At 39.9% G+C, this 1,066,823-nt stretch overlaps 10 protein-coding genes, 1 long non-coding RNA gene and 3 pseudogenes across 28 annotated transcripts in view; 6 read left to right on the plus strand and 8 right to left on the minus strand.

The window, feature by feature from the left end:
• The window catches only part of USP32 (ubiquitin specific peptidase 32), a 205,505-nt gene extending 187,022 nt beyond the window's left edge, over positions 1-18,483 (minus strand). For both annotated transcript variants that reach the window (XM_032871855.1, XM_032871854.1), the window contains exon 1: positions 18,221-18,483. In XM_032871855.1, the coding sequence (XP_032727746.1) occupies positions 18,221-18,278 (58 nt within the window). In that variant the 5' untranslated portion in view covers positions 18,279-18,483. The remainder of the gene's footprint in view (positions 1-18,220) is intronic.
• Positions 18,484-39,056: 20,573 nt separating this feature from the next.
• Positions 39,057-47,292, plus strand: CUNH17orf64 (chromosome unknown C17orf64 homolog). 2 transcript variants are annotated; one of them, XM_032871760.1, is made up of 6 exons: positions 39,057-39,229; positions 40,410-40,511; positions 40,775-40,950; positions 41,388-41,535; positions 44,286-44,481; positions 47,007-47,292. In XM_032871760.1, exons 1-6 carry the CDS (start codon positions 39,179-39,181, stop codon positions 47,090-47,092), a joined length of 759 nt encoding a protein of 252 aa, XP_032727651.1. In that variant the 5' UTR covers positions 39,057-39,178; the 3' UTR covers positions 47,093-47,292. The 2 variants fall into 2 exon arrangements, with proteins under 2 accessions (XP_032727651.1, XP_032727652.1); XM_032871761.1 differs by having other exon boundaries at positions 39,060-39,229; positions 41,388-41,487.
• A 15,030-nt stretch (positions 47,293-62,322) lies between these two features.
• Positions 62,323-120,109, minus strand: APPBP2 (amyloid beta precursor protein binding protein 2). The gene is made up of 13 exons (XM_032871856.1): positions 119,664-120,109; positions 91,548-91,636; positions 88,972-89,123; positions 85,966-86,089; positions 77,163-77,331; positions 72,911-73,000; positions 71,471-71,538; positions 71,285-71,390; positions 70,456-70,580; positions 67,625-67,710; positions 65,834-66,024; positions 64,173-64,338; positions 62,323-63,134 (listed from the first exon to the last, which is right to left on the minus strand). Exons 1-13 carry the CDS (start codon positions 119,799-119,801, stop codon positions 62,881-62,883), a joined length of 1,758 nt encoding a protein of 585 aa, XP_032727747.1. The 5' UTR covers positions 119,802-120,109; the 3' UTR covers positions 62,323-62,880.
• Positions 120,110-145,171: 25,062 nt separating this feature from the next.
• LOC116875917 (ATP synthase subunit g, mitochondrial-like) lies at positions 145,172-145,610 on the minus strand. Its single transcript, XM_032871762.1, has one exon. The coding sequence runs from the start codon at positions 145,593-145,595 to the stop codon at positions 145,284-145,286; it is 312 nt and encodes a 103-aa protein (XP_032727653.1). The 5' UTR covers positions 145,596-145,610; the 3' UTR covers positions 145,172-145,283.
• A 9,588-nt stretch (positions 145,611-155,198) lies between these two features.
• On the plus strand, positions 155,199-156,167 carry LOC116875918 (annotated as a pseudogene).
• A 17,204-nt stretch (positions 156,168-173,371) lies between these two features.
• On the minus strand, positions 173,372-195,363 carry LOC116875998. Its single transcript, XR_004384301.1, has 3 exons — positions 195,353-195,363; positions 178,865-178,872; positions 173,372-173,484 (listed from the first exon to the last, which is right to left on the minus strand). It is a non-coding gene; the product is annotated as an uncharacterized LOC116875998 (long non-coding RNA).
• PPM1D (protein phosphatase, Mg2+/Mn2+ dependent 1D) lies at positions 182,043-222,642 on the plus strand. Of its 2 annotated transcripts, none has more exons than XM_032871857.1 (6): positions 182,043-182,731; positions 199,199-199,427; positions 207,324-207,448; positions 214,810-215,000; positions 216,949-217,191; positions 221,156-222,642. In XM_032871857.1, the coding sequence occupies exons 1-6, from the start codon at positions 182,260-182,262 to the stop codon at positions 221,711-221,713; spliced, it is 1,818 nt and encodes a 605-aa protein (XP_032727748.1). In that variant the 5' UTR covers positions 182,043-182,259; the 3' UTR covers positions 221,714-222,642. The 2 variants fall into 2 exon arrangements, with proteins under 2 accessions (XP_032727748.1, XP_032727749.1); XM_032871858.1 differs by having other exon boundaries at positions 199,202-199,427.
• A 16,995-nt stretch (positions 222,643-239,637) lies between these two features.
• On the minus strand, positions 239,638-241,308 carry LOC116875960 (transcription initiation factor TFIID subunit 4-like). Its single transcript, XM_032871800.1, has 4 exons — positions 241,266-241,308; positions 240,296-240,414; positions 240,058-240,195; positions 239,638-239,969 (listed from the first exon to the last, which is right to left on the minus strand). The coding sequence occupies exons 1-4, from the start codon at positions 241,306-241,308 to the stop codon at positions 239,676-239,678; spliced, it is 594 nt and encodes a 197-aa protein (XP_032727691.1). The 3' UTR covers positions 239,638-239,675.
• Positions 240,217-824,478, plus strand: BCAS3 (BCAS3 microtubule associated cell migration factor). Of its 11 annotated transcripts, XM_032871860.1 has the most exons (27): positions 240,217-240,309; positions 241,707-241,794; positions 244,327-244,381; positions 250,384-250,459; positions 267,781-267,887; positions 294,015-294,096; positions 330,499-330,571; positions 373,767-373,874; positions 377,000-377,076; positions 392,579-392,655; positions 399,453-399,536; positions 411,446-411,616; positions 420,767-420,860; positions 449,416-449,549; positions 474,648-474,912; positions 503,172-503,322; positions 514,957-515,001; positions 522,921-523,045; positions 525,442-525,607; positions 527,541-527,641; positions 555,867-555,967; positions 558,450-558,646; positions 563,551-563,648; positions 800,785-800,952; positions 811,382-811,447; positions 820,153-820,243; positions 823,672-823,817. In XM_032871860.1, the coding sequence occupies exons 2-27, from the start codon at positions 241,724-241,726 to the stop codon at positions 823,706-823,708; spliced, it is 2,820 nt and encodes a 939-aa protein (XP_032727751.1). In that variant the 5' UTR covers positions 240,217-240,309; positions 241,707-241,723; the 3' UTR covers positions 823,709-823,817. The 11 variants fall into 11 exon arrangements, with proteins under 11 accessions (XP_032727751.1, XP_032727750.1, XP_032727754.1 ...); XM_032871859.1 differs by lacking the exon at positions 820,153-820,243 and having other exon boundaries at positions 823,672-824,478; XM_032871863.1 differs by lacking the exon at positions 811,382-811,447.
• Positions 334,308-334,518, minus strand: LOC116875915 (annotated as a pseudogene).
• A 673-nt stretch (positions 824,479-825,151) lies between the features above and the next one.
• Positions 825,152-831,637, minus strand: LOC116875961 (putative cuticle collagen 145). The gene is made up of 3 exons (XM_032871801.1): positions 831,603-831,637; positions 831,012-831,421; positions 825,152-825,447 (listed from the first exon to the last, which is right to left on the minus strand). Exons 1-3 carry the CDS (start codon positions 831,635-831,637, stop codon positions 825,152-825,154), a joined length of 741 nt encoding a protein of 246 aa, XP_032727692.1.
• Positions 831,585-841,048, plus strand: TBX2 (T-box transcription factor 2). Of its 2 annotated transcripts, XM_032871871.1 has the most exons (8): positions 831,585-832,317; positions 833,434-833,701; positions 834,664-834,810; positions 836,002-836,078; positions 836,177-836,340; positions 836,810-837,447; positions 839,619-839,672; positions 839,724-841,048. In XM_032871871.1, the coding sequence occupies exons 1-8, from the start codon at positions 831,923-831,925 to the stop codon at positions 840,069-840,071; spliced, it is 2,091 nt and encodes a 696-aa protein (XP_032727762.1). In that variant the 5' UTR covers positions 831,585-831,922; the 3' UTR covers positions 840,072-841,048. The 2 variants fall into 2 exon arrangements, with proteins under 2 accessions (XP_032727762.1, XP_032727761.1); XM_032871870.1 differs by having other exon boundaries at positions 831,586-832,317; positions 839,619-841,048.
• A 53,822-nt stretch (positions 841,049-894,870) lies between these two features.
• Positions 894,871-900,145, minus strand: LOC116875962 (annotated as a pseudogene).
• Positions 900,146-904,574: 4,429 nt separating this feature from the next.
• Positions 904,575-934,970, plus strand: TBX4 (T-box transcription factor 4). Of its 4 annotated transcripts, none has more exons than XM_032871873.1 (9): positions 904,575-904,588; positions 909,245-909,448; positions 910,233-910,327; positions 918,394-918,513; positions 919,805-919,952; positions 930,523-930,675; positions 931,635-931,723; positions 931,862-932,097; positions 933,546-934,970. In XM_032871873.1, the coding sequence occupies exons 2-9, from the start codon at positions 909,248-909,250 to the stop codon at positions 934,163-934,165; spliced, it is 1,662 nt and encodes a 553-aa protein (XP_032727764.1). In that variant the 5' UTR covers positions 904,575-904,588; positions 909,245-909,247; the 3' UTR covers positions 934,166-934,970. The 4 variants fall into 4 exon arrangements, with proteins under 4 accessions (XP_032727764.1, XP_032727763.1, XP_032727765.1 ...); XM_032871872.1 differs by lacking the exon at positions 904,575-904,588 and adding an exon at positions 905,194-905,365; XM_032871874.1 differs by lacking the exon at positions 904,575-904,588 and adding an exon at positions 905,194-905,365 and having other exon boundaries at positions 933,549-934,970.
• The last annotated feature ends 131,853 nt before the right edge of the window (positions 934,971-1,066,823 follow it).

Here is a 1,066,823-nt window from a genome sequence, read left to right on the forward strand (position 1 = left end):
GGGGTTTAAACTCAGGACCCCTGAGTTTAAACCCCATGCTGGAGGCATAGTTTACTTTATTTTTTTTAAATTATTTATTTATTTACTTGACAGACAGAGATCACAAGTAGGCAGAGAGGCAGGCAGGGGGCGGGGGGCGGGGGGAGAAGCAGGTTCACCACTGAGCAGAGAGCCTGACATAGGGCTTGATCCCAGGACCCCGGGACCATGACCTGAGCTGAAGGCAGAGGCTTTAACCCCCTGAGCCACCCAGGCGCCCCCAGAGTTTACTTTAAAAAATTAAAAACAGGGGTGCCTAGGTGGCTCAGTTGGTTTAGCATCTGACTCTTAACTTTGACTCAGGTCACGTTCTCGGACTCATGAGATCAAGTCCTATGTCAGGCTCTGCATGCAAGGCATGAGGCCTGCTTAAGATTCTCTCTCTCCCTCTGCCCCTCCCTCGCTCATGCTCTCGCTCTAAAAAATGAAATAAAGAAAAAAGAAAAGAAAAAAAAATACATTTTGTAAGACTATAGCTCCCATAGAAAGTGATTTCTCTGATGGATCTGGGCAGAGTAAATTAAAAGCCTTCTGGAAAGGATTCATCATTCTGGATGCTCTTAAGAACATTTGAGATTCATGGGAATGGGTCAAAATATCAACATTAACAGGAGTTAGGAAAAAGTTGATTCCAACCCTCATGGATGACTCTGAGGGGTTCAACAGTTTAGTGGAGAAAGTACAGATGTGGTGGAAACAGCAAGAGAACTATAATCAGAAAAAAACCTGAAGATGTAACTGAATTGCTGCAATCTCATGATAAAAGTTTAACCGGTGAGAAGTTAATTTTTACTAATGAGCAAAGAAAGTGGTCTCTTGAGATGGAATCTACTCCTTGTAAAGATGCTGTGAAGGCCATTGACGGGTGCTTGGCTAGCTCAGTCAGAAGAACATGCAACTCTTGACTTTGGGGTCATGAATTCAAGTCCCACACTGGCTGTAGAGATTATTAAAAAATAATAATAAACTATTAAAAAAAAGATTGTTGAGGGTGGCTCAGTGGGTTAAAGCCTCTGCCTTCGGCTCAGGTCATAGTCCCAGGGTCCTGGGATAGAGTCCCGCATCGGGCTCTCTGCTCAGCGAGGAGCCTGCTTCCCCCTCTCTCTGCCTGCCTCTCTGCCTACTTGTGATCTCTGTCTGTCAAATAAATAAATAAAATCTACAAAAAAAAAAAAAAAAAGATTGTTGAAATGACAACACAGGATTTAGAATATAAACTTAGTTGATAAAGCAGCAGCAGGGTTTAAGAAGACTGACTTCTAATTTTGAAAGTTCTACGGCAAATAAAATGCTATCAAACAGCATCACATGCCACAGAGAAACTGTTTTGTGAAAGGAAGACTCAATGAGGCAAACTTCACTGTAGTCTTATTTTAAGAAATTGCCACACCCACCCAAACCTTTAGCAACCACCAACCTGAAAAATCACCAACAATCAATACCAAGGCGAGACCCTCCACCAGCAAAAAGATTCAGACTCACTGAAAGTTCGGATGATAGTTAGCATTTTTTAAAAATAAAGTGTTTGGGGAGCACGTGGATGGCTCAATCAGTCTGACTCCTGGTTTCAGCTCAGGTCATCATTTCATGGGTCATGGGACTGAGCCCCATGTCAGGCTCCACTCTCAGCAGGGAGTCTGCTTTAAGATTCTCTCCCCTGCCCTCCCCCACTCGCTCTCTCCAAAATAAAGAAATAAATCTTTTTTAAAAAATGAGTATTTTTTAAATTAAGGTACATATACTGCTTATTTAGACCTAATGCTCTTTCACACTTTTAAAAGACTACAGTATAGTTGAAACATAACTTTTATATAATCGAGCACAGCACATTACTAGCCATTAAGGAAACACAAATCAAAACTACAATGAGATACTATTTCACAACCACTAGGGTGGCTTAAATAAGAAAGAGAACAACAAGTGCAGTCAAGGATGTGGAAAAATCATAACCCTCATATATGACTGGTAGTAGCATAAAAGAGTACAGCCACTTTGGAAAACAGCTTGGTAGTTCCTCAAACTGTGAAACATCAAGTTTCCATATGACCCAGCAATTCTACTCCTAGGTATACATTCAAAAGAACTGAAAGCAGAGACTCAGATCTTTGTACTTCAATATCCATAGCAGCATTACTCACAACAGCAAAAAGGTGAAAACAATCCAAATGTCCATTAACAGATGAATGAATAAACAAAATATGGTATGTGCACATTATTCAGTATAGAAGGAATGAAATTCTGCTACATTCTATAACATGGATGAACCCTGAAAACATTATGCTAAATGGAAAAAGACATGAAAGGATAAATACTACATAATTCTACTGATATGAGGTACCTAAAATAGGCAAATTCAGAGACAAAAAGTAGAATGGAGGTTACCAGGGACTGGGGGGAAGGGAAAACAGGGAGTTATTTATGGGCTACACAACAATTGGGATGATGAACAAGTTCTGGAAATGAATATTGGTGATGATTGCACAATGTTATGAATGTACTTAATGACACTGTATTATACAATTTAAAACGGTTCGGGGCTCAGTCAGTATAGCATGAGACTCATGATCTCAGGGTTGTGAGTTCAAGCCCCACACTGGGTACAGAGATTACTTAAAAGTAAAATCTTGGGGCGCCTGGGTGGCTCAGTGGGTTAAAGCCTCTGCCTTCAGCTCAGATCATGATCCCAGGATCCTGGGATTGAGCCCCACATCAGGCTCTCTGCTCAGCAGGGAGCCTGCTTCCCCCTCTCTCTGTCTCTGCCTGCCTCCTTGCCCACTTGTGAGCTCTATCAAATAAATAAATAAAATCTAAAAAAAAAAAAAGGAAAATCTTAAGGAAACTAAATTAAAATAAAATGGTTCAAAGAATAAATTTCATCTTATGTATAATTAACCACAATAATAAATTGCTAAGGCCAGAAAATAAAACAAAACTATGTATGTACCTGAGCTTGTAAAGATCAAAAATTCACATGAAATATTTCATAAATCCCTGACAATTCTAACACATATGGTTGATAATACAATACTGATCATAAGGCGATATTCCTATCACATCAGAAATCATAATTTAGTGCAATTTTTGTTTTCTCTCTCATATATATGAGAAAAAACATGTTAATATTAGAATCACAAGAGATACTGATAAATAGTCGTCATCTTGGGTGCATTCTCTAATAGTCAAAATGACACAGATACGTAAGATGAGCAAAAGTCTCCTAAATTCCATTGCAACTGACAATTGTCTAACTTCTAATAAATTCTTCTAGGACATACAGAACTGCCATGCTGTGCAGTTCTCTTGGACCTATTATTATAACTTTCAGTCACATTCATATAAACTTGCAAATTGGGAGTTTGAGATATGAGCCACATGTTAAATGTTCAGAAGAAAACATGAAAATGAAAGTTAAAGGATGTATTTTTTTTTTAAGATTTTATTTATTTGACAGAGAGATCACAATTAGGCAGATAGGCAGGCAGAGAGAGAGGAGGAAGCAGGCTCCCCACTGAGCAGAGAGCCCAATGTGGGGCTTGATCCCAGGACCCTGGGACCATGACCTGAGCCGAAGGCAGAGGCTTTAACCCACTGAGCCACCCAGGCACCCCTAAAGGATGTATTTTAAAAGAAAACTAAATAAGATAACTTGATTTTACAAAGCAACACATCACAATTATATAAAGTCACCAATGACTATAACCATCTGGTTCTCTCCATCATCAAGCATATGCTGAATACCTATTTGAACTTAAAACAATGCAAAGTAGCATTAAAAAAAAAACCAGCATTTAAAAAAAAAACAGCATTTAAAAAAAAATGCAAAGTGATTAAAAAAAAAAAAAGAGATTCCTCCTCAAGAAACTTAAAATCAGGGGCGCCTGGGTGGCTCAGAGGGTTGATCCTCTATCTTTGGCTCAGGTCATGGGGATCTCAGAGTCCTGGGATAGAGCCCTGCATCGGGCTCTCTGCTCAGCGGGGAGCCTGCTTCCCCGGCTCTCTCTCTCTCTCTCTGCCTGCCTCTCTGCCTACTTATGATCTCTGTCTGTCAAATAAATCCATAAAAATCTTAAAAAACAAAACCAACTTTAAATCAAGTGGGGAGATTAAATTAATACACATTTTAAAAATTAACACATAAAACAATACCATATATATGCAAAAATATTCAAATACCAAGGATACAAATTAAGAGTCATAGGAATTCAAAGGAGATAAGTGCTCTATAGTCCAGGAATGCTCCAGAGAAGATCTAGGCAAAATCTAGAAGTCCAGAAAGATGAGTGAAATCAAATGAAAATGAACCCCTTATAATCTAGCTTCATATTGCCCGCTCAACACCTTGTACAATATAAAATTATTAGAATAGATGAAGGTAGAGAAAAAGTCACTCCACATAAGAGAAATCACAGAAATACGAAATGAAGCAAACCATCTGGCCCAAATTTAAGAGATTAAAAAATTTTAAGTAGAGGGGCACCTAGGTGGCTTAGTCAGTTAAGCACCGGACTCTTGATTTTGGCTCAGGCCATGATCTCAGGGTTGTGAGATCGAGCCCCACATCAGGCTCTGTGCTGGGCATGGGCTTGCTTGGGATTCTCTCTCTCTCTCCCTCTCCTCCTTCCCCACTCACACCCCCCTCACGCACCTATGTGCACTCTTTCTCTGAAAAAAAATAAGTAGAAGTACATATTAAATTACGTATATTATTTGAAAAAAGTTCCAAAATTGCATGGAATTCTGCCATGATTTTATCATGTCTTCCAATTCACACCAATAAGTATCTGCTATTTATGAAAAATTTGAGTGTCTCAAAACCAATCAAATCAAGACTCACTTGCAAAATGTCAGCACTAAATTTAATCAAAGCTCCTAACTATAACAAATTACAAATCTACAAGTCATTGCCTATAAGACTGTGTTTCCTTTTTCCTTCATATTTTCTACTCAGTGCTTCATGGATTCAGGTAATTTTAGTTTAGGGCCAGCAGGTATTCTTTTTACCCAAATTTTAAAAGTTTATATTCCTGGAACATTTGAAATATTATATAAGTGTCATGAAACAATGATAATTTATCCTGTAAAGATACAATTTACCAGATTATTACTATTAATTCTATTCTGTCAGCTTTCTATCTATTCAAAGGGCACTAAGTTGTCCCATTCATTCAATCAACATTTTAATAAGCCCTCCTAATTACCTTCTAGGCCCCAGAGTTATTCTCAAGGATTTCAGAACTCACATAAAGTAGACAGTCAATTAAACTAGCAGCTATAATGCAGCAGGATAACCACTATGATAAAAGTGTGTGACAGCAGAAAGGGAGAGGCAAAGTAGGAGTGCTATCAGGGAAGACTACTTAGAGGACCTGATGCCTGGGCTTAGTTTTGATGGATGAGGATCCAGTGAGGCAGACAGTTCAGGGACCAGGACACATGTGAATTCATCAATAAGCATGTATTTCATGCCAGCCACTACACCAGCTTCTGAAAACAAAATTAATACACTTGGGGCGCCTGGGTGGCTCAGTCATTAAACATCTGCCTTCAGCTCGGGTCATGATCCCAGGATCCGGGGATCAAGCCCTGCATTAGGCTCCCTCAGCAGGGAGCCTGCTTCTCGCTCTCCTACTCCCCCTGCTTGTGTTCCCTCTCTCACTGTGTCTCTCTCTGTCAAATAAATAAAATCTTTTTAAAAAATAAAAAAAATAAGGGACACCTGGGTGGCTCAGTGGGTTGAACCTTCTGTCTTTGGCTCGGGTCATGATCCTGGGATCGAGCCCCGGATCGGGCTCTCTGCTCAGCGGGGGGCCTGCTTTCCCATCTCTCTCTCTGCCTGCCTCTCTGCCTACTTGTGATCTGTCAAATAAATAAATAAAGTCTTTAAAAAAATAATAATAGGGGCACCTGGGTGGCTCAGTGGGTTAAAGCCTCTGCCTTCGGCTCGGGTCATGATCCCAGGGTCCTGGGATCGAGCCCTGCCTTGGCCTCTCTGCTTGGCAGGGAGCGTGCTTCCTCCCCTCTCTCTGCCCACTTGTGATCTCTGTCTGTCAAATAAATAAATTTTAAAAAAATAAAAAATTAGGGCGCCTGGGTGGCTCAGTGGGTTAAGCCGCTGCCTTCGGCTCAGGTCATGATCTCAGGGTCCTGGGATCGAGTCCCGCATCGGGCTCTCTGCTCAGCAGGGAGCCTGCTTCCCTCTCTCTCTCTGCCTGCCTCTCTGTCTACTTATGATCTCTCTCTGTCAAATAAATAAATAAAATCTTTAAAAAAAAAAAATTAAAAAATAATAACATTTAAGAATTAAAAAAATAAAACACTTGCCCTAATTTCAAGACACCAGTAATCTTTTCAGGACCTTACTTGATAAAGAAAAGGCTTAAAATTTGGTCTTAAAAATGATTTCACCATGCACACACAAAGTAAATATTCTACGATTTTATTTATACAGGATTTATTATTTATATTACTAGGTGAAACTAATCTATAAGGACAGAAGTCCAAACAGTGGTTACCTCTGAGGGGCAGTATCAACCTGGAAAGGGTAAGAGAAAGCCTACTGGAGTGATGGAAATGTTCTCTATCTTGGTTTTGCATGGTGGTTGCTTGGGTATATAGCTAAAATTTCATCAAGCTATATAGCAACATTTGTGCACTTTAGTGAATGTAAGTAATAAAGGAAGACATTTCAAGGATCTGGGAAGCAGCATTTCAAAGGCACAGAGTGTTCAGGCAGAAGCCAAATCAGAGAAACTACCAGGGCTTCCCAATACTAAAGACTGATTTCAAACCACAGGGTGTTGGGTACTTTCCACTGATGAGCATTTGAATAAAATGAAGACATGTATTTCAGAAAGGTTATTCTGGTGGATATACAAAGAATGGATTGAGAAGGCAGGAGACTAGTAATAGTCCAAAGAACAAATGAAGGCCTTTTCTAAGGCAATGACTTTAAAGATGGAGAAGAAACAAAAGATAATAAGGTAGCATCAAAGGGACACCGTGATAGATTAAATGTGAACGGGGAAAAAAAAAAAAAAAGAGCCTCAAATGATAACCAAGTTTCTGGCTTAGGCCTGTGGGTAAATCACATATAAGCAAATCATATTGCTTATACAATATATAAGCAGATGTGTAGAAAAAGAAGTTACATTTCGTTTGGGACTCTATTGAAACATTAAAAAATATGCTCCACTCAAAGTGAAACATTTTTCTAGAACATGTTATTTATTGCCAAGTGTTCACTCAGTTGATATCCTATTTCTTTCATTATTTAAATATATTTGCTTGGCAGGCACCTGGGTGGTTCAGTCAGTTAAATATATTTGCTTGGCAATCTTCTGTCAACTTCAATTTATATTTACGTGGTACCAGTGATGTGACAATAAAAAAATGCTTCCACCATTGATTACTCCTTACTACCTCTAAACCTATAAAGAAGCAGCAATTTCTTGTCCTTCCATAATTAGCTATAAAGAGGTATTCTTACCTCAGCATCTCTCACAAAGAATAACTTCTGATCTATAAAACTCCACACAGTGAAAGATTTCATTTATGGATGCTTGCATAAACTAAAGAATCTCTAAACCAAATTTATTAATCAACAACTGTTCTAATCCCACCACAGCTTCCTACCACAGCTGCTCACCAATGGATTCCAAAACCAACTTTAAAACAGAGCCAAAGATAACACAGTAACATTTTAATACAACTAACAATTTTTAAAGGCAAAAGATGCATTTAAATATATGTACATACATAGAAAAATATGAGTTTTAAGCTTCAAGGCATATACCCATGAGCATACGAACATTTATCGTAAACAAAGTTTTCTCTAAAAGTTTAAGCTGTATTGAGTATTGTATTGAGTAGCTAACATAAGGCAAACAACATGCAGTTGCTAGAAATACAGCCGTGAACAAAACAGACATGTCCCCACCCTCATGGAATTTTATAGCCTAGTGGTACATGATCAAGAAAACTGCATTCTAAAGCAAGGTTTCTGACCGACCATGCGAGGAATAAATTTAGTTTCTACCTCAGTTTCTAACCGACCATGCAAGGAATCTGCCCTAAGGCTTAAATTAAGACCCACATGACCAGAGATCAAGTATAAGAATTACTAAAAAGGAACTTTCAAATAACTTGGTAAAAAACATGGAGAGCCTCTTGGAAACTGAGTAGAAAAACAGAGATATAAGAATTAAAGTAAGAAAGTACCACCTCAAGAATAAAGGTCTTAAAGCTTTACCTCCCATGCACCCCTCTTCAGGAAGCTACCAGAGGATGAGTTCCATCAAAATAACACCGTAAGTCAAGAAAGGAAACAAGGAATAGAGAAAACAGGAGATCCAACACAGAACAGTGAAGGAAATCTTCAGGATAATGGTGAAATAAGGACAATAGGTACAGCCTGGAGCAGGCCAAAAGGCTCTAAGATAATTTTCCAATATAATGAACTGAATGAACATCTGATGTATATTAACATATGGACAGATTTGGGGTGCATGAGTGGCTCAGTCAGTTAAGCAGCTGCCTTCAGCTCAGGTCATGATCCCAGGATCCTGGGACTGAACCCCATGCTGGGCTTCCTGCCTAGTAGGGAGCTTGCTTCTCCCCTCTCCTCCCTACTCATGCTCTCTCACACTACCTCTATCTTTCCCTCAAATAAAATCTCTCTTAAAAAAACAAACAAACAAACAAACAAAACCACACATAGGGATAGATTTAACAACTGGACTGGAACTTTTGGGGTTGAATTATGGTAAATAGAAACCTAAGCAAATAAAATAGGAGGCAATTATTGCAGGAAATATTGAGGAGGAAATCAAGTATACAGGAAAGGAAAAGTAATCCTAGTAACTGCTTAGCTGTGAAAAGCATTTAAAAAGACCTAATTATGTAAACACTGAAAAATGATTTAACCAAAATTTTAAAATACATATACCAGGGCACCTGGGTGGCTCAGCCAGTTCAGTATCTGCCTTTGGCTCAGGTCATGATCCCAGAGTCCTAGGAAGGAGTCCTCCATTGGGCTCCTTATTCAGCAGGGATCCTGCTTCTCCCTCTGCCTGCTGCTTCCCCTGTTTGTGTTTGTGTTCTCTCTCTGACAAATAAGTAAATAAAATCTTAAAAAGCACACACACGCATGCATACACACACCAAGATGAGGAAATGGGACTATAGAAAGAGCACGTGTGTCTATCTGGAGGACAGGCAGCAGTGAAATTAAGAGCTAAATCCTAATCTTTAATAGTGGGATGCAGTTAAATAGTCCTTAAATGGGAAAAAAAAAAGTATCACCATAAATATATTATTTGGAGATATAATGTAAAGACCAAATTAATAAATTTAAAATATTAAAGTACTGGACAGTTAAGCAGAGGAAAACTGGCAAGGGAGAGAGGAAAACAGTACTACTGTTTTCATAACAAACCCTGTAGAACCATTTGATTCTGAAGTATGCACATATATCACTGTCATAAAAGTCTTTTAAAACTAAAAGACTAAGAAAAGAAGGTGGGAGGGAGGAACACTAGCCATGGAATATAAGACAAAAAGAACCTTGGCCCCCCCCAAAAAAAGTAAAATTTTATTTATTTATTCTTTAGTGGGCTCTATGCCCAATGTGGGGCTCGAGCTCGGGACCTCAAGTTCAAAAGTCACATGTTCTACCCATTATCCAGGCACCCCTAAAATTCATTTTTAAATCACCTGGACTACTTAGAACCAATGAGAGCACTCTATGTTGATATGAATTTTATTCTCAGCTTCCAAAGTAACACTGTACAACATTCTAAGCAAAAAAGTTTGTAACTCTAACCTTGCATTTGTCAGAAGACACTACTTGTCATCACAGATGAAAAGCACATGAAAGTCACTGTATAAAAATAAATCATTTCATGGGCAAAATTATTAAATATTATATTGTACCAAAAGACATTCTCAAGTGTTCATGAACATAATACTTAATGCCATACTAGTCTCTTAATGTCTACTCAGGAATTTAATTAGCTTTCTAAACTTCAATATCTGAACAGACAAAATTACATACTATACTTAAGACTCTTACATTTTTAACTATCATTCAGAACGTTTAGTACCTTTTTTTTAAGTTGATTAAAGGAAAAGAAATCTTGGGATCAATACACGGCTTAGTTTACTCAATCCCAATCAGTACTTGATCCTTCACCTCCAACCTTACAAACATTATGCAAGTTCTCCAAATCTTCTAACATTTATATATTTATGCCTTCACACAGCCATCCAATATTTACTTAGCACTTAAAATATACCCAGCACTGCACCGATCCTGGCAGTGGAGATTCACCATCATGTGTGACAATAAACATGTTAATTACATATTATGATAAAGGCTTTGAATGAACCACACAGAAGAGTGCAATACTGACAGCCCACTACTGACAGCCCACTTCGTATAAGATAGTAAGAGAAGGCCTCACTGTGGCCATCAGAGCTCATACTTTAGGTATGACGAATGAGCCAGACCTGTGAAAATCTGAAGGCAGCCTTTCCAGGCTGAGAGGAAAGGAGTAACAGGATCTGATTTTAATTTCAGGACTATACTGGCTGCTGTGAAACCAGAAAAGCACGGCAAAGTAGCTTAGCAAGAGATGATGGCAGCTGGGACTAGAGTAGTTGCAGGGAAGATGAAGAGAAGTAAAAAGACTGGACTGGATACCAAACTAACAGAACTAGATGACAGACTCAAACTGGGGATAAGAAGATAGGTCAGATGGTGAAAGAAGAGGAAGAATTGAGGATGTCCAGAGACTCTTGGTTTTAGCAACTGTTACAATAATGGTACCATTTACTATGGTGGAAAAAAGACAAGGGGAGGACTTTGACAGAAGGGTCCTTTTCCTAACAGATCTCTTTAGAGTCTTTCATGAGTCATTAGAAAAACCTTAAATAAAAGCCTTTTCCCTCAAGGGCTACAATGCCGAAACAATCTAACTTCTCTATGGAAATGAAAGAGAAGCTGGAGAATTACTCTGTAAAACTTCATTTTTTTTTTAATTTTATTTATTTATTTGACAGAGAGAGAGTTCAAGCAGAGGGAGCAACAGGCAGAGGAAGAGGGAGAAGCAGGTCCCTTGATAAGCAGAGAGCCCACACAGGGCTCCAACCCAGGACCCTAGGATAAGGAGCTGAGCCCAAGGCAGACATGTAACTGACTGAGGCACCCATGTGCCCCTGTAAAACTTCACTTTAGCACAGTTTTCTTTTAATGCAGTCCAGTATCAAGGACTCCAAGAACCATATATAGCAAGGTCTTGATGTATCAATTTTTCTGAATCTTGTTTACAAGATAGTGATAAACTTGAGATTTCCCTGAGATCAAAAGAGCCTTATGTTGGGGCGCCTGGGTGGCTCATTGGGGTAAACCTCTGCCTTCGATGCAGGTCATCTCAGGGTCCTCGGATTGAGCCCGGGATTGGGGCTCTCTGCCTGCCTCTCGCCTACTTGTGATCTCGCTGTCAAATAAACAAATTAAAAAAAAAAAAAAAAGAGCCTCATGTTAACACTAAATCCATAATAAAGAAGGGTATTAAAAGAAGGCCTTCATCTTTGAATAGACAGGTCTTCTAAAAGCCTTTTATCAGGCTTTTGTCAGTAATTAACTATGCACCTTTGACTTCCAAGAGATCTTTATTATTAGATAATAGCAACAAGAATTTATCAGCATACAAAAAGAGGTGGCACGGCTCAATTTATTTATTTTTTTAAAAGTAGATTTTGGGGTGCCTGAGTGGCTCAGTTGGTTAAGCAATTTTCTTCAGCTCAGGTCATGATCCCAAGATCCTAGGATCAAGCTGTGCATGACTCCCTGATCAGTGGGGAGCCTGCTTCTCCCTCTCCCTCTGCTGCTCTGCCTGCTTGTGCTCTCTCGCTCTGTCAAATAAATAAATAAAATCTTAAAAAAAAAAAAAAAAAGATTTTGAGGACACGTGGGTGGCTCAATCCTTGGGCATCTGCCGTCAGCTTGTGTCATGATCCCAGGGTCCTGGGATCAAGGCCCACACCGGCTCCCTGCTCAGCAAGAAGCCTGCTTCTCCCTCTCCCTCTCCCCTTGCTCTCGCTGTCTCTGTCAAATAAATAAATAAAATCTTAAAAGTAAATAAAATAAAAGCAGATATCGAGGGACACCTGGGAGGCTCAGTTGGCTAAGCATCTGCCTTTGGCACAGGTCATGATCCCAGGGTCCTGGGATCAAGTCCTGCATCGGGCTCCTTGCTCTGTGGGGAGCCTGCTTCTCCTTTGGCCAGCTTCTCCCCTTGCTTGTGCTCTTTTTCTCTGTCAAATAAATAAATAAAATCTTTAAAAGCAGATTCTGCTTATTTATTTATTTAAATAATCTACACCCAACGTGGGCTTCAAACTCACAACCCCAAGATCAAGAGGCACTGCTCTTAGGACTGAGCTAGCCAGGTACCCTTAGATTGGCTCAATTTAAACACATTTATCATGAAGCCCAAAGGGTAAAAGCTGAAGCATAAACAAACCCTGATTAGAGAAGCCATGCTTTCTGGATATGGTATGAACATTACCCAGTTCTACTGAAGTCTTCTCAGTACCATTACCAGACCATCAACCATTTAATTGGAGTATAGGTGACATGCAATATATTAAGTTTTATGTGTTTTGACAACTATATACGTGACAAAATACTCACCATGATTGGGATAGTTAGCATCTGCCACCATACAAAGCTATTACAATATTATTGACTATATTCTCTGTGCTGTACTTTCCATCCCCATGACTTAATTATTTTATAACTGGAGTTTGTACCTCTTAATCTCCTTCACCTATTTCACCCATTCCCCCACCCTTCTCCTCTCTGGCCACCACTAATTTATTCTCTATATTTATGAGCCTGTTGCTCTTTGTTGCTGTTGGTTTATTCATTTGTTTTGTTTTTTAGGTTCCATGTAAATGAAATCATACGGTATTTACTTTTGTCTGACTTGTTTCATTTAGCATAATTCCCTCTAGTCTCCGTGTTGTCCCAAATCAAACCACAAACTTTTAATTCATAAATAAAATCCCTCCACCTCTGCAGCTACTTAACATCAAAGCTTCTAATCCAGCTCTCAGCATTAACCTCTAGTACTTCAAATCCAAAAACGGATTTCCTACAGTCACAAAAAGAATAATAATCACTTCTCTGACTTTTCCGGGGACCCACCATATAATCAAGTGCCAAAAATCTTCTCCTTCTCCTGAGAAAACACCTAACAATTGGTTGGTCACCACATTCCCAACTCTCCGTACTTAATACGTCTTTCTGGAAGCAACCCTGAATGCTGTCACTGTGAGGTCTCCCTAACCACGCACAAAGACAAACAATGAACAAGAAAACACAAACAACAGCTGTTCAGTTTGGTAAATGGGGAGGCCATTAACCATGAAGTGATGTCACCTCATTCTGCTCATCCTCCCCAAATCCACGGTTCATTGGTGTATTTATCTCCTCTTTGTCATGGACACTTTACATGGAGTGTTGAACTGAGGATTCTGAAGAACAGCGCCTATGTAATTACTTAGGTGACTACATATAAGTAGACTAACTTAAAGCTGTCCCATTTTTCTCCTTTACATATAATAACAGCTCATTAGGTATACTTGCAAATGGCTTAACATAAACCTGTAATTCCACCCTAATGCAAGAGAGCTCACTGGTAAATTTAATAAATTCAGACAAAGGCAAATAAGTGCTTTAATAAGAGAGAACAGTGCATCCCAGAAGGTAACAAGTGTGAAATTAAATTTTCAGTTATACAATGATATATTATGCTAAGCCAACTAACATCACATCATAGGCAGTATAATATCAGGGAAATTTTAATATTAATACTATGAAACTTGGTGAATAAAATCTTGGTTAGGGAGTTAATGTTTTAGAGCATATGAGGGCTGGTGAACAATAAGCAAAATGCAAAGTACTGGAATCTTAAACTATTACAAAATTATTCCACTAGCAAAGACAACAACCTTTAAGTGATGGAAGAAATTAAATTCTTTAACATACAATTATTGAGCACATACTACGAAATGCATAGTGTTAGGTACTCTCAGGCCAATACACCAGCACACACTCTACATCCCTATAGCACTTTCTTCTAAAGCACTGTAGCATTTAGCATACTATATGTTAATCATTCATAAGTAATATATATACTACTTTTTGAAAATACTGTCCATATCAAATATACACAAAATAGAACTTTAAAAAGACGTTTTACTATTTTATTCCCACTGACCAGACTATATGCTCCTAGAGAGGGTCTTAGTTGTCTTTGTTTCTTCAGTGCCTAAGTCACAGGCGGCGCTCAGTAAAAATTTGCTGAATGAATGAGCAATGGAGCTCTCAAAAAACGTGAAACCACAGCATACTTTCTGACATGCTGTATTTCATCACCCAACCACTTAGTCTAATATAAGTGCCAAATTCCTCTTAAAGGGATTAGAAAAAATTCACCCACTTTATTAACACAGTTTAAAAGCTAAGGACAATTTTAATTCAGCCAATTCTTGGGGCGGAGAGGGGGAAGCCTTATAATTCTGTTTCCAGAATGATGAAAAGGAGAGAGGAACAGGAAGAAAGAATAAAGAACTGGAGATTTTTTTAAGGTTTCTTGGAGTTCCGAAATACTCTAAAATGCAATTCATCTTTCATTCAATGTTTTTTCTAATGCTATGTTCCAAACATTTAGAATATATTTTTAGGAATACACTAGCCACAAACTCAGATGCAAGAGGAAGTGAAGAGAAGAACACAGCTACTAAATTCTCAGTACCCATGAAATATAGTAGATACACTTCAGAACATACAAGCATTCTAAACAAGGGTCAAGCCTTCAAGGAACAGCCTATTTGTGTTCTATTCAAGACTAGATAGAAAGAGGCCAAAAATAAAAGCTACCACTAATACATCTACCTTAAAAAAATTTTTAAGTAAAATTTAAAAAAAAATTTTAAGGTATGCTTTCAGAAAACTATGAATGTTTATGTAACTGACATACAGTCTAGCTAAAACAGCAGGCAAAACCAATCTTCCTAATTTCTAGAGCTTCTGTAATGTAAATGAGAAGTCAGGGCCTTCACTTAGGTCCAGTGAGCATTATCTGTCATTAACATAACACTCCATTCCCAAGGCCCCATTTTAGAAGATAAACTGCCTGCAATTCATGTTTGTTTGCAGCAATATACAGCTGGCTATTTTTTTTAATACTACCTAACTACGGTTAGGCATTATTTAATGCTCAATAATTTTAACTAAAGCCAAGCAGGTAGGTATTTCAGTAGCTTATCAAGCTTGCTTTTTATGTGTATTGTGATTCATGAAACCTATAGTATATTGTCCAATCCTCCCCCTACCTCCACCCCCAATCACCTTACAAGGAAGACTTTAGGGACAGAAGTTTCCACACCTATTTAGATTCTTCACGTGCCCCTCAAAGTTCCCAAACCATTTTTTAGCTCTATCAAAAGCTTTATAAATTCCTACTATAATCTTAGTAAAAGAAATTCTGTAGTAGGAGCACTTGGGTGGCTCAGTTGGCTAAGCCTCTGCCTTTTTGGCTCAGGCCATGATCCCAAGGTCCAAGTGATGGAGCCCCAAGTCGGACTCCCTGCTCCCAGGGAAGTCTACTTCTCCCTCTCTCTCTGCCCCTTCCCCATCTCATGCTCTCTCGAGGTGTAATAAATAAAATCTTAAAAAAAAAAAAAAAAAAAAAAGAAAGGAAAGAAGTTCTACAGTAAAACCTAACACTTGGGGCACCTGGGTGGCTTAGTCGGTTAAGCGTCTGTCTTCAGCTTGGGTCATGATTTGAGTCCTACTCAATGGGGAGTCTGCTTCTCCCTTCTCCCTTCTTCCCTTCTCCCTTCTCCCTCTCCCTCTCTGCTTCTCCCTTCTCCCTCTCCCTCTCCTAACCCCCCCAACCCCACTCATGTGCATGTTCTCTCAAATAAATAAATAAATATATTTTAAAATAAAATCAAACATTCCCTAGAGTAAACAGTATGTTCAAAAGAATTATCACTTTTTTAAAAAGCTCCTGGTTTACATTTAGAAATACTATTTATCAACATGCTTCTCTCTTTTGCTTTTCTTTTCCTCTGAAGCAAAACTAATAAAACATAAATTTATACAAAGGATAGTTTTAAAAGGTTTTAACAAATACCTTTGCTACCTTTTCAAATATTCATTTTAAAATTCAACAAACACTTCATAATAAATTGAACAATGACCTTCAATCCAATCAGTTTAAAATGCACCAACTATTAACATAACTTATATTTACAAAGGTACTAAAATCTTAAGTTTTTTCTTTTTTTTAAAGATTTATTTATTTATTTGACAGACAGAGATCACAAGTAGGCAGAGAGGCAAGCAGAGAGAGAGGAGAAAGCGGGCTCCCCTTGGAGCAGAGAGCCCAATGTGGGGCTCGATCCCAGGACCCTGAGATCATGACCTGAGCCGAAGGCAGAGGCCCAACCCACTGAGCCACCCAGGCGCCCCTAAAATCTTAAGTTTGATGAGAGTAAGCAAGGTAGAGTTTAATACAAGTTAAATTTTAGAATCCCTTTAATGTCAGCTACATCACCCTCAAAGTTAAGAAACTGAACACTTCTGAACCATGAACCTATAAACCAATTTGACTGATGTCCTCTTTCATGCCATGTAAGCCATTGCCTAACTGAGGCCAGACCTGTCAGGCTCGACAGCATCCTGGAAATGACTAGCCTACTAGAGCTGGAAACACATCAAGAATTTGGAATATTTCTCATATTGAGAAAAAAGTTCAAGGGAGATTGTCCATAAGAACAATCATTACACTGTTCCGTAGAAAAAAGAAAGAAAAAGCGTATCTTTGTTATTCTGGCCAGGTCATAATGAATACATCTAAATTCTCTATTTTCTGGTGATGTCCCTCTGCGTTTATCTTTTTTCCCACATATGGACAGAGTTAACTACTAAATCCTCACTTTGAATGCCTGTCTTTTAATCCAATTTGTATTTTGTATTCTTAGCTACTGACACCATCACCTGAAGCATGGCTGGTTTCTTGATTTAGAAACCTGTTAACAATAATGCCAAGCATCCAACCTGCTTAAATGTTTCACCTCTTACCAAGAATAGCCATTAAATGTCGAAAAGATACAAGCATACATACATAAACACACACACACACTCAATTCCCAGTCATGAAAAATTAAGTCACATTCCGGCCATAAAGTGTGCAATAGACACTTCCAGTTAGCGTGTGCTTTAGTGATCACGGACAGCGGTATCAGAGTAAGTGGTAGGGGGTTGGGGCTGTTAACACACTGCATCAGAGCCAATAAGCAGCAGGCTAGGACTGGCAGCAAGGCCGGTCTCTAAAGGGAGCTATAACACAATATCAGAATGCTGGATTTCCGAATGCCATTTTGCGGGGAGGAGGGGGTGAGAACTGGGGATCAAGTGCAATGTAAGGCTCTGGCCAACGTCTAAGGAGATGAAACCTAAGACAAGGTCTTGTGGCAACACCAGCTGCCCAGTCTCATCTCACCTCAAATACAACTTAATTTCAGGTCCTTCTCATCCAAGTCAGTCGCTCAAAGGGTAAGGGGGTGGCAGGAGTGGGTGATGATAGCCCCCTAGAGACTGGCAAAGGCCCCTCGGAAAAGGCGGAGACTCCACAATTGGAAGGGGCTTCCAGCAGCAGAAAGAGGCGGCTTTGCAGCTGCCTCCCCTCTCCCTTCCAACCACGAGCTTAGGATGTTGTCGGGTTTTATGAAGGAGTGATATGAGAAAATGGCAGTAAAGGATGAGAGGGGCTGGAAGGGCTGGTGCCACCCAAGAAAGGGGGGAGAGGACTTCCCTGGACACATCCAGGGTAACAACGCCACCAAACAGCATGGGCATTTCCCTACCAGCACCAGATACCCCTCTCTCTGGGAAAGCTGCTCCCCCTTCCATACGGTCCCAATTCCCAAACACTGCTCCCACCCGACCCTTCTCCCCAATAATATTCCCCATCGCAGGCCTCCTTTCCCTTCCGCCTCTGGCGCCCCACGCCCTCAACCTCTCCTTCCCTTCCCCGGTCACCCACCCCCGGGACAGCCAGTCGTTGGCCTCCCCCGCAGCTCGCCCAGACCCCTCCCCCCTCACCTCTCCTCAGCGCCTCCTCGTAGCTGAGGAATCCGATCCGTGACTCCTTGGCGCCCATGCTCCCCTCATCCCCTCGGCCGGGGGTCGGAGCCTGATCTCGCCCCCACCCCCCTCCCGCCCACGACTCGGCGTCCCTGGGTGACGGTGTTGGCGTCCCCCAGCCCCCTCCTCCCCCCACACTAACAAGTGCGGCTTCTGCCCCGGCAGCTCCTCCCGGCCGCCGCCACCGCCTCCATGCCGAATCACGTGACCCGCTCCCACCCCGCCCCCTTCCCCTCCCTCCTACTCCGCCCTTCTCCTCTCTCCTCCCTTCCCTTTCCTCCTCACGCCCTCTTCCCTCCCCCCTCCCCCCTCCCACCGGCCCCGCCGAGGGTCACCTGACCCGAGGCCGGGGATTGTTCCGGGTAATGGCCGCCAGGGGCCACAGACACCGCCCCGCCCCACGCTCTCCGCGCGCAGGAGCGTAAGGGAGGGGCTGGATCCCTCCCGTAACGCATCATCCCGCAGCTTCCCGCCAATCCCAAGGCTCAAGGCCCGGGAGCCTCCGCCCACCTGAGCAGGCGACTTCCGGGGCGCTCGTGGCCGTCTCTCCCGCCCACCCGTTCTGGAGTCTGAGGGGTGGGGCCGGAGCAACTGGCGGTTGGTCTGTTCTTGGACTGGCCCCATCTTGGGTAGAATCTTAGGAAACAGGGGTGTGAGGGGTGCAGTGAGAGAAAGGGGAGGGCAGGGGAGAAACTCCTAACGGTATGGGAATTCTTGGCTAGGAGGTAGTTGTGAAAGCAAAGAGACTCTCAAGGATTTCCTGTGACGAAAGCATTCTCAATCCTGGTGGGGAGATCCCTAAGGAGAAATGAACCTTGTGAAAAGTTTAGAATATCTTCCTTTTCACGTTATCCCGTTTGCCCCCTATTCCCCAGTTGACTCTAGATTTCCTTTCACGTCTGCAAGCCCACCTCCCACTCAGCCTGGCTCTTGTATAGAATCTCTGGGAGCTGATGTGCAAAAGGTTTAGCTAGTTTCTCTCCAGGAGTTGCTCCCCACCAGAGATGTGAGGCTTACAAGACTTCCTACAACAGAGCCCCTTGCTTTTCAAAAACCTGTTTTTTATTGTGGTGAAATACAGAATTAACCATTTTTAAATACCTCATGGGCGGAATCATAACAGTATTTCTCATTTCCTGTCTGGCTTATTTTGACTTACCATAATGTCCTCAAGGTATGTCTCTCGTAGGTTGTGTCAGAATTTCCCAGGTTTACTATATGATCCAGGATTCTTGTAACTATATAACCAAAAGAAATGAATGAGGGACACATATTTATACACCCATATTTATGGAATATTATTCCCGGGGCGCCTGGGTGGCCCAGTGGGTTAAATCCTCTGCCTTCAGCTCAGGTCATGATCTCAGGGTCCTGGGATCCAGCCCTGAGTCAGGCTCTCTGCTCAGCAGGGAGCCTGCTTCCCTCTCTCTCTGCCTGCCTCTCTGCCTACTTGGGATCTCTGTCAAATCAATAAATAAAATCTTTAAAAAATATATATTATTCTCAATAGCCAAAACGTAGAAATAACCCAAGTGTCCATCAATGGACAGATCAATAGATGTGGTATAGTTGGCCCTTGAACTCAGATGAACTCAAATTTGAACTCCAGGAGTCCTCTTGTATGTGGATTTTCCCCCATCAATATCATGTAGTACTGTAAATGTATTTTCCTTATGTTTCTTTCCTCTAGCTTATTTTATTTTATTTTTTTAATATTTTATTTATTTATTTGACAGAGATCACAAGTAGGCAGAGAGGCAGGCAGAGAGAGAGGAGAAAGCAGGCTCCCCGCTGAGCAGAGAGCCCGATGCAGGGCTCAATCCCAGAATCCTGGGATCATGAGCTGAGCCAAAGGCAGAGGCTTTAACCCACTGAGCCACCCAGGCGCCCCACCTCTAGCTTATTTTATAAGAATACAGTATATAGGAGTGCCTGGGTGGCTCAGTCGTTAAGTGTCTACCTTGGGCTCAGGACCAAACTCCGCATCAGGCTCTCTGCTCAGCCAGAAGCCTGCTTCTCTCTCTCCCACTCCCCTTGCTTGTGTTTCCTCTCTCACTGTCTCTCTCTCTGTGCCAAATAAATAAATAATCTTTTAAAAAATACAGTACAGGGGCCCCTGGGTGGCTCAGTTGGTTAAGCAACCGCCTTCACTCAGGTCATGATCCCAGAGCCCCGGGATCAAGTCCCACATTGGGCTCCCAGCTCCATGGGGAGTCTGCTTCTCCCTCTGACCTTCTCCCCTCTCATGCTCTCTCTCTCTCTCTCTCAAATAAATAAAATCTTAAAGACCCAAATGGCTTGGATTAGCCACTCAAAAAAAAAAAAAAACAACAGTATATAATACATATAGCATGCAATATATGTGTTAACTGTTTACATTATTGGCAAGGCTCTGGTTAATCAACAGTAGTAAAGTTTTGGGGGAGTGATACAAGGATTTTTGCCTATGCAAGGAGGGTTGGTGCCCCTGACCCTCTCGTTGAAAAGTCAACTGTGTGTGTGTGTGTCCACGTGCGCGTGTGTATAAATATATATAGTTGTGTATATATACACTATGTGTATATATATATATATATACACATACATACAGCACATAATATGCACTTGTATTCTATATACAGTTGTATATTATTCAGTTCCTCGCTTTTTAAGCCCTATTCAATTTGTTTCTGTTAGTCTTCACTCTCAAAGTCACAGTGTAAAGCTTTTAGATAAGGAAATAACTTTGAAAAATAACCATTTGGATTAGATTAGACAGGAGGTGCCAGTCAGGTAATTCAGAGCCAGCAAAAGGATTTTAATTCCTAAAGCCAACAGATTATGATACACCCTGGTAGAGAAAGAAGGCAATACTCTTGTTTCTCTACTCGCCTTTCCTGGCAGACCAGATCAGCAGCGTGGCATTAGTCACTGTGCCGCCCTTTCCAGTTCACCGTGAGGCAGTTAATTTTAAGACCTCAGATTAGTTTCATTACTAAAAGGCCATGAATGAGGGGGTTGGGAACCCACTTCAAAGCCTTTCATTTCTAGATCATTAGTTTGGTATAGACAGAAGGCTCCAGACAAAACAACTCTGTCATTTTCAGCCTGCAGTTAGATTATCATAATTACTGGGAAATGAATCTTAAGGGCTCACCTGCAGGAGAAAAGACCCTCAAGAGTTCAACTGCAACATACCTAAGCATCATTACTGTCTCAAATAATCAATACCTAAAGACAACCTTGGTCTACCAAAGATAGCCCTGAGTAATTATCTACCCATTTGATTTACAGTGAAATTAGAAGCAAATTGTAGCTCTTTGTAGTACTTGCCCCACTTGAAAGGTGGGGCTAGGATTGGACTTAATCACATGAAATAGTAAATTATTATAAAATAGGAAAGAGTAGAATATAAACTTTATAATGAAAGATTTAGAGCAGTACTAACACACAGGAACCTTTAAAATTTCCTCCTTGGTTTCAGACCTGCATTCAGGGCCATAAAAATGTTCATCCCATCATAGAGTTTACCATGGATTAAACACTTCTCGAAATTGTGAGTTGAAATAGCAAACTAAGAAATAGTATTTCTCCTTTGTCTGAGTTAAATTAAGCATATTATTGAAAGCAGTGAAGCAGATAGTTATGTCTGATGGGAATTTTAAATGTTAAGCTGGGATTAAGGCCTGCCTTTTGGTTTGTATTACACAGTATCCGGCAGTCAAATGTTAAACATCCCTCTATAACTTAAAATTGACACAGTACTAAAGTTTGATGATGTAGAAAATCTAAAGCCCACTTGTCATGCTGAAAGGAATCCTATTAATCATTTAGTTTGTTCACTTTCATTATATTTCACTTAATCCAGTGAAGAGTTGGCCAGCCACCTGACTTCAAGCATTAGGTTGCACTTGGAGAACCATTGTTTTAACTATAATTACATGCCCGTGAAAGAGCTGTCCATATGAAGATTTAAAGCATGGGAGACCAGCATGTAATTTCTACTTCCAGTTGAGCAACCTAAATGACAGTGTTCCTCAGTTTGTACTCCCAGAGAAATAACACAGGAATAGGGCAGAGTCATTTTAATACTTGCCAAAGAAGCTTAGGTCATAGACAGGGACATCAATACAGTAAAGAAGGTATGCAACAGCACCTCATTTATGTTTAACTTGATTGCCACAAAATGAAGCCAACAGTGTATGAAGTATGACTACAGAATTGGGGTTTTTTTCTAGTATTTTGTACCTGTCTCTTTATAATGACAAAATAGGAGGATGTGGTCACCGTTATATTTTAAAAATATATGTATTTTGGGGTGCCTGGGTAGCTCAGTTGGTTAAGCGACTGCCTTTGGCTTAGGTCATAATCCTGGAGTCCCTGGATTGAGTCCCACATCAGGCTCCCTGTTCAGCAGGGAGTCTGCTTCTCCCTCTGACCCTTCACCTTCTCATCCTCTCTCTCTCTCTCTCATTCTCTCTCTCTCTCAAGTAATAAACTAAATAAAATCTTTTAAAAAATGTATTTTAGAGTAAATGAAAATATAACTTTAAACAAGTTACTTTTAATGAAAATAATATATATTCTATGTTAAAAAAAAGTTTTTCCACCAATTAAAAAAAGTGTATATAAAATATACAAGTATATAAAGTATACTTCACCCTATCTCATTCCCCAGGGGTATGTATCCTTCCAGTTTTCTGTAACTATACCCACTACACACCTTTTTCATAGTCTACATACTGATCTGCAATTTCTCTTTCACTCAATAGTATAGTTCAAACTGCTTTTTGTGTCAGCTTATAGATCTACCTTATTTTTTAACATACATAATATGCCAATTTTATGTAGTTAATGTATAATTAACCAATCATCTGTTGATAAACATTATTTTCAAGGGTTTCAATATTACAAACATTGTTGCAATTGACATCCCAGTACATATATCCCCTTTACAAATGTGAGAATCTCTGTAGATGGAATTTCCAGAAGCTGAATTCCAGAGTCTAAGACTATGCACCTTTAGTTTTAATAGTAGATGTTGCCAAATTGCTAGAAAGATTTGGATCAATTTACATTCTAATGAAGAGTGTCCGAGAAAGCCAATTTCCTCTTACCTTGCTAACATTAATATCAATTTAAACTGATTTTTGTCATTACCTATCACAAATCCTAACAACACAGAACTGAATCCCTGCTTTTCTAGACATGAAATTCATTTTCATTTAAAACCTGGACAAAGGGGCACATGGGTGGCTCAGTTGTTAAGTGTCAGCCTTCAGCTCAGGTCATGATGCCAGGGTCCTGGGATTGAACCCCTGGATTGATCTCCCTGCTCAGCGGGGTGTCTGCTTCTCCCTCTCCCTCTGCTGATCCCCCTCCACTCGTGCTGTCTCTCACTTTCTCTCAAATAAATAAAATCTTTTAAATAAATAAATAAACCTGGACAAAATATTTTAAGAATGACTAAAGAGATGTCAGTCATTCTCTCATTTACATCTAAAGGTGTTTCTCCTTTCTGTTTATCATTCTTTAAAAGGTGCGTAACTCTGGCAAAATTTCCACAGGGCCCATTCCCTAAGAGCTTCTGACTCACAAGATACGTAAACTAAAATGAAGAATGGGAGAGAAGTAAAACATTCAAAGTGAGGGCCTTTAACTTAGACCTACTTTAGAAGGTGTCTTAACCACAATCCATGTTTGGCAAACAATTTACACTACCCACTGAACCTGAGTAATGTTTACTCTTTTATAGTAACTCCACACTGCCCTCCCCCACCACAGCAGCAATGAGGTTTTATGTGTATCTCTTTCTTTCTTTTTTTAAAGATTTTATTTATTTATTTGACAGAGAGAGATCACAAGTAGACATAGAGGTAGGCAGTGTGGGGGGGCGGGGGGGTGAGAAGCAGGCACCCCGCTGAGCAGAGAGCCCGATATGGCTCAATCCCAGGACCCTGAGATCATGACCTGAGCCGAAGGCAGAGGCTTTAACCCATTGAGCCACCAAGGCGCCCCTATATTTCTTTCAAATTAACAGTTCACAAAGGTTAGGGAAGGGGTATTGTGGTCGGTTTCGCCCGCAGCTGTTGCTGTGGCTCTTGTTGTTGTTGTTGTTAGCTCCTGAAAAATCAAGCAGCTTCTTAGTCCTCCTCTGACCTTATTCCTTCTAATAGGACAACTTTACTCAGGCCAGTCTTTTCCAACAAAATAGAAAGTATAAGTTTAAGAATAAGTACATTAATTGGATTCTAATCAGCATTAGAACATAGAATAATCAGAATCTAGTTCCAAACAATCTAAGACATGCCTTACTTCAGTTTCTAGGTTCTAAATCCCTTTGTCAAGTCATCTGAAGTTCAGCTGATCATACTAATAGTTTTTGTTAGATATTTGAGAAATGGTAACTCTAGCTGGATACTTAGACTTTGATTTCTTTGTCTACTAGATGAAGGGTTTATACTCAATCAGGCTTTTTCCAATTCTTAAGTTCTACGATCTTATTATCTTTTGTATGTACATTATGTACATTCTCTTGCCACCTCAAATCTTATGTACATTCTCTTGCCACCTTAAATCTTTTTTTTTTTTTTTTTTAAGGTCAGGCTGAGTTTTTCTCACCTGGCTATTAATACAATGCTTCTATTCTGTTTTCCACCTTTTACTGAACTACCAATGTGCTATTTGTCTTTCTTCACTCTCGGCTTCCTTTTGATTAATAGCTATTATTTTGATGGCAAAGGTTATACGCGCATGGGGACAGGGGTTATATGGGAAATCTCTGTACTCTGGTCAATTTTGCTGTGAACATAAAACTCTAAAAAATCAAGTGTGTTAATAAAAAATTCTGATACAGAGACGTACCTGCCTAATGTAGGTATTTAATAACTAGTAATTATGGTATAATTCAAAAAGTCTGACATTCACAGTGGATGAGGATGGGGTAAATCATTAGTCTTCAAAAGAGTTAGTAGGTGGGGACACCTGGGTGGCTCACTTGTTAGGCGTCTGCCTTCAGCTCGGGTCGTGATCCCAGAGTCCTGGGATCGGGTCCCACATCGGGCTCCCTGCTCGGCGGGAAGCCTGCTTCTTCCTCTCCCACTCGCCCTGCTTGTGTTCCCTCTCTCACTCACTGTATCTCTCTCTGTCAAATAATAAATAAAATCTTAAAAAAAAAAAAAAGAGTTAGTAAGTGAAGCTAGATATGCAGTATGTGAGTTAGGATCTAGATTTAGGTAAAACTTTTTGCTTGGTGGTCCTGACCCAACAAGTAGTATTTTTAAAAATCCCAAAATTTTCTTCCAAAAGGATTTGAAAGCTATAAAATAGCGGTTGGCCAAAAGTTTTTTGGCGATTATATTCATTTACTGGCATTCTGGGGGTGGGGGTGGAATCCAATCTGGGTTTCTTTGAAAAAGGAAGGAAATTCATATAAAAACAGAGGAAGTTCAGAAGTTTCTCACTCAGGGTCTAACATCTTCCCACTGCCCCCAAATTTGGTATGAATGCAAATAGTTTATTTTAAAATTTATTAAGCATTTTTCTGTGTGCAAAAGATGGTGCACAACCCTAGGGAATATAAAGATGAATTCTTTCTAAAGGCTCTAAGAAGTACTATGATCAAGACAAATATAGTATGTTATGGGAAGTGAGAATACGGAGAGTCCAAAATAAAGGAGTTGGGGAGGGAGGGAAGCCTTGGGGGATGGGAGTCTTGAAGGACCCAGTAAGAAATCAGCCATTCATTCACTCCTTAAACAAGTCCAAAATGCCTAGGGTGTAACAGGTATCATCCTAGGTCCTGAAGATATCGAATTGACCGGGCGCCTGGGTGGCTCAGTGGGTTAAGCCGCTGCCTTCGGCTCAGGTCATGATCTCAGGGTCCTGGGATCGAGTCCCACATCGGGCTCCCTGCTCAGCAGGGAGTCTGCTTCCCTCTCTCTCTCTGCCTGCTTCTCTGTCTACTTGTGATCTCTCTCTGTCAAATAAATAAATAAAATCTTTAAAAAAAAAAAAAAAAGATATCGAATTGACCAAAGAAAAATTCCTGGTCTTATGAAATCAACAGTTTAGTGGAAAAAGAAAGACAAAATAAGTAAAACAGGGGCGCCTGGGTGGCTCCGTGGGTGAAAGCCTCTGCCTTCGGCTCAGGTCATGATCCCAGGGTCCTGGGATCAAGCCCCACATTGGGCTCTCTGCTCAGCAGGGAGCCTGCTTTCTCCTCTCTCTCTGCCTGCCTCTCTGCCTACTTGTGATCTCTCTCTGTCAAATAAATAAATAAAATCTTAAAAAAATAAGTAAAATAATATTAAGTCCATTGGTAACAAGTTCTGTGGAGAAAAACTGCAGAGAAAGGAGACAGGAAGTGCTGAGATGAAGGTTGTAATTTAAAATAGAATAGTCCGAGAGGAGCAAAAAGGTGATATTTAAGCCAAAATCTGAAGGAGATGAAGGAGTGAACCTTGCGGATATCCTAGGCACTGAGGCAAGGGCATCCTGGCCAGTATAAGAATCAACAAGGAGCAAGTCTGACTGAATACTGACAGAAGTGGTTAGAGGTAGATTGTCCCTGAAGAGTTTGGTTCTTACTATTTAGAAAATGGGATGCCATTGTGGGATTTTACAAAGAGAAGAGATCTGTATACACTTTAAATGGATTTCTTTGATGTGTTGAAAATGAACCGGAGTGAGAGAAGAGATGAAAGGATGCAAAGACAGAGGGGCGCCTGGCTGGCTCAGTTGGGAGAGCATATGACTCTTGTTCATCTCCGAGTCGTGAGTCTGAGCCCCACGTTGGGTGTGGAGTTTACTTAAAAAAGAAAGAAAAAGATAAAAGGAAAGAAGAAAGAAAGAAAGGGTAAAGATGGGGAGACCAGTTGGAAGGCTACTGCAGATATCCAGGCAGGGAGAGCTAAGGGGGACCAGTTGGGTCCAAGATAATATTTTGAAGGAAAAGCCAACAAGATTTATTGATAGACTGAATTGGGATGTGTCAGAGAATAACTACTTCAAACTTGGTGGCCAAAGGAACTAGGAAGCTAGAATTAATATTCACTGAGATGTAGAATAGAAGACAATAGAGGGGCAGGTTTGTGGAACAAGTTCAGGAGCTCAGCTTTGGACCTGTTACTTTTGAAATGTCTATTCAATATCCAAGCAGAGGTGTTGAATAGAGAGTTAAAGTTTTGTCTGACATGAGAAATGGTTCTGGCTGGAGATATAAATTGAGAGGTCATTAGAGAGTCATGATACTTGAGGTCATGAAACTGGATGAGATCTCCCAGGACATGATTCACTCCCAAGGTAACTGCGGCTTCCAACATTAAAAAATCAGAGATGGGAAACTAGCAAGAAGACTGAGAAGGGGAAGCCAGTGAGGTAGGAAAGCAAAGAAGAGGGGAGAGAGAGGGGCACATGTGTTTGGCTCAGTCAGTTGAATGGCCAACTCTTGATTTTGGCTGGGGTCATGATCTCAGGGTCGTGGGATTGAGCCCCAGTAGCCTTGGAGTCCTCGGGTGTAGCCTCAGCACTCAGCAGGGAGTCTGCTTGAGGATTCCTTCTCCCTCTCTCTCTTTGCCCCTCCCCCCATGCTACAGGGGAGGGGGAGCATTCCAGGAAAGAAGAAAAGTATAAATAAAGGCACAGAGGTATAAAGAAGAACTCAAAAGATAAGAAGCTCTGCCTCATCAGAAATGCCCTTTATGTGAACAAAAATGCTAGCTACTAACACAACTGAAAAATCAAAATGCATTATTAACTAGCAAGGTAATAATTCTCACTTCTAACAGTTGGTAAGAATTGTAAGCATTTGAGGAATGCTTTCAGGTAGATTTTAAGAGCTTAGTTGATTTTCATCAGATTTCTATTTTGCTGTGATTTATTTGATCTATCAATGGACAAATACTTGACAGAAGGTTCTGGGGACAATAGGCACCCTTAAAATTTGTTCTACAAGAATGAATTGAATTAGGCTAAAGTATGATGATTAATGGTTGAAGGTAGCTTTCTATCTGTGCATGAACTTCAACCTGGATGTCACTCAACAGAGATTGTTTAGGCCCACATATTTTTGTGTACATTAGTAAATAATACCAACATCCTAATTAATTCATACTAAAGTGTGAGGGAGTACTCAGTAGATACTAAGACTGTCCCCAGAAATTCCATAGGAAAGGGCTCGATTTCCCCCCACTCAGAAAAACTCTCTTCATTAGTAGCTCAGACCACGTACTAGATTCAATAGCAAGCTTTCCCAGGAACAGTGCTAAATGAACCCAAATTTTCTAGTTTCTATGTACTAGAAAAATGGATCTATGGAACAAAAACAGAGAAGGGCAGACTTAAGTTCTAGTTACAGATCTCTATGTGCATTTATTAGCTACACCCCATCTTGCATTATGCAAACATTAATATAAGGAGTTTCTCTACCCTCGATACTCCATCCCTCCTTGACCTCAAACATTTTCATTCTTCTGAAGTCTTAGAGCACTAAATGCAATTACATGCCAGTACGTATATATTTGTCTCTACCTGTGAGCTTGCCCGTGCCATTGCATGTGATTGTGATTCTGGTTATTACTGCTGCTCAAGACATTACCCCCAAAACTTAGTAGCATAAAACAATGACAATTTTTATTTTGCTTATGAATCTGTGATTTGGGCAAGATTCAGTGGAGATAGCTAACCTCTCCTCCATCTAGCCAGCCCACAGCAGGCACCAGCCATCTGGTGTGTGAGTGAGTAAGGCTTCAGAGGATTCCATTCCTTAGCTTTCAAGCTTTTGCCACTGAGACAATGTGCTACGTCTTCCCCCACAAGGCTCACCCAAAGGTGAGCAGTGTGTGCCTGTGCGTGTGGAGTGGAGGGCGGGAGTAATCAGCTTAAGTTTTATCACCTTTTATGACCTAGCCTTACATGTAACACGATGGCACTTCTGCTGCATTCATTGAAGTGGTCACAGAGTTCTGCCTGGGTTTAAGGGGAGGGGAAATGGGCTCCAGCAACACTGCTGCACCACAGCCTGCCCTCTGATCACAACTGACATTTCTTCTGTCTGCAATATACATTCATTCACCCCTTTCTCCAAAATCCGCATTATGATCTCAGGCTCGAGCCTGGATTGTAGGATCTCATCATTGAGATCAGGTCCAGGTGTGAATGAGGCTCCTTGGGTGTGTTTCCTCAAATATAGTTTCTCTCTCTCTCTCTCTCTCTCTTTTTAATATTTTATTTTTAAGTAATCTCTATATCCAGTGATCTCTATATCAAACTCAGAACCCTGAAATCAAGAGTTGCACACTCCACTAGCTGAACCAGTCAGGTGCCCTCAAATAGAGTAGCTTTTGACTTGAATTCCTGTCCTTAGTAAATACACACTGGGGTTATTTAGGGGAAATGGACAATGATGTATAGAACTTACTTTTAAAGCATCCAGGAAAAAACAAAGTTTTTAATGCACATAACACACACATTCCCAGAATATATATATTGTATGTACTCATGTGCTTGTATGTATGGAGAGAGAGAATGGGAAAGAGGGAGAATCTATAATAAAGCAAATTGATTAAAGTGTTAACAAATAAATCTAAATAAAGGGTATACAAGTATTTTGTTTGTTTGTTTGTTTTTTTCTTACAGCTTTTCTATAAGCTTGGAATTATTTCCAAGTTAAAAGTGTTTTTAAGGTGACGCACACAGCATAGATCCTGAGCATTAATCTTTTGATATTTTTAATTCCTGGGAAAAGTCCTAACTTGATGTTTGTACTTCTTTCTGAGGGTTGAGAGAAGACCCTTTAGTTCTCCCTTTGCCCAGATATCTATGAGAAGGCACTTCCCAGTTTAGCCTGTATTCCTCCACATCTCATTTCCTTAAAGAGCTGGTCTGGGAAAGATCCCTTTTCAAGAGGGAGTTTTGGCCGTGCTGAAACACAGCTTTTCAATGGTCTTTGTGTTACGTACCACACCAAAGGCTTCTGGAAGTGTGGCTTGGTTTATTTAGAGAAATTGTAGAAGGATGCCCATCAGTTTCCTTGTAACAAAAGAGACTGGGATTAGCTCCCTGAAGCACCATCATTGTGCTCCCAGAGCACACACTCTAAAAATAGTGGCTGCCCAGAAACAATCTTCTCATGTTTCCAGTTTGAAAAGGACACTTAAATAGAAAGCTGGTCTTTTTAGCCAGTGTCACAATCCCCAAACAAACAGAATAATCACTGGTAGGGGTCCCAGTTTAGAATGCGCAAGCCGGTCATTTAACGCATTTATTCACGGCTGTCATAAGCTTGTTGGCTGCCCAGAAAAGGCTTCCCAGGTTGGCAATAATCTTAGGGCAGTCACCTTAGTTGTATCTGTTGGCCTTTCTTATGCAAGTACTCAGGATAGAGTTGTGCACAGAGGTGCACTTAATCTCAATATGTTACTGTTGCCCAAATAAAGCATCTGCAGGTAATTATCCCAGAGTGCAGTCCTGGAAAGGAAGCCAGGTTTGATTCTTAACAGGGAATGTCTTTCTTGGGACCAGGTTCCCGGGATGTGAATGTATCTCTTTTTTTGTGTGTGGTAGTAGAACCTAGAAAAAAGGTGTTATTGTATCTTTGTCCATGGGAATGAATGAAGATTTCTTGAAACGTACTCTGTCGGGTGACACAAATAAACCATATAATTATATTCCCCAAAACAAAAAAGCTCAAAACATAAGAATATGTGGGTTTCCTGGGTCAGACCAAAGGCCATGTAATTCCGTTTTTTTTTTAAGTAAACTTTTTACTTGGAAATACTTTCAGAATTACATAAGAGACTGTATAGAAAGTTCCTTAATGCTCCTTACTCAATGTCCACCATTGCTAACATATTACCATGTTACTTCTGTCAAAACTAAAAAATTGACATTGGTATATTATTATCTAAATTCCAAGCTTGCTTTGGATTTCACCAGTTTTTCCATTTAAGTTCATTTTTGTTCCAGGATCAAACACAGACTATCCCATTACCTTTAGTCATCATGTATCCCCCAGTCTTCTCTAGTTTGTGACAGTTTCTTAGTCTTTCCTCATTTTTCAAATGACCTTATCAATCTTGAGGAGTTCTAGCCAGATATCCTGTAGAATGTCTCCCAATCTGGGTTTGTCTGATTTTTTTCTTTTGGTTAGTTTGGGTTAATGGGTTTTTTTGGGAAATATCGCAGAGATGGGGGCTCATGGCTGGCTCAGTAGGTAGGACATGTGACTCTTGATCCCAGGGTTGTGAGTTCAAGCACGATGTTGGGTGCAGAGATGACTTAAAATAAAAATCTTAAACAACAACAATGCTGTGGAGGTAAAGTCCTCTTCTCGTAACACATCATATCTGGGAGTACATGATACTCACACGACATCACTGGTAATGTTAACCTTCATCACTAGGTTAATGTAGTGTCCAGCAGGCTTCTCCACTGTAAAGCTACCACCATTCCCTTTTCCTACTCCATTCTTCAGATGGCTTAGATTTTGTTGGACATCAAAAAACATTGTGTAAGAGAGTAGGGCATTTAGACATTATAATGGCCTTAGGTTTTACGGATTTACCCAGAACATTCCTAATTCTAACAAGAGTCCAAAAAAGACAAAGAATCTTCTCAAAATCTATAGAAACTATAGGAATATAGTCTTTGAGCTATAGGAACAAGTCAAAATGTATTATCTTACTGTCCACTGATCGACCAATGGAACATTACACAAATACACAAAAGTTATACAAATTCCAACATAATTGAATGTAGTCCATTGGCAGCTAGGATCTCCTAGCTCTCTAAAATCTAGAGAAAATCGATTCAGCTCTGCAACCTATAAACCATGAAAGTCTAAAGTGCTTCTCCAATTTCTCCACAAATTCCCAGGAATTTATGTCATCGTGGTGGTCTCTTCTGATCACATTTTTTGCCTCTGCCACATTTTTTGCTCTCTACCATATCTTGTTGCTGCTCCTTATCTTTCACTGGCAGCCTGCACCCAAAATAGGATAGCCCAGCTTTTTTTTACTTCATCTTATTCTAAAACAGACATACATCTAAAGATGAATAGGGTAGACATGGAGGTTTGTTTTTTGTTTTTTGTTTTTTAAAAGATTTTATCTATTTGAGAGAGAGAGAACACAAGCAGGGGGAGCAGGGAACAGCAGGCAGAGGGAGAAGCAGGCTCCCCTGCTTCTCTGAGCAAGGAGTCAGATGTGGGACTCAATCCCTGGACCCTGGGATCATGACCTGAGTCAAAGGCAGACTCTTGCTTGACCAACTGAGCCACCCAGGATCTTGACACAGAGGGTTCTAATGAAATGTTACATCTCACACCTTACAGCAAACGAATACAACCTATATTCATCCCATGGGTCACCCTTCCCCAGGCATGCCTTACTGGAAGTGCTGGAGTGTCACACCCAGGCTTCCCAGCCTCCAAGTCATCCCAGGGTGACCCAGGCTCACATCATCTCTTTTGCGGGTTTCTATCTCTGTAATGTCCCCTCTTTCTTCCTCTCTCTTCTGACAACCTTTTCTACATCAAAAACAAAACCAAAGGCCAAATTCTTCTCATTTTCTCTTTCAAAGCGGCTTAGCTCTCTCTTTTTGGTGACAAGGCTCCTGCCTTGGCCTCAGATCTCACCTTGTGCCTCCAGCTATGAAGTTGTTTCTTTCCTAAAAGTGATTCCGGTGCTTGCTGTTAGGACAACAACATTTTTCTCCATTCGTCTTGGGAACAGCCATCCATTTGTTCATGCATTCAATTCAACAAACATTGATCGAGCTCCTACAATAGAGATCTGGAGGACCGAAAGCTAATTTGAGCGGGATTCTGCCTTCAAGGAGCTCATGGTCTCCAGAGAAAGGTGAAAGTTAACCAAACACTTCTATGTGGCAGGCACACTGTTGGGCCCTTTCCCCTGAAAAATCTTTTTTTAAAAAAATATTTTATTTATTTATTTGACAGAGAGAGATCACAGGTAGACAGATAGACAGGCAGAGAGAGAGAGAGGAGGAAGCAGGCTCCCTGTTGAGAAGAGAGCCTGATGTGAGGTTTGATCCCAGAACCCAGAGATCATGACCTGAGCTGAAGGCAGAGGCTTAACCCACTGAGCCACCCAAGTTCCCCTCCCCTGAAAAATCTTTAAAAAAATTTTAAATTCTTAATTGACATATAACATTGTATTTATTTAAGGTGTGCAACATAATGATTATATATATATATATAATATGTATATTATATATATGAATATATATGATGAAATCATTGCCACAATCAGTTATCAGTTTAAGTCAACCTCCATCCACTCACACAATGAACTATCTTCCATCCTCAGAGAAACTCTGTGTGATAAGTTTTGTTATTTCCTTTTTGCCATTGAGGAAATTATGGTTTGTAAAGAGTGGTGTGCTGGCAAATGCTTAATGAACAGTTTGGCGGGGAGAAGAAGACACTGATTTGTAGTGGTTTTGATTTCTGTTGTATAAATACTGCCTCTACACTGACGTCCAGCCACCAATGTATCACAACTCCATGTGAAGCTGGGAAGAAATGCTTGGCAGTGCACGGTTACACAGTGTTTCTACATCACCTGTGCAACAGACAGAAATAACCGCCAGGGCAAAGATAACCATGAAATGTGGAAAAATAACCAGGAAGGGCTGACTGTTGAATATTATTTTGTCTTCAATGTGATTTCTTTAATTTTAAGTTGATATTTAACTTTATTTTTACAGAATTAATTTTTAATTGTGGCAAAAGATACATAACATTAAGTTTACCATTTTAACCTTTTATGAGTGTGCAAGTTTGTGGCATTAAATACACTCACAATGTTGTAGAGCTACCATCATTATCTATTTCCAGAACTTTTTTTTATCACCCCAAACAGAAACTCTGTAATTATCCTTCCTTCTTCCCAGATACCGGTAACTTCTATTCTACTTCTATCTCTCTGAATTTTCCTGTTCCAGATATTTAATATAAGTAGAATCATATAATATTCTGTTTTTTTGGTATCTGGCTTATTTCATTTAGCACAATGTTTGCAAGGATTATCCACATTGCAGCACATATAAAAATTTCATTCTTTTTTATGGCCGAATAAAATTCTACTGTATGGATATACCACATTTTGTTTATCCACTCATCTGTTGATGGACATTTGGGCTGGTTCCACCTTTTGGCTGTTGTGAATAATGTTGCTATGAATACTAATGTACAAGTATGTATTTGAGTCCCTGCTTTCAATATCATGCAGTAATGTCTGTGTTTAACAAACAGCTGGCAAAAGTCCTAAAAATTTAATAATTGTCTTTCATGAGTCTGTTAGAGCTGGCTCTCACACAACACTGGAGAGTCCATAATTTACCCAATTCTATCTAAACAAGGGCCAATTTGGGATTCATATCACCACACAGCATCTTCCAAATTTTCTGATGAGTGGCTGGGACATATCAAAGTATTGATTCCCAGGCCCTCCTGGGAAATTCTGAATCTGAAAGTCTGAGGTGAGGTGATTTTTCTCATCAGAATTTTTCTCAGCCTGGAACACCTGATATCAGCCCCCCATCCCCCCCAGTATCACCAAACCTAGGCCAAAGGCAGGGGGTACAACTCTGGTGCCCTAAAGGAGAGGTGATAAGAATAAGTCCTCTGGGGAGAACTTGAAGGACTTGTAGCAAATTTAGGGGTGGCATTTTTTTTTTCTCTCCAAAATCCTTCCCAGCTCCAATATTTGTTGGCCATACAATTCTCTCCTGCGCATCTCCCTGCCTCCCATCTTAGGAAAGAACACTTTCCAGAGAGAGGCGAGTGGAAATCATTAGGCCCAGCAATTTAACACCATCTCAGAAGTTTGCATATCATTAAATTGTTTAGAAACATGCTCTGAAGTTACAAGTTTGCCATTCTGTGGTGTTATTTTGATATCCTGACAAGATATTTTTAGAGCACATAAAGCCCAAATTAAAACATTGCTACAAAAAAGAAGAAAAAAACCCAAAGTGAAATTAAACCAGGGCTCCATAAATGGAAAACTACAGTAAATAGCAGATAGGAGTGAAGAAAAAAGTGCCAAATATTTTTGAGAACTATTCTGAGAGGAGAGGAGATGAACAGATGCTGCTGATTGGCATGCAGAGATGGGCCTGTGTCCTGCCAGGGTGAGAGGGAAAGGGGTCATGCCTGTAGGCTCTGTCCTGACAGGCTCTTGCCCCCAGATTAGTGCAGGGGGAACTTCCTTCCTGCTGGTGAGGCACGGGCTCAGGCCGCTGGCAGGGCGTGCACTACGTCACCTTTACTGGACATAGTCAGGGGTCCCACTGGCCTTCTCCTTAGTCATTGGTTTCTTGGGCCAGGTCTGGAATATGGTTAGTTAGACCTAAAACCCCCTTGCCTTCTTCCTTTATCCTTTTTCTCAGATGACTTCCATTTGTGTGCTTCCATGCGCTCAGATTTAAAGACCCATCTTACAAACCACCCATAACGAGAAGGTCTACACCCTTAGATTAAATCTCTTAGATCTTTGGTTCTTAACTTCTTTACGGCTACAAATCTCTCTGATTACCTGATGGAGGCAATAAATCCTTAATGTGCTAGTAAGAGTTTCAAAGGGTTTGTTGACTCCCCCAGGCCTATCAGTGGACCCCATGGCAAGAGACTCTGCCTTAGGTAGTGATAGAGTCACTCATGGCCTTGGGTTATGCCAAGGGATGCCTTGACCTTCATCTGGAAACTGTCACATTTCCTCCAGATCCAGCACTCCAGCTGTGGTGTGAATCTAGCACTCCAACTACGGTGTGAATTTGAATGCCCTCCCCCATTTTCTTGGAGACTTGATACAATTCTAATTGGATAGTTCAGAACAAGGTCAAGGGGTTTCTTTGGCAATGTTAAGATACCCTTGGGTTTCTTATTAAAGAAAAAGAGAGAGAGAGTCCTTTAGGGGAATACAATGTCTCTGAGTCACTGTCTAACCCAGAGAGAGAGATATGGAAAGATCTTCAAGTTTATGAGAGGAAGTATGGGCAGTAGATGCCAAGAGTCATTTTCCTTATCCCCTGAATTTAGGGCATACAACAAGATTTTTGTCCCTAGAGCGTAGGCTTGAGACATAATGATTGTGAAACCAGCCCATTACCATCAAGGAATATGCCATCCTGCATAGAGTAGAGGGTGAACAGATTAACATCCTCATTTTTCCAGCCCACCTGCCTGAAGTACCTGGCACATAGAATTTTTTAAATTAAAGATTGGAGGAATGACTCTGTTCAGTGAGATGACTTGCTCTAGAGTGTCATTTTATGCTAACCAATTGGATTTTGGAGAATGTCTCCCAAAGACAATGGATTTTTGTTTTATTTATTTATTTATTTATTTTTTTTTTAAAGATTTTTTATTTCTTTATTTGACAGACAGAGATCACAAGTAGGCAGAGAGGCAGGCAGAGAGAGAGAGAGGGAGAAGCAGGCTTCCTGCTGAGCAGAGAGCCCGATGTGGGGCTCGATCCCAGAACCCTGGGATCATGACCTGAGCCGAAGGCAGAGGCTTTAACCCACTGAGCCACCCAGGCGCCCCTGGATTTTTGTTTTAATGTTGAATATTGAGTCATTATGCCTAGCTGCTGGTAGGCTCAATTGCCTCTTCAGGCTCCCCCCTACGCTGATAATAAAACCATTTTGGGAACAGGACAGGCACCGAGAGTCTAGGACTTGGTGGAGGCTCTGGGAGGGAAAAGGAGAAGTGGAGTGGGATGAGGGAGAAGGCAAGGACGGGTTAATTTTGAGGTTCTGACTTACTTCCCCCTTCTGAATTGTAAACATTATTTCGGGCGGGGGAGGAATAGATTATATAATATCTATAATCAATTCCTTGTTTCTTTTTTTTACTGTTTTCTTCCAGTCTTGGTCCATATTCACGTCGACTTATCTGAGTTACAATGTAATACTCTTTTGTGTTGTGTGTTTTAACTTAGCATTATATGACATTTTTAATGATGTTATTTATTCCTTATGAGTAACTTTTAAAAACAGACTCAGCTCTCCTTTTTTTTTCCCTGACTGTACATGTAAAGCATATTATTCTTAGAAATGCAGACAATATGCAAAAAAGGTGAAAAATACCCTTTATATTTTGAAGTGTATCCTTCCAGACTTTTTTCCTATGCATATATAAATACATACTTCCAAAAACAGAATCGTATCAGACACACATTTTTAGTTCTTTCCACATCATTAAATATAAAGTAGTAACTTTAAAAATTTTTAATTAGTATTATGTAGATATAGAGTAATATTTTAATAATTAGTAGTATTTCAGTAGTATTTTTAAAATTAATTTTATTTACTATTTAATAAGAGTACTATTTTTAAGTATTGGTGTTCCACAGCTTATTTGCCCTTTCCTACTGACGACACTTCATTGTTTCCAAATTGTCACCACTGTAACAGTCCTCATTGCACACGTCGTCTTTCCCTAGGACCAACTCCTAGCAGTAGATTTGTGGGCCAAAGGGAATGTACATTTAACATTCTGAGTTGTTCCCAGCTGAAGTGTATAAGAGAGCCCCCTTTCCCTTACTCTTGCCAATACAATTTTCTTCTTAATAGCCGCAAAAGAGTCCTGGATTAATAATGCTCAGCACAACAGGCTTTCCAGTTTGGAGGAGAGCCACATTCCCCGAGGCCTGTCCCGAGCCACAGTGTCCTTGTCGTGTGCGGGTACCGCCGCCAGATGGCAAGAGAGAGAGAGAGAGAGAGGCAGGCCGGCCTGGGAGGACTTCGCAGGGCGGGGTGGGGATCCCAGCCCGGCTCTGTTGGCCACCGCGGTGCGACCGGGTGCCGGCGAAGGCAGGGGAGGAGTGGGAAGTATGGACTTGGAGGGGGAACGAGACGGGACGTGGAGCTCAGCGCCCCTGGGAAGAACAAAGAGGCTGTGTAAGCAGAGGCTGCAACAGTCTCATCAGCGCCGAACCCCCCCGTGCGCCTATAGACGCGGCGATCCGACGCGGGGGCAGCGTTAGGGGCGAGGTCGCGTCTGGGACTGCGCCCCTCCCAGCGCCTCCGGGCTCAGCCGGCCAGCCGGAAGCCCGAGCTCAGGCGGCTGCAATGCCTCCCGCGGCCCTGGATCCCCGGAGGGCGGTGTCGGGGGCGGGGGGAGGGGGTGGGAAGGCTAGAGCAGTCCGGATCCGACCCCTCGCCCCGCGCCCCACTGAGTGGCCTTGGACCTGAGGCAAGTCATCGGACTTCTCTGCGTCTCGGCTCCTCTCTATGAAATGGGATCACTGCTGGTACCCACATCAGAGAAGACTGTTGGGAGGCTCCATTGTATTTTTTTTTGCAACCTCCCTAAAAATGCTACCACCGTTCAACCAACGCCCAACACAACTGGCTTATTAACCTCCCGGAGGCTACGGAGGAATAGAAGAGAAGATCGGTCTTCGTAGAGGCTTACTGTATTCCATTCTCTCCGAGCACCCTCTAGACCTTCATCCCCAAACCAGAAAGAAACGTTAGAAACCATGGCCCTCACCTCGGGGAACCCACGGTGTAACTGAGGAGTCATGAGTGAAACACACGCAGGAAAATCACTTCAGAGGTCTTACCAGGGGTCACAATCGCCGGCATCTGACAGCTCTCCCGAGAGAAGGGGTTACAGCCCCGCCTGGCCCGTGGGGAGCTCTGACAAAGTCCTGGGTCTACCCAGCACATCTTGCTCGCTTCCCGAATTCCATTCCCAGTTGAAGGAGGTGGCTGGTGGCCACCCCCAAGAACGAGGGCATGGGAGGGGGAGGGGAGCTATGTTGGCGGTTGCCATGGTTTTGCTCTGAGTTCTGGAGCCAACCTGCCCACTCCCTGAGACACTCAGGTCACAGAAGCAGTAGGTCAGAAGCTTGAGGGGACAGAAGGAGCGTCACTCTGGAGGCCACCAGTGCACCTGTTGAGATGGAGGCCTCAGATGGGCAAGGGGCTGAAGGAGACAAGCCACCAAAGAAGGTGAAATGGGGCTAGGGAGGTAAGGGAAGGAAGGAAGGAGGGTCTTTGAGAGGCTGGTCTTGGAAAGCAGAGAACATGAAATTCAGGGAAGAAAAGAAGAAGAAAAAATGGTGATGTATGAGCTAGCAGGAGACCGAAGGAACAAGAGGTTAATTCATTCAATGAATTAAGATGTTTATCAAAGACATATATTCAGGGCAAGATGACTGTTGGTTGTGGAGATACAAGTGCTTGTATGTGTGTGTGCATGTATGTGTGTGTGCATGTGTGTGTGTGTACACCTGCATTATGGTCTGCGTGCTTGGTTGTGTGCTGTGAGTGGTATGTTTACGGAGTCGATCTGCCTGAGTCCCCTCGCTCTGGGGCCCAGAGAAGCCCAAGTTCCATACTCCCTCTGTTTGCCTTCCTCTCTTTCCCTGGTCTCTGCCTTCAGAGTGGTCTGGGCCTGGGTCTTCCTTATTCTCCCTGAACACAGGCAGGAATTAATCCTCACTTTTCTGAGGGGATTTTGCAAAGTCAGGTGCAAACTCTACTGTGTCAGTCTAATCCTGTGCTCTGACTTCAAGTATTATTTCACGGCCACTTTGTCTTAATTAATTTTCAGGATTTTGGGGTTTTTTTTGGTTTTTGGCCCCACATTTCTTGTCAGAAAGCTCCTCCTCATTACCATCACCATCACATGCTTTTCCAAGTACCCATTACTGTGGCTTGATGCTAAAGTTTAGAGACAGGCCTAGGACTTAGGTGTTCAGTAAATGTTTGCAGAATGAATGAGTGAATGACTCCCTGCTCATTCCCCCAAGGTGTCCCTTCAATCTCTTGGTGCCTCAAAGTGTTCTCGTCTATAACCAGGAATAATGATATCTCACCTCACAGAATTTGTGTGAGAATAAAATGAGTTCATGTTTATCAAGTGCTTTGCAAAAGTAGCTACAATACTGTGCTCTAAAGATTATAAAAGAAATGGGTAGGGCATTCTAGGTTTTCTAAGCAGGGATCTTCACAGATGGGTTTCTTTGTTGAGGGCTTCCTTGCCTCCAGGCTGGGCCAAGAAAGAGGTCCTAGGGAAAACGGAGAAGAGCTTTGGCTGGAATTTGGACCACTGGTTGTCTCACACTGGCCCCCTGAGAAGCACACACCTAAACCCCCCAGCTGACTGCTGCCCCCTGCCTCCTCCCAGGTGACAGATGTACCCTGCTTAGAGAAGAGCTCTGGCACCACCTCCACTGGGGACTCACTTATACGCCATGCCAAGGGCCTGGGCCAGGACACCTTCAAAATAGTGAGTAAGGGACTCTGTCCCTCCTACAGGCTGGGAGACCTGGGTCAGAAATTGGCAGGCCTCAGACCCATACTTACTCAGACCCATACTTACTGTCCCACTTGTCACGGTCTTGGCAAGGAAGTGGGGTAAGGCCTTGAAAGAGCCTCCTTACTTAACCCACTTAACACTTCCTGGCCCATAATGGTTGCTGGTTACTTGGGGCTGCCTTTCTGCCTCTTCTTTTCTTCTATGGTCCCTCACATCACATGTTGCCTCCACAGTGTAAAGAATATCTAAGGCCACTGAAGAAGTTTCTGCGAAAGTTGCACCTGCCCAGGGACCTTCCCCAGAAGAAGAAGCTAAAGTACATGAAGCAGAGCCTGCTGGTCCTAGGGGACCACATCAACACCTTTCTACAGCACTACTGCCGAACCTGGGAGATCAAGCACTGGAGGAAGTAGGGCAGCCTCCTTGTCCTTCCCACTATACCCATTCCTGGGCCCCGTCAATTCAAGGACACACCTCAGTCAAGATCCCAGAGTACTTCATCTTAATGTGAAAGAGTGAGGATTCTGGAGCGAGCTTGGTGAAGATGGGGTGGAGAGAACAGGGTCCTCTAGTTATTCAGGGCAGAGCTGATTCACACAGCTTGCCCACACAGTGGACAAAGAACTCTCTTGACCCTGTGATTGAACAACTGCTGTGTGGTGGGGGTGTCCAGCACCAGGATGGGGAGTTCAAGGTTTAGCAAATCTCCAGCTCTCCACGTCCCCGACCAAACCCAAGGAGCAGCACATGGTCCGTTTCTCCCTGGGTGGGTCCTGGACACAAGACAGACACTGAAGGGAGAGGGCCTGTGCTCTACCTCCCTCAGACTTGGTTTCTCCCCCGCAGGATGCTCTGGCGATTTGTTTCTCTATTCTCAGAATTGGAGGCGAAACAACTTCGCAGGCTCTACAAGTACACCAAGAGCAACCAGACAGCCAAGTTCCTGGTGAGGCGTTCAGGAAAGCTCCTCCCGGGCCCAGCTGAGGGTTGGCTGGTGTGTTCTTGGATTGTGGGGGGAGGCCTGGGGCTGAGGGGGCCCTCTCATACCGCCAGCATCCCTTTACTGGTTTCCACACTCACTGCCTCAGGAAGACCCCCACAGGGGGCAAAGGCGCTGAAGAGGGCAGAAGCTTGGCTTCAAGTTCTTGGTAGCTCTTCCCGCTCCACACCCACACTCTGATGTGGACAGGTACAGGGACATTCCTGAGGAGTTTTGGGTGGGGATGGTAGAGGCCAGACAGAGAGGCTCAGCCAGCTTGGGGAAGGCTCAAAGCACTATCGATCGACAGAAGCTGGCTTGGCTTTGCTCCGAAACAGTGACTCTCAAACATTTTTGACTCAAGTCATGTTCACCCTCTTAAAAACCTAGTGAGAAGCCCAAAAAGCATTTGTTTATGTAGGTTATAGCTATTGATATTTGCCCTATTAGAAATTAAAACTAAAGAAAAAAATTCAAAATATGTACCCACTACTCCATTTAAAAAGAAAAACAAGGAGCCTGTTACATTTTAACATAGTTTTTACAAGAAATATCTATATTTTCCAAAACAAAACAAAACAAAAATGTAGTGAGAAGAGTAGCATTGTCTGACGTTTTTGCAAATCTCTTTAGTGTCTGTCTTAACAGAAAACAGATGCTTCCCTCCATCCTTTCCTCCAAACCCCTAGCAACCATTGATTTTCTTTTTTTTTTTTTTTTACTGTCTCAATGGTTTTGCCTTTTCCAGCATGTCATACAGTTGGAATCGTACAGTATGTGGCTTCCTCAGATTTGCATCGATGACCTTTTCACACTGGGTTCATTAGAATCCATTGGTTTCTCTCCTGCACTTTGAGTAGGCCCCACTTTTCAGGGGGTCAGCGAGTTTAAAATATTTTGTGTCCCCAGGGGTTCACAGAGCACCGTTTGAGAATCACGAGTTCAAAATAAGAATCATAGGTAACAGTTTCTACGTGCCAGGCACTTTATTTTCCCTCCTGTCATCTTCAAAAGCAACCCTACCTGGTAATTACAAGTAGTGTCCACAGTGTGTAAATGAAGAGGCCAAGTACAGAGCTGTAAAGTAACATGATCCAGACCACACAGCAAATGAGGGGAAAAGCTGGGTTCAAACGTACTCTGGCTCAGAGGAAAGCCCTGCTCTAACTGCGGCTCCCCAACCCATCCCCCCGGCTTTAACCAAATCCCCTCTCCCTTCAGGACTCTGTTTCTTCCTCTGAACATGAATGGGTGGATCCTTTCAGGGACTCTGAATATGAGGTGTTGACATTTTAGTGATTTCTGGGTTTCACTGGCCAGGAAAATTTCAAAAGATATTTTTAGGCTTTCAATTTTAATTTTGCCAAGGGCTTTAAAACAAATACCATAGATTCATTAAAAACAAATACATAAGACACTGTAACTCTATGCTAAGGGACACATGAAAAGATGCTCCACATCACTCACCTCAGGGAAGTAGGAAAACGACAACGAGGAAACGACAACGAGGTGCACCTCAGACCCGTCAGAATGGCTAAAATTAACAGCACAAGAAACAACACGTGCTGGTGAGGATCCGGAGAAAAAGGAACCATTGTGCACAGTTGGGAAGGGAAAATGGTGCAGCCACTGTGGAAAAGAGTATGGAGGGTCCTCTAAAAGTTAAACACACTACCTTGTGACCCAGCAATTGCACGACTAGGTATTTGCCCAAAGGAAACAAAATGATTTGAAGGGGCAGGTGCACCCCGATGTTTACAGCAGCATTATCAACAATAGCCGAATTATGCAAAAAGCCCAAATGTCCATTGACTGATGAATGGATAAAGATGTGATATATATATATATATATATATATATATATATATATATATATATGATAAGATCAGCCATCAAAAAGAAGGAAATCTTGCCATTTGCCATGACATGGATGGAGCTAGAGTGCATTATGCTAAGCAAAGTAAGTCAGTCACAGAAAGACAAACACCGTCTGATTTCACTCATGTGCAATTTAAGGAACAAAACAGATAAACACAGGGAAAGGGGAAAAAAGAGGGAAGCAAACCGTAAGAGACTCTTAACTATGGAGAACTCTTAAATACAGAGATATAGAGAACTATAGCAGCCGAGGGGTGCTGGAGGGGAGAAAGGTGGGGCACAGGCCATATGGGTGATCGGGATTAAGGAGGACACTTGTGATGAGCACCGGGTGCTATACAGAAGTGACGAATCACTAAATCCTACCAGGGAAACCATTATTATTTTTTTTAAGATTTTATTTATTGATTTGATAGAGATCATAAGTAGGCAGAGAGGCAGGCAGAGCGAGAGGGGAAAGCAGGCTCCCTGCTGAGCAGAGAGCCCTATGCGGGGCTCGATCCCAGGACCCTGAGATCACCACCTGAGCGGAAGGCAGAGGCTTTAACCCACTGAGCCACCCAGACACCCCGAAACCATTATTTTTTATGCTATATTAACTAGAACTTAAATAAAAACTTGAAGCAAATAAAGACACTATATATCACTCTAAAAAGAGGAGGAGGACTTATATTAAAGAACCACCCAGGAAGGAACTGTTGGCAGCCAGGCCTCAGTGTCCGCAGGGTCCTGCCTTCTCCCCCATCTGTGACTCATTCCTCCAGCTGGCAAGTAAGGGTGAGGGGCGGCCAGACCGCAGTAGTTTCCTCTCACGGGCAGGGCTGGGGCTCTGGAAGGTGGGGCCCGCTCTCCTCCACACCCTCCTCAACGTTACGCGCCCATTGCAGGTGGCGTTCTGCCCCTTGGACGCGCCGGAGAGCTCCTTGCTGGCCGACCAGGAAGACAGTCTGCCCAAACTCTGCAGTGCCTGGGGCCTGCACAGCAACATCAGCGGCATGAAGGAGAGGCTGTCCAAGATGCAGGCCCCCGACCCAGAGGCCTCCTTGCTGTGGGAGCCCACATCCGGGGCCCAGGGCGGGCCAGGTAATGCCCGCAGCGGTGGGGGCCTGCCTGGGGGAGGGGCCTCCGAGGCGGGGCTGCAACAGGGGATGCTTATCCTAGGAAGTTTGAAGTGTAGAGATAAGTGTAAAACGGGAGAGAGGAAAATCACCCATCCCCCAAGGCCCTGACTGGTCAAGAGTTTGGTGTGTTTGCCTCAGCGTTCTGCAGGACTTCCCTCTGGGGGTCTCATGATACATACTGTTTTGGATCCTGCATGTTTCAGGGAACAGTCTGAACGAAGCCACTCGCCCATAGGACTAGAAGCAGACAGCTTGCTAGCAGTCAGGGCTGGGGACTCCCAGGAAGGGTCCAAGCAGAGGCAGGAAGCCTGCTCTCGGTGTCGGGTGGGGTATGGTCTAAGGGACAGGTTCATTCCCACAGTGGGGAGAAAGTCGAGTCAGATGGCCTGAGAATGGCATTGCCAGCAGCCTTGGTCTCTGCCACGACTGCCCTGCTTGGCCCTCTGGACAGGGGCTCTTCAGTGAGGTGTCCCAGCCAAGGTTGGAACCTATGAAGGTCCCTCCTTGTGCACAGAGGAACAAAGCCACTTACCCTTCCCGCTTCTGTATCCGGTGTCTGGGACCACAGTTAGCTGTTCTTTCTTTGCTACTGGGGGAGAAAGTGAAGGCAAACAGGGTGTTGTAGGAGCTCATGGTGTGGTCCTAAATTGACCCCAGGTGCTGCTCTGAGGGTCAGGCTGGCTGGGAGTGATGTAGGCCCGCGCTGCTCAAGGGGCCTCATCCACGAGTCACAGCTGCCCTGAGTGGGAGAGCAGGAGGGAAAACGGGGCAGGGGCACTGGGCGTGAGTCAAGAAATTACCGAGGCTCTAAATAAAATCTTAAAAAAAAAAAAAAACAAAAGAAATTACCGAGGCTCAGAACCCTGTCTGGGCTCCATGAAGGCCCTTGGTCCTGGTGCCTAGAGTTTAAAATGAGGAAGCAAAATACACAATAAATTGTCTATTTTTCATTGTGAAATGAAGGCCAGCCCATCATGAAGATGATGTAGGCCACAGCAGTTCATGAATCACATAAGGAAAGTGAGCTCTGGGCTTTGGGGCTAACCTTTTCCCAAACCAGTGCTTGGTATCTCTTCATTTCACCTAACCCTAACCCCTGCAACAACCTCAGGAGATGGGTATTATCCCCCTTTCACAATGAGCCATTTACAAATTTACAATTTACAGATGAGCCATCCGAGGCCATAGGGCAAAGGTTAGGACAAGGCTGGTTGGAGGAGGTAACTCTGGGACAGGCTTTAAAGAAAGGCAAGAGGAGGAGAGGAAGAGGGATAAGGGAGGGAAAGAGAGGGAGGAAAGGTGAGGGGCGATGAGCAGATAGTCTGGGCCTGGATGTGAATGAAAGAGCAGGTTGGAGAAGTGCAGGACAGGGGCGTAATAGGAAAAAGCCTCGGATGGTGGGTTAAGAACAACTGGCTTTCATGTAATTCTTAAAATAACATTTTGTTCTTACAAACATAAGCAGAGCATGGAAAGTAAGTAATACCAATAGTCAAAAATAAGAAAATGTAGACATATATTGTCCTCACTACTGCTAGCACTTTCCAGATGTTTTTTATACACACAAATTCATGTATTTTAGCCAAATGAGACCTCACTGCATATAGGATTTTGACTGGAACTTGCTTTTATCAGTTAGTTAGATCAGCATTCCATGTCAATGTTTTCATCTAATGGTTGGATTAAGTATTTCTTATTCACATTTTCCCAGTAGCCCAAGACATTTTTGCAACGATTTCCCACTCCTGCATTTGCACCTGGTCACATCTCTTCCATCTCTTTGAACCCAACAAAATCCCCCTTTTCACAACCTGACTTGTTGAAGAGATCAGGCCATTGTTCTGCAGAATGTTCCACTTTTGACTCTTGTTACTTCCTTTTGGCGTTTTTTTTAAAGCTTGTTCCTCTGTGCATAAACAGGACTTTAGATCGAAAGTCCTGATGAAGTCCCGTTCACCATTTGTTTTCCTGGGATACAGACAAGGTTGTGTTCCTCACGTTGTGTTACATGACAAAGCCCATGCTGTCTGGAGGGCCCGCCATGAACGGGCTTTGATCAATCACTCAGTCCATCTGTGATATTAAAGGTAACCTTCATGGTGTTTCTTTGGCACCATGTTCAAAAGTCAGTTTTTAAGTAAAAAGCTGGCAGTGGGTTTCACAAATAGTCCGGCAGCCAAGTCGTGGGAACTGGGGCCTGAAAGCCGAGACAGGTGTGGGGAGGACTGAGAGTCAAGCAACATAGTCTAGTCCTGACTCTGCCCCTCACTTGCCTAGGGCTTTGGGCAGGGTGGGCTCTGCGCTTGGGTGAGATCCCTCATCTGTAAATCGGGGTGACACCATCTTCCCCTGCCACAGGATTTCTGTGAGAAAAGAGGAAGGGGCAGAGGTTGCAAGTGAAGATAAGATTTTGTCGTTCTTTCCCTCCATGTTACAATCTGAGATTCTCTGTGATATTATCAGGACTGTGTCACCTTCCCTTTTCAGGTTCTCTAAGGAAACTTCCTCAAAAAACGAAACTCAGAAGGAAGAGGATTAAGGAAGCCCCCGAGACTCCAGAGACCTGCGCGTGAGAAGAGCCAGCCAGGCGGGGATGCAGGGCCAGCTTGTCCTGGCTCCCAGAGCACTTTTTCTTGTCTTCAACACCTCTGCACCCTGGGGGCTGGGGGCCAAGGAGGGGAAAGACGAAAACTGTCTGTCAAAAGGATGTTCAGATCTTAGTTATGTCTAAATGGGGTGGGGAAATAAACATCCTTAAGACAGTTCCACCGTACTTGATTAACAGTCATCATTCATTCATTTTTTAATTTATTAAAAGAATATTTGCCAGATACCTTCTGGGTGGCAGGTGCCCCACGCAAGCACAGATGAATAAGAGGTGATCGCTTGCATCGTGGCTGTCCATCACCATCTAGTGTGGGAGACATACAAGGAGAGCGGTTACAGTGGGTTGAGGCTGGTAACAAAGGAGTGATGCGTGGAGGGAGGGCGCAGTAGGAAGGGGAGCGGGCCTGGAGTGAGAGAGGGAGAAGTCAGGCAGCCTGCCCCGATCTTCCGCCCTTGGTCTCCTGGGTAAACTGGGGGGGGGGCATGGAGTGGGGAGGCGACTGGCAGTGGAATGAGCTGGTGTGACCTGGCGCCTGGGGAGAGACTCTGCCGCCCAACACCCCCCCCCCCCCCCGCAAAGTGCACGGGAGAGAGAGGCCAGAGAGCCAAGGAGAAACCACATCAGTAGTTGCAGCTAGAATGATGGTTCCAACTCGTGGTCAAAAATGGGCCGCTGCCTGCGAAATTCGGACCCCTGGTGTGTTGTTTGCCCTCTTGTGGTGTTCTACTTATTGTTTAAAACAGAAAAACGAAACAACAAAAAACAGTTGCCAATATTAACTCAGTACATTCCACATTAAAAACAACAAACTGCAACAGATTTCTGGCTTTTCATGACTTGCCACGTGTGGGTGTGCCTCCCCATGAAGGGCATGGGGCTGGGGCTGAGCCGCAGTGGCTCAGGTTTCCCAGATGCTCTCTCTGGTTCACCACAGTCCCCACCTCTCCCTATTGCCTCACGCACTGGCCTTCTTCCTCCAATTATATCACCCCTTTGACTCGTTTTGCTTTTCATTTTTACTACCCTGGGGATATACAAAGACAGTGAAGATGTGTGTAGAGCAGGGAGGTGTGAATCTGTGACATTATGTAGGGTAAAACAGACAGTTTTTGGTGACAGAGGTGAGAGATAAAAGAGGAGGAGGAAGTGAAAATGGTACCTTGCTTCTGGCTGGAAAGACTGTGTAGATGGTGGTCAGCTCCAAGGAGGGGAAGCAGTGCAATCATTTTCCACAAGCACAGGAGAGTCGAAACGCTGCCTGAGGCAACAGCGTATGGTGTCCATATGTGCGTGACCCTTTCTCCTCCCCTCAATTCATATTCGGGAGTATCATCACAGTGTCTACGTGTCAAAATGAATATCAATCTCGACTTGAAGAACAAGTACTCAGAAGCAAAAAGAGGGAAAGAAGGTCCCTGCTCTCTCCTTGGTAACTTCACACTCATTGCTTCCCAGAAGTGGCGAGGTGCGAATACAGGCTTGGGGGTCGGCCTCGTTCCAGGGCCCCTGACGGTTCTGACAAAGCAAGGATTTGCCGGAGAAGGGTGAGCAGGCTGGAGGGTGTCCTGATGAGGAGGGCCTCTCCAATTCTTTCCACTCCTGAGCGGTTTCACTGACAAGTTCCCAGGGAAGGGCCGGTCGTTCTGGGAACACAAAACAGGGAACATGTCCCTGTGTGTGAGGCAGCACCGCCACCTAGAGGAAGGACGGGATTCTACAGCCTTACTCTTCGACCGAGGCCGGACGTGTGCGGAGGCTCAGACCGGGGAAGGAGGGGAACTTTATACCACCTGGCGACAGCAGGCGGCCTGAAGGCAAAATAGGCAAGTCTTGGTCTTAACTCTTTCCTCAAATTTAGTAGGATCTCAGGATTCCAAAGAACAAGATCACAGGACATTGCTTCACTCAAAACCCTCCAATAGAACAAAAGTGTTTTGTTTTGTTTTTTAAAGATTTCATTTATTTATTTGACAGAGAGAGGGGACAAGCAGGCGGAGCAACAGGAAGAGGGAGAAACAGGCTCCCTGCTGAGCATGCAGTCCATGGGGCTCAATCCCCCAAGCCTGGGATCATGACCTGAACTGAAGGCAGATGCTTGGTCAACTGAGCCATCCAGGTGCCCCAATCACAAAGGATTTTTGGGGCAGTGGAAATACTCAGTGTGATACTACAATGGTGGATACATGTCATTATACATGTGTCCAAATCCATAAAATGCGCAACATCAAGAGCGAGCCCTAGTGTAAACAGTGGACTCTGGGTGATGGTGTGTCCTTGCACACTTTGGTAGAGGGTGTGGATAATAAGGGAGGCTGTGCATGTGTGGGGATGGTGGTGTACGGGAAATCTCGAGTCTTCTGCTCAAATTTGCTGTGAACCTAAAACTGCTCTAAAAAATATTAAGGGGTGCCCGGGTGGCTCAGTCAGGTAAGTGTCGGACTCTTAGTTTTGGCTCAGGGCATGATCTCAGGGGTGAGGGATTGAGCCAGTATAGGGCTCCGCCCTCAGTGGAGAGTCTGCCTGAGATTCTTTCCCTCTTCCATCCCCTCACCCTCAAATAAATAAATAATAAAATACTAAAACAAAGAAATAAAACCCTCCAAGAGTTCTTCATCTCATGTAGACTAAAAGCCAAAGATTTTGCAAGGACCTACAAGACCTACTATGATCTATCCCCCATAGTCCATTCTGTTACCTGTCTGACCTCAGTCTTGATTTTCTTATACTTGGCAATTACACTCCTGCTTTAGGACCTTTTCACTGGCTGTTTCCCATCTGGAATGTTCTTTCCCAAGATACCCAGTTGGCTATTGCCTTCAAATCTCTGTTCAAATGTCACCTTCTGGGGTGCCTCGGTGGCTCAGTTGGTTAATGTGTCTGCCTTTGGCTCAGGTCATGATCTCTAGGTCCTGGGATCGACCCTCACATCTGGCTTCCTGATCATTGGGGAGTCTGCTTCTCTCTCCCCCTCTGCCCCTCCTCTTCACTTAGAGTCTCTCTCTAATAAATCAATCTTTTAAAAAAAATGTCACCTTCTTGGTGTAGCCAGCATGTACCCTCATTTTAAATCCAACACCCACACACACCCTGAATATCCCTTATTTTGTTTTCCTAAGGCACTTATGTTTTTCAAATATTATATAATTCAATGATTGTATTTCATGTTTATTGATGCCATCCAACTAACATGTAAGTTCCACAGGGGCGGAGCTTTCCATCTGTTTTGTTCATCACTGTGTCCCAAGCAATTACAACAGTTACCCAGCCTGTAGTAGGTACCTAATAAACATTTGTAGAATGAATGAATGAACAAATGGACCAACCTAGAGTATTTAGTCCAACCACTCTGGTTCAGAGGGAAAAATAGAGGCCCAAGAAGAAAAGCTGACTTCTCTGAGGTTGGGCAGGAAGTCAATGCCAGAACCAGGACTAGAACTCAAACTCAATGCCTCCTGGCTGGCATACTTCCCATATAACCGTGACACATGCTCCACCCACCCTTGGCCAAAATGCTCATGCCCCATAAATAACCCACAAGACTCAATGTATTAGTTCTAGGATAGTTTGCATTGTCTTAGCTAAGGTATCTCCTACCCAAAGCATGACTCTCTAAGCTGGACTTGGGGACACCAGGAGCAGGTAGTTGGGGAAGGCTATTTGGAGGTGGAGTGTCCACGTGGGAACCCCCAATCATGCCTTGACCTGTGGTGCCTTAGGGGGTGGTCCCACTGTAGGGACTCCCACTGTAGGGAGTGTAGGGTATAGGGCTCTTCACCAAGAGCCAGTCTAGGCAGCCCTCAAGGAAGGCCCCCTCCCTTAGAGAACATGGATATTTTCCCTGAAGTCTTCCTTAAAGCAACTTAGAGCTGGTACAGCTGAATTGAAAATACTGACTTTCCAGATCTCCTGGCTGCAGTGCTTCTGTGTTTTGACTTTATGATTTTTCCTTTGTGCATGCAGACATTTTCTATTTTTATTTAGTTATCAGTCTTTCCTTTAATAGTTTCTTTATGACTTGGAAAGGTTTCCCCCACTCAGAGAATATTTAAAATTCTGTCTTTCCTTCTAGCACTAGGGTTTCAATTTTTACACTTAAATCTTTGGTCTATCTGAAATGTATTTTGGTATAAGTTGTATAATAAGAATCCAACATATTTTTTTTCAGATGGCTGAACAGTTGTCCTTGCACGTGTGGGAGTGTATTTATAGTATATACCATATAGGAAAGAAAAAAACAACCATCTTTCTTACACTGATTTGAAATGTCACTCTTACGATACATTAAATTCCCGACTTATTTGTGCCTATTTCTGAACATTCTGTTCTGGTCCTTTGATCTGTGTCCATGTAGAATTTTTAAAGATTATTTATTTATTTATTTATTTATTTGACAGAGAGATCACAAGCAGGCAGAGACAGAGGGGTGGGAAGCAGGTTCCCCGCTGAGCAGAGAACCCGATGTGGGGCTCAATCCCAGGACCCTGAGATCATGACCTGAGCCAAAGGCAGAGGCTTTAACCCAGTGAGCCACCCAGGTGCCCCTCCATGTAGAATCTTAATGAAAAAGGAGAAAAATATACTACCATAACAAAATAGTACATGGTAAGGGGCTCCTGGTTGGCTCAGTTGGTAGAGTATGTGACTCTTGATTTTTAAAAAATACTCATTCATTCAATCTCTACAGCCAACTTGAACTCACAAGCCCAAGATCAAGAGTTCCACACTGTACAGACTGAGCCAGTCAGGTGCCCCTAATCCATTTTGAATTTATTTTTGTGTCTGGTGAAAGGAAGTGGTCCAGTTTCACTCTTTTGCATGTGGCTGTCCAGTTTTCCCAACACCCTTTGTTGAAGATATGTCTTTTTCCCATTGGATATTCATTTCTCCTTTGTCGAAGATTAACTGACCATATAATTGTGGGTTTATTTCTGGGTTTTCTATTCTATTCCACTGATCTGTGTCTTTTTTTTATGCCAGTACCATACTTTTCACTACCACTTTGTCATATAACGTGGAATCTGGAATTGTGATGCCTCCAGTTTTGTTTTTCAAGATTGCTTTAGTAAAAGCAGTCGAGGTCTTTTGTGGTTCCATACAAATTTTAGGATTCTTTGTTTTAGCTCTGTGAAAAATACTGTATTTTCATAGAGATTGCATTAAGTCTGTAGATTCCTTTGGGTAGTACAGACATTTTAATAGTATTTGTTCTTCCAACCTAAGAGTATGGAATGTTTTTTCCATTTTTAATTAACGAATTAATTTTATGTTTTTCCATGTCTTTGCATCATCTTCAATTCCTTTCATTAGTGTTCTACAGTTTTCACAATACAGGTCTTTCACTTCTTTGGTTAAATTTATTTCTAGATATTTCATTCGTTTTGGTGCAATTGTAAATGGGACTGTTTTCTTAGTTTCTCTTTCTGCTGCTTCATTATTAGTGTATAGAAATGCAATAGATTTTTGTACATTGATTTTCTATCCTACAACTTCACTGAATTCATTTATCAGTTCTAGCAGGGTTTTTTTGTTTTGTTTTTGTTTTTGTTTTTTTTTTTGGTAGGGTCTTTAGGGTTTTCTATATATAGTATCATGTCATCTGCAAATAGAGTTTTACTTCTTCTTCACTAATTTGGATGCCTTTTCTTTCTTCTTGTTGTCTGACTGCTATGACTAGGACTTCTAGTACGATGTTAAATAAAAGTGGTGAGGGTGGATGGCCTTGTCTTGTTCTTTACCTCAAGGGAAAAAAAAACTGAGAGCTTTTCACCATTGGGCTTAATGTTGGCTCTGGGTTTTTTCCTAAGTGGCCTTTATTGAGATATGCTCCCTGTAGACCTACTCACTTTGCAGAGGGTTTTTGTTGTTGTTGTTGTAGTCAGGAATGGAAGCTGTACTTTATCAAATGCTTTTTCTGCATCTACTGAAATAATCATATGGTTTTTATCCTTTCTCTTATTGATGTGATGTATCATGTTGTTTTGCAAATATTAAGCTACCCTTGCCAGCTACCCTGGGAATAAATCCCACTTGATTGCAGCAATTGATTTTAGATTTTTATTTATTTTTTAAATTTTTCAGTGTACCAGAATTCATTGTTTATGTACCACATCCAGTGTTCCATGCAATACGAGCAATTGATTTTTTAAATATATTGTTGGATTTGGCTTTTTGCACCTACATACATGAGAGATATTGGCCTGTAGTTCTTTTTTTGTGATGTCTCTATCTGGTTGGTATCGGGGTGATACTGGGCTCATAGAATGAATTTGGAAGTTTTCCTTCCTCTTATATTGTCTGGAATAGTTCGAGAAGAAGGTGTATCACCTCTCCTTTAAATGTTTGGTAGAATTCACCTGTAAGGCCATCTGGTCCTGGACTTTCGTTCTTTGATTACTGATTCAGTTTCATTGCTGGTGATTGGCCTGCTCAAGTTTTCTATTTCTTCCTGCTTTAGTTTTGGTAGGTTATAAGTTTTTATGAATTTATTCATTTCTTCTAATTGTCCAATCTGTTAGCATATAGGTTTTCGTAATATCCTGTTACAATTTATTTCTGTGGTGGTGGTGGTGACCTCTTCTCTTCCATTAGTAATTTTATTTGGGTCCTCTTTTTTTTTAATGAGTCTGGCTAGAGGTTTATCCATTTTGTTGAACTTTCCAAAGAATTAGCTTCTAGTTTCACTGAACTAGAAAACACTGTTGTGTTTTGTTTGTTTTAGTTTCTGTATCATTATTTCTGTTCTAATCTTTATTATTTCCTTCCTTTTGCAGGGCTTGAGTTTTGTTTGTTGTTGTTCTTCTAGCTCCTTTAGGTATATTGTTAGGTTGTTTTGAGATTTTTCTTCTTTCTTGAGGTAGGCCTGTATTGTTATAAGCTTCCCTTTTAGAACCACTTTGGTTGCATCCCAAAGATTTTGGACTGTTGTATTTTCATTTTAAGTTTTGATTTCTTAAGGTTGTAAGTGTTTTGTTTTTTTAAAAAGACTTTTTAGCATTTTCCAATAGTTAATATATATCACCTGTAAGAAAAGAAAAAAAAATGTTTGGTTTTCAATGTCAGTTTATCAATCCCATTCCACCTCATGGGGCTCCCTCCCCTCCTTTCACTATTGCTCTGTGTAAGTATGGCTAGAAACAGGATCTCATAGTCTCCTCTTGGGATTTTCCCTAAAGTTTGTGTGAACTCATTTAACACTCTCCCACACTCCTCCCTACCCCTTCCCCCTTGTGGTATAGGCTTCTCCTGGTGTAGGAGTAGTTTCCTAAATTCTCAAGTTGGCCCTGGGGGTCTGCAGCCAGAGAGCCTGGTGCTATCTATGGCTTTGAGATGACCAGAGGCAAGGACACTGCTGTACTGCTTGCATTTTTTGCTAGTAAATGGCAGATGTAGGATTCTGGTGCAGCTCCAGAGTCTGTATCCTAAAGCACACTAGAGATGTCTCTAGGACATGATAAGCCATCAGGGAGACAGTAAGAAAGAGCTATGGGATGTCCATAGGGGCAGAGATCCCTGAGGACCCAGGGCAATCTTAGGCCTGAGTGAATCTTTCCGTACTACCATTCTGTCCTGGGTTGTACTAGTGAACTGTGACCTTCCTGGAAATGTTGGTTGGCTTTGATAGACTCCCTCCCCCAACTTCTCTGAGACTCCTCCCTTTCTTACCTATAGTGACTTCTCTGTCACCGAAACCATCCTTCAAAAGGACAGAATCTACCTTAACACTCTTCTTCCACAAACCTGACCTGAAGCCAAAGAGCTTAGCTTAAACCTACTTACTCTCAAAATCCTAAGTAACTGCTCTGGTGCTAGGTACCAGCTGAGTCTTACAAGGTGTCATCCTGGCAGATGGAATCCCCTGGCTAGGCATGCTGCATCATCACGTTATTTAGTAAAAGGGAAGTTTCCAGGCTCCTCTTCCTTTGCCTCCACAATCCTCTAGTGAGGGAGAAAGGACTAACATTTCCACAATGTCTATAACGGGCGTAGTACTGACTCAGGCACTGCATTCATTTTTGGTTAATCTTCATAATAATCCAAGAGACAATTAGTGTCCTTTTCACTTGAAAGGTGAGGAGCCAAGGTCAGAAATTTGCCTACATCCTCCCAGCTAGTAAAAAGGCATCCTCCAGACTCTTAAGTCCTTGTTCTCATTGTAAGCACCCTGCCTCTCTAGAATTCTCACCTTCAGATAAAACTTGACTTTATAAAATATTTTATTTGAGAGAGGGTGAGCTTGCACAGAAGCGGGGGTGGGAGGCAGAGGGACGAGCAAATGCCCTGCTGAGCAGGGATCCTGAGATCATGACCTGAGCCAAAGCAGATGCTTAACGAACTTAACCATCTATGCCCCTGCTGGTTTTTAAAGTAATCTATTACCCAAAGTGGAGCTCCAATTCATGACTCTGAGATTGGGGTCGCATGCTCTACTATATGATTCAGCCAGGCACCCCTAAGGGTGGCTTTTATTTTTATTTATTTATTTTAAAAAAGATTTTATTTATTTGACAGACAGAGATCACAAGTAGGCAGAGAGGCAGGCAGAGAGAGAGAGGGAAGCAGGCTCCCCACTGAGCAGAGAGCCTGATGTGGGGCTCGATCCCAGGACCCTGAGATCATGACCCAAGCCGAAGGCAGAGGCTTAACCCACTGAGCCACCCAGGCGCCCCTAAGGTTGGTTTTTAAATGACTCTTTTGTTTGTTTGGTCTTGTGTAATTTAGTTACTCTGACACCAACATACCAAATACAGAATGTGTGCTGTGAAGACAGCCAATAACAGGAAAGAAAAATACTCTTTAGCAGCTCTTGCTTGTATGCTGAACAGGAATTTATTTATTTATTTATTTATTTGAACAGAAATTTTTTTTTTTTTAAAGATTTTATTTATTGATCTGACAGAGAGAAATCACAAGTAGACAGAGAGGCAGGCAGAGAGAGAGAGAGAGAGAGAGAAGCAGGCTCCCCGCCGAGCAGAGAGCCCGATGCGGGACTCGATCCCAGGACCCCGAGATCATGACCCGAGCCGAAGGCAGCGGCTTAACCCACTGAGCCACCCAGGCGCCCCTGAACAGGAATTTAAATACAACTCAAGTTTGGCATGTTCTATCAACGTTCTAATCCAGTAAATAAATTGCACTTAAGTTTTATCAAGGCACTGAATGGAAGTGATCATTCAGATTTTTTCAAACTTTATCATACTTTATCATGTCTTATATAACTGCTTATGCAATTGGAAAGTTTGTCTTGTGATTTTAACATTTTAAAAATTATTTGCCCCAAGGGTATAGGTCTGTGAATCATCAGGCTTACATATTTCACAGCACTCACCATAGCACATACCCTCCCCAATGTCCAATGATTTTTTTTTTTAAGGATTCTATTTATTTGACAGACGGAGATCACAAGTAGGCAGGGAGGCAGGCAGAGAGAGAGAGGGAAGCAGGCTCCCCACTGAGCAGAGAGCCCCATGCAGGGCTCGATCCCAGGACTCTGGGATCATGACCTGAGCCGAAGGCAGAGGCTTTAACCCACTGAGCCACCCAGGCGCCCCATCCAATGATCTTTAATTGTGGTAACTCACAAAATGTATCATCTTAATGTACAGTTCAGTAGTATTATATTCATTGTTGTGTAACGAATCTCCAGGAACTGTTTCATTTTGCAAACCTGAAACTCTATATCCATTAAGTGACCACTCATTTTCAGCTCTTCCCAGCTTTGACAACTACCATTCTTTTTCTGAGTTTGACCACATAAGTCATGTAAGTAGAATCATACTTAGAGTAGATACAGTATACTCTCCCCTCCCTTTTTTGTCTGGCTTGCATCACCTTAGCATAATGCCCTCAAGTTTCAATGTTGTAGCATATGTTAGAAATTCCTTCCTTTTGGGGCACCTGGGTGGCTTAGTTGGTTCAGTGTCTGCCTTTGGCTGGGGTTGTGATCCTGGGGTCCTGAGAGTCCCATATCCGGCTCCCAGCTCTATGGGGGCCCTGCTTCTCCCTCTGCCTCTCCCTCTCTGATGAATAAATAAGATCTTAGAAAAAATTTTTTAAAAAATTCCCTTTTAAGGAGTAACAATTTCTTAATTATTATTTTGAATGTTACTTAGGATAGATAATATTGCATTGTATGGATGTATCACATTTTGTTTATCCATTCATCCACTGATGGACATTTGGGTTGCTTCCACATTTTGGTTATCATTAATAATGCTATGAACATGGTGTACAAATCAAAGATCCTTTCAATTCTTTTGAACATCCACCCCTAAGAAGAATTGCTAGATCACATGGTAATTCCATTTTTAATTTTTTGAGGAACCACTTTACTGTTGTTCCTAGCAGGTGCACCTTTTTATAATCCTACCAATAATGCATGAGGTTTCCAACTTTTCTACATCCTTGCCAACACTTTATTTTTTTGGTAATAACCATCCTGAGGAGTTTGAGTTTGCTTTGAATTTTCGAACTGTAGAAACGAATATGTATAAAATAAGTGGGTGTGGTTGGCTAACATTTAGAACAGTATCTGCTACGGAGTAAATTCTACGTAAAATTTGTTAAATGCACAAATCAGCAACACTTATAAGCTGGAAAGTGTTAATTCTTTAAGTTATATGATTATAGGGTAATGACTAAGTTTTAAATAAAATGCCGCTGAAGTACCAAGAAGAGGCTACTCAAACTTTCAGGGAAGGCTTCCTTGTCCTCCGAGCTTGACAGATAAATAAAAGTTTAAGCAGGAAATGGCATTCCATATTAAAGAGAGAACAGCATGTTCAAAGTCATGGGAATGTAAAAAGAAAAATGTAAAAAAAGTCAGTTATCACTGCAGGTGGCAGGCGAGATCAAACCAGTGCTGACTATTCAAAGTGAAGGTGGGATATTGTCGAAATGTTAATTTTCTTTATAGTAATTTAAACTGTGGTTTCATTTCCGGCACTAGCTGTTCTGTGTGCTTACGATTCAACGCTGTTCCATGGCAGATTTTCTTAAAGACCTAATATGACCCCACCATTCATACAAGGAAATGAAACACAAAGAGGCTTACTTATAATGACGTACCTCAAATTCCTACTGCCCAGAGGCTGAGCTGGAAGTGAAACAGACGCAGGGTTTCTCCACTATCGCCGGCACAACTTCCTCAGGTCTCTGCACCGGCCTCCTGCCCTTCAGAGATGGAAGACCAGGGAAAAGAATGGGGTAGTTACTTTTGTAAAGATTAAAACCCCCCGCATTAATTAATGTACTGCTGTTTTTTCCAAAGTAGTTTCATAAGCACCATCTCCAGATGCTGGTACCATGTGTCTCCTCTGCCACGCATCTTATTTTTCTCAAACAAGAACACTTTTGTTCTAGTTTCAACAGTTTCTCTTGCACTGTTCTCTAATAAAAACAGGTTGCAGCAATAATCCCAAGTCCCGACCAAAAGTGATCAAACTGAAATGGAAACAGATACACTACGAAGGCAGGAACACTATATTTATTAGGTCAATAATTAATTTTTAGCAATACAAGTACAGAATATATCACAATGCTGGTTACAAACATACTTAGTATGGTTCCAATGGTTACAAATAATGGTGGGCACTACAAGTTTTTGTTAAGGATGATATGAAAGATCATTCTGACACAATGAAGAATTGTCTTAAAAAATCTATCAATGACCCTAGATATTTCTATAGAAATTACTGTGGCACTATTAGTGGGGATTTTCATGTAAAGAATTGTTAGTAATTTGTTTAAGAGCTCTTGAGCCTATTAAACTAAAATCCCCTGTTGCTTAGTAAAGTATAAAAATAGTACTGACTTGGTAATATTTAATAAAATGTAGCATTCATTCACATCATAAAAGTAGAACTAAATTGAAAAGTTTTTAGTTACCATGGCAACATATCTTTCCATAAAAGGAATATACAGAAATGAGTAATGTTACACAAATGGTACCTGCAACGATTATTTAGTGATCCAACACTTAACTTGTGCACCACAAACCAGGTTTTCTAGATATCTATATATAGCATATATTTTTAATCTTAAATTTTACTTTTGAAAAAAAATGTGCACTTCAACAAACTCACTAAGGCCACTCATGCTATAGATACCTAGGATTGCAATTAAAGAATAGTATTACTTAATAAGCACACTCCTTCAGATCACCGACAGGGTAAAACCAGTTTTCTGCCTAACACATTCCTGAGATTTGTGGACAATACAACTACTAGTGTTCAAGCTGGAGAAAAATCCAAATGTCCGATTAAAAAAATTTTTTCTTTCCTAGCAAGAACTGAGGTCCTCCAAAGCCAAGAGGTGAAATATATACATTAATTTTTAAAGCAAAAATAAAACTCTTAAAAAAGTTCGTACTTATATAAATAAGTATTTTTCCAGTAGTAACTTTGTCATCCAGAAAGGGAACAGTTTTGCCAGCAGCAAGGCTATGAATTCTAGGGAAAAGATAAAGACCAAGTGGCAGTTAAGAATACCTGCTACTTAAGCAAACCATCGTTCTCAATTTGTAAAGTATGGCCAAAAGCTTCAGTCGTGTTTTAGATGTTGACTGCTCAGCACTGTTTGCATGTAAGGAGCCACCAAATGGCACTCTTGTTTATTTATAAGGTAGCAGCCTCTGTACTTAATTTTCACAACATTACGAACTCTTCCCAAGCAGGCTAGGAACAAAGGCCTTTGTCAAATCTTTTATTTTCACAAATGAGTGCATACCTGCACACAGATTACTACAGAGCAACAGTGAGTTTGTTTTTAACCAAGGAGACAGAGCTTCGATGACAAGAATGGTCCTAAAGCTTTGAGAAAGTCAGCTTTGGGGACCCATAAAAACTGTGGTCTGAAGAGCCCCATCAGTTCTATTACACTGGATGCAGGAGGGACTGACCATCTGTGTGGCACAGGAGGATCACAGAGCCCCCTGATGCACCCAATCTGAGTAGCACCAACTTTAGGAAAAAGACTGGGTAAAAGAGAAGAAATCAAAGTCAGGAAGGATGAGACCAAAGGCCCCTTATTTAACATGACTTTGCTGTACTTCCAGAAAAATCTTATAGTTGGTCTAGGCTTCCTTACACACAAACCCACCATATGTGAAAAATCTGTGCAGCCTATTGGTTATTGTGAGGTACATTTCATTCTTTTCTTTGTATTCTTTTTAACCCCATAAAGCAAGGTAACATTCACCTCTCTAACCTACCTTAAACATCCCCAGGAAAAGGATAAATCCCACACTTAGAATCATTAGGGTATTATTCTTCATTACAACCTGAATTAATAGCATACTATTTGTTGTATCACTAACAAGCTGTCAATCTCTTTTTTCAGCCTACAGTTTTTGCATTAAATCAAAGTGTACAGATTTATAGAAAACTACATGAAAGCAGTGGTAATAAAGGGAAACTAGCGATTTTTTTTTTAGAAAAACTGGCTGCCACATAACATTATCACCCTGTGATCTTAGGCTTCTAAGTATCATGTTGCTTTATCACTGTGAGCTAAGTAGAGCTCAAACTGAATCAAGAGAGGATGAGGCCTTAAGTTATTTGCTTTATTTTATCCTAGGAAATGCTACATGTGCACAAAACCAAAAGATACACATTGATTAAAAAAAAAAAAACAACTTCATATGGAAACGTTAAGTTTCAAAATATTTATTGAAAAACAATTTACCATGACATTCCTATACCACAAACATACCACAGGACTCTAAATAACCAACAAAAGTATACAAAGCCTATCCTGGAAATATCTTTGGAGGTATTAAATATATAGGCCCATGAGGATAGAGCTGAGTAACTTGATAAATGTTAGTCCTTGGTCACACAGACTATTTGGTAATTAATAAAGAGGTGCCTCTTGGCATTAGACTGCATTAACTGTGAGGGGAGGGGCAGGTGTGCCAATGTACTCTTTAAAATGAAAAAGAAATAATTCAATTTGAGGAATAAACCCAGGTTTTGAAATCATAGTTACAGTCTTAGTGTCTGGGCTTGCTTCATCTCTTTATGTACCTTCCCAGTCAATCCCCTACTTAAAAACAAGCCAGTGTTTTTAAGTAACTAACAAGACTGCAATTAACAGTTTTAAACAAGATTAGGTTTGGGAAGCCCAAAAAAGTGTTTAAAATCAAATTTACCCGAAATCTCCAATTAATTTTTCTGTACTCAATGTGGCAGTTTACATTTCTTCCCCCCTCCAACCCTAATGTGCATGTTAAAAGAAAACCAAAATTCAACACACATCCACTCACCTACAGACTACTCCAAGCATTAGCCAAGAGCAACATCTGACAGCCAAGTCATGAACCCCTGAAAATAGGGGGGGGAAACCCTGATTCTTAACTATAGAGACACCACATAGGCCACTATAGTAAGAACTGAGGTAACAGCAAAAGACTTTGTTTCTTAATTGCTGCATGTCACAACTTTCCAAATTTGAATATTAATTACCTCAACATTAAATAACCTGACTGGCATAAGATTAAGAAAAAATCAAAACCCAATAAACAGGAAGACAAGTTAGTGAAACATATATAATTAGGGGATCTCTGCATTTGACTCTTGAATTTCAAAGAAAATGACATAGTTGTACTATTATTTACCATAAAAACGAAGAATTTCTAAGAATTGCTTCTTTTGGGCACTCGTTTTTCCATTAATCCCCACAAGCCATATAGTAACCTGAAATTCCCACCCATGAGCTATTTCATGACTCTTAGCCAATATACTTGTTAATTGCATTGATTATTAGGATAACATTTAAAATGAGGGGGATGGTTGCAGCAGATATTTATAGACTTGCTTATGGTATTGCCATCTGTGCACATAGACTAAAGATATGCCACTGTAATTGCCAAATTTCCCTGGTTTGGTGTCTAATTACATGAATATAATTTTTGCATTATCACTTTTCGTTATACCTCTAAATGAAACACTCTACTGATAAAAGTATATGCAGGGGCTAAAATAGTAACCTAAAGCCTCTGGTCCAAATAACCCCTTTCTACATTAGGCTGGTCCTTTTTAGGTCCTCCTGGTCCTGTAAGCAAACGCTATCAGAGCATCTTGTATTGTTGTACCAAAAAACCCTGAAACAACCAAAGGGTTAATAAAACTGCTGGTCTGTCAGCTTTTCTATTACTTACAGATCAACACTGGTCCAGTTCAGATGAATCTGACAGTCCTCCCCTTGTAACAGAGCTCTGGAGTGGTTGCATCCACTTCTCTGGGTAAGGTAGCCAAACCTAAGTCAGGATGTCCCTCTTCTACTAGCACTGTGTTAACTTTTCTATACTGCATATAAAGATTTTCCCCATAAAATATCTTTACAATACAGTATTGAATACCTCCACAAGGAAGAATATGTTAAAAAGTTGTTAAAATCATCCTTACGTAATAAGAATGCAACTCTTTTAAACTCTTAAATAGTTTTATTTAGGGGTTCTTTTCAGGCTTTCTGCAAAATGAATTATTTAAAAAAAAAAAAAAAGATTTCCTGTTGTTTGTTCTACTAGGTTGAAAATATGGGCCAGACTACTTATACATGCGGTACATGCTGAATATAACTGAATATATGCTTATTCCTACAGACACTCTGCAAGATAGGGATCACCCAAATAGGGTCAATGGACTGGACCAGTGTTTCAATGCAAATTCCAGCCCCAAAAAACAACATGGTTTTGATTTCACAGTATGAATTCCCTGGAATCTGGGAAAAGGTAAATTAGTTAACTGAGGTCCTCCCTCAGCAGCTCGGTCCCTCAACATTCTGAGAAATCAAGAAGGACTGCACCACTTCTTCAGTGGACTGGGGGCTGGTGTTGACATCTTCAAGAGCATCGGTCACTGAATACTGACGATCTCGCAACCGGTTCCAGTTAGAAAGAACATTGTGATATTCAAACACTTTCTCATAATTTCCAATGGAGTTGTAAAGTTTAATGAGACCTCGGTAATCATATTCTAGTCCACTGTAGCCTTCACCAAACAGTTTCTTCCCTGAAAGTAAAACACGCATACACACACGCACAAAAGAAAGAAAGAAAGAAAGCTCAAGTAATGAAACAATAAGAGGTTCTTAAAAGACAACACAAGTTCAATTCTTTAAATAAGGTGGTTTCATCTTATTCCCTAGGCTGAGGAACTAATGAGATTGGGTACCCAGAGACAAGATTAATATTAGAATTGAGAACTTCTGTTCTATGAAAGGTACCATTTAGAAACAAGCAGCAGAGTTATCTATTTGCAAAATATATAACCAACAAAGGGCTTGCTGCATCCATAGTATATAAAGACATTCTGTAAATCAATAAGGAATGACAGACAATCCAATATAAAAATAGGGAAGAATTTTTTTTTCTTAAGTAAACTCTAAAACTTTTAACACAGGGCTCAAAGCCATTTCCCTGAGATCAAGAGTCACATGCTCTTCCAACTGAGCCAGCCAGGTGTTCCCAAAACAGGGAAAAATTTTAACAGGCACATTAGATGATAATTACAGTATCTTATTTTGTAACAGGCCCAAAATGTAAACAATCCAAATGTTCTGAATACCCATTAACAGTAGAATGGATAAATAATGATATACTAATCCAATAAAATATTATATAACCCTGGAAATTAATAAGCGATAGTGTTACAGAACAACACAGATGTATTTCACAATTCATGTTCACCAAAATGTAAAAATATACATCGTATGATTCCACTGATATTATATTCAAAAACTGGTAAACCTGATCTATGTTACAGTCAGAAGAAGGGAGATGAAGGGAGTACTAATTACGTAACTAGTTTAGAATAACTGCTTTTGCCTATACCTGACACTCCGCCTCAACGGTCATTACTTCTTATCACTGGCTTCAAGATCAGTAAATCCCCTTTAGCAAAATGTTTGAGATGATTTTTGGGTGGCTTCTGGATATCCTTAGCGGCTCTAAGCTCATTTAAATCTTCATAATTACACTTCCCTTACACAACATACAAGATATGTTACATGTTATTTCTAATCAACTAAGAAATTTTAAAAAAACATACCAATTGCTATAGATCGCAAATAAAGTTTCTCAGCATTTTCATACTGATTCATGTCATAATTGTATAGAGAAGCCAGATGTCCCACTGAAAGGGCTACTTCATAATCTTCTTGACCAAGAAGTTGCTCTTTTATCTGAATTGCTTTGATATGCATTTCTTCAGCTTCCTGAAAAATAATTGAGCTGTTTTAGCCATTAGATTATACTCTCATAGTAACAATTCGTCCCAAGTAAAACTCTTCTAAGTGCTAAGGAGATCAGAGGACATACTATGTTAATCCAAAAGTTGCTTATGGGAAGCATTACTGGTTTGGGCAGCTATGCACATAAGCTGAGGACAGTAAGTGTTCTACGCCAAAAATGATGAGAAAATCTGTCCTGGTAATGAAAAATTGTTAGAAGAAATTAACATAAAAAGTTTCCAAAATGAAAATTATTTCTTTCTTAACATGCTCCAAAATTTAACTGAACCTTGTTAAGAAACTCCATACTATAGTACATTCAGTTACATAGATACACACTTTATTTTGGAATTCTGATAATTTTTATTCCAACAAACAAAACTCAGGTTGAGTGAGGGATATGTAATGGATTTTCAGGTAAAAAATAGTATCTTAGGCAGTGACTCTCATCCTGTCCTTATTGTGACCCTAAAATGAACAATATTAAAAACTTATAATCCAAAATTTTTAGAGAGAATTCAGTAAATTTTTATCACAATTAATAATACTTGCAGTATTTGACATTTCTTGCGTACCTACCACGTGCCGAACATTATGCTAAGGGCCATACTTTTTTTTCTTTTTAAAGATTTTATTTCTTTATTTGAGAGAGAGAGAGGGAGAAAGAGAGAACATGAGCTGGGGGAGAAGCAGAGGGAGAAGCAGACTCCCCATTGAGCAAGGAGCCGGATGATGCCAGAATGATCCCAGGACGATCTCAGGACCCCCAGGATTATGATCTGAGCCAAAGGCAGACACTTAACCTACTGTGACAACCAGGAGCCCCTGGTAAGGGCTACACTTAACAAAGTTAACGCTATGTTGTTGTTGTTTAAAGATTTTATTTATTTTCAGAGACAGCAAGTGAAGAGAGACTGTGTGTGTGCACAGAAGCTGGTGGAGGAACAGAGGGAGATAATCTTCAAGCAGACTTCCCGTTGACTGGGGAGCCCAACGGAGGCTCATTTCTCACAACGCATAAGATCATGACCGGAGCTGAAACCAAGAGCTGGATGCCCAATTGACTGAGCCACCCAGGGGTCCCTGTTTTTGTTTTTTTCCTGAAGTTTTTATTTATTTAAGTAATCTCTACACCCAACGTGGGGCTTGAACTCACAACCCTGAGATCAAGAGTCACATTCTCTTTTGACTGAGCCAGACAGGTGCCCTGCTAATAGCTATGTTTTAAGTCTAACTATAATAACCATATTAACCTTCATGGTTTGATATGCCTTATTTTTCCATGGTTTAGATTTTGAATTTTATTTCTATTTTGACTCTGCTGTTTTATGTTATTTTCTCAATTATTTTGTGGAACAAGGTAGACGTATAGTAAGTGTACATTTATTAGTGAAGATTACTGAAGATATATTATTTAAGATTATAATTTATTACCTAAAATTATTTACTGAGAGAAAAAGATAGTAAAACATGCTTCTACCTTAAATTTTCTCATTGACTGGTAAAGTCTTCCAAGGTTTCCATAGTGTTTTGCAGTCTGTACATTAAATTCCCCAAAAGCTTTCTTAGCTAGTTGGAGTGAAGACAGGTGCAAATCATGAGCCTCTTGAAGCAGCCTCTGTTCAGTTTCTTTATTATGACAGTCAATTGCAATCTCCTCTAAAATAAGAGCTGATTAAGAAAGCAATAAAATTAGCACACTTCCAAACCATCTATCAAAGCTAATCAGAGCATATAATTTAAAATTAAATTCTATAAATGTTTGTGTTTATGGTTTAGAAATGGTAAAGATGAGTTCGATGTTAATGAAAAAATGAACTTTTGGGGGCCATTCTAGTTTGCACAATATAATGAACTTAAAAACAATGGTATACATCAAGTATTTCGCAGAATTTCTGCTTTACTAGACTATTATATTTTGCTGATATGAGTTTCTTATTTAAAGCAATGTAAGACAAGGCAAAGGCAAAATTTCAAAGTTATGAAACTGTGTCAAGGAGTCCCCAAGCACTGTTGAACATTTTGAAACCACACTCCTAAAATATAACCTCTAACCAAACACAACTGAAAGAACTGGTTTCCTCCTACTCACTTGACTAACCAAATCAGGCAAGAAGACAGTGCAATTTCAAAGTCTTTGAAAAAAAAAATTATCTTTTCAAAGTCTTTCAAATTCCATTTAAAGTCTTAAAAAAATACATATTTTTTTATGATAATTTTATTTCTAGGTAAATTGTCCATATGTGCAAAAGTAAAAGAGGTTTAGTCCGTTACAGCATTTTTAAAGAACAAAAGGATATATAACCACAGGTACTACAATGAAAAAATATTCATAAGGTATTAAGTGAAAAAAGCAGAATATAAAACTAAAGAAATTCATTCATTTCATTATTTGGAGGGAAAAATGTCTAAAAAATATTCACCAAAATGCTGAATCTGGATTGGTGGGATTTCAGGTGACTTTATTTATTATTTTCTCTTTTCTAACTTTTAATTTTTATAACAATTATGTATTATTTGTAAGTTAAAAATGCAAACCTAAAGGGAGGAAAAAGAACTAGTTCCAGAATTAAGGTAAAATTTCTCCAGCATGCACAGAATTACCACACGGTGACCCAATCATGTTGGCAAAAAAAATGCTTTTTAAATGAAAGGGCTTTGGTAGTGATTAGAAGAAAGGTTAAAATAAGTAAAGAAGAAAGTGGTATTTGGTAAGAGCCTTGCAACATTAAGGGTAACCTGATACACAGCTGAGCTTCAAAATCCTACACTGTAAGGCTGAAGGTATGTGAAAAACCCATGCTACTGTGCAATAATCATGTTATTCTTTCTTTTATCCTCCCCTCAAAAGAAATGAACGAATGAAGGCATGACAGAGAGGAAAAGGGAGTGGCGGGGGGAGGGAGGGTGGGAGGAAGGAAGGAAAAAAGCAACAAAAGATATTCTGGCTTATTAACAATGCTGTATGAGAGAAGCGAACCTTTTATTATGAACCACTGGAAATTCCTAGGTAGAGCTATAGGCAGATACTTTAAATCAGTGACTTGGTTATCTTAGTAATATGCAGATATAGTCTAATCCTACGCTACCATCCAAAGAAATAAATAGCCTGATTTTAAACTATGTATCTTCAAAATATATGACACCAGACATCTATTACAACTGACAGCAAAAGAAATCTAAAAAAAAAAAAAAAATACACACACACACACACACACACACACACACACACACACACACACGTATACTGGAGACTAATTGCAAAGGGTACCTTTCACCCTCTTTGAAGAAGCCAAAAGAAGATGATCTTCAGGTAGGATGTGGGTAATGATACCAATAGCTCTTTCAGCATGAAATCTGTAATACAGACAAATATATATTCTGGTATTTCTTTTTAGGTACAAATAATTATAGCATTTTCTAAAAAAAAATCACAACTTATAATACTGATGGAATTTCTAAAACTATCTGTGGTAAAGGTACTGGTTTTTGTTTCTTAAATTTCTTTTTTTTTTTTTTTAAGATTTTATTTATTTATTTGACAGAGAGATCACAAGTAGAGAGGCAGGCGGAGAGAGGAGGGAGCAGGCTCCCTGCTGAGCAGAGAGCCTGACGCGGGACTCGATCCCAGGGCCTTGAGATCATGACCCCAGCCGAAGGCAGCGGCTTAACCCACTGAGCCACCCAGGCGCCCTGTTTCTTAAATTTCTAATCTGTTGTGGACTGAACTTTTAAAATATCCACTGGATTGGGGCACCTGGGTGGCTCAGTGGGTTAAAGCCTCTGCCTTCGGCTCAGGTCATGATCCCGGGTTCCTAAGATCGAGCCCCACATCGGGCTCTCTGCTCAGCAGGGAGCCTGCTTCCCCTGTCTCTCTCTGCCTGCCTCTCCGCCTACTTGTGATTTCTGTCAAATAAATAAATAAAATCTTAAAAAAAAAATATCCACTAGATTTCCATCTCCCACAGAATGAACTGTGAAGTTGTTATCACAGCCTACAAGGCTCACCATATTCTTTCCCTGGGCTACCTGTCCGACCTCATCTACCATTCTCAGAAACAGCCCTCTCCTTCTCCTCCAGCCATACAGGCTTTTGCAGCTTTCTGAACATGCAAAGCATACTCTCACCTAAGACTCTTGCACCTGGTTTACTGTCCCCTATAGAATACTATCCCCCTGACTATCTACCCACATGGCTCGCTCTTCAATGAATACCCTTCTCAGACCAGCTTGTACAAAAGTACCTAAAAGGGGTGCCTGGGTGGCTCAGTTGGTTAAGCGACTGCCTTTGGCTCAGATCATGATCCTGGAGTCCCCGGATTGAGTCCTGCATCAGGCTTCCTGCTCAGTGGGGAGTCTGCTTCTCCCTCTTACACTCCCCCTACTTATGCTCTCCCTCTCAAATAAATAAAATCTTAAAAAAAAAAAAAAACTAAAAAAATTTACCATAGCTCTTTAATTTACTTTATTCTTCTTCACACAGAAGAATTTATCTTAAAAAATAAAAAATGTACAATTCAATGGTTTTTAGTATATTCAGAGCTGTGCACCCATGACCACGAGCAATTTCAGAGTATTTTCATGACCCTAAAAAGAAAGACTGGCCCATTAGTAGTCTCTCTCCATTTTCCTCCAACCCTATCAGCCCATGGCAACCACAAACTTATTTTCTGTCTCATAGATTTGCCTATTCTGGACATCTCATATAAATGGAATCATACAATATGTGGTCCTTTTTGACTAGCTTCTTTCAATTAGCAGAATATTTTCAAGATTCATCCAGGTTGTAGCAGGTATCAGTTGTTTTATTTTTAAATCTGCCCTTTCCCCCCTTTATTTTCCCCTCCAAAATATTACTGATTCCTTCTCTTATATCAGGGTCAGCAATTTCTTTCTGTAAAGGGCAAGACAGCAAATACTTTAGGTTGTGTGTGCCACACACTCTGTCTCCACTACTCAACTCTCCTAATATAGCAGGAAAGCAGCCACAGACAATACATGAGCGAATGAGTATTGCCATGTTCCAATAAAATTTTATTTTCCCTGCAGACCATAGTTTGCTAACTCATTTTATATATTTAATCATTTAAGGATACTTTATAGTATCAACCAAGAAGTTCTGTTAGTCAGTATTCTCTGGGTTCTAATCCTGTTATATCTGCTGATTCTCACTCATAGAGGAAATATTTCTGTATTTCATTTCAAAATTTTTTAATGGTGAGTTCATCTTAGGTGGAACTAGATCTATGGAAACTCTGGTTTGGACTGAGAAGTTCCAAGAGTTTTACACTTTCTCCTAAAAGGCATCTCAGGAGAACTAGCAGTCCCGAACTGCTTTTTAATGTTTTCCTCAGTTTGGGGGTTCCTGAATATATGATGCAGTTATAAATTCCACTGTGAGATTCCGTTTTTGTTTAACTGAGAGCCCAACCTGAAACGAATTAGTTTCTTTGTCCTTTCTTGTCAGTGGGAACATTTTTTTCCCTCCTAGTCTCCCCTTTCCCTGATGGTGCAGGCTTGATCTTGGCTTCAGGTTGAGGGTTTCAGTTGTAACTCAGTTTCCTGCGGACTAAATGCCTTAACTCATAAACTCAGGATTATTGTCCAGCCAAGGTTTATAGAAACTTCTAAGCTTTCCCATCATCCCAAGGTGGTTATACCATAGTTCATGCTACCCTACTGGATTTTTGTCCATGAGTAGCCCTTGGGGATTTTATCTCCTGCAAGCTCAGTTACACACTTACAAAGACAACGGTTATATTTTATTCAGTATTTCTGCATACTTTGAGCAAAATGTTTTTAGGTTATGTCTGTCATTTAGCCAGAGGCTACTGTATTACTCAAAGAAAAATTACTGAAGTATTCAGAAGATAAGCCCTATTCCTTATGAAGATATATAACTCTCACTATCAAACCATGTATAACCATTAAACTATGCTTATAAATTGGTATGATTTTAAATGAGTTCAAGAACATTTCAGGCATCTTGTTAAAGCTCCAGAAGACATATTTAACCCATAAATATATTAAATATTATTGCATTAGGAAAAAAACAACAGCAATAGCATTTAATCGCTCACTGAAAAAGAACACGGAACTTACAGTGCGTTGTCAAATTTCCCAGAGCTATACTGATGAACATAAGAAGAATAAGCCAAGTCTTCATGGGCTGTTGCTACATGGATATTTTTGCCACCAAACACTGACTGCCGAATGTCAAGGGCTGCCTGAAAGTATAATGAAAATAATTATTACTATAAATCCTTAGAAAACACTACCCAGTAATATTAAGCATCCTAGTAATTTAAATGTATGTTCTACATATCAATACCATCAGTTTGGAAGCAAAAATCCTGCTGTATTTAAATCGTAAGAGAATATTAAAGTCATGAAAAGGCCTGATTTTCTGAAGACTGAATCTAACTTAAAAGACAATGATTTCACAATAAAAATTATTCATATGTCTGAGAATTACAGCAGTGTTTTTCTCTCTATGTTCTTCTTCATAAGTGAAACATAAAATCAAGGATACTTTGTCTGGAGTGATGGTGCAACACATTTACCTAAGAATGACTAATACAAGGCCTAAAGTAATTGTTATCAACCCTCCTTGCTATTACGAAGACAGCTATAAGGACTCATGCTAAATCAACAATGAAGACAAATCTTCATTTGGGCAAATGAAAAATGGAAAAGTACTCTTGTATATGAGCCCACAAGCCAAAAATTGTTTTCCTCGATGGTTCTCTGTAATTCCTAAAACATTTACTTCTAATGCTTCTACATATTATTTAGTAAAAGAATGATGTCCCATATATGAGGAGGGACTCAGAAAGAGTTATTTTTAGAGAGTGGGTTATACACCGCAAACAAAAACACGTCAGCAAGTCAATTCAGGTTGAAAGAAAAAAAGCATTAACTGTTAACATACCTGATAAATTGCAACAGACTGACAGATATTATCTACATTGAGTAAGTAGAACCCATAATCTAGCAGTGTATCAGAATATTTTGGGTGTTTGGATCCAAAATGATCCCTATAAAAAGATATAAAACTATTAGGATATAAAGTAGAGAGAGACAATCTAAAATGGTATTTTTAGTAACAATCACCTACCGTGCCAAATACACTGCATGTTTAATTAACTGTTCTGCTTTCTTAAATTCACGTTTTACAACACAAGCCTAAGGATAAAGTGAAAAATGATTAAATAACTCTCAAACAGTTAATTAGTGTGCTAAAGTAAGTAGATTAGACAGTCAGACTATGATGGTCCAAAAAAAAAAAAAAAAAAAAGCAAGCATCCTCTATCCTCTAACATAAATAGAAGGACTCTATTTGTAATTTCTTCCCTTCCAAGTACTCGAAAATTCTATTATAAACAGACCTGTACATATCCTGGGGAAATTATACAGTTTAAAATTTTGACATTCATGCCCAATACAAACCTGTTATAACAAAGTTACCTTACAAAGATGGTGTACTCCCATCCTTCCAGATTATACAGTAAATAAGTGGGGAAAGGGCTCAACACAGAATTTTCTAAGCTATTAGTTCTAGAGTGGCTTAAATATCTTGTAATTTTCATCTTTCAGTTTTAAAATGCACAGAATTTCAAGTTTTTCTAGTCTTAAAATATTCCGATTCATGAAAATGGCCAGTTTTCAAATCCTAAATATTATCTGCATATAGAAATATAAATCTTGCACATAATTAAACTGTCGTCTTTACATTAACTGCATTTCTAATGTTTTAAATTAATTAAAATGTATTAATATCTCTCTTCTGGCTCTGATAATAATCTGAATACTTATGCTATATACTTCTCTAATAAATTTACCTAGTAAGTTTCACAGAAATCTTAGACTCTTCTAAATCTTTAATTTTAGAATCTTTCTTCTAAGTGAAATTTCCATAATTAAAACCAACCAAAATGAAATATTCAAAATAAGAAAAACTCTAGGTAGAAAGAATACATCTGAAAAGCACATCAATGCTTTAAAACCTTAGTACACCAAACCAGCAATTTAAAAATAAATGGCTTCAAAGAGTGAATGCATTTATCTATAGAATAAGAAGAAACTAAGGAGAAAGATCAAGTAAGTACCACTCAGCAGCTCAAGTATAGGGAGCTGTGACACTATAAGGCTGCACACTATCACTCCCAGACTTAATACTAGGCCACCCTTTAGGAGAAAAATGACTAAGTCCATACAATTGTGGCATGAGGAATTCAGGTCGCTGGAAAAGGTTAAGAAAAACAAAAGCAAACTCAAGCTAGAGTAGCACCAAAATACTGCCTCAATCTATAGTTCAGTGAGCTGAATTATCAAAATGATTTTTTTCATGGGTTTTCTAGGTATAGGAAAATTAGCTCAATTCTATATGCAGATTTCTACATCTGGTTTCTAAAACTAAGCACAGAAACTCAGAAAATAGACCTTGTTAGTCCATGGAGTATGCAATATCTAACTTGTTAAATAACAGGTTAATTAAAACAAATTTAAAGCTGGCTAAATCCTTTAATTCATTAATAAATTTTAACATTATATTCACCTTAGAAGCTTGTCTTAAAACATCCACCACAACTTTGACTGGTAAGCCCACTGTGATTTCTTTCATTGCCTCAATGCACCATTTGTAAGCCTAAAAAATATTTACACAAGAGCAAAAACTGATCAATCAAATTGACAATAATGAAATGACTGTGTATCTTTCTACCCAACTTTCAAGTACTTGAATAAGAATACATACAAAGTATTTCCACTTACAATTTTCTGAGAGTAAGTTTTCTTGAAAGTTTCAAGTTTGTTACACTTTTCCGTGAATAAGTGACACACAGGAAGTCAGGGGCATGCTCTCTCATGCCCATAAGCCTTTGCACTGGTCCCTCTGCCTTACATACACTTGTCTTTCCTGAACTAAACCCACATAACTTATTTTCCAGGTTTCAGCCCTAGATTAAGCTTACTGTACTTTCTTCCCCTACTGTCATATTATTTTGTATCTTAACTGCCTGTTTAGTTGAGTGCTTAGTTTATGAGAGTTATTGTTCTAAGTACTTTATGTGCATTAATACATTTAACTGACACACCAGTCCTACCAGATGCATACTATTATGGAAAACTGAGGTGCAGAGAGGTTAAGTACCAGGCAATGTGCTAGCACCTAGGTATCTACTGGGCAGCGATAAAGTATGTCCTTCCTCTCCTAGTGGTTAGTGGGGTAAAAAAAAAAGGGCAAAACAAATTACTTAGGATAGTAAGAACTGTTTCAAAGAAACAAAACATTGTAGGGATCCCTGGGAGGCTCAGTTGGTTAAGTGTCTGCCTTCAGCTCAGGTCACGATCCCAGGGTCCTGGGACTGAGTTCCGCATCAGGCTCCCTGCTCAGCCTGCTTCTCCTTCTCCCTCTTCCGTTCTCCCTACTTGTGCTCTCTCGCTCTCTCTGTCAAATAAATAAATCTTAATAAAATAACATAAAAGGGGGTGCCTCAGTGGCTTAGTCGTTAAGTGTCTGCGTTCAGCTCAGGTCATGAACCCAGGGTCCTGGGATTGATTGAGCCCCACAGCGGGCTCCCTGCTCTGTGGGAAGCCTGCTCCTCCTTCTCTCACTCCCGGTGCTTGTGTTTCCTCTCTCTCTCTCTCTGTGTCAAATAAATAAAATCTTAAAAAAAAAAAAAAAAAAAAAAAAAGAATTATAAGGAATGGGGGAGGGAGAGGAAAAATTGGAAAATATTAAAAAAAAAAAAAATTTGTTACCCCCTGCAAGCTTCCTTCTCTTCATTCCACCTAAAAGATTCCAAAGTAATTTTGATGTAAAAATGAAATGTATGTGATTTAGGCCCAAAAACCTGGTTGTTTTTAAGATGTTAAATAAGCACTGGGGCATATGGGTGGCTCAGTTGGTTAAGCAACTGCCTTTGGCTCAGGTCATGATCCTGGAGTCCTGCATCATCCAGCATCAGGCTCCCTGCTCAGTGGGGAGCCTGCTTCTCCCTCTGACCCTCCCCCCTCTTGTGCTCTCTCCCTCTCATTCTCGCTTTCTCAAATAAAAAAAATCTTAAAAAAATGTTAAATAAGCAGATTTTGTTTCAGAGTAGTAAGTTAAAATCTTCAAAACTGTAGACTGTAATACTTCTTTAAAATATTTACTTCCGGGGCCCCTGGGTGGCTCAGTGGGTTAAAGCCTCTGCCTTTAGCTCGGGTCATGGTCTCAGGGTCCTGGGATCGAGCCCCATATTGGGCTCTCTGCTCAGCGGGGAGCCTGCTTCCTCCTCTCTCTGTCTCTGCCTGCCTCTCTGCCTACTTGTGATCTGTCTGTCAAATGAATGGGTAAAATCTTTAAAAAAAAAAAAAAAATATTTACTTCCTTGGGGAAGGATATACTTCCCTTCCACATTAAAGATGATAGTGGCCACATGATTTCTTTTGGCCAATTAAAAACTTAATTAAAATATGAAAGTGAAATGAGCAATTTCTATTGGGAAAAAGCTTCAAGAGCAAGTAGTACTTCCTCAAGATGCTTTTGCCTCTGCTCTAAGGCTGTTAATGTTTTAGACAGAGGATGCTCCATCACATGGGGTTTTGATGATCAAATGTGAACAGAACGTTAAGCAGAACCATAGGCATCCCAAGACAGGATGCAGCATGAACAAGAAATAAATTTATCTCTCCACGTCACTGCTAGTTTGTCAGCATAGCCTAGCCATGTTAGTATCAAAATACAGTGATAATTCATCAAACTGTATCCTCAATATTGTGTACTTTTCTGTAGCTATCAATGACAAACTGGTCTATACATATTTTTAAAGATTTTATTTATTTGTCAGAGACAGAGAGCGAGCACAAGCAGGGGGAGCGTCAGGCAGAGGGAGAAGCAGGCTCCCCACTGAGCAGTAAGCCTGATGCGGGGCTCAGTCCTAGGACCCTGAGATCATGACCTGAGTCCGAAGGCACACACTTAACTGACTGAGCGACCCAGGTGGCCCAAAACTTACCTATATTTAAAATAAACTATTTGGGGTGCGTGGCTGGCTCAGTCAGTAGAGAATGTGACTACTGATCTTGGGGTCATGAGTTCAAGCCCCACACTGGCCACAGAGCTTTTTTTTTAAAAAAAAAAAAAAAAAAAAAAAAAGTGAGTTCCTATGCATAGATATATAAAAATGGTGGGAAACAAGATAGGAACGGGAAGGAGACAAACCATTAAGAGAATCTTAATCTCACAAAACAAACTGATGGTTGGTGGCAGTGGGGGGGTAGGGATAGGGTGGCTGGGTTATGGACATTGGGGAGGGTATGTGCTACGGTGAGTGCTGTGAAATGTGTAAGCCTGATGATTCACAGACCTATACCCCTAGGGCAAATACATTATATGTTAATAAAAATAATTTTAAAAATTATTTTAAAAAAAGATGGTGAGGCACCTGAATAACTTTTAAAGTAGACATTTCTAATACTCAAACTGTTGTATATCGTACTCTCATTTCCAGTAAAGTCAGCTATCCACACAAAGGCCTTCTGTGAATGGGGTTTTTTGCTCTTGGTGTGCGAAAAATAAAAGAAAGAGGCTGAGTTTTATATTTGGATAAGCTATAGAACAATTACTGCACAGAGGGAGCAGCAAAACAGAACTAATTCATCATTAAAAATAACCAGAAGAACATACATAACACCCCTCTAAGAAATTGTAGGCTTGTTGATAAGGGTTTTAGATTTCTACACGCAGGTTTGATGCCTTCTTATATGGATATTAAGGATAATCCTAGCATCAGGGCTGCACAACCTCACTTTATAATCATTCTAGAATTTTCTAGCTTTACCTCTGATTATAATTTTCCTTTAAATATGGAATATTAACGGAGCAAAAATCAAGACAGGCATAATTGTAAAATATGAAAGCTAAATGACTGCTATGTGGCAACATAAATAATTACTCTTCCATACAGAAAACAACCAAGTAAAGGAGTTAAAAAGACATAGGTTACTTCTCAACTATGTATTCATTAGCACTGAAGCATGAAATTAATAGCATAAAGACAGGAGTGAAACTATCTTTATTGTAAGGCAGAGGAAGGAGCAAAACAATGCGAAAAAGTATAAATAAAATCTAGCTTCCCATTAGAATGAATGCCTTCAACTTCTCAGAGTTCACCCAGAGCTACACATCCAAAAAAAAAGGATCTATTAAGGGTTGATTTGACAGAGCATGCCCATCAAAATAATTTAGATAGAGATTTATTTGGTCAAATTAAAAACAAAAATAGGCCATAAACCAAACATGTGTATGTTTAAAATACATCTCATAGTATACTCTTTCTGCCTCATTTCAAATATTCCATTACAAATGTGTAGTGCTTTAAGTAAACCTGATATGTGAGAATAAAATCTATTAAGACTAATACAAGATTATATGATTTTTCCTTTTTCTAAAATTGAGGTACAGTTGACACACAATGTTATAGTAGTTTCAGGTGTACAACACAATGACTGGACAATTTTATACATTATGCTATGCTCACCACAGTAAGTGTAGTTACCATCTGTCACCATATAACATTATTACAGTATTATTGACTATATTTCCTATGATGTACTTTTCATCCCTATGACTTATTTATTTTGTAACTGGACATTACCTCTTAAATACCCTTTACCTATTGTGTCCATCACCCCCTGCTCAGGTTCCTCTGTTTTTGTTTTCTTTCTTTTTTTTTTTTTTTTTTTGGCTTATCTGTTTGTTTTGATTTTACCATCTGTTTATAGCTACTTGCTGGTCACAAAGAAATGCACTTCAAAACACTCACCTCATCATAGTGACTCTTTGCAAAGAGTAGTGCACACAGTTCTCCATACAGTGCAGCTTTGTTTGCTTGCTGGCCATGTTTTGAGAGTTTATCCATATATGTCTGAGCTAACTTAAATGTTTCTTCACCCAAGTGATATTTGCAGTTTCCATTTCGCACATGAAGCAACCTGCAAAGGCAGAAATAACATTCCTCTATTTTTGATATTTCCAGCGTGGTCCTCTTACAGGTCACCACTTAGTACCCAAATGAGTTAAGGAAACTAGATGCAAAAAGTGAGGCAGCACTGGAAAGTAACAGTCTGGGCCAAACCAAGATTGACTAAAACACATAAGAGTATACGCTCTTTCCAGAAAACTACCCATGATTAATTCTCACCCAACTCTGCTTCTTTTTCTTCTTTTAATATTTCGTGTACTTTGTGCACTCAGTATGTGCTATATCTAATACTTAACTCTTTCTGTTCCAAAGCCAAAAGTAATACATTTCATTATAAAAATTTAAGAAAACAATGAAAAAAATAAAATCAACATGAAATACTATTACGTACCATTACTTTCTGTTCTCTTTTCAAAACATCTTTTTTTTTTTTTAAGATTTTATTTATTTATTTGACAGAGAGAGATTACAAGTAAGCAGAGAGGCAGGCAGAGAGAGAGGAAGGGAAGCAGGCTCCCTGCTGAGCAGAGAACCCGATGCGGGACTCGATCCCAGGACCCTGAGATCATGACCTGAGCCGAAGGCAGCGGCTTAACCCACTGAGCCACCCAGGTGCCCCTTCTGTTCTCTTTTCTAGTATATTTGTGGAACACCTGATCAGTAACCTTATCTCATGTTGCTTCTTAAGTGCTCTTTTTTGTTATCTTTCCAATAAGGTAAGTTCATTGAAAATAGTGGTATTGTCACCTATTTCTTTTAAAACCTTTATCTTCTATGGTGGAAAAATACAAAGTTCTTCACACAGAGTAACTGTAAAACCATGTTAGACTATCTAATGATATGTAAGAAGAGTAGGTCAGACTGTGATACCAAAAGACTATATATCTGTACAGACTATGGAAAACAGAACAGTGAAGACTAGACATGTATTTGTATATATATTATAAAGCTGGCTAACAACATTATGTGCATGTATCACTGCCAATACAATTTTCTGAAAATGCTCAGTCCTGAGCGGGAGGAGGGTACCCAATGAACTAAGCCACCCAGGTGCCCCAATGATCAGGAACTTCTTAAAAAAAAAAAAAAAAAAAAGATTTGAGAGAGAGTGTGTGAGCTCCTGCAGGAACTTCTTAAAGGTACTTCTCAGGGTAGACAGGGAAGAATTTTCGTTGACACCTAAATGATGAAGCAGTCATGTAAAGGTCTGGAAGGAAGCATGTTTCAAACAGAAGGAATAACTGGGGTGCCTAGGTGGCTCAGTCAGTTGAGCATCAGACCCTTGATTTCAGCTCAGGTCATGACCTCAAGGTACAGAGATCAAGCCCCATGTCTGCCTCCAAGCTCAGAGGGGTAGCTGTTTGGGGTTTTCTCTATCCTCCATCTGCCCTGCCCCCCACTCTCTAAAATAAATAAATAAATCTTTTAAAAAAATTCCTTCAAACATAAGGAATAACCAGTGCAAAGCCCTGAGAAAGGGGAAAAAAATTCTGGCATAATCAAAGAACAGACAAGTCCAACCTGTGTAAGATATTATGAATAAAGGATAATAACAAAGAGGTGAAAAAGCAGAGATTAAAAAGATTTTATAGGGCCTTGCCAGTCAGGGTAAGAAATTTTGGTTGTAATGGTGAGATATGATTTGATTTATCCTCTAGTACAATGCTAACAGAATTTCCTGAAATGCTGTGGATCTGCTCTGCTCAATCTAGTAGCCATTAGCCACAAGTGGCTACTGAGTATCTCAAATGTGCCTACTGTGACTAGGGACTGATTTTTAATTTTTAACTTGAATTAATTTAAATAGTCATACACCAGGTTGATGGTTATCATACTGGACAGTGCAACTCTCGAAGGATTACTCTGGCTATGCTGTGGAAAATGGATTACAGGGGCACCTGGGTGGCTCAGCTGGTTAAGCGGCTGCCTTCAGCTCAGGTCATGAGCCCAGGGTCCTGGGATGAATTACTGAATCAGGTTCCCTGATCTGCAGGGAGACTGCTTCTCCCTCTACCCCTCCCCCTGCTCTTACTACTTACTGCTCAGGCTCATGCTCCCCCTCTCTTAAATAAATATCTTTTTTTTAAAAAAGGGAGAAAAAAAAAAAAAGAAAAAGAAAATGGATTACAATAAAGCCAAGAGTGGAAGTAAGGCAATCAGGACAGAGGTATTACAACAATCCAGAAGATAAAAAGACCTTGAGAAAAAAGGATAGGTACTGGAGATAGACTTGACAGTTATCCAAACAGTTCAATAGGAAAAGGTTAAACTCAAGCATAGGTTGTAAATTCACAGAATGTAAAGAACAGTATTAACCTCTTATTTCTACTATTGCATTTCCAACAACATTCACTGTAGATATTCCTCCTAAAAATAATTTCTAGAAATTATTTAATAATTGGCATATGATGGGGTAGCAAATTAAATATGTTAAGACAGAAAAGCACAGCTTGATTTCTTCTCCAGTCCCTGCTGGTTGTCTCTTGAAACAAAAGGGCAAATTAAACATATGGAGTCTCTTCGGGGTCTGTACATCCATCTGGGCTGACACAAAGCAGGATAAAGGATCCAAGAAACTTTTGGTCAACTAAAGATCTAATTTTGCCTAATACTCAGCCTAACAAAAAGGCAGGTTCTCAAGGTTCTCCAAATGTGGTTCTCCAAAGTAAGCATAGTATTTTATTATTTTTAAAAACGATTTAATTTTTAAGAGCAGTTTTAGGGATGCCTGGGAGGCTCAGTCAGTTAAGTGTCTTAACTTTGGCTCAGGTCATGATCTCAGTCAGGGTCTTGGGATCAAGCCCTTCGTGGGACTCACCATTCAACAGACAGTCTGCTTGTCCCTCTACTGCCATAACCCTGCTTGAGCTTTCTCTCTCAAATAAATAAATAAATAAATAGATAAATAAATAAAACAAATTTTTTTAAAAAGGGCAATTTTAGGTTCACAGTAAAACTGAGCAGAAGGTACAGAGATTTCTCATATACCCTCCTTCCTGCAGTATTAGTTTTATGAAAAAATACAATTACATCTACCTGATCAAGAGCTATTGTCAAAAACAATTACATTTAATTGGTTAAATAATTCACTGTTTGAATGGCAAATATACAAGTTTTTGTTTTTTAAAATTTTAAGTAATCTCTACACCCAATGTGGGGCTCAAACTTAAAATCCTGAGATCAAGAGTTGCATGCTCTACTGACTGAGGCAGCCCAACACCCCTATAAGTTTAGAAGTCATTAATTTATGAATATATTCACTGTGAGACTAAGCAAGATGACTAGGCTGAACCTCATAAGACACAACAAAAATAAATACATTAAAAGTAAATGTGAAAAAAAATCATCTCTCTCCTCCTTACAAGAGTATGTCTCCAAGAACTATTTAACAATTTTGGAAATAAATGATAGACTAAAATTCTTTTCTATTGTGGTAAAATATGCAACAAAAAATCTGCCATACTAACTATTTTAAGCATATACTTCAGTGCCATTACCGTCACCATATTGTGTGACCATCACCACCATCTATTTCCAAGACTTTTCATCACTCCAAAAAGAAACTCTATAACAAGCAATCGATTCCCATATACCCTTTACCCCACCTGCACCATTTACACTCCCATTAAGGATTCCAATTTCTTCACATTCTTGGTAACACTTAACTTTTATTTTTAATTACAGCCATCCTGGGTATGTGTAAAGTGGTATCTCATGTTTGATTTTCATTTCCCTAATGAAAAATTATGCTGAGCATCTTTTGGCTATTTTATCTTCTTTTTTGGACAAATGTGTCCTTGAAGCCTTTACCCATTTTTTAATCAGGTTGTTGTTGTTGAGCGGTAGCTCTTGATATATTCTGGATACTACACCCTTATCTGATATATGATCTGCAAATATTTTCTCCAATTCCACTTTCTTGATAACATCCTTTGATGTACATAGTTTTTTATTTTGATGAAATCCAACTAATCTGTGAACAGAAATGGTTTCACTTCTTTCTTTCCAATATGGATGCCATTTTTTCTTTTTCTTGTTTAATTCCTTTAGTTAGAACTTTCAGGGCAATGTTTAATAATAGTAGTGAAAGCAAGCATCCTTGATCTTGTTCTTGATCTTAGGGACAAAGCTTTTCAGTGTTTCACCAGTGAGTATGATGTCAGCTGTGGGTTCTTCAAAAATACTATCATGTTGAGGAACTCTTCTGCTCCTGGTTTTTTGAATGTTTGATTATGAAAAGGTGTCAGATTTTGTCAAATGTCTTTTGTGTCTATTGAGAAGATCGTTTCTTTCCTTCTTTTTAAAATTTTTATTACTTTTTGGGGCGCCTGGGTGGCTCAGTGGGTTAAAGCCTCTGCCTTCGGCTCAGGTCATGATCCCAGGTTCCTGGGATTGAGCCCCGCATCGGGCTCTCTGCTTGGCAGGGAGCCTGCTTCCTCCTCTCTCTGCCTGCCTCTCTGCCTGCTTATGATCTGTCTGTCAAATAAATAAATAAAATCTTAAAAAAAAAAATTTTATTACTTCTTAAAGATTTTATTTTTGCAAGAGAGCTAGTGAGCGTGTGCGCATAAGCAGGGATAGAGGCAGGCCGAGGCAGAAGCAGGCTCCCCACTGAGCAAACAGCCCAAGAGGGATACAAAGACCTGAGCCAAAGGCAGATGCTTAACCGACTGAGCCACCCAGGCATCCCTCCCTCCTTTCCTTTTTTTTTTTTTTTTAACGATTTTAATTAATGATCTGACAGAGAGATACAGTGAGAGACACATTGAGAGAGGAAACACAAGCAGGGGAAGTGGGAAAGGCAGAACAGGCTTCCTGTGGAGCAGGGAGTCTGATGCTGGACTCCATCCCAGGACCCTGGGATCATGACCTGAGCCAAAGGCAGTTGCTTAACCAACTGAGCCACCCAGCACCCCCCATTGACTTTCTTATGTCAATCATTGTTGCATTCCTGGAATAAATCCCAATTACTATAGTATACAATCCTTTTACATGCCATTAGTTTGATGTGTTATTACTCTGTTGAGGATTTTTTTTTTTAATTAAAAAAAATTTTTTTTATTAACATATAATGTATTATTAGCCCCAGGGGTACAGGTCTGTGAATCGCCAGGTTTATACACTTCACTGCACTCACCATAGCACATACCTTCCCCAATGTCCATAACCCCATCGCCCTCTCCCTACCCCCTCGCCCCGGCAATCTGTTGAGAATTTTTACATCTGTATTCACAGAGGATATTATCCTGTAATTTTCTTCTCTTGTGATGTCTTTTTTCTGACTTTGGTATCAGGGTAATGCTGGCCTCAAAGCATGAGTTAGGAAGTGTTCCTTCCTCCTTAATTTTTTTTGAAACGCTGAGAAGGTCTGGTGTCATTTCTTTAAATGTTTGGTAGCACTCATTTCATGAGAAATTCTGGTCCTGGAGTTTTCTTTTTGGAAGGTTTTTTGGTTTTATTTAGGTTCCATGCACACTGTGGAGCTCAATGTGGGGCTCGAACTGGAAATCGAGACCTTGAGCTAAAATCAAGAGTTGGATGCTTAATCAACTGAGCCACCCAGGTGACCCACGTTTGAAGGTTTTTTTTTTAAGATTTTATTTATTTATTTATTTGACAGACAGAGATCACAAGTAGGCAGAGAGGCAGGCAAAGAGAGAGAGGAGGAAGCAGGCTCCCCGCTGAGCAGAGAGCCTGATGCGGGGCTCGATCCCAGGACCCTGGGATCATGACCTGAGCCGAAGGCAGAGGCTTTAACCCACTGAGCCACCCAGGCGCCCCCGGAAGGTTTTTGATTACTGATTCAATCTCTACTTGCTATGGCTTTGTTGAGATTTTCTTGGGCCAATTTAGGTAATTTTGTTCATTTCTAGGGATTTGTTCATTTCAGCTACAATATCTATTCTGTTGGCATACAACTGTTCATAGGATTCTCTTATGTTTCCATTTCTGGAAGGCTGGTAGTGAAACCTTGATTTGTATTTCTGATTTTAGCCATTTGCATCTTTTTTGGGGGGGGTCAGGCTAGTGTGGTTTTAATTTTACGTGTGGGAGCAAAGCACTGTGAGATGTTGCAGACACTGCTAGCTCTGTAACTAAAAGCCATTTTTCCACCTCATGCTTTGTTGGCAGGAGCCTGATTTTGTTTAGGCATTGATATCTTTCTCATAGGACTCAAGAATAAATCATCAGTAGTTTAAGCCAATCACAATGTAGTGGTCCTACTCTGCTTGTCAGTGATTGATTCAGAGGTCACCAAATGACCTAGCTCTGGCCAATGAGATTCCAAGATAGGTGGCTGGGTGGTTCCTGAGAAAGTTTCCCTATCATTAAAGATAAAATGCAGAGCTTGGAAAGGAAATCTTTCTTCTGCCAGGCAATATGAAATGAGTATGTCATATTTCAAACTGTGGCAGCATTCTTAACAAATACTTGGGAGCTGGTCAACGTCAAAACCAGCACTGAGGACAGAGAAGCAGACATAAGGATAAAATTTAGTTCCTTGATAACCTATAGAATTATGAATTAACCTATCCCGGGGCACTCAATATTGTATTAATTATCTTTTTATCAAATTCTGGGTATTTTGGGGGTACCTGGGTGGCTCAGTGGGTTAAAGCCTCTGCCTTTGGCTCAGGTCATGATCTCAGGGTCCTGGGATCGAGCCCCGCATCAGGCTCTCTGCTCAGCGGAGAGCCTGCTTCCCTCCCTCCCTCTCTGCTTCGCTCTCTGCCTGCTTGTGATCTCTGTTTGTCAAATAAATAAATAAATAGTATTCAAATTCTGGGTATTTTTAGGGTATGCTGCTTATATAGGTAGCTGCTATCTTATTTGCTACACATGGCATTTTTAACCTTTTTAGTGGATTTATTTTATTAGCAATATCCTTTTTGTATCAACTAATGGTTTTTATCCTGAATTTTGCTTTATTGTTAATACTGTTAATACTTTTTTTTAAAAAAATCTTATTTATTTATTTGACTGAGAGAGATCACAAGTAGGCAGAGAGGCAGGCAGAGAGAGAGGAGGAAGCAGGCTCCCTGCTAACCCCTGTTTATACTATTTTAACAATATATAGCTGGATTTCACTTTTTAAACCTCTTTGTAGATACCACATTTACACAGAGGAATTGAGCCCATTTACATATACTGTGATGATAATCAAATTTGGTTTTAAGCTTATCATATTATTGTTCATCTTTCATTAGTAAGCTTTTTTTCATTTATCATACTTAATTATTTCCTCTCTTCTGTTTTTATCTCATTTGGACAGTTTTCCTATCATTCTTACCCCCACTACCACTACCCTAATTTAAAATGTCTATCACAGGGGCGCCTGGGTGGCTCAGTGGGTTGGGCCTCTGCCTTCGGCTCAGGTTATGGTATCGGGGTCCTGGGATCGAGCCCCGCATTGGGCTCTCTGCTCGGCAGGGAGCCTGCTTCCCTTCCTCTCTCTCTCTCTGCCTACTTGTGATCTCTGTCTGTCAAATAAATAAATAAAATCTTAAAAAAAAAATGTCTATCACACTTTTCCATTATATAAATTATAATATCCAACCCTAGCACTGATAAGGTTTGAACATGACAGCCATTCCTACTCTACTGAGCTTTTATTTGTTTAGAGAAATTCCATAAGTATTTTCCTCAGCTCAAGTACATTAAGTATACTGTACCCTATATATTTGAAAAATTTATTTTACCCTAAAAGTTGGTGAGGTATAGCATTTTCTCTCAATAATGGAGATATTTCTATCTTATAGCTTCCAATTTCTATGTATTCTTTGATTTCAGGAACTCCCAATTGTGTGGGGCTCAGGGTTCTTTTTAAATCTAGATTCAAGTCTTTCTCCCACCAGTTCAGAAAGTTCCTTTCCATACTTAAAATTTAAAAATACACTAATACAATAATTGTGGTTATTTCTGGACAACAGGATTGTAGATAATATTTATTCTCTTCCTAATTTTCTGTTACGTACATAGAAAAAATAAAGATAGTAAGAAGAAAGCATTACCTCGAAACTACCTTGCCTTTCCTTTCAGTACATCTGTTAAAAAATGTATTTTTAAAGAAAACGGTTATTTATAAGTAAAATACTAATCTTATACATAATTCTAGAAATGCATCAAGAGTAAAAAATAAGGGGCGCCTGGGTGGCTCGGTGGGTTAAAGCCTCTGCCTTCAGCTCAGGTCATGATCCCAGGGTCCTGAAATCGAGCACCACATTGAGCTCTCTACTCAGCGGGGAGCCTGCTCCCCCCAGCCCTCTCTGCCTGCCTCTCTGCATACTGTGATCTCTGTCAAATAAAATAAAATCTTTAGGGAAAAAAAAGAGTAAAAAATAATACTCAAGAAAAACACATATTTATTTTACCAGCAACCAGTGCATAGCACAGTTCTGAGTACACTGAGGCATTCAATAAATACTTGGTGAGTGAACAGAACACACAAGCTCTATGACAAAGTAAAAAATATTAAGCTAAGGTGATTATAGCAAGCTAACTATATTCTGGAGATGAGAGACAGGAGGCCAGACTAATGAAACATACAAATTATCACCTCAGAGATAACTGTTGGAGCACGCTTGAAGAGCTACAACTATAAAAGCCACTAAAGACCATTAGAGTAGGATCTGTTCCAACTTACCTCACACAACATTCTACTGCACGAAACCAATGAAGCATCTCATCATGTAGAGTACACAACTGAAGACAGGATAGAAAAACTTTCTCAGCATCACTGTACCAGCCTGCATCTGAAAGAAAGCCACCTAAAGGACAAGAAAACTAGTAACTTTAAATAATTTAATAGTAAATCACTTAAAAGCTAAAGTGACATGCTTAAAATGAATATCATCTAAAATGAAAACAACCATAGTATTCAAGTTCTGTGTCTGGCCCAAAACAAAGATCCTATAAAACAAAACCAAACAGAATAAAAACTTATAAACTAGGGGAATCAGAACAAAGTTGAGACCTTGAATAAGGAGTCAAGAGTTTTAACCCTCTAAAAATACTCCACAGCCTACGAATTGACATTTTCTGGTTAATTAGCCATATATTCTAATGATCCCAACATTTTCAACTTGCAGGCCAAACATAACTTTTTAATCTCTCCATACCCAATTTCAAGGAACATCTCAATAAAGCTATCATTAAAAAAAACATCTCCATCACTGCATACTTTTGGTATGAAGTTTTTTTCACTGTTTTGGTAATTTTAGGATCCAGATCAATAATGTAACTATGAGTTTGTTAGAATTTCATTCTATCTCCAAGATGTTTCTTCAACCTGGCTCAGTATAATGGCCAGATACTGGTATAAATGTTTATGGAGATGACAGAGGACCTCAATGAACACAAACCTTGCTGCCTTTCACTTTTGTTGATTCTGAAGTTGTTCTCCCACAGATTTTTACATGACCCTCTAGGACTAAAGGGATGTCAACCTTAACATTCACTGAGATCACACACTCTTACTATAGACATTCTCTGGTCATAATTCTTAGTTGCAATTTATATTCCATGGGACTACCAAAGGATAAATGCTGTTTTTGTTTTGTTTTGTTTTGTTTTTTTAAGGACATTATTTATTTATTTGACACAGAGAGAGAGATCACAAGCAGGCAGAGAGGCAGAGAGAGAAGGGGAAGTAGGCTCCCTGCTGAGCAGAGAGCCCAATGCGGGGCTCAATCCCAGGACCCTGAAATCATGACCTGAGCGGAAGGCAGAGGCTCAACCCACTGAGCCACCCAGGCGCCCCATGTTTTTTTTAAGAAAAAAAAAAAGTTCTGAAGTTCCTCCAGCAAACTGTCTATAACCAATACAAAGAATTATTCTAAGACTAAAGGAAATGATCATGAAAATGTGTTGGCAAAGAATATGTGCATGTATGTGTAAGACAGCTAAAACACATACATGCAAGTGAGAAGTTAAACATGAGAGTTTGTACTGATGGATTAGTTCTGTGTCCTGATGGTAATGACAGTTGTACAAGTCTTTACATGGAATTAACCTCATAGAATACCATTATGTGGAAATAACCTCAGACACTAGGGACGCCTGGGTGGCTCATTCGGTTAAGCATCTACCTTCAGCTCAGGTCATGATCCCAGGGTCCTGGGATTGAGCCCTGCCGGGACTCCCTGCAGAGCAGGGAGCCTCCTTCTCCCTCTCCCGCTGCTTGTGCTTGCTCACTCTTTCATCCTCTCTCTGACAAATAAATAAAATATTAAAAAAAAAAAAAGAAAAAGAAACACACAGACACACATATATGAAAGTACATGCAAAAACTTGAAAATTAAATAAGGTCTATAGTCTAGTTAACAGTATTAAACCAGTGTCAATTCCTGGTTTTGATACTATGAATCTACAATCATTTAAAAAAAATTTTTTTTTAAATTTTTTATTTATTTGAGAGAGAGAGCGAGCAAGCGAGCGTTGAGAGGGGAGAAGGTCAGAGGGAGAAGCAGACTCCCCACAGAGCCGGGAACCCGACGTGGGACTTGATCCTAGGACTCTAGGATCATGACCTGAGCCAAAGGCAGTGGCCCAACCGACCAAGCCATCCAGGCGCCCCTAAAAAAATTTTTTTTTAAGGACTGTATTTATTTGAGAGAGAGAGAGAGAGAAAGCATGCAAGCATGCGCCCACAAGTAGGGGGAGTGGCAGAGGAAGAATGGGGGAGTAGCAGAATTGGAGAAGTAGGCAGGGAGACCAATGAGGGGCTCAATCTCAGGGTCCTGGGGTCATGACATGAGCCTCGGGCAGATGCCCAACCAACTGACCCACCCAGGCACCCCATCAAAAAAATTTTTAAAAAGAAAGCAAGAAGAGCAACAACAACTTTAATAAGTAGTTGCCTGAAACATACTTATCTATGTAGATTTGTAAGCAGCATATTAAATATTATATAAACCTTAACTATTTTTCTCTATGTAACATATAAAAACTTTACAGATCCCTTTCCCATGTATGTTTTCAGTATTTTCTTAACATCCTCATGAGGAAATAAAAAATTATCTTTATTTTACAGCCTGAAAACTCCAAAAGGATTAAGTCCCATGTCACAGCATATGGTAAGCTGGTGAAATAGGCTGCTGGCAGCATGACATGTAGCAAAATATATGGTATGGATCTACATACAGGGGATTCTAAACTTTTAGTACACTACCAGCTATGTGACTAGAGCAAGTTACTTAAATTTTCTGAATCTTTCCGCATTTGTAAAGTGCTATTAATATAATCACGATACTGAAATGTTGTGAGGATTTAGAAACATAACATTTAGGGGGCACCTGTGTGGCTGAGTCTGTTAAGCATCTGCCTTTGGCTCAGGTCATAATCCCAGGGTCCTGGAATCAAGCCCCACATCAGGCTCCCTACAGGGAGCCTGCTTCTCTCTCCCACTTGTGTTCTCTTGCTCACTCTCTCAAAAAAATAAATAAAATCTTTTTTTGTTTTTAAATAAATGCCTCCTGTAGTGTTTGGCTTAAAGTTACATTCAATAAATCACATTTAGTTTTTCTGATGTTTTTCTCACAACCTCCTTATGTAGACTTTTGGAATGTCCTCATTGAATCCTTTATTGTTAGTAAGTTCAATATGAGTCATATTATAGGACAAAATACTCCTCTATTTTACTATTACTTACCTAAAACAAAGCCAACTTGAATGGCTTTTTCTTTTACCGCAGCATCTGATTCTGCTATGTAAGAGCACCGCCTACTGAATGAGTAGGCCAAGACCGAAGCAACTTTCACACCATGATCCATCAAAGCCTGGAAACAATGATGAAGCAAATGTCTGCAAGGTAAGAAAAGGTTATTTTATAAAGGTAACGTATCTTATAGTTTTAGAAACTGCTAGCTTTCTTTTAAAAAAATAACAGCACCATTATTTTAAAAGATGGAACAAGATAAAAAACCTTTTCTGCCTTACGAATTATGAGGCTACAATAATCCACAATTTAGCCTAGTATCTTTATTCGGAGGATCACTGAGTGATCCTTTATGTGTAAACTAAGAGCAGTAAAAAGTAAAACTAACTTTTAAAAACCAAATAATCTTATAATTCAATAATAACCCAATTTAAAAATGGGCAACGGATATGAAACAGAGTTCTCCAAAGAAAATAAACAAATTACCAATAAGCACATGAAAAGATGATCAACACTATTAATCATCAGGGACATGCAAACCAAAATCACAATGAGATACCACTTCACACCCTGTAGGTGATTACTATTCTCAAAAAGTGATGGCAAAAATATGTAAACACTGGAACTCTCATACATTGATGGTAGGAATGTTAAAATGCTATAGCACCTATGGAAAATAGTTTTGAGGTTACTAAAAAAGTTAAACATAGGGTGATCATATTTATATACCCTAGTTATATATACAAGAGAACTGAAAACATATGTCCACACAAAATCTTGTCCATAAATGTTCATAGCAGCATTATCAGAATAGCCAAATAGGCAAAATGTTTATCAACAGATGACTAAACAAAACACAGTATGTTCATACAATAGAAAACTATTCAGCCATAAAAGTTAAGAAGTACTGATACAAGCAACAACATGAATAAACCTTCAAAACATTATAAGAAGCCAATTACAAAAGACCATATATTTTATGATTGTCTTTATATGATGTGTCTAGAATAGGTAAATTCAGAGACAGAAAGTTGATTAATGGTAGGCCAGGGTAAGAGGAAATAAGAAGTGACTGTTAATGGGTACAGGATTTCTTTTTGAGGTGATGAAAATGTTCTAGAATTAGAAAGTGGTGATGGTTGCAAAACCTTGTGAATACACTAAAAGCCACTGAACTGTACAATTTAAAATGGTGAATGTGGTGGTATGTGAATTATATCTCAATAAAAAATTGTAAATAACAACTGTAAATAACAGAATCACTGCTTTGAATAAAGGGGAAAAAAGTCAAACTACATGCTTTTAGTTTTACAAATATATTAAACACTTACCAAGGGATTTGGACTTGGTGAAAGATAACCTGAGAGATGAAAGAGAGGTATTCCACTAAATCTTTACAATGGCCATATTTAGAATTGTACAGAGAAATTCAAATCCCAGAAAGCTAACCTGTTCTTAAAGAATTTTTTTTTTTTAAAGGTTATTATTTATTTATTTATTTCACAGACAGAGATCACAAGTAGGCTGAGAGGCAGGCAGAGAGCACCGGGGAAGCAGGCTTCCCGCTGAGCAGAGAGCCCGATGCGGGACTCGATCCCAGGACCCTGAGATCATGACCTGAGCCAAAGGCAGAGGCTTAACCCACTGAGCCACCCAGGCACCCCTTAAAGAATGTTTTTGAAAAAAGTTTTTCTGTAGCCTTCTTTATCAAAATGAAGTTCTCATTTATGTTTTTTTTTTTAAAAAACAGATTTAATTATTCAACCAGCAGTTTCTCTATAATACAAAGGCCACATTTCAAAGTTACCCCTGAATACTGAAATTATGCTTATTATTTACCTGTTTATTATTACTATTATTTTTTTTAAGATTTTATTTATTTATTTGACCCAGAGAGAGAGATCACAAGTAGGCAGAGAGGCAGGCAGAGAGAGAGAGAGAGAGAAGCAGGCTCCCTGCTGAGCAGAGAGCCCGATGTGGGCTCCATCCCAGGACCCTGGGATCATGACCTGAGCCAAAGACAGAGGCTTTAACCCACTGAGCCACACAGGCGCTCCACCTGTTTATTATTTTATCATTCTTCTCTAAAATATAAAATCCACCAAAAAGAGACACAGATTTTATTCACTGCTGTAATCCCAAATCTTCAACAGTACCTAACAAAGACTAGGCATTCAACAAGTATATACTTAGTTAATTTGTTGAACAAATGGAACTTGATAATGTTCTTATTAGAGACAGCAGTATTTCGTAAAAACTACATTCTTATTTTCCTAGAGTTAGGAAAAAGAAATGGCTTTTAAAGCAAATTCTGGGAAGAATGCTAAAGAAAATAGCAAGTATAATCAAAGGCTGTGTCACTATACATGTATATGGCTCTTACTACATGGTAACAGCTACCATGGGAAAGATGAATTCAATCTCATTTTCTTGAACACAAAAAGCAAGGTGGTACTGATGGTTTCACAATGGGAATTGCACTTAATGCCAGTGAAGTACACCTAAGAAGTTACAATGGTAAAATTCAGACATTTATAGTTTACTATAATTTTTTTAAAAAGTGATTTTACCTTTTATCCAAAGCTCTCAATACTTTAGCAAAAACTTCCAATTCACAAAATTCACTGCCCAGTTGACATAAGCGTCCCTGTTGGTAAAGCTGAAATGAAAATGAAAAAGGTAATTTAAAAATGTTAATTTAAATTTATACTTTAGTTATACTTACGGATATAACTTAATTGACTTAATAATTGATTATTTAATGAATACTACCCCAAGTCGGTATGATCACACAGCAGTATCAGGAAACATACGTCTGCTGTCTGAGAGATATATAGCAGTAAATTAACAACTTTTTTTAAGAGGGGAGAAGGGGCAGAGGGAGAGAGACAATCTGGGGCAAACTCTGTGCCCAGAGGCTCAATCTCACAACCCTGAGACCATGACCTGAGTCAAAACCAAGAGTCAAATGCTTAACTGACGGAGCCCCTCAGGAGCCCCAAATTAACAAATTTCTACAATTCATAAAAAACATTTTAATAGTTGTATATAAAGTTAAAAGTTAGTATTTATAAAATAGTATCTGGTACATGTTAAATACTACAAAGTGCTATATAATTATTTATTATATAAACTTAAAAAGTTATGGGGTGCCTAGGTGGCTCAGTCAGTTAAGCATCTGCCTTTGGCTCAGGTCATGATCTTGGGGTCCTGGGATCTAGACCCATGTCAGGTTCCCCATTCAGTGGGGAGTCTGCTTCACCCTTTCTCTCAAATAAAACCTTTAAATAAACATAAAAAATTATATACAAGAAACTTCTAAAATTAACTTTTCTTTAAACAAAACTAGATAGTTAATGTAAAATTATCAAAATCATAGCACAGATAATGTCCAAAAGCCAGAATGCTCAATATGCCCCACTAAAGGGCTCCTCAGACTACCCAAGAATCTCAGTTCAGTTCTGGGCGTGGCACTTTACAAGCACACCAAAAGACATCTAAAGTAATCTAGGGGGGCACCTAGGTGGCTCAGTAGGTTAAGTGTCTGCCTTCAGCTCAGGTCACCCCAGGTTAGGCTCCCTGCTCAGTGGGGAATCTGTTCCTTCCTCTCCTGTTGCCCCCTCCCTCTGTGCTCTCTCCCAAACTCTTTCTCACTCTCTCAAATAAATAAAGTCTTAAAAAATAATAATAATAATAATAAATAAAGTATTCCAGGATGAAAAAAGAACTAAAAACAAAAAGTAATCCAAGATGGCAAGATTTCTAATGATGTCACAATCATTTATTCATTTTGCATTTTTAGAACTTTTGTTTTAAACATTTATTCATTTGAGAGAGAGACAGAGAGTACAAGTGAGCCTGTGGGAGAGGGGGCAGAGGGAGAGGAAGAGGATCTCAAGCCAACTCCACACTGGGCGAGGAACATGATCTCATGACCTGGATGGAGATCATGACCCGATCTGAAAGCAAGAGTTAAGCACTAAACTGACTGAGCCACCTAGGCACCCCTAGAACATCTTTTAAAAAAATGTCATTTGTCTGTGAGTTCAAGCCCCACATTGTGTGTAGGGATTACTTAAAATAAAAATCTTAAAAAAAAAAAAAAGGAAAAAGAAAAATAAAATTTTAACAAATGTGTTAAATGTTTATCATTAATAATACATGCACACAGTTAAAAAGAGACAAATAAATACCTCTGCCCCACTCCAGCTTCACCAGCTTTTGAATTTATATGTATTTTATAAATACTGTGCCTTAGAAGGCTTGAATTTTGCTTTATTAATTCACTTTATAGGCACTTAACTCTTAGCTCAGTTGATAGAACATGGGTTTCAGAAAGAGGAAAGATCTAGAACTCATTTGTCAAATGGGCCATTAACTTTGTGCTAGGAAAATATACCACAAGCTCAGTCAGCTAGTTCTTGGGCCTAAATCACTAGTCTCAATGGAAGCCAGGTCAAATTAGGTAGATACTTTAATGCAAATCAATAAGGACAACTCTAGGGGGTATAGCTCAGTGGTAGAGCATTTGACTGCAATAAGGACAACTCTGAAAAATCCCTAACTCCTGAAGGGGAGAACAGATAAGGGACCACCACATGCTCAGGAAGGGAAGGGAGAAATGTTATTTTCACATAAAATGGTCAGATAGTCATATTAACAGTAAAACTTTAAAATGGATGCATTCCTAGAGATGTATAAACTACCAAAACTGGGAGCGCTGGGTGGCTCAGTGGGTTAAAGCCTCTGCCTTTGGCTCAGGTCATGATCTCAGGCTCCTGGGATCGAGTCCCGCATCGGGCTCTCTGCTCAGCAGGGAGCCTGCTGCCCACCCCCCTCTCTGCCTGACTCTCTGCCTACTTGTGATCTCCCTCTCTGTGTCAAATAAATAAATAATCTTAAAAACAAAACAAAACAAAAAACAACTACCAAAACTGAACAAGGAAGAAAAAGAAGACCTAAACAGACCCATAACCAGTAAGGAGATTGAAGCAGTTATCAAAAATCTCCCAACAAACAAGAGCCCAGGGCCAAAGGGCTTCCCAGGGGAATTCTACCAAACATTTAAAGAAAAATTAATATCTGTTCTCCTGAAACTGTTCCAAAAAAATAGAAATGGAAGGAAAACTGCCAAACCCATTTTATGAGGCCAGCATTACCTTGATCCCCAAACCAGACAAAGACCCCATCAAAAAATTACAGACCAATATCCTTGATGAACGCAGATGCAAAAATTCTCACCAAAATACTAGTCAATAGGATCCAACAGTACATTAAAAGGCTATTCACCACAACCAAGTGGGATTAGTTCCAGGGCTACAAGGTTGGTTCAACACCCACAAATCAATCAATGTGATACAATACATTAATAAAAGAAAGAACAAGAACCATATGATACTCTCAACAGATGCTGAAAAAGCATTTGACAAAGTAGAGCATCCTTTCTTGATCAAAACTCTTCACAGTGTAGGGGTAGAGGGTACCTACCTCAATATCATCAAAGCCATCCATGAAAAACCCACAGCAAATACCATTCTCAATGGAGAAAAACAGAGCTTTTCTGCTAAGGTCAGGAACACAGCAGGGATGTCCATTATCACCACTGCTATTTAACATAGTACTAGAAGTCCTAGCCTCAGCAATCAGACAACAAAAAGAAATTAAAGGTGTCCAAATTGGCAAAGAAGAAGTTAAACTGTCGCTCTTTGCAGATGATATGATACTTTCTATGGAAAAGCCAAAGACTCCACTCCAGATTTGCTAGAATTTGTACAAGAATTCAGTAAAGTGTCAGGATATAATATCAGTGCACAGAAATCAGTTGCATTTCTATACACCAACAACAAGACAGAAGAAAGAGAAATTAAGGAGTCGATCCCATTTACAATTGCGCCCAATACCAAAAGATACCTAGGAATAAACCTAACCAAAGAGGTAAAGAATCCGTACTCAGAAAACTATAAAGTATTCATGAAAGAAACTGAGAAAGACACACAAAGAAATGGAAAAATGTTCCATGCTCATGGATTGGAAGAACAGATATTGTGAAAATATCTATGCTACCTAAAGCAATCTACATGTTTAATGCAATCCCCATCAAGGTACCATCAATTTTTTTCGAAGAAATGGAACAAATAATCCTAAAATTTATATGGAACCAGAAAAGACCTCGACTAGCCAGAGGAATGTTGAAAAAGAAAGCCAAAGTTGGTGGCATCACAATTCCAGACTTCAAGCTTTATTAAAAAGCTGTCATCATCAAGACAGTATGGTACTAGCACAAAAACAGACACACAGATCAATGGAACAGAACAGAGCCCAGAAATAGACCCTCAACTCTATGGTCAACTAATATTCAACAAAGCAGGAAAGAATGTCCAATGGAAAAAAGACAGTCTCCAAAAAACGGTGTTGGGAAAATTGAACAGCCACATGCAGAAAAATGAAACTGGACCATTTCCTTACACCACACACAAAAATAGACTCCAAATGGATGAAAGACCTCAATGTGAGACAGGAATCCATCAAAATCTTTGAGGAGAACACAGGCAGCAACCTCTTCGATACAGCAACAGCAACTTCTTCATCGAAACATTGCCAAAGGCAAGGGAAGCAAGGGCAAAAATGAACTATTAGAACTTGATCAAGATCAAAAGCTTTTGCACAACAAAGGAAACAGCCAATAAAACCAAAAGACAACTGAAAGAATGGGAGAAGATATTTGCAAAGGATGTATCAGATAAAGGGCTAGTGTCCAAAATATATGAAGAACTTATCAAACTCAACACCCAAAGAACAAATAATCCAATCAAGAAATGGGCAGAGGACATGAACAGACATTTCTGCAAAGAAGACATCCAGATAGCCAACAGACACATGAAAAAGTGCTCCACATCACTCGGCATCAGGGAAATACAAATCAAAACCACAATGAGATAACACCTCACACCAGTCAGAATGGCTAAAATTAACAAGTCAGGAAATGACAGATGCTGACGAGGATGCAGAGAAAGGGGAACCCTCCTACACTGTTGGTGGGAATGAAAGCTGGTGCAGCCACTCCGAAAAACAGCATGGAAGTTCCTCAAAAAGTTGAAAATAGAGCTACCCTATGACCCAGCAATTACACTACTGGGTATTTACCCTAAAGATACAAATGCAGTGATCCGAAGGGGCAGGAGCACCCGAATGTTTATAGCAGCAATGTCCACAATAGCCAAACTATGGAAAGAACCTAGATGTCCATCAAGAGATGAACGGATAAAGAAGATGTGGTATATATATATACAATGGAATACTATGCAGCCACCAAAAGAAATGAAATCTTGCCATTTGTGATGACGTGGATGGAACTAGAGGGTATTATGCTGAGTGAAATAAGTTAGAGAAAGACAATTATCATATGATCTCCCTGATATGAGGAACTTGAGAGGCAAAGTGGGGGGTTTGAGGGGTAGGGAAGGAAAAAAATGAAAGATGGGATCAGGAGGGAAACAAACCGTAAGAGAAAACTATAATCTCACAGAACAAACTGAGGGTTGCAGGGGAGAAAGACAGGGTGGTTGGGTTATGGACACTGGGGAGGGTATGTGCTAGGGTGAGTGCTGTGAAGTGTGTAAACCTGATGAGTCACAGACCTGTACCCCTGGGGCAAATAATACATTATATGTTAATTAAGAAAAACTGAAAAAACAAAAACAAAAAACAAAAAACAGTAAAACTTTTTAAGGAAAGATTTGTTAATTTTGGAGGTGATTATGTTTTCTGCTATAGTAAGAGCTTCTAGGAATGTACACAGTAAAATTCAGTGTTACTAACCACTGTCATACCTTGACTATTAATCAACAGAGAGTAACTCAGGGAAAATAAATCTGAGTATTTATAACATAAGCCCTATTCGAGGGCTTAACAATGTGAAAAATTTCTGATCTGGGGCAGAAAAACAAATGTACTTAACAAAATAAATATATACACACTCCAAAAACAGTATAGAACAAAAAAATGTTTGCTTACCAAAATAACTCATCATTAGCAAACTTAAGGCTTAGCATTTCTTTTAAGACAGGAGAAATGAAAACAAGTTGTATAACTTTTTTGCCTATACTTACTAGGTCAAAAAGAGACAACCTTGTATGTTCTACAACTCAAAATATCCTTTTAATGACTAAAAATGTATAACCTACTAAATGGGGTTCATAACTAAAATTTAAGATTATTTATTTATTTATTTATTTGACAGACAGAGATCACAAGTAGACTGAGGCAGGCAGAGAGAGAGGGAAACAGGCTCCCCGCTGAGCAGAGAGCCCGATGCGGGGCTCGATCCCAGGACCCTGGGATCATGACCTGAGCAGAAGGCAGAGGCTTAACTCACCGAGCCACCCAGGCGCCCCTTGAAACTAAAATTTAGAGAAGTTACTTCCTTAGTTAAAATTATAAATATATCATAAACATGCCCTTATTAACATGCCCCTTACTCAACTATTCAAATTTTCTAGCTAAAAATGGGTTCATATTTAAATTCTGGGAAGAGTTTAATGATTTGTTTCAAATTATCCTTATCAGGTTTATACAAAAAAAAAAAAACAAACCCAAATTTACACATTCTATGAACAGGATTTTTGGACACTGATTCAGATTAAAAATAGCATTTAATGCTTACAAAGATCTAGTACGTGCCAGGCACTGTTCTAAGTGCTTTTCGTAAGTACTCCTTCTATCCTTTCACAGTTAAAGAAATTGAGGCATGTAAAGTTAAATAACCTGATCAAAACCACACAATTAAGAAGTGGTAAAACACAAATCTGGCCCCAGGCAGTCTGTCTTTACATCCATGTTCTTAATAACTTACACTAGACTGCCTCTTGAAGATAATCTATCAGGAACTAAGAGTACACATAAGAGGATAATGTTTAACAATTTATAGAATAGAATTTTTTTTTTAAGATTTTATTTATTTATTTGACAGAGAGAGATCACAAGTAGGCAGAAAGGCAGGCAGAGAGAGAGAGAGGAGGAAGCAGGCTCCCTGATGAGCAGAGAGCCCCATGCGGGGCTCGATCCCAGGACCCTGGGATCACGACCTGAGCCAAAGGCAGAGGCTTTAACCCACTGAGCCACCCAGGTGCCCCAGAATAGAATATTTAAAGAGTAATTCCTTCATAGATTCATATGGCTTATAGAGTAGAGTTCTTGGTAATGATTCTGTTAGATTTTTAAAATGTGACTTATTTCAGTTCATTCTTATAGTGTTCCATTTTTTTTTAAAGATTTTATTTATCTGCCAGAGACAGAGTGCAACAGCAAGTGTGAGTGCACACAAGCAGGGGAGAGTGGCAGGCAGAGGGAAAAACAGGCTCCCCACTGAACAAGAGGTCCCATGCCAGACCTCATGAGATCATGACCTGAACCCAAGACAGACACTTAACCAACGAAGCCACCCAGGCACCCCAGCAGTGTTTCATATTCTGCATGCAATGAATAATGAGCTTATTAAAGGACTCTTATCAACTACTTCTAGTATTGGTTCTTTAAGGAAAATAAAGAAAAATAGCTTATTTTTAGAAGTAGGTAAATTACCTCCCAATAGATACAAAAACAGACAATAAAATACAACTAGAACAGGGGTGCCTGGATGGCTCAGTCAATACAACTCTTGATTTCAGCTCAGGTCATGATCTCAGGGTTATGAGATCAAGCCCCACAGCCAGCTCATGCTGGGCATGGAGTCTGCTTAAAATTCTCTGTCGGGGCAGCTGGGTGGCTGGCTCAGTGGGTTAAAGCCTATGCCTTCGGCTCAGGTCATGATCCCAGGGTCTTGGGATTGAGCCCTGCATTGGGCTCTCTATTCAGCGGGGAGCCTGCTTGTTTCCCTCTCTCTCTGTCTCTGCCTGCTTCTCTGCCTACTTGTAATCTGTCAAATAAATAAATAAAATCTTGAAAAAAAAAAAAGATTCTCTGTCTCTGCCCCTCTCCCCCACTTAAAAAAATAAAAAAACAAAAAAACAACAACAAAAACCCACCTACAACAATACTATACAGGTATGAAGACAGACCAATCAATGTACCAAAATGCAAAAATCAACATATGATGAAAGAAAAAATTTTTAAATCACTGAAGTAGCTAATAAAGAGTACATTAAAATGGGGAAGCAAAGTAAGATACCTCCTGATTAAATATAGCAAAAAAAAAAATTTTTTTTTTCAACTTATATCACAGTAGTGATAAAAGTCACCTGGTAACATTGCCTTTCAAAACATAACACAAGCAAAAATCATAAAGTAAGAGATAAGTGATTATACAAAACCTTAAAATGCCCTAAATATAGAATATTATAAACAATTTTAAATATAACAAAACTGAGTAAAATTGATAATACATATTTAAGAGTTAATATCTTTAAGACACAAAGGGATGAAACTCCTGGTGATGTTTTAGAAGCAAAGGCTTCCAAAGATGAGAGTAAAAATCTTGTAACATACCAAAGGGAAAAACTACTGCAAGGGCAATGCAAAACAGCCCCAAACCCAGAAAACTCTTTGGGAGGTCAAGATGGGGATGAAAGCCTTCCTTAACCCAAGGGATTTTTAATTAGCCCGGGTGCTTTCCCAGCCAATTCAAGATCACCACAGGCTAAGAACGAACAGCTTAGTTTAGACATCAAATTCGCATACAAAATAATCTAGGTTAATTCCCAACAACAAAAACTTGGAAAGGTTTAGAAAAAAAAAATAAATAAAAGAAACTGAGTTCAAACTATTGTCTAAAAGTAACTATGAAAAGTCACACACAGACACAATCTATGAAACTTGTGTACCGCACTCATATTTGAACTGTTAACCCCTCTTTAAGAGTCATTAAGGAGCAAAAATCTTCAGAAATAAAAAGGAGTTATCAAGGAAAATTACCATGACACATAAAATGAACAAGTTTCAGCAAAGTCTGAATACTATACCTCCACTTTTTTTTTTTTTTTAAGATTTTATTTATTTATTTGACAGAGAGAGATCACAAGAAGGCAGAGAGGCAGGCAGAGAGAGAGAGGAGGAGGCAGGTTCCCCGCTGAGCAGAGAGCCCGATGTGGGGCTCGATCCCAGGACACTGGGACCATGACCTGAGCCGAAGGCAGAGGCTTTAACCCACTGAGCCACCCAGGCGCCCCCACTTTTGCTTTTAAATTATATATCTACCATTATATATACGTACGTTTTTTAGAAATCTGGACTATAGTCAATAAACTGTACCCACGAGACAGGGTTTCTATTTCAAATCTTTCACCTGGATTACTGCAAAGGTTTGATAAGAACTGGCTTCTCCATTTGCACTCTTGTCCACTTCTAGTCAACTGTCCAAACAGTAGCAAGAATGATCTTTTTATTTATTTATTTTTAAAGATTTTATTTATTTATTTGACAGATAGAGAGATCACAAGTAGGCAGAGAAACAGGCAGAGAGATAGGGAGGAAGCAGGCTCTCTGCGGAGCAAAGAGCCCGATGCGGGGCTCGATCCCAGGATCCTGAGATCATGACCTGAGCCGAAGGCAGAGGCTTAACCCACTGAGCCACCCAGGCGCCCCAAGAACGATCTTTTTAAAATGTAAATTATTTCATACCATTCCTGTTTAAAAATTTTAAATGGTGGTGTCAATGTGAATGTAATTCAAAATCTTTAATGTGGTCTTAAGAGTCTCTGAAAGTCCTCTGACTCCTGCCTATTTTTCAAACCTCATCTTCTACCACCATTCTTTCTCCCTGTCCCTCACATTCTGCCACATTAGTTTTCTTTTAGCTCTATCTTACCTCATGACTTTTGCACACACACAACTGAGGCCACATGAAGTACTAGTACCACGATTCTTTGCCTGGTTAATCTGTAACTCTTCCTAATGGCCTCAACTAGTATGTCGCTTCCTCACAGAGACCTTCCCTTGACTCCCCAATCTAAATTCTGTTGTTCCCTGTTAATACTGTCTCATGACATATTTTATTTTTCCCCCATAGTAGCATCAAGACATGCATCATACATTCACTCAACTTGTTAAACATGTCAGTCCATTACGCTCTACACTTTATGAGGTGACCACTGTTACCACTATATCCCCAAGACCTAGCACAAGAGCCTAGTATGAGATACACATTCAGTGCTTTCTGAATCCATAATCCAAACTGGTAGTGATCTATTGTGGATGAAACCCAACCTTAGAAGAAACAAAGTGCCCAAATTCCTCTAAAGAAACGGACACTGGGGTGCCTGGGTGGCTCAGGTGATTAAGCAGCTGCCTTCAGCTCAGGTCATAATCCCAGGGTCCTGGGACTGGACCCCACATCTGGCTTCCTGCTCTGTGGGAAGCCTGCTTCTTCCCTGCCTGCCGTTCTCCCTGCTTGTGCTTGCTCTCTCTCTCCCTTGCTCTCTGTCAAATAAATAAATAAAATCTTAAAAAAAAAAAAAAAAGAAGTTGACACCTAGGGAAAAGCCCCAGCTTCGTACATAGTTACTTCTGCCTCCCAACTACACTGTAAGCACCTTGTCAGGCATAAATCTCATGTTCTGTCTCTATGGTGCTCCGAATAGAACAGTGCTCACGGAATAAACTCTGAGAACAAACGTGAATGCAAACTTAACATGCTAGTGATGAAGAACATAAACTGCCAGGACCTAAATGGAAAAATCAAGAACAAAGTCTAAATAACAGCTGCTTAAATTTATATACAAAAATAGGTGGTTTCCTATTTTAACACTTGATGTTTTATGAAGCACCCTGGCATATTCATGAAACTTTTAGCTTACTGAACCTGTTTTGTCTTTGTGATTTTTCACATCAAAGGCAAGAAAACTATAGCCAGGAATATTCTATTTATTATTTGTTTTCATCAAGATAATAAATATTAGGAACATTTGTGTAAGACACTGTGCTAGGTATCAGAGATACAGTGGTGACTATCACTACAGGAATAAAAAGTCAGTAATTGTCCTCTCATCTCAAAAAAAACCCCATAAAATCTGTTAGAGCAAAAACATAATGTTCACAGATTATACAACAGAGGTAAGCAAAATATTTTAGTAGCACCAATAAAATATCTGTATCTACTCTAAGAAAAATTTCAGCTGAGTTTTGAAGAGGAATAGCAGTAAAGCTTGTGGCAACAGGGCCGATAGCAGAGATACCTTACGAAAAATTTCCAGCTTCTTTTCAAACAAAGGGAAATGCTGAATAAAGTATCAGAAAATAACTTTTGGATAAATAGCTGAGTTTGAAACCAAGAACGAAAACTTCACAGCTGTCAAAAATTAAGAAGACACACTCTAAAACAGCCAGGAAGGAAGAAAAACAGAACAGGTTATACCTCGGAATGGCTGTGTAGGGTGCAAACACCAGATAGGAAGGAGTCCAGGAAGCAGATCCTATTTAAGCAAAGGGACCTGGAGCTGAACCACCTACCTAAGCCAGGAATAAAAAAGTCAAAAACATTCACAGCCTTAAAAGTCTGTTATGAAAAACTGAGACCTCCAACCTAAGACACTTAATGAATAATCAGCCCAAATTCATGCTACCTAAAGGATTTACAGACCCCAAACCCAGAACCTGGTATTAAAAACTGGTCTGAAACCGGTAAAACCCATGAAGTCCCCACAGAGACAAAGGTTAAAACACCCAGAAGGGATGATAAAAATGTTTTATATCATGATCACTGAACTCTAGACCACAGGAAACTCTGTAGTGCCTACAAGACAAAGGATCATGTTTCTTCAACAAATAAATCGCAAAGATAAGAAAACAGATGGAAAGGGAACCTACAGATAAGAGAGACTTGAGAGATCAACCAACAGCCAAGGTAGAGAACTTATCTGGATCCTGATCCAAAAAAGCAAACTGTAAAAATGCATACATACTTAACATTTGAAAGTGCAAACTGCAACAATGACTAGATATTTAATAACAGTGAGTTGAATTATTAATTTTTTTAGGTGTTATAATAGTATGGTAGCTACTAAAACATTTACAAATGAAATTACACGAAGCTTAGATTTGCTTCCTAATACTATAGGAAAGGGGCATGTGGTAGAATAGATTTACCAACAGGACTGGCCAAAAATGGTTAACTGTTAAAGCTGGGTGAGGGACACATGGAGATCCATTATTATATCTACCTTTTTTTTAAAGATTTTATTTATTTATTTGACAGACCGAGATCACAAGTGGGCAGAGAGGCAGGCAGAGAGAGAGAGAGGAGGAAGCTGGCTCCCTGAGGAACAGAGAGCACGATGTGGAGCTTGATCCCAGGACCCTGGGATCATGACCTGAGCCAAAGGCAGAGGCTTTAACCCACTGAGCCACCCAGATGCTCCCATATCTACCTTAAAAAAAAAAAAAAAAAGATTTTATTTATTTATTTGAGAAAGAGCAAGTGAGAGAGAGCAGGAACAAGGGGAGGGGAGGAGGGAGACTGAGAGACAGACTCCATGCCAAGCAGGGAGCCTGACATGGGACTCCATCCCTGGACCATGACCTGCGCTGAAGGCAGATGCTTAACTGAATGAGTTACCCAGGCACCCCATTCTATACACCTTAATGTTTCATTTTTTTCACTGAGGTTTTTGTTTTTTGTTTTTTTTAAAGATTTTATTTATTTATTTGAGAGAGAGAGAGAGAGGGAGGGAGAGGTAAAGCACAGAGGCAGAGTGAGAGAGAAAGAAGCAGACACTCTTGCCGAGCAGAGAGCCCGATGTGGGACCTGATTCCAGGACCCAGAGCTCATGAACTGAGCTGAAGGCAGACACTTAATCGACTAAGCCACCCAGGCGCCGCTGTGTTTAATTTTTTTCAATAAAAAGTTTTAAAAAAGTATGTATCCTTTATCTCCAAATATATCCTTTACCTCTAAAATAAGTAAAATCAGCAATATTTTGTATCATTAAATACACATGTACTGGGGGTGCCTGGGTGAAGCCTCTGCCTTTGGCTCGGGTCATGATCTTAGGGTCCTGGGATCGAGCCCGGCATCAGGCTCTCTGCTCGGCAGGGAGCCTGCTTCCCTCCCTCTCTCTGCCTGCCTCTCTGCCTACTTGTGATCTTTCTCTGTCAAATAAATAAATAAAATCTTAAAAAAAAAATACATATGTACTATCTTCACTTATAAGATACAATTATTCTTGTTCTCTAATTTCAAAATTCATCTGAAATGTAGCTTGGAAAAAACTCACATTGGAATATAACTTAATATTCATTTCCTTTGGTCCTTTTTAAAAGAGATTTTATTTAAATTTAAGTTAGTTAACATATAGTGTAGAATTCATTTCAGGGGCAGAATGCAGTGATTCATCAGTTGCATATAACACCCAGGGCTCGTTATATCAACTGCCTGCCTTCATGCCCATCACACAATTACCCCATTCTCCCCACCAACCTCCCCTCCAGCAGTCGTTAGTTTGTTACTGTGGTTAAGGGTCTCTTGGTTTGCCTCCCTCTCTTTTTATCTTTAGTTTTCCTTTCCTTCCTCTATGTTGCTCTGTTTTGTTTTTTAAGTCCCACATTTAAGTGAAATAATTTGATATTTATCTTTCTCTGATTTATTTTGCTTAGCATAATATACTCTAGTTCCTCCTTTGGTCTTATGTTGTATATTATACGTAAAGTTCTGTAACTGATTACATTGTAATCTTGGATTATAAATTCCTGGATTAAAGCAAGTACCATAGAAGTATTTCAACAGAACATACATGTAATTAAAAGGTAAATGCCTTCTTCTGAAGGTAAGCTAACACTTAAATGTCTTGCTTCTTATTAACATTTTAATTTCTTAGTTGCTCTACACTCACTGGTTCTATGGCATACTTTTTTTTTTTTTTTAATACAACTGACCAACATATTTGTATCTTGCAGGGCAAATGCTTTGCTTATTGCTAAGTAAGCCAAAAGATTAAGTGAACAAGTTCTTATTATTAAAAAGTAAAAGCAGTTAACACTCAAATTTTAAGAGGGCAAACCTTTACTAAAGCTTAATAATGCTGTCCACATACGAAGATGTTATTAGATCTACATCCATTAAACAAGAAATTAAGAGATTTTCCCTATCATTGGGAGGGTGAACTTAAGTCTAATATCCAGAATCTGTAACTCTATCCCACATTTGAAGGGTCAGTCACATAATTTGCATGATTATGTTAATGGTGGTAGAAGCTACCATGATACAAATAGAAAACCATTTGTCTTCCATTGTCTAATTTAGTTAATAGTAATATCTAACAACAGTAACATCGATAACCACCAGCCATCTATAACTCAGTATGTGACCATGATCTCTATATTTGGTTAGAAGTTACTTAGCTTCTCTTCTTAAAAGATTCATTACCAATCTGTGATGAAAATTAGCTAGACCCATGAGGCAGTAGAAAAACAGTAGTATAGTTCTAAGAAATATGTTTTGTCTTTATGAAAAAACCCATTCTGTATTCTAGATAACCAACTTTAAACAGTTTGTTTCCTCTGATTGCAGAATTACTTATTTTTAGAAAAATTAGAAAATACGGAAAAGAATTTATAAAAAAGAAAACTCAACAATTTTACCACCTAGGAAAAAAATCACTGTTAACATAATGGCACATTTCTTTTTAGTCTTCTTTTTCTTACTGATTTGTAGGAGTTTTGAGTGTTTCATAATCTTCAATACTCCATTATGTAAGTTAAAACTTTTACTTCAATTTCACATTTTTAAGTTCTTAAAGTTGGTTCCAAAATACATTCTGGGGATTTTAAGTCTACACTGAATATACACCCTTAGAGAGAAATCTTATCTTTAAAATCCTGAATCTTTCAAACTAGAAACACAGTACATCTCTTCTACATTTACTGAAAACTTGTGATTTCTGTACACTCCCTTTTAGATTTACTCCACAGCATTCTTCCTTTTGTTATTTTTAGTAAACTCTTTCCCATACTGCATATAGAAAAATTATAGAATTTTAATGGGCACCTGGGTAGCTCAGTTGGTTAAGTGTCTGCCTTCAGCTCAGGTCATGATCCCAGGGTCCTGGGATTGAGCCCCCAATCAGGCTTCCCCTGCTCAGTGGGCAGTCTGCTTCTCCTTCATGCTCTCTCAAATAAAATCTTTTTTAAAAATTAGAATTTTAAATCACAAATGTGTAATGATCCCCCTCACTGAATTATCTTTTCTCTTTAAAGATTTATTTATTTTAAAATATTTTATTTATTTATTTGAGAGAGACAGCACAAAAGGGGGAAGGCAGAAGAAGAGAGAGAAGCAGGCTCCCAGCTGAGCAGGGAGCCCCACATGGGGCTCAATCCTAGGATACTGGGATCATGACCTGAGCTGAAGGCAGATACTTAAGCGACTGAGGCACCCAGGCACCCCAAGATTTATTTACTTGAGAGAAAGACAGACAGACAGACAGACACACACACACACACACACACACACACACACACAGAGCCAAGTGCAAGCAGGGGAAGAGGTAGAGGGAGAGAATCCCAAGCTGACTTTGCACTGAGCTGGGAGCCCAAGGTCAGCCTATCTAACAACCCTGAGATCTTGACCTGAGCCAAAATCAAGAGCTGGACACTTAACCAACTGAGCCACCCAGGTGTCCCTGAATTATCTTATTGCTCTAGTTTTTCAGTTGATTTTGTTAGCTATTTATTCTTTTCTTTAAATTTCTTAATTGCACTAATCAGCACTTGAGGAATACTGACTACTCAGTATACAGCTCCAGAAATAAGTCTGAAAGTCTTCACTTAAAAAAAAAAATCTAATGACACTCAACTATATTTCAATTGAGGAAAGAAAAAAATCAGTCTGGGGGCACCTGGCTGGCTCACTTGGTAGAGCCTTCAACTTTTGGTTGTAAGTTCGAGCCCCAAAGTAGGTACAGAGATTACTTAAAAATAAAATCTTAAGGGGCACCTGGGTGGCTTGGTGGGTTAGGACTCTGCCTTCAGCTTGGGTCAGGATCTCAGGGTCCTGGGATCGAGCCCCTCACTGGGCTCTCTGCTCAGCGGGGAGCCTGCTTCCCCACCCCCCCGCCTGCCTCTATGCCTACTTGTGATCTCTGTCAAATAAATAACATTTAAACTAACTAAATAAATAAATAAAATCTTAAGGGGCCCCTGGGTGGCTCAGTTGGTTAAGGAACTATCTGCCTTTGGCTCAGATCAGGATCCCAGGGTCCTGGGATCAAGCCCTACATCGGGGTCCTTGCTCAGTGGGGAGCCTGATTCTCCTTCTCCCTCTGCCTGCAGCTCCCCCTGCTTGTGCGCTCCCTCTATCTCCCTCTCTGTCAAATAAATTTTAAAAATCTTAAGGAAGGAAGTTAGGCTTATAGTTGTTCTGTTCTATTAATATGGTAAATATTAAGATATGATCTGCATTTATTATTTTATCTAGAATTTCTGCCTCACGATTCACAAGTGAGGCTTTCTAGATACTATTTGTTCCTATTTTAGGTTTAGGTATCAATGTTATGTTGACCTCTTTCTACTTTTTTAATTGGAAAGAATTAGGCTGGTTTGGAACAAATTAAGTATCAGCATCAACTCTTCTTTGAATATACTCAAGAAAGTGCCTGAAGTCGGTGGGAGCTCTTGTTTGTTTGCTGAGATGGGAGGCAGATGGACAAAGGATGAAGTATAATCTCTCAATTTCTTTCATGGCTTTTAGTCTATTAACTTCTCGTTTGGTCGTTTGTATTTTCCTAAAAACACACTTTCAGGAAGGTTTTCAGACAGATTAGCATCGAATTATACAAGCTCTTCTAAAGAAGCCATTCTACAATTTAAAAAGCTACTTTCTGGGACACCTGGGCTCCTCAGTTGGTTAAGTGTCTGCCATTGGCTCAGGTCATGATCTCTGGGTCCTCTCATCAAGCCCTGCATCAGGCTTCGTGCTCAGCAGGGAGTATGCTTCTCTCTGTCAAATAAATAAAATCTTAAAAAAAAAAAAAATTACTTTCTAGGTCACTTGGTTGGCTCAGTGGGTTGAGCAGCCTACTCTTGATTTCTGCTCTGATCGTGATCTCAGGGTTGTAAGGTCAAGCCCCACATGGAACCCACCACTGGGCCGTGCTCAGTGGAGAGTCTGCTTGAGATTCTCTCCCCCTCCCCCTTCTTGTGTGCTCATGCTCTCTTTAAAATAAATAAATCTTTTTTAAAAAGCTACTTTCCCCTTTCCACTGTATGTTTTTTAATTCTTTTTCTTTCTTTTTTAAATTGTGTTTTTGTTTTTTTAAGATTTTATTTATTTATTTGACAGAGAGAGAGAGAGATATCACAAGCAGGCAGAGAGAGAGGGGAAGCAGACTCCCCACCAAGCAGAGAGCCTGATGTGGGACTCGATCCTAGGACTATGAGATCATGACCTGAGCCAAAGGCAGAGGCTTAACACACTGACCCACCCAGGTGTCCCTTAATTCTTTTTCTTAATTTTGAGAATGAGTGCTTTTTCTCATGTTTCTTCATCTGGCCAGCTACTGAATCAACTATTTAATTAAATGAATTTTTAATTTTTTAAATTAAGCCACATGGACATCTCGTTCACACTGACAAATATTTGAGTATCAGGTTTGTTTTTTGTTTTTTTTTTAAGATTTTTATTTATTTATTTGACACAGAGAGAGAGATCACAAGTAGGCAGAGAGTCCAATGCAGGGCTCAATTCCAGGACCCTGAGATCACGAGCTGGACCAAAGGCAGAAGCTTAACCCACTGAGACATCCAGGTGCCCCGAGAGTATCAGTTTTTAGGCTATTCTCCTCTTAGCACAATTTTGTGTCCAGATACCTTAAAAATTCTATTTTACTTCTTTTATATATAAAAATAATATATGTTTATAAAAATCCAAGTATTAAAATAAAACAGAAAGGATATATGTACAAAGTATAAAGCAACTGCAGTCCCACCCCTTGAATAAATACCATTAAAATTCTGTGATCCTCTAGATTCTTTTTTTTCAATGCACACAGAAACATACACATATAGGGGCACCTGGGTGGCTCAGTCGGTGGAGCATCTCACTCTTGATCTTAAGTCCTGAATTCAGGGTCAGGATTTCAAGCTCTGCACTAGGCATATAAACTACTTAAAAAACAACAACAACAATATACATATATATTTTTCTAATAAAAACAAAACAAAAACAAAAACAAAGAGGATTATGTTATACTACTTTGAGCAAGCTTTTTATTCTAACTTGATGTGCTCTGGCATCTCTACCCTAGGTATACAGCATCCTCATTCTTTGCAACTGCAGTGCAATAGTCCATTCTTGTTTGATTAGCATATAGTTTGTACCCAATTTTTGCCATCATAAACAATATTGTTTGGATGTTTGATGTAGTGAACATCCTAGTGAACATGGATGTTCACTACATCAAACATCCTCATTGAGTGAACTTTCTCCACACTCAACAAACATTTCTGTAGGGGGGAAAAAAACACTTCTAAACGGTATCGTGGTTAAAAGGTATGAGTGATTTAAATCTATAAACCTTGACAATAAGTGAGGATGAATATTATATTTGTAAAACCTTTTAATTAAAATATACAGAGTACAACTCACATATTTAAAATTTAACAGTGAATTTTCCCAAAGTGAACACATACATAACCCACATCCAGATCAGGAAAAAGAATATTATCAGAAATTCAGACACCTCCCTTTGTGCCCCTATGTAATCACTATCCTCCAAGGGTAACCTCTCCTGACTTCCAACACTTTTGATTAGTTTTGCTAGTTTTTGCACATTTTTAAAAAAAAGATTTGAGAAAAAGAGCATGCATGCACGGGATTGGGAGGGTAGAGGGAGATGGAGAGAATCAATCTCAAGCAGACTCCGTGAAGAGCATGGAGCCCAAAGTGGGCTTGATCCCACCACGACTCTTGAGATCACGACCTGAGCTGGAATCAAGAGTCAGATGCTTAAATGACTGAGCCACCCAGGCATCCTGTGTTTTTGTACATTATATAAATGGAATCATACACAATATACCCACAGCTTCCAAACTGCACCAATGGTGCCTCGGGAACTGCAAGGAATTTTAAATTTGAGAGAAATGATACCCCATATCTGTGTTACACCATACCAACTATTAGATTGCTGTATTCTTTTCAGTGACATCTAATCTTGATTAATAAGCTGCATTTTCAGTGTTACTTACAGTAATAAGTAACATTTAAAACTCAACATAGAACTGGGCACCTGGGTGGCTCAGTTGGTTAAGTGTCTGACTTCAGCTCAGGTCATTATCTCAGGGTTCTGGGATCAAGCCCCATGTTGGGCTCCACACCCAGAGGGGAGTCTGATTGTTGCTCTGCCCTGCTCCCCACCCCCATACTCTCTCTCTTAGATAAATAAAATCTTTAAAAAAAAAAAAACTCATCGTGGAATAGAAAATGAGGTGGTGGGTGTCCAACAAGATACCAAGATTTCAGAAGTTGTACAGTGCTGAACATACACATCCCAGTGATATTGTGTTATGGCGCACCTGGGTGGCTCAGTTAGTTAAGCATCTACCCTCCGTTAGGCAGGTCATGATCCAGGAGTCCTGGGATCCAGCTGGACAGCCAGCTCCCTGCTCAGCAAACAGTCTGCTTCTCCTTCTCCCTTTGCCCCCTCCCTACTGCTCATGCTCTCAATCTCTAATAAATAAAATCTTTAAAAAAAAGTAATTATGTTTAACAATAAAGTAAAAATAATATTTTTTCTTTCAACTTATGTGCATTTTTTTTAAGATTATTTATTTATTTGACAGAGAGAGAGAGAGAGGCAGAGAGCGGGAAGCAGACTCCCCGCCGAGCGGAGAGCCCGATGCAGGGCTCGATCCCAGGACCTTGAGACCATGACTTGAGCTGAAGGCAGAGGCTTAAACCACTGAGCCACCCAGGTGTCCCTATGTGCATTATTTTTTTAAATGGCTCTTGTTAGGGCACAAGTATTATTAGGTTGTTTCTACTACTTAATAAATAGAACTGTTAGGTATTTCTTTTGGCCTAGGAATGCCATGAACCAGCTGCTGGGAAGGGAGAAAGTCGGGGAGCCTCTTGTGTATATTCCTGTCACTGGCTTCTTATACTCAGTATCACTTGTGAGATTCATTCATATGGTGTCAAACAGCTGCAGTTCATGCATTTTCTTCTTTTCTTTCTTTCTTCCTTTCTTTTTTTGCCGGGGGGCTCTACACCCAATCTGGTGCTTGAACTCACAACCCTGAGATCAAGAATCACATGCTCTACCAACTGAGCCAGCCAGACAATCCCATTCATTTTCACTGCATCATATTCAACTACGTAACTATTCCACAATTTATTTATTAATTCTATTGATGGACATTTAGACAGTTTGTACTTTTTGGTTTTTATGAATAGTGTTGTTATAAACATTCTTTGTGTGTGTGAATTTTTAAAATTTTCATCCCAGTTTAGTTTACATATATATTAGTATCAAGTGTATAATACAGTGACTCAACATTTCTATACATTACTTAGTGCTCATCACAATGTGTATTCCTGATTCCCTTCACCTATTTTAACCACCTACCACACTCATCTCCCTTCTGGTAATCATCAGTTTTTTGTTTTTTGTTTTTTTTTTTATTTTAATTTATTTATTTACTTGAGAGAGAGAGAGAGAAAGAACTCGTGCTTGGGGGCTGGAGCAGAAGGAAAGAAACTTCAGATTCCCTGATCAGCGCAGAGACTGACATGGTGCTTGATTTCACAACCCTGAGATCATGAGCTGAGTCAAAATCAAGAGTCAGGATGCTTAACCAACAGAGCCACCTAGGAGCTCCCAGTTTGCTTTCTATATTTAAGAATATTTTCTCCATTTGTTTAGAACTTTTAAAGATTTTATGTAGGTATCTATGTATTTATTGGAGAGAAGGAGAGAAAGTGGGGAGAAGAGGGACAAGCAGACTTTGCACTGAGCCCAAGATAGGGCTGATCTCAGGACCCTTAGTTCATGATCTGAGCCAAAATCAAAGTCAGACGCTCACCTGAAGAGCCACCCAGGCACCCCCATTTTGAACAATCTTTTTTTTTTTTTTTAAAGATTTCATTTATCTATTTGACAGAGAGAGAGATCACAAGTAGGCAGAGAGGCAGTCAGAGAGAGAGGGAAGCAGGCTCCCTGCTGAGCAGAGAGCCTGATACCAGGCTTGATCCCAGGACCCCGAGATCATGACCTGAGCCAAAAGCAGAGGCTTTAACCCACTGAGCCACCCAGGTGCCCCCATTTTGAATTTTTTTTTTTTTAAAGATTTTATTTATTTATTTGACAGAGATCACAAGTAAGCAGAGAGGCAGGCAGAGAGAGAGGAGGAAGCAGGTTCTCGGCTGACCACAGAGCCGGATGTGGGGCTCAGTCCCAGGACCCTGGGATCATGACCTGAGCCGAAGGCAGAGGCTTTAACCCACTGAGCCACCCAGGTGCCCCTGAACGTTAAACGTACACTTCTTGAAATGGAATTACTGTGTTACAGGGTATGTATATGCTCAGTTTTAGTAGACAATGCTAGTTTTCCTAAACAGTACATCAATTTACATTCCCACTAACAAGGTATATGAGTTCTGATTCCTCCATGTACTTCCTAACATTTTTTTTCATTTAGTCATTCTGAGGAATTGTACAGTAAGACAATTTCCCTGATAACAAAAGTCATTTTTCATTTCCTTAGTATTAGTTCTTCAGATGCAGGATGAGTCCTTGATTAGACATATGTCCTACAAGTATCTTTTCTCACTTTCCCTACTCTGTGCTTGGCTTTTCATTTTCTTAATAGTATCTTTTCAAGAACAGATGTTATTTATCTTAAAACATTTTTTTTTATTTTTTATTTTTTTTTTAAGATTTTATTTATTTATTTGACAGAGAGATCACAAGCAGGCAGAGAGGCAGGCAGAGAGAGAGGAGGAAGCAGGCTCCCTGCTGAGCAGAGAGCCCGATGCGGGGCTCGATCCCAGGATTCTGAGATCATGACCTGAGCCGAAGGCAGCGGCTTAACCCACTGAGCCACCCAGGCGCCCCCAGATGTTATTTATCTTAATAAAGTCCAATTTATCAAATTATCTTTATATTTAGGTCATTTTTTTTTTAGATTTTATTTATTTATATATTGACAGAGATCACAAGTAGACAGAGAGTCAGGCAGGGAGAGAGAGGAGGAAGCAGGCTCTCCTCGGAGCAGAGAGCCTGACGTGGGGCTCGATCCCAGGATCCTGGGAATCATGACCTGAGCTGAAGGCAGAGGCTTTAACCCACTGAGCCACCCAGGCGCCCCATATTTAGGTCATTTTCTATACTATTAAATAATTCTTTGCTGACACAGTGAAAACTGTCTTCCTAAAAAATCTTTTCACATTTAGGTCAGCAAACCATTCAAAAATGATTACTGTGTATGGTGTAAGGTAAGGTCATATACTTTTCCCCCAAATGGATACCTAATTGACCAATACCATTAATTTCCTTTCCCTACTGTACCAGTGTAACTCTTATAGTAAGCCAGGTGACAATTTATGCATCAGTCTGTTTCTGGAATGTTTTGTTTCACTGGTCTATTTGTCTATCCATGTGTCAATACCGTATTAATCTTAATTGCTATGGCTTGATACTTGGTAGTGTGAGTTCTCCAGATTTTGTCTTTTTTTTCCTCATGATTGCCTTGGCTTGATTCTGCATTGCAGCTGGGCATCTTTTGATGTTTACTGGCTATTCATATCTACCCCTCTATGAGCTGTCCAAGTCTTCTGGAAATGAGTTGGTTATTTTTTACATATTGATTAGTATTTGATCTCTCTGTATTAGAAAATACACCCCTTATCTGTCAAATATTGTCATTTCCATAGTCTTTAAAAAATGCTTACAATTTTTCCATTTTTTAAATGTACTTACAAGTATCAATTTCTCTTTTTCTTTCTAGGTTCTGGTTTCATGCTTAGAAAAGCTTTCCCCATGCCAACATGGCATTACAATGCTGGCCACTGTAACAGAGGACTCTGCCTGTTACATGACTTATTTTTATAATGTTTGACATTTTTAAAATCTGTAAAGTAACTTAATAATTTTTTAAAGATTTTATTTATTTGAGAGAGAGAAAGAGCACACGCAAGCAGGGGAAGGGGCAGAGGGAGAAGCAGACTCCCCACTTAGCAGGGAGCCAGATGCAGGACTCAATCCCAGGACTCCAGGATCATGACCTAACTGAAAGGCAACCTCTTAACAGACTTAAGCCATGCAGGCACCCTTAATAATTTCTTTAAAAAAGAAATTTCAGTCATTTTCCACTATAAGACATTGACCCAATAATTTATTGGTACTTTAAAAAAAGTTTTTATTTTTTTATTTGTTTATTTGAGAGGTGATAGGGAGGAACAGAGGGAGAGGGACAAGCAGACTCTGTGAGCTAAGCTTGGAACTCCACACGGGGCTTGATCTCATGACCCTGAGATCATGACCTGAGCCGAAATCAAGAGTCAGATGCTTAACTGACTAAGCCACCCATGCACCCCATTCTGAAACTTTTATGATTTCATTTGCCATATTTAAATCTTTTTTTTTTTAAAGATTTTATCCATTTATTTGAGAGAGAGAGCTAGAGAGCAAGGGTGGAGAGGGGCAAAGGGAAAGGGAGAGAGGGAATCTTAATCAGACTCCATACCAAGCACAGAGCCCAGTACAAGGCTTGATCCCACAAATATCATGACCTGTACCAAAACAAAGAGCTGAACACTAAACAGACAGCCATCCAGATGTCCCAGCAATATTTAAATCTTTAATTGACCTGAAAGTCATTTTACTATACGGTGTGACATGGGGTCTAACTTTTCTCTAAACCAAGAGATTCCCAAAATATTTTTATATATTTCCCCATTTAAAATATAGCATTGTCCCATAACTTTCTCATTTAACAAATTTTTTAAAAAAGATTTTATTTATTTATTTGCCAGAGAGAGAGAGCGCATACATGCACACACAAGCAGGCAGAGTGGCAGGCAGAGGCGGAGAGAGAAGCAGGCTCCCCGGCGAGCAAGGAGCCCCATGCGGGACTTGATCCCAGGATCTTGGGATCATGACCTAAGCTAAAGACAGCGGCTTAACTGACTGAACCACCCAGGCGCCCCTCATTTAACTATTCTTAAATATGCTCTGATTTCTATCTAGACTGCTTCCTATGTTCTATAATCTCTCTCCTGTTCTTGTGCCAACGCTACTTTCTTTTTTTTTTTTAAGATTTTATTTATTTATTTGACACAGAGAGAGATAGGGAGAGAGGGAACTCAAGCAGGGGGAGTGGGACAGGGAGAAGCAGACTTCCGGTGGAGCAAGGAGCCTGACACAGGGCTCAATCCCAGTACCCTGGGATCATGACCTAAGCCGAAGGCAGAAGCTTAACAACAGCCATCCAGGCACCCCAATGCTACAATGTTTTAAAATATGTGGCTTTCTAATATAATTTACTATCTTATAACGCACATCTCTCCTAAGTATTGTGCATCTTCAAAATTTCTTCGACTCATTTATTCTCATATAATCAATTCCCCCAGACAAACTTCAATATTTAATCACTTTCCTATACCAATAAAGTTCTGAGTGTCTGATTCATATATCAGATATATTCACAGCTTAAACTGAGATGAGCTGGTATTATTTATAACATATTACCTTACCATCCAGAGATACATGGTATGGAGGGCTATTTATGGTCTTTTATGCCCCTACCCCATAGTTTAAGTTCTCAATTTATTAAGCCCAAGAGCTCTTTATATGAAAAGATTATTAACTCTCTGGCTGTCATATATGTTGCAAGAATTTTTTTTTCAATTTGTTAACAAAGGTTTATCAGAAAATTAGTTGAAGCATTATATAGGTATACAACAGAAATATATGTAGAAAAAGAAAAAATTAACTCTAAAGTTATTAATGGTTTTCAGCATAAGACTTACAATTATAATAAAAACCAAAGTTGTTAAGACTGAAAATAGTAAGTAGAACATATTATGGAAACATTTTACCTAACCAAAACTTAACTCTATGGACAATTTTGTAATTGGAATAGGATACAAAATAGACCGTTCAGCAGTTTAAAAGATCATAAACTTCATTCTTTAAAAAACCCAGCCCTTCAGGGACCCCTGGGTGGCTCAGCTGGTTGGGCATCTGCCTTCAGCTTGGGTCATGGTCCTGGGGTCCCATGATTGAGTCCTGTGTCAGGTTGCTTGCTCAGCGGTGTGTGTGTGTGTGTGTGTGTGTGTGTGTGCGCGCGCGTGCGCTTTTCCCTCTATGCCTCCCCCTGCTTTTGCTCTCTCTCTGACAAGTAAATAAGTAAAATCTTAAAAAAAAAAAACAAACAAAACAAAAAAAAAACCAGCCCTTCACTGTTTGCTTTCACTTGGTATATAATTTTACAATTCCTTCTATTTATCTTTCCATTTCTTTTTTTTTTTCCCCCATTTCTATACCTAAATGAGCACCCCTGGTTAAAAGCTATTCAGGTTCAATAACATTATTTTGTAAAATATGCATTTTTACTGAGCCATCTATACCACCTGTCATTTTTAAAAATTTCATTTTTTCCCACCTGTCATTAAAAAAAAAAAAAAAAAGATTTGAGAGAGAGAGAGAAGGAGAGACAGCACATGAGGGTGGCAACCACAGAGCCGGATGCCAGCTGGATCTCACCACCCTGAGACCATGACCTGAGTGGAAATCAAGGGCTGGCCACTTAACCAACTGAGCCACCCAGATGCTCCCACTTGATATTTTTTAAAACACATTTTTTTGGTGAACTTCCCTTCCCATAAACATCAGCAGCCATTTTCAACTTCAGTTTGGCCTCCAAAACAGAAACCACCACTCTTATCCCTTCCTCTAAGCTGATGATCTTCCCATTCATGACAACAATTCTTCGCAAACGTCACTATGCTGATACTTTATGTCCCCAACACCTTCCATCCGATCTCAGGCAAGTATTCTTGCTTCTTCCTTAGATACATACTTCAATTTAAGACCAATACCTTAATTTATGCATGGTGAAGGAAGAGGTAAGGCTCGTTAATTAATCTCCTGTCCAGGGATTCTGCTTCATTCATTTCCCACCTTACTTGTACAACTGGACTCTCATTCCATTTTGGTTTCTGCCATTCAGCCAATAAATATATTCTAATGTCTTCCATTCTTTTAAAAAAAAAAATCCCTTTACATTTTACCCTTTCTATATATCAACACCTCTCTCCTTTCCCTTCCTTAGGGAGCAGTCAGCATGCCTACCTCATCTATTCATTCCACAACCCCATCTCCTAATAGTCCAAAGACTATGCCTTTGCCTGAAGCTACTCACAAAAAAATTAACACAGTTACATTGAAGTACAACAATCAAGAGGACTGGGGTATTTTTTGGTTCCACAAATATTCTAATTTTGTATGTGACTATGCCTATTGCTGGAAGTTGGGACTGCTGAAGGAATCTGATAATGCCTTTCTCCTTGGTTCTAAATTGGATAAAATTGCAAACTTGTAAATAGCCTTAAAATGTTCACAAATTGGGAAGGGGATGAGGATCTTATATTCATATGCATTCAAATGTTTAAAAAGTATTTATATTTATGTATTGATACCACGTTTTAAAGTAAGAGAAGCTCCTTCTTCTATTTCCATCAAAGATTCAAGTCCAGGAATTTGTTCTATAAATGTCTTTCATCAATTACCTCAAAATGCAAAATCTTTTCAAGCAAGAAAGCAAGAACACAGAAACTAAATACTAAGTATTAGACCTTGACTAAATTACTTAACTTTATCACCTTTAACAAAGGGTTTTACCTTACTCCATGGTTTACTTTTGAGAATTAAACAAGACAATATGTGTAAAAGCACTTATCACAGTTCCAGGCACATGTTAAATACCTTCCTGCACTTTAGCACACTGCCACACTTTCATCAGACATAGAACAATTCAGAAGTGTACCAAAAAGAAGCGATATTAAAACTCTGAATTTACGTGAATCAGAAGACGTGGCAAAAGCACCATCTGTTCATACTAATAATAATCTTCAAATGAAAAGCTTCAATCAGGAGCAAAAGTTATTAGAAGATGGTCAAGTATACTCTGAGGGAATTCAAGCAGTAACCGTATTTTGCTTGAATTTCCAATTATGTCCTCTTAGGAGTGTAAAAGATTACTTAAGATTTAATATAATGGACAGAGTAAGCATACACACAAAGCAGTAGTTCCCCAGGCAGGGAAAGACAAATTTCAAATTCATCCTACCTTGGGAGGAATGAATCTTAAATATACAAAATTTCCTTACATACATATAAAAGTAAGTCAATTTATCAAAGGGATTTAGGATGAAGGGAGGTTTTCTCTACCCCAGGGCCAAATAATAAAATAAATAACCAAAATAAATCTTCTCCAAATATTTATGGGGGGAAAAAAGCCATCTGAATTGTTAGAACTGGTGTAATGCAGCTGGATTTAGTAAAATGTAGCAAGTCAGCTGCTTTCTGAAAAATTATTCTGGGGTGGAGAAAGTGGGCAATCTTCCCAATAAAACAACTGCCACAAAACACCATACATATATAAGAACATACACATCTGTTAAATATCAGTTTACACTGTGTTCTAGCCAAATTACTAATCAAGAAGTATTTAAGATCTAAAAAATAAGTCATACTCCACTTCTGGTCACATTTTGCACGGGTGGCTACTGGAGACTACTGGAGAGCTATCCACGCTGATTCAAGGCAATGAGGACTGAATAATAAGTCCACTGTTCACATTCAAATGTTGGGGCGGGGGAGAGGAAAGGGAGGCTCCGAGTTCATAAAGTTCTCCTCCCTCTCCAAACATTGCAAAAACTGTCCACGTCTAAGACACTTACCCTTGAAACTCCTTGGAGAGTGACTTGGGAGACTTTTTGTTCAGATTTCTGAGGGGGAGCTATTCAGGAATGCTGCAAGATTGCAACTTTCAAATACATGAACATAATTTAAATTCTAAAGCATTTTTTTTTCTTTCAGGAAAGATTTCCCCCTTTCCTTTCAAACAGTTTATCGCCACTCACATATTAACAAAATCCCCAATTCGACCTCAAGTATGAACAAAAACCAAAGCTTTAAAGGATATGCGAATAAAGCACACAACTATCTCCAGTAAATCCTCAACTCCCTCTCGATTAGGATGAGAAAGGAGAAACGAAGAACACGAAAGAGAAAAGATTCTTGGGATGAGGGGCGGCAAGAGGAGAAAGTAGGAAAGGGGAATAAGAGCAGAGCAAAAAGTTCAGCTAATGCTGACACTTCATCTGGGTAAAGGGCAGAAAATATCCTGAAGGCACAGGCTGGAAGTGAAGGACTGAGTGGGACAGGGGCGCAATAGAGGAAGTCCACGCAAAAGGCCTACCCAAACTGGGGGGAGGGGGCGGGGGAGCGGGCACAGTGTAGGAGGGAACACCAAAAAACGGGGAGTCTCATTAGGAAGAGATACCAATCAAGGCCCAAGAGCTTCAGACAGAGGACATGGAGACAGGGTATTCCTACTGGCAACCTAGAGACCGCAGATGTCTCGGGAGGCGATCCTGCTACGAGGGGTGAGGGGTTAACTGCGAGGGTTCGCAGACGTGGAAGGGGGTGCGGCCCCCGGGGTTGCCGCAGGGGAGCGGAGAGCAGGCCCACCGCCCGTACCTTGTAGTAAACATCGAACTGGATGTTCTCGGGCAAGGAGCGGATGTCTCGGCGGGAGCGGATGTAGTTGTCCACGACAGCGGAGATGGCGGTGTTATACAGAGTCTCTGGGATCCACTCTAGTTCCACGGCCGCCATCTTCCTTCCCTCCTCCTCCGCCTCCTCCGCCTCCTCCTCCCGAAGGCCCCCGCCTCCCTCCGTAGCGAACTCCTCTGCGGCCCCGGAGGATTCGGACGGGCGGCGGCAGCCACGCGGGCACAGGGCAGAAGCGCACGGCCGCCCTGGCTCCTCCGGGGCGAGCTATAGGGCAGCAGCGGCACACGCAGGCCCGGATAAACAGCGGGGCACGGAGCCAGAGAGCGCCAAGCCCAGGCCTCACATTCCGGGTTTGAGAGAAACCCGGGTTCTGTCCCAGCGCGGAGCTCTGCAGGGGCGGGGTTGCGTGTGCGGCGTCATGACGTCAGTGCACGCCGACGCGCCTGAGGGAAGGAATGCGGCAGGCGGAAAACTTGGGGAGAAAAGAGCCTTGATTGTTTCCACAGAGAACGTACTTTCTGAGGGGGCCGGACTTGGTGGACGGGAGTGGGCTTTTTTACACTGGGACGAGTAACTCTCTCCCGTGCCGAACTCCGCAGGCGCGTCAGTCCTTTCAGCAAATCGTGCCTCGAGAGTTCTTAGGCATGGAACTTTCTGAGGCTCATGGAAAAGTTTGGATCCTTTCATCACAAAAATGCACATTATCAGAACATTGAAAATCATGCATTCAGGGAACTGACGGGTCTAGACCCCCTCTCTTCCTTAGACTGCGGTCCCTAAGTCAAGTTAGGAACCTTCGGTCCGGGGACTAAGGGTCATTATGGGTCATTGTATAACCATTTGCCTTGTTTGAACTTTTTTTTAAAAGCCGTATTTCTTTTTTCCAAAGAAAATTTACAGACAAACCCCAAAAATGAGAAAAAGAACAACTTCTGTAGAAGAATTTGGTAGGAAGGTTAGCCTGATTATGGAATTAGAGATAGTGGTGAGAAGAAAGGTGTTCATTGCTGGCTGTGTCAGGACTTAATGGGAAGACAGAAATGATTTCCATTTTCTCTGATAGCTCTAGTCCCAATCTCAGGGGATTATTGAATAAGTGAGAGTACTTGTTTGAGCTCCCTTCCTCAGTCAGCCTGAACAGCTGCTATTTATGTAATTTAACTTTCCAAGTGGGCCATCTCAAGAACTTTGTGCAGTATCTTTCTGCTCTGGGAATTCAACAAGGAAGTTACTGGCCATAATTGATGACACTGTCTCATCACTGTCTCATAGTCACTCTGTAACAATGTAAAACCCAAAGACGATAATACGTCCTAATATTTAGAGCTAAAGGAATTGGAATTGGTTCTTCCAGTTCACCCTGGTATTCCTATGTTAAATGGATACATAATTTGGTAAAAAAGAAATACACTTAGGGGTGCCTGGGTGGCTCAGTCAGTTAAGCGCCTGCCTTCAGCTCAGGTCATGATCCCAGAGTACTGGGATCGAGTCCCACATTGGACTCCCTACTGAGAGGAGCTTCTCCCTCTCCCTCTCCCCCCTGCTTGTGCTCTCTCTGTCAAATAAGTAAATAAAAAAAAAATATATATATATATATAAAAAGACGTACACTTAGTTCTTTTCTCAGTCTATACCAGTCCTATAATCCATGAACCTAAGACAGATATGGTTGGCCTTAAGGGTTGCAGACTTATAAGTAAAAAAAAAACCAAAAAAACAAACAAGAAGACCCCACAAATGCCCAGTTACATTTTAATTTCAGATAAACAATGAACAGTTTTTCATATAAGTATGTTGCATGCAGTAATTTTACATACCCATTTCAAGTTACTCAAGCACATCAGTTCCTTCAGCAAATTCTGTATCAGTAATTCTTAGATCTTTTGAAGCTGTTTGGACCTTTCCACAAATATGTATAATTATCCATACATTATCCATGCAAATATTGCATGGGACATACTTATACTAAAAAATTATTCATTGTTTATCTGAAATTCACATTTAACTGGGCATTGTGTTTTATCCAGCAACCCTACCTCAAGGGATCCATGAATAACCTGATATTGAATGCAGATGTTCTAGGACATTTTGGCTGAATCAGGACCTGGGCTCAGTTCCTATATGGGTTAAGCTGTGTCAGACACACTTATTGATTGCTCTATGGACCTTAGATGCTGCTGGGCAGAGTTAGACATCCAAAAATGTATATAGAGGGATCTCTATGGACAAAAAGGCCTTTTGATCCTTTCTTGTTTTGAGACTGAAAGTTAATAAAATGTGTGTGATGGTGTGGGAGGCCCTGACTAAGGGCAGATAGATTACTTGGAAGGACAGGTCCCCTGAGAATGAAATGTTGGAAGAGTCAGGACCAATAGCTGGCATCAGTACAAAGGACTAAGCATCTAAGGGGAGAATTAACTTCAGAACAAGAACCCATCAAGGACTGGCTTACCAAAGAAACCAGTGGAAACTAGACCATTTTTGTTGTACACTACCATCAACTGAGGGAAGAAAGGTTCTCCCTTGAGCTCTAGGACATCGATGAGTCCCAACACAACTGGGATTTGAACTCACTAATCATATAAACACCGTCTTTCCATATTTTGTACAACAGCATAGCATCTGAGTTTTCAGTGGACCGGGTCAGATCATAAAGGGGCTTATAGGTGATGCTAATGGCCTTGGACTTTATCTTGGAGATGATAGGAAATCCTTGAAGGATTATAAACAAGGAAGTAAAAAGATCAGATTTGTGTGTCAGAAAAAAAGCAGCAATCATAAGTAACGGAAGAGTCAGAAGCAGGTCCAGAATCATGCACTCTTAGCTATAGGAAGGGAGAATACAGGGAAGGCCAGCTAACTGTCTTGACCACCTATACATTTCGATGGACAGAGGTTCTTTGTATTGCAAAGTAAATCCCCTTTAAGCTTTGGTAGCCTCAGATCTGGTAGTAGACCTTCTAGCATACAGAGCTGTATAAGGCCTGAACCTGGTCCAAAAATATTCCTCAGAGGTGATATACATTGTGATCATTTTTAAGTTGCAATTACTCCCTTAGTCAAGATGTGGAGTCTAAGTACCTTCCTTTTGTTTTTTTGGTTTGTTTTTTGTTTTTGTTTTTAAAGATTTTATTTATTTATTTGAAAGAGAGAGTGAGAGAGAAAGAGCATGAGCAGGGTGAGGGGCAGAGGGAGAAGCAGACTCCCTGCCGAGGAGGGAGCCTGACCTGGAGCTCAATGCCAGGACTCCAGGATCATGACCTGAGCCAAAGGCAGACGCTTAACCAACTGAGCCACCCAGGCGCCCCTGTTTTGTTTTGTTTTTGAAAGATGTATTTATTTGAGAGAAAGTGCACTCGTAAGTGCAGGAGTTGGGGGGCAATTTCACTCTTATAGCAGAGCCATCATCATATGGCTCTCCCATATAGGAGAGGGATAGAATCCTCAGGCAGACTCCCAGCTAAGCACAGAGCCTAACATTGGGCTCTGTCTCAGGACCCTGAGATCATGACCTGAGCTGAAATCAAAAGTCAGACACTTAACTGACTGAGCCACCCAGGTGCCCCATACGTACCTTTCCTTTGAATCTGGTTAGATTATGTCCGCTTCCAGAAGTAGAGTCCAGCAGAAGTGATGCTAGGTCAGGAAAGGCCATACAGAGCCCATTTTGTTCTCTGGAATTCTCATCCTTGGATTCCTGAGCCACCATGTTAAAAAGAGGAACCACTGTGAGGCAACCATGTTTTCAGAAAGTTCAAGCCACATGCAAAGTCTATGTGTAAGCACTCCAGTCAAGAGTTCCAGCTAAGTACTGCCTTTGAGTCATACCAGCTCAAGTGCCAGTTATTTCAGTGAAGAAACTTCCGGATGATTCCAAATCCAAGTCATTTGAGTCACCCTCAGCCACTCCAGTGTTCCCAGATAAGGGCTCAAACGTCACAGAGCTGAGACAAACATCCCTATTCTCTGTCCAAATTCCTGACCCACAAGAGCAAAATAAAATGGTTGTAATGTATCACTAAGGTTGGGTGGCTTATTATACCTCGGTAGACCACTTAAGTTCCCAGGGGAACCCAACCCCTTAGACTGCATATTGAACCTATTCCCTTTCAGGGCTTCATATTGCTAAGCATTTAAATGCATTCATGAAAATGATAAAATTCATAACCTGTATTGGACAATCTTTCTAGCTTTCTGATGATGGCTCTGCTATAAGAGTGAAGTTGCCTAACTGTAGAGTATTAGTGTAGAGACAATGATTTTTGTCCTACAACTGAAGAATCTTTTCCAGAGCTCTCCAAGTAAAAAATCCACATATTCAACACCCATTAGCCACAGACCAAAAATCACATGGGCCTCATAAATAAGACTGTTGAGGCACACATATGGTACCACATGTCACAGAGGCAAAATGACTAGGTCCTGTAACTTGTCACAAGGGTTTGTCACCAAGTTCTTGTTGCTTGGAGAAGTAATGCAGATGAGAGATTCGATCCAATTCTCATTCCTCTGTACTATTACCCATGTCAGTAGAAAACTTGTGCTGATTCCATTGTATATAATAAAGGCTAAGGGTTATTCTTGGAAAGACAGACACGTAATAATAATAATACAGTGTGAGAACATTGTGATAATTTGCACAGGACATTGTGGGAGTGCTAAGGAGGAGATAATGAGTTGGTTTGGGATGTAGTAATGCTATAACGATTCCAATGTAGGTCAGTCCTCAAAGTATTTTTAGTTGCGATGAAATTCATAGGAAAAGAACACTTGAACAGATTTACTTGAACAATTCTAAATAGGTTTATTTTGCCATGACACTACACCTCTAATTTCTGGGAAATTTTCTAATTATCAGAATGTAAAAAATACAGGAAAATATATGAAACAAACTAGTAGTTCTTTAATTTTGACAGTGAAAATTTTGACTTTTTCAATGAGATAGAAATAAGAACAAGGTAAGCTCTATGCAAAGTGATATGATAATAACCCTTGAGCCAATCCGAGAGAAATACTATTATCCTGCCTGAGTGGGATCCAACGCCCCACCAAACATTTTAGTTAAAATATACAAATGAGGGGCACTTAGGTGGCTCTGTCGGTTAAGCGTCTGCCTTTGGCTCAGGTCATGATCCCAGGGTCCCCAGTGCTGGGCTCCCTGCATGTCTCTCTCTTTCTGCCCCTCCCTCTGCTCATGCTCTCTCTCTCAAACAAAATCTTTTTCTAAAAACTTGTATTAAAATAAATTTTAAAAATAACAAAATACACAAATGACACAGATATTTAACTTAGATGACAAAATCTGTAGTGAACCCATTTACTGAGGTTAACAGTATACTGAAGAGTTTGGGTTCAGTTTTGGATTTTGTTTGTTTGTTTAAGGGAGCATGGGGCAGGGAGGGGTAGAGAGAGAGGGAGAGAGAGAATCCTGAGGTTACCACCTGGGCTAAAATCAAGTCAGATAGGGGCACCTGGGTGTCTCAGTTGTTAAGCGTCTACCTTCAGCTCAGGTCATGATCCCAGGGTCTTGGGATGGAGTTCCACAGGGGGCTCCCTGCTCAGCAGGAAGCCTGCTTCTCCCTCTCCCACTGCCCCCGCTTGTGTTCCCTCTCTTGCTGGGTCTCCCTCTGTCAAATAAATAAATAAGATCTTTTAAAAAGAAAATCTAGTTGGATACTTAACCAACTAAGGTACCCAGGCATCCCTCAGTTTTGGATTTTTTATGTATGATATATCTATAAGATACACAGACCGACTTGGGAAAGGTTTCAAGTGTGGAAAAAAAAACCTTGATAATTGTCTATGATAGTTTAAGACAAGAGACTATATCAAAAGAGAGAAAGAATGTGTATTCCAGAGAAAAAGAACTAAGAGATCTCGTTGTAATCTACCCTGTAACATCTCTTATAATGATGTCATATGTCACTTATATCACATGTGGATGCCTTAACTCCCCAATGGCCCATAAACATCTTGAAGACTGGATAACAAATATGTATTACAGATACCAAGCCTAGAGCAGACATAAGGTGAGCATTTAGTAATTAGATTAATAAATGAATAGGCCTTCCTACCTCTCTTTGGGGGAAAAAAACCACACAGTTGGTTGCATTGCAAAATATCTACTTCCTTCACACTCAAATTTTCAAAAACATTCACTTTGTTCCTTTTTTTTTTTTTAAGATTTATTTATTTATTTGGGAGAGACAGAGAGACGACAAGCAGGGGGATGGGGCAGAGGGAGAGAGAGAAGCAGACTCCTCGCTGAACGGGGAGCCTGATGTGGAGCTCTATCCCAGGACTCTGGGCCTGAGCCGAAGGCAGATGCTTAACTGACTGAGCCACCCAGGCACCCCTGTTTTCCACAGCAGCTGTACCATTTTATATTCCCACCAGCAATTCACAAAGGTTTCAGTTTCTGCATGTATTCACTAACTCTTGTTATTTTACTTTTTTTTTTTTCATTTTTTGGGATAATAGCCACCCAAATAGCTGTGAAGGGTATTAAAATATTTTTGTGTTCCACCAAAATTCACATTAGAATGATGAGCTAGCCCAATAAGAGGAGAAAGTACAGGTGCGCCTGGGTGGCTCAGTCGGTTAAGTGCCTGCCTTTGGCTCAGGTCACAATCTTGACGTCCTGGGATTGAGCCCTGCATCTGGCTCCCAGCTCGGTGGGAGTCTGTTTCTTCCTCTCCCTTTGCCCACCCCTGACTCATGCATGCTCTTTCTCACTTTCAAATAAATAAATAAAATCTCAAAAAGATAAGAAGAGAAAGTATATTAAATACGTAGTTGAAGAGGCTAAAGTTATGCTGGAGAAAATGTTTAGATAATACACATCAAGAGCCTTAAAAAATATGCAAATTTCAACTTAATTCATAGATGGTTCCTCACACGTTCAAATAGACATATGTATAAGGATGTTCATAAAACTTGTTTATGTGCTTATCAGTTTTAAAATATGAAGAGCAGCCCTTCCCCTGCACTGAGACAGCAGCTAGAATGGTTCTGTGCCTTTTGTTTTTGGTGAGAGGACACAGAAAAGGGAAACAAGGAGCCTTTTCTTTTACTTTTGCATTTTAAAAGTCTAGGCCCTGCAGGGAAACAGAGAGAACTTACATGCATAGACAACACAGATTTGATGAATAGAGTTTCATCCTCCCTTCCAGTTTCCCAGGAAAAGAGAAAGAAGAGGGAAAACCTGAAGTAAAAAAGTATAGGAATCTGATAATGGACCAAGTGTCCTACACCCTGCCCCCTGACCACAGATACCACTCACCTCCACACCTCCATATGGATCCCAGAAGAGGTATAAAAAAGATTTATGGTGATCTGAGTGCAGATAATTATACTTTCGTAAGCAGAGTCCAGAAAGGCAGTAAGAATGCATAGTGGGAATGGTTGGCAGATAGGCCCAGGCAGGTGAGCCTAAGACAATGTCACAGGGACCCCCAGCATGATACGGGAGTAGTAGAATGACTCACTTTAATTACCCAGGAGTAACCAGCATCTATGAAGGGCTTTGAGCAGCCCGAGAATTGTTCAGAATGATTTCTGTGCCCAAGAGCTTTACATGGTCACTGGCAACCTGTCACAGGGGCTGACAATTCCAAAGTAGCGAAGAGTGCCCATGAGGAAGGAGAAAGAACTTTGTCTTTTAAGAACCTCTGAGATCCAGGGGTGCCTGGGTGGCTCAGTTGGTTAAGTGGCTGACTCTTAATTTCGGCTCCGGTCATCAGGGTTGTGTGAGATCAAGCCCCAAGTAGGGCTCTGCGCTGCTTAACATTCTCTCTCCCCTTCTCCCTCTGCCCTTCACCCTTGCCCAGATCCAGGCTCACGTGTGTGCGTGCGCACGCCCGCACACTCTCTCTCTTTCTCTGAAAAAGTTAAAAAAAAAAAAAAGGGAACCTCTGAGATCCAAAAGGAGAAAAGTACAGTAGCTGAAGTATCTGCCTTCAGCTCAGCAGTGATGAGCATGGACTATGGCAAAGATTAAACAGGACACTGATCATCTTCAAGATGCTGATCATTAGGCAGATAAAACAGCTCCAACCCTTTTTAGTTCTTAGATCACATGACTCAAGATTTAAGTTCAAGATTTAAGTTAAGACTTAAGACAGAGAGTCTGATTGGGTAGCTTGTTTTACGTGTCTAACTTTCACCAAGGGAGTAGAAGGTGATATAACTGACTCTTCGCCAAGGCTAAGAGTGCTTGGGGTGGTTACCTAAAAAAGATAAATCAGGTGATATTACCAAAAGATGAGGTAAGGGATGTCTGGCAAGCAAAAACTACGGATATGTACCATAGCTGAATTTACAGAGCATATTTCCTGGGTCAAAGATACAATACTTTTTTAAATCAACTTTTTAAAAGGTTTTATATATATTTTTATTACATATTATTATATACATTATATATATATATTTGTTAAAAGCTGCGCATTTTTTTAAAAAGATTTTTATTTATTTATCCGACAGACAGAGATCACAAGTAGGCAGAGAGGTAGGCAGAGAGAAAGGGAGAAGCAGGCTCTCTGCTGAGCAGAGAGCCCGATACGGGGCTCGATCCTAGGACCCTGGGATCACTACCTGAGCCGAAGGCAGAGGCTTAACCCACTGAACCACCCAGGCGCTCCAAAGCTGCACATTTTAAGGGAACAAATGGATGACTTTTGATAAATGTCCAAATGTATGTAACCACCATACCAATCAAGGTGCACATTTCCATCTCCCCAGAAGTTACCTGTGGCCCTCTGCAGTCAGTCTCCCCAGCTTCCCTACTGAAGGCAACTACTGATGTGATTTCTAGGATTATTGATTAGTTTTATCTGTTTGGGAATTTCATATAAATGGAATAGTAATCTGTTATTTTTTAAATATTTCATTTTATTTCCTATTAACTTCTTAGCTGTACATCTCTCTTATTTTTTCAGTGTTTTTTTTATAAGGCTAATAACATATATTCTCAACTTATTAGAGTCTATTTAAAGGCAATACTGTATCTTTTCCCACTTCCCACTTTCTACTTAACCCTTACCGCTACTTAAGTGATACTTCCTGCTTCACAATGAAATAACTTGAAAACAAAATTTGCAAATAAATTTACCTGCCCTCTTGTATTTTGTATGATTGTTCTCATATATTTTCTTTCTACATTTCTTATAAACCCATTTTTATGTTTTTTTTTTGTTTTAAACATTGTCTTTTAAGTAAATTACAAGAAGAAAGAAGAGTCTTTTCCATTTTCCTGATTATTTACAACTCCTCATGCTCTTTCCTTTCTTCCTGTAGATCCAGCTGTTTGGAAAGATATAATCATTTTCGAAGACCAAACTCCTTCTAAGTACTTTATACTCTACTAATTTACATTCCTGGGCACCTGGATGGTTTACTCGTTAAGTATCTGCCTTCAGCTCAGGTCATGATCTCAGAATCCTCGGATCGAGCCCCACATCGGGCTCCCTGCTCAGTGGAAAGCCTGCTTCTCCCTCTCCCACTCCTTCTGCTTGTGTTCCCTCTGTCACAGTGTCTCTCTTTCTGTCAAATAAATAAATAAAATCTTTAAAGTAATAATAATTTACATTCCTGCCAGTAGTGGTAATGATTTTCCTACATAACAATCATAGCAAGTCAGACAATATAACCGAGGGGTGCCTGGGTGGCTCAGTCAGTTAAGCATCTGACTCTTGATTTTGGCTCAAGTCAAATGATCTCAGAGTTGTGAGATTGAGCTCTGGGTCAGGCTCCAAGCAGGGTATGGGGCCTGCTTAGGATTCTCCCTCTCCCTCTGCCCGTAGACCCTGCTTTAAAAAAAAAAAAGGTATATACATATATATATATAGGTATATATATATATATATATGTATAATGGAAGGAAAGATTGTAAGAACAATAAAAACATAAACAACTGAAGAATAGAGTCAATAAGAAAGATTATGTCAGAAAAGACACAAAACAACCAAGGGATGTAAAAAATATTACTTTTACATTTTAAAGATTTTTTTTTAAGGTAAGGAGGGGATGCGGTTTGTTCCCAGAAAGACAATATTGTAAAGATGTGATCTCTACTTTAATTCTCAACAATTCCATGTCATTTAAAAAAAATTATTTTGAGAGAGAGAGAGAGCACATGTTCCCGTACAAGCAGGATGAGGGAGTAGGGGGTGGGGGGGGGGGGGGAGGAGCAGAGGGAGAAGCAGACTCCCCACTGAGCTTGAGCTCAATCCCAGGACCCTGAGACTATGACCCAAGCTGAAGTCAGATGCTTAACCAACTGAGCCATCCACATGCCCCAACAATCCCGTGTCAGTTTTATGGTCAATGCAGCATATAGTTGGACTTTACCTTAAAAAGAAAAAAATACACACACACACACATTTGGATATTAATAACTGGTATATATGATTGTGACCAGCCATCATGCTTTACATTTTCTACCATTGTATATTCTTTTTTTTTTTTTTTACAATATTTTTCTTATTTATTTATTTATTAGAGAGAGAGAGAGCATGAGAGGAGAGAGGTCAGCAGGAGAAGCTGACTCCCTGCCAGGCAGGAAGCCCAATGTGGGATTCGATCCCGGAACTCCAGGATCATGACCTGAGCTGAAGGCAGTCGCCCAACCAACTGAGTCACCCAGGTGCCCGGTCTACCATTGTATATTCTTGTTTCCTTTTCTTTTTCCTGTCCCTGACTTTGGCTAAATACATTTTAAAAGAATCTGTTGTTTTGGCGGCACCTGGGTGGCTCAGTGGGTTAAAGCCTCTGCCTTCAGCTCAGGTCATGATCCCAGAGTCCTGGAATAGAGCCCCGCATCGGGCTCTCTGTTCCCTGGAGAGCCTGCTTCCTCCTCTCTCTCTGCCTGCCTCTCTGCCTACTTGTGATCTCTGTCTGTCAAATAAATAAAAAAAAAAATCTTAAAAAAAAATCTGTTGTTTTCGAAGTACTGCACCCTATTTCTATTCTTAGAGTGGTGAATTTTACCTTTTATAAAATAATAGTTATTGTTATTTTCTAACTATAAAAAGTAATACACATGTATGAAAGGAAGTTTAGAATACATAGAAAAGTAGGAAAAAATTTGCTGTAATCTCACCATGCAGAGATAACCGCTGTTAATATCTTTAAACCTTTTGCATTTTAAACATTTTTAATGAAGTAATGCACATCTCCTGTAACAATTTCAATTAATACATGGGCACTATAGTGGACATCTTTTATTTTTGCGTGTCCAGTATCTATTTCTTCTTTTTCTGGTAATAGTACCCTGATTTTCCTTTGGAGAATTCTCTCTCACTCACTTTAAGTTCATGTGTTTCAGATGGAACTGACCCAACCACCCCTCAGCTCCAAGGACTAGCACGAGACTTGGGTTTGGTCAGTGATGATGATGCAGGTAAGGCTCATGGAAAACAACTTTGGAACTTTGGTTAAAACTATCGGGAAAGAGGAATTCTTTTTCTCTGCTGTGACTCAAATCTAACAAAAAGAATACGGTGGAAATGATGCTATGTGACTTCCAAGGACGTAGTTTCCACTTGGCATTCTCCTTGAATTATTCATTCTGGGGTAAGCCAGTCACCATGTTGTGAAGATAGTCATACAGCCTTGTGAGAAGGAGTGAGTGAGCCACCTTGAAAGGGGATCCTTCTAGTCTCAGTTGAGCTTACAGAAGACTGCATCTCCACCTGACACCTTGACTGAATCTTCATGAAAAATCCCAAGCCAGCAAGTGCTCAGGTAAGGTGATCTTGACCCACAGAAACCTTGAGAATTAACAAATGTTTGTTGTGGTTTTAATCCATGAAGTTTTAGGGTAATTTGTTATGTGGCAATAGATAACTAATACAAGATTGGTTTAGGAATCCAGACTTAACCGAATGAGAACATGCCATTCCCAGGTAAACTCTGTTAGTTTAGGAATAGGCATGTTACTAAATTGTCCCAAATCAACCATAGGGACACGCTTCCTTTTCTTTTCTTTCCTATTTTTTTTTAAATCTGGAAATCTTCCACTTACCCATAAGCATGAGAACCTAATTCAGATTGTAACTGGCAACCATCTTGTTATCATAAAGAAAGCCAATTTTAGGATGACTATAATATTGCAGGGAGCAAATTACTTACACCAAATAAAGTGGGTCTTTGATAAAATTATTGAGCTATTTAGAAACAGCCAGAAACCCCACCTTAACTTTAGTCTTCCAGTTATATGAGCCCATCATTTTAGTCACAAAAGCTTTCTTTTGTTAGCATATATTTTGATATAAAACATTTCTCTTTATTTTCAAATTTTTAAATTGTATTATTTTAGGTATACCTTTGGCTCAGTTTTTTTCTTTTCTCGCCATGATGGCCTATGAATGAGAAAATGTACTATATTTACTTTTATGTGCTTAATCATACAGTTATTCTTATTCTTGCTGTTTGGGCTCATTCAGTCTATGTATTTTACTTTCTTGCTTCAGTAATTCTGAAGTCCTATATCAATGGTTGCAAATCGATAACTTATATTCAGGGGTGCCTGGGTGGCTCAGTGGGTTAAAGCCTCTGCCTTAGGCTCAGGTCGTGATCTCAGAGCCCTGGGATCGAGTCCCGAATCAGGCTCTCTGCTCATCGGGGAGATTGCTCCTCCTCTCTCTCTGCCTGCCTCTCTGCCTACTTGTGATCTCTCTCTCTGTCAAATAAGTAAATAAAATCTTTTTTTAAAACTTTTTTTGTTTTTTAAGATTTTTTTATTTATTCATTTGACAGAGATCACAAGCAGGCAGAGAGGCAGGCAGAGGGAGAGGGGGAAGCAGGCTCCCCACCGAGCAGAGAGCCCGATGTGGGGCTCGATCCCAGGACCCTGAGATCATGACCTGAGCTGAAAGCAGACGCTTTAACCCACTAAGCCACCCAGGCGCCCCAGTAAATGAAATCTTTAAAAAAGAAAAAAGATAACTTATATTCAGCCCCCAGATACAGTTGTGGTTTTTGTTTTGTTTTTGTTTCTGTTTTGACCTCATGGAGTATTTAAAATTTTTTGAGCTAATGTTGAAAATTGTGGTTATTTCACACAGAAATTCAGATATCTATCTAGCCACACTGGAAAAACCAGAAGATATATATAATAAGAGGCTCCTACTCTCACATGGCAACAATCATCTAGAACTAAATAGTGGCTGGCCCCCCTAGAGGAGGTATGTGCTCTCTAGTTCACTATAGTCCCCACCATAAGTGTGTGTGTGTGTGTGTGTGTGTGTGTGTGTGTGTTTCAAAGTGGAAAGTAAATTTCAATTTATATTTATAATCTTTGTTTGCACTATTGTTTTCTCATGGTAGAACATGCCTCTGTTCCCATGGTGTGATCATTTTTATTAAAGACCTAAGATGGCCATTGCCATGGATTGAATTGTGTTCCCTGCCCCCCACACATATGTTGAAATTCTAACCCCCAAAGTAATGGTATTTGGAGATGGGGCCTTTGGGCAATAATTAGGTTTAGAGGAAGTCATGGGCGGGGGGGTGGGGGGACTCTCATGATAGGATTAGTGCCTTTCTTTATAAGAAAAGTTACCAGAGAGTTTGTTTTCTCTCTGCTTTATATGAGGACACATCAAGAAGGCGGCTATCTGTACACCAGGAAGAGAGCTATCACAAGAACCAGATTATGCCAGGACCCTGTATCAGACTTCTAGCCTCTGCAACTATGAGAAAATAAATTTGTTATCTGAGCCAACTAGTCTATGGTATTGTTATGGTGGCCTAAGCTGAATAATATAGCCATGTTTCAAGAAAAAAAAGTAAGACAGCCCACTTCTATGTTACCTCTCTGAGGTAACATTTCTGAGCTAAGATTTTATTCTTTTTTTATGGCCAAGTAATATTCCATTATAGATACTGCCTCCTCTTTATCCATACATAAATGGACACTTGGGCTGCCTTCATAATTTGGCTATTGTAAATAACGTTGCAATAAATGTAGGGGTGCATATACCTTTTCAAATTAGTGTTTTTGTATTCTTTGGGTAAATACCCAGTAGAAGAATTACTGGGTCATATGGTATTTCTATTTTTATTTTTATTATTATTTTTTAAAGATTTTATTTATTTATTTGACAGAGAAAGAGAGAGAGAGATCACAAGTAGGAAGAGGCAGGCAGAGGGGAAGGGGGAAGCAGACTCCCTGCTAAGCAGAGAGCCCAACATGGGGCTCAATACCAGGATCCTGGGATCATGACCTGAGCCGAAGGCAGAGGCTTAACCCACTGAGCCACCCAGGTGCCCCCATATGGTATTTCTAATTTTAATTTTTTGAGGAACCTCTATACTGTTTTCCACAGTGGCTGCACCACTTTGCATTCCTACCAACTGTGCATGACGGTTCCTTTTTCTCCGTATCTTCACCAACATTTGTTGTTTTTGTGTTTTTGATTTTAGCCATTCTGACAGGTGTGAGATGATATCTCATCATAGTTTTGATTTGCATTTCCCTGATGATAAGTTATGTTGGGCATCTTTTCATGTGTTTGTTGCCATCTGGATGTCTTTGGAGAAATGTCTGTTCATGTTTTCTGCCCATTTTTTAATTGGAGTATTTGGGGTTTTTTGGTATTGAATCGTATAAGTTCTTTGTATATTTTGGATACTAACCCTTTATCAGATATGTCATTTGCAAATATCTTCTCCCATTCAGTAGGTTGTCTTTTAGTTTTGTTTATTTTATTTTATTTTTTTTACTGTGCACGTTTTATTTTGATAAAGTCCCAGTAGTTTGTTTTTGCTTTCATTTCCCTTGCCTCAGGAGACGTATCTAGAAAAAAGTTGCTATAGCTGATGTCAAAGAAGTTATTGCCTGTACTTTCTTCTAGGATTTTTATAGTTTCAGGTCTCACATTTAGGTCTTTAATCTATATGAGTTTATTTTTATGTGTGGTGTAAGACAGTGGTCCAGTTTCATTCTTCTGCATGTTGCTGTCCAATTTTCCCAACACCATTTGTTGAAGAGACTGTCTTTTGCCTATCGCATATAATAGAGGATACTTTTAGCAAGATTTTAATTCTCCCCTGTCTTATACCCCACTTCCAGTTTATTGTGATTCAGTTCAAGATTGCTGTTAATTTTTCTTATTTTATCTCTTCTATTTTAAGAATCTTTTCTGAGAAATTGCATTAAACTTCAAAATCACTCTGTCAACAGCTATTTATACTCAGCTGGAAGCTTGCCAATTTCTTTGCTTATCACTGTTTCTTATATATCATGCTTTTTTTTTTAAGATTTTATTTATTGATTTGACAGAGATCACAAGTAGACAGAGAGGCAGGCAGAGAGAGAGAGAGAGAGAGAGAGAGAGAGAAGCAGGCTCCCTGCTGAGCAGAGAGCCCGATGCGGGACTCGATCCCAGGACCCTGAGATCATGACCTGAGCTGAAGGCAGCGGCTTAACCCACTGAGCCACCCAGGCGCCCCTATCATGCTTTTTTTTTGAGGTTTTGTTGTGATTCTTTTTTCTTAAGGAAAAAAAAATTCTGTGTTGATAGATGGTTTCCACTGCCTCAGAACTTGTGCCAGTCCCTGAGCTGTTTGGTTTCCCCTGAGCTAGGCCTCCCACTCCAAGGCTGCAGCATTCTCTGGCAGGCTTTACCCCCAGTGTGATTCATGGGCCGGGAACAGATCTGCAAGAGAAATCCCTCCCAGACAAGAAAGCAAAGGAGGCGGAGGCTTAAGGTATTTCATTGATGTCATTTGACTATTGCGCTGAGCATTTTTTTTAAACTAATTTTCTCTTTCTCTGTTGTGGTTACCTAAATTAGTTGGATCTCAGCCAGCTAATCTCTGACTGCCAAAGTAATTTGCCACTTCAGGGAGAGGTAGGTATAGCCGTCCAGAATGATGATTTTTCCCCCCTTAAAACGGCTAACACTGCTCCATTGTCATTTTGTATCTACTGCTGCACACGAGAATGCATGGAAAGTTACAAGTTTCTTATTATCTTTGGAATATAGACAAGCCACCAAGATTCACTTGGAATCGTCTTTGATTCCCTTCTTTCTCACATTCCACATCCTACCCACCAGGAAATCCAGTTGGTTCTACCTTCAAAATATATGTAGAATCTGATGACTTCTCACCGTATCTATTTCTACCAGCCTGGTCTATGCCACCGTCATCTCTCCTCTGGACGCTGAGACAGTTTCCTAAAACAATCTTACTGCATTCACTCCAGTCATTTCTCTGCTCAAAACCCTGCAATGCCTCCCCATTCCATTCAAAGTAAAAACAAAAGTCTTTACAATAGACAACAAGACGCCATAGGATTTGAAGTGCCCCCCCCACCACTCTACCTCATCTCTCTGACCTGATCTCCTACTGTTTTCTTCTTCATTCTGTTCCAACCACAGTGGTCATTTTGCTCCTCCATTTTCTCAGCCTGGAATGCTCTTCACACAGATAACTTTACTATTAGCTTTCTCACCTTCTTCAAGTCTTTGCTCAAATGATACCTTTCAAATGAGGCCCTGATTTCACTGATCACCATAAATAATGTTGTAACTAGCCCTCCAACCCAGTTACTCCTGATCCTCTCCTTTCTCTGCTTTATTTTTTCCCATAACATTTACAGTCTTCTAACATGTTAGATACATTAGTAATTATTTTGTGAGTTGTTCATTGTCTCCTCTCCTGCTGGAATGAAGTTCCATAAGGGTAGGAATTTTTGTCTGTTTTGTTCATTGTCCTATTTCCAGTGACTAGAACAATACTCAGTACATAGCAGTTTCTCAATAAATACATTGAATTGGATGAATAGGATATATCTAGATGGGGTTTATTTTATAGTAGCCTAAAATAAAGACAACACCAGCTTATATATTTGTTTCCCAAATAGAGGTAATCTTTGGGGAATTCTCAATGCACAAGCCTTCTTTTTCATCTCCAAATGAGATAGTTCCAATCTTTAAAAAATCGTCTATATAGTTGCTTCTGTGCTCCAGACCTTTTATCTGATTCAGCTCCATGGAAATTACTTCAAGACTAAGGTGGGAAAGGGGTTCCTCTTTAGTTTCTAGAAGCAAAACAAAAATTTTCTTTTTACAATTCCTGAATCATTTCATCAGGAAATTGGGAGAGATAGGAAATAGAATGTGTGTGATTTGTTCACCACCTTGGCCAATTCAACATGCATTTTTAAATTAATTTTTTTACTGAACAATATTTTAAATATTCCTGATTTCTAGTTTGAAAGGTACTTTGGACAACTGTGGTTTTTTAAAAATTTTATTTATTTATTTTAAGTACTCTCTGCACCCAGTGTGGAGTTTGAACCCACAACCCTGAGATCAAGAGTCATATGCTCTTCCAACTGAGCCAGCCAGGCGTCCCTGGACAACTATGTTCTGTTTTTTGTTTGTTTGTTTGTTTGTTTTTGCTAAAGAGTTCCTTCTTGCCAAAACTCCATTATAGAAACAATGCCGGTATTTAAAAAATAAAATAAAAAGGGGTACAAACCAGCACAAATAAAGAAAACAAAAATAAAGACAACAGCAATAATATTTTGGCAACTGGAATATAGATGGATAGGTATTAACCAACTTGGTAGATCTTAAGCCAGCAATGGAAAAAACATAGAGTCAATCTGATTTATATTATAGAACTCATAAAAGGCTCAGTAGTTGGTGGTGCCAGATACTTGAACTGGGGGGAAATGAGAGGCTAAAACCAGAAAAATTGAAAACCTGAGTAGGAAATGTTAGGCTCAGGATGTCCGGGTGGCTCAGTCAGTTAAGTGTCTGCCTTCAGCTCAGGTCATGATCCCAGAGTGCTGGGACTGAATGCTCTTTTGGGAATCCTCGCTCAGCGGGGAGTCTGGTTCTTCCTCTGCCTGCTCTGCCTGCCCCTCCCCCTGCTTGTGGACGCCCGCAGTCTCTCTCTTCAACTCTGTCAAATAAATAAGTAATACCTTGGGGCACCTGGGTGGCTCAGTGGGTTACAGCCTCTGCCTTCAGCTCAGGTCATGATCCCAAGGTCCTGGGATAGAGCCCAGAGTCAGGCTCTCTGCTCAGCAGGAAGCCTGCCTCCCCCTCTCTCTCTGCTTGCCTCTTGGCCTACATATGATCTCTGTCTGTCAAATAAATAAATTATTTTTTAAAATAAATAAATAAATAAAATCTTAAAAAAAAAAGGAAACCTTAGGCTCTCAGGGGTCCACCCACACAAATGCTGACAAACAACTTTTGCTTCTTCCATCCTGGCAGAAGAATGGAAACTTTTTTTTTTTTAAGATTTTATTTATTTTTCAGACAGAGATCACAAGTAGGCAGAGAGGCAGGCAGAGAGAGGAAGGGAAGTAGGCTCCCTGCTGAGCAAAGACATCACCCCCCACTCCTCCCTACCCCCACCCCCATATAGGACTCAATCCCAGGAACCTGGGACCACAACCCCAGCTGAAGCCAGAGGCTTTAACCCACTGAGCCACCCAGATGCCCCGGAAGCTTATTCTTTAGAGAGGGTAAAATGCAGGGTCTGGACTGGGTGATACCAGGTTCAGTTGAAGGTACGGGTTTCACATTAAAAACAAGGACCCGGGGCTGCCTGGGTGGCTCAGTCATTAAGCATCTGCCTTCAGCTCAGGTCATGATCCCAGGGTCCTGAGATTGAGCCCCGTATCCAGCTCCCTGCTCAGCGGGAAGGCTGCTTCTCCCTCTCTGACTCCCCCTGCTTGTGTTCCCTCTCTCGCTGTGTTTCTCTATCAAATAAATAAATAAAATCTTAAAAAAAAAACAACCTTAAAATCTTAAAAAAAAATAAAAAATAAAAACAAGGACCCTAAGCAAAAATTTTTTATAATAAATGTTAAGATGCTTCCCCTACTCCCTGTCCTTCCTGCCTCAGGTCCCAGAATGCTGACATCTAGGTCCATACCACCTGTAATTCAAGAGAAGAGGCTTCTCTATCCCCAGCTCAGCCCAAACCAGCTGAAGAAAGTTGCCATCATGGGCGCCTGGGTGGCTCAGTGGGTTAAGCCTCTGCCTTTGGCTCAGGGCGTGATCTCAGGGTCCTGGGATCGAAGCCCACATCGGGCTCTCTGCTCAGCAAGGAGCCTGCTTCCCCCTCTCTCTCTGCCTGCCTCTCTGCCCACTTGTGATCTCTCTTTCTGTCAAATAAATAAATAAAATCTTTAAAAAAAAAAAAGAAAGAAAGAAAGTTGCCATCAGTGACTCCTTGATTGAAGGCCCCAGTGAACAAGCTCCACCCACATGCAGAGCCTAGAGGAAGCTCACTATGAAATATGAGCACTTAGCCACACACCATCAGGCATTAGATGAAGGCATGTAACATAATTCATAGTAACTAGGAGCTCGGGGGCTGTGGAGTCGGTTAAGCGTCCCACTCTTGGTTTTGGCCCAGGCTGAGATGCAGCCTCATGCTGGGCTCTGCGTTCAGTGTGGCCTCTGCTTGAGTTTCTCTCTCCATCTGCCTTCCCCCACCCCCACCCCTCCACCTGGCTACCATTCTCAACGCGCTCTCTCCCCCACCCACCCCCCGCCAAATTTCAATAGTAGTTTTGGAATTCAAAGTTGTGGCGATTTCCCAGAAAGCTGAAGATAAACTAAAAAAGAGGCTAGAAGAATAAAGCAATGTAGGATCAGACTGAGAGGAATAACATTTCAAATAGAAAGAGGATTTTTTGGTTTGTTTTTTGTTTTTAAAGGGGAGACTTGAGAAAAATAGACGGGAGAATAAAATAATCCGGAAATAATTTAGGATTTTTTTTTTTCCTGAACCATAGGACAAGAATTTCCAGACAGAAAAGGCCTAACAAGTGCCTAGCAAACATGGATGAAAATGGACCTACCACGAAGGTTTCTCATAGTGAAATTTCAAAACAGCAAGGATAAAGGATAAATCCTTCAGCAGGACTTTAAAACACAATCAAAATGAAATCAAACCTATCAGTATGAACACTATAATGAAAGTACTTATAGGGGCATCTGGGTGGCTCTGTTGGTTGAGCGTCCTACTCTGGATTTTGGCTCAGATCGTGATCTCAGGATCTGGCTCCGTGCTGGGCGTGGAGTCTCTCTGAGATTCCCTCTCTGCCCCACCCTCTGCCCCTTCCTCTGTCTGCAAGCACACTTAAAAAAAAGAAAAGAAAATATTTATTACTGTACAGTCTCAGGAATCTTCTTTAAGAGAAAATTATTTCCAACCTAAAATCCCTCCTCACCCAAATTATCAATTAAGTATGAAAGTAAAGTAAAAATATTTTCAGACATAGAACATTTAAAAAAAGAAAAATTGTTCTCCATATACCCTTTCTCAAAAACAACTAGGAAATACCCTCCACCAAAATTAAGGAGTAAACCAAGAAGGAGGAAAAATAGGATAGAAAATTGAGGGTCCAATCAAAACAGAGAAATAGCTGAAATAAATCCGTAGGATGACAGTAAATGCAGAGACCAGTGAAACAGTGGTCCAGGTCTAGAGAGAAACCAATGTAGACTGCAGCCAAACTGAGAGCTCTGAAAGAGAGGTCTAAAAGAAGATTAAATTGATTAAATATGATTGTTGGAATAACAATGTTTTTGAATGTATCCAGAACAGATGTATATACAACTAGAGAAAGTGTAGGGTTAGTTAATAAGTGAAAAACCAAGATAATCCCACCATAGACAAAATGTAAAAGAAAGGAAAAGTAACCATAGTATAATACTAACTTCTGTAAGAATAACATTTATTTATTCAGTTTTTAAATTTTTAAATTTTAATTCCAGTATAGTTAACATAAGTGTTAATATTAGTTTCAGATGCATAATACTGTGATTCAGTAATTCTACACATTAGTCAGTGTTCATCATGATGAGTGTACAAGAACAGCATTTACTCATTTAATAAAGCATTATGCTGTATAGTATGCTATTGAAATTCTATTTCAGTGTAGGAGAAGGATAAGGAAACGGGAAGGGCACATATGTGACATGGTAGCAAAAAGCAAAAGAATCAAATCCTCATCTTCCATGAAAGGAAAACAATAGATAATACCTGAATTTGAAAAAACAAGGAGTAGCAATGCATGTTATTTTAGAGACAGGGAGATGAGTTCCAAAATAATTATCTAAGAAGTCGAAAACTGGTTGTCTTTTGGAAAAATATTTCGTAAGAAGGGTAAACAAGTAACAAAGATATTAAGCTTTTCTTTTCTTTCTTTTTATATTTTTTAAAGATTTTATTTATTTATTTGACACAAAGAGAGACAGTGAGAGAGGGAATACAAGCAGGGGTAGTGGGAGAGGGAGAAGCAGGCTCCCCACTGAACAGGGAGCCTGATGTGAGGCTCGATCCCAGGACCCTGGGTTCATGACCTGAGCTGAAGACAGAAACTTAATGACGGAGTCACCCAGGTGCTCCATTATTAAGTTTTTCAAAAGAGACACTGTTGTTGAGAAACTGTTGATTAATGTATAGACTCGGTGAATAACTTTGAAGGAAAAATTATTTTCAATCTAAAATAATCTGAGAACAGAAAATGGAAAGGACTGCTGTTTTAAATAATAAAACTTGTAGAGTTACTTGACTCTTTCAACTATGTCAATGCATAATTTTGGAAAAAATAATTATAAAATATTTTATGTACTTCTCTTTAGGATGCTATGTCAAAATTATAATGACTAACGATGACTGAATCAGCTGGTTCATTATTATTCCTAAATGGAAATTAAAAGATAATTTTTCTACTTGATAACATAACTAGCTAGTGATTAAGTTAGAATGTTGTGAAAATATTTACTAGGGTCTGCATTCAATAAATTCCTTTGAGGGTCACCTGGGTGGCTCAGTTGGAAGAACATGTGACACTTGACCTCAGGGTTGTGAATTTGAGCCCCACATTGAGTACAGAGATTAAAAAATAAAAAATTATTTAATTAATGGAGATAAAAAATATTTTAAAAATTCCTTTGGCCCACATTAAAAAAAAACCAATGTGACATTCATGAAGTGGTGACTTAAAGACCTTTAAAACAGGTATCCTGGGGCACCTGGGTGGCTCAGTGAGTTAAGCCTCTGCCTTCGGCTCAGGTCATGATCTCAGGATCCTGGGATCGAGCCCCACATCGGGCTCTCTTCTCCGCAGGGGGCCTGCTTCTCCCTTCTCTCTGCCTGCCTCTCTGTCTACTTGTGATCTCTCTCTCTGTCAAATAAATAAATAAAAATAAAAAAAAAACAGGTATCCTGTAGTTCAGCATTAATAGGGTCTTTCTTTTTTAAAATGCCGACATTATGAGAAAAAACTTCTGTTAAACCTGAGAAAAGGGAATGAATTCTTTTGCCTGCCGGTCCTGTCCCTCCTGTGCTGAAGCCACGTAAGTTGCTGGAGCCCAGTGGAAGTCAAAAAGGGTTGAGAAGTTCTGCCCAACAAAAGGTGTCTCCCCCACAGGGCTGTCAAGATGTCCGAAAATTCCTCCTATTAATTACTATTTTGTATATGGACAGCAGGTTGAAATAAGTTTTAACTGGAACAAATTTACTAAGTCACGTATTAACAACTTAACAATTAACAATATAAACAATTCAGTTTATCAGATCTAGTCTCTCAGCAAAATCCTGGTGTTCAAGACCAGAAATAGTAAGCATTGAAGAGAACAAGAATTATCTGAATCCACACTGTCCTCTAGAAATGTAATACCAGCCATATACGTTAACTGAAATTGTCCAGTAACTAACAGATAGTAAGAAACATATGGAATTATTTGTAATTTTTTAACCCAACATATCTGAGATATTATCATTTCAACATAGAATTAATGAAGAAAATTACTAAGGAGATAGTTTACATTCTTTTGCCAAGACTTTCAATTCCAGCGTGTACTTATCACGCAAATTAGTTTGGGCTACACACATTTGAAGTGCTTAATAGGCATATGCGGTTAGAGTTCAATCATATTGGACAGAGTGGGTCTTAATCAGTGCTTCTCAAAGTGTGCTCCCTGGACGAGCAGTATCGATGAGGGACAGAAGCAGAAAACATTCACCTGGGGGTACCTGGGTGGCTCTGTCCGTTGAGCATCTGCCTTCGGCTCAGGTCATGATCCCAGGGTCCTGGGATCGAGCCCCAGTTCAGGAGGCTTAGGGCAGGGAGTTTGCTTCTCCCTCTCCCTCTTCCTTTGTGCATTCTCTGTCTCTCTCTCAAATAAATAAATAAAATCTTTTAAAAAAGAGAGAGAAGAAAACATTCACCTTTGGCTCAGAAGGCTGACCTATATAGCCCTCATAGTTTCGATAAGGATCAAATACGTGCTGGTTGCTACATTCTTAAGGGGTCTCATGACTGCCTGTAAATCTCACTGATAGTTAATACTGAACTGAATGATAAACACCAGAGAAATCTTGTGAAAGTAGTTTTATGAGTAGAAATGTGAAGAAACATTTATGATCTAATACTCCATGTGATGTGGTTTTAGAATAGAAGTGAGATTTGGTGTGGGGAGGTCCAGAGCCACCTACCAAGGAAAAATTCTTGAGATGTCTTTGGTGCAAAAGGGTGGTTTTATTAAAGCACAGGGACAGGACCTGCGGGCAGAAAGAGCTGTGGCACCAGGGTTGTGAGGGGTGGCTGATTATATACTTGGGAGTTGGGGGACATAAGGAAAAGGGAGGTTTCAAAAGAACTTTCATATGCTACGGATGACCGACCTACAAGATACTGAAGGCCTCCCAACTGTCCAGTTAAGGTTGTTTTCCCCTCTAGCAAGGTAGTAACATTAAGATAGTTGGGAGATTCCTGAAGAAAGCACACAAGTCCCACCCAGGAGTGGAGGGTGGGGGGAGGTTGCCGAGTGTCAGCCTGCAGTTTGTTTTCAGCTAGCCTTCTGCTCCCTTATCACTTGCACATCCCCTCCCCCTTGAGCACTAAAGCGTACAGCCACCAGCTTCATACGGCAAAGTGCCGCTCTTTCTGCCAAAGATTCTGTCCCCGTACTAGGATGTGGCACACTTAAACCCCACAGGGACAGAAGTTCCTGCACTTGGGAGCCTTTCAGACCTGCCCTATGTATCTCTTTGTCTGGCTGTCATCCGTATCCTTCGTCATATCCTTTATTACATAATAAAATGGTGAGCGTAAGTATTTCCTTGAGTTCTGTGAGCTAGTCTAGCAAATTATCAAACCTAAGGATGGGGTTATGGGAACCCCAATTTATAGCTTCAGTCATCAGAAGTATGAGTGATAAGCTGGGTCTTGGAATTGACATCTGAAGTCTTGAAGATGGTCTTGTAGGACTGAGCTCCTAATTTATGGGATCTGTTGCTAACTCCAAGTAGATAGTGTCAGAACTGAGTTGAATTGTAGGATACCCAGCTGATGTTGGAGTATTTGTCAGTGTGTGGAACTGCCCCCATCCCCACACATGTGGTCACCAGAAGTAGAAGAGAAACAGTGTATCTTCCCTTGACAAGGCCTACGTAATTCCCTCTCACACTGTACCAGCGGTAGTCTATATGACCAGCGGTATACTGCAGAGAAAATGGTATGCCCATTCTTTTTTCTTTTTTTCTTAAAGATTTTTTTTTTTTTTAATTTGAGAGCAAGAGAGAGTGATGGGGAGAGGGACAGAAGGAGATGATCTTCAAGCAGACTTCTCACTGGGTGTAGAGCCCTCCATGAGGCAGCCAAAACCAAGAGTCAGACGCTTAACCAACTGAGCTATCCAGTGGCCCTGGGATGTCCATTCTGAGGCTTGGATAGAACGGCTTTAGCCTAGCACTGTCTTGGATCACTCGCTGGGAGTGTGGTGAGGGGCCGCTGCTACATTGTGAAGATCCTCAGGCAGCCCTCCACAGAAGGTCCATGTAATGAGGATCTGGGGGCCCCCAGCCAGGACTCAAAAAGAAGCTGAGGCTTCCTGCTAAAAGCCTTATGAGGGAATCATCCTGGCGGTGGATTCCCCATGCCCAGTAAGTCTGAAATAACTGCAGCCCCGAATGACATCTGAATTGCAGTCTGATAACACTCCTTAAGTCAGAACCACCCCCCTAAGACCCTTCTGAATTTTCGACCCACTGAAACTGTACACAAGAAATGTTTGTTATTTGAAGCCACCAAATGTGGAGCTAATATTCTATGCAGCAGTAGGTGACTCATATCCCATGGCCAGGAGAATTTTGAAAGAGTTAACTCAAGGTTTATGCATATAGGAAAACTAGACCAAATGAATGTAAACTGTTGCCCTAAGAATGTGTGACTCATGCTAGGTTTTGCAAAGACAAAAATAAAAAAATGACAATTCTTTCTTAAAGCTTCTTCTTGTAACGCAGACACACACGTTACAAAATTATGTGACGTAAAAAGGACAACTCCCTGATTCTCTGAAACCGCCCTGATTCTATACATTCCTGAGTATTAATTCTTCAACTTTTCCTTCCTTTTCATGAAATACAAGATTTTTTCTAGTATATTCTCATTTCCCCCCATTCCCAAACTACCTAGAATCTGGTTTTTTTTTTTTGACACATTATCTTCTTTTATTCAAGTACCAATCTGATCACACATGGTCCAAGAACCCTCAAATAATAAGCCACATATAAACAGATGTTAAAGATTGGTCTTCAAACATTATAGCCAATGATGCCATGCTTGCCTATGATCTCGCCGACATAAAACCACATCCACACCTCAGTGGCCACCAAACCATTCAGCAGAGTTTCCTTAACTGTGAGCTGTTTGAAGCTACCAGTTTGAGCACTCTTGACTATTTTTTTCAAGCTCTGAATAGCTGTAGGGATCTCAGCAGGGGTTGGAGGAACCAGCTCAACTTTGGCATACTGCCAAAATGTGGCCAGTCGAGGCTTTGAGTAAGTCACAACAGCGTTCACCAGCGCCAGGGCCTTCTCTGCCAGGTTACGGACAAACTGGGCCATAGTTCCAACCTGGAAGGTCCGTCGCCCCCGAATCTGTTTCTTTTTAATGCTTTCAGAAGAATAGGAACAGTATAAAATGGAGGTACCATATTTCACCTGTTCTGTCCTTGGACATTTAAATTATTTCAAATTTTTAATATTATTAATAAACAAGAAACATCCCTTATATCTTTACATACCTGTACATTATCTTTAAAGTAAATTCTTAGAAATGAAATTTCTGGGGCGCCTGGGTGGCTTAGTGTGTTAAGCCTCTGCCTTCGGCTCAGGTCGTGATCTCGGGGTCCTGGGATCCAGCCCTGCATCGGGCTCTCTGCTCGGCGGGGAGCCTGCTTCCCCCTCTCTCTCTGCTTGCCTTTCTGCCTACTTGTGATCTCTGTCAAATAAATAAATAATAATAAAATCTAAAAAAAAAAAAAAGAAATGAAATTGCTGAGTGAAAGAGTGTGTACATTTAAACTTCTGATAAATAGTGCCAGCTTTTCTTTAAAAATAAAAACACTGTACACCTTTAGGAACTGTATCTTTGGAGATTATGGATGTTCCTTTCCCCATCTCTACTCAAATTCTGATTAATGAAGAATATGTATCCCCCCCCAAAATTGGTCAAATGGTGATTGAAATACAATTCCATTAATATGGTCAAGGTCCTACTACTCCAATGCTAAGCTATAATTTAGCTTTGGTCCGATGCCAAAATACAGATTCTTACTGCTGGCCTGAATTCAGATCTTGTGACCCACACGCTCAGGCATTCTTGCAGAGAAATCAATCAAAAACCAAAATTCTCTTCCTTTTATATGTTAAAGCCCCAAATTGTATTCTCCCCGATTAATTGGGCCTGATGAGTGTGGTTTCCAACAGCAGTAGCTAAATCTCAAATCCTCCCCCCACCCCCAATGGTGAAGTCCCATTTAGAAATACCTCTAAAGTGGAATCAGTCCTCCCTGTCGAGTAGCTCCCAGATGAAAGAGCTATTCTATTGATTCTTTTTTTCCCTTTTATTTATTTATTTATTTGACAGAGAGAGAGAGAGCGCTCGAGAGCACAAGCAGTAAGGGCAGCCGAGGGAGAGGGAGAAGCAGGCTCACCACAGAGCAGGGAGCCGGATGTGGGGCTCCATATGGGGCTCGATCTCAGGACCCTGGGATCATGACCTGAGCCAAAGGCAGATGCTTAACAGACTAAGCCACCCAGGCGCCCCTATTCTATTGAATCAAGATGAAAAAGGGCATGTGGAGAGGCAGTCCCGAAGAATTCTTTTTTTTCTTTTTTTTAAGATTTTATTTATTTATTTGACAGTGAGAGACACAGTGAGAGAGGGAACACAAGCAGGGGGAGTGGGAGAGGGAAAAGCAGGCTTCCCACCGAGCAGGGAGCCTGATGTGGGGCATGATCCCAGGACCCTGGGACCGTGACCTGAGCCGAAGGCAGACGCCTAAAGACTGAGCTACCCAGGCGCCCCAAAGGATTCTTTTTGTTGAGGAAGAGAACTCAGGTCTGTTTCTCAGACTTGATTTGAAAAATAATTGACTGGGTACTGGAGGGGCTCATTTCTGCTTCACCATTGTTCTGTTGTTCCACTGGATGGATGGAGAAGTAGAGACTTGATTCCTGGTGCCAATGGTTATAGTAAGCTATATTATTCAAGGCAAGTAGTTAGAAAGGTGGGCTTTTGGCTTACTGTTACATAGTTACTGATAGCAGGATATATTTCTTAAGTATAATTATATTGTTTCACTTCCCTGATTAAAGACCTCTGGTGGGGCACCTGGGTGACTTGGTGGGTTAGCCTCTGCTTTCAGCTCATGTCATGATCTCAGGGTCTTGGGATCAAGCCCCATATCAGGCTCTCTACTCAGTGGGGAGCCTGCTTCCCCCTCTCTCTCTGCCTGCCTCTCTGCCTACTTGTGATCTCTGTCTGTCAAATAAATAAGTAAAATCTTAAAAAAAAAAAAAAGACCTCTGATAATTCATCAATGCCCAAATCTTAAAGTCTACATTTTCCTAATTTTGGCTTTTAAAACCGTTCACAATCTAATCCAAACCTACATTTCCACTTCTTTCATTATTCCTACCCTACCTTCTACCCCACTTTCCTATTTTTTTGAAATCCAGTTTTCAACTATGCCAAAAAACTGGCCATTGTCTCGTTAGGCAACGCATGATGAATCATGTTTTTGACATACCTTATCAATATTGAGAACACCTATTTACCCTGAATTATTCAGAATGTATCCTGCCTGAACTATCAGCAGCTCGAAGTTAAATCTGATGTCTACTCACTGAACTATTATTACTAACTCTTATTAATTAGCCTGATTATCTTTTCCATTTCTTTGAACCAGATCTCTGTCCTTATATTTAAGATTTGGCTTTTTAAAATTATAAAATCAATGGAATATAGAAAAGAAGATAATATTACAAATTATTTTTTTTTTAAAGAAATAATGCTGGGTGGGGGAGTGCCTGGGTGGCTCAGTCAGGTAAGCATCTGACTCTTGGTTTTGGCTCAGGTCATGAGTTCAGGGTCATGGAATGGAGCCCCATATCTGACTCCTCAATCAGCAGGGTCTCTGCTTAAGATTCTCTTCCTCTCCCTTTGCCCCACCTTGCTCATGTTCTCTCTCTCTCTAAAATAAAGAAATAAGGGGCACCTGGGTGGTTCAGTGAGTTGAAGCCTCTGCCTTTAGCTCAGGTCATGATCCTAGGGTCCTGGGATCCAGCCCCGCATTGGGCTCTCTGTTCAGCGGGGAGCCTGCTTCTTGCTCTCTCTCTGCCTGCCTCTCTGCCTACTTGTGATCTCTGTCTGTCCAATAAATAAATAAAATCTTAAAAAAAAAAAACAAACAACACTTTGGGCACCTGGGTGGCTCAGTGGGTTAAGCCTCTGCCTTCGGCTCAGGTCATGATCTCAGGGTCCTGGGATCGAGCCCCGCATCGGGCTCTCTGCTTGGCAGGGAGTCTGCTTTCTCCTGTCTCTTTCTGCCTGATCTCTGCCCACTTGTGATCTCTCTCTCTGTAAAAAAAAAAAAAAAAAAAAAAAACCAAATAACAACACTTTAAAATAAAGAAATAAATCTTGAAAAAAAGAAAGAAGGAAAGAAAGAATTCTGTTATTTTTTTTTTAAAGGACTTAGGGGCTCCTGGATGGCTCAGTTGGCTTAACATCTGCCTACCACTCAGGTCACGATCCCAGGGTCCTGGAATCAAGCCCCACATGGGGTGCCACATCTGGCTCCCTGCTCAGCAGGGAGCCTGCTTCTCCCTCTCCTCCCCGCTTGTGCTCTTTCTTGCTATTTCTGTTACTATCTGTCTCTCTCTCAAATAAATAAATAAAATCTTAAAAAAATAAATAAAGGACTTAAATGTATACAGTTTTACTCCTAGGTCCATACCTAACAGATATGTAGATATATGTGAACTAAAAATATATATAAGAGAAACAACCACAGATTATTCATGATAAATAAAAACTAGAGACAACCCACTGTAGACTGCACAAATAAATTTTGGTATATTCAATAAAATGCCATGAAAAAACAGAAATTAACAGACTATAGCAAGAGTGAGTGTGACTACATCTTACAGTGATGACGAAAGTAGCCAGACATACACACAAAAATATTCTGTAGGATTATACTTATAATTTCAAAACAGGCAAAATGAATCTGTAGTGATAGTAATCAGGAAGTGATTACCTCTGGAGAGGATGCCTGTGACTAGGAAGGTATATGAAGGCCATCATTTGGCCTGTTTGTGGGTGTTTTGCAATAATTTATTGAGCTGAACATTGATGCAGTGAAAAGATATTGATCTCATTATTTTTAACGGATTCATTAAAGTCTTCCATTAGGTGGAGATTTATTAATGTATTTAACTATTTCCCCTTTGTTGAATATTTACCTTGAATTTAGGGTTTTTTTTTTTTTAGGTTTTTTTATTCTTATTGTAATGCCGCAGTGAACAACCTTGTATATATATCTCTTTCCATTTGTATGAATATGCCTGTAAGATACATTTCTAGTAAAGGAACTGCTTTAAAAGAAATACATATTAAAAAAATAAAAGGAATACGTGTTGTAAAGGTTGATGAGCATTGTCATATAACCTTGCAAAAAAGCTGTACCACTTTGCATTTTCACTAACAGGCACAATTGCTTGATTTCCATAATCTGGAAAGTCACTGGGTAGTATTGGTCTTTTACAATGCTGCCTCTCACTTCTGCATTCTTTTTTTTTAATTTGTATTTTTAAATTATTGGTAACATTGAAAAACTGTTCATGTTATTATTTTTTATCAGATTCCTATTTATGTTTTTCTCCTTTTCTCCCTCTAGGGAGTGGTTTACCTTTTATATATTAAGAACATGAACCCTTTATCAAGTAATGCAAGTATTTCTCCTGGTTTGACCTTCATTTATGGTGATTTTTGGCCTTGGAAGAAGTTTAAATTTCTGTGTGTTCTGTTTTGTGTTTTTAATGGTTTCTAGTATCTTGTCAGACTTGAAGTCCAGTAGGCAAGCTTTTCAGAATTTTTCATATGCTGACCATTTTGTATCAGTTTTTCCTGGAACACAGTGTATCCTGTGGATGTTCTCGGGGTGGGGATCAAGGTAGTATCAGACAAGTCCTGCCCACACATCCTGGGCTGGCCTCCCAGACACTGGTCTGGAGCAAATGAGACAAGCAGTCTAGCTCCTCAAGGCCTTTATGAATGCCTCTTTGATACTGGCCTCTGAAGCCTTTGAAATTGGTCAAGGCAGAACATCCACTTTTTATCCAACAGCCCCATTATATACTATTCAAGAAGTCACACATTATTTCCTGCTCAGTTATATTTTCAAGCCTAGTTTATTGATGATACCACCCAAATAATATGATGCCAGCTATTTTTTAAAAATCATAACATTTGGAATGTAACCTAATGGTCCATTTTCCTTGCATTTTTAAAAAAAAGATTTTGTTTATTTATTTGACAGAGAGAGAGAGAGAGATCACAAGGAGGCAGAGAGGCCGGCAGAGAGAGAGAAGCAGGCTCCCTGCTGAGCAGAGATTCCCAATGTGGGGCTTGATCCCAGGACCCTGAGATCATGACCTGAGCCAAAGACAGAGGCTTTAACCCACTGAGCTACCCAGGCACCCCAGGATTCTTCCTTGACAACCATCACTCTATCCATCTTTCATTAGACCCACTGTTGTTCTTCCAGCTCCTCCCAGAACATTCCAATCCAATTGTGTACTTTTCCTGAGTTTTAGAAGGACACGTGAAAATGTTCCAGCATAATCCCCTTGTCCACAAAACTCCGTTTCCTAAGCAATAGTGTTTTTGATGATCTAGTAGCAATCTAAATCCACAGGCTTGGTACCAATCTGCAGAGTTTGCGTTGCTGGAGCCAAAAGGTAGAGACAACAAGAAAGGGCTTCCTCATTTTAGACTTGCCGTAAGTCTTATCAGTCCCCTGTAGATATTCAGAACACACCGCCTATGAAATTATAATTCAAGTGGGAGGAGATCCACCATAAGTTGTGACACTAAGCTTCCCATGGACTGAGAAGAAAAATTTACCTCACATATAAAATTTCCCTTCCAAAACCACAGCATGTGAATACTTTTGTCTCTGCAAAAAGAAAAAGGAAAAAGAACCTTATAATAGTTACTCCTAAGACCCAGACTAATGCAAGTTTTTTTTTTTTCCCTGTTTGTCTTCCAACCTCTTTCATGGTGAGCAGTAACAGTTCACCTCCCACAACAGAAACCAAAGAGGCATATTTTCCCTTCCTCTTTCTTCCTAGCAGCCAGAACAGGGAACCAAACAGATGCAGCTACCCAGGAATCTGAGCCTTGATCGAGAGATGAAAAGATGGAGCAAAGGTCAATTTCTTCACAAGGGGAGCTGCTGTTTAAAGACACCCAGTTTGTAGCAACTGGCTTCGGTAGCCTTACGAAAGGAATACGGGCACTTAGAGTTCTTTCCATAGTAAGACTCTTCTATTGGGGCACCTGGGTGGCTTAGTGGGTTAAGGCCTCTGCCTTTGGCTTGGGTCATGATCCCAGAATCCTGGGATCGAGCCCCGACCCCGAATCGGGCTCTCTGCTCAGTGGGGAGCTTGCTTTCCCCTCTCTCTCTCTGCCTGCCTCTCTGCTGCCTACTTGTGATCTCTGTCTGTCAAATAAATAAATAAAATCTTAAAAAAAAGAGACTCTTCTATTACGTGTTGTGGTGAGCTTCTAGAGTGAGATACAAGTCGTGGTGAGCTTCTAGAATTCCAAATGAACAACGAATGGGAAAGTGGTGGTGGTGTATCAGTTAAAATCCTTTGGATATAAACAGAAAGTGACTGCTACATGCTAAGGGAAAGAAAATAAATTTAATGTTGAAGCAGCTCACAGGTCTTGGAAAAAATAGTAGGTTTTGTTTTGGTTTGTTTTTTGCCATTTTGACCATTTTGAAGTGTACAATTCAGTGGCACTAATTACAATCACAATATCGTGCAATGTCACTATTGTTTATTTCCAAAAACTTTTTTCATCACCCCAAATGGAAACTCCTTACTCATTAAGCAATAACTCCACTTTTTCCCATCCTCCCAGCCCTTGGTAACCTCTATTCTCCTTTCTATTCCTATGAACTTGGCTACACTAGGTACCTCATAGAAGTGGACTCATACAATATTTTTCCTCTTGTTTGGCTTATTTCACTTGGCATAATGTTTTCAACAAAAAAACCAAAATATCTGTTTGAGTCCCTGTGTTCAGTTCTTGTGGTCATAGACGTAAAAGCAGACCCTATTACTAATAGGGTAATTCTATGTTTAGTTTTTTGAGGAACCTTCATACTGTTTTCATAATTTAATCTTTTAGTAACATTTATTTTTTACTGATTCCTTATGTGATTTAGAAAGTATTTCTCTTTTTTTTTTTAAGATTTTATTTCTTGGGGCGTCTGGGTGGCTCAGTGGGTTAAGCCTCTGCTTCGGCTCGGGTCATGATCTCAGGGTCCTGGGATCGAGACCTGAATCAGACTCTCTGCTCTGCGGGGAGCCTGCTTCCCCCTCTCTCTCTCTGCCTGCCTCTCTGGCTACTTGTGATCTCTCTCTCTGTCAAATAAAGAAATAAAATCTTAAAAAAAAAAAGAAATGTATCTTAAAAAAAAGGAAGCATTAGGATTTCTGTGAGGCAATAAGAAAATTCCCTGTTTTGGGAGCACCGGAATGGCTCAGTCAGTTAAGTGTTTGCCTTCAGCCCAGGTCATGATCCCAGTGTACTGGGATAGAACCCCACATCTGGCTCCCTGCTTAGCCTGGAGCCTGCTTCTCCCTTACCCTCTTCCCCTCCCCCACCCCACTCGACTAGTGCTCTCTCTCTCCATCTCTCTCTTTGATCTCAAATAAGTAAATAAAATCTTAAAAAAAAAAAGAAAAGAAAAGAAAAGAAAATTCCCTGTTTTGGATCAAAGCATTAGACCTAATGTTTAATGTCCTCCCAATAGAAAAACAGGGATTTCTGGTACTTCTAACCAAACAGAACCTGCCTATTGATCCTGTGAAACATCAGGATCTTTAAGCCCATCCTGTACTAAGATCTGGAACCCAGGTGACATCTGAGTCTATCGCTTACTGTGGATCAGCAACAGAAATCTCTCTTCCGTCCTGATGATATGTAATATCTTTCTTTACTGCTAACAAGTATCCTCAAAGGACCTGGCTTCTTCAGAAGAGGCACACTCTCTCTGAAACTGATGTCCAATTTAGAACTTTGGAACATTCCCCAGTTAGGTAAGAGCAAATCTTGCTACATAATTTTATCCCTTCTATTTTGAAAATGCCCCCTGGTGGACAGAACTGGTATAGTTGTCATTATAAAAACCCGTTACTACAGTCACTGGGGATAGTAAGAGTGGGCACAGGATATAAACAAACCCTCCACCTGGGTCTACTCACCATATAATCCAGTCAATATGGCCTTTGATGACCACTACCTTTTCTCTTGTCTTTTCTGCTTCCCTCTAAATTAATCACAATACAATCATTAAGAGGAAAATATTTGTTTTTCTAATTTGTGTTATCATGCTGTCAAGTAGGCAGCTCTTGCTATAGCAAGATATTTTGGGAAAGTATATGCAGTAAAGGTTCAGGTTCTAGGCAATTACACGAAGTTAGTAATTAGTATGCCCACTCTCCAACAGTATAGAATACTCACACTCAACAGGAAAACCACTAAACCAAAAATCCTATATATCATGTAAGAATTCAATAGATGCCTTACTGTTTGCAAAAAATATAAATTATGACTGTTCCTTCCCACCCATTAGAGTAGCAACTAAAAGTTCTGGAAGTCTTGGAGCGCCTGGGTGGCTCAGTGGGTTAAAGCCTCTGCCTTTAGCTCAGGTCATGATCCCAGAGTCCTGGGATCGAGCCCCACATCGGGCTCTCTGCTCCATGGGGAGCCTGCTTTCTCCTCTCTCTCTGCCTACTTGTGATATCTGTCTGTCAAATAAATAAATAAAATCTTTAAAAAAAATAAAATAAAAGTTCTGGAAGTCTTTTAAGTAAAGGTAAGAAGCATTCTTTGACCTCAGACATTGAACAGTTATAGACAAGATACTTGAAATCTTCTCTTGAGAAATGTCAGAGTAAAACTAAAATCCAATCTGGGTTTAAACAGAAAAGCTCTCTGAAACTTATGCAAGTACTTGAAATGTCAAATTATCAGTGGCTGCACTTCTGCTGAGTCATATGGAAACCCTTCTGTGTTTCTTCGATTTTGTTGATCTATCCTAGTTGAGCGGAATAGTAAATTTCTCCCTCTCTCCCAACCAGGAATTTCATATTTGAATATATGTCAGTTAGAAGAAGTGACAGAAATAAACACCCATTAGAAGTTATGTCATCAACAATAGTTTTTTTTTTATTTTTTTAAGATTTTTTATTTTATTTATTTGACAGACAGAGATCTCAAGTTGGCAGAGAGGCAGGCAGAGAGAGAGAGAGGAGGAAGCAGGCTCCCCTCGGAGCAAAGAGTCCGATGTGGGACTCAATCCCAGGACCCGGGAAAATGACCCGAGCCGAAGGCAGAGGATTTAACCCACTGAGCCACCCAGTCACCCCCAACAATAGTTTCTGATGAGAAAGTTTTAAAACTCAGGGCAAGGGTCTACGGCAGACCTCCTGGCTTCTGCATTATATCTCCTTGACCCAGCTCTGCTTTCAGTCAACACCTGGGATGAGCTCAGACGTGCTTAACACAGGCCGTGCCCGTGACTATATACTGTGCATCTTGCATAGTCTTTTTATTTATTTATTTATTTACTTACTTATTTATTTTTTTAAGATTTTATTTATTTATTTGACAGAGAGAGGTCACAGGCAGGCAGAGAGAGGGGGAAAAGCAGGCTCCCCGCTGAGCAGACAGCACGACGCGGGGCTCGATCCCACGATCCTGAGATCATGACCTGAGCCGAAGGCAAAGACTTAACCCACTGAGCCACCCAGGCGCCCCTTGCATAGTCTTTAAATTTTTTTTTTAATTTATTTATTTGACTTTCTGCCTGTGGGCGCCGCTGAGTAAGCATCTGTTAAAGTATCCCCTTCTACCGCCTCATGTCTAAGTCAGAATCTCCCAAAGGGCCTGAACAACTGCAGAAGCTCTTCATGGGAGGTCTGAGCTTTGAAACAACCGACGAGAGGCTGAGGAGCCATTTTGAGCAGAGGGGTACACTTAGGGACTGTGTGGTAATGAGTGATCCAAACACCAAGCGCTCCAGGGGCTTTGGGTTTGTCACAGAGGCCACCATGGAGGAAGAGGATGCAGCCATGAACGCAAGGCCACACAAGGTGGATGGAAGAGTTGTGGAACCAAAGAGGGCGTCTCATGAGAAGATTCTCAAAGACCTGGTGCCTACTTAACTGTGTAAAAGATTTTTGTTGGTGGCACTAAAGAAGACACTGAAGAACATTATCTAAGGGATTATTTTGAACCGTATGGGAAAATCGAAGTGATTGAGATCATGACTGACTGAAGCAGTGGCAAAAAGAGGGGTTTTGCTTTTGTAACATTTGATGACCATGACTCTGTAGGCAAGACTGTCATTCAAATATACCGTACTGTGAGTGGCCACAACTGTGAAGTAAGAAAAGCGCCATCTCAGCAAGAGATGGCTAGTGCTTTGTCCAGCCAAAGAGGTCGAGGTGGTTCTGCAAACATTGATGGTAGTCGTGGAGGTGGTTTTGGTGGGAATGACAACTTTGGTCATGGAGGAGACTTCAGTGATAGAGGTAGCTTTGGTGGCAATTGAGGTGGTGGTGGATATGTTGGCAGTAGGGATGGCTATAACGGATTTGGTAATAATGGAAGCAACTTTGGAGGTGGCGGAAGCTATAATGATTTTGGCAATTACAACAATCAATCCTCAAATTCTGGACCCGTGAAAGGAGGAAATTTTGGAGTCAGAAACTCTGGCCCTTGTGGTGGTGGAGGCCAATACTTCGCCAAACCACAAAACCAAGGTGGCTATGGTGGTTCCAGCAGCAGCAGCTATGGCAGTGGCAGATTTTAATTACTGCCAGGAAACAAAGCTTAGCAGGAGAGAAGAGCCAGAGAAGTGACAGGGAAGCTACAGGTTACAACGGATTTGTGAACTCACCCAAGCACAGTGGTGGCAGGGCTTAGCTGCTACAAAGAAGACATGTTTTAGACAATTCTCATGTGTATGGGCAAAACACTCGAGGACTGTATTTGTGACTAATTGTATAACAGGTTATTTTAGTTTCTGTTCCGTGGAAAGTGTAAAGCGTTCCAACAAAGGGTTTTAATGTAGATTTTTTTTTTTGCACCCATGCTGTTGATTGCTAAATGTAACAGTCTGATCATGACACTGAATAAATGTGTCTTTTTAAAAAATATATTATTTGAGTGAGAACATGCATATGTGAGAGAGAGAGAGAGAGCGAGAGAGAGCAAGTGCACAAGCATGGGGAAGGGCAGAGGGAGACACAGACTCTCCAACGAGCAGGGAGCCCAATGCAGGACTTGAGCCCAGGATCCTGGGATCAGGACCTGAGCCAAAAGCAGCCGCTTAACTGACTGAGCCACCCAGGCACCCTGTGTCTTGCATATTCTGCCACAGGACATTCTCCAATGCCACAGGAGTCTGCTGGACCCAGTGCAGTCTGGGGCAAACTCATCCAAAGGGGATTGAGAAGGGATGATGATCCACCCTCCTGTCCTTCAGATGGACCATTCTGGGATCCATCCTGTAGTTTCTCAGGAGGCCCTAATTAACTGGAGCCCCTGTCCCCCAGAAATAACCTAGGTAATGGCCCTTACGTGATCTTTTCCTTCTCTATTTTATTCTCCTCCATCCCTCCTATGATTATCTTCCAAATAAACTACATTCACTCAATTCTTTGTTGAAGGCTCTGCTTTCAGGTGAACCCAACAGTCATCATGGGTATTTGAGTTCTCTCTACAGCAACCTGGATATCTTGGCACCTTGTACCTCTAGGGAACTATGGCTGGGGGCATGTGGGAACAAACTGATGGTTTTGCATATGGGATAATATCACACCAGAGAGGTGAGGGAAGAGAGAAAAGAATTCAGACATGGACAAGGCAGAAGAGGAAGGGTTTTGATGGAATGGGGAAGAGGGAGAGTGGGGATGCTGGACAATCTGAAAATGTGTATACACCCTCACTCTAGAAAGAAGACTAGCTCAAGACTGTACTGAGACTACATTGACATATTATTCCCCCTTTCTGTTCTTCCCCAATTCTTATTTTGATAGCTTCAGGGATTCTGTGAGCCCCAGACACACGCAGGAGCATGCAGTAATGTCTATTATCTCTATTCCAGAGACAATAAATGACAAGTACGAAAAATCTAAGGAGAGAAGGCAGTGCATGGTTCAAGCCCTATGTTCAAGGATCCCTAGGTCATTCTGACCTTCCTTAGTCCCTTATCTCCCCGCTTTTCTTGATATCCCCAGCTGGTCATCAGGCAGACTTCCATGATAGGTTAGAGGAAGGCAAAGGTCACTGAGCTCTTCACTTTCACCCTGTATATTTGATTCTCAAGTTCAGGAGTTGTGGTCCAGCCTCAGTGCCAGGTCACTTTTGTACACTTACAGGATCACATTATCATATCCCTTTCTCCATTTCCCCCTCTAATATGTCCAGAAGAGTAATTCCCCTCTTCTTGCACTCCTTGGGAATGAGGTCCTTGATCCTGTAATTCATTCCTTAAACTTATGAGAAAAATTAAAATCCATAAGGAACAGGGGTTATTCTTTTTTGCATGTCTTCAAACCTCAGGCAGTCTACAAGACAGCCTCAGCTTTCACTTTTGGCTTGCAAAGCCTTAAATTAGTGACTAGGACCTTTTCCATTCCCATGTCTCTCCTGAGCATGTGCACACTCTTGTGCATTTACATAGCCTTTTATGCTTATTTATTTATTTTTAAAGATTCTATTTTTAAGTAATTTCTACACCCAAGATGGGGCTTGAACTCACAACCCTGAGATCAAGAGTCACATGCTCTACTGACTGAGCCAGACAGGTGTCCCTACACAGCCTTTTTTTTTTTTTTAAAGATTTTTTTATTTATTTGAGAGAGAGCTCATGAGCAGGGGGAGGGGCAGAGAGAGGGACAAGCAGACTCCCCACTGAGCAGGAAGCTCTACATGGGCCTCTATCCCAGGACCCTGAGATCACGACCTGAGCCAAAGGCAGATACTTAACTGACTGAGCCACCCAGGTGCCCCTACACAGCCTTTTAGAGTCCCCTGGAATATGATGTAGCTTTTCGTAGTTCCTAAAAGCATAACCTTATGCAGCCACAAGGTTGCCAGTAGATGGCTATTGTTTTGAAAAGGCCCTGTGAATAGGACTTTTTTTTTTTTCTATTGAGCTGAATTCTGAGTCAAATCAAATAGCCAGAACAACCTAAAGATAGAGATTTTCCAGGGAGCTGCAAATTCAGACAAAATATTCACTGTGCTCTGGGGACGTTGCTTTTAACTGAGTGAGCTCCACAAGAGGTCAGTCCTCTCCATTGGCTTCAAGACTCCTCAGAGCTGGAGAGGGAGCGTGGATGGGAATAGCATCCCATCCACAAGTTAAAATACCACAGATCCTCCTTTCTTTCTTTCTTTCTCCCTTTCTTTTTCTTTCTTTCTTCCTTCCTTTTTTCCTTTCTTTCTTTTTATTTTTTAAAGATTTTATTTATTTATTTGACAGAGAGAGAAAAAGATCACAAATAGGCAGAGAGGCAGACAGACAGAGAGGGAGAAGCAGACTCCCTGCTGAGCAGAGAGCCTGATGCGGGGCTCGATCCCAGGACCCTGAGATCATGACCCAAGCAGAGGGCAGTGGCTTAACCCACTGAGCCACCCAGGCACGCCACCTTCCTTCCTTTCTTCCTTTCTTTCTTTCTTAAGATTATCTACTTATCTGACAGAGAGAGAGCAAGGGCACAAGCAGGGGGAGGGACAGGCAGAAACAGAGGGATAAGGAGAAACAGACTTCCTGCTGGTCAGGAACTGATGCAGGGCTCTATCCCAGGGTCCTGGGATCATGACCTAAGCAGAAGGCAGACACTCAATTGACTGAGCCACCCAGGCACCCTTAGGTCCCACTTTACAAGCAAAGCTCAGTAATTTCTCTTGGATAGATGACTTCCAGTTTGTTCTAGGGCTCTGGTTAATTTCCAGAGTTCTAAAATGGTTCATCTTAGTTGTTTTGCCAGTATTTTTATTGTTTTTGTGGAGAAGCAAGTTCACTGAGGTCCTCCTTCTGCCATTCTGGAAGTTGATCTCTAGGCAAGCTCATTCCTAAACATGGTTCTTTGCATGTAACCTACATCTCTGCAGCCAAGCTTTTATTTAAAGTTTGTGCCTCTTCCACCAGACTCAAGGTCAGACTGAGTCTTCATCACAGTGTGATTTAAACTTATTCTGATGTGAACTACCCCAGTTATCTTTAAATTGTATGGTTCTCTTAAATGGAACTTTGAGAGGTTGCTGGAACGTATTTCATTGAGAGCATCCCACTCACCGATTGCTTACTGATAGACCCTGGACAGAAGGCAGTAGCTTGAGTACTCTCAAGTTCTCTGTACAACTGCCCTGGCTAGGGGAGCCTGGGTGGCTCAGTCAGTTAAAGCATCTGCCTTCGGTTGTGGTCATGATCCCAAGGTCCTGGCATCATGCCCCATGTCATGCTTCTTGCTTAGCGGGGAACCTTCTTCTCTCTTTCCCTCTGCTGCTCTCCCTGCTTATGTTCTCTCTCTTTCAAATAAATAAATAAAATCTTAAAAAAAGACAAAAACAAAAAATCCTGCCCTGACTGAAACAAATCCCAGGAGATTCTTCTGGTTCTGTTATTTATTTATTTATTTATTTATTTATTAAAGATTTTATTTATTTGACAGACGGATATCACAAGTAGGCAGAGAAAGAGGAGGAAGCAGACTCCCTGCTGAACAGAGAGCCCAATGTGGGGCTCGATCCCAGGACTCGGGGATCATGACCTGAGCTGAAGGCAGAGGCTTTAACCCACTGGTTCTGTTTTTTATCCATCCTGTCATCCAGGAAGTGTTCTTGATCCATCATTGCTAACTTGGGGGAAGGGAAAAACATCATGGGCTAGTCGGAATGAGGTAAAATTCTTTCCTACTTATCTCTGGACCTTTCACCTGGCACTCGTGGAGCCGATCCAACTAGTGGAGCCAACCTCTCAGTCCCTTCTCTAAGAATCAGTTCATATCATCTCCATGTCATTCATGACTTTACTGCTGGGACATGAACTGTGCCTTTTTGGGCTCTTAGGTGCTAGTCTGACAAAAGCTTTCTGTCTTTAATGAGTTTTTGTTATCCTCCAGTGACGGAGACATGTATATCTACTCCCCTATCTCTATGGAACTGATTGAAATAATCAAAGGAAAATAACATCAATGATGAAATGATGGAAGGGAGACATAGATTTATACCATAATCACAGAAGAATTTCTGCTAGCTAATGGTGTCCGAGGATTCAATGAGAGGCAAAACCCCACAGATACCATTTTTTAAAAAAGATTTTATTTATTTGTAAATAAAGAGAGAGAGAGAGACAGAGATAGTCAGAGAGAGGAGCAGGGAGCCTGATGTGGGACACGATCCCAGGACCCTGGGATCATGACCTGTGCCGAAAGCAGATGTTAACTGACTGAGCCACCCAGGTGCCCCCCTTTTATATTGTTTCCAAAAAGAATAGTGCAGTATCATGAAAGCCAAGCAGAGGAAATCCTGGCAGATCCACATGAGTACCTACTAATCAAAGAAATAAATTCTCCTAGAAAAAGAGGGATGGGGGCCATTATTTCTTGGAAACTCTTTTATACTACAGATCAATAGCACGTGAAGGCAGGTGTAGACTTTAGAAAAGGAGGCTGTGAAAACAGAAAAACCTGTGGAGAGGTCTTTCCCTGACTGTATGTCTCATTAGAGCAGGTAATTACAACACTGGGAGAAGTTTCCTTATTTTGAGGGAGCAAATGACCTCGTGAAGCAGTTACTCTCAAAACAGCCAAGAAGGAAGCCATACACCTGAACCAAAAGGAGAAGGCAGGCCAAACAGAAAACTGATACCAAGAACTGTTACATGGGGCAGCAGTTTGAACAAACAATGAGAAAAGTTTCACCAAGACAAACTTCTGGATAAGATGACCCATGACCCTGACTTCCTCTCAGTCCTGTGCAGGATGCCAAAATGCTGAACTGATGATTTAAACCCACATAATGAAGAATTCCCACAGCAGCCATGTAAATAGTGAGGGACCCAAGAAAAATAAATGCACAATATTTTTAGTCAATTATCACATCTATCTAAATCAGGGTTCAGCAAGTTTTTTTTCTTTAAGGGCCAGATAGGTCAAGATTTTAAGCTTTGTGGGCCAAAAGACACAACCAAGGCTATTATACAGATACTTATAAAACCACTTAAAATGTAATCATTAGAGGTGCCTGGGTGGCTCAGTGGATTAGGCCTCTGCTTTCCACTCAGGTCATGATTCCAGGGTCCTGAGATCTAGCCCTGTATCAGGCTGTCTGCTGGGCGGGGAGCCTGCCCACCCCCCCCACCGCCTCTCTGCCTACTTGTGATCTCTCTCTGTCAAATAAATAAATAAAATCTTTTAAAAAACACGTAATCATTAGAAAATATAAAAAACATTCTTAGCTTGTGGACTGTAAAAACAAAATTAGAAGGCTGGCCAGATGGCCCATGGGCTACAGTTTGCTGATCTAGACTTAACCTCACTCAAACATGAATAATGAGGAAAAACACTGGGTCTGTGTCTCTCGAGAAACATAGAAGAAAAAGAGAAACAGCATACCCAAGAGATAGATATACTAGTTAAGATACTTTCGGTCATGACAGAAATCCAATTCAAACTAGCGTAAGTAAGAAAAGGTTATTAGCTCAGACAACTGAGGACGGGTGAATCAAAAGGAGGAACAACATGATCTTTATATCCCATCTCCTTTCTCAGCTTTTCTATGATTCAGTCACTTTCCTTCTGTAGATGTAAGTTCAAAGAAATAAGTGTTGTGTCAGAAATCTGGATTAAATGAAAGACTTGAGGAAAATAAAAATGACCAAAACCTCGTCTCTTTACTATGCTGCAGTACAGAAGGTGCTGAATAGAATGATCACAAATTACCCAGAACCAGATGTAAATAACCCCTTATAAATGGAAGGTAAAGCCCTGTTGGAGAGATCGACAGACTCTGAAGTTGTGAGAGATCAATATACACTACTTTTTTGAAAATAATTATTTTCATTCTACAGAATGGGAAATGGGGAAACTTTCCTGACTGCCAGCAAATTTTTAAAAAAGATTTTATTTATTTATTTCAGAGAGCTCACATGTGTGGGCGAGCAGCCAAGGAGCTTTGGGTGGGTGGGGGGGGGAATCTCCAGCAGACTCCCCATTGAGCACAAAGCCCCATGAGATGCAGAACTCGATCTCACAACTCTGAGATCATGACCTGAGCTGAAACCAAGAGTCGATTGCTTCACTGAGGGAACCACCCAGGCGCCCCTCCCAGCAAATTTTGATCTTCAGATTCTTATCTGTTAAATGGTGGAGAGCTGTTATATTAACACTAGAGCGCAAATAGTGATCATTATTATAATTTTCATTTCACATAAACTAGACTTCTTATCATATGACTATTTGATACTTCATCTGAACTGAATGTACACTGTGAAGCCCTGGCAAGTCTACACTGTGAGGTAATTGGGGGATATAGGCCTGGAGTTAGACTCTGTGGGATCAAACTCTACCACTTATTTTCTGTGTGACTTTGAGTAAAGTATTTTCTTCAGGTGTCAGTTTCTTCACCTATATAATGGGGATAATAATAGAACCATCTCACGGAGCCATGGCAAGGGTCACCTGAATTCATACGTGTGAAGGGCTTAAAACAATGCCAAGTGCACCAAAAGAGTCTCAATAAATGTTAGCTGTTAAAATAACAGTGGCATGTACATTTTTCACGACTGCATATGAATGGTCACCTGGAGTTGTGGATGAAGATGGGTGTGGCTCTAGATTCAATTTAATTCAATCCCCTCGCAAAATAGATTCAAATGAGGAAACGACCGGAAGCATTTCCTGTGACAGACACTGTGCCAAGTACTTACTACATCATCTTGTTTCATTTTCCCCAAAACTCTGTGAGATAGGTACCATTCCCATGCTTATCCCCATTTTACAGGTGAGAAACGGAAGCCAAGAGAAGTTAACATGCTTGCTTAAGGTTTCACACTGGTATGTGGTGAAGGCTGGATTAGAAACCAGAGCCTGAGGGTGCCTGGGTGGCTCAGTTGGTGTAGTGTCCATCTCTTGGTTTCTGCTGAGGTTATTACCTCAGGGTCCTGAGATCGAGCCCAGTGTTGGGCCCCACACTGAGTGCAGGGGCTGCTTGTCCCTCTATCTCTGCTCCTTTCACATGTGTGTGCACTCTAAGAAAGAAAGAAAGAGCAGGAGGGGGAGAAAAAGAAAAAGAAACCAGAGCCTCAGGGCACCTGCATGGTTCAGTCAGTTGAGTATCTGACTCTTGATCTCTGCTCAGATCTTTATCTCAGGGTCCTGAGTTCAAGTCTGTATTAGGATCTGTACTGGGCATGATGCCTACTTAAAAAAAACAATAAAAATTTAAAAAAGAGAAAAGAAACCAGAGCCTTTCATTGTAGAGTCTGCCCCTTCATAAATTCCATGTCATTCTGCCTTTTAAAACCAATTGAATTTCTACATTTCTACATCAAAACACATTGTCAACCAGAGTTGAGCTTGGAAATTTCCAAAGCAGGAGTTTCTAGTTACTGGCCAAAGGAAAATCTTGCTAATTCTTCCCCAGCACTACATAACTTCCTGGTCAACTTGTCTGGGTGAATTAATTGCAAAACATTCCTTTAATAAGTAACAAAGCAAATAGACTTTTTGTATGGTGTTATGACAAGAGCTAATTGGAGGGCAATAAGCTTTACCTAGTATTTATAGTTCCTTATCCCTTCACCCTCGCTCTTTGCTCTCAGCTGGCCATTTTACTCCTATTTCACAGAGAAGATACAGGGCAATAAGCAGTACATTCTTTAGCATCCTACCTCCCCCTAAACCTACCAGCTTATCTCTGGTACCTTGTCAATTTTTGCCTTTTTCTTATTTTCTTAGTGGTGAAGCGATCTTTCTTCAAAGGTGATATTCTCCACATATACATGAAATCAATGATTCTGAGCCGGATCCTTGTACTAGCAGCATTAGAAGCACCTTGGAGCTTGTTACAAAATCAAATTCTTGGGGTGCCTGAGTGGCTCAGTTGATGAAGCATTTGCCTTTGGCTCAGGTCATGACCCCAGGGTCCTGGGATCGAGCCCCACATGGGGCTCCCTGCTCAGTGGAGAGCCTGCTTCTTCCTCCCCCTCTGCTACTTCCCCTGCTTGTGCTCTCTCCCTCTCTCTCTATCTGTGTCAAATAAGTGAATACAATCTTTATAAAAAAGAAGAGAAAGAAATGCAAATTCTTGTGCCCAATCCCAGATGTACTGAATCAGAAATGCTAGGAATGGGGCCCAGCATCCTCATGGAGCAACAGCCTGGTTATCCCCTGGGAGCTTGTTAGAACTACAGAATCGTAGGCCCTACATCAGACTTACTGAATCAGAATATGCCACTAATAGACTCCCACAGGTGATTCCAAGATCCCCGGGTGACTCATATACATATTAAAGTTTGAGAAACACTGCTGTAGATGGCAGTCTCCTTTTCCCCTCTCTTTTACCTTCCACTCTCTTGGATCTTTCCTGTTAGCATTTTTTTTTAAAGATTTTATTTATTTATTTGACAGAGGGAGAGATCACAAGTAGGCGGAGCAGCAGGCAGAGAGAGAGAGGGGGAAGCAGGCTCCCCGCTGAGCAGAGAGCCTGATGCAGGGCTCGATCCCAGAACCCTGAGATCATGACCTGAGCCAAAGGCAGAGGCCCAACCCACTGAGCCTCCCAGGTGCCCCTCCTGTCAGCATTTTAAAAATGATCTTGTCTCTTCATGATTTAAAAAACAAATCAATAATAATAATAATAATAATAATAGTAATAATAAATTAATATACTACTACTACTACTATTATTATTCCTTGACTCTTCTGCTATTTCTCCTTCCATTCACAGACAGACTTCTTGAATGATTTGCCTAAACCATAGTTAAGATCTCTCGGTCACCACCTCTCACTCACTCCTTATCAGCCTAAATTTGGTCTTTATCACCCTCCTGGAACTTCTTGGTCAAAGGTAACAAGTAACCCCTTTATGGACAAATCTATTGGATTGTTTTCAGTCATAAACTTAACTTGACCTCTCTACAGCATTTGATATTAGTGCCATAGCTTCCTTAAAATTTTCCTTTGGCTTTTGAACAGGACATTTTTTTCCATCTTCTCTGACTTCTCTGGCCTCTTGTTATCAGTCTTTCTCTGGTACGTACCCTCCACCCCCCACACACACCCAGTCTGGGTGCTTCAGAAGAGCGGGCCTACTTGGTCTAAAGCAGGCTTTCCCAGTCTCAACACTCTTGACATTTGGGGCTGGATAATTTCTTGCGGCGGCTGTCCCGTGCATCGCAGAATGTTTGGTAGCGTCCCTGACCTCTATCCCACTAGATGCTAGTAGCAGCCCCCCTTCCCAGGTGTGACAAACAAAAATGTCTCCAGAGATTGCTAAATATCTTCTCAGGAGAAAAGCTGCCCATGGTTGAGAACCACTAGTCTAAAGGTAATCCCGTGTGCCCTAGTTCTAATAAGCACTAAGAGAGGCTTCCTAAAGGTTTCTAGGAAAATTCCATACTTGAGAAAGAGCTCTGGAAAGCCATTCTTTTTCTCCCACTATATGGGGGAAGTGTGTAAATTGATCGCTACAGGCAGCCAGCCTATAACTCTGGGTGAAGAATGAGATGAGTCTCATGACATCACCGAATCACTGGATCAACCAGTCCTAATGTCTGCTCTTCCTCTGGATTTAATCTTCAATAATATGCCTCCCAAACTTACTTATTCATCTTACTGCCTCCTGTTGTCTCATTTCCTCGGACCTGTTTTTCCTCTCTCAGCTCGTTCCTTTAGTCTGACATTTTGTTTGCACTGTTTGGTTTTCTACTTTAGTTTTCCAGTGGACACTAATTTTTCTCTCGTTTTCCATGTTTTGCATGGAGGCCAGCCATCTCACCACTGTCATGATGACTCCCAGCTTCTAGGGCTCAACTGAAACCTCAGAAACAACTCTCTCTGAACAGTAGAAGGGGTAGCTGGAACAGAGAAGTCAGAAAAGAGGTCTGGCTAGGCTCAGAACCCCCTTTCACTGTACCTGAGGCTCATTGGTATCCTCTGCTGATACTAGGTCAGGAGGCTGAACTATTCTTTTTTTTTTTTTTAAGATTTTATTTGTTTATTTGACAGAGAGATTTATTTATTTGCCGAGCAGAGAGCCCGATGTGGGGCTCAATCCCAGGACCCTGAGATCATGACCTGAGCCGAAGGCAGAGGTTTAACCCACTGAGCCGCCCAGGCACCCTGAGGCTGAACTATTTAAACTTGAAACCAATTTTCTTTGGAGTTCTAAGATCTCCCACTTAGTCCTGTGGGAGAATTGTGATTGAGAAATAGAAACAGGGAGTCCAAAAATTACAGGTCTTTGAGATTAGAAAGACAGACAGACTAGAGGAGCATGGGTGAACATTTTGGAAATACATATTTTTTGTCTGTTTGATTCCTTTCTCTATCCCCAGTGTCTGGAACAGTCCTAGTCCAGAGTAATGCTCAGTCAGTATTTGCTGAGTGAATGTGCTGATGAGCAGTTAAAGGGCTGGTCTGCTGAGAAAGGCATAGTTGAGACCCTATATGCCCCTAGAAAGAAAGAGAACAAGTGTCTTGGTTCAGTTTCTGACAAGTCCCCATTCAAAGTCCTAATTAGGCCTTGTAGGCTCTCCGCCCTTTGGTTCTGCAAGATACCCCTACATTTATACAATAAATTCTCTTTTTTAAAAAAGATTTATTGGGTGGAGGGTGGCTCGGTTGTTAAGTGTCAGCCTTCGGCTCAGGTCATGATCCCAGGGTCCTGGGATTGAGCCCCCCATCCGGCTCCCTGCTCAGTGGGGAGACTGGTTCTCCCTCTCCCATTCCCCCTGCTTGTGTTCCCTGTCTCACTGTGTCTCTCTCTGTCAAATAAAATCTTAAAAAAAAAAAAAATTGTTTGAGAGAGTGAGAGGGAACGAGTAGGACGGCCAGAGGGAGAGAATCCTCAAGCCGACTCCACTCCACAGTGAGTGTGAAGCCCTAATTGGGGCTGGATCTCACCATCCTGAGATCACGACCCGAGCTGAAACCAGGAGTCAGATGCTTAACTGACTGCTCCACCCTCGTGCCCCCCTCCTTTTTTAAACAGGTTATTTTTAATTATGCAAGATTGCCGTAGAATTTTTAATTTGGGCTCATGGCCCATTCAGAAAGAGGAATTCATTTCCCAGCCTTCTGTAAGTTCATGGAACCATGTGAATCAAATCTGGCCAATAGGATACAAGCAGAATGTTCTGGGACAGTTCCACATGACACACATGCCTGGGACCACAGTTAGGATACCTATGCTTAGCTCAAGGACTGACCTGGGAAGCCCTGGTTCCCAAAGATTGAATAGATTGGTAACCAAACGTTTCTAGGATACCCTGGATTTTCTTTAGGAGATTACACTTTTTATAGATCTGACATGCTCTCATAATGGCACATTTTTTATTTCCTGACTCAATCCGCACTATACTACTCATTGCCAATCAATTTTCAGTGGGACCTGCCTGCATGAATGGCTCATTCCCTTCTAATCATTGCCTTTAAATTAAATCCCAGACTTCGGAGTAAGAAGAGACAAACCTTTTATCTACTGGACTGCGAAGGTAATCCCCTCTACCCTGGAGTAGCCTAGCAAAGACCTGGCTGAGCTGAAATGAGGTGGCTCAGTAGGAAGGGCCGCAATACTACTAGCAGATACCAGCATTGGCATTTGAACTCCTTTGGACAACTGTCCCACAGAATGTCCCTATTGTATTCATGGCTATTCCTCCAACTAAAAAACTCTGGTTGATTACTGTTCTCTACTCCTCCCATTTCCCTGTGAATACATAGAGCAGCTTGGGGCAGGGGGTGTGTGTGTGTGTGTGTGTGTGTGTGTGTGTGTGTGTGTGTGTGTGTGTGTATTTTCCTGGAGCACCATTTCTAGAATGTTCAGCAATGCCTGACCCAAGCTTACCTCTCCACGGCATAATGAGACTGTATGGGACTGCGGGCACTCTGCTGACCCTCTATATAAACTTCTTCCACAATAGATTTTGTTTTGTACCTGCATCACGTGTCTCTAGTATGTTTCTCACAATCCTGGGCCTGAAAGAATCTTAGAGATTCTTTAAAAAAAAAAAAAATTTTTAGGGTGTGTGGGTGGCTCAGTGGGTTAAGCCTCTGCCTTCGGCTCAGGTCATGATCTCAGGGTCCTGGGATCGAGCCCTGCATTGGGCTCTCTGCTCAGTAGGGAGTCTGCTTCCTCCTCTTTCTCTGCCTGCCTCTCCGCCTACTTGTGACCTCTCTCTCTCTCTGTGTCAAAGAAATAAATAAAATCTTAAAAAAAAATATTTTATTTATTTCTTTGACAGACAGAGATCACAAGCACGCAGAGAGGCAAGCAGAGGCCAAAGGCGGGGCTGGGGGCGGGGGAAGCAGGCTCCCCAATGAGCAGAGAACCCAATGCAGGGCTCCATCCCAGGACCCTGGGATCAGTGACCTGAGCTGAAGGCAGAGGCTTTAACCCACTGAGCCACCCAGGCGCCCCGAATCTTAGAAATTCTTGAAGAATCTCTAAGGTCACTTCTCACCAATCACAGAGATGGATGGCCATGCCAATAATTTCAAATGGATTTTCAAGGAATACCCACATTTCTATATTTCTTGCTGACAGTATAACAGATTCACTAATATTGCCACTACAGAATTTATGTTTAGCAAATTACTACACTCCTCTAGGCAGAATATCTTGTTTCATCATAATTATGGTTTTCAGTCCTGTTTACATCTCTACATCCTTAGGATCTTTTAAATCCCTAGAAGTCCTACTTAGAACTTGGATAAACTATAGACCACCTATGACAACTACCTTTAAGACTTTCCAGCAAGACAAGGTACAAGGAAAGGATATCTGAATAGGAGGTAGTGCTTAGCTGCTCTCTTTCTCTCCCTTTTCCTTTGTATGTGTGTACTATCCCCACTATGAGTTCACAAAAGTGTTCAAAATTTCTTGGCCTTCTGTTCAGGTAGTGATTTCTAAAAAGGGTTTTAAAGATTCATTCCCAATTGCATCAGAAGAAAGACACTTATTTATTAAAGGAAATGTAAAAATCAAGCAGAGAATGCTTAAAATGGCAAAAAAAAAAAAAAAAGGAAAAGAAAAAGAAAACAAGAATCTATAGAGTGCATCACACAGCCTTACCTACTTTACAAAATGTCTTGGAGAAAATCAAAGACATCTAGATAGAGTGATTAAACAAACTCAGGTCTGGGAGGAATGTAAACTTTTTTTTTTTAAGATTTTATTTATTTATTTGACAGAGATCACAGGTAGGCAGAGAGGCAGGCAGAGAGAGAGGAGAAAGCAGGCTCCGGGCTAAGCAGGGAGCCTGATTCGGGGCTTGATCCCAGGACTGGGGATCATGACCTGAGCCGAAGGCAGAGGCTTTAACCCACTGAGCCACCCAGGTGCCCCATTAACTTATTTTCTATAATTATGTTTATATTAAATAGCCCCACTTCCCCAAGTTAATGAAAAACTAGTCTAATAAATTGAATTTTCTTTCTTTTTTTTTTTTTTTTACAAGTTTTTATTTAAATTCCAGTTAGTTAATATACAATGTTGTATTACTTTCAGGTATATAATTTAACAATTCCATATATCACCTGGTGTTCACCATAAGTGCACTCCTTAATCCCCATCACCTTTTTTACCCATCCCCTCATCCACCTCTCCTCTGGTAACCATCAGTTTGTTCTCTATAGTTAAGAGTTTATTTCTTGGTTTGCCCCCCTTTCTCTTTTTTTCCCTTTGCTCATTTGATTTGTTTCTTAAATTCCACATGAGTGAAATCATATGGTATTTGTCTTTCTCTGACTGACTTATTTCACTTAGCATAATAGTCTCTAGGTCTATACACGTGGTTGCAAATGATAAGATTTCATTCTTTTTTATGCCTGAGTAATAGTCCATTACACACACACACACACACCAGATCTTCCTTATCCATTTATCAGTAGATGGATACTTGGCTATTGCGCTATTTTCATAATTTGGCCATTGTAGATAATGCTGTAAACATTGGGGTGCATGTATCTCTTTGAATTAGTAAATTAGTATTTTTGCATTCTTTGGGTAAATCCCTAGTAGTGTGGTTGCTGATTGTAGGGTAGTTCTATTTTTAACTTTTTGAGGAAATTGCATACTGTTTCCAGAGTGGCTGCACCAGTTTACATTCCCACCTACAGTGCAAGAGGATTCCCCTTTCCTCATACCCTCACCAACATCTGTTGTTTCTTGTGTTGTTGACTTTAGGAAATTGGGTATTCTTTCAAATAATTCAGATGGGCTGATTCCTTTAAGAGTCTCCCATATGTGAGGCTGTACTTAACTTGAGTGGTGAAAGGGGCCTTGGATACGCCTTCCCAAATCCCAAGGCAGCCATTTCTACTCCTCTGATGCCCTACCATGGTGGACAGAGTGGAGAGGTAAGGCTGACTGCCTTCCCGAGAAAATGAGGTAAACACTCCGGAGCATCTGATCCTCAAACCATGTGGAGGAATTCAATTGACTTCCTCCAGGCTTAGTTCAGAGAGAGGACCAGGCACAGGATAACATTCTCTTGGACATACCAGTCTAAGTCTAAAGTCTAAATCTTAAAGTCTAAGATCTTTAGTTTCTCCTTTAGTTTTCCTCCTCATATACCCTATAGAATCATTTGCTTTTTCTCTTTGAGAACTTTTTTCTTTTTTTAAGATTTTATTTATTTACTTGAGAGAGAGACAGAGGGAGCACAAGCAGGGGGAGTGGTAGGGGGAGAAGCAGACTCCCTACTGAGCAGGGGGCCCAACGCGGGGCTCCATCCCAGAACCCAGAGATCATGACCTAAACCAAGGGCATACACTTAATCATCTGAGGCACCCAGGCATCCTGAGAACTTTTTTTTAAAAGATTTTATTTATTTATTTGACAGACAGAGTAGGCAGAGAGATAGGCAGATAGAGAGAGGAGGAAGCAGGCTCCCCACTGAGCAGAGAGCCTGATATGGGGCTGGATTACAGGACCCTGGGATCATGACCTGAGCTGAAGGCAGAGGCTTTAACCCACTGAGCCCCTCAGGCACCCCGATAACTCTTTTTTAATATAGAAAATATAGAGAACACTAAAATGAACACCTTTGTCCTCACTACCAAGGATTGAAGATTGTTAATATTTTCCTCGCACTTTTTTTGACCTATTTAAATAAAATAAAAAATCACAGAAATTTTGACACCCTTTTGGGGCTCAACTTTAATCCTCTGTTACATCTATGCTCCACTGCTCCCACATGGTGAGTCAATGCTGGTTCACAAACCTGTTTATTCCAGTTGTTCTTGTTTAATTAAATATTGTGCAACGTGATGAAATATGAATGGGAGGAAAAATAATTTATCTCCATGAAAATTAAATTCAGTGCTTTAGGAAGATTTAATAAAGGCAAATCAATAAAAGAAACTGCTGTGAATTAGGTATATGTATGACAACTGTAAAAGATTGATGGTGTTTTGTGTAAATTATAAAACCCAGAAGGATTCTGCATTGCAAGCACTTTGCATATGTTTTTAAGTTCTTGTTCCACTTTAAAGAAGTCAAAACTGAAAGCCTTAGGTGATATACTATTGCTGTGGTTTATGAAAAAAGAAGGGATGCTGAATTCCAAACAGTGGATTCATATGCAAAGTAAAGGTCTTGGTCCTACTTTGAAAGATTGTCAAATGAATATATGTTCATGCAAATTAAAATGAATATTTGAGGTATGCATGTATGTGTGTGGCAAAAGGTATAAATTAAACAGAGAGGTCCATGAGTAAGAGAATTGGAATTGAAATTGGTAAGTAGAAGGTAAGAAGTCATTCAGGAAGGTAAAGAGGATGAAGGCCAGATTTCAGGAGAATAAGGTGAAAAATAAAACTACTGTATGGAGAAAAATTAATCAAGAAGCTTAATAGAAATAAATCATTAATAACAAATGGTAAGAGGGATGCCTGTGTGGCTCAGTTGGTTAGGGATCAGACTCTTGATTTCAGCTCAGGTCATGATCTCAGGGTTGTGGAATTGAGCCCCACATCAGGCTACCTGCTCAGTGGGGAGTCTGCTGGAGATTGTCTCCTCTCCCTCTGCTCTTCCACTGCTCATGTGTGCGTGCCTGCACTCTCTTTTTTTCTCTCTAAAAAATATATATATAGGGATGCCTGGGTGGCTCAGTTGGTTAAGCAGCTGCCTTCGGCTTGGTCATGATCCCAGGGTCCTGGGATCGAGTCCCATATCGGGCTCCCTGCTCGGTGGGGAGCCTGCTTCTCCCTCTCCCTTTGCCTGCTGCTCCCTAAGGCTGCTTGTGCTAGCCTATCTTTCTCTGTCAAATAAATAAATAAATAAAAATCTTAAAAATATATATATATATAAATAAGTCTTTAAAAAAACAAATCTTAAATAAAACAAATGGTAAGAGATAACATTTATTGAATACTTATTGCATGTGGGCATGATCTCAGATGTTTTCCATGCACTGTTTTTTTCACAAACAACTTAGGAGGTAAGTACAACATTGTCTGTACCAAGTTAGACAGCTAGAAAGCGAAATAGATTTTTCTGTCAAAGCACATTCTGAGGAGGGGAAACCTCAAGATGTTTCTGATGAGAGAATATCCTAGGGAAAAAAATTATAAAAGGTTTAAATCTACAGCAAACTAGGCGCCCCTGGGTTAAGTGACTGACTCGGTTTCAGCTCAGGTCATGATCTCATGGGTCTTAGAATCAAGCCCTGCGTTGGGCTCCACATTCTGTAGGGAGTCTGGTTGAAAGACTCTCTCCCTCTGCCCTTCCTCCTGCTCTCTCTTTCTCTCTCTCTCTCAAATAAACAAATAAATCTTTTAAAAAACAAACTGTAAGTTATTAAGTGTTCTTACCAATATTCACTTAAATGTGCAAGTTTTTCCCTCTTTACATAGGTGATTTAAAAATTCATCTTTAACAGTTCTGAAGTCCCTTCTAAGTTCACTCAAGTCCCACAGACCAGATGGAGGAAGAAAATGAGAAAAAAAAAAAAATTAATGTTATGCCTTATAGCTCAGCATAGGGAATTAATTCAGTGAGTGTTCTAAATAATCTGGTCCTACCCTACGTCAGAAACCAAGTGATTTTATTAGCATCTAAAAACAAATAGGGGCACCTGGATGGCTCAGTTGGTTAAGCATCTAATTCTTGATTTCGGCTCAGTCATGATCTCAGGGTTGTGAGATTGAGCCTTGTGTTGGGCTCCATGCTGAGTCTGGAGCCTGCTTAAGATTCTCTCTCTCTCTCTCTCCCTCTGCCCCTCCCCCACTCAAAAAAAATTTTTTTAAAATGTAATGTAAACCAGTAAACCATTTTAAACCATTTTAAAATGTAAAATGTAATGTAAACCAGTAAATTTTACTGGTTTCTATCTTAAAGGTGGTCTCTGATTTTGTCTCTAATTCTGAAGGGCATGCTATTGGGAGCTTAGAATTTTCTCCAACATAAACACAATAAACAGTGCTGCTGAATAAAACTAACTGAGTAATTACTTCAAGCAGAAAAAAAAGATTTTTCCAAATGACTTAAGTAACTTTTGTGTGGCTTATTCAAAAATTTTTAAAAAATGGAACTTTCATCAAAGAAAAACAATAAATTCAAGAGTAGTTCTCTTCAGAAGAAAAAGCTAAGCTAATTGTATAAGTAAAACTATCTGAAGAGAAATAGTATGAATATTCTTTTCACATCAATGACTCTGAAACCAGTTATCTGCAGAAAACATAACAGATTGAATTTCCATGGCTAATTAAGAACAGATACAGGTTTGATACCTTTGGGATTCTGGCAGCAATGATTCTAATTTTGTGTCCCCTACCAATTTACATTTGCACACAGTGAATGTGACAGTGATAGCCAGATTAGACTGATTATTTTGTCAAATACAGAGTTGCAAAACAACAGAGGCAGAGTAAAGTCAGAGTCACAGAATTTAACCTCTTGAGACATTAATTATCTCACAGTTTTAAACACTGTGGCTCTAATAAATGAACAACAGACTAATATTTAGTAGATGTTAACTGATTTTTCTAGCTATGGGAAGAAACAATAGCAAATTAATTAGATTCTTATTTTGCTTTTCAAATTAATTCTTACAGTCTACATTTGAAGACTCTGAACCCAATAAAAGTAAGATATGACTCTTGAATCTACAAATCAGTGCATAGGAACAGTTAACCCTGAAATAGATCCAAGAGTGGATAAAAACCTACCTACTATCTAATAACGGGAGTATCACTAACCAATAGACACAAAATGGATTATTTCACGAAAGACATTGGGAAACACAGTTATTTGAAAGAAATTCAAATTCACTTTGTGCCAAAATAATTCTGGAGAAATTTGAACGGCAATACACATTTTAACCATTAAAAATACTAGAAGAAAATATGAAATTTTAGTCGTATTTAACTGATCTCAAAAGTTAAAAGGACATTTTAAACATAATATCCCTGGAAATATAAGAAAGGAAATCTCAAGAGGTTTTTTAGTATATTCTATCCCATGGTTTGTTCCAGTACTTTAAAAAAAATTCCCTTGTTATTATAAGCACTGCTTCTGTAAAGTCCTTACATATGTACCTTTTGCAAAGATGGTAAATTCCTAACATTTTTAAAAAAGATTTTATTTATTTATCAACAGAGAGAGCGCTCGAGAGTACAAGCAGGGGGAGTAGCAGACTCCCTGTGGAACAAGGAACCTGATGAGGGGCTCAATCCCAGAACCCTGGGATCTTGACCTGAGCCAAAGACAGACACTTAACCAACTGAGCCACCCAGGTGTCCCTTCCATTAATGGTTAATGAGAGTGCTTGTCTCCACTTCTTTCCCAGCCCTACATATTATCAAATTTAGAAGGTTTTTGCCAATCTGATAAGTATCTTATCGTTGCTTCTCGCACTTTTACATTTTTTTTTCTTAATTTAGCTCTTTAATCCACTTGCCATTTTATTTTAAGGCTTGTCCAAGTTAAGGACTTCACCATTTTTCCCCTTTAAGATATTGAGGGTTCCACCAGAGAGACAGCCAGGTGTCCTAACATCAGTGAATTATCAGTCAGTCCTTTCCTCAATTGTTTGAAATGTCACACCCATCATATACTCGTGTGCACGTATATATTGATCCTTTTTTGTACTTTTGGTTCCATTTTGTAGGTCCTTTTGGACATTTATCTGCCAGTGCCAACTTATGAAATATTCTGGTAACTGCAGGGCACCTAGCTATCTTAATATTCCTCTTTCTCAATAATATATTTTTTTAAGTGTGGTAAGTTAGTTCTTTTAGTTTTTTCTTTTTTTAAAAGATTTTATTTATTTATGTGACAGAGAGAGAGAGAGAGAGGGCACAAGCAGGGGGAGCTGCAGACAGGAGAGCAGGCTGAGCAGGGAACCTGATACGGGGCCTGATCCCAGGACCCTGGGATCAGGACCTGAGCCGAAGGCAGACGCTTAACCAACTGAACCACCCAGTTGCCTCCATCCTAACTCTTCTTATCCATTTTCTCTTCTGGATAAATTTTAGAACCAACTTGTCCAGTTAAATCAAGTTGTGGTGAGGGGGTGCTCATTGTCTCAGCTGGTAAAGCATGTGACTCTTTATCTCAGGATCCTGAGTTCAAGCCCCACATTGGGTGTAGAGCTTACTTAAAAGAAAATCCAGTTGAAATTTTGATTAAAATGAGAGTGAATTTGTAGATTCATTTGGAACAAATTAAGTTTCTCACCCAGGAATTATGCATGTTTTCCCACTTATTCAGAGATTTATTTTTTCCTTTAGAAAATTTCATGGTTTTCTTCATATGAAGAACATTTTACATATTTTTACACATTTCTTGCTGAATGAATGAACGAATGAATCAGTGAATTCACAAAATAACTTTTTGTGGTAGATTCAGGGGGTGTAGCAATGAACAAGACAAGTTCCCTGTTCTCACAGAGCTTACGTTCTATTTGAGAAAGATGGTCAATAATCAATAAATTAAAAAGGATCAGATAGTAAGAAGTCCTCTGTAGAGATTTAAAGTAGGATTATTGCAGAGGCTACGTTTAGACAACAGGCTTGTGCCATGGAAACTTGATTACAGCAAAAGGGCCGCAGCAACCACCTGGCTGAACACAGGCAGACCCATCAGTTCACCCAGCTCAAAATGTCCATAAGCCCTAGCTGACCAATGGGCTATTTACATCCAGGCACAGTTACCAAAAAAGGGAAAATTCCATATGTCCCCATACCTCTTTGCTTCCCACTTTAAATATAGTCCCCACCTATTGCCTCGTGGCAGACAGTCATCGCTCCTTTGCTGTCCTGCTCACTATTCCCTTGCAGTGTATTCAATAAACTTCTTTCTTCTTTGTTCTGCCTGAGGTAAATTCTTTCATTGACTGCACCACTGGCTTTCACCCAATCGTCACCCCACATTTGTTTCCTACATCCAATCAGGTGGAGATATTATGTGATAGAGATATTGGGTGGCTATTTTAGACTGGCTGACTAGGAAAGTCTCTCAATATTTAGACCAAGGTCTGAATAGCAAGAGTCCATCTTCATTAAGCTGCTCAGCATTCTAAGGAGAGGGAACAGCTAATGCAAAAAGTCCTAAGGCCATTAAATAGCTTAGTTGTTTCAAAGAACAGGAAACAGGCCATTGAGGCTGGAGTGTAGTGGGGAGGGGGGAAACTGTTAAATAATGTTAGACAAACATTTAGGGACCAAATAGATCATGTAGGGTTTTTTTGTTTGTTTGTTTGTTTTTAAAGATTTTATTTCTTTGTCAGAGGGAGAGAGCACAAGCAGGGGGAGCGGCAGGTAGAGGGAGAAGAAGCAGGCACCCCACTGAGCAGGCGGCCTGAAACATGGTTGGATCCCAGGAGCCTGGGATCATGACCTGAGCCAAAGGCAGACACTTAATCAACTGAGCCACCCAGGCGTCCCTCATGTAGGTTTTCATAAGGAGTTTGCATATTATTTTATTTTATTATTTTTATTAAAGAATAATTAACATACAATATTGTATTAGTTTCAGGTGATATTTATATACATCATGAAATGGTCACCACAAAAATATAGCTACATCTGTGACCATACAAAGTTGTTACAATATTATAGACTATATTCCCTATGCTGTACATTGCATCCCTATGTCTTATACATTTTATTTTTTATTTCATTTATTTTTTTAAAGAAATTTTATTTATTTATTGGACAGAGGGAGAGAGATCACAAGTAGGCAGAGCAGCAGGCAGAGAGAGAGGGGGAAGCAGACTCCCCACCAAGCAGGGAGCCTGATGTGGGGTTTGATCCCAGGACCCTGAGATCACGACCTGAGCCGAAGGCAGGGGCTTAACCCACTGAGCCACCCAGGCGCCCCTGTCTTATATATTTTAGAACTGGAATATTGTACCTCTTAATTCCCTTCACTTATTTTATCTATCTCCCCACCCCCATCCATATTGTTTTAAATGTGATGGGAAGTCATAGAGTGTAGTGAGTAGCAAAATGACTTGATCTGATTTATGATTTTGAAAGCTCATGACAGTAGCCAGTGGAAAAAGCACTGCAGGGGAACAGAGTGAAAGAAAAGAGACTTGTGGGGAGATTAATGTAGTGGTTCAAGTAGGGGGTAATAGTGGCTTGGACTGGGCTGACAGTGGTGGGGGCAGTGAGAAGTGGTAGGCAGGTTCAGTATTCATACTGGAGATTTAGTCAAAAGGATTTGCTGATAGAGTAGAAGGATTGGAAACTGGTGGGAGGATGGAATGGGGAGGAGAATGGAGGAAAGAGAAGAACAAAGAAATTCTTAGGTTTTATTTTTTTTTTAATATTTTATTTATTTATTTGAGCGAGGGGAGGAGCAGAGGGAGAAGAAGCAGACTCCCTGCTGAGCACAGAGCCTGCCATAGGCCTCAATCCAGGATGCTGAGATCATGATCTGAGCCAAAGTCAGATGCTTAACCGACTTACCAGGCACCCGAACCCCTAGGGTTTTTTTTTTTGTTTGTTTGTTTTTTAAGATTTCATTTATTTGACAGAGAGAGATCACAAGTAGGCAGAGAGGCAGGCGGGGGCGGGGGAGCAGGCTCCCCACTGAGCAGAGAACCTGACTCCGGCCTGGATCCCAGGACCCTGAGATCATGACCTGAGTGGAAGGCAGAGGCATAACTACTGAACCACCCTGGCACCCCTCAACTCCTAGTCTTTTTTGGGGGTTGAATGGCATAGTGGATGGTGATGCTTACTGATGTGTGTAAGACCGTGGAAGGTGAGCCATGGTCCTGGATGGTATTACTAAGGGAGAGCATATAGGAAAAGCAAAGAGCTAAGGACCAAACCCTGGTCTCTCCCAACAATTTAAGGTCTGGCTAGGGAGAAATCAGCAACTGAAAATGAGAAGGGGTGGTTTGTCAATGGGGTAGGAAGAAAACCAGGATCGTGTGGTTTCTTTTAAGCCAAGAGAAGAAGTTTTTAAAAAGAAGTGATGATTCTCCTTGTTACGAAGTTTCAAGAAGGAAACTGGTTCTATTTGCTTTTTCATTTGGAGCAGAGTCAGAACAGAAAAGTCATCACTAGCTTTGGGAATAAAGTCTGATTATGTTACAAAAACAGTGCCAAAAGAATGATGGGGATGGTTGCTTGTTTGGAATAGGTTTAGGAGAAATTATAAGGTAGGAATTAGAAGTAGAATTTAGATAGAGACAACTCTTAGAAAAAATCTTCCCGTGAAGAGAAACAGAGAAATGGGATAGTGTAAGGGGTCGGAAGTTTTTGTTGTTGTTAATTAAAACAGAAATCAGAACATGTCTGTGTGCAGATGGAAATGACCATGTAAAAAAGGAAAAATTGATGAGGTAGGAGCAAGAAAAGATAAATGATGAAGTAAAGTTCTGGAAGAGAGAAAAGAAAGGATCTGGAATACAAATGGAGGGTTTAATAGTAGCAAGCCCACTTCATGAAGAGGAAAATGAGGAACTGAGAGGCCACAGTATTGGATGGAAAATGTGGATAATATTTTGAAAAAGTGGCTGAGATGTGCCAAAAGTAGTGGAAGAAAGGAAGACAGTGAACCAGGAACAAATGAAGGAGTTCCTAGGGATCAGTAGGTGATGACATCTTGGTGTAGAATCGGCTGGCAGTACCTTTAAAAGAGCCTGGGTTTTTGAAGAAGAAAGAAAAATGATTTGGAGGCAACATGAAGAGCAGTTTTGAAGATAAGAGTGAAGTAAAATAATCTCCACTTGGAAAGTTGCAAGAGAGGTAGTTTTGCCAGGTGATAAACCAGTTTTCAGTTGGAACAGGAAGTTGATGGGAACATTTAGAGAAGAGGTGAAGAATAAAGGGGAAATGGCTGTTAACAGATGTTGAAATCTTAAGTGTGGAGTGAAATGGTTAGAATGGTTAGTGAAAAGTAGACACTGAATGAGATTGATGAAAATGGAGGGTAGCATGGAGATGCTAATCAGGCTAATCGTATATGACCTGGAGGCTACTGGTTGTGATTGAATGAAAAGGATTATAAAGCGTGGTGGAATTATCTTTTTTGTAATCTCTAGGGAGGGAGGAAAGGTGGGCAAACTGTTAAAGATGAGTAATATGGAGCTACACAAACTGTTCTTTCTTGCAGGTCTCATGGTTTGGAGGCCACTGGATTAGAACTGCGAATTTTTCATTTAGAATTTTTGCATTTACAGTTATATAGTCTATAGATTTCCTCCTACTCTTTTTTTTTTTTAAAGATTTTATTTATTTTTTTATTTTTATTTATCAGAGAAAGAGAGAGAGTGGGAGAGTACAAGCAGGCAGAGTGGCAGGCAGAGGCAGAGAGAGAAGCAGGCTCCCTGCCCAGCAAGGAGCCAGATGGGGGACTCGATTCCAGGACCCCCGCATCATGACCTGAGCTGAAGGTGACTGAGCCACCCGGGTGTCCAGATTTCCTCCTACTCTTTTTTTTTTTTTTTTTTAAGATTTTATTTATTTCTTTGACAGAGATCACAAGTAGGCAGAGAGGCAGGCAGAGAGGGGGGCGGGGAAGCAGGGTCCCCGCTGAGCAGAGAGCCTGATGCGCCGCTGGATTGCAGGACCCGGGGATCATGACCTGAGCTGAAGGCAGAGGCTTTAACCCACCGAGCCATCCAGGCGCCCCATCCTCCTACTCTTAATAATTGTTAGGTTTTGGTAACTGGATTGTGATCTTTCAAAACAAGCTGGGACTTTATCCAAGTATTTTCACCTTGAAACTATGTGGTCTAATGTATTTTGATACAGGGGCTTATCTCTTGACTACATTTATTTTCTACGTAACTGTAATTTTATGTAATTCGTATTCTCTACATTTTGAGCTGATTTGGTTAGTCTTATTTTTATTGGTTCAAAGAGTTTTCCTATTTGTACTTCTCGTGACTTTTTGTGTGTGTGTGCCAATTGTTGGATGAACATTTTCCTCACTCCCATTTCTGTATTAGTGTCACTCCATTTGAGACTCTCAAAAAACTGTACAGGAAAGGACACACCGGAGTATTGATGAAGTGGCTAAAATCGGGAAAAAAAAACTTTTTCTTTTTTAAAGTGAACTTTAAATTGATTCTCTGCGATAAAATTTGCTGCCGAGAACATACTAACCTCCCGACTCTTGAGGCTTCATTTGTGGAAATCGCTGCAAAGGTTTCAGATCTTACAATACGGCGTACTGGGTGAAGAGGTGGGAACGTAACCAAATTGTTACAGCACAGGTGCGCTTGGCAGTTTCCACAAGCTATTTTCAAGTGGTAACTTCAAGTGATACACCAAAGGCATAAAATACTTAACCCAGGGCTCTTTGGAAAAAGTACTAGGCTTAATAAAAGCTGAAAAGATGTTTAAAATTAGCTAAAATATAACCCTTCTAAGTCTCTGACATACCTAGTTAGGTGAGACAGGACTGTTCAGCGGATGGTGGAAATTTTCCCAAGCTTCCTTAACAACACAAACTGGACAGCCTGCTTCAACTCCCGGTCGGATACATCCCACCCAAATCCAGTAAGAGTGCCACACTTTTGTGCAGCGTGCCCACAAACGACCTTCCAAAGTGAGGTTTCCCGCCATTTCACTTCAAGGAATGGAAGGTTTACCCCCCGCCGCCCAGCTTCTCTACACTCCTGGGAGGCCCGAGCCTACGGGGCTATCCCCGCAAGGCAAGCTGTGAAACGCCAAGGGCTGTAGACTGCATTACGATCCCGGCGACTGAGCCCAAAAGGTGACAGCCCAGGCTCCTCGGTAAGTACTCAGCGTACGACGAAAACCCGGAGAGCGAAAACACCCAAAGCAAAAGAGAAAGCCAAGCCCGCCACAGGCGGGCCCAGGGCCCGCGCAGGAGCACGGTGCGCGGCCGTTGCTGGGAGGAGCGAGGGTTGGGGGGTGGAGGGCGGGCTTGGTCCAACTCGACTCCTGATTGGCCCGGTCCAGAGAGCCGAGTGACGACAACCGGGGAGAACGTCTGATTTGTGTAGTGGACGCGGGCAGGCGGGGAAGCGCATTGCGCAGGCGCAGATGCTCGGCTCCTCTCGTCTTAGAGCTCCGGCCCAGCTCTCGCGGACAAGTCCCGACATCGCGCGCCCCCCCCACCGGGACCGCCCCCTCCCCCCTCTCGGCGTCGTCGAAGATAAACAATAGTTGGCGGGCGGGCGCGGAGTGTGTCTCCCGCCGCCGGATTCGGCGGGCTGCGTGGGACCGGCGGGATCCCAGCCAGCCGGCCATGGCGGGGCTGTACTCGCTGGGAGTGAGCGTCTTCTCCGACCAGGGCGGGAGGAAGTACATGGAGGACGTTACTCAAATCGTGGTGGAGCCCGAGCCGACGGCTGAAGAAAAACCCTGGTCGCGGCGGTCACTCTCTCAGCCGTCGCCTCCGCAGCCGTCACCGCCAGCTCTTGCTGGCAGCGAAGTCTTGGGGAAAGGCCCAGTGGTGGCAACCCGAGAGGCTCGCGACCCTCCCCCGGACGCCGCGGCCTCTCCAGCTCCCGGTCGCTGCTGTCGCCGCCGTTCCTCAGTGGCATTTTTCGCCGTGTGCGACGGGCACGGCGGGCGGGAGGCGGCACAGTTTGCCCGGGAGCATTTGTGGGGTTTCATCAAGAAGCAGAAGGGATTTACGTCGTCCGAGCCGGCGAAGGTTTGCGCTGCCATCCGCAAAGGCTTCCTCGCTTGTCACCTCGCCATGTGGAAGAAACTGGGTAAGTTCGCTGCTTGTTTGCCGCCCGCCTCTTTTTCGGGCAGTTGAGGGCTCCTCTCAGAGCGCCAGCACCGCGTGGTCCCCGGCTCCGAGAGCGCTACAAAGTGCACATTGGTGAGAGTGAAGTCTCTCCTCGGTCGGGTCGCGCTTTCCAGGGGGGTGGAGGGCCGGCCAAAGTGGCCCCGGGAGAGATCGGATCGCTCTATTCCGCCGCCGCCCAGCGCCTTATTTCCACCCTCTCAGAAGCCAGGAAAGCGGTCCTCTCCCGGCATCACTTTTTTGGTGGCAGGCTGCGAATAGTGTTTGAAACCTGGCGCCAGATTTTGGCCAAAAGATGAATTCAGAACACTTGGTACCTGAGCCCCACGCAAAGGAAGCCGGAGACGGCAGAAATGAGACTGCTGCCTTAGAATCTGTCATAATTTTTGCTCTTGAAGGACTTGTCCCTGTCGGGTTGCCTCCTACCGGTGGTGTCAGTTCACCAAATTGACCCTAGGTGGCTGGCAGTTGAAGTATACTGTAGACTAATTAAGAAGGCCAAATGTAATCATCCAGCGACTTAAATAAAGTCTTGGGAGGAATTCGGTTGTGTTGATCATAAAATGGGTTTAGTATCTTTATGGTTGTACTGCTTATGAAAAACAAAAGCGAAGAATGCGTTGTTAGGTCTTAAACTGGCCCCACGTTAGGGGTGTGTGTTAAATTCTACTAGGGCTTTTTAAATGTATACTTTTTTTTTAAGTTGCCTTCGCGAATTGCTGTCAGATAGTTCTCACCAGTTACCAGTTAAAAGTTGTAACTGCCCGTCAAAGTTATAAGAGATAGGAAATTACTGATCAGCTAAAAGGAAATAGCTTACTTTCTAAAAATTCGGGGGAATTGTAGTTTCATCTAAACTTTAAATTAGTTTTCTAAAGTATCCAGTGTTTCTGTACCCGACATGTGTTATCATACAGACTTAGAGCTGGTTTTGCATTGCGTTGTATGAATGGCGTGAGTCTTTTTTAGAGAAAAGATCGTAACTTCTGTCATTAAAAAAAATCCTCTTGTTTAATGGTAGCATAATGTTGCTTTATTTATAGCAGAGGGATAGAGAGAGAAGAGTGTAAAGATTGGTCAAACAGAGAACATTTTTTACAAAGGTATTGTCATAGAGTTGTAGACTAGCTTCTTCTGAAGTCTGTTTTCTGTTTGTCTGGCTTTCTGCCAAAAATTGTTTGATTGACTCATAGAACAACCAGTCCTCCTGTCAGAGGCGTTTCCCATCCAATCCCAGAGGCCCCTATTATTTGTTTTGTTTTTGTGTAGGCAGAGCAGAACTGCAGTGTATTCCAGAAATATGTCATTTCATGGCTTGCAGGCCAACCAGGAGTGGACACCGAGATAACTAGATAGAGGAAGATTAGACACAAAGAACTATGAAGAGTACTATGTTTATTTTGCAGTACACTTGGAGCAGCATGAATTTGCCATATATTTGAGCTAAAAGAATAAAGCATAAACCCTGTTACTTGGGCTTCTTTTTTTTTTTTTTTTTAATAAGGCATGGACCATGCCGTCAAATGCGAATGTGTATTTTTTTTGACATACACGTGCTTTTTGAGTCAAACTTTGACTCCTATGAGGCGTGGTTTAGAGCTTTGTATACCAAATACTCAAGTTTGCTTTGTTCCACAGCCAAGCCTTGTACTCCATCCTTGAAACTTGAATTACAAAAAAGAAAATGCTTGAGTATATGAAAGTCTTGACACAGGAGATGCAGGTTTTTAAGAAAAATTGTACTTCAGTCCCAAATTCATGGGTGGCTCCTCAATTTCTATAAAATAAACAAACTGCAGGTTGTAATCTGCAGGCCAAGCCCTTTCCACTCCATCTTTAGACTCCCTATTCAATTTTATCTGTTACTCACATTTCCAACACAGTAGTCTACTCACCTTTTCCCCATGGCACACTGAAACGTTTTCTTAATTCTCCCCCAAAAAAGAAAACTGAAAAATAAAATCCTCAAATCTCTAAGTCAGTTTGTTTTCTTCTGTGAAGACTTGTTTCTTTTGGAATTAAGCATTCTTTGTTTCTACTTTTGTAGTGCTCATTAGGTTATAGCAGTGCTTCCCAAACTTTTTGTTCTTAGAACGCTTTTTATTCTTAAATGATTGAGGATCCCAAAGACCTTTTGTTTATGTGGGGTACATTTGTCATATTTACTCTGTGAGAAATTAAAACAGAAAATTTATATTTATTCTATTAAAAACAAACTAAATATGTTAATATATTTAAGTGAATATACTATTCATAATTCATTATCTCTTTAGTAAATATTCATTATTAATATATAATTTAAATGAAAAGTCACTTTTTAAAAATTAATACTGAAATAAATATTCTCATAACTGCTTCTGCATTCTCTCTGTTGTGCTGTGTTGTCTGGTTGAAGTACATAAACAAGGCAGCCTCACGTGTATAGTAGGAAAAGGGAGGAATAGTTTAGTAGTGTTTTCAGATAATTCTGGATATTCTACACCAAAGTGATTGTTTCTTAAGGTTAATAAAAATGGAATCTGAAACCTAATCAAAGGACTTTTTGTAGTTTTACATTGAAATCCCATTGGTCTGTCTTGCACTTTTTAAAAAGATTTATTTATTTATTTATCTGAGAGTGAGAGAGAGAGAGAGCACAAGCTGGGGCAGGGGGCAAAGCGAGAAGCAGACTCCCCGCTTGAGCCCCATGAAGGGCTAGATCCCAGCACCCTGGAATCATGACCTGAGCTGACCGCAGGTGCTTTACCGACTGAACCACCCAGGTGCCCTTGTCTTGTACTTTGAATAAATCTTTTACCTGTGTGTTATTTATGACATGGTACATTAGTTGCTTGGAAAATAGTATTTCACTGAATTATGCAGATCTAAATACTGATGTATTTATGTAATTTATGTAATATGAAAATATCACATCTGTAAATATTTCTGATCTCATCAGAAAAGTTTTAAGATTTGGAAGCTATCAAGTTCACTGTAGTGGATACACATTTTCCAAATGTAAGTTTTTTAAGCAGCAATTAGAAATTTATCACTGGTAACAAATACTCTCAGTTGTTTTTTCTTTCTTTCTTTCTTTTTTTTTAAGAGTTTATTTATTTATTTGACAGACACAGCAAGATAAAGAATACAAGCAGGAACAGTGGGAGAGGGAGAAGCAGGCTCCCCGCTGAGCAGGGAGCCTGATGTGGGTCTCAATCCCAGGACCCTGGGATCATGACCTGAGCCCAAGGCAGACACTTAACAACTGAGCCACCCAGGCACCCCTGTCAGTTGTTTTTCTTGAAAGGGAGATGCTCACTTTGTTTAGTTTGAAAAAAATGTATGTCAGATGTATGTATATATGTCTTACTAACATGGTTTATCAGTCTTCCAAGTAAAAAATGATGACCCATGAAAAATGGGGTTATTTCATTCCATAATTCACAGAGTCAGAAGTATTCATGGGTGGAGCTTTAATAAAATTTTTATTGTGTTTTATTGTTTTAAATTTTATTGTGATATCAAGGACATTCTTAAATAAAACTGGTTTGCCTTTTTTTTAAAACTGCAAGTGGGTGGCTATGGAGAATACAGTGACTGCTAGCTCATTTTGGTGTCACTGCCTCGATTCCTAATAAAACCAGCAGTTTTACCACTGTTTTTGAACCATCAGTGCAAATGTCAACACAGTGAAAAGGGCAAATAAACTCTTAGAATTATTATGAAAATAATTTTGGCTTTGTGAAATTCCTGTAAAGATCACACAGACCACTGTGAGATAACCAATATATTTTATCTGCCTCTCAGATAAACCTTAAGGTCTTTGGTAGGGGGGTGTCTTATATACTTTATCATTAATCTGTAAGAGCTGATTCCTTGCTCAAAGTAGCTGTTTAGTTGAATTTCTGTGGGTGAAATGATTAAATTGGCTTTGTTACTTTTATTTTTTTAATTTAAAAAATTTCCCCCCCCCCTTTTTTTTTAAAGATTTTTTATTTATTTATTTGACAGACAGAGAACACAAGTAGGCAGAGAAGCAGGCAGAGAGAGAGAGAGAAGCAGGCTCTGCACTGAGCAGAGAGCCCGATGCGGGGCTCGATCCCAGGACTCTGGGATCATGACCTGAGCTGAAGGCAGAGGCTTTAACCACTGAGCCACCCAGGCGCCCCAAATTTTCCCCTTTTAAAAGTTGTAAAATACACATAAGATTTACCATTTTAGCCAGTTTTATGTGTACAACTCAGTGGTATTAAGTACACTCACGGTATTGTGCACCCATCACCACCGTCCATTTTCAGAATTTGTTCATCATCCCACAGAAACTCTAATCATTAAATGGTAGATCCCCATTACCCTCTTTTCCACCCTCTGGTAACCTCTGTTTTACTTTGTGTCACTATGAATTGCCTATTCTAGGTACCTCATGTAAGTGGAATCATATAGTATTTGTCCTTTTGTCTTATTTTACTTTGCATACTGTCGTTAAGGTTCATCCAAATTATAGTATGTATCAGAATTTTTTCCTTTTTAATGGTGAATAATATTCTATCCTATGTGTATACGACATTTTGTTTATCCATTCATCTGTTGATGGACATTTGGGTTGTTTCCTTTTGGCTGGTGTGAATAATGCTATTGTGAATAAAGGTATGTAAGTGTTTGGTTCTGTTTTCAGTTCTTTTGGGTAGAAACCCTGGAAGTGGAATTAAAGTCCTTTTTTTTTGTTCATTTATTTTCTTATTTTTATTATTTCTTGATCTCAAGTTACAGTATGTGCTTAATTTATGTATATTCACATGTATGGATTTACTGTTCTTATGTTTGACTTCTAAGAAATAATGTTTTAAAGTTTGTGCTTTTTGTAGGTTTGTTCATTTGAAATAATGTTCGTTTTGCCTCTTTTGATAGTTCAAAGAAAGTAGTGAAACAAATTGCAGTTTTAGTTCCTATGTGTCTGGAACTATGGTTTACTTAGGTTATCAAGAGAGCCCCTGGAAAGATAATAGTACATTGTTGAAATAAATGTGATCTCTGATGTGATTGTGGGAAATTTACCACTGTACTTGTAGAGAAAGATGAAATATGGAAATATTTTTGAAGGACTGTTACTTCCTTCCCCTTCCTTCCCCTTTTTGATTTTCAGTATTATTAGACAGTATAAATATTTCAGAAATTGCTAGAGAGAGGGTGTGTGTGTGTGTGTGTGTGTGTGTGTGTGTGGCATGCATGCATTACTTTTGCTGGTATGAAATGATTCCAAAATAATAAAATGTAGGTGATGAATATGTCTAAAAAGATTTTTTTAATTTCTTTTTCTTTTTTTAATATTGTTTTAAATTTTAGGGACGCCTGGGTGGTTCAGTGGGTTAAAGCCTCTGCGTTCAGCTAAGGTCATGATCCCAGGGTCCTGGGATTGAGCCCCGCATGGGGCTCTCTGCTCAGCAGGGAGCCTGCTTCCTCCTCTCTCTGACTGCCTCTCTGCCTACTTGTAATCTCTGTCAAATAAATAAAATCTTTAAAAAAAATAATGTTTTAAATTTTAGTTCCATTATAGCTAAAATAAAGTGGAAGTTTTGCTACCTTACTGTGACTGAGGTTCAGAGCATTTACTCTAAAGAGTATGACCAAGGGAGGGGTGCCTGGGTGGCTCAGTTGTTAAATGTCTGCCTTTGGCTTAGGTCAGGATCCCAGGGTCCTGGATGGAGCCCTGCATTGGGATCCCTGTGCAACAAGAAGCCTGCTTCTTCCTCTACCACTCCCCTGCTTGTGTTCCCTCTCTCTCTGTCAAATAAATAAAGAAAATCTTAAAAAAAAAAAAAAAGAATATGACCAAAGGAATTATGAAGGAGCTCATCTTAACCTAAATTGTTGGTTATAGATTTGGCAGGTAGTTTTTGTTACCTCAAATTTAGAGAGACTGAAACAAAAAGAAAATGGGAGGGATAGAGGGAAAGACAAGGGAGAGTGAGATAGAGCTAAATTTGAAGAAGGGTTCTCTTAAATCCAAGAATTTAAACCCATTTGGTATTTCTCAGTTTTTATTTTCAAGGACCTTCACCCTCTCACACATCACATGTTTGGAAGAGTTTGCCATATTTTTCAAGTACTAATTTTTTTCTATTTTTGTTAAATCATTTTTTACTTTTGATCAGTATTAGATAACCTGTTACCACTTGTTCATATATCAATAATTCATTCCTTTTTACTACTGAGTAGTATTCCATTGTATAGATACACCACAATTTGTTTATATATTCACCTGTTGATGGGCATCTGGGTTGTCTGCAGTTTTGGCTATTACAGATAAAGCTGATGTAAAGTTTTTCTTTACAGTAGAAGGCCACTAATAAATGTAGAAGGAATGATAGACTTTTAGAAAATCATATTTTTTAAAAAAGTTTTTATTTATTATTTGACAGAGAGAGACACAGCGAGAGAGGGAACACAAGCAGGGGGAGTGGGAGAGGGAGAAGCAGGCTTCCTGCTAAGTAGGGAGCCCGATGTAGGGCTCGATTCCAAGGACCCTGGGATCATGACCTGAGCCGAAGGCAGACGCTTAATGACTGAGCCACCCAGGTGCCCCAGAAAATCATATTTAGTAATAATGATTTCAGTCAAGAAACATCAGTGAATGCTAAAAGTAGTGGGTGAAAATTAGAGGAACAGAATTATATGTTAGTTTCTTATTGGGTAGCTTAGAGTAATAGAAATTTATTCTCTCATGGTTCGGGAGGCCAGAAGTCTGACATCAAGGGACATCAAGGTGTTAGCCTCTGTTTTGGAGGCTCTGAGGGAGAATCTGATACATGTTCTCTCCTAGCTTCTGGTGGCTGCCCTCAATTTTGGCACTTCTTGGCTTGTAGATATATTACCTAGTCTCCACCTTCTTTATATCACCTCCTTTATGTCTTCTTCCCTTCTCTTTTAAGGACACCTGTTTTAGGATTTAGGGCCCACTCTAATCCAGGATGATCTCTTCTTAAGATCTTTAACCTAATTACATCTGTGAAGACCCTTTTCCCAAGTAAGGTCACATTCACAGGTTCTGGGGGGGTCTAACTTTCATGTGGGAGGAGGGACCATTCAACCCACTACAAGGAGTTTTTTATTTTCTCAGATTATTTTCCCACAAATACTTATTAATTACAAGGGGGAAAAGGTTATAGTGGAGAAACCTGGTAGATACCATCTTAATCAAGTGACCAAAGGTAGCATCATTTTTAATGGATAAATTGAAACTGTATACCACTTGCAATAAAAAGATCGTATTTAACACTTCTGTGATATTCCTGCCAAAATGCATAATCTGAATACAAACATGAGGAAACATGAAACAAATCCAAACGGAGAGACAGTCTTGAAATGATTGGTCTAGTACTTTTAAAAAGCATCAAGGAAACAGAGGAATTGTTCCAGATTGAAAGACTAAAAGAGACATGATGAGTAAATATAATAAAGTGGTCCTCAGTATTATCCTTTCATTATAAAGCATAGTAATAGGATAATTGATAAAAATTTGATTAAGATCTCTAGAATAGATGTAGATTTCTGATTTTGTTGGTTGATTGTGGACATGTAGAATGCCCTTGTTTGTAGGAATTAGATAATGCAGTTGTATTTGGGAGTGTAGTCTATCTTGTTGGCCATTTAGTCTCTATCAGTTCAAGAAAAAGAAATTCTTTGGGGGCGCCTGGGTGGCTCAGTGCGTTAAGCCTCTGCCTTCAGCTCAGGTCATGATCTCAGGGTCCTGGGATCGAGCCCTGCATCGGGCTCTCTGAGCAGCAGGGAGCCTGCTTCCCTATCTCTCTCTTTCCCTCTGCCTACTTGTGATCCCTCTCTGTCAAATAAATAAATAAAATCTTTAAAGAAAAAGAAAAAAGAAATTTTTTGAATTATTCATGCAAAAAAGAAAAGGCAAACCTTAAGTAACAGGTCTCAGAAAGATGAGACATCTGAATATCTCCAGGAATTCAGGTAGCAGTTTCATCAGGGCCCTACTGCTACATGCATACCAGATAGCCAGGGTTATGTTTATTTGTTTCACTAAAGAGGATAAATCAGAAAGAGCAGCTGCATTTAGGGTCACCATTTGAATATAATCCATTGTCATTTTCCAAGAGCAATCAGACTTTCTACCCCCTGCTTTCTTGTTTTAATGGTGACAGCTAATCTTTGTGATTCTCTGAGAGATGAAGTAATGCTTTTAGTTTACTATTTTGGAGGAGAGTATCATTAGTGGGATGCTCCAAAATCTTACACTTGGCCTTTTCTACTACAATAGACTTACTCATCTATCAATTAAGAGCTATGAGGGGAAACTGTTCACTGCTGCAGTTATTTGGGGACTAAACTACCTGTGGGATAGGTTTGGGGTTCCACAGAATTTGAGGTGGACTGGATTCATTGTCTTATTTAGTACTTGACCTCCATGAGTCTTAGCTCCTGACCAGTGGATTGTGGTTTTGTTCTGCAGCTCCAGATTTATCTTAGAGCCATCCTTCAGTGATTACTCAGTGATGTATTTCTCTTTCCTCTGCATAAGCTACACGGGAAAATGGCCACATACCATTTTGAAGAAGATTAACAGTACTCCTTTAACTAAATATGGAAGATTTTTTTGGTTTTTGTTTTGTTTCTTGCTTTGTTTTGGTCCTTTGAATCAAATAAGGCCTTGTGAGTGACCATTCTGGAGTTCCATTTTTTCTTCTGCCTTGTTGTCAGATAGGTAAGGTAACCCTACCAACTTTGCTTTGGGTTGTTAACTGCTCCTGTCTGATCTGTCACCTCAGGGTTCTCCCATCCTCACACAGATCAAAGAACCAATTTTAGTTTCAGCCTCTTTTGTTCGTATTCCTTGCCTAGAGAGGAGTCAATAAAAAATGTTTAAAAGATTTTGGTGTTTACATGATTACTTCCATAAGCATTTAAGTTGAAGAAGGTCATCTGAATCTTTCTTGGGAATGGAAATATGGGATTCATATGCATGTAATAGAGTAATTATTTCCTCTCTTTCACTGTGTTTGTTTTCTGGAGCTGCTGTAACAAAGTTCCAAAAATTGGTTGTCTTTAAACAAAAGAAATTTATTGTTTCAGTTTTGGAGGCCTAAAGTTCAAAATCTAGGTGTTGGCAGGGCCATGCTCTCTCTGTACTCAACTCTGAAAGCTTTAAGGGAGACTCTTATCTTGCCTCTTCTAGCTTCTGATGTATACTGGCAATCCCTGGCATTCCCTGACTTGTAGATATGTCATTACTCTTGTACTTTGCATCTTCTCCCTATGTGTCTTTACATCATCTTCCTTCCGTGTGTTTGTCTTTGTGTTAAAGTTTTCCCTTTTTATAAGAGCATTAGTCATATTGGGTCAGGGCCCACCCAAATGACCTTATTTTAATTTAATTACCTCTGCAAAGTCCCTCTTTCCAAATAAGGTCACATTCTGAGGTACTGGGTATTAGGATTTCAAATATCTTTTTTAGAGGAACACAATTGAATCCATAATCCATCATCCCAAATCATATCAGTCAGTCATAACAAATTTGTTGTTTTTCAGAGTCATATGGCCTTTTAAAAAGGCCAGGTCTGAGTCTAGGTTTGCATTATATGACCCAGAAAAGTTTTATAACCACAGTTCTAAGCTAGTATGCTGACTACAGACTGTCTGCTTATTTGCCCACTATTTCTTTATTGATAAGGTTAGCCTTATCTTACCACTGTATAACATGGGCTGTTTGTTACCATCTGGACTGTTCCATAACTAATTGACATTTTTCTGAGGGATAGTGCCCTACAAGCTATTTGTGATACAAGTTATATATTACAATTCTTTGAAAGTAACACTAACTTGGTCTGCATTAAGGAAGGAAAAGAACAGGGGAATTATTGGAAGGACATTCAGTAGGTCACAGAATTAATTGGAAGACTAAACCAGGTCTCAGAGTGGACAGAACCAGGGTACCTCTGGGGCTCTAGGTGATAGGAACTAGTGGACACTCATTGAAAGGTTTTAGTCTGTGGGATGGATCAGCTCCACAATTTTCTGGGATTATGCCTTTCTAAGATGCAGATATCTGAAAGAGTCTCACCTAGTTTAGGTCATTTGCCCTCTAGGCTAGAACAAGCAAGTTTTTCAGTTGCATTAGAGAAAGACTGCTTGCAGTGGAGGCTGTGTACTCCAGAACAGAATTGGGTTGCTAGTACTAGGAGGAGGGATGGGGGGCTGGACAGGTGCACACTATATTTAGTACTATTAATAAGGGCTCAAGTGAAAGCCATATAGCTTTATGCTTCATTTGGATTATTCCCTCAGGGAAAAAAAATACTCAAAGCTGAATCATTTGTTTAAAGGATGTAGATCTTTTGATGGTTGTGGTACTTGTTTTCAAATTGCTTTCCTGAAAGCTTTTACATCTCCATACCACTTTGGCATTAGAATTCTGTAACAGCTCTTAGCATAGTGATTTAGGAGTATGTTACACTGCCTGGGTTTGAATCCCAGATTTTCCAGTTACTATCTATATGACCTTGGGTGAAGCTTCTTTGATCTGGAGCATCCTCATCTCTAAAATAGAGATGATGATAGTACTTCCCTCCTGAGAGTTACATAACTTGGTACGTATTATTTGGTACATGGTAATAAGTACATAAGTACTTCAAGTTTTAAATTTATCACAAAAACATACACATTCTGTACTTATTTATAGTAGTTTTATTTAGAAGTTTCATCTTTTTTTTTTTTGAAAGATTTTATTTGACAGAGCATGCACAAGTAGGCAGAGGGAGAGGGAAAAGCACACCCCCACCCCCACTGAGGAGCGAGCCTGATGCAGGACTTGATCCCAGGACCCCAACACCAGAATCACGACACGATCATGACGCTTAACCGACTGAGCTGTCCAGTCGCCCCTAGAAGTTTTGTACTTTTGTTACAAAATTTATTTTTCTTTGTTTTAATGGCTCATACATATTTCTTACTAAAAATACTTTCTGTAAGTTAGAATTCATGTACTGTCTCATATGCTTCTCAGTTTTTTGTTGTTGTTGTTTTTAAGATTATTTGACAGAGCGAGCACAAGCAGGGGGAATAGGAGAGGGGAAGCAGACTCACCACTGAACAGTGACAGGATTCCCTGGATCCCAGGATCCCAAGATCATGACCTGAGTGGAACGCAGATGTTTAACTGACTGAGCCACTCAGGCACCCAATATGCTCCCGGTTTTAAGAGATTTATTTGTAAGTCATTTTTTAAAAATTAAAAATTTAAAATGTAAAGTGGAAAACAAAAATTATAAAGATGTCTATTCCTTAATATATAAATTTATTGCAGTTTTAATCAGATATTCAACAAGGTTTGTTTTTTTAAAGATTTATTTGAGAGAGAGAACACGAGTGCGAGAGGCAGAGGAAGAGAGAATCTCAAGCAGATTGCACAGTGAGCACAGAGTCAGATGTAGGACTTGATCTCACTCACGACCCTGAGATCACAACCCGACCTGAAACCGAGTCAGGCAGTTAAATGACTGCACTGCCCAGGCACCCCAGGGTTGGTTGGTTGGCTGGTTTGTTTTTTAATTTCCAAGTTGCTTCTAAAGTTTATTTGGAAAAATTCTTGAGTATTGAGAAAGAAGAATAATTGGGGGATACTTAAACTCCCAATTATTGAAAAGAACCGTAAATAGAATAGTAGGATGAGTCTAGAAATAGATCTGAGGCAAAATGTAGCATATGATGAAAGGTGACTTTTCAAATGAAGAAAGCATGGATTTTTTTCAGTATTTTAAGATCATTGCAGAAAATCTCTTTGTACATGTTAGGGCTTTTGACCAAAAAATGTGATTTAAATATTAATATTGTATCTTTGAATATCTCCCCTCCCTTTTTTAAGCTCTTTTTCTTCTTTTCCATCTTGTAGGTGCTTTTTGCATACAGTTGGTTAGTTTTAGGTAAATTTTATTTTTTGAATGTGCCTAAAACCCTTTCTTTCTGGGAGTTCACCTCCTTAATTTATTGTGATAATAGATTTTTATCTTTTTGGGTTCTTAGCTGCAGAAAAAAAAAAATTCTGTTTTAGCTTGCTTGAAAAGAAAAGGTTTTAGCAAGATCTGTAATTAACCCACAAGATAACTGAAAGGGCTGAAGAAACATTCAGCATACTCTAGGCTAAGCTTTCTAGGAATAATAATATCTGTAACCATACTGGGAAATTAGATGGGCTTGGGAGCTGTGTGCTGTGATCTATGCCTGTATAATTGATGCCTTCTTCCTGCTTCCTTTTTTTCTAACTTTAAACAAATTGTGAAATATAGCATACATATAGAAAAGGCCATAGAACGTAAATGTACACTTCAATGAAGAGTTGTAAAATGAACACCATCTGGTTAAGAAAGAGAGCATTGCCTGTACTATAGAAGCTCCCATATGTCTTTTCTCATCTCATATTTTTAATCTTCTCTCGGGGTAACTGTCATCCTGACTTGTGGTGATAGTTCTGTAGGGGTTTACTTGTTTTCTTTTCTTTTAAAAGGTTTTATTGATTGATAGCCTGTGGGGTGGGGCAGAGGGAGAGGGAGACAGAACGTTAAGAGAGAGAATCTTAAGCAACCCAGACGTGGGACTGGATCTCAGGGCCCTGAGATCATGACCTGAGCCCATATGAACCATGCAGCTCCGAACATTCTTATATTATGTGTGTACATGTACATTAATTCATGATCTATGTCTAGGGATAGTGAGTAATCGAAGTGTACACATATCTTCATTTTTGATAATGCCTAGATGTTTTCTGCAGTGGTTAAGTCAGTTTATACTCCCAAGAGTAGTTGATAGAACATGTTCCACATTCTTAATCACAGTTTCTATTGTCAGACTTTAATTTATGCAGTCTGATAATTATATAGTGGTATCTCATTGTGGTTTTTAATTTCTATTTCCCTGCTGATTAAAGAAGCCGGACACCTTTGCGTGTTTTTTTTTCCTCTTTGGATTTCCTGTTTTGCAAAAGGCCTGTTCGAGCATTTTGTCCATTTTTCTGTTGCATAGTTTGTCTTGTTGGTTTGTTTTGTAGGAGCATTTTTATATTCTGGATACCATCTTTGTGGTGTGTTATTATAAACTACATTCTGTGACTGTCTTTTCACTCTAGTAATAGTATCTTCTGATGAACAGAAATTCTTTTTTTTTTTTCCTTAAGATTTTATTTATTTATTTGACAGCGATCACAAGCAGGTAGAGAGGCAGGCAGAGAGAAAGATGGGGAAGCAGGCTCCCTGCTGAGCATAGAGCCGGATGTGGAGCTTGATCCCAGGACGGTGAGATCATGACCCAAGCTGAAGGCAGAAGCTTAACCCACTGAGCCACCCAGGTGCCCCTGATGAACAGAAATTCTTAATTTTAATGGTAGTATAGCTTCTTAATCATTTTCTTTATATGGCTAGTCCATCCTTTGTCTTTAGGACGTCCCTTCCTATTCTGAGGTCGTGAGTATACCTTCCTGTATTTTCTAAGCTATTTTAGCTTTGCTTTTCATATTGTCATTTAATGTATCTGGAATTTTTTTGTTTGTTTTGTTTTTTTGCTTGGCATCAGAGACCCAGAATGTTTAGTTTATTATTTTGTTTTGTTTTGTGTAATCTTGTTGCAATTCCATATACCAAAGTCAATCTTTTTTTTTAAAAAGATTTTATTTATCTATTTGACAGATGGAGATCACAAGTAGGCAGAGAAGCAGGCAGAGAGAGAGGAGGAAGCAGGCTCCCCGCTGAGCAGAGAGCCCGATGCAGGGCTTGATTCCAGGACCCTGGGATCATGACCTGAGCTGAAGGCAGAGGCTTTAACCCACTGAGCCAGCCACTCAGGCGCCCCCCCCCCCCTTTTTTTTTCCTTTTTGAGATTTTATTTATTTGAACGGGAGGGAAGGGGCAGAAGGAGAGGGAGAAGCTGACTCCCTGCTGAGTAGTGAGCCTGACCCTGAGGTTCAATCCCATAACTGCTTGAGCCACCCAGGTACCCCCGAAAGTCTTTTCTCTACTAATCATATATCAAGTGTTTAAAAATGCATGGGTCTGTTTCTGTGCTCACTGTTCTGTTCTTTTGGTCCACTAGTTTACAACTTTTCTATAAAGGTCTTGTTAGAGATTTGTTAGCACTATTCCCAGATACAGTATACCTTTTGCTGCTATTGTGAATGGTATCTTTTTTAAAAGTTACATTTTGTAATTTTTTGTGGCGGGCTTATGGAAATAACATTGTTTGTTTGTTTTTAAATATAACAATGTCTATATTCAGTAACCTTACTGAACCTTATCAGAGCCAGTAATCTATAAATGCTTTTGATTCTTCCGCAGATGTTTTCTTGGGGGCCATTTTCTCTTTGTATAATCTTGACGCCTCTTAGGCTATTTGCTTTTCTTAAATAATGATCATAACAATAAAAACTAACATTTATTGAGCACTTACTATGTGTCTGGTACTGTTGCAGGTCGTTTACATGCGTAAATTTATGAATTTCTGGCTTCATTAATATTGGTAGCCATTCTTTTTCCCTCAGCAATTGTGAGGGTCATTATTTCATTACTGCAGGCAGCCCTCTGCTGTGGTGACAGGGCATTCTGTAGGGTGGATTCCATCTGCAGGATGAGATGAGATGCGCTTTAGGATTCAAGAAATGTCTTTTCAGCTATGTAATGTTGTAAAGAAAAGAAGTCTAGGGGCGCCTGGGTGGCTCAGTGGGTTAGGCCTCTGCCTTTGGCTCAGGTCATGATCTCAGGGTCCTGGATCGAGCCCCAAATTGGGCTCTCTGCTCAGCAGGGAGTCAGCTCCCCCCGCCTTTGCCTGCCACTCTGTCTACTTGTCATCTCTGTCTGTCAAATGAATAAATAAAATCTTATTATTATTTTTTTTTAAAGGAAAAGAAAAGAACTCCAATTAGTCTGACTATGCTAGAGTTGCCTTGTGGCTTTGAAAGTTGTGTGGTACCCCATCCAGTTTTTTAGGCCCTTTTTCTTCTGCCTCATCTTGGTTGAGACCCTCTTGTCTCTATCAACAGATGCATCACTTCCCTTAAGAGAGGTTATTCTAGGGACACCTGGGTGGCTCAGTTGGTTAAGCCGCTGCCTTCGGCTCAGGTCATGATCCCAGGGTCCTGGGATCGAGTCCACCATCAGTCTCCTTGCTCGGCAGGGAGCCTGCTTCTCTCTCTGCCTCTGCTTGCCACTCTGCCTGCTGGTGTTTGCACTTGCTCGCTATCTCTCTCTCTCTCTCTCACAAATAAAAAAATAAATAAAATCTTAGAGAGAGAGAGAGAGGTTATTATAGGAACTGGTCACTTAGGAACTAAAATATTGTACTTTTTACTGTACAGGAACTAAAATATTGTACTTTTTACTGTACAGAGTTTAGGCATTGACCTAGCTCCTGCAGTTTTAAATAAATCTGCCAAGCTTCTACTGTCCATTCCTATCTCAGCCTTTGCCACTGTCTCTGAATTAGAGCTTTTCAGGGACTGTTAAGAGGGAAAACTGATGTATTGCCTTTACAATTGTGCTTTTCACTTATATTGGACTACAAGTTTTGTATTCTGATTTTTCCCTTAGTATAATTCCATTTCTTTAAGATTCCAGGGTTTCCTCAGATTTGTGTATGACTTTCCTCCGTGTTTCATGACTGCTGTGGACTTTTTCTAATATTTATATTCTGTTCTTTCAGTGGGATTTTGGTGAGGAGCCTTTGTCAGTTGTTTGGATTCAGTTGGCTATCTTAAGCTGTAAATTGTAGTTTAATATTACAGAATATTTTAGAATTATTAAATGATGAATGTGATTAGTCAATATAAGATTTTGGAATTAAATATTTCAGATCTCTGCCACTTAATATTTGAGTTATCTTAAACAACTTTAACTATTCAAACTACTGATTCCTCATCTGTAAAAGGAAAATAATGGGACTAATTTTACCAATCTTATAGGTTTAATGCAAGTATTATTTGAGATAATACATGTAAAGCTCTTAGCATGGAACCATAGATTTTGAATGTCTAAAATAGCTATTTCAAAAACAAATCAAGTAGCTTTTCCTAAAAATCTTTTAAAAGAGAGATTAATAAATAGATGCTAAGCTACAGAAAAAAAAACAACAAACAGCTCTGAACACATACCTGCCACTAAATGTAGTTGGGACTAAGAGATGTGGAACTAGTAAATCTGTCCTGTAATATTTTTCCCCTAGGATTGGTTTGATGGTTGTAATAAAATTATATTATTTATAAAATTAACTCATTAATATATTGATGAAGAAATGAACACAAGTTCTTTTTTAATAGCTTTCAAAATGTTCTTAAAATTTATCCTATGCTAACTCAAGTTTTAACATGCTAATTCAGCACACATTGCTATTTTTATTATGATACCATAGTAATGTTTATGTCTGGAAGAGTAAAATATTTTATTTTTTATTACAGCAGAATGGCCAAAGACTATGACAGGTCTTCCCAGCACGTCAGGGACAACTGCCAGTGTGGTCATCATACGGGGCATGAAGATGTATGTAGCTCACGTGGGTGACTCAGGGGTGGTTCTTGGAATTCAGGATGACCCGAAGGATGATTTTGTCAGAGCCGTGGAGGTGACACAGGACCATAAGCCAGAACTTCCCAAGGAAAGAGAACGAATCGAAGGACTTGGTGGGAGGTAATCATTGTGCTGTTTTGTCTTTCCTCTCTTGGTTCTATTTTGTTCTTTTCTGCTTTACTAACTAGATTGACCTATTACTAATCCCTTTTAGTGAAGTTACTTTTTCAGTATTACAAGTTTTTAGTTTTCCTGATAAAGTACTGATCTGTATTCATATTTATGTCATTATTTTGAGCTGACTGTTTTATTTCTGATAATGGCTCCAGAGGGAAATCATATTTTAATGGGAATCAAATAATACATACAAAGATTTATTGATCACCTTTTACATAAATACTGAAGCATGACTTTCAGGATCTGGACAGAGCAGCCTTTAGGATTGCAGAGTAGAACAATTTGAATCTGACTTTGCCCCAGACATTTTTTTTTTTTTTAAGATTTTATTTACTTATTTGACAGAGATCACAAGTAGGCAGAGAGGCAGGCAGAGAGAGAGAGGGGGGAAGTAGGCTCTCTGCTGAGTAGAGAGCCTGATGTGGGACTCCATCCCAGGACCCTGAGGTCATGACCTGAACCGAAGGCAGAGGCTTAACCCACTGAGCCATCTAGGTACCCCTAATGCTTACAGATTTTTAAAAATCATGGTGTTATGAAAATTTTCAAACATAGGTGAGGGTGGAAAGAGTAGTATAATGATCTCCCACATCTATGGGGAATTTTTTGTAATACGGGTTAATGCTTATTGGTCACAAAATAAACAGGATATAAAACTATATTTGTAGTGTGATTTCAACTATCCAGAAAAATAGGAGTAGTACAGAAATATACCAAATTTTAAAATTTTCTCTATGGGGGCACCTGGTTGGCTCAGTGGGTTAAAGCCTCTGCCTTCAGCTCAGGTTATGATTCCAGGGTCCTGGGATCGAGCCCCGCATCAGGCTCCCTGCTTGCAGGAAGCCTGCCTCCCCATCTCTCTCTGCCTGCCTCTCTGCCTGCTTGGGATCTCTGTCTGTCAAATAAATAAATAAAATCTTCAAATAAAATAAAATAAAATCTTCTGTATGATGATATGTACATACACATTTTTTTTTTAATGGTAGCATTCATTTGGTTAGAATTTAGGTAACATAAAAAAAAAAAAGAATTTAGGTAACATAAAATGATATACTTTAGAAGGTCTCTCCACTGCTACTGTCCCACAGGCCACCCAGTTCCCCTCCCCCTCCAGAAACCAGTATTACTGTGTATCCTTTGATAGAGATTCATACATAATCAGATATGAAGCTGTACTGTATGTGGATGTATCATCATTTATTTAACTGTTCTCCTGTTGAAGAGTATTTCTATTTTTTTTGTTATTACAAACATTACTGTAAAATGAAAAATCCTGTACGTGTATCTTTTTGTACATATGTATTTGTGGGATCATTTCCTAGAAGGAATTGCTGGGCCAAAGAGGAGTATGTTTTGAATATTGATAACCATTAGTCTCCGTGGAGGTTGTACCAGTTTATATTAACGTCAGCATTGTATGTGGATGCCCTTGACAATATACTTCTAGAACTTTTTGATCATATTGATGTTTAGGTTAAAAAGGAGGGGACACTTGGTGATATTTTAATTTTAATTTGTCTTACAAGAAAAGTTAAATATCTTTTGTTTAGCAGGTATGTATATTTCCTTTTCTTTGTATTTCTGTTTATACTCTGTTCATTTTAGGGGGAAAATTGTTAGCCTTTTTTGTATTAATGTGTAAGAGCTGCTTATACAATTAGAGAAATTAGTCTAATGTGTGCGATGTGCTTCAGTTGTTGTTTTCACAATCTGACTTTCACTTATGGCCCTGAAATTTCTTTTTACATGGAAGTTCGTTTTAATGTTGTTCAGTCTCTTATGTTATGACTTTTGTTTTTTTGTGCTGTACATACAGTTCTCTCATTCTGGGGTTATTAAAAAGTCTTCTATATTCTAGTACAGTAGTTACAAATATTTTTACTAATACAGTAGTTTTGAATATATTACGAGTATTTGTGAATCTATTACAGTAGTTACAAATATTTCCTACTTACAGGAGGAATGCTTTTTATTCTTAAAAATTGAGGACCTCAAAAAAAAAAATTGAGGATCTCAAGGAGCTTTTTGTTTATATGGGTTATATATGATGATTTTTAGAAACTAAATATAGAGACCTTTCCAAATATTTGTTCATTGAAAAATAACTATCTTTTTAAAGATTTATTTATCTGAGAGAGAAAGCGTGAGTGTGCATGTGTGAGTAGGGGAGACGCAGAGGGAGAGGGAGACAAGGAGACTCCCTGCTTAGTGGAAAGCCTGGTGGTGGGCTGGATCCCAGGACCTTAAGATTATGACCTGAGCTGAAATCAAGAGTCAGATGCTCAACTGACTAGGCCACCCATACACTCTGAAAAATAACAATATTAAACCCACTGTGTTGGGCACCTGGGTGGCTCAGTCAGTTAAGTATCTGTCTTCGACTCAGGTCATGATCTTAGGGTCCTGGGATTGAGTTCCGACTGCTTCTCTCTCTCTCTCTCTCTCTCTCTCTCTCGGTCTCTCATGAATAAATAAAAATCTTCAAAAAAAAAAAGTAAACCCATTGTGTTAACATAAAGAACATTTTTTTAATGAAAAAATAGCTGTTTCCCAAAACAGGTATTTAGGGAGAGACTTGGAGTTGTTTTACACAAAGTCTGCTTAATGTCTGGCTAAAACTCAAAAAGAGGTAGTTTCTTAAAAGTTAATAATAGTGTGGTATCTGAAATTATTATTTTTTTTAAAGATTATTTATTTATGTATTTATTTGTCAGAAAGAGATCACAAGTAGGCAGGCAGAGGGGGAGGGGGGAAGCAGGCTCCCTGGCAAGCAAAGAGCCTGATGTGGGGCTCAATCCCAGGACCCTGGGATCATGACCCGAGCCTAAGGAGAGGCTTTATCCACTGAGCCACCTAGGCGCCCCTGAAATTATTTTTTTTAAAGATTTTACTTACTTATGTAAGAGAGAGAATGAGAGAGAGAGAGAGAGAGAGCATGAGAGGGGAGAAGGTCAGAGGGAGACGCAGAGTCCCTGCTGAGCAGGGAGCTGGATGCAGTACTTGATCCGGGACTCCAGGATCCTGACCTGAGCTGAAGGCAGTTGCTTAACCAACTGAGCCACAGTTGCCCTGGTAACTGAAATTACATCAATGACCTTTTTATATGCTTACATTCCAGATCCATAGGTGTATCAATTAAGAGCCATTTGGTTAAATGACTTTTTTAATTAATAGACTTTATTTTTTGGAGCAGTTTTAGTTCACTGCAAAAGTAAATGGGAAGTACAGAGAGTTCCTATATATTCCCTGCCTCCTCTTAAATGCACAGCTCCCACTATCAACATCCTCTAACAGAGTGATATATTTATTACAATTGATGACCCTAAATTGACGTACCATTATCACCTAAAGCCTGTAGTTTACATTAGGGATGTTTTAGGGTTTTGACAGATATATAATGACATGTATCTACCATTATAGTTTCACTGTCCTAAAAATTCTGTGTGCTCTGCCTGTTTATCCCTTCCTCCTCCCTTACTCATGGGAACCACCTGTCTCTGTGTATCTCCTTAGTTTTGCTTTTTCCAGAAGATCATATAGTTGGAAACATGTAGTGTATAGCCCCTATGTGTGGTTTTGTAACATAGGCATTGGTATTTTGTGAAATACTGCTGAGTAAGACAGATCCAAATATTGACACATTTTATTATATAATATTATATCAAATCTTATAGCCTCTCAGAAACCCTACTGTATACACATGGTCTTATGAAAATAATTTTGACCTAGTAGACTCCCTGAAAAGGTCTGGGGGACTCCCAGGAGCCTCTGAACCATATTTTGAGAACCACTTTTCTAGTACTTGTTTGGTTGTTATCGTATACATTTTAACCTTTAGACTCTCTGGAATTTTAAAATCTGAGCTGTGTAGTAGGGCTACAAGTTAATATTTTTTTCTCAATGGCCATTAGTAGCTACTAGAACAATTATGTATCTTTTTCTTACTGATTGGAAGGGTAACCAGGCATAAAACCCCTCTTTAATGGGAAAATGACCTTGAGTTTACCCTCTTCTAGCACCATTTCTCTGGTTAAGATGGAATGTCAGTTCCGTTATAAGGTAACATTGCTTTATGGTAGAATGATCCTTGAATTAGAACTGTATTTGGATAGAGAAGATTTTGAGTGGACTATACAGTGTACATGCAGTTTGACTTATGCAGGGACCGGTAAGTCAAAGGCTATTATAGGACACTGATTCATGGGGCATATGAAGTTTATGTGGGTCATATGAAGCTTGTTTATGGGTGCTAGAAAATGGCTCTTAGATTTCTCTTAAGGATGATTGCTGAAGACAGCATAACTGAAGCTGCTGTGCTGGCATACTGTTTCTTGTTCTATATCCTACAAAGTTATCTGTTTGATCCTATAGTGTGAAGGTCAGTCTGTATCTGAGAGCACAGCTCATAGTCATGCAAAGTGAGCTTTGCAATTATAAACTGGATTCCTGGGGCACCTGGGTGGCTCAGTGGGTTAAGCCTCTGCCTTTGGCTCAGGTCATGATCTCAGGGTCATGGGATCGAGCCCCGCATGGGGCTCTCTGCTCAGCAGGGAGCCTGCTTCCCCCCTCTCTCTCTGCCTGCCTCTCTGCTTACTTGTGATCTCTCTCTCTCTCTCTGTCAAATAAATAAATAAAATATTTAAAAAAAAAAAAAATAAACTGGATTCCTGTATATGTTTGGGTCTTTTTCTGGGCTATTTTTATACTGTATGTTCTTGTATGAGTAGCATGCTTTTTAAAAAGAAATTGTGGCTCATTATAATTTTTAATATTGGTAGTACTGATCCCTTTTCATTAATCTTTTAAAAAATACTTGCTGGACTATTCTTTATTTTTCTATATGAATTGTTAAATTGTATATTCTTTGATTTTTAATAACTTTTTTTAGAGTTTATGTTTTTTGTCTTGTCACTTAAAATACCATCTGCATGGTTGGACAGATGCTCTTTGCCATTTGGGAGCAGGTGTCTTTTTGCACAAATTGAGCTGTTTTATTATAAGTTATTTCCTCCTTTCCCTCTGTCTCACCCTAGGCAACTGGCCAGTACTCTGTTTTTCCAGCCTTCTGTTGCTGCTCAGTCAGCTCTCTGCATATCAGGCTGTGCCTTTGTGTATGCCTTTTAATCATACAGAACAGCAGTAGGGAGTGCAATAAAAGCAGCATCTTTTATAAGATTGCTTTGTCTTTTTGATTCTGGATTTAAAACTTGTTTTAACCAGTACCATTGGTTTTTTGTTCCTCAGAAGCATAGAGACAATAATATCTTTGACTATTAAATATCAAGAAGGTTCCTACTTAAGATTTATAATGGAAACAATTTGGGTAGCTACCATAATTAAGTATTAAGCCTTACATTTTAGGGAGCAGGTTTAGGAAAGAACAATAGGACTTAAGGTGGTATGAAGGCAAAATTATTGTGTCTCTTCTTGTGAATGGTAGATTTAATCTTTACTCTCCTGTTTGTTTTTTGAGGGTAAGTATTAAAGAAAACATAAAATAACAAAATGACCACCTTTGGTTTTCTAACTTGCTATGATGTAGAACAATGTTGCTTTGAGGACTCTGAATTGAACTAAATGGGTTCTCAAAAGGTATAGTAAACAAACAACTCTTGACTTTCTCTTCTGTGTTATTAATGATTGACAACGTTTAGTGACCATTCTGTACTTGCTTTATTCCTCCTCTCTGCTATCTAACATGGTTGCTGCTAGCCACATATGGCTGTTTAAATTTCAGTATAATTTAATTACAATGAAAATAAAAAATTCAGTTCCTCATTAGCACTAGCCACAGTTAGAGTGCTCAGTAGCCACACAGGACAGAGTGAACATTTCGATCTTTGCAGAGTTTCATGAGACAGAGCTGCTTAAATCTCCTGGCTTCCCCTTGTGAGATAATTTTGTTTTCTATTTCAGAAAGAAGGTTGAGGCTCTTCTGCCATATTCATGTTTTTCTTGGCTCACAGAGTGGTTATTTCTCATTTATAAGGCTTATGCCTTTATTTTGCTTCTCTTAGGATTTTTATTCCATTTGTTATCTCTTTTATCTCTAGTATTTTCATTCTTTTGAAGTTGGAGTAGAGATAGAAAAGCTGTAGTTGGGGCTTAACTGGCTGGCAGCTGCTGAGGTGTATGGTATTTTATAGTGACATTCCTTTGAGAGTGGTCACCATTATTTGTCCTGTCTTCAGCTTTCAGCGTCTTGAAGCCAGTGTCATTTCAGTGTTCATCAAGTTTAGAAGGATAGAGTCATGCTACTCAAGGTCAACATAATAAACTAATAAAGACTCATGTATATATCAGGATGTCTTAGTACTCATTAATCACGAGAAAAATAACCAACAAGGAAACCACATATTATTGTCAGCTGGCCTGCCGTAGATGAATGAAATTTCAGATTGTAATCAAAGGGTTTCTGGATGTATAGGGGCGCTAAGTGAGAAGACTTAGGTAGGTTATTTTAGTGTCCTCTATCTTTGAAAGTCTTGGGGATCAACCTCATCTTATGCATGCATCTTTTTTTTTTTCTTATGCATGTATCTTGTCAGGTGGACTTAATATCAATTTAGGCTAATAGTGTTTCTTGAAAATTCTCTTTGCTGCTCTTTCTGCCAACTTTTCTAGCCTTCCAGAGGAACATCTTTCTTTCATTGATTTTTTTTTTTTAAGTTCAGGCAGATCATGATTAGTTAAGGGTCAGTTTACTGTTTCAGTCATGCCAGGCACCTGCTGAGAGACCATCTCTAGTGTATGTGTTTTTTTTTTTAATTTATGAGAGAGACCGAGAGTGAGCGAGTACACATGCACACGAGCAGAGGGTAGGGCCAGAGGAAGAGAGAGAAGCAGACTCTCCATTCAACAGGGAGCCCGTTCCAGGACTCGATCCCAGGACCCAAGGATCATGACCCGAACCAAAGGCAGATGCTTAACAGATTGGGCCACCCAAGTGCCCCTCTGTTGTGGTTTCATTACTACTTTTTTTGCTTGAAGATTTGACCATATTTCCATGTTTTAGGCAACCTAGCATGTATTATTCTGTGTATTAATTATAGATTTCTGTTGCTGCTATGCCAGATTTCTTTCTAAGAGTTTTCTTTTTTTTTTTTAAGATTTTATTTATTTATTTAACAGAGATCTCAAGTAGGCAGAGAGAGAGAGAGGAGGAAGCAAGCTCCCTGCTGAGCAGAGGGCCTGATACGGGGCTTGATCTCAGGACCCTGGGATCACGACCTGAGCTGAAGGCAGAGGCTTTAACCCAGTGAGCCACCCAGGCCCCCCTCTAAGAGTTTTCTTATTCTGTGATTCCCACATCTATATCTCTGCAGCTGATCCATTTCCAAAGTCTACTCTCATACTTGTAATTACAGAAATATCTAAATACATGATATTTCTGTTGAGTTATATCATCAAATTAAAAATACTAAAACTGAAGTTGTACTGTTTTCAGCACCCTCAAATCCATCAAAAATTATATTACATCTCCTTTTCAGGTTTTTAATCACTATTTATTTATAACCTCTTCTTCCTCCCTTCAGTTTTCTTAGTTATCACATTATCTTGCTTTTTTCTCTGACATGCTGTCTACTCATTTTTCTTCTCATTACTTCTACTCTGTTCTTTCTAAACTACCTCAGCAATCTCAGTTCTCCTCATGTTAATCTTACCTATTCTGTGTTTCCTCTCTGAACAGGAATTATGGTTTAAGCATCTTTGTGTCTGAAACGGATAAGTCATTATTTCATGATCATATAATCTGATTATATTAGTTATTTACCACATTAAGCTACCTTAGTTGTTATATTTTATTCATTTGGAATATTTTTTTGAACTCTTTTTCAGTGTGATGAACAAGTCTGGCGTGAATCGTGTAGTTTGGAAACGACCTCGGCTCACTCACAATGGACCTGTTAGAAGGAGCACAGTTATTGACCAGATTCCTTTTCTGGCAGTAGCAAGAGCACTTGGTAAGTAGGACTTATATTTGGTAAATCGTACTAGATTTTCTACAGTGTATGGTGGTAACATAAAAGAGGAGACTAAGAACTAAATCCTCATTTGACTGATAATGGGGGTAGAAATACGCTGTTGTTATAGTAAATGCTTTAAAATTTAATGGAGGGGAAGGTTAAAATGGATTTCATTGCCAGTTGCTCTTTAACCATGAGTCATGTTCAACATTTTGGTGATTCACACCAGTACTTAGGGAAGTAAATACATGTCTAGGCTTGGTGTTATCCTTAAAATTATTTTTAAATGTGCTTCCCTACTTCAGCCTTTTATATTTCTCTTAAGAGCCTTCAAAGGTCTCTTTCTCATTAGCTAGCTAAATAAATTGTTCATACAAAATAAAAATACTTATTTTCTAATCTACCTGGTTTTGGACGCAAAAAGGGAGGGCATGCAGGTTAAGATAAGGAGTTTGGTGCAGACATTATGGGTGGTAGGCAAGAAATAAACCTTGCAAGGGTTTATAGCTAGACCATGATAAGGAATTTTATTTTTTTCATTTTTTTTCCTAAAGATTTTATTTATTTATTTGATATACAGAGAAAGATCACAAGTAGGCAGAGAGGCAGGCAGAGAGAGAGGGGGAAGCAGGCTCCCTGCTGAGCAGAGAGCCTGACTTGGAACTTGATCCCAGGACCCTGAGATCATGACCTGAGCCGAAGGCAGAGGCTTTAACCCACTGAGCCACCTAGGCGCCCGGGAATTTTATTTTAAATACTTTCAGGATGTAATTGAGTGGAGGAAGTATACCAGTGGTGAAGAGATAGACTTTGGAGCCAAAATTCCTAGGTTCCAATGCCAATGTTGTTATTTACTGCACAAACAGGGCAAATCACTTAATATATGTAAATTACTTAATATATGTGACAGTTTTTTCAGCTGTAAATGGGGCTAATAATGGTACCTGCCTTATTCGGTTGTGAGTATTGGATGACTTAATATATGTAAAGTGGTTAAAATAGTGCCTGGCACATAATAAGTGTTCTGTAAATGTTATTGTTGCTGTTTATTGAAATAGGGCAGTGACCATTATCCATGTTTTTAAAAAATTAATTTGTCAGGGAAAGTGTAAGCAGGGGGAACAGCAGGCAGAGGGAAAAGCAGGCTTCCCACTGAGCAAGGAGCCTGATGTGGGACTGGATCCTAGAACCCTGGGATCATGACCTGAGCTAAAGGCAAAATGCTTAACTGAGCCACCCAGGTGTCCCCAGTTCTGTTCCTTCTTTCTTTCTTTCTTTCTTTCTTTCTTTCTTTCTTTCTTTCTTTCTTTCTTTCTTTTTAAGGGTCATTTTGGTGCTGTAGTGGTTAAAATTATAGGGTGATAAAATTGGAGGCAAAGGTACTATTGGGGGCCTGTAGCAGTATTCTACATATTTTGTAGATTTTTGGAGAACTCAAAGGCTATCTGTTTCCCAGGTTATTCATTAATAGTATAACCATGTGATATAATAGATCTTTCAGTTGTTAGCAAGGATAAAGAGGGAGGAATGTGATAATTGGCAAGTAATTAATATTACTAAAGAACAGCGTTTTTTGTTTGTTTTGTTTTGTTTTTAAAGATTATTTATTTTAGAGGACAGGAGCCGGAAGGGCAGAGGGAGAGAGAAGGAGAATTAATCTCAAGCTAAATCTGTGCTCAGTGTGGAGCCCAACAGGGGGCTTGATCCTAGGACCTTGATATCACGGATCTGAGCTAAAATCAAGAGTCAGACACTTAACCTGACTGAGCCTCCCAGGGACCTCAAGAACAGAGGGTTTTTTTATGGGGAACCCAACTAATTATACTGAGGGCAAGGTCTTACTTCAGATTCAAACAGTAAATTGAGGGGTGGCTGGGTGGCTCAGTGGGTTAAAGCCTCTGCCTTCAGCTCAGGTCATGATCCCAGGGTCCTCGGATAGAGCCCCACATCGGGTTCTCTGCTCAGCAGGGAGCCTGTTTCCCCCTCCCCACAACTCTGCCTGCCTACTTGTGATCTCTCTCTGTCAAATAAATATAAATAAAATCTTAAAAAAAAAAAAATTGAACCTTCAATTTAGAAAAATAGATGCCAAGTTATTTTGTATATATGAAGTGTGTATGCCAAGCATTTTAAGCCTTGAAACTCATAAGAGATTGTGTAGTGGAAAAGTAGGAACAGATGAAGGACTGGCAGAAAGAGCAGGAAAACCAACTGGTTTTTCTGTTTCAGACTTTCTACTTTCTACTTTTCTTTCTGACTTCCGTATCTCTACAGTAATTCAGACAAGAAGTAATCCAACACCTACTTGAATATCTTCAGTAAATCTTAATATTTCAAAGTACAAACTCTTGCATAATTGTCAGTTAAAATCTGCCACCATGAATCTTTCAGATATTGGCTCTAGTTTTGTGTGCTGAAACAAAAACAGGGCAGTGTATTTATTTTTCCTTTTGCATAATGACCATCATTTACCTATTCAAAATTAGCTAGCATGTTTTTCTAGTCTTTCCTCTAGGCTGACTTCAGACCCTTCATTATTCTTGTCATATTGCTTTATTTCTTCATTAAATGTTCCAGAATTGAGGATATTCTGCAAGATGTAGTCTGAACAGTTTGAAGTATGATGGAAATATTTTGTTCCTGGTACCTGAGCATTGTACTTCTGCTAGTAGAGTCCTGGAATCTGTCATTAGCTTTTAGTAATCATACCACATTTGTTGGTTTATTGAAATAGCTCCAGTCATTAGATGTTTTTCTTATGAACTGCTACCAGTCAGATTTCTCTATTACATACACTTTGGTTTTTATTGGGGGTAGTGTGAGGGTGGGGAGACAGAGACAGAATTAATAGCAGCATTGAATGAGCTTCTTATAGAATATATAGTCAGTCCAAAAGGTATCGATTACTGTATTTGGAGAGAGATATTGATGTGATTTTTTAAAAAAGATTTTATTTATTTTCTAGAGCACAAGCACAAGCAGGGAGAGGGGCAAAAGGTGGGAGACAGGGAGATAATCCCAAGCAGACTCTGTGGTGATGTGGAGCTCCACTGGGGCTCAGTCTGATAACCCTGAGATCATGACCTGAGCTGAAACCAAGAATCGGGCACTTAACTGACTGAGCCTCCCAGGCACCCCATCTGTGTCTTTTCCTTAGCTTGATTCAACATTTGTTAACTATGTAGAGAGAAAGAAATATAGTCCTCAATGTTTATTTTACACAGATACTCAAAAGTTCTTAAGCGGTGGTATATCAGCATTGTTTTAAAATATCTCCCCATAGACTGCTTTTAGTTGCAAAAGAGAAAAAGTAGTAATTAGGGGTGCCTGGCTGGCTCAGTTGGAAGAATATGCAACTCTTAATCTCCAGGTGGTGAGTTATAACCCCTATTGGGTGTAGAGATACTAAAAATTAATAAACTTTGAAAAAAGAAAAAAACTAGTAATTAGAGAACAGAGAAATCAGGCAGTACCTTGACTAAATAATCAAAATTATCATCACTAATGAGGAATAGTGCTGAGATACAATATTCCCTATGTAGTATTCTGGCCAAGATGTTATAATCTAAAGAAATGTTGTAAGTGCATGCTATTCCTGATCCTAGGCCAAAGCCTATAAAAGACCAGGAGCCTGGGATCATGACCTGAGCCAAACGCAGACTCTTAACTGACTGAGTCACCCAGGTGTCCACAAATAAATAAAATCTTAAAAAAAAAAAAGTTTAACTTGTTGCATGGTAATACTTACTGGATTATAGTAAGTTATAGTATTTAGCACCATTCTTATGGTTTATGACCATTTTTAATCTAGCTTTTTGGGAAAGAAAAGTTTGCTTAACAGAAATTGGTACCATTTTTAGATACTCATGAGGATTAGAATTACTTGCATACAGATGTAGCAAAGGTGCCTTCTAGTGGCTGCCTGATAGAATTGTATGTGAATCTTGCAAATCATTTATTCCTTGAACAGATACTTACTGAGTGCAATATGTGCTAAGCATGTGGTCTTTGTCCTCTTGGAAGCTTACAGTATAGAGAAGGGGAGAAGCATTCATCGGATCCAAAACGAGCTGAAAAATTACATCTCTATAAATACTTCGATATGTGCTAATGAGAACTTAAAATAAGGGTATTATACCTAGCTGGAGAGGCAAGAGATATTTGATACTGAGCTGAAGTTTGAAGAATTACTAGTTGTTAAGAGAGGAAGAATGTGTGTTCTAAGCATAGGAGCTGCATCTGCAAGCAGCTCTGATAAGAGGAAGGAAGGTGAGTATAATAAGGAACTCTGACGAAGGCCAGTGTAGCTGGAACAGAGATATGAGAATAAGAGGCATAGATAAAATGACTTTTTTTTAGATTGTAGTTAAGAGTTGTATCTTAGGAATAAGACTAAGCTATTGCAGAGTGGGAGTGGAAACAACTAAATTTGGGTGTATGTATGTTTTTAATTATGGCAAAGATACATAATTTTACTATCTTAACCATTTTAAGTTTACAAGTCAGTGGTGGTATTAACTTCATTTACACAGTGTTTTGCAGCCATCACCATCCATCTTAAATATGTTTTATTTTTTATTTAAAGATTGTATTTATGTATTTGAGAGAGAGAGAGAGAGAGAGATAGCAAGAGAGAGCATGAGCAAGGAAGAGAGGGAGAAGAGTTTCCTTGCAAGCAGGGAGCCTGATCTGGGGATTGATCCAAGGACTCTGAGATCATGACCTGAGCTGAAGGCAGGTGCTTAACCGACTGAGCCACCCAGGCACCCCTTAAATTTATGTTTTCAAGGGATGATTTTGGTCGCAGTTTAAAGATATTATTTATTTATTTGACAGAGAGACAGTGACAGAGGGAACTCAAGCAAGGGGAGGGGTAGAGGGAAAGGGAGAAGCAGGCTCCCCACTGAGCAAGGAGCCTGCCGCAGGGCTCGATCCCGGGACGCTGGGATCATGACCTGAGCCGAAGGTCGACATTTAATAACTGAGTCACCCAGGTGCCCATTGGTTGCAGTTTAAAGAGTAGATGAATTGAGGTTCTTTGGAAGTGCTTTGTGGGAAGCCACCCACGGAGTGGGGGGAAAATGTTAAAACTCACTAGAGGTAAAGACTACTGGGTATCCTGTGCACTGTGGGCTGCCATGTGTCACAGAAACCAGCAGAGAACATACTGAAACCAGAAGAAAGGCCTTTTTTTCCTCTGGTGTCCTTCCAGTGCTCCTACTAAGGACAAAAGGGAAATGGTCATCAAGGAGACAACTAACATTTGCCGCAATGTCCAAAGGCTCTCCCTTTACTGCAGGAATGATATTCTTTGATCCTATTTTGGTGTACAAACAATAGACCAATGATAGAAACACTTAATTCAAGGCCCAGTTCTGATCGTTGCTCATTTTATCTCGGGTAAAGCCAGGATTCTCTAAACTGATTAAATAAGGGAACTGTGCCTATGTCATATGTTCTTAAATCTGACTATGAATACAACTCACCTAGTGAGTTTGTTAAAAATTCACATTCCAGGAAATTTCACTGGCAAATTTAAAGCCACTTGAGCACTAAAACAATAATAAAAGGGGCACCGGGGTGGCTTAGTCAGTTGTGTCCAACTCTTGGTTTCAGCTCAGGTCATGATCTCAGAGTCGTGAGAATCCATAAGCTTATAAAGAAAGATACTGAAAAGATTATAAATAAAACTTCAAAAAAAAAAAAAGGGAAAAAGAAGTAAATGCATCTTTGTGAGTTTACTTGGATTATAATTAGCTTTTAGTGGTTGCATGTTTTGTTTTTGTTTTTTTTAAGATATTAATTTTACGTAATCTGTATGCCCAGTGTGGGGGCTTGAACCTGCAACACCAAGATCAAGAGTGGCACACTCCAGTAACTGAGCCAGCCAGGTGCCCCATGTGTGTTTTTTTTTTGCTACTCTGAGAGATGAATTGCCACTTTACCTTTCAAGGGGCTCATTTGACAATGAATTTTGCTGTTTTAAAGTAGAGCAATTGATTTGAATTACTTGTCCCTTAGACTGTGAATGTGTTTTAATTGGACAATACTTTTGATAGGACCTAATGAAGGGAAGTTTAAGTAAGGCAGAGAAAGGACAAAGAGATTTCCTCTTGGTTAGCAGCAAGTCAGACCTGCTGAAAGAGTGCTAAAACCACTCTCTTGTCTGAAAACCTTTTGCTTTTATTTGGTTTAAAATATTTTCTTTCTGTCTTTATTTGAGAGAGAGAGCAGAGGGGAAAGGGAGAAGCATGCTCCCCATTGAGCAGGGAGCCTGACTTGGGGCTCAATCCCAGGACCCTGGGATCATGACCTGAGGCAGACAGATGCTTAACTAACTGAGCCACCCAGGTGCCCTAAACCTTTTGCTTGTAATTTAGGTCTTTACCCAGAGTGTTCACAACAAACAAAAGAGACAGAGATTAATGTTTTCTTCTTTTTGTCTATTCTTTTCCCAGTTTGGGGGAGTAAAAAAAAAGTTAGATTGCTCCACTTAACTTTGTCTTATGTATCGCAGAAAAGTAAGAGTTCCCTTCCTCACTTCCTCCCTCCCTCCCCCAACTTTTTAAAAAAGATTTTATTTATTTATTTGACAGAGAGAGAGATCACAAATAGGCAGAGAGGCATGCAGAGAAAAGGGGGAAGCATGCTCCCCGCCAAGCAGAGAGCCCGATGTGGGGCTCGATCCCAGGACCCTTAGATCATAACCTGAGCTGAAGGCAGAGGCTTAACCCATTGAGCCACCCAAGCACCCCACTTTCCCCCTTTTTTAAAGATTTCTTTATTTGAGAGAGAGAGAGAAAGAGAGAGCATAAGCTAGGAGGTGTGTAGAGGGAGACGGAGAAGGGATAAAGAATCTCTAGCAGACTCCCCATGGAGTGGGAATCCTGTCGCAGGGCTTGATCCCACGACCCTGAGATCAAGACCTGGACCTAAAGCAAGAGTCAGACACTCAACTGACTGTGCCACCAGGTGCCCCAAGTAGTTCTTATTTTATTTTATTTTATTTTTAAGATCTTATTTATTTATTTGACAGAGAGAGAGAGATTACAAGTAGGCAGAGAGGCAGGCAGAGAGAGAGGGGGAAGCAGGCTCCCCACCGACCAAAGAGCCTGATGTGGGGCTAGATCCCAAGACCCTGAGATCATGACCTGAGCTGAAGGCAGAGGCTCAACCCATTGAGTCACCCGGCGCCCCAGTTTGGTTTTTTTCCTTAAATCGGGTATGTATTTTGAATGTTATCAATTGCTTTCCTGCATCTATTTTGATGAATGTGTAGATTCTCTCCTTTAATCTGTTGACAAAATATTACTAGCCTGGAAATAACACTTCTTGCTTCTTATTTCTGCCCCCCCCAGGTGATTTGTGGAGCTATGATTTCTTCAGTGGTGAGTTTGTGGTGTCACCTGAACCAGACACAAGTGTCCACACTCTTGACCCCCAGAAGCACAAGTATATTATCTTGGGGAGTGATGGACTTTGGAATATGATTCCACCGCAAGATGCCATCTCAATGTGCCAGGACCAAGAGGAGAAGAAATACTTGATGGTGAGAAGTAACTCAATAATTTGATATTGTTGTCTATACATTGTTCTGCTACTTTGTCATAGGTCTAAGGACGTTCACTTTGAGTAGGTATTCCATTTGCCTGGCTCTAGAATTACGTAAAACAAACTTTGCAGCTCATAAGGGGAATGAGACAGGATATAAATTAGATAAACACACAACCACAGACTTTGTTATGAATAGCCCTTAATGACCTATGAAACCTCGTTAATCCTTTTTAAAAAATTGAGATATAATTCATATACCACAAATTTTACCTTTTTTATTTTTTATTTTATTTTATTTTAAGATTTTATTTATTTGACAGAGAGAGAGACCACACAAGCAGGGGGTAGTGGCAGGCAGAGGGAGACAGAGAGAAGCAGGATCCGTGGGATCATGACCTGAGCCAAAGGCAGTTGCTTAACCAACTGAGCCACCGAGGTGCCCAAAATTTTACCTTTTTAAAATGTATAACTCAGGGGCGCCTGGGTGGCTCAGTTGTTAAGTGTCTGCCTTTGGCTTGGGTCCTGATCCCAGAGTCCTGGGATCGAGCCCCGCATTGGGCTCCCTGCTCAGTGGGAAGCCCGTTTCTCCCTCTCCCACTCCCCCTGCTTGTGTTCCCTCTCTTGCTGTATCTTCTATCAAATAAATAAATAAAACCTTAAAAAAAAATCCTCTTAAAAAAAAATGTATAACTAACTCAGTGGTTCTTACTATATTCTCTAAGTTGTGCAGCCGTTACCACTATCTCATTCCAGAACATTTTTATCACTGCCTCCAAAACCCATAATTGTCAGTAGTCATTCACTGTCTCCTGTTATCCCCACCCACTGGCAACCACTGATCTTTCTGTCTCTCTTTATATTGGCCTGTTTTGGATATTTCATGTAAAGAGATCATATAATATGTGACCTCCGTATTTGACTTCTTTCACTTAAGCATAATATTTTCAAGGTTCATCCATGTTGCTTGTAAATAAAAGTACTTTATTCCTTGTTAGGGCTGAATAATTTTCCATCAACGGATATACAACATTTAATTATCCATCCATTTACCAGTTGATGGATATTTGGGTTGTTTGCACTTTGGGGCTCTTATGAATGACTTTTGTGAACATTCACATACAAATTTTTGTATGGATATGTTTTCATTTCTCTTAGGTATATACAGCACCGTACAGGTATTTTCTCTTCTTTATAATTTTTTTCCCTAGCTTTATTGTAAGAATACAGTATATAATACAGATAATATACAAAATATATGCTAATCAACTTAATTTTATTGGTAAGACTTGTGGTCAACAGTAGGCTATTAGTAGTTAAGTTTGAGGGGAATCAAAAGTTATACATGGACTTTCATTTGTATGGGGGAGTTGGCACCTCCAACACCCCCTATTGTTCAAGGGTCAATTGTATATATTTAACAGTTGTTTATATTTTCTTGTCTCTGAATTTTGTTCATATTCTTTGACAAAATTTTATTGACATTGATTTGTAGAAGCTCTTATTTGAGGAGAAGATTGGCCCTTTGCAATGATGGTTTTTTTGGTTGCTTTTTGTTTTTTGTTTTTGCCATGCCTGATTATCTCGTTTGCAAATTGTTAATCTGTAATAACTTGATGTTTACTTTCCATTTTAGATAACTTCTGTATAACTTTTCCTATTACAGTGAAGACTGAGTTTCTTGCTACTAAAAAGATAAAAACACAGGTGGAACTTAACCACAGGATAAGGCCTTGTCTTATTATTTAAAAAAAATTAGAGCAATACTCTTAACATAGTTATGGGGTCTATGGATAATGTTTGAAATTTAGGAAATTTTATTTATGTGAGCCATATTGAGTACTTTGTTTTTAATTTGATACAGATGTAGTGGGAACTAAATCTGAGTTGTTAACCTTCTCTCTCTTTGTTCTTTTTTTTTTTTCTCTTTGTTCTTTTAAATACAGGGTGAACATGGACAATCTTGTGCCAAAATGCTTGTGAATCGAGCACTAGGCCGCTGGAGGCAGCGTATGCTTCGAGCAGATAATACTAGTGCTATAGTGATCTGCATTTCTCCAGGAGTGGACAGCCAGGGAAATTTCACCAGTGAAGATGAGCTCTATCTGAACCTGACTGATAGTCCTTCGTATAATAGTCAAGAAACCTGCGTGATGACTCCTTCTCCATGTTCTACACCGCCAGTCAAGGTATACAGTTCTCTATAGTATTCGAGGTTTTTTAATAGAATTTCTTTAGTTAGAATTGCCTGAAAAGTTTTTCAGATTCTTTGTATCATAGGATTTTGGATTTGAACTAGGTTCAAGAAAGTGATGGATCTTTGTCATGTAACTTACTATCATTGATTCATCTTCCCATCAGTACTGTTCTGCATGCCAGGTGTGTGCACAGTGCTTAATAGAAAGGAATGTACATAACAATATTTTAACAATCCCCTTCTAATACTATGAACATTTATAAACATTTAAGTTTGTGAAGTACTTTCGTATATATTTCATTTGAACCTCATAAATGGAATGGGTAACTAGTGCAGATATTATTCCATCTTACAGATAAGACTGAGAGATTAAGCAATTTGGATAAGATCATGCAGACATACAGATTGAAGTGGACCTTAGGATACCAGATCTTAGAACTGGTTGTCTAATAACATGGACAAGAAACATTATTCCTCTTCTTAGATAATTTTGAATGAGTTTAAGATATGCTGTGAAGTAAATTTAAATGGTACTCTATTTCCCTTTTTATGATTTCATCCCAGTATTTTCCTACTAAAAATTAGTAATACTGATAACTGCTTTGTTATACGTGGGACTTCTGAGAATGTGCTTTTATTTTTGTATTTTTGAGAGAGAACATGTGTGAGTGAGGGGCAGAGGGGAATAGGGAGCGAGAGAATCTTCAGCAGGCTCCACGCCCAATGCGGAGCCCAATGCCAGGCTCAATCTCACAACCTGAGCTAAAACCAAGAGTCAATCACCCAATCCACTGAGCCACCCAGAGGCCCCTATATAAAATGTTTTTTAAATTATTTCTGAAAATCTGGAGACATAATGATCTAATAATAATAAAGATAAGGAGATTTATGTATACACTAACTTATATTTAGGCATTGGTAGTTAACCAGTTGGCCCCACCAAAATATAGGAAAATATTTGGAGCCATTCAGAATAATTAGTGATGTTAGCTCTGACCTAACAAGTAAATAAAGACAAATCTCTGCCCAAGAAATTGTTTTATCTTAATTGACAACCACAACTACACATGTAATCTCTTGATTTATTTTCTTGGTAAAATAATCCCATATTTAGTAACATCTAGATAAATAGAATGACATTTTGGTCAGCTTAGCTTTTAATACTTTCCCACATTTAGAGAAGGCATTTGAGACTAGGTTTATCTATTTATAGACATGTCAGCTTCTGTATGGATCCCAAGGTATACAAGTAGTCAGATCTTTGTTTTGGGATGAATATGGTAGAAATACCTCTGTTTAAGTGATATATTACTCTGGCACACATTTTTCTCTGTCCTTTCTTTAGGGCGAAACTAAATTTAGCTTTTTGTTATTTTAGATTTTATTTGTTTAAATGACAGAGAGTGAGAGAGATTGCACAAGCAGGGGGAGCAGCAGGGAGAGGGAAAAGCAGGTTCCCTGCTGAGCAGGGAGCCCGATGAGGGGCTGGATCATGACCTGAGCCGAAGGCAGACATTTAACTGACTGAGCCACCCAGACACCCCAATATAGCTCTTTTTTTAATAAGCCAAGAGTTATTGGAAGGAGGAATGAGGAAGGGAGTTCTTTCAGAAAATTAACATTTAGTTTCAGTTGTGTTCTAGGCACAATTTTCAGTTAGATTTAATGTTGGATTATAAAATTGGTGGAGCAAGGAAGTTGATCTCTGAAGTAGTAAAACTTTTAAAGTTTGTGTTTTTAGGAGGTAATTTCTCAATATTACATTTTATGTACATGTAAAAAGATTTAGCAATACAGGTAATTCATCTGGGATGAGTCTGAGAAGTCTGAGCAATTGCCTGTGCTAACAGATGCAGTGTATTCCCGCAGAATGCCAATAAAAAGAGCAGGAAAAGGGAAAGTTCAAGAAGGAAGTGGGGGAAGAAAAGTCAGCACACATGTAGTGTCAGAATAACAATCTTGTGAATTTAAAAAGACAGAACAGGAGCACCTGGGTGGTTTAGTTGGTTATGTGGGTGTTTTTGACTCAGATCATGATCTCTGGGTCCTGGAATAGAGTCCTGCATCGAGCCCTGTATTGGTCTTCCTGCTCAGTGGGGTGTCTGCTCCCCTCTCTCCTTCTTCCCTTCTGAGCCTCCCCATTTCTTTTTCTCTCTCTCTCTCAAATAAATAAAGTCTTTAAAAAAATAAAATAAAAAGAACACAACAGAAATTAAAATAAATCGTATTAACTCTGAAATTGTTCCATTGGTTTTCTTTTATAAAGGAATTCCATCTAATATCTAACCTTGTTTTACAAGCTAGAGCAGCATGTTCTATTCCTAACAGTGGCTTGGTTTATTACTTTCTTTTGCCTAATTTAGTGATGTGACTGGTAGTAGGGGGCCTTCTCTGTCTGCCTGATCTTACTGTAAATCCTTTTTTCTTTATTAAAGCAGGACAAACTCTGGCTCAACAATTTCTTATGAGTAGGTATAGTTTTCTGTGATTATCCAGAACATGCTTGTGACCAGGGTAGGTATTGGAATCAACCTATTGCAAAAGGATGAACTCACATACATCTCTTGCTGATATTTTTGAAAGCCATATGTAAATATTCTGGAATGAAGACTATCTTGTTACCCTTTCTCAACACTGATACTTTGAAACAAGGTTGCTACCTAACACCTAGTCAGTGTTAAAACAGATAAGAAAAGGGGCTGGGTGGCTCAGTTGGTTAAGTGTCTGCCCTTGGCTCAGGTCATGATCCCAGGGTCCTGAGATGGAGCCCTGCATTTGGGGGGGTGGGTTCCCTTCTCATCAGGGAGCTTTCTTCTCTTTTTCCCTCTGCCATTCCCTCCCGCTTGTGCTCTTTGGCTCTCTCTTACTTCTCTGTCAAATAAAAAAAATCTTTAAAATATAAAATAAAACAGATAAGAAGAATTGTGGTTTCAGTAAACTATGCAATGTAAAAGAAATAAATGAATCAATGACTGCAGAAAGAAAGAGTATTTTCCTAGTAAAAAAAGAAAAAAACCCACAAAAAACAGCAGCAGCAGCAGCAATCTTTCTGAGGCAGTCCCAAATTAGGAACTGGGGTTTCTCATCTCCAGCTTCTAGTTGACCTAAAGTCAATACATTTTTTTCCACTAAAGCATGTTCATGTTTATGGTGAGATTGAAATGCTTTTGGGTGGCTTAAATTTCCCTTTTCTTCTCAATTCTAGAACCATTAAAGGAAACATTCTTTTATAAGTATACTTTTCTATAGCGTTTTTTTGAAAGGCGTTTATTTCTAAGGGATTTTTATATCAGAGGAAGACCAGATAATATGCTTTCATTTATCCTTCTACAAAAGGGTTTACTTCAGAATATATTAATATTTTAATAAATGATTTGATTAAAGGAGAAAAAGATTTGAGGGAAATGTTATGTACTTGAGGAAGACAGTATTTATGCTTAAACTCTGTTCTTGAGGAACTATTAATGATTTTATAAAGTATTAGTACTATGAGAGATTTGGGTTTGATAGGAAAAATATTCTGAGTATATGTAGATCTAGGACACTGTATCTAAACGAGTGGTGCATATCTAAATGACCCGTCAAGCTTTTAAAAAAAGAATACCTGAAAGTTTCCATATAATTTTCATTTATTTCTTTGAGAGTTGCCCCAGCCATGTTCTCTAGTTTCTCAGACATCCTGCTTTTCTCAAGTTCTAGAACAGTCTCTAGTGTTTGGGAGATAGGTACAAAGCAACAATATGAGTTTGCAGTATGACATTATTGCTTTAATGTTGCAGTTTACATTTTCTCTACTACTGAATATTCAGAAATGAGAATATAGAAAAAAATAAGTAGGAAATCAACCAACCAACCAAATTTTTCACTTATTCTATTGAAACTTCATCTTGTCTCCTAATGATTAAGCTGAATTCTATGATAAATTATTTATTTGGCTTACCTTTCTTGTTTTTTAGTCGCTGGAGGAGGACCCATGGCCACGGCTGAACTCTAAGGACCATGTACCTGCCCTTATTCGTAGTAATGCCTTCTCAGAGAATTATGTAGAAGTCCCAGCGGAGGTAGCTCGAGGGAATGTCCAGCCGACAGTCATACTCTCAAAAGATCCAGAGCCACTTGAAGAAAATTGCACTAAAGCCCTGACTTTAAGGATACATGATTCTTTGAATAATAGCCTGTCAGTTGGCCTTGTGCCTACCAATTCAACAAATGCCATCATGGACCAAAAAAATGTAAAGATGTCAACTCCAGGTCAAATGAAAGCCCAAGAAGTTGAAAGAACCCCTCCAGCAAACTTTAAAAGGACATTGGAAGAATCCAATTCTGGCCCTCTCATGAAGAAGCACAGACGAAATGGTTTAAGTCGAAGTAGTGGTGCTCAGCCTGCAAGCCTCCCCACCAGCTCACAGCGAAAGAACTCTGTTAAACTTAGCATGCGACGCAGACTTCGGGGCCAGAAGAAAATTGGAAATCCTTTACTTCATCAGCACAGAAAAACTGTTTGTGTCTGCTGAAATGTATCTGAAAAAATGTTTTTTTTCCAAACTTGGGATTTAAGAGGGCTTTTTGAAGTTGGTGCGGAACTTGAACTTTTTTTAAAGGGACAAAATAAAAATAGTATACAGTTTGACTTTTTGGAATTCAACAGTTTTATCTTGGCCTTGTACTTGCTTGTATTATAAATGTGAATTTTGTAGATGTTAGGGTGTAAGTTGCTGTAAAATGTGTGTAAATTTGTATACTTCACACAAACTCAGTCTCTTACTCTGATACACAGTAAATGTAACAACAGGGCTAAAGGTTAAAAAAAATCAAAAGAATCTATTAGATTTTAGAAATACATTTAAACTTTTAAAAATGCTTCTTAAGAAATTTGTATAAGTAACTTGTGATGAAAACTACACAACTTTTTAAAGTAAATTATTAAGCAAACTGGAAAAGTGAGGTATTTTCATAGTGATCTGTGTTCCACTTAATGTTTCTTAGAGACAGCTAGTGTCTTTTAAAAATTATTTTTTATTTCTAATTTCATAATTCAGAACTAAATTTTTCATAGCAAAAGTGTTGAGCCATGCTCAAAGTAGCTTGGTGTTAGTCTCCCTGTTCTAATTAAAATTCTATGCAGTATCTCTTAATTCAGTAGCATTTTCTGAAACCTTAATCATCAGATATACTCCCCAAATCTTTGGAGAAAAAGGCGGTGTGTTTGCCTAAAAAGGTCTCCTTCTCAATCATCCCAGACACTCAGTGGCATTATTAGGTCTTAAAGTAGTTATTCTTTTCTCGTGTTTGCATAAAATATGTGAGGTTTTTCTTGCTATTTCAATAACGGATGGTGCTGCTAATTCCCAACATTTCTTAAATTATTTTATATATCATACAGTTTTCATTGATTATATGGATATATGTTTGTTCATCTAATAAATCAGTGAACTGTTCCTGATGTTGCTGGATTTTTGTTGGTTTGTTTTAATGATACAAACTTTGTGTTTTGCCTTGATCATGCTTTAGAGTAACAACTTAAAAATATATGTAATGTTTATTTTTGCACTCTTCACTTTTTAATTTTAATTTAGAATACATTGAAACAGGCTAAATATCCAACAATAGAATATGGTTAAGAATATGGTGAAGCTAGTTATGGCTTATAAACATTTGATGAGATACTATGTTGCACTTAATAATACAGGAAAAAACCAAGACACGTAGTGTCATTTTGGTGTGATGAATTGTTCTACAATAAGAAAAAATTTAAATTTATTAATTTAGAAGACCTTTTACTAAGAGATTGAAGAGTTAATTCATGCATTCAATATCCACAGTATGCTGGGAACTGCGCAACTCGAGCATACCAGTTTTCAGTAACAAGATTGAGAACCAGGGGTCCAGGTAAAACAACTGTGGCTAGTTCCTTAAGAAGGATTTATAGTTACCTAAGAGGGATTTTTTTTTTTTTTAGGGTTTTATTTATTAGAGAACGTATGAATGGGGGGATAAGGAGAAGCAGACTCCCCACTGAGCAGGGAGCCTGGTGTGGGGCTCAATCCCAGGACGCCGAGATCATGACTTGAGTAGAAGGCAGACGCTTTACCGACTGAGCCACCCAGGCACACTGAAGAGTTTGTTTTCCAGATCTTTCCAAGACAGCGATACAGCCACTAATAGATACTTTTTTTTTTTTTTTTAAGATTTTATTTATTTATTTGACAGAGACACAGCCAGGGAGGGAACACAAGCAAGGGGTGTGGGAGAGGGAGAAGCAGGCTTTCTGTGGATCATGCCCTGAGCCAAACAAAGGCAGATGCTTAACTACTGAGCCACCCAGGCGCCCCCTAGTAGACACTTTAGAAGTTGATTTATTGTGAAGGGTTTTTCCATCCTTTATTATTTTTTAATTTTTTGTTTCTTTCCCATCTTTTAGACCTGTGTTACCATCTTAGGTGCACCAACTAGAAATTCAACAAATCTGAATGTATATTAAAATTCATTTAGCCATTTTTACTTTTTCTGCCAGTTATTGTAAATCCTGTGTCTACATGAAATTAAAATTTCCACTTGATTAGAATAATGGATTATGTAATCTTTATTTTTCTGATACTTTTTTAAAAAGATTTATCAGTACAAGCAAGGTGAGCAGCAGGCAGAAGGAGAAGCAGGCTTCCTGCTGAGGAAGGAGCTTCGTGCAGGACTCATCCCAGTACTCTGGGATCATGACCCGAGCCCAATGCAGACGCTTAACCAGCTGAGCCACCCAAGCATGCCAATGTAATCTTTTTTTTCAAATCAGTTTTTAATGTGAAAATGTTACTCTTTCCTAGATCACATTTTTAGTGCAATGGAGCCCCAATTCCAGATAGTAGTAGCTATTAATACTAGAAACATTTTTGGTTGAAGACATAACTGCAAATGCTAATATTAGCCCTTTTCTGTATCTGTTCCTAGGATTGTGTTTAGGCCTATTCTTTAAGGAGCTGAAGATATTATGCAATCAAAAGTAATGTTTTAATGTTTGTCTTTTCTAATTTTATTTGCCTATGTGATGTAGATCAGTAGTATAATACATTATGGGAAATTTATGATTATGAAATGATAATGAAATACATTATGGGAAATTCCCTCCTCAGTTCTGGAGGCAGCCAGCATTTCCCTCATCTTGTGATAATCTATGCACAGACATGCAAGAGGTGTTTACTTCTTAATTATGAAGATTTTTCTCTCAGTATTTCGCAGAGCCTCCTCAATCTTTAGTATTCCGATCTATGGATATAAGTTATTTAACTGCATTATTTAACCATGTCCGCTGAAAGGAAAACATTTCTTCTTTACTCACATACATCAGATATGTAAGATTTCCTACACCAAGCGATTCTCCAATTTTCTGTAGACATTAGCAGGGTGTCCTACAATTCAATTCAGTTCTGACACTTAGAGTTATCACCAGATCCCACAAGTTAAGGCCTCAGTGTCACAAGACTGCCCTCACTTCAGAAACCAATTCCAAGTCCTAGGTTGTCATACATTTCTGATCGACTGGCTGTAAATCGGTTTGCACAACCCCCTCAAGTCTGGTAATTTTTTGCTAGAACAGCTCACAGGAATTCAGGGAAACATTTACTGGTTTATTATATACAAAAGTTACAAAAGATCTTTCTAGAAAAAAAAAAAAAAGATAACACCAGGTAAGGTCCAGAACAGCTCCAAGCAGAGGAGCCTCCGATCCCATTGGCTTGGGGTGAACCACCCTCACTGCATGTGTGTTCACCAACCTGGAAGCTCTGAATCCCATACTTAAGGGATTTTTATAGAGGCTTTATCATTTAGGTGTGATCAGTTATTAATCTGAAACTCCTCCCTCCCAGGAAAAAGGGTGTATGTTAGTGAGCCCACTGAGAAAGTTATCTCATTAAAACAAAAGATGTTTGTACTGGAGAAATTCCAGGGGATTTAGGACCTTTGTAAGGAATAAGAGTCAGTGACCAAAGATAAAAGTTGTTCCTAGCGGGGCGCCTGGGTGGCTCAGTGGGTTAAAGCCGCTGCCTTCGGCTCAGGTCATGATCTCAGGATTCTGGGATCGAGCCCCACATGGGGCTCTCTGCTCAGCGGGGAGCCTGCTTCCTCCTCTCTCTCTCTCTCTCTGCCTACCTCTCTGCCTACTTGTGATCTCTGTCAAATAAATAAATAAAATCTTTAAAAAAAAAAAAAAGTTGTTCCTAGCGCCTTTATCACCTAAGAAATCACAAAGGTTTTAGATGTTCTAGCCAGGATCCTGGGACAAAGGTCAAAATACGTGTTTCCTATTATATCACAATATCACATCCACACACTGGTTCTTCTCAGTATTTTGTAAAACAGTTCTCTACCATGTGCCTCAAAGATTAAAATATGTGTTAGTTACATACTGCTGTGTAATACCTCAGAATTTAGTAGCCTTAAACAACAAACATCTTCAAGTTTCTGAGTGTTCAGAATCTGGGAACCACTAAGCTCGGTTACAGAATCATGTAGGGCCCAAGCAGGGCCACAGTCATCTAAAGGTGTCACTAGGGCCTGGAGGATATGTGTTGGTAGGAGGCCTCAGTTACTTGTCACGTGTGCCCTGTAGGGCTTCTCACAATATATTAGTTAATGTTGGGGTCCGTGATCAAAGGAATGAGACTGATACAAAGCGAAGGTCAAGCAAAGCTTTATTTCACACCAAGCATCAAGAATCAAACTGACCGGTCAGGGCTGTCTCTTACGAAAAGGTGGCGACGACCCCGGCAAGGCCGCTCCCAACGTGGCCGCTCTGGACGAGGCTGCTCCCCAGACAGGGCTGCTCCCTGGACAGGGGCTGCTCCAGCGAGGCCACGGCTTGGGGCGGTGGGGCTGCTGGCAGCTCACGGCTCTGACAGCTCTGACAAGAGCTCTGACAACTCTGACGGCTCTTATAAGAGCTCTGACGGCTCTTACGGCTCTTACAAGAACTCTGTCGGCTCTGACAGCTCTTATAAGAGCTCTGACGGTTCTGACAGCTCTGACAAGAGCTCTGACGGCTCTGACAAGAGCTCTGATGGCTCTGACGGCTCTTACAAGAGCTCTGACAGCTCTCCTGGCTCTGAGGACTCTTCTACTCCTCCCCCAGCCTCAGCCTCGCAGACTAACCTTTATAGGGGTGGTTGAGCCCCACCCACACACAGGTGGCCAATGGGATCTCACCTCAGTAAATATATGCATGCCCCTCTGATTGGATGTCTTCACCTGGCCTGACTCTCCCTTGTATCTAGGCTTTGCAAGTTAAGTTCCTCTGGGGGGGTCAGGGTCAATCTAAGTTCACTGCAACAAAATGGCTCCCTCTGGCCAACCAGGCCCTTACATTCCCCCCTTTTCTTTGGAGATTAGTCAAATCCTTGACTTTTCAGCCAGTTCTATGTTATATTGAACATGTAAGACTAACATTTTATCGCTCTAATTTTCTTTGGTACAAATGATATTAGGGCATTTATAATACAGGGGCCAAAAAGTAACAGTAGTACACAGTCAACTGATAAGTTAGCCATTCAACGCTTTGTATAACCTTTTCCATTTTTCCTAATTCCGTTCATCTAATTTCCCACCTATACTTTACATAAACAGGTAACAATAGGAGCAACAATAAACTCACAGTTTTTCAGTCTTAGCTTTAGTCCATGGTCAGCGGGGTCTATCGGCTGCAGCTTCCATCTCTGGGGGGGCATCCTTACTCTCGGCTTGTTTGATGTGACCCACATGAACCCAGGCCCTAATGCCTTCTACTTTTACTGCCATGGGGGTGGTCAGGATAACAGTAAATGGTCCCTTCCAGTGAGGCTCCAAGTTCCCCCACTTGATAGTGACGTATCCAAACCAAGTCCCCGGGTTGGTAAGGATGTGGTTCCACCACCGTCTCCATCCCACTATGGGCAGTTCGGATCCCTGCGTGGGCTTTTTTTAAGACAGACTGTAATGCCTGCAGTGACTGGAGTACAGACTGATCAGTCATTTCTGCTAGGGCAACCTCCTGTAGCCGAGGACAGAGCGGGGGGGGGGTCTCCCAAACATTATTTCAAGTGGGGTCACCTTGTTTAAATAGGGTGTACATTGTGCCCTAAGGAGGGCAAAAGGAAGGAGATCCACCCATCCACCGCCAGTCTCCAGAATTAGTTTTGTCAAGGTCTCTTTAAGAGTCCGGTTCATTCTCTCTACTTGCCCAGAACTCTGGGGCTGATAGGCACAATGTAGTTTCCAATTAGTGCCCACGGCCTTGGCCAATGCCTGTGAGACTGAACTCACAAACGCAGGGCCATTGTTTGACCCAATCGCAAGAGGCAGCCCAAACCTAGGAATTATTTCTTCTAGTAGCTTTTGGGCCACCACTCCTGCCATCTCATGTTTGGCGGAAAAAGCCTCTACCTAGCCTGAAAGGGTATCCACAAAAACCAACATATACTTGTGCCCATATTTTCCGGGTTTCATTTCTGTAAAATCTATTTCCCAATAAATTCCTGGTTCCTTACCTCTTTCTCTTTTCCCTCTTCCCATTTTAGTTCTTCCCACATTAACTGCCTGGCATTGAGCACATCTATCAACTACATCCTGAACCATATGCCTTAATTTAGAAACCTGGAATTGCTTGCCTATAAGGTCCTTGAGTTTGCGTATCCCCAAATGAGTACCCTGATGTATTTGGTCTACTAACTTCTTACCTAGTTTTCGAGGAAGAATTATTTTTCCTGCTTTAGTCTTAGCCCAGTCCCCTTCATAGTCCAATTTAACCCATTTCTGTAAACACTTTAAATCTTCTTCTGAATAGTTCGGTTTTTCTGGTAGGGCTGGAGCTGGGAGTGTAATCAGTTCTTGCACTGTTTCTCGGGCTGCTTGCTTTGTGGCTTGATCTGCTAAGTGGTTTCCTTTTGAAATCAGATCGGTCCCCTTTTGGTGTCCCAGGCAATGCATAACAGCTACCTCTTTTGGGTCCCAAATAGCCTGGAGGAGAGCCAATATTTCTCCTCTGTTTTTAATTCCTTTTCCTTCTGTTGTTAATAGGCCCCTTTCTTTATAAATAGCCCCATGTATATGGAGAGTAGCAAAGGCATACCTGCTGTCCGTATAGATGTTGGCGGTTTTACCTTTGGCCATCTGCAGTGCCTTAGTGAGTGCAATCAGTTCCGCTTTTTGTGCCAAAGTTCCATGTGGCAGGGCTGCTTTCTAGAGTTTCTGCTCAGGAGAAACCACCGCAGCCCCTGCATACCTCTTTCCATTGACCATGTAGCTACTCCCATCTGTGAACAGAGTCATCTTGGCATCAGGGAGAGGAATGTCTCTGAGATCCGGCCTTATTCCTGTGACTTGGGTTAGGACCTCCCCACAGTCATGTGGATGGTCAGCTAGCTCCTCTGGCAGCAGTGTGGCTGGATTTAGCACCGCCGGGGGCTGGAAGGTCACTCTTGCTTCGTTGAGGAGAAGGGCTTTATACCCCGTCACTCGGGCATTCGTCATCCATCAGTCTGGTGGAGTCCAGAGAAGGCCCTCAATAGCGTGTGTGGTGGTTACGATAAGATTTTGACCCAAAGTCAATTTACTTGCATCCTTGACCAGGAGGGCCGTTGCGGCAATTATGCGGAGGCAAGGGGGAAACACAGCTGCCACTGGATCTAGCTTCTTGCTAAGATAGGCTACTGGCCTTCGCCAAGGCCCCAGAGTCTGAGTTAAAACTCCTTTTGGCCACCGCTGCTTTTTCATCCACATATAATTGGAAGGGCTTGGTAACATCTGGGATGGCCAATTCTGGGGCACTCAGTAAGGCTGTTTGTAATTCCCAAAATGCTCCTTCTGCCTCAGCTGTCCACTCTATCATAGTGAGCCCTCCTTTTGCCAGTTCGTAGAGAGGTCAGGCAATCTCTGCAAACCGCGGTATCCACAGCCTACAGTAGCCCACCGTCCCAAGAAACTCCCTTACTTGTTGGGACGTGGTGGGGCGGGGTTATCGGGTGATCACCTGTTTCCTGGACTCAGACAGTGAACGCACTCCCTCGTGGAGATCAAAGTCTAGATAAGTGGCGTGGCTCTGACAGAGCTGTGCTTTCTTCGCTGACACCCGATACCCTTTTTCCTGCAGAGTCTGTAAGAGAGCTCTTGTCCCCCCAGACATGACTCATAGTCCTCAGAGGCTACTAACAAGTCATCAACGTACTGTAACAGAGTGACTCCTGGGTTGGAGGTTCTGTACTCATGCAAATCCTCATGTAGGGCCTCGTTGAAGATAGTGGGCGCATTCTTGAATACTTGGGGAAGTCTTGTCCAGGTGAGCTGGCCTTGAAACCCTTTCTGTGGGTCGGACCACTCAAAAGCAAAAAGGGGCTGAGATTCCCTTGCTAAAGATATACAGAAAAATGCATCCTTGAGATCTAAGATGGTATATACAGTTCTTTTGGGGCCCAGGAGGGAGAGTAGGGTATAGGGGTTAGGCACTGTCGGGTGGATATCTTCAACCCGTTTATTAACTTCCCGCAAGTCCTGGACAGGTCGGTACTCCCCAGTCTCGGCCTTTTTGATGGGCAGCAAAGGTGTGTTCCATGGAGATTTGCAAGGAACTAGGATCCCGTTTCCTCCGAGGCGGTTAATATGTTTTCTGATCCCTTCTTTTGCTTCCCGGGGAAGGGGGTACTGCCGAATGCAAACAGCCGTAGCTGTCGCCTTTAATTGTACCACCACTGGAGGTTGTTCCATGGCCAAGCCAGGGGGCTTCCCTTCTGCTCAGATCTGGGGAAACTCGTCCTGTAGGATTTGGAGAAGGCTCCCCCCCTTTGCCTCCTCTGGTTTTGAGACTGGCTCCTAAAGGAGGTATTCATCTACTGCTACCATAAGCACTTGTACAATGGGTTGTCTCAAGGTTACAGTCATGTCTCCTTCCAAGAACTGAATGCCAGCTCTTAACTTGTGGAGGAGATCTCTTCCCATCAAGTTATATGGGGCATTAGGGAGGACCAAAAATCGATGTTTAACTACTCCCAAGGCCAAATTTAAAGTCCTTTCTGTTGTCCATTTATGTCTCTCTGTGCCATTTGCTCCTTGTACCCAAACTTCCTCTCCAGATAGTTTTCCCATAGGTTTAAGTAATGATGAAAATTGGGCTCCCCTGTCCACCAAAAAATCAACTGATTTCCCCTCAACTTTAATTTTTACCCAAGGTTTGGGGGGGTGGGCTCCGAACCATGGCCCCTTCAGTCTCTGGTGGCAAGCATTGCTGTCTTCCTTTTAGGGAACTTCCTGGCCCAATGTCCTTTTTCCTTACAGTAAGCGCAATGATCTGAATCTAAGTCTTCCCACCTGCCTTCTCTATGCTTAGGCTTTTCCTTCCATTTACTATCCCCTACCCGTCTCCTCCCTGCCTCATGTAATGCCAAAACCTTAACCAGTTTTTTCATCCTCTTGTGCTTCCCTGTTGTTAAATACCTTTTCTGCTATTCCCACTAACTCAGTCAGATTCTTCCCTTCAAATTCCTCAATTTTCTGAAGTTTCCTCCTTATATCTGAGGCTGACTGACTGGCAAAAGCAAGATTCATTGCCCTCTGATTTTCGGGTGCCTCAGGATCGATTGGGCTATACATTTCATAGGCTTCAATTAGCCTTTCTAGGAAAGCTCCTGGAGACTCATTCTTACCTTGAGTCACCATACTAATTTTAGATAAATTTATGGGTCTCCTTACAGCTGCACGGAGGCCTCCCAGTAGAGCCTGGCGGTAGAAACATAAGCTCTCCTTACCTTCATCAGAGTTTGGATCCCAGTCGGGGGGTTCCCTTGGGCAGTAGTCCTCCATTCGGCGGGGATCGAGGTCCCTGCCAAGTCTCTCGCTTATCACCTTATGGGTTTCTTGCATGATGCAACCCCGCTCTTCCCCGTTAAAGAGAGCCATAAGGAGCTGTTGAACATCCACCTAGGTAGGTTGATGAGTAAGAAAGACAGTCTCCAAGAGGCTAATTAAATCCTGAGGTTGGTCAGAAAAGGATTTGTGTTGGGTCTTCCAATTATAGATGTCAGAAGAGGAGAAAGGGATATAGCTTAGGTAGGGCCGCCCTCTCCCATCTGGTAGAGCAACCTCACGAAGAGGCAGCATTGGTGCAGACAGTATCAGTGAGGTAAAAGGAGGCTGAGGGGGCTGGGAGGAAAGGGGAAGGATCAGGGCGGTCTCTCTGCTTGGTGGTCCCATAGGTGGACCCCGACCATGTATGCGGTGGACTGGTAAAGGCATTTTGGGACCGAGAGTAAGATTTAGAGGACAAACGGGGGGGGGGGGAATTCCACATCCTCCATATCCGATGGAGGTAGAACAGTCTTCTTCCCTGGTTCCCCCTCATCTGTCTGTTCTGGTTTTGGTGCTCTGACCTGCCTTAGAGGGAGAGAAATGGTTTCATTAGCAGGGGGAAGGTGGGACTTGAGCCACGACGGTGGCTCTTCTATCAGATATCGCCAAACCACAATGTACGGTATTTGGTCTCGATGTAGATCAAAGACCTCACTCAGGGTAGAATAGATCTGCATCAAGGCAAACGTTCCTTCCGGCAGCCACCCTGTGGAGAAAGTGGGCCACTCTAATTGGCAGAGTGTTTTTAGTTTTCCCGGGTAAACCTTGTCACCTTACTGAGTGGCTTTACCTTGAAAATCTTTGAAATGTTCAAGAACAAGACCTAGGGGTGTCACAGGCCCCTTACTCCCCGTTTGTCCCATTTCCCCAAATACAACAAACAGCACAACAGACAACAAAAAAAAACAAGGCAAAGACAACTGCAGACCCAGTGATCCCCATCCAGAGCCTGCTGCTGGTGGTGACTTTCTTGGTCCCCTGCAAACACAACAAACCACGCAACAGACAACAAAAGAACCAGGCAAAGACAACCGCAGATCCAATGATTCTTACCCAGAACCTGCCACTGGTGGGGGCTTTCTTTATCCCCCAACCTCCTAGGGGGACTCGAACCCCTCAACTGTCTAGGGAGACTCGAACCCCCTGATTCTAGGGGGACCCGAACCCCCCCGACCACCCAGGGGGACTCAAACCCCCCGACCGCCCAGGGGGACTCGAACCCCCCAGTGACCGCTGACTGCCCAGGGGGACTCGAATCCCCCGTTGATCTACCAGCAGAGGGATGGGGCATCCCCGCATCCACTCCAGCCCTGGGGAGCATGGCTGCGTCCAGCTTCTCCCCGGTGGGCTATACCCTGGAGCTCCAACCAGACAGACAGATAGGATCCCAATACCCAAGATCCCAATACCTCTGGAGGCTTTTCCCAAAAATTCCGATGCTGGCTCAAGTCTCGTCGTTTGATCCCGGACGAGCCCCCAAATGTTGGGGTCTGTTATCAAAGGAACGAGACTGATACAAAGCGAAGGTCAAGCAAAGCTTTATTTCACGCCAAGCATCAAGAATCAAACTGACCGGTCAGGGCTGTCTCTTACGAAAAGGTGACGACGATCCCGGCAAGGCCGCTCCCAACGTGGCCACTCTGGATGAGGCTGCTCCCCAGACAGGGCTGCTCAACGGACAGGGGCTGCTCCACCGAGGCCGCTCCCTGAGGCCATGGCTTGGGGCGGCGGGGCCGCTGGCGGCTCTCATGGCTCTGACGGCTCTGACGGCTCTGACAAGAACTCTGACGGCTCTTACAGCTCTTACAAGAGCTCTGACAGCTCTGACAGCTCTTACAAGAGCTCTGAAGGCTCTGACAGCTCTGACAAGAGCTCTGACGGCTCTTACAAGAGCTCTGATAGCTCTCCCAGCTCTGACGACTCTCCTACTCTTCCAGCGACTCTTCTATTCCTCCGACGACTCTTCTACTCCTCCAACGACTCTTCTACTCCTCCCCCAGCCTCAGCCTCACAGACTAACCTTTATAGGGGTGGTTGAGCCCCGCCCACACACAGGTGGCCAATGGGATCTCACCTCAGTAAATATATGTGCGCCCCTCTGATTGGATGTCTTTACCTGGCCTGACTCGCCCTTGTATCTAGGCTTTGCAAGTAAGTTCCTCTGGGAGGGGCAGGGTCAATCTAAGTTCACTGCAACAAAATGGCTCCCTCTGGCCAACCAGGCCCTTACATTAACTTCCCCTATTAGTTAAATATTAGTTATATTTAACTACTATTAGTTAAATTAATTAAATTTCTCCTAATGATGGGAGAAAGAACAAGGCAGAAGGCTCACTGTCTTTTGTAACCTAACCTCAAAAATAGTTCTGTGTTTTGTTAGTTGTATAAACCATACTGAGACGATATAGGAGGCAGCTACAGAGGGCATGAGTATTAGGAGCTGGGCATCATTGAGGGCCATCTTGGAGGCAGTCTATCAGAATCTAGAAGTTAGAAGCATTAATCATATAAAATACAGGTTTTGTTGTTATTGTTGTTGTTTTGTGTGTGTGTGTGTGTGTGTGTGTTTTTTAGCACTGCCTTCATAAGCTGTGCATTAGATTTGTTTTGGTAACATTAATGAATGATGTTATTTTCATCTTCCAAATATCTGGGAGAAAGTTCTGTAATGGAGAGAAGTGTTTTAGTGTGTTCTTTCTCCTAAATATACTCTGTCATGAGAAAAGTTGAAAACTTAAATTTTAGTCTTTTTTTAAAAAAAATTTTTGAAAAATTTATTAGAGTATGTGTGAGTATGAGCAGGGTCGGGGAGAGGGAGAAGCAGACCCCCATTGAGTAAGGACTCCCATGGGGGACTTGATACCAGCACCCGGGGGTCATGACCTGTGCTGAAGGCAGAGTCTTAACTGACTGAGCCAACCAGGCACCCCAAATATTAATCTTTAAGGCAAAATATTTTGACTGTATGAATGGTTCTATTAGGGATGACAATATACAAACTTTGATAGTCTACTTGAATCTATTTTACCACTTAAAGTGCAATGTAGAGGGGTGCCTGGGTGGCTCTGATGGTTAAGTGTCTACCTTTGGCTCAGGTCATGATCTTGGGTTCCTGGGATCGAGCCCCACATCAAGCTCCTTGCTCAATTGGGAGTCTGTTTTTCCCTCTCCCTCTGTTGCTCCCCCTGCTTGTGTTCTCTCTTAAATAAATAAATAAAATCTTAAAACAAATAAAGTGGAATGTAGAAAACTTACCACTGTTTTATCCTCTCATCTTTATGTTTGTATATATTGAAAACCCCACCAGACAATGTTATAATTTTTATATCAAAAAGCACACATTTTAAAGAACTCAAGAGAACAGTCTGTGATATTCATCCAGATATTTACTATTGCTATTGCTCTTTTTTCATTCCTGATATTCTAGGCTTCCTTTTAGTATTGTTGTCTGGTTTCTGATGAAAAATCTGTAGTCATTCAAATTGTGTCTTTGTCAGTAATGCATAGTTGTTCTCTGGCTGCTTTCAAGATTTTTTTCTTTGTCTTTTGTCTTCAACAGTATGATTATGAAGTCCCTATATGTGGATTCCTTTGAGGTTTTCTGCTTGGGGCTTGCTGAGCATTTTGAATCTGTAGGTTTTTATCTTTCACCAAACTTAGGAGGTTTTCAGCCATTTTTCCCTCAAAATTTTTTTCAGCATCACATTCTTTTTCTTCTCCCCCCCACCTTTTTAAAAAGATTTTATTTATTTATTTATTTATTTGAGACAGAGAAAGAACACAGAGGGAGGGTGGGGAGAAGCAGACTCACTGCTGAGCAGAGAGGCTTCATCCCAGGACCCTGGGATCATGACCTGAGCTGAAGACAGACACTTAACCAACTGAGCCACCCAGGCGCCCCCTTTTTTTCTTTCTTTGTAACTCTTTGTTTTTCCTTTTGTTAGAACATTTGATGTTATATTTCTGAGTTCTATAATTTCCATTTGGTTCTTTATTTTTTTTCCCATTTGGTTCTTCTTTATATCTTTGTTAAAATGTTCTGTGTTTTCATGCATGTCAAGAGAGTTCACAATTGTTTGCAGGAACATTTTTACAGTACTGCTTTAAAGTGTGTCAGATAATCTTTGTCATTTAGGTATTCCTTTCCCTTGATTGAAAACTAAAATATTAATGTTTATCACAGTTCTACGTGAAACCAGATTATTTCACTACTGCTTAAATCATGTGATGTTTGTGAGCATCTGTTGATTGTTTTTTCTGGGAGTTAGATTTTCCTGGTTCTTTCAAAATTCTCTAAGTCTTTGATATGCAAATTAGGATCTGATCCTTGCTAGATATACTCTGTGAGGTCACTCTCCTGAGCTCTTCCCTCTCTATAGTCTCCATGGTACTTTCTCCTTCTCTGGGGCTCCCCTTTTCAATTCTCTGGGCAGAAAGCTTGGGCTTTAGGAACCATGCACTTCCACTACTGTGCCTACATTTGGTTCTCATCTATAAAATGTAGATAAGTAATACTACAGGCATATAGAGGTAAATAAATGTTACCCAATATTATTTTTATTAAATTTTTAGCTTCTCAAAACTGTTAATACAGACTAATAGTTAATTCAGGTTTCTGAGATTTTAAAGTAGTTTTTATCTAGGGTTAGGCATGTTTGAGGGAGGTAAACTATGCCCTGGGCATCATTAAAACAGATGATGAAACTAATTTTTGGTCTTTGTCAAGAGTTTTACTTTTTGGTACATTTAATTATAAGTACAAACTCCAGATTGCAGGGTAAATTGTTGGGGTTCTGAAATGTAGTTTTTCCTGTTAATGAAGAGAGTTTTATGGAGAATAGAAATGAAACAAACAATCCCTAAAGAGCTTACATGTTAGCTAAATAGATAATAGATTTATACATTAATCTACTAGAAAAGTTACAAAGTAGTACTAATATGTCAGAGATAAAGGGAGGCCATACTTCACGTATTGCCTGAAACAGACCTACTTTACTGTTTTGCCCTGGGGCAGGGAGGGGGCAAGAAAGTATAACTGTTAATAGAGCCTCTGGTTAGGATGATAAATTACATGGCTACTTTATAAATGCTAGTTAGTTTCAAGATAATGAAAGGAAAGCAATCACCATTGTTTGCTGGGCCTGAGTATGAACTGGGTGGAGGTTGAAGGGCTCCAATACAATTAACAAACACTTAGAACTTTGAAGAAATGTGGGAATATGCTGTTTTCGAAGCCAGTTATATCATAACATGCAGGACAGACAAATGGCAGGTACTACTGTAATTAGAGATGAGGTGATACAGTCTTTGTTGGTTTTGCTATTCTACACAGTTTAGATTCTACTTTTTAGGAGATTACTACAAAAGGTAGTGTTCAAAAGTTGCAACCTAAAAATGCACCAAAGAAAGTCTGTATAGTGAGTGATTAGTATAGTTTTACCTCACAATTGGAGGATTTTAGAGAAATGTGGTTTTTAAAAATAGATTATTTTTTTTAGAGCAGTTATAGGTCCACGGCAAAATTGAGCAGAAAGTACAGATATTCCATATACACCCTTTCCTAACTAGTTTCCTATCACTTTCTACTGCTATAACACATTTATAGTCTCCCCTGTTATAAAAATCCCCAATCAGAGGGATACAATTGATGAACCTATGCTTGATGATGGTTATTTTTTTTAACCTCTTTGGGTTTTTTTTTTTTCCATTTCAATTGACTAGAAACTAAAATATTAATGTTTATCATGGTTCTGTGAAATCAGGTTTTTTCACCACGGTTTGAATCATGTGATTATTGTTCATGTGTTTTTGGTGGCCAGGATAAGTGAGGCAATGGCTTGCTTGAAGCTAAAAAGGAATCTTAATCCTATTGAAATGAAAATTCACAATAAAGTACAAACCGATCTTGAAACTGGTTTTCATATGAATAATTCCTTGACTTTATGGAGATTTTTGGTTTTGATTCACAGGGCCATAGGAGAGGCAATTTTAGTCCTTAGTGATTTATTATAATGTTATTATTATAATTGTAGCAGCTGGAATAAGACAGAATTCTGGCTCAAAGTCACTCTTTTACACTGAAAATCAGTTTCCTCGCCGGTATTGCTCAGCCATAAGAACAGATGTTGAAAAGTTTCCCCACATCCCAATGCTTTGAAATGACTCATAAGCGGGTAATGTGTGCTAAGTACTGTCAAGTTATTTCTACTCAAAAAAATGATCCCCACAAATTTTGTTTGCTCTCTGTGTGAAGTCTCATGAGAGAATCTCACCCATTTTTGTGGAGAAAAAAATGGAGTTATTAATTAGACATGGTTGGTTAATTCATAACTAGAACTAGTTAATTTGGAGAAATTTCTAACTGGTTTTAAGAATTTGAAATTTATTTACTCCTCATAAAAATTCTAGGAGGCTCGGGGTGCCTGGGTGGCTTGGTGGGTTAGGGCATCTGCCTTTGGCTCGGGTCATGATCTCAGGGTCCTGGATCGGGCCCCGTGTCTGGCTCTCTGCTTGGCGGGGAGCCTGCTTCCCTATTTCTCTCTCTGCCTGCTTGTGATCTCTGTCTGTCAAGTGAATAAATGGAATCTTTAAAAAAAATTATAGGAGGCTCATAATAGTCTTTTTACAATTTATAAAGGAAGCAACAAAAGCACAGAAATTCACTCCCCCAAAAATGTATAACGTCACCAGTGTTTATCCTACCCATAAATGTCATCGCTTAGTTGTTCAAGTCCAAAACACAACATCATCCTTGATTCTCTTTTTCCCTTCTATCCTAAAACCAACCCAATAGCAAGATCTTTCAATTTTCTCTTCCAAAATATTTTGAAGTTGGTTTCTTTTCACTTCTACTGCTTCACTTTGACCCCTAGTTCTGGACTGCATCTATGACCTTGTCTACTGAAATAGCTTCTCTACTTGCCCCACTGCTTTCACTCTTGTCCCCTCCCTGACAACAGTTTATTCTATGTACAGTTGCTAGATTGATCTTTTAGAAATGTAAATACGGTTATGATACTTTCTGGTTGAAAGTCATCCAAAAGATTCCCACACTCGAATAAAAATTGAAACTCCTTATAATTCTGTACAAGACCATTCTCCATCTGGCCACTGCTTAACTCTCCTAACTAGTTGGCTATTGATTTCTACTTATTTCACTTTGCTTAAACCATACTGTTTTTCTCATTCCTCATCAAAATTCATTCCCTTCTTAGGGCCTTGGTACTTGTTCCTTTTATCTGAACTGCTTTTCTCTCAGAGTAGTTTTCTCACATACTTCAGTAAAGTCTTTGTTCAAATGTCATCTCCTGAGAGGCCTTCCCCGGATGAATTAAGCTATCTATTTTTCTGGCTTATTATGTTTTTTTTCTATAGCATTTTACACTACTTGAATTTCTCTTTTTATTTCTGTCTTCCCATCAGAATGTAAATTCTCTGGCTGAGGTAAGCACATTGATTTATTGCTGTACCTCTGGAGCTTAGACACCTCTGACACTTAACAGGTATTCAAATATTTGTTGAATGAATGAATGCATGAACTTGTGTACAAGGATATTCTTTATGATTGTTTGTTTCTTTGTTTTTTTCCATAGCTTTGTAGAGGAATAGTCAGAGAGCTATGAAGTTTAACAATGCATATGAAATAGCTATGTAAACTGAATAAACTTATATAAATGCTGGTTATCCCACTTGTGATTATTACCCTCTGGATTTCCTCTTTATTCCTGCTCTGGGTCTGGACAACATGAAAACAGTAATAATTTTATTCAAAAAAGTCTGAATTTTGAAATACCTGTTGTATTCAGGGTGGTTAAGTGTTAAAAGAGATTCAACAATGTGAAAACTTCAGTCTTCTAATGCCTAGGAAGAATTTAACTTTCTAGTTGGGGAAATTGAGATATGCACAAGGGAAACTCCAGGAGATTTCAAATACAACAAAGAAGTAATAGTGGTAGAGAGCAGTAAGAGCAAAAGGAATTTAGAGTGTTGGAAAGATTCTTCCATTAGTGGGTTTAATGTAGGAAGCAAATCTTAAAAGGCCGAAGGTGCTCGGAATTTGTGTGTGTAGTGGAAGATAAATGTTCAGAATCTTTTATTAGCCAATATGTTCAAACATTAGCCGGAAAGATAGCACTTTGGATGTGCTCTATATTGGCACTGATAGAGCGTCAAGAGCAAATGGGTGGTTTCTTGGCTATATCTACAGCTACATCCATATCTCTCTCTATTCTCTCTCTCTAATACCCGATTAACTGCATATATTCGTTGAGGTAGTTTCTCTACTACATTCTCCATTGTGCTTAAAACCTCCTTAGAATTTTTAAAGCCGTTTCAGCCAATTTTTTACAAACCTCATGCCTATTAAAAAGTCATATCCTCATGGGACTGCCGTATTACTTTTGATAAAACTTATGAAGTGCTTGAGACTTGCTGAGCGTTTGTTCAATAAATCAATAAATGTTATCATTATTATAAAAGAATGTAGCTGACGCAATATCTCTAGTGAAATCGCGATCTCTTCCATAGGAGAGATGGAAACAAATAAATAAAGAGTCAGGTGGGCTCCACAAACCTCGTTCAAATTCACAGGATCACCGGCCACACCCCTCATTTAGATCAATACCTCCTTGGCTCTAGAGCTGCCCACCTTGCAAGCCGGCCTAGGCTCCCGGAAGATAAACACATCGAAAAGGGCGGGGCAGGAGGCGGGTTCGGAATGGGTGAGTGGCCAGCAGAAAGTGATTGCCAGCTGCCATGTCCACGTGCTTTGAGCTTCGAACTAGCTGTCGCGAGAATTCGATGTAAACAGACCGGTCCCCCGACCTCAGGCTCCCAGCCTGAGACGCTCAGCTGAAGTGCACAGGAGCCTGCGGCATGATTCTTTTTGACAAAGCCACGTAGGTGTGCTGTCTGCAAAGAAAAACAGACGTGTTTGTAACTCTCCCTACCTGCCTGCGTTCGCAACCGAACCTGACCCCTCGGCATCACCCGAACTTACATACTGTTTTGTTGTCCCTGGAGCCCCAGCGGATTGGATAAATTCAGGAGGCGGGTCCGCCTCTTTTCTACTTGCTGGTTGGCGAAGCTGACCTCCAAGGGCGGTGCCCGGCGGTAGACAGTTTCCTTCTGGGATTGGCTAGAAAAGTAGTTCCGCTGAGGCGTGGTAGGAAGTGGTAGCCGTCAATCACAAGGGGAGACTCCAAACAGTGAGCCTGGAGCTGGAGAACAGCGTTTACCGGCGGGTCGGCCGGTGAGAGGGCTGGTGGGGCTGTGGCTTTCGGGAGGCTTGGAGAGGACGAGGGGCAAGCAGCGTGAGCGGAGACGGCTTGGCTGGCAGGGATTCGATGAGGGAGAGCTAGCGAGAATGGAGGGGGAGGGGAGGAAGGGCAAGGGGCCAGAGGGCGGCCGGGGGCAGCGGTGGCTCCGCGTTGGAGGTTAAGTGGGTAGAGCTGTGTTAGTGTGTGTCAGGAGAGTGGGGCCTGAGGGGCTGGCGAGGGTCGTCCTCAGGACACAGGCCCATAAAGGACATTTCTTGGGAGGCTGTGCTTCGGGAAATAAAGGGTGGAATGGAAATGGGAGGGCTGAGGAGCTGGTGGTGAAGATACCTGGGCCAGGTGGGGCAAAGGGTGTTTTTGTAGTAGCAGATGAGACTCCTCAGTTTGGGAATTTTCAAATACAGTGACAGAATCCTCCCTCCTTAGAAGTGATGGTTTTAGGGGCTTTCAGGATTAGTTCCAGGCTGTGGACTTTCCTGAGCCCTGAAAGAGATGGTTAATATTGCTGTCAGTCCTCTTTTAACCTTAACCAAGTACACTCCATACTCTTAAAACCTCCCAAGTGATTCAGATGCTTATTGGACATCCAAGGGTTAGGATTCAGTGATGTGACAGGAAAGGATAAGGGGCTTCTAATGTCATATAAGTTTTTATTACTTATTTAGGCTCTGGTGTTTAGGTTACAGTAGCAGGGGGCTGACAAATATGGTTTAAAAACTCGTTAGATTATGACCATGCAATCCTTTTTTTTTTTTGTAGCTATAATTGGCATATAACATTATATTAGTTCTAGGTGTAAAACATAATGTTTTGATATTTGTACATATTGTGAAATGATCACCAGAATAAGTCTAGTTAACATCTATCACTATACATAGTTAGAGTATGCAGTCTTGCTCTTAGTTTTCCAACAGTCTTAGTTAGAAGGTACCAATTATTTCACTGTTCCATTTGGTCTCGAAGTATTGTGCCATGTGTGTTTTCACTATTTCAGGATTTTAGTACATTCTCTAATTTTGGCTCACAGAGATAGCACATTTGTTTTTATTAAGAGATCTTGTGCTAGACTCTCCATCCCTTACCTTTCTAGATTATGTTAGCAGAGGATCAGATGGTCCAGAAAGAGTCTTAACTTCTTCTGTGGTTCTAAGGCTTAGTCCAAATAAAAAAAATTCATGATAATTAGAGAACTTCTTTATCTACTTCCTCTCCTAATATCCCCCCTTTCTCGTGTAATGGGGCTTGCTGGGAAGGTTTCCTACATTTTAGGCATTTTCCATAAGGGATCTCAAGTGGGCAACCATAAACCGTCACTCCTACCCACAACAATAATAATCCATTTTTTTTTTCTGTCTCTTTGTGCTGGAAACAGGTTTAGCGAATGAAGCTATGGCTACAGATTCTCCCCGAAGACCCAGTCGTTGTACTGGTGGAGTTGTGGTCCGCCCCCAGGCTGTCACGTAAGCAAATTTCAGATAAGCCTAAAAGCTAAAGAAACTTTGCTCAGAATAGTAACTAATATTCAGGTTTCCTTTTTGAACATCTATTTAATTTTACCTTTACAGCATGATAAATATTGCCAAGACCAAATAAAAGGAGTAATTGGAGGATCAAGTTAATGTTATTCACATTTATAGGGTACATCAAAAGCACTATGCTAAATCCTAAGGAGTAATGTTTTTTTAAACTCCAGTTTCAAAAATTCATGGCTCATTAATTAGATCAATTCAGTGGATCAGGACCATTATTTAAAAAACAAAATGGCATATTATAGAAAATATAGTTGGGAGTATTCTTTTGTGACACACACTATTCATATGAAGATATGTTGACCAGATGCTGATGTAAAATGTACTCTTATCTAGGTCTTAGTCAGAAGGTTTCAAAGTCAGTGTCATAAATAACATTCTATATTTTAAGCATTTTTTGCCAAAGCCTGCTTATATTTTCTAGGAGCATATGATCTAATGTGGTTTTAAGAGATGTATACTTGAAATCACTGTAATCAATAAAAAAGGTATCAGCAAACCGTGAGAATTGGGAGGAACTATTTTAGTGGGAGTATTTAGTGGGGATATTTTAGTATTTTAGATCCTAAAGGGTTTTATTAAGAAGCTAACATAATGTGCTTTAAAGGCTGAGTAGAGTTTGGGCAATTAGAATCAAAGGAACATTTTAGACAAAGGGAATAAGGTGAGCAGATGTAGTAGAACAAGCTCTTTTCATAAATGAAATATAGGGAGGTTGACCTATATAAAGTGGGTTAGGGTGGACAGTGAAGATCCTTCAGTATCTATGTAAGGAGGTGAAACTTGTTTTCTACCCTTTAAAATGTTCATAAGGGAATTGTAGCATTTTATATTATTCCCTTGGGCAATTTGGCATGTTACATAAAGCTTGCCCTCTCTCAGACTATGAAAGGTATATGTATAATACAGTATTTTACTATAATACTTCTTTTTTTTTTTCCTCCTGCATTTCCCTGGGCCATACTTCTTTGCTAACTGTGGACCATGGCAACAAGTTAAAAATTTTACTAGCTATGAGTTAGGTACTCTTTCAGTCTTTATTTTACAGGTGAAGAAACCAAAGCAGGGAGAAATTAAGTAAATTATCTTCAGGAAAAGCCAAGAAGGGGAACCTGGATCAAACCCAGGCAGTTTGTCCCCAGAGTCTATGCATTTAGGTGGTATTCTATGTTGCCTCACCATATGGTATCCAACTTACATTGCTTCTTATTATTCAATACATAATTTTAGTGTTTTAAAAAAATCTTTTATATATTTGTATTCTTTTAACAAATAATGCTCGAGCATCTACTCCATGCCCAAAGTACTAGCTTGTAGATTCTGGAGGTAGAAGGTAAACATGAGAGTTGGAGTCCTTTCTGTAGGACAGTTTGTATTCTAGTGGGGGAAACAGTATATAAGGAACGTGATTACAGACTCTGATCAGTGCCTGGTGTGCTATGATACAGAATGATAGGGGGAGTCTGACTTCAGGCTGTTAGGAAAGTCCTTTCTGAGGAGGTAATGCTTAAGCTGGAGAAATGAAAGGGATGGAAAAGCATGGAAAGGAATCTAGGCAGAAAGAAAGCTGGCGTAAAGGTCTTGACTGAAAGAGCTTGGTGTATTCTAGGAATGGAATTGTAGATGACAGAAGCAGAGTGAGGAGAGTGGCAAAAAAATGAGCGGGGAAAGGCAGGCCTAATCAAATTATTGTGTGTGTGTTTTTTGTTTTTATTCGGCCTAATCAGGTTTTGTAGCTATTTGAGGCATATTGCTTTTTTATCGGATTTAGAATAACTCATAGGAGTTTCTTCAAATGTAATTTTTCACATGAAATGAAATGAATTGATTTGGTATTTTGAAGAATTTTTTTTCCACTTGCTGACATCCATATACTTCCATTTAAAATCTCTCAGTGACCTTCACAGTATCATTTTTCTTCACTTTTATGTGTTTTAATATTTTCCCATGTCTTGTCTATGGCAAAAATTCTTTTTTTTGGACTTCTTAGTATCTCCTAATACCTGCCCTGCACCTGCAGCAAAATGCAGATTGATTTTGCTATATACAGGTAAGGGACTAGGTGCATAACCAATTTAAAGAGAAGGTCACTAAGTACTGAGTCATCAGCCACAGTTCTTCTTGCTCTGACTGGGGAATTCTTTTGCTTTGACTCAAAAGGAAGATCCTGTCTTAGCCTTGTGTCATCACTCCTTCAAATACAAGTTAGAATCTGTATGTCAAATTAAGAGAGCATGACTTTTAAGAAGAGATGATGTTTAAAAAGATTAATATCTCATTTGCATTTCATTTAATAACATTATACAAAGAAACTGGAAAGCAAGTTAACAGAATTATTGGTTGATGAGAGTCTTTTCTCTTTTTTAATATTGTGAGTAACTTTCTTAAGGCTTAGAGAAAGAGCTTTTCCATGTTTTGTTTTAAGATGTCAGGATCAATTTTATCCATTTCACCTTTTTTCAGGGAGCAGTCCTACATGGAAAGTGTTGTGACTTTTCTACAGGACGTTGTGCCACAGGTAAGTAAGTAAGAAATTTAGTAGGTTTTACCATTGGCCAGGGAGATTCTGAAATGTTCTCTTTCCTAAGCTTGACACTGGTATCATGAACTTCAGAAAGATTTTTAACGTTTTAACATCCTGAGCATTGGTAGGGTTGAACTATACATGTTAGTATTACAAGTGCCTTAGTTTTGCATTGTTTGTGGCACAATTATTATTCCTCAAGACTTGCTCTCCTAAGAGGAATCAAGGTGAGATGTTAGTTGAGAGCTGGGACTTGGGATTCTCTAGTTGGGTTCTATTTCCAGAATCTTCCTCTTGCCCTAGTTAAGTGTTGCCTGTCTGAAATGATCAAAGCAAAGTCTATACTTTGCATTTCATTAACTAGATATTATATTGGCTAAATACTATACTGAGCACAAATCTACATGTCTTTCATGGTGAGCAGTATCTTTATGCCAAGTGGGGTATGCCTTGTTACTCTAACTTACAACAGAAGTTGTCTCTCTATAAACGTAAGAATAAAGAATGAGAGCAACCCTCCTGGGGTCATACCTAGTGCACTGTTGCCCAGATTTAACATGAGTATCACTTGGCACATGTGTTAAAAATAATCATTTCCAGGCCCCGTCCCAGAGAGTTTGACTCAGTGGAATTGAGGTGGCATCCAGTAACTTGTGTGTGTGTGTAGTGAGAGCCTCTGGGGATTCTTGTGAAACAGTGGCCGTGGGAAGCTCTGTTCTGTGGGACTACTGAAAGGAAAGGTATTTTCTACTTATGGTGATGTCAGTGTTTCCTGACTGCCAGGCTATTTGTAACCACGCGGTTGAAAAAAGGAATTCATAGATCCAGTGTCCCAGTCTTATGACAGCAATCTAGAAAAGTCTAAAATCCAGATTTCAGTTATATTATGTAAGTTGTATTTATCAAATAAGGGAAAGTATCAGGGAATGTTGATACTACTTTATGATGTTCATGGAAATGGGTCACAATGACAAGGTCCTTTAGCATGTAAAGGATAATAAATGCTTTCCTCTTTTGAGGAACTTGGTTACTAAAGGAAGTCAAATTGCTGAAACAAGCAGAGCTTACAGCAGCATTTCAGTAAGTGTTATACATGATAGTATAGACCTAATATGTACTTGCTAAGAGAATGCATAGCAAAGAAAGAGTGAAAGAGTCAAATTCTCTCTCTCTCTTTTTTAAAAGAATTTATTTATTTATTTGACAGACAGAGATCACAAGTGGGCAGAAAGGCAGGCAGACAGAGAGGAGGAAGCAGACTCCCCACTGAGCAGAGAGCCCGATGTGGGGCTCGATCCCAGGATCCTGAGACCATAACCTAAGCTGAAGGCAGAGACTTAACCCACTGAGCCATCAGGTGCCCCGAAAGAGTCAAATTCTAAAGGACATTGGAAATAGCAGTTGAAATGAATGGAAAGGTTAGGTATTGGATGTTGGAAGAAACTGGTTAGCTGGGTATGGCAGGCAACAGAGTTGCTGTCCAAGAGCATCTTGGACTGTGCTCGGAATGGCAGTTCTAGAGAGTAACCTGGGGCTGAAATCCAAACTGGTGTCTCCAATCTGCTCTTTCTCTTAAGCCCTGAGCCCTGGCATGAGGCTGGTTCCAAGGAAAGGGCATTTAAAAATTTTTTGTAATTTGTCTACTCCTAGAGTGCCTTTTTATCACATTTTTACAAAGGCACCTTTTGTGTTAGTGGAAACCCTGCGTGGCAAGCAGTTTTTATTGGCGGGAGGAGAGAGGCTGTGGTCAGAGGCTTTGAGGGAATAGCTAGAGAGTTTGCTGGAGAAACAAGAATACCAGATTGACTAATAGATGGGAAGTAGGGGACTGTTAAAATTGATAGGGTAAAAATACTGGAAGGTAGAGGATTAATTTAGAAAAAAAAAAGATTAGTTTTTTGAGCATTAGACATTAGGAAGGAGATAATCTCTGTAATTGCTTATGAAGATTTGGATCAGAGTAGCGACTATGGAAGTGAAGTTATAGTCCTAGATCTAAGAATTAGAATATTCATTCAAGAAATGTATGTTATGCAGGTCATTGTATTCTGTTTACCCTGGAAATAAAGCAAAAATTCAGGCAGCATACATTTACTTGAGCATCTGCTATGGGTTGGGCAGTGTGTTAACTTGAAGGGATACCTGGTTCCTTTCTGTAAGGCTTCACGGTCTTGTGCAGCAGTTAGCAAACTTTCTGCGAAGGGCCAGATAAGCTTTGCAGTTCATATAATACATGTTGCAACTACTTGACACTGCTTTTTATGTAAAGGAAAAGGCATGGCTCTATTAAAATAAAACTTTATTTGGGACGCCTAGGTGGCTCAGTGGGTTAAGTGTCTGTCTTCAGCTCAGGTCATGATCTCGGGGTCCTGGGATTGAGCCCCGCATCGGGCTCCCTGCTTAGCGGGGAGCCTGCTTCTCCCTCTCCCACTCTCCCTGCTTGTGTTCCCTCTCTTGCTGTCTCTCTTTCTGTCACATAAAATAAAATCTTTAAAAAATAAAATAAAACTTTATTTATATACACAGGTGGTGGGCCAGATTTGGTGACCTATGGCCTCTTTTTTTTTTTTTTTTTTTTTTTTTGCAACCTTTAATCCAGAATCTCCCAGTGGTACTTTGTAGTCAGGTATTTGGAAAATTATATTTTTTTTTGCTGATGTTGTGTTCCAACACCTATTCTGGAAATCTTCAAATTCCTGGAGGCTAGAAATTGTCTTGAGAGTTTCCAAATACCCAGAGAAGGGAGAAAATGTGTTGTTAGACTGGTGTCCGCTTCTTCAATTATTATAGATAGAGTGAATTCCCTGTATTTAACAGGTGTTATTGATGGCTGTAGATGCTTTTAGCTGTGCTCTTTGATCTAATAATTTTACTACTGAAAATCTATTAAATAATAATTCAGCAAGGAAGAAAGGTAAAGCTCAGAACTTTTCAGTGTATGTGTGTCAAAAGTCTGCATTTTCAGTATAAAAAATTGTAGCCAGCCCAGATGTCAATAGAAGTCAAGCAAATTATGGTATGTGATCCCTATAGAATGATTTGCTATAACTAGAAATTATGCTTCTTGGCACAATGGGTGTTATTTTTCATACAGTGAAAAAAATGAAATATATAAACACAACATGTAAATATAGCATATCTACAATGATCGTGTCTTTTAAAGTTCAATGTAAAAAAATAAAGTTCAGCAATAACTTTATGCTTATGAAAGTGGGTATGTGTTAGAAACCTGTTATATTCTAAACCTTATATATATCCTTTATAGGAATAAAAGGACAAATAAATAAATCAATCCTGTCAATAATGGGGTGGAAGTTTTGATTCTAAGAGGGCTAAAGTAGTTGGATGTTGGTTGAAGAAGGAAGGCTGATGATTGGGACTGGAATGTGGGGGAAACCTTCAGGGTAGTAGTACACTGACCTCTGTTAAGATACCAAATGAAAGCTGGATGGGCACTGGGTGAGTATGTGCCTCACTGAGAATAAAATACCCACATGTGCCTTCTCCATGGGAACGTTCAGGAAGGCACACATGAAGCAGTGCTCAGCTGCCTCAGTCAGCTTCACAGAATCTTCTCAAGAAGGCTTAGTAGAGAACACTAAGGAAAGAAGAAACCTTGAAGACATGGCAAAATCATGCAAGGCTTGTTTTGAAAGTCTTGTTTTCCCCCGAAGGGGAAAACAAAAGAAGTTCAAGAATCCCAGTGTAGTGAAAGACCTCATTCAATTTTGTTTTGTTCAGCATATCGCTCAGAAATCAAAGGAGAGCATCCTGCAAATGTTGCAAAGGAATTGGGAGAATGTTGACTAATGCTGCAGGTGATAAGCAGACTTATGATCTGCTATACTGAAGAAAATTTTGAAAAATGTTACTGCTTTACCAGATTAAAGGAGAGCATGATGTGGGGGAAAAAAGTTGCTTAAATGCACTGTGCTATTCAAGATTGGATGCTGGAACAGAGAAAGGACATTAGTGGAAAAACTGATGAAATCCAAATAAAGTCTGAGGCTTAATTAATAGTAATACATCAATATCAGTGACATGGTTTTGACAAATGTACCATGGCAAGGTCGGGTTTGGTTAGATAGTTAACATTAGGGGAAACTGGCTGAGGGGTATCTGAGAACTCTGTACTATATTTAATAATCTAAAATTATTCCAAAATATAAAGCTTATTTTTTATTTATTTTTTTAAGATTTTATTTATTTGAGAGAGAGAGTGCGCTTGAGTGAGAGTGGAGACACAAGCAGAGGTGGGGGTTGGGGGCATGGGTGGAGGGAAGAGGCAGAAGGAGAGAGAGAAGCATATTTCCCGCTGAGCAGGGAGCCTGATGCAGGGCTCAATCCCAGGACCCTGGATTGAGATTATGACCTGAACCTAAGGCAGAAGCTTAACTGACTGAGCCACCCATGTGTCCCTAAAGTTTATTTTTAAAAAAGATTTTATTTATTTGAGAGAGAGCCAATGGGAGAGAGAGAGAGTGGGCACAAGCAGAGGGGAAGGATAGAGGAAGAGGGAGAAGCAGACTCCCCATCTAGCAGGGAGCTAGGACCCTGAGATCATGACCTGAGCCAAAGGCAGACCCTTTATGGACTGAGCTGCCCAGGCGCCCTCCTAAAGTTTATTTTTAAAAATATTTTCAAGGTTGAAAAGACCAAGCCCAAAGAAGAGGAAGGAAATGAGGATGAGGTGGCCGAAGATAAAGTTGAATTAGTTGGTTCTAGCATAGGCTTTCCTCTTCTCCAAAGGAATTGACTGCCCTATACACATCTCACCTTTTTTTAAAAAAGACAATACAACTGTAAGGATTTGTAAGATAATTTCTGTTGTATAGTAAATCTATTAAAGTAATTGTCTTTTAGTAGTATTTTCATTGTAGATGAGTTTCAGTTATACAAGTTAATAGCTTGTATGATACAGTACAGGGGCTGTAAATTGGCATGGAAATTTAAAGCAGGTTATGTATAATACAAATTATATGTGGGATGGTAGTTTTTATATGCTTTTGGTATAGCTTTTGATAAACCATTGTTTTGTGAACTGAGTACAACTTTATAATTGAAAATATTGCAGGTCTATATTGACATTCTATTTTTTTTTAAGATTTTATTTATTTATTTGAGAGACAGAGATCACAAGTAGTCAGAGAGGCAGGCAGAGAGAGGAGGAAGCAGGCTCCCCGCTGAGCAGAGAGCCCGATGCAGGGCTTGATCCCAGGACCCTGGGATCATGACCTGAGCAGAAGGCAGAGGCTTAACCCACTGAGCCACCCAGGTGCCCCTATTTTGACATTCTAAATGCTTATAAATATATACAATCTTTGAAACTTTTAAATAGAAACATTTGCTTTATGAAGAAATGACTCCCTTTGAATACTGATGGATACCATTGACACTTTTCCTATGATTTCGTGGCAGCTTATGCTTATCTTTGTGAACCCTGCAGGCCTGCAGAAACTGGGTAATAAGTTGAGTGTAGAAGCCAGACAAAAGACTGAAAAAGTAATACTGTACTTTTTTTTTTTTCACCCCCAACTCTGGCCTTTGTCTTCCACTGGAACTGAAGGCAAGCTGGAAGAAATACTTTTGAAAATTCTAGGTAGTGTGTAATTACCTGATCATAAACACCTGGGGCTAAATAGATACATGTGGTAGTTTTATTTCTTAAGCCTTCTTACTTGTTGGCTAATGTAGGGGATGATTTACTTTTTGAGTTCCTTTGCATTATAGTGATACTTCCTAGTAGGCTGTGATTATTGTATTTTAGGTTTCTGCAATTCCTTAGTAAGTTAAATTCCCTAACCAAGGTTGTCAGACTCATGGATAGCTTTCTTTAGTAGTAAAAATGTTACAAAATGTGTTGGTTCCCAAGATGTTGGATTGGTGGGATTGGAGAGGGATAACGTTGGCTTTATTTAAGTTGCTTTTTGTCTTGAACATCAGTAATATTAGAGCTGTAAAAATTTTTTATTCAGACATTTCTGTTTACTCTGCAGGCTTACAGTGGAACACCTCTAACAGAAGAAAAGGAGAAAATAGTCTGGGTCAGATTTGAAAATGCAGATTTAAATGGTATGGTTTTACTTTTTTGGGGACATATAAATTAAATGTTTGTTTGAGGTTGACCTCATTCCAAAATGAGAACTCTTACTTTAGTCAGATTACTTTCTCTTACAGTAACTTTTTAGTTTTCAAAATAAATTGATTTTTAATTTAAAAAGTAACATAGTCACGCTATAGAAAGTTCATTAGAACTGATATTGTGTAAGTCTGGAAGTAACAGTTACATATAGTGGCTAACTTTAAACTTTAGGACATAAAGATTTCTTAGAAAAGAAGATATTAATTCAAATTTGATCAGATGTTATAGGATATACCTACATAATTATCATTACTGTTGATTGTCTTAGTCTTTAGAATTAATTTTTCCTGAATAGAATTTATGTCTGGATTTTTTTTCCCCAAATACATTCCTACATTCCATTTCATGGCCTCTTCATGCTCCGTTTTGCAAGATGGCTGCTCCTTGTCAGTTTCCCACAGTACCTAGTCTATTTTCTTCTGCTGAGTTTGGGAGGGACTGGTGAGAAATTCAATGATAGGATGGAAGAAAGGGAAGAGTACTCATACCTCTCCTCTCTCTGTTAGTGGCTGCATTTCCTTTGTGGTTCTGGCTTCTTCTAGGTAGCTCTACTGGTGTTCTAGCTTCTGCCAGGTGACCGAGCACCCTGCACTCCTGTGTCTCCCTAGCCTAAGCATGGTCATGGCTTCCTGCTGCTGCTAATGAAATAGGTAGCCTCATGGTTCCTTTTTTGGTCTCTCAGCTGTTCCATCATCTGTGTAACCATTTGTCTTCATTAAATCCCAATTATGAACACACCGAATTGTTTTCATTTGCTAGCTGGATTTTGGCTGATATCATACTCTTGAGTCTTCATCTCCTCTAACAGTTTAAAAATGTAATGCTGTATATATATATAGATTTTAAAGTTACTGTCTAGGAGAGAGAGGTTAAGTTGCACTTCTGCAAACTGACTTCTTTTGAATTTTGGATTCTTTATTAGTGGTTCACTCAAATAATGGCAACTTGTTGGGCCCTCTTTGTGGGAAATAAATATCCATTTATTTATTTAATAAATATTAAATAAATAAATACAAATATTCATTTGTATGGGTGATCATTTATGATATATAAATGTTTCCTAATGTGTTTCTCTTTGAAAGCTTATAGTTTTAATTTTTTTCTTTTTATGATCATTAAACTGCCTTGTTTACTTGTGTATTTTTCCTCCTTTTTCCCTTTTCCCTCTTTTTTTTGTCAACTTTTTTAAAAAAAAGATTTTATTTATTTATTTGACACAGAGAGAGAGACCACAAGTAGGCAGAGAGGCAGGCAGAGAGAGAGGGTGAAGCAGGCTCCCCGCTGAGCAGAGAGCCCGATGCGGGGCTCAATCCCATGAGATCATGACCTGAGCCGAAGGCAGAGGCTTTAACCCACTGAGCCACCCAGGTGCCCCTTCTTTCAAGTATTTATTTGTTTATTTATTTATTTATTTATTACTATTTTTTAAAAGATTTTTATTTATTTATTTGACAGAGGGAGATCACAAGTAGGCAGAGAGGCAGACAGAGAGAGAGAGAGGGAAGCAGGCTCCCCACTGAGCAGAGAGCCCGATGTGGGACTCGATCCCAGGACCCCGGGATCATGACCTGAGCTGAAGGCAGAGGCTTAACCCACTGAGCCACCCAGGCGCCCCTCAGGTTTTTATTTAAATTCAAGTTAGTTGACATATAGTGTAATAATATTGGTTTCAGGAGGAAAATTTAGTGATTCATCATTTACATATAATACCTTAGTGCTCATCACAAGTGCCCTTCTTAATATTTGTCACCGAGTTAGCCCATTCCCGCACACCTCCTGGCATCAACCCTCAGTTTGTTCTCGTAGTTAAGATTCTCTTGTGATTTGCCTCCCTCTCTTTTTTTCCCCCTTGCCCCTTTTTACAGGTTTTGTTTCTTAAATTCCACATATGAGTGCAATCATATTTGTCTTTCTCTGACTGATTTATTTCACTTGGTGTAATACACTCTAGCTCCATCCACATTGTTGCAAATGGCAAGATTTTATTTTTGATGCCTGAGTAATATTCCTGTGTGTGTGTGTGTGTGTGTGTGTGTGTGTGTGTATGTGTGTGTGAATACACACCACATCATCTTTATCCATTCATCAGTTGATGGACATTTGAGCTCTTTCCATAATTTGGCTGTTATTGATACTGCTGCTGTAAACATCGTGGTGCAAATGCCCTTTCAAATCAGTATTTTTGTATTTTTTGGGTAAATACCTAGTGCAGTTGCTGGGTTGTAGAGTAGTTCTATTTTTAACTTTCTGAGGAATCTTCATACTGTTTTCCTGAGTTGTTGCACCAGCTTTCATTCCTACCAGTAGTGCAGGAGGGTTCCCCTTTCTCCACATCCTCAACATCTGTTGTTTCCTGTGTTAATTTTAGCCATTCTGACAGGTGTGAGGTGGTATCTCATTGTAGTTTTTATTTGTATTTCCCTGATACCAAGTGATGTTGAGCATTTTTCAAGATTGCTTTGACTGTTTGGGGTCTTTTCTGGTTCTATACCAATTTTAGGATTGTTCTAGCTCTCTGAAAAATACTGTTGGTATTATGATAGAGATTGCCTTAAATGTATAGATTGCTTTGGGTAGTATAGACTTTAACAATATTTGTCCTTCTAATCTGTGAGCATGAATCTCTTTCCATTTCCTTGTGTCATCTTTAGTTTCTTTCATAATTGTTTTATAGTTTTCAGAGTATAGATCTTTTACCTCTTTGGTTAGGTTTATTCCTAGGTGCAATTGTAAATAGGATTGATTCCATAATTTCTCTTTCTGCTGCTTCATTATTGGTGTATAGAAATGCAACAGGGGCACCTGGGTGACTCAGTTGGTTAAGCCAGGGTCCTGGGATCAAGTTCTGAGTTGGGCTTCCTGCTCAGCAGGGAGTCTGCTTCTTCCTTTTTCTATCCCTCTGCCCTTCCACACTGCTCATTCTCTCTCTCTCTCTCAAATAAATGAATAAAATCTTAAAAAAAAAAGAAATGCAACAGATTTCTGTATATTGATTTTGTAGCCTGTGACTTTGCTGAATTTGTGTATTAGTTCCAGCAATTTTTTGGTGGAGTCTTTTGGGTTTTCTATGTAGGGTATCATGTCATCTGTGAATAGTGAAAGTTTGACTTTTTCCTTGCTGCTTTGGATGTCTTTTAATTCTTTTTGTTGCCTGATTGCTGAGGCTAGGAGTTCCAGTATTATGATAAATAACAGCGGTGGGAGTGAGCATCCCTGTCTTATTCCTGACTAGAGAGGAAAAGCTCTCAGTGTTTCTCCATTGAGGATGATATTAACTCTGGGTCTCTTGTATATAACCTTTGTGATGTTGCGGTACGTTCTGTCTATCCCTACTTTGTTGCAAATGGATTTTATCAAGAATGGATGCTTCATTTTGTCAGATGCTTTTTCTGCATCTATTGAGAGGATCATATGGTTCTTATCCTTTCTTTTATGAATGTGGTGTATCATATTGGTTGATTTGCAATATTGAACTGCCCTTGCAGCCCAGGAATAAATCCCACTTGATTGGGGTAAATAATTCTTTTGATGTACTGTTGGATCCTATTGGCTATTACTTTGGTGAGAAATTTGGCATCCATGTCCATCAGGGATATTGGTAATTCTTTTTGGTGAGGTCTTGTTTGGTTTTGGGATCAAGGTTAATGCTAGCCTTGTAGAAAGAGTTTGGAAGTTTTCCTTCCATTTCTATTTTTTGGAGTAGTTTGAAAAGAACAGGTAGTATCACTTTAAATGTTTGGTAGAATTCCCCTGGGAAGCCATCTGGCCCTGGACTTCTGTTTATTGGGAAATTTTTGGTTATTATTTCAATTTCTTTGCTGGTTATGGCTGTATTCAAATTTTCCATTTCTTCCTATTTCAGTTTTGGTAGTTTATATGTTTTTAGGGATTTTTCGATTTCTTCCACATTGCCCAGTTTTGGGCATATAATTTTTCATAATATCCTCTTATAATTGTTTGTATTTCTATGGTGTTGGCTGTGATCGCTCCTCTTTCATTCATTATTTTATTTATTTATTTGGGTCCTTTCTTTTTTCTTTTTGGTAAGTCTGGGTAGGGGTTTATCAGTTTTATTAATTCTTTGAAAGAATCAGCTCCTAGTTTCATAGGACTAGCTCCTAGTTTCCTGTTGTACTGGTTTTTTTTTGTTTCTGTATCATTTTTTTCTGTTCTAATCTGTATTATTTCCCTTCTTTTAATGGCTTTAGGCTTTATTTGCTGTTCCTTTTCTAGCTCCTTTAGGTGTAAGGTTAAGTTGTGTATTTGAGACTTTTCTTGTTTCTTGAGTCAGGCCTGTATTGCTATGTACTTCCTTTTTATGACTGCTTTTGCTGCATCCTAAAGGTTTTAGACTGTCATGTTTTCATTTTCATTTGCTCCCACATATTTTTTTAATTTCTTCTTTGATTTCCTGGTTAACCTGCTCATTCTTTAGTAGGATGTTCTTTTTTTTTTTTTTTAAAAGATTTTATTCATTTATTTGACAGAGAGAGATCACAAGTAGATGGAGAGGCAGGCAGAGAGAGAGAGAGAGGGAAGCAGGCTCCCTGCTGAGCAGAGAGCCCGATGCGGGATTCGATCCCAGGACTCTGAGATCATGACCTGAGCCGAAGGCAGCGGCTTAACCCACTGAGCCACCCAGGCACCTCTAGTAGGATGTTCTTTAATCTCCATGTATTTATGGTCTTTCCGCATTTTTTCTTGTGGTTGACTTCAAGTTTCATAGTATTGTGGTCTAAAAATACGCATGGTATGATCTCAGTCTTTTTGTACTTGTTGAGGCCTGATTTGTGACCCATTATGTGTTCTATTCTGGAGAATGTTTCAAATGCATTTGAAGAGAATGTGTATTCTGTTGTTTTAGGATGAAATGTTCTGAATATATTTGTTAAGTCCATCTGGTCCAGTGTGTCATTTAAAGCCATTGTTGCCTTGTTGATTTTCTGCTTAGATGATTTGTCCATTGTTGTAATTTGGGTGTTAAATTCCCCTAGTATTATTGTATTATTATCAAGGAGTTTCTTTATGTTTGTTATTAACTGATTTATATACGTGGGTGCTCCCAAGTTGGGGGGCACAAATATTTACAATTGTTAGTTCTTCTTATTGGATAGAACCCTTTATTATGGTATAGTGCCCTTCTTCATCTCTCGTTACAGTCTGGTTGAAAGTTTGTTTGATATAAATATCGCTAATCTAGCTTTCTTTTGATGTCCATTAGCATGATAAATGGTTCTCCATCCCCTCACTTTGTTTTCTTTTAAAGTAAGCTTCTCACCCAACATGGGGCTTGAAATCACAGCCCCCAGATCAGGAGTTGCATGTTTTACCAACCAACCAGCCTTGCTTTCAGTCTGCAGGTGCCTTTAGATCTAAAATGAATCCCTTGGAAGCAGCATATAGATGGGTCTTATTTTTTTATCCATTCTGATAGCCTGTGTCTTTTGATTGGAGCATTTAGTCCAGTTACGTTCAGTGATTTTTTGTTTTTCGGTGATTATTGATAGATATGAATTTTGGTGCCATTGTATTACGTGTAAAGTCAGTGTTTCTGGAGATTTTCTTTGCTCCTTTCTAGTCTTTGTTGCTTTTGGACTTCCTTTCCCACTAAAGAGTCTCCTTTAATATTTCTTGTAGGGTTGGCTTAGTAGTCATGAACTCCTTTAGTTTTTGTTTATCTGGAAAACTCTTTATCTCTCCTTCTGTTCTGAATGACAGCCTTGCCAGATTAAGTATTCTTGGCTGCATATTTTTCCCATTCAGCACGTTGACTATATTATGCCACTCTCTTCTGGCCTGCCAAGCTTCTGTGGAGAGATCTGCTAACCTTGTTTTCTCTTGTAGGTTAGGGATTTATTTTCCCTTGCTGCTTTCAGGATTCTTTCCTTGTCTCTCTGTTTTGTAGATTTTACTATGAGATGTCTTGGTGTTGGCCTGCTTTTGTTGATTTGGATGGGAGTTCTCTGTGCCTCCTGGATTTGGATGTCTGTTTCCTTCTCCAGATTAGGGAGGGTTTTGGTGATAATTTTCACAAATAAACCTTCTACCCCCTTTTCCCTCTCTTCTTCTGGGACTCCTATGATATGAATGTTACTGTGCTTTAGGGACTTGCTGAGTTCCCCAAGTCTGAATTTGTGATCCACTATTTTTCTTTCTCTCTTCTTTTCAGCTTAATTGTTTTTCATAATTATATCATCTGTGTCACTTATTAGTTCCTTTGCTTCTTCCATCCTTGTGGTCATTGCATCCAGTCAGTTTTGTATCTTGGTTATAGCATTTTTTATTTTGGCCTGTCTAGTTTTTAGGTCTTTTATCTCTGTGGTGAAGGACTCCCTCGTGTCTTTTGTGCTTTTTCTCAAGTCTAGCTAGTATCCTTATGATTGCTGTTTTAAATTCTGGTTCAGAAATACTATTTGTATCTGTTTTGAATAAATCCCTGGCCGTGATCTCTTATTTTTTCTTTCAGAATGAATTTCTTTGTCTTGGCATTTTGTCTAGGGCTCTCTCTTCTTTGTGTTAGGAAAGCCTGTTATGTTTCCTACTCATATTAAGAGGTCTGATACTCTCCAGGGCCTGGTGCTTCAGGAAGTGTTTCTGGTTACTCTCCTGTTGTATTTGGCTGCTCTTTCCCCTGTGTCAGTCCAATGTAGAATTTATCCTTGCCTGCAGTTGGGAATGTTTGGATCTTGTCCACTGTATGGTGAGTTTTAACTAAGTGAGTTTTAGTCTGCTTGTTAAAAGAGGCTAGATCCTATTTCCTCTAGAGCTGAAGCTTTGTAGTACTCTATCATCAGTAGACTTGGTGCGTTTTGGGGGTTTGTGCTGGTCTTCTGGGGGAGGGGGCCTGCTGGTGCTCTGATTCTCAGGTACACTTGTCTTAGAAAGAAGCACCTGCAGAGCGCAGGGGTCGGGGCTTGGTGTAAGTGACTCAAGCCTCTGCTGTGGGCGCCACGCTACTCACTGAAGTCCATCCCTGCTGAGGGACAGGGATAAAAATGGCATCAGCTGACTCTCTTGTCCTTGGAGAGTGGAGTTCGCACATGCCACTATTCAGGAAGTCCTCACAGACGTGTGAACAATCTCCCCTCTTGTGTCCCCAGCTTCTGTCGGATCCATGTCTTCATCCTGTCTGTGTCCCAGCCATCTGCTCACTTGGTGCCGCAGTGCTCCTGTGTTTTAGCTCAGGCCCATTGGCTGGGTTTCAAAACTCCAAATTTTAGGGATCTGGTGCTACACAGATCCATGCTGTTCTTTTGGGTGAAGGTCTTGCCACACTGTGGGTAGTGCTGGTTTGTTCCAGAAGGGCAGTAGCACAAATGTGTGGAGGCTTGGAGTTTATGGTAAAATGTAACTGAGAGCTGGCATCCAGGTGAGCTGCCCTCAGCAGCTGTTTCTTCTCCTCCTATGCTAATGAACTGGCAGCTCAGTGGCACTCAGTGGCTCTTTTGTCCCCACAAGGAGGTGCCGCCTTTCCCAGATACACTCCAGCAAGGGGAACTGTTTCTCCCAGTGTGACCCAGGGAATCCTCATACCATGCTGTCTGCTCCTGGGCTTCTGCCTTCCTTCTCCACACGTGCATCTTTGTGCCCTCCAGGCTCCACCTGGAGATGGTGCAGTCTTCTAAAACTTAAGACTTTTAGCTCCACTGCTTATAAAAACTCAAAATAATCAGCCCCTCCTGTTTCGCCTCAGTGGGGAAGTGTTTTCTTGTGCAATGTCCTGAGCTCTGTTCTCTTTCTCTCTCTCTGTTTCTCTCTCTCCCTCTGTCTCTGTCTCTCTCTCCCTTGCCTCTCTCCCTCCTCTCTGCAGCACCAGGATTCTTTTCTCCCCCAAATGACATCTCTGCACCTCTCACCTTCCACGATGTGGCCTTTTTTATCCCTCTAGTTGTACAGTTTGTTCTCTCAGCCCTCGGATTGATTTCCTGGGTGTTCAGAATGATTTGATATTATCTAGCTGTGTTCAAGGGACGAGGCAAGTGTAGGGTCCTCCTCTTCTTCTTTTCCCTCTTTATTAATAACTAGGTAACTATTTATCTTTTGTTTTCTATCATCTTTTCCTCTTGAATTTAGACTCTTTTTTCTTTTCTGGAAGTATATTTTTTGCTTTGTGCAGTCAGAGAGTATTAGAGAACTTTTTTTTTTTTAAGATTTTATTGTAAAGTAATCTCTACAACCAATTTGGGGCTTAAATCCACAAGAGTTGAGATCAAGAGTTGTATGGGCCACTGACTGAGCCAGCCAGGTGCCCTCTTAAAGAACTTTCTTGATTTAATAACAAAGTAAATGAGGTCATGGTCTTGGAAATACTAGTGCAGATAGTAACAAAAGCTTGTTTTACAACATATGCAAAATGTTAAAAATAATTTTTAAGGGCATAGGTTCATATCAGCAGCAAAAAAGAAAATTATTTTAATATTACAAAACTAACATTTAGAAAATTTCATCAAAATAATCTTAAGCATGATTTTCTGTTTGTTGTTGTTGTTTTTTTAACAGTAAGACTTGTTGACATAATATTCCATAAAGCCTTTGCTTTACTGAAGTAAAATGCATCTGGAAATGTAGATTGATCCTGCTTGAAAATTATTTTAGTCTGTGTGTGCTATTGAACTTATAGTAGTTGTTTTATTTTATTTCCTCAAAGATTTTATTTATGTGATTGACAGGGAGAGAGGCTGCTAGAGAAGGAACACAAGCACGGGGAGTGGGAGAGTCTGAGAAGCAGGCTTCCTGCCGAGCAGGGAGCCTGATGTGGGCCTCAACCCCAGGACCCTGGGATCATGACCTGAACCGAAAGCAGATGTTTAATGACTGAGCCACCCAGGCGCCCTATAGTGGTTTTAAATGTAGTATCCCATATCCCAGTTGATTTATTAAGCTTTTAAATGTATAAATTTTCCTCAAATACTTTAGCACACTCACATGTCCTTCAGTCTCTCCTTTCTGTATCATATTGATATGGTATGAAATTTTGGCCCAGGTTTTTAATGGACATACTTTTTATTATCTCTGACCCTAGGAGTATGTGTGTATGCTTGTTAGGTTTTTAGACAATAGTAGTCTCTTAAAGCATTTCTTGAATTTATCTATATGTGTCCTTTCCTTTCCTTCCCTTCTCCTCCTCCTTCCTACTTCCCTCCCTCCTTTCCTCCCTTCTTTTCTTTCCTCTTCCTTTTCTTTTCTCTTTTCTTTTCCTTCTTTCTTTCTTTCATCTGAGTGAGAGAGAGATGTTGATTGAGCATGAGCAGGGCGAGGAAAGGGGAGGGAGAGAGAGAACCTCAAGCAGATTCTGTGCTTAGTTCAGAGACTGACGCAGGGCTTGATCTCATAACCCTGAGATCATGATCTGAGCTGAAACCAATAGTCAAACGCTTAACCAACTGCAGCACCCAGACATCCCTATTTGTGTTCTTTCTTCAAACATTTTTTTTTTAAGGTTCTTTTTGCAGCAAACCTGAGGTGTTTACAATGGAAAGAAAATTTGACTGTGGAAAAGAAGAAAAGTAGGGTTGATTGGCTCCAATTCCATCATCTCATTGAAGAAGGCCAACAAGGGCTAACTAAGTTTTCCCTTGCGTTGGACTTTCTTGATCAGCCAGTCTGCCCTTCCCTGGTGCCTGGTACACCTGGGGTGCAATTCCTTCTTCACCGCCTTTTGTCTTTCATGATACTCTAGGGGAGCTAGCGGAGGGGATTCTTCTGGTCCCAGCCAGGCTAATTTAGCAGCTTGCAGAATTCTTCAGAGAGCAGCTGTGGGTACCTGGAGATGATATTAGGTATTTAGGCTTCTCTTTGCCAGACCTGGACTTTTTCTGGCAGAACAATCTTAGAAGTTTATTAGCTGTCTGTAGATTTAAGTTATTTTATATTTTTAATGAAATTCTATTAGCTATTAATTTAAAAGTTGCAGTGTTTGAATTGAAAACCCTGCTCTGGTGATTGCTTTCTATTCTTTCCAACAGACCTGGGAGCTCTGCTTTTTTTGCTTGGAATGATAGAGTGATACCAGTTGGCCCCTTGCCTCCAGGCTGCAACCCATTTGATTATGGCTTATCGTGGTTGGGGGTTGACTACACAATGACTAACAGGAGATAATTCTAAGGGAACTGTCTTATTGGGCTTCTCCAGTCCTGGGCTCTCTTAGGTATCTCCATTCTTAATCTTTGTACTGACTTTGGCTTGGTGTTAGGTGGAGAGTCCTGTATTTGGAACTCATTCGTGAGTGGGATGAAGTTCCTTCATGTCATTGTCACTGTTCTCTTTCTGCTTCCAGGCAGTCTGACTTATACCTAAACTTGTTTCTCTTGAGGTTCCATACTGAAAAAGGTGTAAGGAGTAGCCAAAGCAGTTTAATACCCTGATGTTTCTGTCAGATTCCTTAAAGGTGAGCGTATAATTTGAGTCCCAGAACACATCACGTTAACTAGCTGGTTTGCTACCTTAAAACAAGAACTGCCAACCTTCTAGACTGTGAGGGAAAATTCCTACCACCCCCCCTCTGCCGGCCCATCCTGACTCAATCAATTCTAATATAAAAGTACTAGTATAGTACTATGTTACATATGTTATATTGTATATTATATATACTATGCTATAGTGTAGTACTCACTATACTTAGGTATCTATTTTTATATTCAACAGGCTTTTTTTTTTTAGTTGCAAGTGGTTGGTTTAAAAAAATAAAAATAATTTTTATTGTGGTAAAATACATATAACATAAAATTCACCTTTTTAGCCATTTTTAAGTGTATAGTTAGGTAGTGTTAAGTACATTCACATTGCTATGCAAATAATGTCTGGAACTTTTCATCTTGTAAAACTGAAACTCGTGAAACTCTGTAGCCACTATACAGTAGTTCCACATTCTCTCCTTCCCACTGGCCCTTGGTACCCACCATTCTACTTTCTGGCTCTATGAATTTGATTACTCAAGGTACTTCATAAGTGGTATCGTATAGCAATTGTCTTTATGTGACTGACTTATTTCACTTAGCATGTCAGGGTTCATCCATGTGTAGCATGTGTTGGAATTTTCCTTTCAAGGCTATATAATATTCCATTGTATGTGTATATCACATTTTATTTATTTGTTCATTGCTTGTCATTTGGGTTGCTTCCACCTTTTGGCTTTGTGAATAATGCTGCTATTAATATTATTGTATAAATATCTCTTTGAGTTTCTGTTTTTGATTCTTTCCGAGAATATATCCGTAAGTGGAATGGTTGTCTCATGTGTTAATTCTTTTTTTTTTTTTAGGATTTTATTTATTTATTTGAGAGAGATCACAAGTAGGCAGAGAAGCAGGCAGAGAAAGAGGGTGAAGCAGGCTCCCTGCTGAGCAGAGAGCCTGTCGCAGGGCTCCATCCCAGGATTCTGGGATTATAACCTGAGCTGAAGGCAGAGGCTTTAGCCCACTGAGCCACCCAGGCGCCCCTCATGTGTTAATTCTGTCTTTAATTTATTTTTGAGGAAATTCCATACTGTTTCCATATGGGAATTGTTTTTTTTTAAGATTTTAATTATTTTTTTGATAGAGATCACAAGTAGGCAGAGAGACAGGCAGAGAGAGACAGAGGGAGCAGGCTCCCCACTGAGCAGAGAGCCTGATGCGGGGCTCGATCCCAGGACTCTGAGAACATGATCTGAGCTGAAGGCAGAGGCTTTAACCCACTGAGCCATCCAGGCACCCCAAGGAATTTTTTTTTTTTTTTTTAACCTGCTCACATCATATAGCTGGAGAGGACAGTGGCCTGAAACTTCTAGTCATTCACTTCTTGTCACTACTTCTTTCTGAATGCTTGCTTCTCTTCTTTGACTTCTCTAATGAGGTTGGAGCCATGATTGGTTAAAGCTCCCTGATTATACATTTATGATTGTACTATATGATCAAAGAGGAAAACGTACTCACTGGGTGTCCAGAAAGATTACCTTCCAGTTACTGGAATAGTTCCAGTGGCCAAGGATGTAATACTAGAATTGGCTCAGCTGGTCATGTGCCTGTTCCTGTGCTCAGTGGGGAGTAATATCAGTTACCAGGAAAGGGGGTGGCATAGAGTAAGAAGTGTGTGGGGCACACAAAGGCAATAGCTGCTGCAAGCAGCTCGGGGTGCTCCACATGTCAGCTACCCCCTAGACATTTCACTTATATGTCTCACAAATGGTTCAGTTTCTTACTCCTTTTCCCATCTAACTATGTTCCCTCAAAAGCTATGCTTCAGTCCTGCTTGGCTTTCAGGTTATGAATGGCACAGAACTTTTCATGCCTCAGGATCTTTGTACAGGGGGCCTTCTGGTTGAATGTTCTTTCCTGCCTTAATCCTCATTCACCTATTAGCATCTACTAAAAATGACTTCCCAGTTTTTAGACTGAGTATTGGCAGTACACTGCTGCTATTAATACACACATGGAATACAGAAGCAGCTGGTTTGGGAGAAAGATCTAATTTCACTTTATACCTTGATTTTTTAGATGAGCAGAACACCCAGTGGGCCTCTGTTCCCCAGTTGCAAACATTTTTCTAAGGAGGGCGAGTATACTGAGTGGTCAAGGTTTCGGAGGATGGGTGAATGAAAGGAGAATGTTGTAGTTGACTAAAACCACAGAAGAATGCTACATGTCTCTATAGGAAAGACTGTAAAGTCCATATTTTGGGAGCAAATAAGGATAAAGAAACCAGTAGAAAAGATAAAGAACAGTTATGGTTAGAATAACCAGTGATGGAATAATAGAGGATATAAAGAAAAGTCAAAGAATAAGGATTACCTAAAGCTGTAACAGTTTTGAAGAATAACTTCAATTTTTACAAAATTAGAAGTTCCATTCCAGAGTGATAAAGTCTGCTGTACCACCATCTAGAGAATGAAAAATAGTACAAGTTACTGGGCAGAATCTAAAATAAGAGAAAGGAGATTTTGTTCATATAATGACCTCAGGGTTTTGTATGTGGCATTTGAGCCCTTCTAAAAGTAACAACCTGTGATCAAGATGGTAGCTGTAGTAGAAAGATGACTGGATTGAGTGTCAAGAATCCTGAGATTTCTTTTCAGCTTTGAGTACATTATACCTAACTTGTTCTCGTCAATGATAAAATGAAATTGGCTCCTGCTCTGCGCATAAAACAGGATTGTTGTCAGATTAGCTGATCTATATATCACAGCACATTGAAAACTATAAAAGACCGTGTAAATGTTAGGTATAAAGAGAATTACGCCTTTGGAAAATAAGTTTATAATTCTGAATTTTCCTGGAGATAGAATCATGTGCTGTTAACTTTGTACCAGTGAATTCCTGTCAAATGAAAATCAGTATTAAAAATTACTGATTAGAAGCTATGTTGAGCATTTTGATCTTTATATTTGGGCAACAGGAAGTCACTAATATAGAGGATGGAGGTGAGGAGATATGTCATTATTTATATTTTGTAAAAAAGTACTCTTTTGTATGGAGTTTGTGGGTAACAATGGATGTAGGAAGCCATTTTATGCTTTTGGAGTTTACGTTTTAATGGACAGAGTAGTGATGGTGTAAGCAGAGAGCTGTTTACTAAGACACAGGTGATAGATTGCTGATAGATTTATTGTTAGAGGAAAGGAAGAAGGTGATTCTCGACTTTGCCAACTGGCTGGATAGTCATGCTATTTACCAAAATAGAGAACCCTGGAGGAAGATCAGGTTGTGGAGGAAATCATGATTTTTTTTTTTTAAGATTTTATTTATTTATTTGACAGAGATCACAAGTAGGCAGAGAGGCAGGCAGAGAGAGAGAGAGAGAGAGAGGAGGAAGCAGGCTCCCTGCGGAGCAGAGAGCCTGATGCGGGACTCGATCCCAGGACCCTGAGATCATGACCTGAGCCGAAGGAGGAGGCCCAACCCACTGAGCCACCCAGGCGCCCCGGAAATCATGATTTTTGAGTGGAATTTGATCTTCTACTGAGACATCCAAAAACCCATGTTGAGGAAGTCACTAGCAGATACTAAGAGAAGCAGTGGATGGAATGAGACCACTTTGGAGGTTATACTTCATGAACAGTGTTTAGGAGTTAGTTAGCTTTGAACAACTCCAGTATTTAAAGAGTAGGTGGAAAGGAATGAGCCAGGGGAAGGAGTGGTCATAGAATGATTAGAGTGATAGGAGGAAAACCAGGAGAAGGTTATACCTGGAAAACCAAAGGAAAATATTTTAAGGAGAAGATGGTGAGCGTTGGTTATAGCTGCTAAATAGTCTAACAAGATGGGCTTGAAAAACATACATTGCATTCAACAACTTGGAGATTACTGGTGACCACAGCAGAAGTTACTTGGGAGGAGTATTGGGGGCAGAAACCATTTTGAAATGGATTTGGGGTGAATGAGAGATGAAGTATAGATGATAATTACAACTTCATCAAGGAGTTCATCTTCTAGAAGGAGAGGACAGTAATGAAGTCAAGTAAAGGGAGAGGGTTTTATTGTTTCAATTTATGATTTTTTTAAAGCCTTATTTATTGTGCAAATATATCATGGTAAATAATACAAAAGGGTAGATCAGTGAATGAAGTTTTACAAATCCAGCACCTGTGTAACCATCACCTAGGGTAAGAGAATATTGTTACCTAATTGCTTCATGGTTTTGCATTTCATATCAATAGAATTATTTGCTATCGAGTTTTCTTGTGTCTGGCTCTTCTTGCTCATTTTGTCTGTGAGATCCATGCCTGTTATGTATGACAGTGGTTCATTCTTTTTCTGTGGTGAATAGTGTTCCATTGTTTCAGTATACTGCTGTGCTTGTCCACTTTCCTTTTGATGGACATTTGGATTGATTCCAACTTTTGGCTCTTATCCAGTAACGCTGCTAACCGAGCCTGGCTGGTGACTCTTGATCTTGGGGTTGTGAGTTTGAGCCCCACGTTGGGTGTAGGGAATACTTAAAAAAATAAAATCTTAAAAAAAACCCACAAATAATGCTGCTGTGAATATTCTTGTGATTGTCTCTTGGCGTATATACGCTCTTTTTTCTAATGAGTAAATACCTAGATTGGAGCTACTTGGTCAAAGGGCATTGTATCTTCAATGTGGGCGTATGTTGTCAAACTGTTTTCCCAACTGGTTGTACTGATTTACATTCCTTAGCAGTAAATAAGCAGTACTTTATGCCACATCCCGCCAACACTTGGTTTTGTCATTGTGGTTTTAATCAGCACTTCCTTAATTACAAATGAGATTGAGCCACTTTTCATGCTTATTGATGGTGGATTTATTTGAATGTCTTCTTTTTGAAGTGTTTTTTCATGTCTCCAGCCTGTTTTTCTAGTGACTTATCTTTTTCATACTGATTTTTAACTGTTACATGTACAAGATGAGTCCTTGTGGGGTTATAGTTGTTCTAAGTCTCTTCCCTGCTATGGCTTGCCTTTTCACTTTTCTGGTAAGGGTGGCTAATGATTAGCAGGATTTCTCCATTTTAATGTAAGAGATAATGTGGTAGAATTTGCCAGTCTTTTATGCAAAGAGTTTTTTGGTGTCCTATTAAGAAGTCTTTCTCTGTACCATGATGACGAAAGTGTCCTTCTACATTATCTACTCATGTAATTTTACCTTTGTTATTTACATCTAAATTTCCCTGGCACTGATTTACTTGAAATTTTTTAAAAGGTAGGAGACACTTCAACATATTCAAGTGCTCATTGAAAATATTTAGTAGCATGGAAAGTATTGAAGATACAGGAGAGAAATGATTAGAAAAAGGCTCCTGAGAAGGTTGGGGAGGATGAGATCCAAAGTGCAGATGCAGAAATTTACTCTAGAGAGAAGGAAAGACAACTATTTGTAATGGGATGGAATGAGAACAGAGTGGTACCAATGCACTCGGATCTTCAGCAACAGATTTCTGGTTTCTCTGTGCCGTCTGTGACAGACTATCTGCTGAGTAAGGAGAGACTGGGTGGAGTCAGGGCTTGGAGAAAGCTTAAGAAAGTCATTGAAGAAATTCTAGGTGAAGTTCCAGAAAAAAGAATAAATGTGCTGTGCTGTTTTGAGGGTCCATTGAGGTTTGTAGAAATAAATTTATTTTAGTGGTACCAAATTCTGTCTAATTGTGCGATATTCCTGTAGCATACTTGATTGCCTTAGAGTGTATGAAGATAACAGGTACTAGGGTTCTTCTGGGATTGATATTTTGTGAGATAGGTGCCATGCAGAGATCCCATAAAGAGAGATCAGACTGTAGATTATTGGCAGAAGTTACTGAGATGATTGATCAAAGACCGTAAGATGGAAGGAGAGTCAACATAAGGTGGCCCGAAAAATAGGGAGAAGGCAGGGTTGTTGGTGGACCAGAAGGCCTAATGAAGTCAGGGAATGGATCATAATGGAAGTGGTTGAGAAAACTTGCTAGAGGATAAGGTCATGATTTGAGACTAGAATGCTTGAATTCGTGTTTTGTGAGGTGCAATAATTTTGTTCAGGAAGGATATCTTTCATAATACTGACTATATAAGAGATGCTTAATATTCACTATTGTGAATTGGAAGTGATTAGACAAGTATCTATAATTCTCTTGTAGTGGACCATATGCCCGGTGTTCAGGTATATCAGAATTAAATTCTTAAATATGAAGGAACATAACTTGTCTTCCACTGTTAAGTATATAAATATTAGAAAATCTAGTAGGTTATACTTCATATTTATATTTAATTAATTTTTGTAAATTTTTTTTCATGTATCATTTATAGATTCTGGTTTTGTTCCTGGTATTAATATTCCTAAGTTCTCTAGTGAGAATTTTTTTTTTTAAAGGAGTCACTTTTTTTTTTTCTTTTAGAAAGATTTCATTTATTCATTTGAGAGAGAGAAAGAGAGAGAGACAGAGAGATCACAAGCAGGGGGAGAGGGAGAGGGAGAGAGAGAAGCTGACTCCCCACTGAGCTGGGAGCCCAACATGGGGCTGGATTCCAGGACCTAGAGATCATAACCTGAGCCAAAGGCAGACGTCCAACCAACCGAGCCACCCTGGTGCCCCTCTAGTGAGCATTAAAAAAAAAAAAATCTTACTTGTGCAGATAATTATAGGTACTATTAAAAAAAAAACCAACCCAACTACTGGTTTTGTAATTTCAGCTTCCTGTTCACTTTCTTACACATATGATGTCTTCCAAATACTTAATTTTTACTGAAAAACAATATAAACAATTGTTAGACTAATAATATTAAAGAAGTGTAGCTGTTTTCTTTTTGATTTGCTTCTTTGTGGCTTAATTCTCATGCAGATACATCAAGAAATCTGGAATTTCATGAAATACACAGCACTGGGAATGAGCCACCTCTGCTGATTATGATCGGCTACAGTGATGGAATGCAGGTCTGGAGCATTCCGGTAAGTCTGGAGAAGGTTGAATCCCTAAAATACAATACTGGGCAGCATGCTCGCTGATGTGAACCCTGGCCATACTTTCTGTAAGGTCTCATCCATTTATTTCATTAGCAGTTGCTGAGAGGCTGCTGTGTGTGTAACAGGGCACAAGGAACAAGGGGCAAGTGAGGGGACAGAGGGGTTGTAAATGATTTGTGATGTCAGACCAGGAATTGTGGGAATCACCTTACATGCAAGATCTCATTTTTTCATCCTAGTAACTCTGTTGAGTAGGTATTATTATTATTTCCCTCCCTTTTTCCAAAAGAGTGAACAAGCTTATAGAAGGCTTTTTCTTTTGTTTTTTTAAAATTAGCAGTCATTAAAAATCAGTGTTTTGAATCAGTTAAAACAGTCATGTGGTACAAAATTCTCGAGGTTATGAAAAGTTAAAAAACTCCCTCTTGGGGCGCCTGGGTGGCTCAGTGGTTAAAGCCTCTGCCTTCGGCTCAGGTCATGATCCCAGGGTCCTGGGATCAGGCCCTGCATTGGGCCCTCTGCTCAGCAGGGAGCCTGCTTCCCCCATCTCTCTGCCTGCCTCTCTGCCTACTTGTGATCTCTCTGTCAAATAAATAAATAAAATCTTAAACAAACAAACAAACAAAAACTCCCTCTCATCCTTGTCTCCCATTTCCTCTTGAGGCACCCCGGGTTTCTTGTTTGCTATGTATCCTTCTAGCTATGTTTTATGTAAATAAAAACATAAATAAATTTGTTTTTGCCTCCTTGCCCTCCCTAACAGATGGGAGCACATTATACAACTTAGTCTGTACCTTGCTATATTGTACTCATAATGTCAGTATTCAGAGAGCTTCTTCACTGAATTTTAAAAGCTGCATATAATTCCATTATTTGGATTTTCCTTGATTTATGTAATTTGTTCCCTATATTGAAAAAGCTTGAGTGTCTCTTTTTTCCTGTGATCAGACATAATGATGTAGTACAGGAATTTGAACAAAGGTTATTTTATGTCTGTGTATCTATGAAAGATAAATTTCAATTATGATAAGTGTTTAAAATTGCCTAATGTTGGTCCCAGTTTGCCTCTTAAATCCTACATGTTCCTCTTTGGGATGACCAAAAATAAAATGTCCTAAAAGAGACGGAGGCTTTGTAGGATCACAGCTGAGTGAACCGTAGTACAGATTGCATACTTTGGCTTGTACGTACATTCTGGCCTGGCCGAAATATCAGATCTCTCCAGTGGATGGGGGTGGGGGGTGGGGGGGTGGACTTCTGTTCTGTGGTTCTTTTGCAGTTGGAGGCTCAGGGCTATTTGTACCTTTAATAAATTCACTCACCAAATTTTTCAAACCCCGTTGTGTATGTGTGTGTTTCAGCTAGAGTTTTTCCCACCTCTTCTGTTGGGTAATATCATTCTTTCTTAAAAGGTATGTAGGAAAACATAGTATATTATGTTAAATTTAAAGGACTTCAGGATGTTTGTGAGTACAGAATTTGGCCTCAGTGGCATAAAGATTATTAAGTAATGATCACATTGGACTTCATAATTCTTTAATAATTTAAGTAAAAAGTTATTTAGTCTTTGATAAGTCACTGCTGATGAACTTTGGTCTTCCATCTAATCATGTAATTACGATGATACTATTAGTTATTTAGGATTAGGGGTTTTATATTTCTTATTTTTAAAGATTGGCTTTATTTTGCAGAGATGGTATGCTGGTGTGTCGTGAAATGAGCGTCCTCTTTCTTTTGCCTTTTGGGATGTGTAGTTGACATTTTTCATGGCCCTGCAATGCTGTTTGTAATTTAAGTATCACACTGAAGGCATAGACAGAGGACTTAAAATTAGGCAGTGATTTTTTTTTCTTTTTTTTCCTACCAAGAGAAAAACTTCTAGGTTGTGATCAGGGGAAGAGATTTTGTAAATGTAACTTTTTCTTATTAATAGATACAATATTGTGATCCATTACACTGTTGACAGACTTGAAGGTGGAGGGGAAGCTAGAGCTTTAACAAGAAGGTTGAGCCTGTGTGATTAGGGGTGTTGACTGGACTGAGTACATTCCTTTGGTAGTACTCAGGCTACCCACTTGTTCTGGTTATAATTAGAGGTATCACTTTTAATAGTTTTAAAGTTAACTTGTGTCTATCTCTGAGTGACTTAAAGGTCTTCTGAGTAATTTAAATTACCTCTTTAACGTAATTCTTATGCCCAGATTGCATTTTGAGAGACTTGAATAATCTTTTCTTCATGCAATATTCAGTAACTGGTTGTTTATTATTATAGTATTATAGTCCTTTGAGGACTGTTTCAAGAATTAGGAGGTTGGGAAAATGAGCTCCTTCTGTTACATTGATTGTGCTCTTACTATGTTCAAAGCATTTTACAGACACAGAATCTCATCTGTCGTAGACTGTGAGGTAGAAGTTACCCTGTTTCACAGGTGGTAACATCATACCGCTTGTAAGAGTTGGAATTGGAATTCAAACCCAATTCTATCTGACTTCAGGTTCAAAGCCTCTGATCTTAGAGCTGTACTTCATTATTCCCCAAATGTGATAGCAAAAGATATGCCATGCAAGTACTTTGGCAGTTCAGTTTTAGTTTTCATTATGCAAGCTTATGATGTGCCTTCAACTCTTCATCTTTTATAGAGTACTGTGACTGTAACCCATTACTAACTAAACCCTTCCAAAACTTGTTTATCACTCGTCAGTTATTCAGTAATCATTTAAGTGTTACCATGTGCTAGACAGTGGGGAGCTTATGTTGGTCAACCCAGAAATAATCCTGGCTCTTAGGGAATCTTTGCAGACCATAAATCATACTTGCTTTTGAGTACGTGAGAGTGGGCGGGAAGTCAATCCCTGTCCAAGCCATAGCTCGATTTTTTTGCTTCAAGTTTGTGAAACAGGGTTCCCTTCTCTTGATTTTATATAACCTGTGAGACTCAGATTATGAAAGTAAACAGATCCTGGTTACACCTTTAAAAAAATTGTTTGTTTATGAATTGCACAAATTTGAACAAGGCCTAAATGGTGTCTCAACATACGGTTAAGTGGAGTTCGCTTAGGATCAGAATTGCCCAGAAGTAGTTGCTGTACTGCCCAATTCCCACCACTCTGTATATGGGGTGGCTGGAGGGAAACACCAGCCTTCCCTGCTTTCCCAAGCTGTCAGGTCCCTTCTCTCAACACATCTGATGTCACATAAGAAAGCATGATTATTTGTTGAGGTTCTAGATAAACAGGCCCCTTTCCCACTCATTCCTAACAATCTCATTGCCTCTTTTTGGTCATATAAATATAGGTTCTCTTGCTTAAAATCCTTAACTTTAAAAAAAATCAAGATTGTATGTGGATTAAAAATCGAATAGTTTTTTTGTGTGTGATTCATATGAAAAAATAAGCTGTTCTGTGCTCTTCCTTCACAATTCCTTGAATTCTATGAGCTGTTATCTCAGTTTTTATTGTAGTCATCTTAATATGTCCTACTTACATTCTTGATTTTATTTTTTTCTCCCAGTGTTATACATAGACCAACTTGGTGCCATGAACTATGAGGACTTAAAAGTGTTCATTATTGGGGCTTTTGGGTGGCCAGTTGGTTAAGCCTCAAACTCTTGATCTCATCTCAGGTCTTGATCTCAGGGTTGTGAGTTCAAGCCCTATGCTGGGCTCCACACTGGTCATGGAGCCTGCTTTAAAAAAAAAAAAAAAGGGAAGAAAAAGGGCATTCATTTATTCAGCACAGATCTGGGATAAAATATGTATTTTGAGCAAAATAGACATGGTATTTGGTCGAATGGAGCTAGTAGGAAAGATGGATTTTAAATAAAAATAATATGCAACTTATGTTGTAATATGAAGAAAAGAATAAGAGATCATAATAATAAGGAAGTGGCCTAAATTAAGATTTAGCGAGGGTAAGCTTAGAACAGCATACAGTAAAATCAGTGGCTCTGAGGTGGAAACGTTCTTTCCTCTATGGTTGGACATTGATTTAGATTTCTTAAGTTTTTTTTTTCTTCTTTAAGAATATTGAGATACATATTTTTATGATCATGTAGTTTGGAGAGATCGATAAAAGTAGATACACCAAGGCTCTTGATAGATTTGCCAGATTGCATTCTTGTAAAGCCATGCCACTTACGTTTACCCCATTTATTTATTAATTCATTCACTCAGTGAAGATTTATTGATTGCCTTTTACAAGCCAGACCCTGTTCAAGGTGCTGGGAAAACAACAATGAGCAGAACAAAATCATTTTTCTTGTGGACTTTCCATTCTAGGTAGGTGGCAAGGATGATAATAAGCAAGCATGTAGCATGCTAGCTGGTGATGAGTGTTAGGGTGGGGTGGTGGATGTTGCGGTGGGTTGTATCATACAGGGTGGTCTGGGAAGGCCTCTCTCAAAGATCTTTTGAGTAGAAGTGTGGAGGAGTGATCCTTCTGGGTATTTGATGGAGGAGCATTCAAAGCCTGTACTCCGTGTGAGGATTATGTTTCCTCTATATTCAAGAACAGCAAGGAGGCCATTCAGCTGGAGGTGTGTGGGCAAGGTGACGAATGCTGGGGGAGGATGTCTGAGAGGTGGTGGTGGGCTAGAGCTTGGTCAACCATGGATTTCAAAAATCGTAAATACAGAGCAAAGTTGAAACAATTTTACAGTGAAAACAAGTATATTCACTACCTAGATCGAAGTGTTAAATTTTACGGTACTTCCTTTATTTCACATCCATCTCATTCAACACGTTTTAACATTTATTTAACATGTATTTTTTAAAAGGTTTCATTTATTTATTTGAGAGAGAGAGAGAGCGTGAGAAGGGAGCAGGTAGCGGGAGAAGCAGACTCCCCACTGAGCAGGGACCCAATGCAGGACTTGATCCTGGGACTCTAGGATCATGACCTGAGCTGAAGGCAGTTGCTTAACCAACTGGGCCACCCAGACGCCCCTCATTCAACACATTTTGAAGTAAATTGCAAACATCAGTAGACTTTCCCCCAGCCACTTTTGCATGTATTAACTAGAATTCAGTATTTGATTAATTTTTGTTAAAGTATATACACAGTTAGATACTGAAATCTTAATATGTCTACTTCCTTTAAAAAAAATTTCTTTATTGTGTTATATTAGTCACCATAAAAAACATCATTAGTTTTGGATGCAGTGTTCCAAGATTCATTGTTTATGTACAGGACCCAGTGCTCCATGCAATACATCCCCTCCTCAATAGCCACCACCAGACTCACCAATACCCTCAGGCTCTTCCCCTCTGAAAGCCTCAGATTGATTCTCAGAGTCCACAGTCTCTCATGGTTCATCTCCCCCTCCGGTTTGCCCCAGTTCACTTTTTCTTTCCTTCTAATGTCCTCCACTCTATTTTTTATGCTCCACAGGTAAGTGAAACCATATGATAATTGACTTTCTCTACTTGACTTACTTCACTCAGCATAATCTCCTCCAGCCCCATCCATGTTGATGCAAAAGTTGGGTATTCGTCCTTTCTGATGGCTGAGTAATATTCCATTGTATATATGGACCACATCTTCTTTATCCATTCATTTGTTGAAGGGCATCTCGGCTCCTTCCACAATTTGGCTATTGTGGACATTGCTGCTATGAACATTGGGGTACATGTGGCCCTTTTTCCCACCACATCTGTATTATGTCCATTTCCTAAGCTTTGACAAGTATATACACCTGAGTAACCCAAATCTTTGTCAAGATGTAGAACGTGCTTATCACTGAAGAAATTTCCCTCATTGCCTATTCCCAATTAAATTTTTTTCTATCCTGTGCAGAGGCAACCACTGTTCTCATGTCTTCCCCCCACCTTTTTTTTTTTTTTTAAAGATTTTATTTATTTATTTGACAGAGATCACAAGTAGGCAGAGAGGCAGGCAGAGAGAGAGAGGAAGGGAAGCAGGCTCCCTGCTGAGCAGAGAGCTGGATGCAGGGTTTGATCCCAGGACCCGGGGATCATGACCTGAGCCGAAGGCAGAGGCTTTAACCCACTGAGCCACCCAGGTGTTCCTCTTCCCCCCACTATTGATTTGTGTTGCCTGGTTGCGAACTTCCTGTGCTATTATTATACTGTATGCATTTTTGTGTATGTAAGGCTTTCTTCACTCAATGTGTTTGTGAGATTCACCCATATTATTCCTTTTAATTGCCGAATAATACTCCGGTGTATGAACATACCATAGTTTATCCCTTCTCTTAATGATGGATAGCTGAACTCTTTACTGCTTTTGCCTTTTCTGACTAAAGCTGCTATGAAGATCTTCTGTAAGTCTTTTTGTAAAGTGGTGTGTTCATTTCTCTTAGGTAAGGACCTACAAGTGGAATTGCAGCTTCATAGGGTAGGAATGTGGTCGGTTTTATAACAGGCATCCAAACCTTTTTCCAAAGTAGTTATACCATCTTACATTTCCCCTAGCAGTGTACATGTTGTTCCATAACCTCATCAACATTTGGTGTTGTCTATCTTTTTAATTTTAGCCATTCTGATGGGAGGTACCTTGTGATGGCTAATAATGTTAGAATACTTTTAATGTATTTTTGGCCATTTGAATATCTTTTAGGAATTATCTGTACACTTTTATTTAAAATAAAGATTTTATTTATTTATTTGACAGATCACAAGTAGGCAGAGAGGCAGGCAGAGAGAGAGGGAGAAGCAGGCTCCCCGCTGAGCAGAGAGCCCGATGCGGGGCTTGATCCTAGGACCCTAACATCATGACCTGAGCCGAAGGCAGAGGCTTAACCCACTGAGCCACCCAGGCACTCCTATCTGTACACTTTTTTGCTCACTAAAAGTAGTGAGTTGGAGAAGCCATTTGAGGACTTTGAATGATTAGACAGTGATGTGTCTTAAAAAGTAGTGATGGTATGAAGCACAAATGGGAGTGGAAGGATAGTGAGTTTGGTTTTAAGTTTCTGGACTGTGGACTGGTGGTGCTGGTCCATGAACTGGTCATAGTGAAATGTTTGTTGCTGTATGCAACAAAATAAGTACAGGAAATGAGAGCAAGCTTTTAGACATTGATAGTTATTTGTCAGTTGAACATGATCCAAATATGTGTCTGTTGCTTATGGAAGAGTCTGTGCCAGAATGGAAATTAAAAAATAAATAATTGGGCATTCATAACATGGTTAGACAAACACTGTCAACATGGCATCCAGGTGGAGGAGGAGTTGTTTATGAGAGTGGGTATATTTTAGATGTTGTGTAGTCATGTGTTATTTCATTTAACACAGACAATCATTTCTATGATTATTAATATTCATTTTAGTGGTTATTGCTCTCTGGACATTGAGATATAGAAGTTTCAGGGAAGAAATTTGAATTGCGGGATGAAGACTTGGATTTATTGATCTTTCAGCCACTATGAACTCATTAAAAATCTTCGAGTAACAAGAAATACATTCCAAAGTCCATATTTAATAAAGATTTATCTTGCAGTGACGGTTGGATAGATAGAGACTAAGGAGAAAAGAAAAGGTTATCAGGCCAGTTAGGAGTCAATTTCAGCATTGTCCTAATGTGGGATGTTGTGAGCCTGAACTGAATTTGTTGTGCTGGTATCTGGTAAGTCATTAAAGAGGAGAGAAGAGTTAAAGATGTTCCCAGGGTTTTGACTTGGGGCTGGTGTTACCTGGTATGTAAGATGGGATAGTTTTAGAAGAAATGTAATTTTATTATTAGACTTAGACTTGCATTATGTTAAAAATTATATAAGGCAAAAATTGCATTACATAGTATAAGTAATAAAGAATTCTCATTTAAAATATTCAGCAGATAAGAAACCCAAGATATACCTTTATAAAAGTCCTGAGAATTTTCCCTACTTTTTTGCTATATGTTTAAATGGCTACTTAGTTTTTGCATCCTCTTTTGAAACTCTTAATATCTTAGAAAATCTTTAAAATGTATTCATTACAACAAGTAAAAGATGATAGTTGTGTTGCATGAAGCAGTATATGTATTTAGTTTCAAAGAGTTTTTTTTGTTTCAAGTTTTTATTTAAATTCTAGTTAATGTACAGTGTAATACTAGTTTCAAGAGTAGAATTCAGTGATTCATCATTTACATATAGCACTCAGTGCTCATCACAAGTGCCCTTTGGCAAACTACCTTAGGCTCAGGTCATGATCTTGGAGTCCGAGGATTGAGTCCCGCATTGTGCTTTCCTCCCACCTTTCCCTTCTCGCATGCTCTCTCTCTTAAATAATAAGTAAGTAAAATCTTAAAAACAAAAAACAAAAAACAAGTGCCCTCCTTAATCCCTATCACCCATTTAGTCTATCCCCCCTCCTACTTCCCCTCCAGCACCAAAATGTTAACTCATGTATATTTTAGCTTCAGTAAGTCAGCTATTCGAGTGCTTAATCTTGGAGCTTTGACTGTATTTCAAAAGTAATGACACTAGGTGTCGCTAACACATTGGGTTAAGAAAAGCGCGGCCGTTCCCTCGAAAGGAAGTATTTGCCCTAAAACTTTTAGTGTCTGTAGCTTTACACTTAAGCTTTTGAGAAACATGGCTCTAAAGCCATGTTTGAGGGCATAGTTGAGGTAAATACCAATTAGTCTATTATTTATTAGACGTTGGGTGCCAATAGACCTTGCCATGTCAAGATTGCTAGCCAGGAAACAATTTTTATGAGTTTCATTTGGGAGCAATATAAAGTCCATGATTTGGGATAACTGGCAAGCAGAGAAAGTTTGAATATGGACCTGAATCAAAAAATTGTGTTGTTGGGAATGAGGCCTTATTTTGTTGGGTCCAGTCTCTTGTTACTGGGAAGAGAAATAAAGGACAGTTCTTTAGTCATCTGCAGTGGAAGACTTTGGGAGTCATGCAGTGAATAAAAGCAAAAATGAAGAATAATGTTGAAATAACTTATAGAATCCACCTGTATTAATGGAGAAAAATGCTTTTGCTTCAAATGTGTTTCCTACCATGTCACTTTAGAGAAATTTTGCATCTGAAGTTTAATCTTTCCTTATGTTTTAATAGTGGCTTTATGGGCTTTTGTTGATTTCATACCCACTCTGAGTTTGAAATTTATTATCATAAATTGGAATCTTTCTTGTTTGAAATATTTTTGATGTTTTTCTACACTAAAGCAGAAGATAGTCTTTGGACACAAAGGACATAAGCAGAGTTATGAGTTTGTGGAAGGCAGTTTTTTTCTCTTGTTATACATTTTATTGAATATAGTTAATACCATAAAGTGCACAGATCTTAAGTGTACAGATTGAATTTTTATATATGTATACAACTTATACATCACTCAGAATAAGATAGAGAATGTTCCCAGCAACTCTGAAGAGTCCCTCTTCCCTTTTAATACTGTCCTCCTTGTAACTCCAAGTAACCAGTATTCTGACTTCTGTGACAGAAATTAGTTTTTCTGTTATTGAACTTCTTAAAAAAAATATGGTCATAGATAATACAGTCTGTATTCTTTTATGTCTGGCTTCTTTCTGTTAGCAGTATGGCTATGGGATTCTTTTTTTTTTTTTTAAGATTTATTTATTTATTTGACAGAGAGAGAGATCACAAGTAGGCAGAGAGGCAGGCGGTGGCGGGGGGGTGGTGGAAAGCAGGTTCCCTGCTGAGCAGCGAGCCCGATGCAGAGCTCGATCCCAGGACCCTGAGATCACGACCTGAGCTGAAGGCAGAGGCTCAACCCACTGAGCCACCCAGGCGCCCCTGGTTATGGGATTCTTTCATGTTCTTGTGTGTAGCAATAATTTGTTCTTATTTTTTTCTGTGTAGTATCTTACGACAAATACAACACATTCTAAAAAGTCCCTTATATATCCAATGGTCATTTTTGTTTCTGGTTTTTGAGTATTATGAATGAAGTGGCTTTGAAGGTTGATATATATGTTTCTTGGTGGACATATACTGCACCCATTTCTCTTGGATATATAGACCTAGAGTAGATTTGCTATGTCATAGTGTAGATGTATGTTTAACTTTAGTACAGAGAACCAGTTTTCCAAAGTACTTTTCCTGGGGTACCTGGATGGCTCAGTCGTTAAGTGGCTGCCTTCAGCCCCATATTGGCTCCCTGCTCGACGGGAAGCCTGTTTCTCTCTCTCCCAGTCCCCCTGGTTGTGTTCCCTCTCTCACTGTCTCTGTCTGTCGAATAAATAAATAAATAAATAAAATCTTAAAAAAGGTACTTCTACCAGTATGTATGCCCACTAGCAATGTATGAAAGTTTCATCTGCTCTCTATTTCTCACTGGCCCTTGGTATTTTCAGCTTTTAAAATTTTAACCGTCCTGGTAGGTATGTACCAGTATCTCATTGTGGAGTTTTAAAGATGCTTTTCATTTTGCAGTAATTTTAAACTTCTGGGAAATTTTACAAGGTACTCCTTGATTTACCCAGATTTACTAGTTATAGACATTTTGCCCCATTTGCTGTATTATTTTCTCAGTTTTTTTATTTGTGAAGATTTTTTCTGAACCATTTATCAGTAGGAGAAACCATATACCCCTTTTCCATAAATAACTCATTATATATTTCCTAAGAATAAGCACATTATACAACCATAGCACTGTCAAAACCAGGACATTTATATTTGATAAAATACTGTTATGTTATGTACAATCCATCTTCTGATTTCATCATTTGTCTTAGTAGTCTCCTTTGTAGGTATTCTTAGATTTTCACTTTCTTAATGTTGTTCTTTTTTTTTTTTTTAAGAGATTTTATTTATTTACTTGACAGAGAGAGAGATCACAAGCAGGCAGAGCAGCAGGTAGAGGGAGAGGGAGAAGCAGGCTCCCGCCAAGCAGAGAGCCCGTTGTGGGGCTCAATCCCAGGACCCTTAGATCATGACCTGATCTGAAGGCAGACACTTAACAGGCTGAGCCACCCAGGTGCCCTAATGTTGTTCTTTGATGACAGAAATCTGGATCAGATTTTAAGTGGTTTACTCTGTTAATGCTTTTTGTATTCTTGTTTATTCTAAGACCATGAAGATATTCTCCTATATTTTCTTTTTACCTTTTAAAAGATTTATTTATTTATTTGAGAGGGAGAGAGAGACTCTCAAGCAGACTCTGTACTGAGTGCAGAGACCGACATGGGGCTCAATCCCGTGACCCTGAGATCACCACCTGTGCTGAAACCAAGAGTCCAATGTTTAACTGACTGAGCCATCTGGGCACCCCTCCTATATTTTTTGTCAGAGGTTGTTTTTATCTTTGGGTTTATGCTTCATTTGAAATTTTTTGTGTATAGTGTGAGACAGGGGTCAAGGCTCCTTTTACTTAAAAGTAAAAAAAAAAAAAAACAACAACCAAAAAACCAACCTAATTGATTCAGCACCATTTCCTGAAAAGGCCATTCTTTCCCCTCTTAAGTGCAGTAATACAATATATATATAGGTAATTTTTGCCCTCTCTGTTGTCTATTTTTACCTATTTGTGAATTGATTTTTAAGATCCTTTTGTTTTGAAATAATTATAGACTCATGGGAAGTTGCACAATCTTATTTAGAATCCTGTGTACCCTTCACCCAGCTTCCCCCAAAGATGACATCTTATATAAACTATAGTACAGTATCAAAACCAGGAAATAGACAATTACATTGATTTTTTAAAAATTTTATAGTTCGTTTTTTCCAATTTTTATCTAGTTATAATTGACCTACTACATAGATTTTTAACACCATAAATTATGATCATTTTGCCTATTTTGACCTCTATTTAAGTGTACTGATAGAATATGAACCCTATCAGATTGTCATCTGTAGACACAATGAGTAATCTTGAAACGGAGTCGCAGTATTTTTAATTGGCTATATATTAATATTCTTTAAGTCTGGTCTGGGGATTATTTACAGCTAGAGAAAGAGTGTGCATTGATCGCATAGTTCTCATATTCTGTACCTTTGCTTTCTGTTCTTTTTCTTTATGTATACTTTTCTAGTTTAAAAAGTATTGGTCAGCTTGATGGGAACTAATAAGAAGTGATAACAAAACTTAAAAAAAATGATTGTTTTAGAGGGTTAACACTATTTTAAATAGGAAATTATCTAAAAATATAAGACATGAAAATATGCAAATATAAATTTTATATGTTTGTCTCAGTCTTGCCATTACTGACATTTTAGACCAGAGGATTCTTTGTTATGGGGGGCTGGCCTTGTACCTTGCAGGATATGTAGCTACATCTGTTGCCTCTGTCTGCTAGATGCCCGAAGCAACTCCCTTAACTGTGTCAATTAAGGATGTCCTCCCCTGGCTTAGAACCTCTTCAGGTTGTGAACCACAACTCTAGAGAAAATTCTGGTTTAAACCACTGGCTTAGATGTATATAATTTAAGGGGGAAAAGTTGTGTGTAGTTAAGAACACAAGGGATTTACTCTGTGTGTGTGTGTGTGTGTGTGTGTGTGTGTGTGTGTGTGTATTTAGCCTATGAGTTCTAGTATTTTTGGGGAGTCTTGATTTTGCATTAGCAGTTGGGAGAATTCTTTTTTTCTTTTTAATTGCTATTTTATTTTAAAAAATTTATTTATTTATTTGTCAGAGACAGTATACACAAGCAGGGGTAGCATTAGGCAGAGGGAGAAGCAAGAACCCTGATGTTGGACTTGATCCCAGGACTCTGGGATCATGGCCTGAGCTGAAAGCAGATGCTTAATTGACTGAGCCACCCAGGCATCCCACAGTTGGGAGAATTCTTTTGTAAGCCTCTCTATAACTGTGGTCATATCTTTTTTTTTTTTTAAGATTTATTTATTTTTAGAGAGAGAGAACACGTGTGGGCATGTGTGCATCAGAGGGGGGAGGGGGAAAGGGAGAGGGAGAGAGAGGATTTCAAGCAGATTCTGCACTAGCACAGAACCCAATGTGGGGCTCATCTCATGACCCTGAGATCATGACTTGAGCTAAAACCAAGAGTTAGTCGCTTGACTGACTGAGCCACCCAGGCTCCTGGGGCTCTGGTCATGTCTTAATGTTTTTTGTATATCTGGTGCCAACTAAATTGTCTGGCAGTTAGTTGTTATATCTGTGTGTTCATTTATATATGTATGTGTATATGTACACATATATGTATGTGTGTATATGTTTAGTAGATGTGTTTCAAGATTTCAGTCTTTTGCTGAATATTTTCATCTAAGAGAGTCAATTCAGAAAGACCCAAATTAAATTTCATAATCATTTGCTGTTTGCTCATGTCCCATTCCATTCCTAATCTATCCCCTCTTCCTAAAATCTCTATTTTTGTTAATTAATAGCACCATAATTTTTCTATTCAGCCACCCTGAAACTTTAGGGCCTATGCCAAGTATTAGTGGATACAAATATAACTAAGACCTAAGCCTTGAAGAGATCATATTCTACTTGTGTGAGATGTCACTACTTAATTGCAGTCTGTGTCAGTGCTTCCCAAATGGGCTTGCTTTTGCCCCCAAGGAGGCATTTGGCCATGTTTGTGGACATGTTTTATTGTCATGATTGGAAGTTGCTACTGGCATCTAGTGGGTAGAAGTGAGAGATGCTGCTGAGCATCCTACAGTGTCCAGGACAACTTCTACAACACAGAATTGTCCCTTCCAAAATATCAGTAAGGCTGAGTTTGAGAAACCCTGGCCTATGAGATCAGAGTCACAGTGGAGGCGTGGATGAAGTGCTATAGAGCACAGAGTAGTGATGAGATGCCTGGGAGAGTTTTGACACTTGTGCTGCCTAGTGATGTTTCATAATGTTAATATAAATACTAGCATCTATAATTGGAATGATCAGAATATACCATACACATTATTTTAGGCACATTGCCTATTATTCTTTATTATCTTGTCAATTTTACTATTTTTTAAAAAGATTTTCTTTTACTTTTAAGTAATTTCTACACCCATGATGGGCTTGAACTCAAAATGCTGAGATCAAGAGTTGCATGCTCCACTGACTGAGCCCGCCAGGAGCTCCTCAACTTACTATTCAGTGTTATTCTCATTTTATAGATAAAAAATTAAAGCTCACATTTAACCCCTACAAACGCACAACCTCTCCACTATCAACATTCCACATCAGTAATCCCCTTTATCTGTGGTTTAACTTTCCATGATTTCAGTTACCCACAGTCAACTGTCGTCCAAAACCAGATGATCATCCCTCTGACATATTGTCAGGAAGTCAGTAGTAGGGCACCTGGGTGGCTCAGTCAGTTACGTGTCTGCCTTTGGCACAGGTCATGATCCCAGGATCCTGGGATCCAGGTCTCCACTGGACTCCCTGCTCAGTGGGGAGCCTGTTTCTCCCTCTCCCTCTGCCGCTCCCCCTACTTGTGCACTCTCTCTAATAAATAAATAAAATCTTGAAAAAAAAGGTCAGTAATCTAACACTCGATGACAATGCCTCCATCATTCACCTTACCTCACCTCATCACGTAGGCATTTTATCATCTCATGTCATCTCAAGTAGAGTAAGTACGGTACAATGGGATGTTTTGAGAAAGAGAGAGATATTCCCATAACTTCTGTTACAGTATATTGTGATAGTTGTTATATTTTATTATTATTGTTAATCTCTTACTGTGTCTAATTTATAAATTAAACTTCATCATGGCTCATATGTATTGGAGAAAACATAGTATAGGTAGGATTTCTTACTATTCACAGTTTTAAGCATCCACTGGAGGTCTTGGAATATATTGCTCATAGAAAGGGTGGGGGGCTTCTGTATAGTTTTGCCTTTCCAGAATGTCATATGGTTGTAATCATATAGCATGTGGCTTCTTTCACTCAGATTGGCTTCTTTCACTTAGTAACATGCATTTAAGCCCAAGTCTTTTTATGGCTTGATGGCTCATTTCTTTTTAGTGCTGAATAATATTCCATTGTCTGGATGGACTATAATTTATGATAGATACCTTTAAAAAATAAAGATATACTATAAAATTTACAGATCTCAAGTCTGTGGTTTGATGACTATGTGTATGTTTATGTAATTATATATATTGTGTATACTCATACGTAAACAAATGAAAGTGCTATTGAGAACAAAATGTAGAACATTTTTCTTACTCAGAAAGCTCCCCAGTCAGTATTCCCTTCCCTCCGGACAGGATAAAAAATATTTTGACCATAGATTAGTTTTGCCTAATTTTCATAATCATTTGCTGAACTTCATATTAATAGAGTTAATCGAACTTCATATCAATAGAGGCTCACAGTATGTATTCCTTTGTATCTGTCTTTTTTCACTCCCTGTATGTTTTAGATCCATCCATGTTCTTGCATGTTGCAATAGTTTATATTTTTTAATTTATTACTGTGTTATAGTCTGCTGATTAACTATACCAATTTGTTTCGCTATTCCCTTTTTTAAAAAAGATTTTATTTTATTTGTCAGAGAGAGAGAGGGAGAAAGCATGCACAAGCAAAGGGAGAGGCAGGTATAGGGAGAAACAGGCTCCCTACTCACATAGAGCTCCATCCCAGGACCCTGGGATCATGACCTGAGCTGAAGGCAGACACTGAACCGACTGAGCCACCCTGGCGCCCCATGTTTAGCTATTCTCCTTTTGGTGGGCATTTGTGTTTCTGTAATGAATACAGCTTCTCTGAACATAATTGTAGATATATGTGCTCCATTTTTCCTTTTTGAGGGGGGCAAAAGGAGAGGGAGAGAGAAAGAATCTTAAGCAGGCTCCATGCCCAGCGAGGAGCCCATCATGGGGCTCAGTCTTATGACTGTGAGATTATGACCTGAGCCAAAATCAAGAGTCAGAAGCTTAACCGACTGAGCCACCCAGGCACCCCATGTGTGCTCTGTTTTTGAGTATGTACCTAAGAGTAGAATTGCTGGGTCACAGGTGAGGCACATATTTAACTTGATTAGAAATTGCTTACAGGGGCGTCATAATCCCAGGGTCCTGGGATCGAGCCCCACATCAGGCTCCCTACTCAGCGGGAAGTCTGCTTCTCCCTCTCCCACTCTGCTGCTTGTGTTCCCTCTCTCACTGTCTCTCTCTGTGTCTTATAAATAGATAAACTCTTTAAAAAAATTGCTTACAGTTTTTCAGAGAGGTTGTATTATTATACACTTCTACCTGCATTATCTGAGAGTTCTGGTTGCTCTACTTCCTGCTGCCATTGGTGGTGTCAGTCATTTTTTATCATCTTCTCAATCTTACAAGTTTGTATGATATCTGTTTTATAGAAGAAAAACCTTAGGCTTCTATTTAATATAATATTTCTCTTTGGTTAGATATCCATTGCAAAACTATCTTCAATCAACAGATTATATCAGGATAGGGTTACAATATCAATGAAATATGACAAACTCAGTCTTTTAGAAGTGGAAAAAGGCTGTAAGCCAGAATTGGCTTATCTGTAGCACTGTTTTCTCTCTCTTTCCAATTGGGCATGTATTCCACACAAAATAAAATAACAAGTTAAAGGGAATCCAGTTTGTGTGTGTGAGTGATGATGAAGTGTTTATGACAGCTGCTAGGCTGACACTCTGTGTAATGGTGTTACATTGACTTCTGAACACCTTCTAGTCTGCCTCCAGGCGTGTGTGTCTGTGTAGTCTGAGTGGTTTTACATTAACATCTACCCTGAGTAAGATCTTTTGACTACAGAAGTGTTACTTGCAAATGGAAGATACCATTAGGGCTGCTTCAAAGCTTGGGGGATGGTAGTTGGACTGGTGGTGCCGAAGCAGTGGCTGGGGTTTTGAAGTGTAATGTCTGAATCTGTGTTGCATAACCAAAGGAACGTGTGAGTTTAAACGGCCTTTCTTTGATCTTCCTTTCAAAAATCAGGCTGAAGGGGAAACGTGAAAGTCCCCTTAAAATACTCCTCTCTGTGTGTGTGAAAATTTGGAAGTATGAAAATATGATTACAAGTTCCATTCATTATTTTTGTTCTGTGGTTTTCATATTGTTCTTGAAACTCACTTCCTTCTTGCCTCCAGTTTTGTATTTTGAATTTAGTGTCAAGACCAAAATATAGACCCAGTTGCTGTCTGCTTTATGTGGTTAGTAAATATCTGCTCTGTAAGTTGTTAGTCCTCAAAAATATGTGTTTTAGGTGGTTTTTGTGGTTTGCATTTTTTTTTTCTTGATGGCATACAGAGTAGGTTACAGAGATACTGACACTCTGACATTAACTGAATCACTTATGGTGATTATCACTTATAGTTAGGCAAAAATAAAACAAAACGTTGTCCCTGTCTTCCTCCTAATGTTAGGAGCTTTCAAAAGAATGACTTTTTTTTTTTTTTTTTTTTTTTACTATTAGAAGTACTTTTTTCAAACTGTGCTATTTTAAGTTTTTGAAATTGCTAGAACAAGTGTGACACATAAAATAATGCCTTGACAATGACTTGTTAGTGAGAAAAAGGCCCGAGTTTAAAAATGGCTTTGAGGGGCGCCTGGGTGGCTCAGTGGGTTAAAGCCTCTGCCTTCTGCTCAGGTCATGATCTCGGGGTTCTGGGATCGAGCCCGCATTGGGCTCTCTGCTCAGCAGAGAGACTGCTTCCCTCTCACTCTCTGCCTGCCTCTCTGCCTACTTGTGATCTCCGTCAAATAAATAGATAAAATCTTGAAAGAAAAAAAAAGGTTTTGAATACAGTATATTCATAGGAGAGACTAATGCCTCTGGTCTGGTCATTTTAGGGAATATTGTTCTTTGTGTCCTCAGATCTAAAATGAAAATATATCATCAAACTGGCTCACAGGGTGATGCTAGAGAGAGACTATCAGCTCTTAATAGAAATTGCTTTGAAGTTATAATAGTCACTCATGTAGCTACTTATTAGTAGCTTACTTATTAGTTGAATACCTCAGTATTAGATGACGCTTCTTACTTCTTTCCATATCTCCCTTTATATTTTTTATCTTTCCTATCTAATTAAAAAAATATATTGCCGTGACTTTTTAAGGTAAAATAGCAGTCATGAAGCAGCCTTCTTTTTACAGAATTTCTTCATCAGTTCAGTTGTGTGGTCTGTTTGATTAGCACTTATGTAACAATTAGCAAAGTGATAACTATACACTTGTAGATTTAAATCAGCTAAGTGAGTTCCTTTTGTTCCTTTAAAAACTGAATTCCTTAGTATAAGACCTCATCACCTCTTCATTCTCACTCTGTATTTTTACCTCTTATCCTTATTTTTTGGGGGGTTATTAGGGAAGGTTAATTTATTTATGGAATTTCCACATTTTCCCATGTCTATATCAATATCTATATAATTAAAAATTAATAGACTTTATTTTTTATACATTTACATAAAAATTAAGTAGAAAGTACAGAGTATTCCTGTATCCCCTCACCACTCCCATTTGCGCCTTAGTAAGGTACATTTGTTAAAATTAATGAACCAATATTGATAAATTATTAATAATATAAGTCTATAGTTTACATTTTCTCCTTAATTAAAAATTTTTTATTTGGTGTTACCTTTTAAGTTTAAAACTAGTGAAACAATGCTCTTTTTTCAGGAACTTCATTTCAGTTGTGTCTGTCTGGTTAGTGTATGTGGAACAGTTAGATTGCTAGCTCTACATTTGAATATTTAAATGGTCTGTTCTTCATCACAGTTGGTTAGGAAACCTGTCGCAGGTAAAAACATCATATAAACTCCTAAAGGTTGGAATGAGTGTGGATATTTGCCAGAAAGGCTGGGGACTGCCTTGATCTTGAGTGTAAGTGTGAAGAGTAGTGTGATAAAAATTGCAGTACAGATAATATGCTCCTTCCCACCTTGGTAAGAGTCCTTTTATTGAGAGCTGTAAAACATAGGAAGTAATATACCGGGGGGCTCAAGAATGAGTTGTAGCAAATGTGTTTTATGATATGGTATTATGATAAATTTCCAGATATGAAGTGTTAATAACATGCTTTGAGAATAGTGGGGGCAAGTCTAATTTATGCCGAATACCATTAACGTTGAATAATGAGGCCGATACAGGCCCAGTCATTTTATTCATCCATTCATTCAGCAGCATCTTGATTTAACTATGTTTAAGGTTATATCTTTTAAACACACAATTTAGTCATCACTGTTGCCCCTTGTTTTTTTTTTAATTTTTTTTTAAAGATTTTATTTATTTATTTGACAGAGATCACAAGTAGGCAGAGAGGCAGGCAGAGAGAGGAGGAGAAGCAGGCTCCCCGCTGAGCAGAGAGCCCAATGCAGGCTCATCCCAGGATCCTGAGATCATGACCTAAGCTGAAGGCAGAGGCTTTAACCCATTGAGCCACCAGGTGCCCCTGTTGCCCCTTATTTTATTTTATTTTATTTTTTTAAAGATTTTATTTATTTATTTGACACAGAGAGAGATCATAAGTAGGCAGAGAAGCAGGCAGAGAGAGAGGAAGAAGCAGGCTCCCCGCTGAGCAGAGAGCCCGATTCGGGGCTCTATCCCAGGACCTTGAGATCATGACCTAAGCTGAAGGCAGAGGCTTTAGCCCACTGAGCCACCCAGGCACCCCACCCCTTATTTTAAAGCCAACTCAAATTTAGCAAATTTGTATAGTTAGTAAATTATTTTCTACTAAAATAAACTGCCAGAATATTTGATCTTGATGCGTGGTATTTGTCACTGATGATCCTGGCATATTGTTATGTACTTGGCATTGTTGCCGTAGGCCATGATTTTGGGAAAAGAATAAAACTTCAGGGTCCCCCTTGTTGGCTTGCTCAGACTTCCCAGGGGGAACGAAAGCCATTACTAGTTTGGAGCACTCTGATATGAAAGATATTTTCGATTGAAAGTCAGGTTGTGCTTGAGATAAACACAGGGAATACTTTTTCTTCTGTTGTCTTTCTTGTCTGGTGTCTTGGTTCTCAGTTTGTATTTCTAGCCTGGAAATCATCTGCTATGTATGTCATAGCCATTTTGGGAAAAAAAAAAATAGGCAAATTAATAGCTCTTTTAAATTTTTTTATTTTAGAGGTGAAAACTTGTGAAAGTATTTATCAAGAAAAAAACTAATCATTATCTTTTGTTTGAACTGCTTGAGTTATAAGGAAATACATAGTAATTTTTATATGTTTCCTATCTTAAACAGAGACTGAATTTGCTTTGAATATTTGTATGAATTTTTACAAATCAATATTTTCCACTTCAAGAGATGGATATCATGTTGGTATAACTAAACTATCATATCTTAGTTTGGGGGAAAGTTTACTCATTACTGGACTTGGAATTAAGATATGAATTAGATTAGTATGAAAAGTTCTGTCTTTTTCTTGAAATGAGTTCTTGAATCTCATTCATATTCTGAACTGTTTGTCATAAATACATCTAGAAATTGAGGGTCCTTCAGGACAAAATTCTTATGTCATTTGCCTTGACGGAGGGTCACTATAATAAAGACTGTTTATATAGTTAGTTTGAGGCAGCATTGCTTTTCAGAAGAGACTGATCTGCATTTCATTCACTGTGCAAAATAGATTTAAATCCATAATCCCTTAGAATCAGGCAACTGTAGTGGGCAGGATACTTTAACAGTCATTCATGGAATAGTATAACTACTGAATTCCAGTAAGCAAATGAAAAGACATTTGATCAACCTCTTCAGTCTTGAAGAAAATGCAGATTAAAACCACAATGACGGTCCCATTGAACACCCACCAGAATGGCTGATACAAAACGTTGGTAAGGATATGGAGCAGGTAGAACTCTTTTACATTGCTGGTGGAAGTGTAAATTTGTACAGTCACTGTAGAAAACTATTTTGTTGAAATCTACAAAATATGCACATATGCATATGGGAGCAATTCTCCTAGTAGACATATACCCAGAAGAAATATATATGTGTGTTCGCTAAACAAAATGTGCAAGAATATTCATAGCAGTGTTCTTTATAGCATTATTTTAAAAATGGTAAAATCATGGCTCTCATACAACTATAAAATGGACACGTCATAGATTTTATTTAACTCATTAATAAATGAGGTATTATTTGGCAAGTTGTTAGAGCTGGATCAAAGGAGAATCTTAAGAACTGATTCAGGCAATTAGGGGAATACTGAAATGAACTTGTTATGAGATGCAAACTTGGTTAATATACTATTGAAACTAAAATGTACTGCCTGGAATCATCTTTTTTATAGAGACAATTCAATTGTATCTCTTCCAGACAAAATTCATTTGCATTTCTGCGGACAAGAGTCAGTAACGTTACTATTGGTTTTCTGTAACTTACAATATTGCAAAATAACCCATTCAAAAGAAAGGTGCAGATGTCTATAGAACCAAATAACCCCAAAGAGCCCATTAGACACTCCTGGTAATCCATTGAAAGGACATACAGTAATTTTTTTTCTTACTTGAAAGTTTTTTGCAATTTCTTCTGTCATCTTATGAGCCCAAAACTAGAAACAACCCAGAAGTCCACCAAGGATAAAATGGATAAATTGTAGTATTTTTCATGCAGTGGAAATCTGTATAGCAACAGGGATAAAAAAAAAGTACAATTAAAAAAAGAAGGATGCCTCGGTGGCTCGGTTGGTTGGGCAGCTGCCTTTGACCCAGGTCATGATCCTGGGGTCTGGGATCGAGTCTCACATTGGGCTCCCTGCTCCGAGGAGAGCCTGCTTCTCCCTCTCCCTCTGTCTGCTGCTCTGCCTTGTTGTGCTCTCTCTCTCTCTCTATCAAGTAAATAAATAAAAATCTTAAAAAAAAAAGAAAAAAGTACAATCATATGCAACAATATGGATGAATTTCATACACATGTAATGTGCACAAGAAGCCATTTGCAGAAGAGTACGTACTGTGTTATTCTGCATAAAATTGAATGAGTAAAACTTGTGTGTAATGCATTAGTGGTTATGATTATTCTGGAGTTGGGTTTGTGACTGGGAAGGTATGTGGAGGAACCTTCTGAGTATCATGTTCTGTTTCTTGATGATTATGCTGGTAACAGAGGTATATTGACATAGAAAATTCACTAAGCTGTACATAGATGTATGATTTATGTGTTATTTCTGTGTTGGTTATTTTTCAACAAAAGTTTGCTAAAAAGAATCAACTTGCAGACACAGTTCTCCAATTTGGCCAGTATCTAAAAGGGGAGTTGGGGGTATAAATATGTACTCTTGTCTTGATTCTTAGTCATTACAGAGCATTATTATTATTATTATTTTTAAATATTTTATTTATTATTTATTTGACAGACAGAGATCACAAGTAGGCAGAGAGGCAGACAGAGAGGAAGGGAAGCAGGCTCCCTGCCAAGCAGAGAGCCCAATACCGGGCTGGATCCCAGGACCCTGGGATCATGACCTGAGCCGAAGGCAGAGGCTTTAACCCACGGAGTCACCCAGGAGCCCCGAGCATTATTATTACTGTTGTTGGTATTTGATTGGCTTTTCTGTTCTGTAGTCAGATACCTTTGAAAAGTCATCACAATTTCAGAAACAAGTTTAGTTCTGAGGGCTAGATGACCTTCGTTTGCTTTTAGAATTCTCTAACGATAGTTATAAAGCTCTCCCACAACTTTTATAGCCCTTTCTCTGTGTGTATTATTGTCTCGGCTGTTATAATTTCCTTTTGCCGTAGATTGAGCTGTGAGATTCTAAACTTGTACTCCCCCCAACTTTTTTGGTTTGGTATGTAATTTGCATATTTTCACCATGCGAAAGCTATTTTCTATGGTTGGAAAAGATTTTTTTCCTACAGTGTGAACAAATCATTCTTTGTTCTCCTTATTGTGCCTCCAAACTGGTACGTCCGGTTTATGCTCCAAACAACAAAAGTCTGTCATCAGAAATTAAAATGCCAGTAAGAACAAAGGCAGAGACCCATGAGGAACTCTTGGAGAGGTTTCCTCCCTGTTTGCTCCTCTCCCCAAGTTACCACCGTTGCCAGGAAGTTGGAACATTGCTTGGTACACTCCTTCTTGTAGTTCTGCCCTTGTATTTATTATTGTTGGATTAAAAATGAATTTACAGCTCCTGGTAATTCTTGTCAGGATATATAAAACCCTCATCTCTGAGATTTTTTGCCATTTTCAATTAGCTCTTTTTAAGAGATGTAAAAATCACTGTGAAAACCATTAAAAAAGTTAATCAATTTTGACACTCATTTATTTGAGAGCAGAATTACCAGTGAACATACTGTATGAAATTACTAGAGGCAATTGAAAGCGGCAGCTAAAGCTGAGCCTGTAAGGACTTATCCATCTTGTGTTCTTTCTAAAATGTGCAGACGTCACGTCTTTATATATTTTGTTGGCAATTCTGTTCTGAAATAGCATTCCAGTATAGCAGTTACACACACAGTTGGGAGAGTTCTCTCCAAGTTTGACATTTGCGACTCCCTTAGTATACTTTAGAATTAGACTTCTAACAATCTTGATTTTAACATATTCACAAATATCTATAATAAATAGTGATAGGATGTTTCTTCATCCTTATGTTACAATTAAAGATTTTAGAATTTAACTTAGAGGTAATAAAGGATGGGTAATAAACGCAGGATGCATTTTGTAATCATTCCTAATGTTCTTTCTTACCTGTTGCTGTACATTTAAAGAGGGATTTAGAGTAGAAGCTAGGAATAGAATAGAGCATTTAGAGGTCTGTTTTGAAAGCTGTTATGCTGAGGAGCATGGTGTGCTCTAATTTCAAAATGTTTTTCGATGTCAGAGTAAGCTCTTGTGTATTAAATCCAGTGTTAAACGTTTATCGTATTGTGAGAATGCCGAGACAGCTTGCCTTATTCTTCATTATTTAGTGTAATTTAGTACATAGCTCAGTTAAATATGATTAGACTTTTTTTTTTTTAACTTTAAGGTTTATTTCATAAAACCAAAAGCTACATGCTAGACCTGTGGCATATGGCAATAAAGTACGGAGCAGATTCTGTGTCAGAATACCATGATTTGTATTTGTTATAGTGAGAAGTGTTTTTCATTGCTCTGAATTATAATTTCAGTGCAAGTTCAAAGAGATCATGATTTTTAGATTTCAGAGAATGTATGGTTACTGCCCTGGGTGGGAGTTTGAACAAAGTGACCTTTTAAGACTTCTAGATTTTAAATTCTGTTCTCTAATAGTAAACTGTAGACTTAAGAGCTACAGTATCTGATGGCCCCGTTTTTCATGTAGAAAATTAATATCCACAAAGGAATTTGTAGAGCGCTCCATTCTTATCTTCGGCTATCCTGAGTTTATGGCTTTGGTATGTTTAATTGGTGATAGGTGGTGCTGTTGTTGCACAGTTAGTGTGAAGAGCCTAGCATTCCTCAAATCTTCTGCATCCCACGTGTTCCAAAGGGATTTGCCACTGCGGCCCATGAATGAGTTGAAATAATTTTTGTAAGCAAAATGAATATGATGTATCTTTAGGTATCCTGATAATTCAACATTTATAAGAAACAAAATATTTATAGTTTGCAGCTCTTAAATTCAGATAGGAGACAAGCTGAAGAGCTGAAAAAGCACTTAATCTTAAAGACAGCGCTGCAGATACACAGTTTAATATTGAAAGCTTTAGAAGCCATTTATCTTGTATGCATTGTGGATATTCTAAACTGCTTGTTTGGCAGGTCTGTTAAAAATCTACTATCAGCCTGTTTCCTCTGTTGACTGTTTATCATTATTACATTTGTCGTCAGTTCTTGGGTATTTAGAACTGGTTTTATCTCTTTTGCCATTTTCCCTGTCTGATATCACATAGGCCATCAAACACTTAAGAATTATGAAAATGTGGGACACCTGGGTGGTTCAGCTGGTTAGGTGTCTGCTTTTGGCTCCTGTCATGATCCAACTCTGCTCTCTGAGCTCTCTGCTCAGTGGGGCGCCTGGTTTTACCTTTGCCTGCTGCTCCCCCTGCTTGTGTACTCTCTGTCTCTGGCAAATAAATTGAATCTTAAAAAGAAAAAAAATATGGAAATGTATTGGGAACTACATTACCACTTAAAGCAGTCTGGAAAGCCTTTCCTAACTAATTCTAATTTAATCTGCTCAATACTTTAATTAGCCACAGAGTGTTTCCTTGAGCTGCTAGTTTTGAAAAGCGATTGTTTTCACACTCAACACATACATTGTCATATCTCTTTTTCCTTTGGGCTAATAGACTGCTGTACTTTCTGTATCTGAGGAATAACTTCGGTACAGCTCAAAACAATATGACATTTATGCAGTGTTTGATCTAGGTGTATAATAAAAATGATGGCATTTAAAGGTGCTTACATATTACTTTTGTAATTCATAGAATATTAAAATTACAAGTATCTTTGAGGTCCTTTAGCCCCTTTACCTTTTCAGTTTGTACATGCAAACGAATACGGGCTTAGGAGAGAGGGGGGAATGGGGAGATGTTGGTCACAGGGTAAGAGTTAGTTACGTAGCGTGAGTAAGTCTAGGGATCTAATGTTCATGCACGATAACTGTAGTTAGTAACACTGTACTGAATACTGGAAAACCGGTGCTCTCATCATACAAACAAGGTAACTGAGGAGATGGCTGCAGTGATCATTTTATCATGTATGTATATTAAATCATCATGTTGTACACCTTAAATACATACAATTTTCATCCAAAATATATTTTTAAAAATATAGGTATATATAAGTTAAATGATTTATTCAAGGTGCTTAACAGGTAAGTAGTTGCAGGACATTTATTACAGTGTTCTTTGCAATTTGTTTTGCTTTTTCTCATTTACAACATATTTACAAAAGTTATTACCACATTTAAGTTCTGCTTTTCAGAATACTAATAATATTTACCTTTTTCTTACATGGAAAACTTTGTACTGATTTAAAAAATAGTAACTGCTTTGCTGTAAAATGAGAGGCAATCAATCGTACAGGAACTGAATAGACTTATAGTAGTTTATTAAAGATAAGAATTACAGACTTCAAGAACAGATCATTCATTTTCCTATTTATGTCAAGTGTAAGGAAATAAAAATCTCTTCATTTTCTCAAAATATTTGTGGTAATTTAAACATGAATATACCTAATGTGTGTGAACAACCATAAATGTGTGTATTTGTGTGCATGTGTGCACATATTACATTTCAGATAAAAAATTGTAATAAAATTTAGGAGATCTTGTTTTCTTTTAATCATGTTCTGACCTGCATTTTCATTTACTGAAATTTTTTGTCTTCTCATGCAGATCAGTGGGGAAGCACAGGAGCTCTTTTCTGTTCGACATGGCCCCATTCGAGCGGCTAGAATCTTGCCTGCTCCGCAGTTTGGTGAGTGGAGCCCTTAAGAAAGAACAAATCATTCAGGAGTTTCTCTTTTATTGGTCTTGGACTACAGACAGCAAGAATGATAACTAAAGTCTATTTTCCTCCAAGTGCCCATCCCCTTCCCTTCCTCCTCACAAGATAAACTCCTGTTCGTCAGTTGAGATGGAAATAGGTAATCTTAACCAATTCAATATGGCCATTCACATTCTACTGTGGTTTTGACTTATCTTCAACCACTTTGATCTCGATTTAGCCTCTGACTTTGCTGGCTCTGTCTTGAAGCCCTCTTCTCACTTGGTTTGCATGGCATTACTCTTCCCAGATCCCTTCCTTGTTGACTGTGCTGCTTTTGTTACGTGTCTGGCTTAGCTTTCTTCTGTGGGTATTCCCCAAGTCTCTGTTGTTCTCATGTCTTTGCTCTTCTTAGTTATTCTTACTGCCTTGGAGAGGTTGGTTTTCACCATTATCTCGCTTGTAGATGAGTCTGCTGTCTGCATTTCCAGCTATGTCAGAAGTACAGTTTCGGGCTTCTGACCTTCCATCTCTGCTTTAAAAAGTAATACTTCTTAATGCTTAAATGTTGTATTTAGATATTATGTATGATTTGTTTTTATTATTTTTTTTAATCAAATACATGTTTAAATGACACCTGGTAGTTGGGTGCCTGAATAACTCCTGGCACTTTAATGATCTGAGATTTCTGTTGTGTTTTCTCATGAACTTGCCTCTGTTCACTCAGTCATATTTTTGCACGAGCAATAAAAACACAGTCAATTAAATCTTATTTGCATACTTTAAAATCTTTTAAAAAAGAGGATGTTAAAATATTTTAATTCTATTAAACTTGAAAGTTTTCCCAGAAGTTGAGTAATCTTCCTTATAATACTTCATTGAGCAGTTAATTCTCTAAACTGGTAAGAATGCTGTGTTTTAAAACTTGCTACCATGTGCATTATGCATTAAGCATATGCATAAGCAATGTCAGGGATTATTTTAGTGGCTGAGTCTGCTTAATTGAAATGGAAGGGTGAACGTAACAAGGCAGTAACATCCTGCAGTCATGTAGAGACTTTTGTCCTTGTTATTGGACAATATGGTATACCCAGAGTTCAGTGGTCTCTTCTTTGCTCTCTCTCTCTCTCTCTCTTGCTCTGTTTTTTTGTTGCATTTGAGTTTTGGTGAAATCCTTTGACGAGGAAGATTGTGGAACATCTTTTCCCAGAAGGTTTATAGAATAGCCAGCTTTCTCTTTGGATGGTTGGACTCAAGAACAATGTTATTATTAAAAGACTTTGCTATATCTTTGTTTCTTTTGTATGTAATTCACAGACACAGATTTTTCTCTCTTCAGTTCATTTATGAAGCTCTTTTGTTTATGCCAGTTATTAATGTTCAACTTTTCTTAGCCTTTATTTTGGACAGAAATACTTCATGAGAGAGTATAAAGCTATAAAAGTTAATATTGCTAGTCAGATTTGAGTATATATAATTTATTTCATCTAATTAAAAAAAAGATTTATCTCTCTACTATATTTCTAAACATATAATATTAGATTTGAAATACAGTTTCACATAGCTAAGGGTTTTCTTATCCACAGGTTACCTATGTGTCACTTTTGTTGTATTTGATTAATTTTTTGGATTTGTTTTTACTGAAGTCCGACATGTGACTGATCACATAAAATTTGTAATGGGAAATAGAACACCTCATCCCTCTCTTGTCCATTTTCCTTTGTGTGATCATTTTGGTGGAGTAAGTCTTTTAGTAGCTTCCTGAAAAAGGATGTGTGGTGGGGCGCCTGGGTGGCTCAGTGGGTTAAGCTGCTGCCTTCGGCTCAGGTCATGATCCTAGGGTCCTGGGATCAAGCCCCGCATCGGGCTCTCTGCTCCGCGTGGAGCCTGCTTCCTCCTCTCTCTCTGCCTGCCTCTCTGCCTACTTGTGATCTCTGTCTGTCAAATAAATAAATAAAATCTTAAAAAAAAAAAAAAAGGATGTGTGGTAAATTTTGTCTAAAGATGTCTTTATTCTTTCTTAATTCTTGTTTGGTAATTTGGCTGGGTAACAAATCCTTGTTTGTAAATGATGTTACTTGAGAATTTTGAAGGCATTGATCTAGTGCTATGATTGAAGAGTCGGAAGCCATTTTGATACCTTTTTCTTTGTCTCTGGCTTGTTTTTCCTGTCTGGGAGTTAGTAGAATGTTGGTCTTTGTTCCTAGTGTTCTGAAACTTTACATTGTTGTTTCTTAGTTCATACATTGTCCTGGGCCTTCAAGGTGGGAATGTAAGTAGTATAGTTTTGAGAAAATTTCTTAAATTAATTTTTTGATGATTTCTTCTAAGTTTTCTTTGTTCTCTCTTTCTGGTACTTTTATTATTTGGTTCTTAGACCCCCTAGAATGATTAATGATTAATTTGGAAAAATAATTTCTTTCATGTTCTTTTTGGGAGATTGTCTCAATGTGGATTACTAATTCTTTTGTTGAATAATTCTTTCTACTATCATGTTTTTCTTAATCTTACCTTCTCATACGTAACACCTCGGTCTCTCTCAGCCTGCACCTCCTCTTCCTCTCTCTCTGCTCTCTCTTTTCTTTCTTTCTTGGTGTAATTTACATATAAATATTACCAATAGAATCCAGTGACACATAAAAAGAATTATATATCACAACCAATAAAGGATATTTCAGAAATACAAGGCTGGTTAATGTTTGAAATTCAATCAGTATAATTCACATTAATAGAAGGAAGAAAATCTATATGACCATCTTACTGTAAGTGGAGAACACCTTTGATAAAATTCAGTAGCCATATATGACTAAAAAAACCTTTCAGCAGGGTGCCTGGGTGGCTCAGTTGGTTAAGTGTCTGACTCTTGATTTCAGCTCAGGTCATGAGCTTGGGGTTGTGAGATTGAGCCCCACATTGGGCTCCTTGCTCATCACAGAGTCTGCTTGAGATTCTCTCTCTCCATCTACCCTTACCCCCCGTTCACTTGTCCTCTCTAAAGAAATAAGATGTTAAAAAAAACTTTCAGCAAATTAGGATAGAAAGAGATATTCTCAGTATAATAAAGATTATAAAAAATCTACTAACATCATACTCAGTAGTGATATATTAAATACTTTACTGTTGAGTTTGGGATGACTTCTACCATAACTTCTATTTATCTTTGAATGCACGTCCTAGTCATTACAATAAGGCAAGAAAAAGAAATAAAAGGTGTAAATATTAGAATGAAAGATGTAAAATTGTCTTTATTCACTGGTAATTTGATTGTGTTTATGGAAAATACAAAAGAATCTATAAATTGTTAAAATTAGTAAGTAAATTTAGTATAGCTTTTGCATACCAGGTTCATTAGATCTTTTGTGAACTGATACCCTCACTGTGTGTTTTCCCAGCATCATTTTCAGTCATCCTTAACCAGCGCTCCCCATCTTCCCCTTCCTTGCCCTAATAGTACTCTCTGATAATTTAACTGTACTTCTTTCATTTCCTTAAATGATCCATTCTCTTAAAGGTCATTTCATTGCTATTTATTTTTCTAGAACTCTCATGTCCATCTAACCTTTTTGCTCCATAGTCAATATTAATAGTATGTGCTCTCATAGGACTTACTTTTTTTTTTTTCTTTTTAAAGATTTATTTATTTTAGAGGGAGAGAGATAGAATGCATATGTGCAGGGAGAAGGGGAAGAAGGAGAGGGAGAGAGAATCCCAAGCAAACTCTACATAGACCATGGAGCTGATGTGGGGCTCAATGCAGAGCTTGATCTCATGACCTTGAGATCACAACCCAACTGAGGTGAAACCAAGAGTTGGATGCTCAATCCACTCTACCACCCAGGCCCCCCAGGACTTACTGTGTTTTGTTTGTTTGTTTTTGTTTTTAGTTCCTCATTTACCTCTCACTAGATTTTTTAAAAAAGATTTTATTATTTTTAATTAATCACTACACCCAATGTGGGACTCAAACTAGCAACCCTGAGACAAAGAGTCACACCAACAGCCAGCTGAGGGCCCCATACCTCTTGCTAGGTTTATAGTCTGTCTTCATATCTTTAGTGCCTCACCAAGTACTTGATATAAGGTGTTAATAAATATTTGTTGAAAGTTGCTGAATGGTGTAATCTCTTGAAAATTATTACCAGGAGAAAAGCAAGTTCCCTTTCTGTAGGTATTTCTTTTTTCTTTTCTTTTCTTTCCTTCCTTCCTTCCTTCCTTCCTTCCTTCCTTCCTTCCTTCCTAGATTTTATTTATTTATTTGAGAGAGAGAGAGCACAAGCAAGGGGAGTTGGCAGAGGGAGAGGGAAAAGCAGACTCCCCGCTGAACAGTGAGTCTGACATGGGGCTCAATCCCAGGACCCTGGTATCATGACCTGAACTGAAGGCAGATGCTTAACCGACTGAGCCACTCAGGTGCTCCTCTGTAGGTATTTCTGTGGAAAGTTTTGTCCTTTAATTAAAAGTGAAGATATGAAGGATATGATGGCATCTTATTCCACAGAAGATTATCATTAAATATAGTATAAATGGGCATTTGCTTATATCAGCATAGTTTAGCTTTCCTACTTCTTATTTATTTATTTATTTATTTAAAGATTTTATTTATTTATTTGTCAGGGACAGAGAGAGAGAGAGTGAGCACAGGCAGACAGAGACAGAGGGAGAAGCAGGTTCCCTGCCGAGCAAGGAGCCCGATGTAGGACTCGATCCCAGCACACTGGGATCATGACCTGAGCCGAAGGCAGCCACTTAACCAACTGAGCCACCCAGGCGTCCCGCTTTCCTACTTCTTAATGGTCACTATCAATAATTGGTTACTTTCTTGATGAACCTGTACCTTTTTTTAGAATTTTTTAGGACAGTGCTTCCGAAAACAATGACCAATCAATTGGTATTCTTATATCAGATAAAAACTTATTTATTATCCTTCAAATCTTTCTAGAACTTATTTCAAGTAAAGCGAATTCTTTGTATTCATTACTCTCAGTAGCCATTGTGGTTTTTAGTATCTCAGTACCTCACATGTGAAATAACACATATTAATATGTATGTGTTAATGTACAAGTTAAAAATTTTATATGATTATAAACTTTGTGCTCGTAATGGCTATTTCCAAGGAGTGGGATCAGAAAACACTTTCACTTTAATATGTTTTTAATTTCTTAAAGATCATATAAAATAAAGATCCTATAATTCTAACCAGTTAAAATATTTATTATAAAAATTTAAGGAATACTAAAAGTAGAAAGTGAAAATTCACTTGATTCTGTGTTATCAGAGATAAACCTAGGTTATCTCTTTCTTTCCCTTTCTTGCTTTCTCCGGACACTGAGCATGTATTTACAGCTTAGAGTATACATTTCCTGCCTTTTCCCCTTAACATGCATGAAATTAACTTGTAGTATTATGTCCAGGGCCTGATTCAAGTTCTTTACATGTGTTGCATGTATTGGCTTTGGGTATGTGTGTCATTCCTTTATATAAACATTTATATTAAACTTTCCCCTGTAACAAGTTATGTTTTTATGTACTTGTACATGTGTATATTTTAAAAAATAGAAGGAATTATTTTCTTAGGACAATTCTTAGGGAATTACTGGGTCAAAGAATATATACATGTAAAATTTTGATACATGTAAAGTTGCTTCTCAGAGAGAGTGTACTGACATCTGTACAAGAAAATTCCCTTTTTCTCCAAGTCTGTCCTCTACTGGCTATTATGAATCTTTTTAGTCTTTGCATATCTGATGGAGGAAAATCATCTTCATTTGTAATTTTTTGATCTTTGAATGCTAGGGAGAATGGAAATTCTTCATGTTTTTGCTGTTTATTCTAATTAATACCATGCTTGTTTGTACTCTTTGCTCTTACTGATTGAACTTTTTATTATTAATGGTATATTATTATGGATATGTATCCTAAATACTTCATTTATAGTTTGTGATTGTCAAGTTATTTGGTGAAATCTATCAGATTTTTTGTTATATGTCTTTAGTTTCAAAGAAAATCTTTGCATATTTTTGCATGTTTTATAACCATGTCTAATTTTAAATCATGACTATCCTTGAATTTAATTTTTTTGTTATTTGTTTTCTTTTTATATTTTCTTGATTTTTCCTTCCCAACCTCTGAGTTTCATGATTCTTTTTGGAAATTTCTCCTTTATTATGGTCTTTCCCATACTGTAATGTGTTTCTTTGGAATCACAGGAACAGTATTTACTAATCATCTCATCCTATGCAATGCCTTGCTTGATTATATGGAATATGAGTAGTGACCCAAAATGAATTTATTCTGTATTTGACAAAAGAGAAACCAGAACTCTGCTTTTGTATAAAGTATTTTTGTCATTTATCAGTGACCAAATGAATAACGCTATTTTTTAATCTCTAATAGAGCTTTTAACTCAGGAGTTACATTAGCCTTGTATGTGCTGTTTCCTTATTTTATGGAGAAAGACGATTATTTTGGTCTCAGACTTGAATCAGATTTCTTAGAAATGCCTTTTTGATCTTATTCATTATCCTTAGGAGTCCAGTGTACCAAGTACCTGAATTTTCTTCATATGAGAATGTCTTAGAACTAATTCTTATAAGCTAGGATCTTTTTCTGAGAATAGGACTCTGGATATAAAGTTTCCTAAATGTCTCTGAGCCTAATTTCTGCTACTCATCCACAATACCAAGCAAGTAGCTAACATGGCTTATTTCTTCTAGATTATTTCATTATTACTTATTGTTGGAAAGGTACTGTTATTTATCATCCTGCTAAATAAGGAATTTACAATTCCATGTCTCAAAATATTTAAAGGTTTAAGAAAACCCCTAAGATACAACCTGTTTTTTCCTACTGGAGTGAAAATGCAAAGTTTTCTGAAACTTGTAATATTATAAACAGCCCACCCATGCAGTCAGAAATACTAGTTGTTGCTGTTTTTTTATACTATGAATGGCTGAAGTTATTTTTCTAGAAACAAACATGAGCAGAATAATCCTAGAGTTGTTAAACTTTTTTCCTTTTGCTTATTTTTGTAAACTGTCACACACTTTTAGGTGTCCAGTTTTCATTATTTTTCATAATACCAGTTTCATCCTTTTCAAATGATGTACATGTGTTTTTTATCACATTCAAAGAAGAGCTGTTTGATTTTTCTGCTGTGTGAATTCAGAGATTTTGATTAATTTGTCCAGAAGGGTTTGCTATAATTTTTTCCCTATAAAGTTCTAATGTTAAACAAGTAAATCCTGTAAACACACACACACACACACACACACACACACACACACACACACACACAGTCTGTTCAACCAAGACACCAGCAGCCTTCCAAAAGTAGGCCAACTGACATTTGCTTACAGTCATCACCAGTATTTTGCAAAGAGGAAACAGGCTTATTGACATTTTAAATTGCCAAACTATGAGATTTAGGGCCTCCCTAATGTTTTCTGCTCTAATTACTCTCAGTTGGCCTTCTGTTTTTTTTTTTCTTTTTTCTTTTTTTTTTAATAACACCTCGTCTTTATCATTGGGGCTTTTACTACTTGGAATTGTTTAGGTTTTTATAAAATTTTGCTAAGCCTGTGATTTAGGTAAATTATGGAAACATATGTTCTGTTCCTCTTCAATTTCTTTAATGTTTTTGGTTGGAGAAACAGTGTTTCCAGGAAAGAATACCTGTTTTATAAGTGTTACTTTTTTACTTTTTTAGTTTTGTGATGTCATGCTGTTGAATTTGAGACCCTGATCTGAGAGTATTCTCAGTTTATACCCAAGTTTATACCCATTTGAACTTTGTAATTAAGGGCTTTTCTATGAGGGCTGTAGAGAGAGGGAAGTGTACTGAACAGAAAAGAAAGGAACTAAATTTATAAATTAAGTGAATAATAATGCTTGATATTTTTCAGATGAAATTCTAGGTTGATTATATACATTATCATCTCTTTACTGCTAGTCTGCAAAGGTGAGTACCATTACCTGGTTTGATAGGTAAGGAGACTTAAAGCTGAAAGAGGGTAATTGGCTGGTATAAAGATGTTCAGTTGTGGTAGGTGGTAGAACTGAAATTTAAACTTAAAGATTGGCCTCTTATCAAAAGAAATGAAATCTTGCCATTTGCCACGACGTGGATGGAACTAGAGGGTATCATGCTTAGCGAAGTAAGTCAATCAGAGAAAGACAATTATCATATGATCTCCCTCATATGAGGGAGAGGAGATGCAACATGGGGGGTTAATGGGGTAGGAGAAGAGTAAATGAGACAAGTTGGGATTGGGAGGGAGACAAACCATAAGTGACTCTTAATCTCACAAAACAAACTGAGGGTTGCTGGGGGGAGGGGGGTTGGGAGATGGGGGTGGGGTTATGGACATTGGGGAGGGTATGTGCTATGGTGAGTGCTGTGAAATGTGTAAACCTGGCGATTCACAGACCTGTACCCCTGGGGATAAAAATATATTATATGTTTAAAAAAAAATAAAATTTATTAAAAAAAAAAAAGATTGGCCTCTTAATCATTAAGCCTCACTGTCTCCATGATTACAGAGAAACACATTTACCAAATCCAGGTGTTTCTAGGCTACGTCTCTGACTAAAGAAATCAAACTGTTGCCTATCCATTGAAATATGTAAAAAGTAGCTCTGTTTCTCTGTATTTTCTTACATTTTGAAAGTCTAAAGTATCTTCAGTTGTCTTAGTGTCTTCATTATATTTGCAGTCCTTGGTTGTTTAGTCTAAGGGTGAAGAGCGATTCAAATAGTCAGCATGGGCACCAATGTATAGAAAAGCCATTATCCAACATAACTACATTTAAAATTTTAAGCTGTCAGGACAGAGTATGTTGCAGAAACAGCTGTAGTCTATTCAAGTTACATTCACCTTAAATTAAATCAACCGCTGAAAAGAAATGTTGGTTCCCTTTTATAGGACTTGGTATAAACTACTAAAAGTACATCAAAAGGGTTAGTGACGGATATCTCGAATCAGATAAAAGCAAAGGTGTAACACGAAGCAACTAAATTACATGTGAGCTTAATGATTCTGACCCAAATAAACAGACTTGTAATGGAGATGCTGATGATTATCAGTATAGCTTAAATGCTTTCTACTGTAGAATTGTAAAGAAGAAGTGGTTGTCTTAGTGAATTGGACAAGCTGTGGTCTTAGAAATCTGTGTTCATTTATCGTAACACCTTCCTAGGTGTGAAAACTCATAATTTTCTAAGTAAAGTTATTATAGAGTAAGCCTTTAAAAATTTGTTTCTTTTAAATATTTATTTATTCATTTTTAAGAGCTTTCATTTATTTATTAGAGAGAGAGTGCATGTGAAAGAGAGCATGAGCCAGGAGGGGCAGAGGGAGAGGTAGGTAGAAGCAGACTCCTCACTGAACCGGGAGAGCCTGACAACGGGGCTCCATCCCAGGACCCTGGGGATCGTGACCAGAGCTGAAGGCAAATGCTTAATCGACTGAGTCACCCACATGCCCCTATTTATTTATTTAGAGAGAGTGAGCCAGAGAAGGGGCAGAGGGAAAGGGGAAAAGAGAGAGAGAATCTTGAGCAGACTGTGTGCTGGGTGCAGAGCCTGACAGGGGACTGGATCTCACGACTCTGAGATCATGACCTGAGCCGAAACCAAGAGTCAGACACTTAACCAACTAAGCCACCCAGGCACCCCAGAATATTCATCTTTTTTGAGAAATAATTTACATATAACAAAACTCATGAATTTTAGGTATATAATTTGAGTTTTGTCAGATGGGTGCAATTATGTAACTATCACCACAATCAAAATACAGAGTATTTCTATCCCTGTAAAAGTCCCTTTTTCTGACTCATACCCACTAAAATGGCTGTGTACAAAGAGAGAATAACAAATGTTGGTGAGGATGTGGACTAATTGGAGCTCTCATATGTTATTTATGAGAATATTAAGATAGTACAATCACTGGAAAACAGCTTGGCAATTCCTTAAAATATTAAATATGTAGTTACCATTGACCCAGCCATTCTAATCCTAGGCATGTAACCAATAAAAAGGAAAACATAAGTCTACACAGAAACTTGTATGTGGATATTTATAGCAGTGCTATTCATAGTAGCCAAAAAGTGGAAACAACCCAAATGTCTATTAACTAATAAAGAAAATGTGGTATAACCATACAATGGAATATTACTTGGTCATGAATAAATGAAGTTGTGATAAATGCTACAACAGGAACCATGGAAACGTCTCACTAAATAAAAGAAAACAGCTGCAAAAGGCCATAAGTTGTTGATTCCATTCATACAAAATATCCAGAATAGGCAAATCCGTAGAGACATAAAGCACATTAGTGGTTGCCAACAGTTGAGAGACTATGAAAGTTTTGGGAATGACTGCTAATGTACACAGGATTTCTTTTTTGAGGTGATGAAAATGTTCTATAGTTAATTGTGGTGATGGTTGCACAGCTCTATAAATATGCTAGAAACCATTGAATTGTATACATTAAACTGGTGAAAACTATTTATGTGACTTATATTTTAATGAAGTTGTTTACAACAAAAGTCACCCTGTGTGCCTTACCACCCCACACCTGGAACACCAGCAATGACTGATATAATTCATGTCACTGTTGTTTCTGCCTTTCTAGAGTTTGAAGAAATGGAATATGTAACATTTATAGTGCTTGGCTTCTTTCATTTCACATAATGCTTTTGAGAAGCATCTGTGTTGTGTGTTTCACTTGTTCATTTCTTTTTTTTTTTTTTTTAAGTCTGAGTAGTATTCCATTATCCAGATATACTGTAGTTTGTTTTTCCTTTCACCAGTGAATGGACATTTGTGTTGTTTTCAGTTTTCCCTCATGCATAAAGCTTCTGTGAATAGTTGCTTGGAGATATATGTTTTAATTTCTCTTAGGTGAGGATTTGGGAGTGAGATTTCTAGGTCATATAATAAGTGTAGGTTTACCTTTGCAAGAAACTGCCCAGCTGTTTTCCAAGGTGGCTATACTGTTTTGCATTCCCACCAACAATGTTCCATTACCCTAATGATTAATGATACTGATCTTTCTTGTGCATATTTGCCATTTCATTGTTTTTGTATAACTGTTGAAATTCATTGCCATAAGAGTATTGTTTTATTATTTAGTTGTAAGAATACTGTATATAGTTTAGATGACAAGTGCTTTTTTAGGTATATGTAAAATATATACAAAAATTTTGTCCCTTTATGTGAGTTGGCTTAATGGATTTTTAGAAATAGGCTACTTTTTAGAGTATATTTAGGTTCACAGTAAAATGGAGCAGAAGGTAGATATTTCTCTTATACCCCACCCATGCATATCCTCCCCCAATAGCAACATCTTCCTATAGAGGGTACATTCAGGCTTTTCAAGAACAAACATTTTTAATATTCAAAAATTTTTACATTTTAATTTTAAAATTCATTTTTAATTTCCCATTTGCTCAGTTTTAAAAAAATAGTTTGTGATTGTTGTTCTTCCTCTTTCTTCCAGTTCAACACATTTTCTAGGTTACCCTGTGATTTTTGTCCCTGACATATGGATTATTTAAAAGGATGTTGTTTTGTTTTTAAATTTGAGAGATTTCCTGATGTCTTTCTGTTACTAATTTCTAGTTTAATCCCATTGTCATGAGAAGACATAGTTTATATGATTCCAAATCTGTTAAGTGTTTCCAGAGTTGTGTTATGGCCCAAAATATGGCCTATCTTGTTTCATTCATCTCTATTCTTATGAGTTGTCTTTCTGCATATTCTGTCAGTTATGGAGAAAGGGTTGTTGAAATCTTCCATAATAATTGTTACTCTTCTGATTTTATTGTGTATTTTGCCATTCTGTTATTGAGAGCAAAAATGTTTAGGATGATAAAGTCCTCTTTGTCAATAGATCAGTTGTTACTGAAATCCCTGGTAATGTTCCTTGCCCAGAAACCTTCTTTTTCTGTTATTATTTTAGACATTGTTGCTTTCTTTAGACTTGTGTTGACATGATAAATTTTTTTGTGATTTTTTTTACTTTTTAATGTTAGGTTTTCTTTATATGTAAAATGCACTTATGTGGGCAGCATATAATTGGGTCTTGCTTTTTTATCTAATATTTCATTATCTTTTAATTATGTCTTTAAACCATTTACATTTAATGTGTGTGTTAATGGGAACTGATTTGTCTGTTATTTCACTGTTTTCTTTTTTTCCTATGTGCTCACTATTACCTTTTGCTACTTCTCTGTCTTCTTTTGGGCTATTTTTATAACTCCACGTTACCTCCTCCTTTATTGTGTCTATTATGAACCTTTGTTTTGTTTTATTGGATTTTTAGGATTTGTAGTATGTATCTTTGACTCATCGCAGCCTACCTTCAAGTAATATACCATTTCACATATTCTATAACAATCTTAAAACAATAAAAAACTTTATTTAAAAATGATCACATTTTTAAATAAAAACAAAAATGGTCACTTGAATAGATACTTCTCCAAAGAAGATGTAAAAATGGTTCATAAGCACATGAAAAGATGCTTGACATCATCATTAGGGAAATGCACATCAAAACCATGATGAGGGATGGCTGGGTGGCTTAGTTAATCTAGTGTCTGCCTTGGCTCAGGTCAAGATCTCAGGGTCCTGGGATTGAGCCTTATGTAAAGCTCCCGGCTCAGCAGGGAGTCTGCTTCTCTCTTTTCCTCTCCTTCCAAACCTCTGCTCATTCTCTGTCTGTGTCTCTCTCTCTTTCAAGTAAATAAATAAAATATTAAAAAAAAAAAAGCAACACATGATAAGATACCACTTCATATCCATTGGGATGGCTCTTATTAAAAAAAATAAAACAAAACATAACAAGTGTTGATGAAGATATGGAAAAATTGAAACCCATATATTTAAGCATAACCACTAAATACTGAAGCCACTGTGAAAAGTGGTATGGTGGTTTCTCAAAAACAGTGGATTTATGAAAAATTTTGGTTATTTATTTAAATGTTAAAAATAGAATATATATACATATATATTTAGGATTTATTTACTTATTTAAGAGAGAGAGTGAATGTGTATGTGTGTGTGTGTGTGTGTGAGTAGGGAGTAGGGAGAGGGACAGAGGGAGAGCATCTTTAAGCAGATTTCCTGCTGAGCATGGTCTCTGACCCAGGGCCCAGTCCCATAACCTACAACATCACGACCTGAGCCAAAACCAAGAGTTGGGTGCTCAACTGACTAAGCCACCCATGTGCCCCATATATTTTATTTTTAAATTAAATTAAATTAAAGTTTTATTTTATTTTTTCTTAAGTAGGCTCCACACCCAACATGGGGCTCGAACTCATGACCCCAAGTTCAAGGATTGCAGGCTCTACTGACTGAGCCAGCCAGGTGCCCTTAGACTTTATCTATCTCTCTATGTCTGCCTATCCCTAGATTTTATTTTTTAAGAGCAATTTTAGATTTACAGAAAGATTAAATGGAAAGTATGGAGAGTTCCCATATGTTTCCTGAATATATGTGGATTGCTGTACATTCTTGTTAGTGTTTGATGTTGTCAGTGTTTTGGGTTTTAGCCATTCTGCTAGCTGTGTAATGGTATCTCATTTTACTTTGTTTTTCCCTAATAACATATGATGTGGAGCAACATCTTTTCATATGCTTATTGGCTGTCTGTATTCTTCTTTGGTAAGGTATCTGTCAGGTCTTTAGCCCAAGTTGTTTATTTCCTTATTGTTAAGTTCTAAGTGTTCTTTGTATATTTTAGATAATAGCCCTTTATCATATATATACATCATATGTGAGATACATATATCTCTCGTAAGTTTTTTCAGATATTTTTTTTGCCAGCCAATGACTTGTCTTATTCTCTAGCAGCATCTTTCCCAGAGCATGTTCAAATATGTTTTCTTTGTCTTCTCTGTTTTAGCCCACTTCATGCTGTTTCACAGCTCACCGAGGCTCTGTTCATTTTTTTCAGTCTTTTCTCTCCTTTTTTGTTTCTAGTAGTTTCTACTGCTGTTTCTTCATTTTCCTCTTTTGCCCTCAAGTATCTAATATATTGTTAGCTTATCCAGTGTATTTTTCACCTCAGATGCTGCATTTTTCATTTTTAGAAGTGTGCGTTTATCTGTATAGAGAGATCCCCCATGTGTTTTTAGCATGCTAACACTTTCGGATACTTTCTTGTATAGAGTATGTTTCTCATAGCAGTTTAAATATCAGTTTATTCTGTTTATCTCCTTGCTATGGGTCATTTTTTTTTTGCTTATTTGCATGTCTTGAAATATTTGTTTGGATGCCACACATTATGAATTTTATGTTGCTCAGGGCTGGTATTTTGTATTCCTATAAATATTTTGGCACTTTGTTCTGGGACTTTTCACTTTCTATTTATTTTTATTAACATATAATGTATTATTTGCCTCAGGGGTACAGGTGTGTGAATCATCAGGCTTATACAAAATTTCACAGCACTTACCATAGCACATACCCTCCCCAATGTCCATAACCCAGCCACCCTATCCCTCCCCCGCCCCACACACCCTAGCAACCCTCAGTTTGTTTCATGAGATTAAGAGTCTCTTATGGTTTGTCTCCCTCCCTGGTCCCATCTTGTTTCATTTTTCCCTCCCTCCCCACCCCCCCACGAGCCCTGCCCTGCCTCTCAAATTCCTCATATCAGAGAGATCATATGATAATTGTCTTTCTCTGATTGACTTACTTCGCTTAGCATAATACCCTCTAGTTCCCATCCAAGTCCTTGCAAATGGCAAGATTTTGTTTTGTTCTGGGACTTAAATTACTTGACTTTTTGTTTGGTATGTTTGGAGCAGCATTTATTATAAGGCAGGGGTGTGTGAATCTTATCCTAAAGGGCTAGATAGGAAATATTTTAGACTTGTGGGCCATATAGTATCTGTCATGACTATTCATCTCAGCCATCATAGTGTAAAAGCAGCTATTGGGAGTTTCTAAATAAAGGAGAAATATGTTGGGGCATTCATAGGACTCTCTTGTCTCAAGGATTACTGGCCCATGCTTCCTATTGTTCAATGTCTGGAAAATGTCTTTTCATACATTTTATCTGTAGGAGGAGGATAAATTTACTCCCTGTTACTTCATTATGGCTAGATGTGGAAATTCAGCATTTTGCTTCTTTAATTCCTTCCTTCCTTCCTTCCTTCCTTCCTTCCTAATTTTTTTAGAGAGGGAAGGGGGAGGGGCACAGGGAGAGAGAATCTTAAGCAGGCTTCATGCCTAGTGTGGAGCCTGACTTGCGGCTTGACCTCAGGACCCTGAGATCATAACCTGAGCCAAAATCAAGAGTCTGATGCTTAACTAACTAAGCCACCCAGGTGCCTCTTTTTAAAAATTTTTTAAAAATTTATTTACTTACTTATTTTTATTTTTAAGCTTTTTTGAGAGGGAGGGGCAGAGGGAGAGGGAGAAATTCTAAGTTTTGGGTAATTTTTCTTAAGATTGTTTAGAACAGCACCTAGTATGTGCTCAAAGCTCCATATGAATTTTTGTGAACAAAGCAAAGAAATAAATTGGATTTGGATTTTATTTGCAGCATTAAATTTAGTGTATCTTTAGAGACCTTGAATTTCAGATCCTTTAAAAGTTGCAGGTATTATACAAGAATTTTTAGAGGTATTGTAGTCTTAATTGTACTTTCTTCTCTCTGGTGCTAGATGTAGTACCAAAAGAAAATGATAAAAATGCCAAGGGATTCCTTTATTTCTTTTATTTCTTTTGATCTCATGAATAGGTAAAGGAAGCTTAAACTTTCCTTCCTCTTTTACTGTCACCAAGGGACTACTGTGATTCTTGGCTTTCAGAGAATGGCATCTTTTTTTTTTTTTTTTTTCCTTTGCTTGTGATGCTTTTAGTCTAAAAACAAGAGAATTGAACCTCATTTGTTATCACTTGAAAAATCTTCTTGGCACCTACTATTTAACCCAGGTTTCACTGAAAATTTCCCTCCTGTTGCTGTAATTGTGCCTCATAGTTTTTATGTATATGTGAGTTTACTTTGGGAAGATTTTAGAATTTCCATTATTTTTACTTGTGTAACATGGAAAGAATCTAATTTGAGGTCAAGTGAATTTATATAACTTTATATTTAATAGCAACAACCTGTCAATGAACTAATCAAAACTCTAGTTTTAAAATGTGAAAAGCAAAAATACAACTTTGGGTGTATATGTCTGCAGGAGTGAGGAACACAAAATTTAGGAGAATGGCTATCTGGTAGTGGGTAAGTGACAGGGTTTAGGATATATGAATCTATAAAAATAAATGGAATAATGTTTTACCTCTCATCTTGGATGGTGGGTTCATAGGTGTTTATTGTATGTTATTAAAACATAATGGAGAGGTTTAAGCATTTATGATGAGAAATAAGCCAGGGATTATTAATGGCCTAATTCTCAGTCCCTTGGGTACAGTGGAGAAAGATGTAAGGAGGAGAAACTGATTATAGCAGTCTTTACTAGGGCTGAAATGGAAATCAGAAATGGGAATTACAAGTTAAGAAATAAAAGGGAGGGCTATTTCTCTCTGTGTGTATTTTTCATTGAGAGATTTATTATTTTTTTGCATAAGGATATATTCCTTAATTTGTTAATATTTAAAATTTAGTAGTATTTTTAAAAAAAAATTATTTGAGAGACAAAGATCACAAGTAGGCAGAGAGGCAGGCAGAGAGAGGCGGGGGTGGGGTGGGGTGGGGGGAGCAGACTCCCTGCTGGGCAGAGAGCCTGATGCTGGGCTCGATCCCAGGACCCTGGGATCATGACCTGAGCTGAAGGCAGAGGCTTAACCCACTGAGCCACCCAGGTGCTCCTAAAATTTAGTAGTATTAAATCAGTTCTTTGTTTTAAAAAGACTTTAAAAAGTCTTTTTGTAAAAAAGTCTTTGTCTTTGTAAAAAAAAGTATATATGTATTTTCATGTATGTATATATGTGTATGTGTGTGTATGTGTGTGTGTGTGTGTGTGTGTATGTTTATATTTCTCTAACCAGAACAATGACTGCATGTATTGAGCTAACACCTGTTCTTTGTATTTTTATTCATATTATTGCAAGAGCCACTGAAGTATCATCTCAAATTGATCTTCTAACCTATATACCAAAGTTATAAATGTAAACACTATCCTTTTTTTAACCTACCTCACAGAACTCTGTGATAAACAAAGTAAAGTATAATTGCTTTTTAAAGATTTTATTTTATTTTTCCAAGTGATCTCTATACCCAACATGGGGCTTGAACTCACAATCCCGAGATCAAGAGTTGCAGGATCTTCTGACGGAGCCAGCCAGTTGCTCCAGAATCAAAGTATAATTAAAAATTTTTTTTCATTGATAAAGTGGCTAAACTGACAAGATATCCAAAGGGAGTCCTGTGACCCCTACTCCACTATTGACAGGAGAAAAGAAGTGAGTGAGTCCAGAATTCTTAGTGTCTCCCCCATTACCCTTTCTCCCTTCCCCTCTCATACTAAAAAGTGTTGCCATCACTATCTTGAAACCATGGGAACTAAATTCCTTATGTCCTTTATCTTTGTGTAACTCAATCAACATGAAAAGCCTAAAGGTCTTCTCTCTTTCTTATACTCTCAGCGTATGGCATTCACTTGTCAGACTTTGCAGATCTCTCTATTAATTCCCCTTCTCCTTCCACTACTCTCCCCAACTTCTGAAACTTTTTGACTGGGTGTTCTAGAAGTCACTGTCATTTGCAAAATCCCCTATATCCTTAACCAACCTCTTTTAGAATGTTCTTTTCTTTTCTCCATGTTGCAGTCTTTCTTAGTTATTACCTTTAGGTTTTTGAAGATTAAGGGGTTTGTTTTGTTGTTGTTTGTTTGTTTTGTTTGTTTTTATGTAGTACCACTCTTCAATTCCTAATTGAATAGATGTTGAACATCTCTCATATTCTTCCTTGAAATCTCTATATCTCTTTGGCAATATGTCTGTTCATGTCTTTTGCCAATTCCTGTTGTATTTAGGGAGTTCTTTACATATTCTGGATGCACATCTGTTATTGGATGTGTGATTTACAAATACATTTTTCTATCCATGGCTTATCTTTTCATCATCTCAGTTTATTTATTTTTATTTTTTTTTAAAGATTTTATTTATTTATTTGACAGAGAGAGCTCACAAGTAGACAGAGAGGCTGGCAGAGAGAGAGGGAAGCAGGCTCCCTGCTGAGTAGAGAGCCCGATGCGGGACTCGATTCCAAGACCCTGAGATCATGACCTGAGCTGAAGGCAGCGGCTTAACCCACTGAGCCACCCAGGCGCCCTCATCATCTCAGTTTAAATAAACTCTAGTTAATAATTTGTTTTCAAATGAAAGGATTATTTCCTCAGGAATATTTTGGCACAAAGTAGTAGAGATCCCTTTACACATTATTAACTTTGATACTCTGTATTTTGGTTCTTGTTTCTCAGATATTGTTATGCTTGGGGAAATTGGTCTTAGTCAGCAAGAACGCTCTGTTGTTCAGCAAGATTTATTTCCCTGCAGTCTGCAAATCCTTAAAAAAACTGGATAAATCTCAAAGTTTCCTAGTTGATATAGTTGATCCTTGAGTGTTATAAGAGGTTTTATGTCTATTTATGAGTATATAATTTACCTATCGTGTAAAAAGACCAACCCTAGCATTTGACCAGGCATTCTTTTGGCTAGAATTGAGTGGTTCACGCATGTGTGTTGGGTGTGTGCAATGAATAGCATATGGTTGGGTGGGCAGATAAATTCTGGGCTATATACATGTTAGCACTTATTTAAAATTTCTTTATATCCAAAGTACTTTTTTTCTAGGCAGATATTGAATGAACACCTAAATATATTTTTTTTATGGTATACTTGTTGGTTAACACAGTATGAGTGTTTTTAATTTATCTTAACAGTGGCTTGTTTCTAACCACATTGTTCTGTCACTACTAATAGAATTTTTCTAAATCTTGCAGAGATGGATCAATGCTCTTTAAAAAGTATTCTTGGTGGGGCGCCTGGGTGGCTCAGTAGGTTAAGCCTCTGCCTTCAGCTCAGGTCATGATCCCAGGGTCCTGGGATCAAGCTCCGCATCAGGCTCTCTGCTCAGCAGGGAGCCTGCTTCCCCCTCTATCTCTGCCTGCCTCTCTGCCTACTTGTGATCACTGTCTGTCAAATAAATAAATAAAAACTTAAAAAAAATAAGTATTCTTGGTAATATAATTTGAAGTCTGGAATTATGATGCCTGTATCTTCTTGTTCTCTCCCCCCCCCCTTTTTTTGGTTGTTCTTGATTTCAAGATTGCTTTGGCTATTTGAATTTTTAGGATTGTTTGTTCTAGTTCTGTGAAAAGTGCTGTTGGTATTTTGATAAGGATTGCCTTAAATCTTTAGATCACTTTGGGTAGTACAAGCATTTTAACAATATTTGTTCTTCCAATCCATGAGCATGGAATGTCTTTTTTTCTTTCTCTCTCTCTCTCTCTCTCTCTTTAAAAGATTATTTATTTATTTATTTTGAGAGACAGAAAGAGAGAGAGAGAGCAAGCACAGGTAGGGAGAGTGGCAGGCAGAGACACAGGGAGAAGCAAACTCCCCACTGAGCAGGAAGCTGGATGCAGGGCTGGATCCCAGGACCCCGGAATCATGAGCTGAGCTGAGCTGAAGGCAGATGCTTAACTGATTGAGCCACCCAGGTGCCCCATATCTTTCTATTTCTTTGTGTTTGCTTAGATTTCATCAGTGCTTTATAGTTTTTGGAGTACAGGTCTTTCACATTTTTGGTTAGGTTTATTCCTAGGTATCTTATGGTTTTTGGTGCAATTATAAATGGGATTGATTGCTTAATTTCTCTTTCTGCTGCTTCATCATTGGTACATAGAAATGCAACCAACTTATGTATTTTGGTTTTGTATCTAGGTTAGGGTCCTTTGTATCTTTCATAGAATTTTGGCTCAATGTGGCATTTTTTGAGATACACCCCTAAGCCAATTATATGATATCTGTAAATATTTTGATAGGCATACATGGAAATAGTTTAAATATTGGCCCTTTAAGATAATTTTACCACCATGTTTAAATTTTTCTTTTTTAATTTTGGAATTTTAAGTCATCTCTCTCAAAGAATTTTCCTTCTTGTTTTTCTTCTTCTATTTATTCTATCTTATATTTACTTGGAACATATTTTCTCATATTGTCTGTGTCTTATTCTCACCTTTCTTTTATCTTAGTCTTTAAAGATGAAAAAATGGGGGGCACCTGGGTGGCTCAGTGGGTTAAAGCCTCTGCCTTTGGCTCAGGTCATGATCCCAGGGTCCTGGGATCCAGCCCTGCATTGGGCGCTCTGCTCAGCAGGAAGTCTGCTCCCCCCTCTCTCTCTGCCTGCCTCTCTGCCTACTTGTGATCTCTCTCTGTCAAATAAATAAATAGAAGTCTTTAAAAAAAAAATGAAAAAATGGGGGCACCTGGGTGGCTCAGTGGGTTAAAGCCTCTGCCTTTGGCTCGGGTCATGATCCCAGGGTCCTGGGATCAAGCCCTGCATTGGGCTCTCTGCTCGGCCAGGAGCCTGCTTCCCTTCTCTCTCTGCCTGCCTCTCTGCCTACTTGTGATCTCTGTCTGTCAAATAAATAAATAAAATCTTAAAAAAAAAAGAAAAAATGTTGTTATAAAAATGAATTATATCTAGTTACACATGTATACTTTTTGCATATGTATTCCTTAATTCCGTTTCTTTCTTCATTAGGGAATATATTAACAATTGATGTAGATGTTTCAAGGCTTTTTTCTAGGTGTGAATTTTTTTCTATTTTACTACAGATTCATCAAGCTTACTGGACCACAGGATTGTTGCCTTTATATAATTCTGGAAAATTGTCTGCTTATCTCTCTGAATATTGTATTTTTTTTAAAAGATTTTATTTATTTATTTGATAGAGATCACAAGTAGACAGAGAGGCAGGCAGAGAGAGAGGGAGAAGCAGACTCCCCGCTGAGCAGAGAGCCCAATGCAGGGCCCGATCCCAGGATCTCGGGACCATGACCCAAGCCAAAGGCAGAGGCCTCAACCCACTGAGCCACCCAGGTGCCCCTGAATATTGTATTTTAAATTCTTTCTGTCCTCCTTCTGTCATTGCCTTTATTTACCATGTTCATATAGAAATTTTTGTCAGGAATTCAGTACCAGGTGAATAACCTAGCTAGGAAACAGGCAAAACCTTCACAAAAGGAAAAGAAACCCACACCAGCTACTTTTTGTTTTTGTTTTTGTATATAAGAACTGATAAGCAGCATATGAGGACAACAGGTGTTTAAAAAACAAATAGAGGGGCGCCTGGGTGGCTCAGTGGGTTAAGCCACTGCCTTCAGCTCAGGTCATTATCTCAAAGTCCTGGGATCAAGTCCCGCATCGGGCTCTCTGCTCGGCAGGGGGCCTGCTTCCCTCTCTCTCTCTCTGCCTGCCTCTCCATCTACTTGTGATCTCTGTCAAAAAAAAAAACAAAAAAAAAAACCTTAAAAAAAAATCTTAAAAAAAAAAAACAAAAACAAATAGACTGGGGGTGCCTGGGTGGCTCAGTGGGTTAAAGCCTCTGCCTGCGGCTCAGGTCATGATCTCAGGGTCCTGGGATCAAGCCCCGCATCAGGCTCTCTGCTTAGCAGGGAGCCTGCTTCTCCCTCTCTCTCTGCCTGCCTCTCTGCCTAATTGTGATCTCTCTCTGTCAAATAAAAAAACAAAAAACAAATAGTCTCTTGGGAGTGTCTTGCATTATATGTGAAATACTATATTATTTGAATATAGATGTGTATTTCCCTGATGATGAGTGAAATAACTTACACATCTACTGCAAACTCTAGAGCAACCAAAGGAGGAAAAAAGGGGAACAAACAAGAACAAAACCAAACAAGTGGAGTTCATCAGACAATAGAAGGGATAAAATAGAATGTTAAACAAGACTTAGTTAATCCAAAAGAAGACAAGACCTAATTATATGCTGTCTATAACAAATAAATGTTAAATATAAAGATACCAATATATTTAAAATAATCCAGAATAGAAATTAATCATAAGAAAGTTTAAATTCTATATTAATGTTGGGTAAAGACTTTAGAGCAAGTATTCTCAGGGGTGAGGAGGGACATTTCATAATGAAAACAAAACAAAACAAAACACCCACATCAGTTCTTTGGAGGACAGGGCAATCCTAAATGGGTATTCACTTAACAACAGAGGCATTATATATAGTTTTTTAAAGTTTTTAAAAAAATATTTCTTATTTATTTATTGTCAGAGAGAGAGCAGGCAGAGTCACAGGCAGAGGCAGAGAGAGAAGCAGGCTCCCCGCCGGACAAGGAGCCCGATGCGGACTCAATCCCAGGACCCCGGGATCATGACCCGAGCCGAAGGAAGCAGCCCAACTGACTGAGCCACTCAGGCGACCCGAGAGGCATTATATTTTTATATATATTTTTATTAAAGTTTAATTTTTTTTTAATGAATCACCCACATACCTAGTTTTAAATGACAGATAACCAAGGCTTGACAAAAATTAGTCATCCTCTACTTCATAGGCAGAGTGTGAAGACCCAAGGGAGGGAAGATAGTTGGTGTATCTGGATAACCTCAAGGAGGCTGCTAGTGAGGCTGAGGCAGAATGGGCGAGGGGTATTAAGAGATAGATGGGAGCTAAGTAAATGAGGTACCAAGGGATGTGTTTATAAGTATTTTTGGCTTTTACTTTCTATCTCTGAGTGAGAGAGGAAGCCACTAGAGGATTTTGAGAATTAAATCATTCAGGCTTGTATTTTTGTAGAATCATGATATCTGCTGTGTGAATAGAGGGTAGGGTATAGGGCTTTATGTTCTTTGGTTTTGGAAAATTCTTATATTACTTATAATTTCCTTCTGTTTTCCCTAGTCTCTCTTTTTGGAACTTTTACAAGTTAGATATTGGGCATCTATAACTTTCTCATTTAATTAAAAAAAAAATTTCCATTTATTCTGTATTTTGGGAAGGATTTGTTAAAATTATCTTCCCAGTCTATTGAATTTAACTTAAATAATCTTAAAATTATAAACATTATTTGACTTTGATATGGAACTGTACATGATTACGTTTGTATTTGTGGTTCAGCAATTCAAATAAAAGGCTAGTGATCCCTTGTACTTATTCTGAGGCTATTTTGTTTTTTAGACAACCTTTCTCTAAAGAGGTTGAGGCAAAATTTCTTAAATCCTTATTTGTAGTATTGGCAATCCCTGCTAAAGTGTAAGTAATTAACATTTTGAATGAAGTGGATTATTTTTTATTCTAATGCATATATATTCCAATATCTTATTTTGAAAAACATCAAGCCCCCGGAAAGGTAGAACGAGTAGAATGATAAACTCCTATTTATTAATATTTATTTTGGTCACATTTTAGATAAAAAGGAGGAAAAAGCCCACTTCTAGTCTTAACCACTCTAATTAGCCACTATCAATGTTATGTACATGGTTTATTTCCTTTGCCACTGAACGAATTTCTCATTTGCTTCAATTTTTTTTTTAAGATAAAAAAAAATTTTTTTTTTATTTATTTGACAGACAGAGATCACAAGTAGGCAGAGAGGCAGCCAGAGAGAGAGGGGGAAGCAGGCTCCCCACTGAGCAAAGAGCCCGATGCGGGGCTCGATCCTAGGACCCCGAGACCATGACCCGAGCTGAAGGTAGAGGCTTAACCCATTGAGCCACCCAGGCACCCCAACCATTTGCTTCAATTTTTTTAATGCAGGTATAATTTACAATAGAGAAATGCAGAGAATTTTGTTATAGTTTGTTTTGACAGATGCATACACACTCCTGTAACACATATTTCCATAAAGATGGAGATCATATCCATCACCTCAGACAGTTCTCACACACCCTTCCCAGTCATGCTCATCTCCTCCAGAGGCCATCTATTCTGATTTCTTTCATTTTGGAGGGAGTAGCTTTCCCTGTTCTTGATGATGATGTGTATATCAGTATATCTTTCCTTTTTATTATTGTAATATTCCATTGTATGAATATACTAAACTATCCATTGTTCTGTTGATGGAATTTAGGTGAATCTAGTTTTGAGCTGTTATGAATAAAGCTGTTGTGAACATTTTTTTTTAAAAGATTTTATTTATTTAACAGAGAGAGAGAGTGATCACAAGTAGGCAGAGAGGCAGGCAGAGAGAGAGGGGGAAGCAAGCTCCCCGCTGAGCAGAGAGCCCAGTGTGGGGCTCGATCCCAGGACCCTGAGATCATGACCTGAGCTGAAGTTAGAGGCTTAACCCACTGAGCCACCCAGGCACCCCTGTTGTGAACATTGTTATACACGTCTTTTTGTGTCCTAGAGTTTGAGTCCCTATTTGAGTGTGTGGAGACAAACAGTGGAGCATGTATAATATGAGGCTCTGTTAAGTGTCTGAAAAAAAAAATAAATCAGGGTAAAGAACTAGAACCTGATTGGCGATGATCTTTCTTTCTTTCTTTTTTTTTTGGCAAAGATCTTTCTGATTGGAAAATGTTTTTAGCGTGACTTAAAAAGAAGCATGCAAGTAAACTAGATACATGACTAGGGCATAGATGGGTATTTCCAAGTAGAGAGCAGAAAGTGCAGCATTCCTGAGGTGGAAGTGTGCTTGGCATTTTCCTACATGGGTGAAAAAGACAGTTAGGTCAAAGAGATATTGGCCCCATGGTAGAAAAGTAAAAGGGAAGTCAAGGATGTGAACAGGTTGGTTTATTTTGTTTGTTTGTTTGTTTGTTTACCAGAAAAGCAGATGAATGGATTGGCCATCCCAGAGTTGCCAGCTGCTGTAATCATTGCATCAGGTTTACTCAGTTGTTACCTGTTGCAGTACCTTGCTTAGTCCATTGCATTTATTATCTTTTTAAATCCTCACAACAGTCCTGTATGAGGTGTTGGTATTTATCCTCATTTTACAGGTGAGAGAATTAAAGCACTAACAGATTAAATACATTGGCCTTTGTCAATAATTTTATTTTTTTTTTTCAGGAGAGAAGTTGATTCTAATTTTCTGACAGTAGCTTTTTTCAGTGGCCAAGGCCAAGGGTAGCAAAGGAAAGAATTCAGACTCTCTTTCAGGTTCACATGTGGCATTCAGTACCACACCAACTTGCACAAGTTATTTAGCCTTGTTAATATCAGTTTAATCCCCTGTCAAATGGATGGTTTGTGCTGTGTGCTTGTTAAGGTCTGATGCGTCTAAACTGTGAAGGAGCCACAAGGGCCACATCATCAAGGTGAAATATGATGCCAATCAGTGTTAAGGGAGACTTCACATTTTAACTAATGGGGGAATGTAATAAGGCTAGTAGTAATGAAACAAATGTCTTTAATATATTAAGCTTTTTGAAACTGTGGAGGCTAAAATGTATATACACATTTTGGATATTTGAGGCAAATGGCAAAGATCTCTTTAGTGGTCATATTTAGATAAAACTGTTCAAGGCATTATGATTTCTGTCCTGTTTCTCCCTGTGGTTGGTTGATGGACCTGCAACCTCCATCTAGTTTCCTGAGTCTGTCTCCTTTCTCATCTCTTTTATTTCATCTCTGTCTTCTCTGCCTTAAAAAATTCCCTGCTTAGGTAAGAGATAAATATGAGGATTACCCAGTTTATAATGGGGATTATTTTGTAACATAAGGAGAGAATTTTTAAAGAAAATTTTGTAAGAAAATAGAACTTTTTAGTGGGAAAAGATCCTGACAGAATCTAAAATTATTATACAATAAAATTTGCCTATGACAATGGAATCATAGTTTCTAGCTAAATTTTAGATCTGTAAAATGTTACTACAACTTGAAGCTCACATTGAGAGAATTTATAAGGAAAACTGGACATGACAAACTGGTTGAATTAAATCCTTTCTTTTTCTTTTCTTTTTTAAAAAAGATTTTATTTATTCATTTGACAGAGAGAGGGATAGCACAAGCAAGGGGAGCAGCATAGGGAGAGGGAGAAGCACACTCCCTGCTCAGGGTCTCAGTCCCAGGACCCTGGGATCATGACCTGAGCTGAAGGAGGACGCTTAATGAACTGAGGCACCCAGGCACCCCAAATTAAATCTTTTCTAAAAGAAAATTATTTCAGCAAAATAAAAAATGGGGTGGAAGGCTTGTAAATGGTTTAATTAACTGATAAGATGAATAAATTGTTTAGTGAAATTTTCTACAAAATACTGTCTCAGTTAAATTTTGTTAGTATTAGCATACTTTAAATCTTTATATTTAAGAGATCATTCTCCACATCAAAAGAGTAGAGTTGGATTTGTATTTGCCTCTGGATCTGCTTTTGGATCTTCACAGAAGTGGTTTCTATTTGATGTCTTAAAATCTTTAAGACTGATTTATGAGCTTAAACTCTGGTTCAAATGAGTTTAATACTGGTCCGTATGGTGGGGGATATTATTTAACATTTTCTGACATGTAAACTATCTTAAATTTTGTTGAGGAAAAGAGGAGTTGTAACTTGGGGGGCAAGCCCATTTTCATTACTTTAATTGTGCGATTTATTAGGATTTTAAGCTTTTTATAAATGTTTTAGTGTTATAGGACAGAATTAAAAGGATTTAGAATAAAAGGAGTTTAACAAAAGGACTTTGCAACAGGATTGCAATAGTTTTTATATTTGATGGATTTGGCTAGCCGCTTTTCATTTCAATCATAATGCTACATTCTGTTAAATGCTGTAGAACAGGTGTGTGTAACGTCATTCTCTCTATTGAACATGCAAATAAACAATTTTATATATAAAAAGTTAATCCTCTACAATTTGGAGGATTACATTACGGGAGGGTGGTGACTCCATTAGGCATCATGGAGAGTACATGCTCCTATTTCTACTGCATGAAAAATCAGGTTAATAGCTACAGTGTTCATGAGATGGTAGAATTTTTATACTAACACTTTAAAAACTGTGTTTATTCAAACCATCTACAATACATTATTTAAAGCAGAGTTAAGGTTTTGTTACCTAGTTTTCTGACTCTGAAATTAGAATTTTTTTTTTTTTTTAACTGAAGAGCATGACTCAAATGAATTTGGAGGTTCCATTATTATTTGTTTGCTTATTGTTGACTCTGGTCTTTTCTGCCTGCCTGGTTTTGGTAGTAGTTATGTTGGAGGTTAAGCCATTTGCAAGTTAAGGTTTTATTTTGTGTTTAAATTTTTGCTTGGCTCTCTTCGAATATCTGTGAAGAATCCAAGTCTTCAGTAATTGTTGGATGGCTGACCTTCTAGTGCAAAGTCAGGAGTACTGATATAACCTGTTAGGTAGCTGAAACCAATGGGAGTTCTTCCATTCAGGTTTGAGAAACACAAAACCATCAAACCATTCTCACCAGTATTATTTGCATTTTAAAGACATGATGTTTCATTCATCAAAATATCAAATTGTTATGTATAATACAGGTACAAATTGTAAAGGCGTTCTAGACACCAGGAAGTAGAAGTAGAATGGTTATTGTTGAAGGTGAAGGTGAAATATGTTAGGAGTGAAGAATTGGGCTTCCATAGATGAAGTTCACCTATAATTAATTTGGAACATAAATACTGTGGGCTTTGGACAAGTTAATTGTTAACTTGTACTTGATTGAAGTTATATTGTTAATTGTGAAATTTGATTTATTTGTTGAGCAGGAGTAACAGTACAAATCTATAGTAAATTAGTAATTTGTAAAGACTTAACACATTGATTGTTATAAGCTCCTAGAAAGTTAAATAGTGAGAACTTTATTCATAAATACTAATTGTGTTTTTTATCTTTTATCATATTCACATGTTAGTATAGTCTGTCAAGGAATGATACAGTTAGTCTTAACCTATTTTGTATAATTATATTAACAATTTAAAAATGTCATATTAGGTATATCATGTCACAATCGAAATGTATAACCATTAGCCTGTCTCTTCTGGATCAGTCCCCATTATTTTTGGAGTGTTCTGTTAACATGGATTCTAAACATTACAGCTACTTTTTATCAGCCAGTGAAAAAATGAGACATTGTTAATAGCATGCTGAAGTCCCCTGGCTACCTCTTCTAAATATCTTTATCCTAATCCCCTAAGAGGTATATCCCAATTTTTGAAATTGATGTTTATGAGGTTAGTGTGTAATGTAACTGAATATCTGTATGTGTATGTATGCACATCAATGTGCATTCTTGCACTGGTGTACCCATATATGTGCACAACTTATTTCTACCTTTTTCAAAATTTTTAGTTGTAGTAAAAATCATGTGAAGTTTACCATCTTTAGATCACCATTTGGTTCAGTAGTGTTTAGTATGTACATAGATCTCTAGAACTTTTTCAACTTGTGAAATTGAATGTCTGTATCCATTGTGTAACAGCTCTCCATCTCTCCCTGGCCCAGGCCCAGCCCACGGTAACCACATTCGACTTTCTGTTTCTATGAGTTTAACTACTTTAGATGCTTCGTGTTTAAGTAGAGTAATGGAGTTGTCTTTTTGTGACCGGCATATTTCACTTAGCATAATGTCCTCAAGATTTATCCATATGTAGCATATAACAGGATTTTCTTCTTTTTAAAAGCTGGATAATATTTCATTGTGTGTATATAGCACATTTTCATTATCCATTCAATCCATTGATGGACATTTGGGTTGCTTTCACCTTTTGGTTATTGTGAATAATGCTGCAATGAACATGAGTATTTAAGAGTTTGGTATGTCTTTTTGTAAAAATTAATATTTTAAGAGCAGTTTTATTTGTATAACAGAATTGGATGGAAAGCACAGAGGGTTCCTTTGTACCCCCTGCCTACCCTCCTATTCTCCCACTATCCACGTCTTTCCATGTTGACACCTAAATTGATACATGATTACCACCCAAAGTCTATAGATTATATTATAATTCTCTACTGGTGTTATATATTCTATGGGTTTTGACAAATGAGTAATGCCATATACCCATCATTATAATATCATACAGAATAGTGTCACTGCCTTAAACATCATTTGTGCTCTATGAATTAATCTCTCTTTCCTCTAACCCCCTGATAACAACTGATCTTTTTATTGTCTCCGTAGTTTTAGGTGCCTCGTTAGCGCAGTAGGTAGTGCGTCAGTCTCATATTGTCTCCGTAGTTTTGCCTTTTCCAGAATGTCATATGATGATCACATAGTAGGTAGCTTTTTCAGGTTGACTTCTTTTACTCAGTGGCAAATTTAATTTTCCCCCATGTTTTTATCATGGATTGATAGTTCATTTCATTTTAGTCCTGAATAATATTCCATTGTCTGGATATATCACAGTTTATCCACTCACCTACTGAAGGATGTCCTAATTGCTTCTGAGTTTTGGCAACTAGAATAAAAATGCTACGAAGGGGGTGCCTGGGTGGCTCAGTTGGTTAAGCAGCTGCCTTCAGCTCAGGTCATGATTCTAGGGTCCTGGGATTGAGCCCCGCATCGGGCTCTCTGCTCAGCGGAGAGCCTGCTTCTCTCTCATTCTGCCTGCTGCTCTGCTTACTTGTGTTCTCTTTCTATCTCTCTGTCAAATAAATAAATAAAATCTTTAAAAAAGGCTACAAACATGTGTGCAAGTTTTTGTGTGGACAAAGCTTTCAATAACTTTGGGTAAATACCAAGGAGTGTGATTACTGGATTGGGTGGTATGAGTATCTTTAGTTTTGTAAGAAACTGCCAAACTGTTTTCCAATGTGGCTGTACTATTTTGCATTCCTACTAGCAAGGAATAAGAGTTCCTGTTCTCCAAATCTTTGCCAACATTTGTTATGGTCATTGTTATGGATCTTGGTCATTCTAATAGGTGTGTAGTGATATTTCGTTGTTTTAATTTTAATTTCCTTGATGACATATGATGTGGAGCATTTTTTCATATGCCTGTTTGCCATCTGTATATCATCTTTGGTTAGGTGTCTGTTCAGATCTTTTTTCCATTTTTTGATTTGGGTTCTTCACTTTCTTATTGTTCAGTGTTGAGTTCTTTGTATGTTTTTAATAACTGTCCTTTATCAGATGTGTCTTTTGCAAAGATGTCTCCTGACTGTGGCTTGTTTTCTCATTCTTTTATATACATACCTTTTTAAAAAAAAGATTTTATTTATTTATTTGGCAGAGAGAGAGAGATCACAAGTAGGCAGAGAGGCAGGCAGGGGGCAGGGAAGCAGACTCCCTGCTGAGCGGAGAGCCTGATGCAGGGCTGGATCCCAGGACCTTGGGATCATGACCTGAGCTGAAGACTGCCGCTTAACCGACTGAACCACCCAGGCGCCCTGATATACATACTTTTTTTTTTTTTAAATTTTAAATTTTTAATTTTTTATACACATATATTTTTACCCCCAGGGGTACAGGTCTGTGAATCGCCAGGTTTACACACTTCACAGCACTCACCATAGCACATACCCTCCCCAATGTCCATAACCCCATCCCCTTATCACAACCCCCCTCCCCCCAGCAACCCTCAGTTTGTTTTGTGAGATTAAGAGTCACTTATGGTTTGTCTCCCTCCCAATCCCATCTTGTTTCATTTATTCTTCTCCTACCCCCTTAACCCCCCATGTTGCATCTCCACTTCCTCCTATCAGGGAGATCATATGATAATAGTCTTTCTCTGATTGACTTATTTCGCTAAGCATGATACCCTCTAGTTCCATCCACGTCGTCGCAAATGGCAAGATTTCATTTCTTTTGATGGCTGCATAGTATTCCATTGTATATATATACCACATCTTCTTTATCCATTCATCTGTTGATGGACATCTAGGTTCTTTCCATAGTTTGGCTATTGTAGACATTGCTGTTATAAACATTCGGGTGCACGTGCCCCTTCGGATCACTACATTTGTATCTTTAGGGTAAATACCCAGTAAGAGTAAAACCCAAATTTTTAATATTTATAGAAAAACATTTATAAACCAATCCTAGCAAGTTTTCTGAAATAATAGATATTTTAGGAAGTTGCAAAAATACCAGAGAGGGGTATTGCATACCCTTTACCTAGTTTTTCTTCATGGTCACCTCATATATAAGTACAGAATAATATATAAACCAAGAAACGACATTGGTGGACAGTAACTAGAATTACATAACTGGAATTACACAGTATGTAAAGTTTTGAGATTGGCTTTTCCATTTAGCACGATGTTCTTGAGGTATATCCAAGTTGTTTAACATATGAATAGTTCTACTTGTGTATTGATTAGTATTACATGGTATAGAGATACTCATCTGTTGTATGACATCTAGGATGATTTCCCTTTCGGGCTGTTTCGAATAAAAGTACTGTAAAACTTTGTGTACTGGTTTGTGTGGACATAATTTTTTAGTTCTTTGGGATAAATGCCCAGTACTGTGATTGCTGGGATGTATGGGAAGTATAAGTTATTGTTACTCTTTTTTTTTTTTTTAAAGATTATTTATTTATTTGAGTGAGAGAGAAAGAATGAGTGGGGAGGAGGGGCAAAGGGAGAGGAAGAAGCCAACTCCCTGCTGAGCAGGAAGCCCAATGCAGGGCTCCATCCCAAGACCTGGGATCATGACCTGAGCCAAAGGCAGACTACTTAACCATCTGAGCCACCCAGGTGCCTCTTTTGCTGTTTTTAAAGAAAACATCAAACTTTTTTTAAGAGGGGTTGTACTATTTTTCATTTCCAAGAATGCACGAAAGATTTAGATTTTTTGCGTCTTCACCAATCCTTGTTATTACCATGATTTTCTGTTTTAGTTATTCTAATCGCTATGTAATTATATGTCATTTTGGTCTTAATTTCAATTTTCTTGATGGCTGATAATGTTGAGAATCTTTTCCTTGTTTTATTTGCCATCCATATCTTCTTTCCAGTGTAATATCTTTTTATTTCTTTTGCCCAGTTTCTAATTGGATTGTATTTTTTTTTCAGTGTTGAGTTTGAGTTTGTATTTTGTGGGTATGAGTTTTTTTGTCAGACATGGGTTTTCTAAATATTTTTTTCCCCAATGTGTAGCTTGTTTTTTGTTTTCTTATTAATTTTTTTGCTTGTTTTTAAGAATTTTAATTCCAGTTTATTGATTTTTTTTTTTTTTTGGTCCTATGCATCATACTTTTTGATGCCTGAGACCTCTTCACCAAACCCTAAGTCCTGCAGATTTTCTTCTGAAAGTTACATAGTTTTACATATAAATCTGTGATCTGTTTTGAGTTAATTTTGGATAAAGGTCCAGTTTGAGGTCCAGTTTTATTTTTTTCCTGTGCATGTCCAGTTGCTCCAGGACTACTTGTTGAAAAGACTGTTCTTCTCTGTTTAATTGCTATTATACCTTTATAAAAATTAGTTGGCCATATTTGTGTGGGTCTGTTTGTACTCTTCTGTTTCCTTAATCTGTGTATCATATCAATTATATATTTCCATGTATTTGGATTATCTTTCATTTCTTTTATCAGCATTTTGCAGTTTTCAGTATATAAATCCTACATGTGTTTTGTTAGATTTATTCATTTAATTTCCTTTGAGCAATTATAAATGTTACTTTACTTTTTAAAAAAAGTTTGATTCCAGTTGGTGTAATAACAGTGTAATGTTAATTTCAGGTGTACAAATTGTTGTTGTACAGTTAATCTCATTATTAGTTAATCCATTACTAGTATATAGAAATACATTTGATTTGGGGGGAATCTGGGTTGCTCAGTCAGTTAGGCATCTGCCTTCAGCTCAAATTATGATCTCAGGGTTCTGGGATCAGGCCTCGTGTCTTTGTCTCCCCTGCTCAGTGGGGAGTCTGCTTCTCCCTCTCCCTCTGCCTCTCCCCACCCCCTCCTCCTATTCTCTCTCTCTCTCAAATAAATAAATAAAATCTTAAAAAAAAAAAAAAAAAGGAAACACGTTTGATTTTTTGTTTGTTGATCTTGTCTCCTGTGACCTTGCTGGATTAACTCACTTATTAGCATTAGGTTTTTGTTGTTGTTGTTGTTTGTTTGTTTTTGTGGTTGTTGATTCTGTGTATTAGTCATGTTATCAGCACCCAAGGATTTTATTTCTACCTTTCTTATCTGCATGCCTTTTTTCTTTCTTTCTTGTCTTATTGCTTTAGCTAGAACTTCCAATTGTATGTTAAATAGCAGTGATGAGAGTGGAGAGTCTTGCCTTGTTCTTCACCTCAGGGGGAAGGCATTTAGTCTATATGGTGTTAGCTGTAGGGTTTTGTGATATTATTAATACCTAAAGCAGCCATCGGAGTTCCTGATTCTGTAAATAGCCTGTTTTTTTCTCCGTGGGGGCTTGTAGAAACTTCTTGTTATCACTATCATGAAATGGTGCACATTGATGTTGTTTGTTGAATCTATTGTTCCAGACCTTCAGAGAGCTCATAAAGTCATTCTTTTGTTCTGGGAAAAAGTTTTGGAATATTTCACAGATGATTTCTTCATCTCTGTTTTCTCTCTCTCTCTCTTCTTCTTTTTTTTTTTTTTTTTCCCCTTTTCTCTTCTCCTATCTATAAATTGGACTTTTGACCAGAAGTTGACTTTGGGCTGTTCTTTTAACATTTTATGTGTATGTGTGTATATATTAATGCTGTTTTCCTCTAGTTTTTACATTTTTGCTGAGAAATTTTTCTCAATTTTACCTTTGTCCCTTGTGTTGAGTTTATTAAATAATCTATCTTGTTTTTTTTTTTAATTTCTAGGAGCTCCTTTTATTCTCCAAGAGTCCATTTTTCATTGCATTCTTATATTATTCCATGACTACATTATCTTCTCTTGTATCTTATAAATTATTAGTGATTATATGTATATAGATATATATGTAATTTTTGATGTTTTTCTTCCTGTTTAGAGTTAGACACTTGCAGATGATTGTTTTCATTGTCTGCACGTATTTGTGAGTGGCAAACTAAAAACCTGATCAAAAGTTCTGTGTTGAGTTTGTCAATTTTTAATTTACTGTTTGGTGCTTTGGTTGTACTCTTTGGTGGAGCTTTCTGATTGACAGTGTCTTTTGGTCTTTCTTCATGGACTGACTTGTTAAATTCTCCAGAGAAAGCTCACAAGCTCTTTTACAATCTCCTAATTGTGTAAGGATAAATCTCAGGTGTACCCAACATAATCAGGTATCAAATTGTTTAAGTCTCAGATTTTTTTTTTCCCCCATGATGAGCTTGAACTTTTACTTAGGGCTGCTAAGTTAGTCATCAATTATCTGTTTCCAAAATTTGTGGGCATCATTATATAGTTTTCAACCTTGTTTGATTTAATGTACTCTAACTGGAATTTTCAGAAGGGATAAAATGAAATGCAGGTCTTCAGTCTACCAGCTTGTCTCAGAAGATGAAACCATTTACTTGTCTCTTCTGGAATTTGTCTCCTTATTTAAAAACAAAGCAAAATTTCAGGAGGAATTAATATATTTGTATGGTTTGAAAACTAGAACATACAAAGTATATGGACAGTGAAAGCTTTTTTCCCTATTTTTGTTCCCTGTCTTTTGCATTTTCCATTTTCCCTCCCATAGGTCACCATTAGTTAGGATTTTTTATGTATCCTTAGAGAGTGTGTGTAGGTTTGTATATATGCAAATAAGTCTTTCTTTCTCCATGTTATACAAAAGATGGGATAGTATTCTGTATTTTTCTATTTGTGTGTGTGTGTGTGTGTGTGTGTGTGTGTGTGTGTATGTTTCCACTTTATATTTTAGCTTTCATTTAATATTTCCATGAAGTATACATTTGTTTTTTTTACAGCTATGGGAAATACTTCATTATATATTTGGAACTTAGTAGTCTTCTGCTGTTACAAACAATGCTATAGTGAATAACTTTGTATTCAAATTATTTTCCTCATGGCTAATTATATATGTAGGGTGAAGTCTTAGCAGTGATATTTCTCTCTTAAAGGCTATTTGCATTTAGAATTTTGATTGATATGGCCAGAGAATTTTACAGGACTTTTGGATTTTTTTGAGAAGGTCTTATGTGAAGGTCAATGTATATTAGTAGAATTAAAAGTTTTTTTTTTTTTTTTTTTTTTTTTTTTTTTTTTAAAGATTTTATTTATTTATTTGACAGACAGAGATCACAAGTAGGCAGAGAGGCAGGCAGAGAGAGAGGAAGGGAAGCAGGCTCCCTGTTGAGCAGAGAGCCCGATGCGGGACTCGATCCCAGGACCCTGAGATCATGACCTGAGCCGAAGGCAGCGGCTTAACCCACTGAGCCACCCAGGCGCCCGAATTAAAAGTTTTTTAATGGAAAGTTTCTAACTTACTTAGAAGTAGTAAAAATAGTATAACAATCTTTAAGAACCTATTACCCATCATTTTATGGCTACTTTTAATTCATTAGCATCTATTCTCTTTCATCCAAAATATTACGAACTATCCCCTTCCAGATACTGTACCAGCCTCTTGGTTAATATTTTATTATTTATTTCCAAAAGATAAAGGATCTTAAAATTATAACCATAGTACCATTTTCACTTCTTCAAAATTAGCAAATTTCAATATAATTTTTCAATATAGTTTTACATGGAATTTCTCTCATGTGTGAGGTTGAGCACCTTTTTATGTGGTTCTGAGCCTTTTTGTATTTCCTGACTATTCTTCTGCTTGTTGCTGCTATTTTACATTGGTTTTATATCCAGTAATATTGTTGAGTTCAATTATTGTCATTATCCTGTCTAGGGCTTTCAGTATAGGGTTGAATAGGAACAGTTAATTGGGTATCCTTGTGTTATTACTCATTTTCATGGGAATGATCTAAAGCATTATCTATGATTTTGTTATATAATATTTTGTAAATAATCACTGGGAAAAGAAAACTTATTTTTGTTGTTTTCTTTTGTTCTTATCATGACTAGGTGTAGAATCAAATGCTTTTTTGGCATTTGTTGAAATGCTAATATAATGAATTACATTAATAGGTTTTGTAATGTGAAATTATTACTTGGGTAATCCAACTTTGTTATGAGATTTTGCTTTTTTTTCTAATATATTGCTATCCAGTTTACTATTTTTAAAAGGACTTTTGCATTTATGTATATTGATAATGGCCTATAATTTTATAATTTTTCTGTTCTTACCTCCCTTTAATTACTTTTGACATGAAAATTATACTAGTCTTAGGTAATTTATTGGTGAAGTTCAGGGTGGTTTTTGATCTCATGGACCGTGTGTATAAGATTGAAGCTGGTGCCAACTTTTTAAAAAAGATATTTTAAATGCTGTTTCAATTTTAAAAATAGTTATAGGTTTATTTATAGCTGTTTTATTTTTGTTCAATCAAGTGTATTATGTCAATTTGTCATGAATGTTTTGCTATCTTTTTAGCTGCCTATATTTTGAGAGCATGAAAATAATGGAAAGTGTAAAAGAATCCTTCTCAAAGTTTTATTTTACCTTTTATTTTATATTCCTTTTCAGGTACTCAAAAGTGTGACAACTTTGCTGAAAAAAGGCCCCTCCTTGGTGTTTGTAAGAGCACTGGATCTTCTGGGTAAGGAAATTAAAAAATTCTTTGAACCACAATTAAAAATTTGTATTGTTATTTTAGAGGGTGAATTTGGTATCTTAAAATCCTTGTTACTGTGAGACAATGCTCTTACAAGAAAGAAGAGAAAAGAATTAAAAGCATATTTAGGGTTTCCTGTGGCTCCAGTCTTGTGATTTCTGTTTCTTGTTTTCTCATATGCAGGGTGATAGCAGGAGACAAAAGAAAACAAGCGATAGATCAGAATTCAGTCTTGAAATAAAAGATTAGCATCATTAAGTTTTTTTTTTAAGTTTATGTGTTTTTTTTATCATAGTAACTTTTATGGAGACCAAACTAAAATCTTGGGAGCCTTGAAATTGTTCTGAATGTTGAATGTGCTGCAGTACCCACACACAGATCCTTTTGGAAAGGATGACAGCCTTTATTGAGTATTTGAGTAAATTCTCTGTTAAATCATTGACTAACCACTGAGCTACATAGACTTGGGGCAACCCAGGGAAACCAGGCTTTAAAATAATAAGAATTAAAGAAAAGTAAAACTGAGCAGAGATATTAGTAACTACACATTGTAGAGGGAGACAGATTTACAGAGTTGTTATACTGTATTATATTTATATAATTTTAAAGTTGAGTTTTCAACATAAAGTTAGGACACATTCCAAGAAACAAGGAAGTGTGTCACATTGAGGAAAAAAAGGGAGGCAGTAGGAACTGTTCTGCTAGTCTCTGGATGTTAAATTTTACAGATAAGGATTTAAAATATGTTCCAAGAAGTAAATGAGTCGTGTTTCTAAAATTAAAGAAAGTGTGGTAATAGTGACTCAACAAATAGAGCACCTCAATAAGGAGTTAGTAATTATAGAAAACGTAACGGAAATTCTGGAGTTGAAAAGAGCGAAAAGTGAAGTGATAATCTCACTAGAGGGACTCAGTACACGAGAGCACGAGAATTAGGGAGCTGATGTGTTTACAGAGGCGCTGAACAAGAGTGGGAGCTACAAAGAGGGTTAGCCGCTATGGTATAGCCGCTTTGTTGACTTCTGTTTTCCTGATGTTTAGCCCTCTGTAGTTCAGGGGCATGTAGACCTGTGGAAACTCCATGAAAAGATGTGTTCGTGGAAGGCATTCACCTACCTGCTGAGTTGGGTTTGCAGTTTTTGAAAGGTTTTCTACTCCTTATCAACCCTGCTAACGTTAGTATGATGAAAGAGATTGCTTTTGTTTTTACAAGATTCATTTATTGAGGTATCACTTTATAAAAAAATAAGGCAAAAGGAAGGGTAAGGTGATTATATGCAGTTGGTGATGGGATCATTTGTTGAGGGATGCATTTAATGGTATGGGGGTCATATTAGTTAGGGTTCTCCAAAGAAACAAAACCAGTATGATGTAGGGTATATATATGTGTAGTTGTATGGGGAGAGAGAGAGAGAGGGAGAGGGAAGTTGAGATTGAGATTTTAAGAAATTGGCTCACATGACTGTGAAGACTGGCAAGTCCAAATCTAGACACTGAGGGAAGAGTTGCAGTCCAGGTCCAAAGATGGAATTGTCTCTTCCTCCAAGGAGGTCAGTAGTTTTTCCTGTTAAGGCTTTCAACTGATTGGATGAGGCACACTCAGATTATAGAACATAATCTGCTTAACTCAAACTTTACTGATTTAAATATTAATCTTATGCAAAAACTACTTTCTCGGAAACATCTAGAATAATATTTGACCAAATCTGGTTATTGTGGCCTAGTCCTATTGACATATAAAATTAATCACCATAGGGACAGTGAATTTAGTCCTAATTACAATAGCATTTGCCTATTACAAAAAGTCTGTTGTAGATATTTATTTTCCTCCTGTTTCTGCTCCTGAAATTATTTCATAGTAGAGGAATCATTCTAGTAAGAGACTTTTATATGTTTGTATCATTTGCCGTGTTGTTTTAAGAGTGATTATTGATGAATAAATGTAAAGATACTTTTGAATTAAGTTCATAAGTCATTTCATGGACCGTAACTTCGAGCATGATATATCCTGTTGTTACTGGATATAAGCTCTCTCTTGCCTGTATGCTGTCTTTTTTCTCTCTTGTTTTATACCTTTCTTTCCAATGGAAGACAATGGCAGGAAATACCCGTTTTGTTTTCACTTATTTATTTGCTGATCTGATTACAATAAACAACTGTTGTGTGTAATATCTTTGTCAGAATGTTTATAGTCTCCAGAAGGACATTTCATGTAGGATTGTGTTTCTTTTTTTTTTTTTAAAGATTTTATTTATTTATTTGACAGACAAGAGATCACAAGTAGGCAGAGAGGTAGGCAGAGAGAGAGAGAGAGAGAGAGGAGGAAGCAAGCTCTCTGCGGAGTAGAGTGCCCCATGTGGGGCTCGATCCCAGCACCCTGGGATCATGACCTGAGCCGAAGGCAGAGGCTTTAACCCACTGAGCCATCCAGGCGCCCCAGGATTGTGTTTCTTGCAAGTGTTATGATTGTTGGTGAATACAATTTTCTCTAATCTGAGCCAGTGCTGTGTGTGTGTGTGTGTGTGTGTGTGTGTATTTCTATATTAAAGATTTTATTTATTTATTTGACAGAGAGAGATACAGTGAGAGAAGGAACACAAGCAGGGGAATGGGAGAGGGAGAAGCACGCTTCACACAGAGCGGGGAGCCTGATGCGGGGTTCCATCCCAGGACCCTGGGATCATGACCTGAGCTGAGGTCAGACACTTAATGACTGAGCCACCCAGGCGCCAGAGTATGTGTATGTTTTAAGAGTTATTCTAAGTGGGCAGTAGGTTAGCAGATGGTGATATTGAATAGACTAGACACTTTTTAATAACTCCAAAGCTGAATATAATAACAGAGAAATCTAGTTATAGGTCAATTCTTTTAGAATCTGTTTTCCAGATTCTGGGATTTTAAAAAAGTTATAACCCAAAATTTTTATGAGGCATATGCTTATTGACTGTGCTAATATAGCACTGGGGAATGGAAAGCAAATGTTGAATGCCTACTATGTATCAGGTCTATTAAATATTTTCCACTATGTAACATCATTTAATCTTAAAACAAGCCTCTGAAAGAGATTGTATTATCCTCATTTTATACATGAGGAAACTAAAATTAAGTGAGGTTCAGTCACAGTTAGTTGTGGACCCAGGTCTTTGCCCATTTTCCAAGTCTGTAGATGGAACATGCCTTTGCATTTAGGGTACTCTAACTTCTTGTTCATGTATTAAACTTACTTTCCTGTTTTCTGGGCAGTTATTTTTAGAGTTAATAAAGAATTATTTTAAAATGTAGCAAGTAAGTTATATTTACACACTTATTTAAACAGTAACTTCTTAGGAGACTTTTTGTTTTGTGTATATTTTGTCTCAGTATTTCTGTAGAAATGGAATATACTTTTGTTGTTGATTTTACTTTTATTGTTTTAATCAGTGTGATGTATACTGTTTTGCAGCTACTTAGCTGCAGTTTTTCAGAGTGTGAAGGGACCTCCCTGATTGTTTCTTCTTCATGTGAACACAATGTTTAGTAAACACAAAGGGAATCTCCTTTGCATGATAGCAATAATATACAAAGGACACAGGCATTGGGAAATAGAACTAGTTAATTTAAGAAACACTTAAAAATTGTTTTTGTTTTTGTTTTCTATTATGCACTGCAGTATTGTATAACCTTGTAGAAGGGGTAGATGGGCATAAAGGACTTATTTTTCATTAATCAGCGAAATGCTTCCTTAGCTGATGTTCTCTAAGTCCTTTGACACATAGTAAGATGAACTCCAGAGAGCTCCTGTGTCTTTCTTTTAAACTCCAGTAATATGAATAATGGACAGCCCTTTCTTCCTTGCCCCCCTCAGTGAACCTGTGGATGTACATAATGGCTGTGCCCAGAATAAACAAGCACATAGCCATGACACCCGTATTGGGTAGAATCTTGAACCACATTGTATTGCAGTTGCCAAGGCCAAGGAACGCTCTTATTTAATGAAGTTCAGTGCCAACCTTTGTCAAAAACGAAGTAATTTCAAGACAGGGCAGGTTCCCTAATAATATTCAAATAAATATCTGTTTTCATCTTAAATTTACCTTGAAAAAGAAAGTAAGTTTAATAGCTAAATAAGAATAAAGTCTTAATTTAAAAATTAAGGACTATTCATTAAATATAATACAGTTAGTTCACAGTATTTATTTTTTGCAGTTTTGTTGCAGAACTTGGATTGGCAGAATTCCATGGGACTGGTATTTGGTAGCCACTGCCTGAAAGCAGTAGTTATTTAGGTAGAGGTTAAGCAGTGTTTCAGTGTCCTGAAGTGTTACTGAATAGACTTTATTTCAAGTTGTGTATAAAGTAAATAAAATTCTGTTAATTAAAACTAGGAAGATGATTGCTTGGAATTATAGGTATGCAATGTTTCTTTTTGTGGTGAAATGTCACAGATGATGTTACATATGATAACATGTATTTTGAGTTTTGACTAATTTTCATCCTGTTGTGTTCATGCAGTCTGATGAAATCACATTTTGGGCTGGTGTTACTTCTGCAGACATGAGAGATTTAAGATGTTCTTCCAGTTTTGGGTGCTTTAATATATCAGCTTTCCAAACAGTTCCATGACCTTCTTTCAAGGACCAAGTCTTTCACTTGCCCATCTCTGGTATTTTTCACTCCTATGGGTGTTCTGCATTTTCTTCTGGCTCTCTGCTTGGCTCTGTGGCTCTCTTTCTTGTTTTCAAAGAATGGTCTTTTACATCTTTGGCATACCATTTATCAGAGCTGCCACATTGGCATAAAGGTTTTTAATGCAATGGATCAGCATAGTAGGGTATCCAGTATCATGGATTGCTCACGGGGCTCTGGACTTTATATCTAGAGTATGCCCTGTTCATCTGATTGTGGATGTAATGAAATCTTAAGGAAACAAGATGACTTTACTATTACTACTTAAGTACTTTCTCTCATGTGGCTTAGAGATACACTTTATATATCTTGAAATGTTGTACTGCTTTTAGTAAACGAAAGTCACTAGCATGAATGTTAATCATGCAGCATTTACTGTATTCACTTTCTTGCTTAAAGCAAATTTTTAATTTTCTTATGGGGGAAGGCAGAGAGCCAGAATATTACACACTTGACTTAACGCTTACAAAGTTTTAAAACACATGCTGGACAAATCTGTAAACTGAGACACACATTATTATGTAATATTTTAACCACAGAAAGCTTGAAAAATGTGTTTATTTTAAAAAATAGTATCTGAACTATGGACACTCCTAAGGTGTGTGTTGCAAGGTCATATTTACAGACATTACTGTATATTTCCTTGTGATCCTGAAATTGGTACAAATCTCGAAAGGCCCACCAAAATGTTTGCATATAAGTGACCAAACCAAAGGAATGTTGGCTTAGTTTTTTAAAGAACTTCCTTACTTGCTATTATATGCTACATGTATCCCTGAAAACCTGGAAACAGATGAATACTCAAACTGAGTAATTTGAGGAAAGTTCAAGTCAAATATGTGGGAGCTGAGACTTTTTACCATTTCTAGGCAAGGGAAGAGAGCCATTAGCAGAAACTGTGAAGGGAGCCCTATCAAAAGGTTCACATACAGAAACTCTGGTGTAAGGATTTGGTTTACCTGTAATAACCTGACAGCGGAGCACTGAGGGGTATGGCAACTATATACTTTCATTTCTCTAAATGGCTCCCTTAGGCTGAACCTAGCCAGAAGCCAGAGGCTGAGTTCTGAAGGTTTCGAGAGCCCGCTGAAGCAATCCATACTGTATGGGTCAGTCTCCCGTGGCAGGGAGCAGGGTGCAGACAATACGGAGTGTATTGGGAGGAGCAGCACACTTCTATTCAGTAAAATTCCACACTAAAACAGAGTTTATGGGGAAAACAAATATGGAGGAAATTTCTGCTGTGTTGTAATCATAGCAATAATACTAATTAAAAGTTAGAAATTTTAAAAAGAAATGTTAATACTAATTAAAAAAAAACCACTAGTAATAAAGAATTTTACCGAAAAAGGAAGTGAAGATACTTTTTTGTAATGGGTGTGTAAAGAAGTGTCGAGACAGTTAAATTCGGGAGAAAAGAGCAAAATGGACAAAGACCGTATAGAAACAAGTTCTAAGTACATTGTATGCCTAAGCATGCCTTAACACATGGTCAGACTGAGCCATAAAGAACCTGGTTCCTCCTGGTTTTCTCTGTTCAGTTGAGCTAGAGTACTTTGTATTCAATTGCTGTTGGGTTGTAGCACAAAAAATTAAAAGGCTGTGAATTTCATTTATTAACACAGCTTCCTGATATACTGACATAATCCCCATTTAGAATAATAAATAATACCAAAAAACCTGTATGAACATGCTTTTAATGGCTTTATTGAAGTATAATTGGCATAAAATAAGCTATATATAAAGTGTACGGTTTTGTGTTTGACATATGTATACACCTACGGAAACCATCACCCCCAAAATATTCCTTGTATTCCTTTATAACTCTTCCGTCTCAGCTCCTTTTCTTTAGATGTCTAGTGATCACAATAGGTTAGTTTGCATTTTCTATGATGTTTATGTAAATGGAATCATATAGCATCTTTGGTCAGGCTTCTGTTATGTAGCATATTTATTTTGAGATTCATCCATGTTGTTGCATTTATCAATAATTTATTTTTATTGCTGACTAGTATCATATCATGAATATTGATTACCCATTCACCTGTTGATGGATATTTCAGTTGTTTTGTAGACTTTGGCTTTTACAAATAGTGCTGCTATGAACATAATTTTCAAGTATTTGTATAAACATATGCTTTTTTTCCCTTTGGGACCAATACCTGTGAGTAGAGTGGCTGAATCACATGTTAGGCATATGTTTTTCAAAGTGGTTATCTTATTTTTACAGTCCTACCAGCAGTGTATGAGATTTCTAGTTCTACTTCCTCACCAACAGTTGGCTTTTTATCAGTCTTTTTAATTTTAGCCATTGTAAGAAATATGTAATTGTCTTTCATTATGATTTCATTTTGTACATTACCAATTTTTAAAAAGTATTTATTTTAGAGAGAGAGTGGGGAAAGAGGCAGAGAGAGAGAGAGAGGGAGAGAGAGAATCGCAAGCATACTCCCCACTGAGCATGAAGCCTGATGCAGGGCTCGATCTCAGGACTCTGAGATCGTGACCTAAGCTGAAATTGAGAGTGGGACGCTTAACCTACTGAGCCACCCACGCGTTCATTGTACATTACCAGTTTTTGAAAAAAAAATTCTCAATCTTCTAAACTCAAAATGGATGAAAGATCTCTCAATGTGAGACAGGAATCCATCAAAATCCTAGAGGAAAACATAGGCAGTAACCTCTTTGACATTGGCTATAGTAACTTCTTTCAAGATACGTCTCCAAAGGCAAGGGAAACAAAAGCAAAAATGAACTTTTGGGATTTCATCAAGATAATAAGCTTCTGCACAGCAAAGGAAATAGTCACAAAACTAAGAGGCAGCGCACGGAATGGGAGAAGATATTCCAAATGACATTACAGAGAAAAGGCTGATATCCGAGATCTATAAAGAACTTCTTTAACTCAACACTCAAAAAACTAATAACCCAGTCAAAAAATGGGCAGAAGACATGGACAGACACTTCTCCAAAAAAGACATGCAAATGGCTAACAGACACATGAGAAAATGCTCAGCTTCACTAGCCATCAGGGAAATGCAAATCAAAAGCACTATGAAATATCACTTTACATCAGTTAGAGTGGCAAAAATTAACAGGAAACAACAAATGTCGGTGAGGATGTGAAGAAAGGGTAACCTTCTTACACTGTTGGTGGGAATGCAACCTGGTACAGCCACTATGGAAAACACTATTGAGGTTCCTTGATACTAAGAATAGATCTACCCTATGACACAGTAATTGTACTACTAGTTATTTACCCCAAAGATACATACTTAGTGAAAAGAAGGGGCATGTGTACCCCAATGTTCATAGCAGCAACATCCACAATAGCCAAACTGTGAAAGGAGCGGAGATGCCTTTCAACAGATGAATGGATAAAGATGTGGTTCATATACACAATGGAATAATATTCAGCCATCAGAAACAATGAGTACCCACCATTTGCATCGACATGGATGGACTGGAGGGGATTATGTTAAGTGAAGTAAGCCAAGCAGAGAAATACAATTATCATATGGTTTTACTTATGAGTGAGACCATAACTTCACTTATGAGTGAAACCACTTTTAAGTTTCACTTAAAAGTTTCATTTGTGGAACATAAGCACTAGCATGGATGACCATAGGGGAAGGGAGGGAAATCTAAAGGGAGAAGTTAGAGAGGGAGATGAACCATGAGAGACTGTGGACCTGGAGAAACAATCTGGGGGTTTCAGAGGGGAGAGGGGGATAACAGGGTGATGGGTATTAAGGAGGGCACGTGCTGTGATGAGCACTGGGTATTTACTTAACTAATCAGTCACTGAACACTGCATCAAAACTAATTATGTACTATACAGTGACTAACTGAACATAATAAAAAAAATTATTCTTTAAAAAATTTTTCACTCTTCAATTTAGTTAACTCTTCTTTCATATCTTACTATTATTTGAGCATTCTGAGTTTGTGACTTTCTGATTCATAGTGTTGTTTCAAATCTGTAATTGCTTATTATACAAATACAAATTTGTATTGCAAATCTGTAATTGCTAGATAAACATTATTGTATTGTAAGAAATAAGCAGTATTGATTTACTATATGTAATGGTTCTTGAAAAGCCACAACTTTATACCTTTCTTTTTCTTCTTGATATAATGGAGCTTTTGCACAACACACAGAAATTGAATATGAATTAAGAGTAATATTTCTACATATGGTTTCAGGTGAAGCTACCACTTTAGCTTAATCAAAACAATAATTTCTAGTCAGAATATTGTATCAAATAACTTTGAAACATACACTACTGCCAATTATTACAGTAATGTTTTTCAGTGAGTGGAACTTCCAGTCACATCTCTCAATGTTCTTGTATAGGGCCTTCCCTCTTGAATCTTTCTTTCTTTCTTTTTTTTTTTTCCATTCAAGATTTTATTTAAACTCAAGTTAGTTCACATGTAGTGTAGTATTAGTTTGGGGGTAGAATTTAGTGATTCACCGGTTGCTTATTACATCACCCAGTGCTTATTACGTCAAATGTCCTCCTCAGTGTCCATCACTCAATTACCTCACCCCCCCACCTACCTCCCCTCCAGCAACCCTCATTTGTTCCCTATATTTAAGAGTCTCTTATGGTTTTCCTCCAGAAAGGAGGAATTATTATAATTATTTCAATTGTATTATAATTAAAATTATTATAATTGTTTCTTAAATTTCACATATAAGAGAAATCATATAGTATTTGCCTTTCTCTGACTGACTGACTTTACTTAGCTTAATACAATCTAGTTCCATCCACCTTGTTGCAAATGGCAAGATTTCATTCTTTTCACTTGAATCTAAGCTACTTTCTGGGACTTTAACTCATTTATCAGGAAATATACCACAGTCATATGCTTGATAGATATTTGCCTGCCGGGTCCCCTATATTAAGTCACAATCACCAACATTATATGAGGGTGAAAGTCCACATGGGAAGAGACACTTAACCATTCTCACTTTCCCAACTGAGCCCAACACTGGGCCAACTGAGAAGGTGGAATATGAGAGCGGGAGAGAATGGCAGAACCACCACCTATCCAATCCCCAGAATCCTGAGGAATAAAGTGGTTATTGGTCTAAAGCATTACGATTTCTAGTCATTTGTCATATAGCAATAGATACATGAACCATATTAACCATTTATGTACATACCTAGTGGGAAGGATGACTCCTGTTTACAGTCACTGCTTTTATATGTTTAGGAATAGTCTTTATTATTATTATTATTATTATTATTATTATTATTATTATTTTGTGAAACAGAATTTACTGTGGCTCTCGTTATGTACATGTGAGATACATCTGCCTGGGCCAGCCAGGCTCTCAGGGTTCGCACGAAAAAAGCCGAAGTACATTTGGTGGGGCCAGCTCTCCGCACCGGAAGTGGCCACGTGGGCAGTTCAGTCCAGCTTCTGGGTTCCCAGCTTCAAGGCGCCCGTCGCCGCCGCCTTTTCAGCGCGTTTGGCCTTGATTTCCCGCCAGTTCTCCTCACGTTTCATCCAGGACAGCGCAGCCTTTGCTTGCCAGTTCTCTGACTCCAGATACCCCCAGTTGTCATTGACCCACAGATCCGGTCTTGGTCTCTGCTGGGCTCCATGCCACCTCAGGTATCCTCGCTGTCCAGCCGTGTGTTCTCAGTAGGAGGCTCCGGGGGACTTAGCTCCCACCCCGCCATGCCGGTCTGGAAACACTCTTGATTTTAGCTTTTATTTTGTCCTAATCAGTTTTTCTCTGCTGTAATTTTATTTTAATGTGGATTTTGGAGCAAGGGATTCATGAACCCCCCGCCCCAAAGGTTGGAAAAATAGTGAAGAGAATGGTGTAGATAGAAGAGAAGCAAAGGAAAACAACAACAACAACAAAGCCCCACCTAAATTATTTAGCAAAAGATGGTCTTTCTTATAAAGAGGATTGAAAACGGAAATAGAATTTTATTTTATTTTTTTAAATTACGTTATGTTAGTCACCATAAAATACATCATTAGTTTTTGATGTAGTGGGGTATTTTCTTTAGAGTTAGCTAATGATTGGCTATATATTCTAAGAAATTACATCATGTCATGAGAAGTAGTCATGATACTTTAGAAACTTAAAATGTATGTGATATATTAAATGGGAGACAAACTGGAGGAAGTCAGTCAGGTTTCCAGCTTGTATTTTTTTTCCCCATACATATTTCTCTTTTATGGGTATGTCAGGCTTTTAAAAATTTTTTAGTATCATAGTATGAAGGAAAAGATAATTCTCATCAGACATGCCTGATTTTAATATTGAAGGTCCACATGGAAGTAGATTACCAGAAAGGAGAGTCACCTTCAAAGAAATGACTCCCTGACACCCTTTTTTTTTTTTTTTTTTTTTAAATAGACACATCTTTACCATGGTGAAGAGTACCTGTTTCAAATAAAACCAACCTGGAGAAATACCACAGACGATTCCACTGATACAAGGAATAAGATAAAGGTGTCCCTATACATTGCTATGACTCATGAACTAAGAATTTCTATAATAAGCTAAATAAAACATGACAAATAAGAGGGAAAGTTTGAAAAAGGATCTAAATCTATTAGTTGACCGATTACTTAATTGTCTACTATTAAAAAAATTAAGATTTTTAACTGAAAATTATGAAAACCAAGGAGTAAGAAATGTGTTTGGAACAATGTTAGAGTATAAAGGAAAACAGAAAATTCAGTAGTTTTCCTACATGCTATCAATAGCCAGTTAAAATATAGTAAATCCTACAAAATATAAAACAAATAAATTTGCTGACACCCTTCTTTATCAAAAACCACTTACATACAAGTCTTTCTACTTTGACTAGTATGATAACCTTTCATTATTTTGTAATTAAACTACAATCTATATTTTCAGAGTAATGTTTATCATGTAAACTCACTTTTAGTATTTAATATCTTTTTCTGTGAAAATATGGACTGGAATAGAACGCATTACAATTTTTCTCATTAAAAGTAAGGGAAATGATTTTCCATTTAATGTCCTTTCATTTAGTCATAGAGTTTTCAGGAACAAATTAGTCACTAAGTGAAACATGTGTGTTTGGGTAGTTATCTTGTACTTGTTATAGTTTTCTGTTTTGTGGGATTTAGGGGGTTATGTTCATTAAGATAAAATTCCATTTTTTCTTCTAGTAGTTTAGTGTGAATGTTATTCCTTTTTGTTCAGTATATTTTTGGCACAGGTTTAACAATTTTATAGAGGTTAGGGGCTGTGGTTTGGAGGGGTTCAAGTGCTTTATCTGGTTTCCTGGTAGGAATTGTATTTTTCTGTAGATTTGGTGTAAGATAGGTACTCCTTAGTAAGTGGCACCTTGGGACAATGGCTTCAGTCCTTCCTCTGGTTTTCTGATAAGCCTTTTACCTTCAGCTGCTTTTTTCCATCTTTCCTTTCCCATTAAGTTCCTGAGCACACATAGCATGTATGTTAGGATTCCTCTCTGATGCTTTCCCTCTGACTGGCATCTCTGGTCCTACACTTGTTCTCAGCCCCTTTCTTTTGATTCTTTAGCTGCCAATACTTTGATCCAACAGATCTGAGACCTGTTTTTAGTAATTCCCTGCTTACGTGAGACTCCTTGCCTCTGGGAGTAAATCCTAGGTGATTTTATCTACATTCGGCCACTAGTAGTACTATCACACTCTACTTGTTTTCCAAGTAATCCCTGCTCAGTTCTGTGCCAGTTCAGGAGAAGACTCTGCCAATTTTTGAGTATTTCTGATCCCACGGTGTAAATGTTATTTAGATTTGTTGGTTTTTCTTTTTCTTAGTTATGCTATAGTGCAATTCAGGAGCAATTTCATTTGCCCTCCTTGTTGATATATATTATTTTTTAAAGGTATTTGGAGACGGAGTTATATGGCCATGTATGTACACACAAACACATTTGTACAAATATTTGGGTTGTATCGTTTTTATCTGCACCTTGCTTGTTTTTGCCATTTGTTAATATTTTATCCTGTGTCTTCATTTAGCAATGATTATTAGTGCTACCTCATGCACACCTCATGCATACCAAAATATCATTTCGGCTATTCTTGCAGTATCTCATTTAATATGTATTCCATTATTATACATATTTTAAATTATCATAAATAGAAAGCTTGAAGCTTAAAATAGACCACGATGTGCTGTCACCAAATCTAAAGATCTCATGTTTAGCTTTATAAGATTTTGTGTCAAAGAATGATGGTAAGGCAAAGAAGAAAGCATTTATGAAAGGTTTGTTTCTTATATTATCTGTTTCTAAACTTCTTGAAAGCAAAAATTAGCCACAGATTTTATTAAAAGGGGACCATCTCTCCTGCCATTTTACGTCAGTGTATGTTTCACGTAGCAGTGTTGCAGATAGGTATATTTTCCAAGAGCTACATTTAATTCTTGTCATGTGGTTCTGCCTGATTTTAATAGAAGTCTTGGGGGAACAAACCCAAACCACGTTTTGAGCCTTTATTCAGAAAGTGAATATTGAAATCCCGTCATTACAAGGAGTTGAGAGAATGTTACCTCCTTTTTGGATGTGTTTCATGTGTTACCACTTTTCTTTAGGATATGTATACTTAAGTATTGACTGACTAGAAATTCTCTTCTTGAGCTGTTCAAGCAGATTTGGCTCTGAGCAATTCAAATATGGTTGGTGCTAATTGAAATGCTAATATTGTGGATATATTATGTTAAAGTATATTAAAATTAATTTCACCTGTTTATTTCTACTTTTGTTTAATGTAGCTACTAGAATATTTAACATTATATGTGTAGCTCACTTTATGTTTTTATTGAATTGTGTTGCTCTAACCTTATTTTGGGCTACAGATAGATATTTGGATTCTTTCTGCTGACCTCTTTGTGGAAAATCATCACAGTTTCTTGTTACATGTACAGATTGATAGATTTATTTCTTCTGAGCTGTTAGCCAGGAATATTTCTCTAATTCCTGGAAATGTAGTGTCAGGAAAGATTGCCAGAGGGTAGTGGTCTGTAATATATAGTTGAAGAAAAGAAGCCTTCAAAGCCATCCTTGACTTTCTGATATTCTGGATGACACTGAGCCTTCAGTGGCAGCATTTTTAGTGTTAATCTGACAAGAACTCTACCTGTTGTGATACTTGTGTTTAATGGATCTGGTTTTCATTTTCAGTTCTATAATTTTCTTTCTCTAAGCATTTATGCTGAGGTTGGTGCTCTATAATATTCACTGATCCGCCAAGAATTCATGGAAAGAAGTGTAGGATATTGGAGACAACAAAGGTTTTGGATGCACACAGTCCTAGATTTGAATTATTAGCTGCGTAAACTAGTAAATTATGCGGCAGTTCTCAGGCTCAATTTCTTATTTGTTAAGTGGTGCTGATATACAACTACTGTACTTAAATAAGGTAATGTTCTCAAGTATTTAGTATAGTATCAGATCCATATTAGGTGCACCTCATATTTTTTTGGGTTAGAAAGATATGAAGGGCAGCCAAGGAATACTCTACCAGGAATTCCTTCTCCTGTGTACATACATATGAAGAACAAGTGGGTGTATGTATGCATGCATATACATAGGTAATGCTTTGGGGAAGCTTTGCCTGTATGACTATTGGAGAAATGTGGCTCTGCCCAGTCTGTCTAGTACTCATGCTACAGGTTTGTCAGGCTTCATTTCAACCCTGTACTCTATATTTCTGATCAACAGGAGACCTTTCCTTCCATTGGAAAATGGTTTTTTGTTTATATTCCCAAAGAAGCTCATGCTATATTTATATATTTATGTCTTTACTGAGGTGAAACTGAAGTACAACAAATCACATATTTGAAGTGTATTGTATGCTAAACTTTGACATATGTATATACCCATGAAAGCAGCACTCCAAAGTAATGAGCAGATCCATCACCCATGATAATTTTCTCATGGCCCTTCATATAAAATGCATCTATCGCCCTTCCCAATAGGAAGGGAGTAGAAGCAACACATTTTTATGTAGTAACTCTCTGAGTATCATTGGGGTCTTTTTTGTGGAGAAACTTTGCTGCCATGTAGTTTAGGATGACTTTAGTATATAGTTAAAAAAAATAAAGGTAGGAGTTTTTAATTCAAAGTTGTTTTTTCTTCTGCTCTACATTTGAAACTAAAGCCCTTTCAAAAGAAAAGCTTTCCATCTAGGACAAGTTCATAAAACTACTAAAGGGCTTGCAGTTTCTTTGTGTAATCATTTCAAAACAAAATTTTTTCAGCCACCAAAAGGATGCAGTCTTGACATATAAATAGAAAACAGATTGAGTTTTTGGCTGATATTACTCTACTGGTTTAAATGTTGGTTCGGTCAGCTTCAGGCTTAGATTACAAGATTTGCAAATTAAAGGAAAACCAAAAGGGAAAGAACATCTGCATAGATTCTGACTTTGTGGAATTTCATACAGGCACGCTTACTCTACTTCTGGTGAAACAGGGCATGTGCGCAGTGCATAAGCACTAGAAAGAGATCACTGTTCTGTTGTGCTTGTCCTAAAGACAAAATTGATGATGAAAATTAAGTAATTCATTATGAAGAACCATGACAGTTTCCAAATCAAATATTATTCCATAATTTTGAGAAAAAATACTTTGTTGATGTAGCTATATGATATTTAGCCAGAATAAAATCCTGTTAAATGTCACTAGTTGTGTTACTTGATGATTTTCTTGAATCCAAGTATTGGGATTTGAGAAAGGTATTGGTTTAGCTAAGACTTAAATCTGTTTCAATCAAGGGCTATATTAATATAATTGACAGTAAATTACTACAAACTTCAGGGAGATGTAAGGAACCCTTACTTGCTTCTGGGTGAATCATACCTTGTATGTATATGATTTAAAAATGTTTGCTATAGATTACCTGTGTTGATATTTCAAAGAAAGCTTTATTTTAATGTTTTTTCTCTTTTATTCTAACACGGAACATGATATTCTTTTTTAAAAAGATTATTTATTTTAGTGCTGGAGAGCATGGTGGGGGAGGGCAGAGAGAGAGGGAGAGAATCCTATAGCAGACTCCCCATTGAGTGTAGAATTGGACAAGAGGGGCTTAGTCTTAAAACCCATGAGATTATAACTGGAGTTGAAACCAAGAGTCGGACACTTAACCAACTGAGCCTGCCAGGCACCCCTATATTCTTTTAATATCATTTTTTGGCTACTCTTACAGTATCTGGGCATTCAATAGTAATCCAAGGCAATGGTTTTGAAGTGAAGGGAGGAAGAGGGGGGTGATATTGATCCCCAGAGACACATGGCAGTGCCTGGGGACATTTTTGGTTATTACACCTTGAGGTGGGGAGGAGCTGGTCACATCTAGTGGGTAGAGTCAAAGACGCTGCTAAACATCATATTAGGTAGATCAGCCCCTGACAATAAAGAATTATCCAGCCTATGTCAATAAATAGGCCAACGTTGAGAAGTTCACATCTTAGGAAACAAAAATCTATACACCAATTGAAGGGGCATTCTAGCACAGAGAGAAAAAATTAGTAAAGTAGTATAGTGACAAGAGATGTGTAAAAAATACTAGATCATGTGGTTAGATAATGTTGGACAGGGCAGTGTCATGTGTTCTTGATGGACATTTAGATAAATTTGATGTTTGGGCTATAGTGAATAGAGCTATGTGAACATTTGTGTCCACATGTGTACATTTTTTTGGTGTACATTTCTGTTTGGCAAATATACCTGGGAGTGGGATTGCTAGATCATAAGTTATGTTTTGTTAGATAGTACCATGCAGTTTTCTGAAGTGTTTTACTTTCCTACTGGTAGCCCATAAGGGTTCCAGCTGCAGTACTTCTTGTGAAAACTTGACATTTGTAGTCTTCATTTTAGGCATTCTGATGGATATACATTGGTATCACATGTGGTTTTGTTTGCATTTCACTGATAGCTGATGAATTTGAATACTTTAACATGTATTTGTAAGCTATTTCAGTGTCCTCTGAAGTGCCTGTCCAAGTCTTGCTCATTTTTCTTTTGCTGTATATGTCTCTTTCTTATTCTCTTTTTGGAGCTCTTTTAACATGTACTCCCTGTCAGTGCTTTTATGATTGAATCACGTTTACCCCAAGGTAATGAAACTGATTCCAAAATGTACATGGCATCAATACAGAGGTCCAAGATTAGCCAAGACAGTTTTTTTTTTTTTTAAAGATTTTATTTATTTATTTTGACAGACAGAGATCACAAGTAGGCAGAGAAGCAGAGAGAGAGAGAGGAGGAAGCAGGCTCCCCGCCGAGCAGAGAGCCCGATGCGGGGCTCGATCCCAGGACCCTGGAATCACGACCCGAGCCGAAGGCAGAGGCTTTAACCCACTGAGCCACCCAGGCGCCCCTAGCCAAGACAGTTTTGAAGAACAAAGTGGGTGGGGTTCTACTACTTGCTATCAGCTTATGAAGCAGCAGTAAATAAGTTACATTGGCATAAGGAGAAGATTTAGTTTGGTTGAATACACAGAGAGTCCACAAACAGATTCACGTATTTTTATGAAAAAGTTGGCAGTGCAGTACAGAGAGTATTCATGTATGGTTCATTTGGATAGTCATATGGAAAATGAAGAATCATATTCTCTACCTTATACCATGCAAAAATCAATTTATGAGGCATTATGGACCTTAATATCAGAGAAAAAACAATAGTATTTGAAGATAAAGGAATTATCTTCATGACTTTAAGGTAGGCAGATATTCCCTAAACAGGGACTAAAATGCAAAAGATTTGTATCCTTTGTATTTTTTTGGTTTCAGTATTATACAGAAAATTGCTGCATTTGGTGGCATATCATGTATATATGATAGCCTGTTGTGTAATGCACTGAAAAGCTAGGATTTTATTATCCCACAAACCTTTATTTAATGTCAGTATATGGAATTATTATCTAATGAGGACAGTATAGTAGAATGTGCATCATTTCCTATGTTGATATACTGTGGATCTTATAAGATTGTCTTAAAAATGGGGATTGGAAATCTTGGATTTACTTTTTCTCCATCTGTAGTCCTTTAAAAGATTTCCTTTGTTTCTTAATTTCTCTTCCAGTATCCCAATTATTGAACACCTTTAAATAGTGTTTCTTTATGTTTGAGAAGTAGATCCAAATGTAATGGCACAAAGCAGGATACCGTTGTACAAGTCTGGTTGAAAAACTTGAAAGATTGTAGAAATCCTTCCAGCTATTCAGATCGTGAGAGGGAAAAAGGCGAAATAGGAAGTCCTGGGTAGCTAGTTACTCTGGGAGGCTTGCTAAGTGAAATGGTAGAGGAAAAAAAATTTTTTTAAATGCTTTAAAATCCTGGGCTTTGTTTTCTGTGTAGGATCATACAGAGGGCCACAGTTTTCTTGTTTATTTCTGAATGTAAAGCTGTTAGTCATAACTTAGGATACTTTGAAGGGGATTTAGAAAGAGGGAAAACCTCCTTTTGGACTACTACTTTGCTGAAAAACTTCAAAAAAAATTACAAACAACTTGTAGTATTGTTTTATGTTTAGAAACAGATTATTATTTTTTAAAAATAAACTTTCTGGCCTCAATAAGGTAGTTGTCACAGTCAATATAATATCTCAGAGGCAGGATTTTTCTTTTGTTTTTTTTTTGAAGACTTTCGAGTGTGTTATATCTTAATGTTAACTGATTTTATCCCTCGTTAGGCACAATTGTTTTAACAAGTGGTTTTTCTTGGCATTCAAGTAATTTTATTAACATCTTGTTTTTCAAACCTGGTATCTAAAGAAGGCCCCGGCAGTTACTGTGAGATAGCTGGTATATTAATTAGCTCCTCGTGCTTGGGTGTGGGTGAATGTGCTCGTGGAGGGGAGTGCGGAGGGAGACACTCAGGAGTCAATACTCTGAGTGCCCCTTTGGAGTTACAATTAGTATTTTCTAAACCTGTAAGTGCTATAAGTGGTTTAAACATGTGGTAAACAAGTTCTGTCACTTATTCAAATGTAACAGATACTGTTTCTCTCTGTGGAAAAATGAGATATAATGACTTTGTATGTTGTAAAGTAACATTTCCTCTTTCCTTTTAAACCTTGTTTCCTTAGAAACATTTCATTTCATTGAAAAAGTTCAAGAACACATTCTGAATGCATCTGTTTGTCAGTTTTGTCCATGCACCTTTTCTCAAACACGGAAATAAAAGTTAAGTTTATGATGACCAGATAGCTGAGAACAGCTGCAGTGCATACTTCTGTGAGTCACTTGTCAAATGAAGCAGCAATATAGGAAAAATGGTAATGCACCCCTCCACTCTTACAGACAGAACTGCGGCTTTTGGGGCCGCTTTAAATTATTAAACACTAAATGCCGTGATGTTAATTAGAAGAGGAACAAACTCTACAAAGATAAATATGTTTTCAATATGATTCTTAGGGAGGGTACAGTAGAAACCAGTGAATAGAGAGGAAATTTATTTCTGGCAGGACTCTAGACATGGAACTGTGGCTGAACTTTTTACCCTAATTACCTCCTGCTAATGCCTGCAGCGGTCTGGAATCAAAGTGGTGCTTCGGGCCCTGGAAATTCTCTGATGTGGCAAACGTTTGTTGTGTGAGGAGGGTTTCTTAAGAAAAAGGAGAATATTGTGACAGGATTTTAAAAAAATTTCTCAGTTACCACCCACCTCACTTGTTGCCTACAAAAATAGAGTAATTGTTTGCATCTGTGTGTGCTTTTTTCCCCTCTAAGAAATAACTGTTATAAATCAATGTGACATAGATCCAGTGAACTGAGGCTTGCCTGAGGTAGGGTTTTTTTTTTTTCTTTTTCTTTTTTAAAGTTTCTCCTTTATTTTAAAATCTAGGTTCAAATGTAAAGAAGTTATTTTTTTTAGAAGTTATTTTTTATAAGTGAGAAAAAACATTCTGCACATTTTTAAAGAGAATTTGGGTCTTTAAAGTATTTTTTCAAAGTGAAGTCTAACCACTTTCTTAGCATTGAACTGATAACTATTAAATTGCTTAATCCTGGATGTTGAAATGGGAATTTCCAGTTTCTCTTTTTAACTCTCCATCTGACTGGGACCAGAACGTTTGAAATTTTTCTTTTTGTTTTTTCTAAAACTACATCATTCCATTTATCTGTCATACAATTTCTGGCTCCTTGTATATATTTTTGAAGTGAAAAGAGTTAAGTTCTGTGAAAACTACCTACTTTTCATCCTTTGCTTTTAAAATCAATGTTTCTCTGCTATATGTATGATACATACATTGACCTTGCATTTTATGTGTTCTGAGACAATCCAAATTTCAATTATGAACATCTGTGTTAACTTGTAGCTCCAGCTCCAGCCCTTTACTAATCTAAAATACCTTGTAGATAATTCTTGAAAAACACTAATTACACTGTTATTTTGTAATGCAAATAAATTCATGGTTTCACATGAGTAGAAATGTATTTTGGCAGTCTTTTAGTTAGATATTGTATAGAAATAGCTTTAATTTTTAAAGGTGGTGTGTTATTAGTTTTCTTGATCCTGGGCAATAAAGGTAATTTTTATTCCTCATAATGAAATCTAAAACTTCTTATAAGGCTGTATCACAAATTCACATCTTGCTGTAGTTAAGCTGTGGTTACAGCTGCTCCAATACAACCTTAGTATTTTGTATATTGTATAGTTTTGCTCTGCATCTGTGACCATTCAGATAGTTTTATTTGTGAATTGTGAACGAGGGTTAGTTTTTTTAAATTACCAGTTTCAAAATTATGTTGCAAGTAATTTATTTTATTTTGTTTAGTATATATGTTTGTAAAAACTTTCTAATTAGTGGAAGGCAGTTATACATTTTCACTTTAATATATTGTTTTGAAATTATGATTATCCTCAGTAGATGTATTTCACAAGTTTTGTTGTTTGTTTCCCTTTGATTTCCCTTCCCTCCCATTCCACCTATCTTTATAAGGACAGCCACGTAAGAAAAACATTTTTCTTCTAACGATATTATAAAAGTAATCTTTTGCTGTAATAATACTATTAAAACTGGAGACCACTTATGTCTTAACCACATATATATTTTTAGGCGTTTAGTTCTGTTCAGATTTAATTTATACTTCATTATAAGGTAACTTTGCATATTATTATGAGAAGTATTTAAAGTCTCATCTGCTTTTTGCCTCTCTCAGGGAAAAGAAATGACGACAATGTGGCTTTGTTACATATTATGGAATATAAAGACATTTAGCAAAACTGAGTGTAAATATTCCTTTCAACTTTCAAATGCACTCTGTGGTGTACAAGTAATGATTTTCTTGAACTTCGTAAGATTTAATTTAGAAGAATATGTTTAATTTTCCCCTAAAAAGTAAAAGAAATGCTCAGATTTTTGTTATCATTTTAAGTATTGAGAGGGCAAAACATAGAAGTAATAGATTTTACACATATCTTTTTCTAAAACATCTCAGGACATTTACTTATTCTTTGATTTTGAGATAGATTTCATATAATCTATGAATTTTAGTTTTCCTACATTTCTCAAGGTGTCTCAAATGATGTGATGATTTATTGGCTTCCTTGACGTGTTTGTATTGATTTCATGCACATTGATAAAGTCTTAGGGTAACCCTAGCATAATAAAAGTAGATATGCTGGGTGTCTGGGTGGCTCAGTCATTAAGCATCTCCCTTGCTCCTAGGGTCCTGGGATCAAGTGCCTTATTGGACTCCTTGTTTGGCAGGAAGCCTGCTTCTCCCTCTCCCCTCACCCCTCCCCCTGCTTGTGTTCCCTCTCTTGCTGTGTCTCTCTCTCTCAAATAAATACATAAAAACCTTAAAAAAAAAAAAAGCAGCTATGCTTTTACACAATTTAGTGTATTTGGCCTCTGTGCTGGCTTCGCAGAAGTTAGTGTAATTAACATCTTTTTGTGAATTGAGCCACACTTTAGTGTTCTCATTTCAGGTATTTCATATTTCTCATTAAGCTATGGTTATACATTAATGGTTGATATGCAACATGATTCTGTATATGCTTTGTTTATCATAACAGATAAGCAGTTATACTTTAGCTTGCTTATTAGGGAGGTAAATTCAAGCAGGATTTTGCTTGTTTTGTTGGAGCATTATTGCTTCTACCATAAACAACACATACATTTTCCTTGATACAGTGTTTAGTTACCGCTCAAAGTTTCATTATAATATTATGACTCAGAATTAACTGTATGTTTTTTAGGGAACTTACTTATGATGTATTTCTTAATCATTAAATAAAATTTTAATTTTTAACTTCTTTTTTTGCCTCTGTTCTGTATCCCTTTGTCACTGGTTTCCTTTATTTTAGAGGAAAATGTCCATGGGAAGGAAAAAAATAGGAAGTTACAATTAAAGTTTCTAATAGACTAAGTTAATATGTCTTCCAAATTTATAAAATTGTGAGCAGTTTATTAATTTTTCTTATCAATAAAAACTCATTTTTTACATAAGTAATTACAAAGTGAGATTTTAATATCCAGAACTATTAATTTCAAGATTACTGTATAATACTTAGACTATAAGTGTGGCTAATTATAATATTTACGGTATGAATACCGGAGACAGATTTATTTGTTTCCTTTTGGGTTTTGGAAGTATACTGATAAAAGCAAGGTTGCAGCTTTCAATCTTTGTTACCTGTGTTCTCTTCTGTGTCTATAAGTCACTTTTCTAATCAACCAGCAAATGAATATTAGCACCTTAAAATGTTAGCTATTTAGTATTTGAAATCTTTGCTGTTGATAGAAACATTTCCATGGTATTTTTATTGCTGAATATTAAAAACTTTTTGAAGAATAAAATAAATGCTTAAAAGCTTTCCTCTATAAAATTTTACCTACATCACAGGATCACTATAATGGTTAAAATTAAATAATACATGTAATGTCTTTATAACAATAGCTAGTATTTGTCAAATGCACAGTAATCAGAATTACAGAGCTGCCACTGATATGGGAGTTATTATCAGAAAAATAAATTCACAAAAGGTAGAATGTCAAACATTTTCATATCTTTATTTTAGAAATGGAATTTTACCAAGTATCTCTCTCTTGAATTTCTTTAGTTTTTACTTTTTCTTAAATCGATTTTATTTTTTAGAGCAGTTTTAGACTTTAGACTTAGAGCAAATTTTAACTGAGGGTAGGTACAGAGATTTCTCCTATACACACTTCCTACACATGCATAACTTCCCTAATTATCAACACCCTCCACCAGAGTGGTACATTTGTTACACTTGATGAACCTACATTGACATATAATTACCTGAAGTTCATAGTTTACATTAGGTTTTAGTTCAGGTGTTGTACATTCTGTGGTTTTGGACAAATGTATGATGATATGTATCATCATTATAGTATTATATAGAATAATTGATAATAAGTTAATATTAATTAGTTTTCTTAATTCCTTTTTCAAAGTAAGCTAGTTTCTTTTCTTCTTTTTGATAGATTTTATTTATTTATTTGACAGAAAGCACAAGCAGAGGGAACAGCAGGCAGAGGGATAGGCAGAATCAGGTGCTCTGTTGAGCAGAGAGCCCAATGTAAGGCTCGATCCCAGGACCCCTGGGATTGTGACCTGAGCCGAAGGCAGCTGTTTAACCGACTGAGCTGCCTAGGTGTCCCAGTTTTCTTAATTCTTAATTGATTCTTTTTCTTTTAGAAATAGTACTGTGTTCAACATATAACAATAAGCAAGATGTAGTTTCTGCAAAACTTATAGTTCTTTTGCATGAAAGGGCTGATATGTCTGTGAAATATACAGATGACATTAACTTTGTTTAGTCCCTTTGCATTCCTTCATTAAGAATGTTTTAATATCTCTAAGTGATTTAAAAACATGGAAAATATTCTGGGAGAATTAGCGGGCAGTTATTTTCCTCATTTGTTAGAATAAACTAATTATATGTTCAAAATTCTATAATTGGGGTGCCTGGGTGGCTCAGTCAGTTAAATGTCTGCCTTTGGCTCAGGTCATGATTCCAGGGTCCTAGGATCGAGCCTCACATCAGGCTCCCTGCTCCCCTATTTGTGTTCTCTCTCTCTTTGTCAGATAAATAAATAAATAAAATCTTAAAATTCTGTTGCTGTCCTTGGAAATGTTGCAGATAATAATATGAATCGTTAATGTTATTTATAAATATCTTACATGTATATTATGAATTATCATACATCATTTTTAGCATTATATAATGGTATATGATAGCTTTGAAATAAAATGCTTCCTGTGCATTAGGGTTTTAGTTTATAATCTCTACAGAGTTATATACTACTTCATATTAGGTCAGGTTATGTAGTAAAGTCATAAAATATGTTTTGTTTGAAAAAAATGTTTTGCTTGTACCTAATTAGTCTAATTAAAACCTGTTTTAAAATGTCCTGATTTGTATTAATATTGTTGAGTTATGTATGGGGGGCAGGTCCCTAGATTTGAAACTTAGGAGAGGTATTTGACAGGCTTATAAACTTGTATTTTGTGTTTTTGGGAAATGAGACTAAATAACTTCCTGGAAACTTAGAGGATTTTGTTCTTTTCTCAAGTGATTACACTTTAACCCTGTTTTCATTTTATGTAATGGAAATCTTACCTTTTCTATTTTAGTAGATGCCAGAAAAGTTGAACTATTTAGATTTGAATGGTGAAACTCGTATTAGTAAGTGTATGTATTTAATAAATAGATATAACAAAAGACGGCGAACTAGCTGTTATAAAAACTCATAACTTAAGCCCCTTTCATATTTAGCAGATTACCAAACCTGTTCTCTTTAAATTCCAGTTAACATACAGTGTAATATTAGTTTCAGGTGTACACTATAGTGATCTCAGGTGTACAGTATAGTGATTCAACATTTCCATACAGCACCTGGTGCTCATCACAATTGTACTTTTAATCCCCATCACCCATTTATTTTTCTAGAACTTTAATCCAGTCTATTTGGAATTGTCTTAGACTCTTTCTCCTCTGCCTCTAAACTTACTTACCTATGTCTGTATTGTAAAGGAATCCCTGCTTATTACCTCCCTGTAAGGTGTCTGATCAGCTAACATTTATTACTCCAGGATAATAAACAATACTATGAACAACTTTATCTTTGAAAACTTAACGTGAAATGGGGCGCCTGGGGGGGTCAGTGGGTTAAGCCTCTACCTTCAGCTCAAATCGTGTTCTCAGGGTCCTGGGTTGAAGCCCCACGTCGGGCTCTCTGCTCAGCGGGGAGCCTGCTTCCCCTTCTCTCTCTGCCTGCCTCTCTGCCTGCTTGTGATCTCTCTCTCTGTGTCAAATAAATAAATAACATATTAAAAAAAAAAGAAAACTTATGTGAAATGGATGGATAGAGAACTTAGTTAAAAGTTACGGTAAGTTGGGGCATTTGGGTGGCTCAGTGGGTTAAAGCCTCTACCTTCAGCTCAGGTCATGATCTCAGGGTCATGGGATCGAGTCCCGAGTCGGGCTCTCTGCTTGGCAGGGAGCCGGCTTCCTCCCCTCTCCCTCTTTGCCTGCCTCTCTGCCTACTTGTGATCTCCGTCTGTCAAATAAATAAAATCTTAAAAAAAAAAAAGTTACGGTAAGTGAAGAACAATCAGTAGATTATGTTGCTGTGAAGCAGTTGATAACTGTAAGCAAACATTTTACAATTATTTCTTATAATTTAATTAACTTTCTCCCTGAAGAAAGAGCACAAACCAGAAATACAAGAATCCAGGGAAGACAGGGTGAGATAATAGAAGGTAAAGAAATAGGAAGAAAAAACCCCCACAAATTTGTCACAGGATTGATGGAGAAATTGGAAGGTACAGAAGGGAGAATAGATAGAAAACTGAATAAAATGGGAACTAGAGGAAAATGGAAGGAAAATTAGAATATAGCATGATTCCCAAATAAGAGAAGCAAAATAATACAATGAAGGAAATGTCAACTATCAGAATGGTGAGTCCCACAATATGTCATTGTACAATTCCTGTATTTTAGGAACTCAGGCTCACCTCATATTCCCCTACAGTGACTGAAGCAAATAATATAAGACCCTTGAGAAAGACCGTAAAGCAGCTCAGTTACATTAGAATAAAAAACTGTAGATCAGGTGTCAGTAAAGTTTTTGTTTTTTGCCATATACAAAATATTTTCAACTTAGTGGAGTATATAGTCACTGTGGCAACTACTGAACTCAGCCTTAGAAGATAAATAAATACATAAATGGGTGTAGCTGTGTTCCAGTGAAACTAGCAGGAGGGGTTGGATTTGGGACATAGTTTGTTGACCTCTACTCCACAGTAAAATTTTTGAAAATTTTTTCTAAATAAAAATTTAAGTGCTATGTTTATGGTTTTAATTTACTTTTTTTATTTAAAAAAATTTTTTTAAGGCTTTTATTTATTTATTTGACAGAGAGAGACCAGTGAGAGAGGGAATACAAGCAGGAGGAGGGGGAGAGGGAGAAGCAGGCTTCCCGCTGAGCAGGGAGCCTGACACGGGGCTTGATCCCAGGACCCTGGGATCATGTCCTGAGCCGAAGGCAGACGCTTAACTGACCCAGCCACCCAGGCGCCCTATTTTATTCTATTTTTTTAAAGGTTTTATGTATTTGTCAGATAGAGAGAGAGAGAATGAGCAGCGGGAGGGGTAGAGAGAGAGGGAGATGCAGACTACCTGCTGAGCAGGGAGCCTGCAGAGGGGCTCCATCCCAGGACCCTGAGATTGTGACCTGGCTGAATGCACATGCCTAACTGACTGAGCCACCCGGCACCCCGATAGAAACTTATTTTTAAAAATACAGTGTATTATGCCTTTGGCTGCCTCCTAATGGCATGTGAGATGAAGATTGAAGAACATCAGATTCTAACCCTAATTCTAACATTACCTTGTGTTTTTATGTGGAGATATTACTCTTTTCTGCATGATTACCTCCCCATGTAAAAGCATTGTTAATATAACTCTCTTACGGGAGTATTGGAAGTTTTAATTAGCCAGTGTTTATTTAGCACTTTACAGAAGAAAAATTGTATTATTAACTAGGCTAATCACAAATGTAGCTTTTAATATGTTAAGTTTCCATGTCTTTGGTTTTCTTTTTAATTACTTATAAAAAATGTGACCCAACTGGCTTTGTTCTTTAGGAACTGAGTAAGAATACAAATAAAGTAATACTATCAAAAATTTTCCTCTTATATTTAAAGGATTAGATTCAGTAACACATGTTGAAGGTTGTGCAGCTTTTTCCCATTTAAAAATAAGTGTTTCCATGCTTCTTGCAATTTGTGGTAGATTTAAAATGTCTTTGCTATTTTGTGTTTCACTTTATACATGCACATTCTTGGAAAATGTCACTTTCTCAAATACTTTGCTCCGCTTTTCCTAATTTTGATTCAATCTGTTAAATATCATGAATAGAAATAATAAAAGTCTTTGTAAAAGGAAAATGGTATTAATGTTTAGAATTTTCAAATCATAAAAGCCATATTTCACATTGCTTAAACATGATGCTCATGGTATTACATTACAAAAAACTATTTTGAAAACATTGTCCATGGTAAGAAATGGCTATGATTCTAATAAAATACATGAAAATAAACAAAAAACATATTGTTATAAAAATTGAAAGTAGATTCTGAGACTCAAAATTTAAGAGGCTAACTATTGGAAACAAACTGAAGGTTGTTGGAGGGGAGGTGGGTGGAGGGATGGGGTAATTGAGTGATGAGCATTAAGGAAGGCACTTGATATAATGAGCACTGGGTGTTATATGCAACTGATGAATCACTAAATTCTACACTTGAAACTAATAATACACTATATGTTAACTAAATTGAATTTAAATAAATTTAAAGCTAAAAATATTTTTGATAGAGATTTATAAATTTGAGCTTAGGAGCTTAATACTGTATTATTTGTTTAGGCAGTCTTTTAAGTTTCAGAGATAAAGTGTAAGGTTGTGATGTCATAATTTGTTCCCACGTTATTACAAAAATGCTAAAGTACTCAATATCCTACTAAATCTCCACAAAAAAAGCCCAAGATACCTAGGTCATTCCTCATTTTCTAGATGGTAATAACCTCATTTTGACATGGGAAGGTATTACTGATTCTTCCATGGAAAGATGTACTTCAACAGGAGGACTTAACTGTACAGACCTAAAAATCTTATTTAATTTCTGTTCTTTGACCAATTCATGCTCCTTTAATGGTTCATTTGGCCAGCTTCACTGTTGGCTTTTTTTCCTTATGTAGTAATTTTTGAATCTGAAACAAACTGTCAAAATGTTTCCCAATGTTTATAACATGTATAATATTAATTGTATATAAAAATTCTGAGGTGCAATGGTTGAGAGTTCTGATGATCATTCAACCAAAGGATATGGTTATATACACTTGACCAAATCTTCTAACTGTACAACCTCAATTTATTAAGAACAATTTGATATAACCTCAGAAAATTAAAATAGCTTTTCGATTATAAGTGCTTAATGTGGGGCATCTTTGGCTTAGGTCTTGGTCTCAGGGTCCTGGGATCGAGCCCCACATCGAGCTTTCTGCTCAGCGGGGAGCCTGCTTCCCCCTCTCTCTCTGCCAGCCTCTCTGCTTACTTGTCATCTCTCTCTCTCTCTCTCAAATAAATAAATAAATCTTTTAAAACAAAGTGCTTAATGCTCAGTAGTTTTCCAGTTTTATTATTTTGGAAACTATCTCTGTTGTCTTAATAAAAAATGAGTTAGGATACCAACAATGATAGTGTAACAGAAGAACCTGAGAAATGGAAGTCCACTCAGATTTGTTTCAGAATAGTTTATATTGGAAAATTTTAAAAATTATTGAAATATATATTGGTTTAGCATAATTATTCATATTCTACTTTAAGAAACTAATAAGCTAGTAGTCAGTAAATCATAACTCTAGATACATTGCTGAAATTTAATTTTCAAATACAGTAAGTGAAAAGACAACCTGATGTTATTTTGAAGTACAATGAATGGCAGAAGGATTTAAACTTTTATATTTCCATTAAAATTCCTACTGGTGGGTTTTTTTTTTAAAGTTTTTATTTAAATCCCAGTTAGAAAAAAAATCCTACTGCTTTTTGACTGGGATTGTACTATATCTAAAAGTCATTGTGTGCAAAAGAGGGAGAATGCCTGTATTGGTTATCTGTTGCTGTGTAAGAAATTATGACAGACTTAATGTCTTAAGGCAGCAGACATTTAGATACAACATCCAGTGCTCATCAGAAGTGCACTCCTTAGTCCTCATCACCTATTTAATCCATCCCTCCCGCCCACCTCCCTTTTTGATTGCAGTGGAATTTCAGTTTATTGGTAGTGGACAGCCATACTGTCCATGCTACTTCTTAACATATCATATGTAGTGGTATTGGCCCCTATTACTCTGGTGCTAACTTCTGGGGCCAAGATCGCCCTTGCCTGTATGGTGATAGAAAATAGAAAGTGTGCTAATGCAATTTTTCAACTTTCTATTTAGGAATCTGACCGTAGCTAGTTCTAAGCCCCTTTCCCTCTACTTCCCAATATTCCATATACTCTTGGAATAGGGCTTCTCTGTGACTTCTCATGGTGGGACATAGTTGCTTCCTCCACTTTTCTGTTTTTTTATTGAGATGTAGTATCCTCTCCCTCTTTCTTATTCCTACTCTGGTGTCCATTTCCTAAGCTCTTTTCTTTTATATCCTCGCATTCTGCCATTGTATTGAAAATAAATTCCTCTATATCTACAGCCTGGCTTTCTTTCAGAAGACAAAATTTCCTAATAATACTCCCTTAATTAGATTTTTGTATTCTCATAGTTTTGTTAATTTTTATGTGTTTTTTTATTACTTTGTTTTATGTAGTATTCATTTTTTTAAAAGATTTTATTTATTTATTTGACAGACAGAGATCATAAGTAGGTGGGGTTGGGGGAAGCAGGTTCCCCGCTGAGCAGAGAGCCTGATGCGGGGCTCGATTTCAGCACCCTGGGACCATGACCCGAGCCGAAGGCAGAGGCTCCAACCCACTGAGCCACACAGGTGCCCCATGTAGTATTCATTTTTTTAAAATTGGCTTAAAACATATAATTCCTTTTTCTGTGGTGTCTTGATCATTGTTCAGTGAAGTTAAGAGGAGAACCCATCTCCATACTCCAGATGAGATGTACTCTTTTGCTCTTCTCTCTACACTCTTAGTCACACTGCTGTTATATACCTTGTGACCATCATGACAGATTGTGCCATTTGTATAGGTTCCCACTAGTCATCAGAAGAAACCAGTACTCCCAGATCATTTCCTAATTCTTCCTCTCTAATCCTCATAAGACCTTCCTCCCCTGTACTTCCTCTTCTAACCTCCTGGTGTTTTTCTTTATTCATACTGTTCATCTATACTTATCATTTGGTTTATTTCACTTATTTATGTGTTTATATTTGTCTTCATCTACTAGAATATGCTCAATGAAGGAAAGAACTTTGGCCTGTTTCGTTCAGATTGGCTAGAACAGAGATAACTAATTAAATTTATCAAGTGAATTCATTATTACAAATAAAAGGCAATGATTCTCTTCCATCATTCTGAGAATGAAACCCAATTTTGACACTTTTTTTGTTCATTGTTTACTTCCATATTGCTCTAAAAATTTGTTGATCTTTAACCATTTTAAATGTGTGATATATGAGGCGTTAGGATATACTGCCATCACCTATAATCCTCTATTCTCTGAATATAGTTCATTTTTTTCTTTTTTTGTTTTCCTTTTCAAGGTGCTGTGGTATATCTCTATATGGATACAGTTTAATACTTTACACCTATCCATAAGTTGCTTGACCTTATGTTAGATACCTTCTCTGGTCATATAAGGGGAGGGCCTTTGTAGTAAAGAGCATGGCCTTTCAAGACTGCTGACTACTCATGGAATGGTTAGTAGGTCATTTCTTATTAAGTTGGTTATGGCTGGCAGATCCTTTAATTGACCTGATGGGTAAAGTATTATGGTATTTCAAAGAAAGAAGCAAGCATTGTAGTCAGTCTGAAGAATTTTGGAGATATAGGTGTGTAGACATGGGAATGAAAGAGAGCCAGGTAGATAGAGACCATGAGTAAAAAAGGCACTAATGGTACATGAGCTAGAGTACAAGTTGAAAGAAGAAAGTGTCGACTAAATATTTAAAACAAAAATTGAGTCAGTATCATGGAGGGTGTTACTTGCTTAGATGAAAGGTTGAGCTTTATGACAGTGGGGTGTCTTTGATAGTTTCTGAAAAAGGAATAAATGATTAGAGATATTGTTTAGGAAGATTACTATGGCAAAGTAGATAGATTTTTAGGTTCGTAACCTTTGAGTGTGATACAATGAAATAGATCACAAATCCCCATGCCTGTATAGTCCCTAACTGTGGGCACTGCTCATTACACTCTATTTCTGAACATCTTGTTTTTCCTTCATCCACTCTGATTACTCCTCCAAAAATATTAATTGATGGTATACTATGTTCTAGGCACATGACGAGGTCATGAGAAATGAATGATACGTTGTTGTTAGTGGCTTGAACAAGATCACAGTATATTGGAGATCTGAAAATAATGTTAATAAGCATAAAAATATTGTAATATTATTGAACTGTCATTGTTTGCCAAGGTTCTGTCCTCTGTTCTATTCTCTAGATTAAGTTTTCCTTTTCTACTTATTTATCAGCTTTTTCTGTCAATATGGTTGAATAGATAACACACAGATGCCCCCACCCACTGTCTTGTTCAATAATATTACTGTGTTTCCTAGACCAGGTGATGGTGTGTTATCTATCATTATTGTATCAAGCAGAGTATTTTCACTGCTCTAAAAATCCTTTATGTTCTCCCTCTTCATCCCTTCCTAACTTCTGGCAGGCACTGATCTTTTTACTGTCTCCATAAATTTGCCTATTCCAGAATGTCATACAATTGGAACTTCATTCCATTTTAAGGCCAAATAATATTGTATGTGTAGACCACAATTTGTTTATGCTTTCATCAGTTAAGGGATGTCTAGGTTGTTTCTACTTTGTGGTTGTTATGAATAATGCTAATATGAATGCTCATGTATATGTTTTTCTGTGGACATATGCTTTCATGTCTCATGGATATACACCTAGGAGTGGAATTACTGGGTCAGATGTATTTCTGTGTCTAGCTTTTTGAAGAGCCATCAAACTATTTTCCACAGGGGCTGCACCATTTGATATTCCCACCAGCATTGGACCAGGGTTCCACCCTACATCCTTGCCAATGCTTGCTCTTTTTCAGTTGTTTTATTACAACCAACCTAGTGGGTGGGAAGTGGTATCTCATTGTGGTTTTGATTTGCATTTCCCTAATAACTAATGATGTTAAGCATCTTTTCATATGTTTGCCGGCCATATATCTGTCTTCTTTGGAGAAATGTCTAATTGTATCCTTTGTCCTTTTGTAAATGTCTAATTGTATCCTTTGTCCTTTTGTAAGTATGGGTTGTTTGTCTTCTTTTTATTGAATAGTAAGAGTTCAGTGTATTCTGGGTACTTGACTCTTATCTGATCTCTGGTTTGCAATTATTGTCTCATATTTTTTAGGTTGTCTTTTCACATTCTTTTTAACTGATTCATCAGTTGCATATAGCACCCCGTGTTCATTACATTATGTGCCCTCCTTAATGCCCATCACCCAATTATCCCAATCCCCCACTCACCTCAGCCCCAGCAGCCCTCAGTTTGTTCCCTAGAGTAAAGAGTCCTTTTGGTTTACCTCTCTCTCTGTGTTTATCTTATTTTTCCTTTCCTGCCCCTGTGTTCTCTGTTTTGTTTCTTAAATTCCACAGATGAGTGAAATCATATAGTATTTGTCTTTCTCTGACTGATTTATTTCACTTAGCATAACACACTCTAGTTCCATCTTGTCATTGCAAATGGCAAGATTTCATTCTTTTTGATGGCTGAGTAATATTCCATTGTATGTATATAGCTATATCTATATATATATATCTACCAAATCTTCTTTATCCATTCATTCATCAGTGGATATCTGGGCTCTTTCCATATTTTGGCAATTGTGTGGATATTGCTACTATAAACATTGGGGTGCATGTGCCCCTGCAAATCACTGTTTTTGAGTCCTTTGGATAAATACCTAGTAGTGTAGTTGTTGGGTCGTAGGGTAGTTCTATTTTTAACTTTTTGATGAACCTCCTTACTGTTTTCCAGAGTGGCTGTACCAGTTTGCCTTGCCACCAACAGTGTAAGAGGGCTGCCTTTTCTCTGCATCCTCACCAACATTTGTTTCCTGACTTGTTAATTTTCAGCATTCTTACCAGTGTGAGGGGCTATCTCATTGTGGTTTTGATTGGCATTTCCCTGATACCAAGTGATGTTGAGCATTTTTTTCATGTGTCTTTTAGCCATTTGTAAATCTTTGGAGAAATGTCTCTTCATGTCTTCTGCCCATTTCTTGACTGGATTCTTTGCTTTTTTGGGTGTTGAGTTTAATAACTTCTTTATAGATTTTAGATACTATCCCTTTATCTGATAAATCATTTACAAATATCTTCTCTCAGTTTTTTCACTTTCTTGATAATGTCCTTTTTTAAAAAAATATTTATTTGAGAGAGAAAGAAAGAGAGAGTGAGTGGGGGAAGGGCAGCGGGAGAGGGAGAAGCAGACGCAGACACCACCCCTCTTCCCCCTCCCGCCTCCCTTCCACCTGCTGATCAGGAAGCCAGAGGCAGGGCTTGATCCGAAGATCCTGAGTTCATGACTGAGCTGAAGGCAGATGCTTTAACCAGCTGAGCCACCCAGGTGCCCCTGATAATGTCCTTTGATGCACAGATTTTTCAGTATTGAGTAAACCAATTTATTTATTTTTTTCTTTTGTTGCTTGTGCTTTTGGTATCATATTTAAGAATATTGCCAAATCCAAGGTCCTGCAGATTTCTCTCTATATTTCCTTCTAAGAGTTTTATAGTTTTAGATCTTATATTTAGGTCTTTAATCCATTTTGAGTTAATTTTTAGTTATGATATAAGATAGGGGTCCGACCTAATTCTTTTGCAGGTAGACTTTCAGTTTACCCAGAACCACTTCTTGAAGATACTGTCTTTTTCCTCCATTGAATAGATTTGGCACCTTTTTTGAAAACTAACTGATACTAGAATCAGAATTCTGTTGCATTGGTTTATATATCTGATGTTATGTCAGTATCACAGTGTTTTGATTAAAATCTCTTTATTTTTAGTTTTGCAATTGGGAAATGTGAGTTTGCCAGGTTTGTTCTTTTTCAGTACCGTGTGGCTATTTGGGGCCTCTTACAATTCAATTTGCTTTTAGGTTTGCTTTTCATTTCTGCAAAAAGGGGCAGAAATTGGAATTTTGATAGATATTGCATTGCTCTTGTTAATGAAACTGCTTTCTTAATTTCTCTTTTGGATTGATAGTTGCTGTTTTATATGTGTTGATCTTGGACCTTGCAACATTCTGGAATTTATCATTTTTAGTATTATTTTGTGGATTCTTTGAGATTTTTTTAAATATTGGATCATGTTGTCCGTGAATAGAGTGAGTTAGTAAATCTTTTTATCCAACTTATAAGATTTTTAATATTTTTTTCTTGCCTAATTGCTTTTGCTAGATTTTTCAACACAATGTTGAATAGCAGTATTAAAAGTGGACATCCTTTTCTTCTTCCTGACCTTAGGGGGAAAGCATTCAGTCTTTTACCATTGAGTATAACATTAGCCGTGAGTGTTTTATAAATGCCCTTTGTCATATTTGGAAATTTTCTTTAATTCCTAATTTCTTACATTTTTTTTTTTATCATGAAAGGATGTTGAATTTTGGGAAGTGCTTTTTCTCTATCAGTTCAGATAATCAAGAGTCTCCCCCCACCCCCACCACATTCCATTAATGTGGTGCCAATTGTTCAGGAGTTTATTATTTAATTCCACATATTTGTGGCCTAGTGGTTATTTAAGAGGTTATTGTTTAATTCAACATATTTGTGAATTTCCGGTTTTCCTTCTGGTTTTGATTACCAGTTTCATTCCATTTTGGTTAGAAAGCTTGTTTTCATTGTTTTCGAATTTATTGAGACTTGTTATGTGGCTAACATATGGTGTATCCTGTAGAACGTTCCATGTGTACTTCATAAGAATGTGTATTCTGTTGTTGGGTGGAGTCTTCTATAAGTTGGTTATGTTTAGTTGACTTATAATGTTGCTCGTAAGCTGTGTTAATTTTTCTTCATTCTTTTTTAATTTTCCTCTGATGTGTTATTTCAGTTGTCTTATTTTCAAATTTGCACATTCTATCTTCTGCCTATTCTGATACTCAGACTTTTAGTGTGTTTTCCATTTTAATTTTTGTACTTTTCAGTTCCATTATTTCTATGTGGTTCCTGTTTCATAATTCCAAGATTTTTACTGATTTTCTCAATTTGTTAGTTTATCCTCCTGTTTTCTTGTAGCTTTTTGAGTATGATATTTAAGTCAATTGATATAAATTCTTTGTATACTAAGTACAATATCTGGGCTTCCTCAATGTTTCCCTCCATTTATTTCTATGAATAGGCCATCCTTTCACGTTTTTTTGTGTGCCTTGAAATTTTTTGTTAAACAGTGGGCATTTGAATATTGTAATCTGCTGCTCTGAATATCAGATTGTCCTCTTCCCTAGAGTATGCTGTTTTTGCCTGTATCCACCCATTGTTTAGTGGCTTTTCCAAACTCTTTGTAAAGCCTATGTTTATTGTCTTATGTGATTACTGAAATCTCTGTTATCTTGGCGGTCAGGCAGTGACCTGACAGAGATGTTCTTACATGACAGACACCAATAAGAAAAAAGAAATACTCTAACATTTGCAAATTGGTACTGAGCTGGGATGGTCCTTGAATCCATAGTGATGGCATCTGTAACACTGTCTTAGCCTTCATCTCCAGCTTGTTGCAGACTTAAAGGCCCAGCCAGAGATGCAAGTTGTGTCCTTGCAGTTCTTTTTTGAGCAAACATCCAGCTCTGGGCATGTATATTATATTCTTGATTACCCAGTTCAGTGTACACACCCACACCCACACACATGGTTTTTCTTTCTCTTTCATTTAATTTTAATTTAAATTTAATTTAATTTTGTTATTTTTAATTAAAATTTTTTTTTAGTTAACATACAGTACAGTATTGGTTTCTGGAGTTTTCTTTCTTTAAGAAGTTATTTTATTTAAATTCTGGTATAGTTAACATACAATGTTATATTAGTTTCAGGTGTAAAATGCAGTGATTCAACATGATTTTCATTTAAAGGAATTGGCTTACATGATTGTGGAGGCCCAAAGGTAAGAAATAGCATAGGGTGGCAGGCTGGATACTATCAGGTGGGGATAGATGCTATAGTCTTAAGGCAGAATTTCTTCAATAATATGTATTTCCATAAATTGGATCTCTATGTTCAGTTCTTTTTATCTGCTATTTTCCATTTCATCCCTTTTATTCATTTCCTTTCATTCTAGAAATGTTTTGGAGGTTTATCCTATACTTCACAGATTCAATTTTCTGAACAAAAGTTGGATATCATTATAAATACTTCTTCGAAAACACTGTCAATAGAATGAGAATATGAAACACAGATTGGGAGAAAACACTTGGAAAATACACATCTAACAAAGGGCAGGTATCTAAATATATAGTGATCTCTCAAAATCCAATAAGTAAATGAAAAACCTGATTAAAAATTGGGCAAAAGACCTCACCTCACCTCCAATGTATAGATGTCAAATGAGCATATGAAAATATGCTCCATATCTTATAAATGATCAGGGACATTCAAATTGAAACAGTTATGAGATACTACTACACACCTGTTAGAATGGCCAAAATCCAGAAAACTGATAAAATCAAGTGCTGGTAAGGCTGTAGAGCAATAGGAACTCTCATTCATTTCTGGTAGGAATGCAAAATAGTAAAACCACTTTGATTGGCAATTTCATACAAAGCTAAACTCTTATCATATGATTAATGAAATTACCTTGCTTAGTATTTACCCAGAGGTGTAGAAAATTTATATTTGCACACAAAAGTGCACACAAGTGTTTATATTAGTTTTATTTATAATTACAAGAACATGGAACCATCAAGATATCCTTCAGTAGATGAATGGGTAAAGAAACTGTGGTACATCTGAGTAATGGAATGTTGATCAGGACTAAAATGAGCTATTAAGCCATAAAAAGAAGTGGAGGAAAGTTAAATGCATATTGCTAAGTGAAAGAAGTTAGTCTGAAAAGACTACATCCTCTGTGATTTCAGTTCTACTCTGGTAAAGGCAAAACTGTGGAGATAGTAAAAAGATCAGTGTTTGCTAGGGTAATTGAAGGAGGGGTGAATAGGCAAAGCATACAGGAATTTTAGGGTAATGAGTTTATTCTTTATGATATTATAATGTTGGATATATGTCATTATAAATTTGTCCAAATCTATAGAATGTATAATACCAAGAGTGAACACTTATGTAAGCTGTGGACTTGGGTGATTGTATGTCATTATAGGTTCATCAGTTATAGCAAACATTCCATTCTGATGGGGGATGTTGATAAAGGGTATTCTATGCATGAATGGTAGGAGGAGTGTGTGGAAATTCTCTGTATCTTCTCAATTTTGCTCTGAAGCAAAAACTCTAAAAATAAAAAAATTAATAAATATATTTATATTAATGTTTTTAATATGAGAAGTATTACAGAGAAGTTATACTGAAGTAGGCAAGGTATTTAGATGGAAATGTTTAGTATTTTATTGTTTATCTTTTATATTTATAATATTTAAATATTTTTCTTTTAAGAAATCTATTTTGTTTTATAGTTCCTTTTTTTAAAAAAAGATTTTATTTAATTATTTGAGAGAGAGAGAGAGAGTGAGAGTGAGTGTGAGAGGGGAGAAGGTCAGAGGGAGAAGCAGACTCCTTATGGAGCCGGGAGCCCAATGATGGACTCAATCCCGGGACTCTGGGATCATGACCTGAGCCGAAGGCAGTTGCTTAACCAACTGAGCCACCCAAGTGCCCAGTTCCTTAATTCTTAATTTAACCATTGTATTTTCAGTAATGGAAACTTTTTAAAAAATTTGCCCTTTAAATAGTTCTCATCAGCACTCCTCACTGAAATGAATGAACTGTGTAAATACCGTACCATTGGCTGTGGGAGGAGTTTTCCCTCTGTAAGAAAAGCTTAATAATATCCCTATGGGTATAGGTCATGGGTACAATAGGTAACAGATTATTCTGATACAAAATTTTTCAGCTTACATTCTTGGTTACTCACCATAAAACAAGCTAGTTGGAGAACAAGCTAGTAAAGAGAAGGTCAGTTAAGGATGATTCGTGTTCAGTTCTATTTGTATTTGTATTTGTCATGAAAAGTACAACATAACTTTATGCTATGCATGTAGATATCTATGTATTGGAAAGACAGAGATGCTGGGGCCACAAGTTAGTCTTCCTGAGCCAACCATTTAGTAATAAAAATTGTATCATTCCTGATTTCTTTTCAATCTCTGCTGTTTGCTTCCAATATATTCAGTTACATTTTAAATTTGGCTCTCAACAATTCTATATGGAACTTTTTCCCCTTAAATAATTAATTAGGCTTATTGTAAAGTTAAGTGATAGCTTTATGTTTAAAATGTCAAACACAAACCTGTAAAAATGTTAACCCATTTGAGTTCTAGAGGTCTAACGAAGACTCATTCTCTATACAACTTTCTTGTGGCACTTCCTGGTGTGTATTAGAGTGCAAAGTAAAAGCTTATTTCATGTCTGTATGTTTTAGTTTTAGTTTAACATGCATTCTTTCTGTTATGGGGCGTGCATACTGGTGATGTTATGGAAAGCTTTCTCATTAGCCTATCCATGAGGAAAATTAAGATTGTCTTGCTGTGTTCCAGGGAAATAGTCAAGGCTTCCCTTTTTCTCTCTTAAAAAGAGAGAAAAAGGAGAATAAAAGGATATGTCAGGCATGTACATAACTGTGCTATTGGCAGATAACATGACTCCTTTATGAATGTGTGACTTTCTGAAAACTCTTGTTTTAAAAGAATTTTTTCTGTTAGTCATTGAATAAGAGTTTTTTTCCATATATAAATAGATTTTTTCAATTCTTCCAAGCCTTGTTTGGTCAACTCTAAACTGAGCCTTCATAGCATTTGTTTTGTCCACTTCTGTTGAAGGTTTTCTGCAGAAAGAATCTCAGTTGTGACATTGTATGGATTCCAGTGAAATGATCAGAATTCAAGTTTCTAGTGTACTGTGCTGTAATGAGCTGCTAATTGAAGGTGACAAGCTGTTTTTTTCTTCCCGGTTGGTCTGGCAAAATGTTAGATTTCATTCATTATTAACTCATTGCTTCTCAGCAGAGGACTGGATTAATTAGTTGGGAACATTAGGAAAAAAATTTTTGCCTTGTGTCAGTGTTAGAGATAGAAGTTCAGGTTTTATTCGGTTCTTCCCCTCCTCCAGTTTGGCCAGTTGTCTACAGTTGTGTAAGGACTCTCCATAATCAAGACACAGCAATGTTTCCAGCATCCCGTACATTTTTCATGGCATTTCCCTCTTTCCCTTCCCCTTGGCAACCACTGATTACTTCCTATGATTATAGTTTTACCTTTCTGCCTTTTCATGGAAAGGGACTCATGCAGTGCGTAGACTCTGTTTCTGGCTTTTTTCTACTTCATAATGGTTTTGAGATTCATTTATGTTGTTGTATGGATAACTCGTTCTTTAAAATTGCTGAATAATATTCCGTTGCTTCAGTATATCACAATATGTTTATCCATTCACCTATTGATCTACATTATTGTTTTGTTATTATGAATAGGAAATTACCTAGACGTGACATATGGTAAGGGTATGTTTAATGTATAAAAGCTGCTAAACTATTTTTCAGAGTGACTGTGCCATTTTGCATTCCCAACAGCAATATATGACATTTTAATTACTTTGTATTCTTCTATTACCAGCCTTTTAAGTTTTAGCCATTCTAGTGAGTGTAGTGGTATCCTTTAGTGGTTTAGTGGTTTTAATTTGCATTTCACTGTTCAGCACCTTTTCAAGCACTTAGTTGATGTCTCTTTATTTTCCTTGGTAAAGTGTCTTTTAAAATATTATGGCCTTTAAAATGTGTTGTATGTATCATTATTATTGAATGATAAGAGTTCTTTTTATGTTCTGGACAAACCCTTTGTCCGATACATCTTTTGAAAATATTTTCTCACAATATGGGACTTGCTTTTTCATTTTTAAATATAAAAGTTGATAATTTTGATAATTTTGGGTTATCAGTTATGTCTGTAACTCATGCTTTTTCTTATTTAAGAAATGGATTTTATCTAAATTTTGTTCTAGAAGCTATTTGGTTCTTATGTTTGGTCCTTATGTTCTTAGACTGTGATCCATTTTTGAGTTAATTTTTATATGTAAGTTAGGGGAAATTTTAATTCCTTCCATGCAAATATCTAATTTTTAAAGGCGACATTTGTTCAAAAACTGTTCTTTTCATCGCTTAATTATACGGTATCTTTGGTGGAAATCATTTGGCCATATGTGTGAGTTTATTTATGGCTCTCTATTCTCTTCCCTTGACCTGTATTTATTTGCTCAGACCAGTATTATAATACCTATTTTTCCCTTAAATTGAGATATAATTGCCCTGTGACATTGTCTTAGCTTCAGGTATACGATATGATGATTTGATATTTGTATATATTGCAAAATGGTCACCACAGTAAGTCTAGTTAACATTTGTCACCACACAGTAACCATTTTTTTTCTTTTGGTGAGAACTTTTAAGATCTACTCTCTTAACTTTTAAATATATAATAAAGAATTGTTAACTCTAGTTACCATGCTGTATATTACATCTGCATGACTTGTTAATCTTATAATTGGATGTTTGTTCCTTTTGACTATCTTCTCCCATTTTGCATACCTTTACCTCTGGCAACTCTAGTCTGTTCTCTATATTGATGAGTTCAGGTTTTTTGTTTTTTAGAATTCCACATATTAGTGAGTGCATACAGTATTTGTCTTTGTCTGACTTGTTTCATTCAGCATAATGACCTGAAGGTCTATCCATGTTACAAATGGCAAGATTTCCTTTTTTTTTTTTTTTTTAATAAAATGCCTGAACAATACTCCATTGCGTATCTGTATCTGCATCTAACACATTTTCTCCATCCATTTATCCATTGATGGACACAGGTTGCTTCCATGTCTTGGCTGTTATAAATAGTGCTGCTATGAACATGGCAGTGCATAGTGTATCTTTTTGAGTGAGTCTTTTTTTTTTTTTTTTTTCCATCAAATACCCAGTGGTGGAATTGCTGGGTCATATGATAGTTATGATAGTTCTGTTTTTCCTTTTTTTTTTTTTTTTTCAAGTTTTTATTTAGTAGGATATCTAAACATTTTTATTTAAATGATTGATAGAATTTACAAATGAAGCCAGTTTTGAGGATTTCACTGTGAGAAGTTTTAAATTATGAGTTCAGTTTCTTTTATAGATATTGGGATATTTAAATTATTTGTTTCTTTATAGATTGGTTTATATTGGTTACAGAAAACGAGGTTTTAGTTCATAGATTCTTTTTCTTTTACTTACTCCAGTTTCATTTCATTTCATATTGTACTACTAGTTCCCTCATTGAACTTTTATTGGATTTAACTTGCTGTTCTTTTCCTACTTTGTTAAGATGGAAACATCAATCTCTTCATCTGTTCTAGTGTCAGGAACTCAGTGTCTTAATTACTATACCTTTCCAGTTAAGTCTGATCATGTGGAATGCACATTTTATTTATTTATTTTTAAAAATATATTTATTTATTTATTTATTTGACACAGAGAGAGAGAGAGATCACAAGTAGCCAGAGAGGCAGGCAGAGACAGAGGGGGAAGCAGTCTCCCCGCCAAGCACAGACCCGATGCAGGGCTCGATCCCAGGACCCTGAGATCATGACCTGAGCCAAAGGCAGAGGCCTAATCCACTGAATCACCCAAGCGCCCCTGGATTATTTATATACATTTTATTTTTTAAGATTTTATTTATTTGACAGATAGAGATCACAAGTAGGCAGAGAGGCAGGCAGAGAGAGAGAGGAGGAAGCAAGCTCCCCGCTGAGCAGAGAGCCCGACGCAGGGCTTGATCCCAGGACCCTGGGATCATGACCTGAGCCAAAGGCAGAGGCTTTAACCCAGTGAGCCACCCAGGTGCCCCTATATACATTTTAGAATGAGGTCTCATTCTGGTCAATTTTTTATTAGGATAGAACTGTATCAGTTTAGAAAGTCTGTCAGCCTGTGTTATGTGTACTTCAGTTTATTTTGCTTTGTTTTGTTTTGTTTCTTTTTGTGTAAATATGTCAAAATCTAAGATTTATTCCAAGGTATTCAGTATATTCATATATTCAACATATATATTTTTAAATTTCATTTTATAACGGTTTGTGCTTAATTTATAAAGAAAAAAGCGCTGTTGTATTAGTGACTTGGGTAAATTGATATATCAGTTAACAATCCATATTAATGACGCATATATTAATGGTTCATCTTTATTGTGAGGTTGTCTTTTTTTTTTTAAGATTTTATTTCAGAGAGAAAGAGAGAGAAGTGCAGTGGGGGTGTGGGGCAGAGTTTAGAAGCAGACTCCCTGCTGAGGAGTGAGCTGGATTCAGGGCTCAATCCCAGGACCCTGGGATCATGACCTGAGCCAAAGGCAAACGCTTAATGTACTGAGTCACCCAACCACCCCTATTGTGGGGTTGTCTTTATGTATATTTTGATGTACAGATTTGTATTACTGGGTTTTATACTTACACAGTCAAGTTCTTGGCAAATAATGACAGCTTTATTTCTTCTGAATAGTAATTTATTTTCTTCCCTTATGCACAGGACTTTACGTACTATGTTGAGTAGATGTGGTTTGATAATGAATATTCTTTTCTAGTTTTTGATTTTAGGGTGAAGATTTTCAGTGTTTTACCATTATATATGGTTGATAGTTTTTATTAGTTTTAAGGTTGCTATAATTTATCAGATTAATGAAATATTTCTTACCATGAATAAGTTTTTAAGTTTATCAAATACATATCTACATTTATTAAGATAATCTTATGATTTTTTTCTTTTCTATAGTAATAATTTGTTGAGTTTCATTTTCTTTTTCCCAAATTTTATATTTCTGAAATGAGTTAATTGGGATATATTATGATTTTTTTAGTAGTTCAAATCAATTTCCTTATATTATATTAGGGGTTTAACAATCATGTTAATAAGAAAATGTAGAGTTTTTTAATTGATCATCCATGTATTTTATTTCAGATTTATCCATTAATGTTCTTTTTTAAAAAAATATTTCTTAATTGATTTTGTTGTTGTTGTTGTTATGTTCAGTTGGCCACTGTGTTAGTACACAATAAATCATTGAAAATATAGAGTTTACTGGCCCTGCCACATTTTTTAAAAATAATGGCTTTTTTTTTTTTTTTTTTTAGCACAAGTCCACCTTACTGTTGTGTAGATCTATATTCACTTCGTACTGGGGAGATGGTCAAGTCTATTCAGTTTAAAACACCTATCTATGATCTCCATTGCAACAAACGGTAAGCATTTCTTTATGTGTTTTTCAAAGTAAGGTACCTCCCGGGCAGGTAGAGCTCTACTAGTATCATTTGCCATCTGTGATTTTGAAGTCCCAAAATACCTTCTGAATTCTGCCAAATGGAGTAGCTAGCTGTTAAGATTTCTGAATTAATGTTATCAAACTTCCAGTCTTGACCCATTAGTGAATTAAGTTTAGTGAGTCATAACTAGCATTTAAAAACTGAAATGGAAAAGAATAAAAAGTATCTGAGCAAATGTACAAAGATTAAGTATTGCTTTGAGGAACTTTTTTACATGCATAACATAATGTTAATGGATAGAATGTATGTGGATCTGTGGTTTATGATATGCAGTATAACTTTCCTGTTAACATTCATCAAAACAAAGCATATTCTGAATAATAAAATGGCTTTTAAATATTGTTATTTCTTTATATTTCTCAGTAGAGCTAAAACACAGACTAGGCAGATTTTCCTTCTTTCATCTCTAGGAAAATACTCAGATCTGGGTTGAACCTGTCCTCATGACAGTGAAGAATTAGTTTATAGCCACTGAACATTAGGGAAGATAGGGGCTTTAAGAATCTCTGTTACTCAGTACTTCCTTTTACATTTGAGAAAACTGCAGCCCTGCAATAGTAAATATCTTGATCGAGGTCACGGATGGAAACTGTAAATCTTACATCTCATAAAAAAGCAAATACATGGAATGTGGAAAACACAATAATTTATGCTGTGTCAATATAAAATAAATTTTATAATAAAAGACTCTCAGGTTAGATTTTAAAGGGATTCGAAGAATGACTCAGAAAGGTTGGTTGTAAAAAGAAGGTAAAGACATACCTGACAAATATAAACTAAAAGAACATGTGGGTTTGATACTAATGATAAAAGTATTTGAATTCAAGCAGAAAAATGAAATAGGACAAAGAAAAGCTGTTCAGTGATAGGGTGCCATTTATAGTGGAGATCTAATTATTATGCATATTTATACTTCAAACTCAAAATTATAGGAAACAGAAATATTATTGCTGGGATAATGTAATTATCCAATGACACATCAAATTATTCAAAATCAGCATTATTGAGTGGGTGGATCCAGTGGGTAATATATTTAACCTGGGGAAAATATAATGAAAGTTCTTCTTCAAGTGTCCTTTGTGTTCTCACAAAATAGATTATGTACATATTTAGTCAAACAGAAACTTAAACACACTTTGGAAAGGGAGATTAAGTACAAATAAGATTTTTAGGTCACAATTTACTTGTATTACAAATACACAAATATACTAGAAAACAGAAAAACGCAGTACAGTCGAATTTTATAAAAAAGTATTTCTTGCATTATTTTTTTGAGCTGTTACAGTAAATCTGTACTTATTCCAAATACTTTGTTTCTGGATGATGCAGTTAGGTCAACTTTTCTTAAAACAGATATTTTTGTGTTTATTACTTTTAATTTTAACTGTGAAATAATGAGCACATTTAATATTTCAACATATATAAATTACCATAAAAATTGATGCAGTTAATCTTTTTGTAGTCATCTGTGTGCTCATCATAGGTGATTAATGATGGTGAAACTTCTGAGTAGGAGTAAAAGCAGATAAAAGTGATTTATAATATGAGATGTCATTAATGAAAAGTGATTACAAAATTCTCTGGAAATTTTTTTGATGTAGCAAAGGTTCATATTCGCCTTTTTTTTTTTTAAATGAAAAACCGTTGAAGATATATGTTCCAACAAAAACACCTGTAGATTTGGACACATTCTGTAATTTAAAAAAATTAATTTTCCATTTAGAAGTTACATGAGTTCAAATGTGGTAAAGGTTAGAGGAAAAGTTATCATGTGGATGTCGGGATACTGCTTAGATTTTGCTCTATAAAATGTCAAATCTGATTCTCCCTGGTTAATTCTGCATTTGGTTTTGCAAATCAGCGATATGACACAGTCTTTTAGATTTAGGAATATTCATAATAAATTAATCCGTCCTTATGGAAATGATTTTGTATGTTACTATATTATGGGGAGGGGCTGCTTGATTATAAGAAAACCTTTTTATCTCTGTTTGTCTCTCTGCATTTTCTTTCTTTTGAGTTTGTCACCTTTTTCTTACGGATTCTCTAAGCCTTTTAACCTGGGTCTGATGATTGGTTGGTTTCTTATGTTAAGTGCCATGACAGAATCATTTATTATGTGTTGTCATCTGTGTTAAGGATTTTGTTCTGCATTAGCAAATGAAATAAGATTAATAAAGCATGCATGTTAAAGACAACATTTTCTTTTTTTCCCCACTCATCATTAACATCTGTTACTCAGATTTACTTTCCCCAAATTTGGAAAAATACCCTGAGCATGTTAAATATTTAACAATTATAATCTTTTATTTGATTATTAAAATAACTTTGCAGGTTGGATCTTTATATTAATGTTATGCAAAGAAAAGTACTCAAAAACATAATTTATAAAGTAATCTCATCTGGGATGTATTTTAGGAATTTTGGTTATAAAATACTTTCTAACTCTTATTTTTCTAATTTTTTTTTTTCTTTTTAACAAATCTTGGGTTCTGGGAGAAATATAGTTCATAGAGATTCTGATTAAATTTTAATATATTGAGTCAATCAGAAATGACTCATTTATACTGAATAATAGTTGTCTGAGCTTCGTTTCTTTCTTTCTTTCGCTCTTGCGTTGGGAAATTCAGCAATCATTTTAAGTGACAGGTTACATAAATCCATTTTATGTTTAATTCCATGACTTTGAGCCCGCACTGGAAAAACACTTTTAGTAAAAGGCCAGCAGTTTATTGATTTCATACATTCCTAATGAAGATAGATTTATTTGATTTATAATGAATGAAAATAAAGTTTTATTTAGAGGAAAATAATGTTTTGAGCTATAGTTTCTTCTGTGACTTTTCTTCTTCTAATCATGTCTTTCTTGATTACAGTAAGGATTTTGTGGTTCTGTTTTTACATTTTAAGAGGCTGATGTTTCTTGACTAAATTGCATTGGTGGATACTTCTTTAAATCTAATGATTTAACTTATTTATGATTTAATTTACCAAATTTCACGTTCTCATTTTTTGTTGTTTTTTTCCTCCCCCTCTAATTTTAGGATCCTCGTTGTAGTCTTGCAGGAGAAAATTGCTGCCTTTGATAGCTGTACTTTCACAAAAAAATTTTTTGTCACAAGTATGTATCAACTTGGTTTATTTCTTATAATATGCTTTTGAGTTTATGCTATTTGATAGACTCAGCAAACTTATTGTAAATGTTACATTAGTATTTTGTGGTTAGTTTTAGTTGTTTTGATATTCCTGTGTTTCTGTGGATCTCTTACTACTCTCATTTTATGGTATGTATTTACAACCCACACCACATTTTTTTCCTCTTAGTGAGCAAGCCTTGTACTATGTTGCCTCAGTTTCTCCTTACATATTCTCCTTGAGTAATTGTGATTAACTTAGGTTCATGTAGCCATGCCATACTTTTGAAGCTGTTGTTAAATTATTTCCTTAACATAACATTCTTGAAGAGATAACTGGATTATCATATATGAGGGATTTGAAACTTAGAGAAATGTGACAGTCTCTTTCTTTTTCTCCCTCCTTTTTTCTTCATCTCCCACGACTTCCAGTACTGTTTGAAAGTGCAGGAATCTGGAGCCACATACATACTCACTGACTGGCTGATTGATGTTTGTTTTTTGAAAGGAATTGTTTCATGCAGTTGTAGGGAGGGGCTGGGAAGTCCCAGGTCTCTGGGGCAGGCCAAGAGGTGAAGGAGATTCCAGCAGGAACAGAGTTCAAATAAAGTCTTGAGTTAGAATTTTCTTTTTTGTGCTCGCTTCGGGAGCACATATACTAGAATTTTTTTTTTTTCACTACACAGTAGTAAAACAGTAGTTTTCATTCTTGTATTTTAACTTCTTGAACTCTCCATCAAAGCTGTAAGCTGTTTTTTCCAGAGGCTGATTATGCACGTGATGTAGAGATAGTTTTGTTGGAACAGATTTTGTTTTTTTTTATAACTAGGGAATCCAACTCATATTGCTGTTGCTTTTGAAATACCACAACTATTGGGGCGCCTGGGTGGCTCAGTGGGTTAAGCCTCTGCCTTCGGCTCAGGTCATGATCTCAGGGTCCTGGGATCAAGCCCCACATCGGGCTCTCTGCTCGGCGGGGAGCCTGCTTCCCCTCTCTCTCTCTGCCTGGCTCTCTGCTTACTTGTGATCTCTGTCTGTCAAATAAATAAATAAAATCTTAAAAAAAAAGAAAAAAAAAGCCTTTAAAAAAAAAAGAAATACCACAACTATTTACATACTTATTCATTAGGTGTTTACCTGATACCTACTATATATTAAGCCCTGGGTAGTAGACATATCTTTTCTGATTAGAGGTCATGTTCCTGAGATAACTGATACATTATCATTTATAGGTAGTTGCATATATTATATAAGATATATAACACATAATACAATAATTCATTATAATGTATAGTTTATGATTTGGTAGATTAGGAAGAAGAATTATGAGAGTTTGTATTTCTTAATTTGCAATAGTCTCTCACAGATCTACAAAGATAGTAATGGAGATTATGTTCATTGAGATAATTTTTGTTTTCTCACAGACTCTAATGTATACCATTCATATATTTAGCCCCTGGGACATTGAGCTAACCCAGCGTAGGCTCTCATTAAATATTTCTTGAACGAGTGAGTGAGTACATTAATCCAGCTATCATTGATTTTATGTAAAAATGTAAAAAATTTAAATATGTATGTATATGTAAAAATATGTAAAAAAATTAAAAAGTTTTTGAGGAGCATATATTTGTTAATAACATCTTCATTCACAAATGTATTTTATATATAATATGGACAGCTTTGGATATTACATGGCCTGTTTTAGTATATTCTTTTTATACAGTTCTTATGCATTAATATATTACACTGTATTTTGTTACTCATTATAATTAAAATAATTAGAGAAATAGAATGTACATAAGTAACCATGTATGAATCTATCTGTTACCTCCATATTTGTGAGCTACATAGCAGTGAATCAGGACAGAGTATGCATATTTCAGCCAGATTCAGATACCAGGTTTTCCTGAGCATTTATCTTACATTTTATCAGTGGTCTTCTGTCCTTCATCATTAATCAATGATATGTGTGTCTTGGCTTCTGCAAAGTCAGATATCTCTGTTGTGACTCCATACTAATTTTACACTTAGAGTCTGTATTCCTTAGTAGCTGCTTTTCCCTTCTAAAATAAGGTCAGGAACCTAGACCTACTTTCTTTTTTATTTTTAAAATGTAATGATAGCTTTTGCTCCCTCAGCTGGGTGTAAAATTGGAGGAAAACATCCCACATCATTATTTGTTAAGATAGTTTATTTAAGTGGCAGTGTATGTTTTGAAATTTAAACCTTATTTAAACATTAGGCTGGAAGTAATATTGTATTTGTCAATAGATTTGTTTTCTTTGTAATAAATGTTGGGTATAAAATCAGTTATTATAGTAACTAAAGAGAAGTTAATAACTATAAATAAGCTAATAATAGAAATCTTTATAGAGCATGTTTATGATGTTGTTTTTTTTAGTAAATAAGTAAAAAATACAGATTTTCAGTAATTAAATACCCAGGATAAAAATTTAAAAGAAAAAATAAGCTTTCTTATAAAGGAACAATTTAAAATCTTTAGATTTAAGTAAGAATGAAAATTCACATATAATTAATACAGTGTTATATTTGTCTCAGATACACAATGTAATAATACAACATTCCTATATATCACAATACTCATCACTATAAGTGTTCTTAATCTCCTTCACCTATTTTGCCCACCTTTCTCCCCCTCCCAGTTCATTCTCTGTATTTAAGTCTTTTTTTGGACTCTCTTCTTGATCATTTGTTTTGTTTCTTAAAGTTCACATATGAGTGAAATCATATGATACTTGTTCTTCTCTGACTGACTTGTTTCACTTAGCATAAAACCACTAGATTTATGTATTGAATTTATAATTAGATTTGAAGGACACTGGCTTTTTAATATTTTTGATACACTAGAATGAGAATAGGCCTATCAGAGTACTCTGTTTAATTGAGAAAATGGGCAATATTATATGTGATAATAGTAACTTTTAAGCTTAGATGGTCTAATAAAATTTTCTATAAAATGATGTAGATCTGCCTTATATCCTTAATTGTATACCTCTTACAAATAGGTGAAATATGTTTCTACTAACATGAGTGTCTGTTATTTAACAGGCAATGGGAAATGTATTTGTTTCATTTTTTTCCTTAAAGTTTTTATTTAAATCCAGTTAGTTAACGTAGTGTAGTGTTAGTTTCAGATGTAGTATCTAATGATTCATCACTTATGTACAACACCCAGTGCTCATCACAAGTACCCTTCTTTTTTTTTTTTTAAAGATTTTATTTATTTATTTGAGAGAGAGAGAGCATGAGAGGGGAGAAGAAGATCAGAGGGAGAAGCAGACTCCCCATGGAGCTGGGAGCCCGATGTGGGACTCGATCCTGGGACTTGGGGATCATGACCTGAGCCGAAGGCAGTCACTTAACCCACTGAACCACCCAGGCACCCACAAGTGCCCTTCTTAATACTCATTACGCATTTAACCCATCCCCCGATCACCTCCCTTCGAGTAACCATCCATTTGTTTTCTGGAGTTAAGAGTCTTTTTTCTGGTTTGCCCACCCCCCCATATTCATCTGTTTTGTCTTTTTAAATTCCATATATGAGTGTTTGTCTTTCTCTTCATATGGTGTTTGTCTTTCTCTGGCTGATTTATTTCACTTAGCATAATACTCTCTAGCTCCATCCATGCTATGCAAATGGCAAGATTTCATTCTTTTTGATGAATGATGGCTGAGTAATATTCGTGTGTGTGTCTGTGTGTGTACGCACACACACACAGACACACACACACATATCCTCTTTATCTATTCACCAGTCAATGGACATTTGTGCTCTTTTCATAATTTGGCTATTGTTGATAATGCTGCTATAAACATTGGGGTGAATGTATCCCTTTGAATAAGGACCTACATGTAAGAATTTATAAAAACCTATGATACTGTAAGCTGTAAATGCAATTTGTCTTCTAAAATCTTTGTTTTTTGTACATTGACAATATTTGCCAATTTGTGGAGGAGTATTTTGCAATTTGAGATTTTGCTATAGAAGGATTTGTTTGTAGAATGTTCTAACTTGGGCCTACTTACAGATTTTCTGTCTGACCTAAAAAACTCAAATACATAAAACTCTTGAATCAATTGGCAGAATCGGTATAGAAAGTGCCACATTGTTAAAATTAAGGAAATTTCATATACTCTTGGGATTTTAAATCATTTATAGTGGAAATAAGAATGAAAATGTTTTTAAGCAAAAGAAGAGTGACTAGAAAATGTATTCTTAGTTTTCACTCTTCCTTGAAATTATGTGGTTCTTTTTTTTTTTTTGCTTTATTTTTTATTTATTTTTAAAACAATTTTTAAAATTTTTTATAAACATATAATGTATTCTTAGCCCCAGGGGTACAGGTCTGTGAATTGCCAGGTTTACACATTTCACAGGAAATTATGCATTTCTTACAGAAAGAGGAATTTTTAGTTACCTTAAAATAGTTAAATGTATTTTTTATTTCTAATGATTTTTCTTTTTTTTTTTTAAAGATTTTATTTATTTATTTGATAGAGAGAGATCACAAGTAGGCAAAGAGGCAGGGAGAGAGAGTGAGAGGGAAGCAAGCTCCCTGCTGAGCAGAGAGCCCGACGTGGGACTCGATCCCAGGACCCTGGAATCATGACCTGAGCCGAAGGCAGCGGCTTAACCCGCTGAGCCACCCAGGCACCCTGATTTTTCTTTTTTGATAAACATTTAGTGATATGGTGAAAATATTGTGTTTTATTAAACTATTAATGCCATAGAAATACTATTTCATCTCCTGTGAATGTTGTTCAAGAATTTTTTTAAATTTTTATTTTGGGAAGTACATAATGTTATTTAAAGAAAGTAGTAGTATAATGAACCACCATGTACTTACCTAGTTTCAACAATTATCAATTCATGAACAATCTTTTTCATTTGTACCTCTCCAAAGATCATTTCCAAATGATCATATATAATTTATCATCTAAACTGAGATCTTCCGATTTGAACAACTGCCATACTAATTTAATTCTGAACAAGTCTGGTCAACATGTGTACTGGAAATGTCCTGGGCCAATAGGGACATGCATCTTGTACATTTTTTATCATCTGATCTCCCAAGGTTTTTCACACACAAGAATCTTCTTTATCAGTATCCAATATCCTTGTTAAATATTTCTACAATTCCTTTTTCATGCTGCTTATGCTACATTTACTTTGAACCCCAGTCATTCTCATTTCTTTGCAGGTGCACTGTTGCTTTATTTTCCTGTCTGAATTGGCCTTTATACCAGCACCCTCCTTTCCCAGAATGTCTTAATCCTGCATATCTTTCTTGGCTGAGTGTCTGTATTAGTTCTTATGTGAAGTGTTTCCTGACACCTTTGGCTTAAAGTAACCTTGCCTTCTTTTAAGTCCCCAAAGATAGCAGTTCTCAAATTCTGTTGGCAGAACAGTAGACCTTCAACATGCTGTGGGAATCAGGGTGCCCTGGTCACATATACTCAGGAAACGCTGCCTTCTGTTGGAGAATGGCAATGGTGACTAGCATTTTAACCTGCTTAAATTTATTTACTGCATTTGCATATTTCTCAGATTTATTTGATTACAGACCTCTTTAATTACTCAACACCCTTTGGGAATGCTTTTATAACATGTAATTGTTGTCTCTGTTAAGACGCTTAACTTTCCATGTTACTGTACGCATTTTGTGTTTACTTGTTCTGTCTCTGCCACTAGGCAGTAATCTCCTTGAGAGCAAAGTTATCTAGCTTGATTTAGATGAAGGAAGTAAGGGCCACATGGAAAGTATAATATATGCATATGTTCTAACTAACTTGAAAAATATTATGATGTTTATTTTTGCTTCTTGTAAGAATAAAACTCTGTTTGCTAAGGATGAAAAACATTTATTACAAAGATTTTCTGGTTTCAAAGCATCAGTGGTCCTTTTCCAAGATGTTTAGTTAGCCAAAATGGTTTAGAATGTACTGCAACTCTTTTAAAAGTCATCAGATGAGGAAGAGAATTATTAATATAGGATCAGTACTGATTTCCAGGAAAAACGATATATCAGGCTGAGCTGGAAATTAATGGTGTTTCATGGATATTTAAAGAAGTGAATATATATTTGGATATATGAGTGAAGTTTCTCCTATATATTGTGTTGGAGTAAATCCAGAAAATCTGAAATTTGAAAGTTACATGTTTGTAGTCATCATCTCTTGAGTATCTCTCCAGTATCTGGAGTGTTTCTCCTTTTGGGAATAGGAGCTTCTGTTTTATGAGTCTTTAGCAAGTACAAATTGTTAGTGAAGTTTGATAAAAAATGAATGGGAGAGTGAATCATTATTACTTTTTCTTAATGCCTTTGTACTTTCTTTTTAAGTTGATATCCTTTGGGGCATCTTATTTATTTGAGAGAGATAAAGAGAGAGAAAGCAAGTGAGCACATGAGTAGGGGGAAGGGCAGAGGGAGAAGCAGACTCCCAGCTGAGCAGGGAGCCTAATGTGGGGCTCAACGTGGGGCTTGATCCCAGGACCTGGGATCATGACCTGAGCCAAAGGCAGACGCTTACTTAACTGACAGGGCCACCCACGCACTGCCTTTGGAACATCTTTGTCATGTGGTCCTAAATGCTTCCCTTTGCATTGCTGGACCCACTGAATAGTTGAAATAAGCATTATTAAAATATTTGGCTCTCATGGGGCACCTGGGTGGCTCAGTGGCTTAAGTCTCTGCCTTCAGCTCAGGTCATGATCCTAGGGTCCTGGCATCAAGCCCCGCATTGGGCTCTCTGCTCAGCAGGGAGCCTACTTTCCCCTCTCTCTCTGCCTGCCTCTCTGCATACTTGTGATCTCTGTCTGTCAAATAAATAAATAAAATCTTTAAAAAAAATATTAGGCTCTCTTGTATTCTGTGAATTGTTCATGATAAGAGATCTGGAAGGATGCTTTACGAGTGTCACTCAAGTGCTTTATGAGTGACCTATAATTTTATTAGTAAGTTCTGGTCAAGTGGCTTGAGGCCCTCAGAAGTGAATTTTTAGTAATTCCTGATCCATTAGGAGTATCACCCCTTCTTTCATTGTAGTATTTGTAAAATGGCTGTCTTGATTTGGGGATGCCATAGCATCTATTTAGTGTGTATTTCATTAAATCTGAAGTGTGTATTACTTAAAATGTTGAAAAATAGGGTATTATAAAAGTACATTTCTAGGGATAAAAGATGGAAATAAGTGTAATAAACTGTGTATTAGAACCCAGCGATGTCTTTTGAGGATGTTTAGTATGGTCATCAGAAGACAGGGTAGTATGTAGCCTTGGGAGAAGAGGGCTGGAAAGGTATATGAGAGAGGGCTTTTGGGATTCTGTAATGTCCTGGGGTTTTTTGTTTTGTTTTGGGTACTGCTTATGTATATATATGTTCACTTTGTTGATTCAGGTGCTTCTGGATGTATATTTGAATATATAGTTTACAGAGTTGAAAAAGCATCAACAGCAATGACAACAACACATTTGTGATTTGTCTCCTCATGCTCTGAGTACTGTCTGTTGTAGCATTCCACAACAGCTCTTCCCAACCTGTCCCTTTCATCTGTGAATACCCCAATCCATAGTACTTCTGTTAAGAAGTATCTCATTGTTAGTTACATATTATTTTACTTGACTGGAAAACCCTAGAGATTGGATTTATGTGAGTGATGTAGGCTTGATAAGATTGATGATATTTGGCAAATATTTATATGAAGGAGTTTAGCTTCTTGTCTCTGAGTTACAGCTTCACCTAAAGTGATTTACATCAACACATTGAACAAAATTTCGCATAACCTGATATTTAAGATCAAGGAACAAATGAGCCATTTCCTAACTTGAAAGAAGCTTCTTTTTCTTTAATTGCAGCATCTCCCCCGACCCACCCTTTCTTTACACAGACTGAAACTTTTAGCAGGTGGAACGAGTCATGTTTCTATGAATTTGGGCTAGCCTATGTGTATAAGCCAGTTTGCCTAGGGCGCTTAAAAGTTGGTGCAGAGGCAGTAGGCATACTGAGAGTAGCATTTGTTGTAGCCTCTTTGCCTGTGCCATGTAGTTTTTTTCCAGTGATTAGTTTCTAATTCTTGAAGAATTAGGGCGAGAGTGCACATAGAATGACAAATTCTCCACTTAATGAGGATATTGTTTTGATGGTGCAGGCATTTGATTTCTAAAGTAGCTTGAAAAGCTCTTGTATAATACAATTGTGAGTGCCTCAGTTATGTATGAATACAATGATGGGGCTGTAAAGTAAGTAGAGACAGCTGTGTCCATCAGAGAAACCATCATGGGAATTTGTGCCAAAGGGTGGAAGGATCAGGTAAAGAGAGCTGATAGAGAACTGGAAAGGGAATGCAGCCAATATGATGAGAAAGGAGACACCTTTGTATTTGCCTGTATAGAAATGGTGGCCTTGAGCAGCTGTCTAATGTGGAAATTCAAAACCCATGTATGGTGAAGAAAACAAAAGACAAGGACTGATAGATGTCATTAGCAGTCATTTCCAGTGTGCTTAAATTGAAAGTTAGATATGAAGTCTCTGGAGAGACCAAAGGATTGTGCAGTAAGTAACTTTTTCCAGTGGCCTCTGTTTTTAACTTTGAGGAGGAAAATTTATTCCTTACCATCCAATGCTATTTCTTACTGTTATTATGTGTATTCTTCATTTACATTAATGATTAATAACAAGGATAAGAAATTAAAGGATCTCAAAAATGAAAAATTATTTTTATTTTTATTTTAAAATGTTTAAAAGCAATTTATAACATTTATTAGGAGAGATTGGCAGGTGAATGTGAGGTCTAAGCCCAGTCCAAGTTGAAGTCAAATCTATTCCTATTCTTTAGGGTTCCCATCTGTATATTGCCATGTTGTTTTCACAGTCTGGGCAGGCACTGGAACATAGTGGACACTTAATGAATGTATGTGCAATGAAATCTCTTGTAATTTTCCTGTCCTCTCCACATAATTCCCTACCCATTGAACCTCACACTGGCTGTACTCTTAAATTCATGATATGCTTGGGGTGCCTGCGTGGCTCAGTTAGTTAAGTGTCCAACTCTTGATTTCGGCTTTTCATGATCTCAGGGTCATGAGATCAAGCCCCACATTGGGTTCTGTGCTCAGTGGGCAGTATGCTTGAGATTCTCTCTCTCCTTCTCCCTTTGCCCTTCCCCCATGCATGCATGTTCTCTCTCTCTCTTTCTCTCTCTCAAATAAATGAATAATTCTTTTAAAAAAATTCATAATATATTTATGTAAATGAAAAATGAAGCAAAAATAAATCAGAATGCTCATGGAATTTTAAGAGGATCATTAATCAATTGTAAGATAGTCAAATAAATCCCTGAAGTGATGTTTAATATTTTATATGCTTCTATGTCTTTCTGAGGAGTGTTCATAGTTTTTTTCCTGGGCTGAATAGAATATGTGGTCTTTTGTGACTGGTATCTTTTACTGTACATAGATAATCATAATTCATCTATGTTGTAGAATCTGTCAGTTCTTCTTTAAAAAAATATTTGGGGGATGCCTGGGTGGCTCAGTCAGCTGGGTGTCTACCTTTGGCTCAGGTCATGATCCTGGGATCGAGTCCTGCATCAGGCTCCTTACTCAGTGGGGAGCCTGCTTTTACCTCTGTCTGCTGTTTCCCCTGCTTGTGCTCTCTCCTTCTCACTCTCTGACAAATATAATAAATAAAATCTTAAAAAAAAAAAACTAGAAATGTTAATAAGACCAAAGGACAAAGACACATATAATAAGTAAATACAACTACCAGAAATGTGGAGAAAGAAATCATAAGAGAAAATATATCTACAATACTGTTTTATAAAAAACCTGTATAAGTGGATCTGTGTAGTTCAAACTTATGTTGTTCAAGGGTCAACTATATTTTTAATTCTCTTGGGTATAAGTATTTGTGTGGACATATGTTTTCATTTCTCGAGGATGCACCTAGGAGTTGAATTGCTGAGTTATATGGTAATTCTATCCTTAACTATGTGAAGAGCTGCCAGGCAGAGGGACTACATTTTACATTCCCACCTGCAGTGCATGAAAGTTCCAATTTCTCCACATTTCCACTATTGATTGTTACTACCGTCCTTTGACTATACCCATCCTATTGATGTCTCATGAAATGGTATCTGATTATACCTTTGATCTGCATTTCCTTGATGGCTAATGATATTGAGCATCTTTTCATGTATTCATTCACTAACATATATCTTTTTTGTTTGAATTTATGAGTTATTTGTGTTTTCTTTTTTGAGTTATAATAGTTCTGTTTATATTTTGGATACAAGTCAGTTATCAGACATAAATGTTATAAAACTCCATTCTGTTTTTCCTCTTTCTTAATGATGTCCTTTGAAGCACAAATGTTTCAGTTTTGATGAAGTCCAATTTATCTATTTTCTTTTTTTTAAAGATTTTATTTATTTGAGGGAGAAAGAGAAGTGGGGAGGGATAGAGGGAGAAGGAGAAGCAGATTCCCCTCTGAGCAGAAAGCCTCATGAAGGGCTCAGTCCCAGGACCTTGGGATATGACCTGAGCAAAAGGCTGCCACTTAACCCACTGAGCCACCCAGGAGCCCTGATATGTTTTTTCTCTTATCACTTGTACTTTTGGTGTCATATCTAAGAAAGCATTCCTTTTTTTTTTTTAAAGATTTTATTTATTTATTTGGCAGAGAGAGATCAAGTAGGCAGAGCAGCAGGCAGAGAGAGAAGGGGAAAGAAAGCAGGCTCCCCGCTGAGCAGAGATCCCAATGTGGGGCTTGATCCCAGGACCCTGAGATCATGACCTGAGCTGAAGGCAGAGGCTTAACCCACTGAGCTACCCCGGCACCCCCTAAGAAAGCATTCCTTAATCTCAGAGTATAAAGATTTACCACTATGTTTTGTTCCAAGAAGTTAATACTTTAACATTTTTGATAGTTTTATAGTTTTTTAATGTAAATACAATGTGCACATAAGCTCTCTATTCATTTTTCTGGCTGCATAGCCTGGCATTGGGATTGGTGACTCTGATGGCCAGCTGGGCTTCTCTTTCCATGATGGCTTTGCGGTTCTTGGAGGAGATGTTGTGAGCAATCTCTGCACAGTAAGATTTGTTTCATGTGACATTGTGGAGTAGGAACTTCAGAAGCCACTGGGCAGTATGTGCTTTGTTTTCCTGTTGCTCCCATTACCATCGTTGGGCATCAAGATCTGGTCGTTGAATCTTCTGTGCACCCTGTTGTTAATGCCTCTGGATTTCCACCAGTTGAACTTAATTTTGACATATTGGTCTGACTGGTGTCAATGAACTGCTTGGTCCTCTTTTCAACAATCTTGGGCTTCCCCACAGGTCTCAGGGTGGCCATGATGTGAAGTAGAGGATGGCTGCCGCCTCTGCAGGCAGTGCGGAAGAAGAGAGTAGTACTTTTAACTTTTTCATTTAAGTCTTTGGTTTCATTTCGAGTTAATTTATGTGTGCAGTGTGAAGTCAGGGTTATATTCTTTGGGATATGAATATGCAGTTGACCCATCATCATTTGTTGAGAAGACTATTCTTCCCCATTGACTTGTCTCGCTATCCTTGTTGAGAGTCAGATGACCATAAATGCAGACATCTGTTTTTTTAAAAAAGCCTGTAATCTTTTGAGTTGTCTTCACCAGGCAAAATTAGGCATAGTGTTGCAGAGAGTAGTTGAATCCTTTGTTTTTCAAAATATATTCAGGTCACTTCCTGACTAGGGACCAACATTAAGGGAGGATTCCATCTAAAGTTGCATCACTCTCCTGTGCTTTTTGAAGTATTTCTGAGAAATCCTTCATTTAGTGTGCTTTTCTTGGATCTTACCTTTATTTAAATTTGGAAATCTCAGTTTAAAAAAAATCCAGTTCTCTTGCTTTCTTCACAAACATTGTAAACATGTTAGTATTAGTTATAGTATTATAGAGATTTGGGTTTTTACCCCCCTTGTTTTCAAAGTTTAGCTGGAGGGAATGGTTAATTTTTAAAGGAGTCATGCTTGTAAAGTTGAGATAGTGCTGAGTGGCTGATGGTCTGCTGATACCAGCTGTGAAATGTGTTTTGGAGAGCAGGAAAACACTTTGCTTCCATTCCAATACACTATAATTCTTGAGGTCCACTGAATTTCTAAAAACAATGACTCAGAAAGTGAGATGAAGAATTGTGAACTACGTTTTCCCTTAGTATCTTCTAGTATTTGGAAAGGAGAGATATACTCACTAGGATCTATTGAGATGAGATGAATATCAGAATTGATTGAGAGTTTGATTATATGGACTTTAAAGTTTAGGAGATTAGCTATCTCTAATGTAATGCTGCAGTTCACAAGTATTTATTTCTGTTTTTCATTTGGTTCTTTAAAAAAATATTTATTTATTTGACAGAGAGAGAGATCACATGCAGGCAGAGAGGCAGGCAGAGGGGGAGGGGGAAGCAGGCTCCCTGCTGAGCGGAGGACCGCCCCCCCCAATGTGGGGCTCGGTCCCAGGACCCTGAGATCGTGACCTGAGCTGAAGGCAGAGGCTTAACCCACTGAGTCACCCAGGTGCCCCCATTTGGTTCTTTTTTCATGACATATTTAAAAGGGGGAAATTTTTAAAAAATATTTAAAAGGGGGAAGTTTTCTATAGGCCATATTTATATTAATTTCTTCAGCTCTGAAAATATCTGGAATGTGTATATGAATTAGGTTGCTCAGTGGGAGTGTAATAATGAAATCTGTGAAATACTGTAGAACATATGTCAAAGTGTATTATCTTTGTACTATTTAGTGTGCCTTTGTCCTTTGTATGTATCTATAATATGTGTCCATAATGTGCATTCAGTGGATATAGTAATATCATAGTTACCTACAGGTCAGTTTTCCCAAAACCCAAAACATCCCCAACAGAACCCTTTAAAACCCTGAAATAAAAGTTTTTTTTAAAAGATGAGTAAAAAATTAGAAAGCTCATACCTTGTATTTCACGTGACATACGTACTTTTTCTTAGGGCCATTATCTTTTTTAGAAGTTATCTTCTTTAAAAAGGAAAACTCAAAATAGGTAGTGATTGAAGGAGCTCTAATGAAAACTGTGTGTGATGGGTGTTAGGCGCAACTGATGAATCATTTAACCCTGTATCAAAATTAATGATGGACTGTATGTTGGCTAATTGAATTTAAATTAAATACTGTAAGAAAAAAAGAATAGTTGCATTTCTCTACTATGGTATTATTTAAAAAAATAAATTAAAATGTAAAAAAGCCAAAAAAAGAAAAAGAAAAAACTACTGTGTGAGGGGCCCAGTAATGGTGTGTGCTTCTTTAGTGCCCATGAACACCATTACACTAGCATTTTAGGATGACAATCACTGCTGCACACAGACTTCCTGAATCAGAAAGCAAGTAATACATGTTTGTGTGTGTGTGTGTTTTAAAGATTTTATTTATTCATTTGAGAGAGAGAGAAGGAGCAGGGGGGTGGGCAGAGGGAGAAGGTGAAAAAGCGGCAGACTCCCCACTGAGCAGAGAGCCTGATGCGGGGCTTGATCCCAGGACCTGGGATCATGACCTGAGCCAAAAGCTCAGATGCTTAATTGACTAAGCCACCCAGGTGCCCCAACATGTAATACATCTTTAAGAAAGATGCCTATTTTTTAAAAAAATAGTTTAAAATGAAAGATCTGGCTTTTAGGTGAGCACACTATTTGAGTATTTGAAAAGTTTTTTTTATGTAGATGACTTTCTGCCAGTGTCATATAAACATGCTTTGATTAATTTAGGTGCATTTCTTAATTTGTTCAAACTTATTTATTAAGCTGTGTTCAGGTATTATTCTACACAGTGGAAATTCAGCAGTGAACACAAATTCTTACATACCCCTCTAATCAAGTGGGCGAAAGACAAAATAAATTTAAAAATAATAATATATTAACAGAACATGTAAATTATTTTTATTATTGAAAGTAAATCTTAAAGTAGTTCATTATTGTTCTTTTTCTCATTATTAAGTATGCTTTTGCATGAAACATGATCATACATTGATAACTCGGTTCCTCTTAAGCTCAGTAACATACACTGGGACTTTCTGCTGGGTAGGGAATTGTCAGGTGTGCAGTTTACATTTCAGGTTATGCTATTTTTTTTTTTAAAGACTTTATTTATTTGACAGAGAGATCACAAGTGGAGAGAGAGAGAGAGAGAGGAGGAGGAGGCAGGCTCCCGGCCTAGCAGAGAGCCTGATGTGGGACTTGATCCCAGAACCCTGAGATCAGGACCTGAGCTGAAGGCAGAGGCTTAACCCACTGAGCCACCCAGGCAGCCCCGGTTATGCTATTTTTTTGCGCTTATGCTCATATGATTCGTGTAATTTGGCTATTTTGCTAGTGGAAGTAAAGATTATTGTTATGGAATCTTGTCTGTCTCATGATTGTATAAATTTAGATTCTAACTTGGGACCTAAACTGTAAAGTAGAATACTTCAGTTTGATCCTCCAGTGTACCTTTTAGAGGAAAACATTTATAAAAATGTTAAACAGATACTTGTGGAATGAGAAGCCAGAAGTTCTTTAAGTTAGGCTTTTTATGTTGTCTGATTCTGCAGTTGCCTTTGAGTAGTCCCTCTAAAGTTTGTGAGACAGTCGAGTATTATTTTGTGTAGTTGACAGATGAGGGCATTAGACTCAAAGACCTTATTGGCCTGGCCAGGAGCAGAGAGGCGAGCCTCTAGGTAGATAGACATCACTTACTTGACTGAATCATGTTGAGCCTTGTTTAGTAGAGTTCAGAAAGATGGTATTGGAGTTTCCATGTAGTGACGGTGTTCACTGTCATGACTGCGTGATTTATTATTCTTTAAAGGAGAGAACCACAGGACAGTCCTTCCTACTAGTTTGTTATTGGCTGGACTGAAAGCAGGAAGAAAGAAATTGAGTGCCTAAGGTAAATACATAGGAGCGTGTAGTTTTCCATCATCTTTCTATGGAAGCACTCTTTGTGAATTACTTTGCTTCATTGGTCCTTACTTTAGTACTTGTTCTGTTTTTCTCTCCCGACTATTGTATCATATTCCCTTTTAGGTGTATGTCTTCATTATCTTTTGCTTTTAAATTTCTGAACCAATTGCATCCTTTCTCTTTCCTCTCTAAATACTGTTGCTTGATTTATACACTTTATTTCCTTTTAGCTTCTCTTTCTTGTTCTAGGAATAACTGTATAAAATACCCAATTTTGGCTAAAAGTTATAACCAGTTCTTCCCAGATTTGTTTCTTATTGGAACAGCATCAAACCAAAAGGAAACTGTAGAAGGGAAAAAAATGAACTTCACTTAGCTATTAAAATAATGACTGGTTTTATGGGGATTTTATGTGAGTCTTGAAAAAATAAAACCATTTGCCTGTTTTGTTTTTATGCCATCAAAATATGATGTACCAAAAAAATTTATTAAGAAATATCTCAATATTGCCATTTAAAATTTTTCAGGCTGCTATCCTTGTCCAGGGCCCAACATGAATCCTATTGCTCTTGGGAGCCGCTGGCTGGCTTATGCAGAAAACAAGGTAAGGCATGGCTCGTGTTTTGATTATTTGTAAGGGAGCAAGTGTTGAAGAGTTTTCCAAAGATGATCACCAACCAACAATAAATGTTTAACTTACTAGTTTGTTTTCTTTGGTTTGGTTTTGATTTTAATCAGGCACCCAGTAGTTATCCTATTTCCCTTATTGCTTAGGATCAGTATTTGGGCTCAACCTTAATTTTCTAACCTTAGTTTTATAGATAGAGCTTTATTCCATTAATCTTAGGCACAACATTGATATTACCTTAGTAGTTTCTGTGGAGCTAGAAATCAGGAGGCAGGGATGACTTTTGTTTTTATTGGTAGATTGGGAACAGAGCCATGGAATAATTTAGTTGACTTTATGTGTCTACAGCTAAATCTGTAGCTGTAGATTTAGGGGGTTCAGCCATTTGTCTTATTAATTAAATCACAGGTGATCACATTTTGTTGAATTTTCCAGTTATTTATCAATTTCATTTATCTAATACAGTCATAATAGTAAATGAAGATATTATATTATTACATCAAGAGTTTTTTTATGTCCAATTCAAAGACAAAGACAAATTTGAATTTTCAGAAAGAAAAAGTGAAATCTTTTTTATGCCATGTTGTGCTCTGCATGTGAATATAGAATGAAATCTAAAAAATATTACAGACTTCAGAGAAGATTATTGTTTTTATTTCATTTTAGCCTGCTTGTATAATTATTACATATTAAGAATAATAGGAAGTAATATTTATTGAAGAATTTTTGACACAAGTCTGAATATGGCAAGTACAATAATTATTTGGAGAAACCACAGAGCATGTAAATCTCTGGAATTCACAAATCAAGAAACTCCTGAAGAAAGTTATTTTTGTAGATAAATTTCTTGATACTTTTCCCAAAATTCTGTTTGCTACAGATATTTTGCGTCTTACTGAATGTCATAATGCCATTTCTAGTATATCTCATAAAAATAGCTCTTTTCAAAATATTTTCAAAAAAGACAAGAGGCATACAATTCAGTGGTGACATAATGATATCTTCTAATATTTATGTCTGTAATACGTTTCCTTGAGTGCTGGAAATATCCAAGAAGAATATGCAAAAATTGTCTTTTGGCTCTTGTAAATGTATTCTCACATGTGGGAAACTACCCATTTAGAATTGTAGGTGTTATGCAAATAGTTACATATTGTTTTCTAGCAGAAGGAACTCCCTTCATAGATGCACACGTGGGTGTGTGCCAGTTGTCTTGCTTGTCTTGCCTTTGTAGAGATAAGTGTCATTAATAACTAGCATTCTATACAGAGACCAGAAAGTGTAGTGCATTTACAAGGAGTTTGCTAATCAGATAACTTTACCATCCTTTGAAGAAAATATTTTTAGATAAATGTCTTTCCATAGTATTTACAAAAATGCTAGTATTTATTAACAGTTTCTAATTGCTGTGGTAACAGTTTCTGATTGTTTTGGTTTTTGGGCTGAGTGTGGAATTGCAAAATTTAATTAAATTTTGGAGTAACAATCTCTTTCAATGAAAGTGCTCTTTGACTAAAATTTTAAGCAAGAGGCAATATATGGGAATGCAAGCTGGTGCAGCCACTCTGGAAAACAGTATGGAGGTTCCTCAAAAAGTTGAAAATAGAGCTATCCTATAACTCAGCATTTTTACTACTGGAGATTTACCTCAAAGATACAAATGTAGTAATCCGAAGGGGCCCCTGCATCCCAGTGTTTATAGCAGCAATGTCCACAATAGCCAAACTATGGAAAGAGCCCAGATGTCCATCAACAGATGAATGGATAAAGAAGATGTTGTGTGTGTGTGTGTGTGTGTGTATATATGTATATATTACCCACATACATAGATATATCTATATGTACACATATGCATATATGTATGTACGTTTCCTATACATACATACATATATATGTATACACACACACACACACACATATAAAACATGGAATATTACTCAACCAGCAAAAAAAGAAATCTTGCCATTTGCAACAACATGGATGGAAAGAGAAGGTATTATGCTAAGCGAAGTAAGTCAATCAGAGAAAGACAATTATCATATGATCTCTCTTATATGTGGAATTTGAGAAACAAAGCAGAGGATCATAGGGGAAGAGAGGAAAAAAATGAAACAAGACGAAACCAGAGAGGGAAACAAACCATAAGAGATCCTTAATCTCAGGAAACAACCTGAGGGTAGGTGGAGCAGAGGACAGGTAGGGGAGTTGGGGTGGCTGGGTGCGGTGGGGTGGCTGGGTGATAGACACTGAGGAGGGTATGTGTTGTGGTGAGCGCTATGTATTGTGTAAGACTGATGAATCACAGACATGTACCCCTGAAACAAATAATATATGTTAACAATAAATTTTTAAAAAGACTTAAATATGAGTCAGGAAACCAAGAAGATCCTAAAGGAGAACATAGGCAGTAACTTCTTTGACATCAGCCATAGCAACCTCTTATTCGATATGTCACCCGAGGCAAGGGAAACAAAAGCAAAAATAAATTATTGGGATTTCCTCAATATAAAAAACCTTCAGCACAGTGAAGGAAACAATCAGTAAAACTAAAAGGCAACCTATGGAATGGGGGAGGATATTTGCATATGACATATTTGATAAAGGGTCAGTATCCAAAATATATAAAGAATTCAGTCAACTCAACACCCCAGAAATGAATAATCTAGTTAAAATGGGCAGAAGACATGAATGAACATTTTTCCAAAGACATACAGATGGCCAAGAGACACATGAAAAGATGCTCAACATCACTGATGATTAGGGAGATACAAATCAAAACTACAGTGTGATATCACCTCACACCTGTCAGAATGGCTAAAATCAGCAACACAAGAAACAATAGGTGTTGGTGAGGATGTAGAGAAAGGGGAACTTCTAGCAGTACTGGTGGGAATGAAACTGGTATAGCTACTCTGGAAAACAGTATGGAGTTAAAAATTAAAAATAGAATTACCTTACAATCTAGCAATTGTACTACTGTGTATTTACCCAAAGAATACAAAAATACTAATTAAGAAGGATACATGTACCCCAATATTTATAGCAACATTATATAATAACCAAATTATGGAAATAGTCCAATTCCAATAACCAAGGAATGGATAAAGAAGATGTGATATGAGGCGCCTGGGTGGCTCAGTGGGTTAAGGTCTCTGCCTTTGGCTCAGGTTGTGGTCCTGGGATCAGGCCCTGCATCGGGCTCTCTGCTCGATGGGGAGCCTGCTTCCTCTTCTCTCTCTGCCTGCCTCTCTGCCCACTTGTGATCTCTGTCTGCCAAATGAATAGATAAAAGTCTTTAAAAAAAAAGATATATCTATATAGATATATATGTACACACACACACATACATATATACATACATACATACACAATGGAATATTAGCCATAACAAGGACTAAATCTTGCCATTTGCGGTGATGTGGATGGAGTAGAGAGTATTATGCTAAGCAAAATAAGTCAGTCAGAGAAAGACAAATACCATATGATTTCACTCATGTGTGGAATTTAAGAATCAAAACAAATGAGAATAGTGGAGAAAAAAGAGAGGCAAACCAAGAAAAGGACTCTTAACTATAGAGAACAAATTGATGGTTACCAGAGGTGAGGTGTGGGTGAAGGGATGGGGTAAATAGGTGATGAGAATTAAGCAGGGCACTTGTGATGAGCACCAGGTGTTGTATGTAAGTGTTGAATCACTAAATTGTACATCTGAAACTAATGTTACACTATATATTAACTAACTGGAATTTAAATTAAAACTTTAAATAAATAAAAAAATAAAATTAAGTCATAAAGAAAGAGGCCATATATACTGATTGGGTTTGTTTTTCTTTTTTTTTTTAATTAGTTTTTAAATTTAAATTCAGTAAATTAGCATATATTATTAGTTTTAGAGGTAGAGGTCAGTGATTCATCAGTCTTGTATAATACCCAGTGCTCCTTACATCACGTGCCCTCCTTAATGTCCAACACCCCATTACCTCATCCCCCATGCTCCTCACCTCCAGCAACCCTCAGTTTGTTTCTTGAGATTAAGAGTCTCTTATGGTTTGTCTCCCGCTCTGGTTTCATCTTGTTTCATTTTTTTCTCTCCTCCCCTATGATCCTCTGCTTTGTTTCTCAAATTCCATATATAAGTGAGATCATAGAATAATTGTCCTTCTCTGATTGAGTTATTTCGCTTAGCATAATACCCTCTCTTTCCACCTATGTTGTTGCAAATGGCAAGATTTCATTTTTTTATTTTTTGCTAGTTGAGTAATATTCCATTGTATATATATATACTACATCTTCTTTATCCATTCATCTGTCAGTGGACATCTGGGCTCTTTCCATAGTTTGGCTATTGTGGACATTGCTGCTATAAATACTGGGATGCAGGTGTCCCTTCAGATTACTACAATTGTGTCTTTGGGGTAAATCTCCGGTAGTGCAAATGCTGGGTTGTAGGGTAGTTCTGTTTTCAAGGGGTTTGTTTTTCAGGGCTTCTCTTTAAACTTACTTTTAACTAGGAAAGCTTACAGAAAAGCTGTAAGAATAAATATAGTACAGATACCACAAAGCACACTCATGTACCTTTTACTCTTATTATTTCAGAGTGAGTTGCATATATCACATTACCCCTAAATACTTATCAGTCAGTTTAATCTTGAGAAAATGCTTTTAGCTATTTTACCATCCATATTCCAGTTTTATCAATTAACCCTATCATATCATTTGTAGAGCTTTTTTTTTTGTAGTTCAGGGTCCAGGCTAGGATCAGATATTATATTTTGTTGGGATGTCCCCTGAGATTCTTTTTTTTTTTTTAAGATTTTATTTATTTATTTGACAGACAGAGATCACAAGTAGGCAGAGAGGCAGGCAGAGAGAGAGAGAAGAGGAAGCAGGCTCCCTGCGGAGCCGACAGCCCGATGTGGGACTCCATCCCAGGACACAGGGATCATGACCTGAACCGAAGGCAGACACTTAACCGACTGAATCACCCAGGTGTCCCTAAAACAATCACTTTTGAACTCTGTTTTCCCCTATTTGAAACCACATTTGCCATCACCTGTCATTTGGAAAATTCCTTACTGCTGACCTTGGAATCTGCTTCAGCAGCCATTTCATGTGCCAGCTGTACATCTCCTATCAGACTTTTAAAGATATTCCATTCTAACATATTATTATTGCTTTGAGGAATTGTTTTTTAATTTTATTTATTTTATTTTTTATTTATTTTTTTAAGATTTTTATTTATTTATTTGACAGACAGAGATCACAAGTAGGCAGAGAGGCAAGAAGAGAGAGAGGAAGGGAAGCAGCCCGATGTGGGGCTCGATTCCAGGACCCTGGGATCATGACCTGAGCCAAAGGCAGAGGCTTTAACCCACTGAGCCACCCAGAAGCCCCGAGGAATTGTTTTTTAATACAGTGTCAGTGATGAAGAAAATTTTGATTCTTTTCTTCCTCCTTTTCCCTTTCTTCTTCTTCTTCTTCTTCTTCTTCTTCTTCTTCTTCTTCTTCTTCTTCTTCTTCTTCTTCTTCTTCTTCCTCTTATTCCTTCTTCTTCTTCTTCTTCTTCTTCGTCTTCTTCTTCTTCTTTTTTAAGATTTTTTATTTTTTCATTTGGGAGAGAGAGTGAGAGAGCACCAGAGGGGGAAGGGTCAGAGGGAAAAGCAGACTCCTCACTGAGCAGGGAGTCTGTTGCGGGACTCAATCCTGGGACTCCATCCTGGGACTCCAGGATCATGACTCAAGCCAACGGCAGGTGCCTAACTGACTGAGCCATCCAGGCACCCTCAAAATTTTGATTTTAGAATAAAAGAACAGAAAAGCTTATGTATTAATATTTATCAAATGATTGTATTTTAAATTATATAAGCATTTTTTGTTTTTATGTTTTGAAAGAGGAAGATTCTATCTGAATTCTGTAGGCCTTTAAAATAATCCATAACCCAATGTGGAGCCGTTCTAGTATTCTACTACTGTCATTTTATTTTAAAAAAATTTTCAATGTAAAAATCTGGCTAATGAGTGCTTTTCTGCTTTAAGAAAACTTAAATTTAGGAAGTATAGGAGCAGTGGAGAATTTAATCCTGGTGTGTTGCTTAGCACAGGAGACAGTTGTGCATGTTAAATTAGTGATTCACTTTGAAAATTGACAGTTGATTTATTTACGTCAGTCATGAGTAAAGGCATGTCTTTTTCATTCTAATGGTAATACTAGTAAGCCCTCTGAAGTGGACAGCTACTCTGTGTGTCGTGGTTGTTTTATGCATAATTTGTATCACTTTTCCACTGACTTAATTGAAAATGGAAATATGACATATTCTTTCATCTCTCTCTTGTTCTCTCTCTCTTTTTTTGGTTATCTTTTACAGTCTTTCTGTAGGAATTAAAAGGACAGAGCTTCCAGTTTGCTAGCATGTTAAATATTTAATGTTAGGAAGTCAAGTCTAAGTCCTTTGATTATGTTATGAAATTTATTTGTGGAAAGATGGCCAGATCCTAAATACTACCATTTCAGAGTTTATGAATTCTTAAAGACTATTCATCTTGTAATTAAAAATTGTATTTGAGCATGAAACTGCCTGAGTGGCACCAGTAGATTATAAAACGGGGGAAAAGTGTCTCAGCAGAGCTTTTAGCTGTTTGTCTGAAACACTTGTACAAACATTTCCACCCACCACCATCTTGCTGCACGGTAAATAAGGCCTATCCTAATATCCTGTGGAGTTAAACAGTTTAAGAGAAATGACTCTCTGGCTTCTTTCTCTCTCTTTTTCCAGCTGATTCGATGTCATCAGTCCCGTGGTGGAGCCTGTGGAGACAACATTCAGTCTTACACTGCCACAGTCATTAGTGCTGCTAAAGTGAGTATCAAGTAGTCCCTGGGAGCTGTGATTTTGTGGAGTAACTATCAGGTTTCTCTGCTGAGTTGTATTGAAATGACTCCTTCCCTTTTCATTCACAAATACGGAATAAACTTAAGTAAGTTAGAATTATTTTGCCACTCATGAGGATTGATGACTAAATGATTAGGTATTTAATCTCTTAAGGTTCATAAATAATATATTATTTTCTCTTGCAATGATTATAGGGTTTGTGTTCATCCAGTTTTAGCTTCTTTTTTTTTTAAATTTTATTTATTTATTTATCAGAGGGTGAGAGCACAAGCAGGGGGAACAGCAGGCAGAGCAGGCAGATGGAGAAGCAGACTCCCCATTAAACAAGGAGCCCAATGCAGGACTCGAATCTAGGACTCTGGGATTGTGACCTAAGCTGAAGGCAGCTGCTTAACCGACTAAGCCACCCACGCGTCCCTGTGTTCATCCAACTTAAAATTTTAAATTCTAATTTAAATTTTTAAATTTTAAATTTTAAGTCTTTTAGCTCGATTAAAGTCTTTTTTACCTAATTAATAACACTTGTGAAAGAAGCTTTGGATGTTTTCAGTACTGACTTCTGGGTTCTTTTTCTCTGATTTGTATCATTCTACCTATACTGAATCCTTTCATATCTTTGAACATTTATGAATCTTCTTGACATAGAAAGAATATTATTCCTTAAGAAAATTTGAGTCAAACCCCTGGCACATTCAAAGACTCTTTCATGTCACAGGGCTGCCCCCTGTGTGTTTGCAAATGAGTTCTTTCTGTGTGTGTGAGGGTTAATTTCGATGATGACTCGTAAACTTTATGCTGATTATAAGGTATTCTTATAATCACTATCCTTTTGAATTGTGAAGTATACAACAAAACAATTCTAATAATAGGGATGACATAGTGAATCTAAATGACAGCATGTAATAAAAAACACAACTATTCAGAAAAGGACAACAGTTTAAAGCAAACCACAGGGAGGGAATGAAAGGTCACACTGTTTTATATAAAACAAATACAAAAATACTTCAAGATTGATCACAAGCGCTTACATGATGGACTTTAGAATGTGTTCCTAGGTTTGATGAGAAAAGCATTACATGTTTTTTGCTCAGAAAGGAAATGCTGAATGTCTTTACGCTTACATCACTGTGTATTTTAGATTTTAGAATCTTCATAAAAATTGCTTACTTTTCTCCTTTGTGTAAGCAAGAATTATGATGGTTATTTCAAAGGAGAGAAATCTGAGACAGTAATCAGTGTTATTCAGTTAGTTTATAATAGACCCACAAAATATACCAATGATATCTAATTCTCAAGTATTAGATTCCTTTTGGATTTATCTGTGCCGTATACTTTCACTGGGATAGCTCATTGTATTATTACCTGAATAATTTTCAGTTTACGTGATAAAGGACAACTTTTCAGCTCTGCTTTGCTTCACAAGTTTGTGTGCCTACATAAAAGGAAAGTGACTTGCTTCATGTAATAACCATTTTGCTGTTTAACTGTCAGCTGAATGTGGACATGCTGGAATGAGGCTAGACTTAATAGACTTTGAGAAGAACAAGTGTGAACTCCCCAGTTTTTCTCTACCACATATTGAGAACTGTAAGGGATAAGTTCATGTCTTCATATTTAAACTCTCAGAAATTATGATGACAACACTTTAATCCCATTGATTTCCAATAGGCAGTTGGTCCCTAATGAAATTAGTGTGGATTGAAATTCACTGTTAGCTCTAGCATTTTATAAAATTCCTGCATTAACTCTTGAATAAAGTAGTTAATATTTAATTTTTGTTTACTCGCTTTTGTCTGATTTTAATGCTAATTCATGCTCCTCTTCATAAATTTACAAAATGAAGGAAGAATAAAACCACGGACATAAAAAAGTCCTTCCTTCCTTCCTTTCTTCCTTCTTTCCTTCCCCCATCCCTTCCTCTCTTGCTTCCTTCCTTCCTTTCTTCCTCTCTCCCTTTGCTCCCTCCTTTCCTTATTTTTATTTAAATTCCAATTAGTTCACATACAGTGCAACATGAGTTTCAGCTGTAGAATTCAGGGATTCATCACCCATATACAATACCCAGTGCTCATCACAAGTGCCCTTAATGTATTTATTCCACCTCCCCACCTCCCCTTCAGTAACCCTCAGTTTGTTCTTTATAGTTAAGAGTCTGTTTCTTGGTTTGCTTCTTTTTTTTTCTTCCCCATGTTCATTTGTTTTGTTTCTTAAATTCCAAAGATGAGTGGAATTGTATGGTATTTGTCTTTCTCTGACTTATTTCACTTAGCATAATACTCTCTAGTTCCATCCACCTCTCTGCAAATAGCGAGATTTATTCTTTTTTATGGCTGAGTAATATTCTGTTGTGCATATGTTCCACATCTTCTTTATTCATTCATTAGTTGATGGACATTTGGGCTCTTTCCATAATTTGGGTTGTTGATAATGCTACTAGAAACATTGGGGTGCATGTGTCCCTTCAAACTAATATTTTTGTGTTATTTGGATAAGTATCTAGTAGTGCAGTTGCTGGGTCATAGGGTAGTTCCATTTTTAACTTTTTGAGGAACCTCCGTACTGTTTTCCAGAGTGGCTGCACCAGTTCGCCTTCCCACCAACAGTGTTAAGAGGGTTCCCTTTTCTCTGCATCCTCGTCAACACCTGTTGTTTTCTGTGTTAATTTTAGTCATTCTGACTGGTGTGAAGTGGTATCTCATTGTAATTTTGATTTGTATTTCATAGATGTTGAGCGATGTTGAGCATCTTCCCATGTGTTTGTTAGCCATCTGTAAAGTCACCTATTTTTCTTTTCTTTTTTTTTTTTAAAGATTTTATTTATTTATTTGACAGACAGAGATCACAAGTAGGCAGAGAGAGAGCGGGGGAAGCAGGCTCCCTGCTGAGCAGAGAGCCCGATCTAGGGCTCGATCCCAGGACCCCGAGATCATGACCTGAGCCAAAGGCAGAGGCTTAACCCATTGAGCCACCCAGGCGCCCCTAAAGTCACCTATTTCTTGATAGTCTTTTTGGACTTACTGGGTTGTTAAATCCAATCATATATTATACATTGCTTTTTTTTTTTTTTAAAGATTTATTTATTTGAGGAAAGAAGGACAGAAGGAGTGGGAGAGAGTCTCAGGCAGACTCCATGCTGAGTGCAGAGCCCGAGGTGGGGCTTGATCCCATGACCCTAAGATCATGACCTGACCCGAAAACAAGAGTCTGATTGCTTAACTGACTGTACCATCCAGGTGTCCCTATATATTGCCTTTTTTTTTTTTTTAATCTTGTGTGTAACTTATATGAAATATTTTTTTGAAGACTTTATTTATTTGAGAGGGAGAAAAACCAGGAGCAGGGGGAGGGGCAGAGGGAGAGGGAGAGACAGGCTCCCCAATGAACAGGGAGCCTGATGTGGAGCTTGATCCCAGGACCTTGGGATCAAGGCCTGAGTTGAAGGCAGACGCTTAATTTACTGAATCACCCAGGCACCCCATGCCATGAAATATTTTTAAAAACATTTTTCTTATATAAAGTTTATGTACCTGTGGACTCCTGTGTGTTAGTGTGAATATTTTGAGATTTCTTTTAAAATATTAAATTAATTTGGTATTTAGTATCAGTGTGTAGTATCTATTATTTTCCCAAAATTTTGCCAGAAATGGAATGATCCTTCTTTTGTGGATTTTTTTTTTTATAGGAAAGGTTGGTAAGTTGAGAATCATCTCATTTACCTCCCAAATGATAATTTCTCCTAATAAGTTATTAGATATAAGAAATTTTGTGGGTAAATTAGCCTTCTGAGGTATAAAACAGTTCCAGTTTCCTATGGTAAGTATATCAAAATGACTTCTCTAATTAAGTCGTATAATTACAAATATGTTTTTTGTCTTTGTTACTATTACATGATGTATTATATTTATTTGTATTATATTAGCATATTCACTTGTGAAAATTCATCATGCTGTATACTTATAATTCCCATACTTTTCTGTATAAGGGAATATAAAAGTTTACTAAGAAAAGAACAATCTCACCTACAGATCTTCAGACCTGGACACCTTCTTCAAGGAATGCGAACATTTAAGAGTGAACAATGGCAATATTACAAAGACTTCCATAGAATAAAATGTCACATAGTGCCTTATCTTGATTTATGATGCAGGATCACCTTGATATTGAAACTTGACAAGAACATTATGAAAGAGGAAAACTGTAGTCTTACTCATGAATATGAAAAATCCTAAACAAAATACTAGCAGAAAAAAATTAAGCAGTATATTATAATGATAATGTCACAATCGAGTGGGATAATTCCAATACAGGCTGGCTAATTACTCAAAATCAGTGAATGAAATTTGCTACATGAACAGAATAACGGAGAACAATTATATGATTATCTATGTAGACACAAAAAGTTTGATAAAATCAAACATATATGCATTGATAAAATCTTTTAGTAAATAGTGATAGTTTCTGGTTCTCTAGAGTTCGGTTTTTTCTCAAAGTACCAAACTGTTTAAATGTAGTAAACATAGTTATTTTAAAGTCTATTTCTGATATCTCCAGTGTCTGGCTTTTTTTGGGGGTATTTTTATTGTTTATTATTTTTGCTGGTTCTCACCAATGATATCATGATTCTTTGTTTGCCAGAATTTATTTTAAAAAATCTTTAAAAACAATTTTGAGTTTGAGACACCACAGTTCTGTGGCACTATCAGTCTTGGATCCTGTAATGCCAAGATTTCAGGGGTTGAGTTACTTAAATTATTTAAGTAAAGCTTAGCTGAAATAGCTATGAGATCCCGATTACTACAGGTTTACTCTCATCTCTGTTGTGTACTCCTTTGTGTCTTAAGCAAAAAACATGGAGGTAAAGTCACCAGGTAGACCCCCTTGCACATGACCATCTAGTACCAGAAGTCCCATCAAAAGCGCCACTCAGTCTCTTAGAAGCCTCTCCTAGAATCATTAGATACATCTAGGCCTAACTATCCTGCTTAGATGTCTGGATTTTCTTGTTCTCTTGGATTTGGATCTAGTAACTCTTTACTATCTTGTTAAATATTTAGTACCTTTAAGCAGAGTTGAAAAAAAAATTCTCCCCAGTTACCCTACTTGTTTTCATTGGTAGGACTGACCTGATTTACCTAGCCTGCCATTACTGGAAATAGAAAATAAAATTTCTTATAATTTCTTACCATTTTTATAATTTCTAGGTAATATATTTATTTTGAGATAGAACATGGAAGATATTTAAAAAGCCATGTAGTATGTGCTCCTTAAGAAAATACTAATCTTGAAATGTTCACATTGCTTGTTAAATAACTTTTTCTGAAAGAGTAATCATTAGTATTTTTCTCTCACTGATGAGAGCTGTTTACAGGACATCATACAAGGTAGTAACTTTGTCATGTGGAAGGATTAATTATTGAATTTTTTCTTTTTGTCTCACCATATAGTTGTAAGTACAAATATATTAATTATATATGTACTTGCATCTCCTTAGAGGAAATGATCTTTTTAAATTTTTTGGAATTTTAAATAGCACTTAAAATTAATCTTTATACTTTTAGATTTTTTCTCTTTGCTTTTCCAAATTTATGTGGCTTTCCTTAGAATATAATGGTGATGAATTCCCTGTGGCAGTGTTAAGGGGAAAAGTCTAATACTGAAATAATTCAAATTGGTTATTTTGATACATTTATAAAATCTTGGTCTGTATTTCCTAATTACCATACATCTGTCCTCTTTGATCTTTCCATTTAATGTGTTTTACCCCCAGTGTGGTAAATTGATTTAATAAAAATGCCTCCTTTTTTCCCTGGTTATCTGATAACTTCTTAATGACAACTAACAGCTTTTGTGAGAGCAGCACCATTAGCACTAATGGACAGGGAAGACAACTGATACGGCAGGAGAAAGGTTAAAGATGACTAGTGACCCTGCGGCAAATCTGTCTACACAGAACAGAATAAGTACCATGCTCATTTGAATTTTTGGTTAGAGTGGATTATCTGACATATCTGGTAAAGTCGTACATTTAGCTCTCCTACATGATAAAATTTAGATCTGTGAATAACTCTTGTTAAGATCTGTCAGGAATATAATAAATTTTTTAGCTCCCTCAGACTGTGAAGATACTCAGTCTAATTTAATATTCTCCATTTGGCCAAATTAGATTTTTTAATTTCTAATTTTTATTGAGTTTTCATCCTTTTTGGTATATTGAGGAAGTCATCAGGTATGTACAGGCTCTTTTGGCTAAAATCTAAAGACTAATTACTCTGAGATGATTTAGGTACCTAAATATGGTATGTGAACACTATTGAATAACATTATGGATTTCTTCTGGACACTAGTTCTTATCAGTGTGTTTGAGTCTAACATGGTAACAGATTTCTTCTAGAAGCAAAGGTCTTTACTGGTGCAGGAAACATCCAGTACCCCTTTCACCCCCTGAATCATACCATGTTTGGAAAGTTAATGAGCTTTAAAAGTGCTATCTTGTTGCTTACTATACAAAGTTCAGATTTGATAACTTGTTAAATTTTGGGTTTAAATTTTTGTCCACTAATAAAATGGTAGTTGTAAGTTTTCTTGGTGTGTGTGTGAGAATTATCAATAACTCTTCATGTGATAATGAGCCTTTGACTGTGAAATACACTACTGTTTTCCCCTTTCTGGAGTTTCTTCCTAGTTCTCTTACATTGACTTTTCCTTTTATCCGTGGTCTCCTTAGTACACTTCTTCCCACTTTCCATGTGCTCCAGTTCTTTTAGTTTTATTCCTGTTTATTAGTATAGAAGCATGAAATAATAGGCTCAAGGGCAAATGGAGAGGATATACAACCAGACTTTAAACCTGAAAAGTGAATTCCTTTGATAAAGGGATAGCTCTGTTTAAGTGGGAGCATCTCCATTAGCCCTGATGGAGTAAGTACAGCAGCTGAGGCATCTCAGAGGTTAATCAGGCTTCCTGGCCAGCTTTGATATCAATACACAGTGGCGCCTGATTTTGTTGGTCCTTCAGAGGCTTTCTTGACAACGCTCTAACAGACTTTGTGTAAGTCATTGCTTGTGAATTATTGAAACAAATGTTTGGCTGATAATTGAGGAATGCTGATGTGTTTTATAATCACTGCAGTCTGAGGTTTTAGCGCTAAACAAAAGAGTTAGAATTGATTTGTGGCTTTTTCATGGTTTCAGTCAGCAGTAAGTTACATTTTTTTGCTTGAGTTCAGCAAATGGCTTTGATGGTCATTTTATTTAAGTATTTATTAGGACACACTATTATAGTCTTCATTCCACACACTTCCCCCTGCCCCGGTATATGTCTGTGTTCTGAATTCATGAAGTGTGAGGTCACAAGTAGTAACAGGATTTGAATACAAGGCAGTACTGGATGGCGGTTGAAATCAGGTTTTAGAGATAGTACTAGTATTGAATTCTGGCTTTGTCATTGGTTAACTGTTTGAGATGCCATTTCATTTAACTTCTGTAGCCTCAATTTTCTTTTCTATAGAAAAGAAGTGTTCGAGTAAATCTGTAGAGATCATCTATGTTAAGAGTCTTGACAAGTGCACAGTAAAGATTCCACAGGACATAGCTACAGTAAAATAATACATATATTACTAGTCTTAGCTGTATGGTGTTTTAATGGAAAATTTCCTTGGAAAATACATTTCCTTATTTTAATTCCAATCTAATTGTTGCTTAAATCACATTTAGGTCTTTATAAAGTACCTTCTTTCCCTATCTTTTATGAAACAGTATTTGAAATACCATGTATACAATAATTTTCATTTTAAAATTTAGCTATAGCATATGCCAGAATTCTCCATAATTATTCTAAAAAGAGGGAGTCATTTCATTAAAGATTAGTTTGCAGTATTTAAAAAAATTTTTTTCTCACAATTTGAGAATTGGAAAAAATTCTTTCTTTTTTTTAAAAAAAGATTTTTATTCATTTATTTGATAGATAGAGATTACAAGTAGGCAGAGAGGCACGCAGAAAGAGAGGAAGGGAAGCAGGCTCCCTGCCGAGCAGAGAGTCCGATGCGATGCGGGGCTCGATCCCAGGACCCTGGGATCATGACCTGAGCGGAAGGCAGAGGCTTTAACCCACTCAGCCACCCCGGCGCCCATGGAAAAAATTATTTCTGAATGTGTATATCCTACATAATTTCTGATATGTCCATGTAATCTACTTATTTTCACTCTGCTGGTTAAATCTTTTTTTTTGATATATATGAATCACGTGCTTTTCTCTTTCTTTTAGTTTTTTTCTCTTTATGGGACAAAAAAAAAATCCCACAGAAACGCATTACTTTCGCATTATTGTTTGTTAATGCAAATAGCAGTAATCAGATAATAAGATTCGCATACAAGAAATAACTCACGAGTTTGTTTTATCTATTTGCCTCGAATGAAATGGAACTAAAATGTAATTATAAAACATCTTAAGTTGTCTTTAATTGAAATAGTATATTAGAAGCATTACAGTGAATTATTTTCTGTTACCAGAGAAAAAACAGTCTTCTTAGCTAATCTTTTGTGATGTTTTATTCATCTAGTAATTGGTATCTTGGATGGAGACTATATTTCCACATGCCAATTTTTTTTTCTTTTAATTGAGGTAAAATTGGTATATAACATATTAGTTTTACGTGTACCTTATAATTTGACATCTGTATGTACTACAAAGTGATTACCACCAAAAGTCTAGTTGCCGTTCATCACCATCAAATTGACTACCTTCACCCATTTTTGCCCACCTCCCGATCGCCTTCCCCTCTGGTAACCATCAATCTATTCTCTGTAAGTTTGTTTTTATATTCTTTTGTTTGTTTTTTTAGATTCCACATATAAATGAAATCAAATGGTATTTGTCTTTCTCCATCTGGTTTATCTCACTTAGCTCAATACCCTCAAGGTCCATCCATGTTGTCACAAATTGCAGTATTTTATTCTTCTATGTAGCTAAGTAATATTCTGATATATATACCTCACTCCTCTTTATATATATATATATTTACATACATAAATATAAATATATTTTATATAAATATATAAATTAAAAATTAAAAATAGAATATAGAATATATAACTGTATAATATATAACTACATATTATAACTAAATATGTATATTATATATATACATATATATAATATATATATCACATCCTCTTTATCCTAATTCATCTGTCAGTGAACACTTACATTGTTTCCATGTCTTGGCTATTGTATATAATGCTCCATTGAACATAGGCGTGTATGTAATTTTTGAATTTGTGTTTTTATATTCTTTGAATAAATACCCAGAAGTAGAATTGCTGGATCGTATGGTAGATCTATTCTTAACTTTTTGAGGAATCTCCATACTGTTTTCTGTAGTGGCTGCACCAGTTTGCATTCCTACTGACAGCTAACAAGGCTTCCCTTTTCTCCACATTCTCTCCAGCACCTGTGATTTCTTGTCTTTTTTTTTTTTATATATATAATAGCCATTGTAACAGGTGTGAAATGATAATTCATTGTGGTTTTAATTTGCATTTCCCTGCTGACTAGTGATATTGAACATCTTTTCACGTCTTTTGGCCATCTGTATATCTTTTTCAGAAAAACATCTCTTCAGATCCTCTACTCATTTTTTATTTTTTATTTTTATTTTTTGTTATTGTTGCTGAGTTGTGTGAATTCTTTATATATTTTGGATATTAACCTTGTATTCAGATATGTAATCTGCAAATGTCTTCTTCCATTAAGTGTTTTCATTTTGATGATGGTTTCCTGTGCTGTGCAGAAGCTTTTCAGTTTGATAGAGTCCAATTTTTTTTTTTTTTTGCTTTTGTTTCCCTTGCCTTTGGAGACAGATCCACAAGCACATCTCTAAGATTGATGTTAATGAGCTTATTGCCTATGTTTTCTTCCGGGAATTTTGTGGTTTCAGGTCTTACATTCAGTTATTTAATTCATTTTGAGTTAATTTTTATGTATAAGAAAGTGGTCTAGTTTCACCACCTAGGTGTACCCCCTTATTTCCCCTTTGATTCTGAGTGATAACTTTGCTGGGTAGAGAATTCTTGGTTGGAAGTTTTTTCCTTTTAGCACTTTGAATATGGCATGCCACTCCCTTTGGATTGCAAAGTTTCTGTTGAAAAATCTTGATAGTCTTAGATGGTTTCCTTGTATCTATTTCTCTTGACGCTTTTAAAATTCTCTCTTTAACTTTTACCATTTTAATTATAATGGGTCTTGGTGTGGATCTCTTTGGGTTTGTCTTATTTGGAACACTCTGGGGTTCCCACCATTATGCCTGTTTCCTTCCCCAGATTAGGGATATTTTTAGCTATTATTTTTTAAAAATAATTTTTCTGGCCCTTTCTCTCTTCTCCTCTGGGGACCCTGTATTGTGAATGCTGTTCTGCTTGAAGTCCTCCTAAGGTTTTTGTTTTTTAAATTCTTTTTTCTTTTTGCTCCTTTGAGTGAGTTTCATTGTTTTGCCTTCTATCTCACTGGTCTGCTTCATTTAGTCTGCTGTTGAACTCCTGTAGTGTATTTTTCAGTTCAGTTTTTATATTTTTAGCTCTGTAGCTTCTGTTTGATACTTCTTAATATTTTCTCTTATTTTTGTTGAAGTTTTCACTGTGTTCATTCATTCTTCTGAATTTGATGAGTATCTTTATGACCATTATTTTGAACTCTGTTGCTTATCTCATTTTATTAAGGTCTTTTTCTGAGGTTTTGTCTTTTTCTTTGAAACATATTCCTCTTTCTTCTCATTTTGGCTTTCTGTGTTTGTTTCTATTATTAGGCAAATCAACTACCTCTAATAGTCTTGAAGGAGTGGCTTTTGTGGGAGATAGCTTGGGAGGCTCAGAAGCACTTATGTCTCTTAGGGACTCAAGGAGTGTCTCCTGTGTGAGCTGCATGTGTCTGCCCACCTACTGTGGTAGGGCTATGGCTCTGGCATGGGAGTATGTGGGGCTCTTGTCTGGCCCACCTGTGATGTGTGGTTGTGGCATAGGAATAGGTATCTACATGCCTGATCTTGATGCACAATATTATATAATAGCATATTATAGATTTACTTTGAAAGCATAGTCTTTTTCATTTTACCATTGGTCAAATGGAATTCTACAATTGGTCAGTCTTTTTCATGCTAAAAAATAGATTTAAAATTAGATTTGTATTTCAAAATATAACAACATGTTAGTGAAGATGCAGAGAAAGGGGAACCCTCATAGACTATTGGTAGGAATATGAACTGGTACAACCATTTACAAAAACAGTATGGAGGTTCTTCAAAAAGTTAAAAATAGAACTACCCTGTGATTCAGCAATTACTCTACTAGGCTTTCACCCAAAGGATACAAAAATGCTGATTTGATGGGACACATGCACCCCAGTGTTTGTAGCAGCACTGTCAACAATAGCCAAATTATGGAAGGAGTCCAAATGTCCATTGACTGATGAATGGATAAAGATGTGGTGTATAAACACAATGGGATATTACTCAGCCATCCAAAAGAATGAAATCTTGCCATTGTTATATGTATTAAGAAGAAGGGAGAGAAGAATTTTTTTTTATAAAAATATAATTGTTTCTTCATGCGAAATAAAGCTTTTTGGGTATTTACGTATGGCTTTATTTTCACTATGCTGACTTTGGGGATTCTACTGATAGCATTCACTTAAATTAATACTGATTTTCTAACTAAAATTTAAGATCATATGAAAAGTCAGACTGAATTTCTATGACAACTCACTGCTACATATAGGCTTGTAAGAGAATAAGGAAGTTAAAAGATAGAAGAATTAACAAAATGCATATTTCTGTTTAGAATCCAAATACTGATGTGAAGTCATATATTTTACATTTCATTTTATAGACATTGAAAACTGGTTTGACAATGGTCGGGAAAGTAGTGACTCAGCTGACAGGCACACTGCCTTCAGGTGTGACAGAAGATGATGTTGCCCTCCATAGTAATTCAAGGCGGAGTCCTTTGGTTCCAGGCATCATCACAGTAATTGACACTGAAACAGTTGGAGAGGGCCAGGTAAGAACTTCTGATGCAGGCAATGTCCTTTTTCTGCAAAGGATGGGGTGACTAAGAATGTCATTTGTGATCAGGAACAGCCAGATGCACTTGGCCTTGGAGATTCTTAATCTGGAATTCTAGAAATTGAGGTTATTTCAGGTTAGAATTTTTTTTTCAAGAAAAGAGGAGTAATATGTTAAAACCTCTTATTTCAAACGTTATTAATGTTTTGAACCTGAAGGTAAAATTGAGGTTCTAAGGAGTTCTTGTTATCTCTTCATTAGGACATTTGTTTCACAAATAAATAGTTACATACCTCTTTATACTCTTGCATTTGTAATACATTTTTTTTTAAAATGATGTTTGTTATGATCTAAATCAGAAGATTGATAATTGATTTTAAAAAGATTTTATTTATTTGAGAGACAGAGAAGAGTACATGAGTTGGGGGGATGGGCCAAGTGAGAGGGAAAAGCAGATGCCCCCGTGAGCAGGGAGCCTGATATGGGGCTCAATCCCAGGATTTTGAGATTATGACCTGAGCTTAAGGCAGATGCCTACTCAACTGAACCACCCAGGCATCCTTTAATAATTAATTTTTAAGGTAGAGGCTTGCTCATAGAAGCAATCAATATGACCTTCCACATTTTGGAGGGAATTTAAAAAATTATTGACTAATTATGATGGTTACAAATGACAGTAATGTAAATAATATCAAATTTTATTATACTTATTTATAAATACGAAAAATGGACAAATATCTCAAAGTGTATATTAGAATACATACATGGTAATGCATCTTACCAAATCCTGTATCTTCAGATAATGCAGAAACATTTAGAAGGAGTGATTATAAACATGGAAAAATATGTGACAATATGTTGCTGATGAGAAACCCATTGGATTTTGTTTTCTCCCCCCACGTACCCATAAGTTATTTTCTTTTCTATTAATAGTCTTGAATTTTAAAATACATTTCTGAAAGGAAGAGGATTTTAAAATTCTAGTAGTTTGTGATTATTGCTACAAAAAATCCAATCTAAAGTTGATTGTTAGAATAGAATAGTAGAGCAACATTTGTGAAATAGAAATTATTTTAATTTTTCTATAATATATATTTCTGTTTTTAGAACATAATGTCTGGAAGCTACGTGAATCTTTAAAGTATTAACCGTAAATTTTGCATGTTCTTTTTAGAAAATCTCCTTCCAGTAATACATGGTTCTGTATCTGATAAAAGATTACCTTTGACCACTACTCATGTACTAGTTCTTATAGTAAGATCAAATGGCATTTCAAAAGCACATGGTCTGTACTGCAATTAAAAGACAAAAAAATCTTTGAAATTCTGGGTTATTCAATTTAGCTGTTGTATTTTATTTGAAATCTGAATGATAATCCACCTCTCCCATGTTAACTTTGCGGTTCACCAAATCTTGTTTAAAACTCTTTTTAATGAAGTGCTAGCAAACTTTTCAGTTGAGTGTAATGAAATTTTTTTAAGTAGTGATAATTAGCTCAAGTTGATAGACACAGATAGATGTTAATTTTCTTTCTCAATTGGAATTAAATATTTAAACTTTTAGTGTTTTATGAGTGTTAAAGTAAAAAATGTTTTCTTTTGTCCTTTAGTTCTTAATTAATTTACTTCCAAGGCCACCCACATTTAATGCGTAGTAACAGTCAACATTGTCTAGTTTGGTGAGTCCAAGTAAGTCTGTTAAGTGTCTAGCATTTGTTGACAGACAGATTTGTGGTCATTTAGAAGTAGAAAATGTTATCTGATTATTTTTCATGAAATAGAGGTATAATTCAATTTGTTTTATTATATTTAAGTGTAGGAACATGTAAAAAGAAAATCTTGAAGTAATGATATTAAAAAGCTTAGCATTAGGCCTTGTGTTATCAAATGTGGTTCCCCCATGCCCCTCCCATTTTTTATTAACTTTTTATTAGTTTAAAATGGAATTCTCAGGTTTGGAATATGGAAATGAAGTGGAGGCTGTGGAATTGCAAAATTCATTTTTCCTTGATAAGGGAGTTGTTGACACTTGAAACAAGTAAAGTACTTCATTAGGAAATAAGAATTACAGAATTGTTAGCTTTTAAAAGTGAAAAGAAGTTAAGTGTTGCCCAATCTTAAAAATGTTATCTTTTCTCTTATTTGTTGAGATCATAATCTCTTTTCATTCCCACTTATAACATTCTGAAATTTTAATTTATTTTAAAATTCTATTATAAAGCAGGAAATAAGTTGATATTTAATAAATGGCAAGTTGCTATGTGCATTTTGAGAGAATTACAAATATTTTTTAAAGCAACAAGATTTTCTGAGTATAATACTATCCTCCTTTCTTTTATTAATGGGAATCTGTTTTTTGTCAAGAAGACATTTTTGTCTCTGATACATAGTTCGCTTGGAGTACAGGGCTGTTTTTAGGTTATGCTGGATTGTATGAAAAAGACTTCAGGGGTTATTGTCATAGATTTATCACTTTCAGCCCTTTCCAACTGATGTTTGACCCTAGCTGTAATGTTTTCCTTTTCCATATATATCTCAGGAGCTGAAACTAACATTATGTTCACTTTTGCTCTTTAAATTCAGTGAGCCTCTAATAAAGATATTTTCATGTTTACAGTGGCAGTATATAAAATTTGATTCACCATCTTTCTAATGCTAAATTGATTAGTTTGATTTTATGTTGATGGGATCATCGTGTGGTAACTGCGTTAAGGAGGAGTGGATTTGATGGACTTCATGTCCATTTTAAAATCTGTGTTACTTGTTTTATTTAAAAGCATTTTGTGGCTAGATAAGCTAAGTGGTATAATATGCCTTTACACATTTATATAATTGAAGTTAGCAGTGTGGCAAAGTCTCTAATCAGAGAAAAATCCTCCAGAATGATGACATAAACTTCAGCTGTTTCTTTCCCTGGGTACAAGTGTTACTCATAATAATTTAGGGGCTCCTGAAGTGTTTTGTCTGTCTTTTTGTTCACATGATAAAGGTTTATCCACCTTGTATCAGTTAAAGTGTTTGATTAATTTTAATATAGTCAAGTTGTTATTACATATACTTAAGTTCAGCCTGCTTAGTTAACTGGTGAGTAAAAGGTGCATGTCTTAGGACAATTGTTTTGGGATATCTTTTCTATTATTAATTTGATGTTTTAGGTAAGGTGATAATGCAATGGAAAGAATCCTTCCAAAAGTATCTGGTTGTTATATTTGTGAAGCTCATATGGTTCAATACAAAGAATTATACATAGTGGTATGAGGCTTTGCTGTGCCCCAAGATTAACGTGCATTTTTACTAGACAGCTTCTGTATTGGTACCATTAAATAGAGGACTCACTACTAATTGTGTTGCAGAGGAAGATGTAGGGTTACAATACATGAAAGGGAATCTTGTAAAATTGAATTAAAATAGTGAAATGGACAAAGACAAATATTTCACAGAAAAAAAAATAAAACCTACAAAATTTCCCTGACTTAAAATATCTTGACTTAATGATTTTTCAACTTTTTGATGACATGAAAGTCCTTTATAAATTCAGTAGATACTGTACTTTGAATTTGGGGAATTTTGAACTTCCCTAGTTCAGTGATACATGGTATAGTAGTATTCTCCTGTGATGCTGGGCAGCGACTGCCGGCCATAGCTCCTAGTTAGCCATGTGATCAGGAGGGTAAACAATGGGTACACTTACAGCTGTTCTGCACCCACACAACCATTCCTACTTCCCTCCTCCTTGCCCCCACCAAACTGGGAAATAAACCTGAAGGCCAGAGGTAGAAGGGGCCACAGGTTGGCCTGGGTTCCACATTATTCTGAAGCCTATTGGGGCCCGGAATCCATGGGTTCCAGTGGGTCCCTGCTATTGGCTGGGAGAAGCAGGGAGAGCTCTGTTTGTGGCAAGGATAAGATAAGCAGAAATGAGAGCCCTCATACACTGTTGCTGCGAATGCAAATTTGTCTAGGTGCTTTGGAAAAGAGTTACCATATGACTTAGCAGTTTGTCTTCCAGATATACCCAAAAGAAACGAAATGCATGTCCATGTACGTTCATAGCAGCATTATTTGTAATGCCTAAAAAGTAGGTGCAACCTTGGTATATATACATCAACTGATTGGTAGATGGATAAATAACGTGATATAGACATACAATGTGATATTCTTCAGCAATAACATGAAATGAAGTACTTTTCATGTTCCAATGTGGATGAGTCTTGAAAATAATGTGCTTTGTGAAAGAAGCCAGTCACAAAAGAGTATATGTTGTACGATTCCATTTATGGAATGAAATGTCCAGAAGAAGCAAATCAATAAAGTAGATTATAGTTGCCCAGGGCTGGTAGCTTGGAAGAAATGGGAGAAATGTGGGGCAACTGTTAATATTATGAGGTTTCTTTTGGTGATGAAAATGTTCTAAATTTGGTTGTGGTGATGGTTCTACAATTATGGGAATATACCATATACCCAGAGCAAACCCTTCGTAGATTTAACAAACTTGGTGTAACACACTTTGCCGAAGACTACTCCTATAAGACTTCTTTTCCTTTTCTTATTTTTCTCACTTAATGTGTGTAAGATTGATGAATCACAGACCCTGTATCCCTGAAATAAATAATACATTATATGTTAATAATAGAAAATGAAAGTCAGTGGAAAAACCAAAAAGAAAGATTAGAAAAATAAATTACAAGGCATGTTTTCCTGCCAATTGTGGTGAAATATGCATAACATAAAATTTGACATTTAGCCACTTTTAAGTTTACACTTCAGTGGCATAAGTATATTCATAGTGTTATACAACCATCACTCTTCTCCATTTCTAGAACTTTTTCATCATCTGGATTCATTGTACTGTAACTCCCCAACCCCCTGTCCCCACAGTCCCTGGTGACCATCATTCTGATTTCTGCCTCTAGTAGATTGCCCATAATTAAAAAGATGTATAATACAAAGTGTTGGAAAGGACGTGGAGAAATTGGAAACCTCATACTTTACTGGTGGAAATATAAAATGATGTAGCTATTTTGGAAAACAGTTTGTTAAAAGTTCAGCATATGTTTATCATATCACTGAGCAAGTTCACTCTAGATATCTCTCCAAGAGAAATAAAAGTATGTTCAGAAAAATATGTATACATAGATATTCATAACAGACTATGCTTCATAGTAACCAACTAGAAATAATCCAAATTGCCAAGAATTGCCAAGAATTGGTGGGTGAACCCACAGGTTGTGATACCTCCATACAGTGGAATACAACTTAAGCAATATAAAGAAATGAATACCTGAAACAACATGGTTGAACTATAAAAATTATAGTGAAAGAAAAGAATGAAAGTGAAAGAAAATAGAAGGCAAATTGCATGATTCTTTTTTTTTTTTAAAGATCTTATTTATTTATTTGTCAGAAGGAGAGAGTATAAGCAGGGGGAGCAGCAGGCAGAGGGAGAAGTAGGCTCCCTGCTGAGCAGGGAGCTTGATATAGGACTCGATCCCAGGACCCTGGGATAATGACCTGAGTCGAAGGCAGATGCTTAACTGAGCCTCCTTCATGATTCTGTCTATATGAAAAATTTTCAAAAATTTTAGAAAAGACAAAAGAAATAAAATGTACATAGGGATTGCCTGGGGCTTAGAGTTAGAGATCTACTGTAGAGTTAATATGAAGACATTTTTGGGGTGATGGAAGAATTCTAAATCTAGAATGTGGTAATGGTTATGCAGTTGTATAAATTTACTAAGCATTAAATTTATACATTATTAAAATGTATTAAATGGTGGTTTGAATGTATAAATTTACTGTGATTGGGGAATGACTATCAGTTATGGTGAAGAGGTAAGCAAATCTTCTCCCTAGAAAATAAGTATATTACTTGAAAGAATTTTCAAAAATTGCTATCTGGGGACTCTGGATATAGACCAAAAAAGAATGTAATGATAAACATGTGAAGACTTTAGAATTTGGATAACAGTGATAGGAGATAATGGCCTTTTTGCCTGAGGCTGCTCTTATTCACATCTGCCTGGAGCTTGGTGAGTGTGACAGTTTTATCAGAGTGAAGTGGGCCAGGTGAACAAGCCATTTCCCTTCTAACCAGGTGATTTACTTGATTTGGATTATTTTCATTAGTAAACTTGGTAGGTGATGAATAAGGGATAATGTGTAGCCCTGCTAGCCTGAGATTGGGGCCAATTTGAAGAACAGAGAGGAAAAATGTTAGTGAAATGTAAGTAGAGCCTCAGAGACCTCTAGGACAACATCAAATGTACCAACATATGTGTAATTGGGGTCTTAGAAAGAGAGGTGAGAAAGGGGCAGAAAAACATTTGAGGAAAGAAAATATATAAATATTTATCTTTCTTTTCCTTTAATTTCTTTAAAATGTGGACAGTTGTTTTAGGTAATAATTATAACATGTTTCTCAGTTGATAATACATATAACAACAGTAGCACAAAAGAATGGGGAGGGAATGCAACTATATTGGAGCAAGGAGCTATGCTTTATTCCAATTAAGTTTATAATTAATGGACAGTCTTATAATCTATGTAGTACCTTGTAACCTATACAGCAACCACTAAAAATTACTCCAAAAAATTAACAGAGGAATTCAAATGGTAACTTTAAAAATAATTAACACAAGAGGATCAGAGGTACAACAAACACCTGAGACAAAATAATTAGCAAAATGGCAGACCTTAATCCAATTATGTACATAGTTATATTAACTATAGATGGACTAAAGTTAAAAGACAGTGATTATCAGGCCAGAATCATTCAGATTCGAAGACATAATTGGCTGAAGTAAAAGGATTGAAGAAATGTACCATGCAAACAATAACCATGATAGGACTGGAGTGGCTATATTAATATCAGACAAAATAGAAAGTCAAGAAATATTGCCAGAGAGAAAGATCTTTCATAGTAACAATAGGGTCAATGTAATAAGTAGATAAAACAAATATTAATGTGTGGACACCTACAGCATAGCCCAGCAAACATTGAGCAAAATCCAACAGATTGAAAGGAGAAATTATAGCTAACTTTATAGCTTGAGATTTAAATACTTTGCTTCATAATTGATAGGAAAAACTAGACAAAATGTGTGAAGATTTATAAGACTCGATTAACACTATCAATCAGCACAATGTGACATTCCCTCCCCAAACCTGTAGAATTTGCATTCTTTTCAAGAACATCTGGAATGCTTTCCAAGATAGACCTTACAATTGCCCATAAAACAAATCTAAATAGCTTTAAAAGGATTAAAATCATGCAAAGTATGTTCCCTGTGAACTATGGAAGTCAATAACAGAATGAAATTATGGAAATCTCCCAATATTTGGAAATAAAACAACACACCTACTTATAAATAACTCATGAGTCAGAGAAGGAATCTCAAGGAAATTAGAAAATATTTTGAATGGAATGAAAATAAAAACTGAACATATCAGAATTTATAAAGTGCAGCTCTTCCTTTGTATAGAGGAAATGTTTAGCTTTAAATGCTTATAGTAGGAAAGAAAAATGGTCTGAAACTAATAGTCTTCACTTTCCCCTTTTTCTAATATGAAAAAGAAGAGCAAATTATAACTAAGCAAAATAAATGAAATAAATACTAAAGTTATGAATAGAAGTCAACAAAATAGCAAATAGTGCAATATTGGGGAAAGTCCAAAATTGATTCTTTGAAAAGATCAACAAAATTGATTCTCAAAAAGATAAAAATAGAATTATTGTATGATTCAGCAATCTGACCTCTGGGTTTACATGCAAAAGAATTCAAAGTAGGATCTTAAAGAGATATTTACACACCCACATTCATTGCAGCATATTCATGGTAACCAGGATTTGGAAGCAATCCATAGATCTATCACTAGGTGAGTGGGTAAAGGAAAATGTGATGTATACATACTATATAATATTATACAGCCTTAAAAATAGGAAATCTTGTGACATGTTACAATATGGACAAGCCTTGAGGACATTTTGCTAAGGGAAATAAGCCAGACATAAAAGTGCAAATGCTCTATTCTTTCCATTATTTTGACTCTCTAAAATACTCAAAATCATAGAAACAGAAAATAGAAAGGTGGTTAACAAGGGCTGGGAAGGGAGGAAGAAGAATCAGTGTTTAGTGGGTATAGAGTTTCAGTGTTGCAAGATGAAAAAGTTCTAGAAATCTGTTACACAACAGTGTGACTATACTTAATATATTGAACTGAACACTCAAATATTGTTAAGATGGCAGTAATGATCCATGCACAAGAAAATTGACAAACCCGTGGCTTCATTGAATTGCAGGTTCGAGTCAGAGCAATAAGGCAAGAAAATTAAAGCATTAAGATAGGAAAGGATGACAAATCAGATTGTAATGGATTGTTGTAATGGTTACAGTATTGTATAAAATCATTGAATTATAAACATAAAACAGGCAACTTTATAGTATGTGAATTTCACCTTTGTAAAACTTTTCATACTAACAGAAAAATTAACATTGCCAGTGTAGGATTAGTTCCTGGTGTACTTCAGATTAAATTATTTAGGGACACGTTGGGTGGCTTAGTCAGTTAAGCATCTGCCTTCAGTTGAGGTCATGGTCCCAGGACCCTGGGTTCAAATCCCGCATCCTTGCTCATCAGGGTCCTCTTTCTCCCTCTGCCTGCTGCTCCCCTTGCTTGTGCCCATGCTCGCTTGCTCTCCCTCACAAATAAATAAACTCTTTAAAAAATATTTATTGATTAAATTACTTATGTCTGAATATCATGACCCGATGATAATCTAGTCATGAGCAAGCATTTTCCAGCAGGCCATAACACAATAAGAACTGTGTGTTCTTTGGAGGAAGGTCTACATGGCTGATTTTATGCTTTTTATTTTTTTCTAAACCTCTACTTCAATAAATTATTGTCTCTGTCATTTACAGTAAAGCTGGTCAACTTTCTAGAGTTTATATGATTGATCTGCTGGGGCATATTATATATTTTCCTCATTCCTAAAGTGGCATTCTCACCTTATAGTGACAAGAATAATCTTCCAATATAGTGGAAGCATGTTATTTGGTCAGGGGTATTGTAGTGTAGCTGTGTATACCTCAGGCTCAGTGATTGGTGAGTAAAGCTTAACTTCCATTTGCTTTCTTTCTGTAAAGGTGCTTGTGAGCGAGGATTCTGACAGTGATGGTATTGTGGCCCACTTTCCTGCTCATGAAAAACCAGTGTGCTGTATGGCGTTTAATACAAGTGGTATGTGTTTGGGTTTTTTGTTTTTTTTTTGGCATTTATATCATGGGTTTTTCAACCAGTTTTGTTTGTTTGTTTGTTTTGAGAAATGGAAAATATGAACTATGGACTCTGACTTTTATTATATGGGTCAGTGTATATCAGAAAAGTAACTAGTGTTCAGTAGGTGGTTCTTGAATGAAGTAATTTAAAATAAAAATTTAGAAATCCTCTAATCATTAGTTTTGTTCTCAAGAAGATTATAAACAGTGTTGTTGAGTTGTGTTAATTTCTGTATTATATTTAAGCTGAGAATTTCAATATTCCAGACTACATATTAATGCATGCAAGTGACACTCTCTTTGTAACTTCATTTCTTTTTCATTTTGTAGCATATTATAAACTACGTGTATTTTCCCCTACTTTTTGGTGGTAGTGTCTATTTTTCTGCTTGTTCTTAAGGTATTTGTTAAGGCGAGATGTTATAGCATATGGAATGCCCTATTAATCATTTTCTTTCACCAAACTTTTTGTTACATAAGGTTTCAAACATAAAAATAGATTTAAAAGATGGTATAGTAATGATACTTGTATCACCACCTTGATTAAGTAGGTGTTCACATTTCATATGTATTATATATATATGTATATACTTGTACACCTGGGGTATGTGTAATATATATACATAGGCATGTTGTATTTTGTCGAATCATTTGAATTTAAGTTACATATTTGATGATGACATTTCACCAGACTACAAATTAATCATATATTTCCTAAGAATAAGGGCCTTTTCCCATGTAACCAGATATTATAGTTCAAAAAGTTAACACATTATAGTATCTGATATCCAAACCATAATTGAAAATTTCCCAATTGTCTCAAAAATGTGTCCTACAAAATGTGTAATGTGGTACTGTGCTTGATCACATGGATATGTTAGTAGCTCATCAAGATATCTACATATTGGAGTAAGTTTTTCTTGTGGAGATTAGCAAGTAATCTATAGAGTGGTATTTTGGCTTCATTTCTGAAACAACTTTTTACTTAATAATGTTGTTAAGTGGAAGGCTGTAGAATGGTGGTTTTTCTAATTCTGTCATGTTTTCTGCATGATTAACTGCTGTTCTTCTATTAAAAAAAACAGTTTTTTCTCATCAGCCAGGAATGAACCATAGTTCTCTTGTATGAGAAGGCTAAGATACTTAATTCTTTCTTTTTACCAATTTTCATGGTTAGGAATTGATTTAATACTTAGAGTGGTATATTTCCACTCTGGTGGAGATATTTTTAAAATGTTTTGTTTTTAAGTAAAAGGTAAAATTGCTCTTTTGCTTTCAGAGCTGAAATAATCTTCATAAACTTACAATCTTTTCTGATCTTATCCCTTCAGTTGATGGATCTAAGAAGATTGTCATTTTTATCTTATTCTGTAGAAATGATCCTATTAGTTAAAATGGATGGAAAGACCCATCTTTTTTCCCTTTTCATCTTTTCAAATAAAGAATGATGGTAAGAGGATAATATAGAGTATTTTGAATAATCTCCCTTCTAATATCTTAATAAGTCATTTTTGATAGAGAGAAAGATTTTCCAGTGATTGTTGATCAGTAGGATTGATTTAATTAATGAAGACAAAGATTTATGGAAATGCTCTGAATGTTATGGGAATTAAGTTAAATTTGAAGAAACAATCTGGAAGTTATGTCACTTACAGCACTCTACTTGGAATAACCAGTATGACTCATTTTGATAGTCCATCTGTTATGTCAGATCTCCTTTGTATTAATGTATATTTCATATTATCATAGTCAGAGTGCTTCAGACATTGGAAGCTGTGTTTTTTCCTGCCTGTGGCTTTCCATTAAAATAAGAACATCCTATATAACCTAAAGAATGTTTTAGTTATCTCTATCATTGTCTAACTATAGTTTTCTATGATTTCATAATTTTGATGTACATTTTTATTTGATTTCTATTTGAACTCCCAAATTAGTGTTTTTATGGTAAGATTAAGAGTTTTTATATTTATAACAACTTTTTTTGTGTTCCTAATGCGCTAGTTGTATAATTCTATGATATGACTTATCTTGGAGTAATCATTTCTTTAAATATTTGTTTTCCTACCTAACCTCTGGCCTCCACTTTACATTAGGGTTCCCTCTTGGTGTTGTGCATTCTATCAATTTTGGCAAACATATAATAGTACGGTACAGATTAGTTTCACTGCCCAAAAAATCCCCTTTGTACTTGTTCATCACTCCCTCCCTTAACCCTTCACAACCAGTGATCCTTTTACTGTTGCCATATTTTCAGTTTTTCCAGAATGTCACATAGTTGAAATCTTACTGTATATAGTCATTTCAGATTGGCTTCCTTCATTTACTAATATGTGTTTAAATCTCCTCCATGTCTTTTCATGCCTTGATTGCTCATTTCTTTTTAGTGATAAATAGCATTCCATTGTGTGGACATACCATAGTTTATTTGCCATTTTTGTATCTTCTTTGATGAGGTATCTGTTCAGATTTTTTGTCCATTTTTAATTCGGTTGTTCATTTTTTAATTGTTGACTTAAGATTTCTTCGTATATTTTGGATAACAGTCTTGTATTAAATATGTGTTTTGTAAATACTTTCTTGTAGTCTTTGGTTTGTCTTCTTATTCTTTTGAAAGTGTTTTTGAAGATCAGACTTATTTAATTTTAATGAAGTCCAGCTTATCAATTATTTCTTTTATAGATCATTCCTTTGGTATATATATAGCCTCTTTAAAACATATAAATTGACTTTTTCTGCTCTTGGATTCTTAGGTCAATCTTACATTGAATTTTTTAATTTCTTGGAGGGGGATCGTTTTATGAGAACTATTTCATGAGTTTTAGGATCTCTTTTATTTATTTATTTTTTTTGAATCTCAAACGAGGCTTTTTAACTTCTATCTAGGATCTGGAAGGTCCATGGATAAAATTCAGAGAGAGTATGTGAACTTAGGAAAAAAACTACATCTTTGTTTTTTCTAATCACTGATGAAAATTTCTTTCACTTATGAATATGTAAAATAAACCAATGAAATATTAGCTGTACCTATGAGTATGAGCAATAAAAGTAACATGTTTTTACATCATTTCTAACTTATTTATATAATTCTCTCAGTACGGCTTATGGTTCAAAATTGTGGTAGACTCTATATTTTAATATATATCAAAAAACACATACCCTGTATGCCGGTTTTTAAAATCACTAGTGTTTTACTTTGTCTTAAAAATATATTATTCTGAGAAAGATGTTCCTAGGCTTCACCATATTGCTAAAAAGGTTCATGGCACTAGAATGTTTAAGAGCCTGTTATCCAAAGGTTTATGCTTGGTGTAATTTCACCTGGCAAAACACTTTGGAAGCTAACTCTTTCACTGAAGATGCCATTCACATTGACTGACTCAGGCTTGGTGATTGAGTTAACAAGTGACATTCCCTACTCATGGAATCTGCTGGTGTGATAGAGACTTAAAAACAAGGAAGGAAAATCCTTTGTGGAGTAAGGACAGAATGGCAGGAGATGAATATTAACTTTTTTTGACTACTGGGGAAAGTTCTTCAAAGGAAGTCAGTTCTAAATTCTAACCTAAAAGATGGTTAGCTAGGAAATAATGATTCTGTGTCTGGTATAGAAATAAATATTAGTTGAATGAATGAGGCAAGAAAAATATGGCACATTTGACATAGATTGTGAAGCAGAGTCTATACAGTGGACTCCTCTGTTTATTATGTGGCAGATGTATTTTTCAATGTGTCCTCATTTCTGCAACATTTTATAAATGCTTTGTACCTGTTTAAATATTTGAATTAAATGGAGGGTTTATAACTCAGCAACCACTCACAAAATTGGTTTGCAAAATCTTTCATAGAAGATGATAGAGATTTCATTCAACTGCTTGCAATTCATCTTAGTTATTTACTGTTCACCTCTGAGTATTTTTGCTACTCAGAATATGACTGTTATGGCTTGAGTATAAGCAAGTGTGTCTATAAAGGATTCAGTTCTCAATTATTTGAAAGCCTCAAAAAAAATTTTTTTAAACTGGTCAGTGTCTGAATTGTTTCTATATAAGGATGTCAGATTCAGCTGTGGCTGCTATTATCCAGCTCCTGTGATTATGTGACATTTTATTTTGCTAGTCTAGTTTCTGTATTATATTTCTTGTTTTATCTTAACCCTCTCAGATTGAGACATATATACTTACATACATACGAAATGTTTGAAGCAAGAGGCTGCATTGCTGTTTGTAAATGCACGGCTACCTTAGTGGTTGTTACTTTCTCCTTTAGTTACTTACAGTTTTAATAAATATTTTTGGGAGATCAAATGATATATTTTCTATTGATCTTTAAGCCCTCCAATAAGTTTACTTATGCTATAAAATGAGACAGTTTTCTTTTCTCTGGTTGATTTAGTTTTATTAGCTTTTGAACTTCTCTATCAGTTGGTGGTTTGTAGAAAAGTATGTAATTTAAGTGGCCCTTACACAGTACTTAAAATATTTTTGCTTAAATTGGCTTTTTCAAAATATAATTTGTAGATCCTATAGTAACAGCTTCCAGTTTTTCTTTACATGTATCCATATGTGCTTCTAAATTTGCTTGTATCAGTAAGTTTTAACGGTTTTGCTCTTCTAATCTTTTATTTGGTTAAAGACTTTCTCATGGGGTACATAATGTGGCTAATAATAATAACAGTGCTTGTTAGAATACTTTTTACAAGTTTAGGGAAGTTCATTAAAAACAAAACAAAACACAACAAAAATGTTGATTTTGTATTTTTGTTTTTAAACCTTATCTTTCTCTAACCATTTACCTGAACCTATCCCTGTTATACTTAAGAATATAAATAAATTTCAGTCTTTTTCTTTTTTTTTTAGAAAGGCATATTTTTGGATGACAGAATTACTAAAATGTCCTGGACATACATGAGAATGCAAGAAGAAACCAGACCTGTTGTCCACCTGAGAAATTTTAAAAGCAGTGTAAAATGTACATGACGAAATAATACTCCAAAGTGTAGTAAGGAGAAAATATCAGTTGTTTGACTGGGTGGTATGCCATTTGGTCTTGTATAGGCCTATTCAGCAAAGAAATTATGGGCTGCCATTAAATAGCATTGTGAAACTTCTAGTTTAGCAGCCGCAAGCAGTTTGTTTTTCAGTTTCTCCGTCCCATTCTTGTTTATTAGCTGTGACTCTGAGTCCTGAATTAGAACAAATATTTTAATGGCAACATTTATGATTTGGTTGGAAGTGCCAGAGAGGCTGCCTGTGCTCAGATCTAGGCAGATTTCACTATGGGTGGTGTAAATTTGTTGCTTTCAATGATTTAGATACACAAAGAGGAATGTTTTCTATTTCTACAGTTTTTTTTTTTTAATTAATGAACTTTAGTTTTTCCAGCAGTTTCAGGTTCACAGCAAAATTAGAAAGTACAAGAGAACTCTCATATAATCCTGCCCTCACCCCAAACTGACCATACTATTGACATTCTTCACCACAGTGGTAGTATTGTTAAAGGTGATGAACCTATATTGACACATCATTATCAACCAAAGTCTGTCGTTTACCTTAGGTGCCCTCTTAGTGTTCACACATTCTCTGTCTTGACAAATTAAAATTGACATGTATATACTTTTGTAGTATCCTGCCAAATAGTTTCATTGCCTTAATGTTTTTCATCATTAGTTGAGACTTCTCGGTTATTATTTCTTTAAACATTTTTTTCTCTTTTTCCTTCTTTTCTACTTATCGATCAGTCTTCTTGGTGGTATCTTATATGTCTCAGGGGCTCTCTCCATTTTTTTTTTTTCTTCATTCTCTTTGTCTCAAACTAGATGATCTTAGTTGATTTCTTCTGCCTGGTTCAGATCTGCTGTATGAGCCCCTCTATTGAAGTTATTGTCCTTTGAACTCCAGAATTTCAGTATGTTTCCTTTTTATAATATTATATCTTTATTGATCTCCTCTACTTGGTGAGACATAGTTCTCATACTTTCCTTTAATCCCTTAGACATGCTTTCTCTACATCCTTTCTGGTATTTGCTATTCTCACCACTTTTTATTTTGTAAATACTAGATATGGGTAAGAAAGATGATTTGGAAGTATTTCTTCCCAGTGAGGAGTTTATATTTTTATCTAACAGGGTTTTTTTGCAGAGCAAAATTACTTACTTTTTGTCCAATCCAATTTAAAAAAATCATTTCAGTTTTTGTGTTCATGTCTAAAAAAGGTGCACCAATCTGGGGCCTGAAGACTTTTATCTTTATGTGATTTTCTAATAGTATTCTGGTTTTACATTTTATATTTAAATTATCCATTTAGTGTTAGTTTTTGGTGGGGGTGCAGAGGGATAGGGAGAAAGAATCTTAAACAGGCTTCTTGCCCAGCATGGAGCCTGATGCGGGGCTTGATCTCAGGACACTGAGAGCATGACCTGAGCTGAAATCAGAAGTTGAACACTTAACCCACTGTGCCACTCAGGTTCCCCATTTTGTGTTAGTTTTTGTATAATACATTGGATTAGGTCATGGTACATTCGTTTGTTTGTTTTTTGGCTTGTGCATATTCAGGTGATACTTCATCATTTTTTTCAAGGTCCCATTCTTTCTCCATTGAATTTCTTTTGCACTTTTCTTATTAAAGTAACATATTTCTGTGGGCTATTTCTGGATTCTCTGATGAAGATGACTTTTTTAGGTTTTTTTCTGCATAGGAATATCTGCATCTTGCCCATAATTTTCAGGAATGTTTCAACTAGATAGGATAGGTTAGTTTGACAGTTGTCTATTTATTTATTTTCTTATGTCAGCTCTCTTTTAACATTATTAATCTTTTAAAAAATATTTATTTATTTGAGAGAGAGAGAGGCATACCCCACCACTGAGCGTGGAGCCTGACGTGGGGCTTGATCCCAGGACCCCAAGATCATGACCTGAGCCAAAGGCAGGTGCTTAACCAACTGAGCCACCTGGGTACCCCATTAAAGCATTATTAATCTGATCCTTTCAGTTAGTTGAGTACAGAGTTGTGCTTTGGGGGGCATCATTCTAATTTATGGTATCAGTTCAAATGGAGCCATTGAAAATTTTTAAAAAGGTTGCTGAGTTCTTCTTGCCCTCACATATTGTGGATTTTTCTTCCTCCTGCTGTTCTGCTTGATGTAAGAGAAACTACTTTTACTTATGTTTTTTGTATTGAATTTTCAAGTTGATTTTTTAAAAAACTTCAGGTTTTTTTAATTGGTTTTGTTTTGGTTATAGGATAAGAACAGCGGTCTCTTTTGATTTTACAAATTCAACCCTAAATCCTCTCTGCTGGTCATTGGAGCAGGTAAAATGTTGAAGACACTAGATGTAGACAGTAACCTGTGTACCTGTATTAGCTCAGGCTGTCATAACAAAATACCATAGACTGGGGGGCTTAAACAACAGCATTTTTTTCCCCCAGTTCTGGAGGCTAGAAGTCCAAGAACCAGCTTCCAGCTGATTTGATTTCTAGTGAGGTGTTTCTTCCTGGCTAACAAATAGTCACCTTCTCAGTGTGTCTTCACATGGCCTTTCTGTGGTGCAGGGGAGCAGGGAGAGAGAGAGGAAGCTAGTTCCGTGGTCTCTCTTTTTAAATTTTTATTTTTGTTCTTTTTTTTAAATTGAAATATAATTGTTCTATTAGTTACAGGTATGTAATATCTTGATTTGACAATTTTCTACCTTACTTAGTGCTCACTGTGATAAGTGTAATCACCATCTGTCACCATACAACATTATTACAGTATTACTGGCTATATTCCTTATGCTGTACTTTTAATCTCCCTGACTTATTTATTTTATAACTGGAAGTTTGTACCTCTTAACCTTTATCTCTTCTGCTCATCCCCCTCACCTCCCCTCTGGCAACCATCATTGTTCTCAGTATTTAAGAGTCTGTTTTTTTGTTTATTTGTTCATTTGTTTCATTTTTTTGGATTCCACATTTTATTGAGATATATGGTATTTCGCTTTCTGACTTCACTTAGCATAATAACCCTCTAGCTCCATCTATGTTGCAAATGGCAAAAATCGCATCCTTTTTTATAGCCAAGTAATATTCTTTATTATATATATAAATATATATGACACCTTTATCCATTCATGTATTGATGGACACTTAGGTTACTTCCATATCTTGGCTGTTAAAAATAATGCTGTACTATACATAGGGGTGCATATAGCATATGGGTGTTCTATTATTAATTTTTTGAGGAACTTCCATATTGTTTTTCACAGTGGTTGCACCAATTTACATTCTCACCAGTGGTGTACAAGGGTTTGTGATGGCTCTTCTTATAAGGAAACTAATCATATCAGATCATGGTCTCACCCTATCATCTGATTTAAACTTAATTACTTCCTTAAAGAGCTCATCTCCACATATAGCTTGAGTTTTTAAGAGTTTCAGTATAGAAATTTGGGGCTGCACAAATACTGAGTTCACAACAGTACATGTAAGAATCATTCAGTTACTCTTTAAAAAAGTCTTAAAAAAGTTTTTTAAAAAAGTCTTACTTGGTTACACCCCAATTCTAGGTTCTTCTGTTTATGATTGTTGTGTCATACTTTTTCCCATATGTTTACTTCCATTTTAAGATACTCAGATAGTTTGTAAGAAATGTTAAATGTTAATGATACCTTCATCTTGTATTGTGCTGTCTAAAAGTATTATACACAACTTTACTGCTTCAACCTGTTCTCCTACCCTTTCCCTCCAACATTTAGCCACACAATTTTTCAGCTCCTTAAACATGTTACATCATTTTTCCTCTTCTGAGATCCTCTCTTACCAGGGTAACTCCTTTTTATCTCTTGAGTCCCACTTTAAATATCATTTTGTGAAGACCTGCCTGACTCTAAATAAAATGTCATGGCCCCCTCCACCGTGCCACTTAATTGGGCAAGTTACTTAGTCTATTTGGATCACCCCCAGAACTTCAGTTTTCTCATCAGTGAAATGAGGGATGATAATGGTGTGTAAAACAATACCAAAATATGGTGAGGCCTCACAAAATTTAGCTGGCATTGTTTTTATTATTATTAACCTACCTCATCCTAGTTTAAATTTACTTATACCCATTGAGAGTATCCTTTCAACATGTTTTCTGCTAGAGGTAAGCTCTTACTTTGTCCCCAGGCATTGTTTATTATTAGCCTGGTAATTTTCCCATAGTTGGTAGTAAGTATACACTGAATACTTACATTAATTAACTATTCTTTTCTCTCATTATCATCATGCAAAAACTCTGGCAGGGCAGAGATAAGGCATTAATTCAGCATAATGGTTGAATAAAACCAAGTTATTTCTCGTTTGTGGTTTGAGCAAGAATCGTCTTTTCCCCTAAATTATGGAAGTGATCCCTGCTGGAAAATTGTATTAAATGAAGAAACATATCACATATACTTAAGACTGAAATATATAACATAAATATTAAAAATATCCCGTGGAAAATGTGTCATATTTATGTAACTAAGTATGCTAGATTGGCGTATTATTAAGTATATTGTCTTTGACATAAAAGAAGACAAGTATTTTTTATTAATTAAATTGGAAATTAGAAACAGAATAAAGAAATACTCAACTGTATGCAGTAAGCCTGACATTTCTAAAACAGACCTGTTGTCTTTAATTTGGTAAATAATTGATCTGTTTTCCAGAGGCTTTATTTCTGCCAGCTGAGTAGCTGAGAGCTGTGAAGTGCCACACATCTACATTTTAAATAATTGTCCTTCCTTGGCAGGGAAATTGCTTTTCCATCCATTAATAAGAGGAAAATGAATGTTGGGTCTATAGTAAAGTAGATTAAACATGTACCTCTTTGGATACTTGACTGCATCTTTAACAGACTTGAAATTTTTCTGGTTAATTAAATGCTATATATTGAAAGGTGATGGTGGTCTTGGGTTAATCATTTAAAAAGTTTAGGTTGGCTATTTCTTTTCTTTTGCACAGAGTTGTCCCCATTAATCATAGTGAGTGGTCAGAAAAATACCTTGTCTTGATTTTTATTAACATCTATAATGCCTTAGATTTACAGAATTATGTGGCTTCAGATTTTTCCTCTCATCTGACAGCGTCTGGTTTATTATTGCCAGTCACTTATACTGTATCACTAACAATGCAGAGGCAGCTTGAAGAGTTTATTGCTCCCCCCGCCCCCACAAGAAAGAGATGTTTCCATTCTAGATTTGTAGTTACTCTCCTCTGTCCTCATCTCATAAAATGACATGTTTTACTCATGTAATGGATTACTCCCTGAAGAATGTGTTCTCTTTGCTCTATATTCATTGTGGCACAGGACTTGTATGAGAGTCAGTGGGAACTTTGCAGGTTTAACTTACCATAAAGTATGGTAGGCATCATACCCAGCACCTGTGCTATTATTGTGGCCCCACCAAAATGTCTAATTCCTTTTAAAAGCAAAAATAAACAAACAAACAAACAAACTTTTACGCTAATGGGATACTTTAATATATGTTTAAACCAGCAACTGTAATCATAAAATACAACTTTAAATATTTTTTCATTGAAGACAGGGCCCATAAAGGCCAAAATGCCCAAAGCCCATTAATATCCTAATGTAGCCCCTAATGTATCCTAATCCTGGGTATCCTTTAGTAAGGGGGAGCCCTTCTCCTTTTCCACCATGACTGCCATAGTATTTCTAGTTAATTAAGCAAAGGTGCTCAGTTAGCCCTAAAAGGATTAATGAAAGATGAGAATACATATATGTATGCTATGTAAAATGTGAAACAAACATATATACACACACACACACACACACACACACACACACATATCTGTAACACTGTGCTGCCTGTAACAGGTGTAACTATAACAATAGAAACTGAGTATTAAATTTTGAAGAAGGTAAAGAAGAATATTTATAGCCAAGTACATAAATGCAAAGTAACCAAGGGTGAATTAAACTTTTGCTTATCAGGAAAGCTTCACTGGTTGTTAAGCAGTGAAGTGCTTGAATATTTGTGGTCCCTTCCCGTTTCCTCTCCTCTAGAATGCTCTGGTGCTCCCCTGGGTTCAGGCTTGTTTCAGTGTTCTCATTCAGATTTGTCTGTTCTCTTGCCATATATTAATTATTTTGAACATTGCTCTGAAAACAGTGCAAATATTTCTCAAAGATACATATATTCCAAAGGACATACATTACATCCAATAGGATGGGTACTTAGGGTGGGAAGGGGATGGGAATGGGGACTGGGTGTAGGAATGGATGATGAAAGGGCGCATGTTAAAAACAGTAGTCCATATCAGTATTCAGAATTAACATAATCGGTTTTACAAAAAAAGCCACTTTAGAGTACCAACAGTATAGATGAGAATAAAATTATTTAATTTAAAATGAACTGGTAGGGGGGCGCCTGGGTGGCTCAGTGGGTTAAGCCTCTGCCTTTAGCTCAGGTCATGATCTCAGTGTCCTGGGATGGAGCCCCACATCTGGGCTCTCTGCTCAGCAGGGAGCCTGCTTCCCTCTCTCTCTCTGCCTCCCTCTCTGCCTAATTGTGATCTCTTTCTCTGTGTCAAATAAATAAATAAAATCTTAAAAAAATAAAATAAAATGAACTAGGGGCACCTGGGTGGCTCAGTGGGCTAAAGCCTCTGCCTTTGGCTCAGGTCATGATCCCAGGGTCCTGGGATCGAGCCCTGCATCGGGTTCTCTGCTCAGCAGAGAGCCGGCTTCCCCCTCTCTCTCTGCCTGCCTCTCTGCCTACTTGTGATCTCTGTCAAATAAATAAATAACATCTTTAAAATAAAATAAAATAAAATGAACTTATCTTTTGGCTTTCCCTTTGTTCCTTTGACTGTTTTGTGGGAAGTTTTTGATGGTTATAGTTGGTTTTGATCTCGTTATTCGAGTCATTTTTTTTTAAAAGATATTTACTTGAGAGAGAGAAAGAGAGACTGGGGGAGGAGCAAAAGGAGAGGGAGAGAAGAAGAACCTCAAGCAGAACCTGACACAGGACTCGATCTCACAACCCTGAGATCATGATATGAGCTGCAATCAAGAATCAGATGCTTAGCCAACTGAGCCACCCAGGCGCCCCACAAGCCATATCTTTCTGACAGGCTAAAAAGCCATTATACTTATCCATTATGGATACAGATGTGTAGAGTGAGGTTGTGCAAAGAGTGCCTACCTGCCCAGTAATCTTTGTTGTATGACAGTGGTTGTTCTTACGAATATTCTTTCTGAAACGTAATTAAGGAATCATGTTTTGAAATAGTGCAGATAGGTAATGAAATCTAATTTCCAGAGACTGTTGGTAATTTGCTAATATTTGACATATTTGCAAATATGCCCAAAATAAAAATGTTAAATGATCATCACTTTTATTTTTCATCTAATAACTATTTGTTACATAGTTTCTGATCTCCCCTGCTAGACCCTTGACTGAAATCTGTTAGAGTGTCATATATATGCTCTGGAATACATGATTCATGGTGCTTTGACCACCCATTTGGCCAGGCTGCACATCTGAGACACACTGACCTCTTTCTTGACCCTCACTGTGAATCTGTATTTCTTATGCATCCCTCTCTGGTTGCTTTTTTTTTGTTTAGGTTTTATTGCATCCCCCCACCTCCCCTGCCCCATAGGGGTAGGATTTTAACTAACTGTTCTGTTGAGCATCTGTCTTTTCTCTCTCTCTCCATTCACTCTCTATAAAACAACCAATTTTATCTTGTTCTCTTACCCTTATGTTTTGGTTTGTCTTCATTTTTATTGAACTGTAGCTTACAAAATGTAGATTGCATGAATGTTAAGTATATAGCTTGGTACGTGCACGCACGTGCGCATACACACACATAAACACACACACACACACCGCCACGCCCCCCCCATATAAGCTCTACCCAAAAAATTAAAAAGTTCTGTTTTACACATCTCTGAAGTACATTGAATGGCATTCCTTGGAAATACCTATTTTCCAAATTTACCTTTCAAATTGTATATTATAGTCCTAATACATAAAATATCTGTTCCAAGCAGACTGCTCTGCATCATATCCTCTTTGCTTCTCCTGTCTTCTGCTTTTCATGATATTGCACTTTACTCTTCTGCCTACCAAATTCCTATTAACCTCAATTTGAAATGTATTTTATTACAAACCTTTAGCAGTGATTGTCTGTGATAGTTGTATGTGTATATCTGTGTCTATAATTTTTCTCCGAGGACAATAAGGTATTGGTACTAATAATAGACAACACAAGCTAACACTTTATAGACCCTCAAATTTGGTTTTCTCACTGTGGGTTTCAGTAATTGTATCTATTAATTGAAGTAAGGCATGCTGCCTCTAAGGCCGTTAGAGTTATAAAACTCTGAAATTGTATGATATGTTGTTTTCCTGAATAAAGTTAGGCATCAAATTAATCTTCCCAAACAATAGTTCCTTATCTTCCCAGTTCTACCTTATCTAAAAATTTTACATTTGCCATTGTAGGGACCCTCCATGTTGTGATACTATAATATGACTGGGTAAGAAAACGTATTCAGTTGTGAAAGAAAATTATATTTTTATAAAAATATTTAATCACTTTATGCCTTGATATCCTATTGGTGTTAATATTGTCCACTAATGGTTCACTTTATTAAAAGCGAATGGTTAAACCAAACGTAATCAACACAAGCTTTTTCCAAAATTATATAGAAATTCAAAGAATCTACAGTAGTCAAATCAATCTGGAAAAGGTGAGTGGCCTACTCTAAATGTATAGTAATCAAGAAAGGATAGTTTGGGACAAATATAGTTATAGATGGATGGAGTAGAATTCAAAAATTGATCCCATGCACATGGTTTCTTGATATTTGACCAAAATAGTAAGTAATTCAGTGTGGATAGTATAGTTGTATCAACAGTAGTGCTGGAACAACTGGGATATCCACTTGGGAAAAAAACCAAACTTTTACTTACCACCATATACTAAAATGAACTCGAAATTGATCATAGACTTAATTTAAAAGCTTAAACTATAAACCTTCAAAGAGAAAACAAAAGGATTATATCATTGTGACCTAGAGGAGATAGAGAAGGATGTTTTAGATAGGATACCCAAACACAAACCATAAAATTGGCCTTCATTAAATTAAGGACCTTGGGAAAGATATGATTAAGAAAATAAATTGGGGTGCCATAAACTGGGAGAGAGTATCATATATGTGTATAGTCATATATCATACATACAAATAGATATATGTGATGAAAAGACAAAACAATTAAAAATAGGCTAAAGATTTGAACATTCATGTCACAAAAGAAAATATGCAAATAGCCATTTAACACATGAAAAGCTGATCAGCATTACTGGTCATCAAGGAATATGGCATACTAAAACCATAAGAAATCACCAAATACTCACTGAAATGATTAAGAATTTTAAAGACTGACAGTACCACATGCTAATGAATTATGGAGCTCATGAGAAAGTTAAAATGATACAGCCACTTTGGATAAACATTTTCATGGTGGTTTTTTTTTTTTTTTTTTTTTTGATCAGGTTAAACCTACATATGAGCCAACAGTTCTACTCCTACATATTCACATAATAAAAACACACGTTCGCACAGACTTGTTTTTGACTCTTACTAGGAGTTAGTTTTACAGTAGCCAAAAACTAGAAACAATTGCTGAATGGACAAATAAGTGATCATTTATCTGTATAATGGAATACTGCCCAGAAAATTAAATAAATGAATGTAGTACTGTTAGCCACAGTAGTAGGTTTAACAAGATATTATGTGAATCCATTTACATGGAATTCTAATGTAGGCAGTATTAATTCATAATGACAGAAAGCCAATCAGTGGTTGCCTGGGGCCATGCACTGGGGAGGGGATGGACTGGCAAGTGGACACAAGGGAATTTTTTTCGCATGTGCTCTGTCTTGATGATGCCAGCAGTGTAGGTGTATATGCTTGTCAGACTCATCAAACTGTATAAAATGAGTACATTTATTGTAAATAAATTGTATATTAATGAAGGTTAATAAAGCTTAAAAACTATTTTGGCATCTGACCAAAAAATGTATTCAACCACTTGGAAAAATAAAAATACATAGACATGCACCACTTTCCTATATGTCTCCTGGATGAAAAGACCATTGAAAATAATGAATATTTGCATATTTAATATAAAAACCCATTGAATATGGTCAAAGATATCTTCAGAATCCTAAATGTTACATGATGCAAAGTGAAAGGAAGAAAATGAATTAATTGTTCCAGTGAAGATGTTAGGATGCTTAACTTGAAATTCCTAAAAATGCAAGAAGATGGAGATAGTAAGTTATAAAATAAGTGAACTAGAAAACCAATTATTGATTTTAGATTTTTCCACATGGAATAAATGAGTAAGAACCATAACAGAGATTTTGGTCTAATTTATCTTGGTTGTGGATATATGCAACTTAAGGAAGGGATAAAATGAATCATATCTTTTGTGTGTCTAACAGTGTGTAATGCAGTGCTTTTAACAGTGATTTTTCAACTTAAATTTAAGAAAGATTTAATATATCCTGGGCCACAAATGTAGAAGAATACAGTGATGAGTTTGATTATCAGCATCTTCAAGCAGCTTAAGAAATGTGCTAACATCAATGCTGCCCACAGGGAAATTTTGAGACCATTGTTTTCAAGTATTCACATTCAGTTTAAAGGTTCTATGAATCAGACTTTCATAGGTTATTATTGTGGTTTTATGTAATTTGAAGACCTAAATGATTTTTTAATCAGTACTAAGTTTTGTTTTTCTGCTTTTATGTTTACAAATTTGACTAGTAACTTTGAAAGATAATTAAATAATTTATAAGTTTTAATCTGTACAGGTATTGATGGGGATGTATTAAATTCACAAGAATTAATACCAAAATGTAAAATTATTTTAGAGTGATACATTTTGAATTCCTGTAATGATTTCTGTTTGCCCCAGTAGATCAGTGTTTATATCTCTTTTTGGAAGAGAGTGTGAATAGCTGGTAATTTGTTTTCCAGGTCATATGTGTGCACGTGATAAAGAACCATACAATTAGGGAGGTGTTATAAATAGGATATGGTAAAAAAGACATACCTACTCATGTTTCCAAGATTTTATAGCATATGCCTAGTGGAGGTTTGCTACTCTTTAATTTTGCCTTTTGGGCTAACCAGCTGACGCCCAGTTGAAAAGATTTATGTTCTTATGAGGCCGCAGAAGCCTTAATGTTCAGTTTCCAGCTACCTCAGATTTTGGAGAACGCCATGTACCATCAGCAGCTTCAGTCCCCACCCTCTAATGCTAACGCTCATCTATCAAACTTGAGGCTGAGAGTGAGGGAGAGGAAGCTTCCAGATAAACACACAACAGCGTCTAAACAGCTAATCACTCTAAGCTTCCGCTTCCAGGCCCTATAATTAGAAGTCCTTCTTTTCCTTGTATTCCCAGATGACGCAAATGCTTTTTGTGGCTTGGCACCTCATTTGGGGCGTGGGTTTAGTTTATGGCCAGGCTAGAGTCTGGTTTAGTCTTCTGATGCTGCATAAATAGTTCTCAAGCCACAGGCTACTCTGTACAAGTTTTTCCTTTTATGTATATCGGCTTTTTAAGTTGTTCTCTAGGAAAAAAAAAAAAAAAGCTTGTCATTTCTTCCAGCAGAATGTGTGCAAAAGAGGAAATTATAAATTAAAAGGAAGCACATGATTGTATAGTACTATTACTAGTTATTTATTTCTTCCTTTCCTCTATTTCTTCCTTTCCTCTATGCTCTTCTAGTTTTTTTTTTAACTATTTTAAAATTTTATCAAAAAAAGCTCATTGATAGATTATAGAAGCCACACTTCCATGGGGAAGTGGGAAAAGAAAACCTTTTTAAAAAATTTTTATTTATTTGAGAGAGAGCAAGAGCAAGCTAGTGAGCATGAGCAGAGGGAGGGGCAGAAGGAGAGGGAAAAGCAGACCTTTCACTGAGCAGGGAGCCCTACGCAAGGCTCAGTCTCAGAACCCTGAGATCAAGACCTGAGCCAAAGGCAGCCACTTAACTGACTGAGCCACCCAGGCACTACTTGAGATAGGATACACAGAAGATAATAAAGATAAATTTTCAGTGGCCTATTTCTCTAAAAATTGGAATTCGTTTTAGATACTAGAAACTAGACAGATGTTAATGTCAGTTTGAAAAGCTGGGAGCTTATTGAAAAGTGTTCATTTGTGATTGTCATTCACATGTGAAACAGTAATTGTCTTGATTTGGCTGTTTGTCTTGATTTGGCTAACTTGACTTGGAGTTCTTATTATGAGTAAAATATTGATACGATTCTAAAAGAAATGGAGTTTATCTTCAGTAGGTGAGTCATATATTTGTATTATAAGTACCATCATTTTCCTGTCAGAATGTTTCCATTGAATTGTTTGTCACGTGCAGAAAATCATTTTGTTGTGGAAAAGTGAAATCAGAACACACGAGCAGAACTGTGATAATTCAGACTTAGTATAACTCAGCAAAAACTAAGAGGAGTGAAGAAGTATTGTCCACAAAAGGATAACTAAGCATTCATGCCCAACCTTAGAAATTTATTGTTTGGATAACAACAATAATATGGAAAGAATATAAAATATGTTGGTGACCTCATGACCATAGTTGGGTGCAGAGTGGGAGGCAATGTTATATAAACTGTTACACATTTGAAGTAGAGCTCAGTAAATGACACTTTTCATCATCTAAAATGTATTCTCTTGGAAGTAGTCAGGACACTGGCATCTAGTATGGTATTTTTTAATTTAACATAGTGACTAGAGTTGTACCTTATATTAGCCAGGTGGATAGCAAACTCACATATACTTCATCTTTTCATTTAAATGCCTACCTTAACCTTCCCACTAGCACTTAATGTGCTTTCATAGCATTTTTTTCAACCGAGAAAAGCTTTAAGAGTTAAAAAATGTGATTCTGCTTTTGGCATAGCACAGTGAGCCAATAAACCATTCTTCCCACAGAAAACAAATATAAATTCTGGACAAAATATAAACAAACATGCACAAATTAGGATGTGTGTATTATAGTTCCTGGAATAACCAACAGAAATGTAAGAGAGATATTTAAAAAGATAATAGAAAAATTAAAAGTGGATATTAAAATTATTGAAATTATCTAGAAAAAGGGAAGGAAGCAAGAACAGAGAAACAACAAAAGCAAGGAAACCGTCAGAAAAGTAATAAAAAAATAATAAAATTGTAGCTATAAACTTAACCCTACAAGTAAGTTAGGCTAAATGTGAATGAACTACAAACACCAACTTAAAAGGACCAGAATTGGATTAAAAAAAACCAAAAACCCAAATTAGACCTCTGTAGTCATTTTAAATATATTTATATTGATTTTAAAAGTGAAAGAATGGAAAAGCATATACCATGTGTGAACCAATCAGAACAAAGCTAGAGTGATGGTATCCGTATCAGAAAAAGTAGACTTCAGAACAAGGAAAATATCAGGGTTAAAATGGGACATCACAATAAAAGAGGCTGTTCACCAAGAAGTCCTAATAATCCTAAATGTGTATGGACTTTAAAAAGGTCTAAAATTTAGGGAGCTTATATAACTGAAAAAAATAGACATATCCACAATTATACTTGGAGATGTTCAGTTCTGCTCAGTGGTGGTCGAACAAGAAAGTAGGCAATCAATCAGTAAGGATATTAAAGGATATTAATATCCTTTAATATAATATTATATATTTATATAATATTTATATAATTGCATAAGTTATATAAATACATAATTACATATTTATATAATATTTAATTATATATAAATAAGATATATAATATATAATTATAAAAATAAAATATACTTATATAATATTTAATAATAATATTAAATATATTTGCTATCCTTTAATATAAAGGATATTAAAGATCCTAACAACACTATCAATGAACTTGAATTAACTGACCTTTATAATACTGCAGGTGTTCAAATGTATGTGGGACTCTAGTCTAGTCTAGTCTCATATAAAATAAGGTTTAACAAATTCCTTGTCATAATGGAATTAAACTAAAATCAATATGTGAAAGATACCTAAAAAATACTCAAATACTTGGAAAAACTTAACCACGTATTAAATATCCCCCAAGTAAAGAGGAAATACTTAGAAAACATTTAGAACTGAATGCAAAAAAAAAAAAAAAGGCAGTATCAAATTTTTGGAATTCATTCCATTTTAAAGCAGGTTTGTAGGGAAATTTATACTAATATATGGTATTCTGAAAAAGAAGAAAGTTCCTGAAACAATAATCTAAGCTTCCCTTAAAGTTGAAAAAGGGGGTACCTTAATGGCTCAGTCGGTTAAGTATCTGACTCTTGATCTCAGGGTGGTGAGTTCATGTACGTTAAAAAAAAAAAAAAGTGGAGAAAAGAAAGCAAATAAAACTAAGGAGAATGAAGGAAATAGTAACAGAATATACTAATAGCAGAAGGAGGAATATAGGAGAAATCAATGAAATTGAAAGAAAATCAATGACAGTTGGGGCATCTGGGTGGCTCAGTTGGTTAAGTGTCTGCCTTTGGGTCAGGTCATGATCTCAGGGTCCTGGGATTTAGCCCCACATCAAGTGCCCTGCTTGGTGGGGAGTCTACCTCCCCTTTCCCAACCACCCCCCAACTTGTGCTCTCTCTCTCAAATAAGTAAAATCTTTTTTAAAAAAAAGAAAAAAAAATCTCTCCAACACCTAAATAAATATCCTTGAAAGCATCTAGCTAGAATGAGCAAAAAAAGAAAAAAAAAAAAAAAGAGAGAGAGAGAGAAAACAAATGGTTGATAATCTCAATGAAAAAGTGGACATCACCAAAGACCTGGCCATTTCCTTGAGTTACAGAAAGTGATTCACCCAAGAAGACCATTTAAATTAAACACTCAAATTTTCCATTTTAAAGTAATAAAATTTAAATTACAAAGAAATTAAATTAAAAAGATTGTTGAGTGTTCAACTACAGAAAGGCCCACTGGCAAATTCTACTAAACATCTAGGTAAGAAATAATAGCACTTTTCCCTAATCTCTTCTAGAAAATAAGAATATAAGGAACCTTTCACAATAGGACCAGCTTTACCCTGATTCTAAAAACAGATAAATACATGATTAGAAACCTACAAATGAATATCCCTCAGGAACACATCATGAAAATCTTAAAACATTAGCTAATTGAATCTGGCAGCATATAATAAAGGATTTTGACCAGGTGGAGCTTATTCTAGAAATGCACGGCTTGGTCAGCATTTGATATTCAGTCATTAGTAAAATTCACCATATTAATCGAGTAAAGAAGAAGACCACATAATCATCTCACAGGTATAAAACCCTGGACAAAATTCAACACTTCATTCATTATAGAAGCTCTCAACAAACTAGGACTAGAAAGGAACATCCTTAAGTTGATAGTGGGTATTTATAAAAATCCTACAGCTAAAATCATACTTAAAGATTGAATACTTGTCTTAGAATTGGGAAGTTATGAATATTGCTTCTCACCAGTCCTGTTTTCCTCAGCAAATGTAGTAAGTGAAGAAAAAGAGAAAAAGGCATGTAGTTTGGAAAGGAAGAAATTATGTCTAGTCACATACTACATGATATTCTGTAAAGAACATTCCATATAATCTACAAAGAAACCTTTGCTAGAGCTGGAAGAATATAAAAAATTTCAATTTTATGTCTGTGTGCCAGCAGGGAAAAATTGATAATTGAGATAAAATAAAGAATACCATTTATAATGGATCCAAGAAAATATATTTACAATTTGTGTGCTGAACAAGGAAAAAAAAGTCAAAGAAGATATATGTTAAGAAATATGAAGTGTTCCTAGGTCAGAAGACTCAATATTGTTAAGATGTTGATCATACTCAAATTGATTTATAGACTTAATATAATACTCCCAAAAAATCCTAGGAATTTTTTAAAATATCAAAATATGATTCTGTGTTTGGAAAGGAATTGGAATAGCCAAAATAATGTTGAAAAGGTTCTAACCTGATTTCAAGATTTACTATAAAGTTACAGTAGTGAAGAAAGTGTGGCATTTTTTTTTAAATTTTATTTTTTATAAACATATATTTTTATCCCCAGGGGTACAGGTCTGTGAATCGCCAGGTTTACACATTTCACAGCACTCACCATAGCACATACCCAACCCCAATGTCCATAACCCCACCCTCCTCTCCCAACCCCCTCCCCCCATCAACCCTCAGTTTGTTTTGTGAGATTAAGAGTCACTTTTGCTTTGTCTCCCTCCCAATCCCATCTTGTTTCATTTACTCTTCTCCTACCCCCTTAACCCCCCATGTTGCATCTCCTCTCCCTCATATCAGGGAGATCATATGATAGTTATCTTTCTCCGATTGACTTATTTCGCTAAGCATGATACCCTCTAGTTCAATCCACGTCGTCGCAAATGGCAAGATTTCATTTCTTTTGATGGCTGCATAGTATTCCATTGTGTATATATACCACATCTTCTTTATCCATTCGTCTGTTGATGGACATCTAGGTTCTTTCCAGTTTGGCTATTGTAGACATTGCTGCTATAAACATTCGGGTGCACGTGCCCCTTCGGATCACTACGTTTGTATCTTTAGGGTAAATACCCAGTAGTGCAATTGCTGGATCATAGGGTAGTTCTATTTTCAACAGTTTGAGGAACCTCCATGCTGTTTTCCAGAGTGGTTGCACCAGCTTGCATTCCCACCAACAGTGTAGGAGGGTTCCCCTTTCTCCGCATCCTCGCCAGCATCTGTCATTTCCTGACTTGTTAATTTTAGCCATTCTGACTGGTGTGAGGTGATATCTCATTGTGGTTTTGATTTGTATTTCCCTGATGCAGAGTGATACGGAGCACTTTTTGATGTGTCTGTTGGCCATCTGGATGTCTTCTTTGCAGAAATGTCTGTTCATGTCTTCTGCCCATTTCTTGATTGGATTATTTGTTCTTTGGGTGTTGAGTTTGCTAAGTTCTTTATAGATTTTGGACACTAGCCCTTTATCTGATATGTCGTTTGCAAATATCTTCTCCCATTCTGTCAGTTGTCTTTTGCTTTTGTTAACTGTTTCCTTTGCTGTGCAAAAGCTTTTGATCTTGATAAAATCCCAATAGTTCATTTTTGCCCTTGCTTCCCTTGCCTTTGGCGATGTTCCTAGGAAGATGTTGCTGTGGCTGAGGTCGAAGAGGTTGCTGCCTGTGTTCTTCTCAAGGATTTTGATGGATTCCTTTCTCACATTGAGGTCCTTCATCCATTTTGAGTCTATTTTCGTGTGTGGTGTAAGGAAATGATCCAATTTCATTTTTCTGCATGTGGCCGTCCAATTTTCCCAACACCATTTATTGAAGAGGCTGTCTTTTTTCCATTGGACATTCTTTCCTGCTTTGTCGAAGATGAGTTGACCATAGAGTTGAGGGTCTATTTCTGGGCTCTCTATCCTGTTCCATTGATCTATGTGTCTGTTTCTGCCAGTACCATGCTGTCTTGATGATGACAGCTTCGTAATAGAGCTTGAAGTCCGGAATTGTGATGCCACCGACTTTGGCTTTCTTTTTCAATATTCCTTTGTCTATTTGAGGTCTTTTCTGGTTCCATATAAACTTTAGGATTATTTGTTCCATTTCTTTGAAAAAAATGGATGGTACTTTGATAGGAATTGCTTTAAATGTGTAGATTGCTTTAGGTAGCATAGACATTTTCACAATATTTATTCTTCCAATCCAGGAGCATGGAACATTTTTCCATTTCTTTGTGTCTTCCTCAATTTCTTTCATGAGTACTTTATAGTTTTCTGTGTATAGATTCTTAGCCTCTTTGGTTAGGTTTATTCCTAGGTATCTTATAGTTTTGGGTGCAATTGTAGATGGGACTGACTCCTTAATTTCTCTTTCTTCTGTCTTGTTGTTGGTGTAGAGAAATGCAACTGATTTCTGTGCATTGCTTTTATATCCTGACACTTTACTGAATTCCTGTACAAGTTCTAGCAGTTTTGGAGTGGAGTCTTTTGGGTTTTCCACATATAGTATCATATCATCTGCGAAGAGTGATAGTTTGACTTCTTCTTTGCCGATTTGGATGCCTTTAATTTCCTTTTGTTGTCTGATTGCTGAGGCTAGGACTTCTAGTACTATGTTGAATAGCAGTGGTGATAATGGACATCCCTGCCATGTTCCTGACCTTAGCGGAAAATCTTTCAGTTTTTCTCCATTGAGAATGATATTTGCGGTGGGTTTTTCATAGATGGCTTTGATAATATTGAGGTATGTGCCCTCTATCCCTACACTTTGAAGAGTTTTGATCAGGAAGGGATGCTGTACTTTGTCAAATGCTTTTTCAGCGTCTATGGAGAGTATCATATGGTTCTTGTTCTTTCTTTTATTAATGTGTTGTATCACATTGATTGATTTGAGGATGTTGAACCAACCTTGCAGCCCTGGAATAAATCCCACTTGGTCGTGGTGAATAATCCTTTTAATGTAGTGTTGAATCCTATTGGCTAGTATTTTGGTGAGAATTTTTGCATCTGTGTTCATCAAGGATATTGGTCTGTAGTTCTCTTTTTTGATGGGATCCTTGTCTGGTTTTGGGATCAAGGTAATGCTGGCCTCATAAAATGTGTTTGGAAGTTTTCCTTCCATTTCTATTTTTTGGAACAGTTTCGGGAGAATAGGAATTAGTTCTTCTTTAAATGTTTGGTAGAATTCCCCCGGGAAGCCATCTGGCCCTGGGCTTTTGTTTGTTTGGAGATTTTTGATGACAGTTTCAATCTCCTTAGTGGTTATGGGTCTGTTCAGGCTTTCTATTTCTTCCTGGTTCAGTTGTGGTAGTTTATATGTCTCTAGGAATGCATCCATTTCTTCCAGATTGTCAAATTTGTTGGCATAGAGTTGCTCATAGTATGTTCTTATAATTGTCTGTATTTCTTTGGTGTTAGTTGTGATCTCTCCTCGTTCATTCATGATTTTATTTATTTGGGTCCTTTCTCTTTTCTTTTTGATAAGTCTGGCCAGGGGTTTATCAATCTTATTAATTCTTTCAAAGAACCAGCTCCTAGTTTCGTTGATTTGTTCTGTTGTTTTTTTGGTTTCTATTTCATTGATTTCTGCTCTGATCTTTATGATTTCTCTTCTCCTGCTGGGTTTAGGGTTTCTTTCTTGTTCTTTCTCCAGCTCCTTTAGGTGTAGGGTTAGGTTGTGTACCTGAGACCTTTCTTGTTTCTTGAGAAAGGCTTGTACCGCTATATATTTTCCTCTCAGGACTGCCTTTGTTGTGTCCCACAGGTTTTGAACTGTTGTGTTTTCATTATCATTTGTATCTATGAATTTTTTCAATTCTTCTTTAATTTCCTGGTTGACCCATTCATTCCTTAGTAGGATGCTCTTTAGTCTCCATGTATTTGCGTTCTTTCCAAATTTCCTCTTGTGATTGAGTTCTAGCTTCAGAGCATTGTGGTCTGAAAATATGCAGGGAATGATTCCAATCTTTTGATACTGGTTGAGACCTGATTTAGCACTGAGGATGTGGTCTATTCTGGCAAATGTTCCATGTGCACTAGAGAAGAATGTGCATTTTGTTGCTTTGGGATGAAATGTTCTGAATATATCTGTGATGTTCATCTGGTCCAGTGTGTCATTTAAGGCCTTTATTTCCTTGTTGATCTTTTGCTTGGATGATCTGTCCATTTCAGTGAGGGGAGTGTTAAAGTCCCCTACTATTATTGTATTATTGTTGATGTGTTTCTTTGATTTTGTTATTAATTGGTTTATATAGTTGGCTGCTCCCACGTTAGGGGCATAGATATTTAAAATTGTTAGATCTTCTTGTTGGACCGATCCTTTGAGTATGATATAGTGTCCTTCCTCATATCTTATTATAGTCTTTGGCTTAAAATCTAATTGATCTGATATAAGGATTGCCACTCCTGCTTTCTTCTGATGTCCATTAGCATGGTAAATTCTTTTCCACCCCCTCACTTTAAATCTGAAGGTGTCTTCGGGTTTAAAATGGGTTTCTTGTAGGCAACATATAGATGGGTTTTGTTTTTTTTATCCATTCTGACACCCTGTGTCTTTTGATTGGGGCATTTAGCCCATTAACATTCAGGGTAACTATTGAGAGATATGAATTTAGTGCCATTTTATTGCCTGTAAGGTGACTGTTATTGTATATTGTCTCTGTTCCTTTCTGATCTACTACTTTTAGGGTCTCTCTCTGCTTAGAGGACCCCTTTCAATATTTCCTGTAGAGCTCGTTTGGTGTTTGCAAATTCTTTCAGTTTTTGTTAGTCCTGGAAGCTTTTAATCTCTCCTTCTATTTTCAATGATAGCCTAGCTGGATATAGTATTCTTGGCTGCATGTTTTTCTCATTTAGTGCTCTGAATATATCATGCCAGCTCTTTCTGTCCTGCCAGGTCTCTGTGGATAAGTCTGCTGCCAATCTAATATTTTTACCATTGTATGTTACAGACTTCTTTTCCCGGGCTGCTTTCAGGATTTTCTCTTTGTCACTAAGACTTGTAAATTTTACTCTTAGGTGATGGGGTGTGGACCTATTCTTATTGATTTTGAGGGGGGTTCTCTGAACCTCCTGGATTTTGATGCTTGTTCTCTTTGCCATATTGGGGAAATTGTCTCCAATAATTCTCTCCAATGTACCTTCTGCTCCCCTCTCTCTTTCTTCTTCTTCTGGAATCCCAATTATTCTAATGTTGTTTCGTCTTATGGTGTCACTTATCTCTCGAATTCTCCCCTTGTGGTCCAGTAGCTGTTTGTCCCTCTTTTGCTCAGCTTCTTTATTCTCTGTCATTTGGTCTTCTATATCGCTAATTCTTTCTTCTGCCTCATTTATCCTAGCAGTGAGAGCCTCCATTTTTGATTGCACCTCATTAATAGCTTTTTTGATTTCAACTTGGTTAGATTTTAGTTCTTTTGTTTCTCCAGAAAGGGCTTTTATATCTCCCGAGAGGGTTTCTCTAATATCTTCCATGCCTTTTTCAAGCCCAGCTAGAACCTTGAGAATCATCATTCTGAACTCTAGATCTGACATATTACCAATGTCTGTATTGATTAGGTCCCTAGCCTTTGGTACTACCTCTTGTTCTTTTTTTTTGTGGTGAATTTTTCCGCCTTGTCATTTTGTCCAGTTAAGAGTATATGAAGGAGCAAGTAAAATACTAAAAGGGTGGCAACAACCCCAGGAAAATATGCTTTAACCAAATCAGAAGAGATCCCAAATCGTGAGGGGGGAGAAAGGGGATAAAAAGAGGTTCAGAAAGAAAAAAAAAAAAAAGGAATAAGTAAAAAAGAAAACGAATAAAGAAAAAATATAAAAAAGAAAATATATATATATATATATATATATTAGATAAACTAGTTAAAAAATGTTAAAAAAGAAAAGGGTAAAAGTTTAAAAAAATTTGGCAGAAGAGAAAAAAAATTGAAAAAGAAAAAAAAAATTAAATTAACTGCAAGGCTAAAGAGTCATGGGGAGAAAGCCATGAGTTCCGTGCTTTGCTTTCTCCTCCTCTGGAATTCCGCAGCTCTCCTTGGTATTGAAACTGCACTCCTTGGTAGGTGAACTTGGTCCTGGCTGGATTTCTTGTTGATCTTCTTGGGGAGGGGCCTGTTGTAGTGATTCTCAAGTGTCTTTGCCCCAGGCGGAATTGTACCTCCCTTACCAGGGGCTGGGCTGAGTAATCCGCTCGGGTTTGCTTTCAGGAGCTTTTGTTCCCTGAGCGCTTTCCGTAGAGTTCCAGAGGACGGGAATGAAGATGGCGGCCTCCCAGTCTCCGGCCTGGAGGAGCCGAGAGCCTGAGGCCCCACTCCTTAGTGCGCCCTCAGAGAACAGTGCCCAGTTACTCCCGTCACTCTGTCCTCTGGCCACGATCCAAGCTGACTGAGCCTGCGACCGGTTCAAGGTAACCCCGAGTTTAGAGCTCACTCCTCGGCTCTGTCTCTGTAGCCAGCTTCCCCGTTCTAATACCTGTAAGCTCTGCGACACTCAGACATCCCCGATCCTTCTGTGACCCTGCGGGACCTGAGGCCACGCTGACCCCGCGTGGGCTTCACCCCGGTTAAGCCTCTGGACTGATGTCCCTCAGCAGAACAGACTTTTAAAAAGTCCTGATTTTGTGCTCCGTTGCTCCGCCGCTTGCCGGGAGCCGGCCCCTCCCCCCGCGGTCTATTGTCCAGTCGCTTTGGATTCACTTCTCCTCCAGTCCTACCTTTCAGAAAGTGGTTGATTTTCTGTTTCTAGAATTGCTGTTCTTCTTCTCTTCCATCTCCCGTTGGATTTGTAGGTGTTTGCAATCTTTAGATAACCTATCTAGCTGATCTCCAGCTACCTGAAGTAGTCTCAGCCTGCTACTTCTCCGCCATCTTGACTCCTCCTCCGAAAGTGTGGTATTAATGAGAGTAAAGATGACTATAGATGAAATTGATGGACTAGAATAATAATTCCAGAAAAAGATCTATCAGATACAGCCAGTTGATATTTGACAAATTGACAATAGATTTAAAAAATAAAGGATAAAGAACTCCGTGGATAAAGAATAGTTTCTGGAAGAAATCTTGCTGGAACAACTGAACATCATTTCCAAAAAAAGTTCCTTTGTGTTATGCCTCATGCTTTTTACAAAAATTAACTCAAAATGAATGATAGACCTTTATGTAAAATATAAAACTCTGAAAATTTTACCAGAATACAAAATAGTTGTGACCATGGATTAGGGAAAGAGTTCTCCACCGAGATACTTTGTCAAAATTAAAAACTTGCTCTGTGAGACACTATAAGCAGTTTGGATAAATGTTATGCCAGGGTAGAGACACATTCTAAACTGGTGAATTAAGGTAGGGTATTGTAGATAAACTGAAACTCAAAATTCAGGTTTTGAAAAATGGTAAGAAGTGGGAGCAGGTTTTAGTTTCATGGAGAGAAGTCATTTTCACATTTTTTGTTATCACATTGGCTGTTTTAAGTGTTTGAGAACTCTTAGTAATCCTTTCTCTACTAGGCATACGGAAACAGAAAACTTCTACAATTAGTGTCCTTACTAAATTATACTGATGTATACTGATGTTGCATGAAGGTTCATACAGAAGAAAGATGTTGTATTTTATTTTTTTTTAATTGGGAGAAGTTTTTTTTACATCTTTGGTCATTTTTTTTTTCCATCAGTAGTACTTTAAAGCATAAAGAGGGGTGCCTGGGTGGCTCAGTGGGTTAAGCCTCTGCCTTTGGCTCAGGTCATGATCTCAGGGTCCTGGGATCGAACCCCACATCGGGCTCTCTGCTAAGCAGGGAGCCTGCTTGCCCCTCTTTCTCTGCCTGCCTCTCTGCCTACTTATGATCTCTCTCTCTCTGTCAAATAAATAGGTAGACTCTTCAAAAAAAATAAAAAAATAAAGAAAGCATAATGAATACTTTGTGAAAATATTTCATCCACATGCCTAATTGTTTTTACTTTTACTCTCTTATTGTGTGTCTTTCAGGAATGCTTCTAGTCACAACAGACACCCTCGGCCATGACTTTCATGTCTTCCAAATTCTGACTCATCCTTGGTCTTCATCACAAAGTGCTGTCCATCATCTGTATACTCTTCACAGAGGAGAAACTGAAGCCAAAGTAAGTTGTATATTTTTTAGAAGGTGTTTGTGTGTGTGTATGTGTGTGTGTAGTATGACATCTGATTAAGCTGTTTATTTGGGGCTTAATGTTAATGTTATTGAGAACATAAAGTACCCTATTTTGACCCAATAAATACATAAGCAGTAGGTGAACAAATCAGTGAACTTGATAAAACAAAAATTCTATTTATCCTTCTCCTCCTACCCTATACCATCTCCATCTCTCCCACCCCTCTCCCCCCACTGGCGAAAACCCTGTCATCCATTAGATATCTTTCCCGGTCTTTTTTGTGTGTTTTGGTTTTATATACTTGCATACATGCACACGCACACACATATGCATGTAAGCACATATTCATATATATGCAAAAATAATTGCATTTTATATCATATGACTCTATGGATAATATTCGGTGGTATAGTGAGAATGAGTTGTGTACATTTGTTCCCAGCTCTGGCTGTGGTGCCGTTACATCTGTGTTAGGAGTGTTTAATGGAAATCGACAAACACTGCAAGTCAGAACTATTTTTTTCTTATGGAGCCAGTTTTTAACTTTTAGCAACACGTCACTGTGCATGCATGTATGGGCATGCATGTATATACACATCCCCACAACATCCACACACACATCCACACCCACACCCACAGATATAACTTACTATTTGTATTAGGTACCATGCTAAGTGCTTTTACATGTACTCTTAATGTCACTTGGTACATACTGAGATACTTAATAGGCTAAAATTCCAACTGTTCAATCTTTGGTTTCCCAGAGCTTTTGGTTGTGCATTTACCATATGCTACTGTATATCCTTTATCCTAAGAGCTCATTGACCCATCACCTTATTAGCTAGTCTATCCTTTCCCAGTAGTCGAAAATGCTGTTTATCATAAGTTTCCATTAAAATTTTCTATCATAGAATGAACATCTTAAATATATAGAAATCTGTGAGTTTGTAATGATACTTAAAAGGGAAGTATTGGACATAAGTGTAGGTTGCTTGTTTACTAACTCATTATTTTGAAAATTGATAACTAAAGCATGTATCTTGTCTTCCTTATTTCAATTTAATAAGATAACTGAATAGTTGGTGAGGGAAAGTTTTTCTTTATGGAAGAATTCCAGTATTAAAAATGTTAGAATTTAGATTTAGTGTGGTGATCATTTCGTAATATATACACATATTGAATCATTATGTTGTACACCTGAAACTAATAGAATGTTGTATGTTAGTTATACCTCAATTAAAAAAAAGTCAGAATTTTAAGAATCACCATTGTTGCTACCCCTAATGAAACAATGGATTTAGGCAGTTATCATCTGTATTTAGTTTTAGCTGATTACCAAAGTGGAATAGTCAGATATCATGTACTTCCTGATTTGATGTAATAGGATGTATACAATATTATCTATGAACTATTTCTGCCCAGTCTTCTAAATTAAACCTGAATCCAATTCAGCCCCTAGATGTAATTAGTACTTTACATAAAAGACAGAGATAGATAAGTTAAACAATACCATGAGAATACAGCCAGCCAAATCTAAAATGTGGGAAGTTCTTCATTCAAAATGTGACTGATTTTTTAAAAGTTTTTATTTAAATTGCAGTTAATTAGCATACAGTGTAATATTAGTTTCAGGTGTAGAATTTAGCGATTCAGCACTTACATGTAACACCTGGTGCTCATCACAAGTGCCCTTCTTAATCCCCATCATCCATTTAACCTATCCCCCCCACCTGTCTTCTGATAACCATCAGTTTATTCTCTATAGTTAAGAGTCTGTTTCTTTTTTTTTTTTTTTTTTTTTTTTTTTTTCAGAGACAGAGGGAGAGAGAGTGAGCGAGCACAGGCAGACAGAGAGGCAGGCAGAAGCAGAGGGAGAAGCAGGCTCCCTGCCGAGCAAGGAGCCTGATGTGGGACTCGATCCCAGGACGCTGGGATCATGACCTGAGCCGAAGGCAGCCGCTTAACCAACTGAGCCACCCAGGCGTCCCAAGAGTCTGTTTCTTGATTTGCCTTTCTTTTCTTCCCCACTGTGTTCATTTGTTTTGTTTCTTAAATTTCATATATGAGTGAAATCATATGGTATTTGTCTTTCTCTGGCTGACTTATTTTGCTTAGCATTATACTCTCTAGCTCCATCCACCTCATTGCAAATTACAAGATTTCATTCTTTTTTATGGCTGAGTAGTATTCCATTGTGTATATATCTTCTTTATCCATTTATCAGCTGATGGACATTGGGCTCTTTCCACAATTTGGCCACTGTTGATAATGCTGCTGTAAACATTTGTGTTCATGTGTCCCTTGGAATCAGTTTCCTTTGGGTAAATACCCAATAGTGTAATTGCTGGATTGTAGGGTAGTTCTATTTTTAACTTTTTGAGGAACCTCCATACTGTTTTCTAGAGTGGCTGCACCAGTTTGCATTCCTACCAACACCTGTTGTTTCCTGTGTTGTTAATTTTAGTCATTCTGACAGGTATGAGGTGGTATCTCATTGTAGTTTTGACTTGTATTTCCCTAATGTTGAGTGATGTTGAGCATCTTTTCATGTGGTGTCTTTTTTGGGAAAATGTCTGTTCATGCCTTCTGCCCATTTTTCACTGGACTATTTGTTTTTTGGGTGTTGAGTTTTATAAGTTCTTTATAGATTTTGCATACTAATCCTTTATCAGATATGTCATTTGCAAATATCTTCTCCCCTTCCAAAGGTTGCCTTTTAGTTTTGTTGATTGTTTCCTTCATTGTGCAGTTTTTTTTTTAATTTTTTAAATTTATTTTCAGTGTAACACTATTCATTGTTTTTGCATCACACCCAGTGCTCCATGCAATCCTTGCCCTCTCTAATACCCACCACCTGGATCCCCCAATCTCCCACCCCCCGCCCCTTCAAAACCCTCAGATTGTTTTTCAGAGTCCATTCTCTCATGGTTCACCTCCCCTTCCAATTTCCCTCCACTCCCTTCTCCTCTCTAACTCCCCTCGTCCTCCATGCTATTTGTTATGCTCCACAAATAAGTGAAACCATATGATAATTGACTCTCTGCTTGACTTATTTCACTCAGCATAATCTCTTCCAGTCCAGAAGGTTTTATCTTTTTTTTAACTTTACCAAATTACTATTTTTTTTTCAAATTTTTGTTTAAATTTCTGTTAGTTGACATATAGGGTAATACTGATTTCAGGAGTAGAATTTAGTGATTCATCACTTACATGTAAACCCAGTACTCAACACAAACTCCCCCCTTAATACCCATTACCCAAAAGCTTTTTATCTTATCCTGATGAAAAGCTTTTTATCTTGATGAAATCCCAATAGTTTGTATTTGCTTTTGTTTCCCTTGCCTGAGGAGACATATCTAGTAAGATATGTCTTACTTAGTAAAACATAGTAAGAAGTTACTATGTGGCAACATCCAACTATATGGTTGTTATATAGAAGTTACTTTATAACAACTTAGTAAGAAGTTGCCATAGCTGATGTCAGAGTGGTTACTGCCTATGTTCTCTAGAATTTTGATGGTTTCCTGTCTCACATTTAGGTCTTTCATCTATTTTGAATTTATTTTTGTGTTTGGGATAAGAAAGTGTTCCAGTTTCATTCTTTTGCATGTTGCTGTCCAGTTTTCCCTACACCATTTGTTGAAGAGACTGTCTTTTTTCCACTGAATATTCTTTCCTGCTTTGTCAAAGATTAATTGACCATATAGTTCTGGGTTCATTTCTGGGTTTTCTAGTGACCTGAATCTTACAACAAATATAGCTAACGCTTGAACCACATGGGTTTGAACTTCATGGGTCCACTCATGTGGATTTATTTGATAAGTACTGTAAATGTAGTTTCTCTTTCTTATGATTTTTCTCTTTTAATTATTTTTAAGTTTTTACTTTAATAATCCAGTGCTTATCATGACAAGTGCACTCCTTAATCCTCATCAGCTGTTTGACCCATCCTGCCATCCCCCCACCCTGGTAACCATCAATTTGTTCTCTGTAGTTAAGATTCTGTTTCTTGGTTTGCCTCTCTCTATTTTTTCCCCTATGATCATTTGCTTTTTTTCTTAAATTCCACAAATGAGTGAAATCATATGGTATTTGTCTTTCTTGGGCTGACTTATTTCACTTAGAATTATATTCTCTAGCTTCATCCACAGCATTGCAAATGACATGATTTCATTCTTTTTTATGACTGAATAATATTCCACCGGTGTGTGTGTGGGGGGGGTGTTTGTGAGAGAGAGAGAGAGAGAGAGAGAAAGAGACGTCTTCTTTATCTAATCATCAGTTAATGGACATTTGGGCTGCTTCTGTAGTTTGGCTTTTGTAAATAATGCTGCAATAAACATAAGAGTGCATGTAGCCCTTTGAATTAGTGGTTTTGTATTCTTTGGGTAAACACCCACTAGTGCAATTGTTGGATTGTAGGGCAATTCTGTTTTTAAATTTCTGAGAAACCTCCATACTGTTTTCCAGAGTTGCTGCACCAGTTTGCATTCCTACCAACAGTGTAAAAGGTTCCTTTTTCTCCACATCCTCGCCAATACCTATTGTTTCTTGCATTTTTGATTTTAGCCATTCTGACAGGTGGGAGGTGGTAGTGCATTATAGTTTTGATTTGTGTTTCCCTGATTCTGAGTGATGTTGAGCATCTTTTCATGTGTCTGTTGGCATCTGTCTGTCTTCTTTGGAGATAGGTCTTTCATGTCTTCTGCCCTGTTTTTAATTGCATTATTTGTGGGGTTGTTTTTTTTTTTTTTTTTTTTTTGGATGTTGAGTTGTATAAATTCTTTATATAATCTGAATACTAACCTTTTATTGGATATGTCATTTGCAGATATTTTCTCCTATTCATTAGGTTGCCTTTTAGTTTTGTTGATTATTTCCTTTGCTGTGCAGAAGCTTTTTACTTTTATATAGTTCCAGTAGTTTATTTTTCGTATTATTCCTCTGCCTCAGGAGGCATATCTAGAAAAATATTGCTACAGCTGATGTCAGAGAAATTACTGCTTATGCTGTCTTTTAGGATTTTTATGGTTTCAGGCTTCACATTTAGGTCTTTAATCCATTTTGAGTTTTGTTTTTATATATATATGGTAAAAGAAAGTGGTCCAGTTTCATTCTTTTGCATGTTGCTGTCTAGTTTTCCCAGTACCACTTGCTGAAGAAATGGTCTTTTTCCCACTGGGTTCTTTCCTGCTTTGTCAAAGATTAGTTGTGGGTTCACATCTGGGTTTTCTATTCTGTTTCATTGACCTATGTGCCTGTTTATGTGCCAGTATCATACTGTTTTGATTACTGTAGCTTTGTAGTATAACTTAAAATCTGGAATTGTGATACCATCAGCTTTGTTTTTCTTTTTTAAGATTATGTTAGCTATTTGGGATCTTTTGTAGCTCCATACAAATTTTGGGATTATTTGTTCTAATTCTGTGAAAAATCCTGTTGGTATTTTGATAGGGATTGCATTAAATGTGTAGATTGCTTTGGCTAGTATGGACATTTTAACAGTATTTGTTCTTCCAGTCCATTAGCATAGAATGTCTTTGCAGTCTGTATCATGTTCAGTGTCTTTAATCAGTATTTTATAGTTTTTGGAGTACTGTTCTTTCACTTCCTTGGCTAAGTCTATTCCTAGGTATCTTATTTTTGGTGCATTTATAAATGGGATTGCTTTATTCATTTCTGTTTCTCTTGCTTCGTTATTAGTATATGGAAATGTAATGGATTTCTGTACATTGATTTTTGTATCCTGTGACCTTGGTGAATTCATTTATCAATTCTGGTACTTTTTTGGTGATGTCTTTCAGGTTTTCTGTATATCGTATCATGTCATTTTCAAATTTTGAAAGTTTTATTTTTTTCCTTACCCATGTAGATGCCTTTTGTTCCTTTTTGTTGTCTGATTGCTATGGCTAGGACTTCCAGTAAAAGTGGTAGAATGGACTTGGTGATCTTGTTCCTGATTTTAGGGGGAAAGCTCTCAGTTTTTCCCCATTTGGTATGATGTTGCTGTGGGGTTTCTCATGTATGGCCTTTATTATATTGAGGTATGTTCCCTCTAAACCTATTTTGCAACTGGTTTTTATTATGAATGGATATTTTACTTTGTTAGATGCTTTTTCTGTGTCCACTGAAATGATTATATGGTTTTTATCCTTTCTTTTCTTGAAGTGTTTGTTATATCACATTGACTGATTTCTTTATTTTTCTTGCCTAATATCTCTGACTTGGACTTCCAGTAGCATGTTGAAAAAAGTGGTGAGAATGTGCATCCTTGTTCTTGATCTTAGAGGAAAAGCTTTCAGCTGGTCACTGTTGAGTGTGATGTTAGATGTGGGCTTCTCATAGATGGCCTTTATTATGTTGAGGTACATTTCCTTTATACTCACTTTATTGAGAGTTTTTATCATGAATGGGTATTTTTATTATGAATTGAATATTTTAAAATGCTTTTTCCATATCTTTTGAGATGGTCATTGGCTTTTTATCCTTCATTTTGTTAATGTATAGATCTCAGTCAGCATCTAGATAGTGGCTAATTGAATGCTGGACTGTCAGGCAGCAGCTTTTAAAGTATGAAAATATATCTCTCTTAAGGGTAGTTTAGGGGTGGGACATTTTTGTCTACTGCTTCTGTTCTGTGCCCTGGGTAGAAGTCATTTTAAATTATGTAAATATCCCTTCCCCTCCCCAAATTTGTAACACTTCTTTTATTTATATATATCATTTGGTTAATAGATTCCTATTTTATTTCAGTGGCTTATATTCATTCAATGACTATTTATTTTAATGCTCAGGATATCCCATATTTGTCCAGTGGCATCTATCAACCTGACATGTGTGTCCTTTGACATATCTCCATTTTTCTCTTACAGTGTCCTTACCTTCTGGCACATCTAAACTTGCTTATTCTTATTTTAGTTACTGTTCATCTTTGTTTCTTTTGTATGGAAGTTTCTAAGTAGATGACCATTTTAGGTGAAGATTCAATATTTAACTATGCTGCTGGCACATTTTATTTTATTTTATTTTTTAAAGATTTGTTTATTTGAGAGATGGGAAGGGTTGGGGAGGAACAGAGGGAGAGAGAGGGGGAAACTCACGCAGACTCCATGCTGAGTGCAGAGCCTGACACGGGGCTGGATCTCATGACCTTTATGTCATGACTTGAGCTAAAACCAAGAGTCAGATGTTTAACCAACTGCCATTCCGGTGCCCACACATTTGATTTCTTAACTCTGTTTTTGTAATACCTGTTCTGTCCTCACCAGTAATTTGTATGCCCTACTTCAGCTATAACCTAGAATTTTACTATTTTAAATATTTATACTTTTTTGTTGTTTACACCTTTTTTTGTAAATCATTTGCATTAGCATTATTTATCATTTAATTACCTGTACATCCAACCTGGAAATAGAGATGTCACACTCTGTAATTTAGAAGATTGGGAATTTTTAAACACCAAATATTAAGATCTAAGGAAACTCAAGTAATGACTATAAAATTAATTTCCGTAAGCTTCTACTGAAAATTACTTTGAAATAATATATAAAATTTAGCACTGATTATGAAATCTATATGGCATATGATCTAGCTAACTGTCTTTGAATACTTCAAAATCATGTCATTCTAGATTCTTCCAAAAACTCTGAGGGTACTTTAATCAGGCAAGGAAAAAACTCAAGTATGTGGGTCTAATTATGTTGAATTAAGTTGTTTTGTGATCTATGACTTGGGATATCCTCTGCATCTGACAGTAATTTTCCTCATAAGGCACATATGCAGTAAGAAAAATACTTCTTTTTCAGCAGGAATATATGGTGAAGCCTTTACAATATTTGTTAATATACTTCTATAATGTCTTACTCAAGCAGGTACAAGTCATTTTAGTACTTAACATACAAATTTTAGTAAATGGTCAACTTGCTTTGGAAACCTTTGCACATCAGGTAAGTGTTACTTTCATCAGTATAGTCCTATAAAATGGTAAGCTTATAGGTTTAATTCTTAATGGCAAAAGAATCTAGCTATTTAATATTCTTAATTGATAGTATTTAATGGTCAGCTCAAATAAAAATAGGTAATTTTAGTATGAGTATGTCCAGATATTGCCTACTTAGATTTATATTGAAATTCAAATTTTAGGGGCACCTGGGTGACTCAGAGGGTTAAGCCTCTGCCTTGGGCTCAGGTCATGATCTCAGGATCCTGCGATTGAGCCCCACATCAGGCTCTCTGCTCAACGGGGAGCCTGCTTCCCCCCCGCCTGCCTGCTTCTCTGCCTACTTGTGATCTCTCTCTCTCTCTGTCAAATAAATAAAATCTTTAAAAAAAAAAAGAAATTCAAATTTTACTGGACTTTCTGTATTTTTATTTGCTAAACCTCATTGTCCTATGTATAACCCTATGCTCTTGACTTTTATCAGTTCCCTTCCCCCGCAAAATGTTAGCTTTATTGAGATATAATTCTTAGAATATAAAATAAATTTTTTAAAAAATGTGCATTTCAGTGTTTTTTTTTTTGTTGTTTTAGTATCTTCACAGAGCTACGCAACCATCACCAGGATCTACTATTAAAACATTTTTATAACAATTTTTTTGCTGATTAGCAGTCACTCCCCATTTCCTATCCCCAACTTCCATATATGCTTGGATGCTGCTTAGTAATTCTATTACCAAGGATAAATTTTCTACTTTCCTTAAGTTTCCATTTAATCTGTAAAATGGGACCAAAGACTGTTTCATAGCATTTATTTCACAAAGTGTCAGAAATAATAGATGTAAAATGTGTCTTACTGTACTTGTAAAAACCTGGCACAGTAAATGACAAAGAGTTAATATGAGGATCTTCACTTTGGGTCACTGTAGACTAAGAGAGAGAGGTTGGTGGGAAGAGGGTGGAGTAAGAGGATCCTAAGCTCTTCTTGTCTTAGGGATACAACTAGATAACACCCAAATCAGCATAAATAACCTGGAGTAAGAGAAACTGGATTTACCTTCCTACCTGAAACAATGAAAGAACAAATAGTGTTTTCCTGGACATAGGACATAAAGCCGTGAAGGAGGTGATCCTTGAGAGATGGGAAGCAAATGAGAAAAAGCCTATGATTGCCCCAGCTTACTGCCTTGACAAATTTTCCAGCCCATGGTACAGGAAGGGGGAGTCCAAGTGGAGCTGGATAGACTCCCTCCATTGATGAGTTAGTGCTAAGAATACCGAGAGGTGAAGATCATAGAGTTCTTAGGACAGAGTGCTGGAGAGATAAAAGCTGCAAAGACAGACCCTCCTGAGATCTGCAAAGGAAATCTGAGACCACAGAAAGAATCGTCATCATATCAGAAAGGAAGAAAGTAAAACTATATTTATTTAAAGATGATATGGTTGTGTAGAAAATCTTTTGGATTCTATAAAAATGGTTAGAATAAGTGATTTTAATTAGGTTTCAGAGTATTAGATCAATATGGAAGTCAGTTGCACCTCTACATATTAGGAACAAATAATAGGTAATTGATAATTTTTAAAAAATGTTAAAGGTAGAAAATAGTGTGTAATGTGTACTTATAATATGTAAGACATGTACCCTTAAAACTATAAAACATTGCTCAGAGTAAGGATGTAAATAAGTGGAGAGTTAAACCATGTTTTGGAGTTAGAATGCTTAATATTGTTGATTATATTTGTTGATTTGATTGATCTATATATTCAATGCAATCCCCATCAAAAGCCCAGCAGGATAAAAAACAGAGTCAGAGGATTTGGTGGGGGGAGGGAGGTAGAGATTGACAGACTACTTCTAAAATTCATATGTAAATACATAGAGCTTATAATGGCAAAATAACACTGAAAGAGAAAAATAAATTTGAAGGGATATTATCACCTGCTATCAAGATTTACTTAAGCTACAGTGATCAATAGGGAACCCAGGAACATTCCTGTACATATGGACAATTGATTTTTGGCAAAGGTGCAAAATGAGAAAGGCTAGTCTTTTCAAAAATGGTGATGGAGGGGCACCTGTGTGGCTCAGTGGGTTAAAAATGGTGACGGACCACTTGGGTACTTACGTGCAAAAAAAAAAAAAAAAAAAAAATCCATACGTCATTCCATATATAAAAATGAACTCAAATTGGATCATAGATTTAAATGTGAAACTCACTAATATAAAGCTTTTAGAAGAAAATGTAGGAGAAAACTTTTGTGACTTGGGTTAGACACAGATTTCTCATAGATGACTTGAATAGCAAAATCCATGTAAGTAAAACTGATAAATTATAGTTCATTAAAACAAAACATATCTGCTCTTTGAAAAACACTGGTAGTAGAATGAAAAGGCACAAACTGTCTTGTATCTACCACACCTTTTAAGGAACTCTCAGAAGTCAGTGAGTTGGAGGAGCTGGATTTCTCATACATTGCTGTTGGGAATGTGAAATAGTATATAGCCACTCCAGAAATTAGTTTAGAAGTTTCTTGAAATCTTAACATACACTTAACCATACCACCCAGCATCCCCAGTCCTGGGCAGTCCACAACATAGAATTCACATTGTTCTGGATATCCATATTTATTATATTTCTTTCCTATGGTTGTCATAACAAATTACCGTGAAACTGGGCAGGGGGCGGTTACAATAACAGAAATTTATTCTCCCACAATCCTGGAGGCCACAAGTCCAAAATCAAAGTGTTGGCAATGCCACACTCCCTCTAGAACCTCTAAGCAGAATCTGTTCTTTTCCTTTTCCAGCTTCCAGTGACTGTTAGCATTCCTTGCCTTGCAGCCGTCTATATCACTCCAACCTTTGCTTCTGTGATCACATTTCTTTTGTCTCTATGTCTTCTCCTCTTCTGTGTATCTTATAGGATATATGTGAATACATTTAGTACGTGTACCTATATTCCAAGATAAACTCTCAACATCTATACATCAATCATGTATAAAGTTATGGTCACTCTTTGGGTCTGTAATGTACTATATGCAGGTTCCAGGGGTTAGGATTGGAATATGCCTTTTTTTTGAGCCACTGTTTACCTCGCTACTGTCTGCCTTCTGATCCTCAAATTCAGGATCACCCCATGTGCAAAATACATTTACTACATACTCACATCCCTAAAAGTCTCAGTGCATGGCAGCATCTACTCAAAGTCTAAAATTTCTTGATAATATCATTGGCCCAAAATCTCCAGTGTCATCATCTAAATTATCCAAATCAGGTATGATTGAGACTCTATATATGATCCATCCTATGACAAAATTCACCTTGATCTGTGTGGAAAGGGAGCATATAAAGAAAATGAGGCGGAAAAAAATATAGAAAGAAATAAAGAGAGGAAAGGAAGCAGGCTCCCTGCTGAGCAGAGAGCCCGATGTCATAGACTATGACAAAATCCCAGCTTAAGAACATCATAGGGGTGCCTGGGTGGCTCAGTGGGCTGGGCCTCTGCCTTTGGCTTGGGTCATGGTCTCCGGGTCCTGGGATTGAGCCCTGGGTCTGGCTCTCTGCTCAGCGGGGAGCCTGCCTCACCCCCTCTCTCTGCCCGCCTCTCTGCGTACTTGTGATCTCTTTCTCCCTGTCAAGTAAATAAATAAAATCTTAAAAAAAAAAAAACAAACACATCATAGTCAACTTTCTGAAAACCATAGTAAAGAACAAATCTTGAACATAGCCAGAGGAAAATAACACATTGTATACAGGGAAATAACATCAACAAATTAGTGACTTCTCATGAGAAACCATGGAAGTCCAAAGGCAGTGGAATATAATGATTAGAGGACTGAAAGGAAAAAAATACAAGCGATCAAAAAATTCTCCATCCAGCAATAGTATCATTCAAGAATGAAGCAGTGAGAAATAAGGCCAGTGCATTCACAATAAAAATTATGGTAAAGGTAAATGATAGCAGAGCAAGCTTGGATCTTGTAGAAGTAATGAAATATCTGAGAAATGGTCAGTTTCTAATGGGAAAGGATGATTTTTCCCATTTAAAATTTTCTTCTTTTTTAAAATTTGAATTCAGTTAGCCACCACCCAGTACATCATTAGTTTCAGATGTAGAGTTCAGTAATTCATCAGTTGCATATAACACCCAGTGCCCATCACATCACATGACCTCCTCAATGCCCATCACCCAGTTGCCCCACATTTTAATTTATTTAAAAATATATAGGAATGTTAAAGTGATAGTATTTATGTATATGAAATTTTTATGTCATTTTCTGGGGTTTATATCAGGTGTTCATGTAATGTATACGATAAATATAGCATGATGGACCTATGGTGCTGATGTGGAAGCGCATATCTGGAACTATACTGTTTCAGGGTTCAACATGCTATACCTAATAGAAAATAATTCCGTTAACATGGATTTCAGTTAATTCAAAAGTAGGCAGACAAGGAAGAACAGAGGCACAAGAAACTGGATAAACAAAAACCAGATATTAAATGGTACATCAAAATTCAACCATAGTATAATAATTATATTAAATATTAATGTATTTTAGTCTAAAGGAATTGTCTATTAGAGATTCACTTTTCATATTGAGACATTAATATAATGATAGTACAAGCATGTTAAAAGATACGTCATGCGGGGCACCTGGGTGGCTCAGTGGGTTAAAGCCTATGCCTTCAGCTCAGGTCATGATCCCAGGGTCCTGGGATCGAGCCCTGCATCGGGCTCTCTGCTCAGCGGGGAGCCTGCTTCCTTTCCTCTCTCTTTGCCTGCCTCTCTGCCTACTTGTGATCTCTGTCTGTCAAATGAATAAATAAAATCTTAAAAAAAAAAAAAGATATGGCATGCAAATGATAAATACAATAATGTCAAAAACTTGGCCATATTAATATCAACTAAAATAAGACAGAAAGATCTAGAGATCTTTCATTATGTTCAAGAGTCAAATTATCAGGAAGATTTAAATATGTACTACCTAAACCTGAGTTTAACAGTTCTTTCTCAATATTTGATAAAACAAATAGGGTATAAAGGGTCAAATATCTGAGAACCATATCAGCCATATTAATAGGTAAGCAACTAATCTACAGTATATTTATGTATATGCTGTATACTATATATGTTATATATAATAGCATATTACATACAGTATATAATTTACTACACTATATTATAACACACCTTCAGTTTGTGTGTTTTAACTATGACATCACATATACTTTGAGTGATTATAAAACAGTGGATAACAGAAGTGATGTAAACCCCAAACATTTATTATTGATGGATTTAGTTGGGAATCACTGTGCAGAGCAGAGCAGTACAGGCTTGATGAGCAGCTTGATTCTAGTCCTTTCCATCAGCGGATGGAATCTTACCTTGGGTGGAGTGAACCAGATTGTTCAGTTACTAGCCGTGATTTGTTTGTGCAGCTCTTAGCCCTAAAAGAAGGGATATCTGCAATCTGCCAGTTTTCCTCACGGCAAACCACACGAGGTTTGGCCAGGACATTGGCAGTCGCCAAAGTGTCAGCAGTATTGTTTAAAGCAGGCTCAGTGAATTGGGGTAAATTGGAGGGGTAGACAAAGCATGAGAGATTGTGGACTCTGAGAGACATACTGAGGGTTTTGGAGGGGAGCGGGGTGGGGAGATGGTGAGCCTGGTGGTGGGTAGTAAGGAGGGCACGTATTACGTGGAGCATTGGCTGTGGTGCATAAACAAAGAATCTTGGAACACTGAAAAAAAAATAAATAAAGCAGGTTCAGCAAACTTTTTCTGTGAAGGACCAGTAGTAAATATTTAAACTCTGCGTTGTATATATTCTCTGTGCTTACCTTTGCCATCATAGTACAAAAACATCATAGAGAATACATCAACAGGTAGATATGATGGGCCCAGAGCTATAGTGACCCGTCAACTAAAACAGAAGTGACAGCTTTCTGTTATCCTACTGTGCTGATGGGGCTTTTTGCTTCATTGGTCCCGGCAGAGTTTTTGCTGGAGTTGCGCACCTGCCACAGGCTAGTGGACACCGTCAGCCTTCATCTTAGGCAAGCCATCAGGGAATCAGGCACAGGCATTTAGAGGAAGTTGTGTGAACCAAGGGTCTTTTGAACCAGTGCCGTTGCTTAAGGCAGGTGGAGAAGCTGATAAAGTAGCTGTGAAAACAAGATGCTTCTTCTAGGGCCGGGCTGGAACATACTCTGAAATATACCATTTCCATTTGACTAGCAAGCTCTGTTGGGCCTTCACCACCATGTTCGTCATTAAATTTGAGTTGACCCAACCCAGTGTTGGTCTCGAAAATCACAAGGCCTCATGGGTCAGTTGTTCATTTTCAAGAACTGAATAGCAGGTTGCTAGCCACCATCTGAAAAAGGCAATGTATTTGGTTGCTGGATCAGGCAGGTGGCGATGTTGTACTGGGATAACACCTGAGTATTTCACCAGCCATTAAGTCACTACCTAACTTTTCCTACTGGGATTCTGTTGTTTCTATTGTATAACATGGAAGGAACTGGAAGCCCAGTAGGTGGTCTTTTGTGCGCTTTCCCCATTACTATTTCATTCTTCATGGCAGAGGATATACCCTCTGACACTTACAAGCATGTTAAGTTAAGCCATTAATACCAGTTACACGTTCATCAACAGCATAGCAGTAGTCCTACCAGGTCACTTTAGCTTCTCTTCCTTACTGCAGAATTTGCTTACACTTCCTTACAGGGTATTCTCTGGGGCACCTTCCCCCCACCTCCCCAACAAGGACAGGAACTACTTTCCCTACAGGAGAACACAGACTAATGTATTCAATGTGCACATGTCCGTTGTTCCAGTGACAGTTGCCAGGTGGTCACATTATCCTCCATCTTGTTAGCAGGGGAGGCTGGCCTGCAGATAATCTGGGGGCAGCCAGGAATGTTGGCCTTTCTCTCACTTGACCAAGTGATTGTTCCCCAGTGTGGGTGCCACTTATTTCCCCATGGGCATTAGTGCTACTTCCCAGCATCCTTCGAGTGTGCCCACACTCCCAACACTGCCAAGTTTCACCCCTGCAGCCTCTGGCATCTTGGATACCCCTCATCCTTGTTACCCCTCAAGTTCAGGTTGCAGCAGGAGCCAGGCCATGTTAGCACTGCTGGCTCTGTGGTGTGTGTGAGGCATCGTATTAACTTTTTTTTAGTTCATATTTTTATAGAAATAATTGTAGATTCATATAGATTTGTTAGAAATACTAAGAGATCTCGTGTACGTTTGACGCAGTTTATTTCAATGGGTAACATTTTGCAAAACTAGAGTATATCACAACCAGGATATTGACACTGGTACAATCCGTGATCTTTTTCAGTTTTCACTGGGTTTACTTGTTTGTGCATTTGTGTGTTTGTGTGGAAATGACTGTGTGTGTGTGTGTGTGTGTGTTTAGTTCTGTACAATTTAATCACCTGTGTAGGTTTGTGTGTCCATGAGAATACTCAACCATTCCCTCACACTGCCCTTTTATGAGTAGACCTAACTCACACAGGTTTATACATTCACCTGGACAGTTTTTAGTTTGGGGCTATTATGAATATATTACGTGAATGTAATTTTTATTTTTCTGGCATAGGTGCCCAAGAGTGTAGTTGCTGGTTCAGATGATAATTGCCTACTGCTTATTAGCATTAGCTCATTTTTTAGTTTTTGGTACTTAGAAGAGTGTAAAACATCTAAAAAAACTTTCCATAAATATTTACTGACTAAATGAATGATTATGAAGAATTCATAGGGGGACCAAGGGGGCAGATAGGCTAGAAGGTATGTGTGGATTACCCATCTTTAACACATTTCCTTTCTAAGCCACTTATTCCCAAGCAAACTTTTATTGCCATTAACCTTGTCATGAGAGTCAGAATTATAACATTTTAATGAATTAATCAATTTTGAAGGATAAAATTATTGAAATGTAGTGTTGGGGATATCTCTAGAACTTGTATATTAATTTTCAAGCAAATAACTTCTTTTATGTATTTTCATGTAAGTTTTCATTAAATATAACATCATCTGAGGGCTTGGACCTTGACCAGTTAGTTTTTGATATATGGGACTTGTCTTTATGGTTTTGGTTGCCATTCTTATGGGCTTCTGAAACTATAATACTCTTGGATTACAGACTTTCTATCCGAGTACTGTCTGCTTTTGGATTTTCCTTCCTTCCTTTTTTTTTTTTTTTAAGAGAGTTGGAAAGCAAATTGGTATTTGAATCATAGGTGTATGTTTGGCTACAGGAAGAAAATCACATTTAATGATGGTTTTTAAAAAATCAGGGCTTATTTTTGTAATGTTATAAGAATGCTGTTGCTGGTTTGGTACAGTTGTTCGACAATGTCTTTGTGACTTTTTTGTTCTTTCCCTTGTGATGGCTTTATGTAATTGCCATTCTTGTGGGCATTGTTTCTGAATTCAAGGCACTAAGCTGCAGAGTATGGGCAGCCTCAGTGATGTTAATTTCTTAAATCAGGAAGCAAATACTTTCCCAGAATCGTGCAAAATAGCATCCTGCTTCTGTCTGACTGATCATAGCTGTGTCAACACTTCCTGTTGGAGAGGCTGGGCTAGCACATATGAAGCACCTGGTGTCAGGTGAGGGAGGGAGCATTGGAGGTGGGTGTTCGATTTGCCATCTGCTAGTCACATTCATATAACCATCACTGCAGTCAAGTTACACAATATTTTCATCATTCCAGAAAACATCCTACAACTTTTTTCAATCTTCTGCCTCACTCTTGTCCTAGGCAATCATTGCTCTTACTTTATTAAAAAAAAAAAAAAAAAAAAACAACAAAGACCAAAACCTCTTTTCATGCTTTCTAACATTTGGTACAGAATTAGGGGGACTGCCATTTTTGGTCACTTTATTCTATGGCTCTGTATGAGAGACCTTAGGTCAGTAGCAGAGTCATTTTCTGAGTGTTCCGAAACTGCAGATTTCTTGGTCATGTCTCTCTCACCTCCTAATACCTATAGAATCATAGTCCTGAAGGTAGGACCAACTTATTTGCAATTCTTACAAATAACTTAGTAACTTCTCACAAGTAACTTGTGCTTCTTTTCACACTAAAGTTTGAGGAACTTTGTTTTAGATTTTAGGATGTTAAAATAATCGTATACTATGGAGCGCCTGGGTGGCTCAGTTGGTTAAGTGTCTGACTCTTTTTTTCGGCTCAGGTCATGATCTCAGGGTTGTAAGATCGAGCCCTGCATTGGGCTCTGTGCTGGGCATGGAGCCTGCTTGGGGTTTTCCCTCCTCCTCTCCCTCTGCCCCACCTTCCCTCACAAAAGAAAAAAATAATAACCCTATATTTTTGTTTCCATTATTAGTTAATTGGGTTTTGGTGATGAATTTGTGGCATAGATTGAAGCCCTGTAAAATGCTAAATTCTATATCTTAGATGCTTAAATGGGGTACCACTTAATTCTAGTGCTCAAATAATCTTGTATCATATGTAATTTGAATTCAACCTGTTTTGTGAAGTAAATATACATTTGGAGTGGGTATTTTTTTAGGTTTTGATAAAATGGGCATAATTGTTCTGTGTGAGTGTATGTGTGCTATGTTAGATTTGGTTGCTCCAGATATTGTTGTTTTGGATTATTAAATCAACAAAATACTTAAAAAAGGATAATCCAGTTTGCCAAAAAATATTTATATAAATTAGAATTATATATATAGCTACATTATATTTTAAGGAACGAATATGTTTGCTTTCTAGAGGCCTAATGGTTTCTGATAGCTAAATTTTACATCATTACAATAAAAAACAAGTGTGAGATGTTATCAATATGCCAAATAATACAGGAACCATTTATTGAACAATAAATTATATAATCTAATAAAAATTTGCAAAACATTTAATTTAGCAGTCTGTATTTTAAAAATTCATATCCCATTAGTTAAGAATCCTGACACTTGTATACTTAAAAGCTCTAAACTGATTATAGTGAGTGTCTAATGAGTAGTCCCATACTACTTTAGGTACTCTGCTTGATTTTTTCCTTATCATTTTATGCCACACTTCTTTGCTGAATGGAGGGAAACTTAATAATAAGAACATCTGGTTATAGTGTTTCCCCATATTATACTGTATTCACTCATTTACCCCAGCCTCAGATGTGAAGTGAGCCGAGATGGGCACGATAAAATGCTAGCTTAGGGTTCTTAGCAGTTGCTTATCTTCTTTTGAGCCTAGAATAATAGAGACATCTCAAAGAACCAAAGGACAGGTAAATGAAACCACAAACTATAAAAAGAGGCTATAGAACTTACCTTTCAGAGAACTAACTAGTTTTTTCATTTTCTTAAATAACAGCTTTATTGAGACATACTTCACATACATAAAGTTCACCCTTTTAAAGTGTACAGTTTTGTGGGTTTTGGTAGACAGACTTGTATATCAATCACTATTTTATTTTATTCCAGAACATTTTCATCACCCCAGAAAGAAACCTGGTACCCATGAGTGGCTACTCCCCGTTCCCTTCTCCCTGGCCCTTCGCAATTGTTAACCTATTTTCTGTCTCTATGGATCTGCTTATTTTGTCCATTTCATATAAATGGAATCAGATAACAGGTAGCCTTTTCTGTCTTCTTTCATTTTACATAGTGTTTTCAAAGTTCATGTTGTAGCATGTATCAGAACTTTTTTTTTTTTTTTTTTTTTTAAAGATTTTATTTATTTATTCGACAGAGAGATATCACAAGTAGACAGAGAGGCAGGCAGAGAGAGAGAGAGAGAGAGAGAGAGAGAGAGAGAGGGAAGCAGGCTCCCTGCTGAGCAGAGAGCCCGATGCGGGACTCGATCCCAGGACCCTGAGATCATGACCTGAGCCGAAGGCAGCGGCTTAACCCACTGAGCCACCCAGGCGCCCGCATGTATCAGAACTTTATTACTTTTTGTAGCTGAATAATATTCCCTTATATGTATAGAGCACATTTTTTCCATTTATTAGTTGATAGACATTTGGGTTGTTTCCACTTCTGAATTCTAAGGAATACTTCTATGAACATTAGTGTGTAGGTTTCTGTTTGAATATGTTTTCATTTCTCTTGGGTATCTAAGGATGAAAGTCTATGTTTAGCTTTTAGGGGAATTCAGGTGGCTACACCATTTGTTTTTTTCCCAGCAATGTATGAGGGTTCATGTTTCTTTCTCTACATCCTCATCAACACTTTTTTTTTTAAATAACCACTCTTTTCAGTATGAAATGGATCTCATTGTGTTTTTTATATACATTTCCCTAATGACTAAAGATGTTGAGCATCTTTTCCTGTGCTTTTGGCCATTTCTGTATCTTCTTTGGAAAAAAGATTCTTTTTTTTTTTTTTTTTTTTTTTTGCTTATTTTTAATTGAATTATGTGTCTTTATGTTGTTGAGTTGAAAGACTTATTTAAGTATTTTACATGCTGGACCCTTATCCGACCTATTATTTAGAAATATTTTCTCATATTCTATGGTTGTCTTTTTTTCTTTCTTAAAAGATTTTATTTATTTATTTATTTAACAGAGAGAGAGAGAGAAAGAGAGAGAGAGAGATCACAAGTGGGCAGAGAGGGAGGGAGAGAGAGAGGGGGAAGCAGGCTCCCTGCTGAGCATTGAGCTTGATGCAGGGCTCCATTCCAGGACCCTGAGATCATGACCTGAGCCAAAGGCAGAGGCTTAACCCACTGAGACACCCAAGTGCCCCTATGGTTGTCTTTTTATTTTTTTGTAGTATTCTTTGAGGCAGGAAAGTTTTGAATTTTGAATAAGTACAGTTTATCTACTTTGTCTTTTGTTGCTTGTAGATGGTCCTAAATAAGAGTCTAGTTCGGAGTGTAATGTAGTAACCTGTTGGAGTGATGATAGTGGTTTAGTATATGTTGTTAGCAGTAAAAATATAGATGTTTGAACAGAGTAGGGTTGTATTTTTATGGTAATTATGATAATTACAGTAAACATCTTTGTTTAGTGCTTAGTGAATGATAGGCAGTGTTCTAAGTGCTTTACATGTTAATTCATTAAATCTAAAACCCCAGGAGACTTGCATTATTGTTCCCATTTTGCAAATGAAGAACGGTAAGGCAGAGAGTTGTTAACTAAGTTTTCCATGGCTGTGTAGCTAGTAACAAATATTTGCCATTACGTGCTACCTGTAGGGAAAGCCTGTAATCACATGTAAATACTTTATACTTATAGTGCTGTTTCCATATCTTTTCACTATCTTATATAATATTGGAGTATTATTTTATATTTAAAATGGGTTACTCTTATCCAGTGAAAAATTATATGTGTATGTGCATACGTATGTCTTTATGTATCTATATTTGTGCTTATGTGATATATACACACACATACACACACATAAATATACACATAAATATCTATACATACCTGTCTGGGCATTGAGATGTCCAGGATAATTTGAAATAGTTATCTCCAGGTTGTAGGGCTTATGTGTGTATGTGTGATTTTGTTTTTCGAACTCAGATGACTTACTCCAATAGTTATGTATTAATGTTGAATTGAATACTGCTATATTCATCTTGAAGACAATACAGAATGTCTGCTTGCTGTTGGATTTAGAAAAGAACTATAATCTCATTGGTTTCATATTCCTAACTAATATCTTGCATGGATTCTTCTTATGGGGAAGGCTTTCTTTATAGTTTTCCCTCTCTTTACTGTGGAGTATCTTGCAAACCATAAGAATAATATTGACCTGAGGGTCTTACTGTGTTTTTGACTTTGACTTTAGATTTCCGAGGTCCTTTCTGCTTTGAAGTTTTATGATGATTTGACAAATTTACATTTACTACTGTGATGGTGGTATAAAATGGGTCAGCAAACTGTGGTCCATTGGCCATATGTGGCCCTCTGTCTGTTTTTGTACATTTCATGAGCGAAGAATGGTTTTTATAAATATATAAAGCCTTGGGATCTATTTGATGATAATAATACTAGCTTTGAACCCTGAATAAACTGTTATCTCCTATAAAAAATAGATTCCATTCTTCTTATTAGTAGACTTACATTACAAAAAATTCTATTCAGTGAAAATTTTGTGAAAATTTTGTCAAAATTTGTTTTCTTTCTTGTTATTCTAAGTACCTACATAGTATCCTCAGTTTTGTTTTCTTGCCTGCAAAGCCTAAAATTTTACTCTCTGGCCTCTTACTGAAAAAGTTTGCTGGCCCCTTTTCTGGAAGAAACCCGTGCTTGTCCTATGTTCACATTCATTCTCTGCTCCAGCTTCATACCAGTGTGAAATGCTAAGTTGGAGCCATACAATCTGTTTTTTGCTGTCCACATCTGCTTGATTGAGTCAATTCTTGAGTTTCAGAATAGTAAATAGTTCTTAAAAATCACGTCTAAATATGCTTGCTTCCTAAATTTGAGGGTAGGTATTTGGGTAGTACGTTTTGGTACCAGTACAGGTATGTTTTAGTACCTGTACTGGTTTAGTTTAAACTTCTAAGAATTGCCTGATCTGTACTTAGTAAATGTTATTTGCCATGATATATGGTACTGTATCACTAAATCAGAGATACACCTCCCATGTAGCTGCCCTGATTTGTGATGAGAAAAATCTTCACTAGAAGTATCATTCCAAAACTGAGGTCCAAAAATCATGCAGATGATGTCATCATTTTATTACTAGTTTGCCATTATATATAGTCTTTCCTGTCTTTATTTATAGTCTTTCTTGTCTTTAATAGTGTAGTGAAAAACCCCCCAACTTGTTTGATAACACCAACAGTTAACATCATTTCACATTTTGTGAGTAGGCGACTTGTTATCCTCTATGTTATTTAAAGGATTAAACTCTCTCTGTCTCTTGACAGCGAATATTTTCTCTGTTCGTTTAAGTATCCTGATGTGTTTTCAGGGTCATAGAGCAGAATCAGTTCTCTAAGAGCAGTTTTCTAAGTAAGCACTGAGGTAGAATTCTGTCTTCCGCCTTGATACGGATTGTTAGCGCCATTTTGTATCACAAGTATTTTTAAAATGAAAGAAGGAAGCTTCTTTTCACTGACAGACCAGGAAGCAGTCTTGATTATAAGGGTTTTGGACAAGGTTTTAGATAACGTGATTTAGTTGCACTGTGGATGGGACATAAATTACTCAATAAGTCTACAGGTGTTTTTTTTTTTCTTTATATATTTGATTCTGGCTCATGTTAATTATGGAACTGTTTTTCTTTTCTTTTGCTTCTGCTATTTATACTCTTTTTTTTTTTTTTTTGGCCTCCTCCTTACACTTTCTCTTGCTTTTTCATAAGTCATTTTAGCTGGAAGTTATTGTAGGCAAATTACAGAGGTAAACCACTTGTGAACTGGCTTTTTATTCATAATTCTAGAATCCCTGGGGGTTAAATTTGTCAGGTTTCAGTAGATTCTTTAATTATAACTTTAATGTGTCATTAGGGCAAATATCACAGTGATTGAAATGGGCAGGCATATGGTTGAATTTGGGGTTTGTCCATGTAGTGATAGTTTTGTCTAGGAATAGTCTAGCAATGAAATATCTTGTTTTTATCTATAAGACTATGATTTCTTTTTTATTTCAAAGGTTCTGGGCTCTTTTAGAGACTTGTACTATGATGTATACTTATAGCTTTTGTTGGTGGACTGTTTCTGGAGTAGGTGTCAGGATTTTCATCTGAATTTAGGCTTATTTGAAGATCTAATATATTGGAAAGTATGGGCTTCTCTGACTGCCAGAGGAGTTTTACTTAGCTCATGTTATAAGGATAACTAGTATGCCACATATTAATATATATGTGTATATACATATATACATTTTCTTTTTTAAAAAACATTTATTGATGAGAGAGAGAGAGAGAGAGCGCACGCAGGTGCACAGGGTGGGGAGGGAGAGGCAGTGAAAATCCCAAGCCAGCATGGAGCCCCATGTGGGGCTTGATCCCACGACCCCATGACCCCAAGAGAGGGACGCTCCACTGACTGCACCACCCAGCTGCCCCTACTTGACTTTCTTTTTTAAGGATAAAAGTAAATGGGCACATTTTTGTTCAACTTGTCATCATTAGAGTGATACCAAGATGAAAGTAGTACATTGAGTTTGCTAATCTGAAAGTAATGGAACTTCTATATTCAGCGCTTGATAAGAGTCATACAAATTAGTAACTAACTTTCCCTAAATCAAGTCTGTGTCCAGCCACTTGTAAATAAAGTTTTCTTTTGAACGTAGTTGCACTCATTCATTTACATATTTTCTGTGGCTACTTCCACACTAGAAGGACAGAGTTGAGTAGTTATAGCAGAAAATAGAGACTGGATGGTCTGCCAAAGTTTGTCAACCACTAGAGATATATGAGGGGTGTGTGTATGTGTGTGTGTGTGTGTGTGTGTGTGTGAGATTAGGGTGTTTTGATACATTTTCTCTTCTGCATTCCACTTTTCTTAAGAGTCCTGTATCCTTGACTATTGAAGGAACTTTTACATAATTTTCCTTCAGCTTACCCTTATCCCTACTGCAAATCTACTCCCCTACATTTCTCTCTCAGAATCATCCTTCCAAGTTTGAAATCAATCTATCTATCTATCTACCTTTCTTTCTTTCTTTCTTTCTTTCTTTCTTTCTTTCAAGATTGTGTTTATTTATTTGACAGAGATCACAAGTAGGCAGAGAGGCAGGCAGGGGTGGGGGTGGTGGGGGGAAGCAGTCTCCCTACTAAGCAGAGACCCCGATGCAAGGCTCAATCCCAGGACCCTGGAATCACGACCCGAGCCGAAAGCAGAGGCTTTAACCCACTGAGCCACCCAGGCACCCCTCCCCTTTTTAAAAGATTTTATTTATTTATTTGACAGAGAGACAGTGAGAGGGAACACAAGCAGGGTGAGTGGGAGAGGGAGAAGCAGGCGGGAGAGGGAGATAGCAGGCTTCCTGCCAAGTAGGGAGCCTGATGTGGGGCTGGATACCAGGACCCTGGGATCATGACCTGAGTCGAAGGCAGATGCTTAACAACTGAGATACCCAGGTGTCCCTTGACTCCACTGTTTCCTAAATAAAATCCAAATACCTCTTGCTCTGGCTTTTGCCAAGTCTGATTTTTAAATTACTATTTTTTTTGATATGCTGAACTACTTACTCATCATTTCCATCTTCTATCTATGCATTTATATCTAATGTAGAATGTCTCAATATATCTAAATTGGACTGCCTTCTCTCCTTCTCTGTATTTCCTATGTCAAAACTTATTTCCAGAATCCAGGCCCTTCCTGTACCGCCACCTTCACTATCTCCTTTTTATCTTTCACAGAAACTTCATATATTTCTTCCTTTTTCTTACCACTGTGCCTGATACATAAGACAGATACTTCACTTTGTTTATATTACCTTCTCAGAAATTTCTTACTTATTTTTTTCTCCTGTTAGGCTGTGAGCCCAAAGATTCTTTCTTTCTTTCTTTCTTCTTCTTTGTCTTTTTTTTTTTTTTTAATAAAAATCTTATGCACAGAAAAGAACAAGCAGATGTGTGCAGAGTTGTTCCTTCAGATCATGAGACTAAGTCTGGCTCCTTCCTCTAGCTTTTCCCAAAGATTTTTTCTTATTCACCTTTTTATTTCTAGCGCTTAGCATGGAACCTAATGAATATTAATTATTCCATTTATTAGCATGGAGCCTAATGAATATTAATGAATATTAATCCAATCCTTCAGTGAAGGATTGGATTAATAACTGCACCTATACTGTATAATGTTTATTTTTATTTTTACTATTTTATGCTTATTAAAAGGCAAATAAATTTAGAGAAATAAGCCTGACTCATATATATATTTGTAGATATATAGGATGAAACTGCCTAGGTTCTGATTTTTGACTTGGCACTCTGTGCTGCAAGAGACAGAATTCCTGATAGGAAGTTTTGATCAATATTCACCAGGTAACTCATCTGTAGAATAAAAATTTTAATTTATAACTTAATATGAGGTAAATTTGGTAACAAGGCAGATGTTTCTATTTAGATCTGGTGATATGTGTGATACTAGATAAATCCAAATCATTTTCCCCCCCTCCTTTTAAAAAAATGTAAATTCCATTAACATATTAATCAAAATAGTTTCAATCCTGTTTGTGTTTTTCCCTATCCATTTCTAGGTACAAGACATCTGCTTCAGCCATGACTGTCGCTGGGTCGTGGTCAGTACTCTCCGGGGAACTTCCCACGTTTTCCCCATCAACCCTTATGGTGGTCAGCCTTGTGTTCGAACACATATGTCACCACGAGTTGTGAATCGTATGAGCCGTTTCCAGAAAAGTGCTGGGCTGGAAGAAATTGAACAAGAACTGACATCTAAGCAAGGAGGTCGCTGTAGCCCTGTTCCAGGTCTATCAAGTAGCCCTTCTGGATCACCTCTGCACGGTAAACCAATTTTTTCTCTCCCCACTGAACCCTACCATTCTTCTCTTGTTATCTTTATGTTTTGAGATCTGGGATAAAATAATTAAAACATTTTCCCCCCTCATCTGTTCATGCAAAGAGAAGATCTTAGGCTCATTTGGGGACATTCTTAAATTTATTAAGTAATTTAATAAATTGAAGCCAATATAGGAATGATGATCTCTGCCATGCTAACTTTTTTAATATCTAAGGCATACTTTGTGTCACATGTGTGGAATATGAAGTTGAGATTATTTTTATACATTTATAGATTGAATCACATACCTATAAATTTTTTTCAGAAAACTTTGTCTTTAACCAGAGTCGGTACTTTAGCTCATTAAGAAATATTCATTGTTGGAGGAATAGCTACCAATCATGTGTTTTAGACCAGCATTTGCATTTTATTTTAAAAATATATCACCATGGGATTATGTTTGTGAGATTAATTCATGTTACTCTGTTTAGGTTTACTTTATGTATTTTCATTGCTCTTACATCTTCTATTGTACAAATATGCTTCTATTTATTTATTTATCTATCCTTTTTACTATGTATTTGGCAGATTTGTGGTTTGGTTTATTATATATAGTGATACAATGAAAATTTTTGTACTTGTTCATGCAAATATGTATTCATTTTTTTTTAAATATTTTATTTATTTATTTGACAGACAGAGATCACAAGTAGGCAGAGAGGCAGACAGAGAGAGAGGAGGAAGCAGGTTCCCTGCTGAGCAGAGAGCCTGATGTGGGGCTCGATCCCAGGATCCCGGGATCATGACCTGAGCTGAAGGCAGAGGCTTTAATCCACTGAGCCACCCAGGCGCCCCTGTGTATTCATTTTTTAATGAAAATTCTGGGTGTGTATGTGGATCTTGACCTTGGTAGATAATACTGGAATGGTTGTACCATTTTATTTCCACTGGAATGACAGAAAGTTATTTGTTTACATTAAATGACATTTTTTCTAAAGCATTGCAGGTTCTCCTTGACAGATGACCAATTTAGGTTTTCAAGAATAGGGAATTTTAGCTAGAGAGATTTGGTTATTACAGAAATCAATTTTCATTTATTCAGTTGATCTTAATTTTACATAATGTAAAAGTAACTATTTTAAGTTGTTAACTTATTTTTATTAAAAAATTTTTTATTATGTACATCGTTAGTTTTTGATGTAGTGTTCCATGATTCATTGTTTGTGTGTAACACCCAGTGCTCCATGCCATATGTGCCCTTTTTAATACCCATCACCAGGCTCACCCATCCCCCAACTTCCCTCCCCTCTAAAACCCTCAGTTTGTTTCTCGGAGTCCATAGTCTCTCATGGTTCGTTGCCCCCTCTGATCCCCCCCCTTCATTTTTCCCCTTTCTTCTCCTAATGTCCTCCATACTATTCCTTATGTTCCACAAATAAGTGAAACCATATGATAATTGTCTTTCTCTGTTTGACTTATTTCACTTAGCATAATCTCCTCCAGTTCCATCCGTGCTGATGCAAATGTTGGGTGTCCATCCTTTCTATTGGCTGTGTAATATTCTTTTGTGTATATGGACCACATCTCCTTTATCCATTTGTCTGTTGAAGGGCATCTCAGCTCCTCCACAGTTTGGCTCTTGTGGATATTGTTGCTATGAACATTGGGGTGCCTGTGCCCCTTCTTTTCACTACATCTGTATTTTGGGAGTAAATACTCAGAGAGCAATTTCTGGGTCATAGGGTAGCTCTATTTTTAACTTTTTGAGGAACCTCCACATTGTTTTCCAAAGTGGCTGTACCAACTCGCATTCCCACCAATAGTGTAATAGGGTTCCCCTTTCTCCACAACCTCTCCAACATTTGTTGTTTCTTGTCTTATCATTCTAACTGGTGTAAGGTGGTTAGTGACTCAATGAAATGTTCCAATATGAGAATTATTGGGATCCCTGAGGAGGTAAAGATAGAGAGAGGTCTAGAAGATATATTTGAGCAGATCATAGCTGAGAGCTTCCATAATCTGGGGAAGGAAACAAGCATTTGTGTCCAAGAGGCAGAGGGGACCTCTCCCAAAAGTTATCTGTTTAAATGTTAACAATTTCATGGCATTTAGTGCATTCACAGTGATGAACCAGCACTTCTAACTAGGTGCAAAATGTTTTCCACACCCAAGAAGAATGCCATGTGTTCTTTTTTTTTTTTTTTTTAAAGATTTATTTACTTACTTGAGAGAGAGAGAGAGAGAGAGAGAGCGCATGCAGAGGAATGGAGAGAGAATCTTAAGCAGACTCTGCATTGAGTGCAGAACTTAGCTCAGGGCTTGACTTTATGACCTTGAGATTACGACCTTGAGCCAAGACCAAGAGTTGGAGGCTTAACTGACTGCACCAGTTCCTCTGTTCCTCTCTACCAGGCTCCTAGCAACCACCAATCTGCTTTCCATTTCTATGGATTTACCTATTCTGAATATTTCATATAACTGCTGTCATACAATATGTGATCTTTCATTTCTGGCTCATATGACGTAGTATTTTTTGAGGTACAGCCACATTGTATTATTTATCAGTACTTCATTCCTTTTTATGCCCCAGTAATATTCTACAGTATGTATATACCGATATTTTATCATTTCTTCCAGTGAAGGATATTTGGGTTGTTTCCACCTTTTTACTGTTTTGAATAGTGCTGTTATGAACATGCATGTGTGAGCATTTCTTTGAGTACTTCTGTAGTTCTTTTGGCTATATACCCATCCTTATTTGTTCTAGCTTCTGTTTAAACATACATCTTTTTGTAATACCTAATCAATCCTAGATAGGTATTTTTTGTAGGAAGTTTTAAGATAAGTTGAAAGTGTATGTAGGTAAATGGATTCTGGGGAGAAATTCTGTAACTCAAAAAAAATTCAAGACTTCTATTTTCTTCTTAGATGATGCTTTATGCTTTGGCCCCATTATTTTTATAAAAACAGTTGTTACTTATGTTTATGTAATTTAACTAGTTAACCCATGATCTTCAAAGTTGAAAATTTTTTAGAATCATTCCTAGGTGAAAACAGTCATTTTAAAAAGCATTTGGAATTAAAAAAAAAAAAAAAAAGCTTAGTAAGCTGTGGAATATTTGTATTTTCAGCCATTTGCAAGAAATTTTACTTCAGAAATAGTTAAACTTTTAGGTATAACTATTTTGTCATATAATTAGCTCATAATATAGGTTCTTTGAGGACCTTTCTCTTTGTGTTGAGTTTATTTCTTCAATTAGATTTCACCAAACACTTGATGGAGAAAGATTCAGAATGCATGTGGGGCAACTAGGTTGACCAGAGAACAGATATAATAGTAAAAAATTAGGAAGGATTTTTCGTCCTTACATTTATATGTATTCAGAAAGTCTTCTTTTGAGCTTCTTTTTTCTTCTGTTCTTCCTTCCCTGTTAAGCTTACGACATACCAGGTTTTGTGCTAGGCTTTGGTTATTTGTACACAAAAATTTGAGGTAATCTCTGCTCTCATGTATCTTCTAGTCCAAAGGAAAAGGCTGAAATTAAATGACCGTGAACAAATAACTTTCAGTGTATTTTTGTAGAAGGGTGCGAGATGCCAATCAATTAAAGATTTGTCGTTTGTGAAAGAACACATAGTAGAAGAACAATACTAAATTCCTGAGTGAAAATACATGATTTTTCCCTCAGCTTGATTGCTTTCACAGCTTTCTTCCTTTTTTTGCATGAAGCTAACAGACGGCTTCTCAGAGAAGAAATTATACTGTTTTGCAGTAGTGCTGCACTTAACATTCCCTTTGAAAGAAGGAATTTCAGGAGGCATTTTCCTCCTGGTGATGTGTTAAAATTTTATTATGTTGGAATGTCACCCCATTATTCTGTATAGTATTTCTTATTTTTAAAGCGTAGACATTCAAGTGATGGTCATTTTTCTCCATGTTCTTTTTGTGTCTTACTGTCAAAACAAAATGGGCATTGTTGTTGGTTAGTTCTAAAAATGATGTATTTACAGTTGTGTGGATAAACAGTCTGATGCTGGTCAAAAAACAATGTAAACCTTGAACAGGGAGGGATTCATCTTGAAAATGAATCATGCTTTGGCGGTATTACCGTTGTTTGTCTGTGCTCTTTTTAGCAAAGTAAAGGAAACTGTTAAATAACAGTTGATATAGGGATATTTCCTTTTTACTTTCTGGAGTCAATCCAGTTTAGGTTAGAGTTATTTTATCTGTTTGCCTTTTTAAATTTTTTTTTTTACTTAACAGAGGATGTTTATTTATTTGAAATATATTCTCTCTAAATATCTCCTTCATTTCCTATCTTGTTGCCTAGACTTTAGTCTCTTAAGTTAAGAGGATTCTTAACTTAAGATCCATAAATGTGCATAGAGAGAAATTCTTTTGTTGTGTTTACTATCCTCTAACAAAAATTAAGCATTTCTTTTCATTTTGAATATAGAGAACACATGATAGTAGTATTAGTTGTACTTGTGACATTGTCACCAATAAAAACGTACTTTCATATCACATTATATTAAAAAAATGTATCTTGAAATGTTTTCAATTACTGCACATATTTTGAAATATTATGTTTAACATTGCTTTGCAGTTATGTTATATAATAATATTACTGATTTGAATATTTATTACATATAATACTATAGGAGAACTTAATTTTTAGCATATATTGATAACAGTGCTTCTCTATATATGTAATTGTTTTTTTGTAATTCTGTTTATTTTATTCCATGCATTTATAAGTATTATTCTGAAAAAGAGTCCACAGGCCTTCCCAGACTGTCCAAGTAGTCCTTGACACAAAAATGATTAAGACTATCTGATCATTTCTTACTTCATCTGTTTCAATAGACTTCATCCCTTTATGACTATCACAAGCATTTCCCTTGTTAACCATAAATATGATCTTACACTTTTCTGCTTAAAATCTTTATGTGTCTCATCATTCTTCTAGAACATTAGAGAAGACCCAACCTTATTTCTAACTTCTTGTCCCACCATACCTTGTTTTTTGTACCCTTCCCTGAATATGCCACGTGTATTCATTTGTTGGCCTCTTTCCTATTTATATACTTTTCTTTACTTGAAGTAATTATTACTCCCCCCTTGATTGCCTACTGAAATCCCATTTCATTTTGATCTAGCTAAAAATATTACTTCACCTCTTAAGCCTCTCTTAAAGATCTCCTGATGTTGTGTCATCTGTATCAGCTTTGATATTGGCACTCTGCACATACTTTGAACATATTATAGTATGTTACTTGTTCATTGACATGCCTGTGTCTCCTGTTAGGTTGACCTCCACGAAGATAGGGTCTTTTCCTGGTTTGTATTTTGTATCTTGACACTTTACCTATTGGTAAAATGTAGACTCTAAGGCTTTGAGCCAAAGTTTTCAAACATCTTTAGATGTTCTAATAAAAACAATTTAGATTTAAATCATTACTTGCCAGACTGAAGAGCTTTTTATTCATGCTAACACTGCTTTTTATTTTAACATCTGTGAAATAACATTCATTTATTCAACAACTACTAATTAATGTTTGCTATGTCCAGGTGCTTTTCCTGAGCCCTAGGAGTATAGCAGTGAACAAAAGAGGAAAACATCCCTGTTTCCATGAAGCTGATTTTCTGGTGGACTGATACGAACAATGAATATGATGGATGGGTGGATGATGAGTTGGGAGGTAGTTTTACGTGCTATAGAGAAAATTAAAGAATGGAAAGGGGAATAGAGAATGCCTGGAGAGGATCGCAGTTCAAAATTAAAAGCTTCCTACAGGCTTTACTGAGATGATGACATTTGAACAATGACCTGGTGGAAGTATGGGAAGAAGTTATGCAGATATTGGGAACAAGTACGAGGTAGAAGGAATAGCCGGTGTAAAATCCCTGCACTGGGAATGCGCCTGGAGTGTTCAAGGAACGGGAAAGAGGACATTGTGCAAGGTGTATACGAGAAGATGAGGTCACAGAGGAAATGTGGTCAGATAATGTCAGTCTCTGACTTTTACTCAGAGTGAGATGGAGAAGCCATGGAGAGCTTTGAGAATAAGAGTGATGTGGTAACACTGTATTCTAGCAGAATAGGAATGGAGATCTGTATTGAGAATTCAGTCTTAGCTTGACAAGGATAGAAGCCTAGTGAGACTGGTTAGGAGAGTATTGCAAAAATCCAGGTGAGAGAAGACAAGGCTTAGACTGAGTTGTTTATAATGGAGATTGCGAGTAGTAATTTTATTCTTGATACATTTTGATGGTAGGGTCAACAGGATTTCTGATATATGTTATGTCAGGTATAAAAGGAGAGGAGTCAGGATAACTAGTAAGTCTTCTGGCCTGAGCAGCTGGAAGGATGAAGTTGCCTTCAGGTGAAATGAGGAACACAGTGTTAAAGCAGGTTTGGGGATAGGGATAGGAGCAGAAGTTCTGGACATGTTTAGTTTAAGATGTGTCTTTGATGTCCTAGTGATATTAAGTGGATACTTGGTCCTACAAGCCTGGAGTTTGGTGGAAAGGACTAGGCTGAGGATAAATGTTTAGAAGGCGTAAATAAACCCAAAAGCTGGATGAGATCATTTAGTGGGTTGAGTGAGTATGAAAAAAAGATGATGTCTCAGGACTGAGCCCTACGCCCTCCACCAGTAAGTAGCTAGTGACATAGAAGGAAAACCGTACATGAGAAATCCTGGAGGCCAAATGAGAAACATTTTTTTTTTTCTGAGAAAAGGGAGGGAACCATATGTTAAATTCTGCTGATAGGTCAATTAAGATAAAGAGTGAGAAAAAGAATACCATCAAATTTAGTAACGTAGAGGACATGTGACTGTGATAAGAGCAGTTTGGTAGAGTTAGGGGGCCGATAGCAGTGGATTTTGGTAGGACAGGAAGAGAGAAATTAGGAAACCAGTACTTGATAAGTCTTTCAAGAAACACTGAAATAAAAGGGAGCAAGAAAATGGGGAAAAGTTGGAGGGGAAAGAGAAGACTGCTTTTGTTTCTTAATGGAATCAGGAAGTGAGGATGATGGTAGGTACTGGGAGCTTTAAAAAAAAGGGGGGGCCAGAAAATTGTCCTCTAGGAGAACAGCATTTCTTCTACCAGTCAGAAAATTTTTGATGAATGAAGAAACCATTTCTTCCACTATTATTTATGCCCCATGCAAATTTAACGACTTGCCTTTGCTTTCCAAATCTAACACCTTGTTCCTACCCCTGAACTGCTTTCTGCCTATTTCTTCAGGTAAATGATGAATGCATCTTTTAAGCTCAGCTCAGCTTATGAAGCACTTTTTGCCTCTTCATGTTAAGTGTGTAACTTTATGTATTTACTCCTTCTCTGTACTTGTTACTTATGACTTCCTACCCTTTTTCTTCTTTTTTTGATGATCTCCATTACTAAGTTGTAACTGGCTTGAGCAGGCAGTTGGAGGACCTGAAGTCAGACTACCTGTGATAGACTCTATCCCCCATGATTTCCTATCTCTGTAATCTTAGACAAGTTACTTAATATACCTGTGCCTTAATTTTCTAACTATAAAATGAGGGTAATAATATTACCTACCTTTACAGAGTTACTGTCTGGATCACAGCAACTTTAAGTAGTGTTTGGTACATAGCAAATCCTTAGTAAAAGTTTAGCTGCTATGATTATTGTCTTTGATACTGTTTTTATTGATGGGGTTTACAGGACTGACTCATTTTTCGTATTTTTGTGTAGTGCCTCTTACCCAGAAAACAGAATAAATGAATAATTTACTGAATAATGAGTGAATGAAACATAATGGTGACTTTATTATGTAGAGACTTTTTATAGCATTATTGGACTCAGAATTGATAAGTTGACTTCTGATACTGTTTCTGAAATGAAGGAAGATACCAACTCAAACCTGAAAATATGAGCAGTAGCATTCCTTCTCTTGCATCTTTTTTTGCTCATTTTAATATGCTACATCAGGAAATATAATTTGATTGATTTATTCACCTATTCTTTTAGTCTTTGAATTTCTTTACATTACAAAATAGTTTTCCAATGTAGGTTCAGGAATATGGCATTCATTATGTGATAGGGCTCGCTTTTTTTTTTTCCTCCCCCCACGTTTTTTTTTTTTTTTTTATTCTGCTGTTTCCATCGAGTTAACAGAAGGGTTTTTGATTCACTTCTGCTGTTCTCCAGAGTTCCTGGAAGTGTCTCCTTTCCCATCAACTCATTGTTCCTCAGGGGAGGAGTCCTCTTTGAGTCACAGCTTTTGGCCTCTGAATTCCAGATTCTGCTTCTTCCAAATGGAGTTGGCTGATGAGATTGAGACCTCTAGAGGGGCCTCTGAGTTCTTGAACTTGAAGCCTCCAGGTTTTAGTGAAGTACTTTTAAGTAACTGGTAGCATCACTTTTCTTTTTAGAATCTGTAGGATGCATTCTTTTTACCACTCGGAAATTGTGTATAGCCTTTATTTGATAGTTTTGTAATTACTTGCTTTTGTTGATCAGTAGTTTTCTTGATACAGACCACATTATAGTTGTAAATACAAAACAACCACATTTCAGCCTTATATAGTTTCACCTACTTAAGACAATCAATAATAATGTGATGTTTCATGACTTTTCTTTCCACATCATTGTTTACTTGTGGATTGAAGTTTCCATTTGTATGTTTTAATTTTTGCCAAGAAAAATCAATCATGTGCACTGTAGTTCTGCTTTAAATTTTATGCCTCATCTCACACAGAGTATATATATATATACATATATAGTATAAACACGTTAACTGGATAAAATCTTCTTTTCGGCTATCTTAGTTTACTACCTGGGTTTTTACTGATTATGTGTACTTTATTGTTTTAGTTCAGATTGAACTTTTGTTTCTGATTTGTACTTGTTAGATCTAATAGTGTTTCTAGTGAATTTGTTTTCTTATGTTTTTTTATCATCCTTTTTTATGATGTTGCAAAATTACAATATTATGCTAGTCTTTACGTACACCAAAATTGTACGCATTTTAAATAGTTTCATGTCACTTCCTATTGTTTCTCAGAGAGAACAGATGAGTTTTTTAAGGAAAATGGATGGAAACGAGAGACGTTATAATTAGTACCTTACTGAAAATAAAATGCTTTCATTTCAGAAACACTAACTGAAGAAACCATCTTTCAAATAAAGATAGCAAAGTTTTTTAATAGACTATTTTATAGAGCAGTTTAGGTACATAGCAAAATTGAGAGGGAGGTTCAGATAGCATAGTTTTTGAGGAAAATAAAGTGACCTGAGGAGTATCTTTAAAAAACTCTTATGTTGCCTTTAAAATAAATGTTAAAAATGTAGTGCCATAAAAAGTGATTGAACTCTGTTGGAATATTTTATCCTTTGGTCTACTTCATTTGGAATATGCCATATTGTTTCCCTGTGAAAATTTTCTCTTAAATGCCACATACAGTAATTAGCAATCAAAACTAACCTGGAATTTGTTCTTTTGTTTTTTTTACTGCTGGTGAAATACATTCTCTCTCTTTTTTATGTTGGCAAATCAAACTCCAGATTTTTGTAGTTTTGCTTTAAAATGGTTAATGAGACATGCCTCTAGAGGGCGATCTTTTCTAAACTTTCCTATGATTGTAATCATGGCAACCCTGGCATGAACCTGGTGTACTGTGGATGTTGATGTCTTATAACATTTTATAATAACCCGGCTTCCATTTTATTATGTTTTCTGTGATTTATTTCTCAAAGTCTTTGTAGAGAATCAGACTTGTGAAATATATTACTATTAATTAAAATCCATTTTTAGTGCCCCTTCCAGATACCTAGCTTCTGTGAATGAATTCAGATAGTTGAAAGGAAGCGAACTTTTTAATAATTTGAATAAGTGGTGTCTCTATGTTCTAAAAATTCCTTTCTTCGATTCTCTATATATTACTGTTCAACGACTTGTTATCTCCATACTTTATGGGACCAGAATGATTAAACTCTACCATTGAGGCAATATTAGAGCTTATAGTTAATCTCTGCTGGTCTTTTCTGTTAACACTGGTTGGAGTGTTATTGTTTTTCTGTACCTATTTAATGTAATTTCTTTATCAAAGTAATAAATTTATTATAAAAGTCAAATAAGACCACAATTTTACAAAGAAAAATGGCACTCTCTTGCCTACCCCTCCCTCCCCACTCTTAGGTGTCATTCCCTAGAGGCTTCTTCTTTCCACTCTTCATAGTTTCTTCCTTGCTGTTTTCTTTTTTGCCTCTTTCTGGAAATCATGTTAGTGGATGATGGATCTCCTACATTGAACGTTTTACTTCCTTTTCTATTTTTCTGTTTGTCTTTTTGTTTTACTTTATGAGAATACCCCAACTTTGTCTTCTAATCTTGTTGTATTTTTATTTATGCAACATATTGTAAAATATCCTTTTCTCTGAATGATTTTTTTTTTCTTATCACAGCCTTGTCTTTTTTATAGATGGAATATTCTTTATTTCTTTGATATATAGATACAATTTTGGAGACTTTTTTTGCTTCTTGCATTATCCCTATTTCATATGAGTTCCTTTTTCAGTTTTTTTGTTGTGATCATTATCTTTCTTATTAGGTCAGTGGTCCTCAACCCTGATTGTACATTATAATTTACCCCAGGTAGATTTAAAAAGTAGTGATGCCTCAGCCCAGTCTCTGACTGATTAAACCAAAATATTGACCTGGATGTCTAGGAATCCTTGGTGATCATTCTCATTTTTATTTTATTATTGAAATGTTATCTATTAATTTATTTCATTTTTATTCAGCTAATCACATCCCATACCAAAGAGCTGACTGGAAGTTGTTTGAGCATGAGTAGGTCATACCAGCTTCTAGTTCCCACCAATCCCTCAGGTGAGACTGGCAGTTGTATTAGGGAACCCCTAGTCAATACTATTTGTAGATCTTTTCTCTTAGACTGGTCTGTTTTCCCAGAAAGGAATCCTCTGCTTAGGGTGGGCGTGGGGTGGTAGAGACTTTCTGACAATCGGGTTGGAAGTCAGTTTTCAGGAAGTTGAAAAGTTCTATTACTTCAGTCTAGTGAGGAGAATAACAAGAGAATTTGATGTTACCATTGCCTTACTTTTCCAGTGAGGAAGACAATTAATAAGAAATTCTGGGTCAGAGTCCACTGAAATGTTTTTTTCAAAATTTAGTTTTAGAAAAAAAATGGAGAGGGAGAAGACAGTAGAAATTACTTCTTTGGATACATAATGACCAGTGTCTGAATGACTGACCAAATCAAATAAACAGATTTAGAAAGTATCAGAGTTGGGAGTAGCAGCCATTGAATGCTCTTGAACTTAAAATCTGAGCAGGAAGTAAAAAAATCTGACTGCCAGCTCATAGTTTATAAGCTACAAAAGGGTAGGGAGAGTGAGTTCAGGGCTGTGCCAGGGTTACACATACTGAGAAATAGAAACTTTTACGGTTCTTAGTTTAACTGTTCTTAGCATAAAATGATGCTTAGGATTTGGAGGAGGATGAGAAAAGGAAAGGGATTTAAGGTTCATTGAAAGAGTTATTAACATTGGGTGATATGTTTTTGCAGGTGAGAATATTGAAGCTAGAATGAGGCACAGGAGTGAAACTATTTCAGAATGGATAGACAGGAATTAATGTGGGCATTGTTGTTGGTAGCTTCAGAAGAGACAGGCTATTCCATTTTCATCCTTAGTAGGGAATGCTTAGTATGTTCAATAGTATTTCACTTGTCTAATTTTGGAATGGATTGAAGTGTTTCCACATTTGATAAAATCATGGATGAGAGAAAATATAAAATGACAGTACTGATAAATGAATATGGTTTTTGGCAATGATCCAGCTGATTAAGAAAAAGTGTTTCTGCTAAAGCAGGAGAATTCCAGGGAAGGATATGGTGCCCAGATATGGTCATAGTATCCCTCCTCTTTGTGGTTCTCACTCTCAAGGACTTTCTATCAAGGGAGTTTTTATGTACACAGGTAAATTCCTGGTTTTGCTTTTGGAAAAATAAGTTTTGAAGACAAGGACTTGAACAGTTTATTAATGCTTATATAGTGTACTTTGGTTTTTTCGGGAGAGTGAACAGTTCTTTCAGAAATTGTTGATAATTTAGGCAGCTAAATTGGGTATGGGTTTCCTGTTTTCTTCTTGAGCAGGACATGTAAGCATATTTTGATAGAAAGATATTTAAATGTTTTTAAGCTGGAAATAAAATATATGTGAATAGAAAAGGTTTTATCTTCCCTGCTGTCAAAAGTGCTGACTTGGCCCTTTTGTATTATACTCCCAACTTTGTATGGTTGTTAAAATCTGTTGCTCTTTCCCATCTGAAGGAAATGCATCTTTGACACTTCTCATGACCTGAGTCATGATGCTGAAATAGAGCCAGAAAATATCCTTAACAGTCATGGGTAAAAAGAAGGAAAGCTTCTGTGTGGTGGGGGTGGGGAAGAGGGAAGAAATTGTAGGGAGAAGAGCATCTTTGCTATTGATATTCCAGTTTATATCTTTCTGATTATTAGGAAAGTTGCTTACATATTTCTACTATGGTGTCAACAGAAAATACTTTGATTTTGTATTTAATTTTTCCTGAAGTATACAGTGTTTATTTGAAAAAGACAAGTTTTGCAAATGTTGAATTAAGTCATTTTGAATCCTCCAAGTCTGAAACAAATGCACCTTAAATCTTGCAACTTATTTAATATTGTGTCTTGTTAACAGTGTTTGTTTTTATTTCAGAGCCAAGCCCAATTCTTCCACATCCTGTATGTTCAACAGTTTCAGTAATAAAGTTATATTTGTTGAATGATGCAGATAAGTTTATGTATTTTTTCCCCCTTTGGCTAGTGAAGTTCATCCTTCTGTTTGCTCTGCTGACATGATACAGAATTCATTGTGAGATAAGCATGGGGGATATGGGTGTAGTGTATTTTCAAAAGAATTTCAGTGAGGATTTATTTACACTTTGGGGAGTTCATGGAACCCCAGATTTGGTCTAAGTGATGCTAGATTGTGGAGATTTTTCATCAGGGTTAAAAGTCTTCACTTCTGAGCACTTAATCTCAAAACGCTGTTTGAGCTCAATTCAGAAGAGTGGGAAATTTTGAGGCGCTTAACTATATCAGATTTACGACTAATTTGAATCGTAAAGTGAAAGACCCAGGATCCTTTTCTTCTATTCTTCTTATTTATAAAAAAGAGTTTGCTTTGTCATCTCCAGTGTTAAATATAGTCTATTTACTGTTTTGTTTGGTTTTTCATTTTTGTATAAGTGTAGCAAACAATCTTAATGTTTAAAATGAATTAAAACTTGCTTAAACTTTTTAAATATTAAGAGTACCAGCTTTTATAAATTTTCATCTCAAATCTTGGGGTGCTCTAAGAACAATAAACTAATACATTTCCCCCTTGCAGGGGAGAATTTTTTCACTCATTTTATAAATCTGGGTTTGCTGTGTGATTGAGACTAAATTGCAAGGAGGAAGTGTAGGCAAAAGTATTTCCTACAATATATTTCATTGCCTGTCCCATATACCTTATTTTATCTCTAAAACTTTTCAGACATATTTCTTAATTATCCCCTGCTTGTATTCTTGCATCTTATAAACGAAGTTTTTAATGCCTGATCTCATCTCCTTCTCTAGGCTTATTTTTACATTCCAGGACTCCTTGATTTAAGCATGCTGTGGTATCTTTTCAGAGTAGCCTAGACTGTCCTTGCTGTATATGCAGTTTAGCAACAATTAGTTCCTTATGATTTTTAATTTTTGTGTTTCAACTTTTTACATTTAATTGAGTTTCTTTTAGATTTAAGGAAAGAAAAACAATCCGATTTATATACAATAGTCGTGAGTACATTACGATAATAATCAGGTGAAAATGTATTGAGACTACAAAAGGAAAACCACCTTGCAGATTTTTAATTATTTATAAACATATATTTGTGTAAATATACAAGAAATAAGTTTATAATTAGTTATTGAGTAATTAGTAGCATTTCAGTTCTCCAGAACATGAAGTTTTAATTCTCCTGACATGTCATAAGCACTAGTACAAATCTCCTTACACGCTACCTTGTATGTGGTGGGAAGAAGTGATGACGATGTCATTAAAAACCTCAATCCCCACCCCCCCCAAAAAAAGATTGCATTCTTGTTTCTGAGTCAGTTTGTGAGAAATTTCTCTTACCTTCTTACCTTCCCACCCTTCCCTAAAATACCTATATCTGTGTCACCACGAACTGTTTAGTTGAAGAGCGACAAGTCTTTTTGCTTGAAATGCATAAAGCTTTGCAGTGTTTTTATTTCATCATCTGTCGCTCCCCCCAGAAAATTTACAGGGAGACACAAGTTAACGCCCAGTGAGAATTGTCCTTGAACTCTTTTCTGCTTGAACTTTGTCACCATAAACTGGTTGTTGTTAACAGTCTTTTAAAAACTATGTGTATATTATTCATTTTCTTTTAATTGTGTGTTCTACTCTTGTTGGCTTCTGGGAGCAAGCATTGCTTCCGCCCAGTTTGGTATGTGGGTCAGAAGGCAGTGTTCTCACCAGGGCGCTGTTGTTTCCTTTTCCTACTTGAGTAGATTACAGATTATACTGGAATACGCCTGAGAAAAGGTCAAAAAGGAGGGTGAAAGTCCTGGAACTGCAGCTGGGAAGCTTGTCATTCTCATCTAGGAAAGGGGCGGGGGGGGGGGGGGGGGGGTGGGGAGAAAGAACAAAATAGAAAAATAGACACTCCCCTACCAACCAAAACAACCCACATTCAGGAAATTCTCATTTGCACAGGATACTTTATATATACTCTGAAAGGATTTTATTTGCTTCTGATTAAATAATTATCGAGTGTTTGGCTGAGAAAGCTTTAATGTTAAATTAGATGGCAAGCGAGAGCTCAGCAGTGTTTTTAACTTTTCAGAGCCCAGATTTCTAGTAATTGTTTCAAAACAAGCTACCATTGTGCTCTTTTTGACAGAGTCAAGAAGGCAGGAGCTTTTCAACTACAGAGTTAACTTAGTTAACTCACGGGTATATTTTGGATTTTTATCCCTGTCAGTTCCACAGCAGGATATTAAAAGCACACCAAAAGTTTTGGTCATCTGTGGAAAGCAAAAAAGTGTACGCATGCGCATGCACACAGACACACACACACACACACACACACACACACACACACACACATACGTGCCCTCTACAAACTCATTACCTGGTTTTTATCTTGGAAAGATGTGTAGGGGATAGAACATCTATTTGAGGTCTGAGAACAGGGAAATTGTTGGAATAAGAACAGTAATAATGGGATATTTAGGAATGAAGATCTTCCTATGGAATTGCCGCCTTGGGGTTCCAGGTTGTTACATGGACATCGGCTTTCAGTGGGCTTCATGAATCCAATTACAAAATGTAATAGTTGTGGGGCACCTGGGTGGCTCAGTTGTTAAGCATCTGCCTTTGGCTCAGGTCATGATCCCAGAGTCCTGGGATCGAGCCCCACATTGGGATCCCTGCTCAGCGGGAAGCCTGCTTCTCCCTCTACCACTCCCCTGCTTGTGTTCCCTCTCTCACTGTGTCTTTCTCTGTCAAATAAATAAAATCTTAAAAAAATATATAATAGTTGAAAATATTAGTCCCCTGTCAGGGACACTGACAAGCAGGCTTCTGTCCCAGAACAAGCATGGATCTTGTAGATGAGTGTGGAAAGGTGATAAGAAGAGAATTTGATACTAGTGTAGGAGTCTAACCTATAAGAAAGTTTCTTATGGTAAACTTTCAGAAAAATGGAGTACCTGGAGTGACTAAGGTCTGTGTCCATGAAAGGATTAACAAGTAAGAAGAAAATGCAGGCCTCCTAATCACAGTGCTCTCCTGTAGGGTACTGTCTACACAGCCTCGTGTCCTTTTGCTTTTTCACAGCTGTATCTTTGCCATTTTGTAGTTATGCCTGCATCCCTAATGATAACACAAGACAATGCTCTTTTATCCTCCAAACGTGCTACTTGGTTCGCTTCATTCCTTTATAGCGCTTAGTCTCTTACACCTTCTGTTCCTAGAAGACTCCTTTGACCGCCACTGGCAGCAGACTGTAGTTTGTGTTTCTAGAAATCTATACTAAAAAGTTTTCTCAAAAAAAAAAAAAAATTTTCTCTTTGTCACTGATATGATACTGTTTTAAGGTAATTTCTGATCTATAGTTCTGATCCCTTGATTGCCTAATGTGATTTTAACTGCTTTTATTTGCCTTGGTTCACAGTGTGGTAGGACAGGGAAAATTTTTAAAGTGGGGGAGGAGTCATATATTACATTTATGTCTTCCTTGATTGTTTTTAAGAAGAAATGTATACACTCACAGATACACTGATATTAACTTTAATATTTAGCGTAATCTAAATGGCCAACACTTTCAGGATCTTGCTGCCTTCAGAAACTTCTTGAAGCTGGCCCTTTGCCACATTCACATGTTCTCACATCACTGCATTCAGAAGCTAAGAATACCAACCTGGCAGCTTCTGCGGAGAGGGTAAAGATAACACAGAAAGGAGTCTAGCTTTGCAGCCGCATTACCTGGGAGTTGTTGCTGATGTCTTTTCCACAAATGTTCACGTTTGTCAAAGCCCAGTAAATCTTGCAAAGTTTATTTTCCTTGTAGCATCTGTGTTTTATAATGGGTCTTTTAATTTGTTTTTACTTTGTCTGCAGGGATTTCTTTTGTCCGGAGTTTTCAGACTCTGTCTTTTTTTTTTTTTTTTTCCTGTGGAAGTGAGTCCATTAATGATGACTGGTTTGGGAATATTCCTCTCTGCAAAGCTGACCTGACAAGCTGTTCCTTTAGTGCAGCAACAAAGCCCATTGTTATTTTGTCTCTTTACTTTTATCCTCAACTTAATCCATTTTTCCTCTGTGTTTTTATAGTGTAGAATGTCTGGGAAAACATGCTTGGAGACAATGCCTAAATGATAAGGTGGCATTTTGAAGTTAGCAAAACTTCTAGTAAACAGGTTATACAAAGTCAACTTGATGCACAGACAGTGGTACTTATCCATGTATTAGTATGGGGATGGAGAGTTCCTCAGTATAAGGTACCTGCAACTATTCTTCTAGCAAAAGGTAGAAGAAGAAAAAAAAGAGCACATGAGGTTGTTTTCATGACTCCTTTTTCAAAAATGCAAACGTGTTCAAGTAAACACAAAGTCAGTGGTTAAACCACAGTGTGAACTGTTCTGGTTTTGTGCTTTGTATTCTAACAATAAAAACAATAATAATTAAACAAGTGAACAGCTGAAAATAAGAACAAAATATCATAGCTTTAAGCATCAAGGGATGTTTTATCAATTCTGATTTTTAAATGATTTTCTATTGCCACGTAGAATTCCTGCTTTAATTTCTTGAGAAACCATTTTGTTGGAACTTGGGATTTTTTTCTCCCAAGAGAACTCTGTCTATCTTAGGGACTGGTAAACCTCTAAAGGATCAAAGCTCTTGTGGATTTGGATAAAGACCCAAAAGCCTAAGGCTTATAGAAGTTTATCTGTATAGAGTAAGCCCAAAAAACTAGGATGAGAGTCTTAGAAAGGCTTATTTTCTCATGAGATTTTTGGGACTTCCTCTGTTTGGATGTGCCAGAAATACTGTGAGAATATCCATTCTCATGGCATTTGTCACTTACAGGTCTTGTCCCAGCTGGAATTCAAAAGTGTAATGGCGTGTGGACATATTATATGTATTTTAAGGTTTTATGAAGCTCACTACTAAAACTCCAATTAAACAACCTCTGCTATTTTCATTGTACTTATACAATTAAGAGAAAAGTGTAGTAAAGAATGGTTAGTGTAGGGGCACCTGGGTGGCTCAGTGGGTTAAGCTTCTGCCTTCGGCTCAGGTGATGATCCCAGGGTCCTGGGATCGAGCCCCACATTGGGCTCTCTGCTCTCTGCACACGAATCTGCTTCCCTTCCTCTCTCTGCCTGCCTTTCTGCCTGCTTGTGATCTCTGTCTGTCAGATAAATAAATAAAATCTTAAAAAAAAAAAAAAAAGAATGGTTAGTGTAGATGACCTTTAGCATTTATGTAGTGACTCTTCATTGATCTTGGACATTTTTAATTTTGCTGTTACTATCCTATATATGCATGAGAGCTGGAGCAAAGAAAAAGTGCTACTATCTCTCTGTGTCCAAAGGGAAACTGAAGGATAAAATAGAGGGACAGACTTAATCCTCATCCAAGACTTGGGATACTACAAGTCTCTTCCTGCTGAACTTCATTATATTAAGAGGCTTTGGATCTAATGAAAAATCCTGGCTTGGAAATTTAGGCTTGATAAAACCGTAAGAAAGTGTCTGAAGATCTGTTCAAAAAGTTATCAAATCTAGGCTTCTGCTTAGTCAACATGAGACTAAGCAGAATAGCTAAAGCCATGGATTCCAGCATCTGGCTATCTTCTGAAGTATTTTGTGTCCCCTCCAAAATTGTTTTTTTTTCTATAGAGCATAGGACTTTATTTTCCTGTGCTTCCTGGACATGGGAAAAAAATATATTTCTTCCATTCATTTGGTAAACTTTTGAGCTGTCAACAATCAGTAAGACACTGCCCCTAGTCTGGAAGAGTCTCCAGTTTTCCTGTAGGATAAATCTCGAGGTTTGTTAGTTCTAGCTGCTTTTTCAAAGAAAATAACACAAGGGATAGTGGAAAATTTTTTTTTTTAATTTTTAACATATTATCTTATTTGCCACAAGGCTACAGGTCTTACACATGAGGCTTACATATTTCATAGCACTCACCATAGCACATACCCACCCCAATGTCCATAACCCAGGCACCCTGTCCCTATCCCCCCATTTGCCCCAGCAACCCTCAGTTAGTTTTGTGACATTAAGAGTCTCTTATGGTTTGTCTCCCTCCCGATCCCATCTTGTTGTGAAAAATTATTTTTAACCAAAGACTTTGAACACTTGAAAAGGGGAGCAGAGGATCACTATAATTTTTTTATTAAGGATTTTATTTATTTATTAGAGAGAAGGAGCTCACATATAAGCAAGGGGAGCAGGGAAGTAGGGAGCAGGCTCCCTGCTGAGCAGGTGGGACTCGATCCCAGGACCTTGAGATCATCACCTGTGCCGAAGGCAGATGCTTAACTGACTGGGCCCTCAGGTGCCCCTAGGGTCATTATAATTTTTGAGTGTAATTTATTGCATATGAACTTTCATTTTTAAATTTGGCATCCTTTATTGTGTATTTTTTACATGCAGATCATTATGTGTCAGCTAATGACATTTCTTGTCCAATCCGGTTTCCTTATTTTACTAACTGTTGATGTAATTGTTCACACATCTTTCATCTTATCCTTATTTTCTACTTGAAAACTAACAGTGTAAAGATGCAGGTTTCTTCCTCTGTGCTTAAACTTTGTATACATATCTTCTAAGTTGTCCCTTTAAAACAATTATGAAAAGGTCTCTTTTCTTTTTGTTCCTGAGACATTTTGCAACTATCTTTGTTAGCATGTTTTTTCCCATCATAATTTTTTTGCTTCTGTACTTTCTGTCTCATTATGTTATGAACTCTTTAGGAGGCCCTTGGACTTACTCATCCAGGACTAGAACAGGGCCTCATACTGATAAGGCTCAAAAAATGTCAATTGAAAAAATGAATGTTGATGAAACTTTTGTTTGGTACAGTATCTCATTTTGATGTATACAGGCATCAAAAGAATGTCTTCGTTTCGGCCCCCAAAGTTCTTAAATCTGTGTTCTGTATCCATTCCCTTGATCATCTCCTATCAGCGTTTCCTTTACTTATCCCTTTTCATCTGACTTTCCCACCTCTTGGCTGAAATGAACCTACTGAAGATTACCAGAGTTAGTAGCTCTCTCTGAATTCACCTTCCTGAACCTTGTCACCCTTGAGAGTTTTGTTAAGCCATTTATTCTTTCATTAAAGCTATTTTTATAAATTGCTTGCCATGTCCTATACAATATGAGACAGATGATACCCCTCTATGTACATAAATGTACCCAACTAACTCTACTCTTGCAGATGGGCTGGGTGTCAGAGGCTCCTTCATAAACAGACACCAAGAGTAAATGCCTGCAAACTTGGGTGTTGCTTGACAGTACAGTAGGGGTCTAAGAGGGAAAGGTCTGAAGCACCTTGTATGTTCTTTGGAGGTTGCCCTTCATCCTGGTGGGCCAGTGAAGGGTTTTGAATGATGGCTAACTAAATTACAAGATTTGGAGCTTCTCAGTGAATGGCTTCATTTTTCTAGACCATTCATCCTATCCATAAAGTTCAGTGATCTCAGAATCTGTACTATTCCCTTGCTAAAGAATTTACCTAAGTTCTTGCTCCTCTGGCTCAGTTAAAAAGTTCTTTTAAAACTGAAATCATTTTATCTTCTTACTGCTCTCCATTATAATCGTCTCCTCTAGTTAGAGATTCCTTACTATTGTTTCACGAATGTGGCATCCCCTTACACTCTCTGCTCTTTATGTTATCCTTCATGCTCAGAATATTTCTTCTCCTCTCATATCCATATTTTGTGCATCTTTCAAAGCCTAGGTTATGTCCCATCTGCTTCATGATCTCTTCTCCAAATAGTTGATCCCATTTGTACTTATCTTTTAGTACTAGGCAGTTAGCATTTAAATTATTCCTGTTTCATGCACATTAGACTGTAAGCTTCGTGCTAACAAGGAATGCAGTCTTCCCAGCAGGTAATCTTGGGCTGCATTATTCAACAAGTATTTGGCTACTAGTTGTGAAATGTATGTTTTATAAACAGTCCTTGAATTTCACTAGCTTGTGACATTTTAGTGCTGCAATCTGATTCAGAATCAAATTAGTATTACTATTGTTGTCTAATAGTGAATCTTGCATCTATTTACATCTACAGTGGTTTAAAGAGTGTCATAATAAATCACTTTGAATGATTTAACTATAAAAATGTTTTTCTGTTATTCCTCTATGGGATTCCACTTTTCATATTACCTATAAGGTCCTGCGCTATGTGAGGGTAGATATTATTGGGTAATTTATTAAATGGCTTAAAGCATCTTATGTATATTATGAATGTTCCCTTTTATTATCCCTCCAGTAGGTGTGGGTTACTTCAGTTAACTTTAATGTGAATTCTGATTTGGAAATTGGGGAGAGAGAGACATAAGTACTTGTGGGCATTTCTTATTTTATTTTGCTGAGGAGATACCAAGTGTTTAACTTGATTATCCTATAGATTTGTGTTCCCCCAAACAAGTAAAATTTGGTTAAGCCATTATGCTAACTCTGAAGATACCTTCGTCTTGTAATAATTTTTTTAAAAGAGCTTCTTAACTTTCTACTACCTCTGAAACTACCATTAGTTACAGTGTGGTAGTTCTCCCTCTGGACTAAATCCCTGATGTTTTAAATGTGAATGTCTTTCAGAGACACGGGGAGTAACTTCTTTGACATCAGCTGTAGCCGCTTCTTTCTAGATATGTCTCCTGAGGTGAGGGAAACAAAAGCAGAAATGAACTATTAGAACTACATCGAAATAAAAAGCTTCTGCACAGCCGAGGAAACAGCAAAACTAAGAGACAACATCTGAAATGGGAGAAGATATTTGCAAATGACATAATATGATAAAGGTTTAGTATCCAAAATTTATAAAGGGCTTATGAAATTCAGCACCCAAAAACCAAATAATCCAATTTAAAAAGGGTCAAAAGACATGAATAGATATTTTTCCAAACAGTAAGTAGGACAACAGACACATGAAAAGATGGTCAGTATCAGTTATCATCAGGGAAATACACGTCAGAACTACAATGAGATATCACATCATGCTTGTTAAAATGGCTAAAATCAATACCACAGGAGACAACACGTATTGTTGAGGATGTGGAAAAAAGGGGAATCCTCTTGCACTCTTGGTGGTCTCAAAAAGCTAAAAATAGAACCACCCTACAATCCAGTAGTAGTACCACTAGGTATTTACCCAAAGAATACAAAAATACTAATTCAAAGGGATACATGCATTCTTAATGTTTATAGCAGCATTATCTATAATAGCCAAATTATGGAGACAGCCTAAGTGTCCATCAGTTGATAAATGCATGAAGAAGATGAATCATTGAATACTACATCAGAAACTAATGATGGTACTATATGCTGGCTAACTGAACATAATAAAATAATAATAAAAGATGTGATATATGTACAATGGAATATTAATTAGCCATAAAAAAAGAATGCACTCTTGTCTTTATAGCCACATGCATGGTGCAAGAGAATATTTTGCTAAACAAAATAAATCAGTCAGAGAAAGGCAAATATCATATGATTTCATTCATATGTGGAATTTAAGAAACAAAACAAATGAGCAAAAGGAAAAGAAAAGAGAGAAAGAGGCAAATTAAGAAACAGACTTTTAACTGTAGAGGATAAACTGATGGTTACCAGAGAGAGGGTGTGAAGAGATGGTTAAAGAGATGGTGGGTATTAAGGAGGGCACTTGTGATGAGCACCAGGTTATGTGTGAAAATACTGAATCATTATATTGTACACCTGAAACTAATATTACACTATATGTTAACTAACAGGAATATAAATAAAAAGTTAAAAAAGAGAAAAAAGGTTAATGTCTTTTAGGATGTCATTTAGAAATAAGATATTCATCAGGATCTTTTGGCAGGTATTATTTTTCTTTTAATGTGTATATAAATTTCTCCCCTTAATTCAAATTCCTAAAAAATAAAGTCTGTGTTTACTGTTGCTGTTATTTATAAAATACCATATTTATTGTTAACCACAGAACCAGGGCAGATGACTTTTATAAGAAGTCAAGAATAATGATTTGACAATAACATTGGGTCAATCAGATGTTTTCTGTATGGAAGAGTTGTTGACTTATAAACACGGGAGTCATTATAACATGGAGAGTGTGGAAATTTTTCTATAAAGTTTCTGCGTAAGTGCATGAGTTATTAAGAATCACTCTAGATTTATAGTTATAAAGAAAATGTGGTATTGGTGAAAGAATAGACACATGGATCAATGGAACGAAATCTAGAATTAGATCCATGCAGATATGGTCAGTTGATTTTTGACAAAGATGAAAAGGCAGTTCAGTAGAGCAAGGACCATCTTTTTAATGGTGATGAAACAAGCGGATGTCCAATTTCAAAGCAATGAACCTCAACTCATACCTCAGTCCATATACAAAAATTAACTCAAAGTGAATCACTCTTGCCACTTCTATTCCATATTGTACTGGCAGTTGTAACCAGGGCTTTTAGGCAGTAAAAGAAATGGAAGTCATCTGGATTGGAAAGGAAGAAGCAAAACTTTCTTCTTTGGGGATGACATGATCACATACATAGAAAATCATAAGGAGTCCACAAAAAAACTGAAATAAGCAAGTTTAGCAAAGTTATAGAATATACAAGATCAATGTACAAAAATTAATTGTATTTCTCTACATTGGCAATGAACAATCTGAAAAGTACAATTAAGAAAATTTTTTTCACCTATTGAAAGACATGCAACTTACCTCAAGGTTTTGGAAATTATGAATAAAATTGCTATAAAACCAAAAAAAAAGAAAAAAATTTTTTACAAGTCACGTAAAAAATAGGAATAAATTTAACCAAAGATGTATGAAACTTGTACCCAGAAATCTACAAACTAATGTGCAAAGAAATGAAAGAATACGTACATCAATGAAAAGGCATCTCAAGTTCTTGGCTTGGAAGACAATACTGTTAAGATGGCAGTAGTTCCTTAGCTGATCTGCAGACTTATTGCAATCCCAATCAAAATCCTAGCTGGCATTTTTGCAGAGAATGACAAGTTATAGGTGGAAGCAGCAAGTTTTGTTGGATATAATGACCCCTTGAAGAAGGGCATCAAACCACTGGCTGTCTCTAAACAGAAAAGAAATTCAATATGATTTTTCCCTATTCTTTTCCAATCTTTAGTCCCTCTGAAAAACCATTATTTACTGTTACAAAGATGCTTCACAATCATTATTCTTCCTTGGAAAAGGTGACTGAACAGGGGTTCTCAGAGTTTTTTAAAATTGAAGTACTATCTGTAGTAGTCTGTCTGTATTTGGGCAGATCTTTGTGTAATGTCTATTTTAGAAGTTATAAGTTATTTAGAACTCGAATTCCCAAGATTCAAAACATAGAAATTCAGAAGAACAAGCAAAATCACCTAAAATTTCTAATTCCGTGTGGCTTTTATCTGAAGAGGACTTTGATAATGTAATAACAATTTTTGCCTTTATATTTCATACCCTACTCTCTGTGAGATTTGTAACTTACTTGGATTTTGTAGCTGTAGGCCACAAGGTGGTGACACCAAATAATACAGAAATACCAAATGCCCAAGTGGATGCTTCTATTCCAGAATATAGTATATTCTGTTTTGATATGCTGGTCTCTCTCTCTCTTTTTTTTTTCAGTGACTGTATGTGGTTTCTATTTGTGTTAAGAAAAATTGGTTTAGGGGCGCCTGGGTGGCTCAGTGGGTTAAAGCCTCTGCTTTTGGCTCAGGTCATGATCCCAGGGTCCTGGGATCGCGCCCCGCATCGGGCTCTCTGCTCAGCGGGGAACCTGCTTCCTCCTCTCTCTCTGCCTGCTTCTCTGCCTACTTGTGATCTCTGTCTGTCAAATAAATAAATAAAATCTTTAAAAAAAAAAAAAGAAAAATTGGTTTAACACTTCTGCTCAACAAAATTTAGTTCAAAATTTGTCATTTGACCAACATATCAGTTAAATAGAAAGAATTACAGAGATTATGGATCCTGCCTTGCCTCAGGCTTTCAGGTATCATAATACTAGAATAATAGACATTATCAGTTATATTTTGAGGGCACTGATTAAAAAAATAAATAGAAAAAAAATCCTAAGCCCCTACTTGTAAAGTTGTGATAAACTTCATTCACTTAAGCTTTGGAGATTCTTCTTTTATTAGTTTTCATTGGTTTCATTTCATTTCATTGATACATAAAAAAATCATATCTCATACCTTACAGGAAATTAACTGTATCATATAATATAAATCACATAAATATAAATATGTATATAAATATATATATAAATTAAAACATAAAACTTAAAAATGTTTAGATTGAATTTTTTGACCTGGGGTTAGGCAGATAGTTTATCAGTTCAACACCGCATATATGAAACAAATTCATGACGTGGACTTTATGGGGAAAAAATTCTTTTGCTTGTTGAAGATCTGTAAAAGAATGAGAAGACAAGTTACAGGGTGATAGAAAATATTTGAAAATTGTTTATCTTCCAAAAGGCTTATGTCCAGAATATATAAAGAACTTTTAAAATGTGAGAGTAAAATCTATAAATAATTCCTTATATTTGTAGCCATTTGATTTTCGACAAGGGTGACAGGACAGTCCATTGAGGTGGGAAGGGATAGTCTTTTCAACAGATGGTGCTGGAACAAGTGGATATCCAACATTCAAGAAAAATGACAGTGAACCCCTACCTCACACCATTTATTATTATTATTATTTTTTATTATTATTATTATTATTTCCATTTTATTTATTTATTTGACAGGGAGACACACAGCGAGAGAGGGAACACAAGCAGGGTAAGTAGGAGAGGGAGAAGCAGGCTACCTGCAGAGCAAGGAACCCGATGTGGGCTTCAGTCCCGGAATCCTGGTATCATGACCTGACCCGAAGGCAGACATGTAATGACTGAGCCACCCAGGCGCCCCTGCCTCACACCATTTATAACAATTAATTCAAAATGGATCAGAGACCTAAATGTCAGAGATAAGAATAAAAAACTCTTGGAACAAAACATAGGCATAAATCTTTGTGTCCCTGCATTTGGCAATGAGTTCTTAGATCTGAGAACAAAAGCAAAAGCAACTAAAGAATCAATAGATACAGTAGACTCTATGAAAATTAAAAACTTTCATGCTTCAAAGCAGATCATGAAGAAAGTGAGAAGATAACACATGGAATGGGAGAAAAATATTTGTAAATCATATATTTGACAAGGAACTTGTATCCAGAGAATATGATTAACGCTTATGATTGAACAATGAAAAGACAATCTGATTTTTATATGGGCAAATGTTTTGGATTGACATTTCTCCAAGGAAGATCTACAGATTACCAAAATGCACATGAGAAAGATGCTTAACATCCTTAGTAGCTAAGGAAGTGCAAATCAAAACTGCAGTGAGATGCCACTTCATATCTACTAGGATGGCTAAAATAAAAGAGATAATAGCAAGTACTGTTGAAGATGTGGAGAAGCTGGAGACCTCATACATTGGTGCAGCGACAGATTGGCAGTTCCTCACAATGTTAAATATAGACCTAACAATTCCATTCTTAGGTATACACACCCAAGAAAACCGAAAACACATGTCTCCATAAAAAACCTGTGCACATTATGACACATTAGTCATAATAGCCTAAAAGTGGAAACAACTTGTTCATCAACTGATAAATGGATAAATAAAATGTGGTATATCCATGCAATGAAATGCTATTTGGTTATAAAAAAAGGTTGAACTGATATATGGCACAATACGGATGAACCCTGAAAAGATACTAAATTAAAGAAGCAGTCACAAAAGGCCACATTGTATGATTCCATTTCTGAAGTATCCAGAATAGGCAAATCCATAGCAACAGAAAGGAGATTATGGTTGTCAAAGGCTGAGGGGTGGACCAAAGGAGGAGGAATTGCTAATGGATATGGGCTTTCCTTTTGGGTGATAAAAATGTCCTGAAATTTGAGAGTGGTCATGGTTGTGCTACTCTATATACTAAACACAGAATTATATACTTTAGAAGAGTGACTTTCACAATATATGAATTATAGCTCAACAAAAAATATTAACACAGTTCTTAAAATGGGCAAAAGATTGGAGCACTTTATCAAAAAAGAAATATGGATGACAAATAAATGCATGATCAAAAAAAGTGCTAAACATTATTGTGCGTTAGAGAAATCCAAGTAAAAGCCAGAATAGCTCAAATAAAAAGAGTAACAATACCAAATGTTGGTGAGGATATGGAAGATCTGGAATTACCATACTTCACTGGTAAGAATGCGGTCTCAATTATTATACCTATGCAAACATTCATTTACTATATGACCAGCAATTCCATTTCCAGATGATTTATCCAAAAAGGAAATTTGTATTCATCCAAAACCTGTGCATAAATGTTTACAGTACTTTTATTTGTAATAGCCAAAAGCTGGAAACAGATGTACTTTTACCAGTGACAAGATAAACAAATGAACTAGTTCCATATAATAGGATCATATGTAAGAATAAAAGAATAAAATCATATGTAAGAATCATATGTAAGAATAAAAAAAAGAATAAAAAGATCTCTTGATACTTTCAGGAAAATATAAAGTAGATGAATCTCAGATGCTTATTGGCAAGTGAAAGAAACTGGACCCAATAAACTCCATACTCTGTGATTTCATTTATAGGACAGTCTGGAAAATACAAAACCATGGAGAAGGAGAAAAGATAAGTACATAGGAGAAGTTTAGCTTCCTGATGAGCTGAGAGCAATTATTCACTTTGTGGATCAGATTTTATTTCACAGATGAGTTTGTTTTTCCTGGTTATTAGTGAGCCATAATGACTCTTTTTATTTTTTATATTAATGCCCAGCATAAAAAAAAGGGAGGTTTTGATTTGATGTTTTTAAATTTTATGGTATGGTGTGGTATATATTGAGAAGAAGGTGATGTTTTTGCCTATGACTTTTGTTAGTCTCATCCGTACTGTCTTTGGATACTCATCTATGACTCACGTTTCTTTCACCAGGCTTCACAGGCTGCTGTGGCTGGAGTATTATACCCATTTACTCTCAAACCTGTTCAGAGAAATGCTCCATGCCTTCTTTAGATTACTTTTACATCTTCCTGTTGTGTTTTCTTTTGTGATCCTATATTTCTTCATAACCCCAAAAAATTATAATTAAATTTTATACTGATTATTTGTATAACCATTTAACATCTATCCAATTCTGTATCTTCCTTTCCTCTCCCCACAAAGACTAAAGTCTCTGTTTATAATAAGCCACACTTGGTGTTACCAGTATCCTTTATTTATTTATTTATTTATTTTTTCCTATCCATAATAACCATGATTCTTTTGGAATCAGTTCTGCCTTTGATAACTTTCTTAAATGATTAGTGGGGTGAGTGCAAACCCATCAGAGAAGGAGATGTCCCTTGGTGATGCTTTTCTTTTTTTCTTTTTATAGGGAAACTAAACAGCCAAGACTCCTACAATAATTTTGCCAACAACAATCCTGGCAACCCCCGGCTCTCTCCTCTCCCCAGCTTGATGGTACTGATGCCTCTTGCACAAATCAAGCAACCAATGACATTGGGGACCATCACCAAACGAACAGGGTAAGACCTTAGGCTTGATACTTTTTAAAATAGCTGTTTCAGAGGATTGGATACATAAAAATAAAATGTACATTTCCTGTGGGTGGTTTAATTACGCTCTTTATTTCCAGCCCACATGAAACTAATGGCAGCAGATTAAGTACAGAGCATGCACAAACATACCTGAATACAACCATGTACATATACATCTGTAGCAAAAACAAAGCAGTGACAAAGTGTGAAAACTAGTATTGGCTAATAAAAACCAGACCCATCTCCTCAGGCTTACACTTACTTCCTGCCTCTTGGTTTTGTCTGGAAGTAGTGTCAGTTTCTTGCTTTTGTGGACAAAATCCATTATGATCTGGATTTATAAAGACTCCCAAATTTTAACTGGTCCAAACACTGAGGAAAGAACCTCAGATGACAACTGTGTTTCTAATACGTAAGAAATCACCTGTATTATGGTATAATTTACATATAATAATCTGTCATTAGTGTCAGTTTGATATGATGTTATGGGTAGTTTTCAAAAGCCAGAGTCCTAAGATTTGGGCTTTACTCATGATTGGTCATTAACATCCTCAAAGACATTTAATGACTCGCATGATGTGTCTGTGCTTATTTTAGGTGTTTAAAAATTTTAATTACTATTGGCTATGAATATAAAATTATCACTTCTTTGGGTTCCTGAAAGTAAAGTGTGATATCTAAAATATCATTAGATGATCAATTGTGTGATGACTCTGAAATTCCATTTTGTACAAAAAAATATATATGTCTATAGGCAAATTACCTATATCATCAATAAGCAATCCTGAGGTTTAACCTAATTTGAAATGAAACAACTGTTTTATATTTTGTATTCATGTAGTCCAGAGAAAACCCAGTCCTGGCTTCAAACAGTCTTCAGGGTCTTTCCAACAGAAGGAATAGAGTAAATTACTTGGCTGTTATATGAAAAGGTCTTAATATTTTTGTGCTGGGTGGTAAAGTGTTTGTAGAAGTCACTTTTGTGAGGAGAAATACTCTTTCTCAGGGATAAGGCTTTGGAGCTCCAGATTTCACCATGGCACAGAAATGGACCCTTTATGTAGTGGAGTGGTATTTGTATACAAATATGATCTTATTGCTGAATGCAGAAATAAAATTGAGTTTGTTGCATGTTAAGGGTTGGGTGGAGGGAAAAATAGAGCAAACCTAAGGCCCCAAATCGGACATGTTATGATATAGATCATTTGGCCTATATTCCTTTCTTTTTAAATTGGTTTCAGCTTTTTAACTCTTTGTGTTAAGTAATTTAAGTGGAATTTTGACTTCCCTTTCCTCTTAGTTTCTTTATTTTAAAATAAGTGTAGCCATGAGTAAGAAAGACCTTATGAACTTATATTTACAATTAGCTCATTTTTTTCTTGTATGATGTTACTCTTTGGGATGCAGAATCAAGTAAAAATTGGATAGATCTTGAATCATAATATTTTTTTTACTCATAGAAATCAGTATGTAATTGTACCTTCTTGATTCAACTGAGCATTGTACAATTTCTGCAAAGTACTTATGAGATTTTATGTGTGTTTCCTGAATCTAAGTCAAAGAATACTCAAAATTGTTCTTGAATTTAATTCTAGCTTTGTTTCTGGTGTTTGTTGTTTTTAAAACGTAAGAGCTATGCTGTTTTTATAATGCAAAGAATTAGCTTTCTTTTTCAAATTAACTTTTCCATATATATGATTATTCAAATAAGCTTATTCAGATAAGCTTTTCCATATATATGTAGATATCTGTCTATCTAAGATAGTGATTGAAGTTCTATATATGAAATTCTATGATGTTAGAATTTAAGTCAGTATATTTGTGGGGAGGAGTGGAAACTAAGTCTACTTTTGTATATATTTGAAATTTTCTACTATGAAAACATAGTCTCTCATTTAGTCTTTCACACTGTCTCTTGTTGCTCTCTCTGGCCTTAGATGGGCAGAAACTAGTAATCATCTGGTGTCTCCTTCTGCTGCATACTTTATGAACTTAGATAAATTCTGTGTTTCCTTGTCTTTTTAAAAAGTCACAATTCCTTGATTTCTAGAGTATGTATATTATGCCCCCTTATAGACAATTTAGTAGTTTCTTATTAATGAAATCAATTATATGAATTTGAGTTACATACTTTGAAATTAATATTAGTTCAAAATACCGCATTGTTCTCTTGGCCATTTATCTCAATTTTCAGATCTTTCTGTTTTTGCTGAGTTTTTAAATTCTTTTTAGCATGTCCTATGCTGAAGTGTTTAAAGAGAATAATATTTGTCCCATAATGAATACTTGGTTTGTAATTTTTAAAATTTTCACATAGATTGAGGTTTACAGAAAAAGTTACAAGACAAGTAAAAGGAATTCCTGTATACTCAGATTTCCCAAATGTTAACACTCTCTTCTTTTTGCCTTATCATTCACATTTGTTCATTCTGCCCACTTGTGTACAGACACACAACCCCCCCATATTATTCTTAAATTGTTTCAAAGTAATTTGTAGACTTAGTAACCCTTATTCCTACAAATTTCAGTATATAAATTCTAAAGACAAGGATATCCTCTTCTAAAACCATAGTATAGGTATCAAAAGAAGAGATTTTAAAACTTACTGTTAGGTTTTTTAATTGTAGTTGTTGTCTTTAATGAGTTCTCTATTCGTGCCAGAGCCTTTAGTGCACCACAAATTACCCCACCTACTCTTTTACCCGCTTCGCCTATAATTCTTTTTTCCCCATTCCTCCCTATTCTTCCTATTCTATTCTATTCTATTCTCTCGCTTCCTATTAACACAGATCATAGTGACCTATAAATACTTTGATAATAATATTTGTAACTTATAGTTGGCTATTGTTAGATTATAAGACTTCATACCTGTCAGCCACTTTCTGAAGGGTTCATTGATTGTATCCAGAAATTGCTATACGGGACTTTCCTTGTAATTCTTTTACTCTAAGTCACCCCAACGTTTGGTTATGGAATTTTGAGAATACACTTTGTGATTTTATTATCTTAAATTGGATCATTTTCATGGAAATACATGTATTTTGCCTTACAAAAAGTAATATTTGTTTATGAGAATATAATATATTCCCTTAATTTTTGTTTTTGATATATGCTGAGATTTGAACCAAATCCCACACATTTCATGTCATTAGATTTCATCTCATTAGATTTTAAAGGCTATATTTATTTCATTTTTATTAAAATTTTTTTACTCTGACCAATTCTCAATCTGCAGTCAGATAATTTGCATTATTTCCATTAAATTTCATTGTATTTACTGATAATTTTGATTGCCATATTAAGGTCGCTAGACTGATGAGCGAATAGGCTTTTCATATTCCAGGTCTCTTTTCATTCTGGAAATTCCAGTTTAACTCCAACTTTGCTTCTATGCCATGCCTTTCCTAGCATTTAAAAAAAAAAATTAACAAGGAGTATTTTACATGGATTATGTAGAAATACAACACAGAGCTGACTCATTTATAGACGTGTAAACTCTGTGACTACTTCCAACATACCTGATAATGTATCTAATAAAATTATATACCTACCTTGGTTAGATCAGCATTTATTTATTCCATGTCCTAGATATTTGGCATAAAGGCAAAATAAGCATAAGAAGTTGTATTTCTAGCACAGAGATTTCTAAGGATTGCCTAGGATCCTATATCTAAATATTCAAATTGAGATGGAAGCCTCAGTTCAAACCTTGAGGGGATAAAACGTGTGCTTACCATATTTCACATCTGCCTTCTTATTTTTGGAAATATATATCCCTAGAAGCCTGTGCAGTGTCAGGGACCATCTGTCTTACTCCAAGACATGCACAAGGCCAGTAGACTACAAATGGCAAAAGACAGATGTATTTTCACCTTCATGTTCTGTACCTTGAAGCAACACTTGGAGGAAATAAGGCCTATTTTGGTAACAGCTGTTGCTTAACCTGACTACAGTATACACTGATGAAGCCAAATGAAGTGCTAGAAATCATTTAGTTCAACACTCATTTAAACAGAATCCAGTTTCTTCCAGTCTAAGACTGGAGGATTGGAAAGATCTCCATCATGTTTTTATGATATGTAAATAAGAGTAGGTTTCATCCGGTAAAGTGAAACTGGGTCCTAAGGAATTGCATTATTTTGGAGTGTTAAGTATTTATAGTAGGGATTTATTAAGCAGCATTTGATAGATGTTTGGCTGAGTTAATGAATCAAGTAAGTGATAAAAATTTTTTTGAATGCTTCCTATGTAAAATTTTACTAAGTAGATAATTTTTCATCAGTATGCTTAATTTTATGTACATTAAATCTAAAGTTGTTAATATATATACCTCATTGTTAAGACACAGAGAGCAGTAAATTTTGAAAAGATCAGAGTGATTTCATGGGAATGAAAAATGCAGACCTTAATGAAGTCACTTCCTTGCTCTTCACTGACCATTCTTAGTGAAGTAATGAGATGATGTTTTGTCTTTCATAAGTTTCCTTTTTCTTAAATGGAGCAGCTTCTGTTCCTTTTCCCTCTCCCCATCTTTATACTTTTCCATATATTTGGGAGCAATTTGAAGTGGGTGTTAGGAACCTTGGGCACAACTCTGTAGAAATAAGTTAGGTCATATAGGGGAAGGTTATTAACATAGGAATCTGATGCCCTGACTTCTCTTGGTTCTGGTACCTATTACCAGTGTGTCCTATGTAAGCTTCTTCATGTGAAGAATACAAGTTTATATGTATGGATTATGATCTTTCAGCTATACACTATATAAGTTCCCACCAGGCCTAATTACCTAATTTCTAAGCCTTATTCACTGTCCTTGTCTTTTCTAAAAAGAAAAGAAAGATGAAAAGAAAAAAGGAAAACACTTTTTCCTTGCTATGAGAACTCTTAGGGTTTACTGTCTTTATAGCTTCCTATATTTCATATAGCAGGTTAGCTGTAGTCATCATGTTGTACATCACATTTCTAGTCCTTATTTATCCTATAACTGGAAGTGCGTACCTTTGGTACCTTCCTCTAGTTCCCCCTTCTTCCACCCTGCACATCTGGTAACAAGTATGATCTCTTTTTCTATGAGTTTGTTTGTTACACATATAAATAAGATTATATAGTATTTGTCTTTCTTTAATGTTTTTCACTTAGCATATTGCCTTCAAGGTCTTTCCATATTGTTTCAAGTGATTGGATTTCTTCATTTTTCATGCCTGGATAATATTCCACTGTGTGTGTGTGTGTGTGTGTGTGTGTGTGTGTGTGTGTGTATCACATTTTTATCTATCGTCCATCAGTGGACACTCAGGTTGTTTCCATGTCCTGGCTATGGAAAATAAGGCTATGAACATCAGTGTGCATATCTTTTTGTGTTCATGTTTTTATTTCCTTAGGGTAGATTCCCAGAAGTGGAATTGCTGGATCATAGGATAGCTCTATTTTTAATTTTTTGAGAATCCTCCTTCTATTTTCCATAGCAGCAGCACCAGTTTATAGTCCCACCAACAATGCACAAGGGTTCCCTTTTCTCCATATCCATGGCTGCATTGTTATCTCTTGTCTTTTTGCTGATGGCCATGCTAACAACAGGTATGAGGCGGTATCTCATTGTGCTTTTAATTTGCATCTCCCTAATCACTACTGATGTTGAGCACCTTTTCATGAACCTGTTGGCCTTTTGTATATCTTATTTGGGAAAATGTTTATTCAAGTCATTTGCCCGTTTTTAAATTGGGTTATTTGTTTTTTTGCCTTTGAGTGCATGTTGTTCTTTATATATCTTGGATATTAACCCCTTAACAGATATATGGTTTGTGAATATTTTTTCCCATTCTGTAGGTTGTTTTTTCACTTTGTTGATGGTTCTTTTGCTGTGCAGAAGCTTTTTAATTTTGTTGCTTGTATTTTAGGTGTCATATTTTAAAAATTATTACTAAGACCCATGTCAAGGAGCTTTTGTTCCTGTGTTTCCTTCTAGGAGTTTCATGGCTTCAGGCCTTACATTTAAGTCTTTGATCCATCTTGAGTTAATTTGGTGAGTGGTGTAAGATATAGGCCAGTTTCATTTGTTACATATGAATATCCAGTTATCCTAGTAACATTTATTGAAGAGACTTTTTTCCATTGAGTATTCTTGGTTCCCTTGTCAAATATTCGAGGACCATGTACACTTATGATTTTTTTCCATTGGTCTATTTGTTTATATGCCAATTCCATACTGTTTTGAAGACTATAGCTTTATAGTATAACTTGAAATCAGGAAATATAATGCCTCTTGCTTGTGTTCTTTCTTAGGATTTCTTTGGCTATTTGGGGTCTATTGTGATACCATATAAATTTTAGGGAATTTTTTTTTCTACTTCTGTAAAAAATGCCATTGGAATCTTGATAGGGATTGCATCAAATCTAAAGATAGCTTTTGGGTAGTATTGACATTTTATTTTATTCTTTTAAAGCAAGTCTTTTTTAAAAAATTTTATTTATTTATTTGACAGAGAGAGATCACAAGTAGGCAGAGAAGCAGGCAGAGAGAGGTGGGGAAACAAGCTCCGCGCTCAGCAGAGAGCCCAATGCAGGGCTCGATCCCAGGACCCGAGATTATGACCTGAGCCGAAGGCAGAGGCTTTAACCCACTGAGCCACCCAGGTGCCCCAGTATTGACATTTTAACATTAATTCTTGTAATCCATGACCACAGGATCCCTTTCCATTTATTTGTATACTTCTTTGAGTTCATTGATCAGTGTCTTGTAGTTTTCAGAGTAGAGATCTTCCATCTTGTTAGTTATATTTATTCCTAAGTGTTTTGTTATTTTTGATGCTATTGTAAATGGGATTGATTCACTTGTTTCTTTTCCAGAAAATTTGTTCTTAATGTGTAGAAACACTACTGATTTTTGTATGCTAATTTTATAACCTGCAACTTTACTGAATTCGTTGTTTAGATCTAACAGTTATTTGGTTGAGTCTTTAGGATTTTCTATAAATAAAGTTATGTCATTTACAAACAGAGATGGTTTACTTCTTTTCTTTCCAACTCTGATACTTTTTATTTCTTTTTCTTCCCTGATTGCTCTAGCTAGGACTTCCTGTACTATATTGAAAAAGAGTGGTAAGAGTGGGTGCCATTGTCCTATTCCTGATCTTAGAGGAAAAACTTTCAGCCTTTCACCATTGAGTATGATGTGCTTGTCTTTAGTGTGTTGAGATACATTCCTTATATGCCTAATTTCTTAGGAGTTTTTAATCATGAATAGATGTTGAATTTTATCAAATCCTTCTCCTGTGTCAGATTATCAGATGATTTTTTTTCATTTTACTAATGTAATGTTTCAAACTGATTGCTTTGTGTTATGTTGAGCCATCCTTGCATCCCCAGGATGAATCTCACTTAATCATTGTGAGTGATCCTTTCTAATGTGCTACTGACTTTGGTTTGCTAGTGCTTTCCTGAGAATTTTTCCATCTTATACTCATTAGGGATATTGGCCTGTAGTTTTCTTTTCTAGTGGTGTCATTTTCTGGTTTTGGTATCAGGACTATGCTAGCCTCACAAAATGAGTTTGGGAGTGTTCTAGCCTCAGATTTTTTTGGAAGAGTTTGTTTGTTTGTTTGTTTGTTTGTTTTTTAAGATTTTTTTTTTCATTTATTTGACAGAGACACAAGGAGAGAGGGAACACAAGCAGGGGGAGAGGGAGAGGAAGAAGCAGGTTTCTTGCCAAGTAGGGAACCCAATGCAGGGCTGGATCCCAGGATCCTGGGATCATAAACTGAGCCGAAGGCAGATGTTTAATGACTGAGCCACCCAGGCGCCCCAAGAATTTTTGGAAGAGTTTAAGGATTGGTGTCAGTTCTTCAAAAGTTTGGTTAAATTTTTACAGTGAAGCTATCTGATCCTTCGTTTTTCTTCAGTGGGAGATTTTTGATTACTGATTCAATCTTACTAATAATTGGTCTATTTAGATATTCTATTTGTTTGTTATTCAGTCTTGGTAAGTTGTGTTTCTAAGAATTTTTTCCTTTTCAGCTAGATTGTCCAGTTTGTTGTTATATAGTTGTTCATAGTAAGTATAGGCTCATTCTGATGTCTGTTAAATGATAATGTCTGAATTCTCATTAGAAATGATCAGTTAAAAAAATAGAACTTTCAGAGTAAGTTCATAGAATTTTTCTCTTTGACTCCAGCTAGGTTTTTTTAACTCTAAAGATGATTGAACCTTATCATTTATACCTTTTACCACTAAGTTCGAGTTATAGAAGACTTTAGCACATTCAAAATCAAATCTAGTTTTACTTTTCCCTTGCATTTAAAAAAAATCTTCATGTTTGCCTTCCTTTCAGCTAGTAAAAACAAAGCTTTTGTGGTATTATGTGGCATTCAACAAAATGAATCAGCATTTAAAAACTTACATGGCATTACTGTTATGATATGAAGCATAATTCCTTCTTATCTTCTGAGAATCTCCAGAAGAAACCTGTTGAGAACTAATGGTCAAGTAGTTTCACGTTGTACTATAAATAAGTCTATAAAAAATATTTCTGGATTTTTAATCTCTTGGCCAGTCCTGTTGTTTTTCAATCAGAATTCAGCTCAAAAAGGATATAATTGTGGCAGAGCGAATAGGTTTTGTATGGCAGGCTTGTTAAACTGGCTGAAACTTAATAGTATTTAGAAAAACACAGAAATTCTTGATATCTGAACATCATAATTGGAGTTGAATATGTTAATACAGACCATTTTAATTCAGCCTACACTCCCACTCATATACTGTCATCCTCCTCCTAACTATCCTCATGTAAAACTACAACTGTGGGATTTTAAAGGGGGAGGGGAAGTCATAGGTGAAGACAGCTGGATCATGGGCCTGTCCTTTGTGACTTTATATTTTCATTCTTTCGCTACTGAGGAAAGATGAAGCAGGCACATTTCAAAGGAACAGCTGACACTACTCGTACGAAGTCCATAATTATGTCAGCCACTCTGATTCTTTGGAGTTTGTGGCTCTTCTTTTACATGTATGTGGCAGAAGTCCAGTTTGCAGGGGTGGCTAAGAAGTGGGTAAGTGAAAATTGGGAACATGCCAAGCGTATACTAGAGAGGGTCCTCATTCAGTTTCTCCCAGCTCTCTGTTTTCTCCCTGAACTGTGTTAGCCAGTTGATCCTTATTTGATTGAAGAATGGTTACTTTTAACTCCCACAATTGGGTTATGTTGTGAACAGTGAGACCTATATTATTGTCTTTAAATCTGACGAGGCTGCTACTTAGTACAGGCCTGTTTACTACAGTGTCTGGAGAGTTAACTGTGCATTTTAGGATTGTGGGGAAGGAGACGGCTGTTGAAATCTTTCATTGATAACATACACTGCCATTGCCTAGAAAGGAAAATCTAGGAGATTTTTTTTGAAGCTTGTGTTTAATTTGTTTGGCAAATACATGTTTCCTTTTGATACATAAGGAAACCTTTAACCCAGAAAAAGGGTATTTACTGGTTCTATAGGTAGGGAATATCAGCTGGCCTTTTGAAATGTAGAAACTTGAAGGTTTTGTTTCATTTTTATTTAGTTGGTTTTGGGGGGTCAGTAGAGAAGCCTTTTAAGGCATAAAGGATGAAGATAAAACTTTCAAATGTTTTACAACAAATTAGCTGTAGTCTGGTATTCAGAATGAGATTGCAGACTGCTCAGTGTTGACATAACATACACTGAAGAGCCACTCATGTCTAGATGTTCCAGATGGTCAGCTCCCGTGTCAGAATCATTTGAACTATTGGACTGTATCGTGTGCCCTGCCTAATGAAGAAACTTAAAGGAAGTTGGGTACTGTATGGTGACAGTAACCTCTTCATTTTGGAAGCATTTGTGGGCATATTGAAACGTATGGGAGCTTCCATTTTCTGATCCCTTCTGCACGGAGTTACCATGTTATTGACTTTGGAGTCTTCGCGTGGTCTCAGTTATTTAAATTAGGGTTCATCAGAGTGCATTGTGAGCTCCAGTAACACTTTGTTTCCAATATAATTTGTGAATCATGAAGTCAGATAAGGTGATTGTAACTAACTTTTTTGTCATTAATGAAATAGAATAAAATAAAATGCAGTTTTGCTGTTGTTTCTGCAAACAAGCAGCTTTGACATGAGCTAGGAGCTTGTTAGAAATATGGAATCTCAGGCCCCACTCAGACCTACCTCGCCAGAATACGTATGATCTTCATTGTAACAAAATCCCAGCATTAATGTTTATAATACATTGAAATAGAAAAGAGTAAGGTTGATGACAGAAAAAAAACCACCTTCATTAAATTATTGTTTCAATTTATGTGTATTCATGTATACACCAGCTTGCACCTTAAAATGTATTTCTACAGGTCATGATTAAGAAAATTTGAACATCCTCTGTTTAGCGTGAATAACAACATCCTATCTTTGGTTGTGGTCATATTAATTATAAGAGAGATTTCCTTGCTTTGCATTGACACGATTTTTGAGGTTTCTTTGCTTTTTTCTTCAATTTCTCAATTCTTCCAGCTCACTCTTCTCTAATTAGTATCTCTTCCCTCTCTGTTCCCTCCTTTATTTCTTCTGTGCATCAGTCCTCAGAATTGTGCTCAGTGTTGTGAAAACCTTTTACCCTAAGTTTCCGTTTGTGAAACTCAATCCACTGGCAGATGAATGCTAATCAATTAGCAGGAATTTTTATTTTTGAGGTGTTTTTGGCCCCAAAGTTGAAGAAGAAAATATCCAGGTTTTGCCAGTGTGCTTTCCTTCTCAATCCGTGTCTCACTTCCACATGTCAGATGCTATAGCAACATTTAACTTTGTATATAATTAAATCGGCCCATCTTCTTTGTATGCTAATATGCATAGCATGCCTGAAATGGCTGTGAACAGAATATTAGTAAGAAATACATGTAACCATGAAGTCTGACTTTGCTTAAAATAAGCAATTGTGGCTGTCATTTCTGGTATTCCAACCTAGCCCAAAGCAGGCCAGGTGGAAGATGCCAGCCTCTATCACTATTAAGAGAAATGCTGATTTTCTGGAATGTGACCCTACATGGAAATAAATCATACTACTTTTATTTGGTGTTTGTTCCTTTGGCCAGCAATACCCAGTTCAATGTACTTTAAATGAGTAGCTTGGAAAAGACATGCTTTCTGTCTGTGGCCCTGAGGCTGCAACCAGTGAAGAGTGAATAATGCTTATCAAATTTTTTATTGCATTCTGTCTAGCTGATTTTAAACATTTTGTGTTCTACAACCACACATCTGTTGCTACTGATCCCACCCCTTTCTCCATCTGATTATTCCATTTAACCTGTACTTTTTTTTAAGTGCCTCTAAAATGAAGTTTATTTTATTTTACTTTAGAAACCCTACAGGGGTACTCCAGAAAAGGGGGAGAAAGAGACCATTTTGAAATCGCTAATCCTATGAAAATTAAGGGACTTGTTATTTCACGTCAGTCTGTTTATTGGTTATATCAGACTCATTAGTATCTGCAGCAGAGTAGCAAATGATTACTAATTTTTCCAGTTACTTTATCCATACTCTATAACCGCATGATATACATGTATTTGTTAATGTGAAATGAGTTTTCCTCTAATTTTTTGTGCATTTTCCCCCCTTTTCCATGAAGGCCTTATCTGTTTGGAGCGGGGTGTTTTTCCATAAAAGCTCCATGGTGAGTCCCAGTTCAGTCCCGCATGCCTAATTCATTTGCTGTACTCTCAGAAAGTAACTCTGTTTTGTACTTTTGTTTTCAGTTGCATGGCCTGATCACAGATAGATGCACCAAATTACTGAATAATTTGTAGAATGGGACATGAATGTTGATATTTAAGCTTTACAAGAGCAGGCTTTTTGGTTTCACTTCATTTCTTGAAGGGTCTATTAAAAAAATCACAGATTAATATTTAAAAATAAGAAATTAGAAGGATCCTCTCATAATGCTAGCATATGTTAGAAGACAAGGCTAACACCCAAGTTTAAAGCTTTGAGTATGATAGAGAAGCTCCCTACACATTGTGCTGAACATTCAAAGATATGATTTATTTTGAAATATAAATATATTTAAGGTCTACTAAAAATACCCTATAAATATTATTGCATTTTATTTGGTACCAGAGGAATAGAGTTAGTTCTGTTTTGACGTTCTTTTCTGTTCTTTCTTTATTTAGAAGTTTAGGTATTTAAGGATCCACATAATAAGGAAATTTGTGATTCACATAAAAGCTCCTAAATGATTTATTATTTTGAGTTATTGGCACCTACTCACTGTAACTTATTTATTTAATAAGTTCTTATATTACATTGCATAAACTACAATTTTATCAGTCTTAGATATTATGGTCATTACATAAAGATGCAAAGTAGAATACTTAGGAGCTCATATGTTTAACATATGGCTAAGAGTCAGGGCTCCAGAATCAGACCATCAAGGTCTTAAACCCCATTTCACACACTCCCTCCCTATATGATCTTGTATAATTTTCTAAACCCTTTCTGTTTCTTGGTTTCCTTATCTGTTAAGGAGTTACCAGTAGCATCTACGGCATGTGTTCATCATGAGGATGAAATGAACTGACAATATAAAGTGCTTAGAACAGTGCCTGGCACATAGTAAGAGCTCAGTAAATGTTAGATGCCTCTGCTGCTATTTCTTGTTTTAGGGAAAAATACCATTTTTGAGAAGAAGCTTTTTAAAATTTGATCATATGTTTTTGTTTTTGTTTTTTCACTTTTAAGAGTTAAATGAGCCAAAAGGAAGTTTGGGGCAATGTAAAGTATATCAATTTTATATATGTAGACAGGATACTTAAAAGAGTTCTGCACATGTGTGTGTGTAGTTCTCATAACTGCTACTGGGAATTGTTCATACTGTCCTATTATCCCAGGAAAAAGCCCCTCAGCTATTTTTCTCCTGGACAAAGGGAATCTGAAATAGTTCTTGAAGGTACACTATAATTTGATGCAAACTAATTTCAGTAGTCATCTGCCACAGGAATATATGAAAATTTCATTATCATATAAGAACAGGCGACAAATCATAAAAACCTCCTTGAAATGCAGCCTCAAAATTAGGACACAGATCGTGAAACTATTCTAAAGAAATTCAGTGTATAAATGAGTAAAAAATCCATACAAGTCAATCTTTATTCTTTTTGTTAACCAGATTTCTTCCCCAAACAAACAAGATACATGGATCTTATTTAGAAGCTTGGATGAGCAGTTTTTAAATGCCAGATTCAACATAGGACAAAATTTCTTTGTAGACCAAACTTAGAATTAGATTCCATCTTAGGATAAATTTCTTATTCTCTAAGTACAAAGAAAAAGATTTAGTATGTTAATAGAGATTGAAGTTTTAGCATAGAAGTAAAGACGGAGTAACTAATGTTGTATGTGAAATCAGAAAACTCCATTCCTTCAACAGCTTATGTCCTCCTCAAATTTAAGCAAAAGCACTTGTCAACCAGAAATGATTTGAGGTTGAAACAAGATTAAAAGAGCCAGATTAAAGAAAGGGATATATGAAATATAGTAGACTTTTAAATCATTGCCTGTCCCTTAGAAGACTGCTCTGTGGTCTGTTTGATGCCATCGTTAGCTCACAAGAAACTCGTTTTTAGTCACTTATCCTAGCCTAAAAGATCCTCCTTTAAAATACGTTCCTTTACTAGTGGTGCATGTTTTTCCCATTAAGATCTTAATGAAACCTCAAATTAAGGCAGCAAAATGAATATAAATTTGACAACTTCTCCTAGCTTGTTTATAAGAGTTTCTTTGTTTTAATAGTCTTTGCTATTTTTCCTTGATATTTAGCATTCAACCTGAGAATGTTTTTATTTACCATTATGAAATAAAACATTATGCCAAATAAATATGTTTATAGTATTTCCAGTTGCAGTGTGATATTTGTATTTTAGAAGAATATGAAATTTGTATAGTTCCTCTTAAAATGGAATGGACATTTTGTGCAATTTTTTAAAATACTTTCAAGTAGCAACCTTTGTATTTAGCTAAGATTTTGCTTTTGGTAGATCACAATTTCTACTAATTCTCTATTCTTTGATAAACTGGTTTGTTTAAATTCATGCAGTTGCAGTGAGTCAGTTTAAAATAATGTCTGCCCTTTTGATAACAAAATAAGCTTGTTGGAAAGTTGTACAGACCGTCTTCAACATTTTAGCCATTTTGTGAACTCTGGGGATTATGCATCCTCCAGGATATTTGAGTCCGAATGACTGTAAAATATTGTATAATATTTTATATGATAATAATATAATTTATATAATAATTATATATAATATAATTTATATTGTAATATAATGTAAAATATTATAAAAGAATCACACATATAACATATTTTTAATATAGAAATTTTAAGAGAAATAGCCATTGTGAATTTTTTAAAATGAATTTTGCTCTCAATATTACAATTAAGTAATAAGTATTTATTGAGCTCCCAGTGTACATGTAGTATTATGTTTAAACTGCTGTTATTTTTTAGTTGCTTATCAAAAGAAAAAATATATACATAATAGTGTAGATGAAAGTAGCCCATTTGAATATATCCCATACTCATAACCTGGGCTTGTGTTATATCAGGTTAATTTAAAGAAGGATTAAAACTTACATATCAAATTATATTTAAAGTTTTAATTAGTGCTGAGACCATTCAGTTTATATATATGTAAATGGTTCATTTAAACTAATCTTGTTCTTTTGAGGATATTTAAAATATTATAAATTCATTTTTGAAAGAAAAGTTTTATATAAAGAGGAGAATCTTCTTAAGTTTACATAAATCTGTTAGATCTTTAAGAATAATTTGTGATAGAATAATTTTAGGTATATTATTAATATCTTTATTTAAAATAAAATACTTTGTTTCTCTCTTAGTTCTTCTCTTAGAAAAATAAAGTTGAGAGTGAAAAAAAACTTCTAAATTCTTTTTGAAAGCTCAATCACAGTGAGGAATATAAAGATAAGTTTTTTTTTCTTACATGCCACTTGTAATTCTTACAGCAATATTGTATTAACATTTAAAGTGGAAAAGGAAAGAAACAGTGCTTCTATCCCAATTTAACTCTTTCCATGTTTTGTCCTTTAACAAGGCAGTGGACCTCATTGCTGCTTTTCATGCCATGTGCAGATACCCCTCTTACGTCCTATTCTATGGGATGTAGTAGATTTACCCAGACAGACATAATTTTTCTGTAATTTTAAAGCAGATATTATTAGAGTTTTGCTTTTTTCTCTTTGCAGTAGGATGTAGAGAGAAAAAGAGGCTAGAGAAATTTGATATGTTAATCTGACTGGATTACATAATACAGTAAAAGCCAATGGGGTAACTTCAGTAGTCTTTGTAAGTATTTTGAAAGACGTCATAATGTTAATAGCCCCAGAACTTACGATAGCAGTGAAAATGATTCTCATGCTATAGTTAGGTGGTTAAGTCTCCCAATAGAAGTGAAAAAGAGTGAAACTCCTGAGTTTTAATTTAGTACCTTATTTGTTTTGTTTTCTTTGTTTTACTTTTTATTATGTTGTTCTCTTGTATCGAGTTTAGTAAATATGATATTTTTATGATCATTATTTTGCCCGGTAGGGCAAAAATAATAAATGGAAGTTAAAAATAGTAATGAAAGTTGAATTCATTCCATTTTTCTTTCATACACTGCTCACAAATTAAGACAAATTTTACTTTTCATTTTTGAACATGAGGCTATTTATGATGGACTCAGGGGAGTAAGGAGCAGGAGTTCTCAGAGGAGTCCATGAGCTCCATCGGTTTATTTTGTTTTTCTTTAAAACCATGATCAACACAATTAAATTTCTGGGTGCCATATACATTGAAATTTTATTTTTTTATATCAGTCTATTTAATAAATTAATAAATAAATGTGGGAAGGCCTCCAAACACTCACAGGTCTTCTTTTAAAACTTGCAAATGTTTTGTAATGGGATTTATTAAGCCCCTTTTGGAGGATAAAGGGAGATGTTGAGAGGAAGGTAGAAAAAAAGGTGGTATTGGAATGCTTTTCTAAAATGATTGGGTCACCAGAATAGAAGTGAACATGATTTACAAAGCTAGTACTTTTATCTTTTGTTCCTTTCACATATGTATCATTTTTCAGTGTTTTATTTTTCTGCCAACAAAAGGTTTTTTTGCATTAGAAATACTCTGGGTTATTTTGGAAAAGTTCAGTTCTGCCTCCATTCCAAATTCCTTGTTAGTCCTTTTAAAACTTAGGATAAAGGGCAAAGTGAGTCAAAGTGAAATTTTTCTTCCCTTGGGTAGAAATACTTAATTAGTGATAATCTTTTCTTTATATTATTTCTCCTTTTAGTTTTTCTGAAAGTCTTCTAGACACATATCTTTATATTCTGTTTTGTTAAATACCACAGTCATCCCAAATGTAGTTTGATGGTAGAAATGACTTGCTATGAATATGTTCACCAGATATGCTTCCTCCCCACTAGACAGCACTACACCACGGAGGAGAATAGCAAGTTATTCTCAGGGATGAAAACTCTTTTGGAAGGGGCAGAGAGAGAGAGAGAGAGAGAGATTGAGAATCCCAGGCAGGCTCCACACCCAGTGCAGAGCTGATGTGGGGCTTGATCTCATAACCCTGAGATCATGATGTGAGCCAAAATCAAGAGTAGAATGCTTAACCGACTGAGCCACCCTGGTACTCCAGGGATGAAAACTGTTTTAATCACTCACTAAACACAGACTTTTGCTAATGTGATTTATTAAGGCCCCATCAGAGGAAAAAGAAGAAATAGTGTATAAAAATGAAAATGATCATTCTTTACATAATTTTAAGCATACCTTTATCATAAAATACTTATTCCCTGCAGGAGATAATGAGTTTGTGTAAAATAATACCATGTTGATGCTTTTTAGTTGTGTGTTCAAAAGCTGAGTTGTGTGTTGTGTTATGGAAGTATAAGAGGTTTTAGCTTTTGACATCAATTGATTAGACTGGAAGCTAATAAACACATACAGAATAGATTTTTGCATGGCCAAAGAATAAATTGTTATCTTATCATATTTCTACTCTTTATTACTGTGTTATCAAGGTAACAGTCTTGCCTAATAGCAACCGTTTTTCAGTTCTGTTTAGGAGGCATACTTTATATGTGCCATAGTCTCTCTTAAGAAGTGTCACACCCACTTGTTTTCTCTCTCATTGCTTACCACATGTCTTAAAAAAACAAAAACAAAAATAGCATTCAGTAATTTCCAAAGAGCTTTGAATTTGTCCCTGTGAAGCTTATTTGTACATTGTAGTATTATTGTTCCCTGATGGTGATTCTAGTAAAAACATATAGTTATGTAATTGGAAACACCTTTCAGTAAATTCTGGAATGGCTTTTTTTCTCCTTCTCTCTCCAACCTCCCCAAACTCCTAAGGGTTAAAAATGGCCAAAGGAACTAAAAGATGCTAGTTATAGGAACTTATTGGCTTAGTGATAGCAGTTCAGTGATGGAAATAAAGGCTTTGAAGGAAAATTTACACTCCAAGTTATTACAGCAATGAGCATCATAACTGGAAAGTGTAATTTGATGGCGGTTACCCTGATACCTAGGAAAGGTGTGTGTTTGTTCTGGGGTAGGTGGGGTCAAGGTGTGGGAGTCTTCTTTTCTACTGGTAGGTTATTGTAGTTGTGGTAGATGAAACCAGGAAGATGTGAAACTTTCTAGAACCAGATTCATTTCGTCAAAAAATTTTTTTTTAAAAACCATGTCTCTTAATTCCCTGTCACTGGAAGTCTGACTGTGACTGGTCTTGGTAGGTTAGGCTGGGGTGTGGTTTTTATGGGTAATGATATGAAGTGATTAAGAAATGTTAATGATGGAAAGAAGAGGCCTTTGCATATATGGCAAGGGCATTACCATAGATTTGGCATAAAGGGAGAGCCAAAAAGACCAATCAGAGTGGACTCTGACCCAAAGTTTTTGCTTTCTGTAGGAGGAAGATGTCAGAGCAGAAGGCTGGGGAAATAAAATACGTGGAAAACTATTTCAGGTGTCATAGGGACCTGGAAACTGAGATTACCAAAGCACAGTTTGATGTTTTGGAAAATTAGGTGAAGGTGGTATGCCGTGTAGAAGACCGTTAACCCTGTTGAGTACCATCATACGGGAAGGCACTGCCGTGATTCCCTTACGCACTTGCCCTAATACAGTGGTTTTTAAACCTGAGCATGCTTCAGAATTTCTTAGAGGTCTTGTTAAAAAAAAAAAAATTACTGAAACTAAAAGCACAGATGATTAGGCCCTACCCCCAGAGTTTGGAGTGTGGCTTGATGAATATTTGTATATCTAAGAAGTACTCGGATGGTACTTCTAGCCAGGGAGCCCACTTAGAGAACAAAGAACAAATAATAAGAAATATAACAGAAATAAATAACAAATAATGCTTAAAATAACCCCATGAAATAGGCGTTACTATTTTTATTTTACATATTAGCCATCTGAGCCCTGAGAAGTTAAATAACTCAACCAAAGTCACACAGCTAAGAAGTGGCAGCATTCAGGTTTCTTCCTGGCTCCCAAACCCAATCTTTCTCCACCTAATCATACTTTACTAAAAGATAAAGAGATAAAGGACAGTGAACAAAAGAAGGTAGAAATGATGTTATTTGACACTGGAGACTGAGTAGCAGTGTAGGAACATCAGAGCTCTGGTGTCCAGACTGGACTGTGATCTTGACCAGTATGCAGTGAGGCTATTTTCTGGTGTGTGAATTAGAGAAAGTCTGACCACCATTTATCTGAAGTGGTCAGCAGAATTGCCAGTGAGCTTTGAGGAGGCCTTTGCCAAATCAGAAGAGAAATACTAGAATTTCATAGAAGATGAAAGGTTGATATTAGAAGTGATGGTATAAAAGCTAATTTGGAGAAAACAAAGAGGAAAGCAAGTACTTTTTTATGGTAGTTACATCAGTGACTTAGGGCGTCCTCAAACGTGTGAAGAACAGAGCAGAAACACACATTGTTTTCACAAAGCCTTGAAGAAAAACTAAACAAATAGTTTAATTAGTGGATATGATTGCGTTAGAACATTCGAGCTTCTCCCCCTACATTGTCTAACTGTATGTAGCATTGTGGCTGAACCATTTGCGGGGTTTCATTCTGTATCATCTCATTATTTTCATACATGCCATCTCCATTCAATTGTCCTGTCAGTCTCACATCTTATATATCAAAATGAAATGATAAATGATTTTATTATTGTGAAATACTTACACTGGTTCCATTTTTCCACTTTAAAATCTTCAAGGAAATGTTATCCATCTGAAAAGAAGGGACTTGGATTTCACCAACACATACTTCAAAAAGGGGTTAATTTTTATTGTTTTTATATGTTACTATTGTGATAATATTCCAGAATTCTGCACTAATTGTACTTCTACTGCAGAATATAGTTTCACAGCAGCAGTTATTACTTAAGGCAAAATGCATGTCCACATTGGAGGGTTTGAATTCTCAGGGGTGGAATTTTAAAGAAAATAATGTTACTGTTTTGAGGTCTGTGATTCCATCATGGTTAATTGTTTTTTACTATCATTTTATTTTTTAAGCAAAGTTAAACCACCTCCACAAATTTCACCCAGCAAATCAATGGGCGGAGAATTTTGTGTGGCTGCAATGTTTGGGACATCCAGATCGTGGTTTGCAAATAATGCAGGTCTGAAAAGAGAAAAAGGTATGGAGTTTAATGAAGCTTAAACTTGCACTTATAATTTTTGTTTCTTGAGGGAAATTCATAGTAGTTCTTCTAGAATAATCTTGAACCCAGTATTCTCTGAATCCATTTTTCTATTCAGTTAGCATGTTTCTCCTCAACTAGTCAAGCCTCATTAAGGACAAAGGCTATCCTCTCACTATAAATGTGAAATTAATTGCCCATCCGAATGTATTTTGCTTTGTTGATGACAGTCTACCAGTGTCCTCAACATTGTTAATTCCATTCCAATCTGCATTTTTCCATTATTTTATACTTACATTTGTGACAAGCAAATTCCATGCCGTTGCCTCTAAGGTGTTATCCCTGTTTTAGAGACAAGGAGCTCGAGTCCAACGAGTTTGAATATCTTAGCTGAAAGCACTAGTTAGGAAGTGATGGCATCCGAGTTTGAATCCGGGTTTTCTAAAGCTCTGTCCTGACGTTAAGGAACAAACAAAAAACCACCACCAACAACTTTGCCATGTTATAAGTTAAAAGATAAAAACAGGCTCCTGCTCATAAATGAGTCATTTTTAAAAAAGATTTATTTATTTATTTGAGAGAGAGCACGTGTGAAAGCGAGGGGAGAGGCAGAGGGAGAGGAAAAGAGAGAATCTCAAGCAGACTCCACACTGAGCATAGAGCCTGACATGGCGATCAGTCCCATGACACTGAGGTCACAACCTAAGCTGAAATCAAGGGTCAGACAGTCAACCCACTGAGCCACCCAGGCACCCCTAAGAATCATCTTTTATGGTAACCATTGCTCCTTTGAGTTTATAGAGTTGTGTTTTTTTAATCCCTGCTTCATTCGCCAAGACCAATACCTAAAATTTTTGTATAATTACTGCTTTAGTATGTTACTCCTTATTGTTTGTGTGTAGAGGAGTGCCTGCATTCATGGACCAGGTATTTAATTTTGAATGTTAAGATTGTGCCCTTATTATTTCAGCACTATTAAAGTAGGTCACAAACTGAGTTGTTAGCAAGGCTCTTCTCTGCCCAGCTCCACAGGCTGTATTGTTCTTGGCAAAATGGCCCTGCTTTACGCTCAGTACTGGCAGTCAGACATCAGCCCTCTCCCTTGTTATCGCCTTTCTGTGACCCTTTCCTTGGAAATACGATCTCAGGCACAGCAGGTTCCTTGCCTAAGTGGGAGAGGATACAGTAAAGTATGCAAGCCTTCCATTTTCTTATCCCATCTCTATTTTTTTGTTACCTCCTTAGTTTTAATGATGCTATCAAAATGACTTTTTGTTACTAGTTAAAACCCTCTGTGAAGCTCAATTTCAAATGCTTCTCCCTTCTGTTCTAATTACCCTTTTAACTTACTACTCCTTTATGTCCCACTGACTGGTCATTAGCCATTTTCTCAAATCAGCTGTAATTGATTCCTCTGGCATGGAGATAAGGTGACCCACCCAGTATTCATGAGTCATTTTATATGCTCCTAGGTTTACTGTAAGACCCAAGATAGAGGACTAAACCTGTTTTTGTAGTGAGGACATGTGTACTTCTTATAAAGTCATTTGATTAGAACCATATTCAGCACCTGACCTTAAAGTATGAGTGGTCTTCCTTTACCGTAGAGGCCAGTGATCCCATGGAGAGGAAAGAAGAAGATTTGGCGGAGGGAGGATGTGCATGTTTTTCATTTATTTGTTTTAATCCAGATTTTAGAAATAAAGTTTGTGATGCCTGGGTGGCTCAGTTGGTTAAGTGTCTGACTCCTGATTTTGGCTCAGGTCATAATCTCAGGGTCATGAGATGGAGCCCTGTGTCAAGAATCCTTGCTCAGCGGCGGAGGGGGTGGGGGGGGAGTCTGCTGGAGAGTCTCTCCTTACCTCTCCTTCTGGTCCTTCCCTGTCCAATAAACAAATCAGTCTTTTAAAAAAATAAAGTGTTCTGAGAGAAAGCAGAGAAGTTAGGCTGATTTAGGCATGCAGAGAGCCTCTCATGCAGTTGAATTGGTACATCCTGCATAACTACTTTTTTGTCCATATGTTGTTCCTTTCCAGTCAGTCCGTCCCTATCCCACCTGCTATCATTCATTTTTTATAATGGGGAATAAATTACATGGCAGAAAAATGCAAAAGGCTGTGAAATGTTTCATTGTATTAGAATTTGGGGAATCTTTTCATCATTTTTGAAATAAATTGCTTAAGATTTAAAAATATTTTGATTCTCATACTCATTAGCATTCACTTCTAAGAAGCAACCTTTAGGCAGGGAGCAGGCACCACATAAAACATTTCCTGCCATATTTTCTCTCAACAGCGTCAAAAATGGATGGAAAGGTCAATAACTTGTAAAAATTGCACTGTGCTCCTATTATGCCATTATTGCACAACGAGGATTTGTTTTTCTGTTTGTAGATCAGTCCAAACAAGTTGTAGTTGAGTCTCTCTACATCATTAGCTGCTATGGGACCTTAGTGGAGCACATGATGGAGCCACGGCCGCTCAGCACTGCCCCCAAGATTAGTGATGACACCCCACTGGAAGTGATGACCTCACCTCGAGCCAGCTGGACCCTGGTTAGGTAGGACCTCTTTCCATTGTCTTTAGCAGCTTTATTGAGGTATAAAATATTGAAAATGTACAATCTGATCAAATTTGATATATGTATACAGCTGTGAAACCATCACTGTGATCAACATTATAAGTATGTCCATCACCCCCAGATGTTTTCTTGTGCCTCTTTGCAGTCTCTCCCTCTTGCCCCTCTTCATCCCTACCTCACCCACTGAGCCCCAGGCAACCACTGCTTTCTATCATCAGAGATTAGTTTATAGTTTCTAGAATTTTATATAAATGGAATCATAGTGTGTGTGCTCTTTTTTTTTTTGTCTTGCTTCTTTCCACCCGGCAAAATTATTTTGATCAATCCCTATTGTTGCATTTATCAGTGATTCCTTTTTTGATTTATAATTTATATATAATACAGTTCACCCTTCTAAAGTGAATTTTCAGTAGGTTGTACACCCATCACCACAGTCAATTTTCATCACCCCCGAAAGAAACCCTATACCCATTAGCAGTCTCTCTCCATTTTCACCAAACCCTTCAGCCAATTTGCTTTCTGTCTCTTTGGATCTGCCTACTATGGACATTACATATAAATGGAATCATACAACATGTGACCTTTTTCATCTGATTTTCTTCAGTTAGCATAATGTTTTCAAGGTCCATCCATGTTATAACATGCATCAGAGCTTGATTCCTTTTTATGACCAAAGAATAGCCCACTGCATGGATATGCCACGTTTTGTGTCCATTTGTTTATTCTTCTCATTTACCCATCAGTAGATGACACTTCCACTTTTTAGCTGTCATGAATTATGCTGCTGAGAACATTCATGTACAGATTTTTGTGTGATCATGTTTTCAGTTGTCTTTGTTTGCCCCTTAGAGTTACCTTGTCCTTGCATCTTTGTATTACATTTTCCAGAACTTGGGTTTTTTTTTTTTTTTCTATTCCACGTATAGAGCTTTAGTGCTTCCTCTATTTCCAGTCTCATGTTCACTGAAAATAGAAAGTTTATTGGAATAACCGTTAAGGGGACTGGAAATGAATATAAACAGATTGGAAGGTTTCACCAAGATATAGTGGCTAAACACTGTAGAAATGTTTATTAAGAATCGGAGCCCTTCTCAAAAGTACATGATCATTAGAATCTTTATAAGCAAGTGTCAAAAGGGAGAAATAAAATCTAGAATAAAACCTGTTCAACACAGTGTATAAGGATATGGAAGAGACAGAAAAAAATTTGTCCTGACAAGTATGGAAGGAAACAGACAAAAATGGATATGAAAATGATCCTTCTCCTTTTGACGTTTTAAAATATTCTTATATTGATTTTTGAAGGCTCCAGCATTCTTTACTACTACTTTACTGGACTAGATTGATCTGATCAATATCTTATTTATCAAGCTATTTAGGAACAGGCAGATCTAATTAAAATTACTGCACCATCATTGTTGAAATAAATGGCTTATTTTGGAACTCAGATTCTAATTAGGTCTGTAATAAGTCAGCCATTAATTTAACTGTGTGGGTTTTTTAAAAGCACTTTTACCTGCTTTATTTTATTTTAAAAATATACACATATTCTGAGAATAGTGAGCTCCAGCAGTTATCTGAAATTAGGTAAAATTAGAGCTACTTTATCTTGAACATTGAATAATATGCTTCCTCTCTGTCCAGTGCTTTGAATGTCTTGTCTATCCTATTGGAAGGTCTTCTGCTATTAAACCAATATCAGCTCTATGTAATTGTATGAGTCACCACCACCTTTTTTATTCTTTTTAAGCAGATGGCCTTGTATTTTAGGTTTCAGCACTCCCAACAAGTTCACTTTAATGATTACAAAGATAGTGTGAGTTTATATCAATGTCTATAAGTGGTGACAGTGATGTGATTTACATCCCATCTATTAACCTTAAATATTAATATTCTTCTGCTGTTTCCTTAGAACTCCTCAATGGAATGAATTGCAACCACCATTTAATGCAAACCACCCTCTGCTCCTCGCTGCAGATGCAGTCCAGTATTATCAGTTCCTGCTTGCTGGCCGTAAGTAGTTCCCATTGTTTTTTACCTACCGTTCAGTGTTTTGAGATTTCATCTTAAAATGCTGACTTTTAATGCATTCATGCATTTTACCACAGGTCCACAGACCATAGGCCATAAAAATCAGATTGAGGCAAGTAAGATATTTAATATAAATGTAAACCGTAAGCCTTAGTACACATTAAGTATGCCTCTGGTTGTTCATGTTACATGGCCATGAGATGTACACCTGCAGTTATATAAGTTCATGGGGATATATCTGGTAGTCTCGAAAGTTTTTTTTTTTAAAGGAGGATACTAGGATATAATAAACTTCATAAAACTTGGTATCTGTTTCTGACATGAAAAAAAAAAAAAAGCATGTTTCACTGTGAAAAGTATCAGCCAGGTTTTCTTTCTGTAGATTTTACTGGGAACAGTGAAGTAATGATTGCAACTCCATTGGGTATTTATTTGTTTGTTTACTTTTATATCTAAGCCCTGACATTTATAGAAATTGATCCACATTCTTTCTTCACTTGAGAACATGTACATTGAGGTAGAAACAGCTTATTTTGTAGGGGAGGCATGGAAAGACAATTTAATATTTATTATCCAGTTTATGGTCATAGAGTTAAAAATTCTTTACAATTTTAATTTAATTTTGTAGGATTGACTGGATCCTTAATTTAACTTGATGGTTGTGAGTCCTGTATGTTTTTTAAAAACTTCCTAAAAATCAACATTGACATGCTTTTAATGGAGTTTTGTTGTATTGAACTTAAGCAGCACGAAGTGAAATAGTTCTAAAACTGTTTTATTTTATGTTTATAATGTGTTATATATTAAACTGGAAACAGAAAATTTACCGACTTTACTCGAAATTTCTAAAAGTCCATAATTGTAACTCGTAGTTGGCAGTCTTGCTCTCTTTTAAAATTGAATTCACTGATTCTTCCAGCATGGATTTACTGAGTGACTTCTCTGTGTCAGGCACTTGTGAGTTAAACATGAATAGCATGTTGCTTCTGTTCTCAGTGAATTCACTAATTCGGGAGCAGGTGTTTAATAAAAAAGTAAAATAAAATGAGATGGGTATATCAGTGAACTATGAGTGCAGAATTTCAGTTGCCAAAGTCCTCAGAGAGAGGTATGTGTAAGTGGTTTTGGGTTCAAGAAGCAGAGTTTACAGACATTTATAGTTGTTATTAGGTCATGGAAGCATATATTTAGTTCTTATCATTTGAATCATTGAATTAGGAAAAAATGACATTTATACAATATCAAATTTAAATCATAAGAACATATTCCCCCCTACCTCTCAACAGGGGTGAAAATAACCCCTGCTATTTTTTCATTTTGAATGAGGTAGAGTTGACTCAGAATTAATCTTCGTTTGCATTGTTTTGTTATTTTGATTTTTTGTTATTTATTGTGTCCAGTAGGCGAACAGTATATAGGCAAAAAGATACACAGAACAAAAACTAGGGCAAAAACCAAATGCAGCTCTGTCCCTTAATTTTTGTGTTCTGGCAAATTAAGCTGATTGACGTTGCTTATTTTAGCAGCTCTAAACACCTTTGTCCAGTTCTCAGAATTACAGCGATCTCTAAGTGCACAGTTTAGAACCACCACTGTAGGCAGTAGCAAGCCACCAAATGTTTTCAGGCACTGGAGTGACACTGTTAGAACTGCATTTTAGAAAGGCACTCTGGCAATGTTGTAATGCGAGGTTCAGAGGAGGGGAGGGTTGTGGAGGAGGCTCAGTGATCCTGGATGAGAGGGCTTCAATTCAGTCTGTATTACGGAAAAGTCAGGACAAACCTGTGAGATGTTGCAGAGTTGGAATAGAAGAGAATTAGAGATAATTTGAAAGAAAGGAGTCACTGATAATTCTATGGTTTCTAATGAAAATATGTCATATAAATGCATTTTATGTTAGACCATTCCAGATGGACTAGCCTGGGACAAGGATAAAAAGGCCGGAGTTCCAGTTCCAAATCACCTCTCAATTATTTGATATATATAAAATATTAATAATAATATTTACTCTTATAAAGGTGTTGTTATGGTCAATGAAGGGTTGCTAAAGTTCTGTAAAAACTGTAAACATCCACCCTATACAGTAACTAACTTGAATTTAAATTTCTAAAAAAGGGAAAAAAAACCTGTAAAACAGTTTAAGCATCATCTGTATCTTTGTTTCTTATCTCAAAAGTACTGATTTTCAAATAATAGACTTCAGGGACTTAATAATACCTATTCCGACAATGTGATTCTGATCATGTTGTAATATCTGCTGTGTAAGTGATCGATGTAATTAATTTGTTTTATCTTACTTTGTGAAATACCACTGATATAATTTAGTAGGTCTTTAAAGAAAACACCTAAGAGATAGGTAATTCTGTAATAATTTTATATTCTTTATATTGATGGCAGAGACAGAATTAGCCTGATTTTATTTTATTTTGATTTTAAAGATTTTATTTATTTATTTGACAGAGAGAGAGAGAGAGAGAACACAAGCAGGGAGAGTGGGAGAGGGAGAAGCAGGCTTCCCACTGAGCAGGGAGACTGACTTGGGGCTTGATCCCAGGACCCTGGGATCATGACCCCAGCCAAAGGCAGACACCCAATGACTGAGCCACCCAATTGCCCCAGATTAGTCTGATTTTAAAGTCCCCGTTTCCTTAGATAAAGAAGGATAATTTGATTGGGAGTCCTGGACATGCCATATATTACAGGACTGAAGCAATTAAACATGCAAAAGATGGACATCTGCGTCAGAGGAGTAAAAGCCTGAAATATAATTGGTAAAAGCAATGCTGGAGCCAGTTTAGAGAAAATGTCTTTACCTGCCCATCTGTTGAGTCCTTTATATAAGTTAGAGCCTCATTAAGAAGACATTCTTAGTACCCTTTTGCTTTGTCTCTAGTTCCTCTTACTGAAACCATTTGAAAAGATGTTGTGACCTCTTAAAACACAAGTATACCATACCGGATGCCGAGGGGGTTTTTGTTTTACTTAACCATATTGAAAATCACCTCTTATTTCTCAACTTGAAGAATTGATAAATATATTACTGGAAGTATTTTCAGATATAACCATTCGGAGTAAAACTCTAATGCCAATTTGATGTTGCAAGCATTTTCTCAGATGTTGCAAGCATTTTCTTTGGTGTTGTATTTTGGATCTGTGGATCAAATGAAGCAAACTTGTACAAACTCCGGAAATGATAATAATAGTAGACAAAGCATGATGTAAATGGAAATGGGAAAGAGACTTTGTCTCAGGGAGAAGAGAGTAGGAGAGCAGGATGTTTAGCAAGGAATCCCCACTCTCCTTCCAGCCCTGTAATCATAATAAATACACTGGTAGTTGATAAACAGAGTTTTGCATATGTGGCAAAAGGGTAAATGGTGGGGGAAGGGAAGAGAATTCTGCCTGAAACACTAAAGACTTATCACCTAATTTAAAGTGAAGGAAGTAAAAACCAAAATTTTGTGTTTTTAGAAAAACTTTAATTTTTTAGAGAGAGAGCATGGTGGGGTGTCTGGTGGGCGGCAAAGGGGCAGAGGGAGAGAGAAATTCTTAAGCAGGCTCCACTCCTAGCAGCAGACCCATGCAGGGCTACCATCTCATGAACCCAAGATCACAACCTGAGCCGAAATCAAGAGTAAGATGCTTAAAGAACTCAGCCACCCAAGCACCCAAATTTTGTGTTCTTAACTGTCATGATATTTCCCACCTATATTAATTGAATCGGAATGATACAAAATTAAGGCATTTTGGTGTATCAGAAATTGACTTATACTAAAATGTTCTTTACATTATGGAGGTAGAGATGTCTTCTTCATTATTAGGCTGAATCATAGATATTTCCATTTTGAGTAAGTAAAACAGGAATAAAATATCAGCAATTCATATGGTTTTATTGAGTAGATTGATAAAATGTGCAAAGTGAATGTACAGTAATCTGATCTTGCTGTGTAGTTCAGTAAAGGTAAATTCAAGAATCTAATATTAAAAAATTGTTTTGCTTTGGTCATAAGAAATCTCATGAATAGTATATAAAAAGATTATAGCAGAAGAGATTCATAATTTTTGTGTTAATGCTGTTTTTTCTCCTTTGAAAAAAATTACATACTCTAATTACCTTTTCTAAAATAGGCACTTTTTTCAGTGTATTACTTTGCCAAAAACAAAGATAAACATTAGGAGACTAACAAATGTCATCTAGCCTTGAATATGATCCCAAAATAGACAGTAACTTTTTCTTTTGTCCGCTTTAGAGCTTCCCAAATTGTAAATTAAAGATAGGCCTTAGTGAATTGACTTGGGAAAGTTTTATTTAGGGGAAAAAGAATGTTTCCTCCTTTTCTTCCGGGTAATTTGGCAGCAGCAGTATTTTTAAGTTGCTGACATTAACTGGCTTTGTTGGGGGGGAGGTCAGACTTTGAATTTCTGAGGTAATCCCTGGGGATGTGAGAAGTTCCTCCCTAAACTCATTGAGTTTTCTTTGTTAAGTGGTAACAAGAGATCATTCAACAGAAACATAGCTTTGATATACCATAAAAAGGTGATCAGGATCCATAGAACCTCTCTGTTTTACTGGGGATATAATTGTTTTCCTCTACCCTGGAAAGCATTATAGGAAAGTTGAGGAGAACCTTTGACACCATATGGAAAGGAATGAAAAACACAGAAGATGGTTAAACATATATGTTTCAGACATGTACATTTTGGTTGGATTTAAAATTTTTTTTATATGTGAAAGTAATATTTTTTTATTGGGTATTTCTTGAGGCTCCCTTTGAGACTGACTATTCCTCTGAAACAACAACAAATAATAGAATATGTAAAACAACCATTTTCAAGTCACTGGACACCAGGGAATGAAGGACAGTGATTTCTGGGAGATGGGAAGCAAACGAGGCAAAAGGCTTACAACTGCCTGTAGTTATTGCCTTGCAGGAGTCTGTGGACCATGCTGCAGTAGCAGGGGTTGGGTGTGTGTGTGTGCAAGTGGAATACAGGGAAGATGGAGCAGAGAGTCCAGTAAGACCAAGGAAGAGCACTTATCAGCAAACTATTATGAACTATTATTGTAAATAAAGTTTTACTCCAACAGCCTCGCCATTTCATTTCTCTGTTGTTTATGGCCACTTTAAAATTATAACCACAGATTTGAGTCATCATGACCCACAAAGCCCTGTTTACTGTTAACTCCTAACCTAGAATTTGCGGGATACACCATCAGAGAGAAGGGATCTGTACAGAATGTGAGCTCTGAAGATCTGCAGAGAGTCCACAACACAGTATTGGTGGTTGTAGGAAACTACCGGAAGCCAAGGAAACAACCATCAGAGAGTCCTAGAAGGCACAGAGCCTGGAGCTTGTACATGGTCAGGAATCGTGACACTACAGCAGTTCTTGTAATTGTATTCTGTGTGTTTGAGAAGTTAAACGGAGACATGGGAAATTTTAAAGATTCAAATCAAAGTTCTGGATAAGAAAGCCTAAATCTGAAAGCTGCACTTTGGATAAAATGATAAATTAGGAATTGCAGAAGAAAATATTAGTGGGGGCGCCTGGGTGGCTCAGTGGGTTAAGCCGCTGCCTTCGGCTCAGGTCATGATCTCGGGGTCCTGGGATCGAGTCCCGCATCGGGCTCTCTGCTCAGCAGGGAACCTGCTTCCCTCTCTCTCTCTCTCTCTCTCTGCCTCTCTGTCTACTTGTGATCTCTCTCTGTCAAATCAATAAATAAAATCTTTAAAAAAAAAAAAAAAGAAAAAAAAAAGAAAATATTAGTGAACTCGAAGATAGATCAAGAGAAATTATCCAAAGTGAAACACCGAAAAAAACAGTATTTTAAATAGCTTCACAGAGCTGTGGGATAATCTGATGCTTGAAATCAGAGTCCCTGAAGGAGGGGTGGTATGACAGGAGAAATGGCTCAAAAATGTCCAAATCTTGGGGCGCCTGGGTGGCTCAGTGGGTTAAGCCTCTGCCTTCAGCTCAGATCATGATCTCAGAGTCCTGGGATCGAGCCCCACATCGGGCTCTCTGCTCAGCAGGGAGCCTGCTTCCTCCTCTCTCTCTGCCTGCCTCTCTGCCTACTTGTAATCTCTGTCTATCAAATAAATAAATAAAATCTTAAAAAAAATTAAAAAAAAATGTCCAAATCTGATACAAACTATAAACTCACAGATCCACAAAGGTCAATAAATCTCAAACACAGGAAACTTAAAACTCTACCAAGGTATATTATAATCAAATTGCTCAAAATCATTTAAAAAGGGAAAAATCTTAAAAGCAGCAAGAGGGAAAAAAAGACGTTATATCCCAAGGCAAAAATGATAGGAATGACAGATTTAAGTACTGAAAAGAAGCACCTGTTAATCTAGATTTCTCTGCCCCTCCCCCATCCTTCAAAATGAAAGAACATTTTTTTCAGATATATGAAAGATTAAAAAATGATCAGCAATAGTCATGCTCTATATGGCATGTTAAAGGAAGTCCTTCAAGCAGAAGAAAAATGATACTAGATGGAAAGGAATGAAGAACACTGAAAATGGTTAAAATATACAATATGTGAGGAGGTTTGGTGATGGTTTATGTCTCTTTAAAATAAAATTTACTGGGGTGCCTATGTGGCTCAGTCAGTTAAGTGTCTGTGTTTGGCTCAGGTCATGATCTCAGTGTCTTGGGATTGAGCCCCGCATTGGGCTCTCTGGTTAGTGGTTCTGCTTCTCCCTCTCCTTCTGCCTTGCGCTCTGCGTACTTGTGATCTCTCTCTCTGTGTCAAATAAATAAAATTTTTAAAATAAAAAAATAAAATTTACTCTTTGGGCTCCTGGGTGGCTCAGTCAGTTGAGCATCTGACTTTTGGTTTCAGCTCAGTCATGATCTCAGAGTCATGGGATCAAGCCCCACATCAGCTGCTGTCCTCCCATGAAGCCCGTTTAAGATACCGTTTAAGATACTCTTCCTCTCCCTCCGCCCCTTCCAGCGTGCTCTCTCTCTCTCAAAATTAATTAATTAGTTGTTAATACAAAAACAGTATCCATTTATTGAGGTCTTTAAAATACACATATATATACACACATGAATGTGTGTATATATGTATATATATTGTGTGTGTGTGTGTGTGCATAATGTATGTCAATAGTAGCATTAAGGGTATGGGAAATGGAACTATGGAACTATTGTAAGGTTTTGTTTTTGTTTTTTAATTTATTTGAGACAGAGAGAGAGAGAAACAGACCCCCTGCTCAGCAGGGAGCAGGAGACTCCCCGCTGAGGGAGAAGCAAATCCCTGCTGAGCAGGGAGTCTGATGTGGAACTCAGTCCCAGGACTCCGAGATCATGACCTGAGATGTTTCTGAGCCACCCAGGTGCCCTTTTGTAAGGTTTTTAGAATGTATATGAGTGGAAACATGACTTGAAGGTAAGCTGTGATGTGTATAACAAAATGTATGTGATGTATGTAATGAAACCAAAAGCAACCGACACAAAGAAAGGAAATAAAAGGAAAACAAATAAGCGAGATGATGTAACCCTGAGCATATGAGCACTCATATTAGTTATAAATAGTCTGAACATCCAAGAAAAAAATCAAAGATTGTCAAATTGGATAAAAAAAAAAAACCCAACTATATTGATGCTTAGGAGAAACATACTTTAAACCCTGAGTTACTACATTAATATCAGACTACTTAGAATACTCTACCCAACAACGGTAGAATACACCTTCTTTTCAAGGGCATAGCAAACAGTGACAAGGATAGGCCATCTTCTGGGCTATCAAACATGTCTCAATAAATTGAAGAGCTATCAAGTCATACAACGTATATATTCTCTGACCACGATGGAATGAAATAAGAAATGAATAACAGATCTCTGGAAAATCCACAAATATTTGGAAACTAAACAACATACTTCTAAATAATACATGGTTCACAGAGGAAATCAAAAGGGAAATTAGAAATTATTTTGAACTGAATGAAAATGACAACAGAACAGAGGCATATCAGAATACTATTCAGGGGAAAAAAGGTGGATTACAGTATAAATACATGCAACAAATTGGATGAATCTCAAGGACATTATGCCAAATGAAAAGGCCAGTCTCAAAGGTTTGCTTACTACACATTTTAAAAACACCAAGAGCAGAAAGGATTCCATTTATATAACATTCTCAAAACGACAAAGTTAGAGAGATGAATGACAAATTAGCATTGACCAGGGCTTAGAGACAGAATGGAAGGGAAGGTGTTGGATGTGATTATAAAGGGGGTTAGGTAGATCTTTGTGGTGAGGACATAGCTCCATATCTTGATTATAGTTGAGGTTCCACAAATAAACATGCTACAAACTTGGATAGAACTCTATACAAACACACAAACAACACACATACACACCCTCACACAAATGAGTGTATGTAAAACTATGTGTATAAAACTGGTGAGTGAATAAAGTCTTGGATTGTACCAATGGTAATTTCCTCGTTTTGAAACTAGGTGAAGGCTATACAAGACTCTGCTGTACTATTTTGTAACTTCTCATGAATCTGTAATCATTTCAGAATAAAAACTTTAAAGAAAAATAGAAAAATATGTGGCATGGCACTACCTCAGTATTCAAGAGTAATTTTATAGGACTAAATAATACCTAATGTTATGAAAACAATCACCTCAGCTTCCACATTCAGAAACTCGAAAAGGTAGAGCAAATTAAAGCAAAAGGAAGGACATGATAGAGATCAGGGTAGAAATAAAAACATATAAACAATAGATAAAATAGAAGTAATATAGAAAAACAAAACTTCAGTAAAACTATAGTGTCTTGGTGGTTTTTTCCTGCTGTAATTTGTGGGAATCTTGGACTTGTGGATTTATTTTTTCCTGAAATTTGAACATTTTTATGCAGTTATATGTTCAAGTATTTTTTTCTGTCACTCCCCTTTTCTCCTTTTGTGACTCTAGTTATATGTATATGGACCACCTGATATTTTCCCAGCTTACTGTTCAATTTTTAAAAATTTTTGTTCGATTTTTAAAATTACTTTCTCTCTGATTTTGTATAATTTGTATTTCTGTATGTTTAATTGCATCAAGTTTTCTACTTTGCCTAATCTGCTGTTAAATTTATTCAGCATTTTTTTCATTTCAGATATCATATTTTTCATCTCTAGAAGTCCCAGTTGCGTCTTTTTTATGTCTTTCATTTCTCTCCTTATCATGTACGTGTTTGAACACATGGAACATTTATCTTATAATAGCTGTTTTAGAATCCATATGTTCTAATTACTTTTACCACTATGATGTTTCTTGGAGGTTTTTCTATTGATCAATTTTTTTCCTAGGTCTGGATTGTGTTTTTCTGTTTCTTTATATCCCTAATGATTTTTGATAGGATGCTGGGCATTTTCAGTTTCATGTTGTTAAGTGGTGGATTGTTCTTTATTCCTAAGAAGCATTCATATTACTTGGAATAAATTTGATTCTTTCCATGCTTATTCTTTTTTTTTTTTTTTAAAGATTTTATTTATTCATTTGACAGACAGAGATCACAAGTAGGCAGAGAGGCAGGCAGAGAGAGAGGGGGAAGCAGGCTCCCTTCTGAGCAGAAAGCCCGATGTGGGGATCGATCCCAGGAGCCTGAGATCATGACCTGAGCCGAAGGCAGAGGCTTTAACCCACCAAGCCACCCAGGCGCCCCCTCCATGCTTATTCTTAAGCCTTGCTATGGAGGGTTCAAAGTAGCCTTTTCCTTAGGCCTAATTTAGTTATTTTAGAAGATAACGTAAATCTAGTCTCTCTTATATAGCTGGTAGTGGAAATGTAGGATCATAATTATTTTTTAAACCTCAGATGCTTAAATCCTACGTATTACCTTTACCTTGCATTATACCAGCTATGCACTTTTACTTTTTGCGCTTACTACTTTTGTCTCTAACGTAAAGACAAGTAAGAAATATACATGCGAGTTTCTGTAGCACATTGTGATATGTGCTATGTTAATAGCTTGAAATAATTGGTATAGAAATTCAAAGAAGGAAGAAGTTACTTATTAGTGAGGATGGAGAGAAATGGCTAAGGAGGTTGCATCTGTAGGATTTGGGACTCTGTGAGGTGACTGAAGAAAAGTGAGGAGGAAAGGGGTGACTGGCTTGGGCAATAGGTTATGCCATTCATTGCAACACTAAGGGAACTGTGTTGCCTAGAGTAGGACAAAGAATTGGTGATCGCAGTGTGGCTTCTGTTTCGGTACATGTTATATATCCTGGCAGTTGTGTTCAGTAAGCTTTTAGAAATAATCTCCAAACTTCCATGTGTGTTTACAGATTTCAGTTCCCTTCTGGGTCTTTTTTGGTATGTAATTGGTAATTCAAGTACACTTTCTATGAAATAATCTTATCCCAGAAAAAAACATAGAAAGAAGTGATGAAGTTCCATTATGATACCCTAGACAGCATGACATGTCAGGACGCAGTATTAATCACTCTAAAAGCTCCAACCAGAGCCTTACTTTAAAGTATTAGTATTGGTTTGACAAAAATCTTGGTTTTTATTATCCTGAAGAGAACTAAGTCATTCTGAGTTTCTTTTGAATAGCTGGGCTCTCTACTGGTATATCTGCTTTTAAAAGATGTTATTGCTTTACTAATCTCTTAGACTTCACTAGCACTTTTATTTTAGTCTTTACATATAATGAAGTAGACAGTAACTAAAGCTGGTATTGAGATTTATCTTACCTATCAAGTATGAAAATAACATATCAACAGTGCACTTAAGGTTGGATTCTAGAGATCTTGATTGCTAACAAAGTTTTGTACTGCTCTCCTACCAGCAATAACCATGAGAATATAAATGGCAGATATTTTCCTTGTAATATAAAGTCACACTTTTGAGTTTAGAATGAAATATTTGAGGATATTTTACTATTCTGTTGTTTTATTGGTTTTACAGTACAACGGTGATAATATTTTGAACGTATTGGTACAAAGAGGAAAAAAATTGTTGGTCTTATCTACCGTGGTCATTGTCAATGCCCCGGAAAAGCAATTAAATATGCAGCACTTCTCTGAGCTGCTCTCTTTCGAATGTCACATTAGATTTAACTTAACATCCTGGATTGCATCGCTATTGTGGTATGTACCGAGTATGATGGAGGTACTCAACAATATTTCCTTGCATTGTCCATAATAAATATTTGCCCAAGTGTGGGTAGGGTGGAAGGGGAAGAAAGAAATGTTTTTCTCTTGTAGAGGAAACTTGTAATGTAGGACTTATTTAAAGAGTATTTATAGTCCATTGTTGGTCATTGGGTGTGTCATACTCCTCTATCCAGGTCTGAATATCTGAGGTAGTTCAGAAACCACTTCAGATTGAGTTATATTTGATGATTTCTCTTAGTTATACTTAATTTTATCAACTGACACATCCATCCATAGCAAGATCGTTTTAGTGAAATGAATGGTATTTTTCTTTAGGAGGCTAAAAGTTTAAGATGTGTTAACTGTGAATTTAGCTGTATATGTGTTGTATAACTTGGGGAACCTTATAAATTTAAATACCTTTCTTCAATGGAAAGATGTTGAATGGTTAAATGAAAGTACCACCAGCAATCGGCAAACTTTACAAATGATGGATTGAAAAGTTTGGATTAGATTACCCTTTTCCCTTCTTCCTTTTTTTTGTCTATGGGAGCCATACTTCTTATTGATACCCAAATCTATACATGGGTCTTCACATCTGTGGAATAGTTCATTGGTTTTTCTGTCCTTGCTGATTTATCATTGAGATGTTTCAACATCAGAAACCCTTTCTGTTACATTCTAATGACCTGTTTGCTCTGTTCTGAAGTAAATCTTGACGTTTCTGTAATTTGCTTTAGCATTTACTATTTGTGGCAAAAAACAGTTTACATGTCAATCGACCTTCCTTTCTTAATTGTCCTTAAAATTGAAAAAGAAACAAAAGGAAAGTTTTTATAAAGGACTGTTTTGTATTTTTAAATGTCTTTCTTTATTTTACAAAATTGTAAGTGATGCTAGTATCTTCACATTCTTTAAGTTGTTTTATGACTTGCTTTTTTTCAGGTACAGGTGAGAGTATACATTCTTTTCTATGGATACCATCATTATTTCTTAGTTGGCAGGTTGACTAGGATAGGACATGGATTCTGATAGATTAAAGAAAAATCATCTATGGGTTATAAAGCCACTAGTCTATGCACATCTCTGCTTCTGATGTCATTTATTCTGTCCCACCTGAGTTTAAGGTTCATATATTCAGATACTGATATCTCTGAATGTGCGTTTTGTCACTTGGGTAGCAGGAATATAGGATGGAGGGAATGGGAATATCTCTTTGCCCTTTTCTTCAAAAACAAGGAGCTAGAACAGAATGATCTGTGTCTGCTTACCTGCGATAATGTAATGGGTTGATATTGGCAGGAGCTTGTGGTTTGATGTGCCATCACTTCCATCAGTAAGGTTAATTGCTAACAAATGACTAAATGGGAATTTAGGGGGAATGCTACAGCTGTCTGCTATGTTAGTGGTAACGAGTTCTGGCGCCATTTCAGGGTCGCTATTTGTGTCTGTCTGTCAGAGTTAGAATACAGTTGTTTCTCTCAGTTTCAGCCTTCTCTATAGAATTTCTGTCAATTGTTTGACTCCATTAAGTGTGGAGAGGAAATAAAAGCCTGAATGACCAATCCACCAGGGGCTATGGATAGACCCTTTCTTTGTCCATACTCAGAGCACTGCATTAGGTCTCATTATCCATTTATAATAAGTGACCTTTGCCCCCTGGGTCATTGAAAAATATTCAGTGTGCTTTTCTGACACATAGGGCACCTTTCTCAGCAGACACATGAAACAATGGGACGTCTGGTAGTCTGGAGGCCTCGTACACATTGAAGGTTTTAAAATACACAGCCTTGTGCCAAATCACTTGGGCTTTTTTTTTTTTTTCTCTGTTCTTGCATGGTTCATAAATGGCTAAGGGGAGTCTGATGTCTGAAAGATGAATGTGGTGTTCCTTTCCTTTCTTGTAATTAAAAAAATTTTTTGCCGTGTTTTTTAGTTTTGTTTTCTAGAAATGTTTGCCTTTATCTCTGTTTTTATATTTTCTGTTAGAGAAATAGAGGTTTGGATGTAGTGCATGGAGAGGGCCATCATCTTTGGAAAGTGTTTGCCAGTTATGCCCAGGTGCTGTGGGGCTATCTGTGACATGTTAAAAACCTGTCTTCTAGTCCTCTGCTCTGCCAAACTGGTAGTGGTGAAATCTCCCCATGAAAAGTTTGGCTGGGGTGCCTCTGTGGCTCTGTCAGTTAAGTGTCCAACTCTTGATTTTGGCTCCGGTCATGATTTCAAGGTTGTAAGACTGAGCTCCACGTTGGGCTCTGCTCTGGGTGTGGAGGCTGCTTGAGATTCTCTCTCTCCTGTATCTGCCCCTCACCACCCCACACTCGCTTGCTCTCTCTTTAGGAAGAAAAAGAGGGAAGGAAGGATGGATGGGTAAGAAGGAAGGAAGGAAGAGTTTAGGAAGGATTTGACCCTTTCTTGGTCATTATAGTCCAGATTTCTTCTGTGATGTGAACTTGGACCCCCTGACAAAAAGCCTGGCACATCTGGTTGTTCTGTCTCTAACTCCTGGAGTGTAGAAAGACCTGGAAAAAGATGGAGATAGCATAGTGGTGAGTGGATGAAATATATTTATAAAGTCATGTCCAGAGCTTCCCACTGTGGAAAGTGAAGGTCAGGCTTCCGAGAAGCTTGACTACCAGTAACTAACTGTGTGGCCTTAGTACAGTGTCTTTGTTAAGTATTGGTAGATAGGTGTATTTGCCTGAAGAATGTTGGGATAGGAAAAAATAAAGGATTGAGACTACTTCCTTAGCAATCCATATGAAGAAATTTTTAGAATAGTGGAAAATGTTTATAGAAATATTTTTAAGTTTAAAATTCATACATTTCATTAATAAAGCCTTGTTCCTCTTGTAGAACCATACTTAGTTTACATTTAGTGTCACATGTATTGGTTTGCTGACTTTGTTAAAAACATATGAGAGGGGGACGCCTGGGTGGCTCAGTTGGTTAAGCAGCTGCCTTTGGCTCAGGTCATGATCCCAACGTCCTGGGATCGAGTCCCACATCGGGCTCCTTGCTCGGCGGGGAGCCTGCTTCTCCCTCTGCCTCTGCCTGCCACTCTGTCTGCCTGTGCTCGCTCTCTCTCCCTCTCACTCTGACAATAAATAAAATCTTTAAAAAAAAAACAAAAAACATATGAGAGGGATGCCTAGGTGGCTCAGTGGGTTAAGTCTCTGCCTTCGGCTCAGGTCATGATCTCAGGGTCCTGGGATCGAGCCCCACATCGGGCTGTCTCCTCAGCAGGGAGCCTGCTCCCCCCACCGCCTGCCTCTCTGCCTATTTGTGATCTGTGTCTGTCAAGTAAATAAATAAAATCTTTAAAAAAAAAAAAACATATGAGATACACAGGGATTCAGAGAAACCCAGCTCATTACAAGGAATCAGCAGCCACACTGTCCAGGGGAACCCAGCTGTCTTTATTTCAGCAAAATAGTTTTCCTGTTAATTGATGTGCTATATAGCATGCTCTCAGATATTGGGACATAGAGGTGTTAGCTCCAGAGAATGACCTTTGAGTCCCAGTACAGATTTTTCTCTCCAAACCAGTTATGGAAAACCACATATGGTTGACCCTTGAACAGCATGGGTTTAAACTGCGTGGGTCTACTTATATGTAAATTTTTTATAGTATAATACTATAAACATGTTTTTTCTGCCTTATGATTTTCTAAATATTTTTTCTAGCTAATTTTTTTGTGAGAATACAGTATATAATACATATAACATACAAAATATGTGTTGACTGTTTATTGGTAAGCTTTCTGGTCACAGTAGGCAATTAGTAGTAAGTTTTAGGGTAATCAAAAGTTATGCATGGATTTTTGACTGGGGGGCTTTGGCACCCCAAACCCTCTTTTGCTCAAGGGTCAACTGTAGTTATCAGAACTCTCTCCATGACAAGAATTAATATATTAACTGGATTATAGCACCATTTGACAAATTGCTTACTAAATACATCAAAATTGATTGGACATTCTGTATTTGAATTGACAAATGGCTGCATTAAGAGAAGGAGGGAAATCCATTAATTATAGCTGCTCTCAACCATAGGAAATATAATCACATAAATATGGATTTTGTTAAAACAAAAATCTCTATTTTATGGTAGTGTTACTTATGTGTGTATCTACACTTCTTTGCCATTAACAGAAGGACTGCTCTTAGCTACTGTCCTTTAACCGATACAAAATAATGATTTCTGCTGCATTATAGGTTTCAGGCTCTACTAACTGTAAAATAGTTTTTAGTTATTATTCCAGAAAAGTGGAAAATAATAGGCAAACTCTATAGTTGAGCCTTTCTGCTCAATTCTTCATTTTATCTCTATTTGTCCATCTTATATCTGCATTCTCATTTTATTTAAGTCAAATTTATTTACTTTTGCTTTGATGCTGTGTAGGCTTTTTATCATCACTGAATTTCTCCTTTTTAGAAAAAATTTTTCCCATGATCTGTCTTAATAAAGGTAACCACCCAGTGACCGAGGCATAAAGGTTGTGGGTGAATGCCATAGATTGTCTCTCTACAGTTAGAATCTGTTCTCCTTATTGTTGTCATATGACAGGAGGCTTTTTGCCATGTGATTTTGTGGAACTTGGTAGAGAGACGAGAAACACTGAATTGCCTTCATTGCTTTTATACCATCAGTTTCTTGCCTTTTCTACTATGCTTTCTTTGTATTTTATGACCACATGAAAAACATCAGAATCACTCTTATATGATGTCAAGTCTGGGTCAGAGCTGAGATTTATAAGGAGTATTTTGAAGCTAGTGGTTTATTTATTTATTTATTTATTTTTCCTCTTTTGGGCACTTTGCTGCCTTCCAAGGCTATATTCCAGGTGCCAGTGGTCCTTCCATGGTTATGTCAATATTCTTTTTAATATAAAGCAAATTCAGTATTTTTAAAAATGAAGTCTTCTGGTTCTTCAGGGATATTACAGAGAATGCAGAGCTGTGGCCCAAAGTACTTTCTTTGTTTCTGTCACTATCTGTGAAGTTTCTGTGAATGTCTGTAACTCCTTGTGTTGTGAACATCTGATCGAGGTTATTTTTCTCCATTGTTTGATGGCTTCGTATGGTATCTCAGATCAAGATACATAGATGTTTATTAAGGTGATAAAAATGATCATATTAAATAAAGGAGACCTGAAACACAAATCGTGGAGACTCTGAATCAATGATATTGGCGATAAGCATCTTTCACATGTTTATATGAAAATTTTAATTTAAAATAATGAACTCATTAGGTAAAGTCATGATGAATTGAGGCAGTTTATGCTTCAGATTAAAAACATGGTCTTTGGAGTTTGCAGTTCGAGATTCTGTTTCTACTAACTACTAGCTGAGTGATTTTGGTCACATAACTTAACCTGCCTGGCCTTTTTAGTTTACCTGTCCTTGAAATGGGAAATTGACAATACCTGTTTTACAGGATCGTTGTTAGATTAAGTAAGATTATTCATCTAAAAGTCTTCACACATTATCTTGGATAGAATAAAAACTCACTAGAGTTAGGTGTTGGTCGTAGTTGGTGTTAATAGAAATGGTATCTTTGTTCTCTCTGGTTGTCTTTCTTTGCCTCTCTTAATTCCACGTGCTTTATGACTGAGATACTACCAGATGGCATGGCTAAAGATGCTTTGTTGTTAACAAACAACAGTGAAGATAAAACATTGTGCTAGATCATACCTCTTCTGTTCTTAGTGGTCATCTGGGTAAATATGGCACTATCCTAATATGTGTGCATTTTCAAAGCTATAGAAAGACATTTTACTTAGCAGTTCTAACTTACTGATGTAAATTGAAATTTCTTTTAGACTTACTTGTTTTGAGTATTTTCGTTCCCTTAGTAATTTTATAGGGAGTGAAATTTTTCTTGGTTTTCACTGCATTCAAAAATGCTTTACCCTGGAAGTCCTTTGTGATAGTTGCCTTAAGACTCTGAAACTTTTACTTAAAAATGTAAGACTCTCAACCTTAAGACTTCTAAAATACCAGAAGAACATTTGATTTTCTGAAAGATTATCATTGGAATCACTGTTCATGATTCCAGTAAACCTTTTGTTTTTTTACTTCATGTTCTTTGAGGTTTATAATAAGCATGTATTCATATAATATTAATTAGGTGATTTTCAAATTGGAAAGCAATGAGAGAGAAAGATGAAGAAAGAGGAAGGAAGGAGAGAAGAGGAAGGCAGGAAAAGAAAGAAGGAAGGGAAAGAACAGAGGAAGGAGGGACAGATTACTTTGGTTTGTCATAGAGAATAGAAATTAAATGTTATCTAGTAAACCAGAGGTAAAGGAGTTAACATGAATGATTCTCACACATACAGTGTTGTGTGAAAACAACATAGTTCTGAATACTTCACACATCTCATACCCTAGCCAAGGAAAGAATCAAGATGACTCTTAGTCTGCAGATCAAGAGTCTGCCCAGTTTTTTTTTCAAACCTTCACACAGCAGTCTTTAAAAAATTTAATTATGGAAATGTTCAAGCATACACAGGAAGACATTGGCCAGTATAACAAATCTACCTATTACCCAATTTCAGCAGTTAACAACATTGTCCCTCTCTTGTCTTTTCTGTTCCTTTAAAATCTTTTAAGATTTTATTTTTAAAAATATTTATTTATTTGAGAGAATGAGAGATAAAGAGAGAGAGAGTACAGGTGGGGGGTGGGGAGGGGAAAAAGAAGAAGGAAAAACAGACTTCAGACTTCCCATAGAGCAGGGAGCCTGACACAGAGCTCGATCACAGGACCCTGGGATCATGACCTGAGCTGAAGGCAGACACTTAACCAACTGAGCCACCAGGTGCCCCTAAAGATTGTATTTTGAAGTAATCTTTACACTAATTGGGGGCTCAACTTACAACCGCAAGATCAAGAGTCACATGCTCTACTGACTGAGCCAGCTTGGTGCCTCCAAAATCTTTTTTTTTTTTCTTTAAATGAATGGCAGATAAAGTATGAGACCCACTGTTGTATCTTTTCACCTACAAATACTCTAGCATGTATCTAATGATAAGAACTAAAAAAAAAAAAAAAAAAAAAGTACTATGCCATTACATACTATGTAGTTTACTCCATGGCAATGATTTCTAGAGGTAACTCTTTCTCGTAGTTTTACACTATGGAGAAGTAGAGGGGAGAGCAAGCCTTTGAAACTGTTTTCTTGTATTTGGAAAGAGAGAAAACCCTATGGTAGTTGTGGGCTAGTATTCTCTATCTCATTCTTCCCCTATCTTCTTAGTTCTGTGAATTTTCTGATTTATTTAGAGGTAAAAATTTGAACTTGTAGTTTCTCTGTTGTGTGGAGCACATTGTTGGTTCCTTAATGATTGTTTGGAAGATTTTTATTATATTCTTAAGTATAGGTTGCATATGTTGATGTCTTCCATGTCTAAAAGCTTTTAACTCTCCATGCCAAGAGAACTTTACCTCTTTTGCTTAGGCAAGAGAAAATCTGTTACTTAATTCTTTCTGCTGTATAATGATCTGGACTTATCTAATATGTAACTAGATACTAAATAAGTGAAGTGGGGAAGAAGCTGCATTAATTCTTTACAAAAAAATGGTATTTGTCAGTTTTACATTTATAAACAACTGCCTCCCCTTTATTTTTGTTTGTTGTATGTACTTCATTGTGGAGGCTGCCATTATAGATGGGACCAAGAACAGTAAGTTTATAATAACTGGCCTAGTGCCCCTTGTACAAATTGGTACATTGGTAACTGAGCACAGTTTAATGACCGAAAACAGTGATTTTTTTTTTTTTACCTTCAAGACATCAATTCAAAAAAGTTCCTGCATATCCTCTACTCATCTTAGTCTCTTTGTAAAGGGTGTTATATTTTATAGTGTTCCTTGAATTTAGAATGGAGAATTGATTATTCTTGAAAGAGTTGCATCTAACATAGAGGGTTGTCTGTAAGAATACATTTGCAATTATTGAAGGATTACAGCTCATAATTCTACATAGGATTAGCATTAGGAGACCCGGCTTCCTGCAAAGTAGTCATTTTCTTCAACAGAAACACATACTACCATGTATGTATGTTCACATACTTGAGCAGTTGCTAAACGCTGGTCCTATATTTGCTATGTGTGTGTGTAAATAGAGATAATGATAAATGGCTATGTGTGGAATAGTAGGAGAATGAGTGTATATAAGCAATTCCATGCCCCCACCCCTTTAAAGAAAACATCACTGAATCTAAGAAAATAAGGGGGAAAATGCATGACTCATTATGAAGTAAGCTCAACTTTTATTTCTTACATTGTTTTCTATGATTCATTGACATCCATCTGATGTCTTTGTTTTCCTTTCTTGACTTCTTGGATTGACTACACTAACCATATCAATTAGATTGTGCTTATTCCACAACTTTTTATGAATACAAATTTTAAATAGATACATGGTAAATGTAATTTTAAAGGTATCAAGGTATTAAATAGGCACTGTGTGCATCATTCCAGGTAAATTGGCTCTACCTTGACCTTAACTGCAAATGTTTTGAAGGGACTGTTGCAGTCTTTTTAGTTCTCAGAAGTATATTGGAACAGTGTGAAGTAGAATCTACCCAATCATGTTAAGTCTAAATAACAACAAAATCATTCTATAACCCGTAGTAAGACAAAGTTGTTAGCTATAAACACAAGCAAGGTATTACATATTTATAATATGATCTTTTAAAATAGTAAGGGTGGACTTTTTAAGCTGTCATGCTGGTGTTTTAATGTACATATAATGTGGTGGTACTAAGAAATCGAGTTGCCATAATACACATTAAATAGGCACTGTGTGCATCATTCCAGGTAAATAAACTCTACCGTGACCTTAACTGCGAATGTTTTGAAGGGATTGTTGCGGTCTTTTTAGTTCTTGGAAGTATATTGGGATAGTGTGAAGTTTTTAGTGGAATAGCTGATCGCACTGGTAGCATGAAGCCAGCAAGTTTTATTCTTTCTCTTCATTCTACGGAATTTACGGTGATGTTGAGCAAAACTAAATTGTGAACCTTTCCAGATTATCTCCAGGTATAACTTGTCCAGATGCTATATGTCAAATGACCATTATAGCAACCGGAATAACAAATGAAAGCTCCTTAGTTTATGTCTTCTGTGGGAATATGATATGATACCAAAGGGGGAGGGAAGAGGAGACAGAGCAGGGCGGGGAAGAGATGCACCCAGGGTTGTCAGTTACTCAGCGAAATCTATTATCTCATAGGCAATGAGGATATGTCAGTTTTCTAATTATATATTGCCTGTGACTGTTCTTCTGGGAATGTGGAATAAAAGGAAAGTGAAACCAGAGATGTACAATGACTGACTGTTAGAAAACTTTAATAATTAATTAGAGAACATCTATGGTTCCACAGGGTCAGGGTGCAAGGAAAATCATTGATCTGTTTAGTATATAACGTAGGTAACGCTTGTTCCCTCTTATGTATTGTAACACTTCAGCTGTTGTTGCTCTGGTACAAAAGTTGGCTCCTAATAAACAGAATAACCAGTAATATCTAGTGCTGCTGCTTAACTGCTCTGTGTATGACATTCAGTGAATCACTTTACAGCTAATGGAAACATTTATAAATCAGAGAAAAACTTCCGTCTAGACTTCAGTAGAAAGAGAGTTGCTTCCTTAATAAGAATGCTTACCATTTCTCAGTGTATTTAGGTATGTTATTTTTGACCTGAGAGCCTTCTCCCTTGTTAAAAAAATTATTGTTTAAAAGGCCAAGGTTTAATTTTTGCCAGTTTGATAGTAGGAAAGCCTGACTTGTTTTAATTTACAAGCTTCTGATTACTGCCATTTACATGTTCTTGTTGGCTGTTGCATTGCCTCTTTTGTGAATTGCTTGTTCATTGGGAAACACCATAGACCACTTTGCTTTGGGATTATTTGTCTTTTGAGCCTTACTTTTTAAAAGGCACATTTTGGTTTCTGTGCTGGGAAACTGCATTCCCAAGCAGCATTTCTTCCTCAGGTCCTGAGTGCTTTCTGATCAGAAACAGTTTGGTAAAGAGCCCTCACTTATTGTATGGCTGTGATATAAATGCTGTTTTTAATAAGTACCAAAAATGTACTGAAATTTGTCCTTGGATGAGAGTTTATCATTGTTGGCCTTTGGGTGAACTTTGAGCCTGAACTGTTTCATTCAAGGCAACATGATGTCATTTAACTCACAAATTTTTCTTTTGCTGGAAAAAGGAATGTTGGTCCCCTAAGTAACTGAAAGGACTGAATAATGCCGGCACAACATTATTCACCTCTCCGGTCTCCACTAAAGACTTCAGTATGGCGAAGGTTTTATTGTTTGCGGAGGATTGGTGGGGTTACAGTAGGGAGTAGGAAACAAGCTGCTTTTGGTCTTGAATCTCTCGGAGAATTCTTTGTTCCACTGCCCACACAGCTGCCAGTTTGACCAGCTCGTACTCAATTCTCCAAATAAAAACCTTTGGATCCACCTTCATTTCTTCATATTAAAAGACTCCCTAAGTCTCTTTCTAGATTTATATGTTCAGCTTATGAACATATTGTAGGTTTTTCAACAGGAGATAAAGCAGAGAGGTATATCTCACATAAAAAATTAGATAGCAGTTGGACTAGGGTTTTGCCCGTTATTTGAAAAGTGGATTTCCCTGATTCCAATAGTGAGGTTCATTTCAAGGAGAATAGCTATTTTATATCCCCGGAAGTTGGGAGTGTGGAGTTCACTGGCAACAGAACCTGTAGTTGATTAGCTATGTCTCCTGAAGCTCCCAGAGCTCCGTGTAAGAGAATTTATTACTGGGAGTTCAAGAAATGTAGGGAAGAGTAGAACAAGAAGAGAGCAGAACCAAATGGATTTTTCCTTCATTGACTTCACAAATAAGCACTACTCATTGTTAGTATTATGCTTTGTGTGTTAGTTCATGTATAAAGGATGCTTATAACCTGTAGGTGGTTTATCTGTTTATTTGGATATGCATTGTCAAATCTTTTTTCCTTTCATTGCTTTAAAAGCAAATGGTGCTGGGAGCAAATAATTATTCCATTTATTCTTTCATCTTAACAGAATACCTAGACTCTGTGCACTGTGTTGTAAATGCCACAGTTAGGAGATCTGGCTTTTTTCTGAATATCTAAACCATGATTAATACACTAAGAAAAATAATTACTTGCCCTAATATCCTCAATATATTAATTGTAAAAACTTATCCTCTAACTGGAAGACTAGATACTTTGCAGATGAACCTAGGTTACTGAGATCTAGTTATTACTTTCTGGGTATTTTAGAAAGAATTTGGTTCCTTATAATTTAGGATATACTCTTATTGTTTTGGGGGAAACATCCTGAAATGTCAAGAGGTTTAAATTTCTCTAGGACTGGTAATAACTCATTTTTGGAAACTTGATTTAATCTTACATATCCTAACCTACAATAAAATAATGGTCTGTATTCATTCTGGTTAATATAATGAATACAGACCATTATTTACTTAAGAAGAACACCTGAGTGTCTTTAGAGGTCTGTTAATATAATGTTTATAACTCTTTGAGCACCTGGGCGGCTCAGTGCATTAAATGTCTGACCCTCAGAGTCCTGGGATCAAGCCCCACATTAGGGTTCTGCTTGGCGGGGAGTTGGCTTCTCCCTCTGTACCTCCCCCCTGCTTGTGCTCTCTCTTTCTCTCTCTCTCTCTCTCAAATAAATTTTAAAAAATAATTGAAAGAAGGATTTATTTTATTTTATTTTATTTATTTGAGAGAGAGAGAGAGAGAGCATAAGCAGGGGGAGTGGCAGGCAGAGGGAGAAGCAGGCACCCCACTGAGTGGGGAACACAATGCAGGGGTTGATCCCAGGACCTTGGGATCATGATCCAAGCTAAAGGCAGATGCTTAACTGACTGAGCCACCCAAATGCCCCACATAAATAAAATCTTTAAGAAAATACAATGTTTATAACTCTTTAATTTAGGAGTTATTATTTGAGTAGTTTAATATTTTATAGCTGTAATTTAACAGTATCTAAATTAATACTTTTAACTTTCTCTAACTCAGAAATACTATATTTTATATGGGTAATTTGTAAAAATTCTATACTGATTGATCCTTACATTACAGTGCAGAAGACATCTAAAAAGTCAAAACCAGAGAACTTGTGCAAACTATTTACATATTTGAGAAGTTATATTATGGCTTGACATTTTCCACTTTATAATATTAAGAATTTTGTTGTGGGATTCAGACTTAGGGTCGTTATCAAAGGTGCGTTTCATCTGCCTGTTCATAATTTTACTTATGTTGTTCTACTGATTTGAACGTTTTGGGGTTTAGATTAACAGGACTAATTTGCAAAGGTCGGCAGTGAAACATTTTTGTTTGATTTGCACATAAACACATATTAAAATATATAAATATATACATAGAAACACATATGTACACATAGACACACTCATCTATCACTGTAAGACAGCAAAATACACTTCGTGATTTTTTTTTAGCATTTATTTACTCACTAGAAGCATGATCTGCTTTCCTGAGAACACAATATAAACAAAGTCTGGCTCACAGTTACCTCATAATGATCTGCTCATCCTGCCCTTGCTTGTTGATCTATACTTACTACATGCCTGTGTGTAGAGGCAGTACTTTTGAAGTTGTATTCTCTATAGGAAATTGGCAGTATAACCTTTCTAGTTAGGTTTGTTTTAAATTACTGTTCCTAAGGTAGAGAAGGAATATGGCAGAGATTTTTACTACAAAATTCCACATTCTTTTCCTGTCCCAAGTTTATTAATGATCTAAGAATAGTTGGTAAATATAAAAGATACTAAACATTTTTCTTTATATAGAAGTTGTCTATGTTGGTCCATTAAACTCAGACTTGTGAGACGTGGAACTTGATTTTTTTTCTATAAACAAACTCTCTTACATAATTCTCCTTCATGCCTTCTTTCTAACAAATGTGGAAAAATTAATCTCAGTCAGTTACACGCCCCTCCAAAATTGCTTCTAAATTCTATAGAACTTACAGAGTGCAAAGATAAGAGATGGGAGAGTTGGAGATGTTTTATCCTTATTGTTACCACTGGGGGATGTCCCAGTTCCCTACCTGATCACTGGTTACAGGTTCTGATAGGTCTCTGTAGAATCCATCCTTATTTCTACTTCAAAGCCTTTCCAAAGCCTGTCAGTTCTCTGAATCTCATCCCTGTTCCTCTTGTACACATATGAAGGACTATTCTCAGCTGATCCACAGGGAACTTGGAGAGATTATCACAGACTTGACTGTGTAGACACTCTGTGTGCACACTTCTTCTCTTGAACCAGGTGGGATTTCTTGCTATTTCTTTGAACTCTACCCGAGAATGAAGATAGTATTTTTTACAGATGTTTTATCCCTAAAACTCATGGGATTCTGTTATTTTTTTACCCTTCCCTAAGGACCCTTGTTTTACCCCTTTCTGCTGATGGCACTCTTGCTCTAATCTCAATCTTTCCTAATAATTGGCTGGTTAGAAAGTATGGAAGCCTTGCTCTTAATTATCATACTTTCAGGTTTTTTTCTTATGCCAGGGTCAGAGTTTTTAATTATTTTTTCATCCTGACTTGGCATGTCATTGCTTCCTTAAAGTAGTGAATGTGGAATGTTCTTCCCACCTGGATTGGGGAAAATTTTTAAACACAAAAATGAGGGAGAGGGAAGGATATTTATTTGATGTTAAAAATGTTACCCCATCAGACTTTTATTTTTTATTATGAATCTTCTGGATGCTTCAAAGCTATTGGAAAATTATTTTTTAGTGAGCATAAGGTATGGAACTCTTAAAATCTCTATTTAGGAATTCAGGATTCAGATTTAATGTTTCATAGATATGTATTTCGTATTTTTTCACTTTCTTTGGAAAGTAGGGAGATAGTTGGGAGGAGGGATTCTTTTTCTTCTCTTTTGAACCTTTTACTATGGGAAATGCCAGACATACACAAAATTAGAAAACAATAGTGTAAATGACTCTCCATGTACCTATCATCCAGCTTCAACAATGATCAACTCATGACTAATCTTGTTTCAACTACAATCCTACTCCTTACCCCTTCCCCGACACTGCACTCTTATTAAGTTTATCCCATTTTGATAAGGGATAAATAAATGTCCAACCATTCTGGTGTCCTTGCATAGTCCAAAATCCAAAATTCCATTCACTTAATACTTACAGAGTGCTTATTCTGTGACAGGTACTAGCCTGGGCTCAGCATATATAGAATGCAATGTGAACTCCTGAAAACATTCTCATTAAATACTAGTTAGTTATACAAGGATGCAGTTTCTCACTTCTCTTTACAACATTCTGATATCTATCTTTCACAATACCCTAGCTTTATTGGGGTGGGGGGAGCCCTAAGCCATCTGCTGGTCCTCCCTCCCCACCCCCTTTGTTTTACTGACTCATCTTCTATTTTCAGCCTGCCTTACCACACCCAACCGTGTCACCTCCTTATAATTATCAAAACGTTTTCCTTATGCTCCCACTTCAAAATCTTTGTACTTTATATTCTCTTTGTGACACTTTCCCCTCACATATCTTCATGGCCCATACCCTCACCTCTTTAAAATCTTCTCTGCCCTCAACTCCTTTCCAAAGTATGTCCTGACCTTTAGATATTTGTCCTTAGTCACCTTCTTGACTCTTATTTATAGAGGGTTTGAAGGATCCACTTTTTCTGTATTAAAAACTTAATACAGGGGTGCCTGGGTGACTCAGTCGGTTTAAGCTTCTGATTCTTGATTTCAGCTCAGGTCATGATCTCAGAATTGTGAGAGTAAGCCCTCCCTGGGCTCCACACTTAGTGGGAATCTGCTTGAAATTCCTTCTCTCCCCCGCACCCTTCCCAAATAAGCAAATCTTTTTTTTTTTTTTTAAGATTTTATTTATTTATTTGGCAGAGAGATCACAAGTAGGCAGAGAGGCAGGCAGAGAGAGATGGGGGGAAGCAGGTTCCCCGCTGAGCAGAGAGCCCGATGCGGGGCTCGATCCGAGGACCCTGAGATAATGGCCTGAGCCGAAGTCAGAGGCTTAACCCACTGAGCCACCCAGGCACCCCTAAGTAAATCTTTTTAAAAAAGAATTTAGTATTAAATGTATTTATTGAAAAGATAAATGGTTTAGGAACAACTCAGCCTTTTGCAAGCATAAATTTACTTAACAGTTTTATAATATACACCAAATTATTCCCAAGAGGATGCTCAGATATTAATTAGATAATTATTATGATGCTCTTTTCTTTATGATAATCATTGAGAATTGTAAGAAATTAGATGTTATTCTGTGGTGATCAATGGTGTTTTATGCCAAATGGCAGCATGCCACTTAGAAGTAGAACTATGATTTTGAAAAAAATAGTAGCTAATTGTTTTCACCACTGCAAATCTTACAATTTAATACTATTTATCCCTTTCTGGATGGTAATTGATAGCTTAGGTACCACTTCTCCTCCATCAGCAAGTAAGTTAGGTTTTTTTGAGCACGCATCCTTTAAAATCTTGCCCTAGGTTCTTCTCTATCTCACTAAGATTTAGTTCTTTAGAATACTTTGACAAGAGTGCAGTGAGATTAGTATTGTCAGTCACTGCTTGTGAAGGTATAACTCCTAATCAGCATTAAGAGAGTTAAATAGGGGGCACCTGGGTGGCTCAGTGGGTTAAGCCTCTGCCTTCAGCTCAGGTCATGATCTCAGGGTCCTGGGATCGAGCCCCGCATCAGGCTCTCTGCTCAGCGGGGAGCCTGTTTCTCCCCCTCTCTCTCTGCCTGCCTTTCTGCCTACTTGTGATCTCTGTCTGTCCAATAAATAAGTAAAGTCTTTTAAAAAAGAAGAGTTAAATATGTTCATATCCTTTTCTTTCATTTTTAGGAATGTAGCCTAACGAATTAGCATATGTAGATGCATACACACAAACCTCTGGGTGATGGAAATTATGAGATAATTGTTGGTTTCTCATTCTTTTCTATTTCTTCTTTTTTTTTTTAGTACTCACATACTTTTCTTCCTCTTTTTTCCCCTTTTTTTCCTACTTCCCCCAGTACTTCACTGCTTTATTTCTTTTAGTATTAAGATCATAGATGGAGGCAGAGATTATATGAGAAATCAGTGTGTCCTCTGATCAGTTTTGCTGTTAACTGAAAAGTATTCCAAAAAATTGGGGCACCTGGGTGGCTGTCTGTTAAGCATCTACCTTTGGCTCAGATCATAATCTCAGGATCCTGGGATCAAGCTCCATGTCAGGCTCTCTGCTTAGTGGGGAGTCTGCTTCTTTGTACTCTCTCCCTCAGCATTCTCTCTTTCGTTCCCTATCAAATAAATGAAATCTTTAAAAAAATCCAAAAAATAAAAATTCAATAAATGTTGAATAATTTTATTACTTTGACTAAGCAAAGGTTCTTCTCTGTATGAGAAAATAGGCTCTTTGGTTTTTTTTGGTGTTGTTTTTGTTTTTGTTTTTTTTTGGTATTTTGTAACTGTATTCTACCACCTAAGAATTGGGGAAACTACTGAAGTATCCAAGAAAATGAAATATTTCTTTGGATGAATGAAATGTTTCAGGAAGTTTTTTTAAGTTAAAAATGCATATTTATGCCTTTTAATTTATATGAAACTACTAAATAGGCTCTTAAAGAATATTGATGTTTGTTTTAAAAATTCCTTCCCAAATTATAGGAACTGCATCAAATTCATTTCTTTGTTAATTGGAGATGACTGAAATGTGCTGAATCCTGAGCACATGTGATGGAATTGTCACTACTCCTTAATGTACTCATGCTCCTAAGGTGCAGTTGGTTGTTACTTCGTTTACACTGATACCTGTCATGATGAAATTCCTGTAGATACTTTTTAAAGTGTACTCTTCATTGGAAATCTTTCTTATTCCTAAGAAATTCAGTCTTTCTTATTCATCAATTATTTGAATTGGCTTTGTGCATTAAATGTCCTATTTTATCTTAAAAATTAACACAGTAACCAGGATGGTTGCGGCCACATGAATTTTTCCACTGCGTGAGTTAAAGTTGCTTAAATATGTTTTCTTTCTCCTCCAGTGGTTCCCCCTGGAAGTCCGGGGCCCATTACTCGGCATGGGTCCTATGACAGTTTAGCTTCTGACCATAGTGGACAGGAAGATGAAGAATGGCTTTCTCAGGTAAAACTCTAAAATGTTTGGCCTGTTAAAGTGAAAGAAAACAGAGATCCATTGTCTGTGTTTATGCTTGAATTCTGCAAACTTAAAAATTATTTTCCTTAGAGGAGAATGGGCAGACTTGGGAACTCTTTGTGGGATCATCAAGAATTAATCAGATGTCTTTCCATATTAAGAATTTCTTATAACTACTGCTGCAAGGATACATACACATATATTTTATATGTATTATATACGTGTGTGTGTGTGTGTGTGTGTACATTAGCTTTCATACAGAGGGTATAAAATATGCATAGCTTTCAGACAATCCATTGATATCCCTTAGAACCTTAGGTTTTAGATGGACTATTTAGATTAAAATGAGAATTGGTCTTGTTGAAACCGTGAAGCCATTCAACAATGTGTTGGCTATGTTTTGTGGAGCCAACATTTTCTGAAGATTAGACCCATACTCTGATTAAAAAAGGTCAGCCTTCTAATCTGCACACGTCCTGATTGTGCCCAGCTGGGTTTCTTCCCTCGGCTCCTGGACTGCTGCCTGCACTGGTCTCTAAGTCCATCCTGTGACCGCTCCAGCTGACCCTTCCTCCCCTTGCCAGGTGAAGCCGTCTTCATCTCAAGGGCTTTGAAATAAAAGATACTTGGGCAGATTTCAAAATGATGAGATTACGAATGACTTCATTACAAATGCTGTTATGTCTGCCTCAAGTCTGACATCATTTGGTGAAGTTAATGACCTGTCTCAGATTACCAATCCAAGCAGCTTGTCATCAGACAGGTGCCTCATGGAGGCCTTGCAGTTTCACTGCTTTCTCAGGGAGGGTAGCCTGAAAAACTAAAAGGAATCTGGAATCCAGAGCATCCACATTGTTTCTAGGTGACATACACTTCATTACACCTGAAGTACTCGTAGGAAGCCTCTTGAAGGAGGGCCAGTGCTTTGGTTCCTGGTATATGGAGGTGCCTCCTGTCTTGAGGATACCACAGTAAAGTAAAAAACAACAACAACAAAAATGCTGGCAAAGAAAGCACTGTCCTTCCCTTCAACTTTTCAATTAGAAAAAGGGGTAATGTGTGCTGTCAGTGTGAAAGTATATACAATATGTTTGTACTGCACACAACAGGAGAGTGAATAGAAACATCTGGCCATCGCCTCAGTGAAATTGCATAGGCATCTGTTTACCTCTCGGCTCTGTGACACGGATGGTTTTGAGCTTAAAATACACAGAATGCTTTATCTGTGGCCTAATTTACATTGCAGAATACAACTACTTGAATCAGAAATTGCTGTCCTAAATCTGAGTATTTTTCGCCCTGTGATTAGTGGGAATGAGAATATTTTTCCAAGACCGTGATGCTTCTGCCCTTTAGGACTTACCAAACACAGAGCTGCATTCTGTGAACCTTTTCAGTTATGTTTTGTTAGGAATTAATCACCACTATCAGAGAAATGTGATTAAATATGAAAGAACTCAGGATAAAACTATGGCGCATGGGAAGTCAGTTCCATAAAGTGTATATACACAGATATAGCAATTAAAGACTTGAAGAGGTAGTCTTTCACCAAACGTTTGCATATTTAGTCTCTTTTTCTAGTTGCTCACTTATAAAATCATATGATATGTTTGTCTTCAGGTTTTATTCTGTATCTTCTACACTCTGCTTTGTCTCTAAAGTCTTTAATATTGGCACCATTCCCTGTCCCTTCCATAGAGCATGAAATTCTAAAACAGTATTACTGTTTCATAGCACTTAAACCTGTGTCAGTGTTCGTGGTAGTGGAGTAAACATTCTAATTAAATAATGGTATTTTGAAGACAAATCTAGTCTGAGAGAAAGTATATACTACTCTCTTCATTTAAAAGTTGATTTGGGGGGATTTGAGGGTAGCATAGTAAATATTCCAATATTTAATTATGGAAAGAAACTGGCTTTGGGTGTTAAAAATTATTTCAGACCTTTTCCTTTCCTTGGATAGTTCAAGAACAGCTTCTAGTTTGTCATGAGCTTGATCCTCAGTGAAGGAATTACTTTTAATCTGTGGATTGATAGGTGTAGTAAGTGGTAAGTGCTGTCTAGAATGAATGAATGAATGAAGAAGGTAGTCCCTAGGGAATTGGTGCTAGTTATATGAGAGGCAGGCAACTGGTCTTTTTACTTTTTGACTTTTATGTTGTATTACGTGTGGAACGTGTGTGTGTGTGTGTGTGTGTGTGTGTGTGTACATGTGTATGCTCACACCTATATAAATACACACACACACAAAATGAATTTTTTATTTATTTTGGTAAAAACCAGTAGAGGGATGTAGAGAATGAGTATATAGGCTGTGATTACCATTGCCTTTGGAATGTGAATGCCTTGTACCTCTCCCACTGGGTTAAGATGGGCGTGGAGGGTGTTTGGAGGCAGGATGGGAAGATCGAGATAGGCTCTTAAAAGGAGGTCATAAGACATTTAAGTCATGATTTGTAATCTGTTCCAGGTAGAAATTGTAACGCACACCGGACCCCACAGACGTCTGTGGATGGGTCCACAGTTCCAGTTCAAAACCATCCATCCCTCAGGCCAAACCACAGTCATATCATCCAGTTCATCTGTGTTGCAGTCTCACGGTCCAAGTGATACTCCACAGCCCCTTTTGGATTTTGACACAGATGATCTTGATCTCAACAGTCTCAGGTAAGAAGAACTAAGGAGTAATTTGACTGGATTAATATATTCATTTTTATTGAGCATCCTAGGTAATATTGACATTTTCCTTTTCGGCACAGTTTTGTGGTACAAAATACATCCAGCGTAGCTTATGATTCATTATTATTGCTGGGGATCTTACATGGGATCTCCTTATATTCAATAAATATTTGTGTTTCAGATTGTATTTCCCTAAATCTAATATTCAGTGCATTTAAAAAAAAATCTCATTTTATGCTGCCTTCCTCATATTTCTAACTGCTTAAAGTCTGAGGGTACCCTCCCTTCCTGATCTTCATCTTTCAACTAACTTCATCTAAATCCTACTTATTCCTTCTTTTAGGCTTTAAAAAGTTTTTGGATGAGAAAGAATTGATATAAGTTCACTTATAGTTTAATACACACACACACACACACACACACACACACACACTTATTCATCATATACGTGCTCTGGCCCTCACTTTAAGAATCACAGTATAAAGTTTATGAAGTATGCTTTTTATTATTAAAGATTTTTTTCTAAAGCAACTGAGAACTTTTTGACTTTTGTAGTCTCAGGTTTGCCTACCAGTTTAATTTGTTCTATCCAGACCTGACACATTCTGATTCAACAATAAAGGGCTCAGTCTAATGCAATGTAATCTCCCTTACCTTGTCTTCTCTTACAAAAAAATATCTTACTTGAATATAAAATAGACCTTTTCCTTTAAAAATTATGAAAAATGTGTCCCAGTTATATATTGGAAATACATTTTTATATGTCTTTTTGTCAGTATCTGTTTGTCTAACAATGCAAAAGCTGTTGTAGATGAGGCCTAATGTTTCTTCCTTAAGAGTAATTCATTGAGTGCCTGGCTGGCTCAGTCAGTAGAGCATGAGACTCCTGATCTCAGGGTCCTGAGTTGAAGCCCCACGTTGGGTGTAGGGTTTGCTTTAAAAATAAAAGTAATTGGTATAATGGAAACATGTCTCCTATAATATCTTTTTCAGTGTCTTAATTTTTTGTTTGTACTTTCTTTCTTCCATACATTTTTGCTTTTTTTTTTTTTAAACCTAGCATGTCTTTCAGCTTTTCAGAAGTGGAACTTTTCCCTCAAGATGTCAGGCAATAGTGTCAATACTGAGTGCTAAACCCATTTTCACTGGTACTAACTGTCAAATGTGATCTGCTGTAGAATGTCCATTTTCAGGAAGTTGTCAGTCCTCAATTTAATGATTCAGTGTGTAGTCATTCATGTTTATAAATCATTTGAGTACTCAAATGGTAATAAATAAGGCATTTTAAATAGACAACCCATAAAACTGTGTTTATTCTTTTTATTGAACTATTCACAAGATCCTTTTTTTTCTCTGATGACTGTCACCTGGTACTATAATAAGCCCTTGTCCCTTTTCTTTGGAGGATATCTCTAGCTTCTTATATATGCAGCTCTGTTCCTTCGCTTTGTAACCTCCAGCTTGCTTCATGACTCTTTACTTCAAACATAGCCCTTCACCTAAGAGCTCTCTAACGTGCATCTTTAGACAGCCCCTGTCCTAAATTCTTTCTACAATTTTCCTCAGGGGCTTTCCTTTTTCTTACACTAAAGCACTCCCAGTATTTGTCACTTAAATGATTTTAAGCTGTTTGTATTTGATTAGGATATTGTCCTGGTTTTTTTTTTGTTTGTTTGTTTTTGTTTTTTAAATAGACTCCACAGCCAGCATAGGGCCTGAACTCAGGACCCCAAGATCAAGATCTGAGCTGAGACCAAGAGTCAGATGCTTAACTGACTGAGCCACCCAGGCGCCCCAATTATGGTCCTGTTGATTGGATAAATCTAAACTTTAGATACCTTTATACTGAGTCACAGGCTTATACATTTCTTTTGATTGCTCTTATAATTTATATCTAAAAATCTGAGCATATGGGCCCTTGGTTAAAACCTTAACTTCCATTAGAACACAGTTTTGATGGGAAATTCAGATTCAACTTACATAATTTGAATTATAAGTGGCCTCTTTAGTACCATTTCCGGCCTAGCATCCAATTAGAAATCCAAGTATTTATATTCTCCCCATTCCTGTTTCCTGTTGCTCTGAGTGCTTCATCTCTATTTCTTCTGCATTTCTTTAGGCTATGTACAATGGCACTATGGCTGTTATCCTTATATTCTCCTTCAAATTGTAAAAGATTTATTAGATGTTTTTTATTCAGCCGACTCTTTACACCTGGTACCTTTCCTGTACTCCACAAGACAGCACTAAGAATGATGTGATGCTGTGACAGTCTACCTCCCTATATCCTACCCTAAGTGGGGAGCAGGCGGGTATAGAGTTGACTGTCATGTCCAGAAGGGAACCAGGGTTAGCTTAAACTCATGGCAGCTCCTTACTTGGAGCCAGGAGTTAAACTAAAAAAAGGTCAATGAAATATTTATTTTTAGATCTGAGAAATAGATCATGTAAAAGAAGGTAAGATACAAAGTCTAGTTTTCTACTCAAGATTAGCTCCTTTTACTTTATTGTTTTATTTTTTTCATCTAGTTACTTAACACATCCATCAGCTCACATATTTAGTATATATGTATTGTGATTATTTTAGTGAGGACATCTAAAGTTTTACTTTCATCAAATTTCGGTTATATAATATAGTGTTATCAACTACAGTCATCGTGTTATACATTTGATCCTCAGACCTCATTTATGTTATTTTATTTTAAGTGATACATAATTCACATAACATAAAATTCATGGTATAATTTAGCAGTTTTTAGTATATTCACTATGTTGGACGGTATCCCCACTATCCAGTTCCAGAACATTTCTATCACCTCTACCAGTTTGTTTTTATTTTTGTCATTTTTATTATGGAAAAATTTCGAACATATATAAACATAGTTAAAACTAAAGAAAATACTAGAATAAGCCCCCATGTATCTGCTTCAGCACATCAGTTCATGGCCAGCCTTGTTTTACCCCACCCACAACTTGATTATTCAGAAGCCCTGATATAAATTGAATTAATGATAGGAAATTTATTGGCCCACTTAAGTTGTTTAGACCAGGAAGGGGCTTTACTTTGGATGAACTGACCATATCTAACTATGTATTTTCTTATTTCTGTTAAGAACCAGAAAACATTTTTTCCAGACATTTCAAATAAATGGCTCCTCTTTTCTCACTGGCCCAAATTTGCTTAGGCCTGCCCATCATGGAGCTGATTAATTTCTGCCAGGAGCTGATAGGATTACCATGACTGATGTAGCAATCAGCTGGGGTAGAACAAAGGTTAGGTGGTACCTGCTGTCTGCGATGGCAGCAACCAGTCTTTGTTCTCAGTACTTTTCTCACAAAACAGATACACAAACATTTAAACCGTGCTTTTAGTAAGTATTCTTTTTCTGCAGTCTGTTCTTGGCATTTCAGACTTCTATAATCTGTCCCATGGCATTTATCAACCTCTTATCTTCCACCAGGATCCCTGGAAACTCTGTACTTCAGCCAAATCATGCTCCTCAAGCTGCCCTGCGTTTGTCATGCTTAGTTACCAATCCAAGGGTCTGTTTGTTCTCATTCTAAGCTGAAGGAGTGCTTCTTGCTCCTCTGCATATATACATAGCCTATGACTGTGTCCACATTCAATTCATGTTCCACCTCCACGAGATCTTTAAGTCTGCTGTGGACCATGTATTCATTACTCCGTTTTCTCATTCTGAGCTCTTATTGCCTATTTCACTCATTTTCACACTTTTCTTTTGCATCAGTCATGTGCTAGACCACATATCCACACATAGACCTTCTAGTTCATGTTTTGTTTCTGCCTGTCCCTAGAATAATACTGACACATGTTTAATATTCAGCAGATACTCATTGGATGAATGAATTACTGAAAATGCATGCTTATATTGCTATAACAGGTTTTTATTCTTCTAAGTTGCATGTGGGTCTCAGATCTTCTAATCATACCAATTTTTTAATCTTTTCTTTTTTTTTTTAAGATTTTATTTATTTGTCAGAGAGAGAGAGGGAGAGAGAGCAAGCACAGGCAGACAGAACGGCAGGCAGAGGCAGAGGGAGAAGCAGGCTCCCTGCCGAGCAAGGAGCCCGATGCGGGACTCGATCCCAGCACGCTGGGATCATGACCTGAGCCGAAGGCAGCTGCTTAACCAACTGAGCCACCCAGGCGTCCCCCAACTTTTTAATCTTAATAGTATTTATCTAATACAGCTGGAAAGCAACTCTTGGCATTTATAGATTTATCATTCCTAAGCAACTTGAAATTATATGTAGTATATTGCAGTTTTGCTGATACTCTAATTGATTCTTACATGCTAATTGATAATTTTATGGTGGTAACTCAGATAATAGTGATTTTAGCTAAACCTGTGGCCATCACATTCCAACACAGCTTTGTTTTCCTATGCTTCTTGTCATATATAAAGTAACTTTCATTCAGGATTGTAAGGGAGTTCCTCAAAATTTTGAATCTAATATATGCTGCCTTTTATGTTGGGTGTTACTAGGTATGGTACTATTCATGAATTTGAAAAGTATCAAAACTCTTCAGATTTGTCCCTTGGAAATATCATGGGTTTTGGTATAAAGTATTTTGTTTCCATTCCCATCCTACTAAATTTATCCCTTTCAGTTAATGTCAATTTTTCAACCCCTTAAAATCTATTGAGTAACTTACAAAGAGGAGAAGAGGTCCAGAGTGTAGGAAATATTTGCAGTGTGTTAGATTTGTGCAAGAGTTAGGGACTGCGGTTCCCCTTTTTGTCTCATTTTAGAATGAATGCTTCTTTAATGGATTGGCCTATTCCAGCATTCCTGATTTAAGGTCTGTTGCAGCACGCGACAGTTTTGATGCTGGTAACATATGTGAATTAAATTAAATTGCCTTACAGGATCCAGCCGGTCCGCTCTGACCCAGTCAGCATGCCAGGGTCATCCCGTCCAGTCTCTGATCGAAGGGGAATTTCCACCGTGATTGATGCTGCCTCAGGTAGAGAACCACCTTCAAAATGTGTGCCTGATAGTTGTGTACATTTTAAATTTCTTTTCCTGCACAATGGAGAGAATGAGATTCTTTGCCTTCATCTTTTTGTTTGTTTGTTTGTTTTGGGACGTGCGTGCATGTTGTGCATGTATACATGTGTGTGTTTGTTAAAACAATACTGTGCCTACATTTGTTGCTAAACAATGCCATGCATTTAAGTATTGTTAAGGTTGGTGAATGATGCAGTGGGGTTGGCACTTGATTAAATGTAATGAACACAGTATTGAAGGCTACAGGGTTGATGACTGTTTTGCCTTTGATCTCTCAAATGTGGAGAAGCAACCTTGACAGAGAACGTAAATACAATATATGGATTCAATTTACTCAACCTGTTGAGTATCAAAGGGCCTGATCTGTGGAAGTAGAGAGTTCAAATGCTGTAGCTTAAATGGTTTTATTATTGAAAGCATAAAGTCTAGAAATTCATTAACTTAACTTTTAGTCGATCTATCACAGTTATTAACCTCCTCTCCTTGGAGCCAAGCCGTGGATATGTATCATTAATACCTGGGAGTAGATCTTTGCCTCTGTAGGTGATGGTTGCTGCATTAGTATTGTCAAACTGTTTTCTGCTGCATCTGCCAAATAACAGACCTGTTTATGACAATACATTTTTTCATCTCTAAATGTATTGATAAAATAAGGACAGTGGTGCTTTCTGTTTTGGTGCAGCTGCAGAGCATCTGAAGAAAGCATACAGCAGGGTTTCATCAAGAAAACATCTCTTATGAGTAGAATTATTAAATACTCGGCATTAGCCAAACAGTTGAGTCAGAGAGGATTTTAATCTATAGCAATTTCAGAATCCCTGGAGACTGCTGATTTGATTGAGGCTTAAACTGTGAAAGAAAATGGAAACAAACACAGAACTGATTTGTGAAGGTCACTTTTAAAAGACTAAAGCTTCTGTTTCTGATTCTGTGTCTGGATGTATTTGGAAGTTTTGAAAGCTGAATGGTTTTGTACGTTTTCTTAGCTTTCTGATTCTTTTGGTCAGTGGATTGTACCTTGTGTCTGATTTAGCTGTCCATATACAGGGCTGTGCCTTCATTTTTAATGTAGACTCTTACTTCAGAGAGCTCATACTTGCCCCTCTGCTTTCTCTTAGCAACCATGGTTCATCCCCTGGAAACAAGCACAGAAATGTGTGAAGTCTCTATCCTTGCTCCCCTGCATTGAATGAAATATTGAGATGGGCAACTTAAACAATACATCTTTTTGATAGTTTCAGTCTGAGAATGCTAACAGATCCCGCTCATCTGGAATTATCATTTAACCATCGTGAATCCTGCGCTGTATTGTAACCTGAAGTTTTTGATTCAGGATTACAGTAGTAGCCTTTGTTGGGGGGTTTCAACATTCTCAGACTACCATAGTGTGAATGTTTGAGTCAAGTGACTCCCAGGCAAGTGAAATACATGTCACTAAAGCAGTTACTGGTGTTTAGAGAAGTTGCCATATTCAGCACTCTGCTCTGAGGTAATACTACATATTTATCATGTAGCACTATCTCAGTTTTAGCTCTTTGTAATAAGGTTCCATCTCCTGCCACAGATAGGAATTTCAGTGAGCTCTTGGCAACCATCATTTGATTTAAATCTGCCGTGAGAAGAATTTTTCAACTGATGTTTGAAAAAGGAACTAGATCTTTGCCCTTGATTTACTTATATTTGCAGCAGAGACACACTGTAGGAGATTCTAGGATATTGTTCTACAGCTGTGAGCCTCTGCCCGAAAGTACTAATCTTTTGAGTAGAGAAAGGACTTCTTGGTGACTAAGCTCTGTTGTTATTTTTCTAAGCCTATTTTCATTCCAGAAAGCCAGAGTTCCTTTCTGAGACAGAGCAGTGAAATGTGTGTGCTGCTTTCTCTAACTTTGAGCTAAAGAAACCCCATAGATGAAGAATTGGACTGTTATGAAATAATAATTCTCTACTTCTCAAATGATTTGGATCCCTTTTGTTCAACACATTTTTTTAAGTGAGTGAATAATGTTTTGTTGGGGAAGCTTAATCTACTTTATCTAATAGGACCACTGTTCTAATAGACTTACTTTTCTTTTGGTAATTTAGGAAGACGAGAGACTAAATGGTTTGGGTTCCTTATAAAAAGAAGTTAATGGGAAAATTCTGCTTCAGGTTCTTCTATTAAAAGAGTCTAATAAATTTGTACAAGTGCTCATGAACCAGGAAGTGCTTCTCTGATTATGACCCATGCATTGGAGTTAGCTACATATGCTGAAGATGCTTTTCTGGAGTTTTGATTGCTTTTGCTTGGAGATATGACTGCTCTAGCACCTCCTCTTACTGGGCTTCACTGCTTTGTTTTACCTTCATGCAATTTATACAACTAAATGTATTGCCTTTTTAATTGTTCCTATGGCACATTTTATAACTGTCCTTCTATTTCCAGTGACAGCTCATTCTCTGTCTAAACTAGTGGTGGCTTAATTAGTTTTCATTTAATTGCTTTTCAGAGGCATAGAATTTAGAAATTTAATGTGATATGATTAAATCTTTTGACAGTTGTAACAGACTTCAGAATGAAAATATTTTATTTTTATACCTTGGGCCAGCCTGTTATGTTTTAGATATCTATATATTTATCTGGCAGTGTTATTCTATTGAAACTGAAAGCTAAGAAATTTTGTTTTTATAATTTCTTAATCATCTAGTATGTATTTTCTTCACTCCTTCACAAAGAGAACATTTCCTAAATTATGTATGCTTTTCTTAACTTCAGTGATTTAGGCATGGCATGAATTCTATGCCTTTAGATTCCAGTGAACCAGCTTCTTACTGTCTCTCTAGAAATATGTGTATAAATATTTGTAACTGCTTCCTAAGGAGATGTCATTCCTGTAACATTTGACCTTTGGTGATTCAAAAAGGTACTATCCTACCTAAAATTTTGAGTTTAGGTAATTATGAGATGTTCCCTTCTGGACTTAGGGAGAAGACCATTCTGGAAGGATACTTTATAGAATTTTACCCTTATATCCAGGTTACCCAGAATAAAGGAGGTTTGAAGAAACCATTCCATTTTTCATTAACATCGGTGTCTCTGAATCATAGATAACATTTCTAGACAAAGGACTTTTTTCTCTGTACATTCCTTTTGGTTAGGTATCTGAGAATTTCTTCTCATTGTTTGTTCTTTACAACATGATAAAGGTGTAGGACCTCTGAAAAGAAAGTAGAAAGATAGCTGTCCATGCCTCATTCAGACCTTGTTTCCCACCTTGGTGACTGATCCTCTTATTCCAGACTTGTGGGCTGTACCTGTTGGGTAACTTAATAACAATCTCAAGTGGCTTTGGAGTCATCCAGACGGAAAGCCTAGAAAGATCTAGTTCATCCTAAGTTTGTTTCTCTTCGTTTGTGGCTTTACTATAGCAATTGATGTTTACCAATAAAGAACTCAAAGCATCTGAGATTGAAAGACAGACTTATGCCTGGCTCATGTGAAGAGCAGACACCTTTGTCCAACTCTACGGAAATAAACATTGTATAGAAAAAACGTTATTGGAAGTGGTGTGGGCATCATTTATGTACATTCCTATGGAAGATGATAGTAGGAGAAGGAAAATTGAGACAGTTAAGTAAAATGAGTTCTTATACTTTAGAGCAGGCTTTGATAAATCAGGAATTCGTGTTACAATAAACTTTTCTCTAAGTAGGGACAGAGTTCTGGACTCAAGAGAAATATTATTTTTGTTGTACAATTAAAGAAATCTAAATAATTTCTAAGAAATTCATTAATCCAAAAGATACTTTTTCAGCACCCAGTTTTTCCCACTATCAAAATATTTGTTTACTGAAGAAAATGAGACACTTAAAAATGCAAATTGGTTTGATTCAGTTGATTTTATAATGATTCATTTATGCCTGCTTTATGTACTTAGCATTTGGTGCATCGGACATTTAAAAAAACAAAATAATACTTATTTGAGAAGTATGATTGGGTAGGCAACAAGGAGCTTATTTAAGTCAAATCTCTGCTGGAGGGATGTTCATATAGAGGCATGCTTTTATTTTACAGAGATTTTTGTGAAGTGCTAAGGGAAGAATATTCCAAAGGATTATATTTCACTGTATCTACAGTTGTCATTCCACTCTGAGGCAGAAAGACTTAGTTACTATGTCTTAAAGCCATCGAAGACACAAGAGATGCTGGTGGTAAGAAGCAAAGAGATTTGTAAGAAACACCGTTTAGTCATCCAGTGGTGAGGCTACTTAGCGCCATGATTTCAAAAACTAGAGTTGAATGACAAAACCATGACATTGAAATCATGGCCTTGAACATTTCGCTGAAACTTTCAACAGGTGTTATTTCCTACCTATCTGGTCTTCTCTGCATCTGTAGAAAGAATTTAGGGTTCCCAGTGCAAAAAAATCATTTTACTTTTTTGGGCAGAGATGTGTTCGTTATTTCTTAAAATAATTCTCAGATATGAAAGATAATCAAGTTCTTTAGAAATTTTGACATATTTCTTTGCATACATGATGTGGTTTTCATTTAGTAGACTTCCAGATACTCTTTGTGATTATAAGGTGACGAAAAGCCCAGGCATACTTGTACCTTGAGTATTCAAAGCCTATGTGGGATCAGTAAGAGGATTATGGATGAGGGCGAAATTAAAAGAAGGCTTAGTCGTGTGAACAGTCCCTCAGAGGGGAAAAAGGAGGTCAGTAATTTTACTTTGACACTATTTATTCTTGAAACAGTTAACAAATATTCAAACTCAGATGTTAAGATTGAATTTTTTTTATTAGAAAAGAGAATGTTTATGCATTATTTCAACTCTAATCTGATGAACACCTACTTGTCTGTATAAAATCAAAAATTTTTTGTCCATGAGGAAGGTGATTGGCCACATCCCTCTCCTTCTGATTTAAATATTCCTCTCATTCTTCTTTCTAATATGTGTAGGATGTTAGAAGATGAAATTCAAGTTAACAATGTGGAAAATTTTAGCTTAGCACAATTAAGAAAAAAAAAGATTGCCCCACTTGAAGATGAAGAAACTATAAAGAGAAGTAGAAGAAGCTGTTGGGAAAGCTTTTTTTTCTGATGACACATTGCTTCTTTGAATAAATCTTTGTGTCAACTAAAACCTCGCCTTTGCTTTCTCTGTTGCAAGCACCAAGTCCTTGACATGGCTTTAAGTCTTTCCTAAGCATTTTGAGAAGGAATTGATGGAATTCTCCCCACTGTTGATATACTGGGGTACCATATATTTACAAGGCGTTTTTTGGCCAAAAGACCCAACTTCTCTTTTTTGTACCTTTATTACTACATCTTTAATACAAGGCCAGACTGTTTATGCAGTCTGTTGCTTGAGACCGTAGTGGCAGAGGGACAATATTGGGGGCAGTATTAGAATTTGTTTAAGTCTGAACCGGGAATTCCATTTGTCTTAGTGACATTAGTGTCAAACTGTTAGTGCCACACTATTTTAAATTGTGTCCGAGGCTTATGCTTATAGGTGCCATCTATAAACTTAGAAAGAAACAAAAGAGTCTCTCCCCATTGAATATGTAAGCCCAGTGAGCAATTAAAAAGCAGCTTGGGACCTCACCCGGGCAACTAGTCGGAACCAGAGCTCATGATAGTCCCCTGGATATCGTTGAAAACTGTCAGAGAAAAGCTAAAGCAAATAATCAAAGTGAAAATAATTGTTCCCGGCGAAAGTCTTGTTTTGAAAAGTTGGTGTAGTGGAAAGAATAGAGTAGTAACTTAACAAATCTTTGGTTCTAGTCTTAACTATGCCTGTAATTGCCTTTTTGGTAAATTGCTTTGAAACCCAAGGCTTTCTTCCCAGAAGAAACGAAGGAATTGAAGTAGATTATTTCCAAAGCTCCTTCCAGGTTGAAAAATCTATCACTGTGTACTTTGGATCACCTTTGAAGAATTTTTTTAAGTTAGAGAGGGTATAATTTACATATAGCAGAAATGTGCATGTCTTAATCATACAACTTGATGTATTTTTATACCTGTATGTATCACTACTCAGAACAAATTAGAATATTTCCATCATCCCAGAAAGTTCCTTCATGCCCCTTCCAGTCAATATACTACCTTTGACCTAGAGATTATCACTATGACTTTTATCATCATAAATTAGTGTTGTCTATATTGAACTTCATGTAAATGAAATTATCTTATAGATACTCTTTTGCATCCGGCTTCTTTTATTTAACTTAATGTTTTTGAAATTCATCCACTTCTTACATGTGACACTAATTCATTTTTTTACATTGCAATATAATATAAACATAACAACAGTTTATATATCCATTGCCCTATTGTTTTCAGCTTTTAGCTTTTTATGAATAAAGCTGCTATAAACTTTCCTGTACAAGTCTTTTTTTATCATGTATGCATTTTTTTTTTTTTTTTTGGCATGTGAAATCGTAAATTTTGAGCATATACCTGGGAGTGGAATTGCTGGATCACAAAGCAGCCTCTTGTTTAGAATTAGGAACTAGGAATTAGTATTAGGAACCTCCAAGAAGGTATCCTGAGACAACTATACCATTTTTCATTCTTAGCAATGTGTTAGCCATTCTTGTAAATGTAAACTGTAGTTTTAATTTGCTTTTCTCTGATGAATACTGATATTGGGCCCCTTGAATGTACTTACTGGCCAGTTGATTATCTTCATTTGTAATGTACTTGTGAAGCCTCTCACCAACTTTTATTTGGCCTGTTATCTTATTCAATTAAAATTCTTTAAATATTTTGGATGTAGGCCTTTCGTCAGATATTTGACAACTATTTCCTTTCAGTTTATTGCCTTTTCACTTTCTTATTGGTATTTTTTGACAGCCAGAAGTCCAGTTTTATTGCTTTTCCTTTTGTGTTTTGTGTTTTGTGCAAAATTTTTTTCCATTTCACCCAGTCTTGAAGTGATGCTTTTCTCTAGTCATTGTGTAGTTCTGGCCTCTGTATTTAGGTATATGGTCCCTTTCAAATTATTTTTTATTATGCTACGAGGAAAGGATCAGGGTTTAGTTTCTTCCATGCAGTTTCCTCTGGCACTGTTTATCAAAAAGATAAACTTTTCTTCCAAAGAATTTCATTGATGCCTTTTTAAAAAATGTATTTTTCCTGGATTCTCTATTCTGTTCCATTGATATATGTGTGTTTTCCTGTCTTTACACCACTACCATACTGTTTTAGTTACTGTAGCTTTTTAGTCAGTTTTGAGATCTAGCAGTCTAATGCCTTCACTTTTGTTTTTCATGTATATCTTGGCTATTCTAGGTTCTTTGCATTTCCAAACACATGTGTATATGTATACATACCAGTAATTCGTGGTGTGGTCCACTGACCTCCGAAAGTCCCCAGGACACTTTGAAGGGGTCTGTGCGTGAAAACTACTTTTATAGTAATGTGAAGTCATTATTTGCCTCTCCTTTTTTATACTGCATTGATATTAAGTCCAGATGGTGCATAAGCAATGGTAGATAAAACTGATGGTGTCTTAGCATAATAAAAGCAAGGGCACCAAACTACGCTTGTAGCTGAAGGTATTCACTCATAGTTAAAAAAAAACAAAAAACAAAAAAACACACACCAAAAAAAACTCAAACAGGGGCACCTGGGTGGCTTAGTGGGTCATGATTGGCTCAGGTCATGATCCCAGGGTCCTGAGATCAAGCCCCACATCGGGCTCTCTGCTCACCAGGGAGCCTGCCTCCCCCTGTCTCTCTGCCTTGCCTCTCTGCCTACTTGTGATCTCTGTCTGTCAAATAAATAAATAAAATCTTAAAAAAAAAAAAAAAGCAACAAAACCAAACAAACAAATTACAATTTACTTACAATGTTGAGGACACTTGGGCGGTGCAGTTTAATCATCCAGCTCTTGGTTTCGGCTCAGGTCATGATCTTCGGGTCATGAAATCAAGTGCCATGTAAGGCTCTGCTCTCAGCTCAGAGTTTATTTGAGAATGCCTCTCCCTCTCCTTCTGCCTCTCCCTCCTGCACTCTCTCTCAAGTAAAGATTTAAAATATATATAGATATAGATATAGATATAGATATAGATATAGATATAGATATCGGGCTCCTGGCCAGCCCAGTCCTTAGAGCCTGCAACTCTTGATCTCAGGGCCATGAGTTCAAGCCCCATGTTGGGTGTGGAACCTACTTTAAAAAAAAAAAAAAACAAGAGGGGCGCCTGGGTGGCTCAGTGGGTTAAAGCCTCTGCCTTCGGCTCAGGTCATGATCCCAGGGTCCCGGGATCGAGCCCCGCATTGGGCTCTCTGCTCAGCAGGGAGCCTGCTTCCTCCTCTCTCTCTGCCTGCCTCTTTGCCTACTTGTGGTCTCTGTCTGTCAAATAAATAAAATATATAAAAAAGAAAAAGAAAAAATGTCTATGATACAGTCAGAATCATTTGTCGAATGGACTCAATAGCTGACTGGATGCAGGAGAAGAAAGGATCAGAGACTCAGAAACAAGTCAAAAATTATGAAACTGAAGTGGAGAAAGAAGAAAATAATGAAATAAAAAGAACTCAGTGTGAGGAGTATGGGGTAGTATTAAATTGTCTAATGTATGTGTGATTGTTACACATGGATGACAAGGAGGGAAATGGCAAAGAAATAAATGAAGGCTGAAAATTTTCCAAAATTAGTTAAAGATATCAGCTCTCAAAGTTTCAAAAAGCTCAGTGTACCCCATAGAATAAAAACAAAGAAAATCATACCTAGATATATCAGAGTCAAACTATTGAAATCCTAAAATCTTGAGGCAATTTTAATGTACTGTTGGATCCTATTGGCTAGTATTTTTGTGAGAATTTTCACATCTGTGTTCATCAAGGATATTGGTCTAAACTTCTTTTTTTTTTGATGGGATCCTTGTCTGGTTTTGGGATCAAGGTAATGCTGGCCTCATAAAATGAGTTTGGAAGTTTTCCCTCCATTTCTATTTTTTGGAACAGTTTCAGGAAAATAAGAATTAGTTCTTCTTTAAATGTTTGGTAAAATTCCCCTGGGAAGCCATCTGGCCCTAGGCTCTTGTTTGTTTGGAGATTTTTCATGACTGCTTCAATCTCCTTACTGGTTATGGGTCTGTTCAGGTTTTCTATTTCTTCCTGGTTCAGTTTTGGTAGTTTATATGTCTCTAAGAATGCATCCATTTCTTCCAGATTATCAAATTTGCTGGCGTGTAGTTGCTCATAATATGTTCTTATAATTGTATTTCTTTGGTGTTGGTTGTGATCTCTCCTCTTTCATTCATGATTTTATTTATTTGGGTCCTTTCTCTTTTCTTTTTGATAAGTCTGGCCAGGGGTTTATCATTCTTATTAATTCTTTCAAAGAACCAGCTCCTAGTTCTGTTGATTTGTTCTTTTTTTTTGGTTTCTATTTCATTGATTTCTGCTCTGATCTTTATGATTTCTCTTCTCTTGCTGGCTTTAGGCTATCTTTGTTGTTTTTTCTCCAGCTCTTTTAGGTGTAGGGTTAGGTTGTATATTTGAGACCTTTCTTGTTTCTTGAGAAAGGCTTGTATTACTATATATTTTCCTCTCAGGACTGCCTTTGCTGTGTCCCAAAGATTTTGAACTGTTGTGTTTTCATTATCATTTGTTTCCATGAATTTTTTCAGTTCTTCTTTAATTTCCTGGTTGACCCATTCATTCTTTAGTAGGATGCTCTTTAGTCTCCATGTATTTGGGTTCTTTCCAAATTTCTTCTTGTGATTGAGTTCTAGCTTCAGAGTGTTGTGGTCTGAAAATATGCAGGGAATGATTCCAATCTTTTGATACCGGTTGAGGCCTGATTTGTGACCCAGGATGTGATCTATTCTGGAGAATGTTCCATGTGCACTAGAGAAGAATGTGTATTCTGTTGCTTTGGGATGAAATGTTCTGAATATATCTGTGATGTCCATCTGGTCCAATGTGTCATTTAAGGCCTTTATTTCCTTGTTGATCTTTTGCTTGGATGATCTGTCCATTTCAGTGAGGGGAGTGTTAAAGTCTCCTACTATTATTGTATTATTGTTGATGTGTTTCTTTGATTTTGTTATTAATTGGTTTATATAGTTGGCTGCTCCCACGTTAGGGGCAAGATATTTAAAATTGTTAGATCTTCTTGTTGGACAGACCCTTTAAGTATGATATAGTGTCCTTCCTCATCTCTTATTATAGTCCTTGGCTTAAAATCTAATTGATCTGATATAAGGATTGCTACCCCAGCTTTCTTTTGATGTCCCTGAGGCAATTTTAAATGTTTCTGTATTTCTTAGGTTTATATTTGGGTGAGGGTTTAGAATTTTGACAGAATTAGGGTAATTAATAAATTTCTTTGGCATCCTGAGGTCCCCATCTCCCAGTGACCTAGGAGGAATCTTCAGGATATTCACCATTTAGATAGAAGTAAGAAAAAAAAACAAAACAAAAAAACAAAACCAGAGAACCAATGTTTATTGATAAACAGCTTTGTGCCCAACACTGCTAGGAGTTTTTATATGGCTTGTCTCATTTAATCATATTTAATTAGGATCACGGGTCCATTTCAGAAATATGCAAAGCATGGGACCTACAGACACCTAGCTCCTGATACTGAGAATTACTTAAAGTGCATTAGGATGACACCTCAGATAAGTCCAAACCTCTTTTTACCCTGCCTGATCAAATATTCATTTCAAAACACTGTATGCTGAAATGAGCCACGTGGGAGTTGAAGAGAATCAACTATTCAGGTGGTGAAAATGTGTGAATGCAGCTGGCAGATGAAGTTCCAGTATGATGAATTCCCAGCTTGTCCTTATTGCCTCAGGCAACAACTGACAGGCCTGACTGGTCATTGGCTTTCCATTTCTGGCATTGATAGGACTGAAAATTCTTAGTGTCACAGATACTTAAAAGCTGTCCCTGTTATCATGAATACAAACAGTGCTGGAGGGTCCTGATTGCACAGAGATGTAATCAATATGGTCTAGAGTTCTTGACCTGAACCTATAATTATCTGGATGTTATAAAGGTAGCTTGTTGTTACAGAAAATGCTTATATTCAGAACTTTGGGGCTAAGTTGTGAATGGAGAAGAAGAAAAATAGGAGCTTTGTCCTTCTTCCTATACTTCACAGTATTTAAGAGGCTATCATAGTAATCACAGAATAGGGTATTCTTATAGGATTAGAACATTGTATCGCCAGGATTTGGGGTACTGAAGTTTAAATCTTACTTCTGATGTGATCCTAATATCCTGCAAAAAGTTGTGACTTTAATGTTTTGTGACTGTGAATTTTTGAATACCAAAAGAGAATTTTTTTTTCATTGATCTAAAGACCTGGATTTGAAGTGCAGCTTTAAATAATAACATATTTGAGTTTGATATTTTCTGGAAGCTAAACATATGGTGAAAACAGAAGCTGGGTAAGCAGATATTACAACGTCCGTAATTATCCCTGGGCAGGAGTGAGTTGGAGATAGACTGGTAGCAGTTCTTAAGTCACTGTCTATGCTGATGCTTTTAGGTATATTGAGATCGAGATTAATTTGCCTGCAAAAACAGTGAAAAAGAGACACGATTACTTAACAGGAGATGTGGATCCTGATAGCTCTGTCACTGCTTGGCTTAAGATAACTCTGGTTGGCATTATTATTGGATTACCCTGTGGATAGGATGTGCCTTGAAAAAGAGGGGGAAGGTAATGTCTTATAATAGAGGGCTCTTTAAGAATAAGGGCTGGCTTTATGTTTCTCATGCTTGGTAGCGGTGCTTGCCACAGAGAGGATAATCAATATTTGTTGCATTGTTGACAGAACAGATGTACAAGAAAAAGAGACAGAGGGGGAAACAATGAGAGACTCTTAACTGTAAAGAACAAAACAGGGTTGATGCAGGGTGGTGGGTGGGTGATAGGATAGATGGGTGATAGGGATTAAGGAGGGCACTTGTTACAATGAACCCTGGGTGTTATATGTAAACGATGAACCACTGAACTCTACTCTTGAAACCAATATTGAACTGCATGTCAACTAAACGAATTTTTTTAAAAAGCGTAAGGCTTTAAATATACCATAAACAGATTAAAATTTAATAGTGCCACATCTTTATATCTCCATTACGTCACTTAAACTTAGCAAACGTGATCTTGGCTTAGAGTCCTTTATTAGACTTAGCCCTTATATTTATGGTCACTGTTTCTTTGTTTGAGCCTTGGTAAACTGTGGGTATCAGTTGGAATACTTGGCAAAGTATTTCAAGTCATCTTTTATGTCATTTTTTTAAAAAGCAGCATTATGTTTAAGTAGTAAGTTTCTCATCTTTGAGAGCTTTTACATTATCTTAATAAAAATAAAGGAATTATGGCCCTCAAATCACTTACGTTTTATGTTTCTAGGCTGGCATGTGAATTTGTGTTTTAAGGTTATCTTTATAAAGCATTCACTGTAGTAAATTCCCACTTTCTGGAATCTATGGTCAAGCCTGGCAAACATCCACTTAAGGGAATGGACTTGTTTTTGTTCTGGCAATACTAGGCTAACTTTCTGACATATCATTGTATGGTTATTTGGGACTGCCTTTTAAGCTCAGCCATTTCATGCATGAACCCAGGATATTAGCGTATAAGGATCTGACCTAAATTCCATTAAACTAGAATATTTTGTTGAAGAATTGCCACCATTTTGGTAATGTCATTACAGTTCAATGAGTTGTACTGATGCTCCAGGCAGCCCTGCGAGACACGGTGTCTTGAGTCTTAAACTGGTTTTGCTTTGGTGTGCTAAGCATATTGGAAAGATCAGTTATTCTATAAATGCTGTGTTGAGATCAGAGGGAATACCAAAGTTACACTTGCAACTTGAATTCCCCAGTTACTAATCCCTTTTTTAGATGAGTTTATATACCTTTCAAATGAGTGTTTGCATGATTGGGAAAAGACTTTTGTTTCATCCCTCTTTTTCTCTCTTCCTAAAGAGATCCCTTATAGCATACATACTAGTCCCTTTGACATTCTCCTATTGGGCTGACTTTTCCTTTTTAGCCATGAGTGAATACCTTTACAGAGAATTTTTAGAGCTGTGGTAGGATCCCAGTTCCTGAAGCAGGGGTCTAAGCTAGAGAGACCTTAGTAAAATTTTGATATGGTGCCTGAAACTTTTCATTTTCCTTGAAACCTGTTCTTAATTTTACTTTTTATTCCTATTCACCCTGTTGATTAAATTAATTACTTTCTCTGCTGTTCTTAAACTTTTACTGTTGTGTTTATCGCCTCATATTAAAGTTAGTTGAGTACCATTTCCCATTCTAGACCGTGAGCTCATCTTTTGTACTCCCCACAGCACCCTGAATGGCTCTGACACATAATAGGCACTCAATAAATGTTAATGAATTCAACATTTCAGCATGGAATATTGAAACCAAATTTTTGCATTTGACTAGACACAGTAGTTGCCTTCTAGGAGAGGAACTGAGCGCCTAGGAAACAGAAATAAGGAGACTTTTTTCTTTCCCACTGTAGTCTTTTAGAACATGTGCATGCATTATCCATAAAACATAAATGAAACTCTTTAACACCAAACATAGTTTTCAGCATTTGAAAGGTTACCATTGCAAGTTCTTTGTTTGTTTATACAAATGAAGAAACTGAGCTTAAAGGATGTTAAAGAACTTGTCTATTGTCATATAGCTCATAGGCGGTGCAGCAAGGATATAAATCTCTGAAACCTTAATTTTTTCTGGAATATTAAACAGCATCTTGGCCACAATTGCCTACCTTGATTTCATTCATATGATCAGCAAGTAGCAGCATTATATCTGACCTAGGAACTGTCCTTATTTATTCTTTATATCATATACTGTGTACATCATAGAAGTCAGCAAATACAGCGCTCCACTCCTGAATGGCATGTCTATATTAAGGGGCCATTGGTAAGACCTCTTTAATAAAGTTTTGTGACTGAAGACTGTTTCACCCATGACTCACCTAGGTATCCTGGCTGCTTGCAGAGAAACTCTTCGCCTTTAAGCAGTAGACATTTATTTTCAGCTAGGAAAGCCACTATCAATCAGGTAATGTTTTCTCAAGCTGAAAAAGGCTTTCACTAAAGAATAGTGATTGCCCAAGGTCACATTTCTTTTCCATCTACATGGGCAAATGCAAACTAACAGAATATTAGTGTTTAAAATTCGTAATTTATTCTATATTTGGGGATAGAAGAGAGGGAGGCAAAGTGATTATATTTCTCTTAGAATCATTTTTAACTGCTTTTTCAAAATATGAATTAAAGCATAAAGAAGCCAAAAATGCCCTAATCCTAAATGGACCTGACACCTTGATCTTCTATCATGACATAACATATGAGTGGGGATTCCCAAAGGACTTTTGTACACTGTAATATTTATTACTATAAAGACTAAGAGTTCTTCATCCCTTTGAAACTTATAAGGATGTTCAGATCCCATTCACTGGACTTGTGTTTTCACATGTTTAAATTATTTTGGTTTGTTTTGTATAATTTATTCAGAAATAACTCCCACTTCAAATTCTGAAAAATAATATTTGGTCTTCCAGTAAATGTGGAAAGAAGAACTCAGCTCAAATGTGAAAGTATACTTCAGATATAAGTGTATTTGCTTGCTTTTCTTGTCCATTAATGCATGGGAACTATAGGTCTTAACCAGCCCACTTTATGCCTCTGTTTTTTCATCTGCAAAATGGTAACTAAACACTGCCTTCTATTTGGTTGATATGAACAAAATACTAGTAAACTGAGAGGCTCTAGATTGAGACCCTGTCACTTCCTATTACTGATGGTAGAATTTTCACTGTAGTTTGTTCACTGTGGTTTCAAGAATAAACATTACAGTTGGTTTTTGGTTTATTATTATTTTTTTTAGCAATATAGTCTTAAGAATAAAAAAATTATTAAGGAACATTAATGAATACAGAATGATTAACATTCACAAAAATAGCTATACGCAAATTATTAGATGCCCTTGACTGAGACAAAAATATTTTGAGGTTGTGACCATGAAAATTGTCATAATTTTGAATTATGTGTATCCTTACTTCTGAAGAAAACCTAACTGGATTGTGTATTTTGGGAAAGTTGTAATGTTAAAAGACAATAAATAGGATATTTAACATCTTTATTTAAATCTTGAGTTACATGCAGCCAATACAGTTCTGTGCTGCATATTAAATTTTATGTAAAATGAATAATGCTGGTTTTTATAATATTTGATTGCTCAATATACTGTGCTAATTTACTTTACATACATTAGCTTCATTATTCTTCATAAAATTCTCATGAGTTTGGGCGCCTGGGTAGCTCAGTGGGTTAAAGCCTCTGCCTTCGGCTCAGGTCATGATCTCAGGGTCCTGGGATCGAGGCCCATATCGGGCTCTCTGCTCAGCGGGGAGCCTGCTTCCCCCTCTCTCTCTGCCTGCCTCTCTGCCTGCTTGTGATCTCTCTCTCTCTGTCAAATAAATAAATAAAATCTTTAAAAAAAATTCTCATGAGTTTAAGGTATTGTTATACAGTTGACCCTTGAACAATATGGGGGTTAGGGGCTCTGAATCCCCCTGTGCAGTTGAAAATTGACATATAATTTTTGCGTCTCCTAAAAGTTAATTACTAATAGCATCCTATTGGCCAGAAGCCTTCCTGAGAACATAAATAGTCGGTTAACCCATATTTTGCATGTTATTTTTTAATATACTGTATTCTGATAATATAGTAAGCTAAAGAAAAGAAAATGTTACTAAGAAAATCATAAGGAAGAGAATATACATTTATAGTACTATATTCTATTTATAAAAAGAAATCCACATTTAACTGACCCATGTTGTTCAACAGTCAACTGTAATTCTTTTTTTTTTTCAAAGTAAGGAGCTATGATTCAGAAAAATTAAATACACTGTACTCCCTTCCACTTTGGCAGTGCCATCTGAATTTCTTTGTCATGAGCATGTTTTATACAGCTCTTTATTAAGGAATATATATACATATATGTGCATATGTATATATATATATTAAAGATTTTATGTATTTGTCGGAGAGAGAGAGTGTGTGTACAAGCAGGGGGAGCAGCAGAGGTAGAGGGAGAAGCAGGCTTCCACTAAGCAGGAAGCCTGATGCAGGACTCCATCCCAGGACCCTGAGATCATGACCTGAGCCAAAGATAGACACTTAACTGACTGAGGCACCCAGGCATCCCAAATATATTTTTGATAGATACATTTGTAGAATAGGCAGGTGTATAGTGGAAGCTCATGAACTCTGTGGTCAAATGTAGGCTCTGTCTTTATATCCAACTAGGTATTTGACCTTGAGTCTCTTTGTCCTCAGAAGGATTTAAGAACACCTGTCTCCTATATTGTGAAAATTAGTAGATGACATTTGTAAAGCTTCTGGCCATAGTTCAGGTATGCAACAAGGACTCATTAAATGTTCTCTCCTTGTTACTTTATTTTAATAATGATGATGATGATGATGATGATGATTATGGCAATAGCTCTTACTATATCCCAAAGTTTTTGTTTTGCTGTTTTATATGTTATGTTTATATACCTATCAGGACTGGTTATGCTATTGTCCTCATTTTATGATTGAGGACACAGACTTGGAGAAGTGGTAGATCCCATGGTGGAGGCCAGGCGTTTTCATTCCAGAGCTTGTATTTTAAGCTAATATGTGATTTTCTTTGAGAATATGTTCCAATAACAATAGGTTAGATTCTGATATTTCAGGCAACAGTTTAAGTCTCAGAAATTATTATTCCACCCCCACCCCCTCTAGTTCTTCCAGTTGTAGATTGTGACAATATGACAATTTCTTTCCTGATCCTCATTTGATTCCTACAGTAAGTTTGTTAGATTAGACATTCAGAGGCTCTTCTGATTCTAAAATCTGGGATCCTGTATTATTTGGTTATATCTGAAGTATTCTGAGGGAAAGGTATTCATCACCCTGGCTTAAAAAGGAATACATTGACTTCTCTACTGAACTGAAATTAGCCATTTCATGGGGCTTTTGGTGGGGACTATAGAACAGGAATTAACTCCGTAAGCCTCTTTGCTCCTTGAAAAGAAAAACCTCAGGGATGCCTGGGTGGCTCAGACAGTTAAACATCCAACTCTTGGTTTTGGCTCAGATCATGATTTCATGGGTCATGGGATCGAGCCCGAGTCCAGCTCCATACTTTGGAGGGCGTCTGAGGATTCTCTCCCTCTGCCCCCGTCTCACCAGTGCACTCTCTCTAAAATAAATAAATAAATCTTGGGGGTGGTGCCGGAACCTCAAAATAGTTCTGCCCAAATGGATTTGACTTTAGTGATGCTTGTTTTATGTGTAAATATATTTTGTTCAGTCTTTAAAAATGGATCTGTTCTGTTTGCCAGGGGAGCAGATCACTTTTGTGGGTGTTAGATTGGCTATTTCATTTGCTTTTGGCTGTCACTGCCCTCTTTTCTCTTTTCTCTTCACTCTGTCTCTGTGTCAGTTTGTCTTCTGTTTCTGTTCCTTTCTCCTAGCTTCTGTCTTCCTATTTAGATAATTCTGCTTTATTTCTGTAAGTGAAAGACTCTCCCAGGAATGCTGAATATGTCATTATTTTTACAGCACTCCTTAAATGCACAGAAGATTTTAGCTTGGCTCTAAAGCTTGCTCTTGGCATAAATTTGGCAGATAGTTTTTAGCCTGGGTGAGACTTTTTATTGGGATCATGAAAGTGTTGGCGCGTCACTGCCTTCCACTTTTCCTTCTTGAGGTATGACATTAGTGGTTTTAGCTCTTGTTGACCCTTCTTTTTAAACCGAAGCTTTATAGCTTATTAGTGCACAGTGTGGATGTTTCTTATGATATGTTGGAGGGAAAGAAAAAAGCTCCTCTAAAGTTACAAATGGTTTCACTTACCAAAATGATTATTTCTCTTGGAAAGTTTTGTCTTTTCTTTAAAATTTCCGGGAGTTGGGTGGGCTTGATGTCCTCTCTCCCACTCTCTTTCCCTACCCACACTCTCACGTTGGCAGAAATGCTGAGAGCTTTAAGCATAATTCCAGACTTCTGGGAGGCAAATCATTGACCAAGGAGTAACCAAGACACACTTTTCTGCTGCTATTTTAAAGAAATGTTTTTGGCCAAAATGGAAGTCAGGACAGAATACCACAGGCCGTTTTTGACTATTTGTTGCATTTACAGAATGTAGGACAAATGCTTTGGAATATCAACTAATTACTATTTCAAGCCACCTTTGGGAATTGAGATCTTGTGCTTTTCAAATATATACTTAATCTCATACCTCATCATTTACTGGATCAAATACCAGTCTCATTTGTTCAGCATCCAGGTCAGCGCCTTAAGCTCCAGATCAGGCATGACATGTCACTTTCTGAGAGTTTCTTTGCATTGCCCCTATCTGTTTCTGCTTCATGAAAGGACTTCATGTAAGCATCTTCATTTTTCCAAGGTATTTGAAGGCTTTAATGAAATGAAAACTATTTCCCCTCTCCCTGAAAATAATACTTAAAAAGCTTTTATCTTACATTTTGCTAATCAGACATACTTTATCCAGCCTTGGAGCAGAGCATTCTGAATGTGAGCCCAGTAGGTCTAAGCTTCTGAACGGTCCACAAGAAACCACTGAAGAAATTTAAGGATTTCCTGGCCAAAGCAAGTAGTGTCTTTCAGTAAGGCTTCAGGTTAGAACACAAACCTAGACAAATCCAAGAAGAAGAAGAGTTGTGAGTTTTTTTTTTTATCATCACAAACTATATAATACTTCCAGTGACCTCCATGGGTTGCCTGTCTGCTGTTGGCTCAACTGGATTTTAATGGAGCCATTTCTGTACTTCCACTCTTTCATCCCTCCCTTTTTTATGGGAGTAAAAAGTAAATTGGGTGCTACTTAAATATTCTCAACTTGACGTTTATTGAAAACTACCCTGCCGTAGGGCATAGCACTTTGAAAAACTGCTTTGCACCAGCCCAGTTTTCCAGCCAGCTGGTTTACCCCCAAACCTGGAGTTTGCTTTACTCAGTCTTTTAATTTCTTTAAACCATATGATCACAGGAAAACTTAGGAGGAACCCAGTTTCATTTGTGAGATTTTTCAGTAAAAGTGTAGTAGAGTGTGGCTAGAAAACCAGACCTGTGAAAAGCCATGACTCTGCTGACACTAGAGGAAAAACTACAGAATTCTGACACTACTTGCTTCCAGTGTTCAAGAGAAAAGAAAAAAAAATGAGGAGGGTGGAAGAACTTTAGGGCTGGTACACTTTGGGAAAGCAAGGGAGCAAGGAAAGTGTGGTTGAGTTCTTTTGTCCCTAATGGTGCTTTATTTAAAAGTTTCTCCTGATGAGCCTGGGTGGCTCAGATGGTTAAGCATCTGCCTTCAGCTCTGGTCATGATCTGTGGGTCCTGGGGTCCTGGGGTCCTGGGATGGAGCCCCACATCAGACTCCCCACTGAGCAGGGAGCCTGTTTCTCCCTCTTCCCATCCCCCCACCCCAGCTTGTGCTTACTCTCTTTCTCTCTTAAATGGATAAATAAAATATTTTTAAAAAGGTTTCTCCTACTTGTATGTATATGTTCTTTCTAAAAAATTTGAAAAGTACAGTAAATTATAAAGAATAAAATTTTAAAATTCAGGTGCAATTATTCTTAACATTTTGGCAAAGAACTTCTTAGTGCCTTTTTTATTTAAAAGGTTTTAAAATTGGCAATATATTAAACAGTATTTTGTAACTTGCCTCATTTATTATCAGATTTCCTTCAAATAATTAAATATTTTTCAAAACATAGATAATTTAATAGTTATATTCTTTGAGTCATTTGTCTAGTCTTTCATCATTAAAATTCTTGATTTCTGATTTTTTTAACCATACTAATTAAGAATAAATAAAATTCTTATATATAAATCTTTGGCTTATATGTTTCCAAGCATTTAAAGAAGAATTAATATCAATCCTTCCCAAATGCTTCCAAAAATAGAAGAGGAAGGGACACTGCCAAACTCATTGTACAAGATCAGCAAAACCAGATATGGACACTATGAGAAAGGAAAATTACAGGCCATTATTCCTGATGAACATAGATACAGAAATCTTTACTAAGCTATTAGCAAACTAAATTCAGCAATAGATTAAAAGGATCATATACCATGGTCAAATGGGATATATTCTAGGGATGCTTGGATGGTTTAACATCCAAAAATCAGTCAATGTGGTTTAAAAATCAAATCACCTGAGTAGATTCAGAAAAAGTACTTGACAACATTCACCTTCTATTTTTTTTTAAAGATTTTATTTATTTATTTGATAGAGAGATCACAAGTAGGCAGAGAAGCAGGCAGAGAGAAAGGAAGGGAAGCAGGATCCCCGCTGAGCAGAAAGCCTGATGCGGGGCTCAATCCCAGGACCCTGGGATCATGACCTGAGCCAAAGGCAGAGGCTTTAACCCACTGAGCCACCCAGGCGCCCCTCACCTTCCATTTTTGATAAGAGCTCTCAACAAAGTGGGCATAGAGGAAGTATACCTCAGCATATTAAAGGCCATATGTGACAAACCCACAGCTAACATTATGCCTATGGTGAAAAGCTGAAAGATTTTCCTCCAAGATCAGGAAAAAGACAAGAATGCCCACCCTCTCCACTTTGATAACATAGTATGGAAGACTTAGCCAAAGCAATTAGGCAAGAAAAAGAAATAAGGTATCCAAATTGAAAAGGAAGAAGTAAAACTGTCATAATCTGCATATGACAGATATTGTATGTAGAAACTCCAAAGACGTCACCAAAATGCTGTTAGAACTAATAAATAAATTCAGTAAGTTTTTTTTTTTAATTCAGTAAGTTTTGTAGGATACAAAATCAGTATATAAAAATCATTTGGGTTTCTATACATTAATAACTAACAGAGAAATAAAACAATCTCATTTACAGTTGCTTCAGAATGAATGAAATACCTAAGAATGAATTTAACTAGCAAGGTAAAAGACCTGTAAACAAAAACTATAGGACATTGATGACAGAAATTGGAGACACAAAGAAATGGAGTGATATTACATGCTTATGGATCGGAAGATTTAATATTGTTAAAATGTTCATACTACCCACACAATCTTCAGATTCAGTACAATACCTATCAAAATTCCAATAGTATTTTTCACAGAAATAGAACAAACAATCTTAAAATTTGTATGGAACCACAAAAGACTGTGAGTAGCCAAAGCAAACTTGAGAAAGAAAAATAAGGTGGAGGCATCATGTTTCCTGACTTCAAGCTATATTCTAAAGCTAGTTAGTAATCAAAACAATATAGTACTACTATTAAATAATACACATAGATAAAGAGAACAGAATGGAGAGCCCAGAAATAAATGTGTAGATATATGATTAATTAATTAGTGACAAAGGAGCCAGAATACACAATGGGGAAAGGATAGTCTCTTTAATAAACAGTGTTGGGAAAACTGGTCCGGTATCTTACAGCATACACAAATTTCAACTGAAAATAGATTAAAGACTTGAATATAAAACTGTTTAAAACCACAAAACTTCCAGAAGAAAACATAGGCAGTAAACTTGACATGGGTCTTGGAGAAATATTTTGGATTTGACACCAAAGCAAAGGTAATGAAAGCAAAAATAAACAATTGGAACTACACAAACTAGAAAGCTTTTGTACAACAGAAGATACCATCAACAGAATGAAAAATTAACCTATGGAATTGGATAAAATATTTGCAAATCATGTATCTGATAAGGGGTTAATATCCAAAATATATATAAAGAATATAAAGAATTCATACAACTCCATAGGAAAAAAAATCAATTAAAAAATGGACAGAGGATTGGACTAGACATTTTCCCACAGAAGTCATACAAAGGGCCAACAAGTACATGAAAAGGTACCCAGCATCACTAATCAGTGGGGAAATGCAAATCAAAGCCACAATGAGAGAGCCCCTCATACCTATTAGAATGGCTGTTGTCAAAAAGATAAGAAATAACAAGTGTTGGTAAGGTTGTGGATAAAAGGGAACACGAGTGCACCATAAATTGGAATTTTGGACAGTAAATTGGTGTAGCCGCTGTGAAAAACAGCATGGAGGTTCCTCAAAAAATTAGGAATAGAATTACCATATGATTCAGCAGTTTTTATTTGAAGGAAACAAAAACACTAATCAAAAAGATATCTGCATTCCTGTGTTTGTTACAGCATTATTTACAATAGCTAAGACATGTAAATAACCTAAGTATCCATCGATAGATGAATGCATAAAGAAAAGTGTAGTATGTATACAGTGGAATATTTTTCAGCCATTAAAAAAATAAAAAGAAATCCTACTAGTGTGACAACGTGGATAGAATTTGAGGGCATTATGCTAAATGAAGTAAGCCAGGTGGAGAAAGGCAAATAACTGTATGATCTTACTTACATATATGTGGAATCTAAACAAGACAAACTGATCTCAAAGATACAGAGAACAGATTGGTGATTGCCAGAGGTGGAGGAGTGAGGGAGGGATATGGTCCCAGTGGTGACAGTGGTCAAAGGTGCAAACTTCCAGTTATAAAGTGAGTAAGTCCTGGGGATGTAATATGCAGCATGGTGACAGTGGTTCATAATATTGTAGAGTATATTTGTAAGTTGCTAAGGGAGTAGATATTAAAGTTTCTCATCATAAGAAAAAAAGTTGTAATTGTGTGTGTTGATGGATATTAAACAGACTTACAGTGATGATCATTTTGCAGTATAGATGTATACAATCATGTATACCTGAAATTAATATAATGTTACATGTCAGTTGTATTTTAATTTTTTAAATGTAAAAAATGGTTAAAACATCAAATTTTCTTATATGTATATTATCAAAAAATAAGTTTTATTTTTGGAAAATAAAAAATAAGTTTTATTTTTGGAAAAAAGGTAATTTTAATTTATATTTATTTATTATTGAAGTTAAACATTGAAAAATTGTTAATTAACCATTGACTCTTACCTTTTGAGTTTTCCTATTCTCATTGATTCTAAGATCTCCTAAATATACATAGATACAGATATATATATCTATACATGTTTATATATCTCCAACTTTTGACTTCTAATCTGTCTCTATCATTATGTTTGAAATTAGTTTCTTACAGACAGCATGTTGTTGAGTCATGTTTTAAATTATCTACCAATCTTCTTTTATTTGGTTTTGTAGACCATTTAGGTTGAATGTTAGGGCTGAAGTATACAATTTTATTTATTGTTTTCTATGTTTTGTTTCTTAGTTTTCTTTTCCCTGATTTCCTGTGGTTGCTTGAACATTTTATAAAATTCCATTTTGATTTATCTATTTTTTATTTTACTTCTGTGTAGCTTTATACATATACATATGCATATAGGTATTTATTGATTGCTTTAAGTGTACTACTTTAACTATACATAAGTTAACTATACATAAGTTATTAATTTTTCAGTCTGTTTTCTTTGTATTGTTCAAATTGGGTAATTCCTCTTGTTCTTTATTGATTCTTTCCATTGTTTCTCCATTCTGTTATTGAACCTATCCGCTGAACTTTAACTTTGCTTATTGTGTTTGTTTTTTTTTAAGATTTTATTTATCCATCTGAGAGAGAGAGCGAGAGAAAGCATGAGGTGGGGGAGGTCAGAGGAAGAAGCAGACTCCCTGTGGAGCTGGGAGCCCGATGTGGGACTCTGTCCCCGGACTCCGGGATCATGACCTGAGATGAAGGCAGTTGCTTAACCAACTGCGCGCCCTGCTTAATTGTGTTTTTAAGTTCTAAAATTTACATTTGATTTTTCTTTACATCTTCTATATCTTTGCTAAGAATTTTATTTACTTTGCTGAAGCTTTCTACTTTTTCATTTTTTTTTCTTGTTCTTTGAAACATTTTTATCATGGCATTTAAAAAAACTTTGTCAGCTAATTTTAACATCTTTGTCATCTCAGTGTTGGCATCTGTTAATTGTCTTTTTCCCATTCAGTTTGAGATCTTCTTGGTTCTTGGTATGTTGAGTGATTTTCAGTTGAAATTTCCTAAGATTTGGATCATATTTAAACCTTTCATTTTGACTGGCTTTCTCAGACATCACTCTGGTAGAAAGAGGTAGAAGTCCTGCTTGGCCAGCCTTGCCATCCAAGGTCAGGATACTATGGACAGAGATGGGAGTTACAGTTTCCCATCTGGTCTTCACTGACAGCACTGTGAGGTCATTACTGCTGGCTAATCAGTTAAATCCTAACTTCCTCCCAGGCCTCCTCTGACAGTGTCCAAGTGAGGAGGAACAGGAGTACTTCTTTACTGCCAGATGAGGATGGAAGTCCAAACTCCCTGTTCTGACACTCCATGTGTATTAGGTGGTGGTGCTTATTAACAGCTGGCAGGAATGAAAGTCCTTACGCCTACCTAGCTTATTCTGACACCATCCCAGTGGAGGTGTTGGGCATCTTGTTATACCCTCACTAAGCTTAATGTCTAGGTTCCCCACTTGGCCTTTGCTGGTGTGGGTGGTGGTAGAACCAGTTTTTCTTTGTGGTGTTTGTAGAGTAATACATTATTTTCTGTAAGTTTCTGTCCAGTGGGGCTGTTCCTTTCATATTCCTTTGGCTAGGGAGATCAGGTTTTGGTTCAAACATTTGTTTTTAAAGATTTTATTTATTTATTTAGGAAAGAGAGAAAGAGAGCACAAGCAGAGAGAGAGGCAGAGGGAGAGGGAGAAGCAGACTCCTTGCTGAGCGGGGAGCTGGACCAACGTGAGGCTAGATCCCAGGACCCTGGAATCATGACCTGAGCCAAACTCAAGACGCTTAATCATCTGAGCCACCTGGGTGTCCCGGCTCAAACTTTTTTGGTCCTTATCCATTGGCATTTTCAGGTTTCTGGCTTTTACACCTCTAAGGCTAGGATATTTGAGGCACAAAGAAAACCCAAAGATTTCATGTTCGTTGTATCAGTACTTGTGTCCTGAAAAGCCCAGCTTGACTACCTTTTTTCCTCCACCTTTCAGAATCATCTGATGTTTGTTTTATATGTAATGTCCAGAATTTTTGTTTGTACCTAGCAGGAGAAATGAGCACCTACTGTCTTCCCTTAAGTAGAATCAGCTTTTGCAATTTACTCAAATCTTTCAGCAAAAATACACTGTATATGTCTGTCTCTATGTATATGAAAAAGAATATATCTTATAAGTGAACCTTCTGTTCCTGATTTGGTCAGTATCAGGAGTCAACAAATTTTATTTCTAAAGAGCCATATAGTAAATATTTTAGACTTCGAAGGCCATACTATAATGGTAGGTACATTTGAATTTTTCATTTCTTCCTTGATTCCTTCTGATTTACCAGTATTTAAGAGTGTCATGTTCAGTATTACACAAGCTAAAATCTAAGCTGGAAGTTTCATCTACAATAAAGTAAGCTAAAGTTTGCTGGTACCATTTTTTTTTTTTTTTTGAAATATGTTAGAAAAAACTGGGAAAGAAAAACATTGAAACTATGATGGCCACAAAATGTGCCTTGACCAAGTATGAGATTGGGTTTGTATTTGAAATCTTGAAACTCACTAAGTCTGGGTGAAGCTTTGCTTTCTTTCCATTTCTTTTATCTGGCTTTATTCTTTTACAAATAGAGTTTGAAGACCAATTTCTTTTCTGCTAGACACCTTACTAGTAAACCTGCAGAGATCTCAAGCTTCCACTTCTCTGGAAATGAGATGGTATTCTCTCATATGGTAGGTGATTTGAGTTACTGCCTCTGTTTTGTTCCTTTGTGTTCTGGGTATCTAGCAATTGCAATGTCATAACTCAGGGACATAGTACACCTTATAAAATGAAGAACCCATCCCAAAGATCAAAGTATTTTCTTTCCCCAGGTCACTGTAGATTCTGTCACAAACTGTTAGAATCCGATGCAAAACTAGGATTCCAGTGAGCTCTAGACACGTTCAATAACATCTCCCGAAGTAGAGACTAACTTCTTAGGATTCTGGTGCTGCTATTTGAAATACATATTATTTGCTTGTTTTCTAACCCGGCTTTATTATTTCTTATTCCATATTGACACTGAAAAAAAGTGTGTTATGGTTTTTAGATTACCTTCCAAAAAGTTGACAGTGCTTATGTTTGTCAATTACTTTAATATTCTGTATACTTTTAAATGGTTGCTTGCTTGGGAGTCTCTAGACACAACACTTCACACTAAGTAAGGCTGACAGTTAAGTGATGTGGAAGCCATTATCTCACCTTTGTGCTTGCAGGCTGGGGCCTCTTGCCTTTTCCTATTTAATAACAAATAGCATTAGCATTCAGGAACTTTTTAACACCTATTGAGGGCAGGATTTTTATAATCCCCTCTAAGGGAGGATTTTAAAAATGAATGACTAAAACCTAACAAATGTAACATACAAAAAAAGGGAACTATGCATCAGTCTTACCTTGGAATCTTGAGTCATAGATCTCAAATAAAATACCAACAAACCAAATTAAACATTACAACAAGAGCATCACTTACCATGATCAGATATGATTTATTCCATGTTAGAAAAATCTATTGTTATGTAATATTAATTGGTCTAGTAAGAAAATATTATAATCTCACTAGATGTGGAAAAGGTATTTTATAAAATTCAGGGTTTGTCCATGAGGTTTATCCTGTGATAAACTAGGAATAGACAGATTCATCTTTTAGATAATAAAGAATGGCTGTCTTAAACCAAACACCAGCATCGTTTTTAATGTGGGATATTATTAGCATTTCTTCTAAGATCGGGAATAAGGCAATCGTGTCATGCCCATTTTTATACAGTTACTCTGAAAATTCCATAATATTAAACCATAAAGAAGATATAATTACAAAGTCATGATTTATAGATAATACAACTTTTGATCTGGAAAAATCAAGAGAACCAACTTTTAAAGAACTGATTATATTGATCAGATACTTGGTTAATATGCAAAATATCCATACAATTTCTATGAACAAAGAAATACTAATTAAATGAGCTATGAGCTAATTCTTTAAAAAATTTCTCTCATGATAGTACCAGAAAATATAAAATATGTGGAAAAACCCTAAAAAGAAATATGGAAAGCCTATAATAAGGAAAACTGTAATTCTTCAGAGAAATATGCTTCTATATAAGGAAACTGACTAATGTAAAAACTGCAGGTATTCCAAAATTAATTCAGTACTTTCAGGGATCCCTGGGTGGCTCAGTCAGTTAAGCATCTGCCTTCTGCTCAAGTCATGATCCCAGGGTCCTGGGATCGAGTTCTACACTTGGCTCCTTGCTCAGCGGGGAGCCTGTTTCTCCCTCTGCCTGACACTCCCCCTGCCTGTGCTTGCTCATTCTCTCTCTGACAAATAAATAAATAAAATCTTTAAAAAAAAAAAAACAAACTTTCATGCAATCTCAGTCAGAATACCAGTGGATTTTATTGGTGTCTCAATAAAATTATTTGTTAGTGCATTTGAAAGTATAAACAGGCAAGAATTGCTGAGGTAATTTTTCAACTTGGCACTGAGTAGGTAACTTTACTACACAATATTTTATTATGAAAGATTTCTAACCTCCGGAAAAAATTTAAAAATATAATCCAACAAATATGTAGACATTCTCATTAAACAGTTGCCAACATTTTATAATATCTCTCTAGCCAGAATAAAGTTTAAATAAAAATGAATGAACTGTGAGGTCTGTTTTAAGAGTGATCTCAGCTGACCCATTTCTTTCCTTTTCTTTAAAGCATAACTCCTCAAAAGAATTATGTGTCCTTTCTATTATCAGTTTCTGTGTGTGTGTGAGTAGGGACATACACACATGCTCTCTCTTTTCTTTAACTGCTTAATATAAAAAATTTGAAACATATGCAAACATAGAAAGATTAGCATAACGAACCACTGACCGTCAGGTAGCTTTGATTCTTGGCCAGACTACTTTTATATCTTATCCCACAACCTCCTCAGATTATTTTGAAGCCAATTTCAGACATCATGTTATTTCACCTATACATACTTCAGTAGGTGGTTCCACAATATAAGGAGTCCTTTTTTAAAGCATAGTATTATCAGGTGTGAAAAAATTAACTGATTCTTTAATATCAAATTTCCAACCCATGTCAAATTCCTTATCAAATGATTATCTCATTTTTAAAAATAACGTTCCATGTAAGACCTATGTACATTGCAGTTGGTTGATATATCTCATAAGACCCTCTATTTATAGGTTTCTCTTCCATCTCCTTTTGTCACCTCCATATATTTTTTGAAGAAACAGGACCATTTATCCTATAGTGTTTCCTTTCCCATGGATGGAATTTTGCTGATTGCCTCCCCATGGTGTTCTTTGGTTTCTAAAATTTCCTGTAAATTGTTAATTACACCTAGAAGATTGGTTAGATTGGATTTTATTTTTTGGCAAAAAATACTTATATTTTTATGAATTTATGTCATAGGCATCTGAAAAAGCTATAATCTCTATCTTCTGGACATAAAGTTACATTTATGTTAGTTAGATTTACCTCCTTAATTGTGTATCCTCTCATGCCATGTGTATATATTATTAAGTTTACACACACATGTACACGAACATCTCTCTTATCGTGGACTTAGAAAAGTGAATTATAATCTCATGCTACTAATTTTCTCTTTATTTCTCCTTACATTCTGTAGCCCTTCTGTACAATCTTAATGTTATGTAATATGTAGATATGCATAACTGTTAGGGATTCATTATAGAATAAATATAACATACCTGCATATCCTTTTTAACATTTCTAAGTGCCCCTTTTTTTTCTTGCGTAGTGCTTTTTGTTTAATTAAGATTGCGACCCCTGCTTTTCATTTTGTCATTATGAACATAAAAGAATACTAAACTGTGTGAAGTGTTACGCTAAAAAAAACAAAAAAACCCAGTATGTATGTGGACAGTGTTATAGATATAGGTATTTGAGAAACTGGAAGGAAACAGATCAAAATGTAAATAGTTTTTAACCTCTGAGTGATGGGATTATGGGCAATTTAAATTTTCTTCTTTAAAGTCTTTCCAAAGTTTTTTACAGTGAACTTGTGTTACTTTTATGAGGCTCAAAACCTATTATTTTTATAGAAGAAAATTGTAAAGAAAGTATGCAGAGTAGTTTGGTTTCTTTAATGTTTTCAGCATATTTTCTTGCCTCAGCCTAAATAATGAACTAGGGACAGTGTTGCACATCAGCCCCCTGACCCCCATTTCAATCACAACTAGAATCATACACACGACTCTTCCAGTGATAGGTTTGAAATGGGAAAGTGTGATTGCTAGAAATTGTTACATGAGTGAGGAAAAATTTACCAGAGTCTTTGATATGATATGAGGTCTGGGAGTAGAACATGGGAGGCCTCCTGAAAATCTGTCCAGCATTCACTCAGGCTCTTCTTGGTTCGGAGCCAAATCACAAACTCTTCAGTTGAATTTTTCTGTCCAGACACTGGCTTAAATGAAGGTCTACTTCACTTGGAAATACCATTTAGGCTTTTGGCTGGAATAGCTGTTGTCGAGGAGCTTCTTTAGATGTGAAGCCGTGAGGGAGTTCTCTGAGTACATGCATTTTCACACATCTGCTAATGCAAAAGCCCCAGTGTGAGCATTAGTACTCAGGAATGTGATGTGGATTTGAGATGATCTCCCCAGGATTTTGGCAGGTCAGGACAAACATTATCTTGCTTCCATATGTTTTTGTAGGATCTTAAAAGGGAAATCATATACATTTCCTTAGACTGACATGCTGAATTTTCCCACATACACCAAAAAATCCTCTCAGCAAAAATAAAGTCAGCGATATGTAGATATGACATTCATATCTTTAGCATCTGGTGTCAATACAACAATATAACCTGATGGCTATTGGGAGTCACATACAGTCTGCATTTACTTTGATTTATGTTTCACTGGCTTATCTCAGAAAACCTGGCCCACAGATTAAAAACTGTGAAAGAGCCCACATTTTCAGTAAGGCCTTTTTATTTGTTTCTCTTCTGCATTTCCTTAGGTGCAGTGCACGTAGGACTAGGGTTCCTCTTTTTTGCTACTTCTCCATTGAGAACACTGCTCCCCTCATGGTCACCTCCTCCCACAGTTTTGTAATATCTGATATGTGTGTGACACATTCAGTTAAAAACAGCCAGGGAGCCCTTGTGAAGCTAAGAAGTTCAAAAAACAACAACACACTGTACAGAGACTGGGTCTGTTTTTTTTTTTAGTCACCCTTGAGCAAACCCAGTCCTGTGTCATATGGGGTTTGACAAACAGTAGGCACTCATTTAATGTTGACTAACTCTTTCTCTCAGTCTTTTCATTCTCCACTCTCTAGTCCCTCTATTGAATGACCTAATATCTGCCCCACAGTTTGGCTCCTTTTCTGTACAAGTAGATTATTAAAAGTTGAATAAAGATAGCACTAGCCTCAGCTACTTCATGGTCTGTGTGCTGAGGAGAGCACATTGGCTGGTTCTCATTGGCATGCCAGCTGATAGATTTAGTCTTTCCTCATTCCATATCACAAATTAGCCCTCCTGTAGGACTGAACTCTGAGAAGGCCATAATCGCTAATCACTATTTATTTTCATGTTTTGCAAATGAGTTTTCTCACCACAGTGTCACACGCCTAATCACATCAATCCTCCTCAAGTTGGTTCTTTTATCTGCTTATACCACATAGTTTTCAGGCTATCAGATGTATCTTGGATCTCTCTCTCCCCCTCTCTCCCTCTGCATATATAGTGAGGTCAGATGTCTTTGACCTCCTTTCTTTTATTTTGTGCTTGTTTATTTACCACCAGTGGTTAACTGTTGGATGATTTCGCTGGAAAAAGATGGTTACCACAGAGAAACAAGAGCTGGGATTTTGCTCCATAAAGGAAAACATGCAAAGGGAATATTACCAATTTAATTTATTAACCAAAAATTGGTCTTGTGTTCTTTTCCCGGAGTCTTGAATCACTGAGCTTTGTTTGGTCTGAATTTCTCAGTCTATAAAGGCAGGGATCAGAACAGTATACCTTATTTAGTTTGTTTACTGCATTTTATTGTGGAACTGTTCAATTATTTTTAAGATCTTGTGATCCACAGAAATACTGGTACTGTTGTACGTGTTCTGATTTCGTTGCCCGTTGGGACTTTGACATTAGTTCTTTTATCCATTGTTGTTTTATAGGGGGAAAAACATGCAGAAAGTATCTAGTTGGGCTTTCCCCCCAACTTGTTTTCTTTGGTGAGTCAGACAGTTAATTACATAAAAATTTTCTTCTGTTTTAAAATATGTGAGATTTTCACTTAAATAAAATAAAATAAAATACGTGAGATTTTCAGTCCTTTGAAAAAATGGTTATAGACCATTTTCCATATATTACTCAACATTAGCGATCTGCCTGCCAAATGATCCCAGGTGTGGGGTTGCAGCAGGTAATTTCCTGAGCTGTATGGTACAGATGATTTTCTGTGTTGGAAGATGCTATCGGCTCACCTGGCCTCTTAGTGACAGAGAAATCCTTTGTTTATTCATTTAGTAGGCAGATTAACCCTAATGAATATTGGCTTCCTGGAAATAGATACAGGTGACAATGGCAGAGTGAGGAGTGGGGAGAAATAAGACAAATTCCCTTTTCTTTCTTCACTTAGAAATAATGGTGGCTTTCATTGGAGAGTGTTTTAAGTCAGAAAGGAATGCAAAATATTTTAATTTTAAGGCAAGATTTAAATAATCAACCTGTGATTTTTAGTTTTGAGTGTCTTTAGATGTATATTCAAAAAAACTCAAGATTTTCTAATTTTGGCAAACAAGTAAAAAAATTTTATGTCCTTCAAATTAGACCCACAGGAAAATATTTAATTAAACACTTCATACTGGTTTGGGCAGCAGCAGTCATTTGAAGAGGAAAATGCAATCCTAATATGTCCTTGCACTCAGTTAAAATTTTATGAATTAAAAAAGTGTATCATTCCTCAGCCTCTCCTCACATAGGAAAGAAAATGTGTGCTGTGCTGTGTTTGTTTCTATAGTCTTTTCATACTGCTTCAGTGACATCTTTATGTTTTCTGGGGAACAAAGATGAAGGATTAATCTAACCATTAGAAAATTATTCAGAGTTATACTATAAATTGTAAGGAGCTTTTAAGGTTAAGCTATCCTAGATTCTTTGCTTTGCAGTAACATATTGGCAAAAATTGTTTATATGAATAAAATTATGGATATTTGATGTAATTGTCAACAGCATATGATGAAATGTTTCTGATTGCAACTCAAGTTTTGCTTACTGAAGGAAGGAGTGCTTTACAACATTTTTCTGTGAATGATTTTAGAGATACATTATTCCCAAGACAGAAGTGTATAGACACAGATGTGAAAATCTCTTAACGTTCAACCAAACTTTTCCAGATCTTACCACTATAATTTATTCTGCACTCTCCAAAGACTCCCCAAATGTCTTCTTTTACATAACTTTATCCATTGGAGGAAAAGTTAAAATTCTTCTCTTCCACATGCTAAATGATGGAGATAAGCTTTTCATGATGCATTTTGTAGTTGACTGTAAAAGCTCTAGGATTGCAAAGGAGAAGTGAAAAAGCAGAGTTTACTTCTCTATGAAGATTTAAAATTTATGATTTCTCCTAGCTATGTGTTTGAGATTTTGCTTCAATTGTGTTATGGAGAGTTCTGAATAATGTAAGATATATATGAATCCGAGGCAGTAATAAATTCTGAATGAATCTTTGAGTTTTTACTTTAGATTACTTTATCCTTAAAACCAATGTTTCTATAACCTCTGACCGAGTATAGAAGATCCAAAGTACTTCCAAGGGTGAGAATTTTTCCTGGCCTTATGTGAGTAGTTGAGTTCATTCTGATTGTGTGGTGTAGGATATCATGTGATATGAGGATATCAGAGTCATATTTACAAATTCTTAATGTGCATATCCCCCTGCCAAAATATGAGGCCATCCTTTACTGGATTGTCAGGAATATTTTCAAAGATATTGGAAAAAGAAAGCAATGTATATATGCCCTTATTATCTTCAGCTGAACCACTGCCTATGTTAACTGGCTTTTTCTTTCCTTTTAGTGAAAAACCAAAGGACAACAGTCATTATACGATTTTGTATTTTAAGTATTTTCATAATCCAACATAAATTGGCCCACCCAAGGATTATGTCTGTCTTATAAAGATGTGTTTACATAGTCATTGGGTGAAAGATTGCAGAAGTTGAACCAATAGTTTTGAAAGTTGAGCCAGACCAGGAAAAATCAGGATACAATTTGGCACTTATGGAGACGAAATGATTTCCTTTTTAGCTGCTGATTTCTACTGGGAAATGTATCCTTGGACTGAAAATTGCATCCGGAAAAATGTTTATGTAGTGTTTTTCAAATGACTGATTATTCTTCTAACCTTTAACATGAACTGTGTCTAATTTTGGTCTCTTTTAACTCTTTCGCAACTGGGGAACTTTTCCCTTTGTGGGAAAAAAATATTGCTAACAAACATATCTTTACTACTTCGGGTACAAGAATGGCTTATATGGCAACAGCAACCTAAAAGGTGTTAAGATTTCTTCTTGAGTTATTTTTCCAGCTGGTAGTATAGTGCCCAACATTATCTACCCCTTATCAGAATGGCTTAAGTTTTACACTAGGATGCACCTTTATATTAGGAGGCAGTAGCTGTAGTCTACTAGAACAGCTACATCTCCCCCATCTTATTCCACCACCACCTGTGCATGTGAAGTAGGAGCTTCTTGACATTATTTTCATGAGTTATCTTTGACCCATGCATTCTTTACAAAGATCAGATTGTGCTGTATTTTCTTTCTTGTTTGTTTTTGTGGGTTTTCTGGCTTAGTGATTGTCTGTCACAGGTTGCATGGGTCTCAACTTCATGCTTTCCCCTCAGGAACCTAGGTTAACTGAGGCTTCAGCAATGAATTGTTGCAGGCAATGATGGTGGGGTGGGAAGGATTTGTGGGGAGGGGACATGGGAGGTCTCATGATGGTAACGTCTCATAATTCCTGGGTTAGAACTGTGCTGTCCGGTGTGATAGCCACCAGCTCCATCGGGTTATCTAAATTTAAATGAGGGAAAATTAAATAAAATGTTTAATTGAGCTACTCAGTTGCACTAGCCATATTATAAATCTATCCTATTGGACAATAGAAATATAGAACATTTCCATTATCACAGGAAGTTCTGTTGGAGACTACTGGACTAGAATGTTAAAGGGATGGGGAAGTACAGTCCTCTTATGCGCCCAGAGGTGGGGAAGAAGCAGATACTACCGAACTGCAATAATGTCTACCACTGTTGGTAAACTAAATGCTTGCAAATACACCCTGAGATACTCTAAATCCTCTTTTTTCCTGTGTGTGTAAAAAGTGAAGAGGGTGAGATTGATAGATACACACCCCCACCCCCCCCCACACACACACTGCTTCTAACTGCATGAAAAAGAAAACATAAGAAACATGCACTTGAAACTAACATTTTGCCAAGGGGGAGTCTTCCTGTTAGATACCCTTTTGAATCTCTATTACATTCGTGTGGCTCTGGAAAGAAACACCACAATTCCCATTGAGCTCAGAAAATGTGATTAAGGAATTTGAATGTAATTACCCAAAGTTTGGCTTTTCTTTTAAAGAACCCATTCATTTTAGAGATTCCTTGATACTGTAAATCTGACAACTAAATCTGGTTTTTTTGGACGACTTCCACCAGGAATGGTGAGAATCAAGGATGAGTACATAAAAAAGAAGCCTGTACATCAAGGACAGCATGAGCAATATTATGTTTTGACTTAAGTCAGATTTTATCTATGGCTGATATACAGAGGGGTTATTTAGTGGAATGTGCAGGGCTTTGTTCAAGATTCATATCTCACTTGATTGGTGTAAAGCATATTTAAGTGAATGTTGGGGCAACGATAAATATACATTCAAGCCAAAAGCCCACTACAGTTATTTCTGAACACAGTAATAATAATAGATTTGGAACATTTTCTCTGTTGTCAAAGGCAAAGTTCTTTTTAGCCCATAATCAGTGGGTTAAAATTTGATACGTAATAGACTGACCTTCAGCGCTTCTCTATCCTAAGTAGTTTGACAGCTGTGCAAAATCCCCAGAACGCAAGTAACCCAACCGAGTTTGTGACAAACTGTGAACCAGCCTTCTTGGTGCTCCTGCATGGTCTTGTCAAACATCTGGAAATCAGCGTGTTTGCAGTCACCCCACAACATGACTTTGCATTTACATCAGCTAGCTGGGAAAAGTTGTGTTTTTCTTTTTTTTAAGGAAAAGAAATTCAGCAACTTTTGGTCTGTCACAAGGTCAAGTGATGATTAGTGATGCAGCCTCCCCTAAACATATGTTTAGCTCAGAAAAGTTAAATCAGTTCCCCCAAATTTGGTAACCATTAGAGGACTTCCTAAGTCACTTCCGGATGTCAAGCCTTAAGGTAGAAGGAGGACAGGACTCTAGTGAGTTCTCTGTGGTCCTCTACCAAAGGGACTTAATTTGGCAGCTGATCCAGCCAAGGAAACACTCACGCAATGGGCAGCTCCAGACAGGAAACTGTTTTGAAAGTGCTGTTTTGATAGAGGATCATGAGATCAGGCGAAGGGCTGTGAACTTTCTGTGTAGCCTTGGCTGTGTAGCACCAGGCTAGCCACCTGAGGGTAGGGGATAAGAAAGGAAATGAAAGGAGGAGGACTAGCAACTCAGGCGGTTTTCTTAAGAGGAAAGCTAAAAACGAAATTCTTTGAAGTAGGGGAACATAATTGATGATTTTGTTGTTGCCAGTTGCTTTTGTTTTTGGCAAAACATTCCACCATCATTATTCACCTTCACGTTTTTAGCAGGATTGTTAGCACAGACTTCAGGAGCTAACCTCATCAATTCTGACCCCCTTTTTATAGTTCTCAGAAGAGCTGTCTTCCAAGGAAAACATTGTATTGAGCAAAGGTTGTACTTTTGGAAGATAGACGTTTTATAATGATAAGTTTTGACAACTCGCTCTGGTTGCCATGTGTCTCCCAGGCCTGCCGGTGGGTGGGTATTTGTCAGGAATGAGAATATGTCTGAGAGGGGCTGCTTTATAGCAGCCAGACTTGATTTTCAGCTTTCAGGGCTTTGAGCCTCCTTAAAGCACTCTGGAAACAGAGAGGAGGAGCTTTGCTGCTCTCATGTGTGTGACATTGGCTGCACCTTGAATGTCCAGTTCAGGGACGTGTGGAGCGTCAGTGTTAGAGCCTTTGTGCGACACCTCTCATTCTACTATGAACATCTCCACGTTCTTCTGTGGCCATATGTTAGAGCCTGCAATTTGGTTTCTTTCTTTTGTTGAGCCACTCTGCAGGGTCCACAGAAGCCATTTTTGTGCATAAGGCAGACCTGTTTCTTTCTCCCAACAGATCATTAAATTATATCTTACTTCATTGCGACATTTAAAAGAAAAATAAAATCCATATTTGTACTTAGCTGCCAACCCTTTTCTCTAGACTGAGAATGAATCTTGGTTTGTTCACAAAGCAATGTTGTGTTCCACAGCATCTACCCACACTCTGCTTCTGTGGCTCAGACAGCTGGCAGGTCCCAGAGAGAGCACATGGATGGTGCCCTGATAGCATCTGTCCAGTTGTTCTAATCACATACTTGGTAGACAACTGAAAACCCACATTCAACTTTACTAAGTTTATATCACTAATTCTAAATTTACTGCAAGCACTTTTTAAAAAATCTAAAACTCTTTCAAATGCTTACTAATACTTAATAATAATTGTGAAAGTATTTCTCTAATGCTCATTTCCAGGGCTCCTTAAAAACCAACAAATAAAAGTTGTTTCCAATTAATTGTGAGAAAGCTAATCTGTATAGTTTATTTACTATCATTAGTGCTCTAATATCCAGAAGAATAAGCAGTACAACCTGAGGAAGCCCATTCATCAGAATAGCACAAAACTGATCCTTGATTACTTCTTGTCTGGAACACACAGATGGACCATCTTGGTCCCACAAACCCGGGTCTCTGACCCTGCCATTTCCTACAGTTAATCCTGCGTAATGCTAATAGAATCTTCTCCAATACTGCTTTTATGTCACTCTGTTTTCAAGAACCTTTGATTTCATCCCATTTTAGAACATGAAGTCTAAATATTGTGAGTAAAGATTCAAAATTCTGGCCATGTTTTTTGTATATCCCTTCTGGAAGCACCTGCCCTCTAGCCAAATTGACCTTTTTGGTTCAGTCAGTCTTTGAGCAGTTCAGATCCTAGCTTTTGAAGTCAGTATCAAAAAACATGTCTCGTGAGGTCTCATGAGAGTTTTTCCTCATAAAGTCGGTGACAGACAAGGGCTCTGGTTGAAATAGGAAAAGCAGGAGTATGTTTTATGCGCTTAGGTTCAGAAAGTGTTCATCGCTTTGATGGATGCTAGTTTCTTATTATATTTTAGTACTATTGGAGTGTTGGAAAACTAGCATTTTGGGATAGATGTGACTCTGCCTCAGAGGGGCTCCTCTGTGTAAGGGCAGGGTCCGTATCTGTCAGGCCATAGTGGGATGATATTATTATGCCATCAGCTTTCATAGACAAGAAGCAACAAAATGCAAGCAGGGTGAGACTAGTAGTAGCTCTTGACTCCTACGCAGGTGTGTTGTCTTTATTGCCAGATGGCATCATGTATTTGGCGAAGTGTCACCCATGATTTCTTTTTGGAGTCCATGCCATGCACATTCTGTCATAGGCAGCTAGAGAAAAAGTAGATTTTAGCTTTGTCAGTAGAGCAGTTAGCATCGATTTTGGAAAACATGGATTCAATGTATTTAAGGGGTGGTTGCATATTTCTACTTGTATCCAAGCGTCCTAGAAGTATTTGCAATCATCTGGATCTATCTTCCTATGAAAATCAATAAATAGGGCACCTGGGTGGCTCAGTGGGTTAAGCCTCTGCCTTCCACTCAGGTCATGGTCTCGGGGTCCTGGGATCAAGCCCCACTTCGGGCTCTCTGCTCAGCAGGAAGCCTGCTTCCCCCTTTCTCTCTACTTGCCTCTCTGCCTACTTGTGATCTCTCTCTCTCTGTCAAATAAATAAATAAAATCTTTACCAAAAAATCAATCTTTTCTCTGTTTTACATGAATTCTGTTAGCTCTTCAGCCCATTAATGCTCTCAGAAAAATTGTTTATAATAATTTAATAATACCTTGAGTTTAGGGGGAATTGCAGCAACCCTATAATAAATTTAGGAAAGATGTAAACCCCATCTTATAGATGAAGAAATTGAGACTCAGACTATTAGGTTATTTTTGCCAAGGTAAACCAGTAAGTGGTGGACCCAGGATTAGAGCCCACATTTCCTGATTTACATTCTACTCTTCTCCTCACTTCGTGCTCCCTCTGTGAGTGGTGGTATTTCAGTATTTGCCTCATGCATGAGATCTGTAGCTGTATAATTAGAATCCTAGATTCTAGAGGAAACTCTGCTACCAGCCAGCTATGCTGACTTTTTACAAGTCCGTTTAATTTTTCTCTTAGAGTATATTTCTAAGATCCTTTTCAGTGAAAAACTACAATGTGTTTATAATTTTATGAACCTAATTCCACTGAAGCAAAGGAACAGTCATATCATAGACATTAGAGAGTTCCCACCTGGGATTTTTTGTTTCATTTCTTAATGACATCCCTAAAACCAGAAGTGGGAAGGAGTTTCTGACTTAGTTTTAATTTTTGAAATTTATCTCCTGTCCCTCTGCCTTGGCTTTATTCAGCTTTGAATTAGATATTAAAATTGTCAAGCCGAGGGTACCAATCACAATTTATTAAGCAAACTCATAATCTCTTTTCCATTGTGAAAACAAAATTACGTTCCAAACTCTTCCCATTAAGTCTGAACAATTTATTTTTGAGATTTTAAAATAAAGCCTAAACATAAGAGTGCTGTTCTACCTTCACTAACTTAGTATTTCTCCACAAAGGCCTTTCTTCCTTGAGGCCTGTGAGCCCCTAGGTTTTCAAAGCGTCGTGGTCTGCACGTCTCTGTTTTTCTTTCCCTGGGAGTGCTGATTAGTGACTTGCGGTGTGGATTCTGATTTATCGCAGACCAGAGCTGCCCCTTAGGGGCTGAGCAGAAACACTCATGAAGGAGCCCTGATTAAAAAGAGTGGTAATGAAGACAAATGTTTCAGAGGGAGTTGAGAGAAAACCAGTCCTTGGCATTCCCCGTAGCTCCTCTGAGCTTTTGTAAAGGAGGTGGTGGTAGCCAAAGGAAATATTTCTCCTTTGTTGTTTATTTCTCATGGCACTAGAAACATTTTTCTTTTCCTCTTGGGTGTTCTAATTCTCACTTGTTAACTGCTTTTCGTGCAGGGTTGCAATTAACCCCTGGCAGATTCCTCACCAGGTTCCCCTTATAGCCACTCCATCCCTGAAGAAGTTTTTAATGCTTTGACCTATAACCATTTTTAAATTCTTCAGACTTGACACTTTCGCCTAATTTCTCAGATCATTAAATCACACTTCTGTTTTTTTCCCAATGATTTTTACTAAATTTGATGTCAGGTAGGTGCCTATAATCATCTTCCCTTAGAAGACAGAAGGCCAGTGGAAAACACAAATTCTCATTCACTTAGTAATTTTAATCAAAACTAGAGTCAGAAGTTTCAAATCCAGTGTTATGTCCATAACCTAAGATACTGTTCCAGAATTGCTAGAGTCTAAGTGGGAACTTTGCAAATAAGTGTCATGACTTGATCTGGATCTTTGGGCATGACCAAATCAGTGGTCCTACCATCTATGTGTGGCCCTATAAGCTGTAATCCACTGCCCTGGTCAGACCTAACTGAAATCCTGTTTTCTTTCAGAGGAATCCCTAACATTGGAATTAATACTAAGGATCTAGATTGTTTGCACAGGCTTACACAGTGAGCCTCTGAACCACATTGAATGGTCAGAATGTCCTATTCGGAGCACACAGAGAGAAAGGTGAAGTACCTTGGGAACTGTGAGGTACTCCGGCAAGTGGGAGCAAACCACTATGCATGTACCAGGTTAGTGGGCTCCGTGCATTGTTCAGTGCTGAGGAGGATGCAGTGTTCAAGGCGGAGAGAGGGAAGGGCAAGAAATAGAAGACAGAGTCTGCCTCCTGCCCCTGTCATTAAGAAGCCCCTTAGCAGATCTCCATGCATGAAAAGGGAAATATTAAAGAACCCGAGCAGAGTTCAGAAGATGCCACCCCACCCCTGATTGACTTGACCTACCGAAAGGTTTGGCTTCCAGAGGCAAGTAGTGGTTTCTTATTGGATCAAATGGATTCCTTTTGGAGGAGAGAATCTCAGTGTACTTAGAGAACCTTGTCAAATATCCAAGGCTAAAGGAAAATTTAAATCTAATTCTATCAGATGAACAAAGCTGATTAACACAATCATTGGTGTAAGAAGAGCCTTTAAAGTTACCCTCGTGGCCTTTCTGGCGTTTTTACTTGTGTCCTAAGGCAAAACAAAAACAAGGAAATGAACAACGGCAAATAATTATGAGCTTAACGTTTCTCAGATACAAGGGAGTATTAGAAGTTATTCCATTCTGATGAACATAAGAGATTAAAGATCAACATTGAAGATTAAAGAACACTCGCTGAGAGAAGACATGGGTAAAGCCTTTCACACTTAGGTTCTTCCTGTTGAAGTTTGGTTCCTGTGAACTCTTCCCCCAGCTATAAATGCGAGGTCAAGGTCTTAGTCTAGGCTAAATGATGTCAAGTACAAGGGCTGTAGGAAGGGCCAAAGACTGCTGCAGCTCATCTGGCAACAGATGAAGATTCAGGCTGCTGGACTAATGGCCAAGATCGTAGGATTACTTCAGGAGCATGCTCCAGGGTAGTAGAATTCCATGCAAATTAGAGCCATTTGACATTACTTTCCTTTTAACTGGGGAAGAAAGGTTCTTGTAGTAATTTCCAAGCCTGCACCAAATTCCCCCCAAGTACTGATGGACTCTCCCTGGTCTTAAATACTGGCATACTGTTCTTTATTTTTCCTGGCTTCAAACAGGCATATTAAGATTTCATGGATATCTGAATCTTTCTTTGAGTATCTGGGAACACATCAGAGAAATCAGATAGAAAAGAGGGAAAAGGAAATAGGTTATTTCCTTAGCCTTTTGAAGCAAGCGAATTGGAAGGATGCTTTCTGTGACATTCATTGGCCCACAACTGCCCGGAATCTCCAGAACACCATCTTTTGTTCCTTGTTGTATGATCTTTAACAAAGTATTTCACAGACATATTTAGCATATGATTTTCACATATGTATTCCCAGGATTCATGGAGCAGAGTTGGGAGAGACTTGAAGCATTAGAAGACTAGAAAGTAACTTGAAATTGAGAGATGCGCTAAGGAAGGAATCACACACAGAAAAGGGAGAGGAGGTAGAGTTTGCCTGATTTGGAAAATAGTATTTTAAATAGTCTGCTTTAGTTCAGTATGGTCAGCCAGTAGGGTTAGATGGGAGTCAAATTCAGTATCACAGCAGCTGATACACCTTTCTTCCAAAGATGAATCAAGGAAATACAATTATACAGTAGGAAGAGCAATAATAATAGCGAACATTTATTTATTGATTTTTTGGTAAAGATTTTATTTATTTATTTGACAGAGAGAGAGAGATCACAAGTAGGCAGAGAGGCAAGTAGAGAGAAAGGGGGAAGCAGGCTTCCTGCTGAGCAGAGAGCCCGAAGTGGGGCTTGATCCCAGGACCCCAAGACCATGACCTGAGCGGAAGGCAGAGGCTTAACCCACTGAGCCACCCAGGTGCCCTATTTATTGATTTTTAAAAATAGGTGAGAGGCACTGTGCTCAGTACTTTGTATTATCTTATTCAGTTCCCATTTTATAAATAAGGAAATTGAGGTTTTGCCAGCATTAACTCAGCTGATGGGCTGGTTGAGCCAGGACTCAAAACCAGCCTGACTCCAGAGCCCTCACCTTTTATACCAGGATCCCCTACCTCCCTGTGTGACTTTGGTCAGTCAACACATTTAGATAACATGAGAGTTGAAGTATACAATTTCTAGATTCTTTCAGTTCTACAATTCTAGGAAAGTGTTATAAAGTTAGGAGAACTCTATCCCAGTAAAGCATTTAGAGGAATGCAAGTAGAGATTATAATACCATTTCAAGTTAATGACACCTAGCATTGATTCAGCGTATACTATATACCAGGCCCCATGTAATTAAATTTACAAACAACTCAATTAATCCTCAAAACAATCCTCTTGACATAGGTTTAGTGTCCCTAAGAAAGATCATAAATATTCGTAAAGAGTCAGCCATATCAAAGGTGTAAAAGACAATTGCTCAGATTTCAAATGGCTTTAATTATCATAGTACACCACTGTGGCTCCTAAAAGTAACAAAAAGTTGGACTCATGGAGAAACAGGTTTTTTAAAGGAAATGTTTCTCCAGATTAGTAGTCTGTACTTTTCTCTTACACAGTTTTTTAAATAAAATATGTTTGATTAATTAATTCATCTATAAATTCCAATATGGTTAACGTAGTGTTCTGTTAGTTTCAGGTCTACAGTATCGTGATTCAGCAATTCTATACATTACTCAGTGCTCATCACAGTAAGAGTACTCTGAATCCCCTTCATCTATTTCACCCATTCCCTCCCCCACCTTCCCTCTGGCAGCCACCAGTTCTCTATAAAGAGTCTGTTTCTTAGTTTGTCCTTTTTTTCTTTTGTTTATCTTGTTTCTTAAATTCCACACATGAGTGAAATCATATGGTTTTTATCTTTCTCTGACTTATTTCACTTAGCCTTATACCCTGTAGATCCATCCATGTTTTACAAATGGCAAGATTTCATTCTTTTTTTTTTTTTTAAGATTTTATTTATTTATTTGACAGAGAGAGATCACAAGTAGACAGAGAGGCAGGCAGAGAGAGAGAGAGAGGGAAGCAGGCCCCCTGCTGAGCAGAGAGCCTGATGCGGGACTCGATCCCAGGACCCCAAGATCACGACCTGAGCCGAAGGCAGCGGCTTAACCCACTGAGCCACCCAGGTGCCCCAAGATTTCATTCTTTTTTTATGGCCAAGTAATATTCTGCAGTATATGTATTCACTACATTTTCTTTATCCATTCATCTGTTGATGGATACTTGGGTGTTTTCTGTATCTTGGCTATTGTAAATAATGTTGCAGGGAATATATGAGTACATATATCTTTTCAAATTAGTGCTTTTGGTTTTGGGGGGTAAATAACCAGTTGTGCAATTACTGGATTATATGGTAATTCTTTTAAAAAATATTTTAAAAATTTATTAAAAGTGATACATTTTCTTCACAATTTGAATTCATGTTATTAGACTTCTCTCTTGGAAATAGGTCCAAATTTAAAGGTATGAAGTTTGTGGTAGGTCGAAGTCTCCAGAATCTGACTAGGGATAACATCAGGACCATCTGAGATAGTGAGAACACCTAAGCTACATATCATGCACCTATTTCATATTTCTCATAGTGGCACTGTCAGGTATTTGGTATGATCTTCGTTGTAATGAATGATTATAAATACAGAGCTTTTTCTTAATAGTTGGTGCTTTTTGTCACTTAACCCTAATTGTCTTATCAAGGACATGCTCTGTTAGTGTTGGGGAGCTAGTTTAAGGATGACTTTTCTGCAGTAATCAGTTTACATCAGTGTCAAGTGCCCACTAATTATGAAGAAATTTTTATCTGCATTAGGTAAATGTCATTTCACCACAGTAGCCTGAAATTAGCTACTTATTCCTTTAGTTAGCATACCATCTCATTGTAAGTATTATAAACAAGCTATTGACAAAACTGGGGCCCATGTCCATTTGTTCCTGAGCAGAAAATGGCTAGAGGACAGTCAGTACTTCCAGAGATCTAAAGAGAAATGCCCTGCCTCGTTTTTTATCTAATCAGCTAACTTGTCACCGTGGAGTCCTGTGTATTCACTATGGCAGGGCTTGGCAAACAACCACTAACAAACACCTGTTTCTGTACAGCCCATGGGTTAAGAATTGTTTTCACATTTCTAAATGGTAGAAAAAATAAAAAGAAGAAGAATGTTTTATTAAACCTGAAAATTATATGAAAGCCAAATTTTAGTGGCTATAAATAATGTTCTAATGGAACACAGCCATATTCACTCATTTGTGTATTGTCTAGGGCTGCTTTTTCACTGTGATAGTAGAGTTGAGGAGTTGTAACAGAGACCATATGGCCAAAAGATACTTCCTGTCTGGCTCATTACAGAAATGTTTGCCAACCACTGATTATAAGATCAAATCCAAACTCTTTCCAAGCATGGTGTGCAAAACCTTTATGATCTGGCTTCTGCATACCTCTCCTGCTTCATATTCTATACTTTTTTTCTCTGACAAGCAGGATAAGGTCTAACTGTGTTGTACTAACCAATCTGAATTACCAGAACCTCTTAAACTCTGAACTGCTTTCTATATATCTAATTATTTCTCCATGCTTTTCCCTCTGCATGACATCATTCCTTTCCATCCAGAGTACCCCCTAGCACATTCCTATTGGTCTGCCATTCTTTTGGTTTAAGCACCCCTTCTCTGCAACCCTACCTAGCATTCTGTGCTCTTTTCTACCTGTGTTTCTTCACCAGACAGCAAGCTCTTATAAGAGAGATATTGTCTCCCGTTCACCTTGTAGCCCTAGTTAGAGTTTCTCAGCCTAAACACTATTGGCCTTTTGGACTCAATAGTTCTTTGTTGTGGGGTCATTCCGTGAAATTGTAGGATGTATAGCAGTATCGCTGGTCTCTATCCACTAAATACTAGTGGCCTCCCCCATCCCCTGCCCTGTTGTGATAATCAAAAATGTCTCCAAACATTGCCAGATATCTTCCCGTGGTCATCATTGTCCCCATTTAAGAACCACTGCCCTAGAACTTTGCAGTCATCAGCCCATAGTGGGTACTGAATAAATGTTGAATTAAGTATCATACACTTCAAATGGATGATTTGTATGGTATGTTAATTATCTCTCAATAAAGCTGTTTTTTAATAAAAAAAAGATTTGGTTTACTGTTAGTTATCACTAATGGTGTTATTATGGTGGTTTTTATTTGTCTTTTAGAATAGTTGCCAGGGCAACTGTTAATGTCATATATAGTGCTAGTTGATGCCAAATCTACATTATCTTATTTAGTACTGACTTCAAGCCTGGGAAGTTGACCTGAGTTTTGCTTGTTACTTTTTGGAGAGATGCAGACACAAAAAGATTTTGTAACTTACTCAAAAGTCACAAAACTAGGGAGTATGTATAAAGGAATAGAGGACTCAGCTCCTGTCTGGTTTTAAACCTGTGTTCAGGGACACCTTGGCTCAGTCAGTTAAGTGTCCGCCTTCAGCTCAGATCATGATTCCAGGGTCCTGGGATTGATTCCTGCATCAGGCTCCTTGCTCAGTGGGGAGCCTGTTTTTCCCTCTACCTGCTGTTTCCCCTGCTTGTGCTCTTTCTCTCTGTCTCTCTGACAAATAAATAAATAAAATCTTTAAAAAGAAAGTAAAGACCTGTGTTCATATCACATGACCATGTTGCTTCCACAAGCCAGAGGTTAGCCACAAGAAGCCTAACTTCTTGGGTCTGGTGAAAATGCATGTACCTACCAAAGACAGTGCATGTAGATAGTAGATATGAACAGTTTCTAAAAAATGGTAACATTATTTTTGTTCAAGTTAGTGAATTTCTTATCTGTAGAACAGCACACATGCTCTATGTTTTGTTTTTTTTTTTTTTAGTTTGATTTCTTTGAGGACACCAAGAGGACACTGATTTTTTCTTCCATGTCTTTAGATCCTGAGGTGGTGGGGAATTGATTCTAAAACATCATAAAGATCTAATTTTCATCCAAAAAAAAAAAAAAGAAAGAAAAGAAAATTAATAGGTGGCATTATGGGTTCCATCTTTCACTTTACCTTGGAGCAATGGCACTAAAACAAATTAAAACCTGTCAGACTGGCAATCTTTAGAAGGGTACTGTGCAATAGAACTTTCTACAGTGATAGATATGTGCCACTTAGATCTCTGTGCTCTCCAATATGATGTTGAGCACTGGAAATGTGACTGAGAGAACTAAAGAACTGAATTTTTTTTTTTTTAAGATTTTATTTATTTATTTGACAGAGAGAGAGATTACAAGTAGACAGAGAGGCAGGCAGAGAGAGAGGGAAGCAGGCTCCCCGCTGAGCAGAGAGCCCGATGCAGGACTCGATCCCAGGACCCTGAGATCATGACCTGAGCCAAAGGCAGTGGCTTAACCCACTGAGCCACCCAGGCGCCCCAAGAACTGAATTTTTAATTTAATATTAATTAATTGAAATTTGAATAGCCATATGTATCTAGTGGCTATCATGTTGGACAGGATAGCTTTGGAAGTCTTAGCTTTGATAAAACCACAAACCTAAGCTTAACCCCAGCAAATATCTTTGGGGTCAGAGATACCAGTTTCAGACTGAATAAATTATCAGTGCTGAATACATATGGAAGAATGTAGGATATCTATTTTCACATTGTAATTTCAAAGGTTACTATTGTATATCAGATATGTGACTTGTAGAGGACAAAATTACTCTATAGGGAGTAAACTCACATTGCAGTGCTAATTCAACATTTATGAACATCTTCTAGTAAGCAATTTTGTATTTTTCTGTTGACTTGATTACTATAGTGATAAATTCTCCATTAAAGAGGGATGATGAGACACTGAGGAGTAAAATGAATAACATGATGTGTTTGATTGTTTTAGGTGCTTAAGAATTATTGTTGCAGTAAGAGACTTTTGCTTTGTTGAAATTCTAGAATTTTTTACTAGAATATTTGTTTTTTGACACTTGGTCCAAGTGACAGCTATATTTAGGGAACTTAACAAAATTTTTCTTCTTTGAGTATATTGCTGAGTATTTCAGAAGATGCAGTGTTTTAAAATATTCTTTTCATGTCCATAATATTTTATTTATGGTGATGAGAATAAATATGATGTTATACTGATATATTTCATGAGCAATATATTCTTAAAAGGGAGAAAAACTTATTTCAAAGGCCTTCAATCTTCAATTATTTCTCTAATAATCTTTAATTATTTCAAAGGCCTTCAATCCTTAATTAATCTGTAATTTTTGGCAAATTGTACTTAAACCCATTTTATGCCTTTGCCTGTCTATTGGATCTAGGAAAAAAGCAACTTAATTATAATGGAGACAGAGATGAGTTTTATTATTTTTGCATTTTCAAGAGTTATTGTTAATTTTTTATTTATATTTATTTTATCTAGCACTTAGCTTGTATGAATTGCTAGGGATTGAAGTTTTGAAGTATAGATACATTTTTTTCACTTGATTTTAGCCAGAAGGCAGAGAAGCAATAGGTACATTCTTAAAGATTATTAATTATTTTCCTTAGAATTACAGATGATCTAATCTAAAAATTTGGAAGACTTAAAAATAAGCTTAAAGATATTTTTTCCCTTTCCCTTTTCCTGACTTGCTCCTTTTAAGGAAGTGTGATAAGGTTAAAGATGTCTGTGATCTGGCCAAAAGACTTTCACAAATACTGTTTCCATATTTGTGGTTTTGGTGTTTCCTCTTACACATGTGTCTTCCTTCTTCAGTTTTTTACTCTGTCAAGAGAGAATTGGCTGCTCTGTTTGGATTCTGTGCATATAACAGATGGGCTCAGTGGGGGCTTTGTCTATAGCAAAAACCATAATGTCCAGGAGTTTGGTGAGCCAATTAAGGAATTTCCTAAAAGAATTCCATGTGTGGACTGCTTATCAGGGAAGATGTAAATGCTATTATTGATGGTTTCCTAGATCTCAAATATGCAGCACAGTTCAGTGTGATTAAAAGTTGCCACCCCCCATGCTGTAGGGAGTACAAAAAATGAAAGAAGCATGCTTCCTGACTTCCAGGAATTTGGCATTTGGGTGACAAGGATAAAATTCTAGTAACTATAGTAGAAGGCAGATCAAGTCCCCTTTGAGTGCATAGGAGGGAAAGACTAGTTCTAACTGAAGTCAAAGAGAGTAGGGAAGATCCCATTTGAGCTAGAATTTGAGGAATCAGTAGAATTTTGATAGGTAAAGATTGAGAAAAGGGTTCCTGTTGGTAGGACACAAAGGCACCAAGGCATACATATACTGGACTAATGTGAGGACTAACCAGAAGCTGCTTTGATTTATAGGAAAGGCTACATGAAGGGACGTTGTGGGAGACGCAGCCATCTAGGGAGGTGAGGACCAGACCATGGAAGGAGCATGCTGGTGAAAGATTTGGAAGAGGGGATCAGGAACAAAATGTTAAGGTGGGTTGAGTGATGAGGTTAGGAAGCTTATCCAAGCGGCAGGATTGAATAGATGTGGGAAGGACTAAAGAAAACCATTAAGTGGTTATCACAATCAAACATTTATTGGGTAATCACACCAACTGAGGCTTAATTTGTAAAACCACATAAAAGTAGACAGTCTCTCCCCTTACCCCCACCATGTCCTGGAGAAATAGTGCTCTGGCATGTGGCCATCTTAGCGTACCTTTAGAAAATGTTGGAATGCAAAAGAGAGAGAGAGAGGAACACTTTCATTATAAAGTCAGTGAAACACTAGTTTGTGATTTTTAATTACTAGATCTTACATACAACTTTTGTTTCAGCTCTTTTCCATATGAAATGACTGTATGACATTGGGCACATTACAGATGGTAATGCAGTGGTTTGATAGTGAGCGATTTAAGATACATTTTGTCCTAATCTGCAAGTGTCCTGACAAATGTTAAATAAGCAAAAAGCATGCCTCCCTGTGCCTTTTGTTCATTTGAGTGATTTTTTTTCAAAAGTGTAATACTGAAGTGTGGTGTAGGCGTGAAGCCAAGTGAGAGCCCCATGACTGCCGCTGCTACTTTTCATTATCAGCACGATCACTTCTCTTTGCTTTACTACCCATCACCTGCACAAATGCACGTGGCTGGTTCATATAGGTAAGGTAGTGAGTGTTCATCCCCGTCTATCCTGAGTCTGCATCAGTTTATCAGTATTACATTTTTTTAAAAAGATTTATTTATTTGAGAGAGAGAGAGAGCACGAGAGAAAGGAGGCCAGAGGAAGAAGCAGACTCCCCGCCAAGCAGGGAGCCCAATTTGGGACTCGATCTTAGGACTCCAGGATCATGACCTATGCCAAAGGCAGTCGCCCAACTGACTGAGCCACCCAGGTGCCCAGTATTACATTCTTAACCCACCGAGCCACCCAGGTACCCCCAGTATTACATTCTTTTTTTTTTTTTTTTAATATTTATTTATTTGACAGACAGAGATCACAAGTAGGCAGAGAGGTAGGCAGAGAGAGAGAGGAAGAGAAGCATGCTCCCCGCTGAGCAGAGAGCCTGATGTGGGGCTTGATCCCAGGACCCTGGGATCATGACCTGAGCTGAAGGCAGAGGCTTTAACCCACTGAGCCACCCAGGTGCCCCCCCAGTATTACATTCTTAACTAAAGCCCTTTACGTTGGTGTGTGGGACATTTGATTTTTTAAGGATCAATATTTATGGACAGGTTGAATCACCTATGTTTTCAATTATGAGCTTAATCTAATCCCATTAAATAATTACAATCTTTAATCCCATTAAACAATTATACTGAGATACTCAAGTTCTTAAAAGAAGGTAGCTGAGAGTACAGTTAATAAAAATGAGGTATTTTTACTCTCATTTCCTCCTTTCCTTGCTCCTGTTTCACCATATACATACCCCTTTTCATTATTTGTTGTCTCACATGTAAGAGTCTATTGCTAAATTTTTAAAAAATGAGCTAACATTTATTATTAAGGTTCTTGGCTAATAAGCACTCTGTACGTATTATTTCATTTACTCTTCTTGACAATTCTGTCAGGCAGTAATTATTCCAGTTTTAGCTGTTAGGAGACAGAGACTCAGAGAAGTTAAGTAACTTGCCCAAGGACACAAAGTTAGTCATTGGCAGAGCCAGATTTAGAACCAGATCTGAATGACCAAAGCCATTGTCTTAACCATTATACTACCTTAATCACTGTGTCTTCCTTGGTGCCAGATGATATGACCCCAGTTTTGGTAATAGAGGAACACTGGTCCAAAGTGATGTTACCACAGAGAAGTCATAGAATTTTAAGAATGGAAGGGTATATGGAAGTCATCAGACCTCATGTAAAACAAAAGTCCTGTGTGTCTGAGTTCTCTCTATTCGATTCATACAGTGCCCTGAGTAGTAAGAGTTAGTACCAGTAACAATATCCTGTGTGCGTTTGTTGTGGGGGGAGGTAGTCATCTTCAGAAAAAAATTGATTTATGGGAGGAGATGAAGGCAGAAAGAGGCGGTCTGTGGAATCTCGTACTTGGAGGGTCTCTGCTTTTTCATGTACTGTGTTTGATTTGATGACTTCTGTGATTTACTTCAAAATAATACAGGAGGAGGGAAGTAGATGTGGATGGGGCAGGATTGGCCACGGTTAGATAGTTGTTGGCTTGTGCCATGGATGCTTGGGGTTTATTATATATTTTTTTCTATTTTGGTGTATGTTCAAAATTCTCCATAATAAAATGTTTTTAAATTTTTATTTGAAAGCACTGTTTTCATGAGTTTGTAGTGGTTAGATTATGTATATGTTTTCTTATCCTAAACTCTCTTGGATGTTTTAGTCAAAAGAAGCACTTTCTTTCCCCTAGCATTTGTTCCCTCTTAGAACGTCCTTCAGTTCTTTTTCTGATTATTCGTTAAAGAAAGAACTCAGCATTGCCAGTGCTGAAGGTGAAGTGAACTGTCAGCTGCCTACATGGCTGCAGTCTTGGGATAATTTATCTAATTTCTCTTAGGAGTACCTTCTCTTTGACATTATTTTTGAACTCAAAGGCTTGCTTGCATTGTTCTTGTTAGTAAAAAAATCTCTAGGATGTACTTAGTAATTGGAGTCAGCTGCACTTAAGACTGTTCCGCCAGACTGTTATTTTAGCCTTCACTAGTAGGGTTTTTAACACCAGTTTGACCTTACTTTGAAACATTCTCAAAATACCATACTTTAATATCGATTTATATACTTTCGTATTAAAGAAGGGCAGGGTCCCTGGGGGAAAAGTAATGAACTCCTACTTCCCACAACTATAGGAATAAAGGTAGATTTTCTGATTTTGCTTTTTAAAGAAAAGACGGGAAAGAGTTTGGGTTAAGTTTTCCTTTGGTCAGGTATGATTATTGTAAATGTATTCTAAAGTATGCAAGTCACAGAAAGATAGGATGCTGGCCAATTAGGGGCACTGATTCCCACGGCCTGCGTGCCTTCCTACCACTTGAGGATAAAGGCCGGTTGAGTTTGTTTCTGACTGGTAAATACTAAATGCCCATAATATCGTGTCAATTATATTTTAGACAAGCAAAGCTCAAATTTTCTAAAAATTTTCTAAAAATAAGTTCTAAGTTTTTATTCATTCCAGAGCGGGGCTGTTTCCTGATTCTTTTCTTCTCTTTACTCATTTGCCCTTCTTTTGGCCATCGGTAAACTCCCATCTAGTAGAATGTCAGAGGCAGTAAAGTAGAAGGGTAGTTATTCCTTTTTTTTTTTTTTTTAAGCAGATTGAGGGGGTTCTAGTATTCTCAGGACTTCCGTTCTTTCTCTCAAGACACATCCATCAGTAACTCCATATAAGGCAACTGGACTCCTTCCCACCTCTTCTGAGCCTCCTTATTCTAGATACCATAATAGATCCAATGCCTATGAAGACCTGGAACATTTCAGAAAATAACTCAGACTTGTTTTCTTGTGCTATATTTAGGAACAGAGCGAGTGTTTTATAATGAAATATCTCTCCATGCACTCTACATCTTAGCAATGCGAAACCCTCAGGAGGCATCCAATAAGCAATCCTTTTTAAGTTTAAAATGTCGGCTGCTTTATCTGTTACCTATCTAAAATGTTTGGCCCAATATTTTTCACAAAAATAGGATTCGGGAAAGATTAGATTTTTCTAACATTGACCCTCCATAGCTAAAAAAAAAAACAAACCCCAAGCTCTTGAACAGCACAGCATTTCTCTGCTCAGTTCTCGGGAGCTTTAAGTTCTTGAGCATTTACGTCTGCCATAATTAACCCTTTATTTTCTTCTCCACATCAACGGTTGGAATTGTTTTTGAGTCGCTGAGGAAACTAGAGGTTAAAGATAATTTCTTAGTAAGTTGATTTACATCAAAGAATTACTTCATGTAGATTAACTGAAATTAGGATACCGGTAAGATTTCCAGACCAGTCCCATTACAGGATTTTGAGTAGGCTCTGAGTGACAAATTGCTCGAAACCTGTTTGGCTCGCCACCACAAGATTTAAAACATAAAAGTATAAAAGTGTTTAAATTTTTCTTTCTATTTCCTTATCAGAAATATTCATTTAGACCATAACAACTGTTAGAACAAGATAACAACTCCAGGCCAGCTGTCAAATGTTTACCATTATCAAAACTCTCCCTGGAGGGAGATGCAACTTTGGCTCGCCTCACCGGCAGTAATTTAATTTTTCCTTCATTCTGACTCGGAAATGGCAGCATTTTTCAAAGCTTCCTCCCACTGATGGCTGAAATTTTCCTTGTGAAATGATTTCCACCAGTCTTGAATCTTTCTTGTTTCTGCCGTCTTCACCTTTGCTGATGGTTCTGCAACTCATCACCAGCTATGCAAACTGACAGTTCACATCCTGGGGCAGCAGCAGGGGCTGGCCTGCAGAAAGGAGCAGCCTGACCAAATTTACGCTCACAAGATCTCTTAATTCACAAAAGCATTTGCTCTAGTTCCTGTTCTCTGCTGCAGGGGCTATGGAGAGGGAGTGGGGGATGGGGCAGGACCATTGGGAGAATGTTCTGAAGAGAAGAGAGGCTCTCTTCACACTCTACTGAGTACACAGACTTTGGAGATGAAAAACAGACGGAGAGAGGCATTTCCAACCATCTTGCTGATCTGTGCGGGAGTTCATTGAACTGTACAGCCTAGCACCAGACCCTTGTGTCATTTAATGTTTCTTTTTAAAATTGTGCTTAAATGTTCAGCACAAATATCCCTCCCCCTTTTACTTAAGTTGACAAAGGATAAAAAAAAAAATAAGAAAAAAAGAAAAAAGCCAAATATTGCGATGAGAATGACCAGAAATCGCTTTCCTCTTGTGTGGAGAGTTCTGTTTAATATGAAAGTCTTCTTAACAAGAGTGGACAGAGGAAGTTTGAGGTTTGATTTGAACTTCATGTACATGACATATTTCATTTTTCCCTTCTCTCACAAATTTCAGCCCAGGCCACTTGTTTGCAAAAAAACCACCAAACCATCCCTGGCTGCTTCGAAGATACCCCAGGAATTTGAGCTTGCCTTTTATCTTCTTCTTGGTGGAGACATATTTTTGTCCCTTTCCTTGCAGTGCCTTCAAGTCGTTTGCAGAGGACTCATCCCTCTGCGTCCAGTCTACCCCAGGCAGGCAGCTGGCATGTTACTGTTCCATAGCGCAAGGACACTTACGTGCTTGTGTACCAATTTGGGTCAGTCTCAAAATTGGTTTCAAACACAGATTCTTTAAAATGACCGATCTCTTAGGAGTATTTCTACCCACTCCCTCCCCCAGATGTGTAAAATGACCTAATCAAATTGGTAGGTTGTTTTCATGGCTTTGAAAGTAAGACTATAATTAAGGTAAAAAAATGACAGAATCCTGGGGGCGTCTGGATGGCTCAGTGGGTTGGGTGTCCAACTCTTGGTTTCAGCTGAGGTCATGATCTCAGGGTTGTGAGATCGAGCCCCACATAGGACTCCGTGCCTGGCATGGAGCCTGCTTGGGATTCTCTTTACCCCTCTCCCTCGGCCCCTCCCCCATTAAAAAAACAAAAACAAAAAACAAAACACGACAGAATCCTGAGCTAGAAAGGCGGATTTGAATTCTAGGCTTTGCTCTTCCAAACAGACTTTGTTTCTTTCTTTGTGACCCTCACAGTCACAGCAAAAGGATGGGATTATGGATGAGAACAAAATCAAGTCCCTAATTTGGATCCCACTGATTCAGGATGTGTGACTATGCTCAATTGTTGCTGATCTTTGAACTAACTGTGAGTAAAGTTTGTTATGCAAGTGGTATTTTAAATCGTATTTCAGAGGAGACCATTCACTTACTGAAGAAAATGAAAGCATTACAAACACTTCGATATATGCAGCTAGTTGTATACAGTGTTCCTAATTGCAGGTGTTTCTTCCTTCAAAATAGCCCTAACAGACTTCTGCCACTCAACAAGTATTCTTCTTAAGTATAACTCACCTATTCCTTTGTTTGAGACTGGCCATTTCTCTAATTGTCTGAGTTAGAGGTATTTTTATGTTCTCAACAACGCTTTGGGAATACACACTTAAGGAGCTTCCAAGTTGGTTGGGGATGCAAATACCAATACAAGGTAGTACTCTGCGAAATTCCAGAAGCATTAGAAAAAGTAAATGCTATAGGAATTTTAGACCAGTAGAGAGATTATTTGGAAGGTTTGGAAAACAACACTTATGCATATATGTAAACACATGGGAGTCTTTTGTTTTTTATTTCCAGAGCTGAGTATATTGTTTACAGCATAAAATGTTTACTTGGTATCTGAGAAACCTCCATCAATTTGGTGTGGTAGTTCTTCTTCTAATACCTCCCTTTTATTGGGTATTTATTATTACCAGACATTTTGCGTCTGACACTGTTCCAAACTCTGTTTCAAACAGAGAGTGGAAAACATCAGAATCTCCGATGGCTGAGTTTAAGCGGTGGGGCTATGGCAAGCGACTTGTGTTTCAGTTTGTTCCCGCTACTGCAGTCCATGTCACTGCTGCAGAAATGTGGGCTTGGCATTGCCAAACCTTCCACTTAGTCAAGAGAGACAGGAAATTCACATGTTTTATGGATATTTCCTGATTTTAAAAACAGTATAGGCCAAGTAAAAGTTTCTGACTTTTACATTATATACTCAACCTCATTTTATTCTCACAACATCCCAGCAAAATAGGCATAATTATTTATACTCGCCCCCCTTCAGCACAGCTAATACGTAGCAAAAGTGGAATTCTACCTTGGGTCTGTCTCCAAAAGCTACAGCACTACTCTGCTCTTTGCTGTCTTCTGTAGATTCACCAGGGGTGGTGCTGGTGATAGTTTTTTGGCAGTTTTTTGGCAGTTTTGGTGATAGTTAAAGCCAAGCCATTATCAATTATCACATCAGGTCGTACTCTACCAGAGTCTCATCTTCCAGAGAACAGTTACTCATTGCCTTTGGCAGGGGGTGGGATTAACAATAACATGAAGGTGTTGGCAACTGTAATTATCAAACAAAAGCGGTTTCCTGGGGCACCTGGGTGGCTCAGTGGGTTGAAGTCTGCCTTCGGCTTGGGTCATGATCCCAGGACGAACCCCGAGTCGGGCTCTCTGCTCAGCTGGGAGCCTGCTTCTTCCTCTCTCTGCCTGCCTCTCTGCCTACTTGTGATCTTTGTCTGTCAAATAAATAAATAAATAAAATTAAAAAAAAAAAAAGGCGGTTTCCTTTGCTGTGGATTTATTATTTCAACCTCATGGTACTTCTAGAAAAGCTACACAAATAACGCTAAATCGTATGTAGAGTTCATCATGTTTCACAAAGAGTGGCAAAAGTATTAGTGGCAATTTTACAAGGCCTGACCTTGCCAGAGAGAGGGGAGAAATCATTAGTTCTCAGGATCTACTAAATATTTAAACACTTTTGTTAAAATTCTAAATGAACTTTGTGGCCTGAAGGAGTTAACACACCTCCACAAACCTGCTTTCAGCTGGTAGGATCAGGCCCATTGTTATTATTATATACAGCTGTAAAAAGCTGGTTACATAGCATAAATTGCATTGAAACACTTAGGCCACAAGATTACTCAAGAAGAATTGTATTGCTTGTTCAGTCATATATTTTGATCTTTATTGCTAGTAGTTTATTCTCATGAGAGTTGGGGATTAGCCTTGCTTTTAATGTAAAAAGTGTATCTATGAGGGTAAAAATATAAAATGAAAATAGATTTTTAATGGCAACTTTGGTTCTTAGCATTAATTTTACATGCATTTTTCATTCTGAACTTTTAAACAGTTTTGAGAAACATATGAGAGATTTGTGAACAGGGGCAAGCGAGGGTCAAATGTATCAAATCCTTGGATTCCAGCAAATGTAGGATTTGTGGAAGAGCAGAGAAGCACACATGTGTTGGGAATGTAAATTAAAATAAAACCTCACTTGGTGGAGACTTTGAGAAGCGAGTGTGCCATGTTATGGCCAACGTCTGAGGCGTTTATCTTCTTAATAAATTAACCAAATATTAAAATAAACATTAATTTTATCAGTCTGCATTTTTTCCTCTCTGGATGAAAGTGTTTCAGGAAAAATCATAAAAGAATCTATGGTAGCTCAGAGAGGTTAAACTCAACAGTTGTTTTCTTTGAAGTCCCTGGCCATGAGGTTAATTGCCAAAACTGCTTGTGGAAAAGGTGGTAACAATTTAACAAGACTGTACAACTGCAGAGACGTAGATGAATATCAGGTGTTTGCAGATGTTTTTTCCTAACAGGAAAGGGGGTGGGGAACAGAGGAGGAAAAGAATGAGAAACAGGGGAAGAGAGAGGCCTGAATAAAGTCCCAACTAAACAGCCAATAATTCTTTGTTTGCTTAGCCAATCATCCTGTAATTGGCCAGGAGGTTAATAGGAGTCTATTGATTGGTCAGTAGGAGTGCTTACTGTGGCTGTTTTTACAGTATGCTCCCAGACAGAAGGCTGCAATTACTGGAGCTCTCATTCCCACTCTTTAGGGCCATTGCTGCTCTGATTTATGAAACCTGATCAGGTTGCTGTTGGCAGTTTATGTTTTAAGTGTTGCCTTCTGGGTCTTTGCTGCTTATGGGTCAGTGTGCTATTTCTCATCATTTATTGTGGTCATTTGAATAGGTAAGCTTATTTATGACTTATTGAAGTAGGAATACATTAAAAATAATAACCACCACCCACATGGACTGGAAAGTGGCAACAGTCCGACCCGATGTGTGATAGAGCCCTACCTGCTCTAGAAATAGACTGCGGCTACCGGCAGAGCGTTTATAGTCGTTCCAGAAATCGGCAGTCTTTTCTTTTATCTGCCTTCAACAGATTTGTTTCTCATCTCCTTGTAATTTACACTAGTTGATTATCCTTGGATTTGCTTTTGTAAGACTCCTAATAGTTAGATTGGGTCTCTGGTATTTTAGAGTTAAGGAAACTGAGGCCTTCCTTAAAATGTCTTAAGCCATCGAGGCGCCTTCTAGAGCTTGCGACAGGACTCTTCTGTCTTAACCCACCCTGACCTGGTCCTGACCCGAGCATTACTAATAAGGTACTTACTTCATCATTTCATTTCTCACTGGCTACACTTGACTATAAATCCTTCTGTGACTCAAGATCTTGGTTTCCCACCATTGCTCAAGCCCTCTTTTGTAGTTCAGAGTTCCCTGGGAGCCCAGGTGAAGGGGAGTAAATCTCTACTGATGATAAGACCCTCGAGCCACAGAATTCTGTGTAGCCACATCCAGACCACTGGATTTCACCTCCACTTCCAGCTTGTCACTGAAGGATGTGGTGACCACAGTGACCACTGCTTACAACTTACTTCCTCTCATTTCTTCTGCTTCTTTAATTTCACTGCTGCTACTTAAAAAAATAAATAAATAAATAAATAATAAAAAATTAAGGACTTTTGCAGCTCCTCTCATTGCTTCGAAAGCTCCCCATTATTCAGCCCCCAAGCTTTGAATGACTGCTGCTTTCCAGACACCCCTACCAGTGCCGCAGATGTGGTGATGGGGACAACAGCTGGTAGCTGGGGCACTGTGCGCCCCTGCGGACATAGTGCACAGTCCTGAGCCTGCCTGATTTTCCCTAAGAAGTGTGGCAGGCACCCACCCCCACAAAGGGACACAACACAGCACAGGAAGGGCAAGGATCCTCTGTCTGCCCACAGAAAGCCGTGTCATGACAGGAAGCAGAGTGGCAATGGTGGGTAGACCAGGTCGATTTTTCCGAGAAAAGGCTAACTCAACCAAGAAGATGGTGCTGAGGTTTGAATGTGTTGAGCCTAACAACAGATCTCAGAGGATGTTGGCTAGTAAGAGATGCAAGCCCTTTGAACTGGGAGGAGATAAAAGGAAGGGCCAGACATCCAGGTTTGTTTTTTTAAGATTTATTTTTATTTATTTTAGAGAGAGAGTGCATGTGAGCAGGGAGGAGGGGCAGAGGGAGAGAATCCCAAGCAGACTCCCTGCTGAGTGTGGAGGTGGGCACAGGGCTCAATCCCAGAACCCCGAGATCATGACCTGAGCCAAAACCAAGAGTCACATGCTTAACTGACTGAACCAACCCAGGCACTCCAAAACATCCAGTTCTAAGCTGCATGTTTCACTTTGTTATGAAGAGGATGAGATCTTTAGGTTGTGTTTAAAATCATAAAAGACCACAACTATCCCAATACTGCAAATTCCTGGTCATTTTCCTTTTGGAAAGAAAGGTGCCCTCTCATTTGGTGAGTACACTTCCTTCTACAAAGGAGTGAAATTTAAGATTGCCCTGTCCCACCTGAGGCAAGGGCTCTACAGACAGCCTCCCAGAGACATTTTTTTTCTCTACAAGGGAACCACTTGTTAGTAAACTGTTGTTATTTGTGCTGTATGGACATTTGCAGGAGAGATTTCCTTTCCTTCTTATTTAAGAAATGTTCTTCTATCATCCTATTCTAACTCAGTTTTTCTCATCCTCCCGAGTCCATTAGAGCTCAGAAGAACCTGGATGGGTTTCTCACCTGTCAATTGTACATGGAGTCCTCTTTCTCTTCCTGTTACTTCTGCAAATATGAGTGGCCTTTGCCTCGCTCCCACTCATTACCTCACTTTAGAAGTGTATTCTGATTGTGATTACATCTTTTATGAGAGTCTATTCAAGTGTTCTGACTAACCTATTGGTACCATAATGTTATGATATAGGAGAGTGTTACTCTGACCTGTCTCTGTGTGGTAATCATGGTTCAAGTAAAGCAAAATGTTAGTAGCTAAAGCTCTCGTAGGGCAGTCTGCCACTGGTCACTAGACTTTGAGAATATCACTCCTGCCTTTCTTCATTCCTATGTAGGCAACATTACCTTTTCTCTCTGTCCATTTGCTGTGTTACTGTTTTACTATGAATATCAGAGGGAAAGCAATGCCTGTGTGCGTAAAACATCTGACTTCTCCAAACGCCCAAAGTAATGTGACTTCTACCATTTACTTAATTTGGAATTCATAAGAGAAAATAACTTGGTACTTTTAGACAGACTGCATGTTTTTTATCCTTTTACCTTAATCCAAAAATTTCAGAGCCACAGAGCAGGTCCCTGGAATGCATTCTCTCCACCACTGTATGCCTATAGAATCCTTGTGTTGATTTTTTTGTTTTCTTGTTTTTTGCTAAGCTTCACTGTTTGCATCTTATCAACTTTTATATCAAAACTCAACAGCATTTATAAGATTCTTTAGTAAACACGTTCGAACTTCTGTCTTCCCATTTGGGAGTAGAGTCTGCTGCTCTTTTCCAAAGGACTTAAAAAACAACCACCACCATCAACAAATTTGAACAATCCATGTTCTGAAACAAGCCAGTTTAAGGGGTTATTGTTTTAATGTCCTTTTCTCATTGATAATGGAATTATGAGAAAGGAAAATGGATGGACAATAATTCATTCTTTTAGAGATGGGAAGCAAGGACTGAGTAAGGAAGCTTGGTGTTTGTTCTTTCCTTAGGACCACTTGGTTCTCTTTAAGAACCTTTCTTTTAGATATTTGTCACATTGCCTTCCTTCACTTTTGTTTTGAGCCAGTCATGCCCTTCGTTGGATGAACATGTGTAAAAAGGGAAGGAAAGAGGGAAGGAAGGAAGGAAGGACTGACGGACTAATGTAATACAGCAAGCAGAGATTGTGAACCAAGAGTCAGGACAAATACAGTATTTGGAGATACAACTATTTTTAAAACTTTGAGTCTGACTCAGTCATGACACATTCACCTTTTTCGGAAAACTCAGGGAAATTTTTTGGCGAAATTCTGAGATTCTGTTTTCGTAGTTCCGGGACAGCACTGCCCACTACAGACTTTTCACATTCTTGAGAACTAAAACATGACTTTGGTTAATCACTGGAATATTTATTACTTAATGTGTTCAGTGTAGTAAAAAGGAATACAATTTATTGTGAATAAAGGTACTGGCACTAAATATAATCTCATTTTTAAAAAAATTTTATTTACTTATTTGACAGAAATCACAAGTAGGCAGAGAGGCAGGCAGAGAGAGAGGGGGAAGCAGGCTCCCCGCTGAGCAGAGAGCCGGATTCAGGGCTCGATCCCAGGACCCTAGGATCATGACCTGAGCTGAAGGCAGAGGCTTTAATCCACTGAGCCACCCAGGCACTCCTTATAATCTCATTTTTTTTAAAGGTAAATTTGAAACATTCCTTTGAATGCGACTTTTTTTTGTTGTTGTTGTTTGGCTTGCAAAAGACAAAAGTCACTTCAGAAATGTGTTCCTGTCTGCATTTTTACTTGAAATGGTCTTTTGAGTATGGAAATGTGACCAATAAACAAAATGGAATTTTTAATGAGACATTTCAGGCTTCATGGAAGGTTTGTGTGTGGTTCACTAGTGTGAGATGACCTCAACAAGCTCCTTTTACTACGCAGTGAAAAAAAAAAAGTGTAAGAAACGAACACGTGATAAAATTGTTTCAACATCCTAGAGCATGGATTCAAGTAACTTTGACAGAGTAAAAAATTAGTCAACATAGTTTGATATGAATTCTGGTGAAAGTTATTGGAGACACATAGTAGTGGGCCAACCAGATTGATTCTTTACAGGAAAAAATAAATGTACCCTGAGCATTTGGTGGCATCAGAAAGTATTTATGCTTTATTCTTTGTGATTTCTTGCTTTATCAGCAGAAGGGAACATTTGTGCTCAAAAATGGATAATTCACACTCCAATCTTGTCTTTTTCTGTTTAATCAAACTTAAATTATAGGTTAAGTGTGGTGGCCAAAAAATATATATAATACAGAGAAAGTGTAGTACCTAACTTGAATCTTATTTAAATTTGCCACCCAATGCGGAGTTTTTACACGTGTCTCGGGCCAAACTCCTCTGGTACTTGGCAATAAGCAAAAGGAAAATATTGGCTTTCAAATATCAGGCATTTGGTGAACCGGCGACAGTCATATAAGCGAGAATGTTCAAATGACTTCAGCTCTTTCCAGCTTCATTATGTCAGGCTGGCAGATCGCATATGGCATTATGGAAATCAGCAAATGAAAACCATATTGATCAGCATTGAGAACAAATGTAAAAAAGGTGGTCTCCAGGAGGAGCCGAGGCTTAGAAGAATGCTTTCCTGGTCAACCTGATAGGCCCTTGTTAAGGCCTTTTAATCATTTATTAACGTAACCCTCCTTCTTCCCTTTCCACTCAGATTACCTCAGCCACAGAGCATCCTGCTCCATTTATCTTTTAATGTTTCCTTTATTTAATTTATTTTTTAGCTCTAAGTTATACTCTTATTTCAGAATTGAGTTTTACTTTTCATGGGATTGTTTTAAGTGACTTAAATGACTTTTCCCAACAAGCTCACCAGGCATTCAAAGGAAGAAACGCATTTGCTGAGATTCACCTATCAGCAAATAATTTACTTGGTATGCACCACAACCAAAAGCAGGGAGACGGAGAGAGACAGTCAGCCGGGCACATTAAAAAAAGAAAGAGTGTAAACTCTGAGTTGTTCCTAAACCTAATTCTCTAGTTAAGGTTTGGGTCAGTGTTTCCATTTTGAAGCCTTTTTTTCAGGATTTGGAATTTAGCCTGGTAAAGTTACTTTCTGTCTAAAACCGGGATCTGTCACCTTTCCTTTCCTTCTTCACTCCGTGATTTCAGTAGAAAGCTGCAGCTTGCTTTTATCGTGTTGCTTTGGAAGGAAAATGAGAGCAGTGTTTGGTCTGTGTCAGTGAGATAGAGAAACAGTAGTCTGTGTTTGTGGGGGGATTTGGTTCCCCGGGAGTTTCCTCACCTGAAGCGCACCTTGGGGTTTTGAAGGTTTGCTGTTTTCCCTAAATCACATTCAGACCTAGGTTTGAACAGGCTTCTCCTCTGCCTCCCCCCTACTCCTCTCACCCCTCTAGCTCCTGCCTCCCCTTCCATTTTTATGTCCAGGCTCATCATTCAGTAAGAAATTTTTAAAATGTTTTCTTCTTACGGAACCATGTCCTTTTATAGTTGATGAGTAACCCGTGAATGTGATTCCTCAGAATGCTTATTGGCATATGACAATAATCGTTTCTTCCCTGCTTCGCAGAATAAATCCCTCCTAAAAAGATTCACACACACACCAGAGAAACCTGGGCTGTGGGTAGGAGTTAATGCCCCGAAGGGGCTGCATCTGGAACAGCCCTGTGATGCGCTCTTCCCCAAGTTATTTAGCTAATTGACAACACCGAATATTTGCCTTTTTTTCTGCTTTTGAAACCACCTTAAAAAAAAAAAAAAACAAAAACCTCTTCAACATGAGACAACTGAGGTTCACTTGCCTGTGAATTTAGCATTGAATTCTGAAATAGGTATTCATAAATAAACAAAAAACCCAAGAAGCATGGTTAATCTCTGGGTGCTGCGGGTGATCAAATCATTGAACTTCCTTTTTGCTACGGACTCCTTGTCTGTGGCCGTGAAGGCATGAGTATTTTCATCTTCGCTTTCCTCTGTTTCCTTTGCTCCCCTCTCCCCCCATGCATTTTGAGGGACTATCACTGATTGATTTGGATATCAAAAGATGCACAACGTGTAGATCTAATTTATCTAAGTAGAATCGGGAATTTTATTTTGGGTCTCCCTTGGGACCCCAGAGATACATTCAATAATATATTTGCAAAATCCATGTCTAAAATCTATTTTTCTCCTTCTTGCATACTCATTGATTTCTAAGTGCTTTTCCTCGTAGCCTCCCATTACTATCCCCCTTTCCTTTCTGGGCTCTACATCAAACAGTGTAGGAATTGCAGCAGGAGTGCTATCTGTGGAAGACTTGCTCTCCTCGTTTTTGCAGAAGAGCAGAACATTAAACAGTGAGTGGACGATGCAGAAATGCTCTCCCTCTCCAGCTCTTTTTTTCTTCTTCCCTCCCTTTCTCCCTCCCTGGTTTTTCCACTCTTCCCTCTCCTTCTCTTCCTCTCTTTCTCTCGCTCTCCCCATTCCCAATGGGAGTGTTGTTTATAGAGCATTATAATTTATAACTGAAGAGAGTGGATTTAATTTCAGTGGAGAGGCTCGCCAGCAGGGCGCCAGCCTGCAATCATATGAATCAGCAAGCTGCAAACTCTATTGAATGGAAAGTATTATCGCTGGCCACAAACGGACACTGTTTCTCCTAAACAACTCCCTTGGTGCAGGAAGACCTTGTCTTCATTCATCTATTTTACATATCTACTTCTGTTTTAATTTTGCCATTTCCTAAAAGTGTTTTCTCCTTAGATTGCAACTTTTCTCTAACTACCTTATTTCCTGACCCAACATTGGAAACTGCTATTGTCTAATTCTGGCTGATGGGATATTTCTTCTCTCTCCATCCTTAACCATGTATGACTTTAGTTTTCCCTTTGCTTCTCCTTCCTGCAAGTCTTTTTTTTTTTTTTTTCCATGGGAGCTGTTAAACATGCAAACAAAACTATGATGAACCATTAGCATTAATATTGTACAATGCTAGCCAATTTTAATCATGTAAAGTTTTATTTAATCATGGATATTTTGTTTATACTTGGATATTTTTTCTATATCCATGGAAAGGTTTATTTTCCTGTCCTTCAAATCTGGGAGATGATTTCTTACTCTTTACATGACCCATCAAATCTCTAGTAATGTTAGGACTGTACCTTATGCCAAGTTTTTCAAGTGTTTCAGGCATTTTTTTAAGAAAGAGTGCTAGAATATGTGCATGGCTTTTTGTGGTTGGTATTTGTTTTAGTCCAACGTCGGCCGCTTTTGTGTAGTTAAGCTAAATCTGAGTCATTTAAAAAATCAAGTTAGACATACAAGGCTGGTACCTTTTTCAAAAGTATTTTACTGAATTCATGTAGCTGTTACAATTGGTAATGTTTAGTAGTGAATCTTTAACTGACATGAGACAGATTGTGTTAATATTGCCTCAGATATCAGGCTCTCTTTATCTCGACTTTTGAATAATTTCCACACTCCTCTCCTAACAATGAAATTCAAGTTACACAAATAGCCAGTTGACTGATAACTGTTACTTGCTTGAAGGGAGAGAGGGGTAGTACGTGAGGCAGTAGGGAAGCTCTAGTAAAGGAATTCTATTTAGACATCAGTGGAAAAGCCAGGCTAGTCTGGCTACATTTGTTTAATATAAGGGGCTTCTGTATTTGAAAGATACAAACAAATACAAAAGTTAGCAAATAACCAAATTGCTAAACCAAATTGCTAAAAGCTCAGAAATTTGATAGGAAGTTCACATGTTGTATTGTCAGAAATGTATTTATTTTCTTACGTGTATATATAGGGAGAAATTATTTATATATCAGCTTGCGTATTTTCTTGACACAATTTAACATCAACAAATCAAAATATATGTAACCATAATTTTTCTCATTTAAAGCACAAACTTATGAATCCATGTGTATTCATAAATCTTCTCCTTTAGAGCCTGAGAATAGAGTTATAGTCTTCACTGTCTCAGCTACGAATTTTTTTTTGCCTTTGACTACTCAGTAAGAATTACACATAGGAACAGAAAATCAATATGTTTACTTCTGCTTATTTTCAAAATTGAATGTTGCTATGGTTTAATATCAGAGAAGGTATACCCAGGGTCAGCTTAAAGAGGTTTCGTTTTGTTTACTTTTAAATTCCTTGTGGCGGGAGCTGTTACCTCTAGCAACAATTAATTATCAGCACAAGTAAAATGTCCTATCACAGCGTTTTTATTCCAAGAAGTAGTATGTGAAATGAGAAAGGAGATTGTGAGGTGATTGCAGGTGAATGTCTTTCTAAATCCTTTTATTCCTGATTAAACACCAGTCGGTAAGCCTGACTCATGGTATGTGGATTTTTACTGAATTAGGATTAGAAAAAGTTCATGCAGCTCTGTAATGAGTATCTTTAGATAGATATCTTGTGTATTTTTAACATCCTTGAGGATGCGGGAGAGCTGTAGTGAAGTGCACACATTTCAGTAAGTCCGCTGTGACTCAACAATAGTGAAAAGGCCCTTGGCTTCATAGTTTCTTTTCAGAGTCAGGGAGAGGGAGGGCCTTTGTCTTTTCACTTGAGTGCTGTGGGCTTAGTTATTGTATTTTGGGGTTTTTTTTGGTGGGGGGCGGTTTACCTAAAGATGTCCCCCTCTTTACTTACCATCATGTAATGTAAGCTTAAAGACAATCACAGGATTTTTGTGCCTTACTGTGATGAGTTCCTGTTTTTAAAAAAATTCGAACATGAGAACTCTCAAAACCCAGCCCTAGAACAGGTAAATTCTGTTTGCCTATTATATGGAGAGGATCCGTTTCTTTAAATTTGAACCATGGTTAAATTAATTGCTTTGCAAATTTTCTGAAAGTGAAGTAGAAGAGAAAATTGGTAGTTATTTTTGATTTTTATTTAAATCAAAGATTTATTTGAAATTAGAATCATCTATAAATGCATCTGTCTGAAATCATTATAGGCAACTAGATTAAAAAATACAAAGTGCAGGGAAGTACAGTTCACTAAAAAGTTGCTTTTTTTGGTCAAAAGCAGGGTGGTTGGGCTGGGTTTTTTGTGTTGTTTATTTTTACAATTATTGCACCATATTATAGTAACCTGACTTCTTAACCTATCTGATTCCTTGATCAGAAAAATTTTACAAAATAGTGAGTTTTTAAACTGTTGCTGGGTGACCTTGAAGTCCCTATCCAGGTCTTATAGAGAATAAGTTGCATTTACAGAAGAGCTATTGGCTTTCTTAACTGTTCATATGCAGAGTTTCCAAGTGTTGCCTTAATGCGTTTGGGCATGGAAGCCGACATTTATGTTTCCCTCCCTGTAACTCTGCTGCTGGACCGTGTGCTTGACTGTCTTAGCAAAGCTTAGAAGTCAGCTGCATCTGTGTGAGCCAACTCTGCTTTGACGGAGAGCAATTGAGTACACCATTTGTTTTCTTTTCTAAATATCACAAAAGTTTTATTTCTTATTCATGAGGGCTCTTTTTTTTTTAATTGCCTTGGGCCAAGGGTTTACCAATTTTTCTAACATCTATATTTCCAAAATGTAAAAAAAGGTCATGGCCTTATTACCAATTGTAGTGGATAACGCTGTGGTCTTGCTAGTTAAAACTGTGACCTTGGTGGGGGCAGGGGGGGAGGGGGTGAAGAGGGAGGGGTTAGCAGAGGTGGGAGGGGGGAAGGCCCTACTTGGTGGCTGCTTTCCTCACATTTTGGAACTTTGATGTGTTCCTGCAACTGATATAAGTGCAGGGGTGTTCAGGGTGAAGCAGCCGGCTGGCAGCGACAGATTAAAATATTTCTGACCCACAAAACTAACCAAATGCCCATATTTCTTCATTTAACATAATTAATACCTTGTATTTCCACTGACTTTGATAAAGTGGCCTTCCTTCTTCCACCCCATCCCCCTTCCCTCTGTCAACTTGAGGAAGACTGCAAGAGATCTATAGTTAAAATACTCTAAAGATGATGAAGGATAGCATGTCTTAAAAAAGCTAACATCAAAAGTCTCAATTTGGTTGCTGCCTAGCAGGAAGCTTATAACCACATTAAAATGGAAAAGTTATTTCATTTTTAGTATACTGTATTTCAGCAACAAGGGTTGCAATCGGAGGGCAATATGAAACATTTTGGTGTGGCTGCCAAGTAAATCCACATTTGGTTATAAATGTGTAATTACAGGAAATATATGAAAAGTGTTAAACATCTCTTATCAAATATTGTTAAGGAGGAATTTGGTGCCTTTGGAATTTAGAAAAAGGCTGGGATGGATTTCAGTCATGTTACAAGGTCTACTTGTTATATTTAATTTAAAGCAGTTGTCCTGATTTCATTATCACAGAGCACACTGTTTTTCAATTTATTCGTTAAAAGGCAGAGACAGAAGACAGAATATGCTGGTAGGTCTAGGCAATATTTGATTGATCATGTGATTTTTATCAGTGTCCTTTTTTTTTCTTTTTTAACATTTTATACCTCAGTGTACACATTTCTGGGTGAAAAGACAGACAGTGCCTTTATTTTGAACCACCTAAGCAAGGGTTGAACAAGCCATCTGGAAAGGTGATGTCAGCTGAGGGCAAGGGTGGTTGCTGGTTGAGGGTAGTCCTCTACCCTTTCCCCTCAACACACACACCAGCCTCCGCAAATCCAGTTTCATGGTGCCTGAGTTGCTGTCTGGTTGGTTGAACTCATTCTCTTCAGCTGATATTTAACTAGTAGCTTGTACTGGGAAAGTATCAGTATTGCCTTCCCTGGGCTTTATAAACACCATTGCTAGACAAAGATGAACAGCACTGATCTGCTATGAGGGACAGAATTCAATTATATTACTCTCTCGGGGGGGTAAAAACACATATTTGATGCCATGACTAAATTGGATTTCTTCTAAGAAACCCTAAATCTGTGTATAATAGATAAATGTAGAGCTGATTTATAGTTACCTGCTGAATGTAGATGTGGTTCCTAGAATATATAGTTTAGTCTGTATGTGGGTGGTTTTACTACCCCAAATGATATGTATGTATGTATGTATTTATGTTTGTATGTATGAATATATATATATACATATATATATATATATGCTGGTGCTGTACACTTTTTATTTTTTATTTTTTTTAAAGATTTTATTTATTTATTTGACAGAGAGGGATCACAAGTAGGCAGAGAGGCAGGCAGAGGAAGAGAGAAGAAAGCAGGCTCCCTGCTGAGCAGATAGCCTGATGTGGGGCTCGGTCCCAGGACCCTGAGATCATGACCTGAGCCAAAGGCAGAGGCTTAACCCACTGAGCCACCCAGATGCCCCTGTACATTTTTTAAAAGTAAAAACTACACATCTGTTGGGGCGCCTGGGTGGCTCAGTGGGTTAGGCCTCTGCCTTCGGCTCAGGTCATGATCTCAGGGTCCTGGGATTGAGCCCCTCATGGGGCTTTCTGCTCAGCAGGGAGCCTGCTTCCTCCTCTCTCTCTCTCTGCCTGCCTCTCTGCCTACTTGTGATCTCTGTCAAATAAAAAAAATCCAAAAAACAAAAAACAAACTACACATCTGTTATTGGAAAATCTCCTGGGTAAGCAGGCAGTGTCTGCAATGTGTGTGGAGCCGCCATTCTTACAGGTATCTGTATGGTTCATGTAAGCAGGGGAGGCCCTGTGAAGATTAATGGGTTGGGGGTAGATTAGGTAGAGAATCATCTCATGAGGGAGGACTCACAGTGGTTTTGCAGAAGTGCTCTTGACCCCTGGGTTTCTTTTTATTTCCAACAAATAGAGGTTTTATCTGCATTTGTGTCCCCAGAAAGGGAATTTTCTCCTACAGAGAAATGGCTACAGAGGAAGGGCAGATACACACCCCATATTTTGTTTGGAGAGGTCCTGACAGGACGCCTATCTTTTTCTGTGCTACAGTCTGTTGTACAGCAGCTAAGACCAAGATGATCCCAGGAATAAACCTTATTGGTATGGTTCACTGATTTTTTTGGACTCTGCATTTATTTTAGCAGACTTCTCTGATAGCTTTTTGCAGTTTTCAGCTTTTTGTTGTTGAAAACAAAAATAATAAGTAAACCAGCTCAGGGATATATTCTCTTTCTGAAACTGATTCCATAGTGCCCTCCTTGGGGAGGAGCTGTATCTCTGGCCAAGGCTGGAACCGGAGGAACCACTCCTGGTGGAATATAAGAAAGAACGGGGTATTGTTAAATCCTTAATGTTCCTGCCTTTTCTTCCTACAGGAGACATTCAAGAGGACTATCATAGTGTTAGAATTTTTTCCTTAAGAAAATTACATATGTATCTTGTTCAAGTTTCGTATATAGTTCTGTAAGTTTAGTCTTACGTTGTGAAAGAACAGGGCAATGTTCTATTCACATTCATTTAGTAAATGAACCCCTATTTGTGTGATGTGATAGTGAATACCTAGAATGAATTTGCTGTAGAATGAGTAGATGTTGCTCCCATCATATGAGTAAAGCACTACAGCACACATGGTAGATATTACTGAATAACACATTTCTTCTACACTGAAAGTTAGGGGGTCACTCTTCTTAAGTACCAGGAGATAGAGTAATTTCTTTTTTCTCACTATTTCACCAAGATATTTTAGTTTTGAGAGAGTAGCCACAGTACCTTATTCCAATGCAGAGCTGCCTAGATTCATTATTTAGTTTAAAGGTTTTATTCCAGAGTCTCTTCTGGAATATAGTTTAAGAAATGGTAATATACCATCTGTCCAGGAGTCAAAGAAATGAAACAACAAAGCTGAAGTTTTAATTAAACTGACCATATTGTTAAGCACTGTAATCAATGATAAGGACTCAGCTTGTTTTATTTTTGGAGACCTCGATAATGGGAAATTTATAAAACCCTTAACAGAAGGCAATGAAAGTACCATGAAATCACCTGTATAGTGATTCTGAAACAGTGACATGACAGTGAACTTGCCTTCTGAATCATCAAAAAATTGTATTATGTTCAGTATAGTTTTTGTCATAATTTTCCAGTTCCTTGTAACTTTTATCCACATAGATAAAAAAGTAATTTACGTCTTCACTAGTAAGAATGTTCTGTTAACCCCAACATGTTTTCTCTTGTTTGGACTACTTCTATGATCTGTTTTGAGAATTCTGAACCAAAGAGACCCTACTATAGGCACTCAGATTGAAAGGTGACAGTCCTTAGCTTGTTCTCCATACAATATCTGTCCAGGAATCAGGGTGCTCAGCAGGCCCGCCTGGGAGAACACATGCCATGACAGTTTCTACCCACTAGATTCTTACTCCTTAGATAGTCTTTTCTCTCCCTATAGTTTCTTCAGTTACTTGATAGGTTTCAAAAGAAGCCGTTAGGGCCCAGAGTACTTAAATTAGAGACTTTTCCTCAAAGGAAATCCTGGGATCCAAAGAAATCAGTACAGTCACATGTAAGAACACAGATGCCCTGGAGAAAGTCAGTTACCTGTACTGGCCACCATTACCGAGGTGAGCCCCACCTACTTCAGTGGTGTCATGCACTCTGAGTGCAACACGTGATTTTTTGAAACATTATTCTAATTTATAGAGAACTCTTCATTTACGCTGCCTGAATTAATCCCAGGCAGGAATTAGTACTTCATATCATATGGATGATTTTAAACAGAGGTTTAGTGTTAGAGCTGGGAGTCGAATGGAAATTTTGTAAAGGCAAATACTGTCTTTCCACCCTGGGACACTGCCTGATTCTTTGTGATGGTAATGACCATGGCGAAAGCAGGTAATTGCTCCTTGGGCCTCTCAGTGAACAAAGGACACGAAGTCTCTGGTAAGTTTTCCCCTTTGATTGCTGATTTAGGAGATGCCCCTGCTCAGTTGGTTTTCATTCTTGCAAAACAAAACACCCTTCCTGGGAGCTCCTTTTGGCAGGTTATCAACAAGCAGAAGCCTTGAATTCTTCTGTGTCATATTTTTGTCCGGTAAACTCGGTTATATAACTGATGGCTTCATCAGTCTTCCCTTCCAACTATGTACTTCTAGTTAAAAGGCAATTTGCAGTGGGGCCTCAGGATGGGGATTTGCAGCCCAAGGAGCATTTTCTTGTTTTGTGAAGTAGGTAGATATTTATTGAATCTTTATTGTGTTCTTAGCGTGTGGGAGATGAGAAAATTTTGTTCCTTTTCTCCATTCAAGGCACTTCAGTTGGGAAAGATGAGGCATAAATGAATTTGAATTACTTAAAAGATGAAGAAATACAACAAGGCATTATATGATCCATTGCGAGATTAATGACACAGATAATAAATGCTTTGCATTCAGGGAAGGGAGAATCATCATCTTAGAACTGTAGCACTGAGAGGATGCTTATCAAGTCCTACCACCTTAAGAGAAGGTAAAATTCAGCAAGATGGGTATACAGGCTTAAATTTATATAACAAGATATTGCCATATCTAGAATTCCACTCTCCCTGATCTGTAATCATTTAGATTTTTGAGAGAGAAATGAAATCTTAGCACTGGTATTTTTAAGCTTCTGACAGGTAGCTTTAAAGCAGCTATCCATTGAGCATCCTGGTGGGCCGTGGGCCGAGGGCATGAAGTCCTAGGTACTGTACTAAAGAAAAGGCCTGACATAAGTAGTTTGCAATCGAATGGGGTAGAAATATTTACAGCTAACTGGGTTACAAGATAAACTTACACAAATACCACACGAGAGCCTTACATATATGGAGTGCTGTGGGCTCCCAGAGGTAGGGGAAATCCTGTTAATGGGACTATGGCTTCTTGTAGGGGTTATGTCTGAATTGGTGGTAATTTTTGGAAGGGCATTCTGTGCAAAGAGAAATGCTGTGATTTACTTTCTGTTTTTTAGTGCTTACACAATTAATTCCTGTTTTTCTTTATTCTTTCTAATATCCTCTGTTCCCCCTGACTGTTTTTCACCGTCTTAGCCGCTCCTAATGGGGTTTTTTGCCTTGCTAAAATCTACTTTATTAAAACATTGATGTATAGTTGACATGCAATGTTGTATTAGTTTCAGGTGTGCAACATAGTGGTTTGACAGTTCTGTACATTACTCAGTGCTCCCCATGATAAGTGTAGTTATCATCTGTCACCATACAACGTTATTACAGTATTGTTGACTGTATTCCCTATGCTATACTTTCTGTGAGTTGATAACTGGATGTTTGTACCTCTTAATCCCCTTCACCTATTTCACCCATCCCCCCCTCCTTCACTTCCCTTCTGGCAACTACCAGTATTTAAGAGTCTGTTTGTAAAACCTACTTTTTTTATTTGCTGTAACTAAAGGTTTACTCTCTCTCCTCTTTGGTACAAGATGGCACTGCTTGTCTCCTGATTCTAGAAATAATTTGATTTCTCCATTGGCTTTTATCATTCATAGGAAACAAGTGAAATTTATACCCATTGACAAAATTTAGCATTAGCTCATTATTTCATTGGCTGTGTCAAGCTTGACTTTTCTTTTCTCTGATCTATATTCCTTTTTCTGTCTTTCATTTCTCTAACTCTAGGCTTTTTTTTTTTTTTTTTCCTATCCCTCCACAGTTTTCCCATGTAACTTCTACAGTCCAGAAGATCTTTTTGATGATTCTTAGACACCAACTCCATATCTATTTACACCTGTTACGTGGAGCTGTCTTGTCCCTGGAGCCTTTTCTGTTTCTCTCTTCTACATATTATATTTAGGATGTAATTACCACGCTGTAAAATGGTTTGACATCATTTTGTTTTGTTTTGTTTTAAAGCATTCAAGTAAAAATTAATTTATTTTGAACAGCAATTTTGAATCAATGACTGCATGAAGATTAGGTCATAATTTTCTCACCTTGTTCAAATATTTATCTCTAATTTTTCTCCTACCAAAGTCTAGAATTCCAAAGTGTCTTTCTTCAGTAATTTAATTAGGCCACAAGTTTGAGGCTTAATGATGGATCAAAAAATGTATGATATGCTTGAGAGATCAAGACAGCAAATTGATTACTGTTGTAGCAAAGGTTGGCAAATGTGGGAGAGGGAGCAGGTACTGCCCTGTGCTGCAGGATCTGAGTCAATGATCAAGGTCAGCCTCAGTTCATTAACTTCCTCTGAGGGCTTATAGTCATTGTAAATATGACTTCTCATACCTTATATTCTAATTACAATATAGTAAAGTTTTGAAATGACTTATGTTCACTTCAGTAATGCCATAGAGTGATATAGGATGTTGAAAGATCTACAGTAGTGTAAGCTAACTTCTAGTCATTTTGCCTAGTTTTCTAGTGCCTACAAATAGAAAATCTCACCCCTCAAGATGCGTGTGTTAATAAATGTGTCCTCATCCACGGACACATCACACAGGGTCCTGTTCTAAACCTAATTATCTAAAACGTCATCTGTTTTAAGGACCAGAATGCAAGGATTCTCATTGTGCTCTCAGCTAATACATTATTAAAAGTTGGAATGTATTTCATGGTAATTTTTAAGACCTTATAATCAAGACACGTATTTTCTCAATAATTCTAATAACCATTTCATTCCTGTGTTTAGACAATACCATAGGTTGTTTTGACTATAAAGTGCAAAAAAAAAAAAAACCAAAACCAAAAACTTTTAACTGACTTTTTAAATATTTCACATGAAGCAAAATGGTAAATCCCTTTAAACTGAACAGTTTTTATGAAATCCAGAATGAAGATAACATTTTGTGTGTCCAGTCCTTTGTATAATAACTTGGTTTGGGGTTCTGCCTGTGGCTAAGCTAACTGTACTATGAGATAGGATTCTTTAGTATAAGGATTTCTTAGTGTACTTTATAGAAATTCTCAACATCAACCTCCATAGGTATACACAAAATTAGAAAAAACAGTATATTTTTTCATTTGTTATACAGATGTTAAAGACCATTTGAGAAGCAGAGAGTGGTATTGGTGATAAGATTATGAATTGGCATTTTTTGAAGTTAAGGATATTTGTGGATATTGGAAAACTTTTTACTAATGTCGTTTAAAATAGATTATGTTCCTTTCAATTTCTGTAAGTTAATTTTAATAAAGGTGAAATAATTAACATTCATTTTCTGAGTATTAATTGGATACTCCCTGCATCGAATTTTATAAGGCTTTCAATGAGTGGAGGTACCAGACTTACCTTTGCATCTGAAACAGACTGGACAATTAGATGATACAGTGGCTTTCAAGATACTGGATATCAGGTAGTTAAAGACAGTGATCCCCAAGAGATGGAAAACAAATGAAGTGAGTCTCACAATTATACTGGCTCATTGCCAATACATATTCTAGGGAGGGGTAGATCTAGGTAGAGCACAGCAGTCTCTCTAAGTAGAAGAAATGAGCTGGGAGTTTGGGGAGGCCAAGGTTTATGTTATGCACAGGGCAGAGAACAAGAGAGCTACACAGAGAGAAAACTCAAAAAATCTGCAGAGATCTTTAGCCTTTAGCTGAGTCCTGCTTGACACATGAGGAAGCTACCCAAGGCCCAGGAAGGAACCTCCTAAAAAGGGAATAATTCACTGGAACTCACACAGGACTGCAAAGAAGCTTCTGTTCCCACCAGCCACAGTGGGAAGTCTTATCATTTATAGGCAAATGGGGAGAATACTCAGAAGGGTTTTTGTCTCCACAGTGGGGCAGAATTTTTCCTATAGTATTTTCCTAGACTGTTCCAGGCCTGCCTAACAAAGCTTAAAAGCACATCATAATCAAATTACTTAGAGCCAGTGATAAAGAGAAAAACATTGTAAGCTTTTTATACTATATATGATGTGTTGTAATATTCCTTAAGGGCAAACTTTGATAAGTACAAATATATGATATAAACCCTAAAGTAACCACTGAAGTACCAAGGATTTATATAGCTGATAAGGCAACAAATGAGATAAAAGGAATCATAAAAATATTCAATCCAAAAGAAGAGAGAGGAAGAAAAAAAAAAAGGAAACAAAAGCCATATGTGCAAATAGAAAACATATAGCAATGTAGTTGATTTAAAACAAAATCTCATTAAGTATAAGTGGCCTAATACTCAATTAAAAGACATAAATTATGAACTTGGATAAAAGAAGATTCCACTATATGCTACCTATAAGAAACCCACTTAAGGGGTGCCTGGGTGGCTCAGTGGGGTTAAAGCCTCTGCCTTCTGCTCAGGTCATGATCTCAGAGTCCTGGGATCGAGACCCACATCGGGCTCCGTGCTCAGCAGGGAGCCTGCTTCCTCCTCTCTCTCTGCCTGCCTCTCTGTCTACTTGTAATCTCTGTCAAATAAATAAATAAATAAATAAATAAGAAAAAAAAAAGAAACCCACTTAAATATAAAGACATAAATAGGATAAAAGTAAAGGTGTGGAAGTAACAATATACTACGTTAACACTAATCAAAAGAAAACAGCAAAGTTTCTATTAATAGACAAAGTAGACTCCAAAAGAAAGAATATTAGTACAGAATAAGGGAATATTCATAGTACAATGGTATTAATTCATGAAGAGGATCTATCAATTCTAAATATTTATGTGCCTCATTACAAGAGCTTTAAAACCTATGAAACAAAAATGAACTGTAAGCAAAATTAGGCAAACACAGAATTATAGTTGGGGATTTCAGTATCCCTCTCTCAGTAATTGAGAGAGGGATAGACAGACATGGAAGGACCTGGAAGACTTGAGTAACACTAATGGCCAACTTAGTCTAATTGATATCTATCTCTACACAGGTATATGTCTCTTTCACCACCACCAGCTGAACCACCTTCTTTTCAAGGCATACAGAATATTTACTATGATAACCCATATTCTGAACCATAAAGCAAGCCTCAATAAATTTAAAGAATTTAAATCATACAAAGTATGTTCTCTGACCACAATGCAGTAAGTTAGAAATCAATAACCATACAATATTTGGAAGAACATTCAAATATTTGGAAACTAACACTTCTAAACTAATGAGTCTAAGAAGAAATTTAAAAATTAGAAACTATTTTGAACTGGGTGAAAATTAAGACACAGCATATCAAAATTTGTGGGATGTACTAAAGCAGTACTTAGAGGAAAATGTATAGCACTAAATGGCTATGTTAGGAAATAAGAAAGATCTCAACTCAATCATCTCAGTTCCCATCTTGATAAACTAGAATAAGGATAAAAGTGTAAGTCAAATAAATGAAAACAGAAAAACAATAGAGAAAATCAATATAAGTCTAATTTCTTAGCTTTTTACACTGAAAGTATGGTGCATAACAGAAAAAAATTGATAAATTAAACATCAAAATTAAGAACCTCAGTTCTTATAATGATACTGTTAAATGGAATGCCACATATGAGGAGAAGACATTAATGAAAGCCATACATTAGGAGAAAATATTTTCAAATCACATATATGATAAAAGAAAATGTAAATATATAAAAACTCAAAACTCAATAACAAGAAAACCACCAAAGAAAAATTGGGCAAGTGATCTGAACAGATTTCACTGAAGAAGAAATGAGGATGGCAAATAAGCACATGCAAAGAAGATCAACATCAGTAGTCATTAGAGAACTGTGAATTAAAACCATGAGGTACCACTACATACTTAGTAGCTTGTCTCATATTGAAAACTACTGACCATACCAAATTTAGGAAAGAACATAGAGCAACTAGAGCTCACATACACTATTATTGGAAAGGTAGAATCATAGAAACACTTTGGAAAACAATTTGACAGTTCCTTGAAAGATTAAACATATACTTACCATATGTCCTAGACATTCCACTCCTAAGTATTTAACCAAGAGAAATGAAAGTATGTGTCCACCCAAAGACTCATACATCAAGATTTAACAGTGGCTATATTTGTGGTAGCTAAGAACTGCAGAGGATATGCAAATGTCCATCAAGTCAGTGAGTAAACAAATTGTTGTTCATCCATAAAATGGAATACTATGCAGCAATAAAAAGGAAGGGATTTTTTTGATAAATGTAGCAGCGTGGTTGGATCTCAAATAAATAAAAGGAACCAGACCACACAAATGCATACTGTATGGTTTCATTTATATAAAATGAAAATGCTAACAAATTTATGGTACTATAAAACCAATGAATGGTTTCCTGGGTATGTAGATGGGGTGAGGGGAGAGATGATCACAAAGGGGCATAAGGAAATCTTTGGCAAAGATGAGTATGTTCAGTATCTTGATTGTGGTGATGGTTTCATAGGTTATACATACGTCAAAACATCAAATTGTGTACTTTAAATATGCACAGTTTATTGTAGGTCAAACTGTTACAATTTCAAGGATGGCAGTGTATATCCTCATTCTAAATTCTGTTCAACAATGCTATTTGAGGGGTGGGTTGTTTGGCCATTTTTAGATTTTTGATTTAGTGTTTCAATTAATCTAGTGTTTTAGTTAATCCAGGTTTTTCACCTGGAAGTTAAACATTATCTAGCCATCGTACTTTCCTTCTTTCCAAACCCATCACTATTTTAATTTTATTTTTTAAAAGATTTTATTTATTTGTGTGAGAGAGAGAGAGAGAGAGGAGTGTGAGAGTGAGAGAGAGCATGAGCAGTGGGGAGGGACAGAGGGAGAAGCAGACTCCTGCTCGAGCAGGGAGCCCAACGTAAAACTCAGGGCTTGATGCAGGGCTCGATCCCAGGACCCTGGGATCATGACCTGAGTTGAAGGCAGATGCTTAACCAGCTGAGCCACCCAGGTGCCCTAACCCATCACTATTTTTAATGAGTAAACTAAATCCAAGGCATTTTGATTCTGTACTAAACCAATAAAATGAGTATATTGAGAACACATGTAATAGCTACTAAATGGGTAATCTTTTGTCTTACATTTCTACATCCTATGACAAGATGAACATTAGGTACTGTATCTTTGAATGTTTGGGTTAGTGTTTTGCTTTTGGACTCTAAAATAGAGACTCAAATCCTAAACATTAAAAAAAAAAAAATTACCTCCCCAATTCCCAGGTTCTGGCATTGGTTTGTTTGGTGAGCTGTACACACCCAGTCTGCCATCTTATTCCTTGGAAGTCCTGCTTGGACATTGTATTTTGAAATCTGTATTACAAAGTCTTTTATCCTTTTATTAGTTTAGTACTTTAAGCCTTAGACATAAGAAAGAAGACTATCAGTGAAAATCAATTGAAATGCAGTTAGATAAAGATCTGTTGTACTAGGCAGAAGGCTTAGTTGCAGCACAATACAATCAATTAGGACCCTCCAGCTGCATACAGAGTTTTACCCAGCCAATCACTTTTCACACGTTTCCTCCATTAGCTTGACTAGGGTTCTTTTTTGTTTTTTTTAATGTGAATTATGATGAATGAGATTGTTATGAATAGAGAGATGGGTCATTACCCTACAGAAACCAGACTGTGCCGGCGTTTAGTGATTAGGGCTTTCTGCTCCTGCTATCAATAAAGTATAAATTTATCTGTCTCAAACTGCGATTGGGAAGCTGTAGTCATTGCTATCTAATTCATTTAACAATGTTATAATAGTAAATTGTTTTTGTTCATCTGGATAATTTACATAACTTTTAAGTTAGTTGTGATGGTGAAACAATATAATTTATCAAATAGCAGTGGGAAATTTTTCATGGCCTAAAATCAAATATCCCTCAGGAATTAGTATTCCCCAATTTAGCAACCTAGGTATAGCCCCAAGACATTAAAAAGTGGAAATAATGGGGTGCTTGGGTGGCTCAGTGGGTTAAAGCCTCTGCTTTCAGCTCGGTCGTGACCCCAGGGTCCTGGGATCGAGCCCCACATCAGGCTTTCTGTTCAGCAGGGAGCCTGCTTCCTTCTCTCTCTCTGCCTGCCTCTCTGCCTACTAGTGATCTCTGTCTGTCAAATAAATAAATAAAATCTTAAAAAAAAAAAAAGTGGAAATAATGAATGAAGTTTACATATCCTACATGAAGATGTTGGAGGTTTGCAAAATAATGAGCATTAGCTCATTACAGAAGTCCTGTGGTTGTTAAATTCTAAAAGTTAAGTGACTGCTTCTCCTGGACTTGGGTTGAGGAATTCAAGAGGTAGGAAAAGACTTGGGGATTAATGTGCAAAGTGACTGAGATGGGTTACAGGTAAACTGAGCCAATCAGCCTAACATTAGCACGTTTGGGAGGGCGGAATCAATCCTTAGAGCACCTCTACCAGAGTAGATTAGTAGAAAAGGTTCTGCTATAAACTATTGAATTATAAGCAAATACAGTCTTTTTTTCCCTCTTAAAATAGTATTTAATTTTTAAAATTTTTGTTATTTTAACTTTTTCCTATTCCTGTCTCCTGTTGTCACAGAAAAAGACGTGTGTGTGTGTGTGTGTGTGTGTGTGTCCAGACTATTATGCATACTCAGTGCCCCCTCCTCCTAGATGTCAGTGAGTGGATAGCATAATTTCATTATCCGCAGCCATGAATAATTTTAATTTTGTATGGAAAGGCAGGAATAGTTGCCTGATTGTGGTGGATACCAAAGAAAACCCCAGTAGGGATACTGTTCTTGGAAGTTTAACACTAAAACATACCAGCCTTTGAGGTCCATTGATGAAAAGACCTTTGTGTTTTGTGCCATGAGGGTGGGGGAGGGGTGCTCAATACTAGAAGAGTCAATAAACACCAGGAGCTGTGCTCATCTTGTAGCTTTAGTAAGCTTTAATCTGTAAGCTTGATTACCTCCTAACCCTCTGTCTCTTGCCTCCCCCTTCAAGCACTGTGGGGGCTTTATGGTGGTATTAGTGGCATTTTGCCCAACTTCGGCTTTAGGGAAATCATTCTACAGAGAGAGAGAAGCAGAAAGACTGAATCTGTATGTTGTGTGAGGTCATTAACACAAGAATAACCTTATGAGCTCCGGAGGGTAGGCGGGATGGTCGTCTGTCCTTACTAGAAATTTGCAGGTGAAATGCCACTATCCTTTTGTTGAAGGCCAACTTGGTCCAGGCCTGGGGGCATTCATCATCTGGAAGAGCTCACTTCAGATACTTTCAGCAGGATATGCAGTAATATATCATGGCGATCCCTTTGTATTTGCTGTGATATTTCATAAAAACAAGTTGTATTTATGAAAAAAAATCTGGGATTTTTTTTTTTTTTAAATAAAGAGACGCTTAACTTGCATGGAGTTGCTATGGAATTAATTCTCAGTATTGCAGATATTCTAGTGTCTGAGACCAGATCCAGTGCTCCCTGGTTTGACAAACGTCGTTAAGTCATTAATGTAGGAGACTTGTAGTGAAGGAACGATTAAAAGCTCAGAGAAGCCTTTGTACATTTTTATATTAATCCCAAGAGCTTTACAATATTCTCTCTTTTTTTCCTAATGAAAAAAGAAGACACATTATTTCATTTAAAAAACCTTGAAAGACAAATGAAGACTGAAAATGATTATGGCCACAGATAAGAGATCAAGCTATTCAGCCGACAAGCTGTAATAAATAAATACTGAACCAATATACTGTTAGCCTGGGGCCCACTGGGTAGAAATAATGTGGTTTGAATTTGTACCCTATTTTGTCAGAGGATACAAGAGAAACATTTGAAATTGTCACATGCTCCCACGTATCAGCAAAGAACAGGTGTGTCCTACAAGTATGAGGAGACAACTCAGGACTCAGAGCAAGTGATGGGCCTTTATGGCAAGTCTTGGCTGATGCTTGCTATCTTTATCAGGAGCGTTGGTCCCATGCTGTGTAGTGCACAAAAAAGCAGCAGTCCAACCTCACAGATGGCTTTGCCTATAGTTTATTTTGTACTTGAGGCACAGAATAAAATTATCCTAGCCAGGCAGTGCTTGAACTGAGGAGGAAGTAAGATAACCACATAGACCCCAAGGATAGAATATAAGCTAATGGTGCTTTCTCTTCTGTCATCGAATTCCCAGCAGTTGGAAAAATCCCTGGCAGAAAATGGCAATTTGTTATAAAATTTTAATTAATTAATTGACATGACTGGTGAGGGACAAGAGATGATTAGATCTGGGCCTGAATCCATGCTTCTATGGTAAGGCCTAGAATACTGTAGGCTCACTGGTAGTGGTCGAAGGAAGGATGCTAAGCAGCTCAGAACAAAGTACGGAGTTGCCAGGAGACGATGCTGACCGCAACTCAGAACTGAGAAGCTATTCAGTGTTGCTGGGTATTTTCTCTCTGAACCTTTGTTCAACCATTTATGGATCAATATACCCAGAAACAATCTTTTCTATACTGACACAACACAAAAAGTTAAGTATTCCAATCATTTCCTTATGATCTAAAGTAATTTTTTTTTCTCTTTGGAAAAAAATCTGCAAATTGGTATTTCTTTTTGAGTAGCCTTATGATGACAACACTGGGTGTTACAGTAGGAAGTCAGCAAAGATCACTTTCTTACTGCTGGTCTGAGCGACTGCTTCTTCAAGTCATGTTGTTTGCTCAGAGAGAGGGGACCCATTATCGGGAGTAGACTATGCATGTTGGTCAATATAGAAGTACTTTTTTCCCTTAACTTTAAAAAAAAATTTTAAAATGTTATTATGTTTTTCAGTTTAATTCTGGTATGGCTAACACACTATTATATTAGTTTCAGGTATATAATATAGTGATTCAATAATTCTGTACTCTGTGTTCATCATGGTCCCTTAACTTTTTGAGATATTTTTTTGTGGCTGTGGACCCCATTCATTGCAGCTTTCTTGGCCTTCATCTTGGCTTGACTCTGTGGGCACCAACATATACTGGTACTTTCAGTGTTGTTTTAGAGGGAAAGGAGATTGGGTTTTGTTTTTGTTTTTGCTTTAATGAACTTACCTTTCTCATGTGTTCATTCTAATTGTAACTTGTTGGGGGATATGTTTCCTTAATAGAAGAACCTTCTTGAGGTCCTCCTACTCTTAAAGTATTAAATATCATTTAAAATTTTTTGCTATTATAGTTTTCCATTAAGAAATTTCCTTCATTTAGAAATTGATAGTTTCTTGCTTTTAGAAAACTTCACTTATTTGCACAGTTAACAGATTTCATGTATCAGTGGCCGAGGTGTTCTTGATAGGAAAATTCATTGGCAAGAGCATTATAGGAACTAAGGCTTAAACCTGGTCTTAATTGTGGTTTTTGGACAAATGTGTTTTCTTTTTTTCCCCCCAAGTTTATTTGATTTTATTTTTTTAGTAATCTTTACACCCAACATGGGGCTTAAACCCATGACTCTGAGATCAAGAGTCACATGCTTTACCCACTGAACCAGTCAGATGCCCCTAGACAAATGTGTTTTCAGTGTGTTGTTTCATATTAGTAAGAGCTTTCTCCTCGGGGTGCCTGGGTGGCTTAGTAGTTAAGCCTCTGCCTCAGCTCCAGTGAATCTCGGGATCCTGCGATCAAGCCCTGTGCCCAGTTCCCTGTTCAGCCGGGAGTCTGCTTCTCCTTCTCCCTCTTCCTCTGCCTTCCCCCCAACCACTTGTCCTCCCTCGAGTGTGCTCTCTCTCTCTCACTTGTATGCTTTGTCTCTCAAATAAATAAAACCTTAAAAAAAAAAGCTTTCTCCTTATCTTTGTAGTTCAAAATGAATATTTTAATTTAAATCTTTAAAATGTATTATTTTAATTTATATGATGCTTCAAGCTAAATATTGTACAGAAGACTTATAAAGGTACCATAAACATATATTTGTTATTTTTCAACATGAGGTTTGCTGAGATTAATAATAATTAAAAAGTAATTTACCCCTGGGAAGTCACAGGTAAGAGTATATATAAAAATTAATTCTAAGTGGGATCATAAATCTAAAGAGCTAAAACTATAAACCTTTAAGAAGAAAAAAATAGCATATCTTTTTATTCATAATTAAGCAGAGATTTTTAGATAGGATTCAAAACCTTGAACCAGAAAAACTAATTGATACTAAGTCAAAATTATAAATACTTGACTTTGGAAAACTGTTGTTAAGAAAATGATAAAGCCGGACACCTGGGTAGTTCAGTTGGTTAAGCTTCATTTTGGCTCAGGTCATGATCTCAGGGTCATGGGATCAAGCCCCTTGTCAGGCTCCGGGCTTGGGGATTCTCTCTCTTCCTCTACCCCCTCCCCGATGTGATTTCTCTCACTAAAATAGTGAATAAATAAATCTTTTTTAAAAATAAAAAGGCAAGCTACAGAGTGGAAGAAAATCTTTGCAGAACATAAGTATTTGGTTCCTCTTATTCACAGATTCTGTATTTGTGAGTTCACCTACTTACTAGAATTTATTTATAACTCCAAATCAATATTCATTTGCTGTGCTTTCATGGGCTGATGGGGTAAAGCTGCCAAACGTTTAAGTTGCCTGACATGTACTCTCCCAGCTGACTTCAAACAATGCAACACTTGCTCTGCTTTCTTGTTGAACTCTAATGCTATGGGGTAAGTGTCCTTTTTGGATCTATTTAGTGGCACATTTTTTGCATTTTTGTGCTTTTGCTGGTGATGTTTCTGTTTAAAACAACACCCAAGCATAGTGCTGAAGTGTTATCTAGTGTTCCTGAGTGCAAGAAAGCTGCAAGGTGCCTTCTGGAAAAAATAGGTATGTTACCTAAACTTAGTTCAGGTATGAGTTATAGTTCCATTAGCCATGAGTACAATGTTAATGAATTAACAATACAATACATATTGAGAAAAGACGAGGAATTCATTGATGAGTACATGAGACTGCTCTGGGAAATGCTAGAGTAACATCTATAGTGCTTGATAAAGCTATGGAAAAGATGAAAAAGCAGCTAAACTTGTGGATTTAGGAGATGACAACTGATGAAAAATTGCAGTGGACAGTATTGTTAAAAATTCGTTTACCCCTGGGGAATCACAGGTAAAGTTATATCAAATTTAATTCTAAATGGTATCATCTAAATCTAAAGTAAGAGCTAAAATTGAAAAGAACTTAAAAAAAAACCCCAAAACTGAAAAGAACTTTATAGTCATGTTACCCAGGGGCAGGAAAGCCTTCTAGCTATTTTGACTAGCGTTGATTGGCTTGCATATTTCAAAAGACAGTACAGCACAAAAACGCTAAATTTGTAATCAAGCAGGTTTTGCAAATTGGAAGGTTACAGAATAATTTTAAAAATATCCACTAAAGTATTAGGGAAATGGTTAAGTATATGGGCAGTTTTTCAATGCTTTTTTAAAAATTAAAGTGTTATTGACATACAATATCTGTTAGTTTCAGATGTATGTCATAGTAGGTCAGTATTTTAATATATGATGAAATGATCCCCACAATAAGTGTAGTTACCACCTGTCACCCCAGGGTTTGACTCCAGAGGCGCCTGTGCAGACTTTTTGGAGTATTGGAAATATTCCATATCTTGACTGTGGTGATGGATTACATATTGTATACCCTTAAAAAAAAAAAAAACCCTCATCAAACTCAACACTTAAAATGGATAGTTTAATCGAGGGTAAATTAATGCCCCTCTCAAGCTATTAAAACAACAATAGCAACAACAACAAAACTTACCAGAAACTATAAGCCCCAGCATAATAAAACCGTGCCTACTTTTTTCAATGAAAACAAATAAAATTTTTATTGTATTTGAATTTATAGTCCTTTGGCACAACAAAAGCTACTCATTGGGTGGAGTTATCTTCATATAAGCCAGTAATAATTAAAAATTTTCTTTCTTGGAATAACTAATGGGGTAATGGTTTAAATACTTACCCATATTCTAGTATGTTCTTCTCTTCCATGACCATGCTATGACCTCTGAAAACAAAAGTTAGAGATCGGAAGTAACTAACTGACAATTACAGTGGTTGATACACTCCAGTTTAAATAGAAGTGTCCTCGGTTAAAATATGGTTCATTCATCGGTCAAACTGTCCTTATTTCCTTTAATTGAATTAAGATGGACAAATGAGAGATGTGTGCAAGACAGAAAAAAAAATCCTTTCACAAATCACTGTTATCCTCCCTTTGAGTGTAAAACGAATCAATTAAAAGCATGTCAAAGCATCTTTCACTCTTGAACAATTTTAAAGCGGAGAACATTTTACAAAAATAAAAATTTGAGAAATGGAGAGAAACTGGTTGCTTTTTACAGTTAAACATAATTTTATCACTGAGAACTGTGGATTATATTACTTTATATGCTTGTGTTTGGTTACAATTATAACCGTGCTCAAAAGCCTTCATTTTTTCATTTTATTTTCAAGTTGGAAATACTGTGTAAGAAGAAAATAGAAAATAGAGGAAAACAGTCAATTCACAATTGTATATACACAGTTTGATTCCATCTGTACATTTACTACATGGTATTCCTGGTGGAGAGGTGTTGGGGTAGGATGGATGGTGAAATGTAATTTTTATTTTCCATCTAAGAGGCCTCTACTTTGAAAAATGTAGTGTCCCTACCCTTTCTTTTCCCTTAAATTATTATTTATTTTTACTACTTCTTATGTGCTGATTCATATACATTCTATAATTTTAAACCTGTGTATTAAGATTAATTTTATTAAAATTAGTTACCTGTCCCTATATTTTACCTCTCCTTTCTACTACTCTACCCATGTAAATCTATACTGCCTAACTTGGAGCCTGCTTCCTGTTTGGAATTCCTATCTTTTCATACTTAAATATGTTTTTTCCAGCTCTCTGAGTTTGGTTATAGATAGGCTTATAATTTGTGCTACTTATTCATTTGAATTTTTTTATTTTTCATGTTTTTAATTTTAATGGGTAAAAATTCAAAACATACAAAAAAGTACATAATGAAAAACCTTTCTTCTACCTCTGTCCTCCAGCTACCCAATTCCTCTTTGGAGGACAACAATACTATCAGTTTCTTTATCCTTCCAGAAATGTTTTATGCAATATATATTTAGGGGAGAGGAAAAAAACTGAAGCAAACTTTATAAATTGGGGTGGTGGTCAAAATTTCCGAAAATATCATGCTATCAGTTTCTACATGTTGATTTTTATAGAATCACCTTGGCAACATCAACCAAATCTAAGCTTAAGCATTATTGGTGACATCAAGATAGTCTCTCCAGTAGGAGATTTTAAGAAATACTCAAATGTCAGGCTTTTAGAGTTTCCTATCTCTGGACTTTATGTCTGTGGCCTGTGTTCTAGGCTAGAATTCTGGTGTGTCTGTGAAACTCCTCTCTTACTGTTTATCTTCTAGTATGGACCATGCCAGTGAAAGAGAGTGTGAGTATGAATTATTGAGTGGACTGATCAGCCACACATCTAGCCATGGGGATTTTCCCTTACGTTTATCATCTGTACTTAAAAAAACTTTCTTCTAAAATGCCCAGGGCTAAGAATACTAATTTTCCCTCCTTCCATAATAAATAAATAAATAAAAACTTAGAAACACATGAGAGGAAACTAAAATCCAGAAGAATATTGGCAAACATGTTCAGAGTTATTTATTGATGGTTTTGCTCATTGGCAGGATAAAGTGTGTGTCACTTATCATTAGCAGTAACAATTTCAGCACGTTATGTTCTCTTTTTATTTACTCTGGTGGCAACATGTTTCTGAACAGGGCCACTGGCTGTGGGTCAAGAGGTCAGTCTTTGAGGTTAAGAGTGGATGGGGTCATTTGCTATTAACCTAAGATTAGCAGCTAAGTTTTTTTTTTTTCATTCTTTCTTTTTTTTTAGTAGATTTCCTCCTATTTGTGTAACGTGCCAAATTAATTTCTCCCAATTTTTAAAGAATCTCTCCTTTCTGATCAAATTTTATTTAAGTTTTCATAGAGGTGTTTTTTTTTATTCCAGATCTTTTTCTAGCCCCTTTTCCTAGTCTATGAAGCAATGTGAACTCTTTTCTAAGATTTAAAAAATTTTGTATCCTTTAACATCCATTTCCCAACATACAAATGCCACTATTTTTTATAGTTTTCAACTTTTAAGATTTTTCCTCCATGTATTTACATACCAAACTAACCAACACACAGCAGAATTTTAGGATTTCAGGGATGCATTCTCTTCTGAGACAGCCTTTCTCCTTGCTCTTCTTGCTATTAAACAATGTCCAACTTTTAAACTGGCAAGTTTTGTTGTTGTTATTGTTTCCAATTTTAGGGATTTAATTGGTGCCCTGATATCTGAAACCTTCCTGTTCTCTCTACTCTTCAGCAAAAAGAATCACCTGTTATAATGTAGTTTTGTCAATTGTCATGTAGTAAGTGTTCCCTGTGGAGTTTCCTCCTGAGAATTTCTGCACCATTCCTGGTTTATATTCTGGTATAAATCGCAAGCCTGCTCTGGTTGCAGTCACTGTTAGGTCTCTTATATAAAAGTTGTTTCTCATATATCTTGGCTTATTTGATTACTAGAAGATTTTACTTGCCTTTAAAAAACTATATTACTGGGGCACCTGGGTGGCTCAGTGGGTTAAGCTTCTGCCTTAGGCTCAGGTCATGATCTCGGGGTCCTGGGATCAAGCCCCACATCAGGCTCTCTGCTCAGCGGGGAGCCTGCTTCCCCCTCTCTCTGCCTGCCTCTCTGCCTGCTTGTGCTCTCTCTTTCTCTCTCTCTGTCAAATAAATAAATAAAAATCTTAAAAAAACACACACACACACTTTATTAAAAAAAACCTATATTACTACTGGTGATTTGCTTTCTTCTATCTATAATTTTAGTCATAGGTCTTAGCCTGTGACTAAGGATATAATGAATACTCTTTGAGTGGAAGGTACAACAAGCAGGGAAATTTCCCTAATGCAGACTTCTCAGAGTGCAGTGTTGAGCTTAATGGGTAAAAAGCAGGAGAGGAAGTAACAGATACACAAAAAATTTCAAATATCCAACCTATGGTAAGAGATTAAAATCCACTGGATTTCTAATAATACGATACAGCAAAGAACAGACTTTACAGGGGATGTCCTTCGTTTTTAAGTTCTGTTACATCTTGGTGTTGAGGACGGTAGAGAATATTTAAGGAAAGCTTTCTAGAGGTAAGATACCCAGGATGAGGAGGAATGCAGGTAGAGAATGTAGCATAAGTAAAGCTATAGAGACAACAAAAGCCATAGTGTATTCAAAGGGCTCATAAGGAGATTGATGTTGCCATAATATAAATTCCTAGGCAGAGAGTTATAGGAGATGAATAGAGAACAGTGTGTGTGTATGTGAATAAATTTGGATTCTATCTTGTAAGGAATGGAGAAGTGTTTCAAGCAGAAGAATGATATAATCATTCTTGAATTTATTTTATTTTTTCTCTTTAACTTTTTAAATTTTATTTTATTATCATTTTAAAATCTTTAATTGAAGTATGGTTGACATATATTTGTTTCAAGTGTACAACGTAGTAATTTAGCACTTACATATGTTACAAAACACTCCAGTTGGTAGCTGTAGAGAAGGCAGATTTGAAGAAAGGTTAAGACTGGGGTCGGGCAGACCACCTATAGTATTGACCTGACCTAGGGCAGTGGTAAACAGAAGTGAAGGAGAGTGGAGAAGAGCAGAAAGTTGAGAAGTGTTTAGGAGTAAAAATTATCAGACATGGTGATTGGATATCAGGCATGTGGAAGAGGGAGGAGTTTAATATGAATCTCAGGTTTCTGTCTACACTAATTGAATGAAAGAGAATGAAAGAGAAGATATAAAGGGAGAAGCAGATTAATGGGGAACTTAATATTTTTAATTTTAGGAATATTGAAAGTGATGTACCTATAAGAACCGAGCCTGACCCTGAGTAAAAATTGGGGAGTTATCAGTGTAGATGAAAGAGAAAACTCTGTGGAATGAGAAGACTAGTGGGTCAGGAGCAGCCCTGGAGAATCAGTAAGATATTAGAGGCCTGCAAAGGATGATTTCTTCAGAAGGGGCTGTCAGAGAATCAAGACTAAAACCCAAAAGTATGTTACCATCAGGAGTCATGGGGAGATGAAGGGAGACTTTAAACCAGCAGTGTCATTAAATATAGGATAGTGCAATGGTCCTGGATAATAACAATTGAAATACACACTGAATTTAGCAATTAGCAAGTCACGAGAGGCATTTAGCAAGAATAGTTCGAGTATAGTAGTCAAAAATGGGAGCCTATTAGTACTAATTGTGGAGTGAATTGGAATAAGTAGTGAGAAAATAGGACATGGGATGTCATTTTCAAGAGATGGTTTTATTTTTTCTCTTAAAAAAGAGTTTATTTATAGTCTAGGGAAGGATGCAGAATTGATGGGTGAATTAGAAATGAAAGAGAGTTCAGATGCCTGACGGAGCAAGATCCTGAGCAACCAGGAGGAGGTTGGGTTGGAGATCTTGAGAAGAAGGAAGCTCAGATTTATGTAATAGGAAGAAATAATTCTAGGTGGATGGGGATATATTTATATGTAAAGACAGTCAAGGGATTCAGTTGGTTGGCCTCAAGCTCATATTACCTCCCATCACTTACCTTCTGTGCATTTAAGAGTAATTGCTCCTCTCACCTCTGCTTAATCTTTATAGAGATATACATACATGATCCAGTAGCAATAAAAATTTTAATATCATAGCCATAGGAAAAAAGTACGGATTACCCGTTAACATACTTCCAGAGTTAACATTTTGGTATAACCTTTCATCTCTCCTCTGTGTATATGAGTGTATTTTTAAAGTGACCATGTAGTCTTCTGTAATTTATTTAACCAGTCTCTTGATAATAAATACTTTATTTGTTCCTTTGCTTTTGTTTGTTTTGCTATTGTTAGCTTTGTTTTTTGCTTTTATAAACAAATGAATTCCTTGTACATTTCGGTACATTTATGTTATTATTTTCTCAGGATAAATTTGCCAGCAGTAGAATGGCTGATCCATTGAGTATGTATTCTGTTAGGGCTTGTGATATGTGTTAGCCAAATCACTTTTCAAACAATTGTCAGGTTTGCACTACCCTATAAATGTAAGAAAATTGTTTCCCTTTACTGTCTCCTCTTAACTCGAGCTTTTTTCCAACCCACTATGCAAAAGTGGTGTCTTTTGCTTTAAGTGGTTTTTTTTTTTTTTGATGTTGAATTTTTGTTTTGATCATTTAAGAGAATATATTTTGAGTGCCTTTCTTTCTTTCTGCCTTTCTTTCTTCCTTTCTTTCTTTCTTTCTGGGAGAGGGTGGGAGGGGCAGAGGATGAGGGAGAGAGAATCTTAAGCTCCTGGGGCTTGATCTCACAGCTCTGAGATCATGACCTGAGCTGAAATCAAAAGTCATTCCCTTAATTGACTGAGCCACCCAAGCACCCCAAATTTGAGTGTTTTTCATTACTTGAATAATTAAGAGTATGAGAAATTAATTATCCTTATAAATTATAAGAAGTTTTCAGCATGGCTTGCATATCTAAGTATCTATGATATAGCAATAATAAGGCCCTTTTGGCTTAGAGGAAAATAAAAAGGTTAATGACTTGGAGACTACTACAAAGTTGGTTGGGGGCACTCTTTCAGTAAAATGATGTCATAGTCTGTACCTTGATGATAAACTATTAGAAAAATAAAAGAGGGGTGGGGAACAGAAAAAAGTGTGTAAGACATGACAAAGCTCAAAAATAAGACATCTCGGGACGCCTGGGTGGCTTAGTGGGTTAAAGCCTCTGCCTTTGGCTCAGATCATGTCGAGCCCCGCATTGGGCTCTCTGCTCAGCAGGGAGCCTGCTTCCCCCTCTCTCTCTGCTTGCTTCTCTGCCTACTTGTGATCTCTGTCTTTCAAAAGAATAAATAAAATCTTAAAAAAAAAAAAAAAAAAAGACATCTCCATGCACCAAAATTGGAACAGAAATGTTAAGGGCCAAGAGGTGAAGAGTATGGGTGTTAATGTCTGAAAGATGGTTCAAGTGGCTGGGAGTTAGGCTTCTGTAGGGTGCTCTATTTGGGACCAAGTGATGTCTAATGAAAGCTGCTGGGGACTACTGCCAAGAGCTGTGGCTTATTTGAAATCAAATGCCCAGGGAGGTGAGAAGACAATGACAGCCTTAGGAACTGACTCATTTTCTGATTTCAGTTTTCCCCAATATTAGCAAGGAATCTGATCCCTAGTTGCTCAATATAAGACCAAATTCTGGACTGGAGTTTTATGGATTCCATAGAGGCAACTATTAAACTGGAAGATAGGGAGTGGTATACTCATAGGGAAAGTGAAAAGAATTCACTGTAACTCAGACCCAAGATGAGCCTACAGATCAAATGTCAAAATGCATAAAATAAAGTAATGCATTAATACCAAAAAAGACAGACAATAAAGTTAGAAGATAGGAGATGAATTTGCTCAGGTGAAAGGAAATAATATAATAATCTGAAAAAACCCTTTATGTTTCAGATTCTCAAAAAGATAAAGGAATAGCCTTATAAAACAAGAAATTATAAAACAAAACCAGCAGAAATAAGAATAAGTTAAGATTTTAAAAAATCACTTCATAATATTAGCAATAAAATAAAAAGACATTGACATTTTAAAACTCAGTAACTATTTCAGACTGTATCTTTGAATAGTAGTTCTCAGAAAGCAGCACAGTGGTATGAAAATGTGAAAGAGTTGGGATGCTTGGGTGGCTCAGTCAGTTAAGCATCTGCTTTCGACTCAGATCGTGATCCTAGACTCCTGGGATCAAGTCCCACATCGAGCTCCTTGCTCAGTAGGGAGCCTGCTTCTCTCTCTGCCTGCTGCTCCCCTTGCTTGTGCTCTATCTCTGACAAATAAATAAAGTATTAAAAAATGTGAAAGAGTACTTAAGAACCAAGGAGTTTAGAGACTTCAATATGTATCTAATAAGAGCTCCAGAATAATAAGATGGAATGACCAAGAAGTGATGTTCACATGATAACTAAAAATTTACAGAATTGGAGAGATTTCATCCTCAGATTGAAAGTATAACTTGAGGATGCCTGGGTGGCTCAGTTGTTAAGCATCTGCCTTCAGCTCAGGTCATGATCCCAGGGTCCTGGGGTCAAGCCCTGTGTTGGGCTTCCTGGTGAGTGGGGGGGCCTGTTTCTCCCTCTGCCCCTCCCTGCTCCTTGTGCTTTCTCTTTCTCGCTCTCTCTCTCATATAAATAAATAAAATGTTTAAGAAAAAAAAGAAAGTATAACTTGAGTGTTGAGCAGAATATATGTAAATAAATTCATATATATATATACTTTATAGTAAAATTAAAGACCATTGATTTTTAAAAACCTAATAGAAAAGATATTACCTACATAGGTATGAAAATTACATAGATTGTAGACTTCCACTGGATAGCATTAGATGCTAGACAAAGTAGAATAATACACCAAAGTGCTGAGCAAAGATAGTCAATTCTATACCCAGCTAAAGTTATCATTCAGTACTTTCACACTGTCTTGCTGAAATTAACACCCTTTAAAGAAGTATTCACCACAACAATGTGAATGCAGAGGGAAGGAGTTACATAGACTATAGAGAATTATGTTGGTAATTAACTTTGAATGTTATAGTAGTAATAATAGTACCTTTCATATGATCATATATTGGTACAAAAGTAAAACCCCAGACAATAATGTCAAGGAAGGTGTGGGCAGTTCAGTGGCAATTAAAGCATATTTAGGACAAATACTGTCTTATTGAGTAACTTGGGGAAATTAACAGTTGTGTGCAGTATGATGAAAATGAAGGGTAAACTGTTAACAAGAAGATAGTCTATAGCTTTCAAACATATAGAGAACAAATGATTATAGAAAACTGCAATAGGGGCTGCCTGGATGGCTCAGATGGTTAAGCAACTGCCTTTCGCTCAGGTTATGATCCTGGAGTCCCAGGATTGAGTCCCACATCGGGCTCCCAGCTCCATGGGGAGTCTGCTTCCCCCTCTGACCTTCTCTTCTCTCATACTCTCTCTCTCAAATAAATAAGTAAAATCTTCAAAAAAAAAAAAAAAAAAGAAAAAAGAAAACTGCAATAGAAATTAAATAAATAAATAAATAAATAAATGTATGTATGTATGTACAATTTTAGGCACAGAATAGCAGAGCATACAAAATAAGATGGTAGAAATAAGCCCAAATATATCAATAATTAACACAAAAGACAGAAGATACAATATTGAATTTTTTAAAAATCTAATTGTATTTTGCTTACAGAAAAAGTATTATCTGGAGATTGTGCCATTAGCTTGTTCCTGTGGTGTGAAGTTTTCAGTCAAGAGCTGTAAGCAACAAATGGCTTCGTTTTCTTTTCTTCATTATTTCAAATACATTTACATCAGAGAAAGAAAACATTGCCTTGTAATTTCACAGATTTTATCATTAATCAGAGCTCATAGAAGCTTCAAAGATCCCATCAGTTAATTCCTCCAGCACTTGAAATTTTCATTGTGCTAAAGCTGATTGAAATTCTGAGCTGCCTTTAAAGCAATTCCAGACCTCAAGCTTCTGAGGATTTTAAAAAGATATACTAAGTATGTGACGCTTAAATTCATAGGCTAAATTTCCTTTTGGATTGTTTTTCAAAGACTAAAAACCGCCTGTGTCAGGGAATATTTTCTCTTTCTGTCTCCCAGCTTCCCTATTTGTCAACTATTCTATTCTGACCTCTAAGATGGGGTTCACATTTTAATTATAGTTACGTATGCCATCTCCATCTGCCATAGACAGCCACCCTGCAGGCTTGACGGCAGAGGAGGAGAAATCCCAACACAGGACTTCTTTCTGACAAGCTTTCTTGCTACTTTCCCTTTGCAGTTAGACTCCCTAAATAATAGTCTGTTGTGATGACTAAATGACCTGGTAAATTATCAAATATTAGAAATCTTTAGTTCCTGTAAGTATATCACTTGAAGCATCCACCATCAAATTCTTTTTAATTAAATGTCTTCGTTCTCCACACATGCCGTCAGTCCTTAAGGCCAGAAGGACTTCATACAATTTATGAAAGTTGTAAAAATATGCTACTCATTCTCTTACTCCCATTTAACTGAGGACAAAATATTTGTTGTTCAGGATAATTTATCCTTAATGGAATACTCTTCCCTCCCATCCCCGTGGGTCCCCCTCTTCCAACTGTTCTCTCCCTGAGAATATTTCTCAGCTTTCTAGTTCACTGTGTCTGTAGTTACCCAGAGATTAAAGATATATTTCTTCTGGTTGATAATGAGCGTAAGGAGTGATCTGAGTGGATCTTTAGGAATGGTTATTGGTAGGTTATAGAAATGGTCAAAAGCCCAGAATGATTTTTCTTTTTGTCCTATTAAAGTGCAAGAATTTAATTTTTTTAAATTTGTGGACCTTAACTTCAGAAAGATATAGGCATAGTCTTCAAAATGTAACTTATTTTTACCTCTCCCATAGCTATACAGGCAGTTGCTTCTGCAGATCCATCTAGAGAACTTTTGGGGTTCATATATGTACAAGGGAAAACTCATTTGTTGTTGCTGATAAATTCTTGCTCTGACCCTAGCTGAGATCACTGCAGTCTGGATTACTGAAGAGAAGATATTCCATAACACAGCGCATCTCAGAATTTGTTTTTTCAACTGATACTTCCAGCCCTGGGTTCTGTGACATTTGCCCAAAGGGAAACACCGGTCCCTCGGATTACACTGTGCAGCCATTGTCTGAACTGTCACAGCAATAGCGCGTAAAGCTGTTTGCATAGCGTGCTAACTCTATCAGGGTCAGTTCCAGTCTGTGGCCGCTAAAAATGAAAACCATGCCCCAACCGGGACAAGAGCAGGGTCAACAGCTGGCAAAGGATATGGCAATCATTTATATAAATATGCTTTCTCAAGCCCACAAAAACAAAAAACCCCAACCCAACAGCTGGGAAGGGTTGGAAGTAGCCCCAAGGCTGGTTAGTCCCCTTCCAGATGGGGAGGTTAGACTGGGGCTAGCCAGACTGCTCCACATAGACTTCCGATTCGCATTAGAAATGAAAAGAGGAGAGGAAAGGGAAAAGGAAGAAAGGCTACAAGCATGACTGCTCTGTTTTTCACCTAACTTAATCAAATAAGGGAAGACTTTCCGAGACGGAAGGCTTGCATTTATCGGTATTCGTTTTGTTCTGTTTATCAGACTGTCTCATACACTTCTTAACTGCTTAAACAGAAAGCATATATGCTCTAGAGTCGAGTTTATATATAATGTCATGGTTATTTGTAGACAGATTGAAGAACCGATCTCAGATTTATATCCTGTTTACATCTTCCAAACACTTATGTAGAACATTCAATGCTAGAGAAGATAATAATTGTGGTGTTGGCTCCCTCCCAGAACTTTATCCAAGGGATAGGACTCATTTTTGTAATTTGATTTACTTTATAATACAACGTTATTGCACATCTAATATATCCAACAGGATAACGAATACCATTTTCCCGAGTTCATCTTAAGGTTGCATACCAGGAGACAAAGTATTATTTTTCTAACCTGTTGTTGCTACAAGAGGCAAAGGTGGAGAGTATATGACTTTCAGACTCTTCCAGAGTGACATAGTAAAATAAAAGACACCACCATGATGATGAAAAATTTGTTCTCATTATCTAGAAATGGGCAGCCTCCTCCCTAATAATGGAAAGTTCTGCTGAAGCCAAATTGAATGGCAAGCAGCACTTTCCTCCTCGCCAGCCTTCTATTTGCTTAAGGGAAAGCTTACATAATGAATACATTTTTTAGGTGTAGGATGAGCTCATGCTATTGGAATCCATAAAGAGACATAAATTAGGGTCTTTTGCCAAAATGGAGACGTTGTCTTAGAGAATGATCGTCTGACACAGAAGTTAAATAATGCATTTTCTTTCTTTCTTTCTTTCCTTCTTTCTTTCTTTCTTTCTTTCTTTCTTTCTTTCTTTCTTTCTTTCTTTCCGCCTAAAACCAACATTTTAGCTTTATTCATAGAATGTCACAGCTAGGAGGAACTTTTAGTAATCATCTAAGATACTTCCTCTCATCTTACTGCCGGACTAGTAGAGATCACCAAGGTAGAATGTGCAGCTGGGGGAGGCTGAGGACCCAGGGTCAGGTATGCATGCATACAGACCCTGTACTGAAGGACAGCGCTAGGCCAAGCCAGATAAAGACCTGCAGAAGCCTGAAATCATCAGTGCCATCTGCTGATCCCAGATGTACCCAAGTGTACTCTGCAACCACACTTGCTTCCCACTTTGTTCTATGGCCCTAGCATGTCAAAGCAAATGTTGCTAAAGCATCAACATTTTATTAAGTATTCAGATGGCTTCTAGATTATGTTTTAGTCAGGCACTTCTATGGATAATAAGGCAAGTGTGTTAGGACTATGTTAGGAGTCTATCCTTGCCATCTGTGTAGTACTAGATTTTAAGCATTTGGAGGGCAAGAAAACTAGGTTTTACTCCTGTTTATATCCCCTGAGTCTTGCTGATAGGAGTGTCTAGTCGATGTTTGCTGATGTGATATTTAAATAATGTACAGGAAATGTTAATTTTGAAATCATTCTCTCATTTAAATGTTTTCTTTTATAATACCTACAGCCGCTTTATGCTAAATTTTCTTGGAGAGGTGCTTTTTATTACCTTAATTTACATACCAGTTGGGTTATGTTTTGTAGGAGAGTGAGTGTATGGTGAAGGTGTTTCTTGCAAACTGTCATTGCTATTCCTGCTGTCTGCTGGGCTGGTACCTGACCCTTTCTTAAAAGTTTCTGTGCACTTACTTCTGGTTAATCTGTTTAATTTGAATACATTGTTCACTTCATCTCAAACATTTTCTTAGCATTTATCTACAAACACAAAGTATAAAAGCAAGACAGCAGCTTAGAGGTGTGTTCAGAATTTAAGAACTAGTGGTTTAATTTCCTTACTCTGAGAACCTAAACGTTTCCTTAGATTGATGCAGATTAGTTTAACATAATTGGAAGTTTGAAAGGTGCATGTTTCTAAAGCTTTTAAGATAATGATACTTAGAAATTACTGATTCCTCCCTGATGGCTGATGTCTTTAATATATGTTTACAAGCTCCAAAGACTTCGAATGTATTTTACCATACTTTGATTACTAGAACTCTATAACTGAAACATTTTCTCTGTTTTGTGGTTCTTAGTGAAAAAAAAGTTATTTGGCAGAGGCTTCCTGAATTTGGTTAAAGCAGCTCTGTATCTTATTTTTATGTTTCTTAAAACTTTCCCAGTCCATGATACATTATGGTCTTGCTGGGGTATTCCAGGAAGGTATTTTTTCCCTTCCGTTTCCTCCTCTTCTTTTAGCTACTTGTGTACCATGTACAACCACGTAAGATATGCTCTGTTGGACAGAATGTATATGACCCCAGCCTTACTCTTTCTTCTCCATTCTGCTGCAGCTACAGCTCCTTTCCTATCAACTAGTAGGAAAACAGAGGGAGGAGACCAGTATGTGGTGTTATATTAATGATATCCTGACATTATATGGATGGCAACTTTCCTCTGTCAGTGTAAAGGCAAATAGTATGTGTCAAAACCAAATTTAGGATGTGGCTGACACTCTTGTATGGGTGTGTGTGTGTGATGCTATGTGGTTACCTCATCATATTTATTATTTTAATTTGTGGCCTGACTCTGCTTTGCCAAAGGTTTGGGTCTAGAATAAAAGCTATGGTGAGTAAGTCAAAAGAAATACATTCAGGATGGACAGATGTGGATTTTAAACAGTGGACACAAAGGTTAATGAATTACTAATACTGTACGTCCTTCCTCAGACAGCAGTGGCAGGTTAATTTTGATGGGATCTCTATGATCTTTCTAAGTGTATTCATGCCAGTAATGTCATAAGTATTAGATCCTATCTCTATCCGTTTTCAAAAAGCCCTGTAAAGTTAGTTGCTTGAAACTACCTGAAAACATCTTTCTAGACTTCCACCTTACTTCGGTGCCCTAGGGTCATAACCTCTTAACCTTACAGGTTATAGGTCTCTTGCTTTTTGATCTTTTTTGGTTCCGTAGTTTTTGCCTACTTCCTCCACAACATTCAAGCCTTGTTATATAAGGAAATTGGAAACACCAATTTGGGATGAGATAAGAGTTACCCTCTCTTCCAGAATAATGCAAAAGGATGATTTTAAATAGAAACATGCTTGGAAAAAATTTAACAGAACTAACTACAGCATCCTGTCAAAGCCAGTTTGAAGTCAAGGCCCCTTCATTTCATATACTCCCTTTCAAAAACGAAAAACAGAAAACCTTAGAATTTACTGTTGACTCCGTGATAAAGTTTTCATTTAGGTCACAACAGCTCACTTGAGGTATCAGGGGAAGTAAAAGTTGTTTCAGTGAGTGAGAACTGGACTAATAAACTTAATTGGTTCATTTATTCTTGCCCTCCTGGTCAGTGTACTATTGGACAATAATAGTAAGAGCTAACCCCCCTAAGGCACCTAACTGTTGAAAGCATTGTCATCTTGATCATTTTATAGCCATATCAACGCAGGGAAGGTTATCCTTATTCCACAGTAAAGGAACCTGAGGTGCAGAATAGGTCCTCAGATTGTCCAGAGCCAGACAGAGATAAATGGCAGAGCTGGTGTGGACTGTTAGCCTCCTGCCTCCTGATCCTTTGCAACCAACCATTCCTGTTGGAGGGGCTTTAGAAGTAGAGCAGATTTCTTTTGATTCTCAGCTAGGGTGGTGCAACTGACTAGCTCTCATTATGTTAGTATCCTTTTAGTATTATGTTGCTGCTGTTTCAGCCAATATTTGGGTTTTGTCTCTGCCACCATAAGGCCAGGTACAGGTAGACTGAATTTATGGTTCTCCATATGAAACAACTTCTCTGGGCTAATTGTCAAGTGCTGAAATGCCAGATAGATTGGAACATACTCTGTTTTGTTGGGATAATCCTCTGTCTATCCCTGCCACAGTCCATGAATATCCCCGTTAGGAAACAAAACAAAATCACAAAAACCCCTCCACAGAGGATTTTAAAGCCAAGGGGGAAGGGCTGAGTCATTTTTAGCAGGATGGGTAGTTGTCCTTGATCCTTACTCAGGAAGTGCTGTTTCTTCATCCACCAGACAGAACAAAAAAGGACAGATGGTAAAAAATTCTAAGTCATTATTCAGTTGTCTTTTAGTCCCATTAAAGTTGTAAGAACTTGCTTTTAAAAAATTAAGGTAAAGTTTAACCTAAACCTAAAATCAAACATGACAGCAGTATTTCTCCTTGGATGCAGACTGACATTTGCCGGTATCTACTAGTATCAAAAACAGAGGGAGGAGCCTTATGAACGATAATCGTGCTTCCATCTTGTATTAATCACATAATTGTCTGACTCACAATAGCACTGACGTATGTATATGTGTGTGTATTTGTCCTGAATTTATTTTTATTTTATCTGACTTGCCAGCTGAATAAGGGGGCAAAGAATGTAATGTGGAAACCTTCCATTGCCACTGGAGAAAGGGTCCAAGAGGAATTCCTCAAGCTGAGAACATGAGCTGTGAGCAACATGTTTAAATAGCTAAATATCCAAAGTTTGAGTCAAGCCCATTTATTATTGGGGGGACACTCTCTTCTGTGAGGCTTAACGGAGTTCTTTTGACTTCGATTGTAACAGATGTGGTGCTAGAGGAGGTGAGAGACTCGAGGTCCCACAGAGTTTGCCCAGGTTGTGGTTAATGGTGAGAGAGAATGGTGTGGCTCCCTTCATGAAGCACATTCCATGGTCTCTCTGAAAAAGCCATGTACTTTTAAAGAAAGCTCTTCTGTATTTTCCAATGAAACAAAGGGAAAGTTGGGAAAAGAAAGCTAAAGTTTTTGATATTTTTAATGTGTCAGACACCATTCCAGGTACTTTCAGAAGTAATCACACTTCATTCTACCACCATGCTTAGTAGGTAGTGATTTTTTTCATTCCATTTTGCGGATGAGGAAATTGATGATGGATAGTTTGCCCAGTGTAACACAGCTTATAAGATGGAAGTCAGGATTTGATCCCAGATCTGGCTCCAAAGCCCATGCTTTTCTCAAATGCCTTGAAGTATTACTCAAAGCATTAACTAGAGCTCTCGACAGAGTTTACTGTCCTCCATTTTCCTTGCTTTTCTGCTCCAGGCTGTCTGGGCTAATTACTCCATTAGTTAGAATAGGGAATGCATTGGGCCCCAAATTCTGTTTGATCTCTGGATGGACCAAGTGAATTTTTTACAAAGGAAAACTGAGAATTATATGGCATAATCATTGGCCTGCCATTATGACAAAAAGTGTGAGAGGTGAGCTAAGAGTGTGTCTGACTCACTGCCAGCCAGCCCAGAGAAAGAACTCAGCAGCGCATGCCCTCTTGCTCTTACATGGTCTGAGGATCCAAAAGGCATAAAAGTAATGTGCCCGTGGTAGAAATAAACAGCCTGAATAACTTACATTAAGCCAGTAGCTTTTCAGTTTAAGTAATCAAGGTACTGAATTTTCTCTAAGCAGGTTTCTATTTATACCATCAGCATTGAGACTAAGGAGGTCTTCATCTCTGTTGTGAATCAGGGCTCATATTAAATTGTGTATGATTGCTGGAGAGGTTTGCTGTAATGTCTGTGTTGATCACCTCTCTCTTCAAAAAAAAATTTTTTTTGTACCTCCTAGGTTTAAAAGGGAAAAGAGTTTATATAATTTTGAGACCAACTTCCTCCCTCCCTCCCTTCCTTCCTACCTTCCTTCTTTCCTTCCTTCCTGTCTGTCTTTTTCAGTGTAAGCGCCTTACTGTGCCTCTCTTTGGTCTCTGTTGGTTGTAATCAGAGGTATATACTTTTGTCTGTTCCACCTTGTTTTCATTCAGTATTTGAAAAATAAACACTTTATTTATTTATTTATTATTATGTTCAGTTAGCCAACATAGAGTACATCATTAGTTTTCGATGTAGTGTTCAATTCATTAGTTGCATATAACCAATTGCACATCACATGCCCTCCTTATTTATTTATTTTTTATTTAAATTCAGTTAGCCAGCAGAAAAATAAACACTTTTATATATCACCACACTTCTCTCTCTCTCTCTCTTTTTTTTTTAACGATTTTATTTATTTATTTATTTGACAGAGAGAGGAATAGCGAGAAAGGGAATACAAGCAGGGGGAGTGGGAGAGGGAGAAGCAGGCTTCCAACTGAGCAGAGAGTCCGATGTGGGCCTCAATCTCAGGACCCCGGGATCATGACCTTAGCCGAAGGCAGATGCTTAACAACTGAGCCACCCAGGCGCCCCCACACTTCTCTCTCTCTCTTTTTTTTAATGATTTTATTTATTTATTTGACAGAGATCACAAGTAGGCAGAGAGGCAGGCAGAGAGGGAGAGGAGGAAGCAGGCTCCCTGGTGAGCAGGGAGCCCAATGCGGGGCTCTATCCCAGGACCCCGGGATCATGACCTGAGCCGAAGGCAGAGGCTTTAACCCACTGAGCCAGGCGCCCCGACACACTTCTCATTTTTAAGAAAAATTTTAAGCCGTTAATAATTATCCTTCATTCCTACCCTAGTTTAAGTGCATAGTAACATTCTCTGTGTGAGCAGATTTGAGTTTGGTGTAGACAAAGAATCTGAGTTTTTTAAAAAATTACTTTTGGAGAGTAAAGATTAATGAGGAGAACTAAATGTAAATCCAGTCAGGAAGAACTTTCTGTGCATAGTAGTTGAGAAGAGACTTCCAAAGTGCGTCCTCCCTTTCCTCTCCCTTAGCAGTTCTTCGTTCCTATTTTTATTTTATTTTTGTCTTCCTGACTTCTGGGGGACAATGGGGGCACAAAAGAGACGGTTTATGAAGAACTTAACAATTTCCACATTGTCATCTGTGTAAAATCAGGAAAAGAATAATTAACAGATGTATCATAAAATAGTTAGGGAGAACAGTGATCAAAAGGGGCTTGAAAAGATAGCTCAAAATTCGTGGAAACTTCCAGCTACATATTTTGCCTTCTGTTTATCTTTGTCAACTTTTTTTTTTTTTCAGGTTGAGTGTGAGTCTTTCTTCCCATCTGGAACTTTCAGCCTTGTCCGTAGGACCAAAGGCTCAATTAGTATCACCCTGCAGAGAACATTTTCAGTGTGTTGGTATCCTCACCTTGTCAATCAGGAGAGGGATAGTTAGCACTGCCCTGTGGCTCAGAGCTAATTAAATGCCATCAGAGCTCTGACTGACAGAGAGGAAAGGGCAGAGAATGGAATCAAGAGATCATTCAAAATGGGGTTCAAGCTGTGAACAGTGCCTGGCCCCCTTCTTTCACAGCTGGGGTTTTGGCTGCATGTCCTTTGGGTTGTTCAGCATGGTGACCCTGGCTGCCTGTGATTTACTAACTGTTTTACAAACATTTCCTCACTCTGGGAGGTTTGATATACTCTTCATCCTCCTCAGCTCACCAGAGTCACTCAGTGTCTGAGCCAAACCTGCCTTTGTTTACAACTTTTCCGGAAATTTTCACAGAGGGGGGAAAAAAAATCCCTTCCCTCCTCTTCCAGTGTTTTATTTTTAAGTCAACACTTTCCCCAAGTTTATTTGTGCTAAACCAAATTCTCCTACAAGGTATTGCTCTATATTCAAATGGGAATTGCTGCATTTCTATAAATAGAATGAAGGTCATGTGAATGAGTTCAGAAAAATCTAGATATCACATTTTACTGGACCTTTACATTTAGTTCACTATTTTTTGAAAATAATATTCCATGTTTGGTTTTGTCTTTTTTTCCCACATTCATATTAAGACTGACCATTATGTGAAACATTGAATTTGGGAAACAGTGAGTGGAATCTTTCTAAACTAAAATATCCACGTTAAAAATAACAAAATTTCTTGTTGCTTTATCATTGTCACTTTCTTTAAAACAGAGTTTATAGCCCTTACATTAAATATATCTAGAATATAATTACCTTTGAAAACACAGTGTCAGGATTTTTTTCTTTAAATCTAAGTCCCATTGTATTCTTCAGTCTTTACATTGTCTAAAAGGGGGGAGAATGCATTGGAACTTAATGAACATCAAGAATAATGTGAAGAAAAATTAAAGAGTGATAGGATAAAGATTAGGAAGTTCAGTTCCATCAGAAATCAAAGGCAGACTTCTGGTTTAGACTAAGAAGAGATTAAGTAGCAAGTTTGGACAAATACACAATGGATTTCCCCATCCATTCATTTTCCTAGCCCACTGTTAGTGTAGAGACAAAGTTATAAGACTCTCTTATTCAAAAGTGACTTTCTTTGGAACTTACCTGTCTGGGAAATGTAAGAAATATTATGTTTCTCTTTTCTTCCTGTCAAAAAAAATAATTGAAACTGGAAGAAAAAAACCAAATACATATTATTTTCTTTCCTCCTTTTCTGTCTTTTAGAACTGAAACAGACAGAATATATCCTCAGCTGGATACAGCCAGAGACTAGTTTCCTGATAACATGTATTTTAAGAAGGAAAAATTGTTTTATTTCAACAAATCCATCTGGACTTCCTGGTGGGCCTCCCACATTGTCAGCATCAATAACATTTATTTGTTGACCAACAAAAGACCACCAGAATGAGGTCTTTGCATTTCTGCATATTTCTAAGTCTACAGGAAAGATAGCTGTTAAGAGAACTAGCATAAAGGAAATGGCAAACAAACACCATAGGTGATCCTGTGTGACATTCAGGAACTATTGCAGACTTCCAGTGCTCAAGACCGTCTCCTCAGCCATAATGTCATTGACCTTGACATGCTCAGAACAAATTGGTCTTTGTGATTGCTACCACATGCCGTCGTGCCTTCTAACCCTGCCATTGGTCTAGAGTGGAGGGGGCAGGAGAAAGGGCTACTCATCAGAGAATATGCTTCTTGTAAGTTCTGTAGACCCTTGCCCAGCATGCTTTCCCCAGTCTGGTTAGTCTTAAAATGGCTATTTTAAAGTTGCCTAGAAGCTTTGTAGGACCTGTGGAGCATACCTAGTCTTACCCAAGTACTTCATAGATGAATAGTCTTTGTATTCTTAGGGTATGAACTGTTTTAGGAGGGGAGTTTAAGGCTGACACAATCAGAAAGACAGTTTTGATGCTCCTTTTAGAAAGATAATTTTTGCCCCAAAGTGCTTTACACTTTCTGTACCCATCAGACCAGGAGAAACTGTGTTTTATTTTTATTTATTTATTTATTTTTTAGAAGATTTTACTTGTTTATTTGACAGAGAGAGAGATCACAAGTAGGCAGAGAGGCAGGCAGAGAGAGAGGGAGAGGCAGGCTCCCTGCTGAGCAGAAAGGCCGACGTGGGGCTCGATCCCAGGACCCTGAGATCATGACCTGAGCTGAAGGCAGAGGCTTAACCCACCGAGCCACCCAGGTGCCCTGAAACTGTGCTTTTAAAGGAAAAACAGTATCTCTTTTCTATCTAAGAGTCAACTGAAGTGAGCATATTTCTGAATTCTACTTCTCTTTTACTTTTGTAGGTTTTCCATGTATCTGGGGAACATAGGTTTTAGCCAGTAAAAGTTTGTATAGACTCTTGACTGTTTCTAGCACTGTAGTTATAGATATTTAATAAATGCTGAGTGAATGAATGAGTGAGTGAATGCTGCACAATTCAAGATGTATCCAGTACGTGATAATCTTGGAAAAAGCCTTACTTAATGCCACCAAATCATCACTTTTAAAATAAGACCTTTGGGGCACCTGGGTGGCCCAGTGGGTTAAAGCCTCTGCCTTCGGCTGGGGTTTTGATCCCAGGGTCCTGGGATCGAGCCCCACTTCAGGCTCTCTGCTCAGCAGGGAGCCTGCTTCCCTTCCTCTCTCTCTCTGCCTACCTGTGATCTTGTCTGTCAAATAAATAAATAAGATCTTTAAAGAAAATAAAAAAATAAATAAATAAAATAAGACCTTCAGTCTATATCATGCCTTTGATTTTTAGCCTAAAATTGATACATTAGCTTTTGTGCTGTTGTACACCTTGACGTACCCTGGCATGTGACTATGTGTTAGGATAGCTGACTTGCTCAGGGCACTCCGTGGCATTTTCTGTGCATCGTGTCCACGGTGTTACCCCATGTTCTGAGTCAGAGCTGTGCAGATGGTTCTTCAGTGCTGGGAATCTCTTTGTGTTTTACAACAAGTAAGGCCATATTTTATCTTGGTTTGTACACACACATGTATCTGTAAATTATTCTGTGGCACTGTGAATGACTGTCGTGTTACTTGAAACTACATTATTAGAGAATTGTGGGGAGCCCCCTGCCACAGTGGATATACCAGTTTTTACTTTGATTCTCTCTAGTTTTTTTTTTTTAAATTTAAATCTAGTTCTTTTTTTTTAACTTGAAGAACTCTATATAGATCCAAAATAATTTTGTTTTGAAAGGACAAGCATATTAGGGGAACAATTGACATTTAGGCTTCCAGAGGAGTATGTTTTTTGAGGATCTCTTCATTTGGATATACAGTATTAATATTGTTTTTACCACTTTTGCCAAGTTTTCTGCACATAAACTCTTGCAGTGTGCCAAAAATGGCAGAGATGTTCTTTAACCTTTTATCTGCCTCGTGCATAAAAAAAACAAGAATTCAGATTTTCCTTCCCTGCTCTCGCACTGCTGTTTCTTCTGCTCTCCCGCCTGTGTTGTCCTCTCACCCATTTGGATGATGGACTTTGGTCTCCTTGTCAGTACAGATTATACATCCAAATCTACCTCATTCATTCTACCGGCTGGATAGTAATAAGAATGGGTAATATCTCAGGTGTGTATTAGTTAATTTAGTCTGCACCATAACTTTAGGATATAGGTGTCAATAGATGAGGAAATTGAGTTAAAGAAAGGTTACAGCCATGCCCAAGGTGACAAAGACAGTAAAACCCAAGTCTGGATTCAAACCAGGAGACTCTGGTTCCTTGGCTTGTGCTCCTGTTCCCTGAGCTCTTTTCAATAGTGTTCTGTTGTGTGGAGGTATTAAAATTTATTTGACTGCTTCTCTATCACAGTTGTCCCAAAACATTTGGTTTTATAAGCAATCTTAAAAGTACGGGTATAGTTGTCCTCTCCTCGCACTCCTACCCCAAGCAGTCCCTGCATTGCTGCAGAACCAGAAACGGGGAAAACCTGTGCTCTCCCATGGCTCAAAGAAATTCAGGTAGGATCCATTTTTCAAAAATTTTCGTGGAGCTATAAGATTTAAACTAAGACCAACACATGTATTTGTGTCTTGGTTGGTGGGAAGAGGTGGGGAGGGATGATGTTTCTGGTTTTGCTGAAATGTTATTAGTAATGTGGCTGAAAACATGGGCTTTATAAAATATGCTGTAAGGTCCTTGCATGTTAAGTAGAATCAGGAAAAGGAAAGTGTTACTGGTATTATTAATCTTCTTTACATAGAAACCTGGATAGAAAACAAAAACAAACAGGAGGTAATCTTGATCACCTGTTGAAGTTATCATTAAAATGCACAGTCATGATAATTAGTGAGGCTATTGTTAAAATCCTCCCCATAAAAAGTATGCCCAGCCACACAGGTGCATGAACTCAGAGACCGACACACTTAGGGACTCAAAAACAAGGTCAGAGAAATGCCTCTGTGAACCTAGGGTAGAAATAACCTATTTTCACCTATAGTTTTACCTCTTACATGTTGGATATGAATAAATAACTTTCATTTAATATTTTAGAAACTGTAAAAAAATTTATTGACTTCAACTTACTACCTCAAGTCTAACTTTAACATGGGGACTTTCCAGACTTTCCAGAGACTGGTGGCTTCCTTTCCCACTTCCCTGTGCTTGGTATATCAGTGACCAGATTGCCTACTTAAATATATCTGACTTTTCATTGTGTTTGCTTGTGTTCGTTTGTTCTTTCTTTCTTTCTTTCTTTCTTTTTTTTTTTTCCAAAGCTGAACTCTCTTCTGCTTCCAGGAACAGGAGAATTTTCTTCTTGATGCTCTCTCCTAATGCTTTGCTAATGCTGTGACTCAGCCTGACTTTAAATCCATAGTTTTGTTTTTTAACACGATTAATGATTAATATTGAAGCACCAAAGAGAGGAAATTCAAGAGTTTCACTAGAGAGCCCAGATAGTAAGTTTCATGAGAAGTTTTTGTTTGGGGCATTTCTTATCTCCAGCTTGAGTTCAGCCTGAGTCTCATTAGCCCAGTTTAAACTGAGGATGTTCTAAAAAAGGCAGAGAGAGAAGCAAAGTGCTGGTCAGCCTAAACTGCTAATATCAGTGGCCCTTCTTTTATGAATCTGTTATGTTCGTGCTTCTATGAGGAAAGCAGGTATCCATGTTGTTGATCTCCCCCAGAGAGGGCCTCAGACACATTTTGTTCCCAAACAGAATTAGAAGGAAAAAGTCTGCTTAGCTGTCTTTTCCTGTTTAAAATACAGCTGCCCTGAAGCAGAGCCGTTTGTCAGCTCACCAGTGCTCCCTGCAAACTTGGGATGAGTCTGGGATAGAAGTAGTGTGGACGGAGGTTTTTGTTTTTTTTTTTTTTTTTTTTTTGCTAAGGGAAGTGTGCTTGGGGCGGGGGTGGGGAGGTTAGGGGAAGATGTATCTCTTGTATAGCTCAGATCCTTTGGGTATGTAATGTACAGTTTCAACAAAGGACACTCAGAATTATACCTCTGGTTCAAAATTGCTTAAATGTTGAAACATATGGTCTCATGTTCCATTCGTTAGGAAACAACCAGCTGTTCTCAGCCTGCCAAATCCAAGTAAACATCCACTGTGTGGAAGAGTGAATCTGAAGTGGTTCAGTAAAAACATAAAAGCTGTTTTTGCTGAAGAAAAAGGGTGGGGGGAAGGCCACCCCGAAACAACAGCTAGTCAAGTAAAAAAAGAAATCCCTGTTCTGATAACGTATTTTCCCTGGCTTCCTCATAGTGGACTGGGGAGCGGGAATGGCTCTGGAGATGTTTCAATTAAAAAAGATTTGTAGGCAACCTTGTTGTCTCCTGTTGGTGAAAATCGTAGGATTGTCTCAGTTACAGTGATTACTTTAATAAAATGCAATTATCTGAATAATTAATTTATTTGGCTACTCTCCTGTGTCCTTCATTCACAGAGGCCAAAATGTCAAAGATCAAGTAGATTAGGAGAATAGGAAAATTCTCATTATAAAGGCGAAGGGAGGAGGGAAAGGATGAAATATTTGGAATTTCAGTGCAGTGGTTTCTATTTATCTGAAATGTCAAGGGCAGTGTAAAATGTATTTTTAAAATGTGTTTCTGTATGGTTTGTGCCCATTCTTGGCGTGGCTGTGGCTCTACAGAGGCCATTGTTCTTTGAAGAGTATGAGGGGGTGTCTTTGTCCAAAGTGACAAAAAGAAGACTTGGAAGACTGGGCTTCCTTTGTTCCTGTGCGGTGCTGTAAAATTTGGTTTGAAATTAGGACCTCAGGGAAGGACCTTCAATAGAGAGCTTTCATTTCCTGCCAGCATTTTAATCACTCTGGGGTTTAAAGTGGATGGCCGGCCAGCATAATGGCCCTATGTTTAATAGAACAGCTCGTATCTTGAAGGCCAGTTAAGGGATCTGTCATCCGCCCAATATTCGTCTTTTCTGTTTCCTGTCCATTTATGAAGATCACCCACCCTTTTAGGTGGCTTCCCTAGACCATTTTGTAGGAGAGCTGCTGCCACTGCTTAATTCTTAAATAAGCTGAACAGAAACCCAGTTGAATGTGGTCCAGTCTTCAGCCTATGCAGGAAGATCTGGGGACCACTTTCATTAGACACGAAATTCACCACGTTTGGGAATTGATTCCCTCAGATCAGAGAGGAAGTGTCACATTTTGCAAAAGTATAGAATATGAGGAAGGTTCAGATTGATAAAGTGGATCATCAGGAATATTGGCACCTACTGATTACAAAGTTGTTGCTGTAGACGTTAATGTCATCCCATCAGGCAGGGAGCAGTTTATACCCTGAAAGGTACAGTAACCCAATGGATTTGATCTCGTTGTATAATAAGGAAATTTGTAGTTTTCATAAAAAGAGTGGCTTTTTAACTCCTTTTAGAACCATTTAGAAATTGACCTTTACGGTTTATTAAACGATATCCAGAACTCCTTAACAGAGTGAATGTTGGAATAAAGTCTTGAAAGACAGGGCCAGCGTTAAGAAGTAAGAGTTCCGAATTTCTTCCAGTTCATACCTGGTGGCCAGGAATAATATAATATCAGCGAAAGCCTTGGATCCACTAAATTCTAATGTAGGAGCTGTCACTGAAATTGCTCTGTGACCAGGTGTTAAGCAGGGAATCTCCTCACGGTGCTGGTAATCGTGAGCTGCGTGGCAGAAGCAGTTTCAGAGGCACTATTAAATCAGATCCTAAAGTGTTTCCCTCACCCCGAGCCATAACACACACGAATGAGAAGTGAAAGAGAAGGGGCTTTTTCAGCCACTAACACACGATCCTCTTCTGTAGCCGGGAGTACCACAAAAGAAAGAGGGAATCCACTTTTCCTGGCCATTTTCTTCTTTGCACGTAAGTGTAGGTTATCACAGGAAAATGAAGGAATGCATAAAACTCATTCAGCAGAACCGAAAGGGTTTTTCTCTCTAGTCATCTCAGTGCAACCTGACCCACAACCACGGAGGTGATGGAAGTGAGTCTTCACTGCCCTGCGGCTTTCTGGGAGCCAGGGTCTGGCCCCAAGTGGAGGAAAAGCGAGAAGGCCTTTGGGTAGGGGCTGAGGTGACTGAAGCTTTCTCACTTCTTCCGGAGAAACAGAATGACATTAAAGTTCTTTAAAAGAAATGCTGGAACCAGCTTCCCTTCACCTTTCCCCTCTCTAGAATCAGGAATCGCTGCCTGGTTAGTTCACATGAGAGCCCAGCTGGCCACCAAGGGGTTGCACCTCTGTACGGACTGTACTTGTGCCCTGGAAGACTTTGCAGACAAGGATTTAAACATCCAGACACTTCCCGGACTCTTTGAGAGCCACCCTCCCACGGGGTCCCTTCTGACCTCTTTCATCACGTCTCTGGCCGCAGATGTCTTAGCTGCCCAATTTGAGCCCTTTTGAGTTGGCCTCCCTTGGATGAATAGCCGTTTGAAAGCTGATTTAAAGTGAGTGTTGCTCCCCGTAAGAGCTATTGGCTGAAAAGAGCACTACCCAGAGCAGCAGAGGTGGCTGCAGAAGGTAGGAGGCTCTCCCGAGGTTGGGTTTGCAGATGTGCACTGGTGTAGTAGGAATTATGCATCATTAGACTCAGGATCTTTTCCTCATGTCCAGGTCGTTTCTCCATCCAGAATGCCTCTGACATTTCAGCCAGGGAACCATACTTGGACTTACATCAGGCTGTTCCCACACATGAAATGTTATGACTCAAACCACCACTCAGCAGCTCCTCTGAAGGGCTAGGACGTGTTTACTGGGTAAAATTTCTCAGGCATAGATTTGGAGGGAAAGCTGCCCACCAGAGCAGGGCCTTAGCATAAAGTTAATATTGTCAACGATCTGACTATAATCCGTTTCATTCACTGTTGCAGTTCACTGTGTGGGTGCATCCACAATGTGGGAACCTCACTTCATTGAAGAATCTGAATATTTTGTAAGGATGTGAAGAGTTGCAAATAATCTTTTCTATAAGGCTATGAGGAGGAACAAAGCAGCTAATGTTAGAAAGAACTGGTACACTATTGTTTTCTGTCATTTGTGAGACTCAATAGGAATATTCTAGACTTGACAGTTTTATATCCTCAACTTGTTGTTCCTTAAAGACCATCCATAGCCTGCTTACAAAAAGCATACCTGTGAAAAGATCTGTTCCATTGTGAGGATATCCTCTTTCGAAGCACGTTTTTAAAATAAGAGGATAGGGACACCTCAGTTGTTGAGAGTCTGCCTTCGGCTCAGGTCATGATCTCAGAATTCTGGGATCAAGCCCTATGTCGGGCTCCCTGCTCAGTGGGACACCTGCTTCTCCCTCTCCCACTCCCCCTGCTTGTATTCCCTCTCTCACTCTGTGTCAAATAAATAAATAAAATCTTTTTTAAAAAATTAAATAAGATGATATATGTAATAAGCCCCTAAATTCTCTGTCTTCAGTGAAGAATTTGTTTATACCTTTGAAGAGCTATCTAAAACCTGCTATATTAGCAAAGACAAGGCATAGAATAAATTATTAATACACATACATGCACGCACATTTTATTTTTTAATTTGTTTTTATTTTTACTTATTATTGCAGTATCATTGACATACAGTATTATATTAGTTTTAGGTGTACAACATAGTGATTTTCAACATTTATATATATTACAAAGCGATCACCCTAAGTCTAGTTACCATGTGTGACCATATAGAGTTTTTGTTTTGTTTTGTTTTGTTTTGTTTGTTTGTTTGTTTTATTTGACAGACAGAGATCACAAGTAGGCAGAGAGGCAGGCAGAGAGAGAGAGGAGGAAGCAGGCTCCCTGCTGAGCAGAGAGCCCGATGCGGGGCTCGATCCCAGGACCCTGGGATCATGACCTGAGTCGAGGGCAGAGGTCTTAACCCACCGAGCCACCCAGGTGCCCCTAGAGTTTTAATACAACATTATTATATGCATTTCCCGTGCTATACATTACATCCCCATGATTTATTTATTTTACCACTGGAAGATTTTACCTCTTGATCCCCTTCACCCATTTATTTTGTTTTGTTTGATTGTTTCATTTGTTTTTTAGAGTCCACATATAAGTAAAATCATACGGTATTGTCTTTCTCTTGCCAAACTTATTTCACTTCCCATAATACTGCCAAGGTTCCTTCATGTTGTTGCAAATGGCAAGATTTGATACTTTTTTATGGCTGAGTAGTATTCTCTTGTGTATATATACCACATCTTCTTTATCCATTGAGCTATTGATAGACACTTAGGTAGGTTGCATCCATATTTTGGCTATTATAAATAATGCTGCAGTGAACATAGCGGTGCATATAATTCAGTGCATGTAATTCATATAACTTTCAAGTTAGTGTTTTTATTTTCTTCGGGTAAATACCCAGAAGTGGAATTGCTGGATCGTATGGTGCTTCTATTTTTAATTTCTCGAGGAACCTCCATGCTGTTTCCACAGTGGCTGCACCAATTTAACATTCTCACCAATAGTGCACGACAACAGTCCTTGACAACACTTGTTATTTCTTGGTTTTTAGATATTAGCCATTCTGACAGGTATGAGGTGATATCTGATTTTGCCTTGCACTTCACTGATAATCAGTGATGTTTAGCATCTTTTCATGTCTTCTTTGGGGAAAATGTCTATTCAGATCTTCTGCCCATTTTTTATTTGGGTAGTCTGTTTTCTGCGGTATGAGTTCCTTATATATTTCGGATATTAAACCCTTTTCAGGTATATGGTTTGAAAATATGTTCTCCCATTCAGTAGGTTACCTTTTCATTTTGCTTATAGTTTCTTTCGCTGTGCAAAAACTCTTTAGTTTGATACAGTCTTACTTGTTTATTTTTGCTTTTCTTGCTCTTGCCTATGGAATAGGCAATAGTGGTCTAGTGTCATTTTTTACATATAGTTGTCTTGGTTTCCCAGCACCGTCACTGAAGAGACTATCTTTTCTCCATTGTATATTCTTGCTTACTTTGTTGTAGATGAATTGACATGTATGTGTGGCTTTATTTCTTCTGTCTTCTGTTCCATTGAGCCATGTGTCTGTTGTTGTGCCTGTACCATACTGTTTTGATCACTCTAACTTTGTAGTATAGCTTGAAATCAGGGCATGTGATGCCTCCAGATTTGTTCTTCTTTCCCAAGATTGTTTTTGGCTCTTCAGGGCCTTCCATGGTTCCATACAAATTTTAGGATTATTTGTTCTAGTTCTGTGATAAAATGCCATTGGTATTTTGGTAAGGATTTCAGTGAGTCTGTAGATTGCTTTGAGTAGTATGGGGCTTTCAACAATATTAATTTTTCAGCCCATAAACTTTATTTTTATATATGAATTTGAACAATATAAAAATTATATGTAATAATATAGCAAAATAATGTATGTATAAATATATAAACATAATCAGTACAAAAATATAAAATATAAGAGTGTGTGTGTGTGTGTGTGTGTGTGTGTGTGTATACAACTCAGTGGAGAGAACAAAGATGCCTTCACTTTTGCCGTGTTTTAGGCAGTAAGATTACACCAGCCTTAACTGTCACCAAGACAGTTATGAGGCTCATCGGTACTAGTTTCCAACTTCTGTTTCTCAGCAATTCTTTGAAATTATACTAGGTATCAAAGTAGTCTTTTTGGCTGTCCCATTTTTAGCCAATAGCATTTGGTTAGCATTGTTTTCATGAGATCCCTTGGGAAATTTTGCCAGGGTCTCTAGAAACTTCTGGTGCTTCCGAAACCCTTTCCTTAGAGTTGATCCCTTATTTAGTTAATACCTGTTTTATTATATTGTGTGCAAATGTGGGTTTTTTTTTAAGATTTATTTATTTATTTGACAGAGAGAGAGAGACAGCGAGAGGGGGAACATAAGCAGGGAGAGTGGGGAGGGAGGGAAGCAGGCTTCCCACCAAGCAGGGAGCCTGATGCGGGACTTGAACCCAGGACTCTGGGATCATGACCTGAGCCGAAGGCAGATGCTTAACGACTGAGCCACCCGGGCACCCCAGATAGGTTTATGTTTTAGAATTGACTCCCAACCAGATAGTTAACTTCTTTGAGGCTGGACCCATGTCTTGCTTTTACTGGGTTCCTTAAAACATACCGTTCAGTGCATAAATAGGTGTTAATTTCCTTTACATATTTAATTGTTACCCATAAATTTCCCATATGAAAAAAGTAAGGCAGGAAGAGAACTTTATTATTTGTTCAGTTGACAGGAAATTTTTTAATAATTATTTTTATTAACATATAATGTATTATTTGCCCCAGGGTTACAGGTCTGTGAATCATCAGGCTTACACATTTCACAGCACTCACCATAGCACATACCCTCCCCAATGTCCATAACCCAACCACCATATCCCTACCTCCCCATCCCCCAGCAACCCTCAGTTTGTTTTGTGAGATTAAGAGTCTCTTATGGTTTGTCTCCCTCCCGATTCCATCTTGTTTCATTTTTTCCTTCCCTGCTCCCCACAACCCCCCTCCCTGCCTCTCAAATTCCTCGTATCAGAGAGATCATATGATAATTGGCTTTCTCTGATTGACTTATTTTGCTCAGCATAATACTCTCTTGTTCCATCCATGTCATTGCAAATGGCAAGATTTCATTTCTTTTGATGGCTGCATTGTATTCCATTGTGTATATATGCCACATCTTCTTTATCCATTCATCTGTGGATGGACATCTAGGTTCTTTCCATAGTTTGGCTATTGTGGACATTGCTGCTCTAAACATTCAGGTGCATGTGCCCCTTAGGATCATACATCTGTATCTTTAGGGTAAGTGCCCAGTAGTGTGATTGCTGGGTCATAGCAGAGCTCTATTTGCAACTTTTGGAGGAACTTCCATGCTGTTTTCCAGAGTAGTTGCACCAACTTGCATTCCCACCAACAGTGTGGGAGGGTTCCCCTTTCTCCACATCCTCACCAACATCAGTTGTTTCTTGACTTGCTAATTTTAGCCATTCTGATTGGTGTGAGGTGGTATCTCATTGTTGTTTCGATTTGTATTTCCATGATGCCGAGTGATGTTGAGCACATTTTTATAGTCTGTTGGCCACTTGGATGTCTTCTTTGCAGAAATGTCTATTCATGTCTTCTGCCCATTTCTTGATTGGACTATTTGTTCTTTGGGTGTTGAGTTTGATAAGTTCTTTATAGGTTTTGGATACTAGCCCTTTATCTGATATGTCATTTGCAAATATCCTCTCCCCTTCTGTTGGTGGTCTTTTGTTTTGTTGACTGTTTCCTTTGCTGTGCAAAATGTTGACAGGAAATTTGAAGCAATCGTAATACAGTAACCACCTTATGTCAAGAAGAATAATCTCTTTGCCACTTGTCTACATTATGACTCATCTCTCTTCCAGACCTTTAGCTGTCTTACATTGGAATTTTTTTTTTAAAATCACGATTGTTTTTGAAAGTTGTAGGAGAAAAATGGAAGATGAATGGACAGACAGACATTTGGAGCAGCAACTGGATTAGAACTCACAAATTTTGAATTTTTTGGATGTGATTTTTTTTAATACCAAACTCTGTCAGTTCCCAGCATATGATTGTAAAGGAAGCAAGCAGGGGAGAATTGAATGAGATATTAAACTCTCCCTTCTACCTTTTTATAATTGTCAGAACAGCATAGAAAGGTTATAGTAATGGAGTACCAAAGGATAAGTAAGGAATTCTGGCAGCCAAATGCCTCCTGGAGGGAAAGGCAAAAGAGCTATGGCTATGTGTGATTGCTTGATGTAACTGCATGTAAGACACCCTACTCACACGGGATGGCTGCTTTCAAAGCTCCTTCTAAACATTAGGACTATTTTGATGGAAGTACTCCTTTTCTGAGAAATACTGAAAGCTGACTATTAAAAGGGATATGCTCTGGCTGTGAACACACTCTACAGATGCTAAGCAGTATCTAGCATTGACAAGTTTTTGTTGGTTTCATATTAGGAAATTTACCACTTGTGTGTATTTTTTTTTAAAGATTTATTTATTTATTTATTTGATAGAGATCACAAATAGGCAGAGGGGCAGGCAGAGAGAGAGGGAGAAGCAGGCTCCCTGCTGAGCAGAGAGCCCCATGTGGGGCTTGATCCCAGGACCCTGAGATCATGACCTGAGCCGAAGGCAGAGACTTAACCCACTGAGCCATTGAGCCATCCAGGTGCTCCGCCACTTGTGTGTCTTTAATATACAAGCTTGCCCTCTAAGGAAAAAAAACCACAAATGGCATGTCTCTTTCACTTAGTAGGTAAAATTTAAGGAACTATTTTGAATCTCTTTTGATAGCTGGAGAAGATAAGCAGGACATGTAACTAACCAGGATTCATTTCACATATTGTCTATTATTATAGTTTTTCTTAATCTACTGTACTCCTTGACCTGATATAATTTTTTTCAGTTCAGACCTTCTTGAGAGTAGGAGACAAGGGGACAAGAGTCTTCTGTTTGCCAAGTATATTTTGTGAAGCATCTGAACTAGATGATTCCTCACCTCTCCTATAGATCTTTAGTAATTTTACCGATACATCACTTAAGAAATGCAGACAATATTTGAATGTCCATCTCCAAACACTTGCATACAATGCTCCCTCTGCATAGAGTGGGAAGTAATGACTCTTATGGTGCTCTCAAATACAAAGGGATATATTTTTACCTATTTTAAAAGTTATTTGAGCTCAAATAAAATTGTTAGAATTAAAAGAAATGTGTTGGATTAACTTTAACTTCTCCCAGTTCCCGTCTCTTTCACATCCATCTCCTTAATTTGCCAGCTCCTCGGTTCATGGTATCCAGGCTTCATTAGATTACGAACATCAACTCCTGGTGCAATGGCTTTCAACCTTGGCTGCACATTAGAAATTTTTTGGAGACCTTTAAAAAAAATAACTACACCAGGCCATACTCAGAGCAGTTGAGGTTGGAGTATAGGCATCAGTATTCTTCAGATTCCCCGGATGATTCTAACATGCAACCAAATTTGAAAACCTCTGACCTTAGTTGGATCTCTTTGCTTTTCAGATTATAAATATCTAAGTCCATTCTTCTAATATATTAAAATATATATTTAGGTTGGTTTTCCCAGCAGTGGCTCTCTTATATTTCAGAACATTTTCCTTAATATTTTAACTGAATATATATTTTATTCCTTACTAATCTCTCTTGATCGCCATTTTCTTTCCTTTGGAGGTACAGCATGGCTTGAGGTGAAGCAACATGACATGTACATTCTATTCCCTTTTCCTATGATTAAGCTAGGAGGAAGACTCCTTAGTACTCCACGGGATGTCTGGAAATTGTGTGGCCTGAGAGACATGAGTGGATTAAGGTGGTGTTGATATGTGTTTATTTACAACAGAAGATGCTACTATTGGGACTTATGTTACTGTTTTGTCAGATTTGCCCTAACCTCAAGTATACAAGGTTTTTCTTCCAGAATTGGCTTTCCCCAAAATGAAATTTAAAGTGAAAAAGCAGAGGCACCTGCCTGACTCGGTGGAGCATGCAACTCTTGATCTTGGGGTTGTGAGTTCAAGCCCCATGTTGGATATAGAGACTACTTAAGAATAAATGAAGTACAATGAAAAAAAAAATAAAATAAAAAGTAAATCTTCCAAAAAAAATTTTTTTAAAGTAAAGTGAGAAAAACAGTTCAGAAAGGAGATACCAGATTAAAACTCATGTAGGTTTATGCATATATCATTATATATATGGAGTTGGCAATTCACTAAATATTTGTTGATTTTATAGGGAGTAGGATAATTTTCAAATACACTGCTCCACCAAGATACAGAATTTAAATGTAGCATTTGTTAATGATGAATCTGAGCACTCTTGTGCAGGTTTTCTTTATCTAAATTTCAGGTCCTTAATCTGCAAAGTTTAAAGTTGACACAAATTTTAAAGTGTCCTCTGCTTTTTGTGATAATGAAAAGTCTGAATTCCTGAAAAGAATACATTCTTTTCTCACCTGGATGATTTCCAGTCCTTACAATGGTTTGGAAGCATTTAGTAAGCATGTTGTGGCCCAGAAATCATTGTGGTTCAGTTTGGTTTGCTTAGTGCTGTAAATTATAGGAAATCTTTCTTGAAAAAGATAAACAGGAACTAAGGGCAGAATGCTTTTTACCCTGTCATGGTTGTTTGAAGCTAGTGAATGGACAAATAAAGGAAGGGTATATTCCCAGGACTTAGGCTCACTCCAAAGTTAGGTTATGTGACCGGAGTTAGGTTTTATAAACCTGCTATCATTAGGCAAATTATTAATAACTTGTTCATTTGCTTGAGAAATGTTTTTGCTCAGGTAGCATCCCATACTGCTCTGCTTCTACTCCTCTAAGCCTTTTTTTTTTTCCTTACCCTTTTCAAAATGACTTTTAAAAAAATTCCTGATGACAGTCACAGAATAAACTGTATGAGAAAAGTGTCACACTTCCTCTAGAATAGTCTTGGTGATAGAGTTCCTTGCTCCTCTGAGAGGCCTTCATGCTTTTGCATGAACACTGCTGTCACTGGGCCCAATAGTTTAGGTGGCCTACATGTTCCAGATGCACGGGAGCAGGTAGAGCTTACTGACCTTGGAGACAAGGATGGAGCAGATGCATTCTTATCTCACAAAGACCCTCCACCGGCCTCCCAGACATCTGGGGCAGATGCCCATCTAGACAAGCCGTCCCTGCCAATGCCCATGCCAGAAAGGATTGCATCCTACACCTCCTCCTGGTCTTCTGATGACTCCCCCAACCTGCACAGCCCAAATCTCAGTGATGGCAGAGTAGATACTCCCTCATCAGAGCTGTCTTATGATGAGGACGTGGGGGCTGATGAGGGGCAGAGCCTGGAGCTTGCAGCTAGCAGTGGGCCTCCAGCTTCAGACTGACCAAGCTGGCTCTTCTCCACAGGAGACCTGAGGCCCGGCCAGAGCCCTTCAGAGAAGCCCAAACCCCTTACCTGCAGCAGGCACCTGGGGGGAGACAGGGATGGTGGGATGGGGTACCTCTCTGGGAATCAGCCCTCCTGCTTTGCTGTGAACCTTGCCTGCTGCAGCCCTCCCACCTCCCACCTTACTCCTGAGGTGGGGCTGACAGGCGAGGAGATGGAAGATGAGGTAGGACAAGTTGCCTCTGCTCTTCTTAGCACCCCTCTTTCCTGATAGAGCCTTCTAAGCCAACGGGGACATGAACTCCTTAGCTCTCCCTGTGCCATGCTATTCCAAGCTATCCTGCCCCCCTACATCCTTTTTGGGACCAGGAGGTGGTATAAATAATAAACACAAAAAATCATACGAAAAAAAGTTTTAGCAGGATTTTAATGGGCAGCCTCTGTAGCCAGAGTCCTTGAGATCATCCCGCCTTCTCCAGGTGGCTCTTCATTTAATAATGCAATCTAGTTATACTGTCGTGATCTTGATCTGGCCAGAGCAAGAACTAAGATGTTTCAAAGGAAGAAATGTGAAATGTTGGGTCATGAGAAATTAGATTGAGCACTTTATTTCTTGTTTCTCATGGAGCTGGCTGTACTGACTTCCTCAGTCTTAAGTCTCCTCCCTGCTACCCCATCCCTAGGCTGCTATAAGCCTGTTATCACAGTAACAAGAAGCACACAGAGGGTGAGATAATACTCCTTCCCCTAACTGAAGACGAGAGCCTGAATTTGGGGGATGGATTGTTGGGATTATCTTAAATTCATCTGTTCTCCGCTGTCAAAGTGGCAAATGCCCAAACCGCATTCTGTCTTTTAGAGTCTGTCCTTTGAGCAGGAAAAAAAGACCCTAAGACACGCATGCTCTTGGCTTCAGGTAAATTTCATAAAAACATGCTGCTCGCGGTCTTGGGAGCCTGCACGTAAAGTTGTGGTGGGTCATTACAACTGCATTGTAATCACCTCGATTATGCTTCCTCCCTCTCACTAAGGAGTCAGGGCCTGTTGGCACAGTTGTGTACAGGGACACCATGGATCAAACAGCCGATGTTTGTTGTTAAGCAAGCAAGACATCCAGCTGGTGGGTTCAGCATCTCCATTCCATGCTGCCTGTTAGTTCTCTGAGGAAATAGCCACTTACTCATTTCCTGTTTCATCACAGAACTTTTTGGGCCTCAGTTTGCTGTGAGGATAGGGACTCAGCTAGGGTGACTGTAGGCCCCAATTTGCCCAGATCCTGTTCTCCCTTGGACTAGTTGAATGATCACTGAAACCCATTTCCCCATTATGAGTGTACAGGTTTGGAAGACCGTTACCCTGGTTATGACCCAGTGTTAGTCTTAGGAGCCAAAAGAAAGAACCACTAACTGGAATGATACCAGGATGTGTGCTTCTCAAGCGTTAGAATTAGCCTGTTGTTTTCTGTTCGAACCCAAAAAGTTGTAAGTTGTCTTCTTTATGTTTAGTGACAAAGAAGGGAGCTCTAGGTTCAGGATTCTGGTCTCTAACCAGTAGTTTCTTAGGAAATCAGAAAGCAGTGAAGGAGAAAATTAGGCAGGTTCTGCAACCTTTTCAAGAAAATTTGACTCTTGGGGGACAAAGGTGGGTAGATGATGGTGTGGCAGTTTGTCTTCTGAACACCTCTCAGAAGGGAACCTTATCCAGAGTTCCCATGCTTCATGTGATGCCCAGTGGTGCCCTGGAGAGGAACATTCCAGTAATTCCTTTCTGGGCAGATTTCCTTGGGAATCTTGAGACTTAAGCAGTGTGTAGGTTCAGGACTTTTGGGCCAGATCTCAACCTAAAGGTCCTTCTCTCCCTAAGGTGGTCCATCGGTTTGGTCTCACTGGTGCTGCCAGCTTAGGGAGTTTATGAAATTTTGATGTAGAAATTAGGTTGTTACTTATCTTGTACCTTCTCGCTCATAGTATTGACAGTACCATGGAATTGCTTGAGGCAGATAGCATCTCAGTGATCACTGTGCTATTTCAACTCTCTGCTGCTGACAACATCAGAAGTGTTTTAACAGGGTTTTAATGGGCAGCCTCTGTAGCTCCTTGGAGGGTTGCAGATAGCTGCCGTGAGAAACCCTCTCTGCTGCTCCGGGCTGACGTGCCCTCTTTTCTCATCCAGCTGCTGCTTGTTTAGATGGCCGCCTTCCTGGTGACAAGCGCTTCTTATTTGGGCTGAGCAGAACTAGGACTTGAATTCCAGAGATGAGATTGTGTAATATAAAAAAGGAAAGGTCTCCTAAGGACATTTTCTTCCCATCCTGTTGGGGGCAGGAAAAATAAGGCAAGTTGTCTGGGGGGGGGGGCACGGGGGGGTAGGGCAAGAGAGAGGGTTTAAGCAGGAATAAGTCTGCCATTCCCAGAACCTTTTAGAGAAAAGTCCTGGTGTGTCGTTAAAGTGTTCTCATCTGACGGAGTCACAAGAGTCTATTTGGAGAATGCCATGCCTGGAGCCCCTGTTTTCTAGCTTTCCCACATTTTAGAGTTTTATTTAATGGCTGACAGACACACAAATGAGGAGGGCCCCTTTCCACACATGAAGACAGTTTCAAACTATTTCATGATACCCTAGGATTTTCTCTACTGTTATGAAATGTATCTCAAGGGTTAAAGCATAGTGAATTAATGCTGCTTCACTTGCTTTGGTTCCATCACTTGATCTTCAGATGCAACAAAGTGACTGAATTCCCGGCTAGTAACTTAAAACCTCAAATTGTAGGATGAAAGGAGATGGATAGCCCTTCTTGGTAGACTTCTCTTTGTTTAAGATGAGATAGTAAAATGAAGCCAAAAAAAAAAAAAAAGAAGAAGAAGAAGACATTACATTGACCTTCCAGCTGTGGTGCCAAAGATAGTTCTTGATCTCTGTGCCTAGGGTCAAGGGGGGGGTACCCAAAAGGAGACTGGTGATGAGAATGGAAGAAAAAAAAAATGGAGGCTATAAAATAATAAAGTTTTTAGTGTGATATAAGAACTCATTCTAACCAGGAGGGACTGCCTGAAGAGAATATGTCTCCATTCCATTTGGAAAGTTTAGTTCTTTTTTTAAAAAGATTTTTTAAAAATTTATTTATTTGAGAGAGAGCGTGTGCATGCACAGTGGCAGGGGAGGGGAAGGAGGAAGAGAGAAGGACAAGCAGACTCCCCACTAAGTGTGGAGCCCCACTTGGGACTCAGTCCCACCGCCCTAAGATCACAATCTGAGGTGAAACCAAGAGTCAGACGTTCAACTGGCTGAGGCACCCAGGCACCCCAAAAGTTTAGTTCTTAGTAGAATCCCTGTGTCTGGAAGCATCAGTGCAGACATCAGCTGCTATAACTGTTTCTTTCCATCACCTTCCCTTCTCAGGGGCAGAGAAACAGTAGTTTGGTTGGAGTAGTCTGAAGGAGATCTAAGAATACTTCCTTCTAATAGGAGAAAGAGGCTTCTTTCATCTCAACCTCTACCTGCTTAGAATTGGCTTTTGTCATTGTCACCCTCCACAGTGTTTTCAGGCTGCCTAAGAAGAATCTCCTATCAGACACTTAAAGCCATTTCACAGCCTTCTCTTCCCAAACCAAACTGATAGTAGTGGGTTATCAACTGTCCTTCAGAGATTTAAGATAGTTAACTTCTTGTCGCCAGTGGAGGCATGACTTTAGCTATTAAGGCATAAATCTGATTATCAAGGTCGGGAGGGAGAAAAGGCCAGTACACCTCTGGGACACATTCAGAAATGGATTCTTGGCAAGACCCAAGCCTATTTACCCTTTGCTTTCTCACTGCTGGGCACCTTTCCCAAAACTGCTGCCGCTCTCCTGCTGTGGGGACTATTACCCGAACCAGCATCATCAAAAGGCTCCTTAGATGTGCCTGTGTTTGGAATCTTCTGTAGGGCACTGTGTGAAGAAAACTGCAGGAGGCTACATCCTATAAAGGAAAAACCATAAGAATATGGCCCGTGGGAGAGTAGAATGGTGAAATAGTGTTAAAGAGAAAGCCAGCCACATCACTACCTAGCAAGTAGACTTACATCCCTCCGCCTCAGCCTCCTTATTTCTAAGATGAAAATTAGTTTGAGAGTTACAAACTACTCATCAGATTGTCATGAATTAAAGAAGATGTTGCATTATGTACCTGTGCAGTATCTCCCTTTCTTTAATCATAACTGAAGGAGGTGATTGTAGAATAGAACCCTTACAAATACTAATTTTGCTTTCAGGATGTGACTCAGGATTCAAAGCTGGTTTTTCTAAATATTCAAAACAATTTAAAAGTTAGTAGAGACATGGGTAACCAGGTTCTGGGGGGCTAGCAAGCCACCTGACCCAGTCATTCTCCCATCTGCCGTGGGTCCTGTCTTTCTTCATGCATGTGGGTTTCCTTATTTTATATACCACCTGCCAATGTCTAACTACGAGATGTCTGTGACCATGAGTTATTATAAAGGGCTGCATAAGTACCTTTTCATGATGGAAAGTTTTTAAAAATTTAAAAGAAGCAATTAGGGTATACTTTATAGGAGGAATATCTTGGTTTCTCAGGACACCGCATGGAACAATTGATATTTGCATCTCTGAGCACTGTTGGTGAGGTGGCTGTGTAATGAAAGACACGGGTCAGGTATTTTCCAAACAGCTCATTTCCTAAACCTGGGTTCCTTGCCATCTGTTGCTACAGATGTCAACCAGGCAATATAGCTAGAACTCACTTGTAGCCTGATCATGCTTGGAGGGTGTCTGCCAAGTATCATCACATGCTGGGATTTGAGTGGAGGGAGGTGGTGAGAGTGAAGTTGCCCTCCTTCAGTTCCCTTCAGCCACCTAGTTGAGGGCAGAGAAGCGTTTGCTTTCTATCAGCTGCGGGTCCATTTTTCCTCCTGTCCTTGGTTCCTATAGAGGGTAGAAAGCAATTGTTCTTTTTAATCCTATATCAGAAGGGATTTTCGAGCACTTATTTTGTGCCTTTCTCCATTAAGAACCATAGGTGATCTAAAGACATAAACCGAAGTTCTCATTAGCAGGAGGGCTGAGGGCACCTGTGACTTTAAAGTCACACCGGAAGTACAGGTGCAGCTGCGGGGGTGGGGGGTTCTTCAGAGGGAAGGGAAATCTGTCTCCACATGAAATCCAGGACAGGTTTCTAGAAGGTATCATTTGAGCTGAGTTTTGTGATATGGGAATAGGAAAGGGAAGTCAGTCCAGCAGAAAGAACAATGCTCAGAAAACAGGGTGTCCATACAGGGAAAGCGGGTGATTTGGCGTGCCTGGAGGAGAAGGTGTGACCAAGAGAGGAAAAAGAGAGAACATTTGAAAAATAAGACTAGAGAGTGTAGGTCTTTAAATACTTTGCAATGTTTCAGACATCTCTAGAGTCCATTGGTCCGTCAGGATTTGAATCTTGCTTCTACCACCTCTTTACCACTATGACCTTAGGCATACTCCTTAGCATCTCTGCATCTCAGTAAAATGAATTTTAATACTACAGTTTATTTAACCTAGTCTCCATAAAACACCATTTCAAGATTTAATCATTATAAAAATTATTAATGGCATATTTTATGTTCTTTTTTTCCCCATGATGAGTCTTTGAAATCTCCTGTACAGTTTGTGTTTACCAGCACATCTCAGTTCGGACTTGCCGTATTTCCAACGCTCAACACATTGGCCACACATTACCAGCACAGACCCACAGTCTTTAGAACCGCTTCTTCGGCTCTCTACTGGCTTTGGTTTTATGAACACAAAGAGAGAGACATTCAAGTGGAACTCAAAAGTCATTCCATTGCTGATATCCATAGCTACTGCTTACATTTTGACATGACAGAAGGAGTTAATCCAGATAAATTTTGTTCTCAGTTGGCCAGTCACAAGAGATTTGTCAGCAGTTATCTAGAATGAAAGCAATTACTGGTACAAGTCCATCCTGGGGGACATGTACGATTTGCTCTGGCATGAAGAATAAGACTCATCTCTCCTTTTATTCTTTCCTGACCAAGCCTGCCATTGTATAGGTCTAACAACCTCAGAAGAACACAGATTATGTGCTCAATATAGCAGTTATCCTTTTCCATTTAATGCCTGGCCATCTGAATCCCCTGTACTGATCTAATTCCAGTTGCTTCTGAAGTTTACCTTTTATGCTTGTGTTGGTTTTAGCCAGTGACCACGGTGTCAAAGGTCATGAACTTGTACACTTCCTCCCCGTATATTCACTGTATCAGTACTCCATTTGCTAGGATCCCTTTAGATTAGTTTATTTAATTTTGCCACGATTGGTTAATTCATAAAATCATAAGGCACTTTTTTTCTTCCTTCATTTGGTTGGCAAATAGGTGGTAAAGAAGGAGAAGGAGAAAGAATGAAATTCATCAGTTTACTCCGCATCTTAATTATCTTCATTTTACGTTCTTCAATACGTGTCTTTATTGATGTAGTTTTATCAGCTTAAAACATCTAATTGAAGCCAGATCTTTAAATCTCTTTGGATCAAGGAGCAGTAATAAGCCCACAGCATCTTATCCCTACAATCCAGAAACACGTCTATCTATGTGCTTGTACTTGATGCATGTATAATCAGTTTACTCTCCTGGCTTCTTTTTCTACCTAAGACCTTAGCAGGACATAGTCTGGTGATGAAGGCGGTATTTATTCCCATTTTAAATGGGTATGAGGGTGGGAGCTTAATTATTAGTGATCATTCAAAGAATCTATTTCCTTTACATGTGGTATCATGGAGCCATCTGTATTCAGCTACAGAATATGTGATTCTGCCTTTGTCAATCAAGGTTCGCTTTTTTCTCTATCACATGCTAATTCTGATTTGATACTTGTTATATGTTCAGAAATACAGCATGGTTTCTAAAATGCTTGGTGATCACAAATAGTGTCTATTGTATACATTTTAACATTTTTTTAAAAGATTTTGTTTATTTATTTGACAGAGATCACAAGTAGACAGAGGCAGGCAGAAAGAGAGAGGGGGAAGCAGGCACTCCACTGAGCAGAGAGCCCGATGCAGGGCTCGATCCCACAACCCCAGGATCATGACCTGAGCCCAAGGCAGAGGCCCAACCCACTGAACCACCCAGGTGCCCCACATTTTAACATGCTTGCTGTTACATTCAAATCCTCTCTGTACGGAATTCAGGAAATATCTGCCCTGTGATACCTACTTTCCAGATAACTCCAGCTTGTCGGAAAGAAGACTGACAATATTTAAAGCATTTAAATTATATTAACACTTCGTCTTTTTGTGCGTAGTTGGAGAAGAACATGTTCAGATGATTTTTTTTTTAATGCTGTAGCCCTTTGTATGGAGGTCTTTCTCAAGTGGATTTTATGCTTACTTACTTCTTGAATACACTTTGATCTGGGACAGGGCCTCTCCATAACAGACATGCATGCGGGTCTCAGTTGTGGAATCATGTTGAGTGACTCATTATTATGAACTTACAATATTGTACTGGCACTTAGATCTTAAATGTTGAGGGCTTTTTTTTTTTCTTTTTTGCTCAAATGCAAAATAGCTTCAGTGCTCATGTGTATTTCCTGTAACTTTTCTTTGTCTTTCTGCCATCAAGACTGATAGCCTTATCTCTTAGAGAAAGAGAGAGCCAGACAAAATCTTTTATTGACTATGTAATATGTGCCAGATGCATAGCTTAATGTTGGACGTTTCAGTCCCACAGCAACCCCAGGAGGTAGCTGTCCCCATTTTCACTTTACATGGGAGGGAATCGAGGCTCAGAGAGATGAAGTTGTTTTCTTACTGCTGTCCATGCACCTGCCTCCATCATTCCTTTCCTTTGAATTTGTTACTTCCAGTTCTTGCAGCCAGAAGTCGGGGTAACTGGATCTTGCATATGACAAAGGATCCTCTGGTGAATCCTTCTGATGTGAGCCTCTGGGTAAAGAATGGTGAAGACTAGGAGAGGTGTTCTAGGTCGGGCATTCATGAGGTATTTTACCTGGGTAGGCTCCTGCCCTTTTATATAAGTTGTGGTTAGTTAATCTACAGTTAAGCTAATGTTATGCTGTGAGCCAGGATGGGAGACAGTTTTTTGCCTAGGGATAGAAGAATTACCTGAATGAGCCCTCACAGACTGTTCTAGGAGGGTGCATGTTCCATAGCCTAAATGTGGAAAGCCTAAACAATCAGTTACTAGTATTTTGGTGTCCTCAGCTCTGCTCTGAGAGGCGAGTGACATTTACAAGTTGTCTCCAGGAAAAAAATGTACAGACAGTCATACAAATGTCACATATGGTGTCTGGGATTCCAGGACGCCGCCCCGCCCAACCAAAATCCATCCCTGGACCCCAGATTAAGAATAATCCCTTTGGCCTCTGTGGGTAGGTGTCGGTCACCAATGCTGATGATATAACTGAAACCTGTCCTTCAGACCAGAAATGATCATTGAGGACAGAGGAGCTCTTCCCAGAGGAGGTTGGGAGATTTGAAACAGACAAGGGCTTTAGCTTTGAGATGAGGATGGGAATGTGGGGGCGGGGGGGAGGGGGGCGGGTGGGTTTAGGATTTGTATTTGCTCTTGAATAAGGTGCAATGAGCAAGGAGACAGTAGAGGCAGTCCCAGATACTGGGGACACTTCATGTGCCTGGAGGTCATATGCCTGAGAGAAGGGCCGAAGCCAAGAAAGAAGAGATGAGGCAGAGGTCCTGTAGAGTTAACGCCCATCCATCAGATTTGAGCACACTGGCCTGAACTCAGGACCGTTTTTGCTCCAAGGAGAGATTTTAAGAATTGGAAACCTGTACTTGGGACACGTGAACTTGCTTTGCTGTTCATATTTTCTATAATGGTTTACTTTTGCTTTTTCCTCAGTTTTATGTAAAATGTGCACTAAGGTCACCCTAGAAAGGGGGTTTGGTGAATCAGTCCTTGAGCCTTTATAAAAGGGAAGGACAGCTCCTACAGTGGTGTTAGCAGCACTGTTCCTCTTCCTTTGTGAGTGAATAACCTCCTTACCCCCGGAAATAAAGTGCAAAGGCTTAGCCACTGGTGTAGCCATAGATTCCCTTCTTCCCTGAAGACTCTCCTTTCGGATTTTCAGCTGATAGGTTTTGCATCTTGTTTTCATAAGAATACCCCTTTCTTTACACTCATTCCTGCATGTTCTTGCTTCAACCCCCCCAGGCCCAGTAGACACTTGGCAGTAGGACCTTCCTCCTTTTGGCAATTGTGACTCCCATGTGGAGGTCCAGTCATCTGGCTCTTAACTGAAACCTTGAACAGTTTCAGGAGGCCTTTCTTATTTTGCTTTGAGATTTTAAGCCCATGTAGTGTTGAGAAATTATCAAGGAGACTATAGACACATTAAAGTCTTTAACCAGCGGAGCTGCCTTAACAGGAAACCATAATTTATAGCATATTTTAAAAGGACTTGAAAACACTAAAGTAAAAGGTTCAGTAAGTACAATATTCTCCAGAATCATTGGATGTCACCCTAAAGAATGAAAGGTGTCACCTTTGAAGTCACAGATCTATTTTCTGTGTCTAAATAAATAACTTTTCTAGGCAGCCCGTGTTTAAGTTGGTGAACCACACTCCTGTGCTTCGAAAGCTTCTCCGTTAAAGTACATCACATAGCAGAGGAGAGATGCTTATATGTCCCCCGTACCCAGTCTCCAGTTCTAGAGCCACAGTCCTGTTACTAGCTGAAAACTTTTCTTGAAAGCTAGGGCTTTATCTTTAAATTAGTGTTGATGGTATATTCTTTACCACAATGTATATGTTTTAATATTTAAATTATTTGCCAAATTATTTCACTTTTCCCCCTAAAATTTCCAAGCAAATCAGCTCTCCCTGACCCACCACTGCATACTCTCAGAAATAGTGCAACAACACAAGCATTGGTAGTTTTTTTTGTTGTCGTTGTTCCCATTTTACAGAACAGAAAGAGGTCTTGTAAAGTTTGGGCACTTGTTCAAGTTTATAAACTACAAAGCAGCAAAGCTCTTTTTAACCCATGTCTTTCTTGAGGTCCAAATCTATCATACAAAACCATGCTGGGTATTAAGGAATCCTATCTTCGAAAGAAATAAGAATGCAGGTTTAAAAACATTCCACAAAGCTAGTGATTATGAGTTATTCACATGCAGTGCACTTAGTTTCCCAGATAGCTTCGAAACAATTAATTTTGGATAAGCATGTATGTTTTCTGTAACTGTAGATACTGGTGGTAATGTTTCATAAGCAGATGCATTTTGGCAAACAAGAGTGGAGGGCTAATTTCTCTCAAAATCTGTGTCTAGCAAGGGTAGGGAGGGAGGGTTTCTCTTTCATGGACAGGGAAGCCGAAGTTGAAATCTTCGTTGCATTTGGCAGGCCCTTTGAATATAACCAATCCATGGCCCATGTGTTAGTTCTGGCATGAAAACCTTATTGCTTGCAAAGATGGTGTTTAAAAACCTTAAGTCTGAGTTTCATCCTAAGGATCCAGGACCATGCTCTCTTTCTTAAAAGGAAAAAAAATTAAAATGGTGGGGAATTTTTTGCAAGGCCTATTTTATTCTCAATTGTTCTCTCTCTTCTCCATTGCTGCTTTATTGGCACCTCCAGCTCTTGTGACTGTGTGTATTGGAATAATAATAAAAATGATAATTATTATTAAAATAACTATTTCCCTTATTAGTATTTCATGGTTGTATATCCATTTAGCAGACCACAGCAGCTAGCCTGAACTGGTATTGTAAGATACAAAATTATGTTGCTTGCATCAGTTGGGAATTTCATGGAATTTGCTTCTATTTGACTGTATTTCCAGATGGAACCAAGTGCCTAAGTGTTTGTTTTAGGCCTCTAAGAAGTCATTCCTTTGCAATGATCTGTAGCCAGACTGCTCTCCCCTGGGACTAACCTGTGTGACTAATTTGAGTAGGAGTGTGATAAACTTTGTCACCACTTAAGAAGAGGCTAAAAATACTTCTTCTTGGTGTGTTTTTTTTTTCCCCCTCCATATTATCTAATGACACTCTTTGAAGGATAACGTAAAGGAGGTGGTAAAGATTAGAACTGGTTGGGAAAGTTCTGAATGCCCAAGCTTCATTTCGGAAGCTTCACACCTTTGAACCCCAGGGAAGAGTTTTGACCCCAGGTTTATAGGTTTTGTTGTAAAAAGTGAGCTGCCCAGAACACTCTGTGGCTAATGGCTTTAGCAGAAGTGATTTTACAACTAGAGATGGCCATCAACCAGGCTTGTCTTAGTTCATTGTCCAGATCTAAAAATGATTGTTAATGTGACTTATGGCACCAGTAAAATATTTCTAAGAAGTGTTTCTTTTTGGGTTCCAGTCTTGTAATCAAAACATAGTAAATGGAGGGCTTTCCTACAAAGTGAAGTAGACAGACAGGATTTGAAGATGAAGCATATGGTAGTCCCCGCTTATCTGAGGGATATGTTCCAAGATCTCCAGGGAATGCCTGAAACCATGGATAGTACTGAACTTTTATATATACCACGTTTTGTTCTATACATACATAACTCTGATAAAGTGTAATTTATAAATGAGGCACAGTGTAAGAGATTTATAAGAACTAATAATAAAATAGAATAACTGTAACAGTATACTGTAATCAAAGTTAGGTGAATATGGTCTCACACACACAAAATATCGTGTTGGATTGTATCCACTCTTCTTTTTCTCGTGATGATGATGTGGGATGATAAAATGCCTATGTGATGAGGTAAGTGAGATGAATGGCGTAAGCATGTGGCGTGGAGTTAGTCCGGGTTGGAAGGTGGGTCAGCTGCTTTCCAGCCATGTTTGACTGTGGGTAACAGAAACTGGAGACTGGAGAGGGATTCTTGTCTTACCCTGTCTTCAACTCACGGACCTTGGACAAGTCATAACTTCCTTGCCCCTTGTTTCTTTAACTTTAAAATAAAAGGACTGGACCAGCTCTTCGATTTTCCCTCTTCAACTTTCCTCCCTAACGACAGAGACTTTCTTTCTAGTGAAATTGTATGCAGGACTCCAGTATATAAAACAGATACAAGTTAAGATATTTCGTTAATGGAAGGTTCAGAGAAAATCCTTCTCTGGCCTCAGTTCTGGTCCCTGAGGCATTTCTGCTCTATTTGATCTTTCTTTAAGAGCTCTTCCAGCTGTGGCGTTCTATAATTCTAATTAATGTGAACTGAGCATTATTAATATCAGTGGATCTAGGTTATTTTCCCCCCTTAGTACCCAAAGCAGGGAGGGAAAAAAAAAATGGTATTAAATCTCAGCATGATTTAAGTTAGTAGAAGATACAATTCATTGATATTAAAGATGAATACAAGTCTAAACATGTGACTATTACAAGTTGTGGAAATTCACAATAGAAACCTTCTTCCTTTGCCCCAGAATGCTTGGAACAAGAATGCAGAGGAACAGATGAATGATAAACCTTTAGCCAGTAGACCTTGTTTGTATATATTTCCTGTGGAGTACTAGGGTACAGCCCCCTCTTTTTCTTTCCTCTCCTCTTGCAAGTCCCAGATGACTACATGGTTCAGAATTTGGTCCCCAGAAGGGCTCTTCCTGGTTCCCTATGTCTCTCTCTCTAACCAGAGCCACATCCAAAGCAGTCTGATTTCTACCTGTCATCTCCTCCAAGACCTTGCAGATTCAATACCAAACTGTTGTAGAGGATTAAACCTGGAGTCTTCCAGGAAAAACTTCAGAAAGGGTTCCTTCGATGTTGTTAATTGCAAAATAAACAGATCTCCCTCCCGGGGAGCGGCGTTTCCTTCTCCTTTGGTGGGCTTCCCTCTAGCAATGTAGGAGCTGCTGGGGCCAGATTTGCTCCAACAATTCCAGACCAGTTTAGAGCTCCCACCTTACCTTCCCTGTCTGCAGCATTTCGCCAACTTGTGTACTAGCAGGTAATCATGCGGGCATCTCCTGAGCCTTGGCCTTCCCCAGCCTGCAGTTTTTCCACCAATTGTTAGATCTGTAGCTCTGAGTCAGGATTTCTCCCCCAAAATAATAATAGCAAATACTGTTTAGCATTTTCTGTCAGCCAAGCACTGTCCTAAGTACTTAAAATGTGTTAACTCATGAGGGCTCTTTGAGAATGGCCAGACCGAGGCCCACACGACAGGATAGGTGCAGATTTCAAGAATCCTTGGCTGGTTAGAGCCAAATGACTTAAAGACTGGTGGGCTGGGCAGATCCCAAATGAGTGCCCTCCAGTGAAAATGTACAATTTTGAGAATCCGGATTTTTTTTTTTTTTTTTTGAAACAAATGAGCCACTTGGGTTGCTTATGTATGAAATGATTGCTTGGCAGGTGGAGTTATTATTATTCTATTATGTTAAAAATTATTAACAAGGGCTTACTTTCATTCCAAACAGATTGTGTCAAGGCGACTGGGCGCTGCAGAAATACAGTGAAATATGAGATTCTTGAGCCTTTAGTAGAGGCTGAGCTAGAGACCCCAGTTAGTCCTACCCTTTCCAAACAGCCGCGGCCATGAAACTTTCTTGACCTTTTCACCTTTAAACTTTGTTTGAACTTGGAAAGAAGACTTTTGAATGATAAAAAAAAAATAATAAAGAAAAAAGAAAAAGAAAAAAAGGGAGAAGAAGGAAGGACAGGAGCAAAAAGGTCGGGGGAGGCTGTGGAAGCGCTGTGGAGACAGGGGGAGAGGGAGGGACTGATTATATGTTAGCGTAACAGTAATACTAGGAAAATAACCCTCCTCTTGTGTATGAGTTTCTGCTACTGGGAGCCACGGGGTAATCAGCTCACATGACATACCCAGAGGCTAATGCTAGCCTGTGCTGTTTTTGAACATATTCAAACAAAGGCTGATTATCCAAACAAGAATTTGGACTGCAGCAGCCGGACCAGTTAAATTATAGTTAGTAAAACTTGGCGCCTTATGAGCTTGGAATGTTACAATTGCAGCTGGATCTTCCTTTGTCAGGCAGCCTCACTAAACAATAAAACCAGAGATCTTTATCTCCCTGGGACTCAGTTTAACTCCTTGGTTGCAAAGAGAAAAGTGCCAGCTCTCATGGGTTGGACTTCTGGCCACCTCTGTCTCCCCTCCCGCCAGGGTTAATGGGCAGTGGTATTTTCGTGGGTTTCTGTAGGGGAGTGGGGGAGACAAGTTGCTCATTTTCTTAGACTTTATATTGGAGAGATAGTAATTGGGACCTGTTTATTCCTTTAACCAGCATCTATTAAGCGCTTCTATGGACAGAGGCCTCTGTTAGATACTCTGTTTATACAGGCAAATTTTCTTCTGTTGCGGTTTGCTTTATCGCACTTTGCAGATACTGCGTTTTTTAAAAAATTGCAGGTTTGTGGCTACACTGCATGGAACAAGTTTATTGGTGCCATTTTCCAACATCATTTGCTCACTTTGTGTCTCTGTGTCACGTTTTGGTCATTCTTGCAATATTTTAAACTTTCATTACTATTAGTTATGATGATCTGAGATCAGTGATTTTGACTTGCTGAAAGCTACAATGGGTAGCATTCTTAAGCAATAAAGTGTTTTTAAGGGGCGCCTGGGTGGCTCAGTGGGTTAAAGCCTCTGCCTTTGGCTCAGGTCATCATCCCAGGGTCCTGGGATCAAGCCCCACTTCGGGCTCTCTGCTCGGCAGGGAGTCTGCTTCCTCCTCTCTCTCTGCCTGCCTCTCTGCCTACTTGTGACCTCTGTCTGTCAAATAAATAAATAAGATCTTTTAAATAAATAAATAGTGTTTTAAAATTAAGGTATGTACAATAGGTTTTTTTCTTAGACAAAATGCTATTGCACACTTAATAGACTACGTAGAGTGTAAACATATCTTTTTTTTTTAAGATTGTATTTATTTATTTGTCAGAGAGAGAGAGAGAGCACAAGCAGGCAGAGTGGCAGGCAGAGGCAGAGAGAGAAACAGACTTCCCTCTGAGCAAGGAGCCTGATGCGAGACTTCATCCCAGCATCCTGGGATCATGACCTGAGCCGAAGGCAGCAGCTTAACCAACTGAGCCACCCAGGCATCCCAGTGTAAACATATCTTTTACATGCCCTGAGAAATGAAAAAATTCATTTGATTTTTTTTATCGTGGTGGTCTGGAACCGAACCCACAATATCTCCGAGGTATGCCTGTGTCTAGAAGACTGTCATAGATGGCAGAAAACAATTAGTTGTGGAAAGGTTACAAAATATTATGAGTAATTTAGCTAGAGGGTGATGTGGAAGATAACGGCTTTTTGAAGGAGGTATCATTTGAACTAACTTTGAGGGAAGGTAGGCTTGATCTTTAAAGGTGATCCTAAGGTGATTTTATGCATAGGAATAGTACAAACGAAGGATTCAGGATGGGGCACCTGGGTGGCTCAGTGGGTTAAAGCCTCTGCCTTCGGCTCAGAATGTGATCCCAGGGTCCTGGGATCGAGCCCTGCATCAGACTCTCTGCTCAGCAGGGAGCCTGCTTCCTTCTCTCTCTGCCTGCCTCTCTGCCTACTTGTGATCTCTGTCAAATGAATAAATAAAATCTTAAAAAAAAAAAAAAAAGGATTCAGGAGGCAGGAGAGTTGGAGAGTGGATGTGATGGGAAGTAGGCAGAGAAGGCTGACGAGGTAGATCGGGACTAAAAGTAGACCAAGAATGCCAGGCTTAGGAGAGTGGCTTTTATTTGGTACATCACGTAGCCAGTAAAAGCTCCCTTTTATTTTTATATAGCTGTCTTTAATGATAAGTTATCACAAGGGCACCTGGGTGGCTCAGTGGGTTAAAGCTTCTGCCTTCAGCTCAGGTCATGATCCCAGGATCCTGGGTTCGAGCCCTGAATCGAGCTCTCTGCTCAGCAGGGAGCCTGCTTTCCTCTCTCTCTCTGCCTGCCTCTCTGCCTACTTGTGATCTCTGTCTGTCAAATAAATAAATAAAATCTTTTTAAAAAAGGGTAAGTTAACATATATTAAAAGTCTACCATCTGTGAACCATGAGTCCTCATAATAACGCTCTTCAAGCCTGAGATTCAGAGAAGCTACAGAACTTTCCCAGGATTACACAGCCCATAAATGGCAGAGTCAAGTCAAACCTAGGCTGAGTATAGACAGCCATCCCCCATCCCTACTGCCCAGCTCTGAACTGCTTTTCTCTTCTACTTTCTACACCTTTTTAATTTGCCAGCTTTTTTATTATAATGCCAAATGGATTAGACATATTTTTATATGGAAGCAAGATGCTTGAATCTAATGGATTATCACTATTCTTGACTTAGATGGCCAGAGTCAAGAGAATTACTCCACATGGGATGATTTTTTATATCGGACATCAGTTATATAGTGACAATGAACACTTTGAGTTGGTTTAAGCATATGAGTTGTAATGAGTTTGTGGGAACAAGAGTATTTCTTCTTGACCGGTTCCATCAAACAAGACAGTCTTCTCTCCTAGTGACTTCTGACAGCAGTTTTACAGTTGGACAGAGCTGACTTTGGCAGTTAAGGTCTTATGCATTTATGACATTCCTTTTCTGAGAAACGCATTTGATACCATTAGAATATGGTTCCCCACTTCCCGGTTTCCACAGGGCATCTTCACCGTATTCTTATCCTCTGCTGACCCTGCCACTGTCTTGTTTTCTTTCCTGTCCTCTTTGATATACTCTGTTATTGTAAGCCAGGCTTGTGGCTTCTGGGAGGGGTGATTGGCAGGGTCAGTCAGACATAAGTACTGAAACGTGTGTCCCAGAGGTGGAAGCCAGATTTCCTCTCAGGGCCCGGAGGCCAACTCCTGTGATGGCTTCATGGCTAGAAATAGCAAAAATCGAAATGGATATTGCAGATCATCCAGGCAAACAAATAAGAAATCCAAATACTTGGATACTTCAGATTTTTAAATTTATTGGTGGATATTTTTAACAATAAAAGCAATATAACATATTTCTGTGTCATTTTTTCCTATGCATGGCAGTTAGGTTGGGTTTACAGTTCTTATGGGAAGATCAGGTACTGCTTAAGTGAGCTTGGTTTTGAAAAGCAAAAGCAAGAGTGAAGAAAATAGCAAGTTAGCATATTATAGATAGTGGAAGTTAATTGACAGCAACATCCTTATTATATATATATATATATATATATAACAAGTATATATATTTTTTAAGTATATATATATATATATATATATATATATATATATACTTAAAACAAATTCTCTGTGTGGAACATACTAGCTTTAACAGCATCTCCGTGAAGGATATTTACATACTCAAGAAGAAAGCCATACACATGGGGGCAGGGAAGGGGGAAAGGGTTGATTCTTTTGCTTTGTTTTGTTTTTTAATTCAGTGCACCAGGCCTCTAGCAGATAGCTCTGAAACCTTTGCAAAAACTGTTGAAATTCTAGAGACAAGTTTTCTATGACTTAGGATGCTTTGGGACACGAGGGTGGCCTGATGATGAGTTCTTCCTTTTTAATGTTAATACTTTGCATTCTATCAGTGGCTCTAAAATTAATATAAGAAGGGAACTTCATTTACTTTGGGTGATCATGTTTCAATGTGTTAATGTTTCAGGAGTAGCAGAGGGATAACTTGCTACTGTTAAGATCTAGATCATGCTAAAAGTATTAAACTTGGCTTTTGGAAATTAGGTTTCCCCTACTTAAAATTAAGGACTTAAAGATTTTAATCAAGATAATCTCAAAATGTCTTAAGGTGCAACTTACTCTGGAGGTGGTACCACTTGGCATAGTAAAGACCAAAGGAGAAATTGTGAGTTAATGTTTACTCTTTCATTACTATTTTAATCAAATGGCTTTACAACTTGACCTTTTAAATGTGAATATATATTTTTTTAAAAGAACACTCAGGTATGTGAAGCCATAACTGTTGTGTTGGAAGTTTACAGGACTCAGAGTCTTATAGTTGAGTTTTAAATATGTATAAGATGAAAATATGTTGTTGGGGTTTTCTGTGAGAGTGGTTACGTTGTCCTGCTGACCATTTTTTTAGCGTAGGTAGCCTGCCAAAACCTTTGGATGCTTGGGAACCATAACCATGCTGTCTCAAAATAATAATAATTATAGTAATAATTATTATTTTTATTTAAAAATAATAGTAACAGAAGGAGCTACCATTTATTGAATACCTACTTCATTGCCACTTTATATACATAATTTCTTATCCTCACAACTGTTCCTGCCAGGTAGAATAATATTTTTATTTCACAAGTAAGAGAACTGACCAAAGAGATGATAACTGATAGGGACAGGCTTTGAACTCAGGTTTCTCTGACTCCATAATCCATATCTTCCCACTCTATCATAATATTAAAAGGAGTGAGTTGTAGTGGATGCTCGTTAAAATGTAGCACATGTACCTTAAGAAGTTCAAAACCAACCTTATCTTATTCAGCAGACCAAATTCATTTACCTGTGGCAGGGAACCCTAAGACTAAAGGGCTCATTTCTTTTAAACTTGACTTAAACACACTGAAGTATATCTTAACTAAAACCTTCCCCCTAAAAGAAGCATTCTTAAGAGGTACCAAGGGTGGATGTGGTTGTTTTTGATTTTGATTTTGATGAATTCAAGGGCAAAAATAGGTTAGACATTTGATTAGATTTCAATATGCCACTCTTATTTGGGAATTTTCCTTTTGGGCATGAGAGAATTCTTGCTGTGAGAAACCATCTGCTCCCTCCCCTCCACTCTCACTCCCCATCTCTCACCCTTTAAAAGAATCCAGCCCAAAATTACAATACAATTAGGCTTTCTTGAGGTTGAGGGGCCAATACAGTAGACAAACCAAAGCAGTAGATTTGACGTTAGAGGTTTGACTATTTGAAATAGTGATTCCAAAAGTCAGTGAGGAATTCGCTATCCCTACTGATTTGTAGGAGCAAGTGGCAAAGCCAACAAGTCAGCCTGTCCCACAACCTAGCACCTGCATTTCCTTTTGGCTCCGCTGTTCCCTACTTGTCATCTCACACCACCACGATTTAAAACACACTTGACAACAACTTAACCGTCTCTTTATGTTAATAATGGAAGAGAAGAGAACGTAAATAAGCCTAAGGAAACATTAGTTCTCAGGCAAAATCAGTTTTAAAATCATACTTTCCCCCTACTAATAGCATTTAGCATATAGTTATTTTTTAAAAGTTCTGAATAAATGTGTAAATTTTCTGAGAAAATTAAGAGCCTTCGTAATATTGGAATAAGTTCAGAGAGAGAGAGTGAGAGAGAGAGAGAGAGAGTGTGTGTGTGTGTGTGTGTGTGTGTGTGTGTGTGTTTTAATTAACAGGGAATGGTTTCCCAGTGATAAGTATATCTAGCACCAGAGTGACTCCTGTTATTCAAGAGGAAGAAGCCAAAAACATGAGGAAGATAGTATAAAGAATCTGAATCAAAAGTGCCCCTTTAATATGTCCCAGTTAGCCCTTTGACAGATCACTATACCTGAAAACACTTAAAGATGTTCGTAGTGGTGTTTGAGCAACTTTCAAGTCTATTTTAATCCCAATCCACATTTGGTTAATGTGGCTAGGCCTAGTCTCCAGCCCTTCTCTCTTTGTATTTGATGCTTTAGGCTTGACAAAAACTTCCTCACTGACTAGTCTGTGTTGCCTAGACCCTTCTTCCAAATAGAATGACCTCACTGAATGCAAATTGTTGCAAAGAGCTGTGGCAGAACCTGTACTTACAATATCATGAGATGGAGAGCGTGGAATTCATGAAGAGCTAAAGGGAAAATTCACTTTTGGAACCTCTCTTCTACCATTTCCCCTGCTTTTTTGCCAAAAGTTTTTTATTTGTTTGTTTGTTTGTTTTTTTAAATATTTTATTTGAGAGTGAGAGAGAGAGCATGAGAGGGGAGAAGGGTCAGAGGGAGAAGCAGACTCCCTGCAGAGCTGGGAGCCTGATGTGGGACTTTATCTCAGGACTCCAGGATCATGACCTGAGCGAAGGCAGTGTAAGCCAACTGAGCCACCCAGGCGCCCCTTTTTGCAGAGTTTTATCCCACTTTTTCTGAGCCAGTGTTGAGTACAAGGAATAGTGTTGATTGCAGTTCTCTAAAGATTATTGCATCCCTTGCTGCCTTTACAAGTGAAGTTCCACTTTCTTCCATGAGAAATTCCCTTACATAATGGATGCGTACTATTCCATCATTTGATATGTCAGGATTTATTTTGCGAGTTCTTTAGAATAAGGAAAGTCCATTCAGTCTATGGAAATAACACAAGCAAAGACATGAGTTTGGAAGCAGGGTTGGCAAAAATATGTGTCCTAAAAGACTAACGAGAAGTAAAATTCAGAGGATTATCTTACTTTAGTGTTATAAGTGCCTAATGTTCACACACTTTAGTCTATGTTTTATGAAACAGGATATACAGGGGAGAAACCATATTTTTAAAGACTTAACTATAATTGCATAGTAGTTTGTGATTTTACTATTCACCTTCCCAAATAGATTGTAATGGGCTATAATTTAGCAGTATTTAAGCAAATTATTGACCTGTAGAAAAGTTTATTTTTAAAGGTGGAAAAGTTGTTTCCAGACAATCTAATGTCAATGAATTTTTCTCTCTGGTCTAAAATTTTGTATGTACAAATCAAAGTTAGAGAAAGTACTTCACGGCCTGCTATTCAGTGGTTTCAGACTGTAGGCTTTAACATAAGAACATGAGATGTCGGACTATCATAAAAAGCAGTTCCTAAGGGAATTCCTAAATTTAGTACTTCTTTTTAATGGTAGTGAAGATCCCATTGAAGGAAGAAACAACAGGAGATTATTAGGTACCTCTTACTACCTAGTACAAAGTCATGAGTGTAATGGAGCTGACAGGCAGCTCTTAACGTCCAGAGACTCACTGTAATGTTAAAGCTGGAAGGTTTCCTCCTCTGACATGTGAAAAAACCTGAACTTCTTAGGGTTCAGGTGAGCTACCCAAGGTTACACAGTGACTGAGAGAGCTGATACTTAGAATGCTGGCCTTCCCACACCCATATTTGGCCTGCCTTGCCTAATGACCCAGGATTCTTAGCTGTTCCGGGAGAGCTCAATACCTAACATGACCCCAGGCTTGAGTCTTAGGTGGCAATCTGGAGATGGTTGAGTCAGAATAGGTTAAAAAGAGGCTGAAATTAGTCCCTGGGTCTCTCCCTCCACTTCCAAAACTATCCAAAAGATGTTCTAGGAGCCCAAGTGGGCAAGGGATAGACTTAGGGACCTTATATCCAATAACGTTTGGGCCTGGCTTACCTGCTTTGGCTTTGTTGGAGCTTGTGTACCTGAATTATACCAATTGTTGCAAGTCAGCTCTCTGGGCTAGTAAGAGAATTTCCTTTTCCTCTTTGAAATGCAGGTCACGCTTTTATTTTAATATAATATCAACCATTCAGCCTTGACATGATTTAAAATGAATGTGGCTAGTTTTGCTTTTGAGCGTGTTTGTGTAGAATAACCTAATTGACAAGCAATCATGAAGTTCTCTTTGAGCCCGATGTTATCCCATCATTCGGAGACCCATTTTGGTTAATTTGTTTTTTTTCATATAGTTTCTGGTGGGAAAAATGCATTACTTTGGCACTGAAATTAACTTGATTGAAATATCTTAGACTTTGTCATTTTCCAGTGGCTCAAAAGGTTATTTCCCAAGTGTTTAATTTTTTAAGTATAGTGTATATTAATTTAACTGCTACTTTCTGACATTCATCATTCCATGAAAAATTATCACAACTGCATGCATTGAACAGATTTTTATTTACACTCCAAATTCTCATTCAGTGTAGAGTTATTTAACTTTGAAAATATCACATAGATTTGATAAAGATGAGGTTTTTAAAAACTTGCACCATTTATTGATTTGCTAAATATAATTTTCACATTTTCTTTATAGTAGTCTATAATATATCTTTCAGAAGGAAACACTTAAAGACTAATGCAATCTACAGGAACTGTTCAATCAGAAATAATGAGTGGAGAGGTCACTTGTCAAGAGCATATTGTTTGAAATACTTACATTTAAGGTTTCCAGTCTTTGAGGTAAAAAGTTCTTCCATGAAAAATATGGAGTGCATTGGGCTTCTGAATCCTGTACAACATGTCACGATTTTTGCTCCTGGGCTAAAGATAGAAAGTAAAATAAAATGTTCTTTGTCCATTTAGTTATCCTTGACTCCATGAAATTCTCCAAAGTAATTACTGGTGACCACAATACCACCTACTAGCAAGAGCAGCATTGACCCTGTGCCAGCTGCCTTATTGCTGACCACAGCTGCTCTTGACTAGAGCAGATGTTTCTCCTTTTGCCCTGCCAGTAAAATTTTATTGAACAGTTTTGCAAATGCAGAGCAGTATACTCTGCCTGATGAGCAGCCAGAGATCTTAGCCACCTTGGGCAATAAGGTTAGGTTTCTTCTATCATGAGGCCCCCGCTTCTGGGTTCCATGCATCTTACCTCCCAGGCCTGAGGACTGGTAAACTGTAGTCCTCTTGGGTTTGCTTCCCTACCCACCCATGTAATTTTTAAAAATAATAATAATAATAATGTTGGAAGAGCAACCACACTTGTGGTTGCAACTTGCTGCTTTAAGAAAGGCTGTCACGTTGAACTTTGCTCCTACCAGTTGTGGATTTGCAAAAAGGAGTTAGGGTACTTTGTTAGGATATTTTGTTCGGATGCTTTTCTGGAATTTTCCACATCTTTTTGGTTTGGATGTTGGCTTGGAAATCTCTTTTGAATTAGCTGCTTTTGGAGAGCTTTCTGCCGCCCCGAGCACTTCTTGAAAACTTCCCCATGAATACAGCTACGGGAAATTCTTCTGATCCCATCTTTTTGTACCTATCATGGATGGTGCCTATTTGAGCCTGAAAATCGAAGCACTTTAAAGGCCTAGTTTTGCTTTGGGGTTGGATTGGGTGATTTAATACAGTTTCTTACTGTGTTCCTTGTACAGAGGTAAAGGGATAGATTTTCCAGTTGTGGCTGATACTTTTTTTTTTTTTTTTAATGGAACTTTAAAGAACCACTCCATTCAGTGGTTGCAGCCTATTGCCTGGGACTTTCCAAAGAAATCAACACATAAAGATGATGGCACTTTGGGGGTCTAAGCCCTAGTCTGGCATGAATTCCCACAGAGCCTTGGGCCTAGGGAGGACAGGTAAGATACAAGATCAGAGGGCAACGTTTGCCCACTTTGTGCTTCCTCAGCAGGGAAGAAGTAGTAGTGATTGTCATATCAGGGGTGTGTCACTATGGAAATGTATCTAGCCAGTTTTGTGGCAGATGAACAATTCTGATAGCCTGATTTTAAGGCTTCTAATGGATATGATATGTGGATTTCATTGAATATTGTATTTAGTTCATATTAGGATACACAGAATATGGGGTCCCTGGGTGGCTCAGTTGGTTAAGCTTCTGCCTTCAACTCAGGTCATGGTCCCAAGGTCCTGGGATTGAGTTCTGCACCGGGTTCCCTGCTCAGTGGCGAGGTTGCTTCTCCCTCTCCCGCTGCAGTTTCTCATGCTTACGCAGTCTCTGTCTCACTGTCTCTCAAGTAAATAAATAAAATCTTAAAAAAAAAAAAAGGATACATGTGATAAGGTGAGTGACTACTTTAGATCTATAGGTCAAGAGATTTGAAGCAATATATTCACTTTTAATATTTCAAACCACTTGGGATAGTTTGAATTAGTAGTATACTCTCAAATACCTGTGGCATAAAACTTCATTCTTCTGTGATCTTAAAGAGAAGAACTTGTTTAAATTAATGTATATTCTTTCCCTGTTTCCTAGAGTACTCTTGTAAAACCTTGTTTTTATTTCTATTTTCAGATTTTATTCAAATTCTAGTTAGTGAACATACAGTGCAATACTCATTTCAGGAGTAGAATTTAGTGATTCATGACTTCCGTACAACACGCAGTGCTCATCACCACCAGTGCCCTTCTTAATCCCCATCCCCCCATCTAGCCCATCCCCTGCCCATCTCTGTTAGTTTGTTCTCTGTCCTTAAGAGTCTCCTATGGTTTGTCTCCCTCTTCTCAAAAATTTATTTTTAAAATAATAACCTTGAAAGCATTATCAGTACCACTAGACTGGGTATTTGGCTCAGGACTGGGGCTTTACTTTTTTATTTTTTCCTTTTTTCTTTTTTTCCTTCTTTAATGTTCCCAGGGCAGAGCATGCCTTAAAGTAGGATGAGAAAAGCTAATTTTAATCCTCCAAAGGCTTATTTGCTAGCACAAAAGGTCATGAAACACACCCAGAAACTGTATTGCTGAAATCTTAAGGACATCTGAGCAGCAGAGATGGCCTCTCATATCCCAACACAGAATTGTGTCCCTGGCCAAAGACACGGTTAGTTTTAGGAGCACCAATGAATACAAAAGTGATCGAATGAAACGGCATTCCAGCATTCCATTAACCTAAGGGAAAACTCTTCTTTTCATGCTGTTTCATGTGTCTCTGAAGAGAATTCTTTTTTTTTTTTTTTTAAAGATTTTATTTATTTATTTGACAGAGATCACGAGTAGGCAGAGAGGCAGGCAGAGAGAGAGGAAGGGAAGCAGGCTCCCTGCTGAGCAGAGAGCCCGATGTGGGACTCGATCCCAGGACCCTGAGATTATGACCCCAGCCGAAGGCAGCGGCTTAACCCACTGAGCCACCCAGGCGCCCTCTGAAGAGAATTCTATAAGAGGGAGCTGCAAAATTGTGGTAGCGGGAATTGTTTTCAGGGATATTTAGCTGTTCTGTGCCTGATATTTTTATAATTGCCACTCCTTAATCTGTGATCTGCCGAAAGGAAGACAGATTTGCTATATCTAGCTAAGAGACCCATGGAAGACAAAAATGTCATTACCAATTTTTTAAAGCTTTCTTTTCAACTGATTTCTGAGGGTGTTTAAGTGTCACCTGTCCCAAATATTAAGAATCAGAAATCGAATTGAATCAGTGATTTGAAGAGGATCCAAAACAAGGTACTGACTCACAGCAGCCACTGTAGAACGAAGAAGAGTGTGGAAGGCCTTGCTTTTCTAAAGTAAAGGTCTTCTCCATGGGTTTGAGGAGTTTTAGAAGAGTTTGTACCCTGGCCCCTGTAGAGAGCTTTGCCTCATGGTTGTCTGAATGAAGTAAGACATCAGTGTCCCTAGTTCATTTCTCCCCCTCAGCACATATCTGAAGTAAAAGGTCACCAAAGGGAGGGTAAGGAGGAAAACCTAACTTAAAATGCAAATTTTGATAATTTTAAAATTTCAGGAGGAGATTTATAAACAATTGCTCCTTTACACAGTGTAAATTCTTTTAAAAAAAATGTTTTTAAAAGACTTTATTTATTTGAGAGAATGAGGGAGAGAGAGAGAGGACAAGCAGGGGGAGCCTGCTGAACAAGGAGCCCTATGCAGGACTTGATCCCTGGACCCTGAGATCATGACCTGAGTGAAGGCAGAGGCTTAACCAACTGAGCCACCCAGGGGTCCCACACACAGTATAAATTCTGACGCACTGTGGAAATACAGTCTGCTAAGCCATTAGGAGAATTCTCAATATAGCGTGTGAGTTTTGATGGGAAGGAGGCTGAGAGCAAGGCTTGTTTTTTCATAAAAATTGTTTCAGAAACCAAGGTTATAACTGAGCAACGCTCTGTGCTGTATCAGGCCGTAATAGCCAGTGAGTCATGAAGGCATTAGGGAAGCACTGGAGACACCATACGAAACATTGGAGTTAATGTTTGAGATAAGGAAGATAACTATCTCTGAAAAGAAACTGGAATTAAAGGGCACGAGCTCTCATTTTTGGACAACTAAAGGGAATTGCTTTTAGTGACGCTTCCTTTACTTACTGATGGCCATCCTGTCGACGATGGAGCACCAGGACAGAGAGTCAGAGACCAGGCTCCTAAGCCCACCTCAGCCATGAGACCCTGGGTGAGTTACTGCCTGTCTCCACTTCCGTTTCCTCACCTGAAAATGAGTGATGGACCACATCATCTCTCTGGGCCCTTCTGGCCCAAGGAGTCTATGATATTCTGGTGTTTTTGTTTTTTTTTTTTTTAAAGATTTTATTTACCCATCTGACAGACAGAGATCACAGGTAGGCAGAGAGGCAAGCAGAGAGAGAGGAGGAAGCAGGCTCCCTGCTGAGCAGAGAGCCCGATGCAGGACTCGATCCCAGGACCCTGGGATCATGACCTGAGCCGAAGGCAGAGGCTTTAACCCACTGAGCCACCCAGGCGCCCCAATGATATTCTGGTGTTTTGAACATTGTCCTACTTTGGATGATTTACCTGAAAAGGTTTTACCATTTGCGGCCGCTTCCTATCACTGGGACCACTCACTGCTCAGACTCCTCAGGGATACCAGTGTTGCATGTTCCTGTTTCTGCATAGCCAGGAGTTCAGATTGCCAGACACCCTCATCCTCTGCCCCTGGCCCAACAGACTCTAAGCTTGAAAGGTCACTTCATTTCCTGTCAGCCTGTGATTTAGTCTTATATCATTGACTCTGGGTACTGTTTGCCCAACTGGAAGGTGAACAGCGGAGGCCTCAGCTGCTGCAAAGTCTGTCAGTGACCTGGCCCTTCCAGGGGGGTTGTCAGCCTGGTGACAAGCCACAGAAAAGTCGAGTCCCTCAGTTAACTTTGGCATGATTCTAATGGATTTGGGATTCCTTGCTGAAAAGAAGACTGGATCCTGGTGTGTCCAAGAGTCTACCCTTGAAACCTCTGGGTTGATGACTGATATGTTAGTCTCTTGGGACAAAGCTGTACAGTTGAGAAAAGTAGCAAGAGCATCAGATCTCTGTAGGTCATCTGGCCCCTATAAAAAAGCCATAGCAAGTGGGAAAAGGCTAGACTGCTAGGTTCCCAGCAATACTGGATTATGAGACAAAGCCACCCACTCCATCTTTGTTTATAGAACTCATTTTCAGGAACAAGTGTTTTATAGTGAGGTGGAGGTTGTTAAGAAGCTATTTATAATGAAGATCTCAAATATGTGAGCCCTGTATCAAGCTTCATCTAAAGGAACTTTGCATGGGTGGCAGTGTAGGAGAAAAAGGGAGGAAAGGATAAGGAAAAAAACTAATAAAAATAGCTGAGATCACTCAACAGTTATCAAGAAACAGATACTACAGTTTTATAACACTAAGTACTAAAAGTATATGCACTCTTAAAAGGCAATTAAAACGTATGCTCTGAAACTATAAAACATTTTCTTTTCATCTGCAACATAGAGGGCAGATTACAACGCATTAATAACGTTTTGTTTAGAGTTCAGTTTCTGATGGTTTCCAAATGTAGTCTGTGTAGATTAACCAGAAGGAGTCCAGTTCCCTTTTTTAAGAGCGCTTGTAAAGGAAAGCAATGTGGTAAGATTGTTATGAAAAGAGAGTGTATTTAGGAAATAGCACTTAGCGGGGTCTCTCTGAATGGCTGCCAGGTCAGGAAGCTGAAGTGCAAGGCTTGGCCCTTGTTCAGCCCCCCCAGTTCCAGCTCCTTGACCACACAGTACGTCAGGAACATGTCACAAGCCAGCCAGGAAGACTCAGCCCCGCCCATGGACCAGCTTGGCACGGCTGCTTTCACATAACCCAGGGCTCCAGAGGGGCCGGAGGCAGGCATTCCAGGGCCACGGGAACATGCTATTTTTTAAAATAGAAATGAAGAACTTAAAAAAAAAAAAAAAAAGCCTGGGAATCAAGCAGTTGCTGAGTCCTGATGGAACATGCTCCCTCATGGAGAATGTCAGAGCTGAAAAGGGCCGTAAAGGTTATCTCCTCCTCTGCCCTCGTCTGATAGACAAGGAAATGGGCCTGCCTCGACAGTCATGAAAGAGCCAGTGGTGGAGTCTGTAGCTCTCAGCTCTCCGTCTGCTGAACCCACTGGCTCCCACTTCCGTGGGCAGGGCCTTCTGTCTTCGCAACTCTGGCCTGTCCTTAGTGGCCTTCCATACTCTTTGGGGGCCCTCTGGGCACCCTCCTCTGTGGACTTTGGCTATCCAACGATTATTTGTTGCTCTACCATTTGCTCTTACTACTCACCTAACTGTTCTGTGTCTCAGCCTCAATTTCTCTATCTGCAAAATGGGGATAATATCAGGGTGAAGTTTGTTAGAAGTTGTTAGAAGGACTGCAGGAGTAAATACATGTAACACAGTGCCTGGCCCTAGAGAAGGGCTCAGTAATATTGGCTAGTGTGAGCATTAATAATAGCATATATTGGCCCTGTGACTATTGTTTGTATCTTCATCATGATGACTGCTGTTGTTTCAACAGTTGCTACATCAGGGGTCACCCTCCGGAACTGGGATTTGGGGGAAGGGACATCAGCTCTGTCACTCATAGACTGTCACACACAGGATGCAAGGGCAAAGTAGAGGGGAGAATGAGTCATGAATACCTCTGGGCCCATGCTTCATAAAGTCCTATTGTCACATTCCAGCGGAAGAGCAGAGGTTTAGAAGTGTTTTTGTTGTTGTTTGTTTTTGTTTGGGGGAGGGACTGCGGGGGTTGCTTTTCTGACTTTGTTATGTAATTTTAGTTGAAAGGGACTTTGGAGCTGACTGAGTAATTATATATTATGTAGTTCTGTCTCCTGAGTTTACATGTGGGAAAACAGACTCAAAAAGATAAAGTGATTTGCCTTATGTCTTGTTACCCTAACTTCACAATTGACTAGAGCTCTCATCTTATTTATATATAAAAGGAAAACTGGAGGAGAAGAGCCTTAGGGTAATAGCCACAAGACCTAAATCCTTCAGCCTTTCTTCTGCATTAGGCCCCCTGCCGCCTTATTTAAAACCCCAGTTGTGACCTTATATTCCTTAGTCAGCATGGAGACAACCCCAAGGGAAAATCCAAGAGATCCAGCCCCTTCCTTAGGTATTTTTAGAGAACAATCCTCTATACAAGTTAAGTGTATGTTTGTTTTCCATTTTAAAACCTTGAAGAAATGTAGCCCTGTTGGGCCGTCACTGCCTCACTCACAGCCCTGTCCTCTGTGAGCCACAGAGGCCTCACACAGTACAATTCAAAAGACTTACTTTCAGATTGCTTTAAAAACTATGACAAGCACATTTCTTTGCTTAATATAAGGCTCCCTGGTTTAGACAGTAAAATTACTTTCTTACTTTATGCCTCAGTTATCTTTTCCTTGAGCTTCTATCTCTACTTTGCTCTCATGTCAACTTGGTTTTCCTGTTTTTCTAAAATGTTTCATCAAGTACTTGGTAAGATTAGAAAATAAGTCTGGTATTAGATTGCTGGAAAGGTCTTGTGTACTTACCCACAACAGTGCTATAACAACATCAGTGATTATTTACCTAGAAAAAATCGACCATAAATTCATCCCAGTCTTCAATTAGAACACTTTAGCTTTTCCTTTTTAAGATTTCAAGTTCTGGTATTGCCTGCTTATGTGGAAACAGGCCGGTGTGTGTGTCAACCCACTTTCTCCTTCCTAGTACGTTCCTCTTTGGGACTCTGTTTGGCCTCATTAATCTAAATTTGTTCTGAAGGCACTAAAGCAGATTTTCAAAGAGCTGTAATTGTCACAGGAAGAGCACAATGACTTATTGAAGTTTCAGATTTTGCTCTGTTTGAAGCCACCGGAGATTGGAACAAATTCTCCATCCTCATCTCTACCCCAGAGTTGGATGAAAATATCAAAGTTTTCCTTTCTTTGGTGCTTGTCAGAAATACCCTTGCCAGCTAATCACATTTCTAATTTTCTGGAGAATAAAAACAAAGTCCTGACCAGGTAAGAAGAGAGCTTGGATGAATGCACACAAGTTTCTTTCCTTTACAGCCTCTAAAACACCTCCAGAATATACTTTGTTTAGTTTCTACATGTCGCTTTGCTAAATTTCTTGTTAGTTTGACAATGTCTAGAAAGCATCATGGGAAACTGGTGGTGACAGCCAATGTGCAGAGAGTGGTGAATGCCATCAGTACCCATAAGTCTTCCCATCCTTCTCAGGAACCACGATGGACAAATCCTTGCACCCTTTGGTGTTGGTGTGAGTCCTGAAATCAGAGTAGACTTGGCTTTGTGTGTCTATCTCAGTAGTTGGCTTATGTGTAGTGTATGTATTGAGTGAAGTTTTTTTGTTAGAGTACTCATTCTTTGGAATACTTCTATAAACATTTTTTGGTCAACTCTGCTGTGTGTAGGGTTTGGGGACTAATGGTTTCCTGATAGAGCTGCTCATGTGGAGAACCTTAACACAGCTTTGTTTTCCCTGAACTTTTCTTTTTCTTTTTCTTTTCTTTTGGTAGGAAAGTCCTGGCAATTGTTTAGATGTTCAGTAAGTAACACCTAATAAATTATTAAGTGGATGGGGTTTGACTCAAGGAAGTTTGAGGCATTGATGGTTTCCTTGCCAACTCTATGAAACTTTGCTCCTAGACTCTGGGGATAGCAGATGCCACACCATCCTTTTTCCCCTAAAAAGTGAGTCATCAAACTGAGAGATTATTTTCTGAAAGTCTTAAGTCACAAGTATATCATATTTATTTTCTGACTTTGATCTTTACTTTTTGCAGTTAGTAAATGTTTCCTATCCCTTGCCAACCTCTACTGGTAGTCATAGGATAAGGGGACCAATGGATCATTGTATAGTTGAGGCTTCCTTTTTAACATGAAAGTACTATACTTCAAAGTATCTTCAAAGTGACCATGAACCGGACCAGACTCCATGGCGTCATCAACCTTCTATCTTCAAGCTAAAAGGTAGCTTCTTTTTTTTTATTTTTTTAAAATGTTATGTCTTGGCCTATGAAGTGCTATGTATCCAACATTGATGCCTACTTCTTGCCTTTAAAACCATTGAGTTTTGGAGGTAAAGGGGGATGACTAGGATATACAGATGAATAAGAGAAAGAGCTACCCAAAAATAACCATTTTAAAAACTAAGGGTTTTAAGTTGCTTTGTATCCCATGGCACAAGAACCCAAAGTAATTTACTCACCCTCAGTCAACCCCAAACCCTGCAGATAGACTTTGAGAAACTTACAAGTAAGGGGTGGTGGGCCTTATTATTGCACAGAAGTATGTCTCTGAGCAATTCCTGCAGGTGACCTCAAATTCTGTTTAAGATATTTTCTCTACCAAATGAAGAATTTTGGATTTTTTAAAAATGCAAATTATGCTTTATACTTGTAGAGCATTCCCACCCACACTGTATCCTTTTAAATCCAAACCCGGGAGATAGGTGTTGTCATCACCATCTTGCCGAGGAGGGACAGTGAAAGAAACTACTCTAAGATCACATTGCTGACAAAGGGCAGAACTCTGGCATTCAACCCATGTCCTTGGTCATTCCTTCAAGGATACTTTTTACCAAGTTACCTCCCTTGAACGAAATACTTCAGTGGCCCCAGGAGAGTCTTTATCCCAAAGTAACAAATATTTTGATCATGTCAAAATATTTTCCTCCTCAAAAACTTTAATAAAGTTGTTTTTTTGTGGGGCTTTTTTTTGCCACCTTCAAATAATAGAAATTATTAAATTCATTAAATTCTTATTTAAGGTGACATGGTGCTGTGGGAGAAACATGGAATTTAGGAGCCATCAAATAATTCAAAACGTGATTCTGCTCTATAGTAAACATGGGGTCTTCATTTACTCTCTTTCTTTTAATCAGTCTAAATGAACTGACACAGCACAGTGCCTGGCATACAGAATAATAAACTGAAGACTCTTTTCCCATTTTCACTTGGTTCAAACTGACCTTTTCTATCTTACTCCCATTCCTTCCTTAAATGAAACCTCTGCTCATTCCAGATTTCATTACTTATCATCTCTTGAGCATGCCACCTGTCTTCCCACCTTCATATCTTTGGATACATCATCCCCTTCCTCTGAGTAACCCTTCTGTCATCAGTGTCCCTTCATATATTCCTCCTTAGCCACCTAGAATGTCAGCTTGGCCTTCATGATTCAGATCAAATACCACCCCTCCTGATAGCCTTTCCTAATTGTTCCAGTCAGAAATTGTCTTGTTCTCCAAATGTCCAATAATCATTGTCCTCATGTGGTACTTACCATGTTTTGTCTTAGGTTGTCTTTATTTATACACCTTGATTATCTTTTGCTCAGACATTAAACTCATTGTGGAAAGGGATTATAACTTCTTATCTCCAGATAGCAAGCATAAGACATAGCATGATTCCTGAAAGGTATGGTATGGTCAAAACAATACAAAGTTTAGGGGCACCTGAGTGGCATAGTCGGTTAGTTGTCCAGCTCTTGGTTTTGGCTGAGGTCATGACCTCAGGCTCATGAGATCAACCCCACGTTGGTCTCCACACTCAGCATGGAGTCTGCTTGGATTCTCTCTCCCTCTCCTATGCCCCTCCCCTGCCTCTCTCTCAAATAAATAATTAAATCTTTAAAAAAAAAAGAAAAATTTTAGAGGAAGGCTTCTCTGGGTTTGAATACTGGGTCTGCCATTTCTTGACTAGTTCTTAACCTTAGACAGGTTACTTCACCAACTGAACCTCTAAAATTCAGGAAATCATACTTTGTTCATGATACCATTGTACAGATTAAATGAAGTAATATTTAGAGTGCATACCACCAAATAGACACTTAATACATGTTAGATTCTTTCCCTTAATCACAATTTTAAAAAATGGATGCAGTAAATAGGGTGATGCTCACTCATGCCATGATTTTCTAAACAAGGAATTTATCAATAATAATTTTAGTAGATTCATCGAACATAATGGAGACCGGTATACACTCTCTGTGGTTTATTTGGGAAGCCAGGTGTTGTTCTGTGAAAGAATTACAGAACACCAGCTAAATATTGACAATTGCCTGTTCCATCCCATTCCAGCATATGGATTGGTATTTGTAATTCCCCCTAGATAAGATTTTACCTTACCTCTTAATTTTATTAATCCATTCTAAACTGACAGATGTTGTGGTGAGCGTTGAGCTCTTGGGGATTCTTATTTCATTTCTGATTAAAAGAGGAGTTTCCTTCTTAAACCCAAGGGTCTAAATATACACTGCCTTTCTCTCCTGAACAGCTTATTTAAATGTCAGAAGTAAACTTGTTATTTTCTATTGGATATTAAAGGAGATTTCTGGTATCTGAGCCCTTTCTAAAATGTTTCCTTCTAGCAGACAAGAAGAGTGGTATTAGTAGTAGTACCTGCTACTTTGTAGTTGCTTAGTAAATGGTAGTATGATCTTTGCTTTTTATTTACTCTCTTATTTTGGAAGAGCTGGGAGTAGTGAGTATAACTAATCTGTGTTGATCTCTTTTCCCAAGGGCACGTAGAATTTGAGAATGCTGAAATTCAGCCAGTTAATGACCCAGAGTTATGGTTGATGTTCCGGTATGGTTTGTGCTTTGTTCTTACTAGAGTCCAGCTCTGACTTAATAGCACGGCAGTTGTCAGCTCCTGTCCATAGGGGTCAAGAACAACAGATCACCTGTTTAACACTGGAGAAGCTGAGGTTGCCTAAGTCTGGTCCATTCTTAGGTGACTGGCTCTTGTGTCAACTGCTACTCCAGAAAACAGGCTGGTCAGTGTAAGAATTTTAATGAAGCCATTTAAGTTTTCCACCCGTGGAAGCTAGCTCTCTTCTTTTGTATTTTTGGGTTTTTGTTTTTTTTCCCCCTTTCATCAGCCTCCCTCCAAGAAGAGGCTCATATTCATTCTGAGGGAACCAGCCTTAGAATGGGCAGTTGTCCACCATTACTGGCCTAGGACAATCATATTGGCCATCTCCCTAGACACCGGACACTTGCTATCACTTCTGGTCTCCTGTTGGTTGATCTTCCTTGTGCTTTTAAGGGCTCCTGAGGTCATCTTTTTCCCTAGGAGGTGTCCTCTGTGGCATCTTTATGGAATCAAACTGTGGGTTTGTTTTCTTTCACTTTGGACTGGCAAAAACTACTGTTGATTAAACTGCTGTGTGAGTTTGCCCTGTAATGTAGGTTGTCACTAATCCTTCCAGCAACCCTTTAAAGTAGGTATCATGACACCCATTTTACAGATAAGTATGGGAAAAATTAAGCAACTTGCCTAAGTTACTGTATGTCAAAGCCAAGACTTAACTTCAAAGCCCTGTTTTCCCCCCTCTGTTTACAGTAAGCTCAGAATGCCCCTGAAACTCTGAAATCCCTGTGGCATTTCACACTAACATTACCAGAAATTCCCAGGACATTAATGAAGTGATCAGAGTTGAATGTGTAGAGGCATTCGGCAATTTGACAACAGTAGATTTCCACAGTTTTACAAGAAAACCCAGAGAAGCCCAAGTTCGTTGGACAAATTGGAATTGAAAATCTTAAGTTTAAAAAAAAAAAAAAAAAAAGAAAAGAAAAATTTCATTTTAAGGTCATCTGTTTATACTGACACGAAGTCTATGGAAAATGAGGGAGCCAGCATCATGTTTCTGAAATATGCAATTTTACAATGGGAACGTGTTATAAAACGCCCTGCCACTGTTGTTTGCCTTGGGATTTAGGGTGAGAGACATGAAGGCTGACAACTCTCTTCCTGTTGTAGGTCAGAGCTTCAAGGAACTCTGTAATCTTCCCACCAGCTTTGCTCTCTCCTGGAACTCACGGGTAAAATTAGATGCTGGCTGGACTTCAGTAGTTGAGTTTGAAAGCTTTCAGAGGGCGGGTCAGACAAGTGCCGCAGACTGTTTTCTCACAGTGCCACTTCGAGAGACACTTTGTACAGACTAACATAGTTTGGTTCACTGACGAGTCTCTCACAATTTCTGCCATAAAACACCAGTAAGACCAGTGCCCATAGGAACGCGAGACAATTATCTGTGTGCCTTTCATCTCCTTGGAAACAGGATAAGGCTTTATCTTCCTTTACCAAGATGCTGTATTTGCCTTTTGGATGTTGCTCTACTGTGTGCGTACTATGGAAGTTAAAAAAATAAAACAAGACAACAACAAACCTCTCTCTGAGGATTTAGACACTCTCAAGTTAGGATTCTTCTGTGATACACATTCTGACTGATTCTAGGAAGCAAACGTGGTGCAAAGAGTGTGGGAAGAAATCATTTAGAGGACGAGAGCTCTCCCAAACCAGCATCGAGCACATTTATCTAATTTGACACATTTTGCCTGGAAGTCATAGAGGGAGACTGTGGTGCCCCCATCAGAATATAAAGAGCCAGAGACTAAAACCAGACTAAAAAGAGCCAACCCATTAGGGAAGTACCTCTCTGGGGAGGGGGTGGGCAGGGAAAGGAGGTTACATGGCAGTTATTAAACACTGAATTAAGAATATGTTCAGAGAGGCTGCTACCCAGGAAAATCCTCCTTCCCATACTTAGCTGGGCAGGGGACAGTTAAGGAAAAGGAGTTCTGTTTATTCTCTGCTGCAGGATGCTACCCCCCTGACCCTTTATAAGTCAGCCTTGCTTGATTACTTCTTTTAATTCAAGACTCAGAACAGCTTGTAAAGTAGTTTTTTTTTTTTTTTATCATTCCTTTCCAGATTGTGTGGGCCACACTGTAGCATGCGCTTTCCCTTTGTCCACATCTGTTTTCCAACCTCATTACTCTTCTGTTATTACATTCATTAAAAAAAGGAGAGAGAGAGCATGCTGTTTGTTTCTTTTCAGTGTGTTTTCCTCCTGGTTTCAAAAGCTAAAATGGTAATTCATGTGATGTTTGATACGACCATCTCCACAAATTCTAGTGGATGAATGGATGGTTGCTTATATAGGAATTGGTTGAACCTTATTGTTTAAATTAGCTCCACTGAAGCCAGAGCTCACAACTCATAGTGCTCTTTCCGTGTAGACTATGATTGTCAGGACTTGCCATTTCTACATTAGAATGTTACAGTGTACTCTCTGGGTGCATGGTTGTATCGTGACGTTTTTGGCTAATGCGACTCCTGAGCACTTTAATTTGAATAGAATTATTTAAGGGCAAATGGAAGCTGGGGAGTCATAGCTTTAGGATTGACAGTGGTTTTACTTAGAGAAGAGTAAGCTAAGAGAAATGAGACAAGGATGCCCATCAACACCACTTCTATTCAACATTGTGTGGAAGCATGAGCCAATGGAATGGAGTAAGAGCAAGAGATAGGAGATACAAGAATTGGAAAGAAAGAGATGTAGTTGATCTTATTTGCAGATATGATTTGCTACACAGAAAATCCAGGAGGGGGATGCCTGGGTGGCTTAGTCGGTTAAGCATCCGACTCTTGGTTTCCACTCAGGTCATGATCTCAGGCTCCTGAGATCAAGCCCCACGTCGGCTCTACATGGAGTCTGATTGTCCCTCTCTCCCTCCTCCCCCTGCGTGCTCTCTGTCTCTCTCTCATTAATAAGTAAGATCTTGAAAAGAAAAGAAAATCCAGGAGAGTCAATGAACAGATTAAGTAAAAGAGTCCAACAAGGTTGCTGAATACAGAAATTGACGGTGTTCCTACATGCCAGCAATAACCATTTAAAGAAAAGGCCTACTTGCAATAACAGTCAAAAGCACAAAGAAGCCAGGGATAATCCTTAGAAAAAATATGCAGAACATTTACAGAAAATTTACAAAATAAATTGAAGGGATGGAAGAAAACATAAATAAATGGATATAACATACTCATGGAGGAGAAGACTCAATATATTAAAGTTGTCAATTATCCTCAAATTAATTGAGAAGTGAAATTTTAATCAAAATCATTATAGGTTTTATATTAGTCAAACGTATGGCAGGAAACCAGTGGTGCACACAGAAGCGGTTACTGAAGAGAGTTAATGAAGGACCTATTTGCAAATATTTAGACAAAGCTTAGGGAAACCAAGAAACCAACAGGGGGGAAGGCAAACTACCTTAAGCTATCAAAAGACAGATGCCTTGAGCACCCTTAGATCTGAAACAGCAAGGGGTAGAGCAGCTCTCAGAACCCGGAGCATGCTGGAGCTGGAGCCTCTGGAGAAGCTTCCGTAGAGAAACAGCCACAGCTAACCTGGGCCTTGCAGCAAGAAAGCCCGGGGGGAAAGTGTCTGTTTTTCTTACTCCTCATTCTGCTGCCATTGACTCTCATTGGCTGCATCTAGGATGAAGGTACCCAATGGTTGCTGTTCGTCTGGAGGACAGCCTCATGGGGGTAGAGCATGATGGAGAAGAGGCAAGTGAGTCTGAAGCAACGATGAGAGAATGTCCAGTGCAGGTGTTTTCCTAAACATTTTCAAGGTGATTTTGAACTTCATATGGAGGACCAAAGTTGTGGAGAACAGATCAATTACGATTTTCGTTAGAATTTCATTTCATTTCTGCCTGTTGGATATCAAGATGTATTCTAAACTGTGATAATTAAGATAGAATGGTATTGTTAGAGGTAGGTGAACAGTAGGATGAGATCACCATGTTTGTGAAAACTTGAAACATGATACAGATTGCAGCACCGATCAGTGCTGTAGAGTAGACTAGTCCGTAAATTGTGCTGGGAGAAATGGTTATGCATACAGGAAGAAATGAGGAAAAAATCATAGTAGCCTAACAAAAATTAAAAACTTTGTGTTGGCAAAGATGTGGGATCTCATATGCTGATGGTGGAACAGAAATTGATGTAATCATTCCGGAAGGTAATTTGCAAGGTCTAGTGCAGTTGCAAAGATTCTAGAGCCAGACTACTTCCATCTGTAACAAAATCCTCACAAAGTTACTGTGAAAATTAAATGAGTTAATATAAAAGGCACTTAGAACAAGGACACATAATAACACTGTAAGTACCAGTTATTATCAGTATTATTATTTCTAGGATTTTGCAGTTCCACCCCTTGGTTTGATAATCCAGAGAAAGTTCTAGTTTGTATAAAAGAAGACTCATATAGGGGCACTTGGCTGGCTCAGTAGGTTAAACATCTGCCTTCAGCTCAGGTCATGATCCCAGGATCCTGGAATGGAGCCCCACATTGAGTCCCACACCACTCCCTGCTTAGCGAGGAGTCTGCTTCCCTCTCCCTCTACCCCTCCCCCTGCCCATCTCTCTCTCTCTCTCTCTCCCTCTCAAATAAATAATATCTTAAAAAAAAAAAGAAGACTCATATAATAATGTTCATTGCAAATGAACAAAAGCATGGATTTTTTTTAAATCATGGTACATTTATTATATAAAGTAGAAGTAAGCAAACTAAAAAAAAACTATCTGTAGCAACATAGATAAATCTTTAAAATGTTGAGGAAAAGATGACAGAGGAATGAGACTACTGGGACACTGGGAGGGAGAACTAGGTGGGGGAGTAAAGTACACGGAGGCTTCAGCTATATCTGTAATAGTTGATATCTTTAACAACCTTTTAAGAAATCTGAACCAAAAAAAAAAAAAGAAATCTGAACCAAAAAGATAGCTAAGCAGTAAGTCATGGTCAGGTTTTAACAATATGAAAGAGATGCTAGAAGTATGATAGAAAGAACCCTGTAGAGAGAAGAATATATAGTCTTTGTAGGCAGACAGCCCTGGGTTCTGTTCCACTTAAATTTTTAAGAATTAGATTTGTAACTTTATATAAGTTGTTTAACATCAGCTCCTGCACTAGGATATTTTGAGGATTAAATGAGATCTGCATATTTCATATATATTGTATAATAGCATAGTATATTATAATATTTTTATTGAATAGAGCATAGCGTATTGTACATAAAATAGCATGGTGCCTGATACTTAAGAGACATTTCAATAATTGTTCCATTCTTTTCCCTCTTGTACAAGGAAGAAAAAGTCTAATCAACATTTTCCTTGGAAAATATTCTGGACCAAATTTCTGCTTCTTTGGGCCTGGTTTCCACAATCTTGTCTTGGCTTTACTTCATGGTGACTCTAAGTAAGCATTGCCAATTCATGCCCAAACATAGTGAAACAAGCTCATTTGATAAAGAAATGAACTTCAGGATCTCACTGCATAAAACCTTCATTCTTTTTGTTCTTGTTGTTCATCAAGTATGGTATTTCCCAGTGTCTGGGTGTGTAGTGCTGTCTTGGACTTTGTGTGAGAAAGAGCTAATGATCACAGTCCTTACATTTATCCTAAAAAATCTTCGACTATACTGTTTTTGTAATAAGCACTTGTGAACTTCCACCTCCTCTTGCTAGCTGAGCTGGGGAATAGTTATTCCCCTCTGCCCCATAAAAGATAAATGTCTTTATCTTGTGAAAACCTGGTGTTACTTTTCATGGATACTAAACTATTTCCCTTCTTCCTCTCTAACGAGTTGCTGTTTGATTATTGTTTTTGCAAAGATATGAAATCCATATGAAAGCCCGTGTAGTCAGGGTCAGTTTCTACATGGCTGAAGCTTGTCCTCACTGTCATTAAAATTTTATCTATTCTAGGCGGACTCCCTTTGATCATTAACAAGTCATTTGATGTTTTTCATATGAACACTTATGTGACAATGAAGATAGCAAATTAAGGATTGCAGTTTAGGATTTGTCCTCTTTTTTTACTCTAGTATTTGGGGAGTTTGCTATGACATTCAGTGTTAAGAAGAAAAACTTTGTGGTGGGAAAGGACAAGGATGGCTTTTAAAACAGAGAGAAAGATCATGGACAAAGAAAATGACATGGTGTGGATTTTTATTTTTATTTTTTTTAAGATGTTATTTATTCATTTGAGAGAGAGAGAGAGAGCACTAGCAGTGGTGGGGAGGGCAGAGGGAAAAGCAGACTCCCCACAGAGCAGGGAGCCAGATGTGGGAATTGATCCCAGGACCCCAAGATCATGTCCTGAGCCGAAGGCAGACGCTTAACCATCTGAGCCACCCAGGCGCCCCCCTGGTATGGATTTTTTAAAGGAGATCTTCTTTCTTGAGTGCTTCTCACAGGGGAACTCACTGTGAACAATACCATTTAAGGAAAGGTTTGGGAAAGAATTAGTTTCCAAAGGAAAGTGTGAGAAGCACCTTGAGCTTGAATGATTTAACACTAAACTAAGACCTGGTATCTGAGAAGCTGTATCTAAGGGTGGAGAGATGAAACAGGAGGCCTAGGAAAATTTTCCTGTTTAGTGTCCCCAGGGTTTACCAGGACGACCTTGCATGTAGATACGGTTTTCTAAAGCTGACATATTTGAGAAATCTCTGATAAGATCTAATTGCTACAATAAGTGTGACTCATAGCCTTTTGCACCTTCCGTTGTTGTGGAGTCTATCCCATGCCATGTTAGAAATTTTCTGTAGTCTAAGCCTATTTAGTCTGTTTTCTCCCACTTTGTAAACACCCTTTTTCCATAGTTGCAAATGTCTCCACCATTATTTGTTTCGATTTGTAAATTGCAGAAAGGCTAGAATAAACAGTGTCCTCACACACGCACATCATTTTTTGCCAGAGATTAACTATCTCCGGCCAGAGATACATTTAAATGGGGACAGTCAATATTTTCTTTATAAAGCCAGAATTCCAAAAGCAAGGTTCTTTTCTTCTTGCCCCCTCTCTACTAAGATAGGAAGGTTAATTTTTAAATTGCCCCAGTGGTTGGTAACTTAGAAGGTAATTTGTAGTGATACCAAGGCTTTAATTTCTTTGGAAACTTCACGGGGAGATTGACTGGTCTCCCAGTAGTTTTCAGGGCCCTTACCAAAAGCTACAGTGTTAAGAACCATGTCTGAACTGTAAATTCCCAACACTTAACTGTGGTTGGTGGGCGACTGAGTGAATAAATGAATGAATGCTGTGTTGCCCAGAAGTGTTATCCTTGGCAAGAAGTATGGTATACAAAAGAAGAAGAAGAAGAAGCATGAGATGCCCACTGATTCTGAACTCAAGGAGAGGGATGGCAAGGAGGTGAAACATGGAATTTTCCAGAGCATAGCCAGGAAGGGCTATGTAAGAAAGGACTGTTTGACCTGAAACATGACCATAGGGTAAAAGATTCTGCTCTCTTTTTTTGTTCTCCTGTGTCCACAAACCTGTCCTATATAGGTCTGTGTATGCTCAGAGCTCACTGAAAACCCAATACCCCCACCCTACCCCCCAAAATAGGTCATGTATCTCTTGAATATTTAATATCATGTCCTACATTTTGTGCCTAGAGAGAAACCGTTACTCACTTATAGATGTCACTCAAGCCACAGATCTTCTGTCATTCACTGAAGATTCAGCATCCCTAGTCATATTTGATCCTGGCGTACAGTTTGTACCTTCGTTTGTTCTACACCTGCCTGTTTTTCATTTATTTGTTCACTCATTCATTCATTCATTCATTCCTTTTATTAATGAATGAGTCTCCTAACTCCTCAGACATGAAAATGAGTAAGTCATAGACTCTCTTTTCAAGGAATATCCTTATTTCATTTGGGAAGGCAGAATTATATAGCCTGTCTGTCCCTCCTTCTCCTTTTGTATCACCACCACCAACCACCCCCCTCACCATGACATTTTTTAGTCTTGTTTTGCTTTCCCTTTACCAGGATTACATTATTGTTTTTTGGTTTTTGATGGGTTTTTGTTGTTGTTGTTGTTGTTTGTTTGTTTGTTTGTTTTAGGGTTTTATTTATTTATTTGACAGAGAGAGCACAAGCCAGGGGAGCAGGAGAGGGAGAAACAGGCTCTCCGCTGAGCAGGGAGCCCAGTGCGAGGCTCAATCCCAGGATCCTGGGATCATGACCTGAACCAAAGGCAGCTGCTTAACTGACCGAGCTACCCAGTTCCCCCACACATTATTTTTTTTGTAGTAAAAAAACACATAACAAAATTTGTCATCTTAATCATTTTTAAGTATACAGTAGTCATATTGATCTTATGCATACTGTTGCACAATAGATCTCCAGAAATTTTTCATCATAGAAACGGAACCACTGGTACAGAATAAGGGATCCCTTAAAGGGACTAGACCTATATCTGACCTTGTATGATTGTGGTTAACTGTTCAAGACGTCTATTGCCTCTCATGGTGGGCCTGAGTGTAGATCAGGGCTGATGTTGGGAAGAAAGCTCAATCTGAAGTGACAGAAGGAAAGGAACACCTGTAAGCAAGGTCTGTTTCTCAGGGCTGTTGCCATGATGAAACATGTGCTCTGCAGTGGGCACTGACATTCTTCATTACAGAGCTGCACATCCACTTGGGCCAGGACACAAAGAATCTGAAGGAGGATGTCTGGTGAGGGCTGGGGGAACATGCAGACCTGGTGGGTTTGCCGGCACATGAGCAAGAGTACACACGCGATGCCACAGTGCTGTGTGCCCAACATTTAACCTTCAGGGTGTAGTGATGACTGCTGCATGCCCATCTTTTGAATCTCACATGTATCTTTCTTACAGTCAAGCCTAACTCATATAGGAAAGGAAATTTTGGGAAATGTCATTCCAGCTTATGTAAGTTGATTCAGTACAAAGCTATCACAATACTTAATTATTTTTTAAGTGCCTTAGGAACAAATTCTTATTCAGTAAGGGTACAGGATAAAAGAATAATACACAGGGCACCTGGACGGCTTAGCTGGTTAAGCGTCTGAATCTTGATTTCAGCTGAGGTCATGATCTCAGAGTCATGAGGGTGAGCCCCACACTGGGCTCCACACTCAACTTGGAGTCTGCTCAAGATTCTCTCCTTCTAGCTCTCTGCCCCTCTCTCCCACACTCAAGCACATGAGCATGCTCTTTCTAAAATAAATAAGTTAATAAAATCTTAAAAAAGAACCTTACACAAAAAGCACTTGTGTATCTATAGTAGTAATGAGCAAACCAAAAAGAAAACTAAGAAAACAGTTCTATTTACTATAGAATCAAAAAATTAAAGCATTTAGGAATAAAATTTTAAAAGAAGTGTAAACTTTATACTCGGGAAAATGCAAAATGTTAAAAGAAATTGCAGAAGACTTAAATGTAAGCATGTTATGGATTGAAAGACAATATTGTTAAGATGCAGTACTCCCCAAATTGATTTACATATTCAAGAAAATCCCTATAAAAATCCCAGCTGACTTCTTTGCAGAAATTGACAAATAGACCCTAAAATTCACATATAAATGCAGTGGATACAGAATAACTAAAACAGTCTTGAAAAAGAGAACAAACATAGGCTTTAGCTTTTCAATTTCAAAATTTACTAAGTTACAGTAATCAAGACAGTGTCTTACTAAAATAAGGCCAAATGTATAGATCAATGGAATAGAGTTGACACTCCAGAAATAAACCCTCACATTCATGGTCACCTGGTGTTTTTTTTTTTTTTTTTTAAAGATTTTATTTATTTATTTGACAGACGGAGATCACAAATAGGCAGAGAGGGAGGCAGAGAGAGAGAGAGGAGGAAGCAGGCTTCCTGCTAAGCAGAGAGCCTGATGCGGGGCTTGATCCCAGGACCCTGAGACCATGACCTGAGCTGAAGGCAGAGGCTTTAACCCACTGAGCCACCCAGGCTCCCCTGGTCAACTGATTTTTAACAAGGATGCCAGAGCAACTCCTGGGGAAAGAATAATCTCTTTAAGAAATGGTAATGGGCAGCTATATAGCCACATGTAATAGAATCAAGTTGGGCCTGTACCTCCCATCATATACAAGACTTAACTTAAAATGGATCAAAGACTAAAAAAAAAACTCTTAAAAGAGAACAGAGGTATAAGTCTTCATGACTTAGGTAAGGATTTCTTAGATATGATACCGAAAGCACAAATAGAATAAAAAATAGATAAACTGGGCATCATCAAAATGAAAAGCTGCGGCACCTCGGTGGCTCAGTTGGTTAAGCAACTGCTTTTGGCTTGGGTCGTGGTCCCCATGACCCAGGACTGAGTCTTGCATCAGGCTCCCTGCTCCGTGGGGAGTCTGCTTCTCCCTCTGACCTTCTCCCCTCTCACGCTCTCTCTCTCTCTCTCCCTCTCAAATAAATAAATAAAATCTTAAAATTTAAAAAAAAAAAGAAGAACTGTTATGCTTCAAAGGACAGTATCACCAAAGTGAAAAGACAACCCATAGAATGGGAGAAAATTTTTTGCAAGTCCTGTGTCTGATAAAGGATTTGTATTTAGACTATATAAATAACTACCACAACCCAATAATAAAATGACAGATAACCCAACTTAAAAATGGACAAAGAGGGGCACCTGGGTGGCTCAGTGGGTTAAGCCTCTGCCTTCAGCTCAGGTCATGATCTCGGGGTCCTAGGATGGAGCCCCGCATTGGGCTCTCTACTCAGCGGGGAGCCTGCTTCTCTCTCTCTGCCTGTCTCTCTGCCTACTTGTGATCTCTGTCTGTCCATTTCTTTTTTTTTAAGACTTTACTTATTTATTTGACAAAGAATCTGAATAGTTCTCCAAAGAAGATAGGCAAATGACCAATAGATAAAAAGGAATCAGGAAGATGTAACTCAAACATACAGTGAGATGCTGCTTTGTACCTACAAGGATGACTATAACAAAGAAAGATAATAATAAGTGTTGATAAGGATGTAGAGAAATCAGAACCTTTAATATACTGCCTTTGGGAATGTTAACTGTGTGGCTCCTTTGGCAAAATGTCTGAAAGTTACTCAAATGGTTAAACATGGAGTTACCATATGATCTAGCAATCCCACCCCTGGATATATACCCAAGAGAAATGAAAACATGTCCACACAGAAACCTGTACACCAGTGTTCATTGCAGTAGTATTCACAATGGCCTAAAGATGGAAACAACCCAAATGTCCAACAGATTAATGGACAAAATGTAGTATGTCCATACAATAGGATATTATTCTGCCATAAAAAGGAATGAGGTTCTGATATATGCTATAACATAGATGAACCTGGAAAATATATGTGACTGAAAGAAGCCAGTCACAAAGGATCATAGATTGTGTGGTTCAATTTATATGAAATGTCCAGAATTGGCAAATCTAGAGAGACAGAAAGTTTATTAGTAAGATGTGTAGTGTTGGGGAGATGGGAAGGTTGAGAGATGCAGTGATGGCTAAGAGGTACAGGGTTTTTCTTGTTGGAGTAATTGAGATGTTCCAGAATAGATTGTAGTGATGGTTGCACATTCTATGAATGTACTAAAAGCCATTCAACTGTACTATGTAAATAGTACATGTATGTATGTATAGTATGTAAATAAGTGAAATGTACGGGAGATGAGTTATATCTCAGTAAAGCTGTTACTATTTCAAGGGGTTGGAGGCGACCTAGGACTGATAGACCTAATAGATTAGAAGCTCTTGCTTATTTCTCCTTTTTTCCTCAGTCAATAATTCCCTTTGTGGGCAGGTGTGTGAGCAGTTAGGGACTTATATTCCATTCCTTATCATTTGGGATCTTCTTAAATGACAACTTCTACCTAGCTTGTTGTGGCAAAGAGATTCACTAGGCACTGTTTGTATTTTGCAAACTTTGCCCTGGGGCCTTGCAGAGGATATTTTTGGGTCCAGTGTTGTTGTGACCCAGTGTCTGTTCACTTGTCCCCGTCACTGTTACTGGGATAAGCCTATGTTACGTTTGCTCTTAATCCCTTGGAGGACACAGAGTTGTTCAGTCCATCCTAGTATAGAGCACAAACCATGTCTAAAATAGTGGACCAAAGCCATTAGGCCTCTATGGTAAGGTGGCACTGATCCCTCTGCTTGAGTGGAAAAAACCGGGCAGGTGACCACAAGCCACATTGGGCTTGGCTGTTCGAGGCTGGTTGGATGACTGTGATAGGTGAGTTTCGCTAAGCCTCCTCTGGCTCATTCTTTCTCCCTCTCCCAGTCTTTCTCTACATTAACTCTAGCTTGACTCCAGAGCTAGGAGTACTGGTTTTGTTTTATTTTGTCTGGTTTTTTTTTGTTTGTTTGTTTGTGTTTTTTTAGTTAAATGCTCATCCCTGGAGTGATCTTCTTCCCACTGTCAGCAGAACTCAAGAAATGTTCTATTTCATTGAAGAATGGAGTTGTAAGGGATCTCAGTGTTCCTATAGTTGAAGCTCCCTCCTTTACACGTGAGCACCCCGGATGCCCAGAGAAAGGCAGCTGTGGTTTGTGAAATCCAGGAGGCCACTGGATGCCCCTGAAACCAGGGAGTTGTATAGACAGACTAAATACTTCATAGCTTGTAATCAGCACAGCTTGGGGACTGAGGAATCACAATTTGTCTTTGGAAGGGAATTGGAGGTAGTTGATATGGCAGAAAGAATACCCAATTTGGAATTAAGGGATGTTGGTTTGAATCACAGCCCTGCCACCTACTCATTTTACATCGGGGGTGAGAACTTCAGTTTCTGAACTTTGGTGTACAAATTTATTTGTACAGGAAGGAATAAAAATACCTGCCTTGGAACATGTAAAGATTTGATGAAATAATGGATGGAAAAGCTTCTTGTAACTCAGAACAAAAGGTGCATTCCCATGAAAAGATCGGTACTGTTTGAAGATGTGTGTGTTTGTGTGGGTTCTCAGCAAGAAGTAGCCTCCAACTACATTCTTAGGACAGATTAGTGTTTGCGTGGGCAGGACCAGAGCCAAGGCTTCTGCCAGCTCTCCTCACACATGCCTGCTCATTTGGGCAGCAAAGGTGGAGCCATATGGGAATATCTGGACCTTTAACAGATCAAAGGCTTTTTTCCTGCAAGTCTCAATTCATTGGTCTACTTTATTCCTATGATACCTCAACTTCTCGAATAGGTATTACATGCCATGCAATTTAATTAGAAAATTGCATGGCAATTCTAATTAGGAAATAATTAGAAAATTAGGCATAAAATGGTGTAGAGTGAAAAGTCTCTCACCCCTATCTCCTGGTCTGTCCCTAGAGGTAATCACTATTACCAGTTTCCTGTGTGTCATTCCAAGGGTATTCTGTGCACATGCAAACATCCTTTTTTCTTTCCATCAAAAGGACACTCTGCTATGCACACTCTCTTGTATTTTAGTTTAATCATAGATCTTGGATATTTTTTCTTTTTTAGTATTTACAAATTTCCTTGTTCTTTTTAGAGACAGCATCATTTTTTCATTGCAGTGATTTACCATAATTTACTTAGAACCCCTATTTTTGAATGTATAAATGATTTTTAATCTTTTGTTGTTATAAACAATGCTAAAGTAAATACCTTGTATCTTTGAATATTTGTGTAATGTTCAATTCGAAACTATACAGTTAGTTCCTAGAAGTAAAACTCCCAAGTTAGAGTGCTTCCATTTGTAATTAACAAATGCTTGTAATTAACAAATAACAAATTGTTAACAAAAATTAACAATTTGTATATTAACAAATGCTGAATTTCCCATCATAGTTGCTCTACTAACTTATACTCCCACCAACAATATATAAGAGTGCTTATTTCTCTTTGCCTTTCCAGTACGGCATGTTAACAGATTTTTTTTAGTTTTGTCAAACAGATTCAATGTGATACTTCATTGTGATTTTAATTTGCATTTCCCTTAGACTGGCCATGAACATCTTCACTCATATGTAAATTCCTTATTTTTTATTTTCTGTTCATGGTCTCTGCTCATATTTCTATAGTTACTGGGTTATTAGTCTTATTCATATTGATTTGGAGGAGCTTTCTTCATACTATGTAAACTAGAGTTTTATTTTTCATACGTATTATAAATATATTCCCCAGTTTGTCAATATCTTTTAACATGTTTGCAGTATTTTTTTCACCTTAAAATATTTTAAATTTTTATGTGTTTAAATTTATGAGCCATTTTTAATGGTTTCTGGGGTTTGCATCATACTTAGAATAACTTTCACCTTCTCTACTGATTAAAAAGTTCTCCTGTGTTTTCATGGTAAATCTTTTTTTCTTCCAAGTTTTTATTTAAATTCCAGTTAGTTAACACACAGTGTAATATTAGCTCATGTGTAGGATATCTTTACTTTCTTTTCCTTGTTACCTCCTTCAGAGGTTGGACACATAAAAGAAGCTCAAGAACTTTTTTCCTGTCAACTGTTTCAATCTGACTATTTCAGGTAGAGGGGGAGACACTGGATTTGGAAGACCTCATTGACTAACTGTACCACATAGATACCAGTTCTTTACTGTGTACCCGCCTTTTGGATTTTTGTGAATATCTAATAAGTTCTAATGAAATAAATAGGAGAAAGAGCTTTTTCATCTGTAAAAGAATTGTTCGGGATGGTGTCTCAGTGAACACATTCATACATACTTTTGTTGGGGGCATAGCTCAGGAGTAGATTATTTGACTGCCTACATGCTTTTGTTATTTTTCCTCCCTAATTGGTCTCAGGTTTGAAATAAAATTTGTCTCTAGGAAAAAGCAAACCTCATAAATGTGAAATTTCCTTTATTGCTTCTTTGGGAATATCTTACCAATGTGAAGTCTTTACTGAGCCTCTGAGTTGGCAACTGAAAGAGGGGGATAATGGGCCGTTAGTGAGAGGTTCTCTCCAAGTGTCCAGACTAGTAACTTCTAGGAATTGAATGGTTGAGAAAAGTGGGCAGGGCATTTGGTTAATATGAAGGACAGAGAACCCAGTTCATTCAGGTTGTGTTGAAAGAGTTCAAAGGCAAAATATTTCAGGAACTAAAGTTGGTTTACTCTTGGACAGATGTGACTTCCTATGTCAGCCAGGGGGATGGATATTCCCTAGCTTGACCTACAGAGGCTTCAGGACACGTTAAGGGCCCAAGTTATAGAAAGTTATGTTTGGATTGGTCCTTGTTCATAAAATGGAAGAGCTGGGTTGAATGAAAAAGAAGGAAGCCTGTCAATACAGAGTCCTGTAGACCAAATCATTCTGGAAGTTTCTGTACCTCAAGTCTGGGAAGAATTGAACACTATTCTTTTTCTTTGAACACTATTATTTTTGTTTCCATCCTGGTTTAATGCGTTAGTCAAATTATGTCATCTCTTTATCTACCTAAGCATTTTTTTTCTTTAAAGATTTATTTGAGAGAGAGAAAGAGAGCACTCACATGCACATGGTAGGAGGAAGGGCAGAAGGAGAGGGAGAGAAGCAGACTCCCTGCTGAGCCCGGAGCCTGATGTGGGTCATGATCCCAGGACCCTGAAATCATAACCTGAGCTGAAATCAAGAGTTGGATGCCCAATTGACTGAGCCACCCAGACACCCGAACCTAAGCATTTTTTTATTGAGGTTAATTTTTCATACAGTGAAATGTACAGGTCTTAAGTGTGTAATGAAATGAATTCTAACAATTGGAAATATATCTAAACTTATGTATTTGTGGTTTTCCCCCTTTAATACTGAAAATGAAGCAACCCATGGCATTTTATACCTAAATAATACTATGATGTTGTGATACTTGAAGTTGTGATGGTTACTTCACTCCATTTTGCTCCTATTTGTGTTGAAAACAGTTGGGCCACCGGAATGTTCCATGGTACTGCCTCATCCTTTCAGAAATTTTACCATCTAGTTTATTTTTTAATACACATGCGACTGTTGGTGCTGGAAAAGTACCAACGAATCTGACTTGCCTTGGTTTCATATAACCGAGCCACGCCAGGCACTGTGTATCATACTCGTTGCCTTCTCCCTTCTCCATCCCGACCCGGCTGGACACAACTGGCAGAGGGATGGGCATATGCATTGAGAGGGAATTGTACCAAAATGAAATGTAAATATCAATTGATTTTTGACCTGTTAGAACTTGAGAACCATAGTTCCAAGTTAGAACTTGACCTCACTCACCTGGGCATCTTGAATTGTCCCTTGGGTACTTTCATCTGAATCTGCTTTGGGGCTCCTTGGAATTAGCAGCGCGGGCCACAGCTGCATGTCCTTTCTCTGCTCCCTTTCTCTCTTTCTGGCTGAGCTTGGGAAGTTGCTATTTAGACTTTACTCTGCTGGGTCCTCCACCTGCCCAGGCATCCATTTGTCCCTGTGAGGCCATGCCAACTGCCGTCAACATAAAGAGAAGGTCCCCTCAGCTGTGCCATCTGGGTCAGTGCCAGGAGAGCCCCTCACCCCTTTGCACACAGGGGAAAGTCAGAGGATTTGCCCAGGCACTGCTGGGCACAGCACGGTGACCTGAGGCCTCCTCAGCACCTAGTTCAGTGCAGAGCACCTATTCATTGAAAGGATGGATGAATGATGTTCTCAAGCACTTGTCACCAAGGCCCTCTCCTGGCTCTCTGGTCTGTAGGCTCAGGAAGCCCTTTTGCCCTAAATTCCTGTTCTCAGTCTCTACTCAGACTAAGCTGCTCCCTCTTGGCTTCCTGCCTGGACCTCAGGGCCTCTTCTGCCCCCTCCTGACTCAAACCAGTTACCTTGAGATCGCCTCCCCCTCAGGAGATCAGGGACCACATGAACCAGAGAAATGAAGAGTATCACCTAAAAGTTGAGCTGGGTTCTTTGCTTTCCCGTCCTCCTAGATTGTGGTTTATCTTGCTGAAATACAGGGAAGGAGGAAAAACAAATATGCTATTTAGTGCCTGGCAGAGGAGGTTCTAAGAAGTGTGTCAAACAGAGAACCCAGTGCTACTTGCTTGGTGCAGAGTAGCCCCCAGGTCTGAATACTGATCTTCGTTTTCTGCTCATTTCCAGCAGGTGTCAGTTACACTTTCTTGGCCCTCCATTGGGGAGCTCTGCGTGTTTGGTTCTGTTTAGCCATAGGCTCTAGACTAGACTGGAGGATTGACTCAGTGAAAATGTTTACTTCTCTAATTAAGCAGAATTAAGGTCTGGACTCAAAACTGTCTTGGGCTGTGCGAGGCATAATTGAGATGCATGGGCTTTGTGTAAATAATGTACCTCTAATTGGCTTTGATTAAGTGCAAATTAGGATCACACTTCACTCCAGTGTGATTTACATTCCTAAGCCGTTTTACTAACTGAAGTAGTGTGGGTGGCCGATAAGGCTTGTTTATCCAGGGTGCCCAGAGAGCAGAGTGAGGAGCTAGGGGTCTGCAGTTTTCCAGAGGTAAAGAGCCTGAGGCTAAGATTTCTGATTCTGACATCTTCCTTCCCCTTTCTGGTCCTACTTTTGGCAAATCAGCTTAATCCATTAAATTCTTGAGCTCTACCACTTTCTCATTTTGGAGACTTCAGGAACTTGTCTTAAAGGAAAAAAAAAAAAAAAAAAAAGGTCAAGTGAATAGTGGTGTTTACCTAATGGAAGCTCAGACCTGAAATCAGCACCAGGCTTTGGCTGTCAGAATGTTGTGACACCTTTGTTACTTGTTGACCAAAGATGTTTCATAAAAGGAAACAACCTGTGGCAAGTTTTCTCCAAAGAGTTTCCAGCGTGTGAGTGTGAGGCAAGGGCCTACCACAAAGCAGCTTCACTGGGTACAGGTCTTCCTCCAGGATTGCTTGAGAGGGTTCAAAGGGAAGGTCTTTGCAGGTGGCCCTTGGTGAGGCCAGATGGGAAATGTGACACATTGCTCGCTCACAAACTCTTTCCCTCTGCCTTTGAAGATCACCATGATGAGATGAAGAGATCGATGTCCACTCCTGCTCCTGAGCTGGTGAAATCTGGCATGGGGCAGAGCCTCTGGTAAATGGGCCACCAGAGGAAGACTGTGACATAGTGTTTATGACCCTCTAGACCATTGGCAATGCGACCTAGAAGGAGTGTCTCCAGATTCTCTCACATTAGCGTGCTGTGGCTTGGTGTAGGATCAAAAAATAACATGACAAAATAGGGATTTTCACACTAACAGAGAGCGCTAACAGGATGCTGGGATCTGTGGGAATGCTGTTCAGAGGTGTGATATGTTAAATACTCACTTCACAGGCTGGTGAAAGAGTTGCCCAGAGCATCACAGAGGGACTCCTTAAGCATGTCACCTTTAGAGAAGGTTAGACTGTAAATATGTTTGGTGTCTAAACTCTGCCCTGGGCCTACTAGAGTGAGAAGGCAGCATATTTAGACAAATTACACTCTAGAAATCCTGGCAGAGTGAGTGAAGACAGAGAAGGCTTTCTAGGCCCTGTAAAGGGCATCCATTCGCTTACTCACCCAGTAAGTGTTTGTGGGCCACCTCCTGGGCCAGCTATTGGCGATGTGACTAGGAATAAGCCATCGACTGTACCCCAGAAGAGCTCTATCTGGTTGAAGAACGGATCTGTATAGATCTGAATTACAACCAAATGTGGTATGTGCTGTGTCAGAAGTAAGGAAGCATATGGTGATGGGCTGTCGCGGGGGAGATTGTCTGCCATACTGCATTGGTTCAGAGCAGCTTGGAGTTGGCCTGAGGGCCGTGTGCTGTTCCAAAAAAGTGCACTTGTTACCCCTTGCACTTGAGTGGGAATCTCTGAAAATAAAAAACAGTAAGAACAACAACAATACAATAATTAAGAATATTTGTTCACTATGCTGTATGTACCAGTTACCATTCTAAGGGCTTTTGTTCATTTTGTTGATCAAATCTTTTTTTATTTTATTTTATTTATTTATTTGAGAGAGAGAGAGAGACAGTGAGAGAGAGCATGAGCGAGGAGGTCAGAGGGAGAAGCAGACTCCCCGTGGAGCTGGGAGCCTGATGCGGGACTTGATCCTGGAGTCCAGGATCATGACCTGAGCTGAAGGCAGTCGCTTAACCAACTGAGCCACCCAGGTGCCCTGTTGATCAAATCTTTACATCATCATATGTGTACAGTTTTATGATTCCTGTTTTGAGAGGAGTAAACTGAAGCTTGGAAACTAAGCAGCTTACCAGAGATAGGAAGCAGAACTCAAGTTTCTGAAGCTCGGGTCTGGGGCTGACGAGCGCACCACCAGGTGGTGAGGTCTTGAGCAAGCCTCAGTTCCTCCTCTAGCCCCACCATCAAATGGGGCCGCTCAGCTAGCTTCCTGAGTCACAGGAAACACTTGGGGTGTGGCCAGGGAAAGAGTAAGGTCTTTTCTGTTTGTGTTGCTCCTATCAGTTGTGAATTTTGTGACCTTGGCTTGTCATCTGCCAGCTATAAAGTAAGTGATACTGATCTTTATCAGTCTACTTGACCTGTGTACTTGATTTCAGAAGGCCTCTTAAAACAGGGCTCTCTACCTTTCTTGGTCATAAGTGGCACAGGCAGCAGAGACCCAAGGGTATCAAGTACAAGGGCTTTGTGTCCCAGGGGGTCATCTCTGATATGCATTGTCCTAGCTTTAGATCAGCATATACTTTCTACTTCAGACCCCCTGTCAGGCCTTGTTGACAAATGCAGTGCTCTGATCTTTTAATAGATGCAGTGCAGCCCAAGACCTTGACGCAGGTTCTGGGTTCTCCTTCACTCCTGATGAGTTAGGAGAAGTGCTTCCTTGTCTCAATGGTAGGGACAAGGAACCACGTGTGAGGCAACCACAAAATAATGGTCTTCCAGAGGGCCAGGAAGTTTCCCTGATGGTTTTAATGCAGAGATGCCTAGAAAGGAGCTACTCCTTCACCTGCCAATCCTTTCACGAGGCATTGCACCCAAAACTGGGTAAAAATACTATGCTGAGAACCGTCAAATCCTCCTTAGGCCTAGGTGGTGACTGGTGTTTTTCAGGTACCTTGGTGTTAAAGAGAGCTTTGGACCAGAAGATTTTGGTTTTAGAGGATAGGGATAGAGGCAAAGAAATATGCTCATAGTATTTATCAGCCAATAAAATGTTTAAAATTACTAGAGTAAGCTTCATGGCATCATTCCTTTAGTCCTTCCCACTCCAGAAGGACAACATAGGCCCAGGTGCCCTGTCTATGCACATTTCCTTTTGGGCAGGGCCCAGTACAAGTATACCTTCCTCTCACCCTGTGGTCTACTGGTTAGAATAGCTCGTTTCAGACCCTTAGTATTGTCTCTTCCTTCTAATCAGATTCTGGAACTTTTGCTTTGACCTTAAGTTATATTTCCAAGTAGTGAGCATTACTTAGGAGAGAATACAACCACCATGACTCAGCGGGCTCACTCCAAGTCGTGGGGGTGGGGTAAGGGTGCTGACCCAGTAAATTCTCATTCACTCTTGAAAAAGGGCTTCTCTTGTGACCATTTCCAAACATCTTCGAATGAGCCCAATTTGGTTTTAGCTTTTTTTCCCCCCTCTTTGCTTATAATTTCCCAGTATCAGATGTAGATGTTTACCTCCCTGTCCATTACTGCAATATGAAACCACTCTGTCCTCTGAAAGCAAATAAACTGGCTTTAATGGATGTGCTCTCTGCTAGCAGCTAAAGAGTTAAAAGTTTTAGCAGGCAGACTGGCCAGCAGGAGTTAGTGGTGTGGAGTAAGAGGGACGCCAGGCTGTCTCTAAACTTTTTGGCCCTCCTCAAGTACAGAGATGAAGGAAGAGCCTCTATAAATCACTGGAGATTAGAGACCCTGTTCTTGCCGACTCCGCAGGGTTGCGCTGCTTAATGTCAAAGCCTCACGTATTACTTTAACAGCACTCCTTTTCTTTATTAAATCCACTTTGAAATAAAAAAAAAAAAATGATGATCTTTCCAGTAAGGGGGAGAAGGCTAAAAGGATTTAGAAAGTATCTGCTGTGTTACATTACAGAGACTAATAACTGTTTAGGGAGTAAGTAACATTTTTGCACCATCTTAAACCATAAAAATGAAAAGATATATAAAGGTCTGTTTCTTAAAATCAATCTGTTTGAGCATTTATTTTGCCCCATGTCCTTGCCTTCAGGTCCTTCAGAGTATGGTGCAGAAACCGGGAACAGGAGGCGTGAGTGCTGATGACCAAAAAGTGTAGGAACGCACTCTTTAGGAAATTGTTCAGAACTGGGGTATTTACTGTGTGCAAGTGTGTGTGTGTGAGGGAGGGAGTCAAGGAGGGAGCGTGGTGGTGGAGAGAGTTCTACTTTTATACTTAAAAGAAAAATGCAAACGTTGACTGTGTTCCATTGGAGGCCAAGACTAGGCTTATCTCCTTCATCTGACTTTAATGAAGACATATTTTAAGCAGCTGCACCCATGTCAAATGTCATATATTGGCTCAAAACTTCTACCTTCTGAGTGGGAGGTTTCTCAAAACCAAAAAGTTGGTAGTAATTATAAACTAATTGGGGAGCTCGAGGCAAAAGTTGGATTGTCACAAAACCCAAGTTAAAAACTAATTTATACAGATGAGGTAAGAGGGGCCGTGAATTGATAATCATTAAAGCCAGTGACATGCGGATGGGGTTCATTATACCATATTCTCTGCTTATGTATTTAAAAATGTTTTCATAACAGAAAATAAATAAATCTGTTTCAGTAAAATGCTTAGCATTTGGTAGAAACACACACACACACACACACACACACACATGACTATAAGCCAAAATGTTAAATCAGCAGTTACAGCATTTTTATTTATACTTTCAGAGAGATTTTTAAGATAAAAGCTACACAGAAAATTTGGGCACCCTAATTTGTGTACTACCCATTAGAGACTGAAGCTTATTTCTGTTTTGTTTTGTTTCATTTATAGTCAGATGGCCATTGCTTAAATAGAATTATTTCAAAAAAGTAGGATTCCCTTATTAAAAGCCCAGCAAAAAAATGTTCCAAATCTCAGGAACAAACGGGGTCAAGGGACTTTTATAGTTTGCCTGTTTTGCAAGCACCTATGAGCCAAGTTCATTCTGTTTTCTGGATTTCACTCATATATTCAGCAAACATTTCCTGAACAGCTACTACCTCTCAGGCACGTTGCTAGCTGCCAGTGATAAAAAGCCAGGTAACCTGGGCTCCCACTCCTGGGAAGCTTTACAGTCTTCAGTGGAAATATAAAAATACAGATTAAATATAAACTAGGCATGAAACCTAAGAGGCAGAGGCCACTTTTAAAGCTGTCGTGTTTGATGTGGGAAAGGGAATCGTGCTTGCTTGCAGTAGCTCCCAGGTCGTGGCCAGCAGACGGACTGAGATTGGGGATGAGCAGGGAAGCCTCTTCCAGGTGATTCTGGAGGATCGTGGTGCTCTCTCCATCTGCATGTTGCCCTTTGGAAGAGGTTCACACCTTTAAAATATGGTTCCTACTTGCCAGGGGAAAAAAATAGCTTGTTTTGCAGGGCGTAGTATCTAAAAGCTGGCAAGTCACAGCTCTCAGTTCTGACAGACAGCTTGAAGGTGTCATGTCTGTGGGCTCCTGACACAATGAATTGCGGTCCTTCACTTAAAGCAGTTGGTGCTTCGTGTATGCTCTCATGGGTTTAGGACGGGCGCCCAGTTTTAAAGTAGCAGCTCTTAAAATAGCCAAAAATGGCTGTGGAGTTCAGGTTTGGTTGAAATGGGATTGGTGGGTCTTATGTGTGTGTGCGCGTGCATGTGTATGCGCACACGCATGCTTGTGTGTGTGTATGTGTGTGCGTGCTTGTGCTCCTGTAAATCTGCGCTGGAACCATTTACACAGGGGTCCATTGTGACCAGAAAAGAAAAGGCATGTAGGGTGAGGTGGAAGAGGGAGGGAGGGTTGCATCTAGTGATCCTGGAACAGTTGCTCAGACCAGCATTTAGTGTTTTATTAGGAGAGAACAACTCTATAAAAGGAACAAGAGGTTCAATCATTACAGAGTGGGGCGACAGGAGGCAGCTGCCAGCATGACTTTGAAAACCCTTTCAGATCCTAAAAAAGTTGCCACATATAACTGCAGCTGCTGGGGTCATTTAGGAGAAATGCAGAACTTGGCACCCACTCACCTCTAGGGGATAGGATTCTAGGATCACCCCAATGTTTTCTTTAGATGAGTTCCAACCCCCCTCACCACCGCCCCCCACTTTCCTTGTCACTGAAACTTCTCACAGTAGTTCTTAGATTTCTCGCTTTTTCAGGTAGGTTTTCAGAGAATTAAGAGAAAAGGACAGTATCCTAGTTTGATTGAAAGCAAAGTGGGGTGAGGGGGCAGTCCTGCATACTTGGGAATTGGGTAGTTGAGGCGAGACTGGGAGAATACAGAGGATCCCCTGATTGTGCCCCTAGTATTTGTACTTGACAAACGAGTTACTCTAGCCTCGCAAACTATCACTTACATGATGTCATGTAAGTAACAAAGTATGTGGATTTCATTTTTTTTTAAATCTGCCCAGAGATGTCTGTTTTTCATCAGTACATACAGAATATTTGCAAAGTTGAACCCTCGGTGATTAAACATCTCCAATTAAATCATATAAACTTAAGCAATAACCTGTGATCATATGTGCCAGAAAAAAATCATTTATGGGGAGTTATTTTTGACAAATGTATTATTTGATATATGTATAAGATATTTGATAAAGATTTCTCAAAGTATAAATGCCAGTTACTGCTAAAATTTGGCAACCAGTAGGGCTTTCTCTGAACTCATGTTCTGTGAGCAATCTCAGAGACCACTAACAAAAAATAGTAACTGATGTAATCTTAAGAGAGAAGTGGCCCAACTTTACTGGGGAACAAAGGGAGAGAAAATTAAGGGGTGATGGGGTGTAGAGGTGGTCCAAGTATCGTATTTGGAAGGGACATGAGAAACCCTTTGGCTGGAAATCTCGCTTAGAGTTTGAGAAAATCCCCCTGTCCCTCCTATCCAAGGGATTCTGTTCACCTTCTCTATTATTCCTCACCTTCCCTGTCCCAATTTTGAACTCTTACTGGGGAAGAGGCTGATCTCTCAGATACATTGAGACAGAAGGGAAAACAAAAACAAAAACACCTCATTTTTAAGAGGAGAAGTCACAGCCTAAATCAGGCACTTCTAAGCCATCCCAGGGTCAACAGTGGTCAAGCAGGAAAGAGAAATGACCGTGTCGCTGGTGAGACGGTATGAAGAGCCATGGTCATGAGCTTCAGTTCCTTGATATGCAGCAGGATTCAGGAGATCTGCTGAGGTAGCAACTCCTATTGCTACAGAGTAGGATGTTGTGTCTGCGGTCAGAGTAGTTAAGTCAGAGACTAGAGCATTTCATTCTTGTATCTGCCAGTCACTACAAGAAGTTGTTATTAAAAAAAGAAAAGTATACAAGAGATGCCCAGCTACTGTGGAGTCACTCATCCTGTTTAAAAAGAGACTTGAAATGGAATATTAATTTTTTTTTCTGGGCCCACAGGTAAGCTAGAAGTTCTGTCATGTCCCCACACTCACAATTCCTTTACCTCTTCATGCGAGACACGTGGAACTTCTCGCCAGCCTGAGAAGAATCACCCATCCTAAGTATCTTTAAACATTTGATTAAGCCATCCGAGGGGCAAACAGAGTTATGCTACCCACAGCGTGGTATTTGGCATTCCTTTTGTTATTAAAAAATTCCACACTGGTAGTATGAGTTCAGGAAGCCTGAGGAGGGATAAGAAATAGAGGGCTTTTGTCTAGTGCTGTTTTAACGCTCTGTGTCAGGTGTTGGGCAAACTGGCTGCGCAAGGCCTTGTGTGAGTCATTAACACAATTGAATTTCAGACCGAGGTTGGCTGGCAGCAAGGCCTGGTCCCATTGCCTTCTCTTCTGCTCCGCCTCTCCTGTCCCTGTGTGGGTCCGAATTCTCAGGATGGTGTTGTTACTCCCACCCAGTCAACCAGAGCCATCCCGTTGGGCCAGGCTCCGGCCAGTCCCCCGCATTTAATGCAGCTGGGCCTGGGGATCAAATCAGTTTTTTCCAAACAGCATAAGACAGTTTCTCTTGAGACTTCTGGTCCATCTCTTACCCTGCAGTTCTTTGCCCCGAAGATAGTTCTCTCTGTTCCTGTGGTGCTTTCAATATAGCAGGTCAGTTAAGCACTTGGCCACCTTAGTAATTCAGAAAACATAAACTGCCTCCACCCACATGACCAAAACCTTTCATGACATCACTGCTCAAGATCGTGGCTGACTGGAAGGTCTTGGTGTCACTCTCCAGAGGAGACAAGCTGAGAAGCCCAGCTTCCAAAAAGCCCCTGCTGGGTGATGAAGTCTTGATTGGGGAATGTGCTCCCCCCTGAGACTTATCGCTTAGCCTTTGGAGGGCACACTCCCTAATAAGCTGCCTGAGATGGGCAATCCAGACAAGGAACTCCATTTAAGTGAGTCACAACATCTGGAATGATCATGCTGCATTACTAGGCAGCCCTGCTAGCAGCCCCTTTCTTCCTTCCTAAAACTCAATTCTCAAGTGAAGAGGTTTATAAGGAGCAGGTGATGGCGGCAAGGAGGTGTCAGTGATGGGGACCTCTGCGAGAGCAGTCTGGCTCCCAGGGGTGGTGCGGGGGGAGGATGGGGTAGAAAACCTCTATCTCCGAGACTGACAATACCCAGCATTATTCCCAAGGCAAAGGACAGACTGAGAGAGTCTTTTCTTTTCAGAAGAGTAGCTGTCTCTGCGTCTCTGAGGTGGTCCCTTATCTGTGACATGGCTGCCACCAAGAGCCAACGTAGTGGCTTCAAGGTGAAGTTTCTTTTGTCTAGTTCTCTACGTGCTTATGGTAAAATCTGCCGCTGATACCACTCAGTTCAAGACTCATCTTACAAGATGCCTGTGGTGGTCATTTGAAATTTCCAAAGATCCTGTCACCATTTTAAACAGTTGCTGAAACAGCTCTTGCACTGGCCCAAGAGGGTCATGAAAAGTATCTCTTTCTTCCCAAAATGAATTTTGTTTTGCTGATGATAGTTAGTAAAATATTCCCCCAGTTTTTTCTCAGGGACACAGAATCTAAATGCGTACTGTCACCACATAAAGCAGAATGTATTTGCCTCCACTACTTCTTCATTTCCCCCCCACCCCCACCCTGGGGCTCCAGGCTTCAGGGCTTCAGTAGAAAGACTGGCCACTAGGATTCCATCTCTTTTGAAGAGGCAGCTCTGACAGAGGTAAAACAGGGTTCTTCTATCCGTGCCACAATTTTGATGCCAACTTCCACCCAAAGTCTCATTCCCAGCCTATATTCTTTCCTTTCTCTTTACTGTTACTACTATGCTTTTGTAGGAAAGGGATGTGTTTACAAAACATGTTTCTACCACTTTGTTTGGTTTACTCCTTTATTTAAAAAAAAAAAAAAAAGTGTATTGAGCCCCAACCATGTGCCAGAGGAAGCTTCCTGGAGAAATGAAGTCTTGAACCAAGTCTTGAAGAATAAGTTGAAGTTAGGCAGCAGTGAAGAGGGAACAACATGGGCAAAGTCCACAGATAAGAGAGGCTGGAGCACCAGTAGAGCTTCATTTAGTTTGGGAAGGGCAAGATATGGGTCAGAAATAGGAGATAATGGGGTAGACGTCATGGTAGGAACCTGAAGACCTTGGGGAACTCTTGTGGAATTTTAAGCAAGACAATATGATCAGATAAGTGCTTCAGAAAAACCACTTTGGCTGCAGTGTGGAACATGGACTGAAGTAGGGGTGAGGCTAGATCCAGGAAAACCATCAGGTACCACTGGTGAGGTAGTATGCAAAATGTGAGGGAAAGTTCGGGGGCTCTATGAGGGCTAACAATATATTGTGCTCAGAATATAATAAAGAGGGAGGAGTCCAGGACAATACTCAAGGTCTGGCAAACTGAGTAGAAGGCAGTACCATTCATACAGAAAGAGGGTAGGGATGGAGGAGAGAAGATATGTTTACTTCATAACCTACTGAATTTAAAGAGCCCAAGGAACAACCAAGAGACATCGTGGCTGAAGTCGTATTCCTTGACTTTCTCTTTCTTGTCTTAGACTGCTCACTGTCCTTGATGACTTGTTTGTGCATGTGAATGTGGTGGGGCAGGGGAGAGAAGAGGCATGTGGAAACTCTCAGCATCCAAGAGAGGTTAGCATAGACCCTTCTGTTGAGATTATTTCCAAAATCTGACCAGATGTTTAAGCAAATTAACAAATGATTAAAGCAGCAGTCGGCAGAGACCTAACCTGCTGTAGGGATAGGCAAAGGAGCAAGCCTACAGAGAAAGCCAAGCCCAGGTGTTCTTACTAGAAAGATCACTGTGATGTGGGTCCCCAGTGGTTGATGGACAGAGATAAAACAAGGCAAGCCGGGTGTGATGGAGAGGGTGAAATAAGGGAGTCTAGAACAAGTACAGATGTTTGTGTTCATTTGGAGAGTAATTTCTGCCCAGTGGCTAGGCTTCCAGGAATGTTTTATTCTATCCATTATTAGTAGCACATTCCCCTTTGCTCTGTAGTCAAGTGTGTCATCCCTTAAGACTTTCTTGGTAGTCCAGACAGAATAGTATCAAAGAAGGACCACTGATTAGCATTCTGCCATGGCATGCATGTTGGACCAGCGGTCTGGAGACTGACATGGGGACCCCCTCTAGCTTTATTAGTAGCTCACTGTGGAGTCTTGAGAAAGTAAAGTAACACATCCTAGTGGGTTTCTAGGGTCACTTCTAACACTGTCATTCTGTATCTGTATCCATTTCTATCTAAACAAGCCTGGGGCTAGGTTAGAGTGGCCAGTTCTTCTCACTCACCAAAGGCACAGCCCTGGATATCAGCAAAATACTTCAGTAAATTTTGCTTCCCAGTACACTTTATGCCTGGTGTGTAGCAGGGCTGGAAAATTGCCATAGAGACACTCACTGCAGCCCTTAACCCATCAGGGGTCATTTAAAATGTCAGGTTTAAAAAATCAACTATCTATCTTGCCCCCACCCTGCCATCACCACCACCGAAGTCCGCTCCCTAGCTAGCCTCGTTTAGAGGCTTCATTCCTTATTGAGTCCAAATAAAAACAAAATAAAATGAGAAGAATGGTGAGCTCTAATATGCGGAAACTCTATCACAGGTCCTGATCATTCTGCCCGTGCTGACACCGGCTCTCCCAGCACCTCCATTCTCCATGCAAGTTGAGATTCTAGCTCAAATTCTATACCCCGAGAATATTGATGGAAAAGAGCAGTGATGGCTATGCCACTGCTTTTCCAAACTGCTTCCCAAAGGGAGTGAGATCTGGGTCCCCAGCGGGGATGTCCCCACAGCCTCTGAGGTGGCATCCACACCTCTTCAGTCTCTGTGTTTCAGGCTGCATCCCATCATCTCTCTGGCCATTCCTCCTTCCGCTTCTCCGGGAAGAGTCCAGTGCCCTCAAATGCAGGCTACCTTCCAGTTGAAAATCATCATGTGTCATACTCTAACAGTTGCATTATAAGAGATGGGATTCTGATTAAACTTGGGGCTTTTTGAACTATTTGAACTAACATATTTGATACGTATTTGAACTAACTCATTAATTCATGACAACTTCATGGCCATACTTCATAGCATTCTCCCATAAGAGGGCTTTGGGTTCTTCCCCAAAATAATCTCGTTAATATTTGTGCCACTTGTATGTGTGTGTGTGTGTGTGTGTGTGTGTAGGAGGGGGGTTAACATGTATCCACACACACAGATCTCAGAGAACCAGAGAAGTTTAGTTACTTGCCTGTGGTCACACAGCAAGTAGTGATCAGCAAGCATTGGTAACAGTGCAGGTGGTAATGATACTGAAATGTTTTGGCTCTGACAGAAGAGTTCAGCAAGAGGATATTGTTCCTGGGATGGGGAGTGCGGCTTAGCCTTCGGGCCCCATTGCTATCCCAAGAGAACTGTATTTTCTACTCTCCTGAATTCTATCATGACAGATTTTTTAAAATGATCTAAAATTTATGTGTATGTATGTGCATGAAAATATGTAGCCGCTCACAGATACATATATAGAAGATGAAAGAGAAAAATGGACAACTTATAATTACAGATATTTTTGTTCATCTGGTATCCAGATGATCTCCCTTGATTCTGACAGTTTTGACAAATCAGTTTATTAAAATTGTAAATGTAACCCAGAGCTGTTTAGTACAGGACGAAGCAGAAGGTGCTTTCTCTTCGCATTATATTTCGCGGTTGCATTATTAGAAGTAAATATGGCTTCTCCTTCAAAGACAAAACAGCCTGCCCTCCATGAGAAAGATGTGACTTGTCACATATATTCCCAGTTGGTTTCACTGTTCTGAGACCCTAAGGATATTTTTGGAGAGCTTTGACCTTGATGAGACACAGGGAAGCCTGGTCTCCATGTCCCCTCCTCTCCTTCAACTCCCCCATCCTTCAACTTCAGGTTTCTAAGTAGAAAATTCCAAAGAGGAAAACTTGCTCCCTTATATCCCAGAAGGCATCATTCAGGTGACATTTGGGGAAGGACATCATCAGGAAGGCAAGTTGCATTTTGGGATATATAAACGCCTTGTGCTTAAGTAACAGATTGGCACTGTCAACACTTCAGAGAACTCTGTGGCAGCAAGAAGTAATGGCAGGGAAGGCAGGATGGGAATCGTGAGTACCTTGTAAATGAACAGAAGAAATGTACAAAAAGTAAAGCTCTATGCAGTAGCGGAAAATAGGGGAAAGAATCCCATGTTTCCATCAGTTGCCCTAAGAAGTCCAGGGAGGTTTTTATTTCCTGCTTGCTTAGCTTGAGTTGTCAGTGCCATCCACCACTCTGATTTTCTTTCTCCAGCTTTCGTCTTCCCTGTCATTTCAAGTCTCTACTTGGGAGTAACTTGTAAATGAGCACTGTATCTATGACAGGGTGTCTTAATCTTTATGCCACGGACTGTTGGTGATCCAGTAAAGCCTGTGGAACCCTTATCAGAATATTTTTCAGTGCATAAAATAAAATGCGTAAGAACATTGGTACTGAAATATTTTATATGCCCACACATTTTTGATGTAGTAATGCGTATGTTTTTTTAACGAAGAATCAGAACTAATTAAACTACTCTAATTTTAAAGTCATAATGTTTGTACACCAGGGTCAGTAAACTATAGCCCACAGACCGTTTTTGTAAATAAAGTTTTATTGGAACACAGCCACGCTGATTCATTTACATATCGTCTCTGCTGGCTTTCATGCTACAGCAGTAGAGTTGAATAGTTGGACTGTGATCATATGGCTTTCAAAGTCTGAAATATTTGCCATCTGGCTCTTTACAGAAAAAGTTTCCCAGTCTCTGGTGTAAATTGCAACAATAGTAATGTGCAATAAAAAAAAGCGGATTTCTGTGGGTGACTAGTCACAGGTACTTCGAACCGCTGTTTAATGTTGCCGATTTTCATAATTGGTAGAAGTGCTAAAGTTCAGTTAGAGGTTAGCAAAAATGTAGGTGGATTATTTTTTTTCCCGTTCAAATCCATGGACCACCTGAATTCTGTCCACAGATTCCCTTGGGGACCAGTGAACCCCAGGCCAGAAACCTCTGAATGGGATTACAGTTTAAAGGAACTTTCAGCAGAAAGAAGGAATTCTTTGCAGTGTGGAAAATCTGCTCTCTCTCCACTCCTCTTACAAATGTATATATTGCAATTCACATTTTCACATAGGGATTTTTAGGTAGTAAATGAAAAAGAAGTCAGATCATCCCTAAAATGAGGGATGTCTTTCTGGGGAAAGTTCTGTCAGCTATTCCTAAGAAAAATCGGAGATTTTCTACACATACAATCACTCATTCCCACTGCCCCATCCCACTCTTGCCCCACCAAGAGAAGCAGCCAGAATTTCCCCTCCTCCTCTGAGGCTTCTCCTGTCCTCTGTGGTATATAACTCGACTTTTCTTATCTTTGTCTCTTAATGTCGCATCAAGACATACCACGGGATTTGACTTTATCATTTATGTGGCTATGATGTCTTATTCTCCAGAGACAGCCTCAAGTATTCAGCAATAACTCATGTCCACTTAATGTGAAAATTGGTACCATCTAATAGAATCTTCGACATGCTAACCACACCATTCCAATAATGAAATGCAAATTTTTCTGCCCTTTTTTTGTGGTATTGTCATTTTTTGACTCTTAAGGAATGAAATATCCTCTTTATTATGAATTTAGAACTGGAAATTAAAATGTGGTGTTTTCTTACACTAATTTTAAATAGTGTCTTTACCAGGAGCCCTAAGATAATCATACTTAATCCTCACAACAGACTCAGAAGGTCCATGTCACTATTCCCATTTTACTGCTAAGAAAACTAAGATATACAGAGTTTAGGTCACATTGATAAGTGAGAGGATTCCAGAATTCATGTATGTTTTTTCCAGCTTTGAAAGAAAAGACAAACTTACTTTATATGTCCCTTTGTATACAGGATTAGCTATGGCCTCTGGGCATTTTTTTTTTTTTTTTAATCTAAGAGAAGGGAAGACAGTGAAATGGAGTGGTTCTGACTATAAACTCAGGGGACCTAGTATTTGGATCATTTCCCAAGTTTCTCATCTATGCCATAAGGGCTTTGGGCAAGAAGACCCTCTATAATGCGCCTTCCAGTGCCAGGTAACCATCAGAAGTTCTAGCATATTCAAAGCAAAGGATGGCTTGAAAAGCTCCCAACTGCCTTCCAGGCGGGCCATTAAAGGCAAAGACCTGCCCAGGAGTTGGACCTCTGAGATGGGGCAGCGGGCACTGCAGCCATTGGCCTGTGTGCTGATCAGCAATACTGACACAACAAAGCCAGGGAGATTATTGATTTTTCAAATAATATTTGAATGTCATCTGATGGAAACAAAATAGAGAGGAATTATGGGGTACCAGAGCTGTGCACGACTGCAAGAGATGCCGTCTGCGGGCATCTTCTGAGCTGCCTAAAAAAAAAGAAAAAAAAATAGTCTCTCATCTATGAGACTGGGAAAGAATGTAAACAAGCGCCTATGTGTGGGGACACAGCAACAGCCTGGAACTTCTGAACTGCCAGAGAAATATCCACTGGGTGAGAAGGAACACATGGGCTTCATGGAGCAATTAGTGCTGTAGGTATAATGGAGTTTGAATCCTGCTCTAGTTTCAGCCTCAAATCATTGACTTCCGGGATGGCGATTTGAACTGACAGCCTTACCACCTGTTGTGAATTGGATTTTGGTGCTCTCTCCTCCTGCTGTCATTTCTCATTGCCCTCCTTGACCTCTTTCTAGGGGAGTAAGTACACTGGGGAGTGACCAGCCCTTGGGAAGGGGCCCGGGGTATGGGTCGTTACCCACCCTCTCTTCCAACCTGTCTTCCGCTTGAGGCATCGTCAGTGTTTCCCCGTCCTCTTTGGTTCCCTCTGTATCAAGCCCTTGGCACATCATGCTTTAGTTTTCTGATTAAAGTTTCTTTCTTCCTTTCTTTCTTTCTTTCTTTCTTTCTTTCTTTCTTTCTTTCTTTCTTTCTTCCTTTCTTTCTTTCTTCCTTTCTTTCTTTTCTTCCTTTCTTTCTTTCTCTCTCTTTTTCTCGTTCTTTCCTTCCTTCCTTCATAGATGTATTTATTTATTTGAGAAAGAGGAAGCACACATGGGGCAGAGAGGCAGAGAGAGAGAGAGACCGCCCCCGCTGAGGGCAGAGCCTGATGTGGGGCTCGATCCCACGACCCTGAGGTTATGGCCCAAGCTGAAACCAAGAGTCAGACACTCAACAGACTGAGCCACCCAGGCGCCCCTCTTTTTTTTTTTTAACTTAAGTAATCTTTACATTTAACATGGGGCTCGAACTCACGACCCCAGAGGTCAAGAGTTGCGCACACTTCCAACTGAACCAGTCCAGTGCCCCTGGTTAACTTTTTCTGATTCCCTTCTAGATTGTAAGCCCCTTGGACAGCAGAGGCTGAAAAGTTGTCTCTGTGACCCCAGCACCAAGTTCTGTGTCTGGCATGTAGTAGGTGCTCTTAATATTTGTTGAATAGCTGGCTGAAGAGTAGATCTCATTTTCCTTGCCTGATCCACCCTAACCATGCTCCACTTCTGACCGTGCCATTTGTCCGTGTTCCTGGTCTGACTTTGTAGCACCCCTGTCCACCCCATCAGTAAAACTGGAAATATGGGGGTGTAAGCATCCCCACTGTTGCCTCCTTCTCCTTCACTTCACACAAAGAAACCGCCAGCTCCTGCTGATTTCTTCTCTAAATAATTCTCAGATTTGTCCCTTTTCCTTTTCATTCATATTACCACTACCTAATTCCCTGCCTGATTATTGGAATTATCTAAACTTCCTGTCTTCACTTTGGCTTCCACTTATCTGTCCTGTGGCATGGCTGTTCTGACTGTGTCACAACTCTGTCCACAGCCTCTGGCCCACAACAAAAAGCCCAAGCTTTTTAGCCTACACTACAAAGTCTTTCCTTGGTCTGGCTTCTGCCTGCCTCTAGATCCACAGCTCTGACCACTTCCTGCCTCGAATTTTATGTTTCAGCATCACCAGACTTTTTGTAGTTCTCTGTATTAGTTACGCTATTCGATGCCCAGAATGCCCCCTCCCTTTTGCTTTTTCCATTCTCGGTCCTACTGTGAGATGCAGCACATATGTCACCTTGTCTAGAGAGCATCCTTGGAAGGAAGGGAGGGAGGAAGGGAGGAAAGAAGGTAGGAAGGGAGGGAGGGAAGAAGAAAAAAGGAAGGAAGGAAGGAAAGGAGGGAGGGGAGGTGGGAGGGAGGAGGGTGGCTATGTAATATCTCTCCTGGGCTTTCCTAGAGCCCCATGTGCGCCTCTGTGTACCTGACCCTGCTAGACACTTCCATAGGGTGTTGAACCTCCAGCATGTCTCTTTCAGTTGCCTAATGCCCTCATGTTCTCTCCATTTCCCCCTCGCAGTCCTTTCCTAAAGCTTTCATTCCTATTAGGGTGGAAGTAACAGGTATGCATGAACTTTCTTAGGAGGATTGCCATTTTTATAGGGCCTCACTCCTCTAACAATGGCATACTGGCCTTATTCAGTGGATGAGGAAGCATCTCGGGGTTGCCAGATGACCCAGTGGTAAATGAAGAATCAAGTGAACTCTGACTCAGCTGCTCAGCTGGACAGGCAGTCCCTCCCGGGTTAGGGCAAGGAATGGAGAGCGCCAGGCTCCAGCCCCCGCTGCCCAGCAGGGCAGTGAGCTGAAAGCGGTGCTGAGCACAGCCAGGGCAAAGCCTGCCTCACTAGCAAGGACAGGGGCTTTGACAGATTGAAAGACTGCTATTCAGACCCATCATTTCCCTCTTTATTGTATAAACTTGAGCAACTTCCTTAAACTCCTTCGTCCTCCAGTAAACATGCATATAACCCTTCCACACTGGATTCAATGAGGTAATATATGTTCTGTGTTTAGAAGAGTCACTGGCATATAGTAGGCAATTTGTTGTTATTGTCCCTGTCTTGGTTCCACCAGAAAGACATTGCTGAGCAATGAAAACAAGGTCTTTTTGTGTCCCTCATTTCACTGAATTTGGCCCTGAGGCTTATCCCCCAAATCCATCTCAGTGCCCAATCCAGAGCACTAGGCAGCTTCTGACTGAGGAGGCCTCTCCAGTATCCTAGTATGCATTTCCAGTTTTCAAGCAGTTAAGGAGGACAGGCTAAAGCCTCCAGTTCGGTCTGTGGAAAAGCAGCATAGTATAAAAAATGTGGTGTCTGTGAGTCCTGGTGCTGCTGGTGTCTCTTTTTGGGCGCTGAATGGCTTCAGGTGCATCCCTTAGACTCTGCACCTGAGTTGTAAAAATCCAATGAGATTAACGTATAGATGAAACTTTCTATTGTTGGATGCTTTTTATTTCCTTGTAGACATGTTGCTTACAATGAGAGTATTCGGACACTATAATACTGTCTTGGTTTTAAGTATTTAGTTGTCAGACTTCAGCCTTAAATATAGCTAGCAGAGATGAGCAGGTTTTGTTTCATTTTTAAATAAAAGCAAAATCCACTACATAATCAGTATCACCAGGTACCAATTTTCCAAGATAACTCATGAAGTTCTTTTCTTTCAAACACTTCTTTGACTATAAGCCCGTAGTTCTTCACTATTAGTCATCCCTTAATGGAACTTTGGATTTTTCCCCAGGCTTAAGTAGGATGGTTATTTCTAACTCTGTTATTCCTGGCATCAGAACTATCTAGGAACAGCTCTGGATCTCTGGGCCAGTTTGGCGTCAGAACCTCTGGGCCCATTTCCCCCCAGTTCTCTGATTCTCTCCCAAGTCTGAGTTTGCAGAAAATCATTCCCACTGAGTCCTTGTGGTTTTCTTTTACTTCTATCCCCATAAGCCACAGGATTAGAAGAAGAAGGATGAAGCTGAGGACCTAGCATAGTGTTGGGCTTGAGTTGGCACTTGCTGAAAATTGGTTGCCATCCCCACAGTCACGAAGAATACACTGCTGTCTCCTCAGCCGCGTCCTTCCTCTGGGACTGTTCCCAGAAAGAAAATGTGCTCTCCATTTTTCATTTGCTCTTTGGGGAACAAAGAATACTACCTATAACTTTTCCCATTTCCCCACCCCACTCCCCGCTGCTTTCACTACTACAGTTTTATTCCAGTTCCTTGAGAGTGACCTCAGACACCTCTAACACATCCTTTCTCTCTCCCATTGCATTTCCCACAGCTGCAAGTATGACCCATGTGGAAATAACTTTCTTTAGCCTCTGGCCAACATGTGAATGGCCCCTTTTGGGTTTTTTTTTTTTTTTTTAGTTTTTTAAATAATTTTTTAAAAGATTTTATTTATTTATTTGTTAGGGAGAAAGAGCACACACAAGCAAGGGGAGCAGCAGGCAGAGGAAGAAGCAAGCTTCCCGCTGAGCAGAGAGCCTGGTGTAGGATTTGATCCCAGGACCCTGGGATCATGACCTGAGCTGAAGGTTAAATGACAGCCTAATCAGCTGAGCCACCCAGATGTCCTTTTCTTCAGTTTTATTGAGATATAACCGACGCATAGGACCGTATAAGTTCATATACAACATCGTGTTTTGATCTGTGTATGTGTTGTGAAATGATCACCACAATGAGATTAGTTAACATCCATCAGCTCACATAGTTGCTTTTTATTTCCTTATGTTGAGAACTTTTGAGTTCTACTCTCTTAGCAACTTACAAATATGCAATATTGTTAACTATAGTTATCATGCTATACATTACTAAGCAACCCTTTTAAACTTCCATCTTCTGTGTTTGGCATCAAACTGTGTAAAATAGGAATAATCCCAATCTTCCTCAGTGAGATATTGACCCCCAGAATTGATATTCAGAAACAGAAGGAACAATATGAACCCAAAAACTACAGAAGAGCCTCTAATTTCCTGTCCCAAGTGCTCTACATTCAATTACCTTATCCTATGTAAACAGTGTTCTAGAAGGAGTCATTTTCCTGACTAAGGAATTAATGGCTAACTTGTAGGGAAATAACCAAATCAAAAAAGTATTTCATTCCAACTTTTAACTAATTTTTTGGAGCACCTTCTGTAGGCACTTCCATATGGCCTGTATAAAATGCATAGTAAAGCATCTGATATATAGCTATAAATGTAACCAACAGTTACACAAACAACTCCAACGTACCTTGATACTGCTGAGACTTAGATTTTCCAAACACTAATTAAATTGGACAGATAAATACCTATTTCATCCAATTACCTCTGTTTTATCTATTTAGCTGTGTGTGGGCCTCCTAAAAAGGGGCCTGGGATCTGGGGTCAGAAAGCAGATTGGCCAGGCGGTGGAGTTTACGCATCGAAGTGCTGTAAACAGCAGCCTGGGTACAATGGCCAAGCCCTGTGAGTGAGGCTGAGGATGTGGGGACTCCTGGTGTTGTTGTTTATGCCATTTGGCAAATATTTCTCCTTAAGCCCTCAGCTAGTTTATAGCATTTCATTTTACAGCCCATCATGATGATAGTAACCAACCCCAGAAAAACATCAACAAGCCGTTAGAAACCATAGTGTTGGAAGATGAATGTGACCCCAGAGACCTCCATTCCAGCCGCTCCGCCATCTCATCACACCACCACCAACACCCCCCACCACCCTCTAATGTTCAGTGAATTTCTTTAGCCAAAGTGGTTGCTATGGTTCTTGGGTCAAAAGGAGGATATTTGGAGGGATTTTTCTAAACACGCACATATAAATGTTGAGAAATAGGACTCTAAAAAGTAGGAGTCATACACAGACCCCAGCCCCTCTCAGTGAGTAAGACAAAGGGCAGCATGATCTATAAATATGGTCAAGTGCCTTCAAATGAAGAGCACTGTGGGGAGAAGGGGGGGGGGGCAGAAGAAGGGAGGAAGTCATCTGCAACACCAAGCATGCCTTCTACTCCTGCTAAACACAACCTCGAAAGACATTTTCCACTTTTGAACAAGTCAACAACAATTGCATTTTAAGTTGCATTGGTTAAGAACAGAAAACTCTAACTTGGCATGAGTTCCCATACTGGCCTTTTAGAACGGGTTGGTCTGTAACACCATACTAAGTCTGTTTTCTATCAGTGATTCCTAGCCAGCTTATTAAACAGATTTATACAATGAAAGAATCTAATAACAGAAACATTCACCTCCTTTATTACTTGGCATTATTTATGGTTTGGGTTTTTTCAGCGAGTTTTTTATGCACTGGAATCTGGCAACATTGTACTTACAATAAAGTTTATGCACCCAAGTGTAAGTAGGCCAGGGGAGTATTAGACGTGTCGTGTCCCCCTCTCTCCGGCTGTGTGGACTCCTTCAGCAGAGAGGCTGAGGACCTGTCTGTTCCATCCTCTGAGTGCTTTCAGCATGGAATTCTGTTTCCTTTTGGAGTCCTTGATTCTTGACCCAAACAAGGGTTCATTGCCCTCCCCCCGCCAACGAAGAGTAAGGCTCCTGGGTTTAGTGACAGGCGAGAAAAGAACCTTGGCCTGTGTGAGAATGTTTATAGGGGAATTAGATAGTTCTCTACTGCTTTGCAAATCTCAAAATTTTCAAAGTGGAAAGATCTCCAGAGTCTCCTTTCCTCCCACTCCATAATGAAGCATAATGGCAAAGTAATGTAAGCTTGAGGAGGGAACCGGTGTGTGGAGATGAGGCTGTTGAGTACTAAACTCTAGAACATCACTCTCCAGGTCGCCCTTTTGTAGGAAAGGCAGCAGGGAGCCATTGAGAGGGCCAGACTTGGACCTAAAGTGGGTGTCAGATGGAATACAGTATGGCCAGTGTGGACCTGATCCTTTCCTACCTCACTTACCCTCTGCTTCCCAGCTTCATTATAGCATGGGATTGTGGTTTGATTTGATTGTTCTCCCTGAAAAAGCACAGTTCTCATCTCAGGTGGATGCCGCTTCCTCTTCCCAAAGTGTGTCCTACCACCATATATGTAAGGCTCTCTGAGGAAAGTCTGGAGCTCCTGAGGTGACCCTAGCTGCTTTGGGATTGTGAGGCAGCCACTGTGGGAAAGTGGAGACCTATTTATGGGTTAAGGAGGAAGGAGCCTCCCATGAATCTATACAACCCTTGTACGTCAAATGTGGTGAAGTCAAACAATTTGTAAAAAGAAGCCATGAGCACTGGCAAATGAGAACGTCGGTGGTTAAAGATGGAGGTATATATGCTCAAAGCAGTTTTCTTTGTCAAAATGACAGCATTTAGGCCACCTCCTTGTGTTCCTTAACAAGGAAGCCGTATTCCAGCCATGTGTTGGGAATTAGTCATTGTTGTCCATGTGGTTAATAATAATAAATATAAGAATTCAGAGGTTAATGAACCTGGTTCTGGTTCTTAATGATCGGGGGTGTTGCCATAGGTTTGCCAGGTGCATGGATCAAAAGAAATCACATTTCTTCCTTCTCCCAGCTTCCAGATTTCCAGGCCTTCCTCCCTGTTGTGCATACATGCATATGAGCTTCCCTGTCTGTGACCCACTTTCGAAGGGTCATTTGAGTAATCAGGAATGAAGCCATCTAAAGAACTCTTAGATCTCAGATGCGAGCCAACTCTCAGAAACCAGTGTTTCTCCTGAACCCCATTAATTAAGCCAAGCTATGAAGCACATATTAGAGGTGTGAGGTGCATGATGAGAGGGAGGCCTCCACACCCTGTCCTCTGAGAGCTCCCAGGCTCATTCTGTATAAACAAATGGTTCAAGTGGCAAATACCCACCCCCAGCCCACCCCATTCTTTTGAGCGGCTGGGAGCAGGGTAGAAGGCCAAAGAAGAAGGGTTATGTTCAAAATGGCTCTGAGGATCTTCCAGGACACCAGGAGCAGTTCAGCCCAGCAGATTAGAACCTGAACTCTGGAACAGTCCACACTGACTTCATTTTCCAGCACTGCTTCTTACTAGCTGTGTCACCATGGACAAGTTACTTAACCACTCTGTGCCTCATTTCTTCACCATAAAATAGTATAAACTATATCCTAGGGTGGTTGTAAGGATTCAGTGTGTTAATATGTGCAGAATGCTTAAAATACTGCCAGCCCACCAATACAACACAAAAAAACAACTACCTGATTGTAAATGCTATATAAATATTGGCTATTAGTATTATTTTCACAGATTTTGTGTGAATGTGTATAAATACCATCTCTGTGTAGCTTTTTTTTTCTTATTTGAGCTCACGTTATATAGAGAGCCTAACTTCCTTTCCACATCAGCACATACAGATTTCTCTTAAGGTGTTAACTTAAAATCAGCTTTTTTTGAGAAATTTTATGACTAACCCCATCAGAGATTGGAGATTCTATGTGTTGGCACCTCCTCAAGGCTGTACCTTGCTGTGGTTGACGAACTTATGTCCTTCAGAGACTAAATTTAGCATCTCTATTTGGGCTATTTAGTTTATGAGAATTTTAAGATACTTGTCTTTTAAATCCATATCAGGACACATTATTCACTGTTTGGAAAAATCAGTGTACACTAATTTCTTGGCTGGTTGAAGAATTTATAGGTAAATTATTGCTCTTCAGTCCCCCTGACATGTAGAGTGGAAGGGAACTTGGCACCCCGTGTTTAAGTCAAGTGTTGGGATAAATAGGTTACTTCCCATCTCAGCCTCATAAGACATGCTTCTCCAGATTGGTGTAGTGTCTGTTAGAAACAAAGCAAGAGGATCTTTTATCTCTCACTCCTTGGATGTGGGCCCCGGGTCATCATGAAGAGGTGCTGGCCCTTCCTTGCAAGTGTTCTTCCTGGTTTACCCCCTAGGAGCAACAGATCTGGACCCAGGCTCCAGCATTCTGTATCTTATAGTTATTTGGTGTCTATGGCGGTACCCATTGGACAGGTCTGTCCAAGGAGATGGATGGGAGCGGGGAGAAAGGTGATGTCAGCCCAGGTGGGCTAGCAAGTCTGGTGGTTGCCTGTTCTCCCACAAAGCGGATACCCCATGTAAATCACACCTGGTACTGAGAGGCTGGAGTGTTGGCACACCCCAAAGTGACACTGATCTTGGCCTTGCTTTTGGGGTATTGGACTTTCAAGATGAACTCCCTGAACAATCTTACCACTGTGGCTGCACAAATGGGCTTTTCTTTAGCAGCAGACATCTATGTCTTCTTGCTCCAACTTTTCTTTCTTGAACAAACATATGATTGTGGCCAATGCAAGGAAAATCCCACTCATCATTTCATTCTGAGTTGTTTCTGTCCTGAAACAATAGTCTAGTGTACCAGGGGCCCTCGAAAATCCAGTTTCCATGCCCGGGTCTAGTTTTGTGAATCTCCTCAGAGGACCCTAAGGCCAGGAAGCCATTGGTATTCCTGAAGGACCGCCTACCACCTTTCGTGACATCAGTGGCTTTGTATTTGATTGGCTGCTTCTCCCATTGCCAGAAGGTTAGCTATGGCAGTGGCTTCAGGGTCCCTACTGGTCAGGTGGAAAATATCTGTAAATCAAAGAGCCTGTCTTTTCTCCCAGGAGGTGGCTTCTTCATTACTTAAATGTGCATAATCAAGGGCCCCTTATTCTTCTCGGAGCATCTGCTTCATTCAGGTAGAAGTGTCTCCAAGCAAGGCCGACAAGGAAATAAGTACTTTCCAGGTGCCAAGTACGAGGTCAGGCACTTCACGTCTTTAATCTCTTTCATCTCCTCAAAATCCTGTGAGGTTTTTAATCACTGACTCACTGTGTACAATTGAGAAATGTCTGTGTTCGGCTTAGACTACATAACGAGGAACAAATCAGAGTCTTTGGACTCACAGAGGTTACCGCCGAGTAGAAGTGCGTGCTGTTATATCCATGAAAGAGGAAACTGAGGTTCAAAAAAGCAGTACTTTCTCAAGGCCATACAGCTGGAGAGGGTGAAGCCACCCCTGCAGACGCCTGTCTGAATCCAAAGACTGTCCTCCTTCCACAATGCCATACTGCCTTCCTACAGGAAGCTTAATCTGTGGTTCCACTTAAAATATGAGGAAACATCTGGAATATTAGTTTTCAACCGCATTTCAGACGCAGAAAGTGGAGCCTAAGGAATAGCCCAGTTGGCTCCTCACTGAGAGTGGGTAAGCGTAGTAAAGAATTGCTGATCTCAAGCATTTTGTTACCAGAATAACCCCACAGGAGAGAGCGGGCTGAACTGGGATTTGTGTGGGCCAGACAGCGTAGGGGATTTATTTCCCGAGTTGGAGGACAGGACTCGAATCCTGGTCCAGTTCTGCATCCTCCCTCGAGTCCTGCTTGCCGGAGAGGTGCAGCATCTGGACGAGGACTTTTCCGGCTGGCCTACAGCTCTACAGTGCTGAGGCAGTTAACGATTAAACAAGAAGCAGCCTTTGGCTACAAACCTAATGGTTTGGGTTCCAGGGCGCAGGATAAAAATATACAACTGGAAAGGCAAGCTCCCAATTAAGTGGAAGAGCTCGAGCAAGAGATGTTTCAATACAGTGTCGCCAGTGACCACACGCGGGCCTGCTGTCTCCTCAGACGGCCCCACTCTCCCCACCCCATACTTAGTGTTGGCTCCAGAATCTTGTGGGGGATGTCAGCTGGCAGCACGTAGGCTTTTTCTCTTTTCCATTCAAAGAAAAACTTGCTTGCCTTCAGCCCGGCGATTTATCTTCTTTAGTATCTCGGGAAGAGGAGAGTGTCAGAACTAGAAGGTGTCTTTAGAATAAGACCTGGTTTAATGCTCCCTGGTTTAATGCTGTGGAAACTGAGGCCCACGACAAGGGAAATGACTTGACTGAAGTCACTCTGTCAGCTAGGTTATTTATTGGCAGGGAGGAGATTAAAGTCGAGGTCCTCCAATGGCCTTAGCAGCACGCCCGTCCCCCATGTGCACTAAGCCGCCATTTGACAACGTGCCAGTCGTGCATCTTTTTCCTTTATCCGCTGAACATAGGAGTGCTTGGCCCTCCTCCTCTTTTACAGGAAAGGATACTAAGAAAGGGGGTGTAAGCAATGCCCGCAGAACTGACAAGAACAGATGCCAGAAAGGGAACCACAGAATCCCAACCAGGAGGCTTGGGCCTTCACCATCTGACCACATTCCCTCTCTAAGAACATGTTGTGGGAGGGTCAAATTTGGCCTCCTCTGAGCTCCAAGCCTGCAACAGCCCTCCTAATGGCCCTATGGTTCCTGGCTTCCTCTTGCCACTGACTTTCCCCTCTACCACTGCCTGGGACAACCTTACAACTACAGTGACTTTGAGTCTTGCCAAGACAAGCCCAATAGTTACTTTCAGACTCGAGTTCTTGCCAAGCCTGAAATAGTAATTGCCTGAAGGATTCCAAAAAGCTGGGCTTTATCTGCAGCCGAGACTCAGTAAATCAAAACACAGGTCTTATCTCCGTATTCTCTCCTCTCTGTTGTGTGGTCTCCTAGATGAAAAATGTTACCTAATTGCCTAAAACAGCTGGCCTGATGTTTAATTATTTCAGCTTGCTAACCTGATATTCTGGGCCAAGAAATTGTACACAGGGAGTGGATAATGCTCTTTACAGATCATACTTGTCCAGGTTCCCTTTGTGGGAAACGTTGATTTCAGCCACCAGAGAGAACTCCAAATTTGAATGCTATTAGCAAGAGCTGCATTTGTCTGATGTTGGAACTCCTCTTCACCCATCTGAGGAACAGTTTGCTTAGAAAATGCCTTTAATCCTCTCCCAAACATTCCAGTGGCATGCCCTTCTGCACTCGTGCACATCTCAGCCTGCACTCCCTGTTCTGAGGCACAGAGGGCCTACACAACAGCCTCAGATCTCACTCTCGGCCCCAGAGGCTGGACTGTCACCTCAGAGGGCAGATAAGCTTGTGGAAAAGGCGCACAGTTAGGCTGGTTAATGACAGAGTCAAGATGACGCGCCAGTAAACCAACAATTCTACCTAATCCCAAGTGCACTCGAGCCTCCCCACTCCACGCTTCCCCTCGTGGGTCCTAGATCCAGGCCCTGCACTGTCACCCGACTCATCCTTTCCCCTCACTGTCTCATCCCTTCCGTCTGCCAGATGCCACTTACTTGTCCTTCAAGAGTCACCTCCATGGCAACAACTTTTTTTAAGAAAAGATTTGATTTATTTGTCAGAGAAAGAGGGAGAGCAAGAGTATAAGGAGGGGGAACAGCAGGCAGAGGGAGAAGCAGGCATTCCACTGAGCAAGGAGCCCAATGTGGGACTAGATCCCAAGACTCTGGGATCAAGACCTGGGTCGAAGGCCGATGCTTAACCAACTGAGCCGCCCAAGCATCCCCGTGGCAACACCTTTGCCCAACCTCCTCCTTCACACCTTGGTAGGCTTATGGGTCCCATGGCTAATATCATGACTCCATGTCCCTTATCCACCTGTTCCTTTGTGTCACTGAACTTCTTCAGGAGTAGGACTTTCCATTTTTTCATCTGTGATTCTCTGCTGCTCGGAATAGGGTCTGGTATATAGCCAGTGTTTAGCCAATGTGTGCTGAATGAGAGATGTATTTCGGGGGGGAAGCCTAAGATGTCATTCATAGAGCAGCAAAGAAAAAAATCATAGAGCTGTAGATACTTAATGTCTGATAAAAGAAAAAAGGAAGAGAGGGAGGGAAGGAAAAGGAGAAAATAAACAGAATAAAGGAGGTGACTTCTTTAGGAAAGAATTCCAGGCCCTCTGAATGGTGTGGTCCTCTCTTCTGCCTTGTCAAACACCTGCTCAGGCTTACACCCTGGCCCGTGTCTGCTGTGCTAGCTTCCTCGGGGTAAGATACAGCAATTCCTGCCATTTCGGCTTATTAAATTAACAGTTTCAACTTAAATTATGTTTAGCTGTTTTCCCCTAAGGAATTCCTCATGTATGTGATCGATCTGTACAAGGAGCCACCTGTCCAGCCATTGCTGGTCCTTTTGTGAAACTACTAGGATATGATCCAAAACGCCTTTTTCATGCAGACCCTTGTGAGACCGTTAGAGTTCAGGAGACACGTGTACAGTTCTGAGATGGGTGTAGCATGGATGAAAACTGCTTTCTCTGCTTTATTTTATTAAAAATTCTAGGTTTCCAAAGAGTAGCATCTTCTCTCTAAATTTAATATATTTGTATATGAAATCCATTATATTATATTTAGCCTTTGCCCCCAGGTATTTAGTCAATGTGTGCATTTATTGCCAAACTTTTAAGAAGCTTCTTCTCCACATCTTCCTGCCACCCTCAGTAGCTCAGGACAAAGCCAGTGGACCATGGGAGGGGGGGGGTCTCCTCACCAGAGCCCACCCAGCGGTGACAGTCTCTGCTCCTTGGTGACATCTGAGCACCAGCCACCTCCTCTCTTCCTCTCCTGTTATCCTAGTGAAATGTGGTTTTTCTTGAAGCCCACTGGGGCAACAGCGGCCCCCTGCCCGTCGTCATCAGCAGCCATGCCCTCCTCCCCTCCTCCAAATGGCAGATGTGGCCATTTCTAAGTATCCTGTAGCACTGACAAGGGACAGATAGCTTAATACCACGGTGAAGCACAAACAGACAGAAGGTTACTCCCCAAACTTCTCCCCCACTGCGGTGAGGCAGCAGCCCTGTGTGGGGTTTCGGAGGCGGCCTCCCACTCTGAGGACCTGTGCTATTTCCAGCCAGTTGTCCACCTGCAACTTTCTGCTGCCCTTAGCAGTTTCATCTCCCATTATTAGAGTCCAGCTGGGATGCCTTTGAAGTTGGTCCCATAACGTTAAATGTTAACTATAATTTCTCTTGGCCCTTGCAGGAGAGTGCATTCCTTCTGCCAGTATGATAATAGGCACAGTTCTATGGACTGTGTTCTAGCTGACCCCCTCAGCATTTGCTTTCTCTCCTATGGTGACGCCGAAAGAGCTTTGTACCGCGCATCATGGAACTTGGGTTTGGACCTGGTTTTGCCAGGTCCGTGTTGCCTTGAGGCAGCCCATTCTTTTCTCAGATCTTCATTTTCCTGCTCTGAGTGGTGATGGAGAAGGGCTAACAGGTCTCTCAAGCCCTCCCACCTCTAAGGCTGAGATTCCAAGAATCAGAGAACACAGTTATTCTACCTCCTGCTTCTGCTTTGGCCCTACTTCCCTCGCTGCACTCTTCTTCTCCGTGTGCACGTCTTGGGAGGTACCCATGACCTGTGGACACTAGTGATATAGAGGGAACCTCGGGTTATTCTGAGCATTTGAACCTGAACTCTGCAGAGAGCTTTTTGTTTTAATAAAAAGGCATAATATTGGTGCTATGACACCGCCTACATCGAATTCAATCTTATTAAGGAAACCTTAGAACTCAGACCTACGGTCTGGCCTTATAATTTACAATTCTGCCGGGATTAGTATGAGGAATAATTATACCTATTTATTTATTCCACTGTCAGAACAGTGATACTAGGTTTTCATATTGCCTCTGTCACTAAAGATTATAATTAAATAATCTGTCAAATGTATTGATCATTTTCTTATAAATTTGCTTCATGTGCTGTAGAGGCCTTTTGTTGTTATAGTATATCACAGGATTAAATTCAAAAGTTTGCCAAGCTATCTAGGTCTGTTTAAGAGATCTTTTCTTTTTTTTAATAAACCACAAATTTTTGATGGCTTGTCATTTTGACATTGACTAAAGTAATTTCTTCTTCCTCTCTGGTACAGTGCCGTCTGTCTTTCAGCCTTTTGCCAGACTAAATAGTTATAATTCCATTAAAATGAAAAGTGGTATATATCTTTGAAGGTGGGGTTTTAAACATCTTTTTCTGCATGAACTCATGGTTTTCAGAGAACAGTCAATTTTTTATGCATTTATTGAGATATTTTCCAAAGGAAAAAATGCATCTGTATGATTTTTTTTCTAGTTTTCAGTTGCGTTCTTCAGTTCAGGACAAAAGTGGCAAAGAAGTATGCGTTCATTAGCCAATTACTCTATTGCTAAGAGTAGTAGAAATGAGACTCAGTCCAACTTCTTAGATGAGCTCTAATAAGATGATAAGTAGGTGAGATAGGAATTGAGAGAAGAGAGGTGTTTCTGGGTTAGGTTATGAGAACAGGTGTGGCAGTAAAGGTGTGTACAGAGCTATCCCAGGGTACCAGAGGCCAAGGATGACAGCAGTAAGACTAGGAAGTTAAAGACAGATGGGAAAACCTCTAGGGTACATAAGACACACCTAGATCTCTGATGTTTACATGTAGAATCATTCTGAAATGCTTATTACACTCGTTACACTAAAGTTGTCCATTATTTTTAAATCTAAGGCCCTAGATGTTTGCCAAAAGAAGGGGGGAAAAATGACATTTTCTATTTTGGTGAGCCAAGGAAAACAACTGGCCACTTTTGTGTATCTATCCTTTGCTTCGTGGGCCTCGAGAAACAAATAGCAAACAAAATTTAAAAGTCCGTGTAATATATTTATGATATCTGCACAGGGAAATTTCAGACATAGTGAACTGGGAAAAAAAAAGGGGGTAAAATGAGAAAACAAGAAAACAAAACTGATGTTTATTGATCTCTGATTCTGTGCTTGGCATCTTGGGGTTTTTCATGGTTTGCCTCCTATAGTCTTTACATTGACAGTATAGTATTTTTCCCATGTTCCAGGGGAGGAAATTTGAACTGTTAGGTGCCCATGGTCTCACAGCTAGTAACCCCAGGCCTCAAAACCTGAGTCTACCACACTGCTCTACTATCTATTGTCTTGAGATCGTCTCTCCGATGTCTTCTTCAGCAAGCCACTAGAATTTTATTATGTTTTAGGAAGTATACATAAGATGCGAGATCACTTAATGATGAACATCCGCCGTGTGCCAGTCAACTTTCTAGGTGTAATTCCAAATTCTTACGGCAACTCTGCACAGATAGGTATGTTCATCTTCATTGTTCAGACACAGAAACTGAAGCCCAAGGCGGTAAGGCAGATTGCTCCAGGTACATAGCTAGCACTTGGCAGAGCTGGAAATCTTTGGCTCTAAACCCCAGTTTTCTTCTTCCATACCAGCCCATCTCTTCCTGGACAGCTACACTTCAACCCAAAAAAGTCTTGGGTTCCTCATTTGTCCTTGGGACTCGGAGCCAGGTCCGAGTGAAGGAAAATATTGGACTCTGGGTTCTTTTCTCATCCCTGTTCTCCTCTGCTTTTCTTAAGTCACAAAACCTTTACCTGCTTTAGTGACAGAACCCAGAGAGTATAGTTAGACTTCTAATATTTGCTTTGGGTGTTTCATATGTTTTCTTAATAGTCAGAGAGGATTTCTCTAATCTGCCTGAAACATGTGTAATAAACTCTTCAGTCATAATGATAATAGAGCACATGTGTGTAAGGTTTGAACATTTACAGAAGGCTGTCACATACATTATCCCTGACGAGCCTTAAGGCATGGTGTGATACAAGTAGGAATTATTACTATTAGTTCATTTTACAGATTTTTTTTAAAAAAGAGACCCAGAGAATTGAACACTTTCCCATATCAATGGAGACTGGAACTCATGTCTTCTGCATCCTTAATCTAGGGTCTTTTGGCCTCCTGTCTTTTTTCCCAAAATAGAACTAAAATTGTGGCATCTCCAGTTTCCCTTTTCATGCTCACTTGTTTAAAGTAGGCTGTCAGTTTCCTTCTCATATCCAATACTCTGGATAGACATATGAAATTAAATGGCCATGTTTCACTCACCCAGAGGAGGGCAGAGGAGTAAGTAACAAAAGAGGAAAGATGCTGGTTATATGTGACTGAGAGATACTCTCAGGCCTCCTCCCCCACCCTCCTCTCCCTGTATTCATCCATCCCCTGTCTTTTGCGGGAGCTAATGACCCCCATTTTCAAAGAACTTGGTTGTGGTCCTGAGCCAGGAGGAAGCAAAGAGCCAAAACAGTGTCATAAGTGGCTGATGACCCCCCAAAAAAGGCCATTCGGCCGAGGATGTGGGAGGCTTGGACCAGGCAGCCCTTTCTTCCTGGGGCCATCTGCATGGCCTGGTAAACCAGTAGGCTCCCTGTGCTTTCAGGAAGCCTTGCTCTGCTGAGTGTCACTAGGTTGGTGTTTGGGCCTAGTTATCAGGAATTCTTCACACTGGGGCGAGCTCTTGGAATAACAACCAAGAGATTGTGACCGTGGCTACCCTAGGCTACAAGAGTCAGCCTGGCCTAGTGTTCTTCATTCTGGCCCAGGCTTTGGCTGGAAGAGAATAGTAGCAAGAACCCCTGGAGGGCTGGGTGTCTGGTCTCGCAGTCTTCTGCTGAGTTTCCTCATCAGTAAAATGTGGCTAAATCACACTGATTCCCACTTATTTTTCCTGGGTTATTATTATGAGGCAAGAGTGAGCTCATGTAGAAAGGCCCTGTGATCACTCCAAAGCCCCCTCACATGCAAGGCACTCACTCTGAGGGAAGGTGCTAGTCTCTGAAAGATGGTGTTTTAGGAGAGCTGCCAAATTGAGCAGTTTTTGAGAACAGAAAGAATTCTTTCCTCTCATCACTCTTGGTGAGGATCAGGACTGCCTACCGGGGTTACATCCAATCCTCCAAGCCTTCCACCATCCTCTTAGGAATGAGCTTGTAACTCAGCCATGATTTGGCTGGGATATTTCTCCAGGCCTGAGGCTTGGCCAAGAACATGGCCTTGCTGTGCCTCCCACTCTGCTTTCCTTTCTTCTCCCTCTCTCCAGCCTCCACTTCATTTCAAACAAGTGAATTGTGTTAGTTAGTTTTCTAAGGAGGTTTTTCCAGCTTTTTTTTTTTTTTTTTTTTTTTTGTCCTTGACCATAAAGAACTCCCAGTTACTCAAAGCTGAAAATAAAATTTGGCCAGAAGTAAGCTGAGAGTATAGTCTCATTATTGGTGTTGATATTTTTAAGTCTCTTAAAAAAAAAAAAAGGCTCTGGGAGAAAGGGGGGATTTGTCATGGAATGAATATCTGTTTGAGTCCCCTAAAGTGAGGACTTTACATCTTTTCCTGAAAACAAGGCGCCTTCCTTCTTTTCAGGGAGAGTTGTGGCTATTTTGATGCCTTTTGAAAGCACCACAATTAATTTGATTGAGCTGCTAAGCAGTTGATTTTAAAAAAAGAAAAAGGAGAAGAAAAAGGATAATAGTCACATGGACTTAGCATCACATGGGGAAATTCGCTGTAAGCCAGCAGTCTTTTAGACAGCTGATGACCACGGGCCAGATTGTTCATTTCACAAAAGGGAGTCTTTTAAAGATGAGAAGACTTTTGTCTAGAGCCCAAACTTCCCCAGGGGAAAGGACTCATTTATAACCCATTCTGATGATTTTTTTCCTCCTAAACCTCACTGGCTAATATGAATATGTGTGGAACACTCAGCTACACCATGGAAATAAGTAGTGCAGTAGGAGATTGGCTAGCGAGAGTTCTAGCTCTGGGTTCCGGTGTCTGCCTGGACGCTCCCAGGGAAGCTGGGGAGTCAGTCACTGGAGTGGCCCTGAGCTGCCCCAGGTTTTCTACTCTATGAAAATGAAGGAATACAAGGAATCCTTCCTACCTTGGAGGATTGGCTTGGAAGAGAAATAAATAGTTGATAATGTATAATAGGGCTTTAAGAAATACCTGAAATGTTTTTGAAATTACAAGCTTGAAAGGTGTGCAGGGGAGGTGAATTTGGGGAGAGTCTCAGTGACCAAGGTCCCCATTCCTTCCTCCATATGTCCTCTCAGTTAAAAAGGTGGGTCTGTGTTTCCTTAGGAAACCCCACTTCCCTCCAAGGATTCCGAGACCATTCATCACCATGGTGCACGTTTGCCAGGAAGCAGGCAGCCTGTCTGCTGTGCTCTGCTGCTTGTAAGCTATCCAGCAGAAGCAGGCAGCCCTTGCTTATCCTTTGGCCCCTTGGTCCCTGTGTGGATTTGTTGGCCCTTTGCCAACCAAGGAAAGTCCTCTTTCCCTGGACTACCTTTTCCCTTCTCGTTTGCACATTCCTCCCAGAGAAAAATGATAACTCACTGTCAAAAGTGAGTTTGGTTGGGAGACAAGACTAGGACTTTAGTGTCTGCAAGGTATTTGGGGCCTTTTCATCATATACACCTTAGTTTTCAACTGGAATCCTTGTACTTCCTCGGCAAGGGCCTGGCTCCTCTGTGTTCCCAGGGCACTCTGCGTCCACCTCTGCTAGAGCGCGTAGCACGCAGGGCATCCTGTGCTTCCCTCTCCCTATTGGGTTGACAACCCCTCCCTTCCATATCTACATCTCCCCAGGACCCTACACATGCTAAGCACTCAATAAATGTTTCAATGAATGAATGAATGAATGAAAAATGAAAAGGACCTAGAGTACTTCCAGCCCAACCTCCTTCATTGTACAGATGACATAATCCAAAATCCACAGCTGCTGTGTGTTTTGATCAGGTAGAGGAAACTAGAACTGGGATTAAATGTATTTTATTTAAATACACTTTTATTTAATGTATTTAAACATTAAATTTAATGTTTAAATGTTTAACTTTAATGTTTAAGTTTAATGTGGCTCAGCGGGTTTGGTGTCCAGCTCTTGGTTTCAGCTCAGGTCATGATTTCAGGACTGTGGGATTGAGCCCCTTGTTGGGTTTCATGCTGGGTGTGGAGCCTGCTTATGATTCTTTCTCTCTTCCCTTTTCCTCTCAAATAAATAAATAAAATCTTTAAAATAAATATATATGTATACTATATTTATTTACTATAAAAGTATGTATATTTAAATAGTCTCTGTTCTAGAATACGTGACTCTGGTATATCTGCAGATACAGTAGAAGTGTAACTAGCCTGGAAAGGAAAGCAGTATCGGGTAGTTAAGTAAGAGCCAAGCTTGGAGTCAGCAGCCTGGCTGCCAGCCCTGCCAGTGGCTGGTTACATGACCTTGGCTAAGTCATTTCCTCTCTCTCATCTCATTTGCCTGGTTTATAAAATAAGGGTGTAGATTAGATGATCTCTGAAGTCTTTCCATAGTTCAAAAGTCTAATGTTCTAAGAATGGCATGAGTTTTTAGAAGTTTGAACTTGTCGAAGAAAAATAACAAAACACATTTAAAAATGCAAAGGAGGTCTTTTGATAAAAATTCTTATCTTAGGGGTGCCTGGACGGCTCAGTCAGTTGAGCATCCTACTCTTGGTTTCAGCTTGTGTTGTGATCTCGGGGTCGTGGGATTGAGCCTGGCATGAGACTCCTCTGTGCTCAGCAGAGTCTGCTTAGGGCACTCTCTCCCTTTCCCTCTATCCCTCCCCTCCATTCTCTCTCTCTCTCTTTCTCTCAAATAAATAAATATATATTTTTAATTCTCATCTTAAAGCCCCTTTCCACTAGGGTCCCATTGTGAGCACTTTGCCTATGCCTTTGAAGTACCTATCACAGCTGAGTTACTAGTTGGAGGCTCTTGAATGTTTGAGTCTGTCTCCGTGGACCACAGCACAAGCCACAGGCTCTCACATAGTCACGTTCAGGGAGTGGCAGAATCCTGATCTCTGGGCCATGTAGAGAGCATGGTAAGAACTCTCAGCAGTACAAACAGCGCCCTGACCTTTTCATGTCTGTGGGGGCTGACTCCCAGGCTCCACCCCACCCCCCACTCACTCGGGCAGCCTCACCCCGCTCTGCCCTGCCTGGTTCTCAGACCTTACAGGGGTGGGAAGGGTGACCCTCTGCCCCAGGCGCTGGGCAGTACCCAGAGGGTGGTGCGCCATTCCTGGGAAGACCTCCCTTAGCCCCCGCCTCCCCCGGGGCTTTGCAGAGCAGCAGAGCTACACACCAGTTCATTCTTGGTCAGTGGCAGGCACATTTCACACTAAATTCCACCCTGTGGGGCTGTGTCTAATTGGACAAATTTGAACAGCAGGCAGCATAGCCACTACAGCAAGAAACGGTAATATATGGCCCAGGCAAAGGACAAAAATCTTAAAGTGACAGGACTTCTTTTTCAAAAAATGACTGGCTGGATTCCAGGAGTAACAGGCCTGACCAGCAAGAAAGAGATAGGCCAACTCTACCAAGCAGGGGCTCTTTTAGGAGGTGTTTTTGAGAAGAGTGTCTCCATTTCCCCTGGTGTCTTTGGCAGAATAAACAGTGTAGGGTGGTCCCGAGGGACTATCATGTGGGAACCAGTCATATTGAATGCTTCTCCCACCAAAAAACTCACAGTATCTGACTAAGTCTGGTTAAAATATAGAGCAAAGAAACCTTAACAGAAAAAAAAAATGGGAAATTCATGTTGTCGTATATTACCAAGAACCCACCATTCATGAGTTTAGTATCCATCAAATATCTCTGAAATGCTGCGCTGGGTACTATTCCATGGGCTAGGCGTGGACACAGCAGAGCTTGTGAAGTCTATGGTCCAGGGAGGAAAAAAGACACCAATCAAATAACCTCACAAATAAACATAATTGTAAATTGTGTGAAGTGTAATAGAGGAGAAGTTCCACGTGGTGTAAAAGTGGTATTCGAGGAGAGTTTCCCTGCGGAAGTCCCACTTCAGCTAGCCCTACAGGGTGAGTCCAGTCAGCAAAGGAGGCAGGGGTGAGGGAGGGGAGGAGAGTGGTCCACGTGAAAGACGACCTATGTGGCTCGAGCTCGATGTCCAGAGGGGAGAACAGCGTGGGCTCAGGCTGTGGGCCCTTTACTGTTCCTATAAAGGATCTCAGTGTTATCCTAAAAGCACTGGGAAATATGTTCACAACATAGAGTCATAGGATCGTGTTTGAGGTCTGGAAAGATCGTTCAGGAAGCAGACTGCTGTGGAAGTCCCATAGGAGGCAAGGGCGCAGATTAAGCTGGGATTGATAATAGCAGTGGGCAGAGCAGTGATACGTAGGAAGGATGGTCATCAGGACTTTTTGTGGCATCAGTGTTCTGCCTTATTTTACTGTCTTTACTTCATTCACCGAGGGTTGCCGGTCACGTGGAGAAGGAGGTTCGGGCCCACTGAGTTTCCGGGCAGATGTCAAGAGGGTGACTCTACATCAGTGGAGTTGGATCTCTGAGTCTTCATGGAAGAGATGTTTGGGCTAGGCGTGTCCCTGGAGAAGGAATGATGGTGAATGATGATAAACTGTTGGAATAGATACCTTCTCTCCCTGTAGGCATCCCAAAAGTATTTGGAGAGGCAGTGGGACTACAGAGGCAAGGAGATATTTGCAAATGAGTAGTCAATGTTGGAGACGTGAGATGAGCTCTGTTAGGAGTTGGATGACAGCAGGGGGTTTGGGGGGGACATGACAGAACAGCCCAAGAAACTCTTGCAGAAGTGATGGTCAGCTCACAGCAGGTTAACTGTGGCCACTGCCTTTCTTTAAAGTTTGAAGCACTTGTTCAGATGCTGTTGGTGAGAACGTGGCAAACCCCCATTGGCTTGTTTCTCTCCATCCTGTTCCCTGAATGAGTTTCTGACAGGGTGTGAACACTAGAGCTTCTGCAGTTTCCTTGGGAGTGAGGGAGGGTTGGAAAGCAGCCAGATACCCCCCTCCCTTTCTTCTAGGGTACCCTTACTGCCCACTTTGGCAGAAAGGAAGGTTCCAAATGATTATAACCCTTCTTACAACCCACACTTAGGAGTTAGGGAAGGGGAAAAGGGAATTCTTGTCAAGAAACCCATGAAGAGAGGACACGTTTCTCTCCTTTCCATGTGCTGTAGCTTATCGGTGTGTGCTCAACACACAGCAGGTGTACTTATTGGCCCAAAGTGAGTCCCATTCTGAACCCTCAGCTCATCACTGGTGCTGACAAGAGCTTTGTCTTCCCATAATTGAGCCTGTAATGGGTTTGGGTGGTGTACTTTTTTGGTTTGTACCAAACCGGCCTTTTCCATGTATCATCCTATGCCGGCCCATTTCTTTTGAGTGTTGGACTAATCGTCTCCATATGTGTCTCTGGTTTGGCATGTGCATCCCGACCTCCCATGAGTAGGGTGAGGCTGCCTCAGACAAGTTCGGAGAGTTGCTGCCCAGCCGGCTGGGCTCTGGAGCTAGGCCACTGGTCTACTCTCTGAAGAGCGTAGGCCCAGTTAGGCTCTATGGAGAGGCACCCAGATAGGCTTCTCTTTGGAGTTTAGCGGGGCATGAGAAGAAGGCATTCTTTGAACAACTACTGCCTGGTGACCCGCCTGAAACAGAGTCTCACTAGGACAGTGGGCCTCAGGTATGCCCAGCTTTAGCCAAGCAGTGTGTGGCTCTCAGGTAAAGAGCATTCTAGGCCTTGAACTTTGTGCTCTGACAACCAGTGCTCTCTCCTCCATCCCTTCTCCACTCTAGAGATGAGCTTCCTACCCCAGCAGGATGGAGCCCTTGCTCACCATGTTTGTGAGAGCAAATAGACCAATTGATAGGGCTTATGGCTACAGATTGAAAGGAGGAGGAACAACCTGACAGCAGAAAAGGAAACTTCATATGATGAGTATATTTTAATTTTACAGAGTTTTTTCAAATTCCTGACTTTCATGAATCTCCACAACCAACCTGTGAAGTAGGAGTTCTCCCCAAGGCTCAGAGAAGGTGTGTTGCAAGTAAGAGGCAGTGAGAGAGCCAGGGCTCTATCCTGGCTTCCTGACTCCAAGTTCAGTGCTGTTGGTAAAGCACAGCACTCCCCAAAATTCTGTCCTTGCAGCCTTGCATCTCTCTGAGAGAGTGTCCCGGCAGGGTGCTTTTTCTGGCTCTTCCTGTCTCCCTGGTGCCACCACACACCTGTGTCTGGCCCTGGGTGGCCATGGTCAGGCAGCAGCTTGCATGAGCCTCAGAATGCAGTCTCAGTGAGAACAAGAGCAGTGACTGCCAGGGAGCCACCCGCCCCTCAGACTCTGCCAGCCCCGCCACCGTAGCTAGTGCTCAGGGAAAAGCTCTGTCTTCAGAGAGGTTTGTGCCCAGCTGCAAATCTCTACCTGTAATCTTCGGAAGGCACCAGTTCCCATCAGGCAACCATTGTCCCTGACCTCAAGCCAGCCCCAGAACAAAATGGAGGCATTTTGTGAAACAGTTGGGCGTCTGCCTCATCACCCCCAGTAGCATACCTTCCTCTTGGCCCGCTCCCTGCTGCCCCCAGCCCCGGCCAGTCCCACGCATACCATGTCGTTGTGCCAGTCCTTCCTTCCTCCTGAGCCCAAGAGCCCCTCTTTGGCCCACTAGACTAGCTCTACAGCTTTATTAAGTTCCTGAACCTTTCTGGTCCTTCATCTCCCTGATTGAGAAATGAGGTCAGAATGCATAGATGCATTCATCAATTCACTCATTTGGATTAATTCAGCATATGATTTGATGGGCCCCCATGATGCAGATTATAGGACCCCAGACCCTAGAGATTCAGAACAGTAATCAGATACAATCTCTCTGCACCCCACCCCCACCCCGAGATGTTCAGGATCTAGCAGGGCAGGCAGATGTATACACAGATGATCATTGTGCAGTAGAAGCATTAACGAAGTGCTTCCCAGCTCCTGTCAAAGCGCTCTGCATTGAAGATTGTTGAGGGAAAGAGAACGTGGGGATCATTCCTTTCTAGAAGTCACAGAAATCATGTGGAAGATAAGGGTGAACTAGATGATTTGGGGCAAGTGATCTAACTTCTCTGAGCCTCAGTTTCCTTATCTATAAAATGGGATGGATAAAGCCTATGTCACAGATTTTATTGTAAGGAGAATGTAGAATGTACTTAAGTATCAAGCCAATGCCATGTACATAATAGGTCATAGAGGGCAAAGGTGCCACAAAAAATACTGAATTGTAATTTTTTGAAAAGTAAGTGTCACAGGTTCAACTCAGAATAGCAAGTAGTATTTATTAGTGCCCAGTAAACGCCTGACCCCTTTATGGGACTTGGCCCCAGTTCCTGAGGCTGAATCCTCTGCTGTGCTCTGGGCTTCCCAAGCAGATGTCAGTGTCTGGTAGAAAGAACCAGAGCCTGCATCCATGGCTCTTTGCAAGAGCTCACTCAAGAGTAAAGCTCGAGGGGCGCCTGGCAGGCTCATTCGGTAGAGCATGCAACTCTTGATCTTGGGGTCGTGAGTTTGAGCCCCATGTTGGATGTAGCAATTACTAAAATAAATAAACTTTAAAAAAAAAAGTGAAAGAATAAAGCTCTGATGGCCAGACCACAGAGTTCCTCCTCAGACACATCACTGCCCTCTTGTAGATGTACATCAGTTTCAGCCTGTATCTTTTTCTCGTAGTTAGCACAGGCAAACCTCCCTTTGGGAAGCCCCCTTTCAGCCGTTAAAGTCCTCAGGCCTCTGTGTGCTCAGTAAAGTCAGAGCAGCAGGTTCCTCCCCGAGGTAGAGAGGGGCCCACTCCCTCCCGGCCCTGCATGCCGAATCCTGCCATCTGGGGCTGGCGCGCAGTAGGCCCGCAGTCAAGGCACCTGATTTTTTTGGAAATACCTCTTCTTCTGCTATCACCCAAAACAGCTGTTCTTGCCCTACATCCTTAACATAAGAAGAAAGAAGCAGAATAAACTCTGGTCTCCTTTGCCAGGCTTTTGACAGGTATTTTTTTGGTTGCTTCTCTGAATCCCGTGCAATGAGACATGCAAAGCACACGGTGGAGGGACCACCAGAGCAGCTGTCTCCCCACCACCAGTGATTTGTGCTAATTAATTAATATTGATGGTGGAGGAAGTCGAATTAAATGACCTTTGCCTTTCCAGGCCTCCATGGCCTCACCTGGAAAATGGGGGGGAGGGCAGTAATGGTACCTCATAAAGCTCCTTTTAAGGATGAAGCCACGTCCCTAGACTAGCAGCCCTGCACATTTGAGGTGCTCTGTACTTGGTAGTTCTCATTCATTTGCCCCCTCAGCTACCAGATACTGACTGGGACTTCCTGTGGACAAGACTCAGGAGTGGGGCCTAGGATACCCCAGTGAGAAGCCCAAGCAGTCAGGAAGCTATTTGCCCAGTCTGGGTTGGAAAACACATTAAACAAATCCTTGTGTTGAGAATTCATGGTCCTTCATAGTGACTGGAAAAAAGGGAGAAAAAGCAACTTTGGGCTGTTTTTTTTTTGTCTTAGAAGCCCACGAACTCCAGTCTGGTCAGAGCCCGGAGGCTCTGGGGGACTCTGGCTGGAGAGTGGGCCCCAGCGAGGTCACCACCTAGCCTGGCAGCTACGGTGGCTGCCCAGAGTGACAACTGTCTTCAGACCCCACTCCGGAGCAGGAGGCTGCCCAGACTCCCACCTCCTCTCTCTGTCCTGCTCAGATGCAGGCCTTGTCAGCTTTCCTGATGCAAGCGAGGCTCCAGAGGCCCTGCCCCAACGGTGCTGCTCTGGATCACGGCCTCGCTAAACTCCCAGCTCCCTGGTTTGCAAAGAAAACTTCAGCCTTGTACTATTTACCTTGGCAAGTCCTGGACCAGATTGATGATCTGTAAAGTGGATTTGTTATTTGGCTGTTTGCTTTGGCAGCTCTTGAAAGCGCTTTGCTGATTACAGTCCCAGATGTCATTGCATACATTACCCTGCTCTGTAACGGGGCTTTGAACACTTTAATTTGAACTACAAATACTATTAAGCTTTTTGCACCTCTTCTGCCTTTAGTTCTTAGATATGAAATATCAGAACAGACAGCCTGCATTTCCTTCGGCTTCTTTCCCATTGTCTTTGTCAGCCTCTTCCCATAGAGAGCTTCCTGCCTGCCTCCCATTCTCAGTAGGTCTTTCTAGAAACCGTACCCATCTCTGCGCCCACCCCACCCCCCAACTACCACCACACCCAGCTTCCCTGGCAGCGGCCTTGCCAATTCTTCCTTGATGGATAATCTGGCTTTCGAGTTTTGGAGGTACACTGTGAGTGTTCCAAGTCTGGCTTCCCCACACTCCTGGGCCTGAGTACTTTGTATTAGTGCTCTCTTTCCTTCACCTACAAGGAGTTTTCCTCTATCCACTTTTTGTTTGTTTTAATGTTACCCACAGCATTCTTTGGGAGAAGGTAGTTTGGGGGCATGAACACATCATGTCATTTTGCCCATAGTGGACTGGGGTCTCACAAAAAAGGCCCAACATGACACAGAAGAGGCAGCAGCAGAACCCCAAATAACTTTATCCTTTCCTAACTCAGAGCTCAACTCAGGCTCTCTCTGTCACACTTTGTTTAAAATCATCACTGAGGTAGAGTAGGGAGGAGAGGGGTGGCAGACTCCTGAAGTGGGGGCAGTCACTGGTTCATATATCTTTGGAGGTTATTGGTAGAGTGCGGTGTTCCTGGCTAATGGTGGGGCATATGACTCCGTGTTCTCCAAGGTAATTGCTTCTTCCTGTTGTAAATAAACCATTAGCCAGGTCCTCGCCTCAGGAAGCAATTTAAGGCCCAAGGGAGGTAGCCAAAGAAGTCAGCTTGCAGCCTCCTGGATGGGAGGCTCAGCCTTGCCCAGTGCCCTCAGCCCCAGGCCTTCCCCTTGGAGCAAGAGAAAGCTCCCGTCATCGTCCTGCCAAGCTCCTGACAGGCTGCCCTTGGCCCTTGATTTGCCAAACTCTGTGTGAACTGCCTCTGTTTTTACTCTCCAAAGAAAAAGCACTATTTCTAATCCACCTACACTGAATACCAGGGGAACTTTTTTTGTCGGTGTTTTTTTTTTCCTTTTTCTTATTTGCTCTCCCTCATTAGAGGTCATTTTCTGTCCATTCCCTCTCCTCTGGCCTTAATTATCTACAGGGTTCTTAGCTGAAGCCTTTTAGCATTTCACAGGGCTTTAGAGATGGAAAAAGTCTCCCTAGTATCAACAATCAGTGGAATAATACCTATGTGTATTTCTGCTCATTCTTTTTTTTTTTAAGATGTTATTTATTTGACAGAGAGAGCGCGAGTGAGAAAGCACAAGCAGGGAGGGGGAACAGCAGGCAGAGGGAGAGGGAAAAGCAGGTTCCCCGCTGAGCAAGGAGCCCGATGCAGGGCTCCATCCCAGCACCCTGGGATCATGACCTGAGCTGAAGGCAGATGCTTAACCCACTGAGCCACCCAGGCATCCTGTTTCGGTTTATTCTTTTTTTTTTTTTTAACATTTTTTTAAAAGATTTTATTTATTTATTTGACAGACAGAGATCACAAGTAGGCAGAGAGGCAGGCAGAGAGAGAGAGGAAAGCAGGCTCCCTGCTGAGCAGAGAGCCCAATGCGGGGGCTTGATCCCAGGACCCTGGGATCACGACCTGAGCTGAAGGCAGAGGCTTTAACCCATTGAGCCACCCACGTGCCCGTTTCTGTCATTCTTATGCAACCCTGCAAGAGAGTTCTGCAAGAGAGTTCATTCCATCCCCATTTTATAGCTGAGGAAAGCATAGGCTCAGTGAGGGCCTTTCTCCATATCACACTTCTGTGGCACAGTTAAGAAGGAAGCAGCCAGATCTGTGTGACTCCAAAGTTGTGCTCTCTGCTGGGTGGCCTCTCCCCAGTGCTTCTGTTCTACCCCTCCTTTGGTGGAAGGTCCAAGTTCTAACCTAGGAACTACAGTATCCCTTCTATGCTATAAACACCACGAAGGTGGGCTTAATGTTACACGTAATTTTGTTTCCTGGTGACTAGTACCAGACCTGGCTTGTCTTGGGCGCCCAATAAATGCTTGTGGGATGAATAAGCTAAGTCCACTGAAGTGTTTCTGCCTTTAAGCAACCGTGGCTTCCCCATGGCCTGTTTCTACGTCGGCGCCGGGGGTGTTGGGGGGGGGACTTCAACTTCGAAATAGTTCAGCTGAAGAAGTTAATTCGCTCTGTGAGTTTACTTTAGGAATAGAGATTATTGCAGTATTTTTGGCCACTACTCTCAAATTCTCCTAAACCTTTACTATAATAAGCAAATTGAGCAGATTAAGGACATACTTAACTGCCAAATGGTGTTCTGAACTGTGTAAAGTTACCCAGGGTGGCTTTCCCCCCCCTCATATAAAAGATTGTGTGGGTTCTGTGAACTTCTCTGCTTTTTTTAGTTCTTCCTGTTTTATTGTGTTTGAAGTATCTTTGTGGTGACCTGTTGGGATAGGGTTCTTCCATATGGAAGTGTTTCTTTAACTTTTTAATCATTTCTTTTGGGAAGCGGAGGGTTAGGGGTAGCAGATGTTTTTCTGGCATTGTTTGCTGAGTGGAGGTAGGGGCTTTGGGACCTGTGAGTCAGGCTAAACCCGGCCTGGAAGGAGAAGGCCCATTCCGGGCTGGGAGGCGGCCCTTTCACCGCCGAATCTGGCAAATCAGCCAACGTGGGAGTGGATCCTTCTGCCCTCACCCTGACTAATGCCTTTCCCATTTCCCAGGAAGAATACATTTTTCCCTTGTGACACTGAGAAAAGTTATTTATTTTTTTTCAGTGTCCCAAGGCAAATCCTTATCAGTCCTCAAATGGGAAGGCTGTCTGGTGCCATAACCAAAAAAGAAAGGAAAAACAACAAATTAAGTGAACCCTCGCTTCTGTCCTTCGTGGCAGTCACGTCCCTCTTCATACACTTTCTCAGTGAGCCAGATTTTAACATCTTGGTTTAAGGAAAAAAAAAAAAAAGTTTGCGAAAAACCATCAGGTTCTCCCATTTTCTCATATTCTTCTGGACTTCACTTCAGTCTATTCAAGAGGCAACATGTGACCTCCTAGGAAGGTCATCGTGTGGAGCCCACAGAAGCTGATGGTCGGTGGCCATGTTCCGCAGCTGGCAGTTGCCCCTTGCCCTCACCACCAGTATCCCCTTCTCCTGCATCCCTGTGTTACACCTTGAAAGCCGGTGAAGAACAGATTTTGGTTCAGCGAGTAGATCCCCCAGGCACCAGCTCACTTGAGACTCAGGTGATAAGGCTACAGCAGGAAGCCGGGGAAGGGGGGACCTGAAGGTGCACAAACTGGGACTTCCCTGGGCACTCTCTCTGATCCGTTCTTGGCCCGACCAAGCCTTTGCTTATAAACTTGGGAGTCTCAACATTTAGAGCCAAGTGACTCGATTTGCTGATAGGTCTGGTCAGATGACTGAGAAACAGCCGTGGGATTTAGTAATATGGTGGTCATTAACTTTGGAAGAGTGGTTTCAGTGGAGAGGTGGGGCAACACCATGACTGGGTTCAAAGAGAGGAAGGAAATTGTGGACAACAAGTCTAGACATCTCTTTCAAGGAATTCTAAGGGAAAGAAAGAAATGGGATGGTAATGAGAGGAGGAAGTGGGGTCAAGACATTCATTTATTAGAGGGAATACAGGCATGATGCTGACAAGAGGAAATGGGGTCTAGGGCACGGATGGCCGGGTTGGCCTTGGTGCGGGGAGGGAGCATATGCACTCAGATGCAGGTGGCTGGGTAGGTGCAGAACTAGGACTTTAAATCCCCTTCTGATTGCTTCAGTTTTCATGATGAAGTGCGATCGATATCCTCAGCTAAGCATGGAAGTGGTGGAGAAGGCATGGGAAGTCACTGGCCAGAAGAGTGGGAGAGCAGATGGACTGAGGAGATGTGATCAGAGGGCAGCATTAAAAGCCCATTTGCAGGGGCACCTGTGGGGCTCAGTCATTAAGTGTCTGCCTTTGGCTCAGGTCATGATCCCAGAGTCCTGGGATCGAGACCCACATCGGGCTCCCTGCTCAGCAGGAAGCCTGCTCCCACTCCCCCTGCTTGTGTTCCCTCTCTTGCTGTCTCTCTGTTGAATAAATAAGTAAAATCCTAAAAAAAAAAAAAAAAGCCCATTTGCTCTTAGTGATCATGAATTTGAAGTAAGACTGGTTAGCAGGATGTGCTTTTTTCCCAACTACAAGTAAGCGCATGGGAACAGGGAGTGGGCAGATTAACAAGGTTTTGATTTCACCAGGGGAGTGTAGCAAAGGGAAAGAGGGGTACAGTGAGTGTGAGGGATTGAGTGTAACAGTTGCAGGGGCACCTCGGTGGCTCAGTTGGTAAACGTCCGACTCTTGGTTTGGCTCAGGTTGTGACCTTAGAGTCATGAGATCCAAGCTCATGTCGGGCTCCATTCTCAGTACAGAGGCTGCTTGTGATTCTCTCTCCTTCTGCCTCTCCCCCTCCCTCCCCACCTTCAAATAAATAAATAAAAATTTTTAAATGAAAGAAAGTAAAACAATAGCGTATGGTGGGAGGAGAAGGACCCAAGGCAGGCAGGATCAGTGGATTAGAGACCTTGGTGGGGTGGAAGGATTGTTGGAGTTGCAGTACTAGAAAGATAGGCAGTAGTGGGATACTTTGGTAACTGAGATTGTGATGGTGTTTGCAGTTGTTAATTATATCAAGGGAATGGCTATCATGGTGAGTGGCAGAGGCAAAGGAGGTGAGCGCTAGAAATCAGAAAGTTCAGGAACTGAGAGACTGGGTTGTTGGAAGGATCATCTGTGTGACTTACGACAGAAATCGGGAGCTCAACTCTTAGAAGAATAAGGGATGTGGTGAGGCGGGGAGGGAGTGGGGCTGGACAAGAAGGGGCAGGGGGCAGTATAGTCTTAGGCCAGCAGAGTCAAAGCTATGGGTTTTATGAAGCAAAGAAGAGAAGTCTGCATTGGGAAAGAGTGAGAAGGGTTGTGGGAGAGAAATCAGCTGCAGGGGAGGACCTCTGGGCAGGCATTGTCCCCAAAGGAAATCCTGGTATTTTATCAAAATACATCACTTCAGGATTTACAGAAACAGGAAGTATATATATACTTCCTATTTTACTTGGTTCTTTCAACAGCCCTTCAAGTAGGGAGGGCAGATATCTTACCCACATTTGACACATGAGAACACTGAAGCTTATAGAAGCAAGGTATTTTGTAGAGACACTCAGCTGGTTGGCAGTGGATTCTGGCCTTCAGACTCTAAGTTCAGTGCTCGGGGCACTGTACCATACTGCCTTTCCACAGGAGGCCAGCAGGCCTTCCACAGACCCCATGAAGCCATACTTGATCCAAAGCCACAATTGTTGCTGTCACGCTCCACAGCATGAGTTTCAGCGCCCAAAGACGGCTTGGCTTCCTCTCTGCCCACTCAGACCCACCCAGGTGTTCTTGACTGTTCTCTGATATCCAAAATATCCTAAACTTAGCAGTCAGGAATGGGACACAAGTGGACATTTCCTTTTAGGGCTAATTTGGATACCAGTTCCTAAATGGAAATAATATGATATTTTAGTTTTAAGGAATTTAGGTGTCTAAGAACATGCCCGAGCCATGGTGGTTCAGGGCTTGGTTCTTTTTTTTTTTTTTTAAAGATTTTATTTATTATTTGAGCAGGGCTTAGTTCTTAAGAATGTTTCCTTCTTGACTCTCAGGCACAGTGAGTGGGCAGGACGGCAGTCTAGGACTCTCCCAACTGCTGAGTTTTCCCATTGCTCTGTCTCCATGGGCCAACCACCCCCCCATCCCCGCTCAGGCAGGGAGCCCACACCCTAAGAAGGTGGTCTCAGTGGCTCATTCACTTAGCCAAGCACGTGTTGATCACCCATTACAGTACTGAGCACACAGAGATGAGCACTACCCTAGAGAAGTAAGCTCAGTGAACGGTTGGGGGTTTCTATCCAGGCACTGTATAAAGAGGTTTCCTTTTAAAGGAAGTTGAAAATACTCCTACACGCTCCCAGAAGGTAAGCTGTCCTTCACCACCACATCCTAGTTGCTACTGAGGTGGGTCGATTCATGGAGGGTGGGCACCCAATGCCTCCATCAGCTCATCAGCCTCCCTGCCGTGTTCCTCTGTGAGCACATTGGCCAAGGCAGACATGCTGACCTGGAGGAGCACTGATCTGTTCACGGCTTATAGCCACAAAGAGTGCCTCAGAGTTACTTGGGGATACACATGCGCAGGCTCCAATCTTACACCCGATGGCCTGGAATGAGACCTGTACCTCCGTATATTCGGAAACCTCCCTATCCCTGCTGAGAAATACCGGTTGAGGAAGTGTACGCGGAAAGTTGCGGACAAACAGCTGGATAACCAACATGCCACTGCCGCTCCCCTCCCAGATCTGTGTGATCAAATGTCTCTCCTGACAGGTCCCTTCTCAATAGTATCCTCCAGGAATTTGTGATTATCCCCAGTCTGAGACAGAAGCAGCTTAATTCTTCCCAAAACAGTGCCAGTTGGGCATTTTGCCTAGAACAAGCAAAACAAATCTGTGGCAGTGTTCTTTGCTCGGTTCAGTTCTGCAGCCTCCATGGGGCACTCTCTCTGTTTGCCCTGCCCTCACTCCTGATCCAACTTTCTCTTCCTGCCACAAAGTCCTTGGGGAAGTCCACTCATTCCAGCAGGACTGAGGGTCTGGCTGGATACAGGCTTGGGTATAGTTGGCCAGATGAAATCTGGTTGGCAAGAAGGTCCTGGGTGAGCTAAGACAGGTGAATGTCCATAATAAGATCAGAGAGCTGGAGACTAGGGCCAGCAGTCTGGACAGCAGGCCGGGGGTAAAGGCCAGAGCAGCACAAAACTCCAATCTGAGAGAGCACTGCAACTGAGTCAGAGAGTCTCATTGGAACCCAGAAGGAGCTGGAACACATAGGCCCTTGTTACTTAGGGGAACCTAAGTTTACCGGCCTGCATTGTCCTTTGACAGCAAGTCCCCCTGGTCTTCAAGGGCCAACTCTTACCAGTTGCTTCTGCTTTATCAGAGACGTGGGTCTCTTCATCCAGGAGCCTATACTGAGACTTGGGCCCACTGCTTCGTGAAGCCTGTAGCCATTGACGCTGGGCCCTGACTGGTTCCCTCTCAGGCCCAGCTTCATCTTCACCGGGACTTTGTTCCCTCGTGCACTGACAGGGGTGCTCTGTCCACATCTAAACCCCTTGGTTTTTCTGGGATCAGTATAGCGCTATTAGAGAAGATGGGTCTTAAGTTTTGAGGATACTACGGAGAACAAGACAGATGATATCTCTGCGTTTGGGGGCTTCTGTTCTAGAAGAGGAAACAGACACACCAGCAATATTCATGGAGCGTACTGGGATGAGGTAGCTTTAGGGGGCTTTGCTGCGGGAGCCCATAGCAGGGGCACCTGGCCTCATCTAGAGGAGGGTCAGGGAGGGTGCCCAGAAGCTCTGTCTAAGCTGCCATCAAAGGATGAGCAAGATGAAGATGTAAAGGCCCAGAGGCAAAAGGGAGCACACTCCACTGGAGGAACAGAATGGGGTTCCTTATGGTTCATGCAAGGCGCAGGGAGGGAGGGGGAGAGAGGAGCCTGGATGCGTGAGCGCAGGCCGGGTCATCACGAGGCCTGGCAACCATGCCAAGGCGTGGAGGCATCACTCTCGCACCTTTCTGCCACTTTGGACAGGTATTTTCTGACTCCTGGGATGACTCTGAAATAGATACACATCCACGTGCGTGCGAGCCTGCAAATCTCACAGGAATGCTGACTGCCCTGTCCCTTCTCATGTGGAGACCATACAGGGTCATTTCTGGATTATAAGCCATCTGCCTGGGCACGGGCTCACTCGCCTGCTGTAATCATCTTTTTCTCCCACCTTAGGACGCCACTCAGCCTCACACAGCAGCAGCTCTCTGATGAAGAACAGAAGTGACAAGGGCAAAATCAAAAACCCTCCAGAATGTATTCAGTGGGAAACTAAAGGCGGGAAGAGCAGTTCTCTGGTTCCCAGCCGACACCCCCTCGCCTGCTTTCTCTTATCAGAGGAGACTGTGCTTCCAGTATGCCTGACTGGCTGACGGGGTGATTCTTCAGGGGCTGTGATCTGTGCTTGTCACTCCTACACTGGTCGCTTTTAAGATGCATGGTCTTCTGAATCTTTAAAAGAAAGAATGAAAACAGAAATCCCAAAGGCAGTTAGTTGGCAGGTCATCTGCTGAGAACGAGGGAGAGAGTTGTGACAGGTTTAGGGGGTTTGGGAAGAAGAGGAAATACAGGAGGGAACTGACCAGGAACGAATGGGGGGTTAAAAAAAAAATGGCTGAGGAGCAGGGAAGGCCTCGCTGGTAAATTTGTCGTGGTGCCAGTGGATGTAAGTGTGAGGTTTTCTCCAGCACAGCCCAACAGTCCAGGAGCGGGAGCAGAGGAATCAGGTGGCTGGTTGGTGGGCAGATCATCCCGGAGGCATCTGGCAAAGCAGGGGGAGCAGTGATGGCGGTGGTTGAGGGTGGTTGAGGGGCAGGTGTTGAGGGTGTTATTGGACTTACAAGCCTGAATACCAGGATGGACAGTGGAGAAGTGTCCCTGGGAGGGAACCAGTGGATTGGGATGACAGGGAAGGGCTCCAGGGCCTAGCAGGCTCAATGAGGTGGAAAGGCATCATTAGGAAGAATAAGGAAGTGAAGGAGATAGACAAATAGGAAGTTTCATGATCAAGAGGTAGGATTTCTTGCTTCCAGTACTAGAAGAGGCTATTGCAAGATCCAGGTGAGGGAGTCACAGGAATGAAGGTGAAGTCACAGTCAGTGAACTGTGAGGCCAGGAGTGGTGGTTTGGTCATGCACCTAAGCATCGCACTTTCTCAGCTTTTACTGTTACTTAGAAGGTGACAGTGGTGTCGTGCCATAATCTTCTTTGAAGTCCAGCTGTTGACTTCAAGAGTCTGTAGAGTCCTGTCAAAAGGACGAGGAACACCGTTCTCGACAGCTCCTGTGAGCTCTGTGCTTCTCTCCTGATTGATAAGAGAATTCCTTTGGAAGAGGTGATGGAATTCACAAAGAACATTTGTATTCCCTTCTAGAACAAAGTACTTCCTTTTATTTTCAGCTCACTTAAGCATGAAAAATCAAGGGGAAAACCTTTTTAAAAGTTTAAGTCTGGGAGAAGTATACTATCTGAGATGTCCAAAATCCTGGCCCCAGGGTCCAGCTCTGTGGCCCAACGCAAAGTCTCTTTATACCCCAGTTTCTTTGTGAAACAGGACCTTCACTGAGTCGTGACGAGGACCAGCAGGATAGTAGTGCATGTAAGCATTCACTCATGTCGGACACTGCGCTGAACACATTCATTGAAGCCTTAATATTTTTTGAGTCCCATTTGAAAGAGGTATTCGTTGACCCAAGAGAGGTAACTAATTTGCCCAACATTATGCAACTATTAGGTGACCGAACAAGAGCCCTAAAGCCTGAGCCTTTAACCATCTCCTGTACTGCATCTTAAGGCCCTGTGAATACAAAAATAAGGCAAAACACTCACAGCACAAAGCTGAGGGGAAGACAGGAGAATGGGTCACTGCAGTCACGGACGCACCACGTTAGAGGCTGTGCAGGTGCTGTGGGGATATAGTAGAGGGACCATTCCCTGCCTGGAGGACTCCCGGAAGGCTTCATGGAGGAACTCACACATGGGTTGAGTCTTGAGTGGGCAGTACAAGGTAGCTTGTCCTGGCAGTTGGTGCTTCTTCTCATGTTGGTCTGAAATACATCAGCCCATTATCTTTTCTCTCTGTGTCCTGTTTGGCCTCTGGGGCCACTAAATAGATTAATTGATCAATTGATCGATCAGTTGATTTTCTTTTCCGTAAAATTGTGCTTCACGTATCTGAGTACTAGAATCTCAGCTCTCTCAATCTCTTCTCTGGGCTAGACAACCCCAATTTCTTCCTTCCCTTCTTTCCTTCCTGCTGAGTGCCAAGAACTGAGGCAACATGCTATGCACTCAGAATATAGAGATTAAACAACAACAACAACAACAACAAAACAGCAGCCACAGATACTGTCCTCCAGGAACTTACAGTCTGGTCAGAAAGTAGACCAGAAAAGATGTTACTGTTCTTTCAGCCATCCATCCCCTTTACCCAGACTCCCAGCACCCAGCACAATGGCTGGACTGTAATAGACAGCCATTAAGTATTCGTTGTGGAGTTGACTGTGTGCTACGTGGAAGGCAAGCCAGGGTGTTGGCGTGTTGCAAGACCTAAGTCAGATGAAGAAGGAAGGTGATAGACTCCCCCAGCTGATCTAAGTCTTCAAGGATGAATAATAGGACTAGGGAAGAAGAACATTCCAGGCAGAAGAAGCAGCCGATTCAGATGCATGATGGCAAAGCGCAAGGTGGGGCAGGGTGTGCAGAGAGTGTGGAGAGCTGGTCAGGGCCAGATGATAGATGGTGGTGCTAAAAAGATTGGGTTTTATCCTGAGGACAGATGAGTTAAATGTTCAGATTCACATTTTAGAAAAGGTCACTCTTGTGGCACTAAGAAGAGTTAAGTGAAGGGAAGCTATATTAAGGGATGGAAAGACTGGTATAAAGATTGTTGGTATAATCCCAATGGGAACTGAGGAGGGTCTAAGCTCAGTGGCCATGGAGTAGGGGACAGATTGGGCAGGGCTTAGGAAGTAAAATCCATAGGACTTCCGGATCAGTGGGGGTGAGGAAAAGGGGGAGTCTGAGAAGACAGTGCTGCCAGTTCACTTAGGGAATCGGGAAGGAAGAAGTTTCAGAGAAGTCAGGTGATGACTTTGTTTCGGACATACTGAGTTGGAGGTGCCTGTGGAGTATGTTGGGTCAGACAGAGATGGATCCAGAGGCCAGGAGAGAACTGGGTCAGAAGTGCAGTTAGGGAAGTCAGCAGCGTGTCAGTGATAGTTGTAATGACGAGAGTAGATGAGCTCACCCAGGCTAGTGTGCAAAGAAGGAAGAGAAGAGGGTGAAGGGTGGAACCTATAGAAGCACAACAATTTGAGGGGCAGAGGGAACAAAGTCAGGCCTAGGGAGAGGCTTGGGGGCTGGTCAGGGAGGGAGGAGGAAAACCAAAGGAAACTAAGGAAGGATGAGGAGTAGTCAGCAATTTGCCATTGCAAGCAGCTTTCCTTCTCGGTATCTGGATTGCCACAGGGGACCAAGTGGTTATGGCTGAGCTACCATGATTGAGGGAGGAGAGTCAGAGGCTTTTTCCCCTGAGCCTGGATTCGAGGGCCTGCCGCTCCAGAGCAGTGGTTCCCCAAATTCCCAGGTAAGATTCAGACCCTATCCCAGAATCGCTGCATTGGATCATCTTGAAGAAGGGTCTGAGCATCTGTTTATTCCATAGGCGCCCCTGGCGATTCTTCCCTTTAGGAAAATCTGGGAATGAGGCTCCAGACCAGAGGTTGTTGATTTATAACCTGGGAGCACTTTCCAACCACACAAACTACATCCCAACCTCCCACCCTAGACACAGAGAGATTCCCCCTAAGGTTCTGGAGAACCCCCATCCTTTGAGCCAGCGCTTCCGTGGCACTCCTCAGGTGCATGGAGACAGAAGTGCTCACCCCTCCATCTGAAGGAGGGTTTCTGAGCAAGTGAATTCTCCGGAATCTGGTGGAAATCTTGCATCTATACAGATAACTGCCCTAGCGCTGCTTCTCTGAAAGCTGTTGGACTGGAGCATCCTCACTGCCCTGTGCTGTAGGCAGTCTGATTGGCTGCTCTGTTTTGTGGAATAATGGGCCTGAATGGGATCCAGCATTTAAAACAAAACAAAACAAAACATATGTTAAAATCCTATTAAAGAAGTTTGGAAGAAGCAACACCTGTAGACAAAGAAGAAATTTTTAGGTGATTGATTGCCAAGGCCAGAGCTGGCTCTACTTGTTTATATGTTTGAGACCTAACTCTGTTCTCTGCCCCTCTTCATGAGGTGTGTTTCACACAACTCTTCTCAGGATCAGTTGTATTTACCTTTCGTAAATAAAGGCTTTGTCTCTACTAAAGTTATTTTATTAGGCATAGAAATGGTGCAGAGGGTCTGTGCCCCTTGTGTGAAATTGCAGATCTGTGGGGGCGCCTGGGTGGCTCAGTGGGTTAAGCCACTGCCTTCGGCTCAGGTCATGATCTCAGAGTCCTGGGATCGAGCCCCACATCGGGCTCTCTGCTCAGCAGGGATCCTGCTTCCTCCTCTCTCTCTGCCTGCCTCTCTGCCTGCTTGTGATCTCTCTCTGTCAAATAAATAAATAAAATCTTTAAAAAAAAATTGCAAATCTGTGAAATTCAGACATTATTGTGAATGAATAGTCAGGATAAATATTATTTCCTAATCACTTGATCTTGGGACATTATCTGTCCAGGATGAATAGAGATATTAATTATACTTATTTTAATATTATAGGGAGAAATTACCTGCTGAGGAGAATACTAAGGAGTGTGGCTCCAAGGAGCATAGGGACCCCTTCTTTTTGGAGTTATTTTAGAATGAGAGATTTAAGGGTAGTGCTGCCTGGAGGTTAGGTGGCTGGGAAATGCCTTTATGTGCTCCTTTTCAGACTTCAGATCAAAATATAGCACAGATTTGCTCTTCATTCATTTAATAAACATTTACTAGGCACCCATTTTTTAAAGATTTTATTTATTTACTTTAGAGAGAGTGTGTGAGCAGGGGGAGGGGCAGAGGATGAGGGAGTGGGACAAGCAGACTCTGCGCCGAGCGTGGGACCTAACGCAGGGCTCAGTCCCACAACCCCGTGACCATGACCATGACCCTAGCAGAAATCAACAGTCAGATGTTCAACCAACTGAGCCACTCAGGCGCCCCCATTAGGCCCCTCTTATGTGGCAAGATCTGTGCTGCAGGCTCTTGGTTCTTAGATATCTCTGGGACATCAGAATAACTTCAGGGTCAGCTCTGTTTGACCCTGGAGGGCAGCAGTTAAAGTCTTGTGCAGCTTTAAAGCTCCAGTGAAGACATGATTGGTAACTTCACATTCCCATTTTAGGATTGAGCAGTGTGCTGAGCTGTGTGGACATTCCCATACCTCCAGAAGCCAAACAGCTTAGATATTATCCTTAAGTCTCCAAGGATCTGGGAGAAGTGGTGAGAGCACCAATATAAAGCCATCTGGCTTCTAAGGGTAAAGTCAATACTTTATGTACCCGTTACACATTGTAGTTTCGAAGGGTCTATCATGAACGTCATCATTTGCATCTTAGCATAATTTTGAGGATTATAAATAACTAACAGTAATAGTAACTAGTATTATTATTGTTTTAAAGCTTTATTTATTTTTAGAGAGAGAGACCATAGTGGGAGGGGCGGAGGGAGAGAGAGAGAGAATCTCAAGCAGACTCCACAGTGAGCTCAGAGCCCGACACGGGGCTCGGGGCTTGATCCCACGACACTGAGATCATGACCTGAGCCAAAACCTAGAGTCAGATGCTTAACGGACTGTACCACCCAGGCATCACTAATAACTAGCATTACTGTTCTTCTTTTACACTGCAGAAAACTGAGGGACCAGGAGGTAACTTGCTAGAATATACCAGCATCAGAACTAGCCCTCAGTTTCCCATTCTTAAACAAGTGCTCTTTTGACCGACAGAAAGCTCAGTGACTTATAGCCACCTCATCTGTCCAATAGACCTGCTCCTCACCCCTCTCTCACAATGGCCTTTAAAATAAGGCAGAAGAAGGTACTAAATGGAGGGAAGGGATTGCAGCTAGATTTGGAGCACAGGCCACTGCTGCTGGTTCTTGAAGGTGGACCCCAGAGGCAGGGCAAGAAGGAGGGGGATGGTTCACCCAGTAAATGGGGTGCCACCACCCATTTGGATCTTGACAGCATGAGAGTCACTTCCTACATTTGAAGATTATGGAGCTCTTATCCAGGCCTCTTTATTTTAAAGGGAGGTCCAATCCAAAAGGGGTTAATGACTTGCCCAGGGGAGTTTGGGTGAATTTGCAAGTTCATTTGGAGCTATTTGGTAGGTGTTTCTACAACAAATACACTTAGTTTTTATTTATTTATTTATTTATTTATTTATTTATTTATTTTTAACAGTCTGAGGGATGTGAGAAAGCTCTTCTAAGTAGCCTTTCAGCCCTAAAGGCATTTCTAAAACTCAAATGAAGCACAATGAGAAATTCTTTCATTCAGCTGTTAGCCCTAACTCAAGGTTGGATGACAGGTCCGTGTCTGTCTGAGATAGTAACATGAGGTTTCCAGGCCCCTCCTAGGGACCTCTTGGCGCCTTGGCTTTTTTTCACCTCTCTTCTTATGGATGACTCCGATCTTCCTGTAAATTTGTTATGTACCATAGGTCCAGAGATAAAAAGCTAGGTTTCTGTGTGGGTGTGTGCACGTGCATGTGTGTATGTGCACAAATGCGTGCGCACGCGTGTGCGCGCGTGCGCACACACACACACATTCATTCTGGGCTGCTCCTTGCATGAGTGTAGCAGAAACAAAATCTGATGCTTCCTTCTCATGGGAAAGACTGGCATTTCTCACACTGGGACTGGGCCGGGGAGCTCTCCTGGCCCTTTTGAACTTGCATCTCTGCTAGGGAAATGAATAATATCCTGATTGGCCTCAATAGAGGGGGGGGGGGGGGGGGGGGGGAAGGAGAGGGAATCCTGGCCCCAAGCTCCAGCCAAGGCCTAGGAATTGCTTTTACCCACAGGCGCCAAACTTGGCACCCAGGGAGACTGGTGAATGAAGGGAAAATCATAACCAGCTTAACAGTTAATTTGGGCATTTTCCACACTTACTAATGACGTGGGCATTTTACAAGGCATGTGTAGCGTCCCCTCCACAGGTAAGCAGGGAGTGCCTGGTCCTCTCCTAAAAGCAGTAGGGCCTCCAAGTGGGGCAGGGCAGAGACCGCGGAGCGCCAGCTCACCCCTCCGCAGCTGTGCCTGGGAGCCCCTGGGTGCTCTGCTCCCCCACTCGGCTCTTCCACTGTAGCAGGAGGTCTCAGCTTGCCCGTTTGCTTTAATAGAGTGTTAACCCTAGGTCCTAGAACTTGTGTTAACACTTAACACAAGGCTGGAACTGAGGGGTGAGGCTGAGGGCCTGGCAGCTGAGAGCGGTTTGAGGCTTGAACTTGTGGGGCAGGGACAGAGGAGGGAAGGCAAGGCGCACAGTAGTTGAATGTCAGCTGGATTAAGCAGGAGCAGGACTGCTTTGCAAGACCAAAGTTCTGTCTGCTCCTGATTCTGTCACCGGCCGTATCCCATCCGCTCCTGGGTCTCAATTTCCTGGTCTTTAAATGAGTACGTAGAACCAGATATACTCCAAGGGACTGGAACAGGGTGAGGGAATGCGGTGTAAGCTGCTCTCTCCAACTCTGGTGTGCACACAACCCCCTGGGGATGTGATTTAAGTGCACATTCTGCTTTATTAAGCCTGGGGCAGGGCCCACACAGGGCTACATTTCTCCCAGTCTTCCAGGCGATGCTGCTGTGCTGGCCAGTGGCCCCCACTTGGACCAGCAAAGGCGCAGCACACAGGATCGGGCTCTCCAAACTCATCTCTGCCCCTTACATAACTCCCCGCATTCACTTCCTCAGCCATGAAATGGGGGCTAGTAAGAGTTGCCTTGCCTTCCTCTCTAGGAGTGTGGTGAGGACTAAGGCAGTTGAAAGCGCCTTGTAAAGGGTAAAGTGGGTGCATTGTAAGGGATTATTGTCATTGTTAAGATTTCTACACCTCGTCGCTCCTGCTGTGTGTTCCTGCAGCTTCTCCTCTTTGCCCTACATCCTCCCTGGGTTCCATGCCCGGGCTGATGATGAGTCAGTGGGAGGAGCCAAGGCTGAATAAACACGTGGACATGTCAAGGCAGGGAATGACAATTCCCAGGCACCCTCACTGTTTCAGGTGTGGAACAAGCCATGGACACACCTTGTGCAATAAAGTCAAGTGATACTGTGTTGAACCCTACCACCACGCTCACCCCCATCTGCCGCAGGACCAGGAAATGAGGCCAAAAGTCAAGGAAGCCCTTGTAGGACAAGGGGCCCAAGTCAGCACTAGTTAGGATTTCATCAAAGTCACCAGTCTGCCCTGTGATCCCATTTCGGCACCTGCCTCAGGCCACCATGATGATATTTCTGTAGTGCCGGTTTGTTCACTGAGGATCTTCACAGAAGGTGCCACAACTACCCTGGGAGGCAAGAAACTGAAGTGACTGTTGACTATACTTCAATAAAAGAAAAAAAAGTAAAGAAACTAAGATGACCAAAGCAAGTCATTTCCCCATCGGGAGCCTTGGGAGCCTCATCTATAAAATGGAGTCAGCAGTATCTGTCCTGCCCATGGTATAGATCGCTGTGGTCCCACAGTCACAAGGAAATAACTGTGTGAAAATGGGCACCGAGGGGCGCCTGGGTGGCTCAGTGGTTAAAGCCTCTGCCTTCGGCTCAGGTCGTGATCTCAGGGTCCTGGGATCGAGTCCCACATCGGGCTCTCTGCTCGGCAGGGAGCCTGCCTCCTCCTCCTGTCTCTCTCTGCCTGCCTCTCTGCCTACTTGTGATATGTCTGTCAAATAAATTAAAAAAAAAAAAAAAGAAAAGGGGCACCGATTCTGAGGACCCACATGAGGTATTATTCTTCATGAGGGACCCTCCACTCCCGTAGACTCTACTGACTGCCTCTACGTGAGGAACATCCCTGCCTTCGTGTTTTTACCCAGACATCCCCCCCTACTGTGGCATATCTTCCACCCACATCAAGCCGCCATGACTGATGGAAACCGTCCCCGACTACCCCAGCTTTAGTGGGTGTCCCCCATTGTCCAAACAGTGCTGTTTCTCATCTTGCTCCTCTCAGGCCCTGAGGCCAAGTCATTGGTGAACAGCTTTGTTGTAAGGGCCTGGAAAGTAGGGATCCTGTTATATAATATACCCTGTGTCAGAATGGCAGGCCAGGCACAAATCTTCATCCAAGACCCCTGCAGCTAAAAATCTGCTTCAGCTTTGCCCCTTGGAGTGAGAGCTGATGGGGTTTGTGGCAGAGAAAAGTGGAAGGCTGACCACACACTACAAATGGAAATGCCTCTTGCCCAAGCTGGAAACACCTTTTGAAAGCCCACGTGGTTAGGTGACTACCAAAATAACAAAACCAAAACTTGACAGGGCATCAAACCAGTCAACTCTGGGACCTGCAGGCACATCCAGGACCTTCCTTCAGCCCAGAGTGGGTTCCTCCCTTCTTTCCCACAGCTACTGCCTTGCGGGCCTCGAGGAGCAAATGGTGGTAGGAGCCACTTTGCCCACACTTCTCTCCCTGGCCTTTGAAATTCCTGAGGCCAGCAGGGGCCCAGGCCTGCAAAATTGGGCCTGCAGACATGTCAACCAGCCCAGGAAGCAGAGAGGTCTCATATGAGGAGATGCAGATCCTCAGGGAAGATAAAAAATAACCCAAAAGGACAAGCCATGCATGTCTGTGTGTATATTGAGTTTCACATCTGAAGTCCAGCCATTGTGCTAAATCTGATGATTTTGAAACATCTTATTTAATTAATAAAAACAGAAGACTTCTTAGTCCCAGGTTTCAGACTTCAAAGTTCTCCTCCGTGGAGAGCCTCAAATTTGGCTTATTTATGGAGTACTGAAGTCTCTTTAAGACAAACACAGGATTTGTTTGGGTTGGGTTCTTTGTCCAGCCTCCCAACTGCCCAACTGCAAGAACCACTTAAAATTCTGCAATAGGAAGGCTCAACTGGAAACCCCCTTACTGGTCCTGCAGCCATATTTTCAAAATGAAAATTCAGCATGAATTTTAGTGGGGGAAAGTACCGGCCTTGGACCTAGAATCAGAATCTTGACTGTAGCCTTGACATCATCATCTTGAGCAAAATTTTACTTTTCTTAGCCTCAGTTGTTTGATCTATAAAATGGGAATGTCAGCACCAACTTCATAGACTTGCTGGGGCAATTTTAGTGAGGTAAGGTATTATAAAGTGGTCATGCCTGGCACAAAATAAACAATAAATGTTAGTTCTCTTGCCTTCCCCCATATCTGATGTGATCGCAGGACTTGTTTGGGAGCGGGACTGTTCTGGAAAACCCATTGTGTTTGCTCATTTGTGTTTAGAGATACAGTTCCATGAAGTTTTTCCATTGAAGGAGATGTTGGAATAAAAAGGAGATGTTAGGTTTCCAAGGATATAGTTTGTCTTGTGGTGTATTCTGAGCCTTACCCTAGGAGTCCTGTAACAGAATGCCATGTGTAAATTTTCTCTCCACCCTCAGAAGCAGGGCAGACCATCCTGCAGGGAATATTTTCATTGCAGTCTAGCTGCAAGACAATTCTTCTCTTCCCACTTTGAGGGGTAGAAATCTTGATGGTTTCTGTTTCAAAGCAGAGGAGGAAAGGTCTCTGGGATCCTGTCTGGGAAATGCCAGTGTCAGCCTGACTTGGAAAGCTCTTCTGTCTGAGGCACCTCCAGGTCTGCTGTGAGTGGGGAGCCCATCGAAATTCTCCTTTTTGGGCCCTGCAGTGATGACTGATCTCCTGGGCTCCCAGGCAAAAGGCAGGGGCCCGGCTTAGTGACTTCCTAATGATGTGTGAGGGGCTCAGACATTCCTTGGCAATCAGGAAAGGGTGTCTCCTAGCAAGCTCTGTCCTGTTTATCGAAAGGCTGAGGGCTGGGGTGGCCAGGCAGGACAAAGATGACAGGTAAAGGGACTTGATTTTAAAATGGAGTCCTTCCAGCATTGCTCTTCTGGTCCTTTCTGAACTGTTGTATGAAATTTGTACAGAGGTCAAGTTGTTTCTGCCGTTTTCACACACACAGGTTGGTGCACATTCCTGACACAAATTAAAAGGAAATATGTCCGATGTACACAGGGATGAGTCAACATCGCGTGCGGCCGGCCGTGGACACTGGGAGAGGAGTCAGATGCTCGCTGTAGAGCTGCAGGCTTCCCCCACCGCCCAGGCGTGTCAAGACCAGGCTCAGGGGAAGCCCTCCACTCAGATGCTCCTCAGGGGGCTACTGTCTGTGTCCCAGCGAATGTGTTTCTGGCACAGGGCTTTTTTTTTTTTCTTCTCTCTCTTCTCTCTCTCTGCTTTTTCTTCATGTTTGTTGACTTGCTTTATATTGATTGCCAAAGTTACAGGAAACACTTGGATGGGTATAAAGTGACAGGAGAGTTCCCAGTAACCCAGCTACCCACAGGCAACCATGATTAATGCTTCATCATGAATTTTTTAAAAAATGTTTGTCTACGCTTCCTTTACATTGCTCGGTAATAATAACTATACGATTTTGTTCTGCTTTTATTTGACATGATATCTTAAAGAATTTCCCCTATTATAAACATGGTTTTTTTGTGACTACCTAATATTCTGCTGCAAGAAGGAAGTATGATTTACCTCACAAATACCTTATTTTAAGGCAGTGTTAAAGTGGCAAGGGGCATCTTTATGCCTGAGGGTTGGTTAGCATCTAACTTACTTGGGCTAGAATTCTGGAGGTGGAATCCCTAGGTCAGTGGTTGGAAATGTTTTTAAAAGGCTCTTAGTACATATTGCCAATTTGCCCTTCATGGGGTTTATAACAATAATATTGCCCACCAGCCCCAGTCCGTCTCATTCCTTCCTTACCCTTACCTTCTTCCTTACCCTCATTCTATCCTTACCCATGTTGAGTATGATCCTGTTTATTTATTAAACAATTTAGGAGCTGAAACATCCTGCTCAGATGTAGGGAGAGGTAGGGAGATCACGAGGATGGAAGGGAACTAATCTGGGAGCTAAGATCCACCTGGCCTGCCCTCCTGTGCCCCCTGCAGGCATCCTCAGAGAAGTGGGGGCCACACACCCACTTCTGTGCTGTGAGTTCCCATCAAGGGCCTTTGCTGTGTCACCACACAGAACCACTCAGCTTTAATGATGGAGTGTGCACACCAGTGTCTCTGGCCTAGTGCCTGTCTTCTGGCCTAGAGATGTCCCCAGATCACTGTCTTCACTTTCTAAGCCTTTCTCAGAATCCCAGCGCACCTCTGAAGAACTGCTCCCGTAGTCCCACAGTAGCTGTCCCTGTTCGGGTGGCCCTGTGCGACTTTACCTGACACTCTTTAATGCACAATCTGATCAGATGCTCACAACAGCCTGGAAGGCAGATTTCATGTCCCTGTTCTCTAAGTGATTCCTTTCCTAGGGCTGCCATGCCAAATTACCACAGCCCTGGTGACTAAAAACAACAGAATTTTATTCTCTCAGATTTCTGGAGGCCGGAAGTTCAAAGTTAAGGGTCAGCAAGGTCACACTCCCTCCAAAGGTTCTAGGAGAGAATCCTTCCTTACCTCTTCCAGCTTCTGGTAGCTCCCAGCATTCCTCGTCTTGTCACAGCATAAGTCCAGTCTCTCCGCCTCTGTCTTCACATGGCCTTTTTCCTGCTCTGTCTGGTGATTTTCCTCTCCTTTTTGTCATAAGGATTCCAGACACTGGATTTAGGACTCACCCTAATTCTAGGATAGTCTCATCTTGGATCCTTAATTATGTCTGCAAAGACCCTATTTCCAAATAAGGTCCCATTCTGAGGTGGGCATATTTTGGGGGGAAATGCAATTCAGCCCACTATGGCAGGTAGAGAAACCAAGGTCCAAAGAGGTCAAATGACTTTCCCAAGGTCATAGAGTGAGAAAATAGCAGGAGATGGCATGTGAACCCAGGTCCGATGCTTACCATATACCTTTAATAAAGTAAGAAAGATAAAAGAACCCACTTACGGTATGAATGCTTAATTATGTTTTCTGGTTCATGGAAAATGAAATATGGTACCTTTTATCCCCAGATACATCAAACATCATCTCACCATTGCTCTGTTAGTGTATTATTATTAATTACATTTGAGGCTATTCATGCCAGTGTGATGAACCCCTATTGTGGGAGTTACTCATTTACTGTCCATGTGAGAAATGGGGAAATTAAGACCTAGAATGTCCAGAAACGTTAATGGAAGAAGTCCAGTTATAACCTTGGTATCTTGAGTTGTGGTCTGTCTCCTCCTCTTGAAAGTATGAGTTGTGTTCATACATGGCATTTCTGAAAACAGTTGCCAAAACAACTATTTGGTTAAACTGAAGAAATCTTGATGTCCGAGTTACCGTTGAACTCTTCTCCTCTGGCTTAGGACCCCTTGATATGTTGGCCACACAGGGCAGTCTGTTCGTGGACTGTGATGAATGATGAATAATCCCTTCCCAGCCGTGGCCCCAAGGGCCTGGGAGAACAGATGTGCATAACATCATCGCATCTGGCACGTCAGCATCTCATGGCTTGCCAACATCAGCAAAGGCATTTCTCTGCTGCTGGTACCTTTCCTTTCTCTTGCTCAATTTACTTCTGACCTGGAGTAACAAATCCTTTCCTTTTTTAAATGTTTCATATATTTAAGTCATCTCTAAACCCAACACAGGCCTCAGACTCTCGACCCTGAAATCAAGAGTTGCATGCTCTTTTGACTAAGCCAGCCAGGTGCCCCAATGGGTAGCAAATCCTTTAAAAGCGACCTAACCCCAGGGCACCTGGTGGTTTAGTCGGTTGAGCATCCAGCTCTTAATCTTAGCTCGTCTTGATCTCAGGGTCATGAGTTCAGGCCTTGCATTGGACTCCACGCTGGACATGGAGCCTACTTTAAAAACATAATTATTTAATTTAATTGAATTTGAAAAATAAAAATGACCTAAACCCAAACCCCACAGCCAAATGGATGAATATGGGATAAAGATGGCACACTGTCACAAGTTGGGTGACCATTAGATAATCTGAGTCATTAAAGATTGCTGGGGTCTAGGCCCCTTTGCTGTACACCATGTCTGTGGCTGTGAGATCACAGTTACCTTGGGAGCCACCCTAAGGAATTGAGAGGGACAGACAGGGTACCCATATTCTCTCCCCTTCCCACAGTGAACCAGTCTGTGTTACAACACAGTGCATATCGACATAGTAAGATATGCCTGGGGCCACATCCAGGTACCAAATAAAGCTAATGTCCTTAGCCTGTGCTTATGTGAACCAGCCTGAAACACAGAGAGGAGGTCTCCACCACAGGACCAGTCTCCAGCTCTGTTGAGTGAGCTAATTTGGAGAACAGACAAGGAAGCTCTCTGGTAGTTGCTGCCATCCCACCTAGAATCATTTCTTAGTTCTCATGGACATCATCATTGTCGTGAGTGCTCACCCAGAAGGGCTTGTGTTTAATGACAAGTTTTGCGTCTGCTACCTGGCCTCGCTGGAGGCTAGAAATCTGATCGGCAGCCTCTCATCAAAGTCCAAATTCTGGGCTAAACCTGACTGAGGCACGGGGAAGGCTGTGCCACATCTCCTAAATAGCTAGGGTGTGATTAGACACCATCAGCTCTGAGGAACACACCCCATGCCCCCTCTTTCCCTCAGGCTCCGTTGCCCCCCAGCAATGGTATACAAAAGACAGAGCACATGTTCCCCTAGGCTCCCCAGGAGCTGCAGGCTTACCAGCTGTCACAGCATGTCTTTAATGGGTTTGTGAAACCCAAGAACCTGACCCATTTCTCCTCTGGGGAAAGAGTGTAACACAGGATGCCAAGCTGGGAAGCAGGATTCGGGAAGCTCACCTGTACAAGCCCGACTCTCCGTGCCATCCAAGGCAGATTGTTCGGTTCCTCCAATTCCCGGGGTCTTCAGTCTAAAATAAATGCACAGAGGGCTGTAGAATAATACCGTGACATTTTTTTTCTGCTCCCTTATAAGCTCCTTCCTTCCTATTATTTAACTGTAGCTCCCTTTTCTGCCTACCTCCAGCTTATTCCTCCCAATCCCAGCACTAGATGTTTAGGCACTGGGACACTACCGAAAAGGTATTGACTCCAAAGTGACTGTCAGATTTCTTAGATGGTCTCAATCAGTTGATAATCAAACATATCTTGAGTAAGTATGATGCACAAAGTCCTATACTTATTACAAACTTATGGGTTATGGAGGAATCCATGCCCTCGAGGAGCTTCTAAAGTAGGTTGGAGAGCAAATCATGAGGACAACATAAGGCAGGATGGGAATGACACCATGGAAATGATCTCATTAATCTGGGATCCGAAGATGGGCTTCAGAGAACCATGCAGAACCGTAATCACTTTACAGCATTTTATGAAACTGCTTACATAATTTTATGTATGCAAACATACATTTTTTGGACAAGTTCAGAGATTTCATCAGCTTCATCCAAAAGGAAAAAAAAAGCTTCAACCTGCCACACAAACAGACTTTCTGGAACAGCTCTCATTATAACTCAGGTGGTCACTCAGGGTTTCACCAAGCAGGTGAGACTTGAACCAAATCTTAGAAAATGTTGTGCAGAGAATAGCAGGGTGGGAGGCAGCCCTAAAAGAAGGAGCTCCCAGAAGGCGTCAGAGCATGACTGTCACATCTAAACCATGGCCTTAAGTTACCTCACCTCTCTCCCTCAGCCTCAGTAAAATATAAATCTGTAAAATGGTGACAATTGCTGCTTCTCAGAGTTTTGTGAAAGACCATGAACCTTTTTTTTTTTTTCTTGGCTCACTCTGTATCTTCATACCTCAGTGCTGTGCTTGAGTCATATCATAGTGGATGCTAATCAGTATTTGAGGAATGTGTGAGTTAACTGAAATAATAAATGTGAGGGGGCTTTGCAAACTGCAGAGCATTGCTTCGGCAAAAAATCTTTGTTGCTAAGTACATATATTTTGTGCTTCTCAAACAGCCTGCACTAAGTGTCTTCTCTCCCTTGAAACTGACCCTTTCTCCCATAATGGGACTCAGAGGGCCAGCCCATCTGATGGAGCGTCTCAGGGCCGACCCGATGAATGATAGCCGTGCCGACAACGCTGACACGATGTACAGTTGCCTAAGAGTGCAGAGATGACCTCACTCTCCGAGGGCTTGGCCTCTTAACCCCAGCCCTTGCTGACACACACACACACACCTGCAGCTCTCTCTCACTCCGGGCCCAGAAGAGTCCAGGAGCTCCTTTGCTGTCGTCATCCACGCTGGCCAGGGTAGAAGGCAAGGCCAAGGAAGAGGGCACCACAGAGTCTCTGTGCAGATTCTCTCCAACACGCTAAGTCCTCTCTGGGACTTCTCAGGACAGTAGAGACAATCCCGTGCTCCTCTGACAGACACTGTATCCCCAGCCTCCTGCCCACACCATCTCAGCAATGACCCTGTGAAGAGAGAACAGAATAGATCTTCTGTCAATGTTTTTTCCCTCCTGTGTGCCATCCAACAGACAGGATGACGTTTCAGCATTATCATGATACTCCAAAGAAGCTGGGCTGGTTGGGAGTGGAAAAGACTTTTTAGAGGTATTGGTTGAAGGTGATAAGAGCCCTCAACAAGTTAGGAAAGATAGAGGTGATTTCTCCCTATGACAGTTCTCCACTGGAAGGGAGGGAAAAGTAAAGTAAGAGGAAGTCTGAGAAAGAGACAAACCATAAGAGACTCTTATCTCTAGGAAACAAACTGAGGGCTGCTGGAGGGGAGCGGGTGGGGGGGAATGGGGTAACCAGATGATGGACATCAAGGAGGGCATGTGACGTAATGAGCATTGGGTGTTCTTTCTATGCAACTGATGAATCACTAAACTCTACCTCTGAAACTACTAATACCCTATATGTTGTTAATGAATTGAATTTAAATTAAAAAAAAAAAAACAGCTCTCCACTGCAGATGCAGCTAAGAGAAGTAAAGTGTAAACTGACAGAATGGAGTCCAAGCTAAGAATTAGGAGCCTGTGTTCAGGATCTGTCACTTGGAGACCTCGAGCATGCCGTTTAATCCCTCGGAGCTTCCAGCTCCTCTTCCATAATAATTGTTAACAATGTCGGGATTGGGGCTTCTGGGTGACTCAGTTGTTAGGCGTCTACCTTCAGCTCAGGTCATGATCCCAGGGTCCTGGGATCTGATCCTGGGGTCCTGGGATCAAGCCCCACATCAGGATCCCTGCTCAGCTGGGAGCCTGCTTTTCCCTCTCATACTCCCCTGCTTGTATTCTCTCGCTATCTCTGTCTCTGTCAAAGAAAGAAATAAAATCTAAAAAAAACAAAACAAAACCAATCTCAGGATTGTGATCGGCAATATTTATGATGATGCTTCCAGTGGTATAAAGTTGTACGTATTTGCTGTTCCTAACATGCACATGAGCACCCCCATTATGTGCTGGGGATTGATTGTACATTCATCTAATCCAACTCTCACAACAACCCTGTAGGGTTGTACTGGTTTTTCCACTTTTATGGGGATGGAATCAGAGGCTCCCAAAGTTAAAGAACTTGCCCGGACCCACGCAGTTAATATGTATCGAGAACCTGCATTTGAGTCCAGCTCTATTTCCATTTTCCACCAGCTCATGATTTCTTTTTCTCATGTCTACTGTTGTCTTGTCCCTAAAATACCACATGCTCCCCTGGCCTTTACCGTCTGTCATAGACCCGGCCTGCCTTCTTGCCTGCACCCTTCTTGTCATAGCATGTTGCTGGTTTATTTTGTTTTCTTCTTCCTCTTGGCTCCTGCTGTCTGCTCAGCTGCCCTGACCTCTAAGAATGGCGTGTACTAACACTGACTGAGCACCTTTTAGGGACAGGCACACTGCTCTTGTGAAGTGACAGAAGGTAAGGGCATCCCCATTCTTGAGACAGACTCTGAGACATGTCTGTCCATAAGAAAGCTGTCACCACAGCCCTGAGTTTACAAGGGGGAGAGTGCGCAGGTTTTATTACTAACTCCCTCATCTGCCGGTCATCAGAGGCGCAATGACGACGTAGCTCTTGATCTTGTCGGCTAAGAGTAGGACAGCACCCAGGGGAGAACTCCAGCTCCTGGCAGGAACCTGGCTTAACCTTCCATTCCTTCAAGGCAGAGTTATTAGTTCTATTTGAGATGGAAAAAAGAGATTGAGGGACTTACCTAACATCACTTAGTGAGTGGGTCATATGTTATCAGTGACATATATCAGTATGTCACCAGTCCTTAGGGCCTGGGCACCTTTGAATTGTTGCTAATGCTCTCAGGGGTTGGCTTTGGGCTCGGTACTGCCAAGGCATGAATGCACAGTTCAGACCCTTGGAGGGCTGATGCTCAGAGCACCTCACCCCCACCACTGGCTCCTGGCTCCCCAGATCCGTCCTGACCCTGCTAATGAAGAGAGAAGGTAATATCAGGTGGCTCCCCATTCCTGGGTCCTACCCAACAAGCTGATGCCCGGCAACCCAGTCCCAAGGTGGCCTCTTCTTGGGGAGATACATTTGTAGATGCTACCCATCCTCCCAGCACCAGGAATCTTCCCTGCAATTAGGCAAGAGATAAATCAAAGCCAAACTTGGCTGATGACATTCAGGAGCCAGTGGTGACCCTTGCCACACATATAAATCCCAGCGGGCTGGCCAAGGGCCTTTGTCTGGTCAGAAGAGCTCAGGATTATCTGGTCCTCTTTGCTGATGTATGGAGTCACCGGCTGTCGGAGTGTTTACTAACGGTTATCACCTCGATGCTTTGGCCATTATCAGAGGCAGGGCCGCCTGCCGGGGCTGGGGCTCGCACCCTCTCTATTACCATCTGTCATTGGCAGAGAGTGTGCGCTGACGCTGCCCAGTCCTGCCCGCCTGGGGAAGATAGTTTCTGACGGCTGATCAAAGAGGAGAAGCAAGGCCTGATAAAAAGTGTGTGTTGTGCGTACTTTTAACTTTAGGAAACATTGGCATTTGCATTTTTTCCCCATCTTCCTGGTGCTGGCAGGAACCAAGCCCAATAAATGCAGTAGATCCAGTTACCTAGTCACTGGGAAAATGGTATGTGCTTAAAGCAACAGAGCATGACGATAATCTCCTTCCAAGAGAGAGTAGACGAACTAAGCTTTCACAGAAGACTTGCTGTATAATAGAGGAGAAGAATTTAAATTTAGACTTTGAAGTGATCTTGCACCTACAATCTCATCTTGGCACTGAGCAGAGCGCCATGTGTGTCTTGGAGTTGGAGCGCACCTTCAAGTTAAGGAACAATTTTTACTGGAGATTCTATTACCCAGCTCCATTGCTGGCGTCCCCCAAATGGTGCCCCTCTTATCCGTCTGTCCTTGGGCAGCTGGGGGACTGCGTGCAGCAGAGTAGAGCGAGCTCCAGATTGAGGCGTCAGGTGATGGGAGTTCTTGAACCAGATCTGTCACAAACCTGCTGTTGGATCTGAGCCTCAGATGTAACATGAGGAGGTTGGGTACAGGTTAGAGGATGGAATGGGATGGAAAACTTTTTTGAAGTTTTAAGTTATGTACCCCTTTTTTAAATGAACTGTTAGGGGAAGGCCAATTGCCTCAAAGAAAGAAAAGTAGTGGTGTGTTTGGGTTGAACCTGGCCAAGAGGTGCTCTGCCCTTGACCTGTTTCTGAGGTCTTTTTCCTGAAAGTCTGCTCTGTCTGATCTCACGTCATGAGCTGCTGCCCTCAGCACGGGTTTCATGGTGGTGTCTCCTCCATCCGGCCTGGAGAAGAGCGGAAACGGACCGTGGTGGGGGTGGGGGTGAGGAGGGGGCAGCTAGTGGCGGATAGACGGAGGAAGGGCCTGCTCTCTGAAAGCATACACTCAAGGCCGGATATCCCATGTGTGCCGCAGGTACCTTTGACCGGAGCGTGACCCTGCTAGAGGTGTGTGGGAGCTGGCCCGAGGGCTTTGGACTGCGGCACATGTCCTCCATGGAGCACACAGAGGAAGGCCTACGGGAGCGGCTCGCCGATGCCATGGCCGAGTCGCCCAGCCGGGACGTGGTGGGATCCGGAACAGGTAAAGGTGGCCTCGCACCTCCAGCCTGACGGAGTCAGGACCAGCACATGTTGGCATAGACCTTCTCTGGCGGGAGAAGGTGTCCGTTTGTTCTAACCGTGTGTTCCTTTGGTCAGCACTCTGACTAGCATCAGTTTGGAAGTCTCTGGTCTTGGGAGAGCCCTGTGTGAAGGAGTGCACGGGGACCCGGTGACCCCTCGTACATGGAATAACACGTACACACAAATGCGGTGACAAATGCAACTTTGTTGTACATGTGGCTCCTGGAAGGACACCTACTCCAAGGGAAGGGACAACTGTGGAGTCCCTCAGTTCTCAGCAGTCCTAAGACACGGAGTGGGAAGGCAGCGCACCTTCCGTCATGCTCTCATGCTGGAGGCTTTGTGGATTAGCAAGTAGCAATGGGGCCTGCCCACCTGGAGGGAGCAAGCATGAAGCAAGGCTGGTTTGAGCCCCCAGGCTACTATTTCTTCTGCTGCCTTTGCCCTTGCACTCTTGCCTGTGAGAGGGCTCGGCAGCCAGAGCCCGGGGCAGCTTCTTGGATCTGTAGAGCAGTCAGAAGACATCCTTAGAAGATGGGTGAGCCCTGTGCCAGCAAGCAGCATACATGTGCACCTGCACGCACGCATGTGTCCACGCGCACGTGCACACACACGTACACAGCACGCAGTCAGGAAAGACCACGATGCTCCCATCTCCTCACAATTACAGCGCAGCCTACCGCTCCTTTTCTTCCGAAGCACCTCCTCATTCTCCATTCCTCTGCGGCTAATGCATGCTCTAGCCCAGCTTTTAGGCCCGAGAACAACTGCCCGGCAGGCCTCTTCCCCACTTCCTGAGGTCAACAGGAGCTTCCTACTGAGTTGAGCAGATCCTGGCCGTGGGCCTTCCCGCTCTTGCTTGCCTGAGGCCTCTGGAGACTATTCTTTCCTGTGAACATTACCGCCCCCACTGCACCAGCCTACCTGGGAAGAGGATCCCAGCGAGGAGAAACTTACAACCTGGGACAGGAATCAGGATCAGCAAGATTTAGAGAGGCAAGCATTTTTAGCAGGGCTTGAAATGCCCGACATCATCAAACGTCTGTCCCACTTCCATGTGGATCCTCCCCATCCCCTAGATAGTCGGCAGTTAAGCCTTTCCCTCTCTTCTTCCCCTCCCTTCTTCGCCTCCCATTCAGTCCTCCTGTTCCCGCGCCAAGCGGAGAGAGACCCATCTTTCTCTTCTCCACCTCCACAGCATCAGCTCTGGGCCCACCCACAGTGCTTGCGCCATACTGGGCAAATGGACAGAATGGATTCAAGGAGGAAAGAGAAGGAGTGTGCCTGGGGATAGAGAAGTGCCCTACTAGGCCGCAGGAGACAGCCATCTCTGAGGGCCAGCCCCCTTCCACACCCCCTTCCTCCCTGGAGAGAGAGGAGATGCAGACCTTGGAAGCAGCAACCAGCCATGCCCCCTTCCCTCGTGCACACACATGCACAGATATGTGCACACCGTCGTTCTCCCCATCACCCAGCCCTCCCAACCATGGATGGTAGCCCACCATGCCCCTGTTCTTTCCCCTGCATCTGCAGATGTGGCGGGCTCTGCCATTTACAGAGGCTCTGACCCCGTTTTCCTTGGAAGTTCGAAGAAGGGGGGAAGCTTTTCTCATTCCAAAAGTTCCCTCTAGTACTGCCTTCCCCCTGCACCCCTCGGTCCCGTGCCAGCCCCTGCTACATCCACCAGGGCCCGGTGTCACCAGACTCACTCCCCAGGAGCCACCCTTGCCAGGGCTCGCACGGCTCACGGGCTGCTCTCCTCAGACCGTACTTGGAGCCCCTCTGCCAGCAAGCTGATTTAAAGGGGGGCCGGGCCCGGAGCTGGAGAACTTCAGCCTGGCGCAAACAGTAACCTGAACAAACCGGGCAGCAGGTCATCTGCCAGACAGCTGAGGGATTCAGGAGTGTCTTTGTGGCCTGAAGCAGGTTTGTGAAGTTAAAAAAGAAGAAGAAGAAGAAGAGATGAGAGAGGAAATGAAAACTGCATGACCCACAGGTCAGAAAATAAGAGATGCCCTTCTTGAGCAGAGGAATTTCATTTTCCTCCCCAAACTGTCACCAAAAGGGATTCATTTGGGGTTTTTTGACCATATTAAATGTATCCGTTTTTTAAAATCTGCCTCCATTTGAAAGGTCAGTAAGTAAAGCAGGTATTATGGAAATTAACTCGTTTCCCTCTGCCATCGCTGAGAATCAGTTGTCCTGTCGTGCAACTCCAGTTGAAGTGCCGGGCTCAGTGGTGCAGCCGAGGGCCTCAGAGGGGCAGCCCTGCGCATCCAGGAATGGCCTGGGACAGGCGGTGTGACTTGGATGTGAATTTCATCAAGCCTCCCTTTGCCATAGCAGCCTGTCATCTCTGTCTTCCCACCACCCTCCTCCTCTCAGTGGCCCACAGGACCTACACATAAGGTGACAATAAGTGTTTGCCGGTGTCATGTACTCCAAGGCACCCAAGATGATCAATCCTCTGGTACCTTCCACCAGGCACCTTATGTAGTCTCGCAATCACGACCAATGGCCTCTTTAACAAGGTGTGAATGGAGCATGTGCTTGTGACCCCCCAACACTGAAGCCCATTCTAGAGCGTTCGTCACTGTGATAACAGGCTACGCTAGTGACATGCTGGGAATTGTTTACCAACCGGCTTTCCAGAGGGAAGCAGGTAGGCCCTGCTTGGTAGCATTTGGACATTTCTGTAGTATAAAAACTCGACTTATGGCCAATGTCAAGCCATCAACATGGTGTCATTTGGCTTGCTGAATTCCTGAAAATGTCGCTGCCAGCTGGCTTCAGCACCTCAACAGTAAGCTGTACCATAGGCAATTTAGCTGTGCCCCAAAAGTAAAGCAAAACCTTTTTTTTCTTTCTTTCTTTAAGCCTTGCTATTCCAGGAGTGGTTTGGGAATCCGCAGCACCCTCTGTCCCTGGGAGCGGGTTAGAAATGCAGTCTCGGGCCCCACCCAGCCCCACTGAGTCCACACCTGCATCCTAATAAGGTCTCTATGCACATGTGACAAGGTCTGTCTTTAAACACAGTTCACCTAGGAGGCGGGTGTTAGTTCTGTCCTCCATGGGGGCTGCTGACCAGGTATTCTAACTAGATCACATGTGTGATTTGCAAATCTGCTCTAAAATAACTGGCTGAGTCGCTGTCTTGCAGTATTAACACACCCCTTGCCCCATCAGCCTTTCATTGTCCCCGTTCAGCAAAACTCCAAATCAAGGTCAGTCCAGTTCTGCTCTGACACTTAGGTTGCTGAAGGAGAATCCCAAGCGGTTCAGATTGGCGCCTCTACAGATTTCTGGCATTGACTTTCCAGTGAGCCAGGGGAGGCCTTCTCTATTGTTCTAGTAGCCCCTCTTCCTGTTCTCAGTTTGTGCTCATGTTTTCCCACAGAATCCAGCAACCAGCACCTAGAACAGTGTCTGGTGCATAGTAGGCCCGTGGTCACTGTTTGCTGAGTGAATGAATTCTGCATCCAGTCTAGAAGTGAGCACTTCTGCCACAGTCCCTGTCTCCTGCTATTGCTTCTGGCCTGATTTCCTTTTCTTAAGATTCCATAGATCTCTAGTCCCGTAAGAGTTTATGTTTCCTTTTTTAATATTTTCCCTCCATTTTTTTTAATATGGTGCATGTGCTCAGTCCATCATTTTGAAATCTCTTTTTCCTTCTGCATGGCTAGTATTTCAGACTCCCCCATTTTCACGTCTCTTACCCCACCACCTTGTCTCTCACTGTCAGAGAGAAAATGGTGGTCATTGTTCAAGAGATCTCTTGACTCCACACACCCAGATCCTAGCCATCCTCACAACAGCCTCCCATCTGCTCCTGTCACAGAGGAGGCACAGTCCCGGCCTCCAGAGCCTGTCCAACCACAACAGCTGTTTCCCTAAAGTCACCACCAGATCTTGGCTTTAGCACCATGAACCATGCCCCATGATCTCAAGGTGCTCTCCTGTGGCTCCTGTTCTGCCTCACTCTTCTGGTTTTTCTTCTGCATCTGGCTCCTTTTCCTCACTTGCTTTTCTGGGTTTTCCTTCCCTTTCGGCCTCAAGTATATTTCTCAAAGCCCCGCCTTGGCCTTCTTCCCTCTCCCTCAGTCAGTACAGGGCAATCTCCTCTGCTCCTGGGGCCTCCATTACTACCTCTAAATTGACTAATTCCAAATAATCTCCAAGATGGCTCTCTCCAGAACTCCAGAACCACTCATCCGGGCACCTGCTGATATTTCCTCTCCCCCAACCCTGGCCTTGTCCGGGTCCATCCCATCTCACTGTGTGCAAAGCCCTTCGTGACCAGCTGCTGCTCTGTCTCCAGACTTCTCTCCCACTGCTGTTGCCAGCTCCAGCCAAGCTGAACTCCCCGGAGGGTCCCTGAGCCCACGTGCTCTCTCTGCCCGCCAGGCCCCCCACACATATTTCTCCTGCCCGGAATGCTGTCTCCCACAGCCCCTCCTCTCTCTCTCGCCCCCCTCAAAACAACCTGACTAATTCCTGCTTAGCAGACATTCCTTTCAATATTGCCTTTTCTAGAAAAAATAGAATTTTTTAAATAAGCAAAACATGTACTTACTCCAGTTGTTTTGTGTCTAGATAGATAGAACCTAATACCAACAAATCTTCATAAACACCTGGATACACATTAAGTGTGTTTTCTCTTTAGACTTTAACTCTTTCCGTCTTCAGCTAAACCTTGTTCTTTCTTCTTTGCTCTCTCCCATGTCCAGTGGCAAAAGCCCCAGGACTCATTCCCAAGCCCTGATAAGCTTGACATGTCTCTGTTGCAGGCAGCCTCCTTTTGCTGCTGTTGACTCTTAAGAGCTCACTAAGTCAGCTCTCAAGGTCAAGAGGAACTGTCTCTTCCCCCTGACTGTGACTTCCTGCAATCCCAGGAACACTGTTTCTCATTTATAACCATGGCACTAAAGGGAGAAAAGAGGCTTCATCTTTTTCTGTCTGCCATCTCTTCAAGTGGACTGTTCTAGTCCAGAAACATTTACTTTAGGGGATCACCCTACAGGCTCAATCTTTGCCTCTTGCCTTCTGTCAGAAATACACTTACTTCCTTACCCAACCAAACATACAAAACTTTCACAAAGCAGTGTTATAAGCAATGCATTCTAGTACTTTCTATTTTCTTACATTTTTTAAAGAATGTGGTCATGACTCACTAAATTTATTTCACAATACATCAGTGAATTTCAGCCTATAGTTTAAACCAATGCTCTAATTTATTTGCCCAAATCCCCTCAGTTTTCATGTATGTATATTAATTATTAGAATTATTTTCAATGAAATCTCTTCCAAGGATTTGTCAGAAAACTTTTCCTTCTTGTCTTTTTTCCTTTTTAACACAAAAAGCACATTCTGAACAATGTGCACCATTTTGAAATTGTCATAGGAAGTTTTCAGTAAATTAACAAATACCTGATAATCTGCAGAAGAAGAACAAAGAGCACTGCGTGTGTGTGCATGCACACACATGTATGTGCACTTGCGTGTGCGCGGCCTCGTGCTAATACTGTCTTCCATTTCAGGACTGTAGAAATCGATGTTAGTAATAGATGTCAGCTATTCTTATTGGAGTTGACCAGATGTGTTCCTCAAGGCAAGTAACCCAGTGCGTTGGTCCCTCTAGCCTCCCTCCAGGATTAGCTCTTCCAATGGGCCTTGGAGCTCTCACTCAGCCCACTGCTGAGGGCTGTGGTCATTATCAGGCTGAGGCTGCATTTCTGGTAGGGGCCATACTGGTCCTCTCCCATCTCCCATCACATTCTCAGGTGACAATTGTGGTAGTGAATTAACTCTCTTATTCCTTAGACACCTCTGCTTTCTGGCGAGCGCTTTCATCCTAGTAATTTAGCCTATCACTTAGGTCCTTCCGTTTGCGTTACCGAATTGAGCCCTAGAATTTTGCTCCTTCTACAGTATGTCTGCAAAATGCTTTTCATGTCTTCTCTCAATGACCTCGTCAGTGGGCCTGCATGTTCTTCCATGGTCGCAGTGGGCTGGCAGGCTCTCTGTAGACATCTGCTGGTTTCTCCCCTCTGGGCTGGGCACTGTGGGGAAGTAGGCATGGTTGTTACCCTCACAGAGATGAAAGCTCCAGAGGAGGCAGCAGTGCTGAGTGGTGTGTTTTCCTCTCTGGCTCCTTTCTCCGGCTGTCCACAGGGGCCCACCTAGCAGGGCTGGACCAGGAGTCTGGATGGGTCTTTTTAGGATGTGAAGACAAAACTGCCAATTGCCCAGTCACAGCTGCCATGGTTGCTGAGGGTGAGGAGAGAAGAGTAAGTCCCCAGAGACATAGGAGCCCCCAGAAACAGAGCCCAGCGCCATGGCGGCCACAGCACTGCTGCTGAGGGTGGCGGGGAGGCAGCTGCTGCCTGCGAACTGGGGCGTGGCCTTGTTGGCGTTGCCATCTGTGTCCCAGTTCGGTGTCAGATGGCCTGTTCCTCGCTAGCTTCCACTGGTGGGAAAAGTTGAATCTGACAGCCCTTTCCATTCCTAGTACCCAGCTACTGATGCTGGGAAGAATGTTGGTTTTTTTCTTCTCAGTGGCATTTGGAAGTCCTCATGAAGGAATGGGGGACCTCTGTGTGTGACCTTGGGCAAGTTCCTTTCCCATTCTGGGTTCAGTTTCTTCCCCAGTACCATGGGCGAGAGAAACCAGGCAACATGGAAACATCTGCTCCCCGTGTGTATTAGGTGCCGGGCACTGTGCTGCTGGACAGGACGCTCCATTATCTGTCTTCTCGTTGGCTCCTTTCAACGATAATGGCCACCCCTGCCAAGTCGCTTCTATATTTCAGCCTCTAGGCTAGCGACAGAAATGTCCTTTCATCATCACAACAGTGCCAGAGAGATGTTCCCCTCTCTGACTCACAATGGAGGAAAGAGGAAAGATTTGAAGTCAGATCATAACAAAAAACACAGGATCAAAATGAGATATTGAGGAGGTGCTGGAACCCCAGGCTCTGTAAAACAGTGGAATTAGATGAGTTTTCATTGCTCTGGTATCAGAATAGTTCTTTCTTTAAGGGCCTATCCCATGGACAATAGCAAAAGCATCTTCAGGGACAATCCTACTTAGGTTATCCTTGGTGTTCAGACCAAACCTCCGTGCAGGTGCTTACTGGACAGAGGGGTGAAGGGACAGGCGCACTGAACCCAGGTGGTGGTTTCCAGTCCTGGCCAGGTGTGCCCACACCCATGCCTGTGGGTCTTCAGGCTTCTTGGGTTGGATCTCCCACACCCGTGGGTCCTATCTGTGACCCTTTATCTGGGACTTAATTCACACCTAGTGGTTCCCAACCAACCCTGCCCCCAGCTGCAGATGTTTATTTCTCTGCCAGGTCAAGATGATGGGGGCACTTTTGTGACCCATCAGCCAACTGAGTGCTCACAAAGCTTATATTCTCCATGGGTAAGCAACGTTGTACAAGGGCCTGCACTACTAGTTGTTTTCGTCATTGTTTGAAAAATGAAAATAAGCTTGTACGTGTGTATATAAATGATAAAATTGGTTCGTGAAAAAGATTTGTGAAATTGGGATCCACACAAAACAGAAGGAAAGTAATTTTTTTTATAAACTTGACTCAGGAAATGTAAAGAAAACAGGTCGAAGAGACACAGTATCTCTAAAGAAGTTTACATTGTATGCCATCTAGTCACATTATTCAAAGAGTAGGCGCTGAGGTTAAGAAGCCTGAGCTGTAACCTCACAAGAAGTGAAATGAGGCCCGGGAGCTTTAAATAACGCCACTCTGCTCACACAGCCCAGGAATGCTGACAGCAGGATGAGAGAGAGAGAGCTAGGAGTTTCTCAAGATCCGGTCAGTCTCACCGGGTCAGAGAGTAGTTCAGTGACTCCCACCCGCTATTCAGAATGAGAAGGGATCCCCAGAAGAGGAATGGGGCTCTCACGTTAAGGGCCTGTTCTGTCTTCCTATTTCGCTACTCACAACATGCCCAGGGCCCCCATGTCTCCACCTCGGCTGCTGCCGTGAGATTTCAAGGCTCTTCCAGGCCCCCCTCACCCTCCTTGGCAACCTGCTCTCCCATTCACTTGTCCCCAGTAACCCCTTATTCGTATTCATCCTCACCACCACCTTCATGCAAACACACTCCCATCAGAACCATCCCGTCGTCCGCAGCACGAGCCCTGCTCACCTGGCTCTGTTAGAGTCCCCTCCGCCCTCCCTCTCTGCCCGGTCACTTCTGTAGACCAAGCTCCAGTCACATCCCCTCTGTGAAACCCTCCCTGACCTTGCCGCCAAATGCCCTTTCTCTCTCCTCTGAGCTTCTGAACCACCTGCTCCCTGGACACTTGGCCCCAGACAAGTAGTGTCTGTTGCCTTGTCCTTTACCTAGCCGTGTCTGATTCCCTTCTACATGCCACAGCGGGGTGGTCCCTTCAGCCCCTCCCTCAGCCACACTGCCCATACTGCATGTCTTAACCTGATTCTGGTGCCTTGGACAGAGTCTCATTCCTCTTCGTTACCTCTAACCACCAGCCTTCTCATTGCCCACCATGCAGCACTGGGATGAGAGCCAAGCTGAGCCCCAGTAATGTTTGTTGAATGACTGCGTGGGTTTTTGTGGCTCCTGAGAAGTAAATGAAAGCCAGCCAGAGCAATGGGAAAAATGACCATGTTTAGGACACACTTGTTAATTTCTGGCCCATTGTCAAATCTGATTCTAGTTAGACCATTTCTCTCTCTCTCTCTCTCTCTTTCCCTTCCTCTCCCTCTCCCTTTCCTCCCCCCATCTCCCTCTCTCTCCATCTCTGTCTCTCTCGTAGTCCCCACTCTTCCCCCTTTCCCTCTCCCATCTCTCTTCCTGTTTACCTCTCCCTCTCCCCTTGCTCTCCCTCTCCCTCTCTGTCTCCCAAGGCTGCTAGAAGTCCCAGGCCGGGGCAGAGCTAAAATGGGAGCTTAGGGCTGAGAAGCTCCTCTGTGCACTTTTCAGTTGCCCAGTCTGCTCTGAATTCTGTAACCAAAGCACCCTGATTCCTGTCAACAAGGAGGAAGTGCCAGTGTGACTTCATTGGTGAACCTTCAGAATCCCCTTTCCAGGTGTTGCCCCAACATGGAGGCAGGAGTTCCTGTGGAAAATTGAACAGGCTTGGACAAGAGGGTGGGGAAGAGCAGATGGACCCCCAGACGAGGGCCCTCCTCTGGAGACATTAACATAGGTAAATGGTTAACAAGAGGGAGTATTTCTCTCTGTTCTTCCTCCTCTGCCAAAGAATTCACCTTTAACCATTGACCTTTCTGTGAGGTGTGAGATCTGAACAAAGTTGAACACAGTCATGGATGGTTAAATACCCATCTTTCCCTCTGAGTCTCCTCACGTCCTCCAAAGATGGTCTGTGGTGTACGGACTGGCCCCTAGGTTTGATGGCTGGTAATAGAGGAGAGACACATGATACACAGGAAATGAAAGTTGGAAATGACCCTCTGACCCTTCAGGAATCCAGAGCCTCACTATACCAAGAAGGCCAAGCCATGCCAGTGTGACTGAACGTAGCAGAAGAAGGCATTTCCAAGTACCTCTATCAGAATCAGCCCCCTGACCACTGACATTTGGTGATTTCTTCCTGCCCACTTCTCTTTGAACCCCACCCCTGCCCCCAGGCACCTGCAGGCCCACTGCATAAGCATAAATTTTTTAATTTGCTGGCAGAATCCCGCAGCACCAGGCTCACAGACCGCCCCCAACTCCCCCCACATGTTATTGAGTAAAGCCTGAGAGCTTCCTATCCCACCGCTCTGTGTGCTTAATTAAGTTTGGGGAAGATCAACATCCAGTTGCTTCATTTGTGTCGGTGACTTTTTTCACCCTGTGACTTTTTTCACCCTGTGTCCTCCCTGTGCTCGTTCTGCCAGCATATTTCCATCATCTCTGGGCCCCAGTCGGCCAGGACCAGCATGCCGTCTCGACTTGGAGGGTGTGATAGTGCTGGCCTTAGAGGCGGTGGACGGAGAGGCCCAGCAGGGTCCCGTGTCCATCAGGGCCTGGCTGGGTCCTCAGAAGGCTTGGAGATGCTTTGGTTTCACACTGGGTTTCCCCTCACGCCACGGAGAGCTGAGAATGAGCATCGGGTTCCTGCCTCTGAGCACGTCTCTGTGATCCATGGATACAGGCACTCAGTAGGCAACACGGGGCAGGAGGAAGGGAGGGAAGGATGACAGCGGTCGAGGCTAACAAGCATTAGGCCAGAGCCCAGATGTGCTGCATGGTGGAACAGACCACGAATAAGCCCCCTGCAGAGCTCTCCGTGGCCCAACTGGATTTTGATACCTACTTGCTTTGGTTTGAGCACTTGTTACTCTCTTAAAGGTCCATGTTGTGATCCTCTTTAAAGAAATATTCTATTTTCAATACAGACACAGCCCTTGACGTAGCCGTAAAAAACACCACCCCTGAGAGACACGTGGCTGTGAAGTATGTTGGTATGTAACCTCCTGTCTGCCTACGTGCAAGGCTTCGTCCCACTGCTCTGTTTGTCCCTCAAGAAGTTGCTCCCTTACCCCCCGCGGGTGCTCAGGATCTCAGGAGGCCTTGAAATGAGGGCAAGAGGTCAGCACAGACAGGAGGTACCTCCTGGCAGTGGACTGGTTTGGGATGGGCCGTAGTTGTTGTTCTTCACCCAACAAGAGTTTCTTTGAGACCCTCGTTCCCTGCCCCCCACTTTTAAGATGGAAGTCAAATTTTCGGATTCTGCTGTGCAGAGCAGAGAGGTCACTGGGCTCTAATGCATTTACCATTGACTGCCCCTCTTGTAGTGCGTCTATTAGTGAGTAATTTGATTTGTACCTATTCATTTGCAGTCCCTGCAGGAGCCTGGAGCTGGCCCCTAGTATAATTGGTGCTGTCTCTATTTTTACATCATTAGATTAGCCCCGACTCCTGGCCACTTGTTGTCTGCGCTTGTCTGTCCATTTATACAACCTAATGTAACACAAAATTCATTACTGATCACATTACTTTCAACTCTGAAGCCAGCCTTGTGATAAACATTTGGTTAACCCCTTCCTGCCCACGGGAGGGCTGACAGAACAAATGCACTTCCCCTCGCCGGCAAATCAATATCTTAATACACCAAAGTGGAATTGCATTTCTGGATTTGTTATTCCTCCTGGAGGAGCAAATGGAAAGACTCGTCTGAGCTAGCTGAATTGAATAATGAATAGAGCCCCGGCTCCAGCAGCCAGTCTGTGAACAGAGCACAAAGCAGAGGCGGCATCCTGCTCAGCTTTTTCCCCCGGACAGGCGGCTCCACAGCAGCTAATTGAGACCTGTGCTCTTCTCCCAGAGGGGTGGGGGTGGGGGGCCATGGGTTCCAGAACACGGGCTGCGACCATGGCAGGGACAACGGGGACCTCGGCCCCACCTCCGTTCTCTTTGCTAGGCTTGGCCTCGGGCATCTGTGCTAAAGACTGGCTTAAGTTTCCTTAAAGCCTTCTTCATGGATGTGAAGGCACCAGACACATGGCCTTGGCACTGATGCCACCAAGAAGTTAATTAAATTCTAAACAGAAGTTTACCATTTCAAAAAGATAAACAGAATTATTCCAATTCAGAGCCAGGTCAGCAATGTTGGAATTGTTTGGTTCACACCAGCTTGTGAGTGTGTGTGTGTGTTTGCATGTGCATGTGTGTACATGTGTGCGTGCACCTGTCCCCAGGGTGAGCGTTGAGCATTCTCTGGCATGGAAACACCATGTGCACCTGAAAGTGGTCCTAGTTCTCTGATAGGGACATTGGCGAACATCAGGAGGGCGCTAGCACAGGAGTTGGTCCAGGATCGTAAAGGGACCTCCACATAGCTCTGTTTAATCTAGAAGATTCTTCTCTACTGCACCCCGGTTATCCCCTTCCCAGCCCCTGTTTGTCTCTGGGTAGCATCCACACCCACTGTAAGTCACTAACTTGCAGGACAGCTTGTTTCAAAAGGAAAAATATCCTGACTTATTAAGAAACTCTTATAAAGCATGTACCACAAAGATTAGAATAGGCACAGAGGAAGTAGAATGGCACCCATAACCATGAAAGTCATAAATCCCTAAGTTTAAAAAAAAAAAAAGAAAGAAAGAAAAAAGCCCGAAACAGAAGCTACTCAGTCGGGAAGGGATGCTAGCCCATCTAGAGGATATTCTGCTAGAATTTGGGGCAGTCCTGGACTGGCCACTGAGGAGAGGCAGTGAAACCTCTGGTTAGCAGGCCTCCTTTCTGTTGAGGAGGCTGCCCGCCATCTCCGAGGACTGCACCTTGGACCCTGCTGCCCTTTAGCCTGTTCAGAGCCTTGACAGGCCAGAAACAACCAGCAATTCTGTGAGGCAGGGAGCTCCCAGCCTTCTTCATGCCTCCAACACTCCCTCTGCCTCCCTCCTTTGTATGTGGAGGAAGGCCAGGGCTCTGTGTGGCCTTGCAGCAGTCTCCAGGCTGCAAGGTGAGAGGTGGGAGGTGCACGGGTTGGGGGTGGGGGGACTGCCTCACCCCTCCATGACTGTGGGAAGCTCCATTTTCCACAGAGGGACTCAAGGGCCAGGCTAGAGACTGAAGACTCTCAAGGGCTTCCCGTTGTGAGGATCTAGAGAGAGGAGATCCTTGTATCTAGTCAGTGAGAAGACACTGGTATGTCTGGCGCAGCCTGGGTAGGACAGCTGACAGCTGCCTCTGCCTCGTCGCCGGCGGCTCGCCTCCCCACCCCCGCCCAGCTCACAGGGTACTGACTTGCTCAGTCGCCAGCCTGCTGCTTTGGCCTCAGCTGTTAATCCTCTCAGGTGGGTAAGTGGGACAGTGGGGGAGAAGGGCTCCGTGTAGCCCACACTGGCCCTAGCCCAGTCAGCTCGAGAAATCAGATCAGAGCACAGGCCTCTGCTTTCTAGAATGGGACAGATCAGTGGCAGGGAGAATGAGTCGGCCGGCCGGTGGAATGAGAGACTGATTTCTTAACCTTGATGGAAAGGGGGGAAAGCCACATCTTACCAAACTCTTCCGCTGCATCATAGAGAATTTAATTATGTTTGGACATTTGAATGAGAACCAGATGTGGCTCTGCCCCGTCAGGCCAGCAAAGTTCAAGGAGCTGCATCTCTCCTGTAATCTGCGGACCCCTGTGCTGCCTCTCAGCCCTGGAGGGCAGCTCAGGAAGACCGGGCCTGCGAGCTCGGTGGGGTCTCCCGAGCCTCAAGGCTGGACTGGAGGAGATAGGAGGGTCCAGGCTAGCTGCCAAGCACCATTTCCACAGGAGACTTTCCAAGTGCCATGTCCTCCTCGTAGCCATGCTGAGTGGGCATGTTTATGGGGCCTTCACTGGCACCCACATCCTCCCCATACACAGACACACACACACACAAAGGGCTCATGCCACAGCACCTGGCTGGACATTCTCTGTCAAAGGCACATCTCCGAATCGCCCGGCCCCTGTGTCCACCTCAGATGGCGTCTGCCAAGACTCGGCCCCCAATGTTGTGCCGTGACCTGGAGCTAGAAAGGCCGTTTCAGGCCCTCCTGCCTGAGGAGCCCGCCTCTGGAGGCCTCCGCCTGCTGGAACACCAGAGGTGGCCGCACTGATCTCCTAATCGGGACACTCTGCGTGTTTGATGCGTGTTCTGCTTCTGAAAGTCCCATCCCATCCTTTTCTCTTGAGGTTGCCAGAGACGCTCCTCCCCTCCCGCCTGACAGATGCTGAGGTGGAGGAGAAGTGAAGTGACTCGCACAGGTCATTCAGCACATCTGTCTGTGGCAGAACTCTCAGCCTCCTACCCCAGGACTCTTCCTGCCATCCACAGTGGTGTCAGCACAGGGCTGTTCCCAAAGCGTGGCTTCAGCCAGATTTGTCAAATACCTCAAAACCAGGAAAGCAGGAGCCCACTCTGCTCAGCCTTTGCTGTCCCCATGTCCAATAGGTTGTGACAGGTCAGGATGTGAAGTTAGAGTAATACAGTGGTACCGAGAAGGTCACTGCACACAGGGTACTGGTCGAAGTGGTCCAGGTAGGGGATCCTGCTCTCTCCTGCTTTGAAGCCAAGACTTGGCTTAGGGTAACATGGATTTCCTGGGAGTGGAGTGTGGCAGCATTTCTGTCTCTCCCTACCTTATTATGGTTGTTATATGGGGCGCCTGGGCCAGCATAACCTCCAGCTAATACCCCACCTACCGCCATTGCTCATCAGTTGTTCAAAGGCCGTGAAAGAATCTGGCTGAGCCACGAGCTGCTTGCTCTATTGGAACTCAGACACTGTGCTCCCCACTCCAACACACACACACCCCCAGCCAGCTCCAAAGGAGAGAGGGTGCAGGATGTGGTGAGAATCTGTTCTTTTGAACAGAGGCCTCCGGAGTCCTCCTCATTCATTAGGCCTCCTTCTCCCTCTCTTTCTGCCCTCATTCTCCCTTCCCCAACATTCCAGCATCTGCCACACCCCTGTCCCCACAAGGAATTTGGAGATCTAGCTACCTCTATGCCTCTCCCTCGGGATATTAATGCCACACTGGCCTGCTGTCATGAATAAGGTTTCTCTTTGGCTAGTGGAGGGAGGAGGGAAGGAGCGATGGGGAAGAGAGGTAATGTGTCTGTTCCCCAGTTTTCCTGGATGGAGGCTGTCTGCTTGCCTAGTCTCTTCAACCATCATCCTTTCTACAACTCCCACAACTGGCCACAGCTTTCATCTTCCAGGAGCCAGTGGATGCCTGGAGGACCTGAGGACTTCTCTAGACCTCAGGTCTCCCCCTAAGCCCTAAGGTTATTAGGTGTGTGTATGGCCCCAGTGGCCAAGGGAAGCAGTTCCTGGTCTCCTGAGCCAAGAGCACTGGATATTTCCCTTCATTGTTCAGAGCTGAGGGGTGGGATCCAGGTAGATCATGTGACCTTGGCCTCATTCTGTGACATTCTAGGCCTCAGTAGCTGCAGGGGTCAGGAACGAGAGCTGGGCAAAGGGGAGAGAAAGCACAGTTGTGGGAATCCTGTGGGTGGAAAGGGACCCCGGGCAGGAGGGAAGGTGCGTGCCTACCCACAGGCTGTGTGCAGTCAGGTCACCAGAGGTATATGACATCAGTGGGCAAGGGCTCTGCATTCAGACATGGGTGCGAGGTCTGGAGATACACCGGCCAGAATTAGCACCGTTTCTCCTCTACGCCCAGATTCCAGCAGCCCAAACCGGGGTCCCTGTTATCTGGATGTGGAGGAGCCATTTCATCCTTGGCCCTCAGCTTCAAGAAGCTGCCCTCTTTCCCTCCACAAGCATGCCTGGGAAGGGAGCAAAAGCCCTGCTGGAAGGGGAGGGCGATCCTTCTGTCTCCCCTGGCCCTGTTCTCTCCCAAGACCTCCAGGCCTGTCTGTTGGCATCTCTGCCAGCTCCGCGGCCTGTGGGGTTGCCTGCGTGCGAGAGAGCCCGACTGGTGGGGCTGGAGCGGGGCGGGAAGGGGAAAGGTGTCGGGGAGGCAGGCACCCTCCAAATTGGGCATTTCTGAGTATGAGGAAAAGCAAGGCCTCCCCATAGGCTGCCTGCTTTACCTGCTGCCCTCGTATCCTCCTAAAAATTACCAGTGCTGAGACTGGCTCTGGCCCAGAGTGTGGTCTCTGACAGAGCTGTTGGGGTTTCTGGAAACATTTTTAGCCAACTCCATTTCTGTCTCTGCCTCACTCTAGAGGAGTGAGCAGGAGTTTCCCAGCCCAGGACTGGTGTACGGCAGGCAGTCTCCTGATTGGCATCTGGGCTGTCTCTCTGGATCCCAGCATCGGGGGGTTGCCAGTCCTGCTCAGCCCCACAGGAAGCATTCAGCCCCCCTACCTGCTTCACCGTTTTCTCTCCAAGTCCCAGTGTGCTTGGTTGGTCCCAGCCGGCTCCTGGCTGCCCAAGTGGATTGTTTGGGGCAGACCCCATTTGGATCCATCTGCTGAACTTGGCAGTGGCCCCGTGATCCCTGGTCTCCTCTCCATATATCCCATCCAAAGAAGTTCTGAAAATCTCTAACCCCCTAGTCAGATCCACCCACACCCCCCACCAACCCCAACCTCCCTCCCCAGCCAAGAAGGGGACCGGAACTATTTCTATTTGCAGACCTCCTCTGAGCCAGGCAGTGGGCAGGATGGGGCAGTTTGGCTGGCTGTTCTGTGTTCTGGGGCCACCCACTCCCCTGGGGTACCGCTGAGCCCAACCCAGGCAAGGGGCTTAACCAAAGGCCCTGCTGATGGGGAAGGTAGATGCAGGAGAGAAAAATCAATGCATGTCAACAGGGTTGGAAATTTATTTCCAGCTTGGAAAAGGGTATTTACAAAGAGGCAAGGAGAGAAATGAAAAGCTGTAAACACATATCTGCCATCTTCCTCAGCGGGCCATTTCTTGATTAAAAAGAAAGAATCCTTCCCAAGCCCTAGTAGCAGGCGAGCCGATAGGGGCCTGTTTGGCATAGGCACCACCTGGAGGGGGAAGACAGAGAGGGACCCAGAAGCCCCTGTGGATAATCACCATCACTATTACAATTGCGACAATAGTAGTAAACTCAGCATTTGCCGGCCTGGAAGCTTTAAGCTTTGTGACGTACTCTACGTGCATTGCGTTATTTAATTTAATGCCACAGCCACACTAGGAAGCAAACATTGTTATCCTCATGCACAGGAAACTGAGGCACAGGAGATGTTGAGTAACCTGCCTAAAGTCTCCCAAGTGGCCGCAGGCTGGGGCCTGTGCTCTCGACCTTTTCCCTAAACCGCCTCCCCGCTCTGGACAGACACTGCCCCTCCCCTCTCCTCAGGCCCTTGAGAGCCTGGGATAGGAGGTGGGGCTGGGGGTGGGGAGGCGTTCTCCTTCCCCACTGCCAGAAGCTGCTGTGGGTGCAGGCTGAGACTGTCCTGAGCTCTAATCCTACCGCCCCCACCACAGCCGCTTGGGTGGCTCATTTAGGGCCAGGCTGTGTGGCTGCAGCCAGAGCCCAATAAAAGTGCTCTGCTAATCCCTTTAATGAGCAGCACCGTGAGGCTCTGAGTGTGCAGAACCGGGCTGAGTGCCGAGCACACCGGAGGGGCCGCCCGTAGATGCTGCTGCTTTGGTGATGGAGGAAGTGCCAGGGCTGCTCGGAGACTGAACCACAGGGCCCAGGCACCTTCCTCCCGAACACAGCCACAGCACTGCCTTCATGGACTCCACTGGAGCCCAGAAACAGGCCTCTCTCTGAGTCCTGAGCCTTGGGCTCTCCACAGTGTCCCCCCCGCCCCCACCAGAAGCCAGTGGGACATCCCTCAGGGTCTCCGACTGGCCAGCTGCCCCCACTGCCATCTGCCCGGAAGAGGCCTGGAGACGGTCAAGCCCAAAATAGAGGACCTTTCATTGGGGTCCCCTGCCCACCTGGGCTTCCTCACTCTCTCCAGGGCTCACTTAGTTCCTGTGTCCCCAGCGTTTCCTAGGGAACGGGGGAACCAAGACCATGGCACTTAGTGAAGTGACTCATGAGTGAGAAGAGGCTTCCATCCAGTCTGTCCCTGGAAGTCTCTGGCTTGCCAGTATGGGACAGCCTCAAGGGAAAGAAGGGTCTGTATCCAGAGGAGAGAATGGCCCCAGGGAACATCTCAAGGGTGAAGCAGCCTTGGGGACCAGCCTGTGGGAAAGGCCACAGAAGGGGTGTCCTGGCGGCCGGCCCCCAGAGGCCATCTCTGGCTCCCTGTAAGAGTCCCGTCTGCCTCCAACCTCTGCCTCTCCCTCTGGTGCAACCCCGCCCAGCTCAACAGTACCCACCCGCGGCTCCCAGGATCCAGTCTCCGCTGCTCCCACCTTTGCAGAGGGGCTCCGGTATCCAGCTGTGGGATGAGGGAGTGAACTATCACAGAGACACCCTCATTCCGCATGGCCCAGCCCCAGTGGGGCTGCATTTGCAGCCAGCCGTGCTCCCCCCGCCTCCTCACAGAGACTTAACCATGACTTCTCCCTTTGCATATGTGCCCAGGTAGCCAGAGCTGCTTTTCCCTACCAAGGACAGCCACCTCCCTGTCCCCTCTGAACTTTGCCAGACTCCATGGGGAGTGCGAGCAACCCGAGGATTGAGCGTTCTCTTTCTTTCACTTGTGAGAGCCTGGCGCCTCCCTCGTAGTTGCTGCTGCTTCCATTGTCCCGCTACCCCCTGTGGCTTGCCCACCCTAGCCATGGCATCGAGGGGTGTCTGTGGCTAGCAGGTTCCTTTCCCAGTGAGAAGCACTCGGGAATGGGTGGACACAGCCAGCAGGGAGCACTGGGAGCCAGTCAGTGATGCCTGGGGTTGCCCACATCTCCATCCCGGGGCCTGCACCCCCGCCCCGTTCCTTCTCAGGGGACTGCATACCCAAAGCCCATGGCTTCCTACTCTCCCTTGGTTTTGTTGTCCGCAAGAGGGGGAGATGAGCACCCAGCTCGCAGGTGCAGAGTCATGCAGGAGGTGAGGGCACCATAAGTTATCTTCTCTCTGAGCCCTGCCCCTTGGCTGGGAACTAGTCCTCATCCGCTATCATGCTTTGAGGCCTGGGGAGCAACCTCTTTAAGAGCTGGCTTTTTCCGACGGAGCAGAATTTGCATTCTTCCAAGTAGGGAGGCTACGGGGTGTGCTTTCCCAGCCACCCCCGGCATAGGGCCCCCAGCTCTCTTCTGAGACCCTAGCAGGTAGCTGCTGGACTCTCCATAAGCCCACCTCGGCCCTAGAAGAGCTGCCCAGATCTGGGGGCTTGTGAATGGGGGAGGAGGGCAGCAGCCCAGAAGCTGGGCCCCTGAGTCCAATGTCTGAAGATGTCCCCCCAAAACTCTGCAGCCTGCCACTGTCTCCTCTCCCTCTCCTAGCAAGCTGCCCGCATGGGGTGCCTGCCAGCACCCTTCTCTCCCCTTTCACCCGCTGCCCTCCTGCTCCGTGTGTGGCTCATCCTCTCTCCCAGCCCCCATGCCGGAGGGGCTCTCAGCTCCATCACGACAGTTCCATCTCTGGGGCCCTCCGGATGGGTTGGCCCCCACCCCCCTACACATGCATGTCACTGTCCTTGACTGCGGAATTTCGCCGCCAGCCTGCCCTCCTCCCAGCGTGACACCCCACACCTCCTTACGACCGCTCCACCTGCTTGCAGGGATCAGTGTACTTCTCAATCGTTGTCCATATCTTTTCCAAAAAGATTCCTCAATGCTTTTCTTTTCAAAAGGGAAAAAAAAAGGAAAAAAAAAACAATGCCAACAGCCCAGCGTCCGTGAGCAACCCAACAGTAACAAAGCAGGTGTTCGGGATGGAGGAAGGTAAGGCCACACATTTCCATTTGCCGCTTGCTCCTAGGGCTGGGCGGCCGGGGTGACTCAAAGGGGGGGGGACCTGTGTGCACCCCTCCTCCACTTCCTCTTCTGCACACACTCATTGTTCTGTCTCAGGGAGAAGAGAGAAGGGGGTTGACAGAAGGCATGTAGAAAAGTGCCCGGGTCCAGCCAGGCCCCTAGTTCTCTTACTAATAGACTCACATGCTGAAGAGAAGCTCCCCGCCTCTCCTCACCACACCATTCAGTCAGGAAATGTTTTTTGAGCACCAGCTATTTTCTAGGCCCTGTGGTTGGCACAAGGGATACAGAGCTAAGGCCCAGAAGTAGTCCCCGAAGGGCTCTGCACCCGGGTGGGGACACAGACGTGAACAGGCCTGGGGCAGGAATAAGGATAGAGCCCGGCGGGGCCTGGCCGGCTACCAGGGCTGCAGGACAGGCTCACCTTTGGGGCGTGGATACCTATGCTCACCTTTGAAAGATGAGTAGGGGTTCTGAGGGCCACGGGAGCCTGAGAAGGGCTTTTCAGTCAAAGGGAATGGCATAAGCACAGGCCCGGGGGCCTGAGGCAGCCTGGAGAGATCCCAGAACTGCACACGTACATTACTTTGGTTCCTCAGATCCAATAACAGGTGCCATCAATGGGTGAGGTCTCAGGGGCAGGTCATGAAAGGCCATTTAGGAGGGCTGATTTTAGACCTGATGCTGAGGACTCAAGGAACGATGAAGGTTTTGAAGCAGAGGAAAAGCAAGATGAGGTTTGTGCCAGAGACAAGCCACTCTGGTATGATGGGTTGAAGAGGGGGTTGCTGGAAATGGGGAGACAGGGAGGGAGTTCTTGAAATCATCTAGATGGGAAGTGCAGTCCTACGCAGGCAGTGGTAGTGGAGAGGAGGGGAATGAGAGAGAGGAAGCTGGGGGATGTCAAGTCTGCACTGTGTGGCCACCTGGGTTCTGGGGGGCTGGTGGGCAAGAGAGAAGCCTGCCCACTCCTGTCTAATCCCAGGCCTGATTGGTGAAAAGAAAATAGCCAGGCCGGTCAGGACATACCTGGCCCCCAAGAGCAGCAAACTCCTAAGTTCTTTTGGCAAATGTCCCTGTGCTGTCACATGATGGGATGAGGGCATCCACTCAGACTCACAGAGTGGAGCCCATTAGGCTGCTGAGGGTGTTGCCTGGGCCTGTGCCAAGAGGCAGCGGGACTGCTGTGCTTGGTCCTGGGCTCCAGTGTCCTCCACTTCCTTGGCAGCGTGGATGTGTCAGCCCTTTGCATCAAGAACTCTGGGCCTATCCCCCAGCTCTGGAAAGGGGCCAGCCTTCCCCATTCTAGTGGCCTTTCCTGCTCCTTCATCTGGGGCTTTCTTGCTTGGGCATGGTGTCCAGATCCTGAGGAAGCCCCTGCTTTCCTTGCTCCTGCCAATGCTCTGCTCTTCTGCCCTTTCTGGCCCTGCTGTCAGCGCCCCCTAGTGCCAGAATGGCTGTGCATGAGGGCAAGGGTCTTGGAAATCCAGCGGGCCTCAGTGATCCCCCACACACTCCTTGGCTTGCTTGTGGGCAAAGAAGGGAACAAAGGATGTTTTCTTGGAGTCTGACACTTCCATGTAGAAATCCCAGGGTCTCTTCTTTGCTTTTCCATCTTCTCCCTCTGTTGGCACACAGTCTGTACTCCCAAATTAGGGTGAGACCAGAGAACAAGCAGGGAAGACAGAGCTCATGTGGTAGCCACCTGTCTTGTTTTCTGTCTGTATCTAGATAACTCTTGATGTATCCCAGGGTCTCTGGCCCAACAGGGAAGCCAGTGCCTCTTGGAGACTGGGACCATCCTCAGGCCCACAGCCTGTGTCCACAGCCGCCCCCCCCCCGCCCCCGCCGCTTCCACTACCCCCTATCTGCTGAGATGTTCCAGTTTCAAGGTTCCAGACATGGCCAGTGCAGCCTGAGGGCCCCTCACCCCTGGGTCATGCCTGCTCTGAAGGAGGGCAGCACAGACTCTCCCACCCCATTCTGTGGCTGCTACAGCTGGGCGACTTCTGTGCTTTGGGGGAGGCCTGTAGGGAGTGGGAGTCAGTGGTTAGTTCCTGGCTGGCTGCCAATGGCCAGACCAAGAGTGAAGGTCATGACTGTTACCCTAATCCAAGCTAGCTGTGCTGCATGTGTGTGGTGGCAGGGGGCCTGGGAGTGGGTGCAGGCTGTAGATGAAGGTCTCAAGCCAGACCAGACAAGTATAACATTCAAGTACACTTGGCTGCTTCAAGTTTGCTTTGAGGTCCTGAGCTCCTGAGGGGGACAAGCAAGACCCCCTTAGTTCTAGGCAGGCATACCTTGCAGGAGAAGAAATTGCAGATCACCACATCTTGGCTTGGGGTAGGCTCCCAGAGTCTTCCCAGGGATGTGTGCCCACGTCTCAGAGCCCACTCTGAGGGACTGAAAGGGGATAGGAACTAGCAATTGCAAAAAGCCAAGAATAATTCCTTCTTCCTTGTATTCTACATGCAGGGAAGTCTGTTCCCAAACCACCTGGCCCAAAACCTATCTTAGGTCAAGAGATTGGTGATTGGGGGTGGGAGGCAGTAAGCTGCCCACAGCTGAATGAGATAGGGCCAGTTGCTCTATCCAAGATGGCAGCTCAGCTGTGGGAGGGCCAGGGAAGGGGCAGTAGATGGGGTGGGAGCCTCCCCGCCTGCTTCCCAGGGCAGCTCTGCATTCTGAGGGGCCCCCAGGACACTGCGGGGGCTAAGAGAAAGGGAGAAAGGAGGCACTGCAAGCAAGCAGGGACCTTCTCTCCATTGGAATAGGCCCCTCTCCAACCAGGCATTCCCTCCTGCAGGGAAACTGGACACTTGCCAGGAGGTGCCAAAGATGAGCGGCGGCCTGGCCAGCAGGCAGACTGTATGGGTCCGAATGAGTGAGCAAGTGAGTTGTTAAGCCAGGGCGGAAGCTCCAGGGAGCAGGCAGGGCCAGGGAGGAGAGGGAGGGACAGATCAGGCAGGGAGGCTGCGGTCCTTGCCATGTTCTGGCTTTTCTCCTGCCTGCCTGACCTGTAGATCCAGGCCTGGAGCCGCTTCTGGAATCGGGGAGCATGCTGGCTGAGCATGAGTGTATGTGCAGGTGTGGGCACGTGTCCCGTGTATGGCAGTGTGGTCCAGACAAATCAGCAGGGTGGCCGGACTTATGTAAAGGGGTTCCCACACTGAGGGACAGACTGTGGCCTAAAACTGGCCTCTGCCAGCCAAGGGAGCTTCTCCCTCCTTTGGCTGTGAACTCCCTGTGACCGGAGCTGCTGCCTGGCCCATCTGGGGAGCAGGTGGGGATCCCCCCTGTGGAAGGTGCCTCCAGGCAGACAGCGCGGCCCAGGGTGTGCCCCAGCCCCTCAGACTCCATTCTGACCAGGCCTGGTCCTCTCCTCTGTCTTGCAGAACTACAGCGAGAGGGAAGCATCGAGACACTGAGTAACAGCTCAGGCTCCACCAGCGGCAGCATCCCACGAAACTTCGATGGCTACCGGTCTCCACTGCCCACCAATGAGAGTCAGCCCCTCAGCCTCTTCCCCACCGGCTTCCCGTAGTACCAGCAACCTGCTTCTGACTGGCCGGCCCACTCACCTGCTGGAGGGAGGGGCAGAAGCCCCCCTCTTGGTCCTGCCCTCCAGTCTCTGCTCCTCTTTCACCAACCACCTTCCCCAAGCTTAGTGGCAGCAGCCACCCACCCTCCCCGGATGGAGAAGAGCCCCTTCTCCCAAGCACCTTGGCGCTCTCTGACCTCTGCCCCCCACCAGCGGGGCTGTGGCTGAAGGAGACTCTGCGAAAGTTCTTTCCCCTCCTCCGTTTGCACATGGTGTCCTGTACTGGATCCGCTTTTGTATCTTCTAACCATACCCACGGGGTGCGGGGAAGGGGAGAAAGAGTGGATGGCCCGGCTGGGCATTTTGACCCTGAACGGACAGCCCCAGCCCACTCCTGGCTACAAGATGCACTGCCCAGTTTCCCTTGGCCAACCTCCCTCTGGCGTGAGGTAAACTGAGGCCCAGAGTATTAGGGAAGGAGGAAGGAAGGAGAAGCCTCCCCCTGCCTCTTTTCTTTCCCCTTTGGCTCATGGGAAGGATTTGTCGTTCTTGTCTGTAAGCCCTCTTACCCTGGTCCTGTGCTGTCCAGTGAAGGAAATCGTGGTTAATAAGGCCCTGTCAAAAAGTGCACGTCTTGTCCAATAAATCACGCTACAGTTGGTGTCCGTCCCTGCGTCGCTGGGGTCACAGTCCTCTCCAAGCCCTGAGCAGAGTCCTGTGGATCTGACCATGTGTCCCGCTACCAGCACCCCCTGCCTCAACATGAGTGACTGATTGGAGGGTCAGTGAGTGGGTAGGAAGGAGAAGGAGAATGTTTGCTGTGCAAGTTGTGTAGGGCCGGATTTAAGTTCATTCTCCAAACTTCTTGCTGGTTCCAGAGCCAGTGAGTTCTGGAGGCACCACACAGGCCAGGAGCCCCCCGCGCCCCGGCTGTGGCAGTCAGGGCCAGTAAGGTCCTTGACATGTGCTAGGCTGGGGGCAGGGGTGGTGCTGCTGGGGGACAGAAAGCCTGAAGATGCTAGCCTTCTCGTTGGGGCAGGCACCTTGTAATTGCTTCTCTTTTCAAACTCAGAGGGTGGAAGGGTGGTCAGGTATAGGCAGGTCTCATGAATCCTGGCTGGAACCTTGGATGATAGGTTCCTGATTCCCACCCCTTCCCAATTCTGGACCTGAAGTGAAAGGCAGGAAGGAGACCAGAATAGGAGGAGCAAAAAGGGGTGTTGAGCAGGAAGGAGACTAATGCCATCCCCAGTTCCCCCTCTTCCCTGAGAAGCCGGCGAGGCCTGGGAGGATTGAAGGAAACCCACTGAGTCAGGTGTGGTTTGGGGTAAAGTTTAATGTAACAGCCTTGGAAGAGTTGAATTCACAAGCAGGGGTTCCCGTGTGACCGTCCAGCTGGAGCCGGCGTAGCTCCAGAGGCCTCTGCCCCCTTCGCGTGCACCCCATGACATCTGAGAAGAGATTTCATCCTCAGTTCCCGCCACCTGGTCAGTTGGGCCTATTGGGAGAAGCCGGACCTGAATCACGGTGGGCTCTGCAGGCTGAGTAGATGGCCTTCTGGAGCTGGGGTGGCTCAAGCCAGTCCCTCCTGTCTGGGGCCGGCAGTTGCGGTAAGGAATCACAGGCCGTGCTGGGAAAGGCATGTTGGGGCCATAAGGAGGTCTGGGCACGGCCAGTGGGGGCTGCCAGACTGCAGCAGCTTTCCCCCCATTTCAGCTGAAGCCGAGATCTTGACGTGGCTGGCACAGCCCCAACCCCCCACCAGAGCAGGGTTTCAGTCCCAAAGAGGCAGCGACAGGGCTGCAACCAGGCTTCCTGTGCATCCTACCCATGGCCTGGCTCCCTGGTGATGGGTCCCAAACTCTAGGAAAGGTGAGCTCCTCTGAATCCACGTGGGTTCGTGGGTGGGGCAAAGACGGAGAGCGGGCAGCTCGCTCCAACCATGCGGGGAACTGGCGGGCAGCTTAGAGTCAGGAGTCCTCCCTGGCTCAGCCCTTTCCCTCCAGGGGGGTGCAAAACATCTGTGGCCTCCTCCAGTCAGGGAAAGTTGTGGGTGTAGGGCTGGACTTGCCGGCTGAGCTTGCAGGACAATCTGGTTATTCATCTGCTCACAGCCAGGGCAAGTCTTTGAATATGTGGGGGAAGGGGGAGGATAAGAAAGGCCAGATAAGCTGGCCCCATGGCGGCTGCCACAGAACTCGGGTTATCAGAGAGGCCTTGGGCCTGGCCCCTGGCTAATTGGGGAGGTTATGGACCCTGCCACAGCCTGTAATCAGCTGGAAGTGAGATCTGGGCCCCTAGGTGGGGGACTGTACTGCCTACTGGCCCCCAAGCAGCCAGCCTCCTATCCTCTAGTGATAACACCAAGGGCAATCTTCACCTCACCCTCCCCAGCAGCCCAGCAGACCTCCATGATGCCATCACCTAGGAGTCCATCAGAACATGCATCTAATTGTGGCCTGACCGAGTGACCTTGAGGGAGCCATGTGACCTCCCTGATTCTCACAGTGCTACCTGCTCCAAGGGCAAATTACCGTGGACTTTCTCTCAGTCTGATGGAGGAAAAAATATCTTCATGGTCTGAGGAGGCTGATGGGAGCTGGGGTGGTAGCTCAAAGAGGGAGGGCACTGGCTGGGATTGATTTGAGAAAAGGCCCAGTGGTCCCAAGGCAAATCCAGGAGCGCAAGTACTCCGTCAAACAGCAGCATCAGCTGTGGAAGCAAGCAGAGGCCAGAGTAGGCAGATGCCAGTTTGGGGTTGGAAAGGGTTCTCAGGGGCTGATTTTTCTGATTTGCACAGACCAGAGAATTTCTAAACTAGAAGGTACTTAAAAGAGTACTGCTCAGTCCTGATTTTGTAGATGAGAAGCCAGAGCCCCAGAGAAGGCTCGGGCCTTCCACAGGGTTGCAAAGTCGCACAGCAGATCTGACCTCTTGTCTGCTCCTTGCTGCCTCCTGTGCTCTTAAGAGGGCTGGATTCTGTTCTGTGCTGACCTCCCTGTCCTGCGCCCCCACACACAATCCAAGACTCTGATCCCACTCATCTCCATCCCCTACCCCTAAGAGCTTCCAGACCCTGGCTTTTGAAGCTACTCCCCGTCCCTGTGTAACTTGGAAATGCAGCCTCCTCCTGCACACCTAGAGTCAGAAACTCTAGGGACAAAGGGAGAGAGCCTCTCCTCTGTCCTGTAGTTAAAACAAGAGCTCAGCCTGAAAGTGGGGCTGAAGTCTCAGTGTTGCCTTGCTGTGTAAGTGGGGGAAGCTCTCAGGACAGCAGTGACAGCACCAGCTTCTAAGGAGTGGATGTGCCCTTGCTCTCTTCTAAGGTCCCAAGGTCCCATCCCAGCTCTGCCACTGGTAGCTGCGTGACCTTGGGTAAATTACTGCCCTCTGGGCTTCAGGGTCCTCATCTGTAATATAGGGGGAGAGGTGCGCGTCCTACCAAGAAGAGCAACCAGGCTGAATCAAGCAAAGAGGAAGTTATCGGTTAAAAAGGCAAAAGTTTGGTTGGAGGCCCGGAGGCTGACCGGACAGCGAAATAGCTCTACCTCGGGAAAGAGAGGGCGCGTACGACCCAGCTGGAACCCTGATTGTGGGGCGCTGTCCCCCACGACGCTGCGCCAGGAAATCCCGGGCCGCTCCCTGCGAAAGCGTTTGAGAAAGCGAATCCCGACCCTGGCGAGCGCGCGCAGGCCAGCCCCGCCCCTCTCTCGCAGGTGGGCTGGTCTTAGGGGTCCTTTAAGCGATTTGCCCCCTCTCTCAAGCCCCGAGGCAGCATGGCCCGCTCGCGCCGCCGTAATCCCAAGCAACCGCACCCACCATTTCACAAGTGCGCGTCCACGCACTCGCAGTTTCACAGACGTACACCTCACTTTGGCCCATCCCTGCTCCCAAGCGGACCGCGGCCACCAGTGGACTAAGACCCCAGAGCCGCTAATAGTCTGGAGTTCCCAGCGTTATAGGGTCCCCAAAACTCCAGGGGACGTCGTCCAAAGGCCGGAGGGGACGCACCCTCGGTTGCGGGCTGGCGCACCTCGCCCTAGGGTGTAAAGCGACCCCCTTCAAAGGCCGGGTAAGTCCGGAACCTGAGCGGCCAGGAGGGGCCTCGTCTTCGCGTTCGCCTGTAAGACTGGGGACTGGGCCACACAGGCAGTCTGCCCAGGCACTTCCCGGGACCTAACCGGAAAAAGTGGCCCCGCTGCCTTTCCTGGAGCAAGGCGGGGGCCACCGGGCGGGCCGGGAACAGGTCGGGCCTCCCGCTCTCCCCACGCCCCCCACCCCATCCCAGCCACTTGGCCCGACCCTGCGCGGGGTAATTGGGTCGGGAGGGAGGCGTCGGGCGGGCGGCGACTCCAGAGAGACTGCGCGCCTGTCAGCCGCAATTTGTCTAAGTGGACGGGACAGGCCGGGCCGCTGCGGGCCGGGGTCATCGAGGCCGCGGCCCCCACCCCAGCCAGACCCGGGACCGCGGGGGAGCCGGGTCCGGCCGCTAAACGGGGCTGGCTGGCGCCAAGACTCCGGGAGGCGCGGGTCCGGCCGGGAAGCGGGGATGGGAAGCAACTCCGTGTCTACCCCCGCCCCACCACACACACGCGCGCGCACACACACACGCACGCACGCCGCGCCAAGATAGGGACAGACGTCCAGTGGCACCTCCGCTGCTGGTTACACGGATAGGCCACACACGTCACCTGAGCTCAGCCCGGGCACAATCATCTCTTTAGTTCTCCTCTCAGGACAGGGCCCCGTTACCCGACGCTCGTCGCCTGCGCCACCCGACCATATACCCCTAAGCCATGCACGCGGGCGCACGCAGATCCACATCCAGTCACACAGAGAGCAAAGACACCGGCGAGGCCCAACCCGGGGAAGGTCCCAATAGTGGCCCCTGACGCCGCGAAATGTTAGGGGGCCAAGGACAGACGGGCGGTCCAACATGGCTTGGGACCAAGGCACCACCCGGCCGAGGCCGCCCCCCTCCTGATTTTCTAGTTGTGGGAAGCGCGGAGCGTACTGAGGGCGCGCAACTACCCGCGGGAGGCCGGGAGGCCCGCGCCCTCCCGACGCCCGGGCCCGGGACTGCCTGGGAGAGGGAGGGGCGGCTGAGCGCGCGTCCCCCGCCCGTCTGCGGGGCCCGACCGATGCGAAGTGACAGGGGCCGGAGCTTTGTTGTGGAACCTCGGCCGCCTGGCGCCAGCCGCCCCCGCCCGTGCCCTCCCCCTCCAGCCCCGGGCGGCTTGCGAGGCGCCCCCCAGGGCCTCTTAAAGAGACACGAACTCTCAGCCCCGGGACCCCCCCCCCCCCCAGGCGCCTGTTCCTGTCTACGTGGGGTAGACCCAGGTGGGGGAGGGGCCGAGCTGGAGCTTGGGAGACTCGAGGCGCCGCTCGGAGGCCTCATGGGCCTCCCCTGCGTGGGTTTCCGAGGAGCCAAGAATATTTCTCGGTGGAGAGTTTGGTTGACGGGCGGGGAGGGGGTAAATTCCGAATCTTGAGAGTGCCTATAGCAGGACCTCGGGTTGGCTGTGGGATGGAAAGGCAGGACAGAGGACGGGGGGCCTGGCCGGAAACAGCCTGTGGCGGCGGGAGGGCAAGATGTTGACCCAGTGGCTGTGGCCAGGTGGGATAGTGGTTCCCCAATGCAGCCATGCATGCACTGTCTCCAGGGTTCTTCAGCAAACAACCCAGGTCCGCGTGTTTCGAACTCTCCGGGCCTTGGACCCCTGGACCAGATGCGGACCTTTCCCAGGAAAATGTCCAAATTGCACAGTTAGATGCACACACATTCTTACAAGTACGAAAGTAATGTACACCCATGACTTTGTAAATATATTCACGGATTCCCGGCCCGTCCCCGGATTCCTGACTATGGAACGCTGTCCTATTATCTGGTCACCTCACCGACGACGCAAACATGCCCACACACGTCCCTCCCCGAGGGGCCATATCCCGCCTAAATGGAGCCGTCACGACTTTCCCTGTGCAAAGCTGCAACGGATTCTGCCCCATCTGCGTAGACTGCGCAGCACAGAGTGGAAGATTCGTTCTGGACAGAGAGGAGGCACTCAGAGAGTAGCGACCCAGCCAGGAACAGGGTAGTGAAGAGAAACCCTGTGGGGGCGGCGCTCGTTTGCAAGCCAGGTAAGGGAGCTGTGAAAGGACTGGCTTGGAAAAGTAGAAAAAAGGTCGGGAGGCCAAACCCCTCTGGCCGGTCCCTAATCTGCATTGCTCCAAGCCATCAGGCTTTCCATGCCAGGTCCAAGTGTGCAGCGACAAGGTGCCCTCTGACTGGGTGTGTGCAGTGGCTGGGCAGTGTTGCCTGGGTCACTGTGGGATGTGGGCTGCACGCGCCTACCACGCGGGCACAGCGCCCGCGCCGGCCGAACTCACCCACACTTATATAGGATGTGCGGGCAAGAGTGCCATCCATGTGTAGTCTGTGGTCCTTCTTGTCCTTTAGAACGTGACCACCAGGAAGAAGTCTGAGTATCAGCTCCCGAGCCCGATTCAAGGCAGGTGTGTGGCCGCTTCACTCACTGGGCGCACTCCTGAAGTTGCGGCTCGCGCCCTGCACAGTGTGCACCACCGTACTGGGCGCAACACGCGCGCGCGCGCACACACACACACACACACACACACACCACGGGGCGGGGGAAATAGTGGGGCTGCCGAAGAACGAAGACTGGGGTGGGGTGGTGGATTCAACCATAGGTGCGCCCAGACACTCCGACCCCCCACACTCGTTGCTCGGAACTACTGAACTTGAGAGACGTACCCTCGAGAGAAACGGAAACAAACTCTTAAGAACGCGGCATAGAGCGGAGAGAAGATGCCGCTGTTTAGGATGAGGGAGACTTGGGTCTCCGGTACCGGATGCGGCGAAAATTCGTTGGGTCGCGGGTCACGGATTTGGGAACCGGGATTGGCCCAGGCCGTGCCGCCCGGTGCTCGGCGGAAGATGCGCACACCTTCCTAGCCCCGAGCTTCTCACGGCTGTCGGGGGGCTCGAGGCTGGATCCGGGACGCAGACAGATACTGGGCTTAATTCAGGGCTTGCCGGGAACTCCACGTTCCTCCTGAGTCTTCCTGAGGGGTGGGGGGCGCGGGCTACGGGGTCCGCGCGTTTCCCGAGCGCCAGGCCGCGTCCCACTCCCGCCCACGCCGGCCCCACCGGGGTTACACCACCGCTCCACTCACCGGCTCCCGCCACCTGGGTTCGGCTCCAGGACCTCGGCCGCCCGCGCCTCCCGACTCGCCCGCCCACCGGCCTCTTTCCAGTCCCAGCAGGAGTGCAGGGGCCCCGGGCTGCGCTGCGGCCGAGAGCGGGGTCGTAGGCCAAGCTGGGGCGCGGGCCAGAGCGGCTGGGCCGCCAGGCGAGGGAGAAGGAGGGCGCCCCCTCTCCTCTCGGGGCCGTGTCAATGCTTTGCACTTGGAGCCTGCGTGCGGCTGGGGGTCCTTCCCCAGGGCTCTGGGACCCGGGCGCCCCCCGCCTCAGGCCCTTTCGGCGGGTCGGGTCGGCCCGCCGCGCTTTTCCGTCCCCGCGCAAGCAGCCGCGGGCGCGGGCGTCCGGGTGGGGGCCGGGGCAGGGGGAGGGGTCTCGGGGCCCGCTGGCCCGTCATTGGTTAATATTTTATTCTGTTGACATGTTTTCTTACTGCTGAGGCTTCCGACACCTTCTCCCCGGCCCCCCCTCCCGGCCGGAGCTTGGCTTGAGCTGTCAAAACCCCGCCCCCGGAGACCCACAATTGGTCCAAAAAGCGTAAAATCAGCAATCAAGGGGGGCCTGGCTCGTTAGCGCAGGGGATCCGAGCAGGGCAGGACATGTGAGATAGTCACAGTTTTCCAGAGATCACGACAAGATCTAACCAGTCGCGCGTGGTCCCCGGCGCCGGAGCGGGCCAGCCCAGCCCAGCCCCGCGCAGAACCCCCGCCACCCCCGCGCCTAGAGCCCCGCGCCCCTCGCCGTGCGCCGGACGGGGAGCCGGGAAGAGCCGCCGCCGCGCCTGCCACCGGGGTCGCCCTTCCTCCGCGCGCGCCGCCGCCCGGGCCGGGGGTCCGAGCCGCGCGCCCCCGGCCCCGGCCCCTGGGCGCCTGGGCCGGATGTCCCGATGAGAGAGCCGGCGCTGGCGGCCAGCGCCATGGCTTACCACCCGTTCCACGCGCCACGGCCGGCCGACTTCCCCATGTCCGCCTTCCTGGCGGCGGCGCAGCCCTCCTTCTTCCCGGCGCTCGCACTGCCGCCCGGCGCGCTGGCCAAGCCGCTGCCCGACCCGGGCCTGGCGGGGGCGGCGGCGGCGGCGGCCGCGGCTGCGGCGGCGGCCGAGGCGGGGCTGCACGTCTCGGCGCTCGGCCCGCACCCGCCCGCTGCGCATCTGCGCTCGCTTAAGAGCCTGGAGCCCGAGGACGAGGTGGAGGACGACCCCAAGGTGACGCTGGAGGCCAAGGAGCTGTGGGACCAGTTCCACAAGCTGGGCACCGAGATGGTCATCACCAAGTCCGGGAGGTAGGGCGGCTGGCTGGCCGGCGGGCATGCAAGCGGGAGGGCAGGCTGGGGACCCGACAGCACCCACCGGCGCCGACCCGGCCGCTCGCAGCTCCCGGCTCCGGCCGGGCGCCACGCTTAGCTCCCACAGACAACCAAGTTGACTTTTCTCATTTAGCACTGAGCGAATTTTTTTAAAACTAAAACACCAAAGTTACCCGAATGAAACAAAACGAAAACACGCTCCTAAATAATAGTCCCAACCTTTCTGAGTCTCAAAGCCGAGGAGGCCCCGCGGCTCGGCCGGGCGGGTCTCCGAGATCTCGGTTGTGGCTCCTCAGCCCTGCCGCTTGGCTCTCCTGCCTCCGGGTCTGGTTCTCGGAACTCTGAGGAGATGCAGCATCTCCCCGACCGTCCTCTGACCCGGGAACCCAGAATGAAACTCACACCATGCTAGGCTCAGGCTGGCCAGCGGATTCCAGCCCGCCATTCCGTTCTGGCAGTAAGCCCCAAGCGGGCCCAGCTGCAGCCTGACCTGGGCTGGGAGCCTTGTCCAGGCCCGAGGAGTGAGAAGCCCCCTACTCACACACTGCTCCAGCCTTAAACACTGAAGAAAATCACAGTCCCCAGCCCCTCCACCGTTCAACTCAGCCATCAAGAATCCAGGCCTCAGGTTCACCCTCTTCCCCCGAAACGCAAGGTTCTTGTTGGGCTGTAACCCAGTTCCCAAGCAAATATCTTCTGGTTTTATTTTTGGGAGTTTCAGTCCCAGTGGGCATATCCCCCAAGTGAATTTGGGGGAGATTCAAAAGAAGCAGGTGTATTTCCAGGGGGCCTGGGTTTTCTGGACATTGACTTTCATCTCAGATGAGGGAGAAAGACAGTCACCAAACCTGAGGATGTGAGGATAGGGCCCATGGGAAACCATATAATAAGAAAGGGTTTGACCAGCGGAAATGGGCTCCCCCAGGCATAACAACCACAGGTGGGGTCTCCCAGGCAGTCGTATGAGGGCAGAGCAGCGACAACAGGGAAACCCAGATGGGGAAGCTCCTGGCAGTAGTGTATGCCTGGAGAGTGGGGTCCTCAGAAATAAAACCGGGTTCCACGGAGTCTTCCCCTTTCCCTTTCTCGCAGGCGGATGTTTCCTCCCTTCAAGGTGCGAGTCAGCGGCCTGGACAAGAAGGCCAAGTACATCCTGCTGATGGACATTGTGGCCGCTGATGATTGCCGGTATAAGTTCCATAACTCACGCTGGATGGTGGCGGGCAAGGCCGACCCAGAGATGCCCAAACGCATGTACATCCACCCGGACAGCCCGGCCACGGGAGAGCAGTGGATGGCCAAGCCTGTGGCCTTTCACAAGCTGAAACTGACCAACAACATCTCCGACAAGCATGGCTTCGTGAGTGCTGGGCAGGCGCAGGGAAGGGGGTCGGACACTGCATCCGGCTCCGCAGGGGGTGGGGGCAAGAGAGCAGGCAGCGGGGATTCCCCAGAGGGGAGCGCTGGCCGAACCCTCAGAGTGCCCCTGCTCGGGTCACTGCCCTGTGGCCCATGCTGGCTGAGCCTGGGCCCAGAGGGCTTCGCTCTGAAGGCCTGGGGAATGAAGGGGTTGTGGGGCGGCAAGCTTCAGGCTGCTCACAATCTCGGCTGGGGTCAGGCCTTCCAAAGCTCTTCCTAGAGCCCAGCGGGAGGGAGGTGTGACCGGGACTCATTTGTGCAGCCTCTGGTCTTTAACTGCTGAGTTTGGAAGTCCTGTCCCCGACCTCAGCTTTTCTTCACCCTTCCCCTTGACCCATGTCCCCATTTCCCCCCCAAACTAGGAGATTCAAAAGTTAAACCAGCCCCCTTCACATCCTAAGACTCCTTTCCCTCCTCCTACAGGCAGATGCCCCACCAGGAGGAGGGAGTTTGGGGGTTCTCCGTTTCTTCCTGAGCCAGGCCCCGCAGTGAATGGGAGGGGGGAGTTGGGGCAAAAGGGACTGCCCATTGTTGAGCCCCTGGAAGGTCCAAATCTTCTGTCCGTGGAGTTACTAGGGGCTTAACAATGAGCCCAGGAAGAGAGGTTAAGAGTGGAGTTTTATTGGGTTTTTATTTTGTTTTATTTGTTTTCAACTGGGATAAATTTTTTAAGTGGAGAGAGAAAGAAACTGCAATAAAGAAAACTGAGGGGAAAAAATAGAAGAAAAAGAAATATAGGCAAGAAAAAGAGCAGAGAACACAGGAGAAAATCGCCAAGGAGTGGGTGGAGGAGGCAGACGAAGAAAGAGACAGAAAGACTTGGAAAGAGGTGGGGTTTCCAGGGAGTAGAAATGCTGGGGCCAAAGGCTGGGGGCTGCCGACTGACCCGCATCCTCCCCACAGACGATCCTGAACTCCATGCACAAGTACCAACCGCGCTTCCACATCGTGAGAGCGAACGACATCCTGAAGCTGCCCTACAGCACCTTCCGCACCTACGTGTTCCCCGAGACCGACTTCATCGCGGTCACTGCCTACCAGAACGACAAGGTGCGCTGCGTGGGCAGCGGGCCCAGTTCCTGCACCAACACTCCCTTACACCTGCAGGCTACAAATCTTCACTCATTACCCCGCTGAGCCCCCAGGACCCACCCTGCACCCTCACAGCTCCCTCCCCCGCACCGAGACTTACACTGTAAGCGCAGCACCCACTGAAATCCCCCAGGCTCCCTCCCAATTCCGCGACAGGTACACACAGGCTCCCCCAGCGCGGGAACAGCTGGGCTCTTGTTTGGGTGGGGATGTTTACTTAGCAATTAGCAAAGACCCTGGACTGCGCTGACATTTTTACATTTTATTCGTTTATTTCTTGGCTCGGAGATGGGGATTTAAATGAAGAGAGGAAGCCAGAGGCAATCTGCCCTGGCTTTTTGGAGGCTGGGAAACCAGCAATAGGAACCTAGGGCCCAGAGGGCGGGACAGGTGACACAGGTTCCTAAAGTCCCCCTCCCCCATCCGTCCAGGCCCTGAACCCCTTGAGAAGTGTTTAGAGACTTTTCTTTTAAGTTAAAGGGGTTTTTCTTCTTGCTGCCTTTCTACACTCTCTCTCTAGAGGGGCAGAGAAGCACTCCCTCTGGGCCTGTGCCCATGTGTACCCCTCTCCGGAGAGTGTCCAAGTGCTCAACCGGTCATTCTTTTTGTCTTTGTGAAACGATGTGTACGCGGGTAGGCGGGCAACCTTTTGGGCGCCTTGGGTAGGTGTGGAGGTGTGTGGATTCCTTTGGTTCCGTGGCACGTGTTTGTTTTGTCTGTGTGTACTTGCGTGTGCGCGGGCCCGTGAGTGTGATTTGCGCCTGTGGCGTGGACCAGCATGTGCTCTGCTGTCCCTGTCCGCGCCTGCTCCTACTCCGGGTTTGTTTAACCTGAGTGACCGAGCGGGCCCGGGTGCATGCTTAGGCAGATCCCGACTCTGCGCACAGCTTTGGGCTTGTGTGTGCAAGATAAGAGAATATGCCTCGAATGAAGTTTTTGGAGGAGGAAAGACCCTGTGGCTTCCCGCGAGGCCCGCCAGCCGGCCTCACCTCGCATTCCGTCTGGAAGCATCCTGTCCCAGGCGGGCGGGGACCAGGTGGACCTTCGCCGGGCTCTCCTCCGCGCCGGCAGCCTCTGACCTGGGGGTGCCCCAGGCCAGGCTGGAGGAGCCGCTTCCTGACCTGACGCCGCCTCCTCGGTCCCCCGCAGATCACGCAGCTGAAGATCGACAACAACCCGTTCGCCAAGGGCTTCCGCGACACCGGGAATGGGCGGCGGGAGAAAAGGTGAGGGGCGAGCCGGGCGGCTCTGGGGAGGGTGCCGGAGCGAGCAGGCCGCGGGGTGGTGCGCGCGCCTCTGACCCGCTCCCTCCGCTCATCCCCAGGAAGCAGCTGACGCTGCCGTCCCTGCGCCTGTACGAGGAACACTGCAAGCCCGAGCGCGACGGCGCGGAATCGGACGCCTCGTCTTGCGACCCCGCCCCCGCGCGGGAACAGCCACCCTCCCCGGGGTCAGCGCCTAGCCCCCTGCGCCTGCATCGGACCCGAGGTGAGGGTCGAGTGGTCGGACCGGGGGTGGAGGAAGGGCGGAGGGGAGGGCTTCCTCCGGGGGCCCGGCTGGCCCTTTGCTGAGCCTCGGGTAACCGGGTAACCGTACGGCCTGGGGGAAGCGTCAGCACCGTGTCTGGGTTGGGGCACCCGATCCAGGCCTTCCCTGGGAGGGTGGTCCCCGATAGCTAGAAGATCTGGCTGGACTCCGAGCCAGGCCCCGGGCGCTGTGTGACTCTGGGAGTGAGTTTCCTTTACATGGCTCAGTTTCTCCAGCAGTAAATACGGGGCCTTAAATTAGGTGACCTGCAACTGCCCCCTGCCCGAGAAGGAGCTAGAAGCTCCTCGGACGCGGCTTCCCTGAGAGCGGGTCTTTCCCAGTCTCTCCGACCCGGCCCAGATGCCGGGGTTGGCCTCGTGGGTGTGTCTTCCCGGGCCCCTGTGACCTCGCGCGTCCTCTCTTCCCGCAGCCGAGGAGAAGTCGTGTGCCGCGGACAGCGACCCAGAGCCGGAGAGGCTGAGCGAGGAGCGCGCGGGGCCAGCGCTAGGCCGCAGCCCGGCCCTGGACAGCGGCAGCCCCTCTCGCTTGACCGAACCTGAGCGCACCCGGGAGCGGCGCAGCCCCGAGAGGGGCAAGGAGCCGGCCGAGAGCGGCGGGGACCGCCCGTTTGGCCTGCGGAGCCTGGAGAAGGAGCGCGCCGAAGCGAGGCGGAAGGACGACGGGCGCAAGGAGGCGGGCGAGGGCAAGGAGCCGGGCCTGGCGCCGCTGGTGGTGCAGACGGACAGTGCGTCCCCCCTGGGCGCCGGACACCTGCCGGGCCTGGCTTTCTCTGGCCATCTGCACGGGCAGCAGTTCTTCGGGCCGCTGGGGGCCGGCCAGCCGCTCTTCTTGCACCCGGGACAGTTCGCCATGGGCCCCGGAGCCTTCTCCGCCATGGGCATGGGTCACCTGCTGGCCTCGGTGGCGGGCGGCGGCGGCAGTGGTGGAGGAGGTGGGCCAGGGACCGCCACGGGGTTGGACGCCGGCGGGCTGGGTCCCGCGGCCAGCGCGGCAAACAGCGCCGCGCCCTTCCCTTTCCACCTCTCCCAGCACATGCTGGCATCTCAGGTAAGGCCTGTGATCGGGAGGGAGAAAGAGTGAGGTGGGCATAGGGCCTGAGGGTGCCATGGGCGCTCTGAGTTCCCAGCTGGCAATGACTCTGTCCTGGGGAGACCCAACAGACACTCTCCAGGATGCCTAGATTCAGGGGAGACTAAGACTGTAGGTCTAGGGTCTGGCCAGGGCACTGTTTCTTACTTGTGTCTGACTCTTGACGAATCCCTGACTCTCTTTGGGGTTCCTTCCCTATGCCTCAAGCACAGAGTGGAACCCATTAGGCTCTTCCTCTGACAGACTGGATTTGCTTCTGACTTTGGGAAGGCCGCTTTCCTGGCCTCAGGACACTTCTCTTGGAGGCAAAAGCTCTTGGCTCACTGTGAGTCCCTGAAAGGCTAGGATGCCTGGAAAAGGGGAGTAGAAACATTTGCAATATTTTCTGAACAACTGAAGGCCACAAAGACCCACCTCTCAGATGACTCTGGCTCCTTTCAAGCCCTCTAGGAAGTCCTCTGACCTGACAAAGGACAGGGCTGTTCCTTCCCCCTACCTTGAGTCTCCCAACTCCTTCAGCCACATATCTCAGGAAAGAGGGGTTCAGTTCCCCAGGTCCAGGCTGAAATTCTGAGCTCCCAGGGGAGACTCTGAAACTGGCCAGCAGCAAAATGCGGAGATCCCATGGGGAGAGCGGCCTCTTTGGTTGTTTGGGTGGAATATTCCCTGTGGAAAGATTTGGAATCTCTACATTCATTTTCTTCCCTCTGAGGTTTCTGGCAAATTGAACCCTTGAGATCTTATCTTAAGGAAAGGAAAATAGGAGTTCAGGTCTGAGAAGACTCCTTTGGTTCTGAAGCAAATATTTTTAAGGGAGGGGGAAGGGGTTTCTGAAATGGGTTTTTAACAGAGCTCAGTGTCAGGGATGTGTGGAGTGAGTGAAGCACTCACATCATGTGTGTGTGGCTCTGAGATGGCAAGGAAGCCTCGGGAAAATGGAAAATGGAACGTAGGGCCTGGAGGTTTAACCTGCATTCTTGATTCTGTGTGTATGTGAATGCCTCCTCCCCAGCATGGGCGTCCGAGAGGTCTTGCGGAAGTCAGGCCTTCCAGATACAGCCTGGGCCACAGGTGCAGGGCCAGGTGGAGAATACCCAGCACTCAGGAGGCTTCATGCCAGTGGTTAAGTTCCTGAGCCAGGGTAGCCTGCCCCTAGCCCTCAGGTAGAGCCAATTTTGGCGTGATCTGAAGCCTCCCTCCTTCCTCCCCACCTGAGATGCCAGGACTGAATGCTCAGTAGAATTGACCTTCTCGGGAAGGATATTTGCTCATTCCTGACTAAGCTACTTCTTTCCTTCTCCCTGCCTGAGCCAGGCCTGAGACTCCCGGGAAGCCCAGGGCAATCAGCTCCCTGCACTCCTCCCCATACCTCCATACTCCGGGGAGGGAGCCATTATCTCAAAGGTCAGCTAATCCAAAAGTCAGGCCTCATGGACTCAGATGGGTGTTTTTCTGGGGTTTCCTGGCTACTGTGCTCTCCACAGGCAGACTTTGCATTCCTTCCTCAGCTGCCACTGAGGAGCCGCCAGGAGTTCTCTGTAGAATATCCAGGCCAGTTTATAAACGGATTGGCATCTATGCTCTTCTCCTGGCCCAGGCAGGAGATCGCTGGGCAGGCAGGCAGGTAAAAGGAGAATTTATAGGGCTCCTCCCCTCTCCTGCCTGTGCTTCCTCAGTCCTTTGGGGGCACCTCCAGAAAGAAGGGCTGGGGAAGACCGTGTTCTAAGTGAGCAGAACTTCCCAAGACAGCCAAATATGCCTGCTTGCCACCTGGCTTTCTGCCTGCCCAGTTTCCTGCCTCCAGGCCCTTGCCCATGCTAGTGCAGCCACCTCGCGTGTCTTTCTCTCACTCTTACTGTAATACCTGGCCCAGAGCTTGATGGCGCCAGACCTTTGCATCATACTCAGAAGTGAGCGCCCTTCTAACTGGGTTTGGCCACAGCACAGGGGCTCATGCCTACCTGTGCTGCTTGGGGTTCGGGTTCTGGGAGCTCTGGGCTTATATTCCTAGAAACGTAGGGCAGGGATGGCTGGCGGTAGCACCACCCCCAGGACCCAGCTTACCCTCGGAACACCTCTGGCAGGATGCCTAACCCTTGTCTTGTTTTTTTTTGTTTTTTTTTTTTCAGGGAATCCCAATGCCCACTTTCGGAGGCCTCTTCCCCTACCCCTACACGTACATGGCAGCTGCTGCGGCTGCGGCCTCTGCTTTACCCGCCACCAGTGCTGCGGCCGCAGCTGCCGCCGCCGCAGGCTCCCTGTCCCGGAGCCACTTTCTGGGCAGTGCCCGGCCCCGCCTGCGTTTCAGCCCCTACCAGATCCCGGTAACTATCCCGCCTAGCGCCAGCCTCCTCACCACTGGGCTGGCAGCGGAGGGCTCCAAGGCTGCAGGCGGCAACAGCCGGGAGCCCAGCCCCCTGCCGGAGCTAGCTCTCCGCAAGGTTGGGGCCCCTTCCCGGGGTGCCCTGTCACCCAGCGGCTCAGCCAAAGAGGCGGCCAGTGAACTGCAGAGCATCCAGAGACTGGTGAGTGGGCTGGAGAGCCAGCGAGCCCTCTCCCCCGGCAGGGAGTCGCCCAAGTGAGGGGGCTGCCCAGCTGCTCCGCTGCCACGCAGACCTCCCGGGCTGCCTGCCCCTGCTGCTTGGGACGTGTACAGCACAGAATGGGTATTTATTTAAATAAAGGAGCAAAAGCAGGCTGCAGCAGCCGGAATAGAGGCCCGACCAGCCATCCGGGGCCTGGGACATTTCCCTGGGCCTCACAAGGAATCCGGCTGCCGGGAACACAGTCGCTTAGGAACCACTGGTCACGGTCCAGATCTGCTCCAGTGTCAAGGTGGTATTGGCCAGGGGCCCCTCTGGGTCCTCCAGCGCTGTGGGGAGGCCTCGTCCTCCCGCCCATCTGTCTCTTTCAGAGCCAGAAGGTGCAGGAGTCAGGGATGAGAGCCTGGGAGAGAAGCCCAGAGCCCCTAGTCTTGGGCCTGGACCACTTGAGAATCTGCAGTGAGGGATGCTGGGCTCAGTGAAGACTGAAGTCAGTGTAGACTTGAGCTGGGAGGGACCTGTTCTTTTAGTCCTCCCACTTCTTCCCCCTCAAAAGACAGGCGCCCCTCCCACCCCTGGATCAGCGGAGGGAGTGGCACTTCGGCCTTGAGTCTCCAGGGGGGGGGAAAAAAAGATATTTATGAAATAAATGGTAATTTGTGTAAATAAGCTTTAAGGTTCCCAGAATATGCAAATTGGTATTAATTTATTCAAAGGTGTACATTGCTGTGTACATAATATCTAGAGATTAATTCATAGCATTTAAATTTTCTTTTCATTTTACATGAGCATCTATATTGTACAGGGCTGGTTGGGGGCGGGGGGTCCTTGGCTGCGGGAGAAGCCCCGACCCCTGGAGGAACTCCCACCCGCCAGCCCCTCGGCTCCCCCCCCGCCCCCCACGCCCGGGCTTTGCTCGCCCGGCCCGCGGGCTCCACCTCAGGTTTTCACTTTTCGCTACGGAGCGAGACGAAAAGACAAAAACGCGAGAAAACAATAAAACGCTGCAATGCGAAGTGAACGGCGCTGTGCGCTCTGTGGGCCGCGTGGGGCAGGGGGCGCAGCGAGCGCGTAGGGAGGGGCTGGAGGCGGGGACAAAACGTTGGGCGCCCCCTGCTCGGCAGCAGCTGCACCCCGGGGGCGGCAGCGGGCTGGGGCCGCGGGCGGAGCTGCGAGGCCAGGCGGCGCCGGCGAGGGCCGCGGGCTGGGCCGGGAGGCGCCGAGCAGCTTCGAGCCCCCCGCGCTTCGCGCGTGGGCCGCCTCCCGGGCCGGGGGCCGGGCTCCCTCTGCTGGCCACTCGCCTCTGGCCGCCGCCCCAGCCACTCCGCATGGGGATTCCGGGCTCCCTCTCTGGGGCTCCGGAGTGGAAACGCATGCCCTTTTAGCGCCTCTGGGGAGCTGGAGCTGGGAAGATGGCTGCACCCTACGCCCTCTCTCCCTTTAAGGAGCTTGGCCGAGGTGTACCCAAAACCGTGGGCGCTAGAATCCTTTTCCATCTCTCTGCCTCCTGAACCTCAAAAAGAAATAATTCTCGGGGCGCCTGGCTGGCTCAGTCGGTAGAGCATGCGACTCTTGATCTCGGGGTCCTGAGTTCGGACCCCTGTGGGTGTAGGGATTATTTAGCAAAAAAGAAGAGGAAAGAAACATTTCCCCTTGTCAGGGTTGTTGACTAGAGTGTCAGAATCTAACCTGAGAGTTCTCCCGTCTAACTCATCTAGATCTCTCTTGGGGGTGTGAGGAGTGTGGGTCCATAGGCTACTACCTCTCCTGCCTCAGTTTTCCCTGGTATAATAAAGGGTTCGGGCTGGGGTGTCCCTGGGAGTCCCACCGTGTTTGTCTCCATCAGGCACGTTCTTCCCCGCCGCCTGCTTCTGCACGGACAGCTGCTGCCCATCCTCAGAGCTCACCTGTGCTTCATTCAGCCAACAGGTGTCTCCAGTCCCAAATCCTAGTACTGGGCCGGGGTGGGAGATGGGCGGTCTCTCCTTTAACCCACCTTTGGGTCTATCTATTTATGCGTCACGGGGCGGCCATCTCCTTCCCAGCCTCCCCTTTAAGCCTTGGGAGTCCGTGCAGCCCAGGACGGACACACTGCCTGCCCATCTAGGGCACTTTGGGGGCGGGAAGCACGGGTCCCCAACTCACCAGGAACACCAGGAATGGTGAGATGAAGGACGGGTGAAGGTGGAATTGGGATCGACGGTATCCAGGCCTCCAAGTGCCGTGGACACCTCCGTGGGCCAACGCACTCGCAAGGAAAGAGAACCATGCCCGCCTCTCCCAGGTAGGAAGCTGGACCCAGGCTACGCTGAATTCGGTGAGAGATTTGGCCAGTGAGAGCGTGAAAGGGCGCAGAAGCCAGTCCCAAGCCCCCACAGGGTGAGTGGGCTGCTTCTTCCCGGTCTCTGACCTTCCGCAGGCAGGACACAGAAGGGCTTGTCCCGGAACGGGGCGGGGCAGAGAGACCCCTTTCTCAGCTCAAGTAGAATCCCTCGTGGTAGTGTGCTTATTCGAGGTCTCTTTGGGTTCGAAACGCCTCTCAAATTCGAAGAGCAGGGGCGCGTTCACTTCTTCCGGGTTCTCCCTGCACGTCTAGGAAGGGAAATCGGCGAGAGCCCGCGAGTGCTCAGCAGGCGGCTGACGCCAGGGGGCAGCACCGACCTCAAGCCGCGTTAGGGGCCGCGTGCGGAGGGGGGAATTCCAGGAGGGTAGCTGCAAAAGCTAGGCAGGGCGGCCGGCTTGCGGCCGCATTCTCACCGTGTGGTTGCCGTAGCACCCCATATGGGGTGGGGTGATACTGCAGGTCCTCGAGGGCCCCAGGCCCTGAGTGTTTGGGGAGTGGTCCCCCCCATTCCCCCACCGGCAAGTCTCCTCCCGGAGTCGCCCTCACGGGGCTCCACTGGGTCGGAGCTGCGAACCTGAGTTCGGCTGCGGGAACTGCGTGGCCGGCCGCAGGGCCTTGTCCCAGACAAAGACCAGGACGCTCCCTGGCCCAATTAAGCCGCCCACCTCCCCTTGCCTCACATCCCTCATTGTTCCTGGGGTCGCCAATTAGCCCAGGCGCCTCACATCTCGCCGCTCTGGCGTCCCAAGGCCTTAACCCTTCTGGGCCTGGCACCAGGGGCCCTAGACAGCAGAACGGCTAGTGCGCGGATATGTGCGGAGGGCGTGTTTGGGGTGATGGGATTTGAGGGGTCGCTGCGGGGCCGTGTGCGTTGAGACTATGGTGTCAGAGAGGGAACTGTTCTTGTGGGTGCGGGATGGTGAGCGTGACTCTCGGGATCTTGGAGACCGGGGATGGGGGTATGGGGGCTCTGTGAGACCCCTAGCGGCTAAGCAGCACGGATCTCGAGACCTGGAGCTACTCACTTCGTTTTGGGTTAATCCGAGTCTCCCGAGTCCCTCTAGCCATTCTTTTGCCTTCACCCCCCACCCCCACTCACGCTGCGGCGGAGGAAACGTACAGCATTAGTAGCCTGACCCTGCCCGCCACCCAAAGGCGCTGAGCTGGGGTCCGCCTCCCCCGCGTATCGTGAACGCCCACTCAGGGCATCCCTTGGAGCTGGAAGGCAACGTTCAGCTTCTTGCTGAAAGGACACACACAGGTGAACGCCTTGGCTCGAGTCCCTCCACCCCTTTCCCCAGTTACTGGATGGTTCGAGGGACTGAGTCTGGATGAGACCGAAGTCTAAACTCTGAGCCTGCCTTTCTTCCCAGCTTTGGGAAGTACCCTAAATCCAATCCCACTCTTTCCTCTCCTTTGGCGACCTGGTTCTCAAAGTTTGGAGCACCAGCCCAGCAGGCAGGGTCCGGCGAGGGGCCGAGCACTCGTGTTCTAGGGACTGGGCAGCAGAGGGAAGACCGTTGCGCGCCCGGGGAAGAGGGCAAAGGGAGCGGAACCTGAGCCCCGGGTCCCCTGGGGCACTCCCCAGAGAGCACCCTCGAGAGTGCAGCCTGGGCACTCCTCGGTGAATGCGTTGATGCCAGTGACGGAATCTGGGATTCTGATTTGCTCTTGGAGCTCCTTTTGGGCTCTGGGAGGGTCAGATTTGCTCGCCGCACCCCATACCTCCTCCAAAGCACCTGGTTCCCAGAGCCCACCGCCGCTCTTTTCCCGGCTCCTCACCTGGGTATCTCCCGCAACCTCCGGCCCAAAGCAAACCTGCTGCTTGCCTTGTCCACGAGCCGCGACAACTCCCCGAGTGCCCACGAGATGGCGCTCCAGGCCAGGGGCCAGACCACGGCCGGACAGCCGGCCCCAGACTAGAGCCGGAGGTGGACATTGAGATCCGCCGAGATGGGCACGAAGACAGAGCCACAGACTGACGTAGATCCAGGCCTAGAGACGGGCACAAGCATCAGATGGACCAAGAGGCTCCGCAGAGCCCCACTGGGACTGTGGTGGGGCTGCAGACACACGGATGCGAGCCAGGCTTCTTTCCTTTCCCTTGGGACTGTCCTGCGGTGCCAGCTCTCGGGCCTGCAAGACCCTGGCTGCAGAACCGCCCGGCCACCTTCTGAGTGCTCCGTTGGGCTGGGGCCTTCTCGAGGTCCCGACTCTGGCCTTCCACGCCTCTCAGAAGCAGGGTTCCGGGCTTGGATCCTCCACTGCATGCCTGACAAACTGCTTTGGCCTGCAGGGCCCACTGGACGGTGCAGCCGTGTGGGATAGGAGGCTGTGGTGGCTCAGGGGCCCAAGGGCGGGATCCAGTGCTCCTACGGCCCAGAAGTCAGCCTAAACTCCTTCCTCCACCTTTCCCCCTGTGGTATTCAAGGTCGAGAGCAAGGTGGAGCACAGAGGGGAGGGGGAAGATACAGGATGGGGCCCCTGGGGCAAGCCCTGCAGAGTTGCTCTGGTGACCTGCGGTAACCCCTGGGTGTCAGAAGCCCTGGGGTAGCTTTGGGGCTCATTATTCCAGTGAGAGGTGGTGGTGGGGAATGGGGACAGCCCAGTGGTCAGCTTGAGAATTTGTCCCTTGGGTTAAAAGCCACCAAGGCTCTGGGTCAGGTTTGAATGGGAGAGGGGAAAGGTGTGAGGCCAGATTGCTAGGTTGATTGGGGGGGTTGGGGGAGGCTTTGGAAGCCTGATTCCAGTTGACCCTTATGCCCCTGGATGAGCTCTGGCACTCTGGGAGATTATCTCCTTTATTATTAACTAAAGGCGCATAGCTAGAAAGCAGCCCAGTCCACAGCAGCTAGGGGGGTTTCCAGCAGGACACAGTCACCAGCTTGTTGTGACCCAAGCCAGGTGTCTTCCCTGCACTAGACTTCCAGCTCTTTCCTCTTCAATGTCTAACACAGGATAGAATCAAACCTCTGGTGCTTCAATAGTTATCTATACATTCATCTACCGCTGGCAGGGGAGATAGGTACAAGGCTAAGCTCTGGCTCTAGCTGGGCAACCTTGGACAATGTGACTTTTTCTCTGGCTTCAGAATCCTCTTCCTGAGAATAAGTGGTTTGGGCCAAAATCACGTTGATCTGTGAGTGACCCGTCGACCTGGGTCCAGTTTCCAGGGATTCCCCAGTCTCAACTTCATACCACAGGCAGCGGCTAGACTTCTATTTAGTGTTTAAGGAACTTGAGCCTGAGGGATGCTGCTGTTGCTGTGGAGCTTGGTGTGGGGGCAGGGCTGATGGCCAGGATGAATTCCCAGTGGGGGAAGTGCATTCCAGGTCCTGAAAGCCTCAGGGAAGCCTCTGGCTCCAGCTGCCTCCACCCCTTGTGGGACGTGGTTATTTCCTCCCTTACTTTCCACCTTGGAGCCAACTGTAGGTGAGGCACAGACTGGTGGGTGGGGGGGGGGGGCATGACTTGGCCACCTGGCACCAGTGTGTGGAGTAGTTTGACTTCTTCCTAAAGAGACCAAGGGACACCAGGGGAGGACATTCTAATGCCCATGTTGAAGGATGCCCCCCCCACACACACACCTGGGATACCTAGGGGACTAATTCCTTATCTGTGTGGAAGGTTATATTCAAAGCACTTGCACCCATGGGCCCCACTGAGCCCTCTCTGGCAAGGTGTTGGCTGTGAATCCCCATTTCAGGGATGAAGACACCAAGGTTCAGAGAAATAAAGGGAGATGCCTCAGGCTGTCCAGCAAATAAAGGAAGAGGTCTTTCACAGTCCCATGGGCCTGATCCTTGGAAATGTGAGCTGATAAGGGATCAGCTTGCCTGGTCAGTCAGGATCAGCCTCAGCTGGGCAAGGGCAGAGAGGCTGGGCAAATGCCCTCTGGCCCAGCAGGTGGCATGTCCATGAAAGACGCAGCCGGATTTGGAGGCTCCCTCCCTCGCATGCCCAGCAGGGCCTGCCAGGGAGGCTAACGGGGGTGGGGGGAAGGGAGAGCACAGAGACTTCTGTGTGAAACAATAGCAGGGGTGTCCATGGGTTACCTGAGATGTCACCTGGCAAGGGCTTAGCTCAGGCATGGCTCAGGTTTGCTTTCCTTATTATTGATTTCCATCCCAAAGAGAAAAAGATATCCTCAGGCCCTGAGGGGAGGAGGTAATGGGAGGAGCTGCGGAGCCCCCACTGTGTGCTTCACACTGGGCATACATTTTCTTATTGGTTCTAGGCACTGGGCAGTGGGTATGATGATTCCCATTCTACAGAGGAGAAAACCAAGGCTTGGACATACCTGAGGTCACGCAGCTGCTAAGAAGCGGGTCCAGAGCCACACCCAGGTCTGGCTGTCCCCAAGCCCACGTTCTTTCCTGGAGACCCGATTTCCCGCTCTACAGAACCTGAGGCTTCTGAGTCCCATCAGGCTTTTGGCCCAGCCCCCCGCGGCAGGCTCCTCAGCCCTGGTGTGGCAGGCCCGTTTCTTCACCCTGCCCCAAATTGGGGTCTTATTCCCTTCTTCGAGGGGCTGTCCACCCTTCCAGCTTTGGCCTCCCACGACTGTCCTCCTGTGTTCATGGCAGTTCTAGTTTTATTACTGATATCATGAGTTCTGAGAAACCCCTTAGAAGTCACCCAGTAGGCACCCTACCTTCTACCTTTCACACACAGACCCCCCCCCCAATGGATTCCTTCTAGAGACATCCACGCTTGCACACCCATGGAGACTCACGCATAGCGAGCTAACACCCACCCCCACACAGACATACAGATGTATCCATGTATGGACCCCCCTAGGCACACTCATTTAACAACACACACAAACACACAGATATACATACACACATACACAGACATGCACACTCGCAGGGACACACATGCACATAAACATGCAGAGATATGCCTACACAAGATGCCTGGTGGTTTTCCCTGGAGAAACCGCCTCTCCAGACTCTGAGGCTCCTGTGCCCCCCTCCCAACCCCTGTTTGCTGGAGCCATGCACATTCCCACCCCACCCCACCCTTCAGCATGGCCACATCTGCTCTGGGAAGGGCTATATTTGTTTAAGGTCTGTCTCCTATGACAGCCTCTCAAGGCGGGGCTGGTGTCTGTTGGGCTTATTGCTATGTCCCCAGACATAAAACTGCTTAATAAACACATGACCGGCATGTATAAAGCATTTGCTGAATGAATGAATGAATGAATGAATGAAATACACCCTTTGGAAGCAGGGCCCACACCTGGTCCCTCCAGGATATGCTTGCGCAAGCCCTGACCCAGAAGCCCCCGCTCCAAGTCTACTTGGCATTGGCCTGAGGGCCCCTGAGGGCCAACAGGGGCTCCTTTCTGTCCTGAGGAACCGAGTCCCATGGAGGGTGTACATCTTGTGTGAGGATTTGCCTCTGCAGGAAAGTACTCCAGACTGCTGTAGTCTGAACTTCTTCTATATCATCCCAAAATTCATTACCAAGGTGCTGGTATGAGGAGGTACAGCTTTGGGGAGGTAATTCGGTCACAAGGACAGAGTCCTCATGATGGGATTAGTGCTGTTATAAAAGTAACTCTTCCCACCACGTGAGGATGCAGTGACCCATCTGCCACCCAGAAGAAGTCCCTCACCTGCCCCATTGGCCCTCTGATCCCAGACTTCCAACCTCCAAAACTGTGAGAAATACATGTGTGTGGTTTCTCAGGTACCCTGTCTGTGGCATTATGTTATAGTGGCCCAAGGGGACTGAAGACCCCCTATACCCAAGCCCTCCCAGCCCTCACCCCTTCTCTTCAGCTGTCCTGGGTGATGCTCTGTTTCTGAGAGGCTCTGGGGCCCTCTGGCCTTTGGGTCTTTGCTGCTGCTGAGCCTCTGCCTTGAGTAACAACCTTACCCGCCACCCCCAACTCCAGGTGAGCCTCTCCACCCAGAGCCCTAAGAGTCACAGCAGGCCTGCCTGCCCACAGTTCCTGCCAGCCAGGACCTTCCTGAAACATGGACGAGACGGGGGTCACTGCCCTATTTAAAGGCTGCCTAGGGAGGCACCTGGGTGGCTCAGTTGGTTAAGCATCTGCTTTCAGCTCAGGTCATGATCTCAGGGTCCTGGGATCGAGTCCCACATCGGGCTCCCTGCTTTGCAGGGAGTCTGCTTCTCCCTCTGCCTCTGTCCTCTGCTGTGCTGTCTCTCTTGCTCAGTCCTTCTCACAAATAAATCAGAAAGAAAAGAAAGTAAGGAAGGAAAGGAGGAGAGAGCGGGAAGGAGAGGGAGAGAGAAGGAAGAGAGGAAGGAAGGAAGGGAAAGAAAGGGAGGAAAAAGAAAGGGACAGAAAGGAAGGAAGGTGGGTTTCCCATGATCTTGGAGTCCAGAATGCTCAACCTGGCAGTGAGTTCTGCCTATGAACCCCACCGTGCCCCCCTATTCCCCACCCCCACCGCAGGGCTCTACCCTCACTGCCCTCCTACACAGGTCTAGGTTAACCTTGCCCATCTTGCCTTGTGTCCTTCTCACACTCACACATTCTTCCCTCTGCCTGGAATCTTTTCCTGTCTTCCTTCAAAACTTGGCTCACTGCACCCTTCTCCAGGAAGCTTCCCCTCGACCTTCTCCTTTCTGGGTAAGGTGCCTGTACACAATGTTTTATAGCTGGTATTCAGTGAATGGGTGACCTGGGCTCATCATTTTACCACCCCCCCCCCCTTTGCTTCCTCCGCAGGGAGATAACAGGACCTAGCTCATGGGGGTTTTGACTGAGATGCTATTTGGAAAGTGAATGCTGCTGCTCTGCTCCCCTCCTGAGGAGGTGCCTAGGGGCTCCTGGGGATGGGGTTCTAGGGGCCATCTAGAGACAGTGCCAATTCCCCTCTGTCCTGGGCATTACCTAGGGGTCAGCCCACCAGAATTAGGTGACCTCTCCTGCACTGGAGGCTAGCACAGGCCAATGAGACCTGGCCTCCTGGGGTGACAGGTTGTCAAGTCGCTGAGCCTGGGGAAGGAATGTGGCCTAGACTTCAGGGCCTGTATGTTGGGGTGTCTGTGGTTGAGGACTGAGCCTTCATAGGTGACTGCTGCTGCCGAGAAATCCTGAGGGCCATGAACGCCAGTACACATGCCCCTCAATGGGGCCTCCTCTGTCTCCTGCAGAACCCAGGCCCAAGGAAGGGGTGTTTCTTGCTGGAGGATGGTTTGCTGGTGACCTGACTGTATCTGAGGGGACTGTGAGCCTCCTGGGCCATGAGGCAGTGGCAACTTCTTACCACTAGATGGGGATCTGGAGTTGTCCAGGCCTGGAATCTGGGGCTCTGGCTTCTGTAGCCCACAGTCCCTGCCCCTCCTGCCTTAGGCCTGTTTCAGATCAAGGGTTCCCAACCTGCCTGGCTGTTGCCTCTGGGGGATCCACGCTTCCTTCCTGTACTGCCATTCTAATTTCTGGCTAGGTCCTGCTGCCAGGCAATGACACTGAGGGAAGCAAATGACCATGGCTCTTGTGCAGCCAGAGCCCTGAGTTCAAATTCCAGCTGCACGTCTCACTCTGTGGCTTTGACCCCTTGAGCCTCATGTGTCATCTCTCAAAAAAAAAAAAAAAAAAAAAAAGACTTATGTCCACTTCGTCTGCAAAGGGCAAGAGGAAATGTGGCTCCCTGATTGCCACACAGAGAGGGTGGGGAATGGTTATTGCTCAGGTTCACAAAAAAACCTGACCCAGGAGGAGGGACCTGATATGAGGAATTTGAGTGCCAAGGTGGGAGTCATGGAGGGTAGGGAGGGAAAACTGAAACAAGATGGGACCAGGGAAGGTGGTCCCCATTTGTCTCATTGGACCTTCCCCTGGAGCTCCTTGCTCTCCCAAGGAAGCATGGCCTGATCCCCTCCTTCAGCTTGTCTGTAGGCAGGCATAGGATAGAACTTGGCAGGGGTCACCTCACTGGCTCAGTGGGTGGAGTGTGTGATTCTTGATCTCAGAGTTGTAAGTGTGAGCCCCTTCTTGGGTGTAGAGACTACTTAAAAATAAAATCTTTTATTTATTTATTTCTAAGATTTTATTTATTTATTTGAGAGTGAGAGAGCACAAGCAGGTGCAGAGAGGCAGAGGGAGAAGCTCAGTGAGGACTGATGCAGGACTCAGTCCCAGGACCCTGTGGTCATGACCTGATCCCAAGGCAGATGCTTAACCAACTGAGCCACCGAGGCACCCCAAAATAAGTTTTTTAAATTAACATATAATGTATTGTTTCAGGGGTACAGGTCTGTAAATCATTAGTCTTACACAAGTCACAACACTCACCATAGCACATACCGTCCCCAATGTCCATCACCCAATCACCCTATCCCTCCCCACCCCATACCCCAGCAACCCTCAGTTTGTTTCCTGAGATTAAGAGTCTCTTAAGGTTTGTCTCCTTCCCTGGTCCTATCTTGTTTCATTTTTCCCTCCCCACCCTCCACAACTCCCAGCACTGGCACTCAAATTCCTCATATCAGGGAGATCATATGATAATTGTCTTTCTCTGATTGGCTTATTTTACTCAGCATAATACTCTCTTGTTCCATCCACATTGTTGCAAATGGCAAGATTTCATTTCTTTTGATGGCTGCATAGTATTCCATTGTATATATGTACCACATCTTCTTTATCCATTCATCTGTGGGTGGACATCTAGGTTCTTTCCATACTTTGGCTGTTGTGGACATTGCTGCTATAAATATTCAGGTGCACGTGCCCCTTCGGATCGCTACATTTGTATCTTTAGGGTAAATACCCAGTAGTGCAAATACTGGGTCATAGCGGAGCTCTATTTTCAACTTTTTGAGGAACCTCCATGCTGTTTTCTAGAGTGGCTACACCAGCTTGGATTCCCACCAACATCGTGGGAGGTTTCCCCTTTCTCCACATCCTTGCCAACATCTGTCATTTCCTGACTTGTTAATTTTAGCCATTCTGACTGGTATAAGGTGGTATCTCATAGTGGTTTTCATTTCTATTTCTGATGCTGAGTGATGTGGAGCACTTTTTCATATGTCTATTGGTTATCTGTCTGTCTTCGTTGCAGACATGTCTGTTCATGTCTTCTGCCTGTTTCTTGATTGGATTATTTGCTGTTTGGGTGTTGAGTTTGATAAGTTCTTTATAGATTTTTGGATACTAGCCCTTTATCTGATATGTCGTTTGTGAATATCTTCTCCCATTCTGTCAGTTGCCGTTTGGTGTTGTTGACATTTCCTTTGCTGTGCAAAAGCTTTTGATCTTTAATTCCCAATAGTTAATATTTGCCCTTGCTTCCCTTGCCTTTGACAATGTTCCTAAAAAGAAGTTGCTGCGGCTGAGGTTGAAGAGGTTGCTGCCTTTGTTCTCCTCAAGGATTTTGATGGACTCCTATCTCACACTGAGGTCTTTGTTCCATTTTGAGTCTATTTTTGTGTGTGGTGTAAGGAAATGGTCCAGTTTCATTCTTCTGCATGTGGCTGTCCATTTTGCCCAACACCATTTGTTGAAGAGACTGTCTTTTCCCCATTGGACATTGTTTCCGGCTTTATTGAAGATCAGTTGACCATAGAGTTGAGGGTCCATTTCTAGGCTCCCTAATCTGTGCATTGATCTAGGTGTCTGTTTTCATGCCAGTACCATACTGTCTTAATGATTACAGCTTTGTAATAGAGCTTAAAGTCTGGAATTGGAATTCTGCCAACTTTGGATTTCTTTTTCAACATTCCTCCAACTATTTGGGTTCTTTTCTGGTTCCATATAAATTTTAGGATTATTTGTTACATTTCTTTGAAAAAAGTTGATGGTATTTTGATAGGGATTGCATTAGACATGTATATTGCTCGAGGTAGCATAGACATTTTCACAATATTTGTTCTTCCAATCCATGAGCTTGGAATGTTTTTCCATTTCTTTGTGTCTTCCTCAGTTTCTTTCATGAGTACTCTATAGTTTTCTGATACAGATTCTTTACCTCTTTGGTGAGGTTTGTTCGTAGGTATCTTATGGTTTTGGGCGCAATTGTAAATTGGATCGACTCCTTAATTTCTCTTTCTTCAGACTTGGTGTTGGTCTATAGAAATGCAGCTGATTTCTGTGCATTGATTTTATATCCCGACACTTTCCTGAATTCCTGTGTAAGTTCTAGCAGTTTTGGAGCGGAGTCTCTTGGGTTTTCCACATGAAGTATCATATCATCTGCAAAGAGCGAGAGTTTGACTCCTTCTTTGCCGATTTGGATGTCTTTTCTTTCTTTTTTCTTGTCTGATTGCTGAGGCTAGGACTGCTAGTACTATGTTGAATAACAGCGGTGAGAGTGGACAGCCCTGCCATGTTCCCGACCTTAGGGGAAAAGCTCTCAGTTTTTCCCCCATTCACAGTGATATTTGCTGTGGGTTTTTCACAGGTGGCTTTGATGATATTGAGGTTGGTACCCTCTATCCCTACACTTTGAAGAGTTTTGATTAAGAAAGGAAGCTGTACTTTATCAAATGTTTTTTCAGCATCTACTGAGAGTATCATAGTGTTCTTGTTCTTTCTTTTATTAATGTATTGTATCACATTAATTGATTTGTGGATGTTGAACCAACCTTGCAGCCCAAGAATAAAACCCATTTGGTCATGGTGAATAATCCTTTAAAGGTACTGTTGGATCCTTTTTGTTGAGAATTTTTGCATCTGTGTTCATTAGGGATATTGGTCTGTAATTCTTTTTGATGGGTTCTTTGTTTGGTTTTGGGATGAAGGGGATGCTGCCCTCCTAAAAAGTTTTTGGAAGTTTTCCTTCCATTTCTATTTTTTGGAATAGTTTCAGGAGAATAGGTATTAATTCTTCTTTAAATGTGTGGTAGACTTCCCCTGGGAAGCCATCTGGCCCTGGGCTCTTGTTTTTTGGGAGATTTCTGATGACTGCTTCAATCTCCTTACTGGTTATGGGTCTGTTCAGGTTTATTTCATCCTGGTTCAGTTTTGGTAGTGTATATGTTTCTAGGAATGCATCCATTTCTTCCAGATTGCCAAATTTATTGGTGTATAGTAACTCATAATATGTTCTTACAATTTTTTTGTATTTCTTTGGTGTTGGTTGTGATCTATTCTCTTTTATTCATGATTTTATTAATTTGGGTCCTTTCTCTTTTCTTTTGGTAAGTCTGGCCAGGGGTTTATGAGGCTTATTAATTCTTTCAAAGAATGAGCTCCTAGTTTTGTTGATCTGTTCTATGGTTCTTTTACCTTCTATTTTATTGGTTTCTGCTCTGATCTTCATTATTTCTCTTCTCCTGCTGGATTAGGCTTTCTCCTGCTGTTCTTTCTCTAGCTCCTTTAGGTGTAGGGTTGGGTTGTATACTTGAGACCTTTCTTGTTCCTTTAAAAGACTTGTAATCATGTATACTTTCCTCTCAGATCCATCTTTGCTATGTCCCAAAGATTTTGAACAGTTGTGTTTTCATTTTCATTTGTTTCCAGAAATTTTTTCAATTCTTCTTTAATTTCCTGATTGACCCACTCATTCTTTAGTAGGAACCTCATTAGCCTTCATGTATATGAGTTCTTTCTGCATTTCCTCTTGTGATTGAGTCCTAGCTTCAGAGCATTGTGGTCTGAAAACATCCAGGGAATGATCCCAATCTTTGGTACCAGTTGAGACCTGATTTGTGACCCAGGATGTGGTCTCTTCTGTAGAATGTTCCATGTGCACTAGAGAAGATTGTGTATTCTGTTGCTTTGGGATGGAATGTTCTGAATATATCTGTGATGTCTATCTGGTCCAGTGTGTCATTTAAAGCCCTTATTTCCTTGTTCTCTTGCTTAGATGATCTATCCATTTTGGGGGGGGGGAGGTTAAAGTCCCCTACTATTATTGTATTATTGTCAATGTATTTCTTTGATATGGTTATTAATTGGTTCATATAATTGGCTGCTCCCATGTTAGGGGCATAGATATTTAAAGTTCTTAGGTCTTCTTGTTGGACAGACCTTTTAGTGTCCTTCCTCGTTTCTTATAGTCTTTGGCTTAAAAGCTAATTTATCTAAGAATTGCCACCCCAGCTTTCTTTTGATGTCCATTAGCATGGTAAATGGTTTTCCACCCCCTCACTTTAAATCTGGAGGTGTCTTTGAGTCTAAAATGACTTTCTTGCAGACAGCATATCAATGGGTCTTGTTTTGTTGTTGTTGTTGATTTTGTTTTTTATCCATTCCAGTACCCTGTGTCTTTTGATCAGGGGTATTTATCCCATTTACATCAGGGTAACTGTCAAAAGGTATGAATTTAGAGCCATTGTATTGTCTATAAGGTGACTGTTATTGTATATTGTCTCTGCTCCTTTCTGGTCTGTTACTTTTAGGTTCTGTCTTTGCTTGGAGGACCCCTTTCAATGTTTCCTGTAGGGCTTTGATATTTGCAAATTCTTTTAGTTTTTGTTTGTCCTGGAAGCTTTTTATGTCTCCTTCTATTTTCAGTGACAGCTTAGCTGGATATGGTATTCTTGGCTTCATATTTTTCTCGTTTAGTGCTCTGAATATATCATGCCAGTCCTTTCTGGCCTGCAAGGTCTCTGTGGATAGTTCTGCTGCCAGTCTAATATTTCCACCCATGTATGTTACAGACTTTGTTTCTCTTTGTCACTTAGACTTGTAAGATTTACTATTAGATGACAGGTATGGACCTATTTTTATTGATTTTGAGGGTGGTTCTCTGTGTCTTCTGTATTTTGATGCTTGTTCCTGTCACAAAATTAGGGAAGTTCTCTGCTATAATTTGCTCCAATATACCTTCTGGCCCTCTCTCTCTTCTTCTGGGATCCCAATCTAATATTGTTTTGTCTTATGGTATCACTTATCTCTCGAATTCTCCCCTTGTGGTCCAGTAGTTGTTTACCTCTCTTTCTCTCTTCTTCATTTTTTAAAATTTAATTTTTTTCAGTGTTCCAAAATTCATTGTTTATGCACCACACCCAGTGGTCCATGCAAACATGCCCTCCTTAATCCCTACCACCAGGCTCATCCAGCCCTCCATCCCCCTCCTCTCCAAAACCCTCAGTTTGTTTCTCAAAGTCCATAGTCTCTCTTGGTTTGTCTCCCCCTCCGATTTCCCACAACTCACTTCTCCTCTCCTTCTCCCAGTGTCCTCCGTGTTTTTCCTTATGCTCCCCTAGTAAGTGAAACCATATGATAATTGACTCTCTCTGCTTGATTTACTTCACTCAGCATAATCTCTTCCAGTTCTGTCCATGTTAATACAAAAGTTGGGTATTCATCCTTTCTGATGGAGGCATAATACTCCATTGTATATATGGACCCTATCTTCTTTATCCATTCGTCTGTTGAAGGGCATCTTGGTTCTTCCCACAGTTTGGCGACTGTAGCCATTGCTGCTATGAACATTGGGGTACAGATGGCCCTTCTTTTACACTACATCTGTATCTTTGGGGTAAATACCTAGTCCACCTTGCACGAGTTAGAATGGCCAAATCAACAAGAAAGTAAACAATAAGTATTGGAGAGGATGTAGAGAAAGGGGAACTCTCTTACACTGTTGGTGGGAATGCAAGTTGGTACAACCACTTTGGAAAATAGTGTGGATATTCCTTAAGATATTCTCCATCATTTGGTCTTCTATATCACTAATTCTCTCTTCTGCCTCATTTATCCTAGCAGAAAGAGCCTCCATTTTTTAAAATTGTATCTCATTAATAGTTTTTGATTTTAACTTGGCTAGATTTTAGTTTTTATTTCTCCAGAAAGGGATTCTCTAGTATCTTCTATGCTTTTTTCAAGCCCAGCTAGCATCTTGATAGTCATTCTGAACTCCAGTTCTGACATCTTACTAATGTCCATATTAATTAGGTTCCTAGCCATCAGTACTGCCTCTTATTCTTTTTTTTTTTTTTGAGGTGTTTTTTCCACCTTGTCATTTTATCCAGATAAGAATAGATGAATGAGAGAACAAAATACTAAAAGGGTAGCAATGACCCCAGAAAAATATATTCTAACCAAATCAGAAGAGACCCAGAACTAGGAGGAGAAGAAAGGAAAGGAAAAAAAATTATATATGTGTTGTGTGTGTGTGTGTGTGTGTGTGTGTGTGTGTGTATACATACATACATACATACATACATATATACATACATGGCCATACACTTGATTTTGGGTATATTTTGTTTTGTTAGAAGAAACTGCCTCCCTAAATTTTAAAGAAAAACCTAAAATACATAGGAAAAAAAGGGTAAACATGATGAAGGGATAGAATATGATTGTAAAGATGAAAATTTAAAAGGTAAAAGGAATTGATAAAAAGTTGGTTGAAAAGGGGGGAAAAAAAGAGAATGTGATTAGGCCAGAGACTAGAACAAAGCCATATGCTAGATTTGTGGTATATTTTGACCTGTTAGAAGAAACTGTATCCCAAAATTTTAAAGAAAGAAAAACTTACATGTATACAAAAAATAAGGTTGAATACAATGAAGGGATAGAATATAACAAGGAAAATTTTAAAAGATTTTTAAAAAGGTATTGATAAAATAGTTTAAAAAGGTTAAAATAGGAAAGAAGAAAAAATTTTTTAAAATAGAATTTAAAAAATTTAAAATATTTAGCTTTTAAAGACTAGAGAATCATGGAGAAAGAGCCATGAATTCTATGTGTTGCTTTCCCCTAGCTCTAGAGTTCCACAGTTCTCATTGATTGGTGGACTTGGTCTTGGTCAGATGATCTTGGTGATCTTTTGGGGGACGGACCTGTTGTATTGATTCTCACATGTCTGCTCAAGGTGGAACTGCACCACCCTTGTCAGGAGCCAAGCTAAGTAATCTGCTTGGGTTTGCTTTTGGCAGTGTTGTTCTCTGAAAGCTTTCCATACAGCTTTGGAGGATGGAAATGAAGATGGTGGCCTCCCAATCTCCAGCCCTGTAGGAGCTGAGAGCTTGGGCCCCTACTCCTCAGTGCACTCTCAGAGAAAAGCAGTCAATTCCTCCTGTCTTCCTGGTCTCTGGTCGCACTCCATGCTCACCTGGCCTGTGACCAACCGTTTCTGTCTCTGGCCCATGGCCCCGATTGGACTCTCCAAATCCAGCAGATTCCTGCACCGTGCTCCTGCACCACTCCTCCCGTGTTACAGAACGTGAACTGGATCCTGGCCAAAAAAACCAAGTGGCACTCGGAGACCTTGGAGGATCAGAGATTTATTTCATGCCAGTGGGCCCAGAAGAGAGTAATCTTTCAAGATCTGAGCTCCAAGCACAAACAAAGGGGGTATCTTATACACTTGTACTCTTGTATCTGTGCCACTCTTGTAGCTGTGGCTGGTGGGGCTAGGGGGAAAGCCTGGAATGGCCCTGGGGCCAGGACTGGGATTCCCCTGCTGGATTGGTCAGCCACCTCGGAACACAGATTTTCCTTGTCCTTCCCCCTTTGATGCCCCTTTAAATACCTGGTTTAGAGGGCATCATTTTTATTATTTACAGCGCGATAGTGAGTGAGGAGCTACTGGAGTCTGACCTTGGCAATATAAGCAGTGATAAACCTGGTAAGAGCATTAAAAATACAAGGACCAAATGCTACTGTGAGGAGGAGCATAGGAGGGGGCCAATGAGGGGGGCAAACCAAGGGGACTGTTGTGAGAGGGAATCTCATGAAGTCGCCTGCTGGAGTGCCTCCCACCAGCAAATTACTCATTCCTGCAATTGGGTTAGAGTTTCCTGGACTACCCCCGACTCATGAGCACAGAAACACATTTTTCCTGTAAGAAGAGGCAGAGTCCCCCTTGTGCAGCTATGAGTCAGTCAAGTCCACACCTGTTTTGGAGGACACTGAAGCTGGCGAATCGGGTTAGTGCTGCAGGGTCAGCGCCGTGAGTTGTTGAGTTAGTCCCTGGTACTGAACCTGTGACATTTGCATGCCAATGGCATTAGGGCAGCTCCTGACATGGCCAACAGGCTTACAAGAAGGGGAAGGGCTATGGGGGTATGTCAGGGCAGCTAGGAGGTTTTTGTATAAGTGGAGCATCGCTCCCAGGGAGGACTGAAAGATTGGGTAAGAGACTGACAGGCATGCATGATTGATTGTGGGGGGTGTTTGCCCCCCATTGCCAGGTTGGGTAAGCTAAAGGCAGTGAGGAGGAACAACACACCGGGTAGCAGAAGACCAGGACTGACTGGGGTTGGGAAAACCATAGTGAAATGCCCATAGGAGTAGAGAGCAGAAGGCCAATAAAAGTGGGGCCCACGCCTTAGTTAGAGGGAGCCATTATGGATAGCCCAACAGCAGATAAAACCTGTGGACAAGTAAGGGCAGTAAAACAGCCTAGGGTCATCCGGTAAACAATAACAATAGCAAGTCTCTGGGGGAAAGTCCAGTCAGAAGGAGGCAACAGTGTAGAGTCCGACCCCTAGGATGAGGAATATTGTGCCAGTGAGAAGTAGGGATGACGGCGGGCAGGTGTCATCAGTCAGTGGGTTCTCATTGGAGGTGAAGCCAGAGTAGGTCTGCCGGGTTTGGCTGGATTTTCCACTGTTGCAGCTTCTCATCTGGGTGATGGGCTTTTTTACTCTGGAGTGGTGGACCCATGGGGTGACAGCCGAGACCTTAAGGGCAGTAGGGTGTTAGAACAACAGAGTGAAGCCCTGTCCACTGTGGTTTGAGGGAGTTCCTTTTCCAATTTTTGACCCAGACTGAGTCTCCTGCCTGGAAGGAGTACATCTGGGGACCCTAAGGAGATTGAGGCCCTCTCAATGGTACCTATGTGATTTATTTAGGGTGGCCCCCAGGTCCTGAAGTTGTTTTTTTATTTTTTTATCCCCAGTGTGATGTAAGTTTCCTGGAAGTCTCCCCAGGCACGGGGGAGGCCATCCATACACTGATTTGGAAGGGGCATAACCTAGCATCCCGGCTGTGCAGCGGGCACGGAGGGCCAAGGGTAGCGGATCCGGTCATGGGAGGTTAGTCTCCTGACAAAGCTTTGCTAAGGTTCCCTTGAGGGTGCGATTCATCTGCTTTACTTTCCCTGAGCTTTGGGGCCAGTAGGTGGTGTGGAGCCTTCAGGTAATGTTGAGAAATTTGGTTAAGACCTGTACAATGTCCGCTACAAATGCGGGCCCATCGTTACTATGGATTGTTAATGGCAGGCCAAACCGGGGCACGAGCTCCCCCAAGACAACTTTGGCTACTTTCCGGCTTTGCTGTGTCCTGTTTGGGAAGGCCTTGACCCATCCAGAGAATAGGCACTTCATTACTAGGAGCCATCTGAACCCCCTGCTTGGCTGGATGTCTGTGAATTTCTTTCTAGATTTTTGAAAGGGGTTACTCCCATCCTCTGGACACCTGGCAGGGGCCGCGGTGCAGGCCGAGCATGACATTTAGCACAGGTTGTGCCTTGCTCCCTGGTTGCTGGGCCCAGGACTGGCAGCTGGCAGATGTGCAGTGCTTCTGGAGGAGGGCCTCTAATGCGGTTTTTTCCATGTGGGTGAGCTTGACTAGATGCCCTCCTGTTGTTGGGATGAAAATGCGCCTGTCTGGTATTACCCACCATCTCTTTTTAGTCAGGGTGGCCCCCTTAGCCGTGGCCCATTTTTTTCTCTTTAGTGCAGCTGGGCGGAGGGACTTCTTCCGGGGCTCAGGACCATGGTGAGGGAAGGGGCTCTGCCGTGTCCTTACTGGCTGTGGTCTTGGCAGCCTCATCTGCCAGATGATTTGCCTGCGCTATGCAGTTGTCTCCTTTTTGGTGTCCCTTACGGTGCGGGATGGCTGTTTCCTTTGGAAGTCAGACAGCTTCGAGGAGTTTCAGTATCTCTTCTTTGTTTTTGACAGCCTTTTCTGCAGCAGTCAGGAACCCCTCTCCTTGCAGCCGGCCCCCTGTAGAGGCCCAGTAGCAAAAGTGTACCGAGAATCACCGGATGTTGACGGGTTTGCCTTCACTGAGGGTGAGGGCTCGGAAGAAGGTGTATAGATCAGACCCTTGTGCTGACCATCCAGCTGGTAATGCCTTACCTTCTAGGACTTCAGTCCTAGGGCCTGCTTTTTGGGCACCTTCTTGTAGGTAACTGCTGCTGTCTCTGAACGGTATGAGCTCTGGAATTTTTTATGGCTAGATCCCATAAGTCTGGACGGCTTGTGTAGCCTTTACCAGTTACTTTGGAGCAGTTATGGTCTGGTTCCCCCTCTTCCTTGGGGAGAAAGGTTGCTGGGTTTAATGTCCTTACTGTTTTAAGGGTAACCCAAGGATTTTTTGCAGAGGAGCCCTTGGTATTGTGCTAGTTGAGAGCTGGAAAGGAAGCAGTGCCCCTGTGTGTTCTTGACAGTCGTAACTGCATGAGGGACCTTGATGTTAAGTTCTTGCTCCAGGTTGAGCTTGTCTGCCTCCTTACTGAGTAGGACTGTGGCTGCTAGCGCCCTGAGGCAGTGGCCATCCCACTGCCATGGAGTCCAGTCTCTTTGACAGATATGTAACTGGCCGTTGTCAGGACCCAACAGTCTGGGTGAGTACCCGGGCACTATTTTTTTCATGTACAAGAGATTGCCGGGTTTTTTAATCTTTGGTAGGCCCGGGGCTGGAGCCTGCCTCAGGGCAGCCTCTCTCTCTATGCAGGCGGCTTCTGCTGTTTCAGTCCAGGCAGGGGTTCTCGATTTAGTCCCCCAAGAGATTACAGAGGGGTCTTGCTATGGCGCCAAGAACCCAGGAATCCAGATGCAGGAGAATCCTGTAGCCCCCAGGAATTCTCATAGGCCCCTTTTTGTCTGGGGCTGTGGCAAGGAGATGACTTTCTTCCCCTCTGGCCCTCGTTCTGTTTTCCCTTGGGTAGGGAGGAAACCAAGATAACAGACCTTTGTTGGCAGATTTGTGCCTTCTTCCATGAGACATGGTACCCCGGGTCTGACAGGAGCTGTGGGAGGGCCTTTGTGCCTTTTATGCAGTCTTCTTGTGTGTCACTGGCGAGGAGATCGTCCACATACTGGAGGCGGGTGCATGGATTTGGGGCCACCGGGTATAGGGAGACGGCTACACTTGTTGATGGCCCACAGGTCTTAGACTGGTTGATATCCCCCCTCCTGGCTTCTTAACTGGCAGGAGTCGGGTATTTCAGGCCGAATGGCACTCAATTAGGATACCTGCTTCTGTAAGTTTGGCCAGATGTTCTTGAATGCCAATCTTAGCTTTTTGTCTGAGGGGGTATTGCCTTTGCCTCTGGGGTTGGGCTCCCGGGATCAGTTTAACAGTGATAGGGGCCTGATTCTGGGCTACTCCAGATGGGTTGGGTTGTCTTTAGCCCATACTGTAGGTGAACCTGAACTCTGGCAGGCCATTCAGCTGGGCCTGGGTGCAGAATTCTCTCCATTATTTCTTGGTGTGGTAATTGCTAGTACCAGAGACCCCCGTCTCCTTTTGCCCTGGGTTTAACTGGAGGCTGGTGTGCCCGGTGGGCTCAAAGTGTATCTGAGCCCTAAGCTTAAGAGATTATATCTCGGCCCAGGAGGGGGATGGGGCAATCAGGTAGATAAAGGAATTCATGTTGGACCTTGTGCCGCCTGAGTTTACACTGGTGAGCCTGGCAGAAGTGCTGTTGTATTGTCTGTGTCCCAGTAGCCCCAAGGATGGTTGCAGTCCTTTTTGCTGAAAAAGGGCCACTGGGGAGGTGACAACAGAGTGCTTGGCCCCAGTAGGAACCATGAAAGTCAGTGGTTGGCCTCCTATTTTTATTCTGATCGTGGGCTCATGGGGGCCAAGAAGAAGACAGCCTAGTCCCCCTCAGTCTGAGTCTATTTCAGCAAGGCCTATAGGTCCCCTTTTTGGGGCTTTTCCTTGTAGCTGCAGAGCTTTTGAGCCTTTTCCCAGTTGCGACATACTTATTATTATTATTTTTTAATGCCCCTCTTCTTTACAGTAGGGACATTGATCCCTGGCCAAGGGGGTTCTGGGTTCCCTCCTTTCGGTGGTTGGAGCCTCTCACCTTATAGACCTGCCAATAGGGCGACTCTGAAAACTCTTTCCCAGAATGAACAGGTGGGCTCATGTGTTCAGTTGAGGGGGTTGGTGGTGGAGAAAATTTGACAATACATCATGGAACGGCCAGGCTGGACTATTCTGTCTTTATTGTGCCTCTCGGGTTCTTGCTTCTCTTGTACCAGCATTTGGAGGGCATTTGGCCTGGCCTGGGGCGCATCCTGGCTGCTGGTCCCAGAGAAAGCGGATCCTCTGGGCCTGGGGTGCTGGGGAGACGGAGTGTCTGGAACTGGAGGGGGCCAGGTGTAGATGGCCTTGGGGGTGCATACGGAGGGGCCAGGATCAGTTTATCCTTGGGATCTCCAGCTAAGATCTGTGGAGGCTGGGGCTTCTGTTGGTCTTTTTGGGCTGCTTAGATGAGGCAGTTAAGACCCTAGCCTGTCCCTGCCTATTGCAAGCAAATCGCACCCGGCGGGGAGGGTCTGGGCAATTCCTAGCCAGGAGTTAATGTGCAGAAAGTGGTCGGGGTATCCTGGCTCCCCTGTTACTACTTGTCACACCAGACTAACTGTTGGGACATCCAGTGTCCCTTCCGAAGGCCATCCGACATTAAAGGTGGGCCATTCTAACTCACAGAGTTCTCAATTTGCCAGGATGCATCTTAACTCCATGGTCTTTTGAAAACTCCTTTCTGAAATTTTGATCATACAATCTAGGACTGTAGGTTTACTCTGCCTTGATCCCATAGTGATGCTCCCCTGTGTGGTGGCACAGAGACAGATAAAGGGTGGGTGCCCCTCCAGAGGAGAGGACAATCAGATGCCCGCCTGTCCGCCCTCCCAGAGGAGACTTGGGTGCCTCTAAGCCGTAGCAAGTCTGTACAAACCCTGGACTGGCGCCCCTAAGGGCTTTCCCTAGAACCTATGAGGTCACCATAGAAACAGGTTGGGGCCCACTCAGACTCCATAGTCTCAATACAGTGGAGCCACAGAATCGCCTGGTCAAACTGCACATTGATTCATACCGAAGTTATTATAGTTCCTCTGCCCTTGGGAGGCCCTACCTGTGGAATTCCTTTTGGAAATTCCTTTCTGATCCCCCTTTTGGGGGTTTTCTGTGAGACCTTGGAGGTCTCTGGGAGGTGGTCAAGCTCCCGCTTCCACCCTGACAGGTGGGTCTGACTGGTCCTGGGGCCACAGGCCTGATGGGAATCCGACATCAGAACCAGGTCCTCACCTGCCAAATCTTGAGTCTGGCGGGAGCAGCGGAGCTGGGTTGCTCCGAGGCAAGCAGGTGGGAGACTGCCAAAGATTAGGCAGGGTGCGCCTTCTTTGTTATGACCCTTGTTCTGTCCCTGCCTTGCTGTTGTCCCCAAACTGGTGGCAACAATAGGCCAGTGTGGTTGGGTTTCCTGGTCAGGGAACAAATGTTACGGACTGCAGACTGGATCCTGGCCAAAAAAAACCAAGCGGCACTCAGAGACCTTGGAGGATCAGAGATTTATTTTATGCTAGCCTTATTCTCTCTTATGAGAGAATAATCTCTCAAGGTCTGAGCCTCGAGCACAAACAAAGGGGGTATCTTACACACTTGTACTTCCCTATCTGTGCCACTCTCGCAGCTGTCGCCAGTGCGGCTTGGGGAAAGCCTGGTATGGGACTGGGATTCCCCTGCTGGATTGGTCAGCCACCTCAGAACACAGACTTCCCTTATCACCCAGAGGAGGAAGGGGGGGTCTCCCTGTATTTGCCACTTGTGGGGTCCCTGCTTGAAGAGCAGTGGTCCGACTGTGCCTCAGATCACAGTTTAAGGTAACCCCGAGCTGAAAGCCCCCTCCTTGGCTCCGTCTTAGCAGCTGGCTTCCCCACTCTGACACCTGGGAGCTCTGCCACTCAGACCCCCCTGGTCTTCCTGAGACCACATTGTCCCCGTGAGGGTTCCACCCCTTCTTAGCCTCTGGAGTGAGGCCCCTCAGTGGAGCCGACTTCTAAAATTAACAGTTTTGTGCTCTGCTGCTCTACTGCTCGCCAGGAGCTGGCCCTGCCCCCCGCAGTCTATCTTCTCATATATCGCCTCGGATTCACTCCTCCGCATGTCCTACCTTGCAGAAAGTGGTTGCTTTTCTGTTCCTGGAATTGCTGCTCTTCTCTTTGATCTTCCTTTGAGTCTGTAGGTGTTCAAAATGGTCTGATAACTCTCTAGCTGAACTCCTGGGAGTTCAGTTTAGGTTTCCTACTTCTCCATCACCTTGCTCCTCCCCCGACCCCACAAAAATTAAAAAAAAAAAAATGTGGCAAGTCTACAGGGAGGTGAGAATAAACAGCTTTGGGCTGTTCATCCTCCGAGATAGGGCAACCCCTCATTCCTTCTGCCTAGAATGCCCTTCTGCCCCTTCTCCATTGTCCTCTGAGTATTTCATTATTTTCTAAGGCTTAGGCCAAAAATCCTTCCCTTCATCGTGCCTTACCTGAGTTTTCCTTCCTCCAATCCTGGGCTCCCACAGTCCTGGTATGTCCCTCTCTGCTGGTGATGGCTCCTCAGGCCAGATATTTGGGCTTCTGGCACAGGGGAGGTGTTTAATGCACGTAAGAGAACGTTGTCGGAAGATGAGGAAGACTTCATGGAGCGGTGACCTGAGAGGATGGGAGGACATTTCAAGAGACAGCGGCAAAGTGCCGGGGTTGTGCAGCGAAGGGGGCACCATCCCCAGCTCAGGAAAAGATGTGAACTTACTCAGAGCAGGCAGCCCTGAGAGGAAGGTAGGTCCAGGAGGGTGGAGGTAGCTGGAAGACCTGGGGAGGAAAGGATCTGGTTCCTTAGAGGGTCTCCTTGGAGCCCCCAAACTGTCTGGCCACAGTGCTGGGACAAGGGCCTGGGACATATCCAGCTTTTCTCTGGGGGTCATGACACCACCCCACACCCTCCCCACCCTACCATGCCCCATCTTCTCTTCAGCCACCACCAGGGGAGAACCAGTGGAGCCAAGACCTGTGATAAGGCTGGAAGGCCAGGTGGCTCCCTGTGTGCCCTACCGAGGGCAGTTTTCAGTTCTTTCTTGGTTTACTAGGGGGAAGAGCTTCAACTGTGGGGTCAGAGGGAACTGATGTCCTCCTAGCTCTACCATCCCTTAGCTGGGTCACCTTGGGCAAGTGGCTCCCCGCTGAACAGAGTGTTTCCTCACCTGTGAAACAGTAATGAGAACACCCCCCTCTCCCCACCAGGTTGTCCTAAGTTTTAAGGAACCGACGCATTTACCAGAATGGTTATACTCTTTATCCTCCCCAAGGGCCCAGGAGTAGACTCTGGTCCCTGGTACCCCCTGCCCTGCTCCGCCCTGCATGGTGGTTCCTGGTTTTCCCTGCATCCCCCCCCCCCCCCGCCCCTTTTCTTTCCTTACACAGAGGCTGGGCCCTGGTCATGGCAGAGCCTGAGCCTCAGGCTGGCTTGTGGCATCTGTATAGCTTGTCCTCTGGACCCGTCCCATGGCCCTCCATGCTCACTTCCCACGTGTTTTTCTAGACAATGCCTGTCTTCCAAACCTTCCGTACTCCCCCAGCTCACTGGTGGAAGCTTAGCTTTCCCAGGACTCCTCCTTTGGAGACATGCTGGGGAAGGTCCTTCAACTTACTGTGTCTTCTCCTACAGACGCCACACTGGCAGCTTCTTTCAGCATCTGGGGGTCAGACTCTGGCCTGGGTCCCAAGGCTTCACTTCAGAGGCTCAGAAGTCTCCTCCCCATCACACAAAGGCACTGCTTCCTCTGCCTTCATTAAGTCCTGGGCCAGGGCTGAGGGATAATTTCCTTCTCCCCCATTGACAGAAACACTGAGGTTCAGAGAGCCCAGTGCGGGCTCCTCAAACAGGAGAAGTGAAGGACAAGCCCAGGGAAGCCGAACATGGAGCTTGCAACGGTTCATTCTAAATCACCTGTCTCTTCCTTCCTTCAGGTGGCTCCTCCCCAGAGGTCACTGGTCCTTCCCCGCAAGAAGGATTTGCATGAGAACCTTCACTGTCCACACACCAGAACTAGCCAGGACTGCTTTTCACTGCGTGGGGAGCCAGAAGTCTCTCCCCCATGGTGAACAAAGCAGAGGCCATGAAGAGTTTAACTATTCTCGCTTTTACCTGACTTAACAAATATATATTAAGCAGCTTCTACACTATTGTGTGCCGGGCTTCATCCTTGCTCTCTCAGAGGCACTGGTCTCCTTGTTTTTTTTTTTTTTTAAATTCTTTAAAAAAAACTAATATCTAATTTGCATAGCATAAAATCCACCCTTTGAAGTGTAACAATTCCGTGGGTTTTAGTATACTCAACATTGTACAGCAATCACCACTATCCAATTCCAGAACATTTCCATCATCCCTAAACCAAACCCTGACATATCAACAGTCACTGCCCCTGTCCCCAGTCCTTGGCATCCAATAATCTACTTTCTGTCTCTGTAGATTTGCCTATTCAGGACATTTCATATAAATGGAGTCATACAATTTGTGGGGTTTTTTGTGGCTGGCTTCTTTTACGTAACATAGCGTTTTCAAGGCTCATCCGCAGTGTAACATGTATCAGTGCTTTTATTCCTTTGTAAGGTTGAATAATACTCTGCTGTATGGATATACCATAGTATCTTCATCTGTCTGGTCCTGGACATTTGGTTTGTTTCCACTTTTTGGTTATCGAGAATAATGCTGCGCTGGTCCTTCATGTGAAAGTCTTTATGTGGACGTGTGTTCTCATTTCTCTTGAGTAGATGCTCAGGAGTGGAGCTGCTGGGTCAAATGGTAACTGTTCAACTTTTTGAGAAACTGCCAAACTGTTTTCCAAAGTGGCTATACCATTTTATACTCCCACCAGCAATTCCTTGCCATTTTTGGAATGTGCCAGGCATGCTCCACCTTGCTCCCCAGTTTCTTGCTTGGAAAGGCTATCCTGTACCAAATCGTGACCCATCTCCACAGCCCCCCTCCCCTCCTCTGATTGTTGGCATGACTGACATCTGACACACTATGCATGTTTTACTCTAATAGTCTCCCCTCATTAGAGTGTGAGCTTTGTTTTGTTATTGTTTTGCTCCTAGCACAGTGCCCAGCACTTACCACCCGCTCAGCAAACGTTCACTGAGTAACACATGAATGAAGACATGGATGGCACCAGGTTAGGCACACAGGCTAGAGTATGGTGAAGTCTCAGAAAGACGTCCCAAGATCACCGAGCCTGGACTCTGCCTCCACCTGTCAAATCTGTCACTGTGGATCAGCACAGACCATTCATGCTCTCACTTTCACCAGCTAGGGTGAAGGGGGACTGAACCTCTCCCCCAGGCTAGACAGAAGGTGGGGGAGGCAAGTTTGTTCACCATGCAGTCATTCCCTAATAGGCCCACCTGTCAGGACACTGTTCATAGACAAGGTAGCTGCTTAGTCAAGGATTTGCAAGGTGGCAGTTGGAGAGGGCAGTAGAAGTGATGTCAGTGCCCTGAACCGTCCCTGCCTGTCCCCCTTCAGGACCCAGTCTGCCTCAGACCCTGGATGTGAGAGCTACTTGACAGGAAAAGATGTTGGCTTTTCCCACGCCAGGAATGAAGGACAGACCATCCCAGCTGCAGAGCTGACCCAGTGGGTCTTTTATGGCCTTGGCTGGCCTCTGGGAACAAGAGGAATCCTTCAGTGGCAAGGGACAAAAATCCAGTTCGAGCTGAAAAGAAGGAATAGTTTAGTGGAGCCTATGGTACTTAGAAGTACAGGGGAGGGGAGCAGCCAGACTTCAGAATGCTGATAGCCAGGGACACACATGTCCTGGGTTTGAACACTGTCGGTCTCCTTTCATTTTTTTTCTTTGCATGTCAGTTTCATTGCTTCCTACCACACAAGGGCTTCTTCATGGGACAGGGAGCTTGGCTATGGAAATCAGCTTAGTGGCCCTGAGAACAACCCAGAGAAACGGTTTGGCTCAGCTGGGATCAAATGCTCACTTCCCTCATACACCTACACAGTCCATTTCCATCCGCCACTATAGCTGGTATGGTTACACTAGAAACCCAGGCAGTCTTGTTACTCTCTCACAGAATGCCTGCTAGGTGGCAGGTACTTTACAGTATGATTTCTTTTAATCCACACAGCTGCCCTGCAGAAAGCTATGTTGATCAGGGCTGTTTTGGCTCCAACTGACAGAAGCCCAGCTCAAATTAGCTTATGCCAAAAAAGGAATTTGTTGCTCACATAACTGATAAAAACAGGAGTGGACTTTAGGCATAACTGGATTCAGGGAGTCAGATTAGTCTGGGCTGTCTCTCACTATCTCCAGCTTTTTTAAAAATTTATTTTGGGGGGCACCTGGGTGGCTCAGTTGGTTAAGCATCTGCCTTCGGCTCAGGTCATGATCCCAGGGTCCTGGGATTGAGCCCCATGTTGGGCTTCCTACTCAGTGGGGAGTCTGCTTCTCCCTCTCCCTCTGTCCCTCCCCTGTACTCATACACACTCTCTGCTTTCAGATAAATAAAATCTTTTTTAAGAAGTTTATTTCTTTAAGTGATCTCCACATTCTGCATGGCACTCAAGCTCAGAACCCCAAGATCAAGAGACTGTGTTCTTCCAACTGAGCTAGTGGGGCAAAGGAGGGGCACATGGATGGCTCCGTTGGTTAAGCATCTGACTCTTGATTTCAGTTCATGATCTCAGGGTCATGAGATGGAACCCCCTCACTGGGCTCCACTGAGTGTTGAGCATGGAGCCTGCTTAAGTTTCTCTTTCTCCCTCTGCCCCTCCCTCCCAGTGTATACATGCTCCCTTTCTCTCTCTAAAAAGAATTTTTTTAATTAAACAGGCAAAGGATCATGAATAAATAATTCTCCAAAGAAGATAAACAAATAACCAAAAAGCACATGAGAAAAAGCACTCAATGTTATTAATCATTAGGGAAATGCCTGTCAAAATCCTATTAGATACTACTTCATATCCGCTAGGATCACTAGAATTAAAACACAGCCAAGTGTTGGCAAGGATATGGAGAAACTGGAATGTTTGTGTATCTGCTGGGAATCTCAAATGGTGCAGCCACTGTATAAAATGGTTTGGTAGTCCTTCCAAAAACTAAAGAATTACCTTATGATCCAGGAACTCTACTCATAGGTATATACCCCTAAGAATTGAAAATAGGGACTCAAACAGATACTTGCATACCCATGTTCATTACAACATCCTTCACAATAGTTAAAAGGCAGATACAGCCTGAGTGTCCATCAACAGATGAATCTATAAATAAATCATGGGTCATATGTACAAGAGAATATTATCCAGCCATAAAAAGAAACGAAGTTCTGATGCCTGCTACAACATGGATAAAACTTGAAGGCATTATGCTAAGTGAAATAAGCTGAATACAAAGGGACAAATATTGTATGATTCCACTCACACAGAATATCTAGAATAGGAAAATTCTTAGAGACAGAAAAGAGGCTGGAGGTTACCAGGGGCTGAGGGAAGGGAAAAATGAGGAATTATTGCTTACTGGGTGCAGTTTCTGTTCAGGATGATGAAAATGTTTTGGAAATAGGTATTGCTGATGATTGCACAAAATGTGAATGTACTTAATGTCACTGAACCATACAATCAGAAGTTATTAAAATGGTAAATTTTACGTCATCTATGTTTTACCATAAATTTTTTTACATGATTAGCAATTTTTATATTGTATATATCTTACCCCAGTTAAAAAACAAATAAAGGGTCAGCACAGCTACAAGTTCATAAAATACCTTCAAGATGAACTTCAAAAAGGGTTCCTCTTCCTGTGGCTAAAACTGAGTAGAGTGCCTTCATTTCAGCTCCCATTTAGTCCCTCAACCTGTAAGGTGCACTTGGGGAGGGAACAGACTACACAACCATACACGGTGACCACATGCTTGACTTTAGACTTAATGTCTGCTTCTGGTTGGTCAAAATCATGTTGGGTCTGCGTTTTGTTATCCATTGTGCTTGCCATCTCCCCCAGCTCTGTGACACCTACTGAACTGAGCCTATACCATCTTCCACACCACTAACTAAACGGTCAAACCAGGTAGAACTCTGTGGCTCATCAGTAGAGACCTCCTGCCAGATTTGTGTAACTGTCACTCATCCTAACCCTGGGATGCCCTTCTTCTCAATACCCGCTGCAGGTAAGATGCTGCAGTGGTGCTGGGGCTGGACTGCTTATCCACGTAACTACAGATATGTTCATGAAGCTCCTGGTACCACACGTGGTTTCCTCCTCTGTCAGATTGAAGCTAATGATCTTACGTGCCTCAGAATTGCCAAGATTAAGTGGGATATTTTATGGCTAGTGTTTAGGACAGATCCTGACACATAGGAAACCCTTAATATTGACTTTTATTACTATTAGTTTCTGGGCTAGAGTTTTCTCAAACTACTGGTATTTCAGCTTCTGTAGTAGGTTCAATAATGTGTCCCCCTCCCTAAGATATATGAAGTTCTATCCCCTGGTACCTGTGAATAGCAGCTTATTTGGACAGGCTCAGTTAAGGATCTCAAAGTGACATCATCCTGGATTTAGAGTGAGCCCTAAATCTAATGACTGGTGGCCTCACAAGGGAAAGGAAGCAAAGAGAGACACATGGGCTAGAAGGCCATATGAAGATTAGATTTGCCACAAGCCAAAGAACTGGAGCCACCAGAAGCTGGAATGAGGAAGGAAAGATTCTCCTTTCGAATTTTTCAGAAGGAATGTGGCTCTACTAGCAACTTGATTCCCAAGTCTGGTCTACACAACTGTGAGAATAAAAGGACTATAGTTTGAGCCAGCAAGTCTGTGATGAGTTGTCATGGCAGCCCTGGGAAATGAATACAACTTTTTTTCTGATTGTCCAGAGACCCTGCCCGGGCTCACTCCCTCTTGTAAGGATCTGTTCACGTTTCTCTCTGCTCTTAGCAGAAACTCCTACCTTTTAGGGAAATCTACCTTGGTCTTAAGTTGGGGTGGGGGGAATGATAATTTAGCTAAAAAGTCTTTCCCTTGGGGGAGGAGCTAGATGGTGGAGAAGTAGAAGACTAAATATCATCAGGTCCCAGGAGTTCAGCTAGATAGTTATCAGACCATTCTGAGCACCTACAAACTCAATAGGAGATCGAAGAGAAAAATAACAGCAATTCCCGGAACAGAAAAGCAACCACTTCTGGAAGGTAGGATGTGCGAAGTGAATCTGAGGTGATATATGGGAAGATAGACTGGTGGGAGATGGGGCTGGCTCCTGGCAAGTGGTAGAGCAGCAGAGTACAAAATCAGAACTTTCAGAAGTCTGCTCCACTGAGGGACATCGCTCCATAGTCTAAGAAGCGGGTGGAACCCTTGTGGAGACAGTGTGGTCTCAGGACCCTCGGGGTAAGAGAATCACCAGGAGTGGCTGAGTGTGGCAGAGCTGCCAGGTATCGGAGCGGGGAAGCTGGCTCCAGAGACAGAGCTGAAGAGTGGGTTTTCAGCTCAGGGTTACCTTAAACTATGATCTGAGGCACAGTCGGGCCACTATTCTTTGAGCAGGGACCCCACAAGTGGCAGATCTGGGAGACCCCCCCCCACTTCCTCCTCTGGGAGGAGTGGTGTGGGAGCATGCTGCAGGAATCTTCCAGGTTTAGAGACTCTAAATGGGGCCGTGTGCCAGAGATAGAAGTGCTCAGTCACAAGCTGGTGAGCACGGAGTACAGCTGGAGACCAGGAAGATGGGAGGGATTGACTTCTTTTCTCTGAGGACGCACTGAGGAGTGGGGGCCCGAGCTCTCAGCTCCTACAGGGATAAAGAGTGGGAGGCCACCATCTTCATTCCCGTCTTCCAAAGCTGTACAGAAAGCGTTCAGGGAATAAAAGCTCCTAAGAGCAAACCCGAGCAGATTACTTAGCGTGGCCCCTGGCAAAGGAGGTGCAATTCCACCTCGGGTAGACATTTGAGAATCAATGCAACAGGCCCCTTCCCCAGAAGATCATCAGGACCATCCAGCCAAGACCAAGTTTACCGATCAATGAGAACTCCAGAGCTAGGGGAATGCACCACATAGAATTAATGGCTTTTTTTTTTTTTTTTAACCATGATACGTTAGTCTTTCAAACTTAAATATTTTAAATTTTATTTTTTCTTATTCTATTTTTAAAAATTTTTCCTCTTTCTCATTTTGGCCTTTTTAAACTATTTTATCAGTACCTTTTTAAAAAATCTTTTTAGATTTTCATTGTTATAGTCATATTCTACCCCCTCATTGTATTTAACCTTATTTTTTGTATACATAGAGGTTTTTCTTTAAAATTTTGGGATACAGTTTCTTTTAAAAGATCAAAATATACCCAAAATCTAACACATGGCTTTGTTCTAGTCTTCAGCCTGATCACATTCTTTCTGCCTTTTTTTCTTTTTTTCAACCAGCTTTTTTTTTTATTATTATTTATTTATCTGTCTTCCCCCCCCCCCACGATTTAGGATCTCTTCTGATTTGGCTAAAGCATATTTATTTATCTGATAGAGATCACAAGTAGGCAGAGAGGCAGGCGGAGGGGGGTGAGCCAGCTCCCTGCCAAGCAGAGAGCCTGAATGTGGGGCTCGATCCCAGGACCCCAGGATCACGACCTGAGCTGAAGGCAGAGGCTTTAACTCACTGAGCCACCCAGGCACCCCTCAACCAACTTCTTATCAATTTCTTTTTTAGAATCCTTTTTAATTTTCATCTTTACAGTCATAGTCCATTCCTACATAGTGTTTACCCTTATTTTTCTGTGTGTGTATATATGTTTCTCTTTCTTTAAAATTATGGGAGGCAGTTTTTTATAACAGACTAAAATACACCTAAAATCAAGTGTGTGGCTCTGTTCTATTCACCAGACTAATCATATTTTTTTTCTTTTTTTTTTTTTTTTCCTCTTCTTTCTTCTCTTCCCAGTTTTGGGTCTCTTCTGATTTGGTTAGTGTATATTTTTCTGGGGTCATTGCTACCCTTTTTATACTTCATTCTCTCATTCATCTATTCTTATCTGGATAAAAAGACAAGGCAGAAGAACGCAGCTCAAAAAAAGAACAAGAGGCAGTACTGAGGGCCAAGGACCTAATTGATATGGACATTAATAAGATGTCAGAACTAGAGTTCAGAATGATGGTTGTCAAGGTGCTAGCTGGGCTCAAAAAAAAGGATAGAAGATACTAGAGAATCCCTTTCTGGAGATATAAAATCCTTTTTTTTTTTTTTTTTTTGAGAAATAAAAGAACTAAAATCCAACCGAGTAGAAATCAAAAAGCTATTAATGAGATGCAATAAAAATTGGAGCCTCTTAACACTAGGATAAATGAGGCAGAAAAGAGAACTAGTGACATAGAAGACCAAATGTGGAGAATAAAGAAGCTGAGAAAAAGATAAAAAACTACTGGACCACGAGGGGAGAATTCAAGAGATAAGTGATACTATAAGATGAAACAATACTGGAATAATTGGGATCCTAGAAAAAGAAGAGAAAGTGGGCAGAAGGTATATTGGAACAAATTATAGCAAAGAATTTCCTGAATTTGGCAAAGGGAACAAGCACCAAAATCCAGGAGGCCCCTCAAAACCAATAAAAATAGGTCAATCTAATAGTAAATCTAATAGTCATCTACTAGTAAAACTTACAAGTATCAGTGACAAAAAGAAAATCCTGAAAGCAGCTTGGGATAAGCGGTCTGTAACATACAACAGGAGAAATATTAGACTGGCAGCAGACCTATCCACAGAGACCTGGCAGGCCAGAAGGGACTGGCATGATATATACAGAGCACCAATCGAGAAAAATATGCAGCCAAGAATACTATAACCAGTTAGGTGGTCATTGAAAATAGAAGGAGAGATAAAAACTTCCAGGACAAACAAAAACTAAAAGAATTTGCAAACACCAAACCAACCCTTCAGGAAATATTGAAAGTAACAGATCAGAAAGGAACAGAGACAATATACAGTAACAGTCACCTTATGGGCAATACAATGGCACTAAATTCATACCTTTCAATAGTTACCATGAATGAAAATGGGCTAAATGCCTCGGCAAAAGATATAGGGAATCAGAATGGATTAAAAACAAAACAAAACAAAACAAAACACAGAAGACCCATCGATATGTTATCTACAAGAAAGTCATTGTAGACCCAAAGACACATCCAGATTTAAAGTGAGGGGTGGAAAACAATTTACCATGCAAATAGACATCAAAAGAAAGCTGGGGTGGCAATCCTTAGATCCAATAAATTAGGTTTTAACCAAAGACTATAATAAGAGGTGAGGAAGGACATTATATCATACATAAAGGCTCTGTGCAACAGTATTTAAAGATCTAACAAATTTCAATATCTATGCCCCAACATGGGAATAGCCAATTATATAAACCAATTAATAACAAAATAAAAAAATATATTGACAAAATACAATAATAGTATGGGGCTTTATACCCCCTCACCAAAATGGACAGATCAACTAAACAAATGATCAACAAGGAAATAAATGCTTTAAATGACACACTGGACCAGATGGACATCACAGATATATTCAGAACATTCCATCCCAAAGCAACAGAATACACATTCTTCTCTAGTGCACACGGAAACTTGTGCAGAATAGATCACATCCTGGGTCAAAATCAGGTCTCAACCAGTACCAAAAGTCTGGGGTCATTCCCTGCATATTTTCAGACCATAACGCTTTGAAACTGGAACTCAAGCACAATACAAAAGGTGGAAAGAACTCAAATACATGGAGGCAGAAGAGCATCCTACTAAAGTATGAATGGGTCAACCAGGAAATTAAAGAAGAATTTAAAAATTCCTGGAAACAAAATGAAAACACAGCGGGTCAAAATCGTTGGTACACAGCAAAGGCAGTCCTGAGAGGAAAGTATATAGCAATAGAACCTTTCTCAAGAAAAGAGAAAGGTCTCAAATACACAACTGAACACTACACCTATAGGAGCTTCAGAAAGAACAGCAATGAAAGCCTAAGTTCAGCAGGAGAAGAGAAATAATAAAGATCAGAGCAGAAATCAATGAAATAGAAACCAAAAGAACAGTAGAACAGATCAACAAAATTGGGAGCAGGCTGTTTGAAAGAATTAATGAGATTGATAAACCCCTGGCCAGACTTATCCAAAAGAAAGGAGAAAGGACCCAAATTAATAAAATCATGAAGGAAAGGGTACACTTCACAACCAATGCCAAAGAAATGCAAACAATTATAAGAACATATTATGGGCAATGGTACACCAGCAAATTTGACAATCCGGAAGACATGGATGCATTCCTAGAGACATATACACTACCAAAACTGAACCAGGAAGAAATAGAAACCCATAACCAGACCCACAGGCAGTAAGGAGATTGAAGCAGTCATCAGAAATCTCCCAACAAATAAGAGCCCAGGGCCAGATGGCTTCCTAGGGGAAGTCCACCACACATTTAAAGAAGAATTAATACCTATTCTCCTGAAACTGTTAAAAAAAATAGAAATGGAAGGAAAACTTCCAAACTCTTATCAGGAGGCCAAAAACAGAACCAGAACCAGAACCATCCCAAAACAAGACAAAGACCCCAATCAAAAAGGAGAAATACAGACCAATATCCCTGATGAACACAGATGCAAAAATTCTCACCAAAATACTAGCTAATAGGATCCAACAGTACATTAGAAGGATTATTCACCACGACCAAGTGGGATTTATTCCTGGGCTGCAAAGTTGGTTCAACATCCACAGATCAATCATTGTGACACATTAATAAAAGAAAGAACAAGAACTCTACGACACTCTCAGTAGATGCTGAAAAAGTATTTGACAAAGTACAGCATCCTGTCTTGTTCAAAACTCTTCACAGTGTAGGGATAGAGTGTACCTACCTCAATATCATCAAAGCCATCTATGAAAAACCCATAGCAAATATCATTCTCAATGGAGAAAAACTGAGAGCTTTTCCCCTTAGGTCAAGAACATGGCCGGGGGGTCCACTCTCACCACTGCTACTCAACATAGTACTAGAAGTCCTACCCTCAGCAATCAGACAAGAAAAAGAAATAAAAGGCATCCGAATTGGCAAAGAAGAAGTCAAACTCTTATTCTTTGCAGATGATATGATACTTCCTGTAGAAAACTCAAGATGCTCACTCCAAAAATTGCTAGAACTCATACAGGAATTCAGTAAAGTGTCAGGATAGAAAATCAATGCACAGAAATCAGTTGCATTTCAATACACAAGACAGATGAAAGAGAAATTAAGGAGTCAATCCCATTTACAATTGCACCCAAAACTGTAAGATACCTGGGAATAAACATAACCAAAGAGGCAAAAAATCTGCACTTAGAAAACTGTAAATTACTCATGAAAGAAATTGAGGAAGACACAAAGAAATGGAAAAACATTCCATGCTCATGGATTGGAAGAACAAATATTGTGAAAATGTCTATGCTACGTAGAGCAATATACATGTTTAATGCAACCCCTATCAAAATACTATCAATTTATTTCAAAGAAATGGAACAGATAATCCTAAAATTTATATGGAACCAGAAAAGACCCCGAATGGCCAGAGATGTGTTGGAAAAGAAATCCAAAGTTGTTGGCACCCCAATTCCAGACTTCAAGCTCTATTACAAAGCTGCCATCATCAAGACAGTGTGGTACTGGCACAAAAACTGACACCTAGATAACTGGAACAGAATAGAGAGCCCAGAAATACACCCTCAACTCTATGGTCAACAAATCTTTGACAAAGCAGGAAAGAATGTCCAATGGAGAAAAGACAGTCTCTTCAGCAAATGTTGTTGGGAAAATTGGACAGCCACATGCAGAAAAATGAAACTGGACCATTTCCTTTCATCACACACAAAAATAGACTCAAAATGGATCAAAGACCTCAATGTAAGACAGGAAACCATCAAAATCCTTGAGAACACAGGCAGCAACCTCTTGGACCTCAGCTGCAGCAACTTCTTTCTAGGAACATCGCCAAAGGCAAGGGAAACAAGGGCAAAAATGAAGTTTTAGGACTTCATCAAGATCAAAAGCTTTCACGACTGCCTTCAGCTCAGGTCATGATCCTGGAGTCCCAGGATCGAGTTCCGCATTGGGTCCCAGCTCCTCGAGGAGTCTGCTTCTCCCTCTGACCTTCTCCTCACTCATGCTCTCTTTCACTGTTTCTCTTTCAAATAAATAAATAAAATATTTTTTTAAAAAGATCAAAAGCTTTTGTACAGCAAAGGAAATAGTCAACAAAGCAAAAGGCAATGGACAGAATGGGAGAAGATATTTGCAAATGACATATCAGATAAAGGGCTAGCATTCACAATCTGTAGAGAACTTATCAAACTCAGGATGCCTGGGTGGCTCAGTCGGTTGAGTGGCTGCCTTCAGCTGGGGTCATGATCCCAGCATTCTGGGATCGAGTCCCACAGGAGGCTCTTTGCTCAGTGGAGAGCCTGCTTCTCCCTCTGCCTCTGCCTGCCACTCCCCCTGCTTGTGCCCTTTTTCTCTCTGACAAATAAATAAATAAAATCTTTTTAAAAAAGAACATATCAAACTCAACATAAACGAACAAATAATCCAATCAAGAAACAAACAGAAGACATGAACAGACATTCTTCTGCAACGAAGACATACAGATGGCCAATAGGCACATGAAAAAGTGCTCAACATCACTTGGCATCAGGGAAATCAAAACCACAATGAGATACCACCTCACACCAATCAGAATGGCTAAAATTAAAATGTCAGGAAACAACAGATGTTGGTGAGGATGCGGAGAAAAGGGAACCCTCCTACACTGTTGGTGGGAATGTAAGCTGGTACAGCCACTCTGGAAAACAGCATGGAGGCTCCTCAAAAAGTTAGAAATAGAGCTCTGCTACAACCCAGCATTCGCACTACTGGGTATTTACCCTAAAGATACAAATGTAGTGATCCGAAGGGGCACATGCACCTGAACGTTTATAGCAGCCATGTCCACAATAGCCAAACTATGGAAAGAACCTAGATGTCCATCCACAGATGAATGGATAAAGAAGATGTGGTATATATACACAGTGGAACACTATGCAGCCATCAAAAGAAATGAAATCTTGCCATTTGGAATGATGTGGATGGAATTAGAGGGTATTATGCCAAGCGAAATAAATCAACAAGAGAAAGACAATTATCGTATGATCTCTCTGATACGAGGAATTTGAGAGGCAGGGCGGGGGTTCATGGCAGGAAAGGAAGGAAAAAATGAAACATGTTGGGACCGGCGTGGTGGGGGGATAGGGTGGCTGGGTGATGGACATTTGGGAGGATATGTGCTATTGTTATTGCTGTGACTTGTGTAAGGGTGATGATTCACAGACCTGTATGCCTGAAGCAAATAATACATTATATGTTAATTTTTAAATATATAAATAAAAAGTCTTTCTCTCTTAGCATTAAAAACTTTCCCTCACATACCTGCATTGCAAATGAAGCCTTCTTGTTGGAATGTGAGTCTAGATTTTCAAGGCCTTCTTGGTGTCTCTGGCTGGGCTGGCTCACTCAGCAGAGGACACTTCTGCCAAAATACTGACCATATCAAAAATATCATGAGATCCCTCTCTGTCATGCTTGGTTTGTGGAGCAGGCTTGCCACATCATTGTCCAAATAAGAGTTTATTGACTTAAGGGATGAGGGAGGGAGTTTTACTAATGTCCCCACTCTACCCTAGTCCTAGAAAATTCCATGAGAAGTGAAAACATGTCCATAAACAGAGTTGTACACAAATGTCTAAGAGGCTTCATTTACAATAGCTAAATCTAGAAAAAATACAAATGCCCATCAAAATCTGAGTGAATGAACAAATGGTATATCCATACCATTGGAGTACAATGGAGTACTATTCAGCAATAAAAAGGACTGATCTAACCACCAGTATAGACAAATCTCTAAGTCATGCTGAAAGAAGGCAGACACAAAATAATACATAATATTCTATTCCATTTACATGTAATTCTAGAGAATACAAATTAATCTATTGTGACAGGAAGACCAGAAATTAACTGGGGCTGGGGTAGAGAGAAGATTGGCTGAAAAGGGATATGAGGGGGCTCTTGAAACTGAAAGAAATATTTTGCATCTTGATCATGGTCAAGTTTACACTGATGTATACATTTGTCAGAATTCATCAAATTGATAGTTTAAATGGGTTCAGTTTATTGTGTGTAAACTATATCTCAATAAAGTTAATTAGGAAGAAAATTCTAAGGGCACCTGAATGGCTCAGTCAATTAAGCAGCCTGCTCTTGACTTTGGCTGGGGTCATGATCTTGGGGTCCTGAGATTGAGCCCCCTGTTGGGCTCTGCGCTCAATAGGGAGTCTCCTGGAGGATTATCTCCCTCTCCCTGTACCCCTTCCCCTGCCTGCTTGCACTCAATACCTCTCCTCTCTCTCTCTCAAATGAATAAAAGAATTCTTAAAAAAAAGAAAATTTTGTGAAGCTGTGGACCTTAAGTACTACATCCTCTACTTCAATAAGACATGTGTCTTACATGTGAAGTCTATCTGAGAACTCATTTGGACAATAGGCAAGTATTGAATAGCAGCCCAGTGTGGGCACTGGTTGGCACTGGTGAGTCTATAAGGCAGGCTGTACCCTCAGGAAGCCCAAGGCTATAACACAGCTCCCCAAGTTTTCAAAGAGATACGAGCTAGGATGAAAAAGATATGCCAAAGGGAAAGAATAATAATTGGTGTCCCTAGTGCTTCCTTGCCTGAGGTGCTTATAACAAGTATTAGAAATGTCTGGGCCCCATTCCTGACTTATTCAGAATTGCTGAAAAGGCCCGAGAATCTTTATTTTTAGTAAGTATCCTAGGTAAATCTCCACATCAGGTAAATTCAGAAAAAGTGCTTGACTTGATCTCCATTTCAGGCATAGGTAGGAATCACTGTCTTCAGCAATCAGAAGACTTTGAACTAGAAGGCCATGTGAAGGGCAATCCACTCACTTATTTAACCCTGACCAACGAGAATCCACCAACTCCTCCTTCCTCTCCATTCCTAGAGTCTCAGCTTGTCTGCCAGTTTCCTATCTACTTAACTCTCCCTTCGAAAGTTCCTGGCTTTTTGGTCCAACCTGGGAAAAACAGAAAAAAGTTCCCTGTCCCCAACTCCCACCATATTTCAGAAGGGTAAAGGTTTTTACTAAACAGTTCTGCAACTTGGGTCAAACATATTGGTCCTTTGATTAGTGCTTCTGCTCCTTGGGCCTGAGAACTCAATGCTAAGCTTTGAAACCTAGTGAACACGTTCCCCATGCTGAGAATGGTGGGTGTGAGGGTGTGCATGTGGTCCCTTTTTACTCTGCAGGCAACCATTTTGTTTTCATGGGCAATGCCCCAGCCCAACAGGAGGATGTATGGTGGCAGTGGGGATACAACACTCAGAAAAGGTCCATGTCACAGCTAAAGATCACTCACTATCTCAGGGGCAGCAGCTAGATGCCTTTCCCAAATTTGGCCAGGTTCCTCCCTAGGAGGCCAGGCCTTTGGGCAGAAGGCAAGAGTTTAGTCCTTAGTGGCTGTCCTTCCTTCTGGAAGAGGTAGATTGTCCTGTCTTTGAGAACATGCCATGGTGACCATATTTTAAAATCCCAAATCAAGACATTATACCTGATAAAAAAAAATCTGTGGATTGATTGATGTGAAAAGCCCCTTAAAGGTATATAAATTAGGGGCACCTGGGTGGCTCAGTGGGTTAAAGCCTCTGCCTTCAACTCAGGTCATGATCCCAGGGTCCTAGGATCAAGCCCCGCACGGGCTCTCTGCTCAGTGGGGAGCCTGCTTCCCCCTCTCTGTCTCTGCCTGCCTCTCTGCCTACTTGTGATTTCTGTCTGTCAAATAAATAAATAAATAAAATCTTTTTTTAAAAAACAAAGTATATAAATTAAATAAATAAAGATTTTAAAAAGGTATATAAATCAACTCACAGTTACATACTGAATAACTTATATTTCTGGAAAGGAATGCAATCAAAGCAGATAATGTCCTGAAAAATCTAGGCCATTGGTTCTAAACAGGGTGATTTTTGACTCCCAAAGGACATTTGGCAATACTTGGAGACATTTTTGGCTTTTACCTCGGGTACGGATGAGACCAGGAATGCTGCTCCTACAATGCACAGGACAGCCCCACAACAAAGAATCCTCCAGCCCTAAAGGTCAGCCTGTGTCCAAGGTCGAGAAACACTGCTCTAGGCTTTCTGGTGCTGTACCTGTGGACCCCTCAGTGTTGGCCCTGGCATCGGTTTTTATCCTACCTACTTTGGTCCTTGTCTTAACATTGTCATCAGAGGGGAGAGGCTTGGGACCCCTCTGCTCTTTTCTGCTTCCTCCCTTGTTGGCAGATGTGAGGAGACAACTGCCTTTGAAGAGGTGCCCAGGCACAAACCCAAGCATGATAAAGGCAGGAAAGGTCTTGAGTCAGTATCTCATTTCATCTCATCTTCCACGATAGAGTGTCCAGAACAGAGACCAGCTGCAGCAGGGAGGATCACTGGATTTGAAAGGGGACATTTGGTTTCTAGTTCTGGTTGACTCTGCTTCTGACTTGGTCACTTAACCTCTATACCCCAGTATCTTCAGTTCCTCCTTTGAGCACTGGTGCCTGCTCTTGCCTTCTTCAGAGGGTTGCTCTGAGGGTCAGGGGAGGTGAAGGGCGTGGCTGGGTTTTGGAAAACTTGAAGGTCAAGCAGCACCAACCAACAGAGTAGTCCTCTGTGTGTGGACATAGGGTTTCCCCTAGGTGGCCAGCAGGAGGAGGGAGGATAATCCTTATGGGGTCACAAACAGCCAGGTATGATTGGAACATGGAGGAGGAGATAAGGAGTGGCGGGCAACATGGTTCTGGGCAGCACATGGAGCCTTACTTTGAGGATCCTGCTTTCTTTTGTAATTCTCACACACAAGAGGTAGGAACTATACAGCTGTGTAGATGTCCAGAAGTTTTTAGGGGCACCTGGATGGTTTGGTCGGTTAAGCATCTGCCTTTGACCCAGGTCGTGATCCCAGGGTCCTGGGATGGAGCCTCACATCAGGCTTCCTGCTCAGCGGGGAGTTTGCTTCTCCCTCTCCCTCTGTGATCTCTCTCACTCTCACTTTCTCTCAAATAAATAAATAAAAATCTTAAAAAAAAATAAGTCCAGAAGTTTTTAGGAATTGACGAGTTTGGAAAAAAATTTTCCCATTTACAAAACTTTTCTAATTTTTCTTCATCCACATTCTTTGGATATAGTTTTCTTTTCATGCATGTTTGTGGGAGAGATCATCTAGTTTTTTCCTACCAATTTTTGTTGTTAGATATTTAATTTTGTTCCAATTAATGTTTATTATTGGACATTTCAGTTATTCCAAATTTGTGCTAATATATACAACATAGAAAAGAAATAGCTACAAAAGAACTAGAAATTTAAAAGTAGATTTAGGGGCACCTGGGTGGCTCAGTTTTTGGCTCAGGTCATGATCTCAGAGTTGTGAGATCAAGCCCCATGTCAGGCTCTGGGCTCAGTGTGGAGTCTGGTCAAGACTCTCTCTTCCTCTCCTCTCCCTCTGCCCCTTGGCCCCTCTGCCTACTTATACTCATAAATAAATAAATAAAATCTTTTTAAGAAGCCATCTAAAAAATAAATAAAGGGGCACCTGGGTGCCTTAGTCGGTTGAGCGTCTGCCTTTGGCTCAGGTCATGACCCCAGGGTGCTGGGATTGAGTCCCACATCAGGCTCTCTGCTCAGTGGGAAGCCTGCTTCTCCCTCTCCCAATCCCTCTGCTTGTATTCCCTCTCTCGCCTTCTCTCTCTCTGTGTCAAATAAATAAATAAAATCTTTAAAAAATAAAATAAATAAATAAGTAAATAATAAAATAGATTTAAAACACCTTGCAAAGATAGAAATGCTTAAAGATAGCTAAAGTTGCAAAATTACTTCAAAAGGAACTTAACATATGAATACTTCCAAAACACCAACTGTGGGTGTAAGTGGTCATCAACTTAGTGGGCCAACTACACAGAGCCTGCTGCAACATCTCTTTCCCCAGGCTAACCTCCTACAGCACATGTGACCTGGACCCTTGCACTACATGGGGGATAGGAGTGCCCACCTCTGCACAGCTGAAAATCTAGCAATAGCTTTTGCCTCCCCCCAAAACTTACTATTAATAACCTACTATAGCCAGAAACCTTACTGATAACATAGTTAACACATGTATCTTTAAAGATTTTATTTATTTATTAGAGAGAGAGAGAGGGAGGGAGGGAGAGGGAGCATAAGCAGGGGGAGGGGTAGAGAGAGAAGGAGAAGCAGCTCAGCTGGTTGAGCGTCTGACTCTTAGTTTCTGCTCAGGTCATGATCTCTGGGTCATGGGATCAAGCCCCGCATTGGGCTTTGCACTCAGTGGGGGTCTGCTTGGGTCTCTCTCTCATCCTCTCTCTCAGTTCACATGTTCATGTGCTCTCTCTCTCTCAGATAAATAAATCTTTTTTAAAAAGTGGATATGGGCGCCTGGGTTGCCCAGTGAGTTAAGCATCTGCCTTTGGCTCAGGTCATGATCCCAGGGTCCTGCGAATGAGTTCCACATTGGGCTCCCTGCTCAGCAGGGAAGTCTGCTTCTCCCTCTCCCTCCGCTGCTCGAGCACACACACACTCTCTCTCTCTCTCTCTGTCAAATAAATAAAATCTTTTAAAAAATAAAAATAAATTTTAAAAGGTGGATAATAGGGTTTAGGTTATGTTGTTTTTAGGTTATGTTGTTAGGTTATGTACTGCTTTCAGTAAGGGAACTTATATCAAGCATTTAGCATCCTGGCATATGATAAGTATTTACAGTTAGCTATTAGTTATCATTATTTTTCCTATTTCTTTTATTAAAATAGAAATACATACTCATTAGAGAAAAATTTACATGCAAACCGAAGAAAAACGTAAGCCAAAAAAGTAAAGAAAAACATCCACAATCTTACCCTGAGACAACTACCAATTATACCTGGCTGTGGGTTGCTACAGATAGAATTGTTTACAAAATTCCAATCACACCATACATACACTATAAGTGGCCATAACTTAATTAAATAACATTCGTGCTGTTCCAACTCTGCTCTTAAAAGTAGTCAAGAGCATAAGTAATGGATTAAATATTAATTAGGGAAAAAAAACAAAATCCTCTAAAATTATAAAAATTGGGCACCAATGCTTAAAGTTACACAAATGGTGTTCATCAAAACAACCCTCACCTGAAAAGCCAAGGACTGACTTTTCTAGATCTGTTTTGCTTCATAATTTTAAAAAGTATATTTTTTTAAATAAAGGGAAAGAAAGGTAATCTGACAAAATGTTGACAGTGATTATCTCTTTGGTTTCCTTCGCATCTGGCTGTAACTGCCAGATGCTCTACAAGGAGGATATTTGACTCTACAGCAGCAGGAGTAGAATCCAGGATGATGGCAGGGCTGTCTTCAGCCTCTCAGCTGGGCCCCTGGGCTCCTAAGTGAATCTGAGACAGAGCCCCCCAGGACAAGCCCACTGAGTGGGTGAGGGCTCCAGTGGTATGTAGGGGCTTGCTGCTAAATTTTAGTCACCATGCAAAAGAGGGAAGGATGATATAGAAGGCTAGCACTATTGCTCTTTCTAGAAGCCCAGAGAAACCAGAAGGCCTGCCTCTCTTATTTGGTGGCCCTTCTTCATTTACTGGAGCCAGCTCATGTGATCCTCCTACAGTCTGGGAAACAGGTAGACACCTCTCCTCTGTGCTTGATCTGCTCTTCCTAAGCTTCCCAGTGATCTTGAATCGTCCCCCTCCCCTAATCATTTACATCCTCCTCCTTGACACTCTTTCTAGTATTTTACACTGCTGACCACTCCTTTACTTTGAAAAAGTTCTTTTTCTGCCAGGAGTGCACTCTGTCTTGGCCAACTCTAACATACTCTTATTAGGTTGCATCGCCGATGTCCTTTCTTCTTTTCCACACCTTCCAGACTCTCACTTTGGTCTCCTTCTTCTATGAATTCTCCCTTAGTGGGCTCATCAACTACCAATAAAAACCCCCCACCACACATTGATGTGTTCTAGATCCTCGATTCCTGTATTTCCAACTTCAGGCTTGTCATGACTGAACGAACCTCTGGCTGACTTAGCAGATAGGGGATGTATTGGAAGGATGAATCCACTCACCAGGTTGCAGGAAAGACTGAAGATCCAGGCTTAGAAGTGATGGAGGCTAGAGCAGTTGTGGGGAGCCAAACAGAGGGTGCAGGGACATAACTCCTTCAGGGCATGAGGACTGAAGAATGTAGTTGGCATAAGAATGCTATCTACTGAGGTGGAGCAAGATGGCAGAGGAGTAGGAGACCTAAATTTCGTCGGGTCCAGAATTCAGCTAGGTAGTTATCAAGCCATTCTGAACACCTACAAACTCAACAGGAGATCAAAGAGAAGAAGAGCAGCAATTCTAGGAACAGAGAAGCAACCACTGTTTGGAAGGTAGGACATCCGGAGTAGTGAATCCAAAGTGATATATGGGAGGGGGGGCAGGGGTTGGCCCCCAGCAAGTGGTAGAGCAGCAGAGCAGAAAATCAGAACTTTTAGAAGTCTGCTCCACTAAGGGATGTTGCTCCAGAGGCTAATCAGGGGGTGGAGCCCTCACGGGGACAGTGTGGTCTCAGGCCTTTTGGGTCACAGAAAGACCAGGATTACCTGTGTGTGGCAGAGCTCCCAGGTATCGGAGTGGGGAAGCCGGGTACAGAGATGGAGCTGAGGAGTGGGCTCTCAGCTCAGGGTTACCTTAAACTGGGATCCGAGGCACATTCAAGCCACTTCTCTTTGAGCAAGGACCCCACAAGTGGCAGATCTGGGGAGACCAATGCTTCCTCCACCAGAGGAGTGGTGCAGGTGCACACTGCAGAAATCTGCTGGGTTGGAGACTCCAAACTGGGCTATGTGCCAGAGACAGAAATGCTTGGTCATAGGCTAGGTAAGCATAGAGTGTGGCCAGAGACCAGGGACACGGGGGGTGGGGATTGACTGCTTTTCTCTGAGGGTGCACCAAGGAGTGGGTCCCAAGCTCTCAGCACATACAGGGCCAGAGATTGGGAGGCTGCCATCTTCATTCCCATCCTCCAAAGCTGTATGGAAAGCTTTCAGGGAACAAACACTGCCAAGAGCAAACCAGAGCAGATTATTTAGCCTGGCCCCTGGCAAGGACAGTGCAATTCTGCCTTGGGCAAAGACATTTGAGACTCACTGCAACAGGCACCTCCCCCAGAAGATTAGCAAGGACATCCAGCCAAGAACAAGTTCACCAATCAATGAGAACAGCAGAACTCCAAGCTAGGGGAATGCACCACATAGAATTCATGGCTTTTTCCCCATGATACATTAGTCTTTTCAAGTTAAATTGTTAAATTTTTTTTTCTTATTCTATATTCTAAAATTTTTCCTCTTTCCTATTTTACATTTTTTAAAAACTATTTTATCCTATCAATACATTTTTAAAAAGTTTTTTTAAATTTAAATTTTAAAATTTCATTAGTATAATCATATTCTATCACTTCATTGTATTTAAGCTTACTTTTTATAGACTTATAAGTTGTTCTTTAAAATTTTGGGGATATAGTTTCTTCCAAAAGACCAAAATATACCCTAAATCTAGCATATAGCTTTGTTCTAGTCTGAGCCTGATCATAGTTTCTCTTTTTTCTTCTGTTTTTCTTTTGCCAACCAACTTCTTATCAATTCCTTTTTTAGAATCTTTTTCAATATTCCATCCCTTCATTGTGTTTAACCTTGTTTGTGTGTGTGTGTGTGTGTATATGTATATATGTATACATATATACATATACATATATATATGTATATATGTGTGTGTATATATATATATATATATATATATATATATATGTATATATAGATATATGTTTTTCTTTCTTTAAAATTCGGGGAGGCAATTTCTTCTAAGAGACCAAAATATACTCAAAATCAAGTGTGTGGCTCTGTGGGGAGATATCTATATCTATATCTATATAGAGATATAGATATATATTTCTCTCTCTCTCTCTCTCTCTCTCTCTTTCTCTTTCCTTTCTTCTCCCCCAGTCTTGGTCTCTTCTGATTTGGTTAGTGTATATTTTTCTAGGATTGTTTCTACCCCTTTATTATTTTATTCTCTCATTCATCTATTCTTATCTGGATAAAATGACAAGGTAGAAAAACTCACCTCAAAAAAAAAGAACAAGAGGTAATATCGATGGCTAGGGACCTAATCAATACAGACAGTAAGATGTCAGAACCAGAGTTCAAAATGATGATTATCAAGATGCTACCTCAGCTTGAAAAAAGGATAGAAGATATCAGAGAATCCCTTCCTGGAGAAATAAAATTCCTTTCGGCAGAAATGAACTAAAATCTAACCAAGTTGAAATTTAATATATGTGCTGCCAAAGCGAGCACCCAAGTTGAAATTTAAAAAGCTATTAAAGAGGTGCAAACAAAAATGGAGGCTCTTACCGCTAGGAAAAACGAGGTAGAAGAGAGAATTAGTGATAAGAAGACCAAATGAGGGAGAATAAATAAGCTGAGAAAAAGAGAGATAAACAACTAGTGGAACACGAGGGGAGAATTGGAGAAATAATTGATACCATGACAAAACAGTATTAAAATAATTGGGATCCCAGAAGATGAAGAGAAAGAGAGAGGGGGGCAGAAAGGATATTGGAGCAAATGACAACAGAGAACTTCCCTGATTTGGTGAAGGGAACAAGCATCAAAATCCAGGAGGCCCAGAGAACTGCTCCCCTCACAATCAATAAAAATAAGTCCACACCCTGTCATCTAATAATAAATCTTACAAGTCTAAGTGACAAAGAGAAAATCCTGAAAGCATCTCAGGACAAGTGGTCTGTAACATACAATGGTAGAAATATTAGATTGGCAGCAGACCTATCCACAGAGACCTGGCAGGCCAGAAAGGACTGACATGATATATTCAGAGCACTAAATGAGAAAAATATGCAGCCAAGAATATTATAACCAGTTAGGTGGTCATTGAAAATAGAAGGAGACATAAAAAGCTTTCAGGACAAACAAAAACTAAAAGAATTTGCAAACACCAAACCAGCCCTACAGGAAACATTGAAAGGGGTCCTCTAAGCAAAGAGAGAGCCTAAAAATAACAGAACAGAAAGGAGCAGAGACAATATACAGTAACAGTCACCTTATAGGCAATACAGTGGCACGAAATTCATATTTTTGAATAGTTACCCTGAATGTAAATGGGATAAAAACCCCAATCAAAAGACACAGGGTATCAGAATGGATTAAAAAACAAACAAACAAACAAAAACAAGACCCATTGATATGCAGTCTGCAAGAAACTCATTTTAGACCCAAAGACACACCAGATTTAAAGTGAGGGGGTTGAAAACAGTTTACCATGATAATGGACATCAAAAGAAACTTAGGGTGGCAATCCTTAGATCAGACAAGTCAGATTTTAAGCCAAAGATATATATATAATAAGAGATGAAGAAGGACACTATATCATATTTAAAGGGTCTGTCCAACAAGGAGACCTAACAATTTTAAATATCTATGCCCCCAACATGGGAGCAGCCAATTATATAAACCAATTAATAACAAAATCAAAGAAACACATCAACAGTAATTCAAGAACAGTAGGGGACTTTAACATCACCTGCACTGAAATGGACAGATCATCTAAGCAAAAGATCAACAAGGAAATAAAGGCTTTAAATGACACACTGGACCAGATGGACATCACAGATAGATTCAGAACATTTCATCCCAAAGCAACAGAATACACATTCTTCTCCAGTGCACATGGAACATTGTCCAGAACAGATCACATCCTGGGTCACAAATCAGGTCTCAACCAGTACCAAAAGTTTGGGATCATTCCCTGCATATTTTCAGACCATAATGTTTTGAAACTAGAACTCAACCACAAGAGGAAAGGTGGAAAGAACTCAAATACATGGAGGCAGAAGAGCATCCTACTAAAGAATGAATGGGTCAACCAGGAAATTAAAGAGGAATTTTTAAAAATCCTGGAATTGGGGCACCTGTGTGGCTCAGTGGTTTGGGCCTCTGCCTTCGGCTCAGGTCATGATCTCGGGGTCCTGGGATCGAGCCCTGCATCAGGCTCTCTGCTCAGCAGAGAGCCTGCTTCCCCCTCTCTCTCTGCCTGCCTCTCCGCCTACTGTGATTTCTCTCTCTCAAATTAAAAAAAAATATTTTAAAAAATGATTGGAATGGAATGGAATGGAAACAAATGAAAATAAAAACACAACTGTTCCAAATCTTTAAGACACAGCAAAGGTGGTCGTGAGAGAAAAGTATATAGCAACAGAGCCTTTCTCAAGAAAAAATAAAGGTCTCAAGTATGCAATCTAACCCTACACCTACAGGATTTACAGGAAGAACAGCTAAAATGAAATCCTAAACCCAGCAGGAAAAGAGAAATAATAAAGATAGGAGCAGGAATCAATGAAATAGAAACCAAAAGAACAGTAGAACAGATCAACAAAACTAGGAGCTGGTTCTTTGAAAGAATTAATAGGATTGATAAACCCCTGGCCAGATTTATCCAAAAGAAAAGAGAAAGGACCCAAATTAATAAAATCATGATGAAAGAGGTCAGATCACAACTAACACAAAAATACAAACAATTATAAGAACTATTATGAGCAACTGTACACCTGAACATTTGACAATCTGAGAGACATGGATGCATTCCTAGAGATATATAAACTACCCAAACTGAACCAGGAAGAAATAGAAAGCCTGAACAGACCCATAGCCAGTAAGGAGCTTGTAGCAGTCATCAGAAATCTCCCAACAAAGAACCCAGGGCCAGATGGCTTCCCAGGGGAAGTCTACCACACATTTAAAGAAGAATTTACACCCATTCTCCTGAAAATGTTCCAAAAAATAGAAATGGAAGGAAAACTTCCAAACTCTTTTTAGGAGGCCAGCATTCCCTTTATACCAAAACCAGACAAAGACCTCATCAAAAAGGAGAATTAACAGACCAATATCCCTGATGAACACGGATGCAAAAATTCTGACCAAAAATTCTCACTAGCCAATAGGATCCAACTGTACATTAGAAGGATTATTCACCACAACCAGGTGGGGTTTATTCCTGGGCTGCAAGGTTTGTTCAACATCCACAAATCAATCAATGTGATAAAATACATTAATAAAAGAACAAGAACCCTATGATACTCTCAGTAGATGCTGAAAAAGCATTTGACAAAGTACAGCATCCTTTCTTGTTCAAAACTCTTCACAGTGTAGGGATAGAGGGTACCTACCTCAATATCATCAAAGCCATCTATGAAAAACCCACAGCAAATATCATTCTCAATGGACAAAAACAGATTTTCCCTTAAGCTCAGGAACACGGCAGAGCTGTCCACTCTCACCACTGCTATTCAACATAGTACTAGAAGTCCCAGCCTCAACAACAAAAAGATAGCAGACAACAAAAAAGCCTCAGAGAACAAAAAGAAATAAAAGGCATCGTAATTGGCAAAGAAGTGGTCAAACTATCACTCTTTACACATGATATGATACTTCATGTGGAAAGCCTAAAAGACTACACTCTAAAGCTGCTAGAACTCATACAGGAATTCAGTAAAGTGTCAGGATGGGAAATCAATGCACAGAAATCAGTTGCATTTCAATACAACAACAACAAGACAGATGAAAGAGAAATTAAGGAGTCGATCCTATTTACAATTGTACCCAAAACTGTAAGATACCTAGGAATAAACATAACCAAAGAGGCAAAGAATCTGCACTCAGAAAACTGTAAAGTACTTATGAAAGAAACTGAGAAACATACAAAGAAATGGAAAAATGTTCCAAGCTCATGGATTGGAGAACAAATATTGTGAAAATGTCTATGCTACCTAGAGCAATCTACACACTGAACACAATCCCTATCAAAATGCCATCAACTTTTTTCAAAGAAATGGAACAAATAATCCTAAAATTTATATGGAACCAGAAAAGACCCCAAATAGCCAGAGGAAGGTTGAAAAAGGAACCCAAAGTTGGCAACATCCCATTTCCAGACCTCAAGCTCTATTACAAAGCTGTCATCATCAAGACAGTGTGGTACTGGCACAAAAGCAGACACCTAGATCAATGGAACAGAATAGAGAGCCCAGAAATACACCCTCAACTCTATGGTGAACTGATCTTCGACAAAGCAGGAAAGAATGTCCAATGGAGAAAAGACAGTCTCTTCAGCAAATGTTGTTGGGAAAATTGGACAGCCACATGCAGAAGAGTAAAACTGGATCATTTCCTTATACTACATACAAAAATACTCTAAATGGATGAAAGACAGTGTGAGACAGGAATCCATCAAAATCCTTGAAGAGAACACAGGCAGCAACCTCTTTGACCTCAGCTGCAGCAACTTCTTCCTAGAAAAAGCACCAAAGGCAAGAGAAGCAAGGGTAAAAATGAACTATTGGGAGATGATCAAGATCAAAAGCTTTTGCACAGCAAAGGAACAGTCAACAAAACCAAAAGACAACCAACAGAATGGGAGAAAATATTCACAAATGACAGACATATCAGAAAAAGGGTTAGTATCCGTGATCTATGGGGAACTTATCAAGCTCAAAACCCAAAGAACAAATAATCCAATCAAGAAATTGGCAGAAGACATGAACAGACATTTCGACAAAGAAGACATCCAAGTGGCCAGCAGACACATGAAAAAGTTCTCAACATCACTTGGCATCAGAGAAATACAAATCCAAACCACAGTGAGATACCACCTCACACCAGTCAGAATGGCTAAAATTAACAAGTCAGGAAATGACAGATGCTGGTGAGGATGCAGAGAAAGGGGAACCCTCCTACACTGTTGGTGGGAATGCAAGCTGGTGCAGCCACTCTGGAAAACAGCATGGAAGTTCCTCAAAAAGTTGAAAATAGAGCTACCCTACGACCCAGCAATTGCACTACTGGATATTTACCCTAAAGATACAGATGTAGTGATCCAAAGGGGCTTGTGCACCCCTATATTTATAGCAGCAAGGTCCACGATAGCCAAACTACGAAAGAGCCTAGATATCCATCAACAGATGAATGGATGAAGAAGATGTGGTATAAGGGCACCTGGGTGGCTCTGTGGGTTAATCCTGTGACTTCAGCTCAGGTCATAATCTCAGGTTCCGGGGATTGAGCCCCACATCAGCTCTTTGCCCAGCGGGGAACCTGCCTCCCTCTCTCTCTCTGCCTGTCTCTCTGCCTACTTGTCTCTCTCTCTCTCTGTCAAATAAATAAATAAATAATCTTAAAAAAAATGAACAGAGGACTCAGGAAGTTTAAAAAAAAAAGGAGTGGTGTATATACAATGGAATATTATGCAGCCATCAAAACCCCAAAATCTTGCCATTTGCAATGATGTGAATGGAACTAGAGGGTATTATGCTAAGCAAAATAAGTCAATCAGAGAAAGACAATTATCATATGATCTCTCTGATATGAGGAATTTGAGAGGTGGCAGGGGTGGCTGTGTGGGGAAGGGAGGGAAAAATTAAACACGATGGAACCAGGGAGCAAGACAAACCATAAGAGACTCTTAATCTCAGGAGACAAACTGAGGGTTGCTAGGGGGTGGGGGGGCAGGGTGCTGGACATTGCAGAGGGTGTGTGCTATGATGAGTGCGGTGAATTGTGCAAAACTGACAATTCAGAGACCTGTACCCCTGAAACAAATAATATATGTTTAAAAAATTAATTAATTTTTAAAAAGAAAAAAACACAACGCAAGAATCTTGAACTGCGGAAAAATGTAAAAGATAGACTTGGGACAATTGGGGAAATTTGAATGTGGAATAAATATTGGGTGATACCATGGACTTGTTATTTTTTTTAATGTAATTGATATTGGAGTTATATAAGAAAAAAAGAATGCTACCTACTACGGAGTGTTTGCTGAATCTTAAATGGTACATACAGATGAGGAACCTGAGGCCCAAAGAGGATGATTAAACTCACATTCCTTCCTTCTTTCTGCCATTATGCTCAACTTTAGAATTCTGAGAGCATCTAACATGGTCCTGGCTGAGGATGGACAGAGCCCCTTCACGGACAGTCCCACTAAAATACTCAACGGGAATGATTCTTTCCCCTAAAACTACAAACTTTTCTGAGTGTGAAAAAGGAGTGTGGATGCAGGGGGTGAAGATGACAAATGTCTACCATACTCCTGCCTAGAAACATCCAACTTCTGCCCTGCCTTTTTCCTACTCCACTTCTAAATTATTATTCTAATAATTTCCCTTCCTTCATCACTAGTCATCTTCTAGAATACAAGTCTGATCAGTCCAGCCCTGTTCCCTCCTAAAAACCCTTTATGGATTCCCATTGCCCTTAGATAGAGGTAGTTTTTTAAATTGTTTTGTTTCTGTCTCAATTCAAATTTTATTACCCTCATTATATGCAGGTGTGTAGAAAAAAGCTTCTTATCAGCTAACTATATGAAAAGATAAATAGTGTAAATCATTCGTGTGATCCAAAATGGGTAAAAGCAAAAGATTATAGCTTCCCCTCAAGAAGAAAAAATTCAGACCTATGAAAAGGACAACACATTTTTAAAAATTGTATTTATTTAGAAGCATTCAGAATATCAACAGAACAGGGACACCTGGGTGGCTCAGTTGGTTAAGTGTCTGTCTTCGGCTCAGGTCATAATCCTGGGGGGCCTGGGATCGAGTCCCACATCGGGCTCCCTGCTTAGTGGGGAAGGTTTCTCTCTCTCCCTCTGCCACATTCCCTGTTCACATGCCATGCTTTCTCTCTCTCTCTCTCTCTCAAGTAAATAAATAAATAAATAAATATTGTTTTTAAGATCTTATTTATTTGTCAGAGAGAGAGTGCACAAGCAGGGGAAGAAGCAGGCAGTAGGAAAAGAAGATCCCAAGACTGTGGGATCCCAACCTGAACTGAAGGCAGAGGCTTAACCAATTGAGCCACCCAGGCATCCCCAAAAAAAAAAAAAAAAAAAAAAATAGAAGGGCGTCTGGGTGGCTCAGTTGTTAAGCATCTGCCTTTGGCTCACGTCATGATCCCAGGGTCCTGGGATTCCAGGGTGCTGGGATTGAGCCCCAAGTTGGGTTCCCTGCTCGGCAGGAGGCCTGCTTCTCTCTCTCACTCCCCCTGCCTGTGTTCTCTCTCTTGCTGTGTCTGTCTCTGTCAAATAAATAAATAAAACCTTTAAGAGAAAAAAAAAATGTCAACAAAACAGCCGCAACTTTTTTTTTAAACAACTACAAAGTGAACAGAAAAACAATGATTTCATATAAGTCGCATCAGCAACAACTGAAGATGAGAAAAACCATCATCCTCCTTTTTACCTGATTTGGGCTGTGCACCAACAAGAACTTGCTTTACATTTTTATGCCCATACTGCTAACAAATTTAGTAGCTATTGAAAATACCACGGAGATAAGGCTAGCTAAAGACAAATTTGGTAGTATGTAAACTCCATTTTAAAAAAGACACGGTAAAGTTTAAAAACAGATCTTACACTGCCTAACAATTTTTTTTTCATTAAAAGGGGGGGCATTAAATGCTTTATGGACAAGAAAAAAAGCTGCCCTCAAACCAATTTTTCCACCATTATCATCTTCTTCCTTGCCTTCCTTCTTTATCTTGCTCTTTTCAGCCCTGGATAACTCCCATTTCTGCCTCATTAGCTTCCCTGTAGCTCAATATGTAACAATATTCTTTTCCTATTTTCCCTTCAGCTAGGCAGCCTCAGGAGACTGCTCATCGTCTCCAGCAGCGTTATCCCATGTCTCTCCCAGGTCCTTCCCCATCACCAATGGACAGGCCCAGATGTTCTCCTTTGATTTTTGGATGCTACTCAGAATAAAACAAGGCCAAAGGAGGCTTCTTGGATACATCAGGATCTTTGAATTTCCTTATTATTTCCCCTTTAAGAGGTATGGATACAGGTTTTCATGTCTCTTTCAGAATGAGCCTTGTCAGTCTTTGCCAGATCTTCAAATTTTCCTTCCTCTCTAGAAGACATGTCTTCCACCCCTCTGAGCACTACTTAGAAAACTTGGAGAAGCTGGCTGAAGCGTCTTCGTGCCTCATCTTGTGCCCCTTCCAGCAAGTTTGCAGAAAGAATGCACACGATGTTTTCTGCCTATCAGGATCCTTCTTAGGGTCTCCTTTGCCTATGTTTAATTATTTTTCTTCCGTGAGGCTCAGAGTCACCCAGTGCCCATCTGGCTCTCGAGGGCCCTGGTGCTATTTCTGCGGAACTCAATGTACTGCCATGGCTCTCTAGATGAAGTTATCAATATGGTTTACAAGGCCCTTCCCAAGCCCTCCCTTCCCACAAAGCTCCAATTTCTATCACCGCAGCCCTGCTGCTCCTCAAACATGGCCTCTGTGCCTTTGTACAGGTTCTTCCCTTTTCCTAAAATACCCTTTGCACATTCTTCCTCAGGAATCCATACATATTTGTCTTTCAAAGATGGGCTCAGATGGTACCTGCTCATGGAGCGAGCCTTCCTCGAAAAGGTAGGATTAGTTGGTAACTCCCTCTTTTGTACTCTCATCATACCCAATATGGACTTAGATTATAGCCCCAAGCACATTTTATTACTGCATTTCTTTACAAGTCTGTTTCCCCACTAGTTTGGGAGCTCCATCTCAAGTAGGGCCTGGGTTTTTCTCTGCTTCATTTCTGTAGCACTTAGCACTGCGCCCGGCATATAGTGTTTGCTGAATCTTAAAGGAACTATGCAGATAAAAAAACCTGAAGCCCAAAGAGGGTAAATCACACACCTAGAAAAACGAACCAACCTGAGGGAAATGGATTTGGAGGAGATAGGATACATCAGATGGTGATTTTATTAGCTTGGGCAGTTGCTAAGGACCCTATACCACCCACCCCACACCTTGCACCCACATACAGGCTGGTAACCACCTATTTATTCCCTTATTTATTCCCTTGGGAAATTTCCCTTTGGGAAAATTGGGCTCAAACTCAAATAGTCAGGAGAGATTTAAGTTAAAGAAGAGTAAGATCTTCTTGTTCCTGGGTTCTTATAGAAAAAAAGTGAACTGACTCAGAAAGCATGGACTTGACCTCTGGGGGCTTTTAAAAACAAGAGAGATTTTATCAGGAGGACTAAGTCCGAAGTCCTGTTAGAGGCAGACAAATGACAGAGCAGACGCCTGAAGAGTCTGCCTCTTGAGGAGGCCCATGAGGAGCAAAGGAACCAGCCAGAGAAGTCCAGTGTCTCCAACCATGTTCCCATCGCGCTCCAGGATGTTTGGGGGAGGGAAGACGAATGAGGGAGCCCTTGCTAATTAAGCCTCTACCCAAAAACGAATGTGAGGCTAATAAGGCGGCCCCATTCCAGGGCACCTCCACACCAAGCCAGCCGGTCTGCCTGTTTATTGCCCGTATGGAGATCATTAATGCCTCCTGACACTGAGGTCACTCCTGGGGTCAATCCCTGAGCCCGTTGTGCAAAACAAGGGGAAATGAACTTCCCAGCACATGTGGCTCAGGCTTGGAGGGGAGGGGGACTCCCGTCACCCCACACCTCAGCTCTGGGAGAGATCAGCACCCCAGGCTGTCAGACCCCCCAACACAATCCCCTCTGCCCAAGCCGGACTCTGGGGAAGTGGTCCTGCGGAAGGTGAAGGAGCGCCTTCGTCTGGACCAGGACAACCCCCACTGAGGTTGTCCCAACCCACAGACGGACACTAATCCCCTGGCGACGGGCTGGGGTGGTGTCTGGGAGCTGCAGCTGCAGCTCGACAGGGGCCAGGCCCCGGCCGCAGGTGGCGGGAAGGCGCAGGTCCGGGGCCACGTGGGCTCGAGCTGCAGCTTCACCCCACCCTCACCGGCTTCTCCTGTGCTGATTGGACCCCTTACCCCTCTGGATCCAAGATGGCGGAGGGGGTGGGGTTCCGGCCCAAGCAAAGCTGCAGTTGGTGAAGCCCAGGACTTCTGAGCTGAAGGACGGCCTCAGTAGCCATTCAGGGAGCTCCTGGCGGTGGTAGTGGGCACTTCGCCACTTTACCTCACACTTCAGCAACCAAGGCAGCCACACAAATCCATCTCTTACAGCCTGAGAAGGGCCAGTGTGGGAAAAAGGAACACGAAGATGGTCCTATGGGCAAATCCATACCAGTCAGGGGCCTCGTACTCGGTAATGACCAGAACTGGCAATCAGCCCCTTACTGACCCAAGAAGATGTTGAGAAAGCCCCCAACTGGCTTGGAGGAAATCAATAGGATTATGAAGGCCACAACAGGCTGAGTGACAGTTACCAAATAAATGATCTCAGAGGACAAAGCTGAGGTTAAATGAAGCCCAATAAATAAAGGGACATGTTCAAAGAAGGAACTTCAGAAAATGCAGGGACATGGGGGATTGAACGTAGAGACTCCTTCCTGGCCTCCCCTTTTAGGGTCTGTTGAATTCTAGGGGAGCCACAATCTCAGGCGCTGCCTCCCAGGAACACAGACCAGGGTCTGTGCCCTGTTCAATGCCAGTGTGGCATAGCTCTTAGGCTCAGGGCTCCTTGGACAGCTCCATCCACCCACCTTTGGTGGCTGAAATTAGAGAATGGCAACTCCACTGTGAAGGTCTGACCAGTTAACAGAGCCCCAGAATGCTTCTGATTCCTTAGAGACAGGGAACAGACCAACTGCAGCAAGAGGGGATGAAACTAGATGTTAGGAGGCACTTCCCAAACATTATCTAGATGGAGGGAGCTTATGGATATTGGAGGCAAGGAAGAAGGCCTGTTATAGAGGATTTTATTCCAGACGAAAGTGCATTTATCCTCATCCCCATTTGTGCCTGGGTTATTAAACATTGCCTTTTTTGGCCAAGATGGTGTTACCAGCTAGAAGGGGCCATCAGCATCATCTTTGCATAAGGAAAGATTGCAGTAGAATCAGTACTCTCCATTCTACTACCAGCATGTCCTGGTGAATGAGCAGCCCACTTCCATGAGTCCTGCTGACTCCTTCGTGGCCAGCTTGGTGGGGGTCAGTGGGAGACAGAGCATGATGTTTCTGGGACCATGAAGGATGTACTATGTCTTTGGGGGCGGGGGAGGGAGGCTTGAACTCATGACCCTGAGACCAAGACCTGAGCTGAGATCAACAGTTGGACACTTAACAAACTGAGCCACCCAGGAGGTGCCCCTGTACTATGTCTGTCTGTCTTTTTTTTTTTTTTAAAGACTTTAGTTATTTATTTGACAGAGATCACAAGCAGGCAGAGAGAGGAGAAAGCGGGCTCCTTGCTGAGCAGAGAGCCCGATGTGGGGCTTGATCCCAGGACCCTGAGATCATGACCTGAGCTGAAGGCAGAAGCTTAACCCATTGAACCACCCAGGCACCCCTATCTTTGGGGAGTCTAAAGAGAGATGACTAAGTCTTTGGTCTCTAGGTAGGTATGTATTTTTTAGAAAATGAACAATAACGATAGTTAAGTTCTTGGGCTCTAGAAACTTAGAGGTCGAATGACTTCTTTTTTTAAGCATGAGACCGTGGGTAAGATCAATTGACAGTACAGTAATGATAATAGGATTATTTTGTGTCAGGCAGTATATTACACTTTGACAACAATACTGTAGGGGAGGTACTATTATCCTTGTTTAACAAGTGAAATGAGCTTAGTTAGGTTAAATGACTATAGAACAGTATATTTGAATGCATGGGTACTGGAGATCCAGACTAATCAATTGGGTTCAAATCCTGACTTGGTTTCCTCATTGTATGACCTTAGGCATATTTATCTGTGAAATGAGGACCATGATAGTATTCACCTGATAATATGGTAAGGTTGAAATGAGGGTAAACACATAAAACTCTTGGAATTCTGCCAGGCACATTGTAGGCACGCAATAAACATTAGCTATTGTTGTGAGCCCTTCAAGCACTTCTATGTGCTTCATCCTTTCTACTATCCTTCAAGGTGGCTGTTATTATTAAGTTCATTTCACAGATGAGGAAACAGGCTTTAAGTGGATCGTGATCTAGGTCCCTCTGTAAGCAGCCTGCTGAGAACCTGAATTCAGGTTTTTTCACTTCAAATTCCAAGGACTTGCTGATCGATCACATACTCTCTCATTCTTAGTCCTAATTTGTTTCAGCCCCTCATTCAAAAAATACCTTCAGAGGACCCAAAATCAAACCCAGTTTTGGATAGTCTGTGCTTAGGAAGAATAGAGGGGAGAAAGAAAAAGGGGGTTGGATAATGCGACAAATTCTCTGATGTAGGCATATTTGTTACCCAATCCCACCCTTGTAGAGATACCTTACTCAGAGGGATAGTAAAATAAGCGCGCATTTCAGAGCAGTCGTACTGGAGGAAATGGGCAGAAGTGGCAGTGCAGGAGCAGGTAGTGGAATGGGGGAGAAAGTCTGATCAGCAGACGACCCACCCATGGCTAAGGCCTTGGGAACAGAAGGTCTAGAGTGCTAGCCCTGACTATGCAAAACCCAGATCTGAGTATTCGTTCCTTATCTCTGTAGCGCCCCCACTGAGAGTTATAGGAAGGACTCACAGGGTAAATGGTCAATCACTGCTTCTGCCCTCAGGCCTGAGGGGGCTCAGACCAGCCTATATCACCCAGGTCAGGGATCAAGCCAGTCCACTCCTCAATTTCTTCTAACTGGAAGTTTCTTAATTCTCTTTGTGGGAGAAGGCCTGGGAGGCCAGGGTGAGGGGTCAGGTGAACAGAACTGCACCTGGGGCCTGAGGGGAAGCACCTGCAGCAGCTGCTGCCTACTACCCATTCCTGTTGCTCAATCCTCCAATTTCCAGAATGAGCTCAGCTCCTGCCCCCACCCCAGCTGAGCTTGATAATCCTAATGGGATGTGGGCTGGAAAATCTAGAACCAAGATTTGGGGCTACTGGGGACACAGTGGGATAAAGCCACAGGGGACAAGTGAATTCTGTGTTGCCTCACCCATCCTTTCCCTTTGGGGGACTTAATAAGGACCCTAGGCCTTAGGTCATAGCACACACTAAAGAGCATGGCTGGGAAGGGGATGTGGAGGGAGGGAATTTTGTGTCCTGGCTTTGAACAGGAAAGTGTGTGCAAATACACAAGGATACACATGAACATTCAGAGTGTATCCCTCATGGTGGAGTGCCTAAGGACTCAATCAACACATAGTTGAGACCTTTACACATGTCTCTGGAGTGTGTTTGGCTGTAAGAAACCAAGACCCAGACTAACAATGATGTCAAGAAACAGGCTTATTTTTCTCACAAGAAACAGTTGGCACTGGTTTACCTGCTTATTGATGCCCTCAGGCTCTTTCTTTTTGTTCGGATATCCTTAGTATAGTGCCCTTTGTCTTTGTGTCAGGGTCTCTAGGGGGTGAGAATTCCAGGGTTCTCATCATTAGAAGAAAAGAAGATTATGTGTTCCCCTTTACCAAGAAAGGGGGGGGTGGTACACGACCCTCCTTCCCTAACTTCCTCCTGGCAGTCTTCTGTTTAGGCCTTATTGGCCAACATTGGATCACGTGACCACTCCGAGTTACCAGGGAAACTAGGAAAGCAAGGAACAGGATTTCCAGGATTGGCATAGGGCAGTACTTTGCTCCTCTCCTCAGCGGTTCTGACTCAGTTGGTCTGGGGTGGATCTTCACATTGGTATTTATTAAATACTCCAAAAACCTAGTGAGTTTTTTTGTTTGTTTGTTTTGTTTTTGTTTTTTTAAATTGTAATTTGCTTTTCACCACGCTTTGGAGCCAGCTCACGCAGTCGTCTTCAACCAAACCTCCCCTTGCCTCAGCGCAATCCATTTTACTGCACTGACCAGGATTCTCCAGTTTATCCTGCAGCCCCTGCTCCCCTCGAAGTTGACTATTTAGGTGATTAATTAGTAAGTTTGCAGGTCATTCATTAGTGAATTTGTGGTAGTAACTGGTTAGCCAATCAGTTGACTAACTAATAGAACTAATAAACTAACCAAGAGCTTGGCCTTTCCTTTTTATGCCTGGCACATAGCAAGCACATGATAATACTTTGGATGAATGAATCCATAAAATGGAGATAAAATGGAATTAATACAGCATCGGATGAGAGAGTAACTATGAAACCACTTTGTAAATGGTAAGACACTGTACAGACATATAGGTAAAAATTGACATGAGAAACTACTTCAAAAATTGGGAGGGGGAGCGGCTCCTGGGTGGCTCAGTGGATTGGGGCCTCTGCCTTCCGCTAGGGTGGTGGTCTCAGGGTCCTTGGGCTTTCCGCTCAGTGGGGAGCCTGCTTCCCCCCCCCTCCATGCCTCTCTGCCTACTTGTGATCTTTCTCTCTGTCAAATAAGTAAATGGAATCTTAAAAAAAAAAAAAAATTGGGGGGGTGCCTGGGGGGCTCAATGGGTTAAGCCTCTGCCTTCCGCTCAGGTCATGATCTTAGGGTCCTGGGATCTGAGCCCTGCATCCGGCTCTCTGCTCAGCGGGGAGCCTGCTTCCCCACACACCCCTGCCTGCTTCTCTGCCTACTTGTGATCTCTCTCTGTGTGTCGAATAAATAAATAAAATCTTAAAAAACAAAAAATTAGGGCAGGGGTCACCTGGGTGGCTCAGTCGCTTAAGTGTCTGCCTTTGGCTCAAGTCATAATCTCAGGGTACTCAGACGGAGACCTGCCGAGGCTCTCTGATCAGCAGGGAGTCTGCTTTTCCCTCTCACTCTCCCTCTGAGCTCTCCCTTTTCTCTCTCTCTCAAATAAATAAATAAATCTTTAAAAATTAAATAAATAAAAGTTAGGGCCAAGGGAAAGTTTGTTCCCCACACTTCACCAAAGAAATACTGTTCCACATTTCTGAAATGGAAAAAGACCATATTGCCCTGCTGCTGATAAGCAGACTTTGCTCTCAATTATAGTGACTTTGTCAACACTTGGTGATAGCATGTATTTTTATTCCTTTTCCCTTACTCCTATTTTGTCTTTTTACTTGTGTTTTTATTAGCTTATTTTGGTTATAAACCATCTCAAGCCTTTTTGGAAAAGAGGTGGGATAAAATAAATTTTAGAAATAGTTGGGAATTAACCTATTAATTACCTACCACGTGCCAGAAATTTACATGCATTAACTTAGTCAAACCTCACAATAAGCTAGTAAGTTGGAGTGATTGTATCCATTTTATTTAGGTGTTAAGGGACTTGCCCAAGGTCACACAGCTGCTAAATGCTGAGCCAGGATTCAGAGCCAGGTTTCAAAACCAAGGTGAGCCTGACACCAAACCTGATGGCTTTCCCCTAAGCCAACCCAAGTTTGTGTGATAGATGGTCAATTATTCACTTAGCTAGCTGAGGAGAGCTTTTGTACTCGGAGCTACTCAAATTCATTTTGGAAAAAGCAAACAAAAAACCACCCATCTTTTTCTTTTCTCCATCGGCTGTTTATCAACAAATACTACACCTTTCTATTATTTTATGTACCACTAAGAAGAAAAAATATTTATTACACTATAGCACTGCTATGAATTAAACTACCATTGATTCTAAGATGCATCCCCATTTCAGAGCTGTCAAAATGTGGAAAGAAATGTACGTGTTAGAATCAATGTAACAAAGAATTCCATTCTACTAACAGAGAATGTGTATACATACCTTCCCTTTCTCTCTTACTTGCTGGCTGGTTTGCCCCATTGTTTTCATCGCCAAAGGCTTGCCAGTCCCTTCTGTATCTCATTTCTCCATGTCATCATGAACTACTTAATGCTGATTTGGAGTATCTCCTGTGAGTCTTTAGAAAGCCTTGCACTTATAGAAAGTCTCCACTCTAGTTTCTGTAAAGAACAACTCTAGATGCTCTCATTATGAACTTCCTCCAATGATTATCAACCAGTTCTTTCCAGACTCTGGCCTAAATGTGGTCTTCCCATGGTATCTGGTGATTCACTACCCTCCCTGTTCACCGTTCCACACAGTAGTTGGATGGTTCATCTGTACACTATTTATTTGCAAGGGATTTTCCTACAGGCTGTTGGGGAGGGCATGGGAGGAGGGCTTGGGAGCAGAAGCTGAGATGTGTCATCCAATTCTCCCTAACACAGGAAACATGACTCCCCAGGCATCTCTGAAACACCAGGGCCTTTCCTTTCTCCACTCCAGGAGAAGGCAGGATTGGAGGAGGATTATGCTTCTCCATCCCTTAGATCTTACTTCCTCTTCCTGGTTTGGGACTCCATGAGACAAATTGGGAAAGGAAGATGGGGTAGTAGAATCTGGTACTGCTAAGGATGATAGGGATTCATGAGCAGTGAGCCCGTTGTGGAGATGGCATCAGCAGCTGGCTTTTCCTAGTTGGTGTTAGACTTCCACCTTTGAGTGCTGGGTAGTAGGGGAGGCACTGATCCTGGCTTCCCATTCCTAGCATAAGAAAAGGGACAGATCCATCCAGGGAAGTTCCAGTCAATCTGATTTTGAGGTAAAAGTCTGGAAAGGAACAGAGGCTCATTGGAAAGGAGTGGAGGGAGGGATGCAGCTCACGCTGAGGACCAAGAGGCTAACCTGAGAATCCTACTGAGAGGGGACTCTGGTGGGCAGACCTAATCTTGCCTCAGTATCCTGGGCATATGACAGGCTGTGAGGCTTGGACATAGGCTAAGGTCCACATGGACCTGTCTGCCTGTCGAGCTGAAGGGTCCTGTGTCAAGGTACAGACAGACATAGAGAAGGAGAGGTAAGTGGAGACAGAGGGAGTGGAGAGTCAGAGGCTGGGCTGGGAGGTCTAGACAGTGAGGGGGCCTCCCTTTCTGATGCACAGAGGCCGGATAGCTCTCAGCACAGTGGTCTAAGCTTCCTAGACTGGAGCGGGCATTGGACTTCCTCCTCAGCTTTCTGGGATTTTGAGGCGGCTGGCGGAGTCTTGGCCCTCGCCACAGTTTCCCCCAAGGACTCTGCCAAGCCCTGGCACCTTGAAGCCCGGGCCTCGGCTCAGATTCAGAAGCCGGCCCAGCACTTCCCCGCTGCCGCGGCTCGAGGCCTGGCCGCCCGGCCTCCTCCCCGCCCGGGCGAAGGGCCTGCCCTCACCCGTGACCTCCGCGCTGACTCCGAGGCGCGCCAGGCCGGGTCCGGCGCCCGCTGCCCGCTGCCCGCCAGGCCCGGACAAGCCGGGGGGCCGGTGAGCAGAGAGGGTCCACGCCTTGGCCGTCGTGCCCGCGCGGGGAGCCGGGAAGGAGGAGCGCGCGGGCCGGAGCGCGTAGGTGTGAGAATGTGTTGGGGGCATGGTCGGTGGACGAGTGCTGGGCTGTGAGGCGCTGTGCGCCGGTCCCCCCGGGACGTGGGCTTACCGAGCCGCTGCGTGCACGGCTGGGAGAGGGTCTCGGACGGAGGTGTGTGCGGGCGCGGAGCCCGCGGCCTGGGGCTCGGCTGAGGGCGGCTGTCTGCAAGCTGGCTCCGGCCGGACCAGGCCTGGCTGCGCCGCGCCTCGGTGTGCGGGCAGCGCCGGGGCTCGCGGCGTGCGGTCCTGGTTGTCCAGTCTTGGTGCGAGCAGTGCGGCCCGGCCCGGCCGCTCTCTCTCTTCCCGCCCCTCTAATCTAAACCATGCGGGGCTCCCAGCCCGGCCAGGCCGGCGGGGCCCGAGGGCCGCAGGGAGGGCACCAACCCGCGCCGTGGGGGAGTGCGAGGCCCGCTCAGGGCTCGGCGTCCTGGGGCCCGGGAGCCAGGGGACCCTCGAGCCCCCCTCCCCGGGGGGGGCGGCGGGCGCAGACTGATTGACAGCGGCGACGTCAGCGCAGGGGGGTGGCGGCCCCGGAGGGAGGGAGGGAGGGAGGAGGAGGGAGCTGAGGCCCCAAAGTGCAGCGTCGGAGATCCAAGGGCCCGCTCCAGAGCCGGGATGTGTCCGGCCCCGAGGGCGCGGCGGGCAGCGGGACACTGACCCAGCGGCCCCAAGTCAGTGCCCCAGCCGTCCCGTGCCCCTCGGACCCGAGCCTGCAGTGGACTTCGGGCGGCAGGCGCCTCCGCATGCGGCAGCGCAGTTAGGGTGAGTGTGGTTCCGGCGGGATGGGGGTGAGCCGAGCGTGCGGGACAGGGGCTACCCTGAGCCCAGGGTTAGGTTGCAGGGCAGAAGAGGATGAACTGGAAAAGAAGCGAGTAACGGGGCCGGGAGAAGGACCTCCGGGACCCGCAAGGCTGCAGAAGGGTGGCGAGATGTGTTTCAGATCAGGCTGCCGCCTCGGCCGGACTCCCCGCGTTTTGGGGCGCGAGCCCTCATCTCCTCTGAATAACAGGATGGATTGGGTCTAGGGACCCAAAGGCAAAGAAGGGACAGCGCCGGCTCCAAAGGAACAAGGTTAAGCCGTGACAAGCGGAGCGGTGGTCTTGAAACTGGTGTTTGCAGAATAAGAAAGGCCAAGAAGAGGGCCCGGGTACTTGCGGGTCCTTGCGGCGATATCGTTGTGAAAGTGCGCGATCGGAAACCTGGACTTCAGAGCCTTTGATGCAACAGGCTCATCAAAATTAAAGCAAGAAGCATTATATATAAATAATTATCGATGATCGAGAATTATCAGAATGTGAGCAATTACCAAAGAAACAGGGCTAAGCGGCAAAACTAATAGTGTTCACACTTTAAAACAAGAGTAAAAGAGTAGTCAGTTTCAGAACCAAGTGAAAATTGTAATCACAAATTTAAAAGGATTATAGACAAAGTAACTCCAAATATAGGAACAATGTAATAAGAACCATTGTATTAAAATCAATAATAATAGTATAGGAAATAGTAACAAATGACAAAACTATGGAAAAAGGGTGAACAATTGAAAATACTATTAAGGGAAATACTAATATTAGTAATACTGATGGAATACTATCATATAATGTAGATACTCTAATGAATTACTAAATATTAATCAAAATCTTTAGATCAATACTAATACAAACAAAGACAGCAGCAAGAATTGCTGGAATAATGTGATAATTTATTACCAAGGTATTAATAGTCCCAACAACATTATAAATGATGGTAGAGTAATAAGAAGAACCATATCAATGTGATGAAAAATAATCAGAGTATTAGGAACTACAGCAATATCACCAATTCTGACAAAGTAACAAGGAATTGTTGAAATTGAAATTGAAATTGAAGTTGAAATTGAAATTGAAATTCGATGAAAAATAGCCAGTGAATCAAGATCGCAATTACAAATAATGACAAGATATTATAAAGATGTGATGAAGAATACCTAAAATATTGTGAACAATTCTAACAAAACAAATAATGACAAAATAAGAAGTATTATAAGGATGTGAAGAAAAGTAACATCAATATTGAGAACAATAATATCACAAGTAATGGTAGATAACAAGTTACCAAAACTGTGACAAAATACAGAGACCGAGGAGCCAGCAACGGAAGCATTTTAGGGGTACAGAATAAAAATTAAAATAACAATAGATTACAATGACCTATGGGAATACGATATCTAATAATTACCTGACTATTGGTAATAGTATCACTAAGGTACCAGGAGACCCCAGAATGATGGAGTAGTGACAGGAAAGCACCAACATATTTGATAATGATGAATTAACAAATCAAACCAGTGCTTTGATTTTACAGTATTAAAAATTGAAAGTACTAATAATTTAATGTGCTAGGATATTCTTAATGTCATTGAACTGATCAGAATACTGCTAATAGAGATAATTAAAATATTTAAAATAATACAAAATGTTAATTCCCCCAGTGCGAGAAAAATATGATCAGTAATCTAGAGTGAAAAGTAAAATGCCCTTCTCCTTAGAAAACGAGTTAGCTGAAAGCGGCAGACCGAGCGGAAGGGCGCCGAGCTGGCGGGCCGCGTCCACGGAGGAGTCGGAGAGTGGGGCGAGCGCAGAGGCTGCGGAGGCTGCGGAGGCCGCGGGCCGCGGGCTCCGCTTGGTGCGGAACCCGGCTGTGCAGTTCGCGCCGGGGCTCGGGGTGCGAGGGGAACCATGGGGGCCACTCTGGGCCAGCCGGGAGGGAAGAAAAGGAAATCGGCGGGGAGGTCCAGCCAGGGCGAGGGCCCGCTGTCGCGATGTCCACATATGTCTCCGGGGCGGAGAGAAAAGGAAGAAGTGAAGGAGAGCACCGTGATGCCCTCGTCCCTGGTCGGAGCCATGGGACTGGCGTCAGTGGATGCCGGCGGCCGAAGAGCTCCATGCACAGGACTGAGAGCGCCGGGAGTGAGTCAGATAGCGGCCCTGTATGGCTTCTGGTGTGACAAGTGCCCCGTAGAGGACCCAATGACTAAAACAGCATTGCAACAGGCGGCGCGCCCTCCGGGCCCAAGCGGATCGCGGGGGACCAACCCGCTGACCCCAGATACAGCTGGAACCAGCGTATTGGGCCAGAGCGTGCAACTCCCCTCCTTGAGCTGTGTCCCCTCGACCTGGGGCTTCAGGTTTCCTAGGCTTGGCTCGGAACCGCACGTGGCCCAAGGCGGGTACTGGTGCTAACCATGACCAGCAAGACTTGTTTCCTGCTGCCTGTTGCCAGAGGACTGGGAGGGCTGTCAACTTTATCTTTATGGGCTTTTCCCAGCCCCAACTTGCCCAGGCCCCTTTTTATCTCCCTCGGTTGCACTTGGCTTGTTTACTTTGTGAGGCCCTGGGAGCCAATGTCTAGGACCTGGGATGGGGAGGCCAATGGGCAGGATGATCAGAGGCCTGGACCTTGGGATGCTCAGGGAGACCCAGAAGAGAACAGAAATAAGACAGGAAGAGAGGCAGCCATGCACATAGAAAAAAGACCCACCAGATGCAAAAGAAGGGAGAAGAGCAGGGAGGTGGAAAGGAGATGCAGAGATAATGTAGGGGTACCTCCATGATGGAGGCAGGAAAGGCAGGACCTGCAGCCTGGGCTCTCATTCTGATATCCCAGGACCAACTTCTAGAAGGGAGCAGGCACTTGGGGCAGCCTGGTGAATAGTTCTAGACACTTGGGGAAAGATGGCTGTGCTTGGGAGCAGGACTAGGTCGTGCCTGTGAACTGGACCCACCCAGCTGGCCTGGTCCTTAGCTGGGAAGGGTCTCAGTCCTTTGCCCCAAAGCAGAGCCCTTTGGAGCTTAAGTGTGACTGAGTGAACCAGCACATGTGAATGTGTGGGGAAGAATGTGAGGCCCCTGGCTGAGTTCAAGGCCTGAATCAGTGCTGCACTAGGAGAGTATGGCTGCTTGAAGGACTAGAAGGCTCTGTGAGGGTGCTTGTGTCCGTGTGAGGCTTATGTGCCTGTGGGAGGGACCCATAGGGTGTCTATGGGAGTGGGAATGGGCAGGAGTGAAAAAGCCTTTGGTTCAGGAAGTCTTTTCCTGACTGGTGTCTAAGGGACTGCGTGAGTGCAGATGGCTGAGTGGGGACCTGAGGGACTGCCCAGCCCTAGGCCCTTTCTGCAGGTGTGGAGCTTCAGGAGCCTGGGCCCTGCCCTCCTGGCCTGGCTGTCCTCTGGTGCCTACCCAGGAAGTCTTCTGGCTGCCCTGACCCAAGAGTGAGCCAGGACCGTTATTAGGAAACAGTGAAAAGAGACCTAGGCCTCAGGCTCCACTGGAGCCCAGCAGGAGGGAGGGACTGGGGGTGCAGCTGGGGCAATGCCGAGAGGGCGGTCCTTCCCCTAGACCTGCTCATCACACAGCCCCACACCCAGGGCCAGCCAGACCTTGAACCGCACACAGACCCTCCCAGGTCCAGAACCCAGAGGGAGGCGGCCACGGTCCTACCCTCTGAATTTTCTCCCTCCCCCAGCTCAGAAGGGGGCGGTGTCCACGTGCGCCAGGGCGGCCTTTCCCTCCCGGGCCGAAGTCCTTCGGCTGGCCTGGAGCGGGCTGCGGGGCCTCTGGCGAGTGTTGACCCAGGCATGTGACTCCGTGTGTGCTGTGCCCGCAGGAGATGCTGCAGGATAAGGGCCTGTCGGAGAGCGAGGAGGCCTTCCGGGCTCCGGGCTCGGCGCTCGGCGAGGCCAGCGCTTCCAACGCCGCCAACGCTCCCGAGCCCGCGCTGGCTGCTCCGGGCCTCAGCGGAGCCGCGCTCGGCAGCCCGCCGGGCCCCGGCGCCGAAGCCGCAGCTGCTGCCGCCGCCGCCGCAGAGCAGGTAGGGCCAGTGGCCGTCGGGCAGAGGTTGGGCATCCGTCTGTCTATAAGGCCGCCTGCGTCTGCCAGTCCGCCCCAAAGAGGACAGGACTCGCTTCCCCGGGATCTGGTTGCGTCCTGGACTGTGTGTTCTGCTCCGCGGTGTAGGGCTCACACTCAGCCTTCTGTCCCTCTTCTGCTTCGCGCCCTCCGTGCTCCTCTGGAACAGGCGGCGGAGGGCACCCTTTTGGCATCCGGGCGAGCCCGGGCCAAGTGTCCAGCTCCGACGACGCTGAGAGGGCGGGGGCATAAGCCTGGCACCGGGAGGGAAGAGGGGATCCCAGCGGGAGCCGCTGTGGGGACGTCCCTAAGAGGGTCTCAGTGATAACCTGATGATCACAATGAAAGGAATCCGTCTGTGCACGCCCTAGGCCTGCGTGGGTCTGCATAGGGTGTGCGGTGCGGGCGTCCCTCCTGTGTCTGTGTGTCTGTCCGCAAGCCTGTGGCTATGTCCCACCACATGGAGTGTTTATGTTTGTGTAGTGTGTCATCTACCCTGACACAGTCAGTGTGTGTCCTCTGTAGACTGCTGTTATAGCTCCGAAGGAGTGGGTTTTAGCTACTTTTTAAAGTTTGAAAAATTCACCAATGGTACAGTATAATTTTATAAAACGAAACCTTCAGGCAAGGAGTCCTGGGGCTGGCAGCACTCTGCATGGTTCTTTGGGTCTGTGTTCTCTGTCCTCAGGGCTCCGCATGGAGCCACATCCCAGGCCGATGTAAGTCCCCTTCCTTCTTGCCCCTAGACCATCGAGAACATCAAGGTTGGCCTGCATGAGAAGGAGCTCTGGAAGAAATTCCACGAGGCGGGCACCGAGATGATCATCACCAAGGCGGGCAGGTCAGCTCTGGGATGTTTACTTGGGGATTGGAAGATGACTGGTAGGAGTGATGGGGATCCCCAGGAGCTTGCTTAACAATCATCTCCCGCTGGAGACAGGGGAGCAATGGGGGTCCCCTTGGGCGCTCTGGCCTTAGCCCAGGGGCATCCTACCATGGTTTGCCACCGGGCCACAGAACACCCAGGGGATTCCTCCTCTAGGAAGCCCAGAGAGATGGAAGGATGGGAGGGGCAGCTCTATGCAAATAAAATGCAAATAAGGATCTGGGGGTCAGAGGTCCCACTTCAAGCACTATCGGCCCCTGTGGGGGGCTGCTTTGTCCTCCTCCTTTTGGGGACGTGCCTGGTTTATCAGGATTGCATTGAGTGGGGACCCGGAGATGACCCTCAACAGATAGCGGAAGGGGACCTGATGGTGTTTTCCTATTTCTATAACCTTTCCAGGGCAGCATGAACCCCAGATCTCTCATCCCAGGGGTGCTGTTCCTCTCTTGCCAGCAACCCCCTCGGCCAAGGGAAAGGCACCGTTGGGCCCTGTGTGTGTGCTGTTTAGGGAGCAGCTCTCGGGTGGCTGCCAGAAATATGATTTATAAAGTGGAAACATCTTTAAAATGTGCTGGTGTCTGTGGGAGAGAGCCTGGAGGAGAGGGTGAAAGGAGGGAGATGCAGAGGGGGCAAGACCAGAGACTGGATGGGGCCAGGAGTCTTGAGTGGGGCAAGAAGGGCTTGGCCAGCAGTTATCAGTGAAGGGGGACTGACCGGCAGACAGAGAAGCTGGGGAGTTCAGGTGTAGGAACTACCCCCTCCCCACTTGCTCACATTTGATTTTGGTCCCTGGGGACAGGGTAGGTGTGAAAATGTCCCATTGCCTGGCCGTGTGCCTGTAATTAGGTTTTCCGAGGAATTAGGTGGTGAAGCATCAATAGCCAGGAATGGGGAGTCAGACCGCAGCTGCTGGCATCTGTGCAACCCCCAGGCAAGAGTCTCTCCACTCTTTCATCCCCCTCTCCTCATCCCTCTCTGCAAAACCATACATACAGTTGTATGCAAAGCACTTAGCATAGCTCCTGGCACATGTAAGCATGCCCTAAATGCTAGCTAAAATTAATCGTAATTAGAGAAATGTCTGGCATCCGCTCAGCATTTTTCTTCTACTTTTTAAAGAACTCTGCTGACCTGCTCAGAGAACGGTGGGCTGTTCAAAAGAAACAAAAAGCTGGTGGTTTACAGTGTGTGGTGTAGGAGTGCTGTGGCCCCTCATGTCCGTTCCCTGGCAGGCATGCAAGGTTTCTTTTGTTTTTTTGGGGGGATAAAGGTCTGGGCACTTGGCCACCTGCCCCAGTAGGTGGCAAGGGCGCCTGGGGATGCTATCATGAGAAGAAGCAGGGGGCTATCAGAGCCTGAATTTGCTACATTTGGGCGATGAGGAAGGAGGACACATGAGGGGAACCCAGTAGAGGGTGCCACTTAGAATAGTCCTTGAGTTCAGTGGGGAGCCACGTGTCAAAAGCCTTGCCTCTTCCTAGCTGAGTGCACTAGGACATGTCTCTAAGCTTCCTGTGGCTCAATGGTGTTGGGTAAAACAGAGCTGGTGACTGCAGACTTACCTGCCATCCTTCCTTTCTTGGTTACTATGAGACTCAAACCAGGGGTCCTGTGAGCTATGTATGGTAAATTGTTGAGTGGATTATAGGTGTGAAGAGGGGCAATTTATTTCTTATGACTGCTAGAGTTGAGGGAACGAAAGAAAAAAGAAATTTCCAGAATTTCCTTTTTAGGCAGCAGAAATAACCTTGTCTTTTGAAAATAAATGGCCAGCATGTTCTTGGGGACAAGCCTGGCTTCTGCTATTTAAAACAACAGGCATTTGTGATTCTCCTTAGTGGGGTTTCCTGCATCTGTATGGGTCCTCCTCCTTCCCTCCCCGCAACAGACAGACTGACAGACAGACAGACACACACACACACTTCCATAGGTGACCAACGTCAGGTAGATGTTTGTGCCTGATCCTTGAGATGGACCTCAGGGAATGATGATAATTTTTAAGTGGCTGTGATGAAGTTGGCCAACTATGGTTTCATCACACTCTTTCATTTCTCTGGCGGAAAGTTATTTGTGCAACAGGTCTAGTCCTTAAGAAAGTCACTAGTCTCATTGCCCCTCCCCATGGTTCTCACAGACCCTCTTTCCTCCTGCATAGCTGCTCGCTGACCTCAGAGACCAAAGTCAGGGCTCTACCCACCCCCATGATCCCCTCCTCCTGCCTCCCCTGACTGGGCAGCCTTGGGGGGCATCTTGCTTTGTTTGGGCTACGCTGAGGACTCCCAGTTCTCTTCTTCATATCTCTACCGGCACCCTTCCTGGGACACCTGCATTTCTTAGCAAAGGACCTGGAGTGTTCCCCTGAACCTTGAATCACAGATTCCTAGACTGCTCAAACTGGAGGAAAACCGAGGGAACATAAACCTTACCCCAGAGAAGAGAAGGCACTTGGCTTTTATAGACAGAGGCAAGATTAGGCAGTTGCCGGGTCTGCACCAGTCAAGTGGATGACACTCCACCCCCAGAACAACACCCCAACTTTGAGAAATTACCCTTACTTCTTATTTACGAGGCCATTCAGTGTGGGGTTGTTGCACTACCGTAGGGACCCTGCGGGGTGAGGGGCATGGTCACTGCTATCTGGTTGAGGGAGAGGCAGGCCCTGGAGAAGGGGAACCAGAATATTCTCAATATTCTCAAGCTAGTTTGTCTTTGGGTCACAAGCCTCTTGCCTTAAGCCCTTGAAGGTCTGCAGGCCAAGGAGAGAATCATCCCCTTCATCGGATGGTGGTTTGGATTCTCAAACCGTTTGATCTAGGGAATAAAATGCCAATCACATAGGGAGACATCAATTTCTGAATGCTCAGTAACCCCTGATGTCAGGTGTAAAATGGGGCCAGAATGCTCCCAGCCAGTTTCTGTCCCTCTCAGCCTCCTGCACTCACAAGTTTTAAGCCGTTTGCTGCAGAGACAGACCCCTCCTCTCTCTACCTCCTTCACATCCCTGCCAAGCTTGATACATGTGAGAAACTGCATTTTCTCCCAAACATAGATAAAAGTGAGCTCCACAAAAATTTAAATATAAACGTCCCAAAAATGAAAATTTCCTAACCGTTTGACTGCTCTCCTCCTAGGTCATGGTTTTGCCACCAGATAAATCTCCACTATCAGCCTTCATAGCCTGCTGAGTTCAATGTTGCTTGTGTTAGTGACAGTGAATTTGCGTTTGAAAAATGAACTACCGATGAGAACTCCTGTTGAACCTGTATTGTTTGTTATTCTGAGGCAAGGATTTGGCCCAGCTTAATCCGGGGCTTCAAAGCCAATCGCCCTCGCTCTGTATACAGAGCGTCAGAGCCCAGTGGCGTGGGTGATAAGACAAGTAAGGGTTGAAGACACTGGGAAAGTGGGTTGGGGAGAGAGTCCTTTGATCTCTTTCTAAAGTATTTTCTGAAAGCAAAAGTCTATCAGAAGGAAGTGTCTTTAAAAAAAAAAATCTGAGAAGCAACTGATCTCCCAAAACAGCATCCATTCCACACACCCTCACTCCTGCCTCCCACCTCAGGGAAAATATTTCTTAAAAATGCTTTGAGTGAATTAGAAAACTCTGTGTGTGTGTATAAAGTGGGAACAAATTATGAAACTTTGCCATGCTCTCAGAAATAATTTTGCTCTATAAAGTTTGGTCTCAGTATAGGCAGTACCAGCAACACAGGCCCCCCTCCTACAGCAAACTGAACCTTGGTTGATGGGCCTTAAGCTCTTCCCAGAAATCTCTCTCAAGATTCCCAGACACTAAGGATAGAAAGAAGGGTGGGGTTTTCTGTGGAACCCCATCTTTTGCCTGTAACTGGTTCCTTTCAGACTCTGGGCTCTGCTGCTGATATATTCTGTTATATATCAGTATATATACGGATATATACAGTATTCGTATATACATGGATATAATTTTCAATGCCCATTTTATTGAAGTGAAAAATTCCTGCATAGAAATGAACGAACCTTAATTGTACAGCTCTAGAGATTTACACAAAATGAATACCCCCCATCAAAGCACCACCCAAATAAAGAAACAGAAGCGAATCCTCTTGTGTGCCTTCCCAACCCCCCACCACTCCCCGCCCCCCTCACAGCCCCTCTCCCGACTTCTCACCCCTTGGATTTGGTTTTGTGCCTATGTTTAAGGGAAGGCACATTTAGCTGCTCCTGGGGTTTCCGGGCCTTCAGAGAAAGTCTGGTGCGTTGGGTTTGGGGTTTGGCGGCCTGGCTAGGTGGAGAGAATCTGGCTGGTCTCCTAGGTCCGGTTTACTCCCTGCAGCCCCGTGGATTGGTGGGGGGCTCACAGGTCAAGGCCAGGAATTTGGCGACGGCTTTGGCCGGGGAGCCGGGAACCCCCGCGGCTCTCGGAGCCCAGCTGACCTTGCACGTCCCCTCTCAGCAGCGAGCGAGCAGTTGAGGGGTTGTTGCCAAAATCACAATGCCCCGAATCCCTTGCCCCGCGCCCCGCAAGCCTCCCACGCCGAGAAACGTCCAAGGAAGCTTATCTTAGCAGTTCATTCTAAAACCATTTCCGAGTACGAAGTAGATAAAGGCTCCAGCCCGCACCCTTTCAGAGCCTGTTTCATGATCAGAGGAGAAACCCCCGGCTTTCATCTCCTCCCGGGCGGCGGGGCGGGCGGCTTGTTTATTCCCCGGCGGAGCCGTTTCCGCGTGCGTCCGGAGCGCGGCTCTGCCTGCGGGGCCCGGAGCCCCGAGGGGTCGCCAAGGGCGCGGACGGGAGGCCCGCCGGGCACAGGGAGGGGGTAGGGGAGAGGGCTGGACGGCGCGGGACTGGAGGGGCGGGTTGCCGTGGGGTGTCTGGGACGGGCTAGCCAGTGATTCCCGGCCAGGGCGGGCGGCGGGGCACAGTGCGAGCCAGGCGGCTCCGAGTTCTTCCCTCTCCTCCCGTCCCTCCCTCCCCGACCCGCTGAGGTATTCATCCCCCACCCCCCCGCCCCAGGGGTGGTTTTCAGCTACATTTATGTCCTAAATCACAGAAACAATTTACATCGCGCCCCATCCTTTCATAGATTTCAGTGGAGAGGGCCTTCACAGTGGACGGGGAGTCCCGAGGATGCCACAGCTCCCAGACCCATCCTGCTGTCGGTGGCCAGAGCCATGCCCACCTGGTGAACGCTCCCTTGCTGGGCCTCTAGGATCCAGCTTTAGCCCCCTCTGGCCCGGAGGAGAGGTTTGCAGGCTGCGTGGACCGTGTGCTTCTCCTGCACACGCAGCCTTTTCCCCACCCGGCTGCGCCCTTCATTCTACTGGAGCCCCGCAGGTGGGGAAATGATAGTGCACAGGGTCCCCAAGGCCTGCTTTCTCAGAAGCAGTCACCAAACTGGACCCTGACAGATGGGGAGATGCTTATTCCGGTGAAAGCAGTGGAACTCACTGAGCCTCAATAGTTCAGCCTGGAGCAGTGGACTTTTGAACCCCTCTCTCAGACCAGATATCCCCTCCCGCAGGGGCTCCTGCCCTAAGAAGAGGGGAATTGGTAGGCACGGGAGGCAGAGAGAGGCTGGGGAATACCTTCCTTCCCTGCCCAAGTCTTGGCAAAACCTCCCTGAGGGTGTTTTCCGTCAGGAATCTGGTCCATGGTCAGCTTCTGGGAGAAGCCAAAATCACAGGACCCCAGCTCAGGGCCTGGGGGAGCTGAGCCAAGGCTACTTATAGGCCTTCTAAAAAGCATTTAGCCAATGTCAGCCTGGCCTCCTGAGCCTCTGAGATGAAGGGCAGTAGGGAGTAGGAGAAGAGGAGAGGCAGGGTCCTTCACCCTCCTCTCAGTCTAGGTTTGGGAGACTATTCCAGTGGCAAGGAGCCATTTTCTCCTGGCCGCCTTGGTAGATCCTGGCCTGCGCCGGGAGGGGGTGGGGGCAGCCATATCTGTCCTCTGCCATTGCCACCTGGAGTGATTACAGGAGAAACAGGCTAAGGCTAAGTGCAGGGCACTGGTGCCAGGTCAGCCCAAGCACAGCCAGGGCTGTCCCATTTTGTGGCAGTTTCTGTAACAGTTACAAAATGGTGGCCTGGAGGGGACAGGATTCTTGGCCTTCCCCCAGGGAGGAGGGGAGGGGAGGCAGCTGCTTCCGTCCCCACTTCAGCTTTAGGCCTATCAGGGAAGAGGCTGAGCTGGGAAAGAGGGTGGTGCAGGCTGCAGCTGTGCCCCCAGGCCAGGCAGGGGCTGGTAAGCAGGAGGCAGGACTGGGTTCCTGAGCCCTCTCACTTCCCCTGTTCCTGGAGAGGGGGTGGGGTGGACATTTGAAAATGCTTTCAATTGACATCTGAGACAAATTCTTCCACACGGTTTATAAGTCCCTAGACTTGCTGCTAGAACTTCCCTCCTCCCTCCAGGCACGCACACATGCACACATGCTCACTCCAGTGTGTACTCAAGTACATGCGATCGCGCATACACAGGGCCAAACACCTCCCATGTCCCTGGCCCACTGCAGTGCTCTCACAGGCCTTTCCTCCCACAAGAAAGAGGGTGAGCAGGCTGGGGCTGAGCCAGGGGTAGAACTGAACCTCCTACCTCAGGGTCCTGGCCGGGGCTTGCTGTAGGTCTGCCAGCTTATGGAGGCCTTGATCCCTTCTGGAAGCCCTGTCCTGTCCAGGTAAGCTGAAACCCCTGTTGACAAAACGAGGGGCTCCAATCATCTGTTTGAGGTGTCTAGGGCAGCTTCTCTTGAGGTTCCCCTTACAGACACTCAGCTTAGTGAGGAGGCAGAGGACCACTTGATGGCTTTCCTTGAGGAGACTGGTTGGGCAGGGTCCCAGCTCAGGGGATTTGCTTCCTGACACCTTAAGCATCTTCAGTTAGGTTTGGATCGGCCTCTCTCTTGGGGAAACACCTTTGTGGGAGATCAGCTAGGAAAGGGTGGGGGTGTCGGAGGAGGATTGTGAGGAAGCTCTGTCTGCCCCTCTAGGGAGATCCAGTATCAGGGGTCTAGTGACCAGGGGGCAGAGCGGCGCCCTTGTAGGTTCGTGTACGTACTGTTGTTCATGTGTGTGAATGGGGGTCTGGGGAAGCCCTTCTCTAGAATAGTCACTGAGCCTGAGGGTCCCAGGCTTAGCAAGGGCTATGGAAACTGGAAAACGTCCTATTTTTTTAGTGAGTCCATTTTCACAGAGGTCGGTTGCCCACCGGTTTATGGAGGGAGGAGTGCAGTGAGGGCCAGTGTTAAGAGTCACAAATGGACTCAGTGAATCCACACACCAGCCTATGAGATAGGTGGTAATATCCCCATTTTAGAGTTAAGGAAACCCAAGGCAAAGAGAGATCCAAGCAAGTTGCTCAACGCCTCACAACTTGTCAGTGGTGGGGCTCATGGCACAGTGGTTCTAGAATCTGTGCTTTTCTCCATGAGGCTCCTGAACTGACTTTCCCTGGTCCCCGGTTAGTGTGCATAGGCCCAGGCAAGGTCTTCACACAGTTAAACACTTTTGCTAAACACTCCAAAGGAATCCAAAGACCTAGCAGCACTCTCCTGTTTTCCCGTGAATTGGTTTGAGGCCTGAGGGTTTCTACCTAGACAAGGCCCAGAGGAGACACTCCACTGATTACAGAAGCAGCTTACAGTGACTTTGAGGTCTTTTGCTCTGGCCCCCGTAATGGCAGCCCAGAACTTCAGTTGTGTATGGATTGCAAAGGACAGAAGCAAAATTAAGCAGCTAGGTTGGTGTTGAAATCTTCTCTTGTGACCCTGAGGGTTCCTATGCCTTAGGTGCTCACAGCCAGGAGGACTAAATAGTAGGGAATTGTGTTGCATTGGGGAAGCCAGGTAAACCCTCTTCCTAGACACAGCTCCAGGGAATCAGAGCATCTGGTGCAGGCTTTCCCTTGTGTAGGGGGAAGCTGAGGCCAGAGAGGGAAAGGCCTTACCCAGCTTACAGTTCTGATATAGGGCCTTCTGTCCCCTCACCCCTGTGTGCCATCTCTCCTGGTGCTCTATGCCTCTGCCTCACACCTTGGTGCCCCCCAGGAGGATGTTCCCCAGCTACAAGGTCAAAGTCACAGGCATGAACCCCAAGACCAAGTACATCCTGCTGATTGATATCGTCCCTGCGGATGACCACCGCTACAAGTTCTGTGACAACAAATGGTAAGAACCTGGGACCCTCACATCCCCTGTCTTCTCTCACCACCCCCACCCCACCACTGATGTTTGGTCCAAGGACTCACCAGTTAGTTCCAAGGATTGCCTGGACCAGTAGACTTGGGAACCAAACTCGCAGGGGCTGCAGGGTCCACAAATGTTTGCCCACCTACTGCCGAAGGGGCTGGGGCTAGAAACGAGCTGCAGTGTTTGTTTGGTGGCTTTCGAGAGTCTGTTCTCTCCCTCCAGCTGTGGACAGATGGGATTGGTGACTATGCTGTGGGGTGACAGATGGACACCAACGCTGGATGGATACAGGCTCTGGTTGGGCTGCACTGAGGGGGAGGATGGGAGCTATTTTCTTGAGGGACGTTGATTTGGATGGTTAGCACCCAGGTGCCTGGTCTGTGGAGTCTTCTGCTGCTTTTCCACTTGCTCATTGTCTGGCTGTGAGCCCTTCCTTTAAGCGGTTGATCCACAGTGAGGGGCAGCTGCCTGGTGGTTGGATGACGGGACCCTTTGGCAAGGGGCTGGGAGAAACAAGTGGGTTGTAGGGTAAATAAACATTTACCCAGGGGCTGGGTAAATAAACATTGGGTTGCTTTTCCTAAGGCCACCTCCTCTGTACCCTGTCTATCCCCAGAGCCCAGGACGGGGCTCAAGTTGAGAGAGGGATTGAATGAATTAGCAGCCAGCAGGGATGTGGGCTCCACAGTGGGCTGGTCAGCAGAGACTGGGCCGAGGCGGCAGGATTCAGTGGCCAGGACCTAGCAAGGGCCATGTTTCTATTTCTTCTCTCTTCAGGTTGAATTGTCATTCAGAGCAGGCTCTAGCTGAGGGGAGAGTTACCAATTAATTTCTTTGGGGGTAAACACTATATTGGAGACAGGCAATTTGAAAGCTGTCTAGGTCCTCTAAGAAGCTCCCTCCAAATAATATAAATAATAACATTTCAAAATTGAAAGTATAACACGTATACAGAAGTGCCTAAATCTGCCCACAATATATTTGTGATTAGCCCCATTCTTTGAAGTAAATAATCACATCTGTCTGTAACTTCCCTTTCTCTTTATACTGCAATCAAATAAAAGTTTCGGAGTCGCAGCTCCTCCTCAGCACGCTCTCTGACCAACACTCAAACTCCCAAAGCCCAAAATTGAGAGTATAGGATAAGCAGTGATTCCCACCTCGCCCCCCTCAGGTTTATGGGGATTTGCTCTCAGAGGGGGCAGGGAATCTGGGCTTTTCCAGACCCCAGAGTAATCAGCTGCTGTGGTTCTGTCTGCTCTGTTGGCAGGATGGTGGCAGGGAAGGCTGAGCCCGCCATGCCGGGAAGGCTCTATGTCCACCCTGATTCTCCTGCCACTGGGGCCCACTGGATGCGGCAGCTCGTCTCCTTCCAGAAGCTGAAGCTCACAAACAACCACCTGGACCCCTTCGGCCATGTAAGAAATAGACTGCCTGGCCTTGAGAGCCAGTCCTGGCGCACCGCACCGCTGGTGGGGGGCGGGTAGGGGAGGCGATGTGGAGACTCCACTCCGGTGATCCAGCTCCGGGCTTTGGTCCGTGCCTGGGCCAGAGTGAGGAGGGAGGCCGGGGTCTGAGTCCCACTGCCCCAAGGCTCTGCATCCTTCCCCTCACACTTACTGGCTGGGTAACTTTGGGCAAGTTTCTTGGCCTTTTTGAGCCTTGGTTTTCTTATCTAGAAACCTTTCATGGTTGTGAGAATTAACTGAGAGGATGCTCAGGAAGCACCGTGCACGTGGGAGGCTCTAAATAAATGGCAACGGTTGACAAGGAAGATGATGATGGGTAAAATCTCTCTGCATCCGTGTCCCAAATTTGGCCTTGCTGGAGCCTAACACACATTAACTTTCTTGGGAAAAAGTCACTGATGAGTTCTGAGGCCTCTCATTGGCGTGAGCCGTCTGCCTGGCCTGGCAGCCCCTGCACTCTGGAAGGGAGGGCCTCACTCTGGCCCTGGTGGCTGCTCCTCCCTGGCCTTGCCCCGGACCTGGCTCTTACAAGGGAGACTCTACAGCCCCAGGGATGCTGCCGCTGACGCCCCATTCCAGGCTGCCAAAGCTCATTCTTTCCTCATCTGGCTCTGGCAGGCCCACAAAAAGCGTTTTATGTGGAAATTTTTAGCTCAAGTGTGTGGCAAACTGAAGTCTGGGGACCTGGTATTATCGGCCAGGGCACAGGCCCCGCCCCTCTCAGCTACCCATCCTTACTCTGGAAGTACAGGGTGGGGGTGGGGTGGGGCACGGGAGCAGCAGAGGCTGCTAGATGCAGTTACCCAGGCTGTTCATGAAATCCTCAGGGTGTGTCTGGTGGTGGGGGACACAGGGGTAGGGCTGGGGGTGCAGGGATGTGCCTCTTTTATACCTAAGTTCTATTCCTGAGGGGTTGCATGCACATCAGAATCCTGTGAATCATAGTTCCTCATGGAAAATGCCAGCAGTGGGTCATTTCTGAGTGGTCTATAAGACAAGCAGCCCTTGCTTCTAATTTCCTGAGTCTGTTCAGTTCTCTTCTGAGTTGGTAATCTATAAACAAGCAACTAGGAGAAAGCTTAATTAGTGTATTTAACTCCCGACTTTTCTGTTTTTAAGGGGTGCAGGTTTTCTCATGTGATGCAGGCAGGTGCTGTGGGGGGTGTGGCAGAAAGATGCAGCCCCAACTTCTCATGGGGGCAGAGGCAAGCCACTGATCTAATGGGAAGGGTGGACCAAGCCCCCACCTCCCAGAGCATGAGGCCTTTTAACAGAGGAAGAGAAGGGCCTCCTGGGTCTTCCTGGGCACTATCCTGGCTAAGACTTTGCTCCCCATGGGCTCCTACCTGGCTTCCCTTGCTTGCCCAAGTCATGGCACCAACCTAGAAAGGTTAATGAGGGCCTCTGTGGTGGGTGTGTGGGGACCTCACTGGCAGGCCTGTCTCTGCCCAACACTGCACACCGGGACCCCATGGGACTGACCACTGGGGTGAGCACAGAGCTTGGCAAGAGCTGGATCTTGGAGTGAGCAGTCCAAAGTACCCAGAGATCAATCAAAGTTCTAGTGAGAATGTTGGAGGCACGGCTTGCTACCATGGTTCCCAGCTGCAGGGATGCCTGAGAGGACTTATCAAACCCTTACCCCCACCCCAAACCCCTGCAGAAGGTGGCAGGGGTGGGACTCAAGTGCTTAAAAAGTGGGGATTTTTTAAGAAGTGGGAGAGAGACCTGGCCTTCCTAGCCCAGCAGTAGATTTTCCCAGCCTGGCTTGCTCCTCGGGTGGCTCTCGAGTCCACAAGGAGTTTGCAGTAATCCTGCATATTGTCTTGAGTCTGAGCCCAGTGGGGCTGCCTGAGGGGCTTGTGATGTTGGGGGTGCCCCTGGCTACACTCACCACGTCTGCCTGGAGCTCATCTTTCCTTGGCAATAGGGATACTCCCCATACTAACTCAGCTCTCTGCAGAGGGTTGAGATGCAGAGCCTCCCCCAGCCCTGCATCTGTCCAGCATGAGCAGCTTAGTGGTTACAGCTCCCCATGTATGGTGGCAGGACCCAGAGACAAGGCCATTATCTCAGAGGCTGGGTGTGAAGGAGCTGTCTTGAACCCATACCTGTTCCCAGTCCAGCGTTCTTTTGGCTTCTCTGCCTGTTTTCTCTGTACCCAGGGCTTGAGCTGTCGTATCTTCAACTATCTGGAGCATCCCTGGAGAGGGAGTAGCTTTTGACCATGCAGGCAAGGGCTGTGGAGGATGGATTCCTAGATAAGCCAGGTGGACCAGGGCTTTCTGCTTGTTGGCCTGCTCCGGTGGGAGGGCTGAGCCCTTCGTCACCCTGCCTGGCTTCTCAGTGCAGGAGCCTGGGAAAGAGCTATGTCGGGTTATGAGTCTGCCCCAAACAAGCCCTTGCTTCTGCACTGCTCACCTCCACAGTTTCAGTTTTCCTTAAAAACCTCCTGGACCTCGAGGCACTTTCTCAATCAAGTGAACTTTGGACTTTTGGCTTGGGTCTCCTAGTATCTCAGGGATTTTAGCTGTTGCTTTTCATTTGCAGCCCCCCCCCCCCCCCCCCCGGAGAAGGTTCAGGGTCCCAATGAGGGCCTGCACCGGGCAGCCAGTCCTGCATACAGGCCAGAGGGACCCCTCGGACCACATGGCCCATGTGCTCTAGGACCAGGTTCTCCCTAGAAAACTCCTGGTGGGTGTTTGTTGCAGTCCAGGAGGGCCCTCTATTCCTTCCTGGGGTAGGTTCAGGGTATTACCACCAGTAATCCCCTGGGAGTAAGTTTCTGGGAGTAAGCCTAAACCCAGAGATGGGCAGAAAGGATCAGGGGGGTGCTGGGCAGGACTGAGCTGCTGCCTTAGGGCCCCAATTCAGCTCTACTTCTGTTCCTCTGCTTAGGGAGGGACAGGTGCCCATTGCTTCCTACTTGCACTGCCTCCCACCCCCACAGGGTCCTGGGCCAGGACACCAAGAAATGGTAAGAGAAGTAGCTTCGGGAAATTGAGGAGGGCCTCCCTGAGGTAGGGCCTGTCTCCTGCAGCAGGACTTGGTGATAGCTGGGTCTTACTTTTCTCCTGATCTGGAGGCAGGGAGCCTATGGCTGCAGCAGGGTGTGTCTGTGTGTCTGTGCATCTTTGTGTGAGAAGAGAGACCTCTTATGCCCCAGGACTCCCAGACTGCTGAGTTGGGAGACCAGCTTACGATTTCTGACACAGTAAGTCTAACTGTTCGAGAGGCCGGGTTGGCTCCAGGCTGGGGGTATGGGCTGTGGCTCTTTGGTCACCAAGTGGCACAACATTGTCCCCTCGGTGTGCCACTTCCTCCTCTGACCCCGGGCTTCTTCACCTAGTTATTCCTGAGCCTTGGGATCTAAGCTCAAATGCCCCTTCTTCAGGGAGACAGTTCAGAGTCCCCATTACATGCTCCCAACGTGCTATCCACCTTTCTGTCCTAGTCCTTACCACAGTTAGGATTTTATTTACTTAAAGATTTATTTATTTATTTTAAGAGTGAGGGGTGGAGGGAGAAGGAGAAAGAATCCTCCGCAGACTCCGCGATGAACACAGAGCTTGACTTGGGGCTCCATCCAATGACCCCGAGATCACAACCCAAGCCGAAACCAAGAGTCAGATGTTTTACCAACTGCGCCACACAGGCGCCCCCTAGAATTTTATACTTATAAATCAGATTTGTTTTTGAATAGGAAATATACAGTTCCGTGATTTAAAAACAAATCAATGAGTAAATAAAAAAATGTCTGTAATAAACCATTTTTCTCCTCTGGTTCTCCATCTCCCAGTTTCTTCTAATCCCTGGCCACAGCTAACTGCTGTTAACAATTTCTTTTTGGCATTTCTTTTTGCATAAAAGCAGGATGCAGAATCTGAAGTCCTTTCATATGCAAAAGGTAGTACACTATAAAAGCTTTTTGCACCTTGCTTTGTAAACAGTTTAAAATGGAGATCATGCCATTCATCTAGAGTTTCCTTTGATTCCTTTCCTTATAGCCGCGTAGAATTTCATTGTGCGATGGTTCCATAAATCATGTAGCCAGTCCTTATTGAAGAAATGAAGATGCCTGTTTTTGCTCTTTCAATTAAACTGGGACATATATCACTTGACACCTGCGTCAAGTATCTCTGTGTGGTGAGTTGCTCGCTCAGAGGTGTTTGGATTTGTAACTTGTGGTTTCGCCTTTTGATGTGTATTCCTGCCATGGCTGGAGCCTTCCTAGCAGGTGGGAGAGACGTTCTCGGCTTTTCCCAGTCTGAGGGGTAAACTGTAGATGCTGGTTGTAGTTTCAGTTTGCATTTCCTTTATTCTGAGTGAAGTTAAACATCTTTTTCCCTCTTCTGTGAACTGCTGTTCTTATCCTTTGCTCATTTTTTCTCTCAGATTTTTGAGCAGTTATCTATTCTAGGAGCTTCTATAAATGAGGAAGGCTTAGCCCCTGTATGTGACAGGAACTGCTCATGTGTTTTCCCAGTCTGCAATTTGCCTTGTGACTTTGCCTATAGGGGTACTCCCACACAGAAGGTTTTGACTGAAAATATTGCTCTTTTCCTTATGGATTCTGGATTTTGAGTGACTGAAAGCGTTTACCCACTCCTTACTTTGAAGGAAAATTTCTTTGTTTTCTTCTAATATATTATGGATTTATTTTTACATTTAAACCATTGATCCTTTTGGAATTTATTCTGGCATTCAGTAGGAGGTGTGAATCCAACTTTTTTTTTTTTTTTTCTAAAAAGCTATCCAGTTGTCCTCACACCAATAATTGACTGGTTCTCTTTCCCTCCTGGCTTCAGATGCCTTATTTCTGTACACAAAATTCCCCTTGAATTTGCGTCTGCTCATGTGCCAGTGCCTTCGCTGTTGAGACTTCACGATAGGCTTTAGTGTCTGGCAGGGCTGGTCCCCCATTGCTCTTCTTTTGCAGAGTTTTTTTGGCTCGTCTTATCTGTTTTTTCATATGAACTTTAAGAATCAGCATATAATTAAAAAAGAAACTTATTTGTATTTTTATTACGATCACTCAAAATTATAAATTGACTTAGGGAGGGATGGATAGGAATGCCTTTCTCTTTGTTGATGCCTACTTTTTGTTTTTCAAAAGTGTCCTCAAGTTCTCTTCATCACAGGGATGCCTGGGTGGCTCCATTGTTAAGTGTCTGCCTTTAGTGTAGGTCCTGAACCCAGGGTCCTGGGATCAAGCTCCATATCTGGCTCCCTGCTCAGCAGAGAGCCTGCTTCTCCCTCTCCCTCTGCTGCTCTGCTTCCTTGTGCTGTCTATCTCTCACTCTCTCTCTCTCTCTCTCTCTGTCAAATAAATAAATAAGTAAATAAAATCGTTACCCCCCCTCCCCCCACCAAAAGTTTTCTTCATCAGAACCTACATATTTTCAGTTAGGTATTTCATCTTAGTCATCACTATTATAAATGTAGTCTTGGGGTACCTGGTGGCTCAGTTGGTTAAGCACCTACCTTTGATTCAGGCTGGAATTGAGTCCTGCAGTGGGCTCCTTGCTCAGCAGGGAGTCTGCTTCTCCCTTTTCCTCTCCCCCTGCTTTTGCTCACTTTCTCTCTGACAAATTAAAAGAAAAAAATTTTAAAAAAAGATAAAAATTGGATAAACTTTAAAATACATAATAAATAAATAAATAAATGAATGAATGAATGTAGTCTTTGTTCCAGTACATTTTCTTACTACTTACTTTTGCCTAGTTTTTGGATTTCTGTGTGACTTTCCCCACTAGATAGGAAACCACAAGGTTTTAAGCACAATTGTATCCTAGTGCCTGGCACTGGGTCTGGCACATTGGGTGCTGGTAAGCAGCAAGTGAATGAGAGAACTGGCGGACAGGGGTGGGATTTAGCTGGAGAAGGCTTGTTCTCTGCCGGGGGCTGAACTCCCTCCAAAGCTTATGCTGTCAGCATGTCGGTGGGGACCCAGGGCTATTGATCTCCCTCTTTTCCTCCTTTTCTCCCACATTTTTTGCACCCTGACAATGTGCTGAGCCCTTGCTGGGTGCGTTGGGAGATACAGATGCCCTGTATAACTCCCCTTCGGGCCTGGTGCACTCCAGCCAGGGACACGTATGAGCTCAGGCTCAGGAATTAGTACCAAAATCTAGCTCCGCCTCCCACTGGCTGTCTGAGGTTGGGTAGATGCCTTCACCTCCCTGAGCTGCAGTCCACTTAGGCTGTGCCTAATGCACCCAATAATAATGCCTACTACACAGGGATGTTGTAAAGAGTACTTATTCGATGTGTGTAGGCTCCTCAGCGCAGGGCCTGGCACATAGGCTATGCTCTGTGAACACTGCAGTGTCTGTGAGAGAAGGCAGAAAGCTTTCCGGGCCCCTGGGCTGCTGCCCTGGGAGTGAGGCCTAAGGCATACCTGGCCAAGGCCTCGTGAGTTGGCTGATGGGCTGCCCGACTCAGCTCTAGTTTGGGTCTTCTTTCAGCCAATCGCTTACCTTTCGGGGTCTCAGTTTTTTTTCTCTTTTTGTGTAAGCTCTAGATCCTGCCTCCATCCTTACTTCTTCGCAGGACTGGAGAAGGTAAGAAGGATGATGGAGAAGGTAGTCTTAAAAAGTAAAATTATGACACAGGGGGAAATCTGGTTTTAATCTATGACAAAATGGTCATTGGCCACATTTGTGTGGCTAGCATCCAGATACACTGTGTTCCGTGATGGACATGAGGGCCTGGTGAATCCTCGTCTCTCACAGTGTTGGGCTGACACTTTATCATTAATTTCTGAGCATGTTGTGGAGAGCAGTGTGTGCTCTCTCAAAAGCCATCTGGACTCTTCTCAGGATTCTGTCTTCAGCCAGCTATGTGTTCTTGGGCAAGTCACGTTTCCACTACAAGCCTCCTGTTCCTCATCTGTAAATTAGGAGGTTGGACTAGAATGATTTCTAAGGTCTGCCTCTCCACGTGCTTATGTTCTGTGATTCTAATGCAGATAAATCTCAACCTCACTGGCCAAGCATGCTAGGGTGATCTCTTGAGGAAATGGATGTTTGGCGTTATCATAGTTTGTTAAAATAGAACAGGCTTCTGAATTGCAGCCAGAATGTAATGAATCCCATGTCTGTAAAACAATGATGGGACCAGTTATGTAGTGGGGTTTGTGGACGTGGCTGGTCCATTTGGCCCAACGTCCTCTGCCACAAGTATAAATGTGAGACTCTGGCAAAGGAGATTAATGTGGCGCCTGAGGAACTTCCGAGTAAAGCCAGGTGTGAGTCATGGAGTTGGTTCCACATTCTCCTGGGCTGTTGGGGCTAAAGCACCAGTTTAAAATTGTGTTGGTTCAATGAGCAGGACCTTCCTCCAGACACCTGTCTGGGTTCCAGAGTGTCTGAGTTGAGGGGTGTTTGGGACCACTTATTAGTCGAAGGCCTCCCTTTGCAGATAGGGACCCCAATGCCTGGGGGGGAAGAGCTTGCTCAAGACTTGCAACTGCTGAGCAGAGATCCACTGAAGCTTCTGGACTCTTCCCGACTTCTCTGTGTCTAGGATTGCAACCCCCTATGGCTCCTCCCTGCCCTTCACGTCTGGCACTTTCTCTCTTCCCAGTTTTCCCAGCCAGACTGGGTCCCTCCCCTAGAAGGTGTATTTGGCAACCTCTCCACCTCAGTCAATGGAGGACCTTGTCTGATAGGCTAAGGAGTTTGGCCTTTATCCCAAGGGGCAAGAGGGAACCATCAAAGGTGGCATTATGAATATAAGACATTTATTGAGCTCTAAATGTTGGCAGGAATGGAGGGAGGAAAACTTGGGAGGCAAGAGGAAGAAATACAAAGCAAGTGGACTCTCCTTCTGGATGAACTGGAACGTTATAAGCAGGGGAGTGACCTGATTTGATGTGTAGCAGTGAAAATGGAGAGGGAGACAGGGAGGAGGTAGCCCCAAACTCAGAGAGAGATGGCGGGGGGGAGGGGTTGCTGAATCAGTGCTGGGCAGTGGGAACAGAGAGACATTTATCTTGTGGATGGAGTCACAGGACTTGGTCACTGACTGGACCTGGAGGTGAATGACAGTGAGGAGTAGGGAGTTGATGGTACCCAGGGCTCTGGCAAGACGGACTCCCCAGGTGGCCGAGGAGCAGGGTGGGTGTCCTTGAGGGACAGGTGTCCTTGAGGGACAGCCCAGCCTCACTGTGCTGGTGCCTGGCATTGCTTAGCTCTGTCAGTCCACTGGCTGTGTGCTCCCCAAGTGGCCAGGGGCTAGTCGCCACGGGGATGGCAGCATGCTGTGCACAGGTTTAATCCTGAATTTTTACCTGAAAAATGCCTTAGAGGCTGCCTTGCACTTACTAGTTCCTGTCTGAGGGTAAAGGATCCCAGAGGTACAAAAGGAGTAAAAAATATGTCCCTTTCTCTTTTTCTCTTGAGGAGTTCACAGTTTAATTGAAGGGACAGGCAGGAACAGGAAACCACTAGGGAGCAACATAACGGCCAAGTAGACAATGTGTAGGGAGGAAGTTTCAGAATCAGGGATTCACAGAAGGACCTAGTGATCTGGGAAGGCTTCCCGGAAGAGTCAGGTTTAGAGAAGATAACCCTAGAAGGTGAGAGAGAGGGGAAAAGGAAGATCAAGCCAAAGGAACTGCATGTGAAAAGGCCAGGAGGTAGGACTCTGGGGGCTTCTGGTGGCATCTTGACCACCTCCCAGGGATTTAGTTTCCTGGTCTTCTGGGAACTTGGGTCCTTTGTGGACTCCTGCAGCTGCGGTGCAGTGCGGGGTGGCAGGATAACCTAAAGGGACTGAGAGGTGTTTCCCAAGACCCATCCCCTATCCCCAGCCTCTTGGAAACAGATGTCCCTTGAGGCCTCCTGAGGCAGAACTTGTGTCCATTCTGCATTTGTTTATCTGGCAGCCTCCCAGTTGGGCAACGGGTCCTCAGCTGCAGGCCTTGGCTGGGGGCTTGGGGTGCTCTGGATCTGCCCCGAGAGGGTCCCGAGATTTGTCATGGGATGCCGTCACAGCCAGTGTATAAGGCAGAAAAACTAGCTCTGCTGGATGGAGAGATCCAGGCAAGCTGAGGAGCCCAGGGAGAGCCAGAGGCCACGGCCCAGCTGCTGCTCCACCTGCTCCTCAGCTGTGCCTGTGCCCTGGGCTTTCTCTGTCCCCAGGCTGTGCTGAATGTGGCACCTTTCCCTAGACTAACCAACCTTTCTGCCTTGGTGTGCCCTAGAAGAGTCTGGTTCCAGCCCTTCTTCTGGCACTCTGGTCACTCAGGGTTTTAATCTGGCACCAGACCTGTCCCTGGGAACTGGGAAGATGGGAGCCAGCAGGGCTAGCCCAGGAAGGGGCACCCCTAGAAGGAAAGGAAGGAGAGAAGGGAGCTCAGAGAGTAATGGGACCAGAGGGCCAGCCTTGCCCAGCCGGAATAGGAGCCAAAGGGTTAACAAAAGCAGCGGTGCTGATAAAATGCCCCAAATTCCTGGTGCTGCCTCCAATAGGGAGGGCGTCTGGCAAATGTCAACGATAAAAAATACATTTTAATGGCACATGATGCAGCCGCTACCATGGGGCACAGCCGAATGAAGCAGGTTTGGAGCCGCAACTACTGTATGTTACTTCCAGGGCTCCAGGGCCAGGCCTCTTGGGTTCTTTTGGTCTGGTGGGTTGACCCACCTCCTCAGCCCCAGGCATCCTCAAGGGCCTGTAGGTGCGTGGGGCCTCTGACCTTCTGTGGCATTATTTCTAGAACTTTGCTCTCTCCTACCCTGGCACCTGGAACTCTAGCTTATGACGGAGCTTCCCTCCAGGCTGTGAGCAGCCTTGAGCAGGTCTGCCAGCAGGATGCGTCTGGGTCTCCCAGAATCCCTTCAGCAGGCCTCTGCAAATGTTGAAACAGATGAAAAAACCCCAAGTGGGACACTCTCCTCAGCTCCTCCCCCATGTTGCACACCCTGACAGGCATCTTTATGAAAAGCAGGTCATACAGCAGTGCGGGGGCTGGGGGGGCGGGGCGGTGAGGAACAGGAGAGGCAAGAGAGGACAGGATGGGCAGGTTGAAGGGGCAGCTGGAGCAGGAAACCTGAGGGAGATGAGTTACGAATTAGGATCCTATTTTACAAATATGAAAACTGAGGCTCAGAGAAGTCCAGTGACATTCCTGAGGTCACACAGCGAGTCCGTGACACCCTGGGCCTTTGCCTACAGCTCGGAATTCCACCTGCTACACAGTGGTGAGGTCACTTGGGCTTTAAACTATTCAGTTCTCCATTACTGCAGTGAAACATCTGTGCCATCAGGAAGGTCTTGGGGCCAGGCATTCGTTCTGGAGCAGAGGGGCTGAGCGGGGGCCATGGGGGCTGAGCTGGGGCCCAGGAGCCTGCTTCTTTGCTTGGGAGCATTGGCACCTTTCTGGCCTGTCCCAGGCATCAGGCCCTGGAACCTGGGCTTTTAGGAGCATGAAAGCCAGCCTGAGGCCAGCTGACTGAAACCAGGGACGAGGGGGTGGGGACCTAGAGCTCAGAAAGAGACCCTTGTCTTCCAGATCATCCTCAATTCCATGCACAAGTACCAGCCAAGGCTACACATCGTGAAGGCTGATGAGAACAACGCTTTCGGCTCCAAAAACACAGCCTTCTGCACCCATGTGTTCCCAGAGACTTCCTTCATCTCTGTGACCTCCTACCAGAATCACAAGGTATAGCCACCCCCAGCCCCCACCACTGACCCTGCCTAGCATTTCTGTGCCATCAGGGAGGCAGGAAGGGAAGCCCCCATGCACGGGGCAGAGGCGCCTTGGACACCTGGACTGTCCCTTGGAGCAGTGAGAAAGCAAATGCTGAGTAGGAAGGGAGCCCAGATTCCTAAATCTCTAGTGCGAAGTAATTATGGGGAATGGACAAAGTCGGCACTATAAGAACCAAAAGCGTGGATCTTGCCTTGTGGCTTGAGTGTTAGGCCGTTTTGTCCTACAAACTTCTTGGTCCTGCTGGGATTCAAAGATCGGACTCAGGGCCTGCCAGGAAAGGGGAAAGATTGGGGAAAGGAGCCTCAGGGCACAGTCAGCTGTGTGCGAGCCGGGAGACTGAGCCTGCAGTCAGCCAGTGGTCAGATGGGTCTACCTCCCACCCTGCCACGCCCCTCCCCAGCCAGACTGCCCCAAACTGCCTCTGGGTCCATGCATAGGCCATTCTCCCCTGTCCCTCTGCCCTTGCCCAGGCAACCCTTCTCAGGGGGCTTGTCACATCGTGCAAGGGACTGGCCAGGTCGGCTTGGGGGATTGAGGAAGGGCCATAGGCAGTGGCAGATTTCAGGCAGAAGAGTGACAGATTGGCATTTAGTATGGTCCCTCAGAAGCTGATGTGGCAGATGCCCTGGATGGGGTGACACAGATGTGAAGCTGTGAGAGGCACACAGATAGGAGAACAGGAGGCAGAGTCAGAAGGTCTGCAGTGAGGAGAATGGATGGGAGCCAGCAAGGAGCCAGTCATGGATGGAGAGGGCCGGGAGGACTCGGCAAGGCTGCCGGCCAGCTGACCGAGGGCTAGGGTGTACACTGTCCCTTGACTCTGCCCAGAGCTCTGAACAGGTTGGGACAGGGCAGGAGGACCAGCTCAGTCCTCTACTATGGCGACTCTGTGTGTCCTCTCCTGACAGATCACACAGCTGAAAATTGAGAACAACCCTTTTGCGAAGGGATTCCGGGGCAGTGACGACAGTGACCTGCGTGTGGCCCGGCTGCAGAGGTGGGGCTGCCTGGCCGGGGGAGCGGGATGCGGGTCGGGGGTAGGGGCGCAGACTGGGTTCAGGAGAACGAAGGGTAACCCTCAAAGTATCTTTACTCTCTTCCTGTCTTCCTGTCCCTGTCCTCCCCGCCTCGCCAGCAAAGAATATCCTGTGATCTCCAAAAGCATCATGAGGCAGAGGCTCGTCTCCACCCAGCTCTCAGCCAAGCCTGACGTCAGTCCCCTGCACGGTGCCCATCAGGCGCTCCAGCACTACCAGTATGAGAACGGGGCTCACATGCAGTTCTCCACTGCTGAGCCACAGGACCTTCCCCTCAACACCTTCCCAGCCCAGAGGGACTCCAGCCTCTTCTACCACTGCCTGAAAAGACGAGGTAGCTCTCTCCTAGGCTGGAAGCCCTAGAGGGTCAGACAAGGGGTAAAGCTCTTCCTACAAACACTCTCCACCATATGTGCGAACATTCATGCTATGTGGGCACATACCTATGCGTGTATGTGTGCATGTACACACACACATGCACACACACGCACATACCTGGTTATTGTGTGGCCTGGGAGAACAAACCTGGAGGGTTAGGAACATGGCTGGCTTAGTGCAGGGATGTTGATTTTTTTTTTTTTTTAAGATTTTATTTATTTATTTGACAGAGATCACAAGTAGGCAGAGAGGTAGGCAGAGAGAGAAGGAGGAAGCAGGCTCTCTGCAGAGCAGAGAGCCGGATGCACGGCTTGATCCCAGGACCCTGGGATCATGACCTGAGCCGAAGGCAGAGGCTTTAACCCACTGAGCCACCCAGGTGCCCCAGGGATGTTGATTCTTGATTTTAATCCTCACAGACCACTTCAGGCCTTGATGTCCCCAGGACCCCGGTGGGTACCCCTGCCCAGTGCCACGTGCTTTTTATAGCCACTGCTCAGAGCCTTCACGGGGTGGGCACATCACATAAAGTCACATGGGCTTTGTCTCTAAGCCTGTGAGGAGGCCGACACCTCAGGGTCCAGAGGTGTGGGGACTGGAGCTATCATTTATCAAAGCACCCTCAATCCTAAAACAGGGGTGACCCAGAGGATATGCCACTCCAGACAGTCAAGCCGTCATGGCTGGGGACATCGAAAGACACGCATAGATGGTTTGGGGCAGCTGATGTCATCTTTCCCCAAAGAGAGTATCAGCTTAGCCTTAAAAGTCCAAGTCACCTTTTACTGATTATCAGCTCCATTTCCATTTTGTAAACACTGGTTGGAATCTGTATTGTAACAATGCTGGGACTCCTTTGAACACACGTAGGGTTTACTTCCTCTTCTAAAAGCAACAGGAACGTGCCTGCAAGTATCGTTGGCTTGCTAAGGCCTTCCTGGGAGCTGAGGATTAAGGCAGAAAGATTGTGGCTTTAATTTTCTGGCTAATTCAGACAGATGTGGCCTCTGGGCCTAGTCTGGCCTGGCAGTTGCCTCCACTTTCCTTGGCCAGGGTGGGCCTCGCCTAAGAATGCCAGGGCACATTAAGGCCTCTTCCCATCCCCAGGAGTCATGGTGGCAAAGGATGAAAGCTATATGCCGCCTGGCTGACCACATCACTGCGTGTCCACTGATGTGGTGTTCCCTGTGGCCTCTGAGCAGGGTCCATAATCTGACCACTTCTTGGCTGCTGCCCCCTTGTAAAAGCTGTAGCTGGTTAAAGTGATTCTGGAAGTGCCATGGCCACATGGGATGAGGGGCAAGTCCTAAGTGACAATGGCGGGCTGACTTGGCATCCAAGAGGAGGGTTCTGGGCCCTGGGCTGGTGGAAATGGCTCTTCCTGAAGGTTTCTCTGTCTTCCAGCAGACAGTGCCCGCCATCTGGACTTACCCTGCAAGCGATCCTATCTGGAAGCTCCCCCGGCAGTGGGAGAGGATCATTATTTCCGTTCTCCCCCTCCCTACGACCAGCAGATGCTGAGCCCCTCCTACTGCAGTGAGGTAACCCCAAGAGAAGCCTGTATGTACTCAGGTTCCGGGCCGGAGATTGCTGGGGTGTCTGGGGTGGACGACTTGCCCCCACCCCCCCTGAGCTGTAACATGTGGACGTCAGTCTCCCCGTACACAAGCTACAGTGTTCAGACAATGGAGACTGTGCCTTACCAGTCCTTCCCCACCCACTTCACCGCCACCACTATGATGCCTCGGCTGCCCACTCTCTCGGCTCAGAGCTCCCAGCCGCCGGGAAACACCCACTTCAGCGTCTACAATCAGCTCTCACAGTCTCAGGTTCGGGAGCGGGGCCCCGCTGCCTCCTTCCCCAGGGAGCGCGGCCTCCCCGCCGTCTGCGAGAGGAAGCCGCCCTCTCCACACCTGAATACTGCCAGTGAGTTTCTCTACTCTCAGAGCTTCTCCCTGTCCCGGGAAGCTTCCTTACAGTATCATTCAGGAATGGGAACGGTAGAGAACTGGACTGACGGATGACTCCCATGTCTATCGATAGCCCCAGGACCACGGCAATCCGGTGTTAACCTCTGTGGGTGGCCTGCGCTACCGAGAAACACGGGAAGGTATTTCAAAGGGTAGGGTGTCTGCGTGTGTGTCTGCGTGTATGTGTGCCTGTGTACGTGCCTACGTTTGGAGAATATCCGCCTTCTGACATACAGCTGAGGCCACGACAAGGAAGAAAACCACAGTTATCTAAGAAGTGATTTTGGCTCTGGTACCTGGGTCCACTGTTATCTTACATCTCCTGACAGGTGCATGGATAGGACGGGGGTGGAGAGTTCATGTGAGTTACTTAGAGGTTTTGATAATATAATCTTTGATTCACTCAGGGGCCAGGTGATGAGGTCTCTCTCGTAGGGAAGGTTGGAGAAGACTCTCATTGCTGGGGTGGGAGGTCTCTGTGCACATCTATGAGTTCCTGGCCTTCTGTTAGCAAGAGAAGCTGGAAATCTTGTCTGGGGAGTAGGGGGCCCCTCTTTTGGCCTCTGGAGATTCTGTGAGATGACCTGAGACGTGCGCTCAGCTAAGCCACAAAGCACTCTCTGAGAGTAGAGCTCACGGCTCAGTCAGTGGCCTGGAAATTGATCCCTGGAGTCCTGAGGTCTGAGAGATGACTTTCAGAGAAGGTCATGTGCTAAGTGCCACCTGATGGGTATTAAAACATTTTATTTTTTTCCTTCAAGAGAGGGAAAATGCAACCAATAGCATCTCTGTCATCATTCAGGTTTTTTACTATGGTACAAAGTCCTTCCCCTTAGCCCCCGACATGTAGTTTCCCACTCTCTCTGGTGTACAAGACTTGGCCTTTCAGCCACCACCTGCATCCGATGACTGGCCATCATGAAACACACTTCACCTGGCAACGTCCCCAGGAGACCGCATTGGAGCTGCTGCCAGGCAGAGCCTGTCCAGCTCCCAGAAAATCCTCGCCTTTGGAGCAAGAAAGCCCGACAGAAATAAAAACAAGAATCGAGAAAACATTCATTTCTTCCAGTACATTCAGCCCGTGAGCTCGGAGAAGCGAGGATAATTCTCCCGTGAGGTGGATCGTGTGGTCCCCAGCCCAGCTCTTCAGCACGGAACGTCACCAGACCATCCATGTGGCTGGTGTGAACTCTGTAATCTAACTTGGGAAATCACTAAACTCTTTGCATGCTGAATAGCTATTTATATATTATATAAATAAATAAATATCTCTCTCTCTCTCTCTCTCTCTCACAAATGCAGGCCACATGTCAAATTCAGCTTTGCTTTTTACAAATGAATAAACAATAAAATAAACGCTGGAGGGGGTATTTGGAAAAGACATCTATTTAAATTTTTATTATACATTTGATGTTAAAAACTAAGAATGGTTTAGAGAAAACATATAAATAAATAAATAATAAATAAATCTATAAATAAATAAATCTATATATATAAATATACACCCACCACAGATTAAACTATATTAGAAGACACAATAGCCAACAGGGGATATGGAACGTCAAGTGTTTTGTTATATAGCATGGACATTTTATTTTACATATCGTAACATAAAGCCATTTTACAACTGTGAAGTGTGTGGATGCTCTTTACTACTGACTTGTCATTTCTTGGCTCAGCAGTGGTCTTAGTGTCCCCTTTGCTGGTATTTTTTTTCTGTGCCTCTGAGCATTTATACCATGGAGCCTCTGAGCCTCGAGTGAAGGGATTTAGAGCCAACGGAACAATTGTACCTCTGCTCTCATGTTACTCCCCAGATGACCGGTCTGGATTCCAGGGCCACAGAGACCCCAGGAGGGCAAGGCAGGCAATACACCAGAATTTGTCCCCTTTTAGTAATCAACACACAACCGGGTGATTTGGGAGAGGTGGTCTTACACAGAAGGGAATTCTTGGTGGGATTTGTGTGGCCTCTTCAGACAAGGAACCGAAGAGCATGTTGGAGAGAGAGCCTGGGGTTTCCTGGAGAGGTCAGATGTCTGAGCTCATCAGCCAGCTGCACCCCAGAGAACAGAATGAAGGCCTGGCAGAGACCTCTGCTTCCCATTCCTCCGCCAGATCCTTACAGCTTGGCCATAAGATGGAGTGTGAAAAGGAGAAATGAAATTCAGTCTAGTTTCACCCCGTTAGATTAGAAGAGAAGCTGGTGTGGAAAGGTGTGTTGGGTCTCCCTCCTTACAATCCTGCCTCTTGCCCCCTCCCCTTGTGGCTCCTTTTCCAAAGCTGCTCATTGTTACCTACTGTCTGCACAGCAGGCTGGTCTGGGAAGTCAGCAGAAGAGAAAGCAAGGATAAGGGTATTCTTTAAACCCTCATCTTTTTCAGGATGATGAGATTTCCTGATGGGTAAAAAGTCAACTTTGTCATCTTTTTCCCCCTGAGTCCTTCCCTGTGGCTGTAGGGCTGCTCTCTGGGGAAACTTCTTGCTGCAGAAGGAGGCCAACTCCTTCTCTCCTTGGCTGTTGGTTCCCATCTTGGGCTCATTGGTCACAGAGAAAAACTTACCTGAACCTGGCTTACAGTTCAGGGAAGGGGTGGGTTTAATTTTAATTTTAAGTGGGTTTTGTCTGCATGTATGTGTGCCTGTGTACACACCTGCTCTGCTCTTTTCTTTCTGGGCGAAGACTGAATTCTGGGATACCCCACACTTTCTAGAACCCCAGACAGAGGTCTGGGAGCTACATGTGGGTTCCCAGGCTCTCTAGACACATAGTTGCCTGAGTCCAAGGTAAAGAATGCTGTCTCTTAAGGAATATTCTGCCTCTAGGCAGCCCCTATCTTCCTACCTGCTTTCTGGGAAGCATGAGGTCCTTGGGCTTCCCCACCTGGGCACGGCTAGAGAGCAAGGCCTGCAGTGGGATTTGTGGAACATTCCTGCCCCTCTGAATCAACAAGTCAATAAAAAGGGGGCACATGGGATACCCTGGAACAAAGGGCACCATTCAGTAGCGCCAACAGGTCATACATCATCGGGCCAGAAACCTGCCACATGAAAAGTGTCTGCTTCTACAGTGCTCTGCCTGGGAAGGGGAAAAAAAAAAAAGGATGAATATTCAGCTGTGAGGCCATAGACAGGCAGCTCCCACCCAGGGCTCTGCTCTCTAGCCCAGGTCCGGCCGCCTGGGGAAAGGGGGCTAGGCTCTCAGCTACAACTCGGCTACCCAACTGCCCTCCAACAACAGAAGAGCCTGGCACAACAAAAGGGAGAATGAAAGAGAAGCTGGGTCAGACTGACAAATTGTTAAAAAACCAAACCAACTTCCAGTCTTGGCTGGGCCTCATGGGGTCAAGAGGCCTCGGCTCGCCCCACTAATGGAGCCTGCTGGAGAAGTAGCAGCCCCAGCCTCGCAGTGTCTTATCTTACAACATAAAATTAAAACCCACTTAAAAGGCCGGAGGGCATGTTAACATTCCCCCTGCTGTCTAATTGAAGTAGTTCCCAGTGCAAAGATTTCACTTGAAAGATGTTCTCCTCCTAGCCCAGTTCTCCTGCTTGGCAGGCAAGGGAACGGAGCGGGGAGGGAGAGACTGTCATTTCAAAAGACCAGCACAAGCTCAGCAGGAAAAGCACAGTTCTGTTGGCCATCCCCACCCAAGCAGCAGGTGGCGACAGCAAAGGTTAGATCAGGCTGGGTTGTTTTGTATTTTTTAAAAATTTACAAATTCATTAGCAGCTGTGTCAGCAGAGGCCAGTCTCCTGACAAGAAGCCTCAGTAATGATTCAAATATGGCGAGCCCTGCAGCTAAACCTGGTAGTTCCCCTAGCCGAGAGAGTTCTATCCCGTCCCCCAACCGCGCCATGCTCCCTCCTATGCAAATATATTACAGGTCTCCGAGGCATACGGAATCAATCAGGGACATCCTGTAAAGGTGATGAACTTGCACTGGCCATCCCAAGTAATGGGAACCAGTCAGCCTGCAGCCGGCTGGGACTGAAAGCCAAGGTGACAGCTATTAAGCAATTGTGTGCAGAACAAAATGGCAAAGGGGCCAGGTAATCAATTCAATTTCGATGGGCAACCCAAGCAACTGCAGCGTCTGTCATCTGTCGCAGCTGATTAGAGAGGCTGGCCAGAGCTTTCAGTGAGAGCCCATCAGAGATCAGAAACAGGCCTGGGATGAAAAGGGAAGGAACTGTCTCCTGAGAAGCAGGCGATGAAGGACTCTGTTTTATGTGACCGTGTTCTTCTTTCCCTCCTTGAAGAAAGAGGAGAAAAAAAGCAAGCAGTTTGGAGATTAGATAGTTTTCTTTTCAGCCATTTATCATTATGAAGGAAAGTAGACAGGGCAGGGGCAGAAAAATCTCCAGTGGGATTTCTGCAAAGTCTCACTAAGAAGGACCAGGTTTACACTTTGCCGCTCAAACAGCCCCTGCTTATTACCACAGCCTGACGGGGTCTGCAGAGCATCCAGAGTCCCTCTTCTCTAACAAGGGCAAACAGGTCCCAGTGCTCAGAGGATCACAGAAATTCTCCTGCAGAAACCCCAAACCACCAAATTGTATCATTTGTGAAAATTAAAGCCTGAGTTGGAGTAATGGGGAGAGGAGGAAAACGGGAGAGGAAAAGATGAGACAGAGTTGTACAAAGTCGCAGTAGGTAAGGCCCTAACAGCGGCCCTCTGGTTTCCCTGGGCCCAGGGCAGGGCAAGAAGGGCCCTGGCTATGTCTGCCCAAGGTCACACTGACCCCAGTCTGATGCTGGGCCCTGGAAGCCTGATAGAAAATTCAGGCTCCTGTTTGGTTGTCCAGGGCAGGGGGACTGGGGTAGGCTGAGCCAGGGCACCCCCAGGCATGGAAGCTATGACAGAGACCAGCTCTGGGACCAAGGAAGGAATGAGAGGCTTGTGAGCTGATGGCAAGGGATGCGAACCCAGGAAGGAGAGGGCCACGCTGGAGCCCAGGGTGGGAAAGAAGCATCTGAGGTAGGGCAAGTGGCGAAAGAGGAAGGGCTGATTTAGAAATGGACGGCCCTGGGTGCCTGTGATCAGCATCATTTTAAGAATTGCAAAGGGATAATGAACTTGAACAAAGCTAACCTCCCGAATCACCTGAAATACAAATTAAAGTGATAAAACACCATTTTTATCTAACCAATTAATAAACATTTAAGAAAAGATGTGAGGAGCACCTCTCAATCACTGTCAGTGGGAACACAGATTGCTACAGTCTTTCTAGGAAAAGTAGTTTGGTAACTTGGACAAAGACTCTAAGATCAGTGTTCATATACTAAAGGAAATAACCAGAAATGTGGACATAGCTTAGTGTTCTATAATGTTCATTATGGTACTATTTTTAATAGCCCAAATTGGCAGAAAGTAAATTATAGTTAAATAAATTATGATATACTCATATTCAGGACTATGATGTAGTCATTGAAATTATACTTACAAAATGCGTTTAATGACATGGGGAATTGATTTAATACTAAGTGACAAAAGAGGATCAAAACATAGAGTATGATCTCAAGAATACTCGGGAATGAAAAAAACACTGCTGCAGCCAAACTACAGATCATTAAACAACAATCAACAATAGAATGAAATATATAAATATATAGCTCCGTGATGTATTTATTGTGTAAAAAAAATTTTGTAAGTAATAGATACAGTTTCCCATTTGTGTGAAATGTAAAACAAAAAACAAAAAACAAAAACAAAAAAACCTCAAACCCCTCTGTGTGTGTGCATGTATGTGTGCATGATATGTGTGTGTTCTGTGTGTCTGTCTATATGTGTGTGTGTGATGTGTGAACCTGTGACATGTGCTTGTGTGTGTGCAAGTGTGTGTGTGTTAGGGGCTAAGAGGTTTAGGAGTGATTTTTTCTGATATTTCCCCCATGCATCTCTGTTTTATTTACCTTGTTAACATGAGCATGTATTACTTTTATAATTAACAGATTTCACTAAGGAACAAAGAAAAATAAGTTGTGATTATAGAAGTGCCTGGAATAAAAGAAGGAGTCAATGAAATCGTGCCCAAATGCTATGATAGTAAGTCTGGGAAGTGGTTGCTGCTCCCAGTCATGTGGACAGAGACTGACCTCTAGGCCTCTTCACCCTACTTGTTTCCCTTCCGATTCTTGGGCTCTCCTCCTTAGACACCTTTTCTTCTGCCTGGGCCTGTAATGCAGCTGTTGTTCCAGGACTGGGGCTTTAGCCATGTCTCCTCACTAGCCACTCTCCCTAGGTCTTTCACTGACATACGCTGACCAATTTCAGGTCTAATCTCCCTTTTCCCTCTCCTGAGACTGTCTCCTGGATGTTTCGTTTAATAGATGTCAGGATCTCCAACTCTTCCAGTTCAAACCAGAGCCCTCCAAACGTCCTCTTGCCGTCTCTGTTTTGGTAAACGGCACCACCAGCCAATGTCTCATTGCTCAAGTCAGAAACCTGGGCTCCAGTTCCTTACCTGCACATTCCCAAACCCGTGCTAATTGAGGCAGATTCTATTTTCTAAAGCTGGATTACATCTGTATACTTTCTCTCTCTGTCATCGGGGCTGGCAGTGTCTGCCATGGCGGCAAATCCCTGGGTCTGGGCTGCCCAATTTTTAGCGTTGTCTGTGTGAGGCTGCAGAGCATAGGGCTGTAGGAAGCAGCACTCCAGGGCACAAAAGCATTGCCTCTGAGGTGACGGCTCTTCAGACTTGGGAGCCAGGGAATGGCCCAGGCAGAAGACAAGAGGTTGCTCAAGCAAGGGAGAGTTGTCTTCGCTGGTGACTCTGCTTTCAGCTTGGTATGGCCTGATTGCTTTGCTCTGACCGCCACCGGGCTGTGATGAGAGAGCAGGACACCCTGCAGCTATTTCTGTAGGCTCACAGGCCAGGCCTGTGCCCCCCCAAGCTCACAAGCAGTCTGAGCACCCTCCTGCCCAGCAGGCTTACATTGAGAATGTGATGCCCAAACTTAAAACTCTCTGTTGTCTTACCTAATTGCTTGTTACAGGGCAAATGAGCCCTGGGAGTATTAGATGGGGCTGTTTCCAGCCTCTGCCCTCCAGGTCTTTATATCTCTTTCTGTTTCAGGGATTCCAAATAGTCCCCTCTCCCAAGCCCTTCCATAGGAGACCACTCAGCCTAAGCCAAGATAGGACTGGCCTTGTCTCTCCCTTAGAAAGAGATAACCCCAACAAAGCCAGATAAGAAGCCCCCAAACATGGCTCCCTGCATAAAGTACCTAGGACAGGGTATATGCTTAGGAAACGATAGTGCGCCTTCATCCTTCATCCCTTCTCAGCTTGACCTCTCTCCCTAGAATACAGGTGTGTATGAGCTAGGGCAGCCACAGATGAGCCACTCACCATCCCACTTGAGGAGGCGAGTTCCTTAGAATACTCTAATCTGAAACTTCCTTATATTCAAGGCCTAAGGAAGCTGGAGATTTGTCCAAATATAATTTAGTAAAGAATTTGTGGCACTTAGATTTATCATTGCCTCTACCACCACTCACCACAGGCTGGCCATGAACTTGTTGGCCTCTACCTCACCGGGCGGGGGTTGGGGAGGTAGGGTGGGTAGGAGGCCACTGCATTAGGTCTCATCCTATCCATGAGACTGGGACAGCTTGGTCCAAACTAGCAGACTTAGTAAATAATCCAGGTCACTCTAAAACAACTGTTCAAAGTGTTGGGGGGATGGCCCCAAGGCTTCTTGGCTTGGGTGGCAGAGCCTGGGTGTCTTTTCCTTGCCTTGGCAACTTCTGGTCACAGAACTCTTCCTTGGGATGACCTGGAAGAGACTCGATCTGGAGTCACTGTTCTTTAAACCAAGAAGTCCTAGCTAGGGTGGCTGAAGCAAGGGCTGGGTCTGTAAAATGACGTTGTTCCATTAGGAATGATGGAAACTATGTGAGCTGCTTTTAATAGCACCAAATACAGCACAGCACAGTCTTCCTTCCCTTGGACCCCACGTGCTGACGGCCTGGCCCACATGTTCTGTGTCCCAGACTCAAAGCCAAGGGCTGTCTCTTCAGGGCAGTTGATGGGCCTGTATTTACTCCAAACTCAGTACCAAAGGTTCAGGCATTAAGCTATGGCCAGTCACACTGAAGACCTGAGTTTTCTAGCCCCCCAAAATGAGCTTTTGGCATATTATTATGAATGGTGAGCAGTGAAAAGAGCTTGGGACTGGGTGTGAGAAGATGTAGGTTCTGGTCCCAGTTTTGTCCCTCACCAGCTGTGTGACTAGCCCTCTTTCTGAGCCTCCTTTTCCTTCTTCTGCGCAGCTCCTTTTAACCCTTGTAGCACTGAAGGTCTATAATTCCATGGATAATGTCTGCAATCATGAATCTCTTAGTTATATCCAGGACTCTGAATCTATAGCAGGACTCTCTCCAAAGAAGGGTAATGGTAGGAAATACAGAAACTTCTTTCTCTATATTTATCTCATCCTTTTCAAATATCTAAGGTCTAGATTAGTACAGTAGTAAATATGTGTAATTTATATAAGTAAATTTATAAATAATAAATAATATATTAGGGTATGTGCTTGAAAGCTTTTTGCTGAAGGGAGGTGAGATTTTTAAAAAAGTATGCAGGGATGCCTGAGTGGCTCAGATCATGATCTCAGGGTCCTGGGATGGAGCCCTATGTCAGGTTTCCTGCTCAGTGGGGAATCTGCTTCTCTCTCTTCCTCTACCCCCTTTCCCCTGCTCGTGCTCTCTCCTCTCTCTCTCTTAAATAAATAAAATCTTAAAAAAATAAATAAAAATAAAAAAGTATGGAGGCTAAGGGGTGCTACAGAAGTCCCTGTGAGGGTCTGGGCTCTACGTGACCTCCCAGAAATGGAGAGGCAAAACAAGTCAGTGGAGAGAGAATGGTCCTGGAGCCCTTTACTTATTAGCTGTATGCCTAATCTCTGTAAGCCTCTATACCCCTATATGTTAATTAGGGGTAATGAAGTGCTCCCTCTCTTCCAAGGTTATAGAAAAGGTTAAATAAGACAATAAGATAAAACTGAGCTCAATTAATTTGGTCCCCTGCGCCAACATGGGATGCCAGTCTGCACAGGTTTTATTTTAGATGCCGAAAAGATGTAGACTTTTTTTCTTTTTTTTTTCCCTGGGAAATTCCTTTTATTGCTTTTCGGGACTTTATTGCTTCTCCTGTCTCACAGTTAAGCCTCCTTTAACAGACGCCGAAGCCTAGGAGCATTTAGGTATAGAGTGCCAAAGGGAGATGGAGGGCCATTCTGGGAAGAACCCCGCCTGGTCTTTCCAGCCCCCTGAGCACCTCACACTTCCAGGGGCTTGGGACTCATCCAGGATTCAGGACAACATTCAGGGACATTTAGGAAAGGGTATCCCTCCAGCGGAGATACCAGGCATCTTCACGGGTGCCTCAGGAAGCTTGGGCTTTCTGCTCCTTCATTCAAAGCTCATCGCCATATTCAGGGATGCTGGGAATTACCCTATTCCTGAAAGAAAGTCCCAACTCTGCCACTATTTTGTTGGAGGTCCCCCAGTCTTCCTTGGCTTTGCTTTCCTCTTTACAAAGAAGGATGAGTACTATCTGTGCCACCAACCTCCTAGGCCTGCTTCATGGGCCCAATGAGATGCGCTGCATGAAAATACTTAGTGAGAAAAGAAAGGGATTGCAATTATTAGGTTTCCTGTTGGTCCACTTAGTACTATCCAGGCTCATGTTTGCATTTTCATGGAAAAAAAAAAAAATCACTGCTTTTTATAGACTAAGGAGGGGGAACAGTTGGCAAGGGATGGAGCAATCTCCTTGGCTCTGAGAGGTGGATGATTTAGCGTCATCATCTGCCTTACCGGTGTCTTTGCCCTGCCTGCGTCCTCAGCTTTGGACAAGGTCAATTTCCAGCACACACAGAAAAGCCTGTGGCTGTGGTCGGGAACAATCGGCCACAGTGCTCCTCTCATGTTGTTGATCCCTTCATTTCCTCCTGCAGACTCCTGCCGGAGACTAAGTTCTAAATTTTACGCTACCTTTTTGGACTAATCATTTGTAACAGCCCTAAGCACACAGCCCTTCTCTCACGTTTGCTGTCCGGCTACCGCTCTGGAGGGCAAGATTGCTAATTGGGACATGATCCCAGTAAAATGGCAAGAAAGATTCACTGGACCTTAAATATCCTACCCACAACTTTACAGCTCAGGCAGCCATGGAGGAAGCATGAGTCATACCCAAGAGGTGATGCTGCTGCCTAGGGAAGGCCTCCGCAATGACATTTTTCACGCTTTTAATAAACCTCTGTATTATTAGAACTCACCAAAGCTGAATTTAATGAAAGTTTTAGGCCCTAAGGCCTGAATTTTTCTTCTGTATTGCAAAACGAAACCAACTGGTCCAATTCAAATTAACCCCAGAAAATGTTTAGACTTTAATTGTATTTCTTTCATTCTTTTCCCTTTCTTCCTCTCTCCTTTTCTCCCATCTCTCACTGCCAAATTTTGCTGGCGATCACAATGTATTGGAAGAAAAGGAAAGGGTACGGGAAGAGGAAGAAATAGAACAAAAACATATTCAGAGTCACAAGTCTCTCTATGGGAGTCTTTAACAAAAGTTACTGATCAGTGTCATAAATTCAGATGGGAAGTTTTAAAAAGTGAATGAAAAGGCGAAAAATACCAGACCCTCTCAATTTGTACCAGAGACATGAGGCGATTGAAAATGCAACGGGTCGGGCGCCTGAGTGGCTCAGTGGGTTAAAGCCTCTGCCTTCGGCTCAGGTCATGATCCCAGCATCCTGGGATCAAGCCCCGCATCAGGCTCTCTGCTCTGTGGGGAGCCTGCTTCCTCCTCTCTCTCTGCCTGCCTCTCTGCCTACTTGTGATTTCTGTCAAATAAATAAATAAATATTTAGGAAAGAAAGAAAAGAAAATGCAACGGGTCTCTCCTCCGGGGAGACCTGCTAGGCATTGCTTGGTGACAGGCAGCCTTGCACCCTGCTGGTGCCACAAACACACATGGGGTCACTCCAGAAAGAAGAAGAGGACAAGCCTTTTGTTTTTTACATTTCTAGGCCTGAGCCCTGGGGAACTACCTCGGGGGCTGGTGGGGAAGAAGTGTGCGGGCTGGAGGCTGTGCACCTGGCCTTCCACTCTTCAGAAGCTCGGGAGGCAGGAAATAGCTGGGAGGCAGCTTCCGTATTTGCAGGAGCTCGTGAAAAGACAGCTTTCTCCCCCTCACAGCTACCTTCGTAAACAAATGTTCACTCTCCAGCCCTCACCCCAATTTAGAGCATATTTACCCAATAAGGCAGACCTTCAAATGCCTCCTTGTCCTTGGCGGAACAGGAAGGCACAAGCCCAGGCGCTGCTCGCTTAGCAGCTGGAGTGAGAGCGTGCTCCCAGCCGTTGGTGGGGTGCGGGGGGAGGAGGAGGGCGGCTTGGCCATCCTCCCAAGCCCCGGACCCCCACAGGAGCCCGAGAGGTCGGCGAGGGGGACCACTTCCAATGTTCTGCCTTCGGCATCAAGGGGCAGGCGGTCGAGGGGGACTGGGGAGAAAAATCCCGGCCCAGAGCTGCCTTTGTCTTAGCCGATCCCTCCTTCCTGGGATCGGGCTCCACGCGGATTCCTGCAGGGAAATCCCTGCTTGGCATCCAGGCTGGCCTCAGGCATAAGATCCTAATTACTTGAATGGTATTTGTTTTCATTGCTCTCTCTCGCTCTCTTTTTTTAATGTGTCCAGGTCGATGGCATTTTAATGCCTTATTAAATGGGGGTTTTACAGCAGTCTGTCTGTTCAGTCTCTGGGCCCGTGCCTGTACTTTGTGAGCAGGGATTTTATCTTTCCTGCCGGCTGAAAATATTTTCCGAATTCCCCATAAAAGTTTTTGAGATTTCCTAAGACAAATAGAGCTCCACCAGCTCTAAAATGACCTTGATGCCGTCGGAATTACATTCAGACACATGCTCTCCCCCTTGCTTACACAGAGAACTAAACCTCACTTGTGCTCATTTGCTGTCCTCACTACACCAGCGTTGCTCCACGAATGTGCTGTTGCGTGAAAACACAGCTCTACCTGGGATGGCTCCTCCGAATCCCGTCTTTTACTGGTTTCTTCCATCCTCTCAGATGGCCACCCTAGCTTTGAAGGCAGCATCAAGAAAGCTCAATAAAGCCTGTCTCTGGATGAGGGGTTGACATAAGAGTGTGCAGCGAGCACAGGGGAGGGAAGCAGCCTGACCTGCAACAGAAACACGACTGTCATGAAGACCACAAAGCTGCCTAGAAGAAAATCAGCCCAGTCCTTTTGCTTACTGGCCAGTGTTTAAAGTTTTATGAAAATATGTTGTTCAGAAAGAAAATGAATGGGGCGCCTGGGTGGCTCAGTGGGTTAAAGCATCTGCCTTTGGCTCGGGTCATGGTCCCAGGGTGCTGGGATCGAGCCCCGCATCAAGCTCTCTGCTCTCGGAGAGCCTGCTTCCTCCTCTCTCTCTGCCTGCCTCTCTGGCTACTTGTGATCTCTGTCAAATAAATAAATCTTAAAAAAAAAAAAAAAAGAAAGAAAGAAAATGAATGTGAAGATCCTCAAAATAAGCCACTTAGCATTATGGAAAGAACCAGGAACAGACATAGGTTCAAATCTCATTTCTGGCACAATTTAGCATGTGATTCAGGGCAAATAAAATGGGAGAAATCATCTATATCTGTGTCTCTATCTCAGGGTGATCGTGAGGATCGAAATGAAGTAATGTATATAAAACATCTAGTGCTGTGCCTGCCAGAGATTGTAAATTGTTACCATTCCTACTTCCTAAGGGTCATTAGGACTCAGATGGGCAAAAGCATCAGCTGTGTGGACCCTGGTTTTGTTAAGCCTTCTGGAGTGGGAGAAAGGAGGCCTCAGGGACTGGATTCCCATTTGGGCCAGACATAGCAATAACCGGTGCAATCAGAATTTACAGAATCCAAAACCAGAATTTATCTGACTCCAAAACCTTGGAGCCCACTCTCCAAGTTGGTAAATATTGAGAATTATGTCAGCTGCTTGTAACACAGCCTAAGCCTGAATCACCCAGATGGGGCTTGTTTCACTTATGAGGCATCAAAAAACCCCTCCAATGCTCACTGCGTAGCTACCCAGAAAGCCTCCATTTAAATTTCTGTTTTGCTGGGTCATTTCTTTAGCGTTATCCTCCTGGTGATGTTTCACAAAAATGCCACATTTAGGGGCGCCTGGGTGGCTCAGTAGGTTGAGTGTCTGCCTTCGGCTCAAGTCATGATTCCGGGGTCCTGGGATCGAGCCCCGCATCAGGATCCCTGCTCAGTGGGGAGGCTGCTTGTCCCTCTCCCTCTACCCCCTCCCCACCACCCACTTGTGTGCTCTTTCTCTCTCTCTCTCTCTCAAATAAATACTAAATAAAATCTTTTTTTTTAATGCCAGCCTAACATTTAAAACAGACCAATACGCTGGACATGAATCCATAGGGTTGCCCAGCCCATTCAGCACATTTCCTGCTTATTTCATATCTGCTGGCATTAGCAGGTCACAACAAAAGATGGAAGGTTGCCTGATGCCTACAGTTGAAGGGACAATAACCAGGGGTCATGTTTATGCTTCCACAGTTAAAACCTGTCATTTATTTAACTAAGACTTGCCACTTGTTGGAATCAATGAATACTCTCAATTTTTAGGAGTACATGTTACATTCCTTGAAATTCTGGTTTTTTTTTAAGTCAATTTAGTCTTTTAAAAAAATACTGCTTTCTCTGTTTGTAATCTCTGCTTTTTATGTACCTTAAACATATTTTAGAATAATCTCTAGATGGTAATTTTGTTATCTGAGGTTCTTTTAAAAAATTAATTAATTAATTGATTTTTAAATATTTATTATTTTTTATTAACATATAATGTATTATTAGCTCCAGAGGTACAGGTCTGTGAATCAGGTTTACATACCTCACTGCATTCACCATAGCACATACCCTCCCCAACGTCCATAACCACCCAACCACCCTCTCCCTTCCCTCCTCCCCCCAGGAACCCTCAGTTTGTTTTGTAAGATTAAGAGTCTCTTATGGTTTGTTTCCCTCCTGATCTCATCTTGTTTCATTTTTTCCTTCCCTACCCCCCAAACCCTCCACATTGCCTCTCAAATTCCTCCTATCAGGGAGATCATATGCTAATTGTCTTTCTCTGATTGACTTATTTTGCTCAGCATAGTACCCTCTAGTTCCATCCACATCGCTGCAAATGGCAAGATTTCATTTCTTTTGATGGCTGCACAGTATTCCATTGTGTGTGTGTGTGTGTGTGTGTGTGTGTGTGTGTGTGTATACCACATCTTCTTTATCCATTCATCTGTGGATGGACATCTAGGTTCTTTCCATAGTTTGGCTATTGTGGACATTGCTGCTATAAACATTGGGGTGCACATGCCCCTTTGGATCACTATATTTGTTATCTTTAGGGTAAATACCCAGTACTGCGAATGCTGGCTCATGGCAGAGCTCTATTTTCAACTTTTTGAGGAACCTCCATACTGTTTTCCAGAGTGGCTGCACAAGCTTGCTTTCCCACCAATAGTGGAGAGGGGTTCCCCTTTCTCTGCATCCTCACCAGCATCTGTCGTTTCCTGACTTGTTAATTTTAGCCATTCTGACTGGTGTGAGGTGGTATCTTATTGTGGTTTTGATTTGTATTTCCCTGATGCTGAATGATATGGAGCACTTTTTCGTGTGTCTGTTGGCCATCTGGATGTCTTCTTTGCAGAAATGTCTGTTCATGTCTTCTGCCCATTTCTTGATTGGAATATTTGTTCTTTGGAGGTTGAGTTTGATGAGTTCTTTATAGATTTTTGGATACTAACCCTTTATCTGATATGTTGTTTGCAAATATCTTCTCCCATTCTGTCAGTTGTCTTTCGGTTTTGTTAACTGTTTCCTTTGTTGTGCAAAGCTTTTGATCTTGATGAAGTCCCAATAGTTCATTTTTGCCCTTGCTTCCTTTGCCTTTGGTGATGTTTCTAGGAAGAAGTTGCTGTAGCTGAGGTTGAAGAGGTTGCTGCCTGTGTTCTCCTCAAGGATTTTGATGGATTCCTTTCTCACATTGAGTTCTTTCATCCATTTTGAGTCTATTTTTGTGTGTGGTGTAAGGAAATTATCCAGTTTCATTTTTTTGCTTGTGGCTGTCCTGTTATCTAAGGTTCTTAGGGGAACCATCATTGAAATGATATGACATTTCCTGGGTTTACTGATGTTTCACAACAGGATTTTCTTCTATTGTTTTGCAATTAAAAAAAAAAGATTTTGTTTATTTATTTGACAGAGAGAGAGAGATCACAAGTAGGCAGAGCAGCAGGCAGAGAGGGGGGAAAGCAGGCTCCCTGCTGAGCAGAGAGCCCAATGTGGGGCTTGATCCTAGAACCCTGGGATCATGACTAGAGCTGAAGGCAGAAGTGTAACACACTGAGCTGCCTAGGCACCCCTGTTTTGCAATTTTGTAAAAACTCATCCTACACCAGTCTTTATCTTACAGGTCTTACCAGTATGGTACTAGTGCAAAGATAGATGATAGACCAATGGAATAGAACACAAAGTCCAGAAATACACCCACACATATATGGCACCTGAATTTTTTTTTTTCAAATTTATTTATTTGAGAGAGAGAAAAAGCAAGTGTGTGAATGATGGGAGGGGCTGAGGAAGAGAATCTCAACCAGACTCTCTGCTGAGCACAAAGCCCAACACAGGGGGCTTAATCTCACCAACTGTGAGATCATTACCTGAGCTGAAACAAAGAGTCAAATGCTTAACTGACTGAGCCACCGAGGTGCCCCTATGGTACCCGAGTTATGAGAAACATGACAGTGCAGTAGAAAAGGAGGGTCCTGTGTCAATTAGATATCCATTTGAAACAAAGGGAAGTTTGACCCCTGACTCACCATACAGAAAAAATAAATTCCAGGTGGATTGTGATCTAAATATGAAATAAAATATTTAAAAGAAAACAAAGATGTCTCCATGACCTTGGGCTATGCAAAGATTTCTTAAAGAAGGCACAAAAAGCACTAACCATAATGGAAGAAACTGATAGACTGGTCTATATTGAATTAAAAACTTATGAGCCACCTGGGTGGCTCAGTGGGTTAAGCCTCTGCCTTCGGCTCAGGTCATGATCTCAGGGTCCTGGGATCAAGTCCCACATTAGGCTCTCTGCTCAGCAGGGAGCCTGCTTCTCCCTCTCTATCTGCCTGCCTCTCTGCCTACTCGCAATCTCTATCTGTCAAATAAATAAATAAAATCTTTAAAAAAAAGTAAAAAAAAAAAAACTTATGTTCATCAAAAGACAATGAAAAGCCAAATACAGAATAAAAAAAAAAAGAAAATAATTTTTGGATATATGTGGACTCAAGTCCAGAATATTTAAAGAGCTCCTATAAGTTAATAAGAAAAAGGCAGACAACCTGAAAAAATAAATGGGCAAAAGACTTATACAGGTTCTTTGCAAAAGAGGATATCCAAATTTCTAAGAAACATACGAAAAAGTGCTCAGCTTCAATAGTGACTGGGAAAAAGTAAATTATGACCATAATACGATACTATTATACTCCCAACAGAATGGCCAAAATGAAAAAGACAAACAATACTGAGTGTTTGTGGAACTTTCACATACAGCTGGTAGAAATGTAAATTGGTACAACTACTTCGGAAAATTATTTGGCAGTATCTACTGAATTGTCAGCATCCTACAATTATGGTTAGGAGGAATGTAGGAATGTGCGCTATGGCCAAGCAATTCCCTTCTTAGGTATACATGGAAAAGAAATATGTGCAGATGCTAACAAAAAGGTAGGTATAGCATGTTAAGAGTAGCACTATTCATTGTAACTCAAAAGTGAAAGCAACCCAAATGTCCATCTGCAGTAGAAAGGATAACAAATTGCAATATATTCATACACTGGACTCATATACAGCAATGAGAATGAGGGAATTACAACTTAATGCAAAAGCACAGATAAATCTTACAAACATAATGTGAAGCAAAAAAAAAAAAAAAAAAAGCCAGACTCAGATGAGTTCTTACTGTGTGTTTTCATTATACAAAGTCAGAACAGGCAAAACTAATTTGATGCTGTTAGAAGGTAGGATTTCCCTTGAGGCCATGAGTAGTGATTAAACGGGACACAAAGGAGGCTACTGGAGTGCTGGCAAGAGAAGTCTGTCTCTTGGTGTGAGCGCTACTTACATGCGTGTGTTCGTGCTGCTAAAATTAATCGAAGTATACAATTATGATTTATGCATGTCATACTTCAAAAAAGTTTACTAAAAAAAGTTAACTTAGAAAAGACACTCCAGGGGCACCTGGTGGCTCAGTCACTAAACGTCTGCCTTTGGCTTAGGTCATGATCCAAGGGTCCTGGGATCCATCCCCTCCATGAGCTCCCTGCTCTGTGGGAAGCCTATTCTCCCTCTCCCACTCTCCCTGCTTGTGTTCCCTCTCTTGCTGTGTCTCTCTGTGTCAAAAAAATAAAATCTTTAAAAAAAAGACACTCCATAACCAACTGAAAAGAGAAAAACAAAATTCAGTCCCCTGGGTTTAATGAGATAGATTCTTTATCTTCATAGTCCTAGCATCAGCTTCGATTTGCAACTCTGTCTTCAGTCTTCCTACGTTTTTCATCTTTAAGGATTTTTCTTACTTTCCTAAGATTCAGTTACACACTTAAATGAAAGTTGCTTTGTTTGTTTGTTTTTTATTTTTAAGTAAGCTCCGTATCCAGTGTAGAGCCTAACATGGGGCTTGAGCCCATGACCCTGAGATCAAGACCTGGGCTGAGATCAAGAGTCAGATGTTCAACTGACTGAGCCACCCAGGTGCCCCTGTTCTGTTTTTGTTTTTGTTTTTAATTGAGATATAATGGTCATATAACATTATATTAGTTTTAAGTGTACAACATAATGATTTGATACACATATATACAGTTGACTCTGGAACAATTTGGGGATTAGGAATATTAACTCCCATGTAGTTGAAACTTTTGGCTGTAACTTTTGGCTCTCCCCAAACTTAACTACTAATAGCCTACTGTTGATGGAAACCTTACTGATGAAGTAAACAGTTGATTGACATGTTTTGTATGTTATATGTATTATATACCATATTCTTACAAATAAAGTATGCTCTAACTATAAAGAACAAACTGGTGGTTGCCAGAGGGGAGGTGGGCTGGGGGATGGGTGGAATAGTAGGAGAGGATTAAGAGTACACTCATGATGAGCACTGAGTAATGTATGGAATTGCTGAATCAGTATATTGTATACCTGAAACTAATATAACACTGTATGCTAACTCTACTGAATTTAAGATTTAAAAAAATAAAGTAAGCTAGAGAAAAGAAAATGTTATTGAGAAAATCATAAGGAAGAGAAAATACAACACTGTACTATAAAAATATCTGTGTAAAAGTGGACCATGCAGTTCACAGCCATGTTGTTCAAGGAACTATCTTGTGAAATGATGACCACAAGAAGTTTAATTACCATCCACCACCACACATAGTTACAATTTTTTTCCTTGTGATGAGAACTTTTAAGATCTACTCTCTTAGCAGAAAGTTACTTATACTTTATCTTTCAAAAGGTTTTTGAGCAGGAGCATTTTTTCAGGCTCTCTAGGACACAATATTGCCAAACCAGAAGTCTTTTCTGAAAAGATGTTTGACTTCAATAGTCATCAGGAAAATGTAAATTATAACCATAATATAACACTATTACACCCCCACTCGTTTGAATTTCCTTAAGCAATTTTTACTTCTCAAGTGACTCTGTTCTAATTAAAGCAGGGATCTAGGCTTAGTCAACCACGCAGCAAAAGAAAAGTTATTTAGAAAAGTCTTGGGGCACCCGTGTGGCTCAGTCGGTTGGGCGTCCCCTGATTTTGGCTCAGGTGGTGATCTCACAGAGCCATGAGATGGAGCCCCAGGTCTGGCTCTGCCCTCAGTGGGGAGTCTGCTTGAGATTCTTTCCCTCTGCCCCTCCCCCTGTTTGCACGCTCTCTCTCTCTCTTTCAAATAAATAAATAAATCTTTTTTAAAAAAGTCTTAAGTTAACAAATGATTCTTCGTATATCACTGGATTCCTCTGGATCTTTTTTCCCCAGATCTATTGAGAAATAATTGACATATAGCCCTGTATAAGTTTTAGGCATATAACATGATGGTTTGATTTACATATATAGTAAAATGATTGCCACAATAGGTTTAGCTATTGTTGTATACCTCATCCCTAGTACTTAATTATCTTATAACTGGAAGTTTGTACCTTTTGACCACTTTTCTTCAATTCCTTCTCTCCCCACCTTCTACCTTTGGTAACAAGTCTGATCTCTTTTTCTAGGAGTTTTGTTTGTTTGTTTATTTTAGATTCTACATGTAAGTGTGATCATACAGTATTTGTCTTTCTCTGACTTAGATGTACTAATTATCTTCTTTGTTGTGCCTTGCTTCCTTATGAATTAGATGTACTAATTATTTTCCTTGTTGCACCACCAGGTAATCCCCCAGCCAGCAAGATGAGGAGAGAGAAATAATAGGAGAGCCTAAACTCTGGTTTGAAAGAATTTGCTTTCACTTTCCCTGACCTTAGTCTGTTTGAGGATGCTGGTTCTTACGGTTATTCTAGTGGATTAATTTTTAAAAGGTCTTTTTATAAAATGTGCTTAGTTGAAGCAAGGAAATTGAACAGGAATGTGGGCACTAAATCTTGTGTTGTGGAACTATTAGTTCTCAGTGTGGGGAGGTACTCTAATTTTGATATAGTGATATTTTTTCGTTAGCTCACAAAGTGGTTGTTTTCTCTGGTTAAGTCTCTACTTTAAGTCGAATTGAAAAAAAAATGCACAAAAACAGCATGAATTAGATAGTTTAAGCCTTTCTAGTAAGTTTCAGCTAAGAAGCAGAAGGGAAGACATGTCTTATAGTCTAGGAGCTTGCTATTTGACTGGGGATTCAGGACTAGCACACGTGCAGCAAACAGCAAAAATGTAGGATATAATTACCACCCATAACATGGGCCCTAAGAAGGAAGTCCCTTTAACTTTTTTCCTCTGCACTTCCAAACATAGCCCTTTCTTTATTTGTTTTTATTGTGCATGATATTTATTTCAATATTTTTCCATTTCTATTATATTTTCTAAAGGGTTGTTTCTGAGATGTAATAGGAAAAACAGTTTTTATTTTGTAAATGGGTACTATTACTATCTTTGTTCTAGTAGCTTTGATTCTCTTAGACTTTTTAGTTACACAATCTTATTATTTGTAAATACTGATAATATTTGCAAATAATAAACTATGCCCCCCCTTCTTCCCTCCTTTCCTTCCTTTCCATCTTTTTATTAGATAAAATTTATGTCAACAACAATGATAAATAAGTGTAGTGGTAGTGGACCTTCTTTCCTGACCTTGACTTCTATTGAAATCCTCTGGTATTTTATCCTTACGTTTCTTATATAATACATCTGATTATTGCATCTGTCCCCATTTATACTATCCTTTCTAGGAGCCTCATTTATCCACTGACTTCTAGATCTATCATGTGGTCTCTCATACTTTTCCTCTTTTCCTTGGTATTCTGCGTGATTTCTTTTACAGCTTAACCAATACCTTACACACTAATGATTTCCAAATCAAGAGAAAAATCACTTCTGTCCTGAGCACTAACATCTGTATTCCTGTTGCCTTCTGGGTATTGTTACCTGATGGATATTGCAAGCTTGATGTGTTCAAAATTGAAATCCTTTCCCCACAAAAAAGCTCCTCCTCCTGTGTGTCCTAAGCAGAAGTTCATGATTTACCAATCACCTGGTCATCTAAGGAAGAAAACTTTTGTCTCCTTCCTTTTCCTCCCCTCTCCTTCTTATATACTGGTGAAATGCAGGTGTTTTTATTAAATGGGGGTCAACAGGGTTGGAAGAGCAAAATCAGATCATCTCATGTGTAAGGCATTATGAATGATGTGAAATAAGATCCTCACATTTGTAGTGGTAGGAAAAAATGCTATTAAAAAAACACACACATCGCAGCCCCTTCTTACTTACAGGAAAGTTGCGAAATTGATTTTCAAGGTCAAGGAAAACACTTTGATGGAACTTTTTGGCTGAGAAAGGCACAGCCTCAATGTGCTAAACAAAGAGAGAGCTGAGTATTTCCAGGAAGAAAGGAAGAAGGCTTGAGTTACAGAATCATTGTGAAAGAGATGGTGTGGGACCATCAGATGGAGATGTCCAGAGATGTGAAGATGGTCTAGGGAGACAAGAGGGCCCAAGAAGATAGCCCAGGAGCTAGAACCAAAGGGAAGAAATTTCCTTTCTTCCTGAGAGATTCTCTGGAAGGGGGATGGCGTGGAAACTCTAGGACAATGATGTTCATTTCCAAGTTGTTTGCTGTGTTATGTTGTTAGCCCTTCTGTGACTCTCATAAAAGTATACTGGCCATAACAGACTTGCATAAATGGTGTTGAAGGAAACTAGAGGTGTGGACAATAAAAAGAAATGAAGCTTTCGCTATATCACCCCTCCTTGAGGCCAGTGTGGCCGGTAGCAGCACTGTGTTGAGGGAGGACAATTCAGGACTATTTTCTTTAAACAAAACCGCCTTCAGAAAGTATATCAGAAGAAAGTGACCTCTGAAAGGGGCCAAGCAGTCACTTAGGTTATACTTACTGTCTAGAAAGGAGATTAACATGAGTAAAATCATCATACAAAGCACCATAAAATACACGCCATAAAACAGGTATATACAAAGAACTACTGGAGTATAGAATAGGAAAATAGAAACATTGAAAATCACCACACCAAGGAGGGCTTTGATATTAATGAAAGTAGAATGAGATAGAAGTATCTGAATGCATATATAATAAAAGCAACATGCATACCAACAACACACAGATAAATGTGCTACGAGTTACTGAAAACTCTAACAGTGATTTCTCCAATAGTAAATTTAGGAGCTCATTTTTATTTTTTTAGAGATTGTATTTATTTTTTTTTTTTTTGATGGAGAGAGAGAGAGCACAAGCAGGGGGGTTGGCAGGTAGAGGGAGAAGGAGAAGTAGACTCCTCGGTGAGCAAGAAGCCCGACATGGGGCTCCATCCCAGGACCCTGAGATCATGACCTGAGCCCAAGGCATAACCAGCTCAGCCACCCAGACATCCCTAAAAGTGAAACTTAACACAACATTTGTTGCTTAAATAAATAATGAGCAAAGAATTTGTTAAAGTAATTCAGAATGGAAAGTGATAAATGAACCAGTGTAATGGATCAAGCAGGAAAGACTGTAAAATAAAGGAATGGATGGCTTACAAAGAGTGTCTGAGATCCTGAATGGGTGCATGACTACAAAATAAATTTGACTAAAGAAAGAATGAACAGCATAGATACTCTTTACTAAGATCACAAACCCTGGTGCCAGCCAGGGTGAGGTCAACTGAGGAAGACTGATCAAGGCCTTAGAAGCTTCTTAAATTTTGGTATGAGGAACCATAAAGGTGGAATTGGAGGCTTTTAACTAAAACCTCACTGCCTCACTGCAACGGTTCCTGATTCATTCCAGGGTCATAACTTTATGACACCAAAGGGGTCATCACTGATTATGATAACTAAGAAATTCCAGTGCTGGAAGCAGGGAGGCATGTGTGTGTGCACATGCGTGTGTATGTGTGTGTGTGTGAGAGAGAGAGAGAGAGAATGAGAAAGAGAGAGAGAGAAGAGGGGGAGAGAGAGAGAAAGGAGAGAGAGAGGGGAAGAGGATATGAATGAAGGTGTATGAGGCATTTGTAGTGAAACATTGTGATTGACAAAATGAAAATCAATATGTCCAATTATACTTTGTTGTAAGGATTCCTCCCCAGATTTTGTACTTGCAAAAATAATATTGGCTTTTCATTTGACAAATATATGGAACATGGTCAGTGAGTTGAGTTGGAATGGTTAAGCACATGGTGCTAATATTCCTGAGTATTTAAAGAAGAGAAAAAAAATCAGAATCCCTGGCCAACAGTTATTTGTCTACTATAGTCTTCCTCTATGCCCAACGTGCAGATGCAAGCTTGGGGAGAGTGGTGGAAGAAAAGTTTTTGGCCAAAGATCACAGATGGACTGAGCAGGCTGACTGCAAAAGGACTCCCCTTCCTAAGGTGAAGGGGACAAACATTTGTTGAGAGCTGTGTGTCATGCAGGCACTTGAACTGTATCATCTTATTGATTCTCACAAGGGAATAAAACAAGTGCAATTATCTTCATTTAACAAACAAGAAGTTTGAGGGTCTGAGAGCTTAGGCAGTGGGTAAAGATGGAACTTGGTTTAGATACCAGGTCTGTTAGCTCCATATCACCCTATTACCACATTACCATGAACCCTAAGTAAGGGTAAAGACTCTTTTTTACAATTTCTTACGTACTCTCAGGGAAAAAAAAAATCTCTGTGAGACTCCGATGGTTCTTTGACGCTAAGCAGAATTCCCCCAGAAACAGGTGAAAGTTATCAACAAAAGCCCATACTTTTTGAGGGCCTCTAGAGACAGACTCTTGCTTCGGAAAAAAATATGTGTAAAATAAACTGAATCAAGTCCAGATTCATCCCAACCAATACTATCCAAGTGGGACTAAGGGAGCCACTCACTAAGGATGAACCAAATTCCAACTTATTTTTCCTCCTGTGAGAAACAATTATGCAAAGAAAGAACAAAGATAGTAATAACAAACTGTATTGAAAATTCTGCTTATCAAAAGTCTGCATAAATAAGTGAAAGACAAGTCAGTAATATATGTGCAACATACCAATTGACGAAGATATAGTGTATATAAAGAATTTCTACAAATTAACAAGAAAAAGACAAATAATTCCAAATAAAACTGGCTGAAAGATTTGAATAAACACTTCATAAAAGAATAAATAAGATTGATAAGTATATGAAAAGATGCTTAACCTCATTGGAAATCAAGAAAATGCTAATTAGGGGCTCCTGGGTGGTTCCGTGGGTTAAAGCCTCTGCCTTCAGGTCATGATCTCAGGGTCCTGGGATCAAGCCCCGAATAGGGCTCTCTGCTCAGCAGGGAGCCTGCTTTCCCCCCTCCCCCGCCCACCTCTCTGCCTACTTGTGATCTCTCTCTCTCAAATAAACATAATCTTAAAAAAAAAAAAAAGAAAGAAAATGCTAACTAAAATCACAAAGGGATAACATTTCACATTCACCATGCCAAAACTTGAAAGGTCAAAACCAAGAATCAGAAAGGATATGGAGCAACTGGAAGAAATACACACTGCTGGCTATTGTGTACAATGTACAACCATTTGGAAAACAGTTTGGCATGATTTGGGATGCTGAGGATGTATAAACTCCATGACTCAGCAGAAATAAATCCCTAGAGAAATTCTTGCTATGTTCCCCAAGGGGCAGGTACAATAATGTTCAAAGCAGAATTGTCTGCAATAGCAAAGCACTGGAATCAACCCAAATATCTCTCAAGAGGACAATGGTTAAGTAAATTTCAGTATAGTCAGATAATGGAATATTATACAGCAGTGAAAATGAATTTTGCCATGTAGATCAACATGAGTGAATATTGCAAGCATGCTGAATGAAAGAAGTAAGTTGCAGAAGAATACATACAGTATGATACCATTTTTATGGAGCTCAAAACAAAAAACTGAGCAGGTTAGTTTAGGAATACTTACTCCCATAAGTGAGTCACACACTAAAGGAAAGTCAAGGAGTAATAAACATGACATTCAGGATAGGTTAACCTCCAGGGAGGAGGGAGCAGAATTTGAAATGAGGGAGAATCACATAGAAGTCTTTGGTGGTATGGATGATGTCCTTTTTCTTAGCCTGTGTTTGGGTACAAAAGTGTTTATCTTAATGTATATATAAAATGCATTCCTTTGAGTCCATAACTTAACAGTATGAAGAAAGAAATAGCGTTGAGGGCTTAGAAATGCATTAGTTTTAATAGGACCTCACTAATTTCCCCTCTGTACTCAGTATTCATCACTTTTACTTTACCTTCATGACTCCCTTTGGAATGAAATTTGCAGTGGATAAAAGGATTAGACAGAAGTAGGTAAAACTGTTAACTGTTGGTAGATATACAGTTTACTTTTGACATTTAAAAATAAAAGTTAACCTTCAGGTTTAACTGACCCCCAAAAGCTCCATGGACCTTTCAGCAGTGCCTCCATTAGTGAAGAAGATGTTTCCAAAAATCCTTCGGTTGTTGGAGGTTTGTTTCCAGAGATAGATACTAAGTGGGAAGCTTGGGATTGGGGCTCAGAGCCATGGATTCCTCTCTTTGCTCCCAAACCAGGTGCCATGGCCAGACATTACCTTTCTGCCCCTAAGATAAGCTTTGACACCCCAAGTGTCACAGACTATTTGAGAATCAGGGGCAACCTCTTGCCCAGGGATGCGGAGGTCCAAAATGGTGGCTGCCCGGCTCCTGGTCTGCCATTCCTTCAGCTAGGGCATATGTTGAAATTACAGTTATTCCTCTTCTTTGTTAACTGCCAAAGTCCTAACACTTGAGGAGACCAGTCTCTTCAAAATTCCCTCAGGTCAGGCTGTTATAATGCCCCAAGTTGGCTGAGTATTACTTACCTGAGCTAAGTTATCTGATTCGAGTTTGCATAGCTCTCAGGCACCCCCATCATTCTGGTAGAATTATTAGCTTCTTGTCATTTGTCTGATTTCTAAAACATTGGGAGTCTTCTCTTGGGAATTTATGTTTCAATTTGTCTACTATTTTGAATGTCTGTACAGCTTAGGTGGCCAGTGAGGGGTCTTAGGGGAAGAGGAGAACAGGTGGAAACCTCACAATCAAGAGGTTAAAGGACTTTTCACTAATGACTACCATAGATACCTTCTCATCTCCAAAATGCCAATCAGTTGCTGCCGATAAAGGTCGGTCTATTATACGTCAGGCTGTATTGACATATATTATCTTTTCTGTTCATACTAAACTTGTAAGGAAAGTGTAATTGAGGCTTAAATACATGTTGGTCAAAGTCCAATAACCTGTAAAAATCTGAATCAATTGCTGACTCCAAACCTCCACAATGGTGCCTCCAGTTGGAAATTAAAATGGCTTTTGGGGTGAGAATAGCTCTGGTGGTGAGCGGCAGTGAAGGGTACGTGAGGTGTTACTCCAAGCACGCAGTAATAATAGCAGCAGATTCTGACATCCGCTTCTCCAACTCAGTGTGTAGGGAATCCATATTTCCGGTGGAATGATACTACTTTTTCAAAACATGTTTCCTATAGGTTTATAGAGGCAAGCTTTTGACACATTGTAGATCAACAGCTTAGAAGCCTATTTCTACCCAATGAAGTTTTGGGGGCATGCTTGTAGCACTCCCCAAAATGTCTGAAACTAGAAACGTCTCTATTTTGGGGCACACCGCTTAAGAACAGCTAAGAGACTGGATGCCAAGCTTCAGCCCGGAGTGAATTTTTATGACCTGAGCTGTAAGCCTATGAAATGAGGGGTTTAAAATGGAAATGCTGACACAATCTTTGCACTTCGTAGAATGTCGAGTGCTGGTGGGGGTGATGCTATCCTCTTGCTGCTCCTGTCCTCTTCTGTGCTGGGAAACATCCTGTCCAGCTTTCCTTACTTTGGGGCCTCTTTTTCTTCTTTCAGATCTCACCAAGCCTTCCCCTAGCCCAGCTAGGAAAGGCAGCTTAGATATAGGCCCATCTGGAGATGTTCAGGGTGTTGTCTGGACTGACTGCAGAGGCCAGCCTGTGGAAGGCTTCCTATTTTCAGAGCTCTGTGGTGCACCTCAGAGCTGTCTACAAGGCCTCTTAGTCTAAAGACTCCCAAGTGACTCTGAGGGGTACTAAATTGAGCTCCCATCCTATGGCAGGCCACCACCTTCCTGGGAATCCTTCCCATGATGCGGAAGGCCACCATTCCTGAGGTATCCAGGACCCCCCACCCCAAACCCGGATTTATCAGTGGCTTTTGGCTGGTGCATCTTCCTGAAAGAAAACCTCTACCAGAGACTTCTTCCTTCATGGCAGCAAGAGTGATAGGTATTGACAGCTACCTGAAAGTTACCTCAAATCAGCATGATTTCAAGTATGCAGACTTTGTCAGAAAGCCTGGATTCAAATCCACATGGTACCAACCTCACAGGATTGTTTTCAAGATTCAGTGAGGTAATATATCCAAGTGCCTGACACTAGGATACAACTGAATCAAGAGGCAGGATCAGGAACAAAGAGGTCTGACTCTGGAAGGACTGCACATGAGTGAACCAAGGGAGAGAAGATAGAAATTAAAGACTTCGAAATAAAATTTGATTCGCTTTACATTTATGGTCTCATAATTTAATTAGAACTTCCATTTTACAGACTGAGGTTCAGAGAGATTAAGTACTTGGCCACGACCAAATAGCTAAAAAGTGAAAAACCAGACCTCAAACCATATCCTGATACTAAGTTTGGTACTCCTTTCAATGTTCCATGGATTTCATGGAACTAGAAGGAATGGCTGATGGTGGAGTCATCATCACCTAGTGGGTTCTTTTTTTGTTTGTTTTTAAAGATATTATTATTTGTTTATTTATTTATTTATTATTTGAGAAGGAGAGAGAGTGTGAGCATGAGCCAGCGGGGGGAGCAGAGGGAGAGAGACAAGCAGACTCCATGCTGAGTGTAGAGACTGACGTGGGCCTTGATCTCACCACCCTGAGATCATGACCCTGAGATCATGACCTGAGCCAAAGCCAAGAGTCAGTCGCTTAACTGACTGAGCCATGCAGGTGCCCCCACCTTATGGGGTCTTACTCTAAAAGGTTGACATTACACCTTTTAGAACACTCACTATCTAAAGAAAGCATATCCCATTTTTTTTTTTTAATCACTAAGAACCCTGGAAAATATTTTGGGATTGGTACAATCAAGGCTCAAATATTTTTAAATGGAATATGTTTATTCCATGTTTTTTAAAAAAGATTCTATTTATTTATTAAACAGAGAGAGAGTGTGAGAGAGAGAGAGAGAGAGCATAAGCAGTCAGAGCATCTGGCAGAGGGAGAGGGAAAAGCAGGCTTCCCACTGAGCAGGGAGCCCAACGTGGGGCTCAATCCCAGGACCCTGGGATCATGATCCAAGCCAAAGACAGACTCCTAACCCACTGAGCCATCCAGGCTCCCCATGGCATGTTTTTAAATGGAATTAAGTGGAACTAACTTAATTCCTCTTTCTTTCACACTTTCTCCAACTTTGGTTTTAGTTATTTTCTTTTCCTCAGAAACCGTCTTAAAAATCTTTCACTCCATGATCAGACTTTAATTAGCAAACAGTAGAGTAAAACAACATAAAATCAAAGGGAACTGCCAGGAAATTTTTCACAATTTGGTAAAATGTGCTTAGATATGAGCCTGAAATAATTAAACATACACAATTCTAGTTCACTACAACCAGAGAGGAAATGGTGTGCTATAAGAACTATCATTTTTTTCTGTACAGTGGAGAAGACTTTTCAGATTGTTACCAACCTGGAAACTGTTCTCTTTCTTTAAAAAAAGGAACAGAGCAAGAGAAAGGGAGAGAACACAAACAAGTAAGTGAGAGCAAGAGATATCAAAGCTGTACAAGATAGAGAGTAGATGGCTGTGGCTTGCATTTTGCAGGGTGCACAGTAAAAGAAAATGAACCTTCATATGTTATAGCTTTAAATGGTTCTGTTAAGGAGCAGATGTGGAACAGTTTTGCTAGTGCTGTGGAAATATAGTTCAAAAGGCCTATAATTAAAGATTAAACTTTGAGTTATTGCAGACAGAAAAGCTGAAAATTCTCTGTGTTTTGTTAAATGCATTTGGACTAGGTGGACCAGGGATGACTGTGAGACAGTATGGGACACAGAATGTGGGCAAACAGTGCCCTATAGACAGGACACACAGTGTAAGAAGAACAGTGTTAACAGGAACAGGAGAGAGCCATCTCCCCAGTGCTTCATGTCAAAGCCGAGTTCTTTATTCTTATGGTTGTATTTATAGATTTATATTTAAATTAATTATTTGAGAAAATATGGCTCATTCTATAATATGTAGTTATTCTCAAAAGAACCTTATAAAAGTTTTTATGAAGTCTTGAGTTCAAACACACAAAACCATTTAACTATTGATGACACTTGAATGAACTGGATTCCAGCTCACAGCTGAAGTCAAGATTTTATGTGAAAAACTAACAGGCAAGGTAGACAGCTCAGACTAGTGCCTGAATAAGGATGCTTCACACTTGCAACTGCATCGAGGATGCTAATTTGCGTTGCTGACTATGCAATGGCCTTCACAGAATTGCCTTAACATCTTGGTATTTTTCTTCCCTTTTTCTTTCTTCCCTTTTTAAAAAAAAGATTTTATTTCCTTATCTGAGAGAGAGCACAAGAAGGGGGAGCGGCAGAGGGAGTGGGAGAGCAGGCTCCCTGCCCAGCAGGAAGCCCAATGTGGGGCTCCATCCTGGGACCCTGGGATCATGACCTGAGGCAAAGGCAGACGCTTAATTGACTCAGTCACCCAGGTGCCCTTCCCTTTTTCTTTGGTAGGTAGGACATTATAGCCATCCTCCATGTCACAGCTTCTCATGGTCTCAGTCTTCTACAGTCTCCCCACCACTCCGTTACTAACCTATTCCAAAATTTATGCCATTAGATCATATACTGCACCTGAGGCAGTCAACAATTTAATCTATCCAAAAACACAGTGAAAAATCAGGAAGAAAAGAAAATGAAGGGCAAAGCAAAGAAAGAGAACGAAACTTTATATACCATCTACTAGGTATCTAGGGCTCCATTATATACTTTCTTAATTTAATCATTGTAATTCTATGATACAGGTTTTATTCTTTGTATTTTAAAGATAATAAATCTGAGGTTCAGAGAGATCAAGTAACTTGCCAATGGTCACACAATTAACAAGTAGAGGAGTTAAGATTCAGATGTAGGTCTAACTTTCAAACTCATATTCCTTCTACTGGACCACATGATTTTCTGAAAATGTCTCTGAATAACCAGGGGTTGTGTTACAAAGTACAAGCCCGAAGTATGTGATAATGTATTGTTCTCACATAAGCAGTCTACAACCTTCTCGCAGAACTTGGTCACTGTTATTTTACACATAATTCTAAGTTACAGTTGTCTGGGTTCTAAGTCCAGAGCTGATCAGAAAGAAGTAGCAAATTAAAAGATGGGAGAAGGGGTTTTCTGAGAAAGTACAGTGATTACAGTGAGAAGAGACAAATGACAGACAGCTTGATGGCAAGACAGAAAACTTTAAAAGCAGATATAGAAGGGGCGCCTGGGTGGCTCAGTCATTAAACATCTGCCTTCATCTCAGGTCATGATCCCCAAGTCCTGGGATCAACCCCCGCATCGGGCTCCCTGCTCCAGCTCCCTGCTTGGGCTCCCTGCTCGGGCTCCCTGCTTGGCAGGAAGCCTGCTTCTCCCTCTCCCAGTCCCGCTGCTTGTGTTCCCTCTCTTGCTGTGTCTCTCTCTGTCAAATAAATAAATAAAAACTTAAAAAAAATTAAAAGCTGACATAGAATAAAACCATAAACATGAATAAAAACTTCATATTAAGTGATCTTAATAACTAAATGGCTACCATTTAAACAGTATCTACTAAGTGTTGGTCTCTGACACGATTTTAAAAACTCAGAGCATTTCTACTTTTACTTGTTCATGACACAGCTCTGCCCAAGATTTCATCTGTAAAAATAATTTTGGGGTGAAAAATACCAAGAAACCATTGCATTATATCACTTAATTACCAAATCATCACTCTTCTGTTTTTTTTGGGGGGGGGGTTTAAGCAGGTCCTAGGCCCAGTGCTGAGCCCAATGTGGGGCTTGAACTTACCACCCTGAGCTGAAACCAAGACCTGAGCTGAGATCAAGAGTCAGATGTTTAACCAACTGAGACACCCAGGCGCCCCATCACTGTTCAGTTTGATTCTATCATTCCCATTTTATGGATGAGAAATTGGAGCTCAAAAACTACTAAGAAATGTGCCCCAAGGTCATGTAGCTATGAAGAGGAGGAACCAGTATTCAAATGCAGGTCTTTTTCAGAGCCTGTGCTTTTCCCACTCTCATGTTGCCTCCACATTCATAGGCATGGCTCTGAGTCATTAAAATCATTAAAATTAAAAAATAATATCAATCTATATTTCTTGAGATGTATCTATTTTAGAAAGAGAGTGTGAGCTGAAGTAGGAGGAGGAGCAAAGAGGGAGGGGGAGGGACAAGCAGACTCCAAGCTGAGCACAGAGCCCAACCACTCAGGGCTCAGTCCCACAATCCTGAGATCATGACCTGAGATGAAATCAAGAGTTGGACGCTTAACTGGCTGAGCCACCCTGGCACCCCCAAAGAAGATGACTTTAAAACTGTGGAAAAATTCAGGGAAATCGTATTGGTTAAACTAGTAGAAAAGTGTACAAGTACCCCGCTCTCTGGAAGACTTCGCTCTCCAGAATGACCAGATATACAATAACAAAGGAGCTGCTATGTAATCTAGAGCCTTATACTTTTCCCAACTTTACCTTACTATTCATGCAATATTGTAATTTTCATGTCTGTATTTCTTGTAGATGATCTTATATAGTTACCTCAGTGACATTTTGAAGAAAATCCAATTCAGGAAAAATTTTGTCATAGTAATCATGAGAACTATACACTTTTCACTTGGGGTGTGTGTTGTCCTGCCTTTGTGGCAATGACTTTATTGAATCACCATTCATTGGTAGAGTTTGTACAAACATATAAATATATTTTATGAATCATTGTTAATAAAGGCACATTTTTTGTGAGTGATAATCTGTGGGCTGCAAAGCAGTATCTCTCACAACATCTTTCTAATGATGTTGTTGGATGGAAAAGGAGTAGTTATAAATCATCCCTCAAATCCCCTGAAGGTTGAAAGGTAAGTAGTTACTAGTCAATTTCAGAATTCATTGGATTTACAAGTTTATCCTTGAGTAGGTCCCTGACTGAGAGTAAGCCTCATTAGTCTTAATCATATCAATCTGAGTACCCAGTAAAGTTAGGACAGAAATGGCTGCTATCAGAGACAGTCAGGACATACTTCAGACAAGAATGCACTCACTTCTTAGACACACATACCCAAGCCAGATAACAGCAGGGGATTTAGGAGAGATTCACTGGAGACACAAATAGTCTCAATAACGACAATAGCTAGAGAGAGGATCTCAGAGCCAAACACACAGCTAATAAAACCACTAAGGTGCAGGGTCAGACCAGAGTTAACCACAGAGTCATCCAGAACATTACTGGCTCTATTAAAAAAAAAGAAAAAGCAACAGAAACCTTGTGTGTGTAACAAGTGGTCAATTTAGGGCTCCAACGCGTAAACTATGATTGTCCTAGGAGATAGGGCAGGATATCAGTAAGGTCAGGAAGAACTCTGCTTTGAGCCCTCCACTTAGATGTGGAGAGATCAACACGAGATGAGTTGATGAATTTAAAAAAGGAGGGTAGGAAGGGAGAAAACACATAATGCTGACAGACTTTTGCATTTGTTAGAGGGTCTGAACTCTAAAAGTTTAGACCAAACGGATCAGAGAAATGAAAAAGGATCATCTCTCACAGTGTAGTGAACCATATCCAGTCCAGATTAGTATTTTTCAATTTTTTAAACTTGTGAAACATGCAAACTTCCCAGAAAACTTCAAGGTAGATATTCTCTCCTCCCTCTTGTCTCTCAAGCCCAAATAGCTTGGTCACTTAGTCAAATTTCTCCTAGAGTCTATAACATCCATGTGAACATATTCATCTTTGTTTTCTCTACAAAGCCTAGTACAAAACATACAGCAAGTTCTCAAATCTTTGTGGATTTTAATCACCCAACCAATTGAGAAGGGATTCTCCCTCTCTTTTCATTGATATCATTAACTAAATCTTTTACCTCTTGGTCAAAAATTTTAAAAGAAGTGTGAAAATATACAGGACTTGAAACTGACAGTGGAAACCCTTGTGATATATATAAAGATTCCAATGCATGAGATGAAAACCTGGTAGGTGATTTGATTCTAGCCAGCCTTGAGTTTGTGAACTTTCAGATTTGTACCTCATTTAGTTTTTTTTTTTCTTTTTCTGATTTAAGTTTCTTCTTTTTCATTTTCATTTTTTTTCTTTATTCATTTTCAAACTTTTGGAAAATTTTTATTTGAGTAAATAAGTACTCTATAATATTCTCTGCCACGGATACATCTTTATTAAGATATAATTCACATACCATATAATTCACTTATTTAAAGTGTATAACTCAATGATTTTTTAGTATATTCAGAGTAGTCAACCATTACCATAATCAATTTAAAACATTTTCATCGCGTCAAAAATAAACCCTGTATCCATTAATTATTGCCCCCATATTTCCCACATACTCTAACCCTAAGCAACTACTAATCATCTTTTATCTCTATAGATTTGCCTCTTCTGGACATTTCATAAAAGCAGTCATACAATATATGGTCTCTTGTGACTGGCTTCTTTGAAAACATATGTTTTCATTTCTCTTGGGTATATATCTAGGAGTAGAATTGCTGGGTCATCTGGTAACATATGGTTTGCGGGACTTCCAGACAGTTTGCCAAAACTGATGCACCATATTACATTCCATCAGCAGTGTGTGAGGGCTCTGATTTCTCTATGACTCACCAAACCAACACTTGCTATTTTCTGACTTTTATGATTAGAGCCATCCTAGTTGATATGACCTGGTATCTCGTTGTGATTTTGATTAGCATTTGAGCATCTTTTCATGTGCTTATTGGACATTTGTGTATCTTCTTTGTGGAAATGTCTATTCAAATCTTTGGTCCACTTTTAGAATTGGGTTATCTTTCCATTATTGAGTTGTAACAGTTCTTTTTATATTCTAAATACAATTCCCTTATCAGAAATATGATTGCAAGTATATTCTTCCATTCTGTGGGCTAGCTTTTCGTTTTCTTGATTGTCCTTTGAGACCCAAAGATTTTTTTTTAATTTTGATAAAATCCAATTTATCTATTTTTTTCTTTTGGCACCAAAAGAAATAGAAAAGCTTGTGCTTTTGGTGCCATATCTAAGAATCCATTGCCAAACTCAAATTCATGAAGATTTACCCCTATGTTTTCTCTTAAGAGTTGTATACATTTAGCTATCATATTTGGGTCTTTGATCCATTTTTAGTTAATTTTTGTATATGATATCAGGTAAAGGTCAATGTCATTCTTCTGCATGTGACTATCATCCAGTTGTCCCAGAACCAATTGTTGAATTGTCTAATTCTTTCCACTGAATGGTCTTGACACTCTTGTACATAGACACATGAGTTTATTTTTTGGACTTTCAGTTCTCTTCCATGGGTATCCTTATGCCAGTATCAGACTATCTTGATTATTGTTGCTTTGTAGTAAGTTTTGCAATGGGAAGTGTGAGTCCTTCAACTTTGTTCTTTTTCAAGGTTGAAATTTTCACATCAAATTTTCATGTAAATTTTATCAAGTAGCCAGCTGAGATTCTGATAGAGATCAAATTGAATCTTAGATCAACTTGGGGAATATTGCCATCTTAATTATATATCTTCTGGCTCATGAACATGAGATTTTTTTCATTTATTTAAGGTCTCCTTTAGTTTCTTTCAGCAATTTTTATAGTTTCCAGAGTATATGTTTTATATTTCTTTTGTAAATTAATTCCTAAGTTTTATTCTTTTTGGTGCTATTATAAATGTAATTTTTAAAAATTTTATTTTTGAATTATTCATTGCAAAAATATAGAAACACAACTGATGCTTTATATCATATGTAAATTATATATACAATTATGCATACAATTGATTTTTATATATTGATTACATGTCTTGAAACCTTGCTGAACTTGTCTATTAGTTCTAATAGTTTTTAGTGGATTCCTCAGAATTTTCTATTCAGATCATGCTATTAGCAAACAGATTTACTTCTTCCTTTCTAACCTAGATGTTTTTATTTATTTTTCTTGTCTAATTGTTCTGGCTAGAACAACCAGTACAATGTTGAATAGAAGTGGCAAGAGTAGGCATTCCTGCCTTGTTCTTGATCTTTTCTCTGTAGGTAGGTTGTTTTTTTTTGTTTTGTTTTGTTTTGTTTTTTTCTTGTTTTGTTTTTTTTTTTTACTAATTCAATCTCTTATAACAGATCTACTCAGTTTGTCTATTTCTTCTTGTGTCAGTTTTGATAATTCGTATGTTTTCAAGAATTTGTCCATTTCATTTAGATCATCTAATTTAGGGGCATATAATTCATAGTTTATTGTAGTTCTTTATAATTCTTTTTATTTCTGTAAGTTTGATGCAATGTCTTCTCTTCATTTCAGATTCTAGTAATTTGAGTATTCTCTCTTTTCCTTTGGTCAATCTAACTAAAGTTTTGTTAGTTTTGTCAAACTTTTCAAAGAGCCAGTTTTTTGATTCACTAATTTTCTCTATTGTTTTCCTATTCTTTCTTTCATTAATTTTGTTCTAATCTTTATTATCTCCTTCCTTCTGCTTGCTTTGGGTTTAGTTTTTCTCTCCTTTTCCCCGTAAGGTGGAAGGTTAGGTTATTTATTTGAGATCTTTCTTTTAAAAAAAAATATAGGCACTTAAAGCTACAAAGTACCCTCTATGTATTGCTTTAGCTGCATCTCATGAGTTTTAGTATGTAGTGTCTTCATTTTCATTCATCTCAAAATTTTCTTTTTTGAGTTCTTTGATCCATTGGTTATTAAGGAGTGTGTCAATTTCCCCATATTTGTGAGTTGCCCAAATTTCTTTGTGTGATTGATTTCTAATTTCATTTCATCATGATAGGAGAAGATACTTTGTATTATTTCTTTCTTTTTAAATCTACTGAAGTTTCTGTCTTATCGTCTACCATATGGCCTATCTTGGTCCTCTTAAGCTGAGGATGAAGAGTCATGGAGAATCCAAATATGATAGAAGAAGCACCATCCAACTGAGTTTTAACTCCAGGTTTTTCTACTTACCAACAATATGGACTTAGAAGTCCATTTTTTTTCTCTGGGATTTAGTGTCCATATTTGCATAGAGAGGACCACTTAGACTAGAGCACTTCTAAGACCATAGGAATGATTTTAAACTCCAGTTCTTTTACTAGCTTGAATAAATCCTTTAATCTCTCTGAAGCAGTTTCCTTATTTCTAAAATGGGGAGAGTAAATCTCAACTTGCAGAGTTGTCATAAGAACGACATGTGCAGGGTACCTGGGCAGCTCATTGTGTTAAGCTTCTTCCTTGGCTCAGGTAATGGTCTCAGGGTCCTGGGATTGAGCCCCACATCTGGCTCTCTGCTCAGCAGGGAGCCTACTTACCCCTCTCCCTCTGCCTGCCTCTCTGACTATTTGTATCTCTTTCTGTCAAATAAATAAATAAATAAAATCTTAAAAAAAGAGAGAATGACATGTGCATACTTACTGGTACATGATAGGCCTTCAACAAATGAATTTTGTTATGTTTTTAGATAATGATAGTTATCAATTTTTTCTATGGTCCAGGGGAGTGATCTAGTAGGTTCATCTTGGCATCAGAGAGGCAAGTTCTATGAACTTGTCTTAAGAGCTGGTTTGGAATCATTTGTCTTTCTCAGTCATTCAGGCCCATCATAACCCAACAGGTTCAATTCATTTAACATAAAAACTTTTCTGTTTGCCCTTTGCCTTCCCAAGACACTAATTAATGTTAGGATCCCCTGTGTATAATGCTCTAGAAATGAGACATCTCATGGTGGCATCAATCCATGCCTCAATACATTTCTATACATAGCGATATTTACTATTTTCTGCTTGGAGGTCATGATGCTTCATAACTGTTTGCTTTACACTTACTGATGAGGTACAACTTCTCATCTAGAGAGGGTGCCATCAGTTTTTCTAAGATATAGAGAAGCAGTCAAAAAGCTTGGAACTCAGAGAAGTATTGGGACATTCTAGGTCCTTCGTCTGGGGGGGAACCCCCTCATTTTAATAGCTTAGACAGCCAAACTTGTATGAGCTTCTTGTGTTCAGTCAATCTAGCTGAGAATGAGAAAAACAAGGTTGATTTTAAAACCCAGGAGGAGAGAAAGAAGAAATTCCTAGTCAGATACTACACTACAATAGAATACATTTAGTATATGTAGATACAAGGATCTTAGCCTGACAATAGAACTTAGAGCACTGTACTCAGAGATTTTATAAGTATGGGGAGAAAAGGAAAGGTCATTACCCAGCTGATGCTTGTTGAGATTATCCAGCTACTGGTAAAAGAATAATCAACTCAACTTTGAATAGTGATTGTAGGTTATACTTCCTTGGTAAAATAAGTAAAAACTCCTAGTGTGGGATACGATGGTAGAGAATGGATAGGGGAGTGGCAGACATTATTCTGGGCATTTAAAATATGCTTTCCTAAAGAATTTTGATTCTCCGATGCACCACAAAATATGAATTTGCCAAAATATGAATTTGAATGATAAGGAATGAGTAGGAAGAACCTGGAGAAGAATTTATCTTCATATCTTTCTTTTTCTTTCCCAAGACTCTGTTAGCAACTCTAGTATCTCAATTACTCCAAGTCTTGGCAATATGGGAAAGAAGTCAAGTAAAATTTATTCCTGGATAAGATTTGCCAGGAGTCTACCAGGTGCCCCATCCCACATCTCAGAGAACAGCAAATTCACTAGAGGAACTGGCAGCTACTCCAAACTTCCCCACCAGACCAGGTCTCCAAATGTGTAGCAGCCACAATGCTTTCCTTGGACCAGCCTCCGAGCTTTTATTAGCTTTTTGCTGTTTTTCTAGGTTAAACCCATTGGAAATTGGATTCTCTTTAAAAAGAAGTCTATTTTGGTTGAGAATACAGAGTATGTGGAATAATCAAGTCAGGTAATCTCTGGGGCTTTGGATCAAGAATTCTCTGCCCATGATGCATCAGATTTAGCTTTTATTTTTGGTGAAAGCTAGTCTAAGAAATTGTGTGGAAAAACAAATAATCACAACCTTTGGAAGAATAGAAATGATGTCTGACTTGGCTATTCAGTGAACCTTAAGAATTCTGGCTTTGTCCTTTTTTCTTTTTTTAAGTTGACAGGTGTTTCTAGAAAAACAAGTCATGCTTGTTTAAGGTCAGTATTGAAAGCCAATAAAAAGGCTGGACTTTTTGGCTCTGAGATACAGTGTGATTTAAAATTTTTCTCTCTACTGCATTAACCATGCATTCCTTAAAGGGTACTTAAAGTCCTGGGAAGGATGTAAAATGTCATTACTGAACTAAGATCACAAAATTTCTGGAATCCTAGCAAACATGTTGTTAAGGATCAAACTAAAGATGTGCAAATCAAAAACAATACTTTAAACATATTCTCAGCTTTTCAGTTCATCCTAAAAAATCAACTATTACTCCCAATACAGAGTAATGGCACCTCTCTCCCCTTCTAGGTACTTTTCTTAAGAGCTCGGAGCACTTTCCAGACATGACTTCATTCACTCTCCAGTAACAGTGCAGAGGAGAGTGAGAGCTTTTTTTTTTATTGCATATTGAGGAAAATGTGGCTTAGAAAAGAAATTGTGTTAGAGTCACATAGGGTGTTGCGGGGAAGAATCTGTGTGCCCCTCATGACTATGGCAAAGTCCACAGAATGTTAATGTTGGGAAGAAACTTGGACATCATCTAGTGGAGTGATTCCTAATAGTTTGGATTTTACATACAAGTAAAATTTTTTACAAGTAAGATTTTGAAACAATTTTAAGGATTAACCATAAATTTTTCCCAGAAAAGGACACTAGAGAAGCAACACTTGTCATTTTATGAAAAGAGGAAATATTATAGCACCCTGAGACCAGAAAGTTTGATAATTGCTGGTATTAGAGGGAGAAGAAACTTTGGGTTCTAAAGAAAAAAGTAACAGAATTTGGAATAATGGAATCAGAAGTAGGGTTGAAGATGGTAGACATCGAAGATATGAATTCATGTGGTAGAAGATTAACCTCAAAATAAATGGTGGGCCTTCTCAACACAGAACAGTTTGCAACTTTATATCAATACATGTCCCCAAACGTGCTATATATTGCTGATTTTTCTCATTTTACCATCACAGCCCAGCATAATTTCAAGAGTAGACATATAGTAATTTAGCCTGAAACTTCATCTTACTTATGAGAAAAACTGAGACCTGGAAAAGGAAGTAGGGCCGCCAGATAAAATACAGGACACCCAATTAAATTTAAATCCCATGCAATATATTTGGGACATACTTATACTAACTAATTATTTGTTGTTTATCTGAAATTCAAATTTTATAGGGCATCCTGTATTTTTATTTGCTGAAGCTGGCAACCCTAAAGGTCCTTCCTTACTATTAACTACTACATATTTTTCAGGATTTGGCTAAGGCATTACCTCTTCCCATAACATTATGCTTACCATTATGGGGAAGATTTAGGTTGAGGGTGTGGAGAGAATAATGTCAAGTACCTACCATCTTTCAGACATTATGCAGGATACTTAACATTTCATGTTTACAAAAATCTTGTGAGATAATTTTATAAATGAGGACACCAAAGTTTAGAGAGGTTGAATAAGGTATCTATAAGAGGAAGAACTACCTGACTCTATAGCATATATCCTTTGAACTTGATCATGAGTTAGTTTCCTCTTGTTTAGAGAAATTTTATTTAGTCTAAATTTTTCTCATCTTCATACCATTTATGGTGGGGCTTTAATCAATAATTTATTTGATTCCTTTTAGAATAAAAATTTTTAAATAACATTTAAAGTTTATAAATCATATTGCATGGAGCATGGGGTGTGGTGCATAAACAATGAATTTTGGAACACTGAAAAGAAATAAAAAAATATATAAAAAATGATGCTATATGACTTTCAAAGCTAGGTCATAAAAACAAGTTTATAAATCTTGGTTCTTTTTTTTTTTTTTAAGATTTATTTATTTATGAGAAAGAGAGAGAGAGCAATGGGGGATGGGAGAAGGAGAAGGAGAGAGAATCTCCAGCAGTCTCCCTACTGAGCACAGAGCCTGACATGGGGTTTGATCTCATGACCAATGAGTTGACCAATGATCATGACCTGAGTTGAAATCAAGACTTGGATGCTTAACCGACTGAACCACCCAGGGGCCATGAATCATGGTTCTTTATAGAGCAACTGATCATTTATTTGGCAATCTGCATAGGGATAACCATAATTTTTTACACTTTTCTGAAAATCAGAGAAGGCAGAAGAAAGGTTGGGTTGGAGATGGACTTAGAGGAGGAACAGAATCAGGGAAGTTACATTCAGCTCATTTGTGGAAATTATCAGATGGCTAGAAATAGATATTCAAAATAAAGTTACACTATTAAAAAAGCCAGGAGTAAGCACACTTTCAACCAAGGACATAGTCATGAAGAAAAATGGGGGGGGGGAGTTGTCCCACCAAAAAATCAAGATTTATTTTAAAGCTACAGTAATTAAGACACAATAAACACAAACCATAAAGAACGATAAGTTTGACTATTTTAAATATTAAAACTTCAGTTTATCAAATGACATCATAAAAAAAGTTGAAAAGAAAGGAAACACACTAGAAAAATATATTGGTAATACATAGAACCAACAAAGGATAAATGCTCAGGGTATATAAAGAATTTGTGGGGTGCCTGGGATCCAGCCCCATGTTGGGCTCCCTGCTCAGTGAGGAGTCTGCTTCTCCCTCTCCCTGTGCCCCTCTCCCCACTCATGCTCTCTCTCTTTCATACAAATAAATAAAATCTTGAGAAAAAAAAATAAAGGAATTCTACAAATCTGTATGGAAAAGACAAGTAATACCCTTGCCCCCAAAAAGGACAAAAGACATAAGCCTATATTGCACAGAAGATGAAAAATGAAAGGCCAATAAAGAAATAGCTATTAAACCTCATTAAGTAATCAAAGAAATGAGATATTTCACACCCATTAGATTAACAAAAATTAAAATGCTTTATAATGTTAAGTGTTGGTGAAATAGTGAAGCAGAACCTGCTGGTGGGAGTATAATTTGATTTACCACTTTGTTGAGTAAATTGGCAATAAATAGAAAAAGTAAATATCTGTTTACTTTTAAGATATGCTCTAGAAGAACTCTTGCAAGTAGGCACAGAAAGGTATGCGCAAGTATGTTCGTAGTAGCAATGTTGATAACAGCAAACAATACTAAACAAGCTAAATACCTATCAACAGGAAATGTATAAATACATTGTAGTATAACCATGCAATGTAATACCACACATCCGTGAAAATTAACGAGTCAGAGCCATGTGAGTGTATCTTACATGCAAAATGTTGAGGGAAAAAAGCAAGTTTTATAAGAATATACAGTATGACATTTATATAAAGCCTTTAAAATGGGTATTACTCTTGTAAATTGTTTAGGAATACATACATATATAGTAAAAATACGCAGAAATGCCTGCAAATGATAAACATCAGGTTTCCTCATTTAGGGAATAGGAAGAAAGATACAACTGGAGAGGGGAACACACAAAGGGCTTCAATTTTATTGTTAATGTCTCATTTCTTAAGTTAGGCAGTGAGTAAAGAGGTGTTTGTTTGCTGTATTTTTTTTTACAGTTTTATACATGTAATATATATGTGATATATATGTAATATAGTTTCATAATAAACTTTATAAAAACTCAAGGGCAAATGCCTGAAAAAGTCATTCTTTAGGGATACACAAGATTTTACACACACACCCACACACAGAGAATACCAAGTATTATATATATATAACTGTATACCAAAAATAAAATATATAAATTATATATATTCTCTAGGCAGCCAAAATATTTTTTCTATATTCCAAATATTGGATTTTAACAATTGGATTGCTCTAAAGAATAGTTTTAGACAAAGTAACACAAAAGCTCATTCCCACTAGTTAAGTTTCACATTACGCACCTTCTGGATTAAAATAATGCATTGCAGAATCCAGTTTATGTCACCTGAGGTCAGGGAAAGAAAAAAATAATGATACCTGGAAATGAGCATGGGGAAACAGACCCAATATGCACATAGTTTATTTGTTCAGGCTTGTAGCAAGGAGTAAGGGAAACAGAAAATACCTTGGTCATAAATTGTCATGGAAAAGACAAAGAGAAACTCTGGAATATTATGAAACTATAAATTACTTCTGCTGAAAGGGTAGAATTTGCAGTATCCCCTTAACCGAGGTTTCACCTCCCCACTTTTGACAGAATAACTCCTGTTCTTTGGAGAAAAACACATGAAATAAATGTAAAACCCGAGAGGGAAATCACCTAATATGTACACCACCTGCCTAATAAAATGAGAATAAATTTGGGTTTTTGGCTAAGTAGATTTGCTTATGTTTTAACTTAGTTAGAGGCACACGCCATCTAAATTACATATATGATTTTATTTCAAAAACCCAACCTGAAGGGACAAAAAATAATTTCACCTTGTTTAACTGGTTTTGCTTTCAACACAGACCTACAACAAAATTTGTATTTCTAAAAGAAGCTCCTAGGTTGACATGGTACCCATGTCCATTTATTAATAATGCTAATGAGATTCTGAACCATCACTGCTCTGTCTCCGGCTCAGTCCTGGGATCTCCAGTCTGTAGTTTGAGGACCACAGGCCTCCACAGACACATACTTTACTCCAGAGATTGCCAGCGGTTTAGTTAGTGAGCTAATGGCTGCAGGGACCAAACAATGACTTCTCAAGAGTAAACATCTCTACTCTTTTAAAACTCTCTTTCTCCCAAATCCCAGAAGGTGGCAGGCCTCATGAAGAGTTACCTGCAAAATCCTTCCTTTGAAGAAATACACAAATGAGTCAATCCCCCCTTAAAGGATTTGTTAAAGACAAAGGTCCAGGAAGCCACGTAAAAATGATTTGTGAGGCTGCTTGATGCCTGACTTTTTTTTTTTTTTAAACCTTTTCTATGCCCCATTTCAAAAAATCCATCTGCAGGCAACTTGGCTGTTATTTAAGGCGAAATGCTGGGCTCAGATGTATATTTTGAGGCGTCTATTCAATCTGGAGTTTACTAGAACCAAGGTCTCAACCATAAAAATGCAGTAGGTAATGAAAATATGGAGAGCTTTAACTAGAGTCAGAGCCGGATCCCTATCCTGACTCCTCCAGCACCTTTCACTTATGAGTAGTTAGTCCTTGCCAAACGGAGCTCTCCCCCTTCACTGGCCAGTGTGACGCTCACTCTAATGGCACACTGCAGTACCTCGGAGCTGTTGGTTTCTTGCAGTTGTGTTGGTCAGCTATGAAGCTAGAACCTTAAAAAAAAACAACAACAACAACACTCTGAGGGTATTGCTTTGGTTTGATTCCATTTATTACATTGGATGGTAGAAGCAAATATATATTTTTCCAATATTCTGTATTCTGTACAAGAGAAAGAGTAGCCCATATTTGAGTATCAAAATAGGACCTGTTTTTGGTACTAATTAGTCTTCATTTTGATTATTGGGAAGAAAAATTATAGGAAAATTAATTCAAACATAAGCTTTTACTATGAATAGTAATGGCTGTGAATTTGAGGGCTTCCCAGTTAGCCACTCTGCTTCAGGCTTTTCAGACACTGAATGGTGTAATTCCTTTAACATCCTTAATAATATGACTACTAGCCCTGTTTTATAACTGAGGACAGGGAGGCTTGGAGAGATTAAGTAATTGGATCCACATCATGCATTTACTAAGTGGTAAATATGGGATTTGAATCCACATCTAGTCAAATATTAAAACCCTTTTCATGACCTTGTAATGCTTCTTCAGAGTTATTATGTATGTGAATTGTTAAAGATGCTGTGAGACCAAAACAACTTTGACACTTTAAAGCACACTGTGTTACCTTGAATAATGTACTATAATGGTAAGTACCAAAACCTCCATTCCCTAGTGGGAATACCAAAGTATGAAAAAGTTAGTTAGTTAGTTTAAAATTACAGTGTAAGGAAGAGCTGGTCTTGACTTGACCCTTTTGACTTTACTGCTCTAAGAAAGTTATAAAATACTCCTTATATGACTCCTCTTACTCTACTCCTGTGTTTGATCTGACAGCAATAGTTTACAAAAGCTCCTTTGTTTCCAAACAACGTTAAATAATAGAATGGGAAAAATTACAGGGTCTTGCCCCCCCAAAATGTGCACAAATAAGTTAGCTAAAACACATACACACAAAATATGCATGTGTTCTTTTTAGAATTAATTCATTGAAAGAACCATTACAGTATCTATATCCCTTTTCATCAACTTCCCATCTGGATTTTATTTTTTAGGCACTCATTGCTTCTCACAGTTTCAATGTTACCCATTTCACACCATTTAACTATTGAAAGCACTTGAAATTCCGGACCCTAGAAGCAGAGCCAGTGTATTTCCCCGTGATGCAGCTAATGTGTCAGACTTGTAAAATAGCTCTTAGTGGCGGGCCTCCATTTAGAGAAAGACGGAAACTAGCTTTAAATACTTAGAGCTTTAATATCTAGTCCATTATACTGAAGCAGGGTCTTGTAAAGAGTCAATTATGGGATACTTCTGATTTGATCCACATGCAAGGGAAATCCGCTTCTTTGCCTTTAAATCCCTGTTGTAAGTGTCTTGTTTAAATAATTAGTGACACTTTTTCTTTGATCAAATTGATTCATTTTGTTATTCTTCTATGCTAATTTAAAACTTAATCCATGTAAAAGTCTAAGACAGATTTTAATCTCTCATGAAGAAACTTTCCCAAAGAATGTAGTTTTCCAGAAAACATTTTGATTTTTAAAAACATTGAAATAAATTAATTTTTCTATGAGGGACCGTGTGGTCAATCATAAGCCAAGACGTGATGTTATTTTTCTATGTAGAGTCATGTATCTCTCTCTCTCTCTCACACACACACACACACACACACTACATAATACATGCTTAATAGCATGCTTAAACAACAAATATTACTGAGAACTCTAAAGGCAATCAAATGTAATCTCTGTTTATGGCTTGGGGGGCTAAAAAGTTTATGTATATTTGCAACATACTATCAAAGGGTTAATATCACTAATACTAAACTTTATTCATAATCAAGGAGTAAACACAAAATGTCAGACTTTACTTATCAAATTTATATTTTAAAAAATTACAATATCCAGTGTTGGTTAGGGCCCTGGAGCCTGGTACTCTCATGCACTGCTGGGGGGCATTAAATAGTAGTTTCTGAAAGGCTTGGGGAAATACATTTCAAAGGCCTACAAAATGTGTATTATATCTGATTCAGCATCTACACCTCCAGCAATTTAGGAATGTAGTCTGAAGAAATATGCATAAATGTGAATAAAAAATTTACAGGTTATGCATCAAAATGTTAATAGTGGTTATTCCTGGGTTACAGGCTAATTTTATTCTCCTATTTTCCTTCTCTGAATTTTTAAGTTTTCTACCATAAACATGTATTGCTTTTGTTATAAGAATGTCATTTCAGTGTATTGATGTAAATTTTAAATTGTCTATACAAGAAATATATCCTCATGAAGTTTAAAAAAATATGTAAGTAGTAGCATAATACTGAAAATTATTCTTCCTTCCCATCCCTATCCCCAATTCTATTTCCTTTCTAGGTTGTAACTACTATTGCTGGTTTCCTATATCCTTCGTGACCATTTTTCTACATATTTATATCTTACATATGTGCATATTTTTATTTTGCTTATAAATAGCATTGCATTCCACGAATCTATAGAACCATAGTCTACTCAGTCAGCTCCGTTAATATTTATGCTATTTCTCTTTTTTCTGTTGTAAACAATGCTTCAATAAACATGTTCATACCTATTTCAGCATATATATATATATGGTGCAAATATTTATCTAGGATAAAAAGCAAAAAGCGAAAAACAAGTGATACATTCATGAGAATAGTTGTTGAGAACTTAAAGTCACCTCTCAAGCTCCAGAGTTCTCAGTGATTCACGTGAGTGGCTATTGGTTTCATTCATTAACTGTGGATATTCACCTATCTTTTTGTTTTGGGCAGTCAGATGAGCAAAAGTGGCATCCACTGTTGCTTATGTTGGCCTTTTCCTGATTACTAGTGCATTTGAACATCTTGCCAGATGTTACTAGGTCATTTTTACTTCTGTCAACTGCCCTTTTCACTCTTGGTTTATAATTCCTTTCATTGCTTTGTAGTATTCTTTATATTTTGAATGTTTATTTATTTATAATTTGTAATATTTATTTATTACTTATGTCATGATTATTTTTCTCCCTGACAGTTTTTCCTTTCCTTTTTAAAAAAACTGAGGAAGGTTAAAAAAACAAATCTGAGGAAGAGGCGCCTGGGTGGCTCAGTGGGTTAAATGTCTGACTTTAGCTCAGGTCATGATCTCAGGGTCCTGGGGTCGAGTCCTGCCTCGAGTTCCCTGCTTACCAGGGAACCTACTTCTTCCTCTCCCTCTGCTGCTCCCCTGCTTGTGCTATCTGTCAAATAAATAAAATCTTTAAAAACATAAATTTAAGATTTTTTAATTAAAAAATTTAAAAACCAGGGTATAATTTACATATGGTGAGTATACAGTTCAAAAGGTTTTTTAATACTTTTTTTTAAAAGATTTTATCTATTCATTTGCGAAACAGAGATAAGGTGCACAAGCAAGGGAGGAGGGACAGAGGGAGAGGGCATGAAAGAGACTCTCAAGCAGATTCCCTGCTGAGTGCAGAGCCCAGGGGCAAAACCCAACATAGGTTTTGATCCCAGGACCCTGAGATCATGACCTGAGCTAAAGGCAGATGCTTAACCGGCTGAGCCACCCAGGCGCCCCTACAGTACAAAAGTTTTTATAAAAGTTTATACTCATGCCATTTAAAAAAAACTTTATGTGTTTTCAGTTGTATAAATAATTTACTGACTGCCAATCTATTTTATGGATTCTAGATTTTTCATAATGCTTCGGAAAGACTTCTATAGACCAAATTTAAAATATTCCTTTATATTTTTCCTGACACTTATTTTTTATATTTAGCTTTCTAATCTATTTAGAATTATGATTTTGATGTGAGATTGTGATATGACTTTGTTTTATTTTTCTAAATTGACAATTAATTACCCCAATGGTATTTTCTCACTCATTTAAAATACCATTGTTTGCATAAATTAAGTTTATTCATGTGAATGTATCTGCTTCTGAGCACTACATTTGTTCCATTAACCTAATTGCTTATTCTTGTACCAGTGTCACAATGTGTTAATTATTATAAGTTTACAGTGTATCTGGTAGGGCAATTCCCCTTTCATTATTCAGTATCAAATAGTTCTCTATAGTCTCATTCAGTTTCTCTTCAGTACCTAATTGAGAATCAGCTTGTCAAGTTCCATGAAAAAAACTTACTAGGATTTTGATTAGGATTGCATTAAACTTATGGGCAATTTGAGAAGAACTGACATCTTTACAATGTTGGGTCTGCCAAAGCAAGAACATGGTATTTATCTCCACTGAATCTCCTTTTATGGCTTTCATTGAGGTTTAGTAGTTAATATAGGTCCTTCAGATTTCTTGTTAGGTTTATTCCTAGGAATTTATCTATTTCACGTAATTGCTAGGATATTAAAAAATCCATTGATTTTTCTATATTGATCTTTAGTTAGCTACTTTGCTAAATTTTCTTATTAGTTTTTAGAGCTGTTGATTTTTCTAAGCAGACTGTCATGTGGTCCACAAACAATGACACTGTTGTCTTTGTTTCCAGTATTTATAATTCTCATTTCTTTCCCTTTTCATATTGCATTGGCTTTCAGTATCATTAAGAAGTAGTTATAGTGGGCATCCTATCTTGTTCCAGATTTTGAAGGGAATGTTTACATGTTTGCTATAGATTTTGGACAGATAAACTTTGTCAAGTTAAGGAAATTTACTTCTATTTCTAGTTTATTAAAAATTGTTGCTTTTTTGTTGTTTAATGTAGAATAGAGCTGAGTTACATTAAATGTTCTTTTTTAAGCTGGAGACTGTTGAGATTACTGATTTTTCCTCTGTTAATCTGATAATTTATAGACTATTAAATCATCTCTGCATTCCTGAGATAAATCCTATTTAGACATAATGCATTTATTTATCTTTTAATACATCATTGGACTTGATTTGTGCATTATATTATTTAAATTTTTGAATCTTTTACAAATGACATTGGTCTGTTTCTCTATCTAAATGCATGCTGCCCTTGTCTAAGATTTGGTTTCAAGCTTGGAGGTTGAGTCAGAAAACTTTAGTTCATTCTTTATGTTCTGCAGTATTTTAGCTAACAAAAGAAACAGTTATACCTTAAGCTTGATAGAATTCATCTGTTAAAAACAAAAACTAGGCTTGATGCTTTCTCAGAGGAAGACCTCTTCCACTTTTTTTTTTTTTTTAAGATTTTATCTATTTATTTGAGAGGGAGAGAGCATGAGCAGGGGCGAGGGGCAGAGGGACAAGCTTACCCCTGGACAGGGGACAAGCTTACTCAGGGACAAGTGCACAGCCCAGTGTGGGGCTCGATCCCAGGACCCTGAGATCATGACCTGAGCCAAAGTCAGGGATTTAAGCGACTGGGCCACCCAGGTACCCCAACTTCTTCCCACTTTTAAAATTTCTCTTATTTTTAGTACATTAAACTGTTTACCTTGTGGAATATATTTTACTGTTACAGTTTTCTAGAAAATTTCCATTGAATTTTGATTTTTTAAAAGATTTTATTTGAGAGAGAGAGAGAGAAAGCACAAGTGTGGGGGACAAGGTCAGAGGGAGAGGGAGAAGCAGGTGCTCTGCTGAGCAGGGAGCCCAATGCGGGGTCCATCCTAAGACCCTAATATTATGACCTGAGCCGAAGGCAGATGCCTAACTACTGAGCCACCCTGGGTCCCCCCATTGAATTTAGATTTTCAAATTTTTGGTATGTAAGTACAACTTTTCCAATATCTTCATCTGTGCTTTTATTGGTAATTAGATTTGCTGAAGTTTTGTATGTATTTTATTAGTCTTAAAAAAACTCTAATTTTTGGTTTTATTAATTGGATCTACTAGTTTTATCTTCCTTTTAATTTCTGCTTTCATCTTGATTAATTATTTCCTCCATTTAGGGTTTATCTTATTGTTTTTTTTCCTAGTTCTCATAGTTGAATGCTTAATTAATTCATCTTTAATTTTTTTTTTTTTTTTTAAAGAGAGAGAGAGAAATGACACAAGTGGTTGGGGGAGGCAAAGGACGAGGGAGAGAGAATCTTTTTTTCTTCTAAGATTTTATTTATTTATTTGACAGAGAGAGAGAGAATACACAAGCAGGGGGAGCAGAAGAGGGAGAAGTGGGGCTCAAACCCAGGACTCTAGGAGGGAGAGAATCTTAAGCAGACTCTGAGCTCAGTTTGGAACCAAATGCAGGGCTTGATCTCAAGACCCTGAGACCATGACCTGAACCAAAATCAAGAATCTGGACGCTTACCTGACTAAGCCATCCAGGTGCCCCAATGTTTATATTTTCTAATAAATGCAGTAAAAGCTTTGAAATTTTCCTTCAAATGTCACTTTGTCAGAATCCTTTAGATTTTGATAATGTTATGTGTTTACTGGTTTCCATTTCTAAATAGTCTGTGATTGATACAATAGTACTAAGGATGTTTAATTTTTTCCATGCAGAGAAATTTGGGTGGGAGGAATCCTTTAAGTATTAATTCTTTATCATTATTTTTATTGCATTGTGACCAGAGAGTTGTAGAATATAAGATTTTTGCTATTCTGGTATTTGGTGAAATTTCCTTTGTAGTTTAATACATGGCTAAGAATCACCCATGGCTGTTTGAAAATAGGTGCACTATGTCTTTGCTGGATATAATGTTTTATATATGTCATTTAGAACAGGCTTGCTTAATTCTATAATTTAAATCCTCTATTTCTTAACTGTGTGGAGGGAGCAGGGGGTACTTGATTATCTGATTTCTGAGAGTGGGCTATTAGAATTTTCCACTCTAATTCTGGATTTCAATTTCTCCTTGTATTTCTATCAATTTTTATTTAATATTATATATTTCAAAACTATGTGCTTAGTAGATAAAAGTTCAAAATTCTTATGTCTTCTTGGTGGATTGTACTTTTTTTTTTTTAAAGATTTTTTTTTATTTATTTGACAGACAGAGATCACAAGTAGGCAGAGAAGCAGGCAGAGAGAGAGGAGGAAGAAGGCTCCCTGTGGAGCAGAGAGCCCGATGAGGGGCTCGATCCCAGGACCCTGGGATCATGACCTGAGCTGAAGGCAGAGGCTTAGCCTACTGAGCCACCCAAGGTGCCCCTGTATTTTTTATATAGTACAGTGTACATATATATATATATATACAGTATATTAAAAAAATCCTTCTCTGTCCCTTTTGTTGTTTTTCACTTTTTATTTTGTATTTTTCACTTTTTAAAAAGATTTTATTTATTTATTTATATATTTATTTATTTGAGAGAGAGAGAGAGAGAGAGAGGGTGTGTACGTGGTGGGAGGGAAAGGGGGGTGGGGAAGACGGGGAGGGAGAGGGAGAGGCAAAGAATCCCGAGCAGACTGGGCCATGCCTAGAGCCTAACACAGGGCTCAATATCATGACCCTAAGATCATGACCTAAGCCAAAACCAGGAGTCAGATGCTTTTGTAACTGAGCCACCCAGGTGCCCCTGTTTTTCACTTTTTAAACTGAAAGTAATATTTTGTCTGAAATTAAAATTACTATATCCACTTTCTGTTAGCATTTATATGGGATATATTTCTCTATTTTTTAATTTAAACTTTTATCATTTTATATTATATATGTTACTTGTAAATAGCATATGGCAGGATTTTTGCAAAGTTCAATTGGATTTTCTATCTTTTAATGGGAGAATTTAATCTATTGACACTAATTGTGATTACTGGTTTATTTAGACAACCCTGTTACCTTATTTTACTGTCTATTTATTGTGATTTCTTTTTGTTTCTTTTTTCTTCTCTATTGCCTTTTGTTGGATTGATTTAGTTCTCTTTTTCCCTTTACTGTCTTGGAATCTATATATTTTTCTTATGGTTACTCTTACATTTTTTAGATTGATATTTAAAATTTTCCATCATTTTTTCCCTATCAGTTAGTCTACTTACCAACACAGCTCTTACCCCAACAACACCAGAATCTTAGTAAGCATTCATTCACTCCCCTGTCCTTTCATCTTGTCCCTCCTATTGCTCATGCTGAAATGATCTGGTATTTTAGTTCAAGGTTGTTGTTAATAACTTTTCATTATTTATGAACACTATTAGAAATACTGTAGGTTTTGTTGCTTTGTTGATCATTTATATTTCTATAAATTCCTTTCAGGGAGAAGGGTTTGAGTTACATCATTTAGTAATTCTCTAAAGAGGTTTGTGGATGATAAGCTTCCAAGTCTTAATGTACCTGAAAATGTCTTCATTTTTCCACCCACACCCCCCCCCCATTTAAATGTTAACTTGACTGGGAATAAGATTTTTAGCTTTAAAATAATTTTCCCTTAATATATCAAGATATTGTTTTATTATCTTTTGGCATTCAGCCTTAGTAATAAAGCATTTAATGCCAAATTGATATCTATTCCTTTGTAGATTTTTTAAAATCTCTCTATCCTTGGAATTTTGATTAGGCCCTTTCAATATGAAGAATTTCAGAAACTAGGAAACTTTCTCCTCTTATTTCTTTGATTATTTCCTTCATTTTACCCTCTGTGTTCTTTCAGAGATTCTTCAAAATATCTAACTTGATGAACTGTTTCTTATTTTTAATGTATATTTTCTTACATTTTGTGACTTTTTGGGAGGAGAAGTAGGCACATAACCAGATCATGATTTTAAATCCAACCTCACTATGCATTACTAAGGGAATTTTAAAGTGAATTTCAAATTATATCTTTGAATGGGATTGGATTTAGCTATATTTGGCTATTTTCTCAAAGAATCTTGTTTTCCTATCTTTGGATGGATTCCTTTCAGAGAATCCTATGAAATTTTGCACTCATTGAACTTGGTGTTTATTTAGTGCTTAATTTTTGCCTAACATTGTTCTACATTATAAGGATCCAGAGTTGAAAAAAAAGAAAAAATATACAAGTTTACAGCAGTCTGGGAGAGTTTCTCAACCTTGGTATTACTGACTTTTTGACTGGATAACTCTTTGTTGTGGGAGGCTGTCCTGGGCATTATAAAATGTTTAGCAGCATCTCTGGCTTCTAATTACTAGATGTCAATAGCGTTCCCCCTCCCCTGCGTGACCTTAAAAAATGTCTCCAAACATTGCTACATGGCACCCTCCTTATCCTCCCCACCAGAACTACTGGTCTAGCAGAAGTAACTAACACACTATGTGGAGAGTGTTAATGGAAGAATATATACAGTAGAGTACTGGCACAAGAAGGTAGTGGCTAACCCTGCCTGAGGTTCGGGAAAGGTTTTACAAAGTGGAATACACTTGGCCTGGATCTTAAAGGTAGAGTTAGGTATTTATCACGCAAACAAGGAGTAAAAGAATAAGTAAATTAAATCTTTTTTTTTTTTTTTAAGGAGTAAAAGAAAAAAAAAAAACGGTAATACTTGAGCAAATGACAGCATGTAAAGGCAGAAAATTTGAAACACTATGATGCGTTTGAAGAGCTCTAAATAGTTCCGGGGATGACTGGCGCATGCGTCTGCGGCTGTGGTGAACAGAGAAGGAAGTAATAAAGCCGAGGAGGTAGTTAGGCACGAAATAATAAAAGAATTTGCAGGTGACGCTAAGAAAATTTGGGTTTTATTGAGGAGTGATGGCAAACCACTGAAAGAATTCAGGAGGAAAATGGCATTTCAGAAAGGTGGTTTCATAAATATGCAAGGAATGGTTTAGAAAGAGGAGAGACTGGAACTAGCCTAATTAGAAGATGGCTGTAATAGCCAAATTAGGGCCTGACGGAGGACTGCGGGGGCTAAAGAGTTGGGAAGTGGCACAAGCAATATATAGGAGGTGGAATTGAGAACATTCAGTGATTGCTTAGCTATGAAAAGTAATAAATGGGGAGGGCTTAAGCACAATGTCAGATTTTAGTTAAGAAGGGTAAATAGGAATGTTCTTAGTGAATTGTGTTTATAGCAGAAGATCCTAATAAAAATAAATAAAAATACAAATTCCTGAGACAGGGCCAAAAAATAACCCCTCCCAAAACTTATAGATCCATAGTTCTAAACACAATAGACAAAAAATAAGTTGGTAGTTTTTAGAAAACCAGAACTGACCCTTTAGTCTTCCTAACAAATTGTTGTTGTCCTTCATCTCAAAGACCTTTAGAATCCTCTCTAAATGGCTTCTCAGTCTTTTTATTTCAGAATTTCAAGAAAATGGTTTACATATTTTTCAAATATCCCACTGTTGAATGACTCATTTTTTAAAGTTTTTAATTTTAATTCCAGTATAGTTAATAAACAGGGTTATATTAATTTCAGGTGTACAATATAGTGATTCAACAATTCTATACATCAATCAGTGCTCATCATGATTAGTGTACTCTTTATTTTTTAAAAAGATTTTATTTTATGTTTGAGAGAAAGAGTGAGAGAGCAGGACCAGGGAAGAGAGGGAGAAGCAGACTCCCTGCTGAACAGGGAGCCTGATGTAGAGTTCGATCCTAGGACCCTGAGATCATGACCTGAGCCAAGGGCAGATGCTTAACTAACTAAGCCACCCAGGAACCCCAATAAGTATACTCTTTAATGCCCATCACCTATTTTACCCATCCCTCCACCCATCTGAATAACATGTTTGACAAATTATTTCAGCTGTTACAAAAGACAGTGAAAATTTAAGCCAATCTAAGACAACTAGGAATAAATGTTTTTGTGTATTAATGACACAAAAGTAGACAATTGTTCATATAAAATGACTGAAGTTCCACAAGCAATCATAAAGTCAAATAATTCAAGAGTGGGAAAAATTTTCAGCATCTTCGTTGAAGAACTATGGTACTGAGGACCTCTACTGTTGAGAATATGAATGGCTTCAATGTTAGGATTAAACATTCAGAAAAACATCAACCAGGCATGTGCAATCTACAGCCTGCCCAAAGTTCAGAAATCTTCAGAAGCACGCAGATAGTCACTAAAGTTTATGCAGGAATGCTTGTAAACTTGAATCTAGGTCTCCCCTTACCTCCTGGAGCTATTTCACCTTCAGGTGTCCCCTATCCTAGTGCTGTCTTCTGGTCTATGAGTCAGTATTGGGTTTGATTACTGCAGTTTTTCTGAGGCTTTTCTGAGGCATGATTACAAACAAATGTAATGTTTATACAGTTTAAATCCATTGATGCTAAGAGTTAAAAGTAATCTATAATCTAATAGTAATTTATTATCTAATTTAGAAAGGGGAGAAAGTGTTTCTGACATCCATCCCCTGCCTCTAAAGAGAAGAGGTCCATATAAAATGATTAGTGCCTAGAAATGAAAAATAGTCAATAAAAATATTGCTCTTTTCAGGTAGTTTTTCTTTTAATCTACCCAGGTGCTGAAATGTTGACTAAAAGCACTAAAGATTCTCCTGCGGTTTACTCCCCTTACAAAGTCTGAATCCAAAAGATACTTTATTCTGCCAAGCCATTGAGCCTACAACACATTTTCCCTTAGATTTCCTCACAATTATCTCAGGAGATTTTAAAATGGTGCAATTATTTTTTAAGCTGGGGTTTTGTGAGAAGATTTTCTCAATGCCACAAGCTATCAGGTTGGAAAATATTTCTTTTCTGTTTATATTTAATATCTTCATGGATATGGCTCTCTCTATATAGTAAGTTTTCCCTTTCAGAGAGACTTCGTTCCATTATTTCCATGATATTCGTCGATAACATTTAAACTAACCCAAGGGCCTCCCCAGATATATTTTGGATAACCATCAGATACACCAGAGCTTAAATTTGGGCTCTGTCATTCATTAGTGTATTACTAAGTAACTTGTTCAAATCATTTAACCTCTCAATTTTCTCTTCTATTAAAATGGGAGAAAATAATTATCTTGCAGGTTTTATGAGGTTTGAGATAGAATTTATGAAAACATATATGACAGAGACTGAAACAAAATTAAGGCTCAATATATCTCTTTCTCTTCTCTTCCTTCCCCTTCTTTTTAAAAAGAACACTTTAAATAATTACTTCAAAGTAAGAGTTATCTGTGTTTTAAAATATGACCAGGTGGGGTCCTTTATCAACAATATATTTTCAAGCCAAATGTGAATCAAACCAAATTTTTCTCTTCTTCACGTTGTGATTTTACCATTAGAAAGGCAGGCAAATTTGGGTTGGTACTGAACAAAGGAACTGGGTTTTAGAGGGTTTGGTTGTACACATAAAACACCAAAGGCATAATCCCTTTTGTACAAGGAATTCAATAGAATTACAAAAGAGTTTAGTTAACTCCTACAGTCACATGTGAATATGTGGTTTGGTATAGGCCTGATAAGGGAAAGAATCCTGTGTAAGTTCAAAACAAGAGAAACTGAAGACCCTAATACAAAGGAGTCTCATAACACTTCCACCACCACCGAATCACACTCACAACATTCCACATGTACATTTGGGCAGTCTGTGCAAACAAAATGCAACAGTTCCCATGCCTCACCTTTGATGACTCAGAGTTAGGTCATCCTGGTACAAACTTTTTTATTAAAAGACATCTCAAACCATATGCAGAGGACCATATGCTGTAATGCAAATTCAAGCTAGTGCATAAATGTATTTTCACATTGCCAGGAGATTTTTGTTGTTTTCTATGCTTGGGGTGGAATGGGAAAGTTAATGTCTCCCACACGCTTTGAAAAATGAAGAGGGAGTAGTAATCTGGATGAAGGAATAGTGGGTTAACAATCAGGAAATCAAGGAACTAAACCTTGTTTATGCCACTGCCCCGTGAGTGGGCCCTAGGGACAAATCCTCTAAATACGGGGCTTCAGTTTCCCCACCAGAATGCTCTAAAGAACAATTCTGGCCGGTAACACAATGGCAGGAGATAATAAGCATCAAATACTTTGCAATCTTCCTTAAGATGGTGTTACATAAATCCCAGTCATTATTACCACTAATACACTAGGATGATAGTACCCGCAGGGCGGTAATCATCACCTTGGAGAGAGAGAGAGAAAGAGCAAGCTATTAATCACCTCAAATCCCTCAAGTTGTGAGTCAAGTCAAGGGCGAGTGAGACATATGCAAACTATAGTACTCGTGTCAGAATGATTTTGTCTAAGCCTCAAGCCTTCTCTGTGAACTTTTTGCTTCTAAGAAAATGATTCTGAATTCTAAGTCACCTCACTGCTATGAGAAGATAGGGTCTTGACTAGTTTACCTCCCTCAATGCTTTAAATCTTTGCCACAGTGAATATTGACTTACATACTTAAGCTGAAGTGCATGGGCAGGACTGTGCTGTCAACATAGCCAGGGGGAAAGATCCTTAACTCTAACCAAGAAAACCATCTCCAAACCCAGGACAATAAAATGTCTTCCTAAGTCGAAACTGTAAGTTTTATCCTGGACTTCACCTCCAGCTAAGGTGGTCATGTGCAAATCAAATGTTTAGCCTGATAAATGCGGCTTACTTGTGTAAGGGACACACTCACTGACAGAGCCCAGAATTCAAAGGTGATTAGTCGACTAAAGAGGGAAGATGAGCACCAGACAACCTTGTTTGTCATTTTGCCACTTAATCACATAAATCCCTTAACACAAAGTGCGTCTGCATGGTAGGAAATTAAACACTGACAAAAATAAAACCAAAGCTCCCAAATCAGTTCAGACACCTGTTTCACAAGAAGAGTAAGTGTGGCAAGATTGTCGGTGGGTAGCAATTTTTTTCTGTAGACATTGTTGACATTTGAATATTGACGCACATACTTTTAGGATTCGTTTTCATAAGGGTGGCTGTTTTTTCTATAATGGAGATACGTATTATATTTGAGGTAAGAAGAAGACTGGATTTTAATTGAAAATAAATAGACTATCCTCCAACTGTAGCTATTAATTCGTAGGCAATATATTTCCTATTTCAGAAGGAAGCCAATTTGGAGATTTTCCCTGTACCAAAAAACACTAATAGTGACTGATGTTTCTACACACATACTTAACCTATTTGATTTTGATCAAGATTTCCCTTATGAGCTTTAGATTGTTTAAATTATTCTTTATAAGACAGACTCTAATACCCTAGCATATGAGTTATTATTTAAAGACTTTTTTTTATCTAAATGAAAAATATCAATTTAAAGACCATAAAATTTTTTCTTAAAAGAAAACCACATAGCCGTGGTGTTGTACCATCATTTGACAATTCTTTTTCTCCTGTGTTTCATTTTTTTAGTTAAAACCACAGATATAAAAACATGTGCAAATCAGTTAAACATTTGAGAAAATATTGTGAAAAAGTAAAGGTAGAAAATTCTCTCTTCTGAGAAAAAACTATCATTTATAGGCACTGCTCATTACACATTTTTTTTAAATTTAAAAATAATTTTAAGCAGGAAATCTTTAAGCAGAATTCAGCTTTCTTTTAACACCACAAATGGACAGAAAATTCCAGAGATACTCAAATGCATACAGAACAACACCTCAGCAGATAAAACTCGGAAAGAATCCATGGAGGGTTTTCATGGCTACTGAAGGGAGTCAGCAGAGTACCACAACTCTTTTTCAAAACATACCAAAGTATGGAATAAAGCATTCCAAGCACAAAATGAGCACTCAACAAGAGCTGCAAAAGAGTCTTTTACCTAATTAAAAGCTTAAATTTACAGAACTTCAGAGCATTGCCGTTTCAGCTTAGCTTTGCCAAAATAATCAAGCAGAATGAAGCAAAACAAATAGGGAACAACAAGCCTACCACTCTGGTTTTGATTTGCTGCCCATTACAGTTGAGCGGTTTGGCCTGCTTGGGCTAGACTGCTTTCAAACGTCTTCCAAGTGCCCTATAATGACACCTAATTTTACTTTTAACTCTTGGAGGAAAAAGTTGTTTTTCGTGTGGTGGTATTTGTTCTATTTGAACATTATCAAACTGTTTGTTCTAATCCATTAGGGGGGAAAAAAAAAACATAATAAGGCTCATCTAGAGGTTTTTTCCTAGTTAGGAAGGTGACTGAAAAGATTTAGGTCTTTAGCCTGTCTTTAAATCTTCTAAATGAAAGATGATTTACAATTAAGCTACAAAAATGTGAACACTCTCAAGTCTGGAAAGTTTCAGTCTGAATTTGGGTTCCTAAATCAGTGCAAAAGACTCTGTCTCACAGAACCAAATCTTACAAAAATCAGCCTCTATGCTCAAATCTTGTTAATAAATTATAAAGGGTTCACATACTATGTTTAAGCTCAGCCAGTTTCAGTCGTGACACTATCAGTATTCCCCTATAATGGGCCATGAAAAGGATAATGGAGCTTATATTTAAAGATTAAATGGCATAAAATTCTAGGAAATTGTCACATGAAAATAATTTTTTTTCTTTTAAGATTTTATTTATTTATTTGAGAGAGAGAGAAAGAGTGCTCATGAGCAGGGGAAGAGAGTAAGGGAGAAGCAGACTCCCAGCTGAGCAGGGAGCCTGACTCCGGGCTTGCTCCCAGGACCCCGGGATCATGATCTGAGCCAAAGGCAGATACTTAACCAACTGAGCCACCCATGAAGATCATTTTCTTAAGAAAAAAAAAAAAAAAAGGAGGGGCGCCTGGGTGGCTCAGTTGGTTAAGTGTCTGCCTTCAGCTCAGGTCATGATCTTGGGGAACTGGAATTGAGCCCCAGGTCAGGTTCCCTGCTCAACCAGGAGTCTGCTTCTTCCTCTGCCTCTGTCTCTCCCTCTGAACTCTGAGCTCTGTCTCTTGCTTTCTCTCTCTCTCTCAAATAAATATACAAAATATTTTTTAAAAAATGGTTACACTTCTAAAAATTTGATTAATTGGAATAGGAAGATAAGGTTTGCTAGGCTCCTCAGAAGACTTCTCCAGGTTTAGTTGCAAATTAAGGTCAATTTTTCAAGAATTGTAACAGAATCTTCAAAATGTTTACATTTTTAGTCAGTTTAGGATGATCAAATTTGGGGGACTTGTCAGCACAAACTCCTTGTTTTCCCTTCTCTGTACTCAGCTGATACCCTTGTCCTTGTTCAGAGACCTTATTTATATTCAACAAGCACTAAAAGTAGTAGAAAGGCCATGGTTAGAACCCTGGACTCGAATTCAGGTTATATAACTTTAAGGACATTTCTTTTCACCACAGTCACTTTTCTCATCCGGAAAACAATGGAATTGGACCAAGTATATCTAAGAATTATTCCAGTTTAAAACTTTGAGTTCTCAGCAATGGAGGAATACGAGGCAATGGTGCCCAGAGATCACATTCCTCAAGTCTCTTAGCAGAACTTTGAGTAAATGCTCTAAAACTACCCAACTATCTGAACATTGAAAACAACTAAAGGCCAAAAGGCTAGGAGATTTTAAAATCTGCAGATAAAATATCCTAGAGAGAGAAAATTGTGTAGAAATATTTTTTTGTATGTGGTGATGTAGGTATGCATAAGTTCTACTTCCAATAGTAGCAGGAGGAAGGGAGTAGAAATCCAGGAAGAAGATTATGATGAGAGCGAGATTTACAAAAACCATCAGAAATGACACTTCTCAAAAGTGAACAAGTAGAATTTCTCAAAAATGAGGGTGATGCACTTAAATTTTTTACCTAGAGGTAATGTAGTTTGTGGCTAGAACATTGAACTAGCTCAGAAGACAGATTCTATTACAATTTAGGTTATGCCACTTACTAAGAATATGTGACAGAGAACTCACTTCACCAGTCCAATAATCATTTTACTTATCTGTAAGAGGAAATATCAGAATTTGATCATTAAGGACCCTTACAGATCTTAAATGTTATAATTAGATGTGGTTAAACAAAAACAGTCTTTCATGAAGGTAGCTGCAAATCTAAGAAAAGTCTTAAATGTTGAGATCATACTATCCAGTTCATACATTTTGGAAAACTTAATGAAATGATGGCCGTGAAAGTATTTTGTAAGCTATGAAATGCTACACAAACAATGGTTGTAGTGGACATTATTACTTATCAGCATTTGAGAAAAATGAGGAGTTAATGTGGATGAAAATTTCAGCAATGCCATACTTTATGCACATACTTTATGCATAAATAAATAGATCCAAAGTAACATTTTCAATCTCATAAGGAGAATCAATTGGTAAACAGATTTGCAGATTTAAGAGGGAAATGCATATTTACATTGTGGAGAATATGGGCAAATAAGAAGCCTAGTTCAATAATAAAGAATGTTTGGAAGAATGCTTCCGAGTACCCCATCTACCTCCCCAACGCTTAAAGTAGAATTCCTGCTTTGAATATCCTTTGGTTTAGAAAACATTAAATGTTGACAGTGTGTAAGACTTCATGTTAATTTCTTGCTCATGAAGAGTAGAAGTTCTAGGATAAATAAGATAGTTCCTGCCCTCAAGTGCCTTACAAATAAGTTTGGGAGAATGACATATACATACTAACTGTAATATGATATTTCAAGTATGGGAATAGAAGTAGTACCAGAACCATAGAGCAGGGGGAATAATTTTGTTTGGGAAGAATGAAGGGTAAGAAATGGAGAAGAATTTCTGCAGGAGATAATATTCCTTGAAAGACGAATAGGATTTCATTAAGCTAAAAAGGCAAGAAAGGCATTCCAGGCAGATGACTGAAAAAAGGGTTTCAGAGTAGAAATGTAAGTGAGAACCAAAATCCAAGAGAAGAAAATTGAGTATGAGGGTGACCAAGTAATGATTAAAGTTTTAATTGTTTGAACCATATAAGAGAAGCCACCATCTAAAATCACAATCCACTTTTTAAAGGTGGTATTCTTGGGCAGATCATTCATTCTGTTTCATTCCACTGTTAATTCCAAAAAGTGTCAACATAAATACACGTGTTTTACTGGGTATTTTGCAAAGGAAATGAAAAAGATAAGAAACTGATCCTTTCAGGTTTAAATTCAGACTAATACAGTTTTGGGGACATCATACAGCTTTTTTTTTTTTTTTTTAAGATTTTGTATCTTAATTTGAACCTTAAAATGAGCTTAAAGGCAACATTGCCTATAATAAATTGCATCAAAAATTATATAGCTAAATACATATATTTCGGGGTCAAGCTCTTAGTCTAACTCAAATCGTGTTTAAGAGCTATCAGTTCTATTTTTAAACAGCATGAGTCATGCAATGGAGCTAAATTTCTCTCTATATGGCTCCAGCATATATCTTACTTATTTCCATCTTTTCCCAGTGCATTCTTTGAACCCTCTACCAGAAAGGTGGCATATATTTTACTCACTTTTCTGTCACATCTAACTGCTTGCTAATTAGTCTGGTTGAAGTATCTTCCCAAACCTATCCTTAGTACTAGTTAATCGACCTAAGTAGTCACTTTTGAGTGTTGCAATGTAAGACATACTATCCTTGCCACATTCCCAGATTCTACTGGCTTAGGTCCAGAGTTTGAGACTGGAAATTCAATCAAAACCATGCTTTTCTATGGAATTTGACCTTATATTATTTTTAACACATACAGTCCAACAGAAACAAACAGCCATGAAAGGGAACTTCACATATTAGGCACATAGCAGGCTGTTAGGTAAACATGCCATATTATGCCAAGTATATGGTTCCTAGGGACAACATTATCCTTCAGGTCTCTCAAGCAGGAGATTCACTTTGCATTTTTGCTGTTAGAAGACAGAAGCCTCTACATCTGATATGTCTCCATCTGAATATAGCTGAGTAATGCTAAAGCAGGTGGTCTGGTCTGGGGATCCTTTAGAGAAGATGGTTCTGGAGGGATGGGAAAGAAACCTGGGTGTTTTTTTTTTTTTTCAGTCTTTTTATATTTCCCATGTTCCACAAAGGTCAAACTACTTTTATAAAAGGAAATTAAATGTTAAAAACCAGCACTAAAATGAAATCACTCTGTTTTCTCACCTAACCCCACCAAAATCAGGGTGTTTGGAGCTCATATCTCTCTATTTCCACTAAGCAGTGGATTCCGATTTAGGGGTTTTAAAAATGTCTCTGACTATTTCATAAGCTGTAATTCTTCAGAAGAGGATATAATGTTGGAATTTTTTATTTAAGAAGTAATAAATTTGATAATAATGAACTGGATACTTCCATTCCTAAATCACAATTGAATTTTTCATTGATTTCCTTTACCAATTACAACCTACGTGTTAGTGTATGTGGGATTCTATCTTTAAACACATGCCTATATTAAGGAAGCAAGCAGGTTATTTATAGGTGCCAATCCCGAAAGCCTTCACTTGCATGAGCACACACTTTGCTTTGTGAAACCTCCTTTTGGTTCCAAATGGAATAAATTCACTTTGGGTAAAGCATATAGTTTCAGATATGTACAATGTAAGTGGGAAGATTTATGTGACAAAATTCATGGGTAGGGAGCACACAGTGACCGTATTTACATTAATATGTGAGAGGCAGCACAGCATGGTGGTTAAGCATGGTGACTACAAATTCAGACCAGTGCCCTTGAATTCAGGCTCTACCACCTACTGTCATACAATTTTTCTTTGCCTTAATTGTCTCATCTTTAGGGGAGATTACAATAGTACCTAGGATCCAATCAATTAGTATTATTAATTATAATTAATATATCAATACAATTAATTATAATGTTAATAAAATAGGCAAATTCCTTTACACTCCGTGGGACACATACTAGGGCTCCAAAAGTGGTAGTAGTAATTATTATTTGCCTAATACTACGTGCTTTACAGAATGTTCTCACTGGCATCTCACTTGGTCCTCCCAATAACCTTGCTCTTATCATTGCAGCATTATGTAGTTTTTAAAAGAATGGATTCTGGAATCAGACTGCTTAGGATGGAAACCCAGATTCCCCATTTATTAACTATGCAAAATGGTTAAATTTTTTCCTAATGCTTCAGTTTTCTTATCTGTAAAGTAGAGATGATAATAATATCTACCTTACAGCACTTTCGTAAAGTACTTAGAAAAGTGCATGCAAGGTACTTAGAAAAATAACAGCAGGTGTTTAATAAATATTAGCAATTGTCTTCTTCATTTTAAAGATGAAAAAACTGTTTTAAAGAGGCAAGTGACTTGCTCAAAGGCAATTAACTAAAAATTAGTAAAGATATAAACAAGGAAAAAACTCCACCTACTGTTATAAACTATCATATGTTTATTTCAGAAAACACACAAATGTATGCCTTAAGTTTAGTATTAGGCACTATTGACATAAGAAGTAAGGCAGATCTTCCATATAGACGTAAATGATTTCAATATAATATACTAAATAGAGATTCGCAGAGATCATTATGGGATCACAAGAAAAAGACTTTTTAGTTCAACCTAGGACTTCAGGAGAAAATGATGCCTGAACTGGGTTCTTAAAAGATGAGTAAGAATTAACCAAGCAAAGATTCATGGGAAGTACAATCTGGGTAGGGGGGAACATAGTGAAAAAAAAAAAGGCACAAAAAAATATGAAATAACAGATGTGTATATGTAACAATAAAAAAAAAATCCAGTATTACTAGAGCATAAATTTTTAAATGGAGAGATGCAGAAGATAAGATTGGACAATGAGATGCCAGAGGTCTTACAGGCATAATAAAGAAACACTCAACTTTCAAGTAGGACAAGTAGAACAAGTATATTGTTCTGGGGTCAATATAGATGACAGATTTAGGAGAAGATAAGATTAGAGAGAGGCAGGAAGCCTATCTTGGAGGCAGGATATGATGCAGATTTGAATTGGAGTATTAGCAGCAGAGATAGAGAAGTTTGTCCTTAGGCTATATCTATAGGGTATTGACAGAACTTGGAAAAAAGTGAAACTGCTAAAAACATCTTGCAATGGTGATACCTCCAAAACACATTACTGTATCACTAAGTTTATAGTTTTTTAATATGACTTATCTAATTGTTGATGGTTTACCTGCTTATTATTTTGGTGTCGTGTATATCTTTAGTCCTATACATACTATATGAATATGTTAAAGTCACTCCTTTAACTAGACTGTAAGGAAAAGTAAATTCTGATTATAATAAAACTTAGTATCAGTTAATGACATGATTAATAACAGAATTTAATAAATTTGTCTAAATAGAAATTCTAAAAGCAAAACAAGTATTCTTAGAATGGTCAATAATTCCTTTCCAAATTACTACTTTATAGAATGTTTTTTAAACAAAAAGTAATAATGATATCAAGACATTTCCAGTAAGGAAAACTATACCTTTAAGAAAAGTTGCAACATATCTGGGGAAGAAAACCTTTTCAGAGACATGATCAAAGGATTACTGAGTTCCATTTAAAAAGCAACATGCACACCGGCTGAAATATTAGTTTCTATTAATGTTTACATGGTACTAGACTCTTTAGTATTTTTCTTACAGCTCTTCTATAGGATGGAAATTGACAAAAGGTTATTTCTTTGTATCTTTTGAAAATTCTACTTTTGTCTAGAGGCTGAAACTTCTTTTGCCCCTCTCTTTTGTTCTATTGTAACATTGGTGGCTTTTACTTTACCTATTGGTGGATTTTACTTTACGTGACTCACCATTGATTCAACTTGTGAAAAGTTCAGCATAATTGGTAATTAAATGAAGGCATTTTGGAAAACATTACAACTTTTGTGTTAATGGGTGTAACCCAAAAGATGGGCCTGGTGAATATTCTCTTTTATGTATTATGACTCCACCACATTAAAACCAGATAGTAAGTAAACACTAAATACACTTTAAAGTGCAAGGTATTATCAGGCAGAAATCATTGATCTTATACCTAGTATGTTAACAAAGATTAAACAATATTACCTATGAGTAAGAGAGTACTGCACTCTATTTAAATTGCAAATTGTTTGAGCTCATTCAAATATATTTTCAATCTTCCTTGAACTTCTTTTCACTGGAAACAATTATTACTAGGAAGTATTATCTCTATAAAAACTAACAATGAAAATGAAGCAAAAACAAAATGAAAAGCTCCTTAACAAACACTTATCTTTCTATAGAGCTAGAGGGTTGGATAGTTTAAAGCTAAGAGAAGTTTCAGGCACCCTAGATTAATACTGAACCTGACCTATCCACCTGGTTTTTAAATGTGTTGATCTCTAAGACAAGAAGCTGCATGCTGATTAACACAGGTCTCATTTCAACTGAAAGTTCAAAGAAGCACACTTTGGAAGGTATTACAAAATTATACTGACTAATTCTACCTGAGAACTATTAGGTACTTGTTTTCTTTTAAGTGTTTCATGTACATTTTTGTTACTCAAAGGCCAACTTTTGTTTTACATGTCTTAAACTCTTAGTGGGAAGCATTCCCTGTTTATCTCCACTTTTTTTTTTTTTTAACTTCCAGACTCAATACCTCCCATGAAAAGAAGCCAGAAAGAAATATTACAAATGTGCAAGTCATTACTATAAGCACTGAGAAGAGAACGTTTCTATAGGTTCAGATTTAGTTTATTTATCTCCTCTGTATTTACCTAACCAAACTACACCTATGTTGACACAATGATTCACAGAGAAAAATAAGAGCCCATATTTAAGCATAAAGATCAACAACAAAAAACACCACCCAGAAAAATACTGTTATTGAGTGAGATCATGAGTTAACCAGAAAGACCTATAAATGAATTGTCAACTTAATGGCTCAGGCGCTAGAGGATACTAATTGGAGCCAAACCTCTGGTCCTTCTTTGAGTTCTTGTATTTGACAATGTGAACACAAAAAGAGGGGGCAGAGTGAGAGAGGGGAGGAGAAGATCAGGGACTTAAAATTATACTCCGTGCCAGAACACATGTCTTTTCTAGGTCAATGGAAAGTATGCATTTGTCATGTATATAAGTTATGAGACTGAGGTGAGGTGTAGAGATACCTGAAGAACATATAAAACCATTAAACACCAAAGTTAACCCCCTAATAAAATTAGTTTCTCAAAGCAAATATGTTGAAGGTTAAGTATTGGTCTGAGACTATGTTTCAAGTTCTGATCTAAAGATACAGACAATCTGAGGGTTTTGAAGGGGCGGCGGGGGGGTGGTGGGAGGTTGGGGGAACGAGGTGGTGGGTATTAGAGAGGGCACGGATTGCGTGGAGCACTGGGTGTGGTGCAAAAACAATGAATACTGTTACGCTGAAAATAAATAAGTAAATAAATAAATATACAGACATACAGTGCTATGTGTATCTATTAAATGGAGTTAAAATCCAGCCCATACTATGACTTTATATGGTTAGGCACATAGTTTTATTTCCAAATTATTTGAATATTTTTAATGCACTTGTGTTTCTCAATAGTGTTAATTTTTATCGAATTGTTGGATTATACATATGGCCAGTGTTCTCCAGAAATTGTAACATAAGTACCCAACATTCTTGGGTTCTTCCCGTATCTTCTAATTATGATTTTCTTTGAATGCTTTATGTCTTAGAGCTTAAATTCTGAAATCTCAGAAGTGACGGAAAAACACATAGAACATAGCAAGGCTATCTTTTTGGACAACAGAATTGTCTTTTATGTCATATCTTTTATGTTAGTTGTCTTTGATTCGTTAGAATTTTTGACTAATGAAATAGTTAAAGAGGCTTCACTGGAGATAGTAGGACACTAAAGGGAGGGACAATCTGTGACAACCCTTTTAATGTCTTAAATTACATAATAAATTTTACAATATTTAAAATGTTGAATAAAAAAGCAAAATGCACTGCTGGGGCACCTGGGTGGCTCACTGGGTTAAGTCTCTGCCTTCGGCTCAGGTCATGATCTCAGGGTCCTGGGATCGAGCCCTGCGTTGGGCTGATCAGCCTCTTCTCCATATCCAACACTTGTTATTTTTCTTTTTCTTCTTTTTTTTAAATATAGCCATCCTAGTGTGTGTGAAGTGTTAGCTCATTGTGGTCTAGCTTTATATTTCCCTAGTGGCAAATGACTTTGAGCATCTTTTCATGAGTTTTTGGCCATTTTCTATTCCAGACTTTTGCCCATTTTTAAAGTGGGTTGTTTGTTCTTTTGCAGAGGTGTAGGAATTCTTTATATACTCTGGATACTAGACTCTTATCAGATAAATGATTTGCAAATATTTTCTCCTATTTGCCAAGTTGTCTTTTCATTTTCTTGATAATGTCCTTTAATGTACAAAGTTTTGAACTTCGAAGGAGTCCAATTTATCTATTCTTTAATTTGTTGCCTGTATTTTTGGTGTCATATCTAAGAATCCATTGCCAAACCTAAGGTTATAAAGATTGACACCTATGTTTTCTTCTAAAAGTTTTATAGTTTTAGTGCTTACATGTAGGTCTTTGATACGTTTTGAGTTAATTTCTCTATATGAAATCAGAACCCAACTTCATTCTTTTGCATGTGGCTATCCAGTTTCCCCAGCACTATCTGTTGAAGAGATTATTTTTCCCTCATTGAATAATCTTAGCACTCTTGTCAAAAATCAGTTGGCCATAGACACACGTGTTTATTTCTGAACTCTCAATTCTGTTTCACTGATCTATACGTCTATACTTGTGCCATTGTGCTTTCTTAAGCACACCATACAGAACAAATTGTAAGTGCTTTCATAATGATACAGGATCACTATTCTTAGTATAAATTAAAATGTACCGTGTAGTAACAGTGCCACCTCAGGACACACTGAAATAAATTGAATGTTCAACTCCACAGCAAATAAGTTCGGATTGGTATTTTTAGTTATTTATGTTTTATGTGGTTTTCTATCTTCCCCTTGCTCAGAGCTGTCATTTTTTCTTTTTTTTTTTTTGTTGCTATAATCAGAATACCTATCAGAACTTATAATCTCATCTTTCTCTTCCTAATTCGTTATTTTTAATGCCTCTGTGAATTCAGAGAACTGAGCTTAATGTATCCAATAAACATTCTGAATATCCATTATTTCAGTTTTTTGAGGAAGAGTTATGGCTCTCATGTTCTTTTTAAAAAAAAAATTTCATCTATTTATTTGACAGAGACACAGCAAGAGAGGGAAATAAGAGAGGTAGAAGTAGGCTTCCCAGCGAGTGGGGAGCCCTCTGAGCAGGGAGCCCGATGTGGGGCTTGATCCCAGGACCCTGGGGTCATGACCTGAGCCAAAGGCAGGTGCTTAACAACTGAGCCACCCAGGCACCCCTGACTCTCATGTTCTAAGATGAGTATGAGCATGCTCACAATTTAACAAGCATATATGTATAGAGTTCATTGTAAAATTAACTTACAAAGGGCACTTGCAAAAGGCACTTAAAGGTAAGAATAGAGTTGTGGGAGTCTGAAGTAGGAAGTAATAATTTAACCCCAGGAGATAGGGAAAGATTTCACATGGTTCATGACATTTAAACTATACCTTGAAAGACGAATTGGATTTTGTCAGATCTTATCAGCTAGAAAAGGATGGGAAGTAAATTTTAGGGGAAGAGAACATGCTATGTTCAGGGAACAATAAATATTCCAGTGTGACCAGAATCATGATAAAAAGGAGAGGACGAGGGAGAGAGCAAGGGACAGAGGGGAAGATGAGAGAGGTGGGGGAAGACAGAGAGGGAGAGAGAAAAAGGGAAGGGATAAAAAGAGGGAAGGAGAGAGAGAGGAGAAAGGGCAGAAAGAAGGAAAGAAACAGGCCTATAGATGGGAAAACACAGGGCTAAGTGAAAAGCCTTGAATACTATGCTAAGGAGTTTGAACTTTGTGAAGGCAATGGGAAGGCAGTAAAGGTTTTTGTTTGCATAAGTGATAGGACTAGTTCTGTTTTAGAAAAACAACTTAAGTAGTATGGAGTGTGGTGCTGGTAGTAAGACTGAGGCAGAGAGAGTTAGGAAGTTCATTTTTTAAAAAAAGATTTATTTATTTATTTTAAAGAGAGAGCTAGAGTGCATGCATGCACACGAGTTTGGGGAGGGGCAAAGGGAGAGGCTCTCAAGCAGGCTCCCCACTGAGCACAAAGCTAGAGTCAGGGCTCAGTCTCAAGACCCATGAGATCATGACCTGAGCCCAAATCACGAGCTGAATGCTTAAACCACTGAGTCACCTAGGCACTTCAGGAAGCTACTTTTTAATCTGTGTATGAGATGATGAGGAGTGGACAATTGGAATGGATTTGTGATTTATGAAAGTAAACCACCTGAGTCAGAGTTTGAGGAGCTTTCTTATGAGTAAAGTGCATAAGGAAATCATAGTGTATAGATTTTGTGATACTTAACTTTTAGCTACTCTGAGGAAAGAAAGTGTTCAACACATGCTACCCCAAAATATGCATATAACCCCAAAATAAACTTGATGTATTGCATATTTTAAACTGAAGATATTTGAGGCAAAACATGTGCAGAAAGAACTTTCTGACCTTCCCCTAAAGCAGGTCATAAGACCCTCATGTGAGAGGTGCCCTCTCTATACCTGAAGGAAAGGAACATCCTTATCTCCAAAGGCAGGTACACCAAGAGGTCGACAATCAGACCTTGTTTCTCCCCGTTTACAACTCTGAGCTCACACTCTTTGTCTTATCACATTTTCCCATAATTTTCCACTCTTCGTCACACCCAGCATAAATCACTCAGGTTTAATCACTTCTTTGCGTCTTCATTTCCTTATGAAGGCTTCTGTGTCACATAAAAATTATATTAAGTAAATTCGTATGCTTTTTTCATGTTAATCTGTCTTTTGCTATGGGGTTCCAGTCCAGATCTTGGATGAAAAAAATATTTTCCCTCTTCTACAAAAGCATAAAAAAGAGCACAGTCTTTAGAGTCATAAGAACCCCAATTCTGGCTCTACCATTCCCTAGTTTGCTGTGGGAAACTTCCTTAATATTTTTAAGCTTTGTCATAAAACAGACACATTACTATTAATATCACAGAATTAATGTCCAGTATTGGGATGACATGAGTGCTATTCAGTAAATGTCAGTATTCCTTTTTAAAAATTTTTTTATTTTTATTTTTTAAAGATTTTATTTATTTATTTGACAGAAAGACACAGTGAGAAAGGGAACACAAGTAGGGGGAGTGGGAGAAGGAGAAGCAGGCTTCCCACCAAGCAGGGAGCCCAATGTGGGGCTCGATCCCAGACACCCTGGGATCATGACCTGAGCTGATGGCAGATGCTTAACAACTGAGCCACCCAGGCACCCCTCCTTTTTTTTTTTTTAAGATTTTATTTATTTATCTGACAGAGAAAGAGAATGAGAGAGAGAGCAGAAGCAGGGGGAGAAGCAGGCAGAGGGAGACGAAGCAGGCTCCCTGCTAAGCAAGGGGCCTCTTGTGGGGCTTGATCCCAGGACCCTGGGATCATGACCTGAACTAAAGGCAGACACTTAACCGACTGAGCCACCCAGGTGCCTCAATAAATGTCAGTTTTCTTATTTTCCTTCCCCTTCCAGGTTCTTAGCTATATTTTTGATGGTTGAGGTTGTCATCTAAGTGTCCCTAAGATTTGGTATAATTATAATATTTTTAAGGGTTTATAATATAGTTAACATAGTTTTATAATACAGTTAAGGGCTGATGAGAAAATAGTGACCCTGACTCTTCCCTTTGAACTCAACAAAACTATTTTCTAAATTTTTCACTTCATGGGCACCTGGATGGTTCAGTTGGTTAAGTATCTGGCTCTTGGTTTCAGCTCAGGTCATGATCTCAGGGTTGTGAGATCAAGCCTAAGATTAAGTTTCTCTCCCTCTCCCCCCTATAAAAAATGCAAAATCTTCACTTCAGTATTAGATATTATTTAATGTATACACTATGCTGTCTTTGGTTTATGCTGCCGTTCTGTTTGTAATGTCTTCCTCTATTCCTTCCAATTGGTTAGTCTAGCCTGTAAGACTCAACTGAAATGTCAATTATTTCAGGAAGGCTCTTTTGCCCTCCACCCCAGGTAAGATTTGTCTTCTCTATGTTCCCATATTAACATATATTACAACATATTAAATGCAAAGATAAAAATCACTGTGTTATAATTATCTATTTGTGTCTTGGTCCCCCCCCCACACACTATAGAAGGGCAAGAACTATATATTATAGATTATGTTAGGGTTTCCTTGATTCCTTTCCAGGTCTTGGTACATGCCAGACATTTAAAGGATATTTATTGAATGAAGAAAAAAACCCAAATTTTAAAAATCACTTACTACCTATTCCAAATGCTTACAAATTATACCTATTTTTCTGTCTTAAATCTTTCATGTCCTGCTTACCAAACTATTTTTCTCCTTGGAGAAGCAGCTATCATCACTTTGAATGAACTGATCTTAGAATTTTAAAAACCCTGCATTATAGCCTGGTTCCACCATTATTAGTGGTGAAATCTTAGGCAAGTCACTGAATCTCTTTCCCCTTGCTTCTTCATGTGCAAAATAAAAATAATGTGTGTTTATAACAAGAGTTAAGTGAAATAAGATATAAGAGAACCTTACATAATATCTGTGACATAATGAATTGTCATCAATATCTTTTGTTAAACGTTTAAGTTAGAATATAGCTATAAATGAAAATTTTTCAAGAAAGATTTAGGTCTTTCATGTAATTCAGTAGATTATTCCAATCATCCAGAGAACTCTATAAAACTTTTATTTTAGGCTCTACTGTTATCACTAGCACTAGAATGAAACTGTTAACAAAAATAAAACAAAGTAAAACACCCCAGCCTCAAAGTCATTGCTAGTCATAAATAACTTGAAAGTTATTTAAATTAAGATATATTGCCTCTATAATGGGGTGCTGTCTATAAATCAGGAAGAAAAACAAACAAATAAAAGACCCATTAATGTGAAATGCTGACAAATCTGTGTTTTCAAAGGCCCTACGATTGGTATTTTCAGAAGCTCTAAAAAAACACCATTCATTTTGTTTTCCAAATCCCACAGCTAAAGGAATACGCTCAAAGACTTTGGGAATAAGTCTGAGTGTAGTAAATTTAGAGGTGGATGCATGCAGAGGCAAGGCAAGTTTTCACCCTCAGAGGGGAAAAAAAAAGTGGCTAGTTTTTAGTGAATGAACTGTAGTCCTCTAAGCACCAGAGAGCTTTTAGCATCTTACACATTCTGTGAGAGGCTTTAGAACGGATGCATTAGTGCGATGCTGCCATCTACAGCCAGAATTTTCCAAATGCTTCAATTAATTGTGAAAAATATCAATTGCAGGTCTGTCCAGTCGGCATATACTTTAAACAACATTTTAGGCGGCTTCATTGAGGAAGGAGGTACTCATTAGTTCCAAAAGAATTTTTGGCTGAGGTTTCCTCTGATTACCAAAGGAACCCATTTTAGTTTCATCCCAGGAGAAATCTCAAACAGATGATACTTTCATTTCACATTAGTTTTCCTGAATTTCAAAGGCACACATTTCTGTCACTACAAAATCTTTTAAAAAGAATTATGTTTTCTCTAACAATGATGGAATTCACTTTGGGGTGAAGTTATAAAACAGTCAGATAGAGGCATGTGATTCAGTCCATGGCAGTGCAGATACCAGAATTTCCCAGTATTGCTCCCTGACTACTTTGCTTGGGTTTCCCCCTTTCCTTCCTGTTTTGACAGCAAACAGAAGGAAGCTAAGATGACAGCAGAGGGCATCAGTCTTTTTTCCCTAAAAAACAATGTTGCCTCAGTAAGTAGCATCCAACTAATATATAAATCACACTTATAAAACACAGTATGTTCCCAGAAATAACCAACTTTACAAAAGAGAAAATTGTGCCCACTATTTCCAGTCTCAAACTTGTTTCCAAGTTAGTTTATTTTTTCTCAGCTAATTATTTGATCTCTGCTAACTGTCCCACATTTTTTTCTGAAATTTTAAGTCTAATTATGAGTCAACTTATTTTCCTCAAGCTAGGCTTGTTTCTCATATATCTCAATGCTCACTTAAAGGCAAAATAACAAAAATCAATGCTCATAATCTCTCTAAAATGTCATAATGAGTTATTATGATATGACACGAGTTACTACCTTGATAAATATTTCTGTATATTTTAATGTTTTTAAAATTTATTTATTTATGAAAGAGAGAAAGCGCATGCATGAGCACAGGGTGAGGGGCAGAGGGAGAGGAAGAGAGAAAATCTCAAGCAGACTGACTATTGAGCATGGAGCCCACTGTGGGGCTCAATTTCATGACATTGACCTTGTGACCTGAGCCCAAATCAAGATTCAGATGTTCTACTGACTGAGCCACCCAGGTGTCCCATCTGTGTATTTTAGATTAAGAGTTCAACTGGTTTCCCAAATGTAGATAAGGATATCACAGAAAATTTATAGGTTATATTAAAAATATTAGTTTGTTGATGTCTTTCTGAGGGACACAACATATATACAACTATTTGATGTAATACAATTACTTTAGGTTATCATATGCAAATACACAATTTGACCACTCTTTACTGCCACTTGGCAGATGAGAAAATAAGCCATAAAAGGGTAAACGACTTATTCAAGGTAATTTCAAGGTATGAACACTTAGAGAAGATTTTTTTTTTAAGATTTTATTTATTTATTTGACAGAGAGAGAAAGACAACAAGAGAGGGAACACAAACAGGGGGAATGGAAGAGGGAGAAACAGGCTCCCCACAGAGCAGGGAGCCTGATGCGGGTCTCAATCCCAGGACCCTGGGATCAAGACCTGAGCCAAAGGCAGATGCTTAACAACTGAGCCACCCAGGCGCCCTGAGAAGATGTTCTTATAAAGGTCTGTATTGAGGTTCTAGCAAGAATGTTAGGCCTCTCCTTTTTTACCTCTCTAGTGAGAAGTTTACTTCAAAATTTCCATCTGATTGTTATACTGTACACCTGAAACTAATACAACTTTGTATGTTAATTATACTGGATAAAGAATAAAATAAAATAAAGTTTCTATTTGAAAATGGGCATCAATTTCTCAAACTGAACAGTGAGAAAATAATTTATGACAACCCATGCAATTCCCAAGAGATGGACAGGGAAGAAAAATGAGATGCTATACTGAAGGATTTAGATTGGAATGTTAAAGAAAAAAGGTTTTATCTAAATTTACAATGGTTTTTATAGCTTCAGTAGTCAAGTTACTAAAAACTCATCGTAATAGTAAGTTACTCAGCTTGTTTATAAAACAGTTAAGAAGAGATTACTAGCAAGTTTATTGCAAAGGCTTAAGTAGAAACATCTAGTTAACTCTTTCAAAATCAATCTTATGAAATGCTAGAGATAAAATATTGTTATTATTTACACTTTGAATCATACCTATAATTTTTCAAAATACAAGCATTTTTTTTTTCATGGCTTGAGGAGAAAAGACAACTATTATCCTTCTTTCACCTTCAGATGTTTTTTTAGATGTTTTTTCTTGAGGTATGATATTTAATCATCCATAAGAATTCTAAGTCAACAGAGGGAGGCAAATTTTTTAAATGACTTTAAATATCTAAAATAAATTCAGAAACACATGAATTGTTCTCAGCCTCTCATGGATTTTAATTGTATTGCAAAACCATCAAACATATGCACTTTAAATTTTTCTATATTCTGTAAACAAAGATTTCCACATAGGATTGGGTAGATGCGTAGATTTCAAATTAAACTGAAAATGTGCTATAACACAGCCAAATTATTTATTAACTCTGAATAGTTTAAATTCTTGCAACTAAACAAGGTCTTGAGTGAAAAATATATATATATATGATACCAAATCTAACAAACAAAAGCAAGCAATTAGTGTATTGTCTACACAATTTAGTTTTTAAAACACAACTGTGGTGTTGGTACAATTCTGTGAACATACTAAACTCCACTGAATTATACACTTTAAAATTGTGAATTATATCATAATAAAGCTGTTATTTTAAAAAATGTAAATTTTCCATGACAAAATCCTGCTAGTAAACAAAATGTGATTTTTTCCCTGTTAGCACTATATTTAAGAGTATACAAAATGAAATAAACAAGATAAGTGTTCACTGTATAAAAAGATAAAGATTAGTGTTCACTAATGAAAAGATAAGTGTTCACTATAGCCCAGATAAGACGATGTTCTCTGTTTACAGTAGGATGTCTTCTGTGTTATAGTAATGAGCACCAAATTGTAATCTCAAAGACTTGTATGAAATTCCAACTGAAAACAGTGACCATTACACTACAAAGCTTAGAGCATAATTTGGCACATTCTGTAGTATACTTATATTTTTAAAGGATTCTTTGTTATAACTTTCATCTGTTTTTGTTTAACTCACAAAAGGATCAAGCAAAGTTTATGCTCTCATCATGATATTTCTTTAAAGTAAATCTGAATAGAAACATGAAAGTTACCTCAGTACAGCCATATATATTTGAACTCTCTGAGAGTTTTTGGAAATAAATATTGCAGGCACTCTCCACTTGGATTTTGAAAGGACGAGTAGTTAGAAGGGTCATTCTTTTCTGGAAAAATGACTTTTGATAGCATCAAAGACCCATAACAGTTTAGAGATAATCTGGTTAAATCCACTGCACTCCTTGATGAAGAAATAGAGACCCGAAGAGTTAAGTAATTTACACAAGGTCACATAGCAACATAGTAAAAGAGTAAAAATGAGAATGGATTCTTTAACCAAAGGTTTTCATCCTTTCCTTTGCTAGACTACTATTGTCTAGGGAAAATTAAAATATGCTAGGTTCTCAATTGAAAAAACATATTCGTATGTAGAATAATCCCACGCACAGCAGGTACTTAATAAATATTCTAAAATTATGAGGTATTTTCCATTTATTTTACTGTCTTTTTCACACAATGGTTTTGTGAAATATTTTATAATTCATCTCATTAATGAAGAAAATTGAACCTCCAGACCTTAAGGGTGGTTAAGGAGAGTCAAACAGCAATCACATCTCTTTCCAAACTCCATTGGGCCTCATGAAACGCCAAGAGAGTTTCAATAATCACCCATCTAAATGAGCCAAGAAATGAATACTATCACATTCTGCTTAAGAGCATGTAAATTGAAACAACCATTGTGGAGAACAGTTTCATAATTTCTATCAAAAGCCTTTAAAAAGTTTTTATAGTTTAACCCAATAATTCTATACCTGGGAACCAATTATATAAATTTAAACTAAGATCCAGAGATACAACTTTGAAGAGAAATGTTAATTGCCACCTTACTTATAAAGATAAGAAATGGTAAGTATCAATGAAGGAATGGTCAAGAACAACATAGTAAATTCATTTGATGATCATCACTGTAGCTAATAAAAGAAAATTTAGATGAAATTTATATACAAAAATTATGTGATAGAATGTTAAGTTTAAAAATCAGAATACAAAATTTTACATGTAGTATATTTTTTTTTAAATAAACGCCTGTAGGGGGCACCTGGGTGGCTCAGTTGGTTAAGTATCTGCCTTTGGCTCAGGTCATGATCTCTGGGGTCCTGGGATTCATCCTCACATTGGGCTCCTTGCTCATCCGGGAGTCTGCTTCCCCCCTCCCTTTGCCCCTCTCCCCCCACTTGTGCCCTCTCAAATAAATGAAGTCTTTAAACATTTTTTAAAAATAAAAACCTGTACATAGAAATATATTCCCTCTTGAGCTTGTACATAGAAAAATATATTGGTTGTCTTAAAGTAATAAAAATATGAGTGTTTTTTCTTATATTATCCAGTGTTTTAATAAAAAATATGTACTGCTTTTATAGTAGAAAAATTGTTAATAGATGTTATTAAAACAAACATAAAATGAGCCAACCAATCAAAAAGCAATACAGAAAATATAATTAGGATCTACCATTGGAAGAAAGAATTTACAGGCTTTGGGTTCAGATGCCTTTCCACTACACACATTATCTAATGCCAACATTTCTCATGTTGGTGCCAACTGCTTTTCTTTACAGCATCACATATGATTAATATCTAAAAAACATATAGCTCTTTGAGATTCTAAGGAACACCATTCCCTCTTGAGCTTGTAAATACTTCCTTGTTTTGGTTTGCTTGATCAGACTGCACCAATTAAAAACAAAGTGCATAAGCCTCCCAAACTGAGTTCAAGTGGAGAGGCTCCTCTGGCTGCTTCCGGGGAGGTTTCCTAATTCAAGGCAGTCCTTCTTTTACTGCACATGGTAAAATGGTGTGTTTTTTTGGTACTACGGCAGCATACAAACTCACACAAAAGCACAAGGGGCCATGATTCCTCATTTCACAAAATCCTGTTAACCAAAGTTGTCCCACATTCTTGTGGAAGGGTAGCCAGTACCTTAAGGGTGACAATCACCCTCGCTTTTAACAAGAAAACAGTATCTAGTGAACTATTTCAGCAAAAATATTCTTCATTTAAAGAAGAGGATTTGTTAAAGGGGATTTTGAAATTCCTGAGTTTCACCTTTAGAAGAAGTCCCCATGTTGCCTACACTTGAGAATCACAAGGCCAGACAGAAGGAACTTTTCTTTGTCAGAGTGATTCATGTCCCAACATTTTAAATGAAGAGGATCCTTTCCTGACTAGATCTCAGTAAGACAGCTATGAAGGCAAACTGACAACCTGGGTTTCTGCTGTCAAAGATTTGCACATCAATCAATGAGACTCCATATGGCATCTGTTTTCAGTGATCATGTCGCTTACCATCAACATCACATTAAAGCCTTGCAGTGAAAATGGGTTCTTTCCCCCCGTATTCACAAGCAGATGATCTCTGATTTCATCCTCAGGCCTCTGCTGGTGGGAAGAAAACAGTACAACAGTGTCTCCTGCTGCCTATTAGTATGGTGACATGTGTGCATGGGAGGGACACTTCCTAATGAAAAGGAATGAAGACTTAATCCTGGCAGTACTGATTTCATTCCAGTGTATACTTTCTCTACGTTCAATTTAACTGTGTTTTGACTTTTGGATTGTTCATTTCAAAGTGTAAGCATACCATTACATCTGGTATCAGAACTTTTCTATCATTAAGCAATTTCTCACTTTCTTCTGATTTTTCACATGTTCATTCCTATACTGGCCCGCTCAGCACTCTTACCCTCACCTTGCAAAAGTAATATAAGATCGCTCATTAAATTTGGAGAGGAGTTTTACCAACAGAAGGATCTGAATTTTAGATGCCAGAGAGAAAATTACTGGTGTCAGGATATAACCTTATTGTTTCACAAGTTTGACATACGTTCAGTGGGAAATCATTCCGGATGAGTGCCACTAAAACCCACATGAATACAAGCTGGATTTTGGTATTATTTCAGGTCCTTCATGGAGGAAAAATGCATGTCTGGGAGTAATCACACTCAAGCATATATCTTCTTCTGATGCAATTTTGTGAATCCAAAGTGATAAAAAGAAGTTGTGACTTTTGACATTACTGAATAAATTCTGAGGTACTGTTTGAATCAATCAGGTTACTTCTTCCCCTGAAATAAATCCAGTATGTTTACACTCTTACCATATGTTAAAAGAATGCATTTGGAAATCTCATGATGAGTTAATTTATTTTTTAAAAGGCAGTAGGGGGTGGTGGGGAGAGCTCACGTAGAAAACAGCCCCACCTTTTTTTTTTTTTTCCCCTTCAAATTTCCAGTCACTTTTCTAATTTTGAAGATTTGTTCCTGAGGAATGGCTAGTTTTTATTGCCTCTTGTTTGGGGAAAATTTGACAAGCAGGGTGGCCCCCATGTTAAATTCTGAAGTACCTGTGTTTGAGTGTAATGATAGTACACTCCATGTGTTTTCAGAATTAGCTGAGAAAGGGCAATTACCTTCTCTAACCTCAAAGTAGCTACTGAAGAAGTCAGGGTGTAAAGACAAAATCATGGTATATGAATACTTTCTGTTCCTGAGAAGTAAAATAGCTCTTGCTCTAAGACTCATCATAGATCTGGTTTTTTACCTCTCTATTCAGATCTATAGCACTTACTGTCTATTTTGGCACATAATCACGTCCAACGCTCAGTATTTCCTAGTTGTTCCAGAAGTGCATACCTTGCTTCCAAAACAAGACTAACTTACTTACAGGTGTTTGAATATGCTGTCATTCCTCTAGCTCAAAGTACACTCTAAAATGGTCTCTTCTGCCTTTGCCTTAGAAATCGCAGTAACAACCCTAGCAAACTTTAGAGTGTGATGGAATCAATTTGTTAATATTTGTGCAGTGCTCAGAAATAGAAAGCATTAAATACTGTAGTGGATGGCAGCTTAATAAGATAATTAACCAACCATTTCTAACTTGAAACTGTGTAAGTATGGACATGTTTTACTTCTGAATATTTTATTCTTTCTTTCTTTTATTGGCTTAAGCATACTACTGAATGTTCTGATGACTCAATTTGAGTGAAAGAAAAAAGACATTTTTTAGTTTGAATAAGAATTGCTTTACCATTTAATGGCAACATTTTCTGTCAGTATATAGAAAGTTTTTCATCTTCACATGCCATTTTTTATGCGCTAAGTGGAAAGACTGTTAAAAGTAAACACCTGAACTAATCTCTAGTTAGGAAAGCATTTGATCACTGACTTTGCCATACATTTGAGTCAGAACTCCCTTCAAGAACACAACCAGTCCCTCCCAGGGTGGAAAGCAACTACTCAGTTCTGATGTATTCACAGTTAAACCTTCTATTATGTGTCCTATTAATAATCATATTTACTTTTGTAGTGTGTACTGTCTCCTGATCCCTTAGCTCATACTCATTATAATCCTCTCTAAATAAATAACATTCAAGTTCCAATCCCCATAGATCTGCTGGTGGAGATCACTTCCCTCCATTTTTCTGGGACTCTAAGTCCTAGAAATCTAAAGAATCTAAAATTATTTTAAAGCAAAAATTAAAGTGGAATAACAATTAGGTGCCACTAAACTTTCCTAAAATGTTTATTATTTTAAAGGTTTTATTTATTTATTTCAGAGAGAGAGAACATGAATGGGGATGAGGGGCTGCGGGAAAAGTTGATTCCCCGCTGAGCAGGGACTCCAACTTGGGGCTTGATCCCAGGGCCCTGGAATCATGACCTGAGCTGAAGGCAGATGCTTAATTGACTGAGCCACCCAGATGCCCCTACACTCTCCTAAAATGTTTAAAATTTTTCTGATAAGATGTAGTGTTTAAACTATAAAGAACTCTTAGCTTAAACTATATCAAAGACAGAAAAGCAGAAAAGTGAAACAATAATTTTAAATTAATAATAGAAAAAATAGAGAAAATTATTAGAAATGAAGATATTTAGCATAAAAAGTTATTAAATCTCATTTGCCTTGCTGATATTAGGTTTAATGCTATCATTCCTATATTATTACTCTTAAGAGAGTTTATTTTATTTTGTACCCTCAGTGCTTAACACATGCCTGGAACAAGGAAAGCACTTAATAAATATTTGAAAAATGAGTGAGGGGATGAATGAATGAATGCATGGATAAATGGCCAATGTACTCTATACACTGCAGTTTATGCATAAGCCTGTACCTTACCACTGATGCTCATTTTACAGATGTATCTGAAACAGAGCTGCAGGAGGCAAACATAAAGAATCAGCCCTCAAACACCCTTTAGCCTGGACTCCTTGAAACTAATCTTGGACTCATCTGAGAGGGGTTTGGTTGAAGATGTCATTATGGAGGAAGGAAATGGCAGAATCTCAGGTATCTGGAAGGCTCTAAGTAGGTTCTTAAGTTAAAGTTGGCAAAATTTATTGCCAACAACTCCTCAACTTTTGTTTTAAAATACCTTCTAATGTTATTTCACAAACTTCATTCAGCCATATGATATATACAAATATTTATAGATAAAGGACCATATTATGTTTCTAAAGTATATTTAATTTTTAAGGCCATAACTACAGGGTAAAAAGCACAAGGAAGCTGATCTTCTGGCTGAGAGGGAACACATTTGGAGTTCTCTTTGGGATCAGGGTCAAGAATGCCCCTAGAAGTGTGTTTATTGAGGGCAGTACAGAAAAGCCTGGCATATGTTATCAATTCAGGGGAAAAGTACATGTATCTACATTGGCATGAGGCAATTTGTTAGACCCAGAGGCAGGATTCTAAATGATGTACTAACAAGACAAAAATAAGAAAACTGTTTAAAAAGCACATCATTAGAGTCAGAATAAAAACCCTATCCCAAATAGTTTATACATGAAACCACCACCTTGTGGAATGAAAGATAAATGCTTTATTATGTTCTGCCACTTGTGAATGATGTCATCACTGTGATTACATGAAGAAGAAACTTCTTACTCCAGATGGTCACACTTTCTCTCTCTGGTAGCTCTAGTATTCATAAGTTAGAATAATTTTTGTTCAATTCAATCATAGAAAAACGCATTGTCTATTCTCAATGATATGGTTGGATGCACACAATGTTTTATCTGATTACTCTCTTCAGTTTTTGCTAATGCGTTTTCTTATATGATTTATTCTTTTATTACAGTGACTACAAGTTTTGCCTGTATAACCAGAATAGACTTCTAGCAACATGTAGTCCGTTAGTTTCTAAGTGGGGTCAGAGATTATTTTTAAAGGTTTATTAAACTCTTTTGCATTTAAGCAAAGGTTTTTACTTCCTACCTACATGATGAGAGATACTCACGAATTAATGTGGAAAGGAATGAGTGGATAATTCCTGTTTGTTAACATTTATATAATAGATAACTATCTCAAGCCTCCCTATCTCTATGATATTATGGAATTTAGAAACCATGTGATTTAATATCTTCATTTTTTAAGTTAGGAAAATGAGTCTCAGAAAGGTTAAGTGGATCACCCAAAGTTACACTATCAGTTAATGACTGCACTAAGACCAAATCCCAGGCCTTTTATACTCTTTAGTGCATTTTCTACTATATGACGCAATGCTGCTTAGAAGTAGAGTGAAATTTAAATGGGCTTTCCAGAAAGCAAAATTCATTATGCTTAGCAACTATTTTACTTATTCAAATGCTCCAAATTTCTTGTGATTTTTATATTTCATGTCTTAAAAATAATGGCAAAGTTTCACTTCGGTGCAAATAAAGCTATTTTATATACTTCCCAATAGCAATTTTTTTTAAAAGAACATGCATTTTATTGTGACATTTGCTTTGTCGTACGTGTATTTTTAAACCAGGATAATGGAAACACTTCTGATTTTTCCATTAGCTATAAAAGCAATGTTTTTGCTTTAAGATGAGAAAACATTGTAGGTATTTAATCTGTTGCACATACAAATTCTGCCAGATGTCTGGCTGATCCACATTACGTGAGTTTGATGACAGCTATCTTGCAATTTCTAATTGAAGGAGCTTGAAGTAATTGTGCAAAAGCCATGTTCAGTGTGTGTAGCAATGAAAAAGCCCAGATACTGGAGAAGAATCTTTCACTGGACCTGTTAATAGAATCCAAATTCCAGTTTGTAAAGCAGCCAGCTGCAACCCACTTATGATACACCATATGAAGAACAACAGATGAATTTGATACAAATGATTTATGAAAGCAGAAAGCTGCTATTTAAAATTCACACTAGTTGATTAAAAAAATACATTCACATCTTTGCTTGGACTATGACTTTGAAAAAAGAACAAGCAATCTAAGTTAAAAATTCTTTGGCATCTTAAAAGTATGCAATGTTGGGCACATATAACTTCCTTCTTTTGAAGTCTTTAAAATGTACATATTTGCCAGTGAGGGGAAAAAAAGGATCATGCTAAATATCTCTTACTAAACTTGAGTTGGACTAGTCTATGTCATCACTAACTCTTCTTCCTCCTTCTTCTTCTTTATAGCAGTGGACAATTTAAAGCAGTGATTTTCAAACTATGGACTTTGACCCACTTATTAGATCCTAACCAGATTTTTAAGAAATGAAATAAAAATTGCATCAAATGTGCATTACACATAGTGAGGGTAACAACTTTCAAGTCTTATGATAAAAATGAATTTATTTTAAAATCATGTGAATCATGGTTTTAGAAGTTTGAAAGGCACTGATTTAGAATAGAACAATTATGAAAATTATTGCTACTTTTCTTCAACATTTTGTGCCTATTTTTCTTCTTTGGTTTCCTCCTTGGAAACCTTTGACTCTGTTATCACTAATTATCATATCTTGGAGTTTACTTTCTACACAAAAGCTTCGCAGAAGGAAGAATTATGTATACTAACAGATGACATATATGAACATATGTTTTAGTATTCTAACATCTACCAATAATGAATTCTAAAAGATAACAAAGGAACATGTAGCCAAATCTCCCTAGCAATCAACTTATTTTTAGCAAATAATTAACTAGGAGTCAGGACATCTAAATATTATTCCTATAATTGTCAGGCTTTATACAAGTCTTATTGTGATTTAGTTTCTTAGTATATTTTGGGGGAGTAATTCCTGCTACTAAACTCTTTTCCAGAACCCCTGGAAAATTAGTATTAGCAAACTAATAATAGCGTAGGCTGCTCTGAGCAAGATGTAAGACAAACACATGGATGGAGAGACCTGCTAGAATAGCAATTTTAAGACCCCTTTTAATCTTTTCCATTGCATATTTTCTGATTGTTTTTTATATCCTTTAAAATATTTCTCTTAGGTAAAAGATTTTCCTTCATGTTTTTAATCTTCCCATTACAATCTAAAAGGCTTTTTTAGAATACAGAGCATGACTTAGAGAGTTTGGTATCATTTTAAGGCCCAGAAAAGAGTTCTCTGAACAGATGTGACTTAAGAGTTACTTATAATAAATAATTAAATCAAGGTATAGGATGAAAGACAGATGAAGAGTTAAAATATTATGAGGAGATGGAAACGACTCTACTGACCTTAAAATAAACACCATGAAATCAATCAAGAATATAGACAAGAGAAGAAACACAGTGAGGTGGGGTTAAAGTGTGCTAGGTTGTAAATAGGTAGAAAGATAGTGATTTATAGTTTGATATAAACATATATGAAAGTAATGGTGATTTTTATGACACAGTTTTACTAATTCCTTTCCAATTTTCTTTAGTTGGATGTTTCCCTGTCATTGGGGACTAAAGGCTCTTGCATCATAGTCTTTTTGCTAATATTAAGCTAGAAGACAAAAATAATCTGTCAGCCTACCTACTCAAGACAAATCACGCTTTCCTTTAAGACTTTCATCAAGAGCATCAAGTTAAAAGTGGCAAATGAATTTGATTCCATCAACATAATGGCACAATCAACATGGAGATGTGACAAAAATTTTATGACAGTCAATGCATTCCCTGGGATACTGACAGAATCTAGTAGCAAGGTCCAAATCCAAATTGGATGCTGTATTTGGACAAGGTATGGATATCAGATTTGGTAACTCCAAATGTTCCATCAACCATCTCCCATTACCTTCCCCATACAAGATTCAATATCAAGTGGCAAGAAAAACTCCCCACAGAGAAGGATTTGTCCATTACCATTTTATAGGAGGCAAAGGTCATGCAAAGTTGGTTTCCATGGGGCAGGTCTCCACAAGCAGGATCTGAGCTTCAGTAACAACTTTTTGGGCAATGAAGATAGGAGTGAGGCATAAGGACAGCTGAGAAGACAGCCAGAATACACTCAATATTATAGTAAAAAGTGGAGAGAAAGATCAATAGAAAATTCTTAATGCTAATTTTGAAGAAAGTAGAACTGCCAGAAGACTTAAGACACTGATGAGAAGATGAGCCACCAAAAAAAAAAAAAAAAAAGAAAAGAAAAGAAAAGAAATCAGATCAATAGAGCTGGTATTTCAAATGTGCAATCTTTGCATATGGTGAAGGCCTGGTTTTAGTCCATTATGTACTTTGAGTAAAGTGGAAAGAACTTGTGCTTTGGAATTATGTAGACTATTAGTTCTCAGTCTAAATCTTTCAGTTGCTATATGTTTAATGATGGACAAGTTAATTAACCTCTCTTAGCTTTGGGTTCTGAAATGAAAAAATAATACTTGCATATTAAGTGGTTAGCATAATTCATGGCACATAATGGGGAATCTAAATAAGATCTATTATTGTTGCTGTTAACAGGGAAGATACATTTATTTCTGTAGATCTGTTCTAGCCCATGATTTCCCTCATGACCAATAATACATATTTTTGAGTAGTCTGACCAAAGTCTGAAGGCACCATCTGTAGCAGTTGGAATCACTCATTAACTTCAATAAACTGAGCCAACCTAATATCACTGTAGTTGATACCCTTGAGAGCTATATTAGTTGGCAAAAGATTATTCTATATTTCATAACATTTTTTGCTGGGTGTGGTATTTAGGTTGGTGGGCTAACATAACTTTACTTTGTCTTGATATGTGGTCAAATTATGGTGATGATTACTTTGTAAGTGCCTTGCACATTATTAAATGTTCACAATAATGATGATGATAAGTAAAATTTACTTCACATATCTGCTATCTACTATATCATTCTCTCCCTGAAGCTTTGAGTCAAGCTTACATGTATGTAGAAATTGTGCCTAAAGGAAACAAAACAAAACAAAACATTCCTGACTGCATATATCTAAATGAGCCGTGTTCCCTACAAAGAAGTTCCCTTGGGAAGCTATACAAACATTCTAACAATCCTGCCATTGCTCAAAATACTTTTGAAACTTCTCTTCTAGAAGTACCTTATGACCCTGTTTATGAGCCATATGAAAAAGTCAGACTCATTAATTTACAGTCACACACATAGTGTGACTGATAGTATTACCCTGCTTGATTACCCATCTTGGCTTTAAGTGATATTGCTGCTTCCAAAATAAAATCCAACCTAAAGGATGAATATCTGCCACTATCTAGGGTATTATGGGGGAATATGTTGCATGTTCTGAAGGCAATCCTGAAAAGAATTCCAGAATTCCAGATGCCTGAATAACATCTCCCATGGCAATGAGCTTGTTGAGAACAACTCTCCTCCACATAAAAAAATGTAGTGTTTTTTTTCTTTTTAAGACCATTTCATTCAATAGTTACTGAGTTCTAACTATTGCCAATGTGTTTATTCATTCATTCATCCAAAAAGTATTTATTGAGTACCTACTATGTGATAGCCATTGGGCTGTGGATCCAGCAGTGAATAGGACAGACAGAGCAAGTATTCTTCATCTAGTCAGAAAGACAAAGATTAAATAAGCAATTGCATAAAGAATGGTGTAATGGGAACAAATTTTAGGGAGACCTAAGTTAATCTAGGGACCAGGATTAAGTCTCCTGAGAAAATGACTTTAAAGCTGAGATTTGAAAGATATGTAGGAGTATTTCAAGTAGAGACAATAACATGTAAAAGCCTGGGGACAAGGATGCATGATGTTACAGGAACTGAAATTCATATGGTTAATAGCGTTTGGGAGAATAGCAAGAGAAGACTGGCAGACATCAGAACATGCAAGGCCTAATAAACCGTATGGAGGAGTTCAGAGTTGTACATATACTGAAGAATGCAAATCTGGTGGCAGAATGGATTGGTGAGAAGAGACACTGGAGGTAAGGAGACCATTTGGTTGGTTATTGCAAAAATTAGGAGGAAATGATCGTAGTAGAGATGGAGAGAAGTACATGGATTTAAGAAATGCTCAAGAGGTAAAACAACAACAACAACAACAACAACAGGAACTGAAGGTTTATTAGATGTCACAGATAAGGAAAGGGAAGAGTTAAGAATGTGACTATCACATTGGTCTGGAAATTATGTATGTGATGATGCTATTCATCGAGCAGGGGACACTGGAGAAGATTCTCTAATTAATCAGTAGAGAAGAGGTAATTAGTTCACTTTTAGAAATGCTATGTTTGAGGTGCCAGAGGGGTATCCAAGTAAGATTGTTAAGTAGGTATTTGGACACATAAGAACAAAGACTGAGCTTGGAATTATATATTTGTAATTCATCAGCATAGAAATTAATCAGATCATTTAAGGTGAGTATATGGAGTGAAAAGAGCACAAGGCCGGGAAAGACCCCTGAGATATACCAATATTTCAGAACTGTGCAGAAGAGGAGATGCCCACAAAAGAAACTGAGCAACACAATAGAAAGGAAAGGAAAAGATCAGGAGAGTGTGGTGGCATGGAGACCAAAAAAAGTGAGCATTTAAAAAAGAGATGTCAACAGTGTCAAATGTTGCCAAGAAGTCAAGGAAGTTTGGAATTGAAGTAAGGCTGGATTTAGAAGATATAAGTTACAGATGATCCACAGTACAGTGGAAAACCACTTATTTAATAAATTGTGAGAGGGACCTGGGAATTGGCCAATAGGTAATTCCTTGAAAAAGATTAAATTGGGGAATCATGAGCAAAAATTACATTCTTTAACATTTATTTTAACCTAAAACATGTATTTGTTTGCATGCATTTATTTTCCAATCTTTTGATATAAGGCCTAAAATTTTTTTAGTGTAATCTGCTTATTGGATTTCTTTGACTATGTTTTATTATTAGAATATGTTTATTGGAATCAGCATCAGTTTTCTTGCATAGACCATATACATAACTGCATTGTCTATGGTTCCTTGTTTTGGTTTATTTAAAGTAAATCAAGGACTTAAAGGTCCTCAAGGAGAGAATTTCTAAGAAGATGATAGAGTAGGAAGCACAAGGAATCTATATTCCTATCTAGATAACAATTGTCCTGGCAGAATCTGATAGAACTAATTTGGAACTCTGGAGTCTACTGAGGCTTGCAACCTCCAGAGCAAGGCATGAATGGTAAATTTTATTTAATTTTGATCAATTTCAGCTTTTAGAAAATTAGTAACTATCTGTCCTACTTCTTCATGCATTACAGAGGCAGCTTGCAATCCCGCTTGTAGGAAACAAGGTAGCAAAAAAGGATTCTGTCCACAAAATATCAAGGATCTGTGTTTTGATTGTTAATTACTAGGTTTTAAACTCAGAGGTACAAAGAGGCAGGTGGCCATTATTGTTGTACTTCCCCAACAAGCTCCACCCTTTCAGCTGAAATTATTTCCAGGGGATTTAAAAGGCTGGCACATTATTATTCCCCCTTCATTTTTATTTTTCTCCTTTTGGAAGCCAGGCATTAAAGACTAGGATATTCAAAAGCAACTGCATATATAAGGGTAATTAGAAAGTCACCATGTATGCCTAGGGAAAGATGCAGGCTAAGAAAAGACCTGAAAAGATCTTAAGTTTATACCTCAGGCTGATCCTTGGCACAGAGACACCTATAACAATAAAATAACAACAACAATAATCAACAACGAAACTCAGAAAATCCTATGGAAGGAGAAGAATCTGATCTCCAGAGTTACCACATTATTAGTGTCAAATGTCCAGTTTTCAACAACAACAAGAACAAACACAAGGATACAAAGAAATATGAAAGAATGATCCATTCAACTTATGGTTCAAAAAATAAGTTAAGAGAAACTGTCTCTGAAAAAAAGACCTGATAGAGGATCTACCAAAGATTTTAAAACAAATGTCTTAAAATGCTCAAAAAACTAAAGCAAGATGTGGAAAAAGAAAGCACTCTGTGAAATGGAAATATCAGTAGAGAGATAGAAAACTTAGAAAGAAACTAAAAAGAAATTCTGGAGCTGAAAAGTACAATAACTGAAATGAAAAATTCACTAGGGGGATTTAAAGGAAGATTTGAGCCACCAAAAGAAAGAACCAGTAAACTTAAAGATAGGACAATGGAAATTAATTGAATCTGAGGAACAGAAACTAAAATACTGAAGAAAAATGAACAGACTCTAAATGACCTGTGGGATACAATCAAGTGGACCAACATATGCATTGTGAGAATCCCAGAAAGAGAAGAGAGAAAGAAAATGGTAAAGTATTTGGATAATGGTTAAAAACTTCCCAAATTTGATGAAATACATAAAAATAAACAAGAATTCAAAGTAAGAGACCCACAAAAAGACACCTTATAATTAAACTTTGGAAATACAAGGACGAATAAGAGAGAATCTTGAAAGCAGAACAAGTAAAGTGACTCATCACATAAAAGAAATCTTCATTGGATTATCAGCAGATTTCTCGCCAGAAACTTTGGAGGCCAGAAGGCCATGGGATGATCATTCACAGTGCTAAAAGAAAAAAAAAAAAAAAAAAAAAAAAAAAAAAATCCCAAATCAACAACGAAACTCTACAACTTAAGGAACTAGAAAAAGGAAGAACAAATGAAACCCAAACAAATGAAACTAGCAAAAGGAAGGAAATAATAAAGATGACAGCACAGGTAAACAAAATAAGAATTTTTTTAAAATAGAGAAAATCAATGAAATAAAAGGTTGGTTTTTACAAAAGATCAACAAATTTGATAAACAATTAGCTAGATGGATTAAGAAAAACAGAGAGAAGATTCAAATTCTGAAAATCAGAAATGAAAGTAGGGACTTTACTACTGATTCTACAGAAATAAAAAGGATTATAAGGGAGTACTATGCATACCAACTAACTGGATAATCTAATCTATATAAAATGGACAAATTCCCAGAAACACAAAACCTACTAAGACTAAATAATGAAAAATAGAAAATCTGAATAGACCTATATCTATTTAGAAGACTGAATCAGTAATCAAAAATCTCCCAACAGAAAAGCAACAGACCTGATGGCTTCACTGGTGAATTCTACAAAATATTTAAATAAGAACTAACATCTGAAGCACCTGGGTGGCTTAGTCAGTTAAGCATCTGCCTCTGGGTCAGGTCATCATCCCAGGATCCAGAATTAAGGCCCGTGTCAGTCTCCCTGCCCAGGAGGGGAGTCTGCTTTTCTCCTCTTCTTTTGCTCCTCCCCACCCCTGTTTGTGTACTCTCTCTCTTACTCACTCTCTCTCTCAAATACATAAGTAAAATGTTTAAAAAAAAAGAATTAACACTAATACTTCTCAAACTTTCCAAAACCATTGAAATAAAAGAAGAAACATTCTCTAACTTATGCTTTGAGACCAGCTTTTCCCTCATACCAAAGCCAGGCAAAGACACTACAAAACAAGAGAGAATTATGGACCAAAATCCTTTATGAATATTTTTTGCAAAAATCCTCAACAAAATAGTAGCAAATTGGATTCAACAGTGTATTCAAAGGATTAAACACTGAATCTTTTATTCAGTGGGATTTATTTCCAAAGTGCAAGAATGTTTCAATATGTGAAAACTGATCAATGTAATACATCATGATAACAGAAAAAAATATACCAGATCATCTCAATTGATGCAGAGAGAAGCATTTGACAAAAATCAACACACTTTCATGATTAAAAAAACACTCAACAAATGAGAAGTGGAAGAACTACCTCAATATATAGTAAAAGCCATACATTAAAAAGCCACAGTGAATATCATACTTAATGGTAAAAGACTGAAATCTTTTTCTCTAAGATCAGAAATTAAGGCAAAGATGCCCACTTTACCACTTCTATTCAACACAGTACTAGCAGTTCTAGCTGGAGCAATTAGACCTCCCCAAAAAAAGAAAGAAGGAAAGAAATAAAGAAATAAAAAGACATTAGAATTGGATATGAAAAAGTAGAATGATCTCTATTCACAAATGATATGATCTTATAAGTAGAAAACCCTAAAGATTTCACAAAAAAATTGTTAGAACAATTGAATTCAGCAGAAAATAACACTACATTAATTAACTGGATTTAAAAAAAACTTTAAAAATTTTTAAATAAAACTGTAAAAAAAGGAGACACTATCGACAGAGTAAAAAATGAATTTTTTTGGGGGGAGAAGATATTTACAAATTACATACCTGATAACATCAAGAATATATAAGAACTAATGATAACAACAACAACAACAACAAATGGTCCAATTCAAAACTTGGTAAGGGACTTGAATAGACATTTCTCCAAAGAAGATATAAATGGCCATGTAGCACATGAAAAGGTGCTCAACATCTCTAAGTCATTAAGGAAATGCAAATCAAAAATCAAAACTACAATGAGATACCACCTAACATCCATTAGGATGGCTAATTAAAAAAACAGAAAATTGCAAGTGCTATTGAGGATGTTGAGAAATTGGAACCCTTGTGCACTGTTGGGAATGTAATACGGTACAGCTACCATGGAAAACAGTTCTTCAAAAAGTAAAAATAGAATTATCATATGTTGGGGCACCTGGGTGGCTCAGTAGGTTAAAGCCTCTGCCTTCAACTCAGGTCATGATCCCAGGGTCCTGGGATCGAGCTCTGCATCAGGCTCTCTGCTCAGCAGGGAGCCTGCTTCTCCCTGTCTCTCTGCCTGCCTCTCTGCCTATTTGTGATCTCTGTCTGTCAAATAAATAAATAAAATCTTAAAAAAAAAAGAATTATCATGTGTTCTAACAATTCCACTCCTGGGTATAGAGAATTGAAAGCAGTGTCTCAAAGAGATATATGTATACCCAAATTTATAACAGCATTATTCCCAATAGCTAAAATGCAGAAGCAACCCAGTCTATTGGCAGATGAATAGATAAGTAAAAGTTGTATATACATACAATGGAATATTATTCACACTTCAAAAGTAATATACATTACAACATGGATGAATTTTGTTTAAGATTTTATTTATTTATTTGTCAGAGAAAAGAGAGCACACAAGCAGGGGGAGCTGCAGGCAGAGGGAGAAGCAGGCTCTCTGCTGAGCGAGGAGCCCTATGTAGGACTCAATCCAAGGACCCTGGGATCATGACCTGAGCTGAAGGCAGTTGCTTAACCAACAGAGCCACCCAGGTGTCCCCAACACAGATGAATTTTGAAGACATTATACTAAGTAAAACAAGCCACTCACAAAAAAAAATTAAAAATTAAAAAAAAAACCCAAATAATGTGTGATTTCATTTAGATTAATGCTTAGTCAAAATCATAAAGGCAGAAAGTAGAATGGTAGTTGCCAGGGGCTGGGGCAGAGAAAATAGGGAGTTATTGTTTAATGAGTATAGAATTTCTGTTCTCAATGTAGATGGTAGTGATGATAGCACAAGAGTATATTTAATACCACTTAACTATATGCTTAAAATGTTTAATATAGTAAATGTTATGCAGAAGACTGAACTGGACAACTTTCTCACACCATACACAAAATAAATTCAAAATAGATGAAAGACCTCAATGTCTTTCATTAGGAAACCATCAACCCATTAGATAGGAAACCATCAAAATCCTAGAGAAGAACACAGGCAGCAACCTCCTTGACCATGGCCATAGCACCTTCTTACTAGACACATCTCCAGAAGCAAGGGAAACAAAAACAAAAACGAACTATGGGGACTTCATCAAGATAGAAATCTTATGCACAGCAAAGGAAACAACAAACAAAACTAAAAGGCAACCTATAGAATGGGAGAAGATATTTGCAAATGACACATCAGATAAAGGGCTAGTATCCAAAATCTATAAAGAACTTATCAAACTCAACACTCAAAGAATAAACAATCCAATCAAGAAATGGGCAGAAGACATGAATAGACATTTCTCCAAAGAAGACATACAAATGGCCAACAGATACATGAAAAAAATCCTCCATATCACTTGGCATCAGGGAAATATAAATCAAAACCACTAAGAGAAGTGAGAGCCACTTCACTCCTGTCAGAATGACTAAAATCAACAATAAGGAAACAATAGGTGTTGACAAGGATGTCGAGAAAGGGAACCCTCTACACCATTGGTGGAAATGCACAAGGTGTAGCCACTCTGGAAAACAGTATAGAGGTTCCCCAAAATGTTAAAAATAGAACTACCATATGACCCAGCAATTACAATACTAGGTATTTACCCAAAGGATACAAAAATAGCGATTTGAAAGGACACATGAACCCCAATGTTCATAGCAGACTGTCTGCAATAGCCAAAGTATGGAAAAAGCCCAGATGTCCATCAACTGATGAGTGGATAAAAAAGATGTGATATATACATACACACACAGGTGCGTACACACACACACACACACACAAACACACCCAATAGAATATTACTCAGCCATCGAAAAGAATGAAATCTTGACATTTGCAACAACATGGATGGAACTAGAGTGTACTATACTAAGCAAGATAACTCAGAGAAAGACAAATAACATGATTTCACTCATCTATGGAATTTAAGAAACAAAACAGATGCATATAGGGGAAAGGAAGGAAAAATAAAAATAAGATAAAAAACTGAGAGGGAAGCAAACCGTAAGAGACTCTTAACTATAGAGAACAAACTGAGGTTTGCTGGAGGGGTGGTGGGTGGGGCATGGTGTAAATGGGTGATGGGCATGAAGGAGGGCAGTTGATGTAATGATCATTGGGTATTGTATTCAAGTGATGAATCACTAAATTCTACCCCTGAAACTAATTCTACACTATATGTTAACTAACTTGAAATGAAATACAATCTTGAAAGGATGAAAAAAGAGATGGTAAATATTATGTTATATATATTCTACCACAATTTTAAAAAGTGGAAAAAGTGCTCATGAAGCAATCTGAGTGCAGAATGCTAGATACTTATGATTTTCCCCCAATCTCTTCTTTTTTACTCTTGTCCAATGGAATTTTTTTTTTTTTTTGAGAGAGAGAGAGAGAGCGTGCAAGTGACAGGAGAGGGGAAGAGGGAGAAGGAGAGAGACAATCTTTTTTCTTAAGATTTTATTTATTTACTTGAGCGAGAAAGAGGGGGAGAGAGAGAGAGAGAGAGCACTAGCAGCAGGCAGAGAGAAGCAGCCTCCCTGCCACTGAGCAAGGAACCTGATGTGGGGCTTGATCCCAGGACCCTGGGATCACGACCTGAGCTGAAGGCAGATGCTTAACCCACTGAGCCACCCAGGTGCCCCAGGGAGAAAGAGAATCTTAAGCAGGCTCCTTGCCCAGTACGGAACCCAATGGAGGGCCTGATCCCATGATCCTGAGATCACGACCTGAGCCAAAATCAAGAGTCGAATGTTTAACTGACTGAACCACCAAGATGCCCCCCAATGGAAAAATTTAAAGACATTTTCCTTTTTTTAATGTTTCCAACTCAATCAACTTCATTTTAGTAGAAACATCCATTTTCTTTATTTATATTTCAAATAAAAATTATGTAATGGTTTATAAAATAATCACTTAAACTATGTAATTATAATAACAAGTATAGCATAAATAGGTTAAATAAACACAAGTGATTCTTGGTAAGTCTACCACTCTAATGAGAACAAAAATCTATGCGTAAACTGGGCAGTGGCATGTTACCTAAATGCTATCAGTGTGCTGTGGGCATCAGTCAGTATGTTTTGTTTATAGAGTTAATGGACGAGTACCCATTAATATTATGTTGGTTAAACAGAGCTTAGTTACAAGAGTTTTCTACTTGAGTTCCAAGGGATGATCAGGAAGCAGTGGAGGTAGGAGTTTAAAAGAATATAGAAACTAGAAATGATTGAATGTAAATCCCCAAGCATTTTGTAAGCAACAGCCAGCCAGATCTAGTGATTTTTCTATTTCTTAAATTCTAGTTGCTGAAAACTAACTGGCATCATCATCTTTTGAGAAGTAAATTTTAGTCATGGAATTTCTATTTGAACTAAAATTATATAACTCATAGATATATTTTGATTTAAACTTAATGACAGCAAATTGGTTCATAGTGGAATATAGTAATTCTGGATAAACATAAATTTTGTGTTTCAAAATGAAACAAAGTTTTCTAATTGCAGTGAACAAGAGAATGTAATTAGTCCCAATTGCCAAATGAGATGCTCTGCCAAGAATTTCAAGAACAGGAAAAAAATAGAATTGGATTCAGCATGAATGCCAGGGAAAGAATGCTTCCAAAAATCTCTAAGACTCTCCATGGGAAAGCAGTTCCTTTAGTTCCTTAAATTTCCATATCCATACCTTTCGTCAACATTGAGAATTTCCTCGATTTTCAAATTCCTGGTTTGGTATTCTGCTTCCCTTTATTAAAACTCCCGACTCCCGTCATTGCTCCGAAATCTCCTCCTCAGTTTATAAAGTTCAAATTTATGAAGGTCTTGAGGATTTTGTTTTCCAATAGTATCAAATTTTTCCTTTCAATGTAACAAGTGAGGAAGAATATAAACAAGGACTGGAAAGGGGCCCTCTGGCATCCAAAGAAATAAGAAACTTTTTTCTATTTCCCTTGCTTTCTTTTCTTTTGAGACCTTCTGGGTCTCTAAGAAAATGACAGTTTCTGTCTTAGTAACTGTAAAATGACTGCAGATATGAAGCTTTTCCCTTTCACAAGAATGATTACACTGAAATCAGAATCTCACCAGAAGACAATTTTTCTCAATTTATCACGCTTCCAAGGACATTATGAATACATCACTTTCCCAGAGTGAACAAACGGCAAAACAACAGAGAAAGATGCCATATTGGGCTTCTACCCATTCTAATTTATATTATGGGTTTTCTGAATTGGCTCTTTAGCTATTGTAAGTATGCATTAATATTGTCTCTCCTTACTAAACTGCTTAAATCTGAAGATTTAAAAACAAACATAAAAGGGAAATATATATACACATCTCCAAAGCCATCAAAAAGAAGTACATTATTTTCTTCTCATGCACTCAAAAACTGGGTAGGGGCTGCCTGGGTGGCTCAGTCAGTTAAGCATCTGCCTTTGGCTCAGGTCATGATATCTGGGTCCTGGGGTCAAGCCCTGTGTTGGGCTCCCTGCTCAACAGGTAGTCTGCTTCTCCCTCTCCCTCTGCCCCTCCCCAACTTGTGCACACAAGTTCTCTCACAAATAAATAAATGGGATCTTTGGGAAAAAAAAAAACTGGGGATGGGTATCAAAGTGTCATGTAATTATAGTATCTTATTAAAATTGATGTTTTTACATGCAAAAATTTTCTGTCTTTTCATTATTCTCACTTGGCTTGAGACCTACTGCTTTCTACTCAACCAAAAATACGAAAGGTTCAAATACTAAGCATTTAAGTGTTGCGTATATTGCAGTATGTGGTGCTGGCTTCATCCACTGATTGGCTCCCATCTACCAGAATTCACAATGGAAAATGTACCTAATGAAGGTTTATACATAACTTCTGGGAAGGCTTTTTGGATTTAATATTTTTAATTTAACCCTATTATTTATTTCATATAAGTGGTCCCAAAGAGATGTCCATAGTGACCAGCTTTAATTTATATACCTCAGTGATCCACAGCACTATAAATGGAAGGTTCTGGTCTTACAATGACAGCATGCTTGGTTATAGGCAGGATAAATACAGTAGTTTGGAATTAACTAAAATTTAAAGAGCTATATATTCTACTTCCTGCTTATTTAGCTACGTGAAAGGTTATTCTAATTGCATATGATCAAATATATTAGCTGAATTAAATTTAATCCATTGTTCAATACTAATTCCTTATGTAACATTAGACAAGTTGTCTAAATGTTTTGGCTTCCATACATGTATAAATGGAGAGGATGCTTGCTCTTGCATTCTGTGATGAGATACTGAACTTCTGCTTTTGTTGCCATGACCCAAGGATTTGAGGTGCTTTCTGTGTTTGTAGCTTACAAAGGTAACCCAAAAAAGGCATTAGAGATATTAATCCCACCTTTCTTTCTTACAGATAAGAAAACTTATGAGTTAGTTTTTTATGCTTTGCCTTATGCTCTTCTGCCTATAGTTATATATTAAAATCTTACTTATATCCTTAAAAAGGAATTAACACAGTTTGCTCTTGAACATGAAGGTTAGGGATGCTGACCCTCTGCAAAGTTGAAAATCTGCATATAACTTTTGACTCCCCAAAAACTTAACTACTAATAGCTTATTGTTGACTGGGAGACTTACCAATAACAGTCAATTAACACATATTTTATATGCTACATGTATTATATATTGTAACCTTATAATAAAGTAAGCTAGAGAAAAGAAAATTTTATTAAGAAAATCACAAGAAAGAAAAATTCATTTGTAGTACTATAATATGTTTATGGAAAAATATCCATGTGTCAGCAGACTCACACTGTTCAAACCCACGTTGTTCAAGGGCCAACTGTGTATGTAAAGCTCTTAGAATAGTACCTAGTTCACGATACTATATAAATGTTTGATCTTATTAATATATTTTTATCGCAACTCCTTTGTGAAATCTTCCCTATTCTCATCTGGGCACTCTTGTACAACTGTATGTTTCTTGCACTTATTTTCCTATTTAAGCTCATGTTAAACTTAATTGTTTATATTTCCCTCTCCTTCACCAGACAGTAAGCTATTTGAGGGCAAGAACCATGAAATTTCTTGGTATTATCTTTCTCCCCATTGCCTAGCATACGACTTTTCAATCATTACATTCTTAAAAAACTGTTAATTGATTTAATTGTAATGATGACCTTCAAAACCATTTGGAAGTTATCAGTTACCAGTATAGGATTCTGTTTTAGACCTGCCTACAAATACTGATAGACACTACATTTGTTTCTTTATGCAGACAAATTGGAGTTGCAGTAAGATTAAGCAAGTGGCATGGTCAAATGGCAAGGACCAGAAAAAGGTAATTGCAAAACAACAACAAAATGCACAAACAATGGGATTCACAATGGAATTAAATTAGACTGGAACTCATTAAAGTAACAGAGATTGAGACAAGACTAGGGACAAGAATAGATTTAGTTAAGTGAACAGAGCAAATAACGTATGGTTCAGACCCCACTTATAGGTAGGAAAGAGAAGCTGCAATCTGAAATGGTTTCCAAGTGTTTTATTAACAGGTGACTATGTGATAGGGGGTTAAAAAGAACTATAGTCTCTAAAATACAGAGGATACATCTTTTCACATTAGTTCCATCCATAAGATGTTTGTTAAAGGATTCCTACTTACTAGAGTGGTTTCCATTTAACTAGGATCATCTTCATGTGTACTGCTATTTCTTCAAAGAGGATCAGAGATATAATCACCACAAAGACCAATTCCAATTTTCTAAAGACTCTAGGAATTTCCATATGGAATTTGTTCTCTAGAACTCCTAATAGCTGGGCTTTTGACCAGAGTACCATTACTGTTTCCCTCTCATGCTCACTCAGTGAAATATAAGGTAAATAAATCTGTAGACATTGTTCAGTTGCAGATGGGAGGCTCCAAGTCTAAAAGTCACTCCTGTCAATGGAGTGCCCCTAAGAAATACTAAGTGATTCAAACTGCAAATTCCACAGCATCACTTACTTGAGCCAGTGAAGGAAGGATAGGAAGGGAGCAGGAAGGACCTTGTATAGGAAGGAAAGAAGTTTGATGTTGAATTTGATGTGACATAGAGGAGATGAAGAAAACACAGCCTAGACTTAAAATTCATTCGGAAACTGAAGTCAATAGGTTTATTTTGTTTTATTTTTTAAGAAGCTCCATGCCCTGTGTGGAGCCCAACATGGGGCTTGAACTCATAACCCTGAGATCAAGCCTGAGATGAGATCAAAAGTTGGACCCTTAACCAACTGAACCATCTAGCCCCCCTTAATAGTTTTAGGAGAACTAAAGAAAATTTTTCTGTCTTTAAGAGGGTTAAAGAGGACTGTAAGTATAGATGGTTGGAAGTACTTGGCTTCTTGCCTATTAATATGCCCTGGGGACTGCAAATCATTTTCAAATTTGCTTTTTTCCCATTTGTAGATAATTTAATTTTTTTTTTTTTAAGTTAAAAGCCTGCAAAGAGCTCAGGTCCTTGGGTAAGGAGAACTTTTGTGTTTCTATCCTTTAGACCATTTTATCCCTTGAGGGTGGTTAACCAGAGGTTTTAAAACTCTGAGAGTTCTATTGTCTGAGAGGGAGTCACCCTTGATACCTCTGCTCTCTATAGTAGGCATATGAAGAAGAGATGACAAAATCAGTTGGACTTCTTTCATTCCTATGATGGTAGTCTGATGAGTCATTTCTAATTATAACTCTCACCTTTTAATCAATTTGGTGAGTTTTTCAATATCCCTATTTTTTTTTAATTTCCCTTTTTGTTTAAGTCAACCAAAGTTGGTTCTTATATCTTCAATGTCACTTTTCTCACATATTTTATTCAGTCCTGTTAATTCTACTTCTAAAATAGATCTTGAATTTATTCACTTTTGTATATCTACTTTGATATCACCCCTACTCTAGGCTACCATATTTTCTTACCCAGACCATTACAAGCGTTTTCATGGTTCTGCTTTTGTTATCCTCAAATATAATCCATTCTCCATATTGCAACCACAGTGATTTTTTTTTAAAGATTTTATTTATTTATTTGACAGGCAGAGATCACAAGTAGGCAAAGAGGCAGGCAGAGAGAGAGAGAGGAGGCTCCCCGCTGAGCAGAAAACCCGATGTGGGGCTCAATCCCAGGACCCTGGGATCATGACCTGAGCCAAAGGCAGAGGATTTAACCCACTGAGCCACCCAGGTGCCCCACCACAGTGATCTTTTTTTTTTTTTTTTTTTAAAGATTTTATTTATTTGTCAGAGAGAGAGGGAGAGAGAGCGAGCACAGGCAGGCAGAGGCAGAGGGAGAAGCAGGCTCCCTGCAGAGCAAGGAGCCCGATGCGGGACTCGATCCCAGGACGCTGGGATCATGACCTGAGCCGAAGGCAGCTGCTTAACCAACTGAGCCAACCAGGCATCCCCACAGTGATCTTTTAAAATTCAAATTCATCAATTTAGTTTTTTTATAATTAGTATTAATTTTTTTAAATGGCATAGATTAGATAATGTCAGATTATATCACATGTAGTAAGATATAATTTTTTGTGAATTTTTTATATGCACACACATAAAATATAAAATATGTATAAATAAATGTGTATATTGGGTCCCTGTGTACAATGTATCTCTTTCTGTAAAATTGTGATATGAATTTAATTTTTGAAAAACACTACTTGAATACCTTGAACACAGTAGATTCTAAATAAATGTATCTGCCTCAAATCCTTTTTGAAATGTGGTAGAAGGTAAAACAAATGTATTTGAATAAACCTTTTTGCAATAAGGTCATGATTTCTCCTACTTATCTGACTTCTTACTCTTTAAGGCCGAATAATTTCACTTCATGAAGAAGACATAGTAATCTTAAACGTTTACACATCTACTAACAGAGCTCCAAAATACATGAAACAAAAACTGATAAAACGGAAAAAAGAAATAAAGAAATCCATGATTAAAAAGGAGATTTCGGGTTGCAGTGTTAGCAGTGGGATGCTGGGTGCAGACAGATTCTGTGAACAATCACAATGGGAAACAAAGGAGGATTCATCCTGTTCCTGCTGGTCCTGGCTGTCTTCTGCCATTCTGATCATAGCCTGACATGCTCCATTTGTACTGAACCAGACCATGACTGCAATAAGACCACCACTTGCTCAGTTAATCTTGATATGTGTCTTTTTGTCAAAGCTGAGCCAAAACTTTTTTACCACCAGTGTTGGAAGTTTGATAATTAAAATTACAAGTATATTTCAAAAGCCTTAGGGCTTAAGAAGCTTGAGTACCGCTGCTGCCAGCAGGACCTGTGTAACAGAAATGCTGGTGCGAGTGTCTCCGGGAAGATGGCTCTGCTGGCAACCCCACTGTTAGCAGTAGCCTAGACTCTTAGTCTCTAAATCAACACCAGGATGCCTTCTCCTAAATTTTCCATATCTGGATATTCCTTATTTCCTTTGCTGCTGCATTCCAAAGGCTATTTTTCACCTGGATCCTGTTGGGAAAGACTAAAAAACTAGCACAAGCAACCTGGTTAAGAGAGAGACTCTGAGAGACTTTGAAGACCAGTTGTGTTGGCAGTGAAGACCCACTAAAGGGACAAAATTTAAGGGTACAGCACGTGTGATTTGAGCTAGGTCACATGCTTCTTCCTCTGCTTTTTGCAAGACCAGCTTTGCAGTGACAGCTTGAGTACATTAGATTCTCTACATGCCCCGGTAATTTCCCCTCTGATTCCTTGGATGTAGTTATTAAATACTATGATCGGTGCTTTTTTGGTGGACTGGGGCAGGGGATTCTTTTTAACAGCCTCTCACAGGGAATGCTTTCATCCTCTCCCTTTATGGCTCCCATGCTGCCATGCAGGCACAACAAAGCTCCCACGTGTGGGCTATCAGAGGCAGTGAAATTCTCAATGCAGGGTGATCACAATGACCTTTGCATTCTCAACTACTAGGTGTCTGGCAGGAAAGAAGGGGAGCTTTCCACATGGCAGGGCATGGAACCCCTAGGTCTGTCTTTGAGAGGTAACAGTGGCTAAAATCTGAGTTTTCCTCTGTCCCTCAGTTGTGAATGGGCTTTGCTGTCTTTACTAGAAAAACTTATTAGCATATATTAATGATGTGTTAAAACTATCTCCCCAACTTTTTTTTTATCGGATTGGTGGTATATTTTGGCTTTGTCACACACAGTTAAAGACTGAACATCGGGACATTCTTTGTTAAAAATGACCTTCAGTATTAAGTGTGCCTATTTTAAGTAGTACTCATAGCAAGTCTCTTCATATGTATATATATACTGTATGAACACAAAGGGAAGAGCCTCTGAGGTTGTAGTTTGAGACCTCCGAATGTCCTCATGAAAAGCAACAGGGGTGTGTTTGACTTGTTGACCCCTACCTGACTTAGCACAGTTTATGAAGACATTTGTAAGGGTTATTAACATAATCATAAATGTTGAGGCTTTTGGAAGTTCTCCTGGTTTCTTAAAAAGTGCTACACTTTAGGGGTGCCTGGGTGGCTCAGTGGGTTGAAGCCTCTGCCTTCAACTCAGGTCATGATCCCAGGGTCCTGGGATCAAGCTCCGAATCTGAATCCGGCTCTCTGCTCAGCGGGGAGCCTGCTTCCTCCTCTCTCTCTTTCTGCCTGCCTCTCTGCCTACTTGTGATCTCTGTCTGTCCAACAAATAAATAAATAAATCTAAAAAAAAAGTGCTACACTTTTTCAGGAGGACAGAGTTTTGCCTTTTTCTTTTGGGTGTTGCTGAATAATTCTCAAGATCCAGTAGACTTAGGGACATTTGTATTCTTATTATCTTGGTTGTGTTTAACAGCATAGCTTGGCTTTTGCAGATGAAAGTGGGATTTCATGATTAACATTGTTTTAAATCTCTTGATCATGTAATCTATGTGACTAACTAGAATGACTGATGGCTTTCCAAAAATAAAATGTAATCAAATGGGAAAAAAAAAAAAGATTTCAGGGGGCACCTGGGTAGTTCTGTCCATTGGGCATCTGACTCTTGGTTTTGGTTCAGGTTGTGATTTCATGGGTTGTGGGATTGAGTCCCATACTTGGCTCTGTTCTCAGTGGGGAGTCTGCTTGAAGATTCTCTCCCTCTGTCCCTTCCCTCACTCACACATCTGCATTCAGCTCAGGTTTTGATATTAGGGTCATGAGTTCAAGGCCCTGCATTGGGCCCAGCCTGGAACCAATTTAAAATAAATAAATAAATAAATAAATTGTAAAAGGGAGATTTCAAAACCCCTCTCTCAGTCATTTATAGAACAAACAGAGAGAAAACCAGTACAGGTACACAACTTGAATACATCTTCAATGACCTTGGACACTCCAACCAACAAGAGCAGGATGAACTCTCTTATCAAGTACTATGGAACATTTACCAAGATAAACCATATTCTGGACCATATAACAAATCTTAATAAATTTAAAATCATTAAAAACATACATGTAAAGTATGTTCATAACCACAAAGCAATTTAATTAGAAATCAATAACAGAAATATTTAAATCCCCAGATATTTGGAAACTATGAAATATACTTCTAAATAATGCATTTGCCAAAGAAGAAATCAGAAGCAAATTGAAAAGCATTTTGACTGAAGAGAAATTTTTAGTACCAAAAGCCTATATATTAGAAAAGAAGAAAGATCTCAAAAAATTGACCTCAACTTACACCTTAAGAAACTAGAAAAAAAGAGCAGATTAAGCCCAATGTAAGCAAAAAAAAAAAAAAAAAAACACCCCACAAGAAATAATAAATAACAAAATAGAAATCAATAAAATGAAAGAGAGCAAATAGATTGTACCAAGAGCTGGTATTTTGTGAATATTAATATAATTGATAACCTCTAACCATACTAATCAGGAAAAAAACCAGCAAGAAGACACAAATTGCTAATATCAGCAATAAAAGAGAATACATGCTATAGATCCTACATATATTGAAATAATGATAGGGAATATCACAAGCAATTTTTTTTATCACAAGTAATTTTATGTCCATAAATTTGAAAGCTTAAATTAGGTGGAAAAAAAAATCCCTTGACTCAACCTACTAAAGCTCACTCAAGAAGAAATAGATAATCTGTGTAGCCCTATATCTATTGAAGAAATTGAAACTGTTTAAAAAAAAACCTACAAAGAAAATTCCACTGTAAATCTTACCTAACACTTAAGGAATAAATAATATCAAATTCTAGAAAAACTTTCAGAAAAGTGAAGAGTGCAGAATATTTCTCAGCCATTCAGAGTTTGGCATTACCTTGATACCAAAGCCATCAAAGATATTACAAGAAAGGAAAACTACAGAACTAATACCCCTCACAAACATAGATGTAAAAATTATAAATAAAATTTTTGCAAATCAAATCTATCAATATATGAAAAGGACAATTCATGGGCTTATTCCAGGATTGAAATAATTGAAGGGTTTATTCCAGGATTGCAAGGTAGGTTAACATTAAAAAGTGAATCAGTGTGAATCATCATACACACACACACACACACACACACACACACACACAGAGAATACACATGTATTTATACATTATATATAATATATATTTATACATATATAAAAGAAGAACCATATGATTCATCTCAAGATACAGAAAATGCATTTGATAAAATCCCAGCAAACATTCCTGATAAAAACTCAGCAAATGGGAATACAAGAAAATATCTTCAACTTCTTAAAAGGCATTTACAGAAAAATCCATATACAGCATCATACTTAATGGTGAATGACTGAATGCTTTCTCCCTAGGATCAATAACAAGATAAGTTTGTTTCTTCTCACTATGCCTATTCAATATTGTACTGGAGGTGTTTGTTGTTGTTGTTGTTTTTTTAAGATATATCTATTTATTTTGGAGACAGAGAGAGTGCAACAGGGAGGAGCAGAGGAAAACGAGAGAGAGAGAATCTCAGGCAGACTCCTCACTGAGCATGGAGCTCAACATAGGGCTTGATCTCACTACCTTGAGATCATGACCTGAGCCAAAATCAAGAGTCAGATGCTTAACCAGCTGAGCCACCCAAGCGCTCCTTGTACTGGAGGCATTATTCAGTGCAATAAACAAGAAGAATTTAAAAGCTTCCAGTTGAAAAGGAAGTCTGTGTTCATAGACAACATGTTCATTTGTGTAGAATATCTCACACATTATACAAAATTCTACTAGAACTAATAAATGAGCTCATCTAGATTGTAGGACACAAAATAAATATACAAAAATCCATTATATTTTTACATACTAACAACATTCAGAAATTGAAATTCAAATCAATAGTAGCATAAAAATATAATATATTTAGGAATAAGTGTGACCGAAGATGGGCAAGACCTATACATACAGACTACAAAACACTGTTGAGAGAAATTAAACAAGACCCAAATAATGGCAAGTTATACTTTATTCATATGTGGATGATTCAATATTTTTAAGATGTTAATTCTTCCAATTACAATCTTCTTGTTCTTTTTTTTTTTTTTTAGGTTTTATTTTTAAGTAATCTCTACACCAAGCATGGGGCTTGAAATCACAACCCTGAGATCAAGAGTCATATATTCCACCAACTGAGCCAGCCAGGTGCCCTCTAACTACAATCTTAATCAAAATTCATGTGAACATTTTTTTTTTAAGATTTTGTTTTTTTTATTTATTTGACAGAGAAAGGGAGATCACAAGTAGGCAGAGAGGCAGGCAGAGAGAGAAAGGGGGAAGCAGGCTCCCTGCTGAGCAGAGAGTCCGATGTGGGGCTCGATCCCAGGACCCTGGGATCACGACCTGAGCTGAAGGCAGAGGCTTTAACCCATGGAACCACCCAGGCGCCCCAACATTTTTTGTTTAAATTGACAAGGTGATTCTAACATTTATATGGAAATACAAAGAAACTTGAATAGTTGTCAACTTTGAAAAAAAAAAACAAAGTTGGAGGATTAACATTATCTGATTGCAAGACAGTGCGGTACTGTAAAAAGTAGACAAATAAATAGATGGAACAGAATAGAGAGTTCAGAAATAGATCCACAAATATATGGTTGACTTATTTTTTACAAAGATGCAAAGGCAATCCAATGGAGAGAAGATACTCATTTCAACAAATGTTGCTGAAACAACTGGATACAAACAAATTAACTTAGATCCATATCTTGCACATATATAGGCATTACCCTAAAATGCATCATAGCCCACAAATATCTAGAAAATGGAGGGAAAAAAACCTCTGTAACCTGGGATTAGGTAAAGATTTTTTAGATACGATACCAAAAGCATGATCTGAAAAAGAAAAATAGACAAATTTGACTTTATCAAAACTTAAGGCTTCTGTTTTTTGAAAATCACTGTTAAGAAAATAAAAAGACACGGGGCTCCTGGGTGGCTCAGTGGGTTAAGCCTCTGCCTTCGATTCAGGTCATGATCCCAGGGTCCTGGGATTGAACTCCCTGTCGGGCTCTCAGTGGGGAGCCTGCTTCCTCCTCTCTCTCTGCCTGCCTCTCTGCCTACTTGTGATCTCTGTCTGTCAAATAAATAAATAAATAAAATCTTAAAAAAGTAAAAAAAGACAAACCACAGACTTAAAGAAAATATTTGCAATATTTGCAAAGCTTACAGCTGATAAAAGACTTGAATCTGAAATACATAGAGAACTCTCCACACTCAACAAGAAAACAAAACAATTTTTTTAAATGGGCACAAGGTTGGAACAGATACTTCACCAAATAATATATGTGAATGGCATGAAAACATATGAATAGACTAAGCATTAGGGAAATGCAAATTAGTGTTTTAATAAAATACCACTACACACCTACTAGAATGGCTAAAATTAAAAAGACTGACCACACGAAGTGTTGGCAAAAATATGGAAAAACTGTTGGTAGGAAGGTAAAATGGTATGATCACTTTGGAAAACAGTTTGGCAGTTTCTCAAAAATCAAATATGCACTGATTATATTCTCTAGCCATTCCACTCCTAGGTATTTACCCAAGAGAAATGAAGGTAAATGTCCATATAAAGACTTGTACATGAATGTTCACAAAAGATTTATTTGTAATAGCCCCAAACATGAAATAACCCAAATGTCCATCGACATGTGAACAAATAAACAAATTTTGGCATAGTTATATAATGAAATACTACTCAGCAATAAAAGGGAATTAATCATTGGGGGTTTTTTTCCCCTCCCAGGAATTAACTATTGTTATATGCAATGACAGATGAATCTCAAAATAATTATGCCAAGTTAAAGAAGCCAGAGGGAAAAAGCATGCTTTACTATTTTTTACTATTTGTTACTATTTTTTACTTTACTATTTTACTATTTACTATGCTTTACTATGCCATTCATAGAAAATTCTAGAAAATGCATCTACAGTGACAGAAAGCTAAAGCTAATCAGTGGTTGTTGAGGGGTAGGGGAAAAAGAGATGGGAGGAAGGAAATACAAAGAAGCATGAAACACCTTTTTGAGGTGCTGAGTATGCACATCATCTTGGGTTGGTGGTTTCATGGGTTATAAATATACAAAAACTTGTCAAGTTTTATATTTTAAATATGTACAATTTATTGTATGTTAACTGCATATCAATTCAAAATGAATAAAAAAGAAATAAATGGAACAGAATTATTGAAGCACTGGAAGAAAACAAAAGATATTATCATAATCTGGGTAAGGAAGACCTTCTTTAGCATGCACTAAGCTAGAAACTATCAGTAAAAAAACTAATAAAATTAACCACATAATTGACCACATATTGACACAAAACACAAAATTTAAAAATACATTTTAACATATAATACACAAAGGCTTAGTATTTTTTAGAAGATTTTACTTATTTATTTGAGAGAGAAAAAGAGAGCATAAGCAAGGGGGAAGGGCAGGGAGAGAGGGAGAAGCAGGCTCCCTGCTGAGCAAATAGCCCCACGTGGGGCTCTGTCCCAGGACCCTGAGATCATGACCTGAGCCAAAAGCAGACACGTAACTGAGCCACCCAGACACTCCATCACAAAGGACTAATATCTTCACTAAAACTCTCTTACCAATAAATAAGAAGAGATAGAAAAATGGGGAAAAAACATTATACATAAGTATTTTCTAGTACTTCACAAATGAAAAAAACCTAGACTTGTTGGTAAATAAGATGTGCTACTCCGTCATATCCAATTAACAAATATTAGAAACATGGATTATACACAGAGTAGGCGAAGGTGTGGATACTGTCATATACTGTTGGTGGCACTGTAAATTTGTATATTCATCAGCATAACTCTCTCCGAGAACAACTAGACAAGACATATAAAACTTTAAAACATCTAAATACTTAATCCAATAATTTGAATTTTTAGAATTTATTCCAAGGAAATCATTAAACAAATGTAATGTTTATAAAAGCTCTGAACTGGAAACAACCTAAATGACCATCACTAGAGAGATTCATTAAATAAACTGTTATTTACCTATAGCGAGTTAACTACGAGCAGAATACTATGTGTCATTAAAAATTATCAAGATCTATATGTATTGACATGGAAAGTTATCCATAATATAGTAAGTGAAAAAAGGCAGTTTGCAAAGTACTATGTGTAAGTATAAGGCAATTTTAAAACTATTTTTTAAAAAAATCCTGAAAAGACATACAGCAAAGTACTAACAATGGTTTTCTCTGAGAGGTAAGATTGGGTAGAATTTCTAGTTTTGGGACTTTTGTATTGTTGATTTTTACAACAAAAATATATTGCCTTTAAGTATGAAAAATTAGTATTTTTTCCATTTTAGAAAAAATCTGCTCTAATGTTATTCAAAAAGAATTTTATAATAACATTAGGAATAAAATTCATTCCTACCTAGGTTTTAAAATGTCCTATTTTGTTCATTGAAAGCTTTCAGAAAGCGTTTCTTCTATTGAAAGATCATGAACAATCTTCTCCAATTGTGATTTTTAAACTTTTATAAGCAAAGGTTCCTAAGCAGTTTTGAGCATGAAAAGTATAAAATGGTGGACTTGTGTAACTAGTTCTGAGTAAAATACATCTATCATCACTTCATGAGATGACTTCCCACTAAACAAACACCTGGGCTAAGAAAATTAATGGATAAACCAATATGGCAAGCCTGGGCTATGTTCATATATATTGGATTAGTTTTCATTCACATCATTATTTCTTGTTGAAAAGTATTCCATTTATATAATTTTAAAATTTGCTTTTCACAATATATTGTCACATTTAAATACATCAAAAACACTCTGGATGTTATAAAAAAGCTACAAAACCCTGTAACCATTTTTGAAAAGATAGTGTATAATCATCTATGTTATATATTTACACATGAAAACAAAGCACTATGAGGAACACCAGTTATTAAAATAATGTGTCTCAAAATTAGCCATCTCAAATTTTTTAAAAAAAATCACATTAGGGAATATTGGCGAGATCAAGGCATGATTAAAGACAATATTATCAAATATGAATTGCATTACTGCTTTGCACAAAATTTTATCATTGCTACCCATGACAATTTAAACAAAAATCCAAACACATTATAAATCATGCATACCCCCCCCACACTCTCTTAAGCAAAAACACCTACCAGGTATACAATCAAATTAAAACTGTAGGGGAGATTTATTAGCCTGTAGATGTTCCTAATTATTTGAAAAACTTGTCTTTTGTTCAATAGCAACAACATTCAAGAATGCATTTCAATCTTGGTCAAGGGGATCATATCATCATAAAAGCGATCATAGAGAGTGTTTATTAAAGCAACATTTCAGGGCAAAGTAAATTTTTTGGCAGGAATTGTGGGTTTTATTCTATAAAACACACAATAGTGCTCAAACTTTGTTACTATCTAGAAAGCTTGCTATGTATAGGAGATATAATAATATAAAAGGTATACTGGGGTAGGGGCAACACAGAGGAAAAGCGGCTAAGATTTATTACCTTCAATTATTTTTGTTAAAATCTCTCCTCAGGGCACAGGCACATAATATATTGTACTTTCCATTACTTAGTGCAAATGTAAAACATATCTAAAAAACACATTTCATCATTATAACATATTAAAATAACAAGTAGGATGTCATGATGTTAATTTGACAGATGGACTGTCATTGAACAATGTTGTATAACATTAGTTAACAGCAAATTAATATCATCATATCCAATTTTCCTTAACATCCACATTGGGAAATTTCCCAGTAAAGTATCATTCATTTGATTACTAATCTAATGAGGCAAAATAGCTAGCTAAAAATATGCAAATGCAATCCACATATAATTCTAAAATAACTACTTTCAAAAAGTTTTAAAACAAATGGTAGAATAATCTAAAAATTCTGATCTTTGCCACTTCACCTCAACTTTATCCTTCACTAAGGTATTGATTTTTTTTTGACAGGTTCACATGTACATTATGAACTGACTCATAAAAATTTTCAGCATATTGTACTAGGTTTATTATAACCAACCTTACTATATATTAAGACCAGTATCTTTTCATCAACACAAGCTGTTAAGCAAACTCAAGTGACATAGTAGATTCATGATTAGCCCACAGAAAAGAAAGCAAAAAGAGACTGACATAAATTTAATTTCATAACACTTTGGCATCTAAAGCCACATTTTATACCCCACTGACCACAAATGACTTCTCTTACTGTAAAACAATCTTGATCTATACAATTATAATAATGATATTCACCACATATATATTAATTTTGAAGTCAATATCAAATAGTAATGTTTTCTGAAATAATTTTAATAATACTGGAGTAACGTAAAAAACTTATTTCTCACAATTTTATCTTCATTGATTATTTGTGTTTCTATGGTACTTTCTGTTAATATTTTTTCTTTAACTAATGTACAAAGGGGAGTGGCAAAAGAGGAAGGAGAACTTCCAGCCTCATATCAGGGTTTGGATCAAAATATCAGCTTACCTTTATATGACTGGCTCTTAAAGCAAAAATAGGAAGTGTTGCAAAAACATGGCTTTAAATCTTTAGCAGGTACATTCTAGAAAAACATAAAATGGTTATAACATTAAAATAAACCTGCTTTTATGTAAAGGGAATTGTGGTAACCATGCTTTTTTAGCAAAGAAGCTACAATTTCTTAATGAAAACAAAGAAGACCTGGGGTGCCTGGGTGGCTCAGTCAGTTAAGTGTCTGCCTTTGGCTGAAGTCATGATCCCAGGGGCCTGCGATCAAGCCCAGCATCAGGCCACCTGCTCAGCAGAGATCCTACTTCTCCCTCTCCCTCTGCCTGCCACTGTGCCTACTTGTGCTTTTTATCTCTCTGTCAAATAAATAAATAAAATCTTAAAAAGAAAAGAAAAGAAGCCCTGTTTTCAGGAATAATTGTATAAAACTTTAGAAAGGAATACACATGCTTTTTGTCTAAAACTTGCAAATTCTACCTCCTTTGAGAAGCCAACTCATTCCACACCAATATCTGTAATCTACTTCTCTAGTTGTCTTGCATGGTAGGTAGTCACTCCTGCTGGATTTTACATTCTTTGAAAGCAGGGACCTTGTCTTAAACTTCCCTTTCGTTCCCTTTATCAGCATAGTTTAAGCATATAATATGTACTCAATAAATACTTGATTGTAAAATTCTAGCAATGTTTATCTGTTTGAAAAATCTAGATGTATTTTTTACCCCCAAAGTCCAATAAATACTATTAGGTAAGTCTGGCTGCCTTTTCCACTTATTTCTTATTCTGAGTCTCATTTTTCCTTCATTCTATTTATTACTGCTAAGTACTTTCATTTTTCTTTTTCTTCCCACTGTCAGAATATATACATATACTTTCCAGGTGCGCACACACACACACACACACAATACCAACTATGTAACATTCTTACAAAAATTATATACTAAAAATACATTATTATTTCACGTAATTGATGATTAGGGTTTGATACATAAATAATGACTATACTTTGTTCCCATCTTATTGCTTCAAAAGAAATCTAGAAAACTAAATAAAGATTTTTTTTTAGGTTATCTTAAATTGGTTTTTCCTACTAAAATCAATTGTTCTCTCTTCTAATAGCTGGTCTACAGTATCCCATAATACAGCAACAATTTCACTCAAATGTTATATTTGCTACTCAAAATATTTAATTTTATTAATTTCTTGAAAATTGTGTGTTTTGCTGCATTTGCCAGTTCCATTGGAAGAAAGTGATGGTTGATACTGATAAAAGAATATATTTAAAAAATGATTCTTGGGGTGGGAGGTTGGGGGAACCTGGTAGTGGGTATTAGGGAGGGCATGGATTGCATGGAGCACTGGGTGTGATGCAAAAACAATGAATACTGTTACGCTGAAAAGAAATAAAAAATTTTAAAAAATAAATAAAATTAAAATTAATTAATTAATTAATTAATTTAAAAAACTTCTTGATTTCTTCTTATGGTGGTGTTAGCAATCTTAGCTTCAATACTCTATAATCTAGCTATGCATAGATTATAAATCCTCATATCTTTTTTGTGACATGATTATTTTATAAGAAAAGTGTACATTTAATATAGTAATCAATAGAGACCTAGAACTTAGTAGAGAACCTAAGTTCAATTCCTACCCTTTAAAAAAATTAAAAAAAGCATGTTTGCCCAGTTTCTATGAGATTTGAATAATGTCGTTCATTCATTTTTCATAAGGAAATCTATTGTGTCAATTGGAAGTGATATTAACAAAAGTAAAAATAAGATGTGGTATGTGATATATACAATGAAATCATTATTATATTATCAAATACTTCATATAAATTTGTGTTTTAGTAATTGAATTATATTATAGATAAGCATGCTAAGCACAGGCTATGGAAAATTAGTATTCAGATTTTAGTTTCTGGCACTAAATATGTATGGCTAAAAAATAACTTAAACTTAATAACTTAATAACTTAATCTTTGTTTTCACAATTTGCCATGACATGGATATCATAAATACAACGTACTCATGATAAATAAAACCAGTTTTCAATGGGTAGAAAGTGCATATTTCAAGTACCCTGGTGTTTGGCAGTTGTGAAGTTTAAGCCTTTTTAAAATGTAAAACAGGAATCAGAACATTATTTTCATGATTCCGTATCAAATAAGTAACCAGTTATTATGGATATTTATTTACTTTTTTTTAAGATTTTATTTATTTATTTGACAGGCAGAGATCACAAGTAGGCAGAGAGACAGACAGAGAGAGAGAGAGGTGAAAGCAGGCTCCCTGCTGAGCAGAGAGTCCGATGCGGGGCTCGATCCCAGGACCCTGGGATCATGACCTGAGCTGAAAGCAGAGGCTTTAACCCATTGAGCCACCCAGGTGCCCCTAAAATAAAATTTACATTAAACCCTAGATAAAAGTATTCTGCTAATTTTTGGTTTTGCAGTAAAAGATGAACTGCCTTGAAAAAGACTGGATTACAAATTAAAAGAGCCCTTATATGTAAGACTATACTAAGAGTTGAAAATCTTTGCTGGAATTAGTGAATGCAACATGTTTTAAAGAATTATCAATTTTCAATACTGATGAGAAACAGATGAAGTACACAGTAAGGTTGCCACAAGGACTAAGTAAAAGTCCTGGCCACTATTTTTACCAACAGTTAATAGTCAATAACTCTAAAATATTTGTTAAACTTACTAAATTTACTTACAAACTGAGGAACGTGGACAGTTACATATAAAATAGAAATGTTTCAGAACAGAAAGATTCAGGGAAAATTGTCAATTTCCTTATGATACCATGTATTTCACAATTAAAATAATTCATCTGGTGGTAAAATCTGAAAAATACATTTTCCAGCACACCTTATCCACTTATCATAGGATAGAAAAATAAGTGGATTTCAATTTGGCGATTTAACCTATAGCCTTAAATCTTTAATAAACAAACTTGAAATTCCAAAATTTAATAATGAAAAAGCCATAACTGAAATGATGTCAACCCTGGATATGAATCTCTTACCAGTACGATGAAAGCCCCACTTGTAGAGCTGCACTTCTGGTCAGCAGCTGCATTTTTGTTTTAATAAAAGGAGAAAGGGTGCCAGTACACCAATGTGATCCAAGACATGGTTGCTACATAAGTAGTAGGATTAATTGCTTTTCCAGAAAGCTGGAGAAAGCTCTCCTTCCACTGTCCCATCAGGATCAGCTTCCATAAAATGAGTGTAATAAGATAATGTATTACATACGCCAGTAACTCCTACCAGCAGTATTCAGCTGAACAAAGCCATCCATATTTATATCAATCAATAAAAACTTCATTGCTACATATATTTCAGACATCACATTTTAGCTATGTTTTTAAGGTGCAGATAAGGTAGACTATAAAGAAGCAAAATTGTATTTCCTTACTCTCTAAAGAATGTGTCCGCCTTTCCTCTACTATCTTCCTTGGCTAATGAGAGGAAGAAAATAAAAACATATATTAGGCTAGATTTTGAAAAATGGTGCTATCCATACAAAGGTTATATGATTTATAAAAGTAAGAACTATAGTATTTAAATTGGTACAAAAATGGTCATACTAATCATAATTTCATGATTAATGAGATTTGGAGAGATCATTTGATAACCCCATATATAGCTATGAGAAAGTAAAATTAGGTTGTGATGTACCTTGGTGAATTCACACTATCTTTGGAAGTGAACATAGAAGAGAAAGTTATTTCTAAATTTGAGAATAGCAGAAGTAAACATGACAAAGGTCACACTCCAACCAGAAAAAGAACTCTTTTCTTCTGGTTCCACAGTCTGGAGCTTATCCACTAAATCATTTGGATTTCCAAACCACAACCTAAATGTACCCTCTCATGGCTATATATGGAATAATCAAATGATTTCTCCAAAATCCATCAATCATTTTGGAAACATTAGAGAGCCTAAAAACCATAGATTTAAGTTTACTTCATAGGTACAAAAGTTCTGAGACTATTTTTGAAACACTTTCCCATTTACAAAAATGACACAATGTATTATATTAAAAATTGAAGGCTTCTCTTGGAGTTTTGCGTTTCTTTTTTTTTTTTTTTTATAAAAAAATGGATCTTTCTCTTTAGGAGAGCAAAGTGATTATTGTCATCTAATGAAATCTAAACCAAACCTAACAAAATGAATGCTGTTTTTTAAAAGGATATGAAGAATAATTTAGGTCTCTGTTTCAAACTTAGGGAAGAAACAAAAATAAAATTTTCACATTAAACAAAATTTTTTAACATTGCATGCCTTCTTAACATATTTGTGTGTGTGCCTGTTTGTATACCATTGAAAATAGGTAAAAAGCAGAAATCTCTGTTTTACCTAGAAATATTCTATGATGGTTTTAGGAATAATAATGTGTAGAATGACATTATTTTTGAAGCCAGCCATCCCCTGCTCTACATGTTTTAACAATATCAAAACAGCATTTTCTAAATTCTTAATAAAATTATTTTTGTAGTCTTTACCTACTCTGAGAAAGAACATACAATACTATCATCTTCTATTATGATGCCCCTGATGATTTCCAAATGTTCTTTTGCTATGCAGCAGAAGCATATGATTTCTGATCCAGATGCTTTAAAAAGCAATTCTAACAAAGAAACTTAATCTGAGCTGAACTTGGCACAGATTCTAAAAACCTATAGGATGATGTTTTGGAAGCTGCTCAAACAAAAGCTGAAACAGAAATATGCATCCACAATCATATATCCCTAGCTGGTAGTAATAAATGAAGGATACAGACTTTTTCCATAACTGTGGGTGAATAGAAGTTAATGCTTATAAAATACAGTGTAAGTATCAAAACAGTATTTGAGACTGATGCTCCTTTTTTAAAGCCAACATCCATTTAATTCACAAGAAGGCATAAATCAAAGAAAGAAAGATTATGATTATTCCTTTGAAAGGTATTCAGAAGCTTTAGTACTCATCTTAAGTAAAAAAAAAATTATTTTTATTGATATTCAACAAAATTACAGCATGATAGCCTAAAAACATTAACAGAGAAAGATGAGGGCACTTTAAGCCAATTTCTTTCAGAGAACATGTAATAAGTTGGGTACAAAAGTTCTGAGACTTTCCTGGAGCCCAAGAGTAGTGGAGGAGAGTAAGACAGAAGAAATATTTGAAGAGATAATGCCTGAGAATTTCCTAAAACTCACAAAAGATATCAAGCCACATATTCAAGAAATACTAATACCCCAGGAGCAATAAATAAAAGGAAAACTAGGAGCATCATAATAAAAGTGCTGAAAACAAAAGACAAAAAGAAAATCTTAGACATAGAGAAAAAAAGACACCTGATATTTCAATGAAAATAATGGAAGTCAGAAGACAATAGATTATTTTCAAAATGGTTAAGGAAAATAACTCCAACCTAGAATTCTATACCCATTGAAAATATCCTTCAAAAATGTATGTGAAAGAGCATTTATGGATAACTAAATATTAAAAGACTTCATGACCAACAGATAAACACTAAAAGAAACATTGCTACATAAAAATATAATTTATTTTTGTACTTTGATTTTGACTCATGAGACCTTCTTAAACACACTTCTTAGTTCTGGTGGCTTTATAAAATATATATAAAATATCTTTATAGATATTTTATGATTTTCTGCATAGGTTGCATGTTGTTTATGAATAAAAACAGTTTAACTTTTTCTTTACAGTCTATATGCTCTACTTCCCCCACCCCCATTGCATTGACTAGAGAGCCTTTAGTACAATGTTGAATGGAAGCGGTGAGGGCAGATATCCTTTTGTTCCTGATCTTAGGAAAAAGTATTTAATCTTTCACCAAATTTAAGTATACTGCTGGCTGTAGTTGTTGTTAAAGAGTGTTTTTAATAATAGTTTCAGATTCATGGCAAAATTTCAAGGAAGGTGCAGATATTTCCTATAATTCCCCTGCCCCACACATGCATAGCCTCCCTCATTAAAAACATCCCCCAACAGTGTGGTACATTTGTTACATTTGATGAATCTACAATGTCACATCAAGATCACCTAAAGTCCGTAGTTGACATTATGGTCCACTCTTGGTGTTGTAAAAATGCATAATGACTTGTATACATCAATATAATATCATATAATATTTATTACCCAAAAAATTCTGTATTTTGCCCATTCATCCCCTCCCTCCTATCCCCAGCCCTGAGCAACTACTGATCTTTTTACCATCTACATAGTTTTAATAGAATGTCATATAGTTGGAACCATATAGTATGTATTCTGTTCATATTGACTTCTTTCACTTAGTAATATGTATTTAAGACTTCTCAATAATTTTTCATGGCTTGATAGCTCATTTCTTTTCAGTGTTGGATAATATTCCATCACTGGATGTACCAAAGTTTATTTGTTTATCAGTTCATCTACTGAAGCACATCTATGTTGCTACCAGGTTTTGGCAATTATGAATGAAGCTGTTATAAACAATTATGTGTAAGCTTTTATGAGGATAAAAGTGTTCAACTCCTTTGAGTAAACACCAAGCACTGAAATTCCTGGATTGTGTGAGTATGTTACTAAGTATGACTTAGTACATTACCAAGAGTATGATTAGTTTTGTAAAAAACTGCCAAACCATCTTCAAAAGTGGCAATACCATTGTGCATTCCACCAGCAATGAATCAGTTCCTGTTGCTCCACATCTTAGCCAGCATTTGCTGTTGTCAGTGTTACAGATTTTGTTCATTCTAATAGGTGTGTGGTGGTATCTTGTTGTTGTTTTAATACTCATTTCCCTGAGGACATAGGAGGTGGAAAATCTTTTCATACGCTTATTTTCCACCTGTATATCTTCTGTGGTGATGTGTCTATCAAGGTCTGTGGTCCATTTTTTCATTAAGTTTTTGAGTTTTAAGAGTTCTTTGTATATTTTGGGTAAAAATTCTTTATCAAATATGTATTTTGCAAATATTTTCTCCCAGACTGTGGTCTGTTTTCTCATTCTCTTGACATTGTCTCTCACAGAACAGTTTTTTAAAAAAAGATTTATTTATTATTTGAGAGTAAGAGTGAGAGAGACAAAGAGTAGGGGTGGGTAGAGGGAGAGGGAGAGAAAGAATCTCAAGCAGACCCCACTGAGCATGGAGCCTGACATGAGGCTCGATCTCACAACCCTGAGATCATGACCTGAGCTGAAATCAAGAGACACTTAACCAACTAGCCACTCAGATGCCCCACACAGAACAGTTTTTAATTTTTATGAAGTCTAGCTTATCAATTATTTCCTTCATGAATCATGCCTTTGGTGTTATATCTAAAAAGTTATCAACTTAGCCAAGGTCACCTAGGTTTTCTCATATGTTATCTTTCATGAGTTTTATACTTTTGTGTTTTACATTAGGTCTGCAGTCTTTCTGAGTAAAGTCTTATGAAAGGTTTAAGTCTAGATTCATTTTTTTACATGTGGATGTCTAGATGTTCCAGCAGCCTTTTTTGAAGACACTCTTTGCTCTGTCATACTGTTTTTGCTCCTTTGCCAAATATCAGTTGACTGTATTAATGGGGGGTCTCTTTCTGGACTCTTTATTCTGTTCTATCAATCTATTTAGCTATGATTTGTCAATACCACATTGTCTTGATTACTGTAGCTTTCTAGTAAGTCTTGATGTTAGATAGTGTCAGTCCTCCAATATTGTTCTTCTCTTTCAATATTGTGTTGGCTATTCTGGGCCTTTTGCCTCTTCATATAAACTTTCAAACCAGTTTGTTGACATCCACAAAATAACTTGCTTGGATTTTGATTGGGACTACATCAAGTCTATAGATCAAGTTGAAAAGAACTGACATCTTGATAATATAACCATAAATATGGAGTAGCTTTCCATTTATTTAGTTCTTCTCTTATTTCATTCTTCAAAGTTTTGTAGTTTCCTCGTCTACATCTTGTACCTACTTTGCTAGCTTTATACCCAAGTATTTCATTATTTCTTTTGACTAGTGTAAGTGGTTTTGTGTTTTTAATTTCAAATTCTACTTGTTCATTGCTGGTATATAGGACAGCAACTGACTTTTGTGCATTAATCTCATATCCTGCAATCTTGCTATAATCACTTACTAGTTCTGGGGTGGGGGCATGTTTTGGTTGATGTGGGTTTTTTTGGATTTTCTACATACATTGTCATGTCATCACTGAACAAAGACAGATTTATTTTTTCCTTCCCATTCTGACTACCTTTTATTTCCTTTTCTTGTCTTATTGCATTAGCTAGATTTTTCTGTACAGTTTTAAAAAGGAGTGATGAGAGGGTACAACCTTTCTTTGTACTGATCATAGTGGGAAACCTCTGAGTTTCTCACCATAAAGTAGGATATTAACTGAAGGTTTTCAAAAATATTCTTAATCAGTTGAAGAAGCTTCCTCTTCTTCCTATTCTAAAGAGTTTTTATTATAAATGGGTATTGGGTTTTGTGAAATGCTTTTCCTGCATCTATTGATATGATCATGTGATTTTTCTTTTTAGTCTATCAATATGAGGGATTGCATTACATGCCACCTCATTTCATTGTGCTTTGCTTTACTGCTCTTCAGAAATAGTGTTTTTTAAAAATTTCTTTTCAGTGTACCAGAATTCATTGTTTAAGTATCACACCCAGTGTTCCATGCAATATGTGCCCTCCATAATACCCACCACCAGACTCACCCAACCTCCAACCCCCTCACACCCCTTCAAAACCCTCAGATTGTTTTTCAGAGTCCATAGTCTCTCATGGTTCACCTCCCCTTCCAATTTCCCCCAACTCCCTTCTCTTCTCCACCTCCCTAGGTCCTCCATGTTATTTGTTATGCTCCATAAATAAGTGAAACCATATGATAATTGACTCTCTCTGCTTGACTTATTTCACTCAGCGTAATCTCTTCCAGTCCCATCCATGTTGCTACAAGAGTTGGGTATTCATCCTTTCTGATGGAGGCATAATACTCCATAGTGTATATGGACAACATCTTCCTTATCCATTTGTCTGTTGAAGGGCATCTTGGTTCTTTCTACAGCTTGGCAACTGTGGCCATTGCTGCTATAAACATTGGGATACAGATGGCCCTTCTTTTCACTAGATCTGTATCTATGGGGTAAATACCCAGTAGTGCAATTGCAGGGTCATAGGGAAGCTCTATTTTTAATTTCTTACGGAATCTCCACACTGTTCTCCAAAGTGGCTGCACCAACTTGCATTACCACCACAGTTTAAGGTTCCCCTTTCTCCACATCCTCTCCAACACACGTTGTTTCCTGTCTTGCTAATTTTGGCCACTCTAACTGGTGTAAGGTGGTATCTCAATGTGGTTTTAATTTGAATCTCCCTGATGACTAGTGATGATGAACATTTTTTCATGTGTCTGATAGCCATTTGTATGTCTTCATTGGAGAAGTGTCTGTTCATGTCTTTTGCCCATTTTTTGACATGATTATCTGTTTTGTGTGTGTTGAGTTTGAGAAGTAAGTTCCTTATAGATCCTGGCTATTAGCCTTTTGTCGGGACTGTCATTTGCAAATATCTTCTCCCATTCCGTGGGTTGCCTCTTTGTTTTGTTGACTGTTTTCTTTGCTGTGCAGAAGCTTTTGATCTTGATGAAGTCCCAAAAGTTCATTTTCGCTTTTGTTTCCTTTGCCTTTGGAGACATATCTTGAAAGAAGTTGCTGTGGCTGATATCGAAGAGGTTACTGCCTATGTTCTCCTCTATGATTCTGCTGGATTCCTGTCTCACATTGAGGTCTTTTATCCATTTCAAGTTTATCCTTGTGTACGGTGTAAGAGAATGGTCAAGTTTCATTCTTCTATATATAGCCGTCCAATTTTCCCAGCACCATTTATTGAAGAGACTGTCTTTTTTCCACTGTATATTTTTTCCTGCTTTGTTGAAGATTATTTGACCATAGAGTTGAGGGTCCATATCTGGGCTTTCTACTTTGTACCACTGGTCTATGTGTCTGCTTTTATGCCAGTACCATGCTGTCTTGGTAATCACAGTTTTGTAGTAAAGCTTGAAATCAGGCATCGTGATGCCCCCAGTTTTGTTTTTCTTTTTCAACATTTCCCTTGCAATTCGGGGTTTCTTCTGATTCCATTCAAATTTTAGGATTATTTGCTCCAGCTCTTTGAAAAATACCGGTGGAATTTTGATCAGAATGGCATTAAAAGTATAGATTGCTCTATGCAGTATAGACATTTTAATAATGTTTATTCTTCTGATCCAAGAGCATGGAATGGTACTCCATCTTTTTGTGTCTTCTTCAATTTCTTTCATGAGTGTTCTGCAGCTCCTCAAGTACAGATCCTTTACCTCTTTGGTTAGGCTTATTCCCAGGTATCTCATGGTTCTTGGTGCTATAGTAAATGGAATCAACTCTCTAATTTCCCTTTCTGTATTTTCATTGTTAGTGTATAAGAAAGCAACTAATTTCTGTACATTGACTTTGTATCCTGCCACATTACTGAATTGCTGTATGAGTTCTAGTAGTTTGGGGATGGAGTCTTTTGGGTTTTCCATATAAAGTATGATGTCATCTTCGAAGAGAGAGAGTTTGACTTCTTTGCCAATTTGAATACATTTTATTTCTCTTTGTTGTTTGATTGCTATTGCTAAGACTTCTAATACTATGTTGAACAGAGTGGCGAGAGTGGGCATCCTTGTCGTGTTCCTGATCTCAAAGGGAATGCTGTCAGCTTTTTCCCATTGAGGATGACATTCGCTGAGGGTTTTTCATAGAGAGATTTTATGAAGTTCAGGAATGTTCCCTCTATCCCTATACTTTGAAGCGTTTTAATCCGGAACAGATGCTGGATTTTGTCAAATGCTTTTTCTGCATCAGTTGAGAGGACCATGTGGTTCTTCTCTCTTCTCTTATTGATGTGTTCTATCACATTGATTGATTTGCGAATGTTGAACCATCCTTGAAACCCAGGGATGAATCCCACCTGGTCGTGGTGGATAATCTTTTTAATGTGCTGTTGGATCCCGTTTGCTAGGATCTTGGTGAGAATCTTAGCATCAGGGATATTGGTCTGAAATTCATATTCATCAGGGATATTGGTCTGAAATTCTCCTTTTTGGTGGGGTCTTTGCAAGGTTTGGGTATCAGAGTAATGCTGGCTTCATAAAAAGAATCTGGAAGTTTTCCTTCTGCTTCAATTTTTTGAAACAGCTTCAGGAGAATAGGTGTTATTTCTTCTTTGAAAGTTTGGTAGAATTCCCCAGGGAATCCATCAGGTCCTGGGCTCTTGTTTTTTGGGAGGTTTTTGATCACTGCTTCAATCTCGTTACTGGTTATGGGTCTGTTCAGGTTTCCTATTTCTTCCTGGTTCAATTTTGGAAGTTTATAGTTTTCCAGGAATGCATCCATTTCATCTAGGTTGCTTAACTTATTGGCATGTAACTGTTGATAATAACTTCTGATGATTGTTTCTATTTCCTTGGTGTTAGTTGTGATCTCTCCCTTTTCATTCACAATTTTATTAATTTGGGACTTCTCTCTTTTCTTTTTGATTAGTTTGGCCAATGGTTTATTGATCTTATTGATTCTTTCAAAAAACCAGCTTCTAGTTTCATTGAGGCGTTCTACTGTATCTCTAGTTTCTAGCTCCTTGATCTCTGGTCTAATCTTGATTATTTCCTTTCTTGTGTGTGGAGTTGGCTTAATTTGTTATTGATCCTCCAGTTCCTTAAGGTGTAAAGACAGCTGGTATATTCTGGATTTTTCAATTTTTTTGAGAGAGGCTTGGATGGCTATGTATTTCCTCCTTAGGGCTGCCTTTGCTGTATCCCATAAGTTTTGGGCCAAAGTGTCTTCATTCTCATTGGTTTCCATGAATTGTTTAAGTTCTTCTTTGATTTCCTGGTTGATCCAAGCATTCTTAAGCGAGGGGATCTTTAGCTTTCAGGTGTTTGAATTCCTTCCCAACTTTTCCTTGTGGTTGAGCTCCAGTTTCAAAGCATTGTGATCTGAGAATATGCAGGGAATAATCTCAATCATTTGGTATCAGTTGAGCCCTGATTTGTGACCCAGTATGTGGTCTATTCTGGAGAAGGTTCCATGTGCACTTGAGAAGAATGAGTATTCTGTTGTTTTAGGGTGGAATGTTCTGTATATATCTATGAGGTCCATCTGGCCCAATGTGTCATTCAATGCTCTTGTTTCTTTATTGATTTTTCTGCTTGGATGACCTGTCTATTACTGAGAGTGGCATGTTAAGATCTCCTACTATTAATATTCATATCAATATGACTCTTTATCTTGATTGACAGTTTTCTTATGTAATTGGCTGCTCCCATATTGGGGGCATAGATATTTACAATTGTTAGATCCTCTTGGTGGATAGTCCCTTTAAGAATTATGTAGTGTCCTTCTGTATCTCTGACTACAGTCTTTAGTTTAAAATCTAATTTGTCTGATATGAGAATCGCTACCCTGGCCTTCTTTTGAGGCCCATTGGCATGAAAGATGCTTCTCCATCCCTTCTCTTTCAGTCTGGATGTATCGTTGGGTTCAAAATGGGTCTCTTGTAGACAACATATGGATGGGTCCTGTCATTTTATCCAATCTGCAACCCTGTGCCGTTTTATGGGCGCATTTAGGCCATTCACGTTGAGAGTGATTATTGAGAGATACATTTCTATTGATATCGTGTTACCTGTGAAGTCTTTGTTTCTATAGATTGTCTCCATATATTTCTGTTCAATGATATCTTTGGGTTTTTTTCCTCTTTTATAAAACCCCCCTTAATATTTCTTGCAGTGCTGGGCTTGGTGTCACATACTCTTTTAAACCTTGCTGGTCTTGGAAGCTCTTTCTCTCTCCATCCATTTTGAATGTCAGTCTTGCTGGATAAAGTATTCTTGGCTGCATGTTCTTCTCATTTAGTGCTCTGAGTACACCTTGCCAGCCCTTTCTGGCTTGCCAGGTTTCTGTGGACATGTCTGACATTATTCTGATGGGCTTTCCTCTTTATGTAAGGAATCTCTTGCCCCTAGCTGCTTTCAAGAGCTCCTGTCTAAAATTATGATTCATCATTTTCACAATCAGGTGTCTCAAGGTCTTTCTAGATTCTATGATCTTGGGGGGAGACCTTTCTGCTCTAGGACATGAACGCTGGTTCCATTCACCAGATTGGGAAATTTTTCATGAAGAATTTGTTCAACTATATCTTCTAGTCTTCTTTCTCCTCCCCCTCAAGGATTCCAATAATTCTGACTTTGGAACGTTTCATGCAGTCATTTATTTCCCTAATTCTGTTTTCATGACTTCTAAGCTGTTTGTTCCAGGCTTCCTTCTGATCCTTTCTATCTGTTTGTCCTCCAGATCACTAATTCTATCTTCTGCCTCCGTTACCCTAGCTTTTAGAGAATTTAGATTAAGTTGGAACTCACTGAGACCATTGTTAACATCATCCCTGGTGGCTTTCACTTCTTCCCTAATCAATTCCATTTTGTCATCAAAGGCTTTCTCCAACCTAGCTATTGCCCAGATAATTGTTAGCCTGAATTCCCTTTCAAACATACCGTTTATGTCCATATCCAATAGCTCTGATGGAGAGGGCACAGTCTCTGAATTTTTCCTCTGTTGGGCATTCCTTCTCCCAGTCATTTTGGTAAAAGATGGCTGAACGGATGTGTAGCTGAATGTATCAACTGTGGTGCAGGCAAGGTGCACTCTGGAAGAGGCAAGGTACACTCTGCAGCACTTCTGAGCGATTCAGAGTCCTCACCAAAAGAAAGAGAGACAGAGAGAGAGACAGGGGAAAAAAAGAAAAAAGAAAAGAGAAGGCCCAGCCTGAATGGGTCCCAAAGGTAAGATTTATAAAGTATACAAACAAAAACAGACAAACAAAAAGATTGACAAAAGTAGATGACAAGAGGAAAAAAAAAAAGAAATAAAAAAAAGAACTCAGTCAAAATGAACCCCAAGTATAAGATTTATATATTACCAGAACAAATACATAACAAATACAAATACAAAAACAAATACACAGAAACACTGACAGAAGAAAAAGATGGGAGGGTGGTTATAAATTCTCAGTGTGGGCAAGGAAGGCGATTTTGATTCTTCTTGGATATATCTTGATATCTTTGTTAAAGGATTCAACTTACCTGAGATAAAGGGGGATTAAAACTGGTTTACATATAGGAGTAGCATTGATTGGGGAAAGGGGATTACCTTGAAGCTTATCTCTATATGAATATTAAAAAAATAAAATAAAAATTAAAAAAAAAGAAAAGCAAAAGAAAAACACAGGTATATGTATCAAAAAAGTTCAGGTTAAAAGGTTATTATGGAATTTGATGTACTGAGCATCTCATTGTGATGGTAAATAGGTTAAAAAATTATATTTAAAAAATGAAAAGAACCAGAATAGTGGGAATGAATTTTTTTTTAAAGTTGTATCTATGAAGTAGTGGTGGTTTTCCTCTTGTTTTTTTGTTTTTTGGGTTTTTGTTTTTTTGTTTTGTTTTGTTTTGTTTTGTTTGGCTGGCTGGCTTTCTGGTGGAGGGGTCTGCTGCGTGGTTTTTCAGGGAGTCTTGCTAGAGTTGAGTTCTCTACCTGCATCAAGGGGCTGGGCTCTGAGGAAACCGTTTTTTCAGGCTTTTGTTCTCTGGAGGTTTTTTGGTTTGTTTGTTAGTTTGTATTTTCTCCCCTTGGTGGCTTTTGGCAGTTCTTTGGAAGTTTAGAGGAAAGCAAACTGCACCCAGACCTCCATCTCAGAGAGAAGCCTCAGTCTGTTCCCCTCTGGGTGCTCCAGAGCACATAAATTTCCCCTCTGCCATTGTGATCACATCCCCAGTCATGGTCTCTGGGGTCACAGGAACTCCTACTTGTACCCAAAACCACGAGGAATACTAGCAGCAGCTGTCTGGGCAGGTCCAGACCTACAGAGAGGTCCCAACCAGAGATAGCACATTGAGATTTTCATGCTGGCCTGGGCTGAGAATGTTCAGAATCTCTGGGTCCTAGAGAGCACTGGCTAGCACCTGCATGGACCTCTCTCAGGGGAGGGTGTGGAGTGCGACTCAGACCCTGGACACGCAGCGCATGTGCAGAACACAAAAGGCTGTGGTTCTAGAGAGCACCAGCTGGCGTGCACACCAGACTCCCTCACGGGTGCCACCACCCAGACACTCTCAGGCATGCCAGCAGCTCAGGGACCAAGACCTGGCTTCTTCGCTGCACTCTCTGGTTCTCCGCCAGTGGTGGCTGTCCTGGGTCCATGGGTCCATGGGTCCATGCCCTGTCCCTAACCGCCCAATTCCACCAATTTCCCCTTAAGATCTTTTGCTCTTTTTGAGTGCTTTCAAACAGACTCCAAGTTAATGTTGGTCCCCAATCACAGGGCACTCTCGTATTGGGGTATTACTTTCTAATGGGCCACTTCTGGTGGCTCCCTCCCCCTTTCATTTATCTTCCAATATCAGTCCAATGTTCCCACTCTGCTTTACCTGTCCACTAGTGTCTTCTGCCCCCATAGAGATCCAGAAGTGTATAATCCTAATCTAAGACTAACTTCATGGGTTATCAGAGTTCTTTGTTAGGTGATCAGCTCACTTTAGGGGACAGGTTGAAACAATGCCTCCTACTTCTCCGCCATCTTGTCTCCTCCCCCAATAATGTGTTGTTTTTTTTTTAAACAAATTGAAGGTTTGTGGGAACCCTGCATCAAGTAAGTCTATCAGCACCATTTTCCCAATAGCATTTGCTCAATTCATGTCTCTGTGCCACATTTTGGCAATTCTTGCAATATTTCCAACTTTTTCATTAATATTATATTTGTTATGGTGACCTATGATCAATGATTATGACTTGCTGAAAACTCAGATGATGGTTAACATTTTTTAGCAATGAAATATTTTAAAGTTGAGGTATATACATTGTCTTTTTAGACATAATGCTACTGCACACTTAATAGACTGCAGTATAGTGTAAACATAATTTTAAATGCATTGAGAAGTCAAAAAATTTATTTGACTCACTTTATTGTGCTATTTGCTTTACTGCAATGGTCTGACATACATCTGACACATTTACAGTACAATGTCAAAACCAGAATATTGAAACTAGTATAAAATGTGTGTATAGTTCTATGTCATTTTATTGCACATACAGAATCATAAAACTACCACGAAATTAAAAGAACTCTTCCACCACTGCAAAGATCTCCCTCAAGATACCTCTTTAAAAGAAGTTGGTGTGTCCAATGTCAAAGAAGTTACTGCCTATGTTCTCCTATAGGATTTTGATAGATCCTTCCTCACATTGAGGTCTTTCATCCATTTCGAGTTTATCTTTGTGATGTAAGAGAATGGTTGAGTTTCATTCTTCTATACATAGCTGTTCTATTTTCCCAGCACCATTTAGTGAAGAAACTCCTTTTTCTACTGGATATTTTTTTCCTGCTTTGTCAAAGATTATTTGACCATAGAGTTGAGGGTCCATATCTGAAATCTGTACTCTATTCCATTGGTCTATGTGTCTGTTTTTGTGCCAGTACCATGCTGTCTTGGTGATCACAGCTTTATAGTAAAGCTTGAAATCAGGCATTGTGATGCCCCCAGTTTTGTTTTTCCTTTTCAAAATTTCCTTAGCGATTCAGGGTCTTTTCGGGTTCCATGTGAATCTTATCATTGTTTGTTCCAGCACTTTGAAAAATGCCAATGGAATTTTGATCGGGATGGCACTGAAAGTATAGATTGCTCTGGGCAGTATAGATATTTTAACAACGTTTATTTTTCCGATCTATGAGCCTGGAATGCTTTTCCATCTTTTTGTGTCTTCCTCAATTTCTTTCATGAGTGTTCTGTAGTTCCTCGAGTACAGATCCTTTACCTCTTTGACATCAGACACAGCAAGTTCTTTCAAGACATGTCTCCAAAGGCAAAGAAAAGAAAAGTGAAAATGAACTTTTCAGACTTCTTCAAGATCAAAATCTTCTGCACAGCAAAGGAAACAGTCAACAAAACAAAGAGGCAACCCAAGGAATGGGAGAAGATATTCGCAAATGACAGTACAGACAAAAGGCTGATAGCCAGGATCTATAAAGAACTCCTCAAACTCAACACACACAAAACAGAGAATCATGTCAAAAAATGGGCAGAAGACATGAACAGACACTTCTCCAGTGAAGACATACAAATGGCTAACAGACACAGGAAAAATGTTCATCATCACTAGCCATCAGGGAGATTCAAATCAAAACCTCATTGAGATACCACCTTATACCAGTTAGAATGGCCAAAATTAAGAAGACAGTAAATAATGTGTGTTGGAGAGGATGTGGAGAAAAGGAAACCTTGTTACACTCTTGGTGAGAATGCAAGTTGGTGCAGCCACTTTGGAAAACAGCATGGAGATTCCTTAAGAATTAAAAATAGAGCTACCCTATGACCCTGCAATTGCACTACTGAGTATTTACCACAAAGATACAGATGTAGTGAAAAGAAGGGACATCTGTAGCCCATTGTTCATAGCAGCAATTGCCATAGTCACCAAACTGTGGAAGGAACCAAGATGACCTTCAACAGATGAATGGATAAAGAAGATATGGTCCATATATACAATGCAGTATTATGCCTCCATCAGAAAGGATGAATAGCCAACTTTTATATCAACATGGACGGGACTGGAGGAGATTATGCTGAGTGAAATAAGCCAAGCAGAGAAAGTCAATTATCATATGATTTCACTTACTTGTGGAGCATAAGGAATAACTTGGAGGACATTAGGAGAAGAAAAGGAAAAGTGAATTGGGACAAATTGGAGGGGAGATGAAACATGAGATATTATGGGCTCTGAGAAACAAACTGAGGGTTTTGGAAAGGGAGGGTATTGGGGGGATGGGTTAGACTGGTGGTGGCTATTAAGGAGGGCATGTATTGCATGGAGCACTGGGTGTGGTGCATAAACAATGAATCTTGACACACTGAAAAAAAAAACCAAAATAAAATAAAACAGTTGTGTTAAAAAAAAAAGATAGCTCTTTAAAGACACATCCAATTCCCTCTCTGCCACCATCTCTAACTTCTGGAAATTCCTTATTGTTTTCCATTTATACAATTTTGTCATTTCAAAAATGTTATATAAATGGAATCATATGGTATGCAATTTTTGAAATTTGCTTTTTTTGACTCAGCATATGCCACTGAATTGTGTACTCAAATTGTGTATGTATCAATAGCACCTTCCTTTTTATTGCTGAGCTGTACCATGGTTTAATCATTCACCTATTGCAGAACATTTTTTTTCTAGCTTTTTGTAATTACAAATAAAGCTGTCACAACCCTATCATGTATTGGTTTTTGTGGGGCCTACATTATTATTTCTCTGAGATGAGGGCTTAAGAGTGCATCTGTATATTTAGTTTATTAAGACATTGCCAAAATATTTGCCAGAGTGACTGTAACATTTTATATTCTCCCCAGCAATGTGTGGTAGCATCTATTTCTCTGCATTCTTTCCAGTATTTGGTATTGTCACTAATTTTTTAGTCATTTTGATAGACATGTGATATATCATCATGGTGTTAATTTCATTTCCCTAATGGTTAGTGTTAAGCACTTCTTCATGTGCTTATTTCTTAACTGTATATCCTCTTTGGATATATGTCTCTTCAATGTCTTCTTATTTTCTGATTAGTTTTTTTTTTTTTTTTTTTTTTACTGTTGAGGTGTTTGTTTGTTTTGGGGTGGAGGGGCCAAAGAAGGGGAAGAGAGGGAATCTTAAGCAGGCTCCATGCCCAGCACAGAGCCCAACACAAGTCTCAATCTTAGAACCCTGAGATCATGACCTGGAGAGATCATGAACTGAAATCAAGAGTCCATCGCTAATCTGACTGAGCCATGGAGGCACCCCTTTACTATTGAGTTTTGAGGCTACTTTATTTATTTTTATATCAATCTTTTGTAATATTTGATTTTCAAATATTTTCCCCCAGTCTGTAGCTTATCTTTTCATCCTCTTCATATGGGCTTTCAAAGGCCAAAAAAGTTTTAAATTTTTATTGAAATCAAGTTTAGAGGAACAATTTATCAACTTTTTCTCTATGAATAGTGCTTCTAGTGTCAAGAACTATTTATTTAGCTTTGTATCCAAAATTCTTTTCTATGTTGTTTCTTAAAAAATTTTATATCTTTACACTTTACATTTATACTTTTACATTATATACTTTATGTTTATGTTCATGATCAATTTTGAGTTAATTTTTGTATAATGTGTGAGGTTTGGGTTGTTTTTGTTTTGTTTTGTTTTTGCCTACAGGTGTCTAATTGCTCCAGCACCATTTGTTGAAGAGGCTATCTTTCCTTCACTAAACTGCTTTTCCATCTTTGTGAGAAATCAGTTGAGCATATTTATGTGGATCCATTTCTGGATTCTCTATTTTGTTGCATTGATCTATAATGCCTATTCTCCCCTGTCTTGATATTATAATTATACAGTAAGCCTTAAGATAAGGTAGAATGACTCCTCCCACCTTATTCTCCTTTGTCAAAATTGTTACAGTTATTCCAATTTCACTGTATTTTCATATAAATTTTAGAATAATATTGTCTATATCTACAAACATTTTTTGCTGGGATTTGATAAAAATCACATTAAATCTATATACCAATTTGGGAAGAATTATTCTTCCTATGATATGTCTCACTGTTTATTTAGATCTTTGATTTTTTTAATCATTATTTTGTACTTTTCAATGTAAAAGACCTATAGATGTTTTGGTAGACTAGTATCTAGGTATTCCATTTATAAAGTGATTTTAAACATTGTATTTTCCATAAAAACTTTAGAATCAATTTGTTGATATCTATAAAGTAGCTTGTTGGGATATTGATTGGAATTGCATTGAATCTGTTGATTAGGTTTGAGAAGAATTGACACCTTAACAATATTGAGTCTTTCTGACCATGAACATGAAATATCTTCCCATTAATTTAGACCCTTTTTTATTTCTTTTATCAGAGTTTTATAGTTTTCAGCATATAGATTCTGTACATATTTTGTTAGATTTATGCCTAAGTAATTCATTTTTTTGGTATTACTAAAAATAGTATTTTTTAAATTTCAAATTCTAATTATACATTGCTGGTATAGGAAAGCAACTGACCATTATATATTAACTGTGAATCCTTCAACTTTGCTATACTCAATTAGTTCTGGGGGATTTTTTTCAATTCTTGGGATTTTCTACATAGATAACCATATAGTTAGATAATGAAGGCAGTTTCATTTCTTCCTTTCCAATCTGCACACATTTCCTTTTTTTTTTTTTTTAATCTTGTTGTATAGTCAGGATGTCCAGTATGAACTTGAATGGGGGTAGGAAGAGAGGACATCTTTATCTATCTCCTGATCTTAGCAGGAAAAGCATCTCCAGTTTCTCAGTATTACATATGATAGTAACTGTAGGGTTTTTGTAGATGTTCTTTGTGAAGTTGAGGAAGTTTACTGAGAACTTTTAATCATGAATTGGTATTGTATTTTGTCAAATGCTTTCAATGCTACAATTGATATGACCATATGATTTTTTTTCTTTTAGACAGTTAACATGGTGGATTACATTGATTTTCAGATATTGACACAACTTTGCATACCTGGGCATAGTGCACAGTTCTTTCATAAAATGTTAGGTTTGACTTGCTAATATTTTGTTAAAGATTTTTGCATTTATGTGCATGAGAGATACTGGTGTGTAGTTTTTGTTGTTATTTTTGTTTTTTGTACTGACTTTGTCTGGCTTGGGTATTGAGGTAATATTAATTCCATAAAATGAAATGAAAAGTGTTCCCTCCTATTTTCTTGAAGGGACTGTGTAAACTTGATGTTAATTCTTCTTTAAATTTTTAGTAAAATTCTCCAACAAAATCATCTATACCTGTAGATTTTTTTTTTTCTGGAATTTTAAAACTATAAACTCAATATCCTTAATAGTTATAGTATTATTCAAATTTTTATTATTAATAGATTAGTTGCAGTAACTTTTGCTTTTCAAAAAAATGGCCCATTTAATTTATCATATTTATGTGTAGAGTTGGTTGTATTATTCTTATTTTCCTCAGCAGGCTCTGTAGTGATATCCCTGTTTCCTTATTGGCATTGATGTAAATTATATCTTCTCTCTTTTTCTCTTTGTCAATCTTTTTAAATGTTTGTTAATTATATTTATATTCTCAATGATCCTTTTGCTTCACTGACTTTTGTCTGTTGTTATTCATTTTTAGTTTCATGGATTTCTGCTCTTATGTTTATTATTTATTTCCTTATGCTTGCTTTGGGCTTATTTTGCCCACCATTTCCTTGCTTTTCTTGAAGTGGGAGGTTTGATTATTGATTTAAAGCTTTTCTTTTTTTATTGAGACATAATTGACATATAACATTATATTAGGTATTCCAGGGGTACAACATCATGATTCAACATTTGTACATATTGTGAAACAATCACCACAATAAGTCTAGTTAACATCTATCACTACACAATTACAATTCTTTCTTATAATGAGAACTTTTAATATCTCTTGTCTTAGTCACTTAAAAATATACAATGCAGTATTGTTAACCATAATCACCATGCTATACATTGCATCCCTAATTTTAAAAGGGCACTTATAGGGGCGCCTGGTTGGCTCATGGGTTAAAGCCTCTGCCTTCAGCTCAGGTCATGGTCTCAAGGTCCTGGAATAGGGCCCCACATCGGGCTCTCTGCTCAGCGGGGAGCCTGCTTCCCCTTCTCTCTCTGCCTGCCTCTCTGACTACTTGTGATCTCTCTCTGTCAAAATAAATAAATAAAAATTTTTTAAAAAGGGCATTTACATACTTATTTTATAAATGGACATTTGTACCTTTGAGCACCTTCACCCATTTTACACACACCCACCCCATTACCCTCCTCTAGAAACAATCTGTTCCCTGTGTCTATAAGTTCAGGTTGTTGGTTTTTTTTTTTTTTTAAGATTTTATTTATTTATTTGACAGAGAGAGAGATCACAAGTAGGCAGAGAGGCAGGCAGAGAGAGAGGGGAAGCAGCCTCTCTGCTGAGCGGAGAGCCCGATGTGGGGCTCGATCCCAGGACCCTGGGATCATGACCTGAGCCGAAGGCAGAGGCTTAACCCACTGAGCCACCCAGGTGCCCCAAGTTGCATTTTTATTTCACTGATAATTTCCTTTCCTATGCTGTAAGTTTTTTTAATATATTAGTATATGTTAACAAATTAAATTTTACCTAGTAAAGCATTAAAACTATTGCTAAAAGCTATTCATTTTTAAAAAATTTTTAAATTTATTTTCAGCATAACAGTATTGTTTTTGCACCACACCCAGTGCTCCATGCAATCCGTGCCCTCTCCAATACCCACCACCTGGTTCCCCCAACCTCCCACCCCCCGCCCCTTCAAAACCCTCAGATTGTTTTTCAGAGTCCATAGTCTCTCCTGGTTCACTTCCCCTTCCAATTTCCCTCAACTCCCTTCTCCTCTCTAACTTCCCTTGTCCTCCATGTTATTTGTTATGCTCCACAAATAAGTGAAACCATATGATAATTGACTC

The sequence above is a fragment of the Lontra canadensis genome, unplaced genomic scaffold, assembly GCF_010015895.1.
Source record: "Lontra canadensis isolate GAN:19392208 unplaced genomic scaffold, GSC_riverotter_1.0 scaffold43, whole genome shotgun sequence".
NCBI classification, from domain to species: domain Eukaryota; kingdom Metazoa; phylum Chordata; class Mammalia; order Carnivora; family Mustelidae; genus Lontra; species Lontra canadensis.

What these genes read in the sequence shown, in the direction of transcription:
- LOC116875960 (XM_032871800.1), bottom strand. Translation starts at nt 241,308, where the DNA reads ATGGCACAATACTTCGAGACCAAATGGAACAGTGAAATAATTG. An exon ending in ATGGAACAGTGAAATAATTG is followed by an intron (nt 240,415 to 241,265) that starts GTACCTTCTAAC and finishes CATTCTCGCTAG; the next exon opens with CTCTCCCTCATCGAATCCCT. An exon ending in CAGGGACAACAAAACAGTAT is followed by an intron (nt 239,970 to 240,057) that starts GTAAGTTCGGGT and finishes TTTTCTTTGCAG; the next exon opens with ACAGCACACCTACGTGGCTT.
- BCAS3 (XM_032871859.1), top strand. Translation starts at nt 241,724, where the DNA reads ATGGCTACAGATTCTCCCCGAAGACCCAGTCGTTGTACTGGTGGAGTT. An exon ending in GCCAGCTGGACCCTGGTTAG is followed by an intron (nt 525,608 to 527,540) that starts GTAGGACCTCTT and finishes CTGTTTCCTTAG; the next exon opens with AACTCCTCAATGGAATGAAT. An exon ending in CGTGATTGATGCTGCCTCAG is followed by an intron (nt 563,649 to 800,784) that starts GTAGAGAACCAC and finishes TGTGTGCCGCAG; the next exon opens with GTACCTTTGACCGGAGCGTG.
- TBX4 (XM_032871873.1), top strand. Translation starts at nt 909,248, where the DNA reads ATGCTGCAGGATAAGGGCCTGTCGGAGAGCGAGGAGGCCTTCCGGGCT. An exon ending in CGTGTGGCCCGGCTGCAGAG is followed by an intron (nt 931,724 to 931,861) that starts GTGGGGCTGCCT and finishes CCGCCTCGCCAG; the next exon opens with CAAAGAATATCCTGTGATCT. An exon ending in CCACTGCCTGAAAAGACGAG is followed by an intron (nt 932,098 to 933,545) that starts GTAGCTCTCTCC and finishes TCTGTCTTCCAG; the next exon opens with CAGACAGTGCCCGCCATCTG.
- CUNH17orf64 (XM_032871760.1), top strand. Translation starts at nt 39,179, where the DNA reads ATGGAGGCCTCAGATGGGCAAGGGGCTGAAGGAGACAAGCCACCAAAG. An exon ending in GCCAGGACACCTTCAAAATA is followed by an intron (nt 40,512 to 40,774) that starts GTGAGTAAGGGA and finishes TTGCCTCCACAG; the next exon opens with TGTAAAGAATATCTAAGGCC. An exon ending in GCCCAGCTGAGGGTTGGCTG is followed by an intron (nt 41,536 to 44,285) that starts GTGTGTTCTTGG and finishes CGCCCATTGCAG; the next exon opens with GTGGCGTTCTGCCCCTTGGA.
- TBX2 (XM_032871870.1), top strand. Translation starts at nt 831,923, where the DNA reads ATGAGAGAGCCGGCGCTGGCGGCCAGCGCCATGGCTTACCACCCGTTC. An exon ending in TCTCCGACAAGCATGGCTTC is followed by an intron (nt 833,702 to 834,663) that starts GTGAGTGCTGGG and finishes TCCTCCCCACAG; the next exon opens with ACGATCCTGAACTCCATGCA. An exon ending in GCGCCTGCATCGGACCCGAG is followed by an intron (nt 836,341 to 836,809) that starts GTGAGGGTCGAG and finishes CTCTTCCCGCAG; the next exon opens with CCGAGGAGAAGTCGTGTGCC.
- LOC116875961 (XM_032871801.1), bottom strand. Translation starts at nt 831,637, where the DNA reads ATGTCCTGCCCTGCTCGGATCCCCTGCGCTAACGA. An exon ending in CGGATCCCCTGCGCTAACGA is followed by an intron (nt 831,422 to 831,602) that starts GCCAGGCCCCCC and finishes ATGACGGGCCAG; the next exon opens with CGGGCCCCGAGACCCCTCCC. An exon ending in AACCCAGGTGGCGGGAGCCG is followed by an intron (nt 825,448 to 831,011) that starts GTGAGTGGAGCG and finishes TGCCTTTCCCAG; the next exon opens with CACGGCCTGTGATTCCTTAC.
- PPM1D (XM_032871857.1), top strand. Translation starts at nt 182,260, where the DNA reads ATGGCGGGGCTGTACTCGCTGGGAGTGAGCGTCTTCTCCGACCAGGGC. An exon ending in GGCAGTAGCAAGAGCACTTG is followed by an intron (nt 207,449 to 214,809) that starts GTAAGTAGGACT and finishes TGCCCCCCCCAG; the next exon opens with GTGATTTGTGGAGCTATGAT. An exon ending in AGGAGAAGAAATACTTGATG is followed by an intron (nt 215,001 to 216,948) that starts GTGAGAAGTAAC and finishes TTTTAAATACAG; the next exon opens with GGTGAACATGGACAATCTTG.
- APPBP2 (XM_032871856.1), bottom strand. Translation starts at nt 119,801, where the DNA reads ATGGCGGCCGTGGAACTAGAGTGGATCCCAGAGACTCTGTATAACACC. An exon ending in TCAAGTTGGCTTTGTTTTAG is followed by an intron (nt 86,090 to 88,971) that starts GTAAGTAATAGT and finishes CTTGTCCTTTAG; the next exon opens with GTGGCTTTCTTTCAGATGCA. An exon ending in GGGAAATTTGACAACGCACT is followed by an intron (nt 67,711 to 70,455) that starts GTAAGTTCCGTG and finishes TCTGTATTACAG; the next exon opens with ATTTCATGCTGAAAGAGCTA.
- LOC116875917 (XM_032871762.1), bottom strand. Translation starts at nt 145,595, where the DNA reads ATGGCCCAGTTTGTCCGTAACCTGGCAGAGAAGGCCCTGGCGCTGGTG.